This window comes from Scyliorhinus torazame, chromosome 5 (assembly GCF_047496885.1).
Source record: "Scyliorhinus torazame isolate Kashiwa2021f chromosome 5, sScyTor2.1, whole genome shotgun sequence".
Classification (NCBI taxonomy): Eukaryota; Metazoa; Chordata; class Chondrichthyes; order Carcharhiniformes; family Scyliorhinidae; genus Scyliorhinus; species Scyliorhinus torazame.
Genome location: NC_092711.1, coordinates 243047176 through 244058991, shown reverse-complemented (window position 1 = coordinate 244058991; position 1011816 = coordinate 243047176). Strand labels below are relative to the sequence as shown.

At 47.9% G+C, this 1011816-nt stretch overlaps 5 protein-coding genes across 7 annotated transcripts; 4 read left to right on the top strand and 1 right to left on the bottom strand.

Moving 5' to 3' along the window:
- Positions 1 to 37651: 37651 nt before the first annotated feature.
- Positions 37652 to 92369, top strand: LOC140422760 (protein ripply2.1-like). The gene is made up of 4 exons (XM_072507696.1): positions 37652 to 37890; positions 39583 to 39658; positions 49618 to 49691; positions 92022 to 92369. Exons 1-4 carry the CDS (start codon positions 37793 to 37795, stop codon positions 92239 to 92241), a joined length of 468 nt encoding a protein of 155 aa, XP_072363797.1. The 5' UTR covers positions 37652 to 37792; the 3' UTR covers positions 92242 to 92369.
- A 20855-nt stretch (positions 92370 to 113224) lies between these two features.
- On the bottom strand, positions 113225 to 676566 carry drp2 (dystrophin related protein 2). The gene is made up of 26 exons (XM_072505229.1): positions 676042 to 676566; positions 520119 to 520202; positions 500802 to 500933; positions 236279 to 236438; positions 232056 to 232114; positions 229095 to 229251; positions 228126 to 228243; positions 226094 to 226362; positions 218085 to 218231; positions 214418 to 214496; positions 213567 to 213627; positions 194758 to 194819; positions 194135 to 194209; positions 193173 to 193374; positions 183721 to 183806; positions 178873 to 179030; positions 171474 to 171640; positions 168403 to 168514; positions 165860 to 165996; positions 163847 to 163912; positions 156372 to 156437; positions 146200 to 146358; positions 144442 to 144679; positions 127301 to 127421; positions 124393 to 124485; positions 113225 to 115219 (listed from the first exon to the last, which is right to left on the bottom strand). The coding sequence occupies exons 5-26, from the start codon at positions 232100 to 232102 to the stop codon at positions 115182 to 115184; spliced, it is 2658 nt and encodes an 885-aa protein (XP_072361330.1). The 5' UTR covers positions 232103 to 232114; positions 236279 to 236438; positions 500802 to 500933; positions 520119 to 520202; positions 676042 to 676566; the 3' UTR covers positions 113225 to 115181.
- Positions 676567 to 743715: 67149 nt separating this feature from the next.
- Positions 743716 to 803227, top strand: LOC140420990 (ADP-ribosylation factor-like protein 13B). Its single transcript, XM_072505228.1, has 10 exons — positions 743716 to 743832; positions 746975 to 747109; positions 750106 to 750176; positions 755697 to 755946; positions 758953 to 759058; positions 764236 to 764438; positions 778611 to 778731; positions 792990 to 793239; positions 798977 to 799090; positions 801210 to 803227. Exons 2-10 carry the CDS (start codon positions 747051 to 747053, stop codon positions 801263 to 801265), a joined length of 1230 nt encoding a protein of 409 aa, XP_072361329.1. The 5' UTR covers positions 743716 to 743832; positions 746975 to 747050; the 3' UTR covers positions 801266 to 803227.
- Positions 803228 to 822246: 19019 nt separating this feature from the next.
- On the top strand, positions 822247 to 862810 carry LOC140422759 (uncharacterized). Its single transcript, XM_072507694.1, has 7 exons — positions 822247 to 822411; positions 827390 to 827486; positions 839548 to 839739; positions 843530 to 843653; positions 851470 to 851570; positions 861695 to 861866; positions 862342 to 862810. The coding sequence occupies exons 1-7, from the start codon at positions 822294 to 822296 to the stop codon at positions 862465 to 862467; spliced, it is 930 nt and encodes a 309-aa protein (XP_072363795.1). The 5' UTR covers positions 822247 to 822293; the 3' UTR covers positions 862468 to 862810.
- A 79258-nt stretch (positions 862811 to 942068) lies between these two features.
- On the top strand, positions 942069 to 1010666 carry znf711 (zinc finger protein 711). 3 transcript variants are annotated; one of them, XM_072505225.1, is made up of 8 exons: positions 942071 to 942594; positions 961864 to 961964; positions 962579 to 963136; positions 984566 to 984724; positions 1001247 to 1001390; positions 1003806 to 1003943; positions 1007038 to 1007181; positions 1008295 to 1010666. In XM_072505225.1, the coding sequence occupies exons 2-8, from the start codon at positions 961886 to 961888 to the stop codon at positions 1009470 to 1009472; spliced, it is 2400 nt and encodes a 799-aa protein (XP_072361326.1). In that variant the 5' UTR covers positions 942071 to 942594; positions 961864 to 961885; the 3' UTR covers positions 1009473 to 1010666. The 3 variants fall into 3 exon arrangements, with proteins under 3 accessions (XP_072361327.1, XP_072361326.1, XP_072361328.1); XM_072505226.1 differs by lacking the exon at positions 1001247 to 1001390 and having other exon boundaries at positions 942069 to 942594; XM_072505227.1 differs by lacking the exons at positions 942071 to 942594; positions 961864 to 961964 and adding an exon at positions 983105 to 983193 and having other exon boundaries at positions 963004 to 963136.
- The last annotated feature ends 1150 nt before the right edge of the window (positions 1010667 to 1011816 follow it).

Here is a 1011816-nt window from a genome sequence, read left to right as displayed (position 1 = left end):
CCGTCCATACTCCCTGGGGCAAACCGGTGAATATCACAGATTGGGGCCCAGATCGATGCTCCCACATGCCGCCTCCACTGTGCCCAAACTCAGGGCCGCCACCACCACTGACCTGGTGGAGTACTGTGCCGGCGGGAACTCTCCGAGCAATTGCCAACGGTTCTACAGTCAGCGCAAACAACTGGGGAGAGGAGGCATCTATCTCGTCCCCGGTGCAGTCTAAAATAGTCTGATGTTGTCCTATTCGCCTCTACACTTGCCACAGGAGCCTGACCCAGTCAAAGCCCTGCCCGAATCCAAACCGTCCCAGTATCTCCCACATATAGTCTCATTCTACCCGATCAAAAGCCTTTTCTGCATCCATTGCGATCGCTACCTCCACCTCCCTACCTTCTTGGGCCACCATGAGCACATTTAACAGCCTTCTTACATTGGCCACCAACTGCCTCCCCAATAACGTCTGGAACACAATCTTCGATCCTGGAGGACAAGATTTTGGCCAGCAACTTGGCATCTACATTCAACAGGGAGATCGGCCTGTACATAGACATAGAACATACAGCGCAGAGCATCTACATTCAACAGGGAGATCGGCCTGTACATAGACATAGAACATACAGCGCAGAAGGAGGCCATTTGGCCCATCGAGTCTGCACCGACCCACCCAAGCCCTCACTTCCACCCCATCCCCGCAACCCACTAACCCCTTCTAACCTTTTTGGTCACTAAGGGCAATTTTATCATGGCCAATCCACCCAACCTGTGCGTCTTTGAACTGTGGGAGGAAACCGGAGCACCCGGAGGAAACCCACTGTAGGACCCACACAGCTCCGGGCTCTTGTCCCGCTTAAGAATCAGCGAAATTGTTGCCTGTGACATCGTCGGGGGCAACACCCCTCTCCCTTGCCTCATTGAACATCCTCAACAACGCCGGCTCCTAAAATCCCCGAGAGCTGGGTACCCATCCGGACCCGGGGCCTCACCTGCCTGCATAGCCTTCAAGCCCTCCACTATCTCTTACAGCCCGATTGGGGCCCCCAGTCCTTCTACCTGCTCCCCATCCACCTTTGGGAAATTCAGCCCCTCCAAGAAGTGCCTCATTCCCTCGGCTGCCCAAATCTCCATGGATGCCCCCCCCCCTCCTCCCCAAAATCAGCTCCATGAACCCTCTTAGTTCCTTTGCCATTGCTGGCATCCTGTACGTTCTCGAGCTTGGCCGGTCCAAGCCAGGGTCAATAACTTGAAGTCACCTCTCATGACCAACCTGTGCGAGTCCAGGTCCGGTATCTTCCCCAGTGTCCTCTTTATAAACTCCACATCATCCCAATTTGGCGCATACACATTTACTAATACCACCTATACTCCCTCTAGCTTCCCATTGACCATAATGTACTGACCTCCCACGTCACACTATTCTACCCGCCTCAAATGCCACCCGCTTATTGATCAGGATCGCGACCCCTCTAGTCTTTGAATCTAGTCCCAAGTGAAATACCTGACTGACCCAGCCTTTCCTCAGTCTAACCTGATCCGTTACTCTAAGGTGCGTCTCCTGCAATATTACCACGTCTGCCTTCAATCCCCTAAAATGCGTGAACACACGAGCCCTTTTGACCGGCCCATTTAACCCTCAAACATTCCAGGTGATCAGCCTAGTTGGGGGGCTCGTTGCCACACCACCCCTTCGCCGATCAGCCATCCCCCTTTTTAGGCCCACCTCCAGCCTGTGCTCCGCGCCTCCACCAGTCCATCCCCAGGCAGCCCTCACTCCCAACCTCCTCTCTGTCCCTCAGCCCAAGTCCCTCCCTCGTCAGCAGAACATTCGCCGTCCCCCCCCCCCAGTACCAACACCCTGTAACCCAACCCCTTTACTGAACCAAACATGCACCCCCCCCCCCACCGCCCAGTACCAACACCCTGAAACCCAACCCCTTTACTGAACCAAACATGTGCACACCCCCCACTGCGCTTCCGAGAGCTAGCTCGCCCAGCTAGCTTGGTGGCCCCCATCCCCGGTGCCAGATAGTCTTCCACCTATTGTTCCTCCCCCTCCCCCGCTCATAGAAACAAACTCCAACATCAAACAGTCCCCACACAACTGCCCAACAGAAAAACACCAAGATCAAAACAAGCACACCTCCATCCCCCAACAGTGCAAATGAAAAACACGCTAGCATTGTGGATAGCACAATTGCTTCACAGCTCCAGGGTCCCAGGTTCGATTCCGGCTTGGGTCACTGTCTGTGCGGAGTCTGCACATCCTCCCCGTGTGTGCGTGGGTTTCCTCCGGGTGCGTTTCCTCCCACAGTCCAAAGATGTGCAGGTTAGGTGGATTGGCCATGATAAATTGCCCTTCGTGTCCAAAATTGCCCTTATTGTTGGGTGGGGTTACTAGGTTATGAGGATGTGTTGACCTTGGGTAGGGTGCTCTTTCCAAGAGCTGGTGCAGTCTCGATGGGCTGAATGGCCTCCTGCACTGTAAATTCTATGTTTAAAAACTCACTCAGCTCCACCGCTGGTTCCAAATCAATGCAAACAGCATCACAAACATCTTCCATGAAACACAAAACGAGAAAATTTTACACAAACAGAAAAAAAAACCTGAGCGTTGCAGCCAAGTTCAAAAGTTCTCAATCCATCACCCGCCGTTTCTTTTTCGCAAAGTCCAATGTGTCCTCAGGCGACATGAAGTAGAAGTACTGATCCTCATGCATGACCCAGAGACGGGCTGGGTATAACAGTCCAAATTTCACCTTTATCTTAAAAAGAATCGACCTGATCTGATTGAAGCCTGCTCTCCTGGCCACCTCTACACTCGGGTCCTGGTAAACCCGCAGGATGCTACTGTCCCATTTACAGCTCCGTGTCTGCTTGGCCCACTGTAGAATGTGCTCCTTATCCGAGAACCTGTGGAATCTCACCCCATTGCCCTCAGGGGGTCTCCCATTCGTGGCTTCCTCGCGAGTGCTCTGTGAGCCCTATCCACCTCCAAGGGCCGCGAGAATGCCCCATTTCACAGCAGCTTCACAAACATGTCTGCGACGTATGCCCCAGCGTCCGTTCCTTCGGAGCCCGACGATCCTTTGGTTCTGCCGGCGGGACCTATTTTCTAGGTCCTCCACTTTCTCCAGGAGCTTCTTCTGCTGGTCCCTCAGCATCCCCACCTCCAGCTCCACCGCAGTCTGATGTTCCTCCTGCTCAGCTAGCGCCTTCTCCACCTGGATCACCCGATCCTGGGCGTCCAATCTATGCTCCAACCGCTCAATCGACTCTTGTCGCGTCCAAGCAGTCCCGTTTCTGCGTAGCAAAGCCTTCCTGAATGACTTGCATCAGCTGCTCCATAGACTGCTGGGTCAACAAGCCAGAGGTCCGTACCTCCGCCATGCTGTCTTCTGTTGCAGCTACAGCCCAAGCCTTCTCTATCTTTTTGTTTCTACCCTTACGAGCACTTCTAGTCCTTCTCTCCATGCACCAAATTCAGTAAACAATTGCCGCTAACATCCGTTTTACAATTCAAGTCCGGTAGAAAAACGGGGGAAAGGTCCAAAAGTCCGACCAGAGCGGGAGCCACCAAATGTGCGACTTACTCCTCCATAGCCACCACCGGAAGTCCTTACTCTGCTATTCAATCAGATCATGGTTGATCTCTTCCTGATGTGGAGATGCCAGCGTTGGACTGGGGTGAGCACAGTAAGAAGTCTTGCAACACCAAGTTAAAGTCCACCAGGTTTGTCTCAAATCACTAGCTTTCGGAGCACTGCTCCTTTCACCTGAGGAAACCGGAGCACCCGGAGGAAACACACGGAGACACTGGGAGAACGTGCAAATTCCACCCAGATGGTCACCCGAGGCTGGAATTGAACCCGGTCCCTGGCACAACAGTCTGATCATTATGCCATCGTACCGGTGACACAGATGACTCGGATTCCACCACACTATGGAGCAACATGTTCCACCAATTCACCACTCTCTGCAAGAATTAGTTCCTCCTCATCCCAGTTCCAAATCAACCACCTCTCAACCTGTATCTGGGACTGATGTGTGTTTTAAGGGGAGCATTTCCACTCACCCAACTTGCTTCATCACTGAATCTTCTGAACGGTTTTGTGTTTTGAAATATTTGTACGAAACATTCTCATTACTGAGCGCAGAAAATGGAATGGAACTTTATTCCTTAGCAGAAACATTAAAGCAACGGCCAATTAAATTTTTGCTTTCTTTTGCGACCTTTAATCATAGCTGAGTTAATTTGAGAAGTGAGAAGGGGCTAGATTTTCCTGGTCCCACTTGGGTCCGATCAGGCTAAATGAAAATGGTCAATTCGACATGTGGCTAGAAGACCTGCCTCCATTTTGGCTCGCCAATATTGCTGAGAATGGAGGCCTCTGATCTCATCAGCCCCAATTGTGAAGCCAATCAACAACCTTGTGGGCTGGTTTAAAGCTCGTGTCCCACAACTTCTCAGCTTCCCTAGAGGGGACCATACTTCAGCAGTTTTACGAATCAGACCAGCTGCATGGAGCCAATGGCTACGTCTGCATTGTAGAGATTCTGAGGCAAGTCCTGGAGGCAGAAAGATTTCAACCAGAAAGTAAAAATGTTGAGTTGAGGGAGGAACCACCATCTTGCCAGTTCAGGAGGTCATCACCAGTTCAGAGCTCCAGGCATCAAGAGGCCAGAGGAACAATATGATGGAGAGGTCACTACCTTGAGCGCAGGATCTGCCGGCAGAGATGAATAGACCCGTAGACAACTCAAAATCAGTGCTAAAGGAGACTGACAATGCAGGTGGTCACAGAAATCTGCCCTTGTCAGTGCGGACTTGCGCGGTATCTTAGTTGACTGCAGAAGCAGGAGGAATTGGAGGGAGATGGCGCTGAATAGACAAATGCACCTTTAAGATGAGGTGGTCTGCTAACCTCGGGGAGGAGGACTTCCCTCTCATTGATGCCTGTCCACCATCGATCTCTTGTCAAGCTTCAATATGGTGCAATGTTAGGCTTTGTCACAAACTCCCTCCAGACAACTAGCAGCCTCGGTCATTACTGCCTCAAGTAAAAGCAAATTACTGCAGATGCTGAAAATCTGAAACAAAAAAAGACTTGTTCCTGTTTCTCAACTTCAGGAAAAGAATTAAGCTGAGGAATACGGAACACCTGGGTGATGCTGTTTTTTTCCCTTTTCACTCATCATGGTTTGTATTTACTCTGCAAGGATCACAAAATCTAGTTTGATGTTTCAAGGAGTTGCAACGTATGGAGGAATTGGTACTAGCCAAACGGGAGAGATGGAAAATTGGTTGGGAAGGAGTGGACCTGGGAGATAAAAGCTAGACTGAGCTGAGCCAGGAGGGTAAAGGAGCACCAGAAAGCGAAACTGAGAATGCAAAATCTGATGTAAATTTTTTTTAAAGTGATGTTAGCGCAGTGAGAACTGATTGGCAGGTAGTAGTAAGCCGTTTTCTCCACTGTAAAGCTACATTAAGGAAAGGTAAGAGTTTAAAAGAACTATGCCAAGTAGAAAATTATTTAAGAGCCTTTTTAAGCTAAAAGGTGACTGGGAGCTCAGTCCTGTATTTTGCACAGCCTGCATCATGTGAGGAACATCTTGCAGTCTGAACGACCATGTGCAGGAAGTATCACTGGTTTAACCAGCTTGAGAGCTCGGTTTTGGAGCTTGAGTGGCTGGTGGCACAACGGTGTCAATAGATCCCTGAAGGCAGTAGCACAGGTAGATAATGTGGGTAAGAAGGCACTGGGAGTTGTAGAAAATGTTCATTAGGATACTATGTGCAGTTCTGGTTCCACACAATAGGAGCGATTGATTACACTAGAAAGTGTGCAAAGGAGATTCATTAGGATGTTGCCTTGGCTGGGGTGTTACAACTATGAAGAGAGGCTGGGGTTGTTTTCCTTGGAGCAGAGAAGCCTGAAGGTGGTCCTGATCGAGGGGTGTAAAATGATGGGGGACAGCGATCGGAAGGAAAAGGAACGTTTCCCCTTTGTAGGGGGGGCCAATAACCAGGGAGTATAGATTTAAGGTAAAGGACAGGATGTAGAGGGGATTTGAGGAAAAACCTTTTAAATAAATTTAGAGTACCCAATTATTTTTTCCCAATTTAAGGGGCAATTTAGCATGGCCAATCCACCTAACCTGCACATCTTTGGGTTGTGGGGGTGAAACCCATGCAGACACAGGGAGAATGTGCAAACTCCACACGGACAGTGACTCAGGTCTGGGATCAAGGGTGAAGGGAATCGAGAACTCGCTGCCTGAAATGATGGTAAGACGCATTTAGAATCGTACTCAATGCCATAGTATACAAGGATGGAAAAAGGGGGTTGGAATAGTTGGTGCTTGATGGCCTGTGCAGACACGATGGGCTTCTTTCTGTGCTGTAAAACTCTGATGAACAAGCTGAATTCCCGTACCAGCCTCCCCGAACAGGCGCCGGAATGTGGCGACTTGGGGCTTTACACAGTAACTTCATTTGAAGCCTACTTGTGACAATAAGCGATTTTCATTTCATTTCATTTCAATTGGCGGCTCTTGCACCTCCCTCCCTGCAACATGAGAAGCACTTGACGTCTCTGCCTGGTTTCAAACTGGGGACCTTCTGTGTGTGAGGCAAATGTGATAACCAGAAAACTACAGAAACAACTGATATCTCTCTGCAATATGAAGTCACAGTGCAGTGTTTGATCTTTGGATGTATTCCAGTTGAGACCAACTCAATTCACCGGTAACTCATTTAAACTCTTGGGTATCAAACGTGACTTTAAACCCACAAGTAATGCAAGACTCTTCAGAAAGCGAATTCAAAGAGGTTTTATTTAAAGAAAAAAATTAAAATATTACAGAGTTATAATATAGACTTAAGGAATTATACAGAATTAAATCAAAATATATAAGAATCATATACCCATATAGTTAAATTTCTTTCTCTCTACAATAAAGTACATCACGCAAAAAGGCATAAGCATACATACCTTTTTAAAAATAAATTTAGAGTACCCAATTCATTTTTTCCAATTAAGGGGCAATTAAGCGTGGCCAATCCATCTAGCCTGCACATCTTTGGGTTATGGGGGCGAAACCCACGCAAACATGGGGCGAATGTGCAAACTCCACACGGACAGTGACCCAGAGCCGGGATCTAACTTGGGACCTTGATGCTGTGAGGTAGCAATGCTAACCACTGTGCCACCGTGCTGCCCTGAGCATACATATCTTACCCAAAAGATCACAATGACTTTCAATGGGTGATTAGTTCCACAAACTAATTCAACTTTTTCCTCCTTTTGTCTTCAGTCAGGATATGGCTAAGGGTGCACTGGTTAACACTGCTGCCTCTGGTCACCGAGGACCTAGGTTCGATCCTGGCCCCGGGTCACTGTCTGTGGAGTTTGCACATTCTCCCCTTGTTTGCATGGGTCTCACCCCCAGAACTCAAAGATGTGCAGGGTAGGTGAATTGGCCACACTAAATTGTGCACAATGCACGAATGGAACTTGTCCAGTTTTGCTGATGGAGTGAAAGGGAGGGGGGAAGGATACAGTCAGTTAACATGAACCTGCTATTGAGATTCTTATTCGTCTTCCAATATTCCTTCCAAAAGCATTCTTTCGTAAGCTGGATAGATTCATTTTAGCGTTTATGTGGGAAAGTAAAACTCCCAGGATTCTGAGGATCTTTTTGCAAAGAGGGCAGGAGGTTGGCACTCCCAAACCTATTATACTACTACTAGGTGGCAACTATAGAGAAGGTGAGACTTTGGTGGGGGGAAAGAGGAATCAGAGTGGTTCAGGTGAAGGAGGCCTCCTGTGTGGGGTTGCGTGTGAGGGCTTTGGCGGCGGCCCCACTCCTGTACTCTCCAGGCAGATACACTAGGAATCCCGTGGTTGCATCTTCTCTCCGAATATGGAACCAATTGAGGCGGCGCTTTGGGCAAAGAGGCATGTCAACACTGGCCCATTATATAGGAATCATCGGTTTATGTCGGGAAAGATGGATGCAATGTATGGTAGGTGGTACAGGGAAGGGGTAGAAAGGTTGTGGGACCTGTTTTTCAGCCACTCCTAACTATCTAAAAAAGCATCTTTACACTGCGTCGACACAATTGCAGCGCATAATGCTAAAGTTACAACACTACAGTCTCAGTGTCCTCTAAAAACGTGGTAAGGAGCTGTATTTGACTGATGCCTTCCTACCCACTGCAGACCAGGCAGATCAGGAGGACGATATAGACAATAGAGGCATTGTCCTCTCATAGAATCCAGGAACTTAAAAATGCCTCACAGGCAGACATCACATGCAGACAACTGAACAAATCATCATGTGGGCCAGGCCTGAATCCTCAAGGGAGCTTCCCTACGTGCTCCACACATTCTTCGCTGTCAGAGATGAATTAACCGCATGGGATGGACTGATACTACATGGCTAGAGATTCATCATCCCTATTTCTCTTTAGAGGTGCTACACAACAACTTCACCTGGGGAACCCTTGCTTAGAAGCAGTTAGACAAAGGGCCAAGGAATCACTATACTGGCCCTCCATGTACACTGACATGGAGAGGGAAATCTTCAGATGCGGACCATGCAACGCACTCTAATAACATCAAACAAATGAACCATTGCACTACATTGCACAGGAGGTTCTGGACCTCCTGTGGCCATTCAAAGCAGCTGACATTTTTGAATGGAATGGTAAACAACATTTGGTTTTAGTCCACTTGTATTCCGGGTGGTTTGAACTCGACTACCTGACAAACATGACGAGTAACACAGTCATCATCAAGCTCAAGAGATTTTGCCACACATGGCATCCATCAGAAACTCAAGACGGACAGCACTTGCCAATTTGTCTCCACTGAATTTAAAAACTTTGCACACACATGGTGCTTTCAGCATATCACGAACAGCCCCCTATACGCACAGTCCAATGGTTTGGAGGAATGGGTGGTACTCTCAGCTAAACATTTTCCAGAGAAATTTCCCAGGGATTACACAGATTATGACACTGCACTCCTCAGCCTGTGAAACAGGCCACAATGAGGTCTGCCCTCGTCAGCACAATGACTATTGTCAATGCACACCAGGACTACAATTCTTACTGCCAAAAGTCTTTTGCAGCTCAAACCCGAAACCAATGTGAGTGGTGCCCTCGTGGAACATTGATTAACAGGGAAACTGCATTATGATCACAACGCTCATGCCAGTCTTTGGGAGCCCAGCACTTCTACAATAACAATGTGGTACCCAAAATTGGACACAATACTCCAGATGAGGCTGAAATGCATCTTATAAATGTTCACCGTAACTGCCTTTTCTGTCTTTATAAAAACCCAGATCCCTCAGGTGGTATTAACCACTCCCTCAATCTACACAACCACCTTTAAAGATCTGTGTCTGCGTACCCCCAGGCCTCCATGCTCCTTTACCTCCTTCATGAATTGTGCACTATATATTACGTCTCCTCATTCTTCCGATGAAAATGTATCATTTCACACTTCCCTGCAGTAAATTCCGTCAGCTGTGAGTCTGCCCGTGAAGTCTTATTATCCTTGTGAAGTCTATTGTTATCTTGTTATCCCCACATTTTGGTATCATCGGCCAATTTTGAAATTGCGCCCTGCACATTCTATTCTAGATCAGTGTGGTCTGCAACGGTCCTCCTAGTGGTTGGTGGGAAATATGCAAGCCACTGAATTTAATATTCAGTGAGTAAAGTTTGGCTTGTGGTTTTATGTATAGTCCGAGAGTCCCGAACCTGCTGGTGCAGCCCTGAAGCTCCAGTCTCCATTCCCCCAAACACCTGAACTGAAAATAAAGCCAAGGAACTAGTTGAACATGAGACTGAAGCTCTTCAGATTGGAACCAAACATCACCTTGGGAGTCTCAACAAAAACAAGCCAATCTTCTCATTAATTCTGATGACTTTTTTTGTATTGGAAGCAAGAGTGGGTAGGATAAAACCATCTGGTGGTTCACAGGGACTTCTGGCCACCTTGGTGGTTCGTAGTGAAAACGTTTGAGAATTACTGGTCTAAACCCTTCTCTAAAGACATCTTTTGAATGAAGCTTTTGGCCATCTGCTTTTGTCTGTGTTTTGCGAGTGTTTTCTGTGAGATTAAAAGTGCTGTGTATATGTACATTGTTTTGCAATAATTTAGTGTGATGCTTGTCATAAAACTGGTTTACAGATGTTGGAAGATTAATTTTCAACTCTTGTGCTTTTTTTCTGAAGATGGGATAAACAAAAATAATCCTATGTAAATATAAAGACACCTCTCTTAATGTACTTCTGTACTTGTGTAAATGTGCCTGATATTTACCACTCCCTGAGAGAGATTGGATTTTGTTGCAGGTAGGTGCTGCCACCCTGTGGCCTTAATTTACTCAGCAATATCTTTAGTCTAAAAATCAAGTCCAGCGTCAAATTGTCTTAACCTCAGCAGTGCATGGCCTGGGAAGGTTTGACAGGCTCCAGCAGTCTCCTGGCCAGAAAGGGCAATGTCAGAATTTCAGGCCTCCACTGGTTCAGGTCCCCTGCATTGTGCTAATGGTATCAGTAACACATTCATGAAAACAACTTATAGCATGTTTAGTGCAATGAAATGTCCAAGGCACTTTCAAAAACCCCAAGATCTTTCCCTTCCCAATACAACTAAATACCCATTTACCACCTCCTCCGCATCAACCTTCCCTCGACAGAATTTCACAAAATTACATTTCTCTTTATTAAATTGCACCTGCTATTTCTGGCTCAATTGAAATACATTTTCTATTACTATGGTTATATGAGTGAATGCAGCAGCCAGTTTAGATACCATGGTAAATAGGGATAAGAAAGGCCATTCAGTCCATCTTTGTTCAGCCAATGATTTCAAAACTTTTGCAGCAGCTTCATAAAGAGCCACCTGTTCCTTCAAGGCAGCCAACTTTTCCTGTAAACACTTGGTTTCAGCAACTTCTGCAAGATTTCCCAAAACCCATGGAGATACAAGTCATTTCCGACCAAAATGCCATACCTTCAATAGGCAAGTTAGGAACAACACCAACGGTAACATGACTAGCAACTAAGTCACATTTTAAATCAACCCTATACAAAGGAATTGTTTCATGTATAAAAACAGCAGTTTTCATCAGTGTGTACTCAGTGGTCGTCTTTATCAAACTCCTCTGAAATAGTAGCCTACAGGCAAAGTACCTCATGGCAGTCACATGACTATGGCAAGCCAGGCAGTTATGTCATACACCCAGTAAGATTGCATTTCCAAAACCCAAACATCCCCCTTTCATATTGCACACACATCCCCTTTTTCTTAGCGAACTAAAAGCACATTTGCACGGTCCTGTGTGAAGGTGCGTTACCCACTATTCCCACACTGTTCCCATGCATTAACAACTGATTGTTCTGCTAGGCAGTCTCTGCACATGCATTGCACACGTAGTCTTGAAACCACGCAGGTCTCTGAGTGAAATGCATACGGGTTGACGTTGGCTGTTTGTGGCATCAGGGCACAGAACAAGAAGCAACTTTCACTCACATCAAACGACGAGTGTTGACCATGCCAGTGTTGACGTACTATGATGTTAATGATGAAGTCACTCTGCTGCGTGGTGTCAGCGAAACAGGATTGGGAGCAACCATCATGCATGATGCGATTACATCTGAAGCATTAACACAAATGTCATAATATACACCAGTATATCATGGTGCATACACACCCTGATGGACACACAGTGGGACCAATCAACACACACAACACCGCAGCCAATCACCAGTTAGAGCACATGCAACATAAAGACAGGGGGCATCAGAGTTCATAAGAACATAAAAACTAGGAACAGGAGTAGGCCATCTGGCCCCTCGAGCCTGCTCCGCCATTCAATGAGATCATGGCTGATCTTTGTGGACTCAGCTCCACTCTCCGGCCCGTACACCATATCCCCGAATCCCTTTATTCTTTAGAAAGATATCTATCTTTTTCTTAAAAACGTTTAAAGAAGGAGCCCCAACTGCTTCACTGGGCAAGGAATTCCAGAGATTCACAACCCTTTGGGTGAAGAAGTTCCTCCTAAACTCGGTCCTAAATCTACTTCCCCTTATTTTGAGGCTATGCCCCCTAGTTCTGCTTTCCCTGACCAGTGGAAACAAGTTGCCCGCATCTATCCGATCTATTCCCTTCATAATTTTATATGTTTCAATAAGATCCTTCCGCATCCTTCTAAACTCCAATGAGTACAGTCCCAGTCTACTCAACCTCTCGTCATAATCTAATCCCCTCAACTCTGGGATCAACCTAGTGAATCTCCTCTGCACTCCCTCCAGTGCCAATATGTCCTTTCTCAGGTAAGGAGACCAAAACTGAACACAATACTCCAGATGTGGCCTCACCAACACCTTATACAATTGCAACATAACCTCCCTAGTCTTGAACTCCATCCCTCTAGCAATGAAAGACAAAACTCGATTAGCCTTCTTAATCACCTGTTGCACCTGCACACCAACATTTTGCGACTCGTGCACCAGCACACCCAGGTCCCTCTGCACAGCAACATGTTTTAACATCTTACCGTTTAAATAATAATCCATTCCGCTGTTATTCCTCCCAAAATGGATAGCCTCACACTTGGCAACATTGAATTCCATCTGCCAGACCCTAGCCCAGTCACCTAACCTATCCAAATCCTTCTGCAGACTTCCGGTATCCTCTACACTTTTTGCTTTACCACTCATCTTAGTGTCGTCTGCAAACTTTGCCACATTGCACTTGGTCCCCAACTCCAAATCATCTATGTAAATTGTGAACAACTGCGGGCCCAACACTGATCCTTGAGGGACCCCACTAGTTACAGGTTGCCAACCAGAGAAACACCCATTTATCCCCACTCTCTGCTTTCTGTTAGTTAACCAATCCTCTACCCATGCTACCACTTTACCCTCAATGCCATGCATCTTTAGTTTATGCAGCAACCTTTTGTGTGGCACTTTGTCAAAAACTTTCTGGAAATCCAGATATACCACATCTATTGGCTCCCCGTTATCTACTGCACTGGTAACGTCCTCAAATAATTCTACCAAATTAGTCAGACGCGACCTACCCTTTATGAACCCATGCTGCGTCTGCCCAATGGGACAATTTCCCTCCAGGTGCCCCGCTATTTCCTCCTTAATGATAGATTCCAGCATTTTCCCTACAACCGAAGTTAAGCTTACCGGCCTATAATTACCCGCTTTCTGCCGACCTCCTTTTTTAAACAGTGGTGTCACGTTTGCTACTTTCCAATCCTCTGGGACCACCCCAGAGTCTAGTGAATTTTGATAAATTATCACTAGTGCGTTTACAATTTCCCTAGCCATCTCTTTTAACACTCTGGGATGCATCCCATCAGGGCCAGGAGACTTGTCTACCTTTAGCCCCATTAGCTTGCCCAATACTGCCTCCTTAGTGATTACAATCATCTCAAGGTCCTCACCTATCATATCTTTATTTCCGTCAGTCACTGGCATGTTATTTGTGTCTTCCACTGTGAAGACTGACCCAAAAAACCTGTTCAGCTCCTCAGCCATTTCCCCGTCTCCTATTATTAAATCTCCCTTCTCATCTTCCAAAGGACCAATATTTACCTTAGCCACTCTTTTTTGTCTTATATATTTGTAGAAGCTTTTACTATCTGCTTTTATGTTCTGAGCAAGTTTACTTTCATAGTCTACCTTACTCTTCGTTATAGCTTTTTTAGTAGCTTTCTGTTGTCCCCTAAAGACTTCCCAGTCCTCTAGTCTCCCACTAATTTTTGCCACTTTGTATGTTTTTTCCTTCAATTTGATACTCTCCCTCACCTCCTTAGATATCCACGGTCGATTTTTCCCCTTTCTACCGTCTTTCTTTTTTGTCGGTATGAACCTTTCCTGAACACTGTGAAAGATCGTTCGGAAGGTTCTCCACTGTTCCTCAACTGCTTCACCATGAAGTCTTTGCTCCCAGTCTACCTTAGCTAGTTCTTATCTCATCCCATTGTAATCGCCTTTGTTTAAGCACAAAACACTAGTGTTTGATTTTACCTTGTCATCCTCCAACTGTATTTTAAATTCCACGATATTGTGGTCGCTCCTTCCAAGAGGATCCCGAACTATGAGATCATTAATCAATCCTGCCTCATTACACAGGACCAGATCTAGGACCGCTTGTTCCCTTGTAGGTTCCATTACATACTGTTCCAGGAAATTATCCCGGACACATTCTATAAACTCCTCCTCAAGGCTGCCTTTACCAACCTGGTTAAACCAATCGACATGCAGATTAAAATCTCCCATGATAACCACTGTACCATTTCTACATGCATCCGTTATTTCTTTGCTTATTGCCTGCCCTACCATCCTGTTACTATTTGGTGGCCTATAGACTACTTCTATCAGTGACCTTTTCGCCTTACTGTTCCTGATTTCCACCCAAATTGATTCAACCTTGTCCTCCATAGCACCAATATCATCCCTTACTATTGCCCGGATGCCATCCTTAAACAACAAAGCTACACCACCGCCCTTACCGTCCATTCTATCCTTTTGTATAGTCTAATACCCTTGGATATTTAACTCCCAGTCGTGACCATCTTTTAACCATGTTTCAGTAATGGCCACTAAATCATAGTCATTCACGATGATTTGCGCCATCAACTCATTCACCTTATTCCGTATACTACGAGCATTCAGGTAAAGTACACTTATGCTGTTTTTTATGTCTTTGTTATGAATCCTAACACCCTGATCAGTAACTTTTCGCAAATTATTTTTCCTCTTACCCTTTCTCCTAATTTTCCTTGTCTTTGAACCCATATCTCTACATAATAACCTGTCACGTAACCTGCTGCCTTGCTCTCCATTAACCATTATACTGTCCATAGCTTTACCCTTCCCTTCCCCCCAACTTGTTAGTTTAAAGTCCTTGTGACCAACCTATTTATCCTATTCGCTAGAACACTGGTCCCAGAATGGTTCAGGTGAAGACCGTCCCAACGGTACAGGTCCCTCCTGCCCCAGTACTGATGCCAATGCCCCATGAAATGGAATCCCTCTTTCCCGCACCACTCCTTTAGCCATGTGTTAACTTCCCTAATTTTCTCAACCCTATGCCAATTGGCACGTGGCTCGGGTAGTAATCCAGAGATTATAACCCTGGAGGACCTGTTCTTTAATTTAGTCCCTAGTGTTTGATAATCCCCAAACAGGTCCTCTTTCCTAGTCTTACCTATGTTGTTAGTCCCAACGTGGACCACAACAACTGGATCCTCTCCAAAATCCTTTCAAGCCGATCAGAGATGTCCCTCACCCTAGCACCGGGCAGCATACCATGCGGGACTCTCGATCTGGCTTACAAAGGATGCCATCAATCCCCCTAATTATAGAATCCCCTACAACTACCACTTGTCTTTTTGCTCCCCCCTCTTGAATGGCTTCCTGTACCACGGTGCAGTGGTCAGTCAACACATCCTCACTACAGCCCTCTTCCTCATCCACACAGGGAGCAAGTACCTCATACCTGTTGGACAAGGTCAAGGGCTGAGGCTCCTCAACTCCTAAACTCAGGATCCCCCTACCTGCCTCCCTTGCAGTCACACCACTCTGTCCCTGACCACTGACCGAATTAACAGTACTTATTCTACCGGGTGTGACTGCCTCCTGAAACAAAGCGTCCAGGTAATTTTCCCCCTCCCTGATGTGCCGCAGTGTGTGCAGCTCGGTCTCCAGCTCATCAATTCTGAGCTGAAATTCCTCGAGCAGCCAACACTTGCTGCAGATGTGGTCACTGACGGTCTCAATGGGATCCACCAGTTCCATCATCATACAGCAACAGCACATCACCTGTCCAGCCATATTCAACTAGTTAATTAATTTAAATAATTAAAAAAAAATTTTTTTTTTATAGAACCTCAAGGATAAACCGGAACACCAACAAAAACAGAGCCCTCTCTCGCCACTCACCCAAACTCAGATACTCACCTAAACTCAGATACTCACCTAAACTCAGATACTCACCTAAACTCAGATGCACTCTGTTCCAATCAGCACTCCTGTGTCTAAAGGCACTCCTGCCACACCTTTTGTACCCTGCCTGATTTCAAATGAGCCAATAGGCCAGTTCCAGGAAGTGAAGTCTCCAACTGCCACTCGACCTGTAAACTAAGCTCTTTTAAATATGCACTCATCTCTCCCAGCAACCCTGCAGCCTGTGGCCTGCTCCAGGAACTGAAGTCTCTTTTAAATATGCACTCACCTCTCCCAGCAACCCTACAGCCTGTGGCCTGCTCCAGGAACTGAAGTCTCTTTTAAATATGCACTCACCTCTCCCAGCAACCCTGCAGCCTGTGGCCTGCTCCAGGAACTGAAGTCTCTTTTAAATATGCACTCACCTCTCCCAGCAACCCTGCAGCCTGTGGCCTCGCTCATTCGAGCTGCAGCTAGCTAGGAGCACAGAGCTCACAGACTGCAACACAGACATTCACCATGTGCTGAGTGCATCGACTGGTTAGGACAAGGCAAAGGTCTTTAGTTAAAGCTAGTATCGTGTTAACCCACAGTCAGAGTATGTTAAACAGTTAATGATTCAATAAAATAGTGTTGCACTATTTCAAGTGTTGGTGACCTGTATGTGTTCCACGGATACAGAACACCCAACACAACAACAAACTGAACAACGTGACTCACAGATTGAGATAGAGTGCCTGTTTATTGTCTTTGCTGGTGAGCTTTTTAATCAGTATCTGTTTGGGGGAGAATAAGTGACAATAGAGTCTGACAAGCCACTTCAAAACATCGTTCTCAAACCACTTCTATTTGCTCAATAGACTCTGCAAAGGATGTTACAGTGTTTGCAGAGATATCATTTGGAAGTGAAGTACAAGCAAGTGAGGCAGATGTACATCATAGCCATGCTGTCGAGAGTGGCACTCCCTTTGATAAAAGTTGCCGATCCTGGTACAGAGTGTGAAATTTTCCAGATTCAACACTAAGCGTTAGTTGGGTTGGATTGGATTTGTTCATTGTCACGTGTACCGAGGTACAGTGAGAAGTATTTTTCTGCGTGCAGCTCAAACAGATCATTTAGTACATGAAAAGAAAATACATAATAGAGCAACAAGTCATCTGCCCAGCAGGGACATTGAATCTGACAGACAAGCATCTTGCTCAGATCAAGGCGCAACTCTCCAAGAGGAGCACCAAATAGTGATGAGAGGATGGCTGAAAACATGGGAGGACACATATGTTGCTATAAGAGACTATTGGGTTTACAGGGATGAAGTGATTGCCAATGATGGCATCCTTTACAAAGGAACTAGAGTCACCGTCCCTGTGGAAATGAGAAAAGTGTTGTTGAAGTGCATCCATGCAAGCATTCAAGGAATTGAATCTAGCCTGAGGCTCTACTGGCCAAATATTAGCAATGGGATCAAGCACTATTTCAATCAGTGCAGTACTTGTAATGAACATTAAAGTAAGTAATCTCATGATTCATGTATCAAACCTGGAATAGATCTCATCATTCTCTTTGGGACTGACTATCTCGTCACCATTGACTACTATTCAGGCTACTGGGAGATCATGGAGGGCCTGAAAGCACACACTCCAGTTGTTATGGCATTCTAGACATTGCGGTAATTGACAATGGCCCTTAGTTTATGAGTGAAGAATTCAGGTACTTAGTAAATGACTAGGAAATTCGATTCTCCTCATTATCCCCAGTCAAATGGAAAGACCTGAGACAACAGCGAATATTGCCAATGGGATCATCAGAAAATAGAATAGATGGGGCATAGGTGTGTGGCAAACCTAAGGCGCAATTGTGAGCCCGGGTTAACCTTCAGCAAGAATGGTGACGCGGGCGGGAAATATGGCGGGAATCGGGAATCAAAATACTTGCCAGCGAGATCGCATTTTCCGATTTTTCCAGGCCCCTTGCTGGTGGCATAATGAGAATCCCGCCCCGGAAAGCCGGAAATCTAATTTAAATACATTATAATGTCATTAGTGAGCCCTCCTGCCGGGACGTCCCCCCCCTCACTGAATATTCATCAGTCACCAGTGTGCCATCACACCGGCGCGATTTACAATAACCTGATGAAAAAGAGAACCTGCCGACCTCCCCTCCAAAGGTAATATCAGAGGTAGATGCTCCAGTCACGATTACCCTCCAGGGTGCCAGTGACAGAGGGGGCAGCGGAGAGGACGCAGGGGACCCAGATAAGTTCAACTTTTGTGGGGAGCGGGTGGCGTTGTTGAGGTTCACTATCTGTATCTTGGGGGGGGGCGGGGGTAGTCACTTGCCCACCTTGGCGGCCCCTTTTGTCTGTGAGCCTCTAGGTTTAATGGGGTCTGGCGGCTGATATGCAGGCAGTGCTTCCCGTGTCCACTTTGCTGGGCTTATGGTGATATAACCGCTGAGGGTCTCATTTCCTCTCACTAGGCTATTGAATTGGATGATCAGCCATGATCGTGATAATTGATGGAGCAGGCTCGAAGCACCCAAAGGCCTCCTCCTGTTCCTATCTTCTATGTATCTATGTACTACATAGACCATAGAATTTACAGTGAAGAAGGAGCCCATTCGGCCCATTGAGTCTGCACCGGCCCATGGAAAGATTACCCCAGTTATTACAATGCTTTATTTTCTCTAATAGTGCCGAGACTCACCCGTGCCTCTTGTTTCTTAGCCTTCCTTAGTCTCCTGCTGTGTCTAGGTACATCGCCAAATTCTGCAGCCGAAGTTGAGGCAGCCTGCCGACTTCCAAGCTCCGTTGCCTGAGATTACCTTGACGGGCATCCCCTGGGGGACCAGAACCTTGAGGGTCCAGGCCTGCTTTCAGACAGCACGGGTGTTGGGTGCTGCCCTCCTCGGTGTGTGGGGCTGGAGGTGTGTCACTCACAGGGAGGGAGGAGGGGGGTGGGGTGGACACACCCAGGGTCACTGGTTGGAGGGCCCCAAACTGTGCTCCTGCCGATATTCTTCCATTCTCCCTATTCTACCACACCCCAGGTCTGACCATAACTGGTTTTGTTTGTGAATTTAGAGAGGATGTGCTTTGTTAATACCGCACGAGTTTTACTGCTTATATTTTCTGATTGTAAAGAATTAATTTTCTGGATTTAGCGTGGAATAAGATAAGTTTTAAAAGGTGCTACTACAGAGAGGAAGGCAGACAGGGGGTTTGGGTCTTCCAAACCTGATGTATTATTACTGGGCGGCGAATGTGGGGAAGGTACGGAGCTGGGTCAGAGGGGTTGATTCCCAATGGGTCAGAATGGAGGAGAGTTTGGGTAGGGGGTCGGGATTAAAGGCGTTAGCGACAGCGCCACTCCCGATGGCCCCAGGGAGATACTCGGGGAGTCTGGCAGTAATAGCTTCATTGATAATTTGGAGGCAGTTTCGACAGCACTTCGGGTTGGGGGCAGGGTGAAGGGAAATGCCGGTTCGGGGGAACCATAGATTTGAGCCAGGGAAGTGGGATGGAAATTTTTGGAGTTGGGAGGAGAAAGGAATTAGGACACTAAAAGATTTGTTTCTTGGGTCCCGGTTTGCAGGATTCAAGGAGCTGGGAGCGAAGTATGGGCTGGAGCAGGGGGAAATATTTAGATACATGCAGGTTCGAGACTTTGCCAGAAAGGATATACAGAGCTTCCCAGTAGAGCCGGCTTCCACATTGCTGGAGGAGGTGCTGACGACAGGGGGACTGGAGAAGGGGCTAGTACAGGTGGTTTACGGGGCTATTTTGGAGGAGGAGACAGCGCTGCTAGAAGGGATCAAGGCAAAGTGGGAGGAAGAGTTGGGAGAGGGTGTGGAGGAGGTGTTCTGGTGTGAGATGCTCCTGAGGGTGAACGCCTCCACCTCGTGCGCGAGGTTGGGGCTGATACAGCTGAAAGTGGTGTTTGGAGCGCACCTTACAAGGGCGAGGATGAGCCGGCTCTTTGAGTGGGTAGAAGATGTATGTGAACGTTGCGGGGGAGGGGCCTCGCAAACCACGTTCATATGTTTTGGTCCTGTCCAAAGCTGGAGGATTAGTGGAAGGAAGTGTTCAGGGTAATCTCTAAAGTGGTGCACATGAAACTGGACCCGGGCCCTCGGGAGTCCATATTCAGGGTCTCGATCCAGCCAGGGTCGGAAACGGGCGCGGAGGCAGATGTTGTAGCCTTCGCCTCGTTGATCGCCCGAAGGTGGATCCTGTTAGGGTGGAGATCAACTTCTTTACCCTGTGCCCTGGCATGGCGGGGGGACCTGCTGGAATTCTTGATGCTTGAAAAGGTCAAATCTGAACTGACGGGAAGGATGGAGGGGTTCTACAATTCATGGCCGTTACTCATTATGCACTTTCCAAGAATTGGATCACATCGAACATTAGGGGGGTTGGGGGCTGGGAGGGTTGGGGGGAGGGGGACTGTTTGTATTAATGGTGACTATGGGTGATTCCTGATTCCTCTTTGTCATTTGTTTATGTTAACATGCGGGCTAATGATTGGGGGTTTGGTGGGAGGATGGGATCGTTGTTATTGATATGATGATTGACGTTACATTCGTTACTGATTATTGTTTATTGTTGGGTGTAAATTTGAGAGAAAATGTGAAAAAGGAGGAGAATAAAAAATATTTAAAAAAAAGAATAAGATAAGTTTATTGAAAACATTTTCTAAATGAAAGAAAAACCAAGGTGAATCGCAACCACCAGTATGTCACTATGCTTCTATATGTTCCTGGGCCCCCACATATACTAGCGCAGAATAAGAGGATAGGCTTAAAGATTTTTACAGCATGAGGAAGATTAGAGGAGAATATATTTAGCTATTCTTTGGCTGGTCTCCATGCGGTGATTCCATGTACTTGTGGCCATTTTGTAGTTGTATGGAGCAATTTCTATGTCCCCCCCCGTGGCTTTGATCAATCCATCTTCGGATGCAACACTGTATTTAAATCCCCACTTAAAATTAATTGATGTGTGTCCAGACTTGGCATGACAGCCAACATCCTCTTCATAAACCCTACATCATCCCATTTCGGGGCATACACGCCAACATCACCAACCTCCCCTCCAAAGCACCCATTAATATAATGTATCTGCCCCCCTGATCTGCCACTATCATCTTCATCTGAAACCTAACTCCTTTCTGAAGCCTCACCTGGTCCTTCACCCTCCAGTGAGTCTCCTGCAACACCACCATGTTGGCTCTCAAGCTCTTCCAATGCGAGAAAACTCTCGCTCGCTTCACCGGTCCACCCAACCCTTGCATGTTCCACATTACCATTCGGACTGGGGGACCCCCAACCTCGTTCCTGTTCAGTAGCCGACTCGGGTTTGCTAGCGAGGTGGCTTCCTCCACAGCCCTTCCCCCCACATATCTAATACAAAAACCAACAGAAACACCTCCCCACACACCCATCCTTTCTAAACAAACCAACACGATAAACCCCAAACAAAAGGGGAAAAAAGCCCAACACAATATTCAACGTCCCCAAACCATCCCCTCCCAACCACAACATATACGAAAACAAAGTCCAAACTCAGTTCTGTCCCAATCCTTTAGTCCTCATGAACGCCTCTGGCTCTTCCGCCATCTCAAAGTAGTCCTTAGAGTTATGCGTAACTCTCAACTTTGGCGGGTAGACCACCCTGAACCGCTCATTACCCTTGTAAAATGCTGCCTTCACGCTGTTAAAGGCCGCCCGCCGTCTTGCCACCTCCACAGTGACCTCTTGGTATTTTCGAATACCACTACCTTCCCACCTCACCTCTCGATCCTGCTTGGCCCATCTCAGCACCTTCTCCTTCATCTGATAGCTGTGGAAACAGACTATCACAGCTGTCGGTGGCTCATTCGCCTTTGGAATTGGCCGGTGCGACCTATCCAGCTCAAAGAGGGAGGTTTTCCCCTGCTGCCCCAACAACTTGGCAGTACGGTGGCACAGTCGTTAGCGCTGCTGTCTCACAGCGCCAGAGACCTGGGTTCAATTCTGACCTCGGGTGACTGAGTGGTGTTTGCCCATTCTTCCCATGACTGTGTGGATTTCCTCCGGGTGCTCCGGTTTCCTCCCACTGTCCAACCATGTGCAGGTGAGGTGCATTGGCCATGATAAATTGCCCTAGATGGGGATATGGAGATAGGGCGGGGGGTGGGCCTAGGTACGGTGCTCTTTCAGAGAGTCGGAGCAGACTTGATGGGCCGAATAACCTCCTTCGGCACTGTAGGGATTCTATGGTTATAAGAACCTGGCAAACATCTCCGAAAAGTACTCGATCAGCCTCCGGCCCTCCAGCCCCTGGGGCAGATCCACGATCTGCAAATTCCGTTGCCGTGACCTGTTCTCCAGGTCCTCCACTTTGGTTCTCAACCCTTTATCACTCTCCTCCACCTTCCGCAGTTCCTCTCCCATTGAGGCGAGCTGACCGCTGTGCCGCGACAATGCCTACTCCACCCCCTTCAACACCTCTCCCTGCTCCAGCACCACCGTCGCCTCGTTTCCAAGAGCCTCCTTTATCGGGGCCAGCGGATCGCGCACCATCTGTTTGAGCGTTCCCATCATCTCTTTTCCAAGCTGCTGAAAATGCTTGGCAAACTGGCGCTCAAACTCCACCGCCATCACCTCGGCCAGCATGTCCACCTGGGCGCAAACCCACCCGGCGAGCTTGCCTCTTTCCTCCCATAGAACCCGAGCTCTCAGGCAGACTTGTGCTCGTTCCTTTTCATCCAGAATTCTTCCGTTGGGTTTTCAACGTCCTCCAATTACAACCTTTCTGAAGACCAATCATATAAGATTTCCCCCCAAGTCTGGGAGAAAAGGGCCAAAAACACGAAAGCTCTAGCAGGAGCACCCCAACTTGCGGCCTCCACCTACTTGTCTCTTCAGTACAACTTTTTGATCTCTCAGCCCGGAGGCGAGTTCTGCTCTAGTGGGGGTCCCCGGCACTGCCCAGTGCCTTGGCTTGGCTGAGTGATCTGATGGAATTTTTTTATCTTGAGAAGGTTAAGTACGCTATGAGGGTGTCGATGGAAGGGTTTTACTCGAGGTGGCAGCCTTTCATCTCCTTTTTCAGGGAATTAGTCACCGATAGTTGCCGGGGGTGGGGATTTGGTTCTTGTTATGTCTTGTTGGTTTATGGGGGATTTGGGGTTGGGGTGTGGTTGTGGGTGCGTGTAATTTGCAACGGTGCTTGTTATAAGTTATTGTTTTATTTTACCTTGTTATAATGAAAAGCCTTTCTGAATAAAAATATATTTTTTGAAAAGCTTTCTGATCTCTGATCTCTTTGGCTTGGTAACCGGTCCTTAGTATCCTAGAACCTAGAACATACAGTGCAGAAGGAGGCCCTTTGGCCCATCGAGTCTGCATCGACCCACTTAAGCCCTCACTTCCACCCTATCCCTGTAACCCAATAACACCTCCTAACCTTTTTTGGTCACTAAGGGCAATTTATCATGGCCAATCCACCCAACCTGCACGTCTTTGGACTGTGGGAGGAAGCACCCGGAGGGAATTGAACCTGGGACCCTGGCGCTATGAAGCCACAATGTTAATCACTTGTGCTACTGTGCTGCCCGAAAGCTCCGACTAGCTTTATATTCCAGAAGAACTCTATTAATTCATGCCTGCTGAAGCCATCGTTTTAGAAGAGGGAAATGCATTTTAAAGTCTCATCTCAGAACCTTTTGCAAAGGTTCAGGATAGTGTAAGCTGACAGATGATGGGACCATTGATGTGCCCTAGGGGGTTTGAGTGTCAGTTCCTTTTCATTCCACTTGATGCCTTGCAAACTTGTACATTGGAACTGGCTGGCAGTCCTCTATTGTCTTAATAGAATTTCAATATGTTTTGTCAAAAATGCAGCCAGAGGAAGAAGATTTTGAAATTGTAGCTTTTGAAAAAAAATAACATTTCCTTGTCACACTTTTCAGTGATTACACAGTGCAATTTACCCAAGCGGAGCATAGGACAAAGTTTCTGCTGTGGACCCCATGGCTGCTAACCTCTACCAACTCCCTGCAGGCCACCTTGGCCAGGCAGGAAGGCCTGCTGCTGCCATCCCTGGGAAGCACACCTCCCGGTGTCCCCAAACATCCTGGAGAAGAACCTGCATTGTGACATTGCTGAATCATCGGGCCACGTGTTCTGAGATATCACTCTCACTCTGGCAGCAGCCGCTGGTTTTCCAGGGGGTGGAAAAATTTAAAAGAAAATTTAGAGTACCCAATTATTTTTTTTCCAATTAAGGGGTAATTTAGCCTGGCCAATCCACCTATCCTGCACATCTGGGGGTGAGATCCACGCAGACATGGGGAGAATGTACAAACGCCACACGGACAGTGACCCGGGGCCGGGATCGAACTCGGGTCCTCAGCGTATGAGGCAGCAGTGCTAACCACTGTGCCACCGTGCCTTCCTGGTCGGGGTGGAAAGAATCCAATGGCAGCTGCATTGTCAAGACTTCCTGTCACACAGCGCAGATTGATGCTTCTGGCTTTCAGGGAATGAATGCCTGTCTGGGTGCCCTTCAAATATGACCGTTGAACCTATGAGTTAACAGTGGGGTCATCGACATCTTGTCTGCCCCCACCACGGGACTGACCTGGCTCCTTGTGTATGAATAACTAATTGACTGGCTGCTCATGATTGCACGTGACCAACTGTTGTGTCTCAAAGTAGAAATGTTGTTCATTTCAGGTCCTGCCATCAGGCCCAGTGATGCAGGAGGAAGATTCTGCCCAATGTGTGCAATTTGTGTGTCGGGAGAGACAAAATTGGAACAGACTAGAAAGAACAAACAGTTTTTTCTTTGTGCTCGATCATTTCCTTTATGAACTATGCCTGTTGAGTAATTTGCAACTGATAGGCATGCAATTTATTTATTTATTTGAAAGAGAAATGTTGGATAAATCCCTTGGTACTCTGGTTTGTCATTGCAAATAGAGATTTTGGGAAGTAGCCATTTTTACTCGCCACAAGGAATCGTGCGCAAGCTGAGTCTCCAGGGTGTTGCTTCTTCGAATTGAAGGCTTTGCGTTCTCATCAATGGCCATTGTTTGAGTTGAGGGGATTGAGGGCAGGAATGTGGAATAAAATCCAGCTGTTTCTCTTCTGGAGAGAAGAAGCATTGCACTGAGATTCATCCTGGAACCCTGATGCACACTGCATTTGATTGGCAGATGCCAGGGTCACAATATCCATCCTTCAAGACAGGCAAAGAGATCAGAGAATCATAGAATCATAGAGTTTACAGTGTAGAGGGAGGCCATTCGGCCCATCGAGTCTGCACCGGCCCTTGGAAAGAGCACCCTACCCAAGCCCACACCTCCACCCCATCCCCATAACCCAGTAACCCCACCTAACCTTTTGTGGACACTAAGGGGCAATTTAGCATGGCCAATCCACCTAACCTGCACATCTTTGGACTGTGGGAGGAAACCGGAGCACCCGGAGGAAACCCACGCAGACACGGGGAGAACGTGCAGACTCTGCACAGACAGTGACCCAAGCCGGGAATCGAACCTGGGACCCTGGAGCTGTGAAGCAACTGTGCTAACCACTGTGCTACCATGCCGCCCGTAAGGGCGGATAAGGAAGATAAGGAAGAGAGGAAGAAAATATCTTGAACCTCGGGGTGTGGGGGGGAGGAGGTGCGAGGGAGGGCGTTGAGGGGAGGGAAGAGGAGGTGGGTGCAGGCTGTGTGAAAAGATTCCATTCAACAGTGATAGTCCAGGCCCTAATTCTGCATCAGGCGACGCAAGTCTAATTGGATTGGGAAATTGTGTAGCTGTTTACTTTGATAAAATAAGATAACTGAGGAAGATCGGCAAATTTTATTTAAATGAAAACAAAAAGCTGACTGCAGAAGCAAAACCTTATTATCAGAGCTGTTACTGGAGATCGGTCCAGTTTGGCTGCTGCTGTTTGCTTTGACTGTCCTTGTTATTCTTAAATCCATTAGTTATTTTTTTAGGAGAGTTTCACACAGACATCCAGGGGTGATTAAAATGTGATGCCAGCTCAGGCAAAGGCTTGCTTCTCTTCTCTTAGCCATCCATCTGACAATTCCTCTCTCAGGAGAAGAATGCTCATTGTCCAGAATTGGTGTTTGCTTTTAGACACTGTTCCGATAAATTGACTGTGGATTTGTATTCACCGTAAATCTGCAATCCATTTTCTACCATTCACTTCTATCAGTGCCTGGCAGAAATTTACAAATTTTTGCTGGTTTGATACAAACCCGCAGATTTCATTGTGAGTTGACTCAATTTCTATCCTGCCGAACATAGAATAGCAGCGATGAAAGCCATTCAGTCCATCGTCTCCCTTCTGGCTTTTTGAAGCGGCTCTTGAATTAATCCCACTCCCAAACCCATTACCCATAACCCTGAAAAACTTTCTTTTTCCGGTATTTATCTAACTCCCTAGCGAAGGATTATTATTGAATTTGCTTCCACTGCCTTGTCAGGCATTCCAGATCTTAACAAGCCACTGCATAAAAATAATTCTCATCATCTGCTCACTGGTTCTGTTGCCAATTATCTTGAATCCTCTGGTTATTGACCTTCCTGCCAGTGAAAATGTTTCTGCCGATCTACTCTAAAAAAAACCAACAGAATATTTTGAATATTTCCATTGAATCTACCCTAAACGTCCCTATTTTCAGGAGAACAGTCCTAGCTTCTCTATCTAGTTTCCCCACATTGTTGGTAGCATTTTGCGATTTTCTAATTTCTTCTGGCTGGCCAGTAATAAGCCTTTAAGAAGCAGCAATTTTTGGGACTAACTTCCATAAGCAGCTTTTACGATGTTACTTAGAATCAGAGTGGTGACAAAACAGAACAGTTTGCGATACCTACTGATCTTTCCTCCTGTTTACCCGTACGTTCATGTAAAAACGAACTTAGGGAAAAATATAACCTTCAAGATTCAATTCATGGACAGCTCCTAAAGCATGGGAACAGTGGACACAAGTACAGCGCTAACAAACCTGAAGCCAAAATTGGAATTAGAAGGATATTATTTTCTTTTGAAGATGCAGGTGGAATAATTATGCTCTGCTGATTCTTCTTCTCGGTAGCATCTTCGGTTTGAGGGGACTGAACCATGACTAATGCTGTTATTTAACTACAGGGCAGGCCAAGGAGGCAGGGCTCAGGTCCACCTCAGTCAGAGCAGGGAATCGAACACTGTGCTCTCGGCATTGTTCTGAGCTATACCCCCGGCATCAAGCCAACTAAACTAATCAGCTCCCTGCTTTGCTGAGTGGCACAATTTAAAAAAAGCTGGAGGAAAATACGTTTAGGAATGAGAACGAAAAGGATTTGTGCAGGTCTGCAAGATGCACTGCAGCATCTCACCAAGGCTCCTTAGGCAACATCCTCCAAACCACGATGGGCAATACATGTTGACCTATCCAGTGCTGCCCACGTTCCGGAAGTAACTGAACAAAAGGATCACTTTATATTCCGGAATATTGTTCAATTTGTCTTTGGCAACAGGTACAAACTTTGGTGGCAACCTTCTTCAGTAATTGAATGGGTGGGGCTGAGTCCACGGTTAACTATATTGTTCATGGCTGAATGCTGTCTTTCTCATACTGTGGGCGGGATTCTCCGGTTGCCGACGGCGAAATCGTATTCGACGATCGGCCGGAGAATCCCCGTTTGCGCCGAAATCGGGGGCGGCATCGCTTTTGCAATACTCTACCCCCTTGAAAACAGTGTACTCGAAGAGTACACTGTGCGTCATCGGGATGGCCTCAGGATGTCTCCTGAGGCCCTCCCCTGATGCTCCGCCCCCGATGTGCTGAGTTCCCGACGACGTGGAACAGTTATCCTTTTTTACGTGAACCTGGCGTTGTGGCTGCGAACTGAGTCCAGTGCCGCCACAGTCGGGGGGGGGGGGGGGGGGGGGCGTTCCGCGGGCAGGGGGTGCTTTTGCGGGGGCAGGTGAGACTGGCGGGGGGTGGTCAGGGGGTGACGAGGGAGGTTATTGGGGGACAGTATGTGGCAGGCCGGATCCACGCACGGCCACCGCCATGCGCACGCGCGACCACAGACTCGACAATTCTCTGGCCGGGGGCTTTACGCTGCGTGGCTGCGAGCCCCCCACCAGGCGGGGGATCGGTGCAGCTTTTGAGCCATTTTTTCTGGCGCAAAACACCACTGTTCCCTCACGGCATCAGCACTTAGTCTTCAAGAGAATCCAGCCCTTTGATTTAATAAGTGCAGCCTCACCTCTTTTTAACTAAGCTAATGCTTCAAATGATCACCGTCCAGGCGTAAACATCTTTTACTTCTAGTAGTGAGCAATCAAGCAGTTGGAAGACGGGCCTGAAGCTGTTGACAATACTCAGATGCCTATGATACTTATTTGTTTAATCTCTACAGGTTTTTGATGGTTTCTGAGATTTGTCATTCCTTGAGGTTCATAGTTACGAGCATCTTCATTTAATGTTTGCTCTCCAAAAAGGTTATATATTTTTTAAAATACAAATTTAGAGTACCAAATACATTTTTTCCAATTAAGGGGCAATTTAGCGTGGCCAATCCAACTACCCTGCACATCTTTAGGTTGTGGGAGCGAAACCCACGCAAACACGGGAAGAATGTGCAAACTCCACTCGGACAGTGACCCAGAGCTGGGATCAAACCACTGTGCCACCGTGCTGCCCGTAAAAAGGTTACATTTAACAAATAAATTATTAAAGTGCATCTTTCAAAAGCTTTTAATTTCTTCAGCATAATTTTCTGGGATATGCCTAACCCTTGTCCTACATAAATGTTTTTTTCAAATTTAGCTTTATGTCTTTTTTAGGGGGTGTTGATGGTAGGGAGAATATTCACTGGTTTTAACTATAACTTCAACACTGTGGCAGTGATTAGCACTGGTGCATCACAGCGTCAGGCACCTGGGCTCGATTCTGACCTCTGGTGACTGTGTGGAGTTTGCACATTTTCCCCATGTCCCCATGGTGTTTCTTTTTAAAACATTTTTTTAGAGTACCCAATTCTCTTTTTCTAATTAAGGGTCAATTTAGCGTAGCCAATCTATCTATCCTGCACATCTTTGGGTTTGTGGGGGTAAGACCCACGCAAACACGGGGAGAATGTGCAAACTCAACACGGACGGTAACCCAGGACTGGGATTGAAACCGGGTCCTCGGCTCCGTGATGCAGCAGTGTTAACCACTGCGCCATCCGGGTGTGGGTTTCTTCTGGGTGCTCCATTTTCCTCCTACAGTCCAAAGATGTGCAAGTTAGGTGGATTGGATGTGCTAAATTGCCCCTAGGTAGGGTTACATAGGGATTGGGTGGGTAATTGGGCCGAGGATGCTCTTTCAGAGGGTCGGTGCAGACTTGATGGGCTGAATGGCCTCCTTCTGCACTGTAGGGATTCTATGATTCTATCTGGAGAATTGCCAGAGTTTGGGAACAGGATTAGGAATGTGCTTGAAGGGCTGATGAGTTTTCTTTACATTTTGTTTTGTTAATTTAGAGTACCCAATTCTTTTTTTTCCAATTAAGGGGCAATTTAGCGTGGCCAATTCACCCACCTTGCACATCTTTTGGGTTGTGGGGGTGAGACCTACCCGGATACGGGGAGAAAATGAGCATACTCCTCACGGACAGTTACCTGGGGTCGGGATCGAACCTGGGTCCTCTGTTCCGTGAGGCAGTAGTGCTAACCACTACGCCACTGTGCTGCCTGATGAGTTTCCTTTATACTTACATTACTGAATTCCACTAAAAGGTAATACTGTGATATGTGATTCTTTCCATTGGCTAATTTGTGTGGAAGGGGCAGCACATTCCTGTCCTTTGAAAACTTTTTTGTTTTAGCTTATTGTGCAACATTGAGGGAGGGAGCAGCCACATAGCATATTAGAACCATCAGCATCCACAGGGGAACATGAAAAGTAACATTGATAATCAATAAGAATATAAACATTGCAAACACCAGACTGGAAGCAGTTATGTTCGCCTGAGGAAATAAATTTATCTTCATATGCATACTTCTGAAAATCAGCTTTTTGTGAGCCTTTGATGGCCGGACATGCAATGGTTTTATTTTCATATACTGTTCCAACAGCAGCGAAAGATGAATGTGTTTTTAGTTTCTAAAAGTGGAAATTCTCAGAAATGTTGGTCTTAGGTCAACACCTAAACTGGATAAAAATAAATTGTACCTTTAGGATGGTCTATTTCTACTTTAAGATTTTCTTGACAGTAGGAACTTATTTATTCTTCTGGATGTATTCAAAAATCAAGGGAGTGAAATTTGGGTGCCTGATGCGGTGTTAGTGAAGTCAATCGCCTTCCTACGGGATGTATGCTGTGCTGCCAGCCACTTGCAGTGCAGCTTACTGAGTGCGCCTATGAACACTGGATGCTGTTGAAGTGATGCTATGCTGATGTCACACAGCCCTATAGGCTGATGTAACGCCCTTTGTTTTAATTTGGACCATTCAACAAACTCATACACCAAACATCAAACGTTCAGCTGGGAAAGGGGTCCAACACCAGCATTATTTAAACTGCAGACACCCAGACACAGATAGAATGAATTTGATATCTACTGCTTTTGAAAAGTGCCTGGAATCACCGTACAGTGTTTCCCTGGGTGTTGTGGTGAATTCCTGGATTTGGCTGGGTTGTTGCTGCACCCTTGCAGGGATGGCAAAGGTGTGGTGAATGTATTCACCTGAATATGAGCTGTCTGTATAGTACCGTGACCTATGGCCAGGAAATGGTAATACGATCTACTTCCAGGTATTGTACTAGAACCCCGGTGGGCTCCGCCTCTGGCTCCGCCCCCCCGGGCGATATATAGACCTGCCACCTGTGGGCGGCACTCATTTGTACAGCAGACACTGGCAGGCAAGTTCCTGGACAATAAAGCATTATATTCACTCGTTCTCATAGTCTCGCAGTGAATTGATGGTATATCAAAAGGTTATGGTGACCTGTCCACGTAAAGGCAGTACGAAGTATGTGGGCTGCAGATGCAGTACCTCTGGGTCTACGATATGACATGGAGATTCAGAAAATCTCGTCACAATGTTCTTGCCAAGTTGGAGTCGGTCTCCTTCATGCACCTCGACAGTGACGGTAGACTATGTGACAGACCAGCAAATGTATCCAGCATTTTGGTGTACATCTTCACCAGTGTTCTCTATGTCAGGTATGCATCTGAGGTCCATGGTTACACCATTAACACCTTGATCATGACAGCAAGGGCAGCACAATGGCACAATGGTTAGCACGGGTGTCTCACAGTGCCAGGGCCTAGGTACAATTCTGGCCTTGGGTGACTATCTGTGCGGAGTTTGCATATTCTCCCCGTGTCTGTATAGGTTTCCTCCAGGTTCTCCGGTTTCCTCCCACAGTCCAAAGGTGTGCAGGTTAGGTGGATTGACCATGGTAAATTGTCCTTAGTGTCCAAAAAGGTTAGGTGGGGTTACTGCCTCCACCAGGTGCGCATCATCCGTGTGGTGCTCACCAGATTGTGCCCCAGGCGCCTGACCAATAGTATTTCCCACTAGTATTGCCCACTAGTGCCCCAGGCGGCCCCCTCTCCTGACTCCAAGGAGAATACCTCGGAGGGGAACTCCGAGGATGCAACTGTTATAGTCGCGGCACAGCTGTCATCTCCACCCACCGCCAGTGCAGATACATGCACCTGGGTGGGAAATGTTAATGGTCAGGCTTCTGGGGCACAATCTGGTGAGCACCACACAGCTATTGGTGTACATCTGGTGGAGGCAGGAAGACACAGGCAAGAGCGCTGTCGTCAGGCTGCTGGCTCCCTGGACCCAGCTGGGTCCCAGCCTGATGCTGAGCCTCTGGAACAGAGTTACCCGGGGCTGATGGGGATGATAGGGAACAGCCTGGACATTCAGAGGGAGATATCAGCGTCACTCCAGCAGATCCATAGCTGATTTGAGGAGTCCCAGAGGCTACAGGCGCAGGAGATGGCAACGGCAATGAGTCGCACCGAGACCAACACTGCTAGGGTGGCAACCGCCATGGAGAGCCTGGTGCACAACATTGGCACCATTAGTGAAGGTGTCCAAGGCGTTGCACAGTCGGTGACGGCCATGGCTGAGGGGATGTCACCCAGTACCAGGCCGACATTGATGGGGTTCTGCGGGACATGTGCCGCTCTCAGGTGGGGACGGCCGAGGCAATGCAGAGCTTGTCCCAGTCGCAGGTGGGCATGGCTGAGGCACAGCAGAATGTGGCCCGGTCACTGGGGGATGTGACCCAGTTACTGAGGAGCATTGCTGAGGGTGTTGACACGATGGTGCAAACCATGGGGAACCACCAGGGCTGGCAGAGGCAGATGGTGCAGGGGCTGCTGGGGCCCCAACCAGCTTCCCCTTCATCCCACGGTGACCCCAGGGCCCTATGGGCACCGACCGGGAGGAGGAAGCGCTGAGTGCCAACCCGGACCCTTCTCATGGGATGGCGACGGTGGCCACCAGCACTCCCGAGTTCCACCCATCTGATGAGCCGCGTCTCGGGGTCAGCACATGAGGGACGCATGTGCTGCCAACAAGTGAGCCAGGGCTCTCCAGCCCCAGAGCCCCCAGAGGCCACCTGCCAGGGGCATCGAAGACCATGGGACGAGGTAAGCAGAGATGTATGCCTCCACCTCAGATGTGCATCCCAAGGGCTTATTGCAGCATGTTATAAATCAGGTAATATACCACCTGTCATGGAATCCACTGCAGTGACGATAAGTGCAAGCTGGGTTTGTCTTGTGATCTTCAATGCATTGCTGGTTTCGCTTGATTTGCATTGTAAAAAGTTTCAACACAATTAGAATTATGCATGGGCTGCACGTTGGCGCAGTAGTTAGCACTGCTGCCTACGGCCCTTAGGACCCGGGATCAACTCCGGCCCTCGGTCATTGTCCGTGTAGTTTGTGCATCCTCCCCATGTCTGTGGGGATTTCACCCCCAAAACCCAAAGATGTACAGGTTAGGTGGCTTGGCTATACTAACAAATTGCCCCTTTAATTGGAAAAAAAAATAATTGGGTACTCTAAAAAAAATTATGCATCTGGAGTTGCCACGCCGAGCCCACACTTAGTCCCATTTCCTGCACTAACAAGCTCCGCTCGCCAGTGCAGGGAGAGATCGGGAAGCCATTCTTAATTGGCCTCTGAAAAGCCCCCAATGCCCCAACTTATCAATGAGTGTGTCCTCAAGTAAAGTATAAAGTAATCTTCATTGTCACAAGTAGGCTTACATTAACACTGCAATGAAGTTACTGTGAAAAGCCCCTAGTCGCCACATTCCGGCGCCGTTTTGGGTACACAGAGGGAGAATTCAGAATGTTCAAATTACCTAACTGCACATCTTTCGGGACTTGTGGGAGGAAACCCGGAGGGCCTGGAGGAAACTCACTCAGATACAGTGAGAACGTGCAGACTCCACACAGGCAGTGATCCAAGGCGAGAATCGAACCGGGGACCCTGGACCTGTGAAGCAACAGTGCTACCCACTGTGCTACTGTGCAGCCCTCACAAGCCCCCCCACACCCCAACTCATAAGGGTAGGGCACCCCGGGCCCGATTCCTGGTGTAGGCATGCTGCCACCTGGACACTGCCAGCCTGGCAGTGCCCCTGTCAGCTTGGCAGTACCAGGGTGTCACCCAGGTGGCACTGCCAGGATGTCAGGCTGACACTGTGGGTGCCAGGGTACCACCCTGCCCAGAGCCCAACCATCGAGTGGCCCCCGATCATCTAGGCGACCCCACCACCGCGTCATTTTTTTTTTTCAAAATAGATACTTTATTCATAAAATCTATCATTAACATTACAGAACATTTCGAATTGTCTTGACTATACATTTCCATCAGAGTTACACATTCCCTTGACTTTCTTCCATTCAATTTTGATAACCTTACACACATATCGCTCTTTACGTTACAATTCCTTATTAAACATTTACATTGTAATGCTTCTTTTACACATTGGAGTGTTAATGACCCAGACCAAGGGGGGTTTACACTGTTACCCGCCCCTCGGTGTACATTTGCTGGCAAGACCTTACACAGTGGTCTTTCCCCATTGTGCCTTGGCGGCAGCTGCCCCAAGCTTGAGTGACACCGCGTCATTATACCCTGGTCCACGTTGGTGAAGACCAGTGCTAAACTACGCTCGCTTGAGGTTTCTGAGGCCATCCGGGCAAGAGAATATTCAAGTGAGCCTGACTGCCCACTTAAATATGCACATTTGGATCCTCAATAGGCGGAATCCAGATTGCAATGCCTCGCGAAGACTATCGAGGCCATTAAATCTCACGAGAAGCCTCTTGCGAGATCTAACGCCCTTGTCGCGTTCCTAGTCGACAGATTTGAGCATCAGACTCAATCAAAGTTAATGTGATTACCACATGGTTCCACCCACATTACTGGTCTTAATCTTGAAGATGTATTTTGCAGTGAGAATTACCAGATAAACATATTATACCCTTGGTCTGGCGCTGATAGACTGTTCCTCAGCGAGGGTTCCAGAAAGGTTCAGATTAGGGGATGATGATAAATGTTTTGTCTCTTTGGAGGCTGCTTTGATGCTGGATTTGAAAGACTGAAATGTTTAAACACTTTTCAACTGCCCAGTGTAGACAGCCCAGGAATCCAGCTGAGATTCTGAAATGACATCAAGGGAGCATCTCATAAGGAGAGGCACATTCCTGCTTAATGATCAAGTGTTAGGGTTATATCTGACAGGCTGACTGATCCCCTGCGATGCTTGGGGATCATTGCACTCACATCCAGGCAGGTCAAGAAACAAAGCTTATTGCATGCTTCACACATGTTGTTACAGCGCAGGGAATGAAGAAGAAATTAAATCATCGTTTTTTAGCATTTGTGTGTGAGCCTTAGTTCACTGGTGGCGTGATTGTCTCTGAAGCAGAGGATTCTGGGCTGAAGCCCCACTCCAGGCATGAACTAGGCTGTATTGAAAAATGAAAAAATGAAAATCGCTTATTGTCACAAATAGGCTTCAAATGAAGTTACTGTGAAAAGCCCCTAGTCGCCACATTCCGGCGCCTGTTCGGGGAGGCTGGTACGGGAATTGAACCGTGCTGCTGGCCTGCCTTGGTCTGCTTTAAAAAACAGCTATATAGCCTTGTGCTAAACCAGTCCCTAGGAGCTAAACCAGCTCCGAAACCAGGAGAAATTGGTGCTGTATTATTGGATGGCCCTGTCATGACGATGTAAAAGAACTTGGGGCACTCTTTGGAGCAAAGTGATGGTGTTTGTTGAACCTTGCTGTGTACAAAGTGACTTCTGCTCCCTATGTAACAACAGTGAATATACATCAAAAGAATCTAATTGGCCATTAAGTGCTTTAGGGTGTTCTGTGGTTGTGAAATTCATTACAAAAATGCAGGTTCTTTCATGTTAGATTGTACAATGTGTACCGGCTACGAATCTGGTATTTATCCAGCCTCCTTTTTCTGTGGAGGTGGTGGGAACGGACGATTAAAAATTTTAGTTGCAGTATCCTGCTGTTTATCACGCCCTGAAGTGCCATTTGATGCTGGACTTCAGGTAGGCTAGGTGTTTGAACAAATTAGCGTTTTTATTCAAACCCCATTCAAAATCATGGTACGAAGTCACAACACGGTGGTGCCAGGGGTTAGCACTGCTACCTCATGGCACAGAGGACCCAGGTTTGATCCCAGCCTCGGGTCACTATCCGTATGGAGTTTGCACATTCTCCCCGTGTATGCGTGGGACTCACCCCCACAACCCAAAAATGTGCAGGGTTGATGGATTGGCCACACTAAATTTTCCCTTAATTGGAAAAAAAAATGAATTGGGTACTTTAAGTTTATATTTTAAAAAATCATGTTACAAACCATTCTCTCTCTCTGCTAGCTATACAATGTGCTAAATGAAAGACGTTGAGACAAATTTTACATAAATTATAGCAGTTACAAGGTCACGGCACAATTTGGCAATCTCAGAGGATTTGTTTTTTAAATTTTAGAGTACCCAATTATTTTTTTTCCCAATTAAGGAGCAATTTAGCATGGCCAATCCACCTACCCTGCACATCTGTAGGGGTGAAACTCACCCAGACACGGGGAGAATGTGCAAACTCCACACAGACAGTGACCTGGGGCCGGGATCGAACCCGTGTCCTCGGTGCTGGGAGGCCATTGGAACAGAGATTCTGGTCTCAACTCCTGTTCTATTAATCTTTTGGGGCGGGATTCTCCCCTACACGGCGGGGCGGGGGGGGTCCCGGCGGGATGGAGTGGCGCGAACCACTCTGGCGTTGGGCCACCCCAAAGGTGCGGATTTCTCTGCACCTTTAGGGGCCAAGCACTCACCTTTAGGGACTAGGCCCATGCCGGAGTGGTTGGCGTCCCGCCGACTGGCGTGGAAGGCCTTTGGCGCCACGTCAGCCGGGGCCGAAGGGACTCCGCCAGCTGGCAGAAGTCCGCGGGAGCATCAGCGGCTGCTAACGTCATCCCCGTGCATGCGCAGAGGGTGGGGGGTCACCTCCGCGTCGGCCATCGCAGAGGCTATGGCCGACGGGGAGGTGAAAGAGTGCCCCCACAGCACAGACCTGCCCGCGGATCGGTGGGCCCCGATCACGGGCCAGGCCACCAAGGGGGCACCCCCCGGGGCCGGATTGCCCCGCGCCCCCCCCAGGACCCAGGCGCCTGCTCGCACCGCCTGGTCCCGCCGGTAAGTCGGTGGTTTAATTCACGCCGGCGGGACCGGTATTACAGCAGCGGGACTTTGGCCAATCGCGGGCCGGAGAATCGCCGGGGGGGGCCCGCCGACCGGCGCGGCGTGATTCCCGCCCCCGCCAAATCTCTGGTGCCAGAGAATTCGGCGGCCGGCGGGGGCGGGATTCACGCCGCCCCCCAGAGATTCTCCGACCCGGCAAGGGGTCGGAGAATCCCGCCCCTTGATGTGTGAAACAACAAAAAAGGAGAACTTTGACCAAGAGGTTATCTCCAGGTTTTACTAATCTACGCCAGACTACTGATCTGGTGAAAACCGTCCTTGATGTATTATGGTAATACTGCAAATTCTCCTCAAAGCCATTCCTACAGGCCTCGTCGCCATTGGTAATCGCGTTGCGACAAAATTACAATTTGATGCTTCCCCAATATGGATCACAATGAATACCTTTAAAAGGAGAGACAATTTATCTCTGCTAGTGGTCTTGCATAATTGTGATTTTCAGGGAACGATATCTGGGCCCTAACCAGGAGAAATCCATGTGTGCCTTATGGTACATCAGTTCTGTAGATGCTTGCAGTAAAAAGAGATTATTTGAAATCTCACCTCCACCCCACCCCGACCCCCCCACCCCCCTCCCTCCACCCTCCCTTTAAACAGCAAATAGGCCCCTAATACCCTCATTAATTGTATTTAACAGCTCTGCCCTAAGGCTTGGGGTTTTGACACAGATGGTGCTTAAACTTTCTTCTTTGCGTTTTTTTTTATCACCACCTCATCTTAAAAAAAATTTCTCTCTTCCCACTGGGCTCCTGTTTATTCAACTGTGCTACATTTCACACTGAACCCCCAGGGAAGCAGAAAGGCAGCGCGGAATTATTCATGAACTCCTTTCTGAAAGAAGTGATAAAATTCTGCTTCTGTAAACTCACAAGAGCTCCGAGCTAGCCAAAGATTAGCCTGCAAAGAGAAAGGGCTCAGGACGTTTTGCAATACATGCTTTGCGCTTGCTGGAAAGTTTGAGGTGTTGTAAGGTTTTCCATCAGGATCTGCTGAGAGTTATGGAAGTGGTTTTGTTGTCAGTTCAGAACCTCTGCCACAGTCCAGTTCAAGGCATCAGGTTCCCGCATACCCAACAGATTTGTGAAAACCCTGGAAGGTAAGGTGCCCTTTGACTCTACAGAAAGGAAGGCCGACAGGACAAGTTTCAACGGGACTTTTCATTTTCACACACTACAATACTTAATCAAAAAATAACTAAAATATAATTCTACTAAATTAGAATGGGACTTGATTATCAAGTATCTTGCAATGAAAATAACTTTATAAATTTCATTCTATTTGAGTATTTTACATTTTTGATTTGATTATTCAGTAATAGACATTCTGTTTCTTAGATTTTTTTTAATGGTGTCTTGCTGCTCTTAAATCCAACCATGTTCTGTAACCTACCCTTTCTGTGTCAGTTATATTATTGGAAGGTTATTGTTTTTCAGTCTACTTTTGTCCCCGTTCTAATAATAATAATCTTTATTAGTGTCACAAATAGGCTTGCATTATTCTTGCTGACATATGGTTCATGTTTACTGGCAGCATGCTGGTATCCCGTTCCAGCTCATTTTATGTGTGAACTTAAATTGCAGTTGACAACAGGCTATTTGACTATGTTGGGAATCACAGCTGTGCCTGATCTGGCCCTCACTCCCCATCCAGCAAGAATCAGTCACGTTAAGCACAAATCCTGGCTGATGTTTTTTTCCGCTAGGTAAAATTGTATTTGTCCTTGCTGAAGAGTGTTTGTAAATTGGGGACCTACCTGGGCTGTAGACCAAGAGCTGCATATAACAAACTCAGGGGAGTTGGTTCTTGGTTCATAGAATCATAGAATTTACAGTGTAAAAGGAGGCCATTCAGCCCATCGAGCCTGCAACAGCCCTTAGAAAGAGCATTCTATTTAAGCCCACACCTCCACCCTAACACCGTAACCCAGTAACACCACCTAATCTTTTGGACACTAAGGGGCAATTTAGCATGGTCAATCCACCTAACCTGCACATATTTGGACTGTGGGAGGAAACCGGAGAACTCGGAGGTAACCCACGCAGACATGGGGAGAACGTGCAAACTCCACACAGTCACCTGAGGCCGGAACTGAACCTGCAGCCCTGGAACTGTGAGGCAGCAGTGCTAACCACTGTGTCACCATGCCGCCCACTAAACCAAGCACCTATTGAACATGGATTTAAAATTTTGTGCAAAGGACATGTATTACTTAATTTGATTGCAGTATCTTAGAATCAAGGAATTTAACACAAGCAAATTGACAGGTGAAAATACAGCGGAAGTATATCTTAACTTGGAGCGATAGTGTAAAATGGGAGACAGCAAGTGAGCAGCCTATTCTACAGCTCTTCAAATCTTTATTTCCTTTTACATCAAGCAGCTCGCTGTCGGCCATTTTACATGATCACAGAAAGTCATAACCTACCAAGCAAACATTACCATTACTAAGCCCTGGCTACTATTTTTCCAATGATCCAACAGTGGTCTGATATGGCACCAGTGACCTGAGTAAGGGCAAGGCAAGAGGGTGAGAAGAGATTTTTTTTAAAGCAAAGCTGTATTCTTAATTCAAAAAATCCTTTAAATTGCACACAGACATAAATACAGCTCCTTCTGTGTGGTGTCCCTGTATTTTCCCTTGGGAAATGTGCCACTTGCATCATTGAGGACATTTTCATTTGGTGAAGGTGAGATTTCCCCACTCTGCTGCTTTGAGCCTGAAAACATGGAGTTGTTTCTGCTCTTCCATTTGCTTTATACAACCATCATTTCTCTATCCATCTTACAGCCATTCACCTCTCTGGAGACCCTGGATAGTGACAGCAAGAGACATGGACAGGCAGAGATGGAGAAAGCAAAACCCAGTAAGTGATTATTTAGCTCTCTGCTAGAAATGAGTATTCATTTTGATTCCAAGCAAGAAGACAGACAATAGTAAACACACAGTGCATTAGGTCTTAACAGTTGTAATCGTGTCAGTCCCTGGCAGCAGTGCCAAATATAATAACCGTATGTTGCTTTATATACTGCCCTTGAAAAATGCTGACAACTGGTCCTCGACCTCGCCAGATCATGGTTCCTTGATTTACAGAGTATTTACTGCCAATTTACGAGTAAGCTTGTGTTGCTTATGTGTGAAGATAGTAGTTGCAAAGGTTATTCGCATTTAAGAACAGAATCATCTGTGACAAAAACTGCAGCAGTTTTTTGTGGGGACATGGAATCAGGTACAGCCTCTCTGTCCCCTCCAACACCCACCAGAATGGCTAGCTGGCCCTCCCACATGTGGTGCAATGGACACGGATTTTTATCTTATCATTCAAGCCAAGCAACATGTTTAAGTTCTGGTGTCCAGTGTACTTGGCCATAGAGTAACACATCCAGTCTTTCCATGACTCTGTCTGCAATATGGCTAATCTTTCCATTATCCTGTGTGTAACATACTGCCACCTGTGCACTGTGCAGTGTTTGTATCACCCATAGGAAAATTAAAATAATACATTTAAAATCTTATCCTGCGTAAACTGACCACATTCCTTCCATTATTTGCGGACAACACACCCAGTCTTAGCTGTGCAAAACAATCTAGTCAGTGAATTATCGTGTACATAAAACCAGCCTGTGCATTATTATATGTTTAAACTTTCTTTGGGACAAGTAGGCAAAGGGCAGGGGGATTATTTTCAATTATGTTAAATAAAGCCAACCCCATGCTCAGATATAGCTGTCAGGGACAATTCTGAAGATTTGGGATGTGCATAGTGGTTGCAGATTTCCCACGCGCTGTTCCAGGCACAAAGCTGGTGTTGCAGCTTGCCCACCAATTGAAATCAGAGGAAATGAAAATTAGACCGTTTCTATAATGCGCCTGACTCACAGCACCAGTTTTATGCACGAGCAATAAGTTGACAATCTACCCATTGTTATTGCCTTTTCACCTAATGTACCCTTCGACCATATAGACCGTTGTACTGACTGTGAAACCAACAACAAAGTGATCCCTTGGGGTCCTAATTCTTGTCCTTTTGGCTCTTTGATAATTTTTTTAATAACTACAGTTATTTCTGAAGTATTCCAATCCTGATCTTTGCTCACATGTTTCAAATTATACCCAACGGAGAGCATTGGATTAACACTGGGGAACGGAGAGCTAAAGGAGCATAATGCCAGAGCCAGGGAGTGTTGTGGAACTCACACCCCAAAATGCAGCCGTATCTGTGATACCTGAGGCTGAGTAATCTCTTCAGTTGTGTGCAACGCAACAGCTACTTTTACCTTTAGTGACCCTGGAAGGCCAGTCTCTGGAGGACAACACACTGCAAACTTTATTTTGCCAGTATGCTTGTGCACAGACTAGCTATGGCTATTTTCTTCTTGCACGTTGGTATTACGATTTCAGCAATTGGTGACATCGCAATATCCGAAACATTGAGTGATTGTTTCTGTCGTCATTGGTGTCATAAAACTCTGGAATATAAAATGGAAGAAACAGGATCAGTGCATTTACTGGAGCACTGAAAGTGGGTTGTAGTTGTAGATCAGTCGAAAAGTGATCATAGACCTGACTCAAAGAAAAGATTGTTTTTATGTACTCAGTCCCAGGAAGATAATTCTGCCTTTCCTTTTGTTTTAATTAATATTTTTAGGAACTTTTAAAGAGCTCATCTCTTCCCTGTGAGGCTAGAACTGCTGTTTGTTAAATGCAATGTGATAATTTGACTTAAGTCGTGTTATAATGATATTAAACCTTCGGCTTTGTGGTAATACCAGGTATTGCGGTACCTGAGAGGTGGATGACCATTGGTTAGACCCAGGAGTCTACCATTGGCTGATGTACATAGCTCCGCCCTGAGAGGCGGCGTATAAGAACCGATGCCGTCCTAGCAGCCTTCACTTTCTGTATCGAAGCTGCTGGGGAAGAGTTCTAGCAGATTAAAGCCTATTAGTTATGACTCACCTTGTCTTGAGAGTAATTGATTGCGCATCAGGCTTCTTGATTGTTCAAGTCACAAGGCACCAATCGCTCATCAGGGATTGGGTAAACACATGTTAGGTTAATTTATTAAGACTAGACACATGAAAACAGTTCTACAAAGCTTGAAGACGTCAAAGCTGTATGTGTGTGCTCTGCTTAAAGCTAAAATGAAACTAAGACTGGGTCACATGACATAGTTCCCTTCTAGTGATATCATGTGATATCCCTTAAAGGTACATTACAACAACTTGCATCATTGATTGGTAGAAAGAAAAGAAAGAGTTGAATTTATACAGGATCTTTCATGTTTCTTATGATGTCCTAAACTGCTTTCCTGTCAACAAATCACTTTTGAAATGTAGTCACAGTTGTAATGTAGGAAATCCAGGAGTTAATTTACACACAACAAGCTCCCACAAACAGCAATGTGATCATGGCTAGATAATCTATTCTGATGGTATTGGTTGAAGCATAAATATTGATCAGTACAATGAGGAGAGCTCTCCTGCTTTTTTTTGAACCACTGCTATGAGATCATTTACTTCTTGAGAGGGCAGATCGGGCCTCGGTTTAATGTCACCCAAAAGACAGCAGGTTGGATTCTCCATCCGTTGACAGCAGTGGGATTCTCCGGCCCCACTGCAGTGAATGGGAGATTTGGCTGAAGTCTCATGCCAGTAAGAACTGATGAATGGAGCAGTCACTGGGTTGACTGCCACCTGTTTACCTGGTTTGCCAGGTGTGTTTGAGCATGTGTGTGCTGGAGGTGGGGTGGGGAGGGGTGGGGGATTTAGCCTGAACTAACTAAAGCCACATTTTCTTTTTGCATAATTATTCCTCCTGCAAAGAACTCCTACCTGTTCCGCCTTGTTAACATTATGCAACTGCTGGTCTCTCCTGAAATAGGTTCAGATGGCAAAGCTGCCCAAAAGGAACTTTTTATCATCCATCAATGTTTCCTCGAAGTGGTGTGGCCACCTAATCGCGCAGCCTTCAGAATGTCCCCATAAACCTTCAAATGCGGGGGTGTGGGTCAGTGGGCAGGGTTTCTTAGGCTAGAGAAGATTAAGTTTGCCTTAAGGGGTTCATTACAGGGGTTCGCTCGGAGGTGGCAGCCATTCATCGACTTCTTGAAGGGAAACTGACCGTCAGCAGGAGGGGGGAAGAATGGGGGGGGGGAAGGGGGGAAAGGGGAGGCATAGATGTGAAGAATAAGGGCAGGGAATCTAATATATGGGTGGCTAGGAGTTAGGGCAGGGGAAGTTGGGTACGCTCAGCAGGGATTGGGTAAACACATGTTAGGTTAATTTATTAAGACTAGACACATGAAAACAGTTCTACAAAGCTTGGAGACGTGGGTTTTTGCGTGTGCTGGACTGCTCTGTTGTTTAGAATGTTAAAATGTTAAAATTATAAGTGCCTCAATAAAATATTTCCTAAAAAAAATCCGAATGTCCCCATAAAGATGTGCGCAAGTCGGTCCCTTTAAACTGCTGGGTGTGCCTGGCCATGTAAAAACAATTAATGGGGCCGCAAACTTTCAGCAATGGCCTAGGCACACAAAAAATAATTAGAGGGAACATTGTGACCATATTTCTTTTAAAAAAAATCTTTTTATTGGCATTTTCCATATTTATAAACAATTGTATATATACATCACATTTTTCTTAACCGCGTTAATTACTTTATTGTACAGAAATGTTTATCCTGTCCTTCCTTTAATGAACCCTATATACATTTTGCCCCCCTCCCCCCGACCCCCGTTGGCTTTGGCTGCGCTTTGCTTTTGTGTTCAGGGAGGGAGGGTTACCCCACTCCTCTGCTCCTCTCTTGTGGCTTTCCCATCTTCCTTCCGTTTTCTCCTCCCTCCACTCCCTCCCTCCCTCTGGGTTACGCATTCCTTTGGTTCCTCATCTATCTTGTTTTTTCCCCCCTGTCATCCCTCTTTTTTCCTCATCTCTTTCCCGTATTCTTAACTTACTCCTCGTTGCTGGCCTCGAACAGGTTTTGGAACAGGCCGACGAACTGTCCCCATGTATCTAGGAAGCCTTCCTCTGACCCTCGGGTGGCGTACTTAATCTTCTCCAGGTGGAAGAGTTCCGAAAGGTCAGCGAGCCAGTCTGCAGCTGTGGGTGGTGCTGCTGATCGCCAGCCAAGCAGGGTTCGCCAGCATGCAACTAGGGAAGTGAAAGCAAGGGCGTTGGCCCCCTTACCCATGTGTAGCTCTGGCTGCTCCGATACCCCGAAGATTGCCACTATTGGGCATGGCTTTACCCTCACCCCCACAACCTTGGACATTGCCTCAGAGAAGGCTGTCCAGAACCCAGCAAGCTTGGGGCAAACCCAAAACATGTGGGTGTCGTTGGCCGGGCCCCTCTGGCACCGCTCACATTTGTCCTCCACCTCCGGGAAGAACCTGCTCATTCGAGTTCTGGTCAGGTGCACTCTGCGCACCACTTTGAACTGCATTGGACTGAGCCTTGCACAGGAGGAGGTGGAGTTTAGCACAGGGCTGGGGCTGGTTTAGCACAGGGCTAAATAGCTGGTTTTTAAAGCAGACCAATGCAGGCCAGCAGCGAGGGTTCAATTCCCGTCCCAGCCTCCCCGAACAGGCGCCGGAATGTGGCGACTTGGGGCTTTCCACAATAACTTTATTTGAAGCCTACTTGTGACAATAAGCGATTTTCATTTCGTTTCATTTTCATTTCATTTTGTTTCATTTTCAGTTAGTGCTGCTCAGTGCTTCGCTCCACCCATTTTTGTCTGGCCTCGTCCAGTGGTGTTCGAGCTCTGTCCAGTAATTGTCTGTATATTTGCCCACATAGTCCCCCCTCCTTGCCGCTTGTGCCTATCAGGTCCTCTAATAGTGTGCTTTCTGGGAGCTCGGGGTACCCTACTGTCTCTTTGCAGAGGAAGTGTTTTATTTGGAGATGTCTCATTTCCTGTCCTTTTGTTAGTTTCCACTTCCTTGTCAGTTCGTCCAGTGTTGTCAGTCTGTGTCCTTTCAGCTCATCTACCATGATCTCCCCCTCGTCCCTCATTTCCCTGTATATATCCGACACCCTACCATCCCCCACCCATGTCTCTGAGATCACTCTATCCTGCATCTCCTGCGTCGGGAGCTGCGGGAATTCCCTCACCTGTTGCCTCACAAAAGCCCTCAGTTGCATATACCGAAATGCATTCCCTTGAGGCAACCCATATTTTTCCGTCAGCGCTCCCAGACTCGCAAACGTCCCATCTACGAACAGATCTCTCAATTGTGCTACCCCTGCTCTTTGCCATGCTCCAAATCCCCCATCCATTCTCCCCAGAACAAACCTATGGTTACTTCTTATCGGGGACCGCACCGAGGCTCCCGTCTTTCCCCTATGCCGTCTCCACTGCCCCCAAATTTTCAATGTAGTCACCACCACCGGGCTTGTGGTGTATTTCTTCGGTGAGAACGGCAACGGTGCCGTCACCATAGCTTGTAGGCTAGTCCCCCTGCAGGACACCCTCTCCAATCTCTTCCACACCGCTCCCTCCTCTTCTCCCATCCACTTACACACCATTGAAATATTGGCGGCCCAGTAGTACTCACTAAGGCTCGGTAGTGCCAGCCCCCCCCTGTCCCTACTACGCTGCAAAAATCCCCTCCTCACTCTCGGGGTCTTCCCGGCCCACACAAAACTCATAATACTCTTCTCGATTCTTTTGAAAAAAGCCTTCGTGACCACCACCGGGAGGCACTGAAACACAAAAAGGAATCTTGGGAGGACCACCATTTTAACCGCCTGCACCCTACCTGCCAGTGACAGGGACACCATGTCCCATCTCTTAAAGCCCTCCTCCATCTGTTCCACCAACCGCGTTAAATTAAGCCTATGTAATGTACCCCAATTCTTGGCTATCTGGATCCCCAAGTACCGAAAGTCCCTTGTTACCTTCCTCAACGGTAAATCCTCTATTTCTCTGCTCTGCTCCCCTGGATGCACCACAAACAACTCACTTTTCCCCATGTTCAATTTATACCCCGAAAAATCCCCAAACTCCCCAAGTATCCGCACTATCTCTGGCATCCCCTCCGCCGGGTCCGCCACATATAGCAACAAATCATCCGCATACAGAGATACCTGGTGTTCTTCTCCTCCCCTGAGTACTCCCCTCCACTTCCTGGAACCCTTCAATGATATGGCCAGGGGCTCAATCGCCAGTGCAAACAATAACGGGGACAGAGGACATCCCTGCCTCGTCCCTCTATGGAGCCGAAAATAATAAGACCCCCGTCCATTCGTGACCACGCTCGCCATCGGGGCCCTATACAGCAACTGTACCCATCTGATATACCCATCTCCAAAGCCAAATCTCCTCAGCACCTCCCACAAATAATCCCACTCCACTCTATCAAATGCTTTCTCGGCATCCATCGCCACCACTATCTCCGCTTCCCCCTCTGGTGGGGGCATCATCATTACCCCTAGCAGCCTCCGTATATTTGTATTCAGCTGTCTCCCCTTCACAAACCCAGTTTGGTCCTCATGAACCACCCCCGAGACACAATCCTCTATCCTCGTTGCCATTACCTTGGCCAGAATCTTAGCGTCCACATTCAGGAGGGAAATAGGCCTATAGGACCTGCATTGCAGGGGTCTTTTTCCTTCTTTAGGAGGAGCGATATCGTTGCCTCTGACATAGTCGGGGGCAGCTGCCCCCTTTCCCTCGCCTCATTAAAGGTTCTCATCAGTAGCGGGGCCAGCAAGTCCATATATTTCCTATAGAATTCAACTGGGAATCCGTCTGGTCCCAGGACCTTCCGCGCCTGCATGCTCCCAATCCCTTTCACTACTTCCTCCGACTCAATCTGTGCTCCCAGTCCCGCCCTCTCCTGATCCTCCACCTTAGGGAATTCCAGCTGATCCAGAAAGCACATCATTCTCTCCTTCCCATCCGGGGGCTGAGCTTCATATAATCTTTCATAAAATGCCTTGAACACTCCATTCACTCTCTCCGCTCCCCGCTCCATCTCTCCCTCCTCATCTCTCACCCCCCCTATCTCCCTCGCTGCTCCCCTTTTCCTCAGTTGGTGGGCCAGCAACTTGCTCACCTTCTCCCCATATTCGTACTGTACACCCTGTGCCTTCCTCCATTGTGCCTCTGCATTACCCGTAGTCAACAAGTCAAATTCTACATGTAGCCTTTGCCTTTCCCTGTACAGTCCCTCCTCTGGTGCCTCCGCATATTGTCTGTCCACCCTCAGAAGTTCTTTCAACAACCGCTCCCTTTCCCTACCCTCCTGCTTTCCTTTCTGTGCCCTTATAGATATCAGCTCCCCTCTAACCACTGCCTTCAGCGCCTCCCAGACCACTCCCACCTGGACCTCCCCATTATCATTGAGTTCCAAGTACCTTTCAATACACCCCCTCACCCTTAAACACCCCCCCTGATCTGCCAATAATCCCATGTCCATTCTCCAGGGTGGACGCTGTTCTTTTTCCTCCCCTATCTCCAGGTCCACCCAATGTGGAGCGTGATCCGAAATAGCTATAGCCGTGTACTCCGTCCCCGTCACCTTCGGGATCAGTGCTCTTCCCAAAACAAAAAAGTCTATCCGTGAATAAACTTTGTGGACATAGGAGAAAAACGAAAACTCCTTACTCCTAGGTCTACTAAATCTCCAGGGGTCTACTCCTCCCATCTGCTCCATAAAGTCCTTAAGCACCCTAGCTGCAGCCGGTTTCCTTCCTGGACCTCGATCTGTCCAGCCCTGGGTCCAGCACCGTATTAAAATCTCCCCCCCATTACCAACTTCCCCACCTCTAGGTCCGGGATACGTCCTAACATACGCCTCATAAAGTTGGCATCATCCCAGTTCGGGGCATATACGTTCACTAAGACCACCGCCTCCCCTTGCAATTTGCCACTCACCATCACGTATCTGCCCCCACTATCCGCCACTATGGTCTTTGCCTCAAACATTACCCGCTTCCCCACTAGTATAGCCACCCCCCTGTTTTTTGCGTCTAGCCCCGAATGAAACACCTGCCCCACCCATCCTTTGCGTAGTCTGACCTGGTCTATCAGTTTCAGATGCGTCTCCTGCAGCATAACCACATCTGCCTTAAGTTTCTTTAGGTGTGCGAGTACCCGTGCCCTCTTTATCGGCCCGTTCAGCCCTCTCACATTCCACGTGATCAGCCGGGTTGGGGGGCTCTTTACCCCCCCCCCCCTTGTCGACTAGCCATCTTGTTTTTCAATCCAGCTCCTCACCCGGTTCCCACGTAGCCGTATCTCCCCCCAACGGCGCCCTCCCGCCCCGACCACCCCACCCCATACCAGCTCCCCCTTCTCCCCAGCAGCAGCAACCCAGTTAACCCCCCCCCCACCCCCCCCGCTAGATCCGTCACTAGCATAATTGCACCCCCCATGTTGCTCCCAGAAGTCAGCACACTCTGGCCGACCTCGGCTTCCCCCCGTGACCTCGGCTCCCACTGTGCGAGGCCCCCTCCTTCCTGCTTCCCTGTTCCCGCCATGATTACCATAGCGCGGGAACAAAGCCCGCGCTTCCCATTTGGCCCCGCCCCCAATGGCCGGCGCCCCCAGCTCCTCATCCTCCCTCCCCCCCTACCTCACGACATGGGGAAGAGAGAAAAGTTACAGGGTCGCAGGATTAACAACTTGGGAAATCATCTCTTCCCCCTTTTCCCCCCCTCTTCACCCCACATATTCGCCCCACCACTTTATCCCAAACGTTCTTTTTCTAGCCCGCTTATTCCAGTTTCTCCTCGACAATAAATGTCCACGCCTCTTCTGCCGTTTCAAAGTAGTGGTGTTTCCCTTGATGTGTGACCCACAGTCTTGCCGGCTGCAGCATTCCAAATTTAACCTTCCTTTTGTGCAGCACCGCCTTGGCCCGATTAAAGCTTGCCCTCCTTCTCGCCACCTCCGCACTCCAATCTTGATATACGCGGATCACCGTGTTCTCCCACCTACTGCTCAGGGTTTTCTTTGCCCATCTGAGGACCATCTCTCTGTCCTTATATCAGAGAAATCTCACCACTATGGCTCGAGGAATTTCTCCAGCCCTCGGTCTTCGCGACATAACTCGATAGGCTCCCTCCACCTCCAACGGGCCCGTCGGGGCCTCCGATCCCATTAACGAGTGCAGCATCGTGCTCACATATGCCCCGACGTCCGCCCCTTCTGCACCTTCGGGAAGACCAAGAATCCTTAAATTCTTCCTCCTCGCATTATTCTCCAGCACCTCCAGCCTTTCCGCACACCTTTTGTGTTGTGCCTCGTGCATCTCTGTCTTCACCACCAGGCCCTGTATGTCGTCCTCATTCTCAGCAGCCTTTGCCTTCACGACCCGGAGCTCCTGCTCCTGGGTCTTTTGCTCCTCCTTTAGCCCTTCAATCGCCTGTAATATCGGGGCCAACAGCTCCTTCTTCATTTCCTTTTTAAGTTCTTCCACGCAGCGCCGCAGGAACTCTTGTTGGTCAGGGCCCCATATTAAACTGCCTCCTTCCGACGCCATCTTGCTTTGTGCTTGACTTCCTTGCCGCTGCTCTAGAGGACCCACCGCAATCCGGCCACTTTCCTCTCCTTTTTCCATCCGTGTCCAGGGGGGATTCCCTTCTGGTTTACCGCACAGTGTTTTTAGCCGTTAAAATTGCCGTTGGGGCTCCTATTAAGAGCCCAAAAGTCCTTTCCACCGGGAGCTGCCGAAACGTGCGTCTTAGCTGGTCATCGCCGCACCCGGAAGTCCCGGTTTTATTTCTTAAGAACAGGAGCAAAAATAGACAAAACCTGTTAAGTAGGATTTTGCTTTTCAGTGGATTTGACATCTTCTGAATTTTCTATTTTCAGCACCCTCACATGGAACCAGCCAATCAAGAGAGTGCAAGCCAGGCGGTACCTTCTTTATTCACTCACCCGGTCAGGTATGGACATTCTCAAAGTTGCAAGTTTAGTGTCTGCCTTGGGTAGTTTCTTGGCCAATCAATCCCACAAATTGTCCCAGCATCTTACATTTAGTGGTATACCTGTACTGCCCTACATGGAACTATACATTAGAACATAGAACATACAGTGCTGAAGGAGGCCATTCAGCCCATCGTGTCTGCACCGACCCACTTAAGATCTCACTTCCACCCTATCCCCGTAACCCAATAACCCCACCAAACCTTTCTTTTGGTCACTAAGGGCAAATTATCATGGCCAATTCATCTAATTGCAGTGCTACCCCCTGCACGTCTTTGGACTGTGGGAGGAAACCGGAGCACCCGGAGGAAACCCACGCAGACACGGGGAGGATGTGCAGACTCCACACAGACAGTGACCCAGCGGGGAATTGAACCTGGGACTCTGGCGCTGTGAAGCCACAGTGCTATCCACTTGTGCCACAGTGCTGTCCCCAATTAGTGTAAAGCACGGACATAAGAATGGTTACATCTTGTGATCCAAGCTGGTCAGTGAATCTTTCAAATGTGGCCTCAAAGCATTTCCATCTTTCCCAAAGCAGAAGGAGAACAAACCGTACATAAATCATTAAGTTGTTTTATTTCACAAAAATCAAAGGGGCATGGAGAGTGACAGGCAAAACAAATTTTGATTATTTCAGTCAAGCTCTTTTTTCTCCTTTATAATTAATAAATAGAACTCTTTCCTGAGCTAATTCCTTGTTTCTCTTTCAGACCACTTTTAACTGCAAAAAGTGACCTGAACTTTTAGTTTCCAGTTCTGTACCACAGTATTCTATTAAAAAAAAAATACATTTAGAGTACCCAATTCGTTTTTTCCAATTAAGGGGGCAATTTATCATGGCCAATCTACCTATCATGCACATCTTTGGGTTGTGGGGGTTGTTATGGCCAGGGTTTATAGAACCCCAAAGTGTATCATGGAGTTCACCTGACCCACAACGTTTAATAGATTGTGGTATGGGGAGCACACGGACCACTCTACAGGTGTGGTATAGCAGAAATGGAAAAGTATTTTTTTAAAGCAAAACAATGTTTATTCTATGAACTCAAGTTAACCTTTGTAAAACATACAGTGAACATCTTAGCAACCATTAATCCAAATACAACCCCCAAAGAATACACTAAGTAATCCTTATTTTCCTTTTAACATTCATAAGACTTTAAAAAATCTTTTAACAGAAGCACATCGGGTTTAAATTCACTACTGAGAACAGTTATCACTCTGAATTCACCAAATGATCAAGAGATAGTCTTTACATGGCAGAGAGAACAACATTACACATTCTGTGGTTGACTGCAGCTCCAACACTGAAACAAAACCAAAAAAACACAGACACACACAAGCTTTTCTCAAAGTGAAACTAAAAGCTGACAGACAGTCCAGCTCCACCCACACTCTGACATCACTGCAGTAACTTTAGCAGACTACCATTTCTTAAAGTGACATTCTCATGACAGGGTGAAACTCACGCAAACACGGGCAGAATGTGCAAACTCCACACGGACAGTGACCCAGGGCCGGGAATGGAACCTGGGACCTCGGCTCCATGAGGCAGCAGTGCTACCCCCTGCGCCATTGTGCTGCCCCTCCACAGTATTCTATTAACAGATTGCCTACTCATGTGTCCTTTTGCGTGTTCCCAGCCAAGGAGAAGACGGAGATAGAATCATAGAATCCCTACAGTGCAGAAGGAGGCCATTCGGCCCATTGAGTTAGCACTGACCCTTTGAAAAACCATGCTACCTAAGCCCAATCCCCCGCCATACCCACAGAACCCCATCTAACCTTTGAACATTTAGTGTCAATTTAGCATGCCCAATCCACCTAACCTGCACATCCTTGGCCTGAGGGAGGAAACTTGTGCAGTCGGAGGAAACCCATGCAGACACGTGGAGAATGTGCAAACTCCACACAGACAATAACCCAAGGCCGGATTTGAGCCCAGGTCCCTGGTGCTGTTGAGGCAGCAGTGCTAACCACTGTACCATTGTGCCGCTGACTTATTGCTGTCATAATGATAGGTGATTGGTTATGTGGACCTGAGTATAAATACTGTACGGTACTTGGATAAGACACTGAATAGATGCACTCTGTGCTGCATATGGAACCACCTGATCTGGAGGCTGAGGTCAGATAGCACAAGTTAGGGAGTTAGCCAGTATGGCAAATAATTGATGTTCTTGCAGTTAAATCAGTGACTTTGATTCTCCCCGTGCCTGCGTGGGTCTCGCCCTCACAACCCAAAAAGATGTGTATGATAGATCAATTGCCCACGCTAAAATTGCCCCTTAATTGGAAAAATAGAAATGGGTACTCTAAATTTATATATTTTTTAAATCAGAGACTTTGAGTGTTGTTCTTTCAATCTGAGATGTGACATTATCCTCGAAGATAAACACGGAGATATTTAGGATTGGTCATGGCATTTGCTGAAGCTGATATATCTGCAGTCAGAGGAAGTTGAGCTGTCAGATTATGTCAATAATGGCAGCGTGAAATGGAAAGTGTGGCTGGAGGAGTTTGAAGTGTACGCTGACAGCCACGACCTGGTTTTGGATGGGCCGATGGCAGCGCAGAAAGCACAGTGATGCGCCTTATTGTTCAATATGGGTGCTTTGGTGAGGGAGACGATCAAGATGCTGCCTGACATGGAGAAAAGTGGGATTATAAATATGCAGCAACAGCTTTGAAGGACCATTATGTGATGACACCATATGTCACATTCCAAAGGCATATTTTCTGACACATGAGACAGACATAAGGGGAAAACAGTAGCCTCATTGAGGCAGGTGTGTATGGATGCAATCATGCCAGCTGACTTACGGGAGTGTTATGGGGGGAGCTAAAGGGCTAGATGTGGATCTAGCGGGGGGAGGGGGGGGGGGGAGAGGGGGGGGGTATAGGGTTGCTGCTGCATTGGCCAAAGGGGAGCTGGAAGTAGGAGAGGTGGTCGGGGCGGGGGTCCGCCGTCTGGGGGACTGGAGGGTGCGGGAGGCGCGGGCACGTGGCTGGCCTAGAAAAGGAGATGGCTAGTCGGCGGGGAGGGAGGGTGAGCAGCCCCCCAATCCGGCTGATAACTTGGAATGTGAGGGGCCTGAACGGGCCGGTCAAGAGGGCCCGGGTGTTCGCACACTTAAAGGGACTGAAGGCAGACGTGGTTATGCTCCAGGAGACACATTTGAACGTGGCAGATCAGGTTAGGCTGAGAAAGGGATGGGTAGGACAGGTATTACATTCAGGGCTGGATGCGAAGAACAGAGGGGTTGCAATACTGGTGGGGAAGCGGGTGTCGTTTGAGGCAATGAATATTGTAGTGGATAATGGAGGTCGATATGTGATGGTGAGTGGTAGGTTGCAGGGGGTGCGGGTGGTGCTGGTAAATGTATATGCCCCGAACTGGGATGATGCCGGATTTATGAAACACATGCTGGGTCGGATTCCGGACTTGGAGGTAGGAAGCTTGATAATGGGAGGGGATTTCAACATGGTGCTGGACCCAGCACTGGATCGCTCTAGGTCCAGGACGAGTAAGAGGCCAGCTGCGGCCAAGGTGCTTAGAGGGTTTATGGACCAGATGGGGGGAGTGGATCCATGGAGGTTTGTCAGGCCCCTGGCCAGGGAATTTTCATTCTTTTCCCACGTCCATAGAGCCTACTCCCGGATAGATTTTTTTATTTTGAGTAGGGCGCTAATCCCGAAAGTGGAGGGAACGAGTATTCGGCCACAGCCATCTCAGACCACGCCTCGCACTGGGTGGAGCTGGAGTTAGGAGAGGAGAGGGACCAGCACCCGCTGTGGCGTCTAGATGTGGGATTATTGGCGGAGGAGGAGGTGTGCGGGCGGGTGCGGGGGTGCATTGAAAGATACTTGGAGGCCAATAACAACGGGGAGGTGCAGGTGGTGGTAGTCTGTGTGGTAGTATGCATTAGGGGTCATGTGGGACTGTGAAGCCGTGATGTCATTGGCTGACAGATCCCGGGTCCTGGTTGGACGTTGACCTCTAGCTCCGCCCTGAAGGCGGAGTATAAGTACCAGGAGTCCTCCCCCGCAGGCAGTCTACTACTGAACTGCGGGGGAACAGTCACGCTTAATAAAGCCTCATCGACTTCACTCTATTCGTCTCTCGGAGTCTTTGTGCGCTACAATTTATTAAGCGTGACTAAAGGACTATGGAGCTCAGGATCATCCCGGAATGCCTGAGAATCAGCCCCCACGCAGTGAACGCAGCAGCAGCTTTCAAGCCCTGGCAGACTTGTTTCAAGGCCTACCTCAGAACGGCCACCGGCCGGGTCACAGAAGACCAAAAACGACAGGTCCTGCACTCGAGGTTAAGCACGGAGATTTTCTCCCTCATCGAAGACGCAGAGGATTTCCAGACGGCGTTCGCAGCACTAAAAAGTCTCTATGTTCGCCCAGTTAACCAGATCTACGCTCGCTATCAACTCGCAACGAGACAGCAAAGTCCCGGAGAATCGATAGATGAATTCTACACCGCGCTACTAATTTTGGGACGGGCCTGCAGCTGCCCGCCGGTGAACGCAAATGAACACACGGACATGTTAATGTGCGATGCTTTTGTGGCAGGTATGAACTCCTCCCAAATCTGCCAAAGACTTCTAGAAAAAGAGTCGCTAGGACTCTCAGAGGCACGGGCCCTAGCAGCCTCCCTAGATGTGGCCGCGTGAAATACCCGCGCCTACGGCCCCGACCGCGCGGCAGCCCATTGGGCTCCGTACGCACCCGTCGCGACAAACCCACCCCCCCCCGGACACCCCACAGGCTTGCGCGGTTCAAATGCCAAGTCGCACCGGGGGAGCCCACTGCTATTTCTGCGGCCAGGCGAAACACCCCCGGCAGCGCTGCCCGGCCCGCGCAGCGACCTGTAAGAGCTGCGGGAAAAAGGGCCATTTCGCGGCTGTGTGCCGGTCCCGCGAGGTCGCCGCTGTCCCGGGAGAACAGGGAGCCCTGCACGCCGTTTACGCTCCCAATCCCCCCCCCGCGCCCCATGTATGACCCGCCGGCGCTACCACTTTGGGTCCCGGCCACCGCTGTCCCCAGAGAAGAGGGAGCCCTGCGCGTTCCTAACGCTCTCCAACCCCCCCAGCGCCCCATGTGCGACCCGCAGGCGCCGCCATTTTGGGTCCCGGCCACCACGAGGGGAGGAAGGGCACCGCCATCTTGGACCACCCCAGACCTGTGCGACGCATGGGGGCGGCCATTTTGTCCACCCCCGCCGCCATCTTGTGACCCCCCCAGCCATGTGCGATGCATGGACGCAGCCATCTTGTTCACCCCCGACGCCATCTTGGACGGCAACAACGGACCCCAGTGTCGACGGCTCCACGGGGTTCGAAGAAGACGCTCAACCATTACAACCATGTCTGGCTTCAATGACGCTGGACCAAGCACGGCCCCGGACGCTCCAGACGACGACCACAACGGTGCTGATAAACGGGCACGAGACACCATGCCTGGTCGACTCCGGGAGCACGGAGAGCTTTATCCACCCCGACACGGTAAGACGCTGTTCTTTGACCATCCGTCCCAGCGCACAAAAGATTTCCCTAGCTGCAGGATCCCACTCCGTACAGATCAAAGGCTTCTGCATAGTTACCCTAACGGTGCAAGGGAGGGAGTTCAAAAACTACAGGCTCTACGTCCTTTCCCAACTCTGCGCCCCCACATTACTGGGATTAGACTTCCAGTGCAATCTACAGAGCCTAACCTTCAAATTCGGCGGCCCAATACCCCCACTCACTATCTGCGGCCTTGCAACCCTCAAGGTGCAACCCCCATCCTTGTTTGCAAACCTCACCCCGGATTGCAAACCCGTCGCCACTAGGAGCAGACGGTACAGCGCCCAGGACCGGACCTTCATTCGGTCCGAAGTCCAGCGGCTACGAAAGGAAGGCATAATCCAGGCCAGCAATAGTCCCTGGAGAGCACAGGTGGTAGTAGTAAAGACAGGGGAGAAGCAAAGGATGGTCATAGACTATAGCCAGACCATCAACAGGTACACACAACTAGACGCGTACCCTCTCCCCCGCATATCCGACATAGAACATAGAACACAGAAAATACAGCACAGAACAGGCCCTTCGGCCCACGATGTTGTGCCGAACCTTTGTCCTAGATTAATCATAGATTATCATTGAATTTACAGTGCAGAAGGAGGCCATTCGGCCCTTTGAGTCTGCACCAGCTCTTGGAAAGAGCACCCTACCCAAACTCAACACCTCCACCCAACACCAAGGGCAATTTGGACATTAAGGGCAATTTATCATTGGCCAATTCACCTAACCCGCACATCTTTGGACTGTGGGAGGAAACCGGAGCACCCGGAGGAAACCCACGCAGACACGGGGAGGACGTGCAGACTCCGCACAGACAATGACCCAAGCCGGAATCGAACCTGGGACCATAGAGCTGTGAAGCAATTGTGCTATCCACAATGCTACCGTGCTGCCCTGATATTGACATGGTCAATCGGATTGCCCAATATAAAGTCTTCTCCACCGTGGACCTCAAGTCCGCCTACCATCAGCTCCCCATCCGCCCAAGTGACCGCAAGTACACAGCCTTCGAGGCAGACGGGCGATTATACCATTTCCTAAGGGTCCCATTTGGCGTCACAAACGGGGTCTCGGTCTTCCAACGAGAGATGGACCGAATGGTTGATCAACACGGGTTACGGGCCACGTTCCCGTATCTTGACAATGTAACCATCTGCGGCCACGATCAGCAGGACCACGACGCCAACCTCCAAAATTTCCTCCAGACCGCTAAAGCCTTGAACCTCACGTACAACGAGGACAAGTGCGTTTTTAGCACAAACCGGCTAGCCATCCTGGGCTACGTAGTGCGCAATGGGATAATAGGCCCCGACCCCGAACGTATGCGCGCCCTCATGGAATTTCCCCTCCCGCACTGCTCAAAAGCCCTAAAACACTGCCTGGGGTTCTTTTCATACTACGCCCAGTGGGTCCCCCAGTACGCAGACAAGGCCCGCCCCCTAATACAGACCACGACCTTCCCTCTGTCGACAGAGGCTTGCCAGGCCTTCAGCCGCATCAAAGCGGATATCGCAAAGGCCACGATGCGCGCCATTGACGAGTCCCTCCCCTTCCAGGTCGAGAGCGACGCCTCCGACGTAGCTCTAGCGGCCACCCTTAACCAAGCGGGCAGACCCGTGGCCTTTTTCTCCCGAACCCTCCACGCTTCAGAAATCCGCCACTCCTCAGTGGAAAAGGAAGCCCAAGCCATAGTGGAAGCTGTGCCACATTGGAGGCATTACCTGGCCGGCAGGAGATTCACTCTCCTCACGGACCAACGGTCGGTAGCCTTCATGTTCGATAATGCACAGCGGGGCAAAATCAAAAACGACAAGATCTTAAGGTGGAGGATCGAGCTCTCCACCTTCAACTACGAGATCTTGTATCGTCCCGGAAAGCTGAACGAGCCGTCCGATGCCCTATCCCGCGGCACATGTGCCAACGCACAAATTAACCGCCTCCAAACCCTCCACGAGGACCTCTGCCACCTGGGGGTCAGTCGGTTCTACCACTTTATTAAGTCCCGCAACCTCCCATACTCTTACGAGGAGGTCCGTACAGTCACAAGGAACTGCTGCATCTGCGCAGAGTGCAAACCGCATTTTTTCAGGCCGGATGGTGCGCACCTGATTAAGGCTTCCCGCCCCTTTGAACGCCTTAGTCTGGATTTCAAAGGACCCCTCCCCTCCACCGAGCGCAACATACACTTCCTTAATGTAGTGGACGAATACTCCCGCTTCCCATTCGCCATCCCCTGTTCTGACATGACCGCGGCCACAGTCATTAAAGCCCTGAACACCATATTCACACTGTTCGGTTGCCCCGCATACGTCCACAGCGACAGGGGGTCCTCCTTCATGAGTGACGAGCTGCGCCAGTTCCTGCTCAGCAACAGTATAGCCTCGAGCAGGACGACCAGCTACAACCCCCGGTGGAACGGGCAAGTAGAGAGGGAGAACGGCACGGTCTGGAAGACCGTCCTACTGGCCCTACGGTCCAGGGACCTCCCAGTTTCACGGTGGCAGGAGGTCCTCCCGGACGCCCTCCACTCCATCCGGTCACTTCTCTGTACTAGCACTAACCAAACGCCTCATGAGCGCCTCCTTGTCTTCCCCAGGAAGTCCTCCTCTGGAACGTCGCTGCCTACGTGGCTGGCGGCCCCAGGACCCATCTTGCTCCGAAAACATGTGCGGGCGCACAAGTCGGACCCGTTGGTCGAAAGGGTTCACCTCCTTCACGCGAACCCGCAGTACGCTTACGTGGAGTACCCCGACGGCCGACAGGACACGGTCTCCCTGCGAGATCTGGCGCCCGCCGGCAACACACACACCCCCCCGACACCAATCACCCCCTTCCTGCCACCGCCGCACCCCGCGACCGCCCCCTTCCCAGGAGGATCGGTCCTCCTCCCAGGCCCGACCAGGAGTGAAGCCCAAGCTGAAACCGTAAGGCTCCCGGAGACGACAACACCGGAACAAGCACCACCACCACCACCGGGGCCGAGGCGATCGACACGGACGACCAGACCGCCCGACCGACTCATGGCGTCGATCTAACACTACAATATGTGGACTTTTAACGAGAACATTTTGTCTTTTTTTTTCCTGACGAATACTGTAAATAGTTCGAAACAAAAAAAAACCTTGTACATACTGTAATAACATGCGAAAGTTTTCCTCCCAGGACCAGCCTTGTAAACCCTTACCACCATGCGAAGCATCACCCCGCCGGGTTCATTTTTAACAAGGGGTGAATGTGGTAGTATGCATTAGGGGTCATGTGGGACTGTGAAGCCGTGATGTCATTGGCTGACAGATCCCGGGCCCTGGTTGGACGTTGACCTCTAGCTCCGCCCTGAAGACGGGGTATAAGTACCAGGAGTCCTCCCCCGCAGGCAGTCTACTACTGAACTGTGGGGGAACAGTCACGCTTAATAAAGCCTCATCGACTTCACTCTATTCGTCTCTCGGAGTCTTTGTGCGCTACAGTCTGGGAGGCGCTGAAGGCGGTGGTCAGGGGAGAGTTAATCTCCATCAGGGCTCACAGGAAGAGAGAGGGAAGGGAGAGGGAGAGGTTGGTGGGGGAGATTTTAAGGGTGGACAGGAGATATGTAGAGGCCCCCGAGGAGGGGCTACTCAGGGAGCGGCGGAACCTCCAGACGGAGTTCGACCTGTTGATCACAGGGAAAGAAGAGGCACAGTGGAGGAAAGCGCAGGGGGCGACGTATGAGTATCATAGATTATCATAGATTTTACAGTGCAGAAGGAGGCCATTCAGCCCATCGAGTCTGCACCGGCTCTTGGAAAGAGCGCCCTACCCAAGGTCAACACCGCCACCCTATCCCCATAACCCAGTAACCCCACCCAACACTAAGGGCAATTTTGGACACTAAGGGCAATTTATCATGGCCAATTCACCTAACCCGCACATCTTTGGACTGTGGGAGGAAACCGGAGCACCCGGAGGAAACCCACGCACACACGGGGAGGATGTGCAGACTCCGCACAGACAGTGACCCAAGCCGGAATCGAACCTGGGACCCTGGAGCTGTGAAGAAATTGTGCTATCCACAAGGCTACCGTGCGCCTCCCAGACTGTAGCGCACAAAGACTCCGAGAGACGAATAGAGTGAAGTTGATGAGGCTTTATTAAGCGTGACTGTTCCCCCACAGTTCAGTAGTAGACTGCCTGCGGGGGAGGACTCCTGGTACTTATACCCCGTCTTCAGGGCGGAGCTAGAGGTCAACGTCCAACCAGGGCCCGGGATCTGTCAGCCAATGACATCACGGCTTCACAGTCCCACATGACCCCTAATGCATACTACCACATTCACCCCTTGTTAAAAATGAACCCGGCGGGGTGATGCTTCGCATGGTGGTATGGGGAGAAGGCGAGTCAGATGCTGGCACACCAGCTTCGTAAGAGGGAAGCAGCGAGGGAGATAGGTGGAGTTAAGAATAGCAGGGGGAATATGGTGCGGAGTGCGGTGAGAATAAACGAGGTATTTAGGGACTTCTATGGGGATCTGTACAGATCTGAGCCCCCAGCGGGGGAAGAGGGGATGCGATGATTTTTGGATCAGCTGAGGTACCCGAGGGTGGAGGAGCAGGAGGTGGCTGGTATAGGGGAGCCAACTGGGCTGCAGGAGCTGGTTAAAGGATTGGGGAGCATGGAGGCGGGGAAGGCCCCGGGGCCAGATGAGTTCCCGGTCGAGTTTTACAGGAAATACGTGGACCTGCTAGGCCCGCTGCTAGTGAGGACTTTCAATAAGGCAAGGGAGGGGGGGCGGGACCTTGCCCCTGACAATGTCCGGGGCGCTGATAACAAGGACCCACTGCAATGTGGGTCGTACAGACCGATCTCGCTCCTCAATGTGGATGCTCAGTTGCTGGCAAAAGTGCTGGCTACGAGAATTGAGGACTGTGTCCTGGGGGTGATCCATGAGGACCAGACGGGATTTGTAAAGGGCAGGCAGCTAAACACTAATGTGCGGAGGCTCCTCAATGTGATTATGATGCCCTCGGTGGAGGGAGAAGCGGAGGTATTGGCAGCTATGGACGCGGAGAAGGCCTTCGACTGGGTGGAGTGGGAGTATCTTTGGGAAGTGCTGCGGAGGTTTGGGTTCGTGGAGGGGTTCATCAGCTGGGTCAGGTTGCTACATAGAGCCCCGGTGGCGAGTGTGGCTACGAATCGGCGGAAGTCGGAGTACTTTCGGCTGTACCGAGGGATGAGGCAGGGGTGCCCCCTGTCCCCCTTGTTGTTTGCATTGCCAATTGAGCCTCTGGCCATGGCACTAAGGGAGTCCAGGAAATGGAGGGAACTGGTCCGAGGGGAGAGTAACATCGGGCGTCGCTGTATGCAGATGACCTGTTGCTGTATGTGACAGATCCAGTGGAGGGGATGGCGGAGGTCATGTGGATCCTAAGGGAGTTTGGGGACTTCTCGGGGTATAAGTTCAATGTAGGGAAAAGTGAGCCCTTTGTGGTGCATCCAGGGGACCAGGGAAAGTGGATAGACGACCTGCCGTTGAAGAGGGGGGAAAGGAGTTTTCGGTACTTAGGGATCCAGATGGCTGGGAGCTGGGGGGCCCTGCACAAACTCAATTTGACACGGTTAGTGGAGCAGATGGAGGAGGATATCAAAAGATGGGATGTGCTGCCACTCTCGCTAACGAGCAGGGTACAGTCGGTTAAAATGACGGTCGTCCCGAGGTTTCTCTTTGTGTTCCAGTGCCTTCCCATTATGATTCCCAAGGCCTTTTTCAAATGGGTAGGTAGGAGCATCATGGGTTTCGTGTGGGCAAATAAGACCCTGAGGGTAAAGAGGGTGTTTCTGGAGCGTAGTAGGGGCAGGGGAGAGCTGGCTCTGCCAAATTTGTGCAGCTATTATTGGGCTGCCAATTGTGCGATGATCCGTAAGTGGGTAATGGAGGGAGAGGGGGTGGCGTAGAAGAGGTTGGAGCTGGCGTCCTGTGTGGGCACGAGCCTGAGGGCGCTGGCGACGGCACCGTTGCCGCTGTCGCCGACAAGGTACACCACGAGTCCGGTGGTGGCGGCGACGTTGAAGATCTGGGGGCAATGGAGATGCCACAGGGGTGAGGTGGGAGCCTCGGTTTGGTCCCCGATTCGGGAGAACCATCGGTTCGTCCCAGGAAGGATGGATGGGGGGTTTCGGAGCTGGCATCGGGCAGGGATTAGAAGAATGGGGGACCTGTTTATAGATGGGACGTTTGCGAGCCTAGGGGCACTGGAGGAGAAGTTTGGGTTACCCCTGCAAAATGCTTTCAGGTATATGCAAGTGAGTGCGTTTGTGAGGTGGCAGGTGAGGGAATTCCCACTGCTCCCGGCACAGGGGACTCAGGACAGGGTGATTTCGGGTGTATGGGTTGGAGAAGGCAGGGTCTCGGCGATCTACCAGGAGCTGAAAGAAGAGGAGGAGGCCTCGGTAGAGGGGTTAAAGGGCAAGTGGGAGGAGGAGCTTGGGGAGGAGATAGATGAGGGTCTGTGGGCTGATGCCCTGAGTAGGGTTAATTCTTCCTCTTCCTGCGCCAGGCTCAGCCTAATACAATTCAAGGTTACTCACAGAGCGCATATGACAGGGGCGAGGTCGAGTAGGTTCTTTGGGATGGAGGACAGATGTGGGAGGTGCTCGGGAAGCCCGGCGAATCACGTCCACATGTTTTGGTCGTGCCCGGCACTGGATGGGTTCTGGAGGGGTTTCGCGAGGACTATGTCCAAGGTGGTGAAATTCCAGGTCAAGCCGAGTTGGGGGTTGGCACTATTTGGGGTAATGGACGAGCCGGGAGTGCAGGAGGCGAAAGAGGCCGGTATCCTGGCTTTTGCGTCCCTGGTAGCCCGGCGGAGGATCTTGCTATTATGGAAGGACGTGAAGCCCCCCAGTGTGGAAGCCTGGATAAATGACATGGAAGGGTTCATTAAGCTGGAGGGGATAAAGTTTGCCTTACGAGGGTCTGTGCAGGGGTTCTTCAGGCGGTGGCAACTGTTCCTAGACTATCTCGCGGAGTGTTAGGAGGAGGTCAGCAGCAGCAGCAACCCAAGGGAGAGGGGGGGAGGGGGGGTCTCTTTCAGCGGGGGAATTCGGGTGGGTAGGTGGGGGCTTCCCTACGGGTACCTTTGAATGTCATATGGGGGGTTACTGTATATGGGGGAAACCCAATGTATAAGTTTTGTATAATTTTTGACTTGTGTTTGTGTTCCTTTCTTTTTGTTATTGGGGGAGGGGGTTTGTTTAAAATTTTGTTGGAAAATTTGAATAAACATATTAAAAAAAAAAAAATGGATGCAATCATGCTGCAATAGATCCAAATAATCAGATAATGGATCAGGTGGTTTAACATCACAAAATGGATAAGTTGAGGCATAAATTGGTGGAAAGAGGAGCTGACTTAATGTTGGATGACACTTTGAAAATAGCAGCTGCATTGGATGAACAATTTCACAGCATGAAACTTGTTCCCTCCTCTGCTAATGGCATGACAAAACTTGATGTTAAATGGCACAATGGGGGACTTCCAGTGGGAGCATGTGGAAGGAAGTCGCACACAAGGTAGCTCCCACCAGAGCCCTCAGTTTTTGGCCCTTTTAGCCCGGTTCCCATTTGATAGCTGATAACAAGAAGATGTCAAAGACTGCAAAAAAGATTACTGGAAAGAAGGGTATGAACTGTGGCCTTTCAGAGGAGTTGGGGAAGGTGCAGAGTCCATTGGGGGCAAAGATGGCGGAGGCAAGCTAGTCGGGTGGGGCTGTACCTATTACAGTGGATAAGCTGATGGAGGGAATGTTGGTCAAATTTGAAAGATAATTCAGAGAATGCTTACAGCGCAGATGAAGGCCATTTGGTCCATCGGGCCTGCATTGACCCTTCGAATGAACTACACATTTACACTCCCACATTCACCCCACCCTATCCATGTAAACCCATAACCTAACCCGTACATCCCTGGATGCTAAGGCAGGCATTTTCAAAGTCGGGGTCCCTACCCGCGGGTGTCGGGAGGGTCTCGGAGCCGTCCATCGCGGCGCTCCCGATTGCGCAAATTCACTTGCAACAGCTGCAGCAGCCGGCTTTCAACAATGCCGGCTGCAAGCGGCCTTCAAAATGACGGCTGCGACCATATTAAAAAATGCGGGCACACTGCGCATGCGTGCCAGCTCATCGGTGTGCATGCACAGAACCGCATGGTTCCGTAAGCTCCAATGAGGAAAACTGATCAGCTGGCATTTAAAAGCAAGATTTCACTCAAAATGTGAAGGTTCTTTTTTTCTAATTCTGTTATGAATTTCTTTTCTATTTCTGATCCCAAAACGTACTGAGCTACCAGCACCTAAGTAGCCAAATTTTGGGCGGGATTCTGTGATCCTGAAGCTAAGTGTTGATGCCATCGGAAACACTGTCGCATTTCTCGACGGCATCAACACGGCCTCAGGATCAGCAATTCTGGCCCCTACAGGGGGCCAGCACGGCACTGGAGTGGTTCATGCTGCTCCAGCTGCTGATCCTTTCGGGAATTGGGCGCCGCGTAATCCGTGCATGCGCAGTGACACCGGCGCCAACGCACGCATGCGCAGTGGCTCCCTTCAACGCGCCACGATGCAACATGGAGCAGGGCTACAGGGGCTGGCGCGGAAGAAAGGAGGCCCCCAGCCAGAGAGGGTGGCCCGCCCCCTCCGGGGTCAGAACCCCCCTCCCGTGCCACAGGCCGCCCCCTGACCCTTCCACGCCAAGTTCCCACCGGCTGAAGACAGGTGTGGACGGCGCCGGCGGGACTCGGGTTTTTCATGACGGCCGTTCGGCCTATCCCGCCGCGCCAACCACGGCGGCGCCAATGGTGCCGATTCTCCGCAGCCGGCGTCGGGGCGGCGGGATTCGCGGAGAGAAAACAAGTGGAGAAACAAAAGAACATTCTGGCCAGCCAACCACACCTCGGAATTGAATTAATTAAAAATTGATACCGGAGCAAATACTTTATCCCTCATGTCTTTCAAAGTATGAAGCAATACGGGCCTAGCAAATGGAATACAACCTAGGGAAGTGTGAGGTGAGGCGTTTGGGGAGGTCACACAAGGCAAAAAAATAAATAGGAGGATACTGAGACGTGTAGAGGAAGGGAGGGACCTTGGAGTGAATGTCCACAGATCCCTGAAGGTAGCAGGACAGGTTGCTAAGGTGGTTAAGAAGGCATCTGGAGCCCTTCCATTTATTAGCCAAGGTAGGTTTGCGCAATCGGGGAAGCAGGAGAACATCTTTTGCACTGAAGTTTTGAGATAGGTGGAGGGGGGTGGGGGTGGAACATTGGGTGTCCCTGAACGCTGACAATCTTCTTCTAAACGTGACGCACCCGGGGTTCTCACCACTGGCCATAAAATGGTGCTACTGAGGTGCTTTGGCTCTTTTTCATGGTACAAATTGAACCCGAAGAAAAGTGCGTGTTTCCCGATTACTATTAGGGGAGCTAATATGGGGGAGCTGTCGTTCTGCTTGTGAGTTTTCAGGTATCTGAGGGTTCGGATAGCTCAGGATTGGGCCCAGGTCCGTAATTGAACTTAACAAGCTTGGCGGGATTGTCTCTGATACCAATCAATCCAGTCGAAATGGTAGTTAACAAGAACTGTGGTTTTAATCAGCTAGAATGTGCCCACCAGGAGCTCCTCCCGCACTGAGAGGCTGTCCTGGATCGATGGGTCATATACCTTCTCAGAGGGACGGAGCCACAGTCGGAGCCAACAACAACATCAACACAACAACAGTAACAGTGAGTAAATACAATAATATATACAACAGCCATACGTGGCTCACCACATTCACCCCCTGTTAAAAAAAGTCCGGCGGGGTGAAGTGGTCTCACAGGTTCAGTCACACAGGAGGGAGTATTGTCCGCTGTGAACGTCGCAATGTAGGCGCTGGCATTGAGATCTTCGACTCTGGGAGCACGTCGTCCTCACAACAGGGTCCTGGACAGGGCGACGGCGCAGGGGCGGTGCTAATGGACCCTGGATGAGTTGATGGGGTAGATAGGGAGGTAGAAGGAAGCGGTGAGATGATGGTGGGTGCTGGGGTACCCGCTGGGGCCAGGTCCCTGAGGGAGACTGTGTCCTGCCGCTCGTCGCGGTGTGTCATGTATGCGTACTGAAGGTTTGCATGGAGGAGGTGAACCCTCTCGACCAAGGGGGCGGCCTTATGGCTCCTCACGTGCTTCCAGAGGAGTACCGGCCCAGGAGTCATGAGCCAGGTAGGAAGCGAGACCCCGGAGATCGACGTCCTGGGAAAGACAAATAGACGGTCGTGAGGGGTCTCGTTAGTGGCAGTACACAACAGTGACCGGATGGAGTGCAGTGCGTCAGGGAGGACCTCCTGCCAACGGGCGACTGGGAGACTTCTATACCGCAGAAGGACGGCCTTCCAGACGGGAGCATTCTCCCTCCCCACCTGCCCGTTTCCCCTGGGGTTGTAGCTGGTAGTCCTGCTCGAGGCGATGCCTTACTGAGCAGGTACTGACGCAGCTCAACGCTCATGAATAAGGATCCCCGATCGCTGTGAATATAAGTGGGGAAACCGAACAGGGTGAAGATGCTGCGCAGGGCCTTGATGACTGTGGCAGGGGTCATGTCAGGGCATGGGATGGCGAAAGGAAAACTTGTGTACTCATCAACAACGTTGAGAAAGTACACATTACGATCAGTGGAGAGGAGTGGCCCTTTGAAATCCATACTGAAGTGTTCAAAAGGGCGGGAGGCCTTCACCAGGTGGGCCTTGTCTGGCCGATAGAAGTGCGGCTTGCACTCCGCACAGACTTGGCAGTCCCTGGTCATGGCCCTGACCTTCTCTGTGGAGTAGGGCAGGTTGCGGGCCTTGACAAAGTGGAGAAGCCTGGTGACACCCGGGTGACAGAGGTCGTTGTGGATGAAGTGTTGGGTGCTCTGAGGTACAGACGAACCAACACGGTTGCGATTGGTACAACGCAGTTTTATTCCATTTAACTATTTATACATCAGACTTGGTACTCAGCACGTTGTGACGGTGTGAGTGTCTTGCTATGAGGTCCTTGCCCTGTGCTGTCTCCAGATGGACTGGCCAGGAAGTGTCGTGTTTCTTGTCTTATACTGTGTCTGCTCTTGTCTGTGATTGGCTGTCGTGTTATGTGTGCCAATTGGTCCGTTGGTCTGTCTATCATTATGTATGTGTTATGATGTATGTTTGAATATCATGACATCCCCCTTTTTTTACAAGATTATGTGCCTACGTGGTTATAAATATAAATGTGTCCTGAGTGCAGCTAAAGGTGTGTGTGCGTGCGTAATATTTACATCATGTACATGGGGCTTAACTATATACAAGGGGCGATGTCAGGTGTGACATGCTAACGAGGTTGTACCATAACAAAAGAAGAACAACGTTGAAATTTGGAACGATCAAACGATGCCTGTAACGATAAAACAGTGACATGTTATAAAAAACAGTGGTTGCAAAAGTTTGACTTGTGAACAGTCTCATAAGTCCAGTCTAGTAGGTGGGCGACGAATTCGGGTTGACCGCCTCAAGGGTGGGTCGAGAACCACCGGCTGAGGTGCGAGCCTGGCCATGGGCGGCGACAGAAGGGGCATGGTATATGGCAGCTCCACGAATTCGCTATCAGGAACCAGTGGAGGACACGGCGTCTGTGTAGGGTCCCGTTGCGAGCGTGGAAGTAAGCGAAGGGCTCGGCGATTGCGCCTACGCACGGATCCATCCGGCATGCGTACTAGGAACGAGCAGGGAGCCACGCGTTGGAGAACTTCGGCAGGTGCTGACCAGCCACCGTCTGATAGGTGGATGCGGACGTTGTCTCCAGGGGTCAGGGAGGGAAGATCAGTTGCCCGTATGTCGTACGACCTCTTCTGGCGACCGCGTTGCAGTTGCATCCTATGCAGTACCGGAGCATGGTCTATTGTTGGTGCCAGGATGGAAGGCACAGTGGTTCTGAGGGCGCGACCCATCAGCAGCTGTGCTGGTGAGAGACCCGTGGCTAGCGGGGCCGAGCGATAGGCCAGCTGGGCGAGGTAGAAGTCCGACCATGCAGCAGCAGCCTTGCAGAGGAGCCGCTTGGCAATGTGAACGCCCTTCTCCACCTTTCCATTGGACTGGGGATGCAGAGGGCTGGACGTCACGTGTGTGAAGCCATACGGAGCAGCAAAGGACGACCATTCATGGCTGGCAAAACAGGGCCCATTGTCCGACATTACAGTCATCGGAATGCCGTGGCGAGCAAAGGTGTCTTTGCAGGCCCTGATGACAGCAGACAACGTCAAATCGTGCAGGCGTATGACTTCTGGGTAGTTTGAGAAGTAGTCAACTATGATGACATAGTCCATGCCGAGCGCGTGAAATAGGTCGACACCCACCTTCACCCAGGGGGACGTCACCAGCTCATGGGGCAGAAGCGTCTCAGGAGGTTGCGCCGGCTGAAACCTTTGGCAGGTTGTACAGTTGATCACCATGTTGGCAATATCGTCACTGATGCCCGGCCAGTATACCGCCCCTCGAGCCCTCCGTCTGCACTTCTCGACCCCCAAGTGGCCTTTGTGTAGTTGGTCGAGAACCAGCTGGTGCATGCTGTGCGGAATCACAATCCGGTCCAGCTTCAGAAGGACACCATCAATGATGGCTAGGTCGTCTCGTACATTGTAGAACTGCGGGCACTGCCCTTTGAGCCATCCTCCCGTCATGCGGCGCATCACTCGCTGCAGAAGGGGGTCGGCCGCAGTCTCTCGGCGGATACAGGCCAGACTGGAGTCGTCAGCCGGCAGATTTGCCGCTGTAAAAGCCACCTGTGCCTCGACCTGACATACGAACCCTTCCGCATCTGGCGGCGTGCTCACTGCTCTGGATAGGGCATCCGCCACGATGAGGTCCTTCCCTGGAGTGTAGACCAGTTGGAAGTCGTACCTCCTGAGTTTAAGGACGCGCTGGAGGCAAGGGGTCATCTCGTTCAGGTCCTTGTTTATTATGCTGTCCAGGGAGCGGTGGTCAGTTTCGACCGTGAACCATGGAAGACCATAGATGTAATCGTGGAACTTGTCTAAACCGGTTAGCAAGCCCAGGCATTCTTTTTCGATTTGCGCGTAGCGCTGCTCTGTGGAGGTCATGGCCCGCAATGCATAGGCCACTGGGGCCCATGATGCCGTGTCATCCCTCTGCAGGAGCACTGCTCCAATGCCGGATTGGCTGGCATCAGTTGAGATTTTGGTGGCACGAGCCATGTCAAAAAACGCCAACACTGGTGCCGTAGTGAGTTTGCGTTTGAGCTCCTCCCATTCGATTTCGGCGGCGTGAGAACAGCTGGCTGGTTAGTCAATTTCAGCAGGAGCTGAGAATTTTTCTTTTTTTTTTTATTTTAAATTAGTTTTTTAGGCGGGAACAGGAAGTCGACCCGCGGACGTCTGGGAAGACCCTCCCCAATAAATTCTGGTGGAGAGGAAACCCGAGACACTACACGTGTGGTGTCTCCCACCCGCCCTCCTCCTCTAACCTAATAATAAAACCCATTGGTCTGAGGTAAGTACCATATTTTATTATATTATTATTATTTTTTAGCCAGATCTTGGTAGAAAGTTGGAGGAATGGCAGGGAAGGGAGTGCAATGTTCCTCCTGCAGGATTTTTAAGGTGAGGGATGCAGTTAGTGTCCCTGCTGATTTTACCTGCAGGAAGTGCTGCCATCTCCAGCTCCTCCAAGACCGAGTTAGGGAACTGGAGCTGGAGTTGGAAGAACTTCGGATCATTCGGGAGGCAGAAGGGGTCATAGATAGCAGCTTCAGGGAATTAGTTACACCAAAGATTGGAGATAGGTGGGTAACTGTAAGAGGGACTGGGAAAAAACAGTCAGTGCAGGGATCCCCTGCGGTCGTACCCCTGAGAAACAAGTATACCGCTTTGGATACTTGTGGGGGGGACGACTTACCAGGGGTAAGCCATGGGGTACGGGCCTCTGGCACGGAGTCTGTCCCTGTTGCTCAGAAGGGAAGGGGGGAGAGGAGCAGAGCATTAGTAATTGGGGACTCTATAGTCAGGGGCACAGATAGGAGATTTTGTGGGAGCGTGAGAGACTCACGTTTGGTATGTTGCCTCCCAGGTGCAAGGGTACGTGATGTCTCGGATCGTGTTTTCCGGGTCCTTAGGGGGGAGGGGGAGCAGCCCCAAGTCATGGTCCACATTGGCACCAACGACATAGGTAGGAAAGGGGACAAGGATGTCAGGCAGGCTTTCAGGGAGCTAGGATGGAAGCTCAGAACTAGAACAAACAGAGTTGTTATCTCTGGGTTGTTGCCCGTGCCACGTGACAGTGAGATGAGGAATAAGGAGAGAGAGCATTTAAACACGTGGCTACAGGGATGGTGCAGGCGGGAGGGATTCAGATTTTTGGATAACTGGGGCTCTTTCTGGGGAAGGTGGGACCTCTACAGACAGGATGGTCTACATCTGAACCTGAGGGGCACAAATATCCTGGGGGGGAGATTTGTTAGTGCTCTTTGGGGGGGTTTAAACTAATGCAGCAGGGGCATGGGAACCTGGATTGTAGTTTTAGGGTAAGGGAGAATGAGAGTATAGAGGTCAGGAGCACAGATTTGACATCGCAGGAGGGGGCCAGTGTTCAGGTAGGTGGTTTGAAGTGTGTCTACTTCAATGCCAGGAGTATACGAAACAAGGTAGGGGAACTGGCAGCGTGGGTTGGTACCTGGGACTTCGATATTGTGGCCATTTCGGAGACATGGATAGAGCAGGGACAGGAATGGATGTTGCAGGTTCCGGGGTTTAGGTGTTTTAGTAAGCTCAGAGAAGGAGGCAAAAGAGGGGGAGGTGTGGCGCTGCTAGTCAAGAGCAGTATTACGGTGGCAGAGAGGATGCTAGATGGGGACTCTTCTGCCGAGGTAGTATGGGCTGAAGTTAGAAACAGGAAAGGAGAGGTCACCCTGTTGGGAGTTTTTTATAGGCCTCCTAATAGTTCTAGGGATGTAGAGGAAAGGATGGCGAAGATGATTCTGGATATGAGCGAAAGTAACAGGGTAGTTATTATGGGAGATTTTAACTTTCCAAATATTGACTGGAAAAGATATAGTTCGAGTACAATAGATGGGTCGTTTTTTGTACAGTGTGTGCAGGAGGGTTTCCTGAAACAATATGTTGACAGGCCAACAAGAGGCGAGGCCACGTTGGATTTGGTTTTGGGTAATGAACCAGGCCAGGTGTTGGATTTGGAGGTAGGAGAGCACTTTGGGGACAGTGACCACAATTCGGTGACGTTTACGTTAATGATGGAAAGGGATAAGTATACACCGCAGGGCAAGAGTTATAGCTGGGGGAAGGGCAATTATGATGCCATTAGACGTGACTTGGGGGGGATAAGGTGGAGAAGTAGGCTGCAAGTGTTGGGCACACTGGATAAGTGGGGCTTGTTCAAGGATCAGCTACTGCGTGTTCTTGATAAGTATGTACCGGTCAGACAGGGAGGAAGGCGTCGAGCGAGGAAACCGTGGTTTACCAAGGAAGTGGAATCTCTTGTTAAGAGGAAGAAGGAGGCCTATGTGAAGATGAAGTGTGAAGTTTCGGTTGGGGCGATGGATAGTTACAAGGTAGCGAGGAAGGATCTAAAGAGAGAGCTAAGACGAGCAAGGAGGGGACATGAGAAGTATTTGGCAGGAAGGATCAAGGAAAACCCAAAAGCTTTCTATAGGTATGTCAGGAATAAGCGAATGACTAGGGAAAGTGTAGGCCACACTTGGAGTATAGTGTTCAATTCTGGTCGCCACACTACCAGAAGGATGTGGAGGCTTTAGAGAGGGTGCAGAAGAGATTTACCAGAATGTTGCCTGGTATGGAGGGCATAAGCTATGAGGAGCGATTGAATAAACTCGGTTTGTTCTCACTGGAACGGAAGGAGGTTGAGGGGCGACCTGATAGAGGTATACAAAATTATGAGGGGCATAGACAGAGTGGATAGTCAGAGGCTTTTCCCCAGGGTAGAGGGGTCAATTACTAGGGGGCATAGGTTTAAGGTGAGAGGGGCAAAGTTTAGAGTAGATGTACGAGGCAAGTTTTTTACGCAGAGGGTAGTGGGTGCCTGGAACTCACTACCGGAGGAGGTAGTGGAGGCAGGGACGATAGGGACATTTAAGGGGCATCTTGACAAATATATGAATAGGATGGGAATAGAAGGATACGGACCCAGGAAGTGTAGAAGATTGTAGTTTAGTCGGGCAGTATGGTCGGCACGGGCTTGGAGGGCCGAAGGGCCTGTTCCTGTGCTGTACATTTCTTTGTTCTTTGTTCTTTGACCAGTCAAGGACAGGGATGGAAAATTGTGTGTGGAGTCTGAAGAGATAGGCGAGATACTAAATGAATATTTTTCGTCAGTATTCACTCAGGAAAAAGATAATGTTGTGGAGGAGAATGCTGAGCCCCAGGCTAATAGAATAGATGGCATTGAGGTACGTAGGGAAGAGGTGTTGGCAATTCTGGACAGGCTGAAAATAGATAAGTCCCCGGGACCTGATGGGATTTATCCTAGGATTCTATGGGAGGCCAGGGAAGAGATTGCTGGACCTTTGGCTTTGATTTTTATGTCATCATTGGCTACAGGAATAGTGCCAGAGGACTGGAGGACAGCAAATGTGGTCCCTTTGTTCAAAAAGGGGAGCAGAGACAACCCCGGCAACTATAGACCGGTGAGCCTCACGTCTGTAATGGGTAAAGTCTTGGAGGGGATTATAAGAGACAAGATTTATAATCATTTAGATCGGAATAATATGATCAGGGATAGTCTGCATGGCTTTGTGAAGGGTAGGTCATGCCTCACAAACCTTATTGAGTTCTTTGAGAAGGTGACTGAATAGGTAGACGAGGGTAGAGCAGTTGATGTGGTGTATATGGATTTCAGCAAAGCGTTTGATAAGGTTCCCCACGGTAGGCTATTGCAAAAAATACGGAGGCTGGGGATTGAGGGTGATTTAGAGATGTGGATCATAAATTGGCTAGCTGAAAGAAGACAGAGGGTGGTGGTTGATGGGAAATGTTCAGAATGGAGTACAGTCACAAGTGGAGTACCACAAGGATCTGTTCTGGGGCCGTTGCTGTTTGTCATTTTTATCAATGACCTAGAGGAAGGCGCAGAAGGGTGGGTGAGTAAATTTGCAGACGATACTAAAGTCGGTGGTGTTGTCGATAGTGTGGAAGGATGTAGCAGATTACAGAGGGATATAGATAAGCTGCAGAGCTGGGCCGAGAGGTGGCAAATGGAGTTTAATGTAGAGAAGTGTGAGGTGATTCACTTTGGAAGGAATAACAGGAATGCGGAATATTTGGCGAATGGTAAAGTTCTTGAAAGTGTGGATGAGCAGAGGGATCTAGGTGTCCATGTACATAGATCCCTGAAAGTTGCCACCCAGGTTGATAGGGTTGTGAAGAAGGCCTATGGAGTGTTGGCCTTTATTGGTAGAGGGATTGAGTTCCGGAGTCGGGAGGTCATGTTGCAGCTGTACAGAACTCTGGTACGGCCGCATTTGGAGTATTGCGTACAGTTCTGGTCACCGCATTATAGGAAGGACGTGGAGGCTTTGGAGCGGGTGCAGAGGAGATTTACCAGGATGTTGCCTGGTATGGAGGGAAAATCTTATGAGGAAAGGCTGATGGACTTGAGGTTGTTTTCGTTGGAGAGAAGAAGGTTAAGAGGAGACTTAATAGAGGCATACAAAATGATCAGGGGGTTGGATAGGGTGGACAGTGAGAGCCTTCTCCCGCGGATGGATATGGCTGGCACGAGGGGACATAACTTTAAACTGAGGGGTAATAGATATAGGACAGAGGTCAGAGGTAGGTTCTTTACGCAAAGAGTAGTGAGGCCGTGGAATGCCCTACCTGCTACAGTGGTGAACTCGCCAACATTGAGGGCATTTAAAAGTTTATTGGATAAACATATGGATGATAATGGCATAGTGTAGGTTGGATGGCTTTTGTTTCGGTGCAACATCGTGGGCCGAAGGGCCTGTACTGCGCTGTATTGTTCTATTCCAGCTGGTGTGTGTGTTGCCACTGGAACTCTGTGGATTTTCTGACGAGGTGGTGCAGAGTCGTTGTGTGGGAGGCAAGGTTGGGAACGAACTTCCCCAGGAAGTTGACCATGCCAAGGAAGCGTAGGACAGCCTTCTTGTCGGCCGGCTGCGGCATGGCTGTGATGGCGCTCACCTTGTCTGCATCCGGACGGACCCCTGACCGGGAGATATGGTCCTCCAGGAACTTCAACTCGGTCTGGCCAAAGGAGCACTTGGCTCGGTTGAGGCGCAGGCCGTTTTCCTGTATGCGGGCAAAAACGCATTGGAGACGATGTATGTGCTCCTGCGGTGTGGTGGACCAGATGATGACATTGTCCACGTATACGCGCACCCCTTCGATGCCTTCCATCATCTGCTCCATGATTCTATGGAAGACCTCAGATGCCGAAGTGATGCCAAATGGCATCCGGTTGTAGCAGAACCTGCCGAAAGGGGTGTTGAAGGTACATAGCTTTCGGCTGGATGGGTCCAGTTGGATCTGCCAAAACCCTTTAGAAGCATCCAGTTTCGTGAATATCTTCGCCTGGGCCATTTCACTGGTGATCTCCTCCCGTTTGGGTATGGGATAATGTTCCCTCATAATATTATTATTGAGGTCTTTGGGGTCAATACAGATGCGGAGCTCGCCAGAGGGCTGCTTGACACACACCATGGAGCTGACCCATGACGTGGGCTCCGTGACCCTGGATAGGACCCCTTGGTCCTGGAGATCCTGCAGCTGCTGCTTGAGGCGGTCTTTAAGTGGCGCAGGAACCCTGCGAGGTGCGTGAACGACTGGGATGGCGTCCGGTTTGAGGCGAATTCGGTAGGTGTATGGCAGTGTTCCCATGCCTTTGAATGCCTCCTGGTTGTGGGCGAGGAGTGATTGGAGCTGTGTGTAGAACTCTGCATCCGGGAAGTCAGACGTGCCGTCTGGAGAGAGAGAGAATGAATTCGTTGCACAAGGTGGAGAGCCTTACATGCCTGTGCACCCAGCAGGGAGTCCTTCGATGAGCCAACTATCTCGAACGAGAGTGTGGCCGTGTGTTTTTTGTGTGTCACCTGGAGCTGGCAGGATCCCATGGCCGGGATAACGTTCCCGTTGTAGTCGACCATCTTGCACCGGGACGGCTGGATTGGTGGTCTGACCTTCATGGCGTAGAAGGCTGACCATGCTATGAGGTTGGCGGAGGCGCCAGTGTCCAGGCGGAAAGTGATTGGCGATCGGTTGACCGTTAGGGTGGCACCCCATTCATCGCCCGGATTGATGGTGTTGACCCGGTTCGCATCAATGACCGCAACCCGGAAGGCGTCTTGGTCATCTGTGTCGTCAGTTTGGATGTCGTGATGTGGAGGCTGAATGGCCCGCACGTTCCTGCGAGGTTGTCGGAGATGTGGAAGATCAACAGGTTGAGCCGCTCGACAGTAGGCAGCGTAGTGGCCCATCTTGCCACAGCGTAGGCATTGTCGGGTTTTTGCAGGACATTGCCCTTTTAAATGTGCAGCTCCACAGTTGCCGCACGTCATGACGTCATGGCGTTCGTTACGCCACTGCGCATGCGCAGTTCGGTCTTGCGTCGGGCGCGCCTGCGCAGCACGTCCCTCAGTGTTGCCGTAGGTTTTGGCGCACACAAACGTGGGAGGCCTTAAAAAGCGCACAAAACGGCCGCCGTCGTCCGGGCCGCGGGCCGGGAGAAACTCGATTGCCTGGACGCGTTCGGCCTCGTGGGCAGCCTGGCTTGCCGATTTGATCGCGTGGGACCCCCTCCGTGCCGATTCGGTCGCCTGAAATTGGGCATAGCGGCTGGTCGCATTCTCATGCAGGACACAGGCTTCAACTGCAGATGCTAAGGTCAGGCCATTAATTTTTAGAAGCTGCTGGGGTAGGCCACTGGAGGCAACGCCAAAAACGATCTGGTCCCGGATCATGGACTCTGAGGTGATGTCGTAACCGCAGGACTGTGCGAGTATGCGGAGGTGCGTCAGGATGGACTGAAAGAGCTCATCCTTACCTTGCAGGCGCTGCTGAAAGACATACCTCTCAAAGCTTTCGTTGACCTCAACGGTGAAGTGCTTGTCGAGCTTGAGGAGGACCGTGTCATACTTAGCTTTGTTCTCGCCTTCCGCGAACACCAAGGAGTTGTATACATCGATGGCGTGCTGACCTGCGGTAGTGAGGAGCATGGCAATCTTTGTTTCGTCCGAGGCGCCCTGTTTTTCATTGGCTTGCATGAAGAGTTCGAAGCGCTGCTTGAAGAGCTTCCAATTTGTGCCCAGGTTCCCAGCGACTTGCAACGGCTGCGGTTTGTTGCGGGTGTCCATGGCTCAGGGTGGCAGATTTGCCGGTAGGTATCAATTCACTCCAGGTATCATGAAGTGTTGGGTGCTCTGAGGTACAGACGAACCAACACGGTTGCGATTGGTACAACGCAGTTTTATTCCATTTAACTATTTATACATCAGACTTGGTACTCAGCATGTTGTGACGGTGTGAGTGTCTTGCTATGAGGTCCTGGCCCTGTGCTGTCTCCAGATGGACTGGCCAGGAAGTGTAGTGTTTCTTGTCTTATACTGTGTCTGTTCTTGTCTGTGATTGGCTGTCGTGTTATGTGTGCTAATTGGTCCGTTGGTCTGTCTATCATTATGTATGTGTTATGATGTATGTTTGAATAGCATGACAGTGGATAGCCCATAACCGGTCATCCTGCGCGTTGGCGCAGGGGCCATGGGACAGGACACCTGGGGGCTCAATGAGCTTCCCAGGACAATACAAGATGTCGTAGTTATAGGTGGAGAGCTCGATCCGCCACTGCAAAATCTTGTCGTTCTTAATTTTGCCCCGCTGTGTGTTGTTGAACATGAAGGCAACCGACCGTTGGTCTGTGAGGAGAGTGAATCTCCTGCCAGCCAGGTAATGCCTCCAGTGTCGCACAGCTTCCACAATGGCTTGCGCCTCCTTTTCAACAGAGGAGTGACGAATTTCGGAGGCATGGAGGGTACGGGAAAAAAAGGCGACAGGTCTCCCTGCCTGGTTAAGAGTGGCTGCCAGGGCAAAGTCAGACGCATCGCTTTCCACCAGGAACGGGATGGATTCGTCCACGGCGTGCATCGTGGCCTTGGCAATTTCGGATCTGATGCGGTTGAAGGCCAGGCGGGCTTCAGCCGTCAGGGGAAAAGTGGTGGACTTAATGAGTGGGCGGGCTTTGTCCGTGTAGTTGGGGACCCACTGGGCATAGTAGGAGAAGAACCCCAAGTACCTTTTCAGGGCCTTGGGGCAGTGGGGGAGGGAGAGTTGCAGGAGGGGGTTCATGCGTTCGGGGTCAGGCCCGAGGATCCGTTTTCCACGACATAGCCGAGGATGGCTAGCCGGGTTGTGCGGAAAACGCATTTCTCCTTGTTATATGTCACATTAAGGGGTCGGGCGGTGCGGAGGAATTTTTGAAGGTTGGCGTTGTGGTCCTGCAGGTCATGGCATCAGATGGTAACATTATCCAAGTACGGGAACGTGGCCCGCAGCCCGTACTGGTCGACCATTCGGTCCATCGTTCATTGTAAGACCGAAACCCCGTTGGTGACGGCGAAGGGGTCCCTGAGGAAATGGAAGAGATGGCGATCTGCCTCAAAGGCAGTGTAGTGGCGGTCCTCCTGCCGGATAGGGAGCTGCTGGTACGCGGACTTCAAGTCCACCATAGAGAAGACTCGACACTGCGCAATCTTATTGACCATGTCAGATATGTGCGGGAGGGGAAACGCATCGAGCTGTGTGTACCGGTTGATCGTCTGACTGTAGTCGATGACTATCCGGTGTTTCTCCCCGGTCCTGACGACCACCACTTGTGCTCTCCAGGGGCTATTACTGGCCTCAATGATCCCTTCCCTCAGGAGTCGCTGGACCTCTGACCCGATGAAGGCCTTGTCATAAGCACTGTACCGTCTGCTCCGGGTGGTGACGGGCTTACAGTCTGGGGTGAGGTTCGGGAGGGAGGGGCGACCTTCAGGGTCGCGAGGCTACAGACGGTGAGAGGGGGCGGGGGTCCCCCGAACTTCAGGGTTCGACTACGGAGGTTGCACTGAAAGTCTAAACCCAGTAGGAGAGGGCGCAGGGATGGGGGAGGATGTAGAGTTTGAAATTGGCGTATTCGACACCCTGTATTGCCAGGTTGACGGTGCAGTACCCCCGGATCTGCATGGAGTGTGATCCGGAAGCTAGGGATATGACTTGTGAGACGGGGAGGACCCGGAGGGAACACGCCTCACCATGTCCGGGTGGACGAAGCTATCCATGCTCCCGGTGTCAAAGAGCCAGGACATCTCTTGCCCGTTGAGGCTGATCGCCAGCATCGAGCTTTGAAGATGACTAGACCGGGACTGGTCAAGTTGAATGGAGCTGAGTTGATGGCGATGAGTGTTGTGCTGGTCGAAAAATGGCGGCGTCAATGAAGTCGGACAAAATGGCGGCCCCCATGGATGGCACGCGGCGGGCGGAGTCGACGACGTCGGCCAAGGTGACTGCCCCCACGGGCCGCACGTGGCGAGTGACGCGTCAGCAGAGGGGCTCCGGGCAGGCACCATGCCACGCTGCGGGGTCTGCGAGTCTCAGACCGGGCTTGACAGGCTTTTGGTTTTTGATTTTGATTTTTAGGCTCAGCTAGGCATACCTTCACGTAGTGCCCCTTCTTGCCACATTCGTTACACGTGGAGTTGCGAGCCGGGCAACGCTGCCTGGGGTGTTGGCCCTGACCGCAGAAGTAACAGCATGGTCCTCCGGAGCTGGACAGCTGCCGTGCGGCGCAGGGATGAGGCACGCCTGGGTCGGGTAATGGCTGCGCCTCCTACACCCCCGAGGATGCCGCATGGTCGGATGGGAAGGCATTCAGGCTCTGGAAGGCCACTTCCATCGAGGAAGCCAGTCTCCTCGAGGTCGAGGGCCCCCTTTTCTAGAAACCGCAGCCGGATGTATCTGGACCTGCCACATAGGTGAACCGGACCATCAGCTCCGCGTGCTCGACCGCTGTGACAGTCCTGCAGTTACAACTGCGGACAAGTACTCTCAGTTCACACAGATATTCAGCCAGAGACTCACCCTGGCGCTGACGCCGCGTTGTCAGGAGGTGTCGAGCGAGTACCTCGTTCACCGGCCTCACGAACTGTCGTTTGAGCAACTCCACTGCCTCCGTGTATGACGCCACGTCTCTGATGAGTTGGGAAATCCTGTGGCTCACCCGAGCGTTGAAGAGACGCTGTTTAATTTCTGGGGAGACCTCGGCGGCAAAGGAGCTGAGGTGGGACTCAAAGCAATTGAGCCAATGCTCAAATATTGCCGTAGCTTCCGGCGCCTGAGTGTCAAGTTCGAGGCGTTCTGGTTTTAAAACGGCTTCCATCATAAAAAAATCTAGCTGATTAAATTGATACCAATCAATCCAGTCGAAACGGTAGTTAACAAGAACTGTGGTTTTAATCAGCTAGAATGTGCCCACCAGTAGCTCCTCCCGCACTGAGAGGCTGTCCCGAACCGATGGGTTATATACCTTCTCAGAGGGGCGGAGCCACAGGCGGAGCCAACAACAACATCATCACAACAACAGTAACACTGAGTAAATACAATAATATATACAAAGCCATACGTGGCTCACCACAGTCTCCTTCTGTCCTTGACGGGCAGGATTCAGTCAGTCAAGATGAATACTTTACCAAGATTTCGGTTCCTGTTCCATTGTTTGCCGGTTTCTCTTCCAAAGTCCTTTTTTGGAGGATTCGAGAAATTGATTTTGTCCTTGATGTGTCAGGCAAAGTGGTGAGGATTTGAAGGACAGTCCTTCAGAGGCTGTGTCAGAAGATCTGGACAGAAAGTCTGGCTGTGTTTCCAGCGAGAAATGTGTAGGTTTTCGGTCAGAAACTGACATCTTGCTGTTGATGGGAAAATTACATTCAATGACTTGTTAAGTTTGTTTGTACTATGTTTACTAAGGGATGGTGTCTAAGCTACATATATCAAGCAGAAAAATCATAGACATGTTTTTGGTCTAATATGAGAGGGTGCCATAATGAAAGCTGACTGTGTGTGTGGACTACACTGGAAGGTACAATGGGGTCACCTGACCTGGAGGATGAAGGTCAGATAGGAAGCGAATCAATATGGTGGATTAAATTATGTTGTTCTTGCAGTGAAATCTTTTAATGTTGTTCTTGCAGTTAAGACTTTAAATGTTGATCTTTCAGCCTGAGATGCAAGACCTGCTTGTAGTGTGGCCCCAGTAAGCTTGTCAACAAAACCAACTATCTTTTCTTCCCACTTGTGATTTGAATTTAAAGGGGATATTTCCCTCTATTCTCAAGATATCTTCGCTAACAGACCTGGAATGAGCCAATGAATCATTACTGCCTCGGTTTTCAATTCTGCAAACTATCCTGTCTAGCCAGATTATATAGTCACTGCCTCCCCAACCCGAGATCTCTCTTTTTAAACCTGTGCAAATTTTCATAGATTATCATAGAATTTACAGTGCAGAAGGAGGCCATTTGGCCCTTCTTGGAAAGAGCACCCGACCCAAGGTCAACACCTCCACCCTATCCCCATAACCCAGTAACCCCACCCAACACTAAGGGCAATTTATCATGGCCAATCCACCTAACCTGCACATCTTTGGACTGTGGGAGGAAACCGGAGCACCCGGAGGAAACCCACGCACACACGGGGAGAACGTGCAGACTCCGCACAGACAGTGACCCAAGCCGGAATCGAATCTGGGACCCTGGAGCTGAGAAGCAATTGTGCTATCCACAATGCTACCGTACTGCCTATTCCCAAATTAATTGTTGCTTTTACATACAACCCTTAAACACAATAAATACACTGCATCAGAATATTTTATGTTGAAGTTAAAAAAATGGTAAAAAATCCCTAAGCCTGGGTCGGGGAGAAGCAAAGAAAAGTCATGATTAAAATGGAGAGAACTGATTGCAGCTCAGGAAAGGACAAATATAAGGAATGGGCAGCAAAGTCACATGTGGTAGCCTCAATGGCTGCAGGAAGCTGGTGTCATAGTGATACCATTTGGGAACAATAGCAGGGTTTTAAACAGATGCAAAGCCCAATATGTGGGGCGTTCTATCAATCCCAGGTTAGAGCCACAGGAAGTTGGGAATCAAGGAGTTCATTTTTATTGATGCTCCTCCTGACCTCACAAAAATTGGCATTAAATATTAAGCTTTCCTTCCTCGGAGTGATTTGTGGTAGTCACGTGTGCTCTTGCTCATAGGTGACTGAAACTTGCATGAGGGCCTATTGATGAGAACTACAACTTTTTTGGACTAATGAGGCTCCTGTCTATTTACAGCAGACGTCCGTCCATTTCAAGAATCCTAATAAGGTGGTGGTGGCCCAGATTTGTTGGGAACGGGGGGAAGTTCTCTTCTCCCACTTAGTGCGGATGCTGAGATTTCTGAAACGAAACGAAACGAAAGAGAAAATGCTGGAAAATCTCAGCATCTGTAGGGAGAGAAGAGCAGTACTTCTTCAGGGTAGGCATTTCTGGAAGAGAGGTGGCAGTGAATTAAATACTGGATAAAAGCAGCAGGTCTGGCAACATCTGTCGGGAGAGAAAAGAGCTAACGTTTCGAGTCCGATGACTCTTTGTCAAGGCTAACAGACAGAGAAAGTGGGAAATTTTTAAATCCTGTCGGAGAGAAGAGCAGCGTTTAACTCACTGCTACTTCTCTTCCAGGAATGCCAACCCTGAAGAAGTACTGCTCTTCTCTCCGACAGGATTTAAATATTTCCCACTTTCTCTGTCTGTTAGCTTTGACAAAGAGTCATTGCACTCGAAAGGTGAGCTCTTTTCTCTCCCTACAGATGCTGCCAGATCTGCTGAGATTTTCCATCATTGTCTTTTTCTTCTCCCACTTACTTCTGTCCTATTCATGCCCACAAACTGGGTTTCCAGGGAACTTTAAGCATAACATCAGGTGGATTTGGGTAGATTAGCATGTAAAAAATGCTCAAAATCTAAAATCTGTCTGAACCTTCCTTCAACCAGCCTACTTAACTGAGGCTGGATAGGGGCCGTTCAAGCAATCCACTTGTAGGAGGTGGATTAGTCATTGGAATATTATAATGATACGCTGTGCCTCAGAATGAAACACCATTTTAAATTTAACCCTGCATGACTGAGATTTTGAGCATTTTCACATACTAATCTACCCAAACAACACTTTAAATTTAACCCTGAATGACTGAGTTTCCCAGTCCTCAGAAAGTCTGGTGGCTAAAGAGAGACAAGGACTGTTGGATCCAGGAGAGCAGCCCTCTACTTACCTGCTGGATGCAGTTTGCCATCTTCACCAACTACACCTGTGCTTCGACACTCCCCATAGCCCTTCTGATCTTCCCACTGACCCTTTTGGTTCCATCCCAAACTACCAGTCTGATCTCACCTCTTGCCTCCAATCTTCTGCCCACCCATTCTTTCTGATCCCTCTCTCCTTCCGGGTAATGTTGAGAGGATTGCCAACTCTCCAGGATTGGTCAAGAGTCTCCAGGATCAATTTTCAGGAGACTGCTGTGTGTAATCCTGGAGAAAGATCATAGGGACATTAAAAAGGGTAATAAAGTAAAAATTATTTGAATTTTTCTTTACAAAATATAAAAATATTGAAAATGGGAAAATAGAGCTGTTTGGCTGACAGTTAAACACCATCAAATTGGCTAAAGAGTCTTTTTGCTTTCCAAGTGGCATAAGTAAGGCAGTGTATCACAAGGGGATAGGGTGGAGGTGTGGGCCACATTTCTGAGTTCTTCCCTCTTCCTCTTTGCACGGATGCGAGTGCCAACTCGCTTTTTGATGAATTTGAGTGCATGCTTGTCTTTAGCGACCTTCAGCAATTCTATTGCACGTCTTTCATAGGGAACAAAACCACAGACTCAGGATCAGATCTCTGACAAACTTGGTGTGCTTGGTTAGACACTGCCTTGGGGCGGTCTCATTCTTGGTTACGGAGTGACCTTTGAGCAGGCCAACTGCCACGGACACCTGATCGCCATTTCCATTTCTTTGCTATGGCGCCGGGACCGGAAAGACCAAGGAGAAACGGCTCCATTTAATACATTTAATCACAGTTGGCAATCCTGCTAAGTACCAAAGGCCTAACCACCCAACATCCTCTCAATCTCTTTGCTTCTTTCTCGAGAAGAGGCCAGGACAATTCTCATCCACCACCACTCTCCTCCGCCTGGTTGAACTCGTTCTTTCTCTCAACAACTTCTCCTTTAGCTCATCTCACTTTCTCCAAATCAAAGGTGTAGCAATGGGTATCCACATGACTCCCAGCTATGCTTGCCTTTTTATGGGGTATGTGGAACATTCCTTGTTTCAGGCCTATCCGGGCCCCCTCCCACAACTCCTTTACCGATACATTGATGACTATTTTGGTGCCGCGTCATGCTCTCGTCCAGGTCTGGAAAAATTCATCAACTTCACTTCCAGTTTCCACCCCTCCATCACTTTCACCTGGTCCTTCCTTGATCTTTCTGTCTCCATTTCCAGCAATAGTCTATCCACTAATATCCACTACAAGCCCACTGACTCCCACAGCTATCTGGACTACAGCTCTTCACACCCTACATCGTGTAAGGGCTCCATCCCTTTCTCTCAGTTCCTTCGCCTCCGTCGCATTTGTTCCGATGATGCCACTTTCCGAAATGGTGCTTCGAAAATGTGTTCCTTCTTCCTCAACCATGATTTCCCACCTATAGTTGTTGACAGGGCCCTCAACAGTGTGCGGCCCATCTCCCGCGTCTCTCCCCTCGCCCCCTCCCCTCCCTCCCAGAACAAGGATAGAGTCCCCCTCATTCTCACATTTCATCCCACCAGCCTCCGTATGCAAAGCATAATCCTCCGCCATTTTCGTCAACTCCAGCGTGATGCCACCACCAAACACATCTTCCCTTCACTCCCTCTGTCAGCATTCCGCAGAGACCATTCCCTCTGAGATAATCTAGTCCACTCCTCCACCATACCCAGTACCTCTCCCATCACCCATGGCACCTTCCCATGCTATCGCAAAAGGTGTAACACCTGCCCCTTTATCTCTTCCATGCTTAACATCCCAGGTCCAAAAAACTCATCCCAGGTTAAGTAGCGTTTCACTTGCATCTCTTCCAATTTGGTCGACTGCATTCGCTGCTCCCAATGTGGTCTCCTCTATATCGGAGAGACCAAACGCAGACTGGGTGATCGCTTTGCTGAGCATCTTCGGTCTGTGCGCATTCAGGACCCCGACCTTCTCGTTGCTTGCCATTTTAACAAAAGACCCTGCTCCCATGCCCACATATCTGTTCTTGGCCTGCTGCAATGTTCCAGTGAAGTTCAACGCAAACTGGAGGACCAACATCTCATCTTCCGGTTAGGCACGCTACAGCCTTCCGGTCTCAACATTGAATTTAACAACTTCAAATGATCAGCTCTACCACACCTTGACCCATTTGTTTTCATCCCATTTCATTTTAACTGTCTTTTACCATTTCTTTCTTTCTTAATATCTATTTAACCCCCCCCCCCCAATCTTATCCACCTTTTCTTAACCTTTCTCCTCTTTGCTTCCCCCTTCCCCTCTCCCCCACATCTACAGTTCATCCTCTGATGTTAGTTTCCCTGCTGTTTGGCCTTTCACATCTTTTGTTCCCTCTGGGGACTGCCATTAGCACTCTTTCCCCTTGGTTTATGTGGCCATTAGCACCCGGTTTCCCTGGGTTTCCGTGGCTATGACTCATCTTTCATTCTCAGTCCACAGTATAAATATTTCCCACTTTCTCTGTCTGTTAGCTTTGACAAAGACGGGGCAGCACGGTGGCACAGTGGGTTAGCCCTGATGCCTCACGGCGCCGACGTCCCAGGTTCGATCCCGGCTCTGCGTCACTATTCGAGTGGAGTTGCACATTCTCACCGTGTTGGCGTGGGTTTCACCACCACAACCCAAAGATGTACAGACTAGGTGGATTGGCCTGGCTAAATTGCCCCTTAATTGGAAAAAAAAAATGAATTGGGTACTCTAAATTAATTTAAAAAAAGCTTTGACAAAGAGCGATCGGACTCGAAACGTTAGCTCTTTTCTCTCCCTACAGATGCTGCCAGACGTGCTGAGATTTTCCAGCATTTTCTCTTTCGTTTCAGATTCCAGCATCTGCAGTAATTTGCTTTTAGCCTCTCAATCTGAGTGGGTGTTGCTGGGAAATAGGGGCAAAAAAGTGGTGTCCTGAGATTCCTGACTGGAAAATTGCCCCTTCTCATCCCAGTCCAGTCCCACACCCCCACCATACCATTATCATCAAAATAAGCTTGGCACCATTGAATGGATTGGATTTTACTAGCACTCCAGAGATGGGCTCGGAGGTAGGAAGGCTGGTAAAGTCATAGGTAGGGTAGCCCAACATCTTCATGCTGCCAAAGAATATATATATTTTTTTAATAAACATTTTATTGAGGTATTTCTTTGGCATTGTAACAGCAACAAAATCAACAATATACATAACAAGGAAAATATTAACATAGTGCAAATACCACCTCCCTCTTCCCCTTCCCCCACCTTCTGCTGATGATTAATTCTCTGCGAAGAAGTCGACGAATGGTTGCCACCTCCGGGCGAACCCTAACAGAGACCCTCTCATGGTGAACTTAATTTTCTCCAGGCGAAGGAAGCTAGCCATGTCCGATAGCCAGGTCTCCGATTTCAGGGGCTTTGAGTCCCTCCATGCTAGTAATATCCGCCTCCGGGCTACCAGGGAAGCAAAGGCCAGAACATCTGCCTCTTTCTCCTCCTGGATTCCCGGATCCTGCGACACCCCGAAAATTGCCACCTCTGGACTCATTGCCACCCTCGTCTTTAATACCTTAGACATGGCGTCGGCAAACCCCTGCCAAAATCCCCTCAGTTTTGGACATGCCCAGAACATGTGGACATAGTTGGCTGGCCACCGCCCGCACACTTGTCTTCCACCCCGAAGAATCTGCTCATCCGGGCCACTGTCATGTGAGCCCGGTGAATGACCTTTATTTGGATGAGGCTGAGCCTGGTACATGTTGCGGTCGTGTTGACCCTACTCAATGCGTCCGCCCAAAGGCCCTCCTCTATCTCTCCCCCCAGCTCCTGCTCCCACTTTTGCTTCAGCTCCTCGGTCTGCGTCTCCTCCGACCCCATAAGCTCTCTATATATGTCCGAGACGCTCCCCTTTCCTATCCATCCTCTAGAAACCACCCTATCCTGATCCTTAGCGGCAGGAGTGGGAAGGTTGGTACCTGTCTCCGCAGAAAGTCCCGCACCTGCAGATATCAAAGTTCATTTCCCCCCGCCAATGCAAACTTCTCCTCCAGCGCCCTCATATTCGGAAAGCTCCCCTCTATAAACAAGTCCCCCATCCTCTCAATCCCCACTCTCCGCCAAATTCGGAACCTCCCGTCCATCCTCCCCGGGGCAAACCGGTGATTATCGCAGATTGCAGACCATATCGATGCCCCCCTACTCCCACATGTCTCCTCCACTGCCCCCAGACTCTCAGAGCCGCCACACCACTGGACTGGTGGAGTATCGCGGCGGCGGGAGCGGCAGAGGCGCTGTTACCACCACCCACAAACTTGTGCCTTTGCAAGAAGCCGCCTCCATGCGCACCCACACCGTCTCTCCCCCCACCAGCCACCTCCTCACCATGGCTATATTAGCCACCCAATAATAATTGCTGAAATTCGGCAGCACCAGCCCACCATCCCCCGACTCCACTCGAGCATTGTCCTCTTCACATGCGGGGACTTGCCCCCCCCCCACACAAAGCCCGCAATAACTTTATTGATCCGCTTAAAAAAGGACCGTGGGATGAAGATGGGGAGGCATTGGAAAACGAAAAGGAATCTTGGCAGGACCGTCATTTTTACCGATTGGACTCTGCCCGCCGGAGATAACGGGAGCGCATCCCATCTCCGGAAATCCTCCTTCATCTGATCCACCAACCGGGCCAAGTTCAATTTATGCAGTCAGTCCCAATCTCGCGCCACCTGAATACCCAGGTACCTGAAACTGTCCCCTACCACTCTGAACGGCAGTTCTCCCAGTTGCCTTTCCTGACCTCTCGCCTGGACCGCAAACATCTCGCTCTTCGCCATATTGAGCTTATATCCCGAAAACCGGCCGAATTCCCCCAAAATTCCCATAATTTCTTCCATCCCCTCCATTGGGTCTGAGACATACAAAAGTAGGTAATCCGCGCACAGCGAGACCCTGTGCTCCACCCCCCCCCCCCCCCCGGACCAGCCCCTTCCAGCCTTCAAAGCAATTGCCAGCGGCTCTATCGCCAGCGCAAACAGCAGTGGGAAGAGGGCACAAACCTGTCTCGTCCCCCGGTACGGTCTGAAATATTCCGAAGTCATCCTGTTTGTCCATACACTTGCAACCGGAGCCCGGTACAGCAACCTAACCCAGTTAATAAAGCCCCTCCCAAAACCAAACCGCTCCAGCACTTCCCATAAATACCCCCACTTAACCTGGTCAAAAGCTTTCTCCGCATCCATCGCAACCACTACCTCCACATCCCTACATTCCGGCGTTCCCTTAAAAGCCCTGCCTCTGGAGCCTCCGCATACCTCCTATCAACTCGTAAAATCTCCTTTACCAGTCAGTCCGTCTCTGACCTGTCCGTCCTGTCCCTGTGAGCCCGGATCGAGATCAGCTCTCCTCTCACCACTGCCTTCAGCGCTTCCCAGACCACCGCTGCTGAGACCTCCCCTGTATCATTTACCTGCAGGTAATTCAGCATGCACTTCCTCAGCCTCTCGCACATCGCTTCGTCCGCAAATAGCCCTACATCCAGCCTCCATTACGGGTGCTGCTTGCTATCCATACTAACCTGCAGGTCCACCCAGTGCGGAGCAAGGTCCGAGATCGTGATTGCCGAGTACCCTGTGTCCACCACCCCAGCCAGTAGGGCCCTACCCAAAACAAAGAAATCGATCCTGGAGTACATCTTATGTACGTGGGAGTAAAAAGAAAATTCCTTCGCTCTCGGCTGCCTAAATCGGATCCACCCCCCCCATCTACTCTATAAACCCTTTCAGCTCCTTTGCCATTGCTGGCACCCTGCCCGTTCTCGAACATGACCGGTCCAGGCCGGGATCGATAACTGTATTAAAATCCCCCCCCATGATCCAGCTTGTGCGAGTCTAGGTCCGGAACCTTCCCTCGCACCCTCTTTATAAAATCCCCATCATCCCAATTTGGCGCATATACATTGACCAGCACTACCTTCATCGCCTGCAGTTTGCCACTAACCATGATCTATCGATCTCCCACATCTGAAACTATTCTTCCCACCTCAAATGTCACCCGCTTGTTAACCAGGATCTCAACCCCTCTATTCTTTGTGTCCAGCCCCAAGTGGAAGGCCTGACTGACCCAGCCCTTCCTCAACCCTACCTGGTCCACTACTCTAAGGTGTGTCTCCTGCAACATTACCAGGTACGCCTTCAGTCCCCTCAGGTGCGCAAACATCCGTGCCCTCTTTACTGGCCCATTTAGCCCTCGAACATTCCAGGTGATCAGCCTAGTTGGGGGGCAAAGTGCCCCCCCCCCCCCGCCAATCAGCCATCCTCTTGCTTGAGCCCACCTCCAGCCCCTGCGCCACACCTCCTCAGGCCCACCCCATGGCGGCCCCCACCCCCGACCTCCTCAGTGTCCCTCCATCGAAGTCCCTCCCTCATCAGCAGAATCCATCCCCCCCCCCCCCCCCCCCCGCAACACTACTCTAAAACCTAACCCATCTAATAAACTAAACGTATGTGCTTCCGTGAGCTAGCTCACCAAGCGAGCTTGGTGGCCCCCGCCCCCGCCGCCAAGAAGCTTCCCACCTATTGTTCCCTTGCTCTCCTCCCGCCGCTCATACAAACAAACTCCCTCATCTAACAACCCCCAAACAAATACCCAACAGCAAGAAAACACAAAAACAAAAGCACCCCCCACCAAAACTCAAACAGGCACGTATCCATCCCACAAAAGTGCACATCAATAAAAACAAAAGGGACATTGCCAACATCCACCGTGAAAAAGAGCCTAAAAATGAAAAATCGACTTCCCCCCCCTCTCTATTTCTTAAACGGAACCCCAAAAACAGACATGAAACAATAAGAGAAGGCATAGTCAATTTAAAAACAGGAAAACAAAACCCAAAACACCAAGGGGAAAACCCCCAGAAAAATGGGACCCAATATAGGCCAACAAGTTGTCTCAAAGTTTGAGAGTTCTCAGACCCCCACCAGTCCTTTTCTTTTAGCGAAATCCAGCGCCTCATCGGGCAACTCAAAACAGTGCTGCTGGTCCTCATGCGTGACCCAAAGCAGCACCGGATACAGCAGACTGAACTTCACCTGTTTCTTGAAGAAAATAGACTTGACTTGATTGAAGCCTGCCCTCTTCCTCGCCACCTCCACACTCAGGTCCTGGTACACCCGCAGGATGCTGTTGTCCCACTTGCAACTCCGCGTGTGCTTGGCCCACCGAAGAATGCATTCCTTGTCCAGGAACCCGTGAAATCTCACCACCATCGCCCTCGGACGATTCCCCGCTCGCAGCTTCCTTGCAAGCGCCCGGTACGCCCTGTCCACCTCCAGCTGTCGGGGGAATTGCCCCTCCCCCAGCAGCTTTTCTTACGCACCAGCTACGTTTAAGGGCAGGACGGTAGCATGGTGGTTAGCACAATTGCTTCACAGCTCCAGGGTCCCAGGTTCAATTCCCCGCTGGGTCACTGTCTGTGCGGAGTCTGCACGTTCTCCCCGTGTCTGCGTGGGTTTCCTCCGGGTGCTCCAGTTTCCTCCCACAGTCCAAAGATGTGCAGGTTAGGTGGATTGGCCATGCTAAATTGCCCTCAGTGTCCAAAATTGCCCTTAGTGCTGGGTGGGGTTACTGGGTTATGGGGATAGGGTGGAGGTGTGGACTTGGGTAGGGTGCTCTTTCCAAGAGCCGGTGCAGACTCGATGGGCCGAATGGCCTCCTTCTGTACTGTAAATTCTATGTAATTCTATGCATGCCCCAGTGTCTGCTCTCTCAGCCCCCTCCGGGAGCCTGACAATTCTTAAGTTCTGCCGACGGGACCGGTTCTCAAGGTCCTCCACCTTCTCTAGGAGCCTTTTCTGCTGTTCCTGAAGCATCCCACCTCCAGCTCCACCGCTGTTTGGTGTTCCTCCTGCTCCGCCAGCGCCTTCTCGACCTTCTGAATCGCCCGATCCTGGGCGTCCAGTCTATGCTCTAGCCGATCGACCGATTCTTTAATTGGTTCCAAAAATTCCTGCTTCTGCCTGGCAAAACCATCCTGGTCCATTGGTCGCTGCGCTGCCACCCCAGAGGTCCGGTCCTCGGCCATATTGTCTCCTGCTGCAGCTTCTTCGTGGCTAACTTCTTATTTCTGCCCTTTTGTGCACTTCTGGTCCTTTGCTCCAGACACTAATACATGGAAACGGTGCCCAATTGCCTCGGCGTTCGAGTCCACCGTTCAAAACCAAAGAAAAGTCCGGGGGAAAGATCCAAAAATCCGACCAGATCGGGAGCCACCAAACGTGCGACTTACTCATCCATAGCTGCCACCGGAAATCCCTGCTAAAGAATATTATTAACGGCAGGAGTCACAGCAGTGCCAATCTACCAGGCAGCCAATTGCTTCATCAAGCATCAAACTAAGGGTCACTTCCTTCTCCCTCTGGCATTTTACTGACATTGCAAAATGCCACAGTGTGGCCAGTCCAGCAAATTAATTCTTGCGGCCTCTCAGCAGGTTGCTGAGGGTAAGGGGATATGAAAATGCTCATTTATGGCCGCTTCAAGGCCTAAGGAGGGCTCTCTGAGGGGGTAATGGCCTCTGGTCCCTACAAACTGCTTATCTGTTTGGAAGCACTTGACACGTACCACCTCAATCAGTGCAGTGCTGTTAACCCACCAATTAAGCTGGCAACTTTAAGAGGCAGGCCTCCATCCTCAATTGGGCAGCGGTCCTTGTAAGGTTCTGCCCATGGCCCTGCCATCCACAGGCACAGGCTTGGAACCTGCTTTCGGTTCCAGTGGACGGACTACCTACCTGGTGAGAAAATTCCAGCCATTGTTTCTAAACCGGAAGACCCCAGGTTCAATCTTCACTAACTGCAGATCTCAGTAAGGGCATTACAATCTGCTGGAAAAGGAGGGTAGGATCCTGGGGCGTCATTCTCCGACCCCCCGCCGGGTCGGAGAATGGCCGTTGGCCGCCGTGAATCCCGCCCCAGCCCACGGCGAAGTCTCTGGTACCGGAGATTGGGCGGGGGCGGGAATCGGGCCGCGCCGGTTGGCGGGACCCCCCGCTCAATTCTCCGGCCCGGACGGGCCGAAGTCCCGCCCAAAAATTGCCTGTCCCGCCGGCGTAAATCAAAGCTGGTATTTACCGGCGTGACCAGGCGGCGTGGGCGGGCTCCGGGGTCCTGGGGGGGGCGCGGGGCGATCTGACCCCGGGGGGTGCTCCCACGGTGGCCTGGCCCGCGATCGGGGCCCACTGATCCGCGGGCGGGCCTGTGCCGTGGGGCACTCTTTCCCTTCCGCCTCCGCCACGGCCTCCACCATGGCGGAGGCGGAAGAGACTCTCCCCACTGCGCATGCGCGGGAAACTGTCGGCGGCCGCTGACGCTCCCGCGCATGCGCCGCATTTCCGCGCCAGCTGGCGGGGCACCAAACGCCATTTCCGCCAGCTGGCGGGGCAACAAACGCCATTTCCGCCAGCTGGCGGGACGGAAATCCCTCCGGCGCCGGCCTAGCCCCTCAATGTTGGGGCTCGGCCCCCAAAGATGCGGAGCATTCTGCACCTTTGGGCCGGCGCGATGCCCGTCTGATTGGCGCCGTTTTTGGCGCCAGTCGGCGGACATCGCGCCGTTGGGGGAGAATTTCGCCCCTGTTTCTTAAGGCACTTAACAGCCCGATGGTCGTAAAACTTGCTCAGGGCTTCCCGGCCAAACGTAGGAGGGCTTACTCCCAACTCTTAAGACAGGAGCAGGGCCATTGGCTCCTTGTAAAATCCATGAAATTGTAACATTTCAATGCAACACTGAGGTACCATGTGCAGTCAATATAACAAACTACTCCTTCTGATTTCCCCCTCTCCCTGCTCCCCTTTCCTCCATCACAAATGGGAGACATTTCAAATTCTTCAGATGGAGATCAGTGTGAAGAGCAGGGCTCAAATCTGTGTCTGTCCACGTGTTCTTTGTCACCTCCCCCACACCTCAAAAATGAGCTTACTGTTCTATGAGATTTAGCCAGTGGTTGCTGTTTTGAGGCATAGCTGCTCTGATGTGGTGTCAACTGGACCACGTGAGGCAATGAGAAGGATGGAATGGCTTGTCATTTTTTCAGGTGTTGGATTCAGTTATGTTCTCACTATAATTTATTTTATTTTGTTACATGTTTAAAAACAGGAACAAAAAAATTATTTTCCTTTTAATCCCCTCAAAGATATTGCACAATAATTCATAAAGAGGCCTGTCAGCCTATTGTGAGTTCATCAGCTCTTTGGAAAAAACAAAGCTGTTCAACTATTAACTATTTAATCCATGAAAAGATGTGTCTTGGAACAGAGATAAATGTGAACTTTCTTCATTTTCCTACAGACTAATGTGGCCCAGGAACAAGTGCTTTGACTATCTGTATAGTGAAGGGCAGGAGCTTTTGGCAGCATTCCCTGTACAAGCCTCAATCAGCTTCTACGTGGAATCAGACAGTGAGGGAGAAGATGAGGAATTTGATGAGGAAGATGAATTTGAAGAAGAATCGGCTATGGGGGAGACTGTGTTGGAGAAAATAACAGAGCAGAAAAGTCAGCAGTTGTAACATGACGGACTAAGACAAACTAACATTCCGTTAAATCTCAGTGGCACTCAGCTGTTCAATTGTACAATTTAATTTATAAGCATCGCAAGATACCAACGTGGATATTTTTATAATGTATGTACATACTGTTAGAGATATATTATTAAAATGATTTCTTCGTATTAAAAATGTACTTATGTCTAAGTAGGTCATATTGAAGATGAAATCTAGAAGAGTAATCAACAATCCCAACCCATGATACCAAGCTTGGGTCAGGGAGCAAGAGAGAAAACTGTCCCAGGGTCACAGTCAGGGAGAGAAAGGCCTAGGTCACAAAAAAAAGAGTGAACTGATTCTAGTTAGTGACTTCTTAGTGAAGTCATTCAGGGACATTTACATAGAGAATGAGCAGTCTCTTAGCTTTAGGTACTGGAGGCACATGTGATACAATCAATGGGTGGGATTTTGAGCTCCCATAGGGGTCTGGAATAGAGGTGGGTAGGATGTGGAGATGGGGTGCGGGTGGGGTGGAGGTGGTGGCGAAAAGGTTACGCACCTGCACGGGGAGGGTAGTCTTCACTTCAGTGTTCAATTGCTTTGTGTTTCATTAAGTGAGTCTGGTAACTGATCTATGCTCACTGTGCTTGATTGGCTGACCCTGGGTGTTTAAATTTAAATAAAAAGAGATAAACAACTAGACACTATAGAAGCAGAGCTGGAAGCATGAATTCAGACAGTTTCTGATTGCAGAAATATTCTAAAACTCTTGGAAATAAATCTGTTGCAGACTGAGAAATTAATGTCATATCTGCGTTGTGCTGGGATATATAAAATATACAACAACATGGGAGACGGTTGAAAAAAGTTTAACTTCACCAGGTTCAGCACCATTATTTCCATTGGCAAGAGGTTCACCCATGTTGTAGGATCAAGGAATTTTGGGAGTCTGAATGTAGCAGAGATCCACAAGAAGTTAATTCTTGTACACTTGTCTTGGACCAGAAGGCTAGTGAATATACAAACAGCTCACGAAGATACGCCTACATTTGATACGGTGGTAAGTATATTGAGCCTCCCCTGGGAAGTAAGAGAGTGTGCTCCATTCAGTTCCCATTAACTCATAACGAGTATGAACTGCCCTGGTAATGGAGGGGAGGCCCCACAGTATACAAACCCTGGCCTAGGTGCACGTTGGGGAGAGTGACTCTGTGGCCGTGGGAGTTTAGTAGTGTATCTTCATAAATCTCTTTCTTTGTATCCTACTGTGCGTCCTATGAGTGTTTCTCGCCCATCGGATTCTACAGTAAGTTCTTTCATAGAATCATAGAATCCTTGTACTGCAGTAGGAGGCCATTCGGCCCATCAAATCTTCTCTGGCCCTTTGAAAGAGCACTCTATTTAAGCTTATGTCTCCACCCTATCCCCGTTACTCAGTAACCCCCCACCCAACTTTTCGGACACTAAGGGGCAATTTAGCATAGCCAATCCACTTAACCTGCACATCTTTGGACTTTGGGAGGAAACTGGAGCACCCGGAGGAAGCCCAAGCAGACACGGCGAGAAAGAGCAAACTCCACACAGACAGTCACCCAAAGCCGAATTGAACCCAGGTCCCTGGAGCTGTGAGGCAGTACTGCTAACCACTGTGCCACCGTGCAAAACAAATTTCTAAATGCACTGGAGCTTTTTCCCAAGAGGCATTGTGATTTATGATGTTAGCATGCTGGACATGATTGAATAATTGATACTGTGCTTATGAAAAGTCACCCATACCCTGTCCGGACTCAAGGACATTAAACAGACAAAACATGCTCGAATGGCTTAGAGCTTGACTTTTGGATTATCATAGAATTTACAGTGCAGAAGGAGGCCATTCAGCCCATCGAGTCTGCACCGGCTCTTGGAAAGAGCACTCTACCCAAGGTCAACATCTCCACCCTATCCCCATAACCCAGTAACCCCACCAAACACTAAGGGCAATTTTGGACACTAAGGGCAATTTATCATGGCCAATCCACCTAACCCGCACATCTTTGGACTGTGGGAGGAAACCAGAGCACCCGGAGGAAACCCACGCACACACAGGGAGGATGTGCAGACTCCGCACAGACAGTGACCCAAGTCGGAATCGAACCTGGGACCCTGGAGCTGTGAAGCAATTGTGCTATCCACAATGCTACCCCAATCACAATGAGAAGGTGGCTGATGGTGGAAATTTCCCGGCCAATCTGATGGAATCAGGTTGAGGCCTGACCAATTAAATCGGCGAGACTTATTTACATAATAGTGGAGTGTATATTTTGTCGGTTAGAGCATGAAAATCCAATGGCTCTGTTTCTGGGGTTGAGAGATGCAAATAGATTAAAGCTGGGGGCGTTGATGTGATAATGCCAAGAGGTGGACATGGCCGAGTCAACACTGAGTGGGATTTTCCGTGCCCCCTGTAAGGTGTTTCACAGTGACGGGGGTGGCCCGCCATTGGGACCTTCTGATCCTACCGCTGTCAACGGAGTTTCACTTTCTATGCACCACCCACTGCTGGGAGACCCAAGGCGGGGTTTGGCCATTGGCAGGACCGGAAGACCCCTCCAGCGAGAATGGCCGGAAAATTTTGGCTATTGTCTGTGTTTCATCCAACAGGTCACCTACGCCACATTGTTTGGAAAATCTATAGCATAGCAGTTGTGTACACTGTACTAAGCTGCAAGTTTTCAGTAAATTCTGGCCCTCTGCTTTGTAGTTTTATACCACTGTATTTTGATACTTGATTTAGGTATTTAATTATGCATTGTTTCCTTTTATGTCTGTGTAGAACCATTCAGGTTTACAGTCCAGACGGAAGCCATTTTTCACATTCTACCCATGCTAGCTCTTTGCTAAACCAATCCAAAGGTAATCCTAACCAACCTGCTCTCTCCCAATAACTCTGTATTTTCCCCTTAAAAAAGATGCATCGGTCTCCGCACCACTCACTTCCTGAGATGAAACATCCATGCTTCAACAACGTTTTCAAATTTCAACTGACCTCCCTATTCTCTTACGAACAATTTTAATTAAATTAAAAAAAAAAATACATTTAGAGTACCCAATTCATTTTTTCCAATTAAGGGGCAATTTAATGTGGCCAATCCACCTAGCCTGCACATCTTTGGGTTGTGGGGGTGAAACCCACGCAAACACGGGGAGAATTTAACAATTTTAAATTGATGATCAGTGTTACTGACTCCTCAACCAGAGAAAATAATCTTTCCCTACTCAATCTATCAAAACCCTTCATGATTAAAAAGAAACTCCATTATAAAGTCCCTTCTCCACTCCTACAGGAAATACTCCTTCCTCTTTCATATCAGTTATTTACCTTACTTTCCCAGAACTAAATAAAACAATAATTTTAATGTTGTAAGGAACATTAAAAATCAGATCCCAGATGAATAAATATCCCAAATATATTTGATTGTCTGAAATCTTTATATGGTGCAGTCCCCATGTGTGAAATGTAAATTCTTAAACTCCTTCCATTGATGTTTTGCATGTTACATTGCATAGAGCACATTATAAATCTTTTGTATTCTGAAAAACAACTCGGGTGTGATTTAACCAAACACTTCCTGCGTATCGGACCAGTAAGGTGGCACAGTGGTTAGCACTGCTGCCTCATGGCGCTGCGGACCCGGGTTCGATCCCGGCCCCAGGTCACTGTCCGTGTTGAGTTTGCACATTCTCCCTGTGTCTGTGTGGGTCTCACCCCCATAATCCAAAGATATGCAGTCTAGGGGGATTGGTCACGCTAAATTGCCCCTTAATTGGAAAAAAATAATTGGGCACATTAAATTTATTGAAAATTCTCCCCTTGTCTGTGTGGGTCTCAGCCCCACAACCCAAAAAAATGTGCAGGGTGGGTGAATTGGCCACCCTAAATTGCCCCTTAATTGGAAAACAATAATTGGTACTCTAAATTTATATTAAAAAATATTTTCTACTTGGCATTTTAGGCGTTTGGCGTGGCGTTTCCCATCGGCTTCTTGGGTGAGTCCACACCAGTATTCACACAGAGCATGATTTAATGGGAAATGTTCGAAGTGCCTGATGCACGATCAATGACCACTAAAACGAGGTTGTAGTGCAACTGAAGGCTTTAATAAGCTAGATGTTTCCAGCAGAAGCTCAGGTACTGAATGAGGCATGCTGGGACGGCACGGGTTCTTATACCCCGCCTATCAGGGCGGAGCTATTATGCACTCTAGCCAATGAAATGAAATGAAATGAAAATTGCTTATTGTCACAAGTAGGCTTCAAATGAAGTTACTGTGAAAAGCCCCTAGTCGCTACATTCCGGCACCTGTTCGGGGAGGCTGGTACGGGAATTAAACCGTGCTGCTGGCCTGCCTTGGTCTGCTTTAAAAGCCAGCAATTTAGCGCAGTGTGCTAAACCAGGCAAGCATATAGGTTCTACCAATGGTACTTCAGCCTCTCAAGTACCGTAATACCTATAATACCACATTCACCGCCTGTTAAAAAATAGTCCGGCGGGGGTGGTGGCCAGCAACTACAAAACATAACAACATGGTATAATTAGTTATGGAGGTACCGTAATACCCCCGTACAGTGTTTTGTAACTATTTACAAGTCTGATAGCTATGTACATTCGGTGTTTTATATTTACAGATTACAGTTAAAATGAAGCAATCAGTCGATCGGGGGCCCTGGCCGCCCTCTGTAATCGTCGGAGCCTCGGTGGTGACTCCGGTGGAGGCTCGGGCGTCTGTGACTCCGGGAGCGTGGCTTCGATCTCCATGGCAGCTTCGTCACCCCTAGACGGCGCTGGTGGGGAAAACGGCTGACCTGGGAAGGGAGCGCCTGCGGGGGGGCGCCGGTGGGTGGGTGGGGGCCTAGGCAGGGGCGGCGGAAGGCCCGGTCCTCCTGTAAGGTGCTGCGGTGGAGGGGAGCGAGGTCCCAGAGGAGGACTTCCTGGGGGAAGACAAGGAGACGTTCATGAGGTGTCTGATTGGTGGTTGTACAAGTAGTGACTGGATGGAGTGGAGGGCATCCGGGAGGACTTCTTGCCAGCGGGAGACTGGGAGGTTCCTGGACCGTAGGGCCAGTAGGACGGTCTTCCAGACCGTTCCGTTCTCCCTCTCTACCTGTCCGTTACCCCGGGGGTTGTAACTGGTCGTCCTGCTTGAGGCGATGTCCTTGCTGAGCAGGAATTGACGCAGTTCGTTGCTCATAAAGAGGACCCCTAACACTGTGTATGTAAGCGGGGAACTGGAACAGTGCAAAGATGCTATGGAGGGCCTTGATGACGGTGGAGGCCGTCATGTCTGGGCAGGGGATGGCGAATGGGAACCGGGAGTACTCGTCAATCACGTTCAGAAAGTACGTGTTGCGGTCGGTGGAGGGGAGGGGGCCTTTGAAGTCCATGCTGAGGCGTTCAAAGGGACGGGAAGCCTTTATCAGGTGCGCTCTCTCTGGCCGGTAGAAGTGCGGTTTGCACTCCGCGCAGATTTGGCAATCCCTGGTGGCTGTCCTGACCTCCTCGATGGAGTAGGGCAGGTTGCGGGTCTTGACAAATGGAAAAGCGAATGACCCCCGGGTAGCAAAGGTCCTCGTGGAGGGCTCGGAGGCGGTCCATTTGTGCGGTGGCACACGTGCCGAGGGACAGGGCGTCAGGAGGCTCATTTAGCTTCCCGGGACGATACAAGATCTCGTAGTTCTAGGTGGAGAGTTCGATCCTCCACCTCAAGATCTTGTTGTTTTTTATCTTGCCCCGCTGTGCATTATCGAACATGAAAGCCACCGACCGTTGGTCCGTGAGGAGAGTGAATCTCCTGCCGGCCAGGTAATGCCTCCAATGTCGCACAGATTCTACTATGGCCTGGGCCTCCTTTTCGACGGAGGAGTGGCGGATTTCGGAAGAATGGAGGGTACGGGAGAAGAAGGCCACGGGTCTGCCCGCTTGGTTGAGGGTTGCCGCCAGAGCTACGTCAGAAGCGTCGCTCTCGACCTGGAAGGGGAGGGACTCGTTGATGGCGTGTATCATGGTCTTTGCAACGTCTGCTTTGGTGCGGCTGAAGGCCTGGCGGGCCTTTATCGCCAGGGGAAAAACTGTGGTTTGGATCGGGGACGGGCCTTGTCTGCGTAGTTGGGGACCCACTGGGCGTAGTAGCTAAAAAACCCTAGGCAGCGCGTTAGGGCCTTAGAGCAGTGAGGGAGGGGGAACTCCGTAAGGGGACGCACGCATTCTGGGTCGGGGCCTATAACTCCATTTCGCACTACTTAGCCGAGAATGGCCAGACGGTCGGTGTTAAACACGCATTTATCCTTATTGTGCGTTAGGTTAAGGATCTTTGCGGTCTGGAGGAATTTTCTGAGGTTGGTGTCGTGGTCCTGCTGGTCGTGGCCGCAGATGGTGACATTATCGAGATACGGGAATGTTGCCTGTAAACAGTACCGGTCAACCATTCGGTCCATCTCTCGTTGGAAGACCGAGACCCCGTTAGTGACACCAAAGGGAAACCTTAAGAAGTGATAGAGCCGTCCGTCTGCCTCGAAGGCAGTGTATTTGCAGTGTATTTGCAAATACACTCGTGCGGATGGGGAGCTGGTGGTAGGTGGACTTGAGATCCACCGTGGAGAAGACCTTATAATGCGCCATCCTGTTTACGAGGTCGGATATGCGGGGGAGAGGGTACGCGTCCAGCTGCGTAAACCTGTTGATGGTCTGACTGTAGTCGATGACCATCCAATGCTTCTCCCCGGTCTTTACCACCACTACTTGAGCTCTCCAGGGACTGTTGCTAGCTTCAATGACTCGTTCCCTCAGTAGCCTTTGGACCTCTGACCTAATGAAGATCCGGTCCTGGGCACTGTAGCGTCTGCTCCCGGTGGCGACGGGTTTACAATCCGGGGTGAGGTTCGCAAACAGGGAAGGCGGGTCGACCTTAAGTGTCGCGAGGTCGCAGATAGTAAGGGGGGGTATAGGGCCGCCGAATTGGAAGGTGAGACTTTGAGGGTTACACTGGAAGTCTTAAACCCAGGAGTGTAGCCGCGCAGAGGTGGGGAAGGACGTAGAGACGGAAATTTTTGAACTCCCTTCCCTGGACTGTGAGGTTTGCTGAACAAAATCCCTTTATCTCCACTGAGTGGGAACCGGAGGCCACTGAGATTTTTTGATTAATAGGGTGGATGAGGAGGGAACAGCACCTTACCGTGTCGGGGTGAATGAAGCTCTCCGTGCTCCCCGAGTCAATTAGGCAGGACGTCTCGTGGCCGTTGATAAAAACAGTTGTCGTAGAGGTTGAGCGTGTTCGAGGTCGAGATTGATCCAGAGTCACCGAGACCAATCGCATTCATTGAGAATTCTGTTCAGGCAGTGTGTAGTCGCCCCAGCTGGGTCCTGGGGCCCATCCAAGATGGCGTCTCCAATTGGTCGCACATGGCCGGGGGTGCACAAAATGGCGGCGCCCGTCCCTCAAGCGTGGCGTCCGTGGAACAAAATTGCGGCGCCGGGGTCCGCACGTGGCCCTGGGATATGGAGGTGGCGGCGACCGCTGGCCACACGGGGCCCGTGGAGAAGTTTGTGGTGGCGGTCCGGAGTTGCCGCTGGAGACCGCAGCCACCGCTCGGGCCTGACATACCCCCCGAAATGGCCCTTTTTGTCGCATCCCCTGCAGGTGGATGCGCGGGCCGGGCAGCGCTGGCGGGGGTGCTTGGCCTGCCCGCAAAAGTAGCAGAGTGGCCCCTCGGCGTTGGCAGGCTGCCTTGCAGCGCAGGCCTGCGGGGAAACGGGGGAAGTCTCTGGGTCAGCCGCTGCGGGGTTCCACGCTGCCCAGGGGGCTGCCGCGCGGTCGGGAATGTAGGCGCGGGCGTTCCTGGAGGCCACGTCCAGGGAGCCTGCAAGGGCCCGTGCCTCCCTAAGACCGAGGGTGTCTTTCTCTAACAGGCGCTGGCGGGTTTGAGATGAAAGCATACCTGCCACGAAAGCGTCCTGGACTAAGAGTTCCGTCTGCTCGCTCGCCGAAACATGCGGGCAGTCGCAGCTTCTGCCCAGCGCCAGGAGTGCGCGGTAGAATTCCTCCAATGATTCCCCAGGGGTTTGCCATCTTGTTGCAAGCAGGTGCCGTGCTGGTTTACCGTCGAATATAGTGTCCTTTTAGTAGCTCGATTGCTGCAGCGAAGTCTTCCGTTTCTTCGATTAGGGTGTAGATCTCCGGGCTCACCCTTGAGTTCAGGGCATGCAGTTTCTGCTCTCCCATGGGTGCGTTTTCTGCTGTCTCGAGGTACCCTTTAAAACACATCAGCCAGTGCTTAAAGATCGCCGCTGAGTTCGCCGCATGGGGACTACTAAGTTGCAGACACTCTGGCTTGATTCGGAGCTCCATCCTTACTTCTTAAAATCTAGCTTATTAAATTGATGCACGATCAATAACCATTAAAACGAGGTTGTAGTACAACTGAAGGCTTTAATAAGCTAGATGTTTCCCCCAGCAGCTCAGGTACAGAATGAGGGCTGCTGGGATGGCACGGGTTCTTATACCCCGCCTAGCAGGGCGGAGCTATTATGCACTCTAGCCAATGGCAAGCATATAGGTTCTACCAATGGTACTTCAGCCTCTCAGGTACCGTAATACCTATAATACCACAGTGCTGTAGTGGGTAGGACTTCCTGGGTGCTTCCAAGGGCCAAGTCGGCGAAAGCGCAGCTGGTATTTAACAGCACGTAGTGCTGGGTATGATCCCCCACGGACTTCACGGCAGATCATCCCTTGCTAACAACGGGGAGCTGCTCATAAACTACTCCCTGTGAGCATACCCCAGTCAGCATACAGACATGCCACCGTGTAGACTTGCTCCACGCTTTGGAGATGCCAACCTGGCCAGGCTGCTGGATGCCATGGATATGAGATGGGACAACCTATTCCCCCGAGGGGATCGGAGGACCAGCATCAGGGCTGTCAATGCTGCCTGGGAGGCAGTTAGTTTGAGAAGCGTTCAATGTCGGAAAACAACCAATGACTTCCAGTAGGCCGCTTGGGTAAGTTGACACCGGCCACTTGGCATGGGCCCGCTTGCCGTCCCTCTGACCACCACCCACCTTTCCAAAAGGTCAGCAACTAGCAACCCCCCCCTCCCCCCAGCACAGTACCGTGCCCATGCCCCAGAGGCTACAGGCTCAGGAGATAGTGACGACAATATCTGCACTGAGGCCAACACTGCTTGGGTGGCACGACATCAGCATTTTGAGTGGCGGTGCCCAAGGCATGGCTCAGTGGCGGTCACGGCTGAGGGCATTGACAATGTGTCACAGTTGCTGAGCAACATATCTCAGATGCAGGTGGACATTCGCGAGGCACTGCAGAGCAAGTCCCAGGTGCAGGTGAACATTGCCAAAGCAATGCTGAGCATGTCCCAGTCGCTTGGGGACGTGTCCCTGATGCAGGTGGGCATTGCCGGGGCACTGCAGAGTATGTCCCAGCCACTGAGGACCATTGCTGAGGGTGTCAACACAATGGTGCAGACAATGGGGAGATGCCAGGACTGGCAAGGCCTCTGGAGTTCACTTCAGCTGCCCCTCCGCCCCATGGAGGACCAGGGCCCCACGAGCACCATCATGGAGCCCGACCCGGTGCCTTCCACCAGGAAGACAAGGGCATCTCCACCTCAACTAGATCCCCCCTCCTGATACTGGCGTGTCTCAAGGTGAGCGGGTGGGACAGGGTGGCACACTGATGTCAGAGGTACAGTTAAGGCTGCTAGAGCCCTCCAGTGCCAGGCGATGTCCACCAGAGGCATCAGAGGCCACAGGGCACGAAACACAGCAGGCTGCCTCCACCTCTGATGTGCATCCTGAGGACACACTTGGATGTTGCGGCAGAGCATGGAAACTTAAGAAGATTGAGGATCACTTGAGTGGGCACTGGGGGGGGGGGGGGGGGGGGGGCACTGGGTGCGGGGGCACTATCCATAGCAAGGGGCAGTGGGGTTTTGAATGTTCACCATTAAAACATGTTACACCCGATACATGTGAAACTCCTGTAACGTTATTCCTCACAACGGGCCTGCCCCTACTCCAACCCCCTATTGCTCTCCGCTCTGCCCACCACCCCTGCTCCCCCGGTACAGTGGTCAAAGTCTAGGAGCCCCTGATACAGACCACGGGAGGGTGTGAGATGTCAGCAGAAAGACAGAAGTCAGGCTTTGGCATAGACTGAGGAGCACCAGAGCTTACCTCACAGTGGGTTACCATCACCCTCCTGCCTCGTATATTGACCCCCTGACAATGCCGACACAGGCCCATCATCCAAGGGTGATGTCACCCAAGGGTAATGTTGGGAAAGCGGAACCGGGTAGTCAGGGAATGGGGGAAAGACGGGATTGAGGGGAGCGGGGGATTGGAGGGGATTAGGGGGGATAGGGGGATTGGGGATACGAAGGGCAGGGGATGTGGGGGTAGGGAGGTGAGGAAGTGAGATGATGGACAAAGCCTCGCCTTATGAGAAGCATGAGAGGACGAGGGCCTCCCTGCCACTCCAGGCATGCCGGATCCTCGCTGCCGCAGTCTGTCCTCCATCCTCTGGCTGCTCCTGTGCGTTCTCCCTGGGCTCGTCCTCCATCTCCTTCTGGTCCGGCCCTCCTCAGACCAGACCAGTCCTCAGGGAGACCCACAGTGGGGTGTACTGCATGGCACCACCAGTGCGGCCCAGGCTTTGGAACTGCATTTTGAGCAGTCTAATGCACCACTGAATGATAATGCGGGTGGCAACATGGGCCTCGTTATATCAGGTCTCAGCCTCTGTCTCCGGCCTCTGCACTGGCGCCATTAGCCAGGACCTCCGCTGGTACCCCTTATCTCCCAAGAGCCAACTCATCACCCTGAGGTGTCCCACGAAGACATTATTTCTCTGAGTGTCCCAGGATATAGCTGTTGTGCACACTCCCTGGGAAGCACATGTGCATGATCTGGAGGAGATGGTCGATTACAAGTTGGACATTCAGGGAGTGGAACCCTTTCCTGTTAATGAAGGGCACTCTCTGATATCCTAGTGCGCACAAAGCGACATGCTTGCCATCAATTACCCACTGGACCTGGGGCATCCGGCAATGGCGGAGAATTCTGCAGCCCAGGCATCTTGATGGTCAAACTCAAAGTTTATACCGTCAGTTACCTGAGCATACAGGGCACACAGGATGCACTTGTGGGCCGTAGGCTGTGAGATGCCACACAAATCCCCACTCGAGCCCTGGATTGAACCTGTAGCATAAAGGGTCAGGGCTGCGGTGACCTTCACAGCCACTGGGAGCCAGCATCTTCCTCCTCCACAGATTGCGAAGTCCGTAAGACCATGGCACAGGTGTTGCACTGTCTCCTTATTGAGATGGAACCTCCTGTGGCACATGCTGTCCGACATGTCCTCGAACAACCAGCAACGCCTGCACACCTTGGGCCATCGCTGGCATCCCCCTCTGGGTCCCTCACTGGCCTGATGGGTGGCCAGGTCCTCAGGGTGTGCGGCAGCCCCTTGATGGGGTGCCTCCTCCAGCCTCCCTTGACGCTGCTGCCACTTTCTCCGGCGCCTGGCCACCTGGGCTGCCACCAGTACCACTAACCCCACATCTGCAGGGTGAACAATACCATCCATATTGTATCTGTAAGGCATTGGAGAAGGAGAGGGACCGACACTTATTTTGGGCTTCCATCCCGGGACCCTCATTCCCCCCAAGCCTCCCGCACCTTTACGTGTCCCACCTTTCCTCAGAGTGCAAACCGAGCCAGTTGTGGCCGAGGACCCAGCCCTGTACACTCACCCCCGGCCACAGCGGGAATCCCTTGGCCCCGGATCACAGTCCCTTGCTGGGCATACTCAAGAAATTGTGCTCAGGTACTCTCCTCTGGCCCACACATTCACCCTCTGGTTGCGGGGATATCCACAGTACCAAAGCTCAGCTGTTAGCTGCTGCCCGTGTGGTGTTGAGGGAATCTGGCAATAGAGCGGATCCAGGCTGCACTCTTCAATTGAGTTGAGTTATCACCATGTCTCCTGACCACAATGTCAAACCAAAAGTTTGTGTATTTGCTGTAACATCTAAAATGACAGGTAGACTTGGCCGTTGTCGACAGGGAAAATGCACAGGTATTTGCTGCTGGCATAAGTGTTGGGCACATTTGAAGGCCAAACGATTGTTAGCTGCTGCCCATGTGGTGTTGTCACCCCCAGAGTTCAGGCAATGTGTCCAGGCCTCACAGTTTGACTGGATTGCCAGGCAATAGCACTTGTCTGAGAAATGGCACGTGGACCCATGGGTATGCGCTCATTGGAACCAAATCCTGCCATCCACATATTCCACTGGTGCTCAAGGTGCAGTTGAATATCCTTGACTTCCAGCATGTTTAATTCATGGTGATGTGCCAGTTACAAGCAGCACTCACCACACCAGCAACAAAGTCATCAGCAATCTGCAAAAGCATTTCTTCAGCGGTGTCATCAGGTGACCCATTTGTATCAATGTCACACACCACGTCCCTCAGTGTCTTCTTGCTTCAAACCGGATTGCCGTCTGGACTCATACATCACCCTGAACCCGGTATTCCTGGACCCAGGTACCTTAGAAAAAATTGTCCTTCTTTCCGGCTACAGAAAAGGAAGGAAACAGCAACAGCAGCCTCCAGGCATCTGCAGCCACCAGAAGGAGCAAGCAGCAAACACAACTTGAAGCTGTGAAGTGCTCTCACAACTAACAAGGCCAATTCCTCATTAGCAAATGCCTTCAGCTGTGAAGCTAGGGGCTGCTCACAGTCAAAGGGAGTTAAAGTTCAGCATAGAACTAAGAGCAGGGCTCTGGCCTGGAAGTTTTTGGTAGGACAGGCAGCAGCTGAGGTTGCCCTTGTTATGGGTATCTGCAATATTTAAACACAGCTTGAACGCTTCACAGATGAAAAGTCCCTTACCCACCCCCCCCCCCCCCCCCCCCCCCCAGCCCAGAGGCAACCCCCAATGCTTCACCTCTCCAACCAAGCCCGACCTGCCTGAGGTGTCCCCCCGCCTGAGGGGTCCCCCCACCTGAGGGCCCCCCCCCCAGGTTATTACTCATCAATAACCTGCTCATGGACGCTCAGTTTGGGTTTCGCCAGGCTCACTCAGCTCCTGACCTCATTACAGCTTTGGTTCAAACATGGACAAAAGAGCTGAATGCCAGAGGTGAGGTGAGAATGGCTGCCCTTGACATCAAGGCAGCATTTGACCAAGTGTGGCATCAAGGGGCCCTAGCTAAACTGGAGTCAATGGGAATCAGGGCAAAACTCTCCGCTGGCTGGAGTCATACCTGGCCCAAAGGAAGATGATTGTGGTGGTTGGAGGTCAATCATCTCAGCTCCAGGGCATCACTGCAGAAGTTCTTCAGGGTGATGTCCTAGGCCCAACCATTAGCTGCTTTATCAATGACCTCCCTTCCATGACTGCACAATGTTCAGCACCATTCGCGACTCCTCAGGTAATGAAGTCGTCCATGTCCAAACGCAGCAAGACCTGGACAATATCCAGGCTTGGGCTGACAAGTGGCATGTTACATTTGTGCCACGCAAGTCACAGGCAATGACTAACTCCTACAAGAGAGGATCTAACCGCTGCCCCATGGCATTCAATGGCATTATCATCACGGAATCCCCCATAATCAACATCCTGGGGGGTTACCATTGGTCAGAAACTGAATTGGACTAGCCATATTAATACTGTGGCTATCAGGGCAGATCAAAGCTAGGAATCCTACAGCAAGAAACTCACCTAAGCCCCCAAAAGCACCATCATCTACAAAGCACAAATCGGGAGTGTATTGGAATACTCTCCACTTGCCTGGATGAGTGCAGCTCCAACAACACTCAAAAGCTTGACACCATCCAGGAGAAAGCAGCCCGCTTTTTTGCTCCCCAATCCACAAACATTCACTCTCTCCACCACCGTCAACCAATGACAGCCGTGTGTACCATCTATAAGATGCACTGCAGTGACTCACCAAGGTTCCTTAGACAGCACCTTCCAGACCCAAAACTACTATCGTCTAGAAGGACAAGAGCAGCAGATACCTGGGAACCTCAGAACCTGGAGGTTTCCCTCCAAGTCATTCACCACCCTGACTTGGAAATATATTGCCACTCCTTCACTGTCGCTGGGGCAACTCCCTCCCTAAAAGCACTGTGGGCGCACCTACACCTCAAGGACTGCAGCGGTTCAAGAAGGCAACTCACCACCACCTTGTGAAGGGCAACTGGGTGTGGGCAATAAACACTGACCTAACCAGTGATGCCCAGATCCCGCACATGAATTTTTTAAAAAGCCATTGCATCAACATCACGTTTTAAAAAAGGAGTACTAAACGATGCCCGCTTGGTTCTCGCTGAGGAGCCGGTTAATTCCCGGGAGGCCGTTGCATTCGACTTCAATCTTGTCACTGAGATTGAAATTAATGCAAATGAGGGTTAATGATATGCTCGCCATATTTGGGCATGATCCGGAACTCGTCATCGGGTGCAGGCTGTTCAGATAACACGCTGATTCACGCCCGGCGCAAATCTCCATTTTGGCTTTTCCCGCTATTTAACTGGCGCACCCAGATCCCAGCCAGACGCAATCGGGTGGTTAATTCGCACCCTCTGTTAACACTACTGTAGAGACTCCGATATCAGGATAAATTTTACTGTCCAACTGCCATTATTCCCTACAACTCCTATGACTGTGTGAGCTGACTGTAGACTGTGACCTTCTTGAATGCTGCATTGCTGCTGATAAATTACACAAAGCAAACACTTTCACAGTAACCACGGCAATAATGCTGGCGAATCCATCCATGTGGGGGTGAGAGGACTGCTACGAAAAGTAAACATTCAAGCTCATAATGCTTTGGAAAAAGGATTTATTTATATAATGACTTTTTTTTAAAAGCTGTACATTGATTAGATTAATTTCTTTAAAAAAGTAACAATAAAAAGACAGTTTCCTTACTTAGAGAGCTCTATCGTCCCCACTCTCCCCACATACACACAAAGGCCCCAGATGGCTGAAGAGCCAAATAAAGGCCGTTAGACTAAATGCAAATAAGGCATGTTAATTTTTATAAATGTTAATTTTTGACTAGCACAGGCCCCAGCAGATGATAAATTACATTTTACCAGGCTCCAGAACAGAGGTGGGTCAGGGGTACAACCATGGCTTGAGGATTGATGGCTTCTTGATGATAATGAGTATTCATTGAACACTTAATTAACCTTTTAAAAAAATATATAAATTTAGAGTACCCAATTCATTTTTTTTCCAATTAAGGGGCAATTTAGTGTGGCCAATCCACCTAGCCTGCACATCTTTGGGTTGTGGGGGCGAAACCCACGCAAACACGGGGAGAATGTGCAAACTCCACAAGGACAGTCACCCAGAGCTGGGATCGAACTCTGGGACCTCGGCGCCGTGAGGCATCAGGGCTAACCCACTGTGCCACCATGCTGCCCTCTTATTAACCTTATTAACCAATGTTCCCATGACATAAAACAAAGAACTAACTTTTAAATAGATTTAAAAACATGAATCTGTCGTCCAGTTTACATTTTAGAAAATTGCCAAAGAGTCCATTCAAAAACAGACTGTTGATAGAACAGAACATTGTACGAACATTAAACCTAAAGGCAGATTGTCAAGTTGGCTTCTTTGCAAGTGAAACGAAAACAAGGTCAGAAAGAATTCATAGCTAAGTACAGCCTAGCATGGAAATAGATGGACAGCATGGTTGGCTTGTGCCTGTAATAGTAATTGTTGATCTGAATCCTTGCATTGGTGGCAAGAGCCCCCGACGGTACGATTGTTTATCTTGAATCAGCAGGAAAGGAACTAAACGTAATTGCCAGGAATTTTGTGTCTTTCTTTGGAAGCTACAATGGACAATTGATGTATTCCCCATTCCCTTCAAAGCAAATTCCAAGTGATGGTGCCCAAATAATTACTGAAATCTGGCACCAGATTATCACCAAATGTAATTCAGCTCAAGGGATCGAACATGAAGTTTGGAAGAGAAGGAATTGGTTCAAATGCAAGAAAGTACAGATGAGGAAACTGCACAGTCTGTAACTCGCTGTTTATTCCTTTAATTGTGGGCACACATGCTCCCAAATTATGCACTACCAGCAGATGATGCTACAAGCGAACCGCACAAGCAGAAAATGTACCTACATGTTTCAACCATTCGTAAATACATTACCACAAGTGGGATTTTATGAATTATTAGAGTAGCCATTTGTCGGGAGTAGAAGCGACTGCTCCTGGAACGATTTCAAGCCAATTAAAATGTTATCATTTAAGTCCAAAATCTTATTACCTTTATGCCACTTCTTAATTGCTCGACTGAAGGTTTGGTGTATTCGTCTTTTTCAATTCTGAAATGAGCTTTAACAGATGAGGCAAGGTGAATGCGTTTTAAATGAGTTTAACACCCCCACCCCCGTTTCTGGATAAATTAATCATTATAACCAAAATACCATCTTCAAAGAGTTTAGCTGTTGAAATAGCAATATTTTTGGTGTTTATTGAGCTATTGGATGGCAGGTTGCCATATCCTGAACAGTGATGGAAGGTTGCAATTATTTTTTTGGAACCTTTGAAAATGTAATGTTGTTCCTTGATCTCAAACTTGAGGCAATCTTTCCTTAACTGGTTGAATTTGGAGCTGTTTGTTGAGTAGGGCAGCACAGTAGCATAGTGTTTAGCACAATTTCTTCACAGCTCCAGGGTATCAGGTTTGATTCCCGGCTTGGGTCACTGTATGTGTGGAGACTGCACATTCTCCCCGTAAGTGAGTGGGTTTCCTCCGGGTGCTCTGGTTTCCTCCCACAGTCCAAAGATGTGCAGGTTAGGTGGATTGGCCATTTTAAATTGCCCTTAGGCAAAAAATGTTAGGTGGGGTTACGGGGATAAAGGGGGATAGAGTGGAGGCGTGGGGCTTAAGTAGGGTGTTCTTTCCAAGGGCTCGATGGGCTGAGTGGCCTCCTTCCGCACTGTCAATTCTATAGTAATTAATTGGTTTGTAGACTGAAGTTTTGGAATTATTGCCTGGATGTCTCTGATTATTCATATCACACAGTAATTTGGCTTCATTAAGGTGAGGGAAAATAGATATTACAGAATGAAACACCTCTGCAATCAGTATCAAGCTCAAATATAGAGGATACCAAATAGATGAAGATTAAAATTCCCTCTAACTGAAAGTATCAAGCACCCCTGGGTCAGATGTAAGGATTAGATGCAATGTTATTCTCTCTTAGGTGCCCCAGGTCAAGCATAACAAAATGCGATAAAGGAAAGTTCCCTCTCCTCTCAGGACAGATATAACATGAATTGGAGGCAGAATAAAGCTCTGCGCCACTTAGCCACAGCAATGAGTTTTACTGTACTCTTAAGGTTATGGCTCTTCACTACATCATTTCATTTCATTTCATTATGCAAATTCAACTTTTGAAATCAACCATTTTCAGAGCTTGAGGTTTGTATTTTGTGGCAATTCCATGTTGAATTCTGAGTGGTTTTGCAATGTAGACTAGCATCCAATAGAAATTAGAATGCGATTTTATCAAGGATCCTTACAGTTTCCATGTTATTGGCTGAGCTGCATTGGAATCAATGTTCCATGTATGAAAAGACTGCATCACTTTGCTACTCCACAACAGGAAATATTAGCTACGTAATATAATTACTTCAATTTTCCTTTTTACTTAAAGAAGGTTATTTTCCCAAATGGTAAAGTGGTTTCTTCTCTAATTGTTTTTTCTGCAATTTTGAATAATCATTTGCTTTCAATCCTGTGAACTGAATTTTTCAAATTTGGTAATGCAATGCGCATGAGAATGCACTTAATGCTGTTCAGTAAGAATAATTGCCGGTAAAAAGAAAAGTTACTGGAATCAAAAGGTCAATACATTAATTGATTCCTCCTTAGTTATGATATTTCAAAAATATCAACACATGCTGTACATCGTGATTTCCACATATACTGTCGTCATATGTCCTCAGCTTACATTCATTGATATTCTATCTGCAGTGAAATCTCAGTCATTCAGTTTTGAAAAATTCATCAACAGCAATTATTTTGGTTCTGCTACATCTCTACAGATTCCTGCATTTTATTGGCATAAGGCATCCAAATTCAGACATCAGGAGATAATTTGCAAAATCACTGAATTATTTGAGCATTGAATTGTTGCTATTTTCAGTCCCATTTCATGTTTTCAGGCTAATCATGTCACTCAGATTACATCAGGGAGTGACACATTTGACAGATTGTGTACCATTACTATTCCGACTGATTGTTTCTAGACTTTTCTTAATGTGTTTTTATTAGGGGCCTGCACAGATAAATTATCATAGACTTTTAGGAAAACAAATCTAGCAACAAATATATATAGCATTGAGGAAATACTGATCATTAACTGTGGAGTGCTGACCATACCAATATGATGTATAATTCTCATGGGATTGACAGTTGTGCAACACTCCAATATTCAAAGATACCCAATATTTTTAAATCTTGCAATGAAACTTTCTATCAAGTCAAAAGAACAAACAAAGAACAAAGAAAAGTACAGCACAGGAACAGGCCTTTCGGCCCTCCAAGCCTGTGCCGCCCGTCTAAACTAAAATCTTCTACACTTCCGGGGTCCGTATCCCTCTATTCCCATCCTATTCATGTATTTGTCAAGATGCCCCTTAAATGTCACTATCGTCCCTGCTTCCACCGCCTCCACCGGCTGCGAATTCCAGGCACCCACTACCCTCTGTGTAAAAAACTTGCCTCGTACATCTCCTCTAAACCTTGCCCCTCGCACCTTAAACCTATGCCCCCTAGTAATTGACCCCTCTACCCTGGGAAAAAGCCTCTGACTATCCACTCTGTCTATGCCTCCCATAATTTTGTAGACCTCTATCAGGTCGCCCCTCAACCTCCGTCGTTCCAGTGAGAACAAACCGAGTTTATTCAACCGCTCCTCATAGCTAATGCACCGAGTTTATTCAACCGCTTCTCATAGCTAATGCACCGAGTTTATTCAACCGCTCCTCATAGCTAATGCACCGAGTTTATTCAACCGCTCCTCATAGCTAATACACAACATCCCAAAGAACCTTCAAATCTTCAGTCTCACAATATCCCAAAGCACCTTCGAATCTTCAGTCTCACAACATCCCAAAGCACCTTCAAATCTCCAGTCTCACAATATCCCAAAGCACCTTCGAATCTTCAGTCTCACAACATCCCAAAGCACCTTCAAATCTCCAGTCTCACAATATCCCAAAGCACCTTCGAATCTTCAGTCTCACAACATCCCAAAGCACCTTCAAATCTCCAGTCTCACCATATCCCAAAGCACCTTCAAATCTTCAGTCTAAAACATCCGAAGCACCTTCAAATCTCCAGTCTCACAATATCCCAAAGTACCTTCAAATCTTCAGTCTAAAACACCCCAAAGCACCTTCAAATCTCCAGTCTCACAATATCCCAAAGCACCTTCAAATCTTCAGTCTAAAACATTCCAAAGCACCTTCAAATCTTCAGCCTCACAATACCCCAAATCACTTTAGATTTCTCATCTGTATCATTCTAAATTCCTAATCTTCAGTCTAATCCTTCATATTGTAACATCCTAGAAGCACAATCTCATCGTCAGTCTGGTACCCCAAATTACCTTCTCATCATCTGTCCTGGAACATTGCATTGGTGCCTTCCAATTTTCCTTTTTTAAAAATAAATTTAGAGTACCCAATTCATTTTTTTCCAATTAAGGGGCAATTTAGAGTGGCCAATCCATCTAGTCTGCACATCTTTGGGTTGTGGGGGCAAAACCCATGCAAACACGGGGAGAATGTGCAAACTCCAAATGAACAGTGACCCAGAGCAGGGATTGAACATGGGACCTTGGTGCCGTGAGGCTACAGGGCTAACCCATTGTCCATTTTAATATTTTCTTGCAATATGCCAAAGACACCTTCTCGTTTTAATATTGCCTTGCAATATGCCAAAGACACCTCCTTTTCAGTTTATTAGTCTTCACAACTGCAGCTTTTAACTTCCACTTTCAGAATATCTCAAAGACAATTTCCAATCTCCAGTATCACACCCTGAAGACTTCTTCAAACCTTCAGATCCACAATGTTTCAAGGACATCTTCTAATTTGTTTCACATCCCCTAATACCTCATTCTATGACCTGCAACATCACTTTGCAGTCTGCAACATTTCAAGATAATTTCTAAATTTTAATTTTTTAATACCCTAAAGATATTTTTGAACTTTCACTTGCACATCTCAAAAACATTTTTGAATCTTCGGTCACATATATTTCAAAAACACTTCCTTATTCATTGTCCTGCAACAACCTGAAGATATCTGTCAGTGTTTAATTCACAGCAAATATCAAAAAAACACCTTGCAGAGGCAGCACGGTGGTGCAGTGGTTAGCATCGCTGCCTCACGGCGCCAAGGTCCCAGGTTCGATCCCGGCTCTGGGTCACTGTCCATGTGAGGTTTGCACATTCTCCCCGTGTTTGCGTGGATTTCGCCCTCACAACCCAAAGATGTGCAGGATAGGTGGATTGACCATGCTAAATTGTCCCTTAATTGGAAAAAATTAATTGGGTACTCTAAATTTTTTTTTTTTTTAAATACCTTGCAAACAGTCTTCTGTGTCACAAAATCCCAAGTGTAATTTCTCTTCTAATCTGTATCATATCCATTGTAAAATACCTTGTAATTTTCTGTCTCACGACACTCACAAAATACCTTCAAATCTTTAATCTTGCAACATCCCAAGACACAACACATCCTAATTTATTTTTATTTTTTAGAGTATCTAATTCTATTTTTTCCAATTAAGGGACAATTTAGCATGGCCGTTTCACCTAGCCTGCACATATTTGGGTTGTGGGGTTGAACCCCACGCAAACATGGGGAAAATGTGCAAACTCCACACGGACAGTGACCCAGGGTCGGGATCGAACCCAGGTCCTCGGCCCTGTGAGGCAGCAGTGCTAACCACTGTGCCACCGTGCCACCCCAAGACACATTTTAATTTTAAATATTTAGAGAAATCTGTATTTCTTGAATATTAGGAATATTTATTTTTTGTGACTAGGTATAAAAGTTCCAGAAATTTCCTGACGGTAATGGTTAAGTTCATCAATGATTCCACTAGGATTCTGCAATATATCGTGAAATCCATTTTCATGTGTCAGTATTACGCTTTTGCAGTTTAGCCTCGCATTGCATCCTTTGAAAATTAGTTTCCATTCTGAAATATTTACAACCTTCAGCTTTATAAATTGATGAATGCCAACTATTTCACTTCATCCAAGATCTTCTTCAGCTTCTCCTCACTAAACCTACTCTTGACCAAAAATCTATCTCAATTATTTATATGTACCCAGAATAAAAAAGTGCCCTCAAATCAAATATCATATGTCAGATATTGGACTCCTGCTGCTATAGTGATCATTATGCCTGTACCAAATGTATAAAACTATGGCATTCTTAGATCAAATCCCAAAACATACATACCCAAATTAGAAAGCTTCTCCAATAAACTCTAATTCTATAAACGTGAGGAAGCAGCAATCCCCACCTCGAGCTCCAAAATAAAAACTATTGCACTTTATTGTTCATGCATCAAATTGTAAATTGTTACTTCTGGACAATAGTGCCTAATTTACCCATATCAATTACCCATATCAGACTCAACAACACACCACCGGCAGTAGGCAGTAAATTCTGCTATCTTGGATCTACAGTGACAGACAGCCTGTTTCTTGATGAGGAGTTTAACACATGCATTTGCATGTCAGCCACCAACTTTGGATGACTAACAAAACAGGTATGAAGAAACAACAAACTGGCCCCCAGGACCAAAATGCCTAGCTACAATGCCTGTATCTGTGTCACTTTGCTATACGGCAGTGAATCCTGGACAATCTACCAGTAATCCTCCATCTCCAGTATCTACGATGCATCCATGGCATCACATGGAAAGACAAAGTCACCAGCGAAGCAGTCCTTTCTAGGGCAAACATGCCAAACAAGCTAGCATTGATCAAACCAGGAAGACTTCACTGGCTTGGGCATGTGCACAGGCTGGAAGATTGCTACATCCCAAAGAATATGCTAAACAGGGAGGTAATCCTGTGCCAAAAGACCTGCTGTCAAAAGAGATGTGAAAATTCTCAACATCAATCACGCAAAGTGGGAAATGCTAGCTGATTGATCTCAATCGCGACACTATCTGTGGGCAGAAGTTTGCCAACATGATGACATGTGGTTTCAGAAGCTTCAAAGCAGACTTCAGAAGGTATTAGCAGAGATCTTCCCGCACCGCCGGCAAGACACAATTTCATTTGTGGCACTGGTGACAGACTTTGCCTTTCCAGAATCTGCTTGTTCAGCTCTCAAAAGAAGTGAAGCAAATGCTCTTATTGGACCTGACCAAAATTCAGAGGCTACAAGCCCATCAATTCTCACAGATGGAAGGTTGCCAACTACCCCTATCAACAACTGCCCCATGTACTTAATGAAAGGACCCCCAGCTCAACAATCTCTACCTTTAATCGATGAAACATTATCCACAATATGCACCATTAAAGCACAATTATATTCTGATTGTAATTAGCATTTTGGAGACTCAGCTAATTAAAAGAAACAAGTTTCACTGCTTTTGTTGCTTCAAAGTTGGATGATCTTGTTGCCATGGTTGCCAGTTGTGGAAAACTAGAATCCCAAAAGTGTGGGTTCACTGGATGACTGAGATCCAACTGAATCCATGATCTCTGCATCTCCTTTATACGCACTCAGAACCTAAATGACGGTACTCTGTTTTGCGTTATGCTTTTATATTTGAGTATTATCAATGTAGGTGAGCTGGTTCCAGCAAGGGGCTAATTTGGATGTCTTCCATCACTCATGTGCTTCTTCTGTGTGATGAGAGGGTTCACCTGAAGGAAACAGATAAAAAGAGAAGAATAACAAATCTGCTCTGAACATCGCTGCTCTAATTGCTTTCTTTTATTTATGTCTCTCCAGGCAATATATTTGTCTGGTATAAAAGCAAAAACAGGTTTGAGTTGCTAACGATTATTGCTTATCTGGAAGATCTGGCACCTTTGACCAAATCAACAGCAGGAGATTTGTGGAAGGGAAATTAATGAGTTGCCAACTTAGAAGCATGCTAGGAAATGCTTGACTATAGTTCAACATTGCTTTTGAATGAAAATAAGTAGGTCAGGTAACATAAATTAAATACTGCTTAATATTCTGGTCTTGGCCTTATTATGAAAACTCATTGTCCTCCGAAAGATAACAAAATGTGTACTCGAGTTGTGTTTAGTCAAGGGCAAGAACATACGTACTAATTATTTCATCTTATGTACTTTCCAAGGTCTATTTAATATAAACATGCCTGTTTACTTCAAGCTGTTATTTCAGACTATAAAAATATGCTGTCTTCAATCGAATCTCAGAGTTCAGTACACTGGCTTTGCAGCTGGAACACTCTCTCTCCGCAAATATATTTGTGTAAATAAATTTCCTTAAATCGAACCTCGAGGAATTTGTCTTTATTATAATTTCCACGACAAATTGGCGTAGTCATTGCAGTTTCCCTAATTTAACGGGACGTGAACCCTGAAACAATTCTCTAAACAGGACTCTCTCAGCTGAAAGGGAGAGAGCCATAGCGCGACCCCAGCTGAAAGGGGGGTCTGCTGCTCGGCAGCCTTAATTACTGGCCAATGACTCATGCTAGGATGAGTTATCTTAATTAATAAATTAACGCTAGCTGCATGGGAAGAAAAAAGATGTCTTAGAGACTAAAATTTAAGAAAAAAGACTTTGAGGTTCGTGAAAGGATAAACACCGGTGTGCGCTCCCTGTAGTATTTGTAAATTATTTCCGCGGTTGTTGTTATTGGTATATATATGTTCTAAAGTATTTTGCAGAAGGAACGATGAGCAATAAACTCGACGCCCCCTCACAGGTTGTCCCGAAGCCTCGGTAAAGACATCCGGAGCGAGAAAGAAGGTGAACTCCTTAAAGAGGACAGATAAGGGAGTCAAAATGAGTAAGAAAATAAAAATAAACAATCGTAAAGCAACAGAATGAGGTAGAAAAACCTGTATGCCCCCATAGGAATCTAATGAAGCTGACCCTCTCTCAGAAAAAAAACAGGGGAGTAAAAGTAAATAGAAGATTAAGGTAAAAGCGTAACAGATGGGTTCCTGTAGAAAAGGGGAATTCAGATTTGTCTGTAGCTGTGAGATAAGGCTAACGGTTAACTGTGATATTTGTGAGCTGTGAGAATCTGTGTATTTTGTTTAACCAATTAATTTTAGTCAAAGCATGAAGTGCTAAGTGGGTTGTATTTTTTATCGTCTGTCATTGTGAGTCAGAGATTATAACTTAAGTGATTTTTGTTGAGATTTTTCTAATGAACTGAAACATATGGAAATTAAAATCAGTTTAAAAGAAAGAAAGTGCCTTTATGGATAAAAGTAATTGAATATGAATAAGTTTTTAGATTACGCGAAAAGATGTAAATGGCATCATTCCAAGTTCTTGCCCCTTAGGTTCTGCAGGAAACATTAACCATTTCAGCAGACAGTTGACCTTTTCTGAATTGAAAAAGAAAAATATACGTCTCTCAGAATATCTAATGCCTATAAAATCAATCATTGGAAATTGACTTAAATGTGTGCTATTTATAGCCCCCTCCCAGGGGATGTTTTGCTGCTTCTAAAATACTCTTATGGTGCATCTTGGCCAGCTTTGAAGGATGGGATTGCAGTCCCACCCGGCATAAATGGGGGCTGGGTTCCCAATAATGATAATCATTTGAATGAAGGAAATGAGTCCCTCGAACATTGGTTAGCAAATAGAGGGAAAGAGGCTATCATGCAAGGGGCCAAGAAGCATTTAACCCCCAGGAAGGATGTACCCCACCTAGCGACACCTTCCCCTATTAGGCAGACAGACATTCTGCAAATTAGGAGCGGTAATACATTGCATTGATAAAATTTAATAACTTCTGAGCCTGCGCCCGATCGCTCTGTGTCTGTGTTGTATGCTGGCAGCTGAACATTAACCCTAACAGTACCACTGTTAAAAAAAATGTAAAAAATTTTAAACTGCAGGAAGTTTTACAAAAGATTAATGAACCTTGGGCACAGCTATTAAAACACCTGATACAGTCCAGATGAGAGAATACAGTGACCCATTGCATGGCTTGGTATGCTCGTGGGGATGAGCACGCATACAATTTACAAGCGCAATATCACTTAGGAAAGCAGACATCATTGCATTGCATGTCACGCCTTTTTCATTTTAGGTGTTATGGGATTAGGAATGTTAGTACAGTTGACCCATAGTCAGAGGGACCTTTTTAGGATGGGTTTAACTTCAGAACCCCATTTAACATTGGCTGTAAGACATCCCGCTAAAGCAAAGCAAATAGGAGAAGTGATCAAAGAGGCCAAGGAAGAAAGTAATACATGGGATTTATATTGAAATGGACGGACAAAATTGCCTGATAGAATATTATGGCAAACAGGAGGGCAAAGTGACCTGGAAAGAGGAGCAATGGCCCGCACAATTTGAAAGACAACAACCTCCCCGAGAGAGCCATCATTTACTCCCTTCAATCTTGGCCCAGGTACTGGCACATCTATGGACCCAACATAAAAATCATGTTGGAAATGTACATTCTGCCCCAGCGCATAGGGTGCAGTTACAGAAGAAGGTTGCCCTGCCCGCTTAAAACTATACAGGTTGGCACCGGAAGCAGAAAAAGGGATAGAGGGAGTGATCAATGCACTATTACAGCAAGGGGTGCTGAAGAGAACACAAAGCCTCTGTAACACCCCTATACTCCCCATTCCAAAGACAGGAAGACCCAATGAGTGGTGGTTTGTGCATGATCTTAGAGCCATCAATAAAATTGTTATCACTATTGCTCCATTGGTGCCGGACACAAATGTCATTTTGTCTTCTATACCATCAACAACGGTTACTTTCTCAGCCTTTTTCTCCATACCATTGCACCCGGAAAGTCAATATCTATTTTCTTTACATATTGGAATTAAACGTATTAAAAGAGACTTGGACGAGTGCCAGTTGTCTGCAGGCTCAACATTCCCTCAATATGATGACAATTTATTGATAGCCTCAAAGGGAGGGCTAGTTTGTCAACAGAATACCCTTTTGTTATTATCACATCTGGCAGAAAGAGGGCATCGGGTCTCAATGGACAAACTGCAATTCTGTCAGGAGACAGTTCAGTATTTGGGATTTCAGCAGCAGCAAAGACAGCGGAGGCTTGGGTCTGAAAGTGTACAGGCTGTAGCAAGGGTTCCAACTCCGCGCACGGGAAAGGAAACCTTTACCTTCCTCGGAATGGTGGGCTATTGCAGGCAGTGGATACCGGACGATAGAGAGATGGGCGCAGTACTGCGCAAGGCTACCCTACAGGACGCCCCTTCAGTTGTTACCTGGATCCCAGCGAGGGAGCAAGCATTTTGTAATTTGAAACAAGCCATGATTAGCACTCCTGCCTTGGGACTTCCTAATTTCAGCAAGCCCTTTACTCTTTATGTGAATGAAGCAGGGGGATTTGCAACAGGGGTCCTGGTGCAAGAGCATTGAGGAGGGAAAAGACCCCTTGCCTATTACTCGGTGGCCCTATGTGCTGTGCCAAATTGCTTAAGAGCAATAGCAGCCACAGCGGCCATAGTAGAAAAAAATCAGTTTTGCTGCTGCTTAATTCATCCGCAATGCAGCATTTTACTACGGCTCAACACACTGGGTACGAAGTAATCCTCTCTAAAACCAACTTTACCTATAAGCGAGCGCCAGCTGTCAACCCTGCAACACTCTTGCCCTAGCCCTCGGAAGCAGAACATATGTATGATCATGACTGTTTACAATTGGTTGAAGCCACCACAACCCCTCGACCTGATTTATTGAATCACCCACTAGAAAATCCAGACATCATCTTTTTCACCAATGGGTCAGGAAACTGTCCAAATGATACAACCCTCCTGGCTGGTGATGCAATAGTAACTCCATTCAAGATAGTGGAAGCTTTTGCTCTGCCTTCGGGAACATCTGCTCAAGCAGCCAAATAGTTTGCCCTTACTAAAGCATGTATTCTAGCTAAAAATAAAACAGTCAATATTTATCCTGATTCCCGATCCGCTTTTGGGGTAGTACATGATTTTGGCCAATTATGGAAAAACAGGGGATTCATAACTTCCCCCGGCCAACCTATTAAACATGCTAAATTGGTTTTAAATTTACTAGATGCTGTTCAGCTGCCCAGCAAGATAGCCGTTTTAAAGTGTGAAGCGCATACTACCGCAGACGATGAAGTCTCATGCGGCAATAGATTTGCTGATAAAATAGCAAAGGAATTGGCTCTCAAACAGCAGCCACAACTACAAGCTGCTGCAGTTGAACTTCCGTCCACCATAACAGAACCAAAGTTAAAACAGGCACAGGAGCAAGCCTCCCTACAGGAGCATCGCTCTTGGCTAAAAGCGGGTTGCTATCAAGACAATCATCAAATCTGGATCCACCCAGATACCCGTGCAGTATGCCCCAGAAGTCTGTTTTTGCCACTATGTCGCCTTGCCCATGGGCAGGCTCATGTGGGCAAAGGAGGAATGACACATGCCGTATGTCAACAATGGTATGCTCGAGGTATTACGGTAACAATTGAAAAAGTACCCCGCACATGTCTGATTTGTCAAAGGAATAATCGGAGATAGTGGACATGTTGTCACGGTGGGTAGAGGCTTTTCCAACCAAAAGAGATGTTGCTAGAACAGTGGTAAATATTTTGTTAAAGGAAATAATATCTAGGTTTGGGATACCAATGGGTATTAACAGTGACAGGGGAACTCATTTCACTAGCAAATTGACCAAAGCCCTAACAGGATCCATGGGATTTGATTGGAAATTGCATATACCATATCAGCCAGAATCCTCAGGAATGGTGGAAAGGATGGATGGAATAATTAAAACTGCAGTTCCAAAAGTGTGTCAACAAAATGGGCTGCTATGGCCAGATGCCATACCCATAGTAATGTATGCACTGAGAAATCAGAAAAATCGCAATACAGGCCTAACCCTGTATGAGATATTAATGGAATGTCCCATGACAACTGGAACTAAACCCCCAATGACTCCAGCGGCAGTAGCCTTAATATGGGCAGATGAGGCATCACTAAAATATGCCCAGGCCATGTGTGAAACCGCTGGAAAAAAAAACATGAAAAGGTGCAACAAGCTCAGATGATTCCAAAAGAGGGAAATACACACCCTTTAAACCTGGAGATCAAGTATATGTGAAAGCACTAAACAAAGATTATTTTTCTCCTAGGTGGAATGGACCCTACCAAGTGCTGCGAACAACCCGAACAGCCATTAAAGTAAAAGAAAAGCCAGATGGGATCCACGCAACTCGTGTAAACTGCATCATACGGAACTTTGAGAGTACTAGCGAATCGCTGCCCTGAGGAGAATGACGGCGTTGATGTTTTTATATTATCATATTAATCCAACATCATGTAGAGGGTAAACTGAACACTAACACCTTGATATACATGTCTCACTCATACGCAGAGAGGATCAATAAATTCAGTTGTTGGGTTTGTACACAAATTACCAGATGCTTGGGGGAGGGCTTCCCTTTGCAACCTATCCCATTCACCAGTAAAGAGATAGCAGAATGGGCTCAAAGACAAAATAGTACAGGACGTGGTGAAGATACACAGAATATGTTAGATTGGAGATTAGCTGGATACGATATGAATAGGTTTGAGGAATGGTGGGGGCCTAGGTTTAATGTAACACGTCAACCGCCCTGGTTGATCCTTTCCAATTATACTGGAGTCCCAAAAGGAAGTATATGCTTTAAGAATCATAAAACAGATGGGACCCACTCAGTAGGCACGAGTCAGTGTGATCAGACCTTGAATTGGCAACCCCCTATGCTCCACCTTATAGCTAAAGGACTTTTCATCTTTGATTGGTCGAGAGTTGAAAATCAAACGAGTGGAGGCTCCTGGAAAGGGGAACAATTAGACTAATGATGACTGATAGTAAAGGAAACCTGACCGCATATAATGGCATGTATTTTATCTGTGGCCATACCAGAAAATTGGGAAGGCTCCTGTTATTTGGGATAGGTAGTCCCTTATGTACATCACATTCAGCAATTGCAGGACCATCCCCATCATAGGACGACACAAAGTGTTATGACATGGGCACAAATGCTGGGAATAATGATACCACCATTAGGAATAGCCACTAATGCATGCGAACTACGAGACATCCTTGAGCAGATAACTAATGTCACTGCAGAAGCTGTTAAGCAGATAGAAACTGAGATGGTCGCTATAAGAGCGGTTGCCCTGCAGAAACAATGGCTCTTGATTTCTTGTTAGCTGAAAAGGGAGGCATTTGTGCCCTGATTGGAAGTGACTGTTGCACGTACATCCCTGATAACTCAGAAAAATTGATAATCTGGAGGATCACATTCGTAGAGAGGTGACAAGATTACATGAAAATGAGGGATGGGACTTTGGCTTTGGATGGTAGGATCGTTAGGACAGAGGATTGTGTTCTGGATTATGATCGCCATTGTAATCTTGATTGTGATATGGTTACTGTTTTAATGTTGCGCAAGATATTTTTATTCTACTAACACGGGAACAGCCCTAGCCATCTTGCCTCCTTGCTAACAGGCTCATAACACGCAGGGAACTGTCATACGTCCGTTCCCCTTACATTATAAACCACCCTTCTCTACGGAGGACACGATAATTTATTAAAAGGTGTTGATCAAAAGATCAACAAGGAGGGAATTGTGGAAGGGAAATTAATGAGTTGCCAATTTAGAAGCATGCTGGGAAATGCTTGACTATAGTTCAACACTGCTTTTGAATGAAAATAAGTAGGTCAGGTAACATAAATGAAATACTGCTTAATATTCTGGTCTCGGCCTTATTATGAAAACACATTGTCCTCAGAAAGATATCAAAATGTGTACTCGAGTTGTTTTTAGCCAAGGGCAAGAACATACGTACCACGTATTTCATCTTATGTACTTTCCAAGATCTATTTAATATAAACATGCCTGTTTACTTCAAGCTGTTATTTCAGACTATAAAAACATGCTGTCTTCAATCAAATCTCAGAGTGAAGTGCACTGGCTTTGCAGCTGGAACACTCTCTCTCCGCAAATATATTTGTGTAAATAAATTTCCTTAAATCGAACCTTGAGGAATTTGTCTTTATTTTGATTTCCACAACAAGATTGGAGTAACCCCATGAAAATCAGGGCTGTTGGGAAAAAGCAAACTCCAATATACTTGGGAAGAAAGAGTACTGGAACTTGAAACCTAGTGCAAAAATTTAATGATCGAAGAGGAATGAATAATCACTGATGCAGACCAGTGGTGAATTAAACAGGCAGCTATTGGAGGAAGTGGAAAATCCCCCCTGGCTAATTATTATAAAGAGCAGACAGGCGGAACGCTCCTATCGCATCCATTATGTGACAACAAGCATAAAACTGTCAGATCAATCAAGAAAATTGATCAAGCTGATCTTTGACCACGCCAATATCAATAAGGGGTAAGTGGCATAGCTAAACTTACTCAGTGTATGTAACTGTATGCACTTTTTAATCTCCTCCAGGCAGTGAAAATGAGCACTGTTCCCTTTGCCAATCTTCCAAGGATGAAATGCTGCTGTGCTTGGGAATTCTTGTAGTGATGGGGGAACGAGATAGTTCAGCAGAACTGAGAGAAGGAGAGGGTGAAAAATACCAATATGGAACTAGGGTTTGAGAAGTGAAAGGTGCAAGTGTAGAAAGGAAGTGAGAAGTACCAAGACAAATTGAAAGGGGTGAAAAGTGGCAGCATGAATTGGGAGGGCAGAAGAGTGCAAGTATCAAAGCGGTGGGGAGAGGAGGTGAGAGTTGCCACTGCGATCATTTATCGTGTTAAAAATAACATGGCCTTTTTCAGCCTTGGAGAGGGTCACCTGAGAGACAGTTATATTGAGGAACTGAAGTTAATAAACAGTATGAATAGCTAAATCCAAAAAACCTCTTCCAGTGAAATTGTGAGAGGCGCTACCATTCAAACTAAACTTGCTCAGTTAAGAAGGAGAAATGATGGGGAAATTCTGGCGTTGGACTGGGGTGGGCACAGTAAGCGGTCTTACAACACCAGGTTAAAGTCCAACAGGTTTGTTTGGAATCACTAGCTTTCGGAGCACAGCTCCTCCATCAGAAGGAGAAAAGGATACCAGTCCAAAGCTGTGTGCTCCTTCTTTACAAATGGATGCGAGACAACCCTGGATGTGGTGAGGAGCATTTCCCACCTTCTGTTAGCGGATGGACTCTGGGCTACACCATCCCCTGCTCCTTCCCATCGGGAATGGGTGGACGGGTCAGCTGCCAGCTAACATAGGCCAGACCTCATTTCTGGGGTAGTGCGTAAGTTTCTAACTCACCTCACTATCCACTTGGAGTTATATATTCTGGAGTCTCTATGCATATTTGTCAGTAGCCCCCCATCGTCAATTTACCCATGGAGGATCAATTGTTATGAAACGGTTGGAAAGCTATTTGAATGTTGGGCCATCACAAAACAACCTGATCTCATCTGCACCTGGCATCCACAGATGTTAGACTTCTTTCAGAGGCTTTTGTATATCAGCCTATATGGCAGAACCTGTCCGATTTCTACCTACACTAATTTTGAGGCCCATTTTGATTTCCTGACCAGAATATACTGAGATGCATTCTCCGGTCACCCAGCCGTGTGTTTCTCGGTGGAGCGCCTTTTGCTGGTGGCAGGATTCTCTCTTCCCGCTTCTTGTCAATGGATTTCCCACTGAAGTGACCCCGCGCCTCCGGGAATCCTCCGGGTGGGGGTGCACTGCCAGCAAGAATCCCAACAGAGAATTCCGGCCACTGATGACTATATTTCAGGTTTGAATAGCTCAGTCACTTAGTGGGTAGCAATCTAAGGAGCTGCTCCCTCATTATTCAGTGCATGTCCTGTGTTTACTTTGCGGTTTTAAGCAGAGTGGAAGGACTTACCTCTGGGGAAAGGAAACGAGTTCCTAAGTTGTTCCATTACATCCTCTAGGTGCAGCACCATATCTTGAGATATGCCAGCGCTGTCTGACACATCTGTGTTAAAATAAAGAATGCAGCGGTTAAAACTGATCAGCTTCTTTGCTGAGGTCGCATAGACTAGGAAGCAAGGTCTTCACTCCAGCCTACAATTAGGATCATTCTGGGCTGTAGGAATTCCTGTGATTAAGAAAGTTAGGCAGAGAAAAGCACTTGAAAAAAGTGCCAGTGTCCACAGAGAATGGCAATGTTGTTTTGTTAGTAACTCCAGAAGGAGCAGGGCACATTGGGGGGAAAATGGTGCCAATTCCTGCTTGTCTGAGACCTCTTCTGGGATTACCTCTCCCTCCGCCTCACCCAGACTCTGCTGACTGATTGAGTGATGTCCCACCCTCCCCGAACTGGAGTACTATAGCATATGAATGACGTTCAGTCCGTAAAAAGGTAGCACATCCATGTCAAAAAGAATGATTGGCCCTTTCTCTGCCATTAGATAAAATCGGCTCTAATGTCTATCTTAATCAGACACAAAATGAATACTGAGATAAAGAACCTTCGATATGTGCCCATATCTTCCCACCTTCAAGTCTTCTTGAATTTTTCTGAGGAGATTGCAATGATAGGCCGCAATAATGATGATGGACAAAGGAATGTCTAAGAATATTGTCCATATGGACTTCCAGGAAGTATTTGATGAGGTTCCGCACAAGAGGTTTAGAAAAAAATAGAAGGGCATGGTATTGGAGGCAACCTTGCAACAAGGGACAGTAATAAAATTGGGAGGCAGGAGACAGGGAGTGATAAATGTAGGGAGCGTTCCTGTTTGGCAAAACGTGGCAAGAGATGTTTGCCCTGGTATTGTACTGGGGCCTCGTCACGTCACAACGTGTATTGATGATGTAGGTGTCGGATTAGAGAGTTTAAAAAAAAAAAAATTTAGAGTACCCAATTCATTTTTCCAATTAAGGGGCAGTTTAGCGTGGCCACTCCACCTAGCCTGCACATCTTTGGGTTGTGGGGGCGAAACCCACGCAAACACGGGGAGAATGTGCAAACTCCCCACGGACAGTGACCCAGAGCCTGGATCGAAGCTGGGACCTCGGCGCCGTGAGGAAGCAGTGCTATCCACTGCGCCACCGTGCTGCCCCAGGATTAGAGAGTTATATCCAGGTTTATAACATATGTAGATGGGAGCAGAAGCTTACAGAGGGCAACATACTGACTGAGGTGGCAGAAGTATGGCAGATGGAGTATAGTGTGGGAAAGTGGGAGATTATCCACTTTGGTTCTCAGAAAGGCAAATTAGAATATCTTCTTAATGGTGAAAGACTAGAAACTATGGAGAAACAAAAGGATTTGGGTGTTCAGGTGCACAGATCACTTAAAGCTAGTGCACAGGTACAAAAACAAATCAAAAAGGGATAGGCTCCTTATCGTCAAGGTGTTGAAATACATAAGTGAAGAACTGATGCTAAAGTTGTATAGCGCCTTAGTTAGGACGTTATTTGGAGTACTTAGTTATGAACCTCAGGAAAGATATATTGGTCTTGGAGGAGGTACAGCCCAGATATACCAGAATGATACTGGGACTTAATGGGTTAAATGATGAGGATAGGTTGCAAAAAGTCTAGTTAGTATACCTTTGACTTTAGAAGGTTGAGGGGTGAGTTAATTGAAGTCATTTTACAATAATAAAGTGATACGATAGGATAGATACGGATAAACTCTTTTCTCTGGTGGGGAACAAAACATGCAGAACAAGGGGCAAGCACGGTAGCACAGTGGATAGCATTGTGGCTTCACAGCGCCAGGGTCCCAGGTTCGATTCCCCGCTGGGTCACTGTCTGTGCGGAGTCTGCACATCCTCCCCGTGTGTGCGTGGGTTTCCTCCGGGTGCTCCGGTTTCCTCCCGCAGTCCAAAGATGTGCAGGTTAGGTGGATTGGCCATGATAAATTGCCCTTAGTGTCCAAAACGTTCAGGAGGGGTTATTGGGTTACGGGGATAGTGTGGAGGTGAGGGCTTAAGTGGGTCGGTGCAGACTCGATGGGCCGAATGGCCTCCTTCTGCTCTGTGTGTTCTATGTAAAAAAAAAAGGTGACACAACCGTATATATTTTGAGTTTGGAAATGAAATCAAGCCGCACAAAGAATAGTGGAAATCAGGGACTCATTCCTCAAAGGAGTTTGAATTCTGGGTTAAATGCAAATTTCCAGACCTGAAATGAATAATTGTATCAATGGAGCGGAAGTACTGATCAGCTGCAATCTAAAGAAATGGTGAAACATGCTCGAGGGGCTGAATAGCCTCCTGTCCTATGTTCCGGAAACAAAACATTTGCAATTAATTATAATCAACAGTTTCTTATCATTTTTCCATTTGCATCTATTAAAATTTTTTTTTTTAAGAGTACCCAATTATATTTTTTCCAATTATATTTTAATCCAACTTAGCGAGGCCAATCCACCTACCCTGCACATCTTTGGGTTGTGGGGGCAAAACCCACGCAGACACAGGGAGAATGTGTAAACTCCACACAGACAGTGACCCAGAGGCCGGGATCGAACCTGGGACCTCGGTGCCGTGAGGCAGCAGTGCTAACCACTGCGCCACCGTGCTGCCCTGTTGCCGATATCAATAAATGAATGCTTGATGTGCTTGAATGATACTCTTCAGTGTGTTGTTTTAAGATGAGAGTTTATCTTATTCTGAACTTTAGCTGAGGGCAATGCTTGGAACAGGAAGCCGAGAGATGAGTTTAAAATAACAAAACAAAGTAATTCCTTTATCCTTAGAAATATTGTTACTACACATGGCAGCATGATGTTCTAATCAATAATGGTTTTCCACACAGTACTCTCTTTCGCCACAAACCTGCTTTCTCAGATTCCGGGCTGCTTCTCTCCTGCTTTTCTCGCTGGTTGTTATCGGAATGATGGGAAGATGGTGAGGCAGAAGAAGCTGTCGACCCATTTTTCTCCGAATCGTGCTGCGGCTGTGAGTTATTAAGAAGAACAGTTACCAAAAGGCATGTCTAGGTGACATGTCTGTCAAGGGAAGAATTGTATTTCTTCCAAAAGTAGAATGGGTAGGATCTGTAAAACCTACAAGGAGATAGTGCATGAACATCTGCTGAGCCCCTTCATTAATTGACAGTCTATCATTATCTGTATATTAAAATATGACTGAATTGAAAAATTGGACTCAGCAAGTAAACTATACATGGGCTCTGCAGGTGTCAGGAACAGGGGCGGGATTCTACCCTACCCGGCGGGGCGGGGGGTCCCAGCGGGATGGAGTGGCGTGAACCACTCCGGCGTCGGGCCGCCCCAAAGGTGCTGAGAATCCGCACCTTTAGGGGCCAAGCCCTCACCTTTAGGGGCTAGGCCCGCGCCGGAGTGGTTGCCGTCCCGCCGGCTGGCGTGGAAGGCTTTTGGCGCCACGCCAGCCGGGGTTGATGGGACTCCGGCGGCCGGCAGAAGTCCGCGCATGCACGGGAGCATCAGGGGCGCATGCGCAGGGGGGGGATCACCTCCGCGTCGGCCATCGCGGAGGCTGATGGCCGAGGCAGAGGGGAAAGAGTGCCCCCATGGCACAGGCCTGCGGTGGGCCCCGATCGCGGGCCAGGCCACCGTAGGGGCACCCACCAGGGCCAGATCGCCCCCCCTCCCCCAAGGACCACCAGAGCCCGCTCGCGCCACCTGGTCCCGCCGGTAAGGGAGGTGGTTTAATTCACGCCGGCGGGACCGGCATTACAGCAGCGGGTCTTCGGCCCATCAGGGGCCGGAGATATCGCCGGGGAGGGGGCCGCCTACCGGCGTGGCCCGATTCTCGCCCCCGCCAAATCTCCGGCGTGCAATATTGTACTGTATTGCGTGCAATACAGTATTGCGTGCAATTCTGGTCGCCGCATTATAGGAAGGATGTGGAAGCATTGGAAAGGGTGCAGAGGAGATTTAGCAGAATGTTGCCTGGTATGGAGGGAAGATCTTATGAGGACAGGCTGAGGGACTTGAGGCTGTTTTCGTTAGAGAGAAGAAGGTTAAGAGGTGACTTAATTGAGGCATACAAGATGATCAGAGGATTGGATAGGGTGGACAGTGAGAGCCTTTTTCCTCGGATGGTGATGTCTAGCAAGAGGGGACATACCTTTAAATTGAGTGGCGATAGATATAAGACAGATGTCAGATGTAGGTTCTTTACTCAGAGAGTAGTAAGGGCGTGGAATGCCCTGCCTGCAACAGTAGTGGACTCACCAACACGAAGGACATTCAAATGGTAATTGGATAGCCATATGGACAATAAGGGAATAGTGTAGATGGGCTTTAGAGTGGTTTCAAAGGTCGGCGCAACATCGAGGGCCGAAGGGCCTGTACTGCGCTGTAATGTTCTATGTTCTATGTTCCGGTGCCGGAGAATTCGGCGGCCAGCGGGGGCGGGATTCACGCCGCCCCCCAGCGATTCTCCGTCCCGGCGGAGGGGTTGGAGAATCCCGCCCAAGGTGAGTGAAAAAGCAGCCATTTTGCACTGTTTCTGCCTGGACTGCTCTTTAGCTTCCAGGCAGGGAGGCGGAATCCCTGATATGGGGTAGGGGTGGGGATGCTCTGATGGAGGGGTCAGGTAATCCTCATGCGTGAGAACTGTGACTCAGCAATTCACCGGACCTCGATATCGGGACACCCGCTCAAAATGCTGGCCTGTAAGCGGGATTCAGAACGGAATCACTTGCACTCCCCGCCATGCATAAATTTGCATGGCAAGGGAGAGGGAATAGCTTCTGGGCGCAGCTCCTCATGCCAGCGAAAGCAAGAGGCGTTACCGGCAGGAGAACATAGACTCCCAAATGGAGAATCCAGCCCAGGGTGTGCCTTGATTTGTTTAGCCTGGCTTGAACTGTCACCACATTACATTAGCTCACCATCTGCAAACAGGTATAATGGCTTCTAATATCTATTAACAAAACACTTCCCCTGCAAAAATCATTGATTCTCTCACTTCTAATCACAGCTGTAGCAGACATACAGTCTGTAAACATTTTACCCTAGGTTTTAATAATATTACTGCAAAAATACAAACTAGAAAATATGACATTTTCATCTATTCATCATAGTAGGCATTACAAGGAATCAACACACAGAGGAACAGGAGAATGCCAAGGATACAGCCATGAATGACTTTGAAGGCAATGGTGTGTGAGGCAGGAATTAAAACTACTTTGGGAGATTCTTTGATTATAATCAGATAGGTAAGAATGTAACCAAACAAAGACGATTCCACTGAGCTGGCTAACAGGAAAAGTATTGAGGGAGGATGGTGTGGATGACAGTGCCATAATATGCACCAGTATATCATGGTGCAGACACACACTGATGGACACATAGTGGGACCAATCAACACACACAACACCGCAGCCAATCACCAGTGAGAGCACAGAGCACTATAAAGACAGGGGGCATCAGAGTTCCCGCTCATTGGAGTAGCAGCTAGCTAGGACCACAGAGCTCACAGCCTGCAACACAGACATTCACCATATGCTGAGTGCATCAACTGGTTAGGACAAGGCAAAGGTCTTTAGTTAAAGCTAGTATCGTATTTACCCACAGTTCAAGTATGTTTAAATAGTTAACCTTTTAATAAAATAGTGTTGCACTACTTCAAGTGTTGGTGACCTGTATGTGATCCAGAACACCCAACACATCAGACAGTAAAAGCCGACAGAGATTAAGCTGGAGTAATGCACGACAGTCTCAGAAGGTGTCATTTGTGACTTTACTTAGGGCTATTTTAGTGATGGGGTAGGGATGGAAGCTGGATCACAGGGATGCACTGGGCCCAGATTTGAGAGGTGACAACTTGTTCAAGGTCTTTGTAGAACAAAAGCAAGTTGGACATGGGAAGGTAGGTTGCAAGGACAAAGGGGTCAAGGCTAGGTTTTTTTCTGAGCAGGGCATTGATGCTGGTTTTGATAATGAACTGTTTATAATAGCAGCTAGCATGGAAACCTGGGTAGTCAGCAGTTTAATAAGAGTGAGTTGAACGAGGTTGATCTCCTGGACAAGAGGAACTCAGTGAGAGCACAGGGGAAGATAGGAGAAAAACACAGGTTTAGGAATGGTGTATCAAAGGAAATAGGCGAAACTGCAGAAGACACTGAACTCAATCTTGGTGAGCAAGACATTCATAGGCTCCTCATTGGAGGTGAGGATGGAGCGAGGTCTGGAGAGGGGTGTAATTCTGAACCAGCTTTTTGTGTGTGCAATGCCTTCTCCTACAGCCTCTGAAGCAACCCTTGCCTCACAGTAGTCCCACAATAACTTGTTAAAATACACTAATCCTCTACGAGGTTATATACAATCAGTGCAAATAGTTCCGGATGGTAAAGTATTTACGTTGATTAATTCTGTTTTCGCCCAAAGTAGGAAGGAAAAGAACTACCTCCATCAAAATGCTAAAACCAATTTCTGAGAGAAACCAAAACGTCCTCTTGCCTGAGTTTTGTCAAACTAAAGTGCAATAAACCAAGCATCCAGTAGAGGGCAGTAAATGACACATCCATCTACACGTATGGATTTGTCCAGTTGGAATAATCTGCACAAGTCTGGGTGTCCTTCCTTCAGAGGACAGTATGTGTCATAAATGTTTTAGAACAGAGAAAAACACCTGATTTAGGGATTTAAAACACATCAGTTATGAGGAGAAACTGAGCAGGTTTAATTTTAAGCAAGGATGATTGAGTGGGCTTATGGGGTTACTTAATTTTGACCGTCAGTGTAGAACTAAAGGATACAAATGAAGATCAACTCTTCACTGACCAAGGGCTGCACGGTGGCATAGTGGTTAGCACTGTTGCTTCACGGTGCCGCAGACCCGGGTTCAATCCCAGCCCCGCCCGGGTCACTGTCTGTGTGGAGTTTGCACATTCTCCCCGTGCCTGTGCGGGTTTCACCCCGACAACTCAAAAATGTGCAGGTGAGGTTTATTGGTCACTCTAAATTGTCCTTAATTGGAAAAAAAAAATTGGATACTCTAAATTTATATTAAAGAAAAACTCTTCACTGACCACATTTAGTATACTTTTGCAAATCTGGCCACCCTACTTTCAAAGTGATATTTGTGTATTGGAGAGAATTGAGTGCACATGGGGAAAAATGAATTAAAGACTTAAAAGAGACACTAAAGAGTTAAAGTTTTCCCTGCTGGAGAAAAAAGGATTACGAAATAGCAGGGTTTGAAAAAAAAAGCTCAAAGGCGCTGATTATGCTGATGTGAGAATCCTATTTTACTCCATGATGGCAGGGTCAGTAAACGAGAATAAGTTAAATCAATATTTATCAAGCAAGACTAAGAATGATACATAAACAATACTTCTCACCTTATAACCCTCTCTTACCAATCCTGCTGGTTTCCTTTTCAATGGGCTGAGCTTTCTAACAACTAGTTGTAAAGCCAGCAAGAAGAGGCATGTTTGCAAAGTGTCTCTTAATACATTGTAGTCGACTTTAAATAATTGGCGGGCTTCTCCGGTTCGCCAGCTTCATGTTTCTCGGCGCTTGCCAATGGTATTCCCATTGTAACCACCCAACGCCATCGGGACCTCATGGCCATGGGTGTGTTGCCGGCGGTAAAAGTGAATCGCAAAGGCCAGAGAATTCCGGCCAATATATACCTCAGGATTGTAGTTACATAATACTGCAGGACCATCTGCTCAGTCACTCAACTCATAAAACCAGAATATGCTGGATACACTCAACAGGCCTACCAACATCTGTGGAGAGAGAAATGAAGCTAACGTTTCAGTTCAAAGACCTTTCTTCAGAATGTTCTGAACAGTTCTGAGTATTTCCTGCATTTTTTGATTATATTTCAGATTTCCAGCATCTGCAGTATTTTACTTTTGCTGAAATAAGAGACGTTCTGCCAGAACTTTTCATCTTGCATTCATTGGGCGTCGATGCTGATGAGAAGAGGAGAAAAGCTTTGATAGCATGCCACTTTTCTTCAGCAATACTCAATGCCTTTCCCACCGATTCCCTTATTTCCTCTTTCTTTTACTTTGTTGTTATCGTTTTGTTCCATGGATCTTTAATGGAGACATCTTAAAAATGCCTTTAAGTCGAGCAGGGGAAGTGAGCAGAAAATAGTACACTGTGCTATGAAGATTTAGATTTTGAACAAAGAACTCAGACTTTATGGCACCCAAGAGATTGGAGGGAATCAGTTTGATTTGTTGGCTGGTGGCCAATGGATTGGCCAGGGACCGTATTCTGCTCGGCAACAGACAGCGATTGGGACCTGCCACGTGAGGTTTTTTTCAGAGGACCGAGCAGAAAGCTCCTGGGCGCTAAGAGGAGAAGCTGTGTGTTGTTCTCTTTCTCCAAAAAGTTTCCTGCCTACGGTTTCTGAATCTACAAAGATGTCTCGAGACCCTGATGTGTCTTCAGTGAAAACCATTACAGACTGAAAACAAAGACATCCATCTGAAACAGGCTTTTATCCTTTTACTTTTAGTACTATTTTTACACCCCTCTTTCCTCTCTGTGTTTGTCTGTCTTGTGCGTTTGTAGAGGGTGAGTTAAAGAGGGGATTCAAAATTAGATAATAGTTAACCAGTTGTGTTTGCTGCCCATTTAATTATAGTTACTATTACTAATAAAACTTAATTGTGTTTAAATTTACAAATCTGGCGACTGTAGTTATTGGGCAGTCAAATACTTCAGGTATTTAAAAAAAAATTAAGAGTTAATTTCAACTGTGTTGCAACTCCGGGTCAAGTGGGGCTGGAATTGCCTGTGCATTAGCCTAGGTTGTTGTAACAATTCTGAAACAACTGTATTTTGCTTTTGTTGCTTGCTCATTCATGTTCAGATCACCACTGGAACAGATAACAGCTTTATTAGCCCAAGCCTATACGTGTTTGATAATAGCATTGAGCCATTAAAAATTCAGTCCTGGTGCTTTGGAGATGGGATTTCACATGCGGACAGATGTGTGATGCATTGTGCCTGGTGCTGGACTATTAGGCAGGACCATAGGAGTTCCCTAATTTTGAGCTAAGTGTATAGAGATGCTGACATGTAGTGTTTTTTAATGAACAGGTAGAAAAAGCTGAACAAAATAAACAGAAGACATGACCACACTCCCAAAACATTTGTCATGAGCAAGACCTGTAGCTCAGGGAACCTTTTCAAAACTAGGAGAAAGGTGCGACACGGGGAGATTTGAGGATCTGCAGTTTGAGGTCCTGAGGAATCATAGAAGCATCCCTACAGTGCAGAAGGATGCCATTCAGCCCATCGAGTCTGCACCAATCCTCCGAAAGAGCACTCTACCGGGGCCCACTCCCCCGCCCTGTCCCCGTAATCCCACCTCACCTGCACATCTCTGGACACGAAGGGGAAATTTAGCATGTTTAATTCATCTAATCTGCACATCTTTGGACTGTGGAAGGAAACCGGAGCACCCAGAGGAAACCTGTGCAGACAGGGGAAGATATTGCAAACTCCACACAGACAGTCACACAAGGCCTGATTTGAACCCGAGTCCCTGGTGCTGTGAGGCAGCAGTGCAAAGAATGAGGAAAAATGAGGTAGTGTAAGCTATATTGCAAAAAGTCATGACTTCAACACAATGTATATGCAGGATGAAGACGACATATTGAGAGTTCAGGAGAAGGCTGAGGACAAACTTCAAAAGGGTCATTTATGTGTGTGATTGGAGGGAAGCTAGATATGGGTGGAAGACTCCTGTAATCCTCAGTTAGACAACAAATTTTATCTTGTGTCAGGTGTAGCCATCTCAGATGGCCACCGGCAAAGGACCATGGAAAATATGGCCAACCCAGGACTCAGACACACAGAGCTTGTGTGTGTGTTTGCAACCCAGATAGCTAGACGCGATCTAAACCCCCGCTCGTTTGCATTTTCAAGCCCATTTCCCCAGAACAAAAGGACTGTGCTCAGGGAACCAATACCGATGCAGACTAACCGGCGCCACTCCCTTTGCTAAGAAAGCCCAAACAGCCAAAGTCAATGATCGCTCAGGACACGCCCAGCCATCAAGGCACCCGCCCCTTTATTTGCCAAAATCGAAGGCAGTGATCGAAGCCTGTCGAATTATTGGATCCAAAGCTAAGGACCGCCCCAAAGAGCGCGAAATCCCAGAGGGATGAAAAGAGACACAGCCATGTGTTCGGTCTCTCTTGGCCCCAGTCTACGCCTAGAACCAAGTGTAGCATTACGACCAGAAGACAGGTTCAAGACCAACGATCGCTACCAGACAGATGAGTCCAGCAGAAATGAAGCCACTTCTACCCAGCCACGCAAGATCCGGACAAAGGCCTTGTTCATCTGCAAAGAGCCGGTTGCCCTGAAGTTAAGTATAGGTTATTGTAGTTGTTAGGTGCAGTTTAACTTGTAGTGCTTTATGTTGCATGTCGAAGTAATCCTTGTGTATGAATAAACTATCTTTGAACTTGAATTGACTAACTGGTTGTTTGGTCTTTGATTGATATCCGGTAAAGCCTTGTGGTAGTATCATTTGATACCTGGCAACTCTAAAGAGCATCATTCTTAATTGGCAACATTATTGGTGATGCTCATGGGATAGTATTCCACTCATTAAAAAGAGCAACATTATTGGCGACTCCGGTGCCGATTGGCAACACAGGTCACCAGGGGAAAAATTTCCCCCCAAAATGACTGAGTGACATATTGGGTGGGGATCGCAGGGTGATTTCCACTGGGTGTATGGGCACACAGATCTGTATTCACCTATACTTAGAGCGCGATTTAACGGCTGTGACGCACTTGAGCAGGAAGCGGACGTTAGATTGCAGGAGAGGCCGAAATTGGGAACCACGCCTGCTCCTGTTGGAGAATTCAGGCTCCCGCCATGGCGTAGCGAGAAACCAATAATCACCACTTAAAGCCAATCTCCATACAAGTAACGAGAACGACTCCTTATCTAATGGCCTCCTGTAATCTAACAGCCTCCCCAGCAAGGGGTCATGCGGGCACGGATTGGTACACCTTTTTAAAAACGTGAAGCTGGTGGAATGGTTGCTGTGGGAAACCAAGGAGGTGAGTAGCCATCTTCGCTCCTGGGCAATGAGCTCGGGAGCACTGGGGTGCTGCCCTTGTAAGCGGGGGAGGGATGGTTGGGGAGCCCCCTGGGGGGGGGGGGGGGGGGGGGGGGTGGTGGGAAGGGGGGTGACCTCGGTTGTGGGGGAAGAGGGTGTTTCAGCGCCGGGCGTTCCCCACCCCCTGGATCATGTGTACCCATAACGGGGGAAACCCCAGTCCTTCCTGTCTGTCGCATAACTCCCACTGTGGTGGCCTCTGGACATGCGGCTGAAGGCTATTGCGAATGGGGAATTGGCAATCATAGTTAAGTGAGCACTTCACACCTTCCAAGTGGACTTCAGTGGATAGGTGTGTCATGTGACATGTGAAAGTCATTGCCGAGCATCCCAGCCAGAGCATGAGGCATTGCTGCCGTGCCTCAACATTGCAGGAAGCAACACCATCGATTCAGCGGGCAACATCTGAACACCCAGGGGTTGGTCCCCAGCATCGAGGATATTTCCGCGACCAGAAGGTGGGTGTCTTCACCGGGGAGTGAACCAGCGTCCGGTTAAGGTAACGTTTTGTGTGGGTATCTGGGGTACGGTGTCTGGGATCTGGTGATCAGGGCCTCTCGCTGCGGCTGGGGATGTGTGGACAGGGCGGGGAATTACTCCTGATTGTGAAGTATCCCTTCTTCACACTTTATAAATTGGAAGATTGTTGGGGTGTCTCATCCAGTTTACTAACATACATAGGGCTCTGGTGTGGTACCGTAACAAAATGTAACATCATGTGAATCAGCAACCCCCGTGGTCTATCAATACCCAACTACAAAATGCAGGGTACCCTGCTTCAAGTTTCTAAAGAATCCCGCTACTTAGTGTCATGATAGGGAGATATTAGAAATATGGGTTCAGAAATGGGGCCCAGAAAATGAAGCAGACAATTTAAAGGATTAGCGGAATGGAAAACTGCTAGTAGCAGAGGCAAAGGGTTACGCTCATACCTTGCTGAATCACAGGCTCCCATTCAAACAGAACCTCATTAGAGAATGCGTAATGTGATTCAGCAAAGACCCATTCTTCTTCAGGGCATTCCTGCAGGACCAGGCATTTAAAAAACATTAAAAAAAATAATCTTTTAAATAAATTATTGTCACAAGTAGGCTCACAGTAACACTGCAATGAAGTCACTGTGAAAAGCCCCGAGTTGCCACATTCCGGCGCCTGTTCGGGTACACGGAGGGAGAATTCAGAATGTCCAATTCACCTAACCTGCACATCTTTGGATTGTGGGAGGAAATCAGAGCACCCAGAGAAACCCATGCAGGCACAGGGAGAACGCGCAGACTCCACACAGACAGTGACACAAGCTGGGAATCGAACCTAGGTCCCTGGTGCTGTGAAGCAGCAGTGCTACCCACTGTGCTACCGTGCCACCCACATCCTTCCATTAACAGTTTGAGGACCTAACGGAAATCTAGTTGTATATGAATAGCCTGGCACTGGCCTTTGTGTAGATGGGAATGGGCTATCAGCCAGAGAATGAGAATAGATTCAGGTTTGACCACCTCAGGAGAGAATCTTTGTTTGAAGGGCTGGGCGAAGCTTTGAGAGAGCGAGAGAAGATACTTTTGGGAACAAAGAGGAGAGACGCATGTAGGCAGCCATCAGAAGAGGTCATGAAAATCACCACAGAGAGAGAAAGCTTTGACAAAGGATTCTGAAACATAGAAAAGATTGCTTCCCAAATCAAAGGACTGCCTTTACCTGCATGTTTAAGTGGAACTAGAACTGAGTTCTAATGCTGAGGGTTGTTTAATGGAAATTTGTGTGTTAAAGTTAAGAAACTGCATATAATCTGTTAGTGTTAGAACTGTGAAGTTTGAAAGTATAAATCATGTTTTCTTTTCTTTTGTTTTAATAACATTTTGTTTAGAAATATAACAAAGCCCACTTTCAGCAGTCCTAAAACTTAAAAACATCTGTGTCTGGTTCAGTATCTTAACCTTTGTTGAGGTCCGACTGGCTTAGGATTCTATATCTGAAATAATTTAAAATGGAATGTACAAAGTCAACAAGCAGCTTCCAAGGCATCCAGAATGCTTGGGTATGAGGACTGGGAACAACCTCTCACAAACCTTACTTTCCATCACGCTAAGAATTAATTTAAGGAAAATCTGTTGAACCTTTCGAATTTTTTACTTTTTAAAATAAATATAGAGTGCCCAATTATTTTTTCCAATTAAGAGGCAATTTAGCGTGGCCAATCCACCCACCCAGCACATCTTTGGGTTGTGGGGGTGAAACCCACGCAGGCACGGAACCTTTAAAAAATAATAGGACCATTGACTGCATTAATTGTGCACCTCCTGTGCACTCTAGTGGAAGGCAATGGAGGGTTGATAAAGGGCAGACAGTTTCCTCGAATGTGAGGAGACTGTTGAATGTGGTGGTTTCTCTGGCAGAGGGAAGGGAGACGGAGGTGGTGGTGGAGTTAGAAGTGGAGAAGTCGTTTGATCAGGTGGAGTGGAGTTATTTGATGGTGGTGTTGGAAAAAAATTGGGTTTAGGTCAAAGTTTGCGGTGTGAAGGCAGCTGTTGTACAAGGAGCAGAGGGCGAGCGCGCGCAGAAATAGTATGAATTCAGGGAACTTTGCTTTGCACTGGGGTACAAGGCAGGGCTGCCCCATGTCCCCCTTTCTGTTTGCATTGGCTATAGAGCCCTTGGCCACTGCGTTGAAGAGCCTGGGGTTGTGGAAGGGGATAGTGGAGGGCTGGGAGTAGAGCATAGGGTGTCCTTATATGCGGATGACTTGTTGTATATTTCGGAGCTGAGCTCTTTGGTGGGGTGCATAATGGGGTTGCTTCAGAGATTTGGGACATTTTCAGGGTACAAATTGAATTTAGAGCAAAGTGGGTACTTATGTTCTCCTCTCCGGGAGTGGGAATGGGGGTGGGGGGCTGCCATTTCATCCGGCAGCCCCGGGATTGGGTAGGTCTCCGGAAGTTTAATTTCACTAGCTTGGTGAGGAGGGTGAAGGCCGACTTGTTGAGGTGGGACAATCTCACTTTGTCGATGGCGGGTTGGGTACAGGCTTGAATGTTTTGCCACGATTCTTGTTCTTGTTTCAGTGACTGCTGGTCTTTTTGCCCAAGGTATTTTTTAGGGGGGGTCTCCTCGTCTGTTTGGGTGGGGAAGGTGGCGAGGATTAGGAAGATGTTACTCCAGAGGGGACGGCAGGTTGGGGGGGCTAGGCCTCCCAAATTTGATGTATTACTATTGGGCGGCATATCCAGAGAAGATTCAGGGATGGAATAGCGAGGTGGGGGCCTTGTGGGTGAGGGTGGAGGCGGGCTCTTGCAGGGGATCAGGGTTGCGGCCTCTGGCAACGGCGTCGCTCCCGATGACCCCAGGGAAGTCTTCGGTGAGTCTAGTGGTGGTGGCCACGCTGAAGATCTGGAGGCAGTTTAGGCAGCATTTTAATTTGGGAGCTAGGCCGGGGGATGCCGATCAGGGGGAATCATGGGTTTGAGCCAGGGAGGATGGACGCAATGTTCCGGGGGTGGGAAGGGAAGGGGATCTGTCTCTGGTAGGGCGATTTGCAAGTTTGGAGGAGTTGGGCCAGCAGATGAAGCTGGCGCGGGGTGATGGTTTCAGGTATATGCAGGTGCCGGACTTTGCGAGGAAGGTCTTCCTGACCTTCCTCGCAGGGCCTGCCTCCTCGTTGCTGGAGACGGTGCTGTCAGTGGGAGGGGGGGGGTGGGCTGTTGGAGAGAGGAGTCGACTTGGCGATTTAAGGAAGGATTTTGGAGAAGGATGGGGTGTCCATGGCGGGGGTTAAGACGAAGTGGGAGGAAGAGTTGGGGTGTGGCACTGGAGGAGGGATTATGGTGTGAGGTGCAGTGGAGGATAAATGCCTCTACTTTGTGTGCGAGGCAGTTAACCTTCAGCTGTTAACTACCTTAAACAGCTGAAGGTAGTTTATAAGGCACACCTTGCAAAGTCTAGGATGAGCCGGCTATTCTAAGGGCTAGAGGATGTGAGCGATGTGGGAGGGGCCTTGTGAACCATGTAGATATGTTTTGCGCCTGCCTGGAAAGGTTTCTGAGGACGGTGTTCAGCATCATTTCGGGGGTTCTACATGTGGATGTAGAGCCCGGTCCCCTAGAAGCCATATTTTGGGGTGTCAGGCTGGCTGGAGCTGTGGGTGGATATGGGGGCAGACGTTTTAGCCTTTGCCTCACTGATTGCGCGCAGGCAGGTCTTGTTGGGGTGGAGGTCAGCTTCTCCATCCTGTGCCTTGGCGTGGCAGGGGGGCCTTTTGGAGTTGACCCTGAAAAAAATGATATTTGCTTTGTGGGGTGGGGTGGGCGAGTGATGGATTCTACAATTGTTTATTTTGCATTTTGAGGAGTTGGTTGCTGTTGATTGCGAAGGGAGGGATGGGGTTGGGGATTTAGTGGGTTGGGGGTTTGTTATAAATTGTAAAAAATGTTGAATATTTCTGGAATAAAAATGCTTTAAAAAAAATAACATCAAGGCAGCATTTCACCAAGGATGGCAAAATGGAGCCTTAGCAAAATTAGAGTCGATGGGAATTGGAGGGGAGGGGGAGGCTCTCTACTGGTTGGAGTAATTCCTGGTTGTGGTTGTTGGAGGTCAATCATCTCAGTTCCAGAACATCACTGCTCAGGGTCGTGTCTGAGGCCCAACCATCTTCAGTAGCTTCATCAATGACCCCTTCCTTCCAGCATAAGGTCAGAAGTGGGAGTATCTATTGGGACTCAGTTTCAATTTGGGGTTTCAGCGAGGAACCTCCCGCCAATGTTGTACTTAGTCCCTTTTCCTGCAGTGAGGAGCTCCATTCGCCGAAACTCCTCTGTGCAGGAAGAGATTGGGATGACATTTTTAAATGGTGTCCCGATCTCCTGACAAACTCAACGCAACCCCCGAACCTCCCCCAAAGCCCAACCCATCTATGAAGGAGTCCTTGGCCCCCCCTGCACCCTACCTCACATGCGCCGGGCACCCTGGGACTCAATCCCCACCACGGGAAAAATACCAGGCTGGTAGTGACCCTGCCAGCTGGCAGTGCCTCCTGAGAACCTTGGCAGTGTCAGGCTGGCACCCAGGTGACTGCCAAGGTGCCAGGGACCAGGCTGGCAGTGCCAAGATGCCCACATTGCACAAGCAGTGCCTGGGTGCCACTCTGCCCAGAGGGAAAGCACCTGGGGGCCTCCGATTCCCTGAGATACCCCCATAAGTGCCATTCCATCTGGTCCCCGTTTGTGGGGACTGGCACTTACTTGCAATCGCCAGAGGTCTCCGAGGCGAAGGGGTTAGATCTCAGGACATTGGTAAAACTGGTGGGTGCATATTAATAACATTAATCTTTATTGTCACAAGTAGGCTTACATTAACACCGCAATGAAGTTACCGTGGAAAGCCCCTGGTCGCCACATTCCGGCGCCTGCTCGGGGCCAAGGAGGGAGAACTCAGAATGTTCAAATGACCTAATAAGGCACGTCTTTCGGGATTTGTGGGAGGAAACCAGAGCACCCGGAGGAAACCCATGCAGACACAGCGAGAACGTGCAGACTCCGCGCAGACAGTGACCCAAGCTGGGAATCGAACCTGGGACCCTGGCTCTGTGAAGTAACAGTGCTAACCACTGTGCAACCATGCCGCCCAACTAGCTGCCTCGCTCTAATATGTGGATTTGCAAAATAGTGATTCCGCCCACAATGGGCAGGATTCAGACTGCAACGTCTCGCGAGATTGCGTTAGATCTTATGAGGCATGACGAGCTGGGTAAATCCCGGAAAAGGGATCGCCCAGCATCCACCCGCCTCGCAGCACCACCTTTCGGGCACAATGCGGCCGGTAGATTGCGCTCTATATATTTTTAGAAAAACTGCTTTAAGTGTTACATTTTTTATTTCAAGAAAACCTTGGATTTAGTTGAAAGATGTTTCAAAATGACTCCAAGTTACGAGACAGAATGTGGGCTTCAGATTGGGTCTCCTCTTCTGAGAGGACAAAATACAATCCTTCATTTAATTCTGGTTCACTCTTGTCTTGTCCAGGAGATGACGAAGTATTATTAATGCTTCATTGTAAGAATGTAAATCATGCCTTGGCCAGGGCAAAAGTTAAGAACCACAGATGGGAGATGTGCCTTTTGAAATGTCAATGCCTTATATTTGGGAGATGACTTGGGATTTTCTGTCTAGGTCACATGATAACAGTGGCCAGCTTAGCTCCTGCAAAATGCATTGCAAAGGTAAGAAAGTGGAGAGAGAAAGAAAATATATTCTGAGAAGCAGACGGCTTCAACACAGGGAGAGAGAGACCAACAAGAACAGCAATCAAACTGCGGTGACCAACCAGGCTTAAATCAAGTGATCTTGAAAGAGAACGAAAGAAACTCCTCTCCCCCCACTACCTGGTTCCATTTCCAAACTACCTGTGAAAGCAACATCTGACGATTCGACAATGGAAGCCATCACAACTATAGAAACAACTCTGCAACCTCAAAGATTTCCACTTAAGGCAACACAACGCCTCAACTTCAAAAACTATCAGGCCTGCACTGAGTATGGTCTAATCTTGGATATACCGGCCTTGACATGCCCACCTTGGTGGGCATCACGATCTGGATCTCGCCCTCGCTGGATGATATCCAGATATGCATATTGCTCATTTAAATATGTGTGTGCCAGTTTCTCCCCGCGCCTGGGGCCGAACCGGCACACCTGGGAGATCCCCCCATGGTGCCATTTAGCACTGGTTTCCAGAAACGTGGACCAGGTGTAATGGTGCCTCGGGAGGGGGGGGGGTTTCTCAGGCCATTAGAGACGCCGCATGGTCGGGCTCTGGGCAGGGTGGCACCCTGGCACACCCTATGGGACCAAGGCACTTTGGTGCCACCGACCTAGCACTGCCAGGTGGCACTTTCAAGCTGGCAGGGGCACAGCCAGGGTGCCAAGCTGGCAGTGTCAAGGTGTCTGAGTGCCAGGTTGCCCATGGCAAGGGCAGGGCCCGGGGGGCCTTGCCCATAAGAGGTGGGGCGAGGGGGGGGGGGGGGTTTGAGGACCCAGAAGAGGTAAGTTGGGTGCAGTGAGGGGTTCCAGAGTCTGCTGTGGGATTCCTGAGGGGGTTGAAAGATCAGGGCTGCCTTTAGAAATGGTGCCCCAATTGCTTAGCTCGCCAGTGCAGGAAATAATGTAAATGTGGCCTTGGTGCGACATTCCTCACTGATGCCCAAAAAACCTGGCAAAGTGCGGTTGAAGAGCGGGGTCTTTCTAGGTGCAGCAGGCCCTGAGAAACACTGCTCAACGCACCCGAAACAGGACTCTGTTTTCGTCCGATTGTATCCCGCCCCTAATTTACATTTACAGGTATTGTTTTATCCTCATTCCTAACTAAGCATTATGTATGTATGTGTTCGTAACTTATCTTTTCTTAGGTAAATTCCTGGGCACCACAGTGAAATAAACCAACATATTGTTGTTTTTTCAAGTACAAAGGCTGGATTGTTTTAAATTGAATTTCTGACTCCGCAGGTAAGACAATACACGCACAGACAAATACATTGGGCGAGATTCTCTGGCCTCCCCGTCGTGTTTCTCGGCGGCCTGCCATTTGGCCGGTGGCGGGAGCATCTGGTCCCACTTCTGTCAATGGGATTTCCCATTGAATCCACCCCACCCCACCGGGAAACCCACGGTGGGAGTGCGCCATTGGCAGGACTGGAGGATCCCGCGGGCGTGAACAGCCAGAAGATCCCGCCCATTGTTCAGAGGTGACTTTGGGGAAACATCTTTTAAAGCATCCATGTCAGTCCTATCAATCTGTTTTGAGAAATTATGCAGAGGGATTGCCTTCTCCAAACATCGGAAAGTTAGAAATCGATAAACGTTCATATGTTGAGAAACTGAACACCTGTTAATTGAACACACTTGTTCAGGACTGCACCTGACCGAGCAGCTCTACAAGAACAGTAATGTTAACAAGACCTTTAATTGCCTGGATTTTATGGCCCCCTGCTCAGCGTGCTTTCACCAGAAGAGCACATAAAATATATCGGGTGGGTAGGTTACCTCTTTCCCGTCTATCCCTGACATGGCCCCGCCGTAATACAGGGGCTGGGAAAGGTGCTCACCATTCCACTTGCCTTTAAGCCTATTGATGTCCTTAGGTGACAATTATTAAACTAATACTAATATTTTAAATGGTTAGCGTAATAATTAAGTTGGTCGGAGGGGCAAGCAGTATACTCCCCTCCCCCAGAGTCAAATCCAATCCTATGTGTTAAATACTGAGAAGTTCCCATCGTACTTAAAAAGGGGCTGTTTAGCACACTGGGCTAAATCGCTGGCTTTTAAAGCAGACCAAGGCAGGCCAGCAGCACGGTTCAATTCCCGTACCAGCCTCCCCGAACAGGCGCTAGAATGTGGCGACTAGGGGCTTTTCACAGTAACATCATTTGAAGCCTACTTGTGACAATAGGCGATTTTCATTTGGGCAGCACGGTAGCATTGTGGATAGCACAATTGCTTCACAGCTCCAGGGTCCCAGGTTCTATTCCGGCTTGGGTCACTGTCTGTGCGGAGTCTGCACATTCTCCCCGTGTGTGCGTGGGTTTCCTCCGGGTGCTCCGGTTTCCTCCCACAGTCCAAAGATGTGCAGCTTAGGTGGATTGGCCATGATAAGTTGCCCTTAGTGTCCAAAATTGCCCTTAGTGTTGAGTGGGGTTACTGGGTTATGGGGATAGTGTGGAGAAGCTGACCTTGGGTAGGGTGCTCTTTCCAAGAGCCGGTGCAGACTCGATGGGCCGAATGGCCTCCTTCTGCACTGTAAATTCTATGTCCAGTTGTAATAGACAGGACATTGCTGATTATCGTGCACCATGATGTTTCCTATCCGGTTTGCCGTGGTATTTTCTCACCTGTAGCAATAGCTCCCGGAGCCTCTTGAGTTGTGATTCTAGTTGTTTGTTGTGATCTTCCAGTATCTGCATCCTGGTCTCCAGCCGGGTCTTGTGCTGTCGGAGCAACCGTGCCTCAGCAAGAAGTTCAGTGTCTCGGGGGCTGAGAGGGGAACTAGGGGATCCCTCTTTCACAGAAGAAGATATCGCTGCCTCTTCATGTTGCCATTTCAATCGTCTGTACTCTTCCTGCAAGATCCTTGGGAGAAATTATTATTTTTAAATGCCAAACGTCAAACTTTGCATTTTATCTGTTTCTGTGAATCAGACTGTTCCATTGACCTATGCTAGATAGGGAATGGAACAAAGCATGGGAGTTTGTATATTCATAACAGCATGCTGCGGCAGTTGTGTGGTCTAAATACAGCATTGATTCTTTCACCAATGCAGCATCTTCTCGAAGACTGATGAAATGAATGAAATGAAAATTGCTTATTGTCACAAGTAGGCTTCAATGAAGTTACTGTGAAAAGCCCCTAGTCGCCACATTCTGGCGCCTGTTCGGGGAGGCTGGTACAGGAATTGAACCATGCTGCTGGCCTGCTTTAAAAGCCAGCGATTTAGTCCAGTGTGCTAAACTAATGCCACTGGCAGAATTTCACGTATCTGTGACTGTCAGTTAATGAAATATTTTACTCGCCAAGGTGAGCAGAGCCGAGGAACAAATTAGTTTTAATGTGTTTTCTCACAATGTCAGCATTAAGCAAGTGTCAGTTCAGAAAATGATGCAATATGCGGTTTTATGATGCTCTGCCGGTTCAACTACAGTATGGATTAAAGCTCCGCCTTCACTGTATCCATAGTGATGTTTCAGCTTGTTATGACACAGCAGGTGGTAGGTGCCAGGCTGCCTAAAGCCCAAAAGGGAAACTTGAAACAAACTGCCGCAACAGTCTGAAATTTGTATATTGTGAGGAGGTATTTGAAATCAAGATAAGTAACTCTCAGAAAACCTTTGATAATTTTATATATTAAGGTTAAATGTTTATTGAAAAAAGAAAATATCACATAAAACAGAAGAATACAGTTAACAGTACTTCCACAAACATTTCCTAAACAATTTTGGATTAAATAAACTCAGAGCTGAAACGTCTTTTTGATGGCAACAGTCCTTATAGATTTTCTATTCCATAAACTTCCAGGAACATTACCATACACTGCCCTGTTGCTCTGTGGGAAAACTCACAAGGCCTCTCCTCTCGGAGGGCGGTGACAAAACTAATGTTCAGTGGTCTAGCACACACTGTCTTGGTCAAAATACTCACAGATACACGTTTGTTTCCTAGTACATGACAATTATATTGAAATAAATATTAAGAACTCTCATTTTCCTCACAATCCTATGTGTGAATGAGACTGGTAATTTTGAGCAATGTGTTTGATTATATTGTGTTATTTTGGACCCATACCAACTCAGAAGTGGGTTAAGTCTGCTCAAAGCTCATTTCAGTTAGGACCTTTGAGCTCACAAGAAAGAGAAGATTTTAACTTAATCAGTTTGGGCCAGACTGAGATACAGTTTCCAAAGAAGAAACAACTTGGTCTAATCCATTACCTTCCCTGTTCCTCTGAGGGATTTACTTTAACAACATAGCTGGCACTTTAGTTTGGCAGCAAGGTGACTAACACTGGGTTATGCTTTGTGTTGTTCCTTCTGGGATATCTACACACCTATAGTCCACCCACCGTTATGAAAAATATGACAGGGATTGGTCATACCTATTCTCATGCTCAAGGTGTCCAATGATGGCCTCCAATTCAGTCTTTTCTTCAGTGTCTAGCACACTCAAGAGCTGGTTTGGATTGTGAGATGGATTTTGAAGAGAGTCTTGATCTGTCTCTGGGCTGAAATATTGAACGATCAACTGCTCATCATCTCTGCATGTACATAAAGAGTATGCTGTAAATTCATCGTTCACACAACATTGCTGATCTTTAACTCCATAGAGACCTAAATCTGGTTATGTTTATTTTCATTCAAGGTAATCTGAAAATGATTCTCTGATAAATTTGTTCAGGTTTAGTTTGGAGACATCTGAACTCATTAGGCTGTGTGCTATTTTGTCCCGTAGCTGTGTAACAGTATGCAGCTGAAAACAACTAACATGGATTGATGTGTCCTCAATGTTTGCAGGCAGCATAAAAACACTTGGAAAATTGTACTGGAATGCCACAGGCCAAGACAGATTTCGCGTAGTCTGATCCATTTCTAGAAACTTTAATTTAGTTACCGTTTGACCACCCTGTATTTGAACTGTGCATTATGACAAGAGGTACAGGAAAATTACGCTATGTGAAGGGTCACAAAGTAATGGTGCTGCAGATATTCTCTGTACATATTTTGGACCAATATTGAATATTGAGGAGTAGCTGCTATATCTGATGTGTTCTGATTGTAAAAACAGAAACAGACTTAAACACGTGACCTTATTGCCCTACTCAGAACATAATATTGTGCAGCCTTGAGAACTCAAATAAACTTCACAGATTTCGAAGGCTGTAGATTGCATATAAATGGTAATTTCCTTTCAGCAAAATAATTGGTCTGGATAATTTTGGGCTGTAACTAGTCTAGGAGACAATTACTTTTGCAGTGGCCTAAAGCCATGCAGACCAGTTGAGATTTTATTCATCCAGATAGCTTTCATGATTATATCTTCATAAATAAGTAATCTGTCAACCTGTTTTCCACTACTATTGCTGGAACTTAATTTACATTCACATTGCATCTAGAATTTAACCAAAAGGTAAAATGTAATACAGAACTTTAAGTAAACTAAAGTAATTATTCTCAAAGAACTTTTCCTTCAACTTTTGCTGACTGCACCTCTCTCCCCTGAATATTAGGGAACATTCAAGTGATCTTTCTTCACAAGTGAGTGCAAGTGTCAGTGAAGAAGTATTCTGCCCCCATTTGACAGGCACATGTGTACATTATGAGCAGGACTCACTGAAGTGCAGAATGGTGACCAATTTGTTCTCTTCATCCAATATTGCTGAGGCTAAATTCTACCCCATTTACCCCATCATTGCCCCAACTGAGGCCAGTTAACTCCGATGAAATTAGGTTAATTTCTTGCTTTGTGTGATTTATTTCAAACCAAACTGGATTCCTCTGCTGGAGTAGCTCAGCCCCCAAGTTTAACTTCCAGCTACATTGGTTAGGCCACATTTGGAGTACTGTCCAATTCTGGTCACCACACTACCAGGAGGATGTGGAGGCTTTGGAGATAGTACAGAAAAGGTTTACCAGGAGGTTGCCTGGTATGGAGAACATTAGTTATAAGGAGAAATTGGATAAACTGGGATTATTCTCCCTCGAGAGACAGAGGCTGAGGGACGACCTGATAGACGTTTATAAAATTATTAGGGGTATAGATAAGGTGAACAGTTGGAGGCTTTTTCCCAGGGCAGAATTGAAAATTACAAGGGGGCACAAGTTCAAGGTGAGGGTGGATAGGTTCAGTGGAGATGTGTGGGGGAAGTTTTTTTACACAGAGGGTGGTGGTGGCCTGGAATGCACTGCCAAGTGAGGTGATTGAGGTAGATATGTTAGCAACCTTTAAGACTTATCTGGATAGGCACATGAACAGACGGGGTATAGAAGGATACAGGCAGTTGGTCTAGATAGGACACGTGATTGGCGCAGGCTTGGAGGGCCAAAGGGCCTGTTCCTGTGCTGTAATGTTCTTTGTTCTAACCCTACATCCTGCTCCATTTGAGTCACAACCTACATCTTTAATCACAATGACAGTCTTCTATCTTTGGTGACCTTTATCTCTGCAAATTAGTGTCAACATTCTTTGGGCCTTGTATATTTTACTCTTTTTAAAAAAAATATTTTATTGAAAATTTTTGGTCAACCATCACAGTACATTGTGTATCCTTTACACAATAATATTACAGTATAAATAACAATGACCTGCTTTATAAACAAAGAATAAATAATATATAACAAAAACGAGAACTAAAACTAAATGGCAACTGCCTTGTCTCAGATAAACACTCTCCAAAAATATGATTTAACAGTCCAATATACAATTATTTATAGCAACAACCTATACATATTATACATATATATTAACAACCCTGAGAGTCCTTCTGGTTCCTCCACCCCCCCCCCGCCCCCCCCCCCGGGCTGCTGCTGCCTTCTTCTTCTTTTCCATTCCCTCAATCTTTCTGTGAGGTATTCGACGAACGGTTGCCACCGCCTGGTGAACCCTTGAGCCGATCCCCTTAGGACGAACTTAATCCGTTCCAGCTTTATAAACCCTGCCATGTCATTTATCCAGGTCTCCACCCCCGGGGGCTTGGCTTCCTTCCACATCAACAGTATCCTGCGCCGGACTACTAGGGACGCAAAGGCCAAAACATCGGCCTCTCTCGCCTCCTGCACTCCCGGCTCTTGTGCAACTCCAAATATAGCCAACCCCCAGCTTGGTTCGACCTGGACCCCCATTACTTTTGAAAGCACCTTTGTCACCCCCACCCAGAACCCCTGTAGTGCCGGACATGACCAGAACATGTGGGTGTGGTTCGCTGGGCTTCTCGAGCATCTCGCACACCTATCCCCTACCCCAAAAAATTTACTGAGCCGTGCTCCAGTCATATGCGCCCTGTGTAACACCTTAAATTGAATCAGGCTTAGCCTGGCACACGAGGACGATGAGTTTACCCTACTTAGGGCATCCGCCCACAGCCCCTCCTCAATCTCCTCCCCCAGCTCTTCTTCCCATTTCCCTTTCAGCTCATCTACCATAATCTCCCCCTCGTCCCTCATTTCCCTATATATATCTGACACCTTACCGTCCCCCACCCATGTCTTTGAGATCACTCTGTCCTGCACCTCATGCGTCGGGAGCTGCGGGAATTCCCTCACCTGTTGCCTCGCAAAAGCCCTCAGTTGCATATACTGGAATGCATTCCCTTGGGGCAACCCATATTTCTCGGTCAGCGCTCCCAGACTTGCGAACTTCCCATCCACAAACAGATCTTTCAGTTGCGTTGCTCCTGCTCTTTGCCATATACCAAATCCCCCATCCATTCTCCCCGGGGCAAACCTATGGTTATTTCTTATCGGGGACCCCACCATGGCTCCCGTCTTTCCCCTATGCCGTCTCCACTGTCCCCAAATTTTCAAAGTCACCACCACCACCGGGCTTGTGGTGTATTTCTTCGGTGAGAACGGCAATGGGGCCGTCAACATAGCTTGTAGGCTAGTCCCCCTACAGGACGCCCTCTCCAATCTCTTCCACGCCGCTCCCTCCTCTTCTCCCATCCACTTACTCACCATTGAGATATTGGCGGCCCAGTAGTACTCACTTAGGCTCAGTAGTGCCAGCCCCCCCCTATCCCTACTACGCTGTAAGAATCCCTTCCTCACTCTCGGGGTCTTCCCGGCCCACACAAAACTCATGATACTCTTTTCGATCCTTTTGAAAAAAGCCTTCGTGATCACCACCGGGAGGCACTGAAACACAAAGAGGAATCTCGGGAGGACTACCATTTTAACCGCCTGCACCCTCCCTGCCAGTGACAGGGATACCATGTCCCATCTCTTGAAGTCCTCCTCCATTTGTTCCACCAATCGCGTTAAATTTAACCTATGCAATGTACCCCAATTCTTGGCTATCTGGATCCCCAAGTAACGAAAGTCCCTTGTTACCTTCCTCAGCGGAAAGTCCTCTATTTCTCTGCTCTGCTCCCCTGGATGCACCACAAACAACTCACTTTTCCCCATGTTCAGTTTATATCCTGAGAATTCTCCAAACTCCCGAAGTGTCCGCATTATCTCTGGCATCCCCTCCGCCGGGTCCGCTACATATAACAACAAATCATCCGCATACAGAGATACCCGGTGTTCTTCTCCTCCTCGAAGTACTCCCCTCCACTTCTTGGAACCCCTCAATGCTATTGCCAAGGGCTCAATCGCCAGTGCAAACAATAATGGGGACAGAGGGCATCCCTGCCTTGTCCCTCTATGGAGCCGAAAGTATGCAGATCCCCGTCCATTCATGACCACACTCGCCACTGGGGCCCTATACAACAGCTGCACCCATCCAACATACTCATCTCCAAAACCAAATCTCCTCAGCACCTCCCAAAGATAATCCCACTCCACTCTATCAAATGCTTTCTCGGCATCCATCGCCACCACTATCTCCGCTTCCCCCTCTGGTGGGGGCATCATCATTACCCCTAGCAGCCTCCGTATATTCGTATTCAGCTGTCTCCCCTTCACAAACCCAGTTTGGTCCTCATGGACCACCCTCGGGACACAATCCTCTATCCTCATTGCCATTACCTTGGCCAGAATCTTAGCGTCTACATTTAGGAGGGAAATAGGTCTATAGGACCCGCATTGCAGCGGGTCCTTTTCCTTCTTTAGGAGAAGCGATATCGTTGCCTCAGACATAGTCGGGGGCAGCTGTCCCCTTTCCTTTGCCTCATTAAAGGTCCTCATCAGTAGCGGGGCGAGCAAGTCCACATATTTCCTGTAAAATTCAACTGGGAATCCATCCGGTCCCGGAGCCTTCCCCGCCTGCATGCTCCTAATTCCTTTCACTTCTTCCTCTATTTCAATCTGTGCTCCCAGTCCCACCCTTTCCTGCTCCTCCACCTTGGGAAATTCCAGCCGGTCCAGAAAGCCCATCATTCTCTCCCTCCCATCCGGGGGTTGAGCCTCGTATAATTTTTTATAAAATGCCTTGAACACTCCATTCACTCTCTCCGCTCCCCGCTCCATCTCTCCTTCTTCATCTCTCACTCCCCCTATTTCCCTCGCTGCTCCCCTTTTCCTCAATTGGTGGGCCAGCAACCTGTTCGCCTTCTCCCCATATTCGTACTGTACACCCTGTGCCTTCCTCCACTGTGCCTCTGCAGTACCCGTTGTCAGCAAGTCAAATTCTACGTGTAGCCTTTGCCTTTCCCTGTACAGTCCCTCCTCCGGTGCCTCCGCATATTGCCTGTCCACCCTCAGAAGTTCTTGCAGCAACCGCTCCCGTTCCCTATTCTCCTGCTTTCCTTTATGTGCCCTTATTGATATCAGCTCCCCTCTAACCACTGCCTTCAGCGCCTCCCAGACCACTCCCACCTGGACCTCCCCATTATCATTGAGTTCCAAGTACTTTTCAATGCACCCCCTCACCCTTAGACACACCCCCTCATCTGCCATTAGTCCCATGTCCATTCTCCAGGGTGGGCGCCCTTCTGTTTCCTCCCCTATCTCCAAGTCCACCCAATGTGGAGCGTGATCCGAAATGGCTATAGCCGTATACTCTGTTCCCCTCACCTTCGGGATCAACGCCCTTCCCAAAACAAAAAAGTCTATTCGCGAATAGACTTTGTGGACATAGGAGAAAAACGAAAACTCCTTACTCCTAGGTCTGCTAAATCTCCACGGGTCTACTCCTCCCATCTGCTCCATAAAATCTTTAAGCACCTTGGCTGCTGCCGGCCTCCTTCCAGTCCTGGACCTCGACCTGTCCAGCCCTGGTTCCAACACCGTATTGAAATCTCCCCCCATTACCAACTTTCCCACCTCTAGGTCTGGGATGCGTCCTAGCATACGCCTCATAAAATTGGCATCATCCCAGTTCGGGGCACATACGTTTACCAAAACCACCGGCTCCCCCTGTAGTTTGCCACTCACCATCACGTATCTGCCCCCGCTATCCGCCACTATAGTCTTTGCCTCAAACATTACCCGCTTCCCCACTAATATAGCCACCCCCCTGTTTTTCGCATCTAGCCCCGAATGGAACACCTGCCCCACCCAACCTTTGCGTAGTCTCACCTGGTCTATCAGTTTCAAGTGCGTTTCCTGTAACATAACCACGTCTGCCTTAAGTTTCTTAAGGTGTGCGAGTACCCATGCCCTCTTTATCGGCCCGTTCAGCCCTCTCACGTTCCACGTGATCAGCCGGGTTGGGGGGCTTTCTACCCCCCTCCCCCTTGTCGATTAGCCATCCCCTTTTTCCAGCTCCTCACCCGGTTCCCACGCAGCTGTGTCCCCCCCAGGCGGTGCCCCCCCGCCCATCCCACCCCATGCCAGCTCCCCCCTCTCCCCAGCAGCAGCCCAATAATTCCCCCCTCCCCCCCCCCCCCCCCCGCTAGATCCCCCACTAGCGTAGTTACACCCCCCATGTTGCTCCCAGAAGTCAACAAACTCTGGCCGACCTCGGCTTCCCCCCGTGACCTCGGCTCGCACCATGCGACGCCCCCTCCTTCCTGCTTCCCTATTCCCGCCATGATTATCATAGCGCGGGAACCGAGCCCGCGCTTCCCCATTGGCCCCGCCCCCAATGGCCAACGCCCCATCTCCTCCACCTCCTTTCCTCCCCCCACCACCTCCTGTGGAAGAGAGAAAAGTTACCACATCGCAGGATTAATAACATAAAACTCCTCTTTCCCCCCTTTTTACCCCCCTCTTCGCCCCCCACACTCGCCCCACCACTTTGTTTCAAACGTTCTTTTTTTAATAACCCGCTCATTCCAATTTTTCTTCCACGATAAAAGTCCACGCCTCATCCGCCGTCTCAAAGTAGTGGTGCCTCCCTTGATATGTGACCCACAGTCTTGCCGGTTGCAGCATTCCGAATTTTATCTTCTTTTTGTGGAGCACCGCCTTGGCCCGATTAAAGCTCGCCCTCCTTCTCGCCACCTCCGCACTCCAGTCTTGGTGTACGCGGATCACCGCGTTCTCCCACTTATTGCTCCGAGTTTTCTTTGCCCATCTAAGGACCATCTCTCTATCCTTAAAACGGAGGAATCTCACCACTATGGCTCTAGGAATTTCTCCTGCTCTCGGTCCTCGCGCCATCACTCGGTATGCTCCCTCCACCTCCAGCGGACCCGCCGGGGCCTCCGCTCCCATTAACGAGTGCAGCATCGTGCTCACATATGCCCCGACGTCCGCTCCCTCCGCACCTTCAGGAAGACCAAGAATCCTTAGGTTGTTCCTCCTCGCGTTGTTCTCCAGCGCCTCCAGCCTTTCCACACATCGTGTATGGTGTGCCTCGTGCATCTCCGTCTTCACCACCAGGCCCTGTATGTCGTCCTCATTCTCGGCAGCCTTTGCCTTCACGACCCGAAGCTCCCGCTCCTGGGTCTTTTGCTCCTCCTTTAGCCCTTCGATCGCCTGTAATATCGGGGCCAACAGCTCCTTCTTCATTTCCATTTTGAGTTCTTCCACGCAGCGTTTCAAAAACTCGTGTTGTTCAGGGCCCCATATTAAACTGCCACCTTCCGACGCCATCTTGGTTTTTGCTTGCTTTCCTTGCCGCTGCTCTAAAGGATCCACCGCAATCCAGCCACCTTCCTCTCCTTTTTTCATCCGTATCCAGGGGGGATTCCCTTCTGGTTCACCGCACAGTACTTTTAGCCGTTAAAATTGCCGTTGGGGCTCTTATTAAGAGCCCAAAAGTCCGTTCCACCGGGAGCTGCCGAAACGTGCGACTCAGCTGGTCATCGCCGCACCCGGAAAACCTATATTTTACTCTTAGATAGGAATAATATTCCACATGACCAATACTTATCCTTCAACCACCGCCAGTAAAGTGCTTTGGGATGGCCGGAAGGTGCTATATAAATGCAAGTCTTTTTTAAAAACTGTTTCTTAATAATGCTGCTTTTCATTTTTTAAATGATGGTAAGGTGAAATCTCTTCATCTGCGAAGGTATGTGTTTCTGTGGCGCAACGGAGAGCGCTTTGTCCTTCTCGTCATGATGAGACATTCGAAGGTTGTGGGTTCGAATCTCGACAGAGTCGGGTGTTAAGTAAAGTATGAATCAATTAGTAGAACGTTTATCAATGTTCGCAGAAAAGTGGAACTGCCGCCCGAAATTCATTCCACAACCGTGACGCCATTCACTTTACTCTGTTTAAGAAGGGTAGCAAGGATAATCCCGGGAACTACAGGCCGGTGAGCCTTACTTCAGTGGTAGGGAAATTACTGGAGAGAATTCTTCGAGACAGGATCTACTCCCATTTGGAAGCAAATGGACGTATTAGTGAGAGGCAGCACGGTTTTGTGAAGGGGAGGTCGTGTCTCACTAACTTGATAGAGTTTTTCGAGGATGTCACTAAGATGATTGATGCAGGTAGGGCAGTAGATGTTGTCTATATGGACTTCAGTAAGGCCTTTGACAAGGTCCCTCATGGTAGACTAGTACAAAAGGTGAAGTCACACGGGATCAGGGGTGAACTGGCAAGGTGGATACAGAACTGGCTAGGCCATAGAAGGCAGAGGGTAGCAATGGAGGGATGCTTTTCTAATTGGAGGGCTGTGACCAGTGGTATTCCACAGGGATCAGTGTTGGGACCTTTGCTGTTTGTAGTATATATAAATGATTTGGAGGAAAATGTAACTGGTCTGATTAGTAAGTTTGCAGACGACACAAAGGTTGGTGGAATTGCGGATAGCGATGAGGACTGTCTGAGGATACAGCAGGATTTAGATTGTCTGGAGACTTGGGCGGAGAGATGGCAGATGGAGTTTAATCCGGACAAATGTGAGGTAATGCATTTTGGAAGGTCTAATGCAGTTAGGGAATATACAGTGAATGGTAGAACCCTCAAGAGTATTGAAAGTCAAAGAGATCTAGGAGTACAGGTCCACAGGTCATTGAAAGGGGCAACACAGGTGGAGAAGGTAGTCAAGAAGGCATACGGCATGCTTGCCTTCATTGGCCGGGGCATTGAGTATAAGAATTGGCAAGTCATGTTGCAGCTGTATAGAACCTTAGTTAGGCCACACTTGGAGTATAGTGTTCAATTCTGGTCGCCACACTACCAGAAGGATGTGGAGGCTTTAGAGAGGGTGCAGAAGAGATTTACCAGAATGTTGCCTGGTATGGAGGGCATAAGCTATGAGGAGAGGTTGAATAAACTCGGTTTGTTCTCACTGGAACGAAGGAGGTTGAGGGGCGACCTGATAGTGGTATACAAAATTATGAGGGGCATAGACAGAGTGGATAGTCAGAGGCTTTTCCCCAGGGTAGAGGGGTCAATTACTAGGGGGCATAGGTTTAAGGTGAGAGGGGCAAGGTTTAGAGTAGATGTACGAGGCAAGTTTTTTACGCAGAGGGTAGTGGGTGCCTGGAACTCGCTACCGGAGGAGGTAGTGGAAGCAGGGACGATAGGGACATTTAAGGGGCATCTTGACAAATATATGACTAGGATGGGAATAGAAGGATACGGACCCAGTAAGTGTAGAAGATTGTAGTTTAGTCGGGCAGTATGGTCGGCACGGGCTTGGAGGGCCGAAGGGCCTGTTCCTGTGCTGTACATTTCTTTGTTCTTTGTTCTTTGTTCTAATATTGCCATTTTGTTTTGCTCGGTTAACTCGCATATCTTTACTACTGCCGCTGAAGGTGGGTGAAGGTAATATTTTCACCCTTGTTTGTTAGTCTGCTTGTCTGTAAACAATATATCTCAAAAACGAATGGACTGATTTCAACAAAACTTGGTGCACATGTAGGGCATTGCCCAAGGAAGGACTGATTAGTTTTGGTGAAGATGTAGATCCATTAACATTATGAAATCGACTTTTTATAGAATATCATGGATTGTTTTATTGAGAATGTTGTGGATTTTGTTTTAGAATGTTATGGATTGTCTCAGCTGCTGTGGTGACATTTGTTACAACTGTCAAATGTGAGCAGAATACTCAGAGCAGATTGTTGGATTTGGATTCTCAGTAATTTATTTTTTCAGCTTTGCAGTTACAGAGCATGAATCAGGCAGAGAAAATCCTCAAGAAAGAGCTGTGTATTTGTAATAACATTGAGTTAACACATCATGGCAGAGTTATATACCCTACTGAGTGTCCTTGTCCCTTGTTGTATATGCTTGGCTTGCAACAAAAAAATGGACGTGCTCAAATACTTACACACTTTCATCAGGCGAGAGACTGCCACTGAAGAAAGAACAGTTTTTACTTTCCATTTCAGCAAGCCTGAGAAAGGAGAAATAATGCACCATTTTACTCAATAAATGTTTGTACATAAAATAGCCCACATTGGGTGGGATTTTCCAGCCCTTCCAGCGGCGACCACACACGGCGGGTTCCCTGACGATGAGGCGGGCAAGCCATAAAAAACACCATGGGCGGGTTTCTCCACTCCCGCGCCGAAGTGGCCGAGCCGTCGTGAATGCCGTCGAGGTTCACGACGGCGCGAAACGGCCCCGATCCCGACCGATTCAGGCCCTGACAATGGGCTAGGATCGGGGCCGCATCATCTACACGCTCCAGGCCTTGTCGCCCGCGTAAAGTCGGCGCCGCATAGATGACGCATAACTGGCGTCATCCGCGCATGCGTGGTTGCTGTCCTCTCTAAGTCTGCACCGCAAGAAAATGGCGGACGGATCTTGCGGGGCCGCGGAAGGAAGGAGGTCCTCCTTCAGAGAAGACGGCCCGACGATTGGTGTGCACCGATCGCGGGCCACCCCACATTTGAGGTACCCCCCGGTGCAGGATCCCCCCTCGTCCCTCCGCAGGCCGCCCCCCCCAGCGTTCGCGCGCTGTTCCCGTCGGCAGCGACCAGGTGTGGATGGCGCCGGGGGAACCCGCCATTTTGGCCTGGCTGCTCGGCCCATCCGGGCCTGAGAATAGCGGGGGTGCCGGAGAATCACCATTTTGGGTGTCTCCGGCGATTCTCCGGCTTGCGGCCCGCGGAACTCGACCGGGCCGTTCCCGCCGCTTGGGAGAATCGCGGGAGGGCATCGGACCGGCGTCCCGGGAAATTTTGGCAGCCCAGGCGATTCTCCCAACCGGCGCGGGAGTGGAGAATCTCGCCCCATAGACCTCAGAAGTACCGGAAGTTCCCGTTAGTGGCCAATGATGAACCATCTCTCCCTCCAGAAAACACACCACTGGGGAGCAGGTAAATCCCAACGATTGTCAGCTTGGTGTGAGAAAATAGTAATTTCCTTTACCTAGCTCAAATCTTAGCAATCACATTTTTGGCCCAATATGCTCTTGACTGAAAAAGACCCACTCAGTTCTATTTAAGCTCCTGTGTAAAGATATATTGTACTCAGCGATGATATTATAAAATGGGAAATGCCAGTACTCTTAATGTTCTAGCTCAGTCTACCATTTGTTGCAATGCCTTATGTTTTAAAACTAGGTAAAAGTGACATTTCATTCCTTGATGTGAAGATATGAGTTTCTTCCCTCTGGCAATGTGAATACAGATTGGTGCTCATTAACCTTATCACTTAAATTTACATGGTCAGACAGGAAAAGCCTGCTATGCAAAATAGCTGCTTTCAGGCTGCCTATAATGAGAAACTTTAAATCAAATACAGGCCAACAGCATGAAGGATCATATAGATTAGTATACTCTTCCTTTTTAACACCATACTTCAATGCTCCGGTGCACTACGCTGCTGGAGGAACCTTTTTCCATTGGAGCCGTTAGAATGGGTGGCTTTCTCCTTCTGTTGGCATGTCTCATAAACCTTACCACACTCACATTAAAAAGCCTGGGTAGAGTTTCTGCTTTGAGTGCAATTGGAAATCCGAGCACAAATTGCATGCGCAATTATACTAGTTTTCTGAACTGGAGTTGTGGTTCAGGTTTCTGCTCTAAAGTAATTTACGCAATCACATTGCAAAATCCAAATTGGACTGTCTCTGAGAATATAATTGTTCATTTATTCCCCTTACATTAGAAAATATCTTTGCTATATTTAAGGGTAATAACACGGTGCAGTTTTATTAATACAGCTGATGGGGGCCTAATGGTGCCTTTATACCTGTAAAAAGCAACTTCATTTCAAGAGCTTCCTGGAAGAATCGCATATTCTCCCCTTTCTCCACAGATGTAAAATTACAACTAAAGAGTTCTTCATCATGTGTGCCCAGCCTGTGACACCCAGTGCACTGTGCTTTGTGACCCTCCCATATCCAATATTGGAATACTCAAGCTATTCGTGAGTGCAAAGATAATGGTAGTTCCCAGATGTACTACTTGTCAATATCAATAACAGCTGAAGAAAGTAAAGTGGCTTAGCATTGGCTGTTAATCTTCTTTCCAGGACAAATCATTTATTATTACCTTACGGTAGTTTCTTTCCACTTTGCCTCAAGAAAGAGAATAGGAATTGGAATATTTGGATGTTATGTAATGCTGGTCTAAAGTCTAATTGCTCTTAGTGATGTACAATATAAAATTTTACACTAAAAACTGTGATTTAGCCAAACAGATGACAGTGATGCCAATTAATGTCAATGGAAGAGTTGGTGGTGTTAAGGGAAATTTACATTAGAGGTTATTCATTTATTCATTAAGAATCTCTCTGTTTTATTATGTTTAATTATTAGCTTATGCCTCCAATAGTGTGCACTGCTGAGTCAGTCTATACTAGCTTACTCACCACGGAAATCTAATTCTGCAATGACCTGATAAGTACGGTCACTGGCAAGTCATTCTCTAAGTGACCTACTGACAGCTGCAATGTTCCGATTAATTGCTGAGTCATTCCTGTTTCTGACAAACTGACCGTTAACTATTGAGACACCCGTTATCCTTGTAATTGTGGACAAGGAGTTGTGGACATTAGATAATGAATGGTTTCAGAGGAATGTGATTGGAAACTAATTGTTGCTAGGGGGGCCTAATTGGTCATGTATGTAACCCCCCAAGCTAATGAGGAACTAACCAAGTGTGTACATGTATAAAAGAGGCTAACTGCCGTTGTACAATTGAGAAGGTGACCATGAGCACTGCGGAGTGCCTGGCTTTCTCCCAAAAGCTTTTGCCAATAAATTGACTTGACTCAACTCTTTGGTGTGAATAAGTTATTTACCACTTCAATTGGCGATGAGGATGGGATTCTGTCTCCGGACTAAAGCGGCTGGCCACCCCTTCGAGAGAGCCGGGACAGAATAACCGAACATTGGTAAAGACTTGAGTCAATTCATGAAAGGTTCAGTGACTGAGAGAATGGTAACTACCTGAGTTAACCTAAGGACAAGTAAGTGCTAGTCCCTAACACACAGCTTTAGACCGGCTGTTAAGGGAGGAAATCCTCTCACGCGAAGGTCAGGACCCTGAAGTGGGTGTCGGGACTGGCGAAAGAGCACTTGTGAGGGAGACTCAGGCAGCTGTGAGAAAGTGTGTGTGAGCGGTCAAAGGTCGGAACAAGGGGCGAGATTCACCGACCCCCCGCCGGGCCGGAGAATCGCCGGGGGCTGGCATGAATCCCGCCCCCGGCGGTTGCCGAATTCTCCGGCATCGGATATTCGGCGGGGGCGGGAATCGCGCCGCGCCGGTTGGCGGGCCCCCCCTCTGCGATTCTCCGGCCCGGATGGGCCGAAGTCCCGCTGCTAGAATGCCTGTCCCACCGGCGTAGATTAAACCACCTACCTTTCCGTCGGGACAAGGCGGCGCGGGCGGGCTCCGGGGTCCTGGGGGGGAGCGCGGGGCGATCTGGCCCCGGGGTTGCCCCCACGGTGGCCTGGCCCGCGATCGGGGCCCACCGATCCGCAGGCGGGCCTGTGCCATGGGGGCACTCTTTTCCTTCCGCCTTCGCCACAGTCTCCACCATGGCGGAGGTGGAAGAGACTCCCTCCACAGCGCATGCGCGGGGATGCCGTGAGCGGCCGCTAACGCTCCCGCGCATGCGCCGCCCAGCAATGTCATTTCCGCTCCAGTTTGCGGGGCACTTCCGCCAGCTGGCGGGGCGGAAATCAGTCCGGCGCGGGCCTAGCCCCTCAAGGTTAGGGCTCGGCCCCCCAAGATGCGGAGGATTCCGCACCTTTGGGGCGGCGCGATGCCCGACTGATTTGTGCCGTTTTTGGCGCCGATCGGCGGACATCGCGCCGATACCGGAAAATTACGCCCAAGATACGGATTGTAAGTATACTTTCATCTCAACGTGTGTTTATGGCAAGAGAGAACTGATCATTCCAGACTTTGTCGGACTTGGGTGATGACGACCCCCAAGCGAAATACGTGGCCGGGGGGGGATGAAAGGCGCTCTAAATACTGGTGGTTGAAGAGCGCTCTCCGGTGGATAAACAAGATCTGGAGACTTGGGGATAATCGTGAGTATAAAAATTGTTACCGACATGGCAGGAGAGGAAGTGAAACAGGGACTGATGGGGTCATTGATAAATAAGTATATGACCGACAGACACTCATTAATTAAGAAGATGCAGAAAGATGGTTGGGATGTCTCTCAGACATTGGAACAACAAAGGAAATGGATAGATGGGGAAAAGGAAGATAAAACAAAGAAAGCAGGAGTATTGTTAGTACACCAATTAGAATCTAGCCTTGAACAGGTAACAGCCTCTACCAAAAAATGGTCTGAGGATAAAGATAAGATAAAGAAATTAGACTCTAGGGTAAGAGAATTAGAAAAAAGGAATCAACTGTTAGAGGAGAATCATTGGGGTCCCCTTCCACCTTATGAGACAACACAACAGGAGGCAACAGTCCCCCCCCTCCTACCTCAGGGAATACGGAAGAATGTAATATGGCTCCAGTGACCAGGACAGGAACTGAGGCACAATCAAAGGCAACTTATAAACCCTTCACCCCGGGGAAAGACAGCAAGTATTGGATTCCTGGGGCAAATTACTACCCCGAAGTGCAAATGCTAAATTTTGGGCAGACTTAGATACCGTGTGGGTAGGACACCAACTGCATTTGCGGGATATTCACGAGCTGGTCAGAGACGTGTGCCCTCAGGATAAATGGAGGCTGGTACAGGGGCCCGGACAGATCAACCACCACCAGACTGGCGTCTGGGCGCAGGCATTAGGCCTCCTTGTCGAAGTGGACGCTCAACAGGCGGACTTCGCCCCATTCAAAACAGCAGTACAGACAGCCCTGGGAAACGCACCAACTAATTGGAGTAAGATTACCACAACTAAGCAACAAAAGGGAGAGGGAGCCTCTGAATATGGGGAACGATATGGGCAGCACGGTAGCATTGTGGATAGCACAATTGCTTCACAGCTCCAGGGTCCCAGGTTCGATTCCGGCTTGGGTCACTGTCTGTGCGGAGTCTGCATATCCTCCCCGTGTGTGCGTGGGTTTCCTCCGGGTGCTCTGGTTTCCTCCCACAGTCCAAAGATGTGCAGGTTAGGTGGATTGGGCATGATAAATTGCCCTTCGTGTCCAAAATTGCCCTTAGTGTTGGGTGGGGTTACTGGGTTATGGGGATAGGGTGGAGGTGTCGACCGTGGGTGGGGTGCTCTTTCCAAGAGTCGGTGCAGACTCGATGGGCCGAATGGCCTCCTTCTGCACTGTAAATTCTATGAAAAACTATGAAAACTATGATTGTTCCGGGTCTACAAAGAATGTTCAGGAATAGTAAACCCTGCACACGCTGATCAAGCCTTTATCCAAGCCTTTAAGGACGGGCTCTCAAGTAACCACCAGACCATTTTAAAAATGGGAATAGTAGCACCCCGAGAGTATGATAAGTTAGTGGAATGGGCCTGCGGAATACCAGGCGGAGAAGAAAAACACCAAGTCAAGATAAAACAGGAGCACGTCGCCGCCTATGGCGGTAACGGGGGACAGAAGGGGAAGTGTTACACATGTGGCAGAAAGGGACATTTCGCAAACGAATGTCGAGCATCAAAGAAGGGAAACAGCTCTGGGAATGGCAGACTCTGTTGCAATTATTGCAACAAAAACGGGCACACAGAGGCTACATGTTGGGATAAACATGGCAAACCTCGGCCCCGCCACGTATCCGCCGCGGAAGGTAGGAAGCAGGGGACCGAGGAAAATGTAGACTGACGGTTTGCGGCCCCATAAGTAAGAGCAAAAAAGAGGGGAGGATTTATGTGTCTGCACTGGTGGGGGGCCGACAATGTGACATGTTGGTGGACACAGGCGCATCTATATCAATTACTGACCTCCCCCTGCCTACCTCAAATAAAATGATTTATAACACCGGGGTAGGAGGAAGTAAAACACCCGCCTACCTAAGTGAAACCACATTAGTGGAAATAAATAACTAGTATATACCAATGCGATTTTATGTATGTAAAAATAATGAGGGAACAATAATGGGGAATGACTTAATGAAAGAATATGTACAATATTACAGTATGTAGATGATATACCGATAGCCTCGGAATCCAAGTCTGGACACCAGGCGGCATTATATGTGGTGTTAAGCGATTTGAAGCGGATTTAAAGTGAGTCCCAAAAAGGCGCAAATTGGAAAAGAACGAGTGCTATATTTAGGACATCTAATCTCACAAGGACTCAAAGAAATGCCGGTAGACTGGAAGAAAGACTACAACAGATGCCACGCCCGGCAACTGTAAGAGGAGTTAGAAAGCTTTATCCCCGAATTTGCAAAACTAAAGTGGGTAAATGTGTGTGTGTTTAATAAGGATTTGTGAATTTCCTTTGGTGTTTGTAGTTTTTAAAATGTTGTATTTTAGATAACCGAGTTTCACATCAATTAGAAGTTAATTGGGCAGCAGTCAGAGTTGCTTGCAGGAAGTTACTTTGAAACTAATGTGTTGAAATTGACACGGCATAGCTCCACCAGGGTCCTAGTTCCCAATGATCACAAGAAATTCAGAAGCAGGAAAACAAAATGATGTTTGGAATGTTAAATACATGGTAGAAGGAGCTTTAGGGAATAAAGATCGTGGACCAGAAATTAGATTAGGAGAATTACTTGCAGTATCATGAAATGAGAATCTGATGACAGGAAATATTTAATGAAAATAGATACAGGAAAAATTAAGATACAATTGTTCAGAATTTGGGTAAACATACTTTTGAATTAGAGAAGCATGGTGTCTGGAGCAAAAGAAATTGTATCACAATTAAAACACATGACCCAATTGGTGGGAAGATTGTGAATTAAAACCCGTTAGCAGCATTGATAGGACAGATGACAAAGTTAAAATGTCATGTTTGGAACTTACCTTCATAACAATTCGGTCATAATCAAAAATAAAGAAATTGAAGTAAAAGCAGTAGCAATACCCGAAAAGTATCAGGGTAAGATTTTGACCAGGTTGGATCACTGAGCAAGCAAAACAGGAGGAGTTTGAGATTCTTTGAATCTCACTCAGGGGTGCATTGCTAGGGGGGCCTAATTGGTTGTGTATGTAACCCCCCAAGCTAATGAGGAACTAACCAAGTGTGTACATGTATAAAAGAGGCTAACTGCCATTGTACAATTGAGAAGGTGACCACGAGCACTGCGGAGTGCCTGGCTTTCTCCCAAAAGCTTTTGCCAATAAATTGACTTGACTCAACTCTTTGGTGTGAATAGGATATTTACCACTTCAGTGGGAACTCAACATTTGGTAAAATTGATTACATCCCATGTTTCTAATGAAGAATTCTGTCACAGTTCCCATTGACTTGCCTGCTGGCATAGTGTTCAATCCTGGAGTGTGTATCAGCATGTGGCAACATTGGGGATGAGGCAGGTCTGAAACATAAAATAGACATTAAGGATACATATCTATTTGTATAAGTACGCACACACAGACAAACTTGAGTCTGTCATTGCTACATTTTTGGATTCAGCAGCATCAGCTTACACAGGATTCTGTGTTCTTATGTGCCAAAGGATATTCATACTGCTCAATATCTAATTATCTATATCAGAATGCTTCTCAATTCCGAGAAGGTTATTTTGTCTTTTTTCCCCTAAAGCTGTAACAAAATCCCATATCACCAATTTCCATCCATCCTGACTCTGCACCCAGGACCTCCTGTTCTGCCTCCATACTGTTTCCTGGATAAACTGCCATGACTCTCATTACGCTCTGCCCCCAACCGAAAGGTTGATGTTCCCGGGTCCTTTTCGCTGATTGGGTTTGCAGAGTCGGGAATTGTCCCAACCCTATGCTCCTGACCTGGGAGTGAAAGTTCAGACTACACATGGTGCAATATTTCTTCACCTATTGGTTTAAAATAAACAAACAAACAGACTTCCCCACATTAGTCTTCGGAGTAGGGGTGCAATTGAGCGGCCTCACCGTGCCCAACTCAATGACGTAATGAGGCCGTTAAATCTCACAGGAAGCCTCTCGCGGGATTTGCATTCCCTGAAACACCTCGCGGGCCGTCACGATCTGGATCTTGCCCTCACTGGGTGAGGTCCAGATTTATATAATTAAGTGAGCAGTTAGGCTCATTTAAAGATGTCCACGCCCGGCTCTCCCAGGTCTGGGAAAGGACGTCTGCACCTGGGAGACCTCGACTGGCACCGTTTACACATAACCAGGCGTAACAGCACCTGGGGGGAGGGGGTGGGTCTCCAGGCTATCAGAGGCCCAGGGTGGTTAGGCTCTGGGCAAATTGGGACCCTGACACTCCCGCCGGCACCCAGCAACCTTGGCACTGCCAGCTGGATGCCTTGGCAGTGCCATCCAGGCACAGTGCCTTCCTGGCACTTCAAGGTTGCCTGGCTGGCAGTGCCAAGGTGCACAGGTGTCAGGCAGCCTATGCCAGGGATCAGGCCCAGGGGTTCCCTGCCCTTAAGAGATGGGGTGAGGGTGGCTTGAGTTCCCCCATGAGGCCTGTTGGGGCGTTGGGGGTATGGAGGCTACGGTGGGGAGTCGAAAGATCGGGCAGCATTTATAAATGGTAACCCGAGCTTGACAGTGCAGGAAATGAGGTAAATGCGGCCTCGGCAGGGCATTCCTCGCCGAGGCCAAAAAAACCCAGAGTCCTGTTTGTTAATGGGGCCGTTTGCAGCACTGCAGGTGCCAAGAAACACCCCGCAATACGTACCCAGATGGGACTTTGTTTTTTTGAAGTTAAATGGGGTCCTAACTCTTCTAAAAACCTGCAGGCTCTTGCAGCCTTCCTATCTCCCAAACCTTTTCTGCATTCGTCTTTTTCTTCTTAACTCACTCTACACCAATTGAGATCAAAGGGATTGGTTACCTGCATCTTCACTCCCTAATGGCAAAGTGCTCCGAAAATAGCAATTGAAACCAGCTTTAGTCATGTATGTATTGTAAAGGTAACCATTAAAATAGTCCTCCAATTTCTTCCACTGATTCAGTGGGTAGATAAACTCTGTACAGATGAGGAAGGACTCACATCTGTTGCAGAAATAGCTGATTTCAGCCAGTGGGCCCATTAGGATACTATATTTGGCTTCAGCATCCAATGGGCTAGTGAGGATAAAGTATAGACCTACATAGGAAGACTGCGGGACTGCACACAACTGTTTGTTAATAATTCTAGGGGCGAGAGAATGAAAACTTAAAACAATGACTGATAAAAGCGGAAAGTAACATCTGCAGATAATCTTTCCAAGGAAATTACTCACCAACATAAGAAATAAGTAATTCAAACGCTTTCCATTCAAGGTGAAAGGCAAAATTGATAGCGATAAAACGTCCTGATAGGTTTGACTTACGTGTCAATGCTGTCTCCATCCATTACTGATTGGACAGGTAGATACCCTCTCTGTGGATGTTTACTGAAGTACTGTTTGGTTCTAAACTTGTTTTTCAACGTCTTGGCAAAATCCCGCACATTTTCTCCTGATGTTGTCTGGGGAAGAGCAAAAAGATTTAGATGCCAGTCGATGCAGTCAAACAAAGCACTTGCTTCACCTATGGGATTTGGGTTTGAATCAAAGTGAGTGTCTGTTCACTCTGCTCGCCATGATGATCTGCAGCAAAACTAGTCTGAAAAGGATTCAGTCCCTTCGCATAATTGTGCAGCAGAAAATTGCTTAGTTTAAAGCTGGTCTATAACAGAAGGATTATGCTATGCATTGGTAATCTGGGGTGATTGTAGGATATGGGCGCAATCTATCAGCCTCACTGCACCCGACTTGACATGCAACGAGGCTGGTATATCCCGTGAGAGGCCTCTCGGGAGATTTACTGGCCCCGTCACGCCTCGCGACATTTAGCGAGACCTTGTGCGGCGTCGCAATCTGGATCCCTCGCATTGAGGTCGGGACCCAGATTTGCATATTCAAGTGAACAGTTAATCTCACTTCAATATGTCTGTGCGAGATCTATCCAGCGGCAGGGGCCTAACAGCCTCGCCTCGGAGACCCAAAGCGGGAGCCATTTAGCACTGGTTTCCACAAGCATGGACCAGGTGTACTGGCACTTGAGAGGATTTCCTCGGTAATCGGGGGCCCTAGGTAGTCGGGCTGTGGGCGGGGTGGCACAGTAGCACAGTGGTTAGCATTGTTGCTTCACAGCGACAGGGTTCCAGGACGATTCCCGGCTTGGGTCACTGTCTGTGCGAAATCTGCATGGGTTTCCTCCGGGTGCTATGGTTTACTCCCACAAGTCCCGAAAGACATGCTGTGAGGTGAATTGGACATTCTGAATTCCCCCTCAGTGTACCTGAACAGGCGTCGGAATGTGGCGACGAGGGGATTTTCACAGTAACTTCATTGCAGTGTTAATGTAAGCCTACTTGTGCCAATAATAAAGATTTACTATATTAGAGATCTAGGTGCCATTTTTAAATGGCACCCCAAACTCTTCCTGCACTGGCGAGCGGAGCTCGTTGGTGCAGGAAATGGAACTAAGTGCGGCCTCCTCGGGGCGTTCCTCATCAAGGCCCCGAAATGAAGCAGAGTCTCGTTTAATAGTGGGGTTGTTCTCGGTGCTGCCAGCGTGGGGAAACACCTGGATAAACGCACTTGACATGGGACTCAGTTTCATTTCCATTAAATCACGCCCTGCACTTTTTCACCTGTGATTCTTAGATTTTGACTGTGATGTCAGGAAGCCGTGCTGGCATTGGCACATAAATGGAGGAAAAGGGTCATGGAGCAAGTCTTCTTGGACTTGCTGCCATTCACCTTCTTAGAGTCAGTACAACTGCTTGAGTAGAGGTATAGACCTGGTTGCCTGTCTGCCTTTTTGGCTAAAATCGTCTGGAGTGAAGAGACATCCAGGAAAAGAGGGTGAGACAATACACCTAAATAACTGATATTGGTAAGGAGGCATAATGCTGTTTCGACAGGACGGTGGAGTTGAGGCCATGATGAGATCAGCCATGGTCGTACTCAGAGGATTTACAGTGCAGAAGGAGGCCATTTGGCCCATCGAGTCTGCACCGGCCCTTACAAAGAGCACCCTACTGAAGCCCATGTATCTACCCCATCCCCGTAACCCAGTAACCCCCACTTAACATTCTTTGGACACTGAGGGCAATTTAGCATGGCCAATCCACCTAACCTGCACATCTTTGGACTGTGGGAGGAAACCGGAGCACCCGGAGGAAACCCACGCAGACACGGGGAGAACCTGCAGACTGCACACAGACAGTGACACAGCCGGGAATCGAATCTGGGACCCAGGCGCTGTGAAGCAACTGTGCTAACCACTATGCTACTGTGCTGCCCTGTTGAACGGTGTAACAGGCTCGAGAGGGTAAATTGTCTACTCCTGCTCCTAATTCTGATATTCTAAGACAGAACTATTCTGTCTGATTTTACCATCCAGCTCTTGATCTGTAGCCCTGTAGGTAACAGCACCTCAAGCACAAATCTGGTGTTCTTGATTAATAAGGGGATTTCCTGATTAATATGGAGATCAGGGATTTTGGGGAGAAGGCAGGAGAATGGGGATAAGAAACATATCAGCCATGATTGAATGATGAAGCAGACTCGATGGGCCGAGTGGCCTAATTCTGCTCCTATTTATCTTATTAGATTCTGGCCATGATTTCAGGTCCAGAGGTCTCATTGCTCAAAACCTGCTATTATTGCTTTCAGTCAAAAGTCACTTGCAAATGTCAGTCAGTTCAATAGAGGAATTTCACCGTGGGAAACAGAAACCTGACATGATTTAGCTAAGATCTGATCAGCACAGATTTCTTTTGGTCTAACTGATGCACCAGCTTTGGCTACAATTGGAAATGCATAATGCTCATGGTGCAATAGTGCTCGTTTTGGGTGTGTACGCAATGATACATGTTACTTACAGGGGCACAGTACTCCATGATGGGGTAGTGTAGTTTGTGACCCTTGCTTGCCCTTCCTGTCAAGAAACATGTTTGACAGATGTCAACATTAAACTGCTTCAAACTGCGGTATCTGAAGCAGAAAAGACAGATTTTAGAGATAGTGAGGAATAGAAATTGGACATGAAACAAGAATCAAACGGAAAACAATCCTGCAACAGCAACAGTTTATACACAGAGATATCTTGTTGACAAAAATGTTAAGCTGGCACTAGTAGATAGAACTGACTGCTAGCCAATATCAACAAGCACCAATAGATGGGCAAAATCGCCAGTCCCTTTCCAGTGTGAGCATTGACAATGAACACCAGTGTCAATGTTTATACCAACATGCCCAGTGCCAAAGCAGGCAGCAAGCACAGACAAGACCTGTTCAGTGCGAATGCAGCCAGTGACTGTTTTGACATGTTAACTCCTTACTTTTCTTTCCTAGGGGTTTGATATGTTTCCGTTCAGTGAGGAATACCATCATTAAAATGTACAGTTGGATAAAGAGGACATTTATATCACAATAGTGGCGTTCCCTTTAAGAGTTGTCAACTAGATCAGTTTCTGACATTTATCAGTGTGAACAAAAAATAATATGCACCAAGAATTCACTCAGTTTGTGGGGAATGCATGTACTTTCTGTGAACTCCCCCTTCTATTTCTCTGCTTGAAGCCCTACTCCCACAATTTATTCATGACATTATGCTTTCTGACTGATTGTTCAGTCCACCTGAATCTCCCATACTCCCATGGTCTTTCCAATGCACTGGGGAGCAGAGTTTACAAACAGTCAGATTCAAAATGAAAAAAGAAGAGAACAAGAAAAGGTAATCAGTAGAAAAAGAGAAAAAAATGAGAGACGAAAGAGACAGTGTGTGTATGTGAGAGAAAGAGATGAGAAAGAGCGAGAGAGAAAGCGAGCTAAGATTGGAGGAGAGAGAAGAAAGTGAGAAATAAAAGGGAGACTAAAACTGGAGGTCATGAAGTAAAAATGTTCCTAATAAATCCACCTGGGCGTTAAGGTAAAACTTCTTTACTTAGAGAATGGATAGAATGTGGAACTCACTATTGTAAGAAGTGGTTGGTGTGAACAGCATAGATGTATTTAAGGGGAAGCTGGATAAACATGAGGGAGAAAAGAAGAGAAGGTGATGCTAATAGGGTGAAATGAAGACGGTGGGAAGAGGCTTGCAAAGCATAAACTCCGGCACACATCATTTGTTGGAGTCGGCTGTTTCTGTGCTGTACATTTTGTGTATTTCTTTGCATTTTGCAGATGGGTAAAGGTGTAAAAGTAGAGCAGACCACATGAAACAGAAACAGAGAATCAAAATTGTAACAGAGAAACTCCAGATCGAGAGAGAGAGAAATGAGTTTGCAGAATGAATGAAGGAGGAGAGATACATATTTTAAAATAAATTTAGAGTACCCAATTCTTTTTTTTCCAATTAAGGGGCAATTTAGCGTGGTCAATCTACCTAGCCTGCACATCTTTTTTGTGTTGTGGGGGTGAGGCCCACGCAGACACGAGGAGAAGGTGCAAACTCCACACGGACAGTGACCTGGTACCGGGAACGAACCCGAGTCCTCAGCGCTTAGGCAGCAGTGCTAACCACTGCGCCACCGTGCCGCCCTCGAATGAAAGATTTACTACTACCAGTATCTTTAGTTTGAAGCCAACAGGTCCATTAAAGTTTGAGAAGTACCAAACCAGGGGCGGGATTCTCCCAGCCCTGGGCCGGGCCGGAGAACCCCGTGACAGAGCCACGCCACCCCGACACGTGATTCTTCACAGGGCGGAGAATCGCCGCCATTGGCGCCGGCATATTTGGTGCCGTCGCGAGCCGCTCTACACGGCCGGCCTGTCGATTCTCTGGCCCGGATGGGCCGAGCGGCTGTGAAAAAAACAACAAGTCCCGCTGGCGCTGTTCTCACCTGCTCTCAGCCGGTGGGAACTCGGCGTGGAAGGATCGGGATGCTACCTGTGGGGGGGGGGGGGGTCCAACCCCAGGGGAGGCCTCCGATGTGGCCTGGCCCGCGATCGCGGCCCACCGATTGGCAGGCCGGCCTCTCTGGCTGGGGGCCTCCTTTGCCAAGGCCTGGCCCCTGTAGCCCTGCGCCATGTTGCATCGGGGCCGGCACGTTGAAAGAGGCCACTGCGCATGTGCACATTGGCGCCGGCGCCACTGCGCCTGTGCGCACTGGTGCCGGCGCCACTACGCATTCACGGATCACGAGGCGCACAATTCGCACCGGGATCGGCAGCTGGAGCGGCGCGAACCGCTCCAGTGCCGTGCTGGCCCCCTGTAGGGGCCAGAATTAGTCCTGGCAGCGGCCCATTCACGCCGTCGTAAAACGCAATGGCATTTACGATGGCATGGACACTCTGCCGCGGGATTGGAGAATCCCGCCCCAGATACTTCTCAAATTATCAAGAATAGCAATTGGTGGGAATGTACGAAACAAAGACATGCGGACGTGGCATTGTGTTGCCAATTATTAATTGGTTGGCATGTGCCTATGCGGGTGGCATGGTAGCACAGTGGTTAACACCGTTTCTTCACAGCTCCAGGGTCCCAGGTTCGATTCCCGCTTGGATCACTGTCTGTGTGGAGCCTGCACGTTATCCCCATGTCTGCTTGGGTTTCCTCCGGGTGCTCAGGTTTCCTCACACAAGTCCCGAAAGACGTGCTTGTTAAGTAATTTGGACATTCTGAATTCTCTGTGTACCCGTACAGGCGCCGGAATGTGGGGACTAGGGGCTTTTCACAGCAACTTCCTTGCAGTGTTAATGCAAGCCTACTTGTGACAATAAAGATTATTATTATTATTTAAAAATTAGCTTAGCCTAGAATCAAACACAGATATCAATGTTGTGAGACCATGATCATAAGTAATAACACTGCTAACTTCTCTTTATCATATCCACTGGGTTGAACAGGACCAGAGTAAATAGAGAAGCAGAATACAATATATCTTTGTTTAAATGAATAGCTTAATAAGAAAATGGGTAGATGTAAAGGTTATTGCTTGTATTTACCTACCTAAAGCCTTTGATTGGGCATTGCTTGCAGATGTGACATTTGGCTTGGTGCTTTGCAGCTTCTGCAGTTATTAAGCGATGTAGGACAGGCAGCCAGACCATCGATTGAGGCTCCAATCTCATCCACTCCAGGAAATGGGTGGCTTCAATTATTGGTTTATCATTAACCTGGAGACGGTACAGTAAAGGACATGCTACAGACATTGTGTTGATGTGATCTTCCAAGTCTAGACTGTGTACAAACTCTCCAGCCTAGATTTTCTGATATGCATTACATTGATGCCAGGCTTAATTCATTTATTTTAAATGGGTTAACAGTTGTATTGAAAGAATGTTGATCGTAAATCTAGTATTTAGTGTCACAGGAAGGGTTATGTTTTGTTTAATATGCGAATAGATAACAATAGCACAAATTCCTGCACGCAAGATTGTATCACATACAGAAAATGTAACAATGTGAAATGCTTGGCACTAGGAAAACAAATTGTTGGAATGGAATGGAAGAGAAAAGTTGCTGAAGGAATGTAATAATAGAAGATTGAATGGGGTTTTGTATTCCACTTGTCAGAGTGAATGAGGCAGCACTAGAAATGTTGGGAGAGGAGGTGGAAGTCAGTATTCATATCTGAATCATGTCAGAACTGGGAAGAAGTCAGATTCTAAACAAAAGAGCTCTAGAAGTTAAGAACTAAATTAAGAAGAATGGTTGCTATATCTCAGCTCAGCAGCCCACCATTATGACATCCCACCATCTCCAACCCTAAAGCCAAACTGCCTTGGCACCCACCACCACCACCCCTCCCCCACCACACACCATCCCGCTTTGACCTGAGAGCAATTAGCTTGATGTGGTGATGCATTCATCCAGCAGGCATCGTACAGTCAGGATCTGTAGAGACTCATAAAATGTACGTAACTACATACCTAAATATTCATATGAATGTACCTTCAATCATACAATGATTTTGTAAAACGCATGTGCACCCAATTTTATAATGGCTACAAAGAAATTGCGGGCCAAATTTCATGGCTTCCCCAGCGGTGGATTTGCAGGCCGAGCCCATAAAATGCAAGGGCAGTGAGGGAGGTGTCGGCCAACCCACCCACTCGTGGACAAATTGAGACCCTTAAATGGCTAGTGAATGGGCACTCAAGATCATCATCCCCCTCGCCACTGGGGGGGACTTTCTTAACTGGTCCAGCCCAGGCTGCTTTCCTCATTTCCCCTCCATCTAGATCTTCTAGCTTGGCCCTAGTGATGCCATCCAGCCTGCCCCCCACCCCATACCTTTCACTCCGGCACCGGCTTCTTAGTGCTGGGGATTAGATGGAGTTGCAGCATAGGCACTGCTCCCAGTGGGGTTGCTGGGACCAAATTGCCAGCCATTTTATTGCCCTGGGAGGGCAGAAGTCCTACCTTAAACCAATTAGCACCCTTCCAGGAGTTAGATTGCTGGTGGCGGGCTCTCCCTTGACTTTTTTACTGGGGAAACTGAGCCCGATTTATGTGAATGGATGTCTTGTAATTGTTTCATAGGTTGAAAATGGACATTCCTGGAAACCCAAGAAAAACAGAAGGCCTAAAATGTAACAATCTCATGATTACTTGCAGTGTCATACACTACCTCATGTCAAACAGCTGATTTAGAGAGGAAAAGTGAATGGCTGAAGATGTGAGTCTGGATTGTACTCTCGCTGTCCTAGGATTGTCAAGGAAAGGTTTCTGCCCGCCCTTTAGACTCCACCATCACCCTCACCCAGTTCTCTGGAGTGGTGGTAAATATACAAGATATTCTCCTGGCAGGATCCTTGTCACCAACAATGAGACAATGCTACCAGAGAATTGTTCTGACAGGATTAGTCTGTTTGCAGCAGCTGATGGGTCAGGGTAAGCTATGGGATAGAAAAGGTTTTAAGGTGAAAGACAGATGGGTAGCTTTTAGGCCTGAGGCCTAATGGGAGAGTGTCACGCAGAAAGTGGCATTCTGTACTGTCCCATGGTCTACCACTCTCCCCCTCCTGCTGGATCCTGGGGGGGCGGGGGACACTGATGACATAGCTGGATGACTGGAAGATGGACTGAATGGCTGGAATCTGCTTCGCTAGTGTAATTTACATGTGTCAGGGAGGGAAAGGAAACCTGCAGAGGAAAATCCATTCCTCAGTGTAGAATGTTAAACTTCAGATTCCCGGGGAGTACGGACCAGTTTGAGGGCAGGAGATATCTTAACAGATGTAACGATGGCTGTTGCGGAAAATTTAAATCAAATTGGAAAGTGTAGCAAGATAGGCTTCTTGGGAAAGAAAGTAAATTTTAGGGGTTTAGGGAATGAAAACTTTTCAGAGGTTAAAGAAGATTAGATAGTCAAAAAAATTGTAAGAAAAAGAAAAAGAAAAATTGCCAAAACAATGTATGGACATGAATGCACAGAGTATGTGGAAAAAGGTTGAGAACTATTGAGAAACATTTATTAAAGTAGAGAGTCTCATTAAAATACAAAATCTTAGGGCAGTATGGCAGCGCAATGGTTAGCACTGCTGCCTCACAGGGCTGAGGACCCGGGTCCGATCCCGGCCTGGGTCACTGTCCGTGTGGAGTTTGCACATTTCCCCCATATCTGCGTGGTTCTCACCCCCACAATTGGATTGGCTACTCTAAATTGCCCCTTAATTGGAAAAAAAAAAAGAAATAGATATTCTGAATTTATAAAAAAAATATATAAAATCTCATGAAAATAGAAAGTCTCAAAAGAAGAAATGTGAAGGAGCTACTTCTGATTGCGCTTCTGATATAACTCAGTGATCATGGTTCTAGATATTCTGCTTGGGAGCCAGGAATACTCTGGGCGTGATTCTCCGGAAAGATTTCAAAGTGTTTCAGCGAGCGGGAATTGTCGCGAGCTTCCCGGTGCTCGGCCCAGGGAGGCCGGCAACACTATTCAACGTTAGTTGGTCCACTTAACGAGGCCTCACGGGCTTCTCGCCGCAAATGAAGGCTCACCAGCCGATTCGTCGGCACCATGCTCTCCAGCCCCCCGCTAACAAGGTCGAGCAGCACTTAAGCTGCACTTGTTCAGCCAACCCCAGCCAGCTTGCAACAATGAGCCGAGGAGACCAGCCCCAAGATTCAGGGAGGCAGACCTGGGGAGGCTCCTAGATGCAGTGGAGGCCAAGAGGGATATCCTGTTCCCCCGAGGGACCCGGAAGGTTAGCCATAGGGCAGCCAGTGCCACCTGTGACGAGGTGGTGGCAGCTGTGAGTGCGGGAGTGTGACCAGGAGGACTGGCCTCCAGGGTATGAAGAAGGCCAATGACCTATACCAGGTAGCACGAGTGAGTAGGCACCAACGAGGCCTCCCCCCTCCCCCACACGCTCCCCAAGACCTGTCTGCCCCCCTGGGAGCATCCAACCCCCAACTCTCCATGCGACCCCGCAGCCCTGCCTCCACCTCCCTTCCCCATCAACCCCTCCCTTCACAATCACCCCTCCCACCACTGTGAACCACGCATGTGGCTAACGATGCCCTCTCTGTCTCCTCAGGAAAGGCTCTCCCATAATCATCGGGAGAGGGCCAAGACTGGCGGTTGAGGACCACTGAAGGCACCGGGGATTTGGGGGGGGGGGCTGCACTATCGGGAGAGTGGGTAATTGTCGTCCACATTAAACACCTTTTTGCATAACCATTTTGACTCCTCTGTCACTTTCTTCCAGAATGTCGGCCGACTTCCAAACCCTTGGCCCATTGCTCCAGACAGTCCCCCCTCCCCGGTCACACTGCATGCAGGTGATGGTTGTGAGCGAGCACTCAGCCGAGACCAGGGGTCAGACTATGGCATAGATTGCGGAGCACTGACGCTCAGCTCTCTACGGGCTACCACCACGCCCCTGCCCGCGACAGTGACCGGTTAATAGTGCCGATACAATCTCAGCATCCTGGAGTGATGTGACACATACCCTGGGAGGATGGGAAATGGAAGGGGGGTGACGGACCAGGCCACGTCCTCAGTGAATCGAGCGAGTATGAGAGCCTCCCTGGCCCTCCGGGCATGCCGAACCTTCGCCGCTGCCGCCTGTCCTTCAGCCTCCGGCTGGTCCTCAGGTTCCTCCCCAGCCTCATCCTCCAGCCCCTGTTGGTCCGTTGCCACCTCATCGTCCTCATCCTTCTCCTTGGAGGTGGCCCCATGTTCCACATCACCAACCTCCAGCACGTCACCTCACTGCTGTGCCAGGTTGTGAAGGGCACAGCAGATCACCACAAAGCGGGTGACCCTCCGTGCGGTGTACTGGAGTGCACCACCAGAGCTGTCAAGGCATCAGAATCGCATTTGAGCAATCCAATACACTGCTCAATGACAGCCCGGGTGGCCACATGGACCTCATTGCATCGGGTCTCCGCTTCAGTCTCCGGCCTCCGTACTGGCGTCATGGGCACTACCTCAGCAGATACCCCTTATTCCCCAAGAGTCAGCCACCCTTCCTGGGGTGCTCCTCGAAGAGGCCAGGGATGACCGACTTCCCCAGCTGTCATGGACGCTCCCCGGGAGGCAGGCACACATGTGCACTATCTTCATCTCGTGGTCGCACACGAGCTGGAAGTTGAGGGAGTGGATCCCCTTTTGGTTAACATAGGGCACCCCCAGATGACCCTGTGAGCACTGGGCAACATGCGTGGCATCTATGACCCCCTGGGCCTGGAGCATCCCAGCGATTCCTGGAGAAACCTCCTGCTCCTAGCCGAGAGTCCCCCGTACCCCACCGAGCAGAAGGACACAAAACCAGTGCTTCCGGGCTCTTTACCTGTGAGCAAAGATGGCTACTCACATCCTCGGCTCCCCACAGAAGCCCTTAAAAAAAGAGTACTAATTGGTGCCAGTGTGACCACTTGTTGGGGAGGCTGCTGAATGACCTGAGGCCGTTGGATATGGGGTGGCTCCCGTTAATTGTATGGAAATGGGACTTAAGTGGTGATAATTGGTTTCTCTCCACATTATGGCGAGATCCCGATTTCGCTTACGGGAGCAGGCCGGTTGCATCAGAAACTGTTTGGCGCCTGCCGCGGTTCTCGTTTTTGACCTCTTCCACTATTCACCAGTCTCATTTAGGTTGAGCGAGAGCGTAATGAGGCCGGAGAATCGCACCCTCTATCTGTATTCCAGCTGTAGAGAACCCTGTGCTTACTGCAGCTTCTGCCAAGAGGAAGAGGCTGGTGACAAATTCCTAACTGTTTCCTGTCGCACAGGGCAACTGAGACCCCACTATGGCCTCTGAGTATGAACAGATGGACTTCAGTGACATCTTACGATCTCCGCTTCCCAGGTGTTTGCACTCTTGTTGAAGTTGGTAATCATCAAACTATGGAGCATGGATCCACAATGTCCAGGCACCATTGCCAAAAGTGCACCCTTGTAAATTGCTGCTATCATGCTGTGAAATTGTTGAATATGGAGCTGTGAAGCATGTGATTTGTGAGATTGAGATGTGATTAGTAGGTAATTTATAACAGAGAAAAGCAGATATCATCCCGATTTTCATTAAAAACTCCATCCCCACGGATTTAAACATTCAAACTCCAATCAAAATTAAATAAGCCAAGGTTCTAAAGTAGGTAGAACAGAAACTTGAAACAATGGGGGGAATTTTCCCAGAAAATGACAGTGTCATTTTGGGCGTGAAAGTTGATATGATTTATGCCAGCTGTTCCGGCGTGAATCAGATCACAATCCTCCTGTACTTAGGGTGAAATTCTCCGTTTGAGAGACTAAATACTGATGCCGGGACTGAATCACAAGTGTTCTATGTTGACAAAAGTGGTGCCAGTCCTGGAGCAATTCAGGACCCATTAATAGGCTAGCACCGCCGCCACGTGGAACTAGTGCATCTGATTCGCCAGGGTAGGGACCAGCACTGAGAGCCTGACAAGCTGCAGCTGCATATGAGCACTCCACTCCCCACACACACTCATTCCAGCTAACAAGATGCAGAGCTTGAGACCCTGGCTGATGCTGTGGGGGAGAGGCGGGCACCTTGCTCCACGGGGTGGGAAGGCGGTTGACACCCGTGAGGTGTGTCAACTGGGCCTGGGCGCAGGTGGCAGAGGCCGTGAGCGCTGTGGGCCCTCCACCAGGACCGTCCAGCAGTGTCGCAAGAAGCTGCACGCCCTCAGGGCGGCCAGGGTGAGTAACCAGCCTTCAGCTTCTGGCACCAACCCTGTCCCACACCCCCAGCCCCCCCACACGGCCCCCATCAGGAGGACCGGTAGGCAGCGTGGGTGTGGTTGGATAAATCCCCAGGCCACCACTGTGCCCCTGGCAACATACCGCAACCCACATACCTGTAGCCCCCTCCCCTCCCCCCCCCCAGCATGGGCAATCGAACCTCACCCGCTGGCAGACTGCTCACATGCCACCCCGCACCATATGCCAACAACCATACTACCCGCCATAGCTGGGTGCCCTGCATACACAGCTCACTAGCCGCAGACCTCCTGTGCTGTCTATGTCCGAGTGTCTCACACTGTACATTCCCTCAGGAGAAGGTGGCCCACAATTACAGAGAGAGACAGCAGACCGGAGGGGGCCCACTGGACCCTGCGGCACCTCACAGCTGCTGAGCAGAGGACGTTGGACCTGGTTGGTGGGGCCGGAGAGTGGGCAGTCTCCGAGGCGGAGGCCGGCTTCAGGGAAGCTGTACAATTTTCGTGGCCACGCTGACATGCGGCGTAGAACGCATTCACACTATTGTTGAGGGGCCGGAGCATGGCGTTCCATTTGGAACCGTTTGACGCCGGACACAATTTTTGGCTGACGCGCAATTCTCCGCCGATTCGGCGATGGCCGACAGAGAATCCCGCCGTTCGTCTTTTTCTTGGAAGGGGGCATGTTTTGCATCGGCATTGAGCGGGCTGGGGCCTGAACATGCCAGCAGTGACACTCTGCTATGGGGTCGCCCCAATATTTATTTCAGTGAATAGTAATCCTTATGCAGCAATTATTGCAGTTGTAAAATCCAAAGTTTATTTTCGGCAAATCCAAAGTTCCTTCCCTTTTGTCGGGCTAATCTTTATCCCGAGATTGGGAGGCTCATTTGCTACAGTTGTAAACCTGCGCATTAATGTTTCCGGTTCCATTCTTTTTGTTCATTTATTCTCTGATGCTGAATCTTGAGATCTGTTTTAAAGTGACTGAGCTGTCAATTTGACTGGCGATGGAAATAAAGGAACAAAGACAAATAAAGGCAAAATACTGTCTGTGAACTGGAGGCAGTGATACACCCGAACATGAACAAATCTCTGACAAAGACGTTGAAACATTCCCAAAATATTCTTTTGGCCTACGTTTCTCAGGTTAGACTAGCTCTTAACCCCAGCCCTACTCCATGGAATAAGCTCGCAACAAACTTACAAACCGGAAGCAGCTCCTGACGCTGGACTCCACATTGCTTCCTCCAAATGATGCCACCTCGCCCAGTTGACGCGGGATCTGAATGGCTTCGTGCAGGAGAAGGCTGAGGTGCCGCTGATCGCACAGGCTCGTTGAGTCACTCACTTGCTTGTACAAGTCTACAGAGGGAAAATATATACCAACTTCAAAAGGGTGAGTGTATACTGACTCCCTTCAGGATAATTATTAATAATAATAACCTTTATTGTCACAAGTAGGCTTACATTAACACTGCAATGAAGTTACTGTGAAAAACCCCTCGTCGCCACATTCCGGCGCCTGTTCGGGTACATGGGTGGAGAATTCAGAATGTCCAATTCACCAAACATGTCTTTCGGGACTTGTGGGAGGAAACCGGAGCACCCGGAGGAAACCCACGCAGACATGGGGAGAACGTGCAGACTCCACACAGACAGTGACCTCAGCGGAAATCGAATCTGGTACCCTGGTGCTGTGAAGCAACGGTGATAACCACTGTGCTACTGTGCCACCCATAGCACTGTCTGGTGCGCGTGGAGCCACGAGGGAGAGGTTGGGGGAAGCAGGGAGAAAGGAGAAAGAACCTAGATCTGTAAAATGCTTTTTATGACCAAAGGACACCATTTAAATACTTTTGAAGAGTAGTCACTGTTGTAAGATGGAGTTATTCTGAGTGGAGCATTAATAAAGGACATGATTCCATCTTGCGCGATTGTACTTGAGTTATTTTTTTGGTGAACTACCCCCGGCCACCCCCATCTCCTGCAACACATGCACATTTCTGCAGTGTATTTTAGCTTTCTATTTTTATTTGTGCTGGTGTACGGGTATTTTTTTTCTTTATTCGTTCATGGTATGTGGCCGTCACTGGCTGGGCTAGCATTTATTGCCCATCCCTAATTGCACTTCTTTAGAGGGCATTTAAGAGTCAACCACGATGCTGTGGGTCTGGAGTCACATGTAAGCTTGACTGGGTAAGGAAAGCAGATTTCCTTCCCTGAAGGACATTAGTGGAACCAGATGGGTGTTTACAACAATTAACGATGGTTTCATTAGATTTTTTAATCCCAAATTTTTATTGAATTAAAATTTTACCATCTGCTGTGGTGGGGTTTGAAGCTGGGCCCCAAGAGCATTACCGTGGGTCGCTGGAATACTAGCCCAGTGACAATACCACTCTGCCACCACTATCTCTGGAGTTGGTACTGACTTGGTAAGTGATAACTTGATCACTTCTGAGTGAATTCTTCTTTGAGGAGTGATTTTTGTGAACCATTATACCAATAAAATGTAGAATATCTGTGTAAGTGTATGGAACTATTTCCTGCTTTATGCACCCAGTATCAGCATTAAGTATGTTTAAGGTCAGGTGAAGCATGGATTAAATACATTCATCCATTAAAATTTCCTCAGTCTGATGTTACAATGGAGTAGGTTTAGAGTAACTTTACCTTCACTATGCTTTATCAGGAGTCAGCATAGTTTTGATGTAGAGAAAGCTCCCTCTCTATTGCCTTATTAAGCATGCTGTTATAACCCTCAAGGAGGCCATGTTATCAGGACAATTAGATTTCAGGTGAACTCCTCTGAGCTACCAGGTGAGTTCCCCTGGTAACGAGGGGATGGGGTTCCTGCCTTAATTGGGGGAAATCTGGCCTCCAGTATAAAAACCCCGACCTGGAAGCAGGTTGGGAAGGGAGACAGACCCTTTGGGGGAGTGGCGAGTGTAATATTGTAAACAAATCTAATCTTGTTTCTACCTGCCTGGTCAATGTGTGCTGCTTTAGCAGAGTCTACACATTCAAATCTAGGATGTAGTTAAGAGGTGCAGTGTACATCTCCCATTCGTCCCCAATATATGCCTTGAACACAGAGGAATATTCTCTACTGATATTGCATTTCTAACATTAGCCAAGTTGTCCCCTCTTTCTGGCATCATATATTTGAAGGCATTTATTTTCATTTTCATTTCATTTCATTTAGCACTGAAACAAACTTTTGGTGACTTGTCCATTTTGGAGCAGTATTGATTATCCCAAAAGCAATTCATGTCAGGCTAATATATTAGAGAAGTAAAAAGAGAGTTGACTCAATCAATCTGCAATTGCTCCCTTTCCTCGATAGCAGAACATTTACAATTTGCATGCTGGTGAGTGGCCACCTTTTGTATTATTTTGTTCATATTTTGTTCCATTTTCACTCTAATTAAAATGCCCAACATTGAACTGTTGTAGGCCTCTTCTAATGCACTTCTGTAACTGGTCTCCAGAAAAGACCAGTAATTCCTATGGCCTGAATGTTTTGGAAGACGTGGCCTCAAGCACCAATGAGCATTAACTGTTGCAGGACAAATGTAAGGTTAATCATTTTGGTAGGAATAACAGCAAAAAAGATTATTTAAATGATAAAATATTAAAACATGCTGCTGTGCAGAGGGTGTCCTAGTGCACAAGTCGCAAAATGTTGGTTTACAGGTGCAACAGGTGATTAAGAAGGCGAATGGAGTTTTGTCCTTCATTGTTAGAGGGATGGAGTTTAAGACTAGGGAGATTATGCTGCAACTGTATTAAGTGTTAGTGAGGCCACACCTGGAGTATTGCGTTCAATTTTCATCTCCTTACTTGAGAAAGGACACACTGGCGCTGGAGGGTGTGCAGAGGAGATTCACTCGGTTAATCCCAGAGTTGAGGGGGTTGAATTACGAGGAGAGGATGAATAGATTGGGACTGTACGTGTTGGAATTTAGAAGGATGCGGGGGCATCTTATAGAAACATATAAAATTATGATGGGAATAGATAGGATAGATGCGGGCAGGTTGTTTCCACTGGCGGGGGAAAGCAGAAGCAGAACTAGGGGGCACAGCCTCAAAATAAGGAGAAGTAGATTTAGGACTGAGCTTAGGTGGAACTTCTTCACCCAAAGGGTTGTGAATCTATGGAATTCCCTGCCCAGTGAAGCAGTTGAGGCTCCTTCATTAAATGTTTTCAAGATAAAGATAGATAGTTTTTAAAAAGGAATAAAGGGTTATGGTGTTCGGGCAGAAAAGTGGAGATGAGTCCACAAAAGATCATCCATGATCTCATTGAATGGCGGAGATGATCGCATTGAAGGGCCAGATGGCCTACTCCTGCTACTAGTTCTTATGTTCTGTCCTCACTTGGATGGAAATTCCATCTGAGAGAGTTACTGGCCAATCGGACTGGCCGACAGCTCGCCAGCCCATCCAGGCACAGCGCTGCAGTGGCCAGAAGAGCCAATGGGCAACATGCTTGGCCCTAATGGGCTACATTTTCTGATTCCGCCTACTGTGGGAATCGTCACGGCAGGACGGAAAGTTTGGCTGACCATTTAAAGGTCCGTTGACCTTGGGCGGGTAGTTTCAGTCTCGGGTGGTGGGGGGGGGGGGGGGGGAGGGGTGTGTGGGTGGGGGGGGGTGGCGGGATGGTGGAGGGGTTGGGGGGGTGTAAAATTCACATCTATGGGCTGGATTCTTCAGAAACCAGCGGGGCGGGCAACTCCAGCGTGAGGGAGTGGGGTGAACCACTCCGGCTTCAGGCCGCGCCGAAGGTGCGGAATCCTCCGCACCTTCAGGGGCTAGGCCGGTGCGGAAGGGGCTTGGCGCCACGCCAACCGGCGCCGAAGGGCCTCCGCCGGCCGGCGCGAGTTGGCGCATGCGCGGGAGGGCCAGAGCATGCTGGCATCATCCCAGCGCATGCGCAGAGGGGGGTTCATCTCCACGCCAGCCATCGTGGACCGTTACAGCGGCCGGCGCGGAGGAATAGAGTGCCCCCACGGCACAGGCCCGCCCGCGGATCGGTGGGCCCCGATCGTGGGCCAGGCCACCATGGGGGCACCCCCCGGGGCTAGATCCCCCCGCGCCCCCCTGAGGATCCCAGAGGCCGCCCATGGAGCCAGGTCCCGCCGGCAAATACCTGTCATAACATACGCCGGCGGGACCCACCGAAAACGGGCGGCCACTCAGCCCATCGCGGGCCGGAGAATCGCCGGGGGGGAGGGCCGCTGCCAGCGGCCGCCGACCGGCACGGCGCGATTCCCGCCCCGCCAAATCCCCGGCGCCAGAGAGTTCGGCAGCCGGCGGGGTGGGATTCACGCCGCCCCCCCCCCGGCGATTCTCCGACCCGGCAGGGGGTAGGGGAATCCCATCCATGATTCCAACTCCCTGGGGTAGAATCCGATCGGTAGTTGAGTCTTCCCTACTTCAATTCATAACTCAGCCTTGGGGAGTTCCTGAGGAGTTGGCTCCATGATCCCAGCAATTAGTGGCAAGCGCTGATTGGTCTTTTTAAATTCCAGAGCCTACTTGCGGTCCATTGTGACATTTGGCAAAATTAATCTGGCAAAAAATGCCGCATAATTAAATTTTATCTGAATTAATGTACATAGCACCCACAATAGTTCAAAGCAAAAAAAGTCAAGAAAGGCTTGCATTTAGCATCATATCACATCTGCCAGAAATAACTTCACATAAACGGAATAACTTTTTTGTTACGCTTATTATGTAGGTAAAGGCAACAGCCGTTTTTACACAGCGTGATCCAGTAAGCAGCAATGGATGGTTAATTTCTTTGTGCAGGATGAGGGAAGAATGTTGGTCTTCTTCAAATAATGACATTTTTCCCATGAACCAGAGTAAGTATAAAATCCACATTCTAATGACACATCTGAAAGATGCAGGTGGGGAGGCCACGAACTGAACCATGGTGACACTAATATATTGTATGTGATCTATTTTGAGATGCTTCCGGGAAATGCAATAAGATGCTGTACAAACACAAATCTTCCTTTTCACCTTTGCGTCTGATATTTACACTGATATTTCTCTTCCACCTCTGAATTGCACAAAGTGATAATACCAGTCTTGAAGGACAAAACTCGAATCTTGCCATTGCGACCACTAGGGAGGAATAACAGCAAATAAAAATCATTCCAAATGTGAGAAGTTGAAACGACTGGCCTCTAAGAAACATTGCTGGAACTGAAACCTTATTTTCATAATTTCAGGATTGACCATATCTATTAAAGTCTTCTTTGAAAGCAAACAGTTCAAGAGTGTATATTCTTTTTTTCTCTGCTTAGTGCGGTAATATGATCCTGATTCTTCATGGGCCAATTATCTGGCTCCAGTGAGTATCTTTGCCAACAAATGGTATATGTGTGTCTGACTATAGCAAACATCACAACTTAGCTCAGTCCTGTCTTCATCCAACAGGAGCACTTCCAGCATGATCAGGAATGCGAAGCCTGGCTAAGAAGTACGACTGCAGAAAACTGCAGCAGAGAGGGATTTTGGGGTCCTCGTGGATAAATCACAAAACGCTAGTGTGCAAGTTCAGCAGGTAATTGGGAAGGCAAATGGAATGTAGGCCTTTATTTCAAAGGGAATGGAGTATAAGAATAGGTAGGTCCTGCTGAAATTATACAAGGCAGCGGTTAGACCACATCCAGAATACCTAGAACTATTTGAGCCCCTTATTTAAGGAAAGACATACGGTCATTGGAGGCACTCCAGAGAAGGTTCGCTAGGTTGATCCTGGGTATGGAAAGATTTTCCTATGAGGAGAGGTGGAGTAGATTGGGCCTGTACTCATTGGAGTTTAGAAGAATGAAAGGTGACCTTATTGAGACATATAGGATTCTCAGGAGCTTGACAGGGCAGATGCTGAGAGGATCTTTCCTCTTTTGGGAGAGTCTATCACCAGAGGGCATAATCTCAGAGTAAGGAGTCGCCCATTTAAAACAGGAGATGAGGAGGAATTTCTTCTCTCAGAGGATAATGAATCTGTGGAATTCTTTATCACAGAAAGCTGTAGAGGCTGGGTCGTTAAGTAAATTCAAGGCTAAAATAGACATATTTTTAACCAGTAAGGGAATCAAGGGTTATGGGGAGAAGGCGGGGAAGTGGAGTTGAGGATTACATCAGATCAGCCATGATCTCATTGAATATGGGTGCAGACTCAACGGGCCGAGTGGCCTACTTCTGCTCCTACATCTTATGGTCTTATTGTTCTGCTCCTTAGCTTACAGGCCCTAGATCCAATTTCAGGACATGATTGATTGCACTGACTCAAAGCAGGCCACTTATCAAATCTGGGAACTTTCTGATCTTTATGGCTGGTTACATATTCATTCATTGAGCTTTTGGGAATCTATGCAAGCCTGTAACTTCCTTGGAGTGGCAATCAGTGGTGGATTGCCACATCGTAGCGAATTATCTGTGTTTAAAAAAAATTAGAATTCCCAATTTTTTTTCCAATTAAGGGTAATTTAGCACGGCAAATTCACCTATCCTGCACATCATTGGGTTGTGGGGGTGAGACCCACGCAGGCACAGGGAGAATGTGCAAACTTCACACAGACAGTGACCCTGGGCCGGTATCGAACCCGGGTTCTTGGCGACGTGAGACATCCGTGCTAATAATTGCGCCACCGTGCCGCCTCTTAATTACCTGTGCTTAATGTGAAAAGTGCCTGCCTCACCCAACATTCCTGACTGAGTTTGTGTATTTATCGTATGTCCTTTCTTTTAAATACACTGAATGATCTGCCTGGACTGTACGCAGAACAATACTGTTCAATGTACCTTGGTACAAGTGACAATAAATCTAAAACTAAATCTAAGACTGAAGAAGTGAAGCACGTTCACAGCTTCAGCGGTGAGGTGCAAATCGAATGGAGTGAAGAAGGACATGCCCCCTTTTTACAGCATTGGCTGCCATAAAGCAGGAGAATTTAAAGGGACCATTGAAAGGGAAAGGGTAATTTTCTAAGGTAAGTGGGATGTGGGGTTGGAGATTTGAGCATTGGTGGAAGGTTTTGGACATCAGCGGAGGGAATCTGTACATGGGGGTTCCAGACATGGAGGGGAAGATGTCTGGACATTGGGGGTGGGTGGTTGGGGACTGTTGTTTGGGGTCAGGGGGCTAATTAATCCTGTGGGGGGGGGGGGGGGGTACCATGCAGGGCTCAATCTGGGACTTTAAAATATTTACGCTGAAGTTAGAAGTTCTTTTTTTCCGTTCGACCTCTTACAGGGTACTAACAAGGGTAAAACTAGCAGAACCATCCGAAGTTAGTGATATAAGTCACTTTGTCAGATCGTTCCCGGCCCAGTGCGCAGTTGTCTGGGAGAAGTTAGTCCTTCTGGACAATTACTGGGTAAACCCTTACTTGGGAACGCCCAAGAGGGATTCCCCAGCGCATCTTTTGGGTACCCCTAAGTGCGATGCTGGGGAGCCAGGAAGTTGTGTTCTACAGTGTTAAATGTGGCATAACAAAATTTACTTCTCTTATTGTAAAATAAACTAACTTTTTAAAAACAGCTAACGCATCTTATGCAAATTGAGACATATTACTCAAAATTCAATAAAAACAATCTATGATTTCTTTATGAGTGCATTCTTATGTGGTCTTGGCTGTTTGTAGATGCTAGTGGCAGTACCTCCCATTATGCAGATCTTGCACAGCTGGCTGCAAATTATATAGGATATACTGCACAGGTACAGGCCATTAGGGTTGTGCAGTCACTGCTGGTGTTTATGCTCCACTTGAGCTACCTCCCACCTTTTCCCCCAAATGCTTGTCTAGTTTCCCTTTAAATGAATCGATACTAATTGCTTCAACCATTCCCTGTGTCAGCACATTCCACATTCTTACCTCTCTTTTCTCCTGAACTCCTAATTGGATTTCTTGGTCATTAGTTTACATTGATGACCACAACTTATGCTCTTCCTCAGAAGAGGAAACATTCTCTCTGTATCTACTCTATCAAGACCTCTATTACATTACCCCTTAGCCTTCCTTATTCCAGAGAAAAGAGACCCAGCCTTTCCTGATACGCAAGTGTACTAATTTATTGTATTATCATTATAAATGCGCTTTTCACCCTTGGGCAGAATTTTCCAGACCCATTAGTGGTGGGAATTGTGGCGAGCAACACCGGAAAATTTGGAGTGAGGTTAAAAGTCAAAACATCTATAAATATGAGAAAAGCCAATAAAAAGAGTTTCAAAAAAAGTTTTATAATCTGACGGCGGAACAGCAAGTTGCAATTTTCCCCCAGCACTTTCATGGCATGCTCCCGATAGGTTCATGGTAGGTCACATTTCCTGCTGGTGAACTGTAATTTGCATGTCATGAATGTTCATTAATGGAGCTACCAGCCGGAATTTTGCACCTCCATGGAATCTTCCACCACGCCAGCGGGAAGTCAGACCATTCTGTTTCCCGATCTGTAAACGTGGTGTGCAGCCAGTGTGGGAGATATCTTTCACTTACCTCCCCTTACCTGCTATTAGACTCAGCCTTTGTCATTTGCACCATTTTTACTCCTGGTTGCAGGAAATATATCGCGCTGCAGATGGCCCACACACAAAGGTAGGAGGAAGAGGTTGCATCACACAAAGGAAGGAGGGGTTGTGTGGCAAGATGTAAGGAAGGGGGGTGGGGTCAGACGAAGGTCAATTTTGGAAGGGGGGGCTGGTTCTTAGGAAGGGCAACTCTGCAGTATAATTTGGATAAATGGTCGCAAAAGCGGGAAGACAAACTATTAATGGCCAGAGATCGGAGAGTACTGTATTTAGCTTTCACATTTATAGTAGAAATCTAGTGCTAGGAAACATACAGTTAACAGCAACTTTATCTTTAAAAACATTTTTTAAAAAAATTTAATTTACTAATTAATTAACGCAATGTCAATTAGAGAGGTGCAGTGCTCTGACTGTGAGATGTGGCAGGTCCGGGAGGCTTCCAGCGTCCCGGATGGCTTCATCTGCAGAAAGTGCACCCAACTAGAGCTCCTCACAAACCACATGGTTCAGTTGGAGCAGCAGTTGGATGCACTTAGGAGCATACAGGTTGCGGAAAGCATCATAGATAGCAGTTATGTAAATGTGGTCACACCCAAGGTGCAGGCAGAGAAATGGGTGACCACCAAAAGGGGCAGGCAGTCAGTGCAGGAATCCCCTGTGGTTGTCCCCCTCTCGAACAGGTATACCCCTTTGGATACTGTCGGGGGGGGGGGGAATAGCCTATCAGGGGCAAACAGCAGCAGCCAGAGCAGTGGCATCACAGCTGGCTCTGATGTTCAGCAGGGAGGGTAAAAGCGCAGAAGAGCAATAGTCATAGGGGACTCTATAGTCAGGGGCACAGATGGGCGCTTCTGTGGACGTGAAAGAGACTCCAGGATGGTATATTGTCTCCCTGGTGCCAGGGTCCAGGATGTCTCAGAACTGGTAGTGGGCATCCTGAATGTGGAGGGCAAACAGGCAGAGGTCTTGTACATATTGGTACTAAAGACATAGGCAGGAAGAGGCATGAGGTCCTGCAGCAGGAGTTCAGGGAGCTAGGCAGAAAGTTAAAAGACAGGAACTCTAGGGTTGTAATCTCGGGATTACTCCCTGTGCCAGTGAGGCTAGAAATAGGAAGATAGAGCAGCTAAACATGTGGCTAAACAGCTGGTGTTGGAGGGAGGGTTTCTGTTATCTGGACCACTGGGAGCTCTTCCGGGGCAGGTGTGACCTGTATAAGAAGGACTGGAGAGGCATAAATATCCTGGCTGCGAGGTTTGCTGGTGTCACACGGGAGGGTTTAAACTAGTATGGCAGGGGGGTGGGTACCGGAGCAATAGGTCAGAAGGTGAAAGCATTGAGGGAGAACTAGGGAATAGGGCCAGTATGGCTCTGAGGAAGAGCAGACAGGGAGATGTTGCTGAAAACAGCGGGTCTGGTGGCCTGAAGTGCATATGTTTTAATGCAAGAAGTATTACGGGTAAGGCAGATGAACTTGGAGCTTGGATTAGTACTTGGAACTATGATGCTGTTGCCATTACTGAGACCTGGTTGAGAGAAGGACAGGATTGGCAGCTAAACGTTCCAGGATTTAGATGTTTCAGGCGGGATAGAGGGGGATGTAAAATGGGTGGCGGAGTTGCACTACTGGTTAGGGAGAATATCACAGCTGTACTACGGGACGACACCTCCGAGGGCAGCGATGCTATATGGGTAGAGATCAGGAATAAGAAGATTGCAGTCACAATGTTGGGGGTTTACTACAGGCCCCCCAACAGCCAGCGGGAGATAGAGGAGCAGATAGATACACAGATTTTGGAAACGAGTAAAAACACCAGGGTTGTTGTGATGGGAGACTTCAACTTCCCCAATATTGACTGGGACTCACTTAGAGCTAGGGGCTTAGGAGGGGCAGAGTTTGTAAGAAGCATCCAGGAGAGCTTCTTAAAACAATATGTAGATACTCCAACGAGGGAAGGGGCTGTACTGGACCTGGTATTGGGGAATGAGCCCGGCCAGGTGGTAGAAGTTTCAGTAGGGGAGCATTTTGGGAACAGCGACCACAATTCAGTAAGTTTTAAAGTTCTGGTGGACAAGGATAAGAGTGGTCCTACGGTGAATGTGCTAAATTGGGGGAAGGCTAATTATAACAATATTAGGCAGGAACTGAAGAACCTAGATTGGGGACGGATGTTTGAGGGTAAATCAACATCTGACATGTGGGAGGCTTTCAAATGTCAGTTGAAAGGAATTCAGGACCGGCATGTTCCTGTGCGGAAGAAGGATAAATGCGGCAAATTTCGGGAACCTTGGATCATGAGAGATATTGTAGTTCTCATCAAAAAGAAAAAGGAGGCATTTGTTAGGGCTAGAAGGCTGGGAACAGACAAAGCCTGTGTGGACTATAAGGAAAGTAGGAAGAAACTTAAGCAAGGTATCAGGAGGGCTAGAAGGGGTCACGAAAAGTCAGTGGCAAATAGGGTTAAGGAAAATCCCAAGGCTTTTTACACGTACATAAAAAGCAAGAGGGTAGCCAGGGAAAGGGTTGGCCCACTGAAGGATAGGCAAGGGAATCTATGTGTGGAGCCAGAGGAAATGGTCGAGGTACTAAATGAATACTTTGCAACCATATTCACCAAAGAGAAGGAATTGGTGGATGTTGAGTCTTGAGAAGGGTGTGTAGTTAGCCTGGGTCACATTGAGATCCAAAAAGACGAGGTGTTGGGCGTCTTAAAAAATAATAAGGTAGATAAGTCCCCAGGGCCTGATGGGATCTACCCCAGAATACTGAAGTAGGCTAGAGAGGAAATTGCTGAGGCCTTGACAGAAATCTTTGGATCCTCACTGTCTTCAGGTGATGTCCCGGAGGACTGGAGAATAGCCAATGTTGTTCCTCTGTTTAAGAAGGGTAGCAAAGATAATCCAGGGAACTACAAGCCGGTGAGCCTTACGTCAGTGGTGGGGAAATTACTGGAGAGAATTCTTCGAGACAGGATCTACTCCCATTTGGAAGCAAATGGATGTATTAGTGAGAGGCAGCATGGTTTTGTGAAGGGGAGGTCGTGTCTCACTAACTTGATAGAGTTTTTCGAAGAGGTCACAAAGATGATTGATGCAGGTAGGGCAGTGAATGTTGTCTATATGGACTTCAGTATGCCTTTGACAAGGTCCCTCATGGTAGACTGGTACAAAAGGTGAAGTCACACGGGATCAGGGGTGAGCTGGCAAGATGGATACAGAACTGGCTAGGTCATAGAAGGCAGAGAGTAGCAATGGAAGGGTGCTTTTCTAATTGGAGGGCTGTGACTAGTGGTGTTCCGCAGGGATCAGTGCTGGGACCTTTGCTTTTCGTAGTATCTCGAAATGATTTGGAGGAAAATGTAACTGGTCTGATTAGTAAGTTTGCAGATGATACAAAGGTTGGTGGAATTGCGGATAGCGATGAGGACTGTCAGAGGATGCAGCAGGATTTAGATTGTTTGGAGACTTGGGCAGAGAGATGGCAGATGGAGTTTAATCCAGACAAATGTGAGGTAATGCATTTTGGAAGGTCTAATGCAGGTAGGGAATATACAGTGAATGGTAGAACCCTCAAGAGTATTGAAAGTCAGAGAGATGTAGGTGTACAGGTCCACAGGTCACTGAAATGGGCAACACAGGTGGAGAAGGTAGTCAAGAAGGCATATGGCATGCTTGCCTTCATTGGCCGGGGCATTGAGTATAAGAATTGGCAGGTCATGTTGCAGCTGTGTAGGACCTTTGTTAGGCCACACTTGGTGTATAGTATTCAATCCTGGTCGCCACACTACCAGAAGGATGTGGAGGCTTTAGAGAGGGTGCAGAAGAGATTTACCAGGATGTTCCCTGGTATGGAGGGCATTAGCTATGAGGAACGGTTGAATAAACTCGGTTTGTTCTCATTGGAACGACAGAGGTTGAGGGGTGACCTGATAGAGGTCTACAAAATTATGAGGACCATAGACAGAGTGGATAGTCAGAGGCTTTTCCCCAGGGTAGAGGGGTCAATTACTAGGGGGCATAGGTTTAAGGTGCGAGGGGCAAGATTTAGAGGAGATGTATGAGGCAGGTTTTTTATACAGAGGGTAGTGGGTGCCTGGAACTCGCTGCTGGAGGAGGTGGTGGAAGCAGTGACGATAGTGACATTTAAGGGGCATCTTGACAAATACATGAATAGGATGGGAATAGAGGGATACGGACCCAGGAAGTGTAGAAGATTTTAGTTTAGACGGGCAGCGTGGTCGGCGCAGGCTTGGAGGGCCGAAGGGCCTGTTCCTGTGCTATACTTTTCTTTGTTCTTTATAAATTAGGAGAGGGGAATGTGCAATGAGGCCTGGGTGTCCTTGTGCACCAGTTGCTGAAGGTCAGCATGCAGGTGTAGCAGGCGGTAAAGGAGGCAAATGGTATGTTGGCCATCATAGCGAGAGGATTTGAGTACTGGAGCAGGGATGTCTTGCTGCAATGGAGGGCCTTGGTGAGGCCACACCTGGAATATTGTGTACAGGAAGGATGTTCTTGCTATAGAGGGAGTGCAGTGCACGTTTACCAGACTGATTCCTGGGATGAGGGGACTGACGTATGAGGAGGGATTGAATTGGTTAGAATTGCTGGAGGTCAGAAGAATAAGGAGATTTCTCGTAGAAACCTACAAAATTCTTACAGGACGAGACAAGGTGAATGCAAGAAGGATTTCCTGATGGTGGGGGTGTCCAGAACTAGGGGTCACAGTCTGAGGATAAGCGGTAGACCATTTAGGACAGAGATGAGGAGAAATATTTTCACCCAATGGAAGGTGAGCCTGTGGAATTTGTTACCACAGAAATTAGTTGAGGCCAAAAAATTGTATGTTTTCAATAAGCAGTTAAATATAGTGCTTGGGGCAAATGGGATCAAAGGATATGGGGGGAAGGCAGGATTAGGATATTGAGTTGATCAGCCATAATGATGGCAGAGCAGGCTCGAAGGGTGAATGGTCTCCTGCTGCTATTTTCTATGTTTCTATATCGCTATGTTTCTCTGCAAGTGGGGTTGTTCATGTGCCTTTTAAATATGGTGGCCGGATATGACAGTGGAGTGGTCCACTTCCTGCCCACCCTGCCACAAAATTCAATGTGAACTTCGTGGCTGAATATTACACAATTTTCAGGGTTTACCCGCTACACTCTGTGTCAGGAGTCCCTCTGATGTCTCTCCCCCACCCCTGCCACAATTAAACTTAGTTGCAGAGTGGAGGATTCCACCATATATCATTTTTTTAATACAGCGACCAGAACGTCACGCAGTACTAATGTGGTCAAACCAAGGTTCAATACCAATTTTGCATAACTTTCCTACCTTTCAATTCTATCCTTCCAGAAATAAAACCTTGTGCTTGTTTTGTTTTAGGCCTAACCTGTGGCATAACCTTTAGCGATTGGTGTTTTGAAGTCCAAGATCCCTTTACTCCTCTATTCCGTATAGACTTGCACATCTAACTAATAATAATCTTTATTAGTGTCACAGATAGGCTTACATTAATACTACAATGAAGTTACTGTGAAAATCCATTCTTCCTACTAAATTACAGTCTCACATTTATCAGTGATAAATTTCATGTGCCAATTATTTTCCATTCAGTTATCAACACAAGCCATCCTTATGGTCTCATTCCCAACTTAAAGTCAAACTCTCGACAGTTTTTTGTCGCAGAGTTGTACCAATCAGAGAATGAGTTGAGGCTCCCTAAACCTTATTTTGTATCATCCTTACAACAGCCAGAGAGATCTCATCAGTATGGGCTGGATTGGAATCCATGGGATAAAGTTTAAGGCCAACAGGATAACTGACTTAGCGCCATCTAGACCTCTTGAAATATAGATTTGATATCTATTTTCATGTAAACAATGCGATGCATCACTATTCGTGCTTAACTGTCAGACAGAACAGATAATATAAAGAGAGGTGAAATTAATACCTACGTGTCATAGACATTGAGAAGCCAATTAAGACACATGTCCACAGAGAGAGGCACGTTAACGATGATCCCACGTTCCTGCTCGAGGTGATCATACATCGCGGTGAGGCACTGGATGATTTCCAGAACATCGATTGTCTGGTCACTTTGTTGTAGTTTGTACTGCGTGAAGATGTTGGAAGCACTGGCCATGCTCAACAGGTCCACTGGCAGTAGATAATGCAAACATAGCAAAATGAACAACATGAAACATTGGATGAACAATCAGAGTACAACTTAAGTAAGGACAGTAAAGGATTTTGCGGACAGACTGCTCAGGTGTTCTCCAAAATGAGAATGAATTGCAGTTAATGTTTATAGCGGGTTAGCCCAACAACATTTCATAAGAGGGTCTCCTTAGTTCTCCTTAAAGGCAATAGATTGGAGTATGATAGCCTGACACCTTAATTTTTAATGTCCCTGTTCAAATCCAGTAGAGGCTGATTGATGCTTTTAAAACTCCAAATATTTGTGAGTCGAGGGGATGCGGTTTTTTAATTGGTACATGATGATTATTCTTTTCTAGACGGTGAAATCTCTTGCTTTTCAGGTTTTTAAAATCCCATTCTCTTCACTTTCATAGGTTTTTCCGTGATGGGCACACACGGCCACTTCAGCTAGGTGGCATATTTCCGGTCCTCTGTGATGCGACCATCAATTCACTTGAAGACACGTGGAGAAGTAAACCGTGGTTTTAATCAGCTTAGAACTGAGCCTGCCTGTGACCGGTACAACACTGAAGGCAGCCCCGCAGGTCAGCAGCTCTTATACTTCCTGTAAATGGGGTGGAGCCATTAACGGTCAAACATAGGTTTCTATGAGCATAAGACAAGGCAAATCGTCGCCTGAATGCTGCCTGGCCACTGGTAGGAATGCAGTTCTCTGTGAACACACACCAAGGTTTTGAAATGAAGCAGGTATACTTACAGCGAAGTGCCTTCTGCACACGCCTCAGCTTCATGGCTGTTCTGTAAGCTGAGAATTTGATGTTATTCAGCGCAGCTGTTAGGAAAAAAATCAAAAAGTACAAGATATCTATTACCTCACATCATTCGCCTTTGTGAGAGGAAATAATATTACATTGCTCAAAGATTAACCAAATATTAATAAGTAGTGACTGATTCAGCAGCAAGAGGAGGAAATGGATCTGAAAAGTCATGCTGCAACAGTCGAAATCAATAAGTCGAGTTACTTTTACTTTTTCTTGTTTTCATATTTCAAAGGAGTCACAGAATGCCAAAATGCTGCTGTGAACATCTGTAATAAAAACATACCTTTTCTTAAAATTTAGAGTATCCAATTCTTTTTTTTCCAATTAAGGGGCAATTTGGTGTGGCCAATCCACCTACCCTGCACACCTTTTTGAGTTGTGGGGTGAGACCATGCAGACACGGGGAGAATGTGCAAACTTCACAAAGACAGTGACCCGGGGCCGGGATTGAACCTGGATCCTTCTGCCTCACCATGAGGTAGAAGTGCTAACCACTGTGCACAGTGCTGCCCCTAATAAATACACACCTTGAAGGACAAAATTGTGTGAAAAATCTTACCAAGTGACTGGTACAGTTCAGTCATCTTTGGGTGATCCCAGCACGTTGTCTGGCCCTGGTGACTGAAAGAATAACGAAAGCACATTGGAGGTCAACACTTTAAAAAATTTGTTTTAACATCTCAGGAAAATAAAGTAATAGGATTGATTTTTGGGTCATGATTCTGATCTACCTATGATGAATTGTGATGCAATTGCATGAATTGAAAAATGGGTGAGAGGTACAATAGTTAAAAGCCCAAAACGGTTGCCTTTATGAACATATGGGGCGGTATTCTCCGAGCCCCTGCTGGGTCGGAGAATCGCCGGGGGGGGGGGGGGGGAGTGTGTGGGGGGGGGGGGTGTGGAGCGGCATGAATCCCGCCCCGCCACTCCGACACCGGCTGTCGAATTCTCCGGTGCCGGCTGCTGAATTCTCTGGCGCAGGTTTTTGGGCGGAGGCGGGGATCGCGCCATGCCATGCCGTTGGCAGCGGCCCCCCCGGCAATTCTCCCGGCCCTGATGGGCCGAGCGGCCACCCGTTTTCGGCCAGTCCCGCCGCTGTGGATTAGACAAGGTCCATACCAGTGGGACCTGGCTTGGAGGGCGGCCTGCGGAGTCCTGCGGGGGGGGAGGGTTGGGGGGGGGGGGGGAGAGATCCGGCCCCCCACGGTGTCTTGGCCCGTGATCAGGGCCCAGCGATCTGTGGGTGGGCCTGTGCCATAGGGGCACTTTTTCCCTCCGCGTCGGCCTCTGTAAGGCTCCGCGATGGACGGCGCGGAGAAGAAACCCCCTGCGCATGTGCAGGAAACACGCCAGCGGTTCTGCGCATGCGGCAGAACACGCTGACGCTCCTGCGCTTGCGCCAACTCGCGCTGGCCGGCGGAGGCCCTTCACCGCCGGTTGGCGTGGCACCAACCACTCCAGCGCCGGCCTAGCCCCTGGAAGTGTGGCCCGACGCCGGAGTGGTTCACGCCACTCTTTGGCGCCGGTACGGCCCGACCCGCCGATTTGCAAGAGAATCCCGGCCATGATATATGAACATATTGAGGAGTTTGGACAACAGTGTAAAACAATTACATTTTGTGGGCTATGTTCATCCACATAAGGAATGTCAGTGCTGGAAAAATAATAAAAGATCCCCCACTCCTTCACATTACTGGAAATGCTGACTAATTCTAAAGTATTAGTCCATATATGACCTAATGGCATCTCACCCTGGTGGATGTTTTTCACATGTGAAGGTACAGAGTAACAAGAAGCCCCAATGAAGCCCAATCCAGTCCTTGCCCCAAACCTATCTTCTAGCAAGAATCATTGCATCGCAACGAGAAACACAATAAACATTGACATTTCATCCCTTCACAGCTCAAGGACACATTCACCAACACTAGTACAACACCCAGCACCGTGGTCAAGACCCAACAAAGAGTAGAGGTTAAAACAATATGGGGTGAATTTTTAAAAATATATATATTTATCAGGATTTTACAATTTTGTAAACAATGCTGCAAAATAAATATAGCGCAGTTAGCACGGAGACAAATTGCTCCACATGCAGGAATACAGAGGAGAACAGGCGAACAGCATTATAACTGGCTCAGTACAATCATTAGACATAAGGGAGAAACCGAATGAAGCCACAAAAACATGGTAAAATGGTGCACACTCTCCCCCAACGCGTCAACCCGCAATTACCACTAGAGTTCAGGGTAAATTTTCCGTGCCATGTTCGGGCTCACACCGATGTATATCTCCCTCAACTCTAGCAGTACCAAAGGCACCAATGGCATGGCCTCCTCTCCTCGGATACCAAACCTGTCGGCCCCCATGCGGAAACCAATCAATTCTTTATACCCACCCTTACAAAAGAAAAGAAAACAAAGAAAATACATGAAAACCCCAGTACTAAAGGAGAATTACATATATACAACACAACAGAACTTAACCCCAGGCCCGGTACAGAACCAACATCATTCCATACATTTGTACGGAGAGAGCTGGCAACAACATGTTTGGATTCTGAGCAAGGGTTCAAGGCCTACCAAGAAAAACAGATTGGAAAAAGAGCTCGAGTCACCAGAGGTAAACTGCAGAATAACAATGGATCAGGACCACCCAACAACGAGGAAGAGAACAAGCTGCTCATTCAATGCAAGAACGTGCATTGTATTTTCGTTGACATCCTGTTGCCCCCCCCAGCTCAGCTGGGTGCACCGAAGAAGAAATACCCACCCTCTCAGGACGTCACTATTCTTAGAATCTCTACAGTGCAGAAGGAGGCCGTTCGGCCCTTTGAGTCTGCGCCAACTCTTGGAAAGAACACCCCACCTAGGTCCACACCCCAACCCGATCCGCAGTAGCCCCACCTAATCTTTTGGGCACTAAGTGTCGATTTAGCATGGCCAATCCACCTAACCTGCACATCTTTGGACTGTGGGAGGAAACCAGAGACCCGGGAGGACACCCAGCAGACATGGGGTGAAAGTGCAACCTCCACACAGACAGTTACCCGAGACCATAATTGAACCCGGGTCCCTGCCGCTGTGAGGCAGCAGTGCTAACCACTGTGACACCGTGCCGCCCATTAGGCATCTTGAAGAAGAGACATCCCAAGTTCCAGGAGGCACTAGGATACCAGCCATAGCATTGGACCTGGCCTAGTCTAGCAGCTCCCGATACACAGGAATCAATACACCCAGGACCTCCAGTACACCCAAACACCCACACCCCAGGCGGACCCGCATCTCTTCAACTGCTTCCACGGCAGGGAACCACCGCCATTTGTACTAAAAAGAAGACAGGATGACTATGCTAGCCCCAGCTGGGGAGACGCTGTCACCGAAAAGTCGAAGAACCATCAAGACACCCAACAATTATGCATCCTGGGAGGTGGTTGGGGGGGTGGGGGGAGAGGGAAAACCAGGAGAGCCTCCCTTGAACCAGCGGGTCAGACCAGAATTAATAACAGCACCCTGCTCACCTGAGGAGAGGAAGAAAAAAAAACCCTTAAGGGAAGAACGGCCAAACTGATCTAGAAATATGGAATCACCCAGCACTGTCGGCCACTACAGGAAGGATACTATCTCTCTCTTTAACAGACGAGCCAATGATTAACCAAACCCACCTTAATGTGTGTCATCACTCAATTCCCCCATTCTAACAGCTCGAAAAAAAGAGTCCCAGAGAAGGGCGGCATGCGGCACAGTGGTTAGCACTGCAGCCTGCGGCGCTGAGGACCCAGGTTTGAATCCAGGCCCTGGGTCACTGTCTGTGTGAAGTTTGCACATTCTCCCCGTGTCTGCGGGGGTTACACCCCCACAACCCAAAGATGTGCAGGACAGGTGGATTGACCACGCTAAATTGTCCCTTAATTGGAAAAAAAATAATTGGGTACTCTAAATTTATATTAAAAAAAAGAGACCCAGAGGGAAAAACTCTAACCTCAAAGAAAAGTCAGATTGATCGATTGATTTATTGTCACATGTACCGAAGTACAGTGAAAAGCATTTTTCTGCGGCCAAGGGAACGTACACAGTTGACAAAAAGAATAATCGACAAAGTACTTCGACCAATAGTAATTGGTTACAGTGCGGAGCAATGGCCAAACAAAGCAAATACATGAGCAAGAGCAGCATAGGGCATCATGAATAGTGTTCTTCCAGGGAACAGATCAGTCTGAGGGGGAGTCGTTGAGGAGTCTAGTTGCTGTGGGGAAGATGCTGTTCCTATGTCTGGATGTGCAGGTCTTCAGACTTCTGTATTTTCTGCCTGATGGAAGGGTCTGGAAGAAGGCAAAGCCTGGGTGGCAGGGGTCTCTGACAATGCTGTCTGCCATCCTGAGGCAGCAGGAGGTGTAGACAGAATCAATGGGAGAATGGCAAGCTTCGGGGATGCGTTGGGCTGAGTTCACCACACTCTGCAGTTTCTTGTGATCTTGGGTCGAGCAGTTGCCATTCCAAGCTGTAATGCAGCCAGATAGGATACTCTCGACCGCACATCTGTAGAAGTTTGTGAGAGTCGATGCAGACATGATGAATTTCTTTCGCTTCCGTAGGAAGTAGAGACGTTGTTGGGCTTTCTTGACTGTTGGTGACACCCAAGAACTTAAAGCTATCGACGATCTCCACTTCGGAATGATTGATGTAGACTGGAGTGTGTTTCGTCCTATGCCATCTGACATCCAGTCCTCCCCAGCATACATAATCTGCCCAGACCATTGATGGAGAAAGGCATGGATTCTTAAATTCAAAATAACAAAAAAACCAAAGTAAAAAGCCAATGTGGTTAGCTCTAACTGGGGGGTTATCCTCAATTCCAATGATGACTGAACTAACTCTACCATCCAACTCCACCCCCACTATCCACCCATCACCCCGCCCTGCCTCCACTCATCTTCATTTTAAACGAGATAAGGGGTGTCAAAAAGACACTCCCCTCCCATAACCACAAGAATAATCACACATATGACAAAAAGGAATAAAACTGTGCACAGACCACATTGCACACAATCGACTCAATATGTTTTTTGCTGGAACAGGATAGCAGACAACACTCATCTCGTGGTCACATCTTGTACACTCTTGCTGGAGAAAAGACAACAATAAATAATTAACAACATAATCACGAGGAAGTAACGTAACGATATAGAAGAATTGCGAGATAATGGCACCATCTATGCTGCTCAAGAAAACCAACGGCAAGGCGAAAATCAACAAACACTCCTCAGGATATCTGAACGATCCCAATGAATGAAGCATCTTCACTCCACCATGCCGCTGCTCCGGCACCCAATCAACCTACAGACTCTACGCCCTGGCTGGGGTGAATCGACCTGCTCAGCCACCTCCAACCCCTTGTGACGAGCATCGAGGATAGGATAATATAGGGCCACTGGTCGGGGGGGGGGGGGGGGGGGGGGGGGGGGGGGGGGGTGCTCAACTGACCCAGGACCTCAAAGATCGGTTACTCTGTGCTCTGTCAAACCTCTCCAGCAACATCGCCACTGCAAGCTGGGACCCACCTCAGCCCACTCTGACTGCCATGATCATAGAATCAACAGTGCAGAAGTTGGCCATTCGGCCCATTGTATCTGCACCTGCCCTTGGAAAGAGCACCCCACTTAAGCCCCCACCCCATCCCCGTAACCCAGCAACCCCACCCAACCCCTTTGGACACTAAGGGTCAATTTAGCATGGTCAATCCACCTAACCTGCACATCTTTGGACTGTGGGAGGAAACCGGATCACCCGGAGGAAACCCACGTGCACACGGGGAGAACGTGCAGACTCCGCACAGACAGTGGCCCAAATCAGGAATCGAACCTGGGACCCTGGAGCTGTGGAGCAACAGTGGTAACCACTGTGCTACCGTGCCGCCAAATGAGGATTTTCTGCAATTTATCACGGTACCTCTTCGCAAAACACCCAATCAGGATCCTCCAGGGACAGAGCGCAAGGCATATATCCCCAGCAAAGACAAATATGAAATGTGCTTCAGGATAATATCAACAATTAGAAGAAGTGAAGCCGGACTTCCGGTGACGGCGGGCGGGAGGCAGCCGCACACTGGAGGGCTCCCGCTCGGGAAGAGAAATTTCGGGGTTTTAACACCTGGTCCCGGGGCAACGGAGGCGGAAATAGCTGTAAGAAGGCACAGGGAGGAGAAAATGTCCAAGTGTGGGAAAAAACGACCGTGAAAAAGGGGGTCAATGAATGTCCGCCGGAGTGTGGAAAAGTCAGCGCAGGAACTGTAAGGAAAGCGGAGGTTGGAGCACCAGGGGAGGCCGCATTGTTCACAACAGAAGAAATGACCAAGGTGATGGCTGTGGAACTTGAAAAACAGTTCACAAAGCACATGGAAGCGATGAAGAAGGAGGTGGGGGCGGTATTGAAAGTGCTGGTGGAGGAGGTGATTGGCTTGGTGAGGGCGGCGGTATCAAGCGCAGCAGCGGAGGTGCGGGAGCAAGGTGAGACACTGAAGGAAGTGGAAGAGGCATTATCGCAGCGCAGTGATCAACTCACCTCGATGGGGAAGGAGTTGCAGAGGGTGACAAGAGACCAACAAGGGTCTGCGAGCCAAAATGGAAGACCTGGAAAACAGATCCAGGCGGCAGAATCTGAGGATCGTGGGTCTGCCCGAAGGGTTGGAAGGCCTGAGGCCGACGGAGTATTTTGCCACGATGTTGATGGAGCTATTGGGGGGGGGTGACGATCCCTCTTGATACGAACTGGATCGGGCTCATCGGTCGTGGAGGCCTTTACCAAAGGCAAGTGAGCCGCCAAGAGTAGTAACTCTGTGTTTCCGTAGGCACAGCGTGAAGGAGAAGGTCCTGTGCAGAAGCAGGTGGTGCAGTGGGCGGGAGCTGGTATACGCATATACCAGGACTTTACGGTGGAGCTGGCGAGGAGGCGTGCGGCCTTCAGCTGGGTGAAGAAAGCACTGTACGTCAGCAAGGTGCAGTGCGGCATAGTATATTCATATAAGTTGAGGGTGACCTGCAAATCCAAGGACTTTTATTTTGGGACGGCCGAAGCGGCGGAGGAGTTTGCGAAGGCAGAAGGACTGTGGCAGAATTGAGAGATGGGACTGAGAGTGGATCGTGTACCGATGTAGCCTCATGTAACTTTATTTTTTCACTGGGTATTGGTATATGTACTAAATGAGTCAACACTGTATATTTGGACAAAGGAAGAGTTGGGGCTTTCATTTGCAATGATGGTTCTTTGGGACTTGGGGGTGTATGCTGGAGTTGTGTGCTAAAGGGGATTTCTTGGTTTTCCTGGGACCGGGCAAAGGGGAAGGAGACATGGGCGGGGGCCTCCACGCTGGCTGGTTTAAGCCGGCCAGTGAATGGGAGTGAGGTGGGGGGAGGGGCTGCGGCCATCGGAATCTGGTAGAACAGGTTTTGGTGAGTCTAGCCGGGGTGAAAAGTTGGGGGAAGGAACCAAGATTGGGGGGAGGAGTTTACAAGAGGAAGTGGAGGGGAGGAGTCTGGGAGGGGGGGTCTACAATTAATGGGTGTCATTCACGGTACTCTTTCGGGGATTGGATGGAGTTGAATAATAGAGGGGGGGGGGTTGTGGGGGGGGTGGACTATATATGTCAATGGTGACCATAGGCGATTCCTAATTCCTTTTCCTTTTTTCCTTTTTTTTCCTCCTTTGGAGGTTTAGTTTTATTTGATGCTTATATTGTCAGGCGGGCCGTTGTTTGGGACGGTGGGAGGATGGGATCGTTGTTGTTAATAAGGCGATTGACATTGCATTTGTTACTGTTGACTGTTTGTTGGTGGGGTGTAAATTTTGAAGAAAATGTGAAAATGGAGACAAAAATATTTTTTAAAAAGATGAGCAGAGCCAGTGCTGGCGAAAATGCTATGCTCATATCAGGTGAGCATGGGATTAATTTTAAACTTTTGTTGCTAGTTTACAGCAGATGAATCAGTTGGGCCACCCGTTTCCCCCCTCCTCTGATAATCATGAGAGGCATGGCCCAAAACCACCCATTTCTGTCAATCTCCAAAAGATCAAAATGATCCCATCTCGATCTCACAGTCGGCAGCGCAGGCTCTGACTCATGCTAGAGTATTAGTCCATATATGTTGGTCATTCAATGGGGTCTCACCCTGGAGGATATTTTTCACATGGGAATGTAAATATTGATTATTAGTCAGCTAATGTGCCACAAGAAATGCCAAGTACACACCAAGCTACTGGGGGAACAATTTCTTTAAATATCATCTTTTACATGTTAAAAACTACTTGCTGTTGAAAGCCTGCACAAAATGTACACACTTCCAGTCAAATCAAGAATGGCGTGACACCACCATCTCCTAGAAACTGATCATTGTATAGGTATTAGCATGGGTCCAGAGAAACATTTTGTATGGATCAACGATCAAACAATGGCCATTGGCTGAAAAATTATTGGAAACTGTACATACCCCTGAAATATCATCCCTTCAGTTCTCTCCGATCCTCATTCTCTTTCATTTGCATGCAAATTGCTTTTACAGCTGGAATAAGCCAGTTTACCATGAAAACTCTGGACTGACCTGGCATTTCAACATAGCAAATTCTGATTTTGCTGTCTGTCTGAGCTTGAAAATTTAATGATGTTTTGGATTCAGGATTATTTTTTGTCCCTGGACATGCCTAAATGGGCTATCTAGTAAAAAACTAAAATTGGAAACGAAACTGAGTCAGCTTGTGTTACTTAAAGGAGAAACCTTAAGGGAAGTCCTAATAAAATGAATTGGTCCCCACCATGTATTGTCGGAAAAATAGTTACAAAAAGAGAATGGGCGCAATCGACCGGTTGTGTGGTGCCGGGCACTAACGTTCTTTAATGATGTACAACCGTGACCCCAACACTCTCTAGCTCCCGATGGTGCCACCGCCCCCCCCCCCCCCCCTCCCCCCCCAGTGCTCTCTCAGTGATCCTCTATATGCTTAGCCCTCTGTGCTCTACCGCTATGCGTGTCCCCATGGTGGACACCAGGGGTGGGGCAGTCTGCTGCTTTACCCCATCCCATGGCCTTTGATGCCCCTGGTGGGCGTTCTCCTGTGTTGGAGGGCCCTGCGTGACTTGGTGCCTTGCTGTGCCACCCTATTCCGCACACTGACCCCGAGACACGCCGTTGTCAGTGTGAGGGGGGGGGGGGGGGGTGTACTCGGTAGAGCTGGTGACCGCCGTTGTCACCTCGTAGGGAAGCTCTGCGTTAGCTTCCAGCGCTCCCTCCTCACGATTGGTGACCATAGGGTGCTGGGGGTCACTTTGGAACAGAGGGGCAACTAGGTTGAGCTCTGGACGCCCCTGTGTCATCTGGCTCTGTCAGACCTGGCGGCTCTCCAATGTCTGCACCATGGTGTTGATGCCCTCAGCGATGCCCCTCTGTGACCGAGCCATGCTCTGCAGTACGTCGCCAATGTCTACCTGCGTCTGTGACAAGGTCCTCAGTGATCGGGACATGCTCTGGAGCATCTCAGCGATGCCTACCTGAGACTGGGACATGTTCTACAGCCCCTCGCAAAGTTTCACCTGCATCAAGGACATGTTCTCCAGTGACTGGGACATGCTGTCGAGGCCCTTAGCCATGGCCTTGGACACCACCACTCATGGTGCTGATATCATGCTCCAGGCTTTCCATTGTGGTCACCATCCTTGCAGTGTTGGCCTCAGCGCCATGCATTGTGAGTGCCATCTCCTGCACCCACAGCTTTTGTGACTCCTCCAGTCGGCTATGGACCCACTGGAGTGTCGCTGACATCCCCCCTCTGAATCTCACTGCAGCACCCTATGCTTTGCATCAGCTCCGGGATAGCCTGGTCCAAATGCTCAGCACCTGACTGGGATCCAACTGGGTCCTGTGAGCAGCAGACATCTGACTGCTGTCTTCCTTGATTGTTCTTGCCTCCACCTGATGTGCATCTGTAACTGTGTGGTGATCACCAGATTGTGCCCCTGAAGCCTGTCCACTACTTTCGCCACTGAGGTGTGTGTCTCTGCACTGGTGGTGGTGGTGGTGGTGGGGGTGGGGGGAGATCCTGTGGGAGATTGGACATGTGGTCAGTGGGAGGGAAGGATCATCACGCTTTCATGAACAACTCACATGTGACAGGTCATCCGGGTGGGGGCCGGTGGATGCTCACCTTTGCATCGCAGGCTGATATCGACGTTGGTGACCGATCTGTTCTCTGCCTCCGCTGACCTCCAGAGCCCTTTCCTCATAGGGGGTGAGGAGCCTGAGGTCCAACACCCCGCCACCCGTCTGGGCCCTCTCCCGTCTGTTGTGGGCTAACTTCTCCTGCAAGGTGACAGTGGGAGCATCGTGAACCGCACACTTCATCCATTGTGGGTCGGAGAGGGGGTCATGGTGGGGCACGGGCGGGTGCACCACTGCTGGGCATGGATGGGATGTTCTGGTGGGTGCAAGGGTGTGCTGGGGCACGTCACAATCTTGTGTTGGGGGGGGGGTGCGGTGCCAGGCGAAGGGTCAGCAAGGGGGGGGATGCAGGACCACTGCCAGGGGGTTGATGCCAACTCACCCTTACGGCCCAGTGGAGGTCGTGAGCTTCTTGCGGCACAGGGTGGCGGTCCTCCTGGTGACATTCCTCGAGCTGCCATTGCCTCCCAGGCAGCACAGACTGACCTGTGGCTCACCCTCCGACACCCTTAGGGGAACTGCGTATTCCATCTGGACCCCACCGCAACCATCAGTCTGGCCAGGTTGGCAATTCCGAATTAGTGCCCTAATTAACGTGCCCTAGATACCAGTGATGGCCTTGCCTGGTCAGCCATCGGAAAACACCTGCCGATTTCCGCTCACTACCACACTGCTTAGATTGTGCCCAATATCTTGGAAATACACAATTGCTTCACCAGTAATGGAAAGAATAAAAAGGAAATCTACATGTTGTCCCTGCAAACTCTATCTCCCAGGTTCTTTTCTCCTGATACTTAGCGGTTCTTCACTGGATGTTCATTTCTTTTTAAAGTTATTCCCATTAGGCAAGCTGTATTTAAAGTTTATATTTCCTCCAGTTATGGTTGTCCTTTGGCCTTTGCCACCTTATTTTCCACTAACGCCCCTTCCTGTCCACTTCCAACCCTTGCCTGTCCAGCCTTGCCATCATGGACCACCTCCCCGTAACAGCATCCCCGAACAGGCGCTGGAATGTGGCGACTAGGGGCTTTTCACAGTGACTTCATTTGAAGCCTACTTGTGACAATAAGCGATTTTCATTTTCATTTCATTTCACCTTTTGCCTCAGGTGTGAGTTAGGTATATCTCTGATCTTCTCCTCTTGCCTCCCCCAGGGCTTCCTGTACACATTTCAGTAGTGAGCCAGTACTAAGTGCCTAATGTTGTAGGTTGTGGGCATCATCTCGGGAGATGGTGTCACTTCTGGAATGAATATCACCTGTTGTGGCTATAGGAGCCGACCTATGAATAGCAGTCCTTTCCGTAGATGGCAAGGATGAACAGCGTTGGCCCGAGGTGGACTAATGTTTTTTTCCTTCTGATGGGCTCTCTGCCATCTGGTCATTTCGTTCGTCCTCTGCTTTTTTCACACCCTTCCTGACTGCTGATATCAGTCCTCAGTTTAAACAGTTAAAACTAACCAGGCACTCTGTTCAACAGCAAGGGCATTCCAGCGGCATCGCCGTTGGCTGGGTCATGTGATCTGAATGGGTGACATCCGCATTCCCAAAGTCATCCTCAATGCTATACAAGGTTGTTTGCAAGCGTGATCTCAAGTGACTGGGTCTCGTGCATGTGAAGTGTCTAATGTGCTAATAAATGATTTGGCAACAATGACGCAAGAATGATGAATACTTAGAAAATTGCTGCTTAGATGCAATTGCTATTGCCATGATTTCACACCTGACCATTTTGAAAGGTTTTAAAAGGTTTCGAGGCAACAATGCTATTAGGGGTGAGTACAGAAAGCTGGTGGAGGAAGGAACAGAAATTTTGAGAAAAGGCATGAAGAAGTAGGGTGGGGGGGAAACAAATCAGAAGAGGAAAATGTAGGCTGCTATTCGCAGAATGTACTGCACTTTTTTATAAGTCCTTCTGGGATGGCAAATCTCGAATATCTTTTAAATCTATCAGAGCTCAGATGATTACAACAGCAGTAATTTTGGATGTGTCCAAGTCAATGGTGGTTGGAAGATGGGAGGCTGGCCTGGAGAACACTGGAGTTGTCCAGTTTAAAGGTAACAAATGACATGGATGAGGGTTCAGCTGCAGATGAGATGGGGCAGTGGCAGAGATGGATGAAGCTACAGGAGATCTACCTGTATGATCTAATTTGGCTGTTTTCCAATTTTTTCCACCAGGTGACTAAGCACTTTTTTGAAATATTTTTCTAAATAAAATTCTGATTGTAATCTTTAGTACTGATCATTTCCTTTTACTTTGATGCAAATATGTTACTTCATTTACTCCTCGACTAATCCCAAGATAGTTATGCATGTGAAAAGTAATAGTCAATGTAAATTAATCCATCAACATCCCAAAGTGCCTTCATTACAGCATCCAATTGTTTATAAATGATTCCAGGGCCTTTGTCCTATAATTTCATCTGAACGTCTATTCCACATACTGATTACTTCTGTGTGTGTGAGGACGGATCTCCTGATACCAGTCCTCAGTTTAACCAGTTTTAACTAACCAGATAATCCGCATCCTCCTCACACAATTGAAAGTAATGTTTGTATATACCTTCACCATTCACTTTGTGTCATTAAAAACCTGCATACGTTCACAGGTGCCTTGTTTCTAATGTCATGATAGGGAGATATTAGGAAATTGGGTTCAGAAATGGGGTCCAAGAAATAACAGGCAATGTAGGGGTTAAAAAAAACGGAAAAAAAGACATCTAGCAGCAGAATCAAAGCGATATGCCCACACTTGGCTGAGTCACATGGTCCCATTCAGAATTAAACTCGTTAGGGAATGTATAAGGTGATTCACTTAAGATCCATTGTCATTCGGTGCAACCTTGTTTGACAAGCCATTATCCCATTTTAGAGACTGATGACCCATTTGTCTGTCAATGGAAGACTAGGTGCAAAGGAAGGGCATAGTTCTGATCTTTTGTATAAAGAAGCCACAATGACCAGGATTCACATTGCAACGTCTCACGAGATCTGGTAGATCCAGGAGCGGGGTCTCCCGGCTTCTATCAGCCGTGGTGAGCTGCTTTTTGGGTGCAACTTGACCGTATAATTGCGCCCAATGTGTCTATGACCATTTGCAGACTCCTTTTGTCCTCTTCATAACTTACTTTCCTACCTATCTTTGTGTTATCAGTCGAGTTAGCTACCATACATTCAGTCCATTCATTCACATCATTGATATAAACTGTCAATCATTGAGGACGTAGCATTGATCCTTGCAGCACTCCACATGTCACATCTTGCCTATCTGAAAAAGAAAGACCAATTTCACCCCCTCTATTTTTCCTGTTAACTAACCAATCCTCTATCCATATGTTACCCCCTGCATAATAACCTTTGATGTGCTGCTAGGGATGAAGTTCCAGGATTTTGACCCAGCAACAGTGCAGGAATGGTAGTATATTTCCAAGTCAGAGTGGTGAGTGCCTTGAAGGGGAACTTTCAGGTGGTCGTGTTCTTGTGTATCTGCTGCCCCTGCCCTTCTAGATGGTAGCCGTTGTGGGTTTGGAAGGTGTTGTCTGAGGAGTCTTGGTGAGTTCCTGCAATGTATCTTGTAGATGGTGCACATTGCAGCAATTGTGCTTCAGTGGATGTTGGAGGTGGTGGAAGGGCTGCTAATCAAGTAGTCTGCTTTGTCCTGGATGGTGCCGAGTTTCTTGAGTGTTGTTGGGGTTGCACACATCCAGGCAAGTGGAGAGTATTCCATCCCACTCCTGACTTGTGTATATGGATGTAAACTGTTGGAAATAATAAATGTAATGCATTTCTGAGAGGGCTCCTGACTATATATATATAGCTATGATATAACCAAGTGAAACTAATTGTGTGCAACGATCAGCTGTATTATTTTGTGTGTGGAAAGTTGCATACTTTGAGGATGCTTCCCCAGTCACTTGGCAGGAGGCAATTGTTAGCAGGAGACAGCAAGCAACCTGTCTGTTCTGTTATATTTACAACCATCCATGTTCCTTGCTAATGAAGGTTTCTACTGTCTTTGCCAAGGCAGGCTCCTCAAAATAACCTGTAACAGAGCTTGTCACTTGCTTATCTGAATCTTCCCTGTGAATGCTATTGTTCTTTGCTGCTGAGTGGCAGGCCACAGCTCAGACAGGTTTTTCCACACAGCAGCACCAAATCTGAAATTCTACCCCCACCAGACTTAGGGGACTGTGGTTTATGCCCCAACCCCCATTCTCATTACCGATGGGGAGGGTCCCATAAAATGCTGTGTTCATTGCCTATCTGCTTGCCACTACCCTCACTGCAATTTTACCTGTGGCAGTGGAGGTATCGGGCAATAAGGCCTTTATAATGTGGCTTTTCTAGGCCATCAAGTCCTGGGGTGATACCTGAACCCAAGGATTCTGGCTCAGAGGCAGGATGCTACCCACTGAGTCACAGGACTTCTTTGATTGCTCAGTATCTAACTGCAAATACCATGAACAATTATTTCTCTTCAAGTATTGTCCCTCTCTCCTTTAAATCTGTAGTCATCACCCCCTCCTCAAAAAGCCAGGACTCGATTCCACTGTCATTGTAAACTACCATTCCATCTCCAACCTTCCCTTCATCTGCAAAGTCCTTAAACAGGTTGTCACCTCCCAAATCCAGCCCCACCTATCCTGGAACTCCATGTTTGAATCCGTCCAATCAGGTTTCTGCTCCTGCCACAGTACCAAAACAGCGCTTATCAAAGTCAAAGATGACATCCTATATGTCTGTGACAAAGTAAAATATACTTCCTCATTCTTCATGACCTGTCTGTAAATTTTAACACAGTAGAGCATAGCACCCTCCACCAATGCTGTCCAGCTGTGTGGCGCTGCTATAACCGGATTCCATTTTTAATCTATATAATTGTAACCAGAGTATCATTTGTTTCTCTTCCTGCTCCTGAACTGTTACCTCTGGTGTCCCTCAAGGTTTATGCTTGGTTCCCCCCTATATCTCACCTACATGCTGTCCATTGGTGATTTCATCTGAAAGCATACCATTAGTATGTTAGCATGCATGCTAACCGGGCAGCACGGTGGCACAGTGGTTCGCATTGCTGCCTCATGGCACCGAGGTCCCAGGTTCGATCCCGGCTCTGGGTCACTGTCCGTGTGGAGTTTGCACATTCTCCCCATGTTTGCTTGGGTTTCGCCCCCACAACCCAAAGATGTGCAGGGTAGGTCAATTGGCCACGTTAAATTGCCCCTTAATTGGAAAAAATAAATTGGGTACTCTAAATTTATTTTATAAAAAACATGCATGCTAACCCTACCCAGCTCTATCTCGTCATCATTTCCTTTGGCTCATCCCACTTTTGCTAAATTATCAGGTTGCTTATCCGACATCAGGGGCGAAATTCTCCCGAAACGGCGTGATGTCCGCCGACTGGCGCCCAAAACGGCGCCAATCAGACGGGCATCGCGCCGCCCCAAAGGTCCGGAATGGTCCGCATCTTTGGGGGCCGAGCCCCAACATTGAGGGGCTAGGCCAACGCCGGAGGAATTTCCGCCCCACCAGCTGGCGGAAACGGCCTTTGTTGCCCCGCCAGCTGGCGCGGAAATGACATCTCTGGGCGGCGCATGCGCGGGAGCGTCAGCGGCCGCTGACAGTTTCACACGCATGCGCAGTGGAGGGAATCTCTTCCGCCTCCGCCATGGTGGAGACCATTGCGGAGGCGGAAGGGAAAGAGTGCCCCCACGGCACAGGCCCGCCCGCGGATCGGTGGGCCCCGTTCGCGGGCCAGGCCACCGTGGGGTGGCACCCCCCGGGGCCAGATCGCCTCGCCACCCCCCCAGGACCCCGGAGCCCGCCCACGCCGCCTTGTCCCGCCGTTCAAAAGGTGGTTTAATCCACGCCGGCGGGACAGGCAATTTATCGGCGGGACTTCGGCCCAACCGGGCCGGAGAATCGAGCGGGGGGGCTCGCCAACCGGCGCGGCCCGATTCCCGCCCCTGCCGAATATCTGGTGCCGGAGACTTCGGCAACCGGCGGGGGCGGGATTCACGGCAGCCCCCAGCGATTCTCCAACCCGGCGGGGGGTCGGAGAATGACACCCCAGGTTCTGGATGAGCAGAAATTTTATCCAATTAAATACCGGGAGGACTGAAGCCATTGTTTTTGATCCCCACTTCAAACCCTGTTTCCTAGCAACTGGCTGGAATTCTCTGGTCCCAACAGCAGTGGGTTTAATGGCGGGTGGGGGGTACAATGTGGCAGCAGCTGAAAAATTGGTTTCCTGCTGATGTGAAATCCTCAGTTCAGAGAGGACCCCTCCCATCTTCTCTCTCTCTCTCTGTCCTGTTGTGCTGTAAATTTTCCTGCACAAAGAGAGAAGGCAGGGTTGAGAGCAATTGGGTTTCTGGTATCATTCCCATGCTTCCAGTCTTATGAATAGCCCGCTGGATCATGTGCCATTTAATTGCTGTACTGCAGGTTGTCCACAAGGATGCAAATAGAAGGACACGACTCATAAGCCTCCTCCTTCCAACCTTGAGCTACAGGATGCCATTCCTGGCCTCCGCTGCAGTGGACAGCACATCGAGGGAAACATTGCTGAATCTGGAGCTTCCTGGGATCGGTCGGCCATCTCCTCCTTCCTGGGTTCGCAACAAAGAAGCTGATGTCCGGGCGCTTATTAAACGTGGCACCTGGATATGATGACGGGATGCATGTCAGGAGCTTCCCGACTGCATAACTAATCAGCCCAGCATCATGCGACTTGGCTCAAATTCGCACCAGGTTCTGCAGTGAGAAATACTCCTTGTCACGGGACTTCGACCCAGAAGGGAAAATCCCAGCCACTGACTCGAATCCTCTCCCCAGCAGCAGTCTGCGTCTGAACCTGTCTGTTTGCAATCTTGGTATCACATTTGACCCCAGAATGAACTACACAGAATTGCAGTATTTTCTACGGTGCAGAAAGAGGCCATTCGGCTCTTTGTGTCAGCACCAGCTCTCCGACTGAGTGCCACTATAACTTACTGCCATTTCCCTGCCTTTTCCCCATAGCCCTGCACATTGTTTCTATTTAAATAATCATCTCATACCCCTTGTATGCCTCGCTTGAACCTGCCTCCACCACACTCCCAGGTAGTGTATTTCAGACGTGAACCATTTTTTGGTGTGAACATTTTTTTCCTCTGATAGCATTCGCTTCTTTTGCAAATCACTTTCAATCTGTAACCTCTCGTTCTTGATCCTTTTACGAACAGAAATAGTTTCTCCCTATCTACTCTGTCCAGCCCCTTCATGATTTTGAACCCCTCTATCTAATCTCCTCTTAGCACTCTCCTCTCCAAGGAGAACAATCCCAACCTCTCCAAACTATCCTCACAATTGAAATATCTCATCACTGGAACCTATTTTGTAAATCTCAGACTGCCCATTTCCATCTCCATAACATGGTCTGAATTTGTCCTTGTCTCAGCTTATCTGCTGCTGGAACCCTCACCTATACCTCTAGATTTAACTATCCCAATGCACCCCTGGCTGGTCTCCCACATTTTACTCTGTGTAAACTTAAGGTCACCCAAAACTGCTGCTCTTGTCCTAACTCGCAGCAAGTCCCATTCCCCTTTCACTCCTTTGTTCACTGGTCTACAGTGATTCCCGGTCAAGCAACTCCTCAGTTTTAAAATTCTAACACTTGTTTTCAAATCAGTCTGTGGTCTTGCCCCTCCCGCCCCATAACCTTTTGAGAGACCTACGCTGCTCCAATTCTGGTCTTTGACCAGCCTGATATTAATCACTCCACCATTGGTGACCATGCCTTCAGTTCCCTCGATCCTAAGATCACGGTAGCATAGTGGTTAGCACGGTAGCATAGTGGTTAGCATAGTTGCTTCACAGCTCCAGGGTCCCAAGTTCGATTCCCGGCTTGGGTCACTGTCTGCACGTTCTCCCTGTGTCTGCGTGGGTTTTCTCCAGGAGCTCTGGTTTCCTCCCACAGTCCAAAGATGTGCAGGTTAGGCGGATTGGCCATGGTAAATTGTCCTTAGCATCCAGAAAAAAGGTTAAGTGGGAGTTACTGGGTTACAGGGATAGGGTAGAGATGTGGGCTTGAGTAGGACGCTCTTTGTAAGAGCCGGTGCAGACTCGATCGGCCGAATGGCCTCCTTCTGCACTGTACATTCTATGAACTATCTGGAATTCACTCGCTACGCTCTCCTGGCTCTCTACGTCACTTCCCCCATTTAAGTCACTTTTTAAAACCTACCTCTTTGACCAAGCTTTTGGCCACCTGCACTTATATTTCCATATGTGGTTCAATGTCATATTGTGTTTTATAAGGCTGTGGTGAAGCACCTCAATGTTTTATTGGATTAAAGCTACTACATTACTCTATACAAGTATAATTTGTTGTTTTGCTGTGCTGGTGCTGCTCATGTTAATACTCCTCTTTCTCCTTATCAGACGTTCAAGGTAGTGCTACATAAGATGTCTCCTGCTGCATTGAAGGCTGACAACAGAGAGGTACAGATCAAGGTGAATAATGTTCAAGAAAGCGGAAATGCACTCCAAAGTATTGGAAAGCACCTTTACAGCAGTGAAAGCATACTCTCAGAATGAGTCCTGTGAGCAAACATTTTTCACTTAGGCAAGAAAGCAGCTGTCCTGGTTCAGTGTTTAAAGGCCCTGTAAATTTCATAGTCCCGCCAATCCACGCTTTGGTCTAGCCTAGTCAAACCTGGCGAGTTTTAGACTGTTCGGAAACCTGTGCGTTGCCAGTTAAAGCTCAGGGTTAAAAATGCTTTCAATTGCATTTTTTAAAATGCATTTAATGCTCCAGACCTGTCACCCCGCGTGGGATTTCTACTCGGCTTCAAATGTAATTTGGTTAAATGCAGAAGTAAGTGGGACCATGTCAGGTTTCCAACATACCAACTTAAAAAAAAAGTAATTGAACCATCTGCAAACAGCTGTGCCTCCTTGCAAGTTAAAATTCTGCCCAATGTTTTCAGCTCTCTCCAATTAAATGGAATATAATCAAAAGGACCTCAAGAAAGTTGGACAGAAGCAAACAAACTAAAAGGATTTTAATATCAGTTACCAATGCTCTGAGACAATTTGCAAGTTAAATGAGATATTGAAAGCACGGCTCTCCATTTGTGGGACGGGAGAGGAGTCTGTTGTCTAGGAAACACTTACTTGATGTAATACGGCACTTTGTTTGGTGAAATGGCCCTCTCCCAGGGAACCTGGACAGAAGCTGAAAGTATGAGTCACACAGAGATTTGGATAGAAAATGTGAAAACAAAATCCACTAAATCATTTAACAGCATAAATCAAAATTTTAGGTCAAATATTTGAATGCCTCAGCCCTTATCTTGAAGTGTGTAGGTGGCTCGCTCAATGATTCAGACGTCACAACAAGAGAAGTGACAGCTCACTTTGACTAAATGTGCAAGGGCAAAATGTACATTTTATAACAATTCTCATGTTTTATGAGAATTGAACTTGAAAATAATTTTTTACTTCAAAGAACGACATCAGTTAAATGTCAGTGGAATGATGCTCAATGTTTACTTCTTGGCAGAAGAATAATCCAAACAACATTTCAGCCAAACAGCCAAAAGTATGGACTGCTCCACAACATGAACTGTACGAAGCAATATAGGTGTATCTTGTATACACTTGAGTAATTAAACAGAGCTGATAGACAATAGGCAGTGACTTACTCAGAATAGTAGATATTGCTGAGTGACTCACATGAAGGATGATAGATCCTGCGACTGATATGAATTGTTTTCTATATGCACAGCATCTCATTATGGATAGTACAATGTCTTGGATTTGAAGAGTACAGAAATGCAGATTTAAGACAGATTGACTTTGTCAAACCTAAACCACTTTGAGTGAACACAAACTTCATTTAATAAAGTCAATCAAGTGTGAGACGGATTATTTGATTCTGCGAAAGATATTAAAAATAATTCGCCATTCCACCCCTTAATGAAGTAAACCCACAACATTTTCAACTTGTATTTCATTGAACTTACTAGATAAGAAGTGTTGGGACCCTGGGCCAAAGTCACGGTGAGCATCTTGAAGCTGTTTGAGGCGTTCCTCTATGGAAGTCTTTGGAATGAAAAGCAATAAACATCAGAATCTGAGACTTAAGACAGAGAAGGATCCACAGTGATTACAGGAAATATTTTGTAATTTCTTTCTGATCTATAACTGTCATGAATATTTTACTAAGGGAGAAACAATTCCACAAAGTTATGGCCAAAAAGTTGTTTCCACTCCCATTCCCCTCTCCTTCTCTCACTGTTTTGTTTTTCCAACTATAAAATGGTTACATAGTTACATATGACTTTTCCAGCTGATCCATCAGAGGATCTTCCAACAAAAGCAGTTAATATCCTCAGCTTATTTTGCTATGATCTCGGTACAGATTAGTAATTTCTTTTGGAAAACTAAAACAAAGAAGCCACACGGTTTATGGCTTAAAAATAAAATAATTTTACAATACAATAAATCTAAAAACCAATGAATACTCTGAGCGAGATTCTCCGACCCCCCCGCCGGGTCGGAGAATCGCCGGGGGCTGGCATGAATCCCGCCCCCGCCGGTTGCCGAATTCTCCGGCACCGGATATTCGGCGGGGGCGGTAATAGGGCCCCCCCCGCGCGATTCTCCGGCCCGGATGGGCCGAAGTCCCGCTGCTAAAATGCCTGTCCCGCCGGTGTAGATTAAACCACCTACCTTACCGGCGAGACAAGGCGGCGCGGGCGGGCTCCGGGGTCCTGGGGGGGGCGCGGGGCGATCTGGCCCGGGGGGTGCCCCCACGGTGGCCTGGCCCGCGATCGGGGCCCACCGATCCGCGGGTGGGCCTGTGCCGTGGGGGCACTCTTTTCCTTCCGCCTTCGTCACGGTCTCCACCATGGCGGAGGCGGAAGAGACTCCCTCCACTGCACATGCGCGGGAATGCCGTCAGCGGCCGCTAACGCTCCCGCGCATGCGCCGCCCGGAGTTGTCATTTCCGCGCCAGCTGGCGGGGCACCAAAGGCCTTTTCCGCCAGCTGGCGGGGCGGAAATTCATCCGGCGCGGATCTAGCCCCTCAAGGTTAGGGCGTGGCCCCCCAAGATGCGGAGCATTCCGTACCTTTGGGGCGGCGCGATGCCCGACTGATTTGCGCCGTTTTGGGCGCCAGTCGGCGGACATCGCGCCGATACCGGAGAATTTCGCCCTCTGTCTTCTATAGTCAGTTACATTAAAGATGTTAAAAGTACAATGAACACAGCTACTAATACTTTAAACTGAACTTCTTAATTCGACTTTTCTTCTACACCTATTTGTCTTACACCCCCAATAATACAAGTCAGATACTTATCATAAATTGTAAGATTAACCACTTGTTCTGGGTATGGTTTCAAAATTTGTATAAGTGTTGAGGTTTCTTGAACTTCCTGCTTACTTCCAGCAAGGTTGTCCCTTCAAAATGTGGGTGACTCTCAAATGCCCTCTGAAGTGGAGGAGAGTTAGGGACGGACAATAAATGCTGGCCAGCTAGCGATGCTCGCTTCCCATAAAATGAATTTAAAAAATCTCCTCCAACTGTCCCTTGGTTATCAACTCCCAGTTCAACATGGCATTGCTAGTATCTTAGGCATAGCCCCATTGGGCCAGAGCTCTCTTGGTTCTAATGTTCTTTATCTGGAATCTTTGTTTAAAAAATAAATTCAGAGTACCCGATTCATTTTTTTCCAATTAAGGGGCAATTTAACCTGGCCAATCTTTGGGTTGTGGGGGCGAAACCCGCGCAAACACGGGGAGAATGTGCAAACTCCACAGGGACAGTGACCCAGAGCCACGATCGAACCTGGGACCTTGGCGCCTTGAGGCAGCAGTGCTATCCAGTGCGCCACCGTGCTGCACCTTTATCTGGAATCTTGCATCTAAAACTCTCTCTCTTCTTGGTTATCACAGAGGTTAAACTCACTGTTACTGGTGTCCTACAGTTATCAAGATTTCTGGACCCTTTCAGCCAGCATGCAGAATTTCAACTGAGCTCTGCTTGAAAGCGATGTTATAAACTAAAATCTAAAACCCTGCTTGTGACCAGAACCTCAGCCACAATCAACTTTCTCCTATAATTAACTTCTTAGGGGCTGGTTTAGCACAGTGGGCTAAACAGCTGGCTTGTAATGCAGAACAATGCCAGCAACGAGGGTTCAATTCCCATACTGGCCTCCCCGAACAGGCACCGGAATGTGGCGACTAGGGGCTTTTCACAGCAACTTCATTGAAGCCTACTTGTGACAATAAAGTGGTTATTATTATTATTATTATTATTATTGTTGACCATTTTTCTATTATTATCTCCCAGGCAACTTGGTCATATGATCAGTTACTGGAAGCAAAGTACTTTATTCCAGAAATCATCTCCTTGAGAAACCTAGTTCTTAAAGGGATGCTCACCCCAATATAAAATATAGATTTCCCCCAAAAAAACACATGGGCCATCACAATTTGGAAAAAGAACGACCATGATAAATACTTAATTAAAATGCTATTGTGAGTTCGAAGAATCTGGAAAAATACAGATGATCAAGTACGGTGCGAGAAGAGGGGCTTCTGCACTCTGAATGAAGTACTTAAACCAATCTAACTGTCCAGAGTTATAAGTGTGGGTTATGAGGATGGATTATGAATGTCCTGGAGGTTTGCTTGATTATCTTTGGTAGTGAGGGAACATTTCCATAGATCTTCGGAGAGCGATTTATTGTCTTCATCAGGACATTAAACGGGCTGCATAGGATCAATGCCAACATTTTTTTTTCACCTGTTCTACTTTAAAAAAGAAAGCATGGAATGAGACGAAGGTTATTTGGCATAAGAAGGCCATTCATTCTATAGGCTGTTCACAATGTACTCAACTGTGGACTCTGTGCTATCCATTTAATCTCCTAACTGAAACTTTTACATTAATGCTCATTGATTTCTCAATGCTAATGAAGAAAAGCACCAGACTATCGAATAACTCCCCCCCCATCCCCCCCACATCAATTCAATATTGAACCCTGGCCAACTGGCTTCCATAGATTCTTACATTCCAATGTTAATTTTGATTTGTGTTATTATCCCTAGCAATATGAGAATATCAAACAAAAAATATGAAGATCTCAGCATGCTGTCTTCAGCGACAATAGGAATCACAGTTCACAATGAATTAACAGTGTAGAAGGATGCCATTCGGCCCATCAAGTCTACACCAACCCTTGGAAACAGCACCCACCCAAGCCCACACCTCCACCCAAGCCCACACCTCCACCCATTCCCAGTAACCCTACCTAACCTTTTTTGGACACTAAGGGCAATTTATCATGGCCAATCCACCTAACCTGAACATCTTTGGACTGTGGGAGGAAACCGGAGCACCCGGTGGAAACCCCCACAGACACAGGGAGAATGTGCAGACTCTGCACAGACAGTGACCCAAGCCGGAATTGAACTTGGGACCCTGGAGCTGTGAAGCAAATGAGCTAACCACTGTGCTACCATGCTGCCCTGTGAATTAATTAAGTCATTTCTATGTTTGACCATTTACGTTTTCTAAATTTTTCTTTTTTGTTAAAAACAAAGTTCACATGTCCATGATTCCCCAATCTGGACAACTCGGCAAAGACTCCCCACTCTTGCTGACTATTGGCATTGCCTACCTGCAGAGCCCGCCACCTGGATGTCAGTTCCTCCAGACGCTGTGTATTTTCTGTGGAAAGATGTACATCTGAGATTGCAAGTTGGTGAGCCAAGTCATTGGCAATTGTCATGCCATCTTTTAAAGCTCCCAGTTCCTCCTTGAATACCTTATGAGCCAAAAGAGAAATGTTAGCCTGGAAATTGTCATTCAGAGCCACCAATAGGTAACTTAGGGTTTCTAGAAGATTTCTTTTCATCCTGATTACACAGGTTATTGCTGGTGTTTTGTTTCTGTGGTGAAATTAGGAATTCTCCAGCCAATGAGAAGGTCGCCACACTAAATTCTCTCAATAAGATGTGAACTGCTATTCAGAGTTATAATCACCTGATTTATCATTTACCTCTTGAAAAGAGAAATTTAAAAATAGTTGAGCACTTAAATGTGAACTTGTATCTTTATAAACAAACATTAGGCATTTCTTTTATAGCCTCATGAATTGTATAAGTGAATTAAAAACAGTTAGAAATTAGAGGTAGTGTTCGTGTATACATATATATAAAGTTAGTTTGAAGTAGGTCAAGGACTGGGTTAGTGTTTTTTAGTTCATGTTTACTAGAAATTGCTGAAGGTTTCACTGTCATGGAAACTAGGCTGGAGAAATAGTTATTCTTAGATGAGGTTAGCTAGTTTAAACAAAGAGAGATAGTTGGCCAAGATAATGAGTGGGGTGAAGCCTTGCTAGGATTTTCATTAACCATGCTTAATCAAGATGCTTGCTGAAACACATGGGGCGTCATTCTCCGCCGGCGGGAGTCTCCGTTTTGCCGGCGCCCGGGGGTTTCCCGACGGCGTGGGGCTGCCCCACAATGGGAAACCCCATTGACCGGCCGGTGTTACGGAGACTCCCGCCGGCCGGTCGGAGCAGATATGTGGCGGGGCGGGTAGGAGAATTTCGCCCATGTATCCGGTAGTTTGTGGAACACACACGTGACTGCAATGAAGAAAGGATATATTTTAAGAGGCTTTTGGGAGGCTTTTTTGCAGCTGGCATTGCAAAGCACTCTGGTGTAAGGCTCCGGTCAAATCTTCCTGAGGGGTTTCAGGAGTTGAGAAGACATGAGCCGGTACCGAGAAAAGGAGAAGTGAAGACAGAAAAAGCTGTTCGTGCATGGCAGCCATCCTGCGCGATCTGAACTGATACCTGCTACTTGTTACGGTCGTATATTTTTGTTGTATACTGGAACGATGGAGGTTGAGGGGTGACCTGATAGAGGTCTACAAAATTATGAGGGGCATAGACAGAGTGGATAGTCAGAGGCTTTTCCCCAGGGTAGAGGGGTCAATTACTCAGGGGCATAGGTTTAAGGTGTGAGGGGCAAGGTTTAGAGTAGATGTACGAGGCAAGTTTTTTTACACAGTGGGTAGGGGGTGCCTGGAACTCGCTACCGGAGTAAGTGGTGGAAGCAGGGACGATAGTGACATTTAAGGGGCATCTTGACAAATACATGAATAGGATGGGAATAGTGGGATACGGACCCAGGAAGTGTATAAGATTGTAGTTTAGTCGGGCAGCATGGTCGGCATGGGCTTGGAGGGCCGAAGGGCCTGTTCCTGTGCTGTACATTTCTTTGTCCTTTGTTTGTTCCAGTATCGTTGTATCCTTGTCTTAAATTCCTATTAAAACTTAACTTCTGACAATATGGGCTGCACTCGAATCTTGACAAGTAGGTTGATTGGATAGTGATAACTCTCAGGTAACTTTCTAAGTTTAACTCAGCCTTGAAAGAGTAAAATTCTCACAGCATTCTAGCTAAAGTCTATTTGACTTTCTCAAAATATCTGTTTGCTCAATCCAACTGCACCCAGATAATTAATGTCTGTTATAGCTCGCAACGTGTTGCCACGACTCTTTATAAATTCATAACTGCCAGTCTTGTAAAAAAAGCAGGCTGTCATTGTTTTAACAAACATCATTAAATTCTGTCTCAAGCCCATAATAACAAACTTGCAATGTATCTAATAAATACGTTGAGGGTGCAAATAAACTGGCCTGGCTTTTGAATCCGGGTTGGGAAGATGATGACTGGATTGCTTCCAGATTCCCATCCTCATCACGTCAACGTCAGTGACATATTGCGATTTTTAAATACAAAAGACCTATTGCTCCAGAGGTGGGTTTGGTCCCCAATTAACAGTGCCAGGGGCAACCTGGAGGTGGTACCTGGTTCTGGAAGGCCATTTGACAAGCTGAGTAGTAGCTATGACTGGGCTTGTGATTGTCTGGAGGAATAGAGCAACATGAGATCAGAAGGCCAGTCCTGGCCTGGGTGGTGTCCTTGGCGGCGCCATGATTTTTGGATGTCTCTCTTGGGGTTTTAATGGACCCATGTAGCCACCTAAAATGGCTGATTCCCGAGTATTTGGCCAAACCCCGATGTAAAATGGCGAACTGAAAAGGCTGATGGGAAAATCAGCCAACAGGATTCAAAAGGACAGCTGCAGGCAGAACAGTGTATTCGGCTCTGGGGAAGTCGGCCCAGACTGATACCTGCAACCATTAACAGCACATCAACCCAGCCATCTGCAGTTTAATCGTCCATCCCCGGGAACAATTGCTACAAATGAGCAATTGAAAGCCGATCCAGACCTCTCGGCGCAAGCAGTGGCTGAGACAAAGAAAGGTGGACGACAACCCCCCCGATCAAGGAATCGCCCCATTATTGGAGCATATCGAACCCAGTGATTGGGACCAAGTCCAATCACTTGGGACCAGGGTCAAGGTCCACCCGAGAGGCGGGAAGCTACTGGGAACTATAAAAATAGGGGCCAAGTTCAGATCGACCCTTCTTCTACTCGCAACCTTCGAGACCCTTCGACGAAAGAACAAGTAAGTCTTACTCCAGCGATCGCTACCAGATAGGTGTTCCAGACTATCGACCCGTCCCAGCCTTTTTGAATCCCGCAGGCCAGACCCAATTCGATAACCCATTCGTTTCCCTGACCTGGTGGGCCATCACCAAAGTTAAGTATTGGCCTTTCGTGGTAGGTAATAGTCTAGATGTAGGATTATTGTATAAGTATTTATTTCTGTACATAATAAACGATCGTTGATTTAACATTTACTAAGCGGTATGTTGTATTATTAATCATTACTTGAGCTTGAACCACGTGGCGGTATCAGAAAGATACCTGGCGACTCGTGAGCAAAGGTGACAGAATTAGAGCTAATAAAACTAAGGCTATTAAGAGCAACACCCATCCCCATCCTCTGGAAGAATAAATTTGCCAAGACAGGTGGAGAGGAAATTGGTGCAGGTGATTGTAGAGGCCAATTGTTCTCCTTAACATTGTCAAATCAAGTGGCCAATTGTATCACTGAGTCATTAACAACCCCACTGAGAAATGCAAGATCTCTTGTGAACATTATGCTGGAATTGGTGAGGTAGGTTACTTTATTCATAATTCATCCTGTAGGAGGGGAGCAGGGTCAGGATAGTTCTATCCATAGTGAAGGACACGGACATTGCTACTGCCCAATAGGTGCTGTGGCTTTACAACCTCTGCCATTTATGGGGAGGGTTGTGCTGAGGTCGCAGCTCAATAGGCTGAGTTCTTATCACCACCTTCTGTTTCCCTCAGGTCCAACTGAAGAGGAGGAGGAGAGTCTCCCAGCACAGTCCCCTTAGTGAGGTTGATGTTCCTGAGTCAGTGCCATTGCATCATTCATCAACATCTTCTATTGGCGCAGACATACTCACCTCAGTTGGGCCTTAATCTAGCTTAGAATGGGAAACACTGGGTGAACTGCACCTCACGAGTGTGCAGGATGAGGAGAGAGAGTCGGAGTCAGATATAGACAGTCCCCTTCAGAGGACAAGAGGATAGACACAGCCATTCCTTGCTGGGTGAAGATGCTGGGCCTTGGGTGTCATGCACAAGAGGTTTTCCTGGAGCAGATGAGTTCCCTGATTGGAGATCCCTGAGCCATTGCAGAACCATGGGAAAATGATGGAAGAGTCCATGTAGCACTTGTGCCTCATCATGGCTCAGGGATTTGAGCATATGAGCTCCTCCATTGAGAGAGTGGCTACCCTCATGGAAACCATAGACAGCATCACTTGGTCTACTCCTCTGGCCTACTCCTGACCAGGAAGATGCATTTACTGAAGATTCTCTCCGCTACTCTGACCAATATTGGTGCAGCCTGCTCCCATCTCCTCAGTTCATGAAGGCTTCCTCTAACAAACTCTGATCCCCAAGTGATGCCAGTTACTTCACATCACACTGAAAGGTCCAAGCACTCACTGTTCACAAATACAAGTCTCTCAGTGTCAGCGATGACAACTCTATCCAACTGCTAAGCAGCTCAGTTTATCTTCTGTCTCTCCCAGCTGTTGGCCATTTAGGTCATGACTGTTGTATCATTAGACTAACAGCGCAAAAGTAATAGATAACCTGGCATGTGATGCAAGATTAACAGAGGTTTATTCAATAGATCTTCACTGCACAAGGTTTGGCACTAGACTCTCTAAAAGCCTGCGAAAAAACTGATGACATCACAAATGTCACATGACTCGGATCTTGAAGAGACATTGCGCACAACTACAATAACCCACATATATAACAAAGGCTCCTTCTGTGCACCTGCTCCCTGAGGTGTTCCTGACCCACCATTTTCCCTGTGTTTCCCACTTTAGATCTCAAACTGCTGCCCCAAGAGCCTCACAATGAGATCAACAAGCTGGAGGCATGTGTCTTGGTGGCTCCTCCACCACCTTTGAAAATTGCATCACCTTCCAGAGACACTTGGAACCAATAATTTCATCTGAATTCCCAACTTTGAGTGCAAACTCACAGACGTTTGAAAATCCAATCCACTATTTCTACCTATTTCTGATCCAAAGAGGCAGATACTTCAGCCAACAAGACACAATTGCTTTATATTTATCATAGTGACATGATTTTGACACCATTCAAATTATCCAATGAATGTTATGTACTTGGTTTGTACATTCTGCTTAGAATATAATTTTAAAAAAAGATAAATTTAGAGTACCCAATTCTTTTTTTTCCAATTAAGGGGCAATTTAGTGGCCAATACACCTAGCCTGCACATCATTGGGTTTTGGGGATGAGACCCACGGAAACACGGGGAGAATGTGTAAACTCCACACAGACAGTGATCCGGGAGCCAGGATCGAACTCGGATCCACAGCACCGTGAGGCAGCAGTGCTAACCACTGCATCACCGTGCCTCCCTAGAATATATTTCTGATTGTGTAGGATAGTAAAGTAAAGTCGCCATAATCCCAGATGATCATAGGCTGCTTTCCCCTTTGACGGAGGAGAGCTGACTGGTGGTAATTTAACCTGAGGATCATCACACCTCAGGCAAGGGTAAAGGTTCACCTCGGGCAAGGGGCAAGATTGAGAAGGCGGGGCCTTCATGAATAACCTCAGCCGGTGTTGGAATTGAACCTGTGTTGCTGGCCTTGCTCTGCATCAGCTGACCAGCATAATGTAGCACAGTACCACATGGTGGTGCAGGAAGCGAAGAAGACATGCGTTGGTTTCTGGTGATAATATGGTTCTTCAAAGGTACAGCTAAGGAACTTCTGGATTTTTTTAGAAGGATAACTCAAGAAGAACTTGCTGGCAGTGAGAACCCTGCTTGTTAGTCATAACAGTTGTGGATGTGGTTGGTTCATAATGCAAGATTTTTTACAGTGCACAGCTTAAGAGGGGGCAAGGGTCCCCAGAATTTCAGTGAACTGTCAGTGTAATGTTGCAGCCAACCAACACATTTAACCTTCCACAAAGTCAACACTTAGAAGGATCTATCTTTTGTATTAGTTCCTGGAACAATTCCTCATTGAGTTTCTGTATGTTTGGACAAAGCCACTTTTATTGGCCAGGGACCACAAGGTTTGAGGCATTTAGGGGACACAATTAAAGAGGTAAAAAGAAACACAGGGAAGAAGAGAGAATCAACAGGCATGCCAGTCACAGAGAAACGAGTTCATGGATGAACTTACTTGCAAATTACTAAATAGACCATTAGACAATATAAAAGATCATCATTAGAGATGACAGAGTTTAATCATTTTGAATCATTGGTACTATACTCATTCCTGAATCAGGAATTTGTACATAATCTAAGCTGACAATTTAATATAGTACTGAGAGACTACTGCATTATTGGTGATGCCATATTCAAACTAATAATCTTTAATAGTGTCACAAGTAGGCTTACATTAATACTGCAATGAAGTTACTGTGAAAATCCCCTAGTCGCCACACTACGGCGCCTGTTCGGGTACACTGAGGGCGAATTCAATGTCCAATTCACCTAACAAGCACGTCTTTCGGGACTTGTAGGAGGAAAACGGAGCAATCGGAGGAAACCCACTCAGACACGGGGAGAACGTGCAGATTCCACAGAGATAGTGACCCAATCTGAGAATTGAACCCGGGTCCCTGCTGCTGTGAAGCAACACTGCTAACCACTGTGCTACCATGCCGATATGAACATAATGCTAAACTGTGGCATGTCATTAATTGAGATAGATGTAAAAGATTCCATGCTATTATTTGAAGAGAACACAGACATTCTCCTGGTATCCTGGTCAATATTTCTCCCACATCAACATCAAATTATCTGGCCAAGTGCTTTGGGATTGAATGCAAGGGTTTATATAAATGTTAGTTCTTTCATTATATGCGTTTTCCAATTGATATGCTTGTTTTCTTTTGGGTTTCAGTTCTGATAATGTTAACATTCAAATCTGATTCTTACTATTACAGATGCCAACTGACTTGCAGTGTATTTCCAATAATTTCTGTTTTCTTTCACCTTTTCAGTTTTTCTTTTTAAACATTTAAGAGTGGAAGGTTACACAGAACTCTCTGAAATGAAATACAAGCTCTAGAGGTTACATGATGGCAGAAACACGGGGCGTGATTCTCCCAGCCCCGCGCCGGACTGGAGAATCCCTGCAAATAGGCCATGCCGCCCCGACGCCGGCACATGATTCTCCGCAGTGCGAGAATCGGCGCTATTGGTGCTGGTGTGGTTGGCACGGCGCCGGTCGTGGGCCACGCTGCGCGGCTGGCCCACCGATTCTCCGGCCCGGATGGGCCGTAGGAAAAGAGCCGAGTCCCACCGGCGCCGTTCTAACCTGCTCTGGGCCGGTGGGACCTCGGTGTATAAGGGTCGGGTGGCAGATTGTGGGGGGGGGGGGGAGGAGGAGGTTCCGACCCCGGCCGGGGGGGGGGGCCTCCGATGTGGCCTGGCCTGTGATCGGGACCCACCAATCGGCAGACCGGCCTCTGTGGCTGGGGGCCTCCTTTCCTACGCGCCGGCCCCTGTAGCCCTGCATGTTGCGTCGGGGTCGGCGCGTTGAAGGAGACCACTGCGCATGCATGCAGTGGCACCGGCGCTATTGCGCATGTCCTCGTTGGTGCTGGTGCAACTGCGCATGCGCGGATCCCGCGGCACCCACTTCGTGACGGGATCTGCAGCTGGAGTGGCGCGAACCGTTCCAGTGCCATGCTGGCCCCCTGTAGGGGCCAGAATTAGACGTGGGAGTGGCCCGTTCACGCCGTCTTAAAACGCGACGGCGTTTACGACGGCGTAGACACTCTACCACGGGATTGGAGAATCCCGCCCATGATGTGTAGTGAAACCAGGGGAATCCTCTGATAGATCAAGGGGCATGGGGGCTGATTTTTTTGTTGCTTTATGTCCCGCTATCCCTATTTCCAGTATACAAAGCATGAGGGAATTATGGTGGTCACCCATTCTGCCAGCACTCTCCCAAATTTGTGTTTCGCTTGCATTTCTGGAGTTATCCCTATTGAGTTAATACATCTCATGTTCTTAGGTGCGAGAGTGTAACGTATACTCCCTGGGTGTAGTGTCACCAGCAAGAAAGAATCAAATTAATAATCCACTATAGAAAAAAAATGCTTCTATTTGTTACATCAACTGGCCCACATTTGTATGGTAACTACTGAAATTATTTGTACCTTAGTTGTCTCAATATGTTCCTGCAATGAATCAATGAAGAGGTCTCCCACAGTTTCCCAGGAATCACGAACAGCTTCAGCCTGGTCCAAAGCAAGACTAAGCTCATCCATAGCACCTTGGAGCTCTAGAAGTCTCTCCATCGTTCTCTCAATGTGCTTGTGGCGGTCAATGCAGCGAGCACTCAGCTTCTCCCACATTTCACTTGATACATTAGCCTGCTTCCAAATGAATCGACTCACATTCTGGATTTTCTGCTTTGGTGACATATCTGAAATTATGATTCATTCAAGGTTCAGAAACAGAGCATATCCCTGGAGGAATCATATATGCTGGCTTAATGAAGAGGATACACAGGTAACTGGGTAACAGAGAGATTATATTGCCCAGTGGCAGTCCTGTTGTTGCCACAGCATAATAGCTCACACTGTAATTATGGGATAGTGGGGCATAGCAAGTGGTGATATGAAATACCATATACAATAGATGGAGATAAGAGGTTTGTGGTTTAACACCTATTTCCATCTCCAAAATGGACAAAACATGGAAATGACAAAAAAGCACATGGGCAACATTTAACCTTTTTAAAGAATACAGCATTGCGGATAACTTATGTTATGATTGTAGGAAAATAATGCAAATTAAATACCTCTGGGAGAAAAAAGGAACGGGAAAGAAGAGAGAATATAGAAAAAGAGGGAAGAGGCAACCTCTAAAAAATTTAATTCTATGATTTTAAAACTGTGGGGATAATATTGCAATGGCATTTCAGTATAGTAACCAAGTAATTATTTCAATGACCCAGGGTGTTTAAAATTAATATATAAAACTGAATTCCATAGGCACAATTATTGATCTTGAATTAACAGCAGGCGACGGGTCAAGCTTACTGCTTTACCTTCAGAATGATTTGAACTACTGTTCATGGCGAGGGGGCCGCCGCTCTAGCCTTTGCCTCCCTAATTGCCCGCTGAAGAATCCTGCTCGGCTGTCGATCAGCAACACCACACAAAGCTGCAGACTGGCTGACCGAATTTCTCCGACTGGAGAAAATCAAATTTGCCGTGCCTGTGGTCCTCAATGGCAGTTCTCACACGACGTGGAAGTAATTCACCAACTTGTTCCAGGACCTGGCTGTAGCCAACAGCCAAAGGAGCAAGGGGGAGGGGCCATAGACGAGCCACAGATAGTAAGGGAAAGAGAAGGGTGGGGCAAAAAGCCCTTGAGAAGACCGCGAGGCACAAGGGGACAGGCCCAAGGGCAAACAGAGGACTAGAGGGAAACACAAGCTAGAGGCCAACAATAGGCAGGGCAACTGAGGCAGACCGGCCAATGGAACCTATAGCCACCGAAGGGAGACAAAACAGGCAAATGTAAATATATGTAGCGAACCTTGTTTGTTTGTACTTTGTTGGCTTTTCAATTTTCTCTCTTGTATAATTATAACTGTACCTTGATTGCCTTTATAAAATACTACACGCAGGTACGACACCTGTAATTCAACATTCAAACTGAAACATGTAACATAAAATGTGAAAACCAATAAAAACATTTATTAAAGAAAAGAATGATTTGAACTACTATCTGCATGAACCATAGTCTGGGTGTGCATTGCAGCAATTTAAAAAACAATGCAGGGAGGTAAATGGCAATATAGTGTAACATATAGGAGCTGATATAATATGACGAGAAGCCTGAAAAGTAACTGATGCAATGGGCTTTTATTCACGTAGGGCTAAAGTCCAAAAAATTGAATAGAGTACAAAAACAGCATTTCAAATGCCCAATGCTCAATAATGAGAGGCATCTAAATGGAGGCCAAATGTATTTTTTCTCCTGGATTGGTTTCTTCTTGTAACAGGGACACCAATGGACAAATCCAGAAAAGGGCCACCCAATGGCTTTCTTTGCAAGCTGAGGGAAAATTGACAGCCCTTTAAAGCATTTCCATTGTTGTTGGTGCCCAAGAATGGTCCAGGAATATTCCTCATTATGTATGTTATATTGACACAACTTAGGTCATAAGGCAAGCACCTTTGTCTTGTGCTGGTTCTTCCGTCTCGTCGAGAGGATGCTGGGATAGGAATGCTTGGGCTGACTCCAAAGTTGCCAGTATGAAGGGACCCTTAGTCTTTACATCTTCCATGAAAGCCTTTAATGAAAGAAAGTGGAAAGGAAATGAGACATAGGAGCAAAAATCAAACATTTAACTTTTCAGTTACCAGGCTAGCAAATTTTCCTTTGTTACCGATGCTATTGTGTTTTGAACTTTTATGTGAAAATGCAGAAATGCAAAAATTATGAGCAGTTTCCACTGTTTACATTTTTCTTTGTTGTCTGTTAAAACAGCAATGTGATAAGGAGCATTTAGCCTATTAACCATAAATTGCAGCTCATTAAAAAAAAGGTTACATCTGAGGGCAGATGATCTGGTGATTGAAAGCTGACAATTTCATACATCTGAGATGTTAAAATGGAATATTGGGGCAGAACAGGAGACTGGGACTGAGACGTTTTCAATATTAAATTAGAGAAGAGGAATTCATCTAATAAGAAACCAATCTCTTAGTGTTGTGACACACTTCATTTTTGATTTTTATATGGTACAATTTTTGTTGATGGTTTAAGTATTAAAGCTGGGAAGATTCTCTTCTGTGGAAATTAAGACTCCTTTTCAAGATAATTCTTCAGCCCTACATGTTTGCACTTGTCTGCTGAAGGCACCAATGCCTGTTTGCAATACGGCAACAATAACACACAATTCTTTTCTTCCCTCATCTTGAAACAAAAAAAAGAGTGGCAAAAGCTTCTTTTTTTAATGAAAACATTTTCCCTTTAAGAGGGGTTTGTATTTTGTTTGCAGCTTCAGACTTTAATTAAAACATTTATTTGATCCTCGAGACATGAGATTAATTCTAATTTTCCTAGAACAAAATGGAATGTTGAAAAATGCAAAACACCTACCTGTCCCATGCCCTTTTTCCATGCGAGTGAGTGACTTACCGAGTGGAACTCATTGTACCGCTGCACTGCATCAACATCCCCTGTGAAGGGGAGCTGCTCAGAAAGTTCCTCGTCTTTCAGGGTTAGCCAATCAATGATCTCCTGCAAGGACAGCTGCAGCTTGCCACTATGATCAGAGAGTGCTTCTAGCCGAGCCCTGAGACACAGTGAAGGGAGGGTGTTGGGAGAAGTTTAATAGTTTTCAAATGTGTAAAGAGATCTTCAATGAAGGTAAATAGAATGGGAGAACAATACAGAAAATCGCAGAGTATTACTGAGGCTGTGAATGAATCAAGGTTTCATTTGTGATTATGCTTCAGATCCCCGGTCAACTCTTTATCTGGGGTTGGTTTAGCAGAGTGGGCTAAACAGCTGGCTTGTAATGCAGAACAAGGCCAGCAGCGTGGGTTCAATTCCTGTACCAGCCTCCTCGAACAGGTGCTGGAATGTGGCGATTAGGGGCTTTTCACAGTAACTTCATTGAAGCCTACTTGTGACAATAAGTGATTATTATTATCTGTGGTCATCTTCCATAGAATAGAATCCCTACGGTACAGAAAGAGGCCATTTGGCCCATTGAGTCTGCACCAACCCTTTGAAAGACCACCTGGGCCCAATCCCCCGCCCTGTAACTTCACCCTAAGGAGCAATTTACCATGTCCAATTCACCTAACCTGTGCCCCTGGTGCTGTGAGCCAGCAGTGCAAACCACTGTGCTGCCTTTGAAGGGATGCCATTGGTTCTCTTATATTACTGACCTATTCTTTGCTCCCAGAGATGTCTGCAATTGACAGGAAGGCCACAGAACTAGAAAGCAATAAAGGCAGCCCCACATGTACATGGGACCAACATTCATCACAAATGTGGGCTGTTTAGCATAGGGGCTGTTTAGCACAGGGCTAAATCGCTGGCTTTGAAAGCAGACCAAGGCAGGCCAGCAGCACGGTTCAATTCCCGGAACAGCCTCCCCGAACAGGCGCCGGAATGTGGCGACTAGGGGCTTTTCATAGTAACTTAATTGAAGCCTACTTGTGACAATAAGCGATTTTCATTTCATTTCATTTCAAATACTAAATTCAGAATAGGCTACAATTGTAGAATTTACCGTTGCTCCACACAGTACTTTTCGCCTTCACTTCACGGGCCTTTCATCAATGGTGGAATGGATAACTTTGCAATTAGTGTGGAACCATATCCTTGACTTCACAAGTAGATTGTGTTTATTTTTTTCTAGCCTGGACATGCTGAATTCAACCGTTAGCTTCAAGACTACAAGGCATATTTTCCGAGTCTCCTCGGCCTCATTAAGGTTTCCAAAGCCCGGAAACTAAATTAGATACTCAAAAATTGAACTCAAAGATATTACTCGCTTAGAAGAGCATTTCAGATTCAATCCCTCCTGGATGTATTTTGTTCAAAGCAAAGAGTTATGTAAATCAGATTTAAATCCTTCTTTTGATTCTAAGTGCTGGTCATTGGTGAGTAACGATGATTTATATTTAAGCTTTCCAAGATTCGGAATTCATTTCAGACTATCACTACTGCCGGGGTTGCTTTGTGCAAAACTCCAGCCAAGAAGTTATTTTTATTGAAAATATCAACAACAAACAGATTTCAATTTCTTCAGTGAATTTTGTGCACATTAAGATGAAGAACATCAATGTGGGAGAGGAAAATGCTTAAAAAAAACATTTTTAGTCTTCTAGTCTGCACGTCAGGCAATTCCAGGTCAGTTATAGCACACAGGCAGAGGCAAAGGAAACCACCCAACAATGGCCGTGATCCAAAGGCATGCTGTGCTAAAAGGCAGCGTGCCGCGGCGCAGCTTGGCCGATGAAAGCCAGGAGACCCTGCTCCAGGGATGTATACAGCTCATAAAGCCTTGTCCGCTCCAACACGGGAATGTGCACATTAGAGTGAGGCTAGCTGTCTTACTCTAATATGCAGTTTTGCCAAAAAGTGATCCCGCCCACAATGGGCGGAATTTATATTGTAACCTCTCGCGAGATCGATCTCATCCCTTTGCCTTGGAGTGGAGATGCTGGCGTTGGACTGGGGTCCTTTCTCAGGTGGTACTTGTGGAGCGTCTCCCGGGGACTGTAGGCCACCAGCTGCATGCCCTTTGGAAAGGGTGGTGCCACTTAGGCACCCTGGCAATGGCATTACCAGCTGTGGGTGTTGGGGGGCAGGGGATGCCAGGTTGGCATTTTTTAAGCATGTACGATCAGGCTAGGGGTGCCCTGCGTGGGTGTTAGGGGGGCATGTGACCCTCCCTCCCATAGTGTGTTCAGGCTGGGATGGGTGCTTTGGGGCCTCGGAGATAGGGGTGCCATTGAGCTCCTCGTGTGCAAAAACAGGGCTATGTACGGCCTCGGCCATGTGTTCCCCGCTGAGGCCCCTTATGCAATGTGGGTCGCTTTGCACAGCCATGTGTTTCTCAGTGCTGCGGGCACAGGGAAACACAGGGATTATCACCAAATTCTGCACACATGAGTACGGCCTCAACCGGGACCTTGGATTCATGTTACATTACATTCACCCCCACCATCTGACCTGGGCTTGCGAAATCCTACCAACTCTCCTGGTTTGTGACAATTCACACCTCTTTAACCTGTTCCATCTGGACCTGTAACAACTTAATTACCTGCAAAGACTCGCATTTAAAGAATCGTCTTGCATCTTTGACTTTGTCTATATATATGTTTCTGGAATCTACCTCTTCATTCACCTGAGGAAGGAGCAGTGCTCCGAAAGCTCGTGATTCGAAAAAACCTGATGGGTTTAAACCTGGTGTTGTAAGACTTCTTACTGGGCCTTATCAGTAACATGCGTGTCTCGAAAAAGAATGAGATAAAAGACTTTAATTGCATCAGTGAAGGTTCAGCTGTTAATGTGTCTTCTAAATCTTAGTGTAAATTATGGCACATGATGGTCTAGAGCCAAACAGATTCAATTATTCACCTGATATTTTGGGATTTCTTCTTAATCTCGCTCCAACAGAGGTTCATCTCTTTGAAGTGCTGAAATTAGACAGAATGTGATTTAATTATTTTGTTCTTTTGGTTTGGCTTTATTCCCTGGTATCCTGAATAAGTAATCATATCTATAAAAATAATTAATATTAAATATTCATTAAGACCAGATATATGACTGTATGAAACAATGGATTAGTGCCCATTCATTTACTAGATTTGGGTATGTACTTTCAATGATTTATTGGTTGCATTTGCATTTGAAATGTTTGTTATTTATGCGGAATTAATAAAGTGGCTTGAAATGTGTTTTTCTTATAATTTTGTTATTGGGAATAAAAAACCTATCACAACACCATTTAACCACACAACCAAAGGTCCACGAGGACCACTTCTTCCACCATGAACATTGCAGTGTGAACTATCTACAAGCTGCTGTTCAGGAAGTCACTGAATTTCCTTCAGCAGAACATCCCACAGCACATTTAAAATGGGGCATGGTACGGTAGCACGATGGTTAGCACTGTTGTTCCACAGCGCCAGGGTCCCACGTTCGATTCCCCGCTGGGTCACTGTCTGTGTGGAGTCTGCACGTTCCCCCCGTGTCTGCGTGGGTGTTGAATCCTCAGTTTCTTTACCCGTCAGTCTGGCCTCAATAAAAGTCGAGATGGATTTGCAGGTACAGCATTAGTTATTTTATTCAGCTTGCAAGTTTTACTTAGTTCACAGTGATACAGATAACATCTTGCTCTCTGCACCTCCGGAACCAAGTGAGGATATAAGACAAAGAGCTCTGTCGTGATACATTCAGATGGCATCAAGTTTCACATACTCGACGCCCATAGGTCATCCTATGTCCCTCCTGACCTGTTTGATCTATTCTGATTGGCTCACTTCCAATCCCTTCCTCTGGCCCCTATTACTTAGCATCCTTTTCTCCTACTTTGGTGGACACACCTCTTCCTGCTTTTCCATGCGGTCTGAAATCCTTTGTCTGTGAACTAACCAGAATTAAACTGGCCTATCTCTACATTACATTAACTAATATCTCTAAAGTAACTATTTTATATCACATTTGTCATGGGTTTCCTTCGGGTGCTCCGGTTTCCTCCCACAAGTCCCAAAAGGCGTGCTATTAGGCAGTTTGGACATTCTGAATTCTCCCTCTGTGTACCCGAACATAGAACATTCATACAGTGCAGAAGGAGGCCATTCATCCCATCGAGTCTGCACCGACCCACTTAAATCCTCACTTCCACCCTATCCCCATAACCCAATAACCCCTCCTAACCTTTTTGGACACTAAGGGCAATCCACCTAAACTGCACGTCTTTGGATTGTGGGAGGAAACTGGAGCACCTGCAGGAAACCCACGCAGACACGGGGAGAACGTGCAGACTCCACACAGACTGACCCAAGCCGGGAATCGAACCTGGGACCCTGGTGCTGTGAAGCCACAGTGCCAGCCACTTGTGCTACCGTGCTGCCCATAAACAGGCAGCGAAATATGGCGACTAGGGGATTTTCACAGTAACTTCACAGTAACTAAGCCTATTTGTGACAATAATAAAGATTATTATTGTTGTAAAATGATTCTGTAATATGTCTTCAATAACCAACGATAAATAAACCGGTTTCTGATGAAAATTTCAAGAATATGCGTGTGGAGTTGCAATATTTGTGCAAAGTGGTGCAGGAGAATGGTCACCAGCAAAGGCCGGGAACTTGCCAACAGTGGCCATTCCCGGCTTTGTAACTGGAATTACGTGCCACTTACGGTCTCTCTCTTTTTCCCGTTTCTCACGCAATTACGGTTAGAATTCTAAGTGCCAGCGTGGAAAACATTTGATTGGTGAAACATGGACTCAGCTGATGATGCGCAGGTGTGGGTGGGCCATAAAGGACACTCTTGAACAAACAGGAATTTCTCTGCATTACGGTTACAAATTTCCATTAACATAAGACTTGAGAGCACAAAGGTGGTATTTTTCAAAATTAAAGTACACTTGTAAATATTTCCCATTTGATTAGTTTTACTTTATTCATGTGTGAATCATTGTTATTTGTTGAGACTAGCTGAGTCAGAAATCTCAATGTACTGGCACATCTCAGGGTCGGCATGTATTGATGGTTACAGGGCACTTAAGGACATTTCCTTTATTATGGAAGAAATAACTTTGTGTTTTTCTTTCATTCTTTATTGAATGTTAGTTTCCACTGTTGTACTCAGTGATCTGTGGCATATGGCTGAATGTGCAGGCGCAGCTGGCTTTCCCTTACAAATGCATTGTAAAATACATTGCGCAAGATCACTCTCAACTGGCATAATTGAAATATTGTGGGAGGACTCAAAGCTCTGTAAGGACTCTGCCAGCCAACACCCCGAGGTGGATACACACTGGGACAGTTCTGGCCTTTTAAGCCCTCATTTTCTTTATTTGACTGAATGTTCCCATCACTCATCCACCACACCCACTCCTCCATGTCCCTGGCCTCACTCCGCAACCCCACTCGCCACTGACTCATCCTTACCAGTCCTTATAGCCTCCATTCCAACTCCCATTCTCCTGCTCCATTCCCATATGCCGCAGCATTAAACAAGGAAAACTGCTCTCCTTACACGTAACTGCGTAAAGCTGACTGATGCATGCTTCCTTTAAACAAATATGAACCAGGCGACATGATATCCTTGTGCGCTGCTGACTTTAGCCCGAGGGCAGGACTGTATTAAAAATGATTTAATGTTTTTGAGAGACGGGCAAACATATCACAAGTATAAACCCACCACAGGACGGTGTTATGCTCAACACATTGCAAACACACTGCTGACTTTATCTCTGCATCTCAACCCGCCAAAGGCAAATCAAACTTTTGCATCCCAACTAGTTATGTCCCCCCACATGCCACGTTCCATCTCTTGCAGGCTTCATAAAATCGTGTCTCCATCCCCCGCTCCATGGTGTGGAGACAGCAGGTGGGTAAATATGTGAACTGAGTGCCCACTACTGTGAGGGCCTGACAGAAGGTGTATAAGAATGTTAACACTTGAAAAACAACACCGAAATCAGGCATGTAAGTAGGAGCACAGGTCGTATTTGAACACGGAGAAAAGTCAGAGGGTGAAATCTTTTGCTCTTGCTGGTGATGATCTTGGAACTGGGGAAGGAGTGTAATTAGGCAGGATGATGCGGTATTAGAACCTCACTGCATTCCTGCTACCGCCAAGTTCTAGATGGGAAGGCCAATGATTGACTTTCCTGTCCCACCGCCTACTGAGACTCTTAAGTGGCCAATTAATGACTACTTAAGGGCCTCATGCTGCCACTGCTGTTATAAGCTTTGCAGACAGAGCTGTAACCACAGCGTATGCACGGCAGGTAAAACTGTGTGACCAGCTTGTCACCTCCAGGGGAAGAGGTGGGGTGGGGTGGGGCGGGGTGGGGCAGGGTAGGGTAGAGTAGAGTAGAGTAGAGTAGAGTAGGGTAGGGTAGGGTAGGGTAGGGTTATCTCTTGATCAAAGACACTTGGTGCCTGATTGAGGGATTGGGCATCAGGGAGGGGTGGGCTTAATAAGAGCCTGCTCCAATTGCTAACACCCCTACATCCCTCTCCCCACAACCCCTACCCCGCAAAACCTCCCTTCAACATTACTCACCTGTGGCCTGGGTCGCTCTGTGATCCTGGGATTCTGGTAAGTGTTTTTTCTGCAGCAGCCACTAACTCCTCTGTGGAGCTGGTGAGCACCAGAGCTGCCAGCCTCTGATTGGCCAGCAGCTCTTAGTAGACAAGACTTCTGCCTTCAGGGTCTTAATTCTAGGGGGTGGCCCATTGGTGGGAAGGCCCATTGGTGGACTCACCACTGCCTGATTGGCTTGTGGTTTGGTAGGCCTTGCCGTAAAGAGGCAGCTCGGGTCTCTCATCGACTTTCCGGCCAAGCTGTCAGGCAGGACCCTCAATGTTTTAAGAAGGTGCCACCCATGATTGTTAAAGATTAATGCAAATAATGTACTGTATTCATATGAACAAATGTTTGCTGAGTTGTAATGATTAAGTCAAAATAGCAGTGTTACCTTGGTTACATTATGTATTACATCTTTCCCACCCATAGATGTACAATATTTTAATATGTGCGCTACTTACTATTTGAGCATTTATGGAAGGAAAGTTGTTCCTATTTATGGATCGATGGTAAATGACCAAATGTCCACATACCTGTAGTCAATGTTGCCCTGTATCTTGGGGGAAGTCATCAATTAAACTTCTGCTACCTCTGCTGTAGATCAATGCTGAAGTTTGTGTAGAGAGCTTCTGCTACATCTAATCAAGGAGTGCTTCAAGGAATATAGCTTTCAAAGATGTTCTCCACGGGTGCCTGGAAGGAACAAACAGCATAAGCTTTGAGAACAGTGATTATCTTCAGTGTCACTGGTAGTGCAGAGCAAGTGATAGACTAATGCATTCTCTTAGTTTTTTCTATTGTCCTAAATGCTGGTTTTAAAAGTTTCAAGTCATATTGTACACATTTGCTAGGAAATTCCTGCTTCGCGCAGGCATTAATGTTACCTGCCTGGGAGCATCTGTGGAGAGAGAAACAGAGTTAATGGGTGGAATATTCCAACCCTTCCCGCTGGTGGAATCTTCTGCTCCCACTGAAGTTGCCCCCCCCCCCCCCCCCCCCCACGGTGGGTTTCCCAGAAGTGCGGCCAATGAGCAACGCAAATGGCCATTGACGTTGGCAGGACTGGAAGGTCCCGATGTTGGCCAATGGCAAGCCCCCTCTGCTGCCAGAAACCGCATGGGGGGGGGGGGGGGGGGGCAGAAAATTCCCAGCCAATGTTGCAAGTCTCATATTACTCTTCTTCAGATCTGAAACTTGAATTCTGCTTTATTTCAGATTTACAGCAACCGCAATATTTTGCTCTTGTATTAATGTGCCTTTTCTTTTTGGCTAAAAGCTAAAACTCAAGAAAAATCCTCAGATTTGCTCCTTAACAAGCAAAATTGCCTTACTGGAGGGCCTACGTATTACCATGCATTACACCCATTTCAGCGCGGGAGGAAAATTGGATTTACCCATTTAATGTTATCCTTCCAGAATGCCAAGTCTGGTATTCTCATTACAACATCTAAGGCATTTTGGTCTTAATTTCCCCGCATTCCAGGTTTTGATTCCCCTATATGAATTACCTCTTTATGTCAGCTCTAAATTTTCCCATCACAATGTTGAATTTCCCTCTGCTTATCCTACTGGTCTGGCTGCTCCGCAACTAATCTGGCCATATTTTTTCAACCCCGTTCAGTATTGCATACATTTCTCTCAAAAGGCTCCAATTTGAGACGGTGAGCGTAGACAGGGGGTATGCGGAGGTGCCTGAGGAAGGATTGCTGAGGAAGAGGCGCAGCCTCCAGGCCGAATTCAACCTGGTGACCACCAGGAAGGTGGAGGTGCAGTGGAGGAAGGCCCAGGGGGCGATTTATGAGTACAGGGAAAAGGCAGGCCGGATGCTGGCGCATCAGCTGCGGATGCGGGACGCAGCTATGGGAGATCGGGGGAGTTAAGGACAGGGGAGGGAGTGTAGTGTGGAGTGGGGTGGGCATCAATGGGGTCTTCAGGGACTTTTATGAGGAATTGTATCGGTCTGAGCCCCCACTGGAGGAGGGAGGGATGGGCCGCTTTCTGGACCAATTGAGGTTTCCGAAGGTGGAGGAGGGACTGGTGGCGGGATTGGGGGCCCCGATTGGGCTGGAGGAGCTGACCAAAGGGAAAGGGAGCATGCAGGCGGGGAAGGCACCGGGGCCGGATTGTTTCCCGGTCGAATTCTATAAAAAAATATATGGACCTGTTGGGCCCGTTGCTAGTTAGGACATTCAGTGAGGCAAGGGTGGGGGGGCCTTGCCCCCGACGATGTCCCAGGGAATGATCTCCTTGATCCTGAAGCGGGACAAGGATCCCCTGCAGTGTGGGTCTTACAGGCCGATTTTGTTACTAAACGTAGATGCCAAGGTGCTGACGAAGGTCTTAGCCACGAGGATTGAGGATTGTGTGCCGCAGATCATTTATGAAGACCAGACGGGGTTTTGAAGGGGAGGCAGTTGAACGCGAATGTGCGGAGGCTTCTGAACAGTATCATGATGCCGGCGAGGGAGGGGGAGGCGGAGATAATGGTTGCGATGGACGCTGAGAAAGCCTTCGATAGGGTAGAGTGGGGGTACCTGCGGGAGGTGCTGAAGAGGTTTGGGTTTGGGGAGGGGTTTGTCAGTTGGATTAGGCTGTTGTATGAGGTCCCGATGGCGAGTGTGGCCACGAACAGGGGGAGGTCGGAGTACTTTTGTTTGCACCGAGGGATGAGGCAGTGGTGTCCCCTGTCCCCCTGCTCTTCGCACTTGACCCCCTGGCTATGGCACTGAGGGAGTCGAGGAACTGGAGGGGGTTTGTGCGGGGTGGGGAGGAGCATAGGGTGTCGCTTTATGCGGACGACCTGCTGCTGTATGTGGGGAAGATCTCGGAAACTTACCAGGTGATGCAGCAGGAGGAGGAGGCCTCGGTGGTGGAGGTGAAAGGTGAGTGGCAGGAGGAGTTGGGAGAGGAGATCGAAGAAGGGACGTGGGCAGATGCCCTTGGGAGGGTGAACTCTTCCTCTTTGTGCGCGAGGCTCAGCCTCATACAGTTTAAGGTGCTGCACAGGGCACACATGACCGGGACAAGGATGAGCCGGTTCTTTGGGGGTGAGGACAGGTGTGTTAGGTGCTTGGGGAGCCCAGCGAATCACAACCATATGTTCTGGGCATGCCCAGCGCTGGAGGAATTTTGGAGGGGTGTAGCGAGGACGGTGTCGAGGGTGGTAGGTTCCAGGGTCAAGCCGGGCAATATTTGGGGTGGCAGAGGAGTCGGGAGTGCAGGAGACGAAAGAGGCCGGTATTCTGGCCTTTGCGTCCTTGGTAGCCCGGCGGAGGATTCTTCTTCAGTGGAAGGATGCAAGGCCCCCAAGCGTGGAATCCTGGATCAACGATATGGCGAGGTTTATTACGTTGGAGAGGGTGAAATTCGCCTTGAGAGGGTCGGTACAAGGGTTCTTCAGGCGGTGGAAACCGTTCTTAGACTTCCTGGCAGAACAGTAGACATTGGTCAATGGCAGCAGCAACTCCGGGGGGGGGGGTTATTTTTGTTAATTTACACTGGGGGATCTGAGGGGATGTATATATTTGCTATGTTTGCTTTGTGTTAAGTCGGGGTGTTAATTTGTTACTTATGTACAGGGGGAGGGGGGTATGGTGGGTTGTTTTTTGACTGTTTTGTATTTAACCCTGTTGGGTTCTTTTTTCATCTTGTTACTGATATTCTGTGAAAACGTTAATAAAAATTATTTTTTAAAAAAAGGCTCCACTTTGAAGTTGAGTAGACTAAAATTATTGAATTATTCCTTAGAGCAATTCCCTCCAACACTGGGCATTAGTCTTGTTGTTGTGATCTGCATTTAGCCAATATCTCGCTCTAATATGCAGATTTGCCAAAATGTGATCCTGCCCACAATGGGCAGGCTTCACATCACATTGTCTGGCGAGAGTGCCTTAGATCTCGTGACGTGTAGCGGACAGGGTAGATCCTGGGAGCGGGGTCTCCCGTAATTTACCAGCCACGTTATGCCACAGTGTGCTGCTTTTCGGGTGCAGCGCAGCCAGTAGATTGCACGCTTTGTGATTATATTATGGACCCAGTAAATGTCTGGAGGTTTGATGCACGACCAATTACACAAAGACGAGAGTTGGATGCAATCGAGGCTTTATTACACTAAGATGTGTGGCCACCTGCAGCAGCTGGCGAAATGGCTGCTGTACGAGGAGCACACATATTTATACTCCACCCAGTAGGCGGAGCCAGCAGGCAGGGAACTACTCCCGTTTCTGTAGTACAGGGCCTTACCACAAAGCACCTAATATACACATCAGTGGTGACTACCACATTCACTCCCTGTTAAAATTGAGTCCGGCGGGGGTGGTGGAGAACTATATACAAGTAGATGTTTAAAGTACAGAAAAAAAATTGAGTCCAGCGGCGGTGGAGGAGAGTTATACCGAAGGATGATGTTTTTTTTTAAGAGTCCCGATCAAGTTACAGGTTCAGTCGGTCCGGAGCCTTGATCTGCCGTTGGGCGCGCCGCAGTGATGGTGGCGATTCTGGTGTCGATCTGGTCTTCGGTGACTCCAGGAGTGTGCCGAAATCCTCTTCATCCTCGGGCATGGGCAAGGGGAGGACGGATTGTCCTGGGGTGGGGGTTGCGGCTGGGTGGCGCCGCGCCGGAGAGGTGTGTGTGTGTGTGTGGAACCAGCTGGTGCCAGGTCTCTGAGGGAGACAGTATCTTGCCGGCCGTCGGGGTACGCTACGTAAGCGTACTGTGGAGTCATACGTTCTTACAGAGGAGTATTGGTCCTGGAGCTGCGAGCCAAGTCGGGTGCGACACCCCGGAGGTGGACTTCCTGGGGAAGGCAAAGAGACATTCATGGGGTGTGTCATTAGTCGCAGTGCATAGCAGCGACCAAATGGAGTGCAGTGCGTCGGGGAGGACCTCCTGCCAGCTGGAGGCTGGGAGATTTCTGGATCGTAGGGCCAGCTGGACGGCCCTCCAAACCGTCCCATTCTCCCTCTCCACCTGCCCATTTCCCCGGGGGATATAGCTGGTCGTCCTGCTCGAGGCGATACCCTTGTTGAGCAGGAACTGACGCAGCTCATCGCTCATGATTGAGAATCCCCTGTCACTGTGGACGTAGGGGGGAAGCCGAACAGAGTGAAGATGGTGTTGAGGGCTTTGATGACGGTGGCAGACGTCATGTCGGGGCATGGGATGGCGAACAGGAATCTGGAATATTCATCGACCACACTGAGGAAGTACGTGTTACGGTCGGTGGAGGGGAGGGGCCCTTTGAAGTCCACGCTGAGGGTTCAAAGTGGCGGGAGGCCTTAATCAGGCACGCACGGTCTGGCCGGTAGAAGTGCGGTTTGCACTCCACGCAGACCTGGCAGTCTCTGGTGATTGCCCTGACTTCCTCGGCTGAGTAGGGCAGATTGCGGGCATTGATGAAGTGGTACAAACGTGTGACTCCCGGGTGACAAAGGTTGTCGTGCAGAGTCTGGAGTCGGTCCACCTGTGCGCTGGCACATGTACCTCTGGATAGGGCATCGGGGGGCTCGTTGAGCTTACCGGGGCGATACAAAATCTCGTAGTTGTAGGTGGAGAGCTCGATCCTCCACCTCAAGATTTTATCGTTCTTGATCTTGCTCCGCTGTGTGTTGTTAAACATGAAGGCTACCGACCGTTGGTCAGTGAGGAGAGTGAATCTCCTGCAGGCCAGGTAATGCCTCCAATGCCGCACAGCTTCAACGATAGCTTGGGCCTCTTTTTCGACAGAAGAATGCCGAATTTCGGAGGCATGAAGGGTTCGTGAAAAGAATGCCATGGGCCTGCCTGCCTGGTTGAGGGTGGCGGCTAGAGCGACGTCAGATGTGTCGCTCTCGATTTGAAATGGTAACGTCTCGTCGACTGCGTGCATCGCGGCCTTGGCAATGTCAGCCTTAATACGATTGAAGGCCTGGTGAGCCTCGGCCATTAGGGGAAAAAGAGTGGATTGAATGAGTAGGCGGGCCTTGTCCGCATAATTTGGACCCACTAAGAATAGAACCCCAGGCAACGTTTGAGGGCCTTGGGGCAGTAGGGGAGGGGGAGTTCCATGAGGGGGCGCATGCGGTCGGGATCGGATCCCAGAACTCCGTTCTGGACCACATAGCCGAGGATGGTTCGTGCTGAACACGCACTTCTCCTTGTTATAAGTTGTTTGAGGAGAGTGGCGGTGCGGAGAAATTTGGCAAGGTTGGCGTCATGGTCCTGCCGATCGTGGCCGCAGATGGTGACATTGTCCAGGTACGGGAAAGTGGCCCGCAGCCCGTACCGGTCGACCATTCGGTCCATTTCCCGTTGGAAAACGAGACCCCGTTGGTGACGCCAAAGGGAACCCTGAGAAAGTGGTAAAGGCAGCCATCTGCCTTGAAGGCAGCGTATGGGCGGTCTGCCTTACGGATGGGGAGCTGGTGGTAGGCGGATTTTAGGTCGACAGTTGAGAAGACCCGGTACAGTGCAATATGATTGACCATATCAGATATGCGTGGGAGGGGGTACGCGTCGAGCAGTGTGTACCTATTGATGGTCTGACTGTAGTCCACGACCATTCTGTGTTTCTCCCCAGTTTTCACAACTATCACTTGGGCTCTCCAGGGGCTGTTGCTGGCCTCGATGATACCTTCCCGAAGCAGTCGCTGGACTTCGGACCTGATGAAGGTCCTGTCCTGGGTGCTGTACCGTCTGCTCCTGGTGGCGACGGGTTTGCAATCTGGGGTTAAGTTTGCAAATAGGGAAGGTGGGTCGACCTTTAGGGTCGCGAAGCCGCACACAGTAAGGGGTGGTAGCGGCCCGCCGAATTTCAATGTTAGGCTCTGGAGGTTGCACTGGAAGTCCAGGCCGAGTAGCAAGGCAGTGCAGAGGTTGGGGAGGAGGAAGAGGCGGAAGACGCTGTACTCCACGCCCTGGACAGTGAGAGTGGCTATGCAGTACCGCCGGATCGCCACGGAATGGGACCCGGAGGCCAGGGAGATTCTCTGGTTGGCGGGGTGTACCGCAAGGGAGCAGCGCCTTACCGTATCGGGATGGATGAAGCTCTCGGTGCTTCCGGAGTCCAGCAAGCAGGAGGTCTCATGCCCATCGATTTTCATGTTTGTAGAGGCCGTTGCTAGGTTGCGTGGGCGGGACTGGTCAATCGTGACCGAGGCAAGATGTGGCTGGTTGTTGATGGTGGCAGACGATGGGGTGCCCGGGGGGCATGGGTCCTGGTACGATGGCGGCGCCCACGGGCCGCACGTGTCATGGGGGAAACAAGATGGTGGCGCCTGATGATCCTGGGGAGGACAAGATGGCGGTGCCCACAGGCCGCATGTGGTGGGTGTCGGACAAGATGGCGGTGCCAATGGGCCGCATGTGGTCCGGGGAGGGGAAGATGGTGGCACCCACTGGCCGTACGTGGGGGGGGGTTTGGAACAATAGCGGCGACTGCGCGGGCCTGGCACCCCACAGCGAAGTGTCCCTTCTTGCCGCGGGCCTTGCAAAGGGTGCTCCAGGCCGGGCAGCGTTGTCGGGGGTGTCCACGGAAGTAACATTTGGGGCCCCAGGGGTTAGTTGGCTGCCGCACAGCACAGGCGTGGGGTTGGCTGAGTGGGGTCCCCAATGGGGTGGCCGTCTGCGGCGTCCACGATGCGTAGGAGGGGTGGGCCGCGCGGCCGGGGTTGTAGGCCTGGATGTTGCGCGAAGCGACCGTCAGTGAGAGCGCTAGCTTTTCGGTTCCCGAGAGGTCGAGCATGGCCCCTTCTAAGAGGCGCTGGTGGAGTGTTCCGTGGCCGTGACGGCCTGACAGTCACAGTCTGACTAGGGGAATTAGAGCACGCCAAAATCTTCCAATGACCCACCAGGAAGTTGACTACGAGTGGAGAGGATGTGTCTGGCGTGGAGCGTGTTAGTCCGCTGAGCATAGTTTTCCTTCAGTAGTGCCATGGCGTTTTCGTAGGTCAGCGCATCCTGGATAAGTGGAAAGAAGTTGGAGCTCAGCTGCGTGTAGAGGATCTGAATCTTCTGAACTTCCGGAATTGGGTCTGGTGCAGACCTGATGTAATCTTCGAAACAGGCTAGCCAATGTTCAAAGTCCTTTTTGGCGTTGCCTGATTGCGGATCCAGCTGCAGGCGATCCGGCTTGATGCGGAGGTCCATCTTCTGAAAACTATAGTGTAATAAATTGATGCACGGTCAATTACACAAAGACGAGAGTTGGATGCAATCGAGACTTTATTACACTAAGATGTGTGGCCTCCTACAGCCAGCTGGCGAAATGGTTGCTGTACGAGGAGCACACATATTTATACTCGAGCCAGCAGGCAGGGAACTACCCCCGTACCTGTAGTACAGGGCCTTACCACAAAGCACCTAATATATACATCAGTGGTGACTACCACTAGGTTCTCACCAATGGAACCTTTACATGGAGGAGAATATAGAATTGGATCAATTCTTCTAATCTCAGCTTTTCAGGTTTCCAAATGTAGATTTAGATTCTCAGATGAAGATTCTCTGGCTTCAGGTTGATAACCACACATGGAATTTCATGCAAGGCAGGGAGAGAGCAAATTAGGGCAGCCTCTCTTTTCAGCTTATTCCCCAAAATATACAGATTTCAAAAACCTCAAATTCAAAACTTAAAACTTGTCTCTGTCTTGTGATCTCCCGTAAATCACTAGCCTTTGCCAGTTTCCCCCCATCGATTAAAGTGATTGTAGTTCAACACAAACAGCTTTCCCCCCCTCAAGTACCATGAGGGTCAGGTAATTTCTTGGAAGAGACATGCTTGTTCACAGTCCAAAGTGAATTTATGATCTTCTTTAAAAAAAAATTAAAGTGTCCAACTAACAGTCCTTCCATATTTTAAAATAAAAATATAGTTTTGAAACACATTAATTTCTCAACAACGATGTTTTAGGGAAGTTATTGTTAGTCATATGTGATATAGCTCCACTCCATCTGAGCTGGGCTCTGGTAAGGAGTGCTTCAATTCCAGACATTTCTGTTCAACTAAATGCCTCAATGTTGGGCACTTTGTCCTCCCATTTGATGTCTGTAGTTTTCAGAATACATCTCCTCTCACGTGGAACCTGTCTGGAGTAGGTAGTCAATGTACTCCAATAAATAAATACAAATGTATAAGTATCATATCGACTTGAAGCATTACCAATAAATAAATACAAATGTTAAAGTATCACATCGACTTGAAGCTTGACCTCTGTTTCACTTGCCACAGATGCTGCCAGACCTGCTGAGTTTATCCAGCATTTTCTGTTTTCATTTCAGATTTCCAACATCCACAGTATTTTGCTTTTACTACAAATGACAAGTTGTGCTTACTCTGGGGATACCGGACTATATCTTTGGATTAAGAGTGTAGCGTGTTCAAGGTACCATGTAAACCCCAGTCTCTCTCTAATGGGACACCATTTGGATCAGTTTTCTAGACCCTGTTACAGCTGACACTGTTTGATAATCATCCTTCACTTAGATTCATAATCTTCTGTCAATCAACAGGACTCATTTATCTTCACATGAAAAGGATGTATTTCACCATTCTGTTCCTGTGTTTTAGACAACAGGATATGGACCTTGAGCAGAGAGGAGTGAATTCTTGAAGAACCCCAGGATGTGGAGAAATAATTGGTAATTTGTTCAGTTCTGCAGAGAACCATCTGTCGCTTACCTCCGGCAGGGAATCTCTTCACAGTCTGTTCCATCAATCTGCCAATAGATGGAGTGCTGCTATTTGCAAAAAGACATCAAGTGTGTCTCGATAGTTATTTGAAACCAAATGATAATCAAAGACAGTAGGGTGATTTTCCGGTCGCATTGCACCTGGTGTAAATCCCGCTATGTAGGGATAATTTGGCACAAGATGCAAAACAGTTTGTGATCTTCCCAATCCCTTCCCTTTGGCATGAACCGGATGATCTAGGGGCTTTTCACAGTAACTTCATACTTGCGACAATAAAAGGTTATTGTATTATATATATTATTAAAAGGTGGTTTGAATGCACTACAATAAATTTCAATCTCATTAATTAATTAATTAAAAATTTTTTTTTAGAGTACCCAATCATTTTTTCCAATTAAGGGGCAATTTAGTGTGGCCAATCCACCTACCCTGCACATCTTTGGGTTGTGGCGGTGAAACCCACGCAAACACGGGGAGAATGTGCAAACTCCTCACGGACTGTGACCCAGAGCCGAGATCGAACCTGGGACCTTGGTGCCTTGAGGCAGCAGTGCTAACCACTGTGCCACCTTGCTACCCTCAATCTCATTAATGAGATTGAATTCAGACATTCAGGACTCATGCAATTTTTCAACATCCCCTCCCCGTGCGAATAAGCACTGGACCTTAAATAAATAATAAATAATCTTTTTAGTGTCACAAGTAGGCTTACATTACACTGCAATGAAGTTATTGTGAAAAGCCCCTAGTCGCCACATTCCGCCGCCTGTTTGGATACTCAGAGGGAGAATTCAGAATGTCCAATTCACCTAACAATCACGTCTTTCGGGACTTGGGGGTGGAAACCGGAGCACCCGGAAGAAACCCATGCAGACACAGGGAGAAGGTGCAGACTCCGCACAGACAATGACCCAAGGGGGAATCGAACCTGGGACCCTGGCACTGTGAAACAACAGTGCTAACCACTGTGCTATTGTGCCGCTAAAAGCGGGGACTAGGTTCCATTGGCTCTGAGGGGAAGCAAGGAGATAAGTACTACTCTGAACTTGCCTCCAGGGTGCACAAGGGCAAGTCAGCTGCTGACATGGTGGAAGGGAGTGGTCTTCAAGGGAGCTGGGGATTGGGCAGGGGGGTGGAGGTGGGGGGTAGGGGGGTGCCCAGGGTCATAGGTCAGGGGTCTCTGCTGGCATGGGGCTTGCGTAGCTTGCCTTCTCTCTGCTTGCTGAAAAACCTTTGAAGTATTTCACTTGAGGTTAATTTCAAAGCCCAGTCAGTTTGCAATGGCTATTCTGCTCTCTGTTTGCATCAAAGGCGCTGTAGCTTTTTGTTGAAATTCCTTTCTCTCTCCATTAACTATTTCAACTTCCGGGGCGGGATTCTCCGAGCCCGCACCGGGTCGGAGAATCAGCGGGGGGGGCGCAAATCCTGCCACACTCCTCCGACACTGGACCGCCGATTATCCGGCGACCGGAGATTTGCCGCCAATCGTGCCGGCACAGTCGGGGGCGGTTCTCCGCACTCGACGGGCCGAGTGTCTGCCGGGTTCCGCGCAGTTCACATGTGGTCCTACCTGGCGGGACCTCGGCATTCTGGCTGCGGGGGCCGTCCTGGTGGGGGAAGCGGGGGGAGCTGACTTCGAGGGGGGGCCCCCACGGTGGCCAGGCCCGTGACCGGGGGCAACTGATCGGCGGGCTCGCTCATTCCGGGGAGGGTCTCCGCGCCGGGCCCCTGAAGGTTGCCCGGGGGCCGGCGCGGAGACGGTCGTGGCGCACATGTGCGGACCCGCGCTGGCCGTGTAGTGCCATGCTAGCCCCCGAGGAAGGGGAAAATGACTGGGCCTGGAGGCCAATTGACGCCGGCGACCCTCGTGCCGGTTTTGACGCCGGCGTCAACACTTGGCCAGGATTTCGGAGAATCCCGGCCCAGGTCTGGCAGATGTTGCCTCAATCAAATGATTGCCTCAATCTAAAGTGTTTCCTCGAATGCGCACCAGCTATGTCTATGCTCATGATTTTGGATTTTGTTTTCCATCTCATTTGAACTGCATGCCTTTCCTGGCGCTAGTTTTCACCACACAAGCAGGTAGGTGAGTAATCTTTTATTTTAAATGAGTTCTTTTTTCTATCTCTTATGTCTGAACTGCACGTCTTTCCTGGAAGCGAGGTTTCACCATACAAGTAGGTGTGTCCACTCCGAAATGCAAGGATTCCTCAATGAGGACCTTCTCACAGTCCCTGTTATTATCTCCATGAGCGACAGAGAGCTGAGTACAATCTCACACATGTTGCTGCCAATGAGGAATTAGGGCTCCTGACTTGGGCGGGAAGGAGTCCAAAGACTGCAAGCTAGCAGCCCAAGGGGCTGCATGTCACTCAGACAGAGAAGGTGGGACTGACACATTATTGGGGGGGGGGGTGGGTAGGGCGACAATATTTGTCTCCCCATTGGGCTGTGAGTTCTAGACCATGCACCGACTGCCCAGGTGTAATGAATATTATGGCATGACAGTAATAAGATAGTGAGATGTGCAAGCCTGAGTACCCATGGTGCATATTGGTCTGGCCCTTGCCTGCCTCTGAAAGGACTTGTGCCCTCTCACATTTCTGCGAGTCATTCTCGTCCACCCAATTGGCCATCATCATATATCCTTCACCATGCTCATGTGCCTCACTCTCCAAGTTAAGGTTAGGGGTAGAGTCCCTAACTGTCAAGGTGTGAAGGTTGGAGACTGGGCATTGGGAGGGGCTGGTTAGTGCCTTGTAACAGCAACCACCCAACAGCAGTGGGGGATCAGGAGATATCATGCCTCACATGGGGGTTCATGAGCATTCATTGTACATGAAGTCACTGCAGCTGATGTGAGGGAAAGGAACAGCTGGATGGGAAGCCATTGGTGACTATGAGGTGGCAGGGGCAGTGCTCAAGGCCGTTGATATGTTATGGCCACCAGCTAATTGAGGTAGCACATGTTCTGCCTGCTGCTCTGAGGCGCACCAGTGCCAGGAAGTGGGGATTCAGAAGGAGTAGAGACTGCCAGAGTCTACTGGGTGGAAGGCCCTGGGTTAGACTCCAGCGCTTCCTCTTCTCCTGGGGTACTCGTGGACCCCTGGGCTATCCATGGAACTCACTCCAGCTTCCAGCTAGGTATGACTCCAACCAATGGAGAGTTTCCCCTCCGATTCTCATTGACTCCAGTTTAGCAGGGTTAGGGTTAGAGTTGATGCCATACTCGATCAAAATAATGCTGCCTTGATGTCGAGTGCAGTCACTCTCACCTCACCTCTGGAGTTCAGCTCTTTAGTCCATGTTGGAACCAAGGCTGTAATGAGGTCAGGAGCTGAGTGACCCTGGCGGAACCCAAACTGAGCATCAGTGAACTGGTTATTGCTAAGTAAATGCCGCTTGATAGCACTGTTAATGACCCCTTCCATCACTTTACTAATGATGGAGAGTAGATTGATAGGACAGTAAGTGGCCAGGTTGGATTTGTCCTGTTGTGTACAGGCCACACCTGGGCAATTTTGCACATTGCCGGGTAGATGCCAGTCTTGTAGCTGTACTGGAACAGCTTGGCTAGGGTGCTGCAAGTTCTGGAGCACAGGTTTTCAGTACTATCGCTGGAATATTGTCGAGGCCCATACCCTTTGCACTATCCAGTGCCTTCAGCCGTTTCATGATATCACGTGAGGTGAATCAAATTGGCTGAAGACTGAAGTATGTGATGCTGGGGACCTCTGGAGGAGACCAAGTTGGATCATCCACTTGGCACTTCTCGCTGAAATTTTTTGTGAACGCCTCAGACTTGTCTTTTGCACAGATGTGCTGGGCCCCTCCATCATTGAGGATGGGGATATTTATGGAGCCTTCTCTTTCCAGTGAGTTGTTTAGTTGTCCACCACCATTCACAATTGGACGTAGCAGGACTGCAGAGCTTAGATCTGATCTGTTGGTTGTGGGATCGTTTAGCTCTGTTTATCCCTTGCTGCTTATGTTGTTTTGCATGCAAGTAGTCCTGTGTTGTAGCTTCACCAGGTTGACACCTCATTTTTAGGAATGCTGGTGATGAACCAGGCATTCCCTCCTCCACTCTTCATTGAACCAGGGTTGATCCTCTTCTTGGCAGTGGGGAAATGCCGGGCCAAGAGGTTAGAGATTGTGGCTGAGTACAATTCTGCTGCTGTTGATGTCCACAGTGCTTCATGGATACCCAATCTTGAGTTGCTGGATCTGTTCTGAAGCTATTCCATTTAGCACGATGCTAGTGCCACACAACACGATGGAGGGTATCTTTAATGTGAAGACGGGACTTCTTCTCCACAAGGACTGTGCAGTGGTCACTCCTAGCAATACTGTTATGAACAGACCCATCTCCGGTAGACAGGCTTGAGAAGATGAGGTCTAGTATGTTTTTCCCTCTTGCTGGTTCCCTCAGCACCTGTCACAGATCCAATCTAACAGCTATATCCTTTTGGACCTTTATGTCCATTAGCTGCTGCCGTGTGTCACGGAGTTGGGGGCAGGGTGGGGGTGTGGTTATGACTCCAGATGCCCAGCCTCATCAGGTGCTGTTCCTGGCCTAACCACCTAACCTGCACATCTTTGGACTGTGGGAGGAAACCGGAGCACCCGGAGGAAACCCACGCAGACATGGGGATAACGTGCAGACTCCGCACAGGCAGTGACCCAAGCCGGGAATCGAACCTGGGGCCCTGGAGCTGTGAAGCTAACCACTATGGACAACATACATGGTTCAGTGAAAGGGAGGAACAAGGGTCCGAGGGGCTGAGAACTCACTTAGAACAGGTCATATGGATGAAGGTTCTGTGGATCCTCACTTCAGTGGCACAAGCCAACCTGGCTCTCACTCATGGCTGTCCTGTGCCTCCCCTGCTATTTCCTTTTAAAAAAAATTTAGAGTCCCCAATTACTTTTTTCCAATTAAGGGGCAATTTATTATGGCCAATCCATCAAACCTGCACATCATTTTTGGGTTGTGGGGGATGAAACCCATGCAGACACGGGGAGAATGTGTTAACTCCACACAGACGGTGACCCGGGGCTGGGATCGAACCCGGGTCCTCAGCGCCGTAGGCCACCGTGTCGCCCGTCCCCTGCTAATTCCATGATTCTCTCTTCATAGCGGGTTCAGAGATGCAACCCGGGCATTCCCCTGCCCGACTTCTCCCTTTTATTATGGGCAGCACAGTAGCATAGTGGTTAGGACAGTTGCTTCACAGCTCCAGGGTCCAGGATCGATTCCCGGCTTGGGTCACTGCCTGTGCGGATTCTGCACGTTCTCCTGTGTCTGATTTCCTCCTGGTGCTCCGGTTTCCTCCCACAGTCCAAAGATGTGCAGGTTAGGCGGTTTGGCCATGATAAATTTTCCCTAGTGTCCAAAAAAAAGTGAGGTAGGGTTACTGGATTACAGGGATAGGGTGGAAGCATGGGCATAAGTAGGGTGCTCTTTCCAAGAGCTGGTGCAGACATGATGGGCCGATTGGCCTCTTTCTGCACTGTGATTCTATAATATGATTCTCCTGCAGGGACACAAGGAGGAGATTGTAAGCCATGCAGCTGTTGGGTCTGGGTGAATTGGTGTACAGCAGGTGGCATATATGGGCACTGCGCCTAGACAGGAAGGGGTAGTGATGATGAGTACCAGAGGGATTTGAGGAAGATGCTGGGGTATCAGTTGCTGGGAGGCTGAGAGATGCTAGTGTCATGTGAGAGTACCTTTAAGAAATGGGTGTTTATCAGTGATGTCAGAGTGTGGGTGGAGCTGGGCTGCCTGTCAGCATTTTACTTTCATTTTAGGCTGTTTGATGCAGGGTGAGTTTTAGTTTAGTTTTCAGTGTTGGAGCTGAAGCCAGACAGAGCAGGTGTACTGATGATCTCTCTGCCATGAAAAGACTATCTATTGATCATTTGGTGAATTCAGAATTATAAATGTTTTCAGTAGTGAATGTAAACGTGATATGCTTCTGGTAAAAGGTGTTTTAAGTCTTATGGATGTTAAAAGGAAAGCTTAAAGGATTACTTAGTGTTGTATTCTTTGGGGGTTGTATTTGAATTAACGGTTGCTAAGATGTTCACTGTATGTTTTAAAAAGGTTAACTTGAGTTCATAGAATAAACATTGTTTTGCTTTAAAAAAATACTTTTCCATTTCTGCTGTACCACACTGTAGAGTAGGCCAGTGCTCCCCATACCACAATCTATTAAAAGTTGTGGGTCATGTGAATTCCATGATACACTTTGGGATTCTCTAAACCCTGGCCCATAACACTAGGGAGTGGACTAATGTTGACATTCCAGGTGTGACAGACAGGACAGATGTCAGGAGGAGACTGGTGGTCACTCACCCTTGCAGCTCGAATGAGGTCATTCATTTTCTTGTGGGATTAGACGTCGGTCCTCCATGTCAGGCTGCTGGCACTGACTGCCGCAACCACTAAATCCCAGGCTGGATTAGCCTCGCTGTTTTTGGATCTTCTACCCACTCAGGTGTTCCATCTCTCCTCCATGGCATCCAGAAGCATGTTCAGGTCTCCCTCTGGGAAACGATGAGCACGCCCACGTGCTGCCATTCTCCTGGCTTGACTGGGAGTGAGTGCAGAGGGACTGTTTAAATGCAGCTCCCATAGAATCATAGAATTCGTACAGTGCCGAAGGAGGCCATTTGGCCCATCGAGTCTGCACTGACCCACTGAAAGAGCACCCTACCTGAGCCCACTCCCACGCCCTATCCCCGTAACCCCACCTAACGTGCATATCCTTTGACTGTGGGAGGAAACCAGAGCAGACGGAGGAAGCCCATGTAAACATGGGGAGGAAGTGCAAACTCCACATAGACAGTTGCCCACCACCGGAAATGAAACCGGGTCTCTGGCGCTGTGCGGCAGCACTGTTAACTACTGTGCCACTGTGCTGGGCCCTTGTTAACAGTGCAAAACTGGGTCCCAGTTCGAGCAAATCTGATGCTTGGGGACTCCAAATCATGTGGGGGTTCATTTATTGCGTTGTGTGGGAAAGTTGCGATCAGGTTCGCGCCAGAACAGCCAGCGCCAATTGCACCAATTTCCACTCCCAAAATGACACTTAATCAATTTTGGGGAAAATATTGCCCAATATAAAAACAGGAATGTAATGGACTTAATGCTTTTTAAGCCTGTCCTTGATATGGACCACGTAAAATTATGTCTGTCATGTACTCTTGCCATCTCACTTACTTTGTTGAAAGAAGTAAAGCTCCATATATAGAAACCTTGATGAAATTTCTCCTGAGGCCCAAATATAATAAAGTGAATACAGTACTCAGAATATCAATATACCATTACACTCTGCATCATATAATCCTGGTCACAGAAAACAAAATTGTACTTTCTAATTGCTATCTCACTGGATCCACAATGTTTTAAAGAATATTTGATCATTTGTGACTGATCCTAAAAAGCATCTATATTGATCTTAATCAGATTGCATGAACTATTTTGGATGCAAGCATGTGCACTGGGTAATAAATATGGGTTGAAAATGTTTTTCAATGCAGTGTAAAACTGCTGTACTTCAGCTGCCTATTCACTTATTATTGGCAGCAGAGGCCTATTCTGCACCAAATCCACAGTGTACAATTTGACAGAAGTGTACTCTGTGAATAATGTACTCTGTGAATAATGTATTATTCAGGGAAGCCATTTATTTTAAAGCAGGACGTGTGGGATAAGGGTATCTGACATAGCAAGGCGGGACTGGGAGCCAGTACCACCAACAATATGATGTAAAGTGGCCACGTGACCTGAGATTCGGGTCAGTTGTGGATGGGACAGAACTTACGGAGAAGCAAGTATAGAATTAAATCATAGCTTGGGTTGTACTCTATATGTATGTCGAATGTTATGTGTTATCATTAAACACTGAATGTTCAAACATACAAGACTCAGGATCACTTAATGAGACATAGTGAACATGGTGGTAGCTAATAGAAAAACCCAGAACTTCGGAGAAGCTGAAGCAGAATCTCAAAAGCTGGAGAATTAAAGGAGCAGCATTCTCACCTGATGGGATGCACCTGAAGTGAAGGCATTTTACGCTTCTGTTCTTCTTGGGTGGGTTTGGTGATGGGAGCGGAAATTCTCGTGAAAGGCCCAAATCCCATTTTACATCGACAGGGATTCTCATGGTGATTGTCCTCATCTGCTGCCAGTGACATAATGGGAATCCAAACATTCCACGTTGGCTGTCCAGTTATAAAAAGTTTTCATGACATGATCAGGCCTCTATGCCTCATCATCCCCCCATTAGATAATCCCTTCACCTTTGCATGAGGGCACGACGGCATGAAGTACACCTGGTCTCCCATGGCATGCAACTGGCGGGTTGCCCTCGCAGAGGAAGTCAGTTGAGTGCATCTCTCACTGGGGAGTGGGTCGTGACTGGGCAGCGTCTGGGCACTGCCCTGCCAGAGAGCATTGTCGGGTTCGGGTTGTGGGGGAGGGGTGGTTCTATTTTAACTTTTGTGCATCAGGCCAGCCTTTAAAAATGGCACACACCGATCTTGATAAAACTAGATCGGAGTGGGTTCAATCAGCATGATGTCATGGGACTCACCCCGTCAACCTTTATGCACTAGGTTCTCAGCATTATGGCAGAAAAAGCCGCCATTGGTGCTGGCGGCTGAAACGTCGCTTTACTCACTTGCTGCCACACTCTGCAAAAAAAAGTATCATTCTGCCAGTCGAAATCATGCATGAATTCTCGTGCATGGTTTGCTTTAACATGAACTTGTTAATTTCTGCCAATACTTGGAGTGATTGTGCATTTGTACCCCATGTAACTTTGCTCCTCTTTCCCATTTGAATTTGAATTTTCTAACGTCAGCTTATATTAATATAGCACCTTTATTGTAATGAAATATCCCATGGCCCTACACAGGAGAATTATGAAACAAAAACAGATGGTGATTCATATTTCTAAAAATTAGGTCCGATGACCGCAAGCCTGGTCAAAAATGGTAGGTTTTAAAGAGTGTCCTAAAGGAGGATCACCAGGTAGAGAGGCTGAAATGCATAGAGAGGTACTTCCAGTGCTCAGGGCCAATGCAACTGACAGCATAACCGCCAACTGTGGAACAATTCAAATCAGGAATGCATAAAAAGTCAGGATTAGATGAGCGCAGATATCTAGGAGGGGGTTGTGGGATTGGCGGAGATTACAGAGGTTGGGATTTTCTAAGTAAAATGCGGCCTCCTTCATTTTTTCACCAAAATGCAATATCCTATATTTCTCAATATTGAATTTTATTAACCAATTATATGCCCATTTGACATGTTTGTTAACATATTTGTTCCAGAGCTCGGTAGTCACCGTTTCAGTTTATTGCTCTTTAGGCACAAAAACACTGCACTCTCTGCTATCTTGGTTTCTTTGCCCAATGGTATTTTCTGCCTGTATGTTTCTCTGAGCATTGCTCTCTGTTTGCGAATTTCAGAGGAGAAGAAGGAAGGGGTATGCCAGACAGGTTCGATTCCGGCTTGGGTCACTGTCTGTGCGGAGTCTGCACATCTTCCCCGTGTGTGCGTGGGTTTTCTCCGGGTGCTCCGGTTCCCTCCCACAGTCCAAAGATGTGCAGGTTAGGTGGATTGGCCGTGATAAATTGCCCTTAGTGTCCAAAATTGCCCTTAGTGTTGGGTGGGGTTACTGGGTTATGGGGATAGGGTGGAGGTGTTGACCTTGGGTCGGGTGCTCTTTCCAAGAGCCGGTGCAGACTCGATGGGCCGAATGGCCTCCTTCTGCACTGTAAATTCTATCTATGAAGGTATGTTAGTTCTGTCAGCCTTACTCCCCATCGATTTTAATTCTGGTCCATCTCACCTGAAATTCCCAATAAGATTTTGTGGTTCCAATTCTGACAAATCTTATTTATCCTATTGCATTGGTGTATGATACAGACTTGCTCAGTGCATCTGTCTTTTGTGTGTTCCTTCTACTTCCTATGTTCTAAGTGTTTTTCTAATGGGAAGAGAATGTAAAGTGATTGGCTTGCACATCAGTGTCTCCTCTCATTCTGAAAGTATTCGAATACTTCCCCACGTTGGGTATTGGATGACTCTGCCACTGTAGGTATGATTGGTACTGAAGTAGTGAATACTTTGGACTGCTTACAATATAATGCATCTGAAACCTTTTGAACATTTCCATTCTCAATGACAGCTCCTGTCAGTTACCTGCTGCTGGAGGTTCGTCAGCACGGTCAGAGATTTGTGCGGCAGCAGATCACATGGCAGCTGTGCGATTGTCCAAAGCTGGTCTGAGCTGTATGCCTCTCTAATCTGAACCTTTAGATTGGAGTTCTGTCCAGAAGTCTATTCAAAGCTTTCATGTTAGAAACTTTCTGAGCTTGGATATTGGGCAAATAGATTCTTTGCTTTGGTCACACTCTATGATCGTCTGTCACACAATTAGGGAACCACACAGCAAGCACGACAGAGGTCTAAATTTCATATTCCCCCAAAATATGTTCAAATCTGTAGGGGTGATTTTCTCACTCCACGCTTTTGGCAGCACATGATGGAAATATTGCTGCGTAATATCTTCCAACAGTTTTTTAAAAAGTGTACAAACCTCTGGCGTCATGGCTTGTTGATGCTGAACGACAAGACTATATTTGCAGACAGACCCCATGAGATCTCAGTTGGCCTTTAAGGCAGCAGATTACATCTGTTCTAATGATGTCTTACTTTTAAACTCGATTGGCAGGGGGATGGGAGCCTGAGGGGGTGCTCTGATTAGAGGAAAGTAAAACTGGTAACAGGAAGTAGAAAGCAGCAAACGAGATTAGAAGGCGGATGAAGCAAAGGCAAGCATCAAATAAGATAATAATGCAGAATATTGTGACAGAGACAAAGCTAAGGGCACTCTATCTGAATGCACACAGCATATGCGATAAGATAGATGATTTGAGGGCACAGATAGAGGCAACTGGGTATGATTTAATTGCCATTATAAAGATGTATAGTTGCAGGGTGACCGAACTGAATATCCAAGCATATTCATCATTCAGTAAGGATAGACAAAAAGGAAAAGGTGGTGAGATAGTGCTGTTGATAAAAGACAAGATCAGTATATTAGCAAGAGAGGATCTTATATTGTAGGATCAAGATGTAGAATCAGTTTGGGTCGGGCTAAGAAACAGCAAGGGGCAGCAATCATTGGTGGGAGTTAAACATAAAATTTTTTTTTTTTTTACAGCATCTATGCATTGCTGGTTAGACCAGCATTTATTGCTCATCGCTAGTTGCAGTCCTTGGGGTGTTGCCTCAGTGTCCGTGAAGGAGCGGCGATATATTTCAAGTCAGGATGAGTGACTTGGAGGGGAACCTCCAGGTGGTGGGGTTCCCAGGTATCTGCTGCTCTTGTCCTTTATTTTTTGAAAAAGAATTTACGGTGCAGAAGGAGGCCATTCGGCCCATCGAGTCTACGCCGGCTCTTGGAAAGAGCACCCTACATTTAAAAAATAAATTTAGAGTACCCAATTCATTTTTTCCAATTAAGGGATAATATCGCATGGCCAATCCACCTAGCCCGCACATCTTTGGGTTGTGGGGGCGAAACCCACGCAAACATGGGGAGAATGTGGAAATTCCACACGGATAGTGACCCAGAGCCGGGATCGAACCTGGGACCTCGGCGCCGTGAGGCAGCAGGGCTAACCCACTGCACCACCGTGCTGCCCTTAGAGCACCCTACTTAAGCCTACATCTGCACACTATCCTCATAACCCAGTAACCCCACCTAACCTTTTTTGGACACTAAGGGCAATTTAGCATGGCCAATCCACCTAACTTTGGACTGTGGAGGAAACTGGAGCTCCCGGAGGAAACCCACGCAGACACAGGGAGAACGTGCAGACTCCACACAGACAGTGACCCAAGCCTGGAATAGAACCTGGGACCCTGGAGCTGTGAAGCAACAGTGCTAACCACTGTGCTACGGTGCCGAAGGTAACATTATCCTCTTGATTGCAATTGTCATGGGTTTGGAAGGTGGTATCTAAGGAACCTTGGTGAGTTACTGCAGTGCATCTTGTAAATGGTGCACACAGCTGCCACTGTTCGTCAGTGGTGGAGTTTTCAATGTTTGTGGAAGGGGGGGCAATCAAGCAGGCTCCTTTATCCAGGATAGTTTTGAGCTTCTTGTTATTGGAGCTGCACTCATCCAGGCAAATGGGGGGTATTCCATTATACTCCTGATTTGGGCCTTGTAGATGGTGGACAGGCTTTGGGGGGGTCAGGAGGTGGGTTACTTGCCGTAGGATTCCTGGCTTTTGACCTGCCCTGGTAGCCACAGTATTACTGTGGCTAGTCCATTTCAGTTTCTGATCAATGGTAACGCCAGGATGTTGATTGTGGGGGATTCAGTGATTGTAATGCCATTGAATGTCATTGGGTGATGGCGAGATCCTCTCTTGTAGAAGATGATCATTGCCTGGCACTTGTGTGGTGCAAATGTAATTTGCCACTTGTCAGCCCAAGCCTGGATATTGTCCAGGTCTTGCTGCATTTGGACATGGTCTGCTTCACTACCTGAGGAGTCGCGAATGGTGCTGAACATTGTGCAGTCATCCGCAAACATCCCCACTTCTGACCTTATGATGAAAGGGGGGTCACTGATGAAGCAGCTGAAGATGGTTGGGCCTAGGAAACTATCCTGAGGAACTCCTGCAGTGATGTCCTGGAGTTGAGATGATTGATGTACAACCACCACAACCCTCTTCCTTTGTGCCAGATATGACTCCAACCAGCAGAGACTTTCCCCCTGGTTCTCATTGACTCCAGTTTTGCTAGGGGTCCTCGATGCCATATTCGGTGAAATGCTGCCTTGATGTCAAGGGCAGTCGTTCTCACCTCACCTCTGGCATTCAACCATTTGTCCATGTTTGAACCAAGGCTGTAATGAGGTCAGGGGCTGACCAAACTGTAGTGGTAACATTGGGTACTGCTATATCAGGAAATTAGAGCTGTATGTGATGTGTGCAATGGACAACTTCAATTTGCATATAGACTGATATACCTAACTAGCATTAATGCAGTTGAGGATGAATTCCAGAAATGTGTACAAAATAGGTTTCTGGAGCAGTATGCTGAAGAGCCAACTAGGGATTGGGCTATTTTAGATTTAATATTATGTTTTAAGAAAGGGCTAATTAATAATCTTGCTGTAAAGGAGCCTTTAGGAAATAATGACCATAATATGATAGAATTTTACATTAAGTTTGAAAGTGATGTAGTTTATTCTGAAATTAGGGCCTAAAATCTAAACAAAGAAAGCTACAAAGGTACGAGGGCAAATTGGCTATGGTGAATTGGGAAAATATACTTTGATGGAAGACGGGCAGTAGTTAGTCTTTAAATAAGTATTGCATGGTCTATAAAAAATGTACACCTCTCTAAAACACAGTAACCTAACAGGAAAGGTGAATCAATTGTGACACCCAAAATAATTTAATGATGTCTTTTAGATCAAAGGAAGTGGCGTATAAGGTGCCAGAAAAAAGTGGCAAGCCCAAGCATTGGGGGAAATTTAGAATTCAGCGAAGGAGGACAAAGAAACTGCTAAAGAAAAGGAAAAGAGCATGTGAAAGCAAGCTAGCGAGGAATATAAACGTGAACCATCAAAATGTCTTTAGGCATGTGAAAAGGAAAAGATAAGCAAGGACAAATGTGTGTCCATTACAGGTGGTCACAGGAGAATTTATAATAGAGAGTGGGGAATGGCAGAGAAACTAAACAATTACATTGTATCTGTCTTCATGAAGGAAGATACAGAAAAATCCCAGAAATACTCGGAAACCTAGGGCCTTGTGAAAATGAGGAAATTATTATTAATAAAGAGGTAGTACTAAAAATTAATTGGTTTGAAGGTTGGTAGATCCTCTGCACCTGTGTGTTCCAGAGTATTGAAGGAGGCGGCTATAGAGGCAACGGATTCATTGGTGGTTACCTTTCAAAATTCTATAGATTCTTGACTGGAAAGCAGCAAATGTAACCCCACCTTTTAAGAAGGGAGGGAAAGAGAAAACAGAGAACCACAGGTCTGTTAGTTTGGGATGGCCAATTCCCGATTACAAAATGGACACTTTGCAAAGATTGCAGGGAAAATAGACAATACTGAGAAAACAAGCAGGTTCAGGGTTTGTCTGCATATTGGAGCCGCAGCTCCCAGAAAAGATCAAAACTGCAAACCCATTAGCATACTAATGACCCATCTCCGGGAACAAAAGAGTAACATTTGAGTAACCGATACTAAGGCAGACACCCCGGCGCCAGAGGAGACCAGAACAAAGCAGGCCAACAGCCACCGAGGACACGCCCAGCCATCAGGGCACCCACCCCTTTATTGGAGGAAATCAATTGATTGGGGCCAAGTTCAAGGCCCGCCCAAAAGCGCGCAAAGCCCCTTTTGGGTATAAGAAGGATCTCCCAAGAGAGAATCGTTCTCTTGGCTCCGGCTCTCACTGAGGAGAGACCTGCCCAACAGCTGCACCAGAACAAGTAAGTCCAAGGTCAACACATGCTACCAGACAGACAACCTTAGCTGTTCCCCTTCACCACTTTGACCCCAGCAGCCTCAGAACCGAACAAACGCCATTGTTCCTCTGACTGAGTGGGCGACCGAAGCTAAGTATAGGCGTTTAGCAGTAGTGATAGTTTAGTCTGTAGTATTTGTGCATGAGTATATTTAACTGTGTGTGTAAATAAATAAGCATTTGACTTTGAACTAACTAACTGGTAGATCGAGTCTTTGATCAGTATTCGGTTTGAACCTTGTGGTGGTATCGAAAGATACCTGGCGACTCTAGAGCAAAACGTAATTAGAATTAAGGAAGGTGACCATATTGACCGCCACATTCAGAGCCAAGTAAAGAGAACACAATTAGCAACAGTTTAACATCAGTAGAAGGCAACTTTTAGAATCATATCTAGGATATGATAACTAGGCACTTAATAATATGCTAGGGTAAAGTTGACATGGCATTATAAAAGGCAAATCATGTTTGATAAACCTGTTGGAGTTTTTTGAGGATGTTATTTGTAGCAGAGATAAAAGAGAACCAGTGGATGTGATGTATTTAGATTTTCAGAGTCTTTTGATAAAGTCCCACAACGAGAGCACATGGGATTGGTTGTAATATACAGGTAGAAATTAAGAAATGGTTAACAGACAGAAAACAGAGAATAGAAATGTATGGGCTATTCTCAGGATGGCAGATATTACTACTGGAGTACCATAAGCATCAGTGCTGGAGCCACAGCTGTTCACAATCCATATAAATGATTTGGATGTGTGGATCAAATTTCCAAATTTGCTGTTGACAGCACACTAGGGAGGAATATTAGTTATGAAGAGGATGCAAGGAAGTGTCAAGGATAAGCGGGTGGGCAAGAACATGGCAGATGGAATATAGTGTGAATAAACGTGAAGTTCTCTACTTTGGTCGAAAAAACCAGAAAAAAATGGTAAGTGATTGGAAAGTGTTAGACCCATCGAATCTGCACCAACCCTCTGAAGTAGCACCAGGAAACTTCTGTGAATGTTTGGACAGCGCACAACATTTAAAAATTACGCATTGGCACTGTACTTGGTGTTTATTACCAGGGTCAGCATTTAAATATGGCAATAATACAGTGGTGTTCTTCTTTATTGGAAGATACCTTATGCTTGAGATAGAGTCTCCCTTTCATGCATGCTTTCTGAGGCATTCTTGCTGAATCTTGCGACTCCAGCTGTTTTTGTCTGGCGCATGCAGCAGCGTAGCTTTAAGAGGCATTTTAAGAGCTGTGGCCCTGCCGTCTGGGTATTCCCAGCATACCATTCCTGAATGTCAAGAAATATTAAAGCAAGCTGGTCCTGCATCACCGTGTAAGGTTACTTCTATGCCCATGCATACAAAGTGCTACATTAGAACACGTTATTGATACCTGTATCTTTAGCAATTTTAAGTTAGTTAATTTAAAATCTTTAGTTGAATCATATTCGCTTAAGCTCTTCTTCAATTAAATTCAATTTCACCTTGTACTTTTAACTCAAAAATTTAAAATTGCAGGCCCTGTTGGCCTTCTTTGAAACTTCTCCAGTACATCAATGCCAATTTGAAGGCAGGAGCATTATAGGGAATAGTCCAACTGTAATAATGCAGAGTTAAAAATAATCAATTTTGATTTATAATGTGTACCTCCGGATGATTTCCCAAAAATCTGCAGTCTTTTTAGTAACATTGTCACATTGCCAGGCTACCTCATCGCCCAACCTTTTCCACATTCTGCACCAGTTTAAAATTAACTGCATCTAAATCTGTAGGGGTGAGTTTCTTACTCCACGCTTCTGGTGGGAAACCTCACTTAATGGCAGCACAATATGGAAATATTGCTGCGTGATATCTTCCAACAATTTTAAATAAAAGGTCAGAAAATCATGTAGAATGCATGCTTAGATTTTTGTTAGAAGCTGGGTGAGGCTCCCTGTCAGAAGAGCCAAGTTGGGAAATTACTATCCGATGCCATTCGTTAAGCTTATCGACTTCATTTATTCAGATTTCCTTAAATACCATTATTTCCTCCAAACTGGTCTCCTGGGCAAATCAGTAAATCTATTTTACAATGTTGCACCACTTTTTAATCCAACGAGCTAATTTGCCTTTGGCTTTACACATCTTAAAAGCCTACAATGCTTTCTGGAAATCTAAATAGATTCTATGTTGCCTAGTAATTTAGTTATCTCCTCAGAGAAGGCCAATATATTTATGAGGCTTCTAAAACCATGCTGACAGTTCTTTGGAAGCTCTGTGCTCTTTAGAAAATCTTTGATAGGATCCTGTAAAACGTTTTGAAGCAATTTCCCCTTTGCATAGTTTTGTTTTGAATAACAGGATTGAGGCAGCTGTACTCTGGTTCACAGTTACAGCTCCTCAAGATATTGTCCATATACTCAATCTCTTTCCATGAGGATTATATGGTGCGTAAACCAACTGGTCCAAATGCCTTATGTATATTGTATTTTATTTTAGTGTACCCATATTTAGATATGTAAAAAAAAAATTGTTTTCAAACTGACTAAATCTGAAATGTGCCTGCAGTCTTTATCCATGCAGATGGATGTAAATAATTCATATGGTCCTGATAGTACATAAAATGTTTAGTTTGTGCATCAATTGTATATTTATATGGGCATCATATAAAAATAACTCTTGGTAATTATGCATTATAATTTTATATAAATATATATATATATATTATATATTTTAAAATAAATTTAGAGTGCCCAATTATTTTTTTCCAGTTAAAGGGGCAATTTAGTATGGCCAATCCACCTTACCTGCACATCTTTGGGTTGTGGGGGTGAAACCCATGCAGACACGGGGAGAATGTGCAAACTCCACACAGACAGTGACCCGGGGCCGGGATTGAACCCGGATCCTCAGCACCGTAGGCAGCAGTGCTAACCACCGCGCCATTGTGCCGCCCCTGAATATTATAATTTGTATGTTGATGAGTTCTTGGTTGGTGCAGTATCCTGACCAAACCTTTGGAAGATCCTTTGAAGGATCATCATCATTATAAAGATTGCTACTAATATTTGCATACTTTAACTCTTGAGCAAAGGCCAGATTTTCACAAATTACTGGTTTGCTGTGTGGTAAAATGATGACAAATGTTTCCCGTTAATCCACTATACATTAAGAAAATGTTAGTATCCGTATGGTTAATGTGGGAAAGGGAAAAATTCACAAAGATGCAGTAATAGATAAAAATATCTTATTAATTCATTTCGCTTCTCAAAAGATTCCAGTTACCGATATCACACTGAAACAATTCACCAAGTTTAGAGTTAACGTCAAGTGCCAGCTTCTTGTTTCCACACATTTGTTCTACTGCCTTGATAATACATTTCTGATTTCTACTTGTATCACCATGGATACACCTATCCTAACTCTGATTTATCAGGACAGGAATGAATGCTAAATCTCCCAAATTTTCGGGGATAGATTTAATCTGATTGTTATTTGGGCACAGGGATTCCATTTTTCTTCATGCTCACACCTGCTGAGGTGGAGATAGGCAGGCCACAAGTTTGGTGCTGGCACCTGATTTACCAACTGCTCCGCCAGTCTCTCACTTGGCTTAAAGAGAGGCAAAAATGGCAGCTTAACATCCCTGGATAAAGGAAGCGATCTACCATTCGCATTGCATCCATTTGCGGGATCTACCCGGCTCACCACGCCTCACAAAATCGAATGGCATCTCACGAGACGTTGCGATCTGAATCCCGCCCATTGTGAACGGGATCAGTACTTGGCAAATCTGCATATTAGAGCGAGACAACTATTTTCACTCCAAAATGCAGCTCGCCTGATCTACTGAAGCCCTGGGATCTATCCTCTTCATCTTGGGGACCTCTGGCGAGTGCCGTTCAGTGCTGGTCCCCACAAACGGGGACCAGATGGAAAAACACTCGGGAGGGGTTTCCTAGGGGATCGGATGGTGTGTATACCAACTGGTGATTGTCCTCTAGACAAGGTGGCACTTGGGTACCTTGGCACTGCCAACCTGGCACCCTGGAAGTGCTACCCTGGCAGTACCACCTGGGTGCCAGCCTGGCACTGCCAAGGTGGCATTGTCAGTCTGGCAGAGGCACTGGCGGTGCCAAGGTGCCAGGCTGGTATATTTACTGCGCTGGGAATCAGGCCTGTGAGAGTCCTGCCCCTGTGAGGTGGGGTGTGTGGGGAGGCCCCAAGGACCTCCTTATAGATGAGTTGGGGCTTTGGGGGATCCAGGTGTGGGGGGGATCAAGAGAACGGGATGCCATCCGTCAGGGGTCGAGGTTGCTGGCGGTGTGGCCTCATTCAAAATCTGCCTCACCAGCATTACATTATATTTCAAATCTAGAGCCCTTGGTTATCCAGAAGGAAACAAGGTAAGATAAAGCCGAAAAAAAAGCTTAATACTGTATAAAGCCTAGAGGGTTACAGAAAGTACAGGGTGAAGTACAAAAGGGTAATTAGGAAAGCAAAGAAAGGATATGAAAAAATGTTGGCAGGTAAAATCAAAGCCAACCCTAAGACCTTTCGCCAGAACCTTAATAGAGAATACCTGAGGAAAGGGTATAGGGCCTATTAGAGGTGCAAAATGTAACATCTGCACTGATGCTGAAGATGTGGGTAGCATTCTCAATGTGCACTTTGTCTCTGTCTTCACTAAGAAGAGGAAAAATGCAGCCATTCTAGTTAGAGAGGAGAAGTGTGAAATATTAGATACAATAAGCATGAGAGGGAGTATTGGAACGACCGACACTGTTGAAGGTGTGTAAATCACCATGGCCAGAGAGGAAATAACAGATGCTCTAGTGTTCAATTTTCAAGATAAAGGCGCGGTGATAGAGAATTAGAGGTCTGAGAATGCTGTACCATTTTTTTTTTAAAGGTTGCAACGGATAGGAGAGGAAATTATAGGCCGGTCAGTCTCACCTTGGTGGTGGGAAACTTTTTGGACACAATTCCAAGAGGCAGGATAAACTGTCACTTAGAACAAAACGGATTGTCAGCATGATTTTGTTCGGAAAGGTCGTGTCATCCTAACTTATTTTTTCTTTTTTAAAAATAAATTTAGAGTACCCAATTCATTTTTTCCAATTAAGGGTCAATTTAGCGTGGCCAATCTACCTACCCTGCACATCAATGGCTTGTGGGGGCGAAACCCATGCAAACACGGGGGGGAATATGCAAACTACACACGGACAGCGATTCAATGCCAGGATCGAACCTGGGACCTCAGCGCCGTGAGGCAGCAGTGCTAACCACTGGGCCACCATGCCGCCCAATGTCATACTAACTTGATAGAATTTTTTGAGGAAGTAACAAGGAGGAATGATGAAGGTAGTGTAGTGGATTTTAAAAAGGCATTTGATAAGGTCTCACATGGCTGATTGGTAGAACAGTGAAATCTTGGCCGGAGGTCTCTGGCCTTCGGGATTCTCTGTTTCTGACGGCAATTAACCCCTGCTCATGGGTTTCCTAGCGAGTGTCTTCAATGGAAAATCCCATTGACAAGCGGCAGGAACAGAGAACCCCACTGCCAGCGAAAGGCACGCCGCTGAGAAACACACGCCTAGGTACTGGAGAATCCCGTCCCTCATGGGTCACAGGGGAAGATGGTGAGTTGGATTCAAAATTGGCTCAGTGAGTGAAACAAAAGGTAATGATCGATTGGATGTTTTTGCAAATGGAAAATGGTTTCCAGTCGTGTTCCGCAGGGTTCAGTGTTGGGGTCCTTGTTTGTTGTATGTATTAATAACTTGGACTTAAATGTGGGACGCATGATTGGGAAATTTTCAGATGACAAAATAATTGGCATTGTAGTCGATGGTGAAGAGGATAGTTGTCGACTGTAGAATGATATCAATCAGTTTAGTTTAGTGGGTAGAAAAGTGGCAAATGGAATTCTGTCTGGGAAAAGTGTGACATCATGCATTTGGGAAACACAAGCAAAGCAAGACAATACTCAATAAACAGAAGGATATTGAGAGGGGCTGAGGAAGTGAGGGATCTTGGGGTGCATGTTTACAGATCGTTCAAGGCAGCAGAACAGGTGGATAAGTCGGTAAAGAAAGCATATGGAATGATTTCCTTTGTTTAATGAGGTATTGAATACCAAAGCAGGGTTGTAATGATGGAACTGTATAAAATGCTGGTCAGTCCACAGCTGGAATTCTGTGGTGCAGTTCTGGTCACCACATTACAGGGAGGAGATTATTGTTCTGAAGGCAGTATGGAGAGGGCTTACAAGAATGTTGCCAGCGCTTGAAAATTGCAGCTTTGAGGCGAGAATGGACAGGCAAGTGTTGTTTTCCTTAGAACAGGTGAGACTGAGAGGTGACCTAACTTAGCTGTACAAAATAATGAGGGGCCTAGACAGGGTAGAGAGGAAAACCTGTTTCCCAAGCTGAGAGGTCAATTACCAGGGTGGATAGATTTAAGGTGATTGGTAGAAGGATTAGAAGGGATATGAGGAAAATCTTTTTCAACCAGAGGGTGGTGAGTAACTGGAATTCACTACCTAAATTGGTGGTTGGGACCAAAATGCACAACCCTTTTTACGGCTATCTTGTCGGGACCTGAAGTGCTTTAATAGGCAAGGCAACAGGCCAGGTGATGGAAAGTGGGATTAAAATGAGCAGCTAGTTAATTTTTGTCTCTTTTTTGGCTGGCGCAAACATGTTGGGCTGAATGGCCTCTTTCTGCGCCATAACCTTTCGATGGTTCTCATGCTGCTCAATGCGCTACACCCCATCACTCATCGATCACCATTGTCTGGCACTCTGGATTCATGATTAATATCCAGGTACACCACTTCATTGACACACAGTGCACCAAGTGTGCCAGCCCCACACCTAGATTCTGTTATCTCTACATACCTCCAGTCAGTGGCAGACACATCACTCAGACACTCAGAGTTGAATATGGTAGCCATCACAAAGGAGAAAGTGCTAGAGAAACTAAAAGGTCTAAAAATTGATAAATCTCCGGGCCCAGATGGGCTACATCCTAGAGTTCTAAAGGAGATAGCTGAAGAAATAGTGGAGGCGTTAGTTATGATCTTTCAAAAGTCACTGGAGTCAGGGAAAGTCCCAGAGGATTGGAAAATCGCTGTTGTAACCCCCCTGTTCAAGAAGGGAACAAGGAAAAAGATGGAAAATGTTAGGCCAATTAGCCTAACCTCGGTTGTTGGCAAGATTCTAGAATCCATTGTTAAGGATGAGATTTCCAAATTCTTGGAAGTGCAGGGTCTGATTAGGACAAGTCAGCATGGATTTAGTAAGGGGAGGTTGTGCCTGACAAACCTGTTAGAGTTCTTTGAAGAGATAACAAATAGGTTAGACCAAGGAGAGTCAATGGATGTTATCTATCTTGACTTCCAAAAGGCCTTTGATAAGGTGCCTCACGGGAGACTGCTGAGTAAAATAAAGGCCCATGGTATTCGAGGCAAGGTACTAACATGGATTGACGATTGGCTGTTAGGCAGATGGCAGAGAGTTGGGATGAAAGGTTATTTTTCGGAATGGCAACCCGTGACGAGTGGTGTCCCGCAGGGTTCAGTGTTGGGGCCACAGCTGTTCTCTTTATATATTAACGATCTAGATGACGGGACTGGGGGCATTCTGGCTAAGTTTGCCGATGATACAAAGATAGGTGGAAGGGCAGGTAGTATGGAGGAGGTGGGAAGGCTGCAGAAAGATTTAGACAGTTTAGGAGAGTGGTCCAAGAAATGGCTGATGAAATTCAACGTGGGCAAGTGCGAGGTCTTGCACTTTGGAAAAAGGAATAGAGGCATGGACTATTTTCTAAACGGTGACAAAATTCATAATGTTGAAGTGCAAAGGGACTTGGGAGTCCTAGTCCAGGATGCTCTAAAGGTAAACTTGCAGGTTGAGTCCGTAATTAAGAAAGCAAATGCAATGTTGTCATTTATCTCAAGAGGCTTGGAATATAAAAGCAGGGATGTACTTCTGAAGCTTTATAAAGCATTAGTTAGGCCCCATTTAGAATACTGTGAGGAAATTTGGGCCCCACACCTCAGGAAGGACATACTGGCACTGGAGCGGGTCCAGCGGAGATTCACACGGATGATCCCAGGAATGGTAGGCCTAACATACGATGACCGTCTGAGGATCCTGGGATTATATTCATTGGAGTTTAGGAGGTTGAGGGGACATCTAATAGAAACTTACAAGATAATGAATGGCTTAGATAGGGTGGACGTAGGGAAGTTGTTTCCATTAGCAGGGGAGATTAGGACCCAGGGGCAGAGCCTTAGAATAAAAGGGAGTCACTTTAGAACAGAGATGAGGAGAAATTTCTTCAGCCAGAGAGTGGTGGGTCTGTGGAATTCATTGCCACAGAGGGCGGTGGAGGCCGGGACGTTGAGTGTCTTTAAGACAGAAGTTGATAAATTCTTGATTTCTCGAGGAATTAAGGGCTATGGAGAGAGAGAGCGGATAAATGGAGTTGAAATCAGCCATGATTGAATGGTGGAGTGGACTCGATGGGCCGAATGGCCTTACTTCTGCTCCTAGGTCTTATGGACACATTTTCACATAATCACTGCCATTCTACCTTGCAGGACTGGCACACGGTAGTAGAAAGCAGAGCAGAATTGCCTGGGAACCTGGACATTTGCATCCCCTGAGTCCTATGGAGGAGATGGTGGCACGGTGGCACAGTGGTTAGCACTGCTGCTTCACAGCGACAGGAACCCGCGTTCAATTCCGACCTTGGATGACTGTCTGTGTGGAGTTTGCACGTTCTCCCCGTGTTTGCGTGGGTTTCCTCCGGGTGCTCCGGTTTCCTCCCACTGTCCAAAGATGTGCAGGTTAGGTGGATTGGACATGCTAAATTGCCCCTGAGTGTCCAAAAGGTTAAGTGAGGTTACTAGGTTACAGGAATATGGTGCGGGAACGGACCTAGCTAAGGTGCTCTTTCAGAGGGTCGGTGCAGATCCAATGGATTGAATGGTCTCCTTCTGCACAGTAGTGATTCTATGATCTATGTTTCTCCCCATCGTTGGTTGTGATAGATCCCATAGCATATGACATGACTGAGAGCATTTGGGATGATGCTGTGTCCCTGCCTCTTCTCATCTTTGCACCTCATCTTCATCCCGCTATCTGATATGATGTGCAAGTTACTGAAAGGTGTAACCATTGCCTTTTGCTTTCTACCCTCATCCCTCACACCCCTTTAGATATTCTTCTTTCAGACACCGAAGAAGTGCTGCCTATCCACCGAGAGAAGCCCCAGGAAGAGGAGAGTGAATAACACACCACTCATGAAGAAGCTCCACCGCTAGATCTGACACTCACAACCACAGTTTAAGTTGTGGCACTGCATGTACCTTAAAGGCTTGTATTTGTACATGACAACTCATCATTGAGTTTCAGCCAAGCGAGAGAGAAATGGTATGTGTGCCAGACAGCAAGATAGTAGGTAACATGGCTGCAGAGATCAGCGATGAGGAGTTTGATGGGGCAGCATGCAGGAGAACACTGATGGACATGCACACTGCGATGCTGGATGCAATTCTGTCACTAAGGAGCCTGAAGAATTTCAGCGCCAACTTGGCAGAGGGTATTGAGCGAGTCCTCTCTCTGCAGCCCATCGAATTGCAGACCCAGCGGCACTGCAACTGCAACTGCACTATCTAAACCAGTACCAACCTTTGAGTGGACAGGTGTCCAAATCCTCTCCCCTTCCTTGGTAGATCCTCAGAAAGTTCAATAATCCTGTAGTATAATTAATACTAGATATCTGAAGAACGTTCCATCCATGCCACCCTGATGGTGACCTTGAGCGTGTCAATTGTTGTGGCCTGTGGCTGACCTGCAAGCTCTGAAAATCACTAAGAAGTGAACTGAGGAATTGGCTGCAAAAGGTATGATGCTTCAAGTGGGCCAGATGTTTCACATTGTACAGACGCTACCCGTAAGACTTGAGTCAAAAGCTAGTGAGGTCAGCACCTTGTCAGCACCAATCTCTGCAGCATGGACACCCATCTCCCCACTCCCACAACAGGAAACTAAAGCGACCTCAACTCTTCACGATTAGGACAGCTTTGCAGCACAGATATAGTAACATTCGGGATCAGCTATGTCCGCTGTTTAGATGTTGTGTTGTTCCATGATAAATCGGAACACTTATTTCATTAAAATGAAAAAAAAGATTTATGTCTGAACCAGTTAGTTTAACAGCTCCAATATTCATGTAAAAATCTTTAAATATATTAAAACAAAATAATTAAATTTAAATTTAAAACGTACTCCGATTTAGAAAACAGAATTAATTTACAGTGGAGCAGAATTAAATATATATTATGGGCGAGATCTTCCAGCTCTTCATGTCAGCAGGATCGTAATGTCCCGCCAATGGCGCATCGCCACATGTCTTCCCATGGGGTGGAATCAATGGGAAATCCCATTGACAGTGGCCACTGGGAAACACGCCACAGGAAGGCCATAGAATCCCGGCCATAAAATTAACAATTGTCACATTAATGTTGGGGGCGCGGTCACTGTCATTCATTTCAGTAAATGGCCGGAATTCTCCTGCTGTTGGAATTCTCTTTTCCCACTGGCAGAGCATCCCTGCCCATGGGTTTCCCAGGGATGTGCGGCGGCTTCAATGGGAAATCCCAATGACAGGTGGCAGGAAGTGAGAATCCTGCCCTCAGTGAACTGCGCGCTGCCAAAAGACTGGGGATCGGAAAATCCCACCCAATGTTTCTAAGTTCAAATTGCTTAATAATATTGTAGGTTGAGCAACTGATAAATCCATTTCAAAGTTAATCCTAATTGTTGTAACTTCGGTCAAAACCTGAGAGAAATATTTCTCAGGCATTAATATTCAGCATATTGGACACAGTTTTAGTACAGAACTGCTGACTCACAAGTGATGGGTTTGTCGCTGAATGTACTTGCTCTGGTGTCAGAATGATAACACACTGCTTCTCATTTGCACAACTGAATTATTCTGTGGCTGAGAGATAGTTTCAGAAACTAAGGATGTTAGTCACCTGAAAGGGGGGGATAAGACCAAAATATTGTTAACTTGCTTTTTCTATTTACACATACTGGCTGAGCAGCTATGCAATTCCAGCACTTTCTGTCATTATTCATGATGCACAGTAACAATTTTTTAAATTGCAAACATGACATTTATTGGTCCAAGTGGGTTGGAAATTAAGACGGATACCCAATTAAGAAATTGGAGTCTGGCATCATGTGAGAACAAACTTCCAGCATATCAGTGAATATGATATTTGCTCAGTAGGTGGCCATAACCAAATAAAATATTAACAACTTTGAGATCTCATATCCAAAACAGCAATCCAAATATGTTCTGTCCTTGTTGTCATGGTTGCGACTGTTGGGAACATTTTAACTGGTTGGTTTGGGTTTCTATTACATGGAAGCCGAGTTACTGGATGGATGTGGTTATTTGGCCTAGATTTGTGTCCATTGTGTAATTCTGGTGTGAACAGCCATCAGAGCTTAAACAGGGCTGTAAAGGGAGAACAAAATTGCTCCTTAAAAATCATCCCTAATGTGCATTATCGAACCACCTAAATAATAGCTCAAACTGAACCATACCATTCCTCAAAATAAGCAAAATACTGCAGACTCCGGAAATGAAACAAGAACAGAGTGTGTTGGAACAACATAGCAGGTCTGCTGACATCTGTAAGAAGAGAAAGCAGAATTAACGTTTCATGTTCTTTTGGATACCTCAGTGTTCTACAAATTAAACAATTGCATCCAACATGTAAAACTACAGTCTCTTGTTGACGCCTACAAATCATTTGCTATTTAAAAAAAATTTGTTCATGGGACATGGGCATCGCCGGCTGTGCCAGCATTTATTGCCCATCCCTAATTGCCCCTGAGGAGGCAGTTAGGAGTCAACCACATTGCTGTGAGTCTGGAGTCACATTAGGCCAGACCAGGTCAGGATGGCAGATTTCCTTCCCTAAAGGACATTAGCGAATCAGATGGATTTTTGCGAAAGTCAGCAATGGTTTCATGGTCATCATTAGACTTTTCATTCCAGATATTTTATTGAGTTTAAATTCTATCAGCTGCCATGGTGGGCTTCGAACCCGGAACCCCAGATCATCGCCCTGGGTCTCTGGATGACTAATCCAGCGACAATACCACTAGCCCACTGCCTTCCCCTAATATTTTGTGTGTTGTGTTCCTGGAAGGATGCACTTTTACCCGGGGGTCGATTGAGTGGACTGGAGTTAAAGTCCGCTGAATAGCACATTTAGTGGGGTGGTTCTCGGCGCCTGTGGCGGCTAGAAATATTATGCAATTCAGCAGCACTTTGCCTTTTTTTGGCCTCGGGGATATTCTCTCCGTCAGGCTACACTTCGTGTGAGTTCCTGCTGCTGAGCTTCGGCTCCTCTTAGATCAGCGCGCCATTTTGGAAGACTGCCCCAAACTCTCCCTCCCCCCCTCCCCTTCAGGCCCCCCTGTTTTTTTACCCCCCCCCCCCCCTCACCCACCCAACCTTGGCAAGGTCATCGGAACCCCCCCCCGCCCCTTTACTGCCCCTCTACCTGGTAAGGCCACACCCTGGGCCTGACAACTGGCAGTGCCAACCTGGCACCTGGGCCCTGCCAGCCTGTCAGTAGCACCAGGCACCCTGGCATGGCCAGGATGGCACTGCCTGGGGCCAGGCTGGCAGTACCAAGGTGCCAGGATGCCAGAGCGAGAGCCAGGGCACCAGAGCGAGAGTCAGGGTGCCACTCTGTTGTGTCCCCGATCACCCATGGGTCTCTAATACTTGGCAAGACTCCCCGTGGTGCCATTATGACTGGTTCACGTATGTGTGGACCAGTAAGAAATGATACCTTGGTGAGGTCTCCTAGCTGCGGCCATTGAGTCCCGGGCACTGGTTGAATCCGGCCAACATATAATTAAATGAGCCATACAAATATGCTAATCTGGATCACGCCCAGTGGGGCAAGATCCAGATCACGACGCCTCTCGTGAAATTCAATGGCCTCGTCCCGACACCTAGTCGGGTACGACGGGGCCGCTGAATCACGCTCCTGGTCATTTTTATGAGAGGAATCCCCACTTTTGAAATCTTGGCTGAACCATGAATCAAACTCAACTAAATCTGCATCTTACCAGGCCTATGAGTTTAGGCAATACCCCAATATAATAGCCTCTTTATTATCGCTGTATCTCAAATTAAACAAACCTACTCCATCAGCAGTATGGCTGGAACAGACTTGTTTATTTCTAATCAAGCAATTGTCTGCCAGAATATCTGTGCAAATACAAGCTTACCTTTCAACCCTAGTTTTGCAGAGTTTATCCTTCAAACAAAAACATGAGATAGATATCTGCCGTAGTTTCTGTACATTTTGTAGTTCTATGCAAAGCGGGGAACATGTCTACACATTCTTACCCATATCAAACCATCTTCCTATGAGATGGCTTGTATCATTGTCACATCGTCAACTATATGCTGTGGAAGATTTTGAGTTAAGTCAGCCGTAACATTCAACTGGACGGAATAACAAATTCCCAGTCAACTTGATTCACAACAGTTCTCTAAATTAAAGCAGCTTCATAGTAGCAGAACATACAGCTGCCACATTTGTTTCTGGATTATTTGTCTAACAGTGAGAAAGAGATACCTCTGCCTGAAATATGCTTAATGCACACTTAGTTAACACAAATAAAAATACGGCAAAATAGCTGGTGGTCTTATTTTAGATAACGTCATTTTGATCTAGTGGGAACATTCACTTTCGGGTCAGCCCTCTTGATATTTTGGTATCGTACTGAGGGAGTTCTGGATTGTCTCTCAAATCAGATAAAGCCCCTTTTGTCTGTTCAGGTGAAGGTAATAATCCGAATGGAATTATTTGAAGGCGTTCTCTGTGCCCTGGGCAACAATAATTCTTCAACTGAACATAGAACATAGAACATTACAGCGCAGTACAGGCCCTTCGGCCCTCGATGTATTAGCCTCCCGGAACAGGCGCCGGAATGTGGCGACTAGGGGCTTTTCACAGTAACTTCATTTGAAGCCTACTTGTGACAATAAGCGATTTTCATTTTCATTTCATGTTGCGCCGACATGTGAAACCACTCCAAAGCCCATCTACACTATTCCCTTATCGTCCATGTGTCTATCTAATGACCATTTGAATGCCCTTAGTGTTGGCGAGTCCACTACTGTTGCAGGCAGGGCATTCCACGTCCTTATTACTCTCTGAGTAAAGAACCTACCTCTGACATCTGTCTTATATCTATCTCCCCTCAATTTAAAGCTATGTCCCCTCGTGCTAGGCATCACCATCCGAGGAAAAAGGCCCTCACTGTCCATCCTATCCAATCCTCTGATCATCTTGTATGCCTCAATTAAGTCACCTCTTAATCTTCTTCTCTTTAACGAAAACAGCCTCAAGTCCCTCAGCCTTTCCTCATAAGATCTTCCCTCCATACCAGGCAACATTCTGGTAAATCTCCTCTGCACCCTTCCCAATGCTTCCACATCCTTCCTATAATGCGGGGACCAGAATTGCACGCAATACTCCAAATGCGGCCGCACCAGAGTTTTGTACAGCTGCAACATGACCTCATGGCTCCGAAACTCAATCCCTCTACCAATAAAAGCCAACACACCGTACGCCTTCTTAACAACCCTCTCAACCTGGGTGGCAACTTTCAGGGATCTATGTACATGGACACCGAGATCTCTCTGCTCATCCACACTGCCAAGAATCTTACCATTAGCCCAGTACTCTGTCTTCCTGTTATTCCTTCAAAAATGAATCACTTCACATTTTTCTGCATTAAACTCCATTTGTCACCTCTCAGCCCAGCGCTGCAGCTTATCTATGTCCCTCTGTAACTTGTAACATCCTTCCGCACTGTTCACAACTCCACCGACTTTAGTGTCATCTGCAAATTTACTCACCCATCTTTCTACGCCCTCCTCCAGGTCATTTATAAAAATGACAAACAGCAGTGGCCCCAAAACAGATCCTTGTGGTACACCACTAGTAACTGGACTCCAGTCTGAACATTTCCCATCAACCACCACCCTTTGTCTTCTTCCAGCTAGCCAATTTCTGATCCAAACTGCTAAATCACCCTGAATCCCATGCCTCCGTATTTTCTGCAGTAGCCTACCGTGGGGAACCTTATCAAACGCTTTACTGAAATCCATATACACCACATCAACTGCTTTACCCTCATCCACCTGTTTGGTCACCTTCTCAAAGAACTCAATAAGGTTTGTGAGGCACGACCTACCCTTCACAAAACCGTGTTGACTATCTTTAATCAAATTATTCCTTTCCAGATGATTATACATCCTATCTCTTATAAACCTTTCCAAGATTTTGCCCACAACAGAAGTAAGGTTCACTGGTCTATAGTTACCGGGGTTGTCTCTACTCCCCTTCTTGAACAAGGGGACAACATTTTCTATCCTCCAGTCTTCTGGCACTATTCCTGTAGACAAAGATGACTTAAAGATCAAAGCCAAAGGCTCAGCAATCTCCTCCCTTGCTTCCCAAAGAATCCGAGGATAAATCCCATCCGGCCCAGGGGACTTATCTATTTTCACACTTTCCAGAATTGTTAACACCTCCTCCTTATGAACCTCAAGCCCTTGTAGTCTAGTAGCCTGAATCTCCGTATTCTCCTCGACAACATTGTCTTTTTCCTGTGAATACTGATGAAAAATATTCATTTAGCACCTCTCCTATCTCCTCGGACTCCACGCACAACTTCCCACTACTGTCCTTGACTGGCCATACTCTTACCCTAGTCATTTGGAGCATTACCTGGCACAAAGGAAAATGCCTGTGGTTGGAGGTCAATCATCTCAGCTTCAGGACATCACTGCAGGAGTTCTTCTTGGTCGTGTCCAAGGCAAAACCATCTTCAGCTGTACCATCATAAAATCAGAAGTGGGGATGACTGCACAATGTTGAGCACCACCAGTGACTCCTCAGCTACTGAAACAATCCCATGTCCAAATGCAGCAAAACCTGGACAATATCCAGACTTGGGCTGACAAGTGGCACATAACATTTGTGCCACACAATTGTCAGTCAATTACATCTACAACAAGAGAGGATCCACCTCCCGCCTCTTGACATTCAATGGCATCACCATCACTTAATCCCCCACTCTCAACATCCTGGAGGTTACAATTGAGCAGAAACTGAACTGGACTAGCCATATAAATAATGTGGCTACCAGAGCAGGTCAAAGGCTAGGAATCCTGTGGTGAGTAACTCACTTCCTGACTCTCCAAAGGCTGTCCACCATCTACAAGGCAAAAGTCAGGAATGTGATGGAATACTCTCCACTTACCTAGATGATAGTTCCAATAACACTCAAGAAGCTCAACACCATCCAGGACAAAGAGCCCTCGTGATTGCTACCCCTTCCACAAACATTCAATCCCTTCACCACCGGCGAACAGTGGCAGCTGTGTGTACCATTTACAAGATGCACTCCTTGACCACTACCATCTAGAAGGACAACAGCAGCAGATATATGGGAACATCATCACCTGGAGGTTTCCCTGCGAGTCATTCATCATCGTGACTTGGAAATAAATCATTGTTCCTTCACTGTCACTGGGTCAAAACCCTGGAATTCCCTCCCTTCCAACACTCTGGATAAACCTACACTTCAGGGACTGCAGCGGTTCCAGAAGGCAGCTCAGCACCACCTTCTCAAGGGCAACTAGGGATGGGCAATAAATGCTGGCCTACCCAGTGATGCCCACATCTTGTAAATGCATTTTAAAAATACCTACTTTATTGTTCATTATATGGAATGTGCCAGGGAACACCAGCTCAGTTTGGAGACAGAATGTGTGAGGGGAAATAGAGGCTTCAAGATTTGCCTACATTGGAGCAAGAGGAAGACATTTACAATAATCCTCATAGTGCAAACACTTTGGAATCAAGCCGAGGGAGACAGAGTCTGCCAGCAGCTCTGAAACAGCTGTGGAGCAGGAGAACTCAGCTATTAAAAATCAGGGTGTTTCTAATTTTCTGTTTAAGCCACTGCGAACTGGGTGTAAATCTCAGGCTCAATCTGAAAAGTCCCAGACCTTACAAGGCAGCTGTGCAAAAGTTTGGAATTGATCCAATGAAAAGAGATGACCTTCAAGCACCAGATAACTAGCCAAAGACTTTTTTGCGGGTGGTCATAATGGAAAAGGCCAGGTTGAGTTGAGAATGTTTAAAATATCAGTGGTTGTGTTTCATTGTGCTTTTTGACATAAAGTATAAGTAATTATCAAAGGCAGTGTTAAAGTAGTAATACTTGCTTTTTTTAATACAATACAGTTTGGTTTTGTTTAAAAATGTGAAATCCTGTGGCAAGGCCCTTTCAGTTGATTGCTGGATGTTCACATTTCTCTTTAAACATAACAGTCTCTATGGAGATTATAACACCTTAATAATGGATTCCAGCATTTTCCCAACGACAGATGCTAGGCTAACTGGTCTATAATTTCTTGGTTATCTCTCCTCCTTCCTTGAATAGTAGTCTCACATTTCCAGAATCTAGGGAAATTTGGAAGATTACAACTAATGCATCCATTATCTCTGCAGCCAGTACTTTTAAGAGCTTGCTGTATAGACCATCAGCTCAAAGGGATTGAGCAGACCTTAGTCCCTTTAGTTTACCTACTAATTTTCTCTCGTGGTAGTGATTGTTTTAACTCCCCCCCGCCCCCCCCCCTCCCTTTTGCCCCTTGAATCTCTACTATACTTGGGATGTTTTCTACTGTGAAGAGGGATACAAAATATTTGTTCAAAGTCACTGTAATGTAGCTATACACTTCTGTTTTATAGATTTGTAGAGTCTCTTTTTATATTCCTTGTTAGTTTACATTCGTATTGTAATTTCTCCCACTTTTTTTGGCCATCCTTTGATAATTTCTAAATATTTCCCAATATTCTTTGCAGAATTGTATGCCTTTACCTTCAATTGGATACCACCTTTAACTTCTTAGTTAGCCTTGCATGAGGCATCAATCTGGTAGATTATTTCTTCCTCACTGGAATATCTTTGTTAAGAGTTATGAAATATCTCATTAAATAGATACCACTGCTTCTCTACCATCTTACCTTTTAACCTACTTCCTCGATGCACTCCAGCCAACTCTCTCCTCATACCTTTTTAATTGCCTTTATTTTAGTTTAAAGTACTAGTTTCAGATACCGGGTGATGGATTCTCCGTTTCAGGGTCCCCACGCCGTCGAGAATACTGTGGTCTTTTACGCCAGAAAAACTGGCATCAAAAGGCCACAGATTCATGGCCTTGCAGGGGGCTATCAGGCAGCTGTTGTGGGCTGCCGATATGGTCTCACGAGCTTCCGGGTCAGAGGCCATGCACGCGCACGGCAGCGGCCTCCAACGGTCGCACCGTGCTCCATGGCAGACCTGGACCGCACGGTAGCATTGTGGATAGCACAATTGCTTCACAGTGCCAGGGTCCCAGGTTCGATTCCGACTTGGGTCTCTGTCTGTGCGGAGTCTGCACATCCTCCCCGTGTGTGCGTGGGTTTCCTCCGGGTGCTCCGGTTTCCTCCCACAGTCCAAAGATGTGCAGGTCAGGTGGATTGGCCATGCTAAATTGCCCTTAGTGTCCAAAATTGCCCTTAGTGTTGGGTGGGGTTTACTGGGTTATGGGGATAGGGTGGAGGTGTTGACCTTGCGTAGAGCGCTCTTTCCAAGAGCTGGTGCAGATTCGATGGGCCGAATGGCCTCCTTCTGCACTGTAAATTCTATGAAATAGTGCCCCCGATCGACCGCGCGCCCGACCCGGGAACACCTGCACAATAAAGGCCCAGTCCTGTATGTGGCCCCTCCTGCCCTCCGATCGGCCCGCCACTGACAATGGCGGCCGCGGACTGAGTCCGCAGCTGCCTCGCAAGTATCCCGAATGGCAGGACCATGAGTAGTCCACGCATTGGGAATTCAACTGGTCACGGGCAAAGAATAGCAGGGTGGGCCTCTGGCAATGGCCTCCGGTGGTGGATACGTGGCACGGAGGGAGGAGAATCGGCGAACCGGCACCGGTCCCGATTTCATGCGTGAAACTGGATTCTCCACCCCGGTGCCGAACGCGATTTTGGTGTCGGGATGCAGAGAATCCAGCCCCGGTTTCTCAACCTAAAACTGAATGCAAAATTCCCACATGTTATGATTACTCTTGCCTAGAGGATCCTTTATAATAATAATAATTATAATAATCTTTAATAGCGTCACAAGTAGGCTTATATTAACATTGCAATGAAGTTACTGTGAAAATCCCCTAGTCACCACACTCCGCGCCTGTTCGGGTACACAGAGGGAGAATTCAGACTGTCGAATTCACCTAACAAGCACATCTTTTGGGACTTACGATGAGATAATTAATTAATTCAGTCTCATTACACATTACCAGGTCTAAAATAGCCTACTCCATGGTTGGTTCCAGAAAGTATTGTTTTGCAAATCTGTTCCAAATATACTCTATGAATTTTTCAATTTAATTCTTTAACTTAACTGGGACCTACTTGGTTCTCTGTCTCTAATCCGTACCTGGGACTTTCTTTTGGGAACTTGCCTTGTCCCCTCTCCTTTTGGGACCTCTCCCTGTCCCCTTACCCAATTTCTTGCCTGGGTCACTTGTTAGGGCGCTCCACTCTCAGTGAGCCAACCCGGGTTTTTGTGCTGTATTTTCTTCATACACAGGTACACTACTCCCAAAGAAAGTACGAATGCAGAACTGTACATGTGTAGCCTGTTCCCGGCCTGTGCATGTGCAGAAAGTCTGAGGTTTGCTGGGATTTGAAGTTCCCAACCTCTGCCCTCAACATTAAGGTAAGTTAACTTTCACAGTACCCTTTCTCTCACAGTCTAGTTACCATTAGGCACATTACTACCCTGCACTCTTACCGTTGTCCGTTTTTGTTAACATTTCAATTCTCCCTCATACGCACCCTCCTCCGCGCTATTTGTTTAAAGCCCTCTCTACTGTACGAATTCAACATGAATTCCTGGCAAAATCCAGAAAAATAAAGTGTAATCACGGGAGGATGCTTAAACAGCCTCCTGAATCCCAGACCATAAAGTGAATGGATTATTCAATTGAGTTATCTGGGAGAAGCTTGCCACCGTCCAGTAGGGAAGAATAATTTGATCAGTGTCCCTTCCACTGAACTGGATACATACTCCATTTACCATCAGTGAACTGTAGCTACAGTATTTACTATTTTACAGGTTGCACTGCAGCAACTTTCCAAGCTTTACTTTGACTCCACATCCCAGTCTTTTAACAATTAGCATCAATAAAGTTAAGAACTACATCACTGGAAAACCATTACTTTCAACTTTCCAGGCCATTCTACCTTCCTTATTGGACACATATCACCATTTCTTCAATGTTGCTGTGTTAAATACCTATATTTCTCTGCTTACCACTGCAGTGGGAATACCATCAGCCTAAAGATTGCAGTGGCTCCAGGCAACTAGGTATTGGCAATCAATGCAGTCTCACCAACATCTGTCACATCCTCAGAACAAATTGTTTTAGATCTCCCCACACAGTCTAGCAGTCAATAGGGGCCTCTAGTCTCACAAAAAATGACAAATAGAGGTTCAAAAGTTGTGTTTAATTTCTAATACCTTAAACACTACAATTTGACAAAAACGGAACAAACTATATTTAAGAATGAAAGAAAGGCATTTTACTTGCCTTCGGTAGAAGAATCAATGTAAACAAGGCATTAGCAATTTTGTTGTTTTCCTCGTTGAACTATTTAATGTTCTCAATTCTAAAAATTCCAGACATATCTCACCAGCACAAATCCTCCCCCATAGTTGGCGAGACAAAGGAGCTGCATTTCTCCTGATTATTATCCAGACAGTCTGCCTTTGACTAAAGATCAGCAAATCAAATTAAGACAGCTTTTTGTAAATGTGTGCTGGCCTCAGACCTTTTTTCCTTTAGTCTTCACAGTTTAGTTGTGATCAATTCCCTTTTAGGAGTATTACATAAACTAAAAACGACCCAGCTGGGCGGATCTCCTGCTACTTACCTTGGTCTGAACATTCTCTGTGATTTAAGCTCTTCTGGTATTTTTTGTGTTTTGGGCCAAAATTCTTCTGGAGGAACTCAATCAGATATGGACCTTCTCATTCTCAAGTAGATTAGCAGCATGGGCTTGTATTAGCCAATGTGCATGACTCTTCCAAAGGGAAGCCACTCTGAATTTTATAACAGCTATGTCACCTATCAATTTGAAAAGCTCATGGGCACATGGTAAACTTACTCAGTGAGTTAGCCTGTACTACTAGGCAGCAGTTTTTCCAGCCACTTTGGTGGTGGCAATCTCTTCACAATAGTGCCCTGAAGATACATGGGCAACAGTAATCTGTTGTTTCTTTAATGCTGTGAAGTTGGAGCTCTTGCTGCAAGGAACCTATTCAATGATGGGACCCATTGGGCTGAAACCATAATAAATGCATGGGTGCAAGCTACTTAGAAGGTGTTCAGGGGTCAGGCCATTGCAGCTCACCTTGTCCCTTGTACATAGCCACATATGAGAACAAGGATTGGTGGCATCAAGAGGAAGATGAAGAAATTGGGAATTCCTGCCAATATTGAAAACGTTATGCACACCATTGCCTTAAAAAACATGTAGATCCATTTCCACAAAGCTATCCCTTTACATTCATTAACCTATCCATTACATTCTCCCCATCCAGCCATACATTCAATGGCAACATGCACTTTTATAGCATTATTGTTATAAAATTCCCTAAGTTCTTCACAGATATATAAATGGCCAAAGGGACAGCATTTAAGGATGTGAAGCTGAGACATTTAATAGTGTTGTGGCCAAAGATGGAGTTGCATGTGAATGTAGGGAGGGCAGAGCTGTGAGAGTGGTGGATGTGAGCTGGAGCATAAAGTTTAAGGCGATTACAGATATAAGTTTAGGCGAGGCCAAGAATTTGGAAGTGGGTACAGGGAACCAATGAAGATCAATGAGGACAGGGCTATTAGGGAATTGGGCGCGATCCTCCACTCCACACGCCGAAGTGGCCGCGCCGTCGTGAATGCCGCCGTGAACGGCCCCGGTCCCGACCGATTCAGGCCCTGACAATGGGCCTTGTCACCCGCGTAAAAGCGGCGGCGCATAGATGACGCGGCCGGCGCCGCATAACGGACGTCATCCGCGCATGCGTGGTTGCCGTCCTGTCCAAATCCGCCCCGCAAGAAGATGGGGGACGGATCTTGCGGGGCCGCGGAAGGAAGGAGGTCCTCCTTCAGAGAGGACGGCCCGACGATCGGTGGGCACCGATCGCGGGCCACCCCACATTGCAGGTGAAGCCCGGTGCAGGATCCCCCCTCGCCCCCCCACAGGCCGCTCCCCCCAGCGTTCACGCACCGCCCACGACTGTAACGACCAGGTGTAGACGGCGTCGGGGGGAACCCGCCGTTTCGGCCTGGCCGCTCGGCCCATCCGGGCCTCAGAATCGAGGGGGTGCCGGAGAATCGCCATTTTCGGTGTCTCCGGCGATCCTCCGGCCTGTGGCCCGCGAAACTCGACCGGGCCGTTCCCGCCGCTTGGGAGAACCACGGGAGGGCGTCGGACTGGCGTCCCCGGAAATTTTGGCGGCCCAGGCGATTCTCCCAACCGGCGTGGGAGTGGAGAGTCGCGCCCCAAGATTTAGAACTAGATAGGATACAGGCAGTGAATCACAGTTTATGAAGGGTAGTTCTTGGGAGACAAGAGTGTGAGCGTGATAAAGTCTGGAGCTGACAAGATTGCCAAAAATAGTTTTAGCAGCAGTTAGAGATGATGTAGTTAAAATAGGAGGCTTTTGTTATACTGAGTATGTAGAATTGAAGCTCTGGGGCAGGATTCTCCGGCCCCCCCCGCCCCCCCCCCCCCCGCCGGGTCGGAGAATCGCCGGGGGCTGGCGTGAATCCCGCCCCTGCCGGTTGCCTAATTCTCTGGCACCAGAGATTCAGCGGGGGTGGGAATCGCGCCGCGCCGGTTGGCGGCCCCCCCCCCCCCCCCCCCCCCCCCGGCGATTCTCCGGCCCAGATGGGCCGAAGTCTCCCTGCTGGAATGCCTGTCCCGACAGCGTGGATTAAACCACCTCTCTTACCGGCGGGACAAGGCGGCGCAGGCGGGCTCCAGGGTCCTGGGGGGGACGCGGGGCGATCTGGCCCGGGGGGGTGCCCCCACAGTGGCCTGGCCCACGATCGGAGCCCACCGATCCGCGGGCGGGCCTGTGCCGTGGGGGCACTCTTTTCCTTCCGCCTTCGCCATGGTCTCCACCACGGCGGAGGCGGAAGAGACCCCCTCCACTGCGCATGCGCGGGGATGCCGTGAGCGGCCGCTAACGCTCCCGCGCATGCGCCGCCCGGCAATGTCATTTCCGCGCCAGCTGGCGGGGCACCAAAGGCCTTTTCCGCCAGCTGGCGGGGCGGAAATCAGTCCGGCGCGGGCCTAGCCCCTCAAGGTTCGGGCTCGGCCCCCTAAGATGCGGAGAATTCCGCACCTTTGGGGTGGCGCGGTGCCGGACTGATTTGCGCCGTTTTTGGCTCCGGTCGGCGGACATCGCGCCGATTACGGAGAATTTCGCCCCAGGTTCAGCATCAATTAATAAAGGCCTGCTCTGCAACCCTCCTGGTCAATATCCAGGCTTAGGTTGACAATCAACATTCTCACCATCACCCCAGCTCAGTTCTTGACCAGAATGGGGCTCACAAAGATTCCACTTGCACCCGCAATATTAGAACACACTCATTTTGGATAGGGCCAGAGTTCCTCATACCAGCCAGATATGGGACTTAGTGGAATGCAAATGTTGGGGTTTGGTAATGTTATTCAGATTTTGATGGTATCTTAGCACCAAGGTTCATGTCTGATGCACGGCACAGATCGTGCATGGGAAACTGGCATGAAAAGGCCGGAAAAGAACCACGGAAGTAATCATTTGCCAGGTTTCCCTCTGGAGCAGGAGGAGCTGAAGTTCTTTCTGCCTGTATGCTTCACATGTCAAATCATACACAATGAGAATCGCAGACTTTGCAAAATCACTCCTCAATGTTATTAGATCCACATATGAAAAGGCTGTAAATACTTTACCACCAAAAGATCTTTCCGCTTAAGCTTTTTTGTCCAATTAAAAGTAGTTTCCTCACCATTCAGAAACATTTCAAGAATCTATTTATGTCAATCATGTCTTTAAGATTACATATATTAAAGTTATTTTACATTGAGTTATAGGATGGATCAATTGGACCGTTGCTCACCAGACTCACTACGGAGAATCTTTGCTCTGTCAGTTCAAGTGTTGCTTTGCTTTTTCATCCATCTTGTGCTTGCGTGAAACGTCCATATTCTGGGATTCAGAATCATTGTCTACATCCTTGAATCAGCAGTGGCATCCCGCTGTGTGCTTTTCATATTGATGTTTACTGTTCTTTTACTTGTTTATTTATGGCATTCTCCTTTCTCCTCGAGCTTACACTGTCCTTTTTTCTCTGTGCATTTATGTTGAGCCTCCTCATGCTGGCACGGTGTCTCTGCAACCTCCAGCCTCAGCACTTCCAACTGACATGCACATTCTTTGTCCCATTTCCTCTGCTGCCTGACAAGTTAAATCTGGCACCAAATCCAATGCCATTTGGAGCCCAGGCACTCATTATAAATAGGAACATAGGAACAGGAATAGGCCATTTAGCCCCTTGAGCCTGTTCGGATACTAGTGCTTGTTTCTGGCGAAGAAGAAAGAAAGGCGTGCATTCATAATGTGCCTTTCATAGCCACTGGACAACATATAGAGCTTTACACCAATTTAGTACTTTTCAACTGTAGGAAATGCAGCAGCTAGTTTATACATAGTCAGCTCCCACAAGCAGGAATGTGCTAATGACCAGATAATCTAGTTTTATATTGTTGATTGAGGGATAAATATTGGACAGGATACCAGGGTATTTCTTCTTCCAAACAGTGCCGTGGGATATTTTACATCCGCCTGAGAGGGCAGATTGGGCCTCATTTTAATTTTAATTCCAAAAGACAGCGCCTCCAGCAGTACAGGGCTCCTTTGGTGCTGCACTAGTGTCAGCCTTGACTTCTGTGCTTAAGTCCTGAAGTTGGAGCTTTCCGACTCAGAGGGCTGACTTTCAGTTCCAGGATCCCAAACCCAATGCTGCAATAAATTCTGGGTCGGGAATCTGGAAGTGGCCATAGTAGGACCCCGGAGAGGTTTGAGGATACAACCATTAAGTAGCTGCCTCTAGGAGTTCAGTCTAAACCAGGATGGTAGGTGTGGTCCATAGCCAATGGACCACCTGAAGTTGTAGGCGGCTGGAAGCCCCGCCAGGAGAGGTGGGGGCTGCCACTGTAGGTGGGTGACAATGAGACTGCCTCAAGATGGAGAGAGAATAATGAAAAATACACTGTGCTCATAGCTGCCAGGCTAACATTACGGCGAGGGAACTTCTCCCCAGGGTGCCACAGATGAGGCCCTGGCAGCCTACCAGATCCACACTGAATTGCTTTGTATGGTGCACCTTTGGCGCCATCCACCACCAAGCCCCTCCACCCAGCCTGCCAGCAGAAGGCTTCCAGCATTCCTTCTATGGGTTCCAGCCACATAAGGAGGCCTGTCATCATCTGGAAAATGTGAAGAGTGTCCTCAATTTACAAAATCACAGAAACTTTACAGTACAGAAGGAGGCCATTCAGCCTATCGAGGTCTACACCGACTCTCTGAAAGAGCATTCAACCTAGTCCCACTCTCCTGCCTTATCCCCATAACCTTGCACAATCTCTCTTTTTAATTAACACTTCCATTGGAGTAATTGGCTACTTGCCACTCGTGGAAAAAGGCCAGAGGTGGGAAATTGCCAGCATGCCTGTCTTGAAACCCAACCTCCACCTCAGAATGATAATCCAGTCAGAGTGTGCTTCCAACTGATACCTGGTAATGGATTTACATTCAAAATTTCAACAGGCTGTTTTGGGTCTGTTGATGATCTTTTAATCCAATTTAAGACAGTTCACTTCAGATCCTTCCTTCTCATGCCCAATGTAAAATTCCACAGGGAAATTGACAGCCATCATGAAACATGGTCTTATTTTCAAAGTTAACAGGGATAGTGGGCCTCTCGAGTAAAAAGAAAGAACACTTTTACAAAAGATGCGCTGGAAATACTTTGGGGTACCTAATCCCTAATTTCAAAACAATTAGCACCAAGATTACAAAACTCAGATTGCAATAATGTCTTTTGATTGAGACATCAAAAGCAAATGCAGCTGACTTGAGTAATGTCAGAATATGCTTGATTTCCCACCTGACCTTTAAATAATTTCAAATCTGTAAAAGTTCCACACCTCTTGGTTTTCTCTGTAGTTTGGCCAGACATGTGTGATGAGAAGACATTTCCCTCAGAGACTGATTTGGCCTTTCAACTATGGACCTGATAACCAGAGCCCCCTGTTGAAACAGCCATTATAGCTGGTGACCTTCTTAAGGTCTGGTGCCACAGTACACAAAATAAACTATAAAGTTAGGAAGATAGCACAGATAAAATTAATATTGATTGATGTATTGTGCTATATTTTTAAAAAATCAGACTGTGATTTTGCTTGTTGAACAGGAAAAGATAACTCCCATTCCCCATCTCTGGTCCCATCAATTTCTCAAATATAAGTAATTAAAGGCATCAAAGAATCACAGAAAGGTCATGGAGCTGAAAGTGTCCATTCAGTCCATCGTTTCCGCCAGTCAATAAAGAGAAAAAAATAAACTAGTCCCTCATTTTAATCCCAGAAGAGGAATAACATAGAACATAGAACATAGAAAATACAGCACAGAACAGGCCCTTCGGCCCACGATGTTGTGCCGAACCTTTGTCCTAGATTAATCATAGATTATCATTGAATCTACAGTGCAGAAGGAGGCCATTCGGCCCCCTGAGTCTGCACCAGCTCTTGGAAAGAGCACCCTACCCAAACTCAACACCTCCACCCAACACCAAGGGCAATTTGGACATTAAGGGCAATTTATCATTGGCCAATTCACCTAACCCGCACATCTTTGGACTGTGGGAGGAAACCGGAGCACCCGGAGGAAACCCACGCAGACACGGGGAGGACGTGCAGACTCCGCACAGACAATGACCCAAGCCGAAATCGAACCTGGGACCATGGATCTGTGAAGCAATTGTGCTATCCACAATGCTACCGTGCTGCCCTTAAGAACAAATAAATCTACACTATATCATTTTCCCGTAATCCATGTACCTATCCAACAGCTGCTTGAAGGTCACTAATGTTTCCGACTCAACTACTTCCACAGGCAGTGCATTCCATGCCCCCACTACTCTCTGGGTAAAGAACCTACCTCTGATATCCCTCCTATATCTTCCACCTTTCACCTTAAATTTATGTCCCCTTGTAATGGTGTGTTCCACCTGGGGAAAAAGTCTCTGACTGTCTACTCTATCTATTCCCCTGATCATCTTATAAACCTCTATCAAGTCGCCCCTCATCCTTCTCCGCTCTAATGAGAAAAGGCCTAGCACCCTCAACCTTTCCTCGTAAGACCTACTCTCCATTCCAGGCAACATTCTGGTAAATCTTCTTTGCACCTTTTCCAGAGCTTCCACATCCTTCCTAAAATGAGGCGACCAGAACTGTACACAGTACTCCAAATGTGGCCTTACCAAAGTTTTGTACAGCTGCATCATCACCTCACGGCTCTTAAATTCAATCCCTCTGTTAATGAACGCGAGCACACCATAGGCCTTCTTCACAGCTCTATCCACTTGAGTGGCAACTTTCAAAGATGTATGAACATAGACCCCAAGGTCTCTCTGCTCCTCCACAATGCCAAGAACTCTACCGTTAACCCTGTATTCCGCATTCATATTTGTCCTTCCAAAATGGACAACCTCACACTTTTCAGGGTTAAACTCCATCTGCCACTTCTCAGCCCAGCTCTGCATCCTATCTATGTCTCTTTGCAGCCGACAACAGCCCTCCTTACTATCCACAACTCCACCAATCTTCGTATCGTCTGCAAATTTACTGACCCACCCTTCAACTCCCTCATCCAAGTCATTAATGAAAATCACAAACAGCAGAGGACCCAGAACTGATCCCTGCGGTACACCACTGGTAACTGGGATCCAGGCTGAATATTTGCCATCCACCACCATTCTCTGACTTCTATCGGTTAGCCAGTTCGTTATCCAACTGGCCAAATTTCCCACTATCCCATGCCTCCTTACTTTGTGCAGAAGCCTACCATGGGGAACTTTATCAAATGCCTTACTAAAATCCATGTACACGACATCCACTGCTTTACCTTCATCCACATGCTTGGTCACCTCCTCAAAGAATTCAATAAGATTTGTAAGGCAAGACCTACCCCTCACAAATCCGTGCTGACTATCCCTAATCAAGCAGTGTCTTTCCAGATGCTCAGAAATCCTATCCTTCAGTACCCTTTCCATTACTTTGCCTACCACCGAATTAAGACTAACTGGCCTGTAATTCCCAGGGTTATCCCTAGTTCCTTTTTTGAACAGGGGCACGACATTCGCCACTCTCCAATCCCCTGGTACCACCCCTGTTGACAGTGAGGACGAAAAGATAATTGCCAACGGCTCTGCAATTTCATCTCTTGCTTCCCATAGAATCCTTGGATATATCCCGTCAGGCCCGGGGGACTTGTCTATCCTCAAGTTTTTCAAAATGCCCAACACATCTTCCTTCCTAACAAGTATTTCCTCGAGCTTACCAATCTGTTTCACACTGTCCTCTCCAACAATATCACCCCTCTCATTTGTAAATACAGAAGAAAAGTACTCATTCAAGACCTCGCCTATCTCTTCAGACTCAATACACAATCTCCCGCTACTGTCCTTGATCGGACCTACCCTCGCTCTAGTCATTCTCATATTTCTCACATATGTGTAAAAGGCCTTGGGGTTTTCCTTGATCCTACCCGCCAAAGATTGTTCATGCCCTCTCTTAGCTCTCCTAATCCCTTTCTTCAGTTCCCTCCTGGCTATCTTGTATCCCTCCAATGCCCTGTCTGAACCTTGTTTCCTCAGCCTTACATAAGTCACCTTTTTCCTCTTAACAAGACATTCAACCTCTCTTGTCAACCATGGTTCCCTCACTCGACCATCTCTTCCCTGCCTGACAGGGACATACATATCAAGGACACGTAGCACCTGTTCCTTGAACAAGTTCCACATTTCACTTGTGTCCTTCCCTGCCAGCCTATGTTCCCAACTTATGCACTTCAATTCTTGTCTGACAACATCGTATTTACCCTTCCCCCAATTGTAAACCTTGCCCTGTTGCACGTACCTATCCCTCTCCATTACTAAAGTGAAAGTCACAGAATTGTGGTCACTATCTCCAAAATGCTCCCCCACTAACAAATCTATCACTTGCCCTGGCTCATTACCCAGTACTAAATCCAATATTGCCCCTCCTCTGGTCGGACAATCTACATACTGTGTTAGAAAAGCTTCCTGGACACACTGCACAAACACCACCCCATCCAAACTATTTGATCTAAAGAGTTTCCACTCAATATTTGGGAAGTTAAAGTCGCCCATGACTACTACCCTATGACTTCTGCACCTTTCCAAAATCTGTTTCCCAATCTGTTCCTCCACATCTCTGCTACTATTGGGGGGCCTATAGAAAACTCCTAACAAGGTGACTGCTCCTTTCCTATTTCTGACTTCAACCCATACTACCTCAATAGGGTGATACTCCTCGAACTGCCTTTCTGCAGCTGTTATACTATCTCTAATTAATAATGCCACCCCCCCACCTCTTTTACCACCCTCCCTAATCTTATTGAAACATCTATAACCAGGGACCTCTAACAACCATTTCTGCCCCTCTTCTATCCAAGTTTCCGTGATGGCCACCACATCGTAGTCCCAAGTACCGATCCATGCCTTAAGTTCACCCACCTTATTCCTGATGCTTCTTGCGTTGAAGTATACACACTTCAACCCATCTCCGTGCCTGCAAATACTCTCCTTTGTCAGTGTTCCCTTCCCCACTGCCTCATTACATGCTTTGGCGTCCTGAATATCGGCTACCTTAGTTGCTGGACTACAAATCCGGTTCCCATTCCCCTGCCAAATTAGTTTAAACCCTCCCGAAGAGTACTAGCAAACCTCCCTCCCAGGATATTGGTGCCCCTCTGGTTCAGATGCAACCCGTCCTGCTTGTACAGGTCCCACCTTCCCCAGAATGCGCTCCAATTATCCAAATACCTGAAGCCCTCCCTCCTACATCATTCCTGCAGCCACGTGTTCAACTGCACTCTCTCCCTATTCCTAGCCTCGCTATCAAGTGGCACCGGCAACAAACCAGAGATGACAACTCTGTCTGTCCTGGCTTTCAACTTCCAGCCTAACTCCCTAAACTTGTTTATTACGTGTTATCACGTGTTGCCGGTGCCACGTGATAGCGAGGCTAGGAATGGAAAGACTGGCGATTTGCACAGTTTGTGGTACACTCCTGACCCATATAATATGTGTGTTTCATTGAAACAGACTGTTATCAGCCATGAAATAACCAAATTAAAGTGGCCACAATCCTGGCAACAATCCTGCAAAAAAGTCAAAGACTTTTTATGATATTAAACAGTTTAGGATTCTGACTTCTCATATAAGATTTCATAAAGTGCTTCAGGAGCAAAATTGTCATTGGTTTATTTGGATTTTGCCAACAAAATTCTTGCTGAAGCAATGCAGATCCATTAAAAAAAAATATATATATATTTTATTCAACTTTTTCGGCCATACAAAACTGTACAAAGGTTTTTCCCCTTTTTACAACAGCAAAACAATATAAATAACCGTGACCGGGTTTTAACAAATAAATAAATAATATATAAACTAAATGGCAACTGCCATAACAAAATAATAGCTCTCCCAAATAATAAAATCAGCAATTCAATATACATAACCAAGTACCAATATCTTTGCAAAAACACCCCTGAAGACCCACCTGAGCCCTCCCCCCCCCCCCTCCCCTGGGTTGCTGCTGTTACCTTCCCATTTCCTTTATCGTTCTGTGACGTAGTTAATGAACGGCCGCCACCGCCTGGTGAACCCCTGAGCCGAACCCCTTAGTGCAAACTTTATCCGTTCCAGTTTTATAAACCCTGCCATGTCATTAATCCAGGTCTCCATGCCCGGAGGCTGGGCTTCCTTCCACATAAGCAGTATCCTTCGCCGGGCTACTAGGGACGCAAAGGCCAAAACATCAGCCTCTCTCGCCTCCTGCACTCCCAGCTCTTCTGCAACCCCGAATATAGCCAGCCCCCAGCCTGGCTCGACCCGGACCCCCACCACCTTTGAAAGCACCTTCGCCACCCCCACCCAGAACCCCTGCAGTGCCGGGCATGACCAAAACATGTGGGTGTGGTTTGCTGGGCTTCTCGAGCATCTCTCACACCTATCCTCTACCCCGAAAAATTTACTGAGCCTAGCTCCGGTCATATGCGCCCTGTGCAAAACCTTAAATTGTATCAGGCTAAGCCTGGCGCATGAGGATGAAGAGTTTACCCTACGTAGGGCATCTGCCCACAGCCCCTCTTCAATCTCTTCCCCCAGCTCTTCCTCCCATTTTCCCTTCAGCTCATCCACCATGTTCTCCCCCTCGTCTCTCATTTCCCTGTATATATCTGACACCCTACCATCCCCCACCCATGTCCCTGAGATCACTCTATCCTGAATCTCCTGCGTCGGGAGCTGCGGGGATTCCCTCACCTGTTGCCTCGCAAAAGCCCTCAGTTGCATGTATCGAAATTCATTCCCTTGGGGCAACCCATATTTTCCCGTCAGCGCTCCCAGACTCGCAAACGTCCCGTCCAAGAACAGATCTCTCAGTTGCACAATCCCAGCTCTCTGCCATGCTCCAAATCCCCCATCTATTCTCCCCGGGACAAACCTATGATTATTTCTTATCGGGGACCCCACCGAGGCTCTCGTCATTCCCCTATGCCGTCTCCACTGCCCCCAAATTTTCAGTGTTGCCACCACCACTGGACTTGTGGTGTATTTCTTCGGGGAGAACGGCAGCGGTGCCGTCACCAGTGCTTGTAGGCTGGTTCCTTTGCAGGACGCCATCTCCAATCTCTTCCACGCCGCTCCCTCCCCTTCTCCCATCCACTTACACACCATTGAAACATTGGCGGCCCAATTGTACTCACTTAAGCTCGGTAGTGCCAGTCCCCCCCTCTCCCTGCTACGCTGCAAGAACCCCCTCCTCACTCTCGGGGTCTTCCCAGCCCACACAAAACTCATAACGCTTTTCTCGATCTTCTTGAAAAAAGCCTTTGTGACCGTCACCGGGAGGCACTGAAACACAAAAAGGAATCTCGGGAGGACTACCACTTTGACCGCCTGCACCCTCCCCACCAGTGACAGGGGCACCATGTCCCATCTCTTAAAATCCTCCTCCATCTGTTCCACCAATCGTGTTAAATTAAGCCTATGTAAGGTTCCCCAACTCCTGGCTATCTTGGTCCCCAAGTACCGGAAATCCCTTGCTACCCTCCTCAGCGGTAAATCCTCTATTCCCCTGCTCTGCTCCCCCGGATGTACCACAAACAGTTCACTCTTCCCCATGTTCAATTTGTACCCCGAGAATTCCCCAAACTCCCCGAGCGTCTGCATTATCTCAGGCATCCCCTCCACCGGGTCCGCAACATACAGCAGTAAATCATCTGCATACAATGATACCCGGTGTTCTTCTCCTCCCCTGAGTACTCCCCTCCACTTCCTGGAGCCCCTCAGTGCTATGGCCAGGGGCTCAATTACCAATGCAAACAGTAACGGAGACAGGGGACACCCCTGCCTCGTCCCTCTATAAAGACGGAAGTAGTCAGACCTCTGCCTGTTCGTGATCACACTTGCCACCGGGGCCCTATATAGCAGCTGTACCCATCCAATGAACCCTTCACCGAAACCAAATCTCCTCAACACTTCCCACAGGTAGTCCCACTCAACCCTGTCAAATGCTTTCTCGGCATCCATCGCCACCACTATCTCCGCCTCCCCCTCTGGTGGGGGCATCATCATCACCCCTAGCAGCCTCCGTATGTTCGTGTTCAGCTGTCTCCCCTTAACGAACCCAGTTTGATCCTCATGGACCACCCCCGGGACACGATCCTCTATCCTCGTCGCCATTACCTTGGCCAGGAGCTTAGCATCTACATTCAAAAGGGAAATGGGCCTGTAGGACCCACACTGCAGCGGGTCTTTATCCTTCTTCAAAAGTAACGATATTGTCGCCTCCGACATAGTCGGGGGCAACTTCCCCCTTTCCCTGGCCTCATTAAAGGTTCTCGTCAAAAGCGGGGCCAGTAGGTCTATATATTTCCTATAAAATTCCGCCGGGAACCGATCCGGTCCCGGGGCCTTCCCCGCCTGCATGCTCCCAATCCCCTTTACCACCTCCTCCACATCAATCTGTGCTCCCAGTCCCGCCCTCTCCTGCTCCTCCACCTTCGGGAATTCCAGCTGATCCAGGAAATGCATCATTCCCTCCTTCCCTTCCGGGGGCTGAGCCTTATACAACCTCTCATAGAATGTCTTAAACACCCCATTCACTCTCTCCGCTCCCCCGTTCCATCTCTCCCTCCTCATCCCTCACCCCACCTATCTCCCTCGCCGCTCCCCTCTTCCTCAATTGTTGGGCCAGTAACCGACTCGCCTTCTCTCCATATTCATACTGCACTCGCTGTGCCCTCCTCCACAGTGCCTCTGCCTTACCCATGGTCAGCAGGTCAAATTCCACCTGTAACCTTTGTCTTTCCCTGTACAGTCCCTCCTCCGGTGCCCCTGCATATTGCCTGTCCACCCTCAGAAGTTCTCTCAGCAATCGCTCCCTTTCTTTACTCTCTTGCTTCCTTGTGTGTGCCCTTATGGATATCAGTTCCCCTCTGACCACCGCCTTCAACGCCTCCCAGACCACTCCCACTTGAACCTCTCCATTGTCATTAAACTCCAAGTACCTTTCGATACACCCTCTCACCCTTAGACATATCCCCTCATCCGCCAACAGGCCCATATCCATTCTCCAGAGTGGGTGCTGTTCCTTTTCCTCTCCTACTTCCAGATCTACCCAGTGTGGAGCGTGCTCCGAGATGGCTATGGCCGTGTACTCCGTCCCTGTCACCTTCGGAATCAGTGCCCTTCCCAGGACAAAAAAGTCTATCCGTGAATATACCTTGTGAACATGGGAGAAGAATGAGAACTCCTTACTCCTAGGTCTGATAAATCTCCAAGGGTCTACTCCTCCCATCTGCTCCATGAAGTCCTTAAGCACCTTGGCCGCTGCCGGCCTCCTCCCGGTCCTGGACCTCGACCGGTTCAGCCCTGGATCAAGCACTGTATTGAAATCTCCCCCCATTACCAACTTTCCCGCCTCCAGGTCTGGGATACGCCCCAACATACGCCTCATGAAGTTTGCATCATCCCAGTTCGGGGCGTACACGTTCACCAGAACCACCGCCTCCCCTTGCAGTCTGCCACTCACCATCACGTATCTACCCCCACTATCCGCCACTATGGTCTTTGCCTCAAACAGTACCCGTTTCCCCACTAAAATAGCCACCCCCCTATTCTTCGCATCCAAACCCGAATGAAACACCTGTCCCACCCATCCTTTACGTAGTCTGACCTGATCTGTCAATTTCAGGTGCGTCTCCTGCAACATAACCACATCTGCCTTTAATTTCTTTAGGTGTGTGAGTACCCGCGCCCTTTTAATCGGCCCATTCAACCCTCTCACGTTCCACGTGATCAACCGGGTTGGGGGGCTCTTCCCCCCCCCCCCCCCCTTGTCGACTAGCCATCCCCTTTTTTACCCCAGCTCCTCACCCGGTTCCCACGTACCCGTATATCCCACCGACGGTGCCCTCCCGCCTCGACCACCCTGCCCCATAACAGCTCCCCCTTCCCCTTAGCAGCAGCAACCCAGTTAGCTCCCTCGCCCCCCCTCCGCTAGATCCCCCTCTAGCGTAATTATACCCCCCATGTTGCTCCCAGAAGTCAGCAAATTCTGGCTGACCTCGGCTTCCCCGTTTGCCCTCGGCCTCTCACTGTGCGAGGCCCCCACATTCCTGCGTCCCTGTTCCCGCCATAATTACCATAGCGCGGGAACGAGGCCCGCGTTTCCCACTCAGCCCCGCTTTCCTACCCACCGGCGCCCACAGTTCCTCACACTCCCCCCCCCCCCCCCCAAACGAGGGGAAGAGAGAAAATTTACAGGATTAAAGAGTTAACAATTGAAAAATCATCCCCCCCCCCCTTCCTCGTCCCACATAGTCACCCCACCACTTTGTCCCAGAAGCTCTTTCTCTCGCCAGACTATTCCAGCTTCTCGTCCACTATGAATGTCCATGCCTCTTCTGCCGTCTCAAAGTAGTGGTGCTTCCCCTGGTATGTGACCCACAGTCTTGCCGGTTGCAGCATTCCAAATTTCACCTTCTTTTTGTGAAGCACCGCCTTAGCCCGATTGAAACTTGCCCTCCTCGCCACCTCCGCACTCCAATCCTGGTATACGTGGATCACCGCGTTCTCCCACCTGCAGCTTCGAATTTTCTTCGCCCATCTTAGGACCATCTCTCTGTCATTATAGCGGAGAAACCTCACCACTATGGCTCGAGGTATTTCTCCTGCCCTTGGTCTTCGCGCCATAACTCGATAAGCTCCCTCCACCTCCAAAGGGCCCGTCGGGGCCTCCGATCCCATTAGCGAGTGAAGCATCGTGCTCACATATGCCCCGACGTCCGCCCCCTCTGCGCCCTCGGGAAGACCTAAGACTCTTAGATTCTTCCTCCTCGAATTATTCTCCAGGGCTTCCAACCTCTCCACACACCTCTTGTGCTGCGCCTCGTGCGTCTCTGTCTTCACCCCCAGGCCCTGAATTTCATCTTCATTTTCAGCAGCCGTTGCCTTCACGACCCGAAGCTCCAGCTCCTGGGTCCTCTGCGCCTCCTTTAGCCCTTCAATCGCCTGTAGCATCGGGGCCAACACCTCCTTCTTCAGCTCTTCCACACAGCGCCGCAAGTACTCTTGTTGCTCCGGGCCCCATATCGAACGGCCACCTTCCGACGCCATCTTGCTTCGAGCTTCCCTTCCTTGCCGCTGCTCCGAAGGATCCACTGCAATCCTGCCGCTATCCTCTCCTTTTTCCATCAATATCCGGGGGGATTCCCTTCTATTTCACCGCACAGTGATTTTGGCCGTTTAAAATTGCCGTTGGGGCTCTTATCAAGGGCCCAAAAGTCCGTTCCAACGGGAGCTGCCGAAACGTGCGACTTAGCTGGTCATCACCGCACCCGGAAGTCGCAATGCAGATCCATAATGGTAAAGCGTAACATTTGTGAGGCAGTCACAAAGTTGAGTTGGGGAAAGGAGAACAGGAGAGGTGGGGGCTTCCATCTTGAACAGAAAAATAAAGAATCACTTTCTGGTAAGGGTACCTCACAATCATAACCATTGTTTGGAAATAACTGTTCCAAACTTAGACAAGATAAGCAGGACTGCATTGAGCCAAAAAAAACTACTCAATGTACTTTTCATTCGAAACCACCTCTAAAATGTTCAGTTAAAAAAGCGGATTTATGGAATTTGAGAACCAACATCTGTCGCTTGAATCACCCTAATCTCTGTCAGCCAACCTCTTTACAAAGATGCAGTGTGAGAATTATTAGCATATCTCACAGATATTTGTTAGCTAACCAATTCATATAGAGGATTGTCACACCGACACTGTCGAAGCTATTATATTTGTACAGTGTGAGAAATGTTTGTGTCCCTCCCTAGTGCCTTAATTTACTCCATGTGCAGAATTTTATACCCACTCAAGGTTCAGGGTGGGAGTGGCCTAAAATTCTGTGGGTGACTTTCCCACTGCCTAGCTGCCCGCCCCCAACCTCACTGCATTTTTACTAGGAGATGGCAAGGCCTAGGCCAACTAAGGCCCTTAAGTGGGGGAAAGCCCTGCTGGGATGCTTGCTTGGACCTCAGACAGGAAAGGGGGAGGCCCCTTCATGGGCCCCTTTTCATGCGAACATACAAAACAGGAGTAGAAGGAAGCCATTTGATCCATGGAGCCTGCCCTGTCATATAAGTTCATGGCTACTCTGTTTGTGTTTCGAATTCCAAATTCCCATCTACCTCCCATAACCTTTGATTCCCTTCCCTATCTTGATCAGCACTTCTCGCTGCACCCCCAAACCAGGGGGTACCCTCTCCACATGGCCTTTGCATCCCATCACCCTCTATCCTCATCCCCATCTGGATCCTCTGGCCTGGTCCTGCTGAGAGCACCCCAGGCTTACCTTCTGTTTGGCTCCTAACTCAGCTTCACTGAGAGTACAATCCCAGCAATGGGGGACGCTCCCTGTGTTGTTGCTGGGTTTGGAGGATTGCTAGTCAATTAGATTGTGGGACTTGCCAGATGGGGACATAAGGCTCGATTCCAGTCAATTAACACTCCTCCCCCTCAAAGCTGAGTTTCCATTTGACGTTTTTGATGGTTGGGCAGGAGAGGCCAATCCATGTCACTGTTAAAATCTGCCCTTTGTATATGAAATGAAATGAAAATCGCTTATTGTCACAAGTAGACTTCAATGAAGTTACTGTGAAAAGCCCCTAGTCGCCACATTCCGGCGCCTGTTCGGGGAGGCTGTAACGGGAATTGAACCGTGCTGCTGGCCTGCCTTGGTCTGCTTTCAAAGCCAGCGATTTAGCCCGGTGCTAAACAGCCCCTGATGGCAACAGTCAGAGAAGTGCCAGCATGTTACATAGATATAGGCACAGGCTGCAAGGAGGTATGGGTAGATTATGTAAGCGGGCGGCAAGGTGGCTGGTGGAATATAATGTGGAGAAGTGTGAGAATATTCACTTTGGTAGAAAGAATCTGAAAGCAGAATATTTATAAAAAGGCGTGAAACATGTAAATGTTGATATTCAGAGGGACTTGGGGTGGATGCACTCCTACAAGGAACACAGAAATTTAGCATGCGGGTCCAGCAGGCAGTTAGGAAGACATATGGCATGTTGGCCTTTTTTGATTCAAGTACAAGAATAAGGAAGCTTTGCTGCAATCGTGTCAGGTTCTGGTGAGACCACACCTGAAGTACTTTCTGCAATTTTAGTCTCCATATCTAAGGAAGGATATACTTTCCTTGGAGATGGTACAGCAAAGATTCATTGGATTGCTGGGATGGGAAATGGTTGTCCTATGATGAGAGGCTAAATAAGTTGGGTCTACTCTCTGGAGTTTTGAAGAATGAGAGGTGATCTCATTGAAAAGTACCAGATGTGAAGGGGCTTGACAGGATAGACAATGAGAAGTTGTTTCCACTGGCTGGGGAATCCAGAACATCGAGGCATCGGTTCAGGATAAGGGTGGATTATTTAGAGCTGAAATGAGGAGACATTTCTTTTCTCAAAGGGCTGTGAGTTGAGGAAGATGTGTTGGGCATTTTGAAAAACTTGAGGATAGACAAGTCCCCCGGGCCTGACGGGATATATCCAAGGATTCTATGGGAAGCAAGAGATGAAATTGCAGAGCCGTTGGCAATGATCTTTTCGTCCTCACTGTCAACAGGGGTGGTACCAGGGGATTGGAGAGTGGCGAATGTCGTGCCCCTGTTCAAAAAAGGGACTAGGGATAACCCTGGGAATTACAGGCCAGTTAGTCTTACTTCGGTGGTAGGCAAAGTCATGGAAAGGGTACTGAAGGATAGGATTTCTGAGCATCTGGAAAGACACTGCTTGATTAGGGATAGTCAGCACGGATTTGTGAGGGGTAGGTCTTGCCTTACAAATCTTATTGAATTCTTTGAGGAGGTGACCAAGCATGTGGATGAAGGTAAAGCAATGGATGTAGTGTACATGGATTTTAGTAAGGCATTTGATAAGGTTCCCCATGGTAGGCTTATGCAGAAAGTAAGGAGGCATGGGATAGTGGGAAATTTGGCCAGTTGGATAACGAACTGGCTAACCGATAGAAGTCAGAGAGTGGTGGTGGATGGCAAATATTCAGCCTGAATCCCAGTTACCAGTGGCGTACCGTAGGGATCAGTTCTGGGTCCTCTGCTGTTTGTGATTTTCATTAATGACTTGGATGAGGGAGTTGAAGGGTGGGTCAGTAAATTTGCAGACGATACGAAGATTGGTGGAGTTGTGGATAGTAAGGAGGGCTGTTGTCGGCTGCAAAGAGACATAGATAGGATGCAGAGCTGGGCTGAGAAGTGGCAGATGGAGTTTAACCCTGAAAAGTGTGAGGTTGTCCATTTTGGAAGGACAAATATGAATGCGGAATACAGGGTTAACGGTAGAGTTCTTGGCAATGTGGAGGAGCAGAGAGATCTTGGGGTCTATGTTCATACATCTTTGAAAGTTGCCACTCAAGTGGATAGAGCTGTGAAGAAGGCCTATGGTGTGCTCGCGTTCATTAACAGAGGGATTGAATTTAAGAGCCGTGAGGTGATGATGCTGCTGTACAAAACTTTGGTAAGGCCACATTTGGAGTACTGTGTACAGTTCTGGTCGCCTCATTTTAGGAAGGATGTGGAAGCTTTGGAAAAGGTGCAAAGAAGATTTACCAGGATGTTGCCTGGAATGGAGAGTAGGTCTTACGAGGAAAGGTTGAGGGTGCTAGGCCTTTTCTCATTAGAACGGAGAAGGATGTGGGGCGACTTGATAGAAGTTTATAAGATGATCAGGGGAATAGATAGAGTAGACAGTCAGAGACTTTTTCCCCGGGTGGAACAAACCATTACAAGGGGACATAAATTTCTGTGAAAGGTGGAAGATATAGGAGGGATATCAGAGGTAGGTTCTTTACCCAGAGAGTAGTGGGGGCATGGAATGCACTGCCTGTGGAAGTAGTTGAGTCGGAAACATTAGGGACCTTCAAGCAGCTATTGGATAGGTGCATGGATTACGGTAAAATGATATAGTGTAGATTTATTTGTTCTTAAGGGCAGCACGGTAGCATTGTGGATAGCACAATTGCTTCACAGCTCCAGGGTCCCAGGTTCGATTCCGGCTTGGGTCACTGTCTGTGCGGAGTCTGCACGTCCTCCCCGTGTCTGCGTGGGTTTCCTCCGGGTGCTCCGGGTTCCTCCCACAGTCCAAAGATGTGCAGGTTAGGTGAATTGGCCAATGATAAATTGCCCTTAATGTCCAAAATTGCCCTTGGTGTTGGGTGGAGGTGTTGGGTTTGGGTGGGGTGCTCTTTCCGGGGGCCGGTGCGGACTCGGGGGGGCCGGGTGGCCTCCTTCTGCACTGTAGATTCAATGATAATCTATGATTAATCTAGGACAAAGGTTCGGCACAACATCGTGGGCTGAAGGGCCCGTTCTGTGCTGCATTTTCTATGTTCTATGTTCTATGAGTCTTTGGTATTCTCTGCCCCACTGGATTATGGATCCAGCATTTGAATATATTCAAGGCTGAGATTGACAGATATTTGGGGCACGATTCAGCGGACCCCAGTTAAAGTCTGATGAATGGCGTGTTTAGTGGGGTGTTTTGCAGCGGCTGCAGTGCCGGGAAACATCCCCCAATCCAATGGCACTTTACCTTTTTTTGACCTTGAAAGGATTTCCTGCTGGGCAGCTGAAGCTCACCAGCAGGAAATGCTCCTCGCAGATCAGGGAGCCATTTTGAAAGGCAGCCCTAATCTGTCTCCCCCACCCCCTGTTCAGGCCCCCACCACGCTCTTTTGACCCCACCCTCGCCATTCAACCTTGGGGATACCCCCGGGAGACCGCCTCACCCCCCTCTACTTGGCAAGACCCCCCAGGGCCTGGCCCCAGCAATGCCAACCTGGCACCTGGGTACCCTAGCCAGGGGCACTGCCAAGTTGCCTGGGTGGCACTGCGAGAGTGCTATACTGGCAGTGCCAAGGTTGTGAAGTGCCGGGGGAGTGCCAGGGAGCCACCCTGCCCTATCTCTGACCACCCGGCAGTCTCCAATGGCCTGGGAGACCTCCCACAGTTGCCACAATGACTGATCCATGTTGTGTGGACCAGTATTATACTGCGCCCTAGCAATGTCTCCCAGGAGTGGCCGTTGAGTACTGAGCGGCAGGTGAATCCGGAGTGTGGGTAAATAACATGGGGTGAGATTCAGATTGCACCGGGCAGAGCTAGTCGGGTGACATGCGTAATGTTTTTGCCTGGCGCGGATACTGATTCGGTGCTCGCACGCTATTCACCCATGCGCCCAGACCCACGCTGGGTGCAACCAGGGTCACTCAATCATGCCCGTACTCTCTCAGGTAATTCTAGGGATACAGGAAACAGGCTGTAAAGAAGAGTTGAGGTAGAAGATTAGCCATGCTAAGTTTGAATTTTGCAGCAAGCTCGAGAGGCCATCTGGTCTACTCCTGCTCCTACTTTTAAGTGAAATCCGGACAAAATGTCAGTGTGCCAGACAGGTATCTGAACTCTATGCCATTTATATAGTGACAGCGTGAAAATGCCACTATTTCCCACCACCCACTGACTATCCTAATAACGCAGCAACATTGCAAGTAATAGCAAGATGTTCCCCACAGGCTATATTTTTTCTACAGTGTTAATGAGAGGAGTGTCATCATAATACATCAGGTGTCCTTCTTGTATAGGGGCAGACTAACAAGCATTAACATATTCTACTCTGAGAAATGTCAGTGTACATATTAACTCTTCTATGTATAGAGGATAACATGCAAAATAACATTCAGATTGCTCCTATCAGCTATACTATTTATACAGGGACTGCAGGAGAAATATTAGCATATTTCTACTAACCATGACTTACACGATTCATTCAGGGACAGTATGGCAAACATTAACATATTACAAGAGTTATTCTATTTATAAAGTGCATCGTGAAGAATGTGAAGACAATGAACTAATACCAATTAATATTATTTGTACAGCTACAGGATCAGCACTGTCAACATGCCACACTGGTATAGACAAAAATCAAATACGACAGTTCACCACTCACATTTGCTCAGCTTTCACTATTACTATTACTCTCCCATTCAAGTTATTCTCTCTTCCATCTAGTAGAAGATACAAATATTTGGGAACACGAACCAACAGATTGAAAAACAGCTTCTTCGTTGCTGTTACCAGACTCCTGAATGACCCTCTCATGTCAAGGAGATCACTGTTGCACTGGTATTGGGCAATGGTCTTTGCCTAACCTTAAGGTGCCTTTTCATTTAAAACAACAGCCTTTGACAAATGTGCAATGCTATGCTGTCAACTGCAGATAAAAACGTAAACTGATGACCTACTTTTTATGGCTTTTATCAGTAGGCACGAAGTTGGATCAACATCTACCTGGGTTGAGTGTAGGCGAATGCACATTGCACTCTTCAACACTGGTGGCACATTTTGAATGAACTAAAATTCTCTTTTCTATTCTATACTTTGTAACCAAGGTGCAGTAAACCTATGGGGTTTTTTTTGCAACTGCAAACAAGTAATAATTGAGCCATCAAGTACTTCAAAAGTCTTACCTTTGGAAAGTGATTTTTGTGTTGTGCTAACAGGTTTATCCATTTTGTATTGCGACAAGGTTGAGATGCAGAAGCGCAAACTGCACAAAATTAAAACAAAGCCAGCCTGTGGCAATCACAGACTTTTAATTAAGAGTGTGCAGATGCAATAGCTCTCTTGTTTACTGTGCATTTCAACAGGAATCCCAAAGGGCAGCCTGAACCTACTGTGAACTCTAATCCTGTGCATTCCGTCCTACACCAACCTTCCCTTATATTGCTGGGTGATAAACATGCATTTTCTGTCTCATAGAAATGTGTGGCATCTGCTAGGAATATTCTGGCTCCAGGAGCTGCTCCTGGCCTATACCGCTGATATTTTCCACATCATTCCGTTCCACCTACTGACATTCTCTGGCAATTTAAATCGGAGATACATTGCTGTCACGAACAGAGAGAGCCTAGTCCATCATGCGAACCCGCCTCCCATCCACTGACTCTGTCTACACCTCCCGCTGCCTTGGGAAAGTGGGCATCACAATCAAAGTAATCAAAGAACCCTCCCACTCAAATTATTCTCTCTTCCATCTAGCAGAAGATACAAATATTTGGGAACACGAACCAACAGATTCAAAAACAGCTTCTTCGTTGCTGTTACCAGACTCCCGAATGACCCTCTTATGGACTGAACTAATAACTCTATGCATCTTTTCTACTGTTCTTAGCACAGTACTCTTTATGCTTCACCTGATGTCTGTGCCTATGTCTTTACATTGTGCACTTATTATGTTTGCTATGTTTTTTTATGCATGGAACAATATGCCAGGGTTGTACGCAGAACAATACTTTTCACTGTACCTCGGTACATGTGGCGATAAATCTAAATCTGTACTCCTCTTGCGATGTATGGATTACACATTCAGGCACGTTGTAATCCATTAATTACAGAAAGGTTGAGATTAGGGTCTTTGAACCTTCTTATTAGTTAAGGCCAAACTTTGAAAATAAATGAGTAGAATTACATATGGCATGCTTTGCTTGGTCTCCGAAATCATATTTCTTCATTTCATGGTGAAGGTGAGGGAGCTCCTAACCTGCTTTTTGCAAGGCAATTATTGCAGCGTTAAATAGTTGGAGTAAGGATAACTTCTGATTAATGATTGAAATTAAATTTACCAAGAACCCTAATATAAATGGAAAGTGCTCTCACTGAAATATTGCCCTATGATCATTAGCTGACAATTCTGGGGATTTGGATTATTTGTTCTGGGTCTTTTACATTTTTTTATTTAAAAAAAATATATATTTTATGAAATTTAAATTTTTTTTAGAGTACCCAATTATGTTGTTTTCCAGTTAAGGGCCAGTTCACCTAAGCTGCACATCTTTCATAGAATTTACAGTGCAGAAGGAGGCCATTCAGCCCATCGAGTCTGCACCGGCTCTTGGAAAGAGCACCCTACCCAAGGTCCACACCTCCACCCTATCCCCATAACCCAGTAACCCCACCCAACACTAAGGGCAATTTTGGACACGAAGGGCAATTTATCATGGCCAATCCACCATCTTTGGACTGTGGGAGGAAACTGGAGCACCCGGAGGAAACCCACGCACACACGGGGAAGATGTGCAGACTCCGCACAGACAGTGACCCAAGCCGGAATCGAACCTGAGACCCTGGAGCTGTGAAGCAATTGTGCTATCCACTATGCTACCGTGCTGCCCACAATCTTTGGGTTGTGGGGGTGAAACCCAAGCAGGCACAGGGAGAATGTGATTTGTTCTGGGTCATAACTCATTGTTGGGTGGCTCATTATAGTCCAGGTCTATCTTTCTGTCTGTAATGGGGAAAGGGCAGGACGGTTGGTAGAAAAGAGGAAATCTGAAAATACATTTCCTAAATTTCTCTTAAATTTCCATGTCGCTAACATTCCCTGTCTTAGTCTCAGGATTCCTTCCCCCTTATTTTTGGTGGGCGGGAAAGCTGGTGGGGCTGGAGAATCCAATGGGAGTCCCTAAATGGCTTTTATGCTGTTGCGATTTACAATTCAGATTGTTCCCGCCCCCTCGTCCCCCACCATAGGTCCCGTTGTAGGCATCTGAGATGGCCACCTGCAAAGGACCATGGGCATTATGGCCAACCCAGGACTCAGACAGATACACAGCCTATGTGTATCTAAAACACAGGTAACCAGACCTGACCGAAACCCCCGCTCGTTTACATTTTAATGGCCAAGTCAATGACCACTAAGGACCCGCCCAGCTACCAAGGCACCTGCCCTTTATTGGCCGAAATCGAAGAGAGTGATCAGAGCCCTATCGACCTATTGGGTCCAAGGTTAAGGACAGCCCCAAAGAGCGCGAAATCCCAGAGGGATAAAAGAAGGCGCAGCCATGTGTTCTGTCTCTCTTGGATCCGGCCTGTGCCACCCAATTGCAGCAGGACAGCCAGCTAAGTTCAAGACCAACTATCGCTACTTGACAGATGAGCCCAGCAGAGACAGAGCCACTTTCTTTGAACCAGCCAAGTGAAATCCAGACAAAGGTCTTTGGGCAAAATTCTCCGGAAACGGTGCGATGTCCGCCGACTGGCGCCCAAAACGGCGCCAATCAGATGGGCATCGCGCTGCCCCAAAGGTGCGGAATGCTCCGTATCTTTGGGGGCCGAGCCCCAACATTGAGGGGCTAGGCCGATGCCGGAGGAATTTCCGCCCCGCCAGCTGGTGGAAAAGGCCTTTGTTGCCCCGCCAGCTGGCGCGGAAATGACATCTCAGGGCGGCGCATGCGCGGGAGCATCAGCGGCCTCTGACAGTTTCCCACGCATGTGCAGTGGAGGGAGTCTCTTCCACCTCCGCCATGGTGGAGACCGTGGCGGAGGCGGAAGGGAAAGAGTGCCCCACGGCACAGGCCCGCCCGCGGATCGGTGGGCCCCGATCGCGGGCCAGGCCACCGTGGGGGCACCCCCCGGGGCCAGATCGCCCCACGCCCCTCCCAGGACCCCGGAGCCTGCCCGCGCCGCCTTGTCCCGCTGGTAAGGTAGGTGATTTAATTTACGCCGGTGGTACAGGCAATTTATCGGCGGGGCTTCGGCCCATCCGGGCCGGAGAATCGAGCGGGAGGGCCCGCCAACCGCGTGGTGCGATTCCCGCCCCCGCCGAATATCCGGTGCCGGAGACTTCGGCAACCGGCGGGGGCAGGATTCACGCCAGCTCCCGGCGATTCTCCGACCCAGCGGGGGGGTCGGAGAATGTCGTCCTTTATCTATTTGCACAGTGCCGGTCGCACTGAAGTTAAGTATAGGTTATTGTAGCTGATAGGTGTAATTTAACCCGTAGTAGATATTGTGTTTGCATGTTGAGATAACTCTTGTGTATGTAAATAAACCATCTTTCGAACTAACAAATTGGTTGTGTGGTCATTTGATCGATATAAGGGAAAGGCTTGTGGTTCACCGAGAAATAAATAGAGCAACACGGTGTCCATGGGGAAAGTCCCCTGCCTGTTGGGTGTGGGGGGGGGTCCATGTGGATAATTGAGATGACCTGTGTCTATGGAGGGGGGGGGGTCCTATGTCCATGGGGAAAGTCCCCTGTCTGTTTGGGAGAGTTCCATGTCCAGAGGGGGGGAGGTCCTGTGTCCTTGGGGGACGGGGGGGGGGGGGGGAGTGGAGGGTTCCTGTTTCCATGGGGTGAGGGAGGGGGTCCCGTGTTGGTGGGGTGGGGGCAGCATCCATGGTGACAGTCTTTTTTTTTTGTGAACACGTGCCTCTCTGATCTCTCAGCTGCCGAGGTTGATGGTGAAATGGGCTCTAAATGAGCCCCCCCCCATCATAACATCGTGGGACCCGTCCCTTAACATTTTTGTTCCAAAGTTTTTGACAGTACTGCGGGGAAACAGTCTGCTTTTCCCGCCTGAGACAGCACTTATAAAAAATCCGACACCATTGTGCCCATGACTTTTGACTTTCCTGTGCCAAAACCCATTGGCCAAAATTTTCCAGCTCTTATCGGCAGTGGCGATCTTCCAGCCCCATCGATGGCGATGCGATCTCCCCCTCCCCCGCCGCGGTGCGTTCCCTGGCGGCGGAGGGTGCAAAACCCTGTAAACATCGGTGAGACTGGAAGATCCCGCCGCAGCCAATAGCGGGCTGCATCTGCCACAGAAAACACACCGAGGGGCTGTAAAACTTTAGCCTTTGAGAAGAAGTAAATTTGTGAAAACAAGGACAAGAAAAGGCTATGAAGTTGACTCATACTTAACCCATTTATTAGATTGTGAAACTTTGTTCACGACTCGATCTGATCACTTGTCGCAACATCTTAGAGAAGCAAGGTCTCCAAACCATTTACTCGGTTTAATGAAAACAAAATTGTGATTGGCACACATTTTATTTACTTGATTGTCTCAAAAACTGAGCAATATTTAATGACTTGTTTCCAAAACATTCTTTCTTATCACCAAGTTCGTTTAAAGGAACTCATTCATCCCTTTGCAAAGGTTATGCAATGGAGGATCCGATAGACTATTATATGAGCCTTCACATAGTGGACTCTGCTGACACAGACGTGCCCTGATGCCTTAACTAGACATATTGATGCATGTCAATTGGCTCACTGTCTCTCCCTGATTGTCATTCCTTCTTCGTCTTCCCCTGCGATTCCCCTTTATCCCATTTATTCTGTGGAGCCATTACCACTGGCTGAAAAATTAAAACAACTGAACTTGCATAAGTTTTTTTTTTTGAAAACCCTCAGCTTTGTCCCCCTGTTCAGGCAAGCAGGGAAACTTATTTCTGCTTCTGTCGAAACATAATGGAGGTACCATTGACTAACAATTAACATTGTTAAAAACTGCCATTTTCATTTGTCACCAATTGAAAGATCAGCTGACATGACAAGCACACGGCAAAGACCTTCCTGAAATGACGACGCAGCAAAACGACCCTCTTGGACATTGATGGCCCACTCATTGACAGCTCTTGTTGAAGTGTATGCCTGTAGCATAATATTCATCTGCAGTTGTTTGGATCAGTCCCAGTGGAGTCATTATTCAGGAAGCAGTAGGTAAACTCTGTCACATTATAATTCTTCTGCTAAAATTATTACGTCTGAAAGTGCAACATTTTGATATCTAAATGCATTGTGGTAGATTCTAGCAAATCATGCATTGATGGAGCTTCTGCATGTTTTGGTAGTTCAGGGCATTTTCTTTAGGAAAACAAAACAGCTCGAATGCCACCTATTGCACCATGCACCTTAGAAAAGTCAACAATCCTGTAAAACTGGATGGCACCATTTTGTGTGTCCCGGGCGATTCTCCGGCCTGCGCTGCGCAGAACTCGACGGGGCCGTTCTCGCCGCTTGGGTGAATCGCAGGAGGGCATCAGACCGGCGTCGCGGGGAAAAATTGGGAGAATCCCCTGGCGCGGGAGCGGAGAATCGTGCCCCATGGGAGATATTTTCCAGTTCTCAGGCTGCGTGTTTTTTGGCAGCGTGCTGTTCGCTGGCAGCGGGATTCTTTCTTCCCGCCGCTTGTCAATGGGATTTCACATTGAAACCACCCCACACCGCTGAGAAATCCCTGGGCGGGGTTGCACTGCCAGCAGGAAAAGTGAATCGCAACGACCGGAAAGTTCCAGGCCTTAATTGACTCGTGTTGCTTGCGTATTCTTTTGGGGTTGGGTCATTTTAAAAATTCATTTACGGGATGTGGTCGTCGCTGGCAAGGCCAGCATTTATTGCCCATCCTTCAGTGACCTTGAGAAGGTGGTGGTGCCTTCTTCGACCGCCGCAGTCTATGTGGATTAGGTACACCCACTGTGCTGTTAGGGAGCGAGTTCCACGATACTCCAACCTGGGAATGTTGTGGAGTCCAGCACAATGTGGAAGCTGTGTGACCAGACAAAAGCTGAAGCACTCCATTAATTAAATATTTAATGATGAAGTTAGCATAGTTCTCTTTATTTTGATGAGCTCAGTAGCTCCTCCCAGCAAATTCCTGTGAGAATTTTAACGGATCATTAATAAAAAATACAAAAAAAAAGGTCTACAAATTCCATTGTTCTGAGCCATTGTCTATGTGCCCATCATGAGAGTTTGGGGGCAGGTATTCGGTAAAGGACTTATTAGTGCTGAGGCTATGTCAGAAATTCTACAGCATGTGGGGATGGGGCAAAGATGCAATCCCTCCATTCCAGCAGATGCAGGGCAATAGCAGGATAATGAGGACATGGCTGGTTGCTCATGTTCTTTTTAAAGGGGCTACATTGTAATATCATAGAGGCATAGAATCATTGGCCAGAATTTTCTGGCAGTTCTCACTGCTGGGATCTTCCTGTCCCAGTGGCAGTGGACCCACCACCGTGAGCTACTCCTTCTCAAGAGTGATGAATTATTCTATTCAAGTATTTACACAATTTGTTTCAAAGGTTATTGTTGAATTTGCTTCCACTAGCCTTCCAGACTGTGCATTCCAGATCACATCAACTTGCTGTGTAAGAAAACGTTTTCACATATCACCTTGCTCTTTGCGTGTGTGTCTCGTAGATACCAACCCTTCCACAAGTGAAAACAAGTTCTCCTTATTTATTGTGTCAAAACCATTCAGGATTTTCAAATCTCCCCTTAACCCTGTTTGCCATAATAAGAAAAATCTCAGTCTCTCCATGTAATGTTGGAAGACACTAGTAGGATGCCAGAGCTCCAGGAGAACCAGGGGACAGAGGTGAGTGCAGTGACTATTACTAAGGAGAACATTCTGGGGAAACAGAAAAGTCTGAAGGTGGATAAATCACCTGGACCGGATGGACTACATGCCAGGGTTCTAAAAGAAATAGCTGAGGAGATTGTGGAGGCATTGGTGATGATCTTTCAGGAATCACTGAAGGCAGGAAGGGTCTCAGTGGACTGAAAAGTGGCTAATGTAACACCACTGTTTAAGAAGGGAAGGAGGCAGAAGACGGAATATTATAGTCCGATTAGCCTGACTTCGATCATTGGTAAGATTTTAGAGTCCATTATTAAAGATGAGATCGCGGAGTGCTTGGAAGTGCATGATAAAATAGGACTGAGTCAGCACGGCTTCGTCAAGGGGAGGTCATGTCTGATAAATTTGTTAAGAGTTCTTTGAGGAAGTAACAAGGAAGTTAGCCAAAGGAGAACCAGTGGACGTAATTTTTTTAGATTTCCAGAAGGCCTTTGACAAGGTGCTGCATAGGAGACTGTTAAGTAAGTTAAGAGCCCATGGTGTTAAGAGTAAGATCCTGGCATGGATAAAGGATTGGTTGATGGCAGAAGGCAGAGAGTGGGGATAAAGGGGTCTTTGTCAGGATGGCAGCTGGTGACTAGTGCTGGGACCACAACTTTTCACAATATACATTAATGGTCTGGAGGAAAAACTGAAGGCACTCTTTCATTCTTTCCCTCCCACGGTGGCGCGGGATGACGGCGACGCCGGAGTGGTTCGCGCCATTCTTGGCGCCGGCGTTGGGCCATCCTGTCGATTGCGGGAGAATCCCGCCCACCGTCTTAACTGAAGTCTTTATTCCTGGTCCTAGTCTAGTAAATCTCCTCTGCAACCTCTCTAGGCTGTAAATTCTTAATCTGTGGTTCCCAGAATCGTCCACTATGGTAGTTAGCCCTTTAATGGGGAGGGGGAGTTCCCGGAGGGTCATGTGACCCGATCAACTAATTCGACGGCAGTGCAAGAATCCTGGGGCAGAGCTCGGGTTTCCCCATTAATTTGGAGTTTGGAGTCTTGTAACATGGTAGCTTTTATCTTAATCGCTTTTTATAGTTTTTTACTTTAATAAACCATTCATTAATCTGCCTGGTGGTTGTCCACCAGTCAGGATATTACATTGGCGATGAGTGACAAAGCCCCCTTTTACAAAGTAGAACCATTCAACCCTAATACGGAGCAATGGGTACTATATGTTGAACACCTCTGTCATTTTTACAAGGCCAATGAAATTGTGGGGGAGAAAAGCAACGGATAATCCTACCAATGGCCTATGAGGCTCCCACTTACAACCTGATTAGGTGTCTGATTTCTCCAGATTCTCCGACAATAAAAAATTTGAGGATCAGGTGGAGTTAGCCAAGGGTCATTACCATCCAAACCCCTTCGATGATAATGCAGTTTTACAAATTCAATTCGATGACAACGGCCCCAGGGCAGATGACCATCATGTTCGTGGCCGCCTAAAACAAACGGCTGAACAATGTGAGCTTGTGTCTGCACTCAACAACATGTTGAGAGACAGGCTGGTCTGTGGTGTTGGCAGGGGCAGAGAATACCTTAAAGAAGTCATTAGAGGTTGCCCAGGCTATGAAAAGTACCGAAAATGGGGCAACGGTGTTCAGAGCGTGCAAGCGGGTGAGGTCTACCAGGTTTGTCGGGAAGCCACTGACAGTCATAGTGCCAGAGATGACGGCGCAGAAACCATTGAACAAAGAGGCTCAGAGCAAAAGAGGGTGCAGAGATACAGGGAATTTGATTCATAGACCAGGAGTTATGAAGAATGCTACCGGTGCGGGGGAGATCACCTCCAGGAGAAATGTAAATTCAGGGAATCTACATGTTATGTCTGCAATAGAAGGGGCACATTAGAAGGAAATGTAAGACTAGGCAGAGCCCACAGAGGGCCATTAAAAAAAATCTCTGACTCCAGTGCACAGTGTTGAGAATAGCCCTGAGAACGAATCTGAAGAATACAGTTTAAACAACATCAAAGTGGGAAAGACACCCTCAGTTACGATTGTGTTGATAGTAATTGGTCCGCAACTTAGAATGGAGGTGAATGGGAGGAGAAGGGGATTAAGACACTAAAAGATTTGTTTCTTGGGGGTCAGTTTGCAGGATTGAAGGAGCTGAGAACGAAGTATGGGCTGGAGCAGGGGGAAATGTTTAGATACATGCAGGTTTGAGATTTTGCCAGGAAGGAGATACAGAGCTTCCCGATGGAGGTGGCATCCACATTGCTGGACGAGGTGCTGACGACAGGGGGACTGGAGAAGAGGGTAATGTCGGAGGTTTACGGGGCTATTTTGGAAGAGGAAAAGGCACCACTGGAACAGATCAAAGCAAAGTGGGAGGAACAGTTGGGAGAGGATTTGGAGGAGGGGTTCTGGTGTGAGGTGCTCCGGAGAGTGAACGCCCTCACCTCGGGCGTGAGGTTGGGGCTAATACAACTGGCTCTTTGAGGGGGTAGAAGATGTGTGTGAACATTGAGGGGGTGGCCCTGCAAATCATGCTCATATGTTTTGGTCTTGTCCAAAGCTGGAGGATTACTGGAAGGAGGTGTTTAGGGTAATCTCTAAAGTGGTGCACGTGAAACTGGAAAAGGGCCCCCGGGTGGCCATATTTGGGGTGTCAAACCAGCTAGGGCTGGAAACGGGTACGGAGGCATATGTTGTAGCCTTCGCCTCGTTGATCGCCCAAAGGCGGATCCTGTTGGGATAGAGAGCAACCCCTCCACCCTGTGCCCTGGCGTAGCGGGGAGACCTGTTGGAATTCTTGAATCTTGAGAAAGTTAAGTTTGAACTGAGGGGAAGGATGGAGGGGTTCTACAATTCATGGGCGTTATTCATTATGCACTTTCAAGAATTGGATAACATCGAACATTTGTGGGGAGGTTGCTGGGAGGTTTGGGGGGAGGGGGACTGTTTGTATTAATGGTGACTATGGGTGATTCCTGATTCCTTTTTGTTATTTGTTTATGTTAACATGCGGACTGCTGTTTGGGGTTTGGTGAGAGGATGGGATTGTTGTTATTGATATGGGGATTGACATATTCGTTACTGATGATTGTTTATTGTTGGTGGGTGTAAATTTGGGAGAAAATGTGAAAAAAGAGGAGAATAGAAATATTTTTTAAAAACTTAGAATGGAGGTGGACACAGGGGCCTCCGCTACAGTTATAAGGGAACAAACATATTGTTACCTGCAAGATACGTTCCAGCCCCTTAAGCTAAAAACCACGTCGACCAGGCTAGACACATATACTGGGGAAGCTTCAACAATTCTAGGAATGAACGCAATGCCTGTAAGCTACCAGAATCAGTCAGCTCAACTGACAGGAGTGGGGGCAGAGGGGCGCAGGGGGTGCGGGTGGGGGGGGGGGGGGGGGGGGGGGATTGCCAAGTTTGAAGGGCTGGGATTGGCTTCACCAAATTAAATGACATTGGCTAGAGATCTTCCAACTTAACTAAGAAGGTCTGCATGATGTCTTAAAAAAATAATCAGGAGGTTTTCCAAGACGAGTTAGGCAAGATATAAAGCCTTTAAGTAACGGTTTATGTGGGCCCGGAGGCCACACCCAAGTTTTTCTGAGCTCGACCCTGTCCCCTATGCCTTAAAGGAGAAGGTTGAGTCTGAACTCAAGTGAGTAGAAGAATTGGATATCCTCAAACCTGTACAGTTTTTGGGATGGATGGCTCCATTCATACCAGTGGTGAAGCCAGATGGAACCATCAGAATATGTGAGGATAGAAACTAACTGTAAATCAGGCAGCTAAATTGGCCCGGTTCCCTATGCCAAGAATTGTAGATTTTTGTGTTAAATTAGCAGTAGTTTTAAGTTACACCAAACTAGCAGGAGTTTTAAATTATATGAGTCATCCATACAAAGAAATAAAGTTAGACGAAACTTCCAGGGAATTTGTTACCATAAACTCAAGCAAAAGCTTTACCAGTATACCCGGCTACCCTTCGGAGTCTCATCTGCCCGTGCGATAATCCAGCACACAATGGAAAGTTTAGTACATGACCTACCCAAGTTGATTGTCTATCTAGATGATGTACTGATTACAGGAGCATCCAAGACGAGTACCTAGCAAAGGGGGGCACGGTGGCACAGTGGTTAACATTGCTACCTCACAGTGCCAGGGACCCAGCTTCAATTCCAGCCTTGGGTCACTGTCTGTGCAGAGTTTGTATGTTCTCCCCGTGTCTGCATAGGTTTCCTCCATGTGCTCCGGTTTCCTCCCACAGTCCAAAGATGTGCAGGTTAGGTGGATTGGCCATGCTAAATTTCCCCTAGTGCCCAAAAGGTTAAGTGGGGTTGCTGGGTGATGGGGATAGGGTGGGGGCGTGGGGGCTCTTTCAGAGGGTTGGTGCAGACTCGATGCCAAATGGCCTCCTTCTGCACCGTAGTGATTCTATGAAATCTTAAATAGGTCTTAGAAAGATATAAGGTGGCTGGAGTAAGGCTGAAGAGAGAGAAATGCACGTTCCAAGCTCATGAAGCAACATTCTTAGGATTCAGGGTAAAAGCCAAAGGGCTATGGAGGAGAAGATTACACCAGCCCCCAAAATATGTCAGAATTTAAATCATTTTTAAGAATGGTGAACTATTATGACAGATTTATTACTAATCTTTCCACATTGTTGGCACCCTTACACAAACTAATCAAGAAGCACCAAAGGTGGTATTGGAAAGACCCATCAAAAAAGATAATCCTTACCTGTGAGGCATCCCCTTTGGGAATAGGGGCGGTTTTGTCCCATAAAATGTAAGATGGTGCTGAAAGACCTTTCACCTATGTCTCGAGGACTTTGACTGGCGCTGAACTAGCTTACTCCCAAATTGAAAGGAGTATCCGTAATATTCAGAGTTACAAAGTTCCACTAATACATCTATGGATGACATTTCATAGTCGTTACTGACCACACACCCCTGTTGGGCTTATTTAGAGAAGATAAGACCATTCTCCCCATAGCTTCAGCTGGAGATCAATGCTGGACCAACTCAGACTGGCCCAGTTCTTGCTCACCTATCGTACCACACCTCATCTTACCATATCTCACTCTCTGTATTTAGTTTCTACTTTAATAAACCATTCATTCATTAATCTACTTGGTGGTCGACCACCTGTCAGGATAGTGTTGTGTTGGGCGCTCTGGATCCGTGGAACACATACAGGCCACCAACACTTAAAATAGTGCAACACTATTTTATTAAGTCAGAAATTGTTTAACATACTTTCACTGTGGGTTAACACGATATTAGATTGAACTAAAGACCTGCCTTGTCCTAACCAGCCTATGCATTCAGCACATGGTGAAGATCTGTGCTGTAGGCTGTGAGCTCTGTCCTACTAGGAAGCTGCAGCTTGAATGAGCGGGAACTCTGATGCCCCCGGTCTTTATAGTGCATGTGCTCTAACTGGTGATTGGCTGCGGTGTTGTGTGTGTTGAATGGTCCAACTGCGTGTCCATCAGTGTGTGTGTCTGCACCATGATATACTGGTGTATATTATGACAGATAGCACATCAGTTTTCATAAATAATGCATAGCTTTCTTGTTTTTGAACTCAATGGCTGGAATTGTGGAGCCACTCCCTCCGGCAGGATCTTCCATTCCCACCAAAGTCCATGGAAGTTTGAACAGCTCACCGCATATTTTGGGCCACCCCCCCCCCCACCGCCCCCCCACTCAGCCCCAACGTGACAGGGCAGTAAAATCCTACCCTATGTCTCTGTTTATAAACCCACGGATCCCTGATAATTATTTAACAGGTTTATCAACTTATCCCACGATTTTCAAAGATTTGTGCACACATATCCCCAGCTTTCCCTCTTTCTGCATGTGGTTATTGTCCCTTTAGAGGCAACCCAGCAGAGTAGGGGTCACCTGGCCTGTGCGACCAATCGGGACTCAAATTGTGGAATTACCCCATGGTGAGAAAGGCTCCGAAGCAGAGACATTTTGGGAGATAGCTACAGCCCATTCAGCTGCTGTACAATTCTTATCAATAAATACCTCTTGTGTTCACTAAGGAGGTTTGAGCAAGTGCATCTTTACACTGCACCTCCTTTAAAGTCTGCCATTTAATTTATTGTCTACAATTTTCTTCTCAGTTGGCTGTACAAGAGGAGGAGATCTGAAGAGGAGAAGCTCTGAATTTTTCATAAGTATTTAATTCATTAAACTGTGTTTGCCTTCATCTCTTGAATCCTGGTGGAGTCTGGATAGCACAGTAGTAGTTTCCCCAAGTGTGAACAAGTAGCTCCGACTCTTGCTGTTGAACTAACGGATTTCAATGAATGCTTCCTGAATGTTTGAGCACTGTTATCCTGTTGCAAGGAGGAATCATTTCAGAACCTGATGATGTGATAATAAGAATGATAACTGACGTGGTTGATTATCACCTAATAGCCCAATCCAATGAAAAGCACACGTAGACCATGCTGGATCCTGTGGTGATGTAAAGGCCCGATGATCAGTGTGATGCTTGCTTTGTACCATGCATGGTCCAAAATGTGGTCACACTCCACTGGGACTATTTTCATTGGTCTGGTGGAAAATGCAAAATCACATCATTAAGTCTGCAGGTCCAACCAGTTACTGTATGAACTACAAAAGAAGGGTGAAGAAAGGTCATCCAGTCCATTAATGCTCATATTGTCCATTAGTTGATGTAACCTTGTGTGCCATCTGTTCACAATTTGCTGCTCTTTCTCAGTTTATGAGACCCCCAGTTTACATTCACGCTTCGCTTTCTCACTTTCCAAAGAGTGCCACTTGTGATTGAAACGTTTTAATTTCTTCAGCACGCATAGCAAACAGATCACATGCATGCTGAAGAGTGTCTATTTGTTGCACACAGCAAGCATTCCACAGTGTTCAACTCCATAAAATAATACGAATACAACATAAATGTTACTTTTAAGAGGATTATGTTATTAACCCCAATGGTATTTGCTCCTATGTGGTTGACTACTGCTAGGTCCCGACGTGCTCCTGCAATATCCCTGCTAACCTTTCCTCAATGTGTTCGGCAGGTTGATAGCTCACCAGCTTATTGGCATTGGGTGCGATTTAACTGAAAAATAACTAAGAGTGCGATCCAACGACCACGCTGCCCCTGAAAAGCAGTTTGTCGTGGTGCAGCGTGACCGTTAAAAGCCAGGAGACCGCGCTCCCAGGATCTGCCCGGCTTGCAACACCTGCTGAGATCCAATGCAATCTCTCGAGATGTTGCGATGTAAATTCTGCCCATTGTGGGCGGGATCACTTTTTGGCAAATCTGCACATTAGAGCGAGACAGTTGTACTTGACGAGACAAGGTACTTGAGGCTTTGGGATTCATCCCATTTGCTTGACACCTTGGGCGAGTGCCATTTAGCACTGGCCCCCACAAACAGGGACCAGGCAGAGGACTAGCAGCAGGGTCAGCAATGACGCCTGGGAGGCAGTGGCAGCGGCTGTCAGTTCGGGCAAAATGACCAGGAGGCCTGGGGCCCAATGTCAGAAGAAGACCATCGACCTCCACCGAGCTTCAAGCGTAAGTTACCACCTCTCTCCTGGCACCTGTTCTGCTTGCTACCCCTCAAATGCCCAAACCCCCCCACCATAAATCAGTGGCTGACACCACGTACCCTCCCTACATCCGAACTTTGTGCTTGTATCTCAGCAACTCCTGAACCCACAAGCACAACCCCTCCATGTCCAGTTGAGGTGCCCACACATGGCACCTGTTATGGACCCCCATGACCTATCAAGCATATGGCTCACATTGCTCTCTCTTTGTTCCGCAGGAGAAGATAGCCCATAGTAAGAGAGAAAGGGCCATGTTGGGGGGTGGGATGCCAGAGGTCTGAGTCCTCACTCCCTATGAGGAATGGGCCCTGGAAATCGGGGGCTTGTCTGAAGAGAGAGCAGTCACTGACAGTGAGGTTGGCCTGCGCCACAGAGGTGAGGATCCACTGCCCCTTTACACAAATGACCTATCTCAAGTGAATAGTTCATGTCAGACAAAATGTTCCTTCCTTCTCACTGACCGCATGTCCATTGTCTCACAGGATCTCCGTCTGCTGGGGCCGGCCCACCTGGAGCAGTTTCCCCCTCCCCTGCCATGCCAGGCCATCTGGAGCAGTTTCCCCCTCCCCTGCCATGCCGGGGCATCTGGAGCAGTTTCCCCCTCCCCTGCCATGCCGGGCCATCTGGAGCAGTTTCTCCCTCCCCTGCCACCCAAGAAATCACCTCAGAGGGGGGATTCGAGGCAATCACCATCGAGTACTTACATTTTTCATCCCCATCTTCCAGCAGTGTAGAGGCACACACTTTGGTGGGTGACATTAATAGATAGGCTTCAGGTGAGCACCACACAGTTGCTGATGCACATCAGGTGGAGGCAGAAACATCCAGAGGATAGCACACAGCCGTGACATACAGGAGGGCATATCAGCGACATTCCAGTGACTATATAGCCAAAAGACTTCGGGCACGGGGGATGGTGCCAACAGTGCGTGGCACCGAGGCCAACACTGCTAAGGTGGCGAATGCAATGGAAAGCCTGGAACACGACGTCTGTGCCAAAGGCATGGCTTAGTCTGTGATGGCCATGGCCGAGGGTCTCGACATCATGTCCCAGTCACTGAGAGACATGTCCCACATGCAGGTGGACATTGCCTGTAGAGCACGGTTCAATCACTGAGAAGCATCGCTGAGGGTGTTTGACATCATGATGCAGAAAATTGGGAGCCACCAGGACTGGCAGAGCCAGATAACCCAGAGGCTTCTGGAGCTCAATCCAGCCACCCCTCCATCCCATGGAGTCTCCCAGGACCCCCTGGGCACTATCAGGGAGGAGGAGGTGCTGGAGACCAACCCGGAACCTGCCACGAATTAGACAAAAGCAGTCTCCCTTTCTTCAGAATCCCCCCCTTCTGACACCGGCGCATCATTGGGTTCTTGCCCGCACCCCCCACCCCCCGCACACACACATACAAATGCTGTGACTAATTTGCCTATTTTGGTGAAGAAGGCCTTAGGAATGAAGTTTAGGATGGATCTGAGCAGGAAGAGGAATCTGGGCAACACTTTCATCTCGATTGTCTGCACTCTCCCCAACGGGGAGAGCTGCAGCGAGTCCCACCTCCGCAGCTGCCTCTTTACCTCCTCCAGCAGGACACTGCTGCCTAATTCGTACCATCCCCGCAGGTCTGTCGCCATGTTTGACGCTGTTAAGACCGTCCACTCACTGAATAATGTGGCCACCACCCTAGCCCTCGCCCCTAGCACACTTGGTAGGTCTGTCCTATCCAGGTCTTTCAGTCGGTCCTTCTCCCTCGGGTGTGTCTCTTGGAGGAAGGCTATGTCGGTGCTTAGGTTTTAAGATGGAGGAAGACAATGGATCTTTTCACCGGACCGTTGAGTCCCCTGACATACAAGGTGACTGTTCTGATGGGTGAGGTGTTGGGTGCTCTGAGGTACAGACAAACCAACACGGTTGCGATTGGTACAACGCAGTTTTATTCCATCTAACTATTTACACATCTGACTTGGTAGTCAGCACGTTGTGACTGTGTGAGTGTCTTGCTAATGAGGTCCTGGCCCTGTGCTGTCTCCAGATGGACTGGCCAGGAAGTGTTGTGTTTCTTGTCTTATACTGTGTCTGCTCTTGTCTGTGATTGGCTGTCGTGTTATGTGTGCTAATTGGTCTGTTGGTCTGTCTATCATTATGTATGTGTTATGATGTATGTTTGAATATCATGACATCCCCCCTTTTTTACAAGATTATGTGCCTACGTGGTTATAAATATAAATGTGTCCTGAGTGCAGCTAAAGGTGTGTGTGCGTAATATTTACATCATGTACATGGGGCTTACCTATATACAAGGGGCGGTGTCAGGTGTGACATGCTAATGAGGTTGTACCATAACAAAAGAAGAACAACGTTGAAATTTGGACCGATCAAACGAGGCCTGGAACGATAAAACAGTGACATGTTACAAAACAGTAGTTGCTAAAGTTTGACGTGTGAACAGTCTCATAAGTCCAGTCTAGTAGGTGGGCGACAAATTCGGGTTGACCGTTAGGGTGGCACTCCATTCATCGCCCGGATTGATGGTGTTGACCCGGTTCGCATCAATGACCGCAACCCGGAAGGCGTCTTGGTCATCTGTGTCGTCGGTTTGGATGTCGTGATGTGGAGGCTGAATGGTCCGCACGTTCCTGCGAGGTTGTCGGAGATGTGGAAGATCAACAGGTTGAGCCGCTCGACAGTAGGCAACGTAGTGGCCCATCTTGCCACAGTGTAGGCATTGTCGGGTTTTTGCAGGACATTGCCCTTTTAAATGTGCAGCTCCACAGTTGTCGCACGTCATGACGTCATGGCGTTCGTTACGCCACTGCGCATGCGCAGTTCGGTCTTGCGTCAGGAGCGCCTGCGCAGCACGTCCCTCAGTGTTGCCGTAGGTTTTGGCGCGCACAAACGCGGGAGGCCTCAAAAAGCACGCGAAACGGCTGCCCTCGTCCGGGCCGCGGGCCGGGAGAAACCCGATTGCCTGGATGCGTTCGGCCTCGTGGGCAGCCTGGCTTGCCGATTCGATCGCGTGGGACCCCCTCCGTGCCGATTTAGTCGCCTGGAATTGGGCATAGCGGCTGGTCGCATTTTCATGCAGGACACAGGCTTCAACTGCAGATGCTAAGGTCAGGCTTTTAATTTTTAGAAGCTGCTGGCGTAGGCCACTGGAGGCAACGCCAAAAACGATCTGGTCCCGGATCATGGACTCTGAGGTGGTGTCGTAACCGCAGGACTGCGCGAGTATGCGGAGGTGCGTCAGGAAGGACTGAAAGAGCTCATCCTTACCTTTCAGGCGCTGCTGAAAGACATACCTCTCAAAGCTTTCATTGACCTCAACGTTGAAGTGCTTGTCGAGCTTGAGGAGGACCGTGTCATACTTAGATTTGTTCTCGCCTTCCGCGAACACCAAGGAGTTGTATACATCGATGGCGTGCTGACCTGCGGTAGTGAGGAGCATGGCAATCTTTGTTTCGTCCGAGGCGCCCTGTTTTTCATTGGCTTGCATGAACAGTTTGAATCGCTGCTTGAAGAGCTTCCAATTTGTGCCCAGGTTCCCAGCGACTTGCAACGGCTGCGGTTTGTTGCGGGTGTCCATGGCTCAGGATGGCAGATTTGCCGGTAGGTATCGATTCACTCACTGGTACCATGAGGTGTTGGGTGCTCTGAGGTACAGACGAACCAACACTGTTGCGATTGGTACAACGCAGTTTTATTCCAACTAACTATTTACACATCTGACTTGGTACTCAGCACGTTGTGACTGTGTGAGTGTCTTGCTAATGAGGTCCTGGCCCTGTGCTGTCTCCAGATGGACTGGCCAGGAAGTGTCGTGTTTCTTGTCTTATACTGTGTCTGCTCTTGTCTGTGATTGGCTGTCGTGTTATGTGTGCTAATTGGTCTGTTGGTCTGTCTATCATTATGTATGTGTTATGATGTATGTTTGAATATCATGACAATGGGGGTTTCTCTTCTCCCTCCCACTCCTGTGGGGTCAGCCATACTTACCACGTGGATGTGCCCCTGACCTCCGGCGTTTCCCTTTTGTTTGAGGGCCATCCAAGAAAGTCACCATTGCCTTCCTTGTTCCAGCCGACCCCACATGCGACCTGTGTTCTACCCTACCCCTCTCCCCTCAGGTCGTGCAAGTGTTCAGCCCAGAGAATGGGAAATTATGGATAATGGTTCCTATGTGTCCACTATTGCTGTCCTCCCAACCTGTTCATCTGGATGGCCTAGTATGCCTCCTCCGGCTTGGTGAAATACTGTTCCTTTTTGTCGTATGTTACCCAGAGTCTTGATGAACCGCACCTTGTTTTTGATAAAGCCACCTTGGCCCCATTAAACTCAGCCCAGCGCTTAGCCAGGTCAGCACTGATAGATGTGATAAATGTCCTGATAGTTGTGCAGCATATGTCCCTCCCATATACAGGACCGTGTGCTTTCCGCCAGTTCAGGATCCGCTCTTTATCTTGGAATTTATGGAGCTTTGCTATGATTGCCCGCAGTGGTTCTCCTGCTTTGGGCCTTTGCCGGAGTGACCTGTGAGCCTAATCTACCTTGGGGGCTTAGGGAAGTTTCCCTCTCTGACCAGCTTTTCGAGCATCCATGCGATGTGCTCTGTCGGGTTTCTGCACTCAGGTAGCCCGACAATCCTTAGGTGGCGGCGTTCCCCTGATCCTCCACCGTCCCCTTGTGCACTCCTGGGTTGTTATTGACCTTGCCACTTCTGCCTTGAGCACGGTGATCGATCGCTTTTGTCCGTGGATGCTCTCTCCAGATCCCTTACCGTCGCCTCCTGATTTCCCAGTCTCCATTCGTCCTTTCCAGCGCCTCTTTGATAGGGGCCAAAGTGATCTCTATGGCCGACCTCATGGCAACCAAGATTCCCTGTGTTTTTGAAGATCTGTTGTTAGAAAGTACATCCACCTTTCTGTTGGTGAGTCGGTTGGGTTCACGTTGGTGAATCCGCTGGGTCCACCATGCTCTGCTCTGCTTCACCTCACTCCGCGTGTCTGAGGTCTGGGTCTTCCTCTCCAGGCTCTTACTATGGCTGCTTTTCTGGGTCCATGGCTGGTTTATTGGCATTTCATCGGATGGCTGTTAGATTAGGATGAGGATTTTTTTTTTGTTATTTTGATTTATGGACTAAAAGGGCCTAAGTTGAAGATCCCAAGGGGGAGCCAACTTTAGTGTGACTGCTCATCACATTGCCACCACCGGAAGTCGGAATCGCATTTTCAGCAGTCCGATGCAACGCCCAATGACAGCACGTGGCAGCGCAGGCCTCTTTATAATGGGTCTCCGCCTCGGTCTCAGGCCTCCACACTGGCATCATCAGCCATAACCTTAGGGGTTATCCTTTGTTCCCCTGTGAGCCTTGGGGTGGTCCTCGAAGACACTGGGGAACTCCGAATGCCCCAGGATGTAGGTGTCATGCACACTCCCTGGATAGCGGGCACACACGTGCATGATTCGGAGGCGGTGGTTGCACACAATCTGAACATTCAGGGAGTGGAACCCCTTCCTGTTTAACAGGGCACTCCCCAATACCCTGGGGCACGCAGGATGACATGTGTGCCATCGAGTGCCTGCTGGACCTGGAGGACCCCGACGATGGCGGAAACCCCTGCAGCCCGGACATCAGGTGGGCCTGGTCCAGCTTAAAGGTGATAAAGTCTGATGCCCGGACATACAGAGCATCCCTAACCTCCCGAATGCACCTGTGTGCTGCAGATTGTGAACTGTCACACGTGTCCCCGCCTGAGCCCTGGAATGATCCGCCGGCTTAAAAACTGAGGGCTGTGGTGACATTCGCGGCCACCGGGAGTGGGTGCCCTCCTCCTCCACGGGGTGCCATGTCTGCAAGGACGTGGCACAAGTGCTGCACTGTCCCTCTCCTGAGATGGAGTCTTCTGCGGCACATGCTGTCCGTCAGCTTATCGAACGACCAGTGATACCTGTACACATTGGGCTGTCATTAGCCTCCCCTTTTGGGTCCCTCCTCAGCCTGATGGGCGGCCGGGTCTTCAGGGTGTGCGATGGCCCCCTGCACATGGGGTGCCGCCTCCAGCCTGTGTCATCGCTGCTGCTTTCTCCGGTGTCTAGCCACCTTGGCTGCCATCAGCAATGCAAGGGCAGCTGCTGCGGGTTCAATATCAGCAGCAATTTCTGTATCTGGAAGGAATTGGGAAAGGAGATAGGGCTTCCATCCTGGATCCTCAAATCCCCCAAACCTCCCCAAAGCTTATGTGTCCTGCCTTCTCTCAGAGTGCCATCCAGTGAGTCAGTTGTGCTGGCCACATCAGGAGCCCCTAGACCCCAGACCTCTGCCGGGAACATTAGGAAGACCGTGCTCAGGTGCCCTCCCCGATTCACACATTTATCTTTTGGTCGTGAGGGAATCCCCAGTGCTGCAGCCCTGCTCTTCAGTGTTTGATTGTTGGCAGCTTTCTCAATGGTGCTGACACTCCTAGAGTTCAGGCACAGTTTTCAGGCATCAACATTTGTTAACAGTGTGCTTAATCATCCTCTGAGACATGGCATACATTCTTCAAGGAGGCACTTGAAGTATTATCACAACTAACAAGGCTAATTCCTCATTTGAAATAGCCTACTGCTATGAAGGTAGAGGCTGCTCACAGTCAAGGGGAGTGAAATTGTCTTTCAGGAAAGAAGCCAGAGCACGACTCTGTCCTGGAAGTGTTTGGTTGGACAGACAGGCTGCAGCTGCAGTTGCTCCTGTCATGGGTCTCCACAATATTTAAAGATGGCTTGAAGGCCTCACAGATGGAATATGGTGGCCCAGGGGCGACCCCCGACCTAGAGCGCTTCTGCCCCCTGACAAAGCCCAAGCACCTTGAGGAGACCCCCACCGCCCCCCGAGTACTGGGGCAGCAGCTCTAGTGCCCTTGAGCTGCATGCCAGAAATTAGAAATGGCTGCTCACTTCCCTTCAGAAGCCATTGCACCAGCTTCACATTTTCAGAAAGGAGTGTCAAATGTCACTGGTGTGATTTCCTGCTGGAGATTTGGATAATTCCCAGGAGGCCGCTGCATTCAGCTTCAATCTCGCTAATGAGATTGAAATGAATGCAAATGAAGGTTAATGATATTCTTGCCACCTCTGGTCGAGATCCGGAACTCGCCATCGGGAACAGGCAGGGTCGAATCTCCATTTTGGTCTTTCCCACCAATTTCCCAGCGCTTCCAGATCTGCGGCGAGCATAACGCTGTGGTTCAATTGCACCCACTGTCTTTATGACACACATAGCTACCTAATTTCCTGCACAAATCACCATGGTTGATCTTTCTATAAGTTGCAGATTATAATGTCACTGGCAGGCCCTAATTCCTGAACAGTGCCTGAAATATGTTTGCTCAGACTATCATGTGGATGGCTTTCATGTGTGATTATGAGGCTGTGTGAAAATTGACTAGTCTGTTTGTCTAATAATATTAATAATAATCTTTATTGTCTCAAGTAGACTTACATTAACACTGCAATGAAGTTACTGGGAAAAGCCCCGAGTCGCCACATTCCAGCACCTGTTCGGGTACACCTGAGGGAGAATTCAGAATGTCCAATTCACCTAACAGCACGTCTTTCGGGACTTGGGGGAGGAAACCGGAGAACCCGGAGGAAACCCACGCAGACTAGGGGAGAACGTGCAGACTCTGCACAGACAGTGATCCAAGCCGGGAACGAACCTGGGACCCTCGAGCTGCAAAGCAACAGCGCTAACCACTGTGCTACCGTGCTGACTAAACTTCAAAAATTATTCTTCCAGGGTTTGGATGCTCAATGTGCAGCCAGATCAGAGCAAAGCTCAAGTTCAGCAAGACAATCTAAACCTTATACTCAAGTGATTGGTTGATATAACTCAGTATTCTGGTTGCACTGTGATTATTCCTCTGTGATATCTGAATGTAATAAGTGTGGTACCTATTATTACTCTCAGATCTCTCTCAGATCTCTTTCACCTTTCTTCTTGCTGGTTGGACACCATGGCTGGGATTCACCGTTCTGGAGTCTTCCCGCCACAGGAGAATCGGGATTGGCCTCCACTGGCACTGGTGCAAATCTCTTTCCTTAACCATGCAAAGGCATGCATTGTGGAGAGCTCACTGGATTCCGTTGGAATCCCAGTATCAGGCCGCCATTTTGAGCAGGCGGCACAACCTTGAGGTCTGGCGGCGGGCCCCCCTCCCCCACAATGCAAATCCTGCCCCTCTTCCGCTGACAAGTCGGGGCATCCTCCCACCCCCCACAGCACACACGCATGATGGTATCCCGACCCTCTTGCCAACAAACCCGCCCCCCCCCCCATCAAACCCCCCACCCCCACCCTGCCCCATGTCGGACCCCTCATCAGAACCCCCATTAGGCCTCTCACCATTCCCCCTATCAGACCCTCCAACAGATTCCACAACCAGTGCCCCCCCCATCAGCCATCCCATCAAAACCTCCTCCCATCAGTGACACCATTAAACCTCTATCAGAGACCCACATCAGGGACACCCATCAGAGAACCCCATTAGTCACCCTTGCTTGAAAGCTGAAGAGAAGTCCAGGCAGTACAGTGAAAGATCGTCGCATTTTCACTTACCCTTTCCTACCATCTGTTGCCTCAAACAAAAGTGTTTAAAGCAGCAGCTACTAACAGTGTCAGGCTTCCTCAAAAGCCAAGTACGCTTAAAGGGCTCAAAATCCCTTGACAGCTTTTGAAATACAAGACTCCATAAGACCATAAGACATAGGATTGGAAGTAAGGCCATTCGGCCCATCGAGTCCACTCCACCATTCAATCATGGCTGATTTCAACTCCATTTACCCGCTCTCTCTCCATAGCCCTTAATTCCTCGAGAAATCAAGAATGTATCAACTTCTGTCTTAAAGACACTCAACGTCCCGGCCTCCACCGCCCTCTGTGGCAATGAATTCCACAGACCCACCACTCTCTGGCTGAAGAAATGTCTCCTCATCTCTGTTCTAAAGTGACTCCCTTTTATTCTAAGGCTGTGCCCCCGGGTCCTAGTCTCCCCAGCTAATGGAAACAACTTCCCTACGTCCACCCTATCTAAACCATTCTTTATCTTGTAATTTTCTATTAGATCTCCCCTCAACCTCCTAAACTCCAATGAATATAATCCCAGGATTCTCAGATGTTCATCGTATGTTAGGCTACCATTCCTGGGATCATCCGTGTGAATCTCCGCTGGACCCGCTCCAGTGCCAGTATGTCCTTCCTGAGGCGTGGGGCCCAAAATTGCTCACAGTATTCTAAATGGGGCCTAACTAATGCTTTATAAAGCTACAGAAGTACATCCCTGCTTTTATATTCCAAGCCTCTTGAGATAAATGACTCCCATTTAATTCTGCACCACAATGCATTACACTAGCAAGTGATTGACAGTTTTATTAGTCCAGGGATAGATACTTGGTGGATTTTTTATATTTCCCTTCATGCTTGAGTGCATCTCCACTTCCCTGCTTTGATGTCAACCACAATGTTTATAAACACTCTTGCTATGATTGACAGCTCTTCACCATATCAAAAGGAGCCAAGTGGTTTGACTTTCACTTATTCAGAGCTGACTGATGCGAGAGGGGGGGTCGGGTCACCCTCATCCGTGTGTGCTGCGGCGTGTGACCTGTTATTCCTGTGGTGGGTAGAGGATGCTCCTACTTGTCAGTGGGGGGAACAGGATTTGCCTTGTAGTGGGAGGGGGCCTTCCAATGGACTTTGGGGCCCCTTCATTCTGCACTGACCCTCTTGATTCACCTCAGAGTCATGTTTGGGTAAACCTGCACTAAAGCCCGGCAGGTGGATTTCCTGCTGTAGAGGTCAATACATATCAGGGATGGGAGGGGTGGGGGGGCCTATTAATTATGTTGAATTATATCCGCCAGCGTGGGGCGGGTAGCACGCTGAGGCCGGTGGTGGGGGCCGGAGCTTTGAGTGCAAACCTGTTTTTCGGAGGGCGCTCCATTCTCCACCCGATCAGGGGTGGTGGGCAATGGAGAATCCACCCCCACATATGAAGAAAACAAGCCAATTTATTTATTTCACTTGTCCCTAATTTGTATCATTTACTATCATTCAGCGTGTTTGCAAGTTTTGTTCTAGATCCTACTGTAATTACTTTACTGCTTCGCCTGGCTTCACTGCCCCTCTAAAGGTGGAGCCAAGTGACATTGCCTAGAGTCATAGAGAGTCATAGTCATGTAGAGTACAGAAGAGTTCCTTCGATCCATCGCATCTGCACTGACAAAAGTACACTAAATCTACACTAATCCCACTTTCCAACACTTGTCCCATAGCCTTGAATGTTATGACATCCCAAGTGCTCATCGACCTACTTTTTTTTTTTGAAAAACATTTTATTAAGGCATTTATAATTTTATAACAACTGTACAAATACAAATATAAACCTCATTCCGGGGGGGGGGGCTATATTCCTCTGCGCCGGCCCCCTGTAGTGCTCCGCCATGTTGCCCGCGGGCCGGTGTGGAGATGGCCATGGCGTGCATGCGCGGACCCGCGCCGGCCGTGGCGAGCCGGCTTTCGGCGCTGGAGCAGCGCACAGCACTCCGGCGCGTTCTAGCCCCCTAGGAAGGGGTGAATGCCATTGTTTGCTGGCCCTCCCGCACATCTCGCACACCTGTCCTCTGTCGCAAAAAACTTGCTCATCTGGGCCACCCTCATGTGTGCCCGGTGAACGACCTTAAACTGATTCAGGCTGAGCCTGGCACATGAATAGGACGTGTTGACTCTGCTTAATGCATCCGCCAAAAGACCTGCCTCCATCTCCCCCTAGCTCGTCTTCCCATTTGCTCTTTAGGTCCTCTGTCTGCATTTCCTCCGACTCCATGAGTTCTTTATCAGTATCCAAAACCTTCCCCTCTCCACCCCCGTTCTGGAAACTGCCCTGTCCTGTACCCCCCGTGGCGGTAGGAGCGGAAAGGTTGAAACCTGCCTTCGCAAAGAATCCCGTACCTGCAGATATCTGAACCCATTTCCTGCTGGCAGTTCAAATTTCTCCTCTAAATCCTTCAAACAGGGGAAGCTCCATCGATAAAAAGGTCCCCCATCCTCTCAATCCCTGCCCTCTGCCTTCTCCGAAACCCCCCATTCAGCCTTCCCGGTACAAACCAATGGTTATTGCCGATTGGAGCCCAGACCGATGCTCCCTCCACTCTCATAGGCTTCCTCCACTGCCCCCAGACTCTCAGGGCCGCCACTATCACCGGGCTTGTGGAGTACCGGGCCGGCGAGAATGGCAGAGGTGCCATTACCAAGGCCCCCAAATTTGTGTCCTTGCATGATGCCCCCTCTACTTGCTCCCACACTGACACTCCGCCCCCCCCCCCCCACCACCACTACCCACTTCCTAATCATTGCTATATTTGCCACCCAGTAATCGTTGCTAAAGTTCGGCAGCGCCAACCCACCCTCCTCCCGGCCCCGCTCCAGCAACACTTTCTTAACTCGCGGGGTTTTACCCGCCCACACAAAACCTGAAATCACCTTGTTTACCGGTTTAAAAAAGGCCCTTGGGATAAAGATGGGGAGGCACTGTAAAACAAACAGAAACCTCGGGAGGACCGTCATTTTCAGTCTGTACTCACCCTGCCAGTGATAACAGGAGCATATCCAACCTTCGAAAGTCCTCCTTCATCTGTTCTACTAGCCGGGTCAAATTTAGTTTAGGTAACAGCCCCCAGTCCCGTGCCACCTGGATTCCCAAATAATGAAAGCTCCCTCCCACCACTCTGAACCGCAGCTCTCCCAATCCCATCTCCTGCCCCCTTGCCTGGATCGCAAACATCTCGGTTTTCCCCATGTTCAGTTTGTACCCCGAAAACAGGCCAAATTCCCCTAAAATCCTCATGATCTCTCCCATCCCCCCTAATGGGTCGGAAACATACAGGAGCAGGTCGTCGGCGTATAGCGAGACCCTGTGTTCTACCCCACCTTGGACCACTCCGTTCCAGTCCCTTCAAGCTCTCAGCGCCATTGCCAGTGGTTCTATGGCCAAAGCGAACAGCAATGGGGAGAGGGGGCATCCCTGCCTAGACCTTTAAAATAGTCCGATGTCAACCGATTCGTTCGTGCACTCGCCACCGGTGCCTGGTACAACAACCGGACCCAATCAATAAAGCCCCGTCCAAAGCCGAACCATCCCAACACCTCCCAAAAAATAGTTCCATTCCATCCGCTCGAAGGCCTTTTCTGCGTCCATCATGGCCACTACTTCCACTTCCCTCCCCTCTGGGGGTATCATGATCACGTTTAAGAGCCTTCTAACATTGGCCGTTAGCTGCCTACCCTTAACAAACACCGTCTGGTCCTCCCCTATCACCTCTGGGACACAATCTTCTATCCTTGAGGCCAAGATTTTAGCCAACAGTTTGGCATCAAAGTTCAATAGGGAGATTGGTCTGTATGACCCGCATAGCTCAGGGTCCTTCTCCCGCTTCAGGATCAGTGAGATCGAGGCCTGTGGTATTGTCAGGGGAAGAACACCCCGCTCCCTAGCCTCATTAAATGTCCTCACCAGCAGCGGGCCCAGCATCTCTTGAGGACTTCTTATAAAATTCCACTGGTTATCTGTCCGGTCCCGGGGCCTTACCCGACTGCAGTGCCTTTCGCCCCTTGCTATTTCTTCAATCCCGATCGGGGCTCCCAGCCCATCCACCAACCCTTCCTCCACCCTCGGAAACTCCAACCCTCCCAGAAACTGCCTCATCCCTTCCATCCCAGCTGGGGGTTCCGACTCATCAAGCCGGCTGTAAAAAGCCTTAAACGCCCCATTCACCCCGCTGGGTCCAAGACCGTGTTCCCAGCTCTGTCCTTCACTCTACTTATCTCTCTGGCCGGTTCCCCTTTTCCTTAGTTGGTGTGCAAGCATTCTGCTGGCCTTCTCTCCATACTCATATATCGCCCCCTTCGCCTTCCTCAGCTGCTCCACTGCCTTCCCTGTAGCCAACAGACCAAACTCCATTTGGAGCCTCCGACACTCCTTCAATAACCCTGCCTCGGGGGCCTCCGTGTATCTCCTGTCTACCTGGAGTATTTCACCAACCAACCTCTCTATCTCTGCTCGCTCCACTTTCATCCTGTGGGCCTGTATCGATATTAGCTCCCCTCTAACCACTGCCTTCAGCGCTTCCCAAACCATTGCTGCCGAGACTTCCCCTGTGTCGTTTATTTCCAGGTAGTTCTGGATGGATTCCCTCAGACGCCCGCACACCCCCTCATCCGCTAACAGTCCTACGTCCAATCTCCATTGCGGTCACTGGCGTCCTTCCTTACACACCTGTAAATCCACCCAATGTGGGGCATGGTCCGACACAGCAATCGCTGAATACTCGGCATCAACCACCCCCGCCAGTAGATCCCTATTCAGGATTAAAAAATCGATCCGGGAGTATACTTTATGTGCATGCGGAAAGAAAGAAAACTCCTTCGCTTTTGGCCGACCAAACCTCCATGGGTCTACCCCACCCATCTGCTCCATGAATCCCTTTAGTTCCTTCACCATTGATGGCACCCTCCCTGTCTTTGAGCTCGACCGGTCCAACCTTGGATCAATGACCGTATTAAAGTTCCCCTCCCCCCCCATGATCAGCTTGTGTGAATCCAGGTCCGGGATCATCCCTAACACCCGCCTTATAAACTCCGCATTTTTCCAATTTGCTGTGTAGACATTCACGAGCACCACTGGTGCCCCCTCCAGCTTCCCGCTAACCATGATACACCTGCCCTCCATATCCGCAACTATTTTCTCCTCAAATGACACACGTTTATTAATAGGGATCGCGACCACCCCAGTCTTAGAATCCAACCCTGAGTGAAATACCTGCCCGACCCACCCCTTCCTCAATTTGGCCTGATCGGTTACCCTCAGGTGTGTCTCCTGTAGCATTGCCACGTCCGCCTTCAATCCTCACAAATGCGCGAACACGCCTGCCCTCTTAACCGGCCCATTCAGCCCTCTAACGTTCCATGTGATCAGCGTGACCAGGAGGCTTCTCGCCCCCCCCCCCCCCCACACACCCTGCCGATCAACCATCACCCTTCTTAGCCAGACTCCAGCTCACGCCCCGCGCCCCCGCAGGCCCACCCTTCGGCACCCTCCATCCTCGACCTCCCATTTGTCTCCCAGCAACAATCCCTCCCCTGTCAGCAGAGCAACCCCTCCCCCCCCTCCCATTGACAACACAACAATTCCAATCCCCTTTAACAAACTTAACATCTGCTCATCCTCCACTGCGCCTCCGTGAGCTAGCCCGCCCAGCTAACCTGGTAGCTCCCCCACCATGGCGCCAAACATCCTACACACTATCGTTCCCCCCCTCCCCCGCTCGGACATACATATTCAAAAAACACAGTTTCAACCAAACACAAAGAAAAGACATTGAAGATCCATCCACCCTTCCCCCACCTGCACCAGGTTAACTTACAAAACTGAGCAACAGCCCAAGAAGCAAAATAAAAAACATTTCACATACAGTTCAAAAGCGAGAATAACATTAACAAAATCGATACAGCATTACCCATCCCAAGAGTTCAGTGTCCTCAGTCGCCTGCCAGCCCTTTACTTTCAATAAAGTCCATTGCCTCGTCCGGCGACTCAAAAGAGTTCCTGATCTTCAAAAGTGTCCCATAAACGAGCTGGATATAGCAGCCTAAACTTCAAATTCTTCTTGAAAAGGGCCGATTTTACTCAGTTGAATCCCGCCCTTCTTTTGGCCAGATCGGCACCCAGGTCCTGGTAGATGCGCAGCAACCTGTTCTCCCACTTGCAGCTCCGTGTCTGCTGGGCCCACTGCAAAATCTGTTCCTTATCCAGGAACCGGTGCATTTGCGCAACTATCGCCCTCGGCAGCTCGTTCACACACGGTCTCCTCGCAAGCGTTCTGTGCACTCTATCCACATCCAAGGGTCGAGCAAACGCCCCATCACCCATTAACTTCTCGAGCATGTTCGCCACATAGGCCCTTGTGTCCGTTCCCTCGCAGCCCTCAGGGTGGCCGGCGATCTTCAAGTTCTGTCAACGGGACCTTCTCCAGCAGCCTTTTCTGCTGATCCCTCATCAGTCCCACCTGTAACTCCAGTGCAGTTAGGTGTTCCTCATGCTCGACCACCTTTTCCTCAACCTTCTGAATCGCCCGACCTTGGGCTTCCAGCCCCTGTTCCACCAGGTCGATCGATGCCTTGATTGGTCTAGGCCATCCTCCTTTTGCCTGGCGAAACCCTCCTGAATAAATTTCACCAGCTGCTCCGTTGACCACTGGGCCGCTGAGCCAGTACCCTGCACCTCCGCCATGTTTTTCTGTGCTGTGGGTTTTACACGTGGCTTCTCTACTCGATTTTTCTTTCTTCTACGCCCACTTCTGGTCCACGTCTCCATATACTGGTATGGGATTCCTCCTCACTGTCCCATCCACTCCCGATTTTTCAAATAAAATTCGAAAAAAGTCGGGGAAAAAGGTCCAAAATGTCCGTCACGAGCGGAGCTACCAAATGTGCTACCTCCTACTCCATGGGCGCCACCGGAACATCCAGCTACTTTTTAAAGGCTATGAAGATTCCTGCCTCTGCTACCTTGCCAGACAGTGCATTCCAGACTCCCACCATCCTCTGGGTGAAAACGCTTTTCCTCAAATCCCCTCTAACCTCCTGCTCTTCACCTTAAAATGATACTCCCTTGTTATTAACTCTTCAACTAAGGGGAATAGCTGCTTCCTATCCACTTTGTCCATATCCCCTATAATCTTATACACCTCAATCAGGTATCCCCTTAGTCTTCTCTGCTCTAAAGAAAATAACCCGAGCCTGTCCAGCCTCTCTTCATAGCACAAGTGCTCCATCCTAGGCAACATCCTGGTGAATCTCCTCTGCACCCTCTGGTGCAATTACATCCTTCCTATAGCGAGGAGACTAAAGCTGCACACTGTCATGATATGCAGACGCACACATAATGATATACAGACAAACAGCTAATAGACACAGAGAACAGGACATGACCAATAAGCAGGCAGGACACTCTGGGGTGGGATCTGACTATAAAAGACACGAGGCACTCACACTCCGCCTCTTTCCACTGATGAACATCTAGAGAGTCAGTCAAGGGTGTTGTTACAATCTCACACCCCACCACGTGGCTAAGAGCTAGTCTGGTTCAGTCAGACAGAGTAACCACACTTAAGTTAGCAGAGTCGAACTCACAGAGAACTGTGCTAACTGTGCTATTTGTTCAATAAACCTGATTGAACTAACTTCAAGGTCTGGAGTATCTTTCTGATCTAAGCTGCATCCAGTTGCAGCCAGTGTTAGACCAGTGTACCTAACACGACACACACAGTACTCCAGCTGTGGCCCAACCAAAGTTTTGTACAGTTCCAACATAAGCTCCGTTGTTTCTGTGCATCTGGATAATTCATGTAGAATAGGAAAGTGGGACCACTGGGAATGAATCCTGGGGGAAGCTGCTCAGTACATATATCCCAGCCAAACATCATTCCTCTAACTAATGGCTCCTAATTACTTTCGATCTTTCAGCCAACCCTTACCTATTCCAGGTTTTAATTAAGACACCTAATATCTTTAGCTTGTGTCACAATGATTCATACAGAACTTTAATTAAAGTTTTTTCCATGTCCCAGAAATGAAATCAGCACTTGTAATATCAATTCCTCAGGAAAGCTTAAAGGATTCGATTGGGTAGCATTTCCATTTCTGAAGCCATACTGATTGTCACCTCCCACGTAATTTTCATATGGATAATCCTCATGTTGATATCTTATGTTCAGTTTCATTATTTTGCTACTTACTGAAGTAAGAGTAATAGGTTTGGATTTCTTTGTGAAATTAAGCACAGCCGCGACTTGCTTTCGAACCTTTTAATTCATTGACTCTTTCATAACAATCATTCGCATTTTGCAGCTGCAACCTCACTTCCCACTCTTGGTATATGCACCATTAATTTTTGGGTCACATCTCAGTCACATCGGTAAGAACACATCGCAAACAATACAACCCAATTTTCTCTAACTTGAACTATAATTTAATAATTCTACAACTCACTCTTATGAAATTGTTTTGGAGCAATTAAACAGCAGAAGTTAAATTCTCAACCACCCCAGATTAAGCTTGCCACAGGCAATCCGTGCAGTGTACAGCACTGCAGTCTCTCCCTGTGTCTATTTTGCTCTTCCGCATCCTTTGTATTCTAGCACTACTGTTAATGATTAATAGGATGACTGTCTTCACAGGAACATAGGTGTTATAGAGTCTTAGGGCACAATTTTATCATGGGCTTTGGGACCCTAATGTCAGAATGCGATGGGTGTCCGGAGCCCACACTTACCAACAGGAAGATCAGCTTGGTGATTTTACTGGAGGCCACCTTCAAAATGGCTGTTTCCAGGCCCATTGTCCAATTAAGCATTGCAGGTGGGCTCCAGATGCTTCCAACTCAATTAGAGAGCTGGCACTTCTGAAACCTCAGCAGCGGCAGGTGGGTGCTACTGAGGCAGGTTGGAAACTTCAGGGCGCCTCCAGGTAAATGAATTAAAACTTCAGGGGACTGTGGGGCAGAAAGTGTAGCCATCTGGGATGGTCATGTCCCGGTTACAAAATAGACACTTGCAAAGAATGCAGGGGAAATTGGACAATACTAAGAAACAAGCAGGTGCAAGGTCTGTCTGTTGATTAGAACCTTAAGCTCTCAGACAGGACAGAAACTGCGATGCAATCTACATACTAATGAGCCATCTCCGGGGACAAAAGGGAAACATTTAGATACACAATGTTAAGGCAGACACCCCGGCGCCAGAAGAGACTAAAACAAAGCAGACCAACGGTCACCTAGGACACGCCCAGCAATCAGGGATCCACGCCTCTATTGGAGGAAGATCGATATGAATGATTGGGAAAGGCCCAATTAATTGAGGCCAAGTTCAAGGCCCGCCCAAAAGTGCGCAGAGCCCTTTATAGTATAAAAGGTATTCCCTAAGGGAAAATCTTTCTTCTTTGGCTTTGGCTCTCAGCGAAGAGAGAGACCAGCGGAGCAGCTACGCCAGACCAAGTAAGTTCCAAGTCAACGCACGCTACAAGATAGACACTCCTAGTTGCTACCCTGTAAACAGCTCAACCCAGCAGCCTCAGAACTGAGCGACGGCCATTGTTCCTCTGACTGAATGGGCGCCCGAAGCTAAGTATAGGCTTTAGGAATAGTCGTAGTTTAGTTTGTAGAGTTTATGCATGAGTAGATTTGACTGTGTGTAAATAAATGAGCATTGCTTTTGAACTTACTAACTGGTGTATCGTGTCTTTGATCAGTATTCGGTTCTGAACCTTGTGGCGGTGTCGAAAGATACCTGGCGACTCTAGAACAAACGTAATTAAACAGAGCTAAATTAAAAGTCAAACAGCCAATTAGCAACATTTACTGGCGACTCCGCCGGGACTCGATTTAGAAGTGGCCTAACCACTCCGAGAGAACCCAAAATTTGAATTGAGAATCCAATTGGAAACAGAAAAACCACAAGCGTAAGAGCAGTACTGATCAAGCCTCTGAGATTAGGAAGTGTGTTAATGCATGCGTACTAACAAAGATATGTTTTTTGGGCAGTACAATACTTCGCCTACATTACAGGACTCAACCCCATCACCAACCTCACAGAACACACCCCAACGCAGCTATTGTTAGACGGCTGACTTAAGGATTGCACAGTCAGCCAAATCCGCCCAGCCTGTTGGACCCTTCTTTTACAGGGATGGGACATCACAGTGAAAAAAACCAAGACCCACACCTTCCTTGCCGATAATTTGCAGCAAGCAGGCACCCCTCAATAATGTGAGATCATCACCACAAAACACAACACAGGCCCATCTATTCCCAAAACACCTCCCAGGAAAAGAGGTAGTACACCCCAGAGACCCCAGCCCACAGACACGTGCGCACCCCTGAAGATTTATGTGGCTGGCTCCTCCACAGTGTTAAATGGAGAGAGAATTACACGTTGCGGTATATATGTAGAGGACGCGCAGGGATGCACCCTAGATGAAATTTCATTAAAGTTGCCAGGACACTTAGGCTCGCAGGCAGCACAGCTGGCAGCGATTGCATATATTGTAGACCACCCCGACTCATTCCCGACCCCAGCAGACATCTATTCGGACAGCTTGTATGTCTGTAATAGTTTGACAGAATTCCTACCACTCTGGGAAACAAGAGGATTTGTTTCTGCGGACGGTAAACCCCTACCCCCAGCCCCATTACTCCGCCATATCTTAGAGACAGCGAAGAATAGGAAATACGGAATAATTAAGGTTCGCAATCATCACCGTTCTTCCCCCCGGTAATGTTAAAGCAGACACCCTAGCGAAGGCAGGCTCCAGGCATGGTTATTTTTGGAACCCCCCCCCCACCCCGAGAACACCCCAGTACACGCAGTTCAGGTCTCGCAGACCAACATTCAGGATCTATCAAAGGCACAGAAAGAGGACGGGAAACTCAGGGAGGTTTTAAAGGGAACCTTCCCAGCCCCGTATGATAAATACAAGAATGCAATAACCGCACATGACGGTGTGATTTTAAAGGATGGAATTTATATAGTTCCCAGCCAGGACAGGAACCAGGTCATCTGTCAGTTCCATGACAATCATGGACACCAAGGAATTGAACCCACCCTAGCCCACCTCAGACCGCTTTGTTGGTGGCCTGATTTAAAAATCGATGTAACGCACTACATTGAGAATTGCTTAATCTGTGCCCAGAACAATCCGGCAGATATGCGAAAAAGGCTCAATTTAGTCATACCCGCCCCGTTAATGGACCCTGGACAAATCTCCAGATAGATTATATAGGACCCCTACCCCCGTGCAGAAATGGTTATAAATATGTGTTGGTGGTCATAGACACGTTCACAAAATGGGTGGAAGCATTTCCATCACAAACTAATACGGCCAAGACAACGGCTAAAATATTAACACACCACATCTTTACAAGGTGGGGCCTCCCTGGCACCGAGAGTCCGATCAAGGCTCCCATTTCACCGGACGTGTAATGAAAAACGTCCTCACGATTCTCGGCATCAGACAAAAGTTCCATATCGCATACCGCCCCCAGTCAAGTGGTATTGTAGAACAAATGAATAGGATATTGAAAGCCACCCTCAGGAAAATGGTACAGCAGAATAACAGCACCTGGGATTCAGTTCTCTTAAAGAGTTTGCTTAAATGTTTATAAGAAACACGGTATCCACGTCCGCAGGATACACCCCCCCAACACCCTCATGACCGGACGCCTCATGAAAGGCACTGAGTATTTAATAGGACTGGATTTGGCCAGCCCCGCAGTTACAGCCCTCACGCATGAAAATGCAGTTAAACAATTGTTAGAGAACATAAAGGCAGCCCAACTCGCAGCAGCAGTGAGACTTGGAACCAGGAAGAAACAGAGCAAGGCTTGTTTCGACAAAACATACACGCCACTGAGTTTACAGTAGGGCAACAAGTTATGCTTTCCCTATACAACCCCAGTTCATTCCTCGCCCCAAAATTTTCTGGACCATACTCCATTTCGGATAAAGTCATCCCCTCAGTATACAAACTAACCTATCCCAATGGTAAATCTACATGGTTTCATATAAACCAGCTCAAGGCTTACGGCTCGCAGAATAACGACACACACCACATCCTGCTCGCAGCAGCAGGCGAGCATGCCCTGCCCACAGATGATGTATTCCTACCCTCCCCCAACCACTCCAGCCCGCCCTCAGACACGACTTCAACTCCGCCCCCAGAGGCACGACTCCGCCTCTCCCTTCCCTCAACCAGCAGCGACAGCGACAGTGATAGCGATCACGATGACGATAGCCACAGCACACCACGTTACGACTACATCCCTGCACCAGGCCCCACTCCCAGCGAATCCGAGCTTAATTCTACTGACCCATTTGAGATTACTTATATCAAAGCCCCTGACCCAGACCCACTGCCTGACGATTACGAATTGAAGCATAGTAGCTCCAAGCTCGACACACGATTCTGGCACTGAGACAATTTATTCAGGCTCATCTGGAATGATGAGATGGACCCCAATTCGCCCCAAGCAGCTTTAGCACGGTTTCTACAGTCAAGTGTTTGGCAGCCGGGAGAAGATGATGACTTAGAGTCTGACTCCCACCAAACAAATTCCTTTGTGACCCTGTTCGCTATTGAGCACTGAGGTGTCCATATGATGGAGACTAAAGGAACCGATGGAGAGATACGGTGTCCCCTGTTTTTATAGTGCGTGTGCTCTCACTGGTGATTAGCTGCGATGCTGTGTGCGTGTTGGTTGGTCCTACTGCATGTCAATCAGTGTGTGTGTGATTGCACCATGATATGCTGATGTAAATATCATGACACCCACGACGACCACATTCTTAACCATTCTTGCCGGTTGTTCAGGCAGTGGAGAAACGGCATTGGTCCCCGCCCTGCCTGAGGACCCCCCCTCTGGTCAGCTACGCTCGGGTGGAGCACATACAGCATTGATCACCGTCCTACCCGGGGATTCCACCCATTTCTTACCCGCCGCAGCCCATGCGCACCCCATTTTGACTCATTATGTTCGAAATTCTTTTGTTTGGTTTTGGCAACCCTTAGGTTGCTTCCCTATGTTATTTACATCCTCAAACACTGGGATGGTAAATCACACAGGCTGCGAGACGGCTCGCAGTACGGCAGTATTTTTCTTAGATGTCTAGTCCAAATATTCGGTATAAAAAAAAATGAGGGAGTCACAGATGGTGACCAATTATAAAGGGAAATGGGCAATAAAGGACAGACAGACGGACATACGAGATATTAAGCAAGATAATAACAGAAATTATGCTTGTGTTCACAGAACTCCGGAACCCCAGAGGAAGACAAAGAAGAGGACCGACAAAGATGAAGACAGCCTTCGTGTTCACATGGATCTTAGCGGGATCCCTTCAGTTGCGCGCGGACGCTACCCCCTGACCCCACCATACAAACCATAAACGATTCTCACCCCTGCAATACATAGAACCCCGAGATAACTAGCCCAGCAACAGCTAGCAATACCCCGACCTGGTGTGTTAAGTTTATCACCTGGTACTCACTCTCATATGTAGTCGAAGCACTCTTAGTGCTGGCGATACTTTGCAGTGTCGTGCAAACATTTAGAGTTAGGAAATGGCGAAAGAGAGCATATCGCTCTCGCACTCCGGTATACAGGTTTAGGTCCCCCATTTTCGGATTTCAGCAGAACCCCGAACCCATTGGGACGGATTAAAGAGCATCCATTTTTCTTTATGTATTCTGTGGAATAAAGAGATGTAAACCTCTGTGTCTGACTGCCAGGACAGAGAAATTTGTGTGCTGCTATTTTGTACAGGTTAAGATGTATAGATTATTTTTGGACTGTTTGAATAAGGATAGTTTATTGAGAATAGTTAGCGGTTCCAGTTTTTTTATTTTTCTGTAGTGCATGTATTAATGTCATAGCGCCCCGTAGAGTTTATGATAATGAATGTATTTAAAATGGATTAGGTAAAATTGTGTTGCATAGGATAGGACAGTGTAGAGCCTAAGTATGGGTGCCCCGGGTGGTCAGAGGACGAAGACGACGTAGTAGTGTGATCCTTCACGCTTCGCGTTGAGGATCACAAGGAGGGTGTGTAGCCATCTAGGATGGCCACGTCCTGATTACAAAATGGACACTTGCAAAGAATGCAGGGAAAATTAGACAATACTAAGAAACAAGCAGGTGCAAAATCTGTCTGTTGATTAGAACCTTAAGCTCTCAGACAGGACAGAAACTGCTAAGCAATCTACATACTAATGAGCCATCTCCAGGGATAAAAGGGAAACATTTAGATACACAATGTTAAGGCAGACACCCCGGCGCGAGAAGAGACTAAAACAAAGCAGACCAACGGTCACCTAGGACACGCCCAGCAATCAGGGAACCACCCCTCCATTGGAGGAAGATAGATACAAATGATTGGGAAAGGCCCAATTAATTGAGGTCAAGTTCAAGACCTGCCCAAAAGCGTGCAAAGCCCTTTTTAGTATAAAAGGTATTCCCCAAGGGAGAATCTTTCTTCTTTGGCTTTGGCTCTCAGTGAAGAGAGAGACAAGCCTAGCAGCTGCACCAGACCAAGTAAGTTCCAAGTCAACGCACGCTACGAGATAGATGCTACCCTGTAAACAGCTCAACCCAGCAGCCTCAGAACCGAGCAACAGCCATTGTTCCTCTGACTGAGTGGGCACCCGAAGCTAAGTATAGGCTTTAGTAATAGTGGTAGTTTAGTTTGTAGAGTTTTATGCATGAGTAGATTTGACTGTGCGTAAATAAATGAGCATTGCTTTTGAACTTACTAACTGGTGTATCGAGTCTTTGATCAGTATTCGGTTTGGAACCTTGTGGCGGTGTCGAAAGATACCTGGCGACTCCTGAGCAAACGTAATTAAACGGAACCAAATTAAAAGTCAAACAGCCAATTAGCAACAAAAGGAAGGCTCATTGCAGCCATAGATACAGCTTTACCTGTCAGCGGCTCCCTCTTTGGCCAAGGAACTTCCGGCTCCAATTGCCACTGGGCTGCTGCAGAGAGGTTACATCCATTCAGCTGGAAATCTCCTCAGATGGCAGGGGTCTGTTCCACCACCTGCAAAATGTTGTCAGACCTCAAGAATCGACCCAAAATGGATCCTTAATATTAGATTGGCTGCCTGCCTCCATTCAGTAGGACGTTAATTGCAATCCACTTCCCAGTGGCTCGACTGCATTGACTGACTCTCCCATCCCCCAGCTGGCCATCCTGGGCCTTGGGAAATTCTGCCCATAGAGACATAATGGCACAAAAGGAGGCCATTTGGCGAATCATGTCCATGCCAGCTCTCTGTAGAGCAACCTAATCATTGACCCCACTCCATTCCTGTTGCCCTGCAGGTTTATTTCCCTCTAGTGCCTGTCCGATCTCCTTTGGAAAGCATTGATCGGCTCTGTTTCCACCGCCCTCGTCATTCAAACTTGCTGTGCACAAATGTTCTCCCTCAGGTTACCCCTCTACCGCTTGCCCCAAATCTTAAATATGCGTCTCTTAGTTGTTGTTGTACCGCCAACTAATGGGAACAGCTTTTATTTGTCTACCTTGTCAAAAACTGGCATATTCTGTACACATCTCTCAAATCTCCCCGCAACCTCCTTTGCTTCAAGGAGGACAACACCAGCTTCTCCAGCCTAATTTTATAGTTAAAATCTCCCATGCTTGGACCTATTCTGAGAAAACTCTTTTCCATCCCATCAAGTTGCCTCACATCCTCCCTAAATTGAGGTGACCAGACTTCGAGGCTATGCGTTAGTTACAATACTCTTTATAAAGTTTCAGCATAAATTCCCTGCTTTTGTGTACTCCATTGGCGGGATTCTCCTTTCCAGGGACTAAGTCCCCACGCCGGCGGGAAAACCGGCGCGAACCACTCTGGCACCAATAGTCCCTGAAAGTGCGGAATTCTCCGCACTTCCGGGGGCTAGGTGGACGCCGGAGGGGTTGGCGCCGCGCAAGCCAGTGCCAAAGGGACTCTGCGAGTTCGCGCATGCGCCAAAGGGCCGACGTGATCCCACGCATGCGCGGAACCACCGGCATGTTTTGGCGCATGTGAGGGGGGTTCTCTTCTCCGTGCCATGGGGGCACTCCTTCCTTCCGCGCTGGCCCCTCTAGGGCTCCACCATGGCAGGCGCGGAAGGAAGGAGTGCCCCCACGGCACAGGCCCGCCCGCAGATCGGTGGGCCCCAATTGCGGGCCAGGCCACCGTGCCCCCCCCCCCCCCCCCCGGGTGAGATCTCCCCGTGCCCCACCGAGGACCGCCCCCGCCGACAAACAGCCAGGTTCCGCCTTGTTGGACCATATCTAACCCACGCCGGTGGGACTGGTCAAAAACGAATGGCCACTTGGCTTATCGGGGCCCGGAGAATTGCTGCGAACAGCCCCCGACCGGCGTGGTGTGAACCACGCCACCACCCGAAAAGCGGAGCCAGAGAATACGGTAGCCGGCGTCCCCCAGGGATTCTCCGGCGGGGGGGGTCGGAGAATCCCGCTGCATATCTCAAGGTGAAGCTTAAGACCCTGTATGCTTTGCTAATTACTCTTTCAACATGTTCTGCCACCTTGAAAGATCAAGCCTCCAGGTCCTTTTGTTCCTTGACACCCTTTCGAACTGTGCCATTAAATGTATATTGCCTCTCCTTATTCCTTCTGCTAAAATGCATTGTCTCACGCTTCTCTATATTAAGTTTCATGTGTTGTTGGTCGATACATTATGCTAATCTATCTACGTCTTGTTGCAGTCAATTCACAGTTTACAAGACCTCCAAGTTTGGGGGAAATATCTTTGGAGAGAACAGTGCTGGCAGCTTCAAACATCTGCAAAAGAAGTGCAAATCTTGATATTTGTCCTTGTGTTCTGCTGCTTCTTGCGCAAATATGTATTGGAAGGAAGACGGGGTAGCCAGACAGACATATTACAAATTTTGCGGGCGGGCCTGTGCCGTGGGGGCACTCCTTCCTTCCGCGCCTGCCATGGTGGGGCCCTAGAACGGCCAGCGCGGAAGGAAGGACTGCCCCCAAGGCACGGAGAAGAGAACCCCCCACACATGCGGCAAAACATGCCGGTGGTTCCGCGCATGCGTGGGATCACGTCGGCCCTGAAGAGAGTGTCCATCCTGAGATGTAATAAGTTTTTATAATATAAATATGCATTTAATGTAATGAAACATCTCAAATCAGTGTAAAGAAATAACATTGTGCCAGGAAAGGAGGGGTGACCAAAAGCCTGACTAATAAATGGTTTTTGAGAAGCTGGCGATGTCTAGGGAGGGAGCTGGCTGCTGGAACCTCTGCTGATACTGGAATGAGGGGAGGGGAATGCATAGCAATGGTATTAAAGGAAAGGGATATTGACTGGAGAAGATTCCAATCAGATGATTGAGAGAAGTGGTGGAGAGGTAGAGCTGGGTCTCATTTTTGTGCCAGTGAGAGTTGACATGATGCCTATGAATGCTCCCGAGAGGTAACATGTAGATCAGGAACAAAAGGATGTCTCCAAATAGAAAGTGTAAGGAACGCTTTACTGGAGATAGACTGGCTGTATTCAGACAGGTAAGCAAGGAACCATGCGGATTAAAGTTAATTGAAAGGAAAATCAGATGGGGTGTATAGTGAGCAGCTGATTCACTGCCACTTGTTTCTGCAAAAAAATGAAGGATAAAAAGTGTCAGATTGCACATTATATTTGAACAGGATCTGGCTGGTTAGTTTTTCTTTTGCCACTTTCAGCCGCTTTGGAACCAGTTCAGCGGAGAATTGAAGTGGCATGTGTTGTCAGGATTGTTTGGGCTGATGTATTCCACATTCAAACATTTAATGAATGCTGTTGTTGTCAGCCAGTCTCATGCAGACAACCCACTTCGTTAAAAGTCACAGATATGACCTCTAGGCCTGCCTAAATGTCACGCAATACAATCCCTGATTCACAACAAGGGATCAATGGTTTACCCTTCAGTGTCCCTCCTCCAACATACTTCCACAAAGTTTGTGACATTAATTGGTTAGTGCTTACCCATACATTTTAGGGGGAGATACAGAGTACAGTCCCTATTGCTTCCCTGCTCTTTCACCAGAAGGGTACTCTGCCTGAGTTGATGTGACCATGCCAGTATTTGTGAATTTGGGTGTTGAGGTGGTTACACACAATGACCACACCATGGTTTAATGCAGTTCTATTTTATTCAATTTAGATGTTCTCATCAGACAGTTGAATCAATTTAGTATGTGTACAAAGCTTCACTTTTGATCCTACACTAAACATACTACTTGAATACTCTAAATGCTAGCCTCTTGGCATAGCTGATGCAAGTCCCTGACTTGACACTTAAACAATTCTCACTAAAAGCTCAATTGTTACCGGTAACTGGAAATGGCCAGGCATGATTTCTGACAGGCGATCCTCCTTCGATGCCTTGGTTCGAAGTCCGTAGTTCTTGTGCAATGGTAGGTCTGTGTAGTTGTCACTGAAGAGAGGTTCTGAGCCTCCACTTTTACATGTTTTCCTTCAGTATCCAAAATGGTCCAATGTGTCCCCTCTATACGGTCATCCCTGGGGCTCATTAACCTTTCTTTGTTACTTATCTTTGTTTCTTTGAGCAATTTAACACTGTGTTTTCACAAGGTATCAGTTCTATGCAAAACAGGATAAACTGTAATACATCCATTGTCTTGGTACCTCTTGACTGTTTTTGCTGAATCTGTTACACTGTCTACAGACATGATTTAAATCACCCAAATCAGGCATCTGCAGCTATCAACTGACTGATCCATACAGAGTTCTGTTGTTGTGAACTGACCACCATAGAACTAGTTCAGACTTGCTTCACTAGTTTGGGTTCACTTCGCTTGGTCAGTCTCCTTCGCAGCGTACTTCAGAAACTTCCCTGACTCGCCATTTTAGGTTACATGGGTTATTCGCATGGCCCCGACATGTCACTTGGAGAGTCTTCAACCAGAGTGAGGGGTAGACCATCATATCTTTGTCATAGTACTGAGCAACATCAGCACCCTCCATAGATTCAAATATTCAACCAATGTTCCAAGCCATAAAAAGAGGTGCCAGGAACTGCAAAGCCATGGTCATTTTCCTTCATAGTATTATAATTCTTGCATTAGGTGCTTCCACTTCCGGGCACGCCCAGATTGTGCAAGGCAATGTGGAGGGGCTGAACCAGGCATTTGAGTCTGTGCCCTGCTCCTTTCCCTCAGTGTCTGGACACAGAGCATTGCAGAGGTACACAGGAAAGGGCTTTTGGTGCCTGAATGCTCTTTATGGAAGAGAAATAACATAAAATTCATGCTCAAGGTGAAGGTAATCAATAACCTTACTTGCCCATCAGCAGGTTACACACATCATTGCATTTACACTGTCCTATCCAGCATTCCCTGATCAGGCATAAAGCATAGGTTAGTTGAAAGAAGCCTCTCAGCACGGTAGCACAGTGGTTAGCACAGTTTCTTCACAGCTCCAGGGTCCCAGGTTCGATTCCCGGCTTGGGTCACTGTCTGTGCGGAGTCTGCACGTTCTCCCCGTGCGTGCGTGGGTTTCCTCCAGGTGCTCCGGTTTCCTCCCACAGTCCAATGATGTGCAGGTTAGGTGGATTGGCCATGATAAATTGCCCTTATTGCCCAAAATTGCCCTTAGTGTTGGATGGGGTTACTGGGTTATGGGGATGGGGTGATGGTGTGTACTTGGGTAGGGTGCTCTTTCCAAGAGCCGGTGCAGACTCGATGGGCCAAATGGCCTCCTACTACACTGTAAATTCTATGAACTATGAACTCTCCCTCTGCAACCAGACTTCCTTAATTCCTTATAAAACATTCAGCTCAGCATTTGTATAAATCTCTTGGATTTATTTCCTCTGCTATTAATACATACCCACGCACACTGACATACATGGCATAATTCTGGATTCCCTAGTTGGTAGCATTCGAACACTGAAAATTTTCCATTTTACATGAGGCCAATCTGAACATCCAGGATGGAATTCTCTGTCGGCCGTCGCCGGAATCGCGAAACGTGATTGGGCGGGGAATCGGTTCCAACGCCAAAATCGTCATGCCAAATCGCAATTCTCTGTCGCCTCGACAACGGCGTGAGTGCATCCCAGAATGCATGTACAGTAAACACCATTTGCATATCATTAGCGGGCTCGACCCGGTTTTCTGCAGGGCCTCCGCAATTCTCTACCTCCGATGGGCTGAATTCGCGACAGCGAGTTTCACTTGTGCTTTTAAAAATCGTGAAACCGGCATCGTGCTTGCTGAAGGAGAGGGAGGGGGTACGGAAAGTGTCCAACATCCTCATAGTTTGCTGACAGTTGTGCCGCTGGCCGGGCGGCTTCTGCCAGGCAGGGGGGAGTAGTGGGGGGTGGCCAGGAGGTGGGCAGTGGGGTCGGGGTGGACAGGCACGGAGCACCTTTGCCGCGGCCTGCCAGGCAGCCATGCAGCTGCGCAAGTCGCTGACTGCCCGCTGTGAACTTAGGGCCACAGGTTGTATGGGGTGTCCTCTGGCCCGAGCCGATCCATCAGCAGGATGGGCGCGCTCCAGTGCAACCAGTGCCACTTAGTTGGCTGGGATGAGTGTGTGTGGGGATTGTAATGTGTATATGCGGCTGCAGCTTGTCAACCTCCCGAGTGTCATTCATGGACCCACCGTTTTTCATTGAAATCGATTGTGTTCCACGTGGTGCCAGTGCTAGCCCCTCCACAGTCGCTGAATTGATCCAGGCGTGGCACCTGTTTTGCTGTCATGAAAGTCCATGAATCCTGCCCTGGCATCAACATTTAGTTTCAGGAACGGAGAAACCCATCCCCAGGCTATGGAGTTAGTCACTGTTTTGCCTAAATTTACATACAGATGAAATGAAATGAAATGAAAATGAAAATCGCTTATTGTCACAAGTAGGCTTCAAATGAAGTTACTGTGAAAAGCCCCTAGTCACCACATTCCGGCACCTGTTCGGGGAGGCTGGTATGGGAATTGAACCATGCTGCTGGCCTGCTTTAAAAGCCAGCGATTTAGCCCAGTGTGCTAAACCAGCCCCTTACTAATACTAATTATAAATAAAGGCTTCATAATTGAAGCTTTATATTATTTACAGGAACAGAGAAGATTAAAGGAGAGCTAATAGAGGTTTCCAAAAATACAAAATTAATTGATAGAGTGAGGATTGGTTGATTGGCATTAAATTTCCATAATGGTTCAACTGGGCTTGCACAATGTTCAGATTTGGGGAACTAGCTCTTGATCATGTCAGAGAGGGAGTAGCTGGGAGTTGCTACAATGGGAATTTTCATTCCCTAGCCCATAATTGACCCATATCTGGAAGCTAGATTTCCGAATCAGATGGGACATAATGACCTCCAAAAGGGTGCACTGGATCACCGATGGTGGGCAAGTTTGAAAATACTCTGATAATCTAGTAGCACTCAGAGCAGGTTCACACTGGAAATGCACATGTAGTTTCCCATTTACATGCGGCACCCTGCCACTGTCTCCACAAAGGCTGCCAGGTCCCCGCCTTGGAGAGCACCCCAGGGATCACAGCCCATTTCTGTCCTATTGTTTTAAGGGTGATGAATCAGTAATAAGGTCTTAAACTCAAGATTATTTTAATAAAGACACGGGGAGACCACACTGAGTAAAAATAAGGACAAAGTTTTATTTACTGCGTGAGTTTCCTGGTGGTGTAAGGTGGTTTCAATGGGAAATCCCATTGACAAGCGGTTGGAGTAGAGAATCCATCAAAGTCTCCATCCTCGCTAACAGCGGTAGCAGGGCGGACTGGCAACAGAGAATCCAGCCCAATATAAATTGTAAAGGGGGTGCAGATGTGCAAAAGTCATTGAAGATTACAGGAGATTGGTTAATAAATAATATAGTATTGAACACTTTATTAATAGGGGCGTAGAGTAATGGAGCCAGCAGCTTATGTTAAACTTGTAAAGAACACTACTTTGGCCTCAACCTGAGTATTAGACTTTAGAAAAGATGTGACAGCATTAGGAAGAGTGCAGAAAAAAATTGCAAAAATGTTTCCAGTTACTTAGATCAATTAAAAAAGTTGGAGTAATTGCCTTGGAGAAGGGTAGGTTGAGAAAGGATTTGATTAAGGCATTCAAAATCATGACGGTCTGGACAGAGCAGATACGGATAAAATTGTTCCCACTGGTTGAAGTGTTGAGAATAAGAGGGCACAGATTTAAGGTAACTGGCAAAGGAAGCAATGGAGACATGAGGAAAAGTTTTTCCACGCAGTGAGTGGTTAAGATCTGCAGTGCACCCTAACTAAGAATATGGTGGAAGGCAGGTTTGGTCGAGGCATTGAAGAGGGAATTAGATTAGCTGAAAAGGAAGAATGTTCAGGGTTACGGGAGAAGGCATGGGAATGACACAAGTGTATTGCTCATTTGGTGTGCAGATGGATACATAATGGACTCAATGGTCTCTTTATGTGCCGTAACAATTCTGTGATTCTGTCAAGTGGAGTACTTTTTTGCTCAAAATGCTATGCTATTATCTTTTGAAAAATCATACATCTATCAAAATATTCAAACCTGATCCTTTCCCACATGCATTAAACAGCAACTTTCATTTTTTTCCCTGGGTCAGGATGCTGCCAAGCTCCCTGCACAGAGACACACAATGGGACAACTACACTCAAAGACTCTTCAAGCTCCACAAAAGTAGAGATTGTAACTCATATATTTCTGCCCCATGGTTTGATGTTTCGGAAACAGAACAAATATGCTGGTGACCTTATTAAAATTTCTAAGTAGGATCTTAATGTCACAAAACACCAACTCCTACTGTTTACTGCTAACTGCCGCTGCCCTTGTGCTCTTAATGGTTTTTAATGAGAATGCATGCGTTAAATGGAAATATTAGCAAAGGGTTGTCTGCAACCTGTCATAAAATTTTATGGTTATCAAGTCAAACATTGAATTCTAGTGAGATACTTGGAATGCATCCTTGCTTGTTTGAAGAAAAGAGACAAGTGGACAGCGATTTTTCTTTTGCTTACAATAGATACCAACTGCATAAAATAAATAGATATATCAGAGTGTACAGAGCTAAGTAAATAAATCAAACATATTTATATTTTCCTGCTTCTAATATAGTTGTGTTGTTTGTTTCTTTTTATTCTTTTTGTTTTGTCTTTTCTTTCATTTCAATTTCTTCATATTTATTTTCATAGTGCAAGTGAGTTGCAATAGAGAGTTTACATTATCATTGTGAATGCTGAGAAAACCTCCATCTCCGTAATACTCCCTTGCTTATTGTTCCTCTCCATTAAAAAAAACACAAAAGGATTATCAGGAATTACTGACACTGTACCTCAAAGCAGAAGAATGTCATCTTAACCTGAGGTTGCAAGAGATTGTGATGTTGTGTGTTCAGACTTTGCGTTCGCGCAGTCCCTTTAAGGGAGCGGGATTTGCAATCCATGTGACTGGCTCGGCACCACTCGCGCAAACCCCGGCCAATAGAGAGAAAGCATGGGGGCATGTTGACCCGGGAGTGGAGAGTTAAGACTTATCCAGCATTGATCTGTGCCTGTACATAGTTGACTTTACCTACTGTTAATAAACCCCCTTTGTTGTTACTGGAAGTCTCCAGTGCATTTTCCCTGGCCACCACATACTCCTTTCAACTATGGCAGCCATGCTTTTGGACAAAATCTATGCTTACAACTTATGGTGTTAGAAATCATTTAAAAGTATTTACTCTCCCCGCCCAACTCAACATGCATCCTTGTATAGACTTTTCAAGTTCTCCAACATGCTGCTGCTAAGATTCACCAAGTCCGAACCAACTGCTTCCTTTAAAAAGGAGGCGAACTCACCCAGAAAACAATTTCTCAGCCACTAATATGCTTCTCTTGGGAAATGGTTACAGTCCTATTGGCTGAGTACGGGAAGAGAACCGTACTATTTTCTCATTCATAATTGACCTGTGTAAAGCTTTAGTCTTTACCCGCATTGCTTGAACTAGAGGTTTTTAAATTGACCACCACTTTGACATTCACCCTCTGTGCCTGATCAGAATGGCGGGGTAAAATTGATCTCTCTGTTCACACCACGCTTTCACTGGCTGCTATTTAACTTTTTTAGGAAATGGTCTTTTTCCAATTTTTCCACTGATAGGATTTGGAAGTGAGTTACATTCAAATGCTGTGATGGGAATCAAGGTAAGTTTACAGAGGCCTTTCCTTGCAATCATGTGCATTTCAGCAATGATAATTTGCTATGACATCTGAAGCTTCCCATGAACAGCTATGTCTGCTGTTGTCAAGGTGACCTATTTTTGTGAGCCCGGCATGGGTGCTCACTGACAAGCTACTTCTTGGAGTGTGGAAGGCAGCTCGTTTTATTGACAGGCCTACTGGCAATTTATAGAATGGAGAAGAAGTGAGAGGGATAGCCCATCCCCTTTCTGAAATCAGGAAAGAGCCCCCATTTCCCACCATAATGTTCAAAATTAGTCAGGCAGTCCAGCTACTTTTGTGAAGAAAGCTGGGCCTTGCTCGGGAAAACTCATCTCAATCTTAGAACCAGAAAGGTGTCAGGGCAAAAGGATTATCGACAAATGTGAGGTAGTGCAGAATAGTGTATTACTTTATTATTCACAAAGAGGGGCTTGAAGTTAAATTTGGTGACTTTTGATTATAACTGCAACATTCACTTACTGTCTATAAAATAATGCAATTTAATGACTCATACATTGCATTGACATATTATGGTAGGTTTTGTTGATCTATAAGGATTGGAGAAGTATACATGAAGGTAAGTGTGAAACGGTTCAGATCATGAGAGGGTATTATTGGACCATGGGTCACACAAACATTACATTAGATAGTATTCAACACTTCTAAAAGTAAGTTTCAGGGTTTGCTTACTAGAAGGACCAGCACTGTTGAACCTGAGTGAATCTGAAACAGATCCAATATCTGTAACTGTCTAAATCTGCAGGTTAAATGTTCACTCCAAGACACATGCACGTAATACTGGCTGACGCTGCAGTGCTGCACTAATGGACTCCTGCATTATCAGAAGTGCCACTTTTCAGATGAAATTTGAAACTGAGGTTGTAACTGTCTATTCAGGTGGCTGCAAGAGATGAACCCTTTCACACTTACCTCTCCAGTCCTTAATTGTGTTAATTCCTATTTATCCTACAGAACAGATTCAGCTACCATAGCATGACTGGCTATCTGCATGAGATACAAAAGCATGCTCACAATTTTCGCAATCTGGTTGCGATCTTCCCTATTGTCGGGGATACCATTATTTAGCTCATTGCTCAGCATTTCCCAAGAACAATCAATTTTTTTCATTGGAATTGGGAGTTGCCAATTTTACCCAAGGGTCTTGGCAGAATGTCCGACTCTCTGGGGGATGTGTCCCATTACCAGACTGACCTTAATGAGGTGCTGTGGGACATGACCCACTCTCAGATTGGAATGGCCGAGGTGCTGTGGAGCTTGTCCCAGTCACAGGTGGGCATTGCAAAGGCACTGCAGAGCACGGCCCAGTCACTGAAGAGCATTGCTGAGGGCATCAACATCATGGTGCCGACATTAGGGAGCTGCCAGGGCTGGTAGAGCCAGATGATGCAGGGGCTGCCAGGGCTCGAACCAGCTGCCCCTCCATCCCAAGGTGAACCTCAGAGCCCTATGGGCACGGAACGGGAGGAGGGGGCACTTGGTGCCAACCCAGACCTGTCCCTTGGAGTCGGATGGTGGCCATCAGCTCCCCTGAATTCCACCCCTCTGATGAGTCTGTGTCTCGAGGTCAGCACATGGTACAGGGAGACATGGCTGTTCATGTACCGCTGACAAGTGCGCTGGGGCCCTCAGGCCCCACAGGCCCCAGAAGATGCCTGCTAGGCCATGGGACGAGCTAAGCAGCTGGCTGCCTCCACCCCAGATGTGCACCCTGCGGAGATATCTAGATGAAGTGGTAGAGCTCGGAAGGTGAAGCACCGTCGGGAGTGGGGAATTGTATGACTCCTGGAAATCTGTGACACGTTAAAAGCCCTTGAGAACAACCAGTAATAATAATCGCTTATTGTCACAAGTAGGCTTCAATTAAGTTACTGTGAAAAGCCCCGGGCAGAGTATGACGCCTCTGTCACTTTCTTCCGATATGCAGGCCGACCTCTGAACCCTTGCAACTCTCTCCAGGCATCTCCCCCTCCCCGTAGCACTCACCCACGCTGCGGCTATGGACATGTCCCCAGAGCTGTCTCCCATCCCCTGGGTGTTCGGATGTTGGCTGCTGCATGTGTTCTGGCACAGTGTCCAAGCAACAAGATGTGATTGGGATGCTAGGCAATGACGCCCACATACTACATGGCCCGCCTTCCCACGGGAATCCACTTGGGTTGTGTGAAGTGCTCACTTAACCACGATTGCCCAGTCCTATCACCAATAGCCTTCAGCCACACGGCCAGAGGCCTTGGCAGTCAGTGGGGGTTATGGGTGGTCGGTGCGGCAGACGGGCAGGGGCTAGAGTTGCCCCTGTACACCTGATCAAGGGGCTGGCATGGTGGAGTCGCGCATGTTTACTCCCCCCAGTGCCTCCCCCCCCCCCCACCCCACCCCTGCGGAGGGTGCCCCTGCCCAGCTGAGGGTCCCCTATCCCCCCCGCCGAGCACTGGGGTGGCAAGTCCAACGCCCCCGGGTTCTTTGCCTGTGAGCACAGATGGCTATTCAACTCCTCAGCTCCTCACAGAAGCCCTTCCACCAGGTTCACGTTTTTCAAAAGGAGCACTACTAATCGGCACCAGTGTGACCACTTGCAGCGGAGGCTGATGGATCACGGGAGGCCGTTGGATATGGGGTCTCTCCCATTAATTGTATGGAAATAGTGCTTAAGTGGTGATAATTGGTTTCTCACCATGCTTTGGCGAGATCACGATTTCACCGGGAGCGGGCCTATTGCATTCAAAATGTTTGGCGCCTGCTGCGGTTCTTGTTTTCGGCCTCTCCTGTCATTCACCGGCCTCGTTTCGCTCGAGCGAGAGCGCAATGAGGCTTGGGAATCGCACCCTGAAAAGTTTTAAATTGAGCTGAAGACTTAGGTGGGGCACAGTTACAGACTGCTGATTCAGTTTGTCAGCCAATTCTTCATCATCTGTTCTATTTACTATTGAGTCAAGATTACTCAACACTGTACCCCCCTCCCCCCCAGTTGCTCCTCTTATCTTTGAAAATAATTTGCAAATCACTGTGGATTGGAGGAATATATATTAAAATACTCTGTTCCCCCATTGAAGTTGAATTGCTAATGATTCCCAATCCTTGGGCATGCAAATTTATGCATGGCGAGGATTGCGAGCGATTTCCAAGGGAGTCCCATTATCAGGTCACCATTTTGAATGGGCAGCCCGATAGCGAGGTCCTCCGGCTGTGGGGGTCCCTCTAGTTAGGGGGTTTCTGTGGGTGTCACCAATTTAGGAGGTCTCTAGGTAGGGGGTCTCTGTGGAGGTTCCCCTACTTAGGGGGTCTCTGTGGATGGCCCTATTTAGGGGTCTCTTTATTTAGGGGGTCTCTGAGGGGTGCCATGGGGGAGATCTGGTGGAGTGAGGCGGGCAGGTCTGGCATTGTGGGGGTAGGACGGCCCTCGAGAGGACATTATGGGCAGCTCTCTTGGCCCATGGCGAGATCCACCATGCCAGGGCCATTAAGGGTGGCACGGTAGCACAGTGGTTAGCACTGTTGCTTCACAGAGCCAGGGTCCGAGGATCGATTTCAGTTTGGGTCACTGTGCGGCGTCTGCACGTTCTCTCTGTGTCTGCGTGGGTTTCCTCCGGGCGCTCCGGTTTCCTCCCATAAGTCCCGAAAGACATGCTGTTAGGGGAATTGGACTTTCTAAATTCTCGCTCAGTGTACCCAAACCGGCGCTGGGATGAGATGACTAGGTGCTTTTCACAGTAACTTCATTCCAGCGTTAATGTGAGCCTACTTGTGACAATAATAAAACATTAGATTATTATGTTTTTCCACACCTGTTGTAATTCGTGATTCGCAGCTCGGGGACCGGAGAATCGTGCGAGCCTGGAGAAATACTGCCCGGCCCGCTAAGTGCATCCTCACGCTGGTGCACGGGCACCCATTTTTACCACGATGCCCAATTCTCTACTGTACCAGGAACCCCGCTGCTGGTGGCGGGTGGCCATTGTTATGATACCCTGGGCAAGTGCTCGATCAATTCCAGCCCCACTGGTCCCTGGGTCACAACACAAGTGAACCAATAATTCTTATAAAAATACCAAAGTCCTTGGCCCTTGGCTGCCCAATTGTTATAGACACCAAGGGGGGGGTTCTCTGATCCTGAGGCTAAGTGTTGGCGCTGTTGGTAACACCGTCGCATTTCCCGATGGCGTCAACATGGCCTCAGGATCAGCAATTCTGGCCCCTACAGGGGGCCAGCACGGCACTGGAGCGACCCACGCCACTCCAGCTGTTGATCCCGGCGTCAACTGGGCGGCGCGGGGTCCGCGCAGGCGCAGTGGCACCGGCGCCAATGCACGCATGTGCAGTGGCTCCCTTCTCCGCGCCAGCCCCGACGCAACATGGCATGGGGCTACAGAGGCCGGCGCGGAAGAAAGGAGGCCCCCAGCCCGAGAGGCCGGCTCGCCGACTGGGGGGCGCCGATCGCTGGCCAGGCCACATTGGAGGCCGCCCCCGGGGTCGGACCCCCCCCTCCACAGGCCGCCCCTGGACCCTTCCACGCCGAGGCCCCGCCTGCTTGGAGCAGGTTAGAACGGCGCCGGTGGGATTCGGGTGCTTGGGCGGGATTCTCCCATCGGGCGGCTAAGTGCCGATGGCAGAGTAAAAACGGGAGTGTTTTACTCCGGCGTCGGTGCCCGTTCCGGTACCCCATTCTGCGGCCCACAGGGGGCTAGGATGGTGCTGGAGTGGCCTCCGCTGCCCCAGCTGCCGATCCCGGCCTGAACTCGGCGCCGCGGGGTCCGCACATGCGCCGTTGGGACGGCGCCAACTAGCGCATGCGCAATGGCCTTCTTCCAGCGCCGGCCCCGACGCCAAATGGCGCAGGGCTACAGGAGCCGGCGGGAAGGAAAGGAGGCCAGGGGGCACAGAGGCCGGCTTGCCGATTGGTAGGCCTCGATCGTGGGCCTGGCCACTATGTAGGCCCCCCCCCGGGGTAGGACACTCCCTCCCCCCCCACAGGCCGCCCCCGGACTCTTCAAGGCCGAGGTCCCGCCGGCTCAGAGGATGTTAGAACGCCGCCGGCGGGACTCAGCTTTTTGATGCTCGGCGGGGGGGGTCGGAGAATTCCGACCCTTGTTTTAGATGATGCTTTTTAGCACACCTTACTTCACAGCAAGCTTGCAGGTTAAAATCTCGGTTTGCGGCCTGTACCAGTCTTCGCTGTAGAATCATTAATTCATTGAGGTTCTCTGTAGTTTTGAAATGCAGTACTCACAGCTTTTTGGAGAGGCTCCTTAATTCTCCTCAAACTTTGCTTTCAGTTTGTGGTTTGTATTTAGGCACATATAGTATCAGGAATACAGCCCCCCACAGGCTTTCTGGAGAGAGATAGCACTCACAGCAGGACTTCTGACGAGAGGTAGCACTCACAGCAGGCTTTTTGGAGGGAGATATAATTGGCTCTGCCTCTGTCGTTCTAGATAGAGGGGGATAGCACTCACAGCAGCTTTGCTGGGGAGTGTTTGCTGGTTCTTACCCCTGGGTTGCCAGATTCAAAACTGAAACTCCTTAGGACTCTGAAAATCATTCCACTGGGCTATAATCCAATCACCTCCTGTTACCAGGCAGAGTACGGCCTTTTAGGGCAATCTATTGACCACCAGCCAATCAATCAAACTGAGTCCCAACCTATCTCTCTCACTGGTGGCGACAAGTCTGTGGTCTCCTGTCCAAACCAGCGCAGACTAGCAAAGTGACCTCTCCTGTAACTTCTGGGTTCTTCTACTTGAATTAAAGATACAGGTTGCTTGCCTTAAAGAGACATGTCCATTAATAATCCATGGACAAAGACTAGGAATCCTACGGTGAGTAACTCACCTCCCCCCCGCAAGCCTGTCCACCATCTACAAGGCAGAAGTCACAAGTGTAATGGAATACTCTCCACTTCCCACAATCCAGGACAAAGCAGCCCACTTGATTGCTCCTCCTTCCACAAACATTCAAACCCTCCACCACTGACATACACTAGCAGTCGTGTGTCCCATCTACAAGATGCACTGCAGTAACTCACCAAGATTCCTTAGACAACATCTTCCAAACTCACGACCACTTCCATCGAGAAGGACAAGAGCAGCAGATCCCGGGAACCCCACCACCTGGCGGTTCCCCTCCAAGTCACTCACCACCATGAATTGGAAATTTATCGCTGCTCCTTCACTGTCGATGGGGTAAAATCCTGGAACTACCTCCCTAACAGCACAGTGGGTGTACCTACACCTCAGTGACTACAGCGGTTCAAGAAGGCAGCTCACCACCACCTCGTGAAGGGCAACTAGGGATGGGCAATAAATGCTGGCCTAACCAGCGACTCCTACATCCTGTAAATTAATTTTTAAAAAGCGCAATACAAGGGGAAATAAGGGGAATAAACAGGAAGGACCCTAACAACATATAAATAACAGAGAATTAAACATGTTGGTGAGTTTTGTGAGGGCCAGAAAGCATCCAGCACAAGTTTGTAGAGTCAAACAGAAAGTAACTTTATTTACAACAATATGTACACAGCAGCAGTAGTTCACAACTGATTTCTTGTCTAGCCAGTACCACACTGGCCAGCTCTATTTATGCAGCTGCAGATACTAATGATTCCTCCCCCCCTCATTGGGGGAGCTCATATTCCCCAAGAAACATGGGGTAACCAATTGTCCCAGTCAATAGGATCTGGGCAGGTTATAACAGTGAGGGAAAAACATAGTTACATAGTTTGTAAGGTGCTAGACACATTGTGGTGAATATATTCACCATAATATAAGTTGTCAGTATAGTACTGTGGCCTATGGCCAGGGAATGGTAATATGATCTCCTTCCATGTATTGCAGTGGAACCCTGGTGGGCTCTGCCTCTGGCTCCGCCCCCCCGGGGCAGTATATAGACTTGCCGCCTGTGGGTGGCGCTCATTGTTACAGCAGTCACAGGCAGGCAAGTTCTTAGATAATAAAGCCTATGTTCACTCTTCCTCATCATCTTGTAGTGAATTGATGGTACATCAATTTATTATCCAAAGACATCACTATGGAAGCCGCTCTGAAGCCTGATAAACTGGAACTCGACGCACGAGCAGCAGAAGCTAAGGAAATCTTCTCCCACTGGCTTCGCTGTTTTGAGGCCTACCTCGACTCCTCTGAAACACCTCCCTCCGACGCCCTCAAGCTGCGCCTCCTCCACGCCTGGGTGAGCCACCGAATCTCAGATATGATTGAGCACGCAGTCACGTACAATGTGGCGGTCGCGATTCTAAAAAGACAGTTCGTGAAGCACGTGAACGAAGTGTTCGTGCGGCATCTCCTCACTACCCCCCGTCAACGCGCCGGCGAATCACTGGACGAGTATGTAGAGAACCTGACACTACTCGCCCGCAACTGCAACTACAGGGATGTGAAGGCCGATGAGCAAATGAAGCTGATGATCCGGCACACCTAGGTGGCTGGGGTCCGGTCTAACTACGTCCGGCAGCGACTGCTGGAAAACGGGGCCACTGATCTACAGGACACGGTAAAACTAGCCACCTCGTTAGAGGTGGCCTACCAGGGCCTCAGCGCGTTCCCGGCAGACTCAGCGAATCCCTCGTGGGCACCGCAGACATGGCCTTCACCAGACCCGACTATGACCCAGGCCTGTGCCGCGCGACTGACCGTTCAGCCAGGGGGACCGTCTTGCTACTTCTGCGGTCAGGGCAACACCCCCGGCAGCGTTGCCCAGCTCGCACTGCAACATGCAGCGACTGTGGCAAAAAGGGACATTTTGCCGGAGTCTGTCTGGCCCGATCCAAAGCCCCGAAGTCAAAAGCTTACCAGGCCCGATCCACAGACTCACAGGCCCACAGACCCCACAATGTGGCTGCGTGACTGCCGGTACCGCCCCCTTCAGACGCGTCATCCGCCTTGTGCAGCTCGTGGGGGATGCCATTTTTACCTCAGCCCGACACGTGCGATCCATGGGGGTGGCCATCTTGGTCACCATCTTCAACTCAGCCCGACACGTGCGACTCATGGGGACCGCCATCTTGTGACCCCAATACCTCCGACCACGCAGACTACCCGCAGCTCGGCGCAGTCACCCTCGATAAGTCGCGGCCAAAACATCTGATGAATTTGATAATGGCAGTCTGGGTCAATGGGCGCGAGACCCCCTGTCTATTCAACTCCGGATGCACAGAGAGCTTTGTCCATCCCGACACGGTAAGGCGCTGCTCCCTCCACATCTACCCCGCGTGCCAGACAATCTCCCTTCCCTCCGGATCCCATTCGGTACAGATCCGGGGGTACTGTGTCGCGAACCTCGCGATACAGGGTGCTGAGTACGCCCATTTTAAACTGTATGTCCTCCCTCACCTCTGCGCCCCCCTACTGCTTGGACTCGACTTCCAATGCAGTCACCGAAGCCTGACCCTAAAGTTTGGCGGACCCCTACCCCCTCTCACTGTATGTAGCCTCGCGACCCTTAAGGTCACCCCCCTTCACTCTTTGCGAACCTCACCCCCGACTGTAAGCCCATCGCCACCAGGAGCAGGCGGTACAGCGCACAAGACATGATTTTTATCAAGTCGGAGGTCCAGCGACTCTTCAGCGAGGGGGTTATCGAGGCCAGCAACAGCCCCTGGAGAGCACAATTGGTGGTTGTCAGGACCGGGGAAAAGAATTGGATGGTTGTGGACTACGTGGACCAGTACGGCCTGCGGGCTACATACCCGTACTTGGACAATGTTACCATCTGCGGCCATGATCACGATGCCAACCTTCAGAGGTTCCTCCAGACCGCCCAATCCCTCAACCTCACATATAACAAGGAGAAGTGCGTTTTCCGCACAACCCGGCTAGCCATCCTCGGCTATGTCGTGGAAAACAGGGTCCTAGGGCCCGACCCTTACTGCATGCGCCCCTCATGGAAATTCCCCTTCCCCACAGCCTCAAGGCCCTCAAACGCTGCCTGGGGCTATTCTCCTATTACGCCCAGTGGGTCCCCAACTATGCGGACAAAGCCCGCCCACTTATCAAAGCCATGATATTCCCCCTGACGGCTGAGGCCCGCTCGGCCTTCAGCCGCATCAAGGCCAATATCACTAAGGCCGCGATGCACGTGGTGGACGAGTCCGTCCCCTTCCAGGTAGAGAGCGATGCGTCAGACATCGCCCTGGCCACCACCCTCAACCAGGCGGGCAGGCCAGTAGCCTTCTTTTCTAGAACCCTCCACGCCTCCGAGATTCGACACTCCTCTGTCGAGAAGGAAGCGCAAGCCATTGTGGAAGCTGTGCGGCATTGGAGGCACTAACCAGCCGGTAGGAGGTTCACCCTCGTCACCGACCAACGGTCGGTAGCCTTTATGTTCGACAACGCACAATGGGGCAAAATTAAAAACGACAAAATCTTGAGGTGGAGGATCGAACTCTCCACCGATGCTTACGATATCAAGTATCGTCCTGGGGAGCTCAACAAGCCTTCAGATGCCCTGTCCCGCAGCTCATGCACCAGCACGCAAGATGACCGACTTCGGGCTATCCACAATGACCTCTGTCACCCGGGGGTCACTCAGCTTATCCACTTTATTAAGGCCCGCAATCTGCCCTACTCCACCGAGGAGGTCAGGGCCATGACCAGGGATTGCCAAATCTGCGCAGAGTGCAAACCGCACTTCTACCGGCCAGACAAGGCCCACCTGGTAAAGGCCTCCAGGCCCTTTGAGCGTCTCAGTATCGACTTCAAAGGGCCCCTTCCTTCCACCAACTGCATGTGGTAGTATGTATTGGGGGTCATGTGGGACTGGAAGCCCTAATGTCATTGGCTGACAGATCCCGGGTCCTGGTTGGCCGTTGACCTCAATCTCCGCCCTGAAGGCGGAGTATAAGAAGCCGGAGTCTTCCCCCGCAGGCCAGTTTACTATCGAGCTGCTGGGGAACAGACACGCTTAATAAAGCCTCATCGACTTCACTCTATTCGTCTCATGGAGTCTTTGTGCGCTACAATTTATTAAGCGTGCCTAAAAAGGACTATGGAGCTCAGGATCATTCCAGAATGCCTGAGGATCAGCCCCCACGCAGTGAACGCGGCAGCAGCCTTCAAACACTGGCAGACTTGCTTCTAGGCCTACATCAGAACGACCACCGGCCGAGTCTCAGACGAACAAAAACTGCAGGTCCTGCACTCGAGGGTGAGCACGGAGATTTTCACCCTCATTGAAGACACCGACGATTTCCAGACGGCGTTCGCAGCACTCAGAAGTCTCTACGTTCGCCCAGTTAACCAAATCTACGCTCGCTACCAGCTCGCGACGAGACGGCAAGCTCCCGGAGAATCGATGGACGAATTCTACGCCGCGCTGCTGATTTTGGGACGAGCCTGCAGCTGCCCGTCGGTGAACGCAAACGAACACACGGACATGTTAATGCGCGACGCTTTTGTGGCAGGTATGCAATCCTCCCAAATCCGCCAAAGACTTCTAGAAAAAGAGTCGCTAGGACTCTCAGAGGCACGGGCCCTAGCAGCCTCCCTAGACGTGGCCGCGCGAAATACCCGCGCCTACGGCCCCGACCGCGCGGCAGGCCATTGGGCCCCGTACGTACCCGTCGCGGCAAACCCCCTACCCCCCCCCCCCCCGGACACCCCACAGGCTTGCGCGGTCCAAGCGCCGAGTCGCACCGGGGGCGCCCACTGTTATTTCTGCGGCCAGGCGAAACACCCCGACAGCGCTGTCCGGCCCGCGCAGCCATCTGCAAAAGCTGCGGGAAAAAGGGCCATTATGCGGTTGTGTGCCGGTCCCGCGAGGTCGCCGCCGTCCCGGGAGCACAGGGAGCCCTGCAAGCAGTCTATGCGCCCCAACCCCCCCCCAGCACGCCATGTACGACCCGCAGGCGCAGCCGCTCTGGGTCCCGACCACCGCGGTCCCGGGAGAACTGGGAGCCCTGCACGCCGCCTACGCTCCCCAAACCCCCTCCCCGCAGCCCATGTACGACCCGCCGCCGGCGCTACCGCTTTGGGTCCCGGCCAACACTCTCCACGGAGAGGAGGGAGTTTTTCGCGTCCCTAACGCCACCCTAACCTCCGTCCCGCGCCCCACGCCTGACCCGCCGGCGCCACCTACTTGGACCCCGACCACCGCTGTCCCCGGTGAGGGTGCTCCGCGCGGTCCTTGCGCTCGCGGCCCCACGCCTGACCCGCCGGCGCCGCCGACTTGGGCCCCGACCACCGCTGTCCCCGGTGAGGGAGCTCCGCGCGGTCCTAGCGCCTGCGGTCCTAGCGCTCGCGGTGAGGCAGCTCCGCGCGGTCCTTGCGCTCGCGGTCCTAGCGCTCCCAGCCCCCCCAGCACACCATGTGCGACCCGCAGACGCCGCCATTTTGGGTCCCGACCACCACGAGGGGAGGAGGGGCGCCGATGTGCGACCCGCAGACGCTGCCATTTTGGGTCCCGACCACCACGAGGGGAGGAGGGGCGCCGCCATCTTGGACCGCCTCAGACCTGTACGACGCATGGGGGCGGCCATTTTGTCCACCCCCGCCGCCATCTTGTGACCCCCCAGCCACGTGCGATGTATGGGGCGGCCATTTTGTTCATCCCCGACGCCATCTTGGACGGCAACAACGGACCCCACTCCACTACTACAACCACGGCTCGCTTCGATTACGCTCGATCAGGCTCGGCCCCGGACTCTCCAGACGACGACGACAACGGTCCTAATAAACGGCCACGAGACGCCATGCCTAGTCGACTCCGGGAGCACGGAAAGCTTTATACACCCCGACACGGTAAGACGCTGTTCCTTGACCACCTATCCCAGCGCACAAAAGATTTGCCTAGCTGCAGGATCCCACTCCGTACAGATCCAGGGATTCTGCATAGTTACCCTTACGGTGCAGGGGAGGGTGTTCAAAAACTACAAACTTAACGTCCTTCCCCAACTCTGTGCCCCCACCTTGCTGGGATTAGATTTCCAATGTAATCTACAGAGCCTTACGTTCAAATTCGGCGGCCCCATACCCCCACTCACTATCTGCGGCCTCGCAACCCTCAAAGTGCAACCCCCGTCCTTGTTTGCGAACCTCACCCCGGATTGCAAACCCGTCGCCACTAGGAGCAGACGGTACAGCGCCCAGGACCGGACCTTCATTCGGTCCGAAGTCCAGCGGCTACTAAAGGAGGGCATAATCCAGGCCAGCAATAGTCCCTGGAGAGCGCAGGTGGTAGTAGTGAAGACAGGGGAGAAACAAAGGATGGTCATTGACTATAGCCAGACCATCAACAGGTACACACAACTAGACGCGTATCCTCTCCCCCACATATCCGACATGGTAAATCGGATTTCCCAATATAAAGTCTTCTCCACTGTGGACCTCAAGTCCGCCTACCATCAGCTCCCCATCCGCCCAAGTGACCGCAAGTACACAGCCTTCGAGGCAGACGGGCGATTATACCATTTCCTACGGGTCCCTTTTGGCGTCACAAACGGGGTCTCGGTCTTCCAACGGGAGATGGACCGAATGGTTGATCAACATGGGTTGCGGGCCACGTTCCCGTATCTCGACAATGTAACCATCTGCGGCCACGATCAGCAGGACCACGACGCCAACCTCCAGAAATTCCTCCAGACCGCCAAAGCCTTGAACCTCACGTACAACGAGGACAAGTGCGTTTTTAGCACCGACCGGCTAGCCATTCTGGGCTACATAGTACGCAATGGGATAATAGGCCCCGACCCCGAACGTATGCGCGCACTCATGGAATTTCCCCTCCCGCACTGCCCAAAAGCCCTGAAACGCTGCTTGGGGTTCTTTTCATACTACGCCCAGTGGGTCCCCCAGTACGCAGACAAGGCCCGCCCCCTAATACAGACCACGACCTTCCCTCTGTCGACAGAGGCTTGCCAGACCTTCAGCCGCATCAAAGCGGATATCGCAAAGGCCACGATGCGCGCCATCGACGAGTCCCTCCCCTTCCAGGTCGAGAGCGACGCCTCCGACGTAGCTCTAGCGGCCACCCTTAACCAAGCGGGCAGACCCGTGGCCTTTTTCTCCCGAACCCTCCACGCCTCAGAAATCAGCCACTCCTCAGTGGAAAAGGAAGCCCAAGCCATAGTGGAAGCTGTGCGACATTGGAGGCATTACCTGGCCAGCAGGAGATTCACTCTCCTCACTGACCAACGGTCGGTAGCTTTCATGTTCGATAATGCACAGCGGGGCAAAATTAAAAATGACAAGATCTTAAGGTGGAGGATCGAGCTCTCCACCTTCAACTATGAGATCTTGTACCGTCCCGGAAAGCTGAACGAGCCGTCCGATGCCCTATCCCGCGGCACATGTGCCAATGCACAAATTAACCGCCTCCAAACCCTCCACGAGGACCTCTGCCACCCGGGGGTCACTCGGTTTTACCACTTCATCAAGTCCCGCAATCTCCCATACTCTTTAGAGGAGGTCCGTACAGTCACAAGGGACTGCCACATCTGCGCGGAATGCAAGCCGCATTTTTTCAGGCCAGATGGAGCGCACCTGATTAAGGCTTCCCGCCCCTTTGAACGCCTCAGTCTCGATTTCAAAGGGCCCCTCCCCTCCACCGACCGCAATGCATATTTTCTTAATGTAGTGGACGAATACTCCCGCTTCCCTTTTGCCATTCCCTACTCTGACATGACCGCGGCCACAGTCATTAAAGCCCTGAACAGCATCTTCACACTGTTCGGTTACCCCGCATACGTCCACAGCGACAGGGGGTCCTCTTTCATGAGTGACGAGCTGCGCCAGTTCCTGCTCAGCAAGGGCATAGCCTCAAGCAGGATGACCAGCTACAACCCCCGGGGGAACGGGAAAGTAGAAAGGGAGAACAGCACGGTCTGGAAGGCCATCCTACTGGCCCTACGGTCCAGGGATCTCCCAGTTTCACGGTGGCAGGAGGTCCTCCCGGACGCTCTCCATTCCATCCGGTCGTTATTATGTACGAGCACTAATCAAACGACTCACGAGCGTCTCCTTGTTTTCCCTAGGAGGTCCTCCTCTGGAACGTCGCTGCCGACCTGGCTGGCGGCCCCAGGACCCATCCTGCTCCGAAAGCATGTGCGGGCACATAAGGCGGACCCGTTGGTCGAAAGGGTTCACCTCCTCCACGCAAACCCCCAGTACGCCTACGTGGAGTACCCCGACGGCCGACAGGACACGGTCCCCTGCGGGATCTGGCGCCCGCCGGCAACACGCACACCCCCCCGACACCATCAACCCAACCCCCCCCTTCCTGCCACCGCCGCACCCCGCGACCGCCCCCTTCCCAGGAGGATCGGTCCCCCTCCCTTTTGCACCGACAGCTGAAACCGTACGGCTCCTGGAGGCGACAACACTGGTACAAGCACCACCACCACCGCCGGGGCCGAGGCGATCGACACGGACGACCAGACCGCCCGACCGACTCGTGGCGTCGATGTAACACAAATATGGACTGTTCACAAGAACATTTTGCTTTTCTTCCTATACCCTCTGTAAATAGTTGCAACAGGACGAAATTGTCCAATACTGTATTGCCATGTGAATGTTTTATCCTCCCAGGACCAGCCCTGTAAACCCTTACCACCATACGAAGCATCACCCCGCCGGGTTCATTTTTGACAAGGGGTGAATGTGGTAGTATGTATTGGGGGTCATGTGGGACTGGAAGCCCTAATGTCATTGGCTGACAGATCCCGGGTCCTGGTTGGCCGTTGACCTCAAGCTCCGCCCTGAAGGCGGAGTATAAGAAGCCGGAGTCTTCCCCCGCAGGCCAGTTTACTATCGAGCTGCTGGGGAACAGACACGCTTAATAAAGCCTCATCGACTTCACTCTATTCGTCTCATGGAGTCTTTGTGCGCTACACTGCAATATATACTTCCTGACCATCATTGACGAGTACTCCCGCTTTCCCTTCGCTATCCAATGTACCAACATGACCTCGGCCACTGTTATAAAGGCACCGCACAGCATTTTCACCCTGTTCGGTTTCCCTGCATACGTCCACAGTGACCGGGGCACCTCTTTCATGAGCGATGAGCTGCGGCAGTACCTGCTCAGTAAGGGCATCGCCTCGAGCAGGAGTATGAGCTACAACCCGCAGGGATACGGGCAGGTGGACAGGGAGAACGCGACGGTATGGAAGGCCGTTCTTCTTGCCCTTCGGTCTAGAAGGCTCCAGATTCCCCGCTGGCAGGAGGTCCTCCCCGACGCGCTCCACTCCATTAGATCGTTCCTCTGCACAGCCACAAAAGAGACCCCTTACGACCATTTGTTTGTCTTCCCTAGGAAGTCCATCTCCGGGGTCTCGCTTCCATGCTGGCTGACAACGCTGGGACCTGTCCTTCTCCGGAAGCATACGAGGAGCCATAAGACCGACCCCCTGGTCGAGAGGGTCCAGCTGCTGCACGCCAACCCCAAATATGCCTACGTCGCGCACCAAGACGGACGGCAAGATACGGTCTCCCTCCAGGACCTGGCGCCCGCTGGTTCCCATGTCAACGCGTCCTCCTCCCCACTGCCTACCGCCACCCCCCGAATCCCAAACACCCCCCTGGGGCTCCTGTCCTGTCCCACGCCTACACTGCCGCCATCCACCACCCCCCTGACTACCCCCACCCCTCAACCGTCGCTGGCATGCCGGACCGAAGCTCCAGACAACACGTTCTCGGAGTCAACAGCTACAACGCCCGTACCCGCCGCACCGCCAGAGCTGAGGAGGTCCAAAAGAACAATCCGGCCTCCAGACTGACTGAACATATGATGACCCCACTTCACCCCCGCTGGGCTTCATTTTTAACAGGGGGTGAATGTGGTGAATGTATTCACCATAATATAAGTTGTCTGTATAGTACTGCGGCCTATGGCCAGGGAATGGTAATATGATCTCCTTCCATGCATTGTACTGGAACCCTGGTGGGCTCCGCCTCTGGCTCCGCCCCCCCCCAGGGCGGTATATAGACCTGCCGCCTGTCGGCGGCGCTCATTGTTACAGCAGTCACAGGCAGGCAGGTTCTTGGGTAATAAAGCCTATGTTCACGCGTTATCATCATCTTGAAGTGAATTGATGGTACATCACACATTCAATCACAAATATATCTTTGAGGCTAGTATTTTTAATATTAGTAAAGTGCATAATATTTTCATCTTTTGTGAATGATGTGAAATATTTGTTTCGCTAAATTTGTCTTGTTTTACGAGTTGCAATCTGGCTGTTGGAGAGGCCCTGCGGAGACAGCAAAACCTTGTTTCAGCTGCCAGGCTGCCCGTGAGCAATGTAATGGAAGACCTGGTAGTGTAAAAAGAAATTGTACTGATGTTTGAAGGCTTCCAAAATGCGAATGCCGCTGACATTTTTATTTTGTGAGAACTTATTAATACATATGCTTTCCTTAGGATGCCTTCACCAGTGCTCATCTGAATAAAACACAGTGTTGGAGATGTTTCACAAGAGCCTGGGGGCTCAATCTACCACAGATTTTCCAACTGTGCCATTCTGAGACACCACATGAATGATTGCTGTGGAAAACAGAAATATAACATTGGTGCAGTATAGCATTTTCCTGAGACTGTGGCATAACATAAGGAGCTTTACAGTGCGTTGAATATGTGCTACATATCTAATCTGGGCATACTTAATTCAGATGCCACGTGTTCTATCCCCATGGAAATAGCAAAGGTTTGCTGGTTTAAAGTAGTTGCTGTTACCATGTGCTAAATCAAGAAGAAAAAAAATGCACAAATGATGGCAGCATTCCACCACACCAAAAGAATATCGTTGTAGTAAAGGTTTTAGACAACAGGGCGCATCAGCATATTAGAAGATGGAAAATTCACACAATTCAATGAAGATGATAATAACTACAGAAGGAAAAAGGAATAGAATAAATACTGTTCCTTATGAGGTGATCATATACAGCATGCCACCAGTCTGACTTGGACAGCTACCACTGTTTCATTATAGTCGCTGGGTTGAAATTCTGGGATTCCTGGGGGGCGTTTTCCAAACCCCTGTGGTGCAGCAGAATCTTCCGGTGCCACCGATGTCTTTGGTTCTTGTGTGTTCCGCACTCTCCGTCGCTGCGGAAAATGCCGCTGGCAGGTGTGCAGGGGGTTGGGGGGGGGGGGGGGGGGGGTGGGGGGGGGGGGGGGGGGGAGAGCTGCCATCGGCGGGACTGGAAGATGCCATTGGCGGGAAGGGTTGGAAAATTTCAGGCTTGATTTAGAGGGACTAACATCAAACAGACAACACCAGTTTAAGAGTAAAGATCATCACTATCTTCTCCAGGGCAACTAGAGAGGGGCAATAACATTTTGACCTTGCCATTGACACCCGCATCTTGAACAATTATTAAAAAGACTTTTTCTTTAAACTAAGATAGACATTAAATTTACAGAATGTAAGAAAAAAAAGCTTCCTTTATTGAAGGGCAGAATGTGCAGAACCAGACAACGTCAAAATAACTGAGCGTCAATGATTGATGGATCAAATAGGCAGAAAAAAACCTCATGTTTTTTTTATAAAGTAGTACAGTCATTATAAAGATGTCACTGAGGGAATGGTGACGCTCTCTGTCACTTAGGAGATGGCACCATAATAATTAAAAATTTCACACCAGATATTGACCTGAATTTTACCGCAGGCTTCAGGGCCCCCATTCACCAGTAAAAAGTAGATCCCAAGACCACACTTCCCAGCAGCAAAAGCTGCTTGACAATTTTATCACAGGTGGTCTCCTAATTGGCTCCCTGTGGCCCCAACATCTAATTTGGCAAGGCACCCTTCTGATGTTGAGGGCTGGAAGCTCTGAAGCTTCAGGAGACTTGATCACTGCTGAAGCAGGCAGGAATAAAAAAACAAATCAAAATTACTGAGTCCCTTTTCAATGGGGGAGTGCCACTGGGGAAACAGTTGTGGTTGTGGGGGTTGCCTCCCCAGTGCCTGGACCAACCTTTGTGTCATGGGGTTTGGAGCCTTGGGCTGCTGCAGGGAGGCTGCCTCCGGTTAGTTAGCATCTTCCCCATTTTGTGGGGTGGCATTGCCGTAAAATGGCCTCTATTGGGCATTTTATTATGTAAATGGCTGCCTCCCTCCTTGAAGATATGGCTCCCACAATTTTACAGGTCCCCCACCCCTACTCCCCCATCCCCTCCCCGACCCAACTGCTTCTCAGCCATCTTTCCAAGGGCCATAAAATCCTGACCATTGTTTGAACAAGATAGAGGTGGGGGATAACATATAAAACATGATGAATATCAATTTGGCCATGTTTCCACACTTTCAACAATTTAATTTAAGAGAATTCATCTTCCCTTGCCCTAAAGTTGAGCTGATGCATGGACCAGACTCCTGACAGAAGCAATTAAATTGTACTGTGTTAAGTCATTCAAAAATAAAATTGGAGAATATCTGGTTTGGTTCAGCATAATACTGAGCAATCTTTTTCTTCTGCCTTGCGCAACACTGCTAATATTACAACTTGGCAAACTGATTAGTATAATGGATGCAGGTGATAACAGTCCATTCATCTCAATGGCTGCAGTTATTTGTGAATTTGATTTCAAGGACAAAATATCTGTTGAATTTACAATGGTTATAATGTATTTTTATTGCTGCATCCAGCTCAGAACAGGCTATCTGCCAGCACAATCTGTCCTCAATAACCTGTGCTGATAGTGCTGAAAATGCCGAAAGAAATTGTTGGACTGAACATGCAAGAGAAAGTAATTATTCTGTCAAGCGAGGAATTTACTTTGGTTGGCCGGCTAGATGCAGTCCAAGGTGAATGATTGGCAGTGTTGAGTGAAGTATCCTGCACTGGGACTCTTATGAGATATGTCCATAGAGGCATATAGGATGCAGCTTTAATCCTGTGATTCTTTAAGGGGTAAACTGGGAGAATGGGATGAATGGGTTACAGTTTTGACTTTTGCCTCATACTTATTAGTGTATTTACTAATCGTCTCCATTATTGCACCAAGTCCTTGATGAACTGGAACCAGGGAGTTTCAAACATGAATTGGTTTGCCCATGAATATAATAAGAATCAGTGGCTGAAGTTCTCTCGGCTGTTCGGATTCTCCTTTCCTGGTGGCAGGGCACCCCCCCCCCCCCCCCCCCCCCCCCCCCCCCCCCCCCCCACCGTCGGCGTGGGGTGGCTTCAATGGAAAATCCCATTGGCAAGTGCCGGGTAAAGAGAATCCCGCCACCAGCGACTGGCACACTGCCGGGAAACACGCAGCTGGGGACCAAAGAATCCCGGCCAGTGTATTAAGTGCTTTAAAACATTTTTTTCTCATATTCTCTGATGAATTACTGGTCTTTTCACCAAATGAATGAGGCTTTTCTTGTTTAGGTCTTTAAGGTGTCCCAGGTGGACAATATGGAGTTTGTTGATTTTCTGTCATAATTGAAAGCTAGCAGCCAAAGTTCCTATTTTGTGTGCTATGTTTTATCATGTTACAGACATTGGCCCTGAAGTTCTGGGAGCCAGACGTACAGCCCTAGCGTAAGTTAGTGATAAGTCCAGCAAACTCTCAGGAGATTTGAGCAGCATCCAAACATGCAAGTTCCCAATGGAACCTTTTTGGGTGGAATCTCTGACCACCCCAAATATATGCAATTCCTATAGAAGGCACTTTTTCAATTCCTAGCAACCAGTGACCGGATGCTGTGAAATGCCCAGAGTCCAGTTCCTTTGAGCAACAGAAGAAGGGCTGACCTAGAGGTCCTTGCACTCGATTTCCTGATTCATACAGTTCTTTTTTTTTGGTATCTTTATAAGGAAGGCTATTGGGGCAAATTGCTGGCTGGTATCACCAACTGTAGTACCAGCACCATGCTGGTGCCACTTTCCTACCTGTGCCCATACTTTCTATATTATACTTTCATCCTCGCATGAGCATCAGTTTCTGGCATGTTGTATAGAATTACATTCAACAACAAAAAAACTTTAAATCAGAGCCTTTAAGTGTAGTAAAAGGTCCCAAGGCACTTCACAGGAACATCGTCAAAACAAAATTTGAAATAGATGGCCTTTGATCTAGAAGCAGTACATTAAGGAAAATGTGTAATTTCTTTAAAATGAGATGTGGAATCTGTAATTGTTTTTATGACTTTGAAAACAACGTTTAAGAGTTTGCATCAATTGTAAAGGGATCAATTGTAATTTTATTGAATAATAAGAAACACTGGTCCATTTGATCTGCTGGAATTTGGCCTGGTAGCAACACCAACAGGAAAGAAGCTAAGCCAGAAGTTATGTGACCAGACACAAAGGAGAGCTGCAGACAACACAGAGAATTGTTAATCACAATACTTTGAAATAGTGCCTGCAAAGTGTGTAGTTTTCCAGCAATGGAATAAAAATGTGCAGGTTCTACAACAGGCAGGCAATCCACCCCCTGGTGATGAAGCTGAAAATTGATCCCATAATCTCCTCAGTTTCAGTTACTTTTCCATCTGAAAATAGGAGGTTTATTAGATTGATACCTGGAATGAGTTGATTGTCTTATGAGGATAAGATGGACATGCTGGACTTGTTTCCAGCAGAGTTTAGAAGAGTGAGTGTTTTGCGTGGGTTTCGCCCCCACAACCCAAAAATGTGCAAGCTAGGTGGATTGGCCACGCTAAATTGCCCCTTAATTGGAAAAAATGAATTGGGTACTCCAAATTTAACAAAAAAAAAGAAAAGTGAGGGATGACTTGACTGAAGTATTTTAGAACCTGAATGGTCTTAACCAGGTAGATTTGGAAATGATGTTTCCCCTTGTGGATGAGTCCAGAACTAGGGGGCATTGTTTTAAAATTAGGGGTCACCCTTTTAAGACTGAGATGAGAATTTTTTTCTCTCAGAGGGCTGTGTGACTTTGGGACTCTCTGCCTCAGAAGGTGGTGGAAGCGGGTCACTGAATATTTTTAAGGCAGAGGTAGATAGATTATTTTTGAACAGGTTATCAGGGGTAGATGGGAATGTGGAATTCAAAACACAAACAGATCAACCCTGATCTTGTTGAATAGCGGAGTAGGCTCAAGGGGCTGAAAGGCCGACTTCTGTCATATGTTTGTATTCTTTGGAAGCATAATATTATCAACTGTTGATTTCCTGTTGGTGGGCTGGCCTTGCTGTCAACTTCATAGCTTCTACTATGTCTTCATAAACCCCAAAAGACATATTTGACACCTCATTTTCTGGCATTCATCAGTAAATGGATTATTAGAAATAAATTAGTCTTCTGGGAAAGCTGTTTGTGCGCTATAGTCAGAAGTTATATTACAGTCGTGACTATACTTCAAAAAGAGGATGTTAAATATGCTATACAAATGCTATTAATTTTGTTACGATTCCTGTGGGGAACCATAAACCGAAATGACCAAATTTACCAAACGACCCTCAGATGAAGAAATTACCACGGGCAATTACAAAATAGTTTGTTTTTTTCATACTTTAATGTTTGCTAATATTTTATGAGGCAATGAGTTTGGGAACAATTTATTGCTTGAGCATAAACTGCAGCTTTATTGGAATAATGTTCTATAAACTCTCTGAATGCTGCAATTCTGTAAATAAGTGTTTTTCAAACTTCTTTTTCTGAGACCCACTTTTGCCAACCAGCTGAGCTTCGGGACTCACGTGGACCAACCTTCATGACTCACATCAGCTGACCTTTGTGATCCACACCAGCTGATCTTCGTAACAAACGCCATGCTCACTTGCCTTTAATGTGAAAGGGGAGCCTGCTTGGTCCTCATGATCTCACTTGAATCAGGTTCAAAGGAGAAGAGGGCAATGCGCATATCAGGTGCAGACTTCAGTCAGTCCCTTTGTGTGGCCTTCATCTTTGTGATAATGGAAATTCCAACCTCGCACATGGGACTCCTGGGAGATGCTGTTCAAGGATGTTGACAACTTCATGGGCTTTTGCCGTGTTTTTAATGTGGTATCGCAGGTCAGCTACAACAGCATAGTCTTTTAATTTGGTGTCAGCTACAAGTTAATAACTGACTTTGGGGTCTCAATCTTAGAAGGAATTTTTCACCCACCACTTCTCTTTCAAAATCTGAAACTTCTTGTCTCATTTGCCAGTACTTCCCTGTATATAACACACTTGGGCTTTGCATCCTTATTTGCATTGGCACAATTGACAAAACCATATCTCAAGAAATCATCTTTATACTGCTTTGTTGCCGAGTTAAGTTTCTTCTATGTAGGCTGTGAACCAGAGGCCCTGAAGCTCACTGCAGAGCTAACACTAACACTGCTCTGTCCTGCCCTGGACTCCAGAAGATACTGATCTGAGATGTTCTCCAATAGGTACACTGCCTTTTTGAGTCTCTGGCTGTCTCTTACTTTGAAGAAAATGATCCATTTTCACAGTCCTCTTGCTAGCAGGTACAAAATGGAAGCAGCTCTGCTCTGTGATTTGGTGCCAAAAGCACGTACATGGAGGGCACTTGACGTCAAGTGTACATGCAGGATACATGACCTGCTCTTTGCTGCCGCTTCTGACTGGAAGACCCCACACAGCCTTGTTTATTTTCATTTAGAGGGTGGCAGTGGCCACCATTCTCAACGTAACGATGGTAGCGGCTGTTGGGCACTTCTCCCAAGATCGGGACCGCCGCTGGAATGGCGTGATCCGCACTTTGAAAAACCCTGCTGTAAATGATGTGAAACTTTTCTGCAACAAATGTGATACTGTCAGGAACTGCAAAACTATTCTTTTGTCAGGCCTCCTCCTGGAACCCAAATAACGTCTATTTTGGTTCAGGGCATGTGTTGAAGAAATTAATAGTCAGCACTTCGAGTTTTCGCCAAAAGTCCTTTATTTAACACAAAGTTTGTGGCATTGGGGGGGGGGGAATTAGATAGACTGCAGTCATTCCAAATGTCCCCCCTTTACAGACATAAGGCAAGCAATTTATATGATACAGTAAGCAATATCTAGGACAAAATGCATTCTTTAGATTAGCAAAAAGACAGAAAAGCGAGCAGGCCGGAGTTAGAGTTTAATAACAGGCCTTGAGTTCCTCGCCTAAGAAAAATAATAATTGTCTGCTGTCAGCAACACAGTGTGCAGTTGTATGCGTGCTTACATTGTATGACATTCTGACTGTTTCATACAGAACTTCTTGACCAAAAAAAGGCTGAATATCCATCATGCTTTGCCAAGTGAAATATAGTCAAGCAGCCGGTTAAAATGAATACAGAGTATTAAGGCAGCTAATCCGCCAACTAAAGTCCCTTCTACAGCGTGCATGTGGTGTAGATGGGCTTTAGAGTGATTTCACAGGTCGGCGCAACATCGAGGGCCGAAGGGCCTGTACTGCACTGTAATGTTCTATGTTCTATGTTGCTTGTATATGTTCAGGGCACCAGAATTCACTGTTGTGTTCATTCACACAGCACTGAGTGTAGTCGGTCTGTTGATAGCTTGATCTTTATTTTTAAACTCAGTCACTGCATGGCTCTGATGAATAACATATGTTGAGGCTCCTTCTTTAAACGTTTTTAAGAAAAGGATAGATACCTTTCTAAAGAATAAAGGGATTCGGTGATATGGTGTACGGGCCGGAGAGTGGAGCTGAGTCCACAAAGATCAGCCATGATCTCATTAAATGGCGGAGCAGGCTCGAGGGGCCAGATGGCCTACTCCTGTTCCTGTTCTTATGTTCTTATGTTCTTATATGGGTTTCCTTTCCTAGTTCTTAGATAGTCGTCTGGAATTTCCAGGACAATAGACTTTATACTACAGATTTCTCCAGAAATACAGAAGAACAAAAGCCAGCCTGTCTGTAACAATGAATGGCAGAATGTATTTCTGCTTCAATTCTCATTTGTTCTCCAGCATTTCACAATCATCTCTATTTTCAGTTGGGGTTCTAGCTACCTGCATTATTTTGGAAGCATATTTAAAAAAGCATGCTCCAAATGCATTTTCTTGAAAAATCACACTTGTTCTATGTTTTTGCTAAGCCATTGTATTGCAGCTTGAGGTGAAGAGAATGAGAAGTTAATATTGCTACTGTGAAATAACTGTCCAAAAAAAAACCACCCACTGCTCTTAAAAATCCAAAATCAATACCAAGACTTTATGATCCCTTTTCAAAATGGGAAACAGGATAATGATTGCTGATCGTAAGCTTCTCGATTATAACTGACAGGTTAATAATCTGCTAATATAGTAGAACATGCTGGAAATGCTCAGCAGGTTAGGCAGCAGTTGCAGTTGATTTGTTGGGTATTTCCAGTATTTTCTGTTTGCAGTTCAGGGGCAGGATTCCCCGGTCTGCCAGGATTTCTCGGCTGTGCCTTTCGCTGGTAGTGGGATTCTATCTTTCCGCTGCTTGTCAGTGGGGTTCCCCATTGTAACCATGCCACGCTGCCGGAAAACCTGCGAACGGAGGTGCGTTGCTGGAGGGAAAAGAGAATCGCAACGAGAATTCTGGCCCAGATTTCCAGTATCTATAGTATCTTGACTATGTGCTTAGTTTGCTTCAGATGCAATGAATATTAACATGGCACCATTGATGGGCCCAAGTCTGATATTGGGAAGATCCTAACAGCGTCCTCATCCTCCCGCAATGTAGGCCCTCAATCAGGCTAATTGATTTTCCACTGCTGCCTGATAGATGGCCAACCCATGATCCCTCCTCCAGAAAAATAACTTGGAGGTAGAAATGCATTGGGTTAGAGACGCAGTACAGCTTTCAGAATTTTCACCAGCCCCAACTTCAGATTCATCTCCTGATGGCAGTGACAAACTTTGAAGGATGCATATTGGATTGGATTGGATTGGATTTGTTTATTGTCACATGTAACAAGGTACAGTGAAAAGTATTTTTTGCAAGCAGCTCAACCGATCATTAAGTACATGAAAAGAAAAGGAAATAAAAGAAAATACATAATAGGGCAACACAAGGTACACAATGTAACTAGATAACACCGGTATTGGGTGAAGCATACAGGGGTGTAGTGTTAATAAGATCAGTCCATAAGAGGGTTGTTTAGGAATCTGGTGACAGTGGGGAAGAAGCTGTTTTGAGTCTGTTTGTGTGTGTTCTCAGACTTTTGTATCTCCTGCCCGATGGAAGAAGTTGGAAGAGTGAGTAGGACAGGTGGGAGGGGGCTTTGATTATGCTGCCCGCTTTCCCCAGACAGCGGGAGGTTTGGATGGAGGCAGGTTCGTGTGATGAACTGTGTGCATAGCTTCCTTTTGAACATCAGTGCAGCCGGTGAGCTTTGTGTTGTTGAATGCGCAGTGTTTCTGTATGTCATTAGAAAGCAATGATACTCTAATACCCCAGAACAATACACCATTTTGTACTGTCAACTCAAGATGCCTGGTAAGATTAGGCTTAAAGTCTGGATTCTTTATGTGCCATTGTGTTAGAGTGCCTTTTTGAATGATATCCAACACCTTCCCCATCATCGGATCTGGTCTGGTAAATTTCAGTACCTGAGAAGACGTTACCGGAACACTTTCCACATGAGACGGATAGAATATTTTATTGAAGTGTTCATGGGATTCGTGCTTATATTTTTGGTCTTGTTGATTTTACAGCAGTAGTTTGGACAAAGCGTCCTCATTTGCGTGCTGTTCAGACCTTCGATATTCGATGAGATAAACCTGTGCCAACAATATTGACAGCCAATGTTGTAATTGACTAGCAGTAAGCGAAAGGATTCCCTTATATGGCCCGAAAATTGTAGTTCAGGGATAATGGTCAGTCAATAGAGTAAATTGATGCCCAAATCAATAATGGTGAAACTTTCAAAACCCAAAAATAATGCTGAGAGCTTGTTTCTCAAGTTGAGCATAGTTGGACTCGCGCTAAACAATGTACTGGAAACAAATGCTATTGGTCGATCATTGCCTGAAGGTATTATATGTGAGTCAACTGCTCCAACCCGATACGGTGATGCATCGCAAGCAAGCTGCAGCTTCAGTTATACTGGATCAATAACTCCGATTCCTGTAATTTTTTTGACATTTTGGTAAGCATCCTCACAATCTTTCGTCCAGAGCCAAGCTTGTTTATTACAAAACAATATATGTAAAGGCTTCAGCCTTGTTGCCAAGTGTGATCTGAACTTTCCATAGTAACTTAATAATCCTAGAAATGAGCCTAACTGAGTCACGTTCTGTGGTCGTGGAGCATCCAGGATCTCCAACATCTTCTTAGATTCTGTGTGAAGACCATCTTGGCTGATGATCATCCATAGATCATTGGAAGAGAGCCAGTGTTGACATTATCCCGAACAGAAGCCTACGATACCGAAACAGACCCTTGTGTGTTACTCTGGTCAGTAACGGTCGAGACTCACTATCTGCATTCATTTGCAGATAGGCTTGGGAAAGATTGATTTTGCTAAATTTTGGCTGCCTTAAAGGCCTACAAAAAGCCCTTCAATAAGTGGTAGAGGGTATTAATCAGCACATAATACAGGGTTGATAGTTGTTTTGAAATCCCAGCATATTCAAACTGAACTATCCCACTTTAAGACTGGGACGATTGGGGTTGCCCATTCGCTGGTGGTAACAGGCTCAATGACTCCTGTCTTTAGTAACCTCTCGAGTTCTTCCACTTTAGTTGAATACCACAGTGTATGGTGTGCGTTTTCAAACACTTAGGCATGCTGTCAGCCTTTATCTTGAGTTTCACTTTGAGCCCAGTCATGCATCCAAGTGACTCCTCGAATACCTTTGCATATTTTCTCAGAAGTAATTGAACATCGTTCGTCGAATCAACAAGTTGGTTCACGATGGCCCAGTTTAGCGTAAATCTTCCTTAACCAAGATCTTCCAAAAAATGCTGGAAAGTTTCCTTGAACGCCATCAAGAGGCTTACTTCTTAAAAAATAAATTTAGGGAACCAAATTCATTTTTTCCAATTAAGAGGCAATTTGACGTGGCCAATCCACCTACCCTGCACATCTTTGGGTTGTGGGGGTGAAACCCACGCAAGCACGGGGAGAATGTGCAAACTCCACATGGACAGTGATCCAGATTCGGGATCGAACCTGAGACCTCGGCGCCGTGAGGCAGCAGTGCTAACCACTGTGCCACTGTGTTGCCCTGCAACTCCACCTTCTGCGTGTTAACTTCCACAGTCACCTTAATGAAGCCCTTCAGCAGCACAACCTACTTGGGATATGTCCGCAAGACCACAACAGATGGTTGCAAAGGCAGATACTTCAATTTCTGACATGATGTTGATTCAGGCATAAGTGATACCATTTTGTGGATTGCAGATCCCTAATCTGTGCTATTATGCCTTTAGCCTATCCTCCCTGCCATTTATTTTTCTCTGTTTATCATAGAATCATAGAATTTATAGTGCAGAAGGAGGCCGTTCGGCCCATCGAGTCTGCTCCTTCCCTTGGAAAGAACACCCTACTTAAGCCCAGACCTACATCCTATCTCTGTAAGCCAGTAACCCATCCAACTTTTTCGGACACTAATAGCAATTTAGCATGGCAAATCCACCTAACTTGCACATCTTTGGACTGTGGGAGGAAACTGGAGCACCCGGAGGAAACCCACGCACACACGGGGAGGATGTGCAGAATCCGCACAGACAGTGAACAAAGCTATGAATCAAACCCGGGTCACTGGCGCTGTGAAGCAACAGTATTTGCTTCCCAGTATTTTCTGCTCTTGCCCTTCTAGATGGTAGTGGTCGTGGGTTTGGAATATGCTGCCTAAGGTACCCTGGTGAGTTACTGCAGTGCATCTTGTAGATCGTAAACATGGCTGCCACTGTTTGTTGGTGGTGGAGGGATTGAATGTTTGTGGAAAGAGTAGCAATCAAGCGGGCTGCATTGTCCTGGATGGTGTCAAGCTTCTTGAGTGTTGTTGGAGCTGTATTTATCCGGGCAAATGGATAGTGTTGCTCTTATTAGCCTTAGTTTTACTAGCTCTGATTCTATCACCTTTGCTCACGAGTCGCCAGGTATCTTTCTGATACCGCCACGGTATCAGCCAAGCTCAAGTTATGATTAATAAGACAGCACACACCGCTTAGTAAGAGTTGAAACAACGATCATTTATTATATACAGCAATAAATACTTATACAATAATGCTACTTTCTAGACTACTACCTACCACTACTGGCCAATACTTAACTTTTGGGAATGGCCCACCAGGTCAGGGAAACGAATGGCTTATTGAATTGGGTCTGGTCTGCGGGATTCAAAGGCTGTTACAGGTCGATGGCTAGGAGTCTCTATCGGGTAGCGATCGCTGGAGTCAAACTTACGGTTTCTTGTCGATGGTTCTTGCGAAGGTTGCGAGCAGGAGAAGAAGGGAGAGAATGGTCGATCTGAACGTGAACCCTATTTTTATAGTTCCCGGGGGCTTCCCGCCTCTCGGGGCGGACCTTGACCCTGGGTCCAAGTGATTGGAGTTGTTCCCAATCACTTGGTTCGATGTGCTCCAATAATGGGGCGATTCCTTGATCGGGGGGTGGTCGTTCACCTTTCTTTGTCTCGGCCACTGCTGGCGCCGAGAGGTCTGAATCGGCTTTCAATTGCTAATATGTTGCAATTGTTCCCGGGGATAGCCGATTAAACTGCAGATGTCTGGGTTGATGAGCTGCTAATGGTTGCAGGTATCGGTCCTGGGCCGACGTCCCCAAAACCGAATATCCTGTTCTGTCTGCAGCTGTCCGTTTGTGCCCTGTTGTCTGCTTTTCCCATCAGCCTTTTCGGTTAGCCATTTTACATCGTGTTTTGGCCAAATTAATCGGGAATCAGCCATTTTAGGTGGCTACAATAGTACTCCATTATACTCCTGATTTGAGCCTTGTAGATGGTGGACAGGCTTTGGGGGGTCAGGAGGTGAGTTACTCGCCATAGGATTCCAAACTTCTGACCTGTTCTGGTAACCACAGTATTAATATGGCTAGCCCAGTTCAATTTCTGATCAATGATAACCACCAGGATGTTGATTGTGGGGGATTCAGCGATGGTAATGCCATTGAATGTCAAGGGGTGATGGTTAGATCCTCTCCTGTAGGTGTTGGTCATTGCTTGGCACTTGTCAGCCCAAGCCTGGATATTGTCCAGTGTGATGATATGCATAACACAATTCTGTATATAGTATTATACACGACCTCCGACCAGCAGGTGGCAGTGTGGCAGTGTAGGTCTACCACGCGGCTCTGTGCCTCGAGTCAGTTGGGAGTAAGTTGTGTTGTTGGATAGACGTATTTTGCAGTAGCTCTATAATAGATAGTTAGTGTTAGTAGTTTGTTACTTATTTATTCCAGTTATCTTTATCACGCAGTTGTTTCATAATAGATTATTTAAACTAGATGTTCTGTAGTGCATCATTCATATCAGCCAGTCTACAGAATATGACATGCAGGTCTTGTTGCATTTGGACATGGACTGCTTCATTATTTGAGGAGTCACAAAGGTGCTGAACATTGTGCTGTCATCTGCGAACATCCCCACTTCTGACCTTATGATAGAAGGGAGGCAATTGATGAAGCAGCTGAGGTTGGTTGGGTCGAGGACACTACCCTGAGGAACTCATGCATTGATGTCCTGGAGCTGAGATGACTGACCTCCAACCACTACAACCATCTTCCTTTGTGCCAGGTATGACTCCAACCAGCGGAGAGTTTCCCCCCTGATTCCTATTGACTCCAGTTTTTCTCTGGCTCTTTGATGCCATACTCTGTCAAGTGCTGCCTTGATGCCAAGTGCAGTCACTCTCACCTCAGTTCTGGCATTCAGCTCTTTTGTCCATGTTTGAACTAAGGCTGTAGTGAGGTCAGGAGCTGAGTGACCCTGGCGGAACCCCAACTGAGCATCCGTGAGCAGATTATTGCTGAGTAAGTGCCGCTTGGTAACATTGTTGATAACTTCTTCTATCATTTTGCTGATGATGGAGAGTGGACAGATAAGGCAGTAATTTGACCCACTGAATCTTTGTTTATTATCTACAATGGCCTAGATATTTCTCAGGCCATTCTAGATAAGCCAAGGCAACGTTTGCCAAAAATGATGCAGAAACTCTGTTTTCAAAGAGGATGGAGCATCTCTGAGGAATTTCACAGAGAACTTGTCACTTAATTATTTAGCTATCTATCGATGACCAAATCTGCAGAATACGAATCCAACTCGCATCTGCATTATTCAGTTTTGGTCTCTGGGCCTCTGCAGGCTAGTTAACTAAACATTCGCGAAAATGATGCTGCTTTAATCACAGAATAATCTTGAACAAAAATTAGTGACAAATATTCAATAGTGACCTATTCATCAAGAGCATGGGACAAACTCTTTTTCTAGATGAAATGGAGCTTACAATGTGTGATGGGGCAAGGAGTATGGGGCAATACACCATACATTGTGTGATATTTGGACCATCACTATGATTTACTTTGACATTTTGTTGAACCTAATTAAACATTTGGAGCTATAACTGTGAAAAATATTCACCACACCAAATAATGTAATTGTCAGTGAATGGAGGCTTTTTAAAATAATCTTTATTGTCACAAGAAGGCTTATATTAGGGGCTTTTCACAGTAACTTCATTGAAGCCTACTTGTGGCAATAAACGATTATTATTAACACTGCAATGAAGTTACTGTAAAAAGCCCCAAGGCGCCACATTCCGGCGTCTGTTCAGGTACAGGGAGGGAGAATTCAGAATGTCCAAATGACCTAATTGTACCCTCTTATACAAGCTTGCGTTCTTCAAATGTTAATTTCTGTACTAATTTTAATTTGTAGTTTAAGATATTCTTTCTTAATAGCTCTTAAAGGCACAATGGGGGAGATTTTACACCCATCCCCACGGCCTGTTTTGCAGTAGCGGAGGCAATTCACCATTGGTCAGCAGCGGTACCCTCAGGTCCCGCCGCTGTCAACAGGGTTTCCCGTTGTGCACACCCTCCGCTGCTGGGGAATCTGCGGGACCGGACGATCCCATCAATGGGAAGGGCCAGAAAATCCCAACCAACGTTTCCTGTGTGAAATGGCAATGAAAACCTACATTTAGAGGGGATGAATTTCTTTCCCCCACAGATTAATTTCATCATGCACATTGCAGAATGATCAGTAATCTTCCCCACAATGCTTGCCAGCATGTTCCCGACTTGGTTTTCAACAGTACTGACTCCTGTTCACTCCCTGGCATCCTTTTAACACCCTCCATCTTCTGAATGGCGTTTTCCTGTACTTCCCACCTGAGGAATCTCAGTGCTTATTCTGCTGCTTGATGTCTGCCATGCCTCAGCTCTCTCTCCCAAAACTCTGTTTATTTTAATAGTTCATGGCCTTGATCTTCACCTCCCAGTCACTATGTCCCCTTTCTGCCACCCACTCTGCTCCTGGGTCTCCAAAAATAAGTGTGCATAATATACTAAGGTAAATGTTTCCATTTGTGTTGCAATCAAATTAATTTTGATATTTCATTGACGGAAATATTCTTTCTGTCACAGCCTCTATAACAAAACATATCAATGAATTATTAACTGATAGTTCAGTGACTCGATGATGACACACGAGCACTCAGGATACAGTCTGCATTTGAGGTAGAAATAATTCTGTGAATATTATTTCTGACAGCCATTAACCCACGGAATGAATAATGCAGGAACTATCATAGAAATGGAATTTGCATACTGAAAAAACAAGCATGCAATGCAGATACTCTAAATACATCGGCTGGGGAATAATGTGGGAGGGAGGGAAAAAAGGGACTTGTGCGCATAATTGGATGATGAAGGAGTTTGGGCTTACACTGAACTTGTCATTTTAAATCCCATTATCTGCCTGACCTATAGACTCTGCACAGCATGGGTAAAGAAAGGCAGCATGCAGTAAGGAAAATACTGAATTCCAGCAGAGATTCATTGAACCTTTTTGAATGGCTTGTGTCTCATCTTATGGAAAAGAACATTGATTCTCTCCACAGAATTATGCAGATAGTGACTGTTACAATCAATCCATGTAACAACAATAATGTATGAGGCCAAATGCTCCTGTGTTCCTAGCAGAGAGACTAATAAATTGCTTTGAGATCCTATCTTCAGGCACTTATGTCCTGTCTGTTGTAGTAATTGTAACATGACTAAAATGTATAATACAAAAAAGCACCTGTACAAACTGTGAGTACATTCTGCACTTAATTGCGTTGAATGATTTCTCGAGCGAGAGCCTTCGATCAAAGAAAACAGAATTCAAAAGCATGCTTTGCTCTTGCCCGTGTTTTATACCTATCCTCCATCCTTCAATTCTTCACCTCCATGGGCAGAGGTACTGGTTGGGGCAGGAAAAGCACCTTTGCTAAAGTTGATGCTGATTTTATCAACGGGTAGAAGACTATTCTGCGAATGGAACACTTTTCATCAGCATCGTTTGCACCAAGCATTGGCGGTTTAAGTATAACACAGGTGACACTTAGAGAACAAACCTCTTGCAGCGAGGGAAATAGGGGGAGTCAAAGATGGAAGGGGAGCCACGGTTCGGAGTGCGACGAAAATAAACGAGGTATTCAAGGCCTTTTATGAAGAGCTGTACAGATCCCAGCCTCCAGCGGGGGAAGAGGGGATGAGACGATTCCTAGATCAGCGGAGATTCCCGAGGGTGGAGGAGCAAGAGGTGGCTGGTTTGGGGGCACCAATTGGGTTGGAGGAGCTAAGCAAGGGTTTGGGGAGCATACAGGCGGGGAAGGCCCCAGGATCGGACGGATTCCCGGTGGAGTTCTACAGGAAGTACGCAGACCTGTTGGCCCCGCTACTGGTGAGGACCTTTAATGAGGCAAGAGAGGAGGGGACCCTGCCCCCGACAATGTCGGAAGCGACAATTTCTTTGATCCTAAAGCGGGACAAGGACCCACTGCAATGTGCATCGTACAGGCCGATCTCGCTCCTCAATGTGGATGCAAAGTTGCTGGCAAAAGTGCTGGCCACGAGGATCGAGGACTGTGTCCCGGGGGTAATCCATGAGGACCAGACGGGATTTGTAAAGGGCAGGCAACTAAACACCAATGTGCGGCGGCTCTTAAACGTGATAATGATGCCATCGGAGGAGGGAGAGGCGGAGATAGTGGCAGCTATGGACGCAGAGAAGGCCTTTGACCAAGTAGAGTGGGAGTACCTCTGGGAGGTGCTGCGTAGGTTTGGGTTCGGGGTAGGGTTTATCAATTGGGTTAAGCTCCTTTACAGAGCCCCGATGGCGAGTGTAGTGACAAACCGGCGGAGGTCGGAGTACTTTCGACTGTACCGAGGGACGAGGCAGGGGCGCCCCCTGTCCCCCCTGTTGTTCGCATTGGCGATCAAACCATTGGCCATGTCATTGAGGGAGTCTAATAAATGGAGGGGGGTGGTCCGAGTGGGAGAAGAGCATCGGGTGTCGCTATATGCGGATGACCTGTTGCTGTGCGTGGCGGATCCAATGGAGGGGATGGTGGAGGTCATGCAGACTCTAAGGGAGTTTGGGGAGTTTTTGGGCTATAAGCTCAATGTAGGGAAGAGTGAGCTCTTTGTATTACAGGCGGGGGACCAAGAAAGAGGGATAGGGGACCTACCGCTGAGGAGGGCGGAGGGGAGCTTTTGGTATCTACGGATCCAGATAGCCAGGAGTTGGGGGACCCTACATAAACTGAATCTGACGAGGTTGGTGGAGCAAATGGAGGAGGATTTCAAAAGATGGGACATGTTACCGCTCTCGCTGGCGGGTAGAGTGCAGTCGGTCAAAATGGTGGTCCTTCCGAGGTTTCTGTTTGTGTTTCAGTGCCTTCCCATCGTGATCACTAAGGCCTTTTTTAAGAGAGTAGGCAGGAGTATTATGGGGTTTGTGTGGGCGAATAAGACCCCAAGAGTAAGGAGAGGGTTCCTGGAACGCAGTAGGGACCGAGGAGGGTTGGCGCTGCCAAACCTGGGGAGCTACTACTGGGCAGCAAATGTGGCGATGATCTGCAAGTGGCGTATGAAGGGAGAGGGGGCGGCATGGAAGAGGATGGAGATGGCGTCCTGTAAAGGAACGAGCCTGGGGGTTTGGTGACGGCACCGCTGCCGCTCTCGCCAACAAAGTATACCACGAGCCCGCTGGTGGCGGCAACGCTAAGGATCTGGGGCCAGTGGAGACGGCACCAGGGTGCAATGGGAGCAGCGGTGTGGTCCCCGATCAGGGGTAACCATCGGTTTGTCCCGGGGAAGATGGACGGGGGGTTCCAGAGCTGGCATCGGGCGGGGATTGGAAGAATGGGGGACCTGTTCATCGACGGGATGTTTGCGAGCCTAGGGGCACTGGAGGAGAAGTTCGAGTTACCCCCGGGAAATGCCTTTAGATATATGCAGGTGAGGGCTTTTGTGAGGCTACAGGCGAGGGAATTCCCGTTGACCCCGGCACAAGAAGTTCAAGATAGGGTGATCTCGGGTGTCTGGGTCGGGGAGGGCAAGGTGTCGGAAATACACCAGGAGTTGAAAGAAGAGTGGGAAGCGCTGGTAGAAGAGTTGAAGGGTAAATGGGAGGAGGAGCTGGGGGAGGAGATCGAGGAAGGTCTGTGGGCTGATGCCCTGGGTAGGGTTAATTCCGCCTCCTCATGTGCCAGGCTCAGCCTGATACAATTTAAGGTGGTCCACAGAGCGCACCTGACGGGGGTGAGGTTGAGTAGGTTCTTTGGGGTAGAGGACAGATGTGGAAGGTGCTCAGGGAGCCCGGCGAACCATGTCCATATGTTTTGGTCATGCCCGGCACTGGAGGGGTTCTGGAGAGGAGTGGCGGGAGCAATATCTCAGGTGGTGAAAGTCCGGGTCAAGCCAAGCTGGGGGCTAGCAATATTTGGAGTAGTGGACGAACCGGGAGTGCAGGAGGCGAAAGAGGCCGGCATTCTGGCCTTTGCGTCCCTAGTAGCCCGGCGAAGGATCTTGCTAATGTGGAAGGAGGTGAAGCCCCCCAGCCTGGAGGCCTGGATAAATGATATGGCTGGGTTCATAAAGTTGGAGAGGATTAAGTTTGCCTTGAGAGGGTCTGCGCAGGGCTTCTACAGGCGGTGGCAACCGTTCCTAGACTATCTCGCGGAGCGTTAGAGGAAGGTCGGTCAGCAGCAGCAGCAACCTTGGGGGTGGGGGGGGGGGAGGTGGAGGGGACGTCCTGGGAGGGGGGGGCAAAAGGGGGGACTGCCTGGGAGGGTGGATGAGCAAGAGATAACATGAAGGGTTGGGGAAACTGGCACGTACGGGTGAGGGCCAGTGTACAAAGCTGTGTAAATATATCATTTTGCCATGTATATATCTTGCTCTGCGCGATTTCTCGTTTTTTTTTGTTACGGGGGGGGGGGGGGGGGGGGGGTGTTATTGTTTGTAAGGGAGAAAAATTGTGTTAAAAAACTTTAATAAATATATTTTTAATAAAAGAGAACAAATCTCTTGCTCCACTGTCCATCAAGCAGTTTCCTCATTCTGCACGATTGGGTGGAACACAAATTAAACCTACTGTGACTTTTCTCAACAGTGCACAATTGTAGCGGTGTAACCTTAATAATATAAGTTTGGCACAATAGGCAGTGTTCTCACCCCGGCATCAGAAGATGACAGGTGTAACCTTAACTCCAGTACTTGATCATATAATTTAGGCTGACATTTCAATGCCACATCAAGACCGGGGCTGCATTTTTGTCGATGCTATTCTTTGAGATAAACTGAGATCCTGTTGGTTTGTCCAGGGAGGTGTGAAATGTAAAGGATGGAAGGCCCAATTTAATTTCGAGCAGGATGCTTTGGACAACATTCCTCCCCCAAGTAAGTCTAGCAAAAGCAGAAACTGCTCAGAGACCTTGCTGCTATACTTATATACGTATATATAGTGACTGTATCCTGGAAGAGCCTGAGGACCAAATCAGAAAGTGAATAAATGCAAGTTCATGGTTTCTTTTGCTTGCAAGCCATCTTCCTGGTCTCTCTGATTGTGACCGAATGTTAACCTCTTTCTTCAAAAAAACAATGTCCAAATTGCAATTCTTACCACTCCATAATTTAATAATCTCCAAAGGAAAAGGGCAAGAAAAGTGTGAAGGATGATCATGGAGTGGAATTTCACATCCCTGTTGCGGCAGGGGCTGGGCCGTAAGATGCGTGAGCCGTTCAAAGGTCCATTTACTTTGGCGTGACTGCAAAAACCCGGGGGTGAGGGGACGTAAATTACCGCCCTATGGTGTATTTCTTATGAAGTTTTCAACAGGGACAGCACAAACATAATACAGTTCTTCATTTTCAGCTGCTATATCACCTCACTAAAAGATTGGTGATATCAGCTAAAAGTTAAGATAAACTTTAAGAGCAAAATGGAGTCTCTTATCATTGTAGGAATACTATTATTTATTGAAAGAACCATTGTGCCAGGGTGTCAACAGATGGTGCTATGGAAGGAGAAGACATTCGGTGGAATTTTCTGGCCGTTCCCGCCAGTGGGATTGTCCGGTCCCGGCGACGGCAAGCTCCTGCTGCAGCTTTCCCCGACGGCGGAGTGTGCAAACGACAGGAAACTCCACTGACAGCGGCGGAACGGGAAGATCCCGCCGTCAGCCAATGGCAGGCTGCCCCTAGCACCACAAAACACACTGGTGTTCGTTAGTCGCGAAGTCCTGATCTAAAATACAAAATCATCCCTGAGTTACGAGCATGATTCCTCATGGCAAAAGCTGGGAATCAGATTATCTGCCAAGTTTCTTCGATGGGTTTGGCAGGTAATGCAGTAGACTTAACTGAGGTCTGGAGTAGAGAAACATGCAATTTTATTCACACAAATAAGAACAACTGTTCTTTTACCACAAGAATAAATTGGATATTGCATACAACAGGTGGAAATGCTTATTGTTTATTAAGGCCTCGTTTGCAAAATTAACTATAAATGCTTTCAACGGTGCAACCCCGTGGCCTATTTTTCACAGGAGCATTCTTGTCTGCAGGCAGGCCAAGGCTATCAGGTAGGAGACAGAAACTGGTCTTTGGGCTTATCCCCACCTTTCCTCCGTTATTTGCATGTGATAGGACAGGCAAGAGACACCTAGGCACTTGGACTACCCATAGGATGGGGGAGGAGGAGACACCACGTCAGAGGACATCAGAATCATTTTAGGGGTAGTGAATCAGCAGCATTAGCCTCCTCTCCCTAGTTCCCTCCAAATTTCTGTCCTGCCACTGTTCAAAATGTTCAAAGATGGAGAAAATTCAAAAGCAAAATCTGGCTTATCGTTTTGGTTATTTGTCTTTGAGTTCTAATGGCTCTTTCATTGCTTCATCATATTGTTTACACACTGCAAGTGATAAATCTATGTTTCACATAGGTCCCTCTTTATGTCTCTCGCTGCCAATTCAGTCCTATTCATTAAAAAACCAGTATATAATATGTCACACTTATAATATTAAACTTCATCTGCCATCTGTTAGCCCAACTGCAGAACTGACTTAAATCCTTTCAATAAATTGTTTACTACATCCTCTATTGCCATAGCTCTCCCTATTTTATGTAAAAATTTAAAGTAGCGGATACACAGGAAGATGAGTGTTTTGCTGACAGAAGGTTTCGGATGCGGTTGAGCAGAGAGGCTATATTTATTGGTAGCTGGGGACTGTCATTGAGTCATCTAATGATCTCATCTAAAAACAAATTATTTTCAAGCCATTCAATCTGGGTTCTCGGAGTTCAAATGAAACATTTTCCAGTATTCCTAGTGCGCAGATCAGGAAATCTGATGGCAATCAAACAAAGGTCTTTTGTAGATCCTAATAGCATTTTACCTTGGTAAAGGGGAAAATTAAAAACAAAGACAAATATAATTTGTTGCTGCTCTTACATCTATCTGTACCTTGTACCAGGACATACTATAATGTGGCCTTTACCTTGTACCAGGACATACTATAATGCGGCCTTTACCTTGTACCAGGGCATACTATAATGTGGCTTTAAATCTAAGTTGACCACAGGGTATGCAAAAGACTAGAAACTCATTGATAGTAATCGACTTTTCCTGATAGATCTGATAGGTAAAAGAAGACTATTTAGTATAAATATTAAGCCCCAGTTTTAATACCCATTTTAAATTGAGGATTTCAGCACACATAACCTCAGGTCATGATAAAACACATAGCTTCAACAGAGACACAAAAAGCCTGACATATGCATAAACTAATTGGAGATTAAAACAAGATTTTTACTAACCAAGATGAAAACGCTATTGTTCTAATAAACACATTTTCAAAGACAGTTTGACATTAAGAAATGAGCTGTACCAGTAATCTGACCAAGGACGAAGCAGGCACCATCGCATTCCATAACATACACAAGTATTCAAACATGAAACATTCAGAACTTAAGTTGCACATTAAGGATTGACAGCTAACCATCAAATCAAATGTATTTGATTCTAACCCAAACCAATTAGGACGCCATAGAGGTGTAGGTAGATGGCTCAAGACTGATAAGATTTCCTTTAAACATAATGGTCCATACGGCCATCTTTATTCTGGGATCATCCTATACTTTGACCTAATTATTCGCTATCTCTATTTTCCATATTTTCACTTTTCCACTCTAACTCTTGAAGTAAATGCAAGGTGTTTTGCTGTAAGCAAGAAACCATTTCTGTATTATTTTGAAAGTTAAATTGTTTATAAGTTACTTCTCTTTAAGTCCTTTTGCTAGCCGGACTTTATTGAGAATAGATTTAAGTTTCTCTCAATTGTAATCAAATAGAGGCAATAAAGATTCTTGTTTGCATCCGAGAAGTTTAACTCAAATTTCTACTGAGTTTTAGTGTCGCAAGACCTCGCTAATTCCGCATGGTAGATCTCATCAATTTGGCGTAGTCGGCAGAGGGGAGGAACGCTGAGATGGCAATCGGACAAAATCGGAGCGAGTCGGAGACGATCGGAGGACATCGGAAGATCGGAGGACACCGCTAACAGAAGCCCAGAAGGATGGAAGACCCAAAGATAAACGGCTAGACTGGGGTAAGAAACATCTTTTTCACGCATTAAAAGTCTTCAAGCCGCATCAAGTAGTGCTCCGACCACTTGGAAAGAATCTTTTTTCAGACTGAGTTATTCAATCGGGTGCCGGTCGTTTAGACTCAAAATAACACGTGGCTGAAAGGTAAATAGTCGCGGTAATGCACCAAGATTGCACATAACGTGGTTGGCGACCAAAAAATTGAATGTAAGGCTGAGTTTATAGCGGCTATGACTCCTAAAATAGATTCAGGACCTTCAAATGGTAGAGAACTACTTCCCACTACTTCCAAGGGAGGTCGCGCTGCACCGGATGTCTCTATTGACGATATATTGGGTGATCTTAGATCTTTGATTGATAGACATTTTGGAATGTCTAAAGTATCCACAAAAATTGAATCAAAATATGACACCCCTAAAGGACAGTGGTCCCTTGACATCATCAAAAACATTTTGGAAAAAACCACACAATTGACCAAAAAGAAACCTATGAAATGGTCTTTTGCAGTAATGGCACAGCTCCATAAGCAGCAAGAAACAGTCACAAACACAAAACACAATTGCGAACTTAAAACTGCCAAAGAAAAACTAGTGGCTGTCATTGACCAATTGCGAGCTGGAAAATCTAAGCTCGAGAAATCTGATCAAACTGAAACACTATTGGCAGACTCAAAATGCAGAACTCAGCTATTACTATTACAAATTGATGAACTCCAAAAGAAAAATACTGACTAAGAATCTAAACTTCAACAGTTAGTATCAGAAAATGATGGTCTTAAAAGTCAAAATTGCCAGTTATTTGAGGAAAAATATATTTTGGAATGTGACATGGACACCATGAAATGTCATAACAAATTACTGACAGACAATTAACAATGACACCAATGGGAAGAATTGAAATGATTTTAACTAAGGCCCAAGATGTACTAGTGGTAACTTGATCTGATCCTGCATTATTGCAAGCTGCGACTGACATGAAAACAATGAATACACTGATCGAAGTTCCACAAGGAGATTCTGGCCAAATGAACTATCTGTCCGTTCCGTGTTCAAGGACACTTTTACCCCAGAACAAACCGTTATCTTACTCTGAGACTGACCACGACATGCTGCTGGCCCCGATCCAAAAGCCTCTCATGGCAGCTTTAATAGACTGTGAGATTTTTAAACAAGAAAAGCCTGTTCGGCTAAGCAATGAGCCTCGTGTCAACTTAACCCATTAAGCACCAACAAGCTTGGAGTTGAAGTGATAAAGACAACATCCTGGGTTTTAAAGCATTTAAAAGATCTATCATCAAAAACCCATTATGTCACTGGTTTAAAATCAGAACTGATTGCAGCTTTAAACTTGATCCTACCCAAACCTCAGTCCGAAACCGAAACCGCAACTGATAAAAAAAGCACGTCAATCGTTGCCTCTCCTCCTCCGTTAACGACAAATCCAATCCCTGTACTCACTTCGAAAAAGAATTCCAGAAGAGATATGGAATTCCTTTCTCATGTTGAAGACGGCCATTTTGTGAATTTCAGATTTCATGATTACAAACTGGTCTCCTACAATGAAGGCCCGTCTCCTGCGACAGGGATACGCCCCAAGTCACGTATCGCTAAAAGGTTGCCAAGAACTGTTAACGGGAGAAAACTGTCATTATTTTGAATGTTGCTTTATTAATTTTAAGAAATTAACAAATCTTGTTAGCTGTGCTTTCTTTACAGAGCCGACAAATTTATCTACAGAAAACCAAGTTCATTCAGCGCAAGATTGGTTTAGTCATATATTCAAGAAGTTGTTGTGTTTGATATTTTAAAATAAATGTTTAAAATTAGCTTGGAAATTAAAACTTCAGACAATGTGGAAGCTGTTGTTAAAAAAAAACACAACTCTGATTAAAAGCAAATCTATGTTTCACGAGCACACTGGTCTAAGATAATTGATAAGCACTATTTTGGCGGCAATCCAACTTTTACTCCCAGTCCATTTGAGTGACATATATAAAAAAAACGTTTGAGAAAGATGCGAATGGCATCATTCCAAGCTATACGCCCCTTTTTGTTTCTGCAGGAAAATTAACCCTTTCAGCAGGCTTTTGTGTACAATCCAGAAGATGTCAAAGACTTGGCAATTCACATCCAATACAAATTTTAAAAAAAATTTGACCAACCCTTTGATTACACTCTTTGGGGTTGGCTTTCCAATTGGTTGGGTGGAATTAACATCATTCAGGGACTTTTCCAATTTTGCATATTGTTATGGGTCAGGGTTTAGAGAACCCCAAAGTGTATCATGACGTTCACCTGACCCACAACTGTTAATAGATTGTGGTATGGGGAGCACACGGCCCACTCTACAGGTGTGGTACAGCAGAAATGGAAAAGTATTTTTAAAAGAAAAACAATGTTTATTCTCTGAACTCAAGTTAACCTTTTCAAAACATACAATGAACATCTTAGTAACCATTAATTCAAATACAACCCCCAAAGAATACAACACTAAGTAATCCTTTAAACTTTCCTTTTAACATCCATAAGACTTAAAAAACCCTCAAAACAGAGACATCAGGCTTAACTTCACTACTGAGAATATTTATAATTCTGAATTCACCAAATGATCCAGAGATACTCTTTTGATGGCAGAGAGAACAGCAGTACGCCTGCTTGGTCTGGCTTCAGCTCCAACACTGAAAATGAAACAAAAACACACTCTGCAGCAAACAGCCTAAAACGAAAGTAAAAAACTGACAGACAGCCCAGCTCCACCACTCTCTGACATCACTGCTGTAGTAAACACCCATTTCTAAAGGTACTCTCACAACAGATATTTATTTATTTATTTAAACTTAAATTTAGATTACCCAATTATTTTTCTCCAATTAAGGGGCAATTTAGCATGGCCAATCCACCTACTCTGCACATTTTTTTGGGTTGTGGGGGTGAAACCCATGCAGACATGGGGAGAATGTGCAAACTCCACACGGACAGTAACCCAGAGCCAGGATTGAACCTGGAACCTCAGCGCCGTGAGGCAACTGTGCTAACCACTGGGCCACCGTGCTGCCCTTCTACATATATTTATATACACACCCATTTATAAACACCCATTTCATAAAGGTACTCTCACATGACACCTCCCCCAAGAAAAAAAAATAAACCATCAAGATGGTTTCATTTTTTACCTTTTCACTATCCTTTAAGAAATGCACACAGTAAATATAGTTTTTTGTTGCAAAAAAAAAACAACAGATGCAAACAGGTACAATAATATAGTCCATTTTTGTTTTTCTTCCTCCAACTGAAATCCTTCCTGATTGACAGTCTCTTTGAACAAGAAGGTCTCTGCACAATCCATCCATTTCTCTATGCCTCGGCATTTCTCTTTAAAGTCAGATACATTAGTTCAATCTGATCACAGAGTCCCTTGTAATTCTCCAACACATGAACATTGGTTATCACAGCTTTCAGGCAGTCAAATGCCTGTTGAAACTCCGCTGTCCATTGAAATTTTCGACGTTTCGTCAGCAAGTCCATCAGTGGAGCAACCACGCTACAAAAATGTTTCACCAATGTTCGATCAAATCCACTCATGCCAAGAAATCGCATTATTCCCCGTCGTGTCGAGGGTATCGGAAACTCTCCAATAATTTTTGTTTTCACATCCTGTGGGACCATTCGACCCTGTCCGATGGTATGGCCAATTTCACTTTTGGCTACTTTTATCACCAAACCCGCCTCCTGACGTCGATCGAATAACTCCATCAGATGTTTCAAATGTTCTATCCATGCCTGGCTGAAAATTACCAGATCGTCAATGTATACCGCATGATTGCGTAATCCTGAAACAACTTTGTTCGTTAACCGTTGAAATGTGGCTAGTGCGTTTTTCATGCCAAATGGCATAACTTTGTCTTGGTATATACCATCTGGAGTCACAAAAGCTGAAATCTCCTTTGCCCTTTCAGATAAAGGTACCTGCCAGTAACCTTTAAGTAAATCCAGTTTAGAAATAAAAGCTGACTGTCCCACTTTCTCAATGCAATCCTCCAAACGTGGGATAGGCTAAGACTCTGTTCTTGCAACTACATTAACCTTTCTATAGTCCACACACAACCGTTGGGTACCATCTGGTTCAGGTACCATCACTATGGATGAGCTCCATTGGCTGCAACCCATTATGCCATTTTTAAGCATACTCTCAATCTCTTTGTTAACCTGTGCCAATTTTAAAGGGTTAAGTCTGTATGGATGTTGTTTGATTGGAACAGCATTTCCCACATCTACATCATGTATAGCCATTTTAGTACTTCCCAATTTATCTTCACAAATATGCCCATGTGATATCAATAACTCTTTCAGGTCAGTTTGTTTTTCCTCTGGAAGGTAACTCAACAATTTACCCCAATTTTTAAGAACATCCTCATTTTCCAATTTAATTTGAGGTATGTCAAATTCCAAGTCATCTGGATTTGATTTGTCACTTTGAGTTAGAATCATTAAAACCTCCTCCTTTTTCTCTCCTTCCCTTTCAAAGTAACTTTTAAGCATATTCTCATGACATACTCGGTGAGTTTTCCTTCTATCCGGCGTTTTTAACCACATAATTCACCTCACTTAATTTCCTTTCAAACTGATAAGGTCCACAAAACCTTGCTTTTAAAGGTTCACCTACCACTGGTAACAATACTAAAACTTTATCTCCACTGGCAAAACTACGAACTTTGGATTTCATGTCCGCTACCCGTTTCATCACATTTTGTGCAACTTTTAAATGTTGTCTGGCCAATTCACCTGCTCTATTTAATCATTCCCTAAAATTTGACACGTAATCCAATAATTGAATTTCCGATTTCTCACTCCCCAATCATTCCTTAATCAATTTAAGTGGTCCTCTTACCTCATGACCAAAAATTAGTTCAAAAGGACTAAATTTGGTTGACTCATTAGGTGAATCCTTAATTGCAAACAGTACAAATGGAATTCCTTTATCCCAATCCTCTGGATAATCTTGACAATAAGCCCTCAACATTGTCTTTAATGTCTGATGCCACCTTTCTAATGCTCCCTGCAATTCTGGATGGTATGCAGTTGATTTAAATTGTTTTATTCCTACGCTATCCATAACTTCTTTGAATAACCTTGAGGTAAAACTTGATCCTTGATCCGATTGTATTTCTGTGGGTAGTCCATATCTAGTAAAGAATTTAAGTAACTCCTCCACAATCTTTTTAGCTGTAATATTACATACTGGAATGGCCCCTGGAAACCTAGTAGACACGTCCATTATAGTCAAAAGATAGTGATTCCCACTTTTCGTTTTAGGAAGCTGTCCTACGCAATCAATTAGGACCCTTGTGAAAGGTTCCTCAAATGCTGGAATGGGTATTAAGGGTGCTGGTTTTATCACTGCTTGAGGTTTCCTTATCACTTTGCATGTGTGACATGATTGACAAAATTTAACTACATCTTTATGTAGCCCTGGCCAATAAAAATGTTTTTGGATTTTAGCTTGAGTTTTCCTTATTCCCAAGTGACCTCCCATTGGTACCTCATGTGCAACTCGCAACACCTCCTTTCTATACCCTACCGGCAATACTACTTGATGAACTCCTGCCCACTTTTCATCTGCCTGCATATGTAAAGGTCTCCATTTTCTCATCAAGACATCACTTTTACGGTAATAACACTCTGGTATACACTCAGGTTCCTCTTCCGTGTATGCTTTCTGATACATCTGTTTTATTTCTACATCTTTCTGTTGTAACTCCGCCAATTTTCCTGAACTAAAAATATCCGCATCATCCTCCACCTGTTCTTGTTCTTTTTCAACCATCTGATCAAAATCGTTTCTGATAATTGCACTTCAACTTCATCTTCACTCTTTGATTTCTCCTCTTGTCTTAACCTGTGACATTGCGACCTTGTTACTACACAATCCAGAAAAATCCCAGGATATTCGTCCTTCAACACTTCAGTTGTCATATTTTCCATTGGCTTATCAACCACAGTAGGCATCACTCCCATCTGCGTCCAGCTATATCATTACCCAAGATAAACTGTATTCCTGGACAAGATGGTTTCTCTATTACTCCTACTACCACTTCATCGGTCTTCACTGGACTTTCCTATCTTACCTTACATAATGGAACACTACTCCTCTCACCCTGAATTCCACATATTACCACCTTTTCTGGCAACATTCTTCCCAAACTACATAACTCCTCATCTCTTACCATTAAAGATTAACTAGCTCTCGTACCTCTTAAAATTGTGACTTCTTTACCTGCTCCTCTTGATACACATGAGTAAACTTTACCCACACAAGTAAATTCTTTAAAGACATACGGCACCTTCTTATCACTCACCTCTTGATCAGGCTGTACAATCTTTTGCACCTCCTTCGCTTCACTTGGTCTTTCCTTTACCACTTTAACAAACCCCACTGTCTTATCCTGTTTTACCACATCAGCCTTCCCAGTGCTTTTCTTCAACCACCAACACTGTGACTTTACATGGCCTTGTTTATTACAGTGAAAACATTTGAAACTTTTCATTTCTTTTCCACCCTCCTGGATTTCTTTTTTAATCTGAGGTCACTCTCCTTATTATCTCCCATCAGATCACCTTTACTTTTACCACTTGAGTATTTCTCATGTCCCCAGTTTCTATCCCTCACAGGCTGAAGCTGATGTCAGAAACCAAGCTTTGATTTATGAACTAATTCATAATCATCTGCCATTTTTGCTGCTAATCTCGCAGTTTTAACCCTCTGCTCTTCCACATGAGTTCTCACTACATCAGGAATTGAATTGTTAAACTCCTCCAAAAGTATAATTTCTCTGAGAGCTTCATACGTTTGGTCTATTTTCAAAGCCCTTATCCACCTATCAAAATTACTCTGTTTGATCCTTTCAAGCTCCATGTATGTTTGACCAAATTCTTTCCTTAAATTTCTAAACCTTTGTCTGTAGGCTTCAGGCACTAGTTCATGTGCACCTAAAATGGATTTTTTTCACCTCCTCATATGACTCAGATACCTCATCTTTTGTATTCAAGATGCTTTAATTCTTTCTCATGTTCCATTTGTTTAAGTTGTAACTGAATTTTTGCCATTTCCAATGAGTCAAACTGTATCTCAGGCAACTTTAAATGCTTAGCCACCGCCATAATTACCTCAGGTGGGATTCTCCGACCCCCCGCCGGAGAATGGCGAGGACCAGCGCGATGCTAAGGGCCCCGGGACCGCCCGAATTCTCCTGGCCGGATGGGCCAAAGTGCCGCCAACGTGACCACCTATTTAACGGTGTCAACCAGTTGTGATAGTTGATGCCGGCCAGCGCTGAGGTAGGTCTCGGTGTGGGGTGGCCGCAGGAGAAGTGACGTCGCGGCCGCAGTTGGTGGGGAGTGGGTGTGCGTGTGTGGAGTCGGGGGTGTGTGTGTGGAGTGGGGGGTGTGTGTGTGGAGTGGGGGTGTGTGGAGTGGGGTGTGTGTGTGTGGAGTGGGGGGGGGGTGGAGTGGGGGGGGTGTGGAGGGGTGTGTGTGGAGTGGGGGGGTGTGGAGTTGGGGGGGAGTGGAGTGGTGGGGGATGTGGAGTGGGGGTGTGTGTGGAATGGGGGGATGGAGTGGGGGTGTGTGTGGAGTGGGGGTGTGTGTGGAGTGGGGGTGTGTGGAGTGGGGTGTGTGTGGAGGGGGGGATTGGGGCGGATTTAGTGGGGGGGGTGTGGAGTGGGGTGTGTGGAATGGGGGTGTGTGTGTGGAGTGGGGGGTGTGTGGAGTGGGAGGGTGTGGAGTGGAGGTGTGTGGAGTGGGGGGGTGGAGTGGGGTGTGTGTGGAGTGGGGGTGTGTTGAGTGGGGGTGTGTGTGGAGTGGGGTGTGTGTGTGGAGTAGGGGTGGGTGTGGAGTGGGGGTGTTTGTGGAGTGGTGGGGGTGTGTGTGGAGTGGTGGGGGTGTGTGGAGGGGGGTGTGTGCGGAGTGGGGGTGTGTGGAGTGGGGGTGTGTGTGTGGAGTGGGGGGTGTGTGTGTGGAGTGGGGGTGTGTGGAGTGGGGTGTGTGTGTGTGGAGTGGGTGTGTGTGTGTGGAGTGGGGGGGATGTGTGTGGAGTGGTGGGGGTGTGTGGAGGGGGGTGTGTGCGGAGTGGGTGTGGGTGTGGAGTGGGGGTGTTTGTGGAGTGGTGGGGGTGTGTGTGGAGTGGGGGGGATGTGGAGTGGGTGTGTGGAGTGGGGGGTGTGTGGAGTTGGGGGGGGTGTGGAGTGGTGGGGGGATGTGGAGTGGGGGTGTGTGTGGAATGGGGGGATGGAGTGGAGGTGTGTGTGGAGTGGGGGTGTGTGTGGAGTGGGGGTGTGTGTGGAGTGGGGGGGTGTGGAGGGGGGATTGGGGCGGATTTAGTGGGGGTGTGTGTGGAGTGGGGTGTGTGGAATGGGGGTGTGTGTGTGGAGTGGGGGGTGTGTGGAGTGGGAGGGTGTGGAGTGGAGGTGTGTGGAGTGGGAGTGGTGGAGTGGGGTGTGTGTGGAGTGGGGGTGTGTTGAGTGGGGGTGTGTGTGCAGTGGGGTGTGTGTGTGGAGTGGGGGTGGGTGTGGAGTGGGGGTGTTTGTGGAGTGGTGGGGGTGTGTGTGGAGTGGTGGGGGTGTGTGGAGGGGGGTGTGTGCGGAGTGGGGGTGTGTGTGGAGTGGGGGGTGTGTGGAGTGGGGTGTGTGTGGAGTGGGGTGTGTGTGGAGGGGGTGTGGAGTGGGGGGGTGTAGTGGGGGGGTGTGTGGAGTGGGGAGGTGTGGAATGGGTGTGTGTGTGTGTGTGGAGTGGGGGTGTGTGGAGTGGGGGTGTGTGGAGTTGGAGCGTGTGGAGTGGGGTGTGTGGGGTGGGGGTGTGTGGTGTGGGGTGTGTGTGGAGTAGGGGTGTGTGTGGAGTGGAGGGTGTGTGGCGTGGAGGTGTGTGGAGTGGGGGGGTTTGTGTGGAGTGGGGGTGTGTGGAGTGTGGGGGGTGTGGAGGGAGGGGTGGAGGGGGAGGTGGAGAGGGTGTGCGAGTACCGGGGAGGGGAGGGCGAGTGCCGGGGAGGGGTGGGCGAGTGCAGGGGAGGGGAGGGCGAGTGCCGGGGAGGAGAGGGCGAGTGCTGGGGAGGGGAGGGAGTGCCGTGGGGGGGGGGGGGGGGCGGGGGTCGATTGGCGGGGGGTGGTTTGGGGAGGTTGTCTGCCTGGCCAGGTGCCAGCTTCCAACAGTCACGGCCATGCAGCCCATGGCACCTGGCTGCGGGGGGTGGGTTGTAGGGCAATGATGACATGTCGTCTATCCCTCCCACCCCCAACCCCCACCCCCTGCAGACCGTTATGTTTGGTGATTACCCAGCGATGTTGGCCGCCATCGCGGAAGCTGCATTTCTACATGTTGCCCTGGGAGCAGGAGGAGGAGCGTGCCAGGGAGGCGGCGGGGGCTGCTGCAGAGGAGCGTGCTGCAGCGAGGCAGGTGGCAGCCGCCCAGGCTGGATGGCTGCCCGCCCGACAGGACGAGGAGGAGGAGGTGATGGTGCCACAGCGACAGAGACGCCCGATGAGACCCCGTGTGTACCGGCCCCGCTCGTCGTACCAGGACCTGACGGACCTGGCAAGCAGGAGGAGACTCCAGATGAGCCCATACCTGCCACCTGATGGCACACCTGGCACGGCATGGCATGGGGGAGGACACCCTCTCCATTTGGCCATCAAGGTTACGGTGGCCCTGAACGTTTATGCCACAGGGTCATTCCAGGCGCCAAGTGGGGACCTGTCCGGCATCTCTCAGACATCAGTGCACCGGTGCTTCCGTGCAGTGACAGACGCCCTAGATGCCATTGCGGACCACTACATCCAGTTCCCAGTGGACCGGGCCAGCCAGGATGCCCGGGCAGCGGGTTTCGCTGCGGCAACAGGGATGGCCATGGTCCAGGGCACGATCGATGGGATGCACGTCGCCATGCGGCCACCTGCAGATAACAGGGCCGTGTTCACGAATAGGAAGTGGACCTATTCCATGAACATTCAGGTGGTCTGTGACCACCGCATGATGATCCTGCACGTCTGCGCCCGGTACCCGGGCAGTGCACATGACTCATTCGTATTGGCGCAATCTTTCATCCCCACCATGTTCGAGGGATGCCCCCCACCGGCTGAGGGGCTGGTTGCTGGGCGACAGGTGTTACCCGTTGCGGTCGTGGCTGATGACGCCTATACGGAGGCCACAGACTGACGCAGAGATCGGTTACAACGGTGCCCATGCAGCATCCAGGGGTGTGATATAGAGGTGCTTTGGGCTGCTGAAGATGCGTTTCAGGTGCCTGGACCACTCTGGAGGTTTGGGCGCATCGTTGAGGTCTGCTGCATCCTGCACAACATAGCCCAGCAGAGGGGCGATGTGCTGCAGGCAGAGGAGAGGGGAACAGCAAGACGAGGCGCAGACCTCCCCAGATGAGGAGGGATGGGGGCAATGGTCAGGACAGAGGGGCTGGACATGGACGGGAGGCTGCCCACCGTTACCGGCTGGGCCAGCGGGCACGGGACAGGCTGATAGCTGCCCGGTTCATGGGCTAGGGGGGCATGGGAATCGCCGAGTATGGGCACAGACTGCACACCACGGTACCAGCCGACCACCCTTACCCCACCCACCCTCACCCCCCCCCCCACCCACCACCAACCACCCTCACCCCACCCGTATGCATACCACCCCTCTATTGCACATCCACCTGCGGCACAATGGGCCGGGCTCACACGGTCGCTGGTGGAAGCGTGTCTATTGCAGGCCATGGAGGATGATGACAACCTGCTCTGCGATAAGCTGAGCTCTACATCGTTGGACGCCGTCTGGCCAATGGCCATAGTACCACCCTCCACCCGGACCGTCCCTGCATGCAGCCATGACACTGCAGCGCACGGTTCCGTCGTCTGCCTGGGGGGGATGGCAAGAGTGATCCGGGGGAGGGGGGGCACACTCACCTGAGGCCGACGTTCTATCACCCCTCACACATACACTGGCGCTCACCTCACACCACACGCCCGCACGCATCGGACAGAGCACAAAGGCAGCTTCTGTAGGTGTGAAAGTGATTTTAATAACAAACAGTTCATACACGTGCCCTAACCCCTAACTAATCTGTGCCCTGCACCCGTGCCAACTTACTGTGTCTAATTGTTTGGCCTTACGGGCCCTTTGACTACGTCTAGGTGGTTCCCCAGACGGTACAGCAGAACTGGAGGTGGACTCCTGTGATTCCTGCCCTGTGACTCTGGATCCCTTTGGCGGCCGTTTCCTGGGGCGGCCCGGCCTAGATGGGCCAGACTGCGGCTCGGGCGATTGGGATGGCGAGCTGCCAGCCTGTCCTGCCCGTTGCCCACCAGATGCACCTGGGGGGGGAATCCGAGGTGTCGCGGTGTTTCGAGGCCTCCCCTACAGGGGTACCCGGAACGAGCCTCAGCACCTCCTCCTCCCTCGGGGTGCCCGATGGCCCCCGGGCCTCTACATGGGTCGGGGATGCGACTGCCAGTCCTGGAGGCCCGCCCTGGTATCAATAAGGGTCTGCAAGTTTACAGCCATGGAGCTCAGGGAGTTGGCCATCCCTGCCTGTATCTGGGCGATGCCGGCCAGCACCTGGGCAATGGCGCCGATGCCCTCAGCGATGGCCTGCTGAGACTCAGCCACTGCCTGCAGAGACTGGGCCATTGCCTGCTGAGACTCAGCCACGGCGTTGAGCGCCTCTGCGATCTGCTGCTGGCTCTGGCTCATGGCTTCCTGTGAGAGGGCAGCCATGTCCTGGGCCACAGACACCACCTGCACGAAAAGCCCCAGGCCTAGCATACTGCTGCCCATGTGTGACACTGTCACTGCCATTGCCTCCACCGCGGACGCCACCCTTGCGGTTTCGGCCTGGGTGGCACGCATGTCTGGCATCACTACCTGCTCCTGCATGCGGGGACTCCTCCACCTTCGTCTGCAGCTGCCGGAAGTAGGCCGTCACCCTCTTCGGTCGTCCCTTGGTCCGGGCCTGCATCGGGTCTATGGGTGGGTGTGGTAACTCCACCATCTCTGTGACATCACTGCAGTAGTAAACACCTATTTCTTAAAGGTACTCTCACTATAGATATTTATATACACACCCATTTATAAACACCCATTTCTTAAAGGTACTCTCACATGACAATATTTAGACTTATCATTTACGTACTAATGTTGCTGATCAGATACTTTGGCTAATGCATGCCTACCCATAGTGCCGCCACCAATCCACATGGTTCATATTAATTCATATGCACCACTAGCCAATAACATCAAAATGGAAAGTTTCTGTTGAGGTATTATTTACTGCATTATTATTCATTTATTAGTGAATTATTATTAATAATTTTATTACTAAATTACATAAGCAATTTTGAGAATCATTTTACCATTTATTACTAAATCATATACTCATCTTTTTATTGTATAATCATTTTGTTTGTACACATGAAATTATTATTATTAATTGTTTATTACTGAATTATGTAATCATGATATCAATTTTTAATCAGTATATCAATGTTTTAAGCAATACTAAGGAAAGAAAAGTTGGATCCATGTATCACATGTGAAGCGCGTGTTCAAGTATTAAGATCTGTTAAAATGTTTACCGTAATATTCATTTTCAGTTATTTGATTGGCTTTGTAAATGTTGTACCAGACCTGAATGAGAACACATTCATTTACACATCTGAGATATATACTAAAAATTTCAACATTTCCAATTGTTGGGTATGCATTGAAACCCCTACTAACTCAGGAGAAGGTATTCCCTTCTTAACTATCCCCTTTAATGCTTCAGAAACAGCAGTATGGTACATCTATCAGAATGCCCCTCGCTCTGTAGTGGTCCGTTCTGGAGCATATTTATGTGAACAAGGAAGGTACAAGACTTATCGAAAGAAATTTATTAACTTATGGAAATCTGCAGGCTATCCAGTAAACACCTTTTCAGGATGGCACCAACTTAAATATAACTCTAACAAAAATCCTAAATATATTAGCCTCCCAACTAATATTAAACAAAAAGGATCAATATGCCTCACTAGTAATCACTCTAAAGGGATGAAAATGGGCAATAGTGTTTGCACTAATTATTTGGATGTTAACACAGCTTATAAATGTACACAACATTTATTACAAAGAACCGAACGGTCCTCAACAATAACAGGCATACACAACATCACAAATAAAACATTCTCAGATCATTGGTACTTAGAAGATATTTACTTATACTCTGCTTATAATGGGACTTATTTTATTTGTAATGACAAAGCATATTCCTGGCTCCCAAAATACTGGTCAGGATCTTGCTTTTAGGATACATAGTACCTGCCATCCGTCATCTTCCTCATCTCCCTTATGTTTCAGATCCAGCCACTCGAAGAAATAAACGTGCTATAACCTTACGAGATGCAATTTATGCTAAACTTATTCCTTTTTATTGGGAGACAAGGGTTGCCAATGAATTAAATAAAATAACAACCATCATACAAAACGTAGCCGATTACACCGCCACTGCCCTAGATATAATTTCTGACGAAATGCGAGCAATTCGAACCGTGGCATTACAAAATCGAATGACACTTGACTATGTGCTAGCCGAAAAAGGTGGCACCCGCGCCCTGATTGGTGCGGAGTGTTGCACTTTCATTCCAGATAACTCACAGGAGGTTAAAGATCTGGCATCACATATCCAAAAAGAAATCAAGAAACTTGATTCACCCCCAGATATCTCTATCTGGGAGAAACTTTGCGGGTGGTTGGGACACATTGGAATGTCTACAGTAAGAATAATCTTTTTCTCCTGTGTAGCAGGATTCATCATTTACATAACCTACTAGTGTATCAAGTGCATTAAACAACTATTCACTAAACGTAAGGGCCCAACAGTCAGAATGATTCACACTGATCCCACTGCACCACCATTAGATGAAATAGAACTGCAATATTATTGTTGAAATGTTACTGATCAATCAATTATTTGACTATTATTAACATATTGCAAATAGATTAATACTGAATCAGTAGAATCAAATTCAATTAATTGCTTAATTGTTATTTTATAATAATGGTTCTTTAAGAATTATAATAATTTTTGCTGTAATGCTTGTAATGCAATGCTTGCCCACTATATTGTTTAAAACTGCAATGACAATATGAATGAGTTCTTCTTTGCGCTTTTACCTATCCTATCGCATTTATTATATCGTTTATCTTATTGTGATATATCTCACTTGACCTTTTGATTTATCAAAAGCGTGGACTGTTAGTAATCGATTATTTCCTGATAGATCTGATAGGTAAAAGACTATTTCGTGTAAATATTAAGCCCCAGTTTTAATACCCATTTTAAATTGAGGATTTCAACACTCATAACCTCAGGTCATGATAAAACACATAGCTTCAACAGAGACACAAAAAGCCTGACACATGCATAAACTAATTGGAGATTAAAACAACATCTTTACTAAGCAAGATGAAAAAGCTATTGTTCTAATAAACATATTTTCAAAACAGTTTGACATTAAGAGCTGTACCAGTAATCTGATCAAGGACGAAGCAGGCACCATAGCAACATGAAGGCACCATTGTTCATAATGTGGCGAAAGCAAAGTCAGCAGAAAACCAGTAGAAACCAGTCTTGATCATAACACAGAATCGCATTCTATAACATACACAAAGATTCAAACATGAAATATTCAGAACTTATGTTGCACATTAAGGATTGACAGCTAACCATCAAATCAAATGTTTTTGATTCTAACCCAAACCAATTAGGACGCCATAGAGGTGTAGATAGATGGCTCAAGACTGATAAGATTTCCTTTAAACATGATGGTCCATACGGCCATCTTTATTCCGGGATCATCCTATACTTTGACCTAACTATTCGCTATCTCTATTTTTCATATTTTCACTTTTCCACTCTAACTCTTGAAGTAAATGCAAGCTGTTTTGCTGTAAGCAAGAAACCATTCTGTATTATTTTGAAAGTTAAATTGTTTATAAGTTACTTCTCTTTAAGTCCTTTTGCTAGCCGGACTTTATTGAGAATAGATTTAAGTTTCTCTCAATTGTAATCAAATAGAGGCAATAAAGATTCTTGTTTGCATCCGAGAAGTTTAACTCAAATTTCTACTGAGTTTTAGTGTCGCAAGACCTCACTAATTCCGCATGGTAGATCTCATCACTCATCATCATTGAGAGGTACAGAACAGAAGCTCAATAGGGTGGGGGAAAAATTACAAGGCCAATTTACCTCAGGACCGTTTTGGCACAACAGAGATCAAATGGATCAAAAGTGCCTTCAGAGTGAGTCTTCTTGCACCAACTCTGTTTGATTTTCTTTTCCTTTTCTTCTTTCCTCTGAAGTAAAATTAACAGATGAATTCACTTGCAGCCACCTGTTGAGAAACCATTTTACTCTTTCTAAGGTTTCCTCACCGAAGGACTAATATGACAGGAGGCATTCATTTCAAATGAACTAATAGCTGACAGGATCTAATCAACCACCAGAGCAATGAAAGGAGCCACTACTTTTATAGCAAGGACATATCAGCACTTGGGAGATGGATATGCAAGGGGAAGAGGGAGGAATGTGAACGGGACATTAACATAAAATAACGACAACTGACAGTTGAGAGAAATGTGATTCTGAGGTTGGTACCACAGAGTTACGGAAAACTTCCAGTGAATCAGTCGGCAGAGCATACCAATTATGTCAGGTCCTCCAAACATGCACAGCTTGAGGCAATAGGAGAAAATGTAAATCTATTTATGACAGCAAAGAAATCAAAAAATAGTAATGAATCATCTCATATCTTCAGTATAAAACAACTAACATTTTGCCAGGAGCTCACAGGGCATTTCTCCTATTTTGCTCTCAAAATAACAGAGGGGCTAGCTACGTCCACTGCTATTTATGTGTAAATATTACCATAACTTCAAGGAAGTGGCAGGTCTCCAATTAAACACAAATACCCAAAAGTTGTCCAAATTATATCATTCTGCTGTAAGTTTCAAGAAACAGAATTTACTGTCTGCCTAACTATTGAAATATAATGTATGGAGTGAAGTTGCTGGGCTGGATTCTCCGATGACTCTTTGTCATCGGACTCAAAACGTTAGCTCTTTGCTCTCCCTACAGATGCTGCCAGACCTGCTGAGATTTTCCAGCATTTTCTCTTTAGTTTCAGATTCCAGCATCCGCAGTAATTTGCTTTTATTTAAGATGCGACATGCTTGCCACGAAAGAGACTGAAATAATCCCAAATTGCAATTGTATTTTTTTTCTTCACTTGTATTTAAACTTTCTGTGAGTGATAGCACGTGTAAGTTATGTGAGTGAAATGTTGTGCTTTAAATATTTGGGGCAAATGTAGATTAATAAATAACCTTCTTTATTTTTAAATTCCAAAAAGTTTGCTGATGGAATCATTTATTTGAGATAACCGCACTGAGTATAAGAAAATACACAGATTTCACACACAGAAGCACTTCAGTCATGGGAAGTAAGAAAACACTAAATTCTGTCCATGATATTGTTATCCATTTGTTGTTTATAATAGCAGCTACGGGGAGTAAAAACCACTTTCTTTTAATGGTCGAGTTACTGCTGCATTGGTTTATACCAATAGTATGCAGGACTGATCCATGAATGTAGATTGATCACCTTTAAGCTAAGCATGACATTATGCAAACAGCAATTTGCCTGTACAGTAGTAGTGTAGTAGTTCATCAGAAATGTGAATTACCTACTGGGCTGCAGTAATAAACTAGTTGGGTTATTGTAACGGTCTCCTAAATGACTACAAACCTGAGAGAAAGTTCAGTAGAATGTGATTGTTACAAGTCTGATGCAAACTTATCTGAAACCTTCATACTTACCACAAAGAAAAAATGTAATTCTCTTGACCTAAGGATAAAACATTTAACTAGATTTAGAGCATGATTTAACAGAAGAATTTCGAAGTGTCATTTTGAGCATGGTTGGTGGGGTGTTTGTCGAGGACTGCCTTGGTGAGATTACGGCCTGTATTTAAAGGCACTTACTGCTGAAAATGATCCCCCATGAGTGACTCCCCATTACTAGCTGGTTCGCCGTCTGATTTGCCAGACCCGCGCCTCAACATCTTGCCGCTAGCAATGGGAGCTGCTTTTAAACACTCCGTCTCCCAGTAAACACACAAGCATGGCAGTACGCAGACCTGCTCCTCCCTTTGGGGATGTCAACTTAGGCAGGCTTCTTGATGCTGTGAATGAGAGATCGGGCACCCTGTTCCCCCCTGAGGGCATCGGAGGGCCAGCAATACCACCTGGGAGTCAGCGACATTGGCTGTCAGTGCGGGCAGCATAACCAGGAGGACCAACACCATATGCCATAAGAAGACCAAGGACCTCCACCGAGCTGCAAGGGTAAGTTACCACCTCTCTTCTGGCATCAGCTCCACCTGTAACCCCTCAAATTCCCAACCCCAGTCACTGAAGAGCATTGCTGAGGGCATCGACACTATGGTGCAGACAACGGGGAAGTGCCAGGACTGGCAGAGTCAGATAGCGCAGAGGTATCTGGAGCTCACTCCAGCTGCCCCTCTGACCCAGGGAGAGCTCCAGCGTCCTTCGGGCACCGTCAGGGAGGTGGAAGCGCTGGAGGCCAACCCAGGGCCTATCATCAAGGAAAAGACAGTGATCTCCAGTTCTTTTGAATCCACCGCTTCTGACTCCGGCACATCTCAAGGGCAGTGGCAGAAGAGGGTGGCACGACGAAGCCAGTGACACCCTAAGTTAGTCATGACCCTCCAGCTCCAGGCGCTCCAGAAGCTATCCGCCAAGAGCATCAAAGGCCCCAGGGTGCATAAAGCAACAGGCTGCCTGCACCTCTGATATGCATCCTGGGGACACACATGGACATAGCACTAGACCACGTAAAATCATGAAGATTGAGGAGCACTGAGTGGGCACTGGGGGAGCGCTGGCGTGGGGTCACTATGTGTAGCTAGGGGATATGGAAATGTCCAACGTTCACTATTAAACTTGTTACACCTGATACATGTGAGTGTATCTGTCACGGCAATCTTCACTGAGGGCCTGCCTGCACCCCTTCCCCCTGTTGCCCTCCGCACCCCCCCAACTCATGCCCCTGGCACAATGGTTCAAGATCAAATGTCCCTGATGTAGACCCCATTCAGAGGATGGGTGTGTGCGTGCTGTCAGCAGAAAGACAGGAGTCAGACTTTGGCATAAACTGAGGTGCACTAGAGCTCATCTCACAGAGAGTCATCATTACTCTCGTGCCTTGTATATTGACTGGCCATCACACAGGTGATGTTAGCCATACCCTGGGAAGGTGGAACGTGTAGTTGTGTGATGGAGGCGGAGGGTTGGGGGGGGGGGGTGCGAGTGACATGGGAGGGTCGGGGAATGGGGGGGTGGGTAGGAAGGAGGAGAAAGGGGGCGTGAGCTGATGGACAAAGCCTCGCCCCAAGAGATTTAGCCTCCCTGGTCTTCTGGGCATGCCAGACCCTCGCCACCTCCAGTCCTCCATCGCCTCCTGCGAGTCCTCCCCAGAATTGTCCTCCATACCCTCCTTGTCCGCCTCCCCCTCCTCAAACGAGGCTGCATGTCCCTCCTCCTCCTCCTTCTGTGCCAGGTTGTGAAGGGCACAGTAGACCACCATAAAGCGGAAGACCCTGGGCGGGATTCTCCCTCAATTGGCAGGGCGGCCCGTACCGGCTGAAGACCGGCGCGAACAACTCCGGTGACGGGCCGCCCGGAAGTTGCAGAACCCTCCGCACTTCCGGGGGCTAGGCCGGCGCTGGAGGGGTTGGCGCTGTGCCAACCGATGCCGAAGGGCCGCCGCAGGCCGGCGCGTGTTGCCGCATGCGCAGAACCGCCGGCGTATTTCCTGCGCATACACAGGGGGTTTCTCCTCCACGCCGGCCATCGTGGAGCCTTACAGAGGCCGGCACGGAGGGTAAGAGTGCCCCCACGGCACAGGCCTGCCCGCAGATCGGTGGGCCCCGATCACGGGTCAGGCCACCGTGGGGGGCCTCCCAGGACCGGAACCCCTCGCGCCCCCCCGAAGACCCCGCTAGACGGTCGACAAGCCAGGTCCCGCTAGGATGGACCATGTCCATTTCACGTCAGCGGGACTGGTCAGGAACGCACGGCCGCTCGGCCCATCGGGACCTGGAGAATTGCCGGGGGGGCCACTGCCAACGGCCCCTGACCGGCGCAACGCGATCTCCCCCACCGCATGAAAACCGGAGAATTCGGCAGCCGGTGTCGGAGCGATTCTCCGACCCGGCGGGGGGTCGGAGAATCCCGCCCCCTGAGTACTGCAGTGTACCACCAGAGAGGTCCAGGTATCGGAACCACATTTTGAGCTGTCCGGTGCACCGCTCAATAACATGACGGGTGGCAGGATGGGCCTTGTTATAGCGGGCCTCTGCCTCGGTCTCCGGCCCCCCCATTTGCGTCATCAACCAGGCCCATCACACAGGTGATGGTACCCCTTGTCCTCCAAGAGCCAACCCATCAACCTGGGGTGATCTTCGAAGACGTCAGGGATTTCTGAGTGTTGGGGGATGTAGCTGTCATGCATGCTCCCTGAGAAGCGTGCACATACATGAATAATACGGAGGCGGTGGTCGCACATGAATTGAACATTCCACCTCCAATGTGGGTGTTGGGGAAACACCAAGATGCAGCGGCAGGGTTAGAAAGGTTAAGAAGGTCGAGCTGCACAGAGTGGGTATGGGTGTGAGGCATTTGTAGATAGCATACACCTATGTAAATAATCGTTGACATACTGCACTCTCTCAATGGCTCCTTGTTCTGATGAGATGTCTTCCTGTAGTGCAGTCAGACAACTGGATTCCTGTTCCACAGAAAGGCTGCGTGCTCTGTCCAGGCCTTCTCCATGTCCTCTCTGCAAGGTTACCAGCACATTGGTGGCATCCCGTCACAGTGACTGAACACAACGAAAATGCCTGATTCTCATAGGGAATGAAATTGTCCTCCACAATGTTCAGGGCTACTATCGTTCATCCCATGTCTTTGCCCATAGGTGCCCACTGCACATGTTGCCCTGCTGCTTACCCCTAGAAAATGTTAGCCTCAGCCGATAATGAACCTCAAGGGCACAGATCACACAGGAGGACCTTAGATGTGGGGCTGGATTCTCCACACCCTGACGCCGAAATCGCGGTCGGTACGGGGGCGGAGAATCCATTTTCCCCCACGAAATCGGGACCGGCGGCGGTTCCCTGATTCTGCGGGCCCCGTAAAGCAGCGTACTCAGAGAGTACGGGGCGCCGCCTAGGACCGACCTGGGTCCATGGCTGGAGGCCCGCTCCGCCACTCTCCGCTCCCGATCGGCCTAAGTCCCGACGGCGTGGATCTAATGTGGTCCAGCTGGACGGGAAACGAGGGTGGTGGCTGCGGATTCAGTCCGTGGCCGCCCTGGTCGGGGGCTGGGCTGATCGGAGGGCGGGGGGGGGGGGCCATATACGCGACCGGGAAATGTTTGTGCGGGTAAACAGGGTCAGGCGCACAGTTGATCGGGGGGTCTATTTTCAGGGTCCAGCTCTGTGGTCCGAGTCCGCCATGGAGCACGGCACAGTCGCTGGAGGCCACCGACGTGTGCATGCGTGGCTTCCGACCCGGAGGAGCGGGGGCCCGTATCTGCAGCAAAAGCTGCTAGATCTTCGCCGGGTCCCTGCTAGCGCCCTGCAGGGCGAGGAATATGTGGCTCTTTCACGCCAGTTTTTGGCATGAAAGTCCACAGTGTTGACGCCGGCATTGGGACATAGTCCCAATAACGGAGAATCCAGCCCCAGAAGAGGTGAAACTCTCTGCGTGACATTGCCATGATATGGCCCAGGTCACTGAGAGTAAGCAAGCTGCCTTCAGTGAGCTAGGAATCAGACATTTGCAGTAGATGTTTGAGGTTCTATGCACTCCCCCTATTGAAAGTCATCATCATCCTCCTGCAACATGGGAAAATGGGCAACCATGCCCTTCCCATGACACAAGCCTTATCAGTGAAGGTATTGCATTGCCAGCAGTCAGACGGGAGAACAATGCTCATAGAAAGTACGTGAGAATGATGGAATGTGCTCAGTGGTTCGCATCATCACCATCCATGACTCAGGTGGCTATGAGCTTGTTCCGAGTTTGTCTGTCCGGTTTGAGCATCACCAGGGCCTCAGGGTCGACATCTTCTCCCTCCAGGGCTTCCTGTTCATTGTCAATCTCGACTCCCTTCTTCTCCCTCAGATTCTCTCCCCCCCCCCCCCCACCCCATTGAAATGCCAGGTTGTGAAACGTGTAGCAGATGACCACAATGCACGACACTCTCTGCGGACTGTACTGCTGCACTCTGCGGCCTCTGCACAGGCGTCAGCAGCCATCTCCTCAGCGGATATCTCATGCCATTGAGTAACCAACCCGCAAACCACCATGGACCCTCAAAGATGCAGGGAATCTGAAAGGGGCTCTAGATTTCTGAGTTATTTCATTCCCTAGGAACCGAGCACATGCCTGGAGGATGCCCTTCGTGTAGTCACAGACCAGCTGAACATTTAGGAAGTGGAAGCCCTTGCAGTTCATGAACTGCACTCCTTGATACCACAGGGATTGGAGAGCCATGTTAGTGCAGTTGATGGCATCCTGCACCTGTGGAAAGCCTGCTATGTGGGAGAATCCCATGGTTCCTGATCCCGGTCGAAATTGACATAGATGTGTGACTTAGTGAGGAGTGCATCCATCACCTCGGACACACTTCAGTGCAGAGGCTAGAGGGATGTCGCAAAGGTCACCTGCGGAGCACTGGAAGGATACACTTGCGTAGAAGTTGACGGTGGCTGTGACTTTCAATGCCACAGGCAGAGGATAGTGGATATCCTCCAAGTCCCCGTGGTGCTAACCCCTGTAGAAGGGTGTATAAGTGAGCCACCAGATCCCTTAACAGGCAAAGTCTGCGCTGATGCTATTTCTCACTCTTCTGCAGGAAGATCAGGTGCTGTCTGTACACCCTGGGTCATGTAAGGCACCTCTGAGTGACTTCTTTCTGGATCCCCTCCTTTGCCTGCCATCCCTTCCTCCTCAGGATTCTCCTCATGCCTCTGGGCAGGCAGATGCCTCTGTTGACATCTTCTCTCCTCGGTATGAACCAGAAGAATGATAGCCAGTAATACAGGCTTCATCTCTTCCTCGCGCAAATCACTGCATAAGTAAAGATAGAGAGTTGACGGTTAGCTTTTGCGTCCAAGCCTTTCACCTTTTTCCCATACACCCTTTTGCCCATACACCTTTGATAGCTTCGTCCCGATAGTCATTGACTCATGTGCTCGCCACCACGTTGATGACCACTCCTTCATTTGGTCCCTGAATGAGCAAGACCCCACAGCACCCTTTCCCCACACAACTTGACCAAGTGGTCACAGCTTTGGACAGTCTACTACCCATGAGCTCTCATGTAAAGTGCAGGCAATGCCGCAGGCTTCACTCCAACCTGGTCAAGTGGAGCCAGTTGTCAAATTGCACCTCCGCATGCATCTGATGATAGGAGCTCTCTCCTCAACTAATGCATACTTTCTCACTGTTGAAGGGGTTGGATGTGCTTGCCCATTTGTGCAGGGAAATCATAGCAATCACTAAATGAGGAGGTCAGCCCGTCATGGCTTAACAGCTTAGCAGCAATCACTCACACACATCAGTGGAGATTTAGTGGGCATAATTGGGTAAGCAGTCAGACTACAGGCATCTTACTTGATCTTTAGCTGACTGATTTCAACTGCACCAGAATCTTCATGACTGGCATGCCTCACTATTAGACCTGCCCTTGTCAGTAATCAGCTCGCCGACGGTAAAACGCGATTTGGGCCTCTCGTTAAATCTTTTGTTCCCATCACCAAACCCGTCATGGAAGAACAGGAGATGAAAATTCCAGCCTATGTCTAGTAAAACAAAACACTTTTGAAATATCTGAGAGTTAATTAATCTGTGACCTTTGGAGACAGCTATTGATTACCCTTATTAATGTCTGTAAATTTATTCATTTTCATTTATTAACCTAGGCACCTATGTGAGAATGTGTGGGAAATAGCTGCTGACAAGGTGGCTTATACCAGAAAATTGCCTAGCTCCTGAAATTCTCTTTGGAGCTATAACAGAACCATTAATATGGGCTTGGGGAACCCGAGGGAAGAAAGGGAGCATCATGAGATAGCTAAGGAAATAACAGTTCAAGGTACATTCTGATCTAGAAGCCATATCAGTCCAAGATCTGCAGTCTCCCTTCCCTAAATTTCCCTTCCCTCTCTCTCTCTTGAGCAATAAATTTAGTGAACAAAGTGTTTTTATGTGCTGGTACAGGAAGCAGATTGTTTGGCCTAAAGAGGATACCAGTAAAAAAAGAATTCAGGAAGCAAAATCCAGCAGATAGAAAACTTGAAATAAAAAATTGGAAATGCTTTGCATTCAGTAGGTGAGGTAGTATCCATGGGGAGAGAGGAAGTTAAAATTGATGGGCAGAATTTTTAGATTTATTTTCAAAGTATCCGGCAGGAAAAGCGGAAGGCAGCCTGCCAGCTGACTTGCTGGTTTTCCCTGTCATATCTTTAAACTTTGATAAAAAAATGTTCAGAGGCGGGTACCACAATGTCATGCTCTGAATGAGCCCACACTGCCAGCAACCTCAGCTCCGAAGAAATTGGGGCACTGTTTTTAAAGGGTCTAAAAACAATTAAGAAGGAACTCCCCCACGGACATGGAAACCCCCCCCCTCCCTTGTGGGAAGCTCCCACCCATGGATATGGGATCACCCGGCGGGTGCCCGGCGTTGCGGCTGCGGGGGCCATCCTGGTGGGTGCGCGGGGGGATCAGATTCCAGGGGAGGCCTCCACAATGGCCAGGCCCGCGATTGGGGGGGGCAACTGATCGGGGGGCGTGTGCTTTCCGGGGGGGGGGCTAATTTCTTCCGCGCCGGGCCGCTGCGAAAACGGCTGCTGCGCGCATGCGCGGACCCGCGGCCGGAGGTGCTGGGGCCTGTATCGGCAGCCGGAGCTGCGTGAAGCTTTCCAGCGTCGTGCTGGCCCCCTGTGGGTTGAGAATCGTTGGGTCAAGAGGCCCGTTGACGCCGGCATGAAACACTCCGGTGTTGACGCCGGCGTCAACACTTTGCCGCGATTTTGGAGAATCTCGGGTGTTAACCCTACCTTCTGTTCTCCATAAAAAGAACGTGGAATTTAGTTTTACCAGCAATTCAAAGTATTTCAATATGTGAAAGGATATGTTTGATTTCACTAACTTAATTGAAGTATTGTTCTGTTGCTATATGAAGAATGCATCCCTAATATCATGATGCTGCCCAGTTACTGTGTCTTAAGCTGCCTTTCTCAAGTAGGTCCCTTACAGTCTGAAACGGGAGGATTTATATTGGAGAACAAGAAAATGGCAGAGCAATTAAACAATTACTTTTGTTCTGTCTTCATGAAACTTGAAGTCTGAAAAAGATCAGAGAAGGGCAAGCCATTCCAAAATACCGGACCTCGGCAACTCCTGATAAAACTAACTCGTCATAACCCAGGGCCGTAGGAATAAAACAAGATAAGTTCAGGAAGAAATAATTCTACTCCGACCTTTCACTGTTCCCTCCAAGGACAAGATAATGGTATGAGTGATGCGACCAAAAAAGGTCTGTTTTATGACATTGCTTCCGTTTCTATTTCCGATCAAATTTCTGACTATGCTGTTGTCACGCAATCTTGATAATGATAATGTATAAATATTGAGCTGGTTCTCTGTGAAAATGCGAACTTGAGAAGGAATCAGCAAGTTTCATTAACTGCTCTCTGACTTCAAGTTATGCAGAGTTGGCCTCATCAGTCTTACAGTCTGAAATGGTTAGGGCAGCATTTCTTACAGGGGTCTGGTGAACTGTGAGCATTCTTTACATGGGCCTGGTGAGCTAGAATGAGTAGTTCAGCCTTTCTTACATTGTATCAAACATTTTGACCAGTCTTCCCATTGACCAGTTTTCCCATCATGCCATTACTTAATTCGAACCATATCACAGACTTTAACCTGGTGTTGTAAGACTTCTTACTGTGCCCACCCCAGTTCAATGCCTGTATCTCTACTTCATGAAAGGAGACACAAATAACTTCCCTGAAATGTCAGAGGGTCTAGGGAGAAGGTGGAATTGAAGGAAATCAGTATTACTAAAAAATGATGCTGGAGAAATTAATGGGATTGATAATCCACATCCCAGGGTACCAAAGGAGGCAGCCATGGAAGTAATGGATGGTTGTCATCTTCTAAATTGGATTGGAGGGTGACAAACATAGCCCCATTATTTAAAAGGCAGGGAATTACAGACTGGTTAGTTTAACATCAGTAGTAAGGAAAAGTCTATTATAAGCAATGGGATAACAGGGGCGGTATTCTCCAACCTCCCAGCCACGTGTCTCTTGGTGGTGGGAGGCGGCGCACCTTCCGCTGGTAGCGGGATTCTCTGCTCCCACCGCTGTCAATGGGACTTCCCATTGAAGCCATCCTACACTGTCAGGAAATCCACGGGTGGGGGTGCGCTGCTCGCAGGACTAGCAGGCCCCCCCACCAGCGAACAGCCAGAGAATTCCGGCCCAGGACACTTAGAAAATATCAATGGGATTAGACAAAGTCAGCATGGATTTATGAATGGGAAATCATGGGCTGGATTCTCCGGTCCCCCAGCCACGTGTTTCTCAGGGGTGTGCCATTCGCTGGGGGTGTGATTCTATCTTCCCGCCGCTGGTCAATGGGATTTCCCATTGAAGCCACCCCACGCCGCCGAGAAATCCGTGGATGGGGGTGTGCTGCCAGCGGGATAAGAGGTGAATTCCAGCCCATGTTTGACAAACTACTGGGGTTTTTTGAGGACTTAACTAATAGAATAGATAATGGAGAACTCGTGGCTGTGGTGTATTTGGATTTTCAGAAAACTTTTGATTACGTTCCACAAAAGAGGTTAGTGTACAAAATTAAAACACATGGGATTGGGGATAATATATTGGCATGATATGTGAACTGGTTAGTAGACAGGAAACAGAAAGTAGGATTAATGGCTCTTTTTTGGAGTGGCAATGCCAGTGCTTGGGCCCCAGCTATTCACAATATATATCATTGATTTGGATGCGGGATCCAAATGTAATATTTTCAAGTTTGCTAATGACACAAAACTAGGTGGGAATGTGGGTGGTGAGGAGCATGTGAAGAGGATTTAAGTCACTGTGGACAAATTGAGCGAGTGGGCAAATATATAGCAGCATAATGTGGATAAGTATGAAGTTATCCGCTTCAATAGGAAAACAGAATGGCGGAGTATTATTTAAATGGTGATAGCTTTGGAAATATTGATGTATAGAGACACCTGGGTGTCCTTATACATCAGTCACTGAAAGCAAACAAGCAGGTGCATCAAGCAGTTAGGAAGGTATATTGGCCTTCATTGCAAGAGGATTTCAGTACGGGAGCAAAGATGTCTGACTGCAGCTGTACAGGGCCTTAATGAGATCACACCTGGAGTATTGTGTGCAGTTTTGGTCTCCTTATCCAAGAAAAGATATAATTTCCATTGAGGGAGTGCAGCAAATGTTCACCAGACTGATCCCTGGGATGGCAGCATTGTCGTATGAGAAGAGATTAAGTCAACTAGGCCTGTATTCACTGGGGTTTAGAAGAATGAGAGGGGGTGTCATTGATACATTTAAAATGTTGCCAGGCCTGGACAGACTGGAGGCAGAGAGATGTTGTTTCCTCTGGCTAGGGGTGGTGGTGGTGGGGAGTGGTGTCTAGAACAAGGGGCCATTGTCTCAAGATTCGGGATAGGCCATTTAGGACTGGGATGAGGAGGAATTTCTTCACACAAAGGATGGTAAACGTGAACCTGTGGAATTGTCTCTCACGGAAGGCGCTGGAGGCCAAGTCACTGAACACATTTAAGAAGGAAATAGATAGATTGATAGACATTAAACGTGTCAAGGGATAAGGGGAGAGAGTGGGAGTGGGCATTGGGAAAGAGGATCAGCCATGATTGGGATAGAGGATCAGGCTCACCAAGCCAATTGGCCGACTCCTGCTATTTTCTATGTTTCTATGTTCTTTTGTATGTCCAGCACATGTACAGCTGTGACCCAAGAGAAGGTGTGAGACCATGAGACCAAATTACACCTGCAATTCAGGGTGGCATGTTGCACAGTGGTTAGCACTGCTGCCTCACAGCACCAGGGACCCAGGTTCAATTCTGGGTCGTTGTCTGTGTAGAGTTTGTACGTTCTCCCGTGTTTGCGTGGGTTTCCTCCGGGTGCTCCGGTTTCCTCCCACAGTCCAAAGATGTATGGGGTAGGTGGATTGGCCATGCTAAATTGCCCAAGACTGTCCAGGGATGTGCAGTTTAGGTTATGGGGTTGCAGGGATGGGGCGGGTTGAGTACTCATTTGAAGGGTCGGTGCAAACTCGATGGGCTGAATGGCCTCCTTCTGAACTCTAAGGATTCTATGAAAACCTTTCAAACACATCACTTATGGCAATTCGATTCGGAGTGGTGCAATGACAACAATCTATCCCTCAATGCCAGCTGGTCATTGACTTCAGGAAGCAAAGTACTGTACACACCCCTGTCAGCATCAATGGGGCCGAGGTGGAGATGGTTAGCAAGTTCAAATTCCTACGGGTACACATCTCCAAAAATCTGTCTTGGTCGACCCAAGTCGACGCTACCATCAAAAAAGCACAATGGCGCTTATACTTCCTCAAGAAACTAAGGAAATTCGGCATGTCCACATTGACTCTTACCACTTTTTACAGATGCACCATAGAAAGCACCCTATCTGGCTGCATCACAGCCTGGTGTTACACCTGCTCGGCCCAAGACCGTAAGAAACTACAGAGAGTCGTGAACACCGCCCAGTCCATCAGGCGAAACCGCCTCCCATCCACTGACTCTGTCTGCACCTCCCACTGCCTTGGGAAAGCGGGCAGCATAATCAAAGACCCCTCCCACCCGGGTTATTCCCTCTTCCATCGGGCAGGAGATACAAAAGTCTGAGAACACGCACTAACAGGTTCAAAAACAGCTTCTTCCCCGCTGTTAACAGACTCCTGAATGATCCTCTTATGGATTGACCTCATTAATACTACACCCCTGTATGCTTCACTCGATGCCGGTGTTTATGTATTTACATTGTGTACCTTGTGTTGCCCTATTATGTGTTTTCTTTTCATGTACTTAATGATCTGTTGAGCTGCTCGCAGAAAAATACTTTTCACTGAATCTTGGTATACGTGACACTAAACAAAATCCAAATAAAATCCAACCCAATTCTTCCATTTTTCACATCAACCATCCCTCTGGTCTTTCTACATGAGGTTGACTATTTTGTGACAATTATTGCTGATTTAAGGGAAGTTTTATATTGGCAGCTGAATTGACATTGATCAGGTTAATTTTAGGGCCCTTCAGTCTGGGCTGAAAATAAACCTAAAGGTGAAGCCACAGTACATTCACTCGATATGCAACCTAGTCCCGCTAAAATCCTTCAAATTGCAGAATGTACGGCAGAATGCACTTCTCTCAACAATAACCGCTGTCAAATACTCGCAAACAATTTAGAGACCTCATTTCATTAGTACAGGGGAGACATGTTGACCAAAACCTCTGTAGCACATCCTTTAAGTCAAACATCTCCCCGACCAAACAGCACCTTTTACTATATCCGTTTTATTCCTGTGGCAACAGAAACGATTCACTGCATGACCACTGACAGCCCTGTGCATCAACAGTCTACCGCACAGCTGAACGTATTGCTGCTCATTTCTCCTACACTCGGGGCTTCCAATCAGATCGTTGATACCAGTAGGGAACCTCTGTAATATATCACATTTGATGGGACATCTGCTTCATTAGTGGCTGCAAATGTGACTTGTTTATACAATAGCCTGGTTAATCCATACGACTTTGTCTTTGACAAATGCAAGATGATTATCGAGACATTAAAGCATTTTAATTCCAAGAAGCCACAAAGTAACTTTTGTTGGACAAGGTTCAGTTTCCATAATGCTTTCATTTACTAGCATTTACATTGAGAAATTACACCAATTTGAGAGGCAGGTACTGATATCATACATCTGCTTTGGTTAAAAAAAAAATCTTTCAGCTTGTGAGAGCTCAATCTTTCAATGTTAGCATTTCAAACCCTAAATGGCTCACAGATAGCACATAATGAACCTCTGCTGAAAATAACAATAACACCAATTACGCATTTGTATAATGCTTGTAATATATAAATGTCCTGGGTTGCAAAGTAGAACAGATGCCGAACCAAAGAAACATAAATTAGCACTGACCAGAACTTGGAGGATTCTGACAGCTCTCTGGTCAGTGTCTCTAAACTGGGCTGCGCACACAACCTTGAAGCTCGTGCCCAGCTTGAGCACAAGGCAACCCCTTTAAGTTACAGTGCCCAACCATTCCAGGTTTAAGGCAATCATACATTTGATTGTGAAATTATACGTGTGCTTAAACCAAGAGGTCACGACAACAAAAACAAATAATTAGAGGACATAATGCCTCATCTATGTGGCCACTGTGGGCTATCTGACTATGGTCAACAGCTGAGTCTGATCAGGTTGACTTGTTTATAGTTTCCTTGGGTCTTGAGTGTGGCAGGGAATCACAAAGGAGACACGGAAACCAAATCGACCAATCACATCACTGGAGTTAGAGACAATTAAGCATCAGTCACATCACCACACAATATCCCCTAATCTGTGTACATACATGCGCACATATACATACACATTCCCTACTGCCAAGCATGTGGGGTACCTCTGCAAGTTGAATTCAAAGCCAGCTTCTGCCTGCTAGATGTAATAATTTGATATAAAAACAGCTGGGGATCTTCAGTAGATTTGTTTAGTCATGGGTCTAAAGTACAAATCTGCCCAGTTTGACACTGAGTGGCAATATTACTCAGAGAGAACACAGGATTATTATTGTAATAATGAAAAAAGTACTGTGGAGATTCCTTCTGAGGCTGCGGAGGAGGCACTTGTAGGTATAGTAGAGGGTGCATGGGAGCGAATGATAGAACTACAATGAGGCTTGTTAGTGCTGCAGAATAGAATACTTCTCTTTGGGCAGCTAGTGTCAACATCAAGTGCTCCCAAGCCAGTAATAACATGTCCAGATGCAAAGACTGAAATAGAGAGTGCTACATTCCCTGAGCACTAAAGTCCCTCGCCTCATAAAACTCGCAAGAAATAGTTGAAAGAAATTCAATGAGCCCCTAATTCTGCTCATAATTCTCCAGATATCTGTCAGATTCAAACCCTGGCTACTCGCTGAAAGGACACACTGACTTATTATTACACATCAAAGGTGAACAACTGCTACAGTCAGATGGGTCTCAGCTCCACTGTTACTATCATTGACAAGATCCTTTTAATATTATTCCTAAGGTGTTTTTCTTTCCACCACTATGTCTGAACCCATGTCTATCCTGAGGCGCTTGACAGTAAAACTGTGTGGGATACGAGCATACCAACATACGATTTAGGAGCAGGAGTAGGCCACTCAGCCCTTCGCGTCTGCTCCACCATTTAATAAGATCATGGCTGATCTGCTTGGAACTTCAACCCCATATTTTTGCCTATCCCTGATAACCTTTCAGCCCCTTGTTAAACAAGAATCTACCTAGCTTTGCCTTATAAATATTCAAAGATTCTGCTTCCACTGCCTTATGAGGCAGAGTGTTTCAGAGACTCGAGACCCTCTGAGAGAAATAATTCCTCCTCATCTCTGTCAGAAATGAGTGACCCCTTATTTTTAAATAATGACCCCTCGTTCTAGATCTTCCGACAAGGGTGAACAATCTCTCCTCATCCACCCTGTCAATACTTCTCAGGATCTTAAACATTTTGATCCCGATTTCGGCCTCTCCCGTGATTTAACTGGCTTACACAGATCCGCGCCAGGCGCAATGCTGCTGTTAGAGCCCACCCCTAATCACCAAGTTCACTTTAGCCAGCTCTTTCTTCTTACCCTTGTAATTGCCTTTATTTAAATTAAAAACATTAGTGTTGGACCCATACTTCTCACTCTCAGACTGAATGTGAAATTCAGTTGTGCTATGATCACTGCTACCTCGAGGTTCCTTTACTCTGTGGCTCATTAATCAATAATGTATCATTACACATTACTAGATTAGGACAGCCCGTTCTCTGGTTAGCTTTAGAATGCACTGCTCTAAGAAAGTGTCCTGAATACATGGCGAACTCCTTGCCCAAGCTATTTTTCACCATCTGATTTGTCCATTCTATATGTAGATTAAAATCATCCATGATTATTGCAGTACTCTCATTTCTAATTGCCCTTAAGGGAGAAGTTATAGGTCAACCACATTGCTGTGGGTCTGGAGTCACATGTAGATCAGACCAAATAAGGATGGCAGATTCCCTAAAGAACATTAGTGAACTAGATGTTTAAAAAAAAAAAAATTTAGAGTACCCAATTCACTTTTTCCAATTAAGGGGCAATTTAGCGTGGTCAATCCACGTACCCTGCACATCTTTGGGTTGTGGGGACGAAACCCACGTAGACATGGGGAGAATGTGCAAACTCCACACGGACAGTGACACAGAGCCGGGATCGAACCTGGGACCTCGGCGCCGTGAGACTGTATTGCTACCACAGTGCCACCGTGCTGCCCTCCAGATGGGTTTTTAACGACAATCGACAATAGTTTCATGATCATCATTAGACTTTTAATTCCAGATTTTTATTGAATTCAAATTTCACCATCTGCAGTGGTGGGATTTGAACCTGGGTCCCCAGAGCATCACTCTGGGTCTCTGGTTTATTCATCCAGTGACATTACCACTACATGACCACCTCCCCATCATTTCTGGTACATAAGCAGACATCCTCTGTACATAATCTGAAGGCATATGACAGCAGCGAAGAGAAGAATAAGTCAAAGAGTGTCGGGTCCAGATCACAGCCCTGTTTGACCCCACTGTGGTGTAAGGCCATGAAAGTCACTACATAAATAAAATGTTATAACTTTTAGGGGTAGGGATGATACGAGCTCCCCCGATAAGGCGGCGAGGGACCCTTAACTAATGTGCCTTTGTATAAGTAGAGTCGGCCCAGTAGAGAACGACTGGAGCTATGTATACATTTAAAGTGTTAAATAAAAATACGTTGTGTTTTTCTCTACTCGGTTGCCCCTTACATAAAAATACTTTTTAGTTTTCTTTTTTATACATTGTATGAGATAAGATGGCAAAATAATTAAAAACGGTCACCAGGAGTGAGATCTGAAATGTTTTCTTTTTGATTTGTTCCACCCTTCCCAACACCATGGAGGTTTGTACTCGGGTCTCACATCCAGTCGAGAGACAGTCGGCCGACATTGTTGTGAGTCATTACTGCAATCGACCTCATAGGAAGCAACACTGAACAGGAATGATTTCTTGAATGCTGAATACTGATGGAAACTGAGCCAAAGAAAACCACTACGAATAGCTATATATTCATATCCCCCTCAACAAGGCAAGTCATATCATGGCTCCAATACATTTTATGTAACAATATATGTGTTACTGGATATAATGGTGCTATAAGTGCAATGTAACACTCTCCTGGCTTTTGGAGAATAGCACTCATGCATAATATATATCAAAGTGGTATACCTCACGAAAAAACAATATATTATGTTGTAGCAAGCCAGAAATATTAAATACAATTTTAAAAGCAATAAACAGTCTTTGTTTACTCTCCAAATCAATGTAATTCTTCTTTAATGATTTTTTTCCCTGTTACTTTAAAATTCCAGCATTATATTTCAAAACAAATAAAATATTTGCCACTTGACAAAGGCTGTAATTTGATTGTAATTCATTGGGGGTGAAGCACTTTAAGGGTATTCGAGCACTTTCTACATCTATGTCCTTTCTCAGTTTTGAAATGCCACAAGTCACGATTAAATCACTCAATTTTTAATACTGTCAAGATATCCAGCATATTTCCTGAAAAAATAATCAAGTCGTAAAGTCTGAGTGAACTTGAGGCAAGAGGAAGGGAAGGACCCTGGATGTCAAGCAAGTAACTGAGACAGTGGCAGTGATAGAAAGTATTCAGAAATTGAGAGTAGGAGAAAGTTGGGAAAGAAAGTGAAAAGTGGGTTGGTGTTTCTGTATTTCGAGGGTGAACAGTGTGTACAGGGCTACACGGGCTGTTAGTGTGATGTCTTAATTGGGAGACTGCAAATAGGAGTAGACAATGACCAGGTGTTGAAGTGGGAAAGTCTGTTACTTCAAGCAATGCAATGACTTCTAAAAGTTTAACCTGCTTGGCTGTTTATTTCATAACAACCACCTGGAAAAGTATACTGTTGGCACTTACGTTCTAATGGTGACTTGACCAAGTAAAAACTGCCCGTATTTATAGTTGTTACGATCCCAGCTCATATTGCTACTGGACAAGGCAGATCCCAGGATGAAACCTGGCTTGATAGGTCCTAATTTTTAATTTTTGCTTAGATACATTGATGACCAGAGTCACGGGACTGCTTATGAACTTTTAGCAAAAGAATAAAACATTTTAGCAAAATAATTAACTTTTAACAAAAGAATAAAACATTTATCAAACAAGACAAGATTAGCTATATTACACTACTCCTTCACCTGTACTTTTACAAATATATATTGAATGTGAAGATAACACAAGTTACAGAATCCATCTTATACTCTAACATTCTCAGTAAGTAAACAGTCCATGTAAAACAAGAGGTAAATGTGGTCAGACACCCGACACTCTGAAACCATTTGGCAAATACCACCCAAAATCCCTTCTGCGGATTTCTCATCATTTCCCTCCAGACGCTTGTCACACAGCGAGACAACTGATCTCACCGGAACTCTGACTTTCACACATGGGTTTTCAATCTCCTCTCTCGATGACCATGAAAATGAAATGAACTGAAATGAAATGAAAATCGCTTATTGTCACAAGTAGGCTTCAAATGAAGTTACTGTGAAAAGCCCCTAGTCGCCACATTCCGGCGCCTGTTCGGGGAGGCTGGTACGGGAATTGAACCGTGCTGCTGGCCTGCCTTGGTCTGCTTTCAAAGCCAGCGATTTAGGCCTGTGTTAAACAGCCCCTTACATGTCTTGGAATCTTCTCCCAAACAACAAATTCCCTCTGCTGTTTTCAATGAGAATCCACATCCATGATTTCAATCTCTCCTTTCGATATTCCTCTGCTCTGGGTCACCATGTGCATTGAAGCTTCCACACAATCTCTCAAATACCCAGCCATGACAACAGAACACCACCGCCTCACAGGCTGTACTAAGGTGTCGCCAACATTTTGATCACTTTGGATATCTGTCTTCGCACCCCGCCAACTTTAAATCTGGTTCCTGCAGCTGTTTCTTTAATTCAGATCCCTTTCTCTGCCCCTGGTTTTAACTTCACCAAATAGGATTTTGTTCCTTTCCTCGCAGTCCCCCAGAGAAACCTTCCTCTGTCCCATTCCCTGGTTTCTGCGATTTTCTGTTCTTTAAATTGGGACTAGCTTTCTATCCCTGTGCATTGTCCTGCCTGTTCTGGCAGTGTCTGTGGAATGTTCCTTGTCTCTAGATTCTTGGTTCAAACTGCTCTTGCTGTCCCAGTGTGCGCCTTTGGTTGCTAAGCAACAGCCTAGTTATTTTTAAAAACCCTGTAATTGCTTTTGCGTCGTAAAGCGTTATTACAATGCAAGCTTCTCAACCCACATACTTTCAGGCTACCTTTTTCAACATGAAGCTAAACTGAAGTTTTACCCCTTTGTTAACACACAAATACAGAAACACAAATTAAGCTTAAACTTAAACCTTCTTCCGAACATACAATACAAATAGAAATTACTTAAGTTGTTTCTATTTCCTAACACAATGTGATCGTTTTGCTAAGAATTTCAGGCTTTAACTGGGTGCCTTTGATCGTGAAAAAAAGTGACATTAGAGTTGTTCAGAAGGAATGGGTACAGTTGAGGGTGAGAAAGGCTTCTTGAAATGATTGGAAGATGGGTCATTTAAAATGGTTATGAGGGTAGAAATGGTAATGAGTTTTGGAGTGTGTGGTCACCTCGATGGTAGTTGCAGCTGAGCTCTTCTTACAGAATTCTGCGTTAATAGAGCAAGACAAGAGGAATTCTGCGCACTGCTAATTGTACAACGGCTAGGACCTTAGCATGACTGAGCAACTAACTTTGGTCCTAACATCTGAGTTTTAAATTCTTTTCAGTCCTGGCCTAAGCATCAGCTCTCCTCAGTGAAACTAGGCGACTCATTCCAAACACAAACAGAATTGTAAACCAATTGTAAAACATTGAAAAAAAATTATATTTAACACCTTTGCCACTGCTCACCCTTCACTATTGTTCGGTGCAAATATTGTGCCTTGTCAAGTGACAGATATTTTACTGGTGCATTATGGGTACTGTAGATCCAATGCAGCAGGATGAATACAACTACCAGGATGCACTATTCTCATACACACACCCAAAACAGCCTTTGTCAGCAGAAGTTGACATTTCCAGTATCAATGCCGAGGTGTGCCCAACCGAAGCATGAGGCTTCGGGCAACATAATACTTAATGTGGGGGAGAAACCCCTTGCAGGTATTTCTAACTTTAAATGATCAATCTTTTGAAAATATTTCGTAAGATGGATCAGACTTATGACTTTTTTATGGATTGTTAATAATGGCGATATTCTAACCAGGTTATATACTTACCCGACTGAAGAAGGAAAATATCGGCTGGAAATATAATCTATTATACTTTTAAAACAACTTCATGATACGTGTGCATAGTTTGTGAATCCTCAATTTTAGAAAGGAATTGAGGAATTTGGGCTGCTCATTTTTCTGCTGATGATTCATCCTTCAATTCCACTTTTCATTTGTTTACTGTTAGCAATTTGGATATGCGAGTAAGAACAACAGATGGTTATATCTGCCAAACATGATTGTATTTTGCCCTGAAGATGTGTGTTCTTCTGAGGTGCGACACCCTGAGGTGTGTACTTCTGAGTTCATAGTTTCAGGCGTAAAGCCTTTGAATGGGCAAAATGTTTAATTATGTAAGTAGATAGACATGTATTAATAGGTCACAGAAGCATTTTTTAAAGACTTAATGTTAGAGAATTTGGTCATTGGATTTGGCGATTGCCAGCAGGTTGAATGTAGCCATTGTATGACACTAATCACGAGTCTCCAGAAAAATGGGGTCTGCATTGGTTATTCGTCTGAAGCAGGAATCAAACTTAAATCACACATCTACGTTAAAAAAAAATACAGGCTTGTAAGAGCCCTCATGAGACCCACTGGGGCACCTCAATTGGTCTCCTGTGGAATACAAGCTCCATCGCTTGTGGGCGGAGGCCTGCCCAGCTGGGGCTCGTAAATATGCCTAATAAAAGCAGGCCCAGATTAGGACTGATTGGAAGTCCCAGTTGGAACCTTTGGACTGTAAACTGCGCTGTGTTGATTTATGAAATACTGCTCAACTTACCTTCTCGGGCCTCCTAAGCTTATATAAGGCTAATGCAATTTTTTTAATACTCAGCTATTATTCATGCTAAATACATGTATATGATACTTTGAATTAAAATGTTACTTCCAGTGAATCCAGCAAAGTAAATTGTTAAAATGCCGACTCTGGCCAGTGATGAGGTTTCATGAAGCAATGGCATGAGCTAATTTTATTGAACTTTTATTTGTCTAAAACAGTGAAACTACATTCTGCATTTAATTAACCCTAAAAATTTTTAACTTGCATATATTGTACTTAACAAACATTGGTCATGGAACCTACATTAACAGATAAATCAACAAAAGCATTGTCTGTTAATATGCTTCTTACTGATGATCAATTCAGTGTCTGACTCACGGAAACTGTCCACCACTTAAGTAACTGTTTCAATCTTTTCGAACTAGGTTTTGACAATTGCTCTGTAGGTAGCTGTCCATTCTGACATAGTGCTGAACCATCTGAGCAGCTGATCTGAGCTGGGGCTCTGGAAAGGGCACTAACATCTTTTGGAGAAACTAGAGGGAAAATAAAAGTTGGCCAAGGTTTTGATGTCTGTCCACCATCTGGAGATGAATGCTGGTTGAGGATAGGATTACTCGCCATAGCTCAATAGCCTGCTAGCATTTCCCATCTAAACTTACACACAGAGAGGGGACCTGATGTTTTTTGAATTGTATCCATTGTATGAGTTGACCTGTTCAGGAAAGTAAGTGAAGGGGCAAAAAAAAAAACACATTTCGAAATGTAGCACCTGATTCACTGATGTTGATCTAATTTCTTTATTTGCGCTCCATGCTGACTGGGAAGAAACGCGAGGTCAATTTAAACTACACTTGCACTGGAACCGTATGCCAACTGCACTCAAATTGGATGAAGATCTCACAAATTGAAGGCATTTAGACCGGCTTTTGGCTTTCGCGGCAAGTAATTCAAGCTGGGAAATTTCCCGACTCACCGGACCAGCCTCAGTAAAAAGTCTTTCGAATCACACAATTTCCATTTGAGGGGTGGGGTGAGGGGTTAAGAGTCGGCCTTCCAACCCTGGAAATAGAATGTAGGTGGACACTGGGCAGGGCAGGTGCTGAGGCTGGCTGATTAGAAGGCCATGGTTTTGATGCCTGAAATTTCAGGGATGGGATTCTGGGTTCCTATCTTGACCAACCTCTCAGGGCAGGGCCACCGACATTAACCCAATTAATGGCCGCTTAAGGCTTCATTCCTGCCTGCCCTAAATTTCTACCTGATGTGTGGAGCACAGCTCTTGTAGGAGGGGATAGGTTGTGGTGGGGGCACCAGGAATGAAGAAAGGCCGATCTCAGGTGGGTAGGGAGAAGGGATCGGCTCCATCAGAAACCCTTTTCTGACCTATGGTGAGCTCCCCTTAAGGTTCAGTGCCCTCCAGACACCCCTCCCCCAACCCAACCTAACCCCAGAGACCCCAGCCACCCTCCTGGTGACTCCTCAGGCTTTCCCTCTCCTCCGTACCTTGGGACCCCTAAAACCTACCTGAGCCTCTGGTTCCTGGGACATAGACTCTGGCAGCTCCATACGTTGCCTCTTCTGGTCACTGCAGCACTGTTGCTGGAGGGACTGGAGAGCTGCAGACCAACTAGATTGACCAGCAGCTCTCTAAGGCAAGACTTCCACATGAGTATGGGGCTAAAGTCCCACCTGCAGACACTTAATGCTTATTCCAGTGTGAAATGGCTTAAGGGCACTTGGGAGTTGGCAGGGAATGTTTGGGTGGCGGGAAATGAGACCCCGCCATTCTAAAAAATTCAAACCATGGACTGCAGCAGTTTAAAGAGGCAGGACATCACCACCTTCTTAAAGGAAATTCGGATTGCCCACATCCCATGAAAGAAAAAAAGATTGGCCCAATTAAGATGGCTGCTATTCAACACTTAAAATGACATAGTAGCCTAATTAACTGAAATATTATCACATTGTGCTGTGTAATTACTGGGCTGCCATGGCATTTTCCCCAGAGGCAGAGAGACTAAATCAAAAGGACACAGCAAGAATTAATTCCAATCGAGTCATCGAGGATCAAGCTTCAGTTGAGGAGGCTTTGTGCCATGGAGAGACCAAAGACAATACAATCTCAAGTAAGAATAGACCATTTGGTGCATTCAACTTAGTTCATCCAGAACCTACACACATTGTAACTGCTTCCCCCCATTACCTTGGGCCTGAATTTTTAGAATGACAGGTGTTCAGCCCCGGCCACCCATATAGGGCAGCACGGTAGCATAGTGGTTAGCACAATTGCTTCACAGCACCAGGGTCCCAGGTTTGATTCCCGGCTTAGGTTACTGTCTGTGTGGAGTCTGCACGTTCTCCCCGTGTGTGCGTGGGTTTCCTCCGGGTGCTCCGGTTTCCTCCCACAGTCCAAAGATGTGCAGGTTAAGTGGATTGGCCATGCTAAAATTGCCCTTAGTGTCCAAATATTGCCCTTAATGTTGGGTGGGGTTACTGGATTATGGGGATAGGGTGGCGGTGTGGGCTTTGGTAGGGTGCTCTTTCCAAGAGCCGGTGCAGACTCGATGGGCCGAATGGCCTCCTTCTGCACTGTAACTTCTATGACTTCTATGACTTCTATAGTCATTGGGGAACATAATATGCTGACTCCAAGAGCCCCGCAGGCATTTTATGTTCAAACAAGCATTGAAACGTTGATTGGCATAAGGCGGGGCTACCATTCCTCAATTGGGAGGAAGGTCTGCCTGTCTTCAGAAGGGAGCTTTTGAGGGAATTGCCCTTCTCACTGAAAATGTAATTCTCTTCTTTTCCAGGTTTACCCCACAAACATTCAATCCTCCTGCCAGCCTAAAAATTGAGGTTGGGCATGAGACGGTCCTTAGGTGTCCCATCATTCTGTTAGGGAGTGTTGCAGCATGTTGATTACAGTTTGGTAGGTCTCAAAAAGTCTTTGTAATCATACACAGGTTGACCTTATGGGCAGAATTCTCCCATCTGGGGGACCAGGTTCTGTGGCGCGGAGGGAATGTGGAATGTTGCCCACTGCAGAGGCCAGAGGGAAAACCTGCCATATCTTCCAGTCTCAACCTCATTAATTAAACAACCAGGTGTTTTGCACCATGTTCCATGTGGGACAGGTCTGATGGCGTGTAGTCCGCCATCCTATCCAAGCACCGTATTGAAAAGGCATCCAACATCACCATTGAAGAAAGAAGATGTGCCTTCTGAAAATGAAGGTGGATCTCTGGGACCACTCTGAGGCGAAAGGATGGACCTCCTGAGAAAGAAGATGGATCTTCAGGAACATGTTGAGGCTGGAAGTGGACACCCTCCAGGACACAAAACTAGGAATGTCCACATGTAGATGCTCCCCCACCCACTGCTGTGGTGTTCAGGTTCCAGGGTTGCTGTCAGCCTTCAACCTGAACTCTGGAGGCAGCCAAAGGCATTTTTCCGGTGAGCTCCGACATCTGCACACCACGTTGTTTCAAATGCGATTCGCACTGGCTTGTTTTCCTGCTGGGGCCATGGCGAATCCAACATGGGTGGTGAGGCCTTCATCTGCATTCCATTAGTGGGATGCAAATGTGTTTCACACTGGTCTCCAGTGGATTTATCGATCTGCCTTGGCGGGCACCAGCGGACGATCCTGCTGTAAATTCACATTGGCATAAAACTGATTTTTGGGCCTCACATCAAATTCCTCCAACCCCTCTCCACCTCCCCCCCATCAACATTGAACCCACTTGCGGGGGCTTTGGAGAATTCCACCCTAAGTCTTTACAGACTCTTGTAACTATTTACAAATCTACAGCAAAGCGTGCAAGCTAGGAACAGTCTCCATGGTTGCTGGTACACATGTCTATATCCAATACCAGACTGACCCTGGAAGTACATTGTGTGCTCTCTTACACCACTGTGTGGTCGCTACTGTACTCAGTCCCACATTAACCTTAAAAGTGTACCAGATCTTTAGACTACATGGAGGGAGTTACAGGTTGTTGATCTAGTGACAGTAAAGGAAAGGCGATATAGTTCCAAGTCAGCATGGTGTGTAGCTTGGAAGGCAACTTGCCGGTGGTGGTGCTCCCATGTGTCTGTTGCTCTTGTCCTTCTAGGTGGTAGTGGTCATAGGTTTGTAAGGTGCTGTTGAAGAATCCTTGGTGAGTTGCTGCAGTGCATTTTGCAGATGGCATGCACTGTTGCCACTGTGCATTGGTGCTGGAGGGATTGAATGTTTAAGGTCGTGGATGAGGTGCCAACCAAGCGGGCTACTTTACTCTAGATGGTGTTGAGCTTCTTGAGTGTTGGAACTTTGGGGAGTCAGGAGGTGGGTTACTTGACTCAGAATTCCCAACCTCTGACCTGCTCCCGGAGCCACAGTATTTATATGGCTGATTCAGTTCAGCTTCTGTTCAATAGTAACCCCCAGGATGTTGATAATCCCAAAGGGGAGGGAGGCATAGGGGCACACTAAATCAATATTATCCTGGTTGGGTTTCCTTGTTTTCATTGCCTCCCAGCCCCACGGCCCCCACACTGCACCTCTGCTCTCTACCCTCTCACAGCACGGTAGCATTGTGGATAGCACAATAGCTTCACAGCTCCAGGGTCCCAGGTTCGATTCTGGCTTGGGTCACTGTCTGTGCGGAGTCTGCACATCCTCCCCGTGTGTGCGTGGGTTTCCTCCGGGTGCTCCGGTTTCCTCCCACAGTCCAAAGATGTGCAGGTTAGGTGGATTGGCCATGATAAATTCCCCTTAGTGTCCAAAATTGCCATTAGTGTTGGGTGGGGTTACTGGGTTATGGGGGTAGGGTTGAGGTGTTGACCTGGGGTAGGGTACTCTTTCCAAGAGCCGGTGCAGACTTGATGGGCCGAATGGCCTCCTTCTGCACTGTAAATTCTATGATAAATTCTGTGATATGATAACAAGCTCCACCGCACTTTTGCTGGGATCAAACCGTTCCAACCAATATGGGCAAACCTTTGTCTGCCTCAGCACTGGATCCAAAAACTCTTTGCTGTGATAGCAAAACAAAAATCCCACAATATCTGCAATCATTTTACAAAGAGATGCATTGCTTGTCTGAAATATAAAAAATTGCTTTTAGTCACTTAGGTTGAAGATTGCTTCAAAGGATTACATTGTTATACACTCTTCATGGCCATCTTTCAACTCTGAAATTTTGCAGTGGCACTGAAGCATCTAAATTCATGTCAGAAAGATCAATACCAGTTCAATGCTAATTATTTTGGATTATTAACTTTCCCTTTGCTCATCAAGATGAAGAATGTCAAAATTGAGCAATTTTCCACCTTGTATTGAGTGTCAGCATTAATTACTCCCAAGTTAGATATTAGGTAAGATGCTGAATTAAGCTTTCTGTGTGCTCTGCTAATACTGTTCATTGTGAATATAACTTGTGTGGCACCTAATGGAAGTACAGGTTATGGTTCATGAGAGAAGACACTATGAGGGTAATTTTCAGCTTTGCTGCTTGGTAAACTGGTTGAGCAGATTAATCCCCTGTTGTTAAAATAAAATTGGAAGTGAAAAATCACACTGCTTCTACAATAGGTGGACAATCTGCTCTGTCAGCTGTTGCTCAAGTGGTGAAGGTGAAAATTATTATATCTCTCTCTTCCATTTATCCTGTGCCCATCTTTCAGGTCAACTTTTCCATTATAGATATTTATTAATGGAAAATGCCTTTGTAAACTTGCCACTCTGTTATTACACTCTCCAGTGAAACATTAGTTTTGTACCCCAAAATCTTCAGCTAATACTGCAGCAAAACTCTTACCAACCACCTACTTCTACTTCTCTGACTTCCCAATTACCCAAGGTTCAGATATTAGTAATGCAAAATTGTGAGGGTGAAACCATGTCCAATAGTGGCAATCTTCGGGGTTTTCGAGCAACCAGGGGCGTGAATCCCGCCCCCGCCAGCTGCCGAATTCTCCGGAGCTGGGGATTTGGCGGGGGCGGGAATCGCGGCGGTCGGCGGCCGCTAGCAATGGCCGAGTGGCCGCCCGTTTTCGGCCGGTCCCGCAGGCATAAATTAGGGTAGGTCCTTACCGGCGGGACATGGCTGCGAGGGCGGCCTCCGGAGTCCTCAGGGGGGGGGGGGGGGGCGCGGGGGGTGCTCCCAAGGTGGCCTTGCCCATGTTCGGGGCCCACCGAACTCTGCAAAGATGTGCATGTCATGGTATTCAGGTAAACATCATGGTGCAAACATACATACATACTGATGGACAGATCAACGGACCAATCAATACACATTGTGATTGTGATTCCGCACAGCATGCACAAGCTGGTCCTCGACCAACTACACGAAGGCCATCTGGGGGTCAAGAAGTGAAGACAGAGGGCCCGAGAGGCGGTATACTGGCCGGGCATCAGTGATGACATTGCCAATATGGTGCTCAACTGCCCCACCTGCTGCCTTTTAACATTGAAATTCTCATCAGAACACCATTCAGTGATTTTACATGCAAGCATGACAGGTAAGTGGCAGCATTTTATCCTTGGAATTCCAATTGCAAATGTTCAAGTCGTAAGTTTTAATGGAGCAGAAGTCCTATACAAGATTTTAGTACAATATTACTCAATATTGATTGACATATTGCTCACAGAGGGGCAAGACCAAGCGTAATCTTCAGGTCAAGTAGTGTTGGAGACATGAGATAACTGAGCTAGAGAACAGCGATGTAATTCTGCTTCCATTTTTGCTCACATTTTCCTGTTTGATATCATGGGCGAAATTCTCCCCCAACGGAGCGATGTCCGCCGACTGGCGCCAAATACGGCGCCAATCAGACGGGCATCGCGCCGGCCCAAAGGTGCGGAATGCTCCGCATCTTTGGGGGCCGAGCCCCAACATTGAGGGGCTAGGCCGACGCCGGAGGGATTTCCGCCCCGCCAGCTGGCGGAAATGGCATTTGTTGCCCCACCAGCTGGCGGAAATGGCGTTTGTTGCCCCGCCAGCTGGCGCGGAAATGCGGCGCATGCGCGGGAGCGTCAGCGGCCGCCGACAGTTTACCGCGCATGCGCAGTGGGGAGAGTCTCCATGGTGGAGGCCGTGGCGGAGGCGGAAGGGAAAGAGTGCCCCCACGGCACAGGCCCGCCCGCGGATCGGTGGGCCCCGATCGCGGACCAGGCCACCGTGGGGGCACCCCCCGGGGTCAGATCGCCCTGCGTCCTCCCCCCAGGACCCCGGAGCCCGCCCACGCCGCCTGGTCCCGCCGGTAAATACCAGCTTTGATTTACGCCGGCGGGACAGGCAATTTCTGGGCGGGACTTCGACCCATCCGGGCCGGAGAATTGAGCGGGGGGTCCCGCCAACCAGCGCGGCCCGATTCCCGCCCCCGCCCAATCTCCTGTACCGGAGACTTCGGCGGGGGCGGGGGCGGAATTCACGGCGGCCAACGGCCATTCTCCGACCCGGCGGGGGGTCGGTGAATGATGCCCCATACTTTAATTTTGCATTTTTTGGGGAATTCTTTTTCTTTTGGCATTTCTCATATTTATAAGCAATTGTATACATACATCACATTTTTCTTACCCGCATAATTTACTTCATTGTACAGAAAGGTTTATTTTGCCTTTCTTTTAATTGAACCTATATATATTTTGCCGCCCTCCGGGTCCCCCCCCCCCCCCCCCCCCCCCCCCCCCCACCACCACCACCACCACCACCACCACCATCCCTCTGGGTTGCACATTCCTTCGGTTCTTCATCTATTTTGTTTTTTTATTCTTAACTTACTCCTTATTGTTGGTCTCGAACAGGTTTTGGAACAGGCCGACATGTATCTAGGAAGCCTTCCTTTGACCCTCGGATGGCTTACTTAATCATCTCCAGGTGGAGAAATTCCAAGAGGACAGCGAGCCAGTCTGCGGCTGTGGGTGGTCACTCGAGCAGGATTCTCTGATGTGCGATTAGGGAAGCAAAAGCAAGGGCGTTAGCCCCCTTCCCCATGTGTAGTTCTGGGGCGGGATATTCCCTTACCCGGTGGGGCGGGCGGTCCTGGTGCCGAGGAGTAGCGTGAACCACGCCGGCGTCGGGCCGCGCCGAAGGTGTGGAATCCTCCACACCTTCAGGGGCTAGGCCGGCGCTGGAGTGGTTTGCCAAAGGTTTCAGCCGGCGCAACCTCCTGAGACGCTTCAGCCCCATGAGCTGGTGACGTCCCCCTGGGCGAAGGTGGGTGTGGACCTTTTTCACGCGCTCGGCAGGGACTATGTAATCGTCATTGATTTATTTTCAAACTATCCAGAGGTCATACGCCTGCACGATTTGACATTGTCCGCTGTCATAAGGGCCTGCAAAGACACCTTCGCTCGCCACGGCATTCCGATTACTGTCATGTCGGACAATGGGCCCTGTTTTGCCAGCCAGGAATGGTCATCGTTTGCTGCTTCGTATGGCTTCACACACGTGATATCCAGCCCTCTGCATCCCCAGTCCAATGGAAAGGCGGAGAAGAGCGTTCAGATCGTCAGGCGGCTCCTCTGCAAGGCTACTGCTGCTGGATCGGATTTTGGCTAGCCCTGCTAGCCTATCGCTCGGCCCCACTAGCCACTGGCCTCTCACCAGCCCAGCTGTTGATGGGTCACGCCCTCAGGACCACTGTGCCATCCATTCTGGTCCCCACAACCAACCATGCTCCGGTCCTGCACAGGATGCAACAACAGCGCGTTCGCCAGAAGATGGCATATGACAGATGGGCAACTGATCTTCCCGCCCTGGCGCCTGGAGACGGCGTCCACCTACCAGAAGGTGGCTGGTCAGCACCTGCCAAAGTTCTCTGATGCGTGGCTCCCCGCTCGTTCCTGGTTCGCATGCCTGATGGCTCCATTCGCAGGCGCAATCGCTGGGCTCTTCGCCTGCTTCCACGCTCGCTACGGGAACTTACACCGGTATCACGCCCTCCTGTTGTTCCTGATGTCGACTTCGTGGAGCTTCCTGCCACCATGCCCATTCCGTCGTCGCCCGTGGCCAGGCCCATTCCTCAGCCGGGGGATCCTGACCCACCCTTGAGGCGGTCAACCCGAATTCGTCGCCCACCTACTAGACTGGTCTTATGAGCCTGTTTGAACATTGAACTCACTGATGCATCATACCACTGTGTTAATATGGTTCTATTTTTCCTTGTCATAACAGGAGTTTGTTTTGACGTTCAACATTTCCACGTCTTTTGTTTATGGTACAACCTCGTTGCCATGTCGCACCTAACATCGCCCCTTGTATATAGTTTAGCCTCATGTACATGCTGTAGATATTGCACACACACACATTCAGCTGCACTCAGTACACATCTCTATTTATAACCACATAGGCACATGTTCTTGTAAAAAAGGGGGATGTCATGATATTCAGGTACCAACACGGTTGCGGATGGTACAACTCAGTTTTATTACTAACATATATTTACAATGGTAAACTGGTTACTGTGGTTCGATCATAACCCTTGACGTTTTAACCACAGTGGCACATTCACAATTTGCATACTCTCCCAACTTCCTATGCATCAAGAGTTTCAGGAGTTTCATTATCCAAAGAATTTGGAAGGAAAAGGAGGTTAGAATGTCAAAACACATTTAAAAACCATATAATTTATCTAAATGAATTGCCGTTTTTAATTTTGCAAATCCTTACAGCCAATCAAAGCCTCAGGCAGAGCTGTTTGAAAAGAATTGCGATTGTGATTTATTTGATGATGTTTAGAAATTGGGGCAATGAATGCTTGAAAATGTTTTTTTTTTAATTCATAATTTCCTTATTTTGTTTAGACATATTCAGCTACAAATGTTCTCGCTTCTGGGCCAGCTTTGAGGCCTGAAGCCTGTGTTAATGTGAAAACTGAAATCCACTGAAGGAAGGACCTTTGAACATTTTTCCTGAGAGGTTTTATTTGCCTGTGGTAATTTGTGTTTATTAAAAGCTGCATAAGTAAACAAGCTCATTAATAGTGCACTTTTCTTTAGGTCTGTGCACATTGAGAACTGGCAGATGTTGGGCAAAGTGGTGGGGAGGTAGCTGTCTGTGCAAAAGGGGTTGTGGATAGGTTGATGGACGAGGTGATGGGTGGTAACATACTGGGTGTTACGATCTAATGGTTCAAAAAGAATTGAGGAAAGTTTAGATCCCATTCTCTTTGCCCTTCTCTTTCATTTGCTCCCCCAGTACTGCTGGCTCATCAATATTGCAAAACCTTCTCTTAAGTCCAACTGGCTCCCAGAATACTTTGCCTGGACTTTGACCCTCCCACCACTCCATTCCCAGATTCCAGAATTTCCTTTCAATGCTCAAAAAATCTATACCCCTAGTGTTTCTGGAAAAACTAGAGAACCAGAGACCTTCCTCTCCAATTTCCAGGATCACTCTATCAGGGATTGCAGCTTTCAGGGCCCTTCCAATTTTTCAGAACTTTCTTTATGGGCTGGTTTAGCACAGTGGGCTAAATAACTGGCTTTTAAAGCAGACCAAGGCAGGCCAGCAGGGCAGGTTCAATTCCCGTACCAGCCTCCCCGAACAGGCGCCGGAATGTGGCGACTAGGGGCTTTTCACAGTAACTTCATTTGAAGCCTACTTGTGACAATAAGCGATTTTCATTTCCAGAGTTTCTGAACTCTGGGACCCACATCCATGTACTTATGAGTCTGACATCCTCTCAAGATGCCAGTGGGCACTGAGATGGCATTCTAGTGCTTAAAATGCCAGGTATTGCTTAGGATTATTGTTAATACTACACAGCAGAACGCTCTGTTTTTACAGAAATTTTCGATTTATGTAATAATCTGTTTCGAGACCATCAACATTTTAAAAAATCTGAATATGTTGTTTTAACCAATAGAATTACGGCACCAGATTTTACTTTTTACTCACAACCTTAATTGTGTATGAATTAATTAAGCAAGACAAGCACTACTAACTTAAAAATATGGTTAATAATTATGTATGCTATGCACTCAGGTTTACTTCCTTCAAGAATTCTTTGATATGGCTCATCAATCTTAAAGTTATTTACATCTGTAGGGAACACCTTTAAGTAATGCCTCTGAGAGAATGTTTCTCAGCACCCACTATTCTCAGGGGTAAAACATTAATTTGCCCTCTCTTCACTGTGGAGGCCTCAATGCCTTGTTCTGGTTACTTTGCCAATACTTCCAGGCTAATTCAGTGGGTTACTTTCTTCTGTAAAAAGATGCTGCAAGGTCCACTGTAGATTCTCCCACCAGCTCCAAAATAGACACAGTTCCAGCTTTTGTTCCCTCACAAAATTGGAATGGGAAAACTCTCCCAGCAAGCACCCAGATACGCCCTAAGCTGCACCCATGTCCTTGACATTGCAGCCTGCTCTGGGCTAAGTAAATCCACCTGCAGTTTTAAAATTCTATCTCTTCTGTGCTGACTTTATTGAACAATCGTGGGTCACCTTTTGAACTGCTATGTCTTTAGGTGTTCCAGCAATCGCTAAAGCCCAGCATTTTAATGACCTTATCTTGTCTGCTGTTAGCCTCCGAAGGCACCATGGCGCCAACCTTTCACCTGGAATAGGTTCCAAACTTGCTTGATTTGCATTTATCCTGTTTTCTACAGCTAAATTTAAATTCTTAAAACTACAAGCTATATTTTAAAAAAGTAGTGTAAAACGCATAAACTTATGAGTCTGATGTACTTATGAGTCTGACAGTATTTGCACCACAGGTAAGCTATGCCACAGGAAATCTGTTAAAAAATAAACTTTTTCAATATATGTTGTGCAATTTGGCTGGTAATCAGTTTACTGCACACCTGAGGATGAAGTACGAACATTGGAACAGGGGAAGACAATGTTAGTCTACGCTGCAATTTATTTAGATTATAGATGATCTGTATGTTTAAAAAAGGAAACCATTTTTATTATGCAATAGACAAAAATGAACAAATTACACATTGATAGAACATGGCTCTGATTTTTTATCTCTCCTTCAGTTAATGAGAATAATCATTGAACTGGAAAATTGGTGATGTTTGAGCTGAGGGGGAAACGCTTCATGCTGCTCTGGTCAAAACATTGAAAACAACTATCATTCAACATCTGCACTACTTGCAGACAAACTGAATGAGGATTAATATGCTGCCATGGGCTCATCTTCTATATCGCAGTCAGCCACTCTGAGAGAATCCACAACAATTGCGTGGGCAGCTAAACACACTGGGCAGATGATGAATAGCCCAAATGCAAAGCAGCCACATAAACCCTCTGAAATGATTTTACAAAATCAGTACAGTAAAGTACAGTTGCTATAGCCCCAGATGACAATAGGCTGCTTTCCCCTTTGTGGGGGAGAGCTGACTGGTGGTGATTTAACGTGAGGATCGCCACAGATCAGATTAGAGGCAAGTTTGGGAAGGCTTCATGGATAGTCTCAGCTGGTACGGGAATTGAACCCGTATTGTTGGCCTTGCCCTGCATCGCAAACTAGTTGTGCAGCCAACTGAGCTAATGAATACATGACATTCACGATATGTCACTTTTCCCAAAATGAAAAAAACTCCAGTAAGTTACTTGATTGCAAGACATAAGAAGCCATAATGTTAATCCTGCACCCTCCCAAGACCAAGGAGCCTCAGCAATGACCAGTGTGGAATGAATCATCTGCCAAATAACTAGGCTTTCCATTTTTGTTGAATAGAATTGAAGACTATTAACTATTACTGAAAACAGTAGCATAGTTTTTTATGTTATTGGACTATTAATCTAGAGGATGAGTGGACTGATGACCTGGGGACATGAGTTCAAAACCAACTATGCCAGTTGGTGAATTTACATTTGCTGACTTAAATGACTTTGGAATAAAAAGTTACTGTCAATAATGATGGCCATGTTACTAATATTTATAAAAAACTCATCTGATTCTCCAATGCCTACATCCTGTGAATGAATAACATTTAAAAAAGTCAAGCGAATAATTCCAATACAAATTGTATAATTGAAGTGGAAATAGTCTTTGTCATATCTATGTGCCTGAGCGAAATCAAGCCTAACAAATTTGATTTAATTTTTGAGGAGGTGGCCGGGTGTGTGGATGAGGGTAGTGCAGTTGATGTATTTTATATAGGTTTCAGCAAAGCCTTTGACAAGGCCCCACATGGGAGACTTATAAAGAAGTCAAATGCAGATGGGATACAGGGTAATTTGCGAAGGTGGATTCAAAATTGGCTTTGTTGTAGGAGACAGAGTGTGGTGACAGAAGGCTGTTTTAGTGATTGGAAGCCAGTGTCTAGCGGCGTACCACAGGGATCTGTGCTACATCCCCTACTATTCGTCATTTATAAAAATGCCTGGATGACTATGTAGGGGGTAGGATCAGTAAGTTTGCAGATGATACAAAGATTGGTCAGGTTGTTAACAGTGAGGTTGAGTGTCTCGGGTTACAGGAAGATATAGACGGGATGGTCAAATGGGCAGATAAGTGGCAGGTGAAATGTCACCCTGAAACCAGTGAGGTGATACACTTTGGAAGGAGTAATTTGATAAGGAAGTACTCAAAGAACGGCATGGCAATAGGAGATTCTGAGGAACAAAGGGACCACAGATTTGTCCACAGATCTTTGAAGACAGATGGGTAGGTTAATAAGGTGGGACACTTGCCTTTATGCATCGGGGCATAGTTTACAAAGCAAGGAGTTCATGTTGGAGTTGTACTGAACCTGGTGAGGCCACAGCTGGAGTATTGTGTGCAATATTGGTCAACACATTATAGGAAGGATGTGATTGTATTGGAGGGGTGCAAAAGAGATTCAACCGGATGTTGCCTGGGATGGCACATTTAAGTTATGAAGAGAGGTTGGATAGGCTTGGGGTGTTTTTGTTGGAGCAAAGAAGACTGAGGGGCGACCTGATTGAGGTTACAAGATTATGAGGGGCATGGGCAGGGTGGATAAGGAGCAGCTGGTCCCCTTAGTTGAAGGATCAGTCACGAGGGGACACAAGTTCAAGGTGAGGGGTAGGAAGTTTTGGGGAGATGTGAGGAAAAACTTTTTTACCCAGAGGGTGGTGATGGTCTGGAACGCACTGCCTGGAAGGGTGGTAGAGGTGGGTTTCCTCACATCATTTAAAAAGTACCTGGATGAACGCTTGGCACATCATAACATGCTGGGATTAGGTGGGTAGGCCAGGTGTTTTTCATGTGTCGGTGACAATCCGATGGGCCGAAGGGCCTCTTCTGTACTGTGTGCTTCTGTAATTCTGTGAACACACTCTCAATACAATCACTAAAAATGAGACACTGTGAAAATTACATTTTAACTAAAAATCATTTGTGTAGTATCGGCTGCCAAATTCGGAGAGGTGGATAAATGTGCAAATGTGTATCTTCCTCCTTGATATTGATAAGAATCGAATATATTTACTTTACATTGTTAAAATAACATTAATAAATTAAGCCATTGCTAATTGAATGTCGTTGTTGTCTTAACCACTTGTTCCCCAAAACTTCCCAGCAAGAAACAATAGACTGCAAAACTAAAGCAATATATCGAGGAGTCAAACCATAGTAACCTTTCCATCTTTGTCTGCCTGTGCCGCAAAGATTCGGACTCTATACTGAAGAAGTGGCTTCTGTTGATTCAAGGCTGGGAAGTACCTGTCACAAACGAATAACAAGTGAGATGCTTTCCATTACTGGTCAAGCCAAAAGAACAAAGCTGCCAGCCAGTTTGTGATTGATTTCCATGTGCTTATCCCTCTCTTCCACCCATGACTACAATTTCTGGTATCTTTCTTTCCAGTCAGGTGCAGCTCCTTTCTACAGCAAACTTTTATCATCACTATGAAATGAGTTTTAAGAACACATTTGTTTAGGTAAAGGAAAAGTTAATTGGAGCCAAGAAACATGGCATCAAACTTCCATTTGATGTGATTGAAAGCTGTTGATGCTACTATTAGTGCAAAGAAAATGGAAATGTTCTTCCATTGACACCTGCAATCGACGCGTATGACAAACACACTATATGGTAGTTATTACAGGCATGATTCGGCATGTTCACAATGAAAGAACCACATCTAATTCAGTACTGATAAAGATAATAACTTTATTGGATAATCATTTAGATTGATTACATTGCACTCCCTCATTGGCTCCCACCTTCCATTATTAATCTAACTGTCTACGCCTCCACTACATTACTATCAGATTTTATACTTTGAATAGAAATTTTCATCATTCAGTGTCAAGCATAACTGGAGTACAATCAGTTGATGTTGTGGTTTCTACCTAACACAAACACACCAACCGCACAATGAGTATTATAACTCAATTATATTTTATTTGAAGAGATGAGACTTTATACAACAATAACTGGGAGGTTAGCTAGCATGCCTGGTCTGTAGAATTGTTCCTATCATCTGGGACAGGCTTGTTCGCTGCTGGGATTGCACAATCCCATGAGAAGGTTCTAGTTGTGTTTCCATGCAGAGTGTGCTCCTAATCCATTGCATTATTTTTAAGTAGGCATTGAAAAGTCACCCTCATGATCCAAACAAACTGCAAGGCCTTGGAGTGCAGGTTAGGGCAAAGCCAGTGTCTGAGGTGAGAGTTCAGGATGCCGTCGAGTGGTCATGACTGTGCCACTCGGTCATGTGCTGTGGGGAGGTGATGGTGGCAGGGTGCATTAACTATTGGGAATCCATCTGATGGGCAGGGTTCTCCAGTATGCATAAAGGAGCCTTGCGAGGCAGCCACATGCAATGAGTTGACCAAGAGTGGTCTTTAGGAGACAAAATGTTGACCCTTGCATCTCTCTCTTTGAAATGAGGAGCTTGGTGATCCCAAGATCTGCCTCATTGCTTATAGGCAGGAAAAATGATGGAGAAGAATGTGATGACTGTGCTTGGCTCATCAAAGATAGGAGCATAACCCTCAAAACAAAGGGGTGGAAGGGCGTCCTCCGCATGCAAAGGATGAACCTGCAAGTGAGAGAGAACCAGTGTTGCCAACATCTGCGCATGTCAAGAGAACTAGTCATGCACACATGTCACATTCTGCAGCATTTGACACCAAGGGGATTGGGAGGCCATCCACTGCCAGTGGCAGTGAAAGTGACCCTTGCACTCAATTTCTACAGCAGTGGCTCCTTTCAGCGTTCCACTGGGGATCTGTGTGTGATCTTGCAAGCCTCCACCCACAAATGCATCCAGGAGTCATGGATGCCATTTATTGTCAAGGCACACAACTCTGTCAACATCGACAGAGATCAGGTGAGTCAGGGAGCAAAAGCGCTGGGTTTGCTGAGATTTCCGGATTTCCACAAGTACACGGTTGCATTGAATGTATTCACGTGTCTTTTAAACTCCCTGGCAACAAGCACTCCAGTATGTGAACTGCAAAGGCTTCCACTCTCTGAATGTTCACCTGGTCTGCGACCAAGGCACCTGGATCATACAGGTTTGTGCAAAATACCCTTGGACTGCCCACTGGACTGTCAGCTGACCTCAAATCCCTGACATTTTCCAGGGATAATAGAGGCTGCAGGGTTGGCTCCTCAGAAACAAAGGCTACCCACAAAGGATGTGGCTCATGACACTCGTACGATGGCCTCAGACCCCTACTGAGAAGTACAACAAAGCTCATGCCGCACTCTAGAGTTTGATGGAGCCCATCCTCCAATTCTGAAAATGAGGTTCCAGTTCCTCGACAGATCTGACAGAGCACTCCAGGACGTTCCCCAGAGGGTGTCACACATCATCGTGGCTTGCTGCATGCTACTCAGTCTGCTGATGCAAAGCGGGGAGGACCAGGTTGATGAAGAGGTGGAAGAACTGCACGTCTCTTCCAAAGAGGAGGAGTTTAAAGGGGAGAAGGGTTCTGAGGCCCTGGAAGGTGAGGATGTAGGTAATGAGGCATTGCACTGGCCAGTCGAGGTGGGAATGCTTGGGAAGCCTCCATAGCCACAAGAGTCCAGGAGGTTGATGACTCCTGAAATCTTCACCTGGAACGTCTGGCACCCATCTAGTGAAGGATAGTGCACACACACTCTTTGAAGAGGATTGTATTGTGGTGATGCTGTTGAGATGCAGCTGGCACATGGACTTTTAACAGCACTTGATCCTTTGGCAGGCTTCATCACCTGCTCGCTTCAGCATCAACCTTCACCAACCGGGAATGCTAAGAAGATGGGAGGTGCAGCCCTGTCTCAAGTTGCAGAGAGCACACTGAGAACATCACAGAATCTTGTGTCACTTAGGCGTGAAATTCTTGCAGCACACACAAGCCACATTGAGGTGCAGGCATCACTGATCTGGAGAGTGACATTGAAGCCGGACAACCACTGTGCTCGGAATGTTACACACTGTACAGGGGGAGGCCCTGGACTGCAAACCTTGCCTTCATTTCATGCAGCAACCAAGGTTTCACCTCCAACTGGCATGAAAACTGTTCATCATAACTAGAAGCCATAGACGAGGAGACATTCTTGGGAGTGTATTTACAATGCTCAACATAACATACAAGTGTTTAACACCCGTGCCCACGCTGTGCAACTCCTTGACCTTTCTAACCCTGACACTAGCTCTTGGTGCATCCCTGACATCTACAACGGAGATGGAGAAGGTCTGCTGACTGTTATGCCTTGTTGCCTGTGATAACCTTAGCGAGTGTCCTCTGGAGGGCCAAGACCTGGCAACCTGGCCTTCTTTCAGGGTCTGCTGTGGGGTAGCACCACCCTCCTCGACCTATGGAGCTGAAGATACTGGGGTCAAACGAAGAGGGGATTCGGATGGACTGGACATTTCTGGAGTTTGGTGGCCAAGGGTGAGTACCTGCTGACCCTCCTCCCTATGGGTGCTGGAGGGCCCTGGCTGACTCCTTGAAAGAGAAGGGCAGATGGAGTGTGCTTGAGATTCTGCACCCCTTCTCACGAGTTGACACTGAAGGATGCCAGCACTCCTGCCTTGGAGTGCAGCTCCTGCAGCAGTGCAGTATCAATGTCCTCGCCTAAGGTCTCCATGGCAGCCACCACCCGACCAGTGCTGCCTTGGTATGTCGGCATGCTTGTGCTATCACCCCAGTTTAAAGGTGAAAAGACTCCTCCATCGAGCCTTGCAATCTGAGGAGTGCAGCTGACATCCCTTTGCGATGTTCCTGAGCTTGTCTTTGCAGCTCCAGCAACTGAAGCATGACTGAGTCCCGAGGCTCCTCCTCTGACTCTGACTCAGCAGATTCCCAGTCTCCAGCCATTCTCTGAGCGCCGGTACGCTGGAATGTCCCTGCCTCCACCCATTGTGGATCAGACAATGCAATGTGTTCACCAGATTGTGGCCCCGAAGCTCCCATCCAGGTGTTTGAATGGTGTGGATGAGCACTGTGATGGGTCAACAATGTTGATGTCCGCGGATTCCTCTTCTGTGGTTCTCGTGGGACTGGAGTCCAGGACCCGGCTGGTGGGCTCCCTCGGCTGATGTGCCTGTGAATGAAAGGAGAGATAATTAGTGCATGGCAGGGTTCTGTGAAGCAGGAGACTTTACTCACAGTATTGTTGTCTGATGAATGTTGCAGTGCAGGATCCGCAATTGGTTGAGTACCACTAACCTCACCGTCAGCACAGAAACAGTCACATCCTCGCTGGCCAGCTGAATTACTCGGCTTTCAAAGTCAGTCAGGGCCTTGGGTTCAGCCATTTCTCCACCAGTCTTTTGTTGTGTGCCAGCTTGTCCTGCATGAAGACAGATGGAGAAAATGATGGCAGGTTGCCTGCCAGGCTAGATTATAAGGATGCCTGGCATGTGTTGGTGGCGAGGGGGGGGGGGGCATGGATGGTATTAGAATACGATCCACAGGGGAGATGACAGTGTGTGTAAGAGAGTGAGTAGTGATGACTCTTGAGCTGGCAGTGGAATGGGTTTGTGAGTGTGTCAGATGCGAGTGATGAGAAGAGTGACTTGTCCTGGCGGAATTGAAGAGATCATTCATCCTCTTTTGGCACTGGATGGCTGCCTTCGTTTGGAGTGTGTTGGCATTGACCATGGTTGCCACGGCCTCCCATGCTAGATTGGTGACCTTGCTTGCTGGTCTTTGCCCAGGACTGGCATAGATGACATTGCCAGAGGTCTACACTGCATCTGAGCACTCGAGGGAGGTATCGCTTACATTTTGGGGCACCATGTTTTCAGGCTTTGACAGCCATCCTGTTCCTTGAAAAGTGCTCCCTCTGTGCACCCGGATTACTGAAGTTTTGAGGTCAGAGCGGGGTGGGTGAATCAGAAGCCGATCCAATCTGAAACAAAGTGCCGCACAATACAACAGGAATCTGCCATTGGGTTTGGTGGGTCAAAGGTCAATTTCACTGGATGATTCTGCCCAAAAAGATAGAATTGTATTTATATAGCACCTTGGGACCCCCACCCCGCCCCAAATGTTCTGTGCAGCAATTTAAATACTTCTGAATTGCAAACATTGTTGTACTGTAGGTAATGTGGTCCCCAGTTTGTGCACAGCAAACTCTCACAAATAGCATATTTATAGTGGCCACATAAAGCTGCCATTAACAGTGTTTGTTGAAAAATATTGGTCTGGGCACTGAGGAGTTCTCCCATGCTTCGCTGCGGGGCCCATACCCAGCTTTTCCAGACTCTCCACTTTACTGAGGCCTCTCATTCCAGGTACTAGTAAATCTCCGAGGCTTTGGCATTCTTCCTAAAGTGTGGTGCTCTGAATTGGACACAATACCACTGCAGAGGCCTGTCCAGTGATTTCTAATTATTTGAGATTTATGTGTTGCATCCATGGTTTTTACATGCAGGATTAATTTGGCTCATGACTTTTCCAACATAAACCCCAGTTAATTACGAGGGCCTACTTAACTCTTGGCTCATACCAGAGGTAACAAAGACTGAATGGGAAACAGTTTTATGATCAAGTAACTACAATTTTATTACACTATTTCTACATGGTTAAGGACAAAATAAATGGCAACATAATAATCACAAGGGAAGCTATATTTTGTTCTGGAAGTTAGAATATATTAACTGAGTATAATTGAATATAGCATAACTTAGGCCAGTAATAGAAGTACAGTATCACAACCTTATTTCGGTTCAGCTTAATATCGCAAATCAGTGATATTCAATTATTAAAATACATGCTTGGCAAGATTAGCGCTTTCCAATTTATATGGTAAAGTAACCAATGAAGCTTATAAGAACATACGAACATAAGAACTAGGAACAGGAGTAGGCCATCTGGTTATACTGTACAAGTATTTGTACTGGATGACTGTACAAAAATAAACAATTACTTTACTTGGTATTCCAAGCATATGAAATGCCTTAAACATTCCTTTTGTCTTGTGTCCATGGCATCTTTTTCAATCTCTCTTGAGCTCCTGAATATCTCTAAACTTCTATTCAGCTCCAACTCCTCCAGCCACTTCCCAACTCGATAACCTGTCTTTCCTTCTCTCTTCAGCTCTGAAGAAGTGCCACACTGACCCAAAATGTTAACTCTGTTTCTTTCTCCACAGATGCTGTCAGACCTGCTGTGTCTTTCCAGCTTTTTCAGTTTTATTTCAAATTTCCAGCATCTGCAGTATTTTATGTTTATACGAAAAGCCTTGCTCTGTAATAGGTTGTTTTAATTTCTTGGGTACACTTTAGTAGTCATTCAAGATTCTCTTTACTCCTGTTCCTGCATGCATTCATACTGTCACAGTATAATTTGCACTTCAAAAACCCTTCTGCTTGAAGGCATTTTCCACGTGAAGGCTGAAATTCCTACAAACTGAAACCTATACAGCCAATGCATATAGTTAGCACATGTTGAATTAGAAATTAGCATTTTGTTGAACTGCATATTGAAGGTTGTAATGGATACACATTCTATTCTCCTGTTAGGAAAACAACAGTAGTTTTAGGGGAATTATATTTGTATTGGTGAACATTAGAAATAAGGTAGAGTTTTAAGTGGGTTTAATTTAACAATAATCTTTATTAGTTTCACAAGTAGGCTTACATTAACACCGAAATGAAGTTACTGTGAAAATCCCTTAGACGCCACACTCCGGCGGCTGTTCCGTTAAACTGAGCGAAAATTCAGAACGCCCAATTCAATAAGCATGTCTTTCGGGATTTGTGGGAGGAAACCGGAGCGCCTGGAGGAAACCCACGCAGACACGGGGAGAAGGTGCAGACTCCGCACAGACAGTAACCCATGCCAGGAATCGAACCCGGGTCCCCGGCGCTGTGAAGCAACAGTGCTAGCCACTGTGCTACCATGCTACCCAATGTTTCTGTGCCTCAAAGGATGAAACCTATCGTTAGCTTAATGCTGGACAGAGGTGCTTGTATGTGTGGGAGTTGGTTAAGTTCCAACTGTGTATCTATTGTGTTTAGAGAGGGCTACGGTGTGAAGAGTAAATAGGCCAGCAGAGGTATGTTCTTGTTGCTCAACAACTGCGGCATTGTATTTTCATTGAGCACCTTTTAAGTTTTAGTTTAGCCAATTTGATTGCAGTTGGAGATGGGTAGTGAGAAAGATGGCAGCTCTCACACCTCTGGTAGAAGCAATTGGTTTTAGAAAGCTAAAGAGGGAACATCTCTCTCAGCCTTGCTAGAAGAAAAGCCATACCATGGAGTAATGGTTAAGAAAGCAGATTGCTGAAAGCTAAAGTTCAGCTAGTTAAGGAAACTACAAAAATGAAGAGAAGTTTCCAAGAAGTCTGGAGTTAACGGAACAGCAGAAACTGGGAACCAGTACAGATTACAGTCACAGGGAGTTGAAAAGGCATTGGATTGTGAGAGACCAGAAAGATATTTGCAGGAGTGCTGAAGTTTGTGAGAAATTACTGCAGTCTGGGAGACATTACTTGAAATAATTGTGGAAATTGGTGGCTGGACCTCGGAGTTTGTGTAAAAATCCTTAAAACAAAAGAAACCTGTAGGAAGAGATGTAAAATCTGAAAGTTAAACTTTGATGGGAACAGTGGAGGGAACGGGTAATTTAAAAGAAGATTTGAAATTGTGACTTTTGAAAGCAGAATTTGAAATCACTCATGTAGAAGCTGGATCTCAGTGAAACAAGGTGGCTCATGGTATAAGAATCATCTGGGGGAACTTTGAGGCAAAATCCACAGTCCCGGATTTAGAGAGGAGTGTGTCTTACCACAGTCATCTTGTGTGCTTAACAGAGGCTGTTTGTGTCAATGAGACCACTGTAGCTTAAGATGTACTTTGTAATCCACGTTACTTCTTCAATCTGTGTGTTATTTGTTTTTTAAAATAAATTTAGAGTACCCAATTCATTTTTTCCAATTAAGGGCAATTTAGCGTGGTCAATCCACCTAAACCTGCACATCTTTGGGTTGTGGGTGCGAAACCCATGCAAACACAAGGAGAATGTGCAAACTCCACATGGACAGTGACCCAGGGCCGGGATTCGAACCCGGGTCCTCGGCGCCTTGAGGCAACAATGCTAACCATTGCACTACCATACTGCCGTTTGTGTTTATTTGTTAAGCTAAGGGTGGAGTAAAGGAGAATTGCATTAAAATCCAATTTTTCCATATTTAATACAAATGTGTGTCATTCTTAAAACTAATTATGGTCCCGTGACTCTGTTGCTCCACATTTTATTTAAAAAGAAGTAAAAGTTACGGGGCTTGATTCTCCAATCCTGCGTTTAAGTGCTGAAGCTAACAGTAAGGGGCTAGCACCGCCGCCGCGTGGAACACCCGCAGAACACGCAAAAAATGGTGGGGGAATCGCCGGGTCCATGATGGACATGCGCAGGGCTGACAAGATGGAGCCGTACGTACGCCAACACCCCCCTCACTCCCACCAATCGCGCCCGAATAATGCCGCCGGTTGTGCTGGACCGCATCCCCATCATCCTGTTCCCACTGCCCATCTCCTAGCCACCCCCCACTACTCCGCCCAGCCCTGGCTGAAGCCCCCGGCCAGCGGCATGGCTGTATGTGAAGTATGGCGGTGCTGGACACTGTCCATACGTCCTCTCTCTCTTCCCCAGCCACCGTGCCAGGTTCACGACTGTTGAGACCACCCATAGACCATGCCGTTGGGAACTCGGCTCACCGGAGGCAGAGCATTGTGGGTGGGCCCGATAATGTGATGTGAACCCGGTTGCAAATGCGTGCGTCACATGTCGCAATGATGCCGATTTGGGGGGGGGTGGAGCATCGCGACCCGGCGTCAAATTGCCGTCGGGAGCTATTCTTCGCTTGGTCGCCATTCCCGATTTTGGTGTCGGGCAACGGAGAATCCCGCCCATGGTCTTTTGAACCAGGGTTCCATTCTGGGATCTTCCAGTTATAACATCAACTAGGTTTGTAACACTCCTGATTGCTCTTAAAGGTGAAAACTGATCCAAGCTATTTTCCTCACCCTTAACTGAGACCTATATCTGTCCACATAGAGGAGAATGTACATCTGCATCGTAGATACTCACCAGTCTCCATTGGAAAACTGGAAGCCCAGTGAACTAAGGAACCAGGACTGCTGACCGAGGGAATTTCCCATTCCTCCACGAGCAATGTTTGCCTTGTAGGGAGTCGGCAGAAATGCTACCCTTGGTACGGATACTGGGAAAATCCCAGAAATGTCAGAGTCAAGAAGCAATTGGTTTCCTGCTGAAAGGCAGCAGAACGCCCACTGATTTTTGAGACTTTTATTTTTAGAAGACTTAAATTTATGTGGAAGCAAAATAAATTAGTTGGTAAAAAGAATGTATTACATAACCTACAGCTGATGCTTTAAGCTGTCTTTTAACTTAAATGTTGTGGGGTGATTTTGATTTAATGTAAAACAGTGATAGCAAATTCAATGGGAAAAAAAACCAGGAACGATAAAAATCCATTTTGCACCATCACACAAAGTCAAAATCTACTGCAATGACTGTAGCTGGTGCCTAGCTACATGGAGTTCCACCTTACTGCATATGGGGCTTGTAGCTTTGTGGCTACGTCACTGTGTTAGTAATCCACAAACCCTCAACTAATCAGCCAGAGATAAGGGGCGGGACTCTCCGACCCCCCGCCGAATCGGAGAATTGCCGGGGGGGCGGCCTGAATCCCGCCACCGCCGGCTGCCGAATTCTCCAGCGCTGGGGTTTTGGCGGGGCGGGGAATCGCGGCGCGCCGGTCGGGGGCCGTTGGCAGCGGCCCCCCCCGGCAATTCTCCCGCCCGTGATGGGCTGAGTGGCCGCCAGTTTTCGGCGGGTCATAGAACATAGAACATAGAACATACAATGCTGAAGGAGGCCATTCGGCCCATCGAGTCTGCACCGACCCACTTAAGCCCTCACTTCCACCCTATCCCCGTAACCCAATAACCCCTCCTATCCTTTTTGGACACTAAGGGCAATTTAGCATGGCCAATCGACCTAACCTGCACGTCTTTGGACCGTGGGAGGAAACCGGAGCACCCGGAGGAAACCCACGCAAACACGGAAAGAACGTGCAGACTCCGCACAGACAGCGACCCAGTGGGGAATTGAACCTGGGACCCTGGCGCTGTGAAGCCACAGTGCTATCCACTTGCGCTACCGTGCACCCGCCGGCGTAAATCACAACAGGTCCTTACCGGCAGGACCTGGCTCCACAGGCGGCCTGCAGAGTCCTCGGGGGGGGGGTGCTCCCACGGTGGCTGGCCCGCGATCAGGGCCCACCGATCCGCGGGCAGGCCTGTGCCGTAGGGGCACTCTTTCCCTCTGCACTGGCTGCTGTCAACCTCCGCCATGGCCGGTGCGGAGAAGAACCCCCCTGCGCATGCGCTCGGATGACGCCAGCACACGCTGGCGCACCCGTGCATGCGGCAACTCATCTGGCGGAGGCCCTTCGGCGCTGGTTGGCGTGGCGCCAAGCCCCTTCCGCGCCGGCTGGCGCGGCGCCAAACTCTCTGGCACCGGCCTAGCCCCTGAAGGTGCGGAGGATTGCGCACCATCGGGGCGGCCCGACGCCTGAGTGGCTCACGCCACTCCTCAGCGCCGGAGTGGCGTGCCCCGCCGGTTCGCAGAGAATCCCACCCATGAGTTCAAATCTCACAACAGCAACTGGAAAATTTAAATTCAGTTTATTAAATAAACCTGGAACATCAAAAATAGGCCTTAGGGTGCCCTGAGTCACGTTCCCACTAATCTTTGTGTCCCTTGATTTGTTAAAAGTGAAAAAAATCAATCTTTCAGCCTTGAATATACTCAATGACTGAACACAGCCTGAGGGTAAAAGAATTCTGAAGATTCCCAACATTCTGACTTTGAGAACTCCATCCTCATCTCAATCTTAATTAATCAACCGTTTATCCTGAGACCAGGCCATAGTTCTAGATACTCCAGCCAGGGGAAACATCTAAGGAGCCTTTGTGACACTGCCTCCAAGCCAAGTATATCCTTCTTCCGATAAGCAATAAAATTGTAATAGGTGTTGTCTCACAAAAACCACGTACAATTGCAGCAAGACTTTGTTAATCTTGTACTCCAGAGACCCCCTACAATAAAGGCCAACATGCCATTTGTCTTCTAGGTGCTTGCTATATTTGCATGCTAATTATCTGTCTTTCTTTTCTGAGGATGTACAAATCTTTCTCAACATCAACATTGAAAAGTTTAACACTATTGTAAAAAAAATAGCTTTTGCACCAAAGTAAATAACGTCACATTTTTTTGCATGCACTCAGATCCTGCGCGGACCAGTTGGCGGATGTGTTCGCAGACATCTTCAACCTCTCCCTACTCCGTTCCGCGGTTCCCACCTGCTTCAAGAAGACCACCTTCATACCGGTGCCAAAGAAGAACCAGGCAATGTGCCTCAACCACTACTGTCCGGTGGACTTGACATTGATCATTATGAAGTGCTTCAAGAGGTTGGTCATGAGACACATCAACTCCATACTCCCAGAATGCCTTGATCCACTACAATTCGCATACTACCGCAACCGGTACACAGCAGGGACCATCTTCCAGGCCGTACACTCATCCCAGGAGCATCTCAATAACAAGGACTCCTACGTCAGACTCCTATTCATTGACTACAGCTCTGCTTTCAACACCATGATCCCAGCCAAGCTCATATCAAAGCTCATATCAAAGCAAAGGACTTTGCTCCTCCCTCTGCAACTAGATCTTTGACATCATGACCCATAGACCACAATCAGTAAGGATAAACAACAACACCTTCTCCATGATAGTCCTCAATATCAGGGCCCCACAAGGCTGCGTACTTAATCCCCTATTTAACACCCTATACACAAACAACTGGTGGCAAAATTTGGCTCCAACTCCATCTACAAGTTTGCTGTTGACATGACCATAGTAGGTCGGATCACAAACAATGATGAGTCAGAGTAGGATGGAGATAGGGAACCTAGTGGAGTGGTGTAATGACAATAATCTCTCCCTCAATGTCAGCAAAACTGAAAAACTGGTCATTGACTGCAGGAAGCAAAGTATCGTACACACCCCTGTCTGCATCAACGGGACTGAAGTGGAGATGGTTGACAGCTTCAAATTCCTAGGTGTGCGCATCACCAACAATCTGTCCTGGTCCACCCACGTCAATGCTACGACCAAGAAAGCACAACAGCGCTTAAACTTTCTCAGGAAACGAAGGAAAATCGGCATGTCCACATTGACACTTACCAACTTTTACAAATGCACCATAGAAAGCATGCTATCTGGCTGCATCACAGCCTTTTTGTGGCAACTGCTCGGCCCAAGACCATAAGAAACTACAGAGAATCGTGAACACAGCCCAATCCATCACGCGAACCCGCCTCCATTCCATTGACTCTGCCTCCTCTTCCTGCTGTCTTGGGAAAGCGGGCAGCATAATCAATGACCCCTCCCACCCGGGTTATTCACTCTTCCAACTTTTTCCATCAGGTAGGAGATACAAAAGTTTGAGAACATGGACAAACAGACTCAAAAACAGCTTCTTCCCCACTGTAACCAGATGCCTAAATGACCCTCTTATGCACCAACCTGATGTCTTCACACATCTTCTCTACTGAGTAGTACTGCACTCCTGTATGCATCGCCCGATGCCTGTGTCAAGGTATTTGCATTGCGAATTCACGTATGCCCTATTTTTTTTCATGTATGGAATGATCAGTCTGGACTGCACGCAGAACAATACTTTTCACTTACCTCGGTACACACAATAAACAAATCCAATCTAATCCACTAAACACAAACTATAGCCTTATTGCCGACTCAGTTGACCGATATTTATCCAGATTGGGGCCAGTTTAGCTCACTTGGCAGAGCAAGGCCAACAGCGTGGGTTCGATTCCTGTACCGGCTGAGGATATTCATGAAGGCCGCATCTTCTCAACCTTGCTCCTCGCCTGAGGTGCGGTGATCCTCAGGTAAAATCATCACCAGTCAGCCCTTCCCCTCAAAGGGGAAAGCAGCCTATGGGACTATGGCAACTGTACCGTTACCTTTATTTATCCATGGGGGATTAATAATGTGAAACAAGGAAATGGCCGAGACCTTGAACAACTATTTTGAATCTATCTTCACAGTAGAAGATAGAGAAAGCATCTCAAGAATAAAAGAAAATCAAGATGCAAAAAAGGAGGGAAGAATTAAAACAATAATTGGAGTAAAAGTACAGGGAAAACTAATAGGTCTAAAGGCTGACAAGCCCCCGGTCTAAATTACCTGAGTCATAGGGTTTTGAAAGGAGTGGCTGGCGACAGAGCATATGTGTTGTTCTAATCTTCCTGTATTTCCCAGACTTTGGAAAGGTCCCAGCGGATTGGAGAACCGCAGACATAATTGGCGGAATTCTCCATTCCTGAGCCTAAGGGCTGGATTCTACGATTTGGCGCCGCCCAGCACCGATGCTCCGCCTGGTGGGGGACTAGCAGCCGTGCCACGTAAAACCCCCGATATTCCCGACATAAACAGCCGGAGAATTGCCGTGTCAATTGCCGCGGATGCGCACGCCGACGACCTGCAGCGGTCGCGCCGTACAACATGGCGCCGGTAGCGCGGACCTGACCTGCCAGATAGTGCCCCCTTCGTCACCCTGAACCGCCCCCCACCAGTCCCCCTAGCCCCTGCCGAAACGCCCCCGGCTAGCTGAACGGCTCCCCCCCCCCCCCCCGACAGTAGAGATGCTGGACACATTTCACAGCCGCCACGCGAGGCTGACGAAAACTCAGAGCACACATGACCACGCTGTCGGGTAGTCGGCCCATCGGTGGCGGAGCATCGGGGGAAGGCCTCCAGGTGACGTCCTGAGGCCTTCCCAATGGTGGGCAGCGTACTCGCTGATGGCGCTGTTCTGGAGGGGGGCAGAGCATCCGGAAACAGGCGCTGCCCCCGATTTCATCATCAAAAAGGATTCTCTGCCCGATCGCCGAATACGATTTGGAGTCGGGCAACGGAGAATCCCGCCGTATGTGTTGATGCTGGGGCAGGTATCGCGGACTTCTACAACAGCTAAACCGACGCCGCACCTGGACCGATTCAGCGACCGTTGAGGGGCTAACACCGGCATCCTGTTTAACACAATCGATTCCAATGAGAAACGGTGCCGGCTTTGCCAGATTGATGATTGACACTCAGGAGGCTGACAAGCTGCAGCTGCGTATACGCACTTCACTCCCCACACACGCCTCCCCAACCAACAATATGGCAGCGAGGAGAGTGGCACCAAGGTTCTTGGACACCGAGCTTGAGACACGGTTGGACGCCGTGGAGGAGTGGTGGGTGACTCTGTACCCCGGCCCGGGAAGGAGGCTGCCGGCCGCTGCCATTTGCCATGCCTGGGCGCAGGTGGCAGAGGCTGTCAGCGTCATTAGCAACACCATCTGGAACGGCCAGCAGTGCCGAAAGAAACTGCACAACCTCCTCAGGGCAACCAGGGTGAGTAGGCAGCCAAGTGTCCCTGGCACCAATCCTTGTCCCACACACCTGTAACCCGACTCCCCCCACCAGGAGGGCGGCCGGACCCCCACCGTGCACCAGATGCCGTAACCCATACTGGCCGCCATAGCTGGGTGCCCTGACCACTGAAGCCACCAGCCACCCATCCCCTGGGTTGTATTTGTCGGCCTGTCTAACATTGTGCGTTTTCTGTTTCTCCCCCCCCTGTCCCCCAGGAGAAGACCACCCATTACTGCCAGGAGGGGAGAAGACTGGAGGGGGAGCATCGGGTCAGCGGGCCCGAAGAAAGGCCAGTCGCCGGGGTGAGTTTTGGTGTCGGGCGAGGAAGTGAGCCCCTGCTGAGTTGCAGTACCCTGTGTGTGTCACAGACGCAGAGGGAGGGGGCCCAGTCCCAGTCCCAGAGGGCGATAGTTCACTTCCTGTACTCCATAGCCCTGTTCGAGACAGCAGTGGGCCTCCAGGACTGACAGTGCCAAGTGGTGGGGGAGCTTTAGGGGATAGCTCCGTTCGCACCCCTTCCCGTGGAGTAGCCCAGGAGTCATCGAGAATTCCGAGGGAGGAGGAAGTGATGTGGCCCGTGCCGGTGACTCCCGCAGGGAAGGTGCAGGAACATTGCAACACCTCGGATTAACCCCTCCCATCCCTCGCACATTTGCTGGGCAGCGGGCAGACCAGGGCGGTGCCACGCCACCTGGGACACCCGAGTAGCAGCCAGTCCCATCCAGGCCCAGTCGCCCCATAACACATAAAGGGGACCCAGGTCACAGAGCAGGAATCACTGCAGGCTGCCTCCAATCCTGATGTACCATCTGAGGATCCACCTCCTCAGATAGGGGCTACAAGGCCAGAAAAGTAAACACCAGTTAAGCTGGCATGGGTGCAGGGTACAGTTTAGTGATAGGGGCTAGAGTACGTATCTGAATATATGTATTCACATTAAACACCAATGCACAATATTACAACCTGCCATGGTGCACTGTCAGATGGGTGTGTGGGGTGTGCTGGTCTGGCCGGCGCAGAGGGGGCGCGGGTCGAGAGGGAGGTGAATGGGTGGTCACTGGGGGTGGGCTTGGCTAAGGGACCTCAGTTCAGCCAGCGCTCCGCACTACGGTGCCCCCCCCACCCGCTCCCCCCCTCCCCCCCCCCCCCCGCCCCGCCCCCCTCCCACTACCGTCCACAGCTATGTCACCCCAGGGATTCAATGGGATCATGTGAAGGAATGGGCAGCTCTCATGCAGGGATCACCCAGGTGGACGGCGGAAAGTGCTACCGTGGGTAGGAGTCAGACGTTGTCAAACAATGTGGAGCACTGGAGCATATCGCAGAGTGGGTTGTCATCACCCTCCATCCCATGGACCAGTCCCGCAGTTACTACCAACCCAGGGCACGTACCCCATAGTGAGCAGATATGGATCACAGAGGGGTTGCAGATGGGGCATAGCGGGGGGAGGGGTTTGGGATGCAGTGCCTGTGCTCCTGAGTCGGTGAACCTGATCAGCGATCAGAGCGTTCTGTGTACGTTGACCCTCCTGTCAGCCTCCCGTGCTTGCCCGGGCCCCATGTCCTGCCATCCTCACTCCGCCCTGCATCCTCCTCGTTGGATGAGAGCTGGCCTTCAATGTCCTCCTCTCGCACATCATCCCTCTGCTGCGCGATGTTGCATCCTCCTCGTCGAACGAGGCCTGCCGTTCATCCTCCTCCTCCAGCACGTCACCCCTGCTGTGTGATGTTGTAGAGGATTCAGCAGGTTGCCATGATGTGGGCGACCCTCTCAGTGTCATACTGGGCCCCTCCAGAGAGTTCCAGGCACCTGAAGCGCATCTTCAGGATGCCAAAACACCGCACATTCACGTCGCTGGTCACGGCATGGGCATCGTTGTAGTGGGTCTCCATATTGATCTATGGCCTCCGGATATGCGTAATCGGCCATGACCACAGCGGATAACCCCTGTCGCCCAGGAGCCAATCCCCTACCTGGGGGTGCGCCTCAAAGAGGCCAGGAACCATCGGGTTAGCCAGGATGAAGGAGTCATGCACCCTGCCCGGGTATCGGCCGCAGACATGCATGATGCGCATCTGATGGTCACACACCAGATGCATGTTCATCGAGCAGAACACCTTTCAGTTAGTGTACAGCAGCCTGTCATCTGCAGATGTTCGTAGGGCGCCATGTGTCACATCGATCACCCCCTAGGCATCTCGGCGATGGTGGCGAACCCTGCTGCCTGGGCATCCTGGTGGGCTCGGTCCACATTGAAATGGATGTATTGATCCGCCTGGGCATATAGGGCCTTCGTGATGGCATCGATGCACCTGTGCACTGAGCTCTGAGAGATCCCGGACAGGTCTCACCCAGAGCGGGTGTCCTCTCCCATTTCTCCGCGGTGCCAGGTGCTCCATGATCCAGCAGATATGTCACATTGATCCTCTATTGAGCCAGAGTCTTCGACGGCATGCCCAGTCGGACAGATCCTTGAATGACAGGCGCTGTTAACATGTCTGCCTTTCATCTCCTGCAGATAATGGATATTGGAATACAACCGCAATGGTGGCCTTTCACCTAGTCGCTGCCGCCCTGAGGGATGCCCTGCGGCTGTGCGAGCTGGAGCTGCTCGAGTAGGAGGAAGCTGCAGCAGCAGAGCGTGCAGCAGTGGAGCATGCCCCAGAGGAACAGGAGGATAGCGAGCCAGCCGTCCAACAGGCCGATGAGGAGGAGTAGGAGATGCAAAGGAGATGCTGCTTGAGGCCTCGAACCTGGGTCCTCGGTGCCATGAGGCAGTAGCACTAACCACTGTGCCACAGTATCGCCTAGGTTAAGCTAACACCTACCATTGAGAATATGTTAGAATCCATTATTAAGGAAGTAGTAGCAGAAAATGTTGAAAAGCATACCACAATCAAGCAGAGTCAACATGGTTTTGTGAAAAGAAAATTGTGTTTGACATATTTGTTGGAGTTCTTTGAGGATGTCACAAGCAGGGTGGATAAAGGGGAACTAGTAGATGTAACATCTTTGGATTTCCAAATGGAATTCAATATGCTGCGACATGAAAAGATTTCTGCAAAAGAGAAGAGCTCATGGTGTTAGAATTGATATCTTCATGATTAGAGGATTGGCTAACTAACAGGAAATTTAGAGTTGGGTCAAATGGATCATTTTCAGGTTGGCAAACAAAAAGATTGGAATTTTTGTTTATTCTTCCATGGGCCGTGGACAACACTGGCAAAACCAGTATTTGTTGCCCATTACTCTTAAGGAGGTGGTGAGTGGCCTTCTTGAGCCGTGGTGTTCAGTTTCATGCAGGTACATCCACAGTGCTGATGGGAAAGTAGTCGCAGGATTTTGATCCCGTGACAGTGAAAGATGACAATATTCCAAGTCAGCATGGTGTGTGACTTGAAGGAGAATTTGCAGGTCGTGGTGTTCCAATGTCTCTGTTACCCTTGTTCTAGGCGGTAGAAGTTGTGAGTTTGGAAAGCGCTGTTAAAGGGGCCTTGGTGAGTTGCTGTAGTGCACCTTGTTAATGATGCACACTGCTGCCACTGTGCATTGGTGGTGGGGCAGGTGAATGTTTAAGGTGGTGGATGGGTCAAGTTTGTGGGAAAATGTAAGTTTATCGACTTTGGCAAGAATAGAATTGCAAAATATTATTTAAACAGAAAGATTTGCAGAATGCCACAGTACAGAGCGATCTGTCCTTGTACATGAATCACAAAAAGTTGGCCTGCAGGTATAGCAAGTAGTTAGGAAGGGAAAAGAATGTTGGCCATTTATTTCAAGGGGTTGGAGTATAAATGTAGGGAAGTCTTGTTACAACTTTGATGAGATGATACTGTGGGCAGAATTGTACTGCCCCATCACGGTGGGGACGTGGCCTGAAAATGCAGTAAGCCATTAAAACATCTGTTGACATCTACAGGTCCATAAAATTCCACCCCTACGCTATTCTGTACAGTTTGAGTTTCCTTACTTAAGGAGCTGTTGTGGCAGAGTCAGAAGAGAACTGAAGGGGCAGCACGGTGGTGCAGTGTTGGTAGCACTGCAGTCTCATGGCGCTGAGGTCAGGTTCGATCCCGGCTCTGGGTCACTGTCCGTGTGGAGTTTGCACATTCTCCCCGTGTTTGCGTGGGTTTCGCCCCCACAACCCAAAGATGTGCAAGGTAGGTGGATTGAGCATGCTAAATTGCCCCTGAATTGGAAAAAATTAATTGGGTACTCTAAATTTATATTTAAAAAAAGAAGAGAACTGAAACCCTTGTAGTCTTTTCCTTATTGTTAATAAGCAGTGTGCTTTTTGGGAAGAAGATGTGTTTCTTAGCCCCAGGAGCGCGTGGTCAATTTAAATAACAGTAGCAAGCTTTTGAGAATATAAATAAAGAAGATTACTTATTCAAGCATTCACCCTGCAAGTGTAAGCGCTACATGACTCACACACACAGACAAGAGAGATACCATTCAAGAGAATAGTGCACATTTACAAGTTGTAAACAAAACAATGGTTCATAGTTCACGTGTTTGGCTTGTAATGTGAGAGTACCCTTTAAGAAATGAGTGTTTAAGAAATGTACCTTTAAGAAATGGAGATGCTCATGTTACTGGAGTGATGTCAGAGTGTGGGTGGAGCTGAGCGCCACTTCTGCTTTTTAGTTTCAGTTTGAGAAAGAGCTTGGGTGTGTCTGTGTTTTTCAGTGAGCTGAATCTGAAGTTAAAAGTAAGCTGCACTGCTGTTGATCTCTCCCATCCAAGCACTATCTATGGATCATTTGGTGAATTCAGAAGAAGTATAAATGTTTTCAGTCTTGAATGTAAACCCTGATGTGCTCCTGTTTGGAGGTTTGTTAAGTCTTTTGGATGTTAAAAGAACAGCATACAGATTACTTAGTGTTGTATTCTTTGGGGGTGTATTTGATTTACTGGTTGCTAAGATGTTCACTGTTTGTTTTAGAAAGGTTAATTTGAGTTCACAGAATAAACATTGTTTTGTTTTTAAAAATACTCGTCCATTTCCGTTGTACCATATCTGTAGAGTGAGTCGTGTGCTCCCAATACCACAATCTATTAAAAGTTGCGGGTCAAGTGAACTCCATGATACACTTTGGGATTCTCTAAACCCTGACCCATAACAGGCTTGTCATAAGAAAAACAGTGATAGCAGCCCTGACTAAGACAGTACTTTCACTCTGAAAGAGTAGTTTAAATAGGTAGCTTCAATAACCATAGCCGTACAACAGGGATTATTGCAAGACTTCTTCTCAGCGATACATATTCAGCAGGTCGTAAAGTTAGTCACTTGTAGTTTCTTCTTACTAGGTGACCAAGTTTCTTCACATGCAAGCTTGGAATAGGAATCAGGCTGGGAACCATTTTAGATGTAACAGGCTCCTGGACATGAATCTTACTACCTTTGGCTGCTGCTAATGTTCTCTGCAGATGGCGTTCTTGCACAGACTCTTTTAGATTATCTCTGGGTCTTGAGATAAGTGCAATTTGTTTTTGGAAAACAATTTTGGTCAAATGATTATCTCCTATTTTCTATCCAGAATGATCTGGAAGCCCAGAAACTATGGCTACACAATGGAGATAATGGATGAGTTCTTCACATTTACTCAGGGATGAAATACTTTCTGCACAGCTCTCATTATTAGCATTCAAACTCAAAGACATGGGGCTGGATTTACATGCAGTTGGGGAGACTCAGTGAAGGTGTAAAAATGGCAGCTTGTGCCCAATTCAGGCATTAATTCCTGAACCCATTATTGGTGCCACAATTTTCACTAATGCAGATTAAGGCTGGTGTTGATCGTGAGTCTGCACCCTGCACTCCCAACCTGATCGGCTCCACTGTGGAGATAGGCATATCCTTGCCCCCTACAATTTTCATGGAGTTGGACTTGCTTTCAAAGTACTTGTGGTTCATGGCCCCTCAGACGTTTTGCGACCCACAGTTTGGCTTAGGAACCTTTTGAAAGTTAAATTCAAAAAGGTTGTACCCATGCCCACCATGTCATGCTCTGACCCCCTCACTGTAGCCCTCGTGCTCTCCATGTGAATTTATGGGACTTCCAATTAACCCTGTAGTAAGAATAGGAGGTGTGAAAGCTTTAAAAAGTCATTAATAATTTTCTACTTTCTTAAAAAAAAATGTGTTAATGCAGCCCTATAAAAATGCCAATCATCCAGACCCTCTAAATATTAATAGCAAAAATTGAAAGCAATTGAAACCTCATTGTTTCATGTAAATAAACAATGTGCAATTGACAGAATCGAGCACAGAGTAAGAACCATCAATTATGCATTGTTTTCCCTAAGGCACAGCTTTTTCAACAGTCCACTGGATGTCTGAGCCCTCAGCCAAGAATACATAATGAGGCTTGACTGGATGCCCAGGCATCCATGCTGCACGCCAGAGGAAACATTGATTGATTGATGGTTCTTGGTCTATGATCGATTTTGTCAATGTAGTGTATCATGTCTCTGAGCATGCAGCAATAGGTGGGGGATTCTTACTCCTTAATGGGCTTGCTGGCTCTTTCCAATGTTCAAATAGCTTTGGAGCAATAAACAGTCTGGATGATAATATATGTGAATGTGAAGGAGATTCAAACTTCTGCCAATTCACTACCAGTACAGCACCTTTAAATCTCTTTTATGACCCATTCACCCACCTCCATAAGGGAATTATGTCATCATCTAGGAAACAATGATGATCCCCTTCTTAATTACCTGAGGTCCTGTGGTAATATGCCCTGTGATTAGCAGCTACAAGGTTGAAATATCATGCCAATGTTTTATTCTTTTCAAAAATATTATCTATTCCAGTTTTGTTTGAAACCTCACAATTTACAAATAGTTGCAGTCATAGATTAGAAAGAGCCAAGTCCAAAGTTGTGTAGGTTAGGTGGATTGGCCCTGCTAAATTGCCTCTTAGTGTCCAAAGATGTGTAGGTTAAGTTACGGGGTTGCCGGGTTAGGGTAGGGGAGTGGACCTAGGTAGAGTGCTCTTTCAGAGGGTCGGTGCAGATTCTAATGGCCGAATGGCCTCTTTCTTGACTGTAGGGATTCTACGCTTCGATGAAACATAATCTGTCAGCATTATCACCACGTGACTACCCTAAAGCCTGCAGCAATGCCTCAGCGCACAACCTGCTCTCTTATCCAATTATACAGTATCCTGTTTTCTGTGGAAAATATACTAATCATGAAACGATGGCTAATGTTTGGCAGCAAGGACATATCATGCTTCTATTGCAAATCTTTTGGAACCCACTCAGGATACTCAAGGATCTCTTTCAAATTCAAGGCACCTAGTTTTAGTATAAAAAATAAAAAACCTTTTAGCTCCAGGGGGAAATGTCTTTGGATTTAGTATCTTGCTGTGCAAGGTCATTTTAGTCCCAACAGAAATGACCCAAATATCTCATGTGCTGTAATCTCTGCGATTCAAAGACTGCATCTGGAATTGATGAAAATTAGCTTGCCCACAGTTACACAGTGGGGCTGCTCACACCATTCAAAATCTCTGCAAATCTCTGCCTCTGGGTACTCACAGAATATGCACACGGAAACTTAAAATGAGAGAGAGGGAGAGAGGCCAAATGAGACTCCTATCTGAGACCAATCACAGACTGGACGCAATTGGTTAATGTCTGAGTCTTGGCGCTTTTGACTGCATTTTAAGGAGCAGGGGTGTGTGGGGTTGTGGGGGTGGGGGTGGGGGGTGGGGAGAGGGGGTGGCAGCACCCCGGAAGGAAATTCAGGTAGCAGCCAGCAGACCAAAAAGAAGTCCAACCCCTCAGCAATAATACGCTGCTGGTGGGCTAAACTGGGTCAGAGTGAGAATTTCATCCTTCAGTGAAAGAAAGCCCCACACTTGAGGGATGCCAAACCAATCATATACATCGGTCATCTTCTCTGGCAGATCCTTTTAGTTTAGGTCTCGAGGTGCTGACTGAACAGTGCATAAATGATCCATTGGATCGAAAACTGAAACAGTGGCTTATGAATCAACTTTGAATGACAGAACATGATCAAGCCTCTTGCTTGTTTGGGGTGAAATCTTCATCTCTGTATCTCCAACATAATCATCTCCTGTCCCGGATCCTATGCTCCACAATGACAACAGAATATTTTGATGGTTCATATCAGTGTGCAGGAAGTTGAGGGAAATTGTCTTTAAGGATATTAGCTTTCAACACTTGTGCTCGGCGACATAATAGCCACAGTCAGCTTTGTGAACCTTTGCACCATTAATGAGTTGCATTGTCACGACTTTGACAGAATTATTGATGTGTCACTAGTGGTCTTTCTGAACTATGAACAAACAATACGTGCAGTTTAGTGCTGTAAAGAATCCATAAGGAAATACATGAGAAACCTGAACATGCAGTCTTTTGAAATGAAATACAACATTCATCTGTATTGTTGCCACCCATTGTAGTTCCACTGTATCTTTTTGCTAATTGTCTCAGGAGAAAAATACTAACGTCCTGAATTTCCTTTACGTCATGCATGCCATTGTTACACTGCTGTGCTGGAAAGTTAGACCATTCAACAGTTAAAAATATCCATCATCTGTGGTATTTTGCCTTCCAGTTTCAAAATATCCCGGGGGGGGTATACATTGATATGAAAATTAGCTTAAGTGTGAGATCACTAAGTTCCATAATATGAATGTGATACTGAGTTTTGTGCAGTATTCCCTATCTATGCGTTCACTCAAATGGAAAACAATGGGTGGGATTCTCTGATCCTGAGGCTAAGTATTAACGCCATTGTAAATGCCATCGCGTTTTACGACGGCGTCAACAGGCCCCAAGAGCAGCGATCTTGAGCCCTACAGGGGACCAGCACGGCACTGGAGCAACTCTCACACCTCCAGCTGCCGAGACCGGAGTCAAACGGGCGCCGCGGGTCTGCGCAAGCGCGCTGCGACTGGCGCGAACTCGTGCATGCACATTGGCTTCCTTCTCCGCACCGGCCCCGACACAACATAGCATAGAGCTACAGGGTCCGGCGCGGAGTAAAAAGGCCCCCACCAGGAGAGGCCGGCCTGCCGATCGGTAGGCCCCAATCGCGGGCAAGGCCATGGTGGAGGCCCCCCCCAGGATCGGATCTCCCCTCCCCCCCCCTCCACCAGGCCACCCCCCTCAGGATGGACGCCGAGGTCCCGCTGGGTAAGACCACATGTGAACGGCGCTGGTGGGACTCGGGCTATCTTGGCATCCACTCGGCTCATCCCAGGCGGAGAATTGCAGGGGGGCCGCTTCCGCGCCGCGCCAAGTGCGGCGGCCGATGGCACCGATTCTCCGGTCACCGGAGAATCGGCAGACAGGCGACGTCGCGTGAATCGCGCCCAGCCCGCCGATTCTCCGACCTGGCATCGGGGTCGGAGAATTCCGCCCACTGGTTTATTTTTTTCTGGTTCTGAAGTAGTTATTTATTAAGAAAGACCATTGCTGGCAAATGTTCGGCTATCACTGTTTATCATAAGCTTCTGCAATTGTGATCCCTACTCTCCCACATTAAATGCGAATGCTTCATTAGAGGTTGCCACACTTTCATTATTTATGTTTCACATTTCCGTGGTTTAATATCTCTGTCAGGTTCCACGCATGTAGGGATATAGGAAATGTTGGATGAAAAACAAACAAGGTCCAGTCCACCTTCTATCATCCTGGTAGTTACATGGCTCAACAATAATTGAATTATCGATTATCCTGGGAATCAATCTCCGTTAATTGATCCAGCCAAGAGGAAAGAAAAGCTTTCAGATCCATACATCCCAAGTCACCTGTTCTTTCCAAGCATGCGACGCTTGACATTACAGTATCCTAAAATATTATTTTCTGAAATAAGTCAAAATTTAATTTGAATGAATGAATGAATCATCTGCTGTCATGTATCACTATGCACCCTGTTTCAAAAATTCCACCTCTGATCAGGGATTGCCATCTGAACACCCCTCGGTTGCACCCGTGTATGATTAGAGGTTGGGAGTACAGTTAAACTGTTGGGCCTGGATTCTCCCCTACCCGGCGGTACGGGGGGTGCCGGCGGGATGGAGTGGCGTAAATCACTCCGGCGTCGTACCGCCCCAAAGGTGCGGATTTCTCCGCACCTTTAGGGGCCAAGCCCTCACCTTGAGGGGCTAGGTCCACGCCGGAGTGGTTGGCGCGCCACCGGCCGACAGGAAAGGCCTTTGGCACCACGCCAGTCGGGGCCGAAGGGATTCTGCCGGTCGGCGGCAGTCCACGCATGCGCGGGAGCATCATCGGCTGCTGACGTCATCCCCGCGCATGCGCGGTGGGGGGGGGTCACTTCTGCATCGGCCATCGCGGAGGCTGTGGCTGAGGCGGAAGGAAAAGAGTGCCCCCACGGCACAGGCCCACCCGCGGATCGGTGGGCCCCGATCGCGGGCCAGGCCACCGTGGGGGCACACCCCGGGGCAAGGTCGCTCTGCGCCCCCCAGGACCACGGAGCCCGCCCCCGCCGCCAGTCCCGCCGGTAAGGTAGGGGGCGGGCTCCGCCGTGGACCTAGCCACTCAAGGTGAGGGCTTGGCCCCTAAAGGTGCGGTAAGGGAGGGGGTTTTATTCATGTCGGCGGGACTGGCATGACAGCAGCGGGACTTCGGCCCATCGCGGGCCGGAGAATCGCCGGGGGGGGGCCACCGACTGGCGCGGCGCGATTCCCGCCCCTGTCAAATTTTCGGTGCCGGAGAATTCGGCGGCTGGCGGGGGCAGGATTCACGCCAGCCCCCGGCAATTCTCCGACCCGGCGGGGGGTCAGAGAATCCCGCCCCTGAAGATAAGTGGCATAGGCTTCATTAGCAAGAATGCCTAGTGCCACTGAGTCTCAGTGACTATGTAAGACAGCCCCAAAATTTTTAACAGTAACCATTACTTGGTTGTTGGAGAGGAGCTTTGCACTTTCCCACCATTATGGGCGTGATTTAACTGAATGGGAAAAAAGTCCCAAGGTGAGCGCTTTTAGCCGCGTGAGAGATCAATGACGTCCCGATCTCTGGAGCCCCAGACGCGACCCTGAGCTCACCCAAGCCCCAATGCACTACGGGAGGGTCCTCAGGCCTCCCAACACCCATGCAGGGCACCACAAGCCTGATCATTGCCATGCACAAAATGCCAGCTTGGCACTGCCTGCTGGTGGGGCACTACTAGGACTTTAGGCTGGCAGTGCCACCTGGGTATCGTGACAGTGTCAGGCTGGCATGCAGATGGCACAGCCAGGGTGCCAGCTCAGCAATGTCAGGGTGCCTGGGTGGCACCACTGTGACAAGGTACTACCCTGCCCAAATGACATGCACCTGGGTGCCTCCAAACCCCCGGGAGACCCCCATGAGTGTTGTTCCGTCTGGTCCCCATTTGTGGAGACCAGTACTGAACAGTGCTCGCCCGAGGTTTCTGAGGCGAAGGAGATAGATCCCAAAGCCTCGGGTACCTTGGGGAACTGAATACTAAAGTGAGACTAGCTGTCTCGCTTTAATATGCAGATTTGCCAAAACGTGATCATACCCACAATGGGCAGGATTTACATTGCAACGTCTCGTGAGATCGTGTTAGATCTCGCGAGGCGTTGCGAGCCAGGTAGATAAATTGCCCTTAGTGTCCAAAAGGTTAGCTGGAGTTACTGTGTTATGGGGATAGGGTAGAGATGTGGGCTTAAGTAGGGTGCTCTTTCCAAGAGCCGGTGCAGACTCGATGGGCCGAATGGCCTCCTTCTGCACCGTAAATTCTATGATCCCGGAAGTGGGGTCGCCCAGATTCTGTCCATCATTCTGCACTGCAGCACTCTGCTTTTCGGGCGCAGCGTGGCCATTCAATCGTATTCTATGTCTCCATCACACAGTACAGGCAGCAAAAGGCGTCACCAAAGTTTGATTTACTGTTCAGTCAACTCAACTGTTCAGTCAACTCAGATTTATTGGGGAGTAATTGTAGTCTCTAAACACAGGACTTAAAACTAAACCTGTTTATAGTAGGCCGCACAGTGGGCAGCTTTTCAAGAAAGTTTGTTTCACATGCTGACAGCTGAACTAGGGTTTTAGACCTCAGCTATTTATTCATGCAAAAGCACACTGACATTTTTGTTTCACTAAACATTATTGCAGGTGGAGCAGGTAAGATAACATGACTGTGAAAGATACTTTCAGTACCTAGATTCTGGATTGTAAAAGACATACATGGGCAGCACGGTAGCCTTGTGGATAGCACAATTGCTTCACAGCTCCAGGGTCCCAGGTTTGATTCCGGCTTGGGTCACTGTCTGTGCGGAGTCTGCACATCCTCCCCGTGTGTGCGTGGGTTTCCTCCGGGTGCTCCGTTTTCCTCCCACAGTCCAAAGATGTGCAGGTTAGGTGGATTTGCCATGATAAATTGCCCTTAGTGTCCAAAATTGCCCTTAGTGTTGGGTGGGGTTATGGGGATAGGGTGGCGATGTTGACCTTGGGTGGGGTGCTCTTTCCAAGAGCCGGTGCAGACTCGATGGGCCGAATGGCCTCCTTCTGCACTGTAAATTCTATGGATGAGTACTACACAAAATGAATAACAGCTTAAAAGCTGTCTGCTGTCCACAGAGCTTTGAGGCATTTTTATTTAAAAAAAAATTTTTTTATTGAAGTATTTGCTAAATTTTTATAACAATAACAAACAAAATAATAATAACATAAACAACAACATGGTAAAATAGACATTTCCCACCCAACCCCTTCTGTACATCCCTTAACCATATTGCACCGAACCGCCCCCCCCCCCGCCCCCCTTCAGAATGCTGCTCCTGCTGACATTTTAATTTTCCCCGAGAAAGTCGACGAACGGCTGCCACCTCCGAGAGAACCCCAGCATTGACCCTCTCAAGGCAAACTTTATGTTCTCCAGCTTGAGAAACCCAGCCATGTCACTGACCCAAGTCTCCACACTCGGGGGCTTCGAGTCCCTCCACATTAAAAGGATCTGTCTCCGGGCTATCAGGGAGACAAAGGCCAGAACGTCGGCCTCTTTCACTCCCTGAACTCCCGGGTCTTCTGACACTCCAAAGACTCGGCACCACCCTAGCCAGAACCCTCCAAGCTTCGGGCATGCCCAAAACATGTGCACATGGTTTGCTGGGCTTCCCGCACACCTCGCACATCTATCTTCTACCCCGAAAAACTTGCTCATCCTCGCCGCCGTCATGTGTGCCCGGTGTACCACTTTAAACTGTATTAGACTGAGCCTGGCACATGATGAGGATGAATTAACACTGCTTAGGACGTCCGCCCACAGACCCGCCTCTAACTCCCCACCTAACTCCTCCTCCCACTTGCCCTTCAGTTCCTCCACCGGGGTTTCCTCCGCCTCCAACAACTCCTGATAGACATCTGACACCTTCCCCTCTCCCACCCAGATACCAGAGACTACTCTATCCTGTATCCCCCGTGGCGGCAACAGCGGGAAAGCCAACACCTGTTTCCTCAGAAAGTCCTGGACTTGCAGATAGCTGAAACCATTCCCCGGCGGCAGCTTGAACTTGTCCTCCAGCACCTTCAGACTGGAAAAACTCCCGTCTATGAATAGATCTCCCATCAGTCTAATTCCTGCTCTCTGCCAGCTCCGGAACCCTCCATCTATCCTGCCCGGTGCGAACCTGTGGTTATTGCAAATCGGGGTCCAGACTGACGCACCCTCCAACCTCTTATACCCTCTCCATTGCCCCCAGATCCTCAATGCCGCCACCACTACCGGGCTAGTGGAGTAACGGGCCGGCGAGAATGGCAGGGGTGCCGTTACCAGTGCTCCCAAACTGGTGCCTTTGCATGACGCCGCCTCAATCCGCTCCCATGCCAACCCCTCCCCCACTACCCACTTCCTAATCATCGTTATATTCGCCGCCCAGTAGTAGTTGCAGAGGTTCGGCAGCGCCAACCCACCCTCCCCCCGACTGCGCTCCAACAACATTTTCTTCACTCACGGGGTTTTATTCGCCCATACAAAGCCCGAAATAATCTTATTCACCGCTTAAAAAAGGCCTTAGGGATGAACTTTGAGGCATTTTTATGTTAGCCCATTCCCATCAATTGTATATGTGAAGTACTCCTGCAGTTAATGACACTCTAATATAAAATGGTGGTCGTCTGCCAATCAGTTTGGATAGGGGATCTGCATTATTTTAGGTTTCCTGACCCTGCTATCGGCTTTTCAGCTTAATGTAAAAGCACAAAGGGGTCCGTTTGTTTTATGCCCCGGCGACAGGTAATTCGGCATCAACTCCACAGAGCCAAACCTCGAGGACAATGTTGGAGGGGTGGGCATGGGAGAGATGGAGAAAGTGTGGAAGAGCCATCAGCAGGTAGATTGATTTTTGTGGAACCAGGAAGGACATTTCTGCTCCTCCACGTCCCACAAACAACTTTACCAAACTAACCCTTAATGTTTGGAATGCTTTTCTGCAGTTCCTTTCATCGGTTATGTCCTGACTGGTGACATCATCCAAAAGCAAGGTGTCAGCTTCCAGATGTATGTTGGTGGCATCCTGCTTTCACTTCCTAGCCTCACCTTCAATTTGGCATCCATTCACATGCATACTTCTAAGTATGGATATGTTTTATTTTTCTTCATCCTAATATCTGCAATGTCAAAGGCACAGTAAATATTTCACTCCCAACATGATGTCTGGCAGTTTCCTAGACTCATTAATGTTCCCAGTTGCTTCCTCTAGCCCCCATATGCTGCCTGGTCCTGAGCTGAGTCTCTCCTATCTGCTGAGTCACTTTCTTCCACCTTAAAATATTACGGTGGCCAGACTATACTTTTCCTTTGTCACTGCTGAAACCATAGCCAACTCGCCAAGGCTCAGATTTCTCCTGGTTAGCCACCATGCAACCCTTACAAATTCCAACTTGGCTGGAATGTTATGGACTGGAGAGGAGATATAAACTGAAACCCCCAATTTCCTTCCCTTCTGTCTGCAATCGGTGTGATTTGTTTTTGAAAAATTAAGCATGCGTGATTCTAAACTTTGGCTCAGAGTTAGTGAGCTGGCATCTAAGCTTCAGACATTGCGACACATCAGGGAGGGGGAGAGTTACTTGGATGTAGTATTTCAGGAGGACTTTAAACCAAAGAGTGGGGGGTGAGGGTTCAGTTGCTAGAAAAATTAGGAAGTCAAAGTTAAGGATAGGAGTGCAGGTTAGTGATTAGGCTGAGTGTTAACAGAAAACAACAGGTAGGATCAGATCATATGAACATTATATTGCACCCAAGGACTCCTACAAGCTCCCTAACTCGGAGGGGGGAAGATTCCAAGAATGGAAGTTTTAAAAAATCAGGGGTATTTGAGGGAGCGACGGCACAGGGTAGTGAGGGGAACTTGACTGTCAGAATGTGACAGGCTGGGGCAGGAAACGTAAACAAAAATATGCAACACAGAGCAAATCCAGAGTTGTAAGCAACTGTAAAAAAAATCAAAGCTAAATGTTCTTTATCTGAATGCACAAAGCATTTGCAACAAGATAGATGAATTGATAGCATAGATTGCAACATATGAGTATGATTTATTAGATATTACAGACACACGGTTGCAGGGTGACCAGGACTGGGTGCTCAACATTCCAGGGTATACAATGTTCCAAAAGTACAGGCCAAAGGGGAAAGCAGGTGGGACAGCGTTGTTAATCGAGGAAGGTTTCAGAGTTTTGATTTAAGAAAATAGATAGAGATGTGACCACAATATGATTGAATTCCAGACACAATTTGAGAGTGAATGCCATTGGTCCATAACCAGTGTCTTCAACTTAAATGAGGGCAATTATAATGGTAGGACGGAGGAGTTGTCTAAGGTGAACTGCGTAAACAAGCTGAGATACAGGTCAGTAGATGAGCAGGGGCAGATATTCAAACAGCTGGACCATTATGCTCAGCAGGAATTTATCCCAATCAAAAAGAGGGATCCCATGAGAAAGGGGCAAAATCCATGGTTAACAAAGGAGGTCAAAGATAATGTTAAATTGAAAAGCAGGATATCCAAAGTGGCAAAGGATAGTGGTAGAGCAGAGGATGCAACATTTTTAAGATCCAGAAGCAAAAGACTAAAAAACTTACAAGAAGGGAGAAAATGAATTTTGAGAGAAAACATGCATGCAATATAAAACAGTAAGAGTTTCTATGGGTACGAATAGGAAGCGGGCAACTGAGGTATACGTGGGACCTCTACTGAACAAGGCAAACAAAGAAATGGCGGATATGCTAAATATGTTTTTTGCATCAGTCTTCACCATGGAAGACATAGTAAATATCCCTAAGATATCAGATGGGCTGATATCAAATAACATGGTAGAACTTACAAAACTCCCAATCACAAGGATAGATTATTAGAGAAACTCAACCCAAAGATGTGCAGGTTAAGCGGATTGGTCCTGCTAAATTGCCCCTTAATTGGAAAAAAAAGCATTGGGTACTCTAAATTAAAAAAAAGACATCGGAGGCAGTCCAAAGGAGCTTCACCAGGCTAATTCCTGGGATGAGAGGGTTGTCTTATCAAGAGAGACTAAATAGTCTGGGTCTGTATTCCTTGGAGTTTAGAAGAGTGAGGGGTGACCTTATTCAAACATATACAGCGGCATTCTCCGCTTTGCGCTGAAATGACCCGACGCTGGCGTGAGAATAGCTTGAATTAGGAGCATACCACAAACTATTTTAATATAAAACCAACATCTCCTGATGCAGAAATAAATTGGGCCAATACAGGATACAAACAAATGGAAGTATAAAATTAGAAATACCTATCTGTCCTTTGGGGCCTTTTTATTGCTATGATCAATAGTCAAGATAGACTAATTTACATTATTTTTCCCAGTTTGAGTCAGTGCCTTATCCAGCTATTAGGGCATCTGGCAACTAGGCAGCAGCAGTCAAGTAATGGGTGCCCAACTTCACCTTCCTTCCCTTGATCCTCCTTAATGTTCTCTTTGTCAGATCATGATGGGTGATCTTCCTCCATATGAATTAGTAAGAAACTAATACGTTTTCCGCCTTAGACCCTCCCTGTTGTTTAGAGCTGTGCAGGGCTGTGTTTACTGAAGGGTACTTTTGACCCATGTATAAGCGCCTGAAGTGGATCTTTAACTTACTGATGACTTGCTCAATGTCATGAGGTTCACTTTCTGGTGCACTGTGCTTCATTGGTGGGGTTCTGACCAGTTTCATGAACAAATTTCAAAACTCCCTTTCTCCTAAAAGTCAGCCCTCAATTCTTGTTCCTGGCAGGGAGAGGTTTGGAATTTGAACTGCTGCTGTACAGAAGCATCTTCTGGTGGTTTCGCATGAGCTGTACATTAATGGAATAAAAGCTCGCTCGCATGCTCTGAAATGTGTTTGCCAGAGGAATCTGAGAAAGCAGCTGTGAGTCTTTATTCAAATTGGACAATCAGAACTTGAAGCACATCCAGCTTAATCACATTTTCCATTTCACTGGCGAGCTTCCCAAAACCTGGGAAATCTGCACTGGATGCTTTACATTCAATACTCGCAGAAATCCATAGATCCCTACAGTACAGAATGAGGCCATTCAGCCCATGGGGTCTGCATCGATCCTCCAAAGGAGCACTCAATTTAGGCCCACTCCCTTTCCTGTAACACCGCGCATTGATCATCGCTAATCCACATAATCTGCACATCTTTGGACTGTGGGGGGAAACCAGAACACCCGGAGGAAATCCATGCAGGCACAGGGAGAACGTGTAAACTCCACACAGACAGCCACCCAAGGCCGGAATCAAACCGGCGTCTCTGGTGCTGTGAGGCAGCAGTGCTAACCACTGTGCCACCATGCCACCCTGTAATGGGGTCAGGAGCTGAGTGGCCCTGGTGTAACCCAAAATAAGCATCAGTGCACAGTTGTTGCTGTGTAAGCACTGCTTAACAGCACTATCAACAACACCTCGCAAAACTTTGCAGATGATCGACAGTAATCTGAAGGTCTATTGGCCAAGTTGGATTTGTCCTGCTTTTTGTGGAAAGGACGTAACAGGGCAAGTTCCCATATTGCTGGGTAGATGCCAATGTTGTATCTCTTCATATATGCCTCACTTACCTGTGGTATTGATCTATGAGTGGATGATTCATCTCGGCCTCCTCCGGAGGTGCCCAGCATTACAGCTGTCAGTCTTCAGCTAACTCTATTCACTCCACATGTTCTGAATAAATGGTTGAAGGCACTAGATACTGCAAAGGATATGGGCCCTGATGATATTCCGACAATAGTACTGAAGACTTGTGCTGCAGAACTTGCAAGCCTTTAGCCAAGCTGTTCCAGTACAGCTACAATATTGGCAACTACCCAGCAATGTGGGAACTTGTCCTGTTATGTTTTGTCATAAAAAGCAGGTCAAGTCCAACTTGACCAATAGACCATCAGATTACTGTTGATAATTTCAAAATTTTGGTAAATTAGATTACGAGGACAGGGTGGGGGGTGAGCCTAGTTAGTGTGCTCTTCCGTAAGGTTGGTGCAGACTCGATGGGGCAAATGGTCTCCTTCTGTGCTGTAAGGATTCTATGTAGGGATTCTATGGATTCTATGTCCCAGGACATTACTGCTGGAGTTACACAGTGTAGTATCCTAGGCACAACCATTTTCAGCTTCTCCATCAATGACCTTTTCCTCCTCATAAGGTCAGAAGTAGCGATGTTCGCTGATTATTGTACAATGTTCAGCACCATTTGCGACTCTTCAGTAATGAAACAGTCTGTGCCCATACGCAGCAAGACCTGGACAACAATCAGGCTTCGGCGGATAGGAGCAACTAATATGCACACCACATAATTGTGCCAGGCAATCACCATCTCCAACAAGACAGAACATAACCATCTCCTCTTGACATCAAAAGGCATTACTGTCGCTTAATCCCCCCATCAAATGTATCCCGATAACTAAGGAAATGCGGCATGTCCACATTAACTCTTACCACTTTTTACAGATGCACCATAGAAAGCACCCTATCTGGCTGCATCACAGCCTGGTGTTACACCTGCTCGGCCCAAGACCGTAAGAAACTACAGAGAGTCGTGAACACCGCCCAGTCCATCAGGCGAAACCGCCTCCCATCCACTGACTCTGTTTATATCTCCAACTGCCTCAGGAAAGTGGGCAACATAATCAAAGACCCCTCCCACCCGGGTTATTCTCTCTTCCAACATCTTAGGCAGAAGATATAAAAGTCTGAGAACACTAACAAAGATTCAAAAACAGCTTCTTCCCCACTGGTATCAGACTCTGAATGGCCCTCTATGGACTGAACTGATCTCTCCATGCATCTTCTCTACTGTGTAGCACTACATTCCGTATGCTTCATCCTATGCCTATGTACTTACATTTTGTGTAAAAAACGTCTGTCCTATGTTTTTCATGTATGTCACGATCTGACTGGACTGTATGCAGAGCAATACTTTTCACCATACCTTGGTACACATGACAATAAATCCATATCTAAAATCTGTGAGTACCACTAAGCAGAAACTTAACTGGACCAGCCACATAAATACTGTGGCCACAATTCTGCAGTGTATTCTGCAGTGAGTAACTCACTTCCTGACTCCTCAAGTACTGTCTCCCATCTATAAGGCACAAGTCAGGACCGTGATGGAATTTGCCTGGATGAGTGCAGTTCCGACAACACTCAAGAGGCTCTGCACCATTCAGGACAAATTAGCCTACTTTATTGTCACCCCATCCGCTACCATAAACATTTACTTCCTCCACCAGCAGTAGCAGTGTATACTCTCTACAAGATGGACTGCAGCAACTTATTAAGGCTCCTTCGACAGGACCTTTCAAACTCGTGACTTGTATCACCTCGTCAGTCAAAGACAGCAGATGCATGGGAACATCACCACTTGCAAGTTCCTCTTCAACCCACCCACCATCCTGACTTGGACTGATATCTCTGTTCTTTCACTGTTGCCGTCAAAGTCCCAGAGTTCCTTTCCTAACAACACTGTGGGTATACCAACACCACACGGACTTCCACAGTTGAAGAGGATGGTTCCCCACCACCTTCTCAAGGGCAATTAGGGATGGACAACAAAATTTGGCCTAGTCAGCCACATCCACATCCTGAGAAAGAATTGAAAAAAGATATTCGCCATGATAATAAATGATGCCTTTCTAATGATCAATCCCCATGATACTGATCAACACACATGATAATGATCAACCCTCATGATAACGATCCCCCATTATCTTGATTGAGGCCTTTGAGTCTGATTGCGCCCTGCCCGCCGAATCCTTTGATGATGATTGACTTCCTCCGGTCACACTGATTGACCTGCCTCCATGGAGCAGGATATTTTCATGCAACCAATTGCACCTCCATTAAAATTTGGAAATAAATTATGTTCATTTGATAGAAGCTTCATGATGTTGTCTTTGTCCACTAAAAGCTGAATCCCTCCAAAATTATTCAATTTTTTCAAATTAGGAATGGTCGTTAATAATTTGCTAACTGTTTAATTGTATTGAGCTGTGGAAGATTTCCCAGGTGTGAATAATACACCGCATTAAGTATGCTGACATAAGCTTGCCAATCAGAATTTCTGCTCTTCAAGTTCTACATAGAGCCTTAGGTTGAATTTCATCCCTGGTAGGGATTTGGCCCATTATGATGCCCGGTGCTCGTAATAACAGTAACATAATATATTTATACTACAGCTTACACAGTCTATAAATTGTAAAGTGTATATTTTGAAATCTTTTGGTTGTTTGAATTAACCGAGTCTCTGCCAGTTCTACAGCAGGAAGTCGGCAGGGTGCGAGTTAAAGATTTAATGTAATCAATGAAGATTGGGGAGGCTCTACAGAGACAAAATTGTCAAAGAAGGGCAACAGAAATCAATTGCCGTCAACAATTGGAAAATGAATGGATTTAATAATCAAAGACAAAATGTCATGTTAACATTTACAGAAAGGGTAAAATTTCACCTCACCAATTTCACTAACTTATTTTGAGGACGAGGGAAATTACATCACTTTATACACCTAGACGTCCAAAGGCTTTTAATGTATTACTACATGAGCAACACCACAAACTGAGATCTATTTTAAAAAGATTGATTCTTATCCAGAACATGAGCTCTTTTCACGGATGTACCAATTGAAGGTAATTAAAAATAAATAGGAATTGTTGCAGCATAATAGCCCAATCTATCGCTATTGCCTCAAGTGTGTCAAGTGATTCCCTAATGGTTGTCTTTGCCAGTTTAAAAAACATGAGAAAATCAAGTGATGCAGAGATCCAAGCAACCCAAATGACTTGTTGGAGATTTCCGGAGGAAACAAACTGTGATGTACTCCACCTTCCTTTCTAGCTGATGGAGGGACAAATCTTGTTTCAATTATGAATACATTTCAAATAAACTTTACTTTCATATTGGATTCTTTCAGACTTTTTCTCCCAGTTATCTGATGCCGACAGTGAACCATCTAAATCTCAGATCTGAGAAGGCGGATGACAAACAATGAGGATATCTGTAAATAAGTAAAAATACAATGTCGAGATTATGTGTAATTGCAAGGAAGGAATGGTGAGGAAAGGATGGAGCCCGGTTAAGCAGTCCTGAAAGCAATTATTTGGTAAATCAAAATAAATGGCGGTACCTATGTGTGCCCAGATCTCTACGTCAAAGTGAAAGAATAAACTGCTCTAATTCTTAGAAGCATAGAATAATTACAGAACAGAAGGAGGTCATTCGGCCCATTGTGTCAATGCTGACTTTTTGCAAAAGCACACAGCTAATTCCACTCCTGCCCTTTACTGGAAGCCCTGCAAATGTTTTCTATTAAGAAAATTATCCAATTTATTTTTGAAAAGACACAACTGGATCTGCCTCCACCACACTCATATTCCAGATCCTAACCTGACGTGGTAAAAAAAAAAGGTTTTGCTGACGTCACCTTTGGTTCTTTTGCCAACCATCATATAATGGTGTCCCGGGTTCTCAAACCTTCCACCAATTGAAATAATTTCTCTCTGTCTACTCTTCCAGACGTCTCATGATTTTGAATACTCTATCGAATCTCATCTCAACCTTCCAACTAAGAAGAACAGTCTCAGCTTCTCTGATCTATCCATGTCACAGAAGCGCCTCATCCCTGGAACCATTCTCACAAATAACTTTTGCACCCTCTCTAATGCCTTCACACCGTTCTTAAGGTGCGGTGGCAAGAATTTGGGGCTGGTTTAGCACAGTGGGCTAAACCCACTGTGGGTTCAATTCCTGTACCAGTCTCCCCAAACAGGCGCCGGAATGTGGCAACTAGGGGGTTTTCACAGTAACTTCATTTGAAGCCTACTTGTGACAATAAGCGATTTTAATTTTCAAGAATTGGACTCACTTGTCCGGTTGAGTCTAAATTAGTGTTTTATAAAGATTCACCATAACTTCCTTTCTTTTGTACTTAAAGTTTAGGATTTTTATGTTACATTTTAAATGCTTTCTCAATCTGCCCTGCCTTTAGAATTGTATATTTTGTTTTATATTGCCTCTCCTTGTTGTTTAATTCACCAGGATGATAAAATGACCAATAGTCTTCTTGTTGAAATATGAACTATTTAATGAGTAATAAAATAATAAACTGTGAGTCCTTTTACTCAATACTAAACTAACTATAAAGAAATAAAGTACAATACATATAATTATATAACTATACACTATTATAACAAACTAGTTCTAACTTCTCTCACTCTAGCTATTCTATGTCTTGCTCGTTCACTGTTCTGGATCACACTCTCTAATTAACTAAAAAGAGCAGGGGAGAAATTCTCAGGGGCTACAACCCCCTGACCTTGGTGTTCCAGGACCCAAGTATCTTAGAAAAAAAATGTTCTTCTTTCCGGCTACAGAAAAGGAAGGAAACAGTAATAGCAGCCTCCAGGCATCAGACAACCTGCTGCTGTGAATTGTTCTCACAACTAACAAGGCAAATTTGTCATTTGCAATAGCCTTCAGCTGTGAATGAAACGAGAGGTTGCTCCCAGTGAAAGGGAGTGAAATTGAATTGAAGCCACAGTAGGGTTCTGCCCTTGAAGTGCTTGGTGGGAAATCCAGAACAACAAACAAAGAAAATTACAGCACAGGAACAGGCCCTTCGGTCCTCCCAGCCTGCGCCGATTCAGATCCTTTATCTAAACCTGTCGCCTATTTTCCAAGGATCTACTTTCCAAGGAGCTTGCCCCTGTTGTGGGTCTCCACAATATTTAAAGGTGGCTTGAAGGCCCCACAGATACAAAGCCCCTCAAACCCCCATCCCCCAACGTGGAACATTTCAGCCCCCCAACCAAGCCCAAACCCCTTGAGGGGATCCCCACCCTCCCCGCCTCCGAGTACCATGCAACTACTCTGGTGTCCTTGAGCTTCATGCCAGAAAATGGAAATGGCTACTCACTTCCCCTCAGGAGCCATTGCCCCAGCTTCAGGTTTTTAAAAAGGAGTGCTAAACGACACCTGCACAATTTCTCGCTGGTGAGTCGGGTACTTCCCGGGAGACTGTTGCATTCAACTTCAATCTCGCTAATGAGATTGAAATGAGCTGATGATGTGCTCCTCATGTTCACAGACCCAGCTGTGCAGCATGCTCGAATGCCAAGAAATCTACTCTGCAGGATCAAATGAGATTCTGTATCTCCCACTTAGGGAGTGTGGTCAGTTGCTGGTGTGCCTTCACATCCTGGTGGCAACGTTCTGTCTCCAGACCTTGCAACAATACCTTTAAATTGAGCCCCCTCCCCAACAGTATCTCCTGGTGACTCATTTCTTCCACTAGGTGGACAGCCTCAGCTATGACCTGGAGCTCCTCTATATATACACCTGGGAGGCCTCCATGCCTTTTTTGAGGAGTTGCCTGTATTCCACAGGGGACTGATTGAAGTGTGGAACATGGTCCCCTCATGCTGGAGTTCTCTCCTGTCAGGAGCAGCAGCTATTGCCAGAGAGCCTCTGCTCAGGAATCCTCACCTCAGTCAATATGGATTCAGATAGCTTGCGGAAGAGGGGACTCAGGCCACTGGGGTAACCAGATTCAGGGAAGTGCTTGATAGCGGAAGAGTGGGCTTGATGACACCACAGAAATTAGCCAAACGTGCGTCGGTTAATGTCCAGCTCACGGCCGAAGCCATCCACAGTCTGAAAATCGTAATACTTGGGCCCAATGGCACTTGTGGTGTTCAGGCAGCTCAACCGTGTGGTGGACTGTCCAACACCTCCCTTGCGAGCCACAAACCCACAGTTTGAGCCGTCTCAAAGAAATTCCCTCCATGCCTTTCTGTTCAGCACAGACGGTTCTCCAGTCTGGCCTGCTGCTGTACACCCTCCAACCTCTTTCCTTCCTCCATCATCCAGACACACCTTGGTATTCTGTTCTACCGAGTGGTGGTGATGGAGGTCCCCCGTGGAGGACTCTCTAAGTGCAAATACATTCCGTTTCCATCGGGGATCTGGCGTGGAGGGTGTTCCATGCATCAGTACCATGTAATCATGGACGAAGGTTGCCCGAGCTGCCTGACCTTTCTGTGGAGCCCATGTTTCACATTTATGTAGACTGCCTGAGGTTATTAATAATAATCTTTATTGTCACAAGTAGGCTTACATTAACACTGCAATGAAGTTACTGTGAAAAGCCCCTTGTCGCCACATTCCGGCGCCTGTTCAGGTACACAGAGGGAGAATTCAGAATGTCCAATTTACCGAATAGCACTTCTTTCGGGACTGTAGGAGGAAACCGGAGCATCCGTAGGAAACCCCACAGGCACAGGGAGAACGTGCAGACTCCGCACAGACAGTGACACTAGCCGCGAATCGAACCCGGGACCCTGGTGCTGTGAAGCCATAGTGCTAAACACTATGGTACCATGCTGCCTGCAACTTCCTTTTTAGTTATTTGAAGGGACTTCTCCTCAACCTTAGTGATTCAGCCCCAGGCTCCTAATCTTTGGATGCCACCCCCCCTCATTGTGTTTAAGCTATTGATATTGGTTTTATTCGAAAGAGTATGCCTTTCCCATGAGTATGTGACTCAAAGAATCTGCCCAGTAACGTAATGGTACCACTATTGTTTTGTTTTAGCTCTGATCAAACAGATCCTGATTTTGACCTCTCTAGGACATCCTCTCGCTCCATCTCTGCAATATTTTCCAGAATCAACACTGCCAGTCCTGCTTCTTTCCTTCCATATCTTTCCTGAACAGCTTGTCTCAGGAATATTTAGTGGTAGATCACTTGTTATCATTGCAACATCATATTCCCACTTCGCTACCTGTACCTGAACCTCACCAATATTATTTACAACACTCCGTGCTTTCACATACACACACTACAAATCTAATTCATTTCATACTGCATTCCCTCTTATTACTCTAATCCCACTGACTAACTTACTATTTATTACTCTCAAGCTATCTGTCTCTCAATTCTATGTGCACCTTGGGCGTCATTCTCCGACCCCCCGCCGGGTCGGAAAATGGCCGTTGGCCGCCGTGAATCCCGCCCCCGCCGAAGTCTCCGCTCCCGGAGATTGGGCGGGGGCGGGAATCCGGCCGCGGCGGTTGGCGGGACCCCCCGCTGGATTCTCCGGCCCGGATGGGCCCAAGTCCCGCCCAGAAATTGCCTGTCCCGCCGGCGTAAATCAAAGCTGGTATTTACCGGCGGGACCAGGCGGCGTGGGCGGGCTCTGGGGTCCTGGGGGGGGGCGCGGGGCGATCTGACCCCGGGGGGTGCCCCCACGGTGGCCTAGCCCGCGATCGGGGCCCACCGATCCGCGGGCGGGCCTGTGCCGTGGGGGCACTCTTTCCCTTCCGCCTCCGCCACGGCCTCCACCATGGCGGAGGCGGAAGAGACTCTCCCCACTGCACATGCGTGGGAAACTGACAGCGGCCGCTGACGCTCCCGCGCATGCGCCAGGAAACTGACAGCGGCCGCTGACGCTCCCGCACATGCGCCGCATTTCCGCGCCAGCTGGTGGGGCAACAAACGCCATTTCCGCCAGCTGGCGGGGCGGAAATCCCTCCGGCGTTGGCCTAGCCCCTCAATGTTGGGGCTAGGCCGCCAAAGATGCGGAGCATTCCGCACCTTTGGGCCGGCGCGATGCCCGTCTGATTGGCGCCGGCTTTGGCGCCAGTCGGCGGACATCCCGCCGTTGGGGGAGAATTTCGCCCCTTGTTTTTCCTTTCTGATGTTATGTCCTGGTTCCCATTCCCCCGCCAACATGGTTTGAATCCTTCCCAGTAGCACGTGCAAACTGCTCCCCAATGGCATTGGCGCTGGCTCTGTTGAGATTTAACTTGTCCAGCCTGTATAGTTCCTCCGCAACTGGTCCCAATGCCCCAGTAATATGACGCCCACCCTCCTGCACCGTCTCTCCAGTCTTACATTCATTTTCTCTATCCTCCTATTTCTGTTCTCACTACTGAGTGGCAACTTTGCAGGCTTGCTCGTTTCTCTCCTAGCTTCCTAACATCTGCCTGCAAGACTTCATACTTCTTTCTAACTATGGTGTTGCTACCATGACTGTTGGCTGTTCACCCTACCTCTTGGAGTGAAACATAGAAGATTCTGAAGGGGCCTTGAAACATCAAATAACCTGAAGGGGCTCGATAGGGTAGACACAGAGATTTATTTGTTGCCGAGGGAATCTAAACATGGAGGTACAGTTTCAGAATATAAGGACGATCATTTAGGACTGAGATGAGAAGAAATTTCTTCACTCAAAGGGTTGTGAATCTTTGGAATTCTCTACCCTAGAGGGTTGTAGATACCCCATTGTTTGACTGGGATAGACACATTTTTGATCTTTCAGGGAATCTAGGGATGAGAAGTTGATGGTGAACTGCCTTCTTGAATCGCTGCATTTTGTGTGATGTAGAAACACGCGCAGTTTCACTGGGAAAGAAGATCCAGAATTTTGACCCAGTGACAGTGAATGGACACAGATATAGTTCCAAGTCAGTGTGACTTGGAGAGGAACTTTCAAGTGATGTGTTCTCATGAGCGTTCTGCACTTATTCTTCCAGGTGGTAGAGGTGGGCATGGGTTTGGAAGATACTGTTGAATAAGACTGGGCAAGTTGCTGCAGTACATCTTGTAGATGATACACACTGCTGTCAATGTATGCTGGTCACGAAGATAATGAATGTTTAAGATGATAGATGGGTCAAGGGAGCTAATTTGTTCTGCTTCCTGAATGTTGTTGGAGCAGCATCATTCAGGTAAGTGGGAAGTGCCCTGCCAATTCAGTTTCTAGTAATTGGTGCTACACAGAATGTTGATGATGGGAATTCTGAGAACTGAATACTGCGCAACCATCAACAAACATTTCCACTTCTGGCTTTGTTCCATGTGCCTTGGTATCTTGGTATTGAACTATGCTAAATCTACAGAAATGTAGCTATCTCGTCCCCTGAACGCCCTAGCTTTAATTAATTAACACTGTGTAGCGCACAATGACTTACGAGAGACGAATAGAGATGAAGTCGATGAGGCTTTATGAAGCGTGACTTGTTCCCCGCAGTTCAGCAACAGACTGGAGCTGCGGGGAGAACTCCTGGTTCTTATACTCCGCCTTCAGGGCGGAGCTAGAGATCAACAGCCAACCAGGACCCGGGATCTGTCAGCCAATGGCACCACGGCTTCACAGTCCCACATGACCCCTAATGCATACTACCACATTCACCCCTTGTTAAAAATGAACCCGGCGGGGTGGTGCTTCGCATGGTGGTAGGGGTTTACAAGGCTGGTCCTGGGAGGAAAAAAACTTTTTGCATGTCATTACAGTGCCCTACACTTTGCCCTACACTGGGCTATGTACAGGATTTGTGAACTATTTACAATATTCGTAAGAGGAACAGAACCTTCTCGTTATAGTCCCACAACACTCTTGTGTTACACCGATGCCATGAGTCGAGCGGGCGGTCTGGTCTTCCTTGTCGATCGCCTCAGCCCCGGTGGTGGTGCAGGTGCTTGTTCCAGCGTTGTCGTCTCCGGGAGCTTTACGGTGTCTGCTTCTGCTTCACTCCTGGTCGGACATGGGAGGAGGACCGATCCTCCCGGGAAGGGGGCGGTCGCGGGGTGCGCCGGTGGCAGGGAGGGGGTGATCGGTGTCGGGGGGGTGCGTGTTGCCGGCGGGCGCCAGGTCTCGCAGGGAGACCGTGTCCTGTCGGCCGTCGGGGTACGCCACGTAGGCATACTGCGGGTTCGCGTGGAGGAGGTGAACCCTCTCGACCAATGGGTCCGACTTGTGCGCCCGCACATGTTTCCGGAGCAAGATGGGTCCTGGGGCCGCCAGCCAGGTCGGCAGCGACGTTCCGGAGGAGGACTTCCTGGGGAAGACAAGGAGGCGCTCATGGGGCGTTTGATTAGTGGTGGTACACAGCAGCGACCGGATGGAGTGGAGAGCGTCCGGGAGGACCTCCTGCCACCGTGAAACTGGGAGATCCCTGGACCGTAGGGCCAGTAGGACGGTCTTCCAGACCGTGCTGTTCTCCCTCTCTACTTGCCCGTTCCCCCAGGGGTTGTAGCTGGTCGTCCTGCTCGAGGCTATACCCTTGCTGAGCAGGAACTGGCGCAGCTCGTCACTCATGAAGGAGGACCCCCTGTCGCTATGGATATATGCGGGGCAACCGAACAGTGTGAATATGGTGCTAAGGGCTTTAATAACTGTGGCCGCTGTCATGTCGGGGCAGGGGATGGCGAAAGGGAAACGAGAGTACTCGTCCACCACGTTCAGGAAGTATGTGTTGCGGTCGGTGGAGGGGAGGGGCCCTTTGAAATCCAGACTGAGGCGTAAAAAGGGACAGGAAGCCTTGATCGGGTGCGCTCTATCCGGCCTGAAAAAGTGCGGTTTGCACTCTGCGCAGATGTGGCAGTTCCTGGTGACTGTACGGACCTCCTCCACGGAGTAGGGTCTGTTGCTGAACTGCGGGGAGTAGGGGAGGTTGCGGGACTTTATAAAATGGTAGAACCGAGTGACCCCCGGGTGGCAGAGGTCCTCGTGGAGGGTTTGGAGACGGTCTATTTGTGCGTTGGCACATGTGCCGCGGGATAGGGCATCGGACGGCTCGTTCAGCTTTCCAGGAAGGTACAAGATCTCGTAGTTGAAGGTGGAGAGCTCGATCCTCCACCTTAAGATCTTGTCATATTTTATTTTGCCCCGCTGTGCATTATCGAACATGAAAGCTACCGACCGTTGGTCAGTGAGGAGAGTGAATCTCCTGCCGGCCAGGTAATGCCTCCAATGTCGCACAGCTTCCACTATGGCTTGGGCTTCCTTTTCCACTGAGGAGTGGCGGATTTCTGAGGCGTGGAGGGTTCGGGAGAAAAAGGCCACGGGTCTGCCCGCTTGGTTAAGGGTGGCCGCCAGAGCTACGTCGGAGGCGTCGCTCTCGACTTGGAAGGGGAGGGACTCGTCGATGGCGCGCATCGTGGCCTTTGCGATATCCGCTTTGATGCGGCTGAAGGCCTGGCGAGCCTCTGTCGGCAGGGGGAAGGTAGTGGTCTGTATTAGGGGGTGGGCCTTGTCTGCGTACTGGGGGACCCACTGGGCGTAATATGAAAAGAACCCCAGGCAGCGTTTCAGGGCTTTGGAGCAGTGGGGGAGGGGAAATTCCATGAGGGGGCGCATGCGTTCGGGGTCGGGGCCTATTATCCCATTGCGCACTACATATCCCAAGATGGCTAGCCGGTTTGTGCTAAACACGCACTTGTCCTCGTTGTATGTGAGGTTCAAGGCTTTAGCGGTCTGGAGGAATTTTTGGAGGTTGGCGTCGTGGTCCTGCTGATCGTGGCCGCAGATGGTTACGTTGTCGAGATACGGGAACGTGGCCTGCAACCCGTGTTGATCAACCATTCGGTTCATCTCCCGTTGGAAGACCGAGACCCCGTTTGTGACGCCAAATGGGACCCTTAGGAAGTGGTATAGTCGCCCGTCTGCCTCGAAGGCTGTGTACTTGCGGTCACTTGGGCGGATAGGGAGCTGGTGGTAGGCGGACTTGAGGTCCACGGTGGAGAAGACCTTATATTGGGCAATCCGATTGACCATGTCGGATATGCGGGGGAGAGGGTACGCATCTAGCTGTGTGTACCTGTTGATGGTCTGGCTATAGTCTACGACCATCCTTTGCTTCTCCCCTGTCTTTACTACTACCACCTTTGCTCTCCAGGGACTATTGCTGGCCTGGATTATGCCTTCCTTCAGCAGCCGCTGGACTTCGGACCGAATAAATGTCCGGTCCTGGGCGCTGTACCGTCTGCTCCTAGTGGCGATGCGTTTGCAATCCGGGGTGAGGTTTGCAAACAAGGATGGGGGTTCAACTTTGAGGGTTGCGAGGCCGCAGATAGTGAGTGGGGGTATTGGGCCGCCGAATTGGAATGTTAGGCTCTGCAGGTTGCACTGGAAGTCTAATCCCAGTAATGTGGGCGCGCAGAGTTGGGGAAGGACGTAGAGCCTGTAGCTTTTAAACTCCCTCCCTTGCACCGTTAGGGTCACTATGCAGATCCCTTTGATCTGTACGGAGTGGGATCCTGCAGCTAGGGAAATCTTTTGCATACTTGGGCGGATGGTCAAGAAACAGCGTCTTACCGTGTCGGGGTGGATGAAACTTTCGGTGCTCCCGGAGTCGATCAGGCATGGTGTCTCGACCGTTGATCAGCACCGTTGTTGTCGTCGTCTGGAGCGTCCGGGGCCGTGCTTGGTCCAGCGTCACCGAGGCCAGATGTGGTCGCAGTGTCTCAGCGTCTTCTTCGAACCCCGTGGAGCCGTCGATGCTGGGGTCCTTTGTTGTCGTCCAAGATGGCGGCGGGGTGGACAAAATGGCCGCCCCCATGCATCGCACATGGCTGGGGGGTCCCAAGATGGCGGCGGGGGTGGACAAAATGGCCGCCCCCATGCATCGCACATGGCTGGGGGGTCCCAAGGTGGCGGCGCCCATCCTCCCCTCGTGGTGGCCGGGACCCAAAATGGCGGCGCCTGCGGGTCGCACATGGGCGCTGGGGGGGGGGGGGGTTGGGGAGCGTTTGGGATGCGCTGGACTCTTTCTTCTCCGGGGACAGCGGCGACCCCCCGGGACCGGCACACAGCCGCGAAATGGCCCTTTTTGCCGCAGCTCTTGCAAATCGCTGCGCGGGCCGGGCAGCGCTGCAGGGGGTGTTTCGCCTGCCCGCAGAAATAGCAGCGGGCCCCCCCGGGATGACCTGGCATCTGAAACGCGCAAGCCTGTGAGGGGGGGGGGGTTTGTCGCGACGGGGGTCCACGGAGCCCAAGGGGCTGCCGCGCGGTCGGAGCTGTACGCGCGGGCGTTTTGCGCGGCCACATCTAGGGAACCTGCAAGAGCCCGTGCCTCTGAGAGTCCTAGCGACTCTTTTTCTAACAGTCTTTTGCGGATTTGGGGAGCGTTCATACCTGCCACAAACGCATCGCGAATTAACATGTCCGTGTGTTCAGCCGTGTTTACCGGCGGGCAGCTGCAGGCCCGTCCCAAAATTAGCAGCGCGGCGTAGAATTCGTCTAGCGATTCTCCGGGACTTTGCCGTCTCGTTGCGAGTTGGTAGCGTGCGTAGACCTGGTTCACTGGGCGAACGTAGACGCTCTTTAGTGCTGCGAACGCCGTCTGGAAATCCTCTGCGTCTTCTATGAGAGGGTAAATTTCCGGGCTTACCCTCGAATGCAGGACCTGCAGTTTCTGGTCTTCTGTGATCCGGCCGGGGGCCGTTCGGAGGTAGCCTTCGAAACAAGCTTGCCAGTGTTTAAAAACTGCTGCTGAGTTCACTGCGTGGGGGCTGATCCGCAGGTATTCCGGGGCGATCCTGAGCTCCATAGTCCTTTAAGCACGCTTAATAAATTGTAGCGCACAATGACTTACGAGACAAATAGAGATGAAGTCGATGAGGCTTTATTAAGCGTGACTTGTTCCCTGCAGTTCAGCAACAGACTGGAGCTGCGGGGAGAACTCCTGGTTCTTATACTCCGCCTTCAGGGCGGAGCTAGAGATCAATAGCCAACCAGGACCCGGGATCTGTCAGCCAATGGCATCACGGCTTCACAGTCCCACATGACCCCTAATGCATACTCCCACACACTGCAATGAAATTACTGTGAAAAGCCCCTAGTTGCCACCTTCCGGCACCTGTTCGGGTACACGGAGGGAGAATTTAGAATGTTCAAATTACCTAACAGCACGTCTTTCGGGACTTGTGGGAGGAAACTGGAGCACCCGGAGGAAACCCCCGCAGACACATGGAGGACATGCAGACCCTGCACAGACAGTGACCCAAGCCGGGAATCGAACCTGGGACCCTGGAGCTGTGAAGCAACAGTGCAACCGTGCCGCCCTATGTTTATGTCCATTGTTATGACTGCCCCCTGCACCAGAGGACAAGGTTTCTCAGTGTCAATGTTATTGGATTCTCTTTTCGTTTTAAACACCCAGACCACCCCTTAATTTTCAAGACTCAAGAATTTACAAGTTAAGTTTATGAAACAAAGTAGTGCTCCTGAAGTGAGGCTGATCGTAGCCTTGTCCTTATCTTTTAAGTTTCACAAAGATTGTTCTGACAGGCTTTAAGCAATACGAGAAATTTTTAATTAGCCGCATTTAAATATAAAACTTACTCCTACTGTATCATGAATATTTCATTCCAAATGAATAGCCTAGTATTTATGCCCTACATGTTTCATTTTGACAGCACTTTGATGTCCAGTTTCTATTAACTTAATTTGCACATTGAACCACTTCTGATTAGAAGGATTTATTGAGAATTTATCTTAATAGCACTATACCGTCCAAGTTTTGGAATAGGAACTGAGATGCAAGTTGTTGAAGTACTCACTGGCTTCCTCCGGCATTTGTGTTTCATTTCCTTTTCCTGGATTTTATCTGATTATAAACTGCAAATTAAAAATACAGCAGCCCTTACAAATCACCAGCATTGTCAATTGATCACAGTTAACTTCTGCAGTTAATGCATTGTTTTCTTTAGGAGATTTTGATGCTTTCATTCATGCTGTGTTATTGAATTACAAAAGAAAAGCTGCCAATTTATGGTGGTGACGGTAAGATGGGGATTTGAAAGTCCTGGTCGGAATTCTCCAGCCGTTGCGATTCAATTTTCCCGCCGGCCGCAGGAAAATTGATAATCGGCCGGAAGATAGGATCACGCCGCCAGCGAGTGCGCGCCGCTGAGGAATGCGTGGCTGGTGGACAGGAGATACCCGCCCCATATGAATTTGCAGGCAGATTATGAGGCAGCTATGGAGGGAGTTAGAAGCAGGTTGGAGGGCCTGACCTTCACTGTCACCGGCTGGGCCAGCCTTATATTGCAATTTAACTGCAAGACTCCATGCATGAAATGGCACAATTTACAACTGTCTTTTCCACTGATGAGCACATCCCATGGTGGATGCCAGAGAGGAGTTGGTTTGTGATACATTGAGGGATACAGTCGAGCAAACTATGCCGGCTCTTGAATTAACCAAGCATAGCTTGTACCCTGCAGTGCCACTAATGCCATGACTTGCTGCAATTGTATTCCTTCATATATATATTATATATATGTACACATGTACGCCTTTTGTTTGCTTGTCAGATCAGGAACCAGGAGATCAGGGAGTCACTGAAGATTGTAGAAGCATTGCAGAAAGAAGTTGAGAAGAAATGAAAATGGTATGGTTGTAAGTCACATAGAGAAAGAGAGAGCGAGAACGAGAGAGAGGGAGAGAGAGAGGCAATATGTGGTGGTTTGAGTGATGGAGTTGGGATTGCCGGGAAAAAGGAGATGGATGTTGTGGCAAGAGGCATAAATGCAGCTGAATTGGGAGAAGAATCCATGACTAGCAAAGGAGATAGAGACGGGTGATGAAGAGGGGGAAAATTGATAATCGGCAGGAAGATAGGATCACGCCACCAGCGAACGGCGCGTCGCCGTGGAATGCGTGGTTGACGGACAGGAGAATTCCACCCCTTCATGAATCTACAGGCAGATGGTGAGGCAGCTATGGAGCTTAGATGTGTTTTGATTCTCTCAGGATTTCCATTGGTATTATGACTGGAGTTTTAGGGAAAGAAGCAGCGCAACAATGATCACAATGGCCTACAAGGCAACATAGGTAAAGGCAAATGGTGGAGAAGTGGCCTCACCAGTGATCACTGAACCTTTTTTTTGTGCCTCAACACTTCATTCTGCACACAGCTGACTGGGTAGCAGCCTTGAATTTCCATTATAAGTGGGTGTGATTTGCACTTGGCTTTGTGCATGTTGGAAAACTGGATATGTGAATGCAATCATGCAAGGCAAAATGACATTGTCTTGTTTCTCAAGCAGGCAGAAGTAAACATGTGTAAATGGGTGCAATGGGCCACCAACTTTATTTCTGGTCAATTCTGGCCAGTAAGCTGGTTCGTATAGGACTTGACTAAAATAGTCCCTTTTAACTGAAATGTGTTCGAAAAATGTAGCTACTGTATTAGTGCAGTTGAATCTAAAGAAATATGCAACAGAACTTTATGGATTAGGCCACTTCTAAATTGCTGCTATTTAACAGAACCCAAATGACCACATCAACACATAATGATAAAACAGTAAAAATTGGGAAATAAGAATACTTGTCCGAACTGTTTTTTCCCTAGGGAGGGCTGCTTCTACCCACTGCCCACCCTCCCCAATCGCTGCTGCTAAACCCTTCCAACTGTTCCTGCCAATTCATCCCAAAGTTCCCATTGCGGTTGAACTACCTCCCCCCCAACCAACTGACTTAAATGAGGTCCGATGTACAATTGATATTGGGCCTCACTGATCCTCGGATCTACTCATTGAGGGATCAATCCCCAGAAATGTCTATTTTGTAATTTTTTTCAAAGGTCACAAGTTGATAACTATTCAGAAGTTACTTTCAGTAAATGTATGCACTGCAACACCCTGGGCGCGATTATCCACTCCCACGCCGGTTGGGAGAATTGCCTGGGCCGCCAAAATTTCCGGGGACACCGGTCCGACGCCCTCCCGCGATTCTCCCAAGCGGCAGGAACGGCCCGGTCGGGTTTCGTGGCCGCAGGCCAGAGAATCGCCGGAGACACCCAAAATGGCGATTGTCCGGCACCCCCGCTATTCTGAGGCCCGGATGGGCCGAGCGGCCAGGCCAAAACGGCGGGTTCCCCCGGCGCCGTCCACACCTAGTCGCTGCAGTCGTGGGCGGTGCGTGAACGCTCGGGGGGGGCGGCCTGTGGGGGGGCGAGGGGGGATCCTGCACCGGGCTTCACCTGGAATGTGGTGTGGCCCGCGATCAGTGCCCACCGATCGTCGGGTCGTCCTCTCTGAAGGAGGACCCCCTTCCTTCCGCGGCCCCACAAGATCCGTCCCCCATCTTCTTGCGGGGCTGACTTAGAGAGGACGGCAACCACGCGCATGCGCGGATGACGCCCGTTATGCGGCGCCGGCCGCGTCATCTATGTGGCGCCGCTTTTACGCGGGCGACAAGGCCTGGCGCGTGTAGATGACGCGGCCCTGATCCTGGCCCATTGTCAGGGCCTGAATCGGTCGGGACCAGGGCCGTTCCGCGCCGTCATGAACCTCGACAGTGTTCACGACGGCGCGGCCACTTCGGCGTGGGAGTGGAGAATCCCGCCCCCTATCTTTTATAAATTAACTGAATTTTTTTGAAGCTGAAACTGAGTAGAGGCAATTGAGAATAAAAACAGTTGCCATGGAGATCAATGATGATTTGATGTATGATGGAATAATTTTGATACAAGACCTACTTGGTAGGACTTGACAGTAATTTTGTTTCACTGTTTCCATAGCAATTCTTTCAAAGTATATTAGAGTGGCAAAAAGAACCACTGTGAAGCATTGACAGGGTTAATTACCTAGATGTATTTAAATTAGCTGATTAAAATTTGCCAAGGTAACTAACCTATTGTAATTTTGAGGTGAAAAATCAGTTGTAGGAGAATGAGAATCTGCATTTTGGAATAAATATTTGACATATTATACCCAAAGGTATTTTTCCGTCTGCAGAAGGAGCGTATGTGACAAAATCTGCTGGACTAATCTGAATTGTACAGAGATCATAGGAGAAAATGTATCACCTCTTTCGTATTGAGGCATGTAGGCCAGGAACTGGTTCAATTTCATATATGTGCGGAGTTAGCTAATCTCAACTGAGGCAACTATAGAGGCGCAATAGCTGACTATATCACCCTTGAAGTGGAGAGAAAAAAGAAAAATATCAGTCAGAATTCCTGTTTATGATTGCTATTCGTAACTTGTGTATGTGTGGATGCTGAAAACAGGATCTGGCTCAATTGTAATGCCCCTACATTGTGGTAGCCCACTATCAGGATGAATGGTGGAGGAATGCCATGATATAGTTTGAAGTTAGGACTTGCACTTTATGACATTTTGTTTAATGATCTGGAAGAGGAGGCCATTTGCTTCATCTTAAAGTTTGCAGAAATCACAAAATCAGCAGGGAGGGTTGATAGAATGAATCCGGGGAAACATATTAGAGGAGTACAGGCACGTTTTTGCAGAGTTGGCAGATACAGTTTGAGGTCAATAAGTATAAAGTCTTACAACACCAGCTTAAAGTCCAACAGGTTTGTTTGGAATCACTAGCTTTCGGAGCGCAGCTCCTTCAACTTACTGTGCCCACCCCAGTCCAACGCCAGCATCTCCACACAATAAGTATAAAGTTAGGTAATTAGTGAAATAAGAACCAAGACATTGTAGGATTAGTGGGGGACGCTAACCAGAAAAGATGACTTGAAGTCACAGCTAATAAATCTCTCAGGACATCCGTTCAATGCCTGGCTGCTACCGAGAAAACTAATTGGATGTTAGCTTATATAAAAAGAGAAGTAATGCGTAGCTTGAAAGCTGTTATTCTGCTGCTGTAGACAGCATTTGTAGATTGCAAAAATGAAGAGATGGAGCTAGTGGGATGAGCGGGACCTCAGAAGATAATGTGTGCAAGGATAGAATCACAAAACTGAGACTTGGGGATAAAGCTGAGGGATATGATACAAAATAATAAGGCTGAGGGATGTAATGGATCATCAGGGATCTTTGATGTAATGGTGGATGTAAGAGATCATTGCTGCACTGAATGGGTTTTCATTATTTTGAATAATATACCATGCAAGATTACCCCAATTTGAACCATTGATACTATGCGATTCAATGGAACTTTTTTTCCAAAAGATATTTTATTCCAAACGTAAACAATAACAATAAAACCACACTCCAACAAAACAGCACTTTGTACATTTTTCCGCTTTTAATCCCCTCCCTCCCCATCTCCCCCACCCCTGCAGTGAACAGCTCCTCAAATATCGCCATGAACGACCTCCACCATACCTCAAAGCTGTCTTCTGACCCCCTTAAGACAAACTTAATCTTTTCCAGCCGGAGAACCTTGTACAGGTCTCCCAAGTGGGAACCCCCAGTGGCATAGCTGACCTCCATCGGCACCTTTTCCCTCCAGCAGCTCCGGCACCTCCGAAACCTCAAAGATCGCCATCATGGGGTCCGGCTTCACCTCGGCCCCCACTATCCTCGATAAGATCCCAAACACCATCTTCCAGAAGCTCTCCAACTTCTTGCAATCTCAAAACAGGTGAACACGATTTGCCGGCCCCGCCCATACTTCTCACATCTATTCATTACCCCTGGAAAGAACTCACTCATGTGAGCCCAAGTCATGTGTACCCTGTGTACCACTTCAAACTGAATCAAGCTCATTCCAGCACAGGGGGACATAAAGCTCGCTCGTCGCATCGCCTCACACCAGAGACCCCATCCCATCACCCCCCCAACAGAAACATTACTAAGTGTCATTTTGGGCCCATTCCTCGATAGCCACATTGGTGAGATCATGGCCAATATTCAACAGCACTTAGTGCCAAAAATGGGCCCCTAGGAGCTTCTCGCCATTACTGCCTGTCTCACAATCTGATTTGCAGGACTCTTTCCTCAGGTTCTCGCTGCTAAAATGGGGGAGCTGCTTTGAAACACTCCCTCCCCATTTATTCCCAGTCTGCACACAAGCATGGCAGCGCCCAGATTTGCTCCTCGTTTTGGGGATGCCGATCTGGCCCAGCAGTACGCGGCAGTATGGTAGCACAGTGGGTAGCACTGTTGCTTCACAGCTCCAATGTCCCAGGTTCAATTGCCGGCTTGGGTTACTGTCTGTGCGGAGTCTGCACGTTCTCCCCGTGTCTGAGTGAGTTTCCTCCGGGTGCTCCGGCTTCCTCCCATAAGTCCCGAAAGAAGTGCTGTTAGGTAATTTGGACATTCTGAATTCTCCCTGTGAATTCGAACAGGTGTCGGAATGTGGCGACTAGGGGCTTTTCACAGTAACTTCATTGCAGTGTTATTGTATGCCTACTTGTGACAATAAAGATTATTATTCTGAATACTGTGGATGAGAGGCGGGACATCCTGTTCCCCCAAGTGGGTGAGAGGACCAGCAGCAGGGACAGCAATGTCACCTGGAAGGTAGTAGCAGTGGCAGCGGCGGTCAGTTCAGGCAGCATGACTAGGAGGATTGCCATCCAATGTCGGAAGAGGACCAACAACCTCCATCAAGCTGCAAGGGTAAGTAAGTATCTCTCTCCTGGCACCAGTTCCACCTACCACTCCTCAAACTTCCAAACACCCTCCCCCCCAAATCACAGGCTGATGCCTCGCACCCTCCCACATCTGATCTTCATGCTTGTTCCTCAGAACCCCCGGCACAACCCCTTCATGTCCCCACACATGCCTCCCGTTCTAGACCCTTGACCCATTAAGCGTGTGGCTCACAATGCCTTCACTTTGTCTCCACATGAGAAGATAGTCCATAATAAGCGGGAATGGGCCAAGGCAGGGGTTGGAGAACCGGAGATTGGAGTCCTCATCCCCTATGAGGAACAGGGCCCGGTTGACCGAGGAGAGAGTCGTGACTGACAGCGCAGTTCGCCTGCGCCACAGAAGTGAGGATCCACTGCTCCTTAGCCGGATGACCTGTATCAAATGAATTGTTCATGTCAGACAAAATGATCCTTCCCTCTCACTGACCACATGTCTCGCAGCACAGTGGCTAGCACTGCTGCCTCACAGCGCCAGGGATCCGGGTACAATTCCAGCCTTGGGTGACTGTCGGTGTGGACTTTGCACTAGCTCCCCTTATCTGTATCTGTGCTGGTTTCCACCCATAGTCCAAAGTGCAGGTTAGGTGGATTGGACAGCCAAAAGTTGCCCCTTAGTGTCCAGATATGTGCAGGTTAGGTGGGGTTACAGGGATAGGGCAAAGGAGTGGGCCGAGTTAGGGGTGCTCTTTCAGAGGGATAGTGTAGACTCGATGGGCTGAATAGTCTCATTCTACACTGTAGGGATTCTATAACAGATTCTATTCTATAACAGGATCTCCATCTGGTGAGGCCGGCCAGCCGGAGTTGTTCCCCCCCTGTTATAACCTGCCTACTTACCATTGGCTGGGGACTAATGACAATCCCACAATCCTGTGGGAGTATGAGCTTCCCCAATGAGGGGGGGGGCGGAGAAACCATTAGCAAACTCCAACTATAAATAAAGCTGGCCAGTTTGGAAACAGCAGGAAGGAGTGTGCAGCAAGGGAAGTTGCTGCTGCTGTTATATATATGTGTGTTATTGTAAATAAATGTTATTACTTTGTATCCTTAAAACTCGTGCTGGATTCTTCGTGGCCCTCACCACCCCCCCCCCCGCCCCCCGCCACCCAAGAGACCATCTCGGAGGAGAGCTTTGAGGAGGGAGCTCCGAGGTGACAACCATCAAGGCGTCACAGCTGTTACACACTCAATGCTCTGTCACATTAATCTTTGCAGTGAGCGTACCTGCAGCAACACTCACTGTTGCCCTCTGCTCCTCCGAACTCCCATCCCCCAGGTACATTGGTTCAAGATCAAATACTCTGATACAGATCCCAAAGGATATGTGAGCGCTTTGTCAGCAGAAAGACAGGAGTCAGACTGTTGCTGAATCTGAGGAGCACCAGAGCCTTCCTCACAGTGAGTTACCATCACTCCCTTGCCTTGTTTTTGATCACAGGCCCATCGCCCTGGAGTGATGTTTGGAGGGTGGAACAGGGTGCTTGGGGAGGGGAATGGGGGGAAGGGTGGGGGCAGGGGATGGAGGGAAATGGGGGAGGGAAGATTGAGAGGGATTGGCAGATGGGGGAGTGTGGTTTGGGGGAAGGTGGGGATTGCGTGTGGCTTGGGGGGAGAGGCAAATGGGGAGGGGGATTAGGTGGATTGGAGGGGAGGGGATAGGAGCGATGGGGTGGAGGGAAATTGGGGGGAGGGTTGAGCTGATGGATTTGAAATGAAATGAAATGAAAATCGCTTATTGTCACAAGTAGGCTTCAAATGAAGTTACTGTGAAAAGCCCCTAGTCGCCACATTCCGCCGCCTGTTCAGGGAGGCTGTTACGGGAATTGAACCGTGCTGCTGGCCTGCCTTGGTCTGCTTTCAAAGCCAGCGATTTAGCCCTGTGCTAAACCTTTTACCTCATCCTAAGAAAATCTGGTGAGTATGAGGGCCAAGCTGGTCCTCCGGGCATGTTGGACCCTTGCTACCGCCTGTCCTCCAACCTCTGGCTCCTCCTATCACCCATACCCAGGCTCATCCTCCAGCCCCTCTCAGTCTGCTTCCTCTTCCTCCTCAAACAAAGCTGCATGTCCCTCCTCCTTCTCCTCCAGTATGCTGCCTCAATGCTGTGCCAGATTGTGGAGGGCACAGCAGACCACCACAAAGCCGGTGACCCTCTGGGGGACATACTGCAGGACACCACCAGATCGGTCCAGGTATCGGAATTGCATTTTCAGAAGTCTGATGCACCAGTCAATGACAGCACAGATGGCAGCATGGGCCTCATTATAACAGGTCTCCGCCTCGGTCTCCGACCTCCGCACCGGTGTCATCAGCCAGGACCTCAGTGGGTACTCTTGTACCCCAAGAGCCAATCAGTCATCCTGGGGTGATCCTCGAAGACCCCGGGAATCTCTGAGTGTCCAAGTATGTAGCTGTTAAGCACACTCCCTGGCTAGTGGGCACATGCATGCATGATCCTGAGGCAGTGGTTGCATGCAGTCGGAACTTTCAGGGAGCTGAACTCTCTTTCTGTTAATAAAGGGCACTCCCTGATGCATGCAAGGCGACATGTGTACCATCGATCGCCCCCTGGACCTGGGGCATCCCAGTGATGGAGGAGAACCCTGCAGCAAGGGCATCTTGGTGGGCCTTGTCCAGCTCAAACATGATAAAGTCTGATACGCAGGGATACAGGGCATCCGTCACCTCCCGGATGCACCTGTGAACTGTGATTGTAAAATGCAGCGCAGGTCCCCGCTCAAGCCCTGGAATAATCCGGTGACATAAAGGTTGTGGGCAGTGGTGACGTTCACGGACACCGGGAGTGGGTGCCCTCTTCCTCCACAGATTTGCGAGGACGTGGCACAGATGCCACACTGTCTCACTCCAGAGATGGAGTCTTCTGAGGCACATGCTGTGCGCAGCTCTTTGAAAGACCAATGACGCCCACACCCTTACCATGACTGCCCCACCATCTCTCAGAGTGCCATTCGGCGAGCCAGTTGTGCTGGCAAATCTTGCCCCGCACACACACCTCCGGCCGCATCAGGAGCCCCTAGACCCCAGAGCTCTGCAGGAACATTAGGGAGAGCGTGCTCAGGTACCCTCGCTGATCCACACACAATGAAATTTTAATGAATACAAATGTGGGTTAATGATATGCCCGTCATTTTTGGGCGAGATCCGGAACACTCGCCATTGGGTGCATATCAGATGTATTGCAAACTGGTTTACACCCGGCGCAAATCTCGATTTTGGCCTTTCTCGTTACTTACCCAGTGCACCCAGATCTGGGCTAGACACAACGCATTGGTTAAATCAAGCCCTAGATATTCACACAGTTCAGTACCACCAGCCATATGCAGATCCACCTTAATGCAGACTACACGCTGTTCTGTTCAGAATTTCGATTGATAATAACATGACCAAAAAATATTTTTAAAATCATAATAAAGAGCCTTCCTCCGTACAGTGACTATTAAAATATGACACGAAGGAACACACAAAACTTTCCTTCCTCTACAGAAAGGGGACAAAACTCTATTTCACCAAGACCATTGGACCAAGTGCAGGTTTATTTACATAACACACATAAATTAACAATATTATACTTTCCACAATGAGAACAATCAATTGCCCCTTGTTCCTTCGTGAAGAGGAAAAGTAAACAGCTTAATAACTCTTGAAACAGGAGCAAAATGTCTCTGGATAAGCTTTCGCAGCTCAGCGCTTTCAGACTTTTAAAACGCAAACTTTTTCTTGGCACCTCAGCAGAAACCATCTCCCTTATCTCGATTGGTCATAATTTAGCTCCAAAGCATTGCGAAGCTCCCTAATTCAAATTTGCAATTTCCTGCATTAATGAAGATCACTCCAATGAATAAAACCGACCATCCTTAGTCCTACAGTTTGAAGTCTCCCTTATCTCTATTGATCTTAATTTAGCTCCACCACATTGCTGAGCTCTATAGTTCCAACTTGGCCACCTCCTACACAAATGAAGATCAATATAGATACTGCAAACTGCAGTAATTCCCATGTTTAAATTGAAATGTGGAGTAAGTTTGATCCAAAATTGCAACAGCAAGCCTGCCAAGTTTGAAATTTGAATGGACAAGTATGATTTGAGTGGGCGGATAGCCTTGTTAAAAGTATCTGAGGCTATTCAACAGGTAATAGACAACTTTAAAGGCAACAGGAGTTTAACAGTTGCCCTGAGAATTTTACCATTCCTTTCAATCTCACTGGAATAAACAAAATATTTCTCAATCTCACTGGGTAGAATCTCAAGCCCATTTACATTCACTGCAATTAGTTAGAAAATGCAGGAGGGGCAAGGTAAAGTTACAGTTATGTTCCAAGACCAGTAATCCAAGGAAATATGTGCTCCAGCCTTTGTGTTAAGCTGCTACTTGATGTAGGCTTTGCTGAAGGATGCTCCAGACTCTGAGGTAAGTTCAACGTATTTATTGAGTGATTAACAATGCTTCTAAATGAATTCGACACTCTGCTAATCTGACTCTAGGAATTCAGTCTACTGTGCTAATTATACAAGCTTGCTCTAGACCACGTGCTAGGGTGTGATGTTGTTAATCAACCCTGTCTTGCTCTCTAGGTTTCTGCCGGTGGAAGAGGCAGAGCTTCTGTGCCTTGTCCTTTTTATAATGGCCGTGTAGTGCCCTCTTGTGGTAATGCCACCTCTGGGTGTCCTGATTACCCATTGGTTGTGTCCTGGTTCTGATGACCCATTGGTTGTGTGTCTGCATATCATGACATCTCCCCCCCCTTTTTTTCATATATATACATGTGTATGTGCCTGTCTAATGTAGCAACGGGAGCTACGGCTGACAGTGTTAAGACTGACTGGTATATACAGTGGACAGAAATACAGTAAAAAAAACAACAGCGAGCCCCGCGCTGGGCCGGAGAATCGGCGCGACCATGCCACGACGCCCCGACGCCGGCGTGCGATTCTCCGAGGTGCGGAGAATCTGCGCCATTTGCGCCGGCACGGTTGGCGCGGCGCCGGCCGCTGGAATTGGCGGGGCTGCCGATTCCCTGGCCTGGACGGGCCAGGCAGCTGCGCGGACACGACAGAGTCCCGCCGTTCACCCCTGGTCGCTGCCGGCGAGACCTCTGCGCGAAAGGCCGGGGGGCAGCCTGTGGGGCGGGGAAAAGCGATCCTTCACCTGGGGGGGGGGCTCCGATGGGGCCTGGCCCACGATCGGGGCCCACCAATCGGCGGGCCAGCCTCTCCCCCCCTCTGGGCCTACTTTCCAGCGTGGCCGGCCCCTGAACACCGTCGCCATGTTGAGTCGGGGCCGGTGCACAGAAGAAGTCCCCCGCGCATGCGCAGGTTGGCGCAGCCCAACTGCGCATGCCACAGGTTGGCGCGGCGCCCATTTGGCGCCGGGAAGGGAGGCTGGAGCAGTGTGAACTGCTCCAGCGCCGTGCTGGCCCCCTGTGGGGGACAGAATCGGTCATAACCGGGCCCGGTTCGTGCCGTCGTTAAATGCGATGGCGTTCACGACGGTGCGAACACTTGGGCTCCATTTGGGAGAAACGGCTCCTAAATTCTTATTCAGTCTGGCCTGCATGTGTCTCCAGATTGCACAATATGTAGGTGACGCCTCACTCCATCTGAAATGGCCTATGTCACAACGAACATAATATTTTCCAATATTTTTCCAATATCACTGTGGTATACTGTGGAACATATTTGTTTGGGTGTGACTTATTTAATTAGGCTGAAGACAGTTAGATTACAAGGATAAAAAAAAAAGGGGTGAGGTGTGAAAGCAAGTATTTTGAAAATGTGATAAACAGGTTTAAGATGGGAACAGGGAGCTGCATGAATGGAAATTTGCATTAGGAAGACAAGGAGGACGACTTGACGTTTAACTATTGTATTTCAAAAGGAAAATACACAATTGGTAAAGATCATTAAGCAAATGATAAAGTTTTTTTATATTAAAAATTATTTTGGATAATGTTTGTAGACCTTCTGTTCACAGTGTAATTGTAATCTTGTGTGTTTAAGATTTCTTTTCTTTTTTTAAAACAAGTGTTTAAATTTTATATTTACCATCTCCAAGAGTGGTTTGAAATTTGTGCTTCTGACTTCAGTGTAGATATCTTCTCAATATAAAAGACATATTTCAAATTGTTTTAATAGCTTGTCCCAAATTTCCCTTTCGGATTTAGGCAGCTTGGCAATTACCACCTTTCATGTCATAACACTTAGCTGTATTAAAAATGCTGAACTACCTTATCTACCTGGCAGCCATGTGGGAGCACAGTTACCAAATGGACGCTAAAAGTTTAAGAAGATGACTCAAGCATCTACTTGACAACAAATTGCCCATATTCCTAGCATCATATAAATCCTTCTTGTTCTGTTAAATTCCTAGGGTCAATCCATTTCATATTCAGTCCCATGGAATGCGACGTTCAAAATATTGACTGCAAATTATTCAAATGCAAAAATGTTCAACATTCATTGCTCTGGACTCAAAATGTACCCTTATATCAACAATTCAATTTGATCTTTTATTGAACAGGAGTAGCATCAGAGATAAGACAATATTTTGCAAGATTATGCTGAAATACATAAACCAATCATATCCTAACACTGCCTTTTGTTTTCCAAATGGATGCTGTAGAACTTTTCCACTCTATGAAATTTGGGAACTGCAGCTATCTAAAGTGTTCAGCAATTTATCACTCTTGTCACCCATACAAAAGTAGAATCCTTACCTTCGTATGCTTAGACATAAAATCCATGAAGAAAATGTGGGGGAACGATAACAAATTGATATCAAAGGGTACTAAAAGCATATTAGGCTTTGGATGATATGTCTCCTAAAACTTGTTTGGTCATTTTAGAGTCTCAGAAAGGAATTTCCCAAATTAAGCACACAAATCTGTAGTGCCATGATATGTTGGGATGTCGGTTCATGTCCACAATCCCTCATGTTACTGATTTCCCAATTTGGGAAAGTAGCTCTCCACAAAACAATATTAAAGTCAGAGGGGGTGATTCTCCGATATTGAGGCTAAGTGTTTGCGCCGTCGTGAACGCCGCCACGTTTCACGACGGTGCAAACAGGGCCCGGACACAACCTATTCTGGCTCCCACAGGGGGCCAGCAAGGCGCTGGAGCGGTTCACGCCACTCCAGCGTACTTACGCGGCGTCAAATGGGCGCGGCACCAACCCATGCATGCGTAGTTGGGGCAGCCCAATCCTGCGCATGCGCAGTTGGGCCGTGCCATCCAGCGCATGTGCACGCTGGCCCCTCACCAACATGGAGCCGGTGTTCTGGGGCCGCGCGCGGAAGGAGGTAGGCCTAAGGGGGGAGAGGCCGGTCCGCCGATCGGTGGGCCCCGATTGTGGGCCAGACCCCATCGGAGGCCACCCCGGTGAAGGAGCCCCCCCTCCCCCCTCCACAGGCCGCCTCCCCAGCGTTCCCACAGAGTTCCCGCCGGCAGCGACCAGGGGTGGACGGCACTGGCGGGAACCTGTCGTGTCGTAGCGGCAGCTCGGCCCATTCGGGCCGGAGAATTGCCGCTCGCCGGTTCTCCGAGCGGCCCGGTGCGAATCGCGCGCCGCTGGTTTCCAGGGGGTGGGAGAATCACGTGCGGGGGTCGGGGCGGCATGGCGATTTGCGCGGCGCCCCGGCGATTCTCCCACCCGGCGTGGTGGGGGGGGAGAATAGCGCCCAGAGGATGTTCCATTACTGGAGTCATTCTCCTGTACCTCTACACAATGGGTTCAGAATAACACTGGCAGAGGCTTTCGAGGAGTGGACACTCCACATCTAAGTCACGGCTGAGGTGTGAGGCGGAGAAAGCAGAGGGAACAAAATTGACAGAGAGATTGCTATAATTTGAAATGTTCTATTGCCACACGAAACTTCCAGAAGGCAATTTAGGATTTTTTTTTACCTTAGTGCTGTAATCCGTTTCTTTGCTGACACTATTTTGCAAACCTATTTGAAGATTAAATTCAGGCCATTTGATGCAGGGCAAAGAGTAGTTTTGATTTTCCAAAAGGTCTACTGCATCGTGTAATAGGACCTATATATAAAACAGATCACAGAAAAATGAGCATACTTATATTTTGCAACTGTAATAAAAGAACATGAATAGTAAAAGGTTCTAGCAAACAAATGAGGCCTCCTTTCCTCCATTTGTTACTGTCATCTGAAATGGTAATCACAGGCATAAAACTATGTTCTCTGCTTTGAGCTCTTGTCTACTTTCATCACTAAAATTAGTGATCAAAAGAAAATATGTTCCTTTAATGTAGCAAATCAGGGGAAAAATAAAACACTGGAACTCAGAATGTGAGTAGGACAAAGGCAATTTTAGAAAGATAAATTTAGAGTACCCAGTTATTTTTTTCCAAATAAGGGGCAATTTACCGTGGCCAATCTACCTAACCTGCACATCTTTGGATTGTGGGGGTGTGACCTACACAGACACAGGGAGGATGTGCAAACTCCACATGGACAGTGACCCGGGCCGGGATTAAACCCCGGTCCTCAGCGCCGTGAGGCAGCAGTGCTAACCACTGTGCCGCTGTGCCACCCACAGAGTAGGATGAAGACAAGGCAATAACAACAAAAGCTAGGCAGCAGTTTACTACATAAGTGGACAACTTGAAATGTGAACAGGATGCTGAGGGGATTTTCACAGTAACTTCATACTTGTGACAATAAAAGGTTATTGTTATTTATTTATTTGGCAAGTTTCCCATCCTTTTATGAAGGAAATGATACCTGCTAGATTACATTTATTACAGAAATACATGCAGCCTCTATTCCCCTTCAACCAACTGTCTTATATCAGAACACGAGTAGGCCATTCAGTCCCTTAGGCCTGCTATGCCATTCAATTAGATCATGGCTGATCTTTGACCTCAACACCATTTCCCACACTATCCCCATATTCCATCATATCTTTAACAACTGGAAATCTACCCATCTCTATCTTAAACCTATTCAACGAGTGAGTCTTCACAGTGCTCTGGGGTAGAGAATTCCTAATTGAAGAAGTTCCTCCTCATCTCAGTCCTAAATAGTCTAACTCTTATTCTAAAACTGTGCCCCAAGGTTCTGCATCTAGCCAGGGGAATAATTCTTCTTGCATCCACCTGTTGTTTGCTTAATACAAACTTACCAATCTCACACAGGACTGGCAAACTAAAAATAGGTTTATTTTATTTTAAGATGCTCAGCAGACAGGTTTACTAAAAAGATTCAACAGCTATTGTTAATAGGAAAGTACTGAATTCCTTCAAACCATATGCTGCAAGCTAAACTGAAAGGTTTTTTGAACAATGTCTGCTTATCACATGGTTTATATCCAGGCTCAGTAGCATTTTTTCTCATAAAATGATATCACAACATCCCCTTTTTCTAATATAACATTACATACATTAAGAATGGAAGAACATATATATTAAGGTGGTTTCAAAACTGCACAAATAATAAATCTCTATTCAGGAGTTTTGAAGATTTAAGAATTTAAGAGGACGTATAAGGTACAACAATCTAACAATAAGCGTATAATAATCCTCCTGACTCTCGTAATGGTATGGCCTTCCTGAGATCTAGACTTATCACTTGGATTTTCTTGACTTATGGGTTAATGTCTTGTATGTTCTCAGAGTGCTGATTATTATCATGGTTGTTTCTAATAATTTCACTCTTTCACTCTGTGTCCATCCTTGGCTGTGTTCTCAACACAGTTGAACTGTTCAGTATTATACAGCTGCACAATTCCCTTCGCTGGCTTCTGTTCCTTTTTAATTTTGCTCCATTCTGTGTTGTGACCTCTTTGGGTTTAGACTTATTGCACACTTTGGATACTTTTTCGCGTAACTAATTTCCCTTGGTAGGATGTATAAGTCGAACATTTTGTCCTACATGCAGACTAGGAAATTCCACAGCTGCATATCGGCTGCACACCATCTTAATTCACCCTTGTTTTTCGAGAAGTATCACTTGTACTTCTGAGAAATGGGGCAGGTGATGCCTTGGCTGATGTGTTGGGTGCTTTGAATCCTGATACACGATCAATGACTACTAAAGCGAGGTTGTAGTCCAACTGAAGGCTTTAATAAGTTTGATGTTTCCCCCAGCAGCTCAGGTACAGAAAGAAGGCTGTTGGGGCAGCACGGGCTCTTATACCCCGCCTTGCAGGGCGGAGCAACCGTACAGCTTGACCAATAGGAAACATACAATATCTACCAATGGTATTCCAGCATTACCAGGTACCATAATACCTCTACACAGACTACCAAATTCACCCCCTGTTAAAAAAGAGTTCGGCGGGGGTGGTGGTCTGATATTACAACATGGTAATGTGGTACAAGTCATAGTTATGAAGGTGCCGTAATACCTCCATACAGCGTTTTGTCTTATTGTCGTAACTATTTACAATTTCACAGTTAACTATATACACTTTAAAATGAAGCAATCAGTCGATCGGGGGCCCTGGTCATCCTCTGTGATCGTCAAAGCTCTGGTGCTGACGCCGGTGGGGGCTCGGGCGTCTGTGACTCTGGGAGCGTGGCCTCGATCTCTGTGGCAGCTTCAACACCCCTAGACGGCGCTGGTGGGGAAGCCCAGTTGACCTGGGTAAGGAACGTCTGCGGGGTGCGTATGTGGGCGGGGGGGCCTAGACGGGGCCGGGGGAAGAACCGATCCTCCTGGGAAGGGGGCGGCTGTAAGGTGCACCGGTGGGAGGGAAGGTGGGACTGGTGGTTGGGGTGTGCGTGGGGATCCGGTGGGCGCCAGGTCTCATAGGGAGACCGTATCTTGCTGACCGTCGGGGTACGCCGCATAGGCGTACTGGAGGTTAGCGTGGAGAAGATGGACCCTCTCGACCAACGGGTCCGACTTGTGCGCCCGCACATGTCTTCGGAGCAGAATGGGTCCGGGAGCTGCGAGCCAGGTCGGGAGCGAGGTCCCAGAGGAGGACTTCCTGGGGAAGACAAGGAGACGTTCATGAGGTGCTTGGTTGGTCGTGGTACAAAGCAGTGACCGGATGGAGTGGAGGGCATCTGGGAGGCTTTCCTGCCAGTGGGAGAATGGGAGATTCCTGGACCATAGGGCCAGTAGGACGGTCTTTCAGACCGTTCCGTTCTCCCTCTCTACCTGTCCGTTACCCCGTGGGTAGTAACAGGTCGTCCTGCTCGAGGCAATGCCCTAGATGAGCAGGAATTGACGCAGTTTGTTGCTCATAAAGGAGGACCCCCTATCACTATGTATGTATGCGGGGAACCCAAACAGCGTAAAGATGCTGTGGAGGGCCTCGATGACGTTGGTTGCGGTCATGTCGGGGCAGGGGATGGCGAATGGAAACCGGGAGTACTCGTCAACCATGTTCAGGAAGTATGTGTTGTGGTCGGTGGAGGGGAGGGGGCCTTTGAAGTCCATACTGAGGCATTCAAAGGGACGGGAAGCCTTTATCGGGTTCGCTTTCTCTGGCCTGTAGAAGTGCGGTTTGCACTCCGCGCAGATTTGGAAATTCCTGGTGGCTGTCCTGACCTCCTCGATGGAGTAGGGCAGGTTGTGGGTCTTGATAAAGTGGAAAAGCGAATGACCCCCGGGTGGCAGAGGTCCTCGTGGAGGGCTCGGAGGCGGTGCACTTGTGCGTTGGCACATGTGCTGCGGGACAGGGCTGTCTTTATAGTGAGTGTGCTCTAACTGGTGATTGGCTGCGGTGTTGTGTGTGTTGATTGGTCTTGCTGTGTGTCCATCAGTGTGTGTGTCTGCACCATGATATACTGGTGTATATTATGACATCCCCCCTTTTATAAAAAAATGTGCGTGTGTGGCAATAAATAATGTGTTTTGATAATGTTCCGAACTACGTGTGGGGTGCGAAGACATATTTACAGGGCGATATACATGAGAACTAAGCTATTTACATGGGAAGGTGCCTGGTGCAGAGAAGCAGTATGCAACAAGAGTAACGAGATCAACACTATATGCAAACCAGGGAAACGATCAAACAAAGCAACAAAACAATTCAGAGAGTCTATAATTTCGAAACGTTCATAAATTTAGTCTCTGAGGTGTTAGACGAATTCTGGTTGACCGCCTCAAGGGTGGGTCGAGAGCCGTCGGTTCAGGAGCAGGCTGGACTGCGTCAAAGTCAGGGGGAGGCAGAGTGACAGGGAGCTCTGCATAGTCCGTGGCAGGGTCAGCAGGAGGGCGAGGCGACACTGGAGGATCACGTGGCGAGCGTGGAATGAGACGAAGGGCGTGTCGATTGCGGCGCAGAATAGAGCCATCCGGTAGATGAACCAGGAACGAGCGGGGATCCACCTGCCGAAGGACAACAGCGGTTGCAGACCAGCCACCATCCGGAAGATGGACGCGGACGTTGTCATCTGGAGCCAGTGCAGGGAGATCAGCTGCACGGGAGTCATGAGCTGCCTTGTGCTGCGCACGAGACAGCCTCATCCGGTGAAGGACCGGAACATGGTCGAGGTCTGGGACATGGATGGACGGCACCGTTGTCCTCAAGGTGCGACTAATGAGTAATTGGGCTGGCGACAGGCCAGTGGACAGTGGGGCGGAGCGATAGGCCAGCAAGGCAAGGTAGAAATCAGACCCAGCATCGGCAGCCTTGCATAGGAGCCATTTGACGATATGTACTCCCTTCTCTGCTTTGCCGTTGGATTGGGGGTACAGGGGACTGGACGTCACATGGGCAAAATTGTACCACCTGGCAAAGTTGGACCATTCTTGGCTGGCGAAGCAGGGGCCATTGTCCGACATAACCGTGAGCGGGATGCCGTGTCGAGCAAAGGTTTCTTTACATGCACGAATGACTGCAGACGAGGTGAGGTCGTGCAACCGCATCACCTCCGGGTAATTCAAAAAGTAGTCCACGATCAGGACATAGTCTCCACCCAGCGCGTGGAACAGGTCGATGCCCACCTTGGTCCATGGTGACGTGACCAACTCAGGGAGCTGCAGGGTCTCACGTGGTTGGGCCGGCTGGAAGCGCTGACAAGTGGGGAAGTTGAGCACTGTGTTGGCTATGTCCTCATTAATGCCGGGCCAGTACACTGCCTCTCGGGCCCGTTGGCGGCACTTTTCCACGCCAAGGTGGCCCTTGTGTAGTTATTCCAGCACAAGCTGGCGCATGTTATGCGGAATGACAATGCAGTACAGTTTTAGAAGAACCCAGATCATCTCTAACATTATAGAATTGAGGGCATTGGCCCTTGAGCCACCCGTCCATTAGGTGGCGCATGACACGCAGTAGCAAGGGGTCAGCCGCCGTCTCACGGCGAATTTGGGCGAGGCGTTCATCCGAGGCAGGTAGATTGGAGGCCGCGAATGCCACATGGGCGTCAACCTGGCAGACAAATCCCGCTGGGTCACATGGAGTGTTGACTGCCCTGGAGAGAGCGTCAGCAATGATGAAGTCCTTGCCTGGGGTGTATACCAACTGGAAGTCGTATCGCCGGAGCTTGAGAAGAATACACTGGAGGCGAGGCGTCATGTCGTTCAGGTCTTTCTGTATTATATTGACCAGCGGGCGATGGTCGGTCTCGACGGTGAATTGAGGAAGTCCGTAGACATAATCGTGAAATTTAACAACACTGGTAAGAAGGCCCAGGCACTCCTTTTCTATCTGCGCGTAGCGCTGCTCCGTGGGGGTCATCGCACGAGACGCATATGCAACGGGGGCCCATGATGAGGCCTCATCACATTGAAGGAGCACTGCCCCAATGCCAGATTGACTGGCATCGGTCGAAATTTTGGTCTCCTTTGCTGGATCAAAGAAGGCTAAGACCGGGGCCGTGGTCAGTTTTGTCTTGAGTTCCCTCCATTCGCGCTCGTGGGCAGGGAGCCATTGGAAGTCTGTCATCTTCCTGACCAGGTTCCTGAGAGCCGTGGTATGAGAGGCGAGGTTAGGGATGAATTTCCCTAAAAAATTGACCATGCCCAGAAATCGGAGGACCGCCTTCTTGTCCTCTGGTGTTTTCATAGCTGTGATGGCAGCTACCTTGTCCGCATCCGGCTGCACACCCAATTGGGAGATGTGGTCCCTGAGGAACTTGAGTTCTGTCTGACCAAAAGAGCATTTGGCCCTGTTGAGGTGGAGGCCATGCTCATGTATACGTCTGAATACGCGCTGGAGGCGACTAACATGCTCCTGCGAGGTGGTGGACTAAATGATTATGTCATCAACATAGACGCCAACACCTTCAATACCTTCCATCATTTGTTCCATAATCCTGTGGAACACTTCTGATGCAGAGATGATCCCAAACGGTATCCTGTTGTAACAATATCTTCCAAAGGGGGTGTTAAACGTGCAGAGTTTCCTGCTGGATTTATCGAGCTGGATTTGCCAGAATCCTTTTGAGGCGTCGAGTTTGGTGAAGAGCTTGGCGCGAGCCATCTCGCATGTGAGCTCTTCGCGCTTGGGAATTGGATAGTGCTCTCTCATAATATTGCAATTTAGATCCTTGGGATCAATGCAAATTCTCAATTCGCCGGAAGGCTTTTTTACACATACCATCATTCCTTGGTTCTGGAGGTCCTGCAGCTGCTGCTTGAGGCGGTCCTTAAGAGGTGCTGGGGCCCTGCGAGGTGCATGCACCACAGGCGTGGCATTTGGTTTTGATGAAATCTTGTAGGTGTACGGGAGCAAGCCCATGCCCTCGAAGACGTCGTGATACTGGTTGATAAAGGCTCCGAGCTGCGCCCTGAAGTCGGTGTCCTGAAAGGCAGACGCGTCAGCAGGAGAGAGAGAGTGAACTCTCTGAACTAGGTTCAACAGCTTGCATGCCTGCGCGCCAAGCAGGGAAGCTTTCGAGGAGCCCACGATTTCAAAGGGAAGGATGGTTTTGCGTGACCTGTGCGTCACATCAAGTTGGCATGAGCCGCTGGCAGCAATGGCATTGCCATTATAATCTAATAGCTGGCAGGCTGATGAAATGAAATGAAATGAAAATCGCTTATTGTCATGAGTAGGCTTCAATGAAGTTACTGTGGAAAGCCCCTAGTCGCCACATTCCGGCGCCTGTTCGGGGAGGCTGATACGGGAATCGAACCGTGCTGCTTGCCTGCCTTGGTCTGCTTTAAAAGCCAGCGATTTAGCCCAGTGTGCTAAACCAGCCCCAGATGGCAGGATGGCTGGTTTGACACAAAGGCTTTGGAGGTCAGGGGCGAAATTCTCCCCCAACGGCGCGATGTCCGCCGACTGGTGCCAAAATCGGCGCCAATCAGACTGGCATCGCGCTGGCCCAAAGGTGCAGAATGCTCCCCATATTTGGGGGCTTTCCGAAGGGGTTTCCGCCCCGCCAGCTGGCGGAAATGGCGTTTGTTGCCCCGCCAGCTGGCGCGGAAATGCGGCGCATGCGCGGGAGCGTCAGTGGCTGCCGACAGTTTCCCGCGCATGCGCAGTGGGGAGAGTCTCTACTGCCTCCGCCATGGTGGAGGCCGTAGCGGAGGCGGAAGGGAAAGAGTGCCCCCACGGCACAGGCCCGCCCGTGGATCGGTGGGCCCCGATCGCGGGCCAGGCCACCGTGGGGGCACCCCTCGGGGTCAGATCGCCCCGCGCCCCCCCCCAGGACCCCGGAGCCCGCCCACGCCGCCTGGTCCCGCCGGTAAATACCAGCTTTGATTTACGCCGGCAGGACAGGCAATTTCTGGGCGGGACTTCGGCCCATCCGGGCCGGAGAATTGAGCGGGGGGTCCCGCCAACGGGCGCGGCCCGATTCCCGCCCCCGCCCAATCTCCGGTACCGGAGACTTCGGCGGGGGCGGGATTCACGGCGGCCAACGGCCATTCTCCGACCCGGCGGGGGGTCGGGGAATGACGCCCCAGATTGGTGGAGGCACCGGTGTCTAGGCGGAATCGTATTTGGGACCGGTTGACCGTAAGGGTGGCACACCACTCATCGCCCGGATCGATGCTGTATACCGATAGAGGGTGGATTCTTTGCTCCGGGGACACCCTGTTTTCTGTAATGATACCGACTGGAAAAGGCGCCTTCGGGTCCTTGGTGTCAATATCGGGTAGCAGGTCCGAATCGGGCGTGGTGACCGTGGGTTGAATGGCCCGGACATTCCTACGAGGCTGGCTGGAGTGACGAGAGTGCCAGGCTGAGCAGCATAGTGGCCAAGTTTGCCACATCGCAGGCATCGTCTAGATTTGGCAGGACATTGCCACTTTAAGTGGGCGGAGCCACAGTTACCGCACATTGTAGCGTCAGTATGTTCGCTTCGCCACCGCGCATGCGTGGTGCGGTCGTACGTGGTGCGTGCCTGCGCAGTACGTTCGGCGACGTCGCTGTCCCCTCGTTCGGTGCGCACAAGTGCGGGAGTCCACGAAATGTGCGCGAAATGGCCGCCCTCATCCAGCCTGAGGCCCTGGAGTTGCTCGATTGCTTGGACCCGTTCTGCCTCGTGGGGACCTTGCCGCTCCGTTTCAGCCACTTGGATGTGGGAATACCGACTAGTGGCGTGTTCATGTAGCACGCAGGTCTCGATGGCAATCGCTAGGGTGAACTGCTTTTCCTTGAGGAGCTGCTGGCGTAGGGGGTCCGCCTGAACACGGAAAACGATCTGGTCGCGTATCATGGAGTCGGAGGTGGGCCCATAATTACAGGACTGTGCAAGGATGCGGAGGTGGGTGAGAAAGGACTGGAAAGGTTCATCCTTACCCGGCAAACGCTGTCGGAATACATAGCGCTCGAAACTTTCATTCACCTCGATGTTGCAGTGACTGTCAAACTTAAGGAGGACCGTCTTGAAGTTTGATTTATCGTCACCATCAGCAAAGGTGAGAGAATTGAAAATGTGGATGGCATGGTCCCCGGTCGTGGATAGGAAGAGAGCGATCTTCCTGGTGTCTGAGACAGCTTCCCAGTCTGTGGCTTCAAGGCAGAGCTGGAAGCGTTGTTTGAATATCTTCCAGTTGGCCCCTAGGTTACCGGTGATGAGGGCAGCACGGTAGCCTTGTGGATAGCACAATTGCTTCACAGCTCCAGGGTCCCAGGTTCGATTACGGCTTGGGTCACTGTCTGTGCGGAGTTTGTACCTTCTCCCCGTGTGTGCGTGGGTTTCCTCCGGGTGCTCCGGTTTCCTCCCACAGTCCAAAGATGTGCAGGTTAGGTGGATTGGCCATGATAAATTGCCCTTAGTGTCCAAAATTGCCCTTAGTGTTGGGTGGGGTTACTGGGTTATGGGGATAGGGTGGCGGTGTTGACCTTTGGTAGGGTGCTCTTTCCAAGAGCCGGTGCAGACTCGATGGGCCGAATGGCCTCCTTCTGCACTGTAAATTCTATGATAATTCTATGTGGAGCGGCGGCGGCGGGCAAATGCTGTCCACTTTGCAGGATGGCTGAATGCTGGTGGAGGCAGATCACTTGCAGGTAGGTCTAAGAAGTTCTAACATCCCTCAACTACTGGTACCATGATGTGTTGGGTGCTCTGGATCCGTGGAACACATACAGGCCACCAACACTTAAAATAATGCAACACTATTTTATTAAGCTAGAAACTGTTGAACATACTTTCACTGTGGGTTAACACGATATTCGATTAAACTAAAGACCTATGCCTGTCCTGACCAGTCTATGCACTCAGCACATGGTGAAGATCTGTGCTGTAAGCTGTAAGCTCTGTCCTTGTAGGAGGCTGCATCCCGAATGAGCGGGAAAACGGGCGCCCTCTGTCTTTATAATGAGTGTGCTCTAACTGGTGATTGGCTGCGGTGTTGTGTGTGTTGATTGGTCTTGCTGTGTGTCCATCAGTGTGTGTGTCTGCACCATGATAGACTGGTGTATATTATGAAATCCCCCCTTTTATAAAGAAATGTATGTGTGTGGCAATAAATCATGTATGGTGATAATGTCCGTCCGTCCGTCCCCGTCCCCCCCCCCCCCCCCCACAGGCTGCCCCGGACCCTTCCACGCCGAGGTCCCGCCGGGTAAGACCAGTTTAGAACGGCGCCGGCGGGACTCGGGTTTTTCGGTATGGCCTTTCGGCCCATCCCAGGCGGAGAATCGCCGGGAGGGGGGGGAGCGTAGATGGGCCCTCGGCCAGCGCTGTGCCGCCCGCACCGGTGCCAATGGTGCCGATTCTCCGCAGAGCGGGGAATCGTGTCCCGGCGTCGGGGCGGCGTGGCGCAATTCGCGCCGGTCGCGGCGATTCTCCGGCCCGGCCCCGGGCTGAGAGAACCCCGCCCCTGGTTTTGTTTCACTGAAACTTATGAAGTCTCAGGTACACTATCCACGGGCGAGAAGTGACAAATAGTTCTTCAGGGTCAAACTTGACTTGTAGCGGCAATCGTGATAAAGCGTCAGCATTTGCATGCTGCTCGGACATGCGATACTGGCGATCATAAGTGTATGTTGGCAATATCAATGACCATCTTGGCAATTCACTGGCTGCCAAGGATATGCTCAAAGTTTGTAGTCAAGGATCGATGATTCATCAAAAGAGTTAATTGATGCCCATAAAGATCATGGTGGAACCTTCTTACTCCAAAAATGGTGCTCAAAACCTCTTTTACTAGCAAGTAAGAGTACGCGAACCAAGTGTTATCAGTCATTCCGCTCCTGAAGGAATAAGGGCCTGGATTCTCCGCAGCCCAATGCCGGAATCGCGGCCGGCGCTGAGGCAGAGAATCCAGTTTGACGCCGTAATCGGACCCGGCGCCGGTTCGGCGATTCTCCGGGCACCAAAAATCGGCATTACCGCGGAGTATGCGGCGCTGCCGGTGGGCCATTGCCAGAGGCCCGCTCAGCAATCCTCCGCTCCCGACTGGCCGAGTTCCCGACGGCGTTGAACTAACCCCCTATTGTCAGTCAGAATGCTCGCGTGGTGGCTGCGGACTCAGTCCGTGGCCGCCCTGGTCGGGGGCGGGCGGATCGGAGACCAGGGGGAGGCCTTACAGGCGGCCGGGATTTCATGTGCGAGGGTTGAGGCTCTGGCGCGCGGCCGATCGGGGGGGGTCTCTTTCTTCGGCGTGGCTCCGCGGTCCGAGTCCGCCTTGGAGCACGGCATGGCCGTTGGAGGCCGCCGCCGTGCGAATGCGCAGCCTCTGACCCGGAAGTGCGGATGCTCGTATCTGCAGCAAAAGCTGCGAGATTCACTCCGGGTCCCTGCTAAATCCTGCAGGGCTATGGATTCGTTTTAACTTTTTTGCAGGAATTTCAGGAGTAAAACTCCACTGTTCTTACGCCGGCATGGGGCATAATCTCAATAATGGGGAATCCAGCCCCAAGTGCAGGATGACTGCTCTAACCCATAGGGTGAAGCATTGCAAGCAAGTTGCAGCTTCATAGAATCATAGAATTCGTACAATTTAGAAGGAGGCCATTCAGCACATCAAGTCTGCACTGGCCTTGGAAAGAGCCCATGCCTCCACCCTATTCCTGTAACCCAGTAACCCCAGCTAACTTTTTGGACATTAAGGGGCAATTTTAGCATGAGCAATCCACCTAACCTGCACATCTTTGGACGGTGGGAGGAAACCGGAGCACCCGGAGGAAACCCACGCAGACACGGGGAGAAAGTGCAAACTCCTCACAGACATTGACCCAAGGCTGGAATTTAACCCAGGTCCCTGGAGCTGTGAGGCAGCAGTGTTACCCACTGTGTCACCGTGCGGCCCCTTGGGATCATCTTGGGATTATAATAAACCAAGCGCTCTGACTTCAGTAAAGCTTCTTTCACTTCATTGTCTGCATTCTCACAATCTTCTGACCAGTGCCACCCCTGTTTGATGCATAGCAAAGTGAGTAAAGACTTCAATCGTGTAGCTCACTTCGACATGAATTTACCATAACAGTTGATCAATCGTATAAACTTAATTGTGCCACATTTTGAGGATGTGGTGCTTCTAAGGTGGCTGACATTTTCTTGGGCTCTTTGTGTAAACCACCTTTGTCGATAATATAACCAAATAAATTTATGGATGACTTGAAAAAGTCACACTTTTCCTTTCTAACTCTCAGGTTGTGGCTCTGTAACCACTTCAGGGTAGCTTCCAAATTCGTCAAGTGTTCCTGTTCACTCGAACCAATGATGAGTGTGGCATTTAAATAGCATTGCACTCCATTCAAACTTCTCAGAATTTGATCCATGGATCTTTGAAAAAGAGCAGTTGTAGATGTTAATCCTAAAGGAAGTCTTCTGTAACAAGACAGGCCTTTGTGTGCCACAATGGTGAGTCATAGTTGTCATTCAGCGGCCACATTCATGAAGACCATAAGATATAGGAGCAGGATTAGGCCATTCAGCCCATCAAGTCTGCTCTGCCATTCGATTATGGTAGAAATGTTCGTCATCCCCATTCTCCTGCCTTCTACCTATAACCCCTCATCCCCTTATTAATCAAGAAATCCCCTTATTAATCAAGAACACCAGATTTGTGCTTGAGGTGCTGTTATCTACTGGGCTACAGGCTTAGAGATGGAAGGTAGAATTAGAAAGAATAGTTCTTTCTTAGAACATAATAACTAGGATCAGGAGAAGACAATTTAGCCTCTCAAGTCTACTCCATCATTAAATACGGTCATGGCTGATTTTATCATGGCCTCAACTCCATCGTCCTGTCCATTCTCCATAATCCTTCAACCCATTACTAATTAAAAATCTGTCAACTTAAATTTACTCACTGTCCCTGTATCCACCACACTCTGGGGTAGCGAATTCCACAGATTCACAACCGTTTGGGAGAAGTAGGTTCTCCTCATTTCGGTGACCAGAGAATCAACGCCATTGGCGCCGCTCGATGCGGGCCCCCCCCTGACGATTTTCGGCTCGCGATGGGCCGAGTGCCCGCGAGATAGGCCGAGTCCCGCCAGTGCCGTTCATGTGTGGTCCTACCCAGCAGGACCTCGCCGTTCATGCTGCGGGGAGCGGCCTGGTGGGGGGAGGGGGGATCCGAACCCCGGGGGGGGGGGCTCCACGGTGGCACGGCCCGCGATCGGGGCCTACCAATCGGCGGGCGGGCTTATCCTGGTGGGGGCCTATGTTCCGCCGCGCCGGACCCCTGTAGCTCTCTGCCACGATGCGTCGGGGCCAGCATGGAGAAGGCAACCGTGTGCATGCGCAAATTCGTGCCGGCCGTAGCGTGCATGCGCGGACCCGCGCCGCCCGTTCTGCCGCCGGCATCGGCAGCTGGAGCTGCGTGAAGTGCTCCAGTGCCGTGCTGGCCCCCTGTGCGACACAGGATCGCTGCTCCTAGGGGCCTATTGACGCCGTCGTAAAACGGCGTTTACGACGGCATCAACACTTAGCCTCAGGATCAGAGAATCCCGCCCCTCATCTCTGGAATCAATCTAGTGAACCTCTGTTGAAATGGTTCCAATGCCACTACATCTTTCCTCAAATAAAGGGGACCAAAACTGTGCACAATACTCCAGGTGCAGTCTCACCAATGTCTTGTATAGTTGCAACAACCTCTCCTTACTTTATTCTCTATTCCTTTAGCTATAAATGCCAGCATTCCATTCACTTTCTTTATTACTTGCTGTACCAGCATGCTAGTTTTCTGTGATTCATGCATGAGGACCCCCAGATCCCCCTGCACTGGAGCACCCCGAAGTCTCTCCCCATTTAGATAACAAGTTGCCTTTCCATTTTTCTGACCAAAATGAATGACCTTACACTTATCGACATTAAACACCATCTGCCTCATTTTGGCCCATCACATAACCTATCTATATCCATTTGTAAGGTCTTATTTCCTCATTGCAACTTACTGTCCCACCTATTTTAGTGTCACCTGCAAATTTGGCTATAGAACCTTCTATCCTTTTTTCCAAGTCGTTAATATTGATTGTAAATAGTTGGGGCACAATGACCGAACCCTTTGACACCAAACTAGTTACATCTTGCCAGAAATAAACCCATTTATTCCAACTCTGTGTCTTCTGTTCATCAGCCAGTCTTATGTCCAAGCTAATAAATTACCCCAAACCCCATTGATCTACCTTGTGTATTCACCTCCTGTGCGGCACCTTATCAAACGCCTTGCGGAAGTCCAGATAATGGATCCCCATTATCCACTTGGCTTGTTAGATCTTTGAAGAACTCTAGCATTTTAGTCAAACATGATTTATCCTTCATAAAACCATGCTGACAGGGCAGCACGGTGGCGCAGTGGGTTAGCCCTGATACCTCACGGCGCCGAGGTCCCAGGTTCGATCCCAGCTCTGGGTCACTGTCCGTGTGGAGTTTGCACATTCTCCCTGTGTTTGCGTGGGTTTCCCCACACCCCAAAGGTGTGCAGGCTAGGTGGATTGGCCACGCTAAATTGCCCCTTAATTGGAAAAAATGAATTGGGTACTCTAAATTTATTTAAAAAATAAAAATAAAACCATGCTGACCTTGATAGATTGTGTTTTGAAGCAATTCACCTGCAGATCTGCCCGTGAAAGGTCAATTTTACTGAATTTCTGTTCTCCAGAAAGTCCAGCAAACAAGTCTTCAATTAGTGGTAGTGGATAATGATCTGTACACTAACTGGGTTAATAGTAGCTTTAAAATCTCCACAAATTCACACTGAGACATCCTGGTTTCATTCAGGAACTATTGGTGTTGGCCCACCACAGTGGCCGATGTCTGGTGTCGACCTCTATCTTTTAGTGGCCCTCCATTTACTGTGGGGACTATCGCTATTGGGATTGTTTTACTCACTTTCACCAACAGTACTGAAGACTTGTGCTCCAGAACTTGCCGCACCCTTAACCAAGCTGTTCCAGTACAGCTACAATACTGGCATCTATCTGGCAATGTGGGAAATTGCCCAGGTGTGCCTTGTATACAAGAAACAGGACAAATCTAACCCAGTCAATTACCACCCTATCAGTCTACTCTTCATCAGCAAAGTGATGGAAGGGGTATCAATAGTGCTATCAAGCGGCACTTACTCAGCAATAACCTGCTCACGGTGCTCAGTTTGGGTTCCACTTGGGTCACTCACTCAGCTCCTGACCTCATTTCAGCCTTGGTTCAAATATGGACAAAAGAGCTGAATGCCAGAGGTGAGGTGAGAGTGACTGCCATTGACAGTATGGCATCAAGGAGCCCTATCTGAACTGGAGTCAATGGGAATCAGAGGGAAAACTCTCTGCTGGTTGGAGTCATACTTGGCACAAAGGAAAATGGTTGCGGTGATTGGAGGTCAATCATCTCAGCTCCAGGACATCGGTGCAGGAGTTCCTCAGGGTAGTGTCCGAGGCCCAACCATTTTCGGCTGCTTCATCAATGACCTCCCTTCCATCAGGTCAGATGTGGGGACGTTTGTGGGTGACTGCACAATGTTCAGCATTCACAACTCCTCAGATAATGAAGCAGTCCATGTCCAAATGCAGCAAGACCTGGACAATATCCAGGCTTGTGCTGACAAGTGGCAAGTTACATTCCCACCACACAAATGCCAGGCAATTAAAAACTCCTACAAGAGAGGATCTAACCATCGCCCCTTGACATTCAATGACGTTACCATCGCTGAATCCCCTGCAATCAACATCCTGGGAGTTACCATTGATCAGAAACTGAGCTGGACTAGTCACATTAATACTGCAGGTAACAGGGCAGCTCAAAGGAATCCTACGCCGAGTAACTCACCTCCTGACCCCTCCAAAGCATGTCCACCATCTACAAGGCACAAGTCAGGAGTGTAATGGAATACTCTCTACTTGCCTGGATGAGTGCAGCTTCAACAACACTCAAGACGCTCGGTACGATCCAGGACAAAGCAGTCCACTTGATTGCTCCCCTTCCGCAAACATTCAAACCCTCCACCACCGACAAACAATAAATGCTGGGCATAACCAGCGACGCCCACATCCAGTAAATGAATAAAAATATGTTTCAGATTCTTCATGAGCGTTCCTCTCCACCCGCGTGTCTACGATCTTGGACATTGCCTTAGCAAATCCCTGCCAGAATCCCTTAAGAGCCGGGCATGCCCAGACATATGGACATGGTCTGCTGGGCTTCCCACACACCTCGCACAGCTATCCTCAGCCCCAAAGAACATGCTCATTCTGGTTGCCGTCATGTGTGCCCGGTGGACCACCTTAAACTGGATTAAGCTAAGCCTGGCACATGATGATGAAGAATTAACCCTATTTAGGCCCGCATCCAGCTCCCCGCCTCGCTCCTCTTCCCACTTGCCTTTAAGTTCCCCCACTGGGGCTTCCTCCGCCTCCTGTAGTTCCTGGTGGATGTCCAACACCTTTCCCTCCCCTACCCAGGTGCCGGAGACCACCCTATCTTGTATTCTGCGTGGGGGTAGCAACGGAAATGTGACCACCTGTTTCTTAAGAAAGGTGCATACCTGAAGGTATCTGAAGGCATTTCCAGGGGGCAAATTTAATTTCTCCTCCAGCGCTTTCAAGCTGGGAAAAGTCCCATCTGTGAACAGGTCCCCCATCCTTTTAATATCTGCCCTATGCCAGCTTTGAAACCCTCCGTCTATCTTGCCCGGGACAAATCTGTGACTATTACGTATCGGGGTTGATAGCACTGTTGATGACCCCTTCCATCACTTTAATAATGATCAAGAGTAGACTGAATACGTCATTGGCTGTGTTGGATTTGTCCTGCTTTTTGTCTCCAGGACATAACTGGGCAATTTTCCACATTGCCGGGTAGATGCCAGTGTTGCAGCAGTACTGGAACAGCTTGGCTCGAGGTGCGACAAGTTCTGGAGCACAAGTCTTCAGTACTATTGTCGGAATATTGTCAGAGCTCATAGGTTTGCAGTATCCAGTGCCTTCAGCCGTTTCTTGATAAATTTGAAGTGAATCAAACTGGCATCTGTGAAGCTGGAGACCTCCGGAGGAGGCCAAGATGGATCATCCACTTGGCGCTTCTGGCTTAAGATTGTTTTAAATTATCTTTTGAATCAATGTGCTTGGTGACAGAGATGATTGTGAAGCCTCCTCCTTGAGTGACTTGTTTAATTGCCCACCATCATTCACGACTGGATGTGGCAGGACTACAGAGCTTAGATCTGTCATCTTTTGGTTGCAGAATTGCTTAGCTGTGTCTATGACTAATGTTTTTGGCACACAATTAGTCTGTGTTGTACCTTCACCAATTTGTCACCGTATTTTTAGGTATGCCTGTGTTTCTCCTGGCATGCCGACCTACACTCTTCATTGAAGAGGTTCCAATTCCAATTCTCTTCCCGCGCCTAGTCATGCACTAAGGCAGATATTTGTCTATTTCCACAGCTAGTAATTCACGGAACAGGTTGCTAGTCTGTCACCAGGGGCTCATAGCTTGGGAGGGCCACTCCACATCAAACATGGTTGACCAGGAGTCTCTCCAGCTCTCAATGCCAGCCATTGGCGTGTTGGAAGGATTTGCAGGTTGACACTCTACCAGCTTGACTGTCTTATGAACACACATTCCTTGGCTATCAATGGGGTGGGACTCAAATCCAGAACTTCTGGATCAGAGCCAAAGAAGCTACTTAAGAGAGAGAGAGAGTCGAGTACATGAGTGAGCGATGCCAGTGATATATCATCAATTACGTCACTCATTAACCTATCCATTCTATGAATCCATCACCGTACATCCTGTCCCACTTCCACCAGATGAGATGCATTGCAATTAGGCTTACAAGGTCTGTGCTTTAATCACTAATTGCAACAGTGCATTCTACAGTCTTACAACATCTGTCTAAAAACATTTTACATATTCTCTGTGCAAATCTCTTACAATGGACCTTATTCCAAGCACTCCTTGTCCCAGTCACTTCAATCACTGGAAACAACCTGTGTCATTGGCTTTGTCCCAATCTTTCATAAACTTAAATCCCCTAATCACTTTAATTCTACCAAATCAGGCTCCAATTTTTCAAGTCTTTCTTCATATTTGTAGTTCCTTATGTACTTGGCATCTCCCAAATCATAAATCATAATCAAGATAAAATGTTGAGAAAACCTAAAATCCAATTGTTTCTCTGTTATTTTGTGTCAATAAATTTGTCCCCTGCCATTTGGCAGTAATTTAAACTTTCTAGTCATTCTGTCAATAAATGGAAAGTCTTGGGCGGATCTCCGTTTTCCGACGCTGAAATCGCGGAATGCGATTGAGCGGAGAATAGGTTCCGCGCCAAAATCGCGGAGAGCGCTGATTTGACACCAAATCGCGATTCTCTGTTACCTCGACAGTGGTGTCAATGCGTACCGGATCGCATGTACAGTGGACACCGTTTGTCTTCGCAGGGGCCTCTGCGATTCTCCTCCTCCGATGGGCCGAGTTCCCGACGGCGCGATTCACGTCTGCTTTTTAAAATTGTGAAACCGGCGTCGTGGCTGCTGAGGGAGAGAGAGGGGGTACGGAAAGTGTCCAACATCACCATCGCTTGCTGACAGTTATGCCGCTGCCCGGGGGGCTTCTGCAAGGCCCGGGGGGCTTCTGCAAGGGCCAGGGGGAGTAGCGGAGGGTGGCGAGGAAGTAGGTTGTGGGGTCGGGGTGGACGGGCATGGAACACCGTTGCCACAGCTGGGAAGACAGCTTAGGGGCCCCTCCAGTCCACCCCCATAGCTGCCCTGTGGCCGCAGCCTACCCATCAGCCGGATGGATGCTCTCCAGCACAACCAGTGCCATTTTGTTGGCTGGGATGAGTGTGTGAGGTGTTTGTAATGTGTATATGCGGCTGCAGCTTGTCAGCCTCCCGAGTGTCAATCACGGACCTGGAGAATCCCCCCACCATTTCTCATTGGAATCGACTGTGTTCCACATGGCGCCAGAGTTAGTCCCTTAACAGTAGTGGAATCGGCCCAGGTGTGGCGCTTGTTTTGCTGCCGTGAAAGTTCACGAATTCTGCGTTGGGGTCAACACTTACTCTCAGAAACGGAGAATCCCCCCGCTTGTGCCTTGTGCAATGGTATCCTCAATGTACATGCAAGGGATGACGGTACAGAGGCTGCAATCATTTCTAACATTCGGGATCCTGCAGCGAGTAGAGAACCTCAGCACACTGTTCAATTGAATTTCAAACCATGAAATGGAAGATTTTAATTTTTCTCTCCCATTAAATGAGATGTTCATGAGAATTGGAAGCACTTTCTTTGCAAGATAAAAGCATAGTCTCTTGGGCTGGCTTAAGAGCAAGAGCAACTCGTTTAGTTATCTCTTCAGCAATGAAATTTCCTTTTTTCTCCACGAGTCCTTCAGGTGACATTGTTATAATGAGGAAGAAGTACATTTGATATGAAGAATTATAAGTAACAGTTAACACTAACCACAGGAGGGCATAGACAGGACGGAATCAACGATCGAATGACTATGATGTTCTAGCTTTGATTTCTCTTCTGCTTTTTGTTTTCCTGGAAGGGATAAAAAGAAAAGGGAATTATAGTTTCGCAGATACGATGGTCGCATTAAGTCTTCAGGTGTTTGGCAATGAAATCCATTTACTGTCCCATTTTTTGTTTACCATGTAGAAACAGTATAATCCAATGTGTAATTCAACGGTTGGGCGGGAATTTCCACTCCCCCGCAGTGTGTTTTCTGGCGGCAGAGGCGTTTCCCCATTGGCCACTGGCAGGATCTACCAGTCCCCTCGATGCCTATGGCATTTTAGTGTCTTGCCTGTCCCTCTACCAGGGAACCCACTGTGGGTGGGTCACCATCTGTGGGTTTAGAAGATCCCACTGGTTAGATAAGCTGGAAAACCTTGCCCATTATTTAGCAGTATTGTTTGCAAACAAACAATAGCATGATGGACTACATTTAGATAACAAGGCTCTGTATAGATATACTGCCTTATTAGGTTATATTTTCCTCCGCAATCTACAAAAATCCCTGCATTATTCTTTCCCAATAATTTTACTTCCTGTCTTCCCATCTCTTTCAGGCTGTTTGGCCTTGTACTTGGAAAATGTGGTGACCCGACCTAGTAGATTTCACCTGAAAAACATCTCTGGAAAAACCCTTTTGACCATAAAAAGGTATGCACACATTTTTTGAAGTTACATTTGCCAGTGAAGAAAGATTTTCTTTTTGCTAAATAAAATCTAAATCACAAGCACGATGATGGTAATCAGTAAAACATCTCCACAGATCCCTGCCTCTAATTCTTCCAAGAATTAATTAACTTCCTCTTGGTTAAGAGCCTAATTCATTCAACAAACAATTTGAATTTTAAGTTCCCTGTCCTTTAATACACATAAACATACCTTGAGAATTCATCTTTTAATTCCATTCATCTTATGTGGTACTATTTTTGAAATTGACCAAACTCTATATGATGTGTAGAATTTGCAGTGGTGCATGATAACATGTCCCACCCCCATCTCGCTTTAGACCTAAACTTGTAACTGAACAAGTATACAAAGCAAGAGAAAACAGACTACCTGCATAGACTGAGATCTCTGATTTTATCCAAAATATAGAACACCACTGTACATGTGCCAAAATGTATGTCTCCTCATGCACAATGGTCTTCTGAGTTTTGGAGGAAACAGCAACCCTGCTTGAAATACTGATGGGTATGAATGAGGTGTCGTTATCTACTTCTGCCTCGCTCGAACAATGTTCAGACTGTTAGAATGCAAGAACATAAAAAAATAGGAGCAGAAGTAGGCCAGTTCATCCCTTCAAGTCCCCTCCAACATTCAATACAATCAAGGCTGATCTTATCCCAGAGTTCTACCTTCCTGCACTATCCCCATGTACCATAATTCCCTTAGTATTCAAATATGTATCGATCTCAGTCTTGGACATATTCAACATCTGACTATTCACGGCTTCCAGGGGTTGAAAAAATTCCAAAGGCTCCAAAGAACGGCTTGTTACAAAGCCAGTTGATATTATAACAGAATGGGAAGATCCCAGAATGGAACATTGGCTCAAAAGACCGTAACGTTTGTTTTTTTAAATAAAATGTGGAGGAACAGGGTCACTGGACCACTAATTACTTTTAACAATGAGAAAAAAACATTTATTAAACATTTAAAAATTGGATTATGATACAATACGCCTTTACTCCCCCCTTAGTTTAACAATCACAGGCAGCTTTTAGGATTAACATGGATTACAAAATATATCTTAATCTACAATGATCTAATTAACAGAAAGTCCCTTTTAAGCACACAACATGACTGTGGGCCCCTCCACTCTGAACCCCAAGTGAATGTCTCTTCAAAATCCCTACAGATAATTGTCACGTGAGAGTTTCCAAACTCCACTCCCAAAAAACACGCTTTGAAATCATCTCATAATAATGATTCCCTTTAGTGGTTTGCATTCCGAAATCCAGACCAGGTTTTCCAAATTACACTTTTAAACAGAACTTCCATTCCACGTTTAACAGCAAATCCATTCCAGTATTTTACACCAGCCCCATTAAAATTTCCTTGTCTTAGCTGCTGTGCAAACTGCTCACAATTGCTTTAACTCTTGATTCCCAGATGATATTAAAATGACATCAAATGTTTCATCTGCCTCTGAATTCTGCTGCCCCACTTTAACTTTAGTTACTACAATTGTCTCTTTAACTTAGAACATTTTGTTTACTCTTCCTTGGACTCTGTTCTCTTAATTTCAGGTGTCTTAAATGTTCTTCCTATCCCAGTTCCCTGGTTATCTGGATTGTATCTTGCTCCTTAGGAAGTTTGCATCTTTATAACTCTCTTGGCCTGTCCAGCTTTTCCTAGCAGAGTTGAGAGTGGTTCACTCCTCAGTGTCCGTTCTCCAACTTCCCACAAATTCAGCAAACTCACACTTAAAAGCTTCTCTACCATACAAGGCCCCACTTACTAAATAATGGCCACATGTTTATGCCTTTTTTTATTCTTCACACCATAGCCCTCTCTAAGCACAAAAAAACACAGTTGGAACTTAACCAACCCCCACACATACAAACACCTGTGCCCATCATGAATCTAACTTTCGGTTTTACCCTTCCAGGCACAGAAACATTAAATTAGACCCATTTAAAATTATACCTTATTTCTAATGTTTACTAATACAAATATAAATCCCTTTGTTTTCATTACACTTTGGGTGAAGACATTTCTCATCTCAGTCCTACATGGATGATTGCCATGAGCAGTGTGACAATGTGAACTAGTGATTCACTAATAACCCATTCAACAGGTTGTCATGATAAACTGACACATTAGAGGATACATGAAATAGAATAAGCAGAAAACATACATCCTTTGTGGGGTTGCATGGCAAAACCAAATTTCAACACATTGGGCATGAATCCCGCCGCCGCCGAATTCTCCGGCACCGAAAATTCTGCGGGGTCGGGAATCGCGCCGTGCCAGTCAGCGCCCCCCCCCCCCCCCCCCCCCCGGCGATTCGCCGGCCCGCGATGGGCCAAAGTCCCGCTGCTGTCATGCCAGTCCCGCCAGTGTGAATCAAACCACCTCCCTTACCGGCGGGACTGGCGGCGTGGGGGAGGGTGGGGGGCGCGGGGCGATCTTGCCCCGGGGGTGCCCCCAAGGTGGCCTGGCCCGCGATCGGGGCCCACCAATCCGCGGGCGAGCCTGTGCTGTGGGGGCACTATTTCCTTCCGCGTCAGCCATAGCCTCCGCGATGGCCGATGCGGAAGTGACCCTCCCCCACTGCGCATGCACGGGGAAGACGTCAGAAGCCGCTGACACTCCCGCGCATGTGCGGACTTCCGCCAGCCGGCAAAGTCCCTTCGGCCCCGGCTGGCATGGCGCCAAAGGCCTTTCCCGTCGGCCGGCGGCACGCCAACTACTCCGGCGCGGGTGAGGGCTTGGCCCCTAAAGGTGCGGAGAAATCCGCACCTTTGGGGCGGCCTGACGCCAGAGTGGTTCCCGCCACTCCATCCCGCCGGGACCCCCCGCCCCGCCGGGTAGGGGAGAATCCCAGCCATTAGATCAATTATGCAAGGGGCATTTGTGGTTTGATGAGGCATTTGACTATCAACAAAGTGGAACAACCGAATTTCATGAAAGCTCATATTAGCTCTGTCCTTTGGCATTTTCTTTGTCATCACAAAACAAAGAAATGTAGGAGTGAATTGTGAACATCCTAATGAAGGGTGCAACCTGATCAATGAGTGGTTTTCAGTCGAAGACTGAGAGTACGACTCCAATGGAACTGAATATAACATGGTTTGCATTTTTATGCAGCCTGGCAATTATGAGATAAGGAAGGTATTGTATTGATCACAAGTCTAGAATTTGGTTCGTTCTAATGATACAGAAGTGGGCTGGTGAATCAAGTTGCTGTGGTCCTGTCCACAGCCTCATTAGGTGTGTGGAACATGCACTGTTCACTGCAGATATTCAATGTACCGTGCATACTATGGTGCTACAATTCTTTGTGCTCACCTTCAATATATATATATAGATAGGAAAATGCATCACATTGTGGTCTGTTAATGTACGCAATGAAGCTTGTCCACAAATGCTGCGGCCTAAATTGTGAACTCTAATTTTCTCATTACTGCCGATGTGCTAGATGGATCTCTGATTTATGTATCTTTACACCCAATTTCCTCAGCATCAAGCTCATTAATGCATAATTGCCTGTTGTTTCAGTGATCTGAGACAGGAGCAAAACACTTCTCAGCTCAACTCTGAGATTGCAGGCTTATCAACTTGTCCACCATTCTCATTATCCCTGTCAGACAGCGACATCACAAAGAGAATTAAGGATTTCTTTGCTGTCTGGCATCAGACACCTGGATAATTCCTGCCACGGTTCAATCAATCAACTTATCCCATTTGGGAAATCGTCAAAGAAAATCTTAGTCAGCACCAAAATCAATGTGAACTTCTGCTACACTGGCGTTGCTACCTGCACAGCAACGCATGCGTGCTACGGGGATATTCACCTCAGGCATATGTAGACAGCTTCTTTATTGTTCAGCTAAATGTAAAATGTTCTTAAATGTATCAATGTAATTAACTCAGGAGCAGCTTTATCAACAGCTTGCATTGGAAGCGCACTCTGGCATAATTTGGTCCGTAAATGGACGATGCCTATGATTCTAGGTGCAGGAAAACCTGGGTTCCAAATGCACCACAAACAGTGAAATTGATCTGCACAGATAGTGATGGTCCTCGGCTTGATCACTGGTCTTTACTGGGTTATACTCAAGCTGTAAGGTAATGGCAGTGATACAATTTTCTGCATTTCCCCTTAGGCTAGAGAGAGGTTTTAAAAAAATAATGACCCATCTTTCCTGCTATCAAGTAAAGCTGCTAGCAAGTACATATTTGTATATATCGACAGCAATGTTCCCCATGATCAAGTAGTCCGCTGACATTTTGACCAGGTTCCCACTTCAAAAATGGGACTTAGACCAGTGTTGAAGAAATCTGGCAGTCTTGGGAGTCTGACTTCAACGTGTCTAACACTTTCAGAAGAGAGACTTAAAAATAGGTGGCGAGAAAAGCGTGAAATAAAGAAAACCAGAAATCGCAAAGCTCTGTTCACTGTATCAATTGAAGTCAAGTATATATATAGATAGGAGGCATTGTTTGGATGGTTACAGGAGCACATATAAAAAGACACTTACTGATACAGAGGGCTGGATTTAAACCAACGCATTGTGGTGCAAACCATGCGTACATACAAATTAGGAGCAAGAGTAGGTCACTTAGTCCCATCAGCCTGCTTCACTATTCAATAAGATCATGGCTGAACTGATTGTAGCATCAGCCCCACATTCTTGCCTCCCCGATAACCTTTCACCACATTGTCAATCAGGAATCTACCTATGTCTGCCTTAAAAATATTCAAAGTCTCTTCTGCTTCCACTATATTTTGAGGAAGAGAGTTCCAGAGACTCACGAGCCCCTGAAAGAAAAAAATTCTTCTCATCTCCGTCTTAAATGAACAAACCTTATTTTTAAACAGTGGCCCCTAATTCTAGATTCTCTGACAATAGGATACATCTGTTCCGCACCCACCCTCTCAATACCCCTCAGGGTCTTAAAGGTTTCGTCAAGTTGCCTCTTAGCTTTCTTTTTTTTTTAAAGCAATTTTATTCCAAACACATTCACATTTAACAATATAACACAGGCTTAACATCCAATCACAGTATACAGTTTGTACATGTTTCCCCTTTTAATCCTTCCCCCTCCCCCCCGCCCCGCCGCGACAAACAACTCCTCAAATATTGTCGTGAAGGGCCTCCACCATTCTTCGAAGCCCTCCTCTGACCTCCTTAAGGTAAATTTGATTTTCTCGACCTGAGAAATTCGTACAGATCCCCCAGCCATGCCTTGACCCTTGGTGGCTTAGCCGACCTCCAATTCAAAAGCATCCGTCGCCAGGCAATCAGAGAGGCGAAGGCCACGACATCGGCCCCTTTCCCCTCCAGCAGCTCCGACACCCCAATATTGCCACCATCGGGTCCGGTTTCCCCCCGAACCACCGCTTTCAGGGCCTCCCAAAACATGGCTGCCGATACCTCTTCATTCTGATTGAGCTCAAAATAATTCTTAATCGCGAAGGTCACCTTTCCACACAACGGCCAAAAGACCTGAATCCAACCTCCACCCCTGCCATTACGCCTAAAATGAACAAAGTCTCACGTCTTGAATGTCCGGAGCATGATCTGAAATACCTATTACCATGTACTCCGCACCTTCCACCCCCATCAGCACTCCCCAGCTTACAAATAAGTCAATTCTGGAATAAACCCTATACACATGCGAGAAGAAGGAATACTCCCTCTCTCCCCGGTGCCCACATCTCCACGGATCCACCATCCCCATCTTCTCCATAGGGCTCAACCTATCCACCCTCAGCTCCAGTACAAATTGAAATCCGCACCCCATAATCAGCTGATGAAGTACATGATCACCCCCAATAGCCTCTTCATGAACCTGGCACCGTCCCAATTAGGCGCATACATAGAACATACAGTGCAGAAGGAGGCTATTCAGCCCATCGAGTCTGCACCGACCAACTTTAAGCCCTCACTTTCACCCTACCCCCGTAACCCAATAACCGCTCCGAACCTTTTTAGACACTAAGGGCAATTTAGCCTGTTCAATCCACATAACCTGCACATCTTTGGACTGAGGGAGGAAACCGGAGCACCCGGAGGAAACCCACGCAGACACGGGGAGAACGTGCAGACTCCACACAGACAGTGACCCAGTGGGGAATCGAACCTGTGATCCTGATGCTGTGAAGCCACAGTGCTAACCACTGTGCTACCGTGCTGCCGTTACACATTCACCAACACCACCGGAGTCCCCACTAGCACACCACTCACTATCACAAACCTCTCCCTCGGGTCCCGCACTTCCCTAGCCCCCATAAACCCCGTTTTCTTTCTCAACAATATGCCAAGCCCCCTTGACTTTGAGATAAACCCCGAGTGGTACACTTGCCCCACCTACCCCTTCCTCAGCCACATCTGATCTTTCACCCAGAGATGTGTCTCCTGCAACAAAATCACCTCTGCTCTCAAACTCTTCAAGGGCACGTAAACCCAGGCCCATTTAACTGGCCCATTTAGCCCACGCACATTCCATGTCACAATTCTCACTGGAGGCTTCCACCTTCCCTCCCCTTTAGGGCCCCCTAGAGTCACATAGGCTCCGCGCCCCATCCTCACTCTGAATCGGGCCCACTCAAGATGGCCTTCCGCCCCGTCCATGACCAAACTCATCCATCATAAAGTTGCCAAGGTGTCCAGCTGGCACTGGCAAAGGTACTGCCAGGGTGTCAGGCTGGCAGTCATGTGACAGGGTGGCATTTTGCCCGGGCTGGGGATCGGGCCCAGGGGTGGCCCGCCCTTATTAGGTGGGGTGTGGGGGGCTTGATGATCCCCTTATAGGTGAGTTGGGAGGGTCCAGGGGTTGTGTTGGCAGGTCGCGAGATCGGTGACCATTAAAAATGGGAAATGGGATTAAGTGTGGCCTTGGTGGGGCATTCCCTACTGAGGCCCTGAAGTTAAACATAGAAACATAGTCCCATTAGATAGTTGGGTCTTTCTCGCCACATCCACCATTTCCACCACTGCTAGTGTGATGCTCCACCAAACACATCTTCCCCTCCCTTCTCCTTTCAGCATTCTGAGGGGACCATATCCTCCATGATCACCCTTAATCCACCCTCATTAACTCCTCCCCTTGTTGCTTCCCCTCCATTATCATCAGTGCCCATGGCCCTAAATATTCCTTCAAGAGGAAACAACATTTACTTATACTTCATTCAGTTTAACATATCGTATTCACTGTGCACGATGAGGTCTCCTCTACCCTGGGGAGAACCAGATTCTCTCCATAGGCATGACCTCAAGCTTCCAGAGGCTTTATATTTTAACCCTCCACCTTGTTCTAATTCTGACCCCCTGTCCTCAGTCTCCTGTAGTGTTCCAATGAAGTTCAATGCAAATTCAAGGTGCGGCACTTCATCTTTCCACAGCCTTACTGATTCAATATTGAATGTAAGGATTCTAGATTGTGACCCCTGACCTCATTTAACTTTTTGGGTGCCAACCCTTTAATTAGTATGAGATGGGAATTCTTCCAGTCTCCAGCAGAATATTCTGCATCATGGAGCACCCAGTCAGTCAGTGGTCAGCAGCTCCTTACCACATAGGTATTGGGTAGCTGGTACTGCAGGATTCCTGGTGGGGGAAAGGAATGATGGATTATCCCAAACCCAGGTATGTATGGGATCATGCCGTGGCTCGGTTAGCAGGCCCTGGCAAGGGGGTGATAGGGGTGGCATGTTGGACAGGGCAAGGCAGGAATGTGGACACGGGGAGGCAGAACTGTTGGGTGGGGGGGAGGGAGACGGTTCTCAAATTGATGCAGGGGGCCTAGCAAGGAGACACCACCTTTCACTGACCAAACGCCCAGCTTTAAACCTACCAGGGTACATGTTGGGCACAGACCTTTTCGCCCATAAGATCAGGGCCAGTGGCAGGATGAGGCCTTTAATTGGCCATTGATTGCCCATTTAACGGTCTCAATTAGACCATTGATGGACAGTCCATTTGGCACCTTCCTTGCTGCCCATAAAACTTTGGCTGGGGTGGAGACGGGTGGGCCAGTGACAGGCATGCCACCTTGGCACGGTGCTCTAATTTATGGGTCTGCCCATCTGTTTTTCTGGCTGTGGGTTGTCTGTAAAATTCATCCCATTAACTCTGTTTCTTCCTCCACAGTGCTCCCATGCCAGCAGAGTACTTCCAGCATTTTCTTCTATTTCTGAGGAGTTCTAGAAAATGCTTGGATGTAAGTTTTGGACTTTCCTCTCATTTGGCAGGCTTGCATCGATATAAAGGGGACTGTTACACACAATGTTCACTATGAGGGAATGGAGACATCATCAAGTCAAGCCTACCATCTCTGGAGGCAGCTCATGAGCAGTGATGGAGGCTGGCTTGAAGGCCTGACTCTGTTCTCTGAGACTTCGGCCCAGTTTTATAAAAGGCGGTTTATAAATTGTCCTCATCACTCAGACCCCCCCATGCCCCCCCTTCTTACCACCTCCTAGCTCCCTGGCCCCTTCATGCCACCTCATACACCCAAGCCACCTCTCAACCCTCATGCCACCTGCTTAGCCACCCACCCAATGTCTACTTAGGCAGACCTCAGAAGCCATTTAGCTTGTCAATCAATTCACTAAAGCAGCGTGTGCTTTTTATTTCGTCTACCTACCAGTTTCAGCAGAGTTTTTTTTGTTTTTAAAGGACTGAGCATTCAAGCTACTTGAAATCATAGCACACAAACAGACCTAAGGTGGGATGCTCCGTCCCGCCCCGCCACATTTTTGCCTCACCCCACCGGCGGGATGCTCCGTTACGCCGGCCGGTCAATGGGGTTTCCCGTTGTGGGGCAATCCCCGGGCTGCCAGCAAAACAGAGCATCCCGCCGGCGGAGCATCCTGCCCCTTATCTTTCAAGCGTGTTTATGTTTCCTCCATAAATTTATGACTACCACACAATGGGTTAAGGTCCTTGGAACAGCAAAAATGGGGCCTGTGTAAACTCAGCAAATGGCCCAACAAATTCATATTTTGCGTCTGTGCGATTCAGACCCCTGCACCTTTACCCTCCCGCTGAAAATTGTATCAGTCGGAAATGGGGACGGAGCTTTCACTGCCCGGCCCCCTCCTGTCAATTTTAAAGGTAGTCCCCTGCTCCATTAAATCTGACCTTTGACCTTCAGAGTTCAAGCAAACAAGCCAATGGATGGATAAGACTTATGAGCACCACAGCCAGAAGCTTCTATGTTTGTACTGCCAAACTATCCTGCTTTCCAGCCGACAGGATCGGGTTAAAACTGATCCCCTAGTCTTTTTGTCATTGCCAACAATCCTCCTTCTAATTTTCTTCTCATCGTACCCAATTCTCAATCTAGTTTATGCTTAAATAGCTATTCTGAGATTCCCAGTCTCATTACTTTTCGATTTCCTAGTTTCCTCCATGCCAGCGTTGTCAATTTATGAGATTCATTAAAGCCACTATGCTGACAATGATTAATCATTGACATATTCTTCAAGAGTCATAATGGTTTAATAAAATGGCACAGTTGATCACACTGAGAATAGCTATTAATGGAATCAACGCAAAGGAGCTCAGCACTTTGAGATTTTCTCAGAAGGCTATTACCACAGACCTAAAAGGAATCTGTTGCGTGTTTTTGATTCTTCTAATGGGAGGCAAAACTAGTATTGCATTTTCGAATATGTCATTGAATTGCACCATAGTGCTGGTTTAATTCTCACTCAGCACACACCACCCTCACGCACTTCATTCCCAGATCTTAGTTACAAACCTATTACAAAGTACAGAAAGTCAGAGGGAGAAAAAATGTGCAGGTGACTTCCTTGTTCAGAATGCAATGCTTTCCACCCATTTCTGCTCCTAAGCTGCAGAGGAGACATCTATTCAAAGCAGGCAGGATCCTCACAAATATGTGCTAATCAATGTCCTATTATACAATTAGGACCCAGGTTGCATTTTAACCTGGCTCCTGCTGGGGAATCTGTGTGTTGTTTTTCTGCTAAGCTAACACAAGTCGGCAGCAGATCAGCAAGTTTCCAGGCCTCAGGAGGAAAGTTGCAGATTTCTCTCCCTCAAGATTCTCTTGAAACCCTCAGCCCCATCATTTTTCTGCCAAAGGCTGCCTGACCGTTTTCTGTTGGTAGATGCTCTTTTCCCCCATCCTGCCTGAAATGGGTGGAAAGTGAATCAGTGGCATTCCTGGGAGATAAAATACCCCGGGCCTGAAACGCAAACCCGCGATTGCATTTTCACACTGCTCCTCAAAACTGCTCCAGGTCTGGGCAGCACGGTGGCACAGTGGGTTAGCACTGCTGCCTCACGGCGCCGAGGTTGGTTCGATCCCGGCTCTGGGTCACTGTCCGTGTGGAGTTTGCACATTCTCCCCGTGTTTGCGTGGGTTTCATCCCCACAACCCAAAGGTGTGCAGGGTAAGTAAATTGTCCAAGCTAAATTGCCCCTTAATTGGAAAAAAATAATTGAGTGCTCTAAATTTATAATTTAAAAAAAACTGCTCCAGGATAGAAGCTGACCCCAACTTTTTAATTCTGTGTAACTGACGGGTGCTTAAGACCCAGAATGTGGGCGGGGATAAGAAAGACGTGGGTATATTAAATTAATTATTCATCTGAAACAAGTGGACAAATTCCAAGTGAGTTAAATCTACTTACGGAAGAGATATAGCCATGCATTAGCAAACACCAGCTTATCCAACCTCCTCCCAGCTTGTAATAACCTGCACAGGACTCATCCACCTGGGGATGATTGTTCCCTGTGTTCAATTGGACTGAGTTAACCTAGCACTAGCATAAAAGGCAGGCAGCTGTAGAGCCAGCTAAAAAGGAATGAGGACCTGGCGAAAGGGAACCGGGCTCTGTGTATGTATGATGCTATTGCTGAAATAAAGGACTTTAAAGAAGCTCGTTGGACTCCCCTGGCTTTATCACATTGGCGACGATGATGAATTGGAGCTGTTGGCGTACTGCTTGTTCGGCTGAGCTACCTCCCGGGAATTTTTTTAAAAAAGAGTGGACTACGGTACCAAGTTTGTTTCTGTGGTTGTTTTTTAGAGCCTCTAATGTTATGGAAGGCGAGAGCCGGGTCGAGTTTTTTTTTGTTGCTGCCGGCTTGTGAAGTGTGTCCGCTGGGAGTGATCTGGAGTCTGATGTGTCCGGCAGTACCAGATGCGGTGTCATTCTGGTGTGGGTCGCGTAGCGTTTCGTCCATCTCTGTCTGCTGTTGTTTCCTGATGCTGGCAGAGTGGTCCACCGGGGAGTCCGTTCTCGAGTTGCCGCCGCCGTTTTGGAACGTCATTCTGGTCGTGAGTGCAGCGTTGTGTTTGGAAGACTGTTCTACGGCAGCTTGGACTGTGGGATTTGCAACAGTGATGTTTTGCCTGTGACCTGACAGTTATTGTACGACTGCTGGTTTTGTGCCTGGAGACTCTGGTGTGGAGTTGACTGGACATTCCATATGTGACTTCTGGTCCTGTGGAAGCTTGCACGGAAACCTGCTGTTTTTTTAAATTTGCGTTGTGTGTTTATTTGCCTGTGTACTGTAAGAATGTCGGGGCGACAGCTCTCTGGGCATTTTGGTAGGTGTTTTATTTTTTTGGGTAGAATTTAGAGTGCCCAATATTAAAAATTAAGGGGAGTTTGGGAGTTGCGGGACGTTGTCTGATGTTCCCCCCCCCGTTCCCTCTGTGGCTGGAAGGCATGCCACGCCGATTGGGCCTTGGGTTGATGGGTCCGATGCTGTGGCGCGCGCCGTCCCCGGGTTTGGCTGTTGGCAGCTTCGGCCCCTGTGTGACTGGTGAGGGTGTTGGGCCGGATGTAATGCTTGGTGGAGTGCATGCCTGCCCGTCCTGCTTCCCCGTTCGGTGGAGCCTTATCCAAACTAATTTTTTTTAGGTTTGTTGTCTGGTCACTGTGGGGTTTGCACCCATTTGGTCCTCTCCTATCCGCTCCTCCTAAATGGCCGTCCTTGTGAGGGGTTTCGGGCTTTGTGGGGGGAAGGGTGTAATAACCTGCGCAGGACTCATCCACCTGAGGATGATTGTTCCCTGTGTTCAATTGGACTGAGTTAACCTAGCACTAGCATAAAAGACAGGCAGCTGTAGAGCCAGCTAAAAAGGAATGAGGACCCAGTGAAAGGGAACCGGGCCCTGTGTATGTATGATGCTGTTGCTGAAATAAAGGACTTTTAAGAAGCTTGTTGGACTCCCTGGCTTTATCACACAGCTGAAGTCAATTTTCAGGATCACAGTTCCAGATAAATCATTCCCAGTCTGCATGAAGCACACATCTGAGATTACAGAACAAGAGACCCGCCCACTTCCTTCTTCAAATGAAGCCGTTCACTGAATCTGCAAATGTAGTATTTTATTTTCAACATTTAAAGCTCTAAGTTTGATACTAGGTTAATGATTCTTGAGCTCTCCAGATTGTCTGATTAGTCAGAGCACTGCCCAGCATGAAATCAAATACTGCAGGAGAATTCTAGCTTCAGGCTGCAGTGTCGCAAGGCTCGGAGGAGGGAAGGGGGTGTGGGGGTTAGAGGTAAAAGTCAGTCAAGGTATGTCTACTCAACGGCATTTTGTCCTGCTAGAAATTTTGCACATTGGGCCATTGCCAGGTCAGGGTCTATACAATGAGCGCCATATTGAAGAATCCGAATATCTATGCTCACAGTTGAGGTTTCGACGCAGATCATGAGACAGTGCAATACAGCATCTCTAAGATGGGCAGGGGGAAAAATTGGAAACCCACTTTAAAAAATAAATCATAGCACCTCTGTTATGTATCAGAAAATACATGCCTGCTGGTTATGCGTCATGTGATGTATAGTGAAGTCAGCAGAGAGTTTGTGCGGGTTTTGGGCAGGTCCGAAACTTGATTGCATGAGCAACACCCTTACTAAGCCTCTCATCATGTTTTGTACGAATCCAGAGTGTGGGCATCTCCATACCTTTTCTCTTTGCAGCAAAAAAGAAATGTAACAAAAGAGAAAACTGGCGACGAGGATTGAGGCAGAAAAATCGCTGAGAAAATACTTCCGCTGATTAACAGTGAGATGGCATCAGGAGCAATGGAGGATTCTCCGGAGCAGACACACACACATAAACACACACACATACGTCGGGCGAAGCACTGCCGTGGTGTGAAGGTTTAACAAATTTTTGACAGAAGACTTGGTTGCATTGAAGTGAGTGGGGTCTGGGCTGCAGGGACCGTGCATGTGGTGAGACTACATGGGCTGCGGGGATTGTGGTTTTCAAAGTATACCGACTCTGCACTGGCCACTACTCAGGGACAACGTTGAACTATGGTCAGGCAAACGGGAAAGATTTCATAGTTGCTTGTAAAAGGGATCTTTTGTGCCACACGTTCCATTAAAAATCGGAAGGGAGGAAGTGTAGACCTGATGAGCTGGGATCCAAAAATGGCAGGAGAAACGGACATCATGGATGTGTTTGATGAAGATTATGAGACATGGAATTCATATGAAGAAAGATTCCAATGATTTTCAACAGAAAATGGGGACGGCGCGGTGGCACAGTGGTTAGCACTGCTGCCTCACAGCTCCAGGGACCTGGGTTCAATTCCGTCTTCAGGTGACTGACTGTGTGAAGTTTGCACTTTCTCCCCGTGACTGCGTGGGTTTCCTCCGGGTGGTCCGGTATCCTCCCACAGATATACAGGTTAGGTGGATTGGCCGTGCTAAATTCCCCCTTAATGTCCAAAAGATTAGGTGGGGTTACAGGGATAGAGTGGAGGCATGGGCTTAAGTAGGGTCCTCTTTCCAAGGGCCGCTGCAGACTCGATGGGCTGAATGGCCTCCTTCTGCACTGTCGGGAATCTATTTTATGAAATCGGAGGTCGTAAAGGTCGCAACCTTTCTCATGCTCAGTTGTCCGTAAAATATTTATGGTGCTACAAAATCCAGTTCACCCAGCAAAACCAGGAGGAAAGTCCCAAATTAATGAAAATAGAGGGACATTTCCCTCCTAAATCACTATGATTGTAGTAAGGTTTCAGTTCCACAGCCGTAGTCCGGAAGAAGGTGAAACCATTTTAAAGTTCATAGCATCTTTAAGAAGATTAGCTAAATATTGCAAATTTGGTACAACACTTGATGATACTCTTCATGACAGGCTGGTTTGTGGATACTACAGTGACGTTATTCAGACAATACCAGGTTAAAGTCCAACAGGTTTGTTTGGAATCACTAGCTTTCGGAGCACAGTTCCTTCATCAGGTGAGTCACTCCGAAAGCTAGTGATTCAAAACAAACCTGTTGGACTTTAACCTGGTGTTGTAAGACTTCTTACTGTGCCCGCCCCAGTCCAATGCCGACATCTCCACACCATGCTATTCAGAAGAAGCTGCTCACTGTCAGTGATTTACCTCTAAAAGCTGCTGTGGAGGTTGCAACAAGAAACATTTCGCAAATAGGGGCTGATGCGAAGATCCACAAACTGGATACCTCAAGTAACACGGCTGCAAAGGTGCAACCATGTCACCGTTGTACACAGGTTGGACACTCAGCGGGGGAATGCTGGACTAAAATGTACACATGCAAGGACTGTGGCAAGAAGGGCCACATTGCCAAGACATGGACTCAGAAAACTTCTCCTACACCAAGAAGGCACAAAAAGAACAACACAGTCAAACAATTTATTCACTAATTAGCCGATGAAACACAAGATTACTGAAAATACAGCAAAATTGAGCTACAGCAAGATGTAAAGTTAGGTGTTTTGTAAATGCAGGGCAATCAACAATGTTTATGGGCATATCCAAAGCTTGAAGGTCATGAAATTGCAATGGAAGTGGATACGGGTGCAGCAGTATTGCTGCTTTAGACAGGTGCCTTTAGACCCATTGCTATGTGTTAAACAGACATGGCACTGATAGGAAGAATGTGATAATACAAAGTGAAGGAAGCTTCACTGAAGTTAGAGCTATTGTTTCATTATAATCCAAAAATGAAGTTGCAATTAGCTTGCGTGCCTCACCCTATGGGACTGGTGCAGTCGGACCTTCAGGAGAGGAATGACTGATTGCATTTGCTTCACGCAGAAATGAATTATGCCCATCTAGAAAAAGAGGCTTAAAGCATCATTTTCAGTTTGAAGAAGGGTCTGCCATTACCCTTATGGCCATCATTTTACCCTTTTGACAGATCATCGATCCTTGGCGTCAACCGTTGGGCCATATATAGGTATACCTTCTTTGCCAATCAGTAGATTGCAAAGATGGTCATTGATATTGTGGCACACACTTACAACCTCCAATATCGTAAGACAGAGCAGCATGCAAACGTTGATGCTTTATCACAATTGCCGTTACAAGCCAAGCATAAATGGACAGCATGGTAACACGGTGGTTAGCACTGTTGCTTCACAACGCCAGGGACCTGGGTTTGATTCCCGGCTTGGGTCACTGTCTGTGCGGAGTCTCCACATTCTCTACGTGTCTGCATGGGTTTCCCCCGGATGCTCCGGTTTCCTCCCACAAGTCCCGAAAGACGTGCTGGTGAGGTGAACTGTACAATCTGAATTCCCTCTCCGTGTACCCGAACAGGCGTCGTAGTGTGGTGACTAGGGGATTTTCATTGCAGTGTTAATGTAAGCCTACTTGTGATGTTAATAAAGATTATTATGACCCTGAAGGCCATTTTGTCAACATTTAGTGTTTCCGTTCATGGATAATGTACCTGTGACTTCATGTCAATTTCAAAGATAGCCAAGAACCAATCAAGTGATAGGGAAGATGGTTGACATTTTGAATGGGTGCCCCGATCTCTGGGCTTGTGGGTCCACTCCCACCCAAGGAGAATGTCACCCCCACACACATGGGCATTGTCCCACACCCTCCCCCAAATAATGGCACCCCGCTATGTGGTCGATGAGGCCCCCCTCCTTTTCAGGCCTTCCCACCCTCCCTTTCGGCCCCCCCCCTTCACCCAACCCAACCTTTCAGAGGCCGCTTCATACCCACCATGCATCCCCCACCCTTCATACCCTCTCCACCCTCATGATGTGTTGGGTGCTCTGGATCCGTGGAACACCTACAGGCCACCAACACTTGAAATAGCACAACACTATTTTATTAAGTTAGAAACTGTTGAACATACTTTCACTGTGGGTTAACACTATGTTCGATTAAACTAAAGACCTATGCCTGTCCTAACCAGTCTATGCACTCAGCACATGGTGAAGATCTGTGCTGTAAGCTTTGTCCTTCTGAGAGGCTGCATCCCGAATGAGCGGGAACTCTGATGCCCTCTGTCTATATAGTGAGTGTGCTCTAACTGGTGATTGCTATGGTGTTGTATGTGTTGATTGGTCTTGCTGTGTGTCCATCAGTGTGTGTGTCTGCACCATGATATACTGGTGTATATTATGACCCCTCATTTCATGGGCACAGCCCCCTCAGGCCCTGACCCTTGGCAGTGCCACTCTGGCACCCAGGCACCCTTACACTGCCACCCTGGCACCTTGGGAGTTCTCCTATGGGCTTTGTGGTACCACCTTGCCACCTTTGCAGTGCCTGGGTGGTAGTGCCAAGGTACCAGCCTAGCAATACCAAGGTGCTCATGTTTCACAGGCAGGGCTAGGGGGCCGACCTGCCCTAGCCTTTTTTTTTAAACAAACAATTTTATTGAGGTTTTTTTTGGCATTGTAAACAGTTACAGCTAACAGAAATGTGCAAACATCAATATAAAACCACTACTTCAATCAAACCATACTGCACATGCCCGCTCCTCTCTCCTAGACACTACCCGCCTATTTATCCCTCCTACTGTACCCTAATCTCCCCCCTCCCCCTGCTGACGTTCACTCTCCCGCGAAGAAGTCGATGAATGGTTGCCACCTTCGGGGTCCGATCCCCTCAAGGCGAACTTAATTTTTTCCATACCCAGAAAACTTGACATGTCCGAAAGCCATAGTCCGGTCTTTGGGGGTTTTGAGTCCCTCCATGCCAGCAGTATTCGCCGCCAGGCTATCTGGGAAGCAAAGGCCAGAACATCTGCCTCTTTCTCCCCCTGGACTCCCGGGTCTTCCGAAACCCCGAAAATTGCCACCCCTGGACTCATCACCACCCTTGTTTTCAGCACCCGGGACATGACCCCTGCAAATCTCTCCCAGTACCCCCTAAGCTTAGGACATGCCCAAAACATCAGAGCTTCCGCCCACAGCCCGTCCTCCATCTCCCCGCCGAGCTCCTCCTCCCATTTGAGTTTCAGTTCCTCCGTCTGGGACTCTTCCCCCTTCATGAGCACCTTGTAGATATCCGAGACTCTACCCTCTCCTCCTTCTCCTCTAGAGACTATTCTGTTCTGGATCCCTATTGGCGGGAGGCGTGGGAAGGATGGGACCTGTCTGCATACAAAGTCCCTCATCTGTAAGTACCTAAAGTCATTTCCCCTTACCAGCCCAAATTTCTCCTCCAAGCCCCTCAAACGCGCAAAGCTCCCCTCCAGGAACATATCGCCCACCCTTCCCACCCCCGTCCACCGCCATGTTCGAAACCCTCCATCCATGATGGTTATCACATATTGGAGCCCAAACAGACGCACCCACCCCCCACATGCCTCCTCCACTGGCCCCATATCCGCAGGGCCGCTCCCACTACCGGGCTGGTAGAGTACCTTGCCGGCGACAGCGGTAGGGGAGCCGTGACCAGGGCTGCCAAACTGGTGCCCCTGCACGAAGCCGCCTCCACTCGCTCCCAGATAGACCCCGTACCCACCATCCACTTCCTTACCATGGCTATGTTAGCCGCCCAGTAGTAGTTGATCAGACTCGGCAATGCCAGTCCCCCCTCGCTGCGGCTCCTTTCAAGTGTCGCCGTCTTCACCCGCGGGGATTTTCCCGCCCAGACAAAGCTCATGATGATTTTGCCAGTCTTTTTGAAGAAGGACCGTGGGATAAAGATCGGGAGGCACTGGAAGATGAACAGAAATCTAGGGAGGATTGTCATCTTTACAGTCTGCACCCTCCCCGCCAGTGACAGCGGCTCCCTCTTCATTTGTTCCACCACCCTAGTCAAATTTAACTTATGCAACCTGTCCCAGTCTCGTGCCACCTGTATCCCTAATTACCGGAAACTTTCCTCCACCAGCCTAAATGGCAGCTTCTTCAGTCTATTCTCCTGGCCCCTTGCCTGCACCACAAACATCTCACTCTTGGCCATATTTAATTTGTACCTTGAAAACCGGCCGAACTTCCTCAATGTTTCCAGTATATCTTCCATCCCGGCCAGTGGGTCCGACACATACAGGAGCAGGTCGTCCGCATAGAGAGAGACCCTATGCTCCACCCCCCCCCCCTAGTTATTCCCTTCCACCTATTTGCAGCTCTCAACACCATCGCCAACGGCTCTATGGCCAGCACGAACAGGAACGGGGAGAGTGGGCACCCCTGTCTGGTCCCGCGGTGTAGTCTGAAATAATCTGACATTATCCTATTCGTCCTAACGCTAGCTTTTGGGGCCTGGTACAATAGTCTGACCCAATTAACCAGTCCCTCGCTGAACCCAAACCGTCCAAGCACCTCCCACAAATAGCCCCACTCCACCCGGTCGAAGGCCTTCTCAGCGTCCATTGCCACCACTACCTCCACCTCCTTGCCCGTCGGGGGTATCATGATCACATTAAGCAATCTTCTCAAGTTAGCTGTCAGCTGCCTGCCTTTCACAAACCCTGTCTGATCGTCCCCAATCACCTCTGGTATGCAGTCCTCAATTCTAATCGCCAGGACCTTGGCCAGAAGCTTGGCATCCACATTGATCAGGGAGATTGGCCTGTATGACCCGCAGGATTCCGGGTCCTTGTCCCGCATCAGTATCAGCGAGATCGTGGCTTGCGACATCGTCGGTGGCAGGGTCCCTCTGTCCCTTGCCTCATTAAAAACCCTTGTCAGGACCGGTCCCACTATCTCCGAGAACTTGTTGCAAAACTCTACTGGGTATCCATCTGGTCCCAGGGCTTTCCCCGACTGCATGGCCTTTAGGCCCCCCAATACCTCCTCCGCTCTAATCGGGGCCCCCAGCCCGTCCACTAGTCCCCCGCCTACTTTTGGGAAGGTTAGTCCATCCAGGAACCTTTTCATCTCCTCCGGCTCTTCCGGGGGGTTCTGAAGTGTACAGCTTACTATAGAAATCCCGAAATACCTTATTCGGTCCTGCCGGGTCCTCCACTCTGCTCCCATCCCCATTAACCACTCTACTTATTTCCCTGACTGCCTCCCTCTTCCTGAGTTGCTGCGCTCGCAATCTGCTGGCCTTCTCCCCTTGCTCATACACCACTCCCCTCGCCTTCCTAAGTTGTTCCACGGCCCTACTCGTGGATAGCACCTCCAATTCCGCCTGCAATCTCCGTCTCTCCCTGAGTAGGTCCTCCCCCGGGGACCCCGCATGCTCCTCGTCGATCCGGTGAATTTCCCTAACCAATCTGTCCATTTCTGCTCTGTCCGCCCTGACCCTGTGAGCCCGAATTGAGATCAGCTCCCCCTCACTACTGCCTTCAGCGCCTCCCACAGGGTCGCTGCTGAAACCTCCCCCGTATCGTTCATCTGCAAGTAATTTTACATACACTTCCGAAGTCTCTCACATCTCCCCTCCTCCGACAACAGTCCTACGTCTAACCTCCATTGCGGGCGTTGGTAATTCCCCCCCCCCCCCCCCCCCCCTCCCCCCCGACCTGCAGGTCCACCCGGTGCGGGGCATGGTCCGAGATAGTGATTGCTGAGTATTCCGTATTCTTTACCTCCCCTACACAGTCCCTGCTCAAGATAAAAAAATCAATCCTAGAATATACTTTGTGAACATGCGAATAAAACGAGTAGCCCCTTCCCGTCGGCTGTCTGGCTCTCCATGGGCCCACAGGCCCCATTTGCTCCATGAACCCTTTCAGCTCCCTTGCCATTGCTGGGAGTCTGCCTGTTCTGGGACATGACCGGTCCAGCCCCGGGTCAAGGACCATATTAAAGTCTCCCCCCCATTATCAACTTACGTGAGTCTAGGTCCGGGATCTTCCCCAGCACTCTTTTGATAAAGTCAACGTCATCCCAGTTCGGCGCATATATTTTCACCAGCACTCTTCTCTCCTCCAGCTTGCCCCTGACCATGAGGAATCTGCCCCCGCCGTCTGTGACTACGCCCTCCGCCTCAAATTGAACCCGCTTATTGATCATAATTGCTACCCCCCTGGACTTAGAATCCAAGTCCGAGTGGAAGACCTGGCTGATCCAGCTCTTCCTTAGCCTAGTCTGGTCAGACACTTTCAGATGTGTCTCCTGCAACATAATTACGTCCGCCTTTAGGGCCCGCAAATGCGCGAACACACGTGCCCTTTTAACTGCCCCATTTAGTCCCGACATTCCAGGTGGTCAGCCTGGTTGGGGGGCACAACCCCCCACGCCGCCGGTCAGCCATAACCTTTCTTGGGCCCGCCCCCGGCCCATGCGCCATGCCATTCCTGGCTCGCCTCTTGGCTGCCTCCACCCCCAACCTCCTTTCCATTACCTACTTCAGATCCCCCCCACATCAGCAAAATAACCCCCCCCCCTCCCCCCCCCCCCCCTAGCAACATCCCCCGATAACCCCACCCCTGCCATTCACTGGCTGGATTCTCCCCCCCCACCTGACTCCCTTGACTAGCCAATCTGCTAGCCCGGTGACTCATCGCTCCGGCGCCCCCTTGTCTCACTTCCCTTGTTTCCCCGACCACATCTCCCCACTCCCCAGCACACCATCCCCCACTCCGACCCACTGGAGCAGTCTCACTAAGGTGGGAAAGATCAAACGAGATGTAAACATCAAACAGCAACGCGAGGCTGCTCCAGGTACAACACAGTTCCAGCTGTGTACACAGAAAAGTGTTAACCCACATCCCCTTCTGAGCACCAAAAAGAAAAAAAAAGAAATATATAACACCGCAATACAAGGAAAAGCTGCCCACAAAAAAAAATACACAAGGCACCTTTAAAGCAGTAAACAGTCAACCTGCAGTCCAGGCACAGTAGGCGTCCCTTCAACCAGTAATTCTCGGACCCTAGCTTGCATCCGTGGGTCCTTTATTCGAGACCAGCCCCTGGTCCCTCACAAAGTCCATCGCTTCTTCGGGCTCGGAGAAGTAGTGGTGTTGGCCCTGATGCGTAACCCAAAGACGGGCCGGGAAGAGCAGACCAAACTTCACGTGCTTTTTGAACAACACCTCCTTAACTTGTTTAAAGGTTGCTCGCCGCCTGGCCACCTCCTGGCTTAGGTCCTGGTAAATGCGAAGGACACTGTTATTCCAGGTGCTGCTCTTAGCGCTCTTTGCCCACTGCAGCACCCGCTCCTCCTCCACAAACCTGTGGAACCTAATCACCATCGGACAGGGAGGCCCCCCCGGACGCACCTGTCTCGCCTGTACTCTGTGTGCCCCCTCCAGCTCCGGCGGTCGCAGACAGGCTTCAGCCCCCATCAGCTGCATCAACAGGTCCACCACGAACGCTGTGGCATCAGCTCCCTCCGCCCCCTCCGGGAGGCTGATAATCCTCAGATTTTGTCTACGGGCTCTATTTTCCAGCTCCTCTACTCTGTCCAGCAGTCTTCTTTGTCTCTCCTTCAACCCATCGACTTCTAGCTCAGCAATCGTCTGCACGTCCGTCTGCTCCTCCACCACCTCCCCCAGCTCCTTAACTTTTTCGTCCTGGGCATCCAATCTCTGGTTCAGCTGATCCACTGCCTTCTGAAGTGGGTCCAAGTTATCCCGCTTCAGCGACTCAAAACTGCTTTTTATCACCTGCAGCATGTTTTCCAGCGCCTGGTGGATCGCCGGGTCTGAGGTCCGCAGGTCCGCCATCTTTGCTCCATGGTCAGCTTCCCCTGCACCTTGTCTTTGTCCCGTCCTCTCCCGTTTGCGCTGCTTTCTGCTCTCCCGCAGTTCCATGCAGCTCTGCCCGTTCCTCAGCACCTCCGTGGCCGTCTTTCCAGCGCTCCGCAGTCCCGCAAAACCGGGGAACCAGGTCCTCAAATCCCACTGGAGTGAGAGCCCCCGAATGCGCAGCTCACTCACTCATTGCCGCCACCGGAAGTCCGACCTGCCCTATCCTTGACCACCCAGGGGCCTCCGATGGCCCGGGAGACCCTCCAGGTGCTGTGACACCTAGTCTACGTTTGTGCATAATCGGTGCCCATGTGATTGCTCGCAGGGGAGCCGATTAGATGATGGGAGGCCATTAGATAGTGGATCCTTCCTATTAATGGGATGGAAATTGGCCTTCATTGACAATTATTGGTTTCTCACCACGCCATGGCAGGATCCGGATCTCGCCAACGGGAGCGGACTGGTTAGATTGGCATGGTTCCCATTTTGGACTCTCCCATGATCTAAACTGCTTGCTCGGATTCGCGCCCGGCACAGCGTAGCCATTAGATCGCATCCTATAGTACAGAAAGAGATAGATGGCAAGATGTAGAGGCAGTGAACTGGAGGGATGGGGAGTGGGAGAGGCAGCAGGCCAGAGATTTGTAGAAAGAGCCAAAATTGACAAAAGAAGCAATGGTGCCATGAGGGAAGCTTTTTCACTCAGCAAATGGTCCAGGTCTGGAATGCAATGCCTGAGAGTGTGAATTCACTGGAGACATTCAAGAGGGAACTGGAATGTTATCTGAAAAATGAATGGGGCGAAAGGGAGAAGCTGAGGAAATGGAACTAAGTAAATTACGCCGAGGGAAAACTGGTACAGGCACATTGGGTTCTGAATTTCTAAAGGGGAAATCCTGTTTGGCAAAATTCATTTGGGGACGTAATAGAGGATAGGCAATGGGTATAATGGGCGCGATTCAATGAAAAGGTTTCATAGAGCACGATTCTCATAAAAGGGAACAAAGGTCCCCAGTGAGCGCGTTTAGGCATCTGGGGCAGGATTCTCCAATAATGGGGCGATGTCCCCACACCCACGCGAAAACGGGCGCGAATCACTCCGGACTTTTTTCTAGAAAGTCCGGGGCGATTCTCCGTTTTAAAGGTGGCTTGCAGGGCCCCGGAGTGCTCCCCGCAACTCCTGCTGCCGATACGGGGCCCTGCACTTCCGGCCGCGGGTCCGCTCATGCGCGCAGCGTCCGCCTGCAGCGCCGGCTCCCTGCGACATGGCAGACCCACACGGCGGGACGGAGCCGAAGAAGTAGGGCCCCCCAGATTGCGTGTGCACGCCGATTGGTGGCCCCCGATCGCGGGTCTGGCCGACGTGGAGGACCCGCCTGGTGACGGATCCCCCCCCCAACTAGGACGGCCACTGCAGCCGCGACTCTGAGCTCCCGCCGGGTGGAACCAAGTTGGAATCACACTGGCGGGAACTCGGCCAGTGGTCCGCGGAGAATCGCCGAGGGGGCCTTTTTCAATGGCCCCCGACCGGCGCTGTATCAACCGCATTCGTCCGACTGGCGGCGATTGTCCGGCCGCCGGAGAATCGCGGGAAGACGCCGCAGGTTCTTTGCCCCCACGCCGAGCGCGATTTCGGTGTGGAGGCTCGGAGAATCCCTGCCTTGTTTCCTGGCAATCATAGTGCCAAGAAACACATGGCTATTCAACGTGACTTGTGTTAAATAAGAGACCTGAACAGGAACGCGTGGCCTGGACTGCACATAGCTCTGTGTGGTACAGTGGGGAGTTCTGCTTGCCGGAACTCCCCATTGTAGCAAGAGATCTGGACACCATTATTAAATGGCGTCCCACTTTTCAAGGCCTCCAAAATGATCCCCGAGCTTCCCCTTAGTCCGAATGCACTAATGGACCCCCATACCAACCCCCAACATCCACGCCGGGCACCCCAGGCCTGATCGTGTGTGCCAAAAGTATGCTGGTTGGGCACCATGGCAGTGCCAATCTGGCACCCTGGTAGTGCCCATGGCAGCTGGCATGTGGGCAGGATTCACATTGCAACATCTCGCGAGATTGCATTGAATCTCATGAGGCGTTGCGAGCTGGTAGATCCCAGGAGAGGGGTCTCCTGGCTTTCAATGGCCACGCTGTGCTGCACGAGCACCCCTCCACCCTATCCCCATAACCCAGTAACCCCACCCAACACTAAGGGCAATTTTAGACACTAAGGGCTATTTATCATGGCCAATCCACCTAACCTGCACATCTTTGGACTGTGGGAGGAAACCGGAGCACCCGGAGGAAACCCACGCACACACGGGGAGGATATGCAGACTCCGCACAGACAGTGACCCAAGCCGGAATCGAACCTGGGACCCTGGAGCTGTGACGCAATTGTGCTATCCACAATGCTACCGTGCTGCCCCAGGGCGGGTTGGGCACTGTTTTGGTTGGTGGCGGGGCCTGGTAGGTGGAGAGCGCGGGCTTTTTTCCAGCGCGAAGACTGGGGGGGCGGGGCCGGGGCAGGGAAGCGAGGATTGTTTCCCGCGCTTAGAACGGAGGGGGGAGGGGGAGAGCCTGTCGATGGGGAGCGGGAGAGGAGGGTGTGCCACACAATGGGAGGAGTAGCAGGAGTCAGCTGACTTGTGGAAGTGCAATGGGGGGAGTAAACCAGCTAGGATGGGTCCTAGCCGGGGGTGTGGGGGGGGGGGGGGGGGGGGGAGGGTGGTGGGGTGTGGGGGGGGGGGGGGGTTGGGGGGGGGGGGGGGGGGGGTGGTGCGGTGAGAGGGGGGGGGGGTTGGGGGGGGGGTGGGAGGTGGCGTGAGAGTGGGGGGGGGGGTTGGGGGGGGCGTTGGGTGGGGGGGAATCCAGTTGCTGCTGCTAAGGTCAAGGAGGAGTTGGAGCGAGTGGAGGGGGTCGAGACGGGAGTATGCCGCTTTGGGGAACAGGCCGGGTGTGGGGTGCGGGCGCGTGGCTGGCCGAGGAGGGGTCATGGCTAGTCGGCGGGGGAGGGGGGCGGGTAGCCCCCTGATCCGGCTGATAACCTGGAATGTAAGGGGACTGAATGGGCCGGTTAAGCGGGCCAAACACACCTGAAGGTGGCAGACCAGGTAAGACTGAGGAAAGGGTGGGTAGGTCAGGTGTTTCATTCGGGGCTAGATGCCAAAAATCGAGGGGTGGCGATCTTGGTGGGAAAGAAGGTGTCATTCGAGGTGTGGAGCATTGTGGCAGATAATGGTGGTAGATACATAATGGTAAGTGGTAAGTTGCAGGGAGAGAGGGTGGTACTGGTCAATGTATATGCCCCGAACTGGGACGATGCGGGTTTTATGCGGCGTATGTTGGGTCGGATCCCAGACTTGGAAGTGGGGGGCCTGATAATGGGGGGAGACTTTAACACAGTGTTGGATCCGGCACTGGATCGCTCCAGGCCTAGGACGGGTAGGAAGCCGGCGGCGGCTAGAGTGTTGAGGGGATTTATGGATCAAATGGGAGGGGTGGACCCTTGGAGATTTGCAAGGCCGGGTGCTAGGGAATTTTCATTCTTCTCACATGTCCATAAGGCTTATTCTCAAATCGACGTTTTCATTTTGAGTAGGGCGCTGATAGCGAGAGTAGAGGATACCGAGTATTCGGCAATAGCCATTTCGGACCACGCCCCTCATTGGGTGGACTTGGAGATGGGGGAGGAGAGGGACCAACGCCCGCTGTGGCGCTTGGATGTGGGGCTGTTGGCAGACGAGGAGGTGAGCGAGCGGGTCCGAGGAAGTATAGAGAGGTACTTGGAGATCAACGACAACCGGGAGGTCCGATTGGGGATGGTATGGGAGGCACTGAAGGCGGTGGTGAGGGGAGAGCTGATCTCCATTAGGGCCCACAAGGAGCGGAGGGAGCGGGGGGGAGAGGGAGAGGCTGGTGGGGGAGATGGTGAGGGTAGACAGCAGGTATGCGGAAAAGCCTGAGGAAGGATTGTTGAGGAAGAGACGCAGCCTCCAGGCCGAATTTGACCTGGTGACCACCAGGAAGACGGAGGTGCAGTGGAGGAAGGCCCAGGGGGCGGTTTACGAGTATGGGGAAAAGGCAAGCCGGATGCTGGCGCATCAGCTTCGGAAGCAGGACGCAGCTAGGAAGATCGGGGGAGTTAAGGACAGGGGAGGGAGTGTGGTGCGGAGTGGGGTTGGCATCAATGAGGTCTTCAGGGACTTCCACGAGGAATTGTACCGATCCGAGCCCCCACGGGAGGAGGGAGGGATGGGCCGTTTCCTGGACCACTTGAGGTTTCCAAAGGTGGAAGATGGACTGGTGGCGGGACTGGGGGCCCCGATTGGGCTGGAGGAGCTGATCAAAGGGATAGGAAGCATGCAGGCGGGGAAGGCACCGGGGCCGGACGGTTTCCCGGTCGAGTTCTATAAAAAATATATGGACCTGTTGGGCCTGCTGTTAGTTAGGACCTTCAATGAGGCAAGGGAGGGGGGGGCTTTACCCCCGATGATGTCCCGGGCACTGATCTCCTTGATCCTGAAGCGGGACAAGGATCCCCTGCAATGTGGGTCTTACAGACCGATTTCCTTGCTAAATGTAGATGCCAAGGTGCTGGCAAAGGTCTTCGCCACGAGGATTGAGGATTGTGTGCCACAGATCATCTATGAAGACCAGATGGGGTTTGTGAAGGGGAGACAGTTGAACGCGAATGTGCGGAGGCTTTTGAACGTTATCATGATGCCGGCGAGGGAGGGGGAGGCGGAGATAGTGGTGGCGATGGACGCTGAGAAAGCCTTCGATAGGGTAGAGTGGAGGTACCTGTGGGAGGTGCTGAAGAGGTTTGGGTTTGGGGAGGGGTTTGTCAGGTGGGTTAGGCTGTTGTATGAGGTCCCGATGGCGAGTGTGGCCACAAATAGGAGGAGGTCCGAGTACTTTCGGTTGCACCGAGGGATGAGACAGGGGTGTCCCCTGTCCCCCCTGCTCTTCGCACTGGCGATTGAACCCCTGGCTATGGCACTGAGAGAGTCGAGGAACTGGAGGGGGTTGGTGCCGGGTGGGGAGGAGCATAGGGTGTCGCTTTATGCGGACGACCTGCTGCTGTATGTGGCGGACCCGGTGGGAGGAATGCCAGAGGTAATGAGGATCCTTAGGGAATTCGGGGACTTTTCGGGTACAAGCTCAATATGGGGAAGAGCGAGCTGTTCGTAGTTCAGCTAGGGGACCAGGAGAGGGGGATTGGCGAGCTCCCACTAAAAAGAGCGGAGAGGAGCATCAGATATTTGGGGGTCCAGGTGGCCAGGAGCTGGGGGCCCTGCATAGGCTTATTTTCACAAGGCTGGTGGAGCAAATGGAGGAGGAGTTCACGAGGTGGGACGCGTTGCCGCTGTCCTTGGCTGGTAGGGTGCAGTCAATCAAAATGACGGTGCTCCCAAGGTTTTTGTTCCTGTTCCAGTGCCTCCCCGTGTTTATCCCGAAGGCTTTTTTCAGGTGGGTTAACAGGAGTATAATGGGGTTTGTGTGGGCGCGAGGGACTCCAAGGGTGAGAAGGGTGTTCCTGGAGCGGAGTAGAGATAGGGGGGCTGGCGCTGCCCAACCTCTGTGGGTACTATTGGGCTGCCAATGCGACAATGGTGCGCAAGTGGGTGATGGAGGGGGAGGGGGCTGCATGGAAGAGGCTGGAGACGGCGTCTTGTGTGGGTACGAGTCTGGGGGCGCTGGCAACGGCGCCGCTGCCGCTCCCTCCAAGGAGGTATACCACGAGCCCGGTGGTGGTGGCGGCCCTCAAAATGTGGGGGCAGTGGAGGCGGCATAGGGGGGAAGTTGGGGCCTCGGCGTGGACCCCATTACGGGGGAACCACCGGTTCGCCCCAGGAAGAACAGGTGGAGGTTATTCGGGGTGGCACGGGGCAGGGATACGAAAGTTGGGGGACCTGTTTGTGGACGGGAAGTTCGCGAGCTTGGGTGAGCTGGAGGAGATGTACGGGCTCCCCCGAGGGAACACCTTCAGGTACTTACAGGTAAGGGCGTTTGCCAGGCGGCAGGTGGTGGAATTCCCGCGGATACTGCCACACACAGTACAGGACAGGGTGCTCTCGGGGGGGGTGGGTGGGTGGGAGTGGGGACGATCTCGGAAACCTACCAGGTGATGCAGGAGGAGGAGGAGGCCTCGGTGGTGGAGTTGAAAGGTAAGTGGGAGGTGGAGTTGGGAGAGGAGATCGATGAGGGGACGTGGGCAGATGCCCTAGGGAGGGTGAATTCTTCCTCTTCGTGCGTGAGGCTCAGCCTCATACAGTTTAAGGTGCTGCACAGGGCACACATGACCGGGACAAGGATGAGCCGGTTCTTTGGGGGTGAGGACAGGTGTGTTAGGTGCTCAGGGAGCCCAGCAAACCACACCCATATGTTCTGGGCATGCCCAGCGCTGGGGGAACTTTTGAAGGGCGTAGCAAGGACGCTGTTGAGGGTGGTAGGATCCAGGGTCAGACCGGGCTGGGGGCTCGCAATATTTGGGGTGGCAGAGGAGCCGGGAGTGCAGGAGGCGAAAGAGGCCGGAATTCTGGCCTTTGCGTCCCTGGTAGCCCGGCGAAGGATTCTCCTTCAGTGGAAAGCTGTGAGGCCCCCAAGCGTGGAATCCTGGATCAGCGATATGCCAGGGTTCATTAAATTGGAGAGGGTGAAATTCGCCTTGAGAGGGTCGTTACAAGGGTTCTTTATGCGGTGGCAACCGATTTTAGACTTTCTGGCAGAACGGTAGACATTGGTCAATGGCAGTAGCAGCTCGGAGGGGGGGGTGGTTATTTTATTTTTGTTTATGTTATTTACACTGGAGGGTCTGAGGGGGTGTCTACACCTGTTGTGGGTGTCAATGTTGAGTCAGGGTGTTAATGTTAATTTATTATTTATGTACAGGGGGGGGGGAAGGGTTTGGGGGGATGCTTTTTTTAGATTGTGTTTTGTACTTAATCCTATTGGGTTCTTTTTTCTTTCTCATTTTGTTATTGATATTTTATGAAAACCTTTAAGAAAAATTATTTAAAAAAAAAAAGAAATGTTTTCAGCAGTGGGGAGACCGGCTCCTTAGAGATAGGGGCGTGATTTTGAAAGGTTGTCCCGATCTCTAAGAGAGCTTGAGAGTTCCCCACACGCCCCATGCATGGGCAATGCCTCCCCCTCCCCCCCCCACCCTTCCCCTAGACATCGGCATAACAGCACCCCCCCCAATGTGAGAACACCCTGCTGTGGGCTCGCTGTCAGGCCTCCCCACCATCCCTTTCAGGACACCCTCCCTTCATACCCCCAATCTTAAGGAGGCCCCCACTCACTCCCCCACCCTTCATACACCCCCCCCCCCTTTCATGGGCATGGCCCCTCCAGAGAACCCAGGCATTGCCATCCTGACACCCTGGCTGTGATGGGTTGGCACTGCCAGGGTGCCTGGTTGGCACTGCCAGGGTGCCTGGGTGCTAGGGGACTGCCAGGGCCCTGCCCTGCCCTGTCCCCAACCACCAATGGACTCCCTGACCCCAGAGTGGCTATCACGACTGTTCCCCGCTTGTGGAGACCAGTAAGTTGGTGCCCAGTTGAGGCTTCACCGCTGCAACCTAAGCCGGGCTTCGTGTGCATGTGGCACCAAGATGGACAGCATAAATATGTGCTGAGGACGTGATCCAGATCGCGGCGAACGCCGCGAGTCAGGTGACTCACGTGAGGCTTCCCGCTCGACATGAAGCCCGATTTGGGTCTCCTGCGATTCACCCATCAAGTCTGGCTCTGCGTCGGACGTAATGCAGTGGGAGAATCAATCCCAATGAGCACAAGAGTTTCACAAGGTCCTGCATTGAAATTGTCTGGAGAGGATTAAGGTTATGGGATGAGGGGGAGGATAACAAATAGGATTAAAAATTGGTTAAATGGGAAGTAGAATTTAAGGGCAATTTTTCAAATTGGTTGGATAGGTCCCTCATGGTTCAATTCTGGGACACTGTATATCAACGATTTCCATATGAGCCTAAATTAGAGAGGCGTTGACATTTCCACTGAATACTGAAATAGAAACTTCAGTTAAATATTTAGAAAACTGAAGGAAGTTACAAGGGTATATTGATACTGATATGTCAAGACAAGTGCTGTCTATTTTGACTCTCATCCATGAGCTTCGAGCCTGAATTCTATTTTCGCCCCAGCTGCCACTTCAGATGGAGTCAGAATCCTGTGCACAATATTGAACTGTATGTCTGGCTTCCTACCCGTTCTCTGCTCTGCTCCCAGGCCTTCTTTCCCCTCATCTACATGGCTTCCACTCTCCTATCAGAATGCAAATTCATTCCATTTTGCTAATACTCTCCTGGTTTTGCCCGCTGTCTCAGCCACCCATAGGTTAATTCAACCAAACAATACTGTCATGATATTCAAACATGCAGCTAATGAACACATAGAATAGGACACGACCAATGAGCAGTCAGGACACTCAGGGGTGGTATCTCACTATAAAAGGGATGAGGCACTCACACCCTGCCTCTTTCCACAGACCAACATCTACAGAGTGAGACAGGGTGTATCCTCAGCATCACACCCCAGCACGTGGCTTAGAGCAAGGCTGGTTCAGTTAGACTGAGTTACTACATTTAGATTAGCAGAGAGTCGAGCTCATTGAGAACTGTGCTAATAGTTCAATAAAACACATTGAACTCACTTCAAAGACGAGAGCACCTTTTACTCAAAACTGCATCAAGTGGCAGCTTGTGTTATTCCAAATTACATAACACAACAAATGCAACCCACTTCCTTGCTCCACATCCCTTACTACTTGTACCGCACAAAGACTCCGAGAGACGAATAGAGTGAAGTCGATGAGGCTTTATTAAGCGTGACTGTTTCCCCCGCAGTTCAGTAGTAGACTGCCTGCGGGGGAGGACTCCAGGTACTTATACTCCGCCTTCAGGGCGGAGCTAGAGGTCAACGTCCAACCAGGACCCGGGATCTGTCAGCCAATGACATCATGGCTTCACAGTCCCACATGACCCCTAATGCATACTACCACATTCACCCCTTGTTAAAAATGAATCCGGCGGGGTGATGCTTCGCATGGTGGTAAGGGTTTACAAGGCTGGTCCTGGGAGGAAAACTTTCACATGTTATAACAGTATGTACAAGGTTTTTTTTTTTGTTTCAAACTATTTACAGTAATCGTCAGGAATAGACAAAATGTTCTCGTTAAAAGTCCGCATTGTACTGTTAGATCGACGCCACGAGTCGGTCGGGCGGTCTGGTCGTCCGTGTCGATCGCCTCGGCCCCGGTGGTGGTGGTGGTGCTTGTTCCGGTGTTTTCTTCTCCGGGAGCCTTACGGTTTTAGCTTGGGCTTTATTCCTGGTCGGGCCTGGGAGGAGGACTGATCCTCCTGGGAAGGGGGCGGTCGCGGGGTGCGGCGGTGGTTAGTGCTAGTACACAGTAGTGACCGGATGGAGTGGAGGGCGTCCGGAAGGACCTCCTGCCACCGTGAAACTGGGAGGTCCCTGGACCGTAGGGCCAGTCGGACGGTCTTCCAGACCGTGCCGTTCTCCCTCTCTACTTGCCCGTTCCCCCGGGGGTTGTAGCTGGTCGTCCTGCTCGAGGCTATCCCGTTGCTGAGCAGGAACTGGCGCAGCTCGTCACTCATGAAGGAGGACCCCCTGTCGCTGTGGACGTATGCGGGGCAACCGAACAGTGTGAATATGGTGTTCAGGGCTTTAATGACTGTGGCCGCGGTCATGTCAGAACAGGGGATGGCGAATGGGAAGTGGGAGTACTCGTCCACCACATTAAGGAAGTATATGTTGCGGTCGGTGGAGGGGAGGGGTCCTTTGAAATCCAGACTAAGGCGTTCAAAGGGGCGGGAAGCCTTAATCAGGTGCGCACCATCCGGCCTGAAAAAATGCGGTTTGCACTCTGCGCAGATGTGGCAGTTCCTTGTGACTGTACGGACCTCCTCTAAGGAGTATGGGAGGTTGCGGGACTTGATAAAGTGGTAAAACCGAGTGACCCCCGGGTGGCAGAGGTCCTTGTGGAGGGTTTGGAGGCGGTTAATTTGTGCGTTGGCACATGTGCCGCGGGATAGGGCATCGGACGGCTCGTTCGGCTTTCCGGGACGATACATGATCTCGTAGTTGAAGGTGGAGAGCTCGATCCTCCACCTTAAGATCTTGTCGTTTTTGATTTTGCCCCGCTGTGCATTATCGAACATGAAGGCTACCGACCGTTGGTCCGTGAGGAGAGTGAATCTCCTGCCGGCCAGGTAATGCCTCCAATGTCGCACAGCTTCCACTATGGCTTGGGCTTCCTTTTCCACTGAGGAGTGGCGGATTTCTGAAGCGTGGAGGGTTCGGGAGAAAAAGGCCACGGGTCTGCCCGCTTGGTTAAGGGTGGCCGCTAGAGCTACGTCGGAGGCGTCGCTCTCGACCTGGAAGGGGAGGGACTCGTCGATGGTGCGCATCGTGGCCTTTGCGATATCCGCTTTGATGCGGCTGAAGGCCTGGCAAGCCTCTGTCGACAGAGGGAAGGTCGTGGTCTGTATTAGGGGGCGAGCCTTGTCTGCGTACTGGGGGACCCACTGGGCGTAGTGTGAAAAAAACCCCAGGCAGCGTTTCAGGGCTTTTGAGCAGTGCGAGAGGGGAAATTCCATGAGGGCGCGCGTACGTTCGGGGTCGGGGCCTATTATCCCATTGCGCACTACGTAGCCCAGGATGGCTAGCCGGTTGGTGCTAAAAACGCACTTGTCCTCATTGTACGTGAGGTTCAAGGCTTTAGCGGTCTGGAGGAATTTTTGGAGGTTGGCGTCGTGGTCCTGCTGATCGTGGCCGCAGATGGTTACATTGTCGAGATACGGGAACGTGGCCCGCAACCCGTGTTGATCAACCATTCGGTCCATCTCTCGTTGGAAGACCGAGACCCCGTTTGTGACGCCAAATGGGACCCTTAGGAAATGGTATAATCGCCCGTCTGCCTCGAAGGCTGTGTACTTGCGGTCACTTGGGCGGATGGGGAGCTGATGGTAGGCGGACTTGAGGTCCACGGTGGAGAAGACTTTATATTGGGCAATCCGATTTACCATGTCGGATATGCGGGGGAGAGGGTACGCGTCTAGTTGTGTGTACCTGTTGATGGTCTGGCTATAGTCTATGACCATCCTTTGCTTCTCCCCTGTCTTTACTACTACCACCTGTGCTCTCCAGGGACTATTGCTGGCCTGGATTATGCCTTCCTTTAGTAGCCGCTGGACTTTGGACCGAATGAAGGTCCGGTCCTGGGCGCTGTACCGTCTGCTCCTAGTGGCGACGAGTTTGCAATCCGGGGTGAGGTTTGCAAACAAGGACGAGGGTTGCACCTTGAGGGTTGCGAGGCCGCAGATAGTGAGTGGGGGTATTGGGCCGCCGAATTTGAAGGTAAGGCTCTGTAGATTGCACTGGAAGTCTAATCCCAGTAATGTGGGGGCGCAGAGTTGGGGAAGGACGTGGATCCTGTAGTTTTTGAACTCCCTCCCCTGCACCGTTAGGGTAACTATGCAGAAACCTTTGATCTGTACGGAGTGGGATCCTGCAGCTAGGGAAATCTTTTGTGCGCTGGGATGGGTGGTCAAAGAACAGCGTCTTACCGTGTTGGGGTGGATAAAGCTCTCCGTGCTCCCGGAGTCGACTAGACATGGTGTCTCGTGCCCGTTTATCAGCACCGTTGTCGTCATCATCTGGAGTGTCCGGGGCCGAGCTTGGTCCAGCGTTATTGAAGCGAGACGTGGCTGTAGTAGTTGAGCGTCTTCTTCGAACCCTGTGGGGCCGTCGACACTGGGGTCCGTTGTTGCCGTCCAAGAAGGCGTCGGGGTGAACAAAATGGCTGCCCCCATGCATCGCACATGGCTGGGGGGTCACAAGATGGCGGCGGGGTGGACAAAATGGCCGCCCCCATGCGTCGTACAGGTCTGGGGTGGTCCAAGATGGCGGCGCCCTTCCTCCCTCGTGGTGGCCGGGACCCAAAATGGCTGCGCCTGCGGGTCGCACATGGGGCGCTGGGGGGGTTGGGGAGCGTTAGGAATGCGCGGGGCTCCCTCATCTCTAGGGACAGCGGTGGTCGGGACCCAAATTGGTAGCGCCGGCGGGTCATACGTGGGGCGCGGGGGGGGGGAGTTTGGGGGGCGTTAGAGCCGCGCAGAACTCCCTCTTCTCCGGGGAGAGCGGTGGTCGGGACCCAAAGTGGTAGCGCCGGCGGGTCATACATGGGGCGCGGGGGGGGGGGTTGGGGAGCGTAAGCGGCGTGCAGGGCTCCCTGTTCTCCCGGGACCGCGGTGGTCGGGACCCAGAGTGGCTGCGCCTGCGGGTCGTGCATGGGGCGCAGGGGGGGTTGGGGAGCGTAAGCGGCGTGCAGGGCTCCCTGTTCTCCCGGGACAGCGGCGACCTCGCGGGACCGGCACACAACCGCGAAATGGCCCTTTTTCCCACAGCTCTTGCAGATCGCTCCGCGGGCCGGGCAGCGCTGCCGGGGGTGTTTCGCCTGGCCGCAGAAATAGCAGCGGGCGCCCCCGGTGCGACTTGGCGTTTGGACTGCGCAAGTCTGTGGGGTGTCCGGGGGGGGTGGGTGGGTTTGTCGCGACGGGTATGTACGGAGCCCAATGGGCTGCCGCGACGTCGGGGCCGTAGGCGCGGGTATTTCGCGCGGCCACGTCTAGGGAGGCTGCTAGGGCCCGTGCCTCTGAGAGTCCTAGCGACTCTTTTTCTAGAAGTCTTTGGCGGATTTGGGAGGAGTTCATACCTGCCACAAAAGCATCGCGCATTAACATGTCCGTGTGTTCATTTGCGTTCACCGACGGGCAGCTGCAGGCTCGTCCCAAAATTAGTAGCGCGGCGTAGAATTCATCTATCGATTCTCCGGGACTTTGCCGTCTCGTTGCGAGTTGATAGCGAGCGTAGATCTGGTTTACTGGGCGGACATAGAGACTTTTTAGTGCTGCGAACGCCGTCTGGAAATCCTCTGCGTCTTCGATGAGAGAGAAAATCTCCGTGCTTAACCTCGAGTGCAGGACCTGTAGTTTTTGGTCTTCTGTGACCCGGCCGGTGGCCGTTCTGAGGTAGGCCTCAAAACAAGCCTGCCAGTGCTTGAAAGCTGCTGCTGCGTTCACTGCGTGGGGCCTGATCCTCAGGCATTCCGGGATGATCCTGAGCTCCATAGTCCTTTTTAGTCACGCTTAATAAATTGTAGCGCACAAAGACTCCGAGAGACGAATAGAGTGAAGTCGATGAGGCTTTATTAAGCGTGACTGTTTCCCCCGCAGTTCAGTAGTAGACTGCCTGCGGGGGAGGACTCCAGGCACTTATACTCCGCCTTCAGGGCGGAGCTAGAGGTCAACGTCCAACCAGGACCCGGGATCTGTCAGCCAATGACATCATGGCTTCACAGTCCCACATGACCCCTAATGCATACTACCACACTACTGTCCTCTCCAAGCCCCTCTGACGACCAATTACCCAGAGAGGCAACATGAAAGTTACGATTCTCGTTTGCAAATTCTCCATGATCTTACCCCACTCTATCTCCATGACCTACTCCAGTTGTATAACTCCAGAAACAGTCACCGCTCTTCCAACGTTGAGCTTTTCTTGTTTGCACCCGCTCCCCATCCCCATTCTTATTCACTCCAGCATTATGGGCCTTCAGCACCTAAGGGCGCGATACTTCCAAAACATTTCTTTTTTAAAAATAAATTTAGAGTACCCAATTCATTTTTTCCAATTAAGGGGCAATTCAGCGTGGCGCCGTGAGGCAACAGGGCTAACCCACTGTGCCACCGTGCTGCCCCCTTCCAAAACATTTCCAAGTGTGGTAGTGAGCGGATACTGCCACGAGTTTCTTGGCACCCGACCCGGCGAGACCATCACTGCAATACAAGGTTAATTGGTCCACTTAAGAGGGCCCTAGTGCTTCACGCCACAAATGATGGATTGCCAGCCGATTCGCCGGGACTGCGCTCGCCAGCCCCCCCCCGCTAACAAGGTAGAGCAGCACATAACTGCTCTTGCTCAGCCAACTTCCCTCAGCTCGCAGCCATGGCGCCGGGACGACCAGGGATGCAGACCTGAGGTGATCCTGGAGGCGGTCGAGGTTAGGCGGGATGTCCTGTTCCCTTGTGAGTCCCAGAGGGTAAGCCACAGGGCCACCAGTGCCGCTTGGGAGGAAGTGGCAGCAGCTTTCAGCTTGGGCAGCATAACCAGGAGGGCTGGCACCCAGTGCCGCAAGAAGGTCAACGATGGCCGCACAGGTGAGTTGGCAATGGACCCAACGTGCACCTGGTTCCGCCCACGCCCAGCATCATGACTTGCCCTGGCCGCCCAAGCCACACCCTCCCTGAGACCTTCTCTCCTCCCACCCCAAGCGCTCCCCAACGTTCCTTTCGAACCCCCCTCCCGCGCTGAACCAGGCGTGTAGCTAACAATGCCCTCTCTGTGCTCCCGCAGGAGAAGTTGTCCCACAACTGTCGGGAGAGAGTCTAGACTGGCAGCGGTGTGCCGGACATCAGAATCCTTACCACCGAGGGCCGTAGAGGTTTTGGGGGTGGCTGAGGACAGAGCGGACACCAACACGGAGGTCAGTGCACACCGCAGAGGTGAGGATCCATAGGGCCCCACCCAGATGGACTGTCACGAGTGAGTTGTTAATGCCAGAAAGACTGACCAATCCCTTCCACTGACTACATATCCATTCTCTGGCAGGACCTTCAACCAACAACGCTGGCGTATTGTAGCGCACAAAGACTCCGTGAGACGAATAGAGTGAAGTCGATGAGGCTTTATTAAGCGTGTCTGTTCCCCCGCAGCTCGATAGTAAACTGGCCTGCGGGGGAAGACTCCGGCTTCTTATACTCCGCCTTCAGGGCGGAGCTAGAGGTCAACGGCCAACCAGGACCCGGGATCTGTCAGCCAATGACATTAGGGCTTCCAGTCCCACATGACCCCCAATACATACTACCACTCCCTGCCTCCCTTGGGAACACCTCGGAGGAGAGCTCTGAGATCATAGATGCGTCAGAGCTGTCATCCCTACCTTCCACCAGATGCACGCACCTCGGTGGGCAATGTTAGTGGTCAGGCTTCTGGGGAACAATCTGGTGAGCACCACACAGCTGCTGATGTACATCAGATGGAGGCCGTCATGCCCAGACAAGACAGCAGTCGGCGGTCTGCTGGATCCCAGGACCCAGATGGGTCCCAGTCAGATACTGAGCCTCTGGAACATGTTTACCATAACATGCAGACATTAGGGTGCAGCCGTGACATTCAGAGGGAGATGTCAGCGACCCTCCAGCAGGTCCATAGTTTTTTTTTTTTAATATTTCATTAAAGTTTTTTGATCAAACAAAAATTTCCCGTTTTACAACTTTGTAAGAATATATACATTGATCGTTTTTTAAATAAATAATATGCTAACGGCAACTGCCAACAACAAAATAAGAAACGACAAAAATAATAACTGAAATAGTAACTTTGTGAAATCAAATATAAATAACTAATATATAAACACACACATAAAACCCCTGAAGACCCAAATGAGCCCCCCCCCCCCCCCGCCCCCCCCCCCCCCCGCCTCCCCCCTGCGTTGCTGCTGCTGTCTTTCCTATTTTCCCTTATCGCTCTGCAAGATAGTCGAGGAACGGTTGCCACCATCCGGTGAACACCTGAGCCGAATCTCTTAGTGCATCTTTTCTCCGCTCCAGTTTTATAAACCCTGCCATGCCGTTGATCCAGGCCTCCACACCCGGGGGATTGGCTTCTTTCCACATAAGTAGAATCCTTCGCCGGGCTACTAGGGACGCAAAGGCCGACACGTCGGCCTCTCTCGCCTCCTGCACTCCCGGCTCATCTGCAATCCCAAATATAGCCAACCCCCAGCTTGGTTTGACCCGGACCCCCACCACCTTCGAGATCACTTTTGCCACACCCACCCAGAACCCATGCAATACCGGACATGACCAAAACATGTGGGTGTGGTTCGCCGGGCTTCCCGCGCATCTCCCGCACCTATCCTCCACTCCAAAAAATCTACTCCGCCTTGCTCCCGTCATATGCGCCCTGTGTAGAACCTTGAATTGTATCAGGCTGAGCCTGGCACACAAGGACGAAGAGTTTACCCTACTTAGGGCATCTGCCCACGGCCCCTCCTCAATCTCTTCCCCCAGCTCCTCCTCCCATTTTCCCTTCAGCTCCTCTACCATCGTCTCCCTCTCGTCTCTCATTTCCCTGTATATATCTGACACCCTACCATCACCCACCCATGCCCCTGAAATCACTCTGTCTGGATTTCTTGCGCCAGGAGCAGTGGAAATTCCCTCACCTGTTGCCTCACTAATGCCCTCACTTGCATATAGCGAAATGCATTCCCAGGTGGCAACCCATATTTTTCTGTCAGTGCTCCCAGACTCGCGAACGTCCCGTCTAAGAACAAGTCCTTCAATTTCGCAATTCCTGCTCGCTGCCAAGATTTAAATCCCCCATCTATCCTTCCCGGGACGAACCTATGGTTGTTCCTTATCGGGGACCACACTGAGGCACCCGTCACTCCCTTATGTCGTCTCCACTGCCCCCAAATTTTCAGAGTTGCCACCACCACTGGATTTGTGGTGTATTTTTTCGGGGAGAACGGTAACGGCGCCGTCGCCCGTGCTTTTAAGCTAGTTCCCCTACAGGATGTCATCTCCAGTCTTTTCCACGCCGCTCCTTCCTCTCCCCTCATCCACTTACATATCATTGACACATTGGCGGCCCAATAATAGTCACTCAGACTCGGCAGTGCCAGTCCCCCTCTGTCCCTACTGTGCTGCAGGAACCCCCTCTTTACTCTTGGGGTCTTTCCAGCCCACACAAAGCTCATAATACTCTTGTCCACCTCCTTAAAAAAGACCTTTGTAATCAGTACAGGGAACACAAAAAGAAACCTCGGAAGGACCACCATTTTAACCGCCTGTACCCTGCCCGCCAATGACAGGGGCGCCATGTCCCACCTCCTAAAGTCCTCTTCCATCTGCTCTACCAGTTGTGTCAAGTTAAGCTTATGCAAGGTTCCCCAGTTCCTGGCCACCTGGATCCCTAAATACCGGAAATCTCTTCTTACCCTCCTCAACGGTAAATCGTCTATTCCCCTGCCCTGTTCCCCGGGGTGCATCACAAACAGTTCACTCTTCCCCATATTCAATTTATATCCTGAAAATTCTCCAAACTCCCTGAGTGTCAGGCATTATCTCAGGCATCCCCTCCACTGGGTCCGCGACATACAATAACAAATCATCCACGTATAATGACACCCGATGCTCTTCTCCTCCTCTAAGTACCCCCCTCCACTTCCTAGAGCCCCTCAGCGCTATGGCCAATGGCTCAATTGCCAACGCAAACAGTAACGGGGACAGGGACATCCCTGTCTTGTACCCCTATATAGTCGGAAGTGGTCAGATCGTTGCCTATTTGTAATCACACTTGCCACCGGGGCCCTGTACAGGAGCTGAACCCGTCTAATGAACCCCTCTCCAAATCCAAACCTCCTCAGTACTTCCCACAGGTAATCCCACTCCACTCTATCAAATTCTTTCTCTGCATCCATCGCCACCACTATCTCCGCCTCCCCCTCCGGTGGGGGCATCATCATCACCCCCAACAGCCTTCGTATATTAGCATTCAATTGCCTCCCTTTAACAAACCCCGTTTGATCATCATGCACCACCCCAGGGACACAGTCCTCTATCCTCGTCGCCATCACCTTGGCCAAAAGCTTGGCATCTACGTTCAAGAGGGAAATAGGCCTGTGTGACCCGCACTGCAGCGGGTCTTTGTCCCTTTTCAGGATCAGCGATATCGTCGCCTCCGACATCGTTGGGGGTAGCGCCCCCCTTTCCCTAGCCTCATTAAAGGTTCTCGTCAGAAGTGGGGCCAGCAGGTCCACGTATTTCCTATAGAACTCCACCGGGAACCCATCCGGTCCCGGGGCCTTCCCTGCCTGCATGTTCCCACTTCCTTTTACCACCTCCTCCAAATCAATCTGCGCTCCCAGTCCTGCCATCTCCCGTTCCTCAACCTTCGGGAACTCCAGCTGGTCTAGGAAACGCATCATTCCCTCTTTCCCTTCCGGGGGTTGAGCCTTATATAGCCTCTCGTAAAATACCTTAAACACCCCGTTCACCCTCTCCGCTCCCCGTTCCATCTTTCCCTCCTCGTCTCTAACCCCTCAGATCTCTCTCGCCGCCACCCTCTTCCTAAGTTGTTGGGCCAGCAACCGGCTCGCCTTCTCTCCATATTCATACTGCACTCCCTGTGCCTTCCTCCATTGTGCCTCCGCCTTACCCGTGGTCAACAAGTCAAAGTCCGTATGCAGTCTCCGTCTTTCCCTGTAAAGCCCTTCGTCTGGAGCCTCCGCACATTGCCTATCCACCCTCAAAATCTCCCTTTCTTTACCCTCTTGTTTCCCCTTATGGGCCCTTATGGAGATCAGCTCCCCTCTAACCACCGCCTTCAGCGCCTCCCAGACCACTCCCACCTGGACCTCTCCGTCATCATTGACCTCTAGGTATCTTTCAATATATCCCCTCACCCTTTTACACACCCCCACGTCCGCCAACAGTCCCATATCTAATCTCCAGAGTGGATGCTGCTCCTTTTCCTCTCCTACTTCCAGATCTACCCAATGTGGGGCATGATCTGAAATGGCTATAGCCGAATACTCCATTCCTGCCACCTTCGGGATCAGCGCCCTTCCCAGGACAAAGAAGTCTATCCGAGAGTACACTTTGTGGACATGGGAGAAGAAGGAAAACTCTTCACTCCTTGGTCTAGTAAATCTCCAGGGATCCACTCTTCCCATCTGCTCCATAAAGCCCTTAAGCACCTTGGCCGCTGCCGGCCTCCTCCCCGTCCTAGATCTGGACCGGTCCAGCCCTGGGTCCAGCACCGTGTTGAAGTCCCTCCCCATTCCCAACTTTCCCATCTCCAGGTCCGGGATGTGCCCCAACATACGCTTCATAAAGTTCGCATCATCCCAGTTCGGGGCATATACATTCACCAGCACCACCGCCTCACCTTGCAATCTGCCACTCACCATCACGTATCTACCTCCACTGTCCACCACTATGGTCTTCGCCTCAAACGATACCCGTTTCCCCACCAGTATTGCCACCCCTCTATTTTTCGCATCCAAGCCCGAGTGGAATACCTGTCCCACCCATCCTTTTCTTAATCTGACCTGACCCGCCAGTTTCAGGTGCGTCTCCTGAAGCATGACCACGTCTGCCTTTAGCTTCTTTAGGTGCGCAAGTACCCTTGCCCTCTTAATCGGCCCATTCAACTCTCTCACGTTCCACGTGATCAACCGGGTTGGGGGGCTCTTTACCCCCCCCCCCCCTCGTCGACTAGCCATCCCCTTTTTTAGGCCAGCTCCTCACCCGGTTCCCACGCACCCGCTTATCCCCCGGACGGTGCCCTCCCGTCCCGACCATCCCACTCCGTACCAGCTCCCCCTTCCCCTTAGCAGCAGCAACCCAGTTAACACCACCCCCCCCTCCCGCCCCGGCTAGATCCCTCTCTAGCTTAGTTGCTCCCCCCATATTGCTTCCGGAAGTCAGCAAACTCTGGCTGACCTCGGCTACCCCCGTTTATCCTTAGCCTCCCATTATGTGAGGCCCCCTCCTTCCTGTGCCCCCTTTTCCCGCCACAATTTCCATAGCGCGGGAACAAAGCCCGCGCTTCCCTCTCGGCCCCGCCCCTGATGGCGCAGCTGCCTCTCTCCTTCCCCCTCCCCTTCCCCACCGGCGCCCACATTTCTTCGTGTCCCTCCCCCTTCAAGGGGAAAGAAAATTTTCCCCCATCTGATTCACAGTCCCTTGCCACCACCTCACTACTTCATTTCAAACACTCTTTCTCAAATCTAGTCCAACTTCTCCTCTTCAATAAATGTCCACGCCTCCTCTGCCGTCTCGAAGTAGTGGTGTTTACCCTGGTGTGTAACCCACAGTCTTGCCGGCTGCAACATTCCGAATTTCACTTTCCTCTTGTGGAGCACCGCCTTGGCCCGATTGAAACTCGCCCTCCTTCTCGCCACCTCCGCACTCCAATCCTGATACTCGAGGTATTTCTCCTGCCTTTGGTCTTCTCACGAGGACTCGGTACGCTCCCTCCACTTCCAGGGGGCCCGTCGGGGCCTCAGCTCCCATTAAGGTATGGAGCATCGTGCTCACATACGCCCCAACGTCCGCTCCCTCTGCCCCTTCGGGAAGACCCAAGATTCTTAAGTTCTTCCTCCTTGAGCTATTTTTCAGGTCTTCCAGTCTCTCCATACACCTCTTATGCATTGCCTCGTGTGTCTCCGTCTTCACCACCAAGCCGTGTATCTCGTCCTCATTTTCGGCAGCTTTTGCCTTCACTCCACGGAGCTCCATCTCTTGGGTCTTCTGCGCCTCCTTTAACCCCTCAACCGCCTGCAGCATCGGCGCCAGCACCTCCTTCTTGAGCTCATCCACACATCGCCGGAGGAACTCCTGCTGTTCCAGGCCCCATACCAACTGGCCTCCCTCCGCCGCCATCTTGCTTCTCACTTCCCTTCTTTGCCGCTGCTCCAGAGGATCCTCCGCAATCTGGCCACTATTATCTCTTCTGTCCATTCACATCCGGGGGGACTCCCTTCTATGTCGCCTCACAGTGGGTTTAGCCTTCGAAAATTGCCGTTGGGGCTCCCGATAAGAGCCCAAAAGTCCGTTAAAACGGGAGGGGCCGAAACGTGTGACCTAGCTGGTCATCGCCGCACCCAGAAGTCCAGCAGGTCCATAGTTGATTGGAGGAATCCCAGAGACTATGGGTACAGGAGATGACACTGGCAATGCATGGCACCAAAGCCAACACTTCTAGGGTGGCGACCACAGTGGCGAGCCTGGTGCACGACGCCAGCAGCATGAGTGGAGGTGTCCAAGGCGCGGTGCAGTCGGTGAGGGCCATGACTGAGTGCCTCGGTAGACTGTCTGACTCAATGGGGGTCGTGACCCAGTGCCAGGAGGACCTTGATGAGGCTGCAGGACATGTCCCGCTTTCAGATGGGAATAGCTGAGGTGCTGCGGAGCTTGTCCCGGTCGCAGTTGGACATTATCGAGGCATTGCAGAGCATGGTCCAATTACTGAGGAGCATTGCCGAGGGTGTCGACAGCATGGTGCAGACATTGGGGAGCCACAGGGATGACAGAGCCAGATGCCTCAGGGGCAGCCAGGGCTAAGATCAGCTGCCCCACCACCCCAGGGAACTGTAGGCACAGACCAGGAGGAGGGGGCAGTGGGATCCAACCCGGACCTGCCCCATGGAGTGGCGATGGTGGCCACCAGCTCCCCCGAGTTCCACCTCTTTGACGATGCCGCGTCTCGCAGTCAGCATCCAGTACAGAGCGGCACGGCTGTGCGTGTGCCGTTGACAAGTGCCATGGGGCCCTCCGGACCCAGAGCCCCCAGAGGACGCCCGCCAGGGGCATCGAAGGCCATGGGCATGGTAAGCAGCAGGCTGTCTCCACCTCTGATGTGCATCCTGGGGAAATACCTAGATGCAGCTGTCAAGCAAGGAAGGCCAAACACTTTGAGAATCACTGAGGGCAGGAAGCTGGTGAACGACGTGTAGACCCGATACAACAAGGCCCAGGCAACGGATTGCTCAAAATGCTGTTCTGATGCCTAGACCGCTCCGGTGGTGCCCTGCTGTACACTCCCCAGAGAGTCACCTGCTTTGTTATGATCTACTGTGTCTTCCACAAGCTGGCACAGCAGCGGGTAAACATACTGGAGGTGGAGGATGAGGAACATGTGGCCACCTCTGAGCAGGAGGACGAGGAGGAGGAGGGGGTGCTGGACCAGCAAGGGCTGGAGGACAAGGGAAGAACCGGAGGACCAGCCACAGGCTGCAGGACAAGCGACAGCAGCGAGGGTTCGGCAAGCCCAGAGGGCCAGGAAGGCCCTCATACTCGCCTGCTTCACACTGACGTGGCCTAGTCCGTAAATGCTACCCTCCTCCCATTTCCCACCCTCCCAGGGCTTGTTACATCACTCCAGGTATCTGGGACTGTGTCGGCACTGCCAGCGACCTCCATACTGGCATCATTAGGTCCCCAGCGGATACCCCTTATCCCCCAAGAGCCAGCTGGCCATTCTGAGGTGCTCCTCGAAGAGGCCAGGGATGACCGACTGCCCCAGGATGTAGCTGTCATGCATATTCCCTGGTAAGCGTGCACACATGTACATGATCCTAAGGCAGTGGTTGCACATGAGCTGGATGTCCAGGGAGTGGAACCCCTTCCTGTTGACGAATGTGATATAAAATAGTTACTTTAGAGATACTAGTTAATGTAATGTAGAAATAAGCCACTTTGATTCTGGCAAGTAGAGACAAAGGATTTTAGACTGCATGGAAAAAGCAGGAAGAGGTGTGTCTATGAGAGTGATGCTGCATTGATAGGGGCCGGAGAAAGGGATTGGAAGTGAGCCAATCAGAATAGATCAAACAAGTCAGGAGGGACATAGGATTACCTATGGGTGTCGAGTATGTGAAACTTGATGCCATTTGAATGTATGAGTACTGATCTCTTTGTCTGGGACCTTCACTTAGTTCCCGGGGCTGCAGAAAGCAACATGTTATCTGTATCACTGTGGACTAGGTAGCTTGCAAGCTGAATAAAATAACTTCTTTTTACTTGCAAATCCATCTCGACTTTTATTGAGGCCAGACTGACGGAGAAAGAAATTTGGGAATCAACACTGTTAACGTAGGGCACTGCCAGATGGGCTGGTGTGCGCAAGGCAACTTGCACGCAGTCTATCATCCCCTGGACCCGGGGCATTCTTTTAAAAAAATTTTTTTAGAGTACCCAATTCATTTTTTCCAATTAAGGGGCAATTTAGCACGGCCAATCCACCTACACTGCATATTTTGGGGTTGTGGGGCCGCAACCCACGCAAACACGGGGAGAATGTGAAAACTCCACACGGACAGTGACCCAGAGCCGGGATCGAACCTGGGACCGTGAGACAGCAGGGCTAACCACTGCACCACCGTGCTGCCCCGGACTGAGGGCATTTTGTCGCTGGTGGGGAATCCTGCTTCTCGGGTATCTTATTGCGCTTGGTTCGTGTCAAAGTTTATATCATTTTCTGCCCAGGCAAACAGGGCATCCACGACATGTTGGATGCAAATGTGGGCTAGAGCCTGAGAGATGTGAGGCAAGTCCCCGCTCAATGATCCCAGGGCTGCGGTGACTTTAACGGCAATGGAGAGTGGGTGTCCTCCTCCTCTACGTGGTGCGAGGTCCACGAGGACATGACACAGGTGCGCACCATCTCCTTTTCGAGGAGGAGCCTCCTGTGACACCGCTGTCCATCATCTGCTCGAAAGACCAGCAAAGCTTGTACACCCTGGGCTGTTGTGGCCTCCCCCTCTGGGTCACACCCTGGCCTGATGGGCAGCCGGGCCCTCAGGGAGTGGGGAGGGGCCCTGCACATGGGCTGCCGCCTCAAGCCTCTGTCGACACTGCTGCTGCCACCAACCCCGACACGTGGCCGCCCGACCTGCCAGCTGCACCACTAGGGCAAATTACGCAGGGTCCAAAATACCGTCCATTCCATTCAATATCTGTAAGGAATTGGAGAAGGTGAGAGACTGACAAACAGCCATGTCTTCCACACTGGAACCATCTATTCCCCCATTGATTCCTCCCCGACCCTCCCTACAGCCAGAACGCCCTGCCCATGCACATCCGGATGGAGCAGGGATTCCCGCTCACCGGACCCCACTCCCTGTACCCCTAACACCCGCGCATAACGTTACCTGGACCGGGCATTGATCCCCTCCCCGGTGCACTCACCCACCCTCCGGCTGGGTACATGTCTCCGGTGCTGGGACCCTGGTTGCTGTGTTTGTGGTGTTACCTCCTGCAGTGTTCAGACACAGTGTCCAGGCATCACGGTCTGATTGGGATATTAGGCATTAACTATCACATGCTAAATAGTACGCTCATCCATGGGAGTCCACTTGGGATATGTGAAGTGCTCACTTAATTCCGATTGCCAATTCCCTATTCGCAATAGCCTTCAGCCACATGGCCTGAGGCCTCCGTGGTCAGTGTGGGTTATGGATGGTTGGTGCGACACAAGGAGGGACCAGCATTGCCCCCAGAATGGGTACACACAATCCATGGGTTGGCATGGCGGAGCCACATGCGGTTGCCTCCCCAGAGGAGCACCCTTCCCCCTCCCCCACCCAGCTCTGTCCCTCCCATGGTGGATCACCCCAGCTGAGGGTGGAGCTCACCCCCCACGGTTGCCACCCCACCCCGAGCGCAGGGGCATCATGCCCAAATCCCCGGGCTCATTGGCTGAGAGCGAAGATGGATAATCACCTCCCCGGCTCCCTGGACCATCCCTTCTGCCAGATTCACGTTTTTAAAAGGAGTATTAACCAACGCCAGGAGGACCACTTGCTGAAGATGTGGCTGGATCATGGTAGGCCGTTGGATATGGCATGGCTCCCGTTAATTGCATGGAAATAGGGCTTGAATGGTGATTGGTTTCTCGCCACGCTAAGGCGGGATTCTGGTTTTGCCTAGGAGCAGGACAGTTGCATAGCAAACAGTTTGGTGCCCAGCACAGTTCTCGTTTTTGGCCTCCCCGCTATTCACCAGCCTCATCGCACTCTTGCTCGAGCGCAACAAGGCCACTGAATCATGGCCTGTATTCCTGCCCAGCTGCCTCCATCTTACCAACTTCCTTCCCGTCATAACCCTACATGGGACTCACCCAGCTGGGGATGATTGGTCCCTAGTGCTGACTGGGCTGTGAGTTAACCAGCACTAGTGTAACAGGTCAGACAGAAAGGAGTGAGAACCATGAGATGTGTAACTGGATTCTATGTAAGTACCGCTGTTATGCTGAATAAATGTCTTCCTCATGAACTCTTCGGACTTCCCTTTGCCGTTTACTTCAGTTCATACCCTCAGAAACCTCCTCAAAACCTCCTCTTCAAGCTGGTCTTCGCTCCTTCATTCTAACCTTTCTTTTTCCTACCTTTGATTCCACAGTTTCTTTTTCTTCCTTCAGGTCACCACTTTGGGATGTCTTCCTGCATGTGAGATGTGTTAGACATAGATTGTTTTGAATCTCGCTGAACAGTACTGGTACAAAGTGCAATAAAAGTTCTGACCTTTTGCTTATTTCTTCTGGGGAAGAATGGGAATGTTTGTAGAACTTAGCGCAAACTATGAAAGGAAGGGGAATAAGGCCTTTTTCTTCATGGAATCAGAGAAAAGTTACGGTGTACAAAGAGGCCATTCAACCCATTGTATCTGTCTCAGCCAAAAAAGAGAAAACAGAAACTAGCTACTCACTTTAATCCCACTTTCCAGCACTTCATCCATAGCTTTGCAGGTTGACAGCACTTCAGGTGCAGATCCAGGTAGCCTTCAAATGAATTAAGCACAATGCTTAGACTTCTTTACGTTGAAGCTGTTACTGGAACAGCACTTTTTAAAGGATACTTCTAGAAGTCCTTCAAAAGAAGATATTTGGAACTTCTCCTGCCCAGGGAAAGAAAATCTCCATTTTGCAATTAGGAAGAGATTTAGATTGTATAATTTGCCGGATATTTTGTAAGACGTATTTGCTTCTGAGTACGACCTGCATTTCCAGGATTATTATTGGGGTTGTCGTGCTGAGAGTTGGGCCAGTAATACAGGACCACACAGAGTAGGAAGGTGCATTGAATTGTTGAGCAAAACCTCGAGCATCTCCTTGATGAAAACAAAATTCTAGGCGAGAAACACATCTGGTCAATTTTGGCTCCTTCCTATGAACTGGCAGGTCTGCAGAGAGCAAGCTACTTAGTTGGCTTTCCAGCACGAGAAGAGACTGAAGATGGAAGACAAATTCATTGAAAAGAGAAATAATATTTCAAAAATGGTTATTGCCATCCTTGGGTAATGTTGTGTGAAGCTCTCCTCCACTTTGCAATGCATTACGCCATTGATTACAGCAATAGGAAATGAATTGTACAAATTTAAAGGCCCTCACATGAGTTGTTTTGCAAGGGTTAGTGCCGCATCTGACATTATATCAGAGGTGGAGATGTTGTATTGATTGAGGCACAAACTTTTCTAGAGTGACTTCAAATTGCAGCTTTCAGAGCAGAGTGCTTTGGATATTGAGCTTGCCTGGAATTGATAGTGATGCCCTTTAGACTGAGTGACAGTAAATACTCAGAGGAAAGTTATTTTCACCGCACAGACAAAGGAAGTAAGCCAGCAATGGGAGCAATATGTTGGAGAAGGTGGTGCAATTTACTAAAGGTTATGCTGTCCTTCATCACTTTATGCCAGCGAACATTGAACTTTCAGGAAACTATATCATTAATATCCCATAAATATCATAATGGAATACTTAAAATGTTACAAACTTGCAGTGCTAATGCACTGCCGGATAACAAATTGTCGTAACATTTGCAACGTTCACTTGCTGTGCACTGGAATCGAGCAGATACCATTTCAACTTCATTTCCCCACAGTGAATCACAAGGCCTTTCGCATCATGTATTATTCATCACTGAGCCTCGTGGAAAGAAGCAAAGAGATGATGAATGCTCCAAGTTGAGAAGGTGTTTGCTTCTCTCTATATTGATTAAACACTGGCCCAGATCTTCTGGTCTCTGGATCGTCAGTCCGAACTTACTGGACCCCTTGGAAGTCCCGACATGCTGACCCCATGGGAATCGCCTGGGAAGTTTGAACTTCCGATGTACAATTCTCCTGTTTCCTGAGACCCTCCGAAAAAGTCTCCAACCCTGAGTTAGAGTCTGAGACTTTTTTGGTTAGTTCTGAATGACTTAGCTGAATAGTTACCCAGGAAATGCTGTACAGAACAATCCTAGCATGATTACGGCAAAACTTTACAACTGACACCCCAATCACTCACACTGACACCTGTGACTCCCCCCTTGATCTTCAAGCTACATCCTGTCATGATATTCAAACACACACATCATGATAGACACACCAACAGACAAATCAGAACACACAACACCACAACCAATGACAGAAAGATATAAAAGCACAGACACAACCCCTGGTGGTCAGGCAGAGCGGCAGAGGAGAACCAGGACACAGCCATAGCCGGGGACACTCAGGGAGACAGCACGTGCAGAGTATCCAGAACGAACTGTATTATAAGAGTTATAATAAAATAGAGTTGTACCACATACAACTGTGTTGGCTCATCTGTGCACCAGAGCACCCAACACCACATGGTACAGGAGTGGATCGATACCTGCCGGCATACATCCAGTGTACAGAGACAACCAGCAGTGCCCAGGCAAAATGATGTACGAGCTCCCGGTTCCGCAGGCGCTCCAGTGCGACGGCGACCTCCACGAAAACTGGCGGCGATTCCGGCAAAATTTCGAATTGTTCCTGGCGGCAGCTCAACTCCAAGACCTGGATGACAAGGAAAAAATTGAATTTCTCCTCATCGTCGCCGGTGCAAGGGCAAGAGCAATGTTCAGAAGGTTCAGGTTCTTCAGGAGGCAGCAAAGGCACGATTACCAGGCAGTCATGGGCAAATTCGCCAAGTACTGTGAAGAATACGCAATCCAATGGGGACTTAAAGGTAAGAAAAGCGGCAGTACTCACCTCGTGGCTGGGATCCCGGAGCCCGAAATCCCGGGCCTAAGAAAAGGCTGGGTCGAGGTCGACGGCCATCTTGCTAAAGGTATAACGCTAGCACAGTTGCGCGAGAAGTGCGCAGAACCGGAAGTTTCGTATGCGCATGCGCAATATGGTGCGCATCCGCAGTTAAGAAAATGGCCATCGGTAAAGGAACAGCGATCTGAGCATGCGCAGTCACTTCCTACGTGCTACATACCGAGCGTCAGGATGTCAGAGGCCCCAGACTGCACCAATTTAAAATGGAAATGTCCCAAATCCAATTTAAAAGGGAAACGTCCCAAATCAAAAAAACAAAAATCTGTTAAAGCTGTAAAACAACCTTCCCTCACCTGGAATGACAGCGCAGTGCCGCAAATTGACCCAGGAGATGAATTTTACCTCCGAAGAACCCTCCGACAAGCAGTTACCTACGCACAAGCCGATGATTCCGACCTTGAATACTTCGATGACGATTTTTACAGTGTTTCCGGACCTCGCGAGCCCAATGATAGCTCCGTGGTCCTATATGACTATGACTCGGACGAACCTTTCGTGTTGCACATTGGCGGCCCCCATACTGAATCCGACGCAGATGCGGATTCATTTTTCGGATTTGAGGATCTTCAACCCAGCAGATATGACGTTCCAACTTATCAGTACCGGATGATGCTGCAGCCTGACATTACCAGACAGGGAGCGGTGCAAGCACACGGAGAGTGCCCTGCTGCCACACAGAGCGTGGTCCACGTCCCGCTCAACGTTCCCGACTCTATGAAAGAAGACATGCAAGACTCCAGAGTGCAGTCCTCGCATGAACCAGAAGTGACTCCAGTGTCACAAGCTTCCACAGCAAGCTCGTGGACAGCCTCCACGATAGAAGCAACGCAAGACTCCAGAGCGCAGTCCTTGCACGAACAAGAAGTGACTCCAGTGTCACAAGCCTCCACAGAGAGCTCGTGGACGGACTCCACGATGGAAGGAACGCAAGACTCCAGAGCGCAGTCCTTGCAGGAACAAGACCATGAGGGTCTAGCAACCTCTCCTGACCAACCAGCGGCAGACGATGCAAGTCTGCCATGCTCCCGTGAACAGCAAGAAGGCTATAACAGCCTACCATGCTCCACTACACAGCAGCATGACCATGACGGTCTCTCATGCTACAATAAAGGGCACAGCGCTGAAGACTGTTCAAGCCCAACTGAAGACAAGCCAAAGGAATCGCCTCGTCCAAGCCCGAAGAAAAAAGGTTTATGCGCTGACCTTCAGGATCATTGTAGCCGAACAGAGATTAATAATGCAGCACGGCCACAGAAGGATGCTGAGGATTTCCTAACGAAATTAATTGTATGTTTAACTTGCAAGGAGCAGACTGAGAATTGCCAGTGTTTTAGTACGGATCGAAAAAATGGACAAGACATTGATCCTCAGGTAATGGAAATAACACAACCTGACTCATATCCACGGCAGGGACAAATGTCTCCCTTCAACACAATGCCGCAAAATCCCAACTTCGGAGACCAGCAGTTAGTCAGTAATGACTCTTCAAACCTGGAAGGGAACATTAATTGCATTGAACCTATACACACTCCACTGATTATTGAGCAGAACATTGGAGCAAGAATCCTGAGGACACCGACATCGAGTAGCCAGATAACGAATTTAACACCCACAGCAGTTTCAAGTGAACCAAGTGTGCTTTCCACTAATGATGAAGATGCAGATAAGGTCGAACCGATTATCCATTGTACCACACTAACCCCAGTGCTCAAGCAGTTATGTATGGGGAGTATGATGTGGGCAATTGAGAACAGTAAAAAAGAGACTGTGACCATGCCAGTCCCAGCAAAATCAGACCCAGAGACCATGAAGGCATGTACATCAAACAAAGTTACATATGAGGTACCTGAGAAGAAAAGTGAAACGGAATGTTCTTTGGAAAATGGTACAATGTCGATAGAAACAGTGGATACTATATTCGAGACCATACATATGGGAGAGTTTGGGGGTAATAAACAAGGTTCTGCAATGTCTGGGGGAAGATTTAAAGTTCCAAAGAAGAAAAGCCCAAATGAAGGACAATGGCAAGACAATGACAGTCCACCGACATGGTGTGCACCACCAGATGAAAACTCTGACAATTTACCCAACCCTAGTGAACAGCAAGCTGCTAATGACGATCTATCCACGGGATGTGAGACGAGTGACGACAGCATCCCACTTCCCATGCAAAAGGTGCAAGGTGACAGACCTCGCCTAGTGCGTACCAAGGCACTCAACGATCACGGTGGGACCACTGACGACTGCGGTGGCGGCGCACCGCTTCCACCCTCGATGGCTCGAGCCTCTCCACTGGTTGGTGCATTCCTGCATGTTCCGACTCCAGAAGTGCAGCTTCAGGGAATCTCGGCTGCCTCCAGTGAACCTGTTGGGACTCCGGATGGGGGGCATCGACGGAAGGCAGACCGGACTCCAGATGGGGAGCAGCCAAGCGCCGACTCTGATCTGCGCACGCCAGACCTTGCGCCAGACGGGCGGTGTCGCGGCCTCGGTGATGGCACGCTCGGGGTGACGGCAGATGCCACGGCGACAGGGAATGGATCGCGTGGCAGTCCCACTGGGTCGGCAGTGGCAACCAGCACCGGCGGTCCAAGATGGACACACCAACTCGCGCCATCGCCAGACGTTGATGCGAGCAACAATTCTCTATCCAAGGCGACATGCTTCGACGTTTCTCTGCGGAGTCGCCCTTCCGGCACAGCAGGTGGCCGGAACCAGCGTACACGGTCTTGGCCAACTTCCACATCTGGCACAGTCATCGCCTTGCATGATATTAGTGATGGTGCTACTTCAATGGCAACGACCCATCGGCTACAAGATGCCGTCCACCACAAACATAAAAAGAAAACAGACTCCACCTTGTTCCTGGCATGCAGGGCGGATGGATTGGTGCGTAGGCGCAATCAGCGGGCTCTGTGCCGCCTTCCACGCTCGCAACTGCACCGTACGCACACGCCGGATCCTCCACTGGTTCCCAAGGATGACTTCGTGGAGATGCCACGGATCATGCCCCTTCCATCGCCACCAGAACCAAACCACAGCCAGGGCACCACTAACAAAGATGTTGAATGTCATATTTGCAAGAATGAAAAAGACCAAGCACTGCAGGAAGTACAACAAATGGTAAAGTAGAGACTTCGGCAACAGCATCACCTCCAACAGTCCAAGGTGAACCAGTGTGACCACAAATCTCCACAGCTGAACCGGCTTGAGGACCAGCCCATTCTTGAGGCGGTCACCCACTAGACTGGACTTATAACGCTGTTAATACGTTCAAAAAGTCAAACACTTCTGTATTATAACCTGTTGTTGTTTATTGTTCCAGATATCGTCTGACCGGACCAATGTTCAAGTTTTTTTTTTTTCTCTCGCATCCAAGTTTTGTTATGGTACAACCTTGTTAGTGTGACGCACCCGACATCGCCCCATGTAAATAGTTACGTCATAAACACACGCTGTACACAACACAAACGCACACTCTTAGATGCACTCACGACACAATTGTATTTATAACCACGTAGGCACTTGTCTTTGTAAAAAAGGGGGATGTCATGATATTCAAACACACACATCATGATAGACACACCAACAGACAAATCAGAACACACAACACCACAACCAATGACAGAAAGATATAAAAGCACAGACACAACCCCTGGTGGTCAGGCAGAGCGGCAGAGGAGAACCAGGACACAGCCATAGCCGGGGACACTCAGGGAGACAGCACGTGCAGAGTATCCAGAACGAACTGTATTATAAGAGTTATAATAAAATAGAGTTGTACCACATACAACTGTGTTGGCTCATCTGTGCACCAGAGCACCCAACACCACACATCCCACCCCCTGACACCGTGACTCCACCAGGCCCAACCCAAATAAATCCCTCCGCCCGACTCCACACAGCCCCCGACCCGACCTGCCCTGACTTCACCACCCTTCCAAGCTACCATCTCACCCAACTGCCATCCTACCCACATACCTCACCCACCCTACCCCCTCACCCACTTACCTCACCCACCCTACCCTCTCACCCACTTACCTCACCAACTGTACCCCTCAGCCACCTACCTCACCCACCCTACCCCCTCACCCTCTTACCTCACCCACCTTACCCCTCACCCACCTACCTCACCCACCCTACCCCTCACCCATTTACCTCACCAACTCTATCCCCTCACCCACTTACCTTACCCATCCTACTCCCTCATCCACTTGCCTCACACACCCTACCCCCTCACCCTCTTACCTCACCCACCTTACCTCTCACCCACCTACCTCACCCACCCTACCCCTCACCCATTTACCTCACCAACTCTATCCCCTCACCCACTTACCTTACCCATCCTACTCCCTGATCCACTTGCCTCACCCACCCTACCCCCTCACCCAATTACCTCACCCACTCTACCCCCTCCCACCTACCTCACCCACCCTACCCTCACCCATTTACCTCACCCACTCTACCCCCTCATCCACTTACCTCACCCACCCTACCCTTCAGCCACTTACCTCACCAACTCTACTCCTCAGCCACTGACCTCACCCACTCTATCCCCTCACCCAGTTACCTCACCTACCTTGCCCCCTCACCAACTTACCTTACCCACCCCAGCCCCTTACACAGTTAACTCCTCTCTGACTTTTCTCTGACACTTTTCAAAGAGAATTTGGAACACGTAAGCTTCAGAATATGGCAGCCAGTGCTGTTAAAAGGGGGAATGGGTTTTGTGTGGAGTCCCTTCGCTGCTCCCTCTGAGGTTTTCTGCAACATGGATGCTGGCACATTGGCCCCCATGTCGCATGCTAGATTCAGAAGAATGTTGAAGTGAGTTTAGAAGGTTAACTTACCTTGATGGTGCGGATTAAGTAATTCATCCATTTCCTGGTCCTCCTCTGTACTCTTCTTGAACAGACCACCCTGGTGGCCTCCACCTAGGTAGTGTGAGACAGTGGATGAGCTCCTTGCTTCCATCCATGGGAAGGAAGATTTCCCGCCTGTCCTCCACAGCCCAGAGGCGATTCAGAAAAGGTAGAAAGCTGCCAATTAAAATCTACTCATAATTTATGGAGGCAATAACTCCCACATGACAAGTCCAGGGAACCTACCGATTTACGAAGGGAAAGGTGAACTGCACAAATCAAAAATCGCTTTTGAAAAGCTTTCCCTCTACCATTTTCCTCTCATTAATTGATATTTCTAATGCGCAAAAGAATGCCATCTTTCACAATAATATGATTACATTTATCAGTGAATTGTCTTTTCGTGCTTTTGTTAAAACTTTAATTTGTCTCCAATATCTTGGGTTTTGACTGGGCTATTTCACAGCAGAATTGAGGATTTCCTCGCACACCAGGACATTCTAAAAAAGTGCAGTTTGCAGAATTTCCTGGCATCCATCAGTACTTTTCTGCTTTACAGCTGGTGCCTCTCCACATTTTGTGAGAGTCACAGCTACAGTGTGAATTTAAGACTGACTTTGTTCTTCCCAAAATAACTGGAGATTTTTCTTTTATATATAAATTTAGAGTACCCAATTAATTTTTTCCAATTAGGAGGCAATTCAGCGTGGCCAATCCACCTACCCTGCACATCACTGGGTTGTGGGGGCGAAACCCACGCAAACACAGGGAGAATGTGCAAACTCCACACGGACAGTGACCCAGAGCCGGGATCAAACCTGGGACCCCGGCGCCATGAGGCAGCAGGGCTAACCCACTGCGCCACCGTGCTGCCCTAAAATAACTGGAGATTGAAATATCAAAGCTTTATTTTGGGTAAGTCGCACAATTAGGCCGGAATTTTCAGCCCCACCACCCAACCCCTGTGGGGGAGGGAGCTCGTCATTGGCCACCAGTGGGATCTTCCGTTCCCGACAAAGTCTACAGTCCGGAAGATTCTGTCAGCTGTAAGGGCCGGAAAATTCCGCCTCAGTATATATTAACACCTGACCCTTTACATTATAAAATACCGACGTAGACATTTGCGATCAACACATGTGATTAGCAGCACTTAGAAGTTATCTGTCGAGTTGAAAATATTCCTGAGAATGCAAAACAATCTGTGGAAAATCAGAGCAGGCAGCAGGAGGATATGTGGTGGGGCTGTGATATCTGATGCTCTGAAAGAGGCTATTGGCAGCATGAGATGCATTCTGCTAAATCCTGTTTTCCGAAGACTGACAGATTCTGATTATTCCCAATGACTCATACCTCTCCTTGGTATTGCTGAATCCTTGCTCCACAAACCCCTGCCCTTTCCCACATCTGCTCAGTGCTCTCGAAACATTGTGCTGTATTTCTAATGTTCCACTCAGAATCTAGTCCAATGCTGTCATATCTTGGGATCTCCACCCATGTTCTGACTGTGGGACATCCCTTCCGAGTAAATTACTTCCATAAACCAGGATTCCTCTTTCAATGGCCTTCATCCTGAGTCTTCTCATGGCGTTCTCCGCAGAATTCTCCTTCTGCAGTATTTCCCAAGACTCCAAGTATTGCCAAACCACCTTATAATCATTATTGAAACTTTGCAGGACTCTACTAGCACTATCATGTGCACTGAAGCACAGATTGAGGCACTTGGTGCCTATACGTACGATAGTTTGCATTTCGCCACAGTTGCACAGAGTAAGTCACTTTGTCCCCAACAGAAGAGGTTGTTGTGGCAGGATCACACTCAAGTGTGAAACCTGCTCAGTTTGACCCGTTCCCTGCATGAGAGGTTGAAGCCTGGGATTTCCAACATGGGTTCATCAACCAAGTGCTTATTCTGGGCTATGTTGTTGGAGTTGTACCACAGGCCCTTCCACAGGTTCGCAGAAGAACTGCCGAGCTTGGGCAGGTTGGTTCAGACTGGCCGTCTTGAGATGAGGCATTTGCTGGGTGGGTGAGTGGGTGTCTTCTACCAGTGGCATATCCGGTTTTTGTATACACTTTCGAGCAATCGGCTGTGCTAGCTACATGACGGATTTGTGGTGGCACGATGTTGCAGAGCACAGGCAACCAATCTGTGTTTGTTGACCTGATTATCCCTGAGATGTTCCTCACGGTTTCATGCAGCTTGGACATTTACCAGTTTTCAGAGGGTAGAGTCCTTCCAGACTGAAGCGCAATAATCAACTACTGAGTAACAGAGGGCCAAAGAGGAGGTTCTTGACGTTCTAGTGTTGACTGCCCAAGAGGTTCTTGCTAGTTTTCTGATGAGATTGTTGTGAGTCTTTAGTTTAGCTGAGACTTTCTGGAGGTGTGGCTTGAAGGTCAATGTGTGGTCCAAAACAACACCAGGATGGTGTAGGTGTAGTGTAGTGTTTGATGCAGCTGTCATTTAGGAAGATGCCAAGTTCTTTGTGACTCTTGCATCGTCAAGGTGGTAGACATATGATATGGCTTTGGCAGCACTTGGTTTTAGGCACCAGTTTTGACAGTAGTCAGAGAGTTTTGTAAGATGATCATTAAGAGTTCTGTTAATGTCCTTGAAATCTTTTGCTTGGTAAGCACAGCAGATGTCACCTGCTTTGATAACTTGGGGCTGCATGTGGCTGGCAGGTCATTTATGTACAGGTTGAACAGGGTGGGGGCCAGTACTGATCCTTGAGGTAGACCATTTTTCTGCCTCTTCTATGAGGCTGGCTTTGGGTCCCGTTAGACTTGAAATAGTCTATTTTGAAGAAGAGAAACAGCCCTGGGTGGTAGGACCCTCGAAAGCTTGACCAGAAGGCCTTTGTGCCACAGTGTCATAAAGTGCAGTGAGGTCGAGGTAGATGTCTCCAGTTTTCAGGTGCCTTTGAAATCCATTTTCAATGTGGTGAGGGCAAGTACCTGGTCATCTGCGCTCCCAGGGCGGCAAGGTGGCACAGTGGTTTGCACTGTTGCCTCATGGCACTGAGGATCCGGGTTCGATCCCGGCCTCGGGTCACAGTCGGTGTGGAGTTTGCACATTCTCTCTGTGTCTGCGTGGGTCACATCCCCACAACCCAAAGATATGCAGGGTAGGTGGATTGACCAAACCAAATTGCCCCTTAATTGGAAAACAAAATGAATTGGGTACTCTAAATTTAAAAAAAATCTTTGCTGCGCTCCTTATGGAATCCAGCTTGGCCTATGGATATTTTATGCCAATACTGCTCATCTCCAGGCTTCATTCCCAGTTCCCAAGAATATCTCCAATGTTGATAAATCCGTGTCACTGGTACTACTATTCAATTTAACATTCCTGTTCTTAACATAGAATCATAGAATTTACAGTGCAGAAGAAGGCCATTCAGCCCATCGAGTCTGCACCAGCTCTTGGAAAGAGCACCCTACCCAAGGTCAACACCTCCACCCTATCCCCATAACCCAGTAACCCCACCCAACACTAAGGTCAATTTTGGACACTAAGGGCAATTTATCATGGCCAATCCACCTAGCCTGCACATCTTTGGACTGTGGGAGGAAACTGGAGCACCCGGAGGAAACCCACGCACACACGGGGAGGATGTGCAGTCTCCGCACAGACAGTGACCCAAGCCGGAATTGAACCTGGGACCCTGGAGCTGTGAAGCAATTGTGCTATCCACAATGCTACCGTGCTGCCCTAATATGCCTTTATTGGATATTTGACTCACTGTAGGCAATACACTGAGAGTGCACTTAATGATGACGTTACAAATGAAGATCTTGCTTATTAAATGCACCATCACACACTTCCTTCAACATGTTCAGTTACAACTAACATTAGGCAAATTTAGACTTTGTCAGCCTTGATTTTCACACTTTTAGCAGCTACAAAAGCCCATGAACAAGTTAATTGGAATAATTTAAAAGCTCCAAGTTAGGTGGAAAGTTTAACCATTTTAAACAATGGTTCTTACAATTAGGAGGATTTGAATTTTCTATTTGAGATCCTGTGATGTGTATGGTTACTGCTTCCGCAGGTTGGTGCCTTTACCCACTAGACCACCAGGAATGCTATTAAACTAAAGGTGAACAGATTTTATAATCTGGTGTGTACTGTGCTGTTAATATTCCAGCTGCATCAACAACCTTTTTGTAGCAGATTCTATATTGCAGAATGGAATGAACATACTCTTCTGCTTCACTGGGATTCATACTTTGTTTTCTGTCAAGGTTATAAACTGATCATATTTTATGCTATTTAACAGCTTTAATTAAGTGACCCATATAGCCACAGATCACTGGACCTGCGACTTTCAGTATGATTGCCAGCCTTTGATAATGTTAAAAACCATCAGCCCTCACGTACTGAGTTTGAACATTTTCTTTCAGTCATACTTGTACATGGATCATTGTGCAGCAGCTAAAAAGCAACCTAGCTCAAGAGAAGTGCAGTGAACTGTCAGGATCAATCCAGTCTGAAGGAGTTATCCATTGATGCATTTGTATTGCAAGCCACCAGTTAAAGAAGGAATGTGGACAGAAGGAAACAACAGTGTGGTTGCATAATTATAAAGTTATGATTCCCGCATTATGTTCAATCAATCAGCACTGGCCTATAATTTTTATAACCAAGCTATTGTACATAATTAATTCAATTATTCAAAAGAGGATAACAGAGAGCAGTATATCCAATGTTTAATTTCTAGTTTCCTGCAACACATACTATAAAGCAAAAAAAAATATTCTGAAGGGTTTATTAATAGCTTCCTGTAGTAAAATAAATGCTGGTAAACGATAGGACATGTTATTTTGAGAAGTAGGAAACTACACATAATTAGTCACAAGGCTAAATCCATTGACAAACAATAGTCCAGCTGATTTGGGCAATTTCTTATTGCATTGTAAGGTAGCCATCCACAATCCGAACTTTCCTCTGACACATTATATTAAAAACTGTTCTATCCCAACGGAGGACACAAACACAAATTGTTGACATAATCAATACTAACAACTAAACACGAATCTTTACTACAGTAAATGGGTTGTACAATTTAAGGATATTCATTGATGCCGCCATCGTCCCATTTTTCTTGATCGCTATTGTGGGGTCGAATGTTTGCAAAGTTTCATAATCGAAGATTGCAGAGGATCCACGCTTAATACAGAAGCAATAATTAATGCAGGTTGTTTCCATCGTGCGATCCATTGAAACCTTAGAGTTTCATCAAACCAACATCTTTAATCGAGGAGAAGTTTACTTGAAATCTCAAGAAACAATCTCCATGTTAAGAGAAGCTAATCAACCATCTAATAGGTTTGCCAGTGAAGACATGTCTATCGTTTAAGAATATATTTGATTTAAAAATGTGACACTGAGAAGCAAAAAAGAGAAAGGACGGACAAAGGAAACAGGCTGCATGTTCCTGTTCATGTGGACCAGGCAGCAGGGATCTCATTGAAATGACCAAACCATACAGCCGATGCCACCTGCACCCTTCATCAGTTGTATGCCTAGAGGTGGGAGGCATTGGCAAGGCCAGTATTTGTTGCCATATTTTCACTCGAACAAATCCCATCATCTCATGCCACCCTTCCCATGCCATCCCCATCATTTTCTTGCCATGCCCACCCTGCCCATAAGTCTCAACCCATCCCCCATGAAGCAGCCTCTTCAGCCAGGGTAAGTTTGATATTTGGAATCCCTACCTTTTCCTGCTTTTTAAAATCGCCACCAACTCCTCCACTCCACCTCTGCCACCACCATCACCAATCATTGACAGTCGCACACTGCGTCACGAGCCCCAAGTCCTCCGTATGCCACATGTGCCTTGTGTGCAGTCGACACCGCTCATCCAATAAACCCACCAACAGGTGCGCCCCTTAAACTGATGAATCAAAACAGTTCATATAGACAAAAATTGAGTTTATTATGATGATAAATCGATGAAAAGGCAAAGATTTGTTGCTACTGATCCAGACTGTCGCAAAATATGAAGGATATTCTGTGATAAGTTATGTAAAAGTGGTGAAAGCATGGGCAATGTGGATCTCTTTAATGAATATGTGAAGCACATTGGCTGATAGGATAGCTCATTGTAATTTGTTCTTTCAATAAAGTGGAAGTATAAAGGTAGAATTAGGTGATCTTCAGTGCCACCCCTTGAAGTGGGTTGCCTGCAGGTGTTTTCAACTGGGTTCCTGTTGAGCTGAAAACTATAAAGTTAGTTCTGTACAATCATCATTAAGTAAGTGTGCCAGGGCCTGCAGTTATGTTTGACAGCATTACGGCTGTTAGGTGAATATTTTCTTTCTTTATTCTTTCATGGGATGTGGGCATCATCACAGCCTGGTATGGCAGCTGCTCGGCCCAAGACCGTAAGAAACTACAGCGAGTCGTGAACACCACCCAGTCCATTACAAGAAACTGCCTCCCATCCATCAACTCTGTCTACACCTCCCACTGCCTTGGGAAAGCGGGCAGCATAATCAAAGACCCTTCCCACCCGGATTATTCTCTCTTCCATTGGGCAGGAGGTACAAAAGTCTGAGAACACGCAGTAACAGATTAAAAAACAGCTTCTTTCCCACTGTTAACAGAATCCTGAATGACCCTCTTATGGACTGATCTGATCTCTCCAAGCATCTTCTCTACTGATTAGCACTACACTCCGTAATGTCACCCTATGCTTGTGAATATGTATTTACATTGTGTATTTATGAATGTCCTATGTGGAGGACTTCCGGTTGCGGCAGGGATGAGCTAGCCGCACGTTTCGGCGGCTCCAGCTCCGACAGAACTTCGGGCTCTTTTAAGAGCCCCAACGGGGACTTGGACGGCCGTAAAACCCGGTGCGAGGCGCGAGGGAAGGGAGCCCCCCCCGAAAGACGGAGGGATAAACCGGCGGCGGCGGCTGCAGCCCAAAGAATCTGCAGCCAGAAGATCAGAGAGAGAGAGGGGGTGAAACAAAATGGCGGCGGAGAAACCACAGGTGACATGGGGGTCTGAGCAGGACGAGGTGGTGAGACGGTGCGTGGACCTGCTGAAGAAGGAGGTAATGACCCCGTTGTTACAGGCAATTGAGGGGCTTAAGGAGACTTTAAAGACCCAGGAGACGGAACTTCGCGTGGTGGAGCAGAAGGTGTCAGGTATTGAGGACGAGGTCCTGGGCCTGGCGGTCAAGACTCAGACGCACGAGGCACTTCATAAAAAGTGTGCTGACAGGATTGAGGCCCTTGAAAATAGAGCGCGAAGGAAGAACCTTAGGATACTAGGTCTCCCGGAGGGTGTGGAAGGAGTGGACTGTGGAGCGTATGCAAGTAAGATGCTGCGCTCACTGATGGGTGCTGAGGCCCCTGCGGGCCCCATGGAGGTGGAGTGGGCAAATCGGATCCCGGCGAGAAGACCAAAAGCGGGAGAACCACCGAGGGCGATAATCGTGCGATTCTACCACCTTAAGGACAGAGAAGAGGTCCTGAGATGGGCCAAAAAGGTGCGGAGTAGCAGATAGGAGAATGCGGTGGTAAGGATCTACCAGGATTGGAGCGCGGAGGTGGCGAGAAGGAGGGCGAGCTTCAACCGAGCCAAAGAGGTTTTGCACAAAAGGAAGGTGAAGTTTGGGATGCTGCAGCCGGCAAGACTATGGGTCACGCATCAGGAGAGACAATATTATTTCGAGACGGCGGAGGAAGCATGGTCCTTCATCAATGAAGAGAAACTGGACCGGAACTGAGGGACCGATGCTGCAGGGAACTGTTATTGTTGTTATTATTGTTTTTGTTAATGGGATGGTGAAAGTTAAGCGAGAAGTAAACAGGGAAGGGGGGGGACACTGGGGAAATGTGGGCGCCGGTGAGGGGGGAGAGACGGGATATAGTCAGAGAATGGGGAAGGAGAGGGGGAGGGGAAAGGGAGCTGCGCCATAAGAGGCGGGACAGGTAAAAGGGTGTTCCCGCGCCAGAAAGAATAAGGCAGGAAAACAGGCGCAAGGCGGATGGGAGTTCCCTCACACCGGGGGGGCCGAGGGGCGAGCAGGAGTAGCCGGGGTCAGTTGAAGTCAGCTGACTTACGGAAGTGATATGGGGGGAGCAATCAAGCTAGATAGGGATCTAGCGGGGGGGGGGGAGGAAGGGGACAACTGGGTTGCTGCTGCGGAAATCCAAAAGGAAATGGCTAAAGAGAAGGTGGTCGGGGGCGGAATGCGACGCTGGGGGAGTGAGCGGGAGCGCGGAGGCGGGATATGGGTAAGAGAAGGTAATGGCTAGTCGACACGGGAGGGGGGCAGGTAGCCCCCTAGTAAGGCTGATCACGTGGAACGTGAGAGGCCTGAACGGACCGATAAAAAGGGCCCGAGCGCTCGCGCATTTGAAAGGACTAAGGGCAGACGTGGTTATGCTCCAAGAGACGCACCTAAAGGTGGCGGACCAAGTTAGGCTAAGGAAAGGATGGGTGGGACAGGTGTTCCACTCAGGACTGGACGCAAAGAACAGAGGGGTGGCCATTTTGGTGGAGAAACGGGTAGCATTTGAAGCAAAGAACATCGTAGCAGATAGTGGAGGTAGATATGTAATGGTGAGTGGTAGGCTGGAGGGAATGGAGGTCGTGTTGGTTAATGTGTATGCCCCAAATTGGGACGATGCGGGGTTCATGAGAAGGATGCTGGGGCGTATTCCGGACCTGGAGGCAGGAAATTTGATTTTAGGAGGGGACTTCAATACGGTGCTGGACCCGGGGCTAGATAGATCCAGCTCAAGGACTGGAAGAAGGCCGGCAGCGGCCAAGGTACTTAAGGGGTTTATGGACCAAATGGGGGGAGTGGATCCATGGCGATTTCTTAGACCCAGGGCTAGGGAGTATTCTTCTTCTCCCACATCCATAAAGTGTACTCCCGGATAGATTTTTTTGTTCTAGGAAGGTCGTTGATCTCTAGGGTGGAAGAAGCTGAATACTCAGCCATAGCGGTTTCGGATCATGCCCCACATTGGGTGGACCTGGAAGTAGGAGAGGACAGGGAGCAGAGAACACTCTGGCGATTAGATGTGGGACTGATGGCGGATGAGGGAGTGTGTGCAAGAGTGAGGGGGTGTATTGAGAGATACCTGGAGGTCAATGACGACGGCGAGGTCCCTGTGGGAGTGGTCTGGGAAGCACTAAAAAAGGTGGTCAGAGGAGAGCTGATTTCTATTGGGGCCCACAAAAGGAAAACAGAGGCCAAGGAAAGGGATAGATTACTGGGGGAGATTTTAAGGGTGGACAGGGAATTTGCAGAGACCCCGGAGGAGGAGCTGTACAGGGAGAGGAGACGACTCCAGACCGAGTTTGACCTTCTGACCACCAGAAAGGCGGAGGTACTGTGGAGGAAGGCACAGGGGAGGAGGTATGAATATGGGGAAAAGGCTAGTCGCCTGTTGGCGCACCAACTGCGAAAGAGGGCAGCAGCGAGGGAGATAGGAGGAATTAGGGATGAAAGGGGAGACACCGTGCGAAGGGCAGGAAAGATAAATGAGGTGTTTAAGACCTTTTTTGAAGAACTGTATAGGTCTCAGCCCCCAGAGGGAGAGGAGGGGATGCGGCAGTTCCTGGACCAGTTGAGGTTCCCGAAAGTGGAGGAGCAGGCGGTGGCAGGCCTGGGGGCGCCAATTGAGGTGGACGAGGTTATTAAGGGACTGGGAAGCATGCAAGCAGGGAAGGCCCCGGGGCCAGACGGGTTCCCGGTGGAATTCTACAGAAAATATGTGGACTTGTTGGCCCCGTTGTTGGCAAGGACGTTCAATGAGGCCAGGGAAGGGGGGACACTACCCCCGACAATGTCGGAGGTGACGATATCGCTAATTTTGAAGAGGGACAAAGATCCGATGCAGTGTGGGTCCTATAGACCTATTTCACTATTGAACGTGGACGCCAAACTGCTAGCAAAGGTGCTGGCATCGAGGATAGAGGACTGTGTCCCAGGGGTGGTGCACGAAGACCAGACAGGGTTCGTAAAAGGGAGACAATTGAATGTTAACGTGCGACGGCTATTAGGGGTGATAATGATGCCCTCAGTGGAGGGGGAGGCAGAGATAGTGGCGGCAATGGACGCAGAGAAGGCATTTGATAGGGTGGAGTGGGAGCATTTATGGGAAGTGTTAAGGAGGTTTGGGTTTGGGAACGGATTTATTCGCTGGGTTAGACTACTTTATGGGGCACCAACGGCAAGCGTAGTTACAGGTCGACATAGATCGGAGTATTTCCGATTATCATAGATTATCATAGAATTTACAGTGCAGAAGGAGGCCATTCGGCCCATTGAGTCTGCACCGGCTCTTGGAAAGAGCACCCTACCCAAGGTCAACACTGCCACCCTATCCCCATAACCCAGTAACCCCACCCAACACTAAGGGCAATTTTGGACACTAAGGGCAATTTATCATGGCCAATCCACCTAACCCGCACATCTTTGGACTGTGGGAGGAAACCGGAGCACCCTGAGGAAACCCACGCACACACGGGGAGGATGTGCAGACTCCGCACAGACAGTGACCCAAGCCAGAATCGAACCTGGGACCCTGGAGCTGTGACGCAATTGTGCTATCCACAAGGCTTCCGTGCTGCCCAATTATATAGGGGAACAAGACAGGGATGCCCGCTGTCTCCATTGTTGTTTGCGCTGGCAATTGAACCTCTGGCCATGGTGCTGAGAGACTCCAGGAAATGGAGAGGGGTGACTAGAGTGGGAGAAGAACACCGAGTCTCGTTATAAGCGGATGACCTATTTCTATACGTGTCGGACCCAGCGGGGGGATGATAGAGGTTATGCGAATCTTGAGGAGGTTCGGGGAATTTTCGGGGTATAGGTTAAACATGGGGAAGAGTGAATTATATGTGATACATCCAGGGGACCAGAGTAGAGAGATAGAAGGCTTACCGCTAAGGAAAGTGGAAAGAAACTTCCGATACTTGGGGATTCAGATCGCTAGGAGCTGGGGAACCTTGCACAGACTTAATCTGACACGGCTGGTAGAACAAATGGAGGAGGACTTTAAGAGGTGGGACATGCAGCCTTTATCGCTGGCGGGCAGGGTGCAGGCAATTAAGATGATGGTCCTCCCGAGGTTCTTATTTGTATTTCAATGTCTCCCTATTTTAATCACCAGGACCTTTTTTAATAAAATAGATAGGAGCATTACGAGCTTTGTGTGGGCAGGGAAAGTTCCGAGAGTAAGGAGGGGGTTCCTGCAGCGCAGTAGGGACAGAGGAGGACTGGCACTACCGAATTTGGGAGATTATTATTGGGCCGCCAATGTGGCAATGATACGTAGATGGATGATGGAGGGTGAGGGAGCGGCGTGGAAAAGGCTGGAGAGAAGGTCCTGTAAAGGGACGAGTCTAGAGGCGCTGGTGACGGCGCCGCTACCGTTCTCACCGAAAAAGTACACCACGAACCCGGTGGTGGCGGCAACACCGAACATATGGGGACAGTGGAGGCGACAGAGAGGGGTGCGGGGAGCCCTGGTGGGGTCCCCTATCAGGAACAACCATAGGTTCGCCCCAGGAAGAATGGATGGAGGATTTCAGAGCTGGTACCAGTTGGGAATTAGGAAGGTGGGAGATTTATTCATAGATGGGACTTTTGCGAGCTTTGGAGCACTGGAGGAAAAGTATAAGTTACCCCGGGGGAATTTCTTGAGATATATGCAGGTGAGGGCGTTTACTAGACAACAGGTGAGGGAATTTCCGCGGCTCCCGACACAGGGCATACAGGACAGGGTGCTTTCAGGGGTGTGGGTCGAAGAGGGCAAGGTGTCAGAGATTTATAGAGAGATGAGGGAAGAGGGGGAGGAGTCGGTGGGCGAACTAAAAAGAAAGTGGGAAGAAGAATTAGGGGAGGAGATAGAGGAGGGTATGTGGGCTGATGCCCTAAGCAGGGTAAATTCCTCTTCCTCATGCGCCAGGCTTAGCCTGATTCAATTTAAGGTGCTAGAGCACACATAACGGGGGCAAGATTGAGCAGGTTCTTTGGAGTGGAGGACAAATGTGGGAGGTGTGGCGGGAGCCCGGCAAACCACGCACACATGTTTTGGGCGTGCCCGGCACTGGAAGGGTATTGGAAGGGAGTGACGGGAGTGATTTCGCAGGTGGTGAAGGTACGGGTCAAACCAGGCTGGGGGTTAGCTCTATTTGGAGTTGCGGAAGAGCCGGGAGTGCAGGAGGCGAAAGAGGCCGATGTCGTGGCCTTTGCGTCCCTCGTAGCCCGGTGCAGGATCCTACTCATGTGGAAGGAGGCGAAACCCCCCGGACTGGAGGCCTGGGTAAACGATATGGCGGGGTTTATTAAACTGGAGCAGATAAAGTTTGCCCTGAGAGGATCGGCTCAAGGGTTCACCAGGCGGTGGCAGCCATTTCTCGACTACCTAGGGGAACGTTAGAGGGAAGACGGATGACCAGCGGCAGCAACCCAGGGGGGAGGGGGGGGCGGTGGGGGGAGGGGGGGAGGCAGTTGAGTATAGGTCAATAGAGTACGAGGTTTTGTTACTTGTATATTATTACTACTATTATTATTATTGTTAAAAAGTTAAAAAATTTCTGTTTTGTTACTGTTATCGTTTCGCTTGTTTTGTAAGCGGGAAAAATGTTGCTCAGGGAAAAAATTTCAATAAAATATATTTAAAAAAAAAAAAATGAATGTCCTATGTATTTTTCATGTATGGGACGATCTGTCTGAACTATATGCAGAACGATTGTTTTCACTTTACCTCAGTACATGTGACAATAAATCAAATCAAGCCAAATTATATCAAATCTCTGGCACGGCCCAACATTTATTTCCCATTCATCACTGCCCATCAACTGAGTGGCTTGGTAGATCATTTCAGAGGGTAGTTAAGAGTCCCACATTGAAGTGGGTCTGGAGTCACATGTAGACCCGATCAGGTAACGACAGCAGATTTCCTACCCAAAAGAAAGGGCACCTGCCATGGTCATCCAAGGCAATGGGTACATTAATGGACATTAACTAACATAATGAACCAGATGGGTTTTCACAACAATCAATAATATTTTCACAGTCACTATTACTGAGACTAGCTTTCAATTCGATTTAATAAATGAATTCAAGTCCCAACAACCACATGATGGGATTTGAACACAGGTTCTCAGGGCATTAGCCCAGGCCTCTGGATTACTAGCTGGATATACTTCAGAATGTCGTGGAGGACAGGAGGGAGGTCGGTTACCCGAGGGATTGGAGGAGGAGGAGGGCAACTAGCCTCACCACCTCTGTATGGGAGGCAGTCGCCAGGGTAGTCAGGACCGCCCTGCGGTGCAAGAAAAGGGTGAATGACCTCAACCAGGCTTCCAGCACAAGTGAACCCTCTATTCCCCACACTGATATCATTGAATGGGAACTGCAAAATGGTCCTCAGTGGCAAGGCCACCACCTGTGCTGCTCATCCAGAAGAGCCCTTCACAAGGTGTTGGGATGGTGCCCCACTGCAGTCCACATTGTCTGCAGGTAGAGAGACAACTGCAGATCGCTCTCCCAGCCACATTGAGGGTTAATCTATTTTACGAGTGGGGGGTGGGGGGTGGGGAGGGGGGGGAAGTTAGCACAGAGGGAACTGCAGACACTACTGCTGCCATGCCTGCTGGAACACATGGCTCTGGAGGGTGCTGCCATAGTATCCATAGGGACCAGCAGATGAGCTTATTGTATTTGGCACACAATTGCCAATGGGTTGATGCCGAAGATTGGCGGTATATGAGCGTCACCTCTATCACAAGTGTTGACTAACTAGCCTGTTTCCTTATGCCGAACATATTAATGCACAACAGGCAAGAGAGAGAAAAGATGTGAGGGGGCATACCCAATCTCCGCAGCCCCCATCCCCTGTCAGAATGTGAGGAGCAGGCTGCTGAGCTGGCAGGGGAGGACCATGACCGTTGCTGTGCTGTCAGCAAGGCCGGTCTCTCCCAACCATCCATTGAGGAATTATGCTTAATCTCTGCACATCGAAACCTAAAAGTGAGGATGGCGCAATGTGAAATGCAGCCCATTCAGTCACTCATTCTCTTCTTGTTCCATTACAGGTGCCAGCAGGACGAGGGTGAGGCCAAATCCCGAAGTCAAGACCAACAGCAGTTCCAGCCCGCAGAGGAGAGAAGAGGGTGATAACAATAATGAGGTCTCACCTGTAGAGCCGTCGCAGCAGTCACCAGATCAAAGACACTCAGCTTGGTGGCTATAGTTGAGGCTGAGCCTCACACTCTGCTGCCCACTGCACTGAGATGTGTCCCCAGCAGAAGGAGGCAGGGAAAGTCAAGGTTATTGGCACTTGGAGAACTGCTGGGGATGAGGTCTCTGCTAAGTTTGAGTCAAATGATGAGCCTCTGGGAGTGATCCTGGTGGAAATGCATCGAAAGGCAGAGGAAAAACAAGCAGAGGTGTCAGAGGCACTCAAGAGGTGGAGGTGTCTGTCCATATTTCCTCTCCGTTGGCACCGATCAAGGTATCCATGGAGGATGGGAGGCACCATGTAGTACATAGTCCAGCAGAATGCCCACTTTCTGTTGGAGGTGCATACAGACATGCACTCCATCGCTGTTGCCACGGGCAAGTTTTAGCGGTGGCTACGCAAGAGTGGGATGGGGCACCTCAACCTCGATCTATGTGTCTCTTTCCTTCAAGGAGTCAGTGTGAGGCATTCTGAATCCAAAGGGAGGAACGTCAGGTGCACACACCTGGGACCTCCACTCAGGACTCCCCAAGGCTTTCTGAGCATTCTGGGCCCACTCTCTCTATGACCCCCATCAACCCCAGCTTCCGGGCCTGCTGAGGCTGCACCTGCCCAAGAGCAGAAAACCCGGAGAGCATCCAGAGGATGCCTGTCAAACGCAGAGACAAGATAGCACTGTGCTTAGCAGGTGCCTCCACCCCTGCTGTAAATGTTGGGGAAGCAGCCAGATGCAATGGCAAACAACATAATATTAAGAAATTATATGATTTCACTCTGATCGTACAGGTGCATTAATATTGTTCATTATTGCTGCACAATTGTGAATATAGTTGCACTTTACTGAGTTCTACTGGGTTTTTCTTGCTTCTGTTAGTGTTGATACCTGTGCACAACCCAAGTTCAAGAGGCCAATCCTGGCAGGGTACATATCCCCTTGAATTATGCCTGCGCAAGGAGGCATTGATCTTTGCCAGGGCTACAGGCCATGTGCGAGAAGCCTCCCAAGCACATGTTCCCGTGCCTATCACAACCTATTCCCTTTAAAAACCTTTCCCTTGTCAGGAATAGGTGTTGGGATTCTCCTTCAGTTGTCCAATTGAGCTAACCTGCAGCTCCGCCCTATTGATGACCATCCTCCCATCTAGCTAGTTATTGAGGTAGAAGTCAGTGCTTCAGCAGCAAAAGGTCACAATTAATTCCAAGCCTGCTCAACTGCCACATCCTCTCGCCCCCACTCCTCCCCACCCCACAATCCCAGTGTTACAGTTACCCTCTCCCCTCTTGCTTGAATATCACCGTATAATACTTTGGCCCATCACTGTACATGTGGACATGCTTTCCCTCTCCAATGAGCCACAGCAGTCATGGTCAAGATGCACACCCTTGTCGTGCGAATCCCTAGTGTCTACATCCACTTCAGAGTCCCCTCCAACAACCCTAACTGACGCCTCACCTGACATTAATGGATCCTCACCCCATCATCCTACCGCATTGTACTGCCCCTTTAACTGTGACTGTTCCCACCCAGCATCAATACTCTCAATTTGCCCCTCAGGATAACACTATGGATACCACCCTTTGAACCTTTCCCACCCACTCGTGCACCCCTCCTATAACTGGCCACTCATAGACACTGTCACTAATTCTTCACTCACGGACCTCTCCTACATCAAGCCACTCATAGGCCCCTTCTCCAAACCCCCCTACTCATGGACCCCTTCTTCAACAGCCCACCCAGAATTCCTTTGGTCTTTGAACTTTGAACTTTTGGTCTTCTCACCCTGCCCACCTCATTGCGCCTCCCTATCCTCTGTGTGTTCCATGATTCCCCAAACCCGGTCACCGTGCCCTATCCACCTTGTCTAGCTGTCTGCTTGCTGCTCCATGCCTCTAAGCCATGCAGCTGCTGCTGCAGCCATTCATTGCGGTAAGTCACGGCTTGTTGGTCTGGTCAAGTTCTGGATCAGTGTGTACCCTGCTGGCAGAGTAGTTGATCAGACGGTATAGGGGAAATCCTGGTCGGGTGTTAATTTGAATCCCAACCATGAGATGCAGAACAGCTCCCTGACAGCCTTTGGCAGGAATGGGGACTCACCATTATCCCACCCTGACGGTCGGGACTGCAAGTCAACCCGTCATTCTCTGCTGTCAGGAAACCAATTTTTCACTTCCCGCCATATTGTCCGCCATGAACTCTGCCAATGATGGGAGGGACAATTCCATCCTGTATTTCCAACTCTCTAGTCTGAATTTTCTTAGGTAGCTGGAGTCAGGAAATTCCTGACTCAAGCATGCCCACCTCAGCAGAAAGTGTCAGAAAAGGTGAGAATTTCAATTGGGTGAGGTGGGAACCAGGGATAATTGGAGTTGGGACTGCCATCCCCAGTTTGGACCCAGCCACAGGAGCTGCCAAGTGCTGAAGCTGGGTGGTTAAAAGGCCCACGTCAGTGCTCTCTAGCCCACATCCGCCACATACTCCCTATGCCCCATCCATGCCAACTCATTTTCCTCTGCCAACCCCCATGCCCCTTCATACAGTTCACACCTATGGCACCTCCATGCCCATTTATCCAGTCTCAACTCCACGGAACCAATGGACTCTACAGTACCAATGGCATGTGAACATAAGCTTGGAAAATGGTAATTCATTACTTTCTTTAAAAAACTGCTTTTACTGCAGCCTGGGTATTGTGTCAATCATCGAGACTTTTAAAGTCTCATTAGTAGAAACTAGAAGCACTTGACAATTTTGTGTAAATAAACATTGTGCGATTGACAAAATTGAACTAAAAGAAAGAGCTGTCAATCACGTAATGTTTTCCCTTGGGTGCAGCTGTTTCAACATACTAATGAATGGCAGGGCTCTCAGCCAAGGATGCATAATGAGGCTTGCAATGAACAACAAAGAATTAAGTGCTCATTTTGGAAGAAAAGGTATAGATGTCGGGCACAGCACAGAATCCCAACCTTCAGATCTTGTTACATTATCAGAATCTCTAGACTAATAGCAGATGTCTTCAGTACATGATCCCAGTCAGATTTAAAGATCATCTCCAGAGCAAGTTAATATATCAAGATAGAAAGGGAACTAAGAAAGAACAGATAGCGTGGATATGGAATTGACATGGAAGGAAAAATGATCAAATTAGATGAGAGAAAAACAAAATAGAAATGAGATGTCGGGATGAAGAAGAAGAACTGGTTGCAAGTGTAGCTGGTAGAGAATTCCATGAGCCCTGTGCAGCGTGCAGTGAAACTGATATCAACAGTCATGAAAGCAGCACTCTTGCTGTGCAGTACAAGATAAATGAGCTGACATTAAATCAATTATTGCGTTCAGGAACAGGAACTAAAAATAGTAACACTGAGCAGCAGGTGCAACCTTGTAGCTGATGTTCTATTTGTACCTGAGTAGTGATGTGAGATCTAAGGTAAGGCTTTTGTCTCCTTACTGTGGTAGTTTGAAAATAATTACACAGAAGATAATATTTTTTTCGCACTGAGTCCCCTATATCCAGCAAGAGTCATTTAAATTTTTGAGATTGTAAAGCAATTTGGTTTGCAAAACTTTATTTACCTACTCATAGTTTGGAATGAAAGAACAAGCAAAGTAATTGGAAAAAAAATGACAAGGTTAGAAGTGCAGATGTGCGTGGGCGGAGATCCCGCCATGGTTGACAGTTTACCATTGGGACAGTTCACTTTAATGCAAAACTCCCAGTAATCAGTATAAAAGGGAATGCTATCTGAGGCCTTATAGCTCATTACAGTTCTGAGCTCTCCGTCTCGACTACAGCACCAACACATGTTTGTCTTCAGATATGCCCTTCAACCCTTTACAGGCATCCAGCAAGTTCACATTGAGAGTTTTAGTAAATATATTCTACTGGTTTGCTTCATAATCCCCTTTATGTACCAACCTAGAAAACTATTGAAAGCCAACCAATAGCTTCAAACAAGCTGTTAAATCCTGACTAGCTCTAAATATCGATCTAGGGTGTATAAAGATGAACTCTGATGTGCAGACAGTGAGTCTGACTGGGAGTGCAGTGCGAAATGAGCTTCTCATAACCTAAGATATAGGTTAGCACAGTTAGCAGCCCTGGTGATTTATAAATTACTGAAAAGGGATTTCAGTACTAAAGGCGTGAGAAATATTTTTTGTGGGAATGCCTCAATAATTTTATTTGTTGCAACAGTATTGGTAAACGTATTGGTACTTTGACGCCCACAATAGTTCTGAGTGTGAATCTCAACATTTTTAAAATTAAAAATAATAATCACTTCCCAACCCTCTGCTCACTATTTCCTTTCCAAACTTTAGCGATTCCAGTGACAAGAATTGTCTGTGGAATATATAAATTTTAAAGATAGTGGGTGGGATTCTCCGTCCCGCCGCATCCGTTTTATGTTGCGGCGCACCCTCGCCAGCAGCAGGATTCTCCGCTCTGGCAGCCGGTCAATGGGGTTTCAGGCATCAGTTGGGAATGCTCCAGGTCATTCTATTTGGGGAAAAAAAATAGTTTTTAGAAGCTGTATTTTAGTCATTTATTGCATATGATTTATTTGGACCCCAGCACTAAATAAACACACCCAAAATTCATCTAGTTTAGGGATCAATTTATTCAGTAGATGACCCCTCCCAAAATGTCACACGCAATGTATAAGCTGCTAAATATTTGTCCTTAAATAACATAACGTCTCCAACAAAATTGCTGCTAATTGTGCTCTGTGACCAAGAACTCATTTATAAAAAGAAATTTGACCTCAGGATTGCATGTGACAAAAAATAGGAGAAAGTATTATCTGAATGGTTCCAGTCCTGCATTCATTATAGCTCTGACAGGCTCCAGTCTGACCAGGCAACTCGATTGTTTTGTTAATAATGGCACCCTTCGATGCCAGTGGAAAATGGTGGATTTTCCTTGCAAAATGCAGGCACATGGGTTGCAAACCTGACAAATTAAAAAAACTAACAGTTGGCCTGTGTAATCTGTCACAAGTCTATGCCCCTTTATTTTTGATAATATGGTTTTCGTATTTCAACTGACTGGAAATTTTGCATTTTGAACGGAGGGCATCACGGTAGCATAGTGGTTAGCACAGTTGCTTCACAGCTCCAGGGTCCCAGGATCAATCCCGGCTTGGGTCACTGTCTGTGCGGAGTCTGCAAGTTCTCCCCGTGTTTGCGGGTGCTCTGGTTTCCTCCCACAGTCCAAAGATGTGCAGGTTAGGTGGATTGGCTACGCTAAATTGCCCTTAGTGTCCAAAAAAGGTTAAATGGGGTTACGGGGATCGGGTAGAGGTGTGGGGATAGGGTGTAGGTATGGGCTTAGGTAGGGTGCTCTTTCCAAAGGCCGGTGTAGACTCGATGGGCCGAATGGCCTCCTGCATTGTGAATTCGGTGATTCTATGATAACACATTACTTAAAAATGCATGGCCACATTTCAAGGTGAAGGTTAGAACAAGCAAATTACTCTCAGGGAGTGCGAGGGAGAGATATTTCCCATAATCCAGTTACCCATTGAAACTCATGACTGTGTAAAGAAGAGACATTAAAAATGCAGAATACTGGACATTGAAACAATGGTTGACACAGGCAGACACACCCAAATACTCTTGAAAGTACACAAGGGGTGAAGTATTTCAAGGCAAGGCTGCCCTCTATTATAGAGTGAGTATAAGTGACACAGGCGGTGTCAAGAAGAGAGTAAGCGTGTCACCCGATTCAAGAAGCCAACTCTACCAGCAACCTACCAGCAAAGCGGGATCATATATTAATTGCAACATCTAATACATCTGACCATATCCAGGAAACCAGCTAACCCAAATCGGCCACAGCATTTAAAATCTATGCCTCAAGGACTATTAAAGGACACTTAACCCTGAATATTCTTTTAAGTTTTGAATGAACTCTAACTCCCCTTATTTCTGATACATGTGTGTTTGTGTGTGTCTGTGAATGATTACATGAGAGCCGAATGCTTTAAATCCTGTTTTTAAAATTATTTTTCTCAGGTTTGAAGCTAATAGATTTGCTCTTTCATTGACTCAAGAAAACCTGTTTGATTCGCTCCTTATTGCTCACTGCTTAAATAATTAAATGCATTCTGACATAGAAAAGGTATATTCTCATGAAAAAGAAACTGAAATCTTTGTTGTGATCAACTGAGACATTTGAACAGAGGGGAACCAGTTCACCCCTTCTCACCTGGTCGCAAAAAATCCTAATTTCCATAAAAGGAAATCAGTCATCCCAGTCTGTTCTGTCCTGTGCAGAACTGCTCCGGAATTGTTTTTTGAATATAACTAGTAATTTTGTTTGGATAAAATGTACTTATCCTGGGAAACCCAGATTCTTTGCAGATTTATCCAATGCAATATCTGCACAATAGATAGGAAATAAAGAACTTCCCTTATAATGAGCCTTTCACAATTTGAGGACATGTACATCAGTTCTCAAATAATGAAGCACTTCTGATGTCCCCTTACTATCATGATGTAGGGACACACATCCATTTGTTTGCAGAACAAGGTCTGACAAACAGGCAACTAGACAAATGACCCAGAGAATCATTTTCTTTGCCTGGTGATTTCGGTTGAGGAATCAATGCTGGTTTGGACACTTGGGAGAATTCTATGGCCCGCCAAGGAGTGATAAAAGATCTTTCCACATCTACCTGGCAATTTATCTGAAAGACAGCACCTCCAACAGTGCAGCCCTCCCCCTGAAGTCTAAGAATATATTGTATGCTCAAGACTTTCCTTCACCACATAAGGTGTGTAGTCTTGGGTCGGGACTGTGTCATAATATACACCAGTATATCATGGTGCAGACACACACACTGATGGACACACAGTGGGACCAATCAACACACACAACACCGCAGCCAATCACCAGTTAGAGCACACGCACTATAAAGACAGGGGGCATCAGAGTTCCCGCTCATTCGAGCTGCAGCTTCCTAGTAGGACAGAGCTCACAGCCTGCAGCACAGACATTCACCATGTGCTGAGTGCATCGACTGGTTAGGACAAGGCAAAGATCTTTAGTTAAAGCTAGTATCGTGTTAACCCACAGTGAGAGTATGTTGAACTGTTAATGACTCAATAAAATAGTGTTGCACTATTTCAAGTGTTGGTGACCTGTATGTGTTCCACGGATCCAGAGCGCCCAACACAACAGACTGGAAGGGCAAAAGATTGGGGAAAGGTGGTGCTTGACTGTTCATGAAATGGAATATTTTACTAAGATCTGAAGCTGTAGTGAATTGTTAGTGTCAGCTTGCATCTAAACAGGTCTTGTGGGGTTTTAATTACCAGAATCCAGTCTGTCCTGATTTGCAATCAGAATTCTGATCCGCAGAGTGATTGCTTCCTGTTAACATTCACAAAAGAAATGACAGTGCAGAAAGCCTCCATTAATCAATTATCTTATTGATATTTGAACATCAGTGCCCTTGTCCTTTATAATGTTACATCTATGACTTATACGGCTCTAGAGATGCTCTGAAAATGCTTCTACATACTGCTGATTTTGCAGCATAATTGTGCTGATATTGTAATGCTGCTTGACCCAGTCAAATAAAACTCAATGCTGAGGAACAATTCTAAGTGGCTGCATATTTCAGTAGGTCTTACATAACCAAATCAGAAGACCACATAAATAAGTTAATTAATCCTCCTGATACTTCAGTTCTGGCTGTGACTAAAATAGAATTGACCCTCGACCAACATCTGTTGGTTTTGTTCTCCCAATACAAAAATTACTGAATGACCCAGAACTAAAGTACAATTACATTCAAAAATATGACCCAGCATAATACTTTTCATTCAATGTTGCCAAAGTATTTACACAAAGTAAAATGCTTTGCCTACAGGCAAAAGATTATTATGGACAGTGTATTCATTATTTTGCTTCAACTTATATAATAAAAATAAGACACAATCTGCCAAACATTACAACAAAGTTTACATTAAGTAAGTCATGTTGTGTGTTTATGTTTCAGATTTCCAGCAATCATGGTTTTCCTTAATTCCAGTGTCTACCGAGGATACGATGACAAAATCTTCCAAGAAAATATATATTTCTCAACCAAAGTCTTACTGATTGTAATATAAATTAGTGGCCTATACGGGGAACAAAACTGATTGTAATATAAATGAGAATGTTGTAACAATCCCCTTGGCTAGTGCGTGGTCAATTCCAGCACCACTTGACCCTGATTCGCAACACAATTGAAATTAATAAATAATTCTTAGAAAAATACCCAAAGTCGTTGGCTGCCCAATAACTACAGTCACCAGGTTTGTAAATGTGAACACAATTAATTTTATTAACAACAATAACTATGATTAACTCTGCAGCAAATAAAACAAGTTATCTGTTATCTAATTCCTAACAACCCCTACCACTTAAACTCGCCCACCCTCTACACACACGACAGCCATTCAGAGGGGAAAAGAGGGGTGTAAAATAACGATAAAAATAAGAGTCTTTGTTTCATATATTTGTCTTCTAACACATCTTCTTCAAATTTAGGCTGTCAGTTCAAGGTTTCTACTTTCAATCTGTAATGCTTTTCATTCAGGTCTCTGTACACCAATGCAGCTTTTCTGGAGAAATGATGTGGAGATGCTGATGTTGGACTGGGGTGAGCACAGTAAGAAGTCTTACAACACCAGGATAAAGTCCAACAGGTTTGTTTCAAATCACTAGCTTTCGGAGCACTGCTCCTTCCTCAGGTGAATGAAGAGGTATGTTCCAGAAACATATATATGGACAAAGTCAAAGATGCCAGACAATGCTTTGAATGTGAACATTTGCAGGCAATTAAGTTTTTAAAGATCCAGAGATAAGGGTAACCCCAGGTTAAAGAAGTGTGAATTGTCTCAAGCCAGGACAGTTGGTAGGATTTCACAAGCCCAGGCCAGATGGTGGGGGGTGAATCTAATGCGACATGAATCCAAGGTCCCGGTTGAGGCCGTACTCATGTGTGCGGAACTTGGCTATAAGATTCTGCTCGCCGATTTTGCATTGTCGCACGTCCTGAAGGCGGCCTTGGAGAACGCTTACCCGGAGATCAGAGGCTGAATGCCCTTGACTGCTGAAGTGTTCCCCGACTGGACGGGAACATTCCTGCCTGGCGATTGTCGCGTGATGTCCGTTCATCCGTTGTGGAAGCTGGAGAAGTGGAGCATCGTGAGGTTATCCGTGGGCTTGCGGTAAAGCGAAGTGCTGAGGTGACCATCCTTGATGGAGATGAGTGTGTCCAAAAATGCAACCGATTTTGGAGAGTAGTCCATGGTGAGTCTGATAGTGGGATGGAACTTATTGATGTCATCATGTAGTCATTTCAGTGATTCTTCACCGTGGGACCAAAGGGAAAAAATGCATCGATGTATCTGGTATATAACATCAGTTGAAGCTCTTGTGCGGTGAGGAGGTCTTGTTCAAACTTGTGCATGAAGATGATGTCATATTGAGGTGCGAATTTGGTCCCCATGGCTGTTCCGTGCGTCTGGATGAAGAAGGTGAAGACGTTGTGATCCAAAATGAAGTGGATGAGTTGCAGAATTGCGTCTGGAGATTGGCAGTTGTCGGTGTTGAGTACTGAGGCTGTTGCAGCAATGCCATCGTCATGGGGGATGCTGGTGTAGGAATGTCGTTTTCTGCTTGGTAACAGGTGGGTCATATCATCACAATGCAGCAGGGAAAGTTTCACCTCTCCCGATCCTATGGCATTTTTCATGAGATATACTCTTGCAGCTCAGTGTCACCGGGGACTGAAGCCGTGTGGGGGGAGGGGGGTGGGGGAGGGGGGCAGTGCCACCTCCTCGGCCTGTGGAGCTGAAGCAGGAAGAAGGGCTTCCGATGGGCAGGGCAGTTCCGGAGACACCTAGATGGATGGCCCCCTGGTCTGCACCAGCTGATCCTCCTCGCTATGGATACCCATGGGCCTCTGATTTCCTCCTTCGGATGGAGGAGCAGCAGAGTAAGCTCGATAAGCCCAACCATCCTCTGGTATTGGCACTGATAAATCCCAGCAAGTGCTTGCACCATGGAGTGCATGTCTTGCAGCAATGGAGGACAAATGTCTTGCACCAAGGTCTCCATGGTGGCCGCCATCCCAGCTGTGTTGATCTCAATGTGTTGCAATGTTGGCATAATTAACCTCAGACAAAAGGTGGATGGACTCCTCCATGCACCCTTTCAATCTGAGGATTGTAACAGACATGCCTTCCTGATTTTCCCGGATTTGCCTATGGAGCTTCAGCAACTGCGGCATGACCCGAGTCCAAATTCCCGCCATTTGACTGGGACTGAGCAGATTCCTGGCCTCCAGCAATCCTCCGTTCTGGCACCCTGGGATGTCCCTGCCTCCACCTGCTGTGGCTCTGAGAGTATGGTGTGATCACCAGATTTTGACGCCCGAGGCTGCACATAAAACTGGGTCCCACTGAGGTGTGCGTCTGCGTTGGTGGAGGGTGTGGGTGAGCGCTGAGATGGGTTTTCTATATCCAGGTCTGTGAATTCCTCATTTGTGCTGCTATCGGGCTGGAGTCAAGACCTGGCAGCGGGACTCCCTGGGCTGCATCCCAGATGTGCCTGTGACAGAAAGGAGGGTTTATTAGTGCAGAGGTAAGTGCTGTACTTTTATAAATCTGAACAGAAAACCTGATTCCCGCACCAGTAAAAAGCAGGATGCTCAGTCCAGGGCTTCCTCCATGTGCTTTGTGCAACATATCCTGAGAAACAGGAGACATGACTCACAGCGTTGTTGTCTGATGGATGATGCAGTGCTGGATCCTCACTTGGTTTATCACTGCCGACCTCAACATCAGCACAGAAGCGGCCAATGTCCTCCCCGGCCAGTTGGATGGCTCTGCCCTCAAAGTCCGTGAGAACCTTTAGCGCCGGCATTCCTCCACCCATCTGGGATCTCTCCCTCTTATTGTGAGCCAACTTTTCCTGCATGAATTAAGATAGAGTGAGTGTAAATGGGACACATGCCAGGGCAGATGATAAGGATGCCTGGCATATGTGGATGGTGAACGGAACCAGCGAGGCGATGATGAAAAGACCCACAGGGGAGTTGAAGGTGTGTGTGGGAGAGTGAGTGGTGTTCCTTGAGCTAGCAGTGAGTGAGATCTCTGTGGGTGTGTGATGGATGTGTGCATGTGTGAGGTGAGAATGATGAGAAGAGACACTTTACCCTGGCAGAACGAAAGAGATCATTCATCCTCTTGCTGCAATGGATGGTTGGCCTCTTGTTAGTGCTGACCACCACCACCTCCCATGTTGAGTTGCTGACCTTGCTGGATGTATTTCTACATATGCATAGCTCGAGGGCATCACTGGGGATCTCTGCAGCATTGGGCAGTCTCTCCAGGAAGGCGTCCGAAAACTTGGGGGCAGATTTCTTGGCAGCCATCACTTCCCGGCCATCCATTTTTGGAGGTTAAAATTCCTCCTTCTGTTTCTCCCTTCCATATGGATTCTACTTAGAAATTATTTTTGGTTAATCTCAATCCAGTTCTTGGATCACTTGTGTGTTCAGTACTTAATTATCTAAAGTTCAGTGCACATTTACAGTTTTGCTCAGAGAGAATGAATGGCCTCTGAAATGGAGATGTCATTCTGCTGTATTAAAGTATACTCTTCTGAGGTTAGGACAAAATACATTAGTGGAGTAGAGTATGGGTAAGCTATTTACTGGTATCGAATAATTGGTGTAACTTATCTGGGAATGCTTGATTGAATGATGTAGAAGCAGCTTTCTCCTTTCTAATCGATGTTAGAATGATTCTGGCAATGCTTCATCGTGACATTAATTTCCCCAAAAGTGAGGAAAAATCAATTTGCAGCATTCATATTGATTATAGAATGCAAACTCCACCAAAAACCTATATAGTTCACCATAAGAAAAATGGATGAATTTTCAAGGAAATTCTCTCGGCATAATAGATAGCAAAGTCTGTGACCTTCAGGCTACAGGTACAATGCTAGAACTCATCTTCTTCTCCGTGTAAAACAAGCTGTGTGAGAGAGATGGAGACCCTCCTGGAAATTAAAATTCAAACTGACCAACATACAAGAAGAGAAACCAAATGCAGATTTAATAATAGATGATCTCAACATCAGGGTTGGAGAAGCACAGAAACAAAATCCACCCTCTTCATTGGGGACACATGCTGATTTGTATTAGATCTCAGAAACTGATCCGAGTCCTTCAGCTGCTCAGCCTATATTATTAAATCCAAAATATCCTGTGGCATTTGTGATACAAGCTCACAACTTCAAAAGTAAACAGAAACTGTGACATGAAAAAGAGCCAAAAGGCAGCTGTGGATTTATGGCTCCTAGATTGCATATTTTTATTGCTCTCTTCCCTGAATTGGAGGCAGTAGACCTTTGAAGGCATCAAACCAACCATCTAAAGTTATTGAATGTAGGATGCCATATCCTGTCAAATTTACTTTTGCTCAGAGAGGATCGATGGCTTCTGAAATGGAGATGTCATTCTGCTGTATTAAAGTATACTCTTCTGAGGTTAGGATAAAATTCATTAGGGGTTTTGTAAGGGCAACGAAGAATCCAGCACGAGTTAAAGGATACAAAGTAATAACATTTATTTACAACATATATATATATATATATAAAACAGCAGCAGCAACTTCCATTGCTGCACACCCATTCCTGCTGGTTCCTAAACTGGCCAGCTGTATTTATACTTGGAGTTTACTAATGGTTTCTCCGCCCCCCTCATTGGTGAAGCTCATACTCCCATAGGATTGTGGGATTGTCATTAGTCCCCAGCCAATGGCAAGCAGGCAGGTGAGACATCCCTCCCCCCCAAAGTCCAAGGAATCCACCGAAGACCCTGGCGAAGGAGGGCGTCAGACTCGTTTTGCCGCAGGCCGGACACCATTTGCACGCGGCGCTGAATCAGGCAGCGTGTGATGAGACGGAGACCGGCGCTTCCGTGATGAACGGCGTAACGGTTGTACATCCACGGCCCGTGGACCCGAGGATTCCCCCTCTGATGCGTCCTGTGTCCCCATCTCGGAGTCAGAGTCTGCTGCCTCCGTCATGTCAGCGTCTCTATCTCCATTCGGTTCTGTAACGACCTGCGCAGGCTTTGAGTGAGGCACCAGTGGAAGATTGTGAGGACTACCTTCCCTTGTCTCTGGTCTCTGCGGCTGTAGAAATGAGCTCTGGGGGCGGGGAATCTTTTGAGGGGAGAGTCTTCTGGACCGAACGTGGTCTACATGTTTACGCTGGAGACGACCCTGGGCTTGCACCTGGTAAGATATAGGGCCCGTTTGGCGAAAGATTACGTCAGGAACCCACTGGGCACCACCAGCAAAATTCTGGTTTGTGCGCCAGAGAATACTCGTATGCAGCAAGCAACAAAGACCAGCGCTGGATCTGTGCGGAAGCAATGGGTGGTATTGGCTTATCCTCTCTGAAAAGTCCCAGCAGAGGCTTATGATCAGTCACGATAGTGAAATGGCGGCCATACACGTACTGGTGGAAGCGTTTCACCGCAGAAACCACTGCCAGGCCCTCCGTCTCGATCTGCGCGTACCTTTTCTTCGCTGCAGTCAATGTGCGGGAGGCGAAAGCTATCGGTCGCTCGGCCCCGTTCTCCATCTTGTGGGACAGGACGGCCCCAATACCATACGGGGATGCATCACATGTGACGAGCAAAGGCCTTCCAGGACCATAGTGGGTTAGTAACCCAGATGACGACAATTGTTGCTTTACCCGCCGGAAAGCGGTTTCTTGCGGCTGACCCCAAACCCAGGTGTGATTTTTCTTTAGCAGAAGGTGCAACGGGGCCAGTGTAGTTGCAGATTGGGGAGGAACTTCCCGTAATAGTTTACGAGACCGAGAAAAGAATGAAGATGCGAAGTGTCAGTCGGGGCGGGGGCTTGTTGAATCGCACACACCTTCTCTGCGACGGGGTGCAAACCTTCGCGGTCCACCCGATAACCCAGGTAGACTACTTCCTTTGCCTGAAATGCGCACTTTGTGCAACGTAAACGGACTCCAGCCTCCGAAAAGCGTCTAAGGACAGCCTCCAGATTTTCCAAATATTCCTGCTCCGACGTCCCTGTAATCAAAACGTCATCTAAGTAGACAGCGACACGTGGTAAACCTCTCAAAATGCCCTCCATAACACGTTGAGAAATAGCACAGGCAGAGGATACTCCAAAGGGCAACCGTGTATATTCATACAGGCCCCGGTGTGTATTAATCGTTACATATAGTCGGGAGGCAGGGTCCAGCTCCAACTGCAGGTAGGCGTGACTCATATCTAATTTTGTGAACGAGAGTCTACCTGCAAGCTTCGCGTAGAGATCCTCTATGTGAGGCATTGGATATCAGTCGAGTCGGGAAGCCGTATTCACTGTAAGTTTATAGTCGCCACACAAGCGAACTGTGGCATCTGGCTTCATTACAGGTACAATTGGTGCTGCCCAGTCAGCAAAACGGACGGGCCTGATAATACCCAAACTCTCCAAACGAGTGAGCTCCCCTTCTACCTTCTCGAGCAAGGCGTAAGGCACCGGGCGCGCCCGGAAATAGCACGGCGTGGCTCCTGGTTCGACTTGGATACGGGCTACGGCCCCTTTTATTTTCCCCAAACCAGGCTGGAATACATCTGGGTATCGTCCTAGCACCTCAGTCAACCCTTCAGAAACTGTTTGGAGGATGTGCTGCCATTGCAACTGCAAATGGCGCAACCAGTCCTGACCCAACAGGCTGGGCCCATGGCCGCGCACCACGATAAGTGGGAAACACCCCTCCTGGCATCCAGAAACAACAGGGGTCATTGCAGTTCCAACCTGGCCTGTGAGTCGGTTAATGTAAGGGTCTGTATACCCTGCTTGATGCGGTCGAATGTCCTCTGGGCGATCACGGAGACCGCTGCGCCAGTGTCCAACTCCATCTCAAGCGGGTGACCATTGACCCGTACTGTCACCTTAATGGGGGCCACATGGGGAGCTGCCACACAATGCAGCTGCAGGCAGTCGTCCTCCGTCTCCACGTCCTCAGGAGTAGTCGCCGCCACTGTTATGTTGTATTTTATTGTTTTTAGCGTTTATTTGTTGTGTAATTTCTGTTGCTGTGACATTACCGGCTTGACCAGTTCATTATTGTAAATGAGAATTGGTTCTCAATTGACTTAACTGGCTAAATAAAGGTTAAATAAGTAAAATAAGTAAAAATTGGGTACCAGATCATACTGTTACACCTCTCCCCAAGTCTTTATCCCCTGGATATGGACTGTCATTAGCTTACTTATGGTTTACTTCAAGTCTTACATCGCTGTAAGTCTTGTGCATTTAATATTAGTGTTGCAACTATAAACTATTAACATTAAACATTAATAACATGCATTAACAATGTTCTTAATACCTAATCTCCCCCTTCAAATCTTTGAAATTGGAGATTTGGGTGGCCTGAATGTCTTGTACCCCTGCCACATCTCGATTTTCATTTGGTCAGGAGAGTGGTAGGCACTGGAGGTTCTTGATCTGGTGGTTTGGACACTATTGCAGCGAGTGGTGATTGTCTCTTTTTGAACAAAATCAGTGTTTGTCAGGTTGTCAGTTGTGTTTCTCCTTCTTCTTCTGCCTTTTCCAGCAACTGGGAGCTCTCTACGGTTGAGGAAGAATAGTTCTGTGGATGGAAGGATAGTAGGAAGGTAGCTCGCCAATATGTAGTTGTGTGAGGCTGCTACCTGGTTGCAGCTGAGGCTGTGGTTTCAGCACACTGGCTGGTAGTTGCTGGGACTGCGCATTGGTCGGCATCTTGACCGTAGAGACAGAGGCTTCTCTGGAGGTCATTTCTACTCTGACGTCACCTCAGATGGGACCCTGTGCTTGTGTGACTTGATGTGGTGGACGAAGATATGAAATGAAATGAAATGAAAATCGCTTATTGTCACAAGTAGGCTTCAAATGAAGTTACTGTGAAAAGCCCCTAGTCGCCACATTCCGGCTCCTGTTCGGGAGGCTGTTACGGGAATTGAACCGTACTGCTGGCCTGCCTTGGTCTGCTTTAAAAGCCAGCGATTTAGCCCTGTGCTAAACACCTTCCTCATGAAGTGCCTTCCCCTCCAGAATGGTCCTATGGTCTCACAGCTTGGACAGCCTAACCAGCTAGACAGCCATTGAGAATAAGGGCATCTCTGGCTTGCTGAAGGTCAGATAGCACCATTTTTGCGACACCCAGTATAATTCTGCCTCAGATGAGTTTGGATTTCAGATCACCGTACCCACATCCTTCTGCCATGCAGTAAAGATCATCGGCTGGATTCTCCGCTCCTGAGATTAAATGTTGACTCCGGGGCATGATTCGAGGACTTTCATGGCAGCAAAATTGGCCCCGCACCTGGACCGATTCAGCAGCTGTTAAGGGGCTAGCACCAGCGCCACGTGGAACACAATCAATTCCAAAGAGGAACGGTGCCAGATTCGTGATTGACACTCAGGAGGATAACCAGCTGCAGCTGCGTATATACACTTCACTCCCCACACACACCAAACCAGCCAACAAGATGGCACTGGTTACGCTGGAGTGCCATTTTGCTGATAGGTCGGCTGGGCCCAGAGGGGACCTAGGGAGGATGGCCTGGGGGGGGGGACCCATACAATCTGTGGCCCTAAGCTCACAGTGGAAGTCAACGGCGTGCGCAGCTGCACGGCTGCCTTGCAGGTTGCGGCAACATTGTTCCGTGCTCGTCCACCTCGACCCCCCAATTTCTGGCCACCCTCTGCTACTCTCCCAGCAATGGCAGAAGAAACCCGGCCAGCGGTCAGACAACTATATCAATGTTGGACAACTTCTGTGCCCCCTCTCTCTCCCTTAGCAGCCATGGCGCCTGTGTCACGATTTTTAAAAGCACAAGTGAACCTCGCCATTGAGAGTTCGGCTCTGGAGGCAGAGATTCATGGAGGCCTCGGAGAATATAGAGTCGGGCCCGCTAATGATATGCCAACAAAGTTTACTGTACGTGCGTTCTGGATTGCATTGACGCTGCCGTCGAGGTCTCGGAGTATTGCGATTTAGCGTGAAATCGGCACCTGTCTAATTTAGCATCGGAACTGATTCTCCGCCCAACAGCATTTCCTGACTCTGGTGTCGTCCCACTGATAAATAATCGACAGGTTCCCCAGGCGGCTGAACTCTCCTGTTAAATTTATTGCTTTCCAGGATCTTGTTAGATCTCAGGCTGAAGAAAAGGTCGAAATTGTTAAAAACATTGACAAATTTTGCAAATGATTTATTGCCTTGCGATGATATAATTTGCAATTGGCCCAATGGGGTAAAGTGTAATGAGCTGACTTGTTCTGCCTCTGACTTTTTATTTAATCCTGCAGGAACATTTTCCGCCAATAACTCCAATTGCGAGATTGGTCAGGCACAGGTGAGGTTCATCAGTGGTTATCTCTAAACTATTTTACTGGTGGGTACCCCATCAAGAGTGATGGGGATTTCAAAATGGCATCACCGGTCAAGATGAGGGGCAGGATGCTCTCAGCTCGGGTCCGGGCCGGAGAATCCTCGCGAACGGGCCCACGCCGCCCCGGCACCGGCACGCGATTCTCCGCAGAGTGGAGAATCGGCGCCATTGGCGCCACCCTATTTGGCGCGGCGCCGGTCGTGAGCCACTCTATGCGGCCGGCCTGCCGATTCTCGGGCCAGGATGGGCCGAGCGGCCGTCGTGGAAATGCTGAGTCCTGCCGGCGCCGTCCACACCTGCTCTCAAGCCGGCGGGAACTCAGCGTGGAAGGGTTGGTGGTGGCCTGTGGGAGGGGAGGGGGGCACCGACCCCGGTGGCAGGGCCTCTGATATGGCCTGGCCCGCGATCGGGGCCCACCGATCGGTGGCCCTGCCTCTCTGTTTGGGGGCCTCCTTTCCTACGCGCTGGCCCCTGTAGTCCTGCGCCATGTTGCGTCGGGGCTGGCACGTTGAAGGAGGCCACTGCGTATGTGCGCGTTGGCGTTGGCGCCACTGCGCATGCGCGGATCCCGCGGCGCCCAGTTCGCGCTGGGATCGGCAGCTGGAGCGGCGTGAACCGCTCCAGTGCTGTGCTGACCCCCTGTAGGGGTCAGAATTAGTCCTAGCAGCAGCCCGTTCACGCCGGTGTAAAACACGACGGCGTTTACGACGGCGTGGACACTCTGCCGCGGGATGAGAGAATCCCGTCCGGGATTTTCAGTGCGCACTTCACAGTTTTGTAGAGAAATTTAAAATGGCAGCGGCAGTCCTCTAGGGAGGAAGAGGTGTAAAAATGGCCACAGGTTGGGATGCTGTTGAGGATTGTTTTAGTCACAACAGGAGTCATGGGTCAAGAGACCACAATTCTCACTGGTTGAGAGGCTGACGAATCACAAGGCACATGATTTTAAAAAAAAATCTTCCATGTTTGATCACTCGTTTTTTTGTTTCTTTTCATGACTGATTGGACTTGGGTGCCACACGGGAGGGTGTCGATTCGAAGTTCGAGCTAACGACAAATTTTTTTAAAATTCATTCATGGGATGGCAGCATTTGGTGCCCATTCCTAATTGGCCTTGAGAAAGTGGTGGTGAGCTGCCTTCTTGAACCATTGCAGCAACCATAGTGTTGTTAGGGAGGATGTTTCAGTATTTTGATCCAACGACAGTGAAGGAACGGCGATATATTTCCAAGTCAGGATGTGTGTGGTTTGGGGGGGAGCATCCACGTGGTGGTGTTCCCATATGTCTGCAGGCTTTGTCCTTCTGGATGGTAGTGTTCTGGTTTTGTAAGATGCTGATGGAGGAGCCTTGGTGAGTTCCTGCAGTACATCGTGTCGATGATACACACGGCTACTACTGTGCTTCGGTGGTGGATGGAGTGAATGCTTGAAGATGGTGTCCATCAAGCAAGCTGCATAGTGCAGCGTCTGTCTGACTGTATTTTTAAAAAATTGTTCACAGGACTGGCTTGCCTGGAACTTTAAAGGGATTTTATCTCACCCTGCTGGCTGCTGGCTCTAATTTTCTTGAAGTTAATCTTTTAGATTCAATGGAAACATATAATTTATGCCTTTTTTCTGCTGTCAGCTTTTGTGCCTTGGAGCTTCTTGGGTGAGTTTTCCCAGCGTCTCGCTCCTTGAGTGAGGTTGTTTCAGGGCTGAGTTGTTGCTGGTGTCCATTTCTTGAGTTCTCAGAGAGAATTTGGATTTTTATCCCCTGCTGCCACCCTGATCTGTTCTGTTGTTACGACTGATGAGGTGTACTGCTTGGACACCACAAAGAAGTATTGTTACAGTTACGAAGAAATCTTTATTAAAAATAGTCAACTCTGTACGTATTTATAATAGAGGTAACGGTACGGAGATGACCCCATGCTAGTCCTTCCGCTGCGCTTAGTTCTAGGTCATGTGCCTTCTAACATCACCATGTGGGTGACACTGTACTCAGTCCAATTTTAACCCTTTAGGTACCAGCTCCTTCTACTACAGTAGCCTCCATAAATTATTCAGATGTATTGGCATGGTCCTGACGTAGCTAGTTCACCATTATAGTGCATGACATCTCACTAAGGCACGGAGGCAATCCCGAAGATTATATTGATGAAGACCAGTTCCCCATCGTAGTGCATGAGATTCAGATTGTGGGCTAGATTGTGGGCGGGATTCTCCAATCCCGCGGCAGTGTCCATGCCGTCGTAAACGCCGTTGTGTTTTACGACGGCGTGAACGGGCCACTCCCACAACTACTTCTGGCCCCCTCCAGGGGGCCAGCACGGCGCTGGAGCGGTTCGCGCCACTCCAGCTGTAGATCCCGGCATGAACTGTGCACCGCAGGATCCGCACATGCACAGTTGCGCCGGCGCCACTGAGGACATGCGCAGTGGCACCGGCGCCATCGCGTGCATGCTCAGTGGCCTCCTTCAACTCGCCGGCTCTGACGCAACATGGCGCAGGACTACAGGGGCCGGCGCGTAGGAAAGGAGGCCCCCAGCCACAGAGGCCAGCCCGCCGATCGGGGGCCCCTATCATGGGCCAGACCACATTGGAGGCCCCTCCAGGATCGGAACCCCCTCACCCCCCCAAAGATCGCCACCCGACCCTTACACGCCGAGGTCCCGCCAGCCCAGAGCAGGTTAGAACGGCGCCGGCGGGACTCGGCTCATTTTTTACGGCCGCTCGCCCCATCTGGCCTGGAGAATCGGTGGGAATCATAGAGGAGTCAGAGAATTTACAGTGCAGAAGGAGGCCATTCGGCCCATCGAGTCTGCACCAGCCCTTACAAAGAGCACCCTACTGAAGCCCACGTATCTACCCTATCCCTGTAACCCAGTAACCCCCACTTAACATTTTTGTTTGGACACTATGGGCAATTTAGCATGGCCAATCCACCTAACCTGCACATCTTTGGACGGTGGGAAGAAACTGGAGCACCCGGGGGAAACCCACGCAGACACGGGGAGGACGTGCAGACTCCGCACAGACAGTGACCCAGCCGGGAATCGAACCTGGGACCCTGGAGCTGTGAAGCAACCGTGCTAACCACTCTGCTACCATGCTGCCACGGTGGGCTGGCCCCATGGAGCGGCCCGCGACCGGTGCTGCGCCAACCATGGCGGCGCCAATTCTCCACCCTGCGGCCCGCCGGCTATTCTCCGACCTGGCACGGCGTCGGAAAATCCCACCCTTAGTCTTTCCAATGCAGGTTCCACTCACCTGTATTAGAATTGGCAGGAGACCCACACTGCTTCAGTCGGGGTTTCTGATTGTGTTAGCTGCCTGCCAGACATGTAAGTGGCCAATGCTGAGCCTTCCCTTGGATGTCGGATTCCATAGGTGGAAATCCTGCTCGCTGAGAAGTGATCGCCAATCAGAGGATAACAACTCTCCACTGCTCATCAGCACTATTGAGAGCGATTGCTTTAGCCAGTACTGCACCCGCAGGAGGCCTAGGATCAAAAAAGGGGCCCAGGCCACAGGTGAATGAGGGCAGGATAAGGGTCATTGGGGGGGGGGGGGGGGGGTTGCAGCAAGGCGGGGGGTGGGTGGGGGGGGGGGGGGAGGAGATGGTGGATGAAAGTGCAGGGGTGGATCTCAGTAGGTAGCCGCCTTTTCAAGGCCAGATCCCTCAAACTTGACATTGAAAGAGGAACCCTTCAGTAATCTGCAGACAAATTCAACTCAGTTTTCTAGGCATCCTTCACAGGGCACAGGAAACCCATTGAATTTGGGAGAATTCCTGCATCACCACTAAATCACTGTGGGTTTAGGGATCATGAACATCGAAAAGTGGCTTGTTAACAAACATAATTAGCCAGTGGACAATATCGCCTCTGTGATGTTCTCCGTTGAGTCCCTCAAGATGGCTAAAAGTCACAATGCTGACAAAGAACAGCAAGCTATGTATTTCAAACAAAGCTAGTTTATTTACACAACTTTAAATGATTCGCACACCTTACTGAATAATAGCTCAGAAAAGAACAGTATAAAAATCTATGCTACAGAAATCTACAAGAACCAACTATGCTTTCTAATCTCTCTCTAATACAATGAACAACCTATCTTAACTGCCAACACCATCTCCCAGAATCCCATGAGTCACAGCATATTTCTATGACTACTCTGTGGTGTCATTTAGTGTTGAGATGCATGAACATCATCTTGTTAGCCCGTTACACTCCCTACATTATACATATCACTACACCTACATCAGCCCATCCTGTTGATTAATGAAGGATCAGTTTTCCTGTTGTAAGAATAGGATGCGCAGCTTCCCCTACAATTGTGTGGGCCTACTGCAACCTAGCCCACTCCAGGGAGCTCATTCAAATTGAGCCACACAACCCCAATGACCCTTGTTGGAACCCGTGCCTAATGCAGCATTGAAACAACTTCTTTACTTTAAAGTGTCTCATGTTTGCCACCTGCTGAACAGACTTACCATTGTTTCCTAACTCAAATGAATATGTCACCAAAGCCTTGTTAAAACTACATCACTTATGTGATGTAGAATGAGAACTGCGTACAAGGAAGTCATTTAGCCTGTCATGTTTCTGTTGGTTCTGTGTAGGATATCTCAACCAACATACCTCTGCCTTCCCTTCCTCCTTTTCCCTGCAAATTCTCTCTTCAGGTGCTTTACCCAATTCTTCTGAAAGCCGTGATTGAATTTGCGTCCACCACACTCTCAGGCAGTGCATTTAAGATCCGAATCACTTGCTGCATAAAAACATTTCGATTCCAGGTCAAAATTTTAAACATTGCCATCAAATCTCCTCTGAACCTCTTTTTCTCTGCAGAGAGCAACCCCGGCAATTTTATGGCCACTTCCTAATGCACAAGAGTGGCTACATATGGCATCTGGAGGGTGCACCCTCATCGATCACTGCCTGCCTGGCCCAAGCATGGTTCATAAAAGAAACTTACATTGACTTTGAAGGTGCCTCAGCATGCAGGTGCCCTCTCTTTCCTCCTGCAGCCTCAGTAGCAATCACATTGGTGACACTGCCAAGGATACTGAGCTATCAGCCCTCCGATTTAGCTATGCAGCTATGAGGGTGGGCTACCATCCTCAATTGTGCGTAACACGCTGCCATCTGTCCGGCGTGGGGGAGCAGGGGGGGCGGGGGGCAGGTACTCCTTTTGCTGGAGGAACTACTTACCCGCTGAGAAAATCTCAGCCCTTCTGTACTTTTCAGCCCACAGTAAATCAGATCAGAAAAGAGGGAAAACAGACGAAGGATCTTTGGCAACTTCCCACTGAGCAATCTGGATGGGATTCCATATCCAGCTGGTGGCCAAAAGTATGGCAGGCGTTTGACAAAATATCTGACGTGGCCTGCCAGCAAATGTCACCTTTCCATCTCCATAACATGCTCTACGCTTCACGATCCCAACAGAAAATAAATAAGTGGATTATCGATGAACTAAATAAATACTTGGAACTAGCTGTGCACTACATGACTTCTGAGTCTTAACCTATTTGTGGAAAAAGCGGTATTCTGATTTTGTCTAAAATGGTTGAACCTGCATATAGCATGAAGAAATAAATGACAATGTTGGCTAACAATCATTGCTACGAAGCTGCAATCTCATGTCTATAGTATCTTCTGTTTATTTATTGTGATTGGCAAGAGCCTGATACCAAACTTCATCAAAAACAAACAAATGATCGTGCATCACAAAATGGACTTTCTGTTTCATAAGTTATTGCGGCGAGACTGTTCTGCAAATTCTCCCAATCTTTTACCAGAAAACCTGACAAATTACAACACCAGGGTATAAATATATGTATTGATTTTTGTACACTGACAGATAATTACAGTTAGAACAGACCAGGGGTCCCACTGGTTTCAGAATGAAAGACGATAAAGCATTCAGTTTGTTCAAAGGTGTATCCTATTTACGGCTTCTGGTGTTCTGGGTGAAATCCGTAAAGAAGGTTAACAATGAGCATGTTTTGAAGTGCCCTATATGCTGTCAATCCTACTTTGACTCATTAACTGAGCATTGTGAGGAGAGGCAGGATATTGATCTTTCCAGATGCAGATATGGGCGGAATTTTCAAATGGGCGGCACGGTAGCACAGTGGTTAGCACAGTTGCTTCACAGCTCCAGGGTCCCAGGTTCGATTCCTGGCTTGGGTCACTGTCTGTGCGGAGTCTGCACGTTCTCCCCGTGCCTGCGTGGGTTTCCTCCGGGTGCTCCAGTTTCCTCCCACAGTCCAAAGATGTGCAGGTTAGGTGCATTGGTCATGCTAAATTGCCCTTAGTGTCCAAAAGAAAGGTTGGGTGGGATAGGGTGGAGCTGTGGGCTTAGATAGGGTGCTCTTCCCAATGGCCGATGCAGACTCGATGGGTTGAATGGCTTCCTTCTGCACTGTAAATTTTATGATTCTACAATAACACCTGCCAAAAGTGCGTCACTGACTTTGCCCTTAACTCAGCCATGGCATCAGTATCTCACTTCCAGCTTTCCTGGCTAATCAAGGAGGATGGGATAATAAAGGACTTGCCAATTCAGGTTCTCTTTTTAAAGGGACTCCAGCATGGATCAAAAGGATTATAGGAAATCTTGTTGTGGAGACAACCAAGCCTGGACAATGGAAGCAAGATGTGGGAAGGTTGCCCTCCCCCAGTTCACAGACTCATCTCTGGAAGTCCTGATGGCTCTTAAGAGCCAACAGAAAAGTCCTCTTCTCTGACGGTGGGAGGAGGAGGCCATTCAGACGTACGAAGAAGGCACTGCTGGAGGTAGCAGAGGCCGTCAGCAGCAGGAGTGTGATGCTGAGGATATGGGTATAGCTTTACTGGAATGGATACAGGAAAAGGTTTGAGGTCTTCATTGGGTTTGGCCAGGTGAATGTATCTCAGGTGCCAGCCATCACTCTCTCACCCCCTCTTGCATGTTTCTACACATCACTCTTCTGACCAACACACCTTACTTTCACACACATTCGTTTCTCTCCAGCTTCCTCCTCCACAAATCACCATTTTAACTGATAACACTCACACTCTATCCCATCCTATTGCCCTCACCTTCTTCGGAAGGTAGGGCAGAAGAACAAGAACACCCCCATGGAAATTCACCCGCACACCTCTTTAGGTATCGAATAAGCTGTTCACTGCCATACTGCATGAACATATGCTGCGGACCTGTGCCCACTGGGAGTTGAGTTGAAACTGTTGCCAAATCTATTTCATTTAGGACCCAGGCAGCTGGTCAGGGAAGGGTTTTAATCCAATTTGTCTGTTTGGTGTTTCAAATTTAGTTCCCAGAGGTGAAAAGACAAAATTGTAATTGGCTATTGCAGTTGGACAACTGTAAACTAAAGAAAAGTGTGAGTGACATATCAATGAAGAAATCTCCACTTTCTGCCTGTACAGCCATTGAGCATGGGTGAATCTGCTTCTAAAGAAAATAAGCAGGGCACAGGCTGGTACAGTGAATTGGAGTACCAATTCAACCAAGCACTATGAGTCAGGGATTTGCTTTTACGATCCTTCACAAAATGGGGATGAAAATCAAATTTCACCAAGGAAGACCGGCTGCCCTGACACACTCTGACCAATTCATTGTTGCATGTTTTTAAAATGATTTGAGCAAGTTCTATCCTTGGGCTTCAGTGATAAGAACATAAGAACTAGAAGCAGGAGTAGGCCATCTGGCCCCTTGAGCCTGCTCCACCATTCAATGAGATCATGGCTGATCTTTTGTGGACTCAGCTCCACTTTCCGGCCCGAACACCAGAACCCTTAATCCCTTTATTCTTCAAAAAACTATCTATCTTTATCTTAAAAACATTTAATGAATGGGCCTCTACTGCTCCACTGGGCAAGGAATTCCATAGATTCACAACCCTTTGGGTGAAGAAGTTCCTCCTAAACTCAGTCCTAAATCTACTTCCCCTTATTTTGAGGCTATGCCCCCTAGTTCTGCTCTCACCCATCAGTGGAAACAACCTGCCCGCATCTATCCTATCTATTCCCTTCATAATTTTATATGTTTCGATAAGATCCCCCCTCATCCTTCTAAATTCGAATGAGTACAGTCCCAGTCTACTCAACCTCTCCTCGTAATCCAACCCCTTCAGCACTGGGATTAACCTAGTGAATCTCCTCTGCACACCCTCCAGTGCCAGTACGTCCTTTCTCAAGTAAGGAGACCAAAACTGAACACATTACTCCAGGTGTGGCCTCACTAACACCTTATACAATTGCAGAATAACCTCCCTAGTCTTAAACTCCATCCTTCTAGCAATGAAGGACAAAATTCCATTTGCCTTCTTAATCACCTGTTGCACCTGTAAACCAACTTTTTGCGACTCATGCACGAGCACACCCAGGTCTCTCTGCACAGCAGCATGTTTTAATATTTTATCATTTAAATAATAATCCCTTTTGCTGTTATTCCTACCAAAATGGATAACCTCACATTTGTCAACATTGTATTCCATCTGCCAGACCCTAGCCCATTCACTTAGCCTATCCAAATCCCTTTGCAGACTTCCAGTATCCTCTGCACTTATTGCTTTACCACTTATCTTAGTGTCGTCTGCAAACTTGGACACATTGCCCTTGGTCCCCAACTCCAAATCATCTATGTAAATTGTGAACAGTTGTGGGCCCAACACTGATCCCTGAGGGACACCACTAGCTACTGATTGCCAACCAGAGAAACACCCATTAATCCCCACTCTTTGCTTTCTATTAATTAACCAATCCTCTATCCATGCTACTACTTTCCCCTTAATGTCATGCATCTTTATCTTATGCAGCAACCTTTTGTGTGGCACCTTGTCAAAGGCTTTCTGGAAATCCAGATATACCACATCCATTGGCTCCCCGTTAACTACCGCACTGGTAATGTCCTCAAAAAATTCCACTAAATTAGTTAGGCACGACCTGCCCTTTATGAACCCATGCTGCGTCTGCCCAATGGAACAATTTCCATCCATATGCCTCGCTATTTCTTCCTTGATGATAGATTCCAGCATCTTCCCTACTACCGATGTTAAGCTCACTGGTCTATAATTACCCGCTTTCTGCCTACCTCCTTTTTTAAACAGTGGTGTCATGTTTGCTAATTTCCAATCTGACGGGACCACCCCAGCGTCTAGTGAATTTTGGTAAATTATCACGAGTGCATTTGCAATTTCCCTAGCCATCTCTTTTAGCGCTCTGGGGTGCATTCCATCAGGGTCAGGAGACTTGTCTACCTTTAGCCCTATTAGCTTGCCCATCACTACCTCCTTAGTGATAACAATCCTCTCAAGGTCCTCACCTGTCATAGCCTCATTTCCATCAGTCACTGGTATGTTATTTGTGTCTTCCACTGTGAAGACCGACCCAAAAAACCTGTTCAGTTCCTCAGCCATTTCCTCATCTCCCATTATTAAATCTCCCTTCTCATCCTCTAAAGGACCAATATTTACCTTAGCCGCTCTTTTTTGTTTTATATATTTGTAGAAACGTTTACTATCTGTTTTTATATTCTGAGCAAAATTACTCTCATAATCTAGATTACTCTCATAATCTATCTTACTCTTCTTTATAGTTTTTTTAGTAGCTTTCTGTTGCCCCCTAAAGTATTCCCAGTTCTCTAGTCTCCCACTAATCTGTGCTACTTTGTATGCTTTTTCCTTCAATTTGATAGTCTCCCTTATTTCCTTAGATATCCACGGTCGATTTTCCCTCTTTCTACCGTCCTTCCTTTTTGTTGGTATAAACCTTTGCTGAGCACTGTGAAAAATCGCTTGGAAGGTTCTCCACTGTTCCTCAACTGTTTCACCATAAAGTCTTTGCTCCCAGTCTACCTTAGCTAGTTCTTCTCTCATCCCATTGTAATCTCCTTTGTTTAAGCACAAAACACTAGTGCTTGATTTTACCTTCTCACCCTCCATCTGTATTTTAAATTCCACCATATTGTGATCGCTCCTTCTGAGAGGATCCCTAACTATGAGATCCTGAATAAATCCTGTCTCGTTACACAGGACCAGATCTAGGACCGCCTGTTCCCTCGTAGGTTTCATTACATACTGTTCTCGGAAACTATCGCGGATACATTCTATAAACTTCTCCTCAAGGCTGCCTTGACCGACCTGGTTAAACCAATCGACATGTAGATTAAAATTCCCCATGATAACTGCTGGACCATTTCTACATGCATCAGTTATTTCTTTGTTTATTGCCTGCCCCACCATAATGTTACTATTTGGTGGCCTATAGACTACTCCTATCAGTGACTTTTTCGCCTTACTATTCCTGATTTCCACCCAAATGGATTCAACCTTATCCTCCATAGCACCAATGTCATCCCTTACTGTTGCCCGGATGTCATCCTTAAATAACAGAGCTACACCACCTCCCTTACCATCCACTCTGTCCTTCCGAATAGTTTGATACCCTTGGATATTTAACTCCCAGTCGTGACCATCCTTTAACCATGTTTCAGTAATGGCCACTAAATCATAGTCATTCACGATGATTTGAGCCATCAACTCATTTGCCTTATTCCGAATACTACGAGCATTCAGGTAAAGTACACTTTATGTTGGCTTTTTTACCTCTGTTCTGAATCTTAACACCTCGATCAGTAACCTCTCCTAAGTTATATTTCCTCTTAACCTTTCTCCTAATTTTCCTTGTCGTTGAACCCATATCTTCATGTAACATCCTACCGTGTCGCTTACCATTAATGTTTTTACTTCCCGTTTTATTCCTTTTAGTATTCCTGGTCCTATTCACTGAGCTCCCCTCAGTCACTGTACCTTGTACTGTCGCCCTTTTTGATTTTTGACTATGGCTTCTCTGCCTTACACTTTCTCCCTTACTGCCTTTTGTTTCTGTCCCTGTTTTACTACCTTCCAACTTCCTGCATCGGTTCCCATCCCCCTGCCACATTAGTTTAAACTCTCCCCAACAGCTCTAGCAAACACCACCCCAGGACATCGATTCCAGTCCTGCCCAGGTGCAGACCATCCGGTTTGTACTGGTCCCACCTCCCCCAGAACCAATTCCAATGCCCCAGGAATTTGAATCCCTTCCTCTTGCACCATCTCTCGAACCACGCATTCATCCTATCTATCCTGACATTCCTACTCTGACTAGCTTGTGGCACTGGTAGCAATCCTGAGATTACTACCTTTGAGGTCCTACTTTTTAGTTTAACTCCTTACTCCCTGAATTCAGCTTGTAGGACCTCGTCCCTTCTTTTTACCTATATCGTTGGTGCCTATGTGCACCACGATAGCTGGCTGTTCACCCTCCCCCCCCCCCAGAATGTCCTGCAGCCGCTCCGAGACATACTTGACCCTTGCACCAGGGAGGCAACATACCATCCTGGAGTCTCGATTGCGTCCGCAGAACCGCCTATCTATTCCCCTTACAATTGAGTCCCCTATCACTATAGCCCTGCCATTCTTCTTCCTGCCCAGCTGCGCAGCCGAGTCAGCCACAGTGCCATGAACCTGGCTGCTGCTGCCTTCCCCTGGTGAGCCATCTCCCTCAACAGTATCCAAAGCGGTATATCTGTTTTGCAGGGAGATGACCGCAGAGGACACCTGCACTGCCTTCCTACTCTTGCTCTGTCTTTTGGTCACCCATTTTCTATCTCCCTCAGTACCTTTCACCTGCGGTGTGACCAACTCGCTAAACGTGCTATCCGTGACGTCCTCAGCATCGCGGATGCTCCAAAGTGAGTCCATCCGCAGCTCCAGAGCCGTCACGCGGTCTAACAGGAGCTGCAACTGGACACACCTCTTGCACGTGAAGGAGCCAGGGACAGTGGACGTGTCCCTGAGCTCCCACATCGCACACGAGGAGCATGACACGGGTCTGAGATCTCCTGCCATGTCTTAAATCTTCGGTTAACTTCAACAATTACAATTTCCGCAAAAAATTAATAAATAAACAATGAAGAAAAAAAAAATATACCAATGAAAAGAAAAAGAAAACAGAACACTACTTACCAGTCACTTACTCGGAATAAAAAGCACTTCCTCCCCACCCAGCTTTGAATTCCCACCTAGATTCAAATTCCCAAACTCACTCTTGGTTCTGTCTCACTTTTGCCAACCAGTTATGTGAGTGGGTGGGGCAGCCCTTGTTAACCTACACTGCACAATTCTAGCTTAACTTAAATTAATTTAAACTCCTGAAATTTAAAAGGAGCTGCCTTACTGATTTGATTCAATTCCCACCTAGATTCAAATTACCAAACTCACTCTTGGTTCTGTCTCACTCTGGCTGTGTCTTCTCTGGCTCACTGGGAGAACTCACTGGGAGTGAGTTTACAAGTTGCTCTTTTTAAATTGTCCTGAATTGACTCCCCTCCCCCACCTGCTTTTAGATCAAGGTAGATTTAAGTGACTGACACTTAACTGCCAACCAGTTATGTGAGTGGGTGGGGCAGCCCTTGTTAACCTACACTGCACAATTCTAGCTTAATTTAAATTAATTTAAACTCCTGAAATTTAAAAGGAGCTGCCTTACTGATTTGATTCAATTCCCACCTAGATTCAAATTCCCAAACTCACTCTTGGTTCTGTCTCACTCTGGCTGTGTCTTCTCTGGCTCACTGGGAGAATGCACTGGGCACTGATCTTAATGTCCTGAATAGGCTTTCTCATTCCAACTGCATTCTGCATCAGCTTTAAGTTATTTGGAAAGTAAAAATACAGCATTCAGGGCTAGCTACCAGCATTTAGATAGTGGTGCTAATTATAGGTTGTATATACTGGACTAGTATTCCCTTTATAGGCAACTAAGGTCTGATCTAATTAAGGTGTTTATCCCCATTAAAGGATTTAATTGGAGAGATTGGGAGAAACTAATTCACCTGTTGATGAATTCGGGACAAGGAGCACAAACATAGGCCATTCACGTGTGATGCCAGGAAGCACTTCTTCACACAATGGTGGACATCTGGAACTCCTATCCCTAAGAGGCTGTTGAGGTTAGGTCAAATGAAGATTTCAAACCTGATATGGATAGATTTTAGGGTTACAGAACCAAAGTGAGTTGATGGAGGTAAGATACAGAGGGTCCATGATCTGATTGAATGTTTGAATAGACTTGGGAGGCTGAAAGGCCAATTCATGTTACCACGCTTACATTGAGAGCATAATGTAATGTAATTTGATTTTGCCACACAATCTGTCGAAAGCACACAGCAGGCCCTTTCACACTATTGGATTTGGATGAAGTGCTGGATGTGGTTGAATGAGGTAAAAGCAGCTTGAGCTGTAATGTCTTCAACTGTTTTTAACACATTTTGGTTGCGAATATAAAGTGGTTCCAGTTTTCTCCTCAAATCTATTCTCTGTCAACAAGCAGCAAACTATAAACATTTGTTTAATAGCTTGGTGTGGTTTTACAACCATTGTAATTAATTCAAGTCAATTTTCAATTCAGTTCAATTTCACTTTATTGTCATATGGAAATTCATTTTGGTCACTTTGCTTCATTAAAAAATTACGTATAATTGAATAATAACAAAAAGGAAAATTCTATTGCAGAGGTTTAGTTAGAATGTATTATAAATAAACTATTCCACTGTATTAAACTAATGAGTTAGTGAGTCCCATCATGAGTATATATCCTCATCCATTCATCAAACTTCTCTTAAACTTCTTTTAGAGAATCATAGAATCTCAACAGTGCAGAGGAGGCCCTTTGGCCCATCGAGACTGTACCGACCCTCCGAAAAAGCACCCATCCAAACCCTCTTCCCCCTCCCTATCTCCTGTAACCCCATCTAACCTTTGGACACTAAGGGGCAATTTAGCATGGCCAATCCACCTAACCTATGGACTGTGGGAGGAAACTGGAGCACCCAGGGAAAACTCATGCAGACACGGGCAGAAGGGCACAAACGAGCTTCAGCAGTTTCAGTTTGAGAGTGCAGTTAATAAAGCATACTGTATCCGAAGCTTTATTAATAGGGGCATAGACTACAAGAGCAAGGAATACATTCTGAACATAAGACACTAGATCAGGCTCCGCTGGAGTATTGCACCCCATTCTGGAAATGCAGAGTCTGCAGAAAGGAATCACGAGGAACGTTTCTCATCTCTGGAATCACAGTTCTGAAGATAGATTGGAGAATTTAGGACTGTCTTCTTTGGAGAAAAGAATGCCGAGAGGAGATTTGATAGCTGGTATTCAAAATCATGATTGGTCTGGACTGAGTTGATGGGGAGAAACTGTTTGGACTTGTGAAAGGATCAAGAATGAGAGGGCACAGATTTAAAGTAATTGACAAAAGAAGCAAAAGCGAGATGAGAAGAAAATGTTTTCATGCAGCAAGTGGTTAAGGTCTGAAATGCACTGCCTGAGGGTGTGGAGGAGGCAGGTTCAATTGAAGCATTCAAAGGGGAATTAGATTTTTATCTGAAAAGGAAGAATGTGCAGGGTTACAGGGAAAAGGTGTGAGAATGGCGCGAGGTGAACTGGTGCCGACACAATGGGCCACAAGGCCTCATTCTGCACTCTAACAATTCTATGATTGTGCTTCTGAGGGAATGTCACCTCTTCCCTGAATGCATCCAACAGTGATGCTGAGGCAAGAGGCGATTTTCATTGTTCATGACCCTCTTTACTTTGGTCAAAATTATTCGGGACCAGATGTCATCAAGGAAGACGTGCTCATAAAACACCCTCCCTGCCTGCAAGTTCAATAATCTCTGTACCCTCAAATAATCTAGTTACCTGAAAAAACAGGAGAGATATCTGGTCCAGGCCATCAATGTTTGAGTGGGGCTGTCACTCGAAAATCAATGATCCAGCCTTCACCATGATAGTCATGTCTCACACTGTGAGGCACACTCCTGGAAAGATGATTTATTGTTCATTTACCACTAGACGTAGTTAATATCAAAGAAACTGAGCACATCCAATAACACTGCTGTTAAAACATTCATCTGAATTTCTGAGTTAATGAGCCATGGGCATCATTGTGTGCAGGTTCAACATGATGAAAATACAACGGTCAAGAAAGGTCAGTTCTCAATATTAAATGCAAAGATCTTGCAAATGTGAAGATCCTATTAAATATTCCGCTCAGTATTCTTCTTGGCTGGAATTATAAAATGCAGTTACCTGTTCCTTGCCTTCATTAATAATGTACGTTGACTCTTGCTTTCCAGTATTAACTTGGTTGTGAAGTCGTTTAGCTCTGTATGCTTTCATTCCTGGGATGACAGCACTCGCCTAAGCTGATTGAATTAAAATAAAGAAAACTAGAAATGCAAGCATATCTGTTAACAGAAAGAGAAAAAGGCTTTTATGTGTAATCCATCATCAGATGGATTATCTCCTTACCTCTGACTGCAAACCCAAGTGCAAAAGATAAACAAGCCCTTCTAACATTGAGTCTTTGGCATGTATCCCCTAGTGTTGCATACCACACTCCATTGCAGATGGTAATATTCAACAGGACATAGTTTATGTGCTGGGGATATAGCTTCGTCACATGTGGTCAGAGGTGCAATGCAGATTAAAATATGCATTTAAGGGGGGAAAACATTTTAACTCAAAAGTACTCTCTCATTCTTATTCAAAAAACATTTTATAGAAATGATCTGTAAAAAGAAATGCACTGGCTAAGATTTCACACTTAAGGTGGGATTTCATTGAACCAGTAGGAGTCTTGGCAACTAATTAGAGAGCCGGCAGGGAACCCCTGTTAGTACTACAGGAGAGATCCAATAATATGAAGTACCCAAAGGCTGGCAGCTCCTCATTGTTGTTAGCACCATCCAGAGCGGTGGCAACTACTGGCACTGCATCCTTCAGAGGGCCCAGATCGCTCAGGGACCCCAGGTCAAAGATGAGTGAGATGGATGGGGTGCCAACCAAGCAGGCTATTGTCTCCTGGATGGTGTCAAGCATTTTGGAGTGTTGGTGGATTGGCATGCATCCAGGCAAGTGGAGAGTATTCCATTACACTCCTGACTTGTAGATGGCTTTGGAAAGTTAGGAGGTGATTTATTTGCCACAAGATTCCTACGTAGCTTCTGATCTGCTCTTTCTGGCTAGTCCAGTTCAGTTTCTGGTCAGTGGTAACCCCAAGGATGTTGGTAGTGGGGATAGGTAAGATTTACTGAAAAAAGTGTGCTGAGTGGGTAGTTTAGGGAAGGGTGGGGCGAAGGTGCTATTTTCTTTGACTCTTTTTCAGACTCCAGTATTTGATATTCATTTTGATGCAGCACAGAAGCAAGTTAATCAGTAACTGGGAAGTTTTATTTGTATTGTAAGTACTGTATTGTTTTCAGTATTGTAAAGTTGACTGACAGTGCCAAAACCTATTGGGAGGTGTAGGCTTTATTAATTAGCCCCATTTTTGTTGTAAATAACAACAAAATCACATTCCAACAAACCGAGTTAACAGTTTGTACATTTTCCCCCTTTAGTCCCTTCCTCTCCATCTCCCCCACCCACCACCGTGTGCGACGAACAGGTCCTCAAATATCTTCATGAACGGCCTCCTTTGTAACGTCTGACCCCCTTAAGGCAAACTTTTCCAACCGGTTAAACTTGTACAGGTCTCCCAGCCAAGCCGCAACCCCTGGGAGCGTATCTGATTTTCATTTCAAAAGTATCGATCGCCAGGGCAGCACAGTGGTGCAGTGGTTAGCACTGCAGACTCACAGCGCCGAGGTCCCAGGTTCGATCCTGGCTCTGTGTCACTGTCCGTGTGGAGTTTGCACATTCTCCCCGTGTTTGCGTGGGTTTCGCCCCCACAACCCAAAGATGTGCAAGGTAAGTGGATTGAACACGCTAAATTGCCCCTTAATTGGAAGAAATGAATTGGGTACTCGAAATTTTTTTAAAAATATATCGATCACCGGGCAATCAGAGAGGTGAAGGCCGCGACATCGGCTCCCTTCCCCTCCAGCAGCTCCAACAACTCCAAAATCTCAAAGATCACCACCATGGGGTCCGGCTTCACCTCGGCCCCAATATCCTCGATAAGGTCCCAAACACCGCCTCCAAGAAGCTCTCCAACTTCTCGCAACCCCATAACACATGAACATGATTCACTGGCCCCCGTCCACATAACTCACATCCATCCATTACCCCCGGGAAGAACCCCCTCATCGGAGCCTGAGTCTGAAGGAAAAAACATACAAAGTGGCAAAAATTAGTGGGAGACTAGAGGACTGGGACGTCTTTAGGGGACAACAGAAAGCTACAAAAAAAGCCATAAAGAAGAGTAAGGTAGACTATGAAAGTAAACTGGCTCAGAACATAAAAGCAGATAGTAAAAGCTTCTACAAATATATAAGACAAAAAAGAGTGGCTAAGGTGAATATTGGTCCTTTGGAAGATGAGAAGGGAGATTTAATAATAGGAGATGGGGAAATGGCTGAGGAGCTGAACAGGTTTTTTGGGTCAGTCTTCACAGTGGAGGACACAAATAACATGCCAGTGACTGATGGAAATAAGGATATGATAGGTGAGGACCTTGAGATGATTGTAATCACTAAGGAGGCAGTATTGGGCAAGCTAATGGGGCTAAAGGTAGACAAGTCTCCTGGCCCTGATGGGATGCATCCCAGAGTGTTAAAAGAGATGGCTAGGGAAATTGTAAACGCACTAGTGATAATTTATCAAAATTTACTAGACTCTGGGGTGGTCCCAGAGGATTGGAAAGTAGCAAACGTGACACCACTGTTTAAAAAAGGAGGTCGGCAGAAAGCGGGTAATTATAGGCCGGTAAGCTTAACTTCAGTTGTAGGGAAAATGCTGGAATCTATCATTAAGGAGGAAATAGCGGGGCACCTGGAGGGAAATTGTCCCATTGGGCAAACGCAGCATGGATTCACAAAGGGTAGGTCGTGTCTGACTAATTTGGTAGAATTTTTTGAGGACGTTACCAGTGCAGTAGATAACGGGGAGCCAATGGATGTGGTATATCTGGATTTCTAGAAAGCTTTTGACAAGGTGCCACACAAAAGGTTGCTGCATAAACTAAAGATCCATGGCATTGAGGGTAAAGTGGTAGCATGGGTAGAGGATTGGTTAACTAACAGAAAGCAGAGAGTGGGGATAAATGGGTGTTTCTCTGGTTGGCAACCTGTAACTAGTGGGGTCCCTCAAGGATCAGTGTTGGGCCCGCAGTTGTTCACAATTTACATAGATGATTTGGAGTTGGGGACCAAGTGCAATGTGTCAAAGTTTGCAGACGACACTAAGATGAGTGGTAAAGCAAAAAGGGCAGAGGATACCGGAAGTTTGCAGAAGGATTTGGATAGGTTATGTGAATGGGCTAGGGTCTGGTAGATGGAATTCAATGTTGCCAAGTGTGAGGCTATCCATTTTGAGAGGAATAACAGCAGAATGGATTATTATTTAAACGGTAAGATGTTAAAACATGCTGCTGTGCAGAGGGACCTGGGTGTGCTGGTGCACGAGTCGCAAAAAGTTGGTGTGCAGGTGCAACAGGTGATTAAGAAGGCTAATCGAGTTTTGTCTTTCATTGCTAGAGGGATGGAGTTCAAGACTAGTGAGGTTATGCTGCAATGGTATAGGGTGTTGGTGAGGCCGCATCTGGAGTATTGTGTTCAGTTTTGGTCTCCTTACCTGAGAAAGGACAGATTGGCACTGGAGCGAGTGCAGAGGAGATTCACTAGGTTGATCCCAGAGTTGAGGGGATTAGATTATGACGAGAGGTTGAGTAGACTGGGACTGTACTCATTGGAGTTTAAAAGGATGCGGGGGGATCTTATTGAGACATATAAAATTATGAAGGGAACAGATAGGATAGATGCGGGCAGGTTGTTTCCACTGGTCGGGGAAAGCAGAACTAGGGGGCATAGCCTCAAAATAAGGGGAGGTAGATTTAGGGCCGAGTGTAGGAGGAACTTCTTCACCCAAAGGGTTGTGAATCTCTGGAATTCCTTGCCCAGTGAAGCAGTTGAGGCTCCTTCTTTAAACGTTTTTAAGAAAAAGATAGATGCCTTTCTAAAGAATAAAGGGATTCGGGGATATGGTGTACGGGCCGGAGAGTGGAGCTGAGTCCACAAAGATCAGCCATGATCTCATTAAATGGCGGAGCAGGCTCGAGGGGCCAGATGGCCTACTCCTGTTCCTAGTTCTTATGTTCTTATGAGTCATATGTACCTTGTGCACCACTTTAAACTGAATCACACTCATTCTAGCACAGGAGGGAGGTGAGTTCACTCACCGCCTCACACCAGAGACCCCATCCGATCTCCCTCCCCAACTTCCCCTCCCCATTCAGCTTAATCCTTTCCACCAGCGCCTTACCTTGCTCTCCCAACCACCCAGCTGTGTCCTCGATCCTGCCCTCCCCCACCTCATCTGGGAGCAACAATTTCCCCGTGTATTCTGGTGGTTGGGGGAACGTCGGTAGCTCCTTTCACGCAAAGTCCCCAACCTGCCAGTAACTAAACTGACTCCCCCTCGGTAACTCAACCCTGTCCCGCAGTCATCCAACCCAGTGAGTTTCCCCTCCGAGAACATATCCCTGATCGCTTCAACGCCTCCTCCCTCCGCTGCTCTACATCCTACCCATCCCCACCCCCGGCTTAAACTTGTGGTTTGCATACAGTGGCATCAACACCGACATCTGGTCCAATTTATAGTGCCTCGTCAGCTGATTCCAAATCTTAATAATCCAGTCCACCACCGGACTCCCCGTATACTTCCTTGGGGATAATAGCAACGGGACCGTCACCAGGACCTGCAGGATTCCTCCTCCTGTGTGGGCAGCACGGTAGCACACGTGGCTAGCACTGTGGCTTCACAGCGCCAGGGTCCCAGGTTTGATTTCCCACTGTGTCACTGTCTATGCGGAGTCTGCACATTCTCCCCGTGTGTGCGTGGGTTTCCTCTGGGTACTCCAGTTTCCTCCCACAGTCCAAAGACGTGCAGGTTAGGTGGATTGACCATGCTAAATTGCCCCTAGTGTCCAAAATGGTTAGGAGGGGTTATTGGGATATGGTGGAAGTGAGGGCTTAAGTGGGTCGGTGCAGACTCGATGGGCCTAATGGCCTCCTTCTGCACTGTATGTTCTTTGTAACCATCCAACCTGATCCACACCCCCCACCTTCTCCACATTCACTGCAAATAGTTGGGCATCAGGTTCGGGAGCGCCAATCCACCCTCTCTGCCCCAGCCTTCGTAGCAGATCCCTCTTCATCCTCGGTGCTTTCCCTGCCCACACATATTCCGAGAACAGGGACTCGACTTTCCGGAAAAAGGACTCAGGGAGGAAAATCGGGAGGGACTGAAAAACAAACAGGAACCATGGCTGCACATCCATCTTTACCACCTGCACCCTCCCCGCCAACATCAAGTGCAACATATCCCACCTTTTAAAGTCCCTCTTTCCCTCTTCCACTAACTCTGTCAAGTTCCAACGATGGATTGTGACCCATTCATGCATTACCTGAATCCCCAGATACCTAAACCCCTTCCTTGCCAATTAAATGGTAGCACCCCCAGGTTCCACCCCCCCCCCCCCCCCCCCCCCCCCCGCCCGCCGTGTTTACTGGGAGCACCTCACTTCTAGCTTGAAAAAGCCTCAAATCTCTCCAACAAGTCCATACTTTCCAATGGCCCGTCACAAACAACGACAGGTCGTCCGCATACAGCGATACCAGTGCTCCCTGCCCCCCCCCCCCCGCCCCCCTCCCCCCTCACAATCCCTCGCCACTCAGTCGATGCCCGAAGGGCCATTACCAAGGGCTCGATTGTCAACGCAAATAACAACAGTGACAGCGGGCACCCCTGCCTCGTCCCCCTATGCAATCCAAAATACCCCTCTCGTTTGTTCAAACATTTGCCATGGGGGACACATACATCAATCAAACCCACGCCACAACGGGATCAACAAAATCGACGCCTGCGCTAATGTAGCCGGCAACTCTCCTTTTCCAACGGCTCACTAAACGTACCCACCAGGTCGGCGGCCAACTCCGTCGCAAACTCCGTCTGCCGGAAAGCCATCCGGCCCCGGGGCATTCCCCAACTGCATCCCATTAATACATTCCATCACCTCCCTTAACCCCAATGGCTCCTCCAATGCCTGCCTCTTCCCCAGCTCCAACTCTGGAAGTCTAACCCATCCAGAAACCGCTCCATATCCTCCACCTCCCCCACCAGCTCAGCCCTATAAAACCCCTTGTGGAAAGCCTTAAGCACCTCATTTATCCTCTCCAGCTCCGACACCAGCTCCCCCTTCTCCATCCTCATCTGCAAAATGTCCCAGGACGCTGCCAACATATGTTTTGCCTTTTCCCCATACTCATGCTGTACTTCCCTTGCCTATCGCAGCTGCCCCACAGCCTTACCCACTGTTAGAAGTCCTGCAACACCAGGTTAAAGTCCAACAGGTTTGTTTCGAATCACTAGCTTTCGGAGCACAGCTCCTTCCTCAGGTGAATGAAAAGGTTGTAAGATTACTTACTGTCCTCACCCCAGTCCAACGCCGGCATCTCCACATCATGGTTACCCATTTTCGACCAGTCAAACTGTCCCTGCAACTTCTTCTTCTCTGCCACCCCGCCTTCAAGGCTTCACGAAACATAGCTGCTGACACCTCACCATTCTGGTTTAGCTCCACATAGTTCTTAATCACCACTCTCGCCTTCCCACAAAACTTCATATCATCCAAAAGTCCCGAGATTAACCTCCACCCTAGCCTCTGCACCTGTCCTGAACAAAGCCTCACATCTAGCCAGTGTGGGGCATGGTCTGAGATCACAATCTGCATATTCCGCCCTGCCCATCCCCATCAGCATTGCCTGGCTTCCACGAAAAAATCAATCCGGGAATGTACCCTATACACGTGAGAAGAAGGAATACTCCCTTCCTCCCGGGTTCCCAAACCTCCATGGATCCACCATTCCCATCCGGGGCACACCGATCCGCGGGCGGGCCTGTGCCGTGGGGGCACTCTTTTCCTTCCGCCTTCTCCACGGCCACCACCATGGCGGAGGCGGAAGAGACTCCCTCCACTGCGCATTCGCGGGGATGCCGTGAGCGGCCGCTGACGCTCCCGCGCATGCGCCGCCCGGCAATGTCATTTCCGCGCCAGCTGGCGGGGCACCAAAGGCCTTTCCCGCCAGCTGGTGGGGCGGAAATCAGTCTGGCGCGGGCCTAGCCCCTCAAGGTTAGGGCTCGGCCGCTCAATGGGCGGAGGATTCCGCACCTTTGGGGCAGTGCGATGCCGGTCTGATTCGCGCCGTTTTTGGCGGCGGTCGGCGGCCATCGTGCCGATTGCGGAGAATCCCGCCCCAGAACCTCAAATGTTATCTGTGGATTAATACATGAAGCAAGTGTAAATTGGCATCAGAATATCAGATTAAGAAGATGAATAATTGGCTCAAAACTGGTGTGGGAGAAGGGGGTTCCGGTTCGTGGGGTACTGGCACCAGTCCTGGAGAAATTGGAACTAGTACCGTTGAGACCGTCTCCACCTAAACTGTGCTGGGACCAGTGTTCTCACAAGCTGCATAACTAGGGAAGTAGAATGGACCTTGTTGAGAGGAGGTGCTAACTGCAAAAACATTGGGTGCCAACAGCAACCTCTAGACCCAGCTTTTTAAAAAAATGCTTTCAGGCCAGAATAGACCTTCAGTGGGAGAACAGTCTGTTGTAAGTCACCTTAAATGGAGGAGTCCCACACTGACAATCAGATACCACCCATGGGGCAAGCAGTGAGAATAAGTACGAGAGTCGGCAAGTAAACACAAGAATCACACAATGATCGCAAGGATAAGCATCGAGGGCGAAGAGAATAATTTGCTTATTTCTGTTTGTGAACAATAAATCTCATCCATTGTGCAGTGTTATTTTGATTGATGAAGCTGTTTTCAGAAATGTGTTCAGGGAATGGTGTTACTAAGAAGCACGTAAAGTAGGCTTCATCATGCGATGGATTATAGCATCATAGAATAATACTACATGGGAAAAGCCATTTTGGCCAATGTGCCAAAATATGGCTCTTTAGTAAAACAATCCAATTCCACTCTCCTCGTAGCTCCATAAATATTTTCCGTTTAAGTATTTGAGATACCCTCAATTACGACTCAGGAGAGGAGTTGATAATACAAAGGCTTTAATAACCAGAAAACCAGACAGCTGCCGAGAAGTGTGCTCACTGCACGCTGCCCACTGAACGTAACCTTATATACAGCTTCCTGGGGGCGGAGCCGGAGGCGGAGTCCCCCAGTGTTCCAAACCCGGTCTTAAAGGGGCCTACGCATTAAGGGTACATATGTATACAGATATCATTCACGGCATTGTCCGTCGGGGGTGAAGTGGCATTACAAGTTCAGTCTTTTGGGTGGTCTGATTGCCCGTGTCGACCTTCTCAGCTCCGGCGGTGGTGCGGTGGATACGGTCGTCCTTGGTGGTGGTATATCCGGGAGCACGGTTGTCTGAGCCTTTGCCCACGTTGGAGCCGGGATGACTAGGGTGATTGGTGCCGGCGCCGGCTGGGGGGAGGGGGGCGCTATGGGGGGGGCACTATCGGTGCGGGGAGGGGAGCGTCGGTAGAAGGAGGGGCGCGGTGGGCGCAGGGAAACGATGTCCTGCCTGCCGTCGGAGTGCTCGACGTAGGTGTATTGAGGTGTAATAGTTGGACCCTCTCGACCAGTGGATCTGTCTTATGGCTCCTCACGTGCCTCCGGAGTAGAACTGGTCCCGGAGTCGTCAGCCAACGTGGAAGCGAGACCCCAGAGGTGGACTTCCTTGGGAAGACAAACAAACGGTTGTGAGGGGTCTCGTTCGTGGCCGTACAGAGGAGCGACCTAATGGAGTGCAGGGCATCGGGTAGGACCTCCTGCCAGCGGGCGACTGGGAGACTTCTTGACCGTAGGGCTAGAAGAACAACCTTCCAAACTGTTGCGTTCTCCCTCTCCACCTGCCCGTTTCCCCGCGGGTTATAGCTGGTCGTTCTGCTCGAGGCGATGCCCTTGTTGAGCAGATACTGACGCAGCTCATCGCTCATGAACGATGTACCCCGGTCGCTGTGGATATAAGCGGGGAAACCAAACAGGGTGAAGATGCTGTGCAGTGCCTTTATAATGGAGGCCGAGGTCATATCGGAGCAGGGGACAGCGAATGGGAAGCGGGAGAATTCGTCGATGACAGTGAGGAAGTAGGTGTTGCGGTTGGTGGACGGGAGGGGCCCTTTGAAGTCCACGCTTAGTCGCTCAAAGGGCCCAGAGGCCTTTACCAGGTGGGCCTCGTCTGGTCGATATAAGTGCGGTTTGCACTCCGCACAGATCTGGCAAGCCTTGGTCATGGCCTTGACCTCCTCAGTGAAGTAAGGTAGGTTGCGGGACTTGATGAAATGGGCAAGCCGGGTGACTCCCAGGTGGCAGAGGTCATCGTGGATGGCCCGCAGACGGTCTTTCTGCGCGTTGGCGCACGTGCCGCGGGACAGGGCGTCTGGGGACTCGTTGAGCTTCCCCGGATGATATGCAATATCGTATGTGTAGGTGGAGAGTTCGATCCTCCACCTCAAAATTTTATCATTCTTTATTTTGCCCTGTTGTGCGTTATCGAACATAAAGGTGACCGACCGTTGTTCGGTGATGAGGGCGAACCTCCTACCGGTTGGGTAGTGTCTCCAGCACCGCACAGCCTCCACTATGGCTTGTGCCTCCTTCTCGACTGCAGAGTGTTGCAATTCCGAGGCGGTGAGGGTTCGAGAGAAGAACGCTACCTGTCTGCCCGCCTGGTTCAGTGTAGCAGCCAGGGCGATGTCTGATGCGTCGCTTTCTACCTGGAAGGGAATGGTTTCATCCACCGCGTGCCTGGCGGCCTTGATGATATTGGCCTTGATACGACTGAAGGCCGACTGAGCCTCAGCCGTCAGGGGAAAAACCGTGATCTTAATGAGTGGACAGGCTTTGTCCGCATATCTGGGGACCCACTGGGCGGAATAGGAAAAGAGCCACAGGCACCGTTTGAGTGCCTTGAGGCTGCGGGGGAGGGGAAGTTCCTTAAGGGGGTGCATGCGGTTGGGGTCTGCAGAACTTCAGGGTCAGGCTTCGGTGGCTGCACTGAAAGTCCAGACCGAGCAGCAGGGGGGGCGCAGAAGTGAGGGAGGATATAAAGTTTAAAACGGGCGTATTTGGCGCCTTGGATAGCGAGGTTCGCGACACAATACCCTGTGATTTGGACTGAATGAGACCCAGATGCGAGGGCGATAGTTTGGGAGGCGGGGTAGGTGTGCAGGGAGCAGCGTCTTACCATGTCTGGATGGATAAAACTCTCCGTGCACCCGGAGTCAAAAAGGCAGGGGGTGTCGCGGCAGTTGATTTGAACCTGTATCATTGAGTTTCGCAGGTGCTTCGGCCGAGATTGATCGAGCGTGATCGCTCCTAGTTGCGGGCAGTCAGAGCCCTCGGTTGAATTGGACTCGCAAAATGGCCGCCGCCGTCGGTCGCATGTTTTGAGTTTTGAAGATGGCCGCCGCCAAGATGGCCGCCCCCATGACTCGCACGAGGCCGATGACGCGTCGGAAGTAGGTGTGTCCGGCCACCGTGCGGCCGCGTTGCGGGGCCTGTGGTCCCGGGAGTTCGATTTCTGGGCCCGATGAGGCTTTTGTTTATGGCCTTTGTGCCCAGCCAGGCAGACCTTCGCAGAGTGCCCCTTCTTTCCGCATTCGCCACAGATAGCGGAGCGGGCCAGGCAACGCTGGCTTGAGTGCTGGCCTTGCCCACAGAAATAGCATTGGGGGCCCCGGTGTGAGCGGGTCACCGCGCGGTGCAGGCCTGAAGCGTGGCCTAGTCTGGAGGGGATCGAGAGGGCTTCGGAAGGTCCGCGGAGTACGTGTGGAAATTATGGTGGGCCGCTTAAGAGGCGAGCGGTACCGTGCCTTGGAGGTCCTTCGCTCCGTCTTCTAGGAGCTGCTGCCGGATGTACGTGGATCGGACACGAAAGCATCACAAATATGTAAGTTCGTGTGGACTTCTGCCGCCACCTCTTTATGGTCGCAGTTCCTGGCGAGCGCGGTGAGTCTCTCCAAGTATTCATCTAGCGTTTCCCCGGAGCGCTGGCAGCAGGTCGAGAGCAAATGAGTGTACCTCATTTATCTGCTTTACGAAGCGCTTCTGTAGGATTTCGACCGTGGTTTCGTACGTCGTAGCTTTCTCGATCACAGAGGATACTCGGTGGCCTACCCGGGCAGGTAGTAAGCTCAGCTTGCGAGGTCTGTCAACTTCAGTCTCTGAGGAATTCAGATAGGCCTCAAAGCACCGGAGCCAGTATTTAAAAATGTCAGTGGCTTCCGGCGACCGAGCGTCCAAATTGAGCTTCTCCGGCTTTAGACCGCTGTCCATCTTGATGTATTCTGGTTATTAAATTGAGATGCCCTCAATTACGACTCAGGAGAGAAGTTTGATAATACAAAGGCTTTAATAACCAGAAACCCAGACAGCTTCCGAGAAGTGTGCTCACTGCACGCTGTGTGCTGAACGTAACCTTATATACAGCTTCCTGGGGGCGGAGTCCCCCAGGGTTCCAAACCCGGTCTTAAAGGGGCCTACGCATTAAGGGTACATATGTATACAGATATCATTCACCACAGTATTTATCTAATTTTCTTTTGAAAGTTACTGTTAAGTTTGCTTCCAGCCCCCTTATTGGCAAGATATTTCAGATCACAACAGCATACCGTCTAAACAAAATGTCCTCAAGTCCCCTCTGGTTCTGGTCTTGTGGCACAGTGGCGAGTGTCCTGCCTCTGAGCCAGAAGCTCTGGGTTTGAGCTCCACTCCAGGACTTGATGGCCAAGGAATGTGTGTTCATAACGCAGTCAAACAGGTTTGAGTGTTAACTTGCAAATCCTTCCAACATGCCAGTGGCTGGGGGTAAGAGTGGGAGAGATTCCTGATCAGCCATGCTTAATGTGGAATGACGCCCCTCAAACTATAAGCCTCTGGTGACAGAAGAGTGAACTGTCCCAGCAATATCTATAATATAATCTTTATTGTCACAAGTGAGCTTACATTAACAATGCAATGAAGTTACTGCGAAAAGCCTCTAGTCGCCACATTCTGGCGCCTGTTCGGGTACACGGAGGGAGAATTCAGAATGTCCAAATGACCTAATAGCACGTCTTTCAAGACTTGTGGGAAGAAACTGGAGCACCCGGAGGAAACCCACACAGACACGGGGAGAACGTGCAAGGAGAAGTGCAGACTCCGCACAGGCAGTGACTCAAGCTGGGAATCAAACCTGGGACCCTGGAGCTATGAAGCAACAGTGCTACCCACTGTGCTACCGTGCTGCCCCTAACTATGGAGGCAGATGAAAGTCTGCCATAGCGCACCACTTAGCGGGAAGAGAATTGGAACGGAACATCTGGTTCTATTGATAATCAGCTTTAAATCTGTGTCCTCACATTATCAGCCCTTCCTCCATTGCAAAACGCTTCTCCTTATTTACTCAATCAAACCCCATCATGATTTTGAACACCTCTATCAAATTTTCCCTCAACCTTCTTTGCTCTAAATCGAACATGCTCAACTTCTCTAGCCTCTTAATGCCACTGGGGTTCCTCATCCTTGGAACCACTCGAGCCCCATCTAAGACTTGAACACCTTTCCTATAGATCCCATGGTAGTATTACAAAGAAGAGAGGGAATTCTGCTCAGTGTGCTGGCCAATATTTACTCCCCAATAAACAACACAAAAATAGATTTTTCTGGTCATTATCACTTGTTATTTGTGAGAGTTTGTCATGTACAAATCGGTTGTGATTTTGGCATTACACCAGTGACTTCACTTCAAAAGTAGTTAATTGGCTCTCAAACCTTCATGAAAATAACTAGGTAGTTTTTTTTCATTCATTCAAGGGATGTGGGCTTCACTGGCTAGGCCAGCATTCATTGCCAATCTCTAATTGCTCTTGAGAAGGTGGTGATCAGCTGCCTTCTTGAACCGCTGCAGTCCATTTGGTGTAGGTACACCCACAGTGCTGTTCAGGAGGGAGTTCCAGGATTTTGGCCCAGCAACAGTGAAGGAGCGGTGATATATTTCCAAGTCAGGATGGTGAGAGGCTTGGAGGGGAACTTCCAGAGGCTGGTGTTCCCATGTGTCTGCTGTCCTAGTTCTACTGGATGGTAGTGACCGTGGGTTTGGAAGATGCTCTTTGGTGGGTTCCTTCAGTGCATCTTACAGATAGTACACACTGCTGCCACTGTGCATTGCTGGAGGGAGTGAATGGTTGTGGATGGGGTGCCAATCAAGTGGCTGCTTTTTCCTGGATGGTTTAAAGCTCCTTGAGTGTTGTTGGAGCTGCACTCACCCAGGCAAATGCACCAAGCCGACCTGTGCCCTTGTAGGTGGTGGGCAAACTTTGGGGAGTTACTCACCACTAGATTCCTAGCCTCTAGCCTGCTCTTGTAGACACAGTGGGCGGGATTCTCCCCTGCCCGGTGGGGCGGGGGGTCCCGGCGGGACGGAGTGGCGTGAACCACTCCGGCGTCAGGCCGCTCCAAAGGTGCGGAATCCTCCGCAGCTTCAGGGGCTAGGCCCGCCCTGGAGTGGTTTGCACCCCACCGGCCGGCGGGAAAGGGGCTTGGCGCCACGGCAACCGGCGCCAAAGGGCCTCCGCCGGCCGGCACGAGTTGCCGCATGCTGGGAGCACCAGTGCGTGCTAGCGTCATTCCCGCGGCTGCGCAGAGGGCTTTGTTTCCACACCGGGAATGGCGGACCGGTACAGCCTCCAGTGCGGATGGATAGAGTGCCCCCACGGCACAGGCCCGCCCTCGGATTGGTGGGCCCCGATCGCAGGCCAGGCCACCGTGGGGGTACGTCCCGGGGCCAGATCCCCCCGTGGCCCCCCAAGAACCCCGGAGCCCGCCCGCGCTGTCAGGTCCCACCGGTAAGGGACCTACTCCAATTTACGCCAGCGGGACTGGCAAAAGACGGGCGGGTCTTCGGGCCATCGCGGGCCGGAGAATTCAGCAGCCCCGGCGCCCATTGAGTCACGCCGGACCTTGCCATTCTCAGAGGCGGGCGGTGCATAATTAGGAGGACAGCGGGGGCGGTATTCACACCGACCCCTGCCGATTCTCCGACCCGGCGGGGGGTCGGAGAATCCCGCCGAGTATTTATATAGCTAGTCCAGTTTCTGGTCAATTGTAAGCTCCAGAATGTTGATAGTTGGGGATTCAGCGATGGTATTCAGCTGAATGTCAAGGGATGATGGTTGGATTCTCTCATGTTGAAGATGGTCATTTCATGGCACTTGTGTGGCACAAATATTACTTGTCACTTCTCAGCCCAAGCCTGGATATGTCCAGGACATGGATTGCTTTAGTGTGAAATGAGAAGGATAATTGGGTGTGAGGATATTAAGGAACAAGGTTCAAAATATATGGGATGAATAGAGGAATATTAGGTTAAAAATAATTATTCGGCAAAATTTATAGCAGGCTGCATTTTTACTTTAACCAAAAGACAAAGCTAGCTTGCAAACACAATATACCAACTCCCTTCTCAATATTATGAAGCTGCTGATAAGAAAACACACATCTAAAAAGCAATACCCTAGGTTTCTGATCTGATACTAGCGTAAAAGCTACAATTCTAAATCAGATAAGCAAAATTATAAAACAGATGGAAGAAATGCTAGGCCCCAAGTTTTATTATTTACTGGATGCTGTACCTTGACTAAATAAACTGACCAACATGACTGTTATTTAACCCCAGTTTTCAAGAATAAATTCAATATAACAGCTCTCAGAAAACTGAACAGAAAGCGTCATTGCAATCGCTGTTCCTTCTCACCAAATATGGGGTAACGATTGTGGGTGGTCTATGATTAATTGATTGACCATGTTCTATGGAATCTTCTAATTATACAGTGCCAAAATCCATTGTAAATATCTCAAACATAGCTTAAAAGAGGGAGATTTGTTGGATTTGTTACATTCACATCGTATTCTTTCGGAACCTAATGAGCCTCACACTCTTGGATTCAAGGTAATCTTACTTTGATGTTTGAATATCCTTTCTCTTAGACTCTTAAGTGTAATAAGTAAAATAGGAATTTTTGATTCTTTTATAGAAATGAGAACTAAGTTGCAGGATTCATTTAACTTTGTGATTTATGCTCTTTTTTTCTATAACCAGCTTTCATGCTTTACTGTTATAATAATTTTGCATATATAATTAAAACTTAAGTTGTCTCAACTAGACTTCTGTATAAAGCACCCAGTGAAACCAATACCTATTCCATTGTTGGTGAGGGAATATTTAACAAGGAGTTTTATTTAATACAGGAAAACTACAATCTAGCTAAAATATAATTGAAATTCAAACTCTTGGGAGGAGGGTAAAACTCTTGACTAATTTTCTTCCTTTGGGTGGGGGCAAGTTGGATTCAGTGGACCCAATTATGTGAACTTCAGTCTGGCTCCCTCTGGCTGAAGGGAAATGAATTGAGGCGTATGTCTGATCACAATAGTTCCAGATACCAAGCTAGGATCGTTATTTTAAAACATTTTGATTGAATTTTACATTGTACACTGTACAAGAGAAGATGGAAACGGTTATTATTTACAATTTACATGCTGTTCCTTTTTCGGCATCGCTTGTTCCCCCTCCTCCCTGATGTGTTGGGTATGCTGGGTCTGCGAGGACTGCGTTTACTGCAGCAGTGAGAGAGACAGGCTTCCAACACTTGAAGAAATGCAACTTGATTTTATTGAACTCTTAACTATCATACATACTTTAACTGTGGGTTGACACTATGCTGACTTGACTGGAGACCTGAGGCTAACCTGACCAGACTATCTCGCTACCACATGGTGTATGTTCTAGTTGCTGCTCATGACTAGCACTGCTGCTTCACAGCGGCAGGGTTCCAGGTTTGATTCCCGGCTTGGGTCACTGTCTGTGCGGAGTCTGCATGTTCTCCCCGTGTCTGCGTGGGTTTCCTCCGGATGCTCCGGTTCCCTCCCACAGGTCCCGAAAGACGTGCTTGTTAGGTGAAGTGGACATTCTGAATTCTCCCTCCGTGTACCCAAACAGGCGCCGGAGTGTGACGACGAGGGGCTTTTCTCAGTAACTTCATTGCAGTGTTAAGCCTACTTGTGACAATAAAGATTATTATCAGTGCTGAACAATCTTACTACATTTGATTCTGCAGCACTGAGCATGATTGGTCTGTGATCACTGAATTTACATATTGTGAAGCACTGGTTAATGTTTCTCTCAAACCTATGCAGACGTTCTTAATGATTCAAGAAGTCATGAGGGCTAAACAGCCGTGGCTATGTTTGAAGGTGCTCATCTTCATCACACTTTGCAAAATGAAAGGTCAACCCTGTTGAAAAATTCAATAGCTTAGTTGGTAAGCTCAATGCCTGAAGATCTATTATATATTGTGTAAAAATGGACACAACACTGGAAACCGATTCATTTAATGAATAGCAGCTGGTAAACTGAATGCTACCAGCAATGCTACAATCAGTGAACAAACACTGAGCATACGATGCTAACGCTTTACAATCAGAGGTGAATGGGGTGCAATTTACTGGCCACGTCCCGCCGGGATCGGAACAGGACGTGGTCAGTATATCCCAGGAGAGGCCTCTCCTGGAATTTCTGACAGTCATTTTGCCTTGCGGGATCTCGCGAGACGTTGCGATCTGGATTCAGCCCACAATGGGCGGGACCCAGACTTGCAGAGTTAAATGAGCTTTCTATGCCGACATCAGATTAAACTGGCTCCCGGCATCTACCGATCTGGCCGACGAGACCCTAGCCAGGCACTGTTCAGCATTGGTCTCCGCAAACAGGGACCAGGTGGAACGGCATTTGAGGGGGGGGGGGCTCCCAGGCACTCAGAGGCTCCCGGGTAGCCGGTATCTGAGCAGGGTGGCACCCTAGACTGTAATGCCATCCAGGCATCTTGGCACTGCCTGCCTGGCACCCTGGTAGTGCCACCTGTGGTGTTGGGTGCTCTGAGATACAGACGAACCAACACGGTTGCGATTGGTACAACGCAGTTTTATTCCATCTAGTTATTTACACATCTGACTTGGTACTCAGCACGTGGTGACAGTGTGAGTGTCTTGTTAATGAGGTCCTGGCCTTGTTCTGTCTCCAGATGGACTCCCCAGGAGGTGTCGTGTTTCTTGTCTTATACTGTGTCTGCTCTTGTCTGTGATTGGCTGTTGTGTTATGTGTGCTAATTGGTCTGTTGGTCTGTCTATCATGATGTGTGTGTTTGAATATCATGACACCACCCAGGTACCAGCCTGGCACTGCCAGGGTGCCCAGGTGCCGCTGGCAGGGGCGCTACCAGGGTAAGAGGCTGCAAGTGCCAAAGTGCTCGGATGGCATTTTTCCCACACTGGGGATCGGGCCTGGGGTGTGTCCCTGGCGGGGTGTTTCCCACTGAGGCCGGACAAAAAACAGAGTGCTGTTAGCGGTAGGAACAACTCATCCAAAACGTACTTGGTTTTTATTTTTGGTTAGATCGCGCCCAGGAAGTCCATTTTAGAACTTATCTAACCAGATTATTTGAACACTGTTGAGAATGTTTCACTTTGCAACCCAGATTGAAATTAAGATTTGTCTTCCTTATTGCCTGAAACGCAGTTTTAAAAAGAAGACAGGTTTTCACCTGAAGCTAGACCAACATAGCTTCTACAGGCTACAGACTGCAGATCTGCAGGCACCAAAAGCTAGCTCTTTGGTATGTTGCCAATTGGCCATGTTTTATGAATGGACCCAAACAGTGAATGCTGGCTAAGGTCCATTCTCCTAGCTTGTTCTCACCAGATGGTCATGCGCATACACTGTTCAGCAACCAGTAAACTGCAGCTATATTTATTCTCACCCTTCCAGGCTGTTAATATCTGTAACAGCAGCTAACAGCAACCTGGTTGTGCTGGCTTTGAGGGAGAGACAACATTGCTGCCTAAGTATTTTTCATTATTTGTCCTGATTAAAGATAGTTTCTGTCATAATATGCACCCATGCACATCATGATGTAAAAGCAGGCAGTGACAGACACCCAGGTGAGCCAATCAACATATAGAACAGAACACGACCAATCACCAGACAGAACACCAGAGGGGGGCTTACAACTATAAAACACACGAGGCACCAGCATTCTGCCTCTTTCCACTGGTGACAACTGTAGTGATAGTCAGGGTGTACAAATCATTCAACACCTTCTACATGTGGATCAGAGCTAGCCTGGTCTAGATAGTGAATGTTAGTTTACTTAGAGTAGAAGAGAGTCAACCCACAGGCAGCTGTGTGCTTCGTAACTGTAGTTCAATAAATCTTATTGAACCAACACCTACGTTTGGTGTATGCTTGATCATTTAACTGCATCGTGTTGCAGTCCGTGTTACCCCAGGGTGACTAACACGACATGATACCAGGAGTGGCTACTGCTTCTAAGTAATTTACCTTCACAAATTCACTGACGACCAGCAACTGCCTTCCAGTGGCATGTAAAAGATCCAGGCACCTCCGCAACTATGGATCTCCGGGAACCTTGGCGCCAACTGGCGAGTTTTCAAGCAGAAATTAAGTCTATACCTTGAGGCCTCGGGTCTCGAAGTGCGTCCGATGCTCGAAAAATCGCGCTGCTACTGTCGACTGCGGGGGACCAGGCCATCCAAATCTTCAATTCGCTCACTTTTGCAGACGGTGAGGACAAGACCAAGTTCCAGACCGTCTTAGCCAAATTCGACAGTCACTGTGTGGTTGAGACGAACGAATGCTTTGAGCGTTATGTCTTCCAGCAACGCCTTCAGGGTAAGGATGAGCCTTTCCAGTCTTTTCTCACTCATCTTGGCATTCTAGCGCAATCCTGCAACTACGGTGACACCGCTGACTCCCTCATCAGGGATCCGATCGTGTTTGGCGTCCACTCCGACGCCCTGCGGGAGAAACTCCTAAAAATAAAAAATATGACCCTGCCAGTGGCCATCGAGACATGCACGATGTCCACGAACAGGTGAAAAGTCGCTATTCCCGCCTTAAGTCAGCAGAGCAGGACCAACTTGCCTGCCACGAGGCTGAGTGTACAGGCCATCGCCCAAATGCAGCGCCTGAGAATCGATGAAGGCGGCCATTTCACGCGCTTTTCCGGGGTCCCACGCATGCGCACCATGGACGGGAGACCGAAGCGGCCGAAAACTACTGCGCAGGTGCGAGCGGCGGCTGACCGCACTGCGCATGTGCGACGACGCACCGTGCGTCACAACGTCGACGTGATGACATGCCCCAACTGCGGCACTGCCCATTTAAAGTGGCAATACCCTGCAAAAGGCAGGCGATGTCTCAACTGCAAGAAGCTTGCCCATTATGCGACTTTGTGCAGGTCTGCACCTCCGATAGGGGCCCAGCGATCCCAGTTCCAACGCAGACGCGTTCGAAGTGTCCAGCAAGGGCTGCTGGATTTGGAACCTGATCCCGTCACGGATCCAGGGGACGACAGCCCGGAGTCCCCATATCGAGTGGGCATCATCACCATGCATGACAAGGCCTCCTCGCATTCAGCAACACGCACACCCATCCTCAATGTGGATTATGCGGACGAGTGGCGTGCCACAGTACAAGTCAACGATTGTAGCATCCGGTTCAAGCTGGACACCGGTGCTTCGGCCAATCTAATATCCATAAGACCATAAGACATAGGAGCGGAAGTAAGGCCATTCGGCCCATCGAGTCCACTCCGCCATTCAATCATGGCTGATTTCAACTCCATTTACCCGCTCTCTCTCCATAGCCCTTAATTCCTCGAGAAATCAAGAATTTATCAACTTCTGTCTTAAAGACACTCAACATCCCGGCCTCCACCGCCCTCTGTGGCAATGAATTCCACAGACTCACCACTCTCTGGCTGAAGAAATGTCTCCTCATCTCTGTTCTAAAGTGACTCCCTTTTATTCTAAGGCTGTGCCCCCGGGTCCTAGTCTCCCCTGCTAATGGAAACAACTTCCCTACATCCACCCTATCTAAGCCATTCATTATCTTGTAAGTTTCTATTAGATCTCCCCTCAACCTCCTAAACTCCAATGAATATAATCCCAGGATCCTCAGACGTTCATCGTATGTTAGGCCTACCATTCCTGGGATCATCCGTGTGAATCTCCGCTGGACCCGCTCCAGTGCCAGTATGTCCTTCCTGAGGTGTGGGGCCCAAAATTGCTCACAGTATTCTAAATGGGGCCTAACTAATGCTTTATAAAGCTTCAGAAGTACATCCCTGCTTTTATATTCCAAGCATCTTGAGATGAATGACAACATTGCATTTGCTTTCTTAATTACGGACTCAACCTGCAAGTTTACCTTTAGAGAATCCTGGACTAGGACTCCCAAGTCCCTTTGCACTTCAGCATTATGAATTTTGTCACCGTTTAGAAAATAGTCCATGCCTCTATTCTTTTTTCCAAAGTGCAAGACCTCGCACTTGCCCACGTTGAATTTCATCAGCCATTTCTTGGACCACTCTCCTAAACTGTCTAAATCTTTCTGCAGCCACCCCACCTCCTCCATACTACCTGCCCTTCCACCTATCTTTATATCATCGGCAAACTTAGCCAGAATGCCCCCAGTCCCGTCATCTAGATCGTTAATATATAAAGAGAACAGCTGTGGCCCCAACACTGAACCCTGCGGGACACCACTTGTCACCGGTTGCCATTCCGAAAAAGAACCTTTTATCCCAACTCTCTGCCTTCTGCCTGACAGCCAATCGTCAATCCATGTTAGTACCTTGCCTCGAATACCATGGGCCCTTATTTTACTCAGCAGTCTCCCGTGAGGCACCTTATCAAAGGCCTTTTGGAAGTCAAGATAGATAACATCCATTGGCTCTCCTTGGTCTAACCTATTTGTTATCTCTTCAAAGAACTCTAACAGGTTTGTCAGGCACGACCTCCCCTTACTAAATCCATGCTGACTTGTCCTAATCTGACCCTGCCCTTCCAAGAATTTAGAAATCTCATCCCAAGCAGATATTGCTCGTATCCAAAGGCAGCCAACAATTCGTCCACCGGCCTGCCAGTTGCTCGACTACAATGGAAATGCCATCACTGCGTTAGGGTCCTGTCACCTGCACGTATCCAACAAGGCCATCAAGTCCAATTTATGGTTGGAGATCGTCAAGTCCGGCAAGGCTTCTCTGCTTGGTGCCCATGCGTGCAAGCTACTCCATCTCGTCCAGCGTGTACATGCCATGTCCTCTGCCAACAGCACTCTTCAGGCCGACATTGAAGAGCTACTATTGCAATACCCGGATGTGTTCAGTGGGATGGGTAAGCTGCCCTACCGCTATAAAATTCTGCTCAGGCCTGATGCCACGCCTGTCATCCATGCGCCACGCCGGGTGCCGGCGCCCCTAAAAGACCGTCTAAAGGTGCAGCTTCAGGAGCTCCAAGATCAGGGAATAATATCCAAGGTGACGGAATCAACTGACTGGGTCAGCTCGATGGTCTGTGTCAAGAAGCCCTCTGGAGAACTGCGCATTTGTATCGATCCCAAGGATCTGAACCGCAACATTATGAGGGAGGAGCTGATGAGTGAGATGGCACAAGCCAAATTCTTTACAAAGCTGGATGCATCGCGTGGCTTCTGGCAGATACAACTGGACGAGTCCAGCAGGAAGCTCTGCACGTTTAACACACCCTTCGGCAGATATTGCTACAACCGCATGCCATTTGGTATTGTTTCGGCCTCCGAAATCTTTCATCGAATAATGGAGCAAATGCTAGAGGGCATTGACGGTGTGCGGTTTATGTTGACGACGTCTTCATATGGTCCACGACCCCGGAGGAACATATTTCTCATCTGCAACAAGTCTTCAGGTGCATACATGCCAACGGCCTGAAATTAAATAAAACCAAATGCTCCTTTGGCATGTCGTCTGGGTGATCAGATCTCCCAGCAGGGCGTACAAACAGACTCAGACAAAGTCAAGGCCATCAACACAATGAAGACCCCAGAGGACAAGAAGGTGGTCCTCTGCTTCCTGGGGATGGTAATTTTTTGGGGGAAGTTCATTCCCAACCTCGCGTCACACACCACGGCCCTCAGGCACCAGGTGAAGAAGTCCACCACTTTTCAGTGGCTACCCGCACATCAAGCAGAGTGGCTTGAGTTGAAAGCGAAGCTAACCACCGCTCCTGTTCTAGCTTTTTTTGACCCAGCGAGGGAGACTAAAATATCCAGACGCCAGCCAGGATGGCATTGGGGCGGTGCTCCTTCAGAAGGACGCACCTCGTCCTGGGCCCCAGTGGCCTGTGCGTCAAGGGCTATGACCCCCACAGAGCAACGATATGCTCAAATAGAGAAAGAATGCCTGGGCCTTCTCACTGGCATCGTGAAATCCCACGATTATGTCTATGGTCTCCCGACCTTTACAGTAGAGATGGACCACAGACCCCTAGTGCACATTATACACAAGGACTTAAATGACATGACACCCAGGCTCCAGCGCATTCTCCTTCGACTCTGCAGGTATGATTTTGAATTGGTTTACACACCTGGAAAGGAGCTAATCATCGCAGATGCCCTGTCGCGTGCCATCACCTCGCCATGTGAGCAGGTAGACTTCATACACGACACTGAGGCACAGGTGCAACTGTGTGCCAGCACCCTCCCGACATCCGATGAACGACTCGTCATCATTCGAGAAGACACCGCCAAGGACCCTCTTCTGCAGCAGATCACACATCACCTCACGAATGGCTGGCAGAAAGGGCAATGCCCCCAATACTATAATGTAAAGGATGACCTAACTGTTGTCGAGGGGATCCTCCTGAAATTGGATCGCATCGTCATTCCGCGCAGCCTCCAGAGCTTGGTGCTCACGCAGAAACACGAGGGACACCTCGGTATTGAGAAGTGCAGGCGGCTGGCTGTCTATTGGCCCGGCATCAATGAGGATATATCAAACATGGTCCTCGATTGCGCGATCTGCCAGCACTTCCAGCCAGCTCAGCCCAAAGAAACGCTCCAGCAGCACGAGATTGTGACCTCTCCATGGTCTAAGGTTGGAGTTGACCTTTTTCATGCCAATGGGCGTGACTACGTCCTGATAACTGATTACTTCTCCAGTTACCCCAAGGTAGTGAAACTGTCTGACCTAACATCCAGGACTGTCTTAAAGGCCTGCAAGGAGGCATTTGCCAGGCATGGAATCCCGCTCACAGTTATGAGCAACAACGCTCCCTGTTTCTATAATGAAGAATGGTCCAACTTTGCAAAGCAATACCACTTCCAGCACATCACCTCGAGCCCGCATTACCCGCAATCTAATGGGAAGGTTGAAAAAGGGGTCCATATCGTGAAGATGCTCTGTAAGGCTGCGGTCTCAGCTTCAGACTTTAACCTTGCTCTTCTGGCGTACAGGGCAACTCCTCTGTCCAACGGTATGTCTCCGGCACAGCTCCTTATGAATCGTAACTTGCAGACGACTGTTCCGGCCATTCATGTACCTGACCTGGATCACCTTCCAGTGCTGCAAAAGATGCAGCAGATCGGAACCCGGTAAAAGTTGACATATGATGCTCATGCTACTGATCTGCCCGTGCTCTCTCTGAAGGACGCTGTTCGCGTCAAGTTGCCTGGTGGAGGCTGGTCAGCTCCAACTGTTGTTGTTTGACAGGCTGCTCCCAGGTCGTTTGTGGTCCACATGGCTGATGGATCTATTATCCGGCGCAATAGAAGGGCACTATGCAAACCTGCCTACTCACCACCGGACCTCACGTTCCCAGATTTTATTCTACCTTATCCGGACACCTCGCTCCACGAGGCCACCAATCTGGCTGCATGCCAACCTTTCAAGACACCATCATCCCTGCCTCCACCTCTCAGGCGGTCCACAAGAATCCGACGACAGCCCCAATGACTGCACTTATGAATAGTTCCTTTGTAAATATACTGTTATGTTTCTGCACGCTAGACACCTTACATGTACATATCCATTCACTCACCAATTGCTGTATATAGTTACTTTTGTAAATATGTCATACATGTTCTAAGCAGCTGACAAATCTTTTTTAAAAGGGGGATGTCATAATATGCACGCATGCACATCATGAGGTAAAAGCAGGCAGTGACAGACACCCAGGTGAGCCAATCAACATACAGAACAGAACACGACCAATCACCAGACAGAACACCAGAGGGGGGCTTCCAACTATAAAACACACAAGGCCTCAGCACTCTGCCTCTTTCCACTGGTGACAACTGTAGTGACAGTCAAGGTGTACAAATCATTCAACACCTTCTACACGTAGATCAGAGCTGGCCTGGTCTAGATAGTTAATGTTAGTTTACTTAGAGTAGTAGAGAGTCAACCCACAGGCAGCTGTGTGCTTCGTAACTTAGTTAAATGAATCTTATTGAACCAACGCCTATGTTTGGTGTATGCTTGATCAGTTAACTGCATTGTGTTGCAGTCCATGTTACCCCAGAGTGAATAACATGACAGTTTCTGGTTTATTGAAAATGTACAACAGTATCCATTACACAGGAGAAAATAAAGAGTATGATTGTGAATTCTGTGATATGCAACTGGTGTTGGGAACCCAGCAGTCACTTTACCCAAACCGTCCTAATTCAGTCCTTCTGTAAATTCTGTAGATCCAGATTTTTAGTGTGCGGAGGGTAACAGGTAAAGGAGAAAAACTATTTGACCATATGTTTCCGTTTGACTGGGACAGTGCAGATTGCGAATGAATGAAAATACATTTTTCAGGGTTATCCTTCTCTTCTTCCCCATGGCCTTTCTTCTTCCTTTGATTTTTCACATCTGTTTTCTTTCCGGAGCTAGTCCTTTTCTCATTTCCCAACACCCGTGCTAATTATTCATATGGCTGCCTCAATAAGACTGAGACAACCTTGTACTACTGCCCTGTCAAAGCTAACCCGCAACAGCAAGCTGAACGCCCACGAATATTCAAGCACTTTCTATATATATATTATTACTTTTAATAAACAAGTATACAAGAAACTCTTACAGAAAATTCCATCCAGCATCACCTCAGTAAATAGGCACCCTTTTGAAGCTTAAAAACCCTTATCTCTGCTAACCAGAGTCTGTTGATAATTGCAGGAAAATGAATTGCTTAATTTCTGGCATACATCGTGCAAATTATTTCTACATGATAACATGAAACCTTTGAAGGCAAGAAGGCTTTGCTTATTTGCCAAAAAGCAAAAAATATATATTTTCTTCAAATGATGTCATGGAAAGCACACGTTTCTGTTTCTTGCCCAGAGTAGTGAAGAAGCTTTCAAAAGAAAATTCCCCTTTTCAGGTCACGCATGCAATCCTAAACTGTGAACCCGGCAAGATGCCGCATTGGTGAAGACATTGGTGTACACTCAGCTAACATCCACTCTAAGTAATTGAAGCAGGCAAATCATGGCACCCAGTTCAAATGTGATCATCTAAAAGATCAATTGGAAAGGTGCAATGAACCAAAAACTAGATTATTTATTAGATTGATGCAATATATGGTGAACTCAATAATGGAACAGTCTACATAGTGTTCAACTGCAATAACCTAAAACAGCTATTACGTAACAGATGGTACAGGTAAAAATAAAAATCAAACCGTTAGAATAACTCAGTATTTTTGGAGTATTGGTCTGACTTTAATGGCCATGGTGGCGACTCCATTCACCAACCAGAAAGCTGGGGGTGGGGAGGGCGACTCTGCCACATGATCACTGGGATCCCTGAAGTAATTAAATGAAGTGATTAAATGTCAATCAGTCAATTAACCGATTACATGGCTTTTAACGCCCAAATTCCACCTCCAAGGGCGGCCAGCTAATCAAAGGGCTGGCAGCTCTTCAGTCCTAGCAGTGCCTCTAGAAGTGGTGTCCACTGCAGGCCTCAGAGCAGTATCAACACTGGAGGCCCCAAAAGACCGCAAATGGCGGAGAGGAGTTGTGTGGATGGAAGGAAAGGGAGCTTTCAGTGGGAGTCATCCTTGCTACTTTGCTAACTGCCGAATTGACTCACTGAACTCAAAGGATATGATTGGGGAATGAGTGAAGACTAAAGAAGATGCATTCAATTTCCTTGGGAAAGAGTACTTAAGTTGACTTAATTTATATTATCAAGATGATAAAGAAATCTGCTAAAATTAATCCAGACAAATTATTAATTTATTTTAGTGTTCACAGTAGTTCTGCAAATATTGGTCTGGATTCGCACACAGGCGGTAATATCCCGACGCGGCAGAGAATCTGCCGTTGATCGGGGATCGAACCCAGGTCCTCAGGGCTACCCACGGTGCCCCCGTGCTGTCCTGAAGTTTCTCTTTTCTGAGGGGCTTCCTGCCAGGTTTGTCTTTTCTGGGAGGGGGGCTTCTGGGAGGGGGGGCTTGCTGCAAGGTTTCTCTTTTCGGGGGGGCTTGCTGACAGGGGTCTCTTTGCTGGGAGATCTGTAGGGGGGATCTCCCTATGTAGGGGGTCGCTGATGGTTCTCTTTATTTACGGCTGTCTGAGGGTGGTCTCTTTATTTCAGGAGTCTGCGGGGGGTGTCTGGTGGGTAGGCCTTGCATTGTGGGAGGGTAGCCCTTGGATGGACTTTGGGGACAACACCCTTAAGGAGTTAACCCGTTGGCCCACCGTGAAGTCCACCATGTCAGGGCCAGGCTGGGAAATACCTGTAATAAATCCCGTCCACGTGATTCCCAGCCCTGAGGATGGGAGGACCATGCAGGTCCGGAGATTATGGAGCTCGCCCCGCTAAGTGGATGAAAATGGGTCTTAAGACCCAGTTGCATCCTCCTGCTGGTGTGAGGTGCGAATCTCGATCCTGCCACCAGCAGGATGGCCGGAGCATCGGAAACTGGCGCCTATCCCGTTTTATTCACGATGCCCGATTCTCTGCTGCATTGGGGACCTCACTAGCGGCAGCAGACGGTGGAGGATCCATCCAATTGCCTTCTCTAACTGAAACTCCAAAACCAGTTTAGAAAAGCCAAGCCTCAGGCGGCACGGTTGCACAGCGGTTAGCACTGCTGCCTCACGGCACCGAGGATCCGGGTTCAATCCCAGCCCCAGGTCACTGTCTGTATGGAGTTTGCACATTCTCCCCGTTTCTGCGTGGGTCTCACCCACACAACCCAAAGATGTGCAGGGTAGGTGGATTGGCCACGCTAAATTGCCCCTTAAAATTGGAAAAATTAAAATAAAATTTAAAAAATTAAAAGCCAGGCCTTTTTAATTCCATTTTCAAAATCTGCCTTGACTACCGACACCCACACTTTTGAATTCTGATGGTCACACATAACTCTGGGAATCCGACCAAAAGTTGCTGACGTATAAAATTTATGTTAAATCTCCTGTTGAGCACTGGCCTATCTATACTTCGCAGTGATTAGAGTTTGAGTGATTAATAATCTGTTCTGCCGGTCACTGGCTCCAGTCTACTACAGGGACCTCTGAAATTATCTCCTTCTTTGCAGGAGGTGTAATTCTAATTTGTATTTCTCCCTTAAAATGAAACGACTCTTTCTGTCATGGGCCTTCAGCAATAAATATTCTTCATTATGATGAAGACAAGATAAAGATTCTACCTTTCAAAACTTCAAAGTTTTTACATGATGCTGCAGGCATTGTACAAGAAGATGTATGCAGTTTAATATTTGTTGCTTCTGGTGTTCTATAGAAGGCCTCCTGTTTGCTATTTCTTCCCGATGGAATTTAATGCCTGATCTTGACTGATGCCAAATCTTTGTCTCATCTAAGTCGCTATAGTAACATCTATTTTGGAAAATTAGATCGCGACACTCTACCAACAGTCTTGCCAGAAGAATGCAGCTGAATTGATTTACACCCAGTGTAGTGCCCACAATAACTACACAAGAGTGTGGAATGGTAAATGAAGGCAGAGAACTTGCCAGTTACCGAGACGTGTGCTTACTGAGTGCCGCCTACAGGGCGCCACCTTATATACGACTCCCTGGTGGGCGGAGGCGGAGTCCCTCAGGGTTCCAAACCCGGTCTTAAAGGGGCATGGTGTTAAGGGTACAGTAACCATTCATCACACCTAGGTAAACATAAAAGCTTCAGAGATCCTGGGCGAGATTCTCCGTTTCTGAGACTAAGGGCTGGATTCTCCAATTCTGTGGCTGCTGCCCCACAACGGTGATCCGCCCGGTGGAGAGCTAGCATCCGCGCTATGTCAAGCCCGCTTTACATGCAGAATGGCCGGGTCCATGGCCGCTCATGGGGACGGCGGCATCTGCACCGTACAACATGGCGGCAGGCCACGCGCGGACCCGGCCTGCCAAATACTGCCACCCAGTAACCCCCCTTGCCACCCACCCCCACCAAAGCCCGCCCCCCCTGCCAGCGGAACGGCTCCCCACCGACTGTGGCGGCGCTGGACACAGTCTGCAGACACCACGCGTGGTCCCCGGAAACTGTAAGGAAAAGCGACCGACGCTTCCCTGTGATATGTGTCAAACCCCACTTCCCTCACCCACATACCGCGCTCACCCCAACACCACCCACTCACCAGCCTCACCCCCGCCCCCCTGGCCTGCGGTCTAATCATGCATCTTGTCTTGTGTCTTGCAGGACCTTCTGGAGATGGGGCGGGCCCAAAAGGCATCCCCTGCCCCTGCCGGTGCCAGAGCCGGAGCACCCCCCCCCCCCCCCCCCACCCCCGTGGGCTGAACAGTGTTGGGGGCAGCTCGGACACCAGCCCTCCACCCGAGACTCAGTAGACCCCGGAGCTCGGGTTGAGGATGACACAGATTTCCGTCACAGCTGTCTCCAACACCCTCCACCATCCCAGAGACACTCACCTCGCTGGGCATTTAGTGAAAAGGCTCCTGGGACACACTCTGGTGCTCACCGCACAGCTGACCCGGTACAGCAGTTGGAGGTAGGAGCACCTGAGGGGGTGGATGGTTGGAGGGCAGTCCGATCCCAGGGACTAGCTGCCGTCCAGACAGGTCTCGAGCATCTGGAAAAAACAGTCCCATCCATCATAGAGATGCTGTCGCAGAGTCAGGGACTGCATGAGGGGTTGTCGGTGAGCATCCAGGACCTGCAGGCAGCAGCAGGAAGTGGTGCCAACCATGGGGCCACTCAGGCTAACCTCACGGGTGGCATCTGCGGTGGAGGCCGGGGGGGAGGTCAGCTATGGATCAGCATGTCTAAGGCCTAGGACATTCTGTGCTGGCACTGATCGTGGCCCAGGACAGGGTTGCCACCTCACAGGCGACCATGTCCCAGAGCCACCTGGAAATCGCAGTGGCGATCCTGAGCATGGCCCAGTCACAGCACGCCATGGCTGGGAAGGTCAGTGGTATTGCTGAGGCGTTGACCAAAGTGGCACAGATAAAGATAGAGGTGGCCCAGTCCCAGAGAGAGATGGTGCAGTCACTGGCTGAGGTGACACAAATCCAGAAGGTGGCGACACAGTCACAGTGTGACGTGATGCAGTCCCAGATGGAGATGGTCCACTCCCTATGCTCCATGGCCACAAGCCTGTGGACCCTGGTCGGATCAGAATGGGCCTCCAAGACTGGCAGTGCAGGTGGCAGGGGAGCCTCAGGGGACAGCTTCCCTCACACTCCCACCCCAGCGAGTAGCCCAGGGGCCATCGGGCACCAAAGGAAGGAGGAGGTAATGGGGCCTGTGCTGGTGACTCCCGCAGAGGTGGTGAATGAACACCGCAGCAAATCGGACTCCCTCCCCCTCCTGTTCCTGGTGCATCTGGTGGACAGCGGGCAGGATGGGGTGGCACCACACTACCTGGGACCCCCAAGCAGCAGCCGGGCCCATCCAGGCGCAGTCGCCCCAGAAGACACCCGCCAACGGGGAAACAGGTCGCAGGGCGTGAATCACAGCAGGCCGCCTTAACTCCTGCTGAATCATCTGGGGATCCACTTAGACGTAACTTTCGGGCCCGTAAGGCAAGAAGGTTAGACACCAGTTAAGTTGGCACGGGTGCAGGCCACACTTTAGTTATCGGGGCTAGGTCACAAATCTATATATATTCGTTCACATTAAACACCTGTTGCCACTGTTACACCCTGCCTCAGTGCTCTGTTCCCCCTAAGCTCAGTCTTAAATCTACTTCCTCTTATTTTGAGGCTATGCCCCCTAGTTCTGCTTTTACCCGCCAATGGAAACAACCTCCCCGCATCTATTCTATTTATTCCATTCATAATTTTATACGTTTCTCTAAGATCCCCCCGCATCCTTCTAAATTCCAATGAGTACGGTCCCAGCCTACTCAACCTCTCCTTGTAATCCAACCTCTTCAGTTCTGGGATTAAGCTAGTGAATCTCGGGCAGCAGGGTAGCACAAGTGGATAGCACTGTGGCTTCACAGTGCCAGGGTCCCAGGTTCGATTCCCTGTTGGGTCACTGTCTGTGCTGAGTTTGCACGTTCTCCCCGTATCTGCGTGGGTTTCCCTCGGGTGCTCCGGTTTCCTCCCACAGTCCAGTCGTGCATGTTAGATGGATTGGCCATGCTAAATTGCCCGTAGTGTCCAAAAAGGTTAGGAGGGGTTATTGGGTTACAGGGGTAGGGTGGAAGTGAGGGCTTAATGTGGGTTGGTGCAGAGTCGATGGGCCAAATGGCCTCCTTCTGCACTGTATGTTCTATGTAATCTATGAATCTCCTCTGCACACCCTCCAGCGCCAGTACATTCTTTCTCCGGTAAGGAGACCAAAACTGAACACAATACTCCAGGTGTGGCCTCACTAACACCTGATACAGTTGCAGCATAATCTCCCTAGTCTTAAACTTCATTCCTCTAGCAATGAAGGACAAAACTCCATTTACCTTCTTAATCGCCTGTTGCACCTGTATACCAACGTTTTGCGCCCAGGCAGGAAAAACATAGATAAATTCAGTTTAAAGTTCTTCTATCTATAACACATCTCTAGTTATATGCTAGAAGATTAATCATCCAATCAGCACCTATTATATTGTGCTTCAGTTCAGACTTAACAGATTCAAAGTTAATCAAAATGAAATTCTGAAATCCCTATGTTAAGACAAGCCAGTGAATGTAGTGCTTTAGCAATGGCCTGTAGCACATTGGAGCATTGGTGAATGTGACCATTACACAATTGAATTTTACATTTGTTACAGACAGGATTGGGAAATAATTTAACCAGTCTTGATTTTTTTTCCCCTCACTACCTACCCATCCATAAACAGAAAGATATTTTTGATTTGCCCCTTTATAAATGGTATATTTATAAATGGTATATTGGCGTATATTTCCCAACCTTTCAGTTTGGAGTGATCCGATCCTCTGTATATAACCCCACTGAAAACTCGAGATCAGGTCAAATAAGAGGGTTGGTTTTCTTTCAACAGGCACAAAATACGGGAAGGCATTTTGCAACATCGTGCACTCATACAATAGAAGAGGGATTGGGAAAGAACGAGTTACAAGGCAAGACTGTGACAAAAATAAAAGTAAAGGTTTCATGTGAGTTCAAAGTCCAGAATCAAAAGTTCAATGATGTATTTCTTCAGAGGTTAGCAGAGCTGAAAGTGTTGCAGGATGATCTGTCTTTCCAGAAGTGAGGACTTCCACAATGGAAGAAAGCACGCGGGGATGAATTAGGTCTTATCGGCACCGACACAGGAGTTCCAGTGATTCCAGTAGTGCACTGTGTAGCTGAGGGCCAGGCATATTTACCTGGACAGAGCTCTTTCTGCTGCTACCTATTGGTTGGTGAAATGGTACAGTCTGAATTCAGTTCCACACGGCAATATTACAGATTCCAGCAGCTTTGGGGGGGGGGGGGGGGGGGGGGCGTCATGTTACATATTTCCCACTCTTCTCTTGGGTTTTGTACAAAGGATGTATTAATCCAGGCCTGGAATCTGTAGGTGTTTGATAGACCATCTATGTGGCCAGAGCTCTGCATTCGAAATGTAAAGGGTGTTCGTGTATTTCTTTAGAATTTGATTTTCTGCAGTCACGAGTTGCATTAGAACCTCTTTAAAGATACCGAGGTCAGAGTTGGGGGGGCGGGGGGAAGTTGGGTATGTTACTGTGGGGTTTTTGCGTGTTTTGGACCGCTCTGTTGTTTAGAGTGTTAAAATGTTAAAATTATAAATGCCTCAAAAAATGAGAATGTGTTCCTCCTGGTTTCAGGAGGCTGGTAGTCCCTCAGATCATGTCAGGCTTGACATGGTTAGAGTAAAGCCCTTGGCCTGGATTCTCCGATCCCTGACAGTGAAATCGCGATCGGCGACGGGATGGAGAATCCCCGATGATGCCAAATTCGGGGGTAGGGCCGCTTTTGCGATGCTCCGCCCCCTGCAAAGTGGCATACTCGCAGAGTACAGCGCATTCCGTATCCATGGCCTCCGTACGTTAGCTAAGGCCCGCCCCCCGATGCTTCCGCCCCAACCAGTCGAGTTCCCGACGGCGTGGGACACGTGTGGTGTCACCCGTCAGGAACTCGGCGTGGTGGCTGCGGACCCAGTCCAGCACCGCCACAGTTGGGGAAGGGCCGATCCGCAGGCAGGGGTGGGCATATTCGGGGCTGGGGGGTACTGTGGTGGGGAAGTCCGGGGCACGCGAGCTGGTCGAAAGGGGGACTATTTCGTGGGCCAGGTCCGCGAGCGGCATCCATCATGAAGTACGCCGCGGTCGCTGCAGGCTGCCGCCGTGCCCATGCGGGACCATGTACCCAGCAATTCTCCAAGGCGTATTGGCAGCTAGAGCCGGGTGTTCTACACTGCCTTACTGCTAGCCCCCAGCAAAAGGGGGAATCGGTGGCCGTTGTACGCCAGTTTTCCTGGTGTAAAACGCTACCGTTTTCATGCCGCCATGGGGACTTAGTGTCCAGAACGGAGAATCCAACCCCTAGTCCATCGTTAGAGGGAATTAATAGATTTAGTAAAAGGGGGCTAACATCACTACATTAGAGTAAAGAGCACATGTTAATCAAATGTTTTTACCCAAAGTGAACTTTACACATGCTCAAGGATCTGAGATCAGCAAGACCTTGGCTGTTTACATCAGAGGAAATAGTCTCTAGCTAGGAGGAGATAACAGCCAAGCTCTGGTTGAAGGTTTAATAATAAACCTTTATAGACAAGGGGCGAAATTCTCCCCCAATGGCGGGATGTCCGCCGACTGGCGCCAAAGCCGGCGCCAATCAGACGGGCATCGCGCCGGCCCAAAGGTGCGGAAGGCTCAATGTTGGGGCTAGGCCGACGCCGGAGGGATTTCCGCCCCGCCAGCTGACGGAAATGGCGTTTGTTTCCCCGCCAGCTGGCGCGGAAATGCGGCGCATGCGCGGGAGCGTCAGCGGCCGCTGTCAGTTTCCCAGCGCATGCGCGGGAGCGTCAGCGGCCGCTGTCAGTTTCCCGCGCATGATCAGTGGGGAGAGTCTCTTCCGCCTCCGCCATGGTGGAGACCCTGGCGGAGGCGGAAGGGAAAGAGTGCCCCCACGGCACAGGCCCGCCCGCGGATCGGTGGGCCCCGATCGCGGGCCAGGCCACCGTGGGGGCACCCCCCGGGGTCAGATCGCCCCGCGCCCCCCCCCAGGACCCCGGAGCCCGCCCACGCCGCCTGGTCCCGCCGGTAAATACCAGGTTTGATTTACGTCGGCGGGACAGGCAATTCCTGGGCGGGACTTCGGCCCATCCGGGCCGGAGAATCCAGTGGGGGGTCCCGCCAACCGGCGCGGCCCGATTCCCGCCCCCGTCCAATCTCCGGGAGCGGAGACTTCGGCGGGGGCGGGGGCGGGATTCACGGCGGCCAACGGCCATTCCCCGACCCGGCGGGGGGTCGGAGAATGACGCCCAAGAATTTTAAACAAAGTTCTATGTACTGATTAACTGTATAAATATTGTGTATCTGTGACTTAGAAGAGAGAGCTGAATTAGAATGCTCTCCCTGTGAGATCTGTATAGTAGCTGCGTGTTGTGTTAGATGAGAGTGCTGTTTTGAAGTTTATCTGGGGTAATTCCCACCATGCTTGAATCATGAATAAACTACTGTAATCTGTCCCTTAGTCTCCTGTAGTTTGTTTCTAGTAGTCCACCAGGGCACCATTTAAAAAATAAAATAATGATTTTATAAAGTAGTCAGGTTGACGTAGATATATATAGGGCGGAATTCTCCCACCCCCCCACGCTGGGTGGGAGAATCGCCCAGGCGCCGCCAGGTGAGTCCCGCCACGCCGTCCCGATGCCCGCACGCGATTTTCCCACCCCCCCAAACCGGCGCGGCGCGAATCACGGCTGGCCGCTGAGAGAATCGCTGCTTGCCGTTGATAATGGCGATTCTCCGGCCCGGATGGGTCGAGCGGCCTGCCCAACACGACAGGTTCCCGCTGGCGCCATCCACACCTGGTCGCTGCCGGCAGGAACAGCGCGGGAATGCTGGGGGGCGGGGGGGGGGGGGGCGCCTGTGGGGAAGGGGGGTTCCTGCACCAGGGGGGGGGCTCAAAAGGGGTCTGGCCCGCAATCGGTGCCCACCGATCGGCGGGCCGGCCTCTCTGAAGGAGGACCTCCTTTCCTCCACTGCCCCACAAGATCGATCCGCCATCTTCTTGCGAGGCGGACGAGGGGAGGACGGCGACCGCGCATGCGCGGGTGATGTCATCTACGTGGCACCGGTCGTGTCATTTACGCGGTGCCACTTTTACGCGGCGCCAAGGCCCGGCGCGCGTAAATGACACGGCGCTGCTCCTAGCCCCCCGGGGGCGGGAAAATAGGGGGCTGGGAACGGCCTCCGACTCCGGAATGAAACACTCCGGTTTTCACTCCGCCGTCGCGACTTAGTCTCTCGATGGGAGAATTGCGCCCATAATCTTTCCCTCCTGTCTTCTGTATGGGTTACATTGCTCACTGCTAGCAGATTTGCTGAATTATATCATTCCCGCTTCAAGGTTGGATACTTTATTCTCAGAAGAAATAGGGCAGGCCTTCATCTTACTCTGCCATTCATTATGATTAAGGCTGGTCTTCCACCTCAACTCTTGTGATGAATTGCAGGAAGGTTCCTTAGACAGCACCTTCCAAACTCATGACCACTACCTGATGTGTTGGGTGTTCTGGATCACATACAGGTCACCAACACTTGAAGTAGTGCAACACTATTTTATTAAAAGGTTGACTATTTAAACCTACTTGAACTGTGGGTTAACACGATACTAGCTTTAACTAAAGACCTTTGCCTTGTCCTAACCAGTCGATGCACTCAGCACATGGTGAATGTCTGTGTTGCAGGTTGTGAGCTCTGTGCTCTTAGCTAGCTGCTACTCGAATGAGTGGGAACTCTGATGCCCCCTGGCTTTATAGTGTGTGTGTTCTCACTGGTGATTGGCTGCGGTGTTGTGTGAGTTGATTGGTCCCACTGTGTGTCCATCAGTGTGTGTCTGCACCATGATATACTGGTGTATATTATGACACTACCATATAGAAAGACAAAGGGGGCAAATATATGGGAACACCACTACCTGGAAGTTCCGGTCCAAGCCACTCACCATCCTGATTTGGAAATATCGCCATTCCTTCCCTGTTGCTGGGTCAAAATCCTGGAAGTCCCTCCCTAACAGCAGCACTGTGCATGCACCCACATCACGTGAACTGCAGTGATTCAAGAAGGCAGCTCACCGCCACCTTTTCAAGGACAATTGGAGATGGGTAATAAATGCTGGCCTGGCCAATGATGCCTGTGAACAAATATTTTTTTTTAAAAACTGACTATGATATTCCAAAATTCCTCAGATCCTAGCATGGTCCGAGTAACAAATATCCACCCCCTGGTCTAACATGCTGCTTGTGAACAATTACTTGACCATTCAGCAAGAAGAGTATTTGACAGCGCATTTGGGAGGTGGTGACACAGTGGAATTGTCATGGACTAGCAATCCAGATACACAGGGTAATGCTCTGGGAAATCACACCACAGCAGATGGTGAAATATGAATTCAAGAAAAATCTGGAATTAAAAGTCTAATGATGACTCTGAAACCCATTGTCAATTGTTGTTAAAAACCCATCTGGTTCACTAATGTCCTTTAGGGAAGTAAATGTGCCATCTTTACCCTGTCTGATCTACATGTGACTCCAGACCCACAGCAATGTGGTTAACTTTTAAAATAGGCCTCAGAATTGGCCTAACAAACCACTTATTTCATGGGCAATTAAGATGGGCAACAAATGCTGGCCCAGCCAGTGATACTCAGATCCCATGAACTAATTTTTAAAAAATATTTACATTTATATCCTGGTGGATATCAATCCAAATAAATGACACTTCTTTTGGAGACATCCCAATGCCAACCGTTGGGTCTAATGCATGCTGATCCAATGTGGATCTCCCAACATGACTACAATCCCTTGAAATGGCTCAATGCTTGTAAGGCAGAATCTCATCTTTCATGCAACTCTGATACTGGGAGGAGAAGAGAAAATAAAACTATGACTGAAAGAAAGTGAAGACAAGTAAAAAGAGGCAAGGAAAATGAAAGAAAAATCATAATGTGAGTGAGGGAGAGAGCACCTATGGTGGAAGAGAAGGTGGCTTTAGGGAGTATGATTTCTCTCATGGTTTACTGAGACAATGTGACAATAAACATATCCTCTGGCAATGCCAGGGGAAATGTATATCAATAAATATGTGATAAATATAATTGAAATTGGTACACTTGTAAAGTTTGTGTCACATACATAACTGCTTGACTCAAATATTAAATTCAAGCAACAACAAATTATATGTGTAGAAGTATATCCAGAAGCAAGTCAATAATTTCCTGTTGGATTTTGTTGACTTGATAAATTGACCTTTCCCAAGGGGATGAACGAATGATTTATATTGAACCGTCAATCTAATGATAACGGGTGGAATTCTCCATCCAGCATTGCAGAATCACGAATCACAATCTGGCGGAGAATCGCTCGTGGCAGAAAATTGAGGTCGGCGCCGGGCGCCCAACGGACGCCATGCCGGACGGGCTGTGGGGGGGGGGGGGGGGGGGGGGGGGGGGGACGACCGCCAGGAACGGGGGCAGTAGCGGGATGTGACTCGGAGGTGGGCCATGGGCCCGGGGTGTCCCCCCCCCCCCCCCCCCCCCCCCCCCCCCGGGACTGGAGTGTTTGGGCACAGACCGACATTACCGCAGCCTGCGTGGCAGCCATCTGGCTCCGCACTCCGCCGACTGCCCACTGTGTCCTGTGAATGTACAGAGCACTACCGGCCATATGGGTGTGTACCTCCCCCCCCCCCCCCCACCACCATCTAGATAGCCCCTGGAACCCCCAGACTCCAGCCGACCCATCAACGGCATGGGCATGGGCCAGTGCATCCAGTGGTCCCCCAGGTGTTGCCACCCTCAGTGCACCCATCCAAGGCAGGGGAGCAGGGTCTTCTTGGCTGGAATGAGAGTGTGTGGGGAGTGGAGCACTTATATGCAGCTCCAGCTTGTCAGGCTCTCCAGTGGCAATCCCGACCCCAGCGAATCCAACGCTAGCGTGAATTGGAATTGCACTAGTTCCACAAGGCACGATTGCTGGCCCATTTGCATGTCCTGAATGGCTCCGGGACCGGTGCCGTCATGGGAACTGTGAAACACCTGCCATTCAGTCCTGGAGTCAGCACTTAACCTCTCAAATGGAGAATCTCGCCCAGCATTTCCTCAACGAAAACAATTAACTTTGATTGACTTAATTAGAGCATTTCCTCACGGGTAGAACGCTCTGTGGCCTTAAAGGGACAGGCACCATAAACACAGCTCCACGGTTACTCTTCTCATGACAGTTCTTTTGTGGTAGTATTCATGCCTTAAGAGTCAGAAAATGAAGGAGTCAAGACTACTCCAAACAATTCTAGCGATTAGTGACTGGGGTATGATCTTTGGCTGATATCAAATGTGATACTTGAATTTGGACAGTGTGGCTATTGGTACAGTGGCAATATTCCCTCTGAGATAGGAGGGTTGAAATTTTGGCTGCATTGCTAACCACTTTGACAAACAGAGACCTTTGCAATGGCTCTAAATACTGGATTGATGTTCCGTGGGGATAATTGAGTTCAAAGGATGTGGGCGCCCAGCCCTTACCATTGTTAAGGGTAATTGGACCTTCAGGCCTGGTTACAGCCTATCGAGGAGAAGATACTTCGAGGATAGGAGCCGTGAGGAAGGCAAAAAGGAAAACATGTCCACTGGTAGGGCAGTCCTGTGGCACAGTGGGTAATGCCCCTGCCTCTGAGCCAGAAGCTCTGGCCTAAAGTACCACCCCAGGACTTGATGACCAGAGAAGATGTGTTCACAATGCGGCCAAATAGGTTGAGTGTCAATCTGCAAATCCTTCCAATATGCCAATGGCTGATGGTAAGCGTGGGAGTCATTCCTGGTCAACCATGCTTGAAGTGGAGTGGCACCCCTCAAGCTATAAGCCTCTGGCAACAGACTTGTGACTTGTTCCAGGAATAACTAGCTATGGAGACAGCCAAAACATGCCCTAGTGTACCACAAGGTGTGGAAATAGAGTTGGAATGTCCATTACTATTGTACAATGAGTAGCTTAAGAATTTCACGCAACCCCTCCCCAGACTAAAACAAAATTGAATGTTTCATTGTTAATAATAACAAATCTAACATCGAAACTGCTGATACATATTGTATTAAATATTGATGAAATAACCTTATTATGGAATAATTAAAAAGAGGATATTGACCAACTGAATATAAAAAAGGCTAGGTTACAGCCAGTATCACAGTTAATTATTTATTGTGCACTCCATGCTACTTTAGACAGTCATTGATATTATTTATTGTCAATATGACTTGGGGCCACCAATTGCAGCAACACTGTAATGTAAAAGTAACATCGGTTGAAGTCGTGTAGAGGATGTAAAATTGTATTTGTTAGTTCAAGCAACATCAACACTTCCTGATTGTAGCAGTAAATATTACAGAGGTGCGTTGACAAGTGTGTTTAGATACCCAGTAATGGAGTGCCTTATGCTGTTTGATTTTGTACATGGGGGGGAGCTATGTCCCTTCATCTGAAAGGCCCGACTGTCACTTAGTTTTTATTTGGTGAATGCACTATTTTTTACACTTATAAAAAAAAATGATTTTCCAAAATACTCCAAGAGGAAATTTAACCATGCCATTTACAGTTACGATTTCTGCAGAAATCATCCAATTATATTCGCAAGGTTGTTCCGAAGCATTGAATCCACGTCTGAATGAATATTAGCATGCATGTGCCTTGTTGTTTTAAAGTAATAATTTTTGACTATTTCCTCACCTGTTATTGGAACCTTCTCCAATGGTTAGGTAAGACTAATGACAGTGCCATTTAATTTGGCACTGCTGCTATCTTATGCACATTTTCAGACATTTGGATTGCCCCCAGTGAAAAAGACAATGCAGCTATAATCTTTTTCAAACATTTGAATCCAGGACAATAAGTTTTAATAAAGAGAGGGGAAAATGATGGTGAGATCAGGCTGCGCGATGTTGAGTGTTATAAAGGATTGCAAAGATAAATGAACAGAGCCTGCCTGGACCTGCTGAATTGTTACCTGACGGCACAATCCTCCAATGAAAACCAAACCGTCCCACATTTTTGGGCATGTTCACATGTCTCCCCGTGGCCCTTTACGTTTTCACATGGATCACGTTGGCACTGACTCCCAACACAAATGGGAAAGTGGTACCCTCTCAATCTATTCCCCGGACTGGCCACTCAGATTAAACAAGGCCACTTAAAATCTTGGTGCACTGTTCAAACACTATGGGTGGCATTCTCCATCCCGGGATGCCTGGATCGCGTTCCACAATGGGGCGGAGAATCTAGCGTCGGGGGAAAATTGGGATCAGCGCCAATGCTATGCTCTGCCCCACCCATGGACCAGGTCCATGATGCGTGCAGTCGGGGGATGTGAATAAATGCAAATGGGGGCCCTACGCCCTAGGTTCCAGCCTTCTGCGATTCTTCAGTCCCTCGCCCAGGAATCACAAGGGCGGGATCACTTGTGGTCTCTACCAGCATGGCCTTAGCGGGTGGTAATATGGGGACCCCCCCAGGAACCTATGTAATCGGGGGAACCCCCACAGGGACCACCCTAAGGATTCTCCGGTGCTGGTTTTTGGGCGGGGGCGGGGATCGCGCTGCAACGGTGGGGGCCGTTGGCAGCGGCCCCCCCAGCAATTCTCCGGGCCCCGATGGGCCGAGCGGCCGCCCGTTTTCGGCCAGTCCCACCGGCGTGGATTAGACATGGTCCATACCTGTGGGTCCTGGCTTGGAGGGTGGTTAGCGGGGTCCTCAGGGGAGCTCGGGGGGATCCGGCCCCGTGGGGGGGCCCCCACAGTGGCCTGGCACACAATCGGGGCGCACCGATCTGTGGGCGGGCCTATGCCATGGCGGCACTCTTTCCCTCCGCGCCGGCCTCTGTAAGGCTCCGCGATGGCCGGCGTGGAGAAGAAACTCCCTGCGCATGCGCAGGAAACACGGCAGCGGTCCTGTGCATGCACCAACTCGCGCCGGACGGCGGAGGCCCTTCGCCGCCGGTTGGAGAGGCGCCAACCCCTCCAGTGCCGGCCTAGCGCCCGGAAGTGCGGAGGATTCCGCAACTTCCAGGCGGCCCAACGCCAGAGTGATTCACGCCGCTCTTTGGCATGGGTATGGGCCGTCGATTCCGGGAGAATCCCGGCCCTTGTTTTGAATTAAATCATTCTAAACTACAAGCCGTTTCTTAGGGTTCAACTTGTTTGTTTTCTCCAAGCATAGTCTTTGTTGTTTGTTGGAGTGTGATCAACTTGATGAGGCAGGTCAACATCACTCAAAATAAAAGGAAATGTATACTCATAAACACTGTCCTCAAAGTATTCTGGACAGCTCCTACAAAATGTCTTGCTGAATTTTGTTCCCCTTGGTCTTGTCATCCAACAGATAAGTGTTGGTGCTGAGCAACCATTTTACCTGCTTTGGACCTAATAGAGATGATGCAGGTTTGTGGTCATGATTTGACCATTTTATTTGAATCCAATCTCCAACCTCAAATTGCAGTTCCCTGGCGCCTGTACATTTGTCAAAAAATATCTTTGCTTGACCTTGTCACTCGCTGATTTCATCTGCTTTTGCTCTGACACTTTTGTTAACTGGTGTTGACAGCTTATGACTGGTCTGTGGCATGTAAAAATCATGACATATGATAAGTGTGACTGCTGTCTTTCGATGTTCATCTAGGCCTCTCTTGTTATTTTCTGAGCACTGGTAAGGTGTTTTGTTTGTGTGTGTGTGAGTGTTCGAATATACGTCCTTCATCCATCATTCTTGCTGAAAGCTTTGTCACAGTATGACAGGTAGGATATTCACCAAACATGCATACATAATGTTCCATTGCTGACACCGTCTTGACCACAATATGAACAAATCTTATTCTCTCCAGTGTGTGCCTTCTTATGACCCTTTAGCACAGTGGACAGTACAAAGTCTTGATCACATAGATCATATTTGAAAGTTTGTTTACATCTAAAGATGTCTGTACAGGGAGGAAGCAGTCCGAACCAAATCTACTGAGTGTGTCCTTTTGTGGTTCTTGTACACATTTTTGTGAGTAAATCCTTTTCTTAAAGGCTTGTATCCTTAACATGACTTGGTGCTTTGCCTTTTGTGATTATGCATACATGCTGTCTCTCACTCTCAGGACGAGACTCGATTTGTCGAACCGATGAAGTCTTCATCTTTGTGATCATTCCAAATACCGAATGATATCCTTTTTTTTTTACTTGAGCTGGACTTGGAGTTATGATTCAATTTCATAATTTGGGCACTGTGTTAAAGGTATTTGGATATGATTGGACATCTGTTGATGACATTGCTGAGATCTCCTTGTCCTGTAACCCTTGCACTTGAACTGATAAGGCAAGCTGTGTCTGCAACCCCGAGTCTAAGGGTGCATTGCTATGCAACTTCTTCAAGCCTAACATGGCAGATTCGATTTGGACAGCCAAAGTTGTGGGTTTTTTCCCAACACTAGATCATTATCCTGCATGAGGAGACATTTCCTAACTCGTGAAATTGAAGTATTTTCAAATAATTGGTCACAAATGAGTTAATTGGTTTATGTACGAAATTTATATTTAGAAGTTAAATGCCGCAATGCAGCCATACATTGTTTGATAGGCTCACCATTTCCCTTGGATCTCTGACAGAACATATCTTTTGATCGTCGCACTTTTCTATGGCCCAATGTCGCACTTTTTTTTGGCCCAATGTATCTTTCAAGGGCACTTATTGCTATGCCAAATGTAGGCATATCTTTTGCAAATATCGGCTGCCTTCTGCTCTGAGACAATGTACAAGCATCACTTTCTTATGAATCACTGTTACATCCAGCCTGTCCATCATATAGTGAGCAAATATGTCATAAACCCTAAAATCCATCACTCCCACAACATGGCAGGGTCTCTCGGCGATGAAAGAAATGGTTCTGGAGCTGAAGTCCTCCTGGAGGTAAATTTTCTCAACCGTCCTCATGCCCAACATGTTTTCACCAAGTTGCCTATCATCCTATTTATCTCAGAACAATGCGGAGATGGTTCTAGTTCAAAATTCAAACAGTTTATTGATGGAACTTTAAAACATCTTAGAATCTGCAAGTATTTCAACACACATATGTTCACAGCTCAGAGTACAGATCCTCTCTGGAACTTTTTCAGACTTCTTAACTCTCTTGCTCCTTCCACAGGCTTAAGAAATCAAACAATTGTACACGGATCAATTACCTGATTAGCATTATCAAACACAGATAAAACAAACTATTTAGCATTGCAGTCAGTGCTGAACTAGAGAACATGACGTCTTGTGACAATAAAGATTATTGTTATTATTACTATTATATTAACAAACATAGGTTGCTATTTGTTATGATGAATTGAGCAAGATGACTACCTGCCCATGCTCTTTCTTCTTCAAGGGCGGCATGGTGACATAGTGGTTAGCACTGATGCCTCACAGCGCCAGGGGCCCAGGTTTGATTCCGACCTCAGGTGACTGTGTGCAGTTTACATTTTTCCTGTGTCTATGTGGGCTTCCTCCGTGTGCTCTGGTTTCCTCGCACAGTCCAAGGATGTGCAGGTTAGGTGGATTGGGGCTATGCTCAATTGCCCCTAAGTGGGGTTATCCGGATCAGATGGGAGATTGAGCCTCAGTAAGGTGCTCTTTCAGAGGGTCAGTGCAGACAGAATGGCATCCTTCTGCATTGTAGAGATTCTATGATTCTCATGCAAGAATGTCACAGAGCAGGACAGGTGCAGAAAGCACCGGAAGGATGGTGCCCCACTTCTGTGACCACGATATGCAGGTTGTGGTCGAAGAGGTGCAGCAAAGGAGAGATATTACATACATACCCAAGAGGAAGGAGGAATGTTCCTACTGTGACCAAATGATCTTGACAAGAGATTGAAGCCACTGTGAGACAGGAGGTCAGTACCAATGTCACCAGATCCAGTGCTACAAGCAGTTTTGCGACCTGCTGTGCCCCGGCAAGGTCAGTGGTTTGGCAGAAGCACACGGATGTCCCTATGATGGATGACAGTTGAATTCTGCACGTTATTCTTGGCACATACACTCAACCATGTTTTAGGAGCAGTATGACACTTAGGTAGGTCCAAGCAGTTATGGGGTGACGTGTGAATACCTACCATGATTTGCCACCTTGATGACCTTTCTCCTTGGATACAAGATAAAATGGGCTTGCATCACTCTGTATCTTGTACTTACAAGAAAAATTCTCACAATACCAGAAAGATAGAACATAGAACATAGAACATTACAGCGCAGTACAGGGCCTTCGGCCCTCGTTGTTGCGCCGACCTGTGAAACCACTCTAAAGCCCATCTACACTATTTCCTTATCGTCCATATGTCTATCCAATGACCATTTGAATGCCCTTAGTGTTGGTGAGTCCACTACTGTTGCAGGCAGGGCATTCCACGCCCTCTCTACTCGCTGAGAAAAGAACCTACCTCTGACATCTGTCTTATATCTATCTCCCCTCAATTTAAAGCTATGTCCCCTCGTGCTGGGCATCACCATCTGAGGACAAGGCTCTCACTGTCCACCCTATTCAATCCTCTGATCATCTTGCATGCCTCAATTAAGTCACCTCTTAACCTTCTTCTCTCTAACGAAAACAGCATCAAGTTCCTCAGCCTTTCCTCATCCAGGCAACATTCTCCTCTGCACCCTTTCCAATGCTTCCACATCCTTCCTATAATGCGGTGACCGGAATTGCACGTAATACTCCAAATGCGGCCGCACCAGAGTTTTGTACAGCTGCAACATGACCTCATGGCTGCGAAACTCAATCCCTCTACCAATAAAAGCTAACACACCGTACGCCTTCTTAACAACCCTCTCAACCTGGGTGGCAACATTCAGGGATCTATGTACATGGACACCGAGATCTCTCTGCTCATCCACACTGCCAAGAATCTTACCATTAGCCCACTACTCTGTCTTCCTGTTATTCTTTCCAAAATTAATCACCTCACACTTTTCTGCATTAAACTCCATTTGCCACCTCTCAGCCCAGCGCTGCAGCTTATCTATGTCCCTCTGTAACTTGTAACATCCTTCCGCACTATCCACAACTCCACCGACTTTAGTGTCATCTGCAGATTTACTCACACATCCTTCTACGCCCTCCTCCAGGTCATTTATAAAAATGACAAACAGCAGTGGCCCCAAAACAGATCCTTGTGGTACACCACTAGTAACTGGACTCCAGTCCGAACATTTCCCATCAACCACCACCCTTTGTCTTCTTCCAGCTAGCCAATTTCTGATCCAAACTGCTAAATCACCCTGAATCCCATGCCTCCGTATTTTCTGCAGTAGCCTACCGTGGGGAACCTTATCAAATGCTTTACTGAAATCCATATACACCACATCAACTGCTTTACCCTCATCCACCTGTTTGGTCACCTTCTCAAAGAACTCAATAAGGTTTGCGAGGCACGACCTACCCTTCACAAAACCGTGTTGACTATCTCTAATCAAATTATTCCTTTCCAGATGATTATACATCCTATCTCTTATAAACCTTTCCAAGATTTTGCCCACAACAGAAGTAAGGCTCACTGGTCTATAGTTACCGGGGTTGTCTCTACTCTCCTTCTTGAACAAGGGGACAACATTTTCTATCCTCCAGTCTTCTGGCACTATTCCTGTAGACAAAGATGATTTAAAGATCAAAGCCAAAGGCTCAGCAATCTCCTCCCTAGCTTCCCAGAGAATCCTAGGATAAATCCCATCTGGCCCAGGGGACTTATCTATTTTCACACTTTCCAGAATTGCTAACATCTCCTCCTTATGAACCTCAAGCCCTTCTAGTCTAGCAGCCTGAATCTCAGTATTCTCCTCGACAACATTGTCTTTTTCCTGTGTGAATACTGACGAAAAATATTCATTTAGCACCTCTCCTATCTCCTCGGACTCCAAGCACAACTTCCCACTACTGTCCTTGACTGGCCCTACTCTTACCCTAGTTATTCGTTTATTCCTGACATATCTATGGAAAGATTTAGGGTTAACCTTGATCCTACCTGCCAAAGACTTCTCATGTCCCCTCCTGGCTCTTCTTAGCTCTCTCTTTAGGTCCTTCCTAGCTAACTTGTAACTCTCGAGCGCCCTAACTGAACCTTCATGCCTCATCTTTACATAAGTCTCCTTCTTCCTCTTGACAAGTCTTTCGACTGCTTTAGTAAACCACGGTTCCCTTGCTCGACCACTTCCTCCCTGCCTGACAGGTACATACTTATCAAGGACACGCAGTAGCTGTTCCTTGAACAAGCTCCACATTTCCATTGTGCCCATCCCCTGCAGTTTTCTTCTCCATCCGATGCATCCTAACTCTTGCCTCATCGCATCATAATTGCCTTTCCCCCAGATATAACTCTTGCCCTGCGGTATATACCTATCCCTTTCCATCACTAAAGTAAACGTAATGGAATTGTGGTCACTATCACCAAAGTGCTCACCTACCTCCAAATCTAACACCTGTCCTGGTTCATTACCCAGTACCAAATCCAATATGGCCTTGCCTCTCGTTAGCCTATCTACATACTGTGTCAGGAAACTCTCCTGCACACATTGGACAAAAACGGACCCATCCAAAGTATTCAAACTATAGCGTTTCCAGTCAATATTTGGAAAGTTAAAGTCCCCCATAACAACTACCCTGTTGCTTTCGCTCCTATCCAGAATCATCTTTGCAATCCTTTCCTCTACATCTCTGGAACTTTTCAGAGGCCTATAGAAAACCCCTAACAGGGTGACCTCTCATTTCCTGTTTCTAATCTCAGCCCATACTACCTCAGTAGAGGAGTCCTCATCAAACGTCCTTTCTGCCACCGTGATACTGTCCTTGGCTAACAATGCCACCCCTCCCCCTCTTTTACCACCTTCCCTGAGCTTACTGAAATATCTAAACCCCGGCACCTGCAACAACCATTCCTGTCCCTGCTCTATCCATGTCTCCGAAATGGCCACAACATCGCAGTCCCAGGTACCAACCCATGCCGCACGTTCACCCACCTTATTCCGGATGCTCCTGGCATTGAAGAAGACACACTTTAAACCACCTTCCTGCCTGCCGGTACACTCCTGCAACTTTGAGACCTTACTCATGACCTCACTACTCTCAACCTCCTGTATACTGGAGCTACAATTCAGGTTCCCAAGCCCCTGCTGAACTAGTTTAAACCCTCTCGAAGAGCATTATCAAATTTCCCCCCCAGGATATTGGTACCCCTCTGGTCCAGGTGTAGGCCATCCCGTTTGTAGAGGTCCCACCGACCCCAGAATGAGCCCCAATTATCCAGAAATCTGAAACCCTCACTCCTGCGCCATCCCTGTAGCCACGTGTTCAACTCCTCTCTCTCCCTATTCCTCGTCTCGCTATCACGTGGCATGGGTAACAACCCAGAGATAATAACTCTGTTTGTCCTAGATCTAAGTTTCCACCCTAGCTCCCTGAATTCCTGCCTTACATCCCTATCCCTTTTCCGACCTATGTCTTTGGTACCTATGTGGACCACGACTTGGGGCTGCTCCCTCTCCCCGATAAGGATCCCAAAAACACGATCCGAGACATCACGCACCCTGGCACCTGGGAGGCAACACACCATCTCTCGTTCCCACAGAATCTCCTATCTATCCCCCTAACTATGGAGTCTCCAATGACTAATGCCCTACTCCTCTCCCCCCTTTCCTTCTGAGCAACAGGGACAGACTCTGTGCCAGAAACCTGTACCCCATGGCTTACCCCTGGTAAGTCCCCCCCCCCCCAACAGTACCCAAAGCGGTATACTTGTTACTAAGGGAACGACCACAGGGGATCCCTGTACTGACTGCTTCCTCCCAGCCTATCTCACCGTCACCCATCTATCTTTATTCTTTGGAGTAACTACATCCCTGAAGCTTCTATCTAGGACCACTTCTGCCTCCCGAATGATCCGAAGTTCATTCAGCTCCAGCTCCAGTTCCCTAATGCGGTTTCCGAGGAGCTGGAGGTGGGTGCACTTCCCACAGATGAAATCAGCAGGGACACTGACGGCATCCCTCACCTCAAACATTCTGCAGGAGGAACATTGCACTACCTTCCCTGCCATCCTCTCTAGATAAAAAAAGAAAAAGAAAGAGCTTACCTGTTATTCACTCCCCTTCTCAGCAAGCACTCACTCAGCAACCTCTGCGCCCCGCACGATAACACTTGAGGGAAAATAAAAGAAAAACTACTTACCAGTCACCAGCCAGTCCCTTACCTGCAGGCTGTGACATCACGGTTCAACTTCTTTTGACTTCTACCTTCCCTCGAGCCTTCCTATTGATCTTTACAGCGGTTGGGGTTTTTTTTGGTTAGAGGAGGGGGTAGGGAGGGAAACACTGAAGAGGTGTTTCAGGTTTAAGTGTCACTTGACGACAGCTCCTCCACAAACCACCTTCAAGTTAGGGTGAGCACATGGACGTATGCAAATTTCCCCACAACAGCCAATCAGCAGCTCCGCTCTACTGCCCTCTGCTGGATGCTTGTCTTCACTTGAACAGCTAGGGTCTCTTGCTCAAGTACACCTTCAAGATGGCCCAGAATGGGGTGGCTCAACATTGCTGTGGGCAATTTGGTCAATTAAGGAGAAGGCAATGGAGATTGTGAGGGTGCCAGTAAGCTCATTATCAGAGATGGAGAATTGTCCATAGCAGATGCCAATGGCAGTGTTCGAGGCACTTTTTATCATGGTGTCAATAATGGAGATGGTGCTGATAATGCACTAATTAGAATGAGAGGCTGTTGTGAGGGAGAGTGCAGAGGGTGGGTTTCATGAGAAGGGTTCTACTAAGATTGCTAAAGGAACTAGCCTGGATCCTTAAAATGTCACGGCCTTATTCTAATTGCCTCCTTTAGTGTAGCACGCAGATCCAATTGGGGCTCACTCACCACACTCCACTTGAGCCAACTCTTTTTCTCAGGCATCAGAAGGGGGAAGAAATGGCACGGAGGATGCACTGTGACACCTTGCTAGCCCATACTCTATCAACGCAGTTACTAGCACTTTGTTGGGCATAGTGTGTGTGTGTGTGTGTGTAGACGCAATGGCACGAAGTGAAGAGCATCACACCAGAATGCAGGAGGAGGTGTCTGAGCCGAAACATCCGTCCACGGTCCCCCTCAGACGAAGGAGGGCACTCATGATAATGCTCCCATAGGCCTTGTTGTAGGACCACAGAAGTCACCTAAAAGAATACAATACTTGGAACAACATGCACAGTTACCTGAGGTAATGTGGGCTCATGCACTTTAAGTGGAGCAGTCCATCGTGGTCATGAATTCTACATTTTCTCAGGGGCTTGATTGCATAAACTCCAACCATGAGGGAATGGCCAAACTCATTGTTAGATACTTGCAGCATCACAGTATGCAAGAGCTGAGTGATGCCCTACAAAGGTTTCAAGGCTCACTCAGTTGCCTGAACTATACTATGATCTGATCTCCAAGGAAAGGCCAGGAGCTGTGTACCCACAGCAGGGCATTTGTACTGGTGGCACAATAATGGCTAGAAGGGACAACTGCTGCCAGCCCCATCCAACATACCTTTTTAAAATTCATTTATGGATGTTAGGGAGGGAATTACAGGATTTTGACCCAGCAACAGTGAAGAAACGGTGATGTTTCCAAGTCAGGGTGATGAGTGACTTGGAGGGGAACCTCCAGGTGGTGGCGTTCCCAGGTATCTGCTGTCCTTGTCCTTCTAGGTGGTAGTGGTCATAGGTTAGTGCTGCTTAAGGAACCTTGGTGAGTTCCTGCAGCGAATCCTGCAGATGGTACAGACGGCTGCTACTGGTGAATGTTTGTGGAAGAGGTGAAAACCAACCCAGGGTGCTGGAGGTAGGCAGTGAGAGTTTTGAGAAAACATCACTCTCCTATTTTCCATTGCTACCCTGGCCTCTCTGTCAGGACCCTCATCGGTGGTATATGTCCCAGTGACAATGGCTGCCCCTGCATGAATGAAGAGCCTGCAGCCTCAGGTCCCCAATGGGCCTTTGCGTGACATGGCAGGCTGTCACTTTTCTCAAAGCTATATAGCATTGAGAGGTGAGCAGCTTTCATCCACCTTCTCTGAGGCAACGTATGGATCACCATGGAGGAGAATTCACAAGTGAATGTTGCCACTTTGCTTTGATTAATGAAGGATTCACAGTGGTGCCATTTACTATTAGTAGTTAGATTCATTCTCTTTGCAAATACATGGAATTTCTACAATGGATATGGTGGACATTCATTGGTCAGTAATACCTTCAGTTACCAGGTAACCAGAAAGCAGTACATGCTTACCAGTGGAAATGGAAACTGCAGCCAGTGAAACATCTCTTAGAGATGGTATGTCAAGGGTGTGTATGGCTGGCAATGGAAGGCTGCTTTGTTATCCAGATGTTCAGAGAATGTAGTAGTCCATGTAAGGGTGAAAATTTAGTGGGCAACCCAGAGGTGCATTTGAAGAAGTAGCGATGTTCCAACTTCTTGATAAGATGTTGTCCATCTGATGTAGTTCAACCCTGAGTGCACTGCGGAAGGCCGTCAGACTCACGTGAGTGTTCCACAGTGACAGAATAGTGGCTGCATGCCAAAAATGTTAGCTATCTTTGAGGAAAACACGCATCTATGGGATCTCCCATGCAATTGAAGCCTTTGTTCCTCTAGGTGGCAGAGGCTGTAGGTTGACCAAGAACCTTGATGCGTTGAAGCATGGCATGTTGTAGCTGTCACACACTGCCCCTGGTGGTTGGTGATGGTGGAAGGTGTGGATGGTGTGGCAAGCATACATACGGCTTATTCCTGCACACTGTCCAATCACTGCATATCTGTTGGCTCATGCACTCATACCTGCAGGTCCTGAGTATCAACTTATATTGCTGACTTGCAAGCTTGATATGGCAGCTCCTCCTGACTCTCCTCCTCCTCTCCCACAGCTGAGATAGCTCTCTCACCGGCATCTGGCCCCTCAATGTGAATGCCCCACTGCTGTAGCAAATTGCGGACTATGCAGAAAATGACTACTACCCTCGACACCCTTGTCTGCATTACTGCAGTGCTCCTTCCGAGCTATAAAGGTCGCTGAACCACATCCTCAAAAGCCCAATAACCTGATAGATGATGATGTTCAAATGCAAGTGACTGTTGTTTGGGCAACAGTGGGGCCCTGCCTCTGATTGCCTCGAGGGAGTAAGCAGCCACCTCCTTAATTGGTACCCTTTGTCCCTAAGAAGACAACTACTGACTTGGGGTCTGGGCTGGAAATGTAGAGGCAGAATGCTTCAGACCGAAAGCGCTTTGGCAGCTGGCAGGGGAGCATGCTCATATGTGCAAGAATGCCTTAACTTTACACAACTTGCACACTGATGAAGCAAAATGGTTTTCTGTTTGGAAAGGTTTCCAGCTGCTGCATTGGTGTTCTTATATAAATGTAGGTATCTTGTACCACTCCGTAAACTTGTGGGACACCGACTATGAAGGTGAAAGCTGTGATCCTCTACATCTGTGACACAATGGGCGGATTCTCCGTCCCGCCACGCCAGTTTCCTGGTGCAGCGTGCCCTCACCGGCAATGGGATTCTCTGTCACGCCATCCGGCCAATGGGATTTCCCATTGTGGGCAGCCCCACGCCGTCGGGAAATCCCCAGGCGTGCTGCCGGCGTAACGGAAAATCTCGACAGCGGAGAATCCAGCCCCATATCTGTGAGGAGGTTGATGTGTTCCCCAACTAAGCAAAGAGTTAATTGGTGATGGTGATAATGCACCAGTGGGCGGCTGATTAAGTGATACCACAGAGATCTGCAACAGACCCCTGGGAGAATCCATCTACATAGAAATGGAGAGCCACAGGACCTTCAGTGTAGCAGGCAGGGCTTGGGGGGGGTCAGTTCATTGTGGCACTTATCTCCCTTTACCATGATGGCGAAGATTTCTCCAACAATTTCTCTTGAAACATGGAATGTTTTCCAACACTGCCTCTCAGTCATATTGAGCTAACTTCTTGAGAGACTTCATATTCTTCCCTCAGGGTAATATTTCCTCCTCCTTCCTGCTGCCCTCTATGATGGTGGCTCCGCCAACTCCTTGGGCGGGTTCCCTGGCTCTGGCCGCAACTTGCTGGTACTGTCCTTCCTCTATCGCTGTGTGAGGTATGATGCCATGCCCATTTTCTTCTGTTTCCTTCCTTTCTTCACTACACACTCTTCGACCAGTAAAACTGACAGTCTGCCCTGTTTCCCAATGTAAAGAATAAACTAAAGGGGCAAACAGGTTTGTCCTTCCAATTCCACAATAAGTTCCCTCTCCCTCCTTTGTGCTCTGCCACAAACCACTATTTCTGAAGTAAAACTGTTGCCTTCAAAATTTAAATTAGTTAAGCTCTTCACACACCTCTTCGGAGGCCTTCAAAAGCTTTTACGACTTGTCCATAAAGTTGTGACTCACACACTGCAGCAACTAAATGTGCATTATTTTAAATGCTGCACAGCTCTTAAATGTTTCAGCAGATTTGTGATCTGCACATGTATGAATCACACCGCGTCCTCTTTCCCTTAACGACCAAAATGGTTTCAATGGAAAATGTGGGGGTGGGTTGCGGGGCTTCCAAATTTGGGTCCTGACTGCCATTTTTGTGGCGTCTTCCCAGCTCTGTAAAGGTCTGGCCCTAATTTTCTAAACCTTCTCTAAAATGAGTCACGTTGGGAAAATGTGGCTCATTCCACACAATGAAAATAGGTGGCTGACCATCAAATGGTGAATCAGAATTGAGCTGAGTTGCGCAGTTAATGCCATATCAGCAGTCCTCATATACCTTTGATTGAGGACGCTGAGAAAATAAATTCCTAACAGCATATTTAATTCTAAACTGGTGGAGAGAACTGCTGGAGAGCAGAGGAATTCACTTCATTAATCTCGCCTGGATTCAAAAGTGTGTATTGCAAGTGAAGGGGCACTGCTGGAATGGCCAAATAGATCAAAATGTAGCAAGATCTATCTAGTCATACTTTATGTATCAGTTTTGAATTCACCAAGAGTCTCAATTCATCATAAACGTTGTGGTGCACAGATGGCATCACAAAGCAAATTTCAGGCTGTGGGAATTCCCTCTCACTGTGAAGAACTGGTAGAAACACATTTTGAGATTCCTTTTATTTATAACTCCTTGTCTTTTTTCTGTTTTGTAAGAATTCCACGGAAGAGAGGGGAAAGTTTTTGTCATGTCAACATATTGCTATCAAATACAGAAAGGTTTGATCAACGACTTAGTTGGGAATTGGCTAAACTGAAGATTCTTTCTTCCGCAGAAAATTCCGGAAATACAGACATTTAGTTCCTATTGACCTTATCATATCTAAAGTGGGGTAAAAGTATAAATCTATATTTTCTGTTCTATAACCCTATTTTGGAAAATCACGATCTTCAGATAGAACTTTCCAAATGAATATCCTTTTCCTGCATCTGAGAACAACTTGACTTTAAAGAAGAGAGTGATGTCCACGGCTCCAATAGTCTTGAATAATACTGATACCGTTGCTGTAGTGACTGTTTAGCCATTCTAATCGAATCATGCAAATGTTTTCTGCCTGTTGTCTTCCACAAAACATTCATCCATAACATTGCATGTTCATTCCCCTGATTTCACCAATCCTGACCTGTCAAAGACAGCCATCCTGCCTTCAGAAAGGAGGCTGATTTAGACCAGGATTCAGGAGTTTCTGTTAAAACAGGCGCCACCTTTATACCCACCTATAATGGACATAAAAGCGATTCAGTGTTTGAAGTGGAAATTTAAAAGGTTCAAGACATGTAATCTGCTCCGGACTCAGTGTATGTGAGATCACCCCAGCCTCACCCTGGCACCTGCCTCCCTCCCATGCCCACACCTACCCCCCTCCTCACCTTCTCTTCTCTCCCTGCTGTGGATCCAAGTCTGGTTAAATAGGTGGAACAGCAATCCCTGACCACACAGGCTAAGCAAATGTGGCATTCAGACAGTGATAAGAGTCAACAAGCTCAGGACCATTTCCTAACCGCAACACGTGAAAGATTTTTTTTTTGTCTTACACCAAGGAGCATTGGCATTGAGAGGTTGCTGTAAATTCAAGTGAAGTCTATTTTTCTGACAGAATGAATAAACACTCAAGGAACCTATGAATTGTGCATAAGGTGGATCTGACTACAGAAGTATATCAATATTACTATCATTCCTCTTTAACACAACAGGATGTTAATTTTACATATTTTGATCCCAGAACTCAAATGAATTGAAAGAATGAAATAGACTGCAGCTACTTACATTACCAGTTAAGGGTTTCCATGAAATAGCTTTTTGAACAAAATACAATTGATGCCTCATAACCGCAGCATATTTACGAACACAGGGAAATGCTTCATCGGTCCTTCGTCATGCTATAACATTCCCTTACCTTTTTTATCTTGTCCGGTTAAGGTGATGCACTCTCTCCCAAAGTGGCCGAGAGAATTCAGTGAGGCTCCCGTTGAGGAGCAGCAGTTGCAGCAGATGGTTTGCTTACATCTCCATCACTGTCAGCCAGTACTACTGAGGAGCTCTCTGCAGCTCTGCCAACCCGCTTCACACTCACCCAGCCCAGATTTGCTGTGGAAAACCAGCAATGGAATTTCTCATCAGGACTGGATTTTCTTCATTTATGCCAATGCGTGATATGAGAAAACATAAAGCCTTCTCCACCACTGGCAAACACGACTCTTCTATTCCGATGATAAGGATGGAGCAGCCAGCAGAGCAGTTAGAAGGATAATACGAATTTTGATTCACCTTAATACCTGTCTGTTTCTGCCGTTCAGGTATATTTTTTAAACTTTTGAAGTAGCTGGATCAAAGGAAATGTCGCGTCACCGGTAATGTTCTGGAATTGTACTCGCGTCAGATTCCACCATCAGCACAAACTGAGCTGAATTAAAGTGATTGTACATTCATTCTGGCTAAACCGAGCTCTTGTTCCCACCTTTATTTCTGTACCACCCGTGTGCCTGTGCTGTGTGTGTGCTGAATCTCAATGAGTGTCGACTGAGTCTGTAGGAGAACAGAGGCACAGGATGGTGCAGGAAAATCCAAATAATAACAGATATAAGCGAGTTGATTCATGGAACCAGAGAAGAATATTTCAAAGGCCAAGGAGGGAGCTCCAGTGGCAGATAGGACGATTCATAAATTGGTACACCTCTGCTGCTGTCTTTGATCAGGAGGCCACTTAGTTTATATTTGTGCAAGATACCTGTATCAGGGGTCATCTGTATTGAAGGAAACTAAAAGCGCCTTCAGTGAACCTGATTCCATGAGTACAAAGTCTTACAACACCAGGTTAAAGTCCAACAGGCTTGTTTCGATGTCACTAGCTTTCGGAGCGCTGCTCCTTCCTCAGGTGAATGAAGAGGTATGTTCCAGAAACATATATATAGACAAATTCAAAGATGCCAAACAATGCTTGGAATGCGACCATTAGCAGGTGATTAAATCTTTACAGATCCAGAGATGGGGTAACCCCAGGTAAAGAGGTGTGAATTGTGTCAAGCCAGGACAGTTGGTAGGATTTCGCAGGCCAGATGGTGGGGGATGAATGTAATGCGTCATGAATCCCAGGTCCCGGTTGAGGCCGCACTCATGTGTGCGGAACTTGGCTATAAGTTTCTATAAGGCTCTAAGTTTATAAACTTATAGCCAAGTTCCGCACACATGAGTGCGGCCTCAACCGGGACCTGGGATTCATGTCGCATTACATTCACCCCCCACCATCTGGCCTGCGAAATCCTACCAACTGTCCTGGCTTGACACAATTCACACCTCTTTAACCTGGGGTTACCCCATCTCTGGATCTGTAAAGATTTAATCACCTGCTAATGGTCGCATTCCAAGCATTGTTAAGCATCTTTGAATTTGTCTATATATATGTTTCTGGAACATACCTCTTCATTCACCTGAGGAAGGAGCAGCGCTCCGAAAGCTAGTGACATCGAAACAAACCTGTTGGACTTTAACCTGGTGTTGTAAGACTTTGTACTGTGCTCACCCCAGTCCAACGCCGGCATCTCTACATCACTGATTCAATGAGGTAGCCGAATTAACAGCGGTAGAGATAAAATCACGAGCACGATGCATTGCTTCGGAGGAGTTACTGATCTCATCGCTATGAACAGCTGAATTAACAGTAGAAATAATTCATAGGATTTGGTGTTGTGCTACAATCTCAGTAGAAACCAATAACTTTTAAAAAGCAATTTGAACTTCAGGTTAATAGTTGAAAGAATGAAACGTGAAGATTTCATGGTTTAAAACTTTTACTGTAACAAATGACAAAACACTTTTATTTTCATAGGCAGTTTATGCATTAAACTACAGAAAAGAACAGTCTCTTTTAATACTTATCATGCAACATACACCCTACAGAATTATAGTCCTTGGAGCAAACAGTCAACAATTGCACCCAGCGTCAAATGGGTTTTTTCCTTTTTACTTTCCCAGCTGGGTAACTACTAATCCCAGAAGTGACTTCCACCATGAAGGTTACACTGGAGATTCCTTCTTTCTAGCCCAAGCAAGTCAAATCTTCCAGACTCCTTTGAATCCTCACAGCCTCTTAATCTGAGCACAAGCTTTCACCTGTGCTCTTCGTAATGAACAGCAGTCAGTATTTTCTCTGCTTCAAGTGCAAGACTGACTTCTTCCTTCCCCTGTTTGATCACAGATCATCAGATGACTGCAGACCACAGTCTGCCTTTGATATTCATTGTTTTGTAGAGAAGTCTGCAAACTAATCTCAAAAATGGAAGACAATGTATTAATGAGTGTATCTCGAATTACTTCAACGTAACTTCCTTGCATGATCTGTGTCAGCATGATTGCCCTGATCCTGCAGCCGGGGGAGCACTTTATTGCTTCTGTCTCACCCAGCCTGAGTGAGGAAGGTTGGGTGAGGCCTGGGCTTCCGAATCCCTGGTAAACACAAACAGAACCTTGTTGTGCGCCCCCGGCTGCATCACTGAGGAGTAACTGGGGTGCAGAGAGGTAAGTCACTTTCCCTGTTTACAGCAGCAGCTGCCACAAAGGAGGGGTTTAAAGAGACAATTTACAGGGAGCAGGGAAGTTATAATGATTAGGGAATGGGATTACCCCAGGCGGAGGGGAACATTTGAAAGTTGAGTTTGTGTGGGTTGTCCTGTGCAAGGCTGGGTCTGGGCTTTTAAGTAGTTACTCGGGTGTTAGAAGTTTGTTTTCCCTTCTAACTCTTTCAGAGTAATTATCAGGGTAATAATAATAATTAATCTTTATTATTGGTGTCACAAGTAGGCTTACATTAACACTGCAATTAAGTTACTGTGAAAAGCTCCTCGTCGCCACACTCTGGCGCCTGTTCGGGTACACAGAGGGAGAATTCAGAATATCCAATTCACCTAACAAGCATGTCTTTCAGGACTATTGGGAGGAAACCAGAGCACCCGGAGGAAACCCATGCAGACACAGGGAGAAGTGCAAACTCCACACAGACAGTGACCCAAGCGGGAATCGAACCCGGGACCCTGGCGCTGTGAAGCAACAGTGCTAATCACTGTGCTACCGTGCCCACCAGCTAGTATACAGACCAAAGCCATTGGTAATGATGGCAGAAACTATACACAAGCACCAGCTTTATGAATGTAAATATTTATTCAATCAAATCAGAGAAATACCAAGTGTGCATTCTTATTTTTCTAATAATTATTCTTCAATTATTCTTTTTCTTTAAACAAATGTAGAGCAAAATCAAAACCATAAATATTCAATTTTGTAAAACGGTCCTAACAGTTATAATTCCTTTTAAAAAAAACAGGGTGGGGGCAGGGAAGATGCTGTGCTTTTGTTAAATAAGATTAAAGCTAGAGTGGGCCTATCCATTTCTGATGGTAGAGTTCATTCAGCTCAATCATTGCCACTGATTTCCTGAGATGTTATTGTCTTTTTGGGCAGTAGGTTTTAGAATCACCCTCAAAAGACTATTTCATATTTTATTAATATATTATATTACAATATTGCTATCTGTTACTACATATTGAGAAGAATTCATGTATGCAGGCAGAGGACATGCCCAGTTATATAGGCTGGCCCTATTTGAAAGGACAGCGAGTTTGTTCTGATATAAAAATTACATTATATAAATATATATATGTGTTGTTAAAGGCTATTAAATGGACATTTTTCACCCTGTTATCCATAAGGTAATGTTTACGTCATGCTTTCTGCAGAATATGTTTGACACATGAACCAACGATCCCCTAAACTTATCAACTTGTCAAAGTATTAATCATTGATAAGTCACCTGAATGGATATTTGAAATCTACTTTTGATCAACAGTTTTGTTTAATTGGGACAATCATTTTGTTTGAATATATGCCATGGTGAACCCAAAGAGAAGAGAAAGATAGAGGGCGGGATTCTCCGTTTGAGAGACTAAGTGCTGAATGGCTGGTGTTTCACTGTCCCGATGGGGTTTAACTGTTGGTGCCATTCAGGACATGCTAATGAGCGGGCAATCGCACCATGTGGAATTAGTGCAATTCCAATGCATGCCGGCCTGTGATTGGCTGCGGTCGGGAATGACACTCGAGAGGCTGACGAGCTGCAGCTACATATAAGCACTCCACTCCCCACACACTCTCATTCCAGCCAAGAAGATGGCACCGTGGAGAGCAGCCTCTGCAGACACAGAGCTTGTGATACCACTGGATGTCATGGAGGAGTGACGAACACCCTGTTCCCCTGGGGTGGGAAGGAGGCTGCCACCCACCGACCTCAACCAGGCCAGAGCGAAGGTGGCAGAGGGCGTGAGCGCTGTGGGCCCCACCGCGAGCACGGGACAGCTGTGCAGTAAGAAGGTGCATGACCTCCTCAGGGCGTCCCGGGTGAATCATCACCCATGCCCCTGGCATCACCTTCATCCCACACTCCCCACACCCAACAATCCCCCCCCCCCTCCCCCCATGCGATCCACACCAGGCGCACCAGCCAGTGCTGGGTGAGGATGGGCAGCCCCCCAGGGCAACCAGGGTGAGTCAACACCACCGCACCCCTGGCACCACATCCGTCCCACACTCTCATAACCCACTCTCCCCCCCCCTTCTAGAGGGTGACTCAACCTCACCATCGGGTACCTCGAGGGAGGAGGAGGTGATGGGGCCTGTGCAAGGGAGGTGCCGGAATACCACAGCACCGCTGACTTCCTCCCACCTGTCCCTGGCGCTTCCGATGGGCAGTGGGCGGAACAGGGTGGCACCACGCCACCTGTGACACCCGGAAGACTGCCAGGCCCATCCAGGCCTGGTCGCTCCAGAGACAGTCACTAAAGGGGCCAGGTCACAGGGTGGGAAATGCAGCAGGCCACCTTCACTCCTGATGCACTGTCTGGGGACCCACCTAGATATAGCTTTAGGACACGTAGATTAGAAATGTAGACACCAGTTAAGTTGGTACCAGTGCAGAATATAGGATAGCGTTAGGGGCTAGGGCACAGTTACTGTCAAAAATAAACACCTGTTCAGCAACGTTCTGTACTGCCTTGGTCCTTTATCTGAAGTGTGTGAGGGATGGGTTGGGCTGGGTACAGAGGGTGTTCCGGGTGGGGTGTGTGGGGGTGTTGGAGGATGGCATGGACCAGGGCCACCAGGGCAGTTGGGAATACCCCCCCCCCCCAACCTCCCAGATGCGGCGGGGAATGGGGCCGGAGATGTTGGGCCTACTTGGTGAGTAACCCGTCACCGCTTAGCACCCGATAACTACCCCCACCCCACACTGCCCCATACCCGCCTCATCTCTGCCTCTCCTGAAGGTCTGTGGGCCCGTGTGATGGACTGGCTAGCACGCATGCAGGGACAACCCGGGCGGACAGTGGAATGTGACACTAGGACGGGAGTCAGACTGTGTCAAACGATATGGAGCACCAGAGCTCATCGCGGAGTGGGTTATCATCATCCTCTGCTCCATGGACCAGACCCGCTGATACTGCCAACCCAGGGCCAGCACCCTGTGCTGAGGCTGGTGGGTAGCTCGAAGGGCAGGGGTGCAGGTGCTGGGGTGGGAGGATGGAGTGCAGGAAGGGGGATAGGGAGGTTGGGTGCCAAGGGGGTGGCTATGTAGGCGTGGGACGGTAACGGTTGAGCTGCTGGTGACCAGGCACCTAGTCAGTGAACCTGTAGATTCTTGAAAACTTCATAGAAACCAAATGTGCACAACCCTTGCATTGGATAGCCAATGTAAGTTGGAGCTCATCCTTTCCCCAGGCCACGAATGCCATCTTCTTTCACAGTGATAGAAAACCCTTTGAAGATGCTCTGGTATTTTCCAGGATCCACCTGAGTGCAACACTTCACCAGATCCAAGGGCACAACATCAGTGTGTGTTAGGCCACAACTCAGGATTTCCTCCAAAGCCACACAAAGCATAAAACTTAAGGGAGCCATATTCACAGCTGTATTCCTCTTTAGCAATGGGGGCAGCGGCAGCAGCGAGGTGGCGGTGAGCGTATGGTGCCATCAGATGGCTAGAGGCTGAGGGCCTGTGTGCAACAGCCCAGGTGCACATATCGTGCAGCCTCATGTGCCTGCCCGGGCTCCAGGTCCCGCCTATCCTGACCCTCCTCCGCATCCTCCTCATCAGAGGAGGCATGGCGTTCCTCCTCCAGCATGGCGCCCCTCTGCTGCGTGATGTTATGGAGGATGCAGCAGGTCACCACAATGTGGGAGACCCTGCTGAGGCTATACTGGAGGACCCCACCAGAGCAGTCCAGGCACCTGAACCGTATCTCCAGAACACCGATGGACCGCTCGATGACGCCCCTGGTAGCTGCATGGGTGTCTTTCTAACGGGTCTCCGCAGCGATCTGGGCCCTCCAGATAGGCATCGTCAGCCAAACCACAGTGGATAATCCCTGTTGTCCAAGAACCAAACCCTCACCCGAGGGAGCACCTCAAAGGTTTTGGGCACCGAGGAGTGTGCCAGGTCGTGCACACTGCCTGCAGATGTGCACAATGTGCATCCGATGGTCACATATAAGCTACACATTCATTGAGTGAAAGCCCTTCCGGTTGATGAAGGGCACCCGCTCATGCACCAGAGCTCGAAGGGGGACATCTGTGTTAAGTAATGGGTTAAAAGTTAAGTAATGCATTAAGAGACATTGCAATTAGTTGTCTCATTTATGTTAAGTATCCAGTGATTGACACTGATATGTAAAGGGGCTTCAGGTGGCCCTTGTGTCAGATGGTGTGTTGTTAGAGTTTTGTGCAGAGGCTGTGGAAGTGAAATAAATGGTGTTTGGTGAAAAGGAACAGGACTTTTGACTCTTCATACAACGGTAACTAAAACGTATAACAATGGTAGCAGAGAATGGTTGCTGTGAAAATGTGAAGATTTGAAAGATACAACTTTTCCTGATCAAACCAATGAGTGAGTGAGAAGGGAAAAAAAAAGATCCATGGCTGAACCCAGGATAAGGATGGCTGGATATGACTATCCCCCCTTATTTTCTGAAAGGGAATCGTACGACCAATGGAGAAGTGCAGTAGTTATGTGGACTAAGGTAACTGCCTTGGGAAAGAGAAAACAAGGTATGGCATTGGCTCTTTCTCTACGTTATGACAGTAAAATCCAAAACAAGGTGCTTTCTGAGCTGGAATTGGAAGAGTTAGACTCAGAAGAAGGTCTGGAGACTCTATTACAATATATGGATAAGATTTACAAGAAAGATGACTTGTTAAGTGCGTATGAAGCATGGTCGGAATTTGATAAGTTCCGGAAAATAGTGGAATTCTCCATGGAAGACTATATAATGGAATTTGGCAGACTATATAAAAGGCTGCAGAAATACAACCTGGAATTTCCACAGTCTATGTTGGCCTTTAAATTACTTGACTGTGCTAGAGTGAGCAACATGGATAAGCTCCTGGTTTTGACAGGAGTTCAGTTTATGGATGAGGATACCTTATTCGATCAGATGACAAAAGCTTTAAAGAAGTTTGTGGGGAAACATTTGATTCCGATGGCTCTGATGACTCAAATAGGTCAGTCTGCTATGAAGCAGAATATGAAAGATACACTACTAACAGGATGGCAAAATTGTATGGCTACAAACAGGGCCAAGACTATAGAAGGAGATCGAGACAAGGAAATTATGAAGACAGAAACCCAGTGAGAACTTACAGTAGGAAGATGAACCCCAGAAATGCACGGGCATGATAAATCGATGTTTTCGATGCGACACTCAATACCATTATGTCTTCAACTGTCAAAAACGTTATGATAGAGTGTTTGAAGCGACACATGACACGGAAGAGTCAGAAGAGGAAAAAGATAGTGTTCAGAGAGAAGCAGTTTTATAAACAAGCAGTTTTACGCCGGTAATGAGGGTATTGGTTGCAGAATCCTTCAATTGTACTGTATTGGACAGTGGCTGCACATCTACTGTGTGTGGAATTGACTGGTGAAAATGTTACCTGGACTCCTTGAATTCTGAAAGTCATAACAAGGTTAAGGAATTTGCAAGTTCCACAAGTTTCAGGTTTGGGGATGATAATACTCTGAAGTCGCTGAAAAGAGTGGTGATCCCTTGCAATATTGCCGGAGTGAATCATTTCATTAGCACGGATGTTGTATCAAGTGAGATACCTTTGCTTCTGAGCAGACCGTCGATGAAGAAAGCACACATGAAACTGGATATGGAACAGGATAAGGCAACAGATTTTGGAAAGACGGTGGACTTACAATTTACAGTCGGGACACGATTCTATTCCATTACTGAAAAATAATATTTCAAGTAGAGTGGTTAAGGATGTATTAATGGCAGTTGAAAATGGGACTTTTGCTGATAAAAAGCTTGTTGTATTAAAACTGCATAGGCAATTTGCACATCCGTCTCCTCGGAGGCTGAAAATTTTATTAAAGGATGCATGGGGGGTAAGGGATGAAGACTATACTAAACTGATAGAACAGGTTAGTGATTGCTGTGAAGTTTGTAGGAAGTACAGAAGGACATCAGCACGACCGATAGTAACCCTACCTTTGGCCAGGGATTTTAACGACCTTGTGGCTGTGGACCTTAAGATCTGGGATAAGGCCATTTTTCCGAAAGGACAACTACCAAAAGTTGGTACAAAGGTGACATACTTGCCTGAAGGGTCTAGTCAATGGAAGGATGCAACTGTTATTAGAGCAAGGAAGGCCACTGGAAAGTATAAACGTTGGTTGAATGTACAGCATTCAGGGGAGGGAGTTAAGACAATGGATTGGGAACATGAAGTTCAAAAATGGAGGTCACAAAAACGCAGTGCCAGTTCAGATAATACATTGGTTAGTGAACAGGTCTGCAGGAAAAGGTCGAGAATTTTGAAAGGACATCCCACAGCAGATAGGAAAGATCAAGCAGTAGCAGTATAGAACAAGTTACCAGGCGGGAGAGGGGACGGAGTTTACCAAGGTCTCGGAACATGAGTAAGATTACGAATACTAATAGGAGTAGAAGCCCACATGCACGTGAGATTTTGGTGGCTTCCAATAAATTATATGAAAAGTTATCAAAGATGCTAAACAGCAAGAACTGCATAGTTGGAGTGAATTTGAGGTATACACGGAAGTACCGGATAGGGGACAAGGAGCTCTGTCCCACAGATGGATTTGCACGGAAAAGGTTCTTCCGGATGGAACTTATAAGGCAAAGGCCAGGCTTGTGGCAAGGGGATTTGAAGAAAGCTTAGAAGATCAGGATTTAAGGGTAGATTCACCTATAGCAGGAAAGGTTAATTTTAAAGATCTTCTTTTAGCCACAAAGGCATGGGGATGCAAATCTATAGATATGAAAGCTGCCTTCTTGCAGGGGCATCAGCTCCAGAGAGACATTTTTCTCCGTACTCCTAAAGAAGCAGCTAACACAGATGGGGTACTCTGGAAGTTGAACAAATGTGTATGTGGTTTAAATGTTGCATCTAAAGTCTGGTATTTTTCGGTAAGGTCAGTTTTGTTAGGTCAGTTTTGTTAAAGTTAGGCTGTTACCAGTTGAAAGTAGATCCGGTAATGTTTTACTGGCACTATAAAGGGAACCTTTCTGGCATCTTTATGATGCATGTCAAATAATTTTTGTGGGGTGGGACTAGTGATTTTGAAGCTTTTGTAATCTCTGGTTTGAGGAAAGAATTCAGGGTCGGAAGTCAGGCTTCCGGTGCATTTAAATATATTGGACTGGAAATCGGACAGACTAAGTTAGGGGCAACTTTACGTCAGCAATCTTATTTGGAAAGCATCAGCCCAATAGCAATTAGTCGTGGCCGGGTTTTCACAAAAAGATGCAAGGTTTCAAAGATGGAAAAAGAGCAACTGCAAAGTTTAATTGAGCAACTGAATTGGTTAGGTAGACAGACTAGACCGGACGTGAGTTTTGATGTCTTAGAGTTGAGTACAAAAATGAATGATCCCAAAGTGAAAGACATAATAAGAGCAAATAAAGCGTTTGGCCAAACTAAAAATGCAGGAGTGTGTTTTGAGGTTCCCGGTTTTAGGTGACCTTAGGCACTTGAAATTCATAGTTTATAGTGAGCGTCCTATGCAAATCAAGCACAGGAGGTTTTATAATTTTCCTTTTGGGGATTAATGGTAAATGTTGTCCTCTTGTGTGGGAAACAAAGAAAATAAGGAAAGTGGTCAAAAGCACTTTGGCTGCTGAGACGTTAAGCTTTGTAGAGGCGGTGGATATGGCCTTTTATATATCTCAGATATTGACAGAAATTTAACTTTTGGATATTGTTTTTGTGACTTTTTTTTTCTTCCCCCCAACAAAATTTTTTTAAAAAGGGGGGAAATTGCATGTTTATTTTAGAATTTCTTTAAATTTTGTTTTCATCTAATTGTTTTTTTTCTCCAAGAAAGGGGAGACTGTTAAGTAATGGGTTAAGAGTTAAGTAATGCATTAAGAGACATTGCAATTAGTTGTCTCATTTGTGTTAAGTATCCAATGATTGACACTGATATGTAAAGGGGCTTCAGGTGGCCCTTGTGTCAGGTGGTGTGTTGTTAGAGTTTTGTGCAGAGGCTGTGGAAGTGAAATAAATGGTGTTTGGTGAAAAGGAACAGGACTTTTAACTCTTCATACAACGGTAACTAAAATGTATAACAATCTGTCCCGTTGATCAGCCTCTGGACCTGGGGCATGCCTGCAATGGCGGCGAATCCCGCTGCCTGGGCAAACTGGTAAGCTCGGTCTAGATTGAAGTTGATATATTGCGCTACTCGTGCATATAGTGCTTCAGTGATGGCACGAATGTTCCTGTGAATGGACGTCTGCAAGATTCCAAACAGATTCTCACTCAGCGCCACATGGCACAAAGGTACAGGGCGACCGTCACCTTGACGGTTTCCGGGAGTGGGTGTCCTCCTCATACCTCTGCGGCTGCAATGCCTCATCATCCGGCAGACGTGTCGCACAGTCTCCCTGCTCAGCCGTAATCATCGGCGACACACTTCGTCTGGCAGGCCCTCCAGTGGCAGGCGTGCCGAGACACATGAGGCCTGATGCAGTGACTCCTCACCTCCGCCTGTTGGGCGGCCAGTTCTCCAGCTTCACTGGCTTCTCCTCTGGGACAGGCTCCTGTTGTGCAGGGTCCTCCCCGAGCAACTCCTGCTCGTGCAGCCTCAGTGCGTCTGCAAGGGCCACCGTGGCCAGGCAGGTGCCTATTGTCATAATATACATCTATGTATATAATGGAGTGCAGACAGGCAGTGATTGACACACAGGATGACCAGTAAGCATACAGAATGGAGCAGCCAATCACCAGACAGGACACGACCACTTTAAAGCCAGAGGGCACCAGTTTTCTAGCTTTCTCAAGACCAAGCCTCTGAGACAGTCAGAGTTAGTGAGCTGGCCAGTGCAAACACCATGTTGGAGCTAGTAAGTCCGGTTAGGCTAGTATCTGGCCTCCAGTCAAGTCAGCATAGTGTCAACCCACAGTTGAACATGTGTAATAGTTTGGATGTTAAATAAAATCGTGTTGCATCTTATCAAGTGTTGGAGGTCTGTCTCTCGCTACACTGCATCAAGTGCAGTCCGCATCGACCCAGCCTACCCAACACATCACGGTACCAGTGAATGATGCTGAAAATTGACGGACCTACCTTGAATGAATCAGCATTGACCAGCAAACAGCCATCCGGTGACATGGAAAATGTCCACCCTCCTCCGCAGCTCCGCATCGCCGGCAACCTCAGTGCAATTTGGAAGAAATTCAAACAAAAGTTCCAACTCTATCTCGAAGCCACCAACCTCGAGGCCGCATCGGACGTCAGGAAGATCGCACTATTCCTCTCCACAGCCGGGGACCACGCCATCCACATCTACAACCCCCTTACATTCGCTGAAGGCGAAGACAAGACGAAATTTAAAACAGTCCTGCTGAAGTCGACAGCCACTGAGGTATTTAGGTGAATGAGAGCTTTGAACAGTACGTTTTCCAGCAGAGGCTTCAGGGTAAGGATGAACCTTTTCAATCCTTTCTGACCCATCTCCGCATCCTTGCACAGTCATGTAACTATGACTCGACCACTGATTCCATGATCCGGAATCATATCATTTTCGGGGTCCACTCCGATTCCCTTCGCCACCATCTCCTGAAAGTCAAGCAGCTCACCCTCACCACCTCCATCGAAACATGCGTTCTCCACGAACATGCTAACAATCGGTACTCCCACATCAGGGCGGCAGAAACGGCAAAGTTAACCTCCCACGAGGCGGAACAGATGCAGGCCATCGCACAAATGCAGGGCCTAAGTATCGACGAGAGTGGCCATTCCGCGCGCTTTTCCCGGGCCCCTGCGCATGCGCGCCACGACCGAGGGGATGGCGAGACCAACGACCAGACTGCGCAGGTGCGTACGTCGCTCGACCGCACTGCGCATGCGCGATGGCACGTGGAATGCACTGATGTTGGCATCATGACGTGTCCGAATTGTGGCTCCGCCCATTTAAAGCGGCAATGTCCGGCAAAATCATGACGGTGTCTACAGTGTGGCAAGCTTGGCCACTACGCAGCCCTTTGCAGATCTGCTCCACTGCCCAGCATCCAGTGATCCCAGCCGCGGCGCAGAAGCATCCGTTCAATACAGCAGGCCATGCCAGATGCCGACCCCGACAGCCCAACAGATCCTGATGCTGAGTGCCTCAAATCTCCATACCAGGTGGGCATCATTACCAAGCATGCGCTGCCTTTCTCCAAGACAGTGAAGCACCTCCCGATCCTCAGCGAGGATCCCGACGACGAGTGGTGTGCTGTCCTCACAGTCAACAAGGCTCGCATCCGGTTCAAACTGGACACCGGCGCATTGGCGAACCTCATCTCGAAATCCGATCTCGACACCATCCGCGTCAGACCAAGCATTCTTCCACCAGCCTGCCAGCTCCTTGACTACAATGGCAATGCCATAGCTGCCAGTGGCTCATGCCAACTCGGAGTTTCCAATAAGTCATTTAAAGTGACACTGCGATTTGAGATCGTGGGACCTGACAGAGCATCCCTGCTCGGTGCTCAGGCCTGCAAACTCCTGAACCTGGTTCAGCAAGTCCACACCATGTCATTCTCACAGGCGACGGCCTCACCTGATGAGAAGTTCCAGGCTGAAATTGATTACATCACCACAGCATGTTCGACGGAATGGGCACACTCCCATACCGATACAAAATCCTGCTCAAATCAAACTCCACCCCTGTGATCCACGCACCACGTTGGGTGCCGGCACCCCTCAGGGACTGCCTCAAGCAGCAGTTACAGGACCTCCAGGGCCAGGCCATCAACTCAAAAGGTCACAGAACCCACGGACTGTGTCAGCTCCATGGTCTTCATCAAGAAGCCGTCAGGGGAGCTTCGAATCTGCATCGACCCCAAGGATCTAAACCGCAACATCATGAGGGAACATTACCCGATACCAAAACGAGAAGAGTTGACAGGCGAGATGGCTCATGGCAAATTCTTGATGAAGCTGGATGCCTCCAAGGGGTTCTGGCAAATACAGCTGGATGCATCCAGTCACAAGCTGTGCACATTCAATACCCTGTTCGGTCGCTACTGCTACAACCGGATGCCTTTTGGATTGGATTGGATTGGATTTGTTTATTGTCACGTGTACCGAGGTACAGTGAAAAGTATTTTTCTGCGAGCAGCTCAACAGATCATTAAATACATGGGAAGAAAGGGGAATAAAAGAAAATACATAATAGGGCAACACAACATATACAATGTAACTACATAAGCACTGGCATTGGATGAAGCATACAGGGTGTCGTGTGAATGAGGTCAGTCCATAAGAGGGTCATTTAGGAGTCTGGTGACAGTGGGGAAGAATCTGTTTTTGAGTCTGTTCGTGCGTGTTCTCAGACTTCTGTATCTCCTGCCCGTTGGAAGAAGTTGGAAGAGTGAGTAAGCCGGGTGGGAGGGATCTTTGATTATGCTGCCCACTTTCACCAGGCAGCGGGAGGTGTAGATGGAGTCAATGGATGGGAGGCAGGTTTGTGTGATGGACTGGGCGGTGTTCACGACTCTCTGAAGTTTCTTGCGGTCCTGGGCCGAGCAGTTGCCATACCAGGCTGTGATGCAGCCCGATCGGATCCTTTCTATGGTGCATCTGTAAAAGTTGGTAAGGGTTAATGTGGACATGCTGAATTTCCTTAGTTTCCTGAGGAAGCATAGGCGCTGTTGTGCTTTCTTGGTGGTAGCGTCGACGTGGGTGGACCAGGACAGATTTTTGGAGATGTGCACCCCTAGGAATTTAAAACTGCTAACCATCTCCACCTCGGCCCCGTTGATGCTGACAGGGGTGTGTACAGTACTTTGCTTCCTGAAGTCAATTACCAGCTCTTTAGTCTTGCTGGCATTGAGGGAGAGATTGTTGTCGCTATACCACTCCACTAGGTTCTCTATCTCCCGCCTGTATTCTGACTTGTCATTATTCGAGATCCGGCCCACTATGGTCGTATCGTCAGCAAACTTGCAGATGGAGTTGGGACCAAGTTTTGCCACGCAGTCGTGCGTGTACAGGGAGTAGAGTAGGGGGCTAAGTACGCAGCCTTGCGGGGCCCCGGTGTTGAGGACTATTGTGGAGGAGGTGTTGTTGTTCATTCTTACTGATTGTGGTCTGTTGGTCAGAAAATCGAGGATCCAGTTGCAGAGTGGGGAGCCAAGTCCTAGGTTTTGGAGCTGTAGTCAATAAATAGGAGTCTGATGTAGGCGTCCTTTTTGGCATCATCTCTGCCTCAGAGGTATTTCATCGTATTATGGAGGGTATCGAGGGGGTGCGCGTGCATGTTGACGATGTCATAGTCTGGTCCACAACTCCTCGAGAACACATAATTCGCCTCAAGCAGGTATTCCACAGAATCCATGAGCATGGCCTCCGACTCAACAGAGCCAAGTGCTCGTTTGGTCAATCAGAAATCAAATTCCTTGGTGACCACATCTCGCACAAGGCGTGCGGCCAGATGCTGACAAGGTCTCAGCGATCAATGCAATGAAGACCCCAGAGGACAAGAAGGCGGTCCTCCGCTTTCTAGGGATGGTTAACTTCCTCGGGAAGTTCATTCCCAACATGGCGTTCCACACCACAGCCCTCCGCTATCTCGTCAAAAAGTCGACTGAATTCCAGTGGCTGCCCACTCATGAAAATGAATGGCGTGAGCTGAGGGCAAAACTCACCACAGCCCCGGTTCTGGCGTTCTTCGACCATACCAAGGAGACCAAAATATCCACTGATGCGAGCCAGGATGGTATTGGGGTGGGGCTCCTCCAACGGGATGTCTCCTCCTCATGGGCCCCAGTTGCATATGCCTCCAGAGCCATGATGCCCACTGAGCAACGGTACGCTCAGATCGAGAAGGAATGCCTGGGCCTCCTAACGGGAATCAACACATTTCACAACTATATGTATGGCCTTCCAAAATTCACGGTTGAGACGGACCAGAGGCCATTAGTCCACATAATCCAGAAGGATTTAAATGACATGACGCCTCGGTTACAACAAATCCTTCTCAAGCTACGCCGCTACGACTTTGAACTTGTCTACACGCCAGGCAAAGAACTCATTGTTTGAGACACCCTTTGCAGGTCTATCACCACACCGTGTGAACAAACTGACTTTGTCTGCCAAATCGATGCGCAGGTGCAATTGTGTGCCTCCAACCTTCCGGCCTTTGATGAGAGGGTCATCCAATTTCGTGAGGAAACGGCCAAGGATCCTCTTCTACAGCGTGTGATGCAGCACCTCACGAATGGCTGGCAGACGGGACAGTGTCCCCAATTTTACAACGTCAAGGACGTCCTGACGGTGGTGGACAGCATCCTCATGAAGCTCGATAGGATTGTGATTCCGCAGAGCATGCGAACTATGGTGCTCGGCCAACTCCATGAGGGTCACCTGGGGGTCGAGAAACGTCGACGCAGAGCCCGAGAGGCAGTCTATTGGCCGGGCATCAGCCAGGACGTTGCCAAAGTGGTCCTTAACTTCCCCACATGTCAGAAATCTCAGCCAGCTCAACCCAAAGAAACTCTGCAGCAACATGAGATAGTGACCTCCCCATGGTCCAAAGTCGGTGTCGACCTTTTCCACGGCAAGGGGCGTGACTATGTCCTCCTGGTCGACTACTTCTCCAATTACCCAGAAGTGGTGAAACTGCCCGACCTCCCATCGAAGGCAGTGATTAAAGCATGCAAAGAAACGTTTGCCAGGCATGGGATACCTCTCACGGTGATAAGTGACAACGGTCCCTGTTTTTACAGCCAGGAATGGTCTGATTTTGCCCACCTATACAACTTTCATCACGTAACCTCCAGCCCCCACTACCCACAGTCAAACGGGAAGGCCGAAAAAAGGGTCCATATCGTCAAGAGATTACTATGCAAGGCTGCAGACTCAGGCTCCGACTTCAACCTGGCGCTGCTGGCATACAGAGCATCCCCGCTGTCCACTGGGTTGTCACTCGCGCAGATGCTCATGAATCGCACTCTGCGAACCAGCCATCCATGTTCCAGACCTTGACCACCTCAAGGTCATACAAAAGATGCAGCAATCTCGGGCCCAACAGAAATCAGCATACGACGCTCGTGCCACGGATCTCCCCGAGCTGGTCCCAACTGATCATGTTCGTGTGCAGTTGCCTGACAGCAGCTATGGTGGTCAAGCAAGTGGCCCCGAGATCGTTCCTCGTCCGCATGGCTGATGGCTCCTTCCTACGACGCAACAGACGGGCGCTGCGCAGAGTTCCACGCCCACCACCTAACCATGATGTCCCGCCTCACACAATGCTTCCTCCGGACGTGCCCTACCATGAGGCCACCCATCTACCAGCAATCCTGCCAACCTCTGCGACCACCGCATTGGCGGCGGCCCCGCCTAACCAAGTGCAGGCGGCCTCTGATCCATCCTTGAGGCGGTCAACCAGAATTCGTCACCCGCCGCAGAGACTAAACTTATAGACTGAACTTTTGCACAATTTTGTTACCTTATCGTTCTGGCTTCTGTAAATATAATTTTTCCGTTTCATCTGCCCTATATCAGCACTAGCGACACCTTCCTATGTACATAAGTTCATTTTAGCACATTCTGCATATAGTCACGCACATATACACATCCACACGCACATGCACTTTAATATTTATTATCTCAACACACACAAAAGAAAAGGGGGGGAGATGTCATAATATACATCTATGTATATAATGGAGTGCAGCCAGGTAGTGATTGACACACAGGATGACCAGTAAGCATACAGAACAGAGCAGCCAATCACCAGACAGGACACGACCACTATAAAGCCAGAGGGCACCAGTTTTCCCGCTCTCTCGGATCCCAGCCTCTGAGACAGTCAGAGTTCGTGAGCTGGCCAGTGCAAACACCATGTGGTAGCTAGTAAGTCTGGTTAGGCTAGTATCAGGTCTCCAGTCAAGTCAGCAGAGAGTCAACCCACAGTTGAACATGTATAATAGTTTAGATGTTAAATAAAATCGTGTTGCATCTTATCAAGTGTTGGAGGTCTGTCTCTCGCTACACTGCATCAAATGCAGTCCACATCGACCCAGCCTACCCAACACATCACCTACCATTCCTGGTTGAACTCTGAAATCCATTGCCGGCAGGTGGTAAATATTTTAGCATAGTGAGTACTCTCGTGCCCACTGTCATGCGAGAATGCCTTTAAGAACTGGATGTATCTTTAAGAAAACAGTGATGTCATCAAGTGGGTGGAGCTCAGCTCAGTTCACACATTTTGCAGTCTGTGTTTTGCAGGTTTTTAGTTTCAGTTTAAAAGCAGTGTCTGTGTGTTTCCAGAGAGCTGCAAGTTTTGCAGTTTGGTTTTGCTGAGAGCAGCTAAAAAGTGCCTGGCTGGTTTTGCTGAGAGCAGTTTAAAAGTAGAAAGCCAGTTTGCGACAGTCTCTGCCATTCTACAGAAAATATATATATCCTTTAACCTGATGTGATACTGTTTAAAGGTGTTGAGTCTCTTGGAAGTTTGAAACAACATTTTAAGGAGTTATGTACTCTTGCAATATTTTCTGAGTTATCTTTGAAGTAAGGGGTGTTAAGAGATCCAATGTTTATTTAAGATGTTAAGTTGAGTTCATGGAATAAACAGTGTTTTGTGTTTAAAAACCCACGTGTCCATAATTGTAATCCCACACCTAGGGAAAAAGCCGTGTGCTAGGAAAAGCAACAAATCCATTAAAGGGAGAGGTTGGTTGAACTCTATGATACATTTTGGGTTCTGAAAAGCCTCGCCCATAACAATTGGGGGCTTGAGGGGGATAAAAGTCTGTCTATTGGATTCGCTTTTGCGAACTTAAAGGCAGTGAAGGATAGTTGCTTTTCCGGTGTGGTAGTTTAGTTTAAGTGGGGAGAGTGTTGTGAACAATTGCTCTTTCAGAGGCTCAGATGTTTTTGGGGGTGGAGAATGTCACACGTAGTACTTTACGGGCAGAAACGAAACGCAGACTGTTAGATTTGGCAAAAACATTGCTGTTAACATTACCTGACAAAATGCGGAAAGATGAGGTAATTATGGCGGTGGTTAAGCATTTAAAGTTGCCTAAGATAGAGTTTGACTTATTGGAAATGGCAAAAATTCAGTTGCAAATGAAACAAATGGAACTTCAGAAAGAATTAAAGCGGCTGGAATACGAGAGTGAGAGAGAGGAAAAAGAAAGAGAAAGAGAGAGAAAGGGGAAAAAAAGAGAAAGAGAGAGAGAGGAAAAAGGAAAGGAGAGAGAAGAAAGGAGAAAAGAAAGAATAGCCCGAGCAGAACAAAAAGATAAAGAGAGGGAGTTTGAACTTCAGAAAATGGCCATTAAATATGACAATCAGTTAAAATTGGCAGTGGTAAAGGGAAACTTACAGTTGGGTGATAGTGATGAGGATAGTGAGAAAGAGCGTCATAGTCGAAGGCTTGGTGGGAATCTATTTAAATATGTCCAAGCATTGCCACGGTTTGACGAGAAGGAAGTGGAAGCCTTTTTCGTTTCATTTGAGAAGGTAGCTAAAGAAATGAAATGGCCACAGGACATGTGGGTGTTACTGATTCAAACAAAGCTGGTAGGTAGAACTAGTGAAGTGTTTGCATCACTACCGGAGGAGGTATCTCGAACGTATGAGGAGGTGAAGAAACCCATCTTAAGTGCATATGAGCTAGTGCCTGAAGCTTACAGACAAAGGTTTAGAAATTTAAGGAAATAATTTGGTCAAACATACATGGAGTTGAAAGGCTCAAACAGAGTAATTTTGATAGGTGGATAAGGGCTTTGAAAATAGACCGCACATATGAAGCTCTCAGAGAAATTATACTTTTGGAGGAGTTTACAAATTCAATTCCTGATGTAGTGAGAACTCATGTGGAAGAACAGAGGGTTAAAACTGCGAGATTAGCAGCGGAAATGGCAGATGATTATGAATTAGTTCATAAATCAAAGATTGGTTTCCGACATCAGTTTCAGCCGGTGAGGGATAGAAACTGGGGACATGAGAAATACTCAAGTGGTAAAGGTAAAGGTGATCTGATGGGAGACAATAAAGAGAGTGTACCTCAGATTAAACAAGAAATCCAGGAGGGTGAAAAAGAAACAAAAAAATTCAGATGTTTACACTGTAATAAACTAGGCCATGTAAAGTCACAGTGTTGGTGGTTGAAGAAAAGCACTGGGAAGGCTGATGTGGTAAAACAGGATAAGACAGTGGGGTTTGTTAGAGTGGTAAAGGAAGGCCCAAGGGAAGGGAAGGAGGTGCAAACGATTGGACAGCCTATTCAAGAAGTAATTGTTAAGAAGGTGCCAGATAGTTTTAAAGAATTTACTTGTATGGGTAAAGTTTACTCATGTGTATCAGGAGGAGCAGGTAAAGAAGTCACAATTTTAAGAGATACAGAGGCTAGTCAATCTTTAATGGTAAGAGATGAGGAATTATGTAGTTTGGGAAGAATGTTGCCAGAAAAGGTGGTGATATGTGGAATTCTGGGTGAGAGGAGTAGCGTTCCATTATATAAGGTAAGGTTGGAAAGTCCAGTGAAGAGTGGTGAAGTGGTAGTAGGAGTAATAGATAAACTATCTTGTCCCGGAAGACAGTTTATCTTGGGTAATGATATAGCTGGATCGCAGGTGGGAGTGATACCTATTGTGGTTGATAAGCCAGTGGAAAATCAGACAACTGAAGTGTTGAAGGACGAATGTCCTGGGATTTTTCTGGATTGTGTAGTAACAAGGTCGCAAAGTCACAGGTTAAGACAAGAGGAGAAATCAAAAAGAATGAAGATGAAGTTGAAGTGCAATTATCAGAAACGATTTTTGATCAGATGATTGAAAAAGAACAAGAACAGGTGGAGGAAGAGGCGGATATTTTTAGTTCAGGAAAATTGGCGGAGTTACAACAGAAAGATGGAGAAATAAAACGGATATATCAGAAAGCATTTACGGAGGAGGAATCTGAGAGTATACCAGAGTGTTATTACCGTAAAAATGATGTCTTGATGAGAAAATGGAGACCTGTACATATGCAGGCGGATGAAAAGCGGGCAGAAGTTCATCAAATAGTATTGCCGGTAGGGTATAGAAAGGAGGTGTTGCGAGTTGCACATGAGGTACCAGTGGGAGGTCATTTGGGAATAAGGAAAACTCAAGGTAAAATCCAGAAATATTTTTATCGGCCTGGACTACATAAAGATGTAGTTAAATTTTGTCAATCATGTCACACATGTCAAGTGATAGGGAAACCTCAAGCAGTGATAAAACCAGCCCCCTTAATACCCATTCCAGCATTTGAGGAACCTTTTACAAGGGTCCTAATCGATTGTGTAGGACCGCTTCCTAAAACAAAAAGTGGGAATCAATATCTTTTGACTGTAATGGATGTGTCTACTAGCTTTCCAGCGGCCATTCCAGTACGTGATATTACAGCTAAAAGGATTGTGGAGGAGTTATTTAAATTCTTTACTAGATATGGGCTACCCACAGAAATTCAATCGGATCAAAGAATGAATTTTACTTCAAAGTTATTCAAAGAAGTTATGGACAGCTTAGGAATAAAACAATTTAACTCAACTGCGTACCATCCAGAATCGCAGGGAGCGTTAGAAAGGTGGCATCAGACATTACAGACAATGTTGAGGGCGTATTGTCAAGATTATCCAGAGGATTGGGATGAAGGAATCCCATTCATATTGTTTGCAATTAGGGATGCACCTAATTAGTCTACCAAATTTAGTCCTTTTGAACTAATTTTTGGTCATGAGGTGAGAGGACCACTTAAATTGATTAAGGAAAAATTGTTGGGTGAGAAATCGGAAATTACACTATTGGATTACGTGTCAAATTTTAGGGAACGATTAAATAGAGCGGGTGAATTGGCTAGACAACATTTGAAAGTTGCATAAAATGTGATGAAACGGGTAGCGGACAAGAAATCCAAAGTTCGTAGTTTTGCAGGTGGGGATAAAGTTTTAGTGTTGTTACCAGTGGTAGGGGAGCCTTCAAAAGCTAGGTTTTGTGGACCGTATCAGATTGAAAGGAAATTAAGTGAGGTGAATTATGTGGTAAAAACACCAGATAGAAGGAAGACTCACCGAGTGTGTCATGTGCATATGCTTAAAAGGTACTTTGAAAGGGAAGGAGAGAAAAAGAAGGTTTTAATGATTCTAACTCAAAGTGACAAACCAAATCCAGATGACTGTGAATTTGACATTCCTCAAATTAAATTGGAAAATGAGGATGTTCTTAAAAATTGGGATGAATTGTTAAATTACCTACCAGAGGAAAAACAAACTGACCTGAAAGAGTTATTGATATCACAAGGGCAAGTTTGTAGAGATAAATTGGGAAGTACTAAAATGGCTAGGCATGATGTAGATGTGGGAAATGCTGTTCCGATCAAACAACATCCATATAGACTTAACCCTTTAAAATTGGCACATGTTAACAGAGAGATTGAGAGATTGCTGAAGAAAGGCATAAGTGAAGTGGGTTGCAGCCAATGGAGCTCACCCATAGTGATGGTACCTAAACCAGATGGTACCCAACGGTTGTGTGTGGACTATAGAAAGGTGAATGCAGTTACAAGAATGGACTCTTATCCTATCCCACGTTTGAAGGATTGCATTGAGAAAGTGGGACAATCTGCCTTTATTTCCAACTTCCAGACATGGAAAGAACATTTAAAGCATCATATAGAGTTCTTCGATCGACTTCAGGAGGCGGGTTTGGTGATAAACCTAGCTGAAAGTGAATTTGGAGAAGCCCGAATCACTTTCCTTGCAGAGTTTCCGTTATCCTCAAGACAAAGGGAAATAACGCGATCTCCGAGCATGAATGAATTTGATCGAACAGTTGTGCAAAGGTTTTGTGGCGTGATTACTCCACTGATGGACTTGCTAAAGAAACGTCAAAAGTTTCAAGGGACAGCGGACTTTCAACAGGCATTTGACTGCCTGAAAGCTGTGATCACCAATGCACCTGTATTGGAGAATTGTAAGGGACTCTGTGGTCAGATTGAACTAAATTATCTGATTCTAAAGAGAAATGCCGAGGAGTAGAGGAATGGATGGATCGTGCAGAGACTTTGTTCAAAGAGACTGTCAATCAAGAAGGATTTCGGTTGGAGGAAGAAGAGCACGGTAGCATTGTGGATAGCACAATTGCTTCACAGCTCCAGGGTCCCAGGTTCAATTCCGGCTTGGGTCACTGTCTGTGCGGAGTCTGCACATCCTCCCCGTGTGTGCGTGGGCTTCCTCCCGGTACTCCGGTTTCCTCCCACAGTCCAACGATGTGCAGGTTAGGCGGATTGGCCATGATAAATTGCCCTTAGTGTCCAAAATTGCCCTTAGTGTTGGGTGGGGTTACTGGGTTATGGGGATAGGGTGGAGGTGTTGACCTTGGGCAGGGTGCTCTTTCCAAGAGCCGGTGCAGACTCGATGGGCCGAATGGCCTCCTTCTGCACTGTAAATTCTATGATAAGAGCAAAGAAAAATTGACTATATTATTATACCTGCTTGCATGCATTGTTTTTTTTTTAAATGAAAAGGTATATTTACTGTGTACATTTCTTAGTGGATGGTGCAAAAGTGAAAAATGAAACCAACTTGAAGTTGATGGTTTATTTTTTTTTCTTGGGGGGAGGTGTCATGCAAGAGTGCCTTTAAGAACTGGATGTTTAAGCAATGTTCCTTTAAGAAAACAGTGATGTCATAGAGTGGGTGGAGCTCAGCTCAGTTCACACATTTTGCAGTCTGTGTTTTGCAGGTTTTTAGTTTCAGTTTAAAAGCAGTGTTTGTGTGTTTCCAGAGAGGTGCAAGGTTTGCAGTTTGGTTTTGCTGAGAGCAGCTAAAAAGTGCCTGGCTGGTTTTGCTGAGAGCAGTTTAAAAGTAGAAAGCCAGTTTGCGACAGTCTCTGCCATTCTACAGAAAATATATATATCCTTTAACCTGATGTGATACTGTTTAATGGTGTTAAATCTCTTGAAAGTTTGAAGGAACATTTTAAGGAATTATTTATTGTTGCAATATTTTCTGAGTTATCTTTGAAGTAAGGGGTGTTAAGAGATCCAATGTTTATTTAAGATGTTAAGTTGAGTTCATGGAATAAACAGTGTTTTGTGTTTAAAAACCCACGTGTCCATAATTGTAATCCCACACCTAGGCAAAAAGCCGTGTGCTCGGGAAAGCAACAAATGCATTAAAGGGAGAGGTTGGTTGAACGCCATGATACATTTTGGGTTCTGAAAAGCCTCACCCATAACACCACCCAGATCTGACGGGATGCACGGTGGCCCAGGCCTGCGCTGCAGTCCCTTCCCCGCATGTCCCCCTCCCCCTTGGCACTCCCGCCCCCACCCCTACCCTCAGCCATTCCCACTCAGCACACTGCCTTCTGCACCGCACCCCAAGCCCCATTGCTGCCCGGCACCGGGTGGCCTCTAACCCCGCCATCTCTCCCTGCTGGCAGGGGTACGGTGGCTTGCGCTACCCTTGCCAACAATATACTCTGTGGCCCTTGTCCTGGGCACTCCTGTGGTGCCTGCCATGGAGCTCCTCCTTAGATGAGCTGTGTGCTACCCCACCAGCAGGGTGGCACCTGGTTGTGGGGTGAGGGGGCAAGCAACCGTATATCACCGACAGGCGCCATGCTTAATGGCATGCATGCAGGCAGGGCCCATGGATGGGGCTGGGTGAAGTGGCTGCGCACCAAATGGGACCGTAGCTGCGGAGTGCAATGGGTCTTCTTTGCGATGCATGAGTTGTGCCTACCTGTGTAGGGGCAGGATGGATGAGAGCAATAGAGCAGTAGGCAGGCCGGGCTTGGTGACGGTCGGTGATCCTGTGGTGTGGGCTGGCAGATAGTGCCAGCAGTGGGGCATCTGCCTTGAAAGGGGCATTGTGCCAGGTTGGGTGGCAAAGGCCATGGCGCATGCGTCTGCTGTTCTGGCTATGCTCTAATCTTTCCCTGCTCCCCCTACAGTGGGGCAGCACCTCGTTTGGGTGCAATGAGGAGTGCCAGCACCTGGTGGGCCACCAGCTGCACTGGGGTCTGAGGGTTCCTCGGTGGCTCACCTGGGGGAACAGTGAGGGGTACCCACACGCCGTTGTCGCTCCACACAATTACTGATCACAGTGGGCAGTCAGTGGAGTATGCAGCCAGATGGATGCTTTGCAGGCCGCGGCAATGGCGGTCCATGCCCACTCACCCCAGTCCTGAACCAAGGCCCATTCCTGGCAGAATCATCCCTGCCAGCCTTCAAACTTTCAGCCCACCATTGTGCCTTTGGGAAATTTTCTTACCTCCCCTCTGTCCCTCAGCAGCCACGGTGCCCAGTCCCCGTTTTTAAATACCACAAGTGAACCGCGCCGGCGTCACTTCCGCCTGGCAGAGTCGGTGCATGGCGGGAGGCCAGAGACTACTGTGTCGGGGCTGTTAGTGATACGTTAACAATTGCTCCTGTGTGTTTTGCAGGCCCACGCCAGCGCAGGGCGTGGCACACGTTCACACTATCATCAAGGCATTGCATTCCCTTGGGTGCCAACCTCGATTTTCGTTTGACGGCCGATTCTCTGCCCGATCGCAATTCGCGATTCCTCGCTGGACGGAGAATCCCGCCCACAATCAGACTGGAGCTCTGGTTCTGTAGTGCATTTTATACATGGTTATACATGGCAGGAGTGAACTGAGTGCGTACAAATTCAATCCCATAGAAAATTTATCATTAGAGACAGAGAATGCAGAGTTATTAAAGAAGACTGTGCATACATTAAAAGCTTGTTTAATGCTCTAACACTACAAGCTGAATGCATTATTGTAAACCACTTAAATCTGTTATATTGGTTCTTGCTTCTGTTTTCATCTTTCTTCTCATTAAACTTGATATGAAGCTTGCAGGCTGAATTTGGGGCATTTGCTAACAGTTGGGGAGAACATGGTGATTGTCGACATCATCTTTGGGGTATATATAGTCAATAATAAAAGGATTCATTTCGTGCTCACTGTCTCAGTGACTTCACACATCAGGTAACATTTTGGTTCATTGATTTAAAACCACCTAATCGTCATTTCCAAGAATATCAATAGGACAACCTGGAGGTGGAATTCTTCAGATTGTTTGATGCGATATACCTATAATTCCTGGGCTGGAAGAAAAGTCACAGGGACATTAAACCATTTGCTTAAAAAAGAAAAACCTTTGAAATACATTTAATAGTTATAAACATATTGGAGTGGGGAGGAAAGACTTGTGACAGTTTGCTCCTTAATTGAGTAGCGAATATTCTCATTGTGTTCCAATTGGTGCAGTGGCCAGTAGGATTAGCATGCCGGGTGAACTGTCATGTGAGAGTACCTTTGAGAAATGGGTGTTTATAAATGGATGTGTACATAAGTATCTGTAGTGAGAGTACCTTTAAGAAATGGGTGTTTATTACTGCAGTGATGTCAGAGAGTGGGTGGAGCTGGGCTGTCTGTCAGCTTTTTACTTTTGTTTTAGGCTGTTTGCTGCAGGGTGTGTTTTAGTTTCGTTTTCAGAGCTGGATAGCTGCAGTTACAGCCAGAAGGTCTATGAACCTCTCTCTCTAATCTAAAGATTGTAAATCGATCCTGGTGATTTAAAACTAATAACAGTAGTGACTTTAACCTGATGTGCTTCTGGTAAAAGGTGTTTTAAGTCGTATCAAGCCAGGACAGTTGGTAGGATTTCGCAGGCCAGATGGTGGGGGATGAATGTAATGCGACATGAATCCCAGGTCCCGGTTGAGGCCGCACTCATGTGTGCGGAACTTGGCTATAAGTTTCTGCTCGGCGATTCTGCGTAGTTGCGCGTCCTGAAGGCCGAACACTTCAGCAGTCAAGGGCATTCAGCCTCTGATCTCCGGGTAAGCGTTCTCCAAGGCGGCCTTCTCCTACCAACTGTCCTGGCTTGATGCAATTCACACCTCTTTAACCTGGGGTTACCCCATCTCTGGATCTGTAAAGATTTAATCACCTGCTAATGGTCGCATTCCAAGCATTGTTTGGCATCTTTGAATTTGTCTATATATGTGTTTCTGGAACATACCTCTTCATTCACCTGAGGAAGGAGCAGCGCTCCGAAAGCTAGTGACATCGAAACAAACCTGTTGGACTTTAACCTGGTGTTGTAAGACTTTGTACTATATATTTGAAAGTGATTAATTTAGAGGGCTACAGAGATGGGGCTGGGGAATGGAACTAGCTGGGTTGCTCTTCTGGGAACCAGTACAAACATGATGGGTCGAATGGCCTCCTTCTGTGCTGTAAATAACAAAAATCAAATTTCCTCAACGTTACATGGAGTCTCGCCAAAAATACATAAGTTATATAAATGTATGACGAAAAAGAGCGTGAGCCAAAGTGATATTTTTAAACCACCTAGTTTATGTCAAAGTTAATGCATTCTACCAGGCAAGTGAATATTACTTATTATTAATATTAGAAAGTACATAATGATCTTTAATATTTAAAGTCACAACTCCTCTGTTGGCTGAAGACTGGAGTTTCAGTGATTGTAACAGATTGTGTTGCAGTGGTCAGGGGTGTTGGGGCCCCTATGGGACAGGAGATGTGTTGGTGGAATTTTGGTAGTTCACTCTTGAGATTGGTCAGATTGAAGTCCCCAGCCATGATGAACAATGCCTCCGGGTATTCTGTTTCACTGTTACTTATACTGGTGTACAATCCATCAAGCCCCTTCTTCACTTTCGTCTGGGATGGGATGTAGGCCGCTGTGATGATGGCAGAAGAGAACTCCCGTGAAAGGTAGTATGGACGGCACTTCACAGTCAAGTCTTCTAGTTCTGGGAGCAGTAGTTTGCCAGGGTCGCCACGTCTGAGCACCAAGAGGAGTTGAAGAGGAGGTAAACCTCTCCACCCTTCGCCTTGCCCAATGCCGCTGTGTGGTCCGTCCGGTGAATTGAGAAGCCGTCAGGTTGTATGGCACAATCCGGTGAAGCAGGAGTAAAACATATCTCTGTGAAATACAGCACACAACAGTCTCTCACTTCCCTCTGTGAGGTAAGTCTAGCATTAAGCTCGTCCAGCTTGTTTTCGATCATTTGGACGTTTGCCAGGAGTATGCTGGGGAGGGAAAACTTGAAACTGCATTGTTTTAGTCTCACCTGTAGGCCGGCGTGTTTCCCTCGCTTCCTAGGTTGGCGTCTGTTTCTGGGTGGTCCTGGGATCCGATGGGAGAAGTCTGACTTTGTGGAAGGTAAGTGGTTGCATCTGGAGGGGTCCTGGACTCTGGTTGTGATTTTGGGGTTGCCGGGGGGGGGGGCACGTTTGCAATCCGGTTGGCCCCGGGTTTCTGCAAATATGGGTCTACCTTTCGGCATGTTCGGGTCCTCGCGTGGGGTCTTCGCTGTTTTGGGGTGCTTAGGCCTTATTTGGGTCGCTGGCAGGGTCTTCCTGGGTCGGGCACTTCCAGATCCGGGGGCGCTTCATAAGACGGATTGGGCGCTCAGGAACCGGGTCAATTTCTGCGCGAGGTCATGACTACAGCTCTGCCTTCAACACCATAATCCCAGCCAAGCTCATATCTCATATCCAAACTCTAAAACCTAGGACTTGGCTCCTCCCTCTGCAACTGGATCCTCGACTTCCTGACCCATAGACCGCAATCAGTAAGGATAAACAACAGCACCTTCTCCACAATAGTCCTCAATATCGAAGCCCGGCAAGGCTGCATACTTCGCCCCCTATATCCTTTTACACACATGACTGTGTGGCAAAATCCGGCTTCAACTCCATCTACAGGTTTGCTGATGACACAACCGCAGTGGGTCGGATCTCAAACAACGATAAGTCAGAGTACAGGAGGGAGATATAGAACCTAGTGGCGTGGTGCAATGATAACAATCTCTCCCTCAATGACAGCAAAAATAAGGAGCTGGCCATCGAGGTCAGGAAGCAAAAAGTCGCACACACCCCTGTTTGTATCAATGGTGCCGAGGCAGAGATGGTTGACAGCTTCAAATTCCTGGATGTACACATCACCAACAATCTGTCCTGATCAACCCACGTCGACGCTATGACTAAGAAAGCACAACAGAGCCTATACTTCCTCAGGAAACTAAGGAAATGTGGCATGTCCACATTGACTCATACCAATTTTTACAGACGCACCATAGAACGCAGTTGTGATATGTGTTCCAGCTGGTGTTAAATGTATATTCATAGGCAGACAGAATTAATACCCAATACTCAATTCTTGTTGATGCAATTAGAGAAATAGCCTTATCTTCTTTTAAAAAATCCAAGAGTGGTTTGTGGTCCATAACCATGGTTAACTGTCCCCCATATAAATACTGGTGGAACATCTTTACCCAATATACTGTTGACAAGCCTTCTTTTTCAATCTGAGAGTAGCCTTTTTTGGCCTCTGAGAGGGTTCTAGACATACCCTATAGGTCTTTCAGATCCGTCATCCTTCTTATAAGACAGTACTGCACCGATGCCATATGGAGAGATGTCACAGGTTAACACCAATTCCTTAGATGGGTCGAGAACAAACTCGATGAACGTAACAATTGCTTTAGTTTGCTAAAAGCTTCTTCCAAATTCAACGCTGGTGCTTCTTGAGTAGCACATGCAAAGTGGCTGAGAATGTCGACAAATCTGGTAGAAAACGAGCATAATAATTCACCATTCCTAAGAATGACTTGAACTCAGATGCGTTTCTGGTACCGGTGCCTACTTTATTGCTCTAACCTTGTCCTCCATGGGGAGTAATCCTTGTGCATCTATGCAATATCTCAGATAGGCTACCTCGGTGGCTTCAAAAGTACATTTTTCCTTCTTCTGACGTACTCCAGCCTCTTGACGTTACTTTTGCACCTCCCCAGGTACTGTGCTCCCTTTATCTAGATGGCTTATACTGTGTAAGTTGTTAGTTTTGCTGTTTTAGTAACTGAGGAAGCCAGCGGTAATGGAACAAGGATTTATTAGAACTATGTACAACACTCTGCCCACCAGCAGTAATTCTCTCCCAATTCAGTCCCTGTTGGGACAACCAACAGCTCCAGGCCCTTCATGAGCCGGCTTTATATGTAAATCTAAAGAACTCAAGCTGGGTGGCCTCAGTCACTACCTAGGAAGCTCGTACTCCACGGGTCCCAAGGAGAGTTCAAGAGTGGTCTCCCCATGCTCCTCATGGGAGATATGAAGGGCCAGATTCTCCGTTTCTGAGTCGAAGTGCTGACGCCAACGGTGAATCCGTGGACTTTCACGTCAGACAAATCGGTGCCACACCTGCACCGATTCTGCTACCGGTGAGGGGCTAGCACTGGTGCCGTGTGGAACACCATCGAAACCCACAAAATACGGTGCGGGAATCGCCAGGTCCATGATGGACACTCGCAGGGCTGTCAATCTGCAGCTTAAACAATAGACCCCCCCACACACACACTGATCGAGGCCGAAAATATGGGACAGGTTGTGCTGGAGTGCCCATACAGCTGATGGGTCAGCTGAGGCCAGAGGGCACCCAGGTTTAAAGCGGGCTGTCAGCGGCATGCACTGCTGCATGGCTGCCTTGCCGGCTGCGGTAATGGTGTTGCTTACCCGTCCACCCCGACCGCACAGCCCAGCTCCTGGCCACCTCCCACTACTCTCCCCAGCCCTGGCAGAAGCACCCCAGCCAGCAGCACAGATATCGGTAAAGTATGGCGGTGCTGGACACTGCCCATAAGCTCTCTCTTTCTCTCTCTCAGCAGGCGTGGATCATGCCGTCAGGAACTCGGCCCATCAGAGGAGGAGAATCATGGGTGGGACTGTCATAATATACATGCAGGTATATGATGGTGCACAGACAGGCAGTGATTGACACACAGGATGACCAGTGAACACACAGAACACAGCAGCCAATCACCAGACAGGGCACGACCACTATAAAGCCAGAGGGCACTAGTTTTCCCGCTCTCTTGGGATTCAGCCTCTAAGACAGTCAGAGCCCGTGAGCAGCCACTAGAACATACACCATGTGGTAGTAAGATAGTCTGGTCAGGTTAGCCTCAGGTCTCCAGTCAAGTCAGCATAGTGTCAACCCACAGTTAAAGTATGTATGATAGTTAAGAGTTCAATAAAATCGAGTTGCATTTCTTCAAGTGTTGGAAGCCTGTCTCTCTCACTGCTGCAGGTAACGCAGTACTCGCAGACCCGGCATACCCAACGCATCATGGTACCAGTGAGCCATGCTCGAGTTTGACGGACCTACCTTGAGATTGTCTGCCCTTGACCATCGATCAGCCATCCGGTAACATGGACAGCGCCCGCCCTCCCCCACACCTCCGCATCGGCGGCAACCTCGGTGCTAACTGGAAGATTTTCAAGCAGAAGTTCCAGCTGTATCTTGACGCCACCGACCTCAAAACCGCATCAGATGCCAGGAAGATCGCTCTCTTCCTCTCTACAGCCGGGGACCACGCTATCCACATCTTCAACTCCCTCACCTTTGCTGAAGGCGAGGACAAGACAAAGTTTAAAACAGTCCTGCTGAAGTTCGACAGCCACTGTGACATCGAAGTTAACGAGAGCTTTGAACGCTATGTGGTCCAGCAGACGCTTCAGGGTAAGGATGAACCTTTCCAGTCCTTCTTAGCCCACCTCCATATCCTCGCGTAGTCCTGCAATTACAGCTCCACTTCCGACTCCATGATCCGCGACCAGATCGTTTTCGGGGTCCACTCCGATCCCCTTCGCCAGCAGCTCCTTAAAGTTAAGCAGCTCACCCTTACCATCGCCATCAAAACCTGTGTCCTCCATGAGCACGCTAACAACCGGTACTCCCATATCAAGGCGGCAGAGATGGCGTGGCAAGGCCCCCACGATGCGGAGTGGATGCAGGCCGTAAAACTGCTCCAGGGCCTGACTCTGGATGAGGGCGGCCAGTTTGCGCGCTTTTCCCAGCCTCCCGCGCATGCGCGCCACGACCAAGGGGACGGCAAGGCCGACGACCGAACTGCGCAGGTGCGCACATCGTTCGATCACACCGCGCATGCGCAGTGGCGCACGGAGCGTCCTGACGTCGGCGCTGTGACGTGCAACAACTGTGGCTCCGCCCATTTAAAGCGGCAATGTCCCGTGAAATCTCAATGCTGTCTCCAGTGTGACAAGCTTGGCCACTACGCAGCCCTGTGCAGATCTGCTCAACTACTGTAGCCACCTAAAATGGCTGATTCCCTATTAATTTGGCCAAAACCTGATTTAAAATGGCTAACCGAAAAGGCTGATGGGAAAAGCAGCCAACAGGACACAAACGGACAGCTGCAGACAGAATAGCGTATTCGGCTCTGGGGAAGTCGGCCCAGATCGATACTCAAGACTATTAGCAGCACATCAACCCAGACATCTGCAGTTTAATCGGCTATCCCCGGGAACAATTGCAACATATTAGCAATTGAATGCCGGGCCAGACCTGTCGGCGCCTGCAGTGGCCGAAACAAAGACATGTGAACGACCACCCCCCGATCGAGGAATCGCCCCGTTATTGGACATATCGAACCCAGTGATTGGGAACAAATCCAATCACTTGGGACTCAGGGTCAAGGGCCGCCCCGAGAGGCGGGAAGTGAGGGGCCAAGTTCAGATCTCTCTCTCTCTCTCCCTTCTCCTGCTCGCAGCCTTCGCAAGAACCTTCAGCAAAGAACCGTAAGTTTGACTCCAGCGATCGCTACCCGATAGAGATTCCTAGCCATCGACCCGTATCAGCCTTTTGAATCCCGCAGGCCAGATCCAATTCGACAAGCCATTCGTTTCCCTGACCTGGTGGGCCCTTCCTAAAGTTAAGTATTGGCCAGTAGTGGAAGGTTTCGATATAGATAGTAGGATTATTGTGTAAGCATTAATTGTTGTAAATAATAAATGACCGTTGATTTCAATCCTACTAAGAGGTGTGCTGACTTATTAATCATAACTTGAGCTTGAACCACGTGGCAGTATCAGAAAGATACCTGGCGACTCGTGAGCAAAGGTGACATAATCAGAGCTAATAAACTAAGGCTAAAAAGAGCAACACTGCCCAATACACAGCGATGCCAGTCGCAGCGCAGGAACTTCCGGTCAGTACAGCAACCCGTTGCAGACTCCGACTCCGACGTGGTTCCAGATTCCGACACCGAGGGCCTCACATCCCCATTCTGGGTGGGCATCATCACCAACCATATGATGCTTTCAGCGAAGAAGGTGAAACAATTCCCAGTGATGAGCATTGATCCGGACGATGAGTGGTGTGCCACCCTTACGGTCAACGAGGCTCGCATACGCTTCAGGCTGGACACCGGCGCTTCAGCGAACCTCATTTCAAAGTCTGTCCTTGACACCGTCAAGCCAAGCATTCTTCCACCGGCCTGCCAGCTCCTCGACTACAACCCTGCGTTTTGAAATTGTAGGAACCAACAGAGCTACCCTGCTCGGTGCTTGGGCCTGCAAGATCCTGAATCTTGTGCAGCGGGTTCACACCATGTCGTCTGCAGAGGCAACGGCCTCGCCAGATGTCAATTTCCAAGCCCAATTAGATGACATTATAGCACAATACCACAGCGTCTTCGAAGGTATGGGTACACTACCTTACCGATACAAGATACTGCTGAAGCCGAATGCCACACCTGTGGTTCATGCACCGCGTTGGGTGCCAGCACTGCCTCAAGCAGCAGCTGCAAGACCTCCAGGACCAGGGCGTTATTTCTAAGGTCACTGAACAGGTTAGCTCCATGGTCTGTGTCAAAAAACCGTCAGGGGAACTTTGCATTTGTATCGACCCCAAAGATTTGAACCGTAACATCATGAGGGAACATTATCCTATACCTAAACGAGAAGAGCTCATCAGCGAAATGGCTCACGCCAAGCTTTTCATGAAGCTGGATGCCTCCAAGGGGTTTTGGCAAATACAGCTGGACGTGTCCAGTCGAAGGTTGTGTACATTTAACACCCCGTTCGGTTGCTACTGTTACAACTAGATGCCCTTTGGCATCATCTCCGCCTCGGAGGTGTTCGGCCACATAATGGAGCAAATGATGGAGGGCATCGAGGGGGGTGCGAGTGTACGTCGATGATATTATTATCTGGTCCACAACTCCTCAGGAGCACTTCGATCTCCTCAAGCGAGTGTTCCACAGGATCCACGAGCATGGCCTCCGACTCAATAGAGCCAAATGCTCGTTCGGTCAAGCAGAAATAAAGTTTCTTGGCGACCATGTTTCGCAGTTCGGTGTGCAGCCAAATGCAGACAAGGTGTCGGCGATCAACACCATGAAGACCCCGGAGGACAAGAAGGCGGTCCTCCGCTTCCTAGTGATGGTCAATTTCCTTGGGAAGTTTATCCCCAACCTTGCATCACACACCACAGCTCTTCGCAATCTTCTCAAAAAAACTACGGACTTCCAGTGGCTCCCCGCTCATGAGCAAGAGTGGCGTGAGCTCAGGGCAAAACTCACCAAGGCCCCGGTGTTGGCGTTTTTCGACTCTGCCAAAGAGACAAAGATCTCCACCGACGCGAGCCAGGCTGGCAATGGGACAGTACTCCTCCAGCGGGATGAATCCTCCTCCTGGGCCCCAGTCGCATATGCCTCTCGAGCCATGACACCTACTGAGCAACGATACGCTCAGATTGAAAAAGAATGCCTGGGCCTCCTCACAGGGATTGACAAATTCCATGATTACGTTGTTGGACTCCCCAAATTCATGGTCGAGACAGACCACAGGCCATTGGTTCACATCATCCAAAAAGACCTCAATGATATGACGCCATGGCTACAACGTATCCTCCTCAAACTCCGCCGCTACGATTTCGACCTGGTCTACACCCCAGGCAAAGAGCTCATTGTGGCCGACGCACCGTCTAGATCCATTACCATGCCATGTGAGCAGTCGGACTTTGTCTGTCAGATAGATGCTCAGGTGAAGTTTTGTGCATCCAACTTTCCGGCCACTGATAAAAGGGTCGTGCAAATTCGTCAGGAGATGTCCAGGGATCCTGTACTCCAGCTGGTAATGCAACATCTCACGGATGGTTGGCAAAAGGGGCAGTGCCCCCAGTTTTATAATATAAAGGACGATCTAGCGGTAGTGGACAGCATATTAATGATGCTGGACAGGGTAGTAATCCCACAGAGCATGCGAGAGCTGGTCCTCGGCCAAATCCATGAGGGTCACCTGGGGGTCGAAAAGTGTCGCCGTCGAGCCCGAGAGGCAATATATTGGCCAGGCATCAGTCAGGATATCGCCAACACGGTCTTCAATTGCCCAACGTGTCAAAGGTTGCAGCCGGCTCAGCCCAAAGAGACTCTACAGCCGCATGAACTGGTGTCCTCCCCATGGTCCAAAGTTGGTATTGACCTCTTTCATGCAAAGGGCCGAGACTATGTCCTCCTCGTGGACTACTTTTCCAACTACCCCGAGGTGGTCAGACTGACTGACCTCACATCAGCAACTGTCATCAATGCATGCAAAGAGACTTTTGCCCATCATGGCATTCCACTTACAGTGATGACTGATAATGGCCCTTGTTTCTTCAGCCAGGAGTAGACGGATTTTGCCCGGCTGTACAATTTTACGCACGTCACTTCAAGCCCCCACTACCCCCAGTTGAATGCGAAGGCTAAAAAGGGGGTCCACACTGTTAAAAGACTGTTGTACAAAGCTGCTGACTCGGGTTCGGATTTTAACCTGGCGCTGTTAGCCTACAGGGCGACTCCTTTGTCCGCTGGCCTGTCCCCAGCACAGCTGCTAATAAACCGCACACTACGGACGACGTGCCGGCTATCCACATAAGAACATAAGAACTAGGAGCAAGAGTAGGCCATCTGGCCCCTTGAGCCTGCTCCGCCATTCAATGAGATCATGGCTGATCTTTTGTGGACCTTGCTCCACTTTCCGGCCCGAACATCATAACCCTTAATCCATATATTCTTAAAAAAACTATCTATCTTTATTTTAAAAACATTTAATGAAAAATGAAAAACATTTGCTTCACTGGGCAAGGAATTCCATAGATTCACAACCCTTTGGGTGAAGAAGTTCATCCTAAACTCAGTCCTAAACCTACTTCCCCTTATTTTAAGGCTATGCCCCCTAGTTCTGCTTTCACCCGCCAGTGGAAACAACCTGCCCGCATCTATCCTATCTATTCCCTTCATAATTTTATATGTTTCTATAAGATCCCCCCTCATCCTTCTAAATTCCAACAAGTACAGTCCCAGTCTACTCAACCTCTCCTCGTAATCCAACCCTTCAGCTCTGGGATTAAACTAGTGAATCTCCTCTACACACCCTCCAGTGCCAGTACGTCCTTTCTCAAGTAAGGAGACCAAAACTGAACGCAATACTCCAGGTGTGGCCTCACTAACACCTTATACAATTGCAGCATAACCTCCCTAGTCTTAAACTCCATCCCTCTAGCAATGAAGGACAAAATTCCATTTGCCTTCTTAATCACCTGTTGCACCTGTAAACCAACTTTGTGTGACTCATGCACTAGCACACCCAGGTCTCTCTGCACAGCAACATGTTTTAATATTTTATCATTTAAATAATAATCCCTTTTGCTGTTATTCCTACCAAAATGGATAATCTCACATTTGTCAACATTGTATTCCATCTGCCAGACCCTAGCCCATTCACTTAGCCTATCCAAATCCCTCTGCAGACTTCCAGTATCCTCTGCACATTTTGCTTTACCACTCATCTTAGTGTCGTCTGCAAACTTGGACACATTGCCCTTGGTCCCTAACTCCAAATCATCTATGTAAATTGTGAACAATTGTGGGCCCAACACTGATCCCTGAGGGACACCACTAGTTACTGATTGCCAACCAGAGAAACACCCATTAATCCCCACTCTTTGCTTTCTATTCATTAACCAATCCTCTATCCATGCTACTACTTTCCCCTTAATGCCATGCATCTTTATCTTATGCAGCAACCTTTTGTGTGGCACCTTGTCAAAGGCTTTCTGGAAATCCAGATATACCACATCCATTGGCTCCTCGTTATCTACCGCACTGGTAATGTCCTCAAAAAATCCCACTAAATTAGTTAGGCACGACCTGCCCTTTATGAACCCATGCTGCTTCTGCCCAATGGGACAATTTCCATCCAGATGCCTCGCTATTTCTTCCTTGATGATAGATTCCAGCATCTTCCCTACTACCGAAGTTAAGCTCACTGGCCTATAATTACCCGCTTTCTGACTACTTCCTTTTTTAAACAGTGGTGTCACGTTTGCTAATTTCCAATCCGCCGGGACCACCCCAGAGTCTAGTGAATTTTGGTAAATTATCACTCGTGCATTTGCAATTTCCCTAGCCATCTCCTTTAGCACTCTGGGATGCATTCCATCAGGTCCAGGAGGCTTGTCTACCTTTAGCCCCATTAGCTTTCCCATCACTACCTCCTTGGTGATAACAATCCCCTCAAGGTCCTCACCTGTCATAGCCTCATTTCCATCAGTCACTGGCATGTTATTTGTGTCTTCCACTGTGAAGACCCAAAAAAGTTGTTCAGTTCCTCAGCCATTTCCTCATGTCCCATTATTAAATCTCCCTTCTCATCCTCTAAAGGACCAATATTTACCCTAGCCACTCTTTTTTGTTTTATATATTTGGAGACACTTTTACTATCTGTTTTTATATTCTGAGCAAGTTTACTCTCATAATCTATCTTACTCTTCTTTATAGCTTTTTTAGTAGCTTTCTGTTGTCCCCTAAAGATTTCCCAGTCCACTAGTCTCCCACTAATCTTTGCTACTTTGTATGCTTTTTCCTTCAATTTGATACTCCCCCTTATTTCCTTAGATACCGTCCTTCCTTTTTGTTGGTATAAACCTTTGCTGAGCACTGTGAAAAATCGCTTGGAAGGTTCTCCACTGTTCCTCAACTGGTTCACCATAAAGTCTTTGCTCCCAGTCTACCTTAGCTAGTTCTTCCCTCATCCCATTGTAATCTCCTTTGTTTAAGCACAAAACACTAGTGTTTGATTTTACCTTCTCACCCTCCATCTGTATTTTAAATTCAACCATATTGTGATCGCTCCTTCCGAGAGAATCCCTACCTATGAGATCCTGAACCAATCCTGCCTCATTACACAGGGCCAGATCTAGGACCACTTGTTCCCTTGTAGGTTCCATTACATACTGTTCTAGGAAACTATCACGGATACATTCCTATAATCTCCTCCTCAAGGCTGCCTTGACCGATCTGGTTAAACCAATCGACATGTAGATTGGTTGCCCCACCATACTGTTACTATTTGGTGGCCTATAGACTACTCCTATCAGTGACTTTTTCGCCTTACTATTCCTGATTTCCACCCAAATGGATTCAACCTTATCCTCCATATCATCAATGTCATCCCTTACTATTGCCCGGATGTCATCCTTAAATAATCTCCCTTACCATCCACTCTGTCCTTCCGAATAGTTTGATACCCTTGGATATTTAACTCCCAGTTGTGACCATCCTTTAACCATGTTTCAGTAATGGCCACTAAAGCATAGTCATTCACGATGATCTGCGCCATCAACTCATTGACCTTATTCCGAATACTACGAGCATTCAGGTAAAGTACACTTATGTTGACTTTTTTACCTCTGTTCTGAATCTTAACACCTCGATCAGTAACCTCTCCTAAGTTATATTTCCTCTTAACTTTTCTCCTAATTTTCCTTGTCGTTGAACCCATATCTTCCTATAACATCCTGCCGTGACGCTTACCATTAATGTTTTTACTTCTCGTTTTATTCCTTAGTATTACTGGTCCTATTCACTGAGCTCCCCTCAGTCACTGTACCTTGTACTGTCGCCCTTTTTGATTTTTGACTATGGCTTCTCCCCCTTACTGCCTTTTGTTTCTGTCCCTATTTTATTACCTTCCAACTTCCTGTATCGGTTCCCATTCCCCTGCCACATTAGTTTAAACTCTCCCCAACAGCTCTAGCAAACACCCCCCCTAGGACATCGGTTCCAGTCCTGCCCAGGTGCAGACCATCCGGTTTGTACTGGTCCCACCTCCCCCAGAACTGGTCCCAATGCCCCAGGAATTTGAATCCCTCCCTCTTGCACCATTCTCGAGCCACGCATTCATCCTATCTATCCTGACATTGCTACTCTGACTACTTCGTGGCACTGGTAGCAATCTTGTGATTACTACCTTTGAGGTCCTACTTTTTAGTTTAACTCCTAACTTCCTGAATTCAGCTTGTAGGACCTCGTCCCGTTTTTTACCTATATCGTTGGTGCCTATGTGCACCACAACAGCTGGTTGTTCACCCTCCCCCCCCCAAAATGCCCTGCAGCCGCTCCGAGACATCCTTGACCCTTGCACCAGGGAGGCAACATACCATCCTGGAGTCTCGATTGCGTCCGCAGAACCGCCTGTCTATTCCCCTTACGATTGAGTCCCCTATCACTATAGCCCTGCCATTCTTCTTCCTGCCCAGCTGCGCAGCAGAGCCAGCCATTGTGCCATGAACCTGGCTGCTGTTGCCTTCCCTGGTGAGCCATCTCCCTCAACAGTATCCAAAGCGGTATATCTGTTTTGCAGGGAGATGACTGCAGGGGACACCTGCACTGCCTTCCTACTCTGGGTCTGTCTTTTGGCCACCCATTTTCTATCTCCCTCAGTACCTTTCACCTGCGGTGTGACCAACTCGCTAAACGTGCTATCCACGACATCCTCAGCAGCGCGGACGCTCCAAAGTGAGTCCATCCGCAGCTCCAGAGCCGTCAAGCGGTCTAACAGGAGCTGTAACTGGACACACTTCTTGCACGTGAAGGAGCCAGGGATAGTGGTCGTGTCCCTGAGCTCCCACATCACACACGAGGAGCATGACACGGGTCTGAGATGTCCTGGCATGTCTTAAACCTTCAGTTAACTTCAACAACTACAATTTCCAAAAACAAAAACAACGAAGAAAAAATAAATAAATATACGAATGAAAAGGAAAAGAAAACAGAAAAACTACTTACCAGTCACTTACCAGGGACAAAAAGCACCTCCTCCCCACCCAGCTTCGAATTCCCACCTAGATTCAAATTCCTAAACTCACTCTTTGCTCTCTCACTCTGGCTGTGCCATCTCTGGCTCCCAGACCTTGACAATTTTCTGGTCCTGCAAAGGATGCAACAGTCTCGGGCTCAATGCAAGTCGGCGTACAATGCCGACGCCACAGATATCCCTGCTCTGGCTCCTGCTGACCGAGTTCGTGTTCAGCTACCTGACGGTGGCTGGTCTGCCACGGCTGTGGTGGTTAAGCAAGTGGCCCCGAGATTGTTCCCCGTTCGCATGCATGATGGCTCCTTTCTTCTGCGTAATAGGCAGGCACCGAGGCTACTTCCACGCCCACCACCTGAACTTGATGTCCCGCCTCGCATGCTGGTTCCTCAGGATGCGCCCTTCCACGAGGCCACCGATTGGCGGCAGTTCCGCCCGTTCAAGTGCAGGTGCCCCCTGACCCACCTTTGAGGGCAGCACGGTAGCATTGTGGATAGCACAATTGCTTCACAGCTCCAGGGTCCCAGGTTCGATTCCGGCTTGGGTCACTGTCTGTGCGGAGTCTGCACATCCTCCCCGTGTGTGCGTGGGTTTTCTCGGGGTTCTCCGGTTTCCTCCCACAGTCCAAAGATGTGCAGGTTAGGTGGATTGGCCATGATAAATAGCCCCTAGTGTCCAAAATTGCCCTTAGTGTTGGGTGGGGTTACTGGGTTATGGGGATAGGGTGGAGGTGTGGACCTTGGGTAGGGTGCTCTTTCCAAGAGCCGGTGCAAACTCAATGGGCCGAATGGCCTCCTTCTGCACTGTAAATTCTATGAAATGAGGCGGTCAACCAGAATTCGTCGCCCGCCACAGAGACTGAATTTATAGACTGAATGTTGCATTACCTTGTGATCCGTTTATACATCTGTACATATTGTTTCTTCCTAATTTGTTATCTGCCCTCTATCTGCACTAGACACCTTCCCATGTAAATACGTTAACATACTTTGTATATAGTCAGGCTCCTGTACACACACACACTCACTATTTATTGACCTACACACATTTATTTTTTAAATAAAAAAAAGGGGGAGTTGTCATAATATACACCCAGGTATATGATGGTGCACAGACAGGCAGTGATTAACACACAGGATGACCAGTGAACACATCGAGCACAGCAGCCAATCACCAGACAGGACACGATCACTATAAAGCCAGAGGGCACTAGTTTTCCCGCTCTCTTGGGATCCAGCCTCTGAGACAGTCAGAGCCCGTGAGCAGCAACTAGAACATACACCATGTGGTAGTAAGATAATCTGGTCAGGTGAGCCTCAGGTCCCCAGTCAAGTCAGCATAGTGTCAACCCACAGTTAAAGTATGCATGATAGTTAAGAGTTCAATAAAATCGAGTTGCATTTCTTCAAGTGTTGGAAGCCTGTCTCTCACTGCTGCAGTAAACGCAGTCTTCGCAGACCCGGCATACCCACCACATCAGGGACACTAATGAAAAACTAACGGTGTTTCAACGACGTGCGGGGTGTGTCGCATTGACACTGTTTTGGGGGAGGCGGAGCATCGCTATTCGGTGTCAAACCGGCGCCTGCCGTGATTTTGGCATTGGGAGCTATTCTCCACCTCAGCGTCAGCCACCGGAGAATCTCAAACTCAATGACTGGGCTCCTTCTTGTAAATATCAAAATGTGTGTTCTCCTATCACTGTGGCAGAGGCCCCCGTGTCAACGTCCAATCTTTAAGGGCCAACCGTTTACCAAAAGCATCACAGTGACGGTGGATACTTTGCCAGCTTTCACGTTGAACAATGAGTGAACACTTAAATCCGTAGTACTGGACTCTCCCATATTATGAAATTACAATATATTACAAACTCTATTACTGGGTAAGACTTGAATTACTTTTACATCGGTGCCCTAAGTGACCTTCCCTGTGGCAGAAGAAACATTCAACCTCTTTATACTGACAGGCTTCAGGAGAGTGATTACCCCCGCACAGGTAACAATCTACTTCAATCCTAGACGATGGATTGATTCTTTTAAATCTTCTTGCTCTATTCAAGGCTGCATTTGCTCCCTGTTTTAAAATTACATCTTCATTTTTGGCGCCACCGCTGACTGCAGCTTTGCACCCTAACTGGTGGAGTGCGCCATTTTGCATGTTCCTGTGCACCCTTCTCAATGCTCTCCATCGCCAACGCTATCTCCAGGGATTCTTAAAATTTATATCTGCCTCTGCTAATAGCTTCCTTTTGATGGCCTCATTATTTAGCCTGCAGACTAAACCGTCCCGTAGCACATCGTTGAGAGTAGCTTCGAAGTCACAGTGATCTGTGATCTGTTTTAACTTGGTAATATAAGTTACAATAGTTTCCCCAGCTGCTCTCCTGGTTGAGTTAAATTAAATCGTTGCAATATTACCGATGACGTTGGGTGATACAGGATTTTCATCAATTCAACTATCTCGTCGAATGACTTGGAGTCAGGCGCCTTTGGGGATGTGAGGCTGCATATTAAATTGTAGGCCTGGGTCCCGCACACGCTCAGAATGTCTTTCTCTTCCCATCCTTCTCTATTTTGTTGGCCTGAAAAAAGTTGCCCAAACATTCAATGTATTGTGTCCAATCCTCCACAGAGACTCAAAAGGATCTATCTGCCTGAATAAGAGCATTTCTGCGAACGCTCTCCTGCATCTCAACTCAAACTCAACTTCAACGTAACTTAATGCTCATGATCACGAGACCGCTATTTCTTTTTTTACCCTCGTGTCCAATGTAATCTTTCCCATAACCAGTTTGGTAAATAACAACTGCAATGTTTACTTACATATAACTACAATTTATTGTGTGCAGTTCTGGTCACCTCACTATAGGAAGGATGTGAAAGCATTGGAAAGGGTGCAAAGGAGATTTACCAGGATGCTGCCTGGTTTGGAGGATAGGTCTTATGAGGAAAGGTGGAGGGAGCTAGGACTTTTCCCTTTGGAGCAGAGGAGGATGAGAGGCGACTTAATAGAGGTTTATAAGATGATGAGGGGGATAGATAGAGTGGACGTTCAGAGCCTATTTCCTCAGGTGAATGTAGCTGTTACAAGGGGGCATAACTAGGTGGGAACATAATTCAGGGTGGGAGATATAGGAGGGATGTCCGAGTAGGTTCTTTACTCAGAGAGTGGTTAGGGTGTGGAATGGACTGTCTGCTGTGATAGTGGGTCGGACACGTTAGGAACTTTCAAGCGGTTATTGGATAGGCACATGGAGCACACCCGAATGACAGGGAGTGGGATAGCTTGATCTTGGTTTCGGACAAGGCTGGCACAACGTCGAGGGCCGAAGGGCCTGTTCTGTGCTGTACTTTTCTATGTTCTATGTTCTATAATGCAGAGGCTTGCAGCCTCATGGCTGTGAGTAAGCTTCCAGGATGGAACTGATACAGAAACCCGCGTTTGCTAGGGTGGTCCCCCACCCTGGTCCATGATGGTCTCGGTAAACTGTCCTAAAAAGGGGACAAACACCACGGACACACAATTAAGGATATCTCTGACTTGCTCAGTACTGGGAGTACAGAGGTTCATGGGGAAAATTGTATTGAGACACCGATAGTTCCAATTTTTCCAAAACTTAGTTCACACTCCAATAAATAATCTCAGAAAGTGAAGGCAAATAATAATGGTGAAATGCCTGCATATCTATTCCCTGGGAGTGTCACGGTCAAGAATGAACATGTGATACCTGACTGCTGTCGTTCTTTAAAGTTTCTCCAGCTGATTCCTGGAGCGGATTCTCCGTTTCTGAGACTAAATGTTGACGCTGGGGCAGGATTCGTGGACTTTCACAGCAGCTAAACGGCGCCGAACTTGGACCGATTCAGCAACTGTGGAGGGGCTAACACTGGCGCCATGTGGAACATAATCGATTTCAATGAAAAACGGTGCAGGATTCGCCGGGTCCGTGATTGATACTCGGGAGGCTGACAAACTGCAGGTGCATATGCACATTACAATCCCCACACATAGTCATCCCAGCCAAAAGATGGCACTGGTTGTGCTGGGGCGCGCCCACACAGCTGATGCGTCAGCTGGGGCCAGCTGGGGCCTGGAGGGACACCTATACGACCTGTGGCCCTAAGTTCACAGCCTGTGGCAATGGTGTTCCATAGCTGTCCACTCCGACCCCATAGCCCACCTCCTGGCCACCCTCCGCTACCCCCCCAGTCCTTGCAGAAGCCCCGGCCAGCGGCACAACTGCCAGCAAACTATGGCGATCTGGGAACCTTTCCATACCCCCTCTCTCTACCTCAGCAGCCACGACGCTGATTTCACGATTTTTAAAAGCACAAGTGATCCACGCTGTCGGGAACTCGGCCAGTCAAAGGCAGAGAATTACAGAGGCCCCGGAGAATACCCGGTCGGGCCTGTTAATGACATGCAAACGGTGTTTACTGTACGTGTGTTCCGGATCGCATTGACCCCGCTGTCGAGGTGACGGAGAATTGCGATTTGGCGTCAAATCGGCGCCCGCCGCAATTTTAGCATTGGAACCTATTTTCCGCCCAATCACGTTCCGCGATTTTGGCATCAGCCAACGGAGAATCCCGCCCATGGAATATGATCTGTTTTGTTTTGCAAGTGGGAATGCTTCATAGCTTAGTATAGTTGGTGCACAACACTGGCATTTAATGTATTTGAAACCTGATTGGGATCCCTGCCGATAAACTCTTAAAATAATTTTTATTGTGCACCTGGTCTGCCTTATTTCTTCGTAAGAGTAGAAAACCTGGACGTACACATTTAGAGGATGATGTGATGGTGTTGTTGCCTTACGGACCATTTTTGAAATGAAGATAAATCCTGTCAGTGAATATTTGCATTTTTTTGAATTATTTCCCGGGATGTGGGCGTCGCTGACGAGGCCAGCATTTATTGCCCATCCCGAATTGCCCTTGAAAAGGTGATGGTGAGCCGCTTTCTTGAACCACTGCAGGAAGTGCTTCCACAGTGCTGTTAGGAGGGGAGTTCTCGGATTTTAACCCAACGACCATGAAGGAAAGGCAATATCATCCCATGTTAGGATGGTGAATGCCTTGGAGGCGAACTTGTCGGTGACGGAGTTCCCATGACTCTAATCTTGCATGTCTTATAGTGTTGACTATCCAATCTATTAATATAGCTCTTGTAAATAGTTTGAGGAGTAAATAGTTCAGGAGGCAATGTGTGCAGAAGATTCCCACGGGGAAGTGCCTTTTTAATACAAAAGAATTTAATGGGATTTCTTGTTTCTTAGCCGTAAGGCCCCCTCTAGTGGGGAAACTTTCACAGAACAATATGGTTTGCTATTCATTTTTTATACCGAAAAATCAGGTAATTGATGAATGGAGGATTGTGAGAAAAATTCTATATTTGTAAACATTCAGTTTACTTTCTCTCACAATCTCATTCATGTTACCTGATCACATCTGGAGGTTGAGAAAGTTGAAGGAGAGTTATTTCTCAGATCAAAAGGAGGAGAAAAGTGCAAACTATTGAATGCATCATCACATGTGATTTTAGAATAAAACTAAGTGAGTACCTACATGCTGCTGAGAGATGAAGAAAGGAAGGAGTAAATATTTTAATTAAAAAAGAAATTGAGCACATCTTCATTCTGATCGCCATCAATTAATGCGATTTAATGGAAATGAAACAGTTTCTGTTTTGGGCGTGTTTAGCAGGGTCTTTCCTGGCACTTGCAGCATCGAGAATAACCCCACTATTAAATAGGACTCTGCTTCATTTCTGGGCCTCGGTGAGGATCGCCCCGCCAAGGCCACACTTGGGCGCATTTCTTGCACTGACGAGTTTATCCCGCCAGTGCAGGAAGAGATTAGGCCACCAGATCTCTGGACCTCCAATGTGGCCTCAGGACCCCCTAGTGCCCCCAATGTACTAATAAGGGGGTTATTGAGCACCCCACCCTCCCACACCCCACCTCATAAGGGCAGGGCATCACTGGGTTCAATCCCTGGCACAGGCAGGATGCCACCTGGGCACCTTGGCACTGCCAGCCTAGCACCCTTGTAGTGCTCCTACCAGCCCAGCTGGCACTGTCAGAACATCAGACTGGCAGTGTCATGGTGCCCAGGTGGTATCAGGGGTGCCAGCAGACCACCTTACCCAGAGCATGAATGCCATGGGGCCTCTGATCGCCTGGGAGACCCTCCAAGTGTCAGTACACCTGGTCCACATTTGTGGGAACCAGTGCTAAACGGCGCCTGCTTGGGGTCCCCGAGGTAAGGCCGTAAGATTCCGCGCCTTAGGTAACTCAGGCGCAGGCGTGATAGTCTCACTTGAATATGAAAATCTGGATCCAGCCTCAATGGGCAGGATCCAGATCACAATGCCTTGCGAGATCGAATGCAATCTTGCGAGGTGTAACAAGTGTTGAGATTTACCAGCTTTTTGGCGTCCCGAGTCCTTAATTCACAGAATCACAGAATTGTTATGCACAGTCAGAGGCCATTTGCCCTATTGTGGGTACATCAGCTACACTCGACTAATCTAACTCTAGCAATAAAGTAAGAAGTACTAACTGTACAAACTGTATCTAAACTGGTGGCTGGGCTGAGATCTCTCTGCTACACTGATGTTCTTCTTGTAAATCCTGCTGGAAAAGAGAGAGAGAGCTTCTGGGAGCCCCGGTTATATATTGGGTCGTGTAATGCCCTCTAGTGGTTATGCCACAGCTGGGTGTTGTGATTAACCCCTTAGTTACATGGCTGTCTACATAGCATTACTTCTTCCCTTTTTTACTAAACATTTTTTGCTTGGTAACAAGGAAAAATGGATAACAGTATTAAAGGTAAGAACATGTACGGAGCTATTCTGGAAGAGGATAAGGCACCACTGGAAGGGATCAAAGCAAAGTGGGAGGAAGAGTTGGGAGAGGTTATAGAGGAGGGGGTCTGGTGTGAGGTGCTCCGGAGAGTGAATGCCTCCACCTCATGTGCGAGGTTGGGGCTGATACAGCTGAAGGTGGTATATAGAGCGCACCTCACGAGGGCGAGGATGAGCCGATTTTTTGAAGGAGTAGAGGATGTGTGTGAGCGTTGCGGGGGGGGGGGGGGGGGCGGGGGGGGGGCTGCGAATCACGTTCATATGTTTTGGTCCTGTCCAAAGCTAGGGGAGTACTGGAAGGAGGTGTTTAGGGTAATTTCCAAGGTGGTGCGTGCGAAACTGGACCCGGGTCCCCAGGAGGCAATATTCGGGGTGTTGGACCAGCCAGGGTTGGAAACGGGAGCGGAGGCAGATATCATAGCCTTCACCTCGTTGATCGCCCGAAGGCGGATCCTGCTGGGATGGAGAGCAGCCTCTCCATCCAGTGCCCTGGCGTGGCGGGGGGACCTGTTGGAATACTTGACCCTTGAGAAGGTTAAGTTCGAACTGAGGGGAAGCTCGGAGGGGTTCTACAAGTCATGGGCACTATTTATTATGCACTTTCAAGAACTGGATAACATCGAACATTAGTTGTGGGGGGTGGGAGGGGTGGGGGGAGGGGGGCTGTGTAGATTAAGGGTGACTCTGGGTAATCCCTGATTCCTTTTTGTCATTTGTTTATGTAAACATGTGGGCTGAGGTTTGGGGGTTGGTGGGCGGATGGGATCGTTGTTATTATGGGGATTGACATATCTTGCTGACTATTGTTTATTGTTGATGGGTGTAAATGTGGGAGAAAATGTGAAAAAGGAGGAGAATTTTTTAAAAATAAGGTAAGAACATGATATGTATGACGTATATACACAGCAAACATGTGAAAGAAAATGTTCATAAGTCCAGTCTTTTAGATTGCCGTCTCATTCCCGATGACCTTCTGAGAAATGGCAGTGGAGACGTTGATGGCTTGATAGTTGTGTGTGAATCATGATTAGTAAAGTTTTTGGGTACAGTGTCCCGAAATACCGCATCATTAAATGGCACTTGAGGAGAAATCGGTTGTGGGCGTGTGATTTTTTTGAAGTGCCCTTCAATTTCTGCGAATGATGGTGCCATCAGCTGTTTTTAAAACGTAAGATCTGGGTGCGGCTTGTCGAATGATGACAGCTGGAACAGACCAACCGCCATCAAGTATTTTGACTCTGATGGTATCTTCTGGAGATAGCAAGTCCAGATCGGTTGCATGTCTGTCATAGTAATGTTTCTGATCATCACAAAGCTGTTGCATCTTCTTTATCACCGGTAGGTGATCTGGATTAGGTAGTTGTAGAGCCGGAAGTGTTGTTCTGAGGTCCCTGTTCATCAGAAGTTGAGCTGGTGACATGCCAGTCGATAATTGAGTAGCACGATATGAGAGTAGTGGTAAGTGAATGCCGGATGCGGAATCCAAGGCTTTGTTGATTAGCTGTTTGACTATGTGAACCCGCTTTTTGACTATGTGAACCCGCTTTTTAACGTTGCCGTTGGACTGCGGGTAGTGCAGACTAGAGGTGACGTGCTTAAAGCTGTAGCATTTTGCAAACGCAGTCCAGTCTCGACTGTGAAACCACAGTCCATTGTCAGTCATAACAGTGTTCGGTATGCCATGACGAGAGAAAGTTTCTTTGCATGCTTTGATCACGGTCTTTGAGGTGAGGTCAGAGAGCTTCATTACTTCAGGGTAATTCGAGTAGTAGTCTATAAGGAGTTTGTAGTCACTACCGTTAGAGTGGAATAGGTCAATGCTTACCTTGGACCACAAAGAGATTTCCAAGTCGTGTGGTTGAAGAGTCTCCTTACACTGCGCTGGTTGGAATTTCTGACAGGTCTCACAACCCAAGACCATGTCCGTGATTTCCCTGTTGATGCCAGGCCAGTAGACGGCTTGTCGAGCCCTTCGTCTTCATTTTTCCATTCCAAGGTGTCCCTCGTGAATTTGACGAAGTATCATTGGCCTGAGACGAAGCGGATTCACTATCCTGTCCATCCTCAGCAGTATTCCATTAATCATCGATATGTCGTCTTTAACATTGTAGAATTGCGGACATTGCCCTTTCGGTCACCCATTGTTGAGGTTGTGAATGACTCTTTGCAGCAATGGATCTTTTTTCATTTCTTCTCTGATGAGAGTTATTTTTTCGTCCGTTGCAGGAAGGTTGTCTGCGCACGTTTGTACCTGAGACTCGATGTATTGGATTATCTCAAGTGATTCACTTGGTGAAGTGACTGAGATAACGAGACAGCGCGTCTGCAACGATTAGATCTTTTCCAGGCGGATATACAAGATTGAAATCATATATCCGGAGCTTGAATAGTATCCTTTGTAATCGAAGAGTCATGTCATTTAGGATCTTTTGGATGATGTGCACCAGAGGTCTATGATCCATTTCAACCGTGAATGTTGGTAGGCTGGAGACGTAATCATGGAATTTTAAAATGCCGGTGAGAAGACCCAAACACTCCTTCTCAATTTGAGTGTAATGAGTCTCTGTCGGTTTCATTGCACGTGATGCATATGATATTGGAACCCATGACGAAGTGTCATCTTTCTGTAACAACACTGCTCCAATTCCATCCTGACTTACGTCAGTCGAAATCTTGGTTTCACGATCTGGTTCAAAGAACGCTAAGATAGTTGCGGTGGTGAGTTTCGACTTTAACTCCAACCACTCTTTCTGATGTTCCATCGTCCTCTCGAACGAGATTGATTTCTTGATTAACTTTCTTAGAGATGTGTGGTTGGCCAAATTTGGGATGAATTTGTCTAAAACATTCACCACTCCAAGGAAGTGAAGAACTGCTTTCTTGTCCTCAGGCACTTTCATTGCTTCAATGGCTTTTATCTTGCCTGTGTCTGGTCGTACACCGTGTTCCGATATCTGGTCACCCAGGAACTTGAGCGTGGACATGCCAAAGCTGCATTTAGATTTGTTCAGCTTGAGGCCATGCTCATGTATCCGTTTGAAGACTCTCTACAGTCTCGACACATGTTCCTCTGGAGTCAAAGACCAAATGATGATATCATCCACATAGACATGAACTCCGTCTATTCCTTCCATCATCTGTTCCATGATGTGGTGGAATATTTCAGACGCCGAGTTGATCCCAAATGGCATTCTATTGTAATAAAATCTGCCGAAAGGTGCATTGAAGGTGCAGAGCTTTCTGATGGATTCTTCTAGTTGTATTTGCCAGAATCTTTGGGATGCATCTAGCTTGGTGAAGATTCACACGTGTGCCATCTCGCTTGTAATCTCTTCTCTTTTCGGGATCAGATAGTGTTCCCGCATGATGTTTCTGCTTAGATCCTTGGGGTCGATGCAAATTCTTAAATCACCCAAAGGCTTTTTTACGCACACCACCGAACTGACCCAGTCAGTCGGTTCTGTGACTTTGGAGATGATGCCTTTCTTCTGTAGACTTGCGAGTTCCCCCTGATTTTAACCATTCCTTCAGTGGAGCAGGAACTCTCCTTGGTGGGTGAACTACTTTTGCATCAGCACACAGCAGAATTTTGTATTCAAATGGAAGTGTGTCCAATCCACTGAAGACATCTGGTCTTGATCCAGTATTCCCTCAATTCTTACCTGAAGAGCTTGATGAGACAACGTCAATGTGCAAATCCTTTTAATAAGGTTCAACTGCTTGCAGGCTTTCGCACCGAAGAGCGACGACTTGTCTGATTGGACAATCCCAAATCTCAGGCTCATCTCTATGTGTTTGTTGGATACTACTAAATTGGCTTGACCCCAATGATGAGATTGTGGTGCCATTGTAGTCCTGAAGTTTGCAGGCAGCTTGAAGGAGTTTGGGAGTTTGTTTGATCTTCGTGAAGTCGAACTTCGAAAGCAGGTTAGTGGAGGCACCTGAATCCAGCTTGAATTTAATTGGCCATCAGTTTACATCCAACACTGTGTTCCACTCAGCTTCGGAATCAATGGCATGGATGGATTGCACTTGCGATGTATTCTCTGTGGAGTTTTCAAACTTTTCAACAATTCCCACTTGGAATGTTTTATCCAGGTAATCATCTTCTGGATCCATTGCACTATCTTGATCAGAGTCATCCGTCTGGAGTTGTATATTTCTAATGTGACTCTGCTTTAAATTCAGTCTTGACTTTTAAATTGTGGTGCAGATCGGCACTGAACAACATAGTGGTTTGGTCTCCCACATTGGAGACATTGTTTGCCTTTCGCTGGGCATTTTTTCAAAAGTGGGCGGTTCCACACCTCATGCACGTCATCGCGTCAATGTCATGGCGTTCTGTGCGTCTTCGCGCATACGCAGTACAGTTCTCGGCTGTTACGCACATATTTTCATACTGCACATGCGCAGGGCCCAAGTGTGTGCGCGCAAGATGGCTGCCATCGGAAACATGGAGCCTCTTCAATTGGGACACGGCCTGGTGCACTCGACCTCGTGGAGGGTTTTTTCGCCACTTTCAGCGATCTTGTACTGTAAGTATCGATTTTTTGACTGTTCATGCACCAAAACGTTTCCATAGTGATTTCAAGAGCCATATTTTTTTGCTTAAGTAATTGCTCTCTAAGAGGTTCATCAATTATTCCAAATACTATCTGGACTCTGATCATTGAGTCATTTAGGTTTTGTTCCGAAGGATATGCTTCTGTTGCTGAATAGCTATCTGGTTTTCTCTCTAAACTTACTAAATTTAACTAGGTAGATACAGTAGTCACTCTGGTACAATGTTATATTACTTGGTTTAAGTAATATATGTCGTTACTAACTGTAGACGATGTTGAAGAACACTCGAGTCTTCGAACTAGTAAATGAGTTTGACACTCTACTGATCTAACTCCGGCAATAAAGTAAGAATAACTAACTGTACAAACTGTATCTAAACTGGTGGCTGGGCTGAGATCTCTCTGCTACACTGATGTTCTTCTTGTAAATCCTGCTGGAAAAGAGAGAGAGCTTCTGGGAGCTCTGGTTATATAGTGGGTCGTGTAACGCCCTCTAGTGGTTATGATTAACCCCTTAGTTACATGTCTGTCTACATATCATTACACTAACTTCTCCAATCTACCCTCATACCTGAAGTTTCTCATCCCTGGAACCATTCTAGTAAACCTCTCCTGCACTCTCTCCAGTGCAGTTGCACCCTTCCTGTAGTGTGGCACCCAGAACTGTACACAATGGGCGCGATTCTCCGCTCCCGCGCCGGTTCGGAGAATCGCCTGGGTCGCCAAATTTTCCCGCGACGCCGGTCCGACACCGTCCCGCGATTCACGGAAGCGGCCAGATCGGCACAATCGCGTTTCGCGCGGTACAGTGATTCGCCCGAGACAGCCAAAATGGCGATTCACTGGTACCCCTGCGATTCTCTGGCCCGGATGGGCCGAGCGGCCTGCCCAAAATGGCGGGTTCCCCCCGGCGCCGTCCACACCTGGTCGCTGCCGGCGGGAACAGCGCGGGGAACGCTGGGGGGGCGGCCTGCGGGGGGGCGAGGGGGGATCCTGCACCGGGGGGGGGCCTCAAATGGGGTCTGGCCCGCGATTGGTGCCCACCGATCGTCGGGCCGGCTTCTCTGAAGGAGGACCTCGTTTCTTCCGCAGCCCCGCAAGACCCATCCACATCTTCTTGCGGGGTGGATGCGGAGAGGACGGCAACCACGCATGCGCGGGTTAGCGCCGGCCAACCCGCGCATGCGCGGGTGACCGCAGTTATGTGGCGCCGGCCGTGTCACGTATGCGGCGCCGCCTTTACGCGGCGCCAAGGCCTGGCGTGCGTAAATGATGCGGCGCCGCTCCTAGCCCATTATCGGGCCTGGAATCGGTCAGGATAGGGGCAGTTTCGAGCCGTCGTGAACCTCGACGGCGTTCACGACGGCGCGAACACTCTGCCTCCATTTCAGAGAATCCCGCCCAATATTCCAGCTGAGATCTAACTAGTGAGTCTTGTACATCTTCCATGGTCCTCATCTTTTACCATGTTGGCTGGCCACCTACCTATTCTAGATCGAACAGTGTGATTAGGAGAGGATGTCTGGATATTGTGAGATGAGAACTGTAAAAAACAGGTTGATATTGATTTATTTTATATTAATTTATGACTTTCAAGCTGCTGTGATTTTTAGTTGGAAGGTGGACTATGTTCATTTCATTTCACTGGAATTGAAAAACACAGGCGACCCGGCGGACCGGGGGAATCCGGCGTAATGGAGTGGCGGGAACCACTCCGGCATCGCGCCGCCCCAAAGGTTCAGAATTCTCCGCACCTTTAGGGGCCAAGCCCTTACCTTGAGGGGTTAGGCCCGTTCCGGAGTGATTTCCGCCCCGCCGGCTGGCGGGAAAGGCCTTTGGCGCCACGCTAGCCGGCGCCGAAAGGACTTTGCCAGGCGACGCATGCGCGGGAGCGTCAGCGGACGCTCACGGCATCCCCGTGCATGCGCAGTGGAGGGGGTCTCTTACGCCTCCGCCATAGTGGATGGAGACCATGGCGAAGGTGGAAGAAAAAGAGTGCCCCCACGGCACAGGGCCGCCCGCCGATCGGTGGGCCCCGATCGCGGGCCAGGCCACCGTGGGGGCACCCGGCGGCGGGGTCGGAGAATCGCGCCCACGATCAGTGTTTTCAACAGACAAAAACAGACTTCCTTTGTTTGATGAGACGGCATCATCATCCTGTGCATTGGTGAGCTCGTTCACAGGCTAATGGAGCTCTCTTTTTGAGAGTTGGGAACATTGTTGAGGAGCCTGCTCAAGTGATAACTAAAGTCTAGCCCCACTGTCACCGTCTCCAGGTCAATGATTTGATTGACAACTCAGTCAAGCTAAAGCCTCAATTAGGTGCGTTGAAGGCCTTCTTGTTAAAAGTGATATTCATTAAATGAATAATGGGACAAGAGAGAGGAATGTTAGAATAAGTACTTCAGAATTCAACAAGCTCTGCCAACCATTTAATATTGAGCATGAAAACTGTGATGCAATGAATTCTTCATGACCTTTTATGACAATTGTGACTGTAACTAAATGTGCAATTATTATTAATAATAGTTAGCACTGCTTATGTTTAGCTACTGGTAATGTTCATTGAATGCTTAATTCCCATTGAAGCCAAAAAATATCTTACACACTTATTATCTTGTGGAATAACTCATACATTTACAATAAAAACATTCATTCCCTAACAAAACAGCACATATTAAGCTCAAGTTTTAAATAAGAAGTCTGTGCAAGTGTAATTTTTGTAGGTGTTTCCTTGAATTATAATAGAACATAGAATATAAAAGATACAGTGCAGAATGGGGAACAAAGAAATGGCAGAAGAATTGAACACACAATTTGGTTCTCTAATCTCCCAGAAATGTGAGGGAACCAAGGGTCTCATGAGAGGGTGGAATTGAAGGAAAGCAGTATATATTTTTTCTTTTTTAAAAATAAATTTAGAGTACCCACTCATTTGTTTTCCAATTAAGAGACAATTTAGCGTGGCCAATCCACCTACCCTGCACATCTCTCGGTTGAGCGGGTGAAACCCACGCAGACACGAAGAGAATGTGCAAACTCCACACAGACAGTGACCCAGGGCTGGGATCGAACTTGGTTCTCAGCACCATAGGCAGCAGTGCTAACCACTGTGCCACCATGCCACCCTGGAAAGCAGTATTAGGAAGAAAATGGGGCTGGGGAAATTAATTGGGTTAAAGGCTGACAAATCACCAGGGCCTGATCATTTATCTCCCAGAGTATTAAAGGAAGTGGCCCTGGATGCATTGGTGGTCATCTTTCAAAATTCCATAGACTCAGGAGCAGTTTCTATAGATTGGAGGGTGGCAATTGTAACTCCACTATTTAAAAAGAGAGGGAGAGAAAAAAGGGAGAATGACAGAGCAGTTAGCCTGACATCAGGGGCGTCATTCTCCGACCCCCCAGAGGGTCGGAGAATGCCCGTTGGCCGCCGTGAATCCCGCCCCCACCCCCGCCGAAGTCCCCGAAGGGAGAAAGGTCGGCGGGGCGTTAATGGCGCCGCTTCCGCGGAGAATGTCACGGGTCTGCGCAAGGCAGACGATTTTCGGCCTGCCGATATTCTCCCTTCCGGATGGGCCGAAGTCCCGTCGACGTGATGACCTTTTCATCGGCGTGACCCGGTGCTCCAGGCTCACGCCGACCAGCGAGGAGGTGAGTGACGGCCTGGGGGGTTGGCTCTGGGCAGGAAATGGGGTCCGTGCCGGGGTGGAGGTTGGGGAGGGGGTCCGTGCCGGGGTGGAGGTTGGGGGGGGGGTCCGTGCCGGGGTGGAGGTTGGGGGTGTGGGTCCGTGCCGGGGTGGAGGTTGGGGGTTGGGGGGGTCCGTACTGGGGTGGAGGTTGGGGGTTGGGGGGGGTCCGTGCTGGGGTGGAGGTTGGGGGTTGTGGGGGGTCCGTGCTGGGGTGGAGGTTGGGGGTTGGGGGGGTTCCGTGCTGGGGTGGAGGTTGGGGGTTGGGGGGGGTCCGTGCTGGGGTGGAGGTTGGGGGTTGGGAGGGGGTCCGTGCCGGGGTGGAGGTTGGGGGGGGGGGTCTGTGCCGGGGTGGAGGTTGGGGGTGCGGGTCCATGCCGGGGTGGAGGTTGGGGGGGGGGGGACCGTGCCGGGGTGGAGGTTGGGGGTTGGGGGGGGTCCGTGCTGGGGTGGAGGTTGGGGGGGGGGTCCATGCCAGGGTGGAGGTTGGGGGTTGGGGGGGGTCCGTGCCGGGGTGGAGGTTGGGGAGGGGGTCCGTGCTGGGGTGGAGGTTGGGGAGGGGGTCCGTGCCGGGGTGGAGGTTGGGGAGGGGGTCCGTGCCGGGGTGGAGGTTGGGGGGGGGTCCGTGCTGGGGTGGAGGTTGGGGGTTGGGGGGGGTCCGTGCTGGGGTGGAGGTTGGGGAGGGGGTCCGTGCCGGGGTGGAGGTGGGGGGGGGGGGGTCCGTGCCGGGGTGGAGGTTGAGGGGGGGGTCCGTGCCGGGGTGGAGGTTGGGGGTTGGGGGGGGGTCCGTGCTGGGGTGGAGGTTGGGGGGGGGGTCCGTGCCGGGGTGGAGGTTGGGGGTTGGGGGGGTCCGTGCTGGGGTGGAGGTTGGGGGTTGGGGGGGTCCATGCTGGGGTGGAGGTTGGGGGGGGGGTCCGTGCCGGGGTGGAGGTTGGGGGTGGGGGTCCGTGCCGGGGTGGAGGTTGGGGGGGGGTCCATGCCGGGGTGGAGGTTGGGGTTTGGGGGGGGGTCCGTGCTGGGGTGGAGGTTGGGGGGAGGTGGTCCGTGCCGGGGTGGAGGTTAGGGGGGGGTCCGTGCCGAGGAGGGTGATGGGAGGGCAAGTGAGTTGGTCCACCTGGCCAGGTGCCAGCCTCCAACAGTTAGACCCATGCGGTCCATGCCACCTGGCTGGGGGGAGGAGGGGATATGGGCAATGATGACATGTCGTCGTTCCCCTCCCCCCCACCAGACCGTCATGTTTTCATCCAGCGATGTTGGCCGCCGTGGTGGCAGCCGCTCATGTCTATGTTGCCCTGGATGAGGAGGAGGAGGAGGAGGAGCGTGCCAGAGAAGCGGCGCAGGCTGCCGCAGAGGGGCAGGCGGCAGCCGCCCAGGCTGGAGGGACGCCTGACCGACAGGACGAGGAGGGGGAGGAGGACGTCGCGGCCCCACGGCAACGGAGGCACCCGAGGGCGCCCCGTGTGTACCGGCCCCGGCAGTCATACCAGGACCTCACGGACCGGGAATGCAGGAGGAGACTCCGGATGAGCCGGGAAACCGTGGCACACATCTGCCACCTGCTGGCACACCTGTCACCGCGTGGCACTGGCGGGGGACACCCTCTCCCCGTGTCCGTCAAGGTTACGGTGGCCCTGAACCTTTATGCAACGGGGTCATTCCAGGCACCGAGTGGGGACCTGTCCGGCATATCGCAGACATCGGTGCACCGGTGCATCCGGGCAGTGACAGATGCCCTTTATGCCATGGCGCACCGCTACATCCGCTTCCCCGTGGACCGGGCCAGCCAAGATGCCCGTGCCGTGGGCTTCTCTGACGTGGCCGGGTTCCCCATGGTCCAGGGCGCGATCGATGGGATGCACGTCGCCGTGCGGCCACCTGCAGATAACAGGGCCGTGTTCACTAATAGGAAGGGGACCTATTCGATGAACGTACAGGTGGTCTGCGACCACCGCATGATGATCCTGCACGTCTGCGCCCGTCACCCAGGCAGTGTACACGACTCATTCGTGTTGTCGCGGTCATCCATCCCCGGCATGTACAAGGGACGCCATCCCCGGCTGAGGGGCTGGTTGCTGGGCGACAGGGGCTACCCATTGCGATCGTGGCTTATGACGCCTATACGGAGGCCACGCAATGAGGCGGAGAACCGCTACAATGATGCCCATGTAGCAACAAGGGGAGTGATCGAGAGGTGCTTTGGCGTGCTGAAGATGCGTTTCAGGTGCCTGGACCTCTCTGGGGCCCTCCAGTATCGGTCAGATAGGGTCGGCCGCATCATTGTGGTGTGCTGCGTCCTGCACAACATAGCCCAGCAGAGGGGCGATGTGCCGCAGGCAGAGGAGGGCGGAGTGGAGGAGCAGCAGGAAGAGGCACAGTCCTCCCCAGATGAGGAGAATGGGGGCATTGGTCAGGGCAGATGGGGTAGACACAGGCGGGTGGCTGTCCACCGTTACCGGCTGGCCCAGCGGGCACGGGACAGACTGATAGACGCCCGCTTCACTGACTAGATGGGCGTGGGAATCGGGTAGTATGGCCACAGACCGCACACCATGGCAACAGCCGACCACCCACACCCCCCACCCATCCACCCACCCAGCACCCTCACCCCCCTCCCCAACCCCACCCACCCCACCCGCATGCACACCACCCCCCCCCCCATTGCCGATCCACCGGCGGCACAACGGGCCGGGCTCACACAGTTGTGGGTGGACGCGTGTCTATCGCAGGCCATGGAGGATGATGACAACCCGCCCTGCGATGAGCTCCTGGCTCTACATCGTTGGACTATGTCTGACCCATGGCCACAGTACCACCATCCACCCGGACCATCCCTGCATGCGGCTGTGACACTGCAGCGCACGGTCCCGTCCTCTGCCCAGGGGATGTTGATGGCGGCCCAGGGGGAAGGGGGGCAGACTCACCTGGGGCTGAGGTAAGACCACCCCTCACACACACACTTGCGCTCAACGTACATGACACGCCCGCACACTTTGGATAGAGCACAAAGGCAGCTTCGGTAGGTGTAACATTGACTTTAATAACCAAAGGAGTTCATGCACGTGCCCTAGCCCCTAAAACTCATCTGTGCCCTGCACCCGTGCCAACTTACTCAGTGTCTAATTGTTTGGCCTTACGGGCCCTTTGACTACGTCTACGTGGTTCCCCAGACGGTACAGCAGAACTGGAGGTGGACTCCTGTGATTCCTGCCCTCTGACACTGGATCCCTTTGGCGGCCGTTTCCTGGGGCGTCCTGGCCTAGATGGGCCAGGCTGCGGCCCGGGCGACTGGGATGGCGAGCTGCCAGCCTGTCCTGCCCGTTGCCCACCCGATGCACCTGGGACGGAAGGGGGGGAGTCCGAGGTGTCGCGGTGTACCGGGACCTCCCCTACAGAGGGAGCCGGGACGGACCACACCACCTCCTCCTCCCTCGGGGTGCCCGATGGCCCCCAGGCCTCTACATGGGTGGGGGATGCGAACGGACTGGCCATCCGACGCCCCCCCCGACATCTGGCGCTGCCAGTCCTGGAGGCCCGTGCTGGTATCGACAGGGGTCTGCAGGTTTGCAGCCGTGGAGCCCAGGGTGTTGGCAAACCCTGTCTGTGACAGTGCGACGCCGGCTCGCACATGGCCACTGGCGCCGATGCCCTCAGCGATGGCCTGCTGAGACAGGGCCATGGCCTGCAGAGACTGGGCCATGGCCTGCAGAGATTGGGCTATGGCGTTGAGCGCCTCTGCCATCTGGCGCTGGCACTGGCTCATGGCCTCCTGTGAGAGGGCAGCCATTTCCTGGGCCACAGACGCCGCCTGCACGGAAGGCCCCAGGCCTCGCAAACCGTTCCCCATGTCTGACACCGTCGCAACCATTGCCTCCACCGCGGACGCCACCCGTGCGGTGTCAGCCTGGGTGGCACGCATGACCGGGACCACTCCCAGCTCCTGGACGCGGGTGGACTCCTCCACCTGCGACCGCAGCCGCCGCAAGCCGCCCGTCACCCTCTTCGCTCGTCTCCGGGTCGGTGGTTGCATCGGATCTATGTGTGGGTGTGGTAACTGCAGGAACCCGGGATCCATCTGGGCGGCAGATGTTCGCTTGGCCTGGGCTGCCCTCCGACCGCCCGGTCCCTCTGCTGCTCCTACCTCCACCTGCTGTATCGGGACAGCTGTGTTGTGCGCACCAGTGAGTGTACCAGACGCCTCATCACTAAAGTGCCCAACCGTGGTGAGTGTTTCTGCGATGGTGGAGGGTGTTGGTGACAACAGTGGCGTTGTGTCGTGCTCTTCGTCCCACTCTGAGTCCATGGCACTTTGGGGTGGGGGTTCGTCTCCACCCATCCACTCTGAGTCACTGTCCGGTATTTCGTCTTTCTGGGTAGTGCTGTCCCGGGTAGTGCTGTCCCGGGTAGGGGTGTCCTGGGTAGTGGTGTCCTGGATAGTGGTGTCCTGGGTAGTGGTGTCCTGGGTAGTGGTGTCCTGGGTAGTGGTGTCCTGGCTCGGATGTGACGGGGGCCTGTGGCTGCCCCCCTCATCGCTGGGTGGTCGCTCCCGCACGTGACGGGGGTGTCGTCTCCCTGTTGCTCCAGGTCTCTCCGTCTCCCGTGGTGTGCGAGGGGCATCCTGCGGGCGTCGCATGATGGAGGGTCCGGGTCTCTCCGTCTCCCGTGGTGTGCGAGGGGCATCCTGCGGGCGTCGCATGCTGGAGGGTCCGGGTCTCTCCGTCTCCCGTGGTCTCCGAGGGGCATCCTGCGGGCGTCGCATGCTGGAGGGTCCGGGTCTCTCCGTCTCCCGTGGTGTGCGAGGGGCATCCTGCGGGCGTCGCATGATGGAGGGTCCGGGTCTCTCCATCTCCCGTGGTCTCCGAGGGGCATTCTGCGGGCGTCGCATGCTGGAGGGTCCGGGTTTCTCCATCTCCCGTGGTCTCCGAGGGGCATCCTGCGGGCGTCGCATGCTGGAGGGTCCGGGTCTCTCCGTCTCCCGTGGTCTCCGAGGGGCATCCTGCGGGCGTCGCATGCTGGAGGGTCCGGGTCTCTCCGTCTCCCGTGGTCTCCGAGGGGCATCCTGCGGGCGTCGCATGCTGGAGGGTGCGGGTCTCTCCGTCTCCTGTGGTCTCCGAGGGGCATCCTGCGGGCGGTGTGCATCTGCGGGGATGGGTGCCTGGACGTTTGGTCCTGCGATACACAATGAAGCATGCATGGTTAGACATCAGGCAGTGATCAGGTGATACGGGGGAGGGGGATATAGGGGAGGGGGGATATGGAGACGGGCTGTCGGTGGCTCACTTGCTGGTGGGCCCCCGACCTCTGCATCAGCAACCTCCCGGTCCTCAGGTCCGCCAGCCAGTTCCAGGGCCCTTTCCTCGTGTACGGTCAGTGGCCTCTCATCAGCGGGCTCTCCTCCAGTCCTCACATGCTCCCTATTGTTGTGTGCGCGCTTCTCCTGTGGGGGGGGGGGGCGGGGGGGTGGCAGGGGTAAAAGGCAACAGTGTTAGGCAGGTATATGAATGCACGCCATCGGTTGCGCGTGCATTGCAGAGGTTAAGGTTAGGGCTGGATTCACTTGGGGATATGGGGGAGGGGGGATATGGGGGATATGGGGGAGGGGGGGATATGGGGGAGGGGGGATATGGGGCATATGGGAGAGGGGGGGATATGGGGGAGGGGGGGATATGGGGGAGGGGGGATATGGGGGAGGCGCACCCTGCCTGCTCTGACGAGGTCGTTCACCTTCTTGTGGCACTTGGTGCCTGTCCGTGGTGTCAGGGCCACAGCGGTGACGGCTTCTGCCACTTCCCTCCACAGACGCCGGCTGTGGCGTGGGGCAACTCTGCGGCCGTGCCCGGGATACAGGGCGTCCCTCCTCTGCTCCACCGCGTCCAGGAGCGCCTCCACATCGCGTGACTCGAACCTCGGGGCTGAGCGACGGCCAGCCATCCAGTCGGGTGTTGCGGTCGGGTGTTGCGGTCGGGTGGGGGGGAGCAGCGCGGCCTTATGAGCCGTCACGCCGTGCAGCGCGTATGACGCTGCACGGCGTGAACCACTGCGCAAGCGCGGATCCCGTTACGTCGCTGCTAGCCCAATTCGGGCCGGAGACTATCGACCCATTTTTCCGACGTGACGTAAGTCGGATTTGCGCCGTTTTTTGCGCCGATCGGCGGACTTTCCGCCGATAACGGAGAATTTTGCCCCAGTAGTGGGGGTAACAGAACATTTAGAAAGCATTAAGGGATTGGACAAAGCCAGCATGGGTTTATGAAAGGCAAATCATTTTTAACAAATTTACTGGAGATCTTTGAGTATGTAACTGGTAGAATAGATAAGCGAGAACCAGTGGATCTGATAAATTTGGACTTTCAGAAGGGTTTTGATAAGGTCCCTCTTAAACGGACAAAATTAAAGCACATGGGATAGGGAGTAATGTATTGGCATGTGTGGCGTACCACGTATTGCGACTATATATATATTTACCGTTATTCGTTATTCATCCTGCTATTATCCACCACTGTATATATGTTCACTGTTGTTCTTATTAACTGTTACTTACTGTTGTTGTGTTGATGCTTCTGTTGGCTCCGCCCCTCGGGGGAGGTATATAATTGGCAGACCTGTGGCCAGCTCTCAGTGCGGGAGCAGCAGCAAGCTGGCATACTTCTTAGCTTATTAAATTGATGGACCATCAATTCACACAAGTCGAGTTGTAGAAGAGAACAGTGGTTTTAATAAGCTAAGATATCACAATGGACGCCGCTCTTAAGCCTGACCAACTTGAACTCGACCCAGGCAGCTGAAGCCACTGCAGGCTTTGAGCATTGGCTAAGTTGTTTCGAGGCCTACCTCGACTCCTCGACTGACGATGTCTCCGGGGCGTACAAGCTGCATCTCCTCAACGCTCGGGTGAGCCACAAAATCTTCCTATTAATCAGAGACGCGGCCTCGTATGAAGAGGCGGTTGCACTGTTGAAAGGACAGTTCATGAGGCCGGTGAATGAGCTGTTCGCTCGACATCTTCTTACCACGCGCGTCAGTGCCCTGGCAGAATTCTTGCGTGACCTGAGGGTACTCGCCAGGAATTGTAACTGCCAGGCAGTTATGGCAGTGCAACACACGGAACTCATGATCCGGGACACCTATATGGCCAGAGTCCGGTCCAGTTAGATCCGGCAACGATTGCTCGAAAGGGATGCCCTCGACCTCAAGGACACAGTACAGCTATCCACCTCGTTAGAAGTAGCATTCCAGAGTTTGGATGCCTTCACGCCTGACCACGCGGCATCCTCGTGGACATCGGAGGTGTGGCCATCACCCGACCAGGGCATGTCCCATGCCTGTACCGCGCGCCTGCCTGCCAACTCCGGGCTGCCGTTCTGCTACTTCTGCGGCCAGGGCCAGCACCCCAGGCAGCGTTGTCCAGCTCGGAACGCGACCTGCAACGAGTGCGGTAAGAAGGGGCATTTTGCCAAAGTCTGCCTGGCCCGACCTAAAGTTCCCAAATCGAAAGCCTGCCAGGCCCGACCTGAAGCTCACAGATCCTGCAGTGTGGCATCATGCCTGCCGGTACTGCCCCCTTCTGACGCGTCACCCACCTCGTGCAGTCCGTGGGGGCCGCCATTTTGTCCGCCATCTTTAACGCCGCCCGCCATGTGCAACCCATGGGGGCTGCCATCTTGGCCGCCATCTTCGACACCCCCCGCCACGTGCGACTCATGGAGGCCGCCATTTTGGGACCACTCCGCGACCGCCGACCGGATCAGTCATCCGCAGCTCGGCTCTGTTACACTCGACCAGTCCTGGCCCCATCACCTCAAGAACTCTATGATGGCCGTCCGGGTCAATGCGCATGAGACGTTCTGCCTCTTCGACTCCGGGAACACAGATAGCTTTGTCCATCCGGATACGGTAAGGCGCTGCTCCTTCCAGATTTTCCCTGTGTCCCAAACAATCTCCCTTGCTTCCGGATCACATTCCGTGCAGATCCGGGGGTACTGTGTCGAAAACCTTGTGATACAGGGCGTTGAGTACGCCAACTTCAAACTTTACGTCCTCCCCCATCTCTGCACTCCCCTCTTATTAGGACTGGATTTCCAGTGTAACCTCCGAAGCCTGACCTTGAAGTTCGGTGGACCCCTGCCCTCTCTCACCGTCTGTAGCCTCGCGACCCTTAAGGTCGCCCCTCCCTCGCTCTTTGCGAACCTCACCCCCGACTGTAAGCCCGTCACCACCAGGAACAGACGATACAGTGCTCAGGACAAGGCCTTTATCAGGTTGGAGGTCCAGCGACTCTTGCGGGAAGGGATCATTGAGGCCAGTAACAGCACCTGGAGAGCCCAAGTGGTGGTCGCCAGGACCGGGGAGAAGAACTGGATGGTCGTCGACTACAGTCAGACGATCAACCAGCACACGCAACTCGATGCGGACCCTCTTCCCCGCATATCTGACATGGTCAACCAGATTGCGTACTATCGAGTCTTCTCCACGGTAGACTTGAAGTCCGCGTACCACCAGCTCCCTATCCGCCCGGAGGACCGCCACTACACTGCCTTCTAGGCAGACGGCCGCCTCTGCCACTTCCTCAGGGTTCCCTTCAGCGTCATCAATGGGTTCTCGGTCTTCCAATGAACAATGGACCGAATGGTTGACCAGTACAGGCTGCGGGCCACGTTCCCGTATTTGGATAATGTCACCATCTGCGGCCATGATCAGCAGGACCACGACGTTAACCTTAAGAAATTCCTCCACACCGCCCAACTCTTTAATTTGACCTAAAACAAGGAGAAATGCGTTTTCCGCACAACCCGACTAGCCATCCTTGGCTATGTCATGGAAAACGGAGTCCTAGGGCCCAACCCCGATCGCATGCGCCCCCTCCTGCAACATCCCCTCCCCCACTGCCCAAAGGCCCTGAAGAGATGCCTGGGGTTCTTATCCTACTATGCCCAGTGGGTCCCCAATTATGTGGACAAGGCCCGCCCACTTATCAAATCCACCATTTTCCCCTGATGGCTGAGGCCCGCCTGGCCTTCGACCGCATCAAGACAGACATTGACACGGCCACGATGCACGCTGTGGACGAGTCCGTTCCGTTCCAGGTGGAGAGCGATGCGTCGGACTTTGCCCTGGCCGCTACCCTCAACCAGGCAGGAAGGCCCATGGCTTTCTTTTCCCATACCCTCCATGCCTCTGAGATTCGACACTCCTCTGTCGAGAAGGAAGCTCAAGCCATTCACTCTCCTCACTGACCAACGGTCGGTTGCCTTCATGTCCAATAACACACAGCGGGGTAAGATCTTGAGGTGGAGGATCGAAATCTCCACCTATAACTACGATATCTTGTATCGTCTTGGGAAGCTCAATGAACCCCCAGATGCCCTGTCCCGCAGTACATGCGCCAGCGTGTAAGAAGACCGACTTCGGGCCATCCACAATGACCTCTGTCATCCAGGGGTCACCCGCCTTCTCCATTTCATCAAGGCCCGCAACCTGCCCTACTCCACCGAGGAGGTAAGGACCATGACCAGGGACTGCCAAGTCTGCGCGGAGTGCAAGCTGCACTTCTATCGGCCAGACAGGGCTCACCTGGTGAAGGCCTCCCGCCCCTTTGAACGCCTCAGCGTCGATTTCAAAGGGCCCCTCCCCTCCACTGACCGTAACGTGTACTTCCTCAACATCGTTGACGAGCACTCCCGTTTTCCCTTTGCCATCCCATGCCACGACATGACCTCGGCCACTGTCATCAAGGCCCTACACAGCATCTTCACCTTGTTCGATTTCCCCACCTACATCCACAGTGAATGGGGTTCCTCTTTTATGAGCGATGAGCTGCGCCAGTTCTTGTTTAGTAAGGGCATTGCCTCAAGCAGGACTACCAGCTACAACCCCTGGTAAACAGGCAGGTGGAGAGGGAGAATGCGACGGTCTGGAAGGCCATCCTTCTTGCCCTACGGTCTAGAAGTCTCCCAGTCTCCTGCTGGCAGGTGGTCCTTCCCGATGGTTAACTCCATCCGGTCGCTTCTCTGCACCGCCACTAATGAGACCCCTCACGAACGTTTGTTTGTCTTCCCCAGGAAGTCCATCATCGGGGTCTCGCTTCCATCCTAGCTGACAACACCAGGGCCTGTCCTCCTCAGGAAGCACGTGAGGAGCCATAAGTCCAACCCCCGGGTCGAGAGGGTTCAGCCCCTCCATGCAAACCCTCAGTATGCATACGTGGCACACCACGACTGATGGCAGGATACAGTCTTCCTCTGGATTTGGCACCTGCAGGTTCCCCAGCAACCATCACCAACGCGCCCACCCCTACACCTCCAACCATCACCAACGCGCCCACCCCTACACCTCCAACCATCACCAAAGCACCCACCCCTACACCACCTATCACCATCACTCTAATGTGGCGGGACTTGGCACCGGCAGCCCTCCCTGGGGCCGTTACCACCGCCCCCGCCCCTACACCGCCTCCCTCTCTGTCACCACATCGCGACAAAGCTGCAGACGACACACTTCCGGAGTCGAAGGTCCCAACTCGTGCCCACACCGCAGCCGGGGCTGAGGCGATCACGGCAGAAGATCATGCCTCCCATCAGACTCAACCTGTGAGTCCACTTCACCCCCGCTGGACTATTTTTTAACTGGGGGTGAATGTGGTGAACCACGTATTGCTACTATATATATTTACCGTTATTCGTTATTCGTCCTGCTGTTATCCACCACTGTATATATGTTCACTGTTGTTCTTATTCACTGTTACTTACTGTTGTTGTGTTGATGCTTCTGTTGGCTCCGCCTGTGGCTCCGCCCCTCGGAGGTACATAATTGGCAGATCTGTGGCCAGCTCTCAGTGCGGGAGCAGCAACAAGCTGGCATATGTCTTAGCTTATTAAAACCACTGTTCTCTTCTACAACTCGACTCGTGTGAATTGACGGTCCATCACCTGGATCGAGAATCGGTTGATAGACAGGAAACAGGAGAGTGGGAATAAATGGCAGGTGGTGACCAGTGGGATACTGCAGGGATCAGGGCTTGGGCCCCAGCTGCTAACGATATATATAAATGACCAGGAAAAGGGAACCAATTATAACGGGTGGGGTCCTCCGTCCCCCCGCACATGTTTTCTGCAGCGCGCACCCGCCAACAGTGAGATTCTCCGTCCCGGCAGCTGGCCAGTGGGGTTTCCTATTGTCGGAAAGTGCGTGGCCGTGAATGAGCTGCCAGCGAAATGGAGGATCCTGCTGACGGAGAATCCAGCCCAACATTTCCAAGTTTGCTGATGACACCAAAGGACTGCGCAACCCCGGGGGCGGGGTGACGGAGTGGGGGGGGGGGGGGGGGGCTGCGGAAGGAAGATGGGGAAGCAGCCACAAGAGAAGAGGAAGGGTTTTAAGCCAATGGAGGGGGGGGGGGGGGGGGGGGGAGGGGGGGGGGAGGGGGGGGGGGGGAAAGGGGGGGGGGCGGAATCATAGGCCGATCCAGAGGGCAACGAAGTGTACATAGAGTTAGTTAAATGAAGGACAAAATAAACCGTTCTGTAAAATTAAGTAAATTAGCACGGGCAAGAAAAATGTAATGTGTATACACAACTGTTTATAAATATGAGAAAAGCCAATAAAACATTTTTTTTTTTAAATGTGGTCTGGAATGTACGTACAGTAAACACTGTTTGCATGTCATTAGTAGGCCCGACCCGGTATTCTCTGGGGCCTCTGCGATGCTCTGCTTCCGATGGGCCGGGTTCCAGATGGTGCAGTTCACTTGTGCTTTTAAAATTTGTGAAGCCGGTGTCATGGCTACTGAGGGAGAGCGAGGGGGTAAGGAAAGGGTCCAACATCACCATAGTGTGCTGACAGTTGTGCCGCTGGCGGGAGGCTTCTGCCGGGGCTGGGGGGAGTAGCGGGGTTGGCCAGGAGGTGAGCTGTGGGTTCGGGGTGGACAGACATGGAACATCTTTGCCGCACGGCAAGGCAGCCATGCAGCTGCACAGGCCGCTAACAGCCCACTGTGAACACAATCCACTCTGGCCCCAGGCGACCCATCTGCTGTATGGGCATGCTCCAACAGAACCAGTGCCATCTTGTTGGCTGGGATGAATGTGTGTGAGGATTGCAATGTGTATATGTGGCTGCAGCTTGTCAGCTTCCCAAGTGTCAAATCAAGGACCCGGCGAATCCCCCACTGTTTTTCATTGGAATTGATTGTGTTCCACCTGGCACTGGTGCTAGCCCCTCCAGAATTGCTGAATCGATCCAAGTGTGGGACCAGTTTTGCTGTCGTGAATGTGTCACAAATTCTGTGTCGGCATCAACACTTAGTCTCAGAAACAGAGAATCCGCCCATGAAATTCTTTACCAGAGAAGGTTGTGGAGGCAAAGGGATGAATGGGTGGCCTACTCCTGTTCCTACTTTCTATATTTCTATATTTTTAATTGCCAAAAGTAGCTCAAAACATCAAAACATAGCCAGGATTTCAGTTCCTACACCACCCTCCTCCCCTTGCTCCATTTCGTTTTGGACTTGATAAGAATGACAACCCATTGTCAAGCGATGTGATCTCACCTATATGTAATCCAAACTAATGACCAGCCGCTTCCCCGACAGTACACAGCAATATCTCTGCAGGAAACTATTGCCATCAGTTGTCACTTTGCAGTTAGGAAAAAGCCATGTGAGTGATTACTCCTCTCTATCTACGAGTTTCAATGCAGCCAACAGCAAATGTGAAATGTTTTGTATAATTCAGCAGCAGGAAAGAAAGAAAAAAACAGAGAAAAAAACGGCAGGTTCCAGGGTGCATCTCCCCCGAGTACAAGTTCCTTCTCCCCTCCCCCAGTGGAATTAACAAGAGAATTATTTAAATCCGGATTAGAGTCAGCACAACAGGAAAAGATTGGGACAAAATTTCAGAACTGACAGACAACGGGATTACTTCTGCAATATTCGAAGGATCCCAAATGATGAATTAATCTAATTTGTTTGAATGTCTAAGTTGATCACCTCTTGCTCTGTTTAGATCAACAATGAGACTGCATTCAGCGTGATTATCCGTGCAGCAGCAGTTTAAACAGGTGAGCTAACTTGATTGTAAAATTAGAGTTGTACATTTGCCGAGTTGAAAAATAAGCTACAGCACTTAATGCACCAATGTGCACATCAGAATTTCTAATTGTTCCATGAAGTACTTCAGGATTTTAATTATGGTTATTCTTTACCTTGGATGTGGTTGAATAAATACTATTCTATGGGGGAGGGGTTTACTGGGAGAATTAATCCATCAGTGATTTACCAGATGATTCTGTGTGCAGTGTGTCCCAAATAATTTTACGGCAAGGATGCTGGGTAACTAATTTATCTGAAACAACGTTCTTCTCCTCCATCACAAAAAGACTATTCTGTTGAGCAGACTTTTTTTTCCTTCAATAATTGTTACTCTAATGGGAAACAAATAATACCAAGAGCTGAATGGTCATTGAATGCTGTTAGTGAGCTGAGGTCCGACAGGAAAGGTTACAATGTTTACTGAAAAGCAACAGTCATTTCATATTGAAGTAATTCATTGAATCTGGACTCATTCTTGATATGTGGGCACTAAGGAAATGAAAGGATATGAGGCGGGATTCTCCCCTACCCGACGGTGCAGGGGGGTCCCGGCGCCGAGGAGTGGCGTGAACCACTCCGGCGTCGGGCCGCCCCAAAAGTGCGGAATCCTCCGCACCTTCAGGGGCTAGGCTGGCGCCGGACTGGTTTGCACCGCGCCGACCGGCGGGGAAGGGCTTGGCGCCACGCCAACAGGTGCCGAAGGGCCTCCACCGGCCGATGCGTGTTGGCGCATGCGCGGGAGTGCCAGCGTATGCTGACGTCATCCCAGCGCATGCGCAGGGGTGTTCATCTCCACGACGGCCATTGTGGAGGAATAGCAGCTGACGCGGAGGAATAGAGTGCCCCCACGGCGCTGACCCGCCCGCGGATCGGTGGGCCCCGATCGTGGACCAGGCCACCGTGGGGGCACCTCCCGGGGCCAGAGCGGAGGCCGCCCGCTCCGCCAGGTCCCGCCGGTAAGGACCTACTCTAATTTACGCCGGCAGGACCGGCAAAAAAACAGGTGGCCACTCAGCCCATCATGGGCTGGAGAATCGGCGGGGGGGGGGGGGGGGGGGGGTGGGGGCGCTGCTAGTGGCCGCAACCGGCGTGGCGCGATTCCCGCCCCCGCCAAATCTCCGGCGCCGGAGAATCTGGCAGCCAGCGGGATTCACGCCGCCCCCCCCCCCCGGCGATTCTCCGACCCGGCGGGGGGTCGGAGAATCCCGCCCATGGTGTTAGGGTGGAAAAGTGGAGTTGACGTGGAAGCTCGGCCATGATCTTCTGGAATGGTGGAACAGTCTCAATGGATGACCTACTCCTATTGCTTATCTTCTGGTCTTATGTTCACATTTATTTTAATGTGCTGATTGCTTTTGGTAAATGTGACAGTCATTTGTGCATGACATCATTCCATAAAGGGCACTGAATGAACCATATGGAGCACCTTGAAATATTGCTGAGACGTGAGGAAGTGCTATTGTTTTCAACTCTAAGGCAAAATAGCTGGAACTTTCTTAATTTCTTCTTATTTAATAATAATAATCTTTATTAGTGTCATGAGTAGGCTTACATTAACAATGCAACAAAGTTACTGAGAAAATCCCCTAGTTGCCACACTTCGCGCCTGTTCGGGTACATTGAGGGAAAATTCAGAAAATGTGATTCACCTAACAGGTACGTCTTTTGGGACTTGTGGGAGGAAACCGGAGCACCCAGAAGAACCCACGCAGACACGGGGGAGAACGTGAAGTATCCGCACAGTCATTGGTCCAAGCCGGGAATGGAACCTGCGTCCCTGGCACTGTGAAGCAAAAGTGCTAACCACTGTGCTACCGTCTTGCTGCTGTACTGAATTAGCTCCATCTCCTTGCTGGTTTATGAGTCCGAGATATAGAGATGGCAAAATTTAGTGAAGAACTGTGCCAATCATTGAGCAAAAGGAAAGAAAAATGTAACTATCCTCTCTGGCTGTTGCAGAAAGAGATTCCTCCACTATATTATTATCTTTAAAGAGAGAGGGAATCTCTGACTAAACCACCTTGGTGAGGGGCAACAATTTGTGATCAACAGCATTCATCAGACACAAAAGCTGACTCAAACTGTAAAGGACCCTCCGACTAATTCATTTGTTTTCATCTTTAAGCCTGACTGCTCAGAATTACATTGATTGGAGTAAATCCCCTCTCCACCCCATCATAAACAGTGAAGAAGAATCGTCCGGGCTCAAAATGTTGATTCTGTTTTTCTCTCCACAGACGCTGCCAGACCTGCTGAGTTTTTCCAGCATTTTCTGTATTTATGTCAGATTTCCAGAACCACAGTTTTTATTGATGCTTTTATTCATTTGGAGTACAGTTTTGTATTGATTTCAGAGAGTTCATAGAACCATTGTACGCTGATAACTAAAGGACTTTTTGGAGTTTGATAATTGAGGTGCATACTGACAGGGAAGTAGAAGGTTTAGTCTAAATATAACACCTTCTAAAATAGTTTGACTTTACACAACTGGCTCCCCTGCTACCTAATGACTACAATAGGAGTTTTCTATTCCATATACATGTTGGGTAATTTTTTTTAGTGCCTTGTAATTCACTGACTGTCTGGATATTTTAAATTTGGTTCACAATGGCATCTGGGTATATTACAGGACATATGAGTGCTAAATTCTTTGATATGAAGGAAGGGAAGATCATGTCCTGAATATTTAACTGGTATTTAACAAGGATCAGCACAACAGTAAAGTTTCTTTGGAGTTGTGCCCTGGGAGTTTAAAAGCATCATTCTCCACAGAACGATTATCAATCTGAGGGGCACTGTTCTCAGAGATACGACATTGAGGCCAACATTTTTCACAGAGAAGAGATGGTTTGGAAGGTTAATCACTGCTAAATGGATTATGCCTCTAAATCACCTGTTCACTACCCAGGAATGGTATTGCCAAGAGTCTGAGTAAAGGGAGGCATCTCAATATCTATCAGGATTGATGTCTGACACAAGCAGACCAGACACAAAATAACTAGATAAGAAAAGAATGCTTTGACAATAGGTGGGGAGAGAATGTCCCTAACTATTGTGTTGCTCCAATCTTAACTCATTATCCTGATGTGTTTTTTTTGCCCTGTGATCTAGTGGTTGTGAAGCTGTCAGTCAGTCAGTTTGCCAGTCTACATGTTCTGACCAGCCATCACCTCTCAGCGATTCCATCATGTTTAGTCTAATTACAAACTGCTGCACCTGGGCTCGGAAAGTTCAGGAGCCTATCAGGTGAGTTTCTTTCTGCCTTGTTGATTTAAAGGAAGGCATCTTACAAGAGGTGTCACCAAACAACGATGCACCATTTTACAGTTTAATCATCATATTCCACACTCTTTGAGCCACAAAGTCCAGCATGATGTCTTTGCGTGAAAACAGATTTTCAGAATGGTTTGATCCAGGGACTGACTTTCAAAAGTCAGTCCCTGGAGATTGGGAGGAAGCTACATTGTTTGGGCAGGGTGGGGTGGGGGGGGGGGGGTAGCTTGATTTTGACTCCGAATGAGGGGAAAATTCTTCCATTCCTTCATATCAACACTCTAACTTTAAGCGCACACAGCATTTAACTCAGACACATAAATTGGTTCTTTTGTAATCATTTTGCAATGAACTTTACCGCAGAGAATCAGAGAATGGGCAGCACGGTAGCACAAGTGGGTAGCACTGTGGCTTCACAGCTCCAGGGTCCCAGGTTTGATTCCCCGCTGGGTCACTGTCTGTGCGGAGTCTGCACATTCTCCCCGTGTCTGCGTGGGTTTCCTCCGGGTGCTCCAGTTTCCTCCCACAGTCTAAAGACGGAGGTTAGGTGGATTGGGCATGATAAATTACCCTTAGTGACCAAAAAGGTTAGGAGGGGTGATTGGGTTACGGGGATAGGGTGGAAGCGAGGGCTTAAGTGGGTCGGTGCAGACTCGATGGGCCGAATGGCCTCCTTCTGCACTGAATGTTCTATGAACAACTTTAAATCGTTCTTTGCCACACGGAGACAAAGGAAGTAGATCGGGGGATGGGTGGGAAGTTGGGTTGAGGAGGTGTGGGGTTGCAGGCAGTGACAGCATTCATTGCAGCACCGTTGTTTGCTTTTTCCCATCAAAATTGATGCTTGCCAGCACTCTGAAAACGTTCATCCTTTGCTGCCTGAGCTCTGACACTATGCTAACGAGGAGTCAGAAACAGCAGTAAGTGGGGATTTTGTGCATAAATCAAGTATTAGTCAAATTAAACTCCATGTCAAAAAGATGGATTATATAATTTCAGGCAGTGCTTGTACAATTCTATAACAGGAAATTTTTCTTAACCTTATGCTCATTAATATCAGATTTAGGAGCAGAGTGGCAGTGTCACAAAGACATTGCATTGTTGGTGCTCCATTGGGTAACAGCATAAAATGAGAAGACACATGCTCAATCCCCTGCATTTGGCCCTTGAAAGAGGAGGGAAAATTAAATGGTGCTTTTGTGAGGGCCATGAAGAATCCAGCTTGGGTTTATAGAGTCAAACAGAAAGTAACTTTATTGACAACAGTATGTACACAGTACCAGTGGTTCACTACTGGTTCTCTCTCTAACCAGTACCACACTGGTCAGCTTCTATTTATACAGCTGCACTGCTAATGATTACCCCACCCCTTCATTGAGGGAACTCATAATCCTCAAGGATCATGGGGTAACTGGCCTTCTGTGCTTGGTGGGCACCACAGAGGTTGTATTGATTTAATGTTTTTTAAGTTTTCGTTCCTCTTTGTTCTTTTTGGGCTGTGCTCCTTTTTTTTTGGAGTGTTCCCTTTCAATTTATCCCTCAGTTAATTTCTGTTCTTCTATTTAGTTGATTGGCCCTATAATACATCATGGGGTAACCATAACACCCTAGGAGTTCACTAAGCGCACAGCTGTGTCCGTCTAGCTCATGGTCAATGCCTTCCAAGGCCTCATACAGTCTCGAGGAGGTGCCGGTGTGCCATGGCGTCCCATCTGAGTGGACCTCTGCTCGGACGGAATTCCACATTGGTCCCAAATCCTCCCTCAGCCGCCCGTGGAAATGCCCTCCATGCCTATTTGCACTGCACAGATAGTTTGCCTGTACATGCTGCTGCTACACACCTTCCACCACTTTGCCCTCACCCGCTGTCCAGACACTCCTTGGTGTGCCTCGGTGTCGTCAGGCAGCGGAGGTCCCCACTGGAGAGGTCTCTTTATGGAGGCGTCCTCACCCTCAATCTGAGGGACCTGGGGTGGAGGGTGATGCATATACCAATACTGTGCAATCACCTATTGCACCGGTTCGCGGATGCCCAAGAGCTCTGCCATTTTTTGCGGTCTTGTGGAGTCCATGAACCATGTCTACGTTGAATGTCCTAGGTTGTTCTCTTTTTGGTTTATTAAAAAATCTTTTATTACACTTTTGTTTGCAGTTCAGCCACACGCTACTGATCTATGGGCACCCGGTGTGGAAAGGGGCAGGAAAGGTGGAGAACCTCCTCGCGAAACTTCTCCTGGGCCCGGCGAAACTCGCCATTAACAGGTCCAGACAGCGGGCGACCGAGGGGGTTGTCCTGCCAGACTGTCTGCCCCTCTTCCGATGCTTTATTCGCGGCTGGGTGTCCCTGGAGAGGGAGCATGTGGGGTCCACGGGCACACGCGAGGCCTCCTGTGCCTGGTGGACACTGCAGGGATTGGATTGCTTTATCAACTCCTCTTTTCACATTATGATTTGATGTTGATAGGTTTCTGTTGTACTTTGTTGTTTTTTGGTCAGTGCCCCTACCAGGAGCGACCCCTTTTTATTTGTCATTGAGTTTATTTGCTTTCTTATTTTGAGTTGATTGGACTCCAAAATACCTCATGGGCTATCCAATTGTCTCCAACCAATAGGATCCGGGTAGGTTCTAACAGGTGCAAAGAGCAATTATGCTTCTCCCAGCTGTTATGAGCATAACCGGGCATTGGCAGAAGTTTGGAAATAAGGCACAAAATCACAGGACGTATAATTAGAACAAAGTTGTAATTACAACTGAGTGGACATGCCTTTGTTGGAGGAAAAATACTGTTGAGCATGAAAGTGTAATTTTGAGATGAATGTCAATTTTGATTAAGGACAGTGACCAGTCACTCGAGGTACTCAAGTGCAGCACCATTATTACAGATGTTGTATTAATTTTTTGGCACTAATTTGTGGCCCATGTTGAGTAATCTTTTGATTGTCTATGCGCTTCTTCATTTCATTTTCAGGAATGTCACTCTGCTGATCCTGGGGCTGAACCATGCAGGGAAAACTGCAATATTGAAAGGAATACAGAAAGGTAAAGAAATTACTACTCAAAGCGCACAAAAACAACTTTAAAAAAAAATTTCTCTGCCACTATTGAGAGAGTCGTTTTCAGAAATGTTGGCCAATCTTGAACGTGGAAGTGGTGGTCCCCCTACCAACCAGAAATTCAGAGTCAATTTTACTTGTTCAGGCCATTAGTTGCCTGCAGTCATGGCTTCTGTCCTGCTGAGGCAAGATGTCCTGCCTCCAAGATCTGCCAGCCCATCAGAGGGCCAGCAGCTCTTCAATTCAGTGGTACCAGGAACAGAAGCCACAGCAGGAGCTACAACAGGACCTGGATCAGCAGTGATGGAGAAGGCTGGAGTGCAGGTAAAATGGGTTGGGCCTCACCAGAGCCCAGAGAAAGGAATTTGATTGTGAGGGTTGGGGGACTTACAACAGGGGTGGCTCTTCCTGCTGGGTGCTCAATCAGGAGGAACTCTCCTACCCAAGTCTGCAGGAAGGCAGTCTGATTTTATCGGTAGCCTTCCCAGCTGGTGAAGTGCCAATCTACCACTGGTAAAATACCAGCCACAGTTGCCAGAGGCCCTCAAGTGGCCAATAAATAGGCACTTAAAGGCCTCAATTGGCATAAGTAAAGGTGGCTCCGAGCCTGTGGGTGGTAATATTTGGGGAGGATCCAGGAGTGCAGGTCAGAGAGAGGCTGGCATGTTGGTCTGCCGCTGGTAAAATACCAGTGGTGATGGGAAAGTGACAGGCATGACAACCCCCACCATCCCATCTCATTTTACACTCTTCACCCTGCCCAACTTCCAACCTGCTGCTGGGTGGGGGTGTATCAATTCTGGCCCTTGATCAGGAGGAGTCATTCAAAAATTGTAAGGTCAAATTATAAAGAAATTAGCAGCCATCTATTTTCTTGCATTGAATGAATAAACTCCTCAAGAATACGAATCTTGCATTGAATGAATAAACTCCTCAAGAATAAGAATCTAGGAGACTTTGGTTGAGTATGCGTTCAAGATTTTAAACACTCCCTCATGTTCACTCATGTTCGGGGAACACACAGGTGCAATGGTAAAAAACAAATAGTGATGATAAATTAGAAAAGGAAGTCTCCGTGAATATCATCATCCTCAATGATGGCAGAACCCAGTGTGCGAGTATAAAGGTCAAGTCTGAAGTGTTTTCTTGTTTTACATGTTTTTATTCAAAGCTTTTTCAATTATTTAAGAACAAAACACAGCACCAATAACCTTTCCCCCCCCCCCCCCCCCCCCCCCCCGCCAGCTGATGTTTACCAATCCTTACGGAAGTCGATGAACAACCTCCACTTCGAGAAGAACCCCTCCTCTGAGCCTATGATACCAAACTTTATCTTTCCCAGGTGCGGGACCCCTGCCAGATCACTCATCCGCCCCACCGCTTTAGGCGGCTCCGAATCCCACTACTCTAACAATATCCGCCTCCGGGCTATCGGGGAGGCAAAGGCCAACACGTCAGCCTCACTCCCCACCTGCACTCCCGGATCCGCTAACACCCTGAATATTGCCACCCATGGGGTGCGATTCTCCAGCCACTCCACCTGGTGACCGCCCGAGATCAATAGACCTTTACACGGTCCGTGTGTTGCCCGTGGCGATTTAGCGGCTGGCAGGGCAGAACAATCCAGCCCAAGGACTCGGAGCTGGAGCCACCTTCACTCCTAGAACCTTCGATATGATTCCCGCAAAAGCCTCCCAAAACTCCTCCAACTTCGGACATGCCCAAAACATGTGGACCTGATTTGTCAGGCCACATCCGCACCTCCTGCATTTGTCCTGAGAAGAACCAACTCACCCTTGATACCATCATATGTGCTCCATGCACCACTTAAACTAAATAAGACTTAATCTCACACATAAGGAGAATGAGTTTACCCTTTGTAAGGCCTCACTCTATTGTCCAGCTTCTAATGCCCTCCCAACTCCATTTCCCATGTCCACTTTATTTCCTCCAACGAGGACCCCCTCCCTCCATCAGTTCCCCATATATTTCCGAGATCCTACACTCTCCTACCTCATCCTTGGACGGAATCTTGTCTTGTAACGCTGGGGATAAGACTGAAGTGTTTTCAACCAAACTTCAGTGAGAATTGCTTCCTCCTGAAGTTCCCACCATCACTGAAGCCAGTCTTCAGCTCAATTAATTCATTCCCTCTGATATAAAGAAATGGATGAATGCACTGGGTACACCAAAGGCTGTGGATCTTGAGAACATTCTGACTTGTGTTGCTAAATGATAGAACTCAAATAGCCAGACATTGATGTATAGAATGGGAGCCTGGTCTTTAAACACTGTCAAGCTTTTATTTACAAAGACACATTACAGATCGTGCTCCTCCAGCCCAATAGCCACAGTGTCGTTCTGCTCCTATGTATGTATGAACACGGGTGAATTCCCTGTTAATGCCCACCAAATTATAATTAAACGCTAAATTAATATGCAATTATCACGAAGACATGTGCTCCCAACCTAGCTACATCTGTAGCCAAGCTGTTCCAGTACAGTCACAACACAGCATCTGTCCTACGAAGTATAAAATTGCCTGACTATGTCCATAACAGCTCTGTGGAAGTACCTATACCACACAGGCTGGAGTATCACCACCTTTGTCAAAGAGATCTAGGAGTACAGGTCCACAGATCACTGAAAGGGGCTACACAGGTGGAGAAGGTAGTCAAGAAGGCATACGGCATGCTTGCCTTCATTGGCCGGGGCATTGAGTATAAGAATTGGCAAGTCATGTTGCAGCTGTATAGAACCTTAGTTAGGCCACACTTGGAGTATAGTGTTCAATTCTGGTCGCCACACTACCAGAAGGATGTGGAGGCTTTAGAGAGGGTGCAGAAGAGATTTACCAGAATGTTGCCTGGTATGGAGGGCATAAGCTATGAGGAGCGATTGAATAAACTCGGTTTGTTCTCACTGGAACGAAGGAGGTTGAGGGGCGACCTGATAGAGGTATACAAAATTATGAGGGGCATAGACAGAGTGGATAGTCAGAGGCTTTTCCCCAGGGTAGAGGGGTCAATTACTAGGGGGCATAGGTTTAAGGTGAGAGGGGCAAAGTTTAGAGTAGATGTACGAGGCAAGTTTTTTACGCAGAGGGTAGTGGGTGCCTGGAACTCACTACCGGAGGAGGTAGTGGAGGCAGGGACGATAGGGACATTTAAGGGGCATCTTGACAAATATATGAATAGGATGGGAATAGAAGGATACGGACCCAGGAAGTGTAGAAGATTGTAGTTTAGTCGGGCAGTATGGTCGGCACGGGCTTGGAGGGCCGAAGGGCCTGTTCCTGTGCTGTACATTTCTTTGTTCTTTGTTCCCAAGGCAGATAGAGGTGGGCAGTAAAGGTCTGATCGTGCCAGTAATGCCCATATCCCTCAATTGGGGTGGAGGGAGTATCTATTTTTTTCCACTTTTGAATTATTTGTAAGAGAGGATGGATGCTGGAATATAACAAGACTTTTAATGGAAAGCCTGAGGGTATTTGGGAGTCAGGAAGTGAGCCATTTGATTCAGAATAACTGGTTTCTGACTGACTTTTATAGCCACAGTATTTATGTGGCTGGTCCTGTTAAGTTTTTGGATGTTGGTAACTCCCAGGATGTTGAATAAAGGCAGGTAAAAGCAGGGATAGTTTTGAGGTGAGGTCTGGGTAAAGGTTGGGGGAAAATTGGATCAGGGTATGCAATTATAGTCAAGCCTTGATTTTAAAAGCTTCAGTGCCCCAAATAGGGGAGATATAATTACAATGTAAGACATTTATATGGACCATTTCCATTAGTCAGTTACATGGGCAGGAGGGTATAGAGGGATATGGGCCAAATGCGGGCAAGTGGGACTAGCTTAGAGACAGAAATTGGGCGTCATGGACAAGCTGGGCCGAAGGGCCTGTTTCCATGCTGTAAACATCTATGATTCTGGCCTGGAAATGGCAGGGTTTTGGTGGCACTTGCTTTATTACCTGTCCGGGATTTCATGCAACACAGATTAACATGGAAATCTTTCAGTGAGGGTCTGTCATCCAGTGATTCACACAGGTTGGGCTGTGGACACATCCGACACACAGTCATCAATCAAATCAATTGATCAGGCAAGAACCTCTCCTTTTCTGCTCATGTATCAATGTTACAAACATGAAAAAGTAAGATCTGTTAAATGAGGTTCAACTAGATTTTAAACTACCTCTGAACGCCTGCTCTAGCCCTGAACAAATATTTCCACACATTATCAAATATCTCAGTTATGATTAATTACTAGGATTCTATTGAATATTTTTTTAAAATTAAAAATGTTTCCTATTTCCACTTCTAAATTCACCCATGTGAATTTAACTGATGTAAAATTTTTAAAAAGTGATTTTGTTATTAGTGTTTTTCATTTCCTAATTGGCTGTCTGTGAGAATTCATTAATGTGATTAGTTGCTTGTTCAGCTTGACAATTTCACTGCAGCTTGACACTGGGAATCCCCATTAAACAATGCCACAAGGGAGGTAAAGTTCTCGCCACAGAGATCACAAGAACTCTCGGTGCAGCTTCGAGTTTAGTGACAAGTGTCCTTGTTTTGCCGCTGGCCACAAAATCCAGGCTGATATATTGTACTGAAAAGTTCTTTATTATAATGCATGGCATGTAAGTGACCCAGTTCACTCCAAATGGTGGGATGTTTGCATATGATCTCTTCAGGCTCCCATGGGTTGAAGTTCCTTCCCACCAAGCAGCTACCATAACTTCCATGAAAGACCAACAGAAACCCCAGATACACTCTTTAAACAGCCCTTCCACTGATCTTACAGGTTACAGCAGCTGATTGGAAGAACCCCCAAGGGGATTCCCAGTGTAGATATTCATTGCTTTGAGTTACCTTAAATAATATTAAGTTTAATTTCTAATTTATTATTCCATGTCCAACTTAAATTATTCTAAAATGTCAGTGTGGTATATCACACTATTAGAATCACTCGATGAGATTACTATTGTGAATTCACTTTACTGTATTAGATTGTTTGAATTTCCTAGATGCCATTTCATTGTCATTTGGCCACAACCTTGCAGTAATGTGCACAATTTGACTTCAGCTGAGCTACAATCCCTGTCCTGCTTCTTTTCCAGGCAGCATTCTCAATTATTCAAGGGTCACTGAACCACAACTTATGGTGTGATTTTTTTTTACAGGGGAGGACAAGGAGGCAGGCTTCAATTCTAGCTCAGTCAGAACAAAGGTCGAACCCCTCACAGTTGGCATTGTTCTGAATCACACACCAGCCGCCTAGTCAAGTGAGCTGTGGTTCCTGTGCTACAATCATTACAGTAAAAGGTTCTGTGTTTCCGACATTCCATACAGTCTGTTTCTATTCCAATGAGGAGGAAGGTTTGAACAGTTACACTCCATTTCTATTGAGGTTGGGTTTAAGAGGCAATGTCGAAATCATTTTACCCCCTTCCGGTATTCCAGTAAAAAATAGGAACATTTTGTAACATCCTTACTATTTTTCCCACCAGAATCTCCTTTCTTAATTCGTCCAAATGGTGGATTTTCCAGGACTGACCTCATGGTAGATCGGTTTGACGTGACAATATTTGACCTTGGTGGTGGAGAGAAAGTCCGAAACACTTGGAAGAATTATTATCCTGAAGCGCATGGTTTTATTTTCGTTGTTGACTCGACGGATGTGAAGCGAATGGGTGAAGCTGGAAATGCTCTGTCAGAAGTACTGAAACATCAGAAGATGTCTGGGAAGCCTGTCCTCGTGTAAGTTCTGAAAACCATAGAAGACTGAATTTGATAGTAAATATGATTGGGAGAGTGAAGGAGTGAAAAGTGCTGGGTAAAACTTTTATTGTTTTGTTTTAATGTGACTTAGCTGAGCAAACGGTATCAACATGCAAAGCCACTGTACCATTTACATGTGGGGAACGGTTTGACAGCCTCGACGTGCCTTGTGGGCTTCCAAATACAGACAAGTTCCACTGAGATGACCTTGTGATGGCATGATGGCACATTGGGGGGGGGGGCGTCTCACTAGGGTGTTGAGGCCCACGGGTGGTTGGGGACAGAGCTGGGTGGCATCCTGGCATTCCCTCTGGCACTTTGGCACCTTGGCACTTCTAGCCTGGCACCTTGGCACTGCCATGGTGCCTGGGTGGCACTGCCATGCTGGCCAGGGCACTGTCAGGGTGCCAGGTTGCCCGTGCGAGGGGTTGGGCCTTGGGGCCCTTACCCATAAGAGCTGGGGTGAGGGGGCCTTGGGTGCTGCGGAAGAGGTAAGTTGAAGTGGGAGGGTCCTGAAGCAGCGGTGGGGCAGAGGTGGATCGAAAGATTGGGCTGCCTTTAAAAATAGTGCCCCAATCCGTGATTGGTCTTCCTGCACAGGCAAACTGAGCTGGACTGATCCAGTACAGGAGCTGACTTAAAGCAGTGTTTTTCAAACTTTTTTTCCCGGGACCCACTTTTGGCAACCAGCCTACCTTCGAGACCCATGGCGGGCGGCCTTCGCAACACTTGCCAACTGACCTTTGCAACGTACGCTGACCGGGCAATGCTACACACTCCATGTTTGTTTACCTTTTAATGCTGTCCACAATCTCACTTGAATCCGGTTCAAAGGAGGACAGGGCAATGCACATATCAGGTGCAGACTTCAGCCAGTTCCTTTATGCCATCTTCATCTTTGTGAAAATGAAAAATTAAACCTCATACATTTAGGTCGTCATGACGGACAATGGAAACAAAATGTTTGTTTTACTCAAGAATTACTCACCAGTATGCTGATAGACTCGTGGCCCTTTGGCACATTTTTAATGTGGTATTATAGGTAAACTGCAGCAGTGTAGTCTTTTAATTTGGAGTCAGCTCTAAGTTAATAACTGACTCTGGTCTCAAACTAAAAAGGAGTTTTTCACACACCACTTCTCTTTCAAATTCTGAAACTTCTCTCATTTGTCAGTAATTCTCTGCATACATTATTTGCATTGTCACAATTGACAAAACCACCTGAAGAAATCACCTTTACTTATTTTTTCCGAGCTAAGTTTATTTTTTCAGGACTGTTAACCAGAGGCCCTGGAACTCTAACATTACCACTGTTCAATTCTGCCCTGGACTCTCCTCAGCAGCTCTCTCAAACAGATTCTATTGTGAGATCCTGTCCAATAGGTAAACTTCCTATCTGAGTCCCTGACCATCTCTTACTTTTAAGTAAACCACATTGATCTTCACAGTTCACTTGCATTGCTTGCCAGCAGCTGCAAAAGCGAAACAACTCTGCTCCCTGCTTTGGCACCAAAAGCATGTACCTGGACCGCGCTTCACATCAATTCTACATGCAGGGTGCATGACCTGCTCTCTGCTGAAGCCTCTGGCCCGAAGACTCCACACAATCTAATCATGTATCTACATGTATCATGTAGGCGACAGCAACCACAATTCTCGATGTAAAAGCCAGTAGCGGCTGTTGGAGCCTTCTCCCGCGATCAGGACCGCCGCGGGAACGCGGGACCTATAGTTCTGCGACCCTCCCAACATCCGCCTGCGACTCACCCATGAGCCGTGACCCTGAATTTGTAAAACCATGACTTAGAGAGTGGCCTCTATGGGGGATTCCTCGCCGAGGCCAAAAAAATGACAAAGTTCTATTGAATAGTGGGGTCCGAGAAACACCCCGCTAAATGCGCTGTTCAGCAGGCTTTAACTTGAGTTCACTGAATCACGTGCTACACCTTTTCCCTGTTCAGTTTTGGTGCCAAAGTAAATGTCGTACTGAGGCTGGGTATAATTTCAGCTGGTCACTGATTTTAATGGAAAAAGCAAATATAAAAATAAAGGAGAAACTTTGCTTCACACCCATGCTTATATTTTGCTAAGATATAAATCATAGAATCCCTACAATGCAGAAGGAGACCATTCGGCCCATCAAGTCTGCACCGATTCACCAGAAGAGTCACTGGTGCTGTGAGGCAGCAGTGCTATTAACCATTGTGCAGCCCAAGAGGTCAATATTCCCATTGTCATGAGTGCAAAAAGTGTAGAGAAAGCTTTGCTTTGCATTTACTATAAGCTTTACCTAACGTGGGAGTGTTTAATCAGACTGTTTATAAGGAAATATAGTCTGTATCTGATCCATCTATAATGGAAGCTACAAAGCAATGGATGCTGTCCTCCATATTTAACGAGATTTGCTTTACCTAAAGTAATCGCCCTTGATACTAATGCTTACTGTTAAAAATAGCAAAATATGCAATTTCCTACTGAAATCGATCTTGCTGAACAAGTACATATATATTGTTGAAGTTCCCCTGCATGTATTTTATTTTTGGAAACCTAGTTCATATTAATGCGACAAAGACATTCCATGTAAATAACAACAATCTGTGGCAAGCAAAGTAATCCCTCCACAATTTGGTCACAATCTGTCATCTAATTGGAAAGTCAACCATCATTAATTAATTGAATTGGAATTAGAACTAGTGATTGTTCTGACAATTCACCCGTTGTCAAACACAATTGTCCTCTGGTACTGTGAGTTTGCAACTTATGTAACTTCTTATGTGCATATATGTAAATTAATACTGGAATGGTAGTCAGAATGGTTCAGCACACTTTAATTTGTATGTACGTACAGAGGTTTAATACAAGGTTTACTTTCAACATGTAACAGATACTGACAATCCATTGAAATATTCTGTTTCCTTCTTTAAATCTTCAAATACCCATTTGTTTTTCTCACACTGAGTGTTCCATCCTTCACTTTTTATTTAGACTAGCAAACAAGCAGGATAAAGCTGAGGCTCTGCCAGAGTTCGATATTATTGAGCAGATATCCCTGGGGAAACTGGCCAATGAAAATAAATCCATCTGTCACATTGTAAGTTGAATGACGTTTGTGTATTGCTGAGATGCGACTCGCTTTTCTAATACCTTGCGCTTTCTATTCCTAGCTTCTCCAAAAATGTTAGAGTAGATTTTCCTCTATCCACCTATTGGAAACATGTCAGGTACACCATATCAAAGGTGCACTACACCCATCAGAGAAGGGGAGAAGACACATTTCGTGCCCTGGGCCATTTGTATGGCCTGACACATAACTAATATAGGTTTTTCCCATGCTTAGATGAGGATGCTTGAAAGCAGAGCAAGACTTATGACATGCTATTTATCCCCAGCATATTTATATTTACAGCTATATTAAGTCCATAATAAATAAACACGGTTACATCAAGGCCTGTAGTCATTGGTGAGTTATTTAACACAGCACTTTTATCCAGGATTGTTAACCCACCATTTTCTTGTGAATGCATCTTCTTCCTGACAAAAAGCATAGGAAGGGCAGTACGGTGGCACAGTGGTTAGCACTGGGATTACAGTGCTGACGCCCCGGGTTCGAATCCCAGCCCTGGGTTACTGTCCGTGTTGGAGTTTGCACATTCTCCCCGTGTCTGCGTGGGTTTCACCCCCACAATCCAAAGATGTGCAGGGTAGGTGGATTGGCCGTGCTAAATTGCCCCTCAATTGGAAAAAAATAGAATTGGGTACTCTAAAATCATTTTTTAAAAGCATGGGAAAAGGGACGAGGATTCCTTCAGGTTGTTCTGGAATTTTAACAACAGAAAAAGCTGGAGTGTCTCAGCAGATCTGGCAGCATCTGTTGAGAGGGAAACAGAGGACGCGATTTAACTAAATGGGAACAAAGTCCCATAGCGAGCGCGTTTAGCCACATATTCCCCAGCGCTCGCAGTGCTGAGAAACACAACGCTATTGAATGCTACTTGTGTTAGATAGGGGACCTCAGCAGGGAGCACATTGCCCCGTTTTCTGCACTGAGGAGCTCTGCTCGCCGGAACTCCTCAGTGTAGCGAGAGATTGGGACACCATTGCTGGATTTCTGGAGCCTCCAACGTGACCCCCACACCCCCTCCAAGCCCCAATTCACTATGAAGGAGTCCCTGGCCCCATCACCCCCCCCCCCCCCCCCCCCCCCCAACACCCGTGCAGGACACCTCTGGCCTGATCGTCACTGTGTGGAAAATACCAGCTTGACCGCATGGCAGTGACAAACTGGTACTCTGGCAGTGCCCCTGCCAGCTGGTAATTGCCATCTGGGCACCTTAAGTGTCAGGCGGTACTGCCAGTGCCAGGCTGGCAGTGCCAGAGTGCCTGGATGGCACCAGCAGTGCCAGCTCCCCACCCTGCCCAAAGGACATGCACTAACTGTCTCACTCTAATATGCAGATAATGATCCCGCCCACAATGAGCGGGATCTACATCGCAACGTCTCGCGAGATCACGTTAAATCTTGTGAGGCGTTGTGAGCCGGAGATATTCCGAGAGAGGGGTCTCCAGGCTTCTATCGGCCATTTTACTCCGTGGTGCACTGCTTTTTGGGAACAGAATAGCTTCACGATCACGCCCAGAGTTAATGTTTTGAGTCCATATGCAAGGCGGGATTCTCTGCAATCGGCGCGATGTCCGCCGACTGGCGCCAAAAACGGCGCGAATCAGTCCGGCCTTGCACCGCCCCAAAGGTGCGGAATTCTCCACATCTTGAGGGGCCAAGCCCTCACCTTGAGGGGCTAGGCCTGCACCGGACTGATTTCCGCCCTGCCAGCTGGCGGGAAAGGCCTTTGGTGCCCCGCCAGCTGGCGCGGAAATGGCTTTGCCGTGCGGCGCATGCGCGGGAGCGTCAGCGGCCGCTCACGGCATCCCCGCGCATGCGCAGTGGAGGGGGTCTCTTCCGCCTCCACCATAGTGGAGACCATGGCGAAGGCGGAAGGAAAAGAGTGCCCCCACGGCACAGGCCCGCCCGCGGATCGGTGGGCCCCGATCGCGGGCCAGGCCACCGTGGGGGCACCCCCTGGGACCAGATCGCCCCGCGCCCCCCCCAGGACCCCGGAGCCCGCCCGCGCCGTCTTGTCCCGCTGGTAAGAGAGGTGGTTTGATTCTCGCCGGCGGGACAGTCATTCCAGCAGAGGGACTTCGGCCCATCACGGGCCGGAGAATCTCCGGGGGGGGGGGGCCCACCAACCGGCGCGACGTGATTCCCACCCCCGCCGAATATCCGGTGCCGGAGAAGTCGGCAACCGGCAGGGGCGGGATTCACACCGACTCGGCAGGGGGTCGGAGAATCCCGCCCGCAGAGTGGAAACATTAACTCTGTTTCTAGTCCATACAAAGTGTTGTCCTACAGTGCAGGCACATCAGGGCCACGCAAATGGCTTAAACTCACCAATCCAGGTGGCTTTGGGTCTGATCAGATACAGAGGATACAGGACATTCAGCGTTACTGTGCTGTTGTCTTATAATATGGGCTAGATTGTTATAATTAGTATCTCATGGTGTATTGTTTTATATTTTTGCATACACACAAAAATGTTTGATAGCTTCTTAACAGAGAATCGCTTCACATCATCCACGTCAATTTAGTTCCATGTAAGATTAAAAGTTGCAGCGTTTATTGCCTTTATTGCCAGGAATGAGGTGAAGTAACGAGATTAACAGTGAAATTGAGATTAAAATAAAATAACAGACAAGTAACAAAATTAGCCAGCATCTGGAAAAATAGTGAGATGCAATTTGCCCAATAGCAAGATTAGCAGGAGCCTAGAGACATTGAGCTGCGAATGTCATATCAGAAACATTGTGTACCAGAGATCAGTGGGCCATACAAATGATAACTTCTCAAGGCAAAGAATTTGAACAAGGTAGACGGAAGAATCCTCAGAGGGGAATATCAAAGAGATTGAACAGTATAACTGTCTGCACCCTCATTGGGCAGGGAGGTTAGTTCTCCATCCAGCAGCAAGGCACAGCGGGATTCTCCCTTCTGGGGACTAAGCCCCCACGCCGGCGGGAAAACCAGCGTCAACCACTCAGCCGTCAACAGCCCCCCAAAATGCCGCATTCTTCGCACTTTTGGGGGCTAGGTGGACGGCGGAGTGGTTGGCGCTGCTCCAGCCGGCGGCAAAGGGACAGCGCGAGTTCACGCATGCGCCGAAGGGCCGCGTGATCTCGCGCATGCGCAGAACCGCCAGTGTGGTTCCGCATATGTGCAGACCGGCCAGCGTATTTTCGCGCATGCGCAGGGGGTTCTCTTCTCCACGCTGGCCATGACGGAGCCCTACCGGGGGCGGCACGGAAGGAAGAAGTGCCCCCACGGAACAGGCCCGCCTACAGATCGGTAGGCCCCAATCGCGGGCTAGGCCACCTTGGGGGCCCGCCCCGGGGTCGGATCTCCCCCCGCCCCCGAGAACTGCCCCTGCCGCCTTACCTGCCAGGTCCCGCCATGTGGGACCATACGTAACCCACGCCAGCGGGACTGGCCAAAAACGGACGGCCGCTCAGCCCATCAGGGTCGGGAGAATTGCCGAGGGAGGGTGCTGCCAACGGCCCCCGACTGCCGTGGCAGGAATTCTGCCCCCGCCCGAAAAACGGCGCCAGAGAATACGGCAGCCGACGTTGGGGCGGCAGGGCGGGATTCGCACCGCCCCCCCCGGGGATTCTCCGACCCGGCGGGGGGGGGGGTCGGAGAATCCCGTCCATAGAGTTCCATCTGTGATCTGAGCCATGGAGACCTGTTCCATCGAACATTTAGAGCCACAGCAGATTGCAGATATTCTCCTCTAAAAGACGCAGGTTTGTGCCTTTGTTGCACTGGGATGAGATGGTTTCCCAGATTTGGTCACTTAAGCGTTATTGTGTGGTAACTATTAACTGGATTTGACCGTGTAATTACTAAAATTGGATGTTGCTTGGGAAAAGGGGTGTTTCAATGAGTTCAGGGAACATGGGTGTATTTTGGGAACAAGGAGTAACTTCAGATAAAACAATGTGTTTAGTTATTTGTATACGTAAGTGTCATAGTGTATATTAGTCTTTTGTTGTTTGTGGTTTTTTTCTTTCACTTTAATAAATATTCTTTATTAATTGTTTACACAATGACTAGATTGGTTCCTCACAGGATTGTACATTGTTCCTCACATTATGCCAAACAAATATACGGCACTATGAACCAATGTTTCAAGTTATCCTCTGGGGCTTTGAGCCACTCTCACAGGTAACATCAATGGGGTTCTTAACATTATTCCCTACAGAATACCCGTTCAAGAATGGTCCTTGTTGTCTATTTATCAGGTTAACCAATGTATCTCATTCTCGCTATTCTCTACACACCTCAGAAAACAGGAAATGCAGAATGTAACAAAACCACGAATAATAAAGAACCTCAAGGTTACTTTGCACCTCATGAGTTGTTCTTAAAATAAAATTTCTTCCGATATCAATGTAATAAATCTTGCATTCCAAAATGGCACTCCAGCTATCTTGATACAGTTGATACTGTACAAATCCAATCACTAAGGTAGAAAATAAATTCTCAGTGAATACCATAAAATTAATTATATACAGTGTACATAAATACTTCTGCATTGACATGATTTATTGGCTATATGACGCCTGGGACATATCATAATTTTCTTACTTTCTGGTAACCTTTAGTTATCTAGCTGCTCACTAGGATTGGATTTGGTTCACAATCTTCTTATTACAGCCATGTACCAGGGGGAGTGAGTCCGATATTTCTGCAAAGGCCTCAGACAAGTTTCAAATGTACAAGATGATCTGGTGGCATCCATGCTTGACGGCACAAGGCTGTGAACAGGGACATCTCATGTGTTTTTCATCTACTGTGGCAGCTGAGAGGCTTGACAGTGGAGTGCCCCCGCAGGCAATCTTTGTTAATAGTTTGTTTCAGTGAGACATTGACAGAGTTCGAGGAGAAAGCCATTCTCCGTAACAATGAATAATTCGCAGGGCTAAGGAATTGTAAGGTAGGAATTAAAACCGGAAGATAAAGAATAAGAAGACTTTTTTCGAGGCAAAAACTACAGCTTAACACATAGGGAACTTCTTTCAATTGTGGGGTATGAGTATGTAAAGTTAGACATTCAGCAACTTAGTTTTTGTTGGGTGAGCTGTCACCTAATGTCAAAGTATTGTGTCAAAACCATAATGATATGAATTTGCAGAAAGAGCAATCTTTTTTTTAAGGAACCGTGCTCAGCTACTTTGGACTATGCTGAAAAGAAACTAGACAAGACCATTCGGAAGGGGCTGCGGTGGCTCCTGCGTGCTATCGCCAAGGACTACGCCGATCTGTGTACACGTCTGCTCCATGATAGCACGGCACCAAAGATCAAAGAGCAGGAACAATCAGAGGGAGCACTGCCAATACGCAGGATACAAGGAGAAAGGTAAAAGTATTTGTGTCAGCTGTAGCCCAGTGGTACTTCTTACACTTTTAAGTCAGAAAGTTGGTTCAATCCCCACTTCTGAGACTAGCTCACATCATTTGATTAACACTTCAGTGTAGTACTGAGGGAATGCTGCACTGTGTGGTGCGTTTTTTGGGGGTGAGACATGAAAGTGATGGGGTTAAATCATTCCATGGCACCGTCCAAAATAGAGCAGGTGTGGTTCTTGTGTATCAGGGTCAACTTGTAATCTGTTAACCAAGACCTTATAATGGTTAGGGATGGTGAGATGGAATCCATGGTTTCAAGCTTGTATTTTTTGAGACAGACCTTAATTAAACAAGAAAGCTGAGAAAGGAAACTGAGCCATAGAATTCCTACAGTGCAGAAGGAGGCCATTCGACCCATCGAGTCTGCACCAACCCTCTGAAAGAGTACTCTACCTAGACTACACCCCGCACTATCCCCATAACCCAAGAACCCCACCTAACCTCCACATCTTTGGGCACTAAGGGGCAATTTAGCATGGCCAATCCGCCTATCCTGCACTTCTTTGGACTGTGGGAGGAAACCACAGCACCTGGAGGAAACCCACACAGAGACAGGGAGAACGTGCAAACTGCACGCAGACAGTCACCCAAGGCCGCAATTGAACCCAGGTCTCTGGTGCTGTGAAGCAACAATGCTAACCACTATGCCACTATGTCGCCCACCGAACCTTCCGGTTTCTAAGGAAACTAAGCCTGAAGCTGAGATTGGAAACCAAAACTTCCGTGGAGGTTGAAACTGGTTGAAACCCTATAAAAGGAAGCAGAATTGTCTAAGCTCAGATGATAATCCAAATGGTGCAGTATCGACAGTTTGACAAGGGCAGGGAATCCAGAAGCTGAGGGTAGGCAAATATGCAGTTGTTGCTGTTTCTATTACTTGGAGATAATAGTAATGGATCGGTGGTCAGTAAAAGGTGCACAAGTAGACAGTGGACTGTATCTGAGTAAGACAGAGACCGAGTGAGTAGTGAATTAGGCTCACATGAGAATTTGTTACACAGGAGAAGGAGGTGCTTTAAGTAATGTTTATTTCAACTCATAAAGTGTGTTAAGCATTACTCAGATTTATCAGTACAGTGAGGTTTAATAATAGTTGGATGAACAGACGGGTATTTTTGTAGCCATAGTCTTGATTCTAGGATGGTATGTTGCCTCCCTCGTACCAGGATCAAGGATGCCAATGGAGGATATTCTTTTGGGGGAGGATGGACAGCCAGAGATTCTGCTCCACGTCCGTACAAATGACTTAGCTAGGAAGGGGGATGTGTTTCTGAAAGAAGATTTCAGGGAGTTAGAATGAAAATCAGGGCCTCCCAAGCAGCAATCTCAGGAGTACATCAAGTTCCACATGTCAGTGAGCATAGAAACAGCAATTGAACATGTGGCTGGAGAACTGGTGTAGCAGGGAGGGCATCAGATTTTTGGGGATAGGGACCGGTTCTGAGACCGGCTGGGCAGGTGGGATGTGGACAAGATGAATGGGCTGCATCTTAGCAGGATCGGCTCTTACATCCCTGCAGGGAGATGCTCTAGGGAGGGTTTAAACTAAACTGGCAGGTGCATAGGAACCTAAGAGGGAGCACAGATTTGAGAGAAGCAAAACAGGTAAAGGGAAGTAGAAAGCAAAAATAGAAGACAGATGAAGCATAGGCAAGCATCAAATAGGATTAGAATAGAGAATAAAGATTTTTAAAAGCAGAATTAGTGGTACTCTATCTGAATGCATGCAGCATTTGCAAAAAGGTGGGGATTTGAATACACAAAGTGAGGTAAATGGGTATGATTTAATTACCATTTCAGAGACGTGGCTGGAGAGTGACCAGGGTTGATAACTGAATACTCAACGATATGTGGCATTCAGGAGACATAGGCAAAAAAATGAATAGGAGGTGGGGAGCACTCTTCATAAGGGATGAGATCAGTATATTACTAAGAGGGGATCTTAGATCGAAGGATCAAGATGTAGAATCAGTATTCTAAGAAACAGAAAAGGGAAGCAAACATTAATGGGGGTTGTTTATAGGCCACCAAACTGTACTGCTACAGTTGACCATGGTATGAATCAAAGTTACATGGGTTCGAATAGGCGACTTCAATTTAAAAAACATAGACTTGGTTAACAAAATTAGCGCTCGTGTGCAGGAGGAGAGACCAAGGATCGTGGTCGAGGAATCCAAGTTTGAATCCCACAATGGCAGATGGTGATATTTGAATTCAGTAACAAAATCTGGAAAGAAACGAAAGAAGTTAAAGGTTGCACTCGATCAAAGGAAGTGGCTTTTAAGGAAATGTGGTAAGCTGGGGATTGGGAGCAATTTAGAATCCAAAGGAGGATCAAGAAACTGATAAAGAAAGGGAAAAGAGACTATGAATGCAAACTAGCGAGCAGCGTAAAGGCAGACAAATGTGGGCCCATTACATGTGGGGATAGGAGAACTTACTGTGGCAAACAGAGAGATGTCTGTCTTCATGGAAGATGTAGAATATCTCCCAGAAATAAGGTGACAAAGGCACTTGTGAAACAGAAGAACTATAAGAAATTAGTATCAGTAAAGAGGTAATACTTCAACAGTTAACTGGACTGAAATTTGATAAATCCCCTGGACCAGATGAGCTTCCATTACCAGCCTCCCTGAACAGGCGCCGGAATGTGGCGACTAGAGACTTTTCACAGTAACTTCATTTGAAGCCTACTTGTGACAATAAGTGATTTTCATTACATTTCATTTCAGCTTCATCCCAGAAAGCGGTGGCTAGAGAGATAGTGGATACTTAAGTAGTTATTTTTCAAAATTCCTGCAGGTTTGAAGGTAGCATATGTAACCCCGCTAATTATGAAGTGAGGACGAGGAAGAATGAAGAACGACAGAACTGTTAATAGTAAGGGAAATGTTAGAATCTATAATAATCCTTATTAGTGTCACAAGTAGACTTACATTAACACAGAGCAGCATATGGCACAGTGGTTAGCACTGGGACTACAGCGCTGAGGACCCGGGTTTGAATCCCGGCCCTGGGCCACTGTCTGTGTGGAGTTTGCACATTCTCCCGTGGGTTTCACCCTCACAACCCAAAGATGTGCAGGTTAGGTGGATTGTCCATGTTAAATTGCCCCTTAATTGGAAAAAAAATAATTGGTTACTCTAAATTTATTTTTAAAAAGCATTAACACTGCAATGAAGTTACTGTAAAAATCCCCTAGTCGTCAGGTACACTGAGGGAGAATTCAGAATGTCCAATTCACCTATTCATGTCTTTCGGGACTTGTGGGAGGAAACCAGAGCACCCGGTGGAAACCCACGCAGGCATGGGGAAGACATGCAAACTCTGCACAGACAGTGACCCAAGCCGGGAATCGAACCCATGTCTCTGGCACTGTAGAACATAGAACGATACAGCGCAGTACAGGCCCTTCGGCCCACGATGTTGCACCGAAACAAAAAGCCATCTAACCTACACTATGCCATTATCATCCATATGCTTATCCAATAAACTTTTAAATGCCCTCAATCTTGGCGAGTTCACTGCTGTTGCAGGTAGGGCATTCCACGGCCTCACCACTCTTTGCGTAAAGAACCTACCTCTGACCTCTGTCCTATATCTATTACCCCTCAGTTTAAAGCTATGTCCCCTCGTGCTAGCCATTCCCATCCGCGGGAGAAGACTCTCACTGTCCACCCTATCTAACCCCCTGTGATGCAACAGTGATAACCACTGTGCTAACATGCCGCGTGATAACTGGACATTTAGAAAAGAATGGTAGAATTGGGCAGTCAACATGAAATTATGAAAGAAGAAACGTGTTTGACTAATTTTTGGATTTTTAAGAAAAGTACTTGCAGTATGGATAAAGGAAAATCAGTGGATGTGGTGTATTTGGATTTTCAGAAGGCTTTTGATAAAGTCCCGCACAGGAGGTTAGTAAATAATATTAGAGCGCATGGGAAATAAAGTGGTGTGGATTGAAAACTGGTTAAAAGTCAGAAAGCAAAGAGGAGGAATAAACGGATCATTCTCAGGATGGCAGACTGATACTAATGGGTTACCACAACCTTCAGTGCTGAGGCCACAGCTGTTCACAATCCATATTAATGATTTGGATCTGGGCAGCGATTATAATATCTCCAAATTTGCAGATGACAGAAAACTGGGTGGGAACGTAAGTTGTGAGGAGGATGCAAGGAGGCTTCAAGAGTACCTCAACAGACTAAGCAAATGGGCTGGAATAATGACAAATGGAATATAATGTGAATAAGTGTAAAGTTATTCACTTTGGTAGAAAAAAACAGGAAAGCAGAATATTTCTTAAATGGTGGGAGATTGGGAAGTGTGGGTGTCCAAAGAGACCTGGATGTCCTTCTTCATGAGTCACTAAAAGTGACAAGAAACAATTAGGAAGTCAAATGGTTTCTTGGCCTTCATCACAAGAGGATGTGAGTACAGGAGGAAGAATATCTTGCTGCAGTTGTATAGAGCCTGGGTGAGACCTCACCTAGAGTATTGTGTAGAGTTTTGGACCCTTATCTGAGGAAGTATAGACTTGTGATAGAGGAAGTGCAATGGAGGTTGATTAGATTAATCCCTGGGATGGCAGGGTTGTCTTCTGAGGAGAGACTGGGGAGATTGTGCCTATATTCCGTAGAGCTTTGAAGAATGAGGGATGACCTCATTGAAACTTACAACATTTTTATAGGATTTTACAGGGTGGGTGTGGATATGATGGTTCCCCTGGATGGTCAGTCTAAAACCAGAAGACATAATCCCAGGATAACAGGTAGGCCACTTAAAGTTAAGGTGAGGAGGAATTTCTCCACCCAGAGGGTGGTGAATCTTCGGAATTCTCTCCCCCAGAAAGCTATGGAAGCTCAATGATAGATTTCTGGAGACTAATGACATTAAGATAGTGGGGGCAAATGTTGTTGAGGTAGGTGGTCGGCAACGATCTAATTGAATGGTGGAGCTGACTCGATGGGTTGCATGGTCTACTCCTGTTCCTATGTCCCTATCTATGCCATCCAGACTGCTGCAAGCAGAATTGAGCAGGTTCTGCAGCGGTGTGCCATTTTAGGAGAAGATCGAGTCCGTGGAACTGGGGCTGCTTGTGAGCTGCTGTTGGCTGGTGATCAGGCTAGTCCACAGAAGAGGAGCTGAAATTCTTCATGAGGAAGGTAGAGTTTTGGAGGACATTGTGACTGAAATTAATGACAAAGGCTGAGTGAAATACCAAGCCGATTTGTAAGATCTGCCTTTGTCTTAGCTGTGTCTGCCATTTAATGTGAAACATATACTCAACTGCAATTTGCCTATTAATTCACATTTCTTGTGTTGATCTTGGTTTTAGAGTATAGGGTTTACCCAAGAGAGTATTTAGCATTTGTTTTATTGATTTTCTTTTCAGTAAAACTCCTTTAATGATTTGTTCCAACGGGGGTTTTGGATTTTTCTTGTTTTTTAAATGTTACTGGTCTCGACCTAGCTTGTAACAATGGTGAAAGAGATATATTTACACAAGGTTTGAAGATGGGGAGAGAAGTTGAACAGCAGATGGATTCATGAAAGGAATTTCTGAAAGTAAATTCCAGAAAGCTGATTGCCATTGATGCCAGACTGGGAAAAGTGAACAAGCTGTTGATTCTTTCCAGTGAATATTTTTCCTGGGCAGAGTGGTTATACAACTCCATCTAGTGGTCATCTCTATAAGCATGCATCTCTATAAGCATGACACAAATGGATACTTGAGAAAATTGGTCAAGGATTGCCTAAATGACTAATAAATACTTTATTGTGATGGATAACTTTTTTTTCCCTAATGATATATGTATGGCCAGTCATGAAAGTAGTTTGACTATTGCCTTGGATTTATTTTTCAGGGATCTCAGTCCATAAGATCATAAGACATAGCAGCAGAATTAGGCCACTCAGCCCATCAAATCCACTCCATCAATCAATCTTGGCTGATATGTTTCTCATCCCCATTCTCCTGCCTTCTCCCCTTGACCCTTAATTCCCTTATTAATCAAGAGCCTATCTATCTCTGTCTTAAAGACACTTAGTGACTTGGACTCCACAGGCTTCTGTGGCAAAGAGTTCCACAGATTCACCACCCTCTGGCTGAAGAAATTCCTCCTCATCTGTTTTAAAGGATCGTCCCTGATTTGTTATGTTGTAGGTGTAACATAAGCGGCTTCCTTGTGGTGCACTTGACAAAGGAAGTTCAGAAGTGGAGATAACTTCAACACGTTTATTAAACTATTTACACTTCTATTACTCGGGTTCGACACTGCTGCTAATCCTACTATAGCTACCCAGACTGACTAACCAGTTACTGCAATCCACGTGGTGGGAGTGATATTGAATCAACCCTGTGTCTCTACTCACTGACTGTCTCCACTGGAAAGAGGCAGATCATGTGTGTGGTGTCCTTTATATATGGGTTGGTGTAATGCCCTCCTGTGGTCGTGTCACCTCTGTGTGTATCGTGAATGTCTATTGGTCGTGTCCTATCTAACTGATCAATTGGTTGAGTGTGTGCGTGTGTGATGTCTCTGGTGCTCCCTCTAGTGTCTAGCTAGCCTACATGTATTTACATTGATGCACATCACCACAGTCCCTTTAGTCTGAGATTGTGTCCTCTAGTTCTGGTTTCTCCTACAAGTGGAAATATCCCCTCCATGTTCACTCTATCTAGGCCTCTCAGTATTCTGTAAATTTCAATGAGATCTCCCCTCATCCTTCTAAACTCCATTGAGTACAGACTCAGAGTCCTCAACTGCTCCTCATATGACAAGTCCTTCATTCCAGGAATCATTCTTGTGAACCTCCTCTGGACCCTCTCCAAGGCAAGCACATCCTTCCTTAGATACAGGGCCCAAAACTGCTCAAAATATTCCAAAAGGTGTCTGATCAAATTCTTATACAGCTTCAACAGTACATTCCTGCACTTGTATTCTAGCCCTCTCAACATGAATGCTAACCTTGCATTTGCCTTCCTAACTGCCAACTGAATCTGCATTTTAACCTTAAGGGAATACTGAACAAAGACTCCTAAGTCCCTTTGTGCTTCTGATTTCTGAAGCCTTTTCCCATTTGGAAAATAGTCTATGCCTCTATTCTTTCTACCAAAGTGCATTACCTCACACTTTTCCACATTGGATTCCATCTGCCAATTCTTTGCCCACTCTCTTAGCCTATCCAAGTCCTTCTGCAGTCTCCCTGCTTCCTCAACACTACCTGTCCCCCTGCATATCTTTGTATCATCTGCAAACTTAGCAACAATGCCTTTAGTTCCTTCTTCCAGATCATTAATGTACATTGTGAATATTTGTGGTTCCAACACTGACCCCTGCAGAACACCACTAGTCACTGGCTGCCATCCTGGAAAGGACCCCTTTATCCCCACTCTCTGCCTCCTGCAAGTCAGCCAATCCTCTATCCATGCCAGCACCTTACCCTTAACACCATGGGCTCTTGTCTTACTTAGCAGCCTCCTGTATGGCATTTTGTCAAAGGCCTTCTGGAAATCCAAATATATCACGTACACAGGTTCTCTGTTGTCTAACTTCCTCGATACGTTCTAAAAGAATTCTAACAGATTTGTCAGGCATGATCTCCCCTTGATGAATCCGTACTGACTCAGTCCTATTTCACCATGTACTTCTAAGTACTCCGCAATCTCATCCTTTAATAATGGATTCTAAAATCTTTCCAACAACCAAAGTCTGGCCTATAATTTCCGTCTTCCACCTCCCTCCCTCCTTAAACAGCAATGTCACATTAGCCATTTTACTGTCCTCTGGGACCCTCCCTGCCTTCAGTGATTCCTGAAAGATCACTAATGCCTCCACAATCCCTTCAGCTAACTCCTTCAGAACCCTGAGGTGTAATCCATCCGGTCCGGGTGATAGATCTACTTTTAGACCCTGTGGTGATCTCTGTAGGTGCATGCACACAAGGGGTTAATGGGTAGATAGCAGCACCACATGATCACCAGAGGGCTGGACCAACAGGGGTATAAAGGGCAGCCACACGGGGTCTCTGGCTCTCTCGGGTGTGCTATGAACAGGGAAACATCAGAATCACATAGTTAGTGGAGTTACATTTAGTTACAATTGTTAAATCTTGTTATCCAATTCCTAGATCTCATGTTAAGGTAAAGAACGCACGCATTAATAGTTATAGTTACTCAATAAACCTTTGTTGTTACTGGATGAGTTCGAATCTTCTTCAACAAGATTCAGAGGACCTCACCATTAGCCAAGGATTGAGTAACACGTGTTATCGACCACGCAGGTAACACTACATGGTACCATGGTGTGTGTTGACCTTAACAACAAAAATAGAAACTAGCTAGCTTAGGTTCGACAGACAAGAGAAAACAAAAAAAAGAAAAAACTCGGATAAGATATTTGGCCAAAGAAGGCATCGCTACACTTGGATCTCTCGGGCACAAACCGGTAAGATGGAATCACTTCCCGAACACCTCAGAAACTCTGGTAATCTCCAGTATAATTGGAAGGTTTTCCTGCAACAATTTAATTTGTTTCTGGAAATTAAGGACATGACTGCTGCGCCATATTTTTAAAAAATTGCATATCTCTTAGCTGCGGCAGGGAAACCGGCCATGGAGATATATAACTCATTTACCTATGCCGAAGGGGAGGACAAGAATAAGTGGGACACAATTATAAAAAAATTCGATACCCACTGCAAATCGGAGGTGAATGAAACATTTGAACGCTTCAAGTTCACCAGGCGTATACAAAGACCAGGAGAATCATTCAGCAGCTTTCTCACTGACTTAAAGCTGCTGGCCCAATCCTGTAATTATGAGACCCTCCGTGACTCCCTCATCAGAGACCAGATTGTCAGTGGCATTTCAGATGAGGGACTCAGAAAATCTCTCCTTAAGCACAAAAATCTTGATCTTGAAATGGCTACACAACTATGTTCTGCTCATGAAATCACTAAAGCACAATATCAACAGTTTACTTACCGGGACCAAGGCCTCCACCACGAAGTTGGAGCAGTCAAAATGGTGGCCCAGGCTTCTCGAAGGCGCTCCTCCACCGGCAATCCCATGCGCGCAAACCTGCAAGTGGCCCACACACATGCACAGTTCGCACGGAGACTGGAACCGGCTGAGAACGCTACTGCGCATGCGCCAGGACAGCATCATGACGTGACATACCTGCGGACACGCCCACTTAAAAGGGCAATGTGCAGTTTATGGCAAACAGTGCCTGAGGTGTGGAAAGTACAACCACTATGCCTTCAAATGTCGAGCTGTGCTACAGATGACTTCCACGGGACAACAACTAAGACCCTGCGATGTTTGGAACGTGGCATCTATGGACCGCCAACCAATATTCAGTGATTACCTGTCCGAATACGATGACCTTGCCTATGATGACTCCTACGGTGTGGACACGATTACAGGAACGGAGGAACCTTACATCACCACGCCTCATCCAAAATGCCCGAAAGTGAACAAAAAGGGATTTAAAGTCTCAAAACAAAAAATTATTTTCCCCAGCGACAGAATGAAGCTCGAGCCTCCACTTACAGTTAAAGATCACTGCTGCAGCACCCTAAAACATACCGTTTGCAACACCCAAAGAGAAGAGCACAATGACAAATCCATAGCAAAAGATTTGTTCATTGACGATGATTACTCAGGGGATGAGTTCCTCATTGGACAAATAGAACACCGTGACACATCCTTGACAAGAAGCGATGATTTTCTTGCTGATGAATGCCACTCAGCCATGGATCAGTTCTCCGGGTCTGATGGTCATTGCAGCAACAACATGGGTGCCAAGTCCCATACGAGTCTCATGGTGGGAGAATCCAGTACCATGACGACATGGCAGCTCGTCGACAAAATGGATGACAACCACATGTCATGTATCCTAGCAGAAGGCGACGCCACGCAGAGAGCACAGATTGACTCCACTGAGGGAGTGATACCGGCCTCCATAGCGAGCTCGTTGACAGGCTCCAGAATGGCCACAAGCGACGACTCCGGAGCGACAGCCATGAACGAGGAAGACTATGACGGTTTATCTGCCTTGTATGAGCAGCCAGCAGCAGACATTAAATGTCTACCCACTGTTGATCAAAGCAGTGAACAAAACCACAACAACAACAACAGATCTCGTGATTTTGTGTCTGCGCTGCAGCAATCACCATACCCAGCTTGCAGAAAAGATGACATACGGGGTCAACACTGCAAGCACAAAAGAAAGTCCGCTATTAACATCAACTTACTTCGACCATTCCGATGTCTCATGATGTCCTCACGGACACACACTGACGGTCACAACGACATGGCGACATCAACACTGCCACCTCAACAACAGGCAGGATCAACCCACCTGATCAAACGCATAGTCTGGACTCACAAAGTTTTTCGATAGAATTGGATTTTTAAACGTTGATTGACTTTGTACAGTCATTAATACCATCCTATTCTGGACACAGCGTTACTTGTTTTATCTGTTCCCAATTGACTTAATTCATTATGTTTGTTTAGTTTTCGTAACCATACCGAAAACCTGTAGCACATTAAAAAGGGGGAGATGTGGTGATCTCTGTAGGTGCATGCACACAAGGGGTTAATGGGTATATAGCAGCATCACATGATCACCAGAGAGCTGGACCAACGGGGTCTCTGGCTCTCTCTCTCGGGTGTGCTGTGAACAGGGAAACATCAGAATCGCATAGATAGTGGAGTTACATTTAGTTACAATTGTTAAATCTTGTTATCCAATTCTTAGTTCCCATGTTAAGGTAAAGAACTCACGCATTAATAGTTATAGTTACTCAATAAAACTTTGCTGTTACTGGACGAGTTCGAGTCTTCTTCAACAAGATTCAGAGGACCTCACCATCAGCCAAGGATTGAGTAACACATGACCACGCAGGTAACACTACAGACCCTACAGTTTCCCCAGCACCTTCTCCTTAGTGATGGCCACTACAATCTGCACTGCCCCCTGACTCTGTTGAAGTTCTGGTATGGCACTGGTATCTTCCACTGTGAAGACTGATGCAAAGTACCTATTCAGTTCCTCTGCCATTCCTTTGTTCCCTCTTACTACTTCTCCAGTCTCATTTTCCAGTGGTCCAATGTCTATTCTTGCCTTTTATAGAATCAAAAAAAACTCTTGCAATTTTCTTTTATATGACTAGCTGGCTTACACTCATATTTCATCTTCTCCCCCTTATTGCATTTTTAGTTGTTCTCTGCTTGCTTTTAAAGGCTCCCCAATCCTCCGGCTTCCCACTAATGCTCACCACATTGTATGCTTTTGTCTTTGCTTTCATACTGTCCTTGACTTCTCTTGTCAACCATGGTTGCTTTGTTCTCTCCTTGGCACGCTTCCTCCTCCTTGGGATGAATTTCTGTTGTGCCTCCCGAATAACCCCCCAAAAACTCCTGCCATTGCTATTCCACTGTCTTCCCTGCTGGGCTCCCCTTCCAACCAACTCTGACCAGCTCCTCCCTCATGTCTTTGTAGTTACCCTTGTTCAATTGTAAAACCATTATATCTGATTCCAACTTCTCCCTCTCAAACTGCAGGGTAAATTCTATCATATTGTGGTCAGTGCCCCTAAGAGTTCCTTCACGTTAAGTTCCCTAATCAAGTCTGCCTCATTACAATCACCAAATCCAGTAGTGCTTGTTTCCTAATGGGCTCTACCACAAAGCTGCTCCAAAAAAACATTTCGTAGACATTCCACGAATTCCTTTTCTTGGAATCCGCTACTGACTTGATTTTTCCAGTCCACCTGCATATTGGAGTTCCTCCATGATTATTGTAATATTGCTTTACTTATATGCCTTTTCTATCTCCTGATTTATTTTCTGCCCCATGCCCTAACTATTGCTAGGGGACCTCCTACATAACTCCCATCAGGGTCTTTTTTCCTTTGCCTCCGATGGTGTACACCTCCAATGGTGCACACTAAAAACCTTGATGAATGGGGCTGTTATTAAAGAAAATATATATACTTCATGTGACTCAATCGAGGATGACTTTGTTTGTGTTTCCTGTTTTCTAATTTTTGACAAATTATTTCCCAAGATAAACAATCTGCTTCTAGCCCAATAATCCCTCATTAGGAGATGCATAAAAAGGTTTTTAAAAGGCGTGATGCCATTTTTCCTCCGCCATTATGGGTCCGAGGCTGTTCATTATTTGACACTTCACTGCATTAACAGCAGCTGAAGTATGGCGTTCTGCAAACAGAATGCGTGGAGGAGAGAGTTACCAGGTCAAACTATAGAATAATTATGAAGCACACCAATATCACTGTGAGGCAGGTCAAGATCACTGTGAAGCAGGTCAGGATCAATGTGAGGCCGATCGGGATCTCTGTGAGGCAAACCGGGATCTCTGTGAGGCAGACCAGGATCACTGCGAGGCAGACTGGGATCACTGTGATGCAGGTCAGGATCACTGTGAAGTAGACCGGGATCACTGTGAGGCAGACCGGGATCTCTGTGAGGCAGACTGGGATCACTGCGAGGCAGACTGGGATCACTGTGATGCAGGTCAGGATCACTGTGAGGCAGACCGGGATCTCTGTGAGGCAGACCGGGATCTCTGTGAGGCAGACCGGGATCTCTGTGAGGCAGATCGGGATCTCTGTGAGGCAGACCGGGATCTCTGTGAGGCAGACCGGGATCTCTGTGAGGCAGACCGGGATCTCTGTGAGGCAGACCGGGATCATTGCGAGGCAGACCGGGATCATAGTGAGGCAGGTTAGGATCACTGTGAGGCAGACCGGGATCACTGTGAGGCAGACTGGGATCACTGTGAGGCAGACCGGGATCACTGCGAGGCAGACCGGGATCATAGTGAGGCAGGTTAGGATCACTGTGAGGCAGACCGGGATCACTATCAAGCAGGGCAGGATCACTGAGCGATTCTAAACAGAGCAGTGCTGCAAATGGAGTGGCATCTAAACAGAGTGGCTCAATTGGGAATTTGGAGACAGTGGAGATTTGGAGAAGAATGGGAAGCACACAATAGCTCGGATTCTCCTCCTCATGACTGGGGAAAAAAGATTTGCGATTGCGCAGAGAATCAGGCACCGGCCAAAATTGAGGTTCGTGCCTGACGCCAAACCGAAAGCCATGCTCTGGTCCCTCACTGCTAACACTAACAAGATATGCACGCCATGCCAGCGGTGGCATGCAAAACCGGCAAAGTCATTATCGGGTCTAACCCAGTATGCTCTGCGCCTTCGCCCATCTCAGGAAATGGACTGTGAATTTGACAGTGGAGTGGAGACAGGGTTAATCAGGTCATTCAATAGGGAATTAGGTCAGTTTTTGAAAAGGAATAATTTACTGGACTGTGGGAGAAAGGCAAGGCAGTGGCACTTGGTAAGTTGGTCCTTCATAGGGTCAGCACAGAAATAATGGGCCAAATGGTCGTCTTCTGTGCTGTCATTCTTCTATTATTAAGTGACTGGGACTGGACATACTCTCAGATCTTCACCTGCACATTTGTTATTGAAATAACCTTTCTTTCCATCTCCAATATTTTTATAATTAACAATGAAAGTGTGAAACGGAAGTGATAAAAACAGAATTCTTTAAGACTATTATTTTTTTGGTTACACAAAGCAATGTCCAGAAAGTCAATGTTTAATTTCTGTGACGCCAGGCAATCCTAGAAGGTTGGCGAGCCTAATTGAGGATCATGTTCTACCATTGCATGATGGTAAGAGACAACACCTGAAATCTGTTAAACCTCCAGCAACCCCTGTGCCTCCTACCCCACCCCAGCACATACCCACCATTGTATGTAGTTGGTGCTTGCATGCTAAGCTGATGAGGTTATGAAATAACCTGAGCACAACCTACTGGATGTCAAGTCAGTGGAAGAAACAGTTTGCCTTATGTGCTCTTTGGCATGAAAGAGAAAAGCAGAAGTAGTGACTATCCATCATTTGATTTTATCCTGGGTCAGTTAATTTAATTTTGCATCGACATTTTGTGTAAGAACTTAGATGTCTAATTCAGGTCACTTGTCAGCTTGGGTTTTGCTTTCAGACTTTGAGGAGCACGCTGCAGAATACCCAATAAGGCTCCGATTCCTTTATTTCACAGGAAAAGACGGACCAGAGTTGGATTGGAGAAGCATAAGAGAGAACACCTGAAAGACCATGCAGCCACACCTCACACAAAAATCACCCCCTTGAAGCGTATAAATAATACCATCAATGCTCAGGTATGAATATAAAGGAGATTAACTGCTGTGCTGTGCAATTCGGTTTCACATGTAGCATTTGGTTCATATGTTATGCCCTGGCCCGAATCTCCCAATCAGGATCAGAACCCCTGATTGGGATTCTCCAGCGACCAGAGAATTGCCGCCATTGGCGCCGGTGCGGTTGACACGGTGTCAGTCAGGGGATGCTCAACGCGGCCACCCCCGGCGATTCTCCGCACTCGACGGGCCGAATGACCGCCGAGTTCGGCCGAGTCCCGCCGGCGTCGTTCGTGTGTGGTCCTACCCGGCGGGACATCGGCGTTCTGGCTGCGGGGGCCGTCCTGCTGGGGGGAGGGGGGATCCGACTCTGGGTGGCCAGGTCCGCGTTCGGGGCCAACCGATCGGCAGGCAGGCTAATTGCGCGGGGGGGCCTATGTTCCTCCACGCCGGGCCCCTGTAGGGCTCTGCCATATTGCCCTGGGCCAGCGCGGAGACAGCAACCCACCCGCTTGCGCCGACCTGCGCCAGCCGTGGCGCGCATGCGCAGACCCGCGCCGTCCGTGCTGGCACCCGTACCGGCAGCTGGAGCTGTGTGAGGTGCTCCAGTGCCGTGCTGGCCCCCTGTGCGGCGCAGGGTCGCTGCTACTAGCGGCCAGATGACACCGTCGTAAAACGCTACAGCGTTTGCAACGGCGTCAACACTTAGCCCCATTATCGGAGAATCCCGCCCCCTATTTCTGACCTTGATCAGACAAGAAGATGCCCATTTACCTTTGTCCAATTTTTCTTTTTTTTAATTTAGAGTACCAATTGTATTTTTCCATCTAAGGCGCAATTTATCGTTACCAATTCACCTACCCTGCACATCTTTGGGTTGTGGGGATGAGACCCTCGCAGACACGGGGTGAATGTGCAAATTTTGGGGTCAAACCCGGGTTCTCGGTGCCATGATGCAGCAGTGCTAACTACTCCATCACTTTGCTGCCCTCCTCCAATTTTTCTGGGCAGTCTTCCTCTGGAGGATCCGACATAACTCGGTCAATTCAGGAAACCTCAGAGACATCAAAGAAGGGGACATGTGCAGATATATGCCCCCTTATTATGGCACTAACTGCTGTAACTCTGGTTAGCGTCCACTATGGGGCATTTAAACAGTTTTTCAATGCGTTAGTGAATGAGTGTTGTAAGGTTGCTGAGGTAAGGGGATAGGGTGGCAGCTGGGTAAGGTGGTAGTTGGGCAGGGTGCTGAGGGGAGGCCAGGTCTTGTCAGAGGATTAGATGGGGTGACGTGAGTCGAGGGAGGAGTCGGGTGGTGTGGAGCTAGTCAGGATAGATCACGGGGGTGAAGGGGTGGTGAGGCGTTCAGAGAAGAGTCTGTTGAATAGTTACCCAGGCAATACATGAGGATTTTTATGTCTAACATTGGCTATGTCGGGCTGTAGCACAGTGGTTAGCACTGTTGCTGCACAGCGGCAGGGTCCCGGATTCGATTCCCGCTTGGGTCACTGTCTGTTTCCTCCCACAAGTCCTGAAAGACGTGCTGTTAGGTGAATTGGACATTCTGAATTTTCCAACTGTGTACCCGAACAGGTGCCGGAATGTGGTGACTAGGGGCTTTTCACAGTAACTTCATTGCAGTGTTAATGTCAGCCCACTTGTGACAATAATAAAGATTATTATTGTTATTATTTCCCAGGTAACTATTCAGGTAAGTAAGTCAGAACTGTCCAAAGTTACCGACACTAACTCAGAGTTGGAGACTTTTCCAGAGTGTCCTGGGGAATGGGGGAACTGTCCATCGGAAGTTCAAATTCTTTGGCAAATCCCACAAATCAGTTCATTGGGACTTCCAAGGAGGGTTTCCTGAGACATTTTGGAATGACACGAAGGATGAAACCGGACAGACCACCCAGCATCAACCCAGGCACTGGAAATGACACCGGCAAACCCAGCCCTGTCGACCCGGCAAAGTCCTCCTTACTAACATATGAGAGCTTGTCCCAAAGTTGGGAGAGCTGTCTCGCAGACTCGTCAAGCAGCAGCCTGACATAGTCATACTCACAGAATCATACCTTACAGACAATGTTCAGACACCACTTCACCATTCCTGGGTTTGTCCTGTGTCAGCGGCAAGACAGATCCAACAGAGGTAACGGCACAGTGGAAAGGAATTGCCCTGGGAGTCCTCAACAGTGACTCTGGATCCCATGGCTTCAGGTTGAACATGGGCAACTGATTACCACACACTGTCAACCATCAGCTGATGGATCAGTACTCCTCCATGTTGAACACCACTTGGAGGAAGCACTGAGGGTGACAAGGGTGCAGAATATACCCTGGTGGGCTCTTCAATGTCCATCACTAAGAGTGGCTCAATAGTACCACCATAGACCAAGCTGGCCTGGTCCTAAAGGACATAGCTGCTCGATTATGACTGCAGCAGGTGTTGAGGGAACCAACAAGAGAGAAAAACATACTTAACCTCATCCTCACCAACCTGTCTGTGGCAAACACATCTGTCCGTGACAGTATCAGTATAAGGGACCACTGCACAGTCCTTGTGGAAACAAAGTCCTGTCTTCACATTGAGGATACCCTCCATCGTGTTGTGTGGCACTACCATCGTGCTAAATGGGATAGACTTCGAACAGATCTAGCAACTCAAGACTGAACATCCACGAGGCACTATGGGCCATCAGCAACAACAGAATTGTACTCAACCACAACCTACAACCTCATGATCCGGCATATCCCCCATTCTACCATTACCACCAACTAAGTGTCAACCTGGTGAAGCTACAACACAGGACTACTTGTGTGTCAAACGGCATACGCAGAAAGTAATAGACAGAGCTAAGCGATTCCACAATTTACCCATCAGATCTAAGATCTGCAGTCCTGCCACATACAGCCGTGAATGGTGGTGGGTAATTAAATAACTCAACATAGTGGCACAGTAGTTAACATTGCTGCCTCACAGTGCCAGAGACCCAGGTTCAATTCCAACCGAAGGTGACTATCTGTGTGGAGTTTGCACTTTCTCCCTATGGCATCGTGGGTTTCCTTTAGGTGTCCGGTTTCCTCCAACAGTCCAAAGATGTGCAGGTTACGTGGATTGGCCATGCTAATTCCACTTAGTATCCAAAAGGTTAGGTGGTGTTACTGGGTTACGGGGAGGGGGGTAGGCCTTGGTAAGGTGCTCTTTCCAAGGGTTGGTGCAGAATCTATGGGCCGAATGGCCTCCTTCTGCACTTTAGGGATTCTATGATTTTATGTTCTATGAACTCACTGGAGGAGGAAGCTTCACAAATATCCCTATTCTCAATAATACAGGAGCCCAGAACATCTGTGCAAAAGACAAGGCTGAAGCATTTACAACAATCTGCAGGCAGAAGTTTGGGCAGCACGGTAGCATAGTGGTTAGCATTGTGGCTTCACAGCACCAGGGTCCCAGGTTCGATTCCCTGCTGGGTCACTGTCTGTGCGGAGTTTGCACATTCTCCCTGTGTCTGTGTGGGTTTCCTCCGGGTGCTCTGGTTTCTTCCCACAGTCCAAAGACGTGCAGTTAGGTGGATTGGCCATGTTAAATTGCTCTTAGTATCCAAAAAGATTAGGAGGGGTTATTGGGGTAAGGAGATAGGGTTGAAGTGAGGGCTTAAGTGGGTCGGTGCAGACTCGATGGGCCGAATGGCCTCCTTCTGCACTGTATGTTCTATGTAAGTGCCAAGTGGATGATCCATCTTGGTCTCCTCAGGATGTTCCCAGCATCACTGATATCACTCTATGTGATATCAAGAAACAGCAGAAGGCATTGTATATTGCAAAGGCTCGGGGCCCTGATAATATTCTGGCAATAGTACTGAAGACTTGTGCTCCAGAACTTGCCACACCCCTAGCCAAGCTGTTCCAGTACAGCTACAACACTGGCATCTACCCGACAATGTGGCAAATTGCCCAGATGTGAACTGTGCATAAGAAACAGGACAAATTCAACCAAACCAATTATTGCCCTATTTCCATCATCAGCAAAGTGATGGAAGGAGTCATCAAAAGTGTTATCAAGTGGCACTTACTCAGCAATTATTGCTCTTTTTAACCTTAGTCTATTGGCTCTGATTACGTCACTTTGCTCATGAGTCACCAGGTATCTTTATGATACCGCCACGTGGTTCAAGTTCAGGTTATGATTAATAATACAGCACACCGCTTAGTAAGGATTAAAACAACGGTCATTTATTATATACAACAAGCAATATTAATACCCTAATACTACTTTCTATATAATAAACCTATCGCTACTGGCCAATACTTAACTTAGGAAGAGCCCACCAGGTCAGGGAAACAAATGGCTTGTCCAATCAGATCTGGCCTGCGGGATTCAAAAGGCTGCTACAGGTCGGTGGCTAGGTGTCTTTACCGGATAGCAATCGCTGGATTCAAACTTACTGTTGCCGGTTGCTGTACTTGCGAAGGTCTCGAGCAGGCGAAGAGGAGAGAAAGAGAGATCTGAACTTGGACCCTCACTTTTATAGGGCCCAGGGGCTTCCCTCCTCCCGGGGCGGCCCTTGACCCTGAGTCCCAAGTGATTGGATCTGTCCCCAATCTCTGGGGTCGATGTGTCCAATGGTGAGGCGATTCCTCGATCGGGGGGTGGTCGCTCACCTGTCTTTGTTTCGGCTACTGCAGGCGCCGACAGGTCTGGCCCGGTATTCAATTGCTAATATGTTGCAATTGTTCCTGGAGATAGCCGATTTAACTGTGGATGTCTGAATAGATGGGCTGCAAACAGTCCTGAATGCAACTGCAAATGCCTGGGTTGATGGGCTGTTGATAGCCCTGACTATCGATCTGGGCTAACTTCCCAGAGCCGAATATGCGATACTGTCTGCAGCTGCCTGCTTGTGTCTTCTTAGCTGCTTTTCCCAGCAGTCTTTCGGGTTAGCCATTTTAAACTGGGTTTTGGCCAGATTAATCGGAACGCAGCCATTTTACATGGCTACATTCCCGCCTTGTGATCCTAACGCGAAGCGTGAAGGATCACATAAATGTTGTCCTCTTCGTTCCCTGACCGGGGGGGGGGGGCACCTCCTACATGGCCACTACTCTGACCCTAGCTATGCACAAAAATTTACCTAAACAATTCTTGAGGGTGCTTTGTCAGGCAGGGGCATGCATCTATAAAAAAATAAACTGGGAACCTCTAATTTTACCTAAACAATATTTCAAGCATTATACAATCTTATCTCTCTAAACATACAATAACAATCACAACATTTAATATACTCTTTCCTGGCGTGGCAATCAAGCTCAGGATCATACATTTCCATACATTTTCTTTTTATTTACAGGAAAAACCGCCAGTGCATGTTTTATTATTCATATGTCGCGGGGGTCTGGGGTCTGGTCACAGCCGAATATCGGGGATCGGATTCGATAGACCGGGGTTCGAGCGCGGTACGCTCTCCTTTTCCACTTGCGGAGGCGCATGGTCTGTACTGCACAACTGAGTATAGCCAATGCCAACAGTGCCTCAGTGATGTACGATAGGGAGTACCCAGTTATGAACTTGGCACACCAGGATAATGCAGCGTGGTTGGTGACTGGGCCCTCGGTACTACTGGGCCGTGAAGTGTTAACAGTAAAGGGGTTTGGAGTGATGGGGTCCACGTTCCCACGCAACGAAAAGTTCATCAAAAGGGTGTTGAGCACGATGAAAGGAGTCCTCATGGCTGTCTTCTTTCTTTCCTTTTCCTGTGTTCGCTGGTTTTCTCCGGACTTGGAGCTTCTGGAGTTCTGTAAGACAAGCGTAGCGTGTGTAAATACTTCGGTTTAATATCTGGTGTGTTAGTGTGTCTGTCCTTCTTGGGGCCAATTAAACCCTTATAATTGGTCACAGTATGTGACTCTCCCCCCGTTTTTTTTTTCAAAACAAACGTTTGGACACGGCACACTTCCCAATGGTGGACCAGTGCTAGGTTTATCATCCAAATGTTCTAGGATGTAAATAGCATGTGGCAGCAACCCAAAGGTTGCCTAAATAAAATAAGCTGTTTTTGAAAGAAAAGGTCGAATGAGGTGCCTGTGGGCTGCGACGGGTAAGACTTGGGTGGAGTCCCCGGGTAGGACGGCTACCAATACCGTATCTTCCCTACCCGAGCGTTTTTGACCAACGGGGGGGTCCCCAGGCAGGGCGGGTCTCACGCCGTTTCTCCACTGCCTGAGCGACCAAAGAACGGACAAAAATGTAGTCATCGTGGTGGGGTTACTGTTCTGATTCTACCATCAAATCAGAAGAGTAGTTACGATCGGGTGTCTGAGGCAAGTCGTCAGAGGTATCGGCAGAATGGGCGTGTGGCTGCGGTGGGTGTCAGTGGGAAAAGTTAAAAAGTTCAGGTGAATGGGTGTAGGGCGGTGAGAACATTCTCCTGTAGGACGAACAACATTTAACAAACAGGCAGACATCGAACAACATTTAACAAACAGACAGACAACGTAAAACATTCTGCAGGTTCCGTCAGAAAGGACAACACTTTTCACCAAGTGTTTCCTTTAAATCATCATGTGGACACCTCAGTTCTCGGTCGCTATGGGCTCTGCCTTTTTCTTATTGAGAGCGCCTGTCGGTTGGGCACTCTGTGGTTTTTTAGGGCCATTGCATTCTTTAGCAAAATGTCCCAACTGTCCGCAATTGTAGCACTCTTGCGGTTTGGCTGGGGGGGCTGTTCTTTCCCTCGTTTACCCAGGCGGGGTTGTGGAGAGTGGTTCTTACTGCCTGCACGTCTGCGGCGGCTTGGTTTTCCTCGGGGGTTCTAGTTGCTGATTTACCGTGAGCCGCTTGTTCCCAAACGCGGGACAATCTTTTGTCCACCCAATTCTCATTATGAGCCTCCTCCGAGGGGTCTTAATTGCTACAGGCATTCTGTCCTGCTTCCGTGGCATGGGAGATAAGGGTGCGGGTTCACTTGGCCATATTGTCTGGGGACAAATGGGCACGATCTCCGTTGCCGAAAACGGCTTCAAAATGAATCCACAAGCGTCCTGCGAACGCTGTGGGGTGTTCAGACTTTTTCTGTCTGCATTTATTCAGACAGAAAACGTCTACGGGGTCGCCCCGGTTGTACCCGATCGCATCCAGGATCGCGATATGCATTTCTGCAAGGGTGCCTCCTCCTACATTCTGTGGGTCGGGAAGGGCTGCTGCGACCGATGGGTCTAAGCTGAGGACGGTGAGCTTTACCTTTCTCATCCAGGCCATACATGGTCGCCTGGTGTTTGACGGTGGCAAAGAAATGGTGTGGGTCTGAAGCGGGGAGGAACGGTGTGATTTTGGCACACGGTTCCCGTAATTGGGTCACTGTGAGGGGGGTGGAATATAAGACCTCCGCCTTGTCTGCTGTGGCGGTGCGGTGGGTTGTGACAGGGTTCATGGGAGCCTGTATTATCTGTTGTGTGGGGGGGTTGGGGGGCTTTCCTCCTTTGGTGTTTTCCCTGCGCACATGCTCCCTGAACATATCTCTGCGCTGTCTCTTGCAATTCTTCCAAATCAGGGCAGTCTTCCTGGTCTAAACTTTCCCCAAAGGTTTCTTGAAATCCCTTTTGGACAGAAAGCAGTGCTTTCAAGTCTGCAATCTGCTTTCGGCACTTTGCATGGTCCAAAGTACTCTGCCTTTGTTCCGTGGTTGTGGCGTGGAGCGCTCTCAAAGCTGCCTTGAGATCACTGCATTGTTTCTGGAGCGTCTCTACCTGGTTTTCTGTTTCTTTCTTTACCAGGACTGCACGCTGCAGGTCCTGATAAGCCTTTTCATATTGTGACTGGAAACTACTCAAGTGCGCCAGACAAGATTGGTGACCCCGTTTGGCGTCAGCCACCTCTTCGTCCTTTGCTGCTAATTTCCCTTTTAACTCCAGGTTCTCTTTCTCAACTTTGCATACATCGATTTTACTCATCCGATGTATGCCTTCTATTTCCTTGCGGAGCGTCCTGACGACCTCCTCTGTGCCTCGCAATTGTGCCAGACAGGACACAATTGCCATCGGCTTGCGCGCTTTTGCTAAACTCTTTTTGTGGATCTCACTTAGGTTCTCCCACCAAGTATGCCCTATACTTCCAGGACCTGAGTCGCCGTTATTGCAGAAATCCTTCCACATGGGCCATCCTTTGACCTGCAGAAATTTGCGGATTTCCACTTCCCAAACGGGACACTGTCCCGCTCCTACGCTGCTGACTGGTGCAACAGCAAAATCTTCGGGGTTCATGAGGCGCTGCATCACTTGCATTGCCTGCATGGCTCTCTCTTATCTGCGCGTTACGTTCGAATTTGGAACAGGGGGCTACACTTCCGAATTGTGAATTATTAACCAGAACCGCTTGAACACTTGTGGGTTTTTTTTGTTTCCGATTGGATTCTAATTCAAAATGTTGGGGTTCTCCCGGAGTGGTTTTCCACTTCTAAGTCGGGTCCCGGCGGAGTCGCCAATTATGTTCCTCTTTTTAACCTTAGTCTATTGGCTCTGATTACGTCACCTTTGCTCATGAGTCGCCAGGTATCTTTACGATACCGCCACGTGGTTCAAGTTCAGGTTATGATTAATAATACAGCACACCGCTTAGTAAGGATTAAAACAACGGTCATTTATTATATACAACAAGCAATATTAATACCCTAATACTACTTTCTATATAATAAACCTATCACTACTGGCCAATACTTAACTTAGGAAGAGCCCACCAGGTCAGGGAAACAAATGGCTTGTCCAATCAGATCTGGCCTGCGGGATTCAAAAGGCTGCTACAGGTCAGTGGCTAGGTGTCTCTACCGGATAGCGATCGCTGGATTCAAACTTACTGTTGCCGGTTGCTGTTCTTGCGAAGGTCTCGAGCAGGCGAAGAGGAGAGAGAGAGAGATCTGAACTTAGACCCTCACTTTTATAGGACCCAGGGGCTTCCCGCCTCCCGGGGCGGCCCTTGACCCCGAGTCCCAAGTGATTGGATCTGTCCCCAATCTCTGGGGTCGATGTGTCCAATGGTGAGGCGATTCCTCGATCGGGGGGTGGTCGCTCACCTGTCTTTGTTTCGGCTACTGCAGGCGCCGACAGGTCTGGCCCGGTATCCAATTGCTAATATGTTGCAATTGTTCCCGGGGATAGCCGATTTAACTGTGGATGTCTGACTAGATGGGCTGCAAACAGTCCTGAATGTAACTGCAAATACCTGGGTTGATGGGCTGTTGATAGCCCTGAGTATCGATCTGGGCTAACTTCCCAGAGCTGAATATGCGATACTGTCTGCAGCTGCCTCCTTGTGTCTTCTTAGCTGCTTTTCCCAGCAGTCTTTCGGGTTAGCCATTTTAAACTGGGTTTTGGCCAGATTAATCGGAACGCAGCCATTTTACATGGCTACACAATAACCTGCTCACGGCTGCTCAGTTTGAGTTCCGCCAGGGTTATTCAGCTCCTGACCACATTACAGCTTTGGTTCAGACATGGACAAAGGAGCTTAATGCAAGAGGTGAGGTGAGTGACTGCCCTTGACATCAAGGCAGCATTTGACAGAGTATGGCATCAAGGAGCCTTAGCAAAACTGGAGTCAATGGGTATTAGGGAAAACCTCTCCGCTGGTTGGAGTCAAACCTGGCACAATGGAAGATGGTTGTGGTGGGTGGCAGTCAATCATCTCAGCTCCAGGCCATCATTGCAGGAGTTCCTCAGGGTAGTATTCTAGGCCCAACCATCTTCAGCTGCTTCATTAATGACCTCCCTTCCATCATAAGAACAGAAATGGGGATGTCAGCTAATGATTGCACAATGTTCAGCACCATTCATGACTCCTCAGATAATGAAGCAGTCCATGTCCAAATGCAACAAGACCTGGACAATATCCAGGCTTGTGCTGATAAGTGGCAAGTGGCAGGCAATGACCATCTTCTAAAAGAGAGGATCTAACCACCACCCCTTGACATTCAATGGCATTACCATCGCTGAATCCCCCGCAATCAACTTCCTGGGGGTTAGCATTGATCAGAAACCGAACTGGACTAGCAAAATTAATGCTGTGACTACCAGGGCAGGTCAAAGGTTAGGAATCCTACGGTGAGCAACTCACCTCCTGACCCCCCAAAGCCTGCCCACCATCTACAAGCCACAAGTCAGGAGTGTAATGGAATACTCTCCCCTTGCCTGGATGAGTGCAGCTCCAACAACACATCAAGAAGTCAACACCATCCAGGACAAAGCTGTCCATTTGATTGTTCTCCCTTCCACAAACATTCGTTCCCTCCACCACCGACGAACAGTGGCAGCTACAAGATTCACTGCAGGAACGCGCCAAGATTCCTTAGGCAGCACCTTCCAAACCCACGACCACTATCATCTAGAAGGACAAGAGCAGCATAAACCTGGGAACTCCACCACCTAGAGGTTCCCCTCCAAGTCACTCACCATCCCGACTTGGAAATATATCGCCGTTCTTTCACTGTGGCTGGGGCAATATCCTGGAACTCCCTCCCTAAGAGCACTCTGGGTGTACACATACCTAAGGGAGTGCAGCTGTTCAAAAGCGCAACTCACCACCACTTTCTTAAGGGTAACCAGGGAGGGGCAATGAATGCTGGCCTAACCAACGACGCCCACATCCCGTAAATGAATAAAAAATAAAAATATCTCCAATAATCCAGAGACCAGAAGATTGAGGTCAATTTTTATGCAAAATTCTTTTGTATGCCATTTTAATGCAATTGTTAACCAGTTTATATTGAACCTACAGTACAGAAACCGTGATAAGATGTGTTTTTATTGAATCTTTAATGTAGTAAAATGAGATAAAGTGCTTCCTAGATGTATTATGAAATGAGGTTTTGCATCAAGCCACGTAAAGAGATATGAGGGCAGTTGACGAAAAGCTTGGTCAGTGAGGTGGGTTTTCAGAAGCATCGTAAAGAAGGTGAAAGAGGCAGAGAGGTGGAGGAGTTTATGGAAGGAATTCTGGAGTTTGGTCTTCGACATCTGAAGCCATAGCTATCTGTGGTGGGCCGATTAAAATTGTGGATGCACAAGAAACCAGAATTGGAGGAGTGCAGACATGTTGGAGGGTTGTGTGGCTAGAATAGGGTACCAAGGAGTGATGGATAGAAGATGAGAGACCAGTGAGATGTGCATTGAAATGCTAAAGTCTGAAGGTAAGAAAGGCATGGTTTCCTCAACAAATGAAAGGACACACAGGAATGAAGTTGCGAGTTATTAGTGGTGGAAATAACTGATCTTGGTGCTGGCATGGATATGTGGTCAGAATCTCATTTCAGAGACATAAACAACATCAGAGTTGTGAACAATTTAAACGATTGTCAGAGAGAGAGAGAAATGAATCGATCTTTAGGGAACAGAATTTGTGGTAGGGACTGAAGGCAATGGGGTGAATTCTCCACTGGCGGGATTCTCCGTTCTGTCGCCTGCGCACACCCACCCATGGGTTTCCCGGAGGTGTGGGGTGGCTACAATGGGAAATCCATTGGCCGGCGGCAGGAAGGAGAATCCTGCTACCAGCAACGGCACACTGCTGAAGAATACTCGGCTGGGGAGGTGGAGAATTCACCCCAATGTTTTCCATATTTAAATGTCAGCCAAGCAGCATGCTAATTTTGAGCCGGTGGAGTTGAGAGAGATGGTGGTAAGGTAGAGTTGGGTAACATCAACATACATGCCTGATAGGGTAGCCAGTGTCTTTGGATGATGTTGCCGAGGGGCAGAATTGAGAAATTGGGGGCTGGGATCTCCATTTCTGGGACTAAGTCCCCACACCATCGTGAAAACTGTGGTAGAGCTTGCAGCTCTAGCCGCCGATAAGCCCCGCCCCCGCCCCTCCGCACTTCTGAGTCAGAGGCCGTACATGCGCACAGTGGCAGCCTCCAGCGGCCACGCCGTGCTCCATGGAGGACTCAGTCCGCGGACCTGGACGGACAAAGTAGTGCCCCGCATCGGCAACCCGCGTGCCCCAGACCGCCCACACACATAACCCCCAGTCCAGAATGAAGCCCTCCTGCCCTCCGATTGCCCCCCAACTCTGGCAGCCCCGGACTGAGTCCGCGAGGCTCCCAGACGGTGGGACCATGAGAGGTCCACGCCATCGGGAATTTGGAACTGCAAAAGGATAGGTCCTTGGGGTCACCAGAAGTAACAGTGCGGGAATAGAAAGGGAAGACATTGCAGGTGTTTCTCTGGCTATAACAGGGTAATAAGAATGGATCAAAGTGAATGAGGTCCTACCCAACTGCATGGTGGTGGCAGAGGATGGAGTGCTCAACTATGTCAAAGGTTGCAAACAGGTCAAGAAGGGCAGTTCATCTTGGTCATAGTCATTGACTTTGATAAGAGCTGTTTTGGTACTGTGATGGAGGGAGAATTCTGATCTGAGGGATTTAAACATAGAGTTCCATCATAGATGGACACACATTTGGAAAACTTTAGCACACATTCAAGGACATTGGAGATTAAAGGGATACGGATATTGGGAAGCAATTTGCAAGATTAGAGGGATTAAGGTTTTTTTTCAGGAGGAGAGATGATGGTAGTTTTGAAGGAGAGGAAAACAGTTGCAAGGGATAGAACCTTTAACAATATCAGCAACATGGGGATAGAAAGGGAAGTGGGGTGGGCAGTGGTACCTTGGAGGTAGGGTTGAGAGAACAGGAGGTGGGTCTTGTGGACATGATGAACTCGGAGAAGGCATGAGTGGAGATAGGAGAGACACAAGAGAAAGATGTGATTTCAGGGCTAGAATAGGGAGAGCCTTTGGGCAGCATGGTGGCATAGTGGTTAGCACAGTTGCTTCACAGCTCCAGGGTCCCAGGTTCGATTCCCGGCTTGGGTCACTGTCTGTGCGGAGTCTGCACGTTCTCCCCGTGTGTGCGTGGGTTTCCTCCGGGTGCTCCGGTTTCCTCCCACAGTCCAAAGATGTGTGGGTTAGGTGGATTGACCATGCTAAATTGCCCTTCATGCCTAAAAAGCTTAAGTGGGGTTACTGGGTTACAAGGATAGGGTGGAGGGGTGTGGGCTTGTGTAGGGTGCTCTTTCCAAGGGCCTGTGCAGACTCGATGGGCCAAATGGCCTTCTTCAGCACTGTAAATTCTATGATAAGAGGTTTGCCCCAGGAGACTAGTGCAAAGGAGGAAAACAGGCTACGCAGCCTAGCAGGTCTACATCAGTATTAATGCTTTGTACAAACACACTCCTAACTCTATCCTTCTAAACCTATTAGCATAGTTTGGGAATCCTTTCTCCCCCATGTGTTTATCCGACTTCCCCATAAATGCATCTAAGTGTTTGTCTCAACTATTCCTTGAGGTAGCGAGTTCCAGATCTAATCATTTTCTGAGCAAAGATATTTCTCTAAATTTGTATTCATAGCTCCTTGGTTTGTGCCCCACTCAAAGAATTATACTACAGAGGCCACTCTGCCCATTGTGTTTGTGCAGATCTTTTGTTATCGCATTTGTCTCACTGTTCCCTTGCTCTTTCCCCATAGCGCTGAAAATTATTCCCCTTCAAGTATTTGCTTAATTTTCTTTTTACAGTAAGTTGTTATTAAATCCACATGCAACCCCTTTCAGCCTGGAAGGATGGTAGTAGCAAATCCAATATTAATCTTCAAAAGGGAATTTGATATGCACTTGAAAAGGAAAAAACTTGTGGGACTATGGGAAAAGAAAATGGCGATGCGACTAAATCGATAGCACAGGCACTGCAGGCTGAATGGCCTCCTTCCTATGCTATATGATTCAATGTTATTCAGCAATGAGGATTTCTTATAGAAGTTATCCGGATGCATACTCGTACACTGGGGTTTCAGCTTCTCCATCAGTCTATTGAAAGGAAGTGCTGAGTGGCGAGCAAGTGCTTTCTTTGGGAAAGGAGGAAAATAGATAGAGCGAGATCCATCCTCCCGCATCTTCTTCAGGCAGTTAGGACCACAGTGGGGTTAACAATTTGAAGAAGACTGCTCAACCATTACAAAAGCCTGCATTTGTAACGTGATTCAAGGAGACCTCAAAAGGTGAGAATGTGGAAAATGTGCCAAAGATTAAAGAAGACAGGTGTTTCTATGTTTTTCATGTGGGGGTTTATTTTTACTTCAGCGTTGGTAATATTTTTACCCACCCCTTTAATGATAAATTCAGCACCTAGTGTTTATGGTGATTCAACATATTCCACTGCTGAGGCTACAATAAATGTACATCGTACTGTTATGCTGTAATTCAAAGTATTTCTCCATTTTATTTTAACAGGATGAAGAAAAAATCAGGAATGCCTTTGTGACTAAGAGAAAGAAAAAACTCAGGTTCGGTGGAAGTAATGTGACTTTGCCTGGGACCAAAGGGTTGCCGAATGGAAGTGATTCCCCTTCAGAAATGAGTAACAGTGAATCTACACCAGACCAAGTTAGAAGGGAGAGAGGCGATGTACAGCTAGACAATTTTCACCCAGCAGAGAGCAATACACTGATGCCAGGCTCTTTAAACACAGAAACCATCACAGGTATAATACATAACCTGCTTGCTGCACACCAGAAATCTAGTGTAAAAAACCCTTTTATAAAACAGGAAGTGTGTGAGTCTCCCTTATGTGAGATCCAATGTACAGCCACTGGGTTTGATACATTAAAATCTTATCAAATTGGGTCAAACAGGGAGATGCTTGGTCCTTGGAAATTCAATGCAATAATAGGGTCACATTTGTCTCTTTGGAATATTCTAGGATGGACAGTACATTGATTATTTGGAAAAAAGTTGGCAACAATTTAATCAGTTGGAAAGACCTGTATTTATATAAAAGTTTACCGTGTCTCTGAGAAGCATTTTGGAAGACTGTTAAATTAGGCAAATACAGAGGCAGCCATTTTTCACACAGCAAGATCCAGCACACAGCATTGAAACAAATGGCCAGTTAAATTGTTTGTGTAGGTGTTGATTAAGGGAAGAGTATCTTGCCGAGGTACAAATAGAACTCACTGCCCTTCTTTAAATAGTGCCAGTGGATCTTTAATATTTTTTTAAATGGGGCTATTTAGCGTGGCAATCCACCTACCCTGCACATTTGTGGGCTATGGGGTGAGACCCATGCAGACATGGGGAGAATGTGCAAATTTTACACAGACAGTGACCAAGGACCAGGATCAAACTGGAGTCCTCAGTGCCATGAGGCAGGAGTGCTAACCACTGTGCCACCGTGCCACCCAATTAGGGGCGGGATTCTCCGACCCCCCCCCCCCCCCCCGCCAGGTCGGAGAATCGCTGGGGGGCGGCGTGAATCCCGTCACCGCCGGCTGCTGAATTCTCTGGTGCCGGGGTATTGGCGGGGGTGGGAATCGAGGCGCGCCGATCGGCAGCTGCTGGCAGCGCCCCCGCCCGGCGATTCTCCTGCCCGCAATGGGCCTAGTGGCCGCCCGTTTTCTTGCGGGACCCGCCGGCATAAATCACACCAGGTCCTTACCGGTGGGACCTGGCGCCACAGGCGGCCTACAGAGTCCTTGGAGGGGCATGGGGGGATCTGGCCCCGGGGGGTGCCTCCGCAGTGGCCTGGTCCGCGATCGGGGCCCACCGATCCGCGGGCGGGCCTGTGCCATGGGGGCGCTCTATCCCTCCGCACCGGCCGCTGTCAACCTCCGCCATGGCCGATGCGGAGAAGAACCCCCCTGTGCATGCGCTGGGATGACGCCAGCACACGCTGGCGCTCCCAGCGCATGCGACAACTCGCGCTGGCCGGCAGAGGTCCTTCGGCGCCGGTTGGCGTGGGGCCAAACTCTTCCGCGCCAGCTGGCGCGGTGCCAAACACTCCGCCGCCGGCCTAGCCCCTGGAGGTGCGGAGGATTCCACACCTTCGGGGCGGCCCGACACCGGAGTGGTTCACTCCACTCCTTGGCGCTGGGGTGGCCCATCCCGCCGGTTTGCGGAGAATCCCGCCCAAGATCTTTCAGAGCAATCTTTAATATTTTGACCTTATGTTATTTTGCTGACTCACTGAGTTTAAGGACACATTTTCTTTATTGCCCCCAATTTCTGCATGTTGTAACATTTTATTTCAATTCCATTTCCTTATGCCTTTAATCGTCACCCTAAAGGATATCTTGTTTGAATTGCCATTTGAAGGTCAACAGCTCGAACAATTCAGTGCTCAACAGCCCTGACTGTCAGACTAGATAACGCATTTAAGACTGGAGTGTAAACAAGAATGCTACACCCAGGGCTTACATATATCAAACATTAAATCAGGTATGCTCTATTTCCCGGTGCAATCTGTACTCAATCCACACAGTGATTGTAGGAATTCAGTACATAATAAAATTGCTTTGCAGTTTTAATAAGGACACAGGAAGTCCACACTGAGTAAAATAAAGAAACAGTTTTATTTACAGCACAATATATACATGCACGGTAGACATTACCGGCTTCCTTCTCTCACTGGTGCCTTACTGGCTGACTTTATACAAAGATCGTCCATCCTACAAGGGGAGCCCGTATTCCACAAGGACAATGGGGAAGATAATCATTCTCTCCCCATAGGCCCCTTGTGGGCTATTACATTCACCCCCCCCCCCCCCCAAAGTCCCCCTCGACGATCATTGATGCGGAGGAGGAGGAGCAAGCGGAGAGCGTCGGATTCTTTTCGGCTGCGCCAAACAACCTGCAGCTGATGTGGCGTCGGATCGGTCAGCATATATTTTTCTGGTGAGCGGCATTTGCGGCAGTAATGCCATGGTGAACGATCGGCTGGAGGTGGCTGATGGACGTCCGAGACCTCCGAGGTCTGTGTCAACCATTTCAGAGTCAGAAGATACAACATCGGGCATGTCGGTGTCGAGAGAGACAGGAGGCCTCACAGCAGGCTGGTTCAACAACGGAGCTGGAGGATCCAGGACAGGCTTCTTTCGAGGAATCTCACGAGGGAGTAACTTCTGTGAGGGAATGTGATCCAAATGCTGTCACTTTAGTTGCCCCCGGACCCAAACTTGGTCAGAGACTGGTCCTGTTTAACAGACAACAATCCTAGACAGCCAGCAAGAACTGCCATTGAAGTTACGAACAAACACCACATCATCAGGTGCAAAGTGTCGAAGAGATCATGGCGACCTGGGCAACGCTCTTGCAAATCTTGGTTACAGCATTCCTTCACGCCGATGTCCAGAATAATCAAGCTCAGTTGTTACGAAGCCTCTGTCCCATTAATATCTCAGTGGGGGCCATCCCAGTGACTGCTTGCAGTGTGCTCCTGAATGAGAATTAAAATCTTTCCAGTTTGGTGTCCATCAAGCCTGAAGCCTGTTTCTTTAGCCCCCGTTTAACCGTTTGTATGGCCCTCTCTGCCAAGCTATTCGATGCCGGATGGTATGGCGCAGTGCGGCATGGAGAATCCTGTTGTTTTTCACAAAAACGGCAAACTCTTCACTCGTGAAGGAGGCCGTTAATCTGTCACGAGCACCTCAGGGATTCCGTGGGTGGAAAAAGAAATGCGCAATCGCTCGACCGTCACCCGAAATCCAGTCACTTTGAGTGGCCGTCCATTGAACCCAGGAAATCGGCGTGTGCACGACCCCAAGGGTATCCCGGCCACCCCCAAGGGTGAAGGGGTGCCACCATGGGGAGCTTCTGGCCCACCTTTTATATAAAGGTTAATAGAAATTCCCCGCCCCTAGCGGGGGAGCTTGTACTCGTACATTCCCACCACATAGGCCCCGTGCGGGCTATTACAGCAGCGTTGCTGTTTACCAGGGTGTGTCTTCATTAATCAGTAAATTAGTTATCCCAACTTATTGAAATATAATTTTTTAGTTTTCATTTTCCTTGCTTAGAAGAGAAATAACTCGCTGTAATCAAAGTGACAAATGGCATGCTGACCTGAATTTTAGCTCTCGGTTTGAGAGGGCAGAGTTTCATTCCGGGGTAGCAGGGTTCTCTGGGAGCTGAGCCAGGTGGCCCCAGAATGAATGCAGAAGCTGCTGAATGAGGAGGTGGTCTGGGCGGAAGGGCAAACTTGGTGCACCAGTATTATGTCAAAGACTTTTTTTTTTGAAGCGTTGAAACATAAAACAACCCTCACCCTCTTACCATCCATACGCTCCCTAAGCCCCACTCATGACAACCCATGCCACCCCATGACCTCTACTGCCTCATATCTTCCATGCCAACATATCTTCTCTCCCAACCTTCATAACTGTTGTACCCTTCCTGCCAACCTATGTTTTCCATCCATCTCCATGGCCTTATATAACCCCTATTTCAATGTTTACCATCCACCAATCCCAGGTCCCTTTACAGCCCCGATGTCTACTTAGTGCCAACTCATGCTAGCACATGCCCCCTACCCACCATCCTTTTCCCTTACACACACCATGCCAACTCACCCATTATGGACTGACCTTAGGAGCTATGCATTATGAAATAAAATTCTAGGTATCTAATTGCAGACTTTATTTTTTTTTAAAACACTAATTCATTAGAACCCATTCACTTTATTTACATTCCTTTGACAACACAACCGTTTATAAGAACAAATATTTAATTCAAGTGCTTAATCCCTTATCAAAACAAGCATTGGAATTTATTATTCCACTTCAAAGAGTCCATCAGCACTTAGAGCTGTCAGTTAAACTTTGAAATGGATGGCATCCCCATTGTGATAAAGGAAGGTTGTGAACTCAGTCATGCAACACAAATCCAGTAATGATAGCCCTTGGACGTATGTCAACAGACAAGGTGAAATAGCAAGCAATGATTTGTTTTTAACACTCCACACAATCTTTTCAAGAATGAAAGGGCAGGAGTTTTAGCTTCTTTGACAGCTTGACAATTGCTTTGACACTTTTGACAGTTCCTGTCTTTTTTTATACATATTCACCTCCATTTTTAACAACCCCAAGTGGCACTTTGGCTTACATCTCCCAAAGAGAAGCTTAGCTCTTCAAAAGGGCACCTGACCTCCAAAGGGATACCGACTTCTCCAAAAGGGTATCCCACCCTTCCAAAGGAGTTACAAAGTTTATACCTGCTCTTACCAGGCCGAATATTCACATGTCATGTTTTCCACTCCTGGCTAATGAAAATTAGACATGATGGGAGACAGTTGCTGTTTTATATGGGCAGCTGTCTCTGCAAAATGCACATATGTAAATCCTGACCCAGCCCCATTCTTGCCCTCATGAAAGCTGTATTTCAGCCCCATTAGCCTTTATGAAATTTTAGACTCCTCTGTGACTTGTAACCATGGTCCACACTCTGTCTTCATGCTTCTCAACATCTCTGCCGCCTTTGACACATTTAACCACACCCACCTCCTCGAATGTCTCTTCTCTGTTATCCAGCTGAGTAGGACTGCCTTTGTCTGGTTCCATTCATACCTACCCAATCATAGCCATAGAATCCCTTGCAATGACTTCACTTACCACTTGCACATAGTTATCTCAGGAGTCCCTCAAGGACTCACCACTTCTATGTCTCATCTACATGCTGCCCCTCCACAACATCATCTAAAGACATGAGATCAGGCTCCTCGTGTACACTGATGTCACCCAGTTCAACCTCATCACTACCTCCCTTAACCCCTCCAGTCTCTCTGAGTGGTTGGACCACTTGTCTGATATCTATTTTTGGTGAGTCAGTTTCTTTCAATGTAGCATTGAGAAGACCAAATCAATTGGTTTCTTCTCTCTTTGTGAACTCTGCTTCCGTGTATTTAATTTCATCTCTCTCCTTGGCCTTTGTTTCAAACTGAACCAGACTGTTTAAACCTATTGTCTTAATTGACACTGAGCTGCGCTCTCCATCACAAACACCACCTACTTCCACCTCAATAACATTGCCTGTCTCTAACCTACATTAGATCCTGAACCTTGATTTTAACATTCTAATCCCCATGTTCAAATCCCTCCTAGAGATTTGTCACCAAGTTTGTGTGTCAGGGGTCAAGACAACAACGGAGAAGGGAATGCATTGTAAACCAAGTTAGGTCATGAAAACTGAGTCTTATTTTGAATTAATAGATAATGAGGTCTAATTATTATGATGCCACCTGACAGTGCTTGAAAATTAAAATGAAATGAAAATCGCTTATTGTCACAAGTAGGCTTCAAATGGAGTTACTGTGAAAAGCCCCTCGTCGCCACATTCCGGCGCCTGTTCGGGGAGGCTGGTACGGGTGAATTCAGGGTGAACATTCTGCTTTGGATTTAAGGTCATGGTCAGATTTTATGATTTTATCTCTTTTGAAAAATCTGGTGTAGATTCTGAAAAGAGAAACAAAAGGAGGAAATTGAAGAAGAAAAGCAAAAATAAAATCAATTCCGCTGACACCGAAGATGATTTTTCCAGAAATGTGGATTTGACAGCACCACTGGGTAAGGCCACAGCACATGCTAGTTGTTTGATTTAAATGGTTGATAAATGAGTAGGATAACATCAACAACTTGTATTTATATGATGCTTTTAACAAATAGAAAAACCCAAAGCAAAGGTTAAAAATGTTTTTTAAAAAGACACAAAGTCATAGAAGGAGATATCAGGGCAGATGTAACTTTAAGGAGCATTTTAAAAGTGGAAAGCAAGATCGAGAGATGGAAAGGTGACGGGAGGGGAATTGCAAAACTTCGGGGCATAGGTGAAAGCTCAGACACCAAAGGTGGAGCAATCAAATTCAGGGATGCTCAAGATGCCAGAATTAGAGGGGTACAGATATCTTGTGCCCCGCCACCACCGCCACCACCAACCTACACCCCCCCACTATCCTCAATCACCTGATTACCACTCAGAAACTACCCAGCAGGGCTGACACAGTGGCGTAGTGGTTAGCATTGCTGACTCACGGTGCCGAGGACCTGGGTTCAATCCCGGCCTCGGGTCACTATCCATGTGGAGTTTGCACATTCTCCCCATGGGTCTGACCCCCACAACCCAAAGATGTGAATGGTAGGTAGATTGGCCATGCTAAATTGCCCCTTAATTGGAAAAAAAAGAATTGGGTACTTTCAGTTTATTTTTAAAAAGAGCCTAACCGACTACCCTTGTAAACAGACCCAACCTGGCCCAACCGCCTGACTTCACCCTCTGTCTGCTCAGCTACTCACCTGACTATGCCCCTGACTGCACAATGCCCCCGACAATCTGACTGCCCCTGACTGACCCAGCTACCCCGTCGACTTGACTCAACTACCCAACTACCATTCCAACCATACCCAAGTAGACTAGCATTAGTGGGCAGCACGGTAGCATTGTGGATAGCACAATTGCTTCACAACTCCAGGGTCCCAGGTTCGATTCCGGCTTGGGTCACTGTCTGTGTGGAGCCTGCACAGCCTCCCCGTGTGTGCGTGTGTTTCCTCCGGGTGCTCCGGTTTCCTCCCACAGTCCAAAGATGTGCAGGTTAGGTGGATTGGCCATGATAAATTGCCCTTCGTGTCCAAAAATTGTCCTTAGCGTTGGGTGGGGTTACTGGGTTATGGGGATAGGGTGGAGGTGTTGACCTTGGATAGGGTGCTCTTTCCAAGAGCCGGTGCAAACTCGATGGGCCGAATGGCCTCCTTCTGCACTGTAAATTCTATGATAATCTATGATAAAAACCTCTCTGACTATCCAACTACCCCCCAATTGGATCTAACTATGCCTCTCAGCCATCCGACTACCCACTGATCAACCTATCACTGCTGTTTTATGCTGCTTCGGATAACACTGGCTGCTACTTGATGCAGTCTTAACTAAAGGATGCTCCAGACTCTGAAATGAGTTCAACGTGTTTATTGAACTAGTAACACAGTTCTCAAATGAGTTTGACTCTCTGCTAATCTAACTGTAGTAACTCAGTCTAACTGTACCAGCTTGCTCTAAGCCACATGCTGGGGTGTGATGCTGCTGATCACACCTGTCTAACTCTCTAGATGTCTGTCTGTGGAAAGAGGCAGGGTGTGAGTGCCTCATCCCTTTTATAGTGTTTATGCCATGCCCCCTTGTGGTGATGCCACCTCTGAGTGTCCTGACTGCCCATTGATTGTGTCCTATTCTGAGTGTTCATTGGTTGCATGTTTGCATATCATGACAATCACCTCACCCACTTACCCACCATACCCATCTCGCCCACTTGCCCATTCACTGACCCGTTCACCAACATTAAGACTGGCTATTTCAACATATCAAACAACAGCCAGTGTCGTAAAGGGGGGCATGCCCTGTTTTCCCCCAACTCGACATCATTGTGACAGAATTCGCCAGATGATGCTGTGCTACACATTCCTGGGAAAGCCAAGCTCGGAAGGTTTCAGCAGAAATGTGCAGCAGCGTCAGGTTGGGGGAATCTTTGCGCAATGCAGTATTTAGACAATCATTGCTGCTGCTCAGAAGACCATTTATTAAACAGTGAAACCCTGCATAAATGTCAATGCGAAGTGCTAATGAATTGAGAAGACTCCACAACAGGCACTTTAAATTAACCTAATCATTTTCTTTTCCTTTTTTTATCCCTTTTAGATCTCTACAGAAAAGCACTTCTTGCATTAAAGACCAGACCACGAGCTAACAACTAGTCACTTTGTTCACTTAAATTGTAAGGATGAATATCCAAATGAGTATCACAGGATTTTTCAGTCACTGGATATTCTTCACTTTAGAGCACGTGAACAGTTGATAGTACATCGGAAGCCTTAGATAAGTCACCTTTTTCCTCTTAACAAGGCCTCCTTCTGCACTGTAAATTCAATGATAATCTATGATTAATCTAGGACAAAGGTTCGGCACAACATCGTGGGCTGAAGGGCCTGTTCTGTGCTGTATTTTCTATGTATCTATCTATGTAAGCCCATGCTTTCTTGAACTATGTCAATCTTGGAATTGGTTAGGTAGTATAGATGTCTTTCAGTCAATGTATTAAACAGTTTTCTCTGTAGGATTTCAGGAAAATATTGACAAATCATGAAAATTAGTAATCAGAAACCATGACAAATATATTTTTCTCTGATTCCTCAGAAAGCAGGAGACCTGAGGTCCTGGCTGTTACCCACATCAGATTGTGATTCAATGACACTGCAATGACATCCCCTTATGTTCTATGGAACACATCTTTTCCATTCCATGTTGCCGTTTCTTTCCTTTCATCTGTCACATTTTGTATTCTTTGTTTCTTGCTTAATGTGAATGAACGGAAAAATATTAACCTGCATCATCTTTGAAATTAGAAAGAGAGGTATCTAAACCTCTACTGGTGTCTCTGATTCCCTCAGTTTCCAATTCTTATTCCTGCACTTCAGGGAGGATGTGATGGCTCGAGAGAGGCCACTCAAAAATCCATTAAACATCTGTAACTAGCTGGAAGTGCCATCATGTCCGATAATGCAGAACAAATGTATGGGAATGGTTCCACGGATGTGGAACTTTAGTGACAAGGATAGATTAGAAAAACTGTTGTTCTTCTCCTTGGGGAAGGTAGGGTTGAGGGAAGATTTGATAGAAGTGTTCAAAGCAATGAGTATAGATAATGTCAATAGAGAGAAATTGTTTGCATTGGCAGAATGCTCAAGAACCAGAGAACACAGATTTAAGGCAACTGGCAAAAGTACTAAAGGAAATATGAGGCAAATCTTCATGCAGTGAGCAGTTATAATCTGAACGCAATGCCTGAGACCATGATGGAGGAAGATTCAATTGTGACTTTCAAAAGAGCATTGGATAAGTATCTGCAGAGAAAGAAATTACAAGTCCCGGGAGAAGAGTGGGGGATTGAGACTAGCTGAGTTGTTCCTGCGAGAGCCAGCACAGATTTGATGGATTGAACGGTCTCCTTCTGTGCTATAACCTTCTATGATTCTACGCTATGATTACTCAGAGACAGGAATGTTGAGAACATCTTAATTCTCCCCAAATGTATAGTTTGAAAGCATCTAAGTCCAAAATGATTTTGTATCATTGAATTATTTAGAGTTCTCTTACACCATGTTGTTGAATACAGCAGCAGTAAAAAATTAACTTTGATCTCAACAGGCATATTCCATCTTAAACCACATGTGATTAAGGATTGCACATACTTCCTTATTGGCTCAAAGATTGATCATTTATCCTTAGATAACAGATTGTATCAAACATGAACTGAATGTACATTTCAATTCCAGCTAGCTACTGATATTTCATGGGTTTTGCAGTGGCAAAATTAATAATAAGAGCATTTGCAGCATGATTCCCTCTACAATGGATTCGGAATCTGTGTGAGCAAGGTGACAGTGTATCTTTTCAACAACCACAAACTTCTTTACACTGCTATCTGACAGAGAGCATGAAGTTGCAAAACATATCCACCAGATATGCACAAAACATCCCAGCTAAAGTTACAGCTACCCATTCAGTTATTAGTGATTTTTTAATGATATGATTTTTAAATTAATGGCAAATAATCTCTTTAGCACTAAAGAATTTACTTATAGAAGTGTAGTGTCTCATTCTTCCAAATTTTATTGATTGCTGGAGATTTTTGAACAATTAAACTTTTTCTTTCTTAATTTGTTGGTCTCTTTTATTTCTATGTTTCTTTCCCTTTCTTAATTTTGCGTTCTGTGCATAGTTTTACATTGAATTAAATATTTTAACTCAGGCTTCCTGGTTTAATGGGAACTCTTCTGAACTGAATGGGAACGCCCTGCTCAATTGACAATGCATTGAGCAGCAGGCACAGTCCATTCATTTTCATTTTCATTTCATCACTGACTGGAAAACTTGGTCTGCACTGTAACCACCATCTGAGACATCCATTCCCTTTGCCATAGGCACACCATGGTTACAGTGTGTACCATCCACAAAATGGTAAAATGGTAAGATGGAGAAAATCACCAGGCTTCTTCAAAAGCATTTTTCAAACCTGCAACTTTTACCATCTAGGCAGGCAGGCAAGGGCAGCATACGCATGGGAATACCACTATCTGCAAGCTCTCCTCCACTCGCCATCCTGACTTAGAAATATGTCGCTGTTCCTCCATCGTTGCTGGGTCAAAATCTTGGAACTCGCTACCTAACAACATTGCGGGTATACCTGCACCACACAGACTGCAGGGATTCAAGATGGCAGTTCATCAACATCATCTTAAGGGCAATTAGGGATAGACAATAATGCTGACCTTGCCAGCGACACTCGTATCCCTTGAGTGAATTTTAAAGATTCCTAAATTGCTTCAATGCCAATTAATTATGTTTTTAAGTACAGTCACTATTGTAGGGAAACATGGCAACAAATTTTCACAAAGCAAAGTTCCACAGACAGCAAAGAAGTAAAGGGCCAGATGATTTAATTTTGCAGTGTTACTTGAGAGATAAAAGATGCGCTGGATACTTGGGGAACTCCTCTACTCTTCTTTAAATAGTCCTATGAGGACTTTTATATCCACCTGAGAGGGTAGATGATATGATGTAGTACATCCCTTACTCCTTTTGGGGCTATTTTACTTTGGAGAATCTCACCTTTCAACCTTAGGTAGAGAAAGCCAGCATTCAAAGTCACTTAACTGGGTCTGCAAAACTTGATCCACCTCTTCACAAAGGAAAAGCACCAGACAATTATAAGCTTTTATGGAGAGCCTTTCACTTTTCAGTAAGTTACAGCCAGATTGGAATTTATCTAGATGTTGGAAGAGTCTGAGGGAAAACCTTTCAGTTATGTACTTCCTCCACCTGAAGGGAGTCTCAAGTTGTGTTCTACAAATTTTTGAGACAGAAAACTATGTGAGAGAGTAAAAATTTGAAAATATATAAAAGTTTATTAAAGAATCGAGCATGGAATTCAATGAGTGCAATGAAACAGAGTCCCGTTTCAAGCACGTTTAGCCAAGTGAACCTAACGGCTCACTTAAATATGTTCATCTGGATCTCGCCAGTGAGGACAAGATCTAGTTTGCAACGTCTAGCAAAATCTCATTCAACCTTGGGAGGAGTTCCGAACATCGCAATACTAGCGAGAGGCCTCTCGCGAGATTTAATGGGCTCGCCCTGTCACTGAGCCAGGCACGATGAGGCCATAGTGATTTTATGAAGTTGTATAATTTCTTACAAAGAAGTACTTTTTTATTTATAATGAGGCTACCGCTATTAATGTTCATAATTGGTTAAAAAAAAGACAACCTATTATAATTCATGTAATTGTCCAATTCCATAAATTCATGGCCTGACCTGTCTTTGGATGGCAAGGCCTAGCTAATGGTGATGCTGGTTACCATTTTCCCTCGTCAAAGAATGGTTTAATACGAGATAACATGGCAAGGAACCTAAAGTTCTCTTTGATCGTGTTTTTAGTTATCAGTGCCTTCACTGCACTCGTCACATGTCGACATAAGAGAAAAAATATAGGGTGGAATTTTATGGTCCCATCGGAACTGGGCCAGAAAACACAGTGACCCACACTGTAAAATTCCAGCCATGATGCCAGTTTTTAAGCTTCCTATCTGCGAATTTGCATTGTTAATAAGGGGGCTAAGCCATCTTGTCTTTGTAAGCTGTCTTAGGCTTTTGTTAAAATTAAATAATACCCTGTAAGTTTACAGGGAAATAATTATTTTTCCCCTCATATTTTTGCATTATGGCCATATCTTTTCATCCTTATTCCTTTACAGACTCTGACGGTGCAGAACACACCTTGTATTGTTCTGAAGTGTCCGCCTAGAGTGTGTTCAGAAATCTGAAGTGAAGCTTTAATTCAAGGCCTTCTGATTCAAAGGTGAAAGGGCTACCACTGAGCTGACAAATATAAGAAATGTTCTGTTTAATAGTAGAAGGGTGATTATGCTTTGCTGGTAAAATCCTGCAATTAATATTTCTCAATTTCGGTTGTAACAGAATTAACAATGAGATTTCACAAATAAACCAGCTAATTATACATGCATCATACTTTCAGTTGTTCCATTTATTTTTGGTCAAATTCTTTTAAAGCTTCATATTTATGTCACATATTTCTGGGATATCACATCACTCTCTTAGTGAATGGTTGCCAATGTTTGCTGTCTGTGCCCATATATGAAGAAGGACATTTGCCTAATGTAAAAAGGGTTTGGAAAACCCAATGAAACATTGCATGCCACTTTCTGGAAAGGAGGAAGAAATGATGCAAGATGCATTATGACTCATCGTTCACAAATGAGGTGAATGTTCTCAGTTCTTAACTAGACTTCAGATTAATCTTGCTAATTTTCCTGTGTACTTCCTTGTAAATATACAAACACAACTGAAACATTCAAAGAACATTGGGCGAAATTCTCCGGAAACGGCGCGATGTCCGACGACTGGCGCCCAAAATGGCGCAAATCAGATGGGCATCGCGCCGCCCCAAAGGTGCGGAATGCTCCGCATCTTTGGGGGCTGAGCCCCAACCTTAAGGGGCTAGGTCGGCGCTGGACGAATTTCCGTCCCGCCAGCTGGCGGAAAAGGCCTTTGGTGCCCCACCAGCTGGCACGGAAATGACATCTCCGGGCGGCGCATGCGTGGGAGCGTTAGCGGCCGCTGACGGCATTCCCGCACATGTGCAGTGGAGAGAGTCTCTTCCGCCTCCGCCATGGTGGAGACCGTGGCGGAAGGGAAAGAGTGCCCCCACGGCACAGGCCCGCCCGCGGATCGGTGGGCCCCGATCGCGGGCCAGGCCACCGTGGGGGCACCCCCCGGGCCAGATCGCCCCGCGCCCCCCCCCCAGGACCCCGGAGCCCGCCCGCGCCACCTTGTCCCACCTGTAAGGTAGGAGGTTTAATTTACGCCGACGGGACAGGCATTTTAGCGGCGGGACTTCGGCCCATCCGGGCCGGAGAATCGAGCGGGGGGGGCCCGCCAACCGGCGGGGCGCGATTCCCGCCCCCGCCGAATATCCGGTGCCGGAAACTTCGGCAACCGGCAGGGGCGGGATTCACGCCAGCCCCCGGCAATTCTCCGACCCGGCGGGGGGTCGGAGAATCTCGCCCATTACATCTAATTAATTGTCAACATGCGGAAATAAATGCTCTGACAGGAAAAACAAATTTTCTCCATGGAACATTTTTCTCTTCGTCCATCTCACATTTGATATTCCAGATTTGTTTCTTAGCCTATTTTTTGTTTTTCTCTCTTCCCTTATCTTTGCATCTTCTTGTCTTATTTTCACCCTTTGTTGCCCAAATTATCTACACAACACATCACTTTTATATTATTATTATATTATGGCATAGATTTTCCAAAAAATAGTCACAAGACAGAAAGCAGGGAGTAGATGTTGTAAGGGTCCTTCCTGTTTATTCCCTTATTTCCCCTTTTATTTTGCTGTTGCACTTTTGATCTATGGATGATTGATGAACATCCCACTTTAAGGCAAGCAGCCTGTAAGAAACCTGTACCTTTAATACAAACAGAAGAATCCGGAAGGCTTTGCTGGTTTAAACTGGTGATTGCATTAGTGAGGACTTGGTTTGATTGATTGGTTGGTGGCCAATGCATTGGTCCAAAAGGGTGTGTTCTGCCCGGTAACAGGTGGTGATTGGATCTGATCCCACTGGAATGTTTTTCAGAGCTTCAAAGGTTGAGTTTGATATCGGTTTGACTCGTGGCAGCCCATGGGAGGTCTGCTGTCCTCTCCTCTCTCCAGAAAGGCTATGTTTCTGAACTGGCAGAGACCCTGGATGAATCTATATACAGGCAGAGTCCCGAACTGACCAACTCTCACGCCTGAAAGGCAAAAGCAGAACCGATCAACTCCCTCTACAGGAGGATAGAGGCCTGAATGCAAACCTCGAATTGAAAGCAAAGTTGAACAGCAATAGGTTGTCTTACCAGGAGGCCTGCTGCCTACGAGTACTGCCTTTTCTAAACTACATGGACCCTGAATTAATGAATCTACCAAGAAGACCATTACTGGTCTGAAACCTGTCGTGTCCTAGCGGCCACTCGGCCCATCCGAGCCGGAGAATCGCCGCTCGCCGGTTCTCCGAGCGGCCCGGTGCGAATCGCGCGCCGCTCGTTTCCGGGCAGTGGGAGAATCGCGTGCGGGGGTCGGGGCAGCGTGGCGCGATTTGCGCGGCGCCCCGGCGATTCTCCCACCCGGCGTGGGGGGGGAGAATAGCACCCATGGAAAGGGATGCCTAGGAAGTCCTCCTCCGGAACCTCGCTGCCGACCTGGTTGGCAGCCCCAGGACCCATCTTGCTCCGAAAGCATGTGCGGGCGCACAAGTCAGACCCGTTGGTCAAGAGGGTTCACCTTCTCCACGCCAACCCTCAGTACGCCTACGTGGCGTACCCCGACGGCCGACAGGACACGGTCTCCCTGCGGGACCTGGCGCCCGCCGGAAACACGCACACACTCCCGACACCGATCACCCCCTCCTTGCCACCGGCCCACCCCACGGCCGCTCCCTTCCCGGGGGGATCGGTCCTCCTCCTGTGCCTGCCCAGGAGTAAAGAAACAGGAACAAACAGCACAATGCTCCCAGAGACGACAGTGCCCGAGCCAGCACCTGCACCACCACCATAGTGGTACATAGTTAACTGTTGGGCTAAATGCATAGCCACTGTACGAAAATTGTTCCAGGACCAGCCTTGTAAACCCCTACCACCATGCGGACCACCACCCTGCCGGGTTCTTTTTTAACAAGGGGTGAATGTGGTGGAATGTATTAGGGTTAGTACAGTACCTGTGAAGCTGAGAGGTTATTGGCTGACAGGTCCCGGGTCCTAGTTAGATCTGCCGCCTGCTGGCTCCACCCAGAAGGCGGAGTATAAAAGCTCGAGTTCTCCCAGCAGCCGCATTCTGTAACTGAGCTGCTGGGGAACAAGTCTTGCTTAATAAAGCCTCGATAGACTTCATCACTTCTCGACTTGTGTAAGTCATTGTTGCGCTACAGTCTGTGTGCAATCAGGACCCTTACACTTGCTTGCTTGAAAAGCTTCTGCATTTTGGACCTACCTCCAATAACCTTACACCCCCACCCCACCCAAGGCCTCTGATCCCACCATGAGGTCTCCAACCTTACTTCACAACTTCAATTAACCCTCTACCACGCTGCCTCCAATCCATCCCCCAGCCTCAATTCACACCACTCCCCATTCCAGCCTCTGATCCAATTTGTGTTTTGAAATGTAACCAGTCTGACTGACACCTCATGCTTTCCATAATCATATGACCATGCCATGTGTCTTCCCCTGGAGGCAGACATCTTGAGATCAGTTCAATAAAAGTTTCTCACAGAAACACCCACGTAGTGCTTCAAAAGGTTAGTCATGGCACGAATCAACTCCAGCCTCCCGGATTGCCTTGATCCACTCCAGTTTGCCTACTGCTGCAACAGGTCCACAGCAGACGCCATCTCCATGGCCCTGCACTCTACCCTGGAACACCTAGATAACAAAGACATCTATGTCAGACTCCTATTTATCGACTACAGCTCAGCCTTCAACACCATCATTCCTACGAAACCCATCTCCAAACTCCGTGGCCTTGGCCTCGGCTCCTCCCACTGCGAATCGATCCTGAACTTTCTAACCCACAGGCCACAATCAGTAAAGATAGGCAACAACACCTCCTCCATGATCATCCTAAACATTGGTGCCCCACAAGGCTGTGTCCTCAGCTCCCTACTATACTCCTTGTACACCTATGACTGTGTGGCCAAATTTCCCTCCAACTCGATTTTCAAATTTGCTGATGACACCACCGTAGTGGGTCGGATTTCAAACAATGACGAGACAGAGCACAGAAATGAGATAGAAAATCTGGTGAACTGGTGTGATGACAATAATCTCTCCCTCAATGTCAACAAAACGAAGGAGATTGTCATCGACTCCAGGAAGCGTAGTGGAGAACATGCCCCTGTCTACATCAATGGGAACGAAGTAGAAAGGGTTGAGAGCTTCAAGTTTTTAGGTGTACAGATCACCAACAGCCTGTCCTGGTCCCCCCATGCCGACAGTATAGTTAAGAAAGCCCACCAATGACTCTACTTTCTCAGAAGACTAAGGAAATTTGGCATGTCAGCTACGACCCTCACCAACTTCTACAGATGCATCATAGAAAGCATTCTTTCTGGTTGTATCACAGTTTGGTATGGAGCCTGCTCTGCCCAAGACCGCAGAAAACTACAAAAGATTGTGAATGTAGCCCAGTCCATCACGCAAACCAGCCTCCCATCCATTGACTCTGTCTATAATTCCCGCTGCCTCGGAAAGCCAGCCAGCATAATTAAGGACCCCACGCACCCAGACATACTCTCTTCCACCTTCTTCCGTCAGGAAAAAGATACCGAAGTTTGAGGTCACGTACCAACCGACTCAAGAACAGTTTCTTCCCTGCTGCCATCAGACTTTTGAATACCTACCTCGTATTAAGTTGATCTTTTCTCTACACCTTGCTATAACTGTAACATTATATTCTGCAGTCTCTCCTTCCTTCCCTATGTAGGGTATGAATTGTTTGTACAGCATGCAAGAAACAATACTTTTCACCGTATACTAATACGTGACAATAATAAATCAATTCAATTCAAGTATGAAGACCGCTTTCCGTATACTTTCAACATGGTTTCTGAGACTGGTAAAAAAAAATAGACTTTTGAAATCTGCAAAAGGAACAGAGAAGATACTGAGAACCCACAAAGGTTAAAAATCTGCGAACAGCTGCTGAAAAGAACAAAGGAGAATAGACAAGTGCTGCAAGGCAGCAAGAGACAAAAGAAAAGTAGACACAAGCTAAAGTGAAATTACTGGCTGCAGATAAAAAGGAACCACAGATAAAAGCTGCAAGTAAATACTGAGTGCGTAAGAATGGCTGCAGTAAATTTTCCAATCCCATCACTAATCCAGTTGAAAAACGATGCATGGCAAAACTGTCAATTATTCCAGTTACAATGATAAAACTATGAGATTCCAACATTCTTAATTAAGAAGCCTGAAATTATAAGAGTAGCTACACTTTTAACACTGCTGGGGAGGGACTTCTACAAAGTATATATACCCTATATCTGACAGACGGGCAAATAAAAAAGATGACAGCGCCTTGAACAAACATTTTGAACCCCGAATGATTGCTATGTATGAAATATGTGTATGAATCGCTAGAGTGCAGAGTGAAAACAAGACCATGAACTGGTACATCACAGCAACAAAACACAGGGAGCAGAATCATGTGATCTTGGAGAGCGGAAGGATGATCTGATTAAAGATAGATTGGCCCTAGGCACGAAGGACCCCTCAGTGAGACCACGTCCATTGAAAGATGAGAAACTGCCGCCAAAGAAAGTGATAGATGTGTGACAAAATGCTGAATATCTGAAACAACAGCCAAACCATATGGCAGAGCAGACAAGGAGACATATTATTCTGAGAGACAGTCCAAGCTGAAAGAGCTGAGCATTCTCAGACAAAGGGTAAATACTGCAAAGGAGAGCACACACTGGAACAGAAGGACTGCCCAGCATGGGGAAAGCAGTGTTTTAACAACAAGAAGCAAATTCGTTCCGCACACAAATGCTTGACCAGAAAATGCAAAACAAGCCTATACGGATGACCAATGAACAGATTTCAGCAGATGAATTGATGAAGATCTATACATAATACAGCAGGTTGGTTCAGTCAAGTCCATAGATGTCAAGTGGATTATGACTGTTACAATGAGGATCACAGAAGGAAAGTATCAAGTGAATAAAAAGTGTCAGGTATACTCTGCTACATCACACAACATAGGTGCATAATGCAAAATAATGAACTTCACTAATCTGTGGAAAATGGCTTAACATGGTGATCCAAAAATGAAGCCCTCGAAAGCAAGATTGCGGCTATGTTATGGCACAATCCTCATCATGGTAGGCCAAATTAGTCTGACTGCCCAATGCAAAAGTAAGAAGGAAGATCTAGAATTGCAGATCATAGATGGGACACAACGGACACTCATCTCAGCTGAAGAAAGTCCGAAGCTTGGGCTGGTAAACCTGAACATCTTAACAGAAAAGGGCAACAAAAGACCACAAAGAAAGGATAGAAAAAGGCCCCAGGGAGGGGGAAAGACTCCAGAGAAAGGGAGACAATATTCAAGCAAACCACTAGATGGTTCCTGACCACATCAGTGCAATGAAATGCACAGCCAGAAGGTAAATGTTCACATTGGAACTGAGCTGGAAGAGTTGAAGGGCAAGATTCCAGTTGAGTCGATGCCTTTGAAAACAAATGATAAATTGAAGTCTTCAATGAACCAAATTGTGTGAGATTTGACCAAACAAATTTCAAAGACAGTACCAGGAGTAAAGAATGACTCACAATTACACAATTGGCAACTCAAAGTGTGTGCAATGCATATACAGAGGCTGACTAGTAGACCAAACAGTTGTTAAAACATAAGAACAGTGGGTGGATAGTGGGTAACACTATCTTGCTTGCAGATGTGCCTTTTGTTCGCTGGGAAAAAGGGGATGTTTGTATCTTTAGTTAAATATGAAAAGGGGGGTGTTTTGGTTTTGAAATGTAACCATTCTGATTGACACCTCAGGCTTTCCATAGTCATGTGCTATGCCATTTGTCTGCCTCTGGAGGCAAACATTTTGAGATCAGTTCAATAAAAGCTTCTCGCAGAAACACAAACTAATGAAGACTGCTGCCCCAACACAATAATAATAAGTCCCCTCTCTTCCCTATTGGTATTGACATCTGATTGACCCCGAAACTTACTCACCCCTACCAAATGACCTCCTCCCTCCAAAAGACCCAAATACCGCACGCCCCCCCCCCCCCCCCCCCCCCACACACACACACACACCCCGTCCCACTAAACCTATCCACTAGAGATTGGCATCCTCTTTCAGATGACCTTTCCCCTCCTCTCCACCACCTCTCCTAATAGTCCTCTCCTTCTCGCTCCAATCCAATTGGCCCGCCAATCCCATTCTCCTTTACACCCCAGTTGGTACCCACCAATCGACCCCAGCCATGATGCCTCCTACTGTGGCCATCACCGACTAGCTCCCGACTGGAGGCCCAGGCTGTCAATCAGGTTGGGCCTCTGGGCAGGGACCTGATCAGTGATATCACTGGCTAACTGTGGCACTGAAGCCAATCTTGAATTGTGGGTTCCCCACGACCTTTTGACTGACCCATTCTCTGCAGGTTAGTAAGTATTCTGTCTGTGGAGTACAAATTGAAGGAACTTTGATTAAACCATCAGCAATCACTGGTTCAACCCCAGCCACACTTTAGGAAGGATGTCAAGGCAGTAGAAAGGGTGCAGAGGAGAATTGCTAGATTAGTACCAGGGAAGAGGGGCTTCAGTTATGTGGACATGCTAGAGAGTCCCGGGTGGAATTTTTTAATGCAGCAAGCAGTTATGATTTGGAATGCACTGCCTGAAAGGATGGTGCAAGCCGATTTAAGAATAACTTTCAAAACAGAATTAGATAAATATTTGAATGATAACATTTTTTAGGCAGTGGAGAGAGGACAGGTGAATGTAACTTATCAGAAAACTCAATGAAAGAGACAATATACCAAAAGGCCTCCTTCTCTGCTGTACCAGTCAATGATGCTAAGTGAATTGCACCATTATTTCTGCCGTACCAAGTATTTCCTGGGACATTAGACGCTGCTGCCCATTAGCCCGAAGCTGTGTCAATTTACTTATCATAAAGCTGTCCACAGCCATGCCTAATTTGTTACATTAACACCATGTCGATCATTGCTGGTTCTGCAATCAGGACTGGTGATCTGGAAGTGATGTGGTCTGCATTGAGAAAAAGGATATTGTGAAATTTTGTTTGGTAACCTCAACAAGCTCAAAGAGGCACTGCTTTGACAAATGTTAAACACATTTTACATCAATGGTTAGAATAAACACATCATTATTGATATATGTCAGAAAGGCCTCAGATAATCTTTAGCTTCATGATTGTCATTGTTCTCTGCAACACCTGTTGCGGCTAAATTTTCCTGTGTACAATCGATACCAGTGTAGAAGGCTTCCTGGTTGGAACAAAGCTATTTGAACATCTTACATTGAAAACTCTGACCAGGTATCTAGTGTTTGGTCTTCCTGACCAGACATTTGTGGGGAAGGGGTGTGGGAGGGCGGGTTCATTTATTTTAATTTGTGTTTGGGATGGGGGCGTCGCAGGCTGGGCCGGCATTTGTTGCCCATCTCTATTTTCCTGTAAACTGAATGGCTTGCTAGACCCTTTCAGTGGGTTGCAGTTAAGAGCAAACCGCATCGCTGTGTGGGCCTGAAGTCACATCACTCAGACCGGGTAAGGACAGCAGATTTCCTTCCCTTCAGGGCACTAGTGAACCAGATCGGTTTTTACGACAATTGGCAATGGTTTCAAGGTCATCATTAGACTTTGATTTCCAGATTTTAGTTAAGTTCAAATTTCACCATCTGCCATGGTGGGATACGAATCCAGCACCCCCAGATTATTATCATGGTTCTCTAAATTACTAGTCCAGTGACAATACTTAAGCCACCACCTCCCCAATAAGTATTAAAGTGCCTCCAACCTAACCATGAAGGGGCTTTGAGCTGGAAAATTATATTAGCCCATGTTTATTGCAAGATGCTGGGTGAGATTCTCCATTTGGGAGACTATCGGCTGGATTCACAGTTTTTGAGGCTACGTGCCGACACCAACATAGGAACTGTGGCATTTTACGACGCCAGAATCGGTGCCTAACCCTCATCGACGCTGGGACCGGTGAGGGGTTAGCAGCCACACTGGGTTAAACTCACGGCTCCCATGACAAAAACGGCTGGAGAATGGCCGGGTCCATGGCCGTGCACGCGCATGGCGACGACCTGCAGCGGTCATGCCGTAAAACATGGCACCGACCGTGCATGGACCCGATCTGCCAAATACCGCCCCGTGGCCATCCCCTGACCACCCCCTGGCCACTGCCCACCAGTCCCCCCAGCCCTCGCGGAAGCCCCCCAGCCAGCAGCACAGCTCTCAGCTGACTGTAGCGGCGCTGGACACAGTCCGCAGCCGCCAAACCGGGTTCCCGACCACTGAGATTACACGTCTTCCTCATGTTTGGGCTGACCATCAGGGGCAGAGCATCAGGGGAAGGTCTTCAGGTGACCCGCCAATGCCATTCCAACAACGTACAGTGCGCGGCGCGATGACGCCATTTCGGAGGGGGGGGGGGAGAAGAGAAAACAGGCATCAAACCAGCGGTACCCCCGATTTGGGACGTTTATGATATCGCTGTCGGGCGAAGGTGAATCCTGCCCTATGATCTCCCACCGGAGGAGAAGTCTGATCATTTTATGTTCACCCTTGAACACAAATCAGGAAGGAATTCAGAATAGGAGGAATCATTTTGAGTGGGTGACCCAATAGTGAAGTCCCACACGCTGCCCCCCCCCCGCACTGCAAATCAGCCCCCAAACCACCCCCCCAGCATTGCAAAGCAACTCCCCCATCCCCAGATTTTCTGGGTGCCCCCTCTTCCCCCAAGTATGGAGGTGACCTGACCCTCTGAATGCCCTCTCCTACTTCTATTTTCATGTATATTTCTATGTACATCAAAGGGAGGTAAGTGCATTCCAATCACCAGATGCATTCTAATCACTCAAGCGTGTGATTGATGTGGTTGATGTTTGTAAACATTGGGGTTCCAGCACTTAGAGTCACTCACCCATGAAGGAAGATGACTGAATCAAGGCTGCAGCTGTTTTGCGGAAGCTGTCAATCACAGCCCACTACTAGAAATGAATGACTGGCTTGCAGCTACAGGATCTGAGAGGTTTAAACACAGATTAGGGCATATAACCCCCTTCATTTTACCTTAAGTTAAAGACATTCCACATCATAATCTTATACCCCTCATAATTCTAATAACCCCTTCATTAAAATCCCACAGGGGTTCACAGAGGATCCACAACTTTGGGCATTTGATGTAGCCACCTGAGATGTCCACCTGCAAAGGACCATGGGAATTATGGCCAACCCAGGACTCAGACAGATACAGAGCGTCTGTGTATTTGTAACACAGGTAGCTAGACCTGATCGAAACCGCCGATCGTTTGCATTTAAACGGCCCGTTCCCCAGAACAATAGGACTCCAATCAAGAAACCGGTACAGCCACAGACTGATCGGCGCCACTCCTTTTACTCAGAGAGCCCAACTGCCAAGGTCAATGACCGCTAAGGACCCGCCCAGCCACCAAGGCACCCGCCCCTTTATTGGCCGAAATCGATGGCAGTGATCAGAGCCCTGTCAAACTATTGGGTCCAAGATCCAGGACCACCCCAAAGAGCGCAAAATCCCAGAGGGAGAAAAGAGGCCATGTCTTCTGTCTCTTTTGGACCCGGCCTGTGCCAGCCTCTTTTGGATCCGGCCTGTGCCAGCCAACTGTAGCAGGAACAGCTAGCCAAGTTCAAGACCAACGATCGCTACCTGACAGATGAGCCCAGCAGAGACAGAGCCACTTTCTTCAAACCAGCCAAGTGAAATCCAGATAAAGGCCTTATCCATTTGCCCTGAAGTTAAGTATAGGTTATTGTAGCTGGTGGGTGTAGTTAAACTCATAGTAGATATTGTGTTTGCATGTCGAGGTAACTCTTGTGTATGTAAATAAACCATCTTTTGAACTAACTAACTAGTTGTGTGGTCAATTGATCGATATAAGGGAAGGCTGAAACTTCCGGTTGCGGCGATGACTAGCTAAGCCGCACGTTTCGGCGGCTCCAGCTCCAACGGACCTTCGGGCTCTTTTAAGAGCCCCAGCGGGAAATTTTCACGCGACGAAACCCGGTGTGGGGTGAGTGAATAGGGAGTCCCCCCCCCCAACGAAAGAGGAAAATATCGGCGGCGGCGGCTGCAGCGCGAGGAATCCTCGACGATAGGGACAGAAAGGGAGAAGACACAAGATGGCGGCGGAGAAAGCCCAGGCGACATGGGGGCCCGAGCAAGACGAATTCTTGAGACGGTGTGTGGAGCTACTAAAGAGGGAGGTGCTGACCCCGATGCTACAGGCAATTGAGGGGCTCAAGGAGGCACAAAGGACCCAGGAGACAGAGCTCCGCGTGGTGGAGCAGAAGGTGACGGATAATGAGGATGAGATCCTGGGCCTGGCGGTCAAAACACAGACGCACGAGGCGCTCCACAAAAAGTGCATTGAAAGGATTGAGGCCCTAGAAAACAGAGCGCGAAGGAAGAACCTTCGGATACTGGGTCTCCCTGAGGGTGTGGAAGGAGTGGACTGTGGAGCTTATGTAAGCACGATGCTAAGCTCGTTGATGGGAGCTGAGGCCCCTGCGGGCCCCTTAGAGGTGGAGGGGGCCCATCGGATCCTGGCGAGAAGACCAAAAGCGGGAGAACCACCTAGGGCGACAATCGTGCGATTTCACCGCCTTAAAGATAGAGAAGAGGTCCTGAGATGGGCTAAAAAGGTACGGAGTAGCAGATGGGAGAATGCAGTGGTACGGGTGTACCAGGATTGGAGTGCGGAGGTGGCTAGAAGGAGGGCGAGTTTTAACCGAGCCAAGGAGGTGTTACACAAAAAGAAGGTGAAGTTCGGGATGCTGCAGCCGGCACGACTATGGGTCACGTACCAGGAGGGACATCACTATTTCGAAACGGCGGAAGAAGCATGGACCTTTATTAAAGATGAGAAATTGGATCGGAACTGAGGGACTGATACTGTAGGGAATGTTATTGTCGATGTAAATAGAGAAGTAAATTGGGAAGGGGGGAGACACTAAGAAATGTGGGCGCCGGTGGGGGGGGAAAGAAGGGACATAGGCGGAGAATGAGGAATGGGAGTGGGAGGGGAAAGGGAGCTGCGCCACAAGAGGCGGGTCAGATATAGGGATGTTCCCGCGCCAGAAAGATAATGGCGGGAAGATAGGCGCAAGGCAGATGGGAATTCCCCACACGGGGGAGTCAAGGAGGGAGCAGGAGTAGCCGGGGTCAGTTGAAGTCAGCTGACTTGCGGAAGTAATATGGGGGGAGCAATCACGCTAGAAGGGGATCTAGCGGGGGGGGGGGGGGGGATAACTGGGTTGCTGCTGCGGAAATCAAAGAGGAAATGGCTAAAGAGTGGGTGGACGGGGATGGAATGCGACGCCTGGGGAGCGAGTGGGAGCGCGGAAGCGGGATACGGGACGGGCCTAGAGAAGGTGATGGCTAGTCGACACGGGAAAGGGGCAGGTAGCCCCCTAGTGAGGCTGATCACGTGGAACGTGAGAGGCCTGAATGGACCGATTAAAAGGGCCCGAGCGCTCGCGCACTTGAAAGGACTAAGGGCAGACGTGGCTATGCTCCAGGAGACCCACCTGAAGGTGGCGGACCAAGTTAGGTTAAGGAAAGGATGGGTGGGACAGGTATTCCACTCAGGGCTAGATGCAAAGAATAGAGGGGTGGCTATATTGGTGGGGAAACGGGTAGCATTTGAAGCAAGGAGCATTGTAGCAGATAGCGGAGGTAGATATGTAATGGTGAGTGGCAGGCTGGAGGGAATGGAGGTCGTGCTGGTTAACGTATATGCCCCGAATTGGGACGATGCGGGATTTATGAGACGGATGTTGGGTCGTATACTGGACCTGGAGGTAGGAAACTTGATATTGGGAGGGGACTTCAACACCGTGCTGGACCCAGGGTTAGATAGATCCAGATCTAAGACCGGAAGAAGGCCGGCAGCGGCCAAGGTGCTCAAGGGGTTTATGGACCAAATGAGGGGAGTGGATCCATGGCGATTTCTTAGACCGAGGGCCAGGGAGTTCTCCTTCTTCTCCCATGTCCATAAAATGTACTCCCGGATAGATTTTTTTGTTCTGGGAAGGTCGTTGATCTCAAGGGTGGAAGAAGCTGAGTATTCAGCCATAGCGGTTTCGGACCATGCCCAACACTGGGTGGACCTGGAACTAGGAGAGGAAAGGGAGCAGCGAGCACTCTGGCGATTAGATGTGGGATTGATGGCGGATGAGGGAGTGTGTGGAAGAGTGCGGGGATGTATTGAGAGGTACCTGGAGGCTAATGATGACGGGGAGGTCCGAGTGGGGGTGGTATGGGAAGCACTAAAAGCGGTGGTCAGAGGAGAGCTGATCTCCATTAGGGCCCACAAAGGGAAAACAGAGGCCAAGGAAAGGGAAAGATTACTGGGGGAGATTTTAAGGGTGGACAGGGAATTTGCGGAGACCCCGGAGGAGGCACTGTACAGGGAGAGAAGACGACTCCAGACGGAGTTCAACCTTTTGACCACCAGAAGGGCGGAGGTGCTGTGGAGGAAGGCACAGGGGAGGAGGTATGAATATGGGGAAAAGGCTAGTCGCCTGCTGGCCCATCAGCTGCGAAAGAGGACAGCGGCGAGGGAGATAGGGGGAATTAGAGATGAAAAGGGAGCTACGGTGCGGAGAGCAGGGAAGATAAACGAGGTGTTCAAGACCTTTTATGAAGGACTGTATAGGTCCCAACCCCCGGAGGGAGAGGAGGGGATGCGGCAGTTCCTGGATCAATTGAGGTTCCCGAGGGTGGAGGAGCAGGAGGTGGAAGGCCTGGGGGCACTGATTGGGGTGGACGAGGTTATTAAGGGGCTGGGGAATATGCAAGCAGGGAAGGCTCCGGGACCAGACAGGTTCCCGGTGGAATTTTATAGAAAATACGTGGACTTGTTGGCCCCGCTGTTGGTGAGGACGTTTCATGAGGCCAGGGAAGGAGGGACTTTACCCCCGACAATGTCGGAGGCGACGATATCGCTAATTTTGAAGTGGGATAAAGATCCGTTGCAGTGCGGGTCCTATAGACCTATTTCATTCTTGAATGTGGACGCCAAATTGCTGGCAAAGGTACTGGCATCGAGGATAGAGGACTGTGTCCCGGGGGTGGTGCACGAAGACCAGACAGGGTTCGTAAAGAGGAGACAACTGAATGTCAACGTGCGACGACTATTAGGGGTGATAATGATGCCCCCAGTAGAGGGGGAGGCAGAGATAGTGGCGGCAATGGATGCAGAGAAGGCATTTGACAGGGTGGAGTGGGAGTACTTATGGGAGGTGCTAAGGAGGTTTGGGTTCGGGAACGGGTTTATTAGCTGGGTCAAACTCCTTTATGGGGCCCCAACGGCAAGTGTGGTCACAGGTCGGCAAAGATCGGAGTATTTCTGACTATATAGGGGAACAAGACAGGGATGCCCGCTATCTCCATTGTTGTTCGCGTTGGCAATGGAACCTCTGGCCATGGCGTTGAGAGACTCCAGGAAATGGAGAGGGGTGATTAGAGGGGGAGAAGAACACCGAGTGTCGCTATACGCAGATGACCTACTGTTGTATGTGATGGACCCAGTGGGGGGGATGACAGAGGTCATGCAGATATTGAGGGAGTTCGGAGATTTCTCGGGATATAGGCTTAACATGGGGAAGAGTGAACTATTCGTGATACACCCTGGGGACCAGAGTAGAGAGATAGAAGGCCTGCCTCTAAGGAAAGTGGAAAGAAACTTCCGATACCTGGGGATTCAGATCGCTAGGAGCTGGGGAACCTTACACAGACTTAATCTGACACGATTGGTAGAACAAATGGAGGAGGACTTCAAGAGGTGGGACATGCAGCCTCTGTCGTTGGCGGGCAGAGTGCAGGCAATTAAGATGATGGTCCTCCCAAGGTTCTTATTTGTATTTCAATGTCTCCCTATACTAATCACTAAGACCATTTTTAAAAAATAGACAGGAGCATCACGAGCTTCGTGTGGGCAGGGAACGTCCCGAGGGTAAGGAGGGGGTTCCTATAACGTAGCAGAGACAGAGGAGGATTGGCGCTACCGAATTTGGGCGACTACTATTGGGCCGCCAATGTGGCGATGATTCGTAAATGGATGATGGAGGGAGAGGGAGCGGCGTGGAAAAGACTGGAGAGAAAGTCCTGTAAAGGGACGAGTCTAGAGGCGCTGGTGACGGCGCCGCTACCGCTCTCACCAAAAAAGTTTACCACGAACCCAGTGGTGGCGGCAACATTGAATATTTGGGGACAATGGAGGCGACAGAGAGGTATGCGGGGAGCCCTGGTGGGGTCCCCAATCAGGAACAACCACAGGTTTGCCCCAGGAAGGATGGATGGAGGGTTTCAGAGCTGGCACCAGTTGGGAATTAGGAGGGTGGGAGATTTATTTATAGATGGGACGTTTGCGAGCTTGGGAGCATTGGAGGAAAAGTATAAGTTGCCCCGGGGAAACTTCCTTAGATATATGCAGGTGAGGGCGTTCACAAGACAACAGGTGAGGGGATTTCCGCTGCTCCCGACACAGGGGATCCAGGACAGAGTGCTTTCAGGGGTGTGGGTGGGGGAGGGCAAGGTGTCAGAGATATACCGAGAGATGAGGGAAGAGGGGGAGGAGCTGGTGGGCGAATTAAAAGGAAAGTGGGAAGAAGAGCTCGGGGAGGAGATAGAGGAGGGTATGTGGGCTGATGCCCTAAGCAGGGTAAATTCCTCTTCCTCGTGCGCCAGGCTTAGCCTGATTCAATTCAAGGTGCTACATAGAGCACACATAACGAGAGAAAGATTGAGCAGGTTCTTCGGAGTGGAGGACAAGTGTGGGAGGTGCGGCGGAAGCCCGGCAAACCACGCACATATGTTTTGGTCGTGCCTGGCACTGGAGGGGTATTGGAAGGGAGTGACGGGAGTGATTTCGAAGGTGGTGAAGGTCCGGGTCAAACCAGGCTGGGGGCTAGCTTTATTTGGAGTTGCGGATGAGCCGGGAGTGCAGGAGGCGAAAGAGGCCGACGTTGTGGCCTTTGCGTCCCTAGTAGCCCGGCGTAGGATTTTACTCATGTGGAAGGAAGCGAAACCCCCCGGACTGGAGGCCTGGATAAACGATATGGCGGGGTTCATAAAACTGGAGCAGATGAAGTTTGCGCTGAGAGGATCGGCTCAAGGGTTCACCAGGCGGTGGCAGCCATTCCTCGACTACCTAGGGGAACGTTAGAGGGAAGACAGATGACCAGCAGCAGCAACCCAGGGGGGAGGGGGGGGGGGGTTGGAAAGTTTTATTTTATGTTAAATGATTAGTTTACCATGTTGGTTAGCCATTTGTTCACTGTTAAATTTTTTATTTTTTTTTTGTTTGATGTGTAAGGGGAAAAAATTGTGATCGAAAAATTTTCAATAAAATATATTTTTTAAAAAAAGATATAAGGGAAGGCTTGTGGTTCACTAAGATAAATAGAAATACCCACAGTATTGGCAACGCTGTTGGGACATAACATCATATTGACAGCTTTAAAGAGCAACAATGAGTAGAATGAAAACTCACCTCATCCTCTTGGTATCTTTAAAATAATGATGTGGAAATTGCGCGCAACTACATTTTCTCCCTCTAAAAGGGTGCCATTTTAAAGAGTCGAAAGGCTGAGCTAAGATACCTTTTGGAGCGTGTGGACCTGCAGGTGGAGCTTCAAGCTATAAACATTCCACAATACTTGGGTGGAGCGAATTGTAATATCTCCCAAAAGATTATCTGAAGTTAATTTCCTTTATGATCACGTGGGGAGTGATAAACTCTGTGGACTTAAAACTCATTTTAATGCACACAGATATCCATTTCCATTCTGGTGAAACATTGGGTAGAAATATACCGTAAAGTGTAGGCTTGTTACAAAAAGTCCAAGAATGTTGTTTCTCCATGTTATACTTACAGTTATCTTGATGCTGTTGGCTAGTACATCTGCTGGACAGATTTTGGAAGCTCTATCGTCAGCCCTCGATGTCAAGGACAATACAACATTGGGTGAGTACTGTGCCAGTGTCAATATTGTTGACAAATATACATCATTAGTGTGGAAAGTGTTTTCTTCTCTCAGTATCATTGGAGGGCTTTGTTCTGCGCACAAGTTTCAGATTGGGGAGTGTACAAAAGACCTGTAAAAATAACTCCTCCTGTGAGATTGAATATTTCAAAAAAGTACTGCCCTAAAATGTTATTCCGAATAAAGATATGGAAAGTGAATATTTGTTAATGGCATGAGGTAATTTAGATTATCATTTCATGATATCAGGATTGCACTCTAGGTAGTGTACCTACGGGACAGAGTTTGCAGCAAAATAACAGCATGTTAACGCAATAAGAATAACTTGCATTTCAGGCCACCAATTCTTCCCTAAATAAGCTTTGATATGGTGGGTGTCCCGAACTGTATAACATTAAAATTCCATCTGAATCTTATGGACATCTTTGGACTCCAGTTAGCATATAATTAATGGGAAGCCTACCTGGGATTGGAGGGTGCTTCTAAACCAGCAGAACAAAATCTGTGATGGGTGAGAATGCAGCAGCTTTTGGTGCCACTTGATTATTTAATTATTGGGATGTGGGCATTACTGGCTGGGCCAGCGTTTGTTGCCCATCTCTGAGAACATTTAAGAGTTAACCACATTGCTGTGGATCTTGAATCACAGGTAGGTCAGACCAGGTAAGGATGGGATTTCCTTCCCTAATGGACATTAGTGAACCAGATGGGTTTTTATCACAATCAATAATATTTTCATGGTCATCATTGGACTTTTAATTCCGATTGTATTTTTCAAATTCAAATTTCACCATCTGCCATGGTGGGATTTGAATCCAGTCTGCAGAATATTACTCTGAGTCGCTGGACTGCTAGTCCAGTGACATTACCACTATGCCACTGACTCTCAATTAAATCCCATACCACCCAACTTCCACTGGGGAATTCCACTTCCTGTCCTCAAAGGGTACAGGGCTTCTCCTGCAGCATGACTTGAGTTTGGTAGTTCACTCCGTGGAGATGATACAGGTGCAAATCGACATTCTACCATGGCACAACATTCTGCTGCATCACTGCTCCTGCCATTCTGCTCGATTTCTGTTCTGGATCATGACGATCAGAGATTGAATTTCCTCACCTAAGAATAATGGAACTAAAGCTCAATTTAGACAGGGGTACAAGGTATTGAAAAGCAGCTTTGCCTCCTGTTGGAAGTCAATGGTTAGGAAAAATCAGGCTGGGTGAATAATGGACAACCAATCCATCACTGCGTATTTTTGAAGATCTGCCAAAAGAGCATGGGGTGAATTCTCCGTTTGGGAGACGAGAGGGCAAAATTCTCCGTTCCTGAGACTAAGTGCCGGCGTGAACAGAGAATCCGCGGGAGTTACACATCGGGAAAATCGGCGCAAACCCCTCACCGATTCCGGCGCAGGCCGTGCTGGAGTCCTAACCTGTTGACTGGACCCCACAGCCCACCCCCTGTCCACCGACCACCACTCCTCCCAGCCCTAGCAGAAGCCTGCCGGGCAGAGGCACAGGTCCCGGAAGAGTGTGGCAGCGCTGGACACTATCCGCAGCTGGCACACCAGGGGCGAAATTCTCCGGAAACGGCGCGATGTCCGCCGACTGGTGCCCAAAACGGCGCAAATCAGACGGGCATCGCGCCGCCCCAAAGGTGCGGAATGCTCTGCATCTTTGGGGGCCGAGCCCCAACATTGAGGGGCTAGGACGGAGCCGGACGAATTTCCGCCCCGCCAGCTGGCGGAAAAGGCCTTTGGTGCCCCGCCAGCTGGCGCGGAAATGACATCTCCGGGTGGCGCATGCGCAGGAGCGTCAGCGGCCGCTGACAGCTTCCCACGCATGCGCAGTGGAGGGAGTCTCTTCTGCCTCCGCCATGGTGGAGACCGTGGTGGAGGCGGAAGGGAAAGAGTGCCCCCACGGCACAGGCCCGCCCGCGGATCGGTCGGCCCCAATCGTGTGCCAGGCCACCGTGTGTGCACCCCCCGGGGCCAGATCGCCCCGCGCCCCCCCCAGGACCCCGGAGCCTGCCCGTGCCGCCTTGTCCCGCCGGTAAGGTAGGTGGTTTAATTTACGCCGGCGGGACAGGCATTTTAGCGGCGGGACTTCGGCCCATTCGGGCCGGAGAATTGAGCGGGGGGGGGGGGGCCGGCCAAACGGCGCGGCGCGATTCCCGCCCCCGCCGAATCTCTGGTGCCGGAGACTTCGGCAACCAGCGGGGGCGGGATTCACGCCAGCCCCCGGCGATTCTCCGACCCGGCGGGGGGTCGGAGAATTTCGCCCCTGGTTCCCGACCGCTGGGACCACATGTAGCCCGCGACGTCCGGAACGTGGCCCATCGGGGGCGGAGCATCGTGGCACCTGCCCCTAATCTGCCGTCGGAAGCCATTCTCCGCCCAATCGCCGACATCGATTTCGACATCGGTCTACGGAGAATCCAGCTAGTGTTCTCCAGTCAGAGGAGAATTGCAACCGATTTATGATCCCCCTGGGAGTGCAATTCGGGATGCAATTCCGTATAACGTGCCGTGCAAATTTATGCAAGGTGAGGAATACAAGGGATTCCTGAGGGAATCCTGCTATCGGGTCGCCATTATGAGCGAGCAGCCCAATAGCGAAGTCCCGTGGCTGGCCACCCTACCTCTGCACTGCAAAGCAGCACCCCACCCCCAGATTGCCCGGGTACCCCACCCCCCCTTCCCCCAAATACAGGGGTGATCTGACCTGCCTTCCCCTCCCTCCCAGGGACCCCTGTCATAGCGACCCCATCTCCAGGAACACCTGCAATAGGGAACCCCCCCCGGCACATCTGTAATAGGGAGAACCCCCGCACGACACCTACAATAGGGAGACCCCCAAGGACCTCCTGTAATAGGGAGACCCCACCAGGGACAACTACAACAGGGGGACCCCCCCCCCCCCCCGCTAACCCTAACTAAAGGGATTCCACACAGAGACCCACTAAATAAAGGGACCCTACACAGGGACCCCTAACTAAAGGGACCCCACAGGGACCCCCTGACAAAAGGAACCCCCTCCTCCACAGATCCTCCCAAGAGAGCTAAGTGTATTCCAAGTATTAAGTGCATTCCAATCACTCAATCACTTACCTCTTTTTGATGTGGTCAATGTTTATAAGCATTCGGGTGTCACTAATCCATGAAGGGACATGAATGAATCAAGGCTGCAACTGGTCTGTGGAAGCTTTCAATCATAGCCCACTACTAGAAAGTTATGAATGGCTTGCAGCTAATAGATCTGTGGGGTTGAAACACAGGCCACAGCTGTTGTCCTTTGGAATGGAGACGTGGATCCTCCAGGTTAGTGTTACAGCTGTAGTTTTTTTCACTGCCCCTGTCCGGACTGCTCTCTAGCTTCCAGACAGAGGCCTCTTTCCTGGGCGCGGGCAGCACGCTTTTGCAGGTGGAGTTTGTGGGGGGTGGGGGGGTTGCAGTTTCTCTAGTCAGGGGATTCCTGTGGGAGGTCCATTTAGTTAGGGAGTCCTGTGGGAGGTTCATTTAGTTAGGGTTTCTGAGAGGGGTCTCTATTCATGGGGTCCCTGGGGGGTCTCCATAGCCATAGGGTCCCTGGGGGGGGGCTCCATATTCATGGGGTCCTGGGGTGGGTCTCCCGATTCATGGGGTTTCTGGTGGGGGTCTCCCTATTAAGGGGTTCCTGGCTGGATGGGGTGTGTGTGGGGGAATCTGGTAGAGGAGTGGTGGGCAAGTAGCACACTGGGGCGGGGGGGGGGGGGTGGGGGGGGGGGGGGGGGTAGCCCTCAGATGGATTCTGGGGGCAACACTCCGAAGAAGTTATCCCCTTGACCCACTACCTGATCCACCACGCCAAGGTCAGGCTGGTAGAGACCACAAGTGATCTGTGCCCATGTGATTCCCGGCCCTGGGGACCAGAGAATCACTGAAGGCCAGAGTATAGGGGGCCAGGCCTGCTAAATGGATGCAAATGGGTAATTAAGACCCATTTGCACTTATTTACAGCCTCCCACCGTCGCGTGGACCTCAATTCTAGCGCCAGCGGGAGGTCAGAGCATCATGATCGGGTTGGCGCCCGGCATCGATCTTTATTTTCCTTTGCGCGATTCTCTGTCCCATCAGGAAACAGGGGCGAAATTCTCCCCCAACGGCGCGATGTCCGCCGACTGGCGCCAAAGACGGCGCCAATCAGACGGGCATCGCGCCGGCCCAAAGGTGCGGAATGCTCCGCATCTTTGGGGGCCGAGCCCCAACATTGAGGGGCTAGGCCGGCGCCGGAGGGCTTTCCGCCCCGCCAGCTGGCGGAAATGGCGTTTGTTGCCCCACCAGCTGGCGCGGAAATGCGGCGCATGCGCGGGAGCGTCAGCGGCCGCCGACAGTTTCCCGCGCATGCGCAGTGGGGAGAGTCTCTTCCGCCTCCGCCATGGTGGAGGCCGTGGCGGAGGCGGAAGGGAAAGAGTGCCCCCACGGCACAGGCCCGCCCGCGGATTGGTGGGCCCCGATCGCGGGCCAGGCCACCATGGGGGCACCCCCCGGGGTCAGATCGCCCCGCGCCCCCCCCAGGACCGCGGAGCCCGCCCACGCCGCCTGGTCCCGCCAGTAAATACCAGCTTTGATTTACGCCGGCGGGACAGGCAATTTCTGGGCGGGACTTTGGCCCATCCGGGCCGGAGAATTGAGCGTGAGGTCCCGCCAACTGGCGCGGCCCGATTCCCGCCCCCGCCCAATCTCCGGTACCGGAGACTTCGGCGGGGGCGGGGGCGGGATTCACGGCGACCAACGGCCATTCTCCGATCCAGCGGGGGGTCGGAGAATGACGCCCCAGGATCGGGACAGTGGAGGCTGTTATGTTTTTCTTAGTGTTTCAAGTTGATAACACGAGGGGATGTTTCATTCTTCACAACTTGTTAGGAAGCTATATTTTCTCTTAACATTTTTCTGAACACCTTTTCATATTTTCTTTCAGAAAATTGCAAAAATATCCGTGATTTTGAACCATGTTTGAAGAACACATGCCCAGGGTATATGCCCTGCTATTGTAGGGAGGAAAAAGAATACTGCCGGTAAATATATATTTCAAACTGGATATCATTAATGAAAAGGAATATTTAACTAAGTACTGCCCCAAAATGTTATTCCTAAAATAAATATTTGTTAATGTTGCCATGAGATCATTTATATTATCATTCCATGAAATATCCAGATTGCCCTCTGGGTAGTGTACCCACTTGCCAGATTTTGCTGCAAAGCACCTTAATGGCTGCAAATTGCCATGAAGAAAGGATGTTCCATAAATTGCAAATTGCCCCGCGTTGCAGGCCAATTTATGTCTCTCCACTGTTAACTTTTTGAAAACAGAATGTTGCACTTATTTCCCCATGATTCAAACGAAGTTGCCTCATTTCCACATGAATCAATATCCACCAAAATGTTGTGTAGCCTCCTCATTAAGAGCATTAGCAGGCAAGTTAAGTGACAGTTGGGTGATGATCCTCTGGGTGATTGTTCCATGCTCACTCTTCAACACCTATACAAAAATGGCGTCTAGCGCTAAATGTGAACTAATCAGATGTTGCCACTCTAAGACCCCAGCTGAGCCATTCAGAGGCTTTTTGTGCCTAAAGTACCCCAGTAAAATCATAGAATCCCTACAGCATAAGGAGGTCATTCGGTCCATCAATTTTGCACGGATCCTCCAAAAGTGCACCCTGCCTAGGCCTAATCCTCAGCCCTATCCCTGTAACCCCATATCCCTACCTCACCTTTGGACACTAGGGGCAATTTAGTGTGGCCTGTGTTGTTCTCTGCTTTGAGTTACCTGGATGGCTTGGATGGGTAGTGCTGAACAAAGAACAACAACCTTTGTTAACAAACAAAACTAATTTATTAACACTACTAAATAAGATTTGTAAGTATTCCTAAAGTATAAAGTTACTGAATTAAACTATGCTATCTCTAACTATAGAACTCTCAAATACACAACTGATCTTTCTTATGCCTAACCATCTTCTACCCAGAATCCCAGAAGTCACATGATATACATATGACTGTTCTCTGGTTCTCTCTAGTGGTAAGAAGCATTATCATTAACCTGTTAACTCTTTACATTCCAGTCAAAATACATATCAACCCACCTACTTTGCACATCTTTGGAAATCATCTCCTGGGAATTTTATTGCAGCTGACATCCCGCAGCGCACTGGTCCTATCAACCGTACCATACACATTCTGTAAAAGACTGAACTGAGGTTTACCCACGGAAGCAACAGTACAGCTAAGATGTCAGTCCCGATTATAATAGTTTGTGGGAACACTAAAGGTGGAAGTTAAAATGGTTGCCTGGTGGAAGCCGTTGTATATCCACAGTGTTTCTGTCCCCTGTCATTTTAACTGCCAGGGTTCTGGCTGTTTGCACTCTGCCCTCCAGCGGGGCGTGGGGGGGGGGGGGGGGGGGGCTAATTAAAATGTAAAAGTTATGGCCCAGTAATGTCTTTGCTATGGTGCAGTGATTGTAACCTAGAGTCATGGGAGCCTTGCGAAGAACCACAGCCACCGGTGAAATCGCCAATGAGATAGCAGCATGGCCAGAAGGTACCAAGTTAATTAAGTGAGAAAAATATTTTTGAAGGAGTCCTTGGGGGCCAAGAGAAGCAGGATTGGTCCTCTGAGCCTCAAAATGAATTCCTTCTGCCTCCCCTGCCGCAACCTTGCCTTTTTCTCCCATGAATGGTATGAGCTCTGCAAATATCTCACCGCCAACATTTGCTTTGTGACTGGGCCTGTCCCATGGGTACACATTGGAGCCCTACTCTCTCTTCAATTCTCATCCCCACCAGCCAGCCTTGACGTTTTTCCAGATGATTTCAGGTGGCAGATGAGCGCACACAATTCAGCATGGGTGTTTAACACAGTGGAGTTCCTGAATTCCCCCTGTTTGCCACTGTAAAACCAAGTTAAAATGAGCACTTCTGAATCATTGTAAGTACAATAGTCTGGAGCCAGCTCCAAATGTTAAATGAGACTAACAGATGGGGCCTATTGAAAATGTCCTTTCAGAACTTGTGATAAAGTAAATACTTTTCAGAGAGACAAATGTCAGGGTTCTTAGTGCACCAGCAGAATACATATTTGCAGGAGCTAAATATAAGAGAAGACAGAGGGGTGACCTGATAAAGGTCCTCAAGATTATGAAAGGTTTGACCAGGTACACAAACAGAATATGCTTCTACTTGCAGATGAACCTGGATTAATAATTAATATAAGATGGTCAATAATAATTTCAATAGGGAATTCGGGAGATACATCTTTACCCAGAGATGACGAGAGTGTGGAAATTGCTACCACAAGGAATAGTTGAGGTGAATGGTATCAATTCAAGAGAAGCTAATAAACTTGCCCATTCTTTCATGGACAAGACCAGCATTTGTTGCTTATCCCTAACTTCCCTTGAACTGAAACATAGTAACATAGAAAATAGGCGCAGGAGTAGGCCATTCGACCCTTCGAGCCTGCTCCACCATTCCACATGATCATGGCTCATTCCGTTATCTCAACACGTGTTATATTTCTGTGTTGCTGCAAAGAGAAAGACTATGGAAATGCCCACATTCTGGATTCTCATAAAACACGTGTTGCTCATACAAACAAAATGATGATCTGCTCAAAGCCCATGCAAACACTTTGCCGACGGCACTTCATATCATATGACACAGAACCAGAAAGAATATATTCCCAGATACTCCCTCTTTACATCATTAGTCCAATGACAACAATTAGCATTTATACACAGATCCCTTGATATGATATTTCTATACATATATACAATTCAATAAGTCACTCTTTGTGTTGGACATCAATTCCTTTTTGCTAGAATTTGGCATTCTTGAACTTGGCTACTTGTGACTTCAGAAGTGTCCTCACTCCTTTATGTAGATGGTACTTCTTGAATAGTTATTTTAGTATCTGTCACTATAGACAATGAAACAGAATCAGAAACAGAATCTCAACCTATCGCCATCTCTATTCTCTGTTCCGAAGTATAACTCTCCAGATCTTCTAAAGATAGAACCTCTTGAGAAGTTTCTGCAAACTCACTTGGTGCAGCAAGTAACTGAGATGTCACCAAACTCTTTCATCATCCATCTGTAAGGTGTATGATATTGGACCTGTCTTCACTAGGATCGTAGCTGGTGCCCGTTTCTCGTTGGTGGTGCAACTCCTAGCTCGCACTCTCTCCCTGGTTGAATACTCGCTTTTTAGAGATTTTCTCCCTCCTTGCAATTTGTGCTTACTGTTGTCATTTGAAAATCTCTGAAGTATCCAAATCAAACTGTGTTCGTAGTTTCCTTTTAAACAACAACTTTGCTGGTGAACTTTGTGTGGTAGCATGTACAGTGTTCCGATGAGATATTAGAAATTTGTTTACTCTTTTTGATATTGTTCCCTAGTCCTTCGATGCTTTGATAGAATGCTTCAATGACTGAACAAAACTTCAGCCTATCCATTCGTTACTGGATGATATGGAGCTGACTTGATTATGGTGTATATCATTCACTTTCAAGTAGTCCTCAAACTCCTTCAAAGTACCATTATAGCTGACAAGATCTTACAAATGTTTTGTTTAGTTTTTTAATGGTCTAATCAGTCGTCATTGACTTCATTATTGCAACTTCTAGTCATTTCAAGTGTGCGTCCACAATCACTAAGAACCTAGAATCACAGAGTCTCTACCATGCTCAAGCAAACGATTCAGCCTATCGAGTATGCACCGACCCAAGGGTGGTAAGGTGGCGCCGTGGTTAGCACTGCTGCCTCACGGCACTGCGGATCCATGTTCAATCTGAGTGCCAGGTCACTGTCCTTGTGGAGTTTGCACATTCACCCTGTGTCTGCGTGGGTCTCACCCCACAAAACAAAAAGATATGCAGGGTAAGTGGATTGGCCACGCTAGATTGCCCCTTAATTGGAAAAAATGAATTGGATACTCTAAAATTATTTTTAAAAGAGTATGCACCGACCCTTGGAAAGAGTACCCTGCCTAGGCCCACCACCCAGTAACCTCACCTAACATTTAGGACTCTAAGGGGCAATTGATCATGGCCAATCCACCTAACCTGCACATCTTTGGACTGTGGGAGGAAACCAGAGCACCCGGAGGAAATCCACACAGACACGGGGAGAAATTGCAAACTCCACACAGTCACCTGAGGAAGGAATTGAACCCGGGTTCCTGGCGCCGTGAAGCTGCAGTGCTAACCACGGTACCACCGTGCTGCCCCCTATGTCCCTCCAGTGGATCAGCATAATCAATGTGCATTCTTTACCATGGCTGAGTAAGCCATTCCCACGGATGTAATGGTTGCAGTGGTGGAGCTAGCTTTGTTGGGGTTTGGAGTTGCTCAAATTTCTCTTCAATTTGAGCATCCACCAAATGCTAGCCACTAAAAATAACTGCGTGTCAATTCCTTAATCCTTACCACAGCAGGATGTCCGTCCTGCAGTTTGTCAAGGGCTCTATGTAAACATCAAGGAATAATCAAACTGATTCTTCACAATTGAACTCCATTCTGTACTGTCAACTCAAGTCTTTGTGTGATGAAGGGCTTGAGGTTGGATGTTTCCTATCAATATCTGGCAGCGTTCCTTTTTGGACCAAGTCCATCTCCTTTCCCATCACTGGATTGGTTCTCGTATATCTTTGAACTTGAGATGAAGTCAAAGGTACAATATCCACAAGTGGGAAATGCAAAATATTGACAAAATGTTCTTCTTGGTCAAGCTTGACCTGTAACGGCAATCGTGATAAAGCAGCAACAGTTACCTGCTGCTCAGACATGGGATACTGGGTATCGTAAGTGTGTGCCGACATTATCAGTGGCCATTTTTGCAATCTACTAGCTGTGAAAGAAGGTATACCTTTATAGGGCCCAAAGATTGTAGTCAAGGGTCGACGATCCGTCAAAAGAGTAAAATGAAGCCCAGAGAAGTAATGGTGGAACTTTACACCCAAAATTATGCTCACAGCTTTCTTTCTCGATGGACATAATTCATTTCTGCACTAGTAAGAGTCTGTGAAGCAAATGCTATCGATGGATAGTGATCTACGCACAAAACTGGTTAAAATATCCCCAAAGTCTCACGAGTCATCCTGTTTTAATACAGGAACGATTGGTATCACCCAATCACTTGCAGCAACAGGTTCAATGACTCCTGTTCTTCTTAATCTTTCTTTTGGTACGGTTATAGAATTTGGATGTGCTGTCTGGCTTGATTTTTAGATGTATCTCAACTCAAGTCACGTAGTCTAGTGCAATGTTTTTCAAACTTTTTTCCCCAGGACCCACTTTTTGCAACCGGTCAACCTCTGGGACCCTCACAGGCCACTTTCAGAACCCAGATTGGCCAACCTTCACGTCACATGCTGACCAATCTTCATGACACATGCCATGTTTACTTACTTTTTAAGGCAAAAAGGGAACCTGCTTTGTCCTCAACATCTCAAGATCTCACTTGAATCCGGTTCAAAGGAGCAGAGGGCAATGCACATAACAAGTGCAGGTTTCAGCGAGGTCCTTTGCGCTGTCTTCATCTTTAGGTCGTCGTGAAGCGCAATAACATCAAAATGCATGTTTACTCAGCACTGGATACTCCTGTGGGTGCTACACCAGAATGCTGACAGATTCGTGAGCTTTTGGCATGTTTTCAATGTGGTATTACAGGGATGCTGCAGCAGTGTAATCTTTTAATTTGGAGTCAGCCCTAAGTTAATAACTGAATCTGGCTCTCAACCTGAAAAGGAATTTTTCACACACCACTTCTCTTTCAAATACTGAAACTTCTCTCATTTGCCAGTACTTCCCTGCATATAACACACACGGGCTTTGCCTCCTTATTTGCATTGCATTGTCACAATTGACAAAACCACACCTCAAGAAATCATCTTTATACTTCTTTTTTCTGAGGTAAGTTTCTTTTTACAAGGGCGTTAACCAGAGGCCCTGGAGATCTAACACTACCACTGCTCTGTACTGCCATGGACTCTCCTGTGCAGCTCTCTCCAGCGTTTTTTTTGTTGTGAGATCCTGTCCAATAGGTAAACTGCCTTTTTGAGTCTGGCCGTTTCTTACTTTTAAGAAAATCATTGATCTTCACAGTTCACTTGCCATGCTTGACAGCAGCTTCAAAATCAAAATAACTCTGCTCCCTGTTTTAGCACCGAAAGTATGTACCTGGACAGCGCTTCACATGAATTCTACGTACAGGGTGCAAGACCTGCTCTCTGCTGCCGCTTCTGGCTGGAAGACTCCACACAGACTAATATATCTAAATTTAAAAGGTAGCAGTGGTCGCAATTCTCGATGTAAAAGCCAGTAGCGGCGATTGGGTGCTTCTCCCACGATCGGGATCACAACAGGAACGGCGGAACCGATCGCTCCGTGACTCTCCCAACACCTGCCCGCTACCCACCGCGGGTCATGTCATTGACTTTGAAAAACCTTGGCCCAGTGAATCTTCGAACACCATCTCGTATTCTTCAGAGGTTGTTGCAAGTTGTTCTTTGAATCCACTAATTGATTGACTATTTCCCAGTTAAGTCTAATCTTGGCCAACCATGCTCTGCCAAATAGAGCATGAAGGTTCCACTGACAACGTGAAAAGGCAACTTCGCCATCTGCCCATTTGCTTCTACTTTCACCTTAATGCATTCTTTTAATGGTACAAATGCTTCAGTATCCAACCTTATAATCACATTTGACAGTTTTAAAGGCAGATGCTTCAGCTATTGATAATAAATTGTCTCAGGTATTAGCGATACTGCTGTGCCCGTATCCACTTCAATTTTAATTTTATGACCTTCAAGTTTTGGATATGCCCAAAAACATTGTTGATTACCCTGCATTGACAAAGCACCTAGCTTCAGCTCTTTCAGTAACACGGTTTTGCTGTAATTTGAGTGATGCTGAGCATCATCCATTAATTTGTAGGTATGACTAGATTATTTACTTATGTTATTCTTCCTGTACTTTCTTGGTGTAGAAGACATTTTCTGAGCCCAACACGTTTTAGCAATCTGGCCCTTCTTGCCACTGGTCTTCCACGTATTCGATTTCCTCCAGCATTCCCCCACTGATTGTCTAACCTGTGTACAATGATGACATGTTTGCACCTTTACAGCCTTGTTCCTAGAGGTATCCGTTTTGTGGATCTTTGCTCCAGCCCCTATCTTTGAAGCTTCCTTTGTTGTAAGATGTGCAAACTTTCACAGCAGCTTTCAGAATTAAATAACTTTGAGCCAGCAGCTTCCTCTGAATAGCTTTACTGAGTAACCCACAAGTCAGCCTGTCTCGTAGGGTATCATCAAATGTTGTACCAAATTCACTATATCTAGCTAATCTTCTTAAACACATTTCAAACTGTAAAATACTTTCACCTTCTTCCTGAGTACAGCACTGGAAGCAAAACTTTTCTGCAATCAATAACAATTTTGGAGAGAAATGTCCCTCTAAGACAACTGAAGGACTTGTCTCCTGGTTTTGCTGGGTGAACAAGATTGTGTAGTAGCATAAATGTTTTATGGCCAACTGAGCTGAGAAATGTTGTGACCTTTAGGTCCTCCGGTGTCTGATTAGCTATTAAAAACAATTGGAATCTTTTTTCTTCATAAGAATTTTGTGTTTCACAATCCTCATCAAACACATCCATGGTCCCCATTTTGGGCAGCACGGTAGCACAAGTGGATAGCACTGTGGCTTCACAGCGCCAGGGTCCCAGGTGACACTGCTGTGTCACTGGCTGTGTGGAGTCTGCACGTTCTCCCCATGTCTGCGTGGGTTTCCTCCGGGTGCTCCGGTTTCCTCCCACAGTCCAAAGATCTGCAGGTCAGGTGGATTGGCCATGATAAATAGCCCTTAGTGACCAAAAATGTTAGGAGGGGTTATTGGGTTACAGGGATAGGGTGGAAGTGAGGGCTTAAGTGGGTCGGTGCAGATTCGATGGGCCGAATGGCCTCCTTCTGCACTGTATATTCTATGTTCTCCTGCCATTTTTGGGATCCCGGCTCCTAGGGTCTGCACTTCTTCCCTTCTGACTGTGTCGAACAGGCGCCGGAATGTGGCGACTAGGGGCTTTTCACAGTAACTTCATTGAAGCCTACTTGTGACAATAAGTGATTATTATTATTATTATTAAAGTGTGGCAGAAACAATCCCTTGAACAAGCAACTAGGAAATCTTTCCCTTTTTTTGCCTGAGTATATTTTGACTTTTCTCCAAAGTAGTGGTCCGAACAGAGTCGGCAGTCTTCAAAATTCCCGCAGTCCATGTAGCTATACCATGTGCGTGTCCCAGACTTCAACATAAGCAAGTCTTTCCCGATTATCGGTTTTCTTACTCACAGTTGCTGTCGAAAACTTTTGTTAAACTTTTGCATCGCTGGCAGTGCTTCGCCTGATGCCTGTGTGTGTGTGTGTGTGTGTGAGCCCAGTCCTAAGAATCATCCATTGCTCCCAATACCCTTCCACAATTCGTCAATGAAATTCTTCTTTCCACTGAATTTTTAGCCTCAATCCTCATTGCCAGTTTTTTCTCCTGTTATATTTCTTTGTTGATGCAAAAAGAAAGGGTATGGAGATGCCAACAATGGATTCTTGTAACATACGATAAGAAGGTATGTTAAGGGTGTTGCTCATACAATCAAGATGGTCATCTGCTCAAAGCCCGCGCAAACACTCTGCTGATGTCACTAGATGTCACGTGATGCAGAATCAGCAAGAATATATTCCCAGATACATAACAGTGCCATACTCCTACATTCTCCCCATACCACTTGACACATTTAGAGTTTAGAATTCTTTTTATATTTCCTCCTTAAATATATTCAGTGACCTGGGGCGCGATTCTCTGACCCCCCGCCGGGTCAGAGAATCGTCGGGGGCTGGCGTGAATCTCGCCCCCGCCGTGTCCTGAATTCTCCGCTACCAGAGAATCAGCAGGGGCGGGAATCGTGTCCAGCCGGTCAGCGGGCTCCATCCGGCGATTCTCCGGCCCGCGATGGGCCGAAGTTCCGCCGCTGTCAACCTTCGACAGCCGGCGTGGATTGAACCACCTACCTTACCGGTGGGAGCAGACGGCGCGGGCGGGCTCCGGGGTCCTGGAGGGGCACGGGGCGGTCTGGCCCCGGGGGGTGCCCCCACGGTGGCCTGTCCGTGGTCGGGGTCCACCAATTGGCGGGCGGGCCTGTGCAGTGGGGGCACTCTTTTTCTTCCGCCTTCCCCATGGTCTTCACTATGGCGGAGACGGAAGAGACCCCCTCCACTGCGCATGCGCGGGGGTGACAACAGCAGCCGCTGACGCTCCCGCGCATGCGTCGCCCAACAAAGTCCTTTCGGCGCCGGCTGGTGTGGCGCCAAAGGCCTTTCCCGCCAGCCGGCGGGGCGGAAATCACTCCGGCGTGGGCCTAGCCCCTCAAGGTGAGGGCTTGGCCCCGAAAGGTGTGGATAATTCCACAGCTTTGGGGCGGCCCGACGCTGGAGTGGTTCCCGCCACTCCATTACGCCGGATTCCCCCGCCCCGCCGGGTAGAGGAGAATCCCGGCCCTGGTCTCTGAAGCCTTCTGTGGTAGAGAATTCTACAGGTTCACCAATCTGAGTGATGAAATTTCTCTTCATCGAAGTCCTAAATGGCCTACCCCATATCGGGCTTCACGCCGGGCCCTAAACTTCGCATGAGTCATCTGACCCGCAGAGCTCAGCACGATCTGGCTCACGCCCTCGCTGGGCGCGATCCAGATAATTATATGTAAATGGCCATTGGGCTCATCTAAATATCCCAATGCCATATTGGTCTGGTGCCGAGGAGTCAACGGCCGCGCCTGCGAGGCCTCAACCAGACACCGTTTAGTACTGCTGTCCATAATTCTGAACCAGGCATGATGGCACCTCGGGGGCGTCTCGCAGGCCATTAGAGCCCCCAGATGGTTGGCGACAGGGCAGGGTAGTACCTGGTATTCCCCATGGCACCCGGTTCTTGACACCCCATGCCACTACTGCCTGGTCGGCACCTCCAGTGTGCCAAGCTGGTAGTGCCATGGTGGCTGGGTGTCAAATTGGCACTGCCAAGAGTTGGGGCTTGGGGACCATGCTAATGAAAGGGAGGGATGAGGAGGGATTGAGGGGGCTGTGGAAAAGTGGAGGGGGGGGGGGCCTGAAAGGGATGGTTAAGAGATTGGGGCAACTTTTCAAAATGGCTCCCCGATCTGTGACGAGTGCCGGAAAACTTTCAACGTGCGGCCTTGATGAAACACCCCGATGCCCAAAAAAATGGCTAAGTTCCGTTGAATAGAGGTGTCAATCACGGCACTGCAGCTGTCACGAAACACCCTGCCAAACACACCCGAAACCGGACTTCGACATTTTTCCAATGAATCGCAGCCAATACAGTCTATGGAAAGTGAAAGCAAGAGCGATAGCCAAAAAAAAATGATTCCCTATTCTAAAGTTAAAAATCGGGTAAGTAGTTTATAAAATAAAATGATAGCCCATCAATGAACAAATATATTACAGATTTCCCAGTTAAAGTGACAGAGATTTAAACTGTAATTACAATTCAGCTCAGTAGGTAGAATGAACGTAGAATGGAACCATTTTAAGCTGATTCCGTATAGATAATGTGCCAAAAGTTTCACAAAACTGTCCCAGCTGGTCATAGCCTATAGTTTAGTGTTCCTATTGTCCAATGTTTCCAGACAAAATTGGGAACACACATTTCTACTGGCACTTAATTACAATACTGAATAGTGCTGCATTGTTAGAGGTGCTGTCTCTTATTTTAATTCATTTGCAAGGTGTGCGTATCACTGGCAAGGCTAGCATTTATTGTCTATTCCTACGTAACGTGGCAACCAATTTGTGCTGTGCAAGATCTCACAAACTCCAATTTGATGATGGCCAGATAATATGTTTTAGTGGTGGTTGAGTGCTAAATATTCTTTGAGTAGTGTCTTGGGATCTTTTACATTCACAGGAATGAGCAGATGGGGCCTCGATTTTGACATCTCATTCTAAATTGGAGGTACTGTAACATAGTGGCTATGTTAACAATGACCACGTCAAAATATAAATTCAATAATTGACTTAGGTTTCTAGGCCAATAACATAGCATGGGAATGCAGGCAAGTCCATGCAGCTGATTGGGTGAGTACAGCCAGGTAATCGCTTATAGTTTGTAAGGTCTATATTTTGTGGTCTATAGTTTGTAAGGGCTAAATTCTACACCCTGACCAAACATGACTACTTCCTGGCCATCCAACTACCCCTACTCGAACCGACTACCCCTCCTGGCCCACCCAACTACCCTTCCAAACACCAGATGACCCTTCTGATCCAGCTAACCTTCCCCAACCTGACCCAACTGTCCACCTCACTTACACACACTACCCACTAACTCATCTCACCCATTTTACCCTTTTACCCACCTCATTCACCACCCCTACCCTATCTCCCTACCCTGCCCACCTCACCCACTAGCCTACCTCACTCATTCATCCATTCAAACTGCACATTTAAACTTTCCATATGGCAACTTGTGCAGTGAAAAAGGAGCATGACTTCTACACTAATCCTCTCCATCAGTCTCCGCTTAGATTCCTGCACTGGGAGACTTCATCTGGCTGTTGCATTGGAAGTCGGATTCTTTTAAATGTAACCAGGTAAGTGGGCGGTCTCCTGACTGATCAGCGCAAGACCCAACTGTTCCGATGCTGATCGGGGGATTTGGGCCTCTGTCTGACCATTATCACGTTGCTGTTTGTGAAACCCTGCTGTGTGTAAATTGGTTGTCACTTACATACATTGCAACAGTGACTCCAATTGAAAATGTACTTCACTGGCTGTAGAGTGCTTTAGTAAATCATTAGGTTGTGAACAGTACAACATAAATGCAAATGCAAGCCTTTTTATAATCTCACACATCTGTAACTTGGGATCCAGACTAGGGACTTTTCACATTAACTTCATTGCAGTGTTAATTTAAGCTTACTTGTGACAATTAAAAGATTATTATTTTAATAATTTTTGGGCAACAATTGAACTGCTTCATGATTACAAAATATTCAAAATATGTTTTCCAGGTGTACAAATTTTAAAGGTCCTTTGGGGGATTACTGGAATTTGGGACCAAATTGTGAGCAGCAATGGAATACCCTTGATCTGATTCTCATAGCTGTAGTTCCTGGGATTTGCCTTGCTTTGATTATTGCTGTTTGTACGTACTGTATCTACAGCTGCAAGAAATGGAAGCATCAGGCAAATGCCCAAAAAAGGTGAGTCAAATATTATTAGTGGTACGTGTATGTTAATTAGGATTGTTAATGCTGGTATTGTTTCCAGACCAGTAGAATGTCCCACATAATCAAATCTGATATGTTCCAAGAGCTTACAAAGTAGTTTGAAGCTTTCCCACTTCCAGCCCAGGGGAAATAAAATCCCCAAACCCGCCAGGTGGTTTAAATAAAAACAGTAATGCTGGAACTACTCAGCCGGTCCGTCAGCATCTGGAGAGAGAAACAGGGAAAACATTGCAAGTCATGACTTGGGTGGCTCAGTGGTTAGCACTGCTGCCTCACAGTGGGACCAAGGTTCAATTCCAGCTACAGGTGACTGTGTGGAGTTTGCACTTTCTCCCTGTGTCTGTTAGGTTTCCTCCGGGTGCTCCAGTTTCCTCCCACAGTCCAAAGGTGTGCAGGTTAGGTGGATTGGCCATGATAAATTGCCCTTTAGTGTCCAAAATGTTAGGTGGGGTTACAGGGCTAGTCTGGGGGACTGATTCTAGGTGGGGTGTCCTTTCAGAGGGTTGATGCAGACTTGATGGGCTGACTGGCCTCCTTTTGCAGCCCACAACCGATCCAGGCACTGGAACATCTTCAGCAGTCCACTTGTCTGCTCGACCAGCACAACCGTTGAAGCATGAGGATCATTACAGCGAGTCTCCTCTTCAGTTTGTGGCCTCTGCACTCATCAACCACCTCCTTATTGGGTACCCCTTGTCTTCAAGGAGCCATCCCTCCAGACACTGCTCTCCCTCAAAAACGCCTGGGATCTGTGAGCACCCCACAATGTAACCATCATTGATGCTCCCTGGGAAACTGTTACACACCTGCATGATTTGCATTGTGTGGTCACAGACGATCTGGATGTTGAGGGAATGGAATCCCTTGCGGTTCATAAATGGTGCCGCATGGTGCTGTAGCAATCTCAGATGGCCACCTGCAAAGGACCAAGGGAATTATGGCCAACCCAGGACTCAGCCATACTCAGAGCCTCTGTGTGTATTTGCAACCCAGATAGCTAGACGCGATCAAAACCCCTGCTCGTTTGCATTCTAATGGCCCATTTCCCCAGAACAAAAGGACTGTACTCAGGGAACCGATACAGATGCAGACTAACCAGCGCCACTCCCTTTGCTAAGAAAGCCCAAACAGCCAAGGTCAATGACTGTTCAGGACACGCCCAGCCATCAAGGCACCCTCCCCTTTATTGGCCAAAATCAAAGGCAGTGATCGAAGCCTGTCGAATTATTGGGTCCAAAGCTAAGGACCGCCCCAAAGAGCGCAAAACCCCAGAGGGATAAAAAGAGACACAGCCGTGTGTTCGGTCTCTCTTGGCCCCAGCCTACGCCTAAAACCAAGTGTAGCATTACGACCAGAAGACAGGTTCAAGACCAACGATCGCTACCAGACGGATGAGCCCAGCAGAAACAGAGCCACTTCTTCCGCCCAGCCACTCAAGATCCGAACAAAGGCCTTGTTCATCTGCAAAGAGCCAGTTGCCCTGAAGTTAAGATTAGGTTATTGTAGTTGTTAGGTGTAGTTTAACTTGGGAGTGTTTTATGTTGCATGTCGAAGTAATCCTTTTGTGTAAATAAACTATTTTTGAACTTGAATTGACTAACTGGTTGTTTGGTTTTTGATCGATATCCGGTAAAGCCTTGTGGTGGTATCTACCTGGTGACTCTGAAAAGCAATATTATCATTAATAACTGCCATATCTAGTTAATTTGGCAACATTATTGGTGACGCTAGTGGGATAGTATTCCACTCATTAAAAAGAGCAACATTATTGGCTTCTCCGGTGCAAATTGGCAACAGTGCCATGGAGACTGCAGGGCCACATGGATGCAGTATATCACACACTGTACCTGGGGCATGTCTGCTAAATGGGCGAAGCCCATGGCCCTGGCTCTCCTGGTCCTGGTCAAAGTTTATATAAATGTGGGCCTTCGCATAGAGGGCATCTGTCACCTCCCTAATGCATTTGGGAATCGCTGACTGGGCGATGTCACACAGATCACCAGTGCTGCCATGAAATGGGCCGCTTGCATACAAGTTGAGAATGGTGGTGACTTTAAGGGCCACTGTCCTCCCATCCTATGTGGTCCCAGCTCTTGCAGGTCATGGCAAAGGTGGTTCACCATCCCTCGGGACAGACACAGTCTTCTCCGGCACTGTGTCTCCGATATCTGTAGCAGAAAGTCCAACCTCGGAAAACCCTTTGCCAGTACAGTCTCAAACGGGGCTGTTCCCTCTGTTGTGTGCTCTGAGTGTGTATAGCTGTAGGCCCAACCTGCCCCTCTTGAGCAGGGTCCTGGTCCTGGCTGTGTGTAGTGGCATGTTGCTGTCTCTGCTACTACTCTGTGGCAAGTCGTAGAAACGCCAATTCGACAGACTTTATGATTCTCCAGAATCATGCACTGAAAAGAGATGAAAACCAAAGTGAGCGATGAGGATTCCTGAGAAAGTCCAGCCCCTCAACCCTCAAAGAATCCCCCTGTCATGATCTGTAACGAGGTGAGTGATGATAGGCTTCAACATGAAGCACTTTAATTCAGGTTCACATCAGTGAATCCTGTGTGATGTAAACTCTTGTATGAACATTAGGGTTCAATGCTTGCAACTCCAATCATAGATCCCTACATTTCAAAAGGAGGCCATTTAACCCATCGAGTCCTCACCGACCCTCTAAAAGAGCACCCTACTTCGGTCCACTCCCCCACAAATCCGTAACCCCACCTAACCTTTGGACACTATGGGCAATTTATCATGGCCAATCCACCTAACCTGCACATCTTTAGACTGTGGGAGGAAACCAGAGCACCCGGAGGAAATCCACGCAGACACTGGGTGAATGTGCAAACTCCACACAGACAGTCACCCAAGGTCAGAATCAAAACTGGGTCCCTGGCCCTGTGAGACAGCAGTGCTAAACACTGTGCCACCGTGCCACCCTGTGGCAGTGACCTTTAGCTCTGCATATCTCATTGGCAAAATGAAGTGCAAATTGCAGACAAATGCCCGTTTGTGGTTTACACAAGTTCAAATACAAATTGGGAGACTTGGACTGTTGTGTGCATAATTTGTTTTTCCTGTCACACCTCTCAATCAGAGGGATTACCTCATGGTGGAATGATTTTCATTGCTTTGCCTTAACAAGAATTAATATGGTGTAGTGACCATCAGTAGTCTTACTGCATTGTAAACATTGGTGATAAGCTGCCTGTACTTTTGTGCATGTCGGCTTCAGAACACAGCCCCATTTCAATTGAAAATCAGGGTCCGTTCACCACAAGAAGACCTTGATTTCCGTTTTTGATCTAAACTGGTCAAAGGATGCACCATCTATATTCCAACCCAGCTCCATGGGCAACACAATTGAAGAGGCCCAGCAAAGGTAGGCAGTAAATTATTTTGTGCACCTGAAGGAGCAGGAAAGCTCCCACGGTGCCTGGGCCTCGGTCGTTCTACTCTGCAGCTAGTTACACTGTTTTGGAATAAAAGTGTCAGATTTAACAATGCAAGTGCAGGGATCTGGCATATGGATATTTGTTTTTTGGTGATCCAAAATAAACAAGTAGTATTGCAATTGTGTTTAGAAATGTAGATTTAGATGCAGAGGATCTTTATTTAATTTGCCAGTGCAAGAAATTGGGAAAGAGTTGCAATTCAATAGCAAAATTGAAATCTTTCTGAGTTATACAGAATGTGGTTATGTTTCAATCTTTTTTTCCATGTTAATAAGTGGATATCAATTTTTAATGAGAAATGCAATTTTTGACAGACAAGAATTAATTGCAAGTAAAACCAAACCTAAGCGTCCCATGATCATCAGCGATCACCAGAACGAAGCCTTTTTGAATGATGAAGACGACTACCAGTTTCTGAGTGGTCAACAACAAACTATGGTAAGACATCAATGGCATTAGTTCAGGTAGAGGAATGTCCCAAAGGTGCTGGGAGCCACATAGAAACAGGCCTCAAGGGAGACTTGGCCATAATTTGATAGAATTTGATAGTGATTTAGTTAAGTCCAAAACTAGGGTCTTAAATCTAAACAAAGCAAACTATGCAGATATGAGAGACACTTTAGTTAAGGTAGATGGGGAAGCTACACATCAAAATTGCAGTAGACAAGCTATGGGTAGCATTTAAAGAACTAATGCATAATTTCCAACAAATTTACAATTCTTCAAGGCATTAAAACCTCGCAGAAAACATGATCCAGCCAGGGCTAAAAAAGGGAGTTAAACATTTTTTAAAATTTGTTCATGGGAAGTGGGCATCACAGCCTGTGCCAGCATTTATTGCCCATCCCTAATTGCCCGTTAGGGGCAGTTAAGAGTCAACCACATAGAACATAGAACATAGAACATAGAACATAGAAAATACAGCACAGAACAGGCCCTTCGGCCCACGATGTTGTGCCGAACCTTTGTCCTAGATTAATCATAGATTATCATTGGCTTTACAGTGCAGAAGGAGGCCATTCGGCCCTTTGAGTCTGCACCGGCTCTTGAAAGAGCACCCTACCCAAACTCAACACCTCCACCCAACACCAAGGGCAATTTTGGACACGAAGGGCAATTTATCATGGCCAATCCACCTAACCTGCACATCTTTGGACTGTGGGAGGAAACCGGAGCACCCGGAGGAAACCCACGCAGAAACGGGGAGGACGTGCAGACTCCGCACAGACAGTGACCCAAGCCGGAATCGAACCTGGGACCCTGGAGCTGTGAAGCAATTGTGCTATCTACAATGCTACCGTGCTGCCCTTAAGAACAAATAAATCTACACTATATCATTTTACCGTAATCCATGTGCCTATCCAATAGCTGCTTGAAGGTCCCTAATGTTTCCGACTCAACTACTTCCACAGGCAGTGCATTCCATGTCCCCACTACTCTCTGGGTAAAGAACCTACCTCTGATATCCCTCCTATATCTTCCACCTTTCACCTTAAATTTATGTCCCCTTGTAATGGTTTGTTCCACCCGGGGAAAAAGTCTCTGACTGTTTACTCTATCTATTCCCCTGATCATCTTATAAACCTCTATCAAGTCGCCCCTCATCCTTCTCCGTTCTAATGAGAAAAGGCCTAGCACCCTCAACCTTTCCTCGTAAGACCTACTCTCCATTCCAGGCAACATCCTGATAAATCTTATTTGCACCTTTTCCAAAGCTTCCACATCTTTCCTAAAATGAGGCGACCAGAACTGTACACAGTACTCCAAATGTGGCCTTACCAAAGTTTTGTACAGCTGCATCATCACCTCACGGCTCTTAAATTCAATCCCTCTGTTAATGAACGCGAGCACACCATAGGCCTTCTTCACAGCTCTATACACTTGAGTGGCAACTTTCAAAGATGTACGAACATAGACCCCAAGATCTCTCTGCTCCTCCACATTGCCAAGAACTCTACCGTTAACCCTGTATTCCACATTCATATTTGTCCTTCCAAAATGGGCAACCTCACAGTTTTCAGGGTTAAACTCCATCTGCCACTTCTCAGCCCAGCTCTGCATCCTATCTATGTCTCTTTGCAGCCGACAACAGCCCTCCTTACTATCCACAACTCCACCAATCTTCGTATCGTCTGCAAATTTACTGACCCACCCTTCAACTCCCTCATCCAAGTCATTAATGAAAATCACAAACAGCAGAGGACCCAGAACTGATCCCTGTGGTACGCCACTGGTAACTGGGATCCAGGCTGAATATTTGCCATCCACCACCACTCTCTGACTTCTATCGGTTAGCCAGTTCGTTATCCAACTGGTCAAATTTCCCACTATCCCATGCCTCCTTACTTTCTGCAGAAGCCTACCATGGGGAACCTTATCAAATGCCTTACTAAAATCCATGTACACTACATCCGCTGCTTTACCTCCATCCACATGCTTGGTCACCTCCTCAAAGAATTCAATAAGATTTGTAAGGCAAGACCTACCCCTCACAAATCCGTGCTGACTATCCCTAATCAAGCAGTGTCTTTCCAGATGCTCAGAAATCCTATCCTTCAGTACCCTTTCCATTACTTTGTCTACCACCGAAGTAAGACTAACTGGCCTGTAATTCCCAGGGTTATTCCCTAGTCCCTTTTTTGAACAGGGGCACGACATTCGCCACTCTCCAATCTCCTGGTACCACCCCTGTTGACAGTGAGGACGAAAAGATCATTGCCAACAGCGCTGCAATTTCATCTCTTGCTTCCCATAGAATCCTTGGATATATCCTGTCAGGCCCGGGGGACTTGTCTATCCTCAAGTTTTTCAAAATGCCCAACACATCTTCCTTCCTAACAAGTATTTCCTCGAGCTTACCAATCTGTTTCACACTGTCCTCTCCAACAATATCGCCCCCCTCATTTGTAAATGCAGAAGAAAAGTACTCGTTCAAGACCTCTCCTATCTCTTCAGACTCAATACACAATCTCCCGCTACTGTCCTTGATCGGACCTACCCTCGCTCTAGTCATTCTCATATTTCTCACATATGTGTAAAAGGCCTTGGGGTTTTCCTTGATCCTACCCGCCAAAGATTGTTCATGCCCTCTCTTAGCTCTCCTAATCCCTTTCTTCAGTTCCATCCTGGCTATCTTGTATCCCTCCAATGCCCTGTCTGAATCTTGTTTCCTCAGCCTTACATAAGTCTCCTTTTTCCTCTTAACAAGACATTCAACCTCTCTTGTCAACCATGGTTCCCTCACTCGACCATCTCTTCCCTGCCTGACAGGCACATACATATCAAGGACACGTAGTACCTGTTCCTTGAACAAGTTCCGCATTTCACTTGTGTCCTTCCCTGACAGCCTATGTTCCCAACTTATGCACTTCAGTTCTTGTCTGACAACATCGTATTTACCCTTCCCCCAATTGTAAACCTTGCCCTGTTGCACGCACCTATCCCTCTCCATTACTAAAGTGAAAGTCACAGAATTGTGGTCACTATCTCCAAAATGCTCCCCCACTAACAAATCTATCACTTGCCCTGGTTCATTACCCAGTACTAAATCCAATTGCCCCTCCTCTGGTCGGACAATCTACATACTGTGTTAGAAAAACTTCCTGGACACACTGCACAAACACCATCCCATCCAAACGATTTGATCTAAAGAGTTTCCACTCAATATTTGGGAAGTTAAAGTCACCCATGACTACTACCCTGTGACTTCTGCACCTTTCCAAAATCTGTTTCCCAATCTGTTCCTCCACATCTCTGCTACTATTGGGGGGCCTATAGAAAACTCCTAACAAGGTGAATGCTCCTTTCCTATTTCTGACTTCAACCCATACTACCTCATTAGGGTGATACTCCTCGAACTGCCTTTCTGCAGCTGTTATACTATCTCTAATTAATAATGCCACCCCCCCCCCCACCTCTTTTACCACCCTCCCTAATCTTATTGAAACATCTATAACCAGGGACCTCCAACAACCATTTCTGCCCCTCTTCTATCCAAGTTTCCGTGATGGCCACCACATCGTAGTCCCAAGTACCGATCCATGCCGAAAGTTCACCCACCTCATCCCTGATGCTTCTTACGTTGAAGTATACACACTTCAACCCATCTCCGTGCCTGCAAGTACTCTCCTTTGTCAGTGTTCCCTTCCCCACTGCCTCATCACACGCTTTGGCGTCCTGAATATCGGCTACCTTAGTTGCTGGACTACAAATCCGGTTCCCATTCCCCTGCCAAATTAGTTTAAACCCTCCCGAAGAGTACTAGAAAACCTCCCTCCCAGGATATTGGTGCCCCTCTGGTTCAGATGCAACCCGTCCTGCTTGTACAGGTCCCACCTTCCCCAGAATGCGCTCCAATTATCCAAATACCTGAAGCCCTCCCTCCTACACCATTCCTGCAGCCACGTGTTCAACTGCACTCTCTTCCTATTCCTAGCCTCGCTATCACGTGGCACCGGCAACAAACCAGAGATGACAACTCTGTCTGTCCTGGCTGTTAACTTCCAGCCTAACTCCCTAAACTTGTTTATTACCTCCACACCCCTTTTCCTACCTATGTCGTTGGTACCAATGTGCACCACGACTTCTAGCTGCTCACCCTCCCCCTTAAGGATCCTGAAGACACGATCCGAGACATCCCTGGCCCTGGCACCCGGGAGGCAACATACCTTCCGGGAGTCTCGCTCGCGACCACAGAATCTCCTATCTATTCCCCTAACCATTGAATCTCCTACTACTATTACTTTTCTATTCTCCCCCCTTCCCTTCTGAGCCCCAGAGCCAGACTCAGTGCCAGAGACCTGGCCGCTAGGGCCTTGCCCCGGTAGGTCATCCCCCCCATCAGCATCAAAAACGGTATACTTGTTTTGAAGGGGAACGGCCACGAGGGTTCCCTGCACTGTCTGCCTGTTTGTTTGTTTTCCCCTGACTGTAACCCAGCTATTCTTGTCCTGTACCTTGGGTGTGGTTACCTCCCTGTAACTCTTCTCAATCACCCCTCTGCCTCCCGGATGATCCGAAGTTCATCCATCTTCAGCTCCAGTTCCCTAACACGGTCTTTGAGGAGCTGAAGTTGGGTGCACTTCCCGCAGGTATAGTCAGCGGGGACACCGGTGGTATCCCTCACCACCCACATCCTACAGGAGGAGCATGCAACTGGCCTAGCCTCCATCCCCTCTTACCTGGCATTGCTGTGAATCTGGAGTCACATGTAGGTCAGACCAGGTAAGGATAACAGATTTCCTTTCCTAAAGGGCATCAGTGAACCAGATGGTTTTTATATCAATTGACAATGGTTCTATGATCTAATTCTAGATTTTTATTGAATTCAAGTTTCACCATCTGCAGTGGCGGGATTTGAACCTGGGACCACACAGCACGACTCTGGGTCTCTGGATTACTAGTCCAGTGAGAATACCACTATGCCACTGCCTCCCCATTAAAGATACCATTAGATCAAAGAAAGAAGCTTATAATGTTGCCAAAAAGAGTAATAAACATGAGTATCGTGAGGGTTTTATAATTCAACAAAGGATCAAGGACCAAGATGGTAATGAGAAAAGAGACTGTGAGAGTAGGCAAGTAAGAGACATAATATTTCAGTAGGTATGTAAATAGGAAAGATCAACGAACGTTAATGGGGGCCGCACTGAGACAGAAACTGGTGAATTTATAAAAGGGAATAAGAACATGTCGGAGACATTAAAGAAACACAGCAGAAGACACAAAAAGCATTTTAGAAATAATGCAACAAAGGGTCCAGTGAGGAATTCAAATAAATCAGTTTAAGTAAATAATTAATACTGGAGAAATTAATGAAGACAAATGGCCAGGATTTGACAATCTGCCCCCTAAGGTTTTAAAAGGGGAAACTGCGGAGATAGTTGACGTGTTAGTTTTGATGTTCCAGAATTCCTGGAATTCTAAAACCATTCCCAAGAATTGGGAGGCAGCAATCATTGCTCTGCTCTTTAAGAAAGGAAAAAGAGATGGGCCTTTGCGTCCCTGGTAGCCCGGTGGAGGATCTTGCTATTATGGAAGGACGCAAAGCCCCCCAGTGTGGAAGCCTGGATAAATGACATGGCAGCGTTCATTAAGCTGGAGAGGATAAAGTTTGCCCTGAGAGGGTCTGCGCAGGGGTTCTTCAGGCGGTGGCAACCGTTCCTTGACTATCTCGCGGAGCGCTAGAAGGAGCTCAGGCAGCAGCAGCAAAGGAAGGGGGGGGGGAGGGGGGAGGGGGTATTTCTTTCGGGGGGGGGGGAGGATATTTGGGTGGGTGGGGAGGGGCTTTTCCCAGGTAGTATTTGTACAAACATAGGGAGGGTTAATACGTGCAGGAGAAACCCATTGTATAAGTTTTGTACTACGTTTGCTTGATTATGTTTATGTTTTGTTTTGCTCTTTTGTCTTCTTCTTCTCTGTTACGTGGGGGGGGGGGGGGGTTTAACTGGTTGAAAATTTTTGTTGGAAAAACTTTGAATAAACATATGTTAAAAAAAAATTCTATTGCATACCTAATAGCTTATGTAATGCACTTTGAACTGAGTTAACAGTTGCACTGAACTGTAATCTCAGAAATGGCGCTGTTTCATCTAATCATTTTACTATTCAATTTGACTATAAATCAAAGTGAAATCTTTCACGACGGTCCCTATATTCATTTTTTTAAAATCAGGGAAGGTGAGGGGGAGGGGGAAGGGTAGGAGGTTGTGTTCCACATGCACACCGTTGTAGATTCACGCCCCACCTTGTAAATTCCGAGTAAACTCTAAGCTCTAATGCTTAGCAGAAAGGGTGAAAAATTCCTTATTGCTACATTTCCCAGGTCCCAGGTTTAATTCCGGCTTGGGTCACTGTCAGTGCGGAGTCTGCACATCCTCCCCGTGTGTGCGTGTGTTTCCTCCGGGTGCTCCGGTTTCCTCCCACAGTCCAAAGATGTGCAGGTTAGGTGGATTGGCCATGATAAATTGCCCTTAGTGACCAAAATTGCCCTTAGTGTTGGATGGGGTTACTGGGTTATGGGGATAGAGTGGAGGTGTTGACCTTGGGTAAGGGTGCTCTTTCCAAGAGCCGGTGAAGGCTCGATGGGCTGAATGGCCTCCTTCTGCACTGTAAATTCTATGATATCTCCGATTTCTAAAATAAACTTGCAGTGGTTACCATGGCAGGATCTTCACGTTCATTAAAACTGGAAGTCCGAAGTCTTCCAGCACTAATAACTGACCCAGTGTTTCTGCCGACTAAAGAGGATTTAAATGGTGAGTGAAGGAGCACAGTAGCATGTGGGCTTGGGTAGGGTGCTCTTTCAAAGAGCCGGTGCAGACTCGATGGGCCGAATGGCCTATTCTGCACTGTAAATTCTATGGTAATGATGCATAAGGCACATCCTTAAAGTGCTTCCTCCCTCCACCCCTCATAGATCTAGATGAGGGGAGAGGCAAATACCTCAGGCCACATTAGTAATTTGAATGTGCATGGCTTAATATAATTTGGAATGCAGTTGAGGTTGGAGCTATGGGCCAGACTGTGCTACGAAGGTCACTGTTACCACACTGAGGACAGATAGGTCTCGGGCGGGATTCTCCGTTTTAGCAGCAGAGTGCTGACGCCGTCGTAAACGCGGCGCTAGAGCACTTCACACAGCTTAACTGCCGATACGGGCTCCAGCACGGCCGCGCGGGTCCGCGCATGCTGGCGGGTTGCCGTCTCCGCACCAGCCCCCACGCAACATGGCGGAGACCTACAGGGGCCCGGCGTGGAGGAACATAGCCCCCCCCCCCCCCGGAATGAGCCCGCCCGCCGAACGGTAGGCCCCGATCGCCGGCCTGGCCACCGGAGTCAGATCCCCCCTTCCCCCCACCAGGACGGCCCCCGCAACCAGAACGCCAAGATCCCGCCGGGTAGGACCACACGCGAACGACGCCGGCGGGACTCGGCGGACACTCAGCCCGTCGAGCGCGGAGAATCGCTGGGGGTGGGTGGGGGGGTGTGCACAAGGTTGGAGCAGCATGGTGGGATTCGCACCTCCCCCCCCCCGGTGATTCTCCGACTCGGCATGGGATCGGAGAATCCCGCCCCTTGAGTCATGAGGAACCAGAATGTAACAGCTATCCTATTGTGGTCATTGATGCTGAAGAGGCACTTTACTGTTCAATTCGTTAGGCCTTTGGCTTGATAATTACTGTATTAAGATGCAGTTGTGAAAAATGTACCGAAAGTGTCAAACTCCATGTTCAATGCTCCTTTTTGTCACAAGGTTTATCCTCCGAGAATTCCAAAGGTGAATACAGCTCACACAGGCCAGATGGAACATATCCGTAAGACCCAAATTATGCCTATCCCCAAAGCTAATTTCAGGTTTGGAAATCTTTGTGTCTTGTGTGTCATTTTGTAATGCAAAATTTGATCAACAATTGTAACTATTCATCTCTGCATCATCTCCTTAATAATGCATTGAATTTAGAGGGAAATTATTATAAGCATGTACACATCCTATAGAAGACTTCATTCGGAAATGTAACTAAGAAACTAGTTCAGTTAAGTCCCTTTGGTATTGGAACTAAATTCCTTTATCAAAATTGTGCTGATAGACCCTGGAAACATTTTGCTATTATGCTTTTGCTGTCATTAATGGTTTAAACTACAATGTAGTTTCCGTACTTTAGGGTGATAAGTGCAAATTTTAAAACAGACAGATGGTTTAATTACGATCCCAGTTGATACTGCTGGATGGGAAGATCCCAGAATGGAACCCTGGCTCAAAAGACTGTAACTTCTACTTATTTAGAAAATGCTGATGAACAGAGTCACAGGACTGCCAATTAGCTTTAACAACAAAAAAATGATTAAACATGAAAAGTTTGATTCTAATAAAATACTCCTTCAAGCCCTACTTATCTTCACAAATGTACACCGATATGAAGGAAAGCACAGGTTACAAAATATGCTAAGGTTTTCAGTAAACACACAGGACGGGATTCTCCCAGCCCACGCTGGGCTGGAGAATCGCTAGGCCGAGCGCAAATCACGCGACGACGCCCCGCCGAGTCTCCAGAAAGCGGAGAATCGCCGCCATTGGCGCCGGCGCGGTCGGCGAGGCACCAGTCGTGGGGCGCTCTACGCGGCCCCCCCTCCGATTCTCTGCCCGGGATGGGCCGAGTGGCCGCAAAAAAAATCTGAGTCCCGCTGCGCCGTCCATGTGTGGTCTTACCCGGTGGGACCTCGGCGTGCATCCTTCCGGGGAGGCCTGGTGGGGAGGGGGAGGGGGGGTCAGACCCCGGAGGGGGGCCTCTGCTGTGGCCTGGCCCGCGATCGGGTCATACCGATCAGCGGGCCGGCCTCTCGGGCTGGGGGCCTCTTTTGCTCCGCGCCGGCCCCTGTACCCTACGCCATGTTGCGTCAGGGCCGGAGCAGAGAAGGAAGCCACTGCGCATGCGCGCAATCGCACCAATCACAATGCGCATGCGCAGACCCGCGGCACCCATTTGACACCGCTATCGGAAGCTGGAGTGGCGTGGATCGCCCAGTGTCATGCTGGCCTACAGAGGGGCTCGGAATCGTTGCTCCTGGGGGCCTGTTGACGCCGACGTGAAACGCGACGGCGTTTACGACGGCATCAACACTTAGCCTCAGGATCAGAGAATCCCGCCCACAGTTCTTGTAACCCAGCAGGCAAACTGTGGTCAGATACACCCTACTCTGAAACCACCCAATCGATCTTCTGTGGATTTATCCCCAAATCCCCCCACATGATTATTATACTGTAGGCCAACTGATCTCACGGACTCTGGCTTCCACACAAGGTTTTCCAAATGCCACCCTCAAAAATACATGCCTTAGAATCTTCCTTCAAGCAATGTTTCCCTCAGCTGCTCCCAGCAAGGATTCACTTCCAGGATTTTACAACTCTCCTTTCAGTATTCCTTTGTCAGCTATATGCTTTCAAGCTTTCACACAAACTCTTAGATCCAGCCATTAGTGGCTTCACAATTGCTTTAACTATCACTTCACAGGCTGTAGTAAAATATCACAAACCATACGGTCACTTCAGATATCTCTGGATTCTCACTAATCAACTTCACCAATTGCTTCACTTTTCAGCTCTGTCTTTAACTTTAATGAATGGTATGCTGCTCCAGGTCTTGTTTCATATTTTAATTTAACATTCACGGAAACTTCTCTTCATTCTCTAGGTGTAGAGTTAACTGTCCTTTAAGTCTGGAATCTGCTTTCTTGCCCATTACACTGTAAGGCGTTCCTGCTTCCAACAGAGCTGGGAGCTGTTCACTCTCTGGCTTCCTAGCTGCAAATTCTATGAATTCACTTAAACACAATCACAAGGTCTGTCTTTCCTAAAGTGGTCCCTGGTTTCCAAGCAATATTTCATCTCCAAGCTCGTGTTTACTTTTCACATCTCTCAGCACAATGCAGACACAGTATGAACTGAAATCAAAAGCCCCCATACATGAAAACACCTTTGTTTAATATGAGTCCAACTCGAATTTTACCCTTTATTACCCAGAAACATTCAATTAAATCCACTCAACTACATCTGCTTCCTGATAGTTTAATTCAGTTGGTCCTGAAGTTTTTTTTTACTGTTTTCACTTTGAAAGCCTTACTCTAGAAATAATTAGTTTACTTCACTTGAATAAAGTCAACGAACAGGTTATGCAGAAATGGATCTCTTAATTTAACTTTAAATGGTGACCACGTTATTTAAGATCTCCCTGAAAACTTGCCACAGCTAAAATTCAGTGATCTCAGTCCCTCTGAATAATTGCCCTCTGCTGGTGAATTTCTGCATGACATAACAGCTAATTTGATTTGCAGAATATAATACTGCACCATTGTTAAACATTATTTTCATATAAGACACACACGCGATCTACCGGCCAATCCCTTCCAAATGGGGGTGGTAGATACCGGGAGATGCCACTTCTGGGGTTTAACCGTATCACCACACCTCGCGAGGTCTAACAGGATCTCGCAAAACGTCGCAATCTGGATCCTGCGCATTGTGGGTGGGATCAGTATTTGGAAAATCTGCATATAAGAATAAGTAACTAGTCTCACTATAATATGCAGCCTGCCTGATCCACCCGAGGCATGGGAATTAAGCCCTTTGCCTCGGAGACCTTAGGCAAGCACCATTTATTACTGGTCCCCACAACCAGGGATCAGGCTGGCCTCTGGGCAGGGTAGGACCCTGGCACTGTTGGTGACACCTGGGCATATTGGCACTGCCAACCTAGCACCATGGCAATGCCACCTGGTGCCAGCCTGGCACTGCTCAGGTGGCACTTCCCAGGTGGTACTGTCATGCTGGTGGTACCAGGATGGCATTTGCCCATGCTGGGGATCTTGGCAGTGGGCTCCCTTCCCATATGAGGTGGGGGTACCTGAGGACCCCCTTATAGTTGAGTTGGGGCTTTAGCGAGGGAGGGGGAGGGGAGGCTTCCAACCTCCTCTCTTCTATCTATCCACCCTTGCCAAGCTGGGTGGGCCTACTCTCAAGTGGTTCCATTCTTATCTACCTCATCATAGCCTGAGAAACACTTGCTTCTCTTCTTGGTCCCAAACCATTTATCTCTGATGTTTTCTGAGGATCTATCCTTTGTCCCCTCCTATTTGCCATCTGCATGCTGCCTCTCGACAACATCATCCAAAAGTACAATGTTAGTTAACTTTAACATATACGCTGATGACATCTAGCTGTAACACATCATTACCTCTTCTCACTTCTCCATTGTTGCTAAATTATCAGATTTCTTATCCAACATCCACTAGTGGATGAGCAGAAATGTTCTCCAATTTATATTGGGAGGATTGAGGCATTGTTTTCAGTCCACATTCCGAATACCTTTCCATAGCTACTGACTTCATTCCTCTGCCTGGCAACAGTCTGAGATTAAACATTCAAATCATATTTGATCCCAAGCTTAGCCTCGGATCTCCTGCTCGTGCCATCTCAAAGACGACATATTTGTATGTAACATAACTGGCTTTCTCCTTTTTCAGAGTGTGTGCTGCTGCAATCTTCATTCAGGCCTTCATTACCTCGAGACCTAACTATTCCAAAACATTCATCACTGGTCTTCCACAATCTGCCTTTTGTAAACTTGAGGTCTTCCAAAACTCTACTGTCCCTAACTCACAGCAAATGGCATTTCTCTGTCATTCCTTTTTTAAAAAATATATTTTATTCAAAATTTTTGGCCAACCATAACAGTACATTGTGTATCTTTTACACAGTAATATAACAATATAAATAACAATGGCCAGTTTTTTAAACAAGAAATAAATAATATATAAACAACATCAAAATTAAAAAACAAAACTAAATGGCAACTGCCTTGTCCCAAATAAATACTCTCCAGAAATACAATTCAGCAGTCCAGTATACAATTACCTATAACAACAACCTATACATATTATACTTATACACTAACATCCCTGAGAGACCTTCTGGTTCCTCCCCCCCCCCCCCCCCCCCCCCCCCCCCCGGGTTGCTGCTGCTGTCTTCTTCTTTTCCATTCCCTCTATCTTTCTGTGAGGTATTCGACGAACAGTTGCCACCGCCTGGTGAACCCTTGAGCCGATCCCCTTAGGACGAACTTAATCCGTTCCAGCTTTATAAACCCTGCCATGCCATTTATCCAGGTCTCCACACCCGGGGGCTTGGCTTCCTTCCACATCAACAATATCCTGCGCCAGGCTACTAGGGACGCAAAGGCCAAAACATCAGCCTCTTTCGCCTCCTGCACTCACGGCTCTTCTGCAACCCCGAATATAGCCAACCCCCAGCTTGGTTCGACCTGGACCCCCACCACCTTCGAAAGCACCTTTGTCACCCCCACCCAAAACCCCTGTAGTGTCGGACATGACCAGAACATGTGGGTGTGATTCGCTGGGCTTCTCGAGCATGTCGCACACCTATCCTCTACTCCAAAAAATTTACTGAGCCGTGCTCCAGTCATATGCGCCCTGTGTAACACCTTAAATTGTATCAGGCTTAGCCTGGCACACGAGGACGATGAGTTTACCCTACTTAGGGCATCAGCCCACAGCCCCTCCTCAATCTCCTCCCCCAGCTCTTCTTCCCATTTCCCTTTCAGCTCATCTACCATAATCTCCCCCTCGTCCCTCATTTCCCTATATATGTCTGATACCTTACCGTCCCCCACCTATGTCTTTGAGATCACTCTGTCCTCACCTCCTGCGTCGGGAGCTGCGGGAATTCTCCCACCTGTTGCCTCGCAAAAGCCCTCAGTTGCATATACCGGAATGCATTCCCTTGGGGCAACCCATATTTTCCGGTCAGCGCTCCCAGACTTGCAAACGTCCCATCTACAAACAGATTTCTCAATTGTGTTACTCCTGCTCTTTGCCGTGTTCCAAATCCCCCATCCATTCTCCCCGGAGCAAACCTATGGTTATTTCTTATCAGGGACCACACCGAGGCTCCTGTCTTTCCCCCATGCCGTCTCCACTGCCCCCAAATTTTCAGAGTAGCCACCACCACCGGGCTTGTGGTGTATTTCTTCGGTGAGAACGGCAACGGCGCCGTCACCATAGCTTGTAGGCTAGTCCCCCTGCAGGATGCCCTCTCCAATCTCTTCCACGCCGCTCCCTCCTCTTCTCCCATCCACTTACATACCATTGAGATATTGGCGGCCCAGTAGTACTCACTTAGGCTCGGGAGTGCCAGCTCCCCCCTATCCCTACTACGCTGCAAAAATCCCTTCCTCACTCTCGGGGTCTTCGGGGCCCACACAAAACTCATGATACTCTTCTCAATCCTTTTGAAAAAAGCCTTCGTGATCACCACCGGGAGGCACTGAAACACAAAGAGGAATCTCGGGAGGACCACCATTTTAACCGCCTGCACCCTCCTTGCCAGTGACAGGGATACCGTGTCCCATCTCTTGAAGTCCTCCTCCATCTGTTCCACCAACCGCGTTAAATTTAACCTATGCAATGTACCCCAATTCTTGGCTATCTGGATCCCCAAGTAGCGAAAGTCCCTTGTTACCTTCCTCAGCGGTAAGTCCTCTATTTCTCTGCTCTGCTCCCCTGGATGCACCACAAACAACTCACTTTTCCCCATGTTCAGTTTATATCCTGAAAATTCTCCAAACTCCCCAAGTATCCGCATTATCTCTGGCATCCCCTCCGCCGGGTCCGCCACATACAACAACAAATTGTCCGCATACAGAGGTACCCGGTGTTCTTCTCCTCCCCTGAGTACTCCCATCCACTTCCTGGAACCCCTCAATGCTATTGCCAGGGGCTCAATCGCCAGTGCAAACAATAATGGGGACAGGGGACATCCCTGCCTCGTCCCTCTATGGAGCCGAAAATACGCAGACCCCCATCCATTCGTGACCACGCTCGCCATCGGGGCCCTATACAGCAGCTGTACCCATCTAATATACTCATCTCCAAAGCCAAATCTCCTCAACACCTCCCACAAATAATCCCACTCCACTCTATCAAATGCTTTCTCGGCATTCATCGCCACCACTATCTCCGCTTCCCCCTCTGGTGGGGGCATCATCATTACCCCTAGCAGCCTCCGTATATTCGTATTCAGCTGTCTCCCCTTCACAAACCCAGTTTGGTCCTCATGGACCACCCCCGGGACACAATCCTCTATCCTCATTGCCATTATCTTGGCCAGAATCTTAGCGTCTACGTTCAGGAGGGAAATAGGCCTATAGGACCCGCATTGCAGCGGGTCTTTTTCCTTCTTTAGGAGAAGCGATATCGTTGCCTCTGACATAGTCGGGGGCAGCTGTCCCCTTTCCCTCGCCTCATTAAAGGTTCTCATCAGTAGCGGGGCGAGCAAGTCCACATATTTCCTGTAAAATTCAACTGGGAATCCATCCGGTCCCGGGGCCTTCCCCGCCTGCATGCTCCTAATTCCTTTCACTACTTCCTCCATTTCGATCTGTGCTCCCAGTCCCACCCTCTCCTGCTCCTCCACCTTAGGAAATTCCAGCTGGTCCAGAAAACACATCATTCTCTCCTTCCCATCCGGGGGCTGAGCTTCATATAATCTTTCATAGAATGCCTTGAACACTCCATGCAATCTCTCCGCTCCCCGCTCCATCTCTCCCTCCTCATCCCTCACTCCCCCTATTTCCCTCGCTGCTCCCCTTTTCCTCAATTGGAGGGCCAGCAACCTGCTCGCCTTCTCCCCATATTCGTACTGTACACCCTGTGCCTTCCTCCACTGTGCCTCTGCAGTACCCGTTGTCAGCAAATCAAATTCTACGTGTAGCCTTTGCCTTTCCCTGTACAGTCCCTCCTCCGGTGCCTCCGCATATTGCCTGTCCACCCTCAGAAGTTCTTGCAGCAACCACTCCCGTTCCCTACTCTCCTGCTTTCCTTTATGTGCCCTGATTGATATCAGCTTCCCTCTAACCACTGCCTTCAGCGCCTCCCAGACCACTCCCACCTGGACCTCCCCATTATCATTGAGTTCCAAGTACTTTTCAATACACCCCCTCACCCTTAGACACACACCCTCATCCGCCATTAGTCCCATGCCCATTCTCCAGGGTGGACGCCGTTCTTTTTCCTCCCCTATCTCCAAGTCCACCCAGTGTGGAGCGTGATCCGAAATAGCTATAGCCGTATATTCCGTCCCCCTCACCTTCGGGATCAACGCCCTTCCCAAAACAAAAAAGTCTATTCGCGAATAAACTTGGTGGACATAGGAGAAAAACGAAAACTCCTTACTCCTAGGTCTGCTAAATCTCCATGGGTCTACTCCTCCCATCTGCTCCATAAAGTCTTTAAGCACCTTGGTTGCTGCCGGCCTCCTTCCAGTCCTGGACCTCGATCTGTCCAGCCCTGGTTCCAGCACCGTGTTAAAATCTCCACCCATTACCAACTTCCCCACCTCTAGGTCCAGGATACATCCTAACATGCGCCTCATAAAGTTGGCATCATCCCAGTTCGGGGCATATACGTTCACTAAGACCACCGCCTCCCCCTGTAATTTGCCACTCACCATCACGTATCTGCCCCCACTATCCGCCACTATGGTCTTTGCCTCAAACATTACCCGCTTCCCCACTAGTATAGCCACCCCCCTGTTTTTCGCATCTAGCCCCGAATGAAACACCTGCCCCACCCATCCTTTGCGCAGTTTAACCTGGTCTATCAGTTTCAAATGCGTCTCCTGTAACATAACCACATCTGCCTTAAGTTTCTTAAGGTGTGCGAGTACCCATGCCCTCTTTATCGGCCCGTTCAGCCCTCTCACATTCCACGTGATCAGCCGGGTTGGGGGGCTCTTTACCCCTCCCCCTTGTCGATTAGCCATCCCCTTTTATCCAGCTCCTCACCCAGTTCCCACGCAGCTGTGTCCCCCCCAGACGGTGCCCTCCCGCCCCGCCCACCCCACCCCATACCAGCTCCCCCTTCTCCCTAGCAGCAGCAACCCAGTAAATCCCCCCTCGCAGCCCCCCCCCCGCTAGATCCCCCACTAGCGTAGTTACACCCCCCATGTTGCTCCCAGAAGTCAGCAAACTCGGCCGACCTCGGCTTCCCCCCGTGACCTCGGCTCACACCGTGCGACGCCCCCTCCTTCCTGCTTCCCTATTCCCGCCATAATTATCATAGCGCGGGAACAAAGCCCGTGCTTCCCTTTTGGCCCCGCCCCCAATGGCCAACGCCCCCAGCTCCTCCACCTCCCTTCCTCCCTCCCCCACAACCTGTGGAAGAGAGAAAAGTTACCGGGTCGCAGGATTAACAACATAAAAATCATCTCTCCCCCCTTTTTCCCCCCTCTTCGCCCCCCATATTCGCCCCACCTCTTTGTCTCAAACGTTCTTTTTTAATAACCCGCTTATTCCAATTTCTCTTCAACAATAAATGTCCACGCCTCATCCGCCGTTTCAAAGTAGTGGTGCTTCCCTTGATATGTGACCCACAGTCTTGCCGGCTGCAGCATTCCAAATTAATCTTCTTTTTATGAAGCACCGCCTTGGCCCGATTAAAGCTCGCCCTCCTTCTCGCCACCTCCGCACTCCAGTCTTGATATACGCGGATCACCGCGTTCTCCCACCTACTGCTCCGAGTTTTCTTTGCCCATCTGAGGACCATCTCTCTGTCCTTAAAACGGAGGAATCTCACCACTATGGCTCTGGGAATTTCTCCTGCTCTCGGTCCTCGCGCCATAACCCGATAGGCTCCCTCCACCTCCAACTGACCCGTCGGGGCCTCCGCTCCCATTAACGAGTGCAGCATCGTGCTCACATATGCCCCGAAGTCCGCCCCTTCTGCACCTTCAGGAGGACCAAGAATCTTTAAATTCTTCCTCCTCGCATTATTCTCCAGCACCTCCAGCCTTTCCACACATCGTTTATGGTGTGCCTCGTGCATCTCCGTCTTCACCACCAGGCCCTGTATATCGTCCTCGTTCTCGGCAGCCTTTGCCTTCACGACCCGAAGCTCCCGCTCCTGGGTCTTTTGCTCATCTTTTAGCCCTTCAATCGCCTGTAATATCGGGGCCAACAGCTCCTTCTTCATCTCCTTTTTAAGCTCTTCCACGCAGCGTTTCAAAAACTCGTGTTGTTCAGGGCCCCATATTAAACTGCCACCTTCCGACGCCATCTTGGTTTTTGCTTGCCTTCCTTGCCGCTGCTCTAAAGGATCCACCGCAATCCGGCCACTTTCCTCTCCTTCTTCCATCCGTATCCAGGGAGGATTCCCTTTTGGTTTACCGCACAGTGCTTTTAGCCGTTAAAATTGCCATTGGGGCTCTTATTAAGAGCCCAAAAGTCCGTTCCACCGGGAGCTGCCGAAACGTGCGACTTAGCTGGTCATCGCCGCACCCGGAAGTTCTTCTCTGTCATTCCTGTGCTTGCTGACCTTCATTGACACCTGGTCAAGCAACACCTTTATTTTAAAATTATCTTCCTTGTTTTCAAATTTCCCCTCCCTACTTGAACCCCACAAGTCTCCAAAATATCTGCGCACCTCTAATTCTGGCCTCTTGTACATCCCCAATTTTAATTGCTCCGCCATTGGTGTCCATGCCTTCAATTGCCTGGGTCTCGAGCCTTAGAATACCCTCCCTACATCTCTCTGGCTCAATACCTCACTTTCCTTCTTTAAGGCTTTAAAAATCTTACCCTCTGACCAAGCTTTTGGTCATCTGACCTAATATCTTGTTTGTTTGCTTTTGGCATACCTTCGCACCTGCACTGTTTTTTACCCTTTCTGGAATAGTGGGGGTAAGCGGTAGAAGGATTCCCGAGCTGATCATCAGCTGTTAAACTACTGTATAAAACCTTGTTCCAGTGGCCAATAAGTCCAGGTGTTGGACTTGAACCCAGCACTTCTGTTCCAGCGGTAGGGGTACTACCACTGCTTCTCCGGCGCAGCGTGGCCGGAAGATCGTGCCCAAAGTGTTTTGAAAGCATATTTGCTCCAGTAAGCCTTTCCTATATGTACTTTCTTTTTAGTTACCATCAACCTGAACCAAATATTGTCGAAGATAATTTTTCACCTTCTCTGAGGCATGCAAGTTCGTCATACAATGAAGGTCAGCATTCCATTCCCCAATTCCGCCCAGTGAATGGATATCCTGAGCAGGACACTTGGGTAGCTCCTGCCATATCTACTAAGAGGCCTGAGGTAAGTCAATCCAATCAATCCCTGTATTAGCATTATGCACCTGAGCTGCTTTTAGCCCCAATTCCTGGAATCTTCCACACCATTGCTTCCTCAGCAATACCGGCATCTCTGATAAGCATAATCAACCCTACTTTATACATATGTTGCATTTTCTGGATGCAGAGTATATACCCTGAAGAAAATAGAATTCTCTTCATTTTAGCTTTGCTACCTTCAAATTTGAACAAAAGTGTTTCAGTGCGAAAAACATATTAGCGTGCTGTGCTGCAAAAGTCATGAGATAATTTTAATAATACAAGTATAATTAAAGTATCAAATGGTAGGCCTAGCTCTGAAATGCTTCCAAGACTTTCACTCCATGAAACTTTTAGATACACTATTTGATCATTTGTCATATTCCCTCAGAAGTAACGTAAGGCATAAAATCAAAATGTTGCATTGCTCTGGAAAACCATGTTGTCTTTCTACTTTGCAGATAAACGGGATAAGGGTTTTGCCTCCAATAGGATCTGGACAAAGTTTTGGACTGGGCCAACTACACAAAGATCCAGGATATCAGCAATTCCACAACCCTGTCGGATATGGAAGGGCTCAATATTAAGGAGCGAAGATACGATATATAAGGGAATCTGACCTCAGCATAGGCATTGCCAGCAACACTTGCTCACATAGCAGATTAATTCAATTTTAAAAAATCAATACATAAACGAACCATCAATAATTGTTGGAAATGTGAATTGAAGTGCCATGCTGGAGATCTTGAACCAGAGCTCTAATGAACTCAATAGTGACAAATAAAGATTTTCAGTATGTTCTGCTTTTCGAACAAAGAACAAAGAACAAAGAACAAAGAAAAGTACAGCACAGGAACAAGCCCTTCGGCCCTCCAAGCCCGTGCCGACCATGCTGCCCGACTAAACTACAATCTTCTACACTTCCTGGGTCCGTATCCCTCTATTCCCATCCTATTCATGTATTTGTCAAGATGCCCCTTAAATGTCACTATCGTCCCTGCTTCCACCACCTCCTCCGGTAGCGAGTTCCAGGCACCCTCTACCCGCTGTGTAAAAAACTTGCCACGTACATCTCCCCTAAACCTTGCCCCTCGCACCTTAAACCTATGCCCCCTAGTAATTGACCCCTCTACCCTGGGGAAAGCCTCTGACTATCCACTCTGTCTATGCCCCTCATAATTTTGTAGACCTCTATCAGGTCTCCCCTCAACCTCCGTCGTTCCAGTGAGAACAAACCGAGTTTAGTCAACCGCTCCTCATAGCTAATGCCCTCCATACCAGTCAACATTCTGATAAATCTCTTCTGCACCCTCTCTAAAGCCTCCACATCCTTCTGGTAGTGTGGCGACCAGAATTGAACACTATACTCCAAGTGTGGCCTAACTAAGGTTCTATACAGCTGCAACATGACTTGCCCATACTTATACTCAATATCCCGGCCAATGAAGGTAAACATACCGTATACCTTCTTGACTACCTTCTCCACCTGTGTTGCCCCTTTCAGTGACCTGTGGACCCGTACACCTAGAACTCTCTGACCTTCAATACTCTTGAGGGTTCTACCATTCACTGTATATTCCCTACCTGCATTAGACCTTCCAAAATGCATTACCTCATATTTGTCCGGATTAAACTCCATCTGCCATCTCTCCGCCCAAGTCTCCAAACAATCTAGATCCTGCTGTATCCTCCGACAGTCCTCATCGCTATCCGCAATTCCATCAACCTTTGTGTCGTCTGCAAACTTATTAATCAGACCAGTTACATTTTCCTCCAAATCATTTATATATACTACAAACAGCAAAGGTCCCAGCACTGATCCCCATGGAACACCACCAGTCACAGCCCTCCAATTAGAAAAGCATCCTTCCATTGCTACTCTCTGCCTTCTATGACCTAGCCAGTTCTGTATCCACCTTGCCAGCTCACCCCTGATCCCATGTGACTTCACCTTTTGTACTAGTCTACCATGAGGGACCTTGTCAAAGGCCTTACTGAAGTCCATATAGACAACATCCACTGCCCTACCTGCATCAATCATCTTTGTGACCTCCTCGAAAAACTCTATCAAGTTAGTGAGACACGACCTCCTCTTCACAAAACCATGCTGCCTCTCACTAATACGTCCATTTGCGTCCAAATGGGAGTAGATCCTGTCTCGAAGAATTCTCTCCAGTAATTTCCCTACCACTGACGTAAGGCTCACCGGCCTGCAGTTCCCGGGATTATCCTTGCTACCCTTCTTAAACAGAGGAACAACATTGGCTATTCTCCAGTCCTCTGGGACATCACCTGAAGACAGTGAGGATCCAATGATTTCTGTCAAGGCCTCAGCAATTTCCTCTCCAGCCTCCTTCAGTATTCTGGGGTAGATCCCATCAGGCCCTGGGGACTTATCTACCTTAAATTTTTCAAGATGCCCAACACCTCGTCTTTTTGGATCTCACACCCTTCTCCAGACTCAACATCTACCAATTCCTTCTCTTTGGTGAATACTGATCAAAGTATTAATTTAGTACCTCACCCATTTCCTCTGGCTGCACACATAGATTCTCTTGCCTATCCTTCAGTAGGCCAACCCTTTCCCTGGCTACCCTCTTGCTTTTTATGTACGTGTAAAAAGCCTTGGAATTTTCCTTAACCCTATTTGCCAATGACTTTTCGTGACCCCTTCTAGCCCTCCTGACTCCTTGCTTAAGTTCCTTCCTACTTTCCTTATATTCCACACAGGCTTCGTCTGTTCCCAGCCTTTTAGCCCTGACAAATGCCTCCTTTTTCTTTTTGATGAGGCCTACAATACCTCTCGTTATCCAAGGTTCCCGAAAATTGCTGTATTTATCCTTCTTCCTCACAGGAACATGCAGGTGCTGAATTCCTTTCAACTGACACCTGAAAGCCTCCCACATGTCAGATGTTGATTTAGAACATAGAACAGTACAGCACAGAACAGGCCCTTCGGCCCTCGATGTTGTGCCAAGCTTTGTCCAAAACCAAGATCAGGCTATCCCACTCCCTGTCATTCTGGTGTGCTCCATTTTAGAAGATTTGAATGCTGTGGTTGACAGAAGCCAATATGTGATGTAATTTTCTCAAATTTGTCAAAATCCTTTAATTCAGTGCCGCATATACGGTTATTGAACAAGTTATCAGTATTGGCGATTAAAGGCAAACTTTACCAGTGGCTAAATCATTTTTGTTGGACTGTATGGAAGTGGTCACTGTTAATAGACAATTATCGAATCTAACACATATGATTGCTGGAGTCCCTTAAAGAAGTATCTTAAGGCCCTTTTATTTGTGGCTTATATTAATGATATTGATGGTCAGATTCTGTACAGTACAGTTTTGAAATGTATGGATGACATTCAAATTTATTTCAAAGTTAAGAAAATGAATCCAGGGCTCTCCAATGCCCTTCTCCAGAGTGAACTCTCTACTATGGTACGAAGTCTTACAACACCAGGTTAAAGTCCAACAGGTTTGTTTCGATGTCACTAGCTTTCGGAGCGCTGCTCCTTCCTCAGGTGAATGCAGAGGTCTGTTCCAGAAACACATATATAGACAAATACAAAGATGCCAAACAATGCTAGGAATGCGAGCATTAGCAGGTGATTAAATCTTTACAGATCCAGAGATGGGGTAACCCCAGGTTACAGAGGTGTAAATTGTATCAAGCCAGGACAGTTGGTAGGATTTTGCAGGCCAGATGGTGGGGGATGAATGTAATGCGACATGAATCCCAGGTCCCGGTTGAGGCCGCACTCATGTGTGCGGAACTTGGCTATAAGTTTCTGCTCGGCGATTCTGCGTTGTCGCGGGTCCTGAAGGCCGCCTTGGAGAACGCTTACCCGGAGATCAGAGGCTGAATGCCCTTGACTGCTGAAGTGTTCCCCGACTGGAAGGGAACATTCCTGCCTGGTGATTGTTGCGCGATGTCCGTTCATTCGTTGTCGCAGCGTCTGCATGGTCTCGCCAATGTACCACGCTTCGGGACATCCTTTCCTGCAGCGTATGAGGTAGACAACGTTGGCCGAGTCGCACGAGTATGTACCGTGTACCTGGTGGGTGGTGTTCTCACGTGTAATAGTGGTATCCATGTCAATGATCTGGCACGTCTTGCAGAGATTGCCATGACAGGGTTGTGTGGTGTCGTGGTCACTGTTCTGAAGACTGGGTAGTTTGCTGCAAACAATGGTTCGTTTGAGGTTGCGCGGTTGTTTGAAGGCAAGTATTGGGGGTGTGGGGATGACCTTGGCAAGATGTTCATCGTCATCAATGACGTGTTGAAGGCTGTGAAGAAGATGACGTAGTTTCTCCGCTCCGGGGAAGTACTGGACGACGAAGGGTATTCTGTCGGTTGTGTCCCATGTTTGTCTTCTGAGGAGGTCGGTCCGGTTTTTCGCTGTGGCGCGTTGGAACTGTCGATCGATGAGTCGAGTGCCATATCCCGTTCGTACGAGGGCATCTTTCAACGTCTGTAGATGTCTGTTACGCTCCTCCTCGTCTGAGCAGATCCTGTGTATACGGAGAGCTTGTCTATAGGGGATGGCTTCTTTAATGTGTTTAGGGTGGAAGCTGGAGAAGTGGAGCATCATGAGGTTATCCGTGGGTTTGCGGTAAAGCGAAGTGCTGAGGTGACCGTCCTTGATGGAGACGAGTGTGTCCAAGAATGCAACTGATTTTGGAGAGTAGTCCATGGTGAGTCTGATGGTTGGATGGAACTTATTAATGTCATCGTGTAGTCGTTTCAGTGATTCTTCGCCGTGGGTCCAAAGGAAAAAAATGTCATCGATGTATCTGGTGTATAACGTTCCATCCAACCATCAGACTCACCATGGACTACTCTCCAAAATCAGTTGCATTCTTGGACACACTCGTCTCCATCAAGGACGGTCACCTCAGCACGTCGCTTTACCGCAAACCCACGGATAACCTCATGATGCTCCACTTCTCCAGCTTCCACCCTAAACACATTAAAGAAGCCATCCCCTATGGACAAGCGCTCCGTATACACAGGATCTGCTCAGACGAGGAGGAGCGTAACAGACATCTACAGACGTTGAAAGATGCCCTCGTACGAACGGGATATGGCACTCGACTCATCGATCGACAGTTCAAACGTGCCACAGCGAAAAACCGGACCGACCTCCTCAGAAGACAAACATGGGACACAACCGACAGAATACCCTTCGTCATCCAGTACTTCCCCGGAGCGGAGAAACTACGTCATCTTCTTCACAGCCTTCAACACGTCATTGATGATGATGAACATCTTGCCAAGGTCATCCCCACACCCCCACTACTTGCCTTCAAACAACCGCGCAACCTCAAACGAACCATTGTTTGCAGCAAACTACCCAGTCTTCAGAACAGTGACCACGACACTACACAACCCTGTCATGGCAATCTCTGCAAGACGTGCCAGATCATTGACATGGATACCACTATTACACGTGAGAACACCACCCACCAGGTACGCGGTACATACTCGTGCGACTCGGCCAATGTTGTCTACCTCATACGCTGCAGGAAAGGATGTCCCGAAGCGTGGTACATTGGCGAGACCATGCAGACGCTGCGACAACGAATGAACGGACATCGCGCAACAATCACCAGGCAGGAATGTTCCCTTCCAGTCGGGGAACACTTCAGCAGTCAAGGGCATTCAGCCTCTGATCTCCGGGTAAGCGTTCTCCAAGGCGGCCTTCAGGACGCTCGACAACGCAGAATCGCCGAGCAGAAACTTATAGCCAAGTTCCGCACACATGAGTGCGGCCTCAACCGGGACCTGGGATTCATGTCACATTACATTCATCCCCCACCATCTGGCCTGCGAAATCCTACCAACTGTCCTGGCTTGGTACAATTCACACCTCTTTAACCTGGGGTTACCCCATCTCTGGATCTGTAAAGATTTAATCACCTGCTAATGCTCGCATTCCAAGCATTGTTTGGCATCTTTGAATTTGTCTATATATGTGTTTCTGGAACAGACCTCTGCATTCACCTGAGGAAGGAGCAGCGCTCCGAAAGCTAGTGACATCGAAACAAACCTGTTGGACTTTAATCTGGTGTTGTAAGACTTCGTACTGTGCTCACCCCAGTCCAACGCCGGCATCTCCACATCATCTCTACTATGGTACAGTGCTCCAAGGAATGACAACTTACCTTTAAAACAGACTTTAACACATTCAACCATTGAAAAGGATTTGGGTGTGACTATTACAAGTCATTTGAAGTTTCCGAACCATGTGGGCTCCGGCAGTACAGTGGGCAGAAAATGTTTTACGAGTGCTGAATGCATCCTTTTTGAGTAGGGATGTTTATCTTAAACTCTATAAACAGCTGGTACACTCACATCTGGAGTATGTATCCACATTTTGGAATCCACACTTCCAGAGAGATGTACAGCTTATAGAGAGAGGGCAGCACGGTAGCATTGTGGATAGCACAATTGCTTCACAGCTCCAGGGTCCCAGGTTCGATTCCGGCTTGGATCACTGTCTGTGCGCAGTCTGCACATCCTCCCCGTGTGTGCGTGGGTTTTCTCGAGGTGCTCCGGTTTCCTCCCACAGTCCAAAGATGTGCAGGGTAGGTGGATTGGCCATGATAAATTGCATTTAGTGTCCAAAATTGCCCTTAGTGTTGGGTAGGGTTACTGGGTTATGGGGATAGGGTGTGTTGCTCTTTTTAACCTTAGTCTATTTGCTCTGTTTAGGTCACCTTTGCTCATGAGTCGCCAGGTATCTTTATGATACCGCCACGTGGTTCAAGTTCAGGTTATGATTAATAACACAGCACACCGCTTAGTAAGGATTAAAACAACGGTCATTTATTATATACAACAAGCAATATTAATACCCTGATATAATAAACCTATCACTACTGGCCAATACTTAGCTTAGGAAGAGCCCACCAGGTCAGGGAAACGAATGGCTTGTCCAATCAAATCTGGCCCGCGGGATTCAAAAGGCTGCTACAGGTCGGTGGCTAGGTGTCTCTACCGGATAGCGATCGCTGGATTCAAACTTACTGCTGCCGTTGGCTGGTCTTGCGAAGGTCTCGAGCAGGCGAAGATGAGAGAGAGCGAGATCTGAACTTGGACCTTCACTTTTATAGGACCCAGGGGCTTCCCGCCTCCCGGGGCGGCCCTTGACCCTGAGTCCCAAGTGATTGGATTCTGTCCCCAGTCTCTGGGGTCGATGTGTCCAATGGTGAGGCTATTCCTCGATCGGGGGGTGGTCGCTCACCTGTCTTTGTTTCGGCCACTGCAGGCGCCGACAGGTCTGGCCCGGTATTCAATTGCTAATATGTTGCAATTGTTCCCGGGGATAGCCGATTTAACTGTGGATGTCTGAGTAGATTAGGTGTAAACAGTCCTGAATGCAACTGCGGTTACCTGGGTTGATGGGCTGTTGATAGCCCTGAGTATCGATCTGGGCTACGTTCCCAGAGCTGAATATGCAAACCTGTCTGCAGCTGCCTGCTTGTGTCTTCTTGGCTGCTTTTCCCAGCAGTCTTTCGGGTTAGCCATTTTAAACTGGGTTTTGGCCAGATTAATCGGAACGCAGTCATTTTACATGGCTACAGGTGGAGGTGTTGACCTTGGGTAGGGTGCTCTTTCCAAGAGCCGGTGCAGACTCGATGGTCCGAATTGCCTCCTTCTGCACTGTAAATTCTATGATAATCTATGTGCCTATCCAATAACCGCTTGAAAGTTCCTAAAGTGTCCGACCCCACTATCACAGCAGGCAGTCCAATCCACACTCAACCCACTCTCTGAGTAAAGAACCTATCTCGGACATCCCTCCTATATCTCCCACCCCGAACCTTATAGTTATGCCCCCTTGTAACAGCTACATCCACCCTCTGATTCTAAACTTCCCAGTCAGGGGAAACATCTTTCCTGCATCTACTCTGTCGAGCCATGTAATAATTGTTTCAATGAGATCACCTCTCATGCTTCTAAACTCTCGAGAATAGTTTTTTTTTTAACTCATTATTTCATGGGATATGGGTGTCACTAGCAAGGCCAGCATTTGTTGCTCATCCCTAATTGCCTTTGAACCAAGTAGCTTGCTACACTATTTCAGAGGGTAGAAGATTCAACCAGATTACTGTGGGTCTAGGGTCACATGTAGTCCAGGCAAAGATGGTAATTTCTTTACATTAATGAAACAGATACACCCGTGGCTCGTTGGTCCATGGGGTATGATTCGCGCTTTGGGTGTTATCATGGAGAGCTTGCGAGAGGTACTGGGTTTAAAACCCGGACGGAGGACTTCTCTTGTTTACGGGTGGCACTTTTGCACAGTGGTTAGCACTGCTGCCTCACAGCTCCAGGGTCCAGTGTTCAACTCCGGCCTCGGGTGACTGTGTGCGTGTGGAGGTTGCACGTTCTCCCCATGTCTGCATGGATTTCCTCCGGTTTCCTCCCACAGACCAAACAACAGCAGGTTAGGTGGATTGGCCATGCTAAATTGGAGTGTCCAAAGGCATGAGCTTAAGACCAAACATCTGCCCCCAATCTAGGTTCTTCAGTTCCCGCCTAATATTGTTATAATTATCCTTCCCTCAATTTAGCACATTCACCCTAGGATCACTCTTATCCTTGTCCACCAGCACTTTAAAACTTACTGAATTGTGGTCACTGTTCCCGAAATGCTCCCCTACTGAAACTTCTGCCACCTGGCCGGGCTCATTCCCCAATACCAGGGCCAGTACAGCCCCTTCCCTAATTGGACTGTCTACATATTGTTTGTAAGGAGCATCCTGGATGCTCCTTACAAACTCTTCCCCGTCTAAGCCCCTGGCACTAAGTGAGTCCCAGTCAATATTGGGGAAGTTGAAGTCTCCCATCACAACAACCCTGTTGTTTTGACTCTTTTCCAAAATCTGTCTACCTATCTGCTCTTCTATCTCCCACTGGCTGTTGGGAGGCCTGTAGTAAACCCCCAACATTGTGACTGCACCCTTCTTATTCCTGATCTCTACCCATATAGCCTCACTGCCCTCTGAGGTGTCTTCCCGTCGTACAGCTGTGATATTCTCCCTAACCAGTAGCGCAACTCCGCCACCCCTTTTACATCCCCCTCTATCCCGCCTGAAACATCTAAATCCTGGAACTTTGCATTCATGTTATACACTCATATTAAGATGGAATTAGCATAGGGAATGTAATTCCTTGCCGTTTTGGGTACAGAAGCATCAATTTTAAATTCCAATGGGAATTGTTTGGGTTAGACCTGAGACAGAAGGGGAACCATCCACCCCTCCACAGCATGAGGCTTGTGAAACTTTAGCTACAGGGCTTCATCTGCATGAGCCACACCTGTTTACGAGTCCATCAGTGGGAGATGCCAGTTGGTTGACTGTTGTCAGCAGGGTTATGGAGGAAGGAGGCTGCTTGACTGACTCTTTGAGGAATGGCTGTCTAGCTAGGTGTAGTGTATGTACATTAACCCTTTGTGTACTTCCAGTGATGCATATCACCACATGGCCCATAGCAGTCGGTCATGTGTTTAGGAGGGCATGGTGGGTGAGGAGGCCGTTGCAGTTTGGGGAGGGAAGCCCAGGGTAGGAAGTCCCAGGTTTTCCATGTGGGGCCTAGAGGGGCACTCTTGCTCTTCAGAATCCAGATAGAAAGAAAAAAGATGACGATAATTACTTGAATGGAAAGGGAATCCGGCCTGGTGCAGAGCACACAACCAATCTTCTGTCACCAGCCTCACTGACAAAGTAAAAATGTACTCGTAAGAATATTGTTGCTGGGGGCGACACGGTAGCACAGTGGTTAGCACCGTTGCCTCATGGCACCGAGGACACGGATTCGATCCCCCCCTGGGTCACTGTCCGTGTGGAGTTTGCACATTCACCCCGTGTCTGCGTGGGTCTCACCCCCACAACCCAAAAGGATGTGTAGGGTAGGTGGATTGAACATAGGACATACAGTGCAGAAGGAGGTCAGTCGGCCCATCGATTCTGCACTGACCCACTTAAGCCCTCACTTCCACCCTATCCCTGTAACCCAATAACCCCTCCTAATCTTTTTTTGGGGGCAAATTTTGGCTAAATTGCCTGTTAATTGGAAAAAAATAATTGGGCACTCGAAAAAAAAATTATATTGTTGCTGTGTTCGGGAAGGGGTGGGGAGGGAGGCGAAATTCACAGTAATTATATAACTCTTGTTTTCTTTCATAAATAGTTTTTTCTGCATTAGTTAACACCATTGGTCTCTTTCTAAGGCTGTCCTTTTTTATGAAATTATTGCTTGACCAAAGAAAATTTTAACAAGCTCACAATTTGCAATTGCAAAAAATAAATCCTTTTTAAGATCTAACAAATGTTAATAGTTTAATCTCTTGCTTGAGCTGCAATGTAACCATTACAACATAACCAATGAGAAGCATGAATATCAATTGATACAAATTAAATAACCATAAATAAATCTATAATCTTCTGAATGTAATTGTATTTAATTGTAAGCATACTGACTATTAAAATTACATTGTTCAAACATGCACATCACACTCATTTTAATCACTATTTCTTTCTTGTTTCCTGAAAGTAGTGGGGTATGCTTCCATTTGCATTTGGTGCTTCCTCTAATTAATCAACTTTAGGGGTTGGTTTAGCACAGTGGGCTAAACAGCTGGCTCGTAATGCAGAACAAATCAGGAGCACGGGTTCAATTCCCATACCGGCCTCCCCGAACGGGTGCCAGAATGTGGCAACTACGGGCTTTTCACAGTAACTTCATTGAAGCCTACTTGTGACAATAAGTGATTATTATAAGAGGCTGGTTTAGCACAGTGGGCTAAACGGCTGGCTTGTAATGCAGAACAATACCAACAGCGCGAGTTCAATTTCTGTACCAGCCTCCCCAAACAGGTGCCGGAATATGGTGACTAGGGGCTTTTCACAGTAACTTCATTGAAGCCTACTTGTGACAATAAGCGATTAACATTAACATTACCTGTCAAGCTGCCTCCAGGAATCTTTGAGCATGCACTCCAAGATCCCTCTGGTCCTTGTACTTCGTAGCATCCTGTCGTTCATTGTATATGTCCTTGCCTTGTTAGTTCTCCCAAACTGTACTACCTCACACTTTTCAGGGTTAAATTCCATTTGTCAGCATTCTTGCCAGCTTCATCTAAATTGCTCTGTATTCTAAGGTTTTCCTCCTCGCTATTGACCACACAAACAATTTTTGTGTCATCTGTGAACTTACTGATCATACCACCAACATCCTCATCTAGATCGTTAATAAACATGAAGGGGTCCAGTAATAATTCCTGTGGTACACCATTGGACACAGGCTTCCAGTCATAAAAACAACCTTGAACCAATACCGTCTGCCTCCTACCACTACACCAATTTTTGATCCAATTTGCCAAATTGCGCTGGATTCCGTGGGCTCTTAACTTTTTGATCAGTCTTCTCCCATGCGGACCGTGTCAAAAGTCTTACTGAAATCTATTTGGACTACTTCAGCTGCACATCTAGTCACCGTCTTCAAAAAAAATTCAATCAAATTTGTTAGACCCCCCTGTAAAAGCTATGCTGACTATCCTTGATTAATGTTGCCTCTACAAGTAGAAATTAATTCTGTCCCTCGGAATTTTTTCCAATAATTTCCCTACCACTACCACTGATGGCAGACTCACTGGCCTGTAATAACCTGGCTTTACCTGTTTATTTCCCTATAGTACCATATTAGCTGTCATCTGGTCCTCTGGCGCCTCTCCCGTGGCCAGAGAAGATTTGAACATTAACGTCCGAGCCCCTGCCATCTCCTCTCTTCCCTCACACAGCAGCCTAGGCTACATCTCATCTGGGCCAGGGGATTTATCCACTTTTAAGCCCGCTAAACCACTAATGCCTCCTCCCTCTCAATGTCAATTTGTTCAATTATATCACAGTCCCCCTCCCTGTTTTCTATACCCACATTGTCCTTCTCCACAGTTAACACAGAAGCAAAATACATTTAATACCTCACCTAAGTCTTTTGGGTAAGGTACCATTTTTGACCCTAATGGGCCCGACTCTTTCCCTGGTTACCCTTTTGCCCTTAATATATTTATAAAACACCTTGTGATTCTCAATTTATTTTCCCTGTCAGTGTTTATTCATGCCCCTCTTCGCTCTCCTGATTTCTTTTTTAAGTGCCCCCCAGCACTTTCCCGACTCCCCTAAGGCATCCACTGTTTTCAGTCTTCTGTATCTGCCATAAGCCTTTCTTTTTTTCCTGATTCAATCCTATATTTCCCTTGACATGCAGGGTTCTCTGGAATTTTGAGAACAGGAACATGATGGCATGGTGCTCTCTCTATTTCCTTTTTGAATGACTCCCACTGCTCTGGGGATTTTCCTACAAGTCGCTGCTTCCACTCCACTTTGGCCAGATCCTGTCTTATCTGATTAAAATCGGCCAACAACCCAATTCAGAACCGTTATTTAGTTCTTAACCTCTGCTGCCAAAAATAGACTGATTATTTATCCCATTGCTTTTTGTGAAATCTTGCTATGTGAGACTTGGCTGTTTTGTTCACCTGCAAAATAATAGTAGCTAGAGTCTGTTATGACCAGGTCCAGAGGGGTGAACAAATTCATCGTTTTTTCACCCCTAAGGTTGGATTTAACGAAGTTTGAAATGTTGAAAATGTTGATTTTTCGATTCCCAATGTACTTGACCATATGTAAAACTATACAAAGAAATAATCTGACCCAGTCTCTTGAGTTAACAAGGCGTTAGTTTTAATGTTAAAAAAATCATTGAAGTAGAAATATAAGACTTACTAAAAAGTGAAAATTGCACACTGAATCCCGCAATATACACAGAAGCACAATAGCATGCAAAAACGAGACAGGTTACAGAGCGGAGGAGGTGGAATCGATAAGACCCAAGGACCATAAGAAACAAAACATATACACTCCAATGGGCGTGATTGAATGGAAACATTTCGGAGTATCAATTTGGGCGGGATTGACGGGGTGTTTCTCGATGGCCGGGTTGGTAAGATCGCGGCCCGTATGTAACGGCACTTAGAGCCAGAAATGACCCACTCACGAGTGCCTCGCCATTATTGGCTGTCTGGCCATCTGATTCGCCAGAGTCGAGCCTCACCATCTCACCGCTAACAAGGGGGAGCTGCTTTTAAACACTCCCTCACCATTATCTCCCAGTCAACACACAAGCTTGGTAGCGCCCAGATCTGCTCCTCGCTTTGGGGATGCCGACCTGGATTGGCTTCTCAATACTGTCAACGGGAGACGGGGTATCTGGTTCTCGATTGGAGGGCCAACAGCAGGGCCACTGATACCACCTAGGAGGCAGTGGCAGCGGCTGTCAGTGCGGGCCGCATGACCAGGAGGCCCAGTGTCCAATGGCTGAAGAAGACCAACGACCTCCACTGAGCTGCAAGGGTAAGTTACCACCTCTCTCCTGGCATCAGTTCTGCCTGCCACCCCTCAAATTCCCAACATCCCAAATCACTCCCCCCAAATCACTGGCTGACACTTTGCACCGTCCCCACATCCAATCTTCGTCCTTGTACCTCAGCACTCCTGGCACCCACCAGCACAACCCCTTCATGTCCAGTTGCAGCCACGCATGTCACCTGCTTTAGACCCCCCTGACTCAACAAGCGCATGTCTCACAATGCCCTCTCTTGTCCCCACAGGAGGATAGCCCATAATAAGTGGGAAAGGGCCAAGATAGGAAGCGGAGTACCAGAGATCCAAGTCCTCACCCCGTATGAAGAACAGGCCCTGGAAATCACGGGGTGGTCCTAGAAGAGAACAGTCACTGACAACAAAGGTTGGCCTGTGCCGAAGAGGTGAGGATCCACTGTCCCTTCACCCAGATGACCTGTCTCAAATGAGTTGTTCATGTCAGACAAATGCCCTCTCATTGATCACATGTTCATTCTCCCGTAGGATCTCCATCTGATGGGGCAGAGTCATTCATTCCCCCGCCCACCACCCAAGAGACCACCTCTGAGGAAAGCTCCAAGGAGACCACCTTCCAGCAGTGCACAGACACACACCTCGGTGAACGACATTAGTGGACAGGCTTCTGAGGTACAATCTGGTGAGCACCACAGACACCATCAGGTGGAGACAGGAATTTCCAAGGGAGTCAGCAGTTGGAGATCTGCTGAATCCCAGGACTCTACTGAGTCCCATTCAGATGACGAGCCTCCGGACAACGTTATCCCAGAACGGATGCAAATGCTAGGGCCTGGCCGTGAGATTCAGGAGGGGATGTCAGCAACATCCAGCGAGTGCATAGTCGATTGGAGAAGTCCCAAAGGCTACGGGCACAGGAGATGATACTGATAATTATAATAATCTTTATTGTCACAAGTAGGCTTACATTAACACTGCAATGAAGTTACTATGGAAAGCGTGGCACCGAGGCTAACACTACCATGGCAGCGACCGCAGTGGAAAGCCTGGAGCACGAGGTCAGCAACTTGAGCGGTGGTGCCCAAAGCTTGACTCAGTCTATTTCAACCATGGCTGAGGGCCTCAACATCATGTCCCAATCACTGAAAGACATGTCCCAGAGGTAGGTGGACTTTGCTGAGGCACTGTACTATGGGCGCCGTCAGGGAGAAAGAAGCACTGGAGGCCAATCTGTGGCCTCCACCAAGGAGACGACGGCGATCTCCAGTTCTTCTGAATTCCCCCCTCTGGACACCAGCGCATCTCAAGGGCAGCAGCAAAACAGGGTGGCACAGCGAAGCCAGTGACACTGGTAAGTCATCTGGCTCCTTGCCATCCAGAGAATATCCACCAAGGGCATCAGAGGCCATAGGGTACGAAAAGCAGCAGACTGCCTCCATCTCTGATGTGCATCCTGGGAACACACCTAGATGTAGCACTAGACCACAAAAGATCAAGAAGATTGAGGGGCACTGAATGGGCACTCCGGGATATCGGGGAGGGCGGGGGATCCACTATGTGTAGCTAAGGAAAAAGGAAATATCCAATATTAAACCTTGTTACACCTGATACATGTGAAGCCTCTGTCACGTTAATCTTCACAAAGGGCCTGCCTGCACCCTCACCCGCTGTTGCCCTCCGCTCCCCCAGGCGCATGTAGTCAAAGATCAAATGCCCCCGATGCAGACCCCGTTCAGAGGATGGGTGTGAGCGTGCTGTCAGCAGAAAGACAGGAGTCAGACTTTTGGAATAAACTGAGGAGCACCAGAGCTCAACTCACAGCGAGTGATCATCACTCTCCTTCCTTGTATATTGACCACTGACAATGCTGACACAGGCCCATCAGCCTGGGATGATGTTAGACAAGCCCAGGGAGGGTGGAACAGGTCGTGGCGGAGGGTAGGGGGAGGGGGGGGGGGGGGGGCCTCGAATTCCCCAAGTCTCTCCTACCCTTACGTTTGCTGCCTTTTCTTAGAGTGCCATCCACCAAGCCAGTTGTGCTGGAAAGCCTCGCTCTGCACACTCACCCATGGCCATATCAGGAGACCCTAGACCCCGGGTCCCTGCCGGGAACATTAGGGAGACCGTGCTCAGGTGCCCTCCCCTGATCCACACACTTTTTGGTCGCGAGGATATCGTCACTGCTGAAGCCTAGCTCTTGAGTTTGATGGTTGGCTGTTGCCTCTATGGTGCTGATGCTTCAGGCAAAGTGTTCAGGATTCAAAGTTTGATTGAAATGCGATGCAATAATCATTGAATGAGACATGGCGCATGTACCCATGAAAATCCACTTGAGAATATTTTGTTTATTAAGAGGTCAACAGCAACAAAGATTTAAAAATCAACTACATAACATTCCATATATAACCATTAAACAAGGACACATCATTGTTCCATATTGGTACCAATACAAAGCTATAGCAGCTCATTTATAATAAAAAACGAAACACGCAATATAACCCCTCGCATGTTCCTCAACAGAAACAGAAGATATGTCTGAGAATGCGTTATCATGTTAATAACCTTGTCATAGAAATGATCTGTCTATCAATGTGTTACTTGTTCTACGTATCAGTGCCATTCTCCATCCAGGAGCCACAGGTGTGCCAGTCCTCCCACGCGGCCCAATCTCACCGGAACCAATACCTGGCATCCACATATTTCACTGGCGCTCAAGGTGCAGTTGAACATCCTTGACTGCCAGCTGTTTAACCTGTGGTGACATGCCAGTTACATGCAGCACTCACCACACCAGCAACAAAAGCATCAGCAATCTGTGAAAGCATTTCTTCAACGGTGTCATCAGGTGGCCCATTTGGATCAATGCCTCGCACCAGGTCCTGCAGCGTCTTCTTACTCCAAACCAGATTGCCATCTGGACTCGTATGTCCTCTGAGCCTGGTATTTCAGGACCCAGGTATCTTAGAAAAATTGTCCTTCATTCCGGCTACAGAAAAGGAAGGAAACAGCAACAGCAGCCTCCGGGCATTTGCAGCCACCAGCAGGAGCAATTAGCAAACACAGCCTGCAGCTGTGAAGTGTTCTCACAATTAACAAGGCCAATTCCATATCAGCAATAACCGTCAACTGTGAAGCTAGAGGCTGTTCACAGTCAAAGGGTGTTAAAGTGACCTTCAGCATTTAACCAAGAATGGGGCTTTGACCTGCAGGTTTCTGGTAGGACAGACAGGCAACAGCTGTAGTTGTCCCTGTTATGGGTATCCACGATATTTAAAGATAGCTAGAAGGCCCCACGGACGAAAAGGCCCTCATCCCCCCACCCACCCTCTCCCATGTCGCCCAGCCCAGGGGTGACCCTGGAATGCCTCAGCTCCCTGACCAAGCCCAACCCAGCTGAGGAGTCCCAAGCACCCCCACCCCCCCTCCTGCCCCACAAGCACTGGGGCAACAATTCCAGTGCTCTTGAGCTGTATGCCCGAAAATGGAAATGATGGGCGGCACGGTGGCACAGTGGTTAGCACTGCTCCCTCACAGCTCCAAGGTCTGGGGTTCAATTCCGGCCTCAGGTGACCGCCTGTGTGGAGTTTTCACTTTCTCCCTATGTCTGCGTGGATTTCCTCCGGGCGCTCCGGTTTCCTCCCACAGTCCAAAGTTATGCAGGTTAGGTGGATTTGCCATGTTAAATGGCCCCTTAGTATCCAAAAGGTTAGGTGAGGTTACTGAGTTACGGGGACAGGGTGGGGGCGTGGGCTTAAGTAGGGTGCTCTTTCCAAGTGCCGGTGCAGACTCGATGGGCTGAATGGCCTCCTTCTGCACTGTAAATTCTACGATTCTATGACTATTCACCTCAGTTCCCCTCAGCAGCCATTGTGCCAGCTTCACGTTTTTAAGACGGATATCTAAACAAGTCCTGATGTGCGGAGTATCTATCACATGTCTGACTGGTGTTCTGTAGATGGAAAGGCTTTGCAGACTTAGGAGCTGAGATACTCACTGCAGAATACGCAACATTTGACCAACTCTTATAGTCACAGTATTAATATGGCCGGTCACCTTAAGGTCAGGTTAAGTTTCTGTTCAGCGTCAATACCCAGGGTATTGATGGTAGGGGTTTCAGTGATGGTTACGCTGTTGTCAAGGGGAAATGAAAGGCTCTGCGTGAATGCATTAATTAAGACAATTAATTAAGGCAGTATCAGCAGGCTACTTGGGAGATAGGTCTCTCTAATGCAGTGACAGCAACCTAGGTCAGTGAGTGGGCTGCATGAGTGGCCTTCCTGTATCACAGTGGGCCGCAAGATTAAAATCAGGCTTGTTCACTATCCATGATCCAATGAATAAGATTTAATGCACGCCGAATATTTCAGAACAAGTTGGAGAAAATGCTTAATCATTTATATATTAATAGAACTTACAATGGTAAAAAGAAAAGAAATATTAACACTTGGGACATAGTCAGTCAGTGGGCAAGATCTACTGGCGTTATGCTTGAAAGGCAGCGCGGCACATTGCACCCGGTAGGTGCCGGGTGATCCCTCATCTGGGATCTAACCAGCTCGCCATGCCTCGCGAGATCTAACGCAATCTCACATGGCGTCGCAATGTGAATCCGCCATTGTGACAAATCTGCATATTGGAGTGGGACAGCTACTCTCATTCTAATATACGTTCCTACGATCTACCCAAGGCGTTGGAACCCAGCTCCCTCGCGTGGAGATCTCGGGTGGGCGCCGTTCAGTACTGGTCTCCACAAACAGGACCGGATGGAACGGCACTCATGGGGGTCTCCCAGGGGATCAGAGTCCCCCAGGTCTTTGTCCTCTGAGCAGGCGATCACCCTGGTATAACTGGTGTCACCTGGGCACCTTGACACTGCCACCTGAGTGCCAGCCTGGCACTGCCAAAGTGCCCATGTGGCGATGCCAGGTGCACTGCCAGGATGCCAGGCTGGCACTACCAGGGTACCAGGTTGGCATTTTACCTGCACTGTGTATACTGCCTGGGTGCCCTGTGTAGGCGCAGGGGGGTGTTGGGGGGGGGGGGGGGCCTGAGGACCCTCTTATTGGTGAGTTGTGATTTGGGGGTTGCGTTGGGGAGTGGATAGATTGGGATGGCAGTTTAAAATGGGACTCAAGTCTATGTCCTGGACACATTTTACACCTATCTGAGATTAATTTAACCAGTAAGAAGTTTAGGCACTGTTGTATTTGGTTGGACTAGCTGAGGAATGATTGCTGAAACATTAGTATGTCTAAATAATAACTTATTGATTAGATATTTCTGAACTACATACAGATATACATGACTATGTGTTATACTGCTGACATCAAGAATATTCCCCCTCTCGACTCTTGGTCATGAGTCTCTTACATCATCATTAAGGGATGTGCTATTTACAAAGTCCGACACATTAACCCTCACAACCCTAATACCACAGGCACTGCCATGCATCATGTTTAATTGATTAAACTGGGAGAGGAGTTCCATGTATCTGAGTAAAACATTTTGCACTCAGCCTTACCCTGGGCAGGAGTCACATTCGTGCGGGAGCTGAAATTCAGACCATGTTTACTTGTCTCAAGGTAGTGGATGCGCAATGTGAATGCGCTTTTAGACACAACTAAGGATCAAAACAGAATGACTATTAGCACATTCATTTTAAAAAAGGAATAACATTTTGTGCAGAGTCATCTCAGCCTGAAACATTGTCCTTCTTTTCACCTTTCTGATGTTGAGGGTGCCTGCTTTGTATTGCCAGCATTTTCTGTTGCTATTTCAAAATTCAAGTTCCCAAGGAAGTGTATTCATTGATTCTATATAATTGCTTTAAGGTCAGGGGCTTGATTTTTATCCCCTACTAGAGCTGGAAGCAAAGGGCGGTTGCTACAAACGCAACGTATGTGCTAATTCCCTGCATCGTCCCTGCCTCAGCTTATTTGTGAAGTAGGGATGGCAGGGACCTCAGGACCATGCAGCATGTATCCAAGCAAGCTCGTTCAGGGCCTCTTCAGGCAAATTAAAAGGACTTTGACCAGGACTTTGCAGTCAGGCAGGTGGGACAAGTTTTCTGCCTGCAGGTGGCGCCCTCAGCAGGAGGCCAGGGGTGCGGGGCTCCTGGCAGGCCCACCCTGCTTGCCTGGGTGCAGCTGTAACTGCAGGCCACCCTACCCTCCTAACAGTGTCAGTGCCTGGCTGCAAAATCCATTTTTCATTTTAAATTTATAAATTGTTGGAGAGAGGGCACTTCCATTTAGGGTCACCTTCTCCCTCATTAAGGTACATGCCAGATCCTGCTGCTGTTTTCAAGCTCGAAGACCGCTGACTGGCCATTGAGTTTCAAGAACCTGCCTGTCATCCATTTTGGGTGGTGAATGCATCCTCTGGTCATTAATTTGCTGTACAAGTCACTGTTTCCCATACATTGATGCAGAACCAAATGAAGTTACTTTCTGGAGATATCGGGCAGGATTCACCACGATCGGCGAATTGGCCCAACGCCGGCACCAAGAACGCCGTGAATCACTGTGGCGTCGGGCCAACTGGAAGTTGCGGAATTCTCCGCACTTCTGGGGGCTACGCCAGCGCCGGAAGGGTTGGCGCCGTGCCAACCAGCGCCGAAGGGACTGGCGTGGTTTAGCGCATGCGCAGACCGGCCGGTGTATTCTGCCGCATGCGCAGGGGGGTGTCTTCTCTGCGCCGGCCATGACGGAGCCCTACAGGGGCCAGCGCGGAAGGACGATGTGCCCCCACGGCGCAGGTCCACCCGCAGATCGGTGGGACCCGATCGCCGGCCAGGCCACCGTGGGGTCCCCTCCCGTGACCGGATCCCCCCCCCGTGCTCCCCCCCCCGATGGCCGCACCAGCCAGCCTACCAGCCAGGTCCCGCCATGTGGGACCATGTCCAATCTGGCCAGAAACCGACTGCCGCTTGCCCCATTGGGGCGCGGAGAATTGCCAACGGCCCCCGACCGGCATGGCGTAATCCCCGTCCCCGCCCGAAAACCGGCGCTGGAGAATACAGCAGCTGGCGTCGGAGTGGCGGGGCGGGATTCATGCTGCCCCCCGGGGATTCTCCGACTCGGTGGGGGGGGTCGGAGAATCCCGCCTATCACCTTTATAATCTTACCTTGGTAGCCAGATGAGCGTTGCAAATGCAGGTTTATGGTACATTAAACGTTTAATTCAACAACTGCCATACACGCAGCAAATAAGTGTAGGAGTAAGCTACTTGGCCCTTTGAGCCTGCTCCGCCATCCACCATGATCATGGATGATCATGCAACTCAATAACCTGTTTCCACTTTCCCTCCATATCCTTCAGCCCGTAGAAATATACTTAACTCCTTCTTGAATATATACAATGTTTTGGCTTCAACTGCTTTCTGTGGGAGAGAATTCCACAGATTAACAACTCACTGGGTGAAGACATTTCAGCTCATCTCAATCCTAAATGGTTTATTCTGTAACCTGTCTGTGACCCCTGGTTCTGGGTGTTCCTGTCAAGGAAAACATCCTTCCTGCATCTACCCTGTCTAGCCTGTTAGAATTTTATAGGTTTCTATGAGATTCCCCTCTCATTCTCCTAAACTAAAGCAAATATAATCCAACCGACTCAATCACTCCTCATATGTCTGTCCTGCCATTCCAGGAATCAGTCTGATAACTGTTCAGGGCACCCCCTCCATAGCAAGAACATCCTTCCTCAGATAAGGAGACCAAAACTGCAAACAATATTCCAGGTGTTACCTCACCAAGGCTCTGCATAATTGCAGCAAGACATCGCTGCCGCTGTACTCAAATCCTCTTGCAATGAAGGCCAACATACCATTTGCCTTGTTCACCGCTTGTTGCACTGGGTGATTACTTTCAGCGATTAGTGTATGAGGACACCCAGGTCTCGTTGCACATTCCCCTCTCTCACTCTAAAGCCATTCAGGTAATAATCTGCTTTCCTGTTTTTGCTAGCCAAGTCTCACATTTATCCACATTATACTGCATTATACTGCCCACTCACTCAGCTTGTCCAAATCACATTGAAGCATCTCTGCATCCTCCTCACAGCTCACCTTCCCACCCAGCTTTGTGACATCTACAAATTTGGAGATATTACATTTAGTTCCCTCATCTAAATCATTAATATATGTTGTAAATAGCTGGGGTCCTAGCACCGATTCCTGCGGTACCCCAATAGTCACTGCCTGCCACTTGGAAAAAGAGTTCTTATGTTATATATTCAAGAAAGTGATCTTGGGTGAAATTCTCCGGTATCGGCGCGATGTCCACCGACTGGCGCCCCAAACGGCACAAATCAGTCGGGCATCGACAACCCCAAAGGTGCGGAATGCTCCGCATCTTGGGGGGCCGAGCCCCAACCTTAAGGGGCCAGGCCCCGCCAGCTGGCAGAAAAGGCCTTTGGTGCCCTGCCAGCTGGCGCGGAAATGACATCTCCGGGCGGCGCATGCGTGGCAGCGTTAGCGGCCGCTGACGGCATTCCCATGCATGCGCAGTGGAGGGAGTCTCTTCCGCCTCCGCCATGGTGGAGACCGTGGCGAAGGCGGAAGGAAAAGAGTGCCCCCACGGCACAGGCCCGCCCGCGGATCGGTGGGCCCCGATCGCGGGCCAGGCCACCGTGGGGGCACCCCCCGGGGCCAGATCGCCCCACGCCCCCCCCAGGACCCCGGAGCCCGCCCGCACTGCCTTGTCCCGCCGGTAAGGTAGGTGGTTTAATCTACGCCGGCGGGACAGGAATTTTAGCAGTGGGACTTTGGCCCATCTGGGCCGGAGAATCGCGGGGGGGGGGGGGCCGCCAAACGGCGTGGCACGATTCCCGCCCCCGGCGAATATCAGGTGCCGGAGAATTCGGCAACCGGCGGGGGCGGGATTCACGCCAGCTCACGGCGATTCTCCGACCTGGCGGGGGGTCGGAGAATCTCGCCCCTTACCTGTAATTCATTATCAACAAAGGTCTGGTATAGGGGGAGTATCATTTATCTGTAAATCCGGACACTGAACACATCCAAAGACCACACTTTTTTTAACCTTATCGATCTTTCGGGCGGAGCTCTCTGACCTGAGCCAGCCCAAACCGACACACACCTTGCCGAACACACCCGACCGTTAGCAGACGATGTCCCTGACCCAAGCTGACATAACCCAAGCCAACATGAACCACAGTCAAATAACAATATATGATCCAAATGGAATCAGCAAGTCTTTGGAAGTACAGGTATGAGTGCTAATTCCGGTCAGCCAGAAGCTGTGTTCCCTTACTTCACAAACTGTTTAACATACCACTGAAAGGCACAAGACCTTTCTTCAATTTCTCGTTACTAGCTAGATGTCCACTGATCACTACTACTTCATTCTAACAAAAATACCAACAATCAAAAATATCTGAACACTGAAACGCAATCGGCCTCAAGGATTTGGGGTAAAGAATACTGCACTTCAGCATTAATGAATGAATCTCTTAATAATACATGATTAAATCAATATTCATTAAGGGTCTAGATCAGATGCTGCCTTGAAACAACAACTGAAATGTTACAGCAAAACTAAAATTGCCAAGAAAGAGTAATATGTCGATTTTTAAAATTTACAGATTCTGATTGGAGAATTCAGGGGAATTAACCAAGCCCATAGTGCAAATGGTGGGTATAAGCCACTCCATTTTTACAGACACTGCCCTGATATTCGATCTCCCTAGTCCAGATTTTTGCTCCTTGGTGCGGTGCACGGGGGCAGAAGAATTCCCAATTCTGCAAACCCAATCTTTTTTCTTTATTCATTCACGGGATGTGGGCGTCGCTGGCTAGGCCAACATTTATTGCCCATTCTTAATTACGTTTGAACCGAATGGCTCGTCAGGCCATTTCAGAGGACAGTTTAAGGCCAGACCAGGCGAGGATGGCAGACAACTATTCCCTAAGCAATATTAGTGAGCCAGATGAGTTTTTAGGACAATCAGCAATGGTTTCATGGTCATCTTTAGCCACTGAATCCAAATATCACCATCTGACCTGGTGGGATTTGAACTCTGGTCCCCAGAGAATTACCCTGGGTCTTTGCATTACCAGTCCAGTGATAATACCACTATGCCATCACCTTCCCTTACCTCCAAAAATATCTGCCCAAACTTTTGATTTTTGGTCCAGTGAGATCCAGCTGCTTGAATAGGAATCAGGGCTGCCAACTGCAGACGTATTGGAGGGTCAGAATGGTTGGGCAACTTGGGCAAGGCCCATTTGGGTAGTAGGGGTCATATTACGGACACCTGTTCAGATCCCAGCAGTGGCTAAGATAATGAACCAGAAACACAATCTTTTTGTTTACTGGGCGAAAGATCGATTCATTCCAGAATTGATTGCATGAGAAATAGGGCTTGGTTATTTTTACAAACAAAACTTTATTAAAACAAAAGAAAAACAATATTTAAACTTTTTAAACCAACAAGAATAGCTTAGATGTATCTCTTAACTTCAACACACACAATTTCCCATTAAACAGCACGTAAAATGAACATACAGCTCTCAACTCCACTTAAGCAAGCAGGCAAAAATAATACTTCCATTTACAGAACATATTCCTGCTGTTAGTGCAGCTCTTTCAGACCCCTTTCCACAAGCCTGTCTCTATGGTAGCTTTTCATGACTTCTGCTGGTGGTTTTCCGAATCCTTCTCCCCCAACCTGTTTAAACAGAATTTGTTTTCTCTCTCTGAGCTCTGATGAGCCCCTTAAACAATGGTTCTGCCTTGGGGTGTCCAGGCTTGAACTCAAATTGCTCTCTGAGCTTTTGGTTGCCCATTCCCATTTACATGAAAGAATGGGGCGATGCTATGAATATGCAATTAAGCTCCAATTTACAGACAACTTAGGCCATAAAGCTCTGTAATAGGCTAATGGCTGGTCAGATCAGAGTGTCCCAGAGGACAATGGATCTTGAGTGAATCACTCTGGCTGGATACGGGTATCCTGTCTATTCCCGTTAGCGAGTTTCAGACTGAATGGGACAATGTAACTCAGGCTAGGCGTGGGTCTATACTTCTGACTCATTGCTACTAGTTTTACGCCCCCCCCCCCCCCCCCGTATGCTTACCCCTAAATTGCCCACTACACCTTTGATCCAGTTTCCTAACATCTCCCTATTGTAACAGTCATCAATGTTGAAGTCCCTGTCTGTGTCTTCTAGGAGATGTTAATGCTTTGTCAGGTGAGTTCCAAAACTGTAAATATTGCCAACTGTTACAAGATCCTGTAATGGATGGCCTACCATGGGCTTTCCCTATGGGAGAATTGTTGTTATTGCTGCCTAATCCAAGTGCACTCTACTGAACCACTGAAAGAATGGAGTGGATTCTGAAGACACAGATATGGAGATGGCAGCGTCTTGCTTCTGCTACCAGGTACAGATATTATGCAGTCATGTAATTAAGCTGCCAAGTCTCAGAGGATGGATGAATAATGAACACTGCTAATTATGCCCTCCACTTGCCCTCTTGCCACCCATTCGTTAGGATGCACCCACACTGTTGACACTTGACGAAGTCTCTCACAGCTGCACACTGTCATAGCATAACAGTGTGACGAAGAGAGAAGAAGCCAAAAGGGCTGTCGGTGATCAGAGAACAACATGCTACCTTGGAATCACAGCCATTTTCTCCACCACACCTTACCAGTAATCACTACTGATATGGTGAAAATGGTTTGTGCATATCATCACACAAAAGTGAAAGAGAGCATTATAATCTGAATGACCCACGACTTTTTTCCGCACATTTTTACTGATCAGGGGCGAGATTCTCCGACCCCCCCGTCGGGTCGGAGAATCGCCGGGGGCTGGCGTGAATCCCGCCCCCGCCGGTTGCCGAATTCTCCGGCACCGGATATTCGGCGGGGGCGGGAATCGCGCCGCGCCGGTTGGCACCCCCCGCAATTCTCCGGCCCGGATGGGCCGAAGTCCCGCCGCTAAAATGCCTGTCCCGCCGGCGTAGATTAAACCACCTACCTTACCGGTGGGACAAGGCGGCGCGGGCTCCGGGGTCCTGGGGGGGGCATGGGGCGATCTGGCCCCGGGGGGTGACCCCACGGTGGCCTGGCCCGCGATCGGAGCCCACCGATCCGCGGGCGGGCCTGTGCCGTGGGGGCACTCTTTCCCTTCCACCTTCGCCACGGTCTCCACCATGGCGGAGGCAGAAGAGACTCCCTCCACTGCGCATGCATGGGAATGCCGCTAACGCTCCCGCGCATGCGCTGCCCGGAGATGTCATTTCCGCGCCAACTGGCGGGGCACCAAAGGCCTTTGCCGCCAGCTGGCGGGGCGGAAATTCGTCCGCCGCCGGCCTAGACCCTTAAGGTTGGGGCTCGGCCCCCAAAGATGCGGAGCATTCCGCACCTTTGGGGCGACGCGATGCCCGACTGATTTGCGCCGTTTTGGGCGCCAGTCGGCGGACATCGCGCCGATACCGGAGAATTTTGCCCAGAATGCCACACAGAGGAGGTGGGGGAAGGGGTGGATCTAGCTGCCTCGCACTTTCCCGAACAGGACCTTCACGTTTTGGTGCAAGGGATCCAGAGGAGGAGACCAGTCCTCTACCCAGCTGGCTGCTGTCATACACCTGCTGCAACCAAGGAGGCCTAGATTCAAATTGCAGCTGTAGTGACTGCAGCAGGGGACCATCAGCACTCATGGATTCAGTGCAGGAAAACATTCAATGACCTGCTGATTTCCAGCAAGGTAAGTAACTTGGCTCAACCACACAGAGCTCCAAGGGGAGGGTCATATCTCCATGCTGCAGCTAATGTGTGAGACACAACATATAGCTCTGCTTCAGCGCTGAGGTGTGTCAGCGCTGAGGTGTGTATGTGTAAGCTGCTCATGTAGGTATGCGCAGAACACATGTGAATGAGCAGTGTGATGCATAGACACAGGGCGTGATTCTCCCGAACTACGACTAGGTGCTCCCACCAGCGGGAAAACCAAAATGATTCCTGCTGGCGCTAGAAATGATGCTGATGTGCCTTTCAATAGCACTCGGTGATACCCTCTTTCCCGTGCCATTCCAGGGCATACCGGGGTCCGTCCTGCAACTAAGAGGGGTGGGACCTAAGCTCTGACAGGTGCTGTACAGTGCACTCCAATCCGAAATAGCTGCTGCAGCTCCCCACTTTCTGGATTGCAGGCAGGGCACCAGCCCAACCTAATCCCTGGCAAGGCCCCCGCCCCCCAGGAACCCTCTACAACTCCCCCCCCTCAGGCCTCCAATTCAGTGTCCCCCAACTCCTCATCACCCCCTCCAGGGCACCCCCCCTCAATCCCGCCTCAGACCCCGTCCCTTGGTGGTGCCAACCTGTCATCTTGCAGATAAAGGGATTGCAAGGTGCTAAATACCCTCCCAACAATTGCCCCAGGGTGCCGAGGAGGGTCCTTCATGGGAGGTACAGGTCAGGGAGGCTTGTGCTGGGCTGGAGGGATTCAGGCCAGGAGTCTCCTTTGGCAGACCGCCCCATTTGTAGCCGTTAAACCCAAGTACTTCCTAGAAAGTGAAAGGGCAACCCCCACAACTGGGAAGCACTTGAGAACAAAGAGGTAGACCTTTAAACTCCACACTGACAGACTTTTTAAAGGGTCTAGGGGTACAGAGGGGGTCACTTTCACTTTATTATGGAAAAACTGCTGAATGGGTTTGATGGCTGCAGATGAGGGGAGCAACCAAAGAAGCACCAACCCAAGAAAGACCCCTGACCTGAGCTCCACCAGCTCAGCACAGGCCCCCATGACCCACACCTCCCATAAAGTAGCCCCAGGCACCCTGGTGGCAATTGTTGAGAGGGAACTTACCACCTTGCACCCCTCGGACTATAAGCCACCAGGTCCACGCTCCTCAATACTTGCACCCCAGCGGGGCTCTCGGCTGGGTGGGTCAGAGCATCCCAGCTGGCTTGTGAATGGTGCTTCTTGCCCGCCAATGACATGCAAAATAGCTCTAATGAGTTATTTGCATGGTCCCGCCGAGTCTAGGCAGGGAGCCCAGCTGGAATGTTGGGAAACCCGCTATGGCTGGCAGGGCAGGCACGGAGAGTCACGACTGGTTTTCTGCCTGGCAAAAATCCCAATTTTGCCACAACACGGAATTCTTCAGCTCATTGGAAATCCAGGGTGGGATTCACCGTTTGGAAGGCTATGGGCAAGTGCGGCAAATGCCGTTGGAACGGCGTTGGCAAGTCACCTGAAGGCCCACCCTCGATGCTCCACCCCTGATGGGCCGAGTTCCCGACCGCGCAGGGATGTGTGATCTCAGCGGTCGGGAATCTGGCATGATGGCTGCTGGCTGTGTCCAGCACCACCACAGTCGGCCCGAGCGGTTCTGCTGCCCGGGGCGGAGGGGGTGGGGGGGGGGCTTCCGCGAGGGCTGGGGGACTGGTTGGGGGTGGCCAGGCTGTGGCCAGGGGGACAATATTTGGCAGGTCGGGTCCGCGCACAGCCAGCGCCATGTTTTATGGCACGACTGCTACAAGTTGTCGGCATGCGCATGCGCGGGCACTGATCCGGTCATTCTCCAGCCATTTATATCATGGAGCCGGGAGTTTTACCTGGCGCGGCTGCTAGTCCCTTTTCGGTCGTAAGATCGGTGAGGGCTTGGTGCCGATTTTGTCGTCGTAAAACGCCACAGTTCCCACGCCGGTGTCGGCACTTAGCCTCAAAAATGGTGAATCCAGCCCTATGTTCTCCCACTGGAGGAGAATTGAAACCAATTTATGTTCCCTAAACGGCATCACACTCAAATGTGTGCATTGCACTTACCGCTTTTGGATGTAGTTGATGTTTGTAAACACTGAGGTTTCAGCACTTCGAGTCACTTATCCATGAAGCGAGGTGAATGAATCAAGGCTGCAGCTGTTTTGTGGAAGCTGCCAATCACAGCCCACTACTAGAAAGGAATGAATGGCTTGCAGCTAATGGATCACAGGTCACAGCTTTTCTCCTTCCAGGAATGGACCTGTGGAGCCTCCAGGTAAGTGTTACAGCTGTAATTTCTTTCACTGCCCATGCCAAAACTGCTTTCTAGCTTCCAGCAGGGGTCTCTTTTCTGGGGGGGAGGGGGAGGGATGTGCGAGATCCCTTTAGTCAGGGGGTCCTTGTAGGGGGTCACTTTAGTTAAAGAGTCTCAGTGGGGGGTTCCTTTAGTTTGGGGGTTCCTGTGGGACGGGGGTCCTTTAGTCAATGGGTCCCTATGGAGGGTCCCGTTAGTTAGGGTGTCTCATTGGGGGGTTCCTTTAATTAGGGAGTCCTTTTGGGGAGGTTCCTTTAATTAGGGGGTCCATTTGGGGGTTTCCTTTAGCTAGGGGGTCTCTGCGGGAGTCCCTCTAAGTAGGCGGTCCCTGTGGAGGGATTCCGTTTGTTAGGGGGTCTCTATGGGGTGGGGGTTCTGTCAGTTAGGGGGTCCTAGGGGAGGTCTCCTTATTAAGGGGATACCTGGGGTGGTCTCCCTATTAATGGGGTCCATGGGATTCTCCTTATTAAGGGGGTCTCTTGGGGGGGTTCTCCCATTTTGGGGGGTCTCTGGGGAAAGCGTGGGGGGGATCTGGTAGAGAACGGGTGGGTGGGTGGTGCTTTGTTGGGGGTGAGGAGGGCCCTCGGATGGGCTTTGGAGGGCAACTCCCTTAAGGAGTTACCCCCTTGGCCCATCGCGAGGCCCACCATATCAGGCTCACGTTTGATGGGAGACCTGTAGTAATCCCAGCCCACGTGATTCCCGGCCCAGGGGGCCAGAGGATCACAAAGAGCTGGAGATTCGGGTTCCGGGCCGGCTACATTGCATTCATTTGCAATCATTTAAACCCTCACGCTAGCTCGCAGGTATGAACCTCGTTCCCGCTGCCAGCAGGGATTGGAGCATCACGTTCAGATTGGAGCCTGCCAACGCCCATCCCGATTTTTGGATTCTTTGTCCCATTTCTTGGGAAAAGCGCTTCGGATGGTGAATTCACCCGTCTGATCCAGCGGGGAGACCAGGAGAATCACCCCCACAGTGAAAAGAATATCCCTCCATGCACTCAATATATATCCATCAGCCTAACAAATTAATCTTGTTGTTGCAGTTGAAAAGGGTAAAAATCACCACAGAGATGTCCGGACTGGGGATGGAGCAACCTGGCTGAGACACATGTGAGCAGTTGAACAAATGGCCCCGGAGATTTGCAGGGTGCCTGTTCAGCTGGCAGTTGGTGGTGGTGAATCGCCGTTACCAGGAGATAAAGGCAGTGCTGAAATCATCTTGGCACATGGTGTTAATGATGATTAGTTCACTGAGCACAACAGGATGTTGGCATGAGAGGGTGTGCAAGGGTGGAGTTGTGCCAGAAGGGCAACATGAGCAAGGTAAAGGCAATGGCGTTCAACAGACGATACTTTCACAATGAGAAGGGCTATGCATTAAGTAACTCTTTCTTTGTCTCACACATGTCCTAGCTCTGCTCCTTCACTGGGCCAGATCATCACTCGAGCTTTAAGTTGAGGAAGAGATGTCAGAGTAGGCACCATCACATCATACCAGCTCACACACCACCAACTCATATACAAGCACTGCGAAGGGATGTGGAGTCAGTAGTATCGGTAAAAGTCATCACGTTAGAAGGTGTCAGAGTCAGAGATACTTGTGCACAGTCCTCGGATCTCTCACTCTCACACATGCACATATATGCGCACACACAACACACATACACACGCACACAGGTCAGTCAGATTTCACAGGAACATCATGGAGTTGAGACCAGAAGAAAGGTTCCTCATTGCTGAAACAAAATCAGCACTTCATTCTTTCGATTACAAGTATGAAACTAGTTTGCATTTGTTTGAACATCCTACTGTTATTCTCTTAGTGGATTTGATTTGTATTTCCTTTTTAGAGATGAATTACATTATTTTGCATTTACACTCTGTGATATTCAAAACATTATTGGAACATAATTCAGGATTTAAGCTTATAATAAAGAATTATATCATCACCATTATAAAAGACAGACTCAGTCTGTAAACCTCAGGGATCCTAGAATTCTTTATTGTAAGATTCTACATTCTGAGAGATTATTCTCTAATAGGAGAGATTCTTCTATAATGTACCATGTATGTTTTATTTTGAGTTATCGATGTATAGTCTAAATACTCCTGGAAGGAAAGATAGTCTACCTTGAGGCCACGTGAATAGTTAGCACATTGATTTCAAATTTTGTTCAGTTGTGGATTTAAGCTAATGATAAATTAAACTGAATAAATTTACCTTGTTGGGGTGTAAAGATAACGGAAACGTAACAGTTGCTGGAAACACCAGGAGCCAACCCCATCAACCCTATTTAAAGGCCAATCCAGGTCACTGAGGAGGCTGAAAGTATTGAGACCACCTCAGTGTCATGATATTCAAACACACACATCATGATAGACAGACCAACAGACAAATCAGCACACACAACACGACAACCAATCACAGACAAGGACAGAGACAGTATAAGAGAAAAAACACAATACCTGGTGGCCAGTCAATCTAGAGACCAGGACAAGGACAGGACCTGATTAGCAACACACTCAGGGAGTCACCACGTGCAGAGCATCAAGACAGAACTGTAAATAGCATGTTAGAATAAAACAGCGTTGTACCAAATGCAACCGTGTTGGCTCATCTGTACATCAGAACACCCAACACCACACCACATGGTACCTAGTGAGTGGATCGATACCTGCCGGCAAAGCTGCCATCCTGAGCCATGGACATCACCAACAAACCGCAGCCGTTGCAAGTCGCTGGGAACCTGGGCACCAATTGAAAGCTCTTCAAGCAGCAATTTGGACTGTACATGCGAGCCAACGAAAAACAGAGTGCCTCGGACGAAACAAAGATTGTGATGCTTCTCACTACCGCAGGTCAGCACGCCATCGATGTATTCAACTCACTGGTGTTCGTGGAAGGCGAGAACCAATCCAAGTATGACACGGTCCTCCTCAAGCTCGACCAGCACTTCAACATTGAGGTAAATGAAAGCTTTGAGAGGTATATCTTTCAGCAACGCCTGCAAGGTAAGGATGAGCTCTTTCAACCCTTTCTGACGCACCTCCGCATACTCGCGCAGTCCTGCGGTTACGGCAACACCTCAGAGTCCATGATCCGGGACCAGATCGTTTTTGGCGTTGCCTCCAGTGGCCTACGCCAGCAGCTTCTTAAAATTAAAGGCCTGACCTTAGCATCTGCGGTGGAAGCCTGTGTCCTCCATGAAAATGCGACCAGCCGCTTTGCCCAATTTCAGGCGACCGAATCGGCACAGAGGGGGTCCCTAGCGATCGAATCGGCAAGCCAGGCCACCCACGAGGCCGAACGCATCCAGGCAATCGAGTATCTCCCGGCCCGCGGCCCGGACGAGGGCGGCCGTTTCGCGCGCTTTTCGAGGTCTCCCACGCTTGTGCGCGGCAAAACCAACGGCAACATCGAGGGACGCACTGCGCAGGCGCGCCCGATGCAAGACCGAACTGCGCATGCGCAGTGGCGTAACGAACGCCGTGACGTCATGACGTGCGGCAACTGTGGCGCTGCACATTTAAAAGGGCAATGTCCTGCAAAAAACCGACAATGCCTACGCTGTGGCAAGATGGGCCACTACGCTGCCTACTGTCGAGCGGTTCAACCGATGGATCCTACACATCTCCGACAACCTCGCAGACACGTAAGGACCGTCTAGCCCGCACATCAGGACATCCAGCCCAATGACACAGATGACCAAGATGCCTTCCGGGTTGCGGTCATTGATGTGAACAGGGTCAACACCATCAATCCGGCCGATGAATGGAGTGCCACCCTGACGGTCAACCCAAATTCGTCGCACACCTACTAGATTGGACTTATGAGACTGTTCACACGTTAAAGTTTAGAAACTATTGTATTGTAACATGTTACTGTTTTATCATTCCAGATCTCGTTTGACCGGACCACACTTCAAAGTTTTTTCTTCTTGTTTTGTTATGGCACAACCTCGTTAGCATGACACACCCGACATCGCCCCATGTATATAGTTACGCCACATGTACATGCTGTAAATATCACGCACGCACACTTTTAGCTGCACTCAGGACACATTCATATTTATAACCACGTAGGCACATAATCTTGTAAAAAAGGGGGGATTCATGATATTCAAACACACACATCATGATAGACAGACCAACAGACAAATCAGCACACACAACATGACAACCAATCACAGACAAGGACAGAGACAGTATAAGAGAAGAAACACAACACCTGGTGGCCAGTCTATCTAGAGACCAGGACAAGGACAGGACCTGATTAACAACACACTCAGGGAGTCACCACGTGCAGAGTATCAAGACAGAACTGTAAATAGCATGTTAGAATAAAACAGCATTGTACCAAATACAACCGTGTTGGCTCATCTGTACATCAGAACACCCAACACCACACTCAGCACCCCGGTATTCCTCCACCTTTCCAGGTCCTCGTCCAGAGCACATGTGCCAGTGACCATGACTACCATGCAGAGATGCAGAGGCCATAGCATGAAAAATGTTCCCATCGTATCCCGGCACTGGGTCACTGACTGTGTGGAGTTTGCACATTCTCCTCATGTCTGCGTGGGTTTCACCCCCACAACCCAAAGATGTGCTGGTTAGCTGGACTGGCCACACTAAATTGCCCCTTATTCGGAAAAAGAAAAGAATTGGCTACTCTAAAAAAAAATTTTAAATGGTCCCAATGGGTGCCTGTACACCATATGATCATATGAACGTGCACACAAACATACGAGTTAGGAGCAGGAGTAGGCCACTCGGCCCCTCAAGCCTGCTCCGCCATTCAGTAAGGTCAGGGCTTATCTGCTTGTAACGTCAACTCCACATTCCTGCCTGTACCCCTAATAACCTTTCACCCCCTTGTTAATCGAGAATCTACCCAACTCTGCCTTTCGATCAAGTCGTCTCTTACTCTTTGAAACATGACTGCTCCAAACTTTCCCCAGAACACAACCCGCTCATTCCTGATATTACTCTGATAAACCTTCTCTGAACTGTTTCTAATACATTTACATCTTTCTTTCGATAAGGAGGCCAATAACTGTATACAATACTCCAGATGTGGTCTCACCATTGCCCTGTACAACTGAAGCATAACCTCCCTACCTTTGGATTCAATTCTCCTCATAATAAACAATAACGTACTATTAGCTTTCCTAATTATTTGCTCTACCTTTAGTGGTTCATGCACGAGGATACCCAGATCCCTCTGCACCTCAGAGCTTTGCAATCTCTCACCATTTAAATAAAAGCTTCATTTTATTCCTCCTGTCAAAATGGCCAATTTCACATTTGCCCACATTGTACTCCATTTGCCAGGGTTTTGTCCACCACTGAATATACGGATCCGATGCCTGGGCCACTCTAGTGGTGCACTGTACTACACCTCCTAGAGGGTCTCCTGCTTTGAGGTGGTCTGCTGTGCCCTCCACAACTTGGCACAACAGCGGGCGACATGCTGGAGGAGGAAGGACATGCGGCCTTGTCTGAGGAGGAAAAGGAGGAGACGGGAGGACGAGCAAAGGGAGAATCTGCAGGGGGAGCCGGAGGATGGAGAACAGGCAACGGCAAGGGCCCGGCATGCCCGGAGGACCAAGGAGGCCCTCATCCTTGCCCACTTCTCATAGGATGAGGCTTTGTTCGTCTGATCACCCCCTCGCCCCCCCCATCTACTCCATCTCCCCACCCCCCCAACCCCCCAACTATCCTGTTCCACCCTCCCAGGGTCTGTGTAACATCATCCTAGGTGATGGGCCTATGTTGGCACTCTCAGTGGGTCAATATAACAGGCAGGAGAGCGATGATCACTCGCTCTGGTGCTCCTCAGTTTATGCCAAAGTCTGACTCCTGTCTTTCTGCTGATAGCGCTCTCACACCCACCCACAGAACGGGGTAAGCATCAGGGGCATTTAATCTTGGACCACTTTGCCAGGGGTGGAGATGGGGGGAGTAGAGGGCGACAGGGAGTGGGTGTGCAGGCAGGCCTGCTGTGAAGGAAAACATGACAGAGGCTTCACATGCATCAGGTGTAACATGTTTTAATAGTGAACATTGGACATTTCCATTTCCCCTAGCTACACAGAATGATCCCTCCCCCCCACAACCAGTGCCCACAAAGTGCTCCTCAATCTTCTTGATCTTACGTTGTTCAGTGCTACGTCTAGATGTATCCCCAGGATTCACATCAGAGGAGGAGGCAGCCTGCGGTTTCCCGTGCCCTGTGGCCTTTGATGCCTTTAGTGGACATCCTCTGGAGGGCCCGGAGCTGGGAGGCACCGGCCGACTTACCGGTGTCACTGGCGGCTCTGTGCCATCCTGTTCTGCCCACTGCCCTGGAGCTGGGGGATTTGGAATAATGAAAGCTGCCATCGTCTCTTTGGTGGCAGGCCCCGAGTCGGCCTCCAGCGCTTCCTCCTCCTGAAAGGCCCCATGGGATGGAGGGGCAGCTGGAACAAGCCCCAGAGGCCTCTTTGTTATTTGGCACTGCCAGTCCTCCCTGTTATCCGCACCATGATGTTGGGGCCCTCACCAATGCTCCTCAGTTACCGCGTCATGCTCTGCAGTACCCCAGAAATGTCCACCTGTGTCTGGGACACGTCCCTCAGTGACTGGGACATGGTGTTGAGGCCCTCAGCCATGGTCATCACAGACTGAGCCATGCCTTGGGCACCACCACTCAAGATGCTGACATCATGCTTCAGGTTTTCCACTGCAGTCGCCACGGTCGCCTCGGTGACATGTATTGTCGGCATCATCTCCTGCACCCTTAGCCTTTGGGACTCCTCCAATCAGCTATGCACTCTCTAGAATGTCGCTGACATCCCCTCCTAAATCTCATGGCCGTGTCCTGGCATCTGCATCAGCTTTGGGATAACCTTGTTCAGAGGCTCAACATCTGACTGGGGCTCAGCAGAGTCCTGGGATCCAGGAGAGCTCTAACTGATGACCCCCTTGGATGTTCCTGCCTCCACCTGATGTGCATCAGCGACTGTGTGGTGTCCACCAGATTGTGCCCCAGAAGCTTGTCCACTAATGTTAACCACCGAGGTGTGTGTCTCGATGGCGTCGCCTCAGAATTCTCCTCCAAGATGGGCTGCAGGGTGGCAAGCGGGAGGGATGACTCCGGATGGTCCGGCCCAATCTAATGGAGATCCTGCGAGACAATGGGCATGTGACCAGTGAGAGGGAAGGATCATTTTATCTGACATGAACTCACTTGAGGCAGGCCATCTGAGTGAAAGGGCAGCGGATTCTTACCTCTGTGGCACAGCCCAACCTTGCTGTCAGTGACTGCTCTCTCCTCGGTCAACCCTGTGATTTCCAGTTCCTCATGTGGGGGAGGACACGGATCTCTAGAACTCTGCCTTGTCTTGGCCCTTTCCCACTTATTATGGGCTTTCTCCTCCTGTGAGGCTGAAGAGAGGGATTTGTGTGATCTCCATGCTTGATGGATCAGGGAGGCGGTATATAGCAGGTGGCATGTGTGGGCATTGCAATTGGGCATGAAAGGGTGGTGTTGGTGGGTGCCAGGGGGTGCTGAGGATCGTGCACTGCCCTACCCTATCCCCACAACCCCAGCCAACCTGCACATCCCGGGACACTAAGGGACAATTTTAGCATGGTCAATCCACATAACCTGAAATGAAATGGAAATCGCTTATTGTCACAAGTAGGCTTCAAATGAAGATACCCTAGTCGCCACATTCCGGCGCCTGTTCGGGAAGGCTGGTACGGGAATTGAATTGTGCTGCTGGCCTGCCTTGGTCTGCTTTCAAAACCAGGGATTTAGTCCTGTGCTAAACCAGCCCCAATCTTTGGACTGCGGGAGGAAACCGGAGAACCTGGAGGAAATCCACGCAGGCAGGAAGAGAACATGCAGACTCCACACAGACAGTCACCCAAGGCTGGAATTGAACCTGGGTCCCTGGTGCTATGAGGCAGCAGTGCTGACAACTGGGCCACCCATAAATGGAAGTGTTCTCTGATAATAAAATATGGTCCAGGAAAATTAAAATTATTGAAGAATAATAATATAAAAATGCAACCAGAATTACGTACCTTTAACAAGATCAAGCATAACAAGCTGAATACACCAAAGCATCCTGGGCTAGTTCATGCAGAGATTGAAGAACTTGCAGCGTATTTCCCATGTAGAAGAGGAATGATGTGTTGGGCTGTTTGGATAATAGAACAGAGCTTTTAAAAAGCTCTGTCTGTTTGAAGATTGCCGCAGCAGGCTGCGGAGCAACACGTAAGTATGTAAGTGTTTGCATGGATCGCTGAGTTATTTCACTATCGAGAGCTGTGCTGGATGACTTCTGTGTTCTTGTGACACTTTTCAAGAAATTCTGCAACTGAAGCATCTGACACAGACAGCTGTGAAAAAGGACAAGGACAGTGCAAGGTGGAACGAAAGAATGCATAGACTCAGTGAGTCCAATTCCATCTGGTCTCTTAAATAGTCAAGCTGAAATCACCTAATGCAGGTCCACGTCACACCAGTTCACGTGCATTTAAGTTATTTGAGATTGAGACAAGCAGATTGAAATCAGACATTCCTACACGGCATGGTGGCTCAGTGGTTAGCACTGATGCCTCACAGTGCCAGGAACTCGGGATCGATTCCTACCTTGGGTGACTCACTGTGTGGAGTTTGCACTTTCTCCCCGTGTCTGCGTGGGTTTCCTCCGGGTGCTCCGGTTTCCTCCCACAGTCCAAAGATGTGCAGCATGTCTCATGGGGGACCTGCCCCGCCCCATCCTTCAGGACCCCCCAAACCACCACACCTCCACTCCCCCCCCCCCCCCCCCACCACCCAGCACACCCTCTACATCCAGGCCCAGCCCATCCCTAACAGCGATCACACAGAGGTTAGAGGCATGGCAAAAGTGTTTAATGGTGAGTATATACATTGTTGTGCCCTGACCCGTAACTATCACCTACATGCTACACCTGTGCCAACTGAAGTGTTATTTAATTTTCTTATTTTGCATTGCCTACTGTTCCTTCTAGGTGTTACCCAGATAGCATGTCAGAAGTGCAGGCGTCCTCGCTCTCTGCCCTGTGATGCTTTTGGTGGGCTTCCTCTCAAGGGCCTGGACCTGGATTGGCCCGGCTGACTTTTGGGTGTCACAGATGACCATTTGTCACCCTGTTCTGCCCATCAGGTGCATCTCCCCTGCGGTGCGCACCAGCATGGACTCGATAACCTCCTCCTCCCTCAGGGTGCCCAATGGCCTCCGGGTTACTCCATGGGATGGTGAAGCTGGAATGAGCTCTGGAGGATCCACCCTCACCTGGCGCTGCCAGTCCTGGAGGCATGTTCTTGTCTGAGCCATGATCTCGCTGCCCTCAAATATGGAGCACTGAGACTGGGACACGTTCCTCAGCGAGTAAGACATATCCCTCAATGTCTCTATCATATCCCCCACTGTCTTGATCACGTCCCTCTGACACGGTGTCAAGGCCCTCTGAGACTGCGGCATGTCCTGTCCTTCTGTGCCTGTGACACATCCTTCTGTGACTGGCCAAGGTCAGTCAGCACCAAGCCAATGCTCTCGGCCCCCTCAGCCATGACCATTTGTGATTGGGCCAAGTTCTGGAGCGCCACAGCAATGTCCATGTTGGTCAGATACCTGTCTGCCTGTGACTGGGCTCCCCTGTCCTGTGCCTCAGCCATTGACCACACAGTGTGCCCAATCCTTGGACGTCTTGATCCATGGCTCTGATGTCTTGCCCCAGGCCTTTCACTGCGGGTGCCACCCGTTCAGTGTTGGCCTGGTACCACGCATTCTTGGCACCATCTCCTGTGCCTTAAGGCTGTTGGACTCCTCCAGCTGCACCTGTAGGTGCTGGGAAGTTGCTGACACCCCCTTCTGTAAATCTTGTCTCTGCGTCTGAATCTCTGCCAGTGATAGGATCATACCTTCCAGAAGTGAAACATCTGTCCAGACTACAGCTGTTTCCTGGGATCAGGCAGCCCTCCGATCGCCCACTCCCTCGGGAGTTGCTGCCTCCACCTGATGTGCTGCAGCATGTGTTATGTGCGAACCAGAAGGTGACCCAGGAGCCTCTTCACTAAAATGGCCCACCAAGATGACAATCTCTGTGATGGTGGAGTGTGCAAGTGATGGCAGTGACGAGAAGTCGGTGTCTTCCCTGGACTAGTGCTCTGGGCTGTGCTGAGGATATGAATGGGGGGCAGTGACCTCAGATGGCTCACCCCCATCTGTTGGTTATCCTGCAAGACAAATGACAAAAGACATGGTGAGATCTTGGGAGAGGGATAGCTCACTTGCTATAGGGACATCAGCTTTGCATTGGGCTCTCATTTTGTTTCCGCATGCCGACCACTATTTCAGCCACTGCCCTTTCCTCAGCCTCGCCCGTGAGCTCCATCGGCCTCTACTCTGCAGGGATCTGCACTCGCAGGTCAGGAATAACCCCTCCCGTCATCTGCCGCTCTCACCTGTTATGGGCCGCTTTATCGTAGGGGATACAGAAAGGACATGGTGAGATGCATGGAGGCAGGTTCTACGGAGCGGGAGGGGGGCGGGGGGGGGTGGGGGGATTCTGTAGCTGGTGACATGTGTGTGCAAGGCTCCTGCCCAAAGAGTATAATACAGGTGTTGTGCTTTGGCGAAGGGTGGATTGCAAGGGCGATGCAGGCAGGTGGGGTGTGGTTGGCATCTAGGGGATTGTGGGGTGATGTGAAGAGTGAATACATAAATAGGATGGGAATAGAGGAATACGGACCCCAGAAGTGTAGATTTTAGTTTAGAAGGGCAGCATGGTCGGCGCAGGCTTGGAGGGCCGAAGGGCCTGTTCCTGTGCTGTACCTTTCTTTGTTCTTTGTTCTTTGAGGGATGGGAGTGATCCCAGGAGCACAGAGGGGGTGACTCACCTAAGCTAGCCTGAGGAGGTCATTCACCTTTTTTCAGCACTGGGTTCCAGTCCTCCTCATTGGGCTAGCAGTACTGACCACCTCTGCTACCTCCTCCCAGGCCCTGTTGACTACAGCCGGCTTTAGTCTCTGCCCCACCTGGGGAAGAGAATGTCCCTCCTCCACTGCATGCGACATTCTGTCCAGCTTTCTCTCCAGGAAGGGTGGCGCAGGTCTCCATGGAACCATCACCTTGACTGGATTGAGACTGTGTGGGGAGTGGAGTGTGTATAAGCAGCTCCAGCTTGTCAGGCTCTCCGGCGCTAATTCCGGCCGCAGCGAATCAGACGCCAGCAGGAATGGGAATTGCTCTGAATTCATGAGGGCAGAGTGCTGGCTCATTTGCATGTCCTGAGTCACTTATCGAATAGCGCCCCCAACAGGAACATGAATCGCACACAATTCAGTCCCCTCAGCATCACTTAGGGCGGGATTCTCTAATAATGGGGCTATGTCCCCACACCGGCGTGAAAAGTGGCGCCAACATCTCCGGTATCAACGACCCCCGAATGTGAGGAATTCTCACCTTTCTATGGGGCTAGGTTGCCACTAGAGTTGTCCCCGCAGCTCCAGCCGCCGCGGGACGGCCTGCGCGAGTCCGCGCATGTGCAGAACGGCCAGCGTATTCTGCGCATGCGCGGAACAGCCTGCGTATTTCCGCGCATGCACGGGGATTCCCTCCTCCGCACACGGCCCCCGGGCAATATAGTGGAGCCCTACAGGGGCCCGGCGCGGTGTTAAGTAGGCCCCCACGGAATCAGCCCGTCCGCCAATCAGTAGGCCAGGCCACCGTGGGGGGCCCGCTCGGGGTCGGATCCCCTCACGCTCACCCCCTCCAGGACAGCCCCCGCACACTCACTTTCAAGGTCCCGCCGTGTGGGAGGTGAGTAATCCACACCGGCGGAACTCGGCCAAACTCATCGGCCACTCGGGGCCCGGAGAATCACCGGGGGGTGGGGGCACTGTCAACGCCCCCCCCCCCGACCAACGCGGCGGCATTCCCGCGGGCGGCTGAAAAACGGCGCCGGAGAATGGGGAAGCCGGCGTCGTGGCGCGATTCTCGAGCCCACCCGGGGATTCCCGGCCTTAGTCTCCCAAACACTGAATTTCGGCTGTTGCCTGATTACTGGATGGTTGAAGAAATCTAGAGAGTGCAAATACATTGCCAAAATCAATCATCAACCAACTCTTGGGTTTATTGGGATCCAACTGAAATACAATCATTTTCTGATCCATCGCTGTGATTGTCTACTACATCTCTCAGCTGAGGGTCATCACATTTCATAATCCATCTCTCAACTTCACAGATTGAGCGGGATTCTCCGTCTGCCAGATCCTCTGCTCCACTGGCAGTGCATCCACGCCCACGCGTTTCTCGCCCTCGGGTGGCCCACAATGGGAAACCCCATTGGCTGGCTGCAGGAACGGAGAATCCCGCTGCCGGCAGGAGCGGACCGCGCCAGAAAACGGGGCTGGCGGGATGGAGAATCCCACTCCTTTACTGCTAAGTCATTTACTTCAGACCATCTGGTTGTATTTTTGACCTAATCTGTACCCAAAATTGTCAATTCTCAGCGCATTGCACATGCAGTTGTTTTCATTTGTTGCCAAATCAAAATACTTTGGACTCTGAATTGATAGATTAAATGTGCATTGAAAAGAATATTTGTAGTTAATTATAGGAGATAATATTCCAAAATTGCTATTCAGATTTAACAAGGAGTCTAGCAAAACTGCTGCAAACTCCACCAAGGTTCAAGAACACTTCACATGGAGCTTCCAGTCGTCGTATTTCTGGGAACAAAGCTTGTGTGCAGTGTCTGTTTCTGATCAATGTCAAACTTAGGGCCGGATTCTTCCACCCTGCCTGCCGCACGATCGCCACGGGCGGGACGCAGACCATGTAAAGGTCCATTGACCTCGGGCGGGGATTTCCGGTAGCCGAGCGGGCGCAGCCAAAGAAACCCGCCTTAATCTTGGTGTTAAGATACAGGTGAGCCATGGCGAAACAGGCTTGAGGAGCTGAATAACCTATTCCTCTCCTGCATTGCTATATAAGTCACAGAGAAATCAGAAGGGTTGTTGGTATTTAAGGCTGATATATAGGCCGGAATTCTCCAGCCATTCGCATTGGTGGGATTCTCAGATCCCGCCCCCAGCGCACCGCCTCGTGCCAGTTTCCTGCCGGCGTGGGCTGGCATCAATGGGAATTCCTATTGACAGCGGCGGGAGCAGAGTATCCCACTGTCACCCACCGCCAAGAAACACGAAGCTGGGAGGCCATAGAATTCTACCCGTAGGGAAAGACTGCTAAAACACTGGCTTTGGGGTCGGTTTAGCTCAGTTGGCTGCACAGCTGGTTCATGATGCAGAGAGAGGCCAACAGCGTGGATTCAATTCCAATACCAGCTGAGGTCATTCATGAAGGCCCCACCTTCTCAACCTTGCTGCTTGCCTGAGATGTGGTGATCCTCAGGTTAAATCACCACCAATTAGCTCTCTCTCTCAAAGGGGAGAGCAGCCGTTGGTCATTTGGAATATAGTTATCCAAAATCAAAATGCTTTATCTTAACTAATTTTACTCACACTTTAGTGGTTTATTCTTCTAGCGGCAACACAGATTTTTAAATGTTATATATATATGTATGTGATATAAACCAGTGTTTCAGCATTATTGGGATATGTGTAACAGATCCAAGGGCCATAACAGTTATAAAAATGGAACCCACATCCAAACATTTCCAAAAGTGAAACCTATAATTGTTTAACATTTTGAAGCTTCCTTCGTACATACTTTCTCATTGTGTAGGAGAGGAAAATAGTCTTGGCTATGAATTCCCTCATGATTGCTATCAATGACTATTGTACGATGATTTTACCAGACATGATTCGAATGTACAAAATCAGATTCCAACTTACTCTAACAAAAGACTTTTGTCATCTTTTCATATGTTCAGATCTTTTCACAGTTCGAATGTTCAGCTCAAAAGTGCTGTGAGGTTACTAGGCTTTCCTACTCAACCAATAGCAGAAAACTGACCAATGTAAAGATTTTCTCAGCTTAGAAACAGCGCTACCTCAACCAATCACAGGCATATTGAGTATTATTAAACTCAATTATGATTGTCTTAGTTGTGTGTTGTGTGCTTACCGATATTTCGTCATCGATTGTATCCAGAGCAGGATTTTATAACTCAACTGTTTTACGTTAACCAAAAGTGAATTACATTTTCTTCTTGAAAGCAGGAAAAATATGGCAGTGGCAAACAAATATATTCAGAAGTGGGAATTTACCAGGTTTTATTTATTTGTTCTATAGTTAATTGGTATTAATAAATAATCTTTATTAGTGTCACAAGTAGGCTTACATTAACTAACACTGCAATGAAGTTACTGTGAAAATCCCCTCACTGCCACACTCTGGCGCCTTTTTGGGTACACTGAGGAAGAATTCAGAATGTCCAATTCACCTAACAGGCACGTTTTTCAGGACTTTGGGGAGGAAACTGGAGCACCCAGATGAAACCCACACAGACACAGGCAGTGACCAAACCGGGAATAGAACCCAGGTCCCTGGCACTGTGAAGCAGCAGTGCTAACCACTGTGCTACCGTGCCACCCTAATTCCTACCATGTTGAGTAAATATTTTAAATCAGACAACTAAATATGTAGGTATTACAATGTTAGTAATTAAGACAGATTGGCACTGTAGATTTGAAAGTTCATCAACAGAAAGAAAGATAAAATGTTTACATTGACAAAGGAATAGACCCACAAGATCTCCTGCAGCATTCTCTCATGTTTCACTTATAGTATTGAGCATCTGCCATCTAAACAAGGTTTTTATTACTTGGCCTGGCTGATGCCACAGCTCTTCACATAACCGTATATTTTGCCACTCAATTCTCTTCAGAAAAACTGCAGTGATAAATTGAAAATCAACTGAGATTTATTTCCACACCTTAGCTGTCCCACCAGCATGCCATTAGAATCCTATCTCATTACAGCTTGCTGTTTGGTTTGTGAGATTACCTGTCTTGTATATGTGACCTTGAAGATGTTTCTCATTTATCAACATGTAGAGCATAGCATTCATCGCAATACAGTCAAGGTATGGGTTTTTAGTTTGCTTGGATTTTATTCACATTTTTATTTCTTTACCTCCCCTCTTAGTCTTGTTATCCTGAAGGCAGCCAAATCTGCTGAGACACAGTGTAAGGATGATGATTTCCTTTTGCTTCCTCCACCTAGAGGCCAATCTTAATCAGTGACCTGAGAAAATGAATGGCTAAGATATTGTACAGGCCACAGACAGCTGGCTTGAGCAACTTACACTTGCACAAATTTATTTGAGGACTGGTGCAGTTGCAGTCAGTTAGCATTGCAGGTATGTCCAGTATCTTAATATTGGCTTGAAGCTTAGACAGAGTAAATATTCCATGTAACATTTCAGCAAGTAAACAATGGCCGGAATTCTCTGGACGTTGCAATTCGCTGTTTCTGCCGGCAGTGCATCCCCGCCCATGGATTTCCTGGCGGCGTGGGCTGGCTTCAATGGGAAATTCCATTGACAAGCGACGAATGTGGTGAATTCTGCCATCAGGGAACAGCGTGTCACCGAGAAACACGTGGCCGGGGGACCGGAGAATCCAGTCCAATATTTCTTCAGCTATTATCATATGGCACAATAGATTAAAAGTTAAATTCAAATTGTGATTCAATTAAAGAGATTCAGTATGCATTGTCTGCTGCCAAATCATTGCTAACAACCTTCTATTCCACAAACAGATATTTTTCAGGCTATATGAGATTCAAATAACATAAAATTACTTTCAATAAATATACATGAGAAGGAAGCAGGGACCCCTCAAGCCTGCTGAGCCATTCAAAACGTTAACGTCAACTCCACTTTCATGGCCTATCCACATATCCCTCAATTTCCTTAGTTCTCAAAAATCTATTGACTACATTCTTGCATATACACAATGATGGAGAATACACAGCTCACTTGGGTAGAGAATTCCAAAGGTTCACCAGCCTCTGAGTAAAGACATTTCTCCTCATTTCGGTTCTAAATGGCTGACGCCTTATCCTGGAACTATAACCCTAGTGTCAAGCTCTCCAGCCAGGAGGAACCACCTCTTAGCATTTGCCCTGTCAAGCTCTGAAAGAATGTTATACATTTCAATGAGAACACTGCTTATTCTTCTGAACTCCAAACAATACTAGCCAGCTGTAGTATAATGATCTGACACATATAGGGTTAACATGGGACTGAGTACACTACAGGCCAGACAGTGTTGTAAGAGAACGCCTGACCTGCACTTGGGGTCAGTCTAATGTTGGACAGAACCGTGTGCACAAGCAAGCAGGGAGACAGCTCCTAGCTTGAACCCTTTACTGCATACAAGTACACAGTTCTTGCCATTAACAAATATCTATAGTTGACAACAAAGACTTCATTATGACCTACAAATGGTCTCCAATACCTTACAACACTAACCATTTCTGTAGTAAGCTGGCACTCAGCATTTCAAGCCATACGTCTGTTGGGTGCATTTCACAGGACAAATTTTGTTTGTACTGGGTTTGGAAATTGTTAGCACTAACCAGTCAGACAAATTGGAGGATTAAATAATGATAATTCTCTAATTGGCAATTCCGGTATCACTTTTTTAAAATGATTCAGTAAGTGCCAGTTTTTATCTATTTTTATTCTGAAGTAGTTGAGCTTCTGTATTTCAGACTACTCCCATAAGTGAGCCTTAGCTATTTATGTTCTAGAAGTGTTTTATTTGTCCCAATATCTAAATAAAGTGCTCGATCCACTTGCCGCGTTGTTTTCGAGCGAAATTGCGGTGCGGCCGGTAAATGCCGGGAAAGGCTCCCCACGGGTTTATTAAACAACACTGGAATAAATTAGATATATTTTTCCATTAATTGTTATGTTGTGCTACCACCTTATTTTAGCAGAACATTCAGCTGCTGTGCTAAACTAGATTACTGATATGTTTCTGGTAGGGTGGTTCTCTTTTTCTTTCTCACCAACTAAGCAATTGTTTGGCTTCAACAGCTCATTTTAAAGGTTCGGGAGTGAATTATTTCAAAGACTCCAAACAGATTTGATTATTAAAACATTTCCAAGCTAAATATTAATCTTCACTGAGGCTGTAAACAAACTGGGTTACATTTGATGTGTGAGGCAGGTCGGTTCAGTGTGGACTGCACTTGATGCAGCGATGCGAGAAACAGACCTCCAACACTGTAGAAGATCCAACACGGTTTTATTGAACAATAGAACATACATATTTAACTGTGGATCGACACTATACTGAACTGACTGGAGACCTTGTACTAGCCTGACCAGACTTCCTAGCTACCGCATGGTGTTTGCACTGTGCTAGCTCGTGGGCTCTGACTGTCTCAGTGGCTGGGTCCAGAGAGAGCGGGAAACCTAGTGCCCTCTGGCTTTATAGTGGTGGTGTCCTGTCTGGTGATTGGCTGCACTGTGCTGTGTTCTTACTGGTCATCCTGTGTGTCAATCACTGCCTGTCTGCACTTCATTATATACATGCGTGGATATTATGACAACATTCAATAAAAAACTACTTACTTCTATTTGAGTACAACACAGAAGAGGGGGAATGTAACTGGGGCGGTGGCACTAAATAAACAAATTCAGACCAGCCTGCAGTTACATGCAACACCTGAGATTCAGTTCAGCGATGTTACTGAATATCAGCTGCTGCTTATAATGGGTGACGGATCTGAAATTGCTCGTTTTGCACCACTGCCCGAGACAAATTTCAACTCTTCAATGTTTGTATATGAGTTCAGTGGTTTGATCATATTTCCACCCTCCCCTCTGTAAAAGCACACTGTAGTGGCCATTTGTGATGTATCTTATTACAACCAGGAGTAGAGGGATGAGGTGACTCCTGTTTTTCCACTCCCGTGTTAGTTACGACAGAGTATGAATTAAAAAACAATGTGATATTGTCAATTCAATGTATACCTGACTATGAGCAGTTTTCTAAGAAATAAGCCAGGCAATCATGATAAAACACATAAGGAGTTGCTTAATTTTCTTGCTAAAAACCACTCAGGTAAAATATTAAGAATATTTTTTAAATGTATAAATACACCCCTCTTCCCCACTAATGCAAATTAAATCACACACCAATTGCCAAGCAAGGAAAGATAAACAAAGTGTTAGTGTAACAGATGTTTAATCTAGGCCAAGTAAAAAATCACTGATTGTCTGAATGTGGTTCTTCACTGAAACAGTTGCACTGTACTGGTATCTGGTAAATCTCCTTATCTTCTGGAATCACTGTTCCTGGGTTGGAATCTTCCTTTTAAAATCCTCTGTTTGCAGCAAGAAGCTTTTCTGGCCTATTTTCAAGCCACAAACAAGGCTCAAAGCTTTGTTCAGAGTTTCAAAGAGAGCTCGGGGATTGGGAGGGAAACGCAGTTACCCTTGCTGTCCTGAATCAATCTGCTTCTGCAAGTCCAAATTCAGCATTTGCAGACAAAAGAGCTGGGTCACATGACATCCTTCCCCCTCTTTTTCTCTCTCTCTCATTTGATTACAGCAATTCACAGGAACCAATTGTGAATTCTAGAAGGAAAGTGTTTACCCATATCAGGAGCGTATCTTTAGCCCTTGTCCTTTTTAGCTGAGGTAATTAATTTTTAATGTTCCAATTAACCCCTGAATGATCCATCCGCCATCTCGATGAGATAGGAAAGAACTTTTTGCAAGCGCACAGATGCAATTGGCTGTTTCAGATCTTCATAGAACCAGGGCTGACTAATTAAGCTGTAACTAACTAAAGTGAGGTTGTCAAAATTATGAGTGGCTTAGGTAGGGTAGATAGGAAAGTTTGTTTCCCCTAGTGGAAGGGTCACTTATCAGGGGTGGGTGACATAGATTTTTAAAATTTATTTACCCTTATTGCCCTACATTGCGAAACACATAGGCACAGTATTAAAAACAAGAATATTAACAACAACATCAGACAATGGGCACGATTCGCCCAAAAGGCATAAAGTGCTCTAGCGCGTACGTTTAGCCGCGTGTTTCCCGACGCTCACAGCGACGAGAAACACATGGCTATTCTACGCAACTCTCGTTGTATAAGTGGCCTGAATGGGGAATGCACGGCCAAGGTCACTCATGCCCAATTTTATGTGAGGCCGACAGCCCAGCCACCCCCCCTAAGTCCCAAACCAGGCACCCAGTCTGATCACATGCGTGTACAAATTGCCACCTTGGCAGTGCCAATCTGGCAGTGTCCATTCCAGCTGGCAGTGCCACCTGAATGCCAGTATGGCACTGCCAAGGGACCACCCTGCCAAAGTGTGTGCAGCTGTGGGCCTCCAATCCCCTGGGAGACCCCCACAGGTGCCATTTCATTTTTTTTTTATTCAAAAAAATATACTTTATTCATAAAATTTATCATAAGCATTACAGAGCATTTCGAATTGTCTTGACTGTACATTTCCGTCAGAGCTACACATTGCCTTGACTTTCTTCCATTTAATTTTGATATTATTAGACACATATCACTCTTTACTTTACAATTCCTTCTTAAATATTTACATTGTCATGTTTGTTTTATACATTGGAGTGTTGGTGGCCCAGACCGAGGGGGGTTTACACTGTTACCCGCCCCTCGGTGTATATTTGCTGGAAAGACCTTACACAGTGGTCTTTCCCCATTGCGCCTTGGCGGCAGCTGCCCCAAGCTTGAGTGCGTCCCTCAGCACGTAGTCCTGGACCTTGGAATGTGCCAGTCTGCAACACTCGGTCGAGGACAATTCTTTGCACTGGAAGATCAGCAAGTTTCGGGCAGACCAAAGAGCGTCTTTTACCGAGTTGATGACCTTCCAGCAGCAGTTAATATTTGTCTCGGTGTGTGTCCCTGGAAACAGTCCGTAGAGCACAGAGTCCTGTGTCACAGATCTGTTCGGGATAAACCTTGACAAATACCACTGCATCTCTCTCCAGACCTTCTTTGCAAAGGCACATTCCACAAGGAGGTGTGTGACCGTCTCATTTCCCCCACAGCCACTCCGAGGGCAGCGTGCATTGGCGCAGAGCCTTCGGGTGTGCATGAAGAATCTGACAGGGAGGGCCCTTCTCACCACCAGCCAAGCTAGGTCTTGGTGCTTGTTTGAAAGTTCTGGTGATGAGGCGTTCTGCCAGATGACTCTGGCAGTCTGCTCAGGGAACCATCCAACGTCCTCCACGGTCTCCTTTTCCCTGAGGGCCTCGAGGTCATTATGTGCTGACCACTGCTTCATTGCCTTGTGGTCAAAGGTGTTTTTCTTCAAAAACTTTTCCACGAAGGACAGGTGGTACGGTACGGTCCAACTACTTGGAGCATTCCGCGGCAATGAGGCCAGGCCCATCCTTCGTAACACCGGGGACAGGTAGAACCTCAGTATGTAGTGACACTTGGTGTTTGCTTACTGGGGGTCCGCGCACAGCTTGATGCAGCTGGACACAAAGGTGGCCAACAGGATGAGGGAGGCGTTGGGTACGTTCCGCCCTCCCTTCTCCAGAGGTTTGTACATGGTGTCCCTTCAGACACAGTCCATCTTGGATCTCCAGATGAATTTGAAGATGGCTCGGGTGACTGCTGCGGCGTAGGGTCGGGTTATGGGCCAGACCTTCGCCACGTGCAGTAGCACCGAGAGTACCTCACACCTGATGACCATGGTTTTGCCCGCAATGGAGAGGGAGCGTTGCTCCCACCAGCCCAGTTTCTGCCTTGCCTTTGCTATGCGCTCCTCCCAGGTTTTGGTGCACGCCCCAGCAGCTCCGAACCATATCCCCAGCACCTTCAGGTAATCTGACCTGACAGTGAAGGGGACAAAGGACCGGTCGGCCCAGTTCCCAAAGAACATGGCCTCGCTCTTGCCACGGTTTACCTTGGCTCCCGAGGCCAGTTCAAACTGGTCGCAGGTGGTCAAGAGCCTGTGTACAGACGCAGGATCCGAGCAGAAGACGGCAACGTCGTCCATGTACAGGGAGGCCTTGACTTGCGTGCCTCCACTGCCTGGGATCGTCACTCCTCTTATACCCGGATCCTTCCTGATGGACTCGGCAAAAGGTTCTATGCAGCACACAAAAAGGGCAGAGGAGAGAGGGCAGCCCTGCCTGACTCCGGATTTGATCTGGAACTTTTCTGATTCCCATCCATTGATTGAGACTGCGCTATAGATGTTTGTGTAGAGCAGATTGATCCAATTACGAATTCCCTTCCCAAACCCCATTTTAGAGAGCACATCCATCATGTAGGTGTGCAATATTCTGTCAAAAGCCTTCGCCTGGTCAAGGCTGATGAGGCAAGTGTCCACCCTCCTGCCCTGCACGTAGGCGATCGTATCCCTGAGTAGCGCGAGGCTATCAGAGATCTTCCTGCCGGGTACAGCACAGGTCTGGTCAGGGTGGATCATCGACTCCAGAGCAGACCTGACCCGATTGGCGATGACCTTGGCTAGAATTTTGTAATCCACATTCAACAGTGAAATGGGTCGCCAATTTCGAATTTCCTCCCTTTCCCCCTTCTGCTTGTAGATGAGGGTGATGATGCCTTTCCTCATGGACTCTGACATGCTACCTTCCAGAAGCATACTCTCGTACACTTCCAGCAGGTCTGGGCCCATCCAGTCCCACAGAGCCGAATACAACTCAACCGGTAAGCCGTCGCTTCCGGGAGTTTTACTCGTCTCGAAGGACTAGGCGGCCTTTGTCAGCTCATCCAGAGTTAGTGGTTTGTCCAGGTTTTCCAGCTCGCTGTCGCCTATGACCTCCGTGATAGTCGACAGGAAGGTCTGGGAAACAGTGCTATCTGTTGGTTTCAGGTCATACAGTCTGGCATAAAAGGATTGGCTGATCCTCAGGATGTCAGACTGCGATGACTTTACAGAGCCATCTTCTTCCTTCAGGCTGCTGATCACAGAGGTCTCTCTGTGCACCTATTGGAAGAAGAAGCGTGAGCACTTTTCGTCCTGCTCCACGGAGCGGACTCTGGAACGGAAGATAACCTTGGAGGCCTCCGAGGTGTAGAGCGAGGCTTGCTGGCTCTTCACCTCTTGGAGATCCTCCTTGACATCCACCCCCATCGACTGCAGCTGGAGCAAATTTTGCATACTTTTCTGGAGCCTGGACATGACCCCTCGTCTCTCTCTCACCTTTTGAACGCCCTTGAGGATGAAAAACCTCTTGATATTCCCCTTGATTGCTTCGCACCAGAGATGTGGGGCCTCAAAGAGGGGTTTCACGGTTCTCCAACCCTTGTAATCCCTCCTGAGTTCCTCGAGGTTCTCAGGGGTCAGCAGTTTTGCATTTAGCTTCCATGTCCCCCTGCCTACCCCCTGGTCTTCCTGCAGGTGGCAGTCGGCCAGTAGAAGGCAGTGGTCAGAGAAGAACACCGGCCTTACGTCGGTGGACCTGACCGTGAAAGCTCGGGACACAAAGAAGAAGTCTATCCTGGAGCAGACGGACCCGCCTGGCTGTGACCATGTGTATCTACGCTGCGCTCCGTCTGCAGGGTTGCTGCAGACGTCGAGCAGCTTGGCGTCTTTTACCGTTTCCATCAGGAGTCTGGACGTAGCGTCTAGTTTGCTGTCGGCTCTGCTGGATCGTCCAGCCACATCGATGATGCAGTTGAAGTCACCACCCAGGATAACCGGCTTGGAGGTGGCCAACAGCAGTGGGAGTTGCTGAAGGACTGCCAGCCGCTCACTTTTTACGGCCGGGGCATACACATTAATAAGTCTGAGAGGGGTGTTTTTGTATTTGACGTCTGCTACAAGGAGGCGCCCGCCCACCACCTCCTTAACGTCGGAGATGGTGAAGTTGCCTCCCCGCAGCAGAATACCCAGGCCAGAGGAGCGGCAGTCGTTTCATCCTGACCAGATGGATGGCTCGTGGGACCACCAGCTCGACCAGCGCCTGTAGTTGCTGAGGTGCGGAATTCCGCACTCCTGCAGGAACAGTAGGTCAGCTTTCACATTTGCTAAATAGTTGAGTGTGGCTACACACCGCAAAGTATCTTTGATGCTTCGCACATTTATGGATGCAATTTTTAAACCCATTGTAAAAAGGTAGATTTACCAGTCTCAAGAGTCCAGAGTCTATACAGTTGGCTGTTCCAGCTGTTGGATGTTCCCCAGCATGCCGGTGGTGCTCACAAACTTTAGCACAGTTGCAGGGCTGAGAAAACTGTTCTGGTCCGCACTGGCCCCGTGAACTTGATGCAGATGCATTGGGGGGGTGGTGTAGCCCTGGTGTTCGTTGTGGCAGTCAGTAGGTGTTGGGGTTGCAGGCCGGTCTTCGCCTGGGTTGTTGCTGCTTGTTACTTTCGGGGGTTGGTCTGTGACCTTGTTTTCGATGTCCGGCGTTTGGTGGCCGTTGGCCCACAGGTGCCATTTCATCTGGTTCCCATTAGCACTCACCCAAGGTCTCTGCAACAAAGGGGACAAATACCAAAGCCTTAGGTACCTCAAGAATCTGCACATTACAGTGAGGCTGGCTGTCTCGCTCTAATATGCAGATTTGCCAAAAAAGTGGTCACACCCACAATAGGCGGGATTTACATCGCAACATCTTGCGAGATCGTGTTGGACCTCGCGAGGCGTTCCGAGCCGGGTAGATCCCAGGAGTGGGACCACCCGGCTTTTAATGACCATACTGCGCCGCGGCGAGCCACTTTTCTGGCACAGCATGCCCGTTGGATCGTGCCTGCCATATACATAGAAATCACACTATGGTTCTAACAAGTCTTCTAAAAGGTAATACATTCTCAGCATTCACAACAAAATCAGGCAAAACATTCCAAGATGTGAACCAAATTTCCGTAGTTCATACTGCTACCCACGCAAAATCCTGTAATTGTGAATAAAGAACTTTACAGACTTAGAGGTTGTAAGAACATTGTATCAATTTGTTAGCTTTAAATACAAAATCAATCTTCTCTTCTCTAAAGATTGTAATCCAACAATTCTTAAATGCTCCACATAAGGCATGCCCCTCATGCCTTCGATCTTTCTGGTAACGGGTCTATGCATCATAGATTATCATAGAATTTATAGTGCAGAAGGCCATTCGGCCCATCGAATCTGCACCAGCTCTTGGAAAGAGCACCCTACCCAAGGTCAACACCTTCACCCTATCCCCATAACCCAGTAACCCCACCCAACACTAAGGGCAATTTTGGACACTAAGGGCAATTTATCACGACCAATCCACCTACCCTGCACATCTTTGGACTGTGGGAGGAAACCGGAGCACCCGGAGAAAACCCACGCACACACGGGGAGGATGTGCAGACTCCGCACAGACAGTGACCCAAGCCAGAATCGAACCTGGGACCCTGGAGCTGTGAAGCAATTGTGCTATCCACAATGCTACCGTGCTGCCCTCTCTCTATACATTTCAAAACTGTACTGTACAGAATCTGACCATCAATATCATTAATATAAGCCACAAATAAAAGGGCCTTAAGATACTTCTTTAAGGGACTCCAGCAATCATATGTGTTGGATTTGATAATTGCCCATTAACAGTGACCACTTCCATACTGTCCAACAAAAATGATTTATCCATTGGTAAAGTTTGCCTTTAATCGCCAATGCTGATAACTTGTTCAATAACCGTATATGCGGCACTGAATTAAAGGATTTTGACAAATCTGAGAAAATTACATCACATATTGGCTTCTGTCAACCATAGCATTCAAATCGTCTACAAATTCAAAAATGATGAGACCAACTTTTTTGTCCCCAATAAGCCAAAAAGTCCAGAAGATCTCTACAAATATTCCATTAACTTTCCAATGTGGCAGGGCAGCACGGTGGCGCAGTCGGTTAGCACTGCGGTCTCACGGCGCCGAGGTCCAAGTTTCGATCCCGGCTCTGGGTCACTGTCCGAGTGGAGTTTGCATATTCTCCCCGTGTTTGCGTGGGTTTGGCCCCCACAACCCAAAAATGTGCCAGCTAGGTGGATTGGCCACGCTAAATTGCCCCTTAATTGGAAAAAATGAATTGGGTACTCTAAATTTTTTTTTAAACTATCCAATGTGGCAAATAAAACGAACTGGCTGATAAATTTTCAGCGTCCTTTCGGCTCCCTTTTTTAAAAATAGGTTCGACAAAAGCAGTTTTCTATTTTGTAGGAGTGTTTTCCATCTTCCAAACAATGTTTAAAGAACAGGCAGTTTAAAAATCCCCCTTCTTTCAGAACATCATAAGGTATCTTATCTCGTGCAGGAGAGGCTAAATATTTCATCTGACTTTGTTGAAAACCTTTAGGAATGAAGTTTATGGTTTCAAATTGGTCATAGCGAAGCAACCAAGCCTTGATCTAAATCTTCGATAGTACAGACTGTTAAATACAAATTACTTGTTGCACTAAAGATTTGAGCTTGTTTACAATTTTCTTCTGTCCTGTGCACTCTATAAGTCAACTTGGCTAACCACTTGCCTCTTTGTTTCTCATACTTCCATAGAATCCCTATAGTGAAGAAGAAGACCATTTGGCCCATTGAGACTGCACTGACCCTCCGAAAGAGCACTCTACCGAGGTCCACTCCTTAGCCCTGCCCCCGTACCCCAACGTACTTATCAATCCACCTAATCTGCTTGGACACTAAGGGGAAATTTAGCATGGCCAATACACCTAACCTGCATGACCTTGGACTATGGGAAGAAACAGGAGGAAACCCACGCAGACAAGGGGGAATGTGCAAACTCCACACAATCACCCAAGGACAGAATCAAACCCGGATCCTTGGCACTGTGAGGCAGCAGTGCTAACCACTGTCTACCGTACAACCTTTGATCTGTTTCTCAAAGTGATTTTAATTTGAGATGCCTTTCTTTCGTTGGAACACTTTCTCCATGAGTCTCATGAATCGCTGATGAATATCGTGCCCAGACAACATTTATTGCATAACACGAAGGAACTGCAGTCCAACCTTTGTCTTGCAAATGTTCCTGAAAATAATCCGAATCATCATTCATAGTCAAGTTTTGAAAATTTAACACTTTCTTGCCTTAATTCCAAATTAAGGCCAATCGATACAATGTTGTCATCTGAGTCTCCAGGCGGTCCAGGATTTTCAACAGAAACAACAAAAGTCGGGTCAGAAAGGAAAACCAGATCGAACACAGCATTTTCCAATGTGGCTTGGTTGGCATGTTAATGTAAATCCACCATCAAGAATTGTATCCATAAGATCATCATATTGTGGTCGCCACTGAAAGACTTCCCTTTAAGGTGTTGCTAACTTTGCCTCAGTTTAATTGCTCTGTTTTATCACCTTTGCTAATGAGTCGCCAGGTATCTTTATGATACCGCCACGTGGTTCAAGTCCGAATAATGATCAATAATCCAATACACCGATTAGTAAGATTTAAATCAAAGCACATTTATTATACACAGTAATCACTACTCATGCATAAATTCTACGTCTAAGCTACTTCTATAACTAACAGGCCTATACTTAACTTGGAACTGGCCCACCAGGTCAGGGAAACAAATGGCCTTTCGTTCGGGTTCTGAACCTGCGGGATTCGAAGTTTGTACAGATTGATAGCTAGGAGCGCCTATCTCGTAGCGAGCGTTGAAGTAAGACTTACAGTTTTCGATCGGCTGCTGAAGAGTGACGAGAGCTGGAAGAGAGCGATTTGAACTTGGGGCTCAATTCTTATAGTCTCCAGGGGCTTCCCGCCTTTCGGGGAGGACCCTGTACTGGTCCCAAGTGATTGGGCTTTGTCCCAATCACTTGGTTCGATTTTCTCCAATGCTGGAGCGGTTCCCTGATCGATGGGCGATCTTGAGGTAGTCGTTCACCTCCTTTTGTGTAGGCTTCTGCTGGCGCCGAAGAGTCTGGTTTTGCTTTGTGTGTCTAAATGTTGCTTATTGTTCCTGGGGATTGCTCATTAGTATGCAGATGGCTGGTGTTTTGTTATGCTGATGGTTGCTGGTATCGATCTTGTCTGTCCTTTCCAGAGGTAAATACACAGCCAACCTGCAGCTGCTCGTTTTTGTCCTGTTGGCTGACTTTCCCATCAGCCTTTGCCGTTCGCCATTTTGAATCAGGAGTTGGCCATTTTAAGTGGCTACAATCCCTCCTTGTGATCCTAACGCAAAGTGTGAAGGATCACATAACTATGTTGCTTTCCATTCACTGACCTGGGGAGGGGGGGGGGGCACTTCCTTCATGGCCTCTGCACTGACCATAGGTATGCAAAACAATTTTAACTAACAATTCTAAGGGCGCTATGTCAAACAGGGACATGCATTACAAAACAATAAACTGGGGACCTCTAACTATTCTTAATACACTACACTCACTTAAATATTTCATTATCCTAACTTCCTCAACCATACAACAAAATCATAGCAGTTTATACATCAGTCTTCCTGGCTTGGCAGTCAAGCTCAGGATCGTACAATTTGCTCATGAACAGTTCTTTACATTTCTTTATTTACGATAAACGCAAGTGAGTGCTCTTTATTATAGATCACGGGGGTCGGGGGTCTGGTCGTATCCGAAAATAGGGGATCTGATCCTATATACCGGGGTTCGAGCGCGGTAGGCTCTCCTTCTCCATTTCCGTGGACGCATAGTCTGCACTATGCAGCAGATTATCGCTAATACCAGTAAGGTTTCTATTGCATAGGACAGAGAGTACCAGGTTATAAACCTGGCACACCAAGATGATGTGGTGACGCTGATGACTGGGCTCTGGGTACAGCGGGGAAGTGAAACATTAACGGCTGGGGGGCTTGAAGTCATGGGGTTCGCGTTCCCTCGCAACCAAATGTCCATAAAGATGATGATCCATGTGAAGAAAGTCCACATGGCTCTTCTCTTTCTTTTCTTTTCTTCTCTTCTCTTCGGTCCTGGAGCTTCTGGAGTTCTGTGGAAACAAGCATAGTGTCTGTAACTATCTTTGTTTAATATCTCGTACGATAGTGTGTCTGTCCTGTAGTGCCAATTACTCCCTTTATAATTGGTCACTATGTGTGACTCCCTCATTTTTTTTTCAAAAATCGAATTTTAGGACAAGACACACTTCCAAATAATGAACCAGTGCGAGCTGTCTCGCAGACTGTGCAATTTACCATCCAAATGTTTCAGGATGTAAATAGCATGTGGTTGGCAAACTAACGGTTACCTGAAAGAAAACAAAACTTTTTGAACGAAAAGTGCCAAAATGAGGTGCGTATGGGCCGCGACGGGTAAGAGTTGGATGGAGTCCCCGAGTAGGACGGCTACCAATGCCGTGTCTCTCCTCCCCGAGCGTAGTTGACCAGAGGGGGGTTCCCAGGCAGGGCGGGTCCCAAGCCGTTTCTCCACTGCCTGAGTAACCAACAAGAACGGGCAAAAAATGTAGTCATCGTGGTGGGGCTGCCGTAGTGGTTCTTTCCTTCGAACCAGAAGGGCAGCTATGAACGGGGGTCTGGTACCTGAACCAGTCTCTGCAGACAAGCTAGTTCTGCTGAACTAGTGTCCGGCAATAGTGAGTCTCTGTAGGCAAGTCCTCAGGTTTCGGCCGAATAGGCATGGGGCAGTGAGAAAGAAAATTCTCCTGTCGGACATACAACATTTAACAAACTTACAAACAACATAAAACATTAGAAAAGACACCACTTCTCCCAAACGGTTCCTTTTAAAACATCATCTGGATACCTCAGTTCTCGGTTGCGAACAGGGTCGCAAAGGGGTTCTCGGTTTGGGAGTCAGATCCAAGGTCGTCATCTTCTCCTGGGTGCCAAACTCTTGAGTGTATCAGGGCTGAAAGGGCTGCGTGGTGTGAGGTGGGGTCGCTCTCATCGTTGTGGATGAGTCGGAACGAGTTGTCTCGGTGCCAATAGTTGGTGTCTAGTTGTGTGGGGACAAAATCAGGGTCGTCAGTGTAGTTCGGAGGTCGGTGGTGGGGTTTGTTTAGGAAAGTGATCATGAAGGGATCACTTGGATCGTAGTCGGAATCGCAGGGTGTGGGTCCTGTTGCATGGGGATAGTAGGGACGGGTGCTGTGGCTATCGTCCGAGTTACAGTCGCTGTCTCTGCTGCTGCAGTCGGTGGGCGTTCCGGGGCGGAGTGTATATTTAGGGGGTGGAGTCGAGGTCGAGTCCATGGCTGGGCTGGACGTGTTGGGGGATGGTAGGGTTACGTTGGCGGTGGGCGGGGCACGGTGTGCTGCGTCGAGCATGACGTGGTGTGCGTGGTTCGACTGTGTTCCATATGCCTTCAGCTGGTTTATATGGAACCACGCAGTCTTACCGTTGGGGTACTTTATTTTGTATACAGAAGGGCTTACTTCATCCGCAATGGAGTACGGACCCGAGTATTTTGGTGACAGGAATGTGCTGGGGTTATATACAGAGAGCATAACTTGCTGTCCTATACTGTACTCAGTCACATGCACTGTCTTGTCGAAACAAGCCTTGCTCTGTTTCTTTCTGGTGCCCAATTTTACTGCGGCTGCTAGCTGAGCTGTTTTAACATTTTCCACTAATTGCTCCACTGCTTTCTCATGTGTGAGGGCCGTCACTTCGGGGCTGGTCAAGTCTAAACCTAACAAATATTCTGTGCCTTTCATGGGGCGTTCGGTCATGGGTGTGTGTGGGGTGTAACCTGTGGAAGTAGAAATTGTATTAAGCAAAAACATCAGCGCAAAAGGGAGGACTGAGTCCCAAGTGGTGTTGTTCTGCTGGACCATTTTTCTGAGGGTGGATTTTAGGGTCCGATTCATGCGCTCCACGATACCACTCGACTGTGGGTGGTATGCTATGTGGAATTTTTGGGTGATGCCAAATATCGTGAGGATGTTCTGCATGACACGTCCTGTAAAATGGGAGCCTTGGTCGGAATCAATGCTGCGGGGGAGTCCCCATCGTGTAAAGATGTGGTGGGTCAAAATCTTGGCTGTGGTTTTTGCAGTGTTCGTGCGGGCTGGGAATGCTTCCACCCATTTCGTAAAGGTGTCAATTACCACAAGTACATGTTTATAGCCATTCCTGCAAGAGGGCAATGGTCCTATAAAATCAATCTGAAGGTTAGTCCAGGGGCCATTAACAGGTCGGGTGTGGCTAAGTTGAGCCTTTTTGGCCTATCTGTCCGGATTATTCTGGGCACAGATAAGACAATTCTCGATGTAGTGGTTTACATCTTCCTTTAAATTCGGCCACCAACAAAGCTGCTTGAGATGGGCTGTAGTGGGATAGATTCCCAGATGTCCATGACCGTCATGGAACAAACAAATCAGTTGATTCCTGTCCTGTTCAGGAACCACATAAAGGGTGTCTTTTAACACTACACCGTCATGTGTGGTCAGTGCATTTTTGAACCTCTCATAGGGTGCTGTATATTTTCCCTTTACAATCTCCTTGAGAATACTGTCCTGCTTCTGGGCCTCCACTAGATCCTCGATCTTTGCTGTGAGACCTGAACTGCACTCACTGGCGCGCTTTCGGGGGTGTCCAAAAATGTCCACGTCTGGATCCTGCTTTAGCCAGTGGGTCGGCTTTTACATTTCCAGGGGGGGAGGAGCGATGGTGACTGCGAACTTTGACTATCCCAAAAGTCCTGTTCTGTGCTCTCTCTAAAATGTGACGGAGCAATGGGGCTGAGGGGAGGGGTTTCCCGTCTGCGAAAACAAATCCTCTTGCTTTCCACAGGGGCAGAAATTCCGTGAGGCTGTTGCAGACATAGAGGCTGTGCGAGTATATGTCTGCTGGGCTGGGGAAGGAATCTGGGTGTGCCACTATATACGCGATGGCCGCGAGCTCTGCTGCCTGCGCGCCTAAGTGGCCTGGAAATTTTAACGATATTTCCTCAAGGGCGCGTCCCTGCGCGTCCTCGACATATATACCGCAACCTGTTATGCGCTTCCCATCCAAGACTGTGGAAGATCCATCCACATAGATCTTTATGGGCTCACACGTGTCCGTGTGCTGGGGCTCTGGGTTGAACTACCTATCTTCCTGGGGGGTGTTTTAGCAATAAAGGGGCCTGTGTTGTGGTGTGGAGAGATAATCTCACATTCATGGGGGGTTCCGGGGTACTGTAAGTTGTCGGCTAAAAAGGTGTGCGTCTTTGTCCATTTAACAGTGATGTCCCGTCCCTGCAAGAGAAGGGTCCATCTAGCTGCTCTAATCTGGCTTACTGTACCGTCCTTGAGTCGTCCGTCCAGTAAAAGTTGGGTGGGGGTGTGTTCGGTGAGAATTGAGATGGGGTTCAGTCCGGTAATATATGAAAAATACTGCACTGCCCAAAATACTGCGAGCAGGTGCCTCTCACAGGCTGAAAATCCCTGCTCCACAGCATCTAAAATTCTGGAGGCGTAAGCTACGGGCCTTAACTGGTCGTGCCGTTCCTGGAGGAGCACGGACAAAAAGGTGCGGTCTGTGGTCGCTACCTCTATGGCTTAAGGGTAAAGTGGGTCTGGAACTTGTAGTGCGGGGCTGCTATGAGTGCCTGTTTTAAAGAGTCCACAGCATCCGTTTGCTGCGGAAGCCATTCCCAGGGGGTTCCTTTCTTTAGGAGGTCTGAGAGGGGTGCTGCCTTGCTGGCGAAACTGTCAATGTGGTTTCGGCAGTCGCCAACCAGTCCAAAGAATGACCGGAGGGCTGAAACGTTCTGGGGAAGGGGCAATTTAGCAATCGAGTCAATCCTTTCATGCTCGATCTCGCGTTTACCGTGTGTGATAATTGTTCCCAAATATATCACTTTTTCTTCCAAAATCTGGGCCTTTTTGGGGTTGACTTTACAACCAATTGAGTGTAATAGTTCCAGGAGTTCGGACAGAAGCTCAATGTGCTCTTCCTTCGTGTCTGTCTGCAGTAGTAGGTCATCTACGTACTGAACCAGACATTCGGGGCGAGAGAATTTGGCTAAACCATTTGCCAGCTGTCGGTGGAAAATGGAGGGGGAGTTGTGGAAGCCTTGTGGCAGGCATGTCCACGTGTACTGCTGTGCTTTAAAGATGAAGGCAAATTTGTACTGGCACGCCTTTGCCAATGGAATGGACCAGAATCCATTACTGACGTCCAAAACCGTGAAGTGTCGGTAATTGAGTCCCTGCTTGAACATGGTCTCGGGACTTGTTGCTACTGTGGGGGCTGTTACGGGGGTGATTTTGTTGAGTTCCCGGTAATCGATGGTCAGTCGCCATGATCCATCGGGCTTTCTCACTGGCCAAATCGGGGCATTATTAGTGGAGGCTACTGATCTAAGTACGCCCTGCTCTAATAAGCTTTCTATTACCTTGGAGATTTCTCCCTCTGCCTCTTGGTGAAATCCATACTGTTTTGGGGGTCTAGGGTCAGGTCCTGTTATTTGTACGGAGCCAATCATCCGTCCACAGTCGTGCTTGTGGGTCGCGAATGCTGCTCTCTTCTTTTGCAGAACTGCCCTAACCTGCTTATCCGTACTAAGCGGGTTGAACCAAAATTTGCCTACTGCGCTAATTTTGTTCGCATACTCTCCTATGTTGAGCGTTGCGGGGGCTCTTGCGGATTTTGCCATCTTCCAGACACACTGGTTGACTGGATCAAATGAAAGATTATGGGAATTCATGAAATCGATTCCCAAAATGTGTTCTGCTGTGTGGGGCAGGTCAACTAAAACTACGGGGTGCTTGGTGGTGATGGTACCGATTTGAATTGGTACAGGGGCTGTGATGTGTCCCTGCTGTGAGTGGCCTGTAAAGCCGCTGAGGGTGATAGGGGCCACGTGTCTTTTTGAAACATGGTGGAGGAATTTATTGTGGTGCGGGACCCTCCTGTGTCCCAGAGAAATTCGATGGGCTGTCCCCGAATTTTCGCTGCAACAACCGGTCGTCCGGACCTATCCCAAAGGGTGTCGCAGACCCAACTGGGGGAGCCCGTACACCGTCAGTCCGTTCCGGTCAAGTCCGTCATCTGAACGGGCGCTAACGCTATGAATGGGCTCTGTCTTTTTCTTACTCAGAGTGCCCGTCTGCTGGGCTCTCTGTGGCTTTTTAGGGGCATTGCACTCTCTTGCGAAGTGTCCCAACTGTCCGCAGTTGTAACACTCCTGTGACTTCGGTGGGGGGCTGTTCTTTCCCTCATTCACCCATGCGGGGTTGTGGTGTGTTGTAACTGCCTGTATATCTGCGGCGGCCTGCTTTTCCTCGGTATTCTTAACTGCGGGTTTACTTTGTATAGATTGCTCCCAAGCGCGGGACAATCTTTTCACTACCCACTACTCGTTATGGGCCTCCTCTGAGGGATCATAACTCGCGCAGGCTTTCTGTCCTGTTTCTGTGGCATGGGAGATAAGGGTGTGGGTCTATTTGGCCATGTTGTCTGGGGACAAATGGGCACGGTCTAAGTCTCCAAAGACTGCTGCAAAGTGGATCCACAGGCGTCCAGCAAATGCTGTGGGGTGCTCGGATTTCTTTTGCCTACATTTGTTGAGGCCATCTATGGGGTCACCCCGGTTATACCCAATCGCATCCAGGATCGCGGTATGCATTTCTGCAAGGGTGCCTCCTCCTACATTCTGTGGGTCGGGAAGGGCTGCTGCTCCTGAAGGGTCTAAACTTAAAACGGTGAGCTTTACATGCTCTCGCTCATCCAGGCCGTACATGGTCGCCTGATGCTTAACGGTGGCAAAGAAATGGTGGGGGTCTGAGGTGGGGAGGAACGGTGTGATCTTATCGCACGCGTCCCGTAATTGGGTCACTGTTAAGGGGGTGGAATATATAAATTCCGCATCGTCCAATGTGGCTGTGCGGTGGGTGGTTACACGGTTCATTGGAGCTTGAACTATCTGCTGTGTGGGGGGTTGGGGCGCTTTTCTCTTTTGTGGCTTTCCCTGCGCACATGTTCCCTGAACATATCTCTGCGCTGTTTTGTTCAATTCTTCCCAATCAGGGCCATCTTCCTGATCTAATTTTTCTCCAAAAGTTTCCTGGAAACCTTTCTGAACGGAAAGCAGCGATTGCAGCTCTGCAATCTGCTTCCGACACTTTGCATGATCTAGCGTGCTTTGTCTTTGTTCTGTGGTGGCAGCATGGAGTGCTCTTAATGCTGCCTTTAGATCGCTGCACTGTCTCTGTAATGCTTCTATCTGTTTCTCTGTTTCTTCACGCACCAGGACTGCACGTTGTGTGTCCTGATAGGCCTTTTCGTATTGAGACTGGAAGCTGCTTAAGTGCGCCAGACAAGACTGGTGTGCCCTTTTGGCATCCTCCACCTCTACATCTTTTGCTGCCAACTTCCTTCTCAATTCCAAATTCTCCTTTTCTACCTCGCTTACGTCGACCTTACTCATTCGATGTATGCCCTCAACTTCTTTCCGGAGCGTCCTAACGACCTCCTCTGTGCCTCGCAATTGTGCCAAGCAGGACACAATTGCCATCGGCTTGCGAGCTTTCCCTGAGCTCTTTTTGTGGATCTCGCTCAGGTTCTCCCACCAAGTATGTCCTATACTCCCGGGACCTGATTCCTCGTTGTCACAGAATTCATTCCGAAGGGGCCATCCTTTCCCTTTGAGATATTTCCTGATCTCTTCCTCCCAAATGGGACATTGTCCCACTCTACTGCTGCTGGTCGCTGCGACCGCAAATTCCTCTGGGTTCATTACGCGCTGCATTGCCATCTTTCCTATCCGAATGCTGCTCTTCAAATTTGGGACAGGGGTATTAATCCGAATGCTGCTCTTCAAATTTGGGACAGGGGTATTAAGGCGGTGCTGTAAATACGGGTACGGCTTTCACTACTTTCCAAAATACAAACTTCCGACAGTTTTGTCGCAACAAAAAATCTATCAGTTTTACCTTATCACCCTGTTAGTTACGCATGCATACACACACTTCCGAATTATGAGTATTGATCAGAACTGCTTGAACACTTGTGGTTTTCTGTTTCCAATTGGATCTCTAATTCAAATTCTGGGTTCTCCCGGAGTGGTTTTCCACTTCTCGATCGGGTCCCACCAGGATGTCGCCAAATAATGTTGCTAACTTTGCCTTAGTTTAATTGCTCTGTTTTATCACCTTTGCTCTTGAGTCACCAGGTATCTTTACGATACCGCCACGTGGTTCAGGTCCGAGTAATGATTAATAATCCAATACACCGATTAGCAAGATTTAAATCAAAGCACATTTATTATACACAGTAATCACTACTCATGCATAAATTCTACGTCTAAGCTACTTCTATAACTAACAGGCCTATACTTAACTTGGAACTGGCCCACCAGGTCAGGGAAACAAATGGCCTTTCGTTCGGGTTCTGAGCCTGCGGGATTCGAAGTTGGTACAGATTGATAGCTAGGAGCGCCTATCTCGTAGCGAGCGTTGAAGTAAGACTTACAGTTTTCGATCGGCTGCTGAAGAGTGACGAGAGCTGGAAGAGAGCGATTTGAACTTGGGGCTCAATTCTTATAGTCCCCAGGGGCTTCCCGCCTTTCGGGGCGGACCCTGTACCTGGTCCCAAGTGATTGGGCTTTGTCCCAATCACTTGGTTTGATTTTCTCCAATGCTGGAGCGGTTCCCTGATCGATGGGCGGTCTTGAGGTGGTCGTTCACCTCCTTTTGTGTAGGCTTCTGCTGGCGCCGAAGAGTCTGGTTTTGCTTTGTGTGTCTAAATGTTGCTTATTGTTCCTGGAAATTGCTCATTAGTAGGCAGATGGCTGGTGTTTTGTTATGCTGATGGTTGCTGGTATCGATCTTGTCTGTCCTTTCCAGAGGTAAATACACAGCCAACCTGCAGCTGCTCATTTTTGTCCTGTTGGCTGACTTTCCCATCAGCCTTTGCCGTTCGCCATTTTGAATCGGGAGTTGGCCATTTTAAGTGGCTACAAAGGTGATTAGTAGGATAAGTAGAGGGACATAAGGGACACCATTTTCAGCCAGTGTGGGGTGGGCATCAGGAATTCACTGCCTAAGTTGGTGGTTCAGGCTGGCACACTCAACTCATTTAAAAGGTGCCTGGATTTGGATTTGCAGTCAGTTGCTAATATTGCCACGGTTAACTGTTTTTTTTAATAAACATTTTATTGAGGTATTTTTTTGGCATTGTAACAGCAACAATATAAACAATGTACATGAGAATATAAACATAGTGTAAATACCACCTCCCTCCCCCACAGTTCCCACCATTAATTAACACCCTAATCTACGCTAACCTAACCCCTCCCCCACCCCCTGCTGACGATTAATTTTCTGCGAAGAAATCGACGAACAGTTGCCACCTCCGGGTGAACCCTAACAGCGACCCTCTCAAGGCAAACTTGATTTTCTCCAAACAGAGAAAGCTAGCCATGCGGACTCCGATAGTCAGGTCTCCAACTTCGGGGGCTTTGAGGCCCTCCAAGCTAATAGTATCTGTCTCCGGCCTACCAGGGAAGCAAAGGCCAGAACGTCTGCCTCTTTCCCCTCCTGGATTCCCGGGTCTTCCGACACCCCGATAATCGCAACCTCTGGACTCAATGCCACCCTTGTTTTTAATACCATGGACATGACATCAGCAAACCCCTGCCAAAATCCCCTAAGCTTTGGACATGCCCAGAACATGTGGACATGGTTCGCTGGTCCTCCAGCACATTTTGCACACCTGTCTTCCACCCCAAAGAATCTGCTCATCCAGGCCACTGTCATGTGGGGCCGGTGAACGACCTTGAATTGAATCAGGCTGAGCCTGGCACAAGTTGCGGTCGCGTTGACTCTACCCAATGCGTCCGCCCAAAGGCCTTCCTCTATCTCTCCCCCCAGCTCCTCCTCCCACTTTCGCTTCAGCTCCTCGGTCTGCGTCTCCTCTGATGCCAGAAGTTCCTTGTAAATGTCCGAGACACTCCCTTCTCCTACCCACCCTCTGGAACTACCCTGCCCTGAATCCCCCTTAGCGATAGGAGCGGGATGGTTGATACCTGTCTACGCAGAAAGTCCCGCACCTGAAGCCACGGTTAACTGTTGACAGAACTTGCCAAACAACATTGTCCATGGACATGATGGAACATGACGCGAGAGAAATTAGAGCTAAATGCGTTTTCTGAAATAAAAATGTAGCAGCTGAGTAAGCCACAGGAACCAACAAAGGCAGTTAGTGGTAGCAGTGTTACTACAAAGTCCTGTGATCGGCATTTAGGCCAATACTGAGCACAGGATTTTCTCTTTGTGAAGAAGAGTGCTACAACTGCAAGAAGAAAAGTCATCCCAAGGCATTTCATAAGAAGACAAATGGGCAAAACGCTGGCAGGAGGAAATGGCTCTATGTGGTTGTTGAACAGCAGCAGGTCAATGAAGAGTTGATTAAGATCTATATAAGCCGAAGCACAAGGATGTCTAGTTGGAAATTTGCATGGCATTGTGGCCCAAGTAGCATTAGATGGACCTCTGGCAGACATGGTGTTTGACACGGTCCATCGCCTAGCATGATTCCCCTGGCCGGATTCTCCAATCCAAGTTCGACCCGCAACCAGCGAGAACGGGGAATTTGGCACTCAGCCAAAACTCCATTCACTGCAGCGGGAGCAGAGAATCCCGCTGGCGTGAATGAACAGAGAATTCTGGCCACTGTATCTTGAAATATTGAGTCATAATCAGCTGGAAAAATCACACAAACAATTATGAATTATGGAGGAGAGAAAATTTCAATAATGGTCCAGTCAAGTACCATGAGCAATATGCAACATTTCCTATCATTGTGGTGTAGACCGGAAAACATTGCCAGCCTTGTTAGGAACAAATTGGTTTGCAGCACTTCGATTAAATTAAAACAAACATTTTTGTGTCAAAGCAAAATTCACAATGCAAGGTGATGTGGTCAACAAGTACCATCAGATAGTTAGTGAACCAATACAAGGCTAACTACGACATTGGAAGAAAGAAAGCCAGGTTATTGCAGGCCTCGTCCACTACTCTATTCTCCAAAAGGAAAGCACAGCAATAACTGAAAAGACTTGAGGCTGAGGGCATTATCTCTATGGTAGGACAAAGTAATTGGGCTACTCCCATAGTGGTGGTGCCAATGTTAGATGGTAGTGTAAGAATATGTGGTGATTATAAGGTAACTGCAAATCAGGTATGAGAATGTAATGTACACGACACTTTGCCAAACATGAAGGATCTGCTCACAATTTTGTCAGGAGAACAGATTTTTTCCAAAATTGGTTTTGACAGATGCTTATCTGCAGCTTGAGTTGGACAATGAGTCTCAGTCTTATTTGGCTTTCAATACACACACGGGCCTATTTCAGCTTCATAGACTGCCATTTGGTGTTTCTTCAGCCTCTGGGAATTTTCTAAGGGGGACGAACCAAATTTTGCAAGGAATTTAGGGAGTAGTGTACAATTTGGATGATATTTTTATTTCAGTTCCAAACGAACAGATGATAGGCTGACAAAGGTGCTCCAACATTTGGCATAGCATAAAGTTCAGGCAACGGCACACAAATGTGAAATGTTTCAAAACTCTGTAAACTTGGGTCACAGAGTAAACAAAGATGAATTGCATCCCACCAAGAGTAAGTTTTAAGCAATAAGAAATGTGCCACAGCCTGAAAAGATCTCTGACGGGGACCACATGATGCGGTCACCAAAATAGCAACCTTTCACAGAATCACAGAAAAATACAATGCAGAAAAGGCCCTTCGGCCCATCGAGTCTGCACCGCCGCATGAAAGGCACCTGATCTGCCAATCCTAATCCCATTTCCAGCACTTGGCCCATTGCCCCGAATGTTAAGACGTGCCAAATACTCATCCAGATACTTTTTAAAGGATGTTAGGCAACCCGCCTCGACTACCCTCCCAGGCAGTGCATTCCAGACCGTCACCAACCTCTGGGTAAAAAGGTTTTTCCACAAATCCCTCCTGAAACTCCCATCCCTCACCTTGAACTTGTGTTCCCTCGTAACCGACCCTTAAACTAAGGGGAACAGCCGTTCCCTATCCACCCTGCCCATGCCCCTCATAATCTTGCACATCTCGATCAGGTCACCCCTCAGTCTTCTCCGCTCCAGTGAAAACAACCCAAGCCTATCCAACCTCTCTCCATAACGTGAATGTTCCATCCCAGGCAACATCCTGGTGTAACACCTCTCCACCCGTTCCAGTGCAGTCACATCCTTCCTATAATGTGGCAACTTTTCCGCGGGTTCTGGCACCAATTGCTATGTAATCCGTCTTTTATCCAGTTTGCCCGGCACATGCTAATCCGAAAGTTAATTTTTAATAGTATGTTGTTGGAAGACTTCTGGATAAGTATTGTAGAAAAAGTGCTGAAAAACGTGAAGAAATCTGGCGGTAAAAGGACGCAGTCGGATTTGGCAAGGGTGGAGCCACATTTTCAAAATGGCGACTTGATCATCGAGCGGTCTCGTGACCCTGTGCTCACTGAGGTGCTGAAAATGATGACTGCAGACATTATCCGAGTATTAGATCAGAGACTCGGCTTGTTTATTTTTATAAAATATTTTTATTAAAGTTTTGCTAAATTTTTTATAATAAACAATAGTAATAATACTAACACAACAAAATAAAGTGAACATTAACATAGTGCAGAAAGAGAATATACAATAGCAATTAACTAGATGTTACCCCACGCACCTCAGTCTTCCCACACCATCCCGACGGAACACTCACCCACCCCCCTACCCCCTACATGGATTCCCACTGCTGACATTTTAATTTTCCGCGAGAAAGTCGACGAGTGGTATTATGCACCCGCTCAACAGCAGCAACTCTGTACACTTGGCAAAATTATTTACACACATAAGTAGGCATCTGTTTGTGGTGTTGTCCCTTGCTTCTCCAGGTCGGATTTCGCTGCTGTTGTCGTCTCGTGCTCACTTCCGCTTCAGCAGCCCTCCCGTCTTCCCCGTTTTCTCTGTTCCTGTGGATGCCAAGTTTTTAAACATTTCCCTGCCTCCCCCCTCCCCCTCCCTGGCTCTCCTCTATTGTTCCCAGTCTCTTCCCTCTACCCACCACCTCCCACCGCTTCTGCCCCCTCCCCCTCTGTGGTTCGCCTTTCCTTCCTCTTAGATTTAGCTGTCGTCGTCCCCGGTCTATTTCTCCCTCTCATGCTTTGGCTACTTTCCCCTGTTTCTTGGCTACCTGGCTATTCTTCTGCTTGTTTGTTGGCCACAAACAGGTCCCGGAACAATTGGGTGAATGGCTCCCACGTTCTGTGGAAGCCGTCGTCTGACCCTCGGATGGCGATTTGATTTTCTCCATTTGGAGAGATTCCGAGTGGTCGGACAGCCAGTCTGCAGCTTTGGGTGGTGCTGCTGACCGGCAGCCAAACAGGATTCTACGGCGGGCGATCAGGGAGGCAAAAGCAAGGACGTCTGCCCTCCTCCCCAGGAATAGATCTGGATGGTCTGAAACCCCGAAGACCGCCACTTTCGGGCATGGCTCCACCCTCACCCCCACGACTTTGGAATTTGCCTCGAAGAAGGCTGTCCAGTACTCCACAAGTCTGGGGCAAGACCAGGACATGTGGGCGTGGTTGGCTGGGCCTCCTTGGCACCATTCACATCTATCCTCGACCTCCGGGAAGAACCTACTCATACGAGTTCTTGTTAAGTGGGCTCTACGTACCACTTTTAGTTGCGTCAGGCTGAGCCTCATGCACGTTGAGGTGGAGTTTACCCTATGCAGTGCTTCGCTCCAGAGTCCCCACCCTATTTCGATACCCAGGTCCTCCTCCCACTTCATTCTTGTTGTGTCCAGTACGGTATCGGCCCCTTCTATCAGTCGGTCATACATGTCGCTAATTTCCTTTATCTAGTATGCTTGCGTCCAGCAACTCTTCCAGTAGTGTCTGTCGTGGTGGTTGTGGGTATGTCCTTGTCTCCTTTCGTAGGAAGTTTTTTCGTTGCAGGTACCTTAGCTCGTTCCCCCGGCTAGCTGGAATTTCTCTGTCAGTTCGCCCAGTGTTGCTATCCTGCCGTCCGTGTATAGGTCCCTGACTGTCAGTGTCCCTCTGTCCTGTCCCCAACTTTTGAAGGTGGCGTCAGTCAGCGCTGGCGTAAACCTATGGTTGTTGCAGATGGGAGCTTCACCCGACATTTTGGTCAGGCCAAATTGCTGCCGTAGTTGGTTCCAGGACTGGAGGGTGGCTATTACTACTGGGCTGCTGGAGTGTTTTTTGGGTGGGGATGGGAGTGCCACCGTGGCGAGGGCCCGGAGGAGGTCCCACTGCAGGAGGCCTCCTCCGCGCGCACCCATTCGGCTTCTGGCTCCTTGATCCATCCTCTTACACGCAAGACCGTCGCCGCCCAGTGGTAGAATTGTAGTTTGGGAGGGCTAGCGCCCCCCCCCCCCCCCCCCCCCCGGATTTTGTTTTTTGTAAGACCTTCTTTGGGATCCTAGCATTCTCCCCCCCCCCCCATACGAACGCCATGATTAGTTTGTCTAGTGCTTTGGAAAGGCCTTGGGGATGTAGATCAGGATGGATCTGAATAGGAAGAGGTACCTGAGCAGCATTTCATTTTAATCATCTGGACTCTCCCCGTGAGGGAGAGTGGGAGTGTGTTCCATCTTTGCAGGTCCTTTTTTACTTCCTCGTTAGACTGGTGAGTTTCCATTTGTGGATCCCTTTCCAGTCATGGGCTATTTGGATCCCCAGGTAGCGGAATTTGTGTCGGGCTTGTTAAAACGGCAGTCCCGTTAGTGCTGCCCCACCTACTTGTGGGTGTACCGGGAAGATCTCGCTTTTACTCATGTTGCGTTTGTAGCCCGAGAAGGCGCCAAACTTTTTCAGGAGCGCGATGATTCCGTCGATGCTGCTTTTTGGTCCAAAATGTAGAGAACAGGTCATCTGCATAGAGTGAGACTCTGTGCTCTCTGTCACCCCTTTGAATCCCCCTCCAGCTTTTTGTTGCTCTGAGCGCAATTGCTAGTGGCTCGATCGCTAGAGCGAATAGCAGCGGTGACAGTGGGAATCCTTGTCTGGTGCCCCTGTGCAGCTGGAAGTATCGGGAGTTGGTGTTGTTTGTCTGTACGCTCGCCATGGGAGTGCTGTATAGGGGTTTTACCTAGGTGAATCCTGTTGCATGCCCGAACCGCTCCAGTACCTCTATGAGGTATTTCCATTCGACTCTGTCGAAGGCCTTTTCTGCATCTAGGGAGACGATCACCTCTGGTGTTCTCTCCCCGGATGGGGTCCTTATCACGTTCAGCAGTCGCCTAATGTTCGAAGTAAGCTGTCTACCTTTGACAAAGCCCGTCTGGTCCTCTGCGACCACCTCTGGCACGCAGTCTTCTATCCTTTTGGCTAGAATCTTGGCCAGTATTTTGGCATCCGCGTTCAGCAGTGAGATGGGTCTGTATGACCCACATTCCGTTGGGTCTTTGTCCTTCTTAGGTATCAGCGAGATTGAGGCCTGTGCTAGCGTGGGTGGCAGTGTGCCCTTAGCCAGCGAGTCTGTGAACATCTCCCGCAGGTGCGGGGCCAGTGCTGTCGCAAATTTTTTGTAGAAGTCTGCCGGGAACCTGTCTGGTCCTGGCGCCTTCCCCGCCTGCATGGAGCTAATGCTGTCCATGATCTCTCCCAGTGCTAGTGGTGGAGACTCGGCTTGGTGTCAGTAAATTTGAGTGCTCACGAGGCCGAGTTGCAGAATACTAATAAGAGGTTTGATGAAATGGAGGAAAGAATCCTGAACATCGAAGATGTTGCTTCTTCAGCTGAAGTTCATAGTCAATCCTAGGAAAACCAGTTATGTGACATGTCAGCAATCATGGAACATTTGGAGAATGAGACCATAGAAAGACCTTCTTGGGCAGCACGGTAGCATAGTGGATAGCACAATTGCTTCACAGCTCCAGGGTCCCAGGTTCGATTCCTGGCTTGGGTCACTGTCTGTGCGGAGTCTGCACGTCCTCCCCGTGTGTGCGTGGGTTTCCTCCGGGTGCTCCGGTTTCCTCCCACAGTCCAAAGATGTGCAGGTTAGGTGGATTGGCCATGTTAAAATTGCCCTTAGTGTCCAAAATTGCACTTAGTGTTGGGTGTGGTTACTGGGTTAAGGGGTTATGGGGATAGGGTGGAGGTGTGGGCCCCGGTAGGGTGCTCTTTCCAAGAGCCGGTGCAGACTCGATGGGCCGAATGGCCTCCTTCTGCACTGCAAATTCTATGAAATCTATGAAAGAATATCCGGCCCGTTGGTCTGCCAGAAGGAACGGAGGGTAAGGCTCCTGTTAAGCTCTTTTCTTAAGCTGGATGTGAAGGCTGGGTGTTCAAATTGGAAAGGCCACACCATATCCTGTCTTCAAGGCTGAGGGACAATCAATGTCCCTGGCCTGTAATCATTAGTTCCATAATTTTAAAGATAGCCAGAGGATTCTGGATATGGCAACGAGCGGTGAGGCTTGGCTCCATGAGGAGGCGAGGATTTCCTTTTTCCAGGACTTTTCGGCAGTAACGCAGCTGAAGTGTCGAGCCTTTGACAAAGATCGAAGGCAACTCAAAGCAGATCAATGAGTTATGCCATGCGTTATTCCACAACTCTGAAAGTCATATCGAAATACTCTGTCAAGTCTTTAGATGATCTGACCAGTGTCTTAGCCTTTGTTAAGTCCGTAAAGGGTAAGGAATTGGACTGATGTTCTGCGGCTCGAAAAATTGGAAATCCAGATTTGTTCCCTGCCATGTTATTATTTGTCTGATTTCATTGTCACATATCCCATTTAATGGAAGGTGTAAACATTTGAGTGCTATAATTAATGCCTTTTTCTTGTCCTTGAGTGTTTCAAGGCCTTTTATTATTATTAGTGGTAGCTGTGCCGTGCTACTTATCCGTCATCTTTTCTTATTATATCATTTCTTTAATCATGTCAGAATCAAGAAGCATTGTCGGGAGGTGGGTAGAGGATGCAGGTCTCCATGGGTGGGTTCAAAATATTTGGTTCCCATTCCCTGGTTGTTTTTTCTTCTTCTCCTGCTTGTCAAGGAGGTTGTCTACTGATGGTAATAACAGTATGGCCTTACAGTTAGCCCTGCGGGTCCTCATTTTTGTCGAGGAATGCCCCCTTAGAACTATTGTAGTCATGATTATTTTTCTTTTCTGCTGTTGGGGTTTCTACATTATTGATGATATCCTGCATAGGTACAGACGGTCTTTTATCCGAGAGAAGGATATTCTGGTGCCTCTAGTTTTGCTTGAGATGGGGGAAGAGGTGTGATTGCACACGCCCAGAAAATCCTATCCTACCTTTTTTCTAGTGGTCTACACTAATTTTAAACTTCGCTCTTGGAATCTATGGGGAATTCATTATCCTGTCAAAAGGAAAAAATATTTTCTGAAGAAGGGGAAAATGTCAGCCCTGGGTCACAGTCAGTGTGGAGTTTGCACATTCTCTCCATGTCTGTGTGGGTCTCATCTCCACAACCCAAAGATGTGCAGGAGGATTGGCCGTGCAAAATTGCCCCTTAATTGGATAAAAATTTATTGGGTACTTTAAATTTAAAAACATTTTTTTTTTAAGGAATCAGGAGCAGAAGTAGGCAATTCAACCCTCCACCATTCAATCAGATCATGGCTGATCTCTTCCTGGTCTCAAATCCACCTCCTTACCTGTTCCCCATATACCTTTAACCCATTTTTAAAATCAGAAATATATCTATCTCCTTCTTGAAACTATTTAATGACTCCAAATCCCCCACACTATGGGGCAATGAGTTCCATAGATTCACAACCCTCTGCGAGAAGTAGCTCCTCCTCATCTCAAGTCTAAATCTACCGCCTCTCAACCTATATCCATGATGTCTTGTTCTAGATTGCCTACAAGGGGGAATATTTGGTCTATGTTTCCTTTATCAATCCCATTTAGTATTGTATACACCTCTATTAGATTCCCTCTGATCCTACTAAATTCCAGCGTGTATAAGCCCAAACTGTTTAATTTTTCCTCATACGACAACCCTTTCATCCCTGGAATCAATCTGGTGAACCTCCTGTGAACTGCCCCTAATTCCACCACATCCTTCCTCAAATAAGGAGACCAAAACTGGACACAATACTCCAGATGTGGTTTTACCAATACTCTATACAATTACAACACTTCTCTACTTTTATTTTGCAATAAACACTAACATTCCATTTGCCTTTTTAATTACATGCTGTACCTGCATATCGACTTTCTGCGATTCATGTACAAAGACATCGAGATCCCTCTGTCCACACGCATTTTGAATCTGCTTTCCATTCAGATAAGAACTTGTCTATTTGTTCGGCCAAAATGGATAACCTCACACTTATCTACATTAAACTCCATCGGCCAAATTTTGCCCAATCTCCTAGCCTATCGATATTCATCTGTAAAATGTTTATCTCCTCCTCACTGCCTGCTTTCCCACCTATTTTAGTATCATCTGCAAACATTGCTGTGTTAGACCCCGTTCCTACTTGCAGATCATTTATATAGATTGTAAACAATTGAGACCTGGAGGTTAACCCCTGCGGCACCCCACTAGCTCAGCCAGAGAAAGAACCATTTATCCCAACCCTCTGCTTTCTGTCAGTCGTCAATCCTTAATCCAAACTATTACTCTATCCCCAATCGCCAGCGATCTCACCTTCTGGATCAATCTTTTATGCAGCATCTTGTTAAACACCTCTGGAAGTCTAGATATACCACATCCACAGGTTCCGCATTATCCACCTTGCTGGTTACGTCCTCAAAGAACCCAAGCAAGTTTGTTAAGCATGACTTACCCTTCATAAAACCATGCTGAGAATGGTGGATTGTCAACCCTCGAGCGCCCTGTGGTTTCGGAGGATCAGTGCTTGGCCTTTCGTGCTCCTATTTCTAAAAATTAAATGGCTGTGGCCATTAGGTACTTCAGCCAGGAAAGGCCTGGGGACTAGATGGTTTTGGGTGTGGGCTTTACAGGGAATTTAAGGATCTGTTAATGGAGCCTTTGGTGGGTATGTATTGTCACTCATTTGAGGCAGATCTGTTGTCACTGAATCTTCGGGAGGCCAACATCGCCCTGATTTGAAAGGCAGGCAAGATTCCAGAGGAATGTGCCTCCTATAAGCCAATCCCGCTTCTGAATGTCGATTAGAACTTATTGTATAAAGTATTGGTAAAGCAGTTAGAGGGAGTTTTACCGATGGTTGTCCAGTAACAACATTTGCAGATTATTGAATGTGATCCATGCGTTCCAGAAGTGGGCACTGTACGGGCTGGTGATCTGGGAGAAAGCCTTTGACCGGGGTTGAGTGGGATTACCTGGCCTACAAGCTATGCAGATTTAGGTTGGATGAGGATTGAATTAGTTCAGGTGCTGTATCATAGGCCCTTGGTGGCAGTATTCACAAATGGGTTTAGGTCTAAAAAGATTGGCTTGCAGAGAGGGACCAGACAGGGGTGTCCCTGTCCCCCTTGCTGTTTGCACTGGCTGTAGAGCCGCTTGCTCAGGCTATTAGAAAGGATCTTTTGATATCGAGGTTGGGTTGTGGGAAGAGACAACATAAAATTATGCCTTATGCAGTTGATGTGCTGGATATTTCAGTTCCCATTATTATTGATGTGGTGGATAGGTTTAGTGCCTTCTCCGGTTACAAGATTAATTTTACAAAATCGGAGGCTATGCTGGTGGGACAGCTGAGGGGCAAACCTCTCCCACCCCTCTTGCTGATTTGCTTTTTAGGTGGTCCTCATTGGGGTTTAAGTACCTGAGTGTTAGAATTCCCCCTTCCTCGAGGTAGTTATATGGGGCTAATCTTCCTCAGTTGATTCCTTCTATTAGATGGCATTTGACGCATTGGTCTTCCCTGCTAGCCTCATTGCCAGGCAGGATTGCCTTGATTAAAATGAATGCATTGCCTCGGTTGCTATACCCCTTGCAATGTTGCCAATCTTGTTGTCAGTAGAGTCTTAAAAGAGATAAATGGGATGATCAGCATATTTATCTGGAATAAGAAGCCTCGGTTAAAGTTCGCCAAGCTGCAACTCTCAGATTCCGGGGGGTTGTCCCAAATAGTAGGTTATATAATGTGACCTCTCCCCTTAGATTTATAAGGATTGGGTGTTAGGAAGGATCCTATCCCTATTTGGCTCGATACTGAAGTAGACCAGTTGGTTTACTCTGTGTTGGTCTTGTTATTTTCTGGGGACAATAGGACAGGTTCTGCTAGATGTGAAAATCCTATTATTGTTAATACTCTTAGAGCACGGAGGATAGTCCGCCAAGGGTGATCTAAACAGACTACCGCTCTTTCTCCCATCTGGGACACCTGGACTTTGCACCAGGTCTTATGGACCATAGATCCGATACTTGAGGACATAGAGGCATTTGTAAGCTGGAAGACATGTTCAGTGATGCCTCCTTGTCATCCTTTCAGGAGCTATGCCACCTATTTGACATTTCAAGACACTCCTTTTTTAAGTATCTGCTACTCAGAGACTTTATCCTGAACAAGACAACACTGCATCTTCCCTCCTTTATTCCCCGGTGGGAAAAAAGTTCTGCAGAGCCAACTCAAGTTCTATTATGCCTTGTGCTCCAGATCCTGTATTAGTACATTGGGTACCTTTTAGTCTTGGGGAAAAAGATTTGGCAATTAATATTGATGAGCAGACATGAGGCAGTATTTGTGATTATGTCAATATGATCTCAGTTTGCAATAGAATGAGGGAGACTTAATTTAAGATACTGCATCATTTGCATATCACACCTAGTCTGAGACACAGGTTTGATCCTACTTTATCCCTGATGTGCCTAAAGTGCCTGATAGTCAAGGATGATTATGTACACTGCGTATGGACCTGTGTTAAGATTTAATCCTATTGGTCTGTTGTAGTTAGGGAGCTTGAAAGAATATTTGACAGAGCCATAGAGCTCCTAATTCTGGGTATCCCAGAAGGGAGAATTACTGATGTTAATGAAAAAAGGTTGTTCAACATGCTAACTTTTGTTGCAGCTTGTAAGAATATTCTCTGCTCGTGGCTAAGTGACAAGTATCCTTTGTCTCAAAATTGGAATAAATTTGTCATTTAATGCTTTCCTATGGAATTTCTAATATCTGTGATTTGTTCTAAGAATGATGCATTCTGTAAAGTGTGGGACCCCTAACTCAAATTTATAGATTCCACCATGTTTGACTTACTCCTGCTAGGTTTCCCCTGAGCCATATTGTAAGTTGGGTTTGGAAAAAACAATTAAAATCAATATTTAAAGAAATCTCTTAGCTCAGATTTGTTTGGGGCCTAGTGAATTATTATTGTAAATATACACCAAATTTGCCAACCATACCTATCCATTAAATGAACTCTTGAAGTGTGTTCCATGGTACAAAAAAGTGTGGCAAAGAATTCAAATTGTATCAAAGTTAATTGTTAGATGGTATATTATGTGTTCAAAAAAGTTTAATCTAGCATGTGATATGCCTATATTCTCTGTGATCTCTCATATGTTGGATAAGGTGAGGAGAAACTGATTGCATCTGACTCAGTGCTGTGAATGAAATTATGCTCAGATAAAATTGAAGTGTTGTCTTTATATTTTGAAGATTTCATAAATACTTGCATAGTCATAGCTTCACAATCAAAACTGACCCTAAGCCACTGATGGCTATATTGAATCCAGTACCCACTTTAGATGTAGCATGAATGCAGAGACGGACTTTAATTTTGTGTTTATCAGTACAAAATTAAGTACAGATGATGAGAGGTTCATTGTAAGGTACAACCAAAAGGGAAGATGTATTTTTCTTTTCACGCAGATGAGTTGCAGCCACAGCAGCTAAGGACCCTGTATTGTATTCAGAAGGACCCTGTATTGTCAAAGGTATACAACTATATCACAAATGGGTGGCCAACACAGCTAGTGGATTTAGAAATCAGGCCATTTTTTTGTATGTAAGAATGAGCTGTCAGTGGATAAAGGCTATGTTTTGTGGGATACTGGATTTGTAATTCTTGAAAGATACAGATTGCAGTTGCTGTGTGATTCACCTGATCAACACTTAGGGATGAGGTTGACAAAGGGTGGGATTTTTGCATGATAGCATTGTGGATAGCACAATTGCTTCACAGCTCCAGGGTACCAGGTTCGATTCCGGCTTGGGTCACTGTCTGTGCGGAGTCTGCACATCCTCCCCGTGTGTGCATGGGTTTCCTCCGGGTGCTCCGGTTTCCTCCCACAGTCCAAAGATGTGCAGGTTAGGTGGATTGGCCATGATAAATTGCCCTTAGTGTCCAAAATTGCCCTTAGTGTTGGGTGGGGTTACTGAGTGATGGAGATAGGGTGGAGGTGTTGACCTTGGGTAGGGTGCTCTTTCCAAGAGCCAGTGCAGACTCGATGGGCCGAATGGCCTCCTTCTGCACTGTAAATTCTATGATTCCTGCAGTAAGTTTTGCAGCGGGGGAGGCAGCCCACCATTGGCCAGCAGCGGGATCTTCTAATCCTGCTGCTGTCAATGGGGTTTCCCATTTTATGCAACCACCAGCTGCCAGGGAACCTGCGGCTGGGGTTCGGCGACGGCGGGACTGGAAGATCCCACCGGCCTGAACTGTCAGAAAATTCCGATCATTGAGTCTAGTGACAAGCTATCTTTGGTGACCAGGATTAAATAAGAACATAAAGGGCACAGTATAACAGTGTAGAGCATTTCAATCAATAGATCGGAATCTACCATCAGTGCATTTGTAACCATAGAAATGGCCAGCTAGTGTGCCAGAGGCGGTGTATAGATTTTGCAGAATTTGAAAGGCAACAGCTATCCATTCAAAGTGGGTTGAGGGGTTTCGAAGGAATCATCAAACAACTAGCAAAACTCTAATTTAGCATAGTTTGTTTGTTACTTGAGAGTTTCCAGACGAAATATATCTGATTATGGACCTCAGTTTTGTTTAGAAGAGTTTGTAACATTAATGAGAATGAACAGGGATAAATGGAGCAGTGGAGCACATAGTACCAATTGTTAAGTGTGCTTTTGTTGAACAAATGTTAATTTCAAATTGGGAGAAATGGCAGTTGTTATTGAATCTTGATTTGAGATTTTTTTTGTTTATTTATTGTAACACACCTCACTACTACTGGCAGAACGCCAGTTGAATTGTTTCTCAGATAACAATCTAGAATAAGGTTTTCATTGCTGGAAGTCACATTTAGTAGTCAGTAGAAGAGCAACAAGCCAGGCAGAAAGAGTCATCATTAAGGTAAAGTGAGTGAAAGAAATTTAAAAGTGGAACTATCACCATTGGTGGCACAGTAGTTAGCACTGATGCCTCACAGTGCCAGGGGCCGGTTCAGTTCTGATCTTGGGTGACTGTCTGTGTGGAGTTTGTACTTTCTCCCCGTGTCTGTGTGGGTTTCCTCCGGGTGCTTCGGTTTCCTCCCCAGTCCAAAGATGTGGTTAGGTGAATTGGCCATGCTAAATTGCCGCTTATTTCCAAAAAGGTTAGGTGAGGTTACTGGGATAGGGTGAGGGCGTGGACCTAGGTAGGGTGCTCATTCCAAGGTTGGTGCAGGGTCTTCTGCACTGTAGGGATTCTATTATTCTATAAGGTAAGATGAAAGATCATCATCCTAAATGGTTGAAGTGCGCACCAGGAAGAGCTGGGATGCGAGCAGTGTAGCAATAATTATTCCAGCACAAGTTGTTTCTGAAATTAGTTCAGATCCGAGTAGGAGTGAGACACATGTTTGATGAAGTGGAAAATTCAACTGGAGATGGGCAACATCAGTCTTTGTTGAAGAAAACTTCTCCTCAGACTCAAGCCAACATGACTCAAGGACCTACTCCAAATTGTGAGTTTGGGTCAAAAAGGACAGTATCTTAAGAACAGAAAACCAGTGGTTATGTTGAATTTGTAAATAAATGAAACAGCAAATATATGTAGGTTGTGTGCAATTTGACCATTGTGTAACTTTTTCATTGAGGCTTGTGACTATTTGCATATGTATTTATACAAATTAAAACAGGAATAAACCAGTTGAGTTAGGTACTTGGAACTCCCATGTGTCACAGCTTCTTGACCTGAAAAGATATTACACCTATCCAGCCAGCCACCCCTCCAACTGGCACTCCTCTTGGGCACCTTTTTCAGAAAACAGACAAAATGTTACAATAATTGTACCAAAAATGAAATTCTGTGAATAAAACTTTTTTAAAATCGTTATGAACAATGGCAGAATTAAAAGGGCTCAAACCAAGCTAAACTTGAAACAAAAATATGTATTTCGTCGGTTGGGGTTACTTTCTCCTATTTATGGTCGCATATATAGTTAAAGTTTTAAGATGAGCTGACAGGTTTATTTTGTCCACACTTCCTCCAATCTCAGACTTGTAGTTTTAGTGAGTCTACTGCTGAAGGGTTGAAGTGGTATTTTTTGGGTGTTCATCAGTTAAGAGTTATTTATATACAACCTATAAACAATTTATATCCAATATCTACATCCAGTCTCTGATTAAGCAGCGTTGCAGTTTATGTTTTGATGAAAAGTAAAGATTCTGGCCTAAACTCTTGTAGAAATGTTGAGGGGCTGACAACGTTTACGACTCCCACATCTTCTTCCGTGGGGATGAGCCCATTTTAATTTGATGTGCGGTTAATGCGACACAAATCGAAGAAATCACATTTTAAAAACAGAGGAAAACTTGACACAAAATAAGATAATGAAATGGTCAATGGGGAGATATTTGTGGCGGGCCTGCTGTATTTAACCCCGGGGATGTACTGAAATAAACATTATATTGTGGGCTCTTCTCGTCGGTTGCAGTTGGTAACGCTGCTCCCCCCCCCCACCCAATGTGTTATTTTGTTGGGACTGGGGGGTCGATTCGGCTCCGTCTTTCCCCGGCCCCCGCCTGCCCTCCGGCTCCGGCCGCCTCGCTTCGCCTCCCCTCTGACGTAAGCCCGAGAAGCCGGTGCGCGCTCAGCCCGCAGCCGCCGCCCGCCGGCTCGAAGCCTAATTGGCGGGGCCGGAGCCAGCGGAGGGAAGGAAGGAGGGAGAGGAGAGAAGAGAAGAGGAGAGGAAGGCAGGGGCTGCAAGCGCATGCAAAGGGGAGGGCCAGGCCTCCCGTACACACACCCACCCGGAGAGAGCGGGGAGCGGAATAACGAGGGGTGCGCCGACTGGAGCCGCTTGAAGGGCAAGGCTGAGTTAGGCCGGGGGTGAAGGCCTCATTTAGGCCGCGGCCTTGCTACCCCCACCCCACCACTTTGGACATCAAGGCCCGAAATCTCGACGGATCCCGCTCCCCCCGGTCGGCGAGGGAGCCGAGAAAATCCTGGTGGCTCGGGACCCCGGACTGTGGAGAAGGCGGAGGAGCAGAGACTGCCGTGAGTTGTTTGATTGTTATGCGCGGCCCAGGTTTTAATGGTTTAAAAATTAAATGTGGTGGATGAGCAATGGCGGCGGCGGTAGAGGGCTTGCGCTGGGAAAATCTCCCCGGGACCGGGCCGGGGGGGGGGGGGCAACGACTCTAACATGGCGGAGAGACAAGATGTCGGCGGCTGGGCGGGCGGTTGGTATCAGGGCTGGGAGCGGCCATCATCCGCCTTCCTTCCTTTTCCCCTATCTCTAAACTTCACTGCAAAACGAGCTGCGTCCTCCTCCTCCTTCCACAAGGGCCTTGGCACTGATGCGGATGGTAGTGTGTGTGTGGGCGCGCACATTTATTCAGGTTTGCAGCACTTTCCCCGTTGCAACAAACGCTCATCACATTACTGACTCACAATCGTGACGAGCTCAAACTGCCACTCAAATCAGTCGCCCCTTGTAATTTTAGATTGGCATGAAACGAAATACCAGTAGCAGTCACCCATTGTAATCCGTCCCCTGTTACTGTGCCCCGCTTTAGCTGGAGGAACTGACCACACTTACTAAAACAATTCCTTTATGATGGTTTACGTGCACGTCTTTAGATCAAAAATGTGACTAGATTACAGTCGAATGTTTCCTAGCAGTGGCAAACTGCCGAACCATCATATCGGTTTGATCGTACGAGCAGTTTTATCTTAAAAATTTCCCGGCCCCTTTTTATCTCCACCCACCTTGTATGTGAAGGTGACAAAAACTGACGTTTTGTCCGCTTCTAACGTGATCTCGTGTGGCTTCCTGTACCTGTAATATGTTCCAGTTTTTTTTCCTCCTTTTTTGGAAAAAGATTCATTTAAAGCAAAAGTTGTTTACTCCCTCATATATTCCATAATGCAAAATTTTAGTCCGGCCCTACCTATTGCGAATAATATTATTGTAAATGAGCATTCCAGAATATATGTTGTAGAATTCTTTGCGACCTGCCAGCAGTATGATAAATGTTTTCATGGACATGGCCAGAAGGAGCCAAGTGCTTGTTGTCAAATTGATGGGATCCAAGTTGTTTTGTTTTAATGCAGTACCTCTCGGGCTCCTGTTTAGTTCACTGAGAATGTAGAAAATCTTAGTTTATTCTTGAAATAATGTGATTGGGAATTATTGTAGAAATGCTATAATGAATGTCACCTAGTGATTATGTTCAGCGCGCATCATTTTTGTAAGGTCATTGGAGCTCACCCTCTTTCTCTATCATCTTTCTGATTGCCTTTTACATAGTAAGAGTGTAAATGTGCAAATGAGTCAACAACACTAGAAAATACCTGTCAGAACAGTCACTATGCTTTGACCAGTTATTTATAAGTAGTCCAGGCAATTAATATTTACATTTGCACAGTGAACTGAAGATACTGGATATCATGAATGTGACATTTTAAGGAGATTTGATATCAAGTGTATATGTACTCAAACTAAAACATTTCAACTAAAAGTAGAAGACAGAGCTGTGCAATGCAGTGTCTTGTGAATTGTTGATCATTCCAAGGACCAAAGCTACTTACTACAGACACACACAGATAGACCGTCTGCATATTTCAGCTAAGATAGTATTTTACCTTTTCACATTTCTAACCTGAAAAGCTGTTGTAGAAGATTTGCTTTCTTGACTGAACACTAATTGTTGTAAATTACATAAGTGCCAGATTGTTGATACATTGAGTTAGAAACACGTAACGTTGTGCAATGCAAAATGTTTCTGTCATTGAGGTAGCTGTTATGGTTAAAGTTCAGTAGGAGGAAAAATTACTGATCTACATTTCAGCAGATCAGTGCTCTCAGTTTTACCACCGTTGAATGTGAAGTGTATTTACTGTCTGTATAGTTAGGTTGTTATATTTTTCTACATATTTAAATTTCTTGAAGGTAGTGTTATACACAATGCTAATGTGTACAGAATAATGTTGAATTAAGGTATCCAATCATTTGTCCGTGCATAAAAATCAGTTGCACAATATAATTTTTTTCATGAAAAGCAACATTAAACTTTTGAATTTTCCCTGATCTCTGGTGGCAGCCTTTCTTTCTTTTTGTATGTCCTTGCACTGGTTCTGAAAGGCTAGTTGGAGATTTGTTGACAGCAATTTGTTGACAATGCTTCACCTTTATCACCCTTCGAGAGCAGACCTATTTTTCTTGTTCTTGTTTTCTTGGTTGACCCTTAAAAACCCTTTGCAATGGTTGAGCAAGACACTCAGTTCAAGGGCAATTAGGGATGGGCAATAAATGCCAGCCTAGCCATTGATGCCCACATCCCATGAACAAATTAAAACAAAGTGTTGACTTTCAAAGTGAAAAGTGTCAGTGGCTGGTTTGGTGAGAGAGGGGGGGGGGGGGGGGGGGGGGTGGTTTCAGGTTTTAAGCTTTTCAAATTAATATTTATTCTTGGTGACATGACATTTACACTGAAGCTTTTTATTTCTTGTAGTGCAAAACCGTTCGGATTGTGAATCATGTTGGAACAGTCCTTTAAACCACTTCTGTATTTCAGAATTGGATGAAATAATTTGAACGTGATATAGATGATACAATATGTTTTTGTGATTTTAAGTTTCATATTTTAAAAATGAACCAAGATCTACTCTTGATATTGTTGCTCTTATTAGCCTTAGTTTTATTAGCTCTAATTCTGTCACCTTTGCTCACGAGCCGCCAGGTATCTTTCTGATACCGCCACGTGGTTCAAGCTCAAGTAATGATTAATAATACAGCACACCGCTTAGTAAATGTTAAATCAACGATCATTTATTATATACAGCAATAAATACTTATACAATAATCTTACTTCTAGACTATAACCTACCCCTAAAGGCCAATACTTAACTTTGGTGATGGCCCACCAGGTCAGGGAAACGAATGGTCTATCGAATTAGGTCTGGCCTGCGGGATTCAAAAAGGCTGGTACGGGTCGATAGGCTGGAACACCTAACTGGTAGCAATCGCTGGAGTAAGACTTACTTGTTCTTTCGTCGAAGGGTCTCGAAGGTTGCGAGTAAGAGAAGAAGGGTCGATCTGAACTTGGCCCCTATTTTTATAATCCCTAGGGGCTTCCCGCCTCGGGGCGGACCTTGACCCTGGTCCCAAGTGATTGGACTTGTTCCCAATCACTGGGTTCGATATGCTCCAATAATGGGGCGATTCCTTGATCGGGGGGTGGTCGTCCACCTTTCTTTGTCTCAGCCACTGCTGGTGCCAAGAGGTCTGGATCGGCTTTCAATTGCTAATTTATAGCCATTGTTCCCGGGGATGGCCGATTAAAATGCAGATGACTGGGTTGATGTGCTGTTAATGGTGCAGATATCGGTCTGGGACGACTTCCCCAGAGCCGAATACACTGTTCTGCCTGCAGCTGTCCGTTTTGAGTCCTGTTGGCTGATTTTCCCATCAGCCTCTTTAGTTCACCATTTTACATCGGGGTTTGGCCAAATACTCGGGAATCAGCCATTTTAGGTGGCTACAATATCAAAACCACCCTTCAAACTGCTGCAGTTAGGTTTTCCAGTAGTTCTGCTCAGAGCACTGTAAATCTGGATTAGTCTTTCAGGGTATCGGAAAGCCACAAAGCACTTTACAGCTACTGTAGTACCACTGATGTGTAGCCACTGTTGTCCATTGGCGCATATTCACTGTTGCAGGAAACATAGCAGCCAGTTTGTTCATAGCAAGCTCCCACAAGAAGCAATAGGATAATGACCAAGTAGTTTGTTTTGCTGATGTTAGTTGAGGAATAGATATTGGATCCTCTCCAGAAGAGTGGCAAGCATCTTTACATCCATCTGAGAGTGAAGATAGGTCCTTGCGCTAATGTCTTATCCAAAATTTTGCACCCCCTGGGATGTCAGCCTAGATTTTGTTAAGTCTCTGAAGTGGGACCTGACCCAGAATCTTCTGTCTCGGGGGCAAGAGCGATACCTAGAGATGCCTTCCAACAAGTCTGAATCTGAATCGTTTCATTTCACTCAAAAGTGCTAAGCAAGACATTAATGGATATATTTCCTCTGGTTTACTTATGTGAGGCAAAACAAATGTTCGAGTATAAATGGGCTTCTAACTTTTTTAATGCTAATTTAACATGATGAATAAAAAGGTCACTTGAAGGTGTTCCATTATTTTAACAGTTAAAGTAGAAAATTCCTTAATAGAAATGGAAACAAATTTTTGGAAATATTCCTAAATTTCGTACATCTTACACTCGTGTATGAATTGCATATTTAAGTAGGAATGAACTGTGGATTGGAATTTTATTTTGCCATGTGATCCTTGATTCAGGAATCCTATTAAATGGGAGTGAGTGTAATAGAGTCATAGAATCACTGCAGTGCAGTAGGAGACCATTCTGCCCATCAAAGCTGCGCTGCCACTCCGAAAGAGCACCCTACCTAGGCCCACAACCCCACCCCATCCACATAACCCCACCTAACCTATTGGATAGGGGAAATTTAGCATGGCCAATCCATCTAACTCTGGTTTGAGGATTAATTCGATATTTGAATCAAAATTATATACATGTAATATTAGTGCATAATTATCTTGCATACAACAGCACAGAAAAGGTAATATGCTGAAGTTTTATCTAGTTACACGTCCAGTAACAAGTGACCATGGAGTACCCTACTGTTAATTACCCAAACAAACATTCCAATCTACATCTTGTGCAAACAAGATTTTTTTTGTTTGAAAAAAAAAATTCAATAATGTATAACATTTGCATGGAACTAGATGTAAGCTTTTTTTAAGAAGTCATGTTCTTGGGGTACAAAAATATGCAATAGTTTTTATTCTGCATAGAATATTCTATTTGTCAGGGGTTCAACAGTTAATCGAGTAATATAGGAATAATTCAACCCATGCCATCAGTAATAGAAAATATCATTGAAAGCTGTAGTAGTTAGATAAGTTTAGGTTGGGAGTTTAGAATTAATTTAGGGGATAGTTTTGAAGCAAAGTGCACTCTCTTGCTTGTTCATTGAGGCTATGTTACTTCTGATGTACAGGAAGCTCAATTCATTTAGACTTTCAGTTGCTTTTGGAGATTAATAGTTTTATGCCTCAATCTTTATAGAGAATCCATTGCTGATCAGCATATATTTGGATCATTATTCAAGACTAGGTTCTGTATGTGCTAGATACCCTTTTTACTGAATGTTTTTGTATCTCTTGTTGTCCCTTCAGTTGATACCCAAGATTGAAAGGGAGGTTGATTTGCCTAGTCAGGTAGACATTGCATGATCTTTGGCATGATTCAAAGCCACCTGCGCCTTGTTCAGTTTCATCCAAGATCTTCAATTCCTTAAAGTTCTGGATAGGAGATATGTTCACAGATCAGTTGCACTATTCGATCACCATTTGTAACTTCAAAAGGTTCCTTGCAAAGTTGAATCACCAACATTTCTTCTGTGTTCTTCATCACTAACACCCTTCATCAATAACACCTTTCATCAATAACACCAGCTCCAAAATCAATGAAGTGTTTTCCTGCCAGTCCAGATCTTGATGCCATTCTGCAGAAGGAAGAGCAGTCAGTCTTCACAATAAGTTTACCCTGAGAAAGGACCACATAATCGTAGGCACTGTAAATTGACCGCCTGCACCAAGCCCCAGGCCGGTGTTCGTGAGTTTTCATTCAGCTGGGCTCCTCCTCTTCCCAGGGCCGATTGACTGGGAGTGTGGTGGGGCTGGAGGCTTCGGAATAACAGTCACCTGTGATAAGTATCTTGAATAGGTAGTTGTTCACTCTGGTATAAGCCTGATTACTCCAGCCACACAGTATTTGGTCAATTCAGTGGTTATTGTCAAAGTATCAAATTCACAGTTCTTCACAGGCTCCAGCACAACCCCACTGCAACAAAATAAATATCCTAAATATCTGTTCGCTCAGAATATTTTGCAAGGGCTTAATCTAGAAATCATTGGGTGGAATTCTCCGAAGCCTCCCCCGGCGGGTTCAAAGGTGGGCAAGACTGAAAAAATATGGTAGGAGGCCCAGAAATCGGTTTTAGAGCAGCATATTCTGCTGGTGCCTGCCATGCGGGTCAGAAAACCCGCCATAGACTGGTGTGAATCTCATTGCATCCCATTAATGGATGCAGATAGAAAATGGGAGCAGGAGTAGGTCGTTCAGCTCTTGGACTGCTCCGCTTTTCATTATGATCATCCAACTCTGTAACCTGCTCCTGCTTTCCCCCTGTATTGTTTGAGCCCCAAGAATCATAGAATCCCAACTGCGCAGAAAGAAACCATTCAGCCCATCTAGTCTGTACCTATCCCCGTAACACCACCTAACCTTTGGAAACTAAAGGGAACTTTAGCATGGGCAATCCACCTAACCTGCACATCTTTGGACTGTGGGAGGAAACTGATGCACCCAGAGGAAACACACGCAGGCATGGAGAGAATGTGCAAACTCTGCACAGACAGTCACCCAATATCGGAATTGAACCCAGGTTTCTGGCGCTGTGAGGCAGCAGTACGAACCTCCGTGTTGCCCCAAACTTAAATTCCACTAGCTGCTGTGGTGGAATTCAAACCCATGCCTCCAGAGCCTTTGAATTACTAGTCTAGTGACATTACATCTATGCCACCATCTCCCTGCAAAATTATATCTAACTCCTTTTTGAAAACATACAATGATTTTGCCTGAACTGCTTTCTCCGATAGCAAGTCACAAGCTGACCATTCTCTGGGTGAAGACATTTCTCCATATCTCAGTCCTATGTGGTTCACTCCATATCCTCAGGCTGTGACCCCTGGTTCTGGACATCCCCACCATTGGGAACATCCATCCTGCACCTACCGTGTCTAGTCCTGTTAGAATGTTATAGGTTTCTGAGATTCTCTTCACCCCTCCCCCCACCCTTTCTTCTAAACTCCAATGAATGTAATCCTAATCGACTCGATCTCTCATATGTCAGCCCTGCCATCCCAGGAATCAGTGATAAAACCTACACTGCATTCCCTCTTTAGCAAGAACATCCTTTCTCCGATAAGGAGACCAAAACTGCACGCTAGTTCAGGTGTGTTTTCACCAAGGCCCTGTATAATTGCAGCAAGACATCCTTGCTCCTGAACTTGAATCTTCTTGCAATGAAGGCCAGTATACAATTTGCCGCCTTTACCGCCTCTGCACCTGCTTGCTTACTTTCAAGGACACCGAGGTCTCATTGCATGTTCCCCTCTCTCAATTTGTAGCCATTCAGATAATAATCTGCCTTCCTGCTTTTGCGACCAAGTGGATAATGGCGAATTTATCCACATTAGACTGCATCTGCCAGGCATTTATTCACTCACAACTTCTCCAAATCACGCTGAAGCATCACTGCATCCTCCTCACAGCTCATCCTCTCACCCAGCTTTGTGACATCTGCAAACTTGGAGATATTACATTTAATTCCCTCATTTAAATCATTAATATATGTTGTGAATAGCTGGGGTCCTAGCATTGATCCTTGTGGCCTGCCATTTGGAAAAAGACCCATTTATTCCCACTCTTTGTTTTCTCTCTGCCAACCAGTTTTGTATCCCTCTTAATACACTACCCCCAAACCCATGTGCTTTAATTTTACATGCTAATCTCTTATGTGGGACTTGGTTGAAAGCCTTCTGAAAGTCCAAATAAACAACATCCACTGGCTCCGCCTCTTTAACTCGACTAATTAGATTCTCGAAGAATTCCAGTACGCTTGTCTGGCATGATTTCCCTTCATAAATCCATGCTGACTCTCCAATCCTGCCACTGTTTTCCAAGCGCTCTCCTATTAAATCTTTATATTGGACCCGAGCATTTTCTCCACTACCGACGTCAGGATGACTTGTCTATAATGCCTCACTTTATCTCTACCTCCTTTTTTAAATAGTAGGGTTACATTAGAGATGAAGGCCCAACCAACGACCCCCCCCTCCCCCCCCCCCCCCCCCCCCCCCCACATCCGCGATGCCAGTGGAAACACACAATGGCATGAAACATGCTTGGAACAACGTGGCGTGCAGATGTCAGGACTCACCTGAACAATGCCTGGGACTACCTATGGAGTTTGGGACACAACCCCGCAACCCTGGACTTTGAAACACCGCAACAGTGGGTCCGTGGTGGATCTTCCAGGTTAGGTAACCTGGCGAGGGTATATTTTCCAGCCTCTGAATGTTCCTGGTAATCCATCTTTGTGCTCAGGAAAGACGATCTCGGAGTGCTCCTGAAGATCGGTCTGCATTTTCAGGGAGTCCACCTTCCTTCAAAGGTGTGTCAGTGATGTTGGATGCCATTTCAATATAGAACCTGGATGCAATGGTGGAGTACGTTCTATCCAAGCCTGACCTGCCACTGAATAGTACTGTACCTCTCATAGATCATGCTGTTCTAAAACACCCGGATGCATAATTAATGGTACCGGAAGATTTGGCATGTTTTCCTGCTGACCTCCGCAATGGGGGGAAAAAACCCAGAGCACTTTATCTCAAAATTGGAATATCCTACCCTTTGTGTTTCTTTTGCATTACTCATGCCTCAATAATTTATTCATTTTCAGTTTGGTTATCATGTGACACAGGCCAGTTCCATGTAATTTGTTTCCACCAGCAACCTGGTGAAAAGTGTAACTCCCTGGAAACCTTGTGTGTACTTGCACCATTTACCAACAAGAGCTTTAAGTCTCCTGGCAATTGAAGGATCCTGGTTGTCACACGATGGTTATTGCAATAAATTCACCATCTTATTTTTTTAAGGTGAGGGTGAAACATACTCCAATTATGCATCTTTTAGCTAGAATACATTTCAACATGCAACATTGCATGCAGGCCCTAATGAAATGTCCAACTCCAGACGATTCGTGGCAAAGAGCAGATCTGTGCGGGGAAACCTTGCAGCTACTTCATTAAGTTGACAAGTTTTGGGATTTAATGGCACTCTTGTGCATTTTGTGTGTTTCCTGACAGATGTCATTTTTTATCTGAAAACGAGTAAGAAATTATTCAAACAATTTAATTTTTGTTTTATTAATTGCTCGTTTCAGATTGGTGGTCTTTTCGTGGTGCTTAGTTGCTGACAGAAATTTTCCTAGATGGGCAATAAATATAAATGGGTTTTGGTTGCTTTACTGTCGAATACTCAGCTGAACAGCATGATGAGAGGTGTAGTACTATGAATGTGTGCCACATTCAAGACTCATAATATAGGTGGATGCTTTCAGCTTGTGTGAGAAATGAAGGTAAACTCGCAGTGCTGGCATTCCAGTAAAAAATATTTAAATTCCAGTATGTACACAGCATTGTGGAATACCTTGCTGACCTTTGGGGTGAGTCTAGTGATATTACCCTATTTAGAGGTGATTTTCTGAGATTGAAATAAAGGTACATCATTAGGTAAGTTAGAGGGAAAGCTTGCTTTTCATTTGTTCTGGGTTGAGTACTTAATCACTGTTGCAGAATACCCCACAGCTGGAACAGTGTATATGTATTCATCTGTTCTTTTAATTGAAAAGTTAAGCTGCTCCAATAGGTCCAATTTCATTTCAGTTTGGTGGATAGGAACAGATGGCAAATTGCCTTGATTGAGAATTGCAGCTTTCTCACAAACCTCTTTGGCTTAGCAGACTTGTAATTCCAGTGTTCTGTGATTGTCACAATCTTCAATGCTCCTCTCGAGTCTTCCCTTTTTGGGAGGCTTGACAATAAAAGAATTGGGTAAATTGGTCCATGAGAGATCTGAAAAATATAAATCTGTTTTGCCAAAATCTCTAGCTACGTCATTTAGTTAGTCTTTGTAATTGTGGCCATTGCAATAGCATTTACTTAACTGAGGCGAGGAGTTATACCCTACAAAATGTTATTTTGCAAGTTGGCTTATTTAGGTCTGCCCTGAATCAAGTTTGAGATGTGTAAGAAGGTGGTTTGAGATGCATGTTGGGCAGATGAAGAAGAGAATGTTGATGTTGAATGGTCAGAATTGGAGATGAAACACCAGTGGCTTGGATGGCTTCCAGTTTGTAGATCGTCCTGAATGCTGTTCAGTCTCAGTCAACCTAATGTGGGATGTTGCTGAGTGCAGACAGATGCCTCACTGAGAAAAACAAAAGAGAGTTTGTTGGGCAGCTGTCGCTAAAGTCAAAGCAGTTTATACATTGCATGCAGTTGGTAATCTGTAAAAATATGGACAGCAAAAATGTTTGGCAAGGAGGCCATTCGGCAAGTTGACTGAAAAGGAGTGATCCAACTTGATCGCACTTTCCAGCTCTTGGTCTGTAGCTTTGTATGTTATGGCACTTGAATACCTATTTAAGTATTTTTTTCAATATGATGGAAGATTTCTGCCTTTACTAGGCAGAGAGTGAGTCTAAGATCCCAACCCTCTGGTGAAAAAGATTATCCTCTATTCTCTTCTAATTTTTCTACCAATTACTGTAAATCTATGTCCTCTAATTATTAAAAAAATATATTTATTAACGTTTTTTAACAAAACAAGACAATTTTTTTCCCCCTTACAAACAATAACCCCCCCACTGTAACAAAATAACGCATAATCGCCCTGAGCAAGATATATACATGGTAAGATGATATATTTACAGAGCTTTATACACTGGCTCTTGCCCGTTCGTGCCAGTTTTCCCCGCCCTCCATGTTATCCCCCGCTCGTCCGTCCCCTCAAACAATCTCTCATTTCCCCCCCCTCCCAGGGTTGCTGCTGCTGCTGACCGACCTTCCTCTAACGCTCCGCGAGGTAGTCTAGGAACGGTTGCCACCGCCTGTAGAACCCCTGCGCAGACCCCCATAAGGCAAACTTAATCCTTTCCAACTTTATGAACCCAGCCATGTCGTTTGTCCAGGCCTCCACGCTAGGGGGCTTCGCCTCCTTCCACATTAGCAAGATCCTTCGCTGGGCTACTAGGGACGCAAAGGCCAGAATGCCGGTCTCTTTCGCCTCCTGCACTCCCGGTTCGTCCACTACTCCAAATATTGCTAGCCCCCAGCTTGGCTTGACCCGGACTTTCACCACCTGAGATATTGCTCCCGCCACTCCTCTCCAGAACCCCTCCAGTGCCGGGCATGACCAAAACATATGGACATGGTTCGCCGGGCTCCCTGAGCACCTTCCACATCTGTCCTCTACCCCAAAGAACCTACTCAACCTCGCCCCGTCAAGTGCGCTCTGTGAACCACCTTAAATTGTATCAGGCTGAGCCTGGCACATGAGGAGGAATTGACCCTACCCAGGGCATCAGCCCACAAAACTTCCTCGATCTCCTTACCCAACTCCTCCTCCCATTTACCCCTCAACTCTTCTGCTAGCGCTTCCCCCTCTTCTTTCATCTCTTGGTGTATTGCCGAAACCTTGCCCTCCCCGACCCATACACCCGAGATCACCCTGTCTTGAATTTCCTGTGTCGGGAGCAGCGGGAATTCCCTGACCTGTCGCCTCACACAAGCGCTCACCTGCATATATCTGAATGCATTTCCCGGGGGTAGCTCAAACTTCTCCTCCAGTGCCCCTAGGCTCGCAAATGTCCCGTCGATGAACAGGTCCCCCATTCTTCTAATCCCCGCCCGGTGCCAGCCCTGGAACCCCCCCGTCCTTCCCCGGGACAAACCGGTGGTTACCCCTGATCGGGGACCACACCGAGGCTCCCACTGCACCCCTATGCCGTCTCCACTGGCCCCAAATCCTTAATGTTGCCGCCACCACCGGGCTCATGGTGTACTTTGATGGCGAGAGCGGCAACGGCGCCGTCACCAGCGCCCCCAAGCTCGTTCCTTTGCAGGACGCCATCTCCATCCTCTTCCATGCCGCCCCCTCTCCCTCCATAACCCATTTACGGATCATCGCCATGTTAGCTGCCCAGTAGTAGCTCCCTAGGTTTGGCAGCGCCAGCCCTCCTCGGCCCCTACTGCGCTCCAGGTACCCTCTCCTTACCCTCGGGGTTTTGTTCGCCCACACAAACCCCATAATACTCCTACCTACTCTCTTGAAAAAGCCTTTGGTGATCACGATGGGAAGGCACTGGAACACAAACAAAAACCTCGGAAGGACCACCATTTTTACCGACTGTACTCTACCCGCCAACGAGAGCGGCAACATGTCCCATCTTTTGAAGTCCACCTCCATTTGGTCCACCAACCTTGTCAGATTCCGTTTGTGTAGCGCCACCCAGCTCCTGGCTATCTGGATCCCTAGATACCGAAAAAAAACCTCCGCCCTCCTCAGCGGTAGGTCCCCTATCCCTCTTTCTTGGTCCCCTGCCTGTATTACAAAAAGCTCGCTCTTCCCTACATTGAGCTTATAGCCCGAGAACTCCTCAAACTCCCTCAAAGTCTGCACGACAAAGGGCACCCCTGCCTCGTTCCTCGGTACAGCCGAAAGTACTCCGACCTCTGCCGGTTCGTCACCACACTCGCCACCGGGGCGCTGTAAAGGAGCTTAACCCAGCTAATAAACCCTCCCCCGAACCCAAACCTAAGCAACACCTCCCAGAGGTACTCCCACTCAACTCGGTCAAAGGCCTTTTCCGCGTCCATGGCTGCCACTATCTCCGCCTCTCCCTCCTCCGATGGCATCATTATCACGTTTAAGAGCCGCCGCACATTCGTATTTAATTGCCTGCCCTTTACACATCCTGTCTGGTCCTCATGAATCACCCCCGGGACACAGTCCTCAATCCTCGTGGCCAGCACTTTTGCCAATAGCTTAGCGTCCACATTTAGGAACGAAATCGGTCTGTACGATCCACATTGCAGTGGGTCCTTGTCTTGCTTCAGGATCAAGGAAATTGTCGCATCCGACATTGTCGGGGGCAGGGACCCCTCCTCTCTTGCCTCGTTAAAGGTCCTCACTAGTAGCGGGGCCAACAGGTCCGCATACTTTCTATGGAACTCCACCGGGAACCCGTCCGGCCCCGGGGCCTTCCCCGCCTGCATGCTCCCCAAACCCTTACTCAGCTCCTCCAACCCGATTGGTGCCCCCAAACCAGCCACCTCTTGTTCCTCCACCCTCGGGAACCGCAGTTGGTCCAGGAATCTTCCAATCCCCTCTTCTCCCCCTGGGGGCTGGGATCTGTACAGCTCTTCGTAGAAGGCCTTGAATACCTTATTTATTTCCGTTGCACTCTGGACCATAGCTCCCCCACCATCTTTGACTCCCCCTATTTCCCTCGCTGTCGCCCTCTTACGGAGCTGGTGTGCCAGCATCCGACTGGCCTTTTCCCCGTACTCTTAGGTCGCCCCCTGCGCCTTCCTCCACTGTGCCTCCGCCTTCCCCGTGGTCAACAGGTCAAACTCCGTCTGGAGCCGTCGCCTTTCCCCAAGTAATCTTTCCTCCAGGGCCTCTGCGAATCTCCTGTCCACTCGCAAAATCTCCCCCACTAACCTCTCCCTTTCCCTGCCCTCTGTCTTCTCCCTATGAGCCCTGATGGAGATTAGCTCTCCACTGATCAACGCCTCCCATACCACCCCCACTCGCACCTCCCCATTGCCGTTGGCCTCCAAGTACCTTTCAGTACATCCCCTTACCTTACCACACACCACCTCATCTGCCAACAGTCCCACATCCAACAGCCACAGCGGGCGTTGGTCCCTCTCCTCTCCCAGCCCCACTTCCACCCAGTGCGGGGCATGGTCCGACACGGCTATGGCCGAATACTCCGCCCCTCATCCCTCGGGATGAGCGCCCTGCCCAGCACAAAGAAGTCTATCCGGGAGTATGCCTTGTGCACGTGGGAGAAGAAAGAAAATTCCCTGGCCTGCGGTCTTGCGAACCTCCATGGGTCCACTCCCCCCCCCCCCCCCATCTGATCCATAAACCCCCTGAGCACCCTGGCCGCCGCTGGCCTCTTTCCCGTCCTTGATCTGGAGCGATCTAGTGCTGGGTCCAGCACTTGTGTTGAAGTCCCCTCCCATTATCAGTCCTCCTACCTCCAGGTCCGGGTTGCGCCCCAACATGCGCTTCATAAATCCAGCATCACCCCAGTTCGGGGCGTATACATTTACCAACACCACCCACGTCACTTGCAACCTACCATTCACCATCACGTATCTCGCTCCATTGTCCACTACGATAGTCTTGGTCTCAAATGACACATGTTTTCCCACCAGAATTGCCACCCCTCTGTTTTTCGCGTCCAGTCCCGAGTGAAATACCTGTCCTACCCATCCCCTTCTTAACCTAACCTGGTCCGCCACCTTCAGGTGTGTCTCTTGGAGCATAGCCACGTCTACCTTCAGTCCCTTCAAGTGCGCGAACATTCGAGCCCTCTTCACCGGTCCGTTCAGGCCCCTCACGTTCCACGTTATCAGCCGGATTGGAGGGGCTCTCACCCGCCCCCCCGCCGACTAGCCATCTCCTTTTCTGGGCCAGTCCCGTGTCCGCGTCTCCCTCACCCTCCGGGCCCCCAATCGGGGACCTCCGTCCCGGCCACCTCTTCTGTGTCCCATTCCCTTTCGGCCAGTGCAGCAGCAACCCTGTTTTCCCCCCCCCTTCCGCCCCGCTAGACCCCTGTCTAGCTTTTTTGCTCCCCCCATATCGCTCCCGTAAGTCAGCTGACGCCTGCTGACCCCGGCTTCCCCCGCCATCCCTTTGACCCCCCCCCCCGTGTGGGACTCTCCCTATCTATAGATGTTCCTACGCTCCCCCTCCCACCTTTCTTCCCGCGCGCGGGAGAAAAACCCCATGCTTTCCAGAGCCTGCCCCGCCCCCCCGACGCAGCTTCTGTTGCGGCCTTGTCTCTCGTCCCCAGCCCATATAACATTCCCTGCGCGTGCTTACCCCCCTATATACAACCGCCATCATACTTCAACCCTCAAATACCTCCCACCCTCACAAACCCTCAATTAGAGTCCAACCTTTCAGTTAATATAAAGGTCCACGCCTCTTCGGGCGTTTCGAAGTAATGGTGTTGGCCGTTATATGTGACCCACAGTCGCGCTGGCTGCAACATTCCAAATTTCACTCCTTTCCGATGCAACACCGCTTTGGCCCGGTTGAAACCCGCTCTCCGCTTAGCGACCTCCGTGCTCCAGTCCGGGTATATTCGAATCTCAGCATTGTCCCACTTGCTGCTCCGCTCCTTCCTGGCCCATTTCAGGATCCTCTCTCTATCTGTGAACCGTTGAAATCTCACCACCATCGCCCTTGGCGTCTCGTTTGCTTTGGGCTTCCTCGCCAGCACCCGGTGCGCTCCTTCCAGCTCCAGCAACCCCGGGGGGGGGGGGGGGCCTCCGCGCCCATCAGCGCCCCGATCATCGTGCCCGCATGTGCCGCGTCGTCGGCCCCCTCCACTCCTTCTGGGAGACCCAGGATCCTCAAATTGTTTCTCCTCGACCTGTTCTCCAGGTCTTCGAGTCTTCCCACCCACGTCTTGTGTAGCGCCTCGTGCCGCTCCACTTTCATCGCCAGGCCCAAGAGCTCGTCCTCATTGTCACTCACTTTGTCCTGGATCTCCTGGATCTTCACCTCGTGAGCTTTCTGGGTTGCCCCAAGTCCTTCAATTATTGCCAGCATCGGCGCCACCATCACCTTGCGCAGCTCCTCGAAGCAGCGCTTAATGAATTCTTGCATCTCTTCTTTGTCCCCGGCCACCGCCATTTTGTTTATTTTACCCTTCTTCTCCCGCTGCTCCAGTGCCGTTTTTTTGGCCGTTTCGCTGCGGTTCCGGTCCATACAGGTTAGTGGGGGACCTCTCTCCTCTCTTCCCCATGGGTTGGCTGTGTAAAAAAATCCCGTTGGGGCTCTTCTATCGAGTCCGTCTTCGCGGGAGCTGCCGATTCGTGCGGCTTAGCTCCGCATATCCGCAACCGGAAGTCTATGTCCTCTAATTATTGATCTCTGTTCAGGGAAATAGGCTCCCCATAATATTTTACGCATCAATTAAATCTCCCTTCAGCTGCTCTTGTTCCAAAGAAAACAACTGCAGCCTATCCAAATTTTCCACGTAGCTACAATTCTCCAGTCCTTGTTAACATCTCGCCAAACCTCCTCTGTATTCTCTCTCTCTAGTGTGATCACATCTGTCCTGTAATGCAAGAATTCTATGTCGAATTCTTGCTGTGCCTTACCTAGTGTTTTGTACAGATCTAGCATGACCATGCTGCTTTTTATATTTTATGCCTCGGCTAACAAAGGAAAATATACAAGCCACACGAAACCCTGGTCAGACCACAACTCAGTACTGTGAGCAGTCCTGTGTAACATTGATTTAACCCATAGATGGTTAAATTATGAGGAGCGATTACACAATCTAGGGTTGTATTCCCTGGAATTTAAAAGGTTTAAGGGGTGATGTAATCAAAGTTTTAAAGATGTTATGGAAAACAGAGTGGATTGGTCGAAACTATTTTCGACTATGGGCAGCACGGTAGCATAGTGGTTAGCACAATCGCTTCACAGCTCCAGGGTCCCAGGTTCAATTCCCGGCTTGGGTCACTGTCTGTGCGGAGTCTGCACGTTCTCCCCGTGTGTGCGTGGGTTTCCTCCGGGTGCTCCGGTTTCCTCCCACAGTCCAAAGATGTGCAGGTTAGGTGGATTGGTCATGCTAAATTGCCTTTAGTGTCCAAAATTACCCTTAGTGTTGGGTGGGGTTACTGGGTTATGGGGATAGGGTGGAGGTTTGGGTAGGGTGCTCTTTCCAAGAGCTGGTGCAGACTCGATGGGCCGAATGGCCTCCTGTACTGTAAATTCTATTTCTGCTAGTTGGGGAGTCTAGGACTCTGGGCATTGTCGAAAAGTTAAGCCTTTCGCCCTCGCCAGCTCCCAGCCCCTGCCGGTCTCTAGCCCTCCCTTTCTCTCTTCTCTTGGGTATCACCTTGTCCCCCCTCTTCAGACCTTGGCCCTCTTCCTGACAGTTTGCAGGGGCCGAGTCATCGTTCGGCAGGGTCCTGCATATGGCGACATAAAGTGATGACTTGTTGTACATTAAAGCCGCTTCCTTCATCAATCAATCTTGTTACAGCCTCGAAAAATTCAATGAAATTAGTCAGACAGACTTTCCCGAACAAATTCTTATTGACTTTCCCTGATTAATCTGTCTTTCCAAATAATTTGTGCTGTCCTTCAGTATTTTTCCCAGTAGTTTGCCTACCCTCAGGGTTAGGCTGGTTGGTCTGGAAGTACTCTTGTCTATCCCTTTCTTTTTAAAAAATGCTACAATGTGAACACTCCTTTGGCAACACCCCCAAGGCCAGAAAGAATTGGCTAATGGTGGTCAGCACGTCTACTATTTCCTCACATTTCTCTTTCCAGCATGGGATACCTTACTACCAGACCTGGTGACTTATCTGCTTTTGAGATACTAAATCCCATTTTCCAAATTCGCTGAATTTCTTTTACTGGTTTCTGCCTCCTTTGTGCAGAGTTTTGAGTGTACAACTATATGCTAATTTTTTGAATGCTTTCCATTCCAGGTAATCTTGGTGTTTTCAGTAGAATTTTGGAGTTAATGCTCTTTTTCAGCAAAATTATCTGCTTTTGAAGTTTCAGTTCTGTATAACAATTCCATTATTGTGGCATGACTGATAACTCCGTTTTTGCTACTTGACCAGACTCTTGTGCTTGCACTGCTGCATAGAGTTGAAATAGTTACTACTGCTTTTATTTTCATGCAACAAACAACTATTGATTTATTTTGCTCCATGCCTGCTCATTGCTTTACAAAATCATATTGGTTCAATATCTTGCTGCTAGACCATTTTGGACTTCAAATGACCCCATGAATTTTCAAAATATTTGCAATAAGGTGAAACGAGGGTGCAAAATCTTGTTCAAAGTAGTTCCTATACAAACTATTTTAAATATGATAAGCCGTGACAGAGAAACATATGAGAGAACTCGAGGAAGGGATACAGTAGTGGAGTGGTTCTGCAACTAGATAAATAATCCAAAGAATTAGGTTAAACCCCACCGTGATAGTAAGACTTTGAAATCAGTATTTTTAAAGTGGAAATTAAAAGTCGGTATCATGTTTTTTCAAAAGTAGTGATCAAATGACGTGATCAGATTGAAAATGATTTTACTGAATAGTTTTGTCTTTGCAGTCCCACACAATGTAATTGATTCTTTGGTCAGAGGGTCAGTTCTCATGAAGACTGTCGAGTTTGGTGGGAGATATTTAATTTGACGTGAGTGTGTGGACCCGGCCTCCTTCTGCCTCTACCCCGATTTAAGTCTGTGGTGGGGAATTAATGCCCATTTGAACGCCTCGTCCTGTCGTCTCTGGTATGTGGGGAGCACAACAAGCAAACCTGTGTGGGTTGCTTGCGGGTTCCCAGCAATCTCGAATCAAAGTAAAGTTCTGTAGCGCTCCCTGAACAGATCAATATTATTGGTGGAGAACCAGTTAACCAACAGGAGGAAGAGACTAAATGGACATCCCATCTTCGAGTGTATTTGAGACAGTTCCTGAATGCATTAAGCAAGACTGAAGTATTCGCAAACATTGTCAGTTAGAAGTGCCAAGTTAATAATGCTCCTCCCTCTTCCATATAATATACTGTGACTGTTGTGAGCTTGTTGAATTTGCAATTTCATTTCTCCACCTTGAGCACTTGAGCAGTGTCTGAGTCAGATTGTCATCAACTTTGAAATACATTTGTAATTTGTTGCCTGGAACTTTCCTTAATATAAAGAAATTGAAACACTAAGTTCATATGTCCGTTTGTAGTCAAATATGCTGTACTTGTATTTTGGATCTGGCATTCCCTGTAGTGAGGTCTACGGTCAGAGTTAATAGGGGCTGGAGAAGCTGCGGTTGTTCTCCTTGATAGAAGTGCTCAAAATCATGAATGGCTTTGCTAGGTATAAGGAAAGGGATTGGTCACCGGAAGATTTGAAGTGATTGGCAAAAGACGACCGGCACTGCCATGAGAAAACATTTTTTTACACAGTGAGTGTACTGCTCAAAGGGTGATAGATGCAGATTTAATAGTAACATTCAAAAGAAAATTAGATAGATACTTGAACGGAAAATTTTTACAGGGCTATGGAGAAAGGGAGTGGGATTAATTGGAGAATACTACCAAGACGCAGCAGAGGCATGTTGGGCTGAAAGCCTTCCTTCTATGATTCTATGAATTTGTTTTGGGGACTAGATTGTGCATGTACTCCAGGTTAATTAGAATCTTGGATTAACAATGGGGCCTTGCAGCCGTAATGCAACATATTTGTTATATAAAAGGCGTGATTCCATTGAAAAATTTGTGTGAATGCTGATGAAAACATTTAAAATATTTACTTAGTTTAAAAGCAATTTGTTTCATTTTTTATTTAGTCACTGATGAAAACTGTACATCATGGATCAAGGAGGGGGAGGACTTGAGTTACATTCGCAGGAGTCGAAAGTGTCTCATGCTATGATCATGCAAGACTTTGGTAAGTAGTTTAAATACTTGTAGTGCAAAGTGTTAAGTTGTTAGCTTTTACATAGTGTAATTCAATGATTGTTAGTAAAAAATCACAGTGTATTGATCACTGATTTGTATCAGTAGGAGATTTAAAAGATAATTCTAAAGTAACAATACTAACTTGAGTCTGAGATCAGGGAGGGTGCTAACCTGATAACTGAGCAGATTTAGTACAAAGGAAAGCAATATAAATGGGATGTTTTGCACCATGACCAGGACTAATATGGATTCATGTTTAATTTAATGTCAGCCACCTCTGACATCGGTTTTATATTTCACTTATCCATGTAAGAGATTGAATATGGTCATATAATTCCAGTTGAATTGTAATTCAGTGACTTAAATTGTGCTGTTTTATTGAATTAATCACCTTTTTTAATATGGCTTGTCAGCAAATATACGTGATCATGATTCAACATATTTGAAAGCTAATAATAATGGTCAAAACAGTCTCTGTTTTGCTATTTTACATTGTGTGCATGTAGATATAAAATATACATGTACTATATTTCATGCAACTTTACCCCAGAACAAGGATAATCAGAAATAAAGTTAAATTCTAATGTATTGTTTGTATTGCAGTGTCTGGAATGGCTGGTGCTGCCCACATTGAAGGGGATCACATTGTTGTATCTGTGCCTGATGCAGTGCTGGTCTCAGATGTCACCGGGGAAGAAGTTACACTGGAAGATGGTCTCACAACTAATATTCATGATGTTGTGCAAGGTCCAGATATTATAGCTGAAAGTGATATTGTTACAGAAGGAGTGATTGTCTCAGATTCTATACTAGAGTCTAATGTTACAATTGAAGAAGACTTGAACACCAGTCCAGTTCCTGATCATGTTCTGGCTTCAGATCTTATAACTGAGACTGTTGGCGTTCCAGATCAAGTACTAGTGTCGGACCTTGTTTCAGTACAGGACGAGGAACAGTTTGAACACGTGGTCCAGGATTCAGTTACAGATGTTCTTTCTCCTGGGATGGTCTCGGAAGAAGTTATGGAAGTCGATGCCGTATCAGAGACTGTGATTCAAAATCATGACTTAGTAGTTCAAAATCAAGAGATTGTTTCTGGCCGACCTATTGAAGCCCGGGTAGATGGAAAAGATGCATCTGAGGATTTCTTAATGATATCCTGTAAGTGACAATTAACAATGTGGTTTTAGTGTTTAGATTATTTATGGGAATTGGAGTTTTGCATTTGTAATTTTATATCCATCAGCCTACTGTCCCAAATTAGCAAAATATGTAGTACCAAATTTCTGATAATGGACATATGTAGGAATAAGTTACAACATGTATACGAACAGCGAGTTTAGGGATGAATTAAACTTGGGGCCCCAATCCTGGAAATTCCCAACCCTGAAAATTAACATTCATACATTGCATTATGTGGTATCCTTATCTTTCATTGTTATAGCTTTAGAATTTTGAGTTATTTATAAGTCCGGTATAATTTATTCTTATCTAATTTTGTGTCTTCGTATTTTGCCTACAGTAATGTAGAAAAAAGCTTGTACTGATGTTATTTTATTTTATATAGGAATATAAAAGAATGCTGGGCTGGTAAAGACCATTATGCTCTATCTGTGGCTTAAATCAAATTATTTGTGCCAACTTATCCAACTTTTAAATTTTCTGATAACACTCGAGTCCAATCGTCTATTTTGGCAGTCCATTTGATAACTACTGCATAAAGTAGTTATATCTTCCAAGTTTAAAGTTTACGCCCTGTTGTAAAGTTGCAACTGTATTAACATTGGACTTTTACCTTGTCAATGATCTTTAGGATCCTAAATATTTAGTTCACCCCTGAGTCCAGTGTCTTCCATTGTAAAAAATCCCAGCTTCTGCAACTTATCCTCAAAGTTAAGGTCCCTCAACCCAGCTATTTGCTTAATTATACCCACTCCAATTTTTTCATGATTTTGTTATATTATGGTGACCAGATTTGTACACAGTACTTCTGGTGCGAGGTAGGGCTGGGCCAGTACCTTGTTCAAACTAGGGGTTAGTACTGGAGGTTTGTGCCTTTGGCTGCACAGGCCATGATCCTAGTTATGTGTTTGTGTTCATGCATCTGCCCAAAATCCTATTCTGTGTAGTGTCCTGCGCAATAATATAATTTAACTTGGATCTCCACTTCTTCATTTCCCCAGATATTGAGTTTGTATTAATTCACTTGAAATGACATCGGTGCCTATTAGCCTAGTTTCCCAATCTGCTTAGGAACTTTTGTACTTAATCAGCCTGTAGATTATTCTTTGTAGTCTCTCTCTTAGTTTATTATCAAGCAAACTCAGATAGTTTTTTCCTGTCTCCACAACTAAGTCACTTAGGTACAATATGAACAGCTATGTTATGGAGCCAACCAGAGGGCAGGCTATTTTAGATTTAGTGTTATGTAATGAAGAAGGTTTGATAAATAGTCTTGGTGCTAAGGATTCTCTTGGAAGGAGTGATCAGAGCAAACTAGAATTTCAAATTCAGAGAAGACAGTGCCATACTAGAGTTTTAGCGTGGGCAGACATAATTATACAGGCCTGAGGAAGGAGTTGGCCTGAGTAGATTGGGCACAGATAATTTATGGTAGGACAGTTGAGGGACAATGGCAGATGTTAAGGGAGATATTAAATACCACTCAATTAAAGTACATTCCTGAGAAGAAGAGGAATTGTAAAAGGGAGAAAAATGTTCCAATGCTAAATAAGGAAGTCAAGAAAGGCATAAAGGCAAAAACTAGGGAATTCCATACTGCAAAAGCTAATAGTAAACTGGAGGATTGGAAGAACTCTTAAGGTTCAGCTAAAGGATATTAAAAATAAAATCAAAAGAACTGAGATGAATTGTGAAAGGAAACTAGCAGAAAACATAAACACTGATACCAAAAGCTTCTATAAGTATATAAAGAGGAAGAGAGTGGCTAAAATAAATGCTGGTCCTTTAGAGGATGATACTGGTGAGGTAATAATGGGCAACATCGAGATGGCGGAGGCACTGAACCAATATTTTGCCTCTGTCTTCACGATAGAAAATTATTTTAAAATTTCAAAAATTACAGTTAATGCAGAGGAGCTTGGTGCAATTACCATCTCTAAGGTGATGGCATTGAATAAACTGATGGGATTAAAGACAGATAAGCCTCTGGGACCTGATGGCCTGCACCCTAGGGTATTGCTTTGTTTGGCCCCTTGTTCCGCACTGTAACCAATCATTGTTTGTCGATGTACCATTTGTCAATGTTCTGTGTTGATTATTCTTTTGTCTACTATGTACGTACTGTGTACGTTCCCTCGGCCGCAGAAAAATACTTTTCACTACTTCGGTACATGTGACAAATCAAATAAGGGAGGTGGCAATGGAGATAGTGGATACATTGGTTATGATATTTCAGAATTCTCTGAATTCTGGAAGAGTCCCGGTTGAAAAACGCCAATGTGACGCCCCATTCAAAAAGGGAGAGGGCAAAAAGTAGGAACTATAGACTGGTTAGCTTGAGCTCTGGTGGGGAAGTTGCTGGAATCAATCATTAAGGAGGAGAACATTGAACATTTGGAAAGACAAAGCTCAATCCACCATTGTCAGCATGGTTTTATGAAGGGTAAGTCATGCTTGACAAACTTGCTTGTCTTTGAGGACGTAATCAGTAAGGTGGATAATGGGGAACCTGTGGATGTGGCATATCTAGACTTCCAGAAGGCATTTGATAAGACTAAGGGGCAGCACGGTGGCCCAGTGGTTAGCACAGCTGCCTCACGGCACTGAGGTCCCTGGTTCGATCCCGGCTCTGCGTCACTGTCCGTGTGGAGTTTGCACATTCTCCCCATGTCTGCATGGGTTTCACCCCCACAACCCAAAAATATGCAGAGTAGGTGGATTGGCCACACTAAATTGCCCCTTAATTGGAAAAAATAATTGGGTAATCTAAATTTTAAAAAGAAGAAACAAAAAAAAAGACTGGAAGACTGATCCAAAGGGTGAGATCACAGGGAATTGGGGGTAAAGTACCAGATTGGATTGAGGATTGGCCGACTGACAGAAAGCAAAGAGTCGGGATAAATGGGTCCTTCTCTGGCTGGCAAACTGTAACCAGCAGGGTGCCACAGGGGTCAGTCCTCGGACCGCAATTGTTCTATAATTTGTATAAATGATCAATGCAAGCAGGAACAGAGTATAACATAGCAAATTTGTGGATGGTACTAAAATAGGTGGGAAAGCAGGCAGTTAAGAAGAGGTAAAGATTTTATAGACTTAGGTAGGCTAGGAGATTGGGCCAAAGTTTGACAGAGTTTAATGTAGTTAAGTGCGAGGTTATCCATTTTGATAGAAAAAAAAGAAAGGCAAATTATTATCTGTGTGCAAAGCAGATTCAAGATGGGCCTGGGCAGAGGGATTTGGGTATCTTTGTTGATGAATCGCAAAAAGTCGGTCTGCAGTTACAGCATGTCATTAAACAAGCAAATGGAATGTTATGTTTATTGCAAAAGGACTGGAGTATAAAAGTAGAGAAGTGTTGTAATTGTATAGAGTGTTGGTAAAATCACAATCTGGAGTATTGTGTCCAGTTTTGGCCTCCTTATTTGAGGAAGGATGTGGTGGCATTGGAGGCAGTTCAGAGGAGGTTCACCAGATTGATTCCGGGGATGAAAAGGTTGATGTATGAGGAAAAATTAAACAGTTTGGCCCTGTACTCACTGGTGTTTAGCAGGATCAGAGGGGATCTAATAGAGGTGTATACAATACTAAATGTGATTGATAAAGTAAACATAGACCAAATATCCCCCTTGTAGGGCAATCTAGAATGAGAGGTCACGGATATGGTTTGAGAGGTGGTAGATTTAGAACTGAGATGAGGAGGGCCTACTTCTTGCAGAGGGTGGAGAATTTCTGGAACTCGCTGCCCCATAGTGCGGTGGAATCTGAGTCATTAAATGGTTTCAAGAAGGAGATATATATTTCTGATTTCAAAAATGGGTTAAAGGGATATGGGCAACAGTTGAGGAGGTGGATGTGAGACCAGTGAGAGATCAGCCTTGATCTGATTGAATGGTGGAGGAGGCTCAAAGGGTTGAATTGCCTACTTCTGCTCCTAATTCCTTTTTTAAATTTAAAGTATCAAATTAATTTTTCACCAATTAAGGGGCAATTTTGCATGGCCAATCCACCTGCACATCTTTGGGTTGTGGGGGTGAGACGGAGATACAAAGAGAATGTGCAAACTCCACACGACAGTGACCCGGGGCTGGGATTGAACCCAGGTCTTCGGCTCTGTGAGGTTGCAGTGCTAACCATAGCGCCACCGTGCCGCCCTATTGCTCCTAATTCCTATGGTTCCATGTTCCAATGACCTCAGCACTGACCTATATCATATCCTGCTAGTTACCCAATTACACCCTGATCTAACTCCACAACCACCTTCTAATGTCTCTGTTTCAGCCAATTTGTTAAACATACATTTTTATTGAAAGCTTTTTCATTGTAAGAAAATAACATAATTATATAATATAAAACAGATGCTTCAAGTTGCAGTGTAAAAAGAACACAATCAACAATCGAAAACACATACAATCCTAACACCCTAACATTAAATTAAAGCCCCCTGAACAACTGATGGTGACAAAATCTTTGAAAAAGGAAATTAATGGCTGCCACCTTGGGTAGAACCCTTCTACCGACTCCTTCATGGTGTACTTGACCTTCTCCAAATGTAGGGACTCCATGAAGTCACCCAACCAAGCCGAGGCACTGGGCGGAGTAGGAGAGCTCCATCCAAGCAGAACCTTCTTCTAGGTTCTTAATGAGTATAAGGCGAGGACATCCGCCTTCACCCCAGTCTGCAGCACTGGCGAGTCCGATACCCTGAAAATGGCCACCAGCGGACAAGGCTCCTGTTCGAAATTAAGAATCTTGACTGTGTTGACTAAGGAGATCCGAAAGCTTAATAACTTGGGACATGACCGGAACAGATTGGCTGATCCCTGAGAACACCCCTCACACCTGTCATTCACCCCCCAAAATAAAACAACTCATCCTTGCCTTAATCAGATGAGCTCTGTGCGCCTCCTTGAGCTGGATCAAAACTAAGCCGAGCGCGAGAGGACATGAAGTTGACCCTGCAAAGAGCCTCATTTCACACTACCTCATCCAGAATGGGACCCAATTCACCCTCCCATTTCACCTTCACATCATTCAATGAAGCCAACTTCTGCTGATAGGATCTGGCCGTAAATACCCAAAATATACCCTCGCCAGACCCGGCCAAAGATAAGATCCTCTCCAACAGGGAGAACAGTGGTGCCACGGAAAAAGAAGGAAAAGCCTTCCACAAATAATCACAAATCTGGAAAATATCTAAACCAATTGGTACTAGGGAGTTGAATTTTTTTCCAACAGCTCCTCATTGCTAGCAAACCTTCCCTCCATAAATATATCTCCAAACTCTTTCCTTCCCATGACCTAAATGTCTGTTCTAAGCCCGCTGGCACAAAGAAATGATTACTACAATATGGGCCAACGACGACATGTGAAGCTAAATTTAAAATGCTGTCTGAACTGCTTCCAGATTCACAGGGTGGGCACAACAGGATCCAAAGAAAATCTTGCAGGAGAGAATGGAAGCGAGACAGTTACTAAAGCACCCAAACTAGAGCTCGCCACCAGTTGCCGCCGTATGGAACTCTGATCACTAAACCACCCCAGTACTTTCTCAATATTAGCAGCCCAGTAACAAAATCACAAATTGGGTAAAGTTAAAGCACCTAACTGTCTATCTCTCTGGAGGAACGCCCTACGGATCCTTGCCCGGTCAAAGAAAAGGGGGCACTAATTTCTTAACTCTGAGAGAGATGGATTTGGGGAGACACTGGGGGGGGGGGGGGGGGGATACAAACCTTTGGAGGACATTCATTTTAATAACCTAATTTTAATAATGGGCAGCACGGTAGCACGGTGGGTAGCACTGTTGCTTCACAGCTCCAGGGTCCCAGGTTCAATTCCCAGCTTGGGCCACTGTCTGTCGAGTCTGCACGTTCTTCCTGTGTCTGCGTGGGTTTCCTCCGGATGTTCCAGCTTCCTTCCACAAGTTCCGAAAGACGTGCTGTTAGGTAATTTTGACGTTCTGAATTCTCCCTCTGTGTACCTGAACAGGCGCCAGAATGTGGCGACTAGGGGATTTTCACAGTAACTTCATTGCAGTGTTAATGTAAGACAATAAAGATGATTATTATTGAAGTCTGCCCGCCAAGCAGGCGGTTATCTCACTTCTGCAAGTCAAATTTGACCCCATTCACCAGACTAGCATAATTTAATTTTGGAGCGAGGCCCAATCGTGGGCCACCCAAATTCCCAGATAATGAAAGCTAGTCGGGCCAGGTGAAAAGGCAACATCCCCAGCTAGGCCCCTCTCCTTGGGGGGTGGGGGGGGAGAGGAGCCGTTAACTGGAAGGTTGAATTTGTCTAAATTCAACTTATACACAGAGAAGGAGCCAATGGACATCTCTGCGTAATCCACCCTATTCAGCTGAAAATAACCTGAGCTCAAGGCATTAGTGCGAACAACATTAGTGGGGGCCCTATTCAGTAAACTAATCCAGGATATGAACCTTTGCCAAACGAAACCTCCCGAGAATCTGAAAGAGAGAGCCCCACTCCACCCTATCAAATGCTTTTTCGGCATCCATGGAAGCAATCACTTTCAGTTCAGGCACTTGAGAGGGGGAAAGGACAATATTTATCAGCCTGCGTATATTGGCCAACAATTGCAGACCATTGATGAAGCCTTTCCGGTCTTCCAAGATTATCTCTGGGAGGCAGGGCCCGAATCCCGTGCAAGCATTTTTGCGAGTATTTTAGCAACTACATTGAAGAGAGATGGGTCGAACGAGGGTCCTTGACCTTTTTCAGGATCAGGGAGATAGAGGCCTGCACAAGTGTAACAAGCAACGACCCTGGGACAAGGTGTCATTGAACATGGCTAATATTAAAGGGATCAACTGTCCTGCAAACCCCTCATCAAACTCGATGGGTAATCCGTCAGGACCGGGAGCTTTGCTCGTCTGCGTTAACCCAATGCATTCCATTACTTTCTCAGAGCTCAACTGGGATTCCAACTCCTCCTGTCTCTCTCCACCAATGGGAAGAATAACCCATCCAAAAACTCCATCCTGGCCGAACTCTCGTCCAGGGGCTCCGACCTGTCTAGGTGCAGATAAAATGTTTCTGAAGCCACATCGACCTTAGATGAGGCGAAAATCAAACTGCCACCCAAGTCTCTTTATCTGCACAATCTCCCGGGGAGCTGCCTGCCGCCTCTACTGATGAGCTAAAAGGTGACTGGCCTTCCCGTGTTCTAGAAAGCCCCCCTCTAACGTCGCAGATAGCACGCCGCTTTACTTATTGATAGCAATTCAAAATGTGTCTGCAGCTTCTTCCTATTCGCAAGAAATTCCGGGGTAGGGGTACGGTCCACCCACCCCCAATCCGGAGTCGGTCATTTTCACCAAGAGAGGTCATCCAACAACTACTTCGAGAACAGGCTCCAGCACACCTAAGACAGCCACCAAATGCACCAGCAAGACAAAACAAAGAAAAATCTGTAGTCACCCTCAGCAAACTATCCCTGCCTCTTCCTCCACCACCAAACAATATCACATGCAAATGAACATACAAATAACAGTGAGGTGAACAAAAAACCACAAAACCTTACTTCTACTAACCCTAACCCCAAACAGAATGAAAGCTCATTGTCTAAAATCAAACTTAAAAAATGAGCTGCAGCCACCCCCATCACTCCACTCCCATTAGCTAACACTTTGGCTAGCAGGGCAGCCCCTACCCAGAATGGAGAAAAATACCAACAGAAAAAAGACACACAATATTAAAAAAAACTTAAAACATCGTACTCCCAACAGGGCGTTATATATTTCCCATAACAGTTGCAGCACGAAGAACAAAACCCCCATAACAGTAAGCCCCCTGACCCAACTTCAAAATACTCATCCCACACAAGAATAAAGAAACACAAATGTGTACAAGAAACCCTGACAACTCCCCATTTCCACATCCCAGCCCCAAAATCTAAAAACCTGTCGGAAACCACCATCAACTCTCACCCACAGCATGTTTTTTTACAAAAGATTCCACCTCTGGTGCATTGAAAAAATAGTCTTTTGTCTCAACAGTCACTCTGAGCCATGCCGGGGACACCATCCCAAATGGAACTCCACTCTTATACAGGGTGACTTTAGCCTTATTAAAAAAACACCGCTTCTTTGCCAGCTCCCCACCAACGTTTTGATAAAGCCTGATGGCATGGGTTCCCATTTACAGTTGCGAGATCCGTTCCTTTTCCTGGATAACAGCCTGTGATGGTTCGTTGAGACTGGATTCTATCAAAGTGTCCGGTGGGCTCAACCCAGCTCATGAAGGGATGTGAATCCACCCTCCCCCACAGTATTCTGTGGGGGTTGGGCCTTCCTTTCTCTCCGGCAACCCCACAATCCGAATATTCTGCCTCCTGGAATGATTGTCCAAATCATCCACATTGGTCCTCAGTGCAGTAGCCTTCACCATTTCTCCACCAAAGAGTCCTGAGAAGCCTCCGATTCCATAAACGAACTTCTACCTTCAAGTTTCTTTGCCCTACTCCTGGGCATTTCCCTTATGTGGGCATCTTATACCGTCACTCAAGTGGGATTTCAAGCAAAAATAACCCCAGCAACTAGGCAATAAGGACTAAAACAAGACTTGTCACACTAACTTCATTGAAGCCTACTTGTGACAATAAGTGATTATTATTATTATTATTTTGTGTATGTCTTCCCCAACATTACGCCACCAGAAATAAGTTTCAGCAAATTTTTAATCCACTTCAGAAGCTCCTCGCCTACACCTTCCAATCTTGTGCCACATGAGAGATTGGTCTAATAGTCAAAATCTAAATAAGCATCCTGTCCCACATGGTTTGTTATCTTCTCCATAAATTGAGGGATGCTTTGAAGTTTGATGTTAAGGCGAATTGAATCTGACCTATGTTACGCATTATCTGCAAACGCTTAATACCATTATGTTTCATTTGTTTTTATTTCTATCTCTTTTCTTTTCCTTGATTATTTTGTTGCCTTGTGTGCATTTCTTTCACCATCCTCATCTTTTCTGAGTATGAATTGCTCCTGTAATGAATTGCAGAATGTCACATCTGCCACTGAAGTGTAAAATATGTAGGACAAAAAGTACATAAATAATAATCCTTGTGTACTGAATGTTATAAAAACTTCCTAACTATTTTCAGATTTTTAGAATTAATTGAGTCTTAATGAACAAATATATATGTAGTAAAAAGTGCAGACTTTTATGATGTAATTATTGTTTGGGTTTCAGCAAACGATCAGACGCTACATAATGAAACCGAACTTGTAATTCTGCCTGCTTTTGATTTTAAAAAATATAACAATATACCATTTTAGTTTGATTTTATAAGCTGGCCAAAAAACAGCTTTAATACAATTATTGAGCATGACCTCAATTGGTGATGAAATGGATCGCCGTTTTCCAGTTACTGAATGAGCCTTCTTTGAAAAGAAATGTTGCTTCCTAACTTGGAGCAATCAAGATGGATTAGGGTGTAATCACAGATCTGTAAATCTGCTTTTACTTTGTTCAAGCAATATGCTCTGATCTTAGGGCAGGCCACTAGCGCAATATTTCCCTTTCTCACAAGCCATCCTGTGGCCATATCCACTAGGAACCTGATAAACTCAATACTGGGAGTTGATCTTCATCCTAAGTCAGGACCGGCATGGAACCCAACATTTTAAAAGTGAAAGGATATTTGTTAATCCACTGTACCACCTAGAACCTATTTTGCACTTTTAATTTGAACAAGGATTAATTATAAGGAAGTATAGTAAATTGTCTCCTGCAGCAAAGTGATTTAATTTCTCTACACAAATGTTAATCAATATAATTAAAACCACTTTAATGTTAAAATTTGAGCTGTAGAGTTTATAAATGTTGAGAATTTATAATCCAAGCAGTTGCCGCATTGTGGTGGCTTGAGGTTGGGAGATTTACAAAATCGACCATTTTGCTTCTGGGGGTTGGATTTTAAATCCAATTCTGGTTGATTGTATTAATCTATCCATCCTCGAGTTGTTGTTTAAAAAAAAGAAAAAATCTTCTATGGTACTGATTTGAACAATCAATCCATTTCTTTATGTTTGGGAGTCTAATAGGGCACGATCTGGAGTTAGTAAAAGGTTCACACCAGCCTGGTTGAAATATTTTTGGGAGATTACTCGGATAGTTGATTAATCTAGCCCTTTTGACATAGTTATGTTTGAATTTCCAGGAAGCCTTTGACAAAGTTGATTTATGAAATTGAGTCCTTAGTGGGATTAGCAGGCAGATCCTGGGGTAGATAAGGAATGGGTTGAATTTCTGTTAGAAGTGTAGTGGTTGCCTACTAGTTACTTGTGGAGTTTCATAGGGATTGGTGTTACTTCACTATATTAGTGATATAGTAAGTCCCCATATAATGTTGGCTTGATTTTATAATGTTGGTCTGATTTTACATTGTTTCATTTACATCAGTAAGCTAACGGAGCCTGCAATCTCATTGAATGTCGCGAAATTTGTTTAAATGGCGTTTCTCAGGTGACCCTATTAGTGCCATTGTGGAGCAGTCTCTGGCACTCTAACTCCAATGTGTGGCCTCTTCTCCCTGCCTGTCGAGCGGCCGTCTCTTCTCCTCAGTTTGCGGCCTTGCTGCTCACTTTTAGAGGCTTCACTCACAACAATGGTTCAGGACAGAGAAGTGGTGAGCAGAGCATTTTTTTAAATCTTGCAGTGTATTAGCCCCAGCTGGGCAGTTGTACACCATTGGGACTGGCAGTTTTACCATCCTGGAGCTCCCGCATCGGATTAGAAATGGATCTTGAATGGGAACTCAGGTTCAGGAGAGGTAAGTGTTTGATGGTGAGTCAGGGATTGAGAGGCTCAGAAAGAGGGTGGATTGGGAGCAGCGGAGAAACTTAAGTCAAGAAGGTTGAGCATGGGGAGAAGCTGCAAGCCGAGAGCTGGAAGGGGATAGGGCCATGAGTCGGAGAGGGGAAGGGTATGCAGGATTAGGAGAATCGGGGATTGGGAGGTGCAGGAAGCAGGATTGCCAGTGAGCAGGAGGTACAGTATGTAGAAAGCTACATTTTTCTTTGATATTTTAATATTTTATTTTAAAAGTCATTTCATTTACCAATGTAGGAATTTAGCAATGTAAAGCATTTCAACTTGTATGGTACGATGTTTATTGTGATAAGGAAGGTCTGACAGAACCCAACTCCAGTTTTAACATAGGTTCCCATCAGAATCAGTTTTTCACTTAAAGTCACAATTTTCAGGAATGCAACCACAACTTCAGTGAGGACTTGCGCTATGGGTACAGGCAACAAGTGGCTCGCACTGTGACTTCACAGCGCCAGGGTCCCAGGTTCAATTTCCTGTCTGTGAGGAGCCCGCACGTTCTCCCCGTGTCTGCGTGGGTTTCCTCCGGGTGCTCCGGTTTCCTCCCACAGTCCAAAGACGTGCAGGTTAGGTAGATTGGCCATGCTAAATTGCCCTTAGTGTTCAAAAAGGTTAGGAGGGGTTATTGGGGTCCGGAGATAGGGTGGAAGTGAGGGCTTAAGTGGGTCGGTGCAGACTCGATGGGCCAAATGGCCTCCTCCTGCACTGTATGTTCTATGTACATGGGTAGGGTTTAATCCCAAGAAAGGATATACAATGCAGTGATCTGTATTAAAGCTTGTTGCTTGGGAAGGAGACATAAAGATGTTATAGTTCATGAGACTTGATAAAGATTCCTGATAGTTAAAAAGCCTTAATTATCATTCTACACTTCGAGCTGGGCCGTTGTACTCTATGTTAGGCTTTGAGGTGATTTGATTAAAGTATTTTAAAAATGTAGGACCAGGCTGTGCAGCACAATTAATTCACTGAGAACATTTGTGAGAGCTGGATGGGTTCCCAGCTGAGGCTGATATAATTCATTGTATGCAAAAGAGAAGTGAAATGATGTTGGATTGCTTCACAGTCACAGTTGTTTCCTAGAATTTGTTTAGGTCCAGGAGATGGAGGGAAAATTCCCAAAACTATTTCCTCTCTCTGAGTTAATCTAGGGTTTTATTGGGGAGATTCCATGGCTGCTGATTGGGAGGTTTGAGTGGCATGATGTTTGATTGTACCATGACTTAAAGGAGCGGGCAATGTGTCCTATCTGATCCTTGCCTCCTGTCATTTTCACATATTAATATGCAATATCCATTTCTGAGAAGGTACAAAGATAGAGTGTGAGAAATGAAATTCTGCTAGTGGTACAACCGGAATATTTGTAGGGTTGAGAATCAGGGACTTTGTGACAGTATTGGAAGGCTTCCACATTGAACTGACCCAATCTCCGATATGCCTGATCTGTAAGTACTACCAGATACAAAGTGCAATAATACTCATTTCCCAGAACACACACATCGCCTGTTAGCATAAAATTCATTACAGCATGAGGTAAGCAAGGGAAATTAACAATGATACAAGATCAATATTTAAAGGTGCTGGAATCCTGAAATAAAGACCGATAATGCTGGAAATATTCAGCATTTTTGACTGCATATTTTGTAGCAAGAAACAGATTTAATGCTTCGGGTCTATTGAATGTTTCTTTCTACAGATGCTGCCAGTTTTGCCAGCATTTTTAAAAAACTTAATCCTGTTTTGATCTGAGATTTATGGGGTCAGCTTTTCATTAAGAAATGTGGAATTCCATTTCAGTTAGTGCAGAAATGTTCGCCATGAGGGCAGCTGAACATTTCATTAGATCTGTGACCTGAGATGAGCATCTGTTAATTCGACCTTTTAACAGTGAAATGATTTTGACAAAATGCTTGTTTAAAATGCATTGCTGTTGTGTTGCCAGCAATTCAGAATTGAAATTTAGATTCTAGGGTGTTAGATTATACGTGGTTTAAGATCAGTTATGAATGAGCAAAAACCTAATGAGACTAACCACATAAATATTGCGGCTACAAGAGCCTGGGAATTCGGTAGAGAAGTAACTTGCCTATTGGCTCTTCAAAGTCTGTCCACCATCTAGAGGGCTTTAGTCATGAGTTTGATGGTATACTGTCCACTTACCTGGATGAGTGCAGCTCCAATACTTGAAGCTCAACACAATCTAAGATGAAGCAGCCCACTTGATTGTTGCTCCATCTACCACCTTAAACATTAATTCCCTCCACCACTGGTGCACCATAGAAACATACGAGGTGCACTGCAACAACTTGCCAAGGCTCTTTTACCAGCACCTTCGAAACCTGTGACTTTTACCTGGAAGAATGAGGGCAGCAGTCGTGTGGGAATACCACCAGTTCGAGTTCCCTTCTGAGCCACACACCATCCTGGTTTGGAACTATATATAGTCATTCCTTCACAAAAACCTGGAACCTCTCTCCAGCATTCCGGGTGTACCTACACCAAATGGACTGCAGTATTCAAGAATGCAGCTCACCAGGAGCAATTGTGGATGGCAGCAAATTCAGGCCTTGCCAGTGATGTCCACAACCCATGGATAAATTAAACAAAACTGGTATAATAATTCCCTTTTATCGTGTTATTTTAAACATTATATTATTTTACACATCTTAAATATATTCTGGAATAGACATTTCTTTTGCTATAATCAATTCTTGTAAAGTGAATATTCTATTCCGCTTCCTACAAACAATAATATGGCGAAACAGAACATTTGATAAGCAGTTCTTGAAGTTATAAGAATTTTTACAAAATATTAATTGCGAAATCATACTTGAGTAACAGAAGAAAAAATAATGTATTTAAGGATATTGTAGAGGATAAGGAACTGCTTTTCAAACAAAGTACAAAGGACTGGGTACAGGTGGCTGAGGATAAAGTAAAAGGTAAGAGAAATAGAAAAGTGGGTTGCAAAGGACAGCAAAACCTAATAAGTTTAGCATTGATTTTAATAGTAGCAGATGGAAGTTCAAGGCACAAGCAGAACTGTTGAAGATAAGTACAATTTTTGTGGTATGTGGCAGGCTCAATAATTTGTTCACATCAGCTCTCTAAGGCGGAATAGACAAATTTCAATCATGAGATAAGGGGCTAAATGATCTATAACATATGCAGAAGTTAGTAAAGAATGGGTTACCCAAAAAGCCCCTGGGATTGCAAATGCCAGGGATTGTATTCGCGAGAGGCAGCACAGTTTTGTGAAGGGGAGGTCGTGTCTCACTAACTGGATAGAGTTTTTCGAGGATGTCACAAAAATGATTGATGCACGTAGGGCAGTGGATGTCGTCTATATGGACTTCAGTAAGGCCTTTGACAAGGTCCCTCATGGGAGACTGGGACAAAAGGTGAAGTCACATGGGATCAGAGGTGAGCTGGCAACATAGATACAGAACTGGCTAGGTCATAGAAGGCAGAGAGTAGCAATGGACGGATGCTTTTCTGATTGGAAGGCTGTGACTAGTGGTGTTCTGCAGGGATCAGTGCTGGGACCGTTGCTGTTCGTAGTATATATAAATGATCTGGAGGAAAATGTAACTGGTCTGATTAGTAAGTTTGCGGACGACACAAAGGTTGGTGGAACTGCGGATAGCAATGAGGACTGTCAGAGAATACAGCAGGATTTAGATCGTCTGGAGACTTGGGCGGAGAGATGGCAGATGGAATTTAATCCGGATAAATGTGAGATAATGCATTTTGGAAGGTCTAATACAGGTAGGGAATATACAGTGAATGGTAGAACCCTCAAAAGTATTGACAGTCAGAGATCTAGGTGTACAGGTCCACAGGTCACTGAAAAGGGCAACACAGTTGGAGAAGGTAGTCAAGAATGTATACAGCATGCTTGCCTTCATTGGCCGGGGCATTGAGTATAAAAATTGGCAAGTCATGTTGCAGCTGTATAGAACCTTAGTTAGGCCACACTTGGAGTATAGTGCTCAGTTCTGGTCGCCACACTACCAGAAGGATGTGGAGGCTTTAGAGAGGGTGCAGAAGAGATTTACCAGGATGTTGCCTAGTATGGAGGGCATTAGCTATGAGGAGAGGTTGAATAAACTCGGTTTGTTCTCAGAGGTTAAGGGGCGACCTGATAAGAGGTCTACAAAATTATGAGGGGCAGAGACAGAGTAGATAGTCAGAGACTTTTTCCCACGGTAGAGGGGTCAATTACTAGGGGGCATTAGGTTTAAGGTGCGAGGGGCAAGGTTTCGAGGAGATGTACGAGGCAAGTTTTTTTACACAAGAGGGTAGTGGGTGCCTGGAACTCGCTGCCGGAGGAGGTGGTGGAAGCAGGGACGATAGTGACGTTTAAGGGGCATCTTGACAAATACATGAATAGGATGGGAATAGAGGGATACGGACCCCGGAAGTGTAGAAGATTTTAGTTTAGATGGGCAGCCTGGTCGGCGCAGGCTTGGAGGGCCGAAGGACCTGTTCCTGTGCTGTACCTTTCTTTGTTCTTTGCATCCGAGAAGCCTTGGGAAAATAAGATAGGAAATTAGTAATGCTATGGTTCCGCTAGCGACAGCGCTGCTCCTTGGGAGATACTCAGGGAGTCCGGTAGCAATAACTTTGTTGAGAATTTGGAGGCAGTTTCGCCAGCACTTCGGGTTTGGGACAGGGACAAGGGAAATGCCGATTCAGGGGAACCATAGATTTAAGCCAGGGAAGTGGGATGGAAATTTTCGGAGATGGGAGGGGAAAGGAATTAGGACACAAAGATTTGTTTCTTGAGGGTCGTTTTGCAGGGTTGAAGGAGCTGGGAGCAAAGTATGGGCTGGAGAGGGGGAAATATTTAGATACATGCAGGTTCGAGACTTTTCCAGTAAGGAGATACCGAGCTTCCCAGTAGAGCCGGCTTCCACATTGCTGGAGGAGGTGCTGATGACAGGGGGACTGGTGAATGGGGTAGTATCGCCGGTTTACGGGGCTAGTTTGGAGGAGGAGAAGGCGCCACTAGAAAGGATCAAGGCAAAGTGGGAGGAAGAGTTGGGAGAGGGTATGGAGGAGGAGTTCTGGTGTGAGGTGCTCCGGAGGGTGAACGCCTCCACCTAGTGTGCGAGGTTGGGGCTGATACAGCACAAGGGTGAGAATGAGCCGGCTCTTTGAGGGGGTAGAAGATGTTTGTGAACGTTGCAGGGGGTGGGAGAGTTCACATGGTTTGGTTCTGTCCAAAGCTGGAGGATTACTGGAAGGAGGTGTTTAGGGTAATCGCTAAAGTGGTGCACGTGAAACTGGACCCGGGCCCTCTGGAGGCCATATTCAGGGTGTCGGACCAGTCGCGGTTGGAAAAGGGCATGGAGGCAGATGTTGTAGCCTTCGCCTCGTTGATCGCCCAAAGGCGGATCCTGGTAGGGTGGGGATCAACCTCTCCACCTGTGCTCTGGCGTGGCGGGGGAACCTGCTGGAATTCTTGACGCTTGAAAAGGTCAAATTTGAACTGAGCGCAAGGATGGAGGTGTTCTACAATTCATGGGCATTATTCATTATACACTTTCGAGAATTGGATCACATTGAACATTAGGGGGGTTGGGGGGAGAGGGACTGTATGTGTTAATGGTGACTATGGGTGATTCCTGATTCCTTTTTGTCATTTGTTTATGGTAACATGCGGGCTAATGTCTGGGGTTTGTTGGGAGGATGGGATTGTCGTTATTGATATAGGGATTGACATTACATTCGTTACTGATTATTGTTTATTGTTGGGTGTAAATTTGGGAGAAAATGTGAAAAAGGAGAATAAAAATATATTTTTTTAAAGTAATGCTATGGTTCATATTTTTAATAATTTGATCACTGGACAAGTAGTTGAGCTCTGGAGGGATGACCAGTGTAGTTCTACTATTCAAAAAAAGATAAAAGCCATTAACCTGGTGGGTAATTTACACATCCATTGTATGACAAAGCTTTTGGGAATTTTATGGGATAAATGTGACGTTATCCACTTTGGTAGCAAAAACAGGATGACAGACTATTATCTGAATCGCCACAAATTAGGATTGGGGGGGGGGGGGGGGGGGGGGAAATGTGCAACGAGACCTGGATGCCCCCGTACACTAGTCACTGAAGGTAAGCATGCAGGTACAACCGGTGGTAAAGATAGCAAATGGTACTCTGGCCTTCATTACGAGAGAATTCGAGTACAGGAGCAGGGACATCTTGCTGCAATTATACAGGGCCTTGGTGAAGCCACACCTGGAATGAAGATTTACCAGACTGATTCCTGGGATAACAGAACTGACATATGATAAGAGATCGAGTGGGTTAGGATTGTATTTGTTGGAGTTTAGAAGAATGAGGGGGGTCTCATCGAAATCTATAACATGCTACCAGGACTTGACAGGGTAGATGCCTGAAGGATGTTCCCAATGATGGGTGTGTACAGAACCAGGGGTTACAGCCTGAGGATACGGGTAGACCATTTAGGACACAGTTGAGGAGAAATTTCTTCACCCAGGGAATGGTGAGCCTGTGGAATTAGTTACCCAGGAAGTAGTTCAGGCCTAAACATTGTATGTTTTCAATAAGCGATGAAATATAGCACTTGGGGCAAAGGGGATCAAAGGATATGGGGGGAAAGCGGGATTAGGCTATTGAGTTGGATGATCAGCCATGATCATAATGAATGGCAGAGCAGGCTTGAAGGGCCGAATGGCTTCCTCCTATTTTCTATGCTACTACAAATGAATATTTAAAGGACACAACTATTACAAGGACCAATTGAATTGATTTAGAAGTAATAGATGATGCCTTACAAATGGACTGGAATTTTTTGAATCAGAAACTAAATTCTTCAAGCAGGTGATCCAGGTAGATGAAATTTACTTCAATTTTCAAAAGATGTTTGATATAGTTACTCATTTAAGGTTAATAAGGAAACATAAGGCTTATATATTCGGAGATTTGTCTAGAAGCATTGAAAATTAGCTTAGTCACGAAGGAGGCAGATTGAACATATTGTCCTCCGTGGCGAAGAATGATGTTCGCTGTTCATTGTGTTTAAAGTTACCCACAGAGGTTTTGTGGTTTTTGCAAGGCAACTTGTGGCATCTGGAGTCTGGTGCAGCACGACCCTCTTCTACAGATGATCTGGGACATGTGAACAGGACAAGCAACAGCATGTTTCTTCAACCAAGCAGACTGAAGGAAGCTGACAGAGGCGCTCGCAGTCTAAACTAGAAAGTACAAGTTAGAATATTTAATTAAATATAAAAACCTTGACAGAAAGTGAAATAAATAGAGAAAGATAAATGTAAAGAGAGGTAAGAAATAGAAGGCAAAAGTAGAAAATTATTTCAATCTCCAGTAATAATTAACAAGTGAAGGAATAAGTCTCCACATTTTCATAATTGTTTTCCGTGCCAATGAAGTGGTTTTGTTAGTGATTAAGACTGAAGAGACAGTCCAAATTCACTTACCTTTAATTGGCCAGCCGTAACCTTTTCTGGCATGTCTAGTGGGTAAATACCACAACTTCAAGACTTCTGTGTTTCTGAATGTCAAATCACTCCGCAAGCAATAGGTGTAACAAAGCTTATGGAGAAGCTAGGAAACTTGGACAGCAACTGCATGTGTGTAGACGCTGGAAGTTGCTGTTTGATTTTCTCCTCAACAATGTGAGAGCTTATAGCCTCTCCATTGTTCCTGACACAAAATCAAAGCCAATGAAAAGAGATCTCTCTGGAAAAAGGTGCCATTACCTTTGCTATTAACAATATTTGTGAATGACGTAGACCCAGGTGTGTATAGCATTACGTTTGTAGCAACACAGACTATGGACCAGTAATGAGTAGAAAAAAGATTGGCTCTCTTTGGAGAGACTTGAACATTGACCGAGATATGACAATTGGATTTTAATTGTACTAAACATAAATCATGGAACTGGCAACAGTAAATATATGTAATACTACTTTGGAGATGCCTTGCCATAAGGAATCAAATAATTATTAACCATACTCTGAAACAACTTGTCAATATGAGGCAGTTAATCATAACAACAATTCAGATAATAGGTTGCCTCTGGAGGGCATTGGGCTACAAGTAAGACCAAGGTCCACTGACAACCTAACAGTGAGTCCAATTTTGGAGTCTGCTGTTAAGTTTAGTCCATCCTCACTTTTTGACATCAATGTATTTGAAATGGCTCAGATGGCAGTCATCAAAATATTCTAGGCCTTGGTGCGGGCTAAGCGAGTGGACGGCACAGCACAGTGGTTAGCAATGCTGCCTCACAGCACCAGGGACCTGGGTTCAATTCTGGTGACTGTGGAGTTTGCACTACCTGTGTCTGCACGGGTTTCCTCGGTGTTCCGGTTTCCCTTCAGTCCAAAGGTGTGCAGGTTAGGTGGATTGACCATGCTAAATTGCCCCTTAGTGTCCAACGGTTAGATGGAATTAACAGGGAGTGGGTCTGGGTATGGTGCTCTTTCGGGGGGCTGATGCAGACTCGATGGGCCAAATGGCCTCCTGCACTGTAGGGATTCTATGATTCTAAGTCCTGAAATACAGCCCAAATGACTAAACTTTGTTGAAGATGTTGTCAAAATAATAATTAAAGAGGAAGTAAGAAAGCTATCCACCTTGAACAGTGAGTATGTGACAAAAAGATACAGATATGAAATTTGGAAACATCAACAAGTTTAGATGTAAGATATATTTTCTCAAAGGCTATGTGGAATAAACACCTGGAGAAGGTAGTCCATTCAGGAGCAATTGGAATGCTTAAATAGAACCTGGAACAATAACTATTGAGAAGCAGAATTGAAGATCTTGGAACTATATAGCTAGGCTCCTTAAGTTAATTTCTATGGGGTGGGAGTGGGATCAAACATCAGTGAAGTAGATGATCAACCGATGGAACTCCTTCACACAATAATCATCTTTGTTCTCTGGAGTAGCCTTGATGGACAGAATGCCATTTACTCACCTGGATCTATATTCTTACATTATCAGATATTTACAATAAGTTATTAGCAAGAAATGTTCTTTGGAGCTTTCTTTTTATTACTCTTTAGATATTTAATATTCTTCCTTTAGGTCTCTATACTCCATTCCCCATCAAGAAAACATGCAGGTGACTTGCTCCCAGGCCTCTGCCAATGTCGTCTTGATCTGGCTACTGGGAGGTGAGTGACAGTCGCCTGGGGTGACATCCTGTATTTGTTCCTTTCTGAGGAAGCATCAAGCCTCCTGGAGGCATCTCCCCCTGATGGCGTGACTGAGAATGGACATTTACCAAGTATCCATGTCCTGAATTGCATGTTTTTAATTGTTAGGTTTTTTTTTCCCTGTAAGGTACTGTGACCTTCATGTCGATAGTACAGATCAATATTGTACTTGCATTATCTATAAACAGGAGTGTAACTGTGGTAAAACATATAATATTGGCACATAATCACTGATTCAACATTTACAGGTCAGTCAACAGGGCGGAATGCAGAAAAAAATATTCTGAACTGAAATATTTCCTTATGAGGAATTAATATGTAGAACATTTTTGTCCAAATTAGAAATGATGGCTTTACTATTGCCTATAAAATGTGAAGGGGTGACCTTTAGGCTGCTGTCGATCAACAGAAGCCACTTTGCAAACTATTAGTTATTATTCAACGACTCTGTATGCTGTTAAATGTTTTGAAATGTGTTAGTATTGGGGTAGAACCTAAATTGGCTGCTGTATCTAAGCTATGTTGCAGATGCAGTTCTCTACTTTAGCGTTGATCTTTTCAAATCCAGAGGTTTTTTTTGTTATTATAACTCAGAAATAATTTTTCCCACATTTTGATGCAAGTAATCTTAAGCTGCAATAATATTTTCTTTTGAAAAATGGTATTTAGAGTGGCTCATAATTAGTATCAATTTGAAAAATTAAATTAAAAATTATTAAAATTATTCCCATTACTATCCTCTTGATTTCATCTGTATGAATTTATCTATTTGAATAATTATGTTCAGTTAATTTTGATGACAGCCTCGCGTTGTATTGTTGAACTAAAGTACACAGTTTGACTGGCAAAATTCACTGAAATGCTACAGACAGTATTGATTTCCCTTATTTAGTTTGGCTCAGAATAGTTTGTTGCTAGTGATGTCTGCACTGTAAATTCTATGAAATCTATGTCCATTGTTTGTCAGTTGCTAGTACTGGAACCTTAATTTCACATCCGTTTGTTTTTTGTTGCCCAAGTAACCTCGCAAATAAAGAATATTAAAATGCTTCAAAGCTTTGGTATATGTATTACCGTGGCAGAAGAAGCATGATTAAAGTCAAGAAAATTAAAATTGGGCAAGCAAAATGGTTTTAGTTGGCGTCATGTTGAGGTTGTTGGACTTTGGGAAAGGGGAGGAATTGTCTTGAAAAGCATGATCTCTCTCCTATTTTTATGGTGGGAAATTCATTTAAACTTAGTGCACGGTTGATCCAAGAGCTTGTAGAAGATTTATTGAACGTAATGTCTCTGATGTGCAATAATTGTTCCCTATAATTGTTTTATGCAGTAGATGATGTCGGAGAGAAGCTGGACCAGATGGGAAATGCACCAATAAAAATAAGCACTGATATTGAACAAGATGATTCTTCTAAAGAAGATGAATTTGGAGCTGAGGTCATCAAAGTGTATATTTTTAAAGCTGAACCAGAAGATGATGTGGAAATAGGTAAAAATTATGGTTTAATAGTTTAATATTTCAAATTAAGAGGCAATTTAGCGTGGCCAATCCACCAACCCTGAACATCTTTGGGTTGTGGAGGTGAGAACCATGCAGACGCGGAAAGAATGTGCAAACTCCACATGGACAGTGACCCGGGGTCGCGATCGAACCCAGCTCCTCAGTTCTAACCACTGCGCCACCATGCTGCCCTTGGTTTAATAGTTTGAAACATGTTTTTTAAATACATAATCTTATTTCCTGCACCAATTTTGCAATGGACAAAGGTCTGGTTTCTAGTTTGAAAGTCTAATCCGATGCATTAACATGCCTTTTCAGCACATTTGCTAACCATAATTTGCCAAATTTTCCATTTTCATGACCATTATAGCCAGAATTATGTACAAAATATGTGGACAACTGTTTCTTCACTAGAGATGTTCCTATTGACTTGATTCTTGATTTAAATGTACTGAAATACATTTAATTTCCACAATAATGATTTGTCTCTATCAAAAGTTTTCCTGGCTGTTTCCAATTGCATACTGTGGGGAACAGAAGGCCTGAGTGTTCAGATCTGCTCTCCTAACGCAAATACATATGGTTCGTGGATGGGTAATTTTTCAGTATAATATTTTAACAAATTAAGCAATTAAAATTCATATAATGTTCATATCAGACGTTGTCTGATTGGAAACAGAACTAAAGTTACGGAACTGGTTTATCTCGGAATTTTATTTATTCTTTAATCATTTAAACTCTTAGTTGAAAAGGAAGCGCAGAACAGGAAATGGCAATACAAGCCTATTTTTTCTGCCACATTTGCACCATTAAGACTGCAGAATGGTTTAGCAACAGTAACCCAACTGCACTAAAAGATTCAGAGACTAGATGACACATTTTGGACCCAGAGTCAATTGATGTAATGGCATCAGAACAATTTATGAAGCAACAACAAATATATTTAATACACTATGGCAGTTGATGCCCAGAATTATTAATTCTTGCTTCTCACTGGTAGGAGCACAGATAGCTCAGAACGCCATTTCTCTCTTCTCTCCCTGTGTCTTCTTAAAATCCTTACAACCAATATCTTCAAGTAAGTTGTTTTCGTCTTCTGCAGCCAGGGGCTCTGTGTTCTAGCATTGCCATTGTGCTTTGATCTTGTTATTTCATTTGACAATGGTCATGGACCTGTGGTGTCAATTCCTCAACACCTAAGCAATCTATAATTAACTTTATCCTGTATAACTATCTACCAATAATCAGTACCCTTATATCTCAGATCCAGTGACTATTTATTTAAAAACATGATTCAGATAGCACTTCCGGTGGCGGCTATGAAGGAGTAAGTCGCACAATTGGTGGCTCCCGCTCGGGTCGGACTTTTGGACCTTTCCCCCTGATGTTTTACCGGACTTCAACTGTAAAACTGAAGACAGAGGCAATTGTGTACTGAATTCCCACATCGGTGCATGGAGAGAAGGACTAGAAGTACTCGTAAAGGCAGAAATAGAAAGACAGGGAAGGCTTGGGCTGAAGCTGCAGTGGGAGACAGCAGGGCGGAGGACAGGACCTCTGGTTTGTCGACCCAGCGGTCAACGGAGCAGCTGATGTAAGTCATTCAGGAAGGCTTTGCTAAGCAGAAACGGGACTGCTTGGATCCGATAAAAGAGTCGATTGAGCGGCTGGAGCTTAGATTGGACGCCCAAGATCGGGCTATCCAGAAGGTGGAGAAGGCGCTGGCTGAGCAGGAGGAACAACAAACTGCGGTGGAGTTGGAGGTGGGGATGCTGAGAGACCAGCAGAAGAAGCTCCTGGAGAAGGTGGAGGACCTAGAGAATAGGTCCCGCTGGCAGAACTTGAGAATCGTTGGGCTCCCGGAGGGGTCCGAAGGAACGGACGCTGGGGCTTACATCGCAGATATGTTTGAGAAGCTGCTGGGGGATGATGCATTCTCCCGACCCTTGGAGGTGGACAGGGCTCACAGAGCACTCGCAAGGAAGCCATGAACGGGAGACCCCCCCCCCCCCCCCCCCCCCGAGGGCAATGGTGGTGAGATTCCACTCCGATAAGGAGCGCATTCTACAGTGGGCCAAGCAGACACGGAGCTGTAAGTGGGACAATAGTACCCTGCGGGTCTACCAGGACCTGAGTGTAGAGGTGACTAAGAGAAGAGCAGGCTTCAACCAGATTAGGTCGATCCTTTTTCAGAAAAAGGTGAAGTTCGGACTGTTGTACCCGGCCTGTCTCTGGGTCACGTACGAGGAACAGCACTTTTATTTCGAATCATCGGAGGACGCTCTGGACTTCGTGAAAAGGAAATGACTGGTGGTGGACTGAGAACTTTTGAATCTTTGCTGCAACGTTCGTGGGGGTTTTTAGTTTTCTTTTTGTTTCTCTGTTTTTAAAAAAAAGTTTTGTTTTTCGTTTTGTGGAAGCGGTTTGTGATGCCTTCTGTGTTGGTTTGGGACCAGTGGCAGAGCTGAGTGAGTTAAGGTTTCCATTTGCACTGTTGGGGGATGGAGGTATGCTTGTTTAGATGTGTGTTTTTTCTGTCGGGCAATTGTGTGGGGATTGTTTGATGTTGGAGTATGTTTGTATGAGCGGGTGGGGAGGGAACAATAGGTGGGAGACTATCCGGCGCCAGGGATGGGGGCCACCAAGCTAGCTGGGTGGGCTAGCTCACGGAAGCGCAGTGGGGGGTGTGCATATGTTCAGTTTATCGAAGGGGTTGGGTTACAGAGCGTTGTTCCTGGGGGGAGGGGGGGGGGGGAAATGTTCTGCTGCCGAGGGAGGGACTTGGGCAAGGGACAGAGAGGAGGTTGGAGGCAGAGGCTGCCTGGGGGTGGGCCGGTGGAGGCGCGGAGCATGGGTTGGAGGTGGGCCCAAAAAAGGGGATGGCTGATCGGCAAAGGGGGGGGGGGGGGCAATGAGCCCCCCAACTAGGCTGATCACCTGGAATGTTCGAGGGCTAAATGGGCGGGTCAAGAGGGCACGTATGTTCGCGCATCTTGGGGGACTGAAGGCGGATGTGGTAATGTTGCAGGAGATGCACCTTAGAGTAACTGACCAGATTAGATTGAGGAAAGGCTGGGTCAGCCAGGTGTTTCATTTGGGACTAGATTCAAAGACTAGAGGGGCTACGATCCTGATCAATAAGCAGGTGGTGTTTGCGGCCGGTAGAATAGTTTCAGATGTGGGAGGTCGGTACATTTGTCAGTGGGAAACTGGAGAGGGTGCAGGTGGTTTAGTAAATGTTTATTGGGATGCTGTGGAGTTCATAAGGAGAATGCTGGGGACGATACCGGACCTGGACTCGCACAGGTTGGTCATGGGAGGGGACATTAACACAGTTATTGTCCCTGGCTTGGACAGGTCAAGCTTGAAAACGGGCAGGGTGCCAGCAATGGCAAAGGGGCTAAAAGGGTTCATGGAGCAGATGGGGGAGGAGGCGGGGGGCTGAATTTCCCAAAGGTGGACGGGGAGCTGGTAGAAGGGCTGGGGGCCCCGATCGGGTTGGAAGAGATAGTGGAGGGTCTGAAGGCCATGCAGGCGGGTAAAGCCCCGGGGCCGGACGGGCACCCGGTGAAGTTTTATAAAACGTTCTCTGGGATATTGGGGCCAGTGTTGATGAGGATGTTCAATGAGGCAAGGGAAAGAGGGGTGCGGCCCCCGACGATGTCACAGGCCACGATTTCACTGATTCTGAAGCAGGACAAAAACCTGGAGCTGTGTTGGTCCTACAGGCCGATGTCCCGGTTGAATGTGGACGCCAAACTGCTGGCCAAAATTTTGTCCTCCAGGATTAAGCATTGCATTCCGGACGTTATTGGGGAGGACCAGACGGGGGTTGGTAAAGGTAGGCAGTTGGTGGCCAATGTAAGAAGGTTGTTAAATGTGATCACGATGCCCCCGGAAGGTAGGGAGGTGGAGGTAGTGATCGCAATGGTTGCAGAAAAGGCTTTTGATCGGGTAGAATGGGATTATCTGTGGGAGGTACTGGGACGGTTCGGATTTGGGCGGGGCTTTATTGACTGGGTCAGGTTGCTGTATCAGGCTCCTGTGGCAAGTGTGTGGACAAATAGGACAACATTGGACTATTTTAGACTGCACCGGGGGACGAGACAGGGATGCCCCCTCTCCCCACTGTTGTTCGCGCTAGCTATAGAGCCGTTGGCAATTGCTCGGAGTGCCTCAAGGGGCTGGTCCAGGGGTGGGTGGAGCACAGAGTCTCGCTCTATGCAGACGACCTGCTTCTGTGTATCGGACCTATTAGAGGGGATGGAGGAAATCATGAGGATTCTAGGGGAATTTGCCGGTTTTCGGGGTATAAGCTAAATATGGGGAAAAGTGAGATGTTGCGATCCAGGCGAGGGGACAGGAGAGGCGATTGGGGGAACTGCCGCTTAGATTAGTAGGGGGCAGCTTTAGGTACCTAGGCATTCAAGTAGCGTGGGAATGGGACCGACTGCATAAATTAAATCTGGCCCGGCTAGTAGACCAAATGAAGGATGACTTTCGGAGATGGGACGCGCTCCCCTTGTCAATAGCTGGGAGGGTGCAGACGGTGAAGATGACGGTCCTCTCGAGATTCCTGTTCGTGTTTCAATGTCGCCCCATCTTTATTCCGCTGTCCTTTTTTAAACGGGTAAACAAAGTGATCTCTGGCTTTGTTTGGGTGGGCATGACCCCGCGGGTAAGAAAGGTAATGCTTGAGCGGAGACGGCGGGATGGCGCTGCCAAATTTTAGTAACAATTACTGGGCAGCGAATATAGCCATGATCAGGAAGTGGGTGGTGGGGGAGGGTCGGCATGGGAGCGTATGGAGGCGCCTTCATGCAAGAGCACCAGTTTTGGGGCGTTGGTAACTGCACCTCTGCCGTTCCCACCGGCACGGTACTCCACCAGCCCCGTGGTGGTGGCCCTGAGAGACTGGAGGCAATGGAGGAGACTTGTGGGAACAGAGGGAGCATCGGTCAGGTCCCCAATCTGTAATAATCACCGGTTTGCCCCGGGACATATGGAATTGGGGGTTCTGGAGAGCAGGGATTGAGAGGAGGGGGATATGTTTATAGAGGGGAGCTTTCCGAGTATGAGGGCGCTGGAGGAGAAGTTTGGGTTGGCGAGGGGAAACTAATTCAGGTATCTGCAGGTGCGGGACTTCCTACGTAAACAGGTGTCAACCTTCCCGCTCCTACCGCTAAGGGGAATTCAGGACAGGGTAGTTTCCCGAGGGTGGGTAGCAGGAAGGAGCGTCTCAGACATTTACAAGGAACTTATGGGGTCAGAGGAGACGCAGACCCAGGAGCTGAAGCGCAAGTGGGAGGAGGAGCTGGGAGGAGAGATAGAGGATGGTCTATGGGCTGAGTAGAGTAGAGTCAACGCGTCCGCAACCTGTGCCAGGCTCAGCCTGATACAATTTAAGGTCGTTCACCGGGCTCACATGACAGTGGCCCAGATGAGCAGATTCTTTGGGGTGGAGGACAGGTGTGCAAAATGTGCGGGAGGACCAGCGAACCATGTCCACATGTTCTGGGCATGTCTGAAGTTTAGGGGATTTTGGCAGGGGTTTGCAGATGTCATGTCCACGGTGTTAAAAACAGTGGTGGCAACGAGTCCAGGGGTGGCGATTTTCGGTGTGTCGGAAGATCCGGGAATCCAGGAGGAGAAAGAGGCAGACGTTCTGGCCTTTGCTTCCCTGGTAGCCCAGAGACGGATACTGTTAGCTTGGAGGGACTCAAAGCCCCCGAAGTTGGAGATCTGGCTATCGGACATGACTGGCTTTCTCTATTTGGAGAAAATCAAGTTCGCCTTGAGGGTCACTGTTACAGTTTGCCCGGAGGTGGCAACCGTTCGTCGACTTCTTCGCGGAAAATTAATCGTCAGCAGAAAGGGGGGGGGGGGGGGAAAGTTAGTTTAGCTTAGAGTAGGGGGTTACTAAAAGGTGGGACCTGTGAGGGAGGGAGACGGATTTTGCACTAAGTTTATAGTTTCATGTACATTGTTTATTGTGTTGTTGTTGTTATAATACCAAAAAATACCTCCATAAAATGTTTATTAAAAAAAATGTCCTTGCTTAGCTTTCCTTTTCCTATTCACACCACTAATTCCTGTTACCTTATGACCCTGATAATTAATTTTGCACAGGTAACAACCAACTCGAGTCACGCATCTAAAATTATTATTTCATCTACCAGGAACTCATCCAAAATGCACAAAAGAATTGACAGCACAAAATATAAAAATGTTTCCATTTCCCCAAATTTTCCACAGATTAACCATAATCCCTGCAATGTCACATACATGACTTTAGCATTCTAGTTGTATAGCATTCTAGTTGTATATCTTCTTCAGTGCTGAGGAAAAGACCATATAGACCAACAAAGTTATAAAACACTTTGTAGTAAACTGCTAATGCTAAAAATGGATCCACAGAATAACTGACGATAGTTGTTCAGTTTTGCTGCCTGAATCAATCAGAAAAATATCCTCTGAAACCCATTTTGGTACCTCCTAATAATGTCGGTTTCCTATCTGAGACAACACTGTAAAGTAAATGAGACTAAAGAAAAGATTTCACTTGAGCGATAGTCAAAGCCATGTATATGCTCAATTTGCAGTTACTGAACACATTGGTCCTGATAATTGTGGAGGGGGAGGCGAGGGGCATGTTTGAAAGGGAAACCCAAAATCCTCGGAAGGTGAGGTTTAATGACAGAACTTCATTACATTTTAAATTCCATTTCCCACAGGCTGGCTGCCCGTCTGGTGGGAAACTGAGCTGGCAGGTTACAGTTGTTTTGTGAAGGCCAGGAAGAATCCGGCGCAACGGTTGCACATCCACGGCCCGTGGACCCGAGGATTCCCCCTCTGATGCATCCTGTGTCTCCATCTCGGCGTCAGAGTCTGCTGCCTCCGTCATGACAGCGTCTCGATCTCCATTCAGTTCTGTAACGACCTGCGCAGGTTTCAAGTGAGGCACCAGTGGAAGATTGAGAGGACTACCATCCCTGGTCTCTGCGGCTGTAGAAATGAGCTCCGGGGGCGGGGAATCTTTTGAGGGGATAGTCTTCTGGACCAAACGTGGTCTAGATGTTTGCGCTGGAGACGGCCCTGGGCTTGCACCTGGTAAGATATAGGGCCCGTTTTGTGAAGGATTACACCAGGAACCCACTGGGCACCACCAGCAAAATTCCGAACGGACACTGGGTCCCGGGCGCAAACTGCCGAATCAGCTGATGCCAAGAAAATCCCTGTCCCTGCAGTTCTTGTGTGCGGCGTACTTTTGCGGCAATGTCCGGGAAAACCATACTAAGGCGGGTGCGAAGTCTCCGGCCCATTAGGAGTTTTGCGGGAGCTACCCCAGTCACCGCATTTGGGGGGGGGGGGGGGGGGGGTCCTATAGGTAAACAAAGAGCGAGCCAGTCTCGTGTCCATTGATCCGGAAGACTGCTTCTTTAGGCCTCTTTTGAATGTCTGCACTGCGCGATCTGCCAACCCATTTGAAGCCGGATGGTACGGGGCAGTGCGGATATGGCGTATGCCGTTCATCTTCGTGAACCTCGCAAACTCCTCACTCGTGAATGGAGTGCCGTTATCCGAGACCAGCACCTCGGGGAGGCCATGCGTACTAAACGACAAACTCATCTTTTCAATTGTTGCGCAGGACGTTGTCCCTTGCATCTTATGCACCTCTAGCCATTTAGACTGGGCGTCAATTAATAGAAGGAACATGGATCCTTGAAAAGGGCCTGCGAAATCTGCATGCAAGCATTCCCAAGGCTGCCCTGGCCATTCCCAGTGATGTAGGGGCGCGGCCGGCAGAAGCTTCTGATGCTCCTGGCAAATGGAGCAGTTTTGGGCCACTTCTCAATGTCGGTGTCGAGGCCTGGCCACCAGACATAACTCCGGGCCAACATTTTCATCTTGGTCACGCCCGGATGCCCATTGTGCAAGTCTGATAATATCAGCTCCTGGCCTTTTTCCGGGACAATCACACGCGTCCCCTACAAGAGGATGCCATCTTCCACGCTGAACTCTGACAGCTTGGAGGAAAATGCCCGCAACTCGCCTGGGAGCTGTCTATGCTGCCCACCATACAGGACTATGTGCCGAACCTTTGACAAGACTGGCTCCGTCTGGGTCCACTCACGGATCTGTGATGCCGTGACAGGCAAGGTGCCCATAAAATTTAGGGTTGCAACCACCTCACCGGTCGTGGGGGTCGACATGGGGCCGGTCGATAAAGGCAATCGGCTCAGTGCGTCGGCAGTTGCTATCTGCGCTCCTGGTTTGTGCTCCAGAGAATACTCGTATGCAGCAAGCAACAAAGCCCAGCGCTGGATCCGTGCGGAAGCAATGGGCGGTATTGGCTTATCCTCTCTGAAAAGTCCCAGCAGAGGCTTATGATCAGTCACGATGGTGAAATGGCGGCCATACACTTACTGGTGGAAGCATTTCACCGCAAAAACCACTGCCAGGCCCTCCTTCTCGATCTGCGCGTACTTTTTCTCCGCTGCAGTCAATGTGCGGGAGGCGAAAGCTATCGGTCGCTCGGTCCCGTTCTCCATCTTGTGGGACAGGACGGCCCCAATACCATATGGGGATGCATCACATGTGACGAGCAAAGGCTTTCCAGGATCATAGTGGGTTAGTAACCCAGACAACGACAATTGTTGCTTTACCCGCCGGAAAGCGGTTTCTTGCGGCTGACCCCAAACCCAGGTGTGATTTTTCTTTAGCAGAAGGTGCAAAGGGGCCAGCGTAGTTGCCAGATTGGGGAGGAACTTCCCGTAATAATTTACGAGACCGAGAAAAGAACGAAGATGCGAAGTGTCAGTCGGGGCAGGGGCCTGTTGAATTGCACGCACCTTCTCTGCGACGGGATGCAAACCTTCGCGGTCCACCCAATAACCTAGGTAGACTACTTACTTTGCCTGAAATACGCCCTTTGTGCGACGTAAACGGACTCCAGCCTCCGAAAAGCGTCTAAGGACAGCCTCCAGATTTTCCAAATGTTCCTGCTCCGACGTCCCTGTAATCAAAACGTCATCTATGTAGACAGCAACAGGTGGTAAACCTCTCAAAATGCCCTCCATAACACGTTGAAAAATTGCGCAGGCAGAGGATACTCCAAAGGGCAACCGTGTGTATTAATCGTTACATATGGTCGGGAGGCAGAGTCCAGCTCCAACTGCAGGTAGGTATGACTCATATCTAATTTTGTGAACGAGAGTCTACCTGCAAGCTTCGCATAGAGATCCTCTATGCGAGGCATTGGATATCGGTCGAGTCGGGAAGCCGTATTCACTAAGTTTATAGTCGCCACACAAGCGAACTGTGGCATCTGGCTTCATTACAGGTACAATTGGTGCTGCCCAGTCAGCAAAACGGACGGGCCTGATAATACCCAAACTCTCCAAATGAGTGAGCTCCCCTTCTATCCTCGAGCAAGACGTAAGGCACCGGGCTCGCCCGGAAATAGCGCGGCGTGGCTCCTTGATAGACTTGGATACGGGCTACGGCCCCTTTTATTTTCCCCAAACCAGGCTGGAATACATCTGGGTATCGTCCTAGCACCTCAGTCAACCCTTCAGAAGCTGTTTGGAGGATGTGCTGCCATTGCAACCGCAAATGGCACAACCAGTCCTGACCCAACAGGCTGGGCCCATGGCCACGCACCACGATAAGTGGGAAACGCCCCTCCTGGTGTCCATAAACAACAGGGGTCATTGTAGTTCCTGCAATGTCCAGTGGTACCCCCAAGTAGGTGGCCAACCTGGCCTGTGAGTCAGTTAATGCAAGGGTCTGTATACCCTGCTTGATGCGGTCGACTGTCCTCTCGGCAATCACGGAGACCGCTGCGCCTGTGTCCAACTCCATCTCAAGCGGGTGACCATTGACCCGTACTGTCACCTTAATGGGGGCCACACGGGGAGCTGCCACACAATGCAGCTGCAGGCAGTCGTCCTCCGTCTCCACGTCCTCAGGAGTAGTCGCCACAGGTTCATCCACATGGAAGTTACGGCCCCTGGGCTGGTCCCAGTTTCAGTCGGAACGACGGCGCCTCTGGCGCCCCCAGGACCACCGTCCACGACAGGGTCAGCGCCTACAAGTCTGACACAGACATGGCTCCTCATCCATTGGTTCTGGAGAAGGCTCCCTTCGGGGAGGAATGTCCGACGGCCACTGGTGTCGGTCCGGACGTTGCCTCGCCCAAGGTACCGCAGGAGTAGCGGGGGGACGTTTTCGGACGGAAGGGGTTGCGCCCCAAGGCATGCACTTCCATTCCCTGTAGCTCCTGCACTCCTCGTTCTGCGCTCTCTCGGGACAATACTATTTGAATGGCCTGTTGAAAAGTCAATGTTGGCTCAGCTAACAACTTTCTCTGGGTTGCCACATTGTTAATACCGCAAACCAAACGGTCACGTAACATTTCTGACAAGGTCTCACCATAGTCACAGTACTCCACAATCCTGCGTAGCCTGGATAGGAAATCGGCAAGGGATTCTCCAGGGGTCCTCTCAGCAGTATTAAACCGGTAACGCTGGACTATCGTGGACAGGGTTGGGTTAAAATGTTGCCCCACTATATTCACAAGTTCATCAAACGTTTTGGGGTCCAGCGCAGCTGGGTACATAAGGCTCCTAATCACCCCAAACGTATGCGGCCCGCAGGCGGTGAGCAATATGACCACCTGACACTCGTTTTCGGTGATATTGTTTGCCCGGAAATAGTAACGCATCCGTTGTGTGTACTGGTTCCAGCTTTCCAGCGCAGCATCAAAAACTTCCAAACGTCCATACAGAGGCATGGTATCATAGAAAACAACTTCCAACCTGTATCCAACAAAAATCCAGGGAGGTGACTTCAGCAGTGTAGACAGCTATTCACTTTAACCTTCGTCGCCAGTTTTGTGAGGGCCACGAAGAATCCAGCACAAGTTTTAAGGATACAAAGTAATAACATTTATTTACAATGACATCTCCAAAACAGCAGCAGCAACAACTTCCCTTGCTGCACACTCCTTCCTGCCAGTTGCTAAACTGGCCAGCTTTATTTATACTAGGAGTTTACTAATGGTTTCTCCGCCCCCCTCATTGGGGAAGCTCATACTCCCACAGGATTGTGGGATTGTCATTAGTCCCCAGCCAATGGTAAGTAGGCAGGTTATAACAAGTTGGGTCGTTGATCTCAGCCTCTGGCAGGTTGGAAAAGTTAAAGATGACTCAACACTGCAAGGCATAAGGGGTTTTGCAAAGATTGGGGGCTTAAGGGAAGGTTAATGGGGTGGGGGTGGGGGTGGGGCAGGAATTGCAGGGCATTAGCCTGAGTCTGGTAGAGGGAGTTGGCTGATCATAGCAGAAAGTAGAAGCACACTTCCTGGCTGTATAAGGTTAAGCAAAGCTGATGAAGCCACTGTTGCTACCTCCATTTAGATGAGTTTTCCGTGCTCTGAGAAACCCAGAAGGCCAGTGTTAAATTCAAACCAACCTCTCAGCTGCACTATGGGAGCCTGATTTCAATATTATAAGAAACTATTCCGCCTCGAGAATGCGATAAAACACAGCATGCAACCCACTGCTATAAAAGTGACATGTATCTATTATGCAAGTTAAAATGTTTAACCGCCATGTTTTAGGTAGGGTGCTTTAAATTGCCTTCCCATAGAGTATGGTACGGTGCTTTCATTCCACAGACTGTTCACAAGGTAAGTACCAATAACACCGTGACCTGGATTTTGCATTCAGCAGTGAACAAATGTCATTTGCAGTTGCCCACAGAATTTACATTGTGATTTGCAGTAATCAATTGAAATGGTGCAGCACCCTCTACAGGAGATCTGGGACTTATGTGAACAGGCCAAGCATCCGTGTTTCTGTTCAGCTAATCCAATTGAAAAATCCTTACTGAGACATGCAGACTCTAAACCAGGCAACACAAGTTGGAATCTTTATTGCATTGTAAAATCGCACATAAAAAGTGACTTAAAGAGTGACGAGATGCGAGACAAAAATCGTGTTTTTTTTTTAATTATTTGTATTTTTAATCTCCCAATATTAATTGAAAACTGAATGAGTGAGGCTCCACACATGGAAAAGCAACTTAAGGTTGTAGTAATTAAGACTTATGCGGATGAAAATCCATTTCCATTTGAGTGGAGAGGCTCTAAATCTTTTGGAATATATACTAGGCATATACAATTTCATACCTGTCATTTGTTTGAATACTGAGACTCTCAGCAAGGTGGCAAAACGTGTGGGGGAGCAGGATAATTCAAACAGCAATTCCCTGATTTCCATGTATAATTTGAATGCAGGCACTGGAAGTTGCAGTCTGATTTACTTCACAAAAAAAATGAAAGCTGATAGCCTCATCGTTATTCTTGCCTTGTCCAAAATCTGTGTCCTTATCTGCACCCGCAGATCGACCGCCTCAGCTTTCAGACAGTCAGATCTAGTAATAGATATCAATTATATTCTCAATGTAAACTTGGAAATTCTTCTGGTCATCTATAAGAACCTTGCTAGGCCTAAGAACCCTTGTTCATATGCTAGTAGTTATCTTTTGCTATGTAGTTTCAGGACTTCAGAAATGAACCTGTTGGTACAATGCACATCTTAATCTGTACCATAGGTGATGTACCATTTACTATGCTTCATGATAGTTATGCAAAGGCGATTTATGTTCTGATGAAGGTCAGAATGAAACGATATTTTGTTTTCCATAACGTTCGCATAGATGTATTTTTGATTAACTTAAGAGTGCAGAGTACTTAGTTTCTTCAGTGTATGCAGAAACACTTAAACCTGATTAGAGTTAAGTGTTTGCAGGGAAAATTAACTTTGAATTAGATGTAGAATGTTAAAAATGTTTTGTTACATTCTTTGTTGGGATGTTCACTTAGTTGAGGGATATTTAGGCTTGGTGTTTCTACTGTCCTTCCTCAGTTTTGTGTGTTGACAACAGAAAATTAGATGTCAATCAATTGTGATGGATTTTCTTAGTAATGGAACACAATGTTGTGAATGTCCCCTCGCTGCCTCTTAGTTCTGATATGAAACACAGCCTTTCTGAATTTTCATTTGGAGTGATGCCTTCTTAATTATGGAAATTCAAACACGTTAACTACTCATCATGTGTCCCTATCATTGTTCAAAGACCAGAGATGCTGACAACAATTATCAGGCTTTATTTATCAGTAATAATAATAATAATCATTATTGTCACACGTAATGAAGTTATTGTGAAAAGCCCCTAGTCGCCACATTCCGGCGCCTGTTCGTGGAGGCTAGTACGGGAATTGAACCCGCGCTGCTGGCATTGTTCTGCATTGCAAGCCAGCTATTTAGCCCAGTGTGCTAAACCAGTAATAGTATAAAACGAAACCAACCTCATGCAACTTAAGCTATCCTCTCTCCTCTAGACCATTTGTGAATTACTTTTTCGTAATATAATTCAGAGTGGTAGTTAAAAATTCATTTGACAGTGTAGAACAGTAATATTTTATGACAATGTGGGATTGAGCCTTGTATGATGTATTTATCACATTTCATTTGGTTGAAAATTGTTATTGCCTTAAACCCTTTTTTTAAAAAGTAAATTAAATTTGCATTCTGGGTAACCTAAGATAAACTTATACAGACAAATATCCTTGATCAGAACAACTGTCGATGGTGAGAACATATCGAGCGGTTGTCACAAGTAGTAGTCTTGTAATGAACTGTGACAGTTTCTTGCAGAGAAGGACAATTTTGGCCTGTGTACTAGTAGAATATGAAGGATAAATTAAAACAAAGCATATTGGGCGCGATTCTCCACTCCCACGCCGGTTGGGAGAATCGCCTGGGTCGCCAAAATTTCCCGCGATGCCGGTCCGACGTCCTCCCGCGATTCTCCCAAGCGGCGGGAACGGCCCCGTCGAGTTCCGCACTGCGCAGGCTGGAGAATCGCCCGAGACACCCAAAATGGCGATTCTCCGCCACCCCCGCTATTCTCAGGCCCGGATGGGCCGAGCGGCCAGGCCAAAACGGCGGGTTCCCCCCGGCGCCGTCCACACCTGGTCGCTGCCGGCGGGAACGCTGGGGGAGGCGGCCAGCAGGGGGGGGGGGGATCCTGCACCGGGGGGGCCCTCAAATGGGGTCTGGCCCGCGATCGGTGCCCACCTATCGTCGGGCCCTCCTCTCTGAAGGAGGACCTCCTTTCTTCCGCAGCACCACAAGATCCGTCTGACGGCAACCACGCATGCGCGGGTTGGGGCCGGCCAACCCGCGCATGTGCGGGTGACGCCAATTATGCGGCGCCGGCCGTGTCATGTATGCGGCGCCGCCTTTACGTGCCGACAAGGCCTGGCGCGTGTAAATGACGCAGCCCCGCTCCTAGCCCATTATCGGGCCCTGAATTGGTCGGGAGAGGGGCCGTTTTGCGCCGTCGTGAACCTCGACGGCGTTCACAACGGCGTGGGCACTTCGGCGCGGGAGTGGAGAATCCCGCCCATTATATTTCAACATGTGTGATCCGTCTTTAGCAGCCCTACCAAAGAAAAATAACATTGCACTACTTTCCGTTATTTGACTTGCTCCACTAACATGCTGTGCTGAAGCTTAAATAATTAATGACATTATGTTATTCTGAATCTTGTGCCAGTGTATTGATTCTGATGGGCAGATTTTTTATTTATGGTTGCCTGACAAGTAGCCCTTAAACCAAATGTGGGTCCCGCATCTACTGAAATTAAAATTGAGCTGCTCCACAGCAGCTTTGTGCACACACTAGAACCTTAGGAACAAAAATGCATAATTTGGAACTGAAAGAATGGCTGCCAGGTTTTTCAGTCGATCAAATGGCTCATTTTCTGAATCTAAGCAAATACATGGGCAAGAGCAGCATAGAGTGTCGTGAATAGTGTTATTACAGCGAACAGATCAGTCCGAGGGGGAGTTATTGAGGAGTCTTGTAGCTGTGGGACAGAAGCTGTTCCTATGTCTGGATGTGTGGGTCTAGCGGAGATCCGGCGGCGGGTGTGGGATGTCGGTGGAGTTGTGTCAGGTCATCGGGTCCGGTCCTTGAGGTTCGGACGATCCTCAAATCTGTAAGAAAACATAGAAGAACATTATTAGTAATTATATAAGTGGAAAATAGTTTTAGATGTTTAGTGTTAGGAGATAAAAGAAAAGAGTCTGGGGGAGAGAGCTTGAAGAGAGTCACCATGCTCCGGCGCCATCTTGGATCAAATCACGATTCTCTTAAGGTTAAGGTGCAGGTTCAGTCAGCAGCTAGGAAGACAAATGCAATGTTAGCATTTATGTTGCGAGAGATAGAATACAAGAGCAGGGATGCACTTCTGAGGCTGTATAAGGCTCTGGTCAGACCCCAATTGGAGTATTTTGAGCAGTTTTGGGCTCCGTAACTGGTCTGATTAGTAAGTTTGGGGACGACACTAATCCGGACAAATGTGAGGTAATACATTTTGGAAGGTCTAATACAGGTAGGGAATATACTGTGAATGGTGTAATCCTCAAGAGTATTGACAATCCGAGAGATCTAGGTGTACAGGTCCACAGGTCACTGAAAGGGGCAACACAGGTGGAGAAGGTAGTCAAGAAGGCACACGGCATGCTTGCCTTCATTGGCCGGGGCATTGAGTATAAAAATTGTCAAATCATGTTGCAACTGTATAGAACCTTAGTTAGGCCACACTTGGAGTATAGTGTTCAATTCTGGTTGTCACACTACCAGAAGGATGTAGAGGCTTTAGAGAGGGTGCAGAAGAGATTTACCAGGATGTTGCCTGGTATGGAGGGCATTAGCTATGAGGAGAGGTTGAATAAACTTGGTTTGTTCTCACTGGAACGAAGGAGGTTGAGGGGCGACCTGATAGAGGTCTACAAAATGATGAGGGGCATAGAGTGGATAGTCAGAGACTTTTTCCCAGGGTAGAGGGGTCAATTACTAGGGTGCATAGGTTTAAGGTGCGAGGGGCAAGGTTTAGAGGAGATGTACGAGGCAAGTCTTTTACACAGAGGGTAGTGGGTGCATGGAATGCGATGCCGGAGGAGGTGGTGGAAGCAGGAACGATAGTGACGTTTAAGGGGCATCTTGACAAATACATGAATAGGATGGGAATAGAGGGATACGGACCCCGGAAGTGTACAAGATTTTAGTTTAGACGGGCAGCATGGTCGGCGCAGGCGTGGAGGGCAGAAGGGCCTGTTCCTGTGCTGTACTTTTCTTTGTTCTTTAAGCGATGCTGACAACAGAGCAAATTAAAGGGAAAAACGGAATTCAGTGGATGCTGGAAATCTGAAATAAAAACAGAAAATGCTAGAAAAAGAGATTCAGCAGGTTAGGCAGCATCTGCGTAGAGAGAGCAAGTGTTATCATTTCGGGTCCACGACCTTCACCAGAAAAGTTACTCTGTTTTCCTTTCTCTACGCCGATGTTGCCGAACCTGCTGAGTTGTTTTTTTTACAATTAAAGGAGATTGATTTTATTTTTCTTAAATTTCTGATTGTTTTCTTGTTTGAAGGTGAAACTGAAGTTATTACAGAGAATGATTATCAAAATGGCCATACCATAACTGGAGTGCTTGAACAAGGGAATGTTGGTAGAATGCCTCGGGAAAAGATGGTTTACATGGCAGTCAAAGATCCATCTCAGGAAGATGACATTAGTAAGAAATTCTATGTACGGTTTCTTTTTTAAGTGCTCATTTAAAGGCAAACTTTATCTTAATTAGAAATAATGAATTTAGCTGTTACTTAGAATTCTAGAGCAAGCGTTGTATTACTGTTAGATAACCGCTTATTTGAGTCATTTCTCAGAAAGAAGTGACATTTGCTCTTTCATGGAACATTGTAAACCTATTACCTGAGTCTTTTGTCCAGCCTGAGACTTTAATGTTTACTGACTTGCTGTATTTTTTTTAAGAGTTAGAAGAAATAACTTTTTAACTAAAAAAAATTGTAATGTGACTGTACATGTAACAAAATAAATTGAAATAGGATAGAAGAATGTACTAGTTGGGGAAAGTGTCTACATTTTCAATATAGTTCACTTTTATGGTACACCATCAAGCTAAAATGGCTGACTTGCTGTGTCACTTGATTAATTTCAATTTAGTACAAGTATTTAAGAATGAAAATGTAAAAAACCAAATTGACATTTTGGAAAAGATCTTTTGTCAAATTTGATATAACTATCTGCTTTGGATTGCGATAGATTTCTAAACCATATTTTTAAGTGGACCTCCTGTATAAGTTATATGGATTTCTCTAAGAAATATCAAATTTTCTTGCACTTTATAAAGCAGTTTGTGTAAACTAATCATCACAGTTGGGTTAATTTGGCACTGATATGACTTTTTCTGGGGGTAAAAGAAATTGTGAATGCTGGAAATTCAGTGCAATTGTGTTAATCCTGAAAAAAATAATGATGTTTCAGGCAGACACCCTTCATCAGAATTGATACAGGGCAGATAACTTTAATGGATAGACAACAATAAAAAAGGGAGTTGGGAGAGCACAGTAAATTATTTTAAAGAGACCGAAATGGGCTTAAACGTCTAGAACAGATTTTAAAATTTGGGGGGAAAGTTTGACATTTTGCATGACACGTAATCTCAATTAGTTACTCAACTACTTTAGATTATCATAGAATTTACAGTGCAGAAGGAGGCCATTCGGCCCATCGAGTCTGCACCGGCTCCCGGAAAGAGCACCCTACCCAAGGTGAACACCTCCACCCAATACTACCCAATACTAAGGGCAATTTTGGACACTAAGGGCAATTTATCACGGCCAATCCACCTAACCTGCACATCTTTGGACTGTGGGAGGAAACCGGAGCACCCGAAGGAAACCCACGCACACACTGGGAGGATGTGCAGACTCCACACAGACAGTGGCCCAAGCCGGAATCGAACCTGGGACCCTGGAGCTGTGAAGCAATTGTGCTATCCACAATGCTACCGTGCTGCCCTAGTCATATTCTTCCCTACACTTGTCCTTTCCTCTCCCTTTATATTGGTCAATCCTTATGCAGAACTCTGTACCCTGTGTGTACCATTTATAACAAATGGGTAGTGTGTTTTATCGTTTTTTGGGTCCTCTTTAATTTCAGAAAATAGACTATTGCATAATAGCATACTTGTATTAGTTGAAGAATTGGGTTATGCTGAATTTGAGAGAACAACACAACAGGACTGAGTGTAAGATATATTGCATTAATGACAAAGGCACAATAACTTGTATTTTTCAGAGTAAGTTTCTGGCAACTTAATTGATGTAAATGTATGGTTACATTACCACCCGGAAAAGGCATCTGTGATACATATTTCTTAAATATTAAATTTGAGTTGGGGGAATTGATGTGTACAGTGCACTTTAACAATATTCCTTTAAACACCTACAATGGTGTCAAGTACTTCAATGTAACCTAGATCTTTCCCTATATACCCTGACTGCATTTATTAAAGCTACAGCCAGCATATTGTCTTCCAGTGCTCACCAATGTGCTTTCCGTTGATGCATTTTTATTTATTCCTGTCATGGGATGTGGGCATTGCTGGGCCGGTATCTATTGCCCATCCCTAATTACCCATGAACGGAGTGGCGTGCTCGGCCAATTTAGAGGGGTAGTTTAAAAGTCAACCACATTGCTATGGGTTTGGAGTCACATGTGGACTAGACCATGTAAGGATGGCAGATTTCCTTCCCTAAAGGACATTAGTGAATGAACCCAGATTTTTTAACGACAATCAACAATGGTTTCATGGTCATCATTAGACTGTTAATTCCAGATTTTATTGAATTCAAACTTCATGATCTGCTGTATTGGATTCAAGTCCGTGTTCCCAGACCATTACCCTGGGCCTCTGGATGACTAGTCCATTGAAAATACCACTGCGCCACCACTTCTCCTGTAAATTAAATTTGCCTGTTTTAAATTTTACAATTGTGCTAGATTTTAAGGGAGCAATATGTAATCTTCATCTAATTCGGTAGGTTTGCTCATTTTTCAATTAGCTTTTTAAAAATTGGAAACCCTTAATCACTTTTGACTGAAGTACTATTTATGTGTTATTCAGGCTGTGCTGATATTGCTGATGAAGTTTACATGGAGGTCATTGTTGGAGATGAGGAGGCAACAACGGTGCATGAAACACAGATTGAGGATTCCAGCATCAGTAAAGCCTTTGTACCTGTTGCATGGGCTGCTGCATATGGTAAGAAATAGACAGGCTTTATGACTCAAAATGACATTTTTTCACGATCAGGATTAAACCTTTTATTTGATGCATATCCAGGCATTTTAAAAGTATCTAGATAAGTGGTATTGGGGAGTCTATTCCACGCATTAATAGATGGTTCACCAGAGTACCAATGAATGGCTAGTATTATAACTTTACGTAGCGGAGACATACATGTTGAGATAACTATAGATCAGTCAACTTAACATCAGTGGTAAGTAAATCCCTACAAAACGAGAAAATATAAAAGTATTTTGGGACCAAAGAGCTAATAATGAAGTGTCAGCACAGATTTCAAAAGGGAAAATCTTGCTTAACCAACTCATTGAATTATTTGAGGAGATGGAAGAAACAAATAATAGACAAGGGTAATGAATAGATGTTAATTTCTTTAGGTTTTCAAAAGTACTTCAATAAGACACCACATAAACTGATCAATACAGTCAGAATATGTGGAGTGAAGAGATAAAGAGTAGGTTGGATAGCTAGCTGTCTGCGAGACTGAAATCAGAGAATAGATGTGGAGGACAGCTATTCAGAGTGGCCGCAGTTGTAAAGTGGGGTCCCAAAAGGATCAATGCTGGGTCCACTGCTTATAACTTATGAGGATTTAGACTTTTGTGATTACACCAAATATGGATAATTAATATTGAAGATCGAACAAATTAAATGAAGACATTAATAAACTTGCACAGTATACATATAATTGATAAATTTGTTTCAACACAAATTGTAAGATAATACAATTTAGTTTCTTGATAGTAGTATTGCTGGTAAAAAATACATGCTGTCAAATCTTTTCATCTTGCACTCAAAAGGACAAATTCACAAGAATACCAAATCTCAAAGGAAACAGCAATTTGTACTGCATAAGAGGGTTCTGATTGGTTGGCAAGTGGACCAAATGGTGAAGGCACTGCCATGGAGGATGCACCATGGGAACAGTTAACTGTCAAGCATTTGTTTAAATTCAAATCAGGCAGGTCAACTCTGGTCAAGACATTGCCATGGGAAATAGAACCAAATATTGGCTGTCCCCAAGCTTCTGTTCAGTTGAAATAGATAAGTTCACGCATTGTGTCTTTTTCACTTTTCTGTACAAATTGTTGTTCCCTTTAAGATTTGTTATTCTTGTGAATCTTGCCTGATGAGTGCAAGACAAAAAGCTTTGACAGCGTCTCTGTTTTACAGTAATATATTTTGGTAAGAAAAATAAGGAGGTTGCATATTATTGGGTGGCTTGGTAGCACAGTGGTTAGCACTGTTGCTTCACAGCTCCAGGGTTCCAGGATCGATCCCCGGCTTGGCTCACTGTCTGTGCGGAGTCTGCACATTCTCCCCATGTCTGCGTGGGTTTCCTCCGGGTGCTCCGGTTTCCTTCCACAGTCCAAAATATGCAGGTTAGGTGGATTGGCTGCTAAAAAAAATTGCCCTTAGTGTCCAAAATGGTTAGGTGTGGTTACTGGGTTGTGGGAATAGGATGGAGGTGTGGGCTTAAGTGGGGTGCTCTTTCCAAGGGCCGGTGCAGACTCGATGGGCCGAATGGCCTCCTGCATTGTAAATTCTATGATTACTTGGGGAAATAATTTAAACGGGAATAGAGAAGCAAAGAGAAATGGGAGTACAAATACACAACTAAAAGTATTAACAGAGGTTAATAAGGCTATTTAAAAAAATAAAGTAAACAACATTTATGGTTTATTTCTAGAGGGATAGAATTGAAAAGTAGAGAAATTACACCAAACTTGTATGGAACCTTGGTTAGACCATGCATAGAGTACTGTTTTCAATTTAGTGCACCATAGTATGTAAAGAATACCTGGAGAGGGTGCAAAAAACTATTTGCAAGAATGATACCCGAAATATGAAGTTATGTATACCTATCAAAGAATGATCAGGCTGGATTTCAGGGGAGAAAAATAGAGATTGTTAAAATATGATCAGTGGCCACCTTCTGTATGTTCTATGTATTATCCTGATGTTTCAGAAATAAAATCCTGAGCAGGATGGCTTATCCTGAGAACACGCACGAACGGACTCAAAAACAGCTTCTTCCCCACTGTCACCAGACTCCTAAATGCATACTCCTGTATGCTTCATCCGATGCCAGTGCTTATGTAGTTACATTATATATGTTGTGTTGCCCTATTATGTATTTTCTTTTATTTCCTTTTCATGTATTTAATGATCTGTTGAGCTGCTCGCGGAAAAATACTTTTCACTGTACCTCGGTACACGTGACAATAAATAAATCCAATCCAATCTGAGCTTGCTGACTTCATTTGAGGCAGTTAGAATTATCTGACTTGACCAAAACAGATATTGGGAAACTTTGAATGTCCTGTTCAACCCCAAGCTAAGTTTTTAAATCCCACTTCCTATCCATTGTCAAAGTTGCCTATTACCACTCACGTCAATAATGCTGAAACTCTGATCCATGCTTTTGTCACCCTATCCGGTTTATTTCAGCGTGGAAAATAGGAATGAGTACATGAGGAAAGTTAGAAGCCATTTGGAGGGGGAAATAATCTGAGTAAATGTTTGAACCATTTTCTCCATAGTTGGTGAAACATTGGAGAAACAAGCATTTTGTTGCGTGAGGAGTTAAGTATGAAGAAATTATTTTTATACTTTTGTTAACATTTTTTTTAAAGTTATGCTTAAACCAGATTTGAAAGTTACATGTGTAGAATTGTTCTGAAATCCATGAGGACAAAGTAAATTTTTTTGTGAATTTTTGCAATATAATTGCTAGATTACTACTATGTTCCTTACAGCCACTTTTCTAACCATAGTGCCAATGTTTGGATCTGGTTAGCCTCATCTTTGTCTTTGGTCCCAGTCATTTCTTGGCTCAATTCACAGAATTTCTTCAAACATAAAGACTGAATTCCTCAAACTTAGCTTTTGCAAGGAAATGGGAGCACTTCTAGAAATAAAAAGAAATCTTTGATCCTAATATATATTTTGCATTGCAAAATGTTTGAATATATAAGACACCGCAAGGGAAACTTTTATTGATATTAGTCATGCAAGTTATGTTTTTAAAAATTGTATTGTTTTCCTCAAGGTAATAATTTTGAAGCAAAGATAGAAAATAAGAATGGCACTTCGAGTCAGTTCCTACAAATAAGTGATAGCACAAGCACTACCAGAGCGCTAAAGCAAAAAGCAAGAAAGAAGAGGAGGGGTGAAGGCAGACAGTGGCATACAGGTAAGTACATCTACTCATTGGCAATCAGGAGTTCTTTTGTGGCATGAGAAACAATTGTTTGAGGGAGTGAAATTTCTCTCTTCAAATTTCAATGAGCGAGAATGTTTCAAAGCACATTTTCAAAAACCAATATTTACTCATCAGACTTTTAAAAAAAATCTCTTTATTCTCCTCATTTTCCACATTTTCATCAAATCAACAACAAAAGAAAACAAACAAAAAAACAAATGCAGTAACAATCCCCCAAGCAGCATTCCCTTCAATATGCAAACCCAAACATCATCTGTACATTCCAAATAAAAAACAAAAGAAAGTTAAACAATATACTCAAAACCAACAATAACCCCACCCCCCAATATTCGATGCAACCAATTCTTGGAAGTGCATGATAAACAGTCCCCATGAATAGTTGAACCCTTCACCCCCATCAGCTCAAATGTCACCTTCTCGAGAGTCAAAAAATCCAGTAGATCCCCCTACCAAGCCGTGATATTCATCCGACTTAACGCAGTTTATTAAAGAGAACATACGTAAATCGATCCTGATGCCCACTATCCTGTGTGCAGCTCAGGAATTGCACTGAGTGCAAATGTGTCTCACTGGGAAAAATTAAGATGTTGGTTGTCATTAAACATTAGGTGCCTAAGCATGATACAGTTGGCATTATCCAGAAGGCATTTCACCCTTTCTTGTATGGTATACAAGCATTGTGCCCAGCTTGAAGCCTTTTATTTTGACTTATCCAGCTGTGAAAAATATTGACATTTCTTGCCAGCAACATTTCCATCATCAGACCTTTCTCAATGACCTCGGCAGACACTGAGGCTTTGACTGAGATCCACCTTTTGGGTTTGAGGGGATGCTTTCTCTTTTATGCAGTAAAATGAGAGGTAATCACAAGGTATGTGCGTAAGGGAGACCATCAGCCAACCTATTTAAAAGTCAGATTTATTTTCAAAGATTTATTTAAAATTCAAATTTAAAGATCCTAGATTCCTAGCTAGTTCAGTCTACCTTTTGTTTTTCAAACAACAAGAATAAAGTAAGTTATATTTTTAACATAAAATATGAATTCGAAGGAAGTTTATTCAATTTCTTTTTCTTGTTTTGAAGCTGTCATCATAGGTCCTGATGGACAGCCTATAACCGTATATCCATGTCACATCTGTGGGAAGAAGTTTAAATCCAGGGGTTTCTTGAAAAGGCACATGAAGAACCATCCTGAGCAGAGCACTAAGAAGAAGTATCAGTGCACAGATTGTGACTATACAACAAATAAAAAAGCAAGTTTTCATAATCATCTAGAGAGTCACAAGCTCATTAACAAAGGAGAGAAAACATATGAGTATAACGAGTTTGGAAAAAGATTCATTCAGGCAGGAGCACTGACTGCTCACAAACTTGTCACTCGGGAAAAAGAAACCAAAATGCATAAATGTAAATTTTGTGATTATGAGACCGCTGAACAGGGTCTTCTCAATCGCCATCTCTTGGCAGTGCACAGCAAGAATTTCCCGCACATCTGTGTGGAGTGCGGGAAGGGATTCCGTCATCCATCAGAACTCAAGAAACATATGCGAACTCACACAGGGGAAAAACCATACCACTGTCAGTACTGTGAATACAGATCTGCTGATGCTTCTAATCTGAAGACCCATGTGAAAACTAAGCACAGTAATGAGCTGCCATACAAATGTGACCACTGTCCTCAAACATTTTTGGATGACAAAGATCTGCAAAAGCATGCCACTTTATTTCAGGCACATAGGACCCATCAGTGCCCACATTGTGACCACAGAAGCTCTAACTCTAGTGACCTTAAACGCCATATAATATCTGTACACACCAAGGAATTTCCACACAAATGTGAGGTGTGTGATAAAGGATTTCATCGTCCTTCAGAGCTGAAGAAACATATGTCAACCCACAAGGGAAAAAAGCTTCATCAGTGCAGGCACTGTGATTTCAAAATTGCAGATCCTTTTATACTTAGCCGCCATATTCTTTCAGTCCACACCAAGGACCTTCCTTTTAAATGCAAAAGGTGCAAGAGAGAGTTTCGACAGCAGAGTGAGCTTAAAAAGCACATGAAGACACACAGTGGAAAGAAAGTTTACCAGTGTGAATATTGTGAATATAGCACTACTGATGCTTCAGGTTTCAAACGTCATGTAATATCTATTCACACAAAGGACTACCCTCACCGATGCGAGTTTTGCAAAAAGGGTTTCCGTAGACCATCAGAAAAGAACCAGCATATAATGCGGCATCATAAAGAGGCTATAATGTGACATACAGGAAAATGTTTTACACAATGTAATAACACAGTTAATTGGCACGGCTCGTGAACTGTTTCTCCTGGTCTCAACTTGAATGTTGTTTCTCAACCTACCTTTCATTCTTTGTATTATAAGTTTTTAAAAGGTATGACAGTTGGGCAGAGGAGTCAATTGTACAAATGTTTTGGTTTCTTTACAAAATCTGACTAGTAGTATTCTGGGGTTGCCATAATTGTGAAGCCATTCAGTAAGTTCTCTGTCTTAACAGTTTCAGGTGACTTGAATTTAATTCACATGCAGTTGCAAAATATTGTATTCTACAGCTCTGCTATAAAACCCACAATTAGACCCTTCCAAATTGTTTCCATTGTATGGTTAATCCTGGGGAATATCTGATTCATGGAACAGATTTTTAAAATTCTGTTTTTAACTTTTTTAAATCAAAAATAAACCCCAATAAATAATGATTTGTAACAAATAGCCTAGCAGGTACAGACCGCTTTCCAAAAAGCTTCATGAAAAGAGTGGTTCAATGGATGAAATGTAACTTATTTTGATTCACTCCTTACAGTTGCTACAGGTTGTTACAGACTTACAATTTCACACTAAAGCAAGTGTAGCTCTATATAACCAGCGTGAATTAGTACCACACTGCTGAGAATTGGACTGCTTTTTATTACGGGGCATGTGATTCTGAGCATCCCTTTTCAAATACATTTGATCTGCAAGTTACTTAACATGGGAGTACTTTATGAATCAAGCAATTTGGTTCAGGGCTATTTAATGGATACAGATCTTGTTTTGACATTGTTATGCATATAATGTATAAGAAGTGGTATGATGGATATAGTTTTTTAGCTGGTTACTGCTCACACATTAAATGGTTGTTCACTTTGTGAATTTTTAACTTTATTCATTGTGTTGTGGTAGTTTTTGTGTTTTTTCAAATGTTGTTAATTTTTGTTTTGCACCAGCTGAGAACCAGTTGCTCGAGAATTCAAAATGTTCTATTTCCAAAACTCAGAATGTTAATTTAGCAATGCCTCTTAGATTTAAAGAAAAACACTTGTGTTTCATGTGGCTGTAAAGGTTGTACACTCTGTAAAATAAGAGATCTTTTGTCACTGTTCTGTGGGATTACTATTTCTAAATGTTCTTAATGTGATGAGTATATCAATAAAACTGCATCTGTTGCACTGAAAGTTATTTCTTGGTCAATTCCACGTGTCCAGGCAGCCGAATCACATTGTGGTTTTGACAAATACTTTCCAAACAGTTTTATTGCCTTACTGTAAATTTATTTAGTTCCTGTTGGCTGCATTGAAAATGTAATTCAATTTAAATTTGTATGAAGTAAGTAATGTTGGAATACATGTTCCTGCACAGATAAAATTGATAGATTTTTAAACAGATGTTCATTTATGCTGATCCCCATTCTAGCTAATTCCATCCCCATGTACCAAATCTCTCCGTCCGATCACCCAGAAGAGAGAAAAAAATTGTAAATTTGCAAGCTCTGTTAAAATTATACTCTGCCCTTTTATGATTAGACAATCCCTGGGTTTGGGTTGAGGGCATAATTGTGAATCCATCAATTACTATCCAGTACCATTTCCTCATTTTTCTGTAATGCTGTCTGCTACCTTTTTGGTAGGATTGTTAAATATAGGTTGTTTTTTTAATGCCTCCTTTGGAACCCTGTTCTATAGGTCAATGCCGCTCTTGGAACAGTGGAACTGTCACCCCCGCTTCTCAGTTTGTGGGCGGCCCCCAAGTCTAAATGCTGGAAAAATGCAGCAGGTCTGGCAGCATCTATGAAGAGAGAAACAGAGCTCACATTTCGAGCCTGTTTGATTTCTTCAGAGCAGAATTATATAACCCTATTATAAATGGTCCTACTTTTGTCATATGTGGTACAGGCAATGTAGTCCATAAATCCATTCGCCGTAAGAATAAAATACGTACCAATTTTTCTCCCTCTTTTAACCAGCATAAATAATATTGCTTGTTCGTATTGTTCATGGGGCAGCACAGTGGTTAGCACTGTGGCTTCACAGCACCAGGGTCCCAGGTTCGATTCCCGGCTGGGCCACTGCCTGTGCAGAGTCTGCACGTTCTCCCCGTGTCCGCGTGGCTTTTCTCCTGGTGCTCTGGTTTCCTACCACTAGTCCCAAAAGACGCGCTGTTAGGTAATTTGGACATTCTGAATACTCCCTCTTCGGGTGTACCCGAACAGGCGTTGAATGTGACGACTAGGGGCTTTTCACAGTAACTTAATTGCAGTGTTAATGTAAGCCTACTTGTGACAATAAAGATTATTATTATTATAAATGCACCTAGGCTTGTAATGGGATAT

What these genes read in the sequence shown, in the direction of transcription:
- LOC140422760 (XM_072507696.1), top strand. Translation starts at nt 37,793, where the DNA reads ATGGAAGTGGTTTTGTTGTCAGTTCAGAACCTCTGCCACAGTCCAGTT. An exon ending in ATTTGTGAAAACCCTGGAAG is followed by an intron (nt 37,891 to 39,582) that starts GTAAGGTGCCCT and finishes TCCATCTTACAG; the next exon opens with CCATTCACCTCTCTGGAGAC. An exon ending in TTATTCACTCACCCGGTCAG is followed by an intron (nt 49,692 to 92,021) that starts GTATGGACATTC and finishes ATTTTCCTACAG; the next exon opens with ACTAATGTGGCCCAGGAACA.
- drp2 (XM_072505229.1), bottom strand. Translation starts at nt 232,102, where the DNA reads ATGAACCTCTGTTGGAGCGAGATTAAGAAGAAATCCCAAAATATCAG. An exon ending in TGAACTGTACCAGTCACTTG is followed by an intron (nt 194,210 to 194,757) that starts GTAAGATTTTTC and finishes TTTTCCTAACAG; the next exon opens with CTGCGCTGAATAACATCAAA. An exon ending in TCCGGGAGCTATTGCTACAG is followed by an intron (nt 127,422 to 144,441) that starts GTGAGAAAATAC and finishes AATAACTCACAG; the next exon opens with CCGCAGCACGATTCGGAGAA.
- LOC140420990 (XM_072505228.1), top strand. Translation starts at nt 747,051, where the DNA reads ATGTTTAGTCTAATTACAAACTGCTGCACCTGGGCTCGGAAAGTTCAG. An exon ending in ATTGAAAGGAATACAGAAAG is followed by an intron (nt 750,177 to 755,696) that starts GTAAAGAAATTA and finishes TTTTCCCACCAG; the next exon opens with AATCTCCTTTCTTAATTCGT. An exon ending in CGCAGGATACAAGGAGAAAG is followed by an intron (nt 764,439 to 778,610) that starts GTAAAAGTATTT and finishes TTTATTTCACAG; the next exon opens with GAAAAGACGGACCAGAGTTG.
- LOC140422759 (XM_072507694.1), top strand. Translation starts at nt 822,294, where the DNA reads ATGTTGTTTCTCCATGTTATACTTACAGTTATCTTGATGCTGTTGGCT. An exon ending in GTGGTCAACAACAAACTATG is followed by an intron (nt 843,654 to 851,469) that starts GTAAGACATCAA and finishes TTTTGTCACAAG; the next exon opens with GTTTATCCTCCGAGAATTCC. An exon ending in TATCTACTAAGAGGCCTGAG is followed by an intron (nt 861,867 to 862,341) that starts GTAAGTCAATCC and finishes TCTACTTTGCAG; the next exon opens with ATAAACGGGATAAGGGTTTT.
- znf711 (XM_072505225.1), top strand. Translation starts at nt 961,886, where the DNA reads ATGGATCAAGGAGGGGGAGGACTTGAGTTACATTCGCAGGAGTCGAAA. An exon ending in GGATTTCTTAATGATATCCT is followed by an intron (nt 963,137 to 984,565) that starts GTAAGTGACAAT and finishes TGTTTTATGCAG; the next exon opens with TAGATGATGTCGGAGAGAAG. An exon ending in TGCATGGGCTGCTGCATATG is followed by an intron (nt 1,003,944 to 1,007,037) that starts GTAAGAAATAGA and finishes GTTTTCCTCAAG; the next exon opens with GTAATAATTTTGAAGCAAAG.